Below are 1,116,239 nucleotides of genomic sequence, written 5' to 3'. Positions count from 1 at the left end.
TCAGTGTCTGAGGCAGAGCTATCAACTGTTGGTATTAACCTGAACATAATAAGAAAAATATGTCCAAAATAAGCCTTAGCCTGAGAGGAAGTTGGGTTCAGGATTTTTGAAGAGGGTGGTTATGGGGGAAGATAGATATAGGGACCCCTCTCCAAGTGAAGTGCATGTGTCTTTGGGATAAGCATCAGTACTAAAGGTAGAACTAATACAGTCGGAGAAGAGAGATGGTTCAGGACATCAGAGTGGAGACCTTTTGCTTTAATAAATATTAAAGACAAATTAAAAAGGTGCTGCTGCTAAGTTGCTTCAGTCATGTCCAACTCTGTGCGACCACATAGATGGCAGCCCACCAGGCTCCCCCGTCCCTGGGATTCTCCAGGCAAGAACACTGGAGTAGGTTACCATTTCATTCTCCAATGCATGAAAGTGAAAAGTGAAAGTGAAGTCGCTCAGTCATGTCTGACTCTCAGTGACCCCATGGACTGCAGCCTACCAGGATCCTCCATTCATGGGATTTTCCAGGCAAGAGTTCTGGAGTGGGTTGCCATTGCCTTCTCCAAAAACAGTGCTGCTGTTGCTGCTGCTAAGTCGCTTCAGTCGTGTCCAACTCTGTGCAACCCCATAGACAGCAGCCCACCAGGCTCCTCCATCCATGGGATTTTCCAGGCAAGAATACTGGAGTGGGTTGCCATTGCCTTCTCCAAAAACAGTGTTAGAAAACATAAAATATGGAAACCCAGAATCTCAGGTTTGGAAATTATTTTAGCCATTGTTTATTACAAATACTCTTAAAAAAAAAAACAAAAAACTTCAATCCGTCTCATCTGAGTGAAGTAAAGTTGCTCAGTCGTGTCCTACTCTTTGCGACCCCATGGACTGTAGCCTACCAGGTTCCTCCAGCCATGAGTTTTCCAGGCAAGAATACTGGGGTGGGTTGCCATTTCCTTCCCAGGAGATCTTCCTGACTCAGGAATTGAACCCAGGTCTCGTGCATTGTAGGCAGACACTTTACCATCTGAGCCACCAGGGCTCAGTCACTTTACCATCTGAGCCACCACCACATCTATTCATCTGAGTAGATGTCCCAGAAACAGGGAGCTCATTTGCTTGGAGGAAGCGCCCTGCATATCTCAATAACTCCAATTGCTAGAACGTTCCTCCCTATTTTCAACCCAGTTATTTCATTCTTCTAGGATAAGAATCATTTTGGGAGTAGCAAGGAATTTGGAGGGTGGAGGAACTGGATTTAGGTTAGGGCTGTATAGGGATAGATTTGAGCAGAGCTAAGCAGGAGATGGACATCACCAGATGGTCAACACCGAAATCAGATTGATTATATTCTTTGCAGCCAAAGATGGAGAGCTCTATACAGTTAGCAAAAACAAGACCAGGAGCTGACTGTGGCTCAGATCATGAACTCCTTATTGCCAAATTCAGACTTAAATTGAAGAAAGTAGAGAAAATCACTAGACCATTCCGATATGACCTAAATCAAATCCCTTATGATTATACAGTGGAAGTGAGAAATAGATTTAAGGGACTAGATCTGATAGAGTGCCTGATGAACTCTGGATGGAGGTTCGTGACATTGTACAGGAGACAGGGACCAAGATCATCTCCATGGAAAAGAAATGCAAAAAAGCAAAATGGCTGTCTGAGGAGGCCTTACAAATAGCTGTGAAAAGAAGGGAAGCGAAAAGCAAAGGACAAAAGGAAAGATATAAGCATCTGAATGCAGAGTTCCAAAGAATAGCAAGGAGAGATAGAAAGCCTTCCTCAGCGATCAATGCAAAGAAATAGAGGAAAACAACAGAATAGGAAAGACAAGGGATCTCTTCAAGAAAATTAGAGATTCCAAGGGAACATTTCATGCAAAGATGGGCTCGATAAAGGACAGAAATGGCATGGACCTAACAGAAGCAGAAAATATTAAGAAGAGGTGGCAAGAATACACAGAACAACTGTACAAAAAAGATCTTCATGACCAAGATACTCAAGATGGTGTGATCACTGACCTAGAGCTGGACATCTTGGAATGTGAAGTCTAGTGGGCCTTAGAAAGCATCACTATGAACAAAGCTAGTGGGGGTGATGGAATTCCAGTTGAGCTATTTCAAAATCCTGAAAGATGATGCTATAAAAGTGCTGCACTCAATATGTCAGCAAATTTGGAAAACTCAGCAGTGGCCACAGGACTGGAATAGGTCAGTCTTCATTCCAATCCCAAAGAAAGGCAATGCCAAAGAATGCTCAGACTACCGCACAATTGCACTCATCTCACACGCTAGTAAAGTCATGCTCAAAATTCTCCAAGCCAGGCTTCAGCAATACGTGAACCATGAACTTCCAGCTGTTCAAGCTGGTTTTAGAAAAGGCAGAGGAACCAGAGATCAAATGGCCAACATCCACTGGATCATGGAAAAAGCAAGAGAGTTCCAGAAAAACATCTATTTCTGCTTCATTGACTATGCCAAAGCCTTTGACTGTGTGGATCACAACAAACTGTGGAAAATTCTGAAAGAGATGGGAATACCAGACCACTTGACCTGCCTCTTGAGAAACCTGTATGCAGGTCAGGAAGCAACAGTCAGAACTGTACATGGAACAACAGACTGGTTCCAAATAGGAAAAGGAGTACGTCAAGGTTGTATATTGTCACCCTGCTTATTTAACTTATATGCAGAGTACATCATGAGGAATGCTGGGCTGGAAGATGCACAAGCTGGAATCAAGATTGCTGGGAAAAATATAAATAACCTCAGATATGCAGATGACACCACCCTTATGGCAGAAAGTGAAGAGGAACTAAAAAGCCTCTTGAAAGTGAAAGAGGAGAGTGAAAAAGTTGGCTTGAAGCTCAACATTCAGAAAACTAAGATCATGGCACCTGGTCCCATCACTTCATGGGAAATAGATGGGGAAACAGTGGAAACAGTGTCAGACTTTATTTTTTGGGGCTCCAAAATCACTGCAGATGCTGCTTGCAGCCATGAAAATAAAAGACACTTACTCCTTGGAAGGAAAGTTACGACCAACCTAGATAGCATATTAAAAAGCAGAGACATTACTTTGCCAACCAAGGTCCGTCTAGTCAAGGCTATGGTTTTCCCAGTGGTCATGTATGGATGTGAGAGCTGGAATGTGAAGAAAGCAGAGCACCAAAGAATTGATGCTTTTGAACTGTGGTGCTGGAGAAGACTCTCGAGAGCCCCTTGGACTGCAAGGAGATCCAACCAGTCCATTCTAAAGGATATCAGTCCTGGGTGTTCATTGGAAGGACTGATGCTAAAGCTGAAACTCCAATACTTTGGCCACCTGATGAGAAGAACTGACTCATTTGAAAAGACCTTGATGCTGGGAAAGAATGAGGGCAGGAGGAGAAGGGGACAACAGAGGGTGAGTTGGTTGGATGGCATCACCGACTCAATGGACACCGACTCAATTTATGGAACTGTGACTTGGATTTCATGACTTATATAGCTGATTTCATACACTGCCAAGTTACTTTTTTATTATTATATTCCTGACAACCTCCTAAACAGTGAAACTAGTTGAGAATCACATTATAATGAGAGAGGTATCCTAACAAAAGTTGCTAAGAGAGAAAGTCCAAGTTCTCACTGCAAGAGAAATAATTATTTTGTAATTATGTGTGGGTGATGGATGTTAACTAAATTTATCGTAGCAGTCATTTCACAATCTAAACATATGTCAAATCATTATATTGTATACCTAAAACAAATACAGTGTTATTTGTCAATTATATCTTGGTTGGAAAGAAAACCAGGTCTTCTCCTGAAAGAGAATGAAAGTGTGTGATGGGAACTGGAAAACCATCTGACATGGCTGTTTGGGAAATGACAGGAAGATGATTCAGGGCATGGGGTAGCACTGGACAGAGAGGGAGAACAACGGGCTTGTGGTAGTAGCAACCCTGACAATAATTTTTCTCTAGCAGAACTCAGCAATAGGTATTAGAGCAGAGAAGGGGCCAACAAGTGGACCCAGAATTGAGGTTTGGGCAGGTGGCACCAGATGAGAGAATATCAGTTGGAGGACTTTACCACAAATGATGCCTGTGGGTCTGGACTTAGAAGAAGGAAGGACTGGGTGAAAATGAAGGGCTGATAACAGTTAATATCTTTAATCCAAAAAAAAATGTGTAAAAAAAACTCATCCGTTTTCATTAGAACATTATGAATAACCCTCCCCCTGAAACAATAGACAAAAACCATAGACAGGAACTACAAATAACCTAACAGACATATGGAGAATGTTCGATCTCATTAGTGGTCAAAAAAATTAAATACTGATATAGCATTTCTCACCTACCATGGTAGGAATAAAGCCTACTTTTTAACTAGTGAAAATACTTTGTGTTCTTGGGTGAAAAGAAAACTGCTAAGTCACTTCAGTCGTGTCCGACTCTGTGTGACCCCATAGACGGAAGCCCACCAGGCTCCCCCGTCCCTGGGATTCTCCAGGCAAGAACACTGGAGTGGGTTGCCATTTCCTTCTCCAATGTGTGAAAGTGGAAAGTGAAAAGTGAAAGTGAAGTCGCTCAGTCGTGTCCGACCCTTAGCGACCCCACGGACTGCAGCCTACCAGGCTCCTCCATCCATGGGATTTTCTAGGCAATAGTACTGGAGTGGCTTGCCATTGCCTTACTGGAGAGTAAATCAATATAAATCTCTAAGAACATAATTTGGCCAATGATTTCTAGAAGCCTTAAAATTTTTACTCTTAAATAGTAATTTTATTCCTTGGAACTTATACCAAGAAAACAATACAATACAAAGACAAAACAGGAGAAAGGCACATCCTTCTTGCTCCCCTGTCACCCCTCAGTTCTTGTATCCAAAGAACTAAGCTAGTTAACCTTCAGGAAAAGTGGACCTTTGAGGCCATTAATGTCCCCTAAAGCTCTCTGTGCTTTGATTAATAGGGATCACAATAAAGGAAGTTTTCTCAGCCCACTTCTCTACAGAGGCACGCGGGTCAAAGGCCCCCTGACTTCATTGCCATTGATTTCTACATTTCTGTTATCCTAAGTTTCTATTATTAGGACTTTGGTTATTAGTCCACCCGCTGGACTGTGCACTCCTCAAGGGCAGGGACTTCAGCTTTACTTATCTCTGTTTTACATCCTCCTCTCCTCCGTATGGTGAACACTCACACAGCAGACGCCTCACAGATATTTATAAAATTGGCTGTCATTTCAGCCGCTTCCCACTCCATAATGTCCCATTCTCTACCCTCTTCAGTCTGGGCATTTGGCTGAAATTGGTGTCTTTGTTCAGTTGATTTATTCATAGATATCCTTGTGTATGTGCCAACCAGTCTGCATTTCAGGAGTGCTATATTTATTAAAGGACTCTCGTGTCATGTACCTTAATGCAAGGTTCAGAGTCCATGCCTCTCTGGCCTATCAACAGTAATTGCTTTCCATAACTATTACTAACAGAGGGATGTGGTAATACGGGGGGTAATAAAACATGATGGAAAGCCAGTTGATTCATAGAAAGTTAAAACTGGAAAGGAGCTCAGGAAATGGTGGTATCACTCACTCTCCACTCTGATTTTACGTATAAGGAAACTGAAGACCAGAGATAGAAAATTTTCCCAAAGTGGCACAGCCAGTTCTTGGGATAAGGGTCCAAGGTCTAGGAAGCCAGCTCATTAAGATTTCCAGGGCACTTGTTGTCTTCAAAAGTATGTGTCAGCAGAGCATGTGAACTGCAGAAGTGTATGGACAGGAAGAACAATGAGCCCAGCCATGGTGACTGACAGGGCAGAGCTCCGTAGTGGTGGCAGAGTCAGCAGGGATTCTGTGAGATGGCCTAGTTGAACAGCATGGGTGGGTGAGGGGAGAAGGCCTGGACAAATATCTGGATGAAATAAAAACAGTGTGGTAAGATGAGTTGAGCATGATCTTTAAAAGTTGGAATTCAATCTCTGGACTGCCAAATATCCTTTTGTTATGTAACTTCTCTGAGATCCAAGTGTTTGGTCTGTAGAAACTGGCCCACAGACTTGACTTCACAGAATTAAATTAAGGGAGACAGTGGATGTAATTTCAGCCCAGCACCAGGTAAGAGCTCTGGAAGATGGTGGTTGGTGCCCTCCTCATCGAGGTCAGGTCTCATGGTCCTTCCAGGAGGTTGAAAGTGAGCACCCGTCCCTCTGTCCATCTTCAGAATGCTTTTGGATATGTCATGCTCCTACCTTGTGAGGGAGGACCTGTTCCCAGTGGGCTGACTGCACTCATAAGCACAGGTTGGCCAACTATAGCCCTAGGCTGAAGTCAGTCAGCTGCCTATTTTGTAGGACCCACAAGCTAAGAGTGATTTTTACATTTTTTTAAACTGGAAAAAATTAAAAGAATTGTGTTTTGTGAAATATGGAGTCCACATCTCTGTGTCCCGGGGTCTTACTGGAACAGAGCACCTCATCCGTCTGTGTGTTGCCCGTAGCTGCTCACACACTACAGTTGCAGGGCCGATTACTCAGGAGAGGCTTTGGTGACATGACGACACTGATCACTTCATACTGCTGCTCAGCCTACGAACACCATAGTGATACAGTTATAACCCAGTAGTGTTTCAGATGCCATATGTAGTAATACCATGACATTTTGTGAAATATAATTGATATACAACCTTATGTTAGTTTCAGGTGTACCTCATAATGATTTGACATTTGCATTCCCCAGTGGCTCAGCAGTAAAGAATCTGATTGCAATGCAGGATTCACAGAAGACGAGGGTTTGATCCCTGGGTTGGAAAGATCCCTTGGAGGAGGGCATGGCAACCCACTTCAATATTCTTGCCTGGAGAATCCGATGGACAGAGGAGCCTGGTGAGCTACAGTCCATGGGGTTGCAAACAGTCAGACACAGCTGAAATGACTTAGCTAAGTCATGGTAAAATGATAACCAGAAGTCTAGCAATCATTTGTCCTCATACAAAGTTATTAATACAATGTTACTAACCATATTCCTTATGCTGTATGTTATACCCTTGTGACTTACTTATTATGTGACTGGAGTTTTGCAACTCTTAATCCCTTTTATCTGTATCCTTCATCTTCCACCCTACTCCTTTCTGGCAACCACCTATTCAGTCTCTGTATCGATGAGTCTCTTTTCATTTTGTTTGATTTGTGTGATTGCTTTTTTGATTCCATATATAAGTGAGATGATGTGATATTTGTCTTTGTATTGCTTATTTCAGTTAGCATAATTTCCTCTAGATACATCCATGTTGTCACAAACGTCAACATTTCTTTTTATATGACTGAATAATATACACTGTATATATACACCACATCTTCTTTATCTATTCATATATTGATTGGACACTTAAGTTGCATCCATATTTTCTCTATTGTAAATAATGCTGCAAACAGCATAGCATTTCCATACCCACTCACCCCTGGGAACTGTTTAGGACTAAAAATGGGAGGACTTTCTTCTGCCCACCTACAAGCCAGCCTGAGTGCTTGTCCTACCTGAATGTTGGTCATCTGACAGTCTTGAACCTCCATATCAGAACTTGATTTGCCATTAAGTAAAAATCTAAAAAATAATTTTAGACCCTTGGACTTAAAGAACTCCAGCAAGACACACTCATTTTCCAATTGTTTGAGAAGTAATGAAAAGTAAGGGGCACAATGTAGAGATTACATTAGCCAGAGCCCTCCTGTCTTGGATATTGCTCAGTCAGGACAAATTTAAACCCTCAAAATTTAATGACATGAAGACACCTGATTCAGCGCATATGAACTTCAGATCATAAAGATACAAGAGAGAGATGCCAGGAGAAAGAAATGCAGGTAGATATTTACTGACCTCATAAAAACTTACAGCGTTATCAGAAGGCTTAGGCTCTAACCAGCTGGTACAAGACACTCCCTAATAGTTTCCTGGCTGTTTTTCCCAGATTGTGATGTCAGGCCTAAGAGTCTGCTCATCTCCCTGAACCTCAGTGTCCTGACATGATCAGGGAAGTGTGGATTATTATGCTCTCTTGTGTTGCCTCCCAGAGTTGTTGTGAGGATGAAAAGGGTAAATTCATATGAAAACACTCTGTAAACTACAAAGAAACATAACACAGGTTCTCTTCAATAGGGTCATCCTGTCACCAAAAGAAAGACAAGCCATTACAGGATTAATGTATCAATTCAAAGCTGACTCACTAGTAACTTGGACTTGCCATCAAAGCATTGCTGTAATTTCTCCTTTGCTTCTTCTCCCACCTGCTGCCCCTATCATAAAGGGATTATTGGTTAAAAAGTGTAAGCTCTGTAAGGTAGGAATTAGTGCCTCTCACCTAGTAGGCATTCACTAAACAAAGAATTGGTAAGTGGGTGGATGAATCATCCAGTGGAATAAGTATATGAAAGTTAAAATTCCTGGAGACCTACCCCCTCTGGTAGCTGCAGGCTGATGACTGGCTGATGATAGAAAAATATATAGCTATGATATGTGACTGAACAGGAACTCTTAGCAAAAATCTCTTGTAGCAAACAAGGCTCAAGCAGGCATTTGTGGACCCAAAAAATGGAAAGATATTCCAGAAAGCTCTTCACCTGATGAATTATGGAACAACTATACAGTGAAATACCACTCAACAAATAAAAGGAAGAAAGATAATGGATATATATGTATTAATTCTGTATCCTGAAACTTAGTGAATTTTTTAGTTCTAATAGTTTTTTGATGACATCTTTAAGATTTTCTATATATTATCATGTCATCTGCAAACAGTGACAGTTTTACTTCTTCCTTCCAAATTGAATTCCTCTTATTTTTCTTGTCTGATTGCTGTGGCTAGAATTTTCACTGTTATGTTGAATAAAGATGGCAAAAGTGAGTATCTTTGTCTTGTTTCTGATTTAGTGGAAAGGCTTTCAGCTTTTCCCCGCTGAGTATGATGCTGGCTCTAGGGTGTCATATACAGGATTTATTATTTTGAGGTATGTTCCCTCTATACCCACTTGATTGAGAGTTTTTATCATAAAAGATGTTGAATTTTGTCAAAAACTTTTTCTGTATCTATTGAGATGATCATATATTATTCAGTTTGTTAATATAGTATATCATATTGATTGATTTAAAGATATTGAACCATCCTTGCATCCCTGGGAAAATCCCACTTAATCATGGTGTATGATTCTTTTAATGTATTATTGAATTCTTTTTGCTAATATTCCATTGAAGACTTTTGTATTGATGTTCATCAGTGATATTTGCCTGTAATTTTCTTTTTTTGTGTGGTACCTTTGTCTGGTTTTATTATCAGGGCAGTGCTAGCCTCATAGAATGTTTGGAAGCATTCCTTGTATTTCAAGACTTTTAGAATAGTTTGAGAAGGATGGGTGTCAATTCTTCTCTAAATATTTTGTAGAATTTACCTGCGAAGTCACCTGATCTTGGACATATGTTTGTTGGGCTTTTGGTGGTTGATTGGTTCATATTTTGTATTTCTATGTGAGAGTGTACATTTCCAAGAATTTCTCCATTTCTTCTAGGTTGTCACTTTATTGTCATAGAGTGTTCATAATAAATCTCTGCATTTCTGCAGTGTCAATTGTAACTTCTTTTTCATATCAAATTTTACTGATTTGGGTCTTTTTTTGCCTCATGAGTCTGTCTAAATGTTTATCAATTTTTGTTTATATTTTCAAAGAACCAGCTCTTAATTTCAATGACCATTTCTATTGTCTTTTTAGTATCTATTTTATTTATTTCTGTTTGATGTGTATTGTTTCTTTCCTTCTGTAAAATTTGAGTTTTGTTTCTTCTTCTTCTAGTTACTTTAGATGTAAGATTAGGTTGCTTGAGATTTTTGCTTGTTTCTTGAGGTAGGCTTTTTTCACTATTAACTTCTCCCTTAGAACTGGTTTCTCTGCATTCCACAAATTTTGGATCATTGTGTTTCATTTTAATTTGTCTCCAGGTGTTTATTGATTTCCTCATTTCTTCAGCAACCCAATCGTTGTTTAATAGCATCTTGTTTAAGCACCATGTGTTTATGTTCTTTTGGAGTTTTTTCTTGTAGTTGATTTCTAATCTCATACTGTTGTGGTTGGAAAAGATGTTTATAATGATTTCAGTCTTCTTAAATTTATTGGCACTTGTTTTGTAGCCTAGCAAATAACCTATCCTAGAGAATATTCTATATGCACTTGAGAAGAATGTGTTATTCTGTTCCTTTCATTTTTGTTTTTATTGAAGTATAGTTGATTTACAATATTGAGCTAGTTTCTGTTGTACAGCAAAGTGATCAGTTACATTTTTTTCCTATTCTACTGTATATACATGTGTGTGTGTATGTTCTATTTCATAGAATTTTTCCTTATGGTTTATTACAGGATATTGAATATAGTTCTTTGCTTTATACAGTGTGTTATACTTGTTGTTTATCTATTTTATATATAGTAGTTTGCATATGCTAATCCCAAACTCCCCCACTCCTTTCCCCTTTGGTAACTATAAGTTTGTTTTCTATGTCTGTGGGTCTATTTCTATTTCATAAGTAAGTTATTTTGTATTATCTTTTATATCTCACATATAAGTGATATATGATATGTCTTTCTCTTTCTGACTTAGTTCATATAGTGTGATAATCTCTAGATCCATATATGTTGTTGCAAATGGCATTATTTCATTCTTTTTATGACTGAATACTATTCCATTGTGTACATATACCAAATCTTTTTCCATTCAACTGTTGATGGGCAGTTAAGTTGCTTCCATGTCTTGGCAACTGTGAATAGTGCTGGTATGAACATTGGGGTGCACATATCTTTTCAAATTGGGGTTTTATCTATATATATGCCCAGGAATGGGATTCCTGGATCATATGCAACTCTCTTTTTAGTTTTTTGAGAATCCTCCATACTGTTTTCCTTAGTGGCTGCACAAATTTACATTCTCATCAACAGTGTAGAAAGGTTCCCTTTTCTCCACACCCTCCCCAACATTTGTTATTTGTAGATGTTTTAATGATGGCCAGTTTGACTGATGTGAAGTGGTACCTTATTGTAGTTCTCATTTGCATTTCTCTAATAATTAGCAATATTGAACATCTTACCATGTGCCTATCAGCCTTTTTATTTTCTTGGTGAGCCTGGCCAGAATTTTGTCAATTTTGTTTACCCTTTCCAAGAAACAGCTCTTCGTTTTATTGAATTTTCTTCTATTTTTTAAATCTCTATTTTATTTCCTTTCTGATCTTTATTATTTCCTTCCCTCTGTTGACTTTAGGCCTTGTTCTTTTCTTTCTAATTCTTTTTAGTGGTAGGTTACATTGTTTATTTTTCTTGTTTTTTGAGGAAAGCCTGCATTGCTATGAACTTACCTCTAAAAATTGTTTTTGCTCCATTCTATAGATTTTGTGTAGTTATGTTTTAAATGTCATTTGTCTCAAGATATTTTTATTTCCTCTTTGATTTTATTGTTGATCCATTAGCTTTTTAATACCATGTTGTTTAGTCTCTATGTAATAATCTTTTCTTTTTCTGTGACTGATTTATATTTTCATGCCATCAGGAAAGATGTTTGAAATAATTTCTATCCTCTTAAATTTGTTGATGTTTGTTTTTTGTCCTGGAATGTAGTGAATCCTAGAAAATGTTCTATGTGCACTTGCAAAGAATACATGTTCTGGGTTTTTTGGATGTAAAACACTGAAAATATCAAGTCTAACTGTTCTGTTGTATTATTAGGATCTCTGTTGCCCGATTGATTTTCCCTCTGAAATATCTGTCTATTGATGTGAATGGGGTGTTATACTCTCTTACTATTATTGTATTCTCATCAATTTTTCCCTTTATGTTTGTTAGTATTTTTATGTGTATTTAGGTACTCCTATATTGGAATTCATATATGTCAATGAGTTTAATATCCTCTTCTTGTATTGATCCTCTTATCATTATATAGTGTCCTTCTTTACCTTTATTTATAGCTTTTCTTTTAAAGTCTGTTTTATCTAACATCAGTATTACTACTGATTTCATGTCATTTCCATTTGCATGAAATATCTTTTTCCATCCCTTCACTTTCAATCTACGTGTGTCCTTTGCCCTAAAGCGGGTTTCTTGTAGGCAGCTTACTGTAGGCTCTTTTTAAAAAATTTAATCTGCCACTCTGTTTTTTTGATTGGAGCATTTAGTTCGTTGACACTTAAGGTAATTGATATGTATTGATAGATATGTATTTATTGCCACTTGTTTTCCAGTTGCTTTTATATTTCTTCTTTGTACTTTTCTTTTTCTTTTTTGTTTTTCCTTTTGTAGTTTGAGGTTTTTCTTTTATATTATGCTATGGTCTCTCTTTTTTGGTTTTGCGAATCTGTTGACCACCTGATGCAAAGAACTGACTCATTTGAAAAGACCTGGATGCTGGGAAAGATTGAAGGAGGGAGGAGAAGGGGACAACAGAGAATGAGCTGGTTGGATGGCATCACCGACCTGATGGAAATGAGTTTAAGTAAGCTCAAACAGGAAGCCTGGTGTGCTTCCTGTCCATGGGGTTGCAAATAGCTGGACGTGATTGAGTAACTGAACTGAACTGTGTGTTTTTTATTTTTTGTTACCCTGTTTTTCAAGTATGTTAATGCATTACTATATCTATTTGCTTTAGACTGGTAATCATATAGGCTCAAACACATTCTTTTTAAAAAATCTGTATATTTTCTTACTCTCCCCCCAACATTTTATGATTTTTATGTCCTCTTTTACATCTTCATGTTTATCCTTTTCCTGTTCATTGTAATTATCGTTGCTTTTACAAATTTTTAAAAAATCTGTGTACAGGCTAATTTAAATGATCTGCTTTCCAATTGTGATCTCTTTCCTATAGATTCTTGCTTCTCTGTTTAGAAAAGAACTTTCAATATTTCTTTTATTTTAAAAGAATAAAAGGTTTAGTCTTGCTGTATTCTTTTAGTTTTTGGATATCTGAGAAATTCTTTATCACTACTTCTATTTTAAATGATAATCTTGTTGGGTAGATTATCCTAAATTGCAAGCTTTTCCATTTCAGGACTTCAAATATATCTTGTTACTCCCTTCTGGCTTGCAACGTTTTTAGAGAGCAATCAACTTATGGAGGTTTCCTTGTAATTAACTTTGTTTTTCTCTTATTGCCTTTAGAATCCTCTCTTCATCCTTAACTTTTGCCATTTTAGTTATAATATGTCTTGGTATAGATCTCCTTGGGTTCATCTTGTTGGGGACCCTCTGTTCCTCCTATACCTGGTTATCTGTTTTCTTCTTTAGGTTTGGGAAATTTTCAGCCATAATTTTTAAAAATACATTTTTGACCCCTTTTTCTCTTTCTTCTCCTTTTGGGATCTGTATTGTTCATAGATTGGGATGCTTTATATTCCCATGCTGCTGCTGCTGCTTAGTCGCTTCAGTCGTGTCCAACTCTGTGCGACCCCATAGACGGCAGCCCACCAGGCACCGCCGTCCCTGGGATTCTCCAGGCAAGAACACTGGAGTGGGTTGCCATTTCCTTCTCCAGTGCATGAAAGTGAAAAGTAAAAGTGAAGTCTCTCGGTCGTATCCGACTCTTAGTGACCCCATAAACTGAAGCCTACCAGGCTCCTCCATCCGTGGGATTTTCCAGGCAAGAGTACTGGAATGGGTTGCCATTGCCTTCTCCGTTATATTCCCATAGGTCTCACATATTGCTTTCATTTTGTGTGTGTGTCTTTGTCCGCTGTTTTGATAGAGTGATTTCCATTATTCTACCTTCCAGCTCACTTATTCATAATTCTGCATCACCCAGTTTGCTATTTATTGTCTTTAGCTCATCATTTGTCTCAGCAGGTGATTTTTCCATTGAGTATGTGAATAGTACATGAACCGAGAACTTCCAGATGTTCAAGCTGAATTTAGAAAAGGCAGAGGAACCAGAGATCAAATTGCCAACATCCATGGATCATCAAAAAAGCAAGAGAGTTCCTGAAAAATATCTACTTCTGCTTCATTGACTATGCCAAAGCCTTTGACGGTGTGGATCACAATAAACTGTGGAAAATTCTGAAAGAGATGGGAATACCAAACCACCTTACCTGCCTCCTGAGAAATCTGTATGCAGGTCAAGAAGCAACAGGTAGAACTGGACATGGAACAACAGACTGATTCCAAATTGGGAAAGGAGTGTGTCAAGGCTGTATGTTGTCACCAGGCTTATTTAACTTCTATGCAGAGTACTTCATGGGAAATGCTGGGCTGGATGAAGCACAAACTGGAATCAAGATTGCTGGGAGAAATATCAATAACCTCAGAAATGCAGATGACACCACCCTTATGACAGAAAGCAAAGAAGAAATAAAGAGCCTCTTGATGAAAGTGAAAGAGGAGAGTGAAAAGTCTGGCTTAAAATTCAACATTCAAAAATTGAAGATCATGGCATCCAATTCCATCACTTCATGGCAAATAGATGGAGAAACAATGGAAACAGTGACAGACTTTATTATCTTGGGCTCCAAAATCACTGCAGGTAGTGACTGCAGCCATGAAATTAAAAGACACTTGCTCCTTGGAAGGAAAGTTATGACCACCCTAAATAGCATATTAAAAAGCAGAGACATTACTTTGCTGATCAAGGTCCATTTAATCAAAGCTATGGTTTTTCCAGTGATCATGTATGGATGTGAGAGTTGGACATAAGAAAGCTGAGCGCCGAAGAACTGATGCTTTTGAACTATGGTGCTGGAAAAGACTCTTGAGAGTCCCTTGGACTGCAAGGAGAGCCAACCAGTCCATCCTAAAGGAAATCAGTCGTGAATATTCATAGGAAGGACAGATGCTGAAGGTGAAGCTCCAATACTTTGGCCACCTGATGTGAAGAACTGACTCGTTGGAAAAGACCGTGATGCCGGGAAAGACTGAAGGCAGGAGGAGAAGGGGATGACAGAGGGTGAGATGGTTGGATGGCATCACTGACTCAATGGACATGAGTTTGAGCAAGCTAAGGGGATTGGTGATGGACAGGGAAGGCTGGCATGCTGCAGTCCACGGGGTCACAAAAAGTCGAACATGACTGAGTGAGTGACTAAACCGAACTGAATTGTCTCTTCTTTATAATTCTAGTTCCTTTTTACAGTAACCTGCATTTCTATGGATAGTCTTTCTTAATAACTTCGGTATTTTCACTACTTCGTTTTTTAACTTGGGGTATAGTAGACTGGAGAGGTCTGTTTCATTGTTCTTTCAGGGAAGTTCTCCTGATCTTTTAATTGGGAGTGGTTCCTCTGCTTTTTCATTTTACTTATACTTCTTTGGCTCTATGAGTTTAGGAGAAACAGTTATCTACTGTGGTCCTGAAGGGTTTTTTAATGTGGGGATGTCTCTGTGTGGCTTCCATGAGTTTCTTGTTTTTTGTGTGAGGGCTGTTTTTAGTATGGATGCCTGCCACATCTTTCCTCAGTGTATGTTGGCCATTATCCCCCTGACAAGGGAGTGTGATTGCTGTTGTGGTGACCAGAACCTGCACTGAATGTTGAATGGGACCTCCTCTTTGGTCTGTGGTTGTCACAGCGCTATCAGGGGCAGGATCTGCTTCCCAGTTGTTGGAGTAGACGTCCCTCAGATCTGTTTCTGAACTGCAGTGTGCAGAGCACTCCCACTGAGAGATGAGCCACTGAGGATTCCTCTGTAGAAACTACATTCTAGGAAGTGCTCTCCATGGTGTCGCCTGTCACCTACTGTGCAGGCTCACAAAATACAGTTTGGGGCCCTGCCCTCAGCCCCACTTCAACCATGGAAATTCAGGTGGTTGGCCTGGGTGTCCCTTAGGCACTGAGCTCACAAAGCCATTAGCGTGGACCCACTGGTGTAGAACTGCTGAGGTCAGGCACCAGGACTGCTGTAGTCATACATCTGGACTCGCCATGGGAGCTATTGAGTTAGCCCAGACCTCAGCCCTACCTCTACATGTTCCCACAGAGCCTTCAGCCGCTATTGCCGGACCTGACCTACCCACTGGAGCTCCAGTAATCTGATTGGCTATCCCCCAGGCACTAAGTTTACAAAGCTGCCAGTGGCACATAAATCTGCAGATCGCAGAGCTGCTGGGACACAGCTCGGGTTTTAGCCCTGCTTTTGAAGTCACGTGGCCCTTGAGGATCAGCTTGGATTTTAGCCCCAGCTACATGTGTGGACAACCTGCCAATGCTTGCATGCTGTCAGAGCTTGTAAAGGCGGAACTGTACCCACCATAAGAATGAGGCTGCTGTGATGGACCCTTCCTCTCCCTCCAAGTATGCACATTAACAGTGGGGCTTCAATGGCAGACACAAGCTCCTTCCTGTGCTCACCCCCAGTTGCTGCTTGGGCCACATTCCAGCCTTTTCAGGCTATCTCTGCATAGCCAACCCCAGTGCTCTCCCCAGGTCTGTCCTTTGAAACCCAAGTTTTAGCACCCAGCCCCTACACACAGTAGCAGATTTATTTCTTGGGCTGGTGGGTGCAGGGAGGTGACCAGGATCCCCTGTACTGGTCTTTCTCTGTTCGCCTGCCATAAGCTGACTGCGGTGCTCTTCTCTGAGCCTCTGAAGTTCCATTTCTGTCCCAGCTGATCTCCCAGTTGTTGAAGGAGGTTTCCAGGACAAAGGAACCTTTCCTCTTTCACAGCTCCCTCCCAGGGTTACTGGTCTCATGCCTTTTTTTTTTTTTTTCCTTTATTTCATCCTTCTTGGTTACATGGTGATCTTTCTTGTGATCTTGGTTTCATGAGATCTTCTGCCAGCATTCAGCAGATATTCTGTGAGAATTGTTCCCACATGTAGATTATTTTTGATGTATTTGGGGGAGCAGGTGAACTCCAAATCTTTCTATTCCACCATCTTGATCCAGCCCTGCTCAACTCTTTCCTATTCTGTTTCTTTTGGATGGAAGTTACTAAACAACAACAATATATAAAATCCATCTGGTCCAATGTGCCATTTAAGGCCAGTTTCCTTAATGATTTTCTGTCTGGATGATCTGCCCGTTGATGTAAGTGGGATGTTAAAAGTTCACTATTATTACTGTGCTACTGCCAGTTTTTCCCTTTGGGTTTACTAATATTTGTTGTGTGTATTTTAGGTGCTCTTTTTTTGGATCATATATATTTATAATTATTATACCTTCTTATTGGATCTGTCCCTTTGTCTTACGTATTGTCCTTTGTCACTTGTTATAGTCTTTGTTTAAAAGCCTATTTTGACTGACATAAATATTGCTACCAGCTTTATTTTAGTTTCCATTTGCATAGACTACTTTTTTGTCCCGTCACTTTGTCTGTCTTTAGATCGGAAGTAAGTCTCTTATAGACAACAAATAAATGGTTCTTCTTTCCCATTCTTTCAACTACAGTATGTCTTTTGACTGGAGCATTTAGTCTATTTACATTTTAAGTAATCATTGATGGGTAGGTACTTATTGTCGTTTTGTTCACTTTTTATTTTTGTATTTTTTTGTTCCTCTCTTCTTTGGCTCTTTTCCCTTGTGACTTGATGACTATCTTTAGTGTTATGTTTGGATTCCTTTCTCTTGTGTGTGTGTGTGTGTGTGTGTGTGTATCCATTATATATTTTTCATTAGCAGTTGCCATAAGGTTATATATAACAACTTTTTTTAAGTTGATGATCTCTTAGATTCAAATACATTCTAACAACCCTGCATTTTTACTTCTTCCCCACAACATTGAATAGTTTGGTGTCATATTTAACATTTTTTTATTTTGTATTCCCTTTTACTATGTATTGGTATATAAATGATCTTATTACTTTTGTTTTTCAATCTTCCTACTAGCTTTATGAGTGTTTGGTCAACTACCTTTACTCTATGTTTGTCTTTACCAATGAGATTTTTTCCCTTTGTAATTTTCAAATTTCTGGTTGTGGTCTTTTCTACTTAGAGAAGTCCCTTTAACTTTTCCTGCAAAACCAGCTTAGTAGCAATGAACTCTTTTAGGTTTTGCTTATCTGTAAAACTCTTTGTCTATCCTTCAAATTTGAATAATAACCCTTCCAGGTAGAATATTCTTGGTTGTAGGTTTTTTCCTTTCATCAGTTTAAATATACTGTGCCACTTCCTTCTGGCCTGCGAAGTTTCTAGTGAAAGTCGTTTATTGTCGTAGGAGAGTGCCCTTATACATAAGTACTTGCTTTCCTTTTGCTACTTTTAATATTCTATCTACGTCTTTAATTTTTGCCATTTTAATTATAGTGTGTGTTTGTGTAGACCAATTTGGATTCATCTTGTTGAGGACTCTCTGTGCTTGTTAGATCTGAATTTCATTTTTCCTTTCTCAGGTGAGGGAAGTTTTCAGTTATTATTTCTTCAGATAAGTTCTCTGTCCCCTTCTGTCTCTTTTCTCCTTCTGGGACCTCTACAATGCAAATTTTAGTATGCTTTATATTGTCCCAGAGATTTCTTAAACATTCCTCATTTTAAAAAAATGTTTGTTTTTCTTTTTGGGTATGCCGTGTGTGGGCTTTTCTCTCGTTGCAGCAAGTGGGGGCTGCTCTCTAGTTGTGGTGCAGAAGCTTCTCATTGATGTGGCTTCTCTTGTCACAGAGCACAGGCTCTAGGGGCTTTCAGTAGTTTAGGCTCCTGGGCTCTAGAGTATCAGTTCAGTAGTTGTGGCACTTGGGCTTAGTTGCCCCTTGGTATGTGGGATCTTCCCAGATCAGGGGTCAAACCCATGTTTCCTGCTTTGGCAGGCAGATTCTTTACCACTGAGCCCCCAGAGAAGTCCACAGTCCTCATTTTTTAAGAATTCTTTTTTGATTTCCACTACTGTCTTCCACTGATCTGTTCCTCTGTAGCATCTAATCTACTGTTGATTCCTTCTAGTATGTTTTTTATTTCAGTTATTGTATTCTTCAACTCTGTTTGTTTCTACTTTGTATCTTCTAACTCTGTTGAAATCTCACTGTGTTCATCCATTATTCTACTGAGTTCACTGAACATCTTTATGATCATTAGATTGAACTCTTTATCAGGTAGATTGCATATCTCTTCTTAACTTAGTTCTTTTACTGAGGTTTTGTCTTGTTTTTTTCTCATTTGCAACATATTCCTCTGTCTCCTCATTTTGCCTAATTCTCTGTGTTTATTTGTGTGTATTAGACTGGTCACTTCTCAGTCTTGGAGAAGTGACCTTATGTAGGAGACATCCTATGGGGCCCAGCAAGACATTTCCCTCTGATCATTAGAGTTATATGCTCTAGGGGTACCTTATATGTGGGCTGCAGGAGCTCTTCTGTTGTAGAGAGGCCAACTGCTATGGGCACATGGTAGGCAAGCCTGGCCCTTAGCCTGGTTGGCTGCCAGGCCTTGCCTCATCCAGAGGCTGCTGGCCCATTGGTGAGTGAGACTGATTCCTGGGGCAGCTGACTACAGGGCCCAAGGAGTTCCAAGGGTGGTTCTGGCCAGCTGATGGGCAGGGCTGGGTCCTGGGGCTGTGTCTGTCCACTGGTAGGCAGGTCAAGCTGTGATGCTAATAAGCTAGAGAGAGGACACCAGTATGGCACTCGCCAGCATCAGTGTCCTCCCTGTAGAAGGAGTTCCCCCAGATGGCTTCTGCCAGCATTTGTGTCCCCAGAGCATTTCCCCTTTGCTTTCTGCCTCTCTGGGAGGTACTGTAAAATCAACAAGTGTGTCTGATCCAGGTCCCTTTCAATGTATTGCCTCTGTACTGGGACTCGGATTGTGTGAGATTTTGTGTGAGACCTTTAAAAGTGGAATTTCTGTTTCTTTGAGCCCTCCAGCTCTCCTAAACATAAGCCCTGCTGGTCTTCAAAGCCAGACATTCTGGGAATTCATCTTCCCAGTGCCAGACCCCTAGGCTGGGGAACCAGTGTAGGGCTCAGACTCCTTGCTCCTTGGGAAGAATCTTGAACATTGTGTTTATCCTCCTGTTTGTGGGTTGTCTCTCCAGGGGTGTGAATCTTAAATATACTGCATCCCTGCCCCTCCTACCTATATCATTTTGGTTTCTTTTTTATATCTTTAATTATAGAAAATCATTTCTGCTGGTTTTCAAGTTATTCTAATCAATAGTTGCTTTGCAAATAGTAATTTTGATGTGTCCATGGGAGGAAGTGAGGTCAGGCTTTTCCTACTCCCCCCTATTGGCTTCACCTAATAGCAGACTTTGTATTGGCAATGGGAAATGAGTTTTATGTCCCATCTCTGGTCCCTAAGGACATGCCAACGCTTCAACATTTTCATTTTAAAATCATCAAAGCATATTCATCATGTCAAAAAAAAGGGGGAGAAAAGTTGACTTCAAATGCCATACTTTAAAATCCCAGGATGGATTATTTTGGGGTATGGATTATGGATTATTTTGTTATCAAATTCAATGACAAGGAATTATTTATTATACAATGACACTATTGGTGGGCTAAAATAACAGATTATGTTAATTTACCAGACTAAGGATGCATCCTAGTATTCCCAACTCACAGGAAAGCAACCATCAGGAAAAATAGAAAATTTTAAATGAATTATCTCATTATGGCAAAATTTCTTCATAAAATTAAATAATGAAAATGAATCTGCAATCAAAGCAAGTTTTCAAGTGGCTCCTGTGTTAGCCAGGCAAGGAAAGCCATTTAGGGATGAGTTAATTAAATTGTGTTTGATTGTAGCAGCCAGAGAAATGTGCTCAGATGAAAGAAGCTTATTTAAGACTGTTTTAGCCAGAACAGTTGTTCAGAGAGTTGAGAACACTGGGAACAATGTCATAGTCAATTAATAAATAAGGCAAATAATTTTGAGTGTTTTCTCTTGAATCTTGATGAGTTGATGGATGTTACCAATAAGACTCAGTTGTGCTTTATTCAAGGAGTCAGTTACAAGTTTGAAATGACTGAAAAATTAGCCTCTATGAATAGCTTCTATGGCATAACCTGCATGAAATATTTTCAAAATGAAATTATACACTTCATATGGGTGAATTATGATAGATGAGTTGAATCTCAATAAAGGTGTTTTGTAAAAAACTTTTCAAGGTAGTTATGAAACCTATTTTTAGTATGAATCGAATAAGGATCTCTCAGGTATGTTATGGCTCTTTACAGCATCGGACTTTACTTCTTATCACCAGTCACATCTACAACTGGGTGTTGTTTTGCTTTGGCTCCATCTCTTCAGTCTTTCTGGAGTTATTTCTCCATTATCTCCGGTAGCATATTGGGTACCTATCGACCTGGGGAGTTCATCTTTCAGTGTCCTATCTTTTGCCTTTTCATACTGTTCATGGGGTTCTCAAGACAAGAATACTGAAGTGGTTTGCCATTCCCTTCTCCAGTGGACCATGTTTTGTCAGAACTCTCCACCATAACCTGTCCATCTTGGGTGGCCCTACATGGCATGGCTCATAGTTTCATTGAGTTAGACAAGGCTGTGGTTCATGTGATCAGACTGGTTAGTTTTCTGTGATTGTGGTTTTCATTTTGTCTGCCCTCTGATGAAGAAGGATAAGAGACTTATGCAAGCTCCCTGACTGGAGAGACTGACTGAGGAGGAATCCGGGTCTTGTTCTGGGCGGGAGTACGCTCAGTAAATCTTCAAACCAATTTTCTGTTGATGGGTGGAGCAATAATGGATGCTGTAAAGAGTAATATTGCATAGGAACCTGGAATGTTAGGTCCATGAATCAAGGCAAACTGGAAGTGGTCAAACAGGAGATGGCAAGAGTGAACACCAACATTTTAGGAATCAGCAAACTAAAATGGACTGGAGCGGGTGAATTTAACTCAGATGACTATTACATCTACTACTGTGGGCAAGAATCCCTTAGAAGCAATGGAGTAGACATCATAGTCAACAAAAGAGTCCAAAATGAAGTATTTGGATGCAATCTCAAAAACGACAGAATGATCTCTGTTCATTTCCAAGGCAAACCATTCAATATCATGGCAATCCAAGTCTATGCCCCAACCACTAATGCTGAAGAAGCTGAAGTTGAATTGTTCTATGAAGACCTACAAGACCTTTTGGAGCTAACACACAAAAAAGATGTCCTTTTAATCATAGGGGACTGGAAAGAAAAAGTAGGAAGTCTAGAAACACCTGGAGTAACAGGCAAATTTGGCCTTGGAGTACAGAATGAAGCAGGACAAAAGCTAATAGAGTTTTGCCAAGAGAACGCACTGGTCACAGCAAACACCCTCTTCCAACAACACAAGAGAAGACTCTACACATGGACATCACCAAATGGTCAGTACCAAAATTAGATTGATTATATTCTTTGCAGCCAAAGATGGAGAAGTTTTATACAGTCAGCAAAAACAAGACCGGGAGTTGACTGTGGCTCAGATCATGAACTCCTTATTGCCAAATTCAGACTTAAATTGAAGAAAGTAGGGAAAACCACTAGACCATTCAGGTATGACCTAAATCAAATCCCTTTTGAATATATATGTGAAAGTGAGAAATAGATTCAAGGGATTAGATCTGATAGAGTGCCTGAAGAACTATGGATGGAGGTTCGTGACATTGTATAGGAGGCAGGGATCAAGACCATCCCCATGGAAAAGAAATGCAAAAAGGCAAAATGGTTGTCTGAGGAGGCCTTACAAATAGCTGTGAAAAGAAGAGAAGCAAAAGGCAAAGGAGAAAGGGAAAAATATACCCATTTGAATGCAGAGTTCCAAAGAATATCAAGGAGAGATAAGAAAGCCTTCCTCAGTGATCAGTGCAAAGAAACAGAGGAAAACAATAGAATGGGAAAGGCTAGAGATCTCTTCAAGAAAATTAGAGATACCAAAGGAACATTTCATGCAAAGGTGGGCACAATAAAAGACAGAAATGGTGTGGATCTAACAGAAGCAGAAGATATCAAGAAGAAATGGCAGAATACACAGAAGAACTATACAAAAAAGATCTTCATGACCAAGATAATCATGATGATATGATCACTCACCTAGAGCCAGACATCCTGGAATGTGAAGTCAAGTAGGCCTTAGGAAGCATCACTACAAACAAAGCTAGTAAAGGTAATGGAACTCCAGTTGAGCTATTTCAAATTCTAAAAGATGATGCTGTGAAAGTGCTACAGTCAATATGCCAACAAATGTGGAAAACTCAGCCATGGCCCCAGGACTAGAAAAGGTCAGTTCTCATTCCAGTCCCAAAGAAAAGCAATGCCAAAGAATGCTCAAACTACCACACAATTGCACTCATCTCACATGCTAGTAAAGTCATGCTCAAAATTCTCCAAGCCAGGCTTCAACAGTACATGAACTGTGAACTTCCAGATGTTCAAACTGGATTTAGAAAAGGCAGAGGAACCAGAGATCAAATTGCCAACATCTGTTAGATCATCAAAAAAGCAAGAGATTTCCAGAAAAATATCTACTTCTGCTTTATTGACTACACCAAAGCTTTTGACTGTGTGGATCACAACAAACTGTGGAAAATTCTTAAAGAGGTAGGAATACCAGATGACCTGACCTGCCTTTTGAGAATTGTTTATGCAGGTCAGGAAGCAAGTTAGAATTGGGCATGGAACAACAGACTGGCTCCAAATAGGGAAAGGAGTACGTCAAGGCTGTATATTTTTACCCTGCTTATTTAACTTCTATGAAGGGTACATTATGAGAAATGCCAGGCTGGATGAAGCACAGGCTGGAATCAAGATTGCTGGGAGAAATATCAATAACCCCAGATATGCAGATGACACCACCCTTATGGCAGAAAGTGAAGAAGAACTAAAGAGCCTCTTGATGAAAGTGAAAGAGGAGAGTGAAAAAGTTGGCTTAAAGCTCAACATTCAGAAAACGAAGATCATGGCATCTGGTCCCATCACTTCATGGGAAATAGATGGAGAAACAGTGGAAACAGTGACAGACTTTAATATCTTGGGCTCCAAAATCACTGTAGATGGTAACTGCAGCCATGAAATTAAAAGACACTTGCTCCTTGAAAGAAAAGTTATGACCAACTTAGACAGCATATTAAAAAGCAGAGACATCACTTTGCCAACAAAGGTCTGTCTGGTTGAAGCTATCTATGGTTTTTCCAGTGGTCATGTATGGATGTGAGAGTTGGACCATAAAGAAAGCTGAGCACCGAAGAATTGATGCTTTTGAACTGTGGTGCTGGAAAAGACTCTTGAGAGTCCCTTGGACTGCAAGAAGAGCCAACCAGTCCATCCTAAAGGAAATCAGTCGTGAATATTCATTGGAAGGACTGATGCTGAAGCTGAAGCTCCAATACTTTGGCCACCTGATGTGAAGAACTGACTCATTGGAAAAGACTGTGATGCTGGGAAAGATTGAAGGTAGGAGGAGAAGGGGATGACAGAGGATGAGGTAGTTGGATGGCATCGCTGACTCGATGGATGTCAGTTTGAGTAAACTCCGGGAGTTGGTGACAGACAGGGAAGCCTGGTGTGCTGCATTCCATGGGGTCACGAAGAGTCAAATACAGCTGAGTGACTAAACTGAACCGAACTGAACAGGTATGTTATAACTGAAGGTAGTAGAAATATGTGTGGAGCAGAAAAAGCTATAGTTGGATTAATTTAGAAACTCATGAAAATGTTGCACTTTTAAAGCCTATGTCAAAGATAAGGTGTCTGTAGGTGTGCGAATTTATCTCTGGGCTTTCTATTTTGTTCCGTTGATCTATACTTCTGTCTTTGTGCCAGTACCATACTGTCCTGATGACTGTAGCTTTGTAGTATAGCCTGACCAGTACCATTCTTCTTTCTTAAAATTGCTTTGGCTATTCAAGGGTTTTGTATTTCCATACAAATTGTGAAATTATTTACTTGATAGGTATTGCATTGAATCTATAGATTGCTTTGGGTAGTATACTCATTTTCAATATATTGATTCTTCCAATCCAGGAACGTGGTATATTTCTCCATCTATTTGTGTCATCTTTGATTTCTTTCATCATGTTTTATAGTTTTCTATATATAGGTCTTTTGTTTCTTTAGGTAGATTTATTCCTAAGTATTTTATTCTTTTCGTTGAAATGGTGAATGGAATTGTTCCCTCAATTTCTCTTTCTCTTTTTCTCATTGTTAGTGTATAGGAATGCAAGGGATTTCTGTGTGTTGATTTTATATCCTGCAACTTTACTATATTCATTGATTAGCTCTAGTAATTTTCTGGTGGAGTCTTTAGGGTTTTCTATGTAGAGGATTATGTCATCTGCAAACAGTGAGAGTTTTACTTCTTCTTTTCCAATCTGGATTCCTTTTATTTCTTTTTCTTCTCTGACTGCTTCCAAAACTATGTTGAATAGTAGTGGTCAACCACTTGTAAAAGAATGAAACTACAACACTTTCTAACACTATACACAAAAATAAACTCAAAATGGATTGAAGATCTAAATATAAAACTAGAAACTATAAAACTCCTAGGGGAAAACATAGGCAAAACACTCTCTGACATAAATCACAGAAGGATCCTCTATGGCCCACCTCCCAGAGTAATGGAAATAAAAGCAGAAATAAACAAGTGGGACCTAATTAAACTTAAAAGTTTTTGCACAATGAAGGAAGCTATAAGCAAGGTGAAAAGACAGCCTTCAGAATGGGAGAAAAATAATAGCAAATGAAGCAACTGACAAAGAATTAATCTCAAAAATATACAAGCAGCTCCTGCAGCTCAATTCCAGAAAAATAAACGACCCAATCAAAAAATGGGCCAAAGAACTAAACACACATTTCTCCAAAGAAGACATACAGATGGCTAACAAACACATGAAAAGATGCTCAACATCACTCATTATCAGAGAAATGCAAATCAAAACCCCAATGAGGTACCATCTCATGCCAGTCAGGATGGCTGCTATCAAAAAGTCTACAAACAATAAATGCTGGAGAAGGTGCAGAGAAAAGGGAACCCTCTTACACTGTTGGTGGGAATGCAAACTAGTGCAGCCACTATGGAGAACAGTGTGGAGATTCCCTAAAAAACTGGAAGTAGAACTGCCATACGACCCAGCAATCCCACTGCTGGGCATATACACCTAGGAAACCAGAATTGAAAGAGACATGTGTACCCCAGTGTTCATCGCAGCACTGTTTACAATAGCCAGGACAAGGAAGCAACCTAGATGTCCATCGGCAGACAAATGGATAAGAAAGCTGTAGTACATATACACAATGGAATATTACTCAGCTATTAAAAATACGAGTCAGTTCTAATGAGGTGGATGAAACTGGAGCCTATCATACAGTGAAAAAGTCAGAAAGAAAAATACCAATACAGTATATTAAAGCATGTATAGAAAGATGGTGACGATGACCCTATATGCAAGATAGCAAAAGAGACACATATGTAAAGAACAGACTTTTGGACTCTGTGGGAGAAGGCGAGGGTGGGATGATTTGAGAGAATAGCATTGAAACATGTATATTATCATATGTGAAATAGATTGCCAGTCCAGGTTTGATGCATGAGACAGGGTGCTCAGGGCTGGTGCACAGGGAAGACCCTGAGAGATGGGATAGGGAGGGAGGTGGGAGGGGGGTTCAAGATGGGGGACACATGTACACCCATGGGTGATTCATGTGAATGTATGGGAAAAATCACTACAATATTGTAATTAGCCTCCAATTAAAATAAATAAATTAAAAAATAAAGGCTATGGTTATTAATTATATTATTTATGAGTAAATATTTTGTGGAAAATATTTGAGTATATCATGTGTTATGAAGCCAGTACTATAACAATGAACTTCATTCACTGTAAATGGACTTAATCATTGGTTCTGTGAATTTTTGTCTAACACAGAAGTTAATATCCTGACTTACCCTGTTATAAAGCAGTTTCATGGCTAGCAGTAGTAAAAAGTTTTATTGCAAATTTTTAAGCGCAAGGCTAAGATTAAAATCTTTCTGAGTGAGAAGAACCACTCTCAACAACTATCAAACAAGAATGACTTTTGAAGGTAACTTTTGCTAAAGACTTGGTAATTCTTCTTAATGAATTCAACTTACAATAACAAGGTAAAACAGCAAATTTTATTCTACAATTAAGTCACCTTAACAGCAATTTAATAGTGTTGTGTAATTTACAAGTGTTGTCAAACTAGTTTCTGTATGACCCATGTAGTCAAAAATTTAAATGAGAAGCAAGATTTTCCTATCTAGCCCATTACTGAAAAAGTTTGCTGACCCAGATCCAAGTCACAGTCCTAACTGTGCTTCAGATTGCTAGTTATAATATATGTATTATAATGGTAAATCTTCTTCATGATTTTGAGTAAATTATTGTGAAGTAAATTGTATAGAATAGTGGTACATGGTAAGTGCTTTTAAAATTTAAGTTGTTCTTAATTACTATATTTCTAAAGTGCTTCTGAACTATACAGAGTTGTGATCATTACAAAAGATTATCTGTAGGTAGAGGGAGGTCTTTGGTGAACAGAAATTTCCTTTAAAAGACAGTCCTCTTTAAAATTACTGGAGGAATTTCCACCTTGTCCATCCCAACTTGCTTTTTTTTTTTTTGGTAGCAGCTTTATTGAGATATAATTCACATACCAGATAATTCACTGATTTAAATTCAATGCATCATCACAACCAATTTTAGAACATTTCCATCATCCCAGAAAGAAACCATACTTCTTAACCATCATCCCCAATCCTATTTGCCTATTTTGGACATTTAATATAAATGGAATTATACTGGGCTTCTCTGGTGGCTCAGATGGTAAAGAATCTGCCTGCAATGCAGGAGACCTGGGTTCGATCTCGAGGTTGGGAAGATTCCCTGGAGAAAGGAATGGCTACCCACTCCAGTATTCTTGCCTGGAAAATCCCATGAACAGAGGCATTTGGCAGGCAACAGTCCATGGGTTTGCAAAGAGTCAGACATAACTGAATGATAACACTTTCACTTTCATATGAGATGAGGTCTTTTGTGACTGGTTTGTTTCACTTAGCATATTATTTTCAAGTTTTAAACATATTGTACTTTATTCCTTTTTATGGAGGAATAATGTTCCATTTATGAATATACCACATTCTATTAAACCATTCATCAGATGACGGAATTAGGTTGTTTCTATCTTTTGGCTATTGTGAATAATGAATGAACTGTCATGTACAAATTTTTATGTGGACATTTTTTTCACTTCTCTTAGGAATGTATCTGGAAGTAAAATTGCTACATGAAATGGGAACTCTGCATGAAATGGGACCAGACTTTTGTCCAAAGTGGCTGTGCCATTTTACATCCCTGCCAGCAGTATATGAGGATTCCAGTTCCCCTACATCCTCACCAACACTTGCAATTATCTGTCTTCTTTATTATAACCATCTTAGTGATGATAAAGTGGTATCTGGCTCACTTTTAATTCTCTGGGATGACGTATTGGGGAAAACTACTCTTCTCACCACTCCACGCTTGGGTTCACGAGGGTTCAATACCCTGAAGGCCCAGCCCTGCAAGAGCATCAGGATATTTCCACTAAAACTTAAGTTTTTCTCAGAGGAGAAAAGATTCCCAGAGATTGTGCTCAACTGGTAATTAGTTTTCAGTTCACAGACTCACACATTCATACCACCCTCAGAGAGGGCATTATTGAAAAATGAGGAAATATTTTTCAAGGGCTGGTAAAAGAGTTACAGGGCATGTATGCTTAGTCACTTCAGTCATGTCCAACTCTTTGTGACCCTATGGACTGTAGCTCGCCAGGCTCCTCTGTCCATGGGATTCTCCAGGTGAGAATACTGGAGTGAGTCGCCGTGTCCTCCTCCTCCAGGGGATCTTCCTGACCCAGGGATCGAACCCAAGTTTCTTATGTCTCCTACACTGGCAGGTGGGTTCTTTACCACTAGTGCCACCTGAGAAGCCCAAGTTACAGGGCACATGATCACAAAGCATCTTGATTCAGCAGGAGCCAGGACAAGCTCTCTTCCAGAGAGAAGTTCTATGGACATTGCTGCCCAGCCCCACCTCCTACCACCTGCTCCCCATCTCTGCAATTTCCGGAGACACCAAGGAGCCTTCTGGGGAGAAGGATCAGGGCTACCAGGAGACAGTTACCATAAAGGAAAGAGGAGTCTCCCTGAACAGGCAGACCCTGCATCACAGCAGGACATCAGAGGGGAGGGTGGTTTCTGGTCCTGCCCTGTATGTTGACTGTTGCCCAGGGTGGAGAGATTTACCCCCAGAGGAAGTCTGGCAATTGGTGGCTGTTTTTTGCACACCTGCATGCACTGGCCTCTGCTGGGTGTTGTGCTTACTGGGTGCACTTTGCAAAAAGTATTTCAGGGTAAGGTTTCCTCTTTACATGCTCCCACCCCTCCCCCAAGTGTGTCCTTTGTAGCACTTTCACAGTTACCGCAGAAATGTAAATTTCAGTTCATTGCTCTGTCCTCTAGAGTCGGAAATAAAATCTGACATTTGTAGATTCTCTAAAGTATTTGGTGAATGAGGAAGAAAGCTGAAGTCGACACTGGCTCATTGAACCCAAGCATAGTACCTCACTATATATATTGTTTTGTACTTTATTTATGCTTAGAAAATACAGTATTGTTGAAAATTTCCTTTGTCCTAGTGACTATGTAGTATTCTTCTCACAAACTCCCCAAATTTGTTTTTACCAGGCTCTAGGTTTTGGACATTTACATAGTTGACAATTTGTAAGCACAGACTGTAAGTGAGCAGGCTTCAGTAGTTGCAGCACATGGGCTCAGTAGTTGCTTCTCGTGGGCTCTAGAACATTCAGGCTTCAGTAGTTGTGGTGCGTGGGATTCATTGCTCTTTGGCACATGGGATCTTCCTGGACCAAGGATTGAACCCATGTCTCCCTCATTGGCAGGTGGATTCTTAACCAGGGAAGTCCCACTATTATTCTTTAGTAGAAGTCTCACTGTTTCTTAGGATAAATTCTTAGAATGGAATGGAATGTTGCTGGGTGGAATGATAGGTCTGTTGTTAAAGGCCTGTAATGCATATTGCCAAATTTCCCTTCCCCCAAAGACTGTGTGTGAAACCTATTTCTCACACACATTGTCCTTGGCAAGCATCGTCATTCTCTTCATCTTTTCGGTAAAATAGGCCCACAGAGTATCTCACTGATTCCTGAAGCTATGCAGCCTCTCAGGACATTGTTTATTAATGCCTTCCCAAGTTTTATTTAAAATTTGTCATAAAGAAAACTGTTCCCAAGAAAGCCAGATCAAAGATTCCTTGAAAGAGACATTTTATAGGTGACAAAGAAAAACAGCAACCAAAATGAATGTCTGGTGAAAGATCACTGGGAAAGTTGAAGGTCGAGTTTGAGCCTTGAATGTCAGGTTAAATGTCATTACATTCTCCCTAGACTGACAGTCAGCTGGGGGGGCAACTTCCCTGGAACAGGTGCTTATCTGAAAATAACTCAGTTATCAGAAAGTAACTCAGAGTTCAGCTCCAATGCAGGCTTGGTTCAGTCTTCTCTTTTACTACTTTCTTGTGACATTTGTCATGTTATTGATATTTCATATTTTTCAGTTCATTTACCTGTTTGCTTCCCCCACTACCCTACTTTTAAAGACCATCTTCCTCAACATGCATGCAGTGATATGTCCTAGTGTTGTGTGGGTTCTTGACAAACCATATATCATCTCTACTTTTGTCTTCCATAATCTGTCTTCTTGAAATAGACTTATTTGTTTCAAGACCTAAATAAGTTTAGTTTTAAAATAAACTTTACATCACCTCAATAAAAAAAAAACTAGTTTCATTTTCCATGAATAGAAAGTCACCATAAAATAAATACAATTAAAGTGTGATTGGATTCTGGGTGGGTATCTATGATTGTTTCTTCCTTGTAATGGGAAACAATGCAAGAAAGAGATATGCTAGCAATAGATGAGATTTCACAATCAGAATGACTGAAATAAATTTGAAAATGCAGTTACCTCCCCCCTCTAAGTAAACTAATATTCTCCAGTACTGTGTCCACAGATGACTTAAAATCATCTGTTTACCATGGGCACAGTGGCTGTCACACCCAAGTATGCATCGGCATTTCCTGGAGTCTGTTAAAACACAGATCACTGATTCATTAAGTCTGGGCTAGCACTTGAAATGTGCATTTTTAAAAAGGCCCAAGCATGCTGGTGCTGCAGGTCCAGAACAGACTCCAAGAAACACAGGCCTCACTGCATCACCTCTCACTTTAGGAAAAACTGGCTGGAGAAGGCCAGCAGGTGCAAACTGCTCATTGTGACCATTTTCCTCTCAAACTGCAACAAGCCCAGGTCCAGCTATAGCATCCAGAGAGCAGTGCTATAGTCTTTCTAGAACCACTTACTTCCTCTAGAAGGAAAACTGAATTACAGTGTGTGACCAGAAGAGAGATTTCTGGCCTTCATAAAACCTCCCCACGATCAAGGAGCAGAGGGGGAGGTAGGTGAGAAGCCTTCCTTGGGAAAGCCCCTCTGTATGACTTCTCCCAGAGCTGAATTTCCTGAAGACTGATAATCAAATGGAATTAAGGAGTTCACAAAATTTGACTCTCTCCATGATGCCAAAAAAAACAAGAAAAAAACTTTTTGAGAACTGACTAAACTCAGTGAGGTGAGTAGGTAATTAATTGATTGTGGAATTTTACAAGCCAACCTCCTAAAGTTAATGCCTCCCTCTTTTGAAGGCCGAGGTGTTTGAAACTTAGCTCCAGTGATAGAATACCCATGTATCAGCATTGGAACCTTCCTCTGAGCCCTTGACATCAACTGTGTGTGAGAATAGAAAATCTCTAGAGAGCTCAACCATAATACTGCCTCCCAACAATTCAAAGCACATCAATTGGTCTATGTTTCCCTCTAGGGCCAAGCAGCCCTAGAGGGGGCCATTTAAAAAACTTTATTGAAGTACATGAAGTATAGTTGATTTACAATGTTGTGTTAATTTCTGGTGTATTGCAAAGTTATTCAGTTTATGTGTATTTATATATTTTCCATATTCTACTATGGTTTATTATAGGATATTGAATGTATTTCCCTGTGCTATACAGCAAAACCTTGTTGTTTATCTAATTTATATACAGTAGTTTATTAAACTATTAACTACCCAAACTTCACCCCTTCCTCCTTTGGTAACCATAAGTTTGTTCTCTGTGTCTGTGAGTCTGTTTCTATTTTGTTAAGTTCATTTGTGTCACATTTTAGATTCCACATGTATGTGATATCATATTTGTCTTCTCTGTCTGACTTATTTCACTCAGTACAATAATATCTACATTCATCCATGTTGCTGCAAATGACACTATTTCACTTTTATGGCTGAGTAATATTCTATTGTCTATGTATACCACATCTTCTTTATCTATTCATCTGTTGATGGACATCTAGGTTGCTTCCATGTCTTAATTATTATAAATAGTGCTGCTATGAACACTGGAGGTGCATGAATCTTTTGGAATTAGTGTTTTCTCCAGACATATGCCCACGAGTGGGATTTATTGGGTCATATGGCAATTCTATTTCTGTTTTTTAAGGAACCTCCATATTGTTCTCCATAATGGCTATACCAATTTACATTCCCACCAACAGTGTAGGAGGGAGAACCCTGCTTTTTTTCACACACCGTCACAGTAGAGGAAACGTTGTCCTTCACTGCTGCATCTAGGCTTCGCTTACGTCGTGTATCATTCGCTTCATCAAGGAGAGTCAACACAGTTATTGCTCTGTTCTTTTATTTGTTTACTTGACTGAAATCAGTCTTAGTTGTAGCACTCAGGGTCTTTGTTGCATCCTGTGGGATCTTTCACTGGGGGGCGCACGGACTGTCTAGTTACAGCTCACAGACTCTGGAGCAGGTGAGCTCAGTAGTTGTGGGGTGTGGGCTTTAGTTGCTCCACGACGTATGGGATCCTAGTTCCCTGACCCGAGATTGAACCAGCATCCTCTACGTTGCAAAGCATATTCTTAACCATTGGACCACTGGGGAAGTCCCTATTCCTCTGGTCTTAACTATAAAATGTTCCTTTTACTTTTTTATAATATACATAATAGTGCAACAAATGTATTTGCACATATAATTTTCCCTTCAGTTGAAAATATTTCCTTAGGATACATGCCTAGAAGTGGATTTCTCAATTAAAAGGTAAGGATATTTTGAAGGCTCTTAATATTTGCTGCTGAATTGCTTTTGGGTATGGACTTAACAGAAGCAGAAGATATGAAGAAGAAGTGGCAAGAATATACAGAATATCAATACAAAAAATACCTTCACAACCCAGATAACCATGATGGTATGATCACTTGCCTAGAGCCAGACATCCTGGAATGCGAAGTCAAGTAGGCCTTAGGAAGCATCACTACGAACAAAGCTAGTTAATGGAGGTGCTGGAACTCCAGTTGAGCTATTTCAAATCCTAAAAGATGATGCTGTGAAAGTGCTGCACTCAATATGCCAGCAAATTTGGAAAACTCAGCAGTGGCCACAGGACTGGAAAAGGTCAGTTTTCATTCCAATCCCAAAGAAGGGCAATGCCAAAGAATGCTCAAACTACAGCACAATTGCATTCATCTCACATGCTAGTAAAGTGATGCTCAAAATTCTCCAAGCCAGTATTCAACAATACGTGAACCATGAAATTCCAGATATTCAAACTGGATTTAGAAAAGGCAGAGGAACAAGAGATCAAATTGTCAACATCCGTTGGCTCATCAAAAAAGCAAGAGAGTTCCAGAAAAGCATCTACTTGTGCTTCATTGACTATGCCAAAGCCTTTGACTGTGTGGATCACAATAAACTGTGGAAAATTCTGAAAGAGATAGGATTGCCAGACGACCTGACCTGCCTTTTGCGAAATCTGTATGCAGGTCAGGAGGCAACAGTTAGAATTGGGCAGGGAAAAACAGACTGGTTCCAAATTGGGAAAGGAGTACGTTAAGGCTGTATATTGTCACCCTGCTTATTTAACTTATATGCAGAGTACATCATGAGAAATGCTGGGCTGGATGAAGCACTGGCTGGAATCAAGATTGCCAGGAGAAATATCAATAACCACAGATATGCAGATGACACCACCCTTATGACAGAAAGTGAAGAAGAACTAAAGAGCCTCTTGATGAAAGTGAAACAGTTGGCTTAAAACTCAACATTCAGAAAACTAAGATCATGGCATCTGGTCCCATCACTTCATGGCAAATAGATGGGGAAACAATGGAAACTATGAGAGACTTTATTTTCTTGGGGTCCAAAATCACTGCAGATGGTGACTGCAGCCATGAAATTAAAAGACGCTTGCTCCTTGAAAGAAAAGTTATGACCAACTTAGACAGCATATTAAAAAGCAGAGACATCACTTTGCCAACAAAGGTCCATCTAGTCAAAGCTATGGTTTTTCTAGTAGTCATGTATGGGTGTGAGAGTTGGACCATATAGAAAGCTGAGCACCGAAGAATTGATGCTTTTGAACTGTGGTGTTGGAGAAGACTCTTGAGAGTCCCTTGGACTGCAAGGAGATCCAACCAGTCCATCCTAAAGGAAATCAGTCGTGAATATTCATTGGAAGGACTGATGCTGAAGCTGAAGCTCCAATACTTTGGCCACCTGATGTGAAGAACTGACTCATTGGAAAAGACCCTGATGCTGGGAAAGATTGAAGGTGGCAAGAGAAGGGGATGACAGAGGATGAGATAGTTGGATGGCATCACTGACTCGATGGACACAAGTTTCAGTAAACTCTGGGAGTTGGTGATGGACAGGGAAGCCTGGCGTGCTGCAGTCCATGGGGCTGCAAAGAATTGGACACGACTGAACGACTGAACTGAACTGAATATTGGCTGCTGAACTGCCTTTGGGGGAGGGGGTATGTAGAACTGACCAGCATGTTAAATTACCTATACCCTCACCGGAAATGATCATTATCAATGTGAATATTTTAAACAGAAGCATAATGTCATTTCATTTCTGTTCTGGTTAGTAGCATGTCTTTAAAATGAGTGTAAAGTTGAGTACTTTTTCTACATTTCTTTTCTAATTTTATTTTCCCTTTCTGAATAATTTGATTATGTCGGTCAACTTTTGGAAAATAAATTATGAGTCTGAAGACCCAGAACAGTATCTTATTTACTTGCATTCTGTGCTCCCTGTACCTTCAGCAAATTGGATGATGTTTGTCCATTCTTTAATCCATAAATATTTGCTGAGTACCTGCTGTGTGCCAGTGTTCTCGCTGCTGGAGACAGAGGAGTGAACGAGGCAGGGAAGCTCTTGTGGGCAACAGACACTCAAACCAATGGAGACAAAGTCATTTCATACATGGTGAGAACATGGAGGAAATGAACTGCAGATGGATAGTCAGGTGGCTCTCTTAGAGGAGACCACAGAGAACCCCCCTGTCATTCACCTGTTTAAAAAAAAAAGCCATCTCTACGGCTTCCTGTTTTGCACTTAGAATAAGATCTGTACTCCCTGCAGAATCAGGCCACAGTCTGCCTCTCTGACATCACCTCCTTTCAATCTCCTCCTAAACGACAGTGCTCCTCAAACACCAAACTTGTTCTCATTGCTCCTTCTGTCTTCAAAGTTCTTCTATGTTTGAATGGCAGCCTTTCTTAATATCAAGTCTGAGTTCAGATATCAACTCCCATGAGAAGATTCTGCTTACTGTCCTATATAAAGAAGTACCTTCTAACCCACCAGTCACTATCCTGTTATGTTTTATTTTTTTCACAGCATTTATCTCTCTCTGAAATTAATTGTTTGCTGCCCACCCCTTTGCCTCTGTAAACTCCAGGCAAGTAGAAACCATTGCCGTCTTGTTCACTGCTTCATTGATATGTCTGATATATATACAGAACTGCCCCAGACATCTGATATCAATCACCTGACTTTATTCCTTTAAAGTATCCATTAGATGAAAAGTTAATTTCAGTAGATAAGAATGTCAGGATTGGCAATGGTTTTGTCAAAACGTCACCATTAATCACTTGAGTTGGCAGTATTGCTTTTCCACAAGGCATTTCTCTAGGGATGGTTTACTAAAATAGGAAAATAACTGATCAACTTTATTTATTATCCAAATAGGATATTGGTAGTATTAGTGAATCTGAGAAGACTATGTATCAGGGGACTAGAATTAGTGAGAAGCAGTTAAGGACAGTTAAAATTTCTCGCAACATTTGATTCTGTAGACAAAAAATTCTGTGGGCTAGTTATTTGATCTTGATAGAGATTTTTGGTTTCTAATGATTCCCCAAAGCCTTGGAGCATTATGCTGTGGAAGCAAAGTAGCTGAAGAGGGGCTCTTGACAAATCACATTCAAATCCTAAATGTCTTTGACTCAGCACTCTTCTGTTTACCCTATGTCTGAATATTCAGATATAATTTTAAATTAATGAACATGTCCTGTCCATCTCTATAGCCAATAGGTCATTGATAAGACCTCTGCTGAAGTATAGGTCTGTGGTAACCAAGTAATTACAGGTAAACTTAGCTCTTTTTAGCTGATTCTGTGGCATCACCTACATATCATGTTGTTTTTATGGGAAAGTGGAGTCTGTGTTTTCGACTTATAGGTAAATACAAAAATATAGCCAGTGTGGTACTAATATCACCCCTTTTCCTTGCCCACGTTTTGAATCATGTGAGAAATGAGACAGAATATGGCAAATAGAGACAAATATCACTTGCAATAGGAGCTTATTTTGGAGATTGTGATTTGGGAGCCTCCTTATTTAAAATATTTATTTATTTATGACTGTGTTGAGTCTCGGTTGCATCAGGTGGCCTCTTCGTTGCTGTGCTTGGGCTTCTCTCTAGTTGTGGCCTGCAGGCTCCAGAGCTCATGAACTCTGTAGTTTGTAGCACATGGGCTCTCTAGTTGAGGCATGTGAACTCAGTAGTTCTGGCCGATGGGCTTAGTTACTCCATAGCATGTGGGATCTCAGTTCCCTGATCAGAGATCAAAACCTGTCCCCTGCATTGCAAGGCAGATTCTTAACCACTGGACCACCAGGTAAGTCCCTGATTTAGGGCTAATACTGAATCCTGACCCTCCCAGTTACAACAGCCCTGAGTACCCAGGTGCTCTCCCAGAAGGGAAAGGCAGGATCAGAGGTTAGTATTCCCAGTTTATTCTTCTGAGATAAGTCAGTACACCTGACTTGGGGCAGAGTGAATAAAGGCTCTGAGAGGCCAGGAGCATGGCACTTATTGAGCTGCTCCACATGGAAGGAAGTATCAGCAATGAGCAAGAAGCCTTTCCCCTCCTGAGAAGGTCTATGGATTTGTCTCTGTAGTCCTGGAGTGTTGCCGGCTGGTGTGGCCTGGGTTCAAAAAGGCCTAAGAAAGGATGATTGTGGATTCATGCTTTCAGGACTGCCTGACCTTCTTGTTGCTCGTGTTTTGCCAGGGAATAGTCAGGAAGGCAGATGCCTAGCAGATCTCCATCTCTTCCTGGTCACACTTTCTTGTGTCCTCAGTAGGGAATTGGAGTGGAAAGCCATGGCAGACACTGATACTGCTGTAGGAGAGTGTCATTAGCAGACATTGGCAGTAGGACTCTGTGTATAGTAAGTACTCTCTTGATGTCTTGAACCCAGGAAAAGGTAGAGCAGTGGGCTCTTCCTGTTTACGAAACAGGATTTGAGATGCAGCAGCTAATTATGTGACCTCAGGCTACTTTCTTAATTTTCTTAAAATCCTGGTTTGCCTTTTGTAAAGTGAATGTATTATGAAGAAATGCCACGTAAAAATGGTGGAAAGGGAGAACATATTTGTGAGACATATATAAAGAACACTGACAACTCAAAAATAAGGAGACAAACCAGTCCACTAAAAATGGACGGATAATTTGAAGCAAATATTTTTAAGAGACATGAGTAGCTAATAAGCACATGATAAGAACCTTCATATCATTTGTCATCAGGAAATGAAAATTAAAACCGAAGTGAGATACCACTACATACCCTTTAGAATGGCTAATATTATAAAAACTGGTAATAACCAAGTGCTGGCAAGGTTGGATAGCAACTAGAACTTCTATGTTACTGATGGGAATGTAAAATGGAACAACTTTGGAAAACAATTTGAGAGTTTATTAAAAGTTAGACATATACCTATCATATGATGTGGCCATTCCACACCTAAGTATTTACTCAAGAGAAATGAAAGCCTATGACCACACAGAAACTTGTGTATAAATATTCATAACACCTTTATTTGTAATAGTCAAAAACTGGAAACAGCATAAATGTCCATCAACGGATGAATAGATAAACCATGGTATGTCCAGCATATCTACACAACGGAATATTGTTCAGAAGTAGGAAAAAACAAAACTATTAAATATATACAATAATATGGATGAATCTCCAAATAATCATACTGAGTTAAAGAAGCCAGATCAAAAAATAAATCCCTCCCAAACCCAATACTTTGGGTCCAATATTTTGGCCACCTGGTACAAAGAGCTGACTCATTGGAAAAGACCCTGATGCTGGGAAAGATTGATGGCAAAAGGAGAAGGGGGCAACAGAGGATGAGATGGTTAGATAGCATCAGTGACTCAATGGACATGAATTTGAGCAAACTCCAGGAAATAGTGAAGGACACGGGAGCTTGGTGCATGCTGCAGTCCAGGGGGTCACAAAGAGTTGGACACAACTTAGCAACTGAACAACAGCAACAAACCCAGTACATCTGTATGACTCCATTTGTATAAAATTCTAGAAAATACAAATTAATCTGTAGTGACAGAAAGCAGATCAGTGGTTACGTTAGACTGCAGGTATGGGAAAGGTTGAACATAAGAAAACTTTTGGGAATTATAAGAACATTTGATATCTTGATTATGCTGATGGTTTCACGGGTTTACATGTCAAAAGGCTTCCCAGGTGGCTCTAGCGGTAAAGAACCTGGCTGCCAGTGCAGGATATGTAGGATACATGAGTTTAATCCCTGGGTCGGAAAGGGTCCCTGGAAGAGGTCATGGCAACCCACTCCAGTGTTCTTGTCTAGAGAATCCCATGAATACAGGAGCCCAGTGGGCTACAGTCCACAGTGTTGATAAGAGCTGGACACGACTGAAACAAGTTAGCATATACACGCACACATGACAAAGCTTTAAGCATGTTCCATTTACATAAAGTATACCTCAACAAGGGCCAAGAGGAGCAACCCCACGTCCAAGTAGCGGCGGCTGCATGGGCACAGGAGGGCCAAGAGGAGCTACTCCACATTCAAGGTCAGGCAGGGTGGCCGTGAGGAGATACCCCTTGTCCAAGGTAAGAAGCAGTGGCTGTGCTTTGCTGGAGCAGCCGTGAAGAGATACCCCATGACCAAGGAAAGAGAAACCCAAGTAAGAGGGTAGGAATTGCGAGAGGGCATCAGAGGGCAGACACACTGAAATCATAATCACAGAAAAGTAGTCAATCTGATCACATGAACCACAGCCTTGTCTAATTTGATGAAACTAAGTCATGTGGGGCCACCCAAGATGGGTGGTCATGGTGGAGAGGTCTGACAGAATGTGGTCCACTGGAGAAGAGAATGGCAAACCACTTCAGTATACTTGCCTTGAGAACCCCATGAACAGTACGAAAAGGCAAAATGATAGGATACTGAATGAGGAATTCCCCAGGTCGGTAGGTGCCCAATATGCTACTAGAGATCAGTGGAGAAATAACTCCAGAAAGAATGAAGGGATGGAGCCAAAGCAAAAACAATACCCAGATGAGGATGTGACTGGTGAGAGAAGCAACGTCCAATGCTGTAAAGAGCAATATTGCATAGGAACCTGGAATGTTAGGTCCATGAATCAAGGCAAATTGGAAGCAGTCAAACAGGAGATGGCAAGAGTGAACGTTGACATTCTAGGAATCAGTGAACTAAAATGGACTGGAATGGGTGAATTTAACTCAGATGACCATTATATCTACTACTGTGGGCAGGAATCCCTTAGAAGAAATGGAGTGCCAGCATGGTCAACAAAAGAGTCCGAAATGCAGTACTTGGATGCAATTTCAAAAACAACAGAATGATCTCTGTTTGTTTCCAAGGCAAACCATTCAATATTACAGTAATCCAAGCCTATGCCCCAACCAGTAACACTGAAGAAGCTGAAGTTGAACGGTTCTATGAAGACCTACAAGACCTTTTAGAACTAACACCCAAAAAAATGTCCTTTTCATTATAAGGCATTGGAATTCAAAAGTAGGAAGTCAAGAAACACCTGGAGTAACAGGCAAATTTGGCCTTGGAGCATGGAATGAAGCAGGGCAAAGGCTAATAAAGTTCTGCCAAGAGAACTCACTGGTCATAGCAAACATCCTTTTCCAACAACACAAGAGAAGACTCTACACATGGACATCACCAGATGGTCAACACCGAAATCAGATTGATTATATTCTTTGCAGCCAAAGATGGAGAAGTTCTATACAGTTAGCAAAAACAAGACAGGGAGCTGACTGTGGCTCAGATCATGAACTCCTTATTGCCAAATTCAGACTTAAATTGAAGAAAGTAGGGAAAACCACTAGACCATTCCGATATGACCTAAATCAAATCCCTTATGATTATACAGTGGAAGTGAGAAATAGATTTAAGGGACTAGATCTGATAGACAGAGTGTCTGATGAACTATGGATGGAGGTTCGTGACATTGTATAGGAGACAGGGATCAAGACCATCCCCATGGAAAAGAAATGCAAAAAAGCAAAATGACTGTCTGGGGAGGCCTTACAAATAGCTGTGAAAAGAAGAGAAGCGAAAAGCAAAGGAGAAAAGGAAAGATATAAGCATCTGACTGCAGAGTTCCAAAGAATAGCAAGGAGAGATAGAAAGCCTTCCTCAGCAATCAGTGCAAAGAAATAGAGGAAAACAACAGAATAGGAAAGACAAGAGATCTCTTCAAGAAAATTAGAGATACCAAGGGAACATTTCATGCAAAGATGGGCTCGATAAAGGACAGAAATGGTGTGGACCTAACAGAGCAGAAGATATTAAGAAGAGGTGGCAAGAATACACAGAAGAACTGTACAAAAAAGATCTTCACAACCAAGATAATCACGATGGTGTGATCACTAACCTAGAGCCAGACATCTTGAAATGTGAAGTCTCGTGGACCTTAGAAAGCATCACTACGAACAAAGCTAGTGGGGGTGATGGAATTCCAGTTGAGCTATTTCAAATCCTGAAAGATGATGCTGTAAAAGTGCTGCACTCAATATGTCAGCAAATTTGGAAACCTCAGCAATGGCCACAGGACTGGAAAAGGTCAGTTTTCATTCCAATCCCAAAGAAAGACAATGCCAAAGAATGATCAAACTACTGCACAGTTGCACTCATCTCACACGCTAGTAAAGTCATGCTCAAAATTTTCCAAGCCAGGCTTCAGCAATACATGAACCATGAACTTCCAGATGTTCAAGCTGGTTTTAGAAAAGGCAGAGGAACCAGAGATCAAATTGTCAACATCCGTTGGCTCATCAAAAAAGTAAGAGAGTTCCAGAAAAACATCTATTTCTGTTTTATTGACTGTCCCAAAGCCTTTGACTGTGTGGATCACAATAAACTGTGGAACATTCTGAAAGAGATGGGAATACCAGACCACCTGACTTGCCTCTTGAGAAACCTATATGCAGGTCAGGAAGCAACAGTTAGAACTGGACATGGAACAACAGACTGATTCCAAATAGGAAAAGGAGTACGTCAAGGCTGTATATTGTCGCCCTGCTTATTTAACTTCTATGCAGAGTACATCATGAGGAACGCTGGGCTGGAAGAAGCACAAGCTGGAATCTAGATTGCCTGGAGAAATATCAATAATCTCAGATAGGCAGAAGACACCACCTTTATGGCAGAAAGTGAAGAAGAACTAAAGAGTCTCTTGATGAAAGTAAAAGAGGAGAGTGAAAAAGTTGGCCTGAAGCTCAACATTCAGAGAACTAAGATCATGGCATCTGGTCCCATCACTTCATGGGAAATAGTAGGGGAAACAGTGGAAACAGTGTCAGACTTTAATTTTTTGGGATCCAAAATCACTGCAGATGCTGCTTGCAGCCATGAAATTAAAAGATGCTTACTGCTTGGAAGGAAAGTTATGACCAACCTAGAGAGCATGTTAAAAAGCAGAGACATTACTTTGCTAACCAAGGTCCGTCTAGTCAAGGCTATGGTTTTTCCAGTGGTCATGTATGGATGTGAGAGTTGGACTGTGAAGAAAGCTGAGCGCCAAAGAATTGATGCTTTTGAAGTGTGGTGTTGGAGAAGACTCTTGAGAGTGCCTTGGATCAAGGAGATCCAAGCAGTCCATTCTAAAGGAGATCAGTCCTGGGTGTTCATTGGAAGGACTGATGCTAAAACTGAAACTTTAATACTTTGCCCACCTCATGCTAAGAGTTGACTCACTAGAAAAGACTCTAATGCTGGGAGGGATTGGGGCCAGGAGGAGAAGGGGACGACAGAGGATGAGATGGCTGGATGGCATCACCTACTCGATGGAGGTGAGTTTGAGTGAACTCTGGGAGTTGGTGATGGACAGGGAGGCCTGGCGTGCTGTGATTCATGGGTTGCAAAGAGTCAGAGACGACTGAGTGACTGAACTGAACTGAAATGATACCTCGATAAAATTGTAAAAAGACAGCAAAAAGAAGTAGGGAAGGCAGAAGAACTGATACACAGTAATATGGATGAATTTTACAGTGTGCTGAGGGAGAGAAGCCGGACACTAAAATAGCACATATCATGTGGCTCCACTTATATACAATTCCAGAAAAACTGAACTAATCTCCAGTGACAGAAAGCAGGTCTCTACTTGCCTGGGTTAGAGGGTGGAGGAAAGAATGGACTGCAAAAGGGTAAGAGGAAACTTTTGGATGTGATAGAAACATTCTGAATCTTGACTGTAATATTTGTTTCACATGAATATACATCTATCAAAGCTCATTGAGTTTTATACTTTAAATGGATTCATGTATTGAAGTAAATTATATCTACCTCAATAAAGTGAGTTTAAAAAGAATTTTAAAATGCCTTTGTTTAACTCTTTCGTCCAGGAATCATTCAAGCTGAAAACAACATAAAACATATGGGCCTGAGAGGTATCTTTGCTTGGGAAAAATACTTAAATGGGCCTCTCAGCTATGTAAGAGTTAATCCCAAATCCTATTCCTGAATGAAGACTTTGGGGACAACAGGAAACTCACCTGCTGTGTAATAACATAAAAATTTTTGCTTTCACTAAGGTTAGAGTTAACATTCTGGCTAATATTCCCGAGGTGTTACTAGCTTCATTCCTCTGCCTGGGGCCAAATTGCAGAGGGAGTTGGGGTCCTGGACTTTTAAAGAGGGAGGATTGAGGATTGGATTAAAAAGACCCTCATCCAGGACTTCCCTGGTGGTCCAGTGGCTAAGACTCTATGCCCCCAATGCAGGGGGCCTGGGTTCGATCCCTGGTCAGGGAACTAGATCCCACATGCCGCAACTGAGTTTGAAACCCACAACTAAAGATCCCACATGCCACATCCCATGTGTCACAACTGAGACCTGGCACAGCCAAATATATATGTATATGTATATATATTTCTAAAGAGTTCAGTTCAGTTCAGTCGCTCAGTCGTGTCCGACTCTTTGCGACCCCATGAATCACAGCACGCCAGGCCTCCCAGAGTTTTAAAGAGTTAGCAAAGTTTAAAATAAAAAAAAAAGACTCTCATTCAAGAGATAAACTGGTTCCTGGAACATGAGAGGTCAGGGGCTAAGGAGCAAGAAGTGAGTAGGGGAACTTCGAGAGGGGATGTGGCTTGTGAACAAGCAGGAGTCACGATATCAAGTAACCTTTTTTGACTTATTCTCTTTCTTTCCATCCGACCTGTCACCCACAAGCTCTCAGTAAAGTTAAATGCTACAACATTATATTAACTGCTTTTGAGAACATTAGTGGGGGGTCATGTCCAGTTACAGTGATAGGTGGGGAGCCAGGGAAACTTGGATACATGAACACACAGTTGTTGGAAGTGGTCATCAAAGAGACCCACAGTAGTGATCCACAGCAAAAGGTGATAAAAGCTCAGCAACAAACAGTCTGGGGAAACACATGAGGACACCTTAGGGATTCTCAGAACTACAGCTGGAGGAAACTGGATTTCCTGCACTCCAACGCAGCATGAAGGGCCCAGACTCTATTACTGGGTGTTTAGAGGAATGGTGACCTCCTGAAATGTGATAACTTGGGAATGTTTGGGATATAAAGACATTAACATTCCCCCCTCCACCCTAGAATCTCCCAAGGACGTTTGGATGGACTATCGTGAGTTATTTTGGACTATGAGACAGAAAAAATAATTCGTAAGGTCTGGTTCACCTCTTTGATCTCAAAACCTCGAGAGAAACCTACGTTATACGACCAAACCCTAACTAGTAATTGCCTCTGTTGGGTTTGACGTCAGTTGATGACTGGACTTTGAACCCGAGAGAAAGTTTAAAAGAAAGATAGCTGGAGGCAAATCATTTCCTTCCTGGATTACCTAGCGAGAACATCCAAAATGAAAGCCTTAGCTCACCTTGCTCTTTTTGCCCTCCTGTTTCCAGCCTTAGGTAAGGAACACTTAAAAATTTTTCATTCCTTTAATCATGTTTGTTGTCTCTGAGATAGAATCAGCAGGCTTAAGCTACTAATTCCCACCGCCCCGTTAGGTGGACTGTGCTGTGGATGAAGTTTCCTAGGGGCTCAAAGGCACAAGGCATTTCAGTCTGTGATGAAGGCAGATAGAACAGTAGTGAAAAGAAATTTCTGGACTAGGATTTGGGGTTCAGAGAGCCTGAGATTTGCCCTTGAAAGTCCTGAGGCCAGACAAGAGCAATTTAGTAGTTCCAAGGGCTCAGTGCCCTAGGATCTCCTTCTCTTTAACCCCCAAATGTCATTTGGGTCCTAATGCAGAGCATGGACCTGGTTTAGTCCCTGAATGTGGCATCAAGAGTTTTCTGCCCCTTATACATGGGAATTAGCGTTTACCTCTGGGCAAATCCCTTAATCCCCTGAGTACTGGTGGCACTTCTGTCAGATGTTGATGCTCATATCTGTTCCATGGGCACTGTTGGGCACAGGGTAAGCCCTTGATAGGTGAGAGTAGCAGCAGGAGCAGGGCAGCAGTCGTCAAAATGGCCAGCTGGTCAGCTATTCTCTTGTTTCTGGAAGAACCCTTGCCTATGACTGACTGGTTAAACCAGGGCCTGTTCAAGGTGAAGAGCTAGATTCTACCATCCAGGGGTGTCCAGACCCAAGGGGAAATCTGGTAGCATCTTCAGAAGTTTTCTATATCTGAAAGTTTAGGAATAGCTTCCTCACTAAAATTTTTCTTTTAATTATTTCTTTTAAACTAACCATCATTCTCAGAGCTCTTGGAGACAATTAATGGTTCTAGAAAAGTGATTATGGGATCACTAAGAGTTTACTACTTCATGTGTCCAGGGATTCCTAAGAGTGGAAAAAAGGTGACTTTGATGATTACCATAGCCCTTAGGGCAAAGATCATCTCCATTCATCTTATTCTTTAAAAAGTTCCTGTGTCTAGAATTAAGCATTGGGTGCACTCTGATGCTGGGAAAGGTTGGGGGTGGGAGGAGAAGGGGAAGACAGAGAATGAGATGGCTGGATGGCATCACCGACTCTGTGGACATGAGTTTGAGTGAACTGCGGGAGTTGGTGATGGACAGGGAGGCCTGGCATGCTGTGATTCATGGGGTCCCGGAGAGTCGGACACAACTGAGCAACTGAACTGAACTGACTGAACTGACACATCACTAGAAAACATCTTGAAAGAAATTTGATACATTAAATACCTTAATGGGGGTATTTTTCATCATTCTCTAAACATACCCCCTTCTCTACCATCCCTCAACTAATATGTCCCGTAATGGAAAATTGGGGTAATTGTCATGAACTGTAAGGACGAAAAGGAAGCCACTTACAGGTGGTAAACAGCATCCCCTGGTGGCATTTTCAATTGTCCTCATTGAGAACTACTCTGAGGAACATTAAACTCAGACTGACAGTTCTGCAACTACAGACATAAATGATATTACATCTCATAATAATATGTTTATATTAATATATAATTATATTTCACATTATAGTAATAAATTATAATTAATAACATATAATAATTAATTATAATTAATTAATGCAATAAATGATATTAACTTCATATTTTTTTAACCAGCTGAGCTAACAGGCCAATTGCCATCATCGTACTTTTCAGTAACTTTTTTTTTTTTTTTACCATGATGCACAGCTTGTAGGATCTTAGTTCCATGATGAGGAATGGAACCCAGGCCACGGCAGTGAAAACCCAGAATCCTAACCACTAGGCCACCCACCAGAGAACTCCCCAGTAACATTTTATCAGTTTTGTCTGTTCAATTTTTAATTTCATTTATGTCAGTTTTTTTTAGAAGTAGTCATGCATTTTTATTTTTAATAAAGTCCACTGCATTTATTTTTCAGGAAAAAATGGATTACTAATTAGTATTAAACAATAGCAACTGCCATTATATGTTCAGTGTTTTGTTTTCTGAAACTTGATATCTTTATTCTTCCAGCTGTGAACCAAGACAGTGCCATCTCAAGTGCCTCTTCAACCACAGATCCTACAACCTCTACTGACACAAGTGCACCTACTTCTACCACATCCACTACAACCCCTACCGCCACAAGTACACCTACTTCTACCACATCTACTACAACCTCTACTGACACAAGTACACCTACTTCTACCACATCCACTACAACCCCTACCACCACAAGTACACCTACTTCTATCACATCCACTACAACCCCTACCGCCACAAGTACACCTACTTCTACCACATCCACTACAACCTCTACTGACACAAGTACACCTACTTCTACATCTACTACAACCTCTACTGACACAAGTACACCTACTTCTACCACATCCACTACAACCTCTACTGACACAAGTACACCTACTTCTACCACATCCACTACAACCCCTACTGTCACAAGTACACCTACTACCACAGAGCTTGTAACCTCTACCGACACAAGTACATCTACTGTTGCCACAGAGAGTACAACTCCTAACCCTGCTACGAGTACACCTACTTCTCCCACAAGTAGTACAAGTCCTGCTACCACCTCGAATACATTTAGTGCTACCATGCATACTCCAGGTAAGAGCAAGTCCCTCAGATCTCCTCACTAAGGAGTCATAGTATTGCGAAGGATGGTGAGTATGTGTGTTCTGCCAGAAAAGGGAAGTGTGTATAAAGAAACCCAAGGTGTCCTTGGATATAAAACCCTGGAATTAAAAAGTCTGGGTCACACAGGCTAATAGTGATGGCAGAGATGCTAAAAGATTACCTGCAGATCCATTCTATTCTTTCCTCAAGCTATTTGCCAGATGTGGAATATTTTTATAAACTTGGACTTTGTGAAAGCTACTTTTGCAGCTTCCCTCTCCCTAGGAGATTTTTGGAAATAGTTTCTTTTCTCTGAGGTCAGGTGCTAATAAGCACTGATGAGATCTCTAGCCCCACTACTAGATCCTCGGTCTACTGAAGAAAGGAGTCAGTTCTACCCTGATTCTTCATCAAATGTTATTGAAAACATGTGACATTACCAGGGCCAAGGGCCAAAGGACAGATGTTTAGGGATACTGTCTAAGAGATGAAGATTGACCTCTGGCCTAAGTTATTGAGACAGGAAACACTTGCTTCTTTTCCCAAAGTTTGGTATAGAATAGAAGTCAGTAAACTTTATCAGTGAAGGCAAACTAATAAATATTTTAGGTTTTGTGGGCCATAATAAGATCTGTTAAAGAACTACCCTACTCAGCCATATTAACATCAAAGCAGCCATGGACAATATACACATGAATGTGCTGATTGTGTACTGATAAAACTTAGTTTACAAAAACAGAGGAGGATTGGCAAGAATTGGCTTATGAGTCATAGTTTGCCAACCCCTGTTCTAGAAGAGTCCTCAAACCTATGTTTAAAGGATCTAGATAAACCCTGTTATTCCCAGTTAGGGAAACTGAGGCCCAGGGAGGGCAGCCACTTGCCCGGGGTCAAAGAGCAAGTTGATGTCTTCCTATACATTCTTCTTTTGGCTTCCTCAGTAATCTTTAGTAGATCTAAGAAATAAATGATTAAGGAAATGGAGCCAGAGGGTGCACTGAAACCTGCTTCCCAATCTTCTTTCATGTTTGGAGGGGCCACTGTGAAAGCTAGGTAAGGAGGGACACAGCTACACAATCAGTTCTCCTTAGTCAGGAAAGGGAGCTTTTCTATGTCATTTCTGCTTCCCTAGATCCTCTCTCAGAGTAAGGCAGCCTTCTTGTGTTCTGGCCCTACACTAACTGTGAGGCATGGGCTAAACCAATTCTCTTTTAGCTTTAACATACTCACCCGTAATAAGAGATTATTGAACTAAATAGCCACAAAATCCTTTTCCCACTGTAACATCCTATGACTTTATTCCTGGCACACAGAAATGCTACCAAGTCTGTCCTTTATTGCCAAGGAGAAAGCCACACTGGGATTTATCTGACCAGTATATCCAAAATGGTGCTGCACTCGATTTCTTCCCTAGGCCTTTCCAAATCATCCTTGCAATGTGATTAAGGCTTTGTTAAAAAGCCATTTACTTTACTTAGAATATTGGTTAACACCCTGTTAGAGAGCTGACCCTTATTGTTGTTTGTGATACTGCACTATGCCTCCTGTGTCCAGGTAGCCTTTTTTTTTCTTTTGCTCTTAAAGATATTATTTTTAGATAGAATTTATTTTTTAGAGAAGTTTTAGATTCACAGCAAAATTGAGAGAAATGTAGAGAGATTTCCCATATTTCCCTGCCCCCATTACCTGCACAGCCTCCCTTATTATCAGCATTCCTCATCAGAGGGTACATTTGTGACAACTGATGGATCTGCACTGACACATCATAATCACCCAAGTCCAGTTTACATGAGGGTTTACTGTCGGTGTTGTATATTCTATAGGTTATCATGAAGACTATTTCACCTTCCTAACAAGAAGGCAATGGCAAGCCACTCCAGTACTCTTGCCTAGAAAATCCCATGGATGGAGGAGCCTGGTAGGCTGCAGTCCGTGGGGTCACTAAGGGTCAGACACGACTGAGCAACTTCACTTTCACTTTTCACTTTCACACTTTGGAGAAGGAAATGGCAACCCACTCCAGTGTTCTTGCCTGGAGAATCCCAGGGACGGGGGAGCCTGGTGGGCTTCTGTCTATGGGGTCACACAGAGTCGGACACGACTGAAGTGACGCAGCAGCAGCAGCAGCAGCAACAATCTGCTGTACTCTGCCTATTCACCCCTCCTTCCCTGCTAACCCTTGGCAACTGCTGATCTTTTGTTGCCACAGTTTTGCCTTTTTCAGAATGGCATGTTGTTGGAATCACACAGTATGTAGCCGTTTCAGATAGGCTGCTTTCATTTAGTAATATGCGTTTAGGATTCCGCCATGTTGATTTTCAAGGCTTGAACATGAATAATATTCCATTGTCTGGTTGTACAAGTTTGTTTATTCACTTACCTACTGAATGACATCTTGATTGCCTCCAAGTTTTGGCAATTATGAACAAAACTGTTCTAAGTATTCATTTGCAGGGTTTTGAGTGGAAAAAGCTTGGTAAATACTAAGTGAATACTTAGCATTTATACTGGGTAAATACTAAGGCTTGCACTTGCTGGGTCATATAGTTAAGTTTAGTTTTGTAAGAAACTGCCAACCTGTTCTGAAATGGCTATATTTTATATTTATATTCCCACCAGTATGAGAATTCCTCACTAGCACTATTTTATTTTTTAATAAAAGTGAATTAGGTCCATAGTTATAGATAAAATAGCTTAAATGGGGCAAAAGTATATGCAGTACAAACTAAATCTCCCTCCTCTCCAGACTCACAGATAGAGAAAACAAACTTTGGTAACCACCAAAGGCTGCTGCTGCTAAGTCACTTCACTTGTGTCCTACTCTGTGCGACCCCACAGACGGCAGCCCACCAGGCTCCCCTGTCCCTGGGATTCTCCAGGCAAGAACACTGGAGTGGGTTGCCATTTCCTTCTCCAATGCATAAAAGTGAAAAGTGAAATTGAAGTCGCTCAGTCGTGTCCGACTCTTAGTGACCCCATGGACTGCAGCCTACCAGGCTTCTCCATCCATGGGGTTTTCCAGGCAAGAGTACTGGAGTGGGTTGCCATCGCCTTCTCCAAACCACCAAAGGGGAGAGGGACAAATTAGGAATATGGGATTAACAGATTCAAACTACTATGTCTAAAAGAGATAAGCAACAAGGATAATTATATAGCACAGGGAATTATAGCCATTATCTTGAAATAACTTCTAATGTATAATCTGCAAAAATACTGATTCACTATACTGTACACTTGAAACTAACATTGTAAATCAACTATACTTCAATAAAAAGAGACCATGTTATATACATTGTACCTTATATGTAGTTTTTTTTTTGAGCAATGATTTCCACCTATGGAATCATAAGAATTTTAAGACGGCTCTGAAGGTTGTCAGTCATTCAACCTATTCTGAAATCAAAGCTCAGAATCATTTCATTTGACAGAGGGAAATGGCTAGCCAAGATCGCCATTTGGCTTAACTGGTGATTTCTCTTCTTGGATCCCGTCAGTTTTCCAAAGATAGGAAAGATGCTGCACACTTTCTGATCTAGGAATCCTCGCCAGTGGTATAGAAACCATAGTAATATTCTTTTCACCATTTATTCAGTCATCCACTCAGAAAGCCAGAAAGTAGAGTGGCCCTTCATCACTTCCTCTTAAAATTTTCACTGAGTTAATCCACGTTATTCTCTTCCCTTTCCTCATAGCTCTGTATACCACATACGCTAACCAGAGTATAATATCTAGTTTTGGGTGGGGGAGAGTTTTTTGCCTGGTCATCCCTGTAAGTCAGTCATTCATATCTTCCTAAAAAAATATGGTGCTTTCTCTAAAATGATTTTGGAGCACCCCACCTAGTATTAGAGGAGCGGACATCAAAGTTCTGGAGGATCTGTGAAATCCAAAGTATTTCCTTATTCCTTGCAATTAGAACACTGGGATCTCTTTCTGAGAAGACTGTTACTCACCAACCTCTGACCTTTACTATTGACAAGTACTTGGCTCTAGAATTTTAGCAACAATCTTCCTAGAGACATAAGAAAATATGGGTTTGTTTCTAGCTGTTCTAAGGGTATACCATGGCATAACACAGCCAAGTAATAGTAAGTGCCCAGGAGGGAGACATGAAGATTTAAAAGTATATTTCCAGGTGTTATTTGTTGTCACTTGTGCATTTTTAATCTCTTTCTACTGTATCTCAGGTCCCAGCACACCTTGCAAAGAGGATTCCTGTAAGGGTGGTTCTTTGTGTGTTAATCTGCATAATGATTATTTCTGCCTGTGTTCAGAAGGATATTACTATAAGTCTTCCACATGCAATAAAGGTGAGTTACAAAGGATGAGCAATGGAGATGTGCATCTCAGGCCTAAAGGGAATAGAAAAGTTAAAATAATGACAAAAAGAGCTTCTGGAACATTAAAAGGAGAAGAAAATTTGGAGGCAGCAAAGGCCAGTCAAGCGGAAAAAAAGTTTCTGTCTTTATCTCAGTGGAACCTAGTGGGAGAGGAAATGGACCAATTCAGATATGTGAACTAGTTCTAGAGGTATGGGAGGGAATGGGTCCCTTCACTTTATCTGGTTGAAAGATCAGTGCCATGGGGTCAAAATGAAAATGATAGGTGTAGAAAGGTAGGTGTGTAAAATGATAGGTGTAGGTGTGTAAAACTACAAAGACTGCATAAATACAAAGCAGTGCTGTTACATGGGGACACTCACACAAAATGAGGTGATTTCCTAAAACGACAGTCAGACAAGCCAGGAACCTGGTCTCTGACTTTGGCTTAGTTTTTGACATAGGATTTGCTTGTACCATAACACCAAATTGTATTTTTGGAGACATAAGAACGTCTCAGCTCTGGAACGGCAAGCCACTCCAGTACTATTGCCTAGAAAATCCCATGGATGGAGGAGCCTGGTAGGCTGCAGTCCGTGGGGTTGCTAAGGGTCAGACACGACTGAGCGACTTCACTTTCACTTTTCACTTTCACACATTGGAGAAGGAAATGGCAACCCACTCCAGTGTTCTTGCCTGGAGAATCCCAGGGACAGGGGAGCCAGGTGGGCTTCCGTCTATGGGGTCACACAGAGTCGGACAAGACTGAAGTGACTTAGCCGCAGCAGCAGCTCTGGAAATGGACTTTAAGAGCAAATTGACACTACACTTTTTTGGTTAGATCAGCTGGTGCTATAAAAGTCCAAGGCTGTTTCCTGAGCTATATGTTTTTGTCTGTTTTATGAGAAAGAAATATCACTTCTTGCCAACTGCACTGGAAATGAATGCATTGTGTTGGCACATGGGTTAGAGATATCCCCAAGGCCAAATGGCTGTTCCTGTTGTTAGCACGAGTAATCTCATTTTGGGGATCCACTCTAAGGGAATGACCCCAAATATAGAAAAGTGTTGTGCATTGAGATGTTTGTGCAAACTTTTTTTCCTTTTGAATAATTAAAAGCATTGAAAACAAAGAGTGACTGCCTCAATGAAGGAAGAGATGTGTTTCATAGAATATTATATATCATTTAAAATCATAATTATGAAGACCGAGTAATGATTTGGAAAAATGTTTACTATTCAGTTCAGTTCAATTTAGTCGCTCAGTCGTGTCCGACTGTGACCCCATGAATCACAGCACGCCAGGCCTCCCTGTCCATCACCAACTCCCGGAGTTCACCCAAACTCACCCCCATCGAGTCGGTGATGCCATCCAGCCATCTCGTTCTCTGTCGTCCCCTTCTCTTCCCGCTCCCAATCTTTCCTAGCATCAGAGTCTTTTCCAGTGGTAAGTAAAGAAGACTCATGATATAAACTTGCAATTATATAAACTAGACACAAACACACACACAAAAGAGCTGGGGGAAATATACCAAAATGAGAATAATTGTGATAGGTGAGGTTGGGTTTGGGGTAATGTTTTTCATATTTTCAGAATTACTGTAGTATCTTCATATGTTTAGAATTAAAAAATAATCTATGCTCTAAGCAAAACGGACCTTCTTTACATTGAATATCACAGAAAGATTCTGCTTGAATTTCAGGAAAGATATTCCCTGGTACAATTAAGGTCAAAATATCATACACATCTGACTTTGAAAATAAAACTTCTGAGGCATATCAGAGTTTATACATTCAAGTTACTACATTTGTAAGTATTTTCCAAACATCCTTTCTCTGTAAATATTCTTTATTCTAACACTGACTTGTATAGACTGGCATTTGGGTGGTACAGGTTGGTACGGCTATCCCAGTGTTTCAAACGGTGAAATGCACCCTTATTGGTCTGCAAACAGTAGCTGTTCCAAATTCCCAGTGCCACGGCTTCCTGGTTGCCTGGGTTCTTCCTCTAGGACCTGGGGGCCTCCCTGTGATCCCGCAACCAGAGGTAATACCTGGCACGGACAAGGGCCTTCAAAAGCCACTTCTAGCCATGCCATACTCTTTCTTACAGAGCTGATTGAGTGGGCAGATAAATGTAATGCTGTTTTAAAATAAATTATTTCCATAGAAATGGAGGGAAAAAAATTGAAAAATTGTATTTTTTCCTTTTGCATACATTTGCATACATTTCTAGACTAGTCTGGCTTCTTTAACATCTGGAAGAGGAACTCCGGAATTAATAAACATTACTTCTTTATCCCGTTGTCAGAAAGGTCAAAATGAACAAATTTCATTTCGCGTTGATTACTGTGAGTGTGTGTGTTGACATGGAGGAGATGGAGACCTCTATTCTGGACCCACATGTCAGGAAGGTCTGGAAGGTCTCAGAGAGGGTGTCCAGCCAGTGTTTCTCAAAATTTAGTTTTGAAGGGAAAAATATTAGGTTGGAAATGTCTCTCAGAACTCTAGGTGAAGAAAGACTTGAAAAAACTAATGTCTTAATGGGGGCCCAGGAAGCATGATGGCCATGAAAATGGACCACAAAGTACATCTAGTGACAGATTAAAAATTATGTAAAGAGGATGTAAAATGAATCTGATGTGGTTGGGGGCTCCCCACCTCAACACTGTGGATTTAAGAGGCCGTTTCTTCCGGAAGTGTATAAATTAGCCTGCACGCTGAATTTACTAATTAAAAAATGAGAAACCAGAACTATAAAGGTGGCATAGAAATACACGAAATTATTCTTAAGTAATTTTTTAAAACTTTGAACAGAGTTACAGATTTTGCCATTTGTTATAAACTGGTATACGTAATTTAACCAGAACCATGAGAAAGTTGGTATTGTGTGAATTCTGAGGCACTTTCAACATGTTGTAGGAGTGATGTGGACTTTCTTGAGTTTTACACATTCATAAGTGAATGGTCTGGATCTCGTGCCTTTGTTGGTTTTCTGTGAGCTGTAGTTTCTGGGAAGTGAGCTGCTCTCATTCCTGTAACTCTTGTAATCCAGTCATTTGTGTGCCTCCTTCATGAGGATTCAGTGCGGCTGTGGTGCTGTTATCCCTCTGATAGGAACTCTAACTCAGTGTAAAGCCCCAAAGATCTGTTACTTATTTTTATTTTATATTGTACTATATTTTATTTATAGTGTTGTGTTTGTTTCAGGTGTATAGCAAAGTGATACAGTCATATATATATGAATTAACAAAAGCAGTTCCCGTCTTTTGATGGGGAGCTCGTGGTTTATAATATAAATGGCATTATTTTGAGAGAGGGATAACTTAGGTAAGGCATTGAGTTTTTTTTTCTTTTTGCAGCTTAAGGCAGTTGTAAAATAACTTAATGTAGCTTTTTGCAACTGTGTATTCCATAGTATTTTTTTCATTTGGTGATATTTTAACTGTTATGTTTATGGCATTGTGCTTTGTACCATTTATTAAATTTAGAAAAAATACATAAGTAAAAGATCAAGAAAAAAAATAAAAATTATGTAAAGAGGATGAAGACACACCTTTTAAGTCAAAACTCAAAAGATGTCAAAGATCCCTGTTGTACAGCATAAGAATGAATGTGAGTTCTGTCAGTTTTGTGTTTTAGTAGTTGTGTGTGCTTTTGGCATGACACTAACTCTTAATCTTGTCTTCTCAGTTTTCAAATGAAACTCGATTAGATTAGAGGCTCTAAAGTAGAAGCTACCATGCTTTATGGCTTTTGTGTTTTTAAAGAAACCAATAAAGCATTTTATACAAATTTGAAAAACAATTAACGTTTTACTCTATGACTGTGTGTTTCCATTTGAAATTACATCATTATAAGAGAGTTTTGTTATTAGAATTGGTAAAACATGAAAAAATATTATCCAAATGATCTTACAGATAGTAGAGGGAGAGCATGTGCTCATGACCAAACAGCCGGTGCCTGGCATTGCTGTGATAAAAGCTGTCTGCTGTATCCCAGGCTTGCCCGAGCCCCTTTGCCTTACCTCTTGTGCATGAGGGGCCTGCTGGCCGTGACTTAGCTTCTTACCCTGGATCCACATTCCAATTTCCTGCTCAGGCAATATTTGGCACATTGAGGATAAGCAACACCGGTGTTTCCATTTCCAGGGAATCCTTCAGTTGTCTTATGTGGCTTTAGTGAGCACTGGCCACTGTGGCCACTGCATTTCCCAACATGATTTGGGTATATGAGTGTCCAGAAGCCTTTTCCTGCTACAGATCTAGGCCCCTGGTCTTCAGAGTCTAGTTTAGTGACTTGTTCAGTCAGGTCTTGATGGTCCCAGAGGTGCCAGGGAGGGGATAGAGCACTTTATAATATCCAAGAAACTTTTAATCTGAAAGGGATATGCCAGAACTCCTTTGCAACTCCTGGAGATAGGAAAAGAAAGAAAGACAGTGTACTTTCTTTAATGTCCTCTTAGCAGACCATGTAGCCGGGGCAGTGCCAGCTCAGGCCCTGAGAAGTCTCTTAGGGTCTATCTTGTCCCGAGCTAGATCCAAGTGGACAGGCTGCATAGGGATTTGAAGTTTCCTTGTTATGCTGTACCTGGCATTTTATGTATATTTCTAATTCACACAGTAGCCACATGGGGAAGATGGTACTATGATACTGTTTAGCAGATGAGGTAGGTAGTCAAGGATCAGGAAGGCTAAGTAAACTGACCGAAGGTCACCCAGCTGATGAGTGAGGATGAGGAATTTGAACCCAGACCTGCCTGACCCTCAGGGCTGCTTCTCCTCACCTGCTGGCTCTGTTGTGCAGTGGGGGCCTGGCAGGCCTGTTTGCATAATTCCTGCCCCCATGCCCAGTCTTTTTGGCCCTTCAGATCAGTAAGTGTATATCCTCAAATCCTCAAAGGATGACCTGGAAGAAGGAAAAACGAAAAGGAAAACCTTTTTCCTATGCCACATGCTAATTTTGCAATCTTTTTTTGGAGATTAAGAAATTTAAATGGCCAATGGTCAACAGTGGAGCTGGATAGAACCTTGGAGGTCATCCAATGAACTTGATCCCATGTAGACTCCCAGTGTTCTGATGGTTTACAGAAATACCATCTCTTCCTGATATTTAAAAGAATTAAAAGGAATACAGACATATTCTGGATACAAGGTTGCTCAGCCTTAACTAGAGTATCAAATTTATTTGAATTTGACTAGAATAAGAGAAATGTTTTAATATCTCTTAAAATTACACTGGTTGCCATGCTCTTTTAAAGTGTGGCAAAAAATAATAAAATTCTTAAATTATGAAAAATTGCACCAACCCAGTTCAACAATCATGTAATAAATATCAAGACTGAGGTCCAAAGAGAGGAAGACATGTCCAAGGTTATGATTTCACATTTAATTTCTTCAATCATCAGTCAGCTTTTGTTTGTTAAGTGTTTCTTGGAGATGGCCCTATGCTGAGTGCTATGGGATGGAAGTTGGGGATGGGCAGGTGTGGATGGTATCATAAGAAAGAGAAAATGAACCCATTCTTGGCATCAAATAACTTACCTTCTAGCTGGTACCTCCACCCTGCCTCCACCTCACCCCTGCCAGAGGTCCCAGCTTCATCTCTGGGACTTGTTCACGATATCTAGAGTTGTTTGCTCTTAGAACACAATTCAGGCCTAATTAGATCTACCAGTGCTGGAGCCACTTCCAGCTCACAAAGCTATATACCATATATTCCATCTCATTTTCTACACATTAGAGCCCTGTTAAGTGGGAATTACTGCTGTCTCAAATTTCCCAGTGAGAAAATGAGGTTCAAAGAAGTTGAATTTTGCAAACACTGACAAATGGAGAAACTTGACCCTTCAGCTGTCTTCTGAGCCACACTGCTCCCAAGCATTGGTGTGAGCTATTCCTTGCTCTGTCTACTCCCTGGACCTGTGCCACCTACTGAAATGCTTTATGGCCCGTTTCCTTTATGAAGCCCTGTCTTGTGCTCTGAGACTGGAAGAGCACTTCTTTGAACTTCCATGGTAGATGGTATTATCTCTGGCACTTACCTCTGTCAGCTTCATGGTGTAATCTGAGGTTACATGGTGTAACTTGATCATAGGCTGGGTCTGCCCATCTTAGTAATCTATGTCTCTGGCATAATGCCTTGGGAAGGCAAGCATTTAAGTCTTCCTTGGGTAAATTGATGAGTGTATGAAGTATGCATATAGGTAAGTCTAACAAAGATGCAAAACTTCACATGACTTTGAAAAGAGAAAACAAGTCAGTCACGCTATATTTAAGAGTGTTGATTTGAGTGCTTCAGGTTTCCATCTCTTTCCTGGGTAGCTCTGACTTATACCAGAATCATCCTATTTTAGAGCAGAAATTACTGAAAGGTGTTAGAGCACATGTAAAGAATAAATTTGCTGTGTTACATAAATGAGTTTAGAAATGGGTTTATATTAAAAACCTAGATATACTATTACTTTTCCCGTAGTTGTTATTAAATCTGTTCTTCTTCTCCACAGTTTAAAGATACATTTAACATTTCTGATTACGGACAGACTGTAATTGTTAAAGTGAGGTAAGTTTGCTGTGGACTCATGGAGTACTTTGGAAGCAGGCTGTGTTCCCTAACTTGTAGTCTCCTCTTGCATTCCCCATATGGCACTGAAGTCCTGGGGTGGCCAGTCACAAGTCAAGAAGAGGTAGTCAGTCTGAGTACCACAAAGGGCCCTGACTCAGATGCACATTGACCCTGGCCTGGGTGGGCAGAGTATAGCCTAGGGATAGCAAGATGTTCCCTGTGAGCAACTTAGCAACTTGCTCACATGGTCCAGGACATCACCTGAATCTGTTCAGTTTGATCCCTTGGCTACAAACCACACCTGGCTATTCCCTGGAATGTGCATCCCAGGGGGCCCGGAGGAGAATGAATGGTTCATGGCCATCTCTTCCTTCACAGGGGGGAATGAGGCAGATGGGAAGACCCCAGTCACCCGACTGGTCACTGAAGGGCCTGTCGTGAGCTCTTTCTACAGTAAGAACAGGCATGCAGTGAGAGTATCAGCATGTAGTGACCAGGGCTGTGTGCTGTTTGGAAACCCAAAAAGGTAGAGGATTCTCAAGAAATTAGTGATTCCATCTTGGCCTTCTCTGAAGCATATTGATACACAAGTGCTGCAGGCTCAGGAAAGAACTCTCTAAGGTAAACAGAATCATGCAGAACAAGCAGCTGTAATGTATTTTTATTTCTGTGCTTTTATTATCACATCTATCTTCATAAACTTTGTCAAATCCTTTGTGGAAAAAGATGAATTCAGAGAAGACCCGCTAAAAGTAGTGAGTTTTGATCTTGGTGATGAGCAAGGAGGCAGTCTAAGGGGAAGCACGGTACAGGCAGCAGGCAGAGAGGCTGGGCCCCAACACAATGGCTGGAAGCTGGAGACACAGCAGACAATACTGAAGGCTATACATCATTGAAGGGTGTTAGGCTTGGTTTAGGGGACAACAGGGAGTTCATGCATCAGGATGACTGGATAAAAGCAGGAACAGTGAGGTATGACAGCAGTGGTAGCAGGTAAACCTCTTCTTGAATCCCGGCCTTGGCACCTTATTGCTATTTGACTGGGTGGGTGTTTTAACCTCTCTGAACTTTTGTTACCTAATCTGTATATCTGGTTTACTGTGATCAACTTTCCCAGAACCCTGTGGGGAGCAAATGAGATACCGTTGGAAAGCTTCCCTGTGCAAAACACCTGGCACGTAGTCAGTTTCAACATGTATTAGTTCCCATCGTTTGCCTTCCAGAATAGGGGACCCTGCAAGTGTGATGGAGAGCTGGTCCCACGGAGTCATTTGGTGGGGAGTGGTTCCCTGAAACTGTGGCACTCCTTCCATTTTTAGGGAGTTACTGAAAGGGAGCCAGGGGAGTTTGGTGACAACACCTTACCTGTGAACTCAGTGTCCTGAGAGGAGCAACTCCCCCAGCTTGGGGGCAGTGGCAGGCAGATGGACCTCAGTCTCACTTCAGAGGGCATTTCTTAGGCTCCAGACCAGTGCTCTCTCCTCGGAATCCCCAAGCTCTTTATTTACTGTCTGAATGTTGGAATTGGAAGGATCCCCAGAATTCCTCCTACACTCCAATCTCTCTTTGGACAGAGGAGGACACTCGGGCTGAGGGAAGTTAGGACTGGTCTTAGGCCACAGAAGATGGTGGCTCCCCTGGGTCTAGATCTCTGGGTTCTTAACTTGGAGGCTAGGGCCCTGGTTCTGAATGCTGCTGCTGCTGCTAAGTCGCTTCAGTCATGTCCGACTCTGTGCGACCCCATAGACAGCAGCCCACCAGGCTCCCCTGACCCTGGGATTCTCCAGGAAAGAACACTGGAGTGGGTTGCCATTTCCTTCTCCAATGCACGACAGTGAAAAGTGAAAGTGAAGTCGCTCAGTCGTGTCCAACTCTTAGTGACCCCATGGACTGCAGCCCATCAGGCTCATCCATCCATGGGAGTCTCCAGGCGAGAGTACCGGAGTGGGGTGCCATCACCTTCTCCCCTGGTTCTGCATATGATAACTTTTAGTCACTTGAGTACACGGCCACTCCATCCTTTCCTTGAACTCTTCCATGAGTAATATCTTGCCTCCTGAACTATATGCTAGTAGGTTCTTCAGATGATGAATGAATTATGGATGGCATTTCTTTCCTAGCCCCACTGCAAAATTATACCACAGATCTCTGGTCACCTTTCAACTGATAAAGAAGAGTTTGTACCAGGTACCCCTTTCTCATTGCCTGGCACCTTCCTCTGTTATCTCTGAGTCCTACCATGAACAAATCATGAAACTTTAAGATTCTAAAGCCAACCTTGGTTTTTGGACTCCTTTTTTTGAGGTGATCATTCCTAAAAACAGAATTTGGTTCATGTTTTGGATTTTCTGGATTGTTCCACAGAACCCATATAGCTGCAAACATTATCTAAGTAGGGTTGGCTGTGTTTTCAAACTTTCGTATTTATTCAAAAGTCAGAATGGAGTAATAGGAAAAAAATAGGACTGCAAAAATATATCCTGAGTCTTAAAAACACATGGCCACAAGTCAGAGAGAGAAGTCTTTTGAAGTCCTTTTTTTTTCTCTCTCTCGGTAGTTGTATCACTTGATTTTTTTTGGATAAATGAAAGAATTAGAACTTGGCATAGCTGATCTCAGGACCCCAAACTGTAGTGCTAGTTAGAGAGAGGGAAAGACCCTTATGATGTCTTGCAGCAAGGTGTGATTTGGTATTACATTCTGATGCTTCCCGGGCTTCCCAGGTGGCGCTAGTGGTAAAGAACTCACCTGCCAAGGCAGGAGACCTAAAGAGATGCTGTTTCCATTCCTGGGTTGGAAAGACTACCCTGGAGAAGGGAATGGTAACCCACTCCAAAATTCTTGCCTGGAGAATCCCACAGACAGAGGAGCCTGGTGGGCTATGGTACATAGGGTCACAAAGAGTTGGACACGACTGAAGCAGCTTAGCATGCGTGCACGTCTGATGCTCCCCATGGTCCCTCCTTTCTTGGGATCAGTTCGCCTCTAGGTCAGGTGTGCCCAGGCCTAGTCACACACACACACACTTTGAAGCTGCCTGCTGGCTTTCTGGGCCCTTTCTGGGAATGATCCAGACTTAATATGGTTGATTACTGCTCTGTGTGCAGAAAGGAATGCATACCCTTTTGTCTCTCTCAAGGCACAAATCTGATATTTTACAGCTCATCAGGAAATCGACTCTTGATTTTCTACAGAAAATGGCAGCTTACTATTTCACATGTCACTGATTCTACTTCTGGTTCAATCCAGGCACCTAGAAATGATTGTCCACAATTTTTCTAAGTGTCTTCCAATAGGACCTTACTGTAGCCCTAGATTTCCTCTGAATGCATGTTGAATAGAGATCTCTAAGTCTATAAATGGCCATCTTATAGTAACCCCAGGCCTCCCTCTTTGAGCCTCAACTGTGGATATAAAACAATGGGTTGGGACTAACTCTGGGAGATTTGAGAGTCTGGGAGGTTTGAAGACCGCTTTGGTGATGCTTTAGTTCAATTCATCAAGTGATGGATTCATTTCATTTTTAGCATATCCACTTCAGCAAGATCTGAAATGCGTGCTGCTAACCAGGTTGTTGACGTAACAGTAGTAAACATTTTTACAGAAACTACAAAGGAAAATGAGACAACTATATCAAATGCCATTAGAAATGCGATTGATACACACTCAAGTGAATTTTCAGGATATGACCGTAAGTATTAAATAATTTTATTCAACATTTACCTGAAGACCTATCTACATTTTCTATTATAAATAAATAGAAGTAATTTTTTATAAGTAAATTTTTTACTTTACTTGTGAAGGGGGCCAGAAGAACTGGATAATTGAATCCACAGACATCTCCGAGTTTTCTTTGAAACTGTCCTTTCTTCCTCCCTCCCTTTCCCCAGTCACTTGACTTCTGCTCATTTATAACCATCCTCGAAGTCATCAAACTGACTAGTTTCTTCCTCTTCTTCGAAGGTGGCCTTGGATAAATAGCCTCTGGACTGGGAAAGATGAAGAAAGGAGGAAACAAGAGAGCTCTATACCAAGTTACAGCTTTCCAAATGCTTGTAGAAAGTTTTACCTGCATAGTTTCCCCTTAGCCAGATCCACATGCCCACAGGAGAGCTATAACAGTTCACCTTTGCTGTTTCATAAACACACCAACCAGGCCTGGCCTTTCCATGAGCCCCTGTGACGTGGAAAACATACACACTCTTTATTTGCTCATTTTTTATTTTTAACCCTATGCTCTTTGTAGTCATTGTTTTGGGTTTTGCTTGTAACAAGCCTGAACTCCTTTGGGACTCTGGACTGTCATACTTTTAATATTCCACCTTTGGTTTCAGGACTTTCTTTTTATATTTTGTTTACGTCTCTCCTCTGAGAACTTCCTGTGCAAACCATGCCAGTTTCTTAAATTACCTGGCCTTCTCCCACTTTTTTTTTTATAGGTCATTGGGAGTCATTTGCAGCTGCACAGTTAGGATTACATTTTCGAAGCTTCTTACTTTCCTGAACTGTTTTCATCTTCCAGAGTCTCATACCATGGAACTACACCTTAGCCTTTCTGAACATTTCCATATTTACTCTCTCAAAGTCATACTCCTGTTTCTGGCTATCACTTGCTCCTTGTCTTCCAAGGAACCAGTCACTTCTACCTGCCAATAAATTTCTCTTTGGGGGTCAGAATTTGGTCCAGAGTAGCAATTCATGCGGAGAAGGCAATGGCAAGCCACTCCAGTACTCTTGCCTGGAAAATCCCACGGATGGAGGAGCCTGGTAGGCTGCAGTCCGTGGGGTCACTAAGGGTCGGACACGACTGAGCGACTTCACTTTCACACTTTGGAGAAGGAAATGGCAGCCCACTCCAGTGTTCTTGCCTGGAGAATCCCAGGGACGGGGGAACCTGGTGGGCTTCCGTCTGTGGGGTCACACAGAGTTGGACACGACTGAAGTGACTTAGCAGCAGCAGCAGTTCATGTAGTCAGAATAGCTATACCTGCCTGGAAGATGAAATTGTCAGCAGGGCAAGACAAAAACTTTCCTGTACACCCTGCTTTTGGCTAGATGAGACTTCTAGCAAGTGTGAGGAATTTGAGAGTCCCCATCAGCTTGGGGATGGACCACTCATAATGGTCATCAAATGAAAATAACCAGTGCATTCTTCAAGATAGAGTTAGGGTTCCCTTTTCAGTTCTTTCATTTGGCTCTACTTGAAATGCCTTAGCTCTGAGCCTGGCAGACTTGAAACCATTCGGCCTCAGCTCTAAGAACTGTTCGTTTGACAACTCCTCTCAGCATCTCTCCACTCTGAGACCAGGCATGTGCTCTCAGATTACCAAATGATGCCAGCTAGAGATGGCCACAGGAGCAAGAACTGCCCAGCACGTGGAAGCGAGAGCTCAAAACTTTTAGAGAAAACACCTTTTGCTGTTCTCTCATTTCTGCAGCAAAGACAGAGTCTGTCTTCTGTATCAACAGTTGTAAAATCTCTTTCTCTGCGTTTTTATTTAGAGGCATTTCAAACAACAGGTGATAAAGGAAGGTTAGTTACAGGCTTGGATGTTTGGAAGAGAGTAACCACTTGTCTTCTACCTGCTCCTATTCTCTCTCCCTAATCTATTCTTAGATTCATCTTTTTGTCCCTAATGCCTTCCAATCTGTTTCTAGACTAACATTCTTAAAAGATGGTTTTCTCATTGCCATGCTTCTGCTCAGAATCTACAATAGATTCTCAGACTTGTAGGATAAGTCAGTGGCCTTAACCTAGCCTTCTAACCCTGCTATACCAATGAATGAACAAAGGAACGATTATTTGAGTCTCTCCTATAATAGATACTTGCATTAGCCCCATTTCACAGGTGGAAGGGACCTTGAACCCACCAAAAATCAAATGATTGAACAAAAAGCCTCCAGACAATCAACTGCAGAGCCGAGAATTCTATTTCCTTCCACCTCACCTCACTGCCTCTCCCCTGCCCAAGTGCAGGCCCATCACTCCCAGACAACAAGCCTTGCCTTCTTTTCCTGGCTTGTTTACTTCACTTAGACTTTGCCTCGGACTATTCAAACCTTTCCTCTCTTTCAAGATTTAGCCCAATCTCCACCTTCTCCATGTTATCTTTGGCTATCTGAGCCCCTGAACTCCCATTGTACTTAAAGTCTGTGCCACAAGTTGCTGGTTGCAGCTTTCTGTGGGTACAAACATGTAACGCTCTGAAGATGGAGTCCAAAACTTATGCAGCTACTGTGTCCTTTGTGGAACCCAGCAAAGAGCTAGGTGCAAAAGAGAGTTTGAACATAATTCTACTGCATGGATTCAATTAATTTTAATTGACTAGTATAAGGAAATATTTACAGAAGAGACCCACTGGGGAGCTGAATTTCAGAATCTTGGATTTTCACTGGTGGAATCCCAAAATGTGTTAAAAGGCAGTGATGACCACAATGGAACGGGGTGTTTTCACATGTTGCCTTATCCCTATTGTCTTGCTAAGTATGTCTTTGAATTATTTGTGCCTCTCAGAGCAAGATCTGTGTGATTACTATGGTTGTAAAAAACCGAAAAACCAAAATGACTGTGACAGTGGTTTACTATGTGAGTGCAAAGAGGGGCTGGTGAGACCAAACCCACAGATGGCTATGTGTGTTGGTAAGTGTTCCGTCTGCTTCAGATGGTTCACCTCCTTCCCCTTTCCTTCTGCATTCTCTCAAAGTACACACTTTCCTGCTCAAGCTTCCATGTGCATTTCAGAGTCTGAGGGATGTGAATTTTGGCTTTCATCCTATGGACCTGAAGGGGGCCTTGGGTAAGAGCTGATGAGGAGGTCCATGTACCACTTCACAGCCACTGAGCACCTCGTTTCACCCAGAAAAAGCAATGTGAAAAATTGTATTCTGTGATGTGTCACTTTGGGGTTGAAGAGGCTGTTTCTGAAAATTACCCAGAAATTACTCTCTTTTGAAGCTTTGGGTCCATCGTGTTCTGATAACTGCAATGCAGAGAGCAAGAGGCAATGCCTAGTGAGGAGCAACGGGAGTGCTGACTGCACGTGCCTACCAGGCTACAAGGAAGACAGTCGAAGGATTTGTCAAGAGTAAGAGAAATCACCCCTTTTCCATCTTTTCATAGCTAAGGCTAGGTGAAAAGGACAGAGCTTATAATGTACGAGTTTAGGTTTGGGAAGTTGGTTCACTGGCATAAGGTACTGAGCATCACCACAACCATCATCAATTTTTGAACATTATCTGTGTTCTGGGAACTACAGTAGGTGATGCTTCTCATATAACAACTTCAGGAATGTATTCATTCCCCCATTTTCAAGTGATAAAACTAAAGCTCAGAGAATATGAATGGCAAGTCCCTGTTCACAGGGCAGCAAATAAGTAGCAGAGCGAGCCATGTGGTTTCACAGCTTGAGGGGTCCCACTAAGTGCTAGGCCTCTGGGAATCAGCTTCACCCAAACCGATGAATCCTCCCAGTGCTCTAAAGATGGAGCATTCAGTTGGTAGCAAATGGAACCACACAGGATTGTGTGCCCACTCAATCTTCCCGAGAGCCGTGAAAGGTACTTACCTGGAAGATTGGGGTGCATAAGGAAGAAACGAGAAAGAGGAGACAGAACGGGGAGAAGACAATGAAGGAAGGATGCATGGAAGACGTGGAGGTTGGGGAGGAACTCTGACCTGCTTTCATGGGTTCTTTACCACAGTTTCCTATTCCTTCTTGTATTTTAGGTGTGCGTTTGGCTACAGTGGAGTCAATTGTGAAGACTGTGAGTAGAAAAGTCTTGCTTTGTTATTAAGCTTCTGAGAAACAGACATTGACCACATTCAAAATTCTGTCCAGTCCCCCAAAGTCTCTGACTTTTTTCATAAAGAGAGAAAAAAATCTGCCTGGAGTTTGTCTTCTGGGTCAGGCCAGTCCATGCCCACCCTTAGGTCATAGGTAGAGCCTCTCAGCTATGGGAAAGAATAGAACTCAGCCCAAGAGATAGGCTGGAACCTCTGGACTTGTCCCAGGCCAAAGAAGGTTGTCCCAACATTGTATTCGTTTCCTGCATTAGATTAAATATTCATTGTCTGCTACTAGAAAGGATAAAGACCAGTGTATTTCAAAAATGTTTATGTTCATAGTGGAGCAAAACTAGAAACCAGACATTTAAATACTCAAATCATCTTTTTGTTTTACTAGTGTTTTTTAACAATTCTTTTCCTTTTTCCAAGTTTGGGATATGTTGTTGTAAATTCAGTTGCTTTGTTCCCTCCCATGCCCTACCCTCACCAGACTGGGACAATACTAACTGTATTATATTTAAAATTTTATATAATGAACTAAACAATCAATGACCCAAGGTGAAGGAAATATTTCTGTTAGTTTCCCAGCCAGCCACAAAGTTAGTGATTAGAAATGCTTTTCTTTTCTACTGTATTTTTTGTGAGCCTGGGTTTGATAAGTCATTTCTTCCTTCTGGGCTTTCAGTGTCTCCACCTATAACATGAGAAGTTTGGATCAGATGACCTTTGAGGCTTTTTTCCAGACTTAAGGATCAATGACCCCATGCATCTTGGTTAGTTAGAGGTGGCATAAAGGGCAGTCATGGAGCAGGAAGAATCAAAGGGATCTAGAGCAGCACTGACCAATAAAATACAACATGAGCTTCGGACTTAATTTCAGATTTTAAAAATTCTACGTAAAGTTTTAAAAGTAAAGAGAAATAGGTGAAATTGATTTTTAATAAAATTTTATTTCACTCACTATATGGAAAATAGTATCATTTTAGCAGGCAATCAATATAAGAATTATTAGAGATATTTTACAATTTATTTCCGTACTATGTGCTTGAAATCCACCGTGTACGCTACACTGACATGCCACATCAGGACGACATTTTAAGCGCTCAGGAACATTAAACAGAGCAGATCTAGAGGAGACTGAGTGGGAATGAACCTCCAGACTCTTCCCTCACCAATCCCATCCAGCGTTTACCTGACTCCTCTATCAGAGACAAATTTAACTCCAACTTAGTTCCCCTAAGTTTATCAGCAAAATCAGTTATGGTGGTGGCAAAGGCAGCAGAGGTGAGGAGGTAGAGTGGACCTCAGGTGAGATCCCACTCCCTGCGAAGCCCGGGAAGGCCCTGCCACCATGGCCTCCTTTGTGTTTATGGTCTTCTTTCATCTGGCAAGTTTGTCTCTTCTGACTGAGTTCTGAAGACACAGTTGGGGGTGACGGTGGACACAGGGTTAAAGGAAGTGAACTGCCCACTCATCCTGGCCTGGAAGGAGGGTCACAGACCAGAGCCCCATTGTGTTCTTAGCCAGAAACCACTGGGAATACCCGTACCTGTGCAGTAGACTGGGGGGCGGGGTCTGCTTGGGGGAAGCTGCTCCTACCCTTCTCTTTTCCCTTTCAGCATTTCAGCTGATCCTCACGATCGTGGGCACCATTGCTGGCATCCTCATTCTTGGCATGGTGATTGCACTCGTCGTCTCCATGAGGTATGGGACCAAGTGTCCCTTTCCTGGGTCACAGCGCCACCAGCTACACTCTGGTTTCCAAACACACCCAGCCTTTCCCAGGCAACAGAAGGAAAAGAAGGCCAGACCTCTCTAATAGCACTGACCCTTTATCATCAGAACTTTCTTCTGATTCTATAAGCTTCACATGCTTCACTGAAGAAAATAGAACATGTGTAAGAGAGCAGAATTTAAAAATCACCCACAAAACCCACCACCCTGAAACAACCAACATTTTGGCATACATCCTTCTAGGTTTTTGGCTACTGTTTAAAATGAATTTTGCATCTTTTGTGCTTTTAAATTTTTTGTTGAGATTTGTTTTTGCTTAATACCATAAAGTGACATCAGAGTTAGCTGCTCAGTCGTGTCTGACTCTTTGTGACCCCACAGACTGTAGCCTGCCAGGCTCCTCTGTCCATGGGATTCTCCAGGAAAGAATAATGGAGTGGGTAGCCATTCCCTTCTCCAGGGGATCTTTCCAAGCCTGGGACTGAACCCAGGTCTCTTGCGTTGTAGGCAGATTCTTCAGCATCTGAGCCACCAGGGAAGCCTATAAAGTGACATAGCAACCATTTTCTGATGTCATTAAAAACACTTTGGGTAGTTTGGGGTTTTTTTGAGCAGGAGCCACTCTTTCTCCTTGTTTGCCCTACAATAAACCTTTATTTGCTAAAAAAAAAAAAAAAAAAAATCAAACAAAAAACTATTTTGTTAGCAATATTTAACTCCATTGATACTGTCAAATATAATTTTCATCAAGTCACCCCTGCCCAGAATCCAACTGCAAATAGCCTAACATTCCTGGTGGTTCAGATGATGAAGAATATGCCTGCAATGCAGGAGACCTGGGTTTGATCCTTGGGTCGGGAAGATCCCCTGGAGAAGGGCATGGCAACGCACTCCAGTAATCTTGTCTAGAGAATCCTATGAACAGAGGAGCCTGGCAGGCTACAGTCCATGGGGTCACAGAGTTGAACTTGACGGAGTGACTAACACAAGGACAAGGACACCTCAGCTGAACCTCCTGGGTTTTAAGTAGAAACCTTATCTCTGCACGGTGTTTCTTCAGTTTGGTGCCTTAAGTGCCCTTTTTAAAAACTTAAATAGCGTCCATTCATTCATTCTACATTTAGATAAAGTTCCCTCCATTAACAGGGATGGAATGCTATCATCTATTGCATTCTAGATGTGCCAAGTGAGAAGCCACTCTGATTAAAACAAAAATGAAAATCTCCTTTTTAAAAGTAGCATTTGGCTTATAGCTTATATTTTGGCAAATAGGTTTTCTTGCACTGTAATGTGAGAGGACAAATAGTTTTCATTCCTAAAATATTTTGTTTCTTCTTTTTTTTTCCTTTCACTCCATTTTGTTATTAACTCCTCCCCAGAGACTTGATTGCAAGTAAGCCAAGCTGGGAACTGGGAACATGGCCTTCCCTTTCCCAGGGGTAGGGGGGCCAGGACATTCAGCTCCGGAGCAAGGCTGCCTCCTCCACGGTGGACCAGCTCACTGCCATGGTCTCCAGGGCCCTCAGAGGCTGCAATAGAGCTTGTGTCCCAGAACAGCCTTGGTTCTCAGTTCGCTCTTCCTGCTGCAGAGCCTGATTTTGCTCTTAGCTCAGCCTTGGATTCATTACTCCTGAATCCCTCCATGAATTAGACTTTCTTGCCCGCTCCCAAGGGAAGGGAGCCTCTTCTCAGCCACCTTAGACAGAAACGTTGTCACAGGGAAGAACTCTGTGGTGGGCTAGGCCGGCTATCAGGGTCAGCAGGTGAGTGGGTCTGAGAGTCACCCTTGGACTGCCCTGTGGCCTTTATGGATGTCTCTGGCCCTACCACCCACTCTAACAGAGCAGCACTGTAGGTGACTGTGGGCCAGAAGGCAAGAAGGGTCATGATCAGAGTTAACCGCCGGAGGGAGGCAAGTGCCTCCCTCACCTCAAATCCTTCCACTTGGCATTGAATGCTTACATTTGAGGTCCTTGAGGGCTCGCAGCAGATCCTGGGAAACTATTTCTCCTTAAGACCTTTATGCCTTGAACTCATCTTATTCATTGAGGTGCTTCTATAGGATTGACTTTGCTTGAATGAAAAACTATATCACAAATCATCCTTTTTCTTTAACTTTTACTATCATTTCCATAAGTAATTCAAAGGCACACTGAAGAATACTGACATTATTAGCAAAATGTAATATGACAGGCAGAATTATTAATGGATGGTAATGTTGGGTCAGGATAATGTTCTGGTTTTGATGGTAACATGGAGCTCACGAGGAGAGTCAGGGAATCTACACGGAATGAAGGACTGAAGTATTACCAGTAATGGACATCGGGTCTGTAGCTTATTCTTAAATGGTTCAGGAATGTTAACAGCTGGGGACTCTGTGTGACAGATGTATGGGAGCTTTGTGGATTTTTTTTTTTTTTTTTGTAACTTACATGTAAATTTGAAATTATTTAAAAAATTCAAATATTGAAAAAAGAATATTAACATTTGCTTCAAGAAACTTGCCACCACTGTCAGATCCTAATTTCTGTTACCAATTACAGCTTCAAGAACAAAGGCAGGGATGTGGAAGAAGAGACCTTGATTGAGAAGGACTCGCAAAATCTGAGACTCAAGGAGACTGGCTTTAGCAACCTAGGAGCAGAGGGGAGCCTCTTCCCTAAGATCAGGGTGAACCTGCCCAGAGACAATCAGCCGGAGAACCCCTACACGAGGCAGGGTGTGCTACCCCGGCCAGACTATTAGGTGAGTACCGTGTGCTTTCTGTTTGCCTCTGTTGAGTGAAGACCCCAGGGCAGCCTGAGACCCGGCTACTATATCAGCAGCAGCCCTGGCTGCCCCGTGGACCTTTTTTATGTTTCATCAGGAAGCTATTATAATTAGCCACCAGTTGGTCCCTAACACTGACCATCTACGTGACTTTAGACACACCACTTAATTTCTCTCACCATCTATTTCCTCAGCTGTAAAAAGGGAAGCTTAATTCAGATGCCCTTAAGGTCTCTTTAAATTATACATTTCTTGGGCTATAACTCCAGTGGTTGTGATGATAACTCCTAGACTGCTGAAGGCCCTAGGACCCCACCTAGGTCTGGCCTGGGAAGGACTGTTGGATGCCTGGTTCTGTTTACATGGGTCCTTTCCAGCCAGCCCATGTAAAGGCAAATCTCTCCTCTCCTCCCCACCCAGACCTCAAGGCGACCTGGTCAATTTCTAAAGTAACAAGTGCAGCTGGTAATATTTTCTTTCCCTTGGGAGGACTTTCAAGGTGAATAGCTTGTCCTCGTGAGATTTGTGTTAGAGAACTGTAGCTGGCACTGCTCAGTGTGACCAGCTGAAATATTGAAAGGACAAAGCCTGTCAGAGGAGACTCCTGCAAGGAGGAGTGACAGGACAGAGGAAGTGGAGAAGGGGCCGGAGACGAGGGGGGGAAACAGAAGAGGAGGGGGGGAAACAGAAGAGGAAAGGAGAAAAAGAGGAAGAGTGGGGAGAAAGGGGAGGAGGAGAGGTGAGGCACCCCAGGAGAGAAGAAAAATAAAGAGGCTGAGGAGGAGACCGGGGAAGGGGTCACAACATCCCCACTTCCCAGGTCTGAGCTCGGCTTCTGCAGGTATTCCAGGTGAGCAGGTCATCCTCTGAGAGTCTTAACGCACTGTGAATATTCTGGGGAAATCTGAGTCGTTTTTATTTTAAAGTCTCGTGGTTGATTTCCCGTTAGTCATGGACTCTAAGTATTGACAAAGTGCGCCGTGTGGGCTTGGACACAGGGTCCAGTCAGCAGTAGTTGAGAGTGCATGTCCCACGGACGCCTGTTGGTCCGACCTGAGGTGAACCTTCCGTTGAACTCACTTCAAGGCCCCCTTTCTCCACACTGGTGGAATGCTTACTTCAAGTATTGCCTCTGAAGAAAGGCCTTTAGTGGCTGAGTACGCATGGGATTTAGAATCTGACAGACTTGGTTCACAGTCTGGCTCTTCCTGCTCTGAGCTGTGTGATCTCTGACAGGTTATTTGACTTCTCTGGGTTAGTTTACTCATCTGTGAAATGGACTAAATGAAGTCTACTTCAGAGGATAAAGATCAAATAAGCCAAAGTGCATAAAGAGCTATTTGAATAATATTATTCAAATAATATTTAAAACAATGTTAATCACTTACGAAACTAAATTTTCTTATACATTTTTGTTGGAATACTTCTTTTCTAAGAGTTCCCCTCCCCTCTCTCATTTTGTCTAGAATTTTGTAAGAATTTGGATCCATCCACAGCCCCTCAACCTAACATATGAGCTTTTATTTTGAATGTTCAAAAGACTGATGGAGAAGGGAGCAGCCTTGAAGATCTGGTACTTCTCTTCCATCCAACATCTAGCCCCTCCGAATGGAAGCTGTGACTATTTACAATGAATACAGCTTGTACCTATGAAATTAAATGCATATAGATACTGTGAGCATTTGCAAGATAGTTGATTTTCTCCAGTCAGGACAGTGGTTAATTTTTCCTCCTGGTAGGGGAACAATAACCATTTCATATCTAGAAGGAAGCTCCCCAGGATTATTCACTCCTGGAAGAGTCTAGAAGAATGTTGCTTGGAGTTGATACACTGCAGATAAGTGGCCTAATTTTGGAAGACTCTTACACACCAGCTATGGAGGTCTCAGGCAATGGGAGGAGATACCATCCTTCAACGTGCTCAAGTTCATTCTCTGGCAAGTTAAAACAGAGATTCTACTTCTGTTCCTCAAATACAGGGATTTCATTTCCCTGCTGGGAATTTGTGACCTGGCCTCACACCCAGGGGACAGAAAAAGAGACGTCTCTTAGTTTTTGAGGAGCAGTTACTGGCAATCCAGGACCTTCTTAATGTCAGCTAGAAGGCCTGGACTGGAAATGTCCCTCAAGCCTTGTGATACAGATAGCAGAAGTACTTCACCAAAGCATCAAACTTCCCTCAGAGGCTCAGCAGCGGCCACCAATATACACACAGCCAGGAATGGGGGCAGTCACCTCGAGCACAGTCTTTCTTTAATATTAACAGTATCCTTGCTGATGTCTCATGTCCTGTCTCCTTGCAAGTTATTTATTATTATTATTTGTTCTTGACTGTTAACTATAAAAGATAACAAATAAAGTGTCTTTAATAGATGGTGTCCTTCCTTGTGTTTGGGACTTGGGGTGATGCAAATGGCAGTTAAGTTTCACTTTTAATAGCAAACCTGACATGTGGTAAACCGAATTGATTAACATCTGGTCATTAGGTGCAGCTGGATTACCCAAGGTAATTGAAAAATAAACGATTTGGCTGCACTGGGTCTTTATTGCAGTGTGTGGGCTTCTCTTGTGGACCACAGGCTCTGGAGCATGTGGGCTCGGTAGCTGTGGTGTGCTGGCTTAGTATCACTGTGGTATGTGGGATTTCAATTCCCCGACCAGTCGAACCTTCATCCCCTGCACTGGAAGGCAGATTCTTAATCACTGAACCACCAGAGAAGTCCCCACCCAAAGTAATTTTTTTTCATCATAGAATAGACATTTCTGTCTTCTTCCCCTGCATATCCCTCTAAAGCAACCAAGCATTTTGAATGGGACTGATCCTACTCCCCGACCCTCAGCTTCAAATGTAGGCCTTGGTTGGCCCAAGCCTTTCAGTGGAATCCCATGCCCCCTTGCCACAGTGATCGACTTAGTGAACACATGGCCTAAGTGGATACAGTTAGAATAAAGCTTAAATGTTGGTAAGAGACTTGTGGGAGGAGAGAGTTCTGGAGAGTGGGGTTGAGGTATGAGGCCTTGAACTGCTTCAGTTTTGCTGAACTGCCATGCAGAGGGCAAAACTGAGAGAATCATGGGAAAGTGGAGCTGGTGCTCTGATCAGACCATACCTGACGGCTTCAGATTTTACTTTCAGGCCAGTCTGAGTAATTATTTCTCTTTTTGCAGGTAAGCAGCCTCACCGATACAGCTTGTGTTTACGCTTATGTTCTCAAGGCTAACTGGTGAACAGAATAAAAGAAACACACTCATGTGAGCTATTAATGCCCACAGGAAAGACATCTGTTATCAATCAATGAGTTTTGACTGACCACTGTAACTTGTCAAACTACCGTACAATTGTGCTCATTTCACATACTAGCAAGGTAATGCTCAAAATCCTTTAAGCTAGGCTTCAACAGTACATGAACAGAGAACTTCCAGATGTTCAAGCTGGATTTAGAAAAGGCAGAGGAACCAGAGATCAAATTGCCAACATCCACTGGGTCATAGAAAAAGCAAGAGAATTCCAGAAAAAACATCTGCTTCATTGACTACACTAAAGCCTTTGACTGTGTGGATCACAAAAAATTGGGGAAAATTCCTAAAGAGATAGGAATACCAGACCACCTTATCTGCCTCTTGAGAAATCTGTATGCAGGTCAAGAAGCAACAGTTAGAACTGGACATGGAACAACAGACTGGTTCAAAATTGGGAAAGGAGTATATTAAGGCTGTATATTGTCACCCTGCTTATTTCACTTATATGCAGAATACATTATGCAAAATGCCAGGCTGGATGAAGCACAAGTTGGAATTAAGATTTCAGGGAGAAATATCAACAACCTCAGATATGCAAATGATACCACCCTAATGGCAGAATGCAAAAAGGAATAAAAAACCTCTTGATGAAGGTGAAAGAGAAGAGTGAAAAAGCTGGCTTAAAACTCAACATTCAACAAACAAAGATCATGGCAACTGATCCCATCACGTCATGGCAAATAGAAGGGGAAGAAATGGAAAAAGTGACAGACTTTATTTTCTTGGGCTCCAAAATTACTGCGGACGGTGATTGCAGCCATGAAACTAAAAGTCTCTTGCTACTTAGAAGAAAAACTATGACAAACCTAGACAGGATATTAAAAAGCAGAGACATCACTTTGCCAACAAAGGTGTGTATAGTCAAAACTATGGTTTTTCCAGTAGTCATGTATGGATGTGAGAGTTGGACCATAAAGAAGGCTGAGCACCAAAGAGTTGATGGTTTTGAACTGTGGTGCTGGAGAAGACTCTTGGGAGTTCCTTGGACAGCAAGGAGATCAAACCAGTCAATTCTGAAGGAAATCAACCCTGAATATTCATTAGAAGCACTGATGCTGAAGCTGAAGCTCTGATACTTTGACCACCCGATGTGAAGAACCAACTCACTGGATATGACCCTGATGCTGGGAAAGATTGAGGGCAAGAGGAGAAGGGGGCGACAGAGGATGAGATGGTTGGATGTCATCCTCGACTCAATGGACATGAGTTTGAGCAAGCTCTGGGAGATAGTGAAGGACAGGGAAACCTACTGTGCTGCAGTCCATTGAGCTGCTGAGAATCAGACACGACTTAGTGACTGAACAACTGTAACTTGTCATCAGAGACTAGTTCTGACATGCATGTTCCCTCTTTTACATTTGAAGATGATTCTGGATTTAGTGCTAAAAGTACGCTATTTGAACTTCTTCTCTAAGAGTCCCACCTGTCTCATGCCCCTCTTCACTAGACTATGTCAGTTTCCATCACTTCTCAAAGGTCCTGGGCCATTCAAAACTCTTGGCTTCATGGACCAGAGTACATTCATTCTTGGGAGACTTTCATTGCTATTGTGTGAATAAAAATAATGCTCTAAATATATGTGTGTGTATAATGTTTATGAAAATGTCTCTTGCCTCCAAAGTTGCTTTTGATTCTTATATAATATGCTGTAATTCATTTGCTTCTGCTCACTGGGACTTCTGCAAAGGGCTTCTAACTGACTGTCCTGCAACACTAGAGGGCTGTCAGAATGAACTCTCTAAGATGTGAGTCTGACATGGCACTTCCTTGCTTAGGGCTCTCAGGGGCTCTGCACTGAGAGAATGAAGCTCAGAGAATCCAGTCAAACTCCTTGTGGCTCCTTGCATCACTCCTGCTGTGGCACCAACAGCTCCAGCTTTGCCACCCCTCCCCACCCCACGCCTCTCCCCCTCCCCAGCAGTGCACTAACACTGGCACACCAGCTGCTCCCTAAGCATGCCACCTCCTTCTGCCTCCACTTTTGGCCTATGCTGTGTCCCACGCTCAACACACCCCTTTCCTTCAACTGCCTAGCATACACCTCCATCCGTCTAGAACAGCTGAACCAGCATCTCCTCTGACCAACTTTCTCTAACCCTCCTCTTCTCAACACAGCCCTCTTAAGTAGAAGAATCACTTCCCTTGTGTCAGCTAAGACCTGGAACTTGCTTCCCCGGGAAAGAGGTCCTGCACTAGGTAAGTCTGTATTTCTTTCTCACCCAGCACAATGCCTGGCATAGGATATTAAACAGTTACGAAAGAGTATAAAGCAGGAGTCTCTCAGTTCAGCCTCAAAGGGTGTGCTCATTATCCTGATGGTGGTGAAGGTTGCACGGGTATTTGTTGTTTTTCAGTTGCTCAGTCACGGCCAAAGTATTGGAGCTTCAGCTTCAGTATCAGGCCTTTCAATGAATATTCAGCGTTGATTTCCTTTAGGACTGACTCGTTTGATCTTCCACTCTCAAGAGTCTTCTCCAACACCACAGTTTAAAAGCATCAGTTCTTCGGTGCTCAGCCTTCTTTATGGTCCAACTCTCATATCCATACATGGCTACTGGAAAAACCATAGCCTTGACTGTACAGATACACTGTCTAGGTTTGTCATAGCTTTTCTTCCAAGGAGCAAACCTAGTGTATTGAAAAGCAGTCCCATCCATACATGACTATTCAGGGGTATGCTGCTGCTGCTGCTAAGTTGCTTCAGTCATGTCCGACTCTGTGTGACCACATAGACAGAAGCCCACCAGGCTCCCCCGTCCCTGGGATTCTGAAGGCAAGAACACTGGAGTGGGTTGCCATTTCCTGGTATAGCAAACCTTAAATTATAACCTGTGTATATGAAATTTATTAGACCTCAGTAGAGCTGTTTTTTAAAAATGGGATGCAGATGCTCATGTGGGAGCCTCTCTGACCCCAGGGAAGGCATCCTCTGATCACAGCCCCTGGACAGCACAGGAGCACACACATGTCATTCTACTCATCTCTGCTTCAGCCTGAAGGCTGAGATGAGCGTCGGGCAAAACTAGCTGGGGATGGGCCACTGCCTTGACAGGAGAAGGTCTCGGCTGTACATAGGAGTCACTTGAGAAGATTTAAAAGTCACTGATACCTGGGTCCCACCCAAGAGTGCCTCACTGGTCTAGATCAGGCCTGCGCATCCTGCTTGTTGAAGCTTTGCAGGTGATTCAAATACGTGGGGGAGTTTGAGAACCATTGCTCTAGACCAGCGGCTTGGCTCCTTGCAGTCAAAACCCAGATCACATTATATTCCATTCCTTCTCCAGAGATTCTAGAGATCAGGAGTTTTTATGAACAAGAAAGCTTCAGTGGGCTCTGAGCCTCTTTATGGAGAAGGGACTCAGCCATCCAGGTGGCATCAATACCAAAACAGCTGGAAACTTAAATCTTTGGGGCAGTTTTACCCCTGAATTAATCGCCACCCTCTTTCCCCCTTCTTAATCCCTGGGCAAATTACATGGCCAGTAGGTGGTGCTGTCTCATGTGGCTTGCAAAAAAACAACTTCGGGTGAGGTAGTTCTTTTAAAAGCCTTGTTTGAAACTGCTCACTTTTAATGCAACAATTCTAAATCATTCCCCCTTGACTTTTTCTTGGTCTCTTCATTCCTTCCTCTTGTGCCAGGTAAACATGAATATTATCAGTTCACTCTTGTTACAATATTTGAGTAATTTTGACTGGAGATCATACATGTTTCTGCTGCTGCTGCTAAGTCGCTTCAGTCGTGTCCGACTCTGTGTGACCCCATAGATGGCTCCTACCAGGCTCCCCTCTGTCCCTGGGATTCTCCAGGCAAGAACACTGGAGTGGGTTGCCATTTCCTTCTCCAATGCATGACAGTGAAAAGTGAAAGTGAAGTCGCTCAGTTGTGTCCGACTCTTAGCGACCTCATGGACTGCAGCCTTCCAGGCTCCTCCGTCCATGAGATTTCCAGGCAAGAGTACTGGAGTGGGGTGCCATTGCCTTCTCCAACATTGTTTATAGTGGGCCTATAATACCTTGAGAACTGAAGTAATGTCGGTGTCATCTTAACGATGCATAATATTTGCATCATTATTCAAATAATCAATGTTTTATTAATGGCTTTCCAAAATAAAAAAAGGAGAAAAATCCCATTTCCATTGAAAAATTCATCATTTTATGTTAAAAAGAAATGCCATGAGAGGGAGGTTTTTGTCTTTCATCAGCTTTCATGAGGTGAACAAGGTCTGGTTGGATTTTTTAAGAATGGGGTTGGGAAGAGTCCTGGGGCACAGTATGGGGATCTTCTCTTTAACCTCCAGGTTGTAACATGTACAAACTTTTATTCAAAAATGAAGCTTGGGGCAAACCATCAAAGGTTTCATTATTCATGCAGTCTCAGTTAACATTTTCTGAGCCCACAATCATGACATGTAGTCTAATTAAAGAACTCTCCTGCTTCCAGATGATAGTCAGTTTGAAAAACAATAAAAATAGTAAATATATTAGGGAGTATTTAATATATGCCAGGCACAATTCTTAAATTTTCACAATAACTGTGAAGTAATGCTGTTATTACCCTTGTTCACTAGTTGGGGAAATAGAGGCCAGAAATTTGCCCAAAGTTGTCCAGGTAGTAATTAGCACTGTGTTAGCATTGCTGTGCTGTGTGTAGTCACTCAGTTGTGTCTGACTCTTTGCAACTCCATGGACTACATGGAGCCTGCTAGGCTCCTCTGTCCATGGGGATTCTCCAGGCAAGAATACTGGAATGGTTGCCATGCCCTCCCCCAGGGGATCTTCCCAACCAAGGGATCAAACCTAGGTCTGTGTGACCTCATGGATTGTAGCCTGCCAGGCTCTTCTGTCCATGAGGATTCTCTAGGCAAGAGTACTGGAGGGGATCTTCTCATTGCAGGTGGATTCTTTACCACCTGAGCCACCAAAGAAACTCAAGAATAGTGGAATGGGTAGCCTATCCCTTCTTCGGTGGATCTTCCTGACCCAGGAATTGAACCAGGGTGTCCTGCATTGCAAGTGGATTCTTCATCAGCTGAGCTACCAGGGAAGCCCAGTTGGATTCAAATCCCAGGTAATCTGACTCCAGAGTCTACTTTTCTGTCATTAATGCCAAAATATTAACATAGGGTCTTCCCAGGTGGAGCTGGTGGTAAAGAACCTGTCTACCAATGCAGGAGACTTACAAGACATGGGTTCAATCCCTGGGTCAGCAAGATCCCCTGGAGGAGGAAATGGCAACCCACTCCAGTATTCTTGCTGGGAAATTCCATGGACAGAGGAGCCTGGCAGGCTACAGTCCAGGGGGTCACAGAATTGGACACGACTGAAGCAACTTAGCATGCACTCAGTATTAACATATGCAGGCTGTTTTGGTGATTCGTACACATAGTATTTGAAACTGAGAGTGTCCTATATTTACTAGGCCTGGTGCCAGACACAAACAGGACTTCCTTGAGCATACGGGTTAATGGGCCTTTATTATAAAAAATGAAAATTCTATCCTTATGCAATTGTTCAGATTTCAGAAAGTATTCTCTCCATTAAAGTAATTCATCTAAAACCACATACAAAATGCCTGCTGTGGATTACTGATGACCCCAACTATGGCTGTGGCCTCCCACTCTGTTTGGGTACAGGGCCTCCAGTTTCTCTCCGGTAAAAACTCTGTGTACTCTCTCTGCCCATCTGTGGTGATGGAGGAGTCTTTGAGGCTTCTTTCCTTATGCTGGAAACAATAACCTCTTGACGGGTCCAAGCCCCCACTGGGTTGGCAGTGAACACCGCTATCCCCACCCGCCCCTTAGTGCCACCTTTATCAGCCAGTCCTTCTTTGCTCCTGAGCTTCTGGGGAAAAACCCTCTGTCTTGTTTCTCTGGTATGTAGAAAGTCCTCAACAAAACTCACTGAGTGAGAGAATGAAGCCCCTATTTCAGTGAACTAACATCCTAGAGCAAAGAATATACTGGACTATGGAAGCAAAGAATAGAATTAGGGAAAAACATCAGGAGAAATCTGATTATAATAGGGTTGATCGTCCAAATGTCTGTTTGTAATGACACTTAGGCCATACCAGAAAGCCTCTCTTAACCAGCCCTAACTAACCAGCTTTACCATTTTCTTGAGAATTAACTTATACCCTCTAAATGGTACATAATTCTCATTCCACAATAGAACATCTATCATTTTAAACTAATGCTTTAAACTTTTCTATTGTTATTAAGTCTCATGCTTAAAAACAAACAAACAAACAAACACACCTTAAAAGGGTCAACACAAATACTTTTGGATCTGTTTTTGCTCCTGGGGCTCCTGCGAGCCCTCTCTGCTCTCCTCTAAGTGGTGATCCAGGCTCCTTCCCGCTATGGCTCACTTTGCATGTTTCTCAAGGTCACGCCATACTCATCTGCGTCAATCAACTGGAAAGGGAAAGAGTGTGAAGGATCATGCAACAGAGATTTTCATGGGTCGGGTCTGGTGTTAATATTTCTTCCCACATCACACCGGCTTAGAACCCAGTCGCATAACTACACTCAACACACCAAGGGCGGCAGAGGAGCACAGCAGAGCTACACATGCAAGAAGGCCAGGAAATGGGCGCTCTGTGAACACCTAGCCCATCTCTGTCCCTCTCCCTCCCTTTACCTTACATTTTCTCACCCTCCAGAAGTCTTCATAAATATCACCATTCCATCCTTAACCTAGAACAATATCTGGCACAAAGTATACACTCAATAAATATTTGTTAATGAGTCATTCCACAAATAATTTTTTACATTTTATTAAATTATAGTTGATTTACAGTATTGTGTTAGTTTCTGCTGTACAGCAAAGTGATTTTCTTTTACACATTCTTTTCCATTATGGTTTAGTACAGGATATTGAATATAGTCCCCTATGCTCCTCATCTTGTTTTTTATCCCACAAATACATTTTAAGTGCCTACTCTTAATTCTCAGTTAAGGCAGAGAGTCAGTCATGCCATACGCAAAAAATTCAAATTCAACATATCTGATGAAGCAAGGACCAAGTCCTTTGAGAACATGGAGGGAAACATTCTTAAAAACATCAATTCTGGAAGCCTTGAACTGGGTATGGAAAGAAGAGTCAAGTTTATTAGTTGAGAAGATCAGGGATACAGCTTTCTATGGAGAAGAAGCCTGATGTGCGAAGGTGAGAATGTGTTTATGAGGGCGAGTGTCAGGGCCAGGTTATGGTGGGTCTTCTTTGTGTTGTTTAATCATCGATTCCTGGTGTGGTGACCTTTCAACTACACCAACTATGTACCCTGCTTGCTTTTCTTGAAGAGAAGGCTGAATGGCAATATCTACTAAAGCATTCACTCAAGTCTTTCTTGTGTGGAGACACTTACAAGCTTTCTTGTGTGCAGACACTTACAATGCCCTCCCTGGTCCCTTTGGAAGGAGGGAGCCCAGCTAGCTCAAGTTACAGCTCGTGGGTTTCCTGCTTTGTGTCTGGCTTTCTTTGTCCTTCAGCTGCACCTGGAAAACATGGATTGGGTGACCTAGTCTGGGAGACACAATTCTCCACAGCTAACTACATTGCAGCCTATTGACCTAAGGGTAGAAGACTCTGTGCTCACTGTTAGTTGTTGTTTGCGGACATTATTAGGGTAGTTATAAAAGTATGGAGCTCCATGTAATGAAAAGTTTGTTGTGACCCTGGATGGCCACCCTGTATAACATGACTCAGAAGACTAGTGGGTCAAAACTGTGACCCTAAGAAATCATGTGGGGACCCAATTTAGGAAGTACAAGGCAGATTCAATGAACATTTACTGAAAGTCCACTGTGTGCCAGGTGTTTTCAGATATATTTGCTAATTTAACCTGCATGTAAATACTTCCTGAAATGATCACAAATATGACCAATTATGAGATAATATTGGGCTTCCCTGGTGGCTCAGATGGTAAAGAATCCACCTGCAATGCAGGAGACCTGGGTTTGATCCCTGGGTTGAGAAGATCCCCTGGAAGAGGGCATGGTAACCCACTCCAGTATTCTTGCCTGGAGAAGCCCCATGGACAGAGGACCCTGGTGGGCTACAGTCTATGGAGTTGCAAAGAGTCAGATATGACTGAGTGACTAAGCACATGAGATTACATTGCACTTCAGAAAATATTAAGATATATTTCTTTTAAGTACAGTCAAATTAAGACTAGGCCATCGTCATAGTGAAGATCAGAGTTCCATTCAAATGAGGCAGCTGTGATAGAATAGAAGGAACTATGCCCCTTGGAGTAAGGAGATCTTGGCTCTATCACTTATCATTACTTCTCCAAAGCCCCAGTGTCCAAATGGGGGAGAATTAGGTATGTTTTACAACACTGATTTGTTTTATAAATACCTAACTGAACTATAAATACTTGACTGGGAGCCATCCTTTGGGCCTCTCTGAATGTGGTGACTTTTTGAATTGTGCTTGTCTTTGGGAGGAACTTAAAAACTATTCTGGAATTACTACAAAATATAATGTCTTCTAAGCTGGGGAGGCACCTACATCTGTGCAACCACGCTCTTATCTCCTGCACCCGAGATGAGTGCTATGCTAGACTGAGGGCTGAGTTCCTATGAGATGAACCAGGCTGGCTAGCTCTTCCCTACATCTTCTTGACTAAAGCCACATGTGGCCTCCAGAAAGCTTGTGAGTCTGAATATTGAGTTGACCCTTGGAGGAACCTCTGGTGGGTACTGCAGGCATTGTGTTTTATTGTATGGTCTCTGAAATGTTGGAGCAGATAGTGACCAATCTCTAGCAAGGCTAGGGAAGAAACTACCAAAGAAAGAATTTGGGTTACATGGCATGAAGAATGTGCTGTGATTGATGATTAAATAACCAGAGTAGACTAGCCAGGGAGCTTGTGGGGGGTTATCCCTTAAAGAGGTGAAGTGGTCCTTTTCAGAGTTCACTCTCAAGATAGGTCCTCACAATCTTCCCATGTAAAGAATGTGTTCAACTGAGTCCTGCATCCTGTTAAAGGGCAGTGGTTTTTCTGCAGGACAATTTTTAGTTGGTAGAACAGGTTATGTAAACCAGAGCCTGCTGCCAAGTGTCAAACACATGTGAGTTCACAAGCAGTAATTATAGAGCCAGCGCTGGCATGGATCAGATCCTTTGCTTTCCAAGTGAGCAAACCGAAGTCCAGGGAGGGGCAGGTGATTGCACGGTTGCCCAGCTAGTTGATGGCACTGAGGATTGGAACTGAATTCTTCTAAGTTCAGATTTACAGTTTTGCTCCACTAGCAATTAAATATGAAGAGCTATAGTCTACCAAAGGGGCAGTAGCCCCTACATGATCAAAGCTGGGTCCTGGGCTGGAGGTTTCTTGTAGGGCTGCTGGCTCTTGACTTCTGCAGACCCGGTCGTTGAGTAGCAGCACAGCCTCCACTCCCCATCATACCCCTGAACTTGGCCCCCAGAAAGGGGTAGGGGTCAGCAGTCCTACCTTTTAAAGAGTGGCTGAATTCCTAGCTCCAGCATTGCCTGAAGGGCCACTGATAGAGCTAAGACAAGGCAGAAGAGAAAGGCAAGATGGAAGTGGGGGATGGCAAGGAAGGGATTATAGTGAAAAGGAGGATTAAAAAAAAAAAGTGGTCCTCTACTGGCCAAGGCAGAATGCTGGCTGGGCTTCCAAGAGTGTTCCCAAGTTCTTGACTGTTTTCTTCTGGTCTTAAGATAGCTCCATCCTTGCCCAAGTATTGGTGCTCACTGCCCTCTATCCTATACCCTCATTTTGCCACATTTCTTCCCAGGCCACATCTGCATGGACCATTACCTGTTCTGTGCCCCTTCCCAATTCCTTACTCACTCCTTTTTTCCTGGCATTTATACTAGAAGTCTCTAGATATGACTAATTAAAAAGCAGTGTGTGTGTATTTGTCTTTATTCATTGTAGTTTTAAGTAACTGGAAAAACATTTGTGCCCTTTAGGTGGTATGAGATAACTTCTAGGAAAACAGAAACAAATTGTAATGGCTTTGCTAGAGTGGAAAAGGGGCATTTATAGAAAGACTCCAGCAGTCTCTTCTGGGTCTAAGCTCTACAAACAAATTTTTTTTTTTAAGTTTTCTAAAAAGGAAACAGACATGTCAAAATTCATTGAAAAATATCACAACTTTTACTGTAACTAAACTAATGGATATTGTTTTAAAATATCTCAGTTCATGAAAGCTAGAACATATACATTCCCTCTGGAATATATAATCTTAAAAATATTTTCAAAACTAACCTTCAAAAAATTGTTCACAGAAAGCTATAATAATTCATGAGCATTTTCAGAATTGATAATTCCATGAACAGAGAGGTTGAAAAAATATGACTTATGTATCAAGGGTGTGCTATATTCTCCATAAATAAGTTTAAAATAAGTTTCTTAATGGCTTCAGAGAAATTTGATGTTTCTATGCCTTACAACTATATTTGTACATTAAAGGCAACAACAACAAACAGAAACACCTTACCTCACTGCTGAAAACTTCCATCAAGACTGTTTTGTATTCTGTCTCTCAATATGAAATTCCACCCATCTGAGCCTTGGCATAACCACAATGTGTGTCCTTAACCTCAAAATAAACAAATAAAAATTACTGAGATCAACTACATGCCAATTAACATAATAGGCTATTTTCACCAAAATGGAATTTGCTGTGCTTCTCATGGCCTGTCATTTGCCCATCTCCTTTGTTCATTTATTACATGGATGGTGCCTTTAGGTCTGTCCTAGGCAGTCCTGTATGGGCTGCCATGGGAAGTGCTTTTGCCTAACCAGGATCATGTCACATAGAAGTAGGAAAAGCTATAAAGAACATTTTCTTATAAAAAGGAATATAATTTTATATTTTTAAAATAAAAAGTTAGGGAATTCCATGGTAATCTAACTGTTAGGATTCTGGCCTTTCACTGCTATGGGCTGGTTCAATCCCTGGTCAGGAAACTGAGATCCCACAAGCCGTGCAGCATGGAACAACAACAACAAAAAAAAACCAGTTAATTATTAGGTTGGTGCAAAGTAATTGCGGTTTTGCATTGTTGAACTTTGCTGTCTGATATTGGAATACATTCTTAAATGCGGTCATGTCATACATTATCTTAACGCACATTTCTTGTGGTTTATTTTTTTGCTAATGACTTATTACTTACTGTTTATTTTATATTTATTTTAGGCTAGGGAAATAACGTTAGAAAAAAGCAAATTCAAGCGATCTTTTTGAGTTCAAAATGGGTCATAAAGCTGAAGAGACAACTTGCAATATCAACAACGCAATTGGCCCAGGAACTGCTAATGAAGGTACAGTGTAGTGGCGGTTCAAGAAGTTTTGCAAAGGAGACAAAAAGAGAGCCTTGAAGATGAGGAGGACAGTGGCAGACAGAGGCTGGCCATCAGAAGTTGATAACGACCAACTGAGAGCCATCACCAAAGCTGATCCTCTTACAACTACATGAGAAGTCGGTGAAGAACTCAACATTGACCACTCTGAGGTCATTCAGCATTTGAAACAAACTGGAAAAGTGAAAAAGCTCGATAAGTGGGTGCCTCATGAGCTGACTGCAAATTCAAAAAAGTTGTTTTGAAGTTCTGTCTTCCCTTATTCCATAGAACAACAATGAACTATTTCTTGACTGGATTGTGACATGCAATGAAAAAGTGGATTTTATATAATAACCCGTGACGACCAGCTCAGGTTGGACCAAGAAGAAGCTCCAAAGCACTTCCTAAAGCCAAACTTGCACCAAAAAAAGGGTCATGGGTCACTGGTGGTTTGTTGCTGGTCTGATCCACTACAGTTTTCTGAATCCTGGCAAAATCATTATACCTGAGAAGTATGCTCAGCAAATTGATGAGATGCACTGAAAACTGCAACATCTGCAGCCAGCAATGGTCAACAGAATGGACCCAATTCTTCTCCACTACAATGCCCAACTGCACATCACAATCAATGCTTCAGAAGTTGAATGAATTGGGCTATGAAGTTTTGCCTTATCTGCCATATTCACCTGACCTCTCGCCAACCAACTACTACGTCTTCAAGCATCCTGACAACTTTTTGCAGGGAAAATGCTTCCACGACCAGCAGGAAGCACAAAATACTTTCCAAGAGTTTGTCAAATCCTGAAGCATGGATTTTTATGCTACAGGTATAAACAAACTTATTTCCCATTGTCAAAAATGTGTTGATTGTAATGGTTCCTATTTTGATTAATAAAGATATGTTTGACCTTAGTTATAATGATTTAAAATTCATGGTCTGAAAGCACAATTACCTTTTCACCAACCTAATATTAACATTAAAGAAAATTTTATACATGTTTCATAGTCCTATCAATTGCTGCAAAAGAATTTGATAACATTCTGTCATCAAGGTCATTCATTTCTAGCACTGTGACAAACCCCAGGCATGACTATTATAAAAGCAGAGTAAATTAAGCTATTATCTAAAGTAAGGTGAAAACTGTAGGGTTGTTCTTTTCCCCCTTGGACTTCTTTTCCCTGCATATTACATTGTATCTATATATTAGTGAAATATTTTTGACCTGGATTATGGATTGAATTACACAACAGGGCAATTTACCCATGGGAGTTAGCATGGAAATCTGAATTTCAAAATACAAAATTTTCTTTTTAATGAATTAGTTTTATTTTTGAGAATGCTGGGTCTTCGTTGCTGTGAGGGCTTTTCTCTGGTTGTGACGAGTAGGTTTCTCATTGCAGTGGCTTCTCGTTGAGGAGCGTGGGCTCAACAGTTGCAGCTCCTGGGCTCACAGGCTCAATGGTTGTGGTGCACAGGCTTCCTTGCTCCATGGCATGTGAGATTTTCCCAGACCAGGGATCAAACTTGTGTCTCCTGCATTGGCAGGCAGACTCTTTCAGGAAAGCCCCAAAAGTTTTAATTAATCTGATTTCAAGTTTTTTAAAAAATTATAGAGATAACACAAAAGTTGTTGTTCAGTTGCTCAGTCATGTCCGACTCTTTGCGGCCGCATGGACTGCAGCACGCCAGGCTTCCCTGGCCTTCACATTCTCCCGGAGCTTGCTCAAACTTGAGTCTATTGAATTGAATTGGTGATGCCATCCAGCCATCTCCTTCTCTGTCGTCCCGCCCCTTCTCCTCCTGCCTTCAATCTTTCCCAGCATCAGGGGCTTTTCTAATGAGTCAGCTCTTCGAATCAGATGGCCAAAGTATTGGAGGTTCAGCTTCAGCATCAGTCTTTCCAATGATTATTCAGGGTTGATTTCCTTTAGGATTGACTGGTTTAAGTGGACAGCTCAGTGGTATTAAATATTCTCATGTTGTGCAACCATCACCATGACCCATTTTCAGAACTTTTCCATGGTACAAACTGAAACTCTGTACCATTAATAATTTCCCATTCACCCCTCTCTCCAGCCTCTGGTAACCTCCATTAACGTTTCTGAAGCTATGAATTTACTTATTCTAGGTCTCTTGTATCTAGAATCCTACAACATTTGTCCTTTTGTGTCCTGTTTATTTCACTTACCATAATGTTTTCAAGGTTCGTCTGTGTATAGTATGTCAGTATTTAATTCCTTTTAAGGACTGAATATTTCATTGTATGTAGGTACATTTTATTTATCCATTCATTTCTTAACAGATATTCAAATTATCTCCACCTTCCTGCGATTGTGGATATTGCCGCTCTGAATGTGGGTGTATAACTATCTGTTTGAGGCCTTGCTTTCAATTCATTTGGGAGTTGGAGTTGCTGGATCATATGGTAATTCTATTTTTAACTTTTTGAGGATTTAAGTTTATTTTAAAACTAATAAGAAACATAAAATTCCTCTGGGTTATCTATGTTCAAACTTTGAAACTCAAACTCAATCCAACCAGCAGCCTCCTTTGGGTCCAGAAGCTCAGCAATGATCAGAAATGGGATGTTGTGGAGGCAGCCACAAGAAGAACTATCAATATTCCAGTGGCTGTGGGAAGCATGGCCTTGTCTCCCACCTGAGAGGGACCATCAGTGCATGCTGACTTTGTTCATCAGAGGAAGTCAAAGCATTTGAAGGGCACTTCCACTCTCCCTGATGCCTCAGATGGTAAAAAATCTGCCCAGTTTCAGCCCCTGGGTCGGGAAGATTCCCTGGAGAAGGAAATGGCAGCCCACTCCAGTATTCTTGCCTGGAGAATCCCATGGACAGAGGAGCCTGGCGGGCTACTGTCCCTGGGGTAGCAAAGAGTCGGACACGAGAGACGGACTGAGAGACTAACATGTCAAGCTTTACTTCTCCACTCGAGCCAATAAAAAGAAGGAAGGGTGACTGGACAAGAAAAAGCCACACAACGGAAAACAAAAGCTTGGGAGGAATTAGAAGAGGCACCTACCTCCAAACTAGTTCTGAGAAATGGAACATGGAAGAATGTTGTCATCACTTGGGATTCAGTGGTTTACAGCAGGTCTGGGCAGGCTGGAAACCACCAGGGTGGGACTGGAGGAGGGCAGATTTGGTTGCAGCTCTTTCCAGGTGCAGTCCAGGTAAACAGGGGTGTGTGTTGGGGCTGAACAGTGAAGGGCCATGCTGGGGTTGGGGAGGTGGTGCACATATCAGACACCTACAGGGTATAAACTTAGAGGATGCTTGATAAATGCAAGTTTTTAATTGTACTTATCAATGCAATACTTACTCAATTTCTACAACTTTCCTTCCATCTAATCTATCCATCACATCCTTACCAGACAAATCTTTGAAAATCACCACTTGGCACTGACACCTCTCAGTTCAAACTCTTTTACTGGCTGCCCATTAATTATAATCATTGCCTCTCAAACCTGGATAAGAGTAGCCCCAAGGCCATTCAGCTGAGGCAGAAAGACCCAAGATAAACCTGGAGAAGCTCCGGGAGCATCAATTTTACTGGAAAAAGTTTAAGGACAAGCATGACTCTTAAATCAGAATAAACACTGGGAATATTTAGAGTACAGTGATATTTACATGCAATTTATGGATGAAACCCTCTTTCAAGTGGAACTTGAAGCTTGGCCTGTATGCACACTGTACCACAAGAATAAATTGACTTCCTCTGGCATCAAGCCACCACCTTGGTAGAATGTGGGGTGGGAGGGCACAATTAAACTCCAAACTCCCTAATCTGGTTGGTTAGAACTGCTCCCCCTCCCCCCCCTCCCAGAACCATCTGTCCGACTGGTTCCTGACCTGCAAAGGTCATATCACTTTGCTTTTTTTTTTTTTGCTGCTTCTGCTTCTAGTCAAAGGCACTCTTAACTTTTGGACAAGGTATCCAGCTCTGTCGCTTTTGGCACGTTAATCACTTTGCCTCAGTTTTCTCACCTGGTTAACAGTAGGGTTGTGGGAGAGGATTTCAAGCGTTAACTGGGTATTTACATTTCAGTGTCTGGCTAGCCGTGTGCTCTTTCTGCTGTACGTGTTAGGCAGCCTAGTGTTACCTCCTTCTACCTGCAGACCGCCTCTTCTTCTCTGGCCTACAAACCATTCCGGTCTTAACCCCCTCAACGTGGCGCAGCCCAAGCCCACCTGGTCCTTTGCACATACCGTTAAGAGAAGCTCCCCACCCCATCCCTTACAGTCAATTTTAGGACCAGCTCAGATATAAAGAATAAGGTGAAAGGCTGAGCATCTGTTTTTAATTTGTTTCGCTTTACGGAAACCGCCAGCGTACCGAGATAAGAAAAACGCTTAACAGCGACATATTGACCAATCTCAAATCCGCGTAAGGGGCAAAACTTGAAGGAGAGGAGAGTGTGTTTCAGGTGTGCCTCCACGTTCCCCATGGAGCGACTCTCCTCGCGGTAACAGGCGCCGGTGCCTTCGTCTCTCGGGCGAGCGCTGCTTTGGGAAGGAAGACCAGACTGCCCCCTGCACGATTCCCTCCGCCCCCTTAAATTCAGCAACCCCAAGTAATCTCTGCTCTCGGATGGAGCGCGCCCTGCCGCCTTCCCGCAGGCCCACGCTGCTGGGAAAGCCCAGCAGACCCCACCCCGGGATCTCGATCCCCGCTCCGGCCTCCAGGTGCGCCGGAAGCGACTTGCACCTGGATGCCCTCGGCCTCGCGTTTCGGGCCGGTCCCCGCGAGGGGCGGAGCTCGGCCCGCCCCGCCTCGCCGTCAGCGGACCGTGTGGCAGCCGGGCGGGGGCCGGGAAGGGGAGAGAAGGGGAGGAGTGAGGAGAAGAGGAAAGTGGAGCCCGGCGGGCCGGAGCGAGGAAAGCAAGGGCAGGGGTAGAGGCGACTGGCAAGAGTCTGCCGGCGCGCGGGGGAGCCTCCGCCCGGGACGCGTCCCGGAGCCGGAGTCGCGGCCGCAGCGCGGAGCCTGCCGTCCCGCCTCTGCCCAGACCGCCCGCCGGGGCCGTCCCGAGCGGCGACACCCCGGGCGCCCCAGCCGGCGAGCCGGCGCGGCGGCGGCCCCGGGACTCGGCGGCGAGCGCTGCGGGAGGGATGGTGGCGGCGGGGCGCGGGCCAGCGCAGCCGCCCCCGCCTCCCGTCCGGCCGAGGCCCCCGGCCCTGCTTCCCCGCTCCCCGGCCGCACGCCCCCGCCGAGTCCGCCGCCCGCGCAGCCGCTGAGCGGGGCGCCCCACCATGCCGCGGGCCCCCGCGCTCCTGTGCTCCTGCCTCCTCGGGCTTTGCGCGCTCGTGCCCCGGCTCCCAGGTAAGCCACGCCGCCCGCTGTGCAGAAAGAAACTTCGTGGCGCCCCGAGCCGCCCGCCGGCGTCTTGCAGGGACAGGGGCCAGGGCAGTTGTCCGAAGGTGGGAGGCGTCCTCGGGGACACCCCCAGGTGGCGAGCCGCCGGGGACGACCGGGTGGGGGGCTTTCAGACTGCGTGCGCCGCCCCGCGCGCGGCCCGCCGCAGCCCCGCTGGGCTGTCGTCGGCCCCGGGTCCCCTCCCGGGCGAGGAGGAGCCTTCCTGTGTAAACAGCCCTGCCCGTCTGCTGACCGAGCCCGCGAGCGCCCGCGCCCAGCGCGCGGGGAGGGCCGCCGCCAGCCCCGCGTCGGGATCCGGGCTCTGCAACTCCCGGCACAAAGCGGCCCTTGTGGCCGGCCCGGGGCGACCGGGCTGCTGCAGCCGGTGCCCTGATCGCGGGGAGCGAGGGGTAACTGGAGGCGCGTGACCCGGAGCCAAAGCGTGGGGTTCACGGCTAATCTCGAGGGCTAGACTCTTGCAAGCGTGGATGCCCAGGGTCTCCTGGCGAATTCTAGTTTCACCCCGCCTAGGCCTGCCGCCTTTCTGTAAAGATGTAAACACCCCTTCCTCCCCCAAGCTCCCGCATACCCGAGGGGAGACCCGCGTCCGAAACCACAGCCTCACCTGGGAACCAAGCCCCACCTGGGATCTCGCGATCTACTTCCTTCTGCCTGGCTATATCTCGGAGTTTACAAACACCCCGTGCAGCGTATTCCCGCTGATTCTGAAGGATTCTGGAGCAGGGGCTGTGCAGTTGCACTCGCGCGATCCTGCTCTGGGCTGGCGGCTGTGTGAGGACCCTCAGTTACCTGCTTTAAGTTTTCAGAGTTGGGAGACTGCTGAGGAAGGATGCTCTGTTGGCGCTGGGGTTGCCAGGCAGAAGGAGCTACCCCTACCCCGTCCCCTCTAAAAGCAGGAAGCTCCAGACTTTCTCTTTTCCGGTAGGAGGTAATTGTGTTGAGATGCTCCGTGTTCACTTTCAAGCCCAAAATTCTTGATTGCTGTTCCGAACCTTGTGTCTGGCCGAGAGGGAAGGGAGGACGGTCCCCTGCAGAGTTTCATTTACGTGAAGGCAGTGACGGTTGCTGTCTGAGAGAGAGGAGAGGTCTAGACAAACAAAAACTTTTTTAGGCGATATTTCAGACTTATTACCGTAGCAGGTTTCTTTCATCAGTCCAGAGCTTGGAGTGGATCACTGGTTTCCAAACACCCATCTGGCAACCAGTGCCCATTGCTCATGGGTCCCCAGGGAAGAGCAAAGATAGGGATATAGCCTGTGTCATACACAGGAATATATTATTGCCAACAGCCCCCTGCTTCACAAGGACTCTCCTTTAATTTGAAATTTTTTTTTTTATTTTTAGGAAAACTTAAAAAAAATAATTTGTAGTGATAACAGGGTAGTTTTTCATTTTGAGCAAACGAAAAAATCGGCAAGCCTATATAAATTTTACCTTCTCTTTTTGTTTTCTTTTTAAATCATAGTCTGTGAAATACAAAAGTTTAGGAACTGCTGAAGGAGATAATTTCTTAGTTTCCTTACAGGTTGACATCCTGGTTCTGATAAAAACTTAAATACATCCAGTTGCAAATAATTCTTTTAATCCATAATTTTCCATTTGCATTGTGATTTCTGCTTTTCAGAGTTCATATATTTCTTCTAATTTGGGGTTGGCCCAGGAGAGTGAAGTGATTTGCCCACTCTCCTTGTCCATAGGCCTCATAACTTTTTGGTTTAGGGTCCTTTGTCCTGCATGACACAATTTAGGTAGGGAAAAAAGCATTGAGCCCACAGAGGTTTATTTCCAATGCTGTCTCTTCTGGAATTGCCTTAGAGCTCAGCCATCCCTCCATGGATCAGCAGAGCAGTGGGAGAGCACGCCCATCACTGGCTTCCAGACCTGGCCACCTCCCTCTTAATGCCCTGGAGCTTCTCAAGGTTACCAGGAACTGACACATATCTGTGTGATTTCTCCTAGTTTCCCAGTGTTGCTGAGCCAACTGCAAATTTTCAAACTGCAAGTCTGAAACAGCTTTTCTTTTCTCTTCCTTCCCTTGTCTTCTCTTTTTCTTGAAGCACTGCAGGTACTTTATCCAATTTGTGTTCTGCTACTAGGACAGAATTCGACAGGAAAACCTTCATTACCCACCAGGAGAAAAAGGTGATCTGCCTGCCTGGGTGTCCCTAGATCAGTGGTTAATTTACCAGTCTGTTGCTTTGCACTACTTTCTTCTGTGTGTTTAATCCAGCAGGAAACAGACTTTTAATTTAAGGAGGCTCACTTCAAACAAGTCCCCAGCAGGCTGACAACTCCCCATCCCAGAGTTCTCTGCTCTCCTTATTAGCAAAGACCTCCAGACAGGACCCGAGGAAGGGTTTCTCTTCGGGGAGGCCCTTGCTCTCTGCTAAGGAGGGAGGAGTATGGCATTGACTGGGCTGCAGAACTGGAGTCATGTTTGCCGTCATAGTTTATTAAAAGGAAAAAAAAAAAATCAAATGTTCTTTTAGTGAATGCCCTGCACATTAGAATGCTCTAAATCCTGGGAGAGCCCTTTATCCTATTTACTGGACTCTTGTTGGCAGCACTCCCCCACCGCTGTGATTTCCGTGGTCTGTGATGGGGCTATTGGAATTTGGCCTTGGGTTTGCAGCTCTCAGGTAACCAGGCAAAGGTTTAGAAATGCAAACCAGAGGGCTTGGTGGGTCGGCTGCTGTTTACCCTAGGTATTTACACTTTAGCGCCATCATCCTTGAATTAGGGGGACTTTTAATAAAGGAGATTGAGGCAAAAGAGGGCAGGGTCTAATTAGCTTTAATTAGTATTCCTCTCCTGCTTGTTCTCCATGCTTATTTAGCTACTGAGGCAACCGAGAATGAATATATCTAAGTAGTTGGCAAAAGGCCCTTTGTGCCTGCCTACCCTGGTAACTACTTTTTCTTCTCCAGCCAGCTCACGGAAATATTCTGAAGTTTTAATGTAATGTGGGATGATTACCTAGTGCTTAAATGATAATACCCCGTTCACGTGGCAGTGAGCAGCCAGGTTAATGGCGGTGGGGTCGCATCACAGATATTTTCAATACTCTGGGACTGAGGGCTGTGGTGTGTTTCTTCTTTCAAGCTGAAATGAGATTAATGGCCCTTTATGAATGTAAAGGAACACTTTATAGGCACCCATTTGTTTGTGAGGCTGCTGCTTCTGTTGATTGCAGGGTTTGATTCCTGGGCCACATGGTGAAAAGTTTGCTTCCAGGGAAGGCCGTGACACCTTCCCTGTGGTAGATGCTAGTTCCCGCCCCCACCAGACTTTTTCAAAAATAGTTGCTTGTCTCTTGTAGAGTTATACTCAACTCTTACTCAGAATGATCCTGTTAAAACTCAACTTGGATTGTGTTACTCTGCCTAAAATCCTCCAGTGGCTTCCAGAGGTCCCGCCAGGGTCCTGCCAGGCTCTGCATGAACACCCCCTGACCGCCCCCTTCCCCGCCCCCACTACATCCCCTCACGCACTGCAGTCCCATCCCTGTTCTTCGGGCTGGATCACAGGCCTTCCCTCTGCCTGGAATGTTCTCCCTGCCGATCTCTGCGTGGCAGGCCTCCACAGCCTTTTCTCAGTGTGTCCTGCTCAGGCAACTGCAACCTCCTGCCTCACGTTCTTCCTGTCTCTTGCCTTCCTTGATTTTTCTCCTTAGCACTTACCACCATCTAGTGTACTTGCTTATCTGGTTTATTGTTCATCTTCTCCTCTGAGCATTCAGCCCCCAATCAGGACATAATCAGGAAAGCAGGGAGTTCTGTTGGTTTTATTTGTCGTATTCATCTGTGCTTAGAACGGTGCCTGACTAATACTTGGATGGACGCAAGGTTTGGTACTCTGTATGCGTGTGTGTGTTGGAGGCAGAGTGACCCGTCCTCACCTCCTTGCCGCCTTCTACAGCTAGCTTTGAGGTCAGAGACTGCATGTAGCTTGTTGGGAAGAAACAGTTGGGCCCGAGAGAGAACTCAATTTGAGTCTGTCAGGATTTTTTTTGAGCTGGCACCTATGATACAGGTTGTTTTTGTCACTCCTGAATTGTTTGCAGGGGGATGCTAAGGTCAGGGAAAGTTGTGACTTGCCCAAGGTCATGTAGCCAATAAGTGACAGAACAAGCTCTTGGGTCTTTCATGCCAGGATATCCTCTCCTTATCACAGGACTCCAGCCCAAATGTTCTGTCTTCTGTGAAGCCTTGTCTGCATCCCTTGGGTGGAGCAGAGTGGGCCTCTCCTTCCGTCCTTCTCATTGCATATTCTGCCTTTTAGAGGAGGCAGGAAGTTGGAGGGGGTCTGCCTCACCTGCTGTAAAGTGACTTGCCTGGCTCTCACAAAACAACAGCAAAAACAACACCTTTAGGTCCCTGATATGGACAGAATGATTGGTACTGGGTACCCTCCTCCCCACTCCCACCATGATTTCAATGATCTTAAAAAAAAAAAACCCTCAACTTTTAAAATATGTAAAACGGTTTTAGATTTATGGGAAAACTGAGACGTTAGTGCGGGAGTTCTCATATGCCCCAGTTCCAGCTTTGCCTGTTGTTTGCATCTTGCATTCATATGGCATATTTGTTACGATTCATGAACCACATCAATATGTTGTTATTAACTAAAACCATACTTAGATTTTCTTAGTTTCCGTCTGACGTTCTTTTTCTGTTCTAGGAGCCCGTGCAGACACCGTATTACATGGAGTTGTCGTGTCTCCATAGGCTCCTCTTGGTTGTGAAGTTCTTCTATCTTTTAATGACCTTGACATTTTTGAGGAGGTATTTTGTAGATAGTCCCTCCATTGGGATTTGTCTGTTTTTTTTTTTTTAATGATTAGACGAGTTACGAATTTTTAGAGGAAGATCATATAAGTAGTCAGTTGTCTTTTTAAAAATACATTTTGAATAGGTAATAGATTCACATACTTTTTGAAAGCATATCCAGTGTAGGGTGAGAGATTGCTCTTTCATTCTTGTTGCTGGTTAGTCTGGGACATTACCCTGACCTCCTTCCCTGCTCAGACCATCCCTGTCAGTTTCTTATGGATCCAGAGTGTTTTTTATATGTTTACTACAAATCTCCCTCCCCCAGTTTTATTGAAAGGAGCACTAAGCACTCTGTTCTGCAGCTTGCCTTTTATGTTAACTTAGTGATAACTCTCAGAGTGAGCGTCATACCAGTGTGCAGGGGACAGAGAGCATGCACGTTATTTTCTAAAGCTGCATAGTATCTATATATGAACTGATGTTTTTAAACAACAAGTCGTGTCTATAAAGGTGACGTTGTTGGATGTTCTGCAGATGTCTGGTGTTCAGAAAGGCAATAAAGATACGAACGAGACAGATCCTTTCTAGGGTGTATTTACACTTTGTGGTAACGTCTTTAGACCGATGACTATTTAATTGCTAGATTCAGCGCTGGAAAGACTTTGTCCATCATGTGACACATGAGTGGCTGTGGTTCAGGGCATGGGGAGAGGCACTCCAGTGCCTTACCATTTTTTGCCCCCAAACAACAATGATGAGATGTTTTTATTTTCTGTTGTCTTGAAAACAGTGAGAAAAATGTAATTCAGGATTGTGTTTCTCTCGCTGGCTTCTCAGTTGTATCTTGAGGGTGGTTGCGCAGACATTAACGGCAGGGTCTGTTCTTGTCTGCGTGCTTCCAGGGTGAGTGCACACCCTACTTGCTTGCTGTGTGTTTCCCACTGTTCCCAGCGAGTAGTGTCGTAGTGTCGTGTCTCCTCTCTCCCTGCCGTTAGGGACTCGCCTCTATTAGTCCCATGGAGTGTTTAGATCAGGAAATTCCAGCTGCTGGAGGTGTGCGTCAGTGGGTGCTGTGTGACCTTGGCCACGTCGGGTAGACAGAGGTGTGGAGAGGCTGAATGGAGGGAGACCAGCAAGGAGGCGACCGCAGAAACTGCGGAGGGCCTGGCTTGGGCTGTGTGGGGCTGGAGGAGGGTGCAGGCAGGAAGGGTTGGATTAGGAGAAGCATTTCATGCATCTTGAAGGATCGGCCTGGATAAGGTTGATAACAGGGAGGGATGAGTCATTGAGTTTCGGAAGGAGAGCATATTTTCAGATGATGGTTTGCAGTAAACTCCTGGCTTCAGAGACATTAAGGGCTGCGGGCAATTGACATTGAGCTGGGAATGGTCACCATGCAAACACTAACCAAGAAAAGTTGTGGCCACTGTGTGGGCCGCTAGCACCTATTACTATGACCTAGACACAACATTCTGACATTTGTGAACTGCAGCTGTTTAAGTTTTTATTCATTACTTCCTTCCTTTCAGAGTGCTGTTGGTGCCGAATGACTCATCCAGCCAAATCCAAACTCACTGAAATATTAATAGGTGGAGGGAGGAGAGATGCCAAAGGGAGTAGCACTGGCACTGTGGCACATGTCAGCACACGGTCTATGCTTTTGGTTCCCAGAGTGTCTGGCGGGACTGGCATGACCTGTCCCCGGCAGCTGTGAGCTCCCAGAGAGCACAACCTGGTCATTCATCTTTGTGTCTCCAGCATCCTCTAGTCCAGTACTTGGCGTTTAGGACTTGCATAGAGCAGGGTTTCTTGAATTTGTCTTAATAGCAGCCTAATTTTATTTTTATATTTTAAAATTAATTTTTTATACAGTTTTTAAAGGTTACTTTCCATTTCGTTATTACAAAATATAGCAACCTGATTTTAGTGGAATCACTGCCAGTGCAGTGAAGCTACTATTGAGTGTGACTATGTGGGAAGTAACAGAAGCAACCAGGAATGTAGTGGGACGGGTATTCTACAGTTGTTCAGTGTGTTCTCATACCGGATGCCTGTCACATCTGTGGAGGCTCTTCAGGATTTTGTCCTAGGTCTAGGCTAACAAAGCAGAAGACCAGAGCCCAGTGTGATATGGGACAGAGGAGTCCTTAATGCTCTGAACCCGAGATCTCTGATCCAAGGTCCCAGAGCTCAGCAATGAGGCCCTGGTAATTAGAAAGTGGTGTTTGTGAATTAATGTGAGTTGGGGCAGAGACATGAGTGAGACATCCAACCTCAAATTCCTTTCTGACTGAGGGCCTGTTGAACATCTTCAGAGGACCCTGGAACTCACTGGTCACATGGCCCGTATCTGGGTGGCACAGGGATCCCATATGGGTACTTGCTTGCTGGTTCCCCTTCTGACCTCTTACTGGAAGACTGGGCTCCTTGTTATTTTTTCCAAGTTAATTTTGTTTTCTCATGTTTTCAGCTGTAAAATGAGATGATTTAGTGAGCTGATCTAAAGCATTTCTAGCTGCAAGGTTCTGCAATTCCATGATTTTATAGAAATGATTTATAGGGATGATTTTATGCATCCTTTATGGAAATTATTTTATATGTCAAAGCAAATGACATGCAAGAGCCTGAGTGTGTATTTGATAAGGTGGAGGAGAACAGGAGAAAAGTCAGTTTCATTCTAGGTTTGATTCTGTCCCCTGCGCAGCTAGTGGCTTCTGTCAGATATGGAGTTTTTTTTTCAGTTGTCCACGTCTATTTATTTTTCTAAGTTTATTTATTTTTGGCTGCGCTGGGTCTCCGTTGCTGCATACAGGCTTTCTCTAGTACAGAGAGCAGGGGACCGCTCTACACTTGCCATGTGAGGGCGTCTCACTCTGGTGGCTTTTCTTATTGCAGAGCAGGGGCTCTGGGTGCACAGACGTCAGTAGTTGTGGCTCCTGGGCTCTGTCGTCGTCGTGGCTCACGGGCTTAGTTGCTCCACAGCATGTGGGATCCTCCTGGATCCGACTCATGTCCCCTGCGTTGGCAGGTGGACTCTTAACCACTGGACTGCCAAAGAAGTTCCCACATCTGTTTATTTAATGTCAACTTTAAGCTAAATATTCTGGGGAATATTTTTTTTTAATTGAAGTATAGTTGATTTACAGTGTTCTGCTGTACAGCAAAGTGATTCAGGTAAGGAGATTTAACCAAACAATGAAACTGACAGTTTGAAACTTTTCCTGCCATCTTTTCCCTTTTTTAATAGGCTCAGGTACCTATTTGAAAGTCTCCAAGTGATTGGATTCATTTTAAAGTGAGAAAGGAGGTTGTCAGTGTAAGCAGGTGGAAGGCAAGCCCAACTTCCTGTGGGCTGAATTCTAATACCTTCTTGGTGAATGTTTGGACCTGCAAAGGACTTCTCCTGAAATGAGGCATGCAGGGTGATTGGTCCTGGCTTTGTTTCTCCTGTAAAATGCATACCGAGTCCAGTGTTGTACCCAGGAGATCCCACTGCAGGCCTGGCAGTGACATTGGGGTCCCCAGCTCTGGTGGTATGAGGTGGGGTCCCAACAGAGTGGCAATTGGTGGAGATGAAGTGCCCAGGGTTCCACGTCAGGGTCTTTGGCTGGGGTAAGCCATCATTCTCACCCTCTGTGGGCTCCCAAAGTCACCTTTCTTTCTTCCCAGCCTCTCAGGTCCTGCCAGTTTCTCCCCCTTTCATTGCCTGAAAGTGGGAATGAGCCGCCATTCTCATCCCAAATGGTTTTCCCTCTAGTGCCTCAATGCAGTGACTCAGTGCAGCCTCCTGCGTCACCCGATTTCTGTAGGTATTTTTCTGCTAGTGATAAAGAAGAATCAAGGAGTTAAAATGACCAAATTAGAGAAATGTTGTAGTTTTAAGATGTCTTAACAACCAATATTGTTATGTTGTTTGGTGAAGCTGGGGAAGAGTCTCAACCTCCCCCTGTTTTCTCCTCCACACTCTTGTTAATTTTATTGCCTCTGTTTTTCCCCTTTATGATCTGAGCCCTTCTTGCTAGGGCTGGTGGCCCTGGGTTTTTCTTCTTTCTATTTATCCAGCGAGCCTCTAGGCAATGACCAGAAGAGACCAGTGGGTCTGTTAGTGCTGTGAGGACCAAATAAAGTTACATCTGTTTAGAGAGAAGCCAGTAAGTATGGCTCTTGGTCAAAAGAACTCTGTCCCAGAAAGAAAAGGCTTGGGTGATGATAAATTTCACCAAGGATGCCTTTGCTGTTGGGGATGGTAGTGGGAGGGGCATACAGTGGAGAAGGGAGATGGGGAGGACGGGACAATGGATTTAACCTGAATACCACACTTGAGTTTGCTTCAGGAGACCCCTCCACAGATTAATGGGATGGGGACAGAGGGTGGAGGGTAAATAATTTTTACAAGGACGTTTCTTTCTAGTCTTAGTTTCTGATATTTTTTTGAACATCAGGGATAGATTTTGAATGGGTGGTTTTTTCATTTCATCAGATACCTTTTGATTATCTCCCCAGATGATATGTATTTTCTTGATCTATTAGTAGATATATTGAATTAATAGATACCCTGTATCTTAAGCTGGCATTGTATTCCTCGGCTACATTCTTCTTTAAGGACTTTGCTGCTGTCTTTCAGTACACTATGTGTTTGGTGCAACAGTACCTGATTTAGGATTTTCTTATGTCTGAAGAAGATCAATCAGTTCTTTTTTTTTATTTGCTTTTTATGCTATTTATGATATTTCATCTGGACTAAGCATAAAAGGACCTTGTTCTTGATGAGACAGGACCTGCTATGTCAGGAAGAAGGCAGTGGGAATCCTGGTAGGCTCAGTGGAAGAGATGGGAGTTGCTAACACAAGTGGGCACATGGTGGGCGCCTCAAAACCCATCAGTGTTTGGCTTCTCCAGTGAGCAAAGGCCTGAAGTTAGCACAGGGGCCTGCACCCTTCAGCTTCAGGGAGGCCCCCGTCAGAAAAGGAAATGACTTCTCCTCCTGCCCCACTCAAAAGCCCATTCATAGAGTTTATGGCTAGAAGCTAATGGCTGCATCTTTATCTTTCTTTGCAGGTCTCAACATATGCACTAGTGGAAGTGCCACCTCATGTGAAGAATGCCTGCTAATCCACCCAAAATGTGCCTGGTGCGCCAAAGAGGTACGTAGGTGGAGGAGGGGAGGAGTGCTCTGTGGGGTGGGTGGGGGAGGGGTGGGCTTCACCTCGGCATCCGAGTTGACTGGGCAGAAAAAGTATGTGCAGGTTCTGTGAGCTGCCTCTTCCTTTCTCCCAAGGCGGAGACAAAGAAAAGCTGCATTTTAATGTTTTAATCCTGTTTTAGGGAAACAAGATCTTGTTTCCTTTTTGTAGGGGAACCAGTTATGATTCTTGTACAGTTTTCTGCTATTTGGTAAAAGACCTGAGATTGTGAAGTGAGTCTTTTGCCTAACGATATAAAACATGCCTGGGTGGGTGGCCTGTTGGCGGATGCCGGTCATTCTTCAGTGGCTTATCTGAGGATGAATATTATGAATTGGCCTTTATGGAATGGTTTTACTTGAAAAGAATAGCTGCTGTTTCTTTAGACCCTGTAGGAAGGGATGTAAGTTTGGGGTGGTGATAGGCATATTGCTCTCGTAAGGCAAAACAAATATCAGTGCTTGGTTGACTAGTCAGGAAATATTCAGTTTCTAAACCTATACTGCCTCTTCCAAGTGACTGTTCTAGAATTTTTTTTTTTCCTAGTAAAGAGTGAGATTACTAAACAAGCTACTTTGAAAGAGGACTCTTCCCAACATATGAACCCCTCATTTTATTTGGGGCTCAATGGTACCATTTTGTTAGCAACTTTGAAACCTTTCACGGATTCCTTACCACCTGCATGACAAATCCAAGTTCCATGGCCCCTGCCTGCCTCCCTACCTTCATCTCTTGCTTGCCTTCAACACTTTAGCCCCAGGGGATGACCTGAGGGTCCTCAGAGAGCCCTGACTGATGAACACCCTCATGGTTTTCTCTTTGCTGCTTCTCCTGAAGAGCTTCCCAGATTTCCTCTTCTTCCCCTGACCAACACCTTGTCTTCAGTTTTCAAGAGATTAGTTCAAGACTCATCTACTCCATGAAGACTTTGATGGTTTCCCCCAGACACACCTGTCTGTCCACCCAACCATGTTTCCGTTCATATATCCATCTATCTGCAATAAGAATGTAAGCTCCCCCCACCAGAATGTTAGGGCAGGGTTTTTTTCTGTTTTCTTCACTGTTGAACCTCCCACACTCAGAGTGGTGCCTGGCTCATAGTTTTAATAGCTGCTCAGTAAGATTGATGAAGGATTTCACTGGGTGGCTGTTTATTGCATGTCTGCACATACAGGCCGTGACCGACCACCTTTCTGTCTCCCTGTGGTTAGTCCTCCGGCAATAGCACTTGTAACCTCTTACTCTCTGCATTTGTTTTCATGCCTGTTTCCAATTAAATCATTATTTCCTCGAGAATCTCTGTCTTCCTCATCTTCAAAACTGGCGAAGAATCTGGCAGGAATTCATATTTCATAAAAGAGGCCAGCTAAAAAGACACCTTGTTTAGAAAACCAAAGTTGAAATCTCAGTTTCACCGTGATTTACTGTTTTTTGGTATGTAAAACGAAGATGACAATTCGCACCCTCCAGTACTTTGGAAGTACAAAACAAGATCAATTCATGAGAGGGCTTGTGGATGGAACTGCTAATTAACTGAGCCTCCTGTACTTTATAGATATTTTCTAGTGGAATGTGAGCCATGGTTTCTGGAAGTTTTGCTGGATTGTCAACTTTAGGTCTCTTCCTTTTCCCCAAGTCCGATGTCCTGATACTGGTAGTATCTGATGACACCGCTTTATGTTTTGTTTTTGACTGAGAAGCACAACATATCTTAGTTCCCTAGCCTGTTCAAGTCCATGTTCCCTGCGTTGGAAGCATAGAGTCAACCACCGGACCACCAGGGAAATCCCGACTGATATCTCCAGGAGCAAACCATTGTCCTGGTCCACAGCTGGGTCCCCTCTGTAGCTTACTGGGCTCTGTCTGTGCTTATAGCCTCAATCTTGGCTAATGAACCTCCTGTGATACCTGCGTGGGAATGCAGCTTCCCATCCCCTTTGGGGGTGAACTTTCTCCAGGGCCCAAGTAGTCTCAAAGCTAAGTTTGGGACATTCTAGACTGCCCCTTAACAAAACAGGGTAAGTGTGGCTGAGTGCCATAATCATGAATCCTGGGATGTCATCACAGAGGTGCCATGTCTGCAGAGAGCACACGATGTGGAGGGGCTGGTACCCAGTAGGGGGCTGGGTCCCTAACCTGTGCGTTTCTGTGGATTCCGGGGTGCATACTACCACAGATTAACCCCCAAACACATTCCATTGAGCTCCTCTGCTTCAGATCCTACAATGGCTTTCTTGTTTACCTGGGGTGGGGGTGGGGATGCCTTACTCTGCATTTGACGAACTTGTAACCTAATTCCATCTCCCGGTCCGCTCCCTTTACTGTGTTCTCCCACAGGTGTGGAGTTTGAGTCAGCAGTGCCCTTACCACCCTTCCCCGCTCCCACTTCATGCTGCTTCTGTCTGCCTGGTTCTGCTGCTTGGCAGGCCCTGTTAACCTGGCTCTCCTGTCTTCATCTTTCAGCTGTGGCTTCATTTTCCCTGGTAGCTACATTTCTTAGCCTCTGGCTCTAAGGTCAGAGTCTCCAGACTCTCCCCTACCCTAGTTGAGGATGTGGCATGGGGCAGGGAGACTGCCTGTCCTTATCACACAGCTCAGCCCCTGTCCCTTGCCCTTCGTCAGAGCCTGGGGCTGTTCCCCACCAGCTTGAACACTCCCAATGCTGTTTGTGCTGCACGACATAAGACATACCACAGACTCTGGTGGCTTATTATCTATTTTGTCCTTCATGTTTCTGAAGTAGACATTTGTCTCTACTCTAAGAGAGTAAGTTTCACAACCCAGCTGGCTGTGAAGGGGTGTGTGCGGGTTAAGAATATGCGCGGGTGCTTTTATGGCAAGGCCTCGGGGCAGCCCACGTGATTTCTACTCACATTTTCTCATCTAAAACCAGTCACAGCACTCAGCCTAAGTGCATAGGGAGCTGGGAGACTTCATGGAGCTGTGTGCCTGGGAAAAAGGGAAAAGGGGCTTTGTGGATCAGCAGCCTGTGCTGGAAGCAGGGAGGCCAGCGCACTGGACAGAGGACGGTGTTTGGGGAGGAGTGAGCAGGGCTGAAGTAGCGGTGCTCCCCCAGGACAGAAAGCAGGGTTCCGGGAGCTGGAGAGGAGACTGGCAGGCTAGGCGATAGTGCTGAGGGCTGTGGGGAGAGGGGAGGCTGTTGGGGTGTGAAGGTGAGACACCCTCGGGAGATGTGGCTGTGAGTAGTTCAGACTGCCATGAAACCAGAGGGGGAGGGACCCAGGCTGCCAAGGCCGCCCTGTGGAAGCTGGAAGGAGTCCCGCCAGGACAAGAACAGGGAGGCCTGGGGCACGTTGATGGTGGCTGTAGGGGCAGACATGGGAGAAGGCTGGGGTACCTGGGCTGCTGGGACCGGTCTTTGCCTTGGAGGTGGACATGGAGAGAAGGAATGAAGGGATCAGTAGGATTGAAGGTGGAAATGTGAGGAAGGAGACAGATTAGAGGCTGGGAAACAAGACCAGCTGACTGGATCTTCTGGGAGATTACCGTGCTGGGGAAAGTAGAGGGGACGGGACATGACCTATATTCTCCTTTAAGCTGGGAAGGAGTGAGAAACACAAGTGTCCGCTCCAGGTCACAGTACAACACAGATCTGTGGCCGAACATCTCTCTGTGGTCGTAAAAGGGAAGCCTCTCAGCCCATTGTACGTGATCCATGAACAGCCGTCCAGTGCGTTAAATGAGCCCAGCGGACCTGACAGGGACTTCCCCATCTCCCGGCAGCCGGGCCGCCTGGTGGTGTGCTGACGGTGCACAGATTTTAGTTTGTCCTCACTTACCTTCGGCCTCCCCTCCCCCACCCCCAGATCCACGCAGGCTCCAATGGAGCCAGGGCCGCAGCCACAGAGGGCCCCAGCTCCCTGCCCCTGCCCAAATCTCTGCCAGGCACTCTCCCTGTTCACCAGTTTGCATTTGCTTCCCGCTCTTCCCAGGATCAGGGCTTCTGCCCCCACGGTCTGCACTGCCCCCCACCCCGCCCTGTACCTGCTTGGGTTCCTCTTTCCCCAGGCCTGCAGTTTCTCAACTCTTCCACCCTGCTGTTTCAGAAACAAACAAAAACCCATCTTTTCCCGCTAAATACCACCGACATCTTTTTTGAGTTTTGGCTTTCCGCAGCAGGCAGTGAGGCACACAGAGGATGTGATGACTGGAGTGCTGCAGGCGGACAAGCTGAGCGCCCTGACCGCCGAGAGCCTGCTGAGTGCTGGTCTTGGCTGCAGGAGGGGGTTTTGATTAACAAAATGGATGAGAGTTAAGTACTATTTCGGTGAGCAGCAGACCTCATCATATCCTCCGTGTGACGGTGACAGAGGCAGTGCAGAGGGCCAGGTCTTAACAGTTCTGAGCACCAGTGTTAGAACAAAGTAAAAGTCGTCTAGCTTTGGTCTGCCTGCTTCTTATGTTTTTCTTTCTTGTGTTATTACTGTTTGGTGACTAAAAGCCATGAAAGATATTTCGAGTTCCAGTGTGCCTTCTGTTGCTTCTCTTGGTGGGTTGCCTGTCATACAGTTACCTTCCCTGAGCCCTTTGGAGGGTTGGTGACAGTGTTTCTGGAGACTGTGGACAGATGCTTCCTTCGTGAACTGAAACTTCTTCCACCACAGAGGTGTGGCGCTAGTGGTAAAGAATCCACCTGCCAGTGCAGGAAACTTAAGAGACACTGGTTTGATCTTTAGGTCGGGAAGATCCCCTGGAGGAGGGCATGGCCACCCACTCCAGTATTCTTGCCTGGAGAATCCCATTGACAGAAGACCCTGGCGGGCTATACAGTCTATGGGGTCACAAAGAGTTGGACATTAACTCAAGCAGCTGAGCATGAGAGACCATTCTGAAACTAGTTTCCATTTTTCCATGTTGAGATGAAGTCTCATGCCTATTTTTCTGCATCAAGTGGATAGTTATCCTCCAAGTTTCATAGGTGCAGAAGAGTTCAGCACCTGGAACAGCAAAGGAAATGATAAATTCAGGGGGATGGAGTCTGGGGTCACAGAGTTAGTTTCCTGTTCTGGAATTCAGCAGTGACCTTGACCGAAAAGGGAGCCATTTGATACAAGGAACACTGAGCTTGTGTTCACAAAGCTGAGGCTGGAGAAACTTAAAACTCCTCAAGTGAATATAGGTATGAACTTCGGCTTGTGGACTTCTCACTCGTAGAAGTGAGGGGCTGGACCAGGTGATGCATCTGAGGTCCCTTCTCCCTGGAAATTGCTGTGTTCTGACAACTGGCAGAGGCTCTTGGCACATCAGACTTCAGGATGTCACTCGTGAGGATTTTTTAACCATGAATCTTCCTTTCCTTCAAGAGTTTATGATTTGGGGCATCTGCATTCATTGAATTTGAAGCTTAGGAATGGAGGTATTGAGACATGTCTTTATAACATTTGTGCACCTGGAAAGGTCATAGCTCCCATAGACCAAGCCAAGCCCTGGTCTTTGCGATTTTGATTTCTTCTCTTTTAATGTGCATCTGCCCTTATTCAAAATTTCTAGCAAGGATCTCAGGGGAAGAAAGCAGAAGCTTGTGGTGGGTTTGTCACTCCCTGCTGGGTCTGCTGGAGAAGGAAATGGCAACCCACTCCAGTACTCTTGCCTGGAAAATCCCATGAACAGAGGAGCCTGGTAGGCTGCAGTCCGTGGAGTCGCTCAGGGTCGGACACGACTGAACGACCTCACTTTCACTTTTCACTTTCATGCATTGGAGAAGGAAATGGCAACCCACTCCAGTGTTCTTGCCTGGAGAATCCCAGGGACGGGGGAGCCTGGTGGACTGCCGTCTATGGGGTTGCACAGAGTCGGACATGACTGAAGCGACTTAGCAGCAGCAGCAGCTGGGTCTGCAGTGCTGTCTGTCCCTTTCTTGGGCAGCAGCAGCAGCTGGGTCTGCAGTGCTGTCTGTCCCTTTCTTGGGCAGCAAGAGCCTATGCTAGAAATCAGGCAAGGCTATCTTCCGAATCCATGCTGGAGAGAACTGCAACTATTGTGGGCATCCTTGATAGGCTTTGAGAAAGCTACCTTACCCTCAAAGGGTTCTCCAGACCTGCATGCCCAGAGTTGCCTTAGCAGGTGTCATTGAGGCCCTAAAGTTCTGGGATAATGACAGGACTCGATTATATAGATAAAGGTATCTTCAAAGGATGTAGAACACATGAGAGAAGCCACTGGGATTGCCCCAAGTAGCAAGAAAACCGAACTCTGAAACAGGAGAAGGTTGACAGGCTTGATAGATTTGGATGGCCCTGAGGCTAAGTCTCGGAGAAGGCAATGGCAAGCCACTCCAGCACTCTTGCCTAGAAAATCGCATGGACAGAGGAGCCTGGTGGGCTGCAGTCCATGGGGTCGCTATGAGTCAGACATGACTGAGCGACTTCACTTTCACTTTTCACTTTCACACATTGGAGAAGGAAATGGCAACCCACTCCAGTGTTCTTGCCTGGAGAATCCCAGGGACGGCGGAGCCTGGTCGGCTGCCGTCTATGGGGTCGCACAGAGTCAGACACGACTGAAGTGACTTAGCAGAAGCAGCAGCAGAGGCTAAGTCTGGGTTTGGTATGAGTGTCCTTGTAGGCTGTCCATTGCTGCCCGTGAAGCTGGAGCTGCTGAGCAGGGGGCCCCATGTACTGTCATGTTGCTGACGTGATTGGCACTTGTAAAGTCATCCTGCAAGTGGCAGTTTTTATGTGGTCAGTGGTGGTTCTCATGCTGGCCAACTTGGTGACAGGAGTTTGTGGTCTTTCCTGCTGGTGCAGCAGACTTCAAGGAAGCCTTGTGCATTGGAGTGAAGGTTTGCCACAACCTTGAAGAATTTTATTAAGGAGAAATAAAGAGGGCTTTGCTCCTAACAACCTGGAAAATAAAGAAACCCGGAATAGTCAGGAAAGCCAGCTACACAAACAAGGCTGTAATGGGCTCTCTGTGGCTGCCTGTCAGCTCTTCAGGTCTGGGAAGTGTGTCCTGGACCTGAAAGTCTCCTGATGAACCCAGCAGGGGAGCAGCAGGTGGCTCTGTACCTGTCCTCCCTCGGGGACTGGTAGTGTCTAGCAAAAGCAGCCTTTGAGCAGATTGACTGGGCAGCTTGGATGAAGTTCATTGCTGGTGCAGGTGTCCATGCATCACAGGATGATCTTGCTGATGTAAATGGCTGAGGCTGTGGATGAGGAATCATGCAACTACCTCCCACTTAGGGTGAGGCAGTTTGATTCTGTGACATTGTCTATAAGAACGCAGGCTAGACCAGGCCAAGGGGAGGGGTGTTGGGGTACCCATCGCTTTGGGGAAACTGAAGATGCTTTCCTCGCCAGCCTGGTGGTGGGGATGTGCACTGGTCTGATCAAGACATGTGCACTTTGACAGTCAGAACTGGGTGGAGGACACCCAGTTCCTTAGGATTCGAGGAGCTGGCGGCAAGGCCCGGTGTGCTGGCAGGAAGTTCAGAAATTCCTTAGCCACGTAAGCTCTGAGCAGCCCCTGAGCCCTTTCAGCTCTGGACAGCTATTCAGTAATTCAGCCTCTGCTTCACACAGCTCAGGACAACAGATCCATACCTGTAAGGCCCTTAGCAAGGTACCTCTCCTTTCCCTATTGCTGTGATTTTTCTTTTTTTTTTTTTAACTGCTTCATCAGAATTGCTTTATCAGAGCCCAGCTTGACTGCACAGAACCCAGCTTTGGAATCTTGTAATTTCTAGAATAATCATTTTTCTCAGCTTGTTCCACAAGTGTTTTTGGAGCCATTTATATATATATATTTATTGTGGCATTCTTGGGGTTGTTGACAGGCAAGATCTCCTGTTACATCAAGAGTTCAATATACAAAATTAAAAAAAAAATTCAGTTATAAACCAGCAAAATCACAGAAGCTCAGAACAACACATCTGGTTTTACTTACTTAAAAATACTTCAAAGTCTCCTTGACTTCCTGGTCTTGACTCTTGCAGAGGCCCTACTGGGCACCTACTGGCCTTGGGATATTGTCTGAGTGATGGCTACTTGGCCACTTGTATCTTTCAAAATTTTTAGTTAAGCAACTTTTGACCATATCAGTTGTTTTCTTCTGCTTTATCAGGTAGACAGGCACATTTTTTTAAAGAAGCATTTTGACCATTAAAGTAACAGTGCGGCCAAATGTTTTACTGTGTTGTTTACAACTTACAAAATGCTTCCGTATCCAGCACCTCAGTTCATTATTTAATTCTCGTAATACTCCGTGAGGCATTTGGGGTGGGGGTGACCATCTTGTCCACTTTTGGGAAATGGAATGTAGAGGGTCCAAGGTCGAGGGGTGATGATGAATCCACAGCCTGAGGTGCTCTGGAGCCATCCTGACCGCCCCCTGCCCTCTTCTCCTGTTTCCGTGCCTCCAGGACTTCGGCAGCCTGCGGTCGGTCACCTCCCGGTGCGACTTGAAGGCGAACCTGATCAGGAATGGCTGTGGTGGCGAGTTTGAGAGCCCGGCCAGCAGCACCCAGGTTCTGCGGAGCCTGCCACTCAGCAGCAAGGGCTCCAGCCCAGCGGGGTCCGATGTCATCCAGCTGACACCGCAGGAGGTCACGGTGACCCTGAGGCCCGGTGAGTGCCCTGGGGTGGGCCAGTTCAGGATGGTGGGAAGAGAAGCCTGGCAGGGGAGGGCGATGGGAGGCATGGCCCAGACCCCGGGAAGGGAGGGCCAAGGCCTTTGGGATAATAAGAGTATCTTTGCTATTTTAAAAATTGTGGTGAAATATAGCAGCAGCATACATAACATACAGTTTGCCATTTTAACCATTTCTAAGTGTGTAAGTCAGTGCCATTAATTGTACTCCCAGTGTTGTCTAACCATCACCACTGTCCATTTCCAGAACTTTTTTCTTATCCCAGACTGAAACCCTGAACCCATTAAATGCTAACCCCTCACTCCCTCTCCCCCTCCCCGCTGCCCCCCAGTCCCTGGTAGCCGCCATTGTACTTTCCGCGTTTGTGAATTTGACTGTTCCGCATACCTCACACAGGTGGACTCAAATACACTTGTCTGTTTGTGACTGGATCATTTCACCTAGTGTAACGTCCTCCAGGTTCATCCATGAGGTAGCATGTGTCAGTTTCCTTGCTTTTCAAGCTGAATAGTCCTCCACTGGCTGTGTAGACACAGTTGTTTATCCATCCACCCATGGATGGGCTCTTGGGTTGTTTCCACGTTTTGACTGTTGTGAATAATGTTCTTATTTTTGATGGGAGGATGCTGGTACGTTTAATCCTTAGTCCATGCAAGTTTCTAAGGGAACGTGCTCCCTCCAGGAGAAAGTATTTTTTCCTGTCAGCAAATTTGAATCAGTGGCATTCTGAAGTGACAAATTTGCAGAGTAGAGATATTTTTTTTCTTTATGACCTTGGACCTCTGATTCCAAAATTGTGGTATAAGGGGACTAACAGTTTTTGCACACATACTATGTGCTAATTACTTGACCTACCCAAAGGTAGCAGACAGAATTTTACACCTGAGGAGCTGTGTGCTCAAGGGCTCGTAGGCAGAGCAGCAAACCTAGATCAGTGTTGGGTCTTCGTGGGTGCACAGCTCATGGTTGTTTCTCGCTCACCACTTCTGTCGCCTCAGATTCTACACATGAGGTCGCTTGTGATGTCACGGGAGGATGTGAACATGAATTAGAAAGTATCACTTGTTGAGAGAAGGCAGCCTTTTCCCCCCCGAATCCTGTTGACCATCAGCTTCTTCTCCTTTCTCATTGTCTAGGAAGCCAGTGGCAATAACCATTTCCAGATGGTTTGTTGAGACTTCAGGGTGACTGGGGCTGTGGGAAGATGAGGGATCTGGTTGGCTGTCCGGGCCTCTGGTTCTGTTTCTAGCTCGGGGCGCTGGCAAGCTGCCCCCTCCTTAGCATCTCAGGGGCTTTGTCACCTTCATTCCTCACAGCCCTATTCAGAGGCTTAAATGAGACTTTCTGTTTAAATACACTTTAAAAACCTTAAGTTACTGCTTTCAGAGAGTCGTGGCCAAAGATGCAGATTTTGGAGACAGCCACATCTCTTATTTGGATAGAGATTCTCATATCTCAGAAACAATCTAGCATGGCCCTGCACATCGTAAGCACTCAATCCTGCTGCCTCTAGGCATTGTTAGGAAGGACTCTGAGTCACCGTGCGTCTGAGAACTGTCTTATTTCGCCTGCTGACTTGTCTTGGAAATAAGAAACAAAAGAAAAGGGTGTCAGTGGCCCTGCTGGACACGGAGCAGTGCGAACTGCTTCACAGCCCAGGGCTTAGTGCTGGGATTAGCTCAACATACTGTTCTTACAAGTCATCTGACTGGAAGGGACACTTGGCCTTGTGTTTAGTGAGGTTCCGAGCTGAAGGAGAGAAGGGAGCCCTCACAGAACTGTGCGAGTGGGTAGACAAGAGGAAGCCGAGCGGGCAGATGTTCGGTGGTGTCCTCTGGGGAAAGATGAACGCCTCTCCTCACGTTAATCTCTGATTCAGACTCAAAGTCAAGGGCTCTGACCTAGAAGGGGACATAGGCATCCTTGTAAACTTGTAAGTTATCAGAGCACAACATAGGATAAAAATTGTTATTGACTAACATAAGTGGTGTATTTTTCTTTTTATCTTAATAACTGTGTAACAGGCACTTCATGAAAAGCCTTGAAAAATCCTCTACTTTAACACTGTTATGTTTCATTTTTGCTGGGTTTTCTGTCTTTATTCACGTGTCCATATTATTCATATCTTTATGGTGTTTATATTACTGTGTACCGTTTTCAGTTTTTGAAAACAAAGACCAAAATTAACACCTCTAAAAGAGTTTGAGGGTCATCATTGAAGGACATTTTTATTTTGGGAACTCCTCACCTAGAATCGCTCTGAGCCTGTGCTGCTCTCTCCAAGAAATATTCTTCATGGGGGTGAATCCTTACTCTTTAGGGTAGATTTAGTTTAGGGAGAAGCTGGAGGTCACACAAAGCCAGAGATGTCGCAGTTTCAATTCCAGTTTTTAAAATCAGAATTAAGGTGTGGCTCTAAAGCAGAGAGACTGTTGTTTGGTTTGACTTATCAATTAGCTTTTGAAACAGCCCCCAAAGAAATGATTTGAATAAGGGGAGCCTCCCTGTGCAAAGTTCTCATAACGTTCAATTTATGCACAATGCTTATTTATGCACGAAGCTCAACATGCAGTCAATTAAAGAAAGAAAGCAGTCTTATTTGGTATAGTTATATCTCTCACTAAGCGTTGTGATTCAGTTTCCAATATTGAAAATAAAAATACATGATCCTCTGTTGATACAGTATCATGATGTGAGGACTGTGCAGCTCTGGTCCTACAGAAGGTGCAGTAATGGAGAGCCCATTGCAGCCGTTAGAGATGAAGATGAGGAGGAGACCTGATGAAAGTGAATTCCTGGAGGCCTGGAACCTCATGAACACGTTTCTTTCTCAAATATAGAAACATGTGATGCCAATGATGCCTCTTAAAATTTTGAAAATTTCAGTATTAATAAATAGAAGTACAGGCAAACCCCAGATATTTATTTGTTTGGGGGAAGAGAAGAATAGTATGTTGTAATTAGCAACACTTTCAGTTTGCCAAGTGCATACTTATTTCAAGGGAATGCCCCTCTGACTCTGGGGAAGGCGTTCGGGTAAGCAGCGATTGGTTTCTCCACTGTGTATTTTCAGATATCTTCTGTGTCTCCTTTGCCCAGCTCCCCCATACCTCATGATAGGTTTTTGTTGAGTGAAATGTGTAGCACTTTATTAGCTTTATGCCAGACTAGTCAAGGACAAGCTTCAGCACTGTATGCGAGGCATGAGGCACTTCACCCAGGCAAGGTTATTATTCCAGAATAAGCCTGGAAGGAAAAGAACAGTTTTTCCCTTCTTTAAGCAGAATTTTTAAAATTTTATTTTGTTTTTTAGTTGAGATATAACTCACATACTTTATAACTTACCATTTTAAAGTATATGATTCAGTGGTTTGTAGTGTATTTGCAAAGTGGTACAGAATCACCACTATATGATTCCAGGACATTTTCATCACCACAAAAAGAAAACCCTGTAGCCCTTAATACTCCTTATTCTCTCCCTCCCCACCACATGCATTCAGCCCCTGACAACCACTAATCTGTTTTCAATCTCTGGGGTTTTGCTTACTTTTCATTTCATTTAAATAACATAATACATGGTCTTCTGTGTCTGGCTTCTTTCACTTAAGCAAAATATTTTCAAGATTCATTGATGCTATAGCATGTATTAGGACTTCATTCCTTTTTATGGCCAAATAATGTTCCACTGTATATGTATAGATATACCACATTTTAGTTGATGAATATTCGGGGCTGTTTTTACTTTGGGACAATTATGACTAATGCTGCTGTGAACATTTATGTACACATTTTTGTATGGACATATGTTTTCAATAATCTTGAGTGTATAGCTAGGAGTGGAATTGCTGGGTCATATGGTAATTCTGTGTTTAACTTTTTGAGGGACTGCCAAACTTTAAGCAAGATTTTGTATAAACACAAGATCATGTTTTCCATTCTGTTTCCAATCCTGGAAACTGTATGTCAGGATAACAATCTTTAAAAAACCTTAATGAAGAACATAAAATCCCTAAGAAAGAATGTAAACTTTAGAATAAAGCATACTGAAATGGTAAAAAGCTAGGGGTGGAACAATTAGAAAGTCTTAATCAAGACAGCCTCAGTCCATCAGCCTCTTGAAAAATGACCTCTGATTGGCAGCTTTAAAGCATTTTTTTAATGTTTTATTTTGAAGTAATTTTAGAGTCACAAGAAGTTGCAAAAATAATAGAGAGTCCCTGTGTACCCTTCTTAGCTTTCCCCAAGGATAATTTGTTACATGATTGGAGTGCCTTATCAGAGCCAGGAAACTGACCTGGGACTGTACTGTTAACTGCAGAGGATGGGTTGCTTTTGAGATGGGCTTCTTTCCGTCCCTGTGTATACTGCCTTTCTCCCCTCTCTCACATTCTGATTGCAGATGACACGTGCCTGACTTGGGTATTGCTTCTGCTCCCCAGACTGACAATGCACACACTTAAAAACACTTGATGATGGGTGGATAGTGCTTTGCTGTGGGCTGAATGTTTGTATCTCTCCAACATTCATATGTTGAAATCCTAACCCTCTAATGTGATAGTATTAAGAAGTGAAGTGGGGCCTTTAAGAGGTGATTGGGTCAGGAACCCTCATGAATGAGATTAGTAGTATAGAAACAAAATAAAACAAACCCCCAAAACCCCAGAGGGTTCTTCTGCCGGCTTCGGCAGGAAGTCTGTAGTCTGAAACCCAGAAGAGGGCTCTCCTCAGAACCCAGCCACACCGGCCTAGTCTTGATCTTACACTGTTGTTAACTGTGAGAAATAAATTTATGTTGTTTATAAGCCACTTGGTCCTTGGTACTTGTTTAGCAGCCCAAACTAAGATCATTTTGAAGGAAACTAAAAATGCTGAACCCTAATTGCTTGGCGTCAGTTACTGTAAAGGTCAGTAACGTCTTCTGATGGTTCCATCTGTCAAGATCAGAATTCTGAGGCGGGGTACGAGTAGTGTTTGGTGCAGCACCCAGCCTTGTTCTGGGCCAGGGAGGCAATTCTTCGTTATGGGTCTGGATTGAATTCTGAGTCTTAATTGCCTTCTGCTTCAGTGAGCAGAGAGCTGGGTGATAGTTTTAAAAGTTGTGTGCTGGGGCCCTAATTCCCTGTTCAGCTGTAGTCCATTTGTAATGTAGCTGATTTTAATGTTTCTTTCCATTTCTAGCACAGAAGTATAATTTTAAGGAATCTGTGCAATGGGGATAGTGAGAGTGTTTATCTGTTAGATGCTACTTTGTCTAAAATATTTGAACAAAAATCAGTCTTAGGAAAACCAAAAGTTGTTGCTAGAATTCTCTGCTTTCATTTTCTGGGAATGTTTGTCATCTGGTATATGTTCCCAGGAAAAATAACTTTTCACTTTTTATTGGAGGGAAGACAGAAGAAAGCTTTAAAAATACATTTCAGAGGGAATGCTGGTAGATACTTGATTATGGAGGGAGAATCTACACTTGGGAACCAAGCAGTGGCATGAGTTCTGTGCAGAATACAGCTGAGGCTGGGTGAACTGGAAACTGGAAAAACCAGAGGGGCTGCCGGAGTAGCTATGTTTTCACAGGGGTGAGGTGATCAGCTTTACTTTTGGGGTTTGTTTTATCCTATTTCTCTGATTCTGCTGCTGGTCCCAAGGTGGGGATTTTGTGGACTGACCCCAGAGAAGAGGGTGACAGCCACACAGGGAGAAGAACCTGTAGGGGTCTTACGTGGAGAGGGAGGAGGGGGAGGTGTGGGCTGGGCTAGTGTCCCCAGAGTCAGGCACAGACTGAGCGCCCATAGTGGCGGTGAGCCCGGCTCTCAGCCTCCTGGCCTCACAGGAGGTGGCGACTGGTTTAAAGTCTCAGGTGGTGCAGCTGGATGTATTATTGAGTGTGTCTAAGTGGCTCAGACGGTGAAGTGTCTGCTTGCAATGTGGGAGACCAGAGTTCGATCCTTGGGTTGGGAAGGTCCCCTGGAGAAGGAAATGGCAACCCACTCCAGTACGCTTGACTGAAAAATCCCATGAACAGAGGAGCCTGGTAGGCTCCATTTCATGGGGTGGCAAAGAGTTGGACATGACTGAGTGACTTCACTTTCACTTTCAAGCGTACTTGGTTCCAGAAGTGTACTCAAAGGTGGAGAAGGTGCCCCAGACCCTCTCCTAGCAGAAGGTAGCCCTGGCCGGCAGCGGCGGCTTCACCTTCAGTCAGCTACCCATGGGGGCTCCCTCATGAGGGAGTTGGGGCACTGTAGCTTAACTCCCACACTTGGCACCCACGCTGAGAACTGGTCCAGAAGTGTCAGTCCCTCCAAAATCTTAAATTGAGTCCAAGCTTATATTGCTTGCTGTGTAAACAGGTCAGTAAATCAAGAGACAAGTTGTTGGGACAAGGAATAATGACTTTATTCAAAAAGCAAGCAGACCGAGGAGATGGTGGTGTAGTGTCCCAGAGAAGCATCTTCCCTGAGTTAGAATTCAGGCTTTGTCCCTAGTGGCTCAGCTGGTAAAGAATCCGCCTGCAATGCCGGAGACCTAGGTTTGATGCCTGGGTTGGGAAGAGCCCCTGGAGAAGGGAAAGGCTATCCACTCCAGCATTCTGGCCTAGATAATTCCATGGACTGTATAGTCCATGGCGTCGCAAAGAGTCAGACACTACTGAGCGACTTTTGCTTTCACCTTTATACTAAAAGGAGAGGAGGTTAAGTATTGGTTCCCACTAGGCTTCAAAGGAGATGTTTTAATTTCTTCCTTCCTGCAGCCATTCACAGGTAAGCCTGGTTGAGGCGTTTCTTTCGAGTTGATAAGCAATGGTACGAGGCAGGGTTCCCTGAAATGGGCCAGTATGTGTAATTCAAGTTTATAGACAACATCCCTTTTAATTTGTGACAAATGTTCTTCCTCTATTACATTGACAGAAATTCCATTATTGTCAAGGACTACTGAGGAGTTTGTACCATTTAAAATCCAGCATAGATAAGGTAGCCGTAATATTTTGAACATTAATGATTTAACCCTTTTTTATACACTCCTCCCTAAATTTTTTTTTTTTTTTTTTAGCATTTACAGCCTCCCTTTGGGGAGGTGTGTGTGTTTTAGTGATCAGCTTCTCTTAGAATTTACTGGAAATAGATTTCTTACTTCAAAATAGAGAACCTCTTGCATACAGGGAGACCTATGTATCACATCTCATTTCTCTGTTTGCCTTCATGTCTGGAAAATTTGGAGTTAAGTATAATACCCAAGGCTGTTAGCCATTCACACTCAAGTTTTTGGCAGAATGTTCTGTCTCTCTTTTTAGCCCCACAGGAAATTGCTTTAATAATTGACTTTCAGGGGACCTGGGGTTGAAGCTTTTCTTGCATAGAAGCATTTGTACAGTGTTTATATATATATATGTGTGTGTGTGTGTGTGTGTATATATATATAGAGAGAGAGAGTCTCCTCCACACCCACAGTAATGAACATCTTCCCCATTTTACTGATCTAGAAACTGGGCAGCAAGTTTAAAGGAGCCTGAGATCTGGAATCCTTGGTGACAAGGTCTGGATTCCAACCCGGATTTTGCTCTCCAAGGCTAGTGTCTACTTTCCTCCCGTGGGTGTCTCTCAGCCTCCCTGAATCCAAGCTGGTTTCCTGGTCCTAAAGTGCTCATCTGTTAACTGGTCATAATCCCCCCAAATGTGGAAGCAGATTCTGGATTAAAGAAAGTGTAGCTGGGAACTTGGGGGAAGGGCACAAGTCAGAAAAACTGTGTTTTTCTGCAAGACCCTGCAAAGAGGTCATAGGCTTGGATGGAGGGGACATGTTCGCATGCCGCCACCCCTCCCCGACTGTGGTGTGGCATCCAAGGGTGGGAAGGGCTCTGTGCTGAGAGCTGCTCTCTCTGCCTCATGGGAACCAGAGACAGATACTGTAGCAGTCCGGAATTCATTCTGGAAGAAATCTGGAACATTCCTCTGAGTCAGACTCCAGTGGTTTTTAAAAATAGACTCATACCAACAGGCAGCCCAAACTACATCAATCTCCAGGTGGCTTGAGCAGCACATGCAAGGACAAGTCAGGGGAAGCAGGCTGGGCTCCGCCACTCAGGTTGCAGTGGTAATTACAGTAATCATTCTGCACTTGGGCAGGCCTTCACTGCTTATAAGACTTGCCTTCCCACACGAGTGCTTCAGAGACTTAACACTGGGTGCTGTTATTGCCATTTTACAGTTAAGGAAATGGAGATTTGGGTGGCATCCCTAGTTGAGGGGCAAAGCTGGAATTTGGACTAAAATCTTTGGGTCCTTAGATTCTTCACGGTCCAATTAATGAAATATGCCTCGTCTGGGATGGGAGGAGGGGAGGGACACAGACCACTGGGTCTCCTATCCTGCAAGTTCCAGAAGGCGTCAACCCACTGGTTGTCGGCTGGAGGTGAAAGATTGGTTCCTCTGAAATGTCTCTGCGGGTAGATGAGGCATGGACCCTCATGTGGGAGCAAAGTCACCTTCAACATTGCACCCTGAACACAAGAGAGTACATCCACATTTCAGATGTGTGTGGACAGTTCTACGCAAAGAGTCCAAAGACATCTCTTGGTGTCTCTGGGAGGCTAATAATCGTGATGGCAGATAGAATCATCTGGTAGGATTTACTTCTTGAAATTATTTCTGAACAGTGTGTTTTTAGAGGTTATGAAATGATGAAGAATCATTGTCCTGGCACGCATCCCCCAGTTACTGTGCTGACTTGGGCCTTTCTGCACAGCCTGTGGGGCAAGCTTGCAGAGGCCACGCCTCCCAGATACTGCCTTTTTCTCTTTGTTCTTTTCCTCTGAATCAATTTCTTTTTCCTTTGTTGACTGTCTTATTATAGAACCAAACACTGTTTTCTCTCTTGTAGCTTTAGATAAATCTAATAGTGTTTCTTTTTTTTTCCTTTTCTTTTTGAGAGTGCTAAAATTTGTAATATTCTCATATTTATACAGATAATTTGTGATAATGATTTGTTTCTGCAATGTCAAATATGCCCTAGAACTAAGTACTATTGTTTGATAAATGGCTAGAGAGGTGTAGAAATAGGTGACACAGTATAAGCGTGAAAATCTTTGCCCTTGTGGGGGTATTTTAAATAACCATCGTTGTTTTCCCACTCTCCCTTGCCTTCTCCTCTCCCTTGCCACCTCAGTTCTTGTATCTGTACCCTTCTTTTGTTAATTTCTTCCGTTTTCTGTTTCACACACACCTGTATAGTCTCCTGGCCACACTCCCATCTTGGTCAGTCCTTTTTCTGAAGTTGGTATGTGGTGGGTGGACAGCTTTCACCCAGTTTGCGTCCATGGAATTGTCTGGCTCATTATCCACTGATTGCCTAAAGTTGTTTTTGCTGAGAAAACAGAACACTGCTAAGGAGACTCATTCTTAAAGAGTTTCCTTAAAAATTGCTGCGGAGAAGGCAATGGCAAGCCACTCCAGTACTCTTGCCTAGAAAATCCCATGGATGGAGGAGCCTGGTAGGCTGTAGTCCATGGGGTCGCTAAGGGTCGGACACGACTGAGCGACTTCACTTTCACTTTTCACTTTCACACATTGGAGAAGGAAATGGCAACTCACTCCAGTGTTCTTGCCTGGAGAATCCTAGGGACGGGGGAGCCTGGTGGGCTTCCGTCTGTGGGGTCACACAGAGTTGGACACGACTGAAGTGACTTAGTAGTAGTAGTAGTAAAAATTGCTGAGCCCTGTGTGTGAAAGGAGTGGCTTCCCTAGTGGCTTAGATGGTAAAGCGTCTGCCTGCAATGCAGGAGAACTGGGTTTGATGCCTGGGTGGGAAAGATCCCCTGGAGAAGGAAATGGCAATTCATTCCAGTACTCTTGCCTGGAAAATCCCATGAATGGAGGAGCCTGGTAGGCTATGGTCCATGGGTGCATAAGACCCCATGTGTGTGAAAGGAGAGCCTAGAGCTGCATCTTTAGCACCCATATTCCATCAGTCACTCTGCTTCCAGGAAAAAGATGTCTTCCAAGAGGCACACGGTCACTAAATAAAAGTCACAGGTGGACCAGCTTTGAAAGCAAAACCCATCCCTTCCGCCCCAGCAAACGGGATAACCTCTAACACACATGGTCTCTCGGTTGGCACAGGTGACAAGACTGCGTTCCAGCTGCAGGTTCGACAGGTGGAGGATTATCCCGTGGACTTGTACTACCTGATGGACCTCTCTCTGTCCATGAAGGATGACCTGGACAACATCCGGAGCCTGGGCACTAAGCTAGCCGAGGAGATGAGGAAGCTCACCAGCAACTTCCGCTTGGGGTTTGGGTCTTTTGTAGATAAGAACATCTCTCCTTTCTCCTACACGGCGCCGAGGTACCAGACCAACCCGTGCATTGGGTGAGTGACAGCCGCCCTTCTGTTGGGTATTTAAGGACAGAGGAATGGTTCAGCAGGAAGACCTGAGCCTCAAGAAAGGCCTCGGGAGGTCATATCTGGGTCGGGGAGGGAACCTGGCTTAGGTGTTAAATTCTCTGAAGGATGTTCTGGCTCTGTTCTCCCTCTGCTTGAGAAGAAAGAAGTTACAAGGTTGTGTAACGCTACAGTGATGATAGCTCATTTGTTTTCCTGCCTGCCTGACACAGCACTGTTTTCTGCCTTAGCAGATTTTAGAGAGTGTTCTCAGGAAGTGATGGACCCTGATAAGCAGAAGCGGTCAGAATAACTTAAACTTTCCCCTTGTTTAGAGTAGCTCAGATGTTTGGAATAAGTGAATTCAAAGTCTGTTCCTGTCATTTATATAAATAATATAACTTACCTTGACAGAACAAAATGAAAACCCTGCCCTTTGTAAGTGTGATTTATTTTTCCAACATAAGTACTTGAATTAGAAAAGATTCAACACATTATTAGAGAACAGCAGTTTCTAACTACTGCAATGAACAAATCTAAAAAATTATGTAATGACTCAAGCTTGATGGAAGTTTATTTTCTGAACTCACCTAAGGGCTAATGGGTCTCCTGATCCTCTAAGCAGTGACTTGGGACCCAGGCTCTGTTGGTTCACGTGTGGCTTGTAAGGTCATCATGCCTCGAGGATTGCTCCTAGGAGGATATGGACCAGAAGAGAGTGGCCTCTGCTCCTACATTTGGTTCTATAGTACTGGGTTCTATAGGGAGGCTGGGAGGTAGGTTAGCCGTGTGTAGTAGAGGAGATAAATGAGTTGATGAATAGGTTTCTGCCCTGGTACATTTGTGTATTGGAGGTGGAGATCTCTTCCTCCAACTGCCCTAACACAACCTCTGTGAGGTGGGTTTGTTCAGATGGCAAAACTATGTGGTGTGACAACAAACCTTCAACTTTTTCTTATCTCTTCTCCATGTTCAGCTTTGGTTAGGCTTTGGCATATGAGGCCCCAAAACAGTTACTTAAGTTCTTACTGAGTGTCAGGCACCCACTGCACTTCATACCTTATGTGGATTGTCTCATTTAAATTTCCTAGCAATCTTTTGAGGTTTCTAATGGAGAAGGAAATGGCAACCCACTCCAGTACTCTTGCCTGGAAAATCCCATGGACTGAGAAGTCTGGTAGGCTACAGTCCATGGGGTCGCAAAGAGTCGGACACGACTGAGCGACTTCACTTCGCTTCAAAGTAGAAGTGAGCTAGCTGTAGTTTTAAGATAAGGAAAATGAGGCTAAAAAACCCCAAGATTATACAAATAGTAAGGGGCTTCCCTGGTGGCTCAACCAGTAAAGAATCTTCCTGAAGTGTGGGAGACCCAGGTTCAATCCCTGGGTCAGGAAGATCCCCTGGAGAAAGGAATGGCAACCCACTCCAGTTTTCTTGCTGGAGAATCCCATGGACAGAGGAGCCTGGCGGGCTGTAGACCATGGGGTTGCACAGAGTCGGACATGACTGAGGGACTATCTCTATCTATCCAGACTTGGAATACAAATCAAGATGAACTACTTCCAGAGTCTGTTTCCACTGATGCTTATTTTTCCCTGTCCAAATCACACCTCCACACAGTTGCTTGAGTTTCAGTAATAATACGCATTCCCAAATCACCTAGCCTTCAGGGCACTTGCCTAAGGGTCATGTTATCTATGCGGCAGTAATAAGCAATCAATCCCCAGATCTCAGTGGCTCAACACAATGAAAGTTTATTTCTTGCTTGTACAGAATCTCAGGAGAGCTGCTATCTGTTGCAGCTCTTCTTCAAGGGGTAACTCAGGGATTCAGGCATCTTGTGATGTCATTTTTGATTCTTTGTCTCCTTGGCTTTGCCTGAAGGGAAGAGGGCTGCTCTTAAGCCCCTGAGCCTGTCTGTCCTCTTGGCTCCCGTTTGGCAGCCTCAACAGTTGCCAGGTCTGGTTTGGGCTGGGCGGGGTGCTAGTTATGCTGGTATTGTGTGTTCTGAATCCTCCTTCATCCCTCTGTACGCTCTTCTAGAAGCTAACTTAGATCTTCTCCAGGGATTGCAATAACACAGTGGTGGAGAAAACAATAAGAACAAATTTTAGATACAGATGAGATTCTGAGCGCCTTAACCACGAAGAGGTGCTAGGTGTCCTCGTTTGCGGGGTTTAGCTTCCTCCCAGCCATTGGTGGCTGTGGTGGTATCGTTACTTTGGTCCTCTCCCCAAGTCCCCTGCGCCACATCTTTTTGTTGGAATTCTGTTACTTACCAGGAGCAACAGCATCTTAACCAAAAGTTTTTTCAGTGCATCCGGAATGGTGATTCTCTCTGTTGCTTTTCCTCTCTGCCCTCTGGTTGGGCCCTGTCTCCGGACAGGCAGGGTGTGTCTGTACTTCGATTCTTCTGGGGACCATCAGCGAACTGTCGGATGCTAGACTGGAAGCTGGCAGAGGATGAAGGGCTGGCTTGAGGCCCTCAGCATTGAGTATTCAAGGTTATGACGCTCTCATTCAGAGCTGCTTCTCCAAGCCCTCGAAGGCAGAACCAACTGCAGACAGTAGAAGTTTTGACAGTGAGTACAAGGCACACTGACAGGCTGCTTGGGAGACAGGAAATCCCGTGAAAGAATGGGCGTTTGAAAGGAAGCGTCAGGTCTGAGCTATGCAGATCCCTCCTGCCTAAACTGGGCAGCACTTGAGGGAGTTGCTCCCTGAATCAGTGAGCAGGCTGAAATAGATTCCCTGTGTCCAGGCAGTGGGCTCTGCTGTCGCCTGGGTGTCCTCAGAGATCTCCCACCACCTCTGGGGGAGAACAGCAAGAGGATGTAGGCAGGCTGTTTCTGCCCTTGATCCAGCCTGTACATGGGCTTTGTTTACTTTCCGAAGTGTTGATGGCTCTGTGAATTAGTTACCAACAGTTAAAAATAAAAGCTTTAACAAAGAATGGCCAGGATTTCTAAGTTTTCTCCAAAAACTAGGAGGTCTGGTAAAGCCAGGCTGGTTTCACATATTATTGGCTGCCACAGTCCCTACCACTCCCTTTTGTCTCCCAGCTGGTCTCACTCACTGGTTCTGTTACCGGGCCCTCTGTAGATTCTTGGATAGCAATGCCATAGAAACAAATGTTGCTCCCATAAGACTCTTAGACAAGCAGAGCTTTTTATTGAAAGGATGCTGCTGCTGCTAAGTCACGTCAGTCGTGTCCGACTCTGTGCGACCCCATAGACGGGCAGCCCACCAGGCTTCCCTGTCCCTGGGACTCTCCAGGCAAGAAAGAACACTGGAGTGGATTGCCATTTCCTTCTCCAATGCAGGAAAGTGAAAGTGAAGTCGCTCAGTCGTGTCCGACTCTGTGCGACCCCATAGATGGGCAGCCCACCAGGCTCCCCCGTCCCTGGGATTCTCCAGGCAAGAACACTGGAATGGGTTGCCATTTCCTTCTCCAATGCAGGAAAGTGAAGTCGCTCAGTCGTGTCCAACTCTTCGCGACCCCATGGACTGCAGCCCACCAGGCTCCTCCGTCCATGGGATTTTCCAGGCAAGAGTACTGGAGTGGGGTGCCACTGCCTTCTCCAATTGAAAGGATAGCTTGTGCATAAGAGAGAAGGTGGAAAAGAATGTCAATTCCCCAAAGACTTTGTGATAAGGGGTTTTAAAAGCAGTGTGAGGGAAGGGGGACTGCCTGATGAGCTTGTGCTCAGTTCTTAGATTGGTTGGCATCAATGTGAAGTTTTGAGCATCATCACCCTTCTGGTTTTACAAACCGTCTGGGGTCTGTGTGCCTGCAGTCAGCAGTTTTCATCTTGTGTGTGTGTGGGGGTGGGGTGGGGGGTTGGGCCTGCTTCCTGCAAAAACAACTTAGGAATGTGTGTCAAGCTTTTATCTATATCTTTCGGGAAACTGGAAGTTTGGCAGTTCTTCTAGGTGGTGGATTTATGGTTCCACTTTTGTCTTTTGGAAACCATGTACCGACAATCAGTGGAACAGAGATGGAGCTCATCTTTTACGCCTGTGCGTCTTTAGCTGTTGTCTCAGAAGCCCAAGCTTTTAGGCGCTATTCTTCTGGCCTGTGAAGCCCACTTGCTCAAGGCCTTTCGCTCAGTTCTGTTCCAGAATGGCTGTACTCTTGTCTCCCTGTCTCATTGTGAGTTCTGTGCTTGGCTCTGTAGATGCTGTCTGGGCTCCTTGTCTGTTCTTTTCCTTCCACTAGCGTGGAAAGAAAATCACAGTTTTCTCCCTCAGTGGTACATTCTGCTTGGTTTTCCTCCCTGTGATGGTGGAAGCAGCAGCAGTAGCTCCTGGAAAGTTCTGGGAAGGTGGGAATCAGGAGGAATGATCTGACCACCTGTGCAGGACATCTCAGAAGAGAACCAGTTTCTCATGGGGCTTTCCTGAGGTGTGTCCCTCCTCCTGCTCCAGATGTTTCTGCCAAAGGATCAAACTCCTAGACTTATCTTCTCCCGTCTTAGAATGAGCCAGAAATGCAAGAGCTGAAGTAAGTAGTACTAGGGCTGCCATAGAAGAAAAAAAAATAGTTTAATCATCAGATTAAAGAGCTGTTTAATTCTTTAATCAGAGCTGAATTTAATCAGCAGCTCTGGGTATTAGGAATACTGTATTCCTATTCTATTCTGGGTAATGGGAATAGTGTCCTTGGGAAGAGTCACATCATATTCACTGATACAGGATTTGACGGATTAATCCAGTATGGTATTTCTGGTTCTGAACCTTTTTCTTCAGTTAGAAATATAGAAGCAGCTCATAGAAACAGACTACAGAGTGGCGGTTGCCATAAGCTGGGGAGTTGGGGGTGGGGGAAAGGGGGAGAAGTTGGTCAAAAGGTGCAGACTTCCCGTTATAAGATGAATACATTCTGGAACTTCAATATACAGGGTGGTGGCAATAGTCAACAATACTGTATTTGAAATATATAATTGTATATTTGAAAGTTGTGAAGAGTTCTTAAATGTTCTCACCCCCACACACAAAAAGTGGAAGTACATATGTAAAAATCTTTGCAAATGAGATAACACATTTTGTCTTTCATCATTTATATTTTTTCCTTAACCCTTTGTATTTCTTCCAAGAGGTCATGGTACTCTTTTACCACCTCAAAGGTATTATTTTATTGTCTTCTGGCATGTTCTGTGGCTGGTGAGAACTCTGCTGTCCATCTAATGGTTTTCCTTCTCTCTGGTAACTTTTAATATTTCCCTGTTTTTTCATGTCCTATACTGATAGGCATTCCAGTGTGGCTAGGTTGGATTTAGTACTTTTATTTGCATTGTATAGAGCTTGCTCTGCTTGTTTAATGTGAGAACACAGCTTTATTCTTGAACGTTTTCGTACATCTGATTCTTTTCGTTTTCTTTCTAACACTACTAGGTGTGTGTTGGAGCCTCTCATTCTACACATCATGTTTCTTAATTTTTCTTCCATAATTTCTATCTCTTTCTTTGCTTTAGCTGCATGATAGAAAATTTCTTCCAGTTTACCGTTTTGTTCTTCAGTTATTAAAACATCTTTATTTTATATTATAGTTGAGTAACAGTGTTGTGTTAATTTCACGTGTCCAGAACAGTGCTTCAGTTATATCTGTACATGTATCTATTCTTTTTCAAATTCTTTTCCCATTTAGGGTATTACAGAATATTGAGCAGCATTCCCTGTGCTATACAGTAGGTCCTTGTTGGTTATCTATTTTAAATGTAGCGGTGTGTACATGTCAGTCCCAAACTCCCAATCTATCTTTTGCCCCCCTCGCTGCTTCCCTGGAACCATAAGCTCCTTCTCTCAAGTCTGTGTGAGTCTGTTTCCGTTTTGTAAGTTCATCTGTATGTATTTTTTTTAGATTCCACATATGTGCCATAGCAGGTGCAATTTGTCTTTTTCTGTCTTACTTCACTTAGTGTGATAATCTCCGGGTCCGTCCATATGTCTGCAAATGGCATTATTCCATCTTTTTAATGGCTGAGCAATATTCCATTATATATATGTACCACACATCTGTTGATGGGTGTGTGGATTGCTTCTATGTCTTGGCTATTGCAAACAGTGCTGCAGTGCACATTGGGGTGCCTTCATCCTTTCGAACCATGTTTTCCTCTGGATTATGCATAGGAGTGGGATTGCTGGGTCATAGGGCATGGCAACCCTCTCCAGTATTCTTTCCTGGAGAATTCCCATAGACAGAGGAGCCTGGTAGGCCACAGTTCATGGGGTCGAAAAGAGTGGGATACAAATGAGCGGCTAAGCACAGCACAGCACATAGTATTTCTGTTTGCGGTTTCTTAAGGAACCTCCATACCATTCTCCCTACTTTCTTCAATTTAAGTCTGAATTTGGCAATAAGGAGTTCTTATCTGAGCCACAGTCAGCTCCTGGTCTTGTTTTTGCTAACTGTATAGAGCTTCTCCATCTTTGGCTGCAAAGAATATAATCAATCTGATTTCGGTGTTGACCATCTGGTGATGTCCATGTATAGAGTCTTCTCTTGTGTTGTTGGAAGAGGGTGTTTGCTATGACCAGTGCGTTCTCTTGGCAAAACTCTATTAGCGTTTGCCCTGCTTCATTTCTTACTCCAAGGCCAAATTTGCCAGTTACTCCAGGTGTTTCTTGACTTCCTACTTTTGCGTTCCAGTCCCCTATATTGAAAAGGACATTTTTTTTGGGTGTTAGTTCTAAAAGGTCTTGTAGGTCTTCATAGAACTGTTCAACTTCGGCTTCTTCAGCATTACTGGCTGGGGCATAGACTTGGATTACTGTAATACTGAATGGTTTGCCTTGGAAACGAACAGAAATCATTCTGTCGTTTTTAAGATTGCATCCAAGTACTGCATTTCGGACTCTTTTGTTGACCATGATGGCGACTCCATTTCTTCTAAGGGATTCCTGCCCACAGTAGTAGATATAATGGTCATCTGAGTTAAATTCACCCATTCCAGTCCATTTTAGTTCACCGATTCCTAGAATGTCGACGTTCACTCTTGCCATCTCCTGTTTGACCACTTCCAATTTGCCTTGATTCATGGACCTAACATTCCAGGTTTCTATGCAATATTGCTCTTTACAGCACCGGACCTTGCTTCTATCACCAGTCACATCCACAATTGGGTATTTGTTTCGCTTTGGCTCCATCCCTTCATTCTTTCTGGAGTTATTTATCCACTGATCTCCAGTAGCATACTGGGCACCTACTGACCTGGGAAATTCCTCATTCACTATCCTATCATTTTGCCCTTTGTTACTGTTCATGGGGTTCTCAAGGCAAGTATACTGAAGTGGTTTGCCATTCCCTTCTCCAGTGGACCACATTCTGTCAGACCTCTCCACCATGACCCGCCCGTCTTGGGTGGTCCCCCAGGGCATGGCTCAGTTTCATTGAGTTAGACAGGGCTGTGGTCCATATGATCAGATCAACTAGTTTTCTGTGATTATGATTTCAGTGTGTCTGCCCTCAAATGCCCCCTCGCAATACCTACCGTCTTATTTGGGTTTCTCTTACCTTGGTCGTGGAGTATCTCTTCACAGCTGCTCCAGCAAAGCGCAGCCGCTGCACCTTACCTTGGATGAGGGGTAGCTCCTCTCCGCTAGGCTTCTGCGTGTGGTCGGTTGCACCGAGCCGGCGTCTCTGGTGTCTGCGCTGCCGGGGCCGGCGTCTCTCGCTTAGAGAAAACCACTACACTATTCAGATATGACCTAAATCAAATCCCTTATGATTATACAGTGGAAGTAAAAAATAGATTTAAGGGTCTAGATCTGATAGAGTGCCTGATGAACTCTGGATGGAGGTTCGTGACATTGTACAGGAGACAGGGACCAAGACCATCCCCATGGAAAAGAAATGCAAAAAAGCAAAATGGCTGTCTGGGGAAGCCTTACAAATAGCTGTGAAAAGAAGAGAAGCGAAAAGCAAAGGAGAAGAGGAAAGATATAAGCATCTGAATGCAGAGTTCCAAAGAATAGCAAGGAGAGATAAGAAAGCCTTCCTCAGCGATCAATGCAAAGAAATAGAGGAAAACAACAGAATAGGAAAAACAAGAGATCTCTTCAAGAAAATTAGAGATATCAAGGGAACATTTCATGCAAAGATGGGCTCGATAAAGGACAGAAATGGTATGGACCGACTCACTGGAAAAGAGTCTGATGCTAGGAAGAATTGGGGATGGGAGGAGACGGGGACGACAGAGAATGAGATGGCTGGATGGCATCACCGACTCGATGAACATTAGTTTGAGTGAACTCCGGGAGTTGGTGATGGACAGAGAGGCCTGGCGTGCTGTGATTCATGGGGTCGCAAAGAGTTGGACACAACTGAGTGGCTGAACTGAACTGAACAGAAGCAGAAGATATTAAGAAGAGGTGGCAAGAATACACAGAAGAACTGTACAAAAAAGAGCTTCACGACGAAGATAATCACGATGGCGTGATCACTCACCTGGAGCCAGACATCTTGGAATGTGAAGTCAAGTGGGCCTTAGAGAGCATCACGACGAACAAAGCTAGTGGAGGTGATGGAATTCCAATTGAGCTATTTCAAATCGTGAAAAATGATGCTGTGAAAATGCTGCACTCAATATGCCAGCAAATTCGGAAAACTCAGCATTGGCCACAGGACTGGAAAAGGTCAGTCTTCATTCCAATCCCAAAGAAAGGGAATGCCAAGAATGCTCAAACTACCGCACAATTGCACTCATCTCACACGCTAGTAAAGTCATGCTCAAAATTCTCCAAGCTAGGCTTCAGCAATATGTGAATCGCGAACTTCCAGATGTTCAAGTAGGTTTTAGAAAAGGCAGAGGAACCAGAGATCAAATTGCCAACATCCGTTGGATCATGGAGAAAGCAAGAGAGTTCCAGAAAAACATCTATTTCTGCTTCATTGACTATGCCAAAGCCTTTGACTGTGTGGATCACAATAAACTGTGGAACATTCTGAAAGAGATGGGAATACCAGACCACCTGACCTGCCTGTTGAGAAACCTGTATGCAGGTCAGGAAGCAACAGTTAGAACTGGACATGGAAGAACAGACTGGTTCCAAATAGGAAAAGGAGTACGTCAAGGTTGTATATTGTCACCCTGCTTATTTAACTTCTGTGCAGAGTACGTCATGAGGAACGCTGGGCTGGAAGAAGCACAAGCTGGAATCAAGATTGCTGGGAGAAATATCAATAACCTCAGATATGCAGATGACACCACCCTTATGGCAGAAAGTGAAGAGGAACTCAAAAGCCTCTTGATGAAAGTGAAAGAGAAGAGTGAAAAGGTTGGCTTGAAGGTCAACATTCAGAAAACAAAGAGCATGGCATCTGGTCCCATCACTTCATGGGAAATAGATGGGGAAACAGTGGAAACAGTGTCAGACTTTAATTTTTTGGGCTCCAAAATCACTGCAGATGCTGATTGCAGCCATGAAATTAAAAGACGCTTACTCCTTGGAAGGAAATTTATGACCAGCCTAGATAGCATATTAAAAAGCAGAGACATTACTTTGCCAACCAAGGTCCGTCTAGTCAAGGCTCTGGTTTTCCCCGTGGTCATGTATGGATGTGAGAGTTGGACTGTGAAGAAAGCTGATCACTGAAGAATTGATGCTTTTGAACTGTGGTGCTGGAGAAGACTCTTGAGAGTCCCTTGGACTGCAAGGAGATCCAACCAGTCCATTCTAGAGGAGATCAATCCTGGGTGTTCATTGGAAGGACTGATGCTAAAGCTGAAACTCCAATACTTTGGCCACCTCATGCGTCGAGTTGACTCACTGGAAAAGAGTCTGATGCTAGGAAAGATTGAGGGTGTGAGGAGACGGGGACGATGACAGAGAATGAGATGGCTGGATGGCATCACCGACTCGATGGACATGAGTTTGAGTGAGCTCTAGGAGTTGGTGATGGACAGGGAGGCCTGGCGTGCTGTGATTCATGGGGTCGCAAAGAGTCGGACACGACTGAGCGACTGAACTGATACCATTCTCCATAACGGCTATACCATTTTATATTCCCATCAACAGTGTAGGGGGCTTCCCTTTTCTCCACATCCTCTCCAGCATTTACTGTTTGTAGATTTTTTGATGATGGCCATTCTGACTGGAGTGAGGTGATATTGTAGTTTTGATTTGCATTTCTCTAATAATTAGTGATATTGAGCATTTTTTCATGTGCTATCTTTTGGCCATCTGTATGTCTTCTTTGGAGAAATGTCTGTTTAGGTCTTCTCTCTCTCTTTTTTTAAATTTATTTATTGGCTATGCTGGGTCTTTGTTGCTACTTCGACTTTTCTCTAGTTGTGGTGAGCAGGGACTACTCTCTAGTTGCGGTGTCTAGGCTTCTTTTGTCATGGAATGCAGGCTTCAGCAGTTGCGGCACTTGGGCTTGGTAGTTTTGGCTCCCAGGCTCTAGAGCACGGGCTCAGTAGTTGTGGCATAGAGGCTTAGTTTCTCCGAGGCATGTGGGATCTTCCCAGACCAGGGATAGAACTCAAGTCTTCTGCATTGGCAGGCAGATTCTTTACCACCAAGCCACCAGGGAAGCCCCAAGGTCTTCTCATTTTTTGATTGAACTATTTGTTGTCTTATATTGAGCCACATGAGCTGTTTGTAAATTTTGAGACTAATCCCTTGTCAGTCACATCATTTGCAAATATTTTCTCCCAATCTGTGGACTGACTTTTCATTTTATTTACGGTTTCCTTCGCTGTGCAAAAAAAACTTTTGAGTTTAATTAGGTCCCATTTGTTTATTTTTGTTTTTATTTCCATTAACCTGGGAGACAGCTCGAAAAAGATATTGCTGCAGTTTATGTCAAAGAGTGTTCTGCCCGTGTTTTCCTCTAAGAATTTTATGGTGTCTGGTCTTATATTTAGGACTCTAATCCATTTTGAGTTTATTTGTGTGTGGAGTTAAGGAATGTTCTAATTTCATTTGTTTGCATGTCACTGTCCGGTTTTCCCAGCACCGTTTATTGAAGAGAGTGTCTTTTCTTCATTGTATAGTCTTGCCTCTTGTAGATTTATTGGCCATAGGTGCATGGGCTTATTTCTGGGCTTTTTATGCTGTTCCATTAATTTATATTTGTGTCAGTGCCTTGTTCTTTAGTTTGTAAATCCATGCACTGAAGTTTCATTTTTGAATTTGAATGACAACATTTTTTGATTCTTTTTTTTTATACTTTTTTTTCATAACCTTCTGATTGTTTTTTCTCCCTAATAATATCCCATTCTGCTGCTGCTGCTGCTGCTAAGTCACTTCAGTCGTGTCCGACTCTGTGTGACCCCATAGACGGAAGCCCACCAGGCTCCCCCGTCCCTGGGATTCTCCAGGCAAGAACACTGGAGTGGGTTTCCATTTCCTTCTCCAATGTGTGAAAGTGAAAAGTGAAAGTGAAGTTGCTCAGTCGTGTCCGACCCTTAGCGACCCCACGGACTGCAGCCTACCAGGCTCCTCCATCCATGGGATTTTCTAGGCAAGAGTACTGGAGTGGCTTGCCATTGCCTTCTCCGAATATCCCATTCTAGTCTTTGGTATTTGTTCCTTCTTCTCCTCAGTGTTTTAAATATGTTTTAAAGTGCTTTAGATCATTTTGCTATCTGTTTCTTGAAGATCCTTCATTGGTTGCATTTGCTGACATGCCTTCATGGTGGTTTATTTCTCATAGGTTCTGTCACGTTTTCCTTAGCTCCTCTTCAGAAGAGGTTGTTTTCCATCAGGGGATCATGTGTCCCAGGTATGCTGACTTCCCTGCAGGGTGGTTTTTTGTTCCCTGCTTCCAGGATCCTCTTAAGTCTCACTGGGGCTAGTTCTCCTGTTTTGTTTCTCAGCAGGGGGGTTCCTTCCTTATAAAAGTAATGAATTCTGACTTGTTCAGGACTGGAGTTACAATCTTTGTGGGTGATTCATCTCGCCCTGGGCCTGGAGTGCATCTTCCTTGCTTCTTTCCCAAGCCAGGGGCTGGAATATTTCTGGTTTTGATTTTAGTGACAGGGCAACTCTTCGTGGCTCACTGCTTTATGCAGAGAAGCCTGTTCCGGTGCTTGACCCTGCGTGGCTGAAGTCCATCATCCCTGATAGAACCTGGCTTCACGCCCCAGATTCTCTGTCAGATCCCAATGTAACCAACCAGGGTTCTTGGCCTCCTTAAGCAATAGAAATTAATCAGAAGCCAGACGAGAAATTCAGGCAGGGCTTTATTGAGGTCTCTGCTGCAGCAGGGGCAAGTAAGAACGATCAACAGGTTCTCTTGCTTGCTTGCTTCCTGTCCCCTGCCCCGTTGGAGCCGGGGGTGGTGGTGAGCTTGTTCCTCATATGGGGTGAGGGTAGGGAAGTATCCAGGGGTTGGGCTGGAGGCGGGGCTTAGGTGGTCTGCCCACCCCTTCAGTGGTATTGTGTGCAAGGGGTCATGTGGAGTACCCTGCTTTTGCTCCTGACCCTCTGCTTTTTTACTCCAGGCTCTTCAAAAGTGGCAGATGGGTTTTTTGGTCTCTTTGTATCTTTTGTCCAAAATCTGCCCCAGCCGCACATGCACCAGTCTTGCACAGTTTCTTTGTATTTTGTTGCTTGAAGAGAGATGTGTCCAGGTGCAAGCACTGCAGCTCTACAACACAGGGGCCCAGGTCCCAGCCTGTCTGACCACATGCCCTGGTGGGGGCGGGGGCGGCAGAGGGCCCCTTTGCCCTGAGATCCCTGCTCACTAGTTTCCACCTACTTTTAAGTCCTTTCATTTGTGCAGTGCTTCTTCTCCGTACCTGGCACCTGGGATTTCCCTGCGAAGCTTCCAGTTTTGGCTACATATTAACATTTTTCAAGATTAGATTTTTACACAGCAGTTCTTTGTTTAGAAGAAGAGGGGAGGTCTTTCTCTGTCAGCTCCATGGTCCACAGTATTATTGTTCTGAAACATTAGAGTGTTTTCTGGATTTGTGACTAAACTGAACTGAGAGTATTCAAATGGGATTCACTTTTTATACACACGTGAACCCCCAGGCTCTCTAAGCATATATATTTTATTCATCTTCTTGGTTCATAATCCTTAATTTACTAAAGATTTACCCCACTCCAGTACTCTTGCCTGGAAACTCCCATGGCTGGAGGAGCCTGGTAGGCTGCAGTCCATGGGGTCGCTAAGAGTTGGACACGACTGAGCGACCTCACTTTCACTTTTCACTTTCATGCATTGGAGAAGGAAATGGCAACTCACTCCAGTGTTCTTGCCTGGAGAATCCCAGGGGTGGCAGAGCCTGGTGGGCTGCCATCTGTGGGGTCGCACAGAGTCGGATACAACTGAAGCGACTTAGCAGTAGCAGCAATAGCAAACTGGGGTCCTACAGCACAGACACAGGTTGAGGGGTGGGTGGGCTTCCTGACACAAGACCATCAAACACCCAGATCTTCAGGTGACTCAGTTAGCTCTCCCAGGGGGGAAATAGTCACAGGTGACATTATTTTCCAGTGACTGCAGAGACATTCAACAGAGCCTGTGTGACAACGCTATTTTCCTCTCTAAGAGGTGCCTCTGGTTTGGTTGTAGTAAAGTTCTCTGCAGTGAAGGCTTCTCTCTGGTAAATGCATTCTCTAGTTCTTGATTATTAATAGTAATTCTCCACAGTAAAAATGTATCTATTTAACTGTCCTTTGCAGGAAGGGAAGGGAAAGGTAAAAAATGCTGATTTAGTTGAGCTTTTCTGGTTTTTTCATTGAACAGCACTTGCTGTTTTGTTCTCCTCCCTTCCTCAACCAGCCCATCAGCCATAGCAGTAAATACCTATAGTCCGCAACCATGGGCCAGCACAGCACAGGGTGAAGTTGCTCCAAGGGCAAGAAAGAGTCTGTGTACATTCTTTTCCTCCAGAGTCCCTCTATTTGTCAGATCACCACAGTGGGACTCACTTCCTGTTTCTCAACTCACTTCCTATTTCCAGCTGGGAATGCAATTTCCGTGACCTTTCTCTTTATGGCCAGCTGAGAATGGGAGTAGAAAGTTTGGACGGCCTGGAGTCATGCGTTATAGAGAAGCTTGATCTGTGCAAGCACAAGGGAAAGATTTAGGTGGAAGTAAGAGGGAGTGACCGAGGTCTGTCTAGTCAAGGCTATGGTTTTTCCCGTGGTCATGTATGGATGTGAGAGTTGAACTGTGAAGAAAGCTGAGCGCCGAAGAATTGATGCTTTTGAACTGTGGTGCTGGAGAAGACTCTTGAGAGTCCCTTGGACTGCAAGGAGATCCAACCAGTCCATTCTAAAGGAGATCAATCCTGGGTGTTCATTGGAAGGACTGATGCTAAAGCTGAAACTCCAATACTTTGGCCACCTCATGCGACAAGTTGACTCACTGGAAAAGAGTCTGATGCTGGGAAGGATTGAGGGTGGGAGGAGAAGGGGACGACGGAGAATGAGATGGCTGGATGGCATCACCAACTCGATGGACATGTGTTTGAGTGAGCTCCAGGAGTTGGTGATGGACAGGGAGGCCTGGCGTGCTGTGATTCATGGGGTCGCAAAGAGTTGGACACGACTGAGCGACTGAACTGAACTGAACTGAAGAGGGAGTGAAACAAAGGAAAGGCAAACAGGGACAGCCTCTGATGGTTCTTCTCATCCGGGAGGCACCACAGCCATTATAGCAGTGGGGTTGACCATCCACAGCTGGCTTGCAGCTGGTGACTGATGGAGCAGGTACTGAAGGACCTGAGAGGAATGGGGTAGCCTCTTAGAAAGCCCAGGGTTGCCTCTTGTGGAGGAGGGACCTGCCCTGGCTGCCCTTCAAGGTGCAATTAGGTAGGAGCTGCTAGGTCCTAAGCCTGCTTCCCTTCCCATGCACATGGCTTGGATTGGCTTATGAAGCCATCCCTTGCGCCTGTCTGTTAAGTTTGGTTTTCATCTTTGTTCTGAAAGAGAGGCTTCCTTAGCATGGCCATAGACCTGCACAGTCTGACCAGCTGGCCGCCCAGCTGCCTCACTGCCCATCTTTGCTCTTACTCCCAGCCCTACGGTCTCTCTGGCTGCCCTCCGCCCTTGGGCTCACTTCTGCCGCGGGGCCTTGTGTTTACTCTTCCCCCTCCCCCTATACCTAGTGAACCTTCTGGAAGCAGTGTCAGGCCTCTCACCCTATTCTGTTGGCTGTATGCCCATCTGACACTCCTGCAGCTATGGTTGGGAGCTAACTTCCTCCGGGAATGGGGCCACTTGGGATCTCTACCGTGGACTGAGATGAGAACACCCAACAGTCAGGAGAGTTGCTTTTTGTTGTTGTTCAGTCACTAAGTTGTGTCTGACTCTGCAATCCCAGGGACTGCAGCACGCCAGGCTTTCCTGTCCTTCACCATCTCCTGGAATTGGCTCAAACTCATGTCCATTGAGTCAGTGATGCCATCCAGCCATCTCATCCTCTGTTGCCCCTTTCTCCTGCTCTCTGTCTTTCCCAGCTTCAGGGTCCTTTCCCACGAGACGGCTCTTCCCATCAGGTGGCCAAAGTATTGGAGCTTCAGCATCAGTCCCTCCAGTGAGCATTCAGCAGAGAGATATGGCATTAGCCTTCTACTGAGATGGGATACTTCCCTCTTTCCAAATTTCCAGATAGAATATTCCGTTTGAAGATGATTTGCTTCTCAATGATTTCTTCTGCATGCATCTGGGAGAGCTGATAGTTTATCATTCCAGTACTTATAAATGAATGAGAAAGCAGGAGTTTCATTCCTATTGCATCGAGTGTTTGCTCAGTGCCAGCGTGTCCTGGTCGTCTCTGAGTGGGTTGACAGGAGAGGTTATGTGGTCTTTTATCATGGGACGGCAGCAAAGTGCATGTGAGGAGCTGGTTTTGTAAGTCACTCTGCCATCCCTTGACACTGCGTGCCTTTAGCCCCAAAGAGCCCCCACTCCCTCCCTCAGGCACTGCTGAGGCTGTGATGCCCGTGCCCCAGGCCCTTGCCTCCTCACGGCCCGTGTCTGGGCTCTTCCTCAGACTGCAGAAGCCCATTGTTACCTCTGCTGCTTTTGACCTGTTTGTCCATTTCATGCACTTACAGCCTAGTGTGTGCTGTCTTTCCTGCCGTTTAGGACTTGTGTTTGGGAGGCAGGAACTGTAATTGCTCTGTTGTCCCCAGCGTGCCTGTCCCAGGGATGCACGGTAGGTGGCTGAGTGAGTATTCGTTGCTGCCACTCAGGGCACTCAGTCAAGGCACAGAGTATGTTGTTGTTTAAGATTTCAAGATAATGAAGGGAACGTGACTCTTGTCCTCTTTCTCTCTAGTTACAAGCTGTTCCCAAACTGTGTCCCCTCCTTTGGGTTCCGCCACCTGCTGCCTCTCACGGACAGAGTGGACAGCTTCAACGAGGAAGTTCGGAAGCAGAGGGTGTCCCGGAACCGCGATGCCCCGGAGGGTGGCTTTGACGCAGTGCTCCAGGCGGCCGTCTGCAAGGTAACCTTCCCTTCTGTCCTGTCCCTGCACGGGAGGTGAACGAAGAGGCATCAGTGTGGGCGCTGGCATCGCCTGAGTGTTTTGAGCCACCCCAGCCCGTGGGCTCCCGTCCACTGTTGCATCAGAGGGTGAGCTCAGTGGGCCCCTGGGGAAATCTATAGCCGTCAAACCAGCTGGAGTGCAGGGATGACTGGGGGCTGGTGTGTGTCTGTGTCAGGGTGTGGCTCTGTACAGTGGGAAGCCGTCTTTGCCAGCAGACAGCTGTTCTGTGTTTCTGCGTTTGACTCTTTCGTCTTTTTTTTGGTGGGGGGGAGGGAAGGGGTGGAGTCAAGCCATATGCATAGAACCTTGTAGAGGTTTATGACCCAATTTTCGTAAATACTAAAGCTTGCTCTCTTGGGGAAATCCAGTGAAAAAAGAAATTGCTTGTCATCTTTGGTTTTGTTTCTGTTTGTTTGTCTTTCTCCTGTTTCTCTACGATATATGAATCCAGAGGGAGGATACAGACTTAGGTCAGAGATGAACTCAGGCTTTGAGAGGTTCCAACCTCAGCAAAATATATAAATGGAATGTTGGTAATAATTTATTCTTAAAATAATTTTCTACTGTCAAAACAACCCAATAACATCAACAAAAGATAAAAATAAATGTCACTCTTGAATTTTGCTATCCCAACACATACTTCAGAATTTTTTCCAGAGTGGTCATCATACACTATGCATAATTGGTAGCGCTTTCATGAATGTTTCAGCGGGCTCAGCAGCAGGGCAGTGGTTGGGACACCCATGTCTGGGGGAGGAGGGCCGGGTAGGGAGGTTAGAATTCAGTTTGGAGAGGCCACATATCTGATTTCAGCAAGCCTGTGTCTGGTGCTTGACAGACTCACTTCTCTCAATCCTTTACAAAATGATAAGAGAGCCATGATTGTCCTTCCTGAAATATTAATAAAACCCCAAATGGTAGACACAGGGGGATAAGGGGAAAGGAAAATGTGAAGAAAGCAGCATAGACTTCTCAGTCCTCTTCTCGGTCCCACTGGCATTCTGCCCATCCCTGTGTCCTTGAGGCTGCCCCAGAGAGGAAGGTGTCACAGTGGCCCCTGCCCAGCTGCTGGCCAGAGGTGAATGGTTTGATTCAGAGGCCCCTGATGCTTCATAGCAGCCCAAGAAAGGCAGATGGGACCCAGCTAGATTCGCTCTGAATCTTTCAAGTAAGTCACAGAGTAGTTCATGGATTTGCCTCAGGAATAAAAATTATGTTTTTGACTCTCATTCAGATACTGACTGTATGGGGTGCTATCTTTAGAGATGTTCTGCCAAATCCACTGCTTGGCAGAAAAAAAAAGTGCAGGGAAAACACAGGATCCCTCTCCTGGGAATATTGTGGGTTTTCTTTTTGAGGGGGAAAGTCATCTTTAAGGCTTAGGGGGAAGAACCCAGTAACAGGCCTGTGCACTGTCCAGTTATATTAATCCTGTTTGATTAGATGAATCAGAATGGCGTGATGGAATGCTGGCGGTTTGGTGGTCTGTGAGAAGCTGTTTGATTTGTTCTTTGCCCACATTACCTTCCCTTGTTGTCCCTGACCCATGACAATATCCTTCCCTTTGAAAATTCAGTATTTTAAGACTCGGTTGTTGCAGTGGAGACGCTAACAGATTTCTTAAACTCCGTGCCTGCACCTGGTTGTGAATTGTTGGCTAAGAGGCATTTTAGTGTGTGTTTCAGTTTCATATCTTTTGGCATTTTTTTTTTTTATTCCCCACCTTGCCCTTTGCTGTGGGGAGTCTCTGGAAAGTTACTTAATTGCTTGGAAGTAGGCAGTTTGATGAGACCCCAGCTTTTCTCTTCGCCATTCCTTTTCCATTGTGCTGTGTCACTCTTTGAGTAACTATCAAGCAGTTTCTTTCTCAGTTGAAATCACCTGTTTATAACATGTCATCTTTCCTGGTTGACCACAGGCTTATTTATAGTAGCTGAATATTGGAAATAGATTATGATCTGTCTATTGATGAAAGGTTGTAACAGTCATACCCTATAAGAATATTTGAGCACTTGAATAATTTTTAAGATAAATTAAGAGAAGAAAGAAAAGCAAGTGATAAAACAGTATAGAGGTATGACTCTATTGTGCAAACAAAAGAGAAAAATAACAGAAAAGATTTTAATTTCATATTTTACTTAAATTTACTTAAAATTTCACAATAAATAACATGTAATGGAACATTTCAAACATGTGAAAGTAGAGAAAATAGTGAAATAAAACCCCATGTACCCATGGTCCATTCTTGGGCAATTACCAATCTGTGACCAGTCTTGTTTCATTTGTATTCCTAACCACTTTATTTTCGTTATTTGAAGTAAATCCTAGATATCATTTGTTTCAGTGTTATTTAGATTTTTAATGTTAATTAGATTTCAGTGATAATGAGATTTTTGAAGTTCCTTTAAAAGCCCTAAGCATGCCTTATCTTGTTGACTGTATTTTCTGCCTCCTCCTGATTTGCCCAGATTAAAGGCCCTTCCTCTTAATCCTGCAAACTGAATGTGACAGCGCCAGCAGGCCTGTGATCTCTGTAGTTGGAGAGACGTCTCCTGCAGGCTGGAGCTGACTGGGCAGCCCCAGCTCTGTCTTCCTCTGACCCCATGCCCTGGAGATGGAGCTGATAACAGCCCACAGGGGCGGGCGCTTTGTTCTGTTTTCATTCTCACTCTGGCTTCCCTAGGATGGACTGATAGTTACCAACTAGGAGACTTAGGGGTATGGAATGCTCACATGACTGGTCTTAAATCCCACCCTGACTGCGGACTTTACATTTCTTAGGAAGCTGCTCTTTGCGAAAAGAAGGAAACAATCTGTTTCTACTTAGGATTGTATTTAGGTTAAGTAGTATTCTGCTTCTATGAGTGGACATTCTGAGTTGCCATCTCTCCCCGCTGCAGGTCACATTGTTAGGAGAGGCCGTGGACCAGCAGCCACAGCTAAGGAACCCCTCTGTCACCAATGCAGGCATTTTTCCCGAGGCTCTACTGGCCTGGGCTGGAACGAGGGAGTGCCACTACCCTCAATTTCTTATCTTTACCTGCTGCTGCTGCTGCTGCGTCACTTCAGTCGTGTCCGACTCTGTGTGACCCCGTAGACGGAAGCCCACCAGGCTCCCCCGTCCCTGGGATTCTCCAGGCAAGAACACTGGAGTGGGTTGCCATTTCCTTCTCCAATGTGTGAAAGTGAAAGTGAAGTCGCTCAGTTGTGTCCGACCCTTAGCGACCCCACGGACTGCAGCCTACCAGGCTCCTTGTTATACTTTTTCTGGGTCTGAACAATGGTTTCACCCTTTACTTCTTCTGTTGCTCTCCTGGGACTTCCTAGAAATTGACTGTAAATTGTTTATTATGAAATTGAGTAGGTGAAAGTGTGATGAGTGGTTCAGATTGGAACCATGGCTGCTTTCCTGGTCTCCCCAAATAGGGAGAGCTGGTGCCCTGGGGAAACAAAGGGTGGAGGGGGGTGCCCAGGCGCTCTGAGTTGTCAGTCTCAGCTTTGCTGTTCTCTGTGACTCTCAATTCAAACAAGTTCCCTGCGAAGTTATGCCTGGCTAGGTGTGTCCCAGCTATGCAGATTTTGTGGGCTGCTTTCTCCCGGCAGACAGAAAAATCAGATCTCTGCAACCCAGCCTGTTTCCCTTTTGGCCTCATCTTCTAGCCCCATAACATTTATCCATCTTACTCTTTAGACAGATTTTCTGTTCTAATCTCAATTACCTAATTTTGCATTATTTATTATTTTTTTAAGCATTGTATGTCTTCTCAGAAGTAGGTTGATAAGTATGTCTCAAAGCAAACAATGTAAGTTTGCATGTAAACAGTCTTGGCGTGGCGTGGGTCCTTTATCCCTTGACTAGTGGGAGCAGCCTAATGTAAATTGGGGACCATAGCCCCAGAGAGGCTGGAGGGACAACTTCCTCTGATAAGACTTCCTGCAGGAATGCAGATTCTGTGGGCCTCTGGAAGCAAAATAATGGCTGCCCTTGCCCCGCTATCATCCTTGCTCCAGGAGTTTTGTATCCATTAGCTCTGATTCTCGCAACAGTCCTGTAGTGTATTGGTGGTGCTGGTGCAGTTTGGGGGCTCAGTGGTAAAGAATCTGCCTGCCAGTGCAGGAGATGCCAGAGGCACGAGTTCAGTCCCGGGGCAGAAAGATCCCTTGGAAGAGGAAACTCAACCCACTCCATATTCTTGCCTGTAGAATCCCCATGGACAGAGGAGCCTGGCAGGCTACAGTCCTTGAGGTGCAGAGTCAGACACAACTGAGCACGCATGCTGTAGTGCCCAGTTTACCGGTGAGGAAACTGAGTATCACGAGGTTCATTATACTGACTGTTGGTAACAAGTAGAGCCAGGTTTGAACCAGTTCCAGTTCATCCTAAAGCCCAAGCCCTGTCTATTTCCTGGTACTGGGCACTTTGGGAAGTATCGATAGTGCCATGCAGAGCAGAGAGGACTTTGATTTAGAGTCCTCTTGTCCGGATTCAAGCTATGTCTCTTCTGCTGCTGCTGGCTCCATGGTGGTCTGGGTGCTCCGCTGGAGGGTGCAGGGAGGTGGGGCTGGAGGGGAGCAGGTCCAGGGTGCCCTCCAGCTGTGCTGTCAGTGCCCCTTTTCACAAAGGACAAGTCATAGCCTTGTTTGTGCCCCTTTGCCCAGAGCCCTTGATTTTGCTTTTTGTCTCTCCTGATTCAGTTTGGAGCCCAGGCCAGGCAGTGGCTGCTGTGGATACAGCAGAGGGTGGAGAATTCCCCAGTCCTGGAGGCAGGCTTAGCTCTGAGAGGTTTTCACTCTGCCCAACCTCCCCTGGAGTTGATTTGGCTTCTTTTGACTGTTGTCTGATTTCTTTTAGACCTGAGACTTGTCATTTTTCCAAGTACGAACTGAGAAATGTAGACAGTTGCCTTTCTTTCTGAGTTATCTGTCTCGGCGTGTGTGAGCTGTTTCTGCTAGCAGATCACACAGTGGTTTCTGGGGCCTAATGTAACCCGTCCTGCTTTCTGCTCTTCCCCTGGTCTTTGTGAAGCCTGGGAAAGTATTGGATTTCCCTGTGGTCCATGGAGGCTGTGGCTGTGTGGGCAGGCACACGGACCCTCTGTCCATGCTCATGAGGTGTTTTTGTTGGAGGTGATACAGGTTCTCCTTGGCTTTCTGTTTTGCAGATGGTTGTGGTTTAATGTGGGGCTTCCCTGGTGGCTCATACGATAAAGAATCCACCTGCATTGTGGGAAACCCAGGTTCGATCCCTGGGTTGAGAAGATCTCCTGGAGGAGGGAACAGCAACCCACTCCAATATTCTTGCATGGAGAATCCTATGGACAGAGGAGCCTAGCAGGCTGCAGTCCATGGGGTCTCAAAGGGTGGGGCATGACTGCACGACTAAGCTTGCCTACGTGGTTTACTGTGAACTTTGAATCACTCAGCTGTCTTGGTCCCTCGAGTGACACGTCCTTGTCCTGCCTGTGAGCTGTGCCGTAGGCCTCACTGTCCTGCTCACAGCTGCTGGTTCTACACGAGGGGTAGGAACGGACAGAGTTACAACTCAGAGTTATCACCAGGGCACAGGTGAAGAGTTTGTGTCTCACTTTTTAAAAGAATTAATTAATTAACTAACGGCCGCTCCGGGTCTTCATCGTTGCGTGGGCTTTTCTCTAGTTGTGGTGAGCGGGTGTTCCTCTGTAGTTACGGTGTGTGGCATACACGCTCCTGCAGTGACTTCTGTAGCTGTGGAGCACAGGCTGTAGGCGAGTGGGCTTCAGTAGTTGTGGCTCATGGGCTTAGTTGTCCTGTAGCATGTGGGATGCCCCCAGACCCAGGGATCCCCCCAGGGATCAAACCTGTGTCCCCTGTATTGGTAGGCGGTTTCTTTACCCCCGGGCCACCAGGGAAGCCCATGTCTCAGTTGCCTGCATAGCTGTCCCCACACCTTGGCTCCCTTGGCTGACAATGGCAGGGAAGACTCAAGCTGGGAAAAGTTAGAAGGCCCCTTCAGTGAATGAAGCTATATGTCAATACCTGGGCGGAATGCCAGTGTTTCAGATTATGGGCTCAGTTTTGCTCTGTTTGAGGAAAAGGGGGAAAGTGACGAGGGTTTATTCTTGGGCTCTCCTGATGCTGCTCTTCCTAGCTTCCATCCTGGCCTCTGCGTTCCAGCCACAGTGACCTTCAGTCCATTACTCTGACTCATGGGAGGCCCTTTGCACCTGCTGTTTCCTCTGCTTAGACGACTCCTCCCCTGTATTCTTGCATTTCTTTCAAAAATTAAAAAAAAAATTAATAGACTGTATTTTTTAAAGCAGTTCTCTGTTCATAGTAAAACTGAACAGGAAGTGCACAGAGTTCCCATCTAGCCTCCTCCCATACGCAGCCTCCCCCAGCAGAATGACACATCGCTGTCTCACAAGGCCTGTAGTTGACACAAGGTTTTTCTTGGTGGTTCTATGGGTTTGGACAGATTCAGTGACGTGTGTCCCCAGTGTCATTTCGTGCAGAGCATTCCAGTGCCTGTGCATCCCTCCCTTCTCCTCCCGTGAACCCTCTTTTAGTGTTTGTCCTCTGCCTGCTTGCCTCGAAGCCTTCCCTGATCCTCCTGAAGAGGTTGGAGTCGCTGCGCACCAGGCCCTTGATCATGTCAATGACAGTTATTTTTGTTTGAGCTATTCATTGAGTGATGTCTGCCTCCCCTGTGAGACTAGAAGCTTCCCGAAGGCAGGGAACCATGTCTGTTTTCACACCACCTGGTTCGGCAGCACCAAGCTCATTGCCTGCACACAGCAGTTTCTTCTTGAACATTCGGCAAACAAGGAGATGCTTTGTCCTCACTGGTTCCTTTATGCTCCTGAAGTTTACGATGCCCAAGTCTGCCTGGCTCCCAAGTGCTCCATGTCATCACACATCCTTCACATATCCTCTAAAGCAGGACCAGAAGTACTGTTACTGGACCATACTTTCCAACTTAGGAATGTTTATTTTGTGCCCAGTAAGTGCTCAGTGACAGGTTTGGTGAAGAAAATTAAAGAAAGATGAGAAAAAGTCCTCATCCTCCAAGATTTGATCTGAGCTTGCAGATCCACTCAAAGGAAATAGAACAACCTATTTGTAAACATTAAATAGAACCATGTAAGATCATGGACATTTTACTATCAGTGAAACTTGATATTTGACTATTGATTGTTTCTCCTATAAAAATTGAAAATGCATATAGTTCAGCCTCATATACTACAAATACTGCCTTTAGTTCAGGTTGGACTCACCATAAGAGTCTACATTACACATGTTCTACTGCATGTTGTTAGGGCTTCGGCTGCAGATGAATGTCTAAATCCTGAGTCTTGGGCTGAGATTTCTTTTCCCTGAGGAGTGAAATGCAACATTTTCACCTGTAAGTTGAACCACAGATAGATTTTTAAAAAATTTTTCATTGCAAAGCATGGACAGAAACAGGAGGAACAGACCACTGATGAGAGCATGTTTACTGTTACAAAGGGATGGAAATAGGCTTGAATGTCCACATGATTGGGGAAGTGAAACAGGGAGAATCCAGCCTCGTTTTTCCTCATGTGCATGGTTGGAATTGAAACTCCTTGGTCTCCAAGCTCAGCTCTGCTATGGGTTCTGCACCTTGGCTGGTCTGGTCTGCCTTCTTCCCATCCTCATTTCCTCCCTCAAACCTATTCTCTCTCTGTGCTTGCCTGAAAGGTCAACACACAAAGTGTTTCAGTTGTGACTTTGAAAATTTGTTGGGCACTTACTTGTCTGCAGGATGCCCCATTAGCTGCTGTGAGAGATACACAGATGATGGAGCCACAGCTCCCGCCCCTGGGAGCATCTCTCCAGTCGGACGGCAGATGCCTGTATGACGGTCTGAAGTACTGGCGGAATGCAGACTCTGTGGAAGGTCTGGCTTGGGGAACCCAGTGGTTAACTAAGTGTTCTTTCCCTTCAAGGGAATACCTTTGTCTCTTTGCCTCCCTGTGTTGGCCCTGAGGCTGAGATACTGATGTTATTGATTACCATTGTCTGAGAGCCAGGCTTCTAGGCCACATACTTCATGGGGCTTGTTTTACCTAATCCATTGAAAAAAAAGTGAAAGTGAAGTCGCCCAGTCGTGTCCGACTCTTTGCAACCCCATGGACTGTAGCCTATGAAACTCCTCCATCCATGGAATTTTCCAGGCAAGAGAACTGGAGTGGGTTGCCATTTCCTTCTCCAGGGGACCTTCCCGACCCAGGGATCGAACCCATGTCTCCCACATTGCAAGCAGACGCTTTTATCACCTGAGCCACCAGGGAAGCTATATTATATCATCCCATTTTGATGATCAAAACAAGCCTGGAAAGGTTGAGTAGCATTAGAAGATCTTACAGCTGGAAATAACAGAGCCAGAGATGGAACTGTACCCACTCTCCCAGCTCCAGAGACAGAGTTCTTAACCTTGAGCTTAGAGAGACTGCCGTGCTTTTTGTGGCCACACAGGAGTAGAGAGGTGGGAGGGGCGTGCTTCCAAAGAGGGCGGGTCCTGCTCTCAGGAAGCATTTTGGTTTCCCGTGTGACTCAGTTCACCAGCAGAAGAGCCAGGACCAAGTCTGTCCCTGGGGAGACAGCTGCACATGCTGCTGTCCTCTGGAGCGCAGAGCTTCCTGTTTACCAGAAACAGTTATAAGGAGGCTCCAGCAGCCTCTAGGTTTGCTAGGGAAACCTCAGGTACCATGCCAAGGTCCGTGCGCTACCGGAGCCCAACCCTTGGAGTGATATGCGTCTTTGCCCTTGGCTTCCCCATCTGTGAGATGGGAACTCTGAATTCCCTTTAGCATTTATAATTTCCGGCATCTGGGAACCGTGGCTCTGCTGTTTGGCTGTCCCACATAGCGCTGTGGAGACACTTTCTCAGATGGGGCGTCCTTCCCTGCAGGGAGGAAGTGTGTGGCCTGTGGCTGTGTCGGCACCTGGCTGGAGGACCCAGGTGTTTGAGTGATCATTGCCTTTACTTAGATAGGCTGATGTTGAGAACAGAGAACCCATGATTAAAGCTGGTGCTTCTGTCCTTGCAGAAACTGCTAGCTACACGGCATCCTGACCCAAGGCCTCCCCTGTATTGAACTCTGTCTACCAGAGAAAGTACTGTGGGCCTTGTCTCCTAACAGGAACAAGCAAGCTGCATTGAACAAGGCAGTCTGCCTTTGGGTGACCCAACCCATGTCCTCTAAGGCTGTTGGGTGGGTGTCAGCTTTTCTCAGGTTCCTAGAGATCGATGTGCCAGGCCCTCCCCCACCCTCCCACAGGGCATATCTGAGCGTCCCTCTCACACTTGGCCATGCTCTGATGTAGTCCCTGTGTGTGAGAAGGTCACTGGGATGTGAGCTTCAGGACCCACAGGCTTCCATGAGCCTGTCAGAAGACCTGCCACTCGCAGTCCCAGCCCCTCCTTCCTCTGCAGCCAGGCTACATCCCAGGACCTGCGGGTGCCTCTGGGGCTGTGTTTAAGATAGACATTGATACTGGAGAACAGAGGGGGTGAGTGGATGGTGCTGGGGTTGGAAACCACACCCCTGAGGAGTGGTTAAAGGCTAACTAGGAGGAGAGACACCACAGGAAGAAGTGTGTTTCCTGGCCTCAGACGTCACTACGGAGGAGGGCTGTTCCAGGGAACATACCTAGGTGGCCACAGAGAAACAGGTTCGTGTCCAAGGCAAGGGAGGATTGTCTAACAAAGACCTCTGTTTGGCGTGGAACAGGCTGCCAGATGTGACAGTGGGTCTGTATGGGGACCCCAGGCCCATATGGTTGGGGTGCCAGACAAAAGGTCCCTGCACGGGGCAGAGCATGGTTGAGCCAACCTCTGAGTGTCCTTCCAAACTCAGGTGCTAGGTGTTTGCTCTGAAGGGGCTTTTCGCCCAGTAATCCACTGGTGCTTCTGTTCTATGAGACCTCTGCTAGCCTGTGTCCTCTGGGCCTCACTGCACTCTTTTAAGCTGCATTTGTATTCAGTCACTGTGACTGTGAACTCTGCCTGCACACTTGTTTTGTGTGCCAAGCACAGCTAGCCTGAAGCTGATGCCCGGAAAAGCCTTCCGCTCCCGATGGCTTCCCCATGGAGCCACCTTGCCCAGTGGGCCAAAGTCCAGGTGACATGGGCAACTGATCAAGGGGACCCAGAGACAGTCTGGAAGTGGGCAGGGAGGATGGAAGCCTGTTCTTGGTCCTTTGAGTGACCTTCCTCCTTTGTCAGACCTCGTAGCCCCTTGTGTGTGACTCGTTCCAACCTCAGAAACCAAAGCCTCACAGGCCAGAGCTTCATATCATCAAATAGAGAAACTATACCTTTACTCCCTAGCCCTTATTTTTCCCCCAGTCCAACCCTGGAGCCAGATGTTGGAGGTGAACAAGCCTGCAAGTTTGTCTTCACTCTTGGGAGGATCCAATTTCTATTTATTTTCTCAAAGGCTGTAAGACCAAGTGTTCCGTCTCCAGTCTGCTTCCCCTTTTTATGAGCTGCTGCTGCCTCTTCACCATTTCAAGGTCCCAGGTCCCCCCATTCCAGGCCTGACTGCCCAGGGCTTCCAGTAACCATCCCACTGCCGCCCACCCACCCTCCCCGCTCCTGCAGCTTGTATTGGGGGATCCCCTGGTCCTGCAGCCACTTTTTCTGCAATCCCCATTAGTTTTCTCAGATCCCAGTGTATAACAGGTGATTGGATGAAACATTTTCAATGAAATTAGCCCCTTAATGCTTCCCATATTTATATGATTAAAAGAAGATGTTTGTTGGATTCCAAAGCATATTAAATAGTTGGTGGAATAGGGAGTGATGTGATTGAAGACTTCTAGATATTGTGAGGGAGTTTTTTTGTTAAACAGCCCTGATCTTGTTCATGTGTCCACTTACGACTCATTCCTCACGGAGCACAAAGTATGTGCCAGGTGCAATGCTCTTTGTTGTGTTGGGCCCCACACCCCTTTCTCTCTCCTCTCAGCTCTCGATTTCTGCTGCTTTTTAAGGACAGAGCAGAGTGTTGGTAAGTTCTCCACTGAGCTTCCAACTGGTGAAGTCATCTCCAGCCCCAGTACAGAGTAGACTGTTCGGTACCCAGACAACCAGAGGGTTTGCCTCCTGCAATCTGGACAGAGTCAGAGATTCTGGGCTTGGTGACAGGTCCCCCCAACTCATGACTCCTGTTACGTGTGTCTGAAGTCTGTGAATTGCTGCTTTTCACATAGCATGGTCTCCTATGCACATATGTGACTCACCTGGAACAGCTGGAGTAAACGTGAGTCACAGAGTATGTCGCCCTTGGTGGCAGGATGCAAGCTGGTGGCCGGGAGAGGGGTGGGCCTGGGACCTTGGCTGCTCACACAGAGTGGGCTTAGGAAAAGGAGGGTGAGACATGCTGCACTGCCCAGAGGCTCTGGCTCAACACAGGTCATGGGAATGGATGATAAGACAGAATGGACAGTTCGGGACAGGGCAGGTGCTGTTGGGGGACCAGGAAGGTAGGATGAAAGAGACACCTCTAAGTTTTCTAGATAAGACATTTGATGGTCCCTTTGTCAGAAATGGGGAAGAAGGTGCCTCAACTTTGGAGAAGTTGAGTTTTAGGTGATGGCAGACACATCTGGCTTTTGACGTAGACCCGGGACTAAAACTCCAGAAGGAGGTTGGTGGTGGGGGGACGTAATTGTGTGCTGTTCAAGCAGATGTATAGAACTTGGGTAAATCTCTCAGAGGACAGTATTACCTGTGACCTCATCCAGTGCCTGGAGAGGAAGTGGAATCTGCAAGCAGCCGGAGGGGAGTGGGGCACTGGACAGTGTAATGTCCAGGACACCACAGGCAGGAGAGCTCGAGGGAGGCCCTGGCTGGCAACAGAGAGGCGGGAGAGCAAGCTGAAAGGATCGCTGTGGGGTTGGCGACAGGACCTCAGCACCTTGGCTGCACTGGAGTCTCACCTGGGAGCTGGAACCTGGTGGCTGGGCTCCAGGTCACAGCAGAGCCGCTGGGCATTAGCATCATTAGAGTACCCTCAAGTGCAGCCAGGGCAGAGAACCACTGTGGAGGGCAGCTAGAACCATCTGTGAAAGAGGGCGTGGGGCATGTGGGGACACTGGGTTATGCAGAATTGGGGAGAGGAAGTAGAGGCAACCTGTCTGCTAGTCTTAGAGACAGGTGATGAGAGATGCTGGGTCAAAAGCAGGGTATTTATTTTAAGTGGGTCATGAGCATATTTTTAGGCACAAGGAAGGAAGCAAAGGAAATTGACTAATGGAACAGTGCCCAGAGAGGGTGGGATTTGGGAGCTGCGTTTCCTAGGGGAGGGAGAGCACTCCTACCTTTAGGGCAGTCAGACCAGAAAAGAAACCAGGAGGATACCCCATTTATTTATGATGGAGAGACATCCTTGAGCTGTGGAAGCAGACTCTGAGTGCCTGGAGTAGATGAGTCCTGTTGCCTGTCTTCCCTAGATGCTCCTCCTGAGTGCATGGGAACTGGGAGTTGGGAGGCTAGAACAGACTTTGTGTAGCTTTAATGCAGACTTGACCAAAGAGAAGGCAAGTGAACTGCAGTCTTGTCCAGACACTGGGTTTCTGACTTCTGAGTCCAGCGCATTTCCGTCCCGCCCACCCCTGACATTTCCATCTGAGGGCAGACCTCTATCATGTTGGAGGAGATTGGCTTTTAAAAATCTTGTTTTTACCCAGAGACTTGGAGAAAAATTTAGCTAAACAAATAAATCTTTTTTTTCCTCTTAAAATAGTTTGTATAAAAAAGAGAATATGTTCAATCTAAAAATTTAGAAAATGCAGAGAGCCGAAAGGAGATAAACATCACATCCCTACAATCCAAAACCGAGATTATGCATTTCTGGATTCAAGTCACAGATTTTCAGCCTCATGGAAATACCAAGGACAGTCACTGTCAGTTCTTCTCTATTTACATCATGCAGGTACTGAACTGATTGCTCCCTGTGTGTGGATTTTGTTTTAATCCTCTCAACAGCCCTATTCTATCAATACTATTATTATCTCCATCTTATAGCTGAGAAGCTGGGACTGAGAAAGATAAAGTAACTTGCCCAAGGTCACAGAGACAAGCTGAGGGAAGGTGTGGGCATGAACCAAGATCTGCCACTCATTCATTCGTTGGAACCCAGGCACCCAGCTGCTCCTGTGGACACTGCCACCAGACAAAGGAATTCTCATAACTGGTGTTCCCACCGGAGTACTGACATCAAGTCTGGTCATCTAAATTTCTGTATTTGAATTTCTAAGCAAACTAAGCCTTCTTTTTCAAAAAAGAAAAACTTTACTGAGGTATAATGGCTGTATGGGCTTCCCAGGTGGCTCATCTACCAGTACAGAAGACACATGTGATGTGAGTTCCGTCTCTGGATTGGGAAGATTCCCTGGAGGAGGAAGTGGCAACCCACTCCAGTGTTCTTGCTTGAAAAATCCCATGGACAGAGGAGCCTGCTGGGCTACAGTCCACGGGCTCAAAAGAATTGGACACAACTGAGCTTGCACACTTAAGTTTATTATATATCCATCGAGTGTGTGCTCAGTAGTGTCCGACTCTTTGCAACCTCGTGGACTGTAGTCTGCCAGGCTTCTCTGTCCATGGGATTTTTCCAGGCAAGAATAATGGAGTGGGTTGCCATTACCTCCTCCAGGGGATCTTCCTGACCCAGGGATTGAACTCATGTCTCCTGTGTCTGCTGCATTGGCAGGCGGATTCTTTACCACTGAGCCACCTGGGAAGCCCCTAGTGTAATAAATTACATGTACTGAAAGTGTACAATTTGATAAATTTTGACCTTTATACGTACCCGTGAGATATATATGCACTGCAATCAAGATGACGAACACATATCCTCCCCACAACAAGTACTTTTGCTCTTTTGTCATTTCTCCCTCCTGCATCTCCTGCCCTCTTGCCCCAGGCCCTCACTGTTTTGCTTTCTTTCACTATATTTGAGTTAGTATTTGTTAAAATTTTATGAATCCAGGATATTTTCTTCTTTTTTTTGTCCTGGTTTATTTCAGAACCATTGTTTTGAGATTCATCTGTGCTGTTGAGTGTCTTCATTCCTTCCTTTTGTTACAGAGTAGTATTCCATTGTATATATACACCACAGTTTGTACATCCACCATTGATGGATATCTGGGTTGTTTTGGATATTTGGTGGGTTTTGCCTATTATAAATGGAGCAGCTATAATGTAAATGTGCTCAAGTCTTGTGTGGACCTATAGCCATGCTGGTGTGATCACTCACCTGGAGCCAGACATCCTGGAATGTGAAGTCCAGTGGGCCATAGGAAGCGTCACTATGAACAAAGCTAGTGGAGGTGATGGAATTCCAGTTGAGCTATTTCAAATCCTGTAAGATGATGCTGTGAAAGTTCTGCACTCAATATGCCAGCAAATTTGGAAAACTCAGCAGTGGCCACAGGACTGGAAAAGGTCAGTTTTCATTCCGATCCCAAAGAAAGGCAATGCCAAGAATGCTCAACTACCACACAGTTGTACTTGTCTCACACGCTAGTAAAGTCATGCTCAAAATTCTCCAAGCCAGTCTTCAACAGTGCATGAACTGTGAACTTCCAGATATTCAAACTGGATTTAGAAAAGGCAGAGGAACCAGAGATCAAATATCCAACATTTGTTGGATCATTGAAAAAGCAAGAGAGTTCCAGAAAAACATTTATTTCTGCTTTATTGACTACGCCAAAACTCACAACAAACTGTGGAAAATTCTGAAAGAGATGGGAATACCAGACCACCTGACCTGCCTCCTAAGCAATCTGTATGCAGGTCAAGAAGCAACAGTTAGAACTGGACATGGAACAACAGACTGGTTCCAGATAGGGAAAGGAGTACGTCAAGCCTGTATATTGTCACCCTGCTTATTTAACTTCTATGCAGAGTACATCATGAGAAATGCTGGACTGGAGGAAGCACAAGCTGGAATCAAGATTGCCGGGAGAAATATTAATAATCTCAGATATGCAGATGACACCACCCTTATGGCAGAACGTGAAGAAAAACTAAAGAACCTCTTGATGAAAGTGAAAAAGTTGGCTTAAAACTCAACGTTTAGAAAGCTAAGATCATGGCATCTTGTCCCATCACTTCATGGCAAATAGATGGGGAAACAATGAAGACAGTGAGAGACTTTATTTTTTGGGGCTCCAAAATCACTGCAGATGGTGACTACAGCCATGAAATTAAAAGATGCTTGCTCTTTGGAAGGAAAGTTATGATCAACCTAGACAGCATATTGAAAAGCACAGACATTACTTTGCAAACAAAGGTGCGTCTAGTCAAAGCTAAGGTTTTTCCAGTAGTCATGTATGGATGTGAGAGTTAGACTATAAAGAAAGCTGAGTGCCAAAGAATTGATGCTTTTGAACCGTGGTGTTGGAGAAGACTCTTGAGAGTCCCTTGGATTGCACGGAGATCCAACCAGTCCATCCTAAAGGAAATCAGTCCTGAATATTCATTGGAAGGACTGATGCTGAAGCTGAAACTCCACTACTTTGGCCACCTGATGCAAAGAGCTGACTCATTTGAAAAGACCCTGATGCTGGGAAAGATTGAAGGTGGGAAGAGAAGGGGACGACAGAGGATGAGATGGCTGGATGGCATCACCAACTCAATGGACATGAGTTTGGGTAAACTCCAGGAGTTGGTGATGGACAGGGAGGCCTGATGTGCTCCTGTCCATGGGGTCACAAAGAGTTGGACATGACTGAGCACCTGAACTGACGCTTTTATTTCTCATGGGTCAGTCCTTTGTAGTGAAATGGCTGGGTCTTATGGAAGATGTTTAACTTTTTAAGAAACTGTCAAGCTGTTTTCTCGAGTACATGTATCACTTTACATCCCTATCAGCAGTGTATGTTGCTTACATTTTCTCCCTCAGCATTTGATATGGCCAGTCTTTTTAATATTTTGCCATTAAGTGTGTGGTAGAATATCAGTGGTTTTAATTAATAGAAGGCTTTTAAACTTACTGGTTTGCAATTCTTCACTGTCCCTGTGGCAACTGTGGAGCCTCATACATTAAGCAGTAAAAGGAGAAGAGATGTAAAAGTTATTACTAGTCTGAGAGTAATAACCATAGATCCTTTTCTAAGTCCATTATATGTACTAAATGCTTGTTAACCTAGCATCAACCCTGCAAAATAGGATTATTTTCATTTTACAGATGAAGAAACTGAGGCTTATAGAGACGACATTGACTGACTTAGTGTCTCAAAAAGCAAAGACTTGCACTCAGCCTTGCCTGTGCCAACACTCCCAAGCACGGGCCCCCGTGCCACACTGCATTTTGTATTATAGTTATTCCCTTAAAAAAATCTACTTTCCCAATACTGCTCTCTGTCCTTAATGTAAAGACAAAGCTTAACCTTCAAATGGTCCAGGCAGACAGTGGGAAAATTATTTTTGTTGTAAATTCTCTTTGGAGTCAGTGCTTGTATAATCTCCAAGCCCCGAAGCCTGGGTGAATGACTAAGCATGTCATTCTCCACAGCCCGACCTCTTGGCCAAGTTTGTTAACATCACTTGAACAGTAAGAGTCCACTTCAGAGAAGACAGAATTAATATTATTATGCTACACTACTCTTCATTTGTAGAACTACTTCTGTTCCAGATGCAATTTGCCGATTCAACAAACATTTATCTTGGACCCAGCAGTCATTAATTGAGAGCCTCCCATGTACTTTGAATTATTTCAATTATCACACGTCCTCCCCTCTCCCCATGTGATTGGATAGTTCAGCTTTGTATGTAGAGGCAGATCATCTGAATCTGACTTCTGTGGTCCTTACTGGTTCAGTGACCTTGGGTTGGTTTCTTAATGTCTGTGAACACCAGTGTCCTCATCTGCAAGAAGACAATATGTTACCTCCTTCATAAAGGTTGCAGTGAAGTTGGAATGGAACAGTGGAGGTGATCAATAAACTTTAAGTATTATTATTCCTTCTTACTAACATGAAAAAACGTAGAGGGTTAAATAATGTGGTCAGATCTACACAGGTAATTGCTGATGGCAAAAACCTCCTGTGCCCACCTTCAGGCTCCTAAGTTGCACATTATTCTGACTGCTTGTTGTCACTGTCCTCTAGATTTCTGCATGCCACTTGAGAAGCTGGTGTGGAAGGAAAGGAGGCAAATGACAGAGCCAACATTCAAGTCTTTTAAAGTAGCACTTGAATATTAAAGATAGTTTGAGGAAAAAACGGGAAGATTATTGTCTCCAGTCTCAACCCCAGTGATATTATAGCGTATTTTGTTTCAGTCTCTTCTCTTTTTAATAGAAAGTGATGCTTGTTTCTTACGTGGTTTGTTCAGTTTAGTTCAGTCACTCAGTCGTGTCCAACTCTTTGCGACCCCGGGAATTGCACCACACGAGACCTCCCTGTCCATCACCAACTCCCGGAGTCCACCCAAACACATGTCCATTGAGTCGATGATGCCATCCAACCATCTCATCCTCTGTTGTCCCCTTCTCCTCCTGCCCTCAATCTTTCCCAGCATCAGGGTCTTTTCAAATGAGTTAGCTATTCTCATCAGGTGGCCAAAGTATTGGAGTTTCAGCTTCAGCATCAGTCCTTCTAATGAACACCCAGGACTGATCTCCTTTAGAATGGACTTCTTGGATCTCCTTGCAATCCAAGGGACTCTCAAGAGTCTTCTCCAACACCACAGTTCAAAAGCATCAATTCTTCGGCGCTCAGCTTTCTTCACAGTCCAACTCTCACATCCATACATGACCACTGGAAAAACCATAGCCTTGACTAGACGGACCTTTGTTGGCAAAGTAACATCTCTGCTTTTTAATATGTTATCTAGGTCAGCATCAGCAGTGATTTTGGAGCCCAGAAAGATAAAACCTCTTACTGTTTTCACTGTTTCCCCGTGTATTTGCCATGAAGTGATGGGACCAGATGCCATGATTTTAGTTTTCTGAATGTTAAGCTTTAAGCCAACTTTTTCATTCTCCTCTTTCACTTTCATCAAGAGGCTCTTTAGTTCTTCACTTTCTGCCATAAGGGTGGTGTCATCTGCATATCTGAGGTTATTGGTATTTCTCCCAGCGATCTTGATTCCAGCTTGTGCTTCTTCCAGCCCAGCGTTCCTCATGATGTACTCTGCATATAAGTTAAGTAAGCAGGGTGACAATATACAACCTTGACGTACTCCTTTTCCTATCTGGAACCAGTCTGTTGTTCCATGTCCAGTTCTCACTGTTGCTTCCTGATCTGCATACAAGTTTCTCAAGAGGCAGGTCAGGTGGTCTGGTATTCCCATCTCTTTCAGAATTTTGCACATTTTATTGTGATCCACACAGTCAAAGGCTTTGGCATAGTCAATGAAGCAGAAATAGATGTTTTTCTGGAACTCTCTTCCTTTTTCTATGATCCAGTGGATGTTGCCGGAGGAGGCAATGGCATCCCACTCCAGTACTCTTGCCTGGAAAATCCCATGGACGGAGGAGCCTGGTAGGCTACAGTCCATGGGGTCGCGAGGAGTCGTACACAACTGTGACTTCACTTTCACTTTTCACTTCCATGCATTGGAGAAGAAAATGGCAACCCACTCCAGTGTTCTTGCCTGGAGAATCCCAGGGACGGGGAATCTGGTGGACTGCCGTCTATGGGGTTTCACAGAGTCAGACACGACTGAAACGACTTAGCAGCAGCAGCAGTGGATGTTGGCAATTTGATCTCTGGTTCCTCTGCCTTTTCTAAAACCAGCTTGAACATCTGGAAGTTCACAGTTCACGTATTGCTGAAGCCTGGCTTGGAGAATTTTAAGGATGACTTTACTAACGTGTGAGATGAGTGCAACTGTGTGGTAGTTTGAGCATTCTTTGGCATTGCCTTTCTTTGGGATTGGAATGAAAACTGACCTTTTCCAGTCCTTTGGCCACTGCTGAGTTTTCCAAATTGGCTGACATATTGAGTGTAGCACTTTCACAGCGTCATCTTTTATGATTTGAAAAAGCTCAACTGGAATTTCATCACCTCCACTAGCTTTGTTCGTAGTGATGCTTCCTAAGGCCCACTTGACTTCACATTCCAGGATGTCTGGCTCTAGGTGAGTGATCACACCATCATGATTATTTGGATCATGAAGATCTTTTTTGTACAGTTCTGTGTATTCTTGCCACCTCTTCTTAATATCTTCTGCTTCTGTTAGGTCCATACCATTTCTCTCCTTTATTGAGCCCATCTTTGCATAAAATGTTCCCTTGGTATCTCTGATTTTCTTGAAGAGATCTCTAGTCTTCCCCATTCTATTGTTTTTCTCTATTTCTTTGCATTGATCACTGAGGAAGGCTTTCTTATCTCTCCTTGTTCTTTGGAACTCTGCATTCAGATGCTTATATCTTTCCTTTTCTCCTTTGCTTTTCGCTTCCCTTCTTTTCACAGCTATTTGTAAGGCCTCCTCAGACAGCCATTTGCTTTTTTGCGTTTCTTTTTCTTGGAGATGGTCTTGATCCCTGTCTCCTGTACAATGTCACAAACCTCCATCCATAGTTCATCAGGCAGTCTATCAGTTCTAGTCCCTTAAATCTATTTGCCACTTCCAGTGTATAGTCATAAAGGATTTGATTTAGGTCATACCTGAATGGTCTAGTGGTTTTCTCCACTTTCTTCAATTTCAGTCTGAATTTGGCAATAAGGAGCTCATGATCTGAGCCACAGTCAGCTCCCAGTCTTGTTTTTGCTGACTGTATACAGCTTCTCCATCTTTGGCTGCAAAGAATATAATCAGTCTGATTTTGGTGTTGACCATCTGGTGATGTCCATGTGTAGAGTCTTCTCTTGTGTTGTTGGAAGAGGGTGTTTGCTATGACCAGTGCGTTCTCTTGGCAGAACGCCATTAACCCTGCTTCATTCTGTACTCCAAGGCCAAATTTAATCACACTCTAACTACAGTACTGCATTCTTTTTGACTGTCATAAACGTTTACAATAATTTCATACTTTTTATGAACATAATTTCTAACGACAGTGAGGAGAGATTTCAGTTGACCTAACTGTTCCCGAGTAGTAGGGTATTCACTTCTTTCCCGCTTTGTCACTATTAGTAAGAAAACTGCTGTGTGTGTTTCAGAATACTTCTTGCAGGTAGTCTCCTGAAGGAGAGTCATTGAGTCAAAGATGTGTATTTCTTCAAGAGTTTTTTCAAGTCAGGTGTAGTGAGGGATAATTTACATAGAGTAAAATTCACCCTTTTATATGTATAAAGTCTTTAAGCCACCCCCAGAATTAAGATATAGATGAAGAAAAAAAAATTAATGAAAAAAGAGATGTAGATGATTTCTTTCGCCTGAGGAACTTTTCTGGTCTTGTCTGTTGTTGACTCCTTTCTTTGGCCTTAGCCTTTTGCTATCACCGATCTGTTTTCTGTCCCTATATATTTGTCCTTCCATGAATGTCTTCTGAATGAAGTTAGGCAGTAAGTTGCCCAGTTGAAGGTTGTTTTTTTTTAGGCTTTTTCCAGTTAAATCTAGAGCTTTGGAGATTCACCCGAGTTGTGTGTATCTGCAGTTTGTCCCTTTTTAGTGAATAGTATTCCATCTAGAGAGGTATGACAGTATGTCTATATATTCACCACTTGATGGACATTTGGATTGTTTCTAAATTATTTATTTATTTATTTATTTTATTTCTAAAAAAGAATTTTATTAAAAAAGCACAAATGCAAAGAAATGAACAGAGGAAACTGTATGCGTCGAACCTGGACTGGAAATTTTGGTGATCGTGAATAGCTGCTATATAAATATTTGCATAGTAGTTTTTATGTGAGCAAAAGTTTTCATTTTTCTTAGATAAATACCAAAGAGTGAGATTGCTGAATTGATCGTCAGTGTATTTAACTTTATAGGATAACGCCAAACTGTTTTCCAAAGTTGCCAAAACATTTTGTATTCTCACTAGCAATTTATGAGAGTTCTAGTTGTTCCACGTTCTTTCCAGCAGTTGGTATCTTCAGGGCTCTTTTCTTTGGCATAGCTATCCAGTGGCATCTCATTGAGAATTTAATGTGCACTTCCTTAATGACTAATGATGTTGAGGATCCTTTTGTGTGCTTATTTCCTTCCCTCTCTCTTCTTTGGTAAGATGTCTGTTCAAGTTTCTGTTTTAAAAGATTCAATTGTTTGTGTTGTTACCAACCTACGAGAGTGCTTTGTGCACTCTGAGTGCAAGTCTGTTATCAGACTTTTATTTTTTGCCAAACATTTTCTCCCAGTCATGCCTTGTCGTTTCATTTTCTCAATGGTAACTTTCAAAGAGAAGAGGGTTTTAATTTTGGTGAAGTCCAATTCATCAGGTTTTTATCCTTTGAATCATTTAAGAAGTCTTGCTTATACCAAGATTAAAAACCAAGATTATAAAGCTTTTTCTCCTTTCTTTCCTTTGGACATATTATAGTTTTAGGTCTATGACACTATGAGTTCATTTTTGTACATAGTGAGAGATATGGGTTAAGCTTCATTTTTTTTCAAGTAGATGTCTAATTATTCCATTAAATTGACCATATGTGTGTGGGTCTATTTCTGGGCTCTGTTGTGTTCCACTGGTCTGTGTGTCTTTCCTGTTTTCAGTACCACACTGTCTCAATTACTGTAGCTTCATAGTAAGTCTTGGCCTTATTGAATGAATTCCACAACTTTGTTGTTGTTTTTCAAAATTGTTTGAGTTTTCATTGTTGAGTTCCCATATATGCCCATTATTAACCCTCCTAACATATACTCCAGAGAAGGCAATGGCACCCCACTCCAGTACTCTTGCCTGGAAAATCCCATGGACGGAGGAGCCTGGTAGGCTGTAATCCATGGGGTCGCTAGGAGTCAGACACGACTGAACGACTTCACTTTCAGTTTTCACTTTCATGCATTGGAGAAGGAAATGGCAACCCACTCCAGTGTCCTTGCCTGGAGACTCCCAGGGACGGGGGAGCCTGGTGGGCTGCCGTCTATGGGGTCCGCACAGAGTTGGACACGACTGAAGCAACTTAGCAGCAGCAGCAACATATACTGTCTTGCCACCAAGGGGACCCACTCCTCTCCACTTCTAATCCCTTAGATTAGATTTGTCACAATTTAGAATTTCATTGCCATAAGGGACTTTCTAGGTTTCTTCCTCAGGGTTTTGAAAATGTGCCCAGCCTCTTCGTTGTGCCTTTACTGGGCTTCCCAGTGGCTCAGACGGTTAAGAATCTGCCTGCAAGGCAGGAGACCTGGGTTCGATCTCTGGGTTGGGAAGATTACCTAGAGAAAGGAATGGCGACCCACTCCATTATTCTTGCCTGTCCATTGTTCCGGGGACAGAGGAGATTCTGTCCTCTGTACCTGGCCTTCTTGTTGTGCCTTTACTAGTGCCTGGGATACCTCCCCATCCCCAGTTTCTGCCTTCCCCCTCATGTCTTCTTCCAGCTTCCTGGAAGGGTCCTCCTCACCTTTAGCTCAGTTTATGTTTCTTCTGCCCTGGGAAGACTTTTTCGCCTCCTCCCCCAGTTTCTGTTGAGAGTGTATTTACCTTCTTTAGCACACTTATCCTGATATGTTGAAGCTGTGTTTCTGCTTGACTGCAAGCTTTTTGAGCAGATGATTTCATAGACCCAGTGCCTTCCATTGAGCCTGCGCGAGGTCGGAGGTTAGTAACTGTTTGTTGGCTGAATGTTGAGCGTCTGGGAAACCGATTCCCCAAAGGTGGATTCCTTGCTTACAGCTGGTATCCTGGCTTTCAGTCCTCGCTGGCTTCCTTTCAAACTACCTTTTCTTCCTTGTGTTACTCTGACTTTTTGTGACTTATTTCCATGCCAAGTGAATAAGAAAATGTCAGCTCTTGAAGGCTGTTTTGTCCATCATTTTGGTGATAAGAAAGGATGATACCCTCACCTCCTCATCTGCCATAAGGTGATAGCTTTTAACTTGTGAAGTCTATGAATCCAGTCTATTTCAGTGTCACGTGTCCCTGTGCAGATAACTGAGCAGTGTTTAAACCCTTCCTATGTTCATCCTGCTACTCGTGTATTTTCTTTCACTACTGATATGAAAGCACCCCAGTCCCAAGTTTTGTTGCCCTGTATCAGGATCTAGCTGCTCCTAATAGTAATGATTAGGAGTGATTTGTGTAGAGTCAGGGCCACAGCAGTTAAAGATTTAAAATAGAGTCCTTCCCTGACAGTATAGCCTGTATTGAGCCATGCCTCTGTCTGAAGGGTGGACATATTCCATACATTGAAGCAGTTAAAGAGAGAAGAGAGGTTATCTGACCTTAATCACTGTTCCGTTCCACTCCGTTCAGTCGCTCAGTCGTGTCCGACTCTTTGCGACCCCGTGGACTGTAGCCTACCAGGCTTCTCCATCCATGGGATTCTCCAGGCAAGAATACTGGAGTGGGTTACCGTTTCCTTCTCCAGGGGATCTTCCCGACCCAGGGATCGAACCCGGGTGTCCCGCATTGGAGGCAGACGCTTTAACCTCTGAGCCACCAGGGAAGCCTTTAATCACTGGAATAGTTCAATTAATGATTGAAGTGGTTTACATCTCCCAGAAAGATGGCAGATTTTACCAAATTCTCCAAAGACAGATCCATCTGTTGGTCATTTGGGTGCTCTGTTCTGAGTGATTTGTGTCTTAATTGGGGGGCTGAAGTGGTCACTTACCGGTCATCTTAGACCATGGCATCCAGCTGAGTGTATTGGAGTGTGGGGAAGTTGGGGTAGGCTAAAGGCTGTTCTGTGGAAGGAATACCAGGGGAGACTCAAAGGGGTGGCCTCCAGGAGGAGTGGCTCCAGGTAGAGAGTGGGAGCAGTGAGGGCAGGGTGGCCGGCAGCGAGGCATTCCAGGCACAGGTGGGCCCCGCAATGCAGAGTCACTTCTGCCCCTCGGCTTCCCCCGTCAGGTGGCTCCCTGTGATCCCCCAGTGCTTGTAGAGTGATCCCCAGCTGTGCACGCAGAGGATCGCCTGTGATCCACACCACAATCCCTGAGAAGGGCCGGTGCCCCGCCTGATGCCCCAGGGCAGCCATGAAGCCTTTAAACCCGTCAACCCCTGTCCCTCAGGAGAAGATCGGCTGGCGGAAGGATGCGCTGCACTTGCTGGTGTTCACCACGGACGACGTGCCCCACATCGCGCTGGACGGAAAGCTGGGGGGCCTGGTGCAGCCGCATGATGGCCAGTGCCACCTGAACGAGGCCAACGAGTACACGGCGTCCAACCAGATGGTGAGGGCCGGACCCCGGCACTGCCCTTGCGACCCTGCCTGTGCCCTGAGGCCTCACTCAGCCTTGACCACCTTCCTCCGGACCTCTGCTTGCTGACTTCCCCATCCTTTCTTGGGACTGGGTTTCTATCCCATCTCCTCCAAGTGGGCCTCCAGAACTCCTGCTCATCGTTACCTTAGAGCGTTTCTCAGGGATTTCTGTAGCTGGTTCATCTTTCTGCTGTTGTGCACCCACATGGGGAAAGTTTAGTTGAAGGACGAGGTGGCGAGACAGGATAGATGTCAAAGGGAAGAGGCGATTCTACACGAGAGAGGGGACTGTGTTCCCGCAGAGGAAAAAAACTGGGACAGAAGTTATGAGGCAAGACCAGCAAAGACAAGACTTCCTGGTTTCTAGAAATGGGTTTCCTGAGGCCCTGAGTTCCAGTGTTGGGGGCAGCTGGCAGGTGTCGTACTGGGTGAGAAGCCCCAAGGACTTGCCACTCCGGTAGTCTGTCACTGTGGTTGTGCAGTTAAATAGAATTTATGCAGAATTTCAAACATACAGTAGGCTAGTAAATGAACTTCTACCTACCTATCACCCAGACCCATCAATTAAGATTTTTTTCACACTTGCTATACCAAGTTTGTTTTTCCTTCCCAAATATTCCTCTTCCTTCCCAAATGTGCTTTCCCGAGTGCATTTGGTAGAGTGGCTGACTAGAGAGAAATTCTTTCTAAATCTTGCTGGACTACCCCATTTTCTCCAGTTTTAAGAGGTGGTCCAGAGAAAGAACTCCTAACTATACTACCTGATAACTGTAGAACCTCACTGATGAGGACTCCTGGACCCATAATCGACCCTTGAAATCCTTCGGGACTGTTCAGCTGCCTCGCAGCATCTTTCAGGGAGCATTCTCCCTCCCTCCCTCCTCTGTACCCCTCCCCACGCCACAGCCCAACTTGTCCACATGTCAGCAGCCTTTTCTGCCCATCCTGAGCCGTGAGAGGACTGAGCAGAACCTGTGCAAGACATTGGCAGGCCCAGCACTGGGTACGGGAAAAGGAAAATAGGGCAAGGAGATCAGGAAAAAGTCTTAGGGGAGAGAGGACAGATAAACAGGTGCTGATGGTAGGATGGGGTCGCTGCTCTCGTGCTGGCTTCCCCACTCTGCCGCATTCCTGCAGAAGGGATGGAAACACGGACCAAGTGTGGGAGACTTCCACTCATCACTTCTCCATTCTGGGTTGAGAGGGGCAGGAGGAGTGAGTCTAGTTTGGTGGGTGCCAGAGGGTCCTTTCCTGGAGAATCTTCCCTACATAGTTTCTCAGTAAGGAGCTGCCCAGGGGGCTTGGCTATTGAGGGGAAGATGCTTATTATCTGCACAGGCGATGAGTTACTGAGTGCATGTTGGAGCCATGTGCCAGTGTCTCTGCTTTCAAGAAATGTTACAACCTTGACTTTTGCCTTGGCCCTAGGACTATCCATCCCTTGCTTTGCTCGGAGAGAAATTGGCAGAGAACAACATCAACCTCATCTTTGCAGTGACGAAAAACCACTATATGCTCTATAAGGTACAGCTGGAAGGGAGCGAGGGAGGCTGATGGCCTGAATCTGGGGGCCCTGCTGACTCTGAGATGAATGGGAGAATGGAATGTGGGGCGGCCGCGTGAGGAGTGTTAACAGCCCTGCTCTGTGTGGGCAGAGATCCAAAGGAGGGTGGAATATAGTCATCTTGATCTAGTGCAAAATGATAGTATTGAGGAAGCTCTTAAGCATTCATAGAACCGGGCATACCAAGCGAGTTAAACATACGGTTTCTAATTTGATAATGAGGGAAACAGTATCAATTCCTGTTTTTCAGATGATGAAATGGAAACACCCAGGGAATAGGGAAGGAAGATATAAAAGGAAAATGTGCAGAGAGAAAACTAGGCATACATGTAGACAGGCTACATCCAGAGTTTGTATGCCTTCCCGCAGAGTATGGGAAACCAGGGGGTTAGTCTGGGGCAGGGATTTCCAAAGAAAACAGTGTCTTGAGTGCACAGAGCGGTATGTGTGAGTCTGTTACAAGACTTTCCCCAGCCGTCCCATGGGCCGCCGCTGTACTCTCCCCTCGTGAGTGTGCTTCTCCCCCACAATCATGGGCAAATCGCCTTTCACTAGAACTCTCCTGCGAGCTGCTCCTGGAGTGTCCGCGTAAGTTGCGTGTGAAGCCCAGCTCACCTCTGACATCCTTTGAAATGAGAGGTCAGGAGAAGTTCATCCCCACCTCTGGAACAGTCAACCCCAGTCCCCTCTCTCTGCTGCTCTTAAATATCCACAAGAGAACCTTTGTCTGAAGGTGTGTTTCTACCGTGCCTGCCTGAGATTATCATTGATAAAATGCCACTTACATCTTAAATTCATATCTTCTTTTAGTGTGAATCAATTTTAGATGAAAACAAGAGAAAGAGATTTTTTTTTTTTTTGTCTTTGTTTAGTGAAGATAGCAGGATAGGACATGGCCATTTACAGGGACCAGTTTTGGAGAGGTGGTTACACGGACTGTCCTCCAGATGCTTCAGGAGGGAAGAGACCCACCTTGGCCAACCTTGCTTAGAACCAAGTACACCTCACTCAGGGAGGAGGCATGTCCAGTTCAGGGCAGGCCGAGGGTGGCAGGTATTTCTAGATGTTTCTGTCACTTTAGTAAGTGACATGCACAAGCCTTGGTACCAGTGGAAGAAGAAAGGCAGCCACGTCGAGGCCGCCTGCTTTGCCAAGGACTTCACCCAGAGATACCAGACCTCCTTGGAAGGCACCATTCCCATTCAGTTCCCTCCTAAGAAAAGAGACTGTCTTGGAGACCATTGGCAGAGTTTCCTCTTTCACTCTTCCTGGACAGGTTGAGGGCATCTTTGAATGGAAACTGGGAATACCTACGTAGTCTAGAAGACAGGACAAGAATATTGAGAATGCATTGATTCTGGTGTTGGTGGTGGTTTAGTCACTAAGTCGTGTCCAACTCTTGCAAACCCATGGACTATAGCCTGCCAGGCTCTTCTGGCAGGTAAGAATGCTGGAGTGGGTTGCCATTTCCTACTCCAGGGGCTCTTCTTGACCCAGAGATCAAACCTGCATCTCTTGCATTGCAGGAGGATTCTTTACCATTGAGCCACCAGGGCTCTCTATATTGACACCAGAGGATGGAATTTCGGAGCGTTTTCCATTACATGCCAGAGAGGAGGGGTCTCCAGGAAGAAGCCTGATGTTGTACTTTAGAAACAAATCTTGTCAGACCCTTCTCACTCAGACCTTGGAGAACCGAGATTCCACAGCCTGCTGCAACAGCTCCATTCCCGGGTGCTCACTCGCGGCATCTCTGAGTTACGGTGCCAGCGAGTGGCAGAAACAGTGCTGAGGGCCCTGACCATTCTAGCTCGGTAGGGCAGTGTTCACTGTTTGACAGGATGGAAAGGCACAATGGGCTCATTTATTTTCTTTTGTTTTTTCCCCCAAGAATTTTACAGCCCTGATACCTGGAACAACGGTGGAGATTTTACATGGAGACTCCAAAAATATACTTCAACTGATTATCAATGCATACAACGTAAGTCACCGATTTCTCCCACCTTCACTCCCACCCCCACCCCCTAAGGCTCCAGGAGCTGGTGCAGACTCGGGTTGGAAGGGCGCCATTGTGCTGGGGTACTTGGTTCCATGTCTTGCCTCCTGCCTCTTGAGTTTGGCGCCTTCCTCTTTCGTTTGGATTCGGGGTAGAGAAGACCTGTGCTTTGGTCTCCCCTCAGCCCTGCCACCTTGACTCACATTGTAAGCGGATCCCAGTGAAGCAGCAAATGGCTCAGTCAGTCAGTCTCTGGCTGGTGGCCCCGGGATGTGCTTGGGTTCTGACTTTGTGGTAACCCTGGTCCCCATTAGGGCACCACGCTTGGGTGGTGGGTACAGGTGCTCTTCATCCATCCAGTTGCCTGGGCCATCCTGCCACCGTGTTCCCTGTGGCAAGAAGTGAGACGCTCACACACTGCTCACCTCCCAGCAGGACTGAAATTCCCAGGCTCCTGGAGCTCCACATTGAGCCACAGACTAAAATGGGTCAGAAGAATCCAAGAAGAATCAACAATAGTTCTTTGGCCTACATGCTTAGGCTCTAATTGTATTCAGGTCCTTTTCGAGGGAGCCTGCGGGGCTGTTAAATACTGCGCTATTGTAGCTCCATTAGCCTGACTGCTGTAGTAATAAGTACGGCGCTTAAGGACATGATTTAGGGGATCATGCTGCATCCTAAGCCGGTCATCTGCGATTCCCAGATCTCTCTCCATCCCACCCCCTTCCCTTCATTCCTAACACCCAAAAAGTGCTTGACGCAGACCTCCTCTCCTCGGGAAAATGACGAGCCCCGATTCCTGTGCTGGCACGTATGTGCCCCTCCCTGTGAAGCCTCCAGTGCCCCACCCAGCCCCTCATGAGGCCTGGTGACTCCCGAGTTGGAATTCAGAGTGCATCTGCCTATTAAAAACAAAGTTCTACATAGAATAAATGTAGTTCAGCTGGCTCTATTATGTAGAATAGACCTGTGGGCTGACCTGGGAATATAATCAACTGGCCTGGCATCACACGGTATTAGAAAAGCCATCTTTCTTTCCCATGAATGATTTACAGATGCGCATTTGGAGCTCTGTTTTCCCAGATGAATCTGTTTCCTACTGTGGTGGCCTTATTTTGAGTCACAAAATGCTGCTGTGCTAGACCAGGGGCTGTAGGTAATACCCTTGTTACAGAGGACCTGGAGCGTCAGGTGCCAGCCCTCTCCTGGTCTCCTGAAGGCAGTGAGTGGGTGGCGGTAAGGAGTTGGGGTGGCTTTCCCTCCTTGCCGTACCTGTCCCCCGGTTCTGTGCAGCTGAGGGTCCTCTTTCTCTCATACATGCTCTGATCTTCATTCTTGGAACTTCCTGTTGAGAGACACTGGACTTCCTTCTCCTTTCCTTACTCACTCCTCTCACACTAACATCCTCTTTTCTGATCTCTGACCTTTCATCTTCATCCAGGGGCCAGCACAGAGCCAGTGAGACCGGGTTCCTAGCTTAGCTGCGCTTTGCGGTTTTCAGATTCCTGCATTGCGTGGGGGTGTAATGTAGTGAGGGAGTCTGAGCAGGGCGTGTGTAAGGGAGGGGCCAGGCCTGCCCCACATCACCTCTGTCCCAAGGGCCCCCTCACCGTGATACCCAGGGTCTCAAGCTCTGGACACGAACAGGGGGGTCAGAGCGAGAGCCAGAGGCCTGCCCTGGACTGATTGCCCCATCCTGCTGGAGTCCCAGGGCTTGAAGACCCCTGGGTTAGCTGGGGGACTGTTGCTGACTGGCTCTCAACAGTGCAGTGACCACTGCTTACCTCTTGCCAGGCTGGAGCCTTTGGGGAAGAAATGGCTGAAGGGTGACTATGTCCTGGACTCCGGCATGGGGTGCAGGTTTCTCCTGGGCTTCTGGGGAGGAGCCATCTCCCAGCATCTCCGTCCTCAGTCAGCTCCTGAGTTCTGACATCCTGGGAAGCTGGCAGCCAGAGCTCCGGGCACCCCCGGAAGCGTTTCCTGTCCAAGGCCCAGGCCCTCCTGCTCCTCACGGGTCTAGTAAAGAAGGGCGTCGTGACACCCTGTTCTGTAGAACTGGCAGCTGGTGCTCATGAGAGCTGGAAAAGGCGCTGCGTTCAGTCAGTGTTCCGTGTGGCTGAGCGGTCTGCACGTCCACAACCATGTGAGGGTCTGGTGCAGACCAGGCGCACGGGGCCTTGGTAGTGTGTCCCCAGGCGGAATCTCATGGACACTCAGAGCTGCTCTCCCTCTGAGGCACGATGCAATGACCTGAGCAGGACTCACGACAAATGAATTCTCTTTCTTAATGGAAACCCAGGGCCTGGCTTAGGTAGAGGTCTAGAGGGGAGCAGGGAGCCCTCTCTGTGGCTGAGGGTTCGGGAACCGGCAGAGTAAAGATCTATTCCAGGCCGGGGTTACATTTGGAACCCCATTTGAGCCCCCAAGGACCTCTATGGATCCAGTACTATAGCTGCACCCTGAGTTAGATTGGTGTGTCTGTAAGGAAACATGTTAGGAAACCAGACTCTGTGACTCCAGAGTGCGTGTGTGAAACCCGCCCTTTAAAATGGGCATTTCTGGAATACGATCCAAAGGAGCTATTCAAATTCAGTGGAAAACGAAAACAGTTTTCTTGAGAAGTAATTGACAAACTAATTTATAATGCACTGTACAGATTTAAAGTGCAGGCTTCGATAACTTTTTGACAGTTGTACACACCTGTAAAATCATCACCATAGTGAGCGTGTCAATCACGCTGAAAAGCTGGGACCCTTGGTCACTCCCTACTTCTGCTCTTTCCTTCAGTGGAAATTTTAAAGAAATACATTAACTGTAGAAATGTGAAACAGCAAGGTGTTGAGAGCAAAGTCTAGTTGGTGGAAGCTGTGTTGGGGGCACGGTGTTCGGTGTTCATTAGCACCTGATTCGTTGGCTGCGCCCACACGTCTCCTGGATTTGAGCCTGCACGGGTCCGTGTGTGTACTTTGGCCTGTGGCAGGGGCTCTGGTTGTCCTTTCACCTGCTTCTCTGCCCGGTCAGGCTCAGGGCATGGCTCTAACTGGACTGTTTGTGTTTCCCGCCCCCGCACTTTGTGGTAGATTTCCTGTGAGTCACACAGGGCGTGACTAAGTGTGCTGTGGACTCCTGCCTCCCCCGGCGCTGGCACACCATCTGGGGGGACATCCTGAAGGGACGGCAGCGGAACACACATAGTAGACGAAGTGGTGTGACTCGAGGCTGGGGAGGGCGCGCAGCAGGAAGGGCGTGCTAATGTAACGTCTCGTAGAATTGAGTCTTGTTCCCAGCTTTCATGGTGGGAAGTTTGCACCTCTGGGCTTTGATTTCTCATTTTTTCTCGCTATGCCAGATTCTTCATTGTGAAGGATCCCCGGTGTGGAGCTTTGCTGTGCGGTGGGTGCTGGTGGGAGGTTCCCTTCCAGAGCTCGGAGGTAGGGCACTAGCTGCACGCATGTGCGTACACATGACACCAGCGTTGTGTCACACAGACAAAGGGACGGTCAGACTCGGAGAGAGATTCTGGGGGTCCCTTTTCAGGATGAGCAAGAACAGGGTATGCTGGACGCCACTAGAGCTGCATGTGGAGGGTGACGTCAGAGGCCTCCTCACCGAGCACATGTTTCTCTTTTCGCTGTTGCCATACAGTCTGCTCTTCCCGCTCCACAGCTGGCCTGCCTTAAAACGATTGCAGATGTCACCTAGCCTGGGTATTTAACAGCCTTTAAGCTTCTTGATGTTGTCTATTTGTTCTAGGGTATGAGAAATAAGGAATAATATTCAGAGGCAAATTTGGAAGGAGTTCATTGAGTTTCAGGAGTGACATAACAGTTTCATGCATCACAACTGCATTGGCTGTGGCTTTGATTTTCTGCTGTATCCTGTACCCAGCCACTTATTCCTTCCTTCATTCATTCAACAGAGACAGCTTAACGTGTGGCAGGCATCATGCTACCCCCTGGGAATAAAACTGGACAGAACACAGTGCTACCCTCCAGAAACTCATAATCTTTGAGGGGAGAGTGACTCAACCAGGATACATCCTAAGCATCCATACTCCCCGAGGTCAGAGCCAGTTTCCAGTTAAGAAGTGTATGGCCTGGTAACTGCAGAGAGCACTGCAGGGGGACCCAGAAGGCCCGATTCTGATTCTGCCTGCCCCTGCCATCTAAGTGGCATCAGTTCCCACTTCCATAAAATGGGAAGTTTGAACTGAATAATCTCCACAGTTCCTACCCTCACTGACACCTTAAAGCGTTTCTCATTCCAGAGACAGCATGGGGATTGGGAATAATACTCACTGTGGATCTGAACACAAAGCTTAGGGGTCTCATGGCCAGAGTAGGACATAAGATTCCATGTCCATCTGCTACAGTTACCGATACATCGACTAGGAGTTCAGTTCTCAGTGTCCCCTTCCTCCGCCAAATTCCCTGTTAATGCTTCCAGGCGGTAGCTTCAGCAGATCTTGATGGCAAGTGCTGATGCTTCTTCCCAATGTCTTGTTAGTGAGCTATGGGGCCTTCGCATTTCATGAGACTGAGCCTAAGAAATTACAGAGGAGCCTGACAGGCTACAGTCCATGGGGTTGCAGAGAGTAGGACACGGCTGAGCAACAACAGATCATGTTCGGCCGAGCTGTGTGTGCTGAGTGGCACTCTCGCAGTCCTCTGCCAGTGGAGGCTGACACTACCAACAAAAGAGGAAGCGGATTTTAGAGAGAATATTTTTAGTTATAGAAGCACTTAGACAATTTGTGGCAAAGGGAGAGACAATTTTTTGCAGAGAGTGTTTTCAATAAGCTGTTAATGTGTTGGGGAAACTGCATATTTAACTAATGCAGGTTTAACACTACATGCTCAGCAGGAAAAAAAAGATAAGCAGCCCTAGGAGAGCAGAAAGCACTTCTGCCTTCCTCTGCCCAAAGTCTTGTTGCCTGGAGTGCACCTGAGAAGGGAGGTAGGGGGCTGAAGGGCCGTCAGTTGATCTGGGGAGGGAGATCTATGTGTCTCTTGGCATGCGTGTGCAGCCTACTATTCTGAGTGTATTTAGGGTATAAAAAATCCTTTTTGTAAGATGTACCTTAACTACAAGTTAGTTACTTCATTTGGCCTCTGTCTCCAAAGTATATCCTCCTTAGAAATTTTCAGTGGCGATTTTTTAAACTTGGAGATGTACAGAAGATTGTGTAGACCTTTTACAAACTAAATATACCCCGAGTATTGAGCCCTCCAGGCTAAAATGGAATATTACTATTATTGCCACCAGCACTCCTATGTCCTCTTCTATTACTCTCCCCCAGGGGATAGTATAAATAAGCAGAATCATAGTTTGTATGCTGTGCACATCTGGTTTCTTTTGGACTGTGTGATATTTATGAGATTCATCTGTGTGGCAACAGGCAGTCATGTTTCATTCATTCTTGTCCTGTATGTTATTCTACATGAGCACACTGTAATTTGGAAAAAAAAATTCTCTTCTATTGATAAGCATTTGGTTAGTTCCAGTTTCTACCTGTTACGGACAGTATTGCTGTGACCATTACTGTATGTGTCTGTTGGTCAGTACACATCTCTGTTGGATATGATTCTGATGTGAATTGCTTGTCTAAGGTTGACCTAAGCGTTAGTAGGTACCAGCTAATGTTTTTCTTGAGGGTTGTACCAGTTCACACTCCCACCAGCAGGGTTTGAGAGCCCCAGTTGCCCCAACTCCTTTCCAACATTTGGTGTTTTTAGTCTTTTATCTTTTCTATTCTGGTGGATAATTTTAACTTGATTTTGGTTCCATCCATTGTCTTGAGGACATAATCCACATATAAGATGTTATTCTCTCAGGAAGTAGTTGAGCGCTCATGAATGTGGACCTCATCTGATGGGGGATGGACGTGATGGTGAGCAGTGGAGGGTGGGTTCTGGGAGAAGGTGCCTGCTGACCTGATGGGAAAGGACGATAAGGAGCTGGTCAGGGGAGGAGAAAGAGGAGCAGGCAAGCAAAGGACCGTTACCCCAGGCGTGTGCAAGGCCCGAAGTCTGGAGAGCACGTGGCAAGGTATGAAGTGCCCCATGTCTGAAGCTGAGCGCGGTGGTGAGAGATGGCTCTGTAGGGAGGAGCAGAGACAGCTCTCCACCCTTGGAAGCAGATGAGGTCATCGTGCGGCAGGTGGACCACTAGCCACTTCTCTGAGCTCCCACAGGGAGACCTCAGGTCCAGCCTTTTAAGATGGTGTGTGGGTGTGGAGAGGAGGAAAGGGATGAGGGAGGAGCAGCGAACCTAGCCCACTGGCCCTCTCCTTGGCTTGAGACCCCGGAGTCAGAGGAAGCCACGTGGGCATCAGAGAACCAATGTGGAGAGCATCTCAGCTGCAGCCTTGACTGAGTGGTTCTGGCTTCTCCTCTCTCTCTCCAGAGCATCCGGTCTAAAGTGGAGCTGTCTGTCTGGGATCAGCCTGAGGATCTTAATCTCTTCTTCACTGCTACCTGCCAGGACGGTGTGTCCTACCCTGGTCAGAGGAAGTGCGAGGGCCTGAAGATCGGGGACACGGTAAGTTCTCACCTCCTCATGTGCTTAGACTTGTTAACATCGGTCATTGTGCTTTGGCTTTTGATAACTTTTGTGACTTATTAGAGGCCTTTGGGAGTTTGTATTCTGTCTTCCAGCTCAGCCTTCTCTGTGCTGTGCCTTGAAGATGCAGGTGGACTTGTTAAAAATCCCAGTCAGCACACAGCCCGCAGTATACTGGTGTCCTCAAGTTGACATGGTACCTTTGGTACCTTTAACTTATTATTATTACCTTTGTTTGACAAGGATTAAATTGGGTTGGGGGAGTGTAAGTGGAAACCTAAAAGTCTGTGCCTTCATTCCTAGTCTCCTGGAGCTTGCTCTGTGCCTTGGATAGTCTGATCTTCACTTTTCCCTTCTATAAAATATGAAGAAAACCTTTCACCTCTTCTGATCTGATCAGATGGAATGGATAACTCTGTCACAATGGAGGGAGCATGGATTGCCTTGTCTGAATTTAAGTGGATATAATTAAACGGTGGGGAAGAAGTATCGCTTGTGAAGATACATTCCAAGCTAAGGACTTGAGGGAGGGAGGAGGATGTGCAAGTGATGAGAACAGAGGTGAAGCAGCGGCTCAGAGGCGGGCAGGGTGGTCATGGAGAGCCAGCCACACTTCCAGAGATTTCTGCCACCAGAAGCACCAGACAGACTGTGAGATGCATCCTTTGTTTTGCTGTCACTTTCATTGTTCAGAAAATGGGAAGGCAGTGAGGGTAAGTTCTCTTCTGTATTGAAAGAATCTGATTGGAGCCGGAAAAAATAGAGGGATCTTAAAGATACAGGACTGTATCTTCTGGGCTTTCATAAGCACTAACGATGGCCAAGGTGGAGATTAGCAGACATATCCTGAGCTCCAGGGAAATGGCTCAGAAAGACATGGGTGTGGTCACACAGTTGCTGACACCGCAGTGTAGTCTTTTGGAGTTTCCTCATGTTCTGTAATTGATTCTGTCCCTCCTTCACCTTCCCAACTGCTCTTCACCCACTTTATGACCCACAAGCATACATCTCACCCATTCTAAATCTTATAGGGGTTCCTCACCCCAGCAAAGGGACAGTTCAGAATGTAGTATGAAAGTTGAGAAAGTGAAGGACTGTAATGACCAGATAACAAATCTTTTTCTAACTCAGGTTTTTTTTCCAAGTGTCTTTTTGCTCTGAAAAAAAGGAGAGGGGGAGATTGAGCTAATCAAGTTGTCAGGTAATGAATTAATAAAATTTTTAAATGTTTATTTATGACTTTTAGCTTAGAAGATACTCATAGAATAAAGTGATGTTGCTGTAACAGACTCCTGTTAACGTGAATAAATTTTGGAGAGTGGTTTAATCTATACAAATAAAATATAGGAGTAGAACTGATGCTAATCCCTGTCTTATTTAGTAATAAGTCACATTTTAATACATGGATTATTTGGATGGGGAAAGCCCCATCTCATTAAGGTTGCACATCCAATAAAATTTTGTTTTTTAATACTTGTCATATTTTGTCATATATTTATGTTGTTTTGATCAGTTGCAATGATTAGTCAATCCAGATGGTGTTTTTAAAAAGATAAAAGCCTTATAGTCACTGAGTTTAAAGAGGCAATTATGAAATGTAGAAGGAGTCACAACTAACCAGAAAAAATACACGTAAGTGGATTCTGTAGATCTGTGGTGCATGGGATGTTTAGTGCAATGTGTCAGGAAAGCTAAAGAATGATGCATGAAAAACACCCAAAGAACCCTTTACTTGGAGAAATAGGTGCCATGAAACGGAGGAGGCGAGGATGTACAGCACATACCAGATGCCTGGTTTTCAAGATGTCTCTTGGCAATTTCTAATGACATCCTAACACAAAGACGGGTAACATAGGTTGGCAGTAGCATAGCTGGGCAGATGCAGGGCTGAGTAAATCTGCTTTCTCAGAGTGTTGATGACATCAGCTGGAGGAAGGCTTGACTGAGGTTCCTACTGTCTCCTGTCCATGTTTACTCCTGGCTTGAGATTAACTCGTGGGAGAACTGCTTATCAAAGGTGGGAAGGTCACAAAGCTGGAGAAAATAGATGACTTATAAAGCAGGAAAACCAAAAACTTCATTTTTGAAAATGAAGTGGAGTTGAAATCATCAGGATTAGTATCCTGCATTTAATTCAGAATATTAATAAGATAGAACTTGGTTTGATAGTAGCTTTTAAGAAAAGGATCTGGTAGATTCTAATTTCTCAAAGGCTCCTTGTGAATAACTAGTGTTGCTTTAAAAAAATATAATGCCAACTGAGGCTGCATTAATGGAACACCGAGATAATGGTTTCACTTTGTGCAGGTCAGACTGCATCTGGAGTTCTTTGTTCAGTGTTGTTTTTTTTTTTTAAAAAAAAAAAAGCAAGGGAAAGCAACTGTTAGGATAAGGTATCTAGAAACCAGGAAGGTTAAAAGAACTAGTATGTTGATAATGAAGTTGAAATAGTGGATGCAAGAAACTGAAGCCAGTTTATGCTGCCATATCAAGAAAGGGAAATTTATTGTAAGAATATTGGGTTCCTGATGGACCCAAGGGAGCCATGCAGTTAGTCTTGGAAAGGGCTGAAAACTAACTGGACAGAGTTAGCTTCATGTTCATCACTGGGTTCCCTGTAAGGAAGGTAGTTATTCACGTTGACAGATGAGAAAAGCTGAAGCACAGAGAGTTCAGTCAGTTCCCCAAGTAAGTAGCCAGTAAGTAGCAGAGCAGAAGTTCAAGGCTCAGACCTTCTGGCTCTGACACCAGCTCCAGTGCTCCGCCCTACCCCCTACCACCTTCGCTTGGCACTTGCTGCCCATCACTGTGTTCGATCACACCTGTCACACCTGTCCAGAGGGCTCGCCTCAGTATGATCTCAAGGGCCAGCCTCTAGCAGGGGAGCACCTCCCCATGTGCTCTGCACACCCCCTGTGGCTCAGTGCTGCCAGGCACCCTGAGACATGAGATCACCCACAGACGGGCAGTGGACTTGCAGCACTCTCCTGAGTCCCCTCACTGCTCAGAGCATCCTGACCGTGGGGCTTGTGACGCGAGCTACCGTTTCCTGGGACTTTATAATGCACTCCATGCTGTGCTAGGGCGTTGCTGCCAGGTATCTGCTGCTTGCAGCACCCATATCAGGTAGACATTACTTCTCCATTTTATGTGAGAAAGACTGAGACTCCGGGGTGGGGCTGTGGGGTGGTGCTGAGGGACTTGCTGGAAGTCTGACTGCTGGTGAGCACGCACGCTAGGGGACAGGGCTGCAGCCACTGATTCCACAGTCCGTGTTTTTTCCCTTATGCCTTGTGCACTTTGGAAAGTTGCAGAGAAGCGAAAGGTGTTATCATCACCACTTCCATGTGGTCACTCTAGTGTACAGATCTTGTTCTTGCTAGGATACCTCAGCAAGATAGGAACGTTGTCCAGAAGACAGGGCAGGATTCTCAGCGGCATTTTTTTGACAAACATGAACAAATCTCAGATGTATTTGGATGGTTTCAGAAGCATTTGAAGCAGAAGAAGGAAGGGTGCTTCTCCCACACTCTGCATAGCATTTCTATCTCAACAGGTGAGCCGGAGCCTCCCTTGGGCTCCGAGGGGCCATGACCCTGTTGAGACAGCGGCCCAAAGGCAGGCCTTCCATACTGGCTCCCTGTTTCTGCTCTCTGTTCACGAAGTTACAGTCATGTGGCCCCTGGCTCTGCCACCAGGGCTGTTAGGTTTTGTTTTCTGTGGATGGAGACAGGCTGGCACAGAGCAGCAGCCACTCACCCGTCATAACTGGACTGAGTGCTGCTGGCCTGGCCACCAGAGGTGAGCTCCTTGAGGACCCTGGAGGCAGCAGAGGACAGACCCAGGGCAAAATGGAAAGGTGGGGTCCTTGTTCAGGAATAACTTCAGATAGCAGAGTATTAAGCCTAAGCTTGGGTCATTCTGAGTGTGGGGTCCACCATGCTGGTGTGGCAGGGAAACTGAGGGCCTCCCCTCAGCCCCCTTTTTACTGATGGAGTCCCAAGGAAGAAGGGCCCCTCATCACAGGGGCCACTATTTCAGCTGAGGCTCACAGTTTTCCAGACATAGAAGAAGGTTGAGGAGGCCCCGTTAGTGGTGAGTCCATGAGGGTATTGCCCTTTTGCAGGTGGGAAGCAGCTGAGGGGAGTGGGGCAGGGACAGAGGCAGGATCAGGCCGACTGGTAGGATGAATGTTCCAGTACGGTGTCTGGCTGTTACTCGGCAGGTGTTTTCTGTTTCTTAGCACCACAAGTTGGGAGGGCTGCGGGCAAGTCAGGAAATGGTGAGGAGGTAGGCAGGGGTACAGGGCACAGCGGAAAGGCACTGGGTCTCAGCTGGAGAAGAGGAATTAGGGAGTGCAGACGGGCTATCACTACCATCAAGTGCGTCTCAGGGCCTGGCCTGTGCATAAGGACATGGCGCCTGGGTTGGGGGGCGCCGTGGGACAGCTGGGTTCAAGTGGCTTCCGTGTGGGTCTCGCCTCTGTAACCAGAATTTCCTGCAGAGGTGGGGGTGGTCAGGCAGCAGCTCCGTGGTTCCTTCCAACCAGAGGCTGTGGTTCCCTGACTGTCCTGTGTTCTCTGGGTAAGGGATCTGTTCAAAAAAGAAGCAGGTGGTAGGGTTGTTGTTGTTTAGTTGCTAAGTTGTGTCAAGGTTTGCCACCCCATGGATTGCAGGTCATCAGGCTTCCCTGTCCTTCACTGTTTCCGGAGTTTGCTCAAATTCATGTCCATTGAGTTATGGACATGAGTCGATGGTGCCATCCAACCATCTCATCCGCTGTCACTGCCTTCTCCTCCTACCCTCAATCTTTCCCAGCATCAGGGTCTTTTCCAGTGAGTCAGCTTTTCTCATCAGGTGGCCAAAGTATTGGAGCTTCAGCATCAGTCTTTCCAATGAATAGTCAGGGTTGATTTCCTCTAGGAGGTGTAGGGGGTGAGGAACAAAGGTTATCCTCAGAGAAATAATCCTTAAATGAAATCTTGAAGTCCCAAATCTAGTGATTTCCATTTTTTTCCTCCCAACACCAACCGAGGCTGACTGAGTGGGCCTGGCTGCTGGAAGTTGGTTTTCTCATGAACTGGCTTTGACACATCAGTATGCAAGTGGCCTGCTGTGCGGCCAGCACTGACGCCTGGTACAAAGGACCCTGTGAGCCCCGTCATAGGCTTCCCACGGCATCCCCTCTACTGTCCCCTCCCCTGGGGTTCTCCATCTCGTGTCCGTGCCCATTGTCCCAGTGAGCTCCTAGTAGCCTTGGCATCTGCTCAGCCTGGGTTTGGTGGGTCTGAGTGGGGGTTGGGCAGCCCCTGGGAAAGGATGAATCAGGCCAGCAGCCCCAAGGGGGGAACCAGGAGCATCTCAATGAGGTTCAGAAGGGCTGCTGTGCCCGTGACCATCCTCTGGAACCTCAGAGTGGGAAACGGAAAGTCTCCAGAACTGGGGGGCCTTCACTATCAGTCCACAGTGGTCGGAGAAGAGAAGCCTCATTCCGGCCACCTGACAGGCTGTCTGGATTCTTTCCTGATCCCTCAGGGAAATGGACTCTGAGGGGAGTGGTGGCAGAACAGATTAACTCTCTGTTCCCAGTGTGCTTTTTATAGCATTTCTGTGCCCAGCAGGACCTGAAACTTGGTGGCTGAAACTGAGCCATTCTCTGGTTATCAGGTGGCCAGACAGACATTAGGCCACATGGGGCCCAACAGTGAGGGCCTTGGTTAGACCATAGCCTGGCTGGGGAAGGCCAGCGGGACCTGCTGAGAAGCCAGGCCTCCCTGCTCCTCCAGCCAGGCAGCCTGGGCAGGCAGCAGCTGAACATTTCTGAATCCTGGGTGGTTGGCTGCCAGCACTCACTGAGGGCCTTCACGTTTCCATTTCCTTCTGGTCAGTCCCAAGAGATTTAATCCCCTCTCTTGCTACTTAATTCCATGATGCAGGCAAGTTTTCCTGGGGGAAGGTTATGCTCACAGATGGACACTACCCACAGTCTTGAAATAATTAAATGCCTTGGACTCTTGCTCCAGGCTATTTCTTTGTAACTTTTTTCATTTCTGACCCCCGCTGCCTTTGCAGGGAGCAGAGGTTTCCATTTACCAAGTCCAGCAAAGTTGTTCCCCTGGGAAGCACTAGGCTTCTCTCTGAGCCTCAGAGGGAGAGATGTTCACCTCCACATTCTTGATGCCCTTGGCACCTTGGTCAGGTGCAGCCTCCCTGTCCTTCCATTTGCAGACTCAGCCTACCCTCAGCCCAAGGCTGGAAGATTTAAAGAAACCTCTGGTCACCACTTGGGGGGGTCCCCACCTATGGTCCCTGTGTGAACCGGGCCTCTCCCTCTGAACCCAGCTCTGGACACTGGACGTCTGCCTCATTCTCTCCTTCTAGGGGGTGATGTGCCAAGGTGAACACAGGCCTAGCCCCACCCTCCCCAGCTGTGTGACCAGCAACCAACCCCGCTTTCTCTCTGGTAAATGAGGATGCCTCCTCCCAGGGCGTGTAAATGAGATGCTCATGGAAATACCAAGCACATGCCTGGTGCGTGTAGTACTCAGCCCCTGGTAACCGTTAGGCAGATTGCAGTATCCTGGGTGGGTCCCATCTTACTTCCTTACCTTGAGAGCCCCTTGAGAGCCCCGCTGTACCTGAGGGCCTTGGAACTTAGTGTTGAATTTGCTTTTGTCAGTCTTTCTCTTTGCCCCTCCCGCTGCCCACGTGGAAGTGGGGTGGGCCAGTCCCAACTGTCTGCAGCTGGCTTGGTCCTCCCAGCTTCCTGACCCTGGCTTGTGGCCATTGTCCTCAATTCACTTGTCGAGAGCATGTCCTGGGACACCCCTTCCCTGGGGCTGACTCTGGCTGTCTTGTTGCCAGCAGGACCGACCTTCTCCAGGGCCTGGGGAGCTGGGTCTCCTGTTCAGTCTCACACACTCCCGCTCCCACCCTGGGGGGGTCCCTAGGTGTCACGGAATCTGAGGGGAGGCCTTTTAGAATTAGTAATGATCCCAAAGTAAGAGGGATCCGTAGAACATTTAGAAAAAAATATTTTGAGAGTTTTCCGAAAATATACCTAAAGAGTACCCAGTAAAGCAGGTTGTTGATGACTTTTTAAAGAAATCAGTTCTGTTCCAACCCAGATAGTAGAATTAACAATAACAGTAGCTAAAAGTGGTTCCTAACTTGTTTTGAGCTTCCAGAATGTTCTGAGGAGCCTTTTGAAAAAGACATGTGGGCCAGGCGGTGGGTCAGTTTCTGGAGTGGTTCCAGGCCGCTGTCCATTTAAGGGAGAAGGACTCAGGGTATTGTCTGGTCAGGTGTGCCAGCTACCTGTCTGGAGATTTCTACAGCGCCATGCACGGAGGGCAGTGCTAAATGATGCTCACCACACAGTGTGAGAGGGGAAGTGGTGTCACGCTTGACTTCCTGGGAGAATCACAGTGAGCAGTGTCTTTCCTTTCCTCACATCCCAGCTAACAGGCACCTTTCCGCCACTGTGGGCAACTAACAGGCACCTTTCCTCCATTGTGATCTGCCATCGAGGTCCACCTTCCTACCTATTTCCATGGCAACTCATAAGCAGCTCAGGAGTTGGCAACATGCTTTACATGCTTTGTTTAATAAGAAAAAGTCTGTCCATGTGTATCGCTGGTGACTCAGATGGTAAAGAATCTGCCTACAATGCAGGAGACCTGATTTTGATCCCTGGGTCGGAAAGATTCCCTGGAGAAGGGAATGGCTACCCACTCCAGTACTCTTGCCTGGAGAATCCCCGTGGACAGAGGAGCCTGGTGGGCTATAGTCCATGAGGTCACAAAGAGTTGGACACGACTGAGCGACTAACCCTCTCACTTTTTCTTTCACTTCTAAATACAACCTCAGGGCCGTGGGCTGATTGTGAAAGACACGGTTGTGGGCACCATACAGAGAGAAGCTGGGACGAAGGGAGGCTCAGGTGTGTCTTGTGAGGAGTCGGATAAGCTGGAAGGGACCCAGGGGTCCTCTCTCCCTTCTCCAGCGAGGGAGGAGGCACCTCTGCAGAAGAGTAGGCAGCTGCCAGGGCTGCTTGACCCCAGTGCCCCACGTGCTCAGGGAGCGTGTCTAGCTTGGCACAGACGAGGTGCCTGTTGTTGAATTGTTGAATATTTTGTTGACTTTCAAAATGGAGATGGGGAGAGGACAGGATACAAGTGCAAAGAAAGGGGAGAAAGAGAACCATGTAACCTTGAGTGAATCTTTCCACCTTCCTGTGGAAGCGTTTTTCCTCCAGGGTGTGAGGATTCAAAGAGATAATGAACATTAACGAACCAAGCACCATGCCTGTCAGATGCTGGTGCCTGAACACGCCCTTCCTGGGTAAAGGGAAGGGCTTGCTGACTTGGGGCCTCGTCCTCCTCGGGTGGCTAGAGTGGCTTCCCTGCATGTGGGCAGGGGCCAGATTTGATCCCAGCTCTGCACTGAGGGCCTTGGAGGAGCTGTGCTCAGGCCCCTGGGGGATGGGGAGGCCAGTACAGGGAGCGGGAGGCCCAGCTGCGCCACGGCCACAACATTCCCTCTCTTTCTCCTGCCCAGGCGTCCTTTGAGGTGTCGGTGGAGGCCCGAAGCTGCCCCGGCAAACACGCGCGGCACACGTTCACCCTGCGGCCCGTGGGCTTCAGGGACAGCCTGGAGGTTGGGGTTACCTACAACTGCAGGTGCGGCTGCAGCGCAGGGCTGGAGCCCGACAGTGCCAGGTGCAGCAGCAATGGGACTTACATCTGTGGCCTGTGTGAGTGCAACCCCGGCTACCTGGGGACCAGGTGCGAGTGCCAGGAAGGAGAGAGCCAGAGCGGGTACCAGAACCTGTGCCGGGAGGCGGAGGGCAAGCCCCTGTGCAGTGGGCGTGGCCAGTGCAGCTGCAACCAGTGCTCCTGCTTCGAGAGTGAGTTTGGCAAGATCTACGGGTCCTTCTGCGAGTGTGACAACTTCTCCTGCGCCAGGAACAAAGGTGTCCTCTGCTCAGGTAGGTGCCCCTGCAGGCACTGTTGCTCTGAGCCAAAGCATGCCTTTTACTGATTGCCATGGTACTGCTGGGAGCAAGCGAGGGCCAGCCTTGGGGGTGGCATCAGCGTGTCGAAAACATAAACAAGAGACAGCGCTACTGCGTTGTCTGAGGGACTCTCAGGGTTGGCGGGGTCTGCTGTGCGTCCTTCAGGACTTACCCACACAGCATTCCTGACTTGTAGATGATCAGCCTCTTCTTGATCGCCCTGGGGACAAGGAGCTCCCTGGGGATGGTAGTGATCATTCCTTTGTTAGACATCCATTCATCGCCTATGGGCTTCCCTGGTGGCTCAGCTGGTAAAGAATCTGCCTGCAGTGTGGGAGTGGGAGCCCTGGGTTCAATCCCTGGGTTGGGGAGATCCCCTGGAGAAGGGAACAGCTACCCATTCCAGTGTTCTGGCCTGGAGAATTCCATGAACTATACAGTCCATGAGGTCGCAGAGTAGGACACGACTGAGCAAATTTCACTTATCATCTCCTGTTGCTGCTCTAACAAGTTTCAATAGACTTAGTTGCTTAAAACAACCCAAGTTTATTCCATTCCAGTTCTGGATGTCAAAAGTCTGAAGTGGGTGTTATCTGGCTAAAATCCAGGTGTTGTCAGGGCTGCGTTCCTTCTCGAAGTTCTAAGGGAGAATCTGTTCCCTGGCCCTCTCCAACTTCCAGAAACCCATCTGCATTCCTTGGCTGTAGCACCTTCCTCTGTTTTCAGAGCCAGCAAGGTAACATCCTCACATCCCTCTCTGACCTCTGTTTTGCTCTGATGCTCTTTGCCTCCCCCTTATAAGGAGCTTTGCAGTTGCATTGGACCCACCGGATAGTCCAGACCAGTCTCCCCATCTCAGGATCCTTGACTTAATCACATCTGCAGGGTCCTTTCTACCCTGTAAAGTAACACTGATATGAGTTCCAGGGATTAGGCTCTGCATATCTTTGAGGGCCATCCTTCTGCCTCCCACAGGTATGATTTGAAAGTTTTCTTTTATATCAAACAGAAAATTGTTTCTCAGTCACTTCCACCGGTGGGTCACATTTTAGGCTTCCCTTTTCCATATGGCAACCTGCTAAAACATCTGAGAACTTCTTTGTGTTTCTCTGTTCTCTTTTCTTTTTTAATTTTCAAAATATTAAAATTTTTAGTTCTCTTTTCTTAACCCAAACTAGATACCAGGTCTCTTCCTGCTTTGAGGCTCTGTCATTTTGTTAAGCATGCTTCTCAGAATCAAGCAGGTTATTTGTCATTTGGGTAACAGGGGCTCAGCCCCAGGTTCAACTAACATTTGTTTCCTGTGACCTGAACTTTCCACTTTCATAAACACCTCCTAACAACACTCACCTTTTCTTTTCTATTAAACAATCACATTGTACTATTGAACTTGATTTTAACTTGACTATCAAAAGTTGATATTTTGAATGAACTGTAGCAAAGCCAAGTTTCTGTTGTGTCACATCTGAGCACTTAAGTTGTTGAATCTAAGCATAAGACTTTACATGGATTACAGTTAAATGGAGGTTTGGCAGTTACCATTCTGGGAGTGGCATTCTGGTGAAACACTGTGTCTTCTAACATGTCTCTTAAAGGTCAGTCTGTCCAACACCATGCCACCTGCAGAACAGTTTTGGGCAAGATTATAGTTTCTTCTACTACCTCTTATTCTTTTATGTGTTCTGTTGCTTCCAGGATCCCTTCTTTGTGAATGGTCTTCTGGAGGTGAAGTGTTGATTTAGAAGGAACATGGAGTGTGGCAGGGAAGATGAAGCACAAACATGTGAAGCAAATCAGATCATAGAAATCATCTGTCCCTGTGGGAGGAGTAACCCCCACTTCTGTCCACAGGAGAAACAAGTGCAGATGGTAGCACAGGGGAGGATAAGCCAGTGAGGTCTCCAGGGGCAGACCACACTGTGAGACACATACATGGGTGTGGCATGCTCAAAATTGGAAATGTTCTAGAAAGTGCAGGACGTATGGTGTCATAGAAGAGTCAGCTAGCTGATAGGGTCTGGATTTGATGTGCTGAACAGGCAACAGGGATCCGCTCTTCCTAATGGGTTGGATGCTTCCACTGGATCAGCAGAAAAGTGCTTAGGATCAGGCAGACCTGGGCCCGAGTCCAGCACCGCCATGGGCTGCTTGTGTCCCTTTGGGCACAGAACTTTAGTGAGCAGTGAGAGAATGTGTCTAAGCACCTAGCACATTGCCTTGCTGACCACCAGCTCCTCTAAGAATCAGTGCCACAGACTCCTGGGAGCTGTAGCCGTTCCCAGTGTGCGTACAGGGCCACTTTCCCCATGAGTCCCGCATGGCTGAATGGACAGACTGCCACCATAAACACTCTAAGATACCTGACTGTGTCTGTAATTGGCTTTCAGCAGTTTTTTGTTTTTTTTTTTAACAAATTGGCAAGTATTATCATGAAATGCTGTCCTTTCCCTTCAAGTGCCAAAAATGTGCTGGTGGGAGACTCTCACACTTCCCTGAGTGAGGAAACGGGAGGTTAGAGATGCCTCTGGGGCGCCTGCCTGTGTCGTATGTTGAGTCACTAACTCCTCTGGGTTGTTGAGCTGGATGTCTTCTGTTCCCTCATAGGAAAATTTGAAAAATACAGGGAAGTTGATGAATGTGTGGTCAGTCTGAGCTGTCTGTCTCCTTCTTGGTGACCAGGATTAATTTGGACCATCTGGTGAAGCAGACAAGGAACTTCTTTTGCCCTCTGTGTTCTCAGTCAAGAGAATGACTCCAGCTAGCTGGAGGATTATTCTTCGGTCTAGAATATTCTGAAGGGAAAGAAAGAAGTTGTTCATTATTCCAGCATTCTTACTTTAAGAGGTCTCCCGTCTAAATTTTTTTCTAAGTGTGTATATATATGCAATTTTGTATCTTGCTTTTTTTTTTTCTTATATCCTAAGAAGCACTTGAAGTTGAATTACTTGAACACATCAATGATTAGAAGAACATTTGGCTGTCTTCCACTGCATCTCCAATTAGCTGCCTCCACCCTTTCACTTTCTGGCTCAGACAGTAAAGAATCCCCCCTGCAATGCAGGAGATGTGGGTTCAGTCCCTGGGTTGGGAAGATCCCCTGGAGAAGGAAATGGCAAACCAGTGCAGTATTCTTTCCTGGGAAATCCCACAGACAGAGGAGCCCAGTGGGCTATAGTTTATGGGGTTGCAAGAGTTGGACCTGACTTAGCAACTAAACCACCACCCCTTCACTTTGAAAGCAACAGCTAATTGAAGCTGTCCAAATCTTCCTGCAGACAGTAGTTTGTGAGGTTAGGAGGTGTGGATGATGTGAGGTCATCCAGGAAGGATGCTCAGCTCCAGGCAGGACCCATCCGCATGTGTGCAACCCTGCCTGCCTGTCCATGTAGCACCCAGTTCCTCATTGCTTGTCTCACAAGCACTCCAGCTTGTTCAGGAGGCAACTGCGGGTGGGTAAGGGGTCCACCCCCAGTTCCTTGTTCCTGAGGTCAGCTTGGGCTCCCGCTCTGAAATTGAGTCCTCTGGTTTCAAGCTGTCAGATCACTGTTATGTTTGGGGTTTTGTGGGGGAGAAGTCTTATTTCTCAATAGCTGTTCTGGTCTTGAAGATGCTGACTCAGAGACTCACAAGCAGCTGACTTCAGCATTCTCTCAGCCCTTCCCCCTGCAGCCAGGCCTGCGGGGGCTGTGAGGTTGTGAGCCACCTTCAGACAGGATCTGAGGCAGAGCCAGGCCAGAGCCAACAGGGACGTCCTGGAGAAGTTCTTCCACTTCTCCCTGGTCTTTTCATTTGTAAGAGGCTTCTGGTCCTTACCCCCAACCAAGACACAGGATCGAGGGTCAGGCAAGAGGTTACAGGTTTGAGATATGTTATACGTCACAAAAGTTAGTAGTGAAGGAAACCCGACTAAGGTCTGGAAGCAATTGAATATCTTGGTTATTACTTTTGTGACTCGCTGTCATGGGAATGTGTGGGATCCGAGGTTGCTGTTTCTCCCTCTGGTTTCTAGAGGCAAAATAACTCAGAGTGGTTCTGTCCACAGACCATTCCTGTGAGTACAAAGAGAGCCACAGGGCCATTGTGAGCGTTTCTGTTCCTTTGAATTTCCATAAGTGTTGACCCTTCAGAATCCCTCTGTTAATAGAACATGTGAACATGGTCTGTTTAGTTGTTTTCAATGTAATTAAAGGTTGTTGTGCAAACTTTGTTATTCTTTGCTGGTTTCTGTACCCAAACAGTGCATTTCCTGGGATTTGAGTTACTGTGCTATGGTAAGCTGTTGAAATCATCCCAACCCTAGTGCTTTCAGCAATCTCTGTTCTTAAAATGCCTGCACAGTAGTGTCCAACTCTTTGAGACCCCATGGACTGTAGCCCGCCAGTCCATGGGATTCTGCAGGCAAGAATACTAGAGTGGGTTGCCATGCCCTCCTCCAGGGGATCTTCCCAACCCAGGTATCAAACCTAGGTCTCCTGCGTTGTAGATGGATTCTTTACTGTCTGATCCACCAGGGAAGCCTGCACTGGGATATGTGGAATAATTTACTGAAAGCTAACTTCTTGGGTTTCATATATTGAGAAAATTTATATCAAATAGGATATAAAATTTTGAACAGAATGCTTTTGGTCTTGTGATTGTGAGATCCTAGAAGTATATCTAAGTATTTTATTTCATATTTTACTTCATCTAATAGGTTATTTGGCCAATTAAGGCAAGTAGAGGTCAAGGGGCAATTGCATTTTTCTCCCAGACGTAAGAAAATGGAGAGTGGCATCATTCTGAGTGGCCAGAGCCACCGTCCAAACAGAGATTCCTCGTCTGGGCTGATGGTTTCCAGAAGGTTTCACAAGGTTGTGTTAAGCCTCTCCTGTTAAAAGCACCTCTGACATTATGGCCTACTTCTTGACTTATTGATTCTTGCCAAATGAAACACCTCCCATGGCAACAGTTATCCGGATATGTTTATAAAAGTGCTTCTCCCTCTGTTTATACTATTTTCTTTAGAAATATAATTTTCACACTCAGAGTAAGTATCCTAGTGGGATCTCTGGAGCTGTGGTCCCAGCTCTACCTTCTGTCACTGCATTGCAATTTCACATTCCATAAATGACTTATAGGATCTTCTGGAATGTGGCTCCATGACAGAAGCCTCAAAAAGTACCTTTTGAGTGAACCCAAATTTGACATATTTAATTTCTCAAGAAGAAAGGGGCTCTTGGTGGGATTACTACCACTGCGTGCCTCAGGTGGGAGAGCCGAGAAAATTCTTCACGTCTTTTCATGTGTATTGGTCTCTATTCAGTTCAGTTCGATGATTACCTAGATGCTTTTTGCAAATACAAGGAGGCACTATGAGTGTAAAAATTCCGTCCATATATTGCTCAAGTTCATTTGAAAAAAACAGCGAGGTACCAAAATGTAGGGCTTAGTCAGTCATATAAGCAAACGATGTACCTTTCAGACTGGCCAGGTGAAGCAGATGAGCTGGACTGCTCAGCTCTGGAGTCATCCAGCATCTTGGAACCTGAGGCTGCAGAACTCTTTCAAAAGCTGTCGTGTAATAAGTATCAGATCTTAGAGCAGCTGCAGGCACTGAGGCATTGATCTCTCACGGGGGTCGTTTCATTTTAGGTAGGTGCTGCATTAATCTCATTGCAAAGTTCACTGAGCATTCCTCACGGGCCAGGTTTTATACTGGGTGCCAGGGGTACAGAGTTGGAATTGCTCACAGTATTGAATTATTTTTCAAATGTTTGTTGTCACTAGAATTTTCCACTCATCAGAAATTTTCTGGATTAGAGGAATGAGGAGGATATGAGCCACTTAAGCTCCTACCTTCACCATCGAGACTTGTGCGAGATGTTGAAAATTAAGCATGTTGGCAAGCCATTTGGGGAACCTGCTTTGTTCCATGCTCTGGGCTCTTGTTCCAACTCTGGGAATTGAGTTTTCTTACTGCCCTTCTCACTGCTCAGATCCCAGAAATACTTGAAGCAGCAATTTACCAGTGACTGTGAAAACTGGAGTAATCTGAACATTGGACCTCACCTCACTGCCCGTCTCTCTACTTAGAAAGGGAAGTGTGCAGACAGGGGAGCCTGTGATGCGGACTCTGCACATGCTTTTGAACTTCAGGCTTAATCCAAGGTCATGGAATTTGGCTTGTGAAGGAAATAATGAAACTTAAAAAACAAAGGAAAAGCCTAAGAAAACCATGAAAATGCCAAAGATAAAATCTTAGTCATGTATAGAATTGGGTGGCATTAACTTTTTGATGGCTGGATGGCATCACCGACTCTGTGGACATGAGTTTGAGTGAACTCTGGGATTTGGTGATGGACAGGGAGGCCTGGCGTGCTGTGATTCATGGGGTCGCAGAGAGTCGGACACGACTGAGCAACTGAACTGGACTGAACTGAACTGGACTGAACTGAACTTTTTGATATTATAGAATAATACATTAGGAAATTTTCCATTCTTAGTTAAGTTGAAAACAATGAGAGACCTCTGGTGAGTAAAATAGTTATTCTTAGAGCTACTTTGGTTCCCTTTCTTCAGTGTTGAGCTGTCACTTTTGAGTTTGGTCTTGATTTTGGAAACTGTTACATAACTGATAGTAGGTCTTTTTGCTCAGTGCTTTGGGTGGGGTGTGGCAGGATTGGATGGAGCCCTGTTTTCCTTTGGGGTAAGCGTTCTTGACTGTCAAACAGTGACCTAAGAACTCCACCCAGATCCAAACTTTCCCTGCTGTCTGGAAGTTGCTCAAAGTGAGTTCAACCTCCTGAAATTTTGTGTCTTGTTAATGAAAGGTACTGGGGTCTGTTAGACTGACTTGCATGAAAGCCATTTGACTGACACTGTGTTGTGGTGAAGGAAAGCACAGTGTTTATTGCAGGTGCCAAGCAAGGAAACTGGGCAGCTCATACTGGAAAGACCCTAACTCCCCAAGGACCATCAGAGAAGAGTTTTTAAAGGCCACATTAGGGGTGATAGTTGCAGGGAGCCTGATCAGCAAGTGAACATTCTTATGAATGTAGCATGATTTTTTTTTTAATTTCAGCTGGTCTGGGGCCTACCATCGTCATGCTGTCAACTTTCTCTACTTGGTGGGGGCTTTAGTTTCTGTAAAACAACTCAGAGATATGACTGAGGATGTCAGTAGCCTTTGAGGAGGAGCTCAGGGTCCTTGACTTGGTTTTATGGTTAAGCTATTATTTTGTTTTTCTTGACAGCATTTCTTTGTTTCTGCATTTTCTCACTTCTCTGATTAAATTTCCTCTTTGGAACTCGGGGAAGGCCTCGGAGGAGGCTAAAGCTTTTCAACAAACAAGACTCAGAGGACACAGGGCAGGAGGAAGTTCTATCCCTGGAAGGCCCCTCGGACTTGTTGTCTTCTGGACATCTTCCTGAGCCCTTGCCTATTGCCTTCTGATCCAGATGATGGGACCTCCTATCACCCCAATCCACAAACCCCAGCCCAAAAGTCTTGATCAGGTGACCCATCATCCTTAAGCTAAAGGAATATACTTCTCGGGTTGCTATTCTATGTCCTTTGACATTGCAGTATTGGCCTTTAGGCAAACATTATAACAATGCAAGGAGAATCTACTTTAACACACTTTTTAGTGTCTTGAGGTGTTTTTCCTTAGGAACACACTGAGGCTAGTTTGTACTCTCCATAAGCAAGCATGAAATAGTAGGATTATTTGCATCTCCTGCGTTTCCTGCTACCATCAGACACACACACACACACACACACACACACACACACACACACACCCCTGCACTGACCGTTTGCATTGTGGGAAACTGAGGCCCAGAACCTGGACTAAATCACTTTATGATTCTTGGTTATAGATTTAGACTTGGAGAACCTTGCAAGTAAATAGTTAACCTTGTTTCTACTGAATTTTGCTCATTTTGGTTAGTTTGAGACCCTTCCCAAATCTATTACCAGTTCAGCCCTTCCTGCCCCTACTCAAGCATGTAGCCCACAAATTTCCAAGTCTTCCCTAATAAGTGCACTTTATCTGGTCAAAATTTTAGGAAACATTTAGTCTTGTTTTGTTAAGTGAGTTTTCTCTGGGTTACATAAGGAGAGAGCACCCCAGGCTGAAGGACACACGTGGACCCAGAGACCAGCCGAGGTGCCCATCTTTTTATGACTGCTACTTGATGAAAGGCACAGAGTGTTCCTCTTAGTAGTCAGTGAGTGTCTGGTTATTGTTATTGATTAGACTGGATCCGCTTTTCCTTAAATGAACCTTTGTTAGCCTATCCTAATTTATAAAATGCCCTGGATGTGAATGATCTCATTTGGTTGTTTTCCTCTACCGGGAGTTGGAGGTGGCTATTACTGATCAGTGCTGTGGGAGAGACTGTGGCTGAGAAGATTGGCATGTTGGCCACGCTCCCCACTGGTGGTTGGCCCAGAGCCTTGACCTAAGAAAAGCCCACCTACCCTAACCCTCAGGGGATTCTCTTCTCTGGGCAGCTGCTTCCTGCCATCTCATGGCTTGGCTGGGCTTCTGGCAGCCAGGCTTCAGCGTGGCCCACTCATGTCACATGCCACACCAGCTCTGTCCATCAAGAGTGCTGCTCCAGGCTCTGAACAGTGGCCAACTGAGGATGGAATATGGCACCTGTTCACCAGCCACAACAACATCACAGCTTTCCAGGTTGAAAATAGTCACCCTCTCATCCTGTCGCAGTGACCAGAGGAAAGGGGAGAGAATTCACGACTCCCCAGATGCGGTTGGCATTTCCCCACAAGTGCCTGCCAGGCAGATCGGGCAGAATAAGCCAAACTCAAGAAGTTGATCTGGGGCACCTCTGTTTCTTTTGGCCGCAGGCCTTCTGTTTTTCTTTCTGAGTCGGCATTCTTGGGGGCCTGTGAGGACTCTGGTTCATTGCATTCAGCTGATTACAGACTTTTTTGAAACTGGAAAGGTGAGTTCATTAAGGAACTCGGGATTTTCCATTGTCTCACCATGGCCTTAATCTCCCTGTAATTGATAGAGTTGGGTCAGACACCAAGACCTTTCCTTGGTGCCCTTGTGTGAAATGCAGCATTAATAAGAGGGACTTGGCAGCTGGGCATCGGCATGGAGAAGTCTGATGCTAGGACCAGAAAGGCAATGATGTTCTTTGAGAGGGCTCTGCTGCCTTTGACAGTGGAGTCTTGACTTTCAAGCCAGTGAAAGTGAAAGTCGCTCAGTCATGTCTGACTCTCTGCGACCCCGTGGACTATACAGTCCATGGAGTTCTCCGGGCCAGAATACTGCAGTGGGTAGCCTTTCCCTTCTCCAGGGGATCTTACCAACCCAGGGTTCAGACCCAGGTCTCCTGCATTGTGAGCACGTTCTTTACCAGCTGAGCCACAAGAGAAGCCCAAGAATACTGGAATAGGTAGCCCATCCCTTCTCCAGAGTATCTTCCTGACCCAGGAATCATACCGGGGTCTCCTGCATCACAGGCAGATTCTTTACCAGCTGAGCTGTCAGGGAAGCCCTTTCTAGCCAGAGCTATCGTCTTTAAGTCATCATGAGGTTTGGGAAAGCTTAGCTTAGAGCAGCAGCACATTTTCCTTAGTAGTGGTTGCATTTTGCTGCTCATATGCAGAAAGCAGCACGCAGTCCAGCAGATGAGGGCAAAGGGTGTGGGGCTTATCAGGGCCTCACCTACTGGGAAGCAGCATCAGCTGAGCTTGTCGGGGCTGGTTCATTACACCAAGACAAGGACGGAGGGGCAGCCGATCCCGGGACTGAGGATGCATCATTGTTCACATCTCCGAAGAGCCTTTTGCTGGAGAAATCTGAACAACGTGCAGGCTCAGTAGTGAGTGCAAAACCTGTGACTTCTGCTTGACCGTGGCCACGTGTTGCCACAGGAAAGAGTTTCTACTTTTTATTTCTCGTGTCATCCTGAAGTCTCTGTTTCTCTTGGGCATTTGTTGAGAATTTGAAATATCTCAAGAATCATGTTTAAACATCAGTAATACTCCTTTTCCTTTTCTAATTTCCAGTATCAGATATCTTCTCCAGGGTTTCAGGCTTGTTCTGATGGCATTCACAGCCTCCAAGAACCAACAGCATGTTCTGAGCATCTACTGTGTACCTGACACCATGCGAGGCATCGGGCAAGCAGAAATGAAACACCATCTTTGATTTTGTATGGGTTTTCAGGCTAATGAGATGCGTCACATGGGGGAACAAATATATCTGTGTGATAAGTGATGTATACTGTACTCTCCCTGGTCACTAAGTATTCTAGTTGACTTAAGAACATGCTCAGGGCTCTTTACGGAGAAGGCAGTGGCAAGCCACTCCAGTGTTCTTGCCTGGAGAATCCCAGGGAAGGGGGAGCCTGGTGGGCTTCCGTCTATGGGGTCACACAGAGTCGGACACGACTGAAGTGACTTAGCAGCAGCAGCAGCAGCAGGGCTCTTTAAGGAAAAAAAAAAAAAATAGAAACCCTTAACCCCCGACCCCCCTCACTGTGAGCTCCTCTCCTCCGTACTCACAGCCATATTCCTCAGAACATTTGTCTGCACCCACCGACTTCATGAATTACCGCCCAGGCAGCCCTCACCTCAGTCCAGTTTGGATTCAGCCCCACGATTCCACCAGAACAGGTCTTCCGGGCCCCAAATGGCTGTGTCCTGCTACGTCTAAGGCTTGTCAGCCCTTGTCTTGACCTGAATGTTGAATAGCAGCTGACTGCCTTTCAGTGCTGGGATTGTCTGCAGCACGGCTTAGCCATCTGCTCTTCTAGAGTGTCTCTCGGGCATTTCGCCGTGCCCACACCTTCAGTCACCCTTATGTTGCTCGGTTGCTCAGACCTGCTTCCAAGCTCCCTTCAGCTTTGAATGTCTTAAATGCACCTCAGTCTCAGGACGTTTCAGACTGATTTCATGATCTTCCTCCCAGCCGTGGTTCTCTTCTGATTTTCCTTATCTCCCCGCTTTCATCCACCTGTATAAGCCAGAAACCCGGAAATCATCCTTTTCCTACCATCTCCTCAACTCCTGCATCCCTTCTACTGCCAAGTCTTGTCTGCTCGCCTCTTCTGTTTGAAATTCATCCTTCTCCCCATCTGTGCTACCACTGTCCGAGTTCATCTGCTTCCCATCCTACAACCAAAGTGGTTGTTTAAAAACAAATATATGCTGCAAATATTTAAACAAATATATACTGCAGCCAAAGGAATTGTTTCAAAACAAAGATATGCTAAAGTTCAACATGTTTCAGAAGCTTGGAGTGGTTTGGAATGGCCAGAACTTGGAGTGCCTGGGGGCACAGGGGCAGCTGAACAGACTCGAGAGGTCGGCCTCGAACGGCCTCATATGTTGGGGACAAAAGTTTAAATGTGGAAGCTGTGCTTTCGGTGGTGAGGAGCTGTTGAAGAGTTTTAAGCAAAAGGGTGTCATGATATAGTTGACAATTTAGGGAAGTGATGGAGGAGGGCACGTGGACACTGACCTGGGGAAAGGGCAGACCGCAGTGTGAGTCCTCAGCCAGGAGAATGCTGCAGTGCCCTGCTGAGGCACTCGGCCTCCCTCTCGGGATGGGAGTTTATTGTCCAGCCATCTGGGGGCTGCGGGCTAAATTCACGCTCCTCAGTCTAGCCCTTAGGCCCTCCTTCCTCCACAGTCGTCCTCCCTTTCTCTTTCCCTTCCCCTTCCTTCCCTTCTGTCTGTTTCTGTACACACTTGCCTGCAAACACACATGCAGACAAACAGACCCGTGTCTAGCCCCTGGGTAGCCATTCTCATCCACCTCTCCTTTCAAATGCTTCCCCTCCAGGCTGCCCACTCTCTCTGTTCATCCTCACAAAGGAATGCATCCTATGGTTTGCACCCCAGATACCTTCTGTCCTCTACTATTCCAAAACCTGTAGCTTAGCCTAGAGCCTGTCCCAGTCTCTCTCTGCTCTGACCTGGAATAGCAAGTGTCAGTGGTGGAGGGATGGGAGAGCCACCTAGTTACCGCCCTTTCTGTTCACATAGGAGAAGAGAGGCCAAGAGTGATTTAAGGATCAGGGATTAAAAGGGCCAGCCTTGGGGATGGGTCAGTTGCACATTTTTAAGCTATAAAATACCCTGGGTCACCTTGAACATTTATCCTGTGTGTTGTTTTAATTGTTAGGACTTAGTTATGACTAAGTCACGCCTGGGCTGGAGAGGCAGTGCATGTAGTGGCTAGGGCTCCAGAGTTAAACAAATGTGGTTCCAATCCCAGCCCTGAGTCCTACCTGCTTTGTGACTTTGGATAAATTACGTGGCTTCTCTAGGCCTCGTTTTCCATACTTGCAAAAGTTAGGGTAATAATTGTACCAGCACTTAGGGCGATTGGGACTATTCATGAGAACGTTCAAATTAAGTGCTTAGAACAATGCCTGTCCTGTTGTAAGTACCCCGGAAAGTTTCTCCATTAAGAGATTTTAACGACTTGATGTCTCAGTAAAATTAGAAATTTCCTAAAGGCAGATACAGCTCCTGTAGAGCACATTAACAGAGAGTCCCCCCAATCCTGTGAGACAGACGAGCCACTGCTCCTCTTTTATTGATGAGGAAGCTGGACCAGAGCCAGCAGGTGGCTGGGAGAGGTTGCCCGGTAGCTCCGTCCAGAAGAGGCGCCCCCAGCTGAGGGGTTCCAAGTTGAGTGGCAGGGTAGGGCCAGGCGGGTCTGAGGAGACTCTCTGCAGAGCCGGTTGGTGTGGAGCAAGGAGCGCTGTGCTCTCTTTGGGAGGAGCAGCCCTTAGTTGGCAAGTTCTCCAGTCAGTAACTCATCCTTGGCAAGAGCAGGCTGTGTTTACAGGCTTAGGAAGCCCGTGGTGAGAAGGACACAACCCCTCAATAGCAACTTCTCTCCTGCCCCTGGAGGTTTATTTAGTTTCTGCTGAGGTGTCCGGAGCCAGGCCAAGAGTGCTCATGCGGGAACTGAGGAGATGTCCTGTGCATTTCCCTGTTCTCTATTTTTTCCAGCACCAAAAGCCAGTACATGGAAGGGAACACTGAGGCAGTGGGAGGGGCCCTTCCCATGGGGACCAGACTCACGACACGAGAACACTCAGCTGTTATGTAATCCTAACCTGCTCCTGGGCCAGGCGCCAGGAAGAGTGCCTCTCAGGAGGGTTTCCCCCTTCCCGGCTCCGGACACAGACACGGACCCTTTAGAAACCTGTGTGTGTGTTTGGCCACATGGAGGGCAGCCCAGATCTGGCTGTGGTTCACCATGGAGACTGTGTGAGTGCCAGGATGTCTGTGTCCATGCCCTTCTGCTGTTGCGTCCACAGGCTCAGAGAGCGACTCTGAACACTGGCTGATGCTAAGGAGGGCAGGGCTGTGCACTGTCTCTGGCTCAGCAGTGGCTTGGGATCCCCGAGTCACACAGACACCGGGGGACTGGAGGCACACAAAGCTCTGAGTTGGTTTTCCTGCCTTTTTTTAAGACGGCTGTTAGAGAGTTCTAGAGGCTGTGCCCCGGGTATCACCCGGAGGTGTCCACACCGCAGACGAGGCCTGACTTCTGTGGCAGGGAAGTCACCCAGATGAGCAGAGGTTTTCCAGCCCACATCCCTTCTTTTTCTTTTCTCTCTTAACCACTTCCTGTTTACATGCTGCCCGTCCTGGGAAGAGTGGGAGAGAGAGGGGGAGATGACGGGCAGACAGAGGGCTGTGGGAGGGGGAGGGTTGGGGCTGTGAGGGAGGCAGAAGCTAGAGTATATACTTACGTGAGAGAGGGATGCTGCCAGTGGGAGAGGAAGAGACAGGAGTGAGGGACGCAGCCTTCCAGTCCACCAGGCTGAGCGCAGCCCTTCACTCCTCAGCCCGGAGAGGAAGGGTTGCAAGTTGATCAGCGAAGGAAGCGCAGTGCATTCCCAAGCTGGATGGAAACTATTTTTGGACCTGCTGTGGAGAGAGATGATTTGTACCCCAAGTGTCTGACGTCTGTGGTGACCCTTGCTCCTGGGCTGGGCCAGGATGGGGAGAAGACACCCGCTTCTGTTTCTGCCCCGTCCCAGGCTGGCTCGCTCCTTCTTCCAGACCCAGGGCTCTCACGCAAGTTCCCTGAGGTCACCCCAGGGCTCTCTTGGGTCTCTGCAGACCGGAGTCCAGCTGGAAGCTGAGGGCCACGTACACTCTGCCTCAGATGTCCTGCTGCCCCCTTCCTGCTGAGGCTGGAAGCCCCCCCCCCACACACACACCCAACACATGCACACAAAACAGGGCCTTCGGCACCATTGGCTGTCAGCCTCCACAGCAAAGCTCTGGGGTCCAACGAGCAGTTCCACCAAACCCTGAGTGTTCTCTCTTTGGGCTGGATGTGGAGTAAGTCACTTTCTGGGAGCTTCTAACTCTGGAAGTCTGTTTTCTATTTTTTTTTTCTTGGCTGTACCATGCAGCTAACCAGATCTTAGTTCCCCAACCAGAGATTGAACCTGGGTCCCGGCAGTGAAAGCGCTGAGTCCTAACCAGTGACCCTCCAAGGAATTCCCTAACCCTGGAAGTCTTTGATCCAAGCTCCCAGAAAGTGTTTCCTTTCCCAACTCTGAGATCACCTGCTCCAAGCTTCCCTTCCCTCACCCTCCCTTTATTATGACAGTGACACCAACGATGAAGCTAGCTAGCATTATTTGAGCACTTTTGTCATTTAGTTGTTAAGTTGTGTCTGACACTTTTGTGACCCCATGGGCTTTAGTCCACCAGACTCCTTTGTCCATGGGATTTCCCAGGCAAGAATACTGGAGTGGGTTGCCATTTCCTTCTCCAGGGGATCTTCCCAACCCAGAGATCGAACCTGTCTCTTGCTTGGCAGGCAGAGTCTTTACCACTGAGCCACCAGGGAAGCCCATATGTCAACACTAAGTGCTTTATACAAGTTAAGTGATTGAACTCATAACAGCAAGCCTACAAGGGAGGCATCTTTATTGGCCCTATTTTATTTTTTTAAAGAGTGTTCTAGATTTTATTTGAAGTTACAGTTTATTGAATTTTTATTTTTTGGCTATGCTGCATGGTATAAATGCAGGATCTTAGTTTTCCAACCAAGGATGGAATCCATTCCCCCTGCAGTGGAAGCATGGAGTTTTAACCACTGGACTGTTAGGGAAGCGCCTATTGGCCCTATTTTAAAGTGAAGAAGCCAACATGCAGAGGGGTTAAACATCAGTTACTTCTGGCAAATAGCAGAATCAGGAGGCAACCCAGGCTCTCTGATCTCAGAAGCCACATGTTAGCCCCCACACTCCACCACCTCAGTTTCTGAATGTTTCCTTGTATCCCTGCTCTGTTGCCCATCACTCATGTTCCGTGGCACCCTTTGCCACATGCAGGAATGTCCACCCCTCCTTTTCCTGAGGACAAGGGGCCTGGCGGTCTCCTGTCTGAGTCAGTCACCCCTCGCCCGGCAGATCTTTGCTTTCCCCTCCCTTGAACTCCCCCCTCTTTGAAGTTGTGTCCTTCCACGGCACAATCCCATACTTCTTCTCCTCCCTGTCTTCTGGTCACCCCCGCACAGTGCTGTGACCACTGTCCAGAGCACTGATCCTTGCTTGCTCCCCTCCAAGAGCAGTCCTGTGTCAGCTGCTGCAGTAGGGGCTTGATTTGCAGTAACATCAGTATTTCTGACGACACTCCCATGAGGAAGGCATTGTCCTCGTTGACAGATGAGAACGTGATCATCAGTCAGATTTAGGGATTTGCCCAAGGTGACATAGCCCGTGGTGCAGGATACACTTGAACACGGTTCACACACTTGAACAAGTATGCACAGCCCCCAGCCCTTTATGCAGCTGATCAGGGTTATCCTGAGCTCCTCCAGCCACAGCCCTCACCACAAGCTGTTCCGTCTCCCTTCACCGCCCCCCCTTCCCCACCCCCTCAGTCTCTTTCTGCTGTGATCTCTTTATAGAGTTTGTTCTAATCAGAAGGATCCTCAAATATCCCCTCTTTAAAATCCCCAACCTCCTTCCTCCCCATCTCTTCCTTTCTCCTTGCAGGAGCTGCCATGTTCTCGGCACCGCCTCCCCACTTTGTCACTGGGTTCCACCCTCACACCCCGCTGCACTGTAGAATTTGCCCTTGTTGGCCTCTGCAGAGCACTGGTTCTGGCTGGGGCTTCCTCACAGGCCCCCCCTCCCTCCTCTCCAGCAGCTCCTTCCTGCCCGCTTCCACGGCACCCCTGCCTCTGAATAGCCCGTATTCTACTTTATCAAGGGAGGCAGGGGGCTGCGTCTTGGCCCGTGGTCCACACAAGCACCGTTTTGCTGATAGAAAGCTGTTGAATTCTGTAGAGCTGAAATTCTGTATAAATAGACACATTTACAACTTCCTGTCCATTTAACTATCAATCATTCCAACAAAGGTACTAATAATAACTTGCACATGTAGCAATTCACAGCTTACAGAGTGCTTTCACATGCCCTTCAGTATCCCTATCTATATGTAATGAAAATATTTTTTACGTCTGCAGAGTATTAAACAAGCATCATGAAATTCAGCACGCTCTGCCAAGGTGCTGGGGAAGTGTTATAAATGAGCTCTGTTATGATGAGGAGCCCTATGCTTCGGCCCTTTGGGTGCTGTTAGCCAGCATCGTGTTCCCATTCCCCGTGCAGCCCTCCTGGTGATAGATGGGTTATTGAGCCTGGGGATGGGACCCAGTGGCCCTTGTCATTTTAATAATACATGTTCCTCCTAGGGCATTAGGAGAGGCCAAGGGCTGACCAGAGGATGTGGAAATCTGCACTTGTGGGACGTGAGGGAAAGGCAGGTTGAGGCCCAACTGCAGGATCTGAGATGTTTGGGTTAGGATACATTGTGACCAGATTTACATGGTTTGTGACGCTCTGTATGGGTCATGCTTTCTGAAGGAGACGAAACTTTAAGCTGAGATAGCAAGTGGCTGTACTTTGTGTGCCAGCTCCTCTAGTTGGGAGACCGTCCTTGGAGGACGGTGTTGAGGATGATTCTGAGGCTAATCCAGGGCTCCCTGGCAGAGACTCCCCTGATTAGATGGTAGGATCTGCCGTGGGAGGGAAGGAGGGCAAGGTGCATGCACCCCTCTCTGCTGGAGCTGCTTTACACTGTCTTGGGAGGCAGTGGACCACCTGATGGGCAAACTGCAGCCAGCTAGGGAGTCCCCAAGGACAGCCCTTAGGCGGGTTCAGCCATGTCACCAAGTGTGGCTTCTCTCCTAGTTTGACTTGCTGGGACTTTGCTTTGGAACTGGCAGATGTTTAAAGCCAACGAGCCCCATGGATGAGGACTTCTCCAGGGTCCAGTGGCCCTCTGTGGCTTCCACCTGCGCCCCCGCCCCCCCCCCACTGATGGCACAGCTCTGTGTGTCCTCACTCACAGGCTCTTTGCAGGGTTTCTTTCTCTCCATGCCCTTGCTGCTCAGGTGCTGGGGGGCGGCTTCCAGGGACGGCTTACATCTCTGGCCATGAGTCCTGCCCCTCATCATGGAGCCACAGTGGTGACCACCGACTCCTAGTCTCTCCTCCCTGTGACTCCTAACTCTGCTCATACCCCAGATCCAGGACACACTCAGCTGCTTTGACCTTGGGCTGGGTTTTGGAGCTCTTGGGTCCTCATGGTGTCATATGTGCCCGAGGCAGCTGGGTTTACTTGCCAATCAACGGTCATGGGGGGAAAGTATGAGGCGTTGGCAACTTTGCTATCTTCTCACTGAGCAGATTTTCACATGAGGTGCTCAGTCACAAGGGGAGCAAGTTCTTCTTTCCACACACACAAACCCACACTTCACCACAAAAAATAATATACTGCCTCTTCTCCAAACCATGGACAATTTGGAATAGTGTGTCAGGTTACATCTGGTTCATTTTACATTGCTGCCAAATACAGAGTAAGAGGGAAAACAACACTCACCAGGTCAAACAAAGCAGTCCCTCTGGCCTGAGTAGTGTCTTTGCTGCATGTAAATATGTCTCCAGCCATGCGTCTTCTGATACTTTTGCTTTATGGGATGCTGCGATGTACAAGCCATTGGAGAGGCCAGAGCTAATGAAAAACCTGCCCCTGAAGTGCACTGATACCTGCAACTCGCTTTGAGATGAATTTAAAAATATGTGGATGGACGGAAGGAGGGAGGGATGTGTGGTGGAGCAGCAGGTGACATGCTGACGGTGGAAGAGCTGGTAGATAGGTGGATGTTCACACTACAGTCTTTTCATCTTGGCTGCAGGTTTGGAATCTTCATCATAAAATGCTGGGGGGAAAATTACCCTGACAGTGAACCATTTTAATTTAAAATAGGCTCCTGACCAATGTGGTCCCGAGGCCGAGAGTGAGGGAGCTAGCTCTGTGGATTGGATCCATTTCATTTGGGAAGACTTCCCTGTGGAGGGTGGTTTCCTGCCTGCCATGGCTGTTCGAGGATTGGTGGAGGGGAGGGATGTGCAGGCCTCCCTCCCTGGGGTGAGCTGTGTGCTCTGCTCGCCCCCACCACCCTGTAACCCTTGAGCCAGGGGTGCTGTTCTCTCCTGTGGCCCACACACCACGTGCCAGCTTCCAGGTGGTTAAACTGCACTGTGCAGCCTCCTCCTGCTGGGCCTGGCTTTCCTCCCTTCTTCCGGAGGGCTGCCGTATGCCTCAGCGCTGCCTGTGAAGTAGGGGGTGGGGGGCTGTTGCCAGTGCAGTGTCTGCCGTCCCTGGGCTCTGCGTCCCTGGGCTGTGGTCCATGTGGGGGGTGGTGGGGGGGGAGGTTTGTTGGCTCCAGATGGCCACCCTTGTCTCCCGTGGGTCCCAGGCACTACAGTGAGGGCTGGGCAGAGAGGGGGACAGGAAGGAGGTAGGGGTGAAGCGGCACTCTGAAGTTGGGTCCTGACCTAAACTGTGGCTCACACTCGCTGGGGGTTTCACAGAAGGCGCTGAGGTCCAACTACCTGGACAACTGACTCAGGAGTGGGCGCAGAATGCAAACCCTCCCCCCACACCTGACGCCACCCCCTGTCTGTCTGGTCTCCTGCTAGCGTGTCTGTGGATTCTCAGTAAATACGCATTCTTGGTCCCTTTGATGTCAGTCTTAGAAGAATGGCATGAGGAAGGAAACTATGCTAGAGTAGTAGTGAAAGGAAGACTTTTTTAAAAACTGCCATTTGTAGCATTGCTTCCCGCTCTGTCAGCACAGAGAACAGGGGATCCGTGAGCTGTCAGGCCCCCCGGAGGCTGGCGCTCCCCACACTGCTCACTGCCCAGCAGGCGCGTGCATGTGGCTGCACACACAGTCCTCTGAGCCCAGCAGCCCCCTGCCCTTGATGCCTGCAGAGCTTTGGAGGGGATGCCTGGCTGCTCCTCCCTTGGAGGCTGTGGAACGAACAGGTCCCTCCTGCACGGGGGAGCAGGGGGACCCTCAGCTGGTTCACCCCGTGATTAGGGCCGACTCTGTCTCCTGAGAGGCTGCAGATCCTCACGTTCAGACTGTGGGTCCTTGAGCCGTGCTCCTGGTTTGGGTCCTGGCTCCGTGGCCACCCGCAAGCTGCTTCGTCCTTCCGTGTGTCGTTTTCATCACTTGTGAGCAGGAGATGGTTGTAAGAATTCCTTGTTCACGCTGTAAAGTCTGACACGTTCGAGGTGAGTTCAGTGTTAGCTGCTGGGGCCCTTGGCACCTGCTCCTGAATCGTCCCGCTCTGGGCCACAGCTCCGGAGTCAGCACATCACTGAGACTCGGGGACAGTGACTGCGTTTCCGTTGCGGCTGTGATGGGTTACCACAGATCAGTGACTGAAGACAACTCCAGTGTGCTCTCTTACAGCTCTGGAGGTCAGAGTCTGACATGGTTCTCCCTGGCTACAGTGTCAGTACCAGGAGGGCCACACTCCCTGCCAAAGCTCCAGGGAGGGTCCTTCCCTCATCTTTCCCATCTTACGGAGCTGCGCTCCTTGCATTCCTGGCTCCTTGAGGCTGCCGCCTCTGTCTTCAGAGCTGGCAGCACAGCATCTTGCTTCTCTTGGCCGTGGCCACCACCTTCTGCAGATCTCTCTTTGCCTTACTCCTACACGGAACCCTTGTGATGGCACTTAGGGTCCCAGGATAATCTGGGAGAATCTCCCCTGTCTCAGAATCCTTCACTTTATCACATTGCAAAGTCTCCTTTGCCATATGGGGTCACATCCACAGGCCCTGGGGCTGTTATGCACATAACTGGAGGGACAGGAAGAAGTTCTCTGGGGTCCTGGGCCCGTGGCACAACTTGGTCAAGTTCTGGACCAACTTGGAGCAGCGTCCAGCCCAGGCGGGCCACATGGAGCGCCTGGGGGCCCTGCCGTCACCTCGTGGTGGCACCAGGCCCTCTGTCTGCCCAGTCAGAGCCTGAGGGCACAGTCCGTGCCTCATTCTGGTAAATTCCCAGGGCCCAGCACGTGGCAGGCGCCAGCGTGGTTGTGTTCGTGCAGGCAGGCGGGCACTGATGTGCGGCGTGTGTCCGTTTAGGCCATGGTGAGTGTCACTGCGGAGAATGCAAGTGCCACGCAGGTTACATCGGGGACAACTGTAACTGCTCGACAGACATCAGCACGTGCCAGGCCAGGGATGGCCACATCTGCAGCGACCGCGGGCACTGCGTCTGCGGGCAGTGCCACTGCACAGAGCCAGGGGCCTTTGGGGAGACCTGTGAGAAGTGCCCAACCTGCCCCGATGCCTGCAGCACCAAGAGGTAAAGCCCCCACCCCAGCTTCTCCCCCAGACCATCCTGCCGTCTGGCCCGTCAGCCTCCAGGGCCACCAGCCTCTCACTCCCCATCTCCCACACCTTACCCACGCAGCCTTGCAGGGGAGTAGTGAAACTCTTACATGAACTAGAATAGGGCCTTTGAAGCTCTGGTTCCATGGAGATTTTGTAAAAACAAAACAAAAGCAAAACAGAGCAACAAAAAGCAAGACTGTTAGTCAAGTTTGGAAACTACCGGATTACTAGGTTAAATGAAATTGAATTGATTTTGGTACCAAAATAGCATCTTCTTGAGCCTTTAGTATTTCAAAAGGACATTCAGCGTGCATGTTTTTTCCAAATGAATTTGACCGTCCCCGTTAACATCCCCCAAACAGTGTTTCACAGGCCACCTTCCCTGTATAGAAAATACTGCTTTAAACAAAACATCATCCGAAGGTAAATTGGACAGGAGGGCACCCGACCTAGATAAGGCGTGCCAGGAACAAACTGCAGTGGCGTTTGAATTTTCTGCTCCATTTGTACAGATAATGGAGCGGGTCTCCGTGCTGCTGCTGAATGCAGAGATTGTTCAGATACAGGCTCCAGGCCTCCACTGACCCAGCCACAGGGTCACGTTCCCCAGTTGACCTCCTCGCAGCTCTGCCCTCCACATTCTGCCAGAGCGCAAATGAGAGGGAATGAAAGAGAGCAGGGAGTTACGGCATCGGGAGAGCAAGAGTGACAGCTTGCCTTGATTTTGCTAGAGAAACAGCTGTGCCGTCGTCATCCTTGTGCTGAGGAGCCAGGAGGGAGGGGCACAAATAATCAGAAACAAGTAATAATATAGACGTTGTTTCCTTTTGGCTGGGAAATGCAACTGTGCAATTTTCTTTGGCAGATATCCCTTCCAAATGCCTGGCCCAGGCTCCTAATGAGAGGAGGTCATGCTCCCCGAGTGGCTGGGGCTGCCGGTCAGTCTGAACTCAGAAACATTCTGGGTGGCAGAGCCCCTGTCTGGCCGTTTGCCACAAATAATCCAGGCGTGGGTAATTGAAAGCTGGCCGCAGATGGAGAGACAAGATAGAAGGGCCAGATTTTATTTTGTGTAATTAGAGGGAAGCCAGGCAGAGTAAGCGAAAAGAAACACGGATCCACTGTAGACCTGCTAAAAGTGGAGAAACAGCAGAAATGCAAATGGAAACATCCCAGGGGAGGAGGTTAGGATCCTGGGTCTGGAGCCCAAATATCTGTGGCCATCTGAGCCTGGACTCTTGGCCATTATCAACATGTAATGCCTGAGGGAGGCACCCTCCCCCCAGCTCCCACCAGCAGAACCCTTTTGAGCCTGTGCTTCCAGACCTTGGGGCATGTGAGGCTGTTGGGAGGTGGGGATGAAGCTAGGACAATATGCGTGGTACCAATAAAAGCAGATAAAACCTCTTTCTTCCCCTTCCTCTGGAGCAGCAAGGCAATAAAGGGTTGGCTTAGGTCAGTTAAAAGGCTGCTTGGGAAGACAGCCTTAGCTTTAAATGTTTAAGGCATTCATTTCCAAGAAGACATGAATTTTTTTTTTTGTTATCCATTAAGCAACACCAAAGGAGCAAGGAGAGCAAAGAGATGCCACCAAGGAACCTCATTATTCCTTCTTGTCTCTGGGTCACACTGACACTGCCTCTTTCACAGCCTACTTGTAACTTTAAAAACAAAAAAATGAAGTCCCTTTGATAATGCCTTATTTCAGGCTGTTTTTCTACTCGCCGCTTTGCTGAGAACCACCAGGTTTTCAATGCCTTATGGCCTTTTTTTTTTCCCTCTGGTACTTCTGAGCAGGCAATCTCCACTTTCTAGAACTAACCAAACACACCATTCACCTTGGGTGAGTTCATATTCATTCTCAGCTGATTTCAATTAACAGACTCCCCGAGCAGAGTCTGTCTCAGCAGCTTGTTTGTTTAAAGGCCAGACTTATTTTAATACGTGACTACAATAAATCACAAGTTTCAACCCAGTGCGAGGAGCACATGGGTTAAACTGATTTGCCGGTGTGGATGAGAGGGAATGTTCCCTGGAAGCAGCCCTGTCGTTTCCTGACTCCAGGACATGCAGGTGGAGGCCTCTGTGGTGAATCCTAGTGGAGAGCGGAAGCAGACACCTTTCTTTGCAGTGTGTTAATTGTGGGGAGAGGGGAGGGCAGCGGCATTAGTGTGAAGGACCAGAGCGGGAGCCACCCCTTCTTGGTGCCCAGCCAAGTCTCAGTACCCGCCCACTGGGCTCTGGCCTCAGGGGAAATGCAGCAATTCTGACTTGTGTAACTCCAGAATGTTTCCATGAAGTCATTCCCTGGAGAGAGGAATTTTGTGGCCCATCCTGGGATGGTTGAATTCTTCAACCTATTAGAACCCCAGTAAGAAGTCTTATCTGCTTTCTCTCCACGATCTACTCACTCGCCCAGTCCTCCTCAGTGTTCAGAAAGCAGAGGAAGGGCTTGGGAAGGACTTGACGGAGAGGCAGGACTCCTGGGTGCTGGACCCTGCTGCCTCTGAGTCCTCATTTCCCTCACCTGTAAAATACAGCGACTTAATGAAGCGCTCCCAGCTCCCTTCAGGCCTGGCATCCACTGTACAGTTTTTGCCCTGGAAATGTAGTAACTGGTTCCTCCATCCCAAGGAATTTGAAAATGAAAATGATAAATGTGATGCATGGCAGTTATATTTCCTGCCATGTTTTTGCCAGAGAGCCTTCCGGACACACAGCCCTGTTGGTCCCCACAGGCCTATGGGGTACAGGCTGCTGTCCCCTGTGTTGCTGAGGCTCTGTATGCTTCCCCCTCATCCCCGCCACACTCTGGTGCCAGGACACAGCTGCAAGGAGGCAGTGGCCCGCCCAACATGCTTAACTCTGGAGTCCTCACCCCATTTCCTGGAGAAGCACCTGTTTGGGGGATCTCTTACCTCCTTGCAGGTCACCAAGCACCATCACCTCAGAAAGGCCCTGCAGGTTCACCATCAGCTGGCAGTTTTGTTCCAACCCACTTCTCCCTGGAGTTGAGTTATTGCCACCCCATTTATGCCCCCCCACAGTCCCCCAGAGGGGTTAGGGACCCTCTCTCCCCTCCACAACAATCCCAATGAACCTTTAGAGCTTGGCTCCCATGCCACGTGGCCTCTGTCTGGGAGGAAGAAGGGGAAAGGGCCGAGAGTCTCCAAGACAGTGGTCCTCGGCCCTCACCGTCACTCAATCCCTGGGAGACCAGGCTCCAGCCCTAGAGATGCAGATTCTGTGGGCGTGGTTGGGCCCCTGCAACTTGACATGGGGACCAGACACGTCTCTAAACTCACCTAGGCTCCTCCAAGGACCTTCAGGCTTCCCTGCATGAGGGCGACGGGGGGACAGTAGGGCTAAACAACTGAAGATGGGAGAAGTTAAAGCTTCAGGGGCCTGAAGGAGGGCTGGGATCTGCACTCCTGGGGCGTGTCCTCGGTTACATGTTTGGCACTGCTCCACAGCGTTTAACACCCACATTTATCGCCTCTCTTCCAAAGAGACTGTGTCGAGTGCTTGCTGCTTCACTCAGGGAGCTCAGCTGACAACCAGACCTGCCAAAACCTGTGCAAGGATGAGGTGATCACACGGGTGGACACCATTGGTGAGTATGCCGAGCGGCCTGGGCAGCCGGCCCCTTTGGATCCTGGCAGTAGATGTAGAGACTCTATCCTGTGGGGATGATCTTCAGGGCTGCCTGGCAGACAGGACGGTGGTTTTAGCCTTGAGTTAGGAAGTAGCCTCAGGTCCTTGGCCAGTCCTTGCTGGCTCCCCAAGAGGACGTGGGGTCCCTGGGCTAGGGCACAGGTTCCAGGCTCTCCAGGGTATAAGACCCCCCGTTCATCAGTGTGTATCCTGCCCCTGGGCCCAGTCCCTTCCTAGCCGCATCTTCTCCCAGGCTTCCTGAGAAGTCGGTGTATTAGTTAGAATAAGTACTGTTAGCGGCCACGACAAACACGCCCCAGACCTCAGTGACTTAACAAAATACAAGTTGGTTTGTCACTCACTGAAAGTGAAGATGTTCCTGGTTGACAAAGCCTCCATTGGTCCTTCCTGAGCCCAGATACCCTCTCAATTTTGGTTCCACCCTCCCCCAGGTCCTCAGAATCCTCTCCCTTGAGTCTACAAATGGGGAGGACAGAGGGAAGGATTGGATGGGAGGTTTACATGGGCTGGACCTGGAAGGGTACATGTAACTTTCCCCCAGAATTCAGTCACCCGGCCACATTTACTGCAGGAATGGCGGGAAATGCCATCCATGTGTGCCCAGGAAGCTGGGAAACCACGTTTACTGACCAGCTACCCAGCCTCTGCCCCTTTTGATCTCAGCCCAACACAGCTGTCTTGATGCTGCTGGCATCAGACAAGGCAGAGCTTGCGTTCTGTCCAGATGAACCCAGGATAGAATTCCTGCAGGTCTCTCTGCTCCTTGTTCCTGCCTCCCTGGTCTTGACTGATGCTTGGCTGAATCATGGCAACCAAGTCATGAATGCCATCACACATAGTCACTGAGCACCCACTGTGTGCCAGGGCTTGTACTGCACCTGGGAGCCGATGGGGACCCCCCCACCCTCCCAGTCTGGCGCCTCAGGCCAGTTTTCCTGCCCTGCTCCTGTCTTGTGACTTGAGGCCTGGCTCGCAGCAAGTTCTGCCTGCAGACCTGGGCCATTGCCTCATGACTGGACACCCAGAGAAAGACAGGGCAGTGCCTCTCCTGACCCACCGACGACTCCGTCGCTCTGGAGCAGATGTTGCTGTTCATGCACAGCTGTGACGTGAATCAGCTGCTTCAGAGAGAAAGTTTCTGTTTGAATTCAGCAGTTGTCCTTCCTTTCTTCCCCCAGGCTTTTTCTCTCTCTCTCACACACACACATGCTCACTCACACTCTGCCAGACTGGACTTACAGTTGGGGTTTGAGAGGAAAAGCCCAGGCCTCCGTGTCTGATAACCACTCAAAACTGTCTGGTCCCAGGTAGAGCCTCCTTTGAGCCACAGGCTTACGGAGGGTGGAGCTGGAAGGTGTTCCATGTCCCAGCATATCCTGCAGTTGTTACTCAGGACCCATGGGTCATTCCCTTATCACCCACCTCCCTCTTACTTGACACTCTTCCCGGCTTCCTTCCCCGCTAGAAATCAGTCTAACCCCGACCCAGGGAAGCCTTGGACTGTGGATAATGCCTCGGGGGTGGGGGCTGGAGGGGAGGGGACGGTGATGGCTTCACCTCAGGCGGCAGCCGTGTGGGGACAGCAGCTGTGAGGCAGTGTGGGGAAAGGAGCTTCTTCCCCCGGGGAGCGAGGCAAGCAGCGTGCGCCACGCTGGCGGCTGGGGAGGTGCAGTCTCTCCCTCGCCTCATCGCCTCGTGGGGCTCTCTCGTTTCACATCTCGGGACAGCACTGCCAGCTCTCGGCCTCTGCAGCTGGCTCTCCGGCAGGGGACTCGAGTGTGAGCGCTCACTCGGGCCTCCGCGGGCAGCCGGCCAGCCCCTTCTTTCTCCAGTTCCGTTGTCCTGCCCCGCCTGGCCACAGCGCGTCCCTTCCTTCCGCATCCCCACAGTGAGTGCTGCGGAGGCTCCCTCAAGTGGAAGGGGGTTTGCATCCCTGGGGCAGTCTCACTCAGCGCTGGGCCTGCCTTCTTCATATGAGAGGCTTGAACTCACTCTTCAGTCCCAGCCAGCCTCTCTGCACCCCTTTTCTTTGGGGGCAGAATTTGGCTCTTCACCCCATCCCTTGGTGGCTCTGAGTTACTCAGAACATTTCTGCTTGGTTTTCTTCCAGTGAAAGATGATCAGGAGGCTGTGCTTTGTTTCTACAAAACCGCCAAGGATTGTGTGATGATGTTCACCTACTCAGAGCTCCCCAGTGGGAAGTCCAACCTCACGGTCCTCAGGGAGCCAGGTGGGTGAGGGCTGGCCCCATCTGCTCCCCCAGGGCGCTTGGTTTCTGACCTATCACCCATCCTCTTCTGACCATCCTTTCCAAACTCCAGAGAGGGGAGGGACACAGTGCCCTGTGAAGATCAGGATCTGAGGCCTCCTCTACCTGACTGCTGTAGTTCAGGAGAAAGATGATTGTTCATCTGGGGACCATTGCTGGGGCGGAGCTTGGGGGCTGTGACTGGAGGGAATGGGAGTTATAGGAGGATAGGGCCCTGCCCTGGGGGAGTGTCTCATCTCAAAGGAAGGGGTACAGGGGTGACAGTAAGCACAAAACACACTTGACCTACATGGCTAACGGCAGTGCAAGTGTGCAAGGCAGGTCCGGACCATCAGGTCTAGGCATCAGGGAGCTCTGGGTACATGCATGGCCCTGGCTGGGCTGCCGCTTCCTGGAGTGGAGTCCAGAAAGGGCAGAACGCTGGGTTAACATTCCCACAAATGCTGTGCCCAGCTGCTGAGGACAGCACGCTCTGACCCAACATGGACATTTCTGCCTCACGCTCTGGGCCCGGGGACCAGTAGCCCTTTTCCTTGGGATAATTAGGGTTTCTGGTATGACCGCTTTTATTTTTCTCTTGAGAAGGTTGGAGCGGGGGTAGGGGTACAGAAAAAGATCTGCTCTCTTGAGTTCACAGTATTGCAAACTGCTTCCACATGAGGCCAGACCACATAATATGCCTTCCCTAGGCAGAGGCAGAGGGAAGGGTTGTGGTCTCAGCCCAGGATGCACGCCTGAAGAATGAGGCTTTGTTTCCAAGCACTGTCTCTGTGGTTCTTTGAAAATAAGCACATTTGCTCCAAAGGCTGCACACTAAGGGCTTACAAATGTTGGCTGGCCCCCAGCCCAGCCCTTGTGGAACGGCTTCATGAAACCTCCTGCCGCCTGGTCTACTCCTGAAACCATTTATGTGAAAGTTGAGACGTGGTCCAGCATCCTTCATGGGAGGCAGGGCCGGGCTGGGGCATGGGTGCTTCGAGTTGAGGGGATGCAGCCGTGCACAGGGTGTGTGTGGGGAAAGTGGAGCAGCCTCTAAGTTCTGGACTTTGCCCTCGATTTGCTGTGTGGCCTTGGGACAGTCACCAGCCTTCTTTGAATCTTTTACTTCATGTGCATTGGAGAAACCCGCCTGTCACCCACACCGCCCAGAAGCCATATGAGGGTCTTACGAAGCACAGGAAGGCCTCTGGGGAGAGCTGGTGGGCCTGAGGTTGGGGTGGGGGCATGGTAATGCCAGCGGCTTGCTCACCGTGCCCTGGTCCTCCAGAGTGTGGGACCGCCCCCAGTGCCATGACCATCCTCCTGGCTGTGGTCGGCAGCATCCTCCTGACTGGGTTTGCCCTTCTGGTCATCTGGAAGCTGCTCGTCACCATCCACGACCGGAGAGAGTTCGCCAGGTTCCAGAGTGAGCGATCCAGGGCCCGCTACGAAATGGTACGCCCGTGGGAAGCTGGGAGTGGGAACATGTCAAGCTTAGGGGTCCAGTTGAGTTTAGGCAGAGGCCCCCTAACACCTTTAGCATTGAGAACAAGGAAGCAGAGCCTGAGGGGTGGTGTGTACCCAGTTCTGAACGCCCTGCACAGAGCCCCACACCACACCCAGGTCAGGAGGCTCGCGAGCAGAGGTGCTGGGCACAGCCTGAGCAGGGGGAGTCTGGACGGTCTGGACACAGCCCAGGAGGGGACCCCACATACCCACAGTTTACCGCAGTGTCTGTATGTGCCTTGCTTCCCCAAACAGACTGCACGTCACCCAAGGACAGAGCACAGTGAGTGCCCCCAAAGTCCTAGTTAGTTTCTGTTAAAACTGAAAGGGACTTTAGAGACCATCTGATGGACAAAGCCCCTCATTCAGAGATGGGGAGAGAAAGTTCAGGGAAGGACGGGGCCATTCCAGGCCAGTGGGTTGGAAGGGCAAGTCTTACAGCACAAGGCAGGCACCTCCACCTGCATGCTGAGCCCGCTGTCTTCCTGGTGACTGACCCTGGAAGGGCCTCCAACCCTGTGTGTGTTCAAATGAGTGAATGAACTAACACATGTCCTCTTACCCTCTGTGTTCTCTAGGCTTCAAACCCTCTGTACAGAAAGCCCATCTCCACACACACCGTGGATTTCACCTTCAACAAGTTCAACAAAGCCTACAATGGCACAGTGGACTGACAGCTCCTTCCCCTCAGAGGGCTGGAGGGGTGAGCGGTCAAGCCAGAGACTGACAAGCTCTGGACAGCTGCTCGGCTTGATCACTGCTCCCTGCTCCACCGAGCACAGAGACCTTCCGGCAAGCCCGGGCAAGGAGCCTGTGCAGGAAGGCGCCCGGCTGTGCCGGCTTGCCACCCCTCCAAGCCTGGCCACGGTATTCTCGGCTCTCCTCAGCACGTCCAGCTTGTTGTCTCAATGAACTACTGAGACGCAGGCCGCGTCCTCCTTCTAGGAGGGCTGGGCCTCAGATCTGGCCCCACAGAAGGCTCTTAGGAATGTCAAGAGTGTGTAAAATCCACAGTCTGGCTTTGCTTGTGTTGATCATGTTTGTATGAAATAAAATGATCATGCATTTATGTATAGTTCTGATTCCCGAGAATTACCTGCCTGGTGTCTCTGCCTCGCACATGGGTGTTAGTGACCAGATCGAGACGCCTGTTGAAGGTACATAGTTTGCAGAGGTCAGCTTTCTTCTGTCCATGTTCATCTAGTACTTTTGTAACAAAAAGGAAAGAGATTATTTGGGACTGAAAGTAAAGATTAAAGCCAAAAGATTTTGTGTTTGACACTCTTTATGACATGCACTTACCTTTCTGAAGTCCCTAGCAGGGACATCACACAAGCCGGTCCAATACTCCAGACCAGGGCTCGTCATAGAGCTCCATGCAGTACGCAGGGCATTCGGGGCGGGGGGCACTCCAGGGAGGGCTGAGCAGATGTCTTTGGACACTCCCAACTTTTACTTAGGTTCGAAACTGTGAAGATCACCCCTTTGGCTTCTTTCCCATTTCCCAGGTGCTAAGGCTGCAAATAGATTGGGCAGATGAAAAAGGGTCAAGATGTGGCTTCCACACAAAGTGACTTCTTGCACATTATAACAAGTTTCCTATCAGCTGTCCTTCCTGCAGGGCCCTTTAAGGCCTCTCTCTTTCCGTATCTGAGTCAAACTATCTGATCCTATCCCGTTTATAGATGAGGAAACTGATCACTGGAGAAGGGATTGGGCTTTCCCAGATGTCATTAAGTGTAACTAATGACAAGCTGGTACAAAGAGCAGGCCTCACAAGCAAAGGTGCCTGCTCCTTTTTGTAACATCTCTTTCACTAATCACTTAGCTGCCTCTGGCATCACTTCAAGGCTACTGGGGTTTCATTCCAGATTCATCTGTTCTCAGCCTTGGACCAAATTCCCTTTACTTCATTTCGGCAAACGCTAAGATAAATGTCTATTAATAAACAGCCGTATTTATTACCTGGGGCAAATAGGAACAAATCCTGTGTTTCCTTTGTCCTGTGTAATTAGGATGAAACAGAGACCTTGTGACTTGGTGAAACTGCCTTAAATCCTTTTTGGAATAAAGCCAAATGTAGGTAAATATACAAAATAGACACAGGTTTTGTGACTTTTCCAAACTGAGAAAAATATGATTTCAGAAGAAACGTTGGGTTTCTCTTGGGTTTCCTGAAGACACAATTGTTCAAAGTCTGATTTTCTACCAGGCAGCTCTGTAAGGGCACGGCATTCTTGAGCCATGGACAGAAAGGATGAATTGCTCCAGGCAGGCTTCCACCTGATGTGGAAGTTTGGGCTATTTCCTCGGTGACACCAAATGGCTGTTGCGCACAGTGCGCTGCTGCCCCCTGCTGGAGGCTCTGGGGACAGCTGTTCCGAGACCTGACTTGAGATTCTGACCCAGTGTGCGATCCCCTTACTTACTTTTGGTGATTTGGCCAGGTCCTCACTGCCTCTTGTTAACACAGATAATGGAGCAGGAGCTGAGGGTACTCTGGACCTTTGCTCTGCAAAGCTCCCTCAAACAGGGCCCATTGTTGCTGGGCGATGAAAGCAGACAGGTGAGAGTGAGCCTCCTAATGCAAAAGGCCCTGCCGCTGTGTGGCCACCAGAGCGCCTGCAAGGAGTACATGCCCGGTGGTCTCTGGAAAGCTCTTTACGTCTGTTTGGACAGGTAATTAGTAACGTGTTTGTTGGAAGAGTGGGGGTGGCTATTTACCTTTGTAATCGATCTTTGTTGACTTAATACAGATTTCCAAATGGTACTTTATTAATTTTTAACAGGGTTTCTAATTGCAAAAGTAGTACATGGAAAAAATGAAAAATAGATCAGAAGGAAAGTAAAAATCCTTTACAATCACAGCACACAGAGGCAACAACTCTTGTTCTTTTTGTGGACGACATGTCAGTCTTTTCTCCCGTGCATGTATGTGTGATTTTAACCAAATTGGAATTATGCTGTTATAGATGGGGAAACAGTGGAAACTGTGTGAGGCTATTTTTTGGGCTCCAAAATCGCTGCGGATGCTGATTGCAGCCATGAAATTAAAAGACGCTTACTCCTTGGAAGGAAAGTTATGACCAACCTAGATAGCATATTAAAAAGCAGAGACATTACTTTGCCAACCAAGGTCCATCTAGTCAAGGCTATGGTTTTTCCTGTGGTCATGTATGGATGTGAGAGTTGGACTGTGAAGAAAGCTGAGTGCCGAAGAATTGATGCTTTTGAACTGTGGTGCTGGAGAAGGCTCTTGAGAGTCCCTTGGACTGCAAGGAGATCCAACCAGTTCGTTCTAAAGGAGGTCAATCCTGGGTGTTCATTGGAGGGACTGATGCTAAAGCTGAAACTGCAATACTTTGGCCACCTCATGGGACGAGTTGACTCACTGGAAAAGACTCTGATGCTGGGAAGGATTGGGGGCAGGAGGAGAAGGGGATGACAGAGAATGAGATGGCTGGATGGCATCACCGACTCTGTGGACATGAGTTTGAGTGAACTCCGGGAGTTGGTGATGGACAGGGAGACCTGGCGTACTGTGATTCATGGGGTCGCAAAGAGTCGGACACGACTGAGAGACTGAACTGAACTGAACTTTTCAAGAGGACTGGGGATTCTCATTCCACTTGGTTGACTAGTACTTAGTCAAATTAAAGTAACAGCTGCCTCTTCTGGGGTAACATTTTTTAAAATTTGCTTAATTAGGTTCAAAGCTGGCGGTGATTGTCGTGAAACCTGTGGGATGAATTTCAGGTAACAGTAAACAGATGAGGAGATCAGAGGGGCGGAGAGACGGTCCTTTTTTCTGTTTGCATGACATCTCTTAATTGAGTAGCTCCTCCCTCTTTGGAGGGCTCTCGTCGTGTGGGGCTCCTGTTACTTCTGAGAAGGGCAGCCTGGCGAGCTCAGCTTCCATGGGCCTTTGTGACTGGCTGGGATAAGCCAGTGGAGTGGAGGGAGACAGCTGCATGGAGCACACTCAGGAGGAGGTAAGAGCCTCTGAAGCATCCTTGTGGACGTGTAGGGCCTGTTTGGGAGTCTTTCTGGCTGCGGCTGTCAGCATGCCCGGGTGGGGGGCTAAGAAGGCTTGGTGAAGTCTCTCCTGAGCTGACTTCTGTTTGCACTCAGCTCAGGGGCTCCAGGCTTCCCAGGAAGGACGTGGTTCCATTCTCATCCTCAGAGAAGGATGTAAGTGAAGGCAGGACAAAGAGAGACAGTTGAGCAGGTGGTGGTGCTGGGAAGGGAGAGCTCGTCTTTCTCAGCCCCCAGGGCTCCTCCCACTGAGCTTGTGGCTTTAGGGATGGTCACTGCCCAGCCGGCCCCAACTGACAGCACCACCTCCAGGACAGGCTGGTGACGTGTCACAGTGAGATAGATGGTCTTGTGTCCAATTTGTGTCTCTGGAGTTCAGTGCTGGGACGTTCGATGCCTCCTTTTGTCATACCATGGGAATATATAATCTAACTTCGATGTCTGGAATTTTTGCTTTCGGTTGGTATCTTGATCGTCAAGAGGCTGGGAACTAAATGCCAGGAGATGGAACCTACCTCCAGTTCTTACTGAGATCCCTGTTTTCTCCAGTGAACCCCACCCTCTCCACGACCCCCTCAATCTTTGCCTATCTCCCCTTCCACACACGCTTTCTGATCCTTCCGATGTCCTGCTCTTAAAATGATCCTCATTTTAAGTGGCCTTGAATTCTTGTTGCAAACAGGCAAGCTCTAAGCTGTAGGTAACCATAGGGATGTGTGCTGCGGTGACCTCCTAGGAGAGGAGTTCTTGGTTATATTGTGTTGGGGACACTTTTGGTGTTCTGCTGCTGCTGCTAAGTCACTTCAGTCGTGTCCGACTCTGTGTGACCCCATAGACGGAAGCCCACCAGGCTCCCCCGTCCCTGGGATTCTCCAGGCAAGAACACTGGAGTGGGTTGCCATTTCCTTTTCTAATGTGTGAAGGTGAAAAGTGAAAGTGAAGTCGCTCAGTCGTGTCCGACCCCTAGCGACCCCATGGACTGCAGCCCACCAGGCTCCTCCATCCATGGGATTTTCCAGGCAAGAGAACTGGAGTGGCTTGCCATTGGTGTTCTAGTGAACCTTTATTAGAATAAGGCTAATACATGTGTAAACAAGGGTCATACTAAAAAGCCTGGACCTGTTTATCAGAGCAGCTGGTTACTATTTACCAGCTTAGTTTGACTTCAGAAACCCCTTGGAATACTCGTCAGTTCCAGCCGCATTGGTTCTACCTGCATCGAATGTCAGACCCCTGAAGCGGAAAGCAGCCTCTCTCCACAGGACCCTCACGGTAGTCCCAGTTAGGGTTCAGGGAAGGTATCTCCCGTCTTCCTAAGGAGCGAGTTGAGACCAGTCACTCTGGGAGAGGGTTGGCACGTGAGACCCCGCCTCTAATTTGATGCTTTCTCCTCTGTGTTCACCTTCTGGGAAAGCAGGGCTGCCAGTTCTTATCTCAGAACTCTGCCGTGCGACCCGAAGGCACACATGTCTACCGAAATTAAGTAAGTGTGGATGAGGAGATGATGTCCCTTCCCCTGCCTCTTACGTCTTTTCCTCTCGTCTCCATCTCACCAGCAATCTCTGGTACGTGTGTGTTCACCAAAAATTGAAGTACTTTTTCTATTGAAAACTTGAGGGAAGATGACAACTGACACACATTTCATGATCCCTGCACCAAAGTTCAGCTGTTTAAAGACGTTTCCATGGAGGTGACCATAGGTTGGTGCAGACGCTGGTTCAGGGCTTACCTCCCTGCTGGTTCAGCCAGCCCCGTGGGAACAGAATATTTGTATTAGCGGTTGTGTGTGCTGGTTGACATTCACATCCTTGCCTGTGTCCATTAAACAATATTCTTAAGAAACATACACTGAACGGAACACACCGTCAACTGAGGGTTGTGGGTCGCACCCCATGTGAGGATCCCACGTGGGCAGCAGAGCTGATCCCACGTGGGCAGCAGAGCTGGGAAGAGGTCCCAGGAGAGACGGGGAGGCCAGGGCTGCCTGACTGCCTGCCAAATGTCCCTGCGGGCTTGTTCCTGCTCAGGCCTCGGGGACTGTAGGCTTGAGGTGGGAGACATCCCCTATCTGACGGACCCAGAGAAGAAGGCGACAGGAGGGGAAGGAGCGGGGACGCTCCGGCCCAAAAGGAGACCATGGGGGCTTGGGGAAGTCAGGGCAGCAGGTGGATTCTTATCCACTGTAACAGGGAAGTCCTCCCTGAGCAAATTCTATGAGGTGAATAAGACTCTCTAGGTCATCATTCAAGTGTGCAAAAAACATTATTTTTAAAAAAACTCATCACCTCTACTTCAAGTGTCTGTTCAAGTGATGGTAGAAAACAAAGCCACTAAGTACAGAGGGACAGTGTCTTGTTGAACACAGTCGCTCCAGGGTCTCCCGAGCCTCCCCCTGCAGGCTCAGTGCAGCATCATGACGTCGGCAGCAGGTCCGCAGAGCTGTCTGTGTGCCCGCTAAGACGCCACTGCCCTCATCAGGACATGCTCCTGCATGGTGGTGGAGAGAGCCTTCAGGTCCACCGGTTCTGTTTCTCAGTTAACTTCCAGGCCCTTTTCAGGGAAATGCGGCTTCTCCCTCACTTTATCTGGAGCCACAGGCCGCCTCAGGCTCTGCCCCAGCCACACCTGGCCTCCAAGTCCACTGCCCCGCTCCGAGCTGGGGTCTCTGGCATCGCTGCTCTCCTGGGCCCCTCCTGGAAAGCGAGGCCCAGAGCTCCTCTGCTGTCTGCCTGTCAATCTCCCTCCCTCCCTCCCTCCCTCCCTGCCTGGAGTGCGGCACCTGTACCACAGCCTCCCCCAGGATCTGACTGTGCCCACCCCTCCACCTTCTATTCCTCTCCCTAGGTCAGAACACTCCTCCCTCCTGCCTTGGTGGAAAGGGGAGAGGCAAATGTTCTTCCAGACCGGTCCTGCCAAGACCTTGAACTTTAAAAGTTAAAAAAATATTCGAATTGTTTTGTTTCTCTTTGTATTTCCATTGTGGCATTACTTTCCTGTGGCACAGAGGCCAAGTGTGGGCTTGGAAGGGCCGTGGAGAAAACAGACTATGGAGCAAAAAAAAACCAAAAAACAAATCACTTGATAATTCATACGAGGCCAGATTGTGAACTTTAAATGCCCTAAGCCCTAAAAAAAATATGGCACCTCATGTTCTATCATCTAAAATAAAAGCAGCATTTAATAAGACAGCAGCTACTACTAAATAAAGAACCCCAAGGAGTCCTGATTTGCACCTCCCCCCTTTTTAAAAAAATTCCAGATTCCTTCAGAAAACGTGTTTCGGTATCCTTGCTCCCTGGGCCTCTTAGCAGGGGATGGTGTGCCCCAGCCCTGATGGCACATATCATGCCCGTCTGCTAAGGGGTGGAGGAAGCAAATGGCAGGGTCCATGGGTGGCACACCGATCGATGCTGGTCTCTGCTGAAGCGGAGCGGTCACACAAGAGGCAAGTAGCTGTTTGTTTTGGAGAGGTCACTGACAGCAGCCGAAGGTGAAGGCCGAAGGCAGGCAGGAAGGCCGAGTCTTGGTGGAATCAAGTTATTGTCTTCCTGGTGACCAGGGCTGGAAGCAGGGGAGCTGCAGCACGCTGTTGAAGGTGTTTGTCAGCTACTGCTGCACAACAACGTCCGAGCCCCGAACTCCACGGCATGCAAGGATGCGCGGTCACTACATGCTCACAGGCTTACCGACTGGGCGAGGCCCCTGTGCGTCAGGCTGCGGGGGGCTGGTGTGGACTCTGCTCCGTTTTTAATCCCCTGGGATGTGTGGGCTACTCAGGGCATGTTCTTCTCATGGTGGTGGCAGACATGAAGGGGTGAGTCTAGGCTCAGAACTGGGACTCTGCCCCCTTCCCCCAATTCCATTGGCCAGAGAAGGTTACACAGTTGAGCCCGCCAGTGGGGTATGGAAATACTCTCCACCTCAAATGGGAGGAACTGATCAGTCATAAGGGAAAGTGTGTGGACTCAGGGAGGAAGGGAGGGTGGGGACATCAGTAGTCCTGTCCCTGTTTTGGCACTTACTGTTGAATCTTGGTAGCCGTGAAGCACGCGTCTCTGAGTTGTGACTGATGGTGTTACCGACCAGGGTTGTTTGGCCTCCTTAATCAGTAGAAAGTGATCAGAGGCGAGACAAGAAATTCAGGCAAGGCTTTATTGGGGGCCTCTGCTGTAGCGGAGGGGAGCAAGAACAAACAAGGGGGAGCGAGCTTGTTCCTTATGTGTCCGGGGGTTGGGTCAGAGAGCTGTTGTTCAGTCACTCAGTTGTGTGCGACTCTTTGTGACCCCATGGAATGCAGCACACCAGGCTTCCCTGTCCTTCACCATCTCCTGAAGTTTGCTCAAACTCATGTCCACTGAGTCAGTGATGCCATCCAATCATCATGTCCTCTGCCACCCACTTTTCCTCCCGCCTTTGATCTTTCCTAGCATCAGAGTCTTCCAATGAGTCGGCTCTTTGTATCAGGGGACCGAAGTATTAGAACTTCAGCATCAGTCCTTCCAGTGAATATTCAGGGTTCATTTCCTTTAGGATTGATTGGTTTCATCTCCTTGCTGTCCAAGGGACTCTCAAGAGTCTTCTCCAGCACCACAGTTCAAAAGCATCAATTCTTTGGTGTTCAGCGTTCTTTATGGTACAGCTGTCACATCCACATATGACCACTGGAAAAACCATACCTTTGACTAGATGGACCTTTGTTGGCAAAGGGATGTCCCCGCTTTTTAATGTGCTGTCTAGGTTTGTCATAGCTTTTCTTCCAGAGAGGAAGTGTCTTTTAAGAATACACAGAAAAACTGTACAAAAAAATATCTTAATGACCCAGATAACCACAGTGATGTAGTTACTCACCTAGAGCCAGACATCCTGGAGTGTGAAGTCAAGTGGGCCTTAGGAAGCATTACTATGAACAAAGCTAGTGGAGGTGGTGGAATTCCAGATGAGCTATTTAAAATTCTAAAAGATGATGCTGTTAAAGTGCTGCACTCAATATGCCAGCAAAGTTGGCAAACTCAGAAATGGTTTTATAGGACTGGAAAAGGTCAATTTTCGTTCCAGTTCCAAAAAAGCCCACCCCTTCGTGGTGTTATGTGTAGCGGGGCATGCACAGTACCTTGCTTTTGAGCTCCTGCTTTTGCTCCAGGCTCTTCAAATGTGGAAATTGGTTTTTTGGAGTCTCTTTGTATCCGTTGCCCCAGCTACATGTTTGTTGTGCTTAGTCATTCAGTCGTGTCCGACTCTTTGCAACCCCATGGACTGTAGCCCGCCAGGCTCCTCTGTCCATGGGATTTTTCAAGCAAGAATACTGGACTGGGTTGCCTTGCCCTCCTCCAGGGGATCTTCCCCACCCAGAGATTGAATCCAGGTCTCCCACATTGCAGGTGGATTCTTTACTGTCTGAGCCACCAGGGAAGCCCCATGCATGCAGTTACTTTTAGTCCCATATGGTTTCTTTGTATTTTGTTGCTCAGGGAGAAGTGTGTCCAGGTGCAAGCATTGCAGCCCTGCAGCAAAGGGTCCCAGGTCTGTCTCATTCCCGCCTGAGAGACTCCACACACTTATTCTTAGGGGCTAAGGAGCTGAAGGTCTCTTCTGAAACTTCTTCCTGCTGGACAGAGGCTGCAGTCCCTAGCCTGCCCTAGAGGTGTTGAAGTCCCTCACTTAACTGTTCCAGGGACCTCTAGGGAACTGAATCATTTTCTTCTGTAATGGACTGAATTCCTTGAGCCATCATGATCCTTACTTCAAACTACTGGAACCTGAAAGATGCAAACTTAACCAAAAGGTTAAACAAGGGCTAAAAAGAACAACAACAATAGCCATTAAAGAGCATAGAAGGGGAAGGAGCCAGGTGAATTTTGGACTTCCTTAGCTGTTGACCAGACAAAGCTATTAATACAATTGTCTGCCAAAATTATGAAGCCACTCTGTCTGAGCATATATTTCCTTAACATCAGCTTTCATCTGACCTGTCTCATTGATCCAAATGCAGCAGGAAGTATTAGTTATTGTGCAAACTCTGCTTTGTTCTGCCAGAAGGCAGTCAAGGGCAGGGTGATTGTCAAGAACCACATCATCCAAGGGAACAAGAGCGGTCCCAGGTCCCATTAAGGCTTCAACTAGGAGCCAGCCTGCTACATCATTTTACTTATCTGTGTTGGTGCCTGCTTTTTGAATAGGTGCCTCCAGTCTTTCACTGGCTCACAGGTATACTGTTCTGCTGTTGTGATCCAAGGGGTTTCTGGATGTAAAAGCTTTAGTCTGGACAAACATGCACAGCTAGATATCCCTTGCGGAGAAGGGCATGGCAACCCACTCCAGTATTCTTGCCTAGAGAATCCCATGGATTGGGGGGCCTGATGGGCTGCTGTCCATGGGGTCGCACAGAGTCAGCCACGACTGAAGTGACTTAGCAGCAGCAGATATCCCTTGCAGTTTGACAGCAGTGGGGGTGGTTTAAAGTACTTTATAGGGACCCCTCCACTTTGGCAGTAGCTAATCTTCAGGAGACCCCTCTTTCTAGGTTTAAAGAACTTGGTCCCTGGGTTTATTTGTGCAGAAACTCCTCCTCCTCTATAGTTGAGTGGGAGCTGGAAGTGTTTTGTGGGCATAGTCCTGGACTGCCTTCTGAACTTGTCCTAGATTAATAGTATATCTCAGGGCCTGATTCATATCCTCATCCAGTAGAATGGCAGTAGTAAGACAAGGTCTCAGACCACTCCTGGGGGTGACATGGACCCTGAGGAGTGCAATAGGAAGCAAGTTGGTCCAGGGTTCATGAGTTTCTTGGCAGAAGTTTGCTAAGGTTTTCTTTACAGTTCATTTTCTCTATTTTCCCTGAGGACTAGAGATGTCAAGAGGTATGTGACTCATAGTCTATCCCTAGGGTGTGAGCCCCTGTGTGATTTTTGCTGTAAGAGAAGACCTTCTCTGGAGGCTCTTGGGAAGTTCAAACTGAGGAATTATTATCTTTTTTTTTTTTTGCATTCAACATACAATATTTTATTTAATCCTCATAACAACCTTGAAGTATAGGTATTATTACAGATATCTTATAGATGAGGAAACATGATCATAAATCTTGAAAAAGATTAAGAAATTTGTTCACATGCAAATAGCTTATATGCCAGAGTACAATCTAGACCTAAACACTGTATTTTTAGCAAATGCTCTTAACAATTATGGTTGTTTCTTTCCATCTTACATCAAAGTGTGGTTCACAGGCTCCCAGGCATCTTAAGATACTCCCAGAAGATGCCTGGGTCAAAGTGATATCCAAAATAATTTTAACATGTCATTTGCTTTATTCACTCTCATTATCTCATAAGGATACCATGGAATTTCCCAGAAGCTACATCATATATGATAGAGCAACACACGAAGGCAGAAGCAGATATCAGAACCTGTTTGTCTTCTAGTAAGTCAGACATTACATATATTTAAGTAAAACATTAGTCTTCTAAATATTTTTTATTTGGAAACATTTTTTCTAATAAACCAGGTTAATTTATAACATCAATGGAGTTGCTACTTTTGAATGAATCGATAAACTCATTTTTAAAGTTTTTCAGTTTTAATAATTTCTAATATTGGAAAACATCAATAAGCCACTTCAACAAAACTTCTCAGTAATTTTAAAATGTGTCTAGGAAATCCTGTGGCCAAAAAGTTTGGGAACTGCTAATTTAAAGGAAAATAAACACTTGTGAATACCTGAATGTCACCTTAAAGAAGTTCTAACATCCCTAAATATGTACAACTAGGTATAAACTCCTTCTTCCTTATAGTATTTATACAATTACAAAAACAAAAAATTAAACACTAGCATAAATAAATCTATAAAACCAACAGCTTTCTATTTCATATTAACTAGACAAGTGATGTTTTGCTAAAACTGAAATGTTCATTAAATATGAATGTAATACTGTGACTACAGTATACCTTCCTTTCACAATGCCTATAATAATACTGCATTCCTTCCCTATCATAGCTGTCACACTCTTGTTTTAATCTTCAGTCTGTCTGCTTCCCACTTAGATTACCAATTCCATGTCTGCTTTATTCAGAGCTATATCCTCAGTGCTTAGCAAAATACCTGCTACAAAGTACCTCCTACATTTAGTAGGCACTCAGAATACAATTATTTATTTATTAAATGGATTAATCAAAAATGAGAAACTGAAAGATAACAATAACATTTACCACCAAGGACTAATTGGTACAATTTTTCCTTGGCTCTGACTTATAAGCTCAGTCTTAAACCTTCATAACAGAAATCTTTCATTCCTCTCAGAATTGTGAAGATTTTTAAACAAAGATCCCACATTTCCTCACACTTGGACAACTGTTGCTGGCCTGGATACTCTTTTTTTGAAACATCTAACTGTTCTGGCCCCAGTCATCATCATGACATTTGCCACTGATGAGATCCACTCTACAATGACTGGATTCAAGCCTAACAAAGTCACAATGATGAAATTTCCTCTGGTCATCAGATCCCAGGATCTGATCTAATTATTAAAATGTTCTATTTTATCTACAGTGAATGAGAAACTGGAGCTATAAAACTCAAGCCATGTAGCAGACTCTCCAACCCAATGCTGAAAATAGTCTATTAGAGAACTTCACTTATTTGCTGTGACATAATGCTCACTTTTTTTTGTTATATATATAACATTATTAGCTATATCCCATTATTAAATGGCTCCACTAGTTGAAAACAGCCTCCCTACAAGTTTTGTTGTCTCATTTTCAACTCTAGACTAGGAACTGGCAAACATTTCCTCTAAAAGGTTAGCAAGTAAATATTTTAGGCTTTGTTGATCACACATGGTGTCTCTGTCCCATGTAATTCTTTTGTTCATTAGTTTTTTACAATCCTATAAAGATGCTAAAACCTTTTTCAGCCCACAGACAGTACAAAATCAGGCTTCGGCCTGTGACTAGTAGCTTGCAGACCCCTGCTCTAGACCATTATCCAACTCATCTTATGGTACTATTATTTTCCTTTTATTTTCCTGTCCTTCCAAAAGACAACATAGCTTTCCTCTACATATTTCTAGTGTATAACACACAATAGGCACTTAGATATTTGCTAAATAAATGAAAACTAAGTTGTTTCAGCGAGGGCCGCGGCGGCGCAGACACGAAGGACGCCGGCCCCGGCGGCGCAGACGCCGCCCCGGCACAACCAACCACGCGCAGAGGCGTGGCCGAGAGGAGCTACCCCACGCCCAAGGTCAGAAGGGGCGGCCTTGAGGAGATACCCCTCATCCAAGGTAAGGTGCAGCGGCTGCGCTTTCTTGGAGCAGCTGTGAAGAGATACTCCAAGACCAAGGTAAGTGAAACCCAAATAAGACGGTAGGTATTGGGAGGGGGCATTAGAGGGCAGACACACTGAAATCATAATCACAGGAAACTAGTTGATCTGATCATATGGACCACAGCCCTGTCTAACTCAATGAAACTGAGCCATGCCCTGTGGGGCCACCCAAGACGGACGGGTCATGGTGAAGAGGTCTGACAGAATGTGGTCCACTGGAGAAGGGAATGGCAAACCACTTCAGTATACTTGCCTTGAGAACCCCATGAACAGTATGGAAAGGCAAAATGATAGGATACTGAATGAGGAATTCCCCAGGTCGGTAGGTGCCCAGTATGCTACTGGAGATCAGTGGAGAAATAACTCCAGAAAGAATGAAAGGATGGAGCCAAAGCAAAACAAATACCCAGCTGTGGATGTGACTGGTGATAGAAGCAAGGTCCGGTGCTGTAAAGAGCAATATTACATAGGAACCCGGAATGTTAGGTCCATGAATCAAGGCAAATTGGAAGTGGTCAAACAGGAGATGACAAGAGTGAACATCGACATTCTAGGGATCAGTGAACTAAAATGGACTAGAATGGGTGAATTTAACTCAGATGACCATTATATCTACTACTGTGGGCAGGAATCCCTTAGAAGAAATGGAGTAGCCATCATGGTCAACAAAAGAGTCCGAAATGCAGTACTTGGATGCAATCTCAAAAACGACAGAATGATTTCTGTTCGTTTCCAAGGCAAACCATTCAATATTACAGTAATCCAAGTCTATGCCCCAACCAGTAATGCTGAAGAAGCCGAAGTTGAACAGTTCTATGAAGACCTACAAGACCTTTTAGAACTAACACCCAAAAAAGATGTCCTTTTCATTATAGGGGACTGGAATGCAAAAGTAGGAAGTCAAGAATCACCTGGAGTAACAGGCAAATTTGGCCTTGGAGCACGAAATGAAGCAGGGCAAAGGCTAATAGAGTTTTGCCAAGAGAATGCACTGGTCATAGCAAACATCCTCTTCCAGCAACACAAGAGAAGACTCTACACATGGACATCACCGGATGGTCAACACCAAAATCAGATTGATTATATTCTTTGCAGCCAAAGATGGAGAAGCTCTATACAGTTAGCAAAAACAAGACCAGGAGCTGACTGTGGCTCAGATCATGAACTCCTTATTGCCAAATTCAGACTTAAATTGAAGAAAGTAGGGAAAACCACTAGACCATTCAGATATGACCTAAATCAAGTCCCTTATGATTATACAGTGGAAGTAAGAAATAGATTTAAGGGTCTAGATCTGATAGAGTGTCTGATGAACTCTGGACGGAGGTTCGTGACATTGTACAGGAGACAGGGACCAAGACCATCCCCATGGACACGAAATGCAAAAAAGCAAAATGGCTGTCTGAGGAGGCCTTACAAATAGCTGTGAAAAGAAGAGAAGCAAAAAACAAAGGAGGAAAGGAAAGATATAAGCATCTGAATGCAGAATTCCAAAGAATAGCAAGGAGAGATAAGAAAGCCTTCCTCAGCGATCAATGCAAAGAAATAGAGGAAAACAACAGAACAGGAAACAAGAGATCTCTTCAAGAAAATTAGAGAAATCAAGGGAACACTTCATGCAAAGATGGGCTCAATAAAGGACAGAAATGTTATGGACCTAACAGAAGCAGAAGATATTAAGAAGAGGTGGCAAGAATACACAGAAGAACTGTACAAAAATGATCTTCACGATGAAGATAATCACGATGGCTTGATCACTCACCTGGAACCAGACATCTTGGAATGTGAAGTCAAGTGGGCCTTAGAGAGCATCACGACGAACAAAGCTAGTGGAGGTGATGGAATTCCAATTGAGCTATTTCAAATCCTGAAAGATGATGCTGTGAAAGTGCTGCACTCAATATGCCAGCAAATTTGGAAAACTCAGCAATGGCCACAGGACTGGAAAAGGTCAGTCTTCATTCCAATCCCAAAGAAAGGCAATGCCAAAGAATGCTCAAACTTCCGCACAATTGCACTCATCTCACACGCTAGTAAAGTCATGCTCAAAATTCTCCAAGCTAGGCTTCAGCAATATGTGAATCGCGAACTTCCAGATGTTCAAGTAGGTTTTAGAAAAGGCAGAGGAACCAGAGATCAAATTGCCAACATCCGCTGGATCATGGAGAAAGCAAGAGAGTTCCAGAAAAACATCTGTTTCTGCTTCATTGACTATGCCAAAGCCTTTGACTGTGTGGATCACAATAAACTGTGGAACATTCTGAAAGAGATGGGAATACCAGACCACCTGACCTGCCTGTTGAGAAACCTGTATGCAGGTCAGGAAGCAACAGTCAGAACTGTACATGGAACAACAGACTGGTTCCAAATAGGAAAAGGAGTACGTCAAGGCTGTATTGTCACCCTGCTTATTTAACTTATATGCAGAGTACATCATGAGGAACGCTGGGATGGAAGACGCACAAGCTGGAATCAAGATTGCCGGGAGAAATATCAATAACCTCAGATATGCAGATGACACCACCCTTATGGCAGAAAGTGAAGAGGAACTCAAAGGCCTCTTGATAAAAGTGAAAGAGGAGAGTGAAAAGTTTGGCTTGAAGCTCAACATTCAGAAAACGAAGATCATGGCATCTGGTCCCATCACTTCATGGGAAATAGATGGGGAAACAGTGGAAACAGTGTCAGACTTTATTTTTTGGGGCTCCAAAATCACTGCGGATGCTGATTGCAGCCATGAAATTAAAAGACGCTTACTCCTTGGAAGGAAAGTTATGACCAGCCTAGATAGCATATTAAAAAGCAGAGACATTTCTTTGCCAACCAAGGTCCATCTAGTCAAGGCTATGGTTTTTCCCGTGGTCATGTATGGATGTGAGAGTTGGACTGTGAAGAAAGCTGATCGCCGAAGAATTGATGCTTTTGAACTGTGGTGCTGGAGAAGACTCTTGAGAGTCCCTTGGACTGCAAGGAGATCCAACCAGTCCATTCTAGAGGAGATCAATCCTGGGTGTTCATTGGAAGGACTGATGCTAAAGCTGAAACTCCAATACTTTGGTCACCTGATGCGACGAGTTGACTCACTGGAAAAGAGTCTAATGTTAGGAAGGATTGGGGATAGGAGGAGACAGGGACGACAGAGAATGAGATGGCTGGATGGCATCACTGACTCGATGGACATGAGTTTGAGTGAACTCCGGGAGTTGGTGATGGACAGGGAGGCCTGGTGTGCTGTGGCTCATAGGGTCGCAAAGAGTCGGACACGACTAAGTGACTGAACTGAACTGAACTGAAGTTGTTTGATCTTTAGCATGACAGTCCTTCAAATATCTGATCATAGCAAAGTCTTTTCTTTCATATGCTATCAATGTTACCTTCTCTTACAAGGGAACTCTAACTCCTGTCAACATCTTTCTTTAAATATAAAACTAAAATTGACTTTAATGATCTGCATCACTGAATATGTTGGCACTGATACTTTTTACTTGGATAGCATTTGAAACGAACTTGTTGGATTAACTGCTAATTCATGCTCCTCTACAAAATTCTGTTAAGACACCTCCATGGTTGAATCCCACACCCTTGACAAAGTTTAACTGTAAAATCTGTGGTGGTTGCATTTTCTTCAATTTTTGAAAATAAAAGTCTAGCAATGGAGAACATAAGAGGTCTCTGTTGGGATCCTTTCCTTGATTTTCTGATTGGGTCAATATACCTTCCTCCAAAGAGGCGAAGTCAGTCACTTCAGTCCCTTTCTCTCGCACATTAAACCCAGTCTGGGCTGTATCCAAGGTGTAGGATGAGTCCATTTCTTGAGGAAGACAATGCCAAGATTCTGTTCTCTGATCATCCCCAGAACCCCACGGAGCTGTATTTTCCAAAGAGGCCACGTTAGTATCAAAAATCTGTGTTCCACTATCATTTTGATATAATGGCTGTTGCCATAGATGACAGGTCAATGGAACAACCTTCCCAGGGCCGGTCAGCTCGCTCTCCAAATAGCAATGCCGCGGGAGAGACGCCGGAGGCAAAGTGGCGCCAGGGAGCACTTGCAGCCAGGCTTTGGCCTCCTCGTTGTCTGTACTCTCCCTACGCGGGCTCTCGTAGTTAAAATCCGCCTCCGGCTCCCGTCTCTCCTCCTCCTCCATCTCCTCTACCATCACCACCTCATCCTCGTCCAGGTTCTCCGCCGCCGCCTCCTCCTCCTCCTCCTCCTCGACCTCGCCGGGCCATGGTAGGTCCTCAGGCTCCATATTGGCGCCTCGCTCTAGGAGGTGGACGAGGAGGAGGCAGGAATTATTATCTTTTAAAAGGGATTCATGGGGTCGCGGAGAGTCGGACACAACTGAGCAACTGAACTGAACTGAAAAGGGACTTGCCAGGGCTTTCCTGGCGGCTCAGTGGTAAAGAATCCACTGGCAAATGCAGGAGACACAGCTTTGATCCCTGATCTGGGAAGATCCCACATGGCTTGGAGAAACTAAGCCTGTGTGCCACAGCTATTGAGCCTGTGCTCTAGAACCTGGGAGCCACAGCTGCTGAAGCTTGTGTGCCTAGAGCCTATGCACCTCAACGAGAGAAGCTGCCACAATGAGAGGCTGCCCACCGCGACTAGAGAGTGGTCCTCACTCTCCACAACTAAAGTCCACACAGGAGCGAAGACCCAGCACAGCCAAAAATAAATGAATACTTTTTTTGAAAGGGACTTAATGACTTCCATAGCCTTTCGAGTGAGGTGGGGAAGGCTTCAACTTATTCTGTGAAAGTATCAACAAACACCAGAAGATATCTATATACTGGTTGTGGGGGCATGTGAATGAAATCTAACTGCCAGTCTTCCCCCAGATGTGTCCCTTGGCATTAAATTGCCCTGACTTACAAAGAGCAGGTTGGATAGGTCTGTGGGTTATTCAGTTCAGTTCAGTTCAGTTGCTCAGTCGTCTCCGACTCTTTGCGACCCCATGAACCACAGCACACCAGGCCTCCCTGTCCATCACCAACTCCCAGAGTTCACTCAAACTCATGTCCATCGAGCTGGTGATGCCATCCAGCCATCTCATTCTCTGTCGTCCCTGTCTCCTCCCGTCCCCAATCCCTCCCAGCATCAGAGTCTTTTCCAGTGAGTCAACTCGTCGCATGAGGTGGCCAAAGTATTGGAGTTTCAGTTTTAGCATCAGTCCTTCCAATGAACACCCAGGATTGATCTCCTCTAGAATGGACTGGTTGGATCTTCTTGCAATCCAAGGGACTCTCAAGAGTCTTCTCCAGCACCACAGTTCAAAAGCATCAATTCTTCGGCGATAAGCTTTCTTCACAGTCCAACTCTCACATCCATACATGACCACAGGAAAAACCATAGCCTTGACTAGATGGACCTTGGTTGGCAAAGTAATGTCTCTGTTTTTTAATATGCTATCTAGGTTGGTCATAACTTTCCTTCCAAGGAGTAAACGTCTTCTAATTTCATGGCTGCAATCAGCATCCGCAGTGATTTTGGAGCCCAAAAAAATAAAGTCTGACACTGCTTCCACTGTTTCCCCATCTATTTCCCATGAAGTGATGGGATCAGATGCCACGATCTTTGTTTTCTGAATGTTGAGCTTCAAGCCAACCTTTTCACTCTTCTCTTTCACTTTCTTCAAGAGGCTTTTGAGTTGCTCTTCACTTTCTGCCATAAGGGTGGTGTCATCTGCATATCTGAGGTTATTGATATTTCTCCCAGCAATCTTGATTCCAGCTTGTGCTTCTTCCAGCCCAGCATTCCTCATGATGTACTCTGCATATAAGTTAAATAAGCAGGGTGACAATATACAACCTTGACGCACTCCTTTTCCTATTTGGAACCAGTCTGTTGTTCCATGTCCAATTCTAACTGTTGCTTCCTGACCTGCATACAGGTTTCTCAACAGGCAGGTCAGGTGGTCTGGTATTCCATCTCTTTCAGAATTTTCCACAGTTTAATGTGATCCACACAGTCAAAAGCTTTGCCATAGTCAATGAAGCAGAAATTTATGGACACATAAAAAGTATCAAGTCCCATAGTGTGCCCTCCCATAGTGGCTGGCATCATGTAAGCTCTTAGTAAATTTCCATTGTTGAGTTTCAAGGATTAGAACCTTATCCTTCTTTTTATACCAACCTGTGCTTCTCTTCTCATAACCCCATTTTTACCATTTTCTTTTTCCTGTGGGAAATACTAGGGAAGGCCCGGGAGTTCAGGGGGAGCAATCACTAGAGCTATAACTTGTTCAGGTTCTTGCAAATTGCCTGTTTTGCGATTTGATCACCTGTGCTATTCCCTTGGCTCACAAAAGATCCATCCCTCTGATACATCCACTGTAGGGTTACAGAAGCTGTGCCATAATACTGCTGCTGCTGCTGCTGCTAAGTCGCTTCAGTCATGTCTGACTCTGTGCGACCCCATAGATGGCAGCCCACCAGGCCTCCCCGTCCCTGGGATTCTCCAAGCAAGAACACTGGAGTGGGTTGCCATTTCCTTCTCCAATGTGTGAAAGTGAAAAGTGAAAGTGAAGTCGCTCAGTCATGTCCGACCCTTACCGACCCCACGGACTGCAGCCTACCAGGCTCCTCCTGCACTCCTTCTAAAACAGCCAGATCCAAATCTTTGTGTTTCATGGGGGAAATTCTAGCAGTTAACATTCCTCTTTATTTCCAAATGGCAGCATGAATCTGTAACACATGATACCCACATTTAGAGTCAGTAAATATATTTAATTTCTTACCTTTCCCTAATGGCAAAGTTCCCATTAGTGCAATTAGTTCAGCCTTCTGGGCTGATGTCTAGGTTGCCAGGCCCTTGGCTTCTATGACTTCATCCAGGCTAACTATGGCATACTCTTGCCTTTTGGGTTCCCATTTCTACAAAACTGCGCCCATCATTAAACAATTTGACCTCAAGGCTGTCAAGAGGTTCATCTAGAAGATCAGACCTACTGGAGTAAGTTTGTTCTAGGGTCTCCATATAAGTCTCCTCTCTTGACTGCTGGAAGCAGAGTTGCCGGGTTAGGATCTTGCATACTTTTAAGGTAACGATGGGGGTGTCTACCAGGAAGGCCTGATATCTTATTAACCTTCTTCCAGTCAACCAATGATGGCCTTTGACTTCCAGCCCAGATTGTACCTGATGAAGGGTTAGCACATCTGAGTGTTGTCCCAGGGTGACTTTGGAAGCCTCATTAACCAATAGGGTTGTGGCTGCTACTACACATGAGCAGCTTGACCAGCGCAGGGCCACTGAGTCCGGTTGTTTCGAAAAGTAAGGCAGTGGTCACTGTCTGGTCCCAGCTTTTGGGTCAGGACTCCTAGTGCTATCCCTGTCCTCTTGTGAGTGTATTGTGTAAAGGGCTTGTCCAAATTTGGAAGCCCCAGTGCTGGCGCTCTACTCAACTCAGTCTTTAGTCTCAAAGGCCCGCTGGTGATCTTCATTCCATCAAAGTTGTTCATTTCTCCTCCTTTTAAAGCCTCATACGGGTTTTGCTCTAAGGCCATGATTTGGAATCCAGATAAAACAGCCAACCTTCTCAAGAAAGCCTCAGAGTTGCCTCTTTGCAGTTGGAAATGGTAATGCACTAATTGCTGTTTTTGATCAATGGCCAGGGCTCATGCTTCTGGGATCAAAACAAATCCTAAATACTGAACCCCCTTCCTGGCCCTGCTGTGAGATCTGAGCCTTGGTTTGAGAGACTACATTCCCTTTTATACCAGAAAATTTAGGACCCTAAGTGTATTTTGACCTAAATCTTGTTTGGTCTCACTGCTGCTGCTGCGTCACTTCAGTCGTGTCCGACTCTGCGCGACCCCATAGACGGCAGTCCACCAGGCTCCCCCATCCCTGGGATTCTCCAGGCAAGAACACTGGAGTGGGTTGCCATCTCCTTCTCCAATGCATGAAAGTGAAAAGTGAAAGTGAAGTCGCTCAGTCGTGTCCGACTCTTAGCAACCCCATGGACTGCAGCCCACCAGGCTCCTCCATCCATGGGATTTTCCAGGCAAGAGTACTGGAGTAGGGTGCCATTGACTTCTCCAGTTTGGCCTCACTACTTATCAATAAATCTCAATAGATTGTTGGCACTGTCTCGAAAACCCTCTGGAATCACTGTCCAGTATATTGGATAGCCTCCAGGGTGTCAGGGTCCCTCCATTCAAAGGCAAAAAGGTATTGAAAGTCTGGATGCAGGAGAATACAGAAAAATGCATCTTTGAGGACCAAAACAGAAATACTGAGCGCTCCCTGGCACTTGGATGAGGAGGGTGAATAGGGATGACTGGCTCATTCATTGCTTGTAAGTCTTGCACAAACTGGTACTCCTATTAGACTTATAAACAGTGAGGATCGAGGTGTTACAAGGGAATTGGCAGGATGTAATGATCTGTCACTGGAAAACACTCTGATGCTGGGAAAGGTTGGGGGCGGGAGGAGAAGGGGACGACAGATATTGAGATGGCTGGATGGCATCACCGACTCTGTGGACATGAGTTTGAGTAAACTCCGGAAGTTGGTGATGGACAGGGAGGCCTGGCGTGATGTGATTCATGGGGTCGCGGAGAGTCGGACAAGACTGAGCAACTGAACTGAATGAGTCTGTGTTTTAGGAATTTGCTGAATGGCAGTTGGACTCCCCTCAGGGCCTCAGGCTTTTAAAGGGCATTTTCTGTTCCAGGGGCATTGTTCCTGAGGCCCTAACCTTATTTTTTATTAGGGGAACTTATCTTGCCCTTCCTGGCACCAAAGTATCCCAAACTTTAGGGTCTACTTGTCCTCTGATTTCTTGGGGAATATTTTGATGCCCAATAGGTAGGTCATCTGGGGTTACTAATAGATGCATTCTCAGTTCAGATGCTTTACCTCCTTGGACTTCACCCTGCCCTAAGAATATACTAGTTCCTAACTTATCTGGCAGATCTCTCCCGAGGAGGGGGACAGGGCATTCTGGCATATACAAAAAGGCATGAGTAATAATGATGGACCCAATTCCTCAGGCAAGGAAGAGGAGATGTCAATCGCCCTCCCTTTGGTTGCCCGTCAACTCCTGCCACAGTACAGTCCATGGATGGAGAGGGGGCTGGCTGGTCAAGTCAGAACAGAGCAGGCACCTCCAGCGTCTACAGGAAATTCCGTTCTTCTGCCTGCCACATTGAGGGTGACCCAAAGCTCCCCTGGGATAATGAGGATGGATCGAGTGGAATCTGGAGCCGGGTGCCACTTGGGCCCCACCAGTTGGTGTTCGAGAATCTCTCATCCAAGGGATTCACAAGGAACTGGGGCCAGTTAGGGTTGCCCCTTGGGCATCCTGCAGGAGGGCGCTCAGGCCATCCCCCCTTCCAGTGGCCCCCTTTCTGACAAAGATGCACAATTGTTCCGGCCCAGACAGCTCCTTGGTGGTCTGTCCAGCCCACTCAGCCCCCCAGGGTGCTCTTGAGGTTGTGGGTGAATCAGAGCAGCCAGAAACTGTGTTTCATCAGCCTCTTATCCTTATTGCCCGTTAAGTCTTGGTTGTTAGACTCTGAATGCCTCCTCTCCCAAGGCTGACAATGGGGTTTGAGGTCCCACTGAGGCCCCTCCAGCTTCTGTAGTTTTCTCCGGATACCTGGAGTAGCTTGGTGGTAAAATGCATGGCCAGTAGTGTCCTCCCCTTGGCAGACTCGGGGTCTGTATTGGTGTATGTCCTGAATGTCTCTCACCCAGCTGAGGAAGACTGCCGGGTTTTCACCTTCTTCCTGTGTAACCTCTCAGACCTCATCATAGTTTACAGGCCTCGCCATGTGCCTTTTCATTCCTTCTGATAGACAAGTAGTGTCTCACCCTAGCCTGGCCTTACACAGCCCTCTAGCCCCAGTGTGAGTCATGTTCTGGGACTGTATCCCTGCCTGCCTGCTGAGTTGGGTGGTGGATTGGTGGCCAGGCGGCCGTCTGCTCCCTGGCCTTTGTGAGTATATGCTCCTTTCATCCCTGGTGCGACAACGGGCCAGAATAACCACAATGTCCTGCCAGGTGAGAGGGTGCCAACCCCGGCCTGACAGATTCATCCTTAAACTTGTCAGGGTTCTCTGAGAACCTGGCGAACCTCTCCTTACAGATGAACCCAGTTAAGTTTAAGATCTCTCTCTGGGATGTTCTAGGGGCCACTTGAAGCACCCCAAAGTTAACTGCAAGTCAAGAGAATTTCAATTAGATTTTTTTAGTTCCACACAATGATTTTTTATTATTTTTTTAAATAGTAACTATTTGGCTGTGCCGGTTCTTAGTTGCAGCACACGGGATCTTCAGTCTTCATTGCACCATGCAGGATCTTTAGTTGCAGCTGACCAGAGATTGAAACTGGGTCCTGGCATTGGGAGTGCAGAATCTTAGCCACTGGACCACCAGGGAAGTCCTTCAATTAGAATTTGGTATTTGGGAAGCCTGTCAAATTTTTTAAAAAGTTTCAAAACATCTGGTCAGGTAGGAATTAGGTTTCTGTGAAACAATACTTATCATTGAGCTAAGGTGGGGGAAAAAAAACAAAAGTAAATATAGATCACTTAAAGGCACAGGAATGCAATCTGTTATCAAAAGCAGCATTCCAGGACAACGTTGTTCTCTTAAGAAACCAAATCGTCTTGCGTCAGTCTACTCATAATAAAATATTTACCTAATTAAATTTAATCCAACCTTTGAAAATTCTGCCCACATACAAAGTTCTTTTCTCAGTGTTCCTCTTCCGCAAACCCACAACTTTCTATAGCCATACAGTGTCCTTTATTCTTTCCCCATTCAGAATAGCCAGCTCTAGGACAAAATCACCCTTCTCCCTTTCAACAAAATATATTTGCATTTCTCATACCTTCTTTTCTGAAAACACACATCCTACTTTCCTAAAGCAACCATGAACTGTCCTCTATATTAGCATACATCTCAAGGTGGCACCAGCGTTAGTCTCTCTCACAGGAAGACTAAGTAGGTACATTTAGAATAGATCTGCTTAGCAATTAATGTTCCAATATTTTATCTTATTTGAATGATCTGGATATTCAGTGAGTTCCTCATTTAATTTTTAAATTTATCAAAATTTGGACTGTTTTACATGCGTGTTTCCAATTATTATTCCTGTAGTTTTACATGCGTGTTTCCAATAATTATTCCTGTAGTTTACCAAAACCAATACGTGGGACTCTCACCCACAAGTACACCAGTATATAGAAATCTGCTTCTTCAGCCTGTTACCAGCGGAATTTTCTTGGTGGCAGGAAAATAAAGGCGAGAATATTGGGAGGATTGGACTTCGAGCCACTACACGATATGAGGTTTAAACCTCTATCACTCTCATAAATCTTTGGTCAGGGAGAGCCCGCTGGACCAAGGTCTACATGGTGTGAGGCGAGCCTCTCCCATCTCTGCTTGTCACCATCAAGGGAGCCATTACTGCTGAGAGGAGCGATGCTATAGCTGCCGACGTCCACGGTCTCAGAAGCATGGGACAGAGGGAGGAGAGGACAGGGAGAAGACACAAAAGTAGTTATTTCAGGAGAGGGAAAGGGGAAAAGGACAAGGGAGGGGGAAGTGTTGCCTGGATGAGGGCAGGAGGCCAGACTTCCCGAACATGGTGACACTGAAAGAAGAGGTTCAATTGGTCACTTGTCACCCATGGAGAAGCTGCGTTCAGTGTTCCCAGAGGTGCCCAGATCCTCTCCCCAGCAGGGGACAAGCCCCACGTTGGGCACTACAAAATATGTTACCAGCTAGGGTTCTTGACCTCCTGAATCAATAGAAATTAATCAGAGGCCAGACAAGAAATTCAGGCAAGGCTTTATTGTCCCTCCTGCAGCAGGGGCAAGTGAGGACAATCAACAGGTTCTCTTGCTCACTTGCTTCTGGGCGGAGTGGGGATAGGGGTGAGCTTGTTCCTTACATGGGATGAGGGTAGGCGTGTGTCCAGGGGTCGGGCTGGTTTGCCCACCCCTTAGGTGGTATTGTGTGCAGGGGCCATGCGCAGTTCCCTGCTTTTGCTCCTGACCCCCTGCTTTTTCGCTCCAGGCTTTTCAAAAGTGGCAGGTGGGTTTTTTGGTCCCTTTGTATCTTTTGTCCAGAATTTGCCCTAACTGCACATGTCTCAGCCCCATACAGTTTCTTTGTGTTTTGTGGCTTGAGGAGATGTATCTGGTGCTGATATTGTAGCACTGCAGCAAAGGGTCCCAAGTCTCAGCTGTCGCAGTGGAAGGAGAGACTAGCTGTGTGTCTCAGGATGGTACAGAAGTACCTCTGAACCTTTAGTAAGTTCCTTAAGGACTAGGATGATGTATATCGCGTTCACTCCATGTTCAATAAATTGACTCTTTTTGACCCCATGGACTATACAGTCCATAGAATTCTCCAGGCCAGAATACTGGAGTGGGTAGCCTTTCCCTTCTCCAGGGGATCTTCCCAACCCAGGGACTGAACCCAGGTCTCCCACATTGAAGATGGATTCTTTACCAGCTGAGCCACAAGGGAAGCCCAGGTTAAATGATGGAAGAATCTTATATATATAGTATTTATCTACATGTTTACAGAAAAGGGAGGAAAGTTGAATATATCTACATTACAGAAAGTGTGAGAACAAAATTACCAAACTGGAGGGTAAGGACAGGGATTCTAATTCTTACTCTGCCTGTAATTGGCTCTTCTGTAACCTTGGAGTGGGTAGCCGTTCCTTCTCCAGGGAATCCTTCCCAGCCGAGGGACTGAACCCAGGTCTCCTGCATTGCAGGCGGATTCTTTACCTTCTGAGTCACCAGGGAAGCCCAATCATTTTCCAGTGGGCTTCAATTTTATCTATGAAATGGGGTGATCAAATTAGATGACCTCTAGAGAGCTTTCAAACTCAAGTTTCCTAAGATTCTGGGATATATATAGTCACTGCATCAGTGGGTGACTGGTCCCAATATTTCCAGATTCCTCCCCAACCTGTGTACCCCCAGCCTCCCCCAGTGAGCCTTTTCATGAATCAGAGCACTGAGGCGCACCGTGAATGCTCACAGCCAGGCTGCCACAGCTGGATGGATCATGTGGCTGGGCTCAGGATTCCTGGTTGTGATGGGCCTTTCTCAAGCCCAGTTGGATTCCCTCCCTTTGAAAGGGATTATTCCTCTAGATGCTCATAAAATTTTCCATCCTTGAAATTCAGTCATATTGACAGGATGTGCCCAGGTGTATACCTTTGTCCATAACAGCCACCTAGAACTTAGTGGGTCCTTTGCTTCTGCAGACGCAAGTATTTTTTCGTAACTGTGGAAAATTTCCTCAATTATGTCTATGATTATTTCCTGTCCTTACATTGTCTTTTCCTCTTTATATTCATGAATCTGTTCTCTAAGACTCTCATCTACTCCCTCATTATTTCCATTTCTTTGTCCCTTTGTTTTGAATTTTGGTATGTCTTCCACTTGACCTTCCTGCCCACAGATGTAGTTTTCAATACTGTACGATCTTGAAATTTTTCCACCTAATTTTCACATTCAAATCAAGGCAGAAATCTTCATTTCAGCTCCCCGCCCGCCCCTGGAGCCCCCCAACACACACAAACTGTCATCCTGTTCTTGTTATCCTGGAGTGGGTCTGCTTCCTGTGGCAGCCCCCCTTCCCCAGAAGGCCCTACGCTCACATTCACTCAGAAGCACTTGCTGGGCCTGCTCCAGATGCAGTTACTGCACTGAGCAGGTGAAATCCCTGCGCTCTTAGAGCTGTACCTTTGCTTTCCTCCCCTGGTTCCTGGATTTCCTCAGGTACTTTCATCCCCTTTCACCACCCGCACTCCCCAGCCAGCACTGACCCTCATGGAGCAGTAGACCTATCGTTGGTAGGAGGCCCACAGACTGCATCTATGGCCCAGCACTGCAGTGACCACAAAGGGCTGTCGGCAACCTCAGCTCCTCCCAAGCAAGGGCCATCCAGTTGGTGCTCTGACGTACACACACACACAAGCAGGCATCCGAGTCCTCAGCGTCCCCGCCCTTGCTCCTTGCGTCCACCCACCTCAAAGGAGACAGTGGCCTGTACCTGTCCTCTTTCAAGATCCTGACTGGTGGTGCTTCTGGGCCTTGCCCACATGAACCCAGCAGCATTAGGTCCAGAAGAAGTCGGTGAGTGGGAGCTGTGTGTCCTCGGGCTGCCCTCCTCACCCTCCGGTGCCCGCTTTCCAGAGACTGATGACGGTCCACAGCAGCATGGGTGAGTGAGCCGGGTCTGAGCCCTAGGCCTGTGTTGCTCACACGCTGTGAACAGTGTCCGTATGCCTGGAGCTCTAAACTGAGGAGAGGAGCAGGCTTCTGAGGCCCCTGCGGCGCTACACATCCACTGCCCTTTGCTGTACTAAACACCTGGAGGGTAGCAAGAGGCCAGTGCTCATATCCTCCATTCCCATTACTCTCAGATGTTGTTCTGGGCGCCCTGTGAGGGCTGTTCCCACATTCTTCACTGCTGCCAGGTGTTTTCGATACTCTGACCACAAAAGGGCTGAACCATCAGAAATGCCTCTGAAATACTGCAGGCTGAGTAGCCCCCTCACAGGTCCTGGACAGCCAGACTCTTCTTCGTCTCGTCTTAGTCAATCTGTGCTTCAAAGTTTTAAGATTCCAGAATGTCTGTGCTGGGCTTAGTCTTGAGAAACATCAAAATCACCTGAAGTACCTGTTACAAACGCAGATTTCCAGGCTTCATCTGTCTGCTAAAACAATCTCTGATGGTGGGGCCCAGGTGGTTCTTTGATGTTCCTGAATTCCCTTCATTACCCCTGAGAAGGGTCCTGAGTGAACTTCAGTACCAGAACTGCTTACGGCAGGAGTGGTTTCTTAGCAGGAGGTGGAGACCCCAAGACCATCTTATTGCAGAAGAAAAATGTGACGAACCAGGGCTCTAAATGTGATCCCTGCACCAGCATTAGCATTGCCTGAGAACTAGTTAGAAACGCAAACTTTCATGTCCTGTCCTAGAACTATCCAGAGTCAGAAACACTGGAGCTGGGCCAGCATCTGATTGAATGAGATTCTATGTGATTCTGATGCATGCTGAACTGCAAGAATCCCAGCATATTACTGCAAAGGTCTCTCAGCCTTGAGGTCACCAAGACTTTGAAGACAATTCCTAACTTTCAGCTCCTCCAGAGTAGCCCCAAGGTCACACCTCTTCCATTTCCTTCCAACCTTATTCTGTGATCATTTCCCTTTCCCAGAGGGGATTTCTCTGGAGCTGCAGCACTGGGACCCGAAGCTGAACTGGACTTTAGGGCAGAGGTGATTAAGTGTAGACTCTAAAATAAGCCTTAATGTGTAATGGGGCCATTTCAAAATGATCATCTGAACCCACATCCTTCACTCCCCTCTAAGATGCTTCCTGAACAGACCAATTTCTTTGGAGAACAGGGATCATGCAGAAACTGAAATTTCTAGGAAAAAGTGCATTTGTAGCCAGAATAAGAGTGCTGCCTAACTGCCGCGTGCGTGAGGAAAGGTGGATGTGCCCAGTCCCACCACTGTGGAAACCCAAGGTGGTTGTCACTACCAATTTCAACTCTGTTGCTGGGCTCCTTTCTGTTTATTTCTGAATCTGAAGGCTGACATCTCTCTCTAGCAATGCCCTTTGGGACAATCATGTGGGATCCTCTGGCAAACTTCCAAGTGAAACCTCAGACCTCTTGACACTGTTGTCTTTTTAAATAAATGAAAAAGCAGCTGCTCCATTTGTAATAGAGAAATAGAGACACCCTCTCCATGTTGAAATGAAAGCCAGATACTGGCTTCAGGGGCTCATCTCCTGCTTCCCCAGCAGGCCCTCTCCAGTGAGTGAGCAGCAGCAGTACTGGGAGCTAGCACCGTTTAGACCTTTTAGGCAGAATGGTTAATATTTAAATATTATTAGGGTACCACATTAGACACAGAATAAAGGACACAGAAACGTTGTACTGGTTTTAGGCTCTTTATGACCTAAAATTTCTGTCTCATGGCAGTTAAAAGAATCAAAAGGTCTGATCTGGAAATAGCTGGGGCGGGGGCGGGGGGCACAGTCCTCAAATGTGACATTCTAACAGAAGAGAGTTTGACTGCTTGACCAACATCAGTCTCAGTAAAAGAAATGTTGAACTGATTATAGGGACAGTGCAGTGATCATAAGTCATTAAATATTTCCTGTAGACCACGGTAACTCCAGTTCCACACAAAACCCATGGAAAAATCCAAGCAGGATTAAAGGCTGCTTATTGTTTCAAGCCAGTAGCATCTCTGGAGTCCATGTATCTATCTTCAGGGCCATCCCAAAAGCATATCCAAGAGGCTCAAAGAGCAAGTCTACTCAAGTAAGCTTCCCAAGCAGCTTTTCTGTACATCTCGGCTGCTTCCAGATGATTAGCTGATGCTATTATGCCCCGGCCCACAATGATGATATCAGAGCCTCGTTTGCCGATGACTTCCTGTGGGCTGTGGTACTGCTGGCCGAGATTATCACCTACAAACACAGAGAAGTCTGTTTAATAGAGAAAATGAAAAAAACCTGAAACGTCATCTTTCTGAGAAGTATCTAACCTGATTTAAATAAGAATATGCTCTTGTTCACCATGCCCCTTCGACACAGCAACTGCAGAAAGGCAGGTGAAGAGACTCCTCACTGGCCAGAGACCTCCACAGTGGGGACAGATGCTCACCGATTCCTTTTTGGTGTCTCATTTTAGAGCATTTACACTTTTTAACAGTATCAAAAAAAATTATTTTGCCCCAAAAGGTTCAATACTAAATATAATGCAATAAAAATTGCCTTGCAATTGAAGACTATTTAGTATACGTTTTAGAATCACTGTGCCACGCTGTTGGAAAAGTCCTCATAAGGCATCTGCCCTGACCACAACCGCGTGGGTGAAGCTTTCCCTGCAACTCTACCAAATGCTTAGATTATGTACAGATCCTAATTCTGGCTTTTAAGTTTTTTTTTCCTGAAGTGTAACTGACACATGACATTAGTTTCAGGTGTACATGATTCAGTATTTGGATACATTATACATTATGAATGTATTTGGAAACATTCAGTATTTGGATACATCATCACAGTAAGTCTAGTTAACACCTGTTACCTTATATAACCACAGAATTTTTTTTTTCTTGTGATAAGAACTTTTAAGGTTTACAGTTTTCACCTTCAGTTCAGTTCAGTCACTCAGTCGTGTCCAACTCTCCGTGACCCCATGAATCACAGCACGCCAGGCCTCCCTGTCCCTCACCAACTCCCGGAGTTCACCCAAACTCATGTCCATCGAGTTGGTGATGCCATCCATCCATCTCATCCTCTGTCGTCCCCTTCTCCTCCTGCCCCCAATCCCTCGCAGCATCAGAGTCTTTTCCAGTGAGTCAACTCTTTGCATGAGGTGGCCAGAGTATTGCAGTTTCAGCTTTAGCATCAGTCCTTCCAATGAACATCCAGGACTGATCTCCTTTAGAATGGACTGGTTGGATCTCCTTGCAGTCCAAGGGACTCTCAAGAGTCTTTTCCAACACCACAGTTCAAAAGCATCAATTCTTCGGCGATCAGCTTTCTTCACAGTTAGCAACTTTCAAATAGCAACAAATTTGGCATGCTGTACATTACAACCTCACGACTTACTCTGTAACTTCAAGTCTCTACCCTTTGACTCTCTTCATCCACTCCATCCATCCCACCCTACAACTCTGGGAGCCACCAATCTGTTTTGTCTATGAGCTTGTTCTTAGGTTTTTAGCTTACATATGTAAGTGATCGTATAGTTATTTGTCTTTCTCTGACTTATTTCATTTAGCATAGTACCCTCAAGGGTATCCGTCCATATTGTCACAAATCCTAAGGTTTCATTTTTTTTAATAGCTGAGTAATAGTCCACTGTGTATATATACTACATCTTCTCTATCTGCTCATCCATCAGTGGGCACTTAGCTTGTTTCCATATCTTGGCTGTGGTAAATACTGCTGTGAACATGGAGGTGCAGATATTTCTTCGAGTTAGTGTTTTTGTTTGCTTTGGATAAACACCCAGAGGTGGAGCTGCTGGGTCATATGGGAGTTCTTTTTTAAATTTTTTGAGGAACCTCCCTACTGTTCTCCACAGGAGCTGCACCAATTTACATTCTCACATACAATGCACAGGAGTTCCCTTTTCTCCACATCCTCACCAACACTTGTTATTTCTTGTGATAGTGGGCATCCTTGTTTTGTTTCTGATCGCAGAGAAAAAGCTTTGATAGTAGTCATTCTAACAAGTGGGAGGTGCTATCTCACTGTGGTTTTGTTTTGCATTTTCCTAAAGATTAGTAATGCTGAGCATCTTTTCATGCATTTTTTGGCCATTTGTATTCTTTTTGAAAACTGTCTATTCAGATCCTTTGCCAATTTAAAAAATATTTACTTATTATTTATTTTTATTTATTTGGCTGTGCTGGGTCTTGGTTGAGGCATGTGGGATCTAGTTCCCTGACCAGGGATCAAACCTGGGCCCCCTGCTTTGGGAGCATGCAGTCTTGGCCACTGGACCACCAGGGAAGTCCCCTTTGCCAGTTTTTTAATCTGACTGTTCTGTTGTTCTTATTGAGCTGTATGAGTTCTTTACAGTTGTACACTAACCCCTTATCAGACATATGATTTGGAAATATGTTCTATCATTCAGTATGTGAAAGTGTTAGTTGCTCAGTCGTATCCAACTCTTTGTGACCCCAAGGACTAGCCTGCCAGGCTCCTCTGTCCATGGGATTCTCCAGGCAAGAATATGGAGTGGATTGCTATTTCCTTCTCCAGAGGATCTTCCCAACCTAGGGATCAAACCCAGGTCTCCTGCACTGCAGGCAAACTCTTTACCATCTGAGCCACCAGGCAAACAAAAGTTGCCTTTGTATTTTGCTGGTTTCCTCTGCTGTGTGGAAGCTTTTAAGTTTGATGAAGTCCCACTTGTTCAGATTTTTTAAAAAATAATTGAGAAGACTGATGTAGCAATGATTACCACATATGTTTTATTTTAGTAACTTTATGGTTTCAGATTTTACATTCATGGCTTTAATCCATTTTGAATTAAGCGTTGTGTATGGTATAAGACAGTGGTCCAGTTTCATTCTTTTGCATGTGGCTAACCAGTTTTCCCAACACCACTTTATTGAAGAGGCTGTCCTATCCCCATTGTATATTCTTGGCTCTTTTCAAAAATTAATTGACCATATATGTGTGGGTTAATTTCTGGGCTATTTTGTTCCATTGATCTAGGTGTCTGTTTTTATGTTTTGTAATATAATTTGAAATCAGGGAGTGTGATGTCTCCAGTTTCATTATTCTTTCTCCAGACTGCTTTGACTATTTGATGCCTTTTGTGATTCCAAAGAAGTTTTAGGACTCTTCTATTTCTGTGAAAAGTGCTATTGGACTGTGAATAGGGATTACACTGCATCTGTAGTTTGTGTTGGGTAATTCAGACATCTTTACAAGATTCTTCTAGTATATGAGCATGAAATATCTTTCCATTTCTTTGTGTGCTCATTGTCATTCAAAAATGATTTTGTCTTATGGTTTTTACTGTACTGGTCTTTTACTTCCTTGGTTAAATTTATTTGTAGGTATTTTTTCTGATGCAATTGTAAATGGGATTGTTTTCTTAATTTCTGATTGTTAGTGTATAAAAATGCAACAGATTTTTGACCTTGTATCCTGTAACTTAACTGAATTTGTGTATTAGTTCTAACAGTTTTGAGTCTGTAGGGTTTCCTATATATAGTAATAAGTCTTCGACAAATAGTGACAGTTTTACTACTTCCTTTACAATTAGGATACTTTTTGTTATACTTTTTCTTGACTAATTTCTCTGGCTAGGATCTCCAAAACTAACTTGAATAAAAATGGCAAAAGTGGGCATTGCTGTTGTGTTTTTGATTTTAGAGGAGAACCTTTCACCTTTTTTGGTATGATGTTGGCTGTGGTCTTAATCATGTTGAGGTCAGTTCTCTCTATAGTCACTTTGTTAAGAGTCTTTCTCATAAATGGATGTTGAATTTTGTCAAATACTTTTTCTGCATCTATTGAGTCTCTATCCTTCCTTCTGCTGTTTTCTTCCACTGCATATGAGTTTCTTTAGTGGTATGCTTACATTCCTTTCTCTTCATCTTCTGCTGATTTGCTACAGGATTGTGCTTTCCATGTGGTTTATATATTCTATTTTCAGTTGATAACTTAAGTTTGACTGCATTCTAAATCTCTACAGGTTCATTCCCTCCACAAAGTTTTATGGTTTTGATGCCACATTTTACATCTTTTTTTTTTCATTTTTCCTTTTTATGTGTCCATAAGTTTACAATAAAAATCTATGCTTACATAAATCTATAACAGTTCTTTAATTAAAAATAAAATTCTAAATAAGAAAACACCAAATTATAGCATAATTCATAGTGATCTTTTTTAGTGGCATATGAAATAACTGAGCATCTTACAGTTCCTATCAGTTTGTGTGCGTTAGTTACTCAATCGTGCCCGACTCTTTGCGACCCCATGGACTGCAGCCCATCAGGCTCCTATGTCCATGAGATTTTCCAGGCAAGGATACTGGAGTGGGTTGCCATTTCCTTCTCCACACATTTTACATCTTTTTGTCTTATATGTTCTTTAATTAATTCTATACTTGTAATTATTTTCACTACTTTTGCCTTAACCTTTTAAGTGGTTGATCCACTGCTGCTGCTGCTGCTGCTAAGTCACTTCAGTTGTGTCCGACTCTGTGCAACCCCATAGACGGCAGCCCACCAGGCTCCCCCATCCCTGGGATTCTCCAGGCAAGAACACTGGAGTGGGGTGCCACTGCCTTTTCCAATGCATGAAAGTGAAAAGTGAAAGTGAAGTCGCTCAGTCATGTCTGACTCTTAGCGACCCCATGGACTGCAGCCTACCAGGCTCCTCTGTCCATGGGAGTTTCCAGGCAAGAGTACTGGAGTGGGGTGCCACTGCCTTCTCCAGGTTGATCCACTCACTACCTTGACTATATATTTGCTTTTTCAGTGAAACTTATTCTTTCCTAAGTTTTCTTGTTACTAATTAGCACCCTTTCTTTTCAGCCTAAAGAATTCCTTTTAACATTTCCTGTAAAGCCAGTGTAGCAATGCTTGAACTCATTTAGACTTGCTAATCTGGAAAACTCTTCAATTCTGAATAACTGCTGGGTAGAGTTTTATGTTACAAGTTTTTTTCTTCACACTTCCGCTATATTATGCCACTGCTTTCTGATCTGCAAAGTTTCTGCTGAAAAATCTGCTGATAGTCTCATGGGAGGGTCACTTGTATATAAGAAGTTTTTCTCTTGCTGCTTATAAGATTCTCTCCTTATCTTTAGCTTTTGGTGTTTTTAATTATAACGTGTCTTGATGTGGGTCTCTTTGGGCTCATCTCATCTGGAACACTCGGGGCTGTGTCTGGATGTCCATTTCCTTCCCTTGAATAGGGAAGTTTTCAGCCATTATTTCATCAACTAAGTTTCTAGCCTTTTCTCCTTGGGACTCCTATAATGAGAATGTCAGTCTGCCTGATGCATCCCATAAGTCTTTTAAGCTATCTTTACTTTTTTCTTTTTTTGGTTTCTGTCCTGATTGGGTAAGTTCCACTGCCTTTTCCTCAAGTTCCTTTGCTTCACCTAGTCTACTTCTGAACCACTCTTTTGTAATTTTCAGTTATGTTATTGTATTCCTCAGCTCTGTGACTAGTGTTTTCCGCCTCTCTCGGAGTTTGGGGAGATCTTTCTGACCATTACTTTGAACTCATTATTAGGTAAATTACCTATCTCCATTTCACTAAGGTTTTTTCCCCTGAGGCTTGTATCATGTTCTTTCGTTGGGAACACATGCCTCTTTCTTCATTCCGCTTTTCTCTGGGTTGGTTTCTATGCATTAGATGAAACAACTGTCTCTCCCAGTCTTGAAGGAATAGCCTCGTGTATGAGATGAACCTTGTCATTCAACCCTACCCAGCTCCTGGTTGTTTCTCAAATCTTCCGATTGTCAAAGGAGCCTATTATATATATATTAATATATGTAATAGCTCCCAGTAACTGAGGGTTTGCCAAGACTTATCAGTAGGGGGTCTCAGTTAAGCACCTAGATTCATTCTCTGATTGCCATGGCTAGGACTTTCAAATCTTCCTGATCTTAGAGGAAATGCTTTCAGCTTTTCACCGCTGTGATTTTGTTATATGGCCTTTAATATATTGAAGTAGGTTCCCTCTATGCCCACTTTCTGGAGAGTTTTCATCATAAATGCGTGTTGAATTTTGTCAAAAGCTTTTTCTGCATCTATTGAGATGATCATATGGTTTTTATTCTCAATTTGTTGATGTATTATATCACACTGATTGATTTGTGGATACTGAAAAACGCTTGCATCCCTGGAATAAATCCCACTTGATCGTGGTGTGTGATCCTTTTAATGTATGGTTGGGTTCAGTTTGCTAGTATTTTGTTAAAGATTTTTGTGCCTACATTCATTGGGATACTGGCCTGTAATTTTATTTTTTTGTGCTATCTTTGTCTGATTTTGGTATCAGGGTGATTGGCAGCCTCATAGAATGAATTTGGGAGTGTTCCTCTGCAGTTTTTTGAATAGTTTCAGAAGGACAGGTAGTTTTTTCTAAATTTGATAGAACTCAACTATGAAGCCAAGACATCTGGTCATGGATTTTTGTTGGGAGTTTTTTTTACTCAGCTTTAATTTTAGTACTTGTGATTGGTCTTTCATATTTTCTATTTCTTACTTGTTCAGTCCTGGGAACTTGAACCTTTCTAAAAATTTGTCCATTTCTTTTACAGTGTCCATTTCATTGGCATATAATTGCTTGTAGTAGTCTCTCATGAGCCTTTGAATTTCTGTGGTATCTGTAGTAACTTCTATTTTCTTCTGTATCCATTCAAGCAGTCTGTCTTCTGGTTGGAGCATTTAATCCATTTACACTGCACTTTAATTATTGATATGTATGTTCATACTGCCATTTTGTTAATTGCTTTGGATTTGTTTTTGTTCATAGACCTTCTTTTGTTCTCTTGTGATTTGATGACTATCTTTAGTGTTGTTTGGATTCCTTTTTCTTTTGTGTGTGTGGACTACTGTAGATTTTCGGTTTGCCATTAACATGAGGTTTTATATAGCTCGCTCACTCTATATATATATACACAAAATTGTTTTAGGTTGTTAGCCTCAATTTCAAATGCATTTCTAATATCTTACATTTGTACTCTTTTCATGATTGCTGGTTTTGATATCAGATTTGTATGTGGATGATTTCCTATCTTTATGTGTGCCTTTATTGGTGAGTTTTCCCACTCATAATTTTCTTGTTTCTAGCTGGGGGCTTTTCTTTTCCATCTAGAGAAGTTCTTTTAGCATTTGTTGTAAAGCTGTTTTGATGGTGCTGAATACTGTAAAGCTTTTGATTTCTCTAATGTGAATAAGTGCCTTTCTGTGTAGAGTATTTTTGGTTGTAGGTTTTTAATCTTTCATCATTTTAAATGTATCATGCCACTCCCTTCTGGCCTGCAGAACTTCTGCTGAAAGATCAGCTGATAACCTTATGGGGATTCCCTTTTATGCTATTTGTTGCTTTTAATATTTTCTCTTTGTCTTTAGTTTGATTAATGTCTCTCAGTGTGTTCCTCCTTGGGTTTATCCTGTATGGGACTCTGTGCTTCCTGGACTTGAGTATCTCCTTTCCTATTCTGGCCAAGTTTTTGGACATTCTCTCTTAAAGTGTTTTCTAAGGTGCTCTCTCCCTCCCTTTCACTAAGGTGTGAACGCTGATGCGTTTAATGCTGCTCCAGAGGTCTCCGTCCTCGCATCTTTTTTCTCTCTCCTCTCTACAGCAATGATTTCCACTAACTTGCTTCTCAGTTTGTTCATTTGTTCTACTGTCTCATTTATCTGCTACTGATTTTTATGTATTTTTCATCTGTTTATTCTTAAAAGCTTCTTTTTCTTTTTGGCTGTACCACGCATCTTAATTCCCCAACCAGGGATCGAACCCATGACCCCTGCATTGGAAGCACAGAATCTAAATCACTGGACCACCAGGGAAGTTTCCTAGCTCTTTATTAAACACGTCTCCTATCAGTTTGTGCCTCCATTCTTTTGGGGTATTGGGTCATCTTTACTTTGAGGTCAGTATTCTGAATTATTTTTCAAGTAGATCGCCTATCTTCACTTCACTTAGCTGTTTTTCTTTTAGGTTTTGTTCCTTCGTCTGGAATGTATTTCTTAGCCACCTGATTTTCTGTGTTTGTGGTCTGTTTTCTTCAGACTGCAGGACTGTAGTTCTTGCTTCTGGTGTCCATACTGTGGTGGGTGAGGTTGCTCCAGGGGTCGTGCAGATTTTCTCGTGGGAGGGATGGGTGCTGCCCACTGGTGGGTGGAGCTGGGTCTTATGTCTGGTGAGCAGGGCTATCTCGAGAAGTACGTTTACAGGTAGCTGTGGAGTCAGGAGGGCTTTAAGCAGCCTGTTTGCTGATGGGTGAATTTGTCTCTACCCTGCAGGTTGTTTGGCCTGAGACGTCCCAGCACTGGCGCCTACAGGCTGTTGTCGGGGCCAGGCCTTGCCAAAATGGTGACCTCTGGAAGAGCTCACACTGACGAATATTTCCTGGAAACTCGGCCACCAGTTACCTTGCCCCCACAGTGAACCACAGCCAACTTGCACCTTCTCCCAGGGACCCTCCAAGATCCACATGTAGGTCTGTCCCAGGCTCTTATGGAGTCATTGCTTTCCTCTGGGTCCAAGTGCATGTGAAACCTTGTGTGTGCCCCCCAAGAGCGGAGTTTCTGTTTCCCCAGTCCTATGGAGCTGCTGCACTCAAGCCCACTGACCCCTGCAGTGGAAGTTCAGAATGGAAACCACTGGATCACCAGGGAAGTCCTCCAGCTCTTTACTAAACATTTATCATAGCCAAATGCTCTGAGGGCTGCTTGTCTAGCATCACGAAAAGGAGGCTGGGGAGCCTCATGTGGGGCTCAGAACTCACTCCTATGGGAAAACCTCTGCGATACAATTATTTTTCAATCTGTGGGTCACCCACCTGGCAGGTATAAGACTTAATTATACGTTATAAGCGCCCCGCCTACCGTCTATCTGTGGCTCCGTCTTTATCTCCGGGTGGAGATTATCTTCTTTGGTAGGTTGAAGTCTTTTTGTTGTTGACGGCTGTTCAGCAGTTAGTTGTGATTCTGGTGTTTTCATGAGAGGTGAGCTCAAGTCCTTCTACTTTACCACTTTGTCTCCACCCCTGGCAAAATCTTTTGAAGTTTGCAAATACACAGTCCTGCGGGACTGCAAGCATTAAGTCCTGCTGGCCCTCAGATAAGTTCTCATGAGGTGACAGCAGCTGCAGTGAGGCACAAAGAGGGCACATGATGGTGTCCACCAGATTATGCTCTCCCGAAAACACCCTCTTTAACACAAAGGCCGAGCTCCTGGGTCTGCTGCCTCTTGCTGTGCCCTGGGGGTGGTGGCTATTTAAGAACTTCCTCTCTGTTGATGACAGTTCAGTGAAACCTGCAAGTGTAACCCTCACTGGTCACAAGAACCAGCCCATGCAAATGTGTCCCTCAGTGGAAGCTGTAAAAACCAGGGTCCCAATCAGGGATGTAAGTTCTTTTTTGGGAGGTATCAGTGAGCTGGAATGTGGCAGAAAAGACAGCACAATGATTGTGTCCACAGCCTCTTTTCCCTGAGAGGACTTCCAAGGGGCCACTAGATATCTGCCCCACAGGCCAAAGCTCCTGGACAAGCAAACAGGCCTCTTTGTGGGTGCCAAGTACCGTCTCTACAGCTGTTATGGGACCAAACATAAGATCTCCTGACCTTCAGAGCCCAGTAATCAAGGGGTGTTCCTTGGGCAGCAGCTGCAAATATCAGGGGACCAGACACACATGTAAACGCTCCTCCCAGGAGATAATGGTGTTCGTTAGCAGTTCAGCAAAGGGATAGGGTAGATAGATGGTGCCCACTGGTCTCCATCCCTGGAGGGAATTCCCAAAAGCTCTTGGAGGTATGTGTTAAATTAGATGCCTACCCCTTAGATCAACTCTTAAATATTAGCAACGAGCCTTTACTTCAAGTCTGAGGACGGGCTGCCTCTGAGTCGGGCCCTGAGCCAGGTGAGTCTCAGATCACTAGTCTTGTGAATCTTGTGGACACAAGCCCAATTGGGTTTCAGAGCTAGATGCTTTGGGGGCTCATCTCTCAGGGTCAAGTTTTTAAAAAGTTGGGATGCTTGATGTGTAGTTCAAACCCTTTGCTCCTCAGGAAAAGCTCTGGGTTGTGAGTTCCATTTGGAATCTGGGTCTCCATACCAGGGGTGAGGACCCAATATCAAGATGGTTTTTCTTGTTTGCTTAATGTACAGTGCTCAGCCAGCTCTTAGGTTTTATCAAGAGGAAATTGTTACACAGGTAGCTACAGACTCAGCATGTCTGGGAGGAGGTTGGCTCAGGATTAGCCTACAGTGCCATCTTGGACCAGAACCCCATTTTTTTCCTTCCTTTTAAATTTTGCTGTTCCAGAGGCCTTCTGATAAGTGGCATATCATTATCTTTCAAATCCAAGATGCTTTAAAAATCTCAGATCCTAACTGTACTATCTACTTGAAAAACTATGGCAGCTTCCAATAAATATTACTAAATAACAAGCCGAGTACTCTATGCCAAGACATTGTGCCAAGTGCTTTACACACATCATCTCATTTAAGCCTCTCAACAACTCTGAGGTTCAGACACTGAGGTTCAGTGTTGTTATCCACATTTTACAGATCAAGAAAATGAGACCTAAACAAGGGAAGTGATTTGTCTAAAGATACTGTAAGGGCTAGGAATCCAAATCCAACCAACTCATAAAATGTTTAGCACAAATACAGAGTTTAAAATAAAAATTGTCAAGTACTTTCTTATTTAGTTGCTAAGTTGTGTCTACCTCTTCTGCCACTAGATGGACTGCAGTCCTCCAGGCTCCTCTGTCCATGGGATTTCCCAGGCAAGAATACTGGTGTGGGTGGCCATTTCCTTCTCCAGGGGAATCTTCCTGACCTAGGGATCGAACATGCTGGACAGGTGGATTCTTTACCACTTACCCACCTGAGAAGTCCATCAAGTTACTAGGGCAACTCTTCAGTCACGTCAGACTCTGAGACCCCAGGGACTGCAGCATGCGAGGCCTCCCTGTCTTGGAATTTACTCAAATTCTGTCCATTGAGTCAGTGATGCCATCCAACCATCTCATCCTCTGTCGTCCCCTTCTCCTCCCGCCTTCAATCTTTCCCAGTGAGTCAGTTCTTCACATCAGGTGGCCAAAGTATCAGAGTTTTAGCTTCAGCATCAGTCCTTCCAATGAATATTCAGGACTGATTTCCTTTAGGATGGACCGCTTGGATCTTCTTGCAGCAAAGGGACTCTCAAGAGTCCTTTCCAACACCACAGTTCAAAGCATCAATTTTTCATTGCTCAGCTTTCTTTATGTTCCAACTCTCACATCCATACATGACTACTGGAAAAGCCACAGCTTTGACTAGACAGACTTTTGCTGGAAAAGTAATGTCTCTGCTTTTTAATATGCTGTCTAGGTTGGCCATAACTTTTTTTCCAAGGAGTAAGCATCTTTTAATTTCATGGCTGCAGTCACTATTTTGGGGGGCTCCAAAATTACTGCAGATAAAGTCTCTCACTGTTTCCCCATCTATTTGCCATGAAGTGATGGGACCAGATGCCATGATCTTAGTTTTCTGAATGTTGACCTTTAAGCCAACTTTTTCACTCTCCTCTTTCACTTTCATCAAGAGGCTCTTTAGTTCTTCTTTGCTTTCTGCCATAAGGGTGGTGTCATCTGCATATCTGAGGTTATTGATATTTCTCCTGGCAATCTTGATTCCAGCTCATGCTTCCTCCAGACCAGCATTTCTCATGATGTACTCTGCATATAAGTTAAATAAGCACGGTGACAATATACAGCCTTGACATACTCCTTTCCCAATTTGGAACCAGTCTGTTCCATGCCCAGTTCTAAGTGTTGCTTAGAACTTGCTTGACTTGCATATGGATTTCTCAGGAGGCAGGTCAGGTGGTCTGGTATTCCCATCTCTTTCAGAATTTTCCACAGTCAGTGGTGATCCACACAAAGGCTTTGGCATAATCAATAAAGCATAAGTAGATGTTTTTCTGGAACTCTGCTGCTTTTTCGATGATCCAAAAGATGTTGGCAATTTGATCTCTGGTTCCTCTGCCTTTTCTAAATCAAGCTTAAACATCTGGAAGTTCACAGTTCACGTACTGTTTAAGCCAGGCTTGGAGAATTTTGAGCATCACTTTACTAGCGTGTGAGATGAGTGCAATTGTGCAGTACTTTGAGCATTCTTTGGGATTGGAATGAAAACTGACCTTTTCCAGTCCTGTGGCCACTGCTGAGTTTTCCAAATTTGCTGGCATATTGAGAACAGCCCTTTTACAGCATCATCTCTTAGGATTTGAAATAGCTCAACTGGAATTCCATCACCTCCGCTAGCTTTGTTCATAGTGATGCTTCCTGAGGCCCACTTGACTTCGCATTCTAGGATGTCTGGCTCTAGGTGAGTGACCACACCATTGTGAAGATCTCTTTTGTATAGTTCTGTGTATTCTTGCCACCTCTTCTTAATATCTTCTGCTTCTGCTAGGTCCATACCATTTCTGTCCTTTATTGAGCCCATCTTTGCATGAAATTTCCCTTGGTTTCTCTAATTTCTTGAAGAGATCTCTAGTCTTTCCCCATTCTATTGTTTTCCTCTATTTCTCTGCACTGATCACTGAGGAAGGTTTTCTTCTCTCTCCTGGCTATTCTTTGGAACTCTGCATTCAGATGGGTATATCTTTCCTTTTCTCCTTTCTCTTCTATTGTTTTCACAGCTATTTCCCCAGCAAGAGTGACTCTGAGGAGATACCCCATGTCCAAGGGCAAAGGCGAAGCCCCGGCATGACGCTAGGAGGGGCGAAATCGCATTTAGAATCAAACCCCATACCCGACAGGGACGCTCAGAGGCTCAAACAAACCAGGACCCGGAGACTGAGACAGAACTGTGAGTGTCTCCTGAGGAGGGACGGGCCAGCAGTGGCCTGCCACAGGGGCTGGGTACAGCAACCTTGGGTGTGGCATAAGCCCTCCTGAAGGAGGTCGCCATCAACCCCACCACAGAGCCGCCAGAACTTACACAGGACTGGGAAGCAAAGTCTTGGCGGGCACAGAACCTCGTGCGCACCAGGATAAAGGAGCAGTGACCCCACAAGAGACCGACCCAGACTTGCCCGTCAGTGTCCAGGAGCCTCCAGTGGAGGCGTGGGTCAGCGTGGCCTGCTGCAGGGTTGGGGGCCCCGAGTGTAGCAGTGCCATGGGACCTTTTGAGGAAGGTCGCCATTATCTTCATTACCTCCACCATAATTTGGCCTTGGGTCAAATAACAGGGAGGGAACATGGTCCTGCCCATCAGAACAAGACCCAATTTCCCCCTCAGTCAGTCTCTCCCATCAGGAAGCTTCCGTAAGCCTCTTAGCCTTCTCCATCAGAGGGTAGACAGACTGAAAACCACAATCACAGAAAACTAACCAATCTGATCACATGGACCACAGCCTTGTCTAACTCAGTGAAACTATGAGCTGTGCCGTGTGGGGCCACCCAAGATGTACGGGTCATGGTGAAGAGTTTTGATAAAATGTGGTCCACTGGAGAAGTGAATGGCAAACCACTTCAGTATTCTTGCCCTGAGAACCCCATGAAGAAGATGAAAAGGCAAAAAGATGAACTCCCCAGGTCGGTAGGTGCCCAATACGCTACTGGAGATCAGTGGAGAAATAATTCCAGAAAGAGTGAAGAGACGGAGCAAAGCAAAAACAACACCCAGCTGTGGATGTGACTGGTGATGGAAGTAAAGTCCGATGCTGTAAAGAGCAATATTGCATAGGAACCTGGAATGTTAGGTCCATGAATCAAGGCAAATTGGAAGTGGTCAAACAGGAGATGGCAAGAGTGAATGATGACATTCTAGGAATCAATGAACTAAAATGGACTGGAATGGGTGAATTTAACTCAGATGACCATTATATCTACTACTGTGGTCAAGAATCCCTTAGAAGAAATGGAGTAGCCATCATAGTCAAAAAGAGAGACTGAAATGCAGTACTTGGGTGCAACCTCAAAAATGACAGAATGATCTCTATTCGTTTCCAAGGCAAACTATTCAATATCACAGTGATCCAAGTCTATGTCCTGACCCGTAATGCTGAAGAAATTGAATGGTCTTCTATGAAGACCTATAAGAACTTCTAAAACTAAAACCCAAAAAAGATATCCTTTTCATTATAGGGGACTGAAATGTAAAAGTAGGAAGTCAAGAAGTACCTGGAGTAACACGCAAATTTGACCTTGGAGCATGGAATGAAGCAGGGCAAAGGCTAATAGAGTTCTGCCAAGAGAACACACTGGTCATAGCAAATACCCTCTTCCAACACCACAAGAGAAGATGCTACACAATGACATCACCAGATGGTCAACACCGAAATCAGACTGATTATATTCTTTGCAGCCAAAGATGGAGAGCTCTATAGAATCAGCAAAAACACAACCAGGAGCTGGCTGTGGCTCAGATCATGAACTCCTTATTGCATAATTCAGACTGAAATTGAAGAAAGCAGGGAAAACCACTAGATCATTCTGGTATGACCTAAATCAAGGCAACTATTATCAAGTCTTAAATAGGTAAGTCATTCTGCTAAGGCCTACTCTGTAGTATATAAAACCTATAATGTGAAACTTGAGAAATAGCAGAGACCTTCAATATTCTCTAGTCTCAGGGGAACATCTACTTTTCTTTGGTTAACCTGCAATGTTTTTTGTTTAAAGTACTTCATTGAAAGCAAAACCCTGAAAAGGATGTCTTTCATTTTAAGTGTTATGTTATTTATAAAAAATAATTAGTTCTGTCAAGGTTAATAGGTATCCAACAGTTGAAGTATTTCAGGATTTAAAAGCAACTAAGCTTTACCAAATCTATAATCTCATTATGTTCTCAATATTATCATTCCATCCACAGAAACACCAATTCTGCTCCTATACAGTGTATTATCCATCCCTTCAACACTTGTGTATTTACAGAACATTTATGATGCACAGGGGTACTGTGCTAGCGTATATGCATTCTTCAGAAAGAGGTCTCATCCTCAAGGAGTTTCTAGCCTAATAAAAGTATTCCAAATACCCTACATGTGCAAAATATATGTACAACAAGGTTAAGTTTATAAAAAGTTCAAATGTAGCCACAGTGAAATGACTGAACATATTAGGCCCAATTGTAACTAGGACACACTACGGGGGTGTGAAAAAGGTAACTCTAGATGTGGAAACATCACATAGCAGCACATACACAAGTCACTTCAGTCATGTAAGACTCTCATTTCGCCATGGACTGTAGCCTGCCAGGCTCCTCTGTCCATGGGATTCTCCTGACGCAGAGATTGAACCCATGTTTCTTATGCTTCCTGCACTGGCAGGTGGGTTCTTTACCGCTAGCACCACCTGGGAAGCCCCAACTCTGGATGTGGAAACATAATATAGCAGCACATACACAAACATTCTCCATACTCTATGAAGCAGAGTTGTTTTCATCTTAAACAGTTTTGCTGAGAACCAGATGTTCATACTTCCCATCTTAAGGAAAGAGAAAGTGGAATAGAATAAACTCCCATACTTGTGATAAGCAAGGTTTCTCATACAATAACCAATTCAGGAAAAATATTTCTAGATCACCATTTGTTCCCCATTCAAAACAGAGTGATCCAGATGGAAGAATGTGAAGTTCGCCTCCTCCCACAAATACATCAAAAAATACATCTACACATGGAACAAGTCTCACAGAATACCTACAAAATGCTGGCAGAAGACATCATACTCCTGAAAGGACAAAAAGAAATCTCCATACAACTGGGTAGGGCCAAAAAAAAAAAGAAAGGAATCTGGGCAGGACCTGCACCCCTCGGAAGGAACTGTGAAAGACCAAAGGCTCCACACTCTCCTGGTGGGAAGAAAGGGGGACAGAAAATATATTTTAAAGTATTTCTGAAAACATCCCAAACTAAAGAAGGAAATATATCCAGATATAGGAAGCAATATGTGAACTGTGAACTTCCAGATGTTCAAGCAGGTTTTAGAAAAGGCAGAGGAACCAGAGATCAAATTGCCAACATCCGCTGGATCATGGAGAAAGCAAGAGAGTTTCAGAAAAACATCTATTTCTGCTTCATTGACTATGCCAAAGCCTTTGACTGTGTGGATCACAATAAACTGTGGAACATTCTGAAAGAGATGGGAATACCAGACCACCTGACCTGCCTCTTGAGAAACCTGTATGCAGGTCAGGCAGCAACAGTTAGAACTGGACATGGAACAACAGACTGGTTCCAAATAGGAAAAGGAGTACGTCAAGGTTGTATATTGTCACCCTGCTTATTTAACTTATATGCAGAGTATATCATGAGGAATGCTGGGCTGGAAGAAGCACAAGCTGGAATCAAGATTGCTGGGAGAAATATCAATAACCTCAGATATGCAGATGACACCACCCTTATGGCAGAAAGTGAAGAGGAACTCAAAAGCCTCTTGATGAAAGTGAAAGAGGAGAGTGAAAAGGTTGGCTTGAAGCTCAACATTCAGAAAACAAAGATCATGCTGTCTGGTCCCATCACTTCATGGGAAATAGATGGGAAAAAGTGGAAACAGTGTCAGACTTTATTTTTTGGGGCTCCAAAATCACTGTGGATGCTGACTGCAGCCATGAAATTAAAAGACGCTTACTGCTTGGAAGGAAAGTTATGACCAACCTAGATAGTATATTGAAAAGCAGAGACATTACTTTGACAACCAAGGTCCGTCTAGTCAAGGCTGTGGTTTTTCCAGTGGTCATGTACGGATGTGAGAGTTGAACTGTGAAGAAAGCTGATCGCCGAAGAATTGATGCTTTTGAACTGTGGTGCTGGAAAAGACTCTTGAGAGTCCCTTGGACTGCAAGGAGATCCAACCAGTCCATTCTAAAGGAGATCAATCCTGGGTGTTCATTGAAAGGACTGATGCTAAAGCTGAAACTCCAATACTTTGGCCACCTCATGCGAAGAGTTGACTCACTGGAAAAGACTCTGATGCTGGGAAGGATTAGGGGTGGGAGGAGAAGGGGACGACAGAGAATGAGATGGCTGGATGGCATCACCGACTCTATGGACATGAAATTGAGTGAACTCCGGGAGTTGGTGATAGACAGGGAGGCCTGGTGTGCTGTGGTTCATGGGGTCGCAAAGAGTCGGACACGACTGAGCGACTGAACTGAACTGACAGGAAGCAAAGAGGGTCCCAAACAGAGCTACACCAAGACATAATTAAAATGGCAAAAGTTAGCATTTTAAAGGCAGTAAGAGACAAACAATCAGCTGATTTCTCTACAGAAACATTGCAGGCCAGAAGGGAGTAGCAAAATATATATTCAAAGTCCTGAAAGAGAAAAATCTGTAACCTAGAATACTCTAGTCAACAGCATCATCATTTAGATAGAAGCAGAGAAAAAGAATTTCTCAGACAAGCGAAAACAAAGAATACAGTTATACTAAACCTATTATGAAAGAAATATTGCAATTTCTTCCCTAAATAGAAAAGCTACATTTAATTTATTTTATTTATAAAAGTTATGAACTGTAGAAAGTTTTACTTGTTGGGTCAAATGCTTGTTGCTTCAAATGCTTGTTGCATTTGAAGTGCTAGTTACAAGAAAATCAAATACCTTCAATGTATAAATGCTATTAAGTTTTTAAAGGACTCTGGAGTATAAGTAAGTTTGTTTAAAGAAATTTAGTCTATTCAACCTGAATCAGCTCTGTCAAACATTAATTAAAAGCCTCATTTAAAAAAAATAAATAAATAAATAAATAATGGTGGTGGGAGGGAGGGTTGGGAAGCTGGCTGGAGGTGGAGGTGGTGAAGTTTATAAATCTAATTAAAAATGAAGTTGCATTTCCATTTTCCAAATCCACCCATCCACCAGCGTACTGTGTCACTGGACATTATGTACGATTTTACCTTGCGACAGAAACCTTTACATTTAAAAATTCATTACAGCAAGGTGAGTTAGACACATGATGGATGCAGCTTTAATTCTGCCATATATTATTACAGTTAAAATGTAAATGATGAAAAATATTTTGTGCTTATCAGCATTTATGTGGAAATGTGTTTTACAGTGATATATGATGTTATATTTCTATTATTGTGATAAAAAAAAAAGCAATACAAAAAGACGAAGTGTTTATTAAAACATGAAAAAAAAAAATAAATGGTTTTGCAGCACTGAAGAGATTATAGAAAGTAAATAAGCTAGATCAGACCTGTTTTATGTAGTAATTTTATAGTTTATTTTAATTATTTCAGTTGTAAAATATTGTTATACTGTTAATTAGTTCTGATTGTTCATATTAAACTATTGTAATGCAAAAAAATAAATAAATAAATAAAATTTAAAAAAAAAAAAAGAAATGCTATCAGGGGTACTCCTGGGACAATTGGCAACACCTGAATATAAACTCTATATCAGATAAAAAAATAAATAAATAAATAAAAGAAAATTAGTCAAAAAGTAAATCACTTAAATAAAGCTGGTATACAGATTAAAAAAAAAATCCTGTCTGAAGGTTACAATAACCACAATGAACAGCAAAAGGATAAACATGAAGATGTAAAAGAGGACATCAAAATCATAAAATGAGGGAGGAGATTAAAATGTAGTTTTTTTTTTTCAGAATGTGTTTGAGTCTATGATTACCAGTTTAAAGTAAGTAGATATATGAAGGGGTTAACATACTTGAAAAACAGGGTAAGCACAAGTCAAAAACAAAATAGATTCACAAAAGAAAACAAAAGCATAAATAAAAGGAAATCACCAAACTGCAAAAGAAAAAAGGGGGGAAAGCAAATACAGAATCAACTAGAAAGCAAGGTTTAAAATGGCAATAAATACTTGTGAATAATGACCTCGTTTCTGTGATGAACGAGAAGGGAAGAAGGGAGGCTTAAGAGGGAAGGGATATATGTATACATATGGTTGATTCACACCGATGTACAGCAGAAACTAACACTGTAAAGAAGTTATACTCCAGTAAAAAAAAAAGTAATTACCTTAAATGTCAACGGGCTAACTGCTCTAATCAAAAGATGCAGAGTGGCAAACTGGATAAAAAAACAGCATACAACATGTTGCCTACCAGAGACCCACTTTAGGGCAAAAGACACACACAGACTGAGTAAGAAAAGTTATTTCCTGAAAATGGAAATGACAAACAAGAAAGCACAATACCTGTGTCAGACAAAACAGACTTTAAACCAAAGGCTGTAAAGGAAGATAAAGGACACTATATAATGATAATTACTGCAAGAAGATATTTACTTGTCAACATATATGCATGCACCTAATAACAGGAGCATCACTACGAACAAAGCTAGTGGAGGTGATGGAATTCCAGTTGAGCTATTTCAAATCCTAAAAGAGGATGCTGTGAAAGTGCTGCACTCAATATGCCAGCAAATTTGGAAAATTCAGCAGTGGTCACACGACTGGAAAAGGTCAGTTTTCATTCCAGTCCCAAAGAATGCTCTAACTACTGCATAATTGCACTCATCTCACATGCTAGTAAAGTAATGCTCAAAATTCTCCAAGTCAGGCTTCAACAGTATGTGAACCAAGAACTTCCAGATGTTCAAGCTGGTTTTAGAAAAGGCAGAGGAACTAGAGATTAAATTGACAACATCCAGTGGATCATCGAAAAAGCAAGAGAGTTCCAGAAAAACATCTATTACTGCTTTATTGACTATGCCAAAGCCTTTGACTGTGTGGATTACAATAAACTGTGGAAAATTCTGAAACAGATGGGAATACCAGACCACCTGACTTGCCTCTTGAGAAACCTGTATGCAGGTCAGGAAGCAACAGTGAGAACTGGACATGGAACAACAGACTGGTTCCAAATAGGAAAAGGAGTACGTCAAGGTTGTATATTGTCACCCTGCTTATTTAACTTATATGCAGAGTACATCATGAGAAACACTGGGCTGGAAGAAGCACAAGCTGGAATCAAGATTGCCGGGAGAAATATCAATAACCTCAGATATGCAGATGACACCACCCTTATGGCAGAAAGTGAAGAACTAAAGAGCCTCTTGATGAAAGATGAGTGAAAAAGTTGGCTTAAAGCTCAACATTCAGAAACTAAGATCATGGCATCTGGTCCCATCACTTCATGGCAAATAGATGGGAAAACAATGGAAACAGTGTCAGACTTTATTTTTCTGGACTCCAAAATCACTGCAGATGGTGACTGTAGCCACAAAATTAAAAAACACTTACTTCTTGGAAGGAAAGTTATGACCAACCTAGACAGCATATTACAAAGCACACATTACTTTGTCAACAAATGTCCGTCTAGTCAAGGCTATGGTTTTTCCAGTAGTCATGTATGGATGTGAGAGTTGGACTATAAAGAAAGCTGAATGCCGAAGAATTGATGCTTTTGAACCGTGGTGTTGGAGAAGACTCTTGAGAGTCCCTTGGACTGCAAGGAGATCCAACCTGTCTTTCCTAAAGGAGATCAGTCCTGGGTGTTCATTGGAAGGACTGATGTTGAAGCTAAAACTCCAATATTTTGGCCACCTGATGTGAAGAGCTGACTCATTTGAAAAGACCCTGATGCTGGGAAAGATTGAGGGTGGGAGAAGGGGACGACAGAGGATGAGATGGTTGGATGGCATCACCGACTCAATGGATGTCAGTTTGGGTGAACTCCGGCAGTTGGTGATGGACAGAGAGGCCTGGCATGCTGCAGTTCATGGGGTCACAAAGAGTCGGACACAACTGAGCGACTAAACTGCTGCTACTGCTGCTGCTAAGTTACTTCAATCGTGTCCAACTGTGTGACCCCATAGACGGAAGCCCACCAGGCTCCCCCATCCCTGGGATTCTCCAGGCAAGAACACTGGGGTGGGTTGCCATTTCCTTCTCCAATGTGTGACAGTGAAAAATGGGACTCTTGGGCGCAGGTGCGAGAGACTCCCGGCTCCGGCGGCGCAGGCGCGAGAGACGCCCGGCTCTGGCGCAACTGACCACGTGCAGAATCGTGGCTGAGATGAGCTACCCCACGCCCAGGGTTAGGGCGATGGCCGAGAGGAGCTGTACCACGTTCAGGAGGCGGTGGCTGCTTGGGCACCGGAGGGCCGAGAGGAGCTGATCCACATTCAAAGCAGGAGGGGCGGCCTTGAGGAGATACCCCTCGTCCAAGGTAAGGTACAGTGGCTGCGCCTTGCTGGAGCAGCTGGGAAGAGATACTCCACGACCAAGTGGAATATAAGAATCCAGTGTTCTGGGGAGGAAGGAACAAGATGGCGGAGGGATAAGACGGCAAGACCACTTTCTCCCCCACAAATTCATCAAAAGAACATTTGAACGCGGAGTAAAGTCCACAAAACAACTTCTGAATACTGGCAGAGGACAATCAGGCTCCCAGAAAAGCAGCCCATTGTCTTCTAAAGGAGAGAGAAGAAATCCAGCTCCACCCACCAGAACACCGACACATGCTTCCCTAACCAGGGAACCCGGACAAGTCACCCGTCCAACCCCACACACAGCAAAGAAACTACATAATAAAGAGAACTCCACAAACTGCAAGAAGAGGGAAAGGACACCCCAAGCAAAACAATATAAGCAAGATGAAGAGGCAGAGAAATACCCAGCTAGTAAAGGAACAAGATAATTGCCCACCAACACAAACAAAAGAAGAAGATATAGGGAATTTACCTGATAAAGAATTTCAAATTTTGATGGTGAAAATGATTCAAAATCTTGAAAGCAAAATGGAGTTACAGATAAATAACCTGGAGAAAAGGATTGAGAAGATGGAAGAAAGATTTAATAAGGACTTAGAAGAAATAAAAAAGAGTCAATATACAATGAATAATGCAATAGATGAGATCAGAAACTCTCTGGAGGGAACAAACAGTAGAATAACAGAGGCAGAAGACAGGATAAGCGAACTAGAAGATAGAATTGTAGAAATAAATGAAACAGAGAGGAAAAAAGAAAAACGAATTAAAAGAAATGAGGACAATATTAGAGACCTCTGGGACAATGTTAAACGCTCCAACATTCGAATCATAGGAGTCCCAGAAGAAGAAGACAAAAAGAAAGACCATGAGAGAATACTTGAGGAGATAACAGTTGAAAACTTCCCTAAAATGGGGAAAGAAATAATCACCCAAGTCCAAGAAACCCAGAGAGTCCCCAACAGGATAAACCCAAGGCGAAATACTCCAAGACACACATTAATCAAATTAACAAAAATCAAACACAAAGAACAACTATAAAAAGCAGCAAGGGAAAAGCAGCAAATAACACATAAGGGGATTCCCATAAGGATAACAGCTGATCTTTCAACAGAAACTCTTCAGGCCAGAAGGGAGTGGCAAGACATACTTAAAGTGATGAAAGAAAATACCCTACAGCCCAGATTACTATACCCAGCAAGGATCTCATTCAAATATGAAGGAGAAATCAAAAGCTTTACAGACAAGCAAAAGCTGAGGGAATTCAGCATCACAAACCAGCTCTCCAACAAATGCTAAAGGATCTTCTATAGACAGGAAACACAGAAAGAGTGTATAAACTTGAACCCAAAGCAATAAAGAAAATGGCTACGGGATCGTACTTATCAATAATTACCTTAAACGTAAATGGGTTGAAATTTTCAAAAAGGCTAGGAAACAATTCTCATAGCCATCAATAGTTCAGTGTTGAGTTCATGAATAGTTTTTAAAGTTTGGGACAAACTGTAGTATTTGCTATTTGAAGTACTATTTGTAATTGGCATATTACGATGTAACATTGGTCTTCATTTCCAACTTAAAACGCCTAAAAATGCCTAACAGGTTTTTAGATTTGTGAATTTTAGTTGAAATGTATTTTACGATGTTACTAAACCTGCAGAAATATTAAAATATTTCAGAGAACTTATTCACTGTACATTTAATTTATTTATAAAAGTTATGAACTGTAGAAAGTTTTACTTGTTGAGTCAAATGCTTGTTGCTTCAAATGCTTGTTGCATTTGAAGTGCTAGTTACAAGAAAATCAAATACCTTCAATGTATAAATGCTATTAAGTTTTTAAAGGACTCTGGAGTATAAGTAAGTTTGTTTAAAGAAATTTAGTCTGCTCAACTTGAAAAAAAAAAATAAATAAAATTGAAAATATATATATATATATATAAACAAAAATGTTAAAGACAATAAAGGAGAATATCTTTAAAAAAAAAAAAAGAAAGTGAAAAATGAAAGTGAAGTCGTTCAGTCGTGTCCGACCCATAGCGACCCCACGGGCTGCAGCCTACCAGGCTCCTCCATCCATGGGATTTTCTAGGCAAGAGTACTGGAGTGCCTTGCCATTACATAAATACTAACAGGAGACTTTAACACTAAACTCACAACAATGGACAGATCTTCTAGACAGAAAGTCAATAGGGCAACAGAGATCCTAAATGATGCAATAGGATAGTTAGCCTTAACTGATATTTTCAGAACATTACACATTCTTTTCAAGTGCACATGCAACATTCTCTAGGCTTGACCACATACCAGGGCACACACACAAAAAAAGCCTGAACAAATTTAAGTGGGTAAAGAGGGTAGAAATTATTTCAAGAATCTTTCTGACTACACAGCATGAAACAAAAATCAACTACAGAAGAAATGAGAAAAAAACAATTACATGGACTTTACACACAATCATTCAAAATCTGTGGGATGCTGCAAAAGGGCTTCTTAGAGGGAAGTTCACAGCAATATAAGCCTTCCTCAAAAAACAAGAAAAATCTCAAACAGCAGAATCTACTACCGAGAAGAATTAGAAAAAAGAACAAACAAAGCCTAAGTCAGCAGAAGGAAATAATAAAGATCTGAGAGGAAAAATATGAAATAGATTAAAAAACAACAGATAAAATCAGTGAAACCAAGACTTGGTTAAACAAAATTGACAAACCTCTGGCCTGGATTATTAAGAAGCAAAGAGCCCAAATAAGAAATAAAAAAGGAGAAATAACAACCAACACTGCAGAAATACAAAAACCGCAGGACAATATTATAAACAACTCCATGCTAACAAATTTGCCAACCTAGAAGAAATGAAAATATACTATAAACTCTATAGCTCTTCTAAACTGAATTAAGAAGAAACAGATAATGTGAACAGGAACTAGAAGTGAAACAGAATCTGTAATTTAAAAAAAAAAAAAAAACCACCTCCCGACAAACAAAACTTAAGGTTTTACAGGTGAATTCAACCAAACATATAAAGAAAAACTTACACGGTTCCTTCTCAAATTCTTCCAAAAGGCTGAAGAGGAGGGAACACTCAAAGATGTTTTATGAAGCCACCATCACACTGATACCAAAACCAGACAAGTATACCACCAGAAAAGAAAATCACAGGTCAATATCCTTGATGAATATAGATGCAAAATTTCTAAACAAAGTATTAGCAGACCCAATCCAACAAACATAAAACAGATCATACACCATGACCAAGTTAAATTCACTTCAAGATCACAAGGATAGTACAATATACAAAATCAATATAGTACACTACATTAACAAAGAAAAGTCACATGATCATCTCAACAGATACAGAAAAAGAGCAACGGTGAAAAGCTGAAAGCCTTCCTGCTAAAATCTGGAACAAGACAAGGATGCCAACTCTTATCGCTTCTATTCAACATAGTATTAGAAATCAGACAAGAAAAAGAAAAGGTATCCAGATTGGAAGGGAAGAGGTAAAACTGTCATTTTATGCAGAGGCACACATGCACGCTAAGTTGCTTCAGTCTTGTCTGACACTTGGCGACCCTATGGACTGTAGCCTGCCAGGCTCCTCTGTCCATGGATTCTCCAAGCAAGAATACTGGAGTGGGCTGCCATGCCCTCCTCCAGGGGAGCTTCCTGACCCAGGGATCAAACCTGAGTCTCTGACATCTCCTGTACTGGTAGGAAGATTCTTTACCACTAGCATTACCTGAGAAGCCCTTTATACAGATCACATGATACTATATGCAGAAAACCCTAAAGAACTGATAAATTCAGCAAGGTAGCAGTATACAAGATTAACGCTGAGAAGCTGGTTTCATTTCTTTAACAATATCAGAAAGGGAATATAAAACAAAAAATTAAAAAACTTCTAAAATCACACAAAATAAACCCAAAATACTTAGAAATAAACCTGACCAAGGAGGTGAAAGACTTATAAGCTGAGAACTATAAAACTTTAATAAAGAAAACTGAAGATAATTCAAAGAAATGGAAAGATAGCCCATGTTCTAGGATTAGAAGAATTAAGATGGCCATACTACCCTAAGCAGTCTTCAGATTGCACCCTCATCATACCCAAAAATAAAATCAAAATGGGTTAAAGACTTAAATATAAGACATGACATAATAAAACTCTGAGAAAAGAACATAGGCAAAACATTCTCTGACATAAATCATACCAATGTCTCAAAGCAATAGAAATAAAAGCAAAAATAAACAAACGGGAACTTACCAAACTTATAAGCTTTTGCACAGCAAAAAACCATGAACAACAAAAAAAAATAGAATCTATGGATGGGGAGAAAATATTTATTTGCACACGTGACTGACAAGGGCTTGATTTCCAAAATGTATAAACAGCTCATGCAATTCAACAACAACAACAAAACCCAATCATGGGCAGAAGACCTAAATTCTCCAAAGAAGACATACAGATGGCCAACAGGCACATGAAAAAGGATGTTTAATATCGCTAATTACTAGAGAAGTGCAAATCAAAACTAACAATGTGGTACCTGATGATAACACATGTTGGAGAGACTGTGGAGAAAAGGGAACCCTCCTACAATGTTGGTGGGATGTACACTGGTACAGTCTCTAAAGAACAGTAAAGCAGTTCCTCAGAAAGCTAAAAATAAAGTTGCCATATGATCCAGGAATCCCATTCAAAAGACACATACACTCCTATGTTCACAGCAGCACTATTCACAATAGCTAAGACATGGAAACAATCTAAATGTTCAGTGAATAAAGAAGATGGGTGATACAAACATGCTCATGCACACACACACAGGAATACTACTCAGCCACAAAAAGAATGAAATGCCATCTGTACAACATGGATGGACCTACACAGTCTCATACTAAGTAAGAAAGACAAATACCCTATGATACCACTTATATGTGGAATCTAAAATATGACACAAATGAACACATCTACGAAAGAGAAACAGACGCACAGACACAGAGGACAGACTTGTGCTTGCCAAGGGGGAGGCAGAGGGGGAAGGGATGGAGTGGGAGTCTGGGGTTAGCAGATAGATTCTATTATATATAGAATGGACAAGTAACAAGGTCCTGTTGTATATGGCACGGGGAACTACATTTAATATTCTGTGATAAACTATCATGGAAAAGAATATTTTTTATATGTGTATATAGGACTTCCTTGGTAACGCAGTGGGTAAGAATCCACCTGACAACATAGGAGACACGGCTTCCTGGTCCAGAATATCCCACATGCCAGAGAGCCACTAAGCCCTGTATCACAACTACTGAGTCTGTGCTCGAGAGACCACAAGCCACAACAAGAAACATGGGCACCACAATGAAGAACAGCCCTTGCTCGCCCTAACAGGAGAAAGCCCATGCACAGCAACAAAGACCCTGCACAGTAATAAATAAATATATACACACACACATAACTTAATCACTTTTCTGTACAGCAGAAATACTGTAAATCAACTACATCTCAATAAAAAGTTAACACAAAAAAGCACCTTTATTGAGTTCCATAGGACATTTATTAACCTACAGCATTCCTTTATTAACTCAAGACTATCAGTGAGAAAGTTTGCAGTTTTTCAGCCACTGCAATTGTATTTCTAAGACTGCTAAAAGTGTTATGTGTTCAGATAAGTTTGGAAGACATGACAGAACCATGTATATCCACACTAAAAAGTCACAATAAACATTAGCACAACAAAGATTCCACAAAGTCCTAAACAAATGTCTGATTCTATTTAGAGAACTCCTGCTTGAGCATAGAACACCTGTTTTCTGGCAGTATATTCAAAACATCAGTTGGGAAACAATTAAAATGATCCGTTTCTAGGCATATTTCAATAAAAAGTAACCTTCTAGCTTTTCATCCTAAAATTAGACTACAAGCTATTTTGGCACATCTAGGTTTTATTTTGCTCACTTGGAAAAAGAAGCATTTTAGAGGAACCATTACCAATCAATAGGCTTACCTCCTGCTTCTAACTGAACTCCTGGAGTCAAGTGAAGAAATTCTGGTTTCATGCTTACTCGGGAGCCAGAAATAAAACCAACCACAAATTCAGAATGTTCTTCAGCCATTCTCACCTGAATGGAATGTAATAAACAGATGACAAGACAGCAGTTAACACACCGAATGTAAGAAACTTCGCTATCTTACAGATGTATTTTCTCATATCATATTAAACTCATTATATCTAAACAGGTAATCTTAGATATGAATCTACATACTTGCTCCACTAAGACCCTAAAATAACTCCTCCTGTCCCCTTCTCCCATAAGCAAACACTAAAAACCCTATACTATTTGCATCTAACATCTAGATGCTCCATTATTACCTATTTTTAATAATGTTTAGGGACCTACCTACTTCCAAAAAGGATATGAATACATTTATAGTGATATAAAGCTACACTGAAGCCTTACTGCCCATCTACACAGATATACAAGGCAGCCACCACATAAAAACTGCTGTGTTGTGAAGAGCTAGCTAAAGAAATCTTACCTCCACAGCTTTCCCTGTACTTTAACATTGCCTCCACAATTTCTCTTCCATTACCTCACATCTTTAGAAGATTCCCTAGGTCTGCCTAACTTTTTTTCCCCCCTGCCTAACTTTCTAATTTGGTTCTTCCCTGAGGCCCAGACCGTTCCATTCTTGCTACTAAGTATTGCTGCTGCTGCTGCTGCTAAGTCACTTCAGTCGTGTCCGACTCTGTGTGACCCCATAGATGGAAGCCCACCAGGCTCCCCCATCCCTGGGATTCTCCAGGCAAGAACACTGGAGTGGGTTGCCATTTCCTTCTCCAATGTGTGAAAGTGAAAAGTGAAAGTGAAATCGCTCAGTCGTGTCCGACCCTTAGCAACCCCATGGACTGCAGCCTACCAGGCTCCTCCATCCATGGGATTTTCTAGGCAAGAGTACTAGAGTGGCTTGCCATTGCCTTCTACCATCTACCAATAATCAATGTATTGTCCTTGAGCCAGATCCAGAATGCCAAATATCAACACTGACTCACGGACCCTCTGCTAAGACAGTTGGGGAATCACAGACATTTATGGTCAAATCAAGGGAGGGGTTATTTAAAACTTGGCCCTAGGGCCATGTGAGTTTTTCACAGTTCCACAACCTTTGAAATATGAAAAATAAATTGCTATGTAAAAATTAAAATTTTATTAAAAGTTCCTACTATTTTAAAAAGTAGTCTTTAGGCAAAGGTAATCCATCCCATCTTTCTAGGTGACTATCCAACTATGAAACTTGCCCAGAGGAGAATGTGAAGAGGAACTTTATAACCAGATGACCACCCATCCATTATTTTGTTCTGGTGTGCAGGGAGTGGGAGCTGGGTATGGTACATTAGAACACGTATGGTGCTGTAAGAACTTCCCTGGCGGCTCAGTTGGTAAAGAAGCCATCTGCAATGTGGGAGACCTGGGTTTGACCCCTGGGTTGGGAAGATCCCCTGGAGAAGGGAATGGCAACCCACCCCAGTATTCTTGCCTGAGAATCCCCATGAACATAGGAACCTGGTGGGCTGCAGTCCATGGGGTTGCAAAGAGTTGAATACGACTGAGCGACTAAGCACACATATAACAATTTTTAATAATGGGGAGTTACTAGAGAAAATAACGTGTCTGGACTGTAATTAAGAGCTCTCCTACACAACACCAATCAATATCAAAGACTGAAAAAGATAACCCGCTTTGTGGGCTGCTGTCATGAGAATGTGCATCTTTGTGACTCAGGAAGTTTCCAAGAAACTGGAAAAAACCTCTTCAATTTCAACTCATGGTGAGATGGGAAAAACTCTATCTTAAAAAGGCCAGGTACATACAGACACATATGCTTATTTGAACCCATATGTGTGTTTCAATGTTTCTCTTGTAGTACCATTCAAATCTCTCTAGTGTCTGCTATAAGACATAAAATGCTACTAACCATCAGTGCATTCTAGCCAACTAGTATTAATATACTGTCACAGTAACAGCAGCTGATTTGTTGATTTGGGCAGCAATTCCACAGACCCCAAATGAAGGCATTTTCTTTCCCTGTAACATCTAGTGTCACAGTCCTGGCCTTCTCTTGCCCCAGTCCCTCTCCTCTGTCACTTACTGCTGCCTCAGTGTAGCTCCCAGTAGCCAAGGTGCCAGCAGAGCTCATTTCTGCAATAAGTAGGCATGCCCGGTGCAGCGGCAGACCAACTTCTCCCAGGCCTTTCACAACTCCTGAGCCGGGCACGACATGAGCATTTACAAGATCTGCCCAGGAAGCGATTTTAAAGACCCCACCTAAGAAAGGGAAAAAAAGATGTTTGCCAATTTTCAAACAAAAACCTTTAACTTTTAACTCAACCAACCATCTACAATATGAAAATAATCTAGTAATATGTTAATGAAACAGTGAAGCACTTCAAGAATTTTAGTAATTATCAGCGGACCTATTTGTGAAAAATGTTATCTTTCCATCTGCTTAGCTAGTTGAAAAATAACAAGGAGAAAAAAATCTTCTAAGTTCTGCTGCTGCTGCTGCTAAGTCACTTCAGTTGCGTCCGACTCTGTGCGACCCCACAGACGGCAGCCCACCAGGCTCCACCATCCCTGGGATTCTCCAGGCAAGAACACTGGAGTGGGTTGCCATTTCCTTTTCCAATGTGTGAAAGTGAAAAGTGAAAGTGAAGTCACTCAGTCTTGTCCGACTAGTAGCGACCCCATCGACTGCAGCCCACCAGGCTCCTCTGTCTATGGGATTTTCTAGGCAAGAGTACTGGAGTGGCTTGCCATTGCCTTCTCCGTCTAAGCTCTATACTTAGTTTATTAGCAAAACTGGTAAGGCTGTTTTTCTTTGTAGGCTGATGCTTGTGACCACCAGTAAGATTTATGCAACTGGAAAGGGACTCCAGCGAAGACAGGTGTATTGAGGTCAAAGACAGCAAACCGAAATTCCTCTGAAAATGACAGATTTTCACCCTGTAGGGATATCTCAGGAACTTACCATCTCTTAAATCTTTTTCCTGTTCCTTAGGTCTCACTAGCTCTTCAAATTTCAATAAAGCAATTGTATTCATTTTAAAAGCAGAACAATAACTTTAGTAGATTTTTGAAAGAACTATATGCAAACTTGTTTGTATAACTCTTTCAACAGTCAATATCTTAAGCATATGAGGTCATTACAAACAAATCTATCCTTAAAGTAGCTTAAGTATTACTGTAGGAAAAATTATCTTAAAAGATGCTTATTAAAGAACATAAAATGTCTGTTGTAAGGTTAAGTGAAAACAAAAAAGCATTAGATAAATATGACAGAAATTTGCACAGATGAATGGGTAAAAAGCATTTTTACTAATGTATGCTCTACTCTGAGTTCCTATTTAACACTTTTTAAAAAGGATGTGTATCAACAGATCTTTTTCTGATAAAAATAAATCTTACCACTTTATACTACTTTTTCCTTATTTCCTGTATCTGTAATTTTCATTCTCCAAAGATTCAGAACTGTGTTTTGTTCTGCCAGGGCCAACACTTGTCATTTCTGCCTGCCTAAAGCCCATGTCCCTTTCTTCTGGCATCAGCACAGCCATTTTCTTTAGGAGAATTACCCCTGTACCTCAGATTTCAAGAAGTTTATGTGAAGCTAATAGCCTCAGATCACCAGGAGCAGGGTGTATTACCCAAGTGAGCTAATAAAGGTATTCTATACCCAGGCCTGAGTGATTGGTTTGGGGCAGGCATGAGGAATGTGCCTACCTGACAAAGAAGAGAGAAGAAAGCAGAGGAGACTTGAGGAGAAAGTAAGCCCGAAAGTTATCACTTGAGCTCCTGGATCCAACCACGCTTGACAGGCTGTTCTACTGCTCGACTCTGTCACGTGAGCCAATACATTCCCTTTTGTTCTTCAGCCAGTTTAGGCTGGATTTTGATTCTTGTTGGTTCCTGAATAATGCTTACCTTCATACTGCTTTTTTACTGTGTTTCCTATATCTGCAAATTTCCGGTCTTCAAATATTAGAAACTCATGGCGTTTTGCCAGAGTGGTTAACTCCCTTATCACATCCAGAGTAAAATCATTCAAAATATCTACATGAGTCTTAAGCAAGCAGATTCTGGGTCCCAAAGCATCTGCTAGCTGCAGCAGCTCTCTGGACTCTGAAATATCAGCAGACAGACACAGATTGGTCTCCTTTTTTTGCATAAGCCTGAGAAGCTTTGATGCAACCGGGTGGATCCCAGGCAGCTCTGCACGTGCACCAAAACTTAGTTCTTTGGGTTCTTTCTTCACAGAAGGGAGAGAACCATTAGGATTAGCTGCCACAAAAACATTCTCCTGAATAAATCTCTTCACTCTCTCCACCATCTCAGCATCGATTTTTTCCTGTTGCTCAAGAATATCCAGCATTTTGGACAATGTGCACACTGAGTGGAGACGAATCCCATGGGCCTGCAACTTGTCCGTGCCTCCCTGCTCTCTGTCCAGCAGCACTACGGCATCAGTGACCTGCAAGCCTTCTTTCCGAAGAACTGCAGCAGTTTCCAAAACACTAGATCCGCTGGTGACAACATCTTCAACAATCAAACAGGTTTCTCCTGGATTAACAGCCCCTTCTATAAGCCGTTTAGTACCTAGAAAAGAAAAAATTATGTTGATTCCATTTTAAAATTATGTATTTCAACCAACTCAAGATGTCTCTATAGTATAAATTTGGCATGCATTTATGAAAAGGTGGATAATCTAAATTATACTTTCTGATAATCCACTTTGGAAATACAGTTTTAAAATTTCTGATGAATCTTCAATGTTCTATGATTTACTGTTTTGTTCAATGTCTCTATTTCAAAACTACCAAAGTTACATATACAGAATATTTACAGTAAAACTAGCAAATTATTTAACTTTGTAAAACATCACAATGTGTTTATGATCAAAATTTCAAATATGGGGTTTCTTTAGGCAAGATCACCTGGACTGATGAAAGTTTTTAAACAATAGCACAATATCATCAATGAAATCATTCCTTTTTCCAATAACAATTTCATTATTCAAGATCAGCGAAACAACTGGCCTTTTGAGTATACCAATTGAGGAGGGAAAATATTCCACAACCATTTAGATGAATCACTACAACCTTATGAATTATATAATGTAATGTGACTAAATATACTGGCCCACTCCAATCCCTGCTGCTGCTGCTGCTAAGTCGCTTCAGTCGTGTCCGACTATGTGCGATCCCATAGACGGCAGCCCACCAGGCTCCCCCGTCCCTGGGATTCTCCAAGCAAGAACACTGGAGTGGGTTTCCATTTCCTTCTCCACTCCAATCCCTACTACAGACTATTTTCAGATAACCTACAAATTGTAAATAACTCAGGCTGAAGACTACAAAGACCCGTGTTTTCAGAGACACATTTTTGTGTTTCCACTACCAGATTTGCCTTATTTTGATGCAGAATATATTTAGTGGGTGTTTTGCCCACTTTTAACTTTTCCACACGTACTATCTTTGTCTTTTCCCCTAACTCCTTTTCTTCCTTGAAGAATTGGCAAGTTTAACTTAGACCAGAACATAAGACTGTATTTATAGGTATATTTTAAAATGATCATATTTTAAGAAATATTTTTCGAGATACATAATAAGGAAATAGAAAAAATAGTTTCCTTATGGAAGAGATTCATATAGATAAAACACTGTGCCACTAAGTAACAAAAATATTATTCTAGTTTTTTATAATGTTGAATAAACTAAAACTAGACAAGAGCATAACAAATCTCCACAAATACAGCAACTTGCCACCTAATAACTCATGGGCAATCTTGTTTCAGCTATAATTTCAATCCCACCCTCCCAATAATTTTTAGAAGCAAATCTCAAACATCATATGATTTCATCATAAAACTTTTTAGAACACATTGGTAAAAAGGACTCATCAAAAAAAGCACCAAAACAGAAATAATACCAAAAAACATTAATTCTTAATGAAATAAAACATGAAGTCAGTCCCAATACTTTTAGATTGATGTAGCTTTAAAACATGTTTGAAATACCCACCTGATAACCTACTGCCATGAACCCATTAAAAAAAAATAAATCTCTATTTAGAATTCCATGTGGCATTTACATTGCCCCCGCCTTTTTCTGCCATGCTTCATGGCTTGTTGGATCTTACTTCCCCAACCAGGCCTCCTGCAGTGCAAATGCAGAGTCCGAACCAATGGGCCACCAAGGAATTCCTTTACATTGCTCTAAGGGAATAGTTTTATTCATGTAAGTTAAACAGTACACTGGGAAAGTCTGTGCTCTAAAAACATTCTGCTGATGAGGAAAGTGCTGGTAAAAATGTTGGGTTTCATAAATTTGGTGCACAAAGCAATTTTTTTTTTAAACTGCCTAATTAACATAAAGCATTTTATCCCCAGACTCTAAAGGAAAGGGAGTTGCTTTATAACAACAGTTAATACACTCCAAGGCCATAACAACTTAAAGGACTTACAAAGAATATTCAAGGTGACTATCAACCTCAGTGCCTAGAAGAACAAATTCTAAAAGTGTCAGGTTATGAATCTACTTAATGCTATACTACTTTTACTTTACCATAATCCTTTGTTTCCTTCCTTCTGATAAGCATTGGAATTTGGTGGGTTGAACAGATAACTGTAGCCAATGGTAAAGCTGTATAAGGTACTCCACACACAGTGTCAAAATTGATCCCTGCATTTTGGGCAGTTTGAAATAAAATTTCTGCAACCTGTTAAAGAAAAAGAAGAACATATGAATGATCTGCTATTACTATTTTTAAAGCTGTATATAAATCATGTAACAACATGACAGTAAAAACCTAGCAAAGTAAATTCTCAAACTTCGGCCAGAAAAATATAAATGCCTTGTTGTTAAATTATCGTCTCCACAAATCCCAGTTTACAAAAAAATATAAAACCACAAGAATTAATCTACTTGGCTAGACTCAGGGCTGCTTCAAGGGCAACATGGAATGTGTCAGGAAAGGCTATGATACTGACCCTGAGACTAAGCGCCACACTTAGGCTTCACAGTTGTCCTCAGTAATTCATTATGCTTTGAGTATCTAAACCCATCAGTTTTATTTTCCCAACACAAGTTTTCAATTAAGAAGTTTCACAAGAGAAATTAAGAAAACAATTGCATCAGGACTTGTCTGGTGAATGAGTGGCTAAGACTTGGTGCTCCCAATGCAGGGGACCCAGGTTCTATCCCTGGTTGGGGAACTAGATCCCACATGCTGTATCTAAAGATTCCACATGCTGCATCTAAAGATTCCACATGCTGCATCTAAAGATTCCACATGCCGCAACAAAGATCAAAGGTCCCACGTGCCACAACTGAGACCCAGTGCAGTCACATAAATAAATACAAATATTTAAAAAGAAAACAACTGCATTATGAAGAATAAAACATCTACAAATAAATTTAACCAAGGAAGTGAAAGACTTGCACACTAAAAATATTAGATAAAAAAAAAAATTGAAGGTGGCATAAGTAAATGGAAGAATATTCCAGGCTCATGGATCAGAAGAATTAAAATGTTAAACTGTCCATATTGTCCAAAGCAATGTACAAACTCAATACAATTTCTATATAATTACAATGGCACTTTTCACAGAAACGGAACAATCCTAAAATTTGTACAGAACTACAAAAGACCCAGGATAGCCAAAACAATCTTGAAAACGAACAAAACTAGAGGCATCATGCGGAGAAGGCAATGGCACCCCACTCCAGTACTCTTGTCTGGAGAATCCCATGGATGGAGAAGCCTGGTAGGCTGCAGTCCATGTGGTTGCTAAGAGTCACAGACGCCTGAGCTACTTCACTTTCACTTTTCACTTTCATGCACTGAAGAAGGAAATGGCAACCCACTCCAGTGTTCTTGCCTGGAGACTCCCAGGGATGGGGGAGCCTGGTGGGCTGCCGTCTATGGGGTCGCACAGTTGGACACTACTGAAGCGACTTAGCAGCAGCAGCAGCAGAGGCATTATGCTCCTTGATTTCAGACTATATTACAAAGTAACACTAATCAAAACAATATGGTATTGGCATAAAAACAGACACACAGGTCAACAGAACAGAATAGCCCAGAAATAAAGCTGCACATGTATGTTCAATTAATACACATTAAAGGAGCCAAGGATATAAAAAGGAAAAAGGACAGTCTCTTCAACAAACAGGTTTGGGGCACACTAGACTACTATCTTACATCATACCTAAAAATTAACTCAGAATGGATGAATGAATGTTAAGACATGAAATCATAAAATTCCTAGAAAAAAATAAGTGGTAAGTTCCTTGACATTGGTCTTAGCAATGATTTTTTTGGATTTGACACCAAAAGCAAAGGCAACAAAACCAAAAATAAACAAGTGGGAAAGTGGTTCAAGACTGCAGAATAAGAATATCCTGAACTCACCTCCTTTCATTGACACAACAATTCTATAACTCGCTATGAACAGTTCCCTCTAAATGAACCTGACAGACTTAATTTTGTTGGACTCCAAAATCACTGCAGATGGTGACTGCAGCCCTAAAAGATGCTTGCTTGTTGGAAGAAAAGCTATAAGCAACCTAGACAGCATATTAAAAAGCAGACATTACTTTGCTGACAAAGGTCCGTATAGTTAAAGCTATGGTTTTTTCAGGAGTCATGTATGGATGTGAGAGCTGGACCATACAGAAGGCTGAGCACCGAAGAATTGATGCTTTTGGACTGTGGAGTTGGAGAAGGCTCTTGAGAGTCCCTTGGACTGCAAGGAGATCCAACCAATCAATCCTAAAGAAAATCAGTCCTGAATATTCATTGGAAGGACTGGTGATGAAGCTGAAGCTCCAATACTTTTGGCCACGTGATGCAAAGAGCCAACTCACTGGAAAAAACCCTAATGCTGGGCAAGATTGAAGGCAAGAGGAGAAGGTGATGACAGAGGATGAGATGGTTAGACGGCATCACTGACTCAATGGACATGAGTTTGAGCAAGCTCCAGGAAATGGTGAAGGACAGGGAAGCCTGGCATGCTGCAGTCCATGGGGTTGCAAAGAGTCAGACATGACTGAGCAACTAAACACCAGTGGGCAGACAGAAGAAGCAAGAAGAAGCACAGTCCCACAGTGGCTAAAGGAAAAAACACATTACAGAGAGTTAACCACGATGAAAAAGTAAGAAGTTATGTCCCAGATGAAGGGACAAGATAAAACCCCAGAAAAACAACTAAATGAAGTGGAGATAGGCAATCTTCCAGAAAAAGAATTCTGAATAATGATAGTGAAGATGATCCAGGATCTCTGGGAAACAATGGAGAAGATGCAAGAATACCAAAGACCTACTAGAACTAAAGAACAAACAAACGGATGATGAAAAATACACTAGAAGGAATCAGCAGCAGAATAAGGCAGAAGAATGAATAAATGATCTGGAGGACAGAATAATGGAAATCACTGCTATAGAACAGAATATAGTAAAAAGAATGAAAAGAAATGAAGACATTGTAAGAGACCTCTGGGATAACATTCAACAACCAACATTTGCATTATAGGGGTCCTAGAAGGAGAAGAGAGAAAGGACCTGAGAAATATCTGGAGAGATAACAGCTGAAAACTTCCCTAAATTGTGAAAGGAAATAGTCAACTAAGTCCAAGAAGCACACAATCCCAGGGAGGAACACACCAAGACACATAGTAATCAAACTGACAAAAATTAAAGACAAAGATAAAATATTAAAAGCAACAAGGAAAAAAACGACAACATACAAGGGAACTCCTATCAGGCTAGCAGCTGATTTTTCAACAGAAACTCTATGGCCAGAAAGGAATGTCACAGTATATTTAAAATGATGAAAGGAAGAACCTACAACCAAGAATACTCTACCCAGCAAGCCTTTCATTCAGATTTGATGGAGAAACCAAAAACTTTCCAGACAAGCAAAAGTTAAGAGAATTCAGGACCACCAAACCAGCTTTACAACAAATGTTAAAGGAACTTCTCTAGGCAGCAAACATAAGAGAAGGAAAAGACCTACAGAACATAAACCCAAGATAATTAAGAAAATGGTAATATGATCATACACATCAATTAATTACCTTAAATGTAAATGGATTAAGTGCACCAACCAAAGACATAGACTTTAAGCTGATAAAAACAAATGCATGTATGTACTTCCACTTACCAAATCATTCTGCCTGACCCCCCAAATTGTATCTAATTATTTTATATTGTTAAGTTAATCATGTTCCCGCGTAATTATCTTCTATTTTTGGTCTGGCTATTGATTATGAAAACTGATAAAACATCTTTTATTATTATGATTATGTAATTATTACTTGCTTTTTTTCCTCCAGAGCTCCAGGTATATTAAAAAAAAGTTCTGTCCCCTTTCCCAGGATATCAGCTCATTTGAGTCTCATCTTTGATAACTAAGAGTAGGGAAGCACTTCCCTGGCAGTCCAGTGGCTAAGACTTCACCTTCCAATGCAAAGGGTGCAGGTTCAATCCCTGGTGGGCGAGTTAATAATCCCACCACCAAAAATCCAAAACATAAAACAGAAACAATATTGTAACAAATTCAAGAGACTTTAAAAATGGTCCAAATTAAAAAAAAAAAAAAAGTGTAGGTCACTCATCCCTCTCTTAAGGAGGACTTCATGCATGAAAGTGAAACAACTGTCAACGGTTAGGTGATTCTTTTATCTCTTTCTATACATATGGAATTTGCACACATGATATTTTAAAATTCTGCTTCAGTCCCACACCCCATCATTCAGAACACCCATCATACTAAAAAAGCTGAAAGAATTCCAGAGGACAAATAACTTTAGGTGGGAAAAAACTGCACCGCTTACTTTAATATCAATGATCATTTTTTAGACATCAAGAACTTCTAACAGATTCTAATTCCAAGGGATCCCAAGCTCCCCAGAAGTCCTCCTGTCTCCTGTCTTGACCATCTTAATTAATACAGTCCTCTCCTACCCAGCGGCTTGGATACACAAGGACTTCTTTTTCTCCCTGCTGTCAGCCTAGGGCCTCTGCCAGGGAGTTTTCACCACTTGTGCCACAAAAGGTGAGCCCAGATGCTTATTGTTTAGAGCTCTTCCTTTGCCCTTCTTGGATGTGACTGAGAAAAAAAACAAAACTAGGGAGGAGACATCCCAGCGAGTGGATGTTTCTCATCTAGATCTAAAAAAATCTCCATCCCAATAAACAAGCCCTTCACAAACTACCAATCAGAAAAACTGCTAGCCACTGCCAAGCACATAGTAGGCACCTGTTCAATACTGAAGAAATGAATGAATGAATCTAAAGAAAAAAATATTGAGGAGAACATTCACATTATACACTATATATATATATATAAAACACAACTGTAAATACATATGTACCCAACATAGGAGCACCTCACTATATAAGGCAAATATTAACAGCCATAAAAGGAGATATTGACAGTTACACAATAATAGTGGGGGACTTGAACACCCCACTTACATCAGTAGAGATGGTCCAGACAGAAAATCAATAAGGAAACACATGCCTTAAATGACACATTGGACCAGACTAATTTAATTGATATTTATAAGAACATCCCATTCAAAATACACATTCTCAAGTGCAGATGGAACATTCTCCAGGATTTATCACATGCATGGCAAGCCACTCCAGTACTCTTGCCTAGAAAATCCCATGGATGGAGGAGCCTGGTAGGCTGCAGTCCATGGGGTCGCTAAGGGTCGGACACGACTGAGCAACTTCACTTTCACTTTTCACTTTCACACATTGGAGAAGGAAATGGCAACCCACTCCAGTGTTCTTGCCTGGAGAATCCCAGGGACAGGGGAGCCTGGTGGGCTACCGTCTATGGGGTCACACAGAGTTGGACACGACTGAAGTGACTTAGCAGCAGCAGTAGCAGGACCACAAAGCAAGCCACAGTAAGTTTAAGAAAACTGAAATCATATCAAGCATCTTTTCCCATCACAACACTATGAGATTAGAAATACACTAAGACAAAAAACTGTAAAAAACACAAACATGTGGAAGCTAAACAACATGTCAGTAAACAATTCACTGAAGAAATCAAAGAATAAATAACTAGAGACAAGAGAAAACAAAAACACAGACTGCCCTGGTGTTCTAATGGTTAAGAACATGTCGCCTGCCAGTGCAGGGGACACGGGTTGACCCCTGGTCTGGGAAAATCCCACATACAGCGGAGCAACTAAACCAGTGTGGCACACTACTGAAGCCCTCACGCCTAGAGCCCGTGCTCCACAAGAGAAACCACTGCAATGGGAAGCCCGTGCGGCTCGGAGAGTAGCCCCACTCGTCAAAACGAGAGAAAGCCCGTGTACAGCAGTGAAGACTTGGTGCAGCCTAAAAATATACTAATAAAATTAAAAAAAAAAAAATACAAAATCTACGGGAGGCAGCCAAAGCAGTTCTAAGAGGCGAAGTTATAGCAATACCATCTTACCTCAGGAAACAAGAAAAATCTCGACTAAATGACCTAACTTTACACATAAAGCAAACTAGAGAAAGAAAAACAAACAGAACCCAAAGTTAGTAGAAAGAAATCATAAAGATCAGAGCAGAAATAAATGAAATAGAGATGAAGAAAACAATAGAAAAGACCAATGAAACTAAAAGCTGGTTGTTTGAAAAAGTAAACAAAATTGATACATCTTTTGCCAGACTCATCAAGGAAAAAGGGGAAAGGGCTCAGAACAATAAAATTAGAAATGAAAAAGAAGTTACAATGGACACCAAGGAAATACAAAGGATCATGAGAGTACTATTAGCAACTATAAGTTAATAAAATGGACCATCTGGAAGAAATGGACAATTCTTAGAAAGGTTTCCCAAGGCTGAATGAGGAAAATAAAGAAAGCATGAACAGACCAATCGCAAGTATTGAAATTGAAACTGAAACTGTGAGTAAAAAACAAACAAAAGTCCATGACCAGACGACCTCACAGGCCAATTCTTACCACATTTAGAGAAGAGTTAACAACTATCCTTCTCAAACTGTTCCAAAAACTGGCAGAGGAAGGAACACTCCCAAACCAAACTCATTCAATGTGGCCACCATCACCCTAACACCAAAATCAGAGAACGATCACACACAAAAATAAAGTCACAGGCCAACACCACTGATGAACGTAGATGCAAAAATCCTCAACAAAATACTAGAAAACCAAATCCAGCAATACATTAAAAGGATCATACACCATGATAAACTGGGATTTATCCCAGTGATGGAAGGATTTCTGAATATCTGCAAATCAATCAGTATGATACATCGCATCAACAAATTGAAGAATACAAATGATATGATCATCTCAGTAGATGCAGAAAAACCTTCTGACAAAATCCAACACCTATTTATTTTAAAAACTCTCCACAAAATGAGTATAAAGGGAACATCAGTTCAGTTCAGTTGCTCAGTCGTGTCCGACTCTTTGCGACCCCATGAATCACAGCACGCCAGGCCTCCCTGTCCATCACCAACTCCCGGAGTTCACTCAACAAGACCATATATGACAAAGCTAACATAATACTCAACAGTTAAAAGCTGAAAGCATCTTTCTAAGATCAGGAACAAGACTAGGATGTCCACTCTCACCACCTTTATTCAACAGTTTTGGAAGTCCTAGCCATAGCAATCACAGAAGAAAAAGAAATAAATAGAATCGAAATTGGAAAACCAGGAAAACTGTCACTGATCTCAGATGACATATTCTACATAGAAAACTCTAAGATGCCACCAGAAAACTACTAGAGCTCATCAATGAATCTGGTAAAGTTGGAGAATACAAAATTAATACACAGAAATCTCTTGCATTTTTACATATCTAACAACAGAAGGTGGTGACCAAAACCACTCCCAAGAAAAAGAAATGCAACAAGGCAGTGGTTGTCTGAGGAGGCCTTACAAATAGCTGAGAAAAGAAGATAAGTGAAAGGCAAAGGAGAAAAGGGAAGATATACCCATCTGAATGCAGACTTCCAAAGAATAGCAAGGAGAGAGAAGAAAGCCTTCTTAAGCGAAAAAAAATGAAGATCATGGCATCTGGTCCCATCACTTCATGGCAAACAGATGGGGAAACAATGGAAACTGTGACAGACTTTATTTTCTTGGGCTCCAAAGTCACTGTGGACTGTGACTGTAGTCATGAAATTAAAAGATGCTTGCTCCTTGGAAGAAAAGCTGTGACAAACCTAGACAAGTATATTAAAATGCAGAGACATCACTTTACTGACAAAGGTCCATCTAGTCAAAGCTATGGTTTTTCCAGTAGTTATGTACAGATGTGAGAACTGGAACATAAAGAAGGCTGAGCGCTGAAGAATTGATGCTTCTGAACTGTGGTGCTGGAAAAGACTCTTGAGAGTTCCTTGGACTGTAAGGAGATCAAACCAGTCAATCCTAAAGGAAATCAACCCTGAACATTCATTGAAAGGACTGATGTTGAAGCTAAAGCTCCAATACTCTGGCCACCTGATGCAAAGAGCCAACTCACTGGAGGAAACTCTGATGCTGGGAAAGATTGAGGGCAGGAGGAGAAGGGGTGACACAGGAGAAAATGGCTGGATGGCATTATTGACTCAATGGACATTAGTTTGAGCAAACTGTGGGGGGTGGTTAGTCAAGGGAATCCTGGTATGCTGCAGTCCATGAGGTTGCAAAGACTTGGACATGACTGAGCAACTGAACAACAAAAAAATCAGGAAGAGAAATTAAAAAAGAAAATTCCATTTACCATCACATCAGAAAGAGTAAAATACCAGGACTTCTTTGGTGGTCCAGTGGTTAAGATTCATACTTCCAATGCAAGGGACACAGGTTCAATTCCTAGTCAGGGAACTAAGATTCCACATGCTACCTGGTGTGGCCAAAATATATATATATATATAGTCTTATTTTTGCTTAAAAATAAAAAGAATAAAATACCTAGGAACAAACCTAAGGAGACAAAAATCTCAACTCTGAAAACTAAGATGGTGATGAAAGAAATCAGATATGACACAAATGGAAAGGTGTACCATGCTCTTGGGATACTATCAAAATGACTATACCACCCAAGGCAATCTACAGACACAGTGCAATCCCTACCAAACTACTGATGGCATTTTTCACAGAACTAGAACAAAAAAAATGTTAATTTGTGTGAAGACACAAAAGACCCCAAATAGCCAAAGCAACCACAAGTACAAAAAGCAATGATGGAAAAAATCAGGCTCCCTGACCTTAGACATACTACACAACTGAAGTATGACACTGTAACAAAAACATAGATCAATGAAACAGGACAGAAAATCCAGAAACAAATACATGCATTTATGGTAAATTCATCTTTGGGTCAGGAAGCAACAGTTAGAACTGGACATGGAACAACAGACTGGTTCCAAATAGGAAAAGGTGTACGTCAAGGTTGTATATTGTCACCTTGCTTATTTAACTTATATGCAGAGTACATCATGAGGAACGCTGGGCTGGAAGAAGCACAAGCTGGAATCAAGATTGCTGGGAGAAATATCAATAACCTCAGATATGCAGATGACACTACCCTTACGGCAGAAAGTGAAGAGGAACTCAAAAGCCTCTTGATGAAAGTGAAAGAGGAGAGTGAAAAGGTTGGCTTGAAGCTCAACATTCAGAAAACAAAGATCATGGCATCTGGTCCCATCACTTCATGGGAAATAGTTGGAAAAACAGTGGAAACCGTGTCAGACTTTATTTTTTTGGGCTCCAAAATCACTGCAGATGCTGATTGCAGCCATGAAATTAAAAGACGTTTACTCCTTGGAAGGAAAGTTATGACCAACCTTGATAGTATATTGAAAAGCAGAGACATCACTTTGCCAACCAAGGTCCGTCTAGTCAAGGCAATGGTTTTTCCCGTGGTCATGTATGGATGTGAGAGTTGGACTGTGAAGAAAGCTGATCGCCAAAGAATCGATGCTTTTGAACTGTGGTGTTGGAGAAGACTCTTGAGAGTCCCTTGTACCGCAAGGAGATCCAACCAGTCCATTCTAGAGGAGATCAATCCTGGATGTTCACTGGAGGGACTGATGCTAAAGCTGAAACTGCAATACTTTGGCCACCTCATGCGATGAGTTGACTCAATGGAAAAGAGTCTTGATGCTGGGAAAGGTTGGGGGTGGGAGGAGAAGGGGACGACGGAGAATGAGATGGCTGGATGGCATCACCGACTCTGTGGACATGAGTTTGAGTGTACTCCGGGAGTTGGTGATGGACAGGGAGGCCTGGAGTGCTGTAATTCATGGGGTCGCGGAGAGTCGGACACGGCTGAGCGACTGAACTGAACTGAATCTTTGAGAAAGGAGGCAAGACTATATATGTAATGGAGAAAAAACAGTCTCTTCAACAAGTGGTCCTGGGCAAATTGGACAGCTATATCTAAAGCGATGAAATTGCCACACTCTTTAATACCATATACAAATATAAACTCAAAATGTATTAAAGACTTAAATGTAAGACTGGATACTATAAAACTCTTACAGAAAAACATGCAGAACATTCTTTGACATACACTGCAACAGTATCTTTTTCAACCCATTTCCAAAGTAATGGAAATAAAATAAAAATTAAGTAAATGTGACCTAATTAAACTCAGAAGTTTGTGCACAATAAAGGAAATCATAAACAAAATGAAAAGATAATCCACAGAATGGGAGACTATATTTGCAAACCATGAAACTGGCAAGGAACTAATCTCCAAAATTTACAAACACCTCATGCAACTCAGTATCAAAGAAACAAACAACTCAATCAAAAAATGGGCCGAAGACCTAAACAGACATTTCTCCCAAGAAGACATACTTATGGACAAGAGGTACATAAAAAGATGCTCAACACCGCTAATTATTAGGGAAATGCAAATCTAAACTACAATGAGATATCACCTCACACCAGTTAGAATAGAATGGCTATCATCAAAAAGGTTACAAACAATAAATACTAGAGAGGGCTTGGAGAAAGGGAACCCTCCTATGCTTCTGGTGGGAATGGATATTGGTACAGCACTATAGAAAACAGTATGGACATTCCTTAAAAAACTAAAATATAGCTATGACATTATCCAGCAATCCCACATCTGAGCATAGATTCAGAGAAAACCATGGTTCAAAAGGATCCACACACCCCAATGTTCACTGCTGTGTTATTCACAATATCCAAGAAATGGGAGTAACCTAAGTATCCATCAACAAATAAATGGATAAAGATGTGGTACATATATACAATGGAATATTACTCAGCAATTAAAAAGAATGAAATGACGCCATTGCAGCAATATGGATGGACCTGGAGATTATCATACCAAGTGAAATAAGTTAGACAGAAAAAGACAAATCACATGATAGACCTTATATTAGGAATGTAAAAAAAAATTATACAAAGGAATGTATTTATAAAATATAGATTCACAGACTACAAAACAAACATATGATTATCAAAAGAAAGATGAGGGGAGGGATAAACTGAGAGTCTGTATTTAACCAGCAAGAACCTACTGTATAGCACAGACAACTCTGTTCAATATTCCATAATAACCTAAATGGGAGAAGAATCTGAAAAAGAACAGATACATGTGTACATATACAACTAAATCACTTTGCTGTACACCTGAAACTAACAACACTGTTAATCAACTATGCTACCAACATAAAAATAAAAACATTTAAAAAAAAAAAGAAAGAATGACTGAAAGCTTTCTTAACTTGGGGATGGAAACAGACATCCAGAATTAGAAGTGTTTGAAAGAAGATGAACCCCAAAAAACCTGAAGGTAATTAAAATGTCAAAAGTTAAAGACAAGGGGAGAATCTTAAAAGTAGCAAGAGAAAAACAATTTATTATGTAAGAGAACAACCCCCCTACCCCATTAAGACCATCAGCAGATTTCTCAGCAAAAACTTTGCGGTCACAAGGAAGTGGTATGATATATTCAAAGTGCTCAAAGGAAAACACTTCCAACCAAGAATACTCCAGACCAGATGGACTTAATAGAGAACACTCCATCCCAAAGCAATGGAATATACATTCTTTAAGTGTACCTGAAAGATTCTCAAGGATAGATCATATGTTAGACCACAAAACAATTTTCAAGAAATTTAAGAAGACTGAAATCATATCAAGTATCTTTCTGACCACAATGGCATGAAACTGGAACTCAGTTACATGAATAAAACAAGAAAAATCTCAAATATATAAAGATTAAACAATATGCTATGGAACAACCAGTGGCTCAATGAAGAAATCAAAGGACAATTAAAAAAAAAATCCTTAAGTCAAATGAAAATTAAAACATACAGAAGTCTGTAAGATTAAGCAAAAGCAGTTTTAAGAGCAAATTTTATAATGATAAAGGCCCACCTCAAGAAATAAGAAAAATTTCAAATAAACAACCTAACTTCATGCCTAAACAAAGCAGAAAAAGAACAAATGAAGCCCAAAGGTAGTAGAAAGAAGGAAATAAAGATCACAGTGGAAATAAATGGAGACCAAAATGACAATTTAAATAAATGAACTAATAGCTGGTTCTTTAAAAAGATAACCAAAATTGATGAACCTTTAGCTAAAGTACCAGGACAAAAAGAGGACTCAAATCAGTAAAATCAGAAATGAAAGAGAACACACAACTGATACCAAAGAAATAAAAGGCTCATAAGAGGTTACTATGAACAACTATAAATCAACAAATAACTGGGAAAATGGACAAGTTCCTAGAAATATACAGTCTTCCAAGGCTGAACCATAATTAGAAAATATGAATAAACAGAAGAGATAATAAGGAGAATTAATCAATAATAAACAAAGAGACAACTCACAACAAACCAAAGTTTGTTTGCCTTCATTGCTGAATTTTGCTATTCAAAAAAGATTTAATTCCTATCCTCCTCCAATTCTTCCAAAACAATAAAAAGAGGAGGGAATGTCCCCAAACTCCTTTTAGAAGGCCAGCATTACACTGATACCAAAACCAGACAAGGACACATACAAAAAAAGTACAGGTCAATATTGATAATGAATTTAGATGTGCAAACAAAATATTAGCAAACCAAATTCAACAATGCATAAAGAAGATAATAAGCTATGATCAAGTGGGATTTATCTCAGGGATACAAGGACGGTTCAACACTACAAATCAATGTGATACATCACATTAACAAAATGAAGGAAAAAATCATATGGTCATCTTAATAAGTACAGAAAAAGCACTTGATAAAATTCAACAACCATTGATAAAGACCGAACAATGGGTAGAGATGGAATAATAAAGGCCATATGACAGGCCCACAGCTAGTCATACTCAATGGTGAAAAGCTGAAAGCTATTTCCTTAGGATCAGAAACATGACAAAGATGCTCATTCTTGCCACTTTTTACTCAACATAGTACTGGAAGCTCTAGTCAGAGCAATTAGGCAGGAAGAAAGAAAGAAAAGGCACGCATATTGGAGAGGAAGGAGTAACTAAGTGGTGGTGGTGGTTTAGTCACTAAGTCAGTTCTGACTCTTGCGATCCCATGGACTGTAGCCTGCCGGGCTCCTCTGTCCATGGGATTCTCCAAACAAGAATACTGGAGTGGGTTGCCATTTCCTTCTCCAAACTAAGTGGATGACATGATTTTATATTTAGAAAACCATAAAGACTTCCCCCAAAAATTGTTAGAATGAACGAACTCAGTAAAGTTGCAAGGTACAAAATCAATATACAAAAATGGATTGAGGGCAGGAGGAGAAGGGGACGACAGAGGATGAGATGGTTGGATGGCATCACTGACTCAATGGACATGGGTCTGGGTGGACTCCAGGAGTTGGTGACAGACAGGGAGGCCTGGCGAGCTGCAGTTCATGGGGTTGCAAAGAGTCGGACACAACCGAGTGACTGAACTGAACTGTTGTCTTTTTACAGACTAACAACAAACTATCAGAGAAATTAAGAAGACAATGCCATATACAATTGCCTCAAAAAGAACAAAGTACCTAAGAATAAATTTAACCAAGGAGGTGAAAGACCTGTATGCTAAAAAGTATAAGACACTAATGAACAAAACTGAAGATGACACAAATTAAGATATTCCACGCTCAAATTTGGAAGAATTAATATTATAAAAATGTCCACATTACCCAAAGCAATCTGCAGATTCAATGCAATCCCTATCAAAAATCCAATAGTACTTTTCACAGAAATAGAACAAACAATCCTAAAATTTCTTTGGAACCATGCTGCTGCTGCTGCTAAGTCACTTCAGTCGTGTCCGACTCTGTGTGACCCCATAGAAGGAAGCCCACCAGGCTCCCCCGTCCCTGGGATTCTCCAGGCAAGAACACTGGAGTGGGTTGCCATTTCCTTCTCCAATGTGTGAAAGTGGAAAGTGAAAAGTGAAAGTGAAGTCGCTCAGCCGTGTCCGACCCTTCGCGACCCCACGGACTGCAGCCTACCAGGCTCCTCCATCCATGGGATTTTCCAGGCAATAGTACTGGAGTGGCTTGCCATTGCCTTCTCCGCTTTGGAACCATAAAAGATCCCAAATAGCCAAAGCAACCTTGAGAAAGAAAAATAAAGGTGGAGATTTCACACTCCTTGATTTCAAACTATATTAATAAAGCTATTGTGGTCAAAACTAATTGGCATTAAAACAAATAAACAGATCAACAGAACAGAATAGAGAGCATAAAAATAAACCCAAGCACATATTTCAATTAACTTATGAGAAAGATTTGAAAAAATTATGAATATTTTTAAGCAGCAAAAAATGTAACTTCTGGAGTACTGAAAAAATATTATCCTAGAACTGTTACATCATTCTTTTAAGTGAACACAATAAGATCCAAATGCCACATTGATTTGATATGCAAAATCTGCTTTAAAAAAAAAAAAGAGAGAGAGAGACTTCCCTATTGGTCCAGTGGCTAAGACTGCATTCCCGATGTGGGGGAAGTGGGGTGGGGACTAGATCCCACATAAGGCAACTAAAGATCCTGCATACCACTAAGACTCCAGGGAGCCAGAAACAAAACAAGCTACAACATGAAAATGCTTAACTATGAAACCTGGAAAAATTTACACTTTACTGAACTTATATTCTCATTTCATTATCTCCAGAGAATTTTATTCTAATGCAACATACATTTATGCTTGAAAAATTTCTACTGATCATTCTATGATACGTCTCCAAAACAAAGATGTATGTAAACTGAAATTTTAAATTGTTTAAATTTTTAAAATTTCCCATGACCATAAGTCCCTAAATGTTAAAACTTCTATGTTATTATTACAATTGTTATGAGCATAAAATGAATTAAAACATAATCTGCAAATTTTGATAGAAGCATAAATTATTATATTATTATTATATATTATTTTGAAAATTCATTGCTTAGTGACAGGAATAGTAGTACCTGACCCTGGCAATTAATTTATATATCTAGTATAACTGACTATTACTACTAGGAAGTCAGACGGAGAAGACGATGGCACCCCACTCCAGTACTCCTGCCTGGAAAACCCCATGGATGGAGGAGCCTGGTAGGCTGCAGTCCATGGGGTCGCGAAGAGTCGGACATGACTGAGCGACTTCACTTTCACTTTCATGCATTGGAGAAGGAAATGGCAACCCACTCCAGTGTTCTTGCCTGGAGAATCCCAGGGACGGCGGAGCCTGGTGGGCTGCAGTCTATGGGGTTGCACAGAGTCAGACACAACTGAGGCGACTTAGCAGCAGGAAGTCAGAGTTCAGTGTAAGTTCTATTGCATCTTCAGTTCAGTTCAGTTCAGTTCAGTTGCTCAGTCGTGTCCGACTCTCCGCGACCCCATGAATCACAGCACGCCAGGCCTCCCTGTCCATCACCAACTCCCGGGGTACACTCAAACTCATGTCCACAGAGTCGGTGATGCCATCCAGCCATCTCATTCTCTGTCGTCCCCTTCTCCTCCCGCCCCCAACCTTTCCCAGCATCAGAGTCTTTTCCAGTGAGTCAACTCGTCGCATGAGGTGGCCAAAGTATTGCAGTTTCAGAAAAATATGGAACGCTTCACGAATTTGCGTCTTAGGGGGTGCAAATAATAAGAAACCCTATTTACATACATAAGCAGACATGAAACAGTTCTGTTATAGCCAGACCTCTCAGTGTTTTGAACTCCTTCTGAGTTAACTACCCAAAATAACACACACATACACACAAACCTCAACATCTAGTATCAAAAAATAATTTTCAGTCATCTGTAAACTGATGACTTCTTTAAAAATAAATCAATTTTTCAAAATAAGATCCCTAATTATTCACTTTCTCAGCACTGATGAGATGCACCATAGCAAGATTCTGGATGGCAAGAACATTCTAACCCACTTCAACTAGTGCTTCAGGCCTTTTTGTAATAACCTCATAGAGTGGGGTTCACAAGGGGTGAACATAAACCCTTAGTGGTGGAGAAAGCTTTACACATGTCTTCCAGACAGAACTTCTGTGACAATGGCAAGGTTCCATAGCCTCATTGTTCAATAAGGTAGCCACTAGTCGCATGTGACTAAATTTAAAAATTCCCGGGACTTCCCTGGTGGTCCAGTGGTTAAGAATCCGCCTGCCAATGCAAGGGACAGGAGTTCAACGCCTTGTCCGGGAAGACCATACATGCCCCAGAGCAACTAAGCCCCTGTGCCACAACTACTGAGGTCAGAGTGCTTAGAGCCTGAGCTCCACAAAAGAATCCACAGCAAGGAGAAGCCCAGGCACAGAAGAGTAGTCCCCGGTGACCACAACTACAGAAAGACCATGGGCAGGACCGAAGACCTAGCGCAACCAAAAAAACAAACCATAATGTTCAGTATTCGCAAGCAGCAAGGAAACCCTATTAGACAGCACATTTAGACCCTTCTGATACGCAGCTTTGGTCGGCAGTTTGTGAGGAAAGCATAACCTCCCATCCTGCCTCAGATGTACTCAGTAAGTCAATCAGATTACCCATTTTAACAAAATTCCAGGTGATTCACATATACTCAGAGTTTGAGAAGCACTGTGCTAGGAATCTCTAACTTCTACACAGTTTTTCCCTTTTATTCACCAAAGAACTGCCTCCATGAAATGTCCACCCTCTGGCCTTAATTCTTGCTCCTGGCCACAAAGTCCAAAATCGAATCCCCTTTTCCTAGCAAGAGCCTTTCCAAGTACTTGAGCAGCTACTAAATTCTTCCCTCACCCACCTTTTCCTCCCCGCCCCATTTTCACGAAATCGAATACGCGGAACTCCTTCAACTAGCTCCGTGCGATCCAAGGCCCCAAACTGGGTTCCCTGACTCGGCTGCAAAGCACGTGTCAAAGCCGAGCGAGTCTACGAGCAGGCTGCCCTCTAAGTCCTAAAGAGCCTAACAGTTCCTGGTTTCTGGGTTTCGCAAACCGACTCCCCCAAGCCGAAGCAGGGTCGGCCCTCCTGCCTGGCTCTTTTGATCTCACCCAGAGCCCAGCTTCTGTCACCCGACTCCTCCTGGTCGCCATTCACGCCACGAAACCCTCTTCTTTCCCTTCCCCGAAGGTACCTGACTCAGAATGCGCGGTCGAGACACGATGCCCCGCAGATCGATGTACACGGGGGAAGAGAGCCCACTCTTCAGCACGAAGTTCCCAAACTTAAAAGCCTGCACGTCGTACAGACCCGTTACCAATGACCCCAAGGGGGCATCGGCCGCCGCCATCGCCCGCTCTCCCTGGTCCCTCCACTCCCCAGGCCTCCGCGCGCCGCGGCGCCTGATGACGTCACCCGCGGAGCCCCGCCTCTTCCGGCCCTTTTCCCGGCGGCCGGGCGGGCTCGCTGCGCGCGCCTCCGGGGCCCAAGTACCGCGGAAGGTGAATTGATACTTTGGAATCAAGGTTATGCGGCCAAAATATCATGCCAGCCAGTCTGAAAATCTAAGCGTATTTTGTATTCACAAGTCAGTTCCTTAGAGGAAATTCCCATTATGGGTAGATGGGAATACTTTAAAGATAATTACCTTTAAAACTGTAAGGCTCATAACTCATCAAATTGATTCTGACTCATTTGAAGAACTGACTTATTGGAAAAGATCCTGATGCTGGGAAAGATTGAAGGCGGGAGAAGGGGATGACAAAGGATGAGATGGTTGGCTGGCATCACCGACTCGATGGACCTGAGTTTGAGTAAGCTCTGGGAGTTGGTGATGGACAGGGAGGCCTGGCGAGCCGCAGTCCATGGGGTTGCAAAGAGTTGGACACGACTGAGCGACTGAACTGAAATTGATTGTTATTTCTGTTTTATTTTCTTTATGTATGTCTGTGTTTTCTGTGAAGATGACCAGCCAGTGTGAAGGAGCCCATGCTTTTGACAGTTCTCCTTTCAAATAAATGCAATAAAATCTTGATGAAATAGAAACCAAACTTTAAGATATTTTTATTCTTGTTTGAAAAATGAACTGATCCTAATACTTCAATCCCTAATACTTGTCAACCTAAAGAATAAAATGGCCAGCTACTGTACAAGCAAAATGAGTTTTACTTGGGAATGGCAGAGGAATTGCATTATCGGCATGGAAACTGTGGCAAACCATAAGCAATCCTGGAGAACAAAGGAGAGGAATGCTACTTTATGAAGATGCCAGGGAAGTTGGGAGGGTTTGCTTTGAAGGAAAGTTCTTTAGAGTAAATTAAGAGTTCAGGGTGGTGACAGTTTCTTGGTTGCTTTTCATTGGCTGCATTGTTGGTGGCAAGGAAAAAAGTCTTCCATCCTCATGCTAAGGAAGTTAAGTAAACCTCTTCCTACCCAGGGATGGAAAATAAGATGCACAGGGTGGTATGTGCTGGTGTGTGCAACACAGCTCCTCCTTCAGGGCTTCCTCCCTCCACTTTAAGTGAGATTTTTCCTTTGCAGTATTAACACACTCTAGTTAACTGACAATATACTATGAATTAGTTTCATTTGCATTTGGATGGCACACAGTCTTTCAAAGCCTGATTGTGTCTGCACAGTCTAATTCAGACTCCTGGAGTCCAAAATATATTGTGTAAACTTGTGGGATCCATCCCATATGGTCTAACAATTTTCTAACAAAGTTGCCAAATGAAACACCAGAATGAAGTTAACAGCACACATTGAGGCTTATTTTGCATTTTCAGATAGAGAAATGCCTTAGAGTATTTCTTCAGGCTACAAAATTGTTCTTTCCAAAATGCTGGGCAAAGTGTGTTTTAATAAAAGTGATATTTTCATCTTGTCAAAGGCTTTCATATATTTGGAGGAAGAACAAAAAAAATTACTCTTTTACTGGCCATTTTAATTTGAAAGAAAACAAAAGACCACCAGAAATAATCTTTAATATAGTATATTTATAGGAATGCATAACTTGAGATGTACATTTTGAAGCTTCATCCATAACTTAGAACATTTACTGTAATGATAATAACAAGACAGCAAGTTATCACTTTACAACATTACACGAGTGATTTTGACTTACAAATAAAATATTTACAACCTACCTTTACAAAAGGACATTGTGTGCATACAAAATGAACAACTGCAGAAAAATTTAAAAATAATGAGACAACCAAAAACCCAGAAGATACACTTAAGGCAGACCAGCAAGACACTGAAATAATTAAGGCTGTGGAATTCTTCTGCACCTTGAAAATATAGAGCTATTTATCAATACTGTGGAGTGATTTTAAATCAATTGTTACAAGCCTGATGGAAGTATGTACTTATATGTATATGTGTAATGGTCCCTATGGGGAAACCTGTCCACTTATGGATAAGGCCCTTTATCTGAACGGCCAGAGAAGCCCACCCCCAAACTCTCAAAAGACTTGGTGGGGAGGAATCACTCAAAACCAAGAGGTGCCAATAAAATTTGCAAACCAACTGTTAAATATTCAAATATAAAGATTCGTCTGACTCCAGGCAAACAATAACCTAAATGATGGTCCCATTATGTTTCAAGCTTTGTTCATTTGGCTTTGTAGCTTCAAAAGACAGCAAATAAATCCCCGGTGGGTAGACTCTAACTCTACCCATCAGCCCTAATGGTTTTGAATGGCCCTAAATGGTTTTCTACTAGAAAACTGATCCACCTGGGCTGTCTTCAAGTGGATAGATTTCTGCATATGAGCAATAACATATACATACATATTATACACTATATACATGTACAGAGTACATATATCCATATTTTCCAACAGTTTGCACTTTGATCACTACTGTTCTCTGACTAGGATCTCGTTCAGAAGAACACGTTTAGTTTTTTCACAGTCTTCACATTTGTCCTAACTACTAGTTTTACTTACCTTCCCCATAGAGTAGGCCAAAGTTTGGCAGAAACAGAAGTAAAAGCACCAGGGTCAAAAAAAATCAATCATAGAGATGGCATATATGGCTTAAGTTAGTAAGAGAAGATGTATGTTTTGTTACCTTCAAATTCATAACCACAGTCTTTGAGATCATAGTAACAGTCCCCATAATACTCCAAGATGTGGCTTCATTTCTTGACGGAAGTCAGGCATTGATATAACTCTTACACTAGCTATTCCTCAGCTAGTAAATTCATTTGCACTCTTTTCCATTTCTTCAGCCATCCTCACTATACAAAATAACAGTTATCTGAATAAGCAGTTTATCTTGTTCATCTGAATAAAAACAAAATCTGACCACAATTTAGAATCTCCCAGCAAATAGGCTAACAGGAAACACAATAGCCCATGAGTATTAATTTCAATCTTTTCATAAATGTCCCTTAAAGATGAAAATTTGTCTTAGAGTAATTGTTTTTTCCTCTCCTTTAACTTCTACATGTATTGAAAATGAGGAAGAAATGTCTTTCATAGAAAATATGGCCTGTGTTCTACTATTTTTGTATATATTTCTCGCATGAATAATATTCTCTATTAAAGATATCTAATGCTATGGACAAATTTCAGCTGTTTTTAACCCTCCAGAATTAATGAAACAAAGAACCTTTTAGTTTTTAGAAAATGTATATTAACATAGTAGTTCCCTTTTCTTAGGAGAGAATGGGTAAATCTTATCTTTTCTTACCCCACCTTGGGTTTAGTTATTCATTTCCAAATGATCCCTAGATTTTGAATAGTTAAGAAAACTGTAATGCTAATAAACCCACCAAAAGCTCACATACTGTGGTTGCCTAACCCAGACTCCACAGAGATGCTACACAGGAGGGAAATAAATAAGCCCCACATTTCTCAAAACTGAACAAGGATGTGGTGAGTTTGCCCTTTTTCCCTACTATGAAGACCCTTATGTTCGAAATATTTCCTTCTCTATCAAATTCATGGAACAAAGTTTTACTTAATATACAGAAATAACCAGCATCGTTTATAACATATTTTCCCCTTCATAGTCTCACAAATCTAAATGTCCATGCTCTTCCACAAGGCAAGAAAAAAGTAACAACTGACTCACCAGAACTAAATCATGGAGACTATAGAAAAACAAATATGCTACTTCCAGAACATCTAATTATCTAAAAAAAAAAAGAAAAAAATCCAAAGTTTTCCCTCCAAAAACTAACAGTTCATTTCTACACCTGTGCATTTAATTTGCCTCTTATTATAGAAACCGGTGAGATTCTAAAGAAATGAGTTGTGATATCAGAAAATATTTCATTCTCATCTCTGCCCTCCCAGTGAGGAAAGTGGCTATTTGGGCTTTTCTCTGTCAATTTTTCTAGAGCATAAAGCTTGAGAAGAGAGTCGTGGTTGCTTTGGAGGGCATCTTACTCTGTGCTTCTGCCATAAGACATACTCAAGAAAACAGTTTATTGACCAACACTTCATCAACTCTCCTAACCTTTTTCTGTAAATAAGCTTTTAAATGATTGAAATTACAAGCTAAGATCAAATAACATTCAGACAAAGAGCACCTAGTACTTCCAATTAAAATCAATTTACAGAATTTAATCTGATAAGTTTGTAAATAGTATCTAAAGACATGAATATTGAAATCTTGGAATGTTCAAAGTTACCATCAATAAAATTCTTAGCACTGGCAGTGTGTAGCACTTTTTAAAAAATCAAAGTATTTTCTAGACATCCCAACTAAGGTATTTCCCCCACATTCCTATGAGATTAATTCCTCCCTCCTTCCCCCCAACTCCCATTTTCACAATGGGGATATTTGGGGCAGAAAAAAACAAAGACTTTCTGTAAGAAAGGACGAATCAGGAACAGCTGAGGTTGAAACTCAAGAATTCCTGGGCTCACCCTATGTTCAGATGGTTTCATTTAAAAGATATTTTAAAGAAAAAATGCTGCAATATCAGTCAATCTAAATACAATGAACTTCTTTATCTCCCATCCTCCCCTCTGAAAGGCACTACTATTTATAGAGACTTGTGAACCACAAAGGTGCAGCCAGCTTTTCCTCTGCTTCCTCTGTTTCCCCAAGAGTGTTTATGGCTGTGAGAGACCTGAAGGACACCTCCAACGTTACAACTTTTTTTCTTAAAAATTTTCTCACATTCAGCTGTAAGTGGATATAAATCTGTTTAATTTGAAACCGATGTAAAAGATGTAGTAAATTACTATATATACCTTTAAAAAATTATTGTGAGTTGTCCCTGATCTTTTCCTTCTTTCTGCATCCCACCCTTATAAAACAAACAAACAAACAAAACCCAAAATCCTATACAATGGATATAAGCCAAGCAAGAAACTTGTGACTTTAACCAATATTTATCTTTCCCATTTCAACTGGAAGTTCATTCTTACTGATTCCTAGTTAAGTTTTGATTGCAAAAATTACCATAATTATAAGGGGACTATTTTCTCATCTCTCCCCTCTTCTCTACCACAAAGTAATAAATATCTCTGCCAAAATAGGTACAAGAAAGTGGTTCCTAATCCTTCATCCCTCACCACAGTTGCCCACAGAGCAACTAGAGTATACTTCCCAGCCCCACCTTCTGGGATTCCTTGTTATTTCCAACTTGCTAAAGAGAATTCCTGAACCAGGAACACAATCAGCTTATCCTCATTGGGAAGGACCAGGAGCTTTGAAGATAGGATGTCTCCCTGTTAGCTTTCTTCAGTTATCAAACCATATAAAATATATACCCTTTCTCTTGGGGCCTCTATTAAATTCATTCTATTCTAATGATTGTACTTTGGCTCCAGTTAAAATCATACTTGCCTTCCATCTGGACCATTCCAAATCTGATGTGAAAGCTGTTATAAACGCTTTGGCTCTAACATTCTTGCCCTCCCAACAGCACGATTTCATTAATGGTCTGGACACCGTTATCCTTCTCAAGAAAAAACTCAGCTTGTCTCCTACATGGTCATAAAAACTCATAAAGATTCAGCAGGGGGCTTTTTAGTCATCGTCCACAGTGAACGGAACATAACTTGCCAAGCCATACTGTACAGATATTCGGAAGCCTCAGTGCCTATATCTATGCCATGATGAGCCCGAGGGACCAGGCTTTCTTCTTTTATGTTGTATCTTATAACAAAGACATGTTTACTAAAAGAGTTTTTAGTAAACTTGTTTTAAATTTCAAAATATTGTATCATATAGTATTGGTATAGAACTATGGGTTTAAATGAAGAATATGAAGGGTTAGAGAGTTCTAAGAAAGTAGCCTTGGTGGCCCAGGGCCATTCAAAAACTAGGAAACAAATACAGTCAGAATCAGTTTCCACTTATTTGGTTAATCCTGAAAATACATAAATGCTATCTAGTCTTATTGCTTGTACTTTCTACTAAGTTATTAGTCTGTAATCTTGATGGGATGAGGTGGAGCACGGATGAAGAAGTTGACTTTGAAGTCAATGGAAAAGAATGATGAGTATTTTTAATTCTACATTTCCACTGCGGGAATAAGTATTTTATATATTAAAGTTCAGGCTTAGTTTCCATCATTCTTCTTCACTAAGATAGGTTTGTAGTTCTGTTTATCCTTCATAAACTCTCTGCGTGCACTTCTGTGCTGCATGATTTTAATTTTCCCAGTCTTTTTATAAGAGAGAAGCAATGCCATTAAACCTGATTTGAACAAACACTTAAGTTATATTTTTTAAAATAGCATTTGCATAAGAGTAATTTTAAAAACACATTCTAGGAAACAAAGGATGGATCTCGTACAAAACACAAAAACAAATCTCCCAAAAACTGAAGAGAAAGAAAGAAAGAAAGAGACCAGGAAATGCCCAGGTTTAATTTTTTTTCCACCAGTGGAAAAAAAGGCAGTTCATAACCACCTTGTACGGAGAATATATACCAGAAAGCAGTATCGGCCTCAGAATGCAATTAGTCCTTTCAGTCCAGGGAAATATTGGTGGCTGAGCAGTGATCGATATTGCAATCGCAGTTAAAACTCAATGCTCTGTGAGGATGACGTATCAGATTTTATTCCATGGCTTCAAAAAGGACTTGGGACCAGGCCTTTGAAAGGCCTATATGGCTGCTTCCTTTTGGTAAGCACCCCTTCATTTCTATAAGGGGTTAGAAATAAAGCAGGCTAACTTTCTGAGGACTGCATTCTACAGCTGCAGAAGACATCAGAAAGTGTTGTTACGTTGTTCATGGGAACTGCAGGAAAGGTTTCTATTTGCACTTCTGTATGAACCTGTTTTATTCGTTACCTATTTCAAACCAAGTGTAGACATAAAAAATAGCCCCACAACTCATACTGTATTTGGACTTATTCCCTGGCAGGCTTTCCTGCCAGATGAACTCTGAGCTGCCAGTGAATCTGGGGATAGCATTTCATAAACAGAACCTTGGTTAGTCTAATACCTGTGACCGAGAGAAAAATCTTCTCACTCACAGATTGCGAAAGGGTAACATTGCTTTCTCTTAATGCACAGGTTCTGGTAAAAGAGTTCTATACAAGATTTATAAAATGCTCTAAAAAAAAAAAAACCTGTCATCTAATTGTGCTTAGTCAAAACAATGTAATGCTTCGGTACATAAGTTACTGTCTTAACTGGAGCACTCAAAGTTACTTAAGATTGATTTCATATATATCTCTATATTATAAAACTCTGAAAGTTGAATGCAATATATTTTTACTGTATGTGTACATGTATCCTATTAAGAAACTATATGTAAGTAATCTAAACCAGTATAGTTGACATACATGACATCTCTGTTAAATAGAACTTCTTGCTTAAAATTTCAGCAAAGGCAGGAACCTTTATACTTTCTTCAGGGATCTTATGTTTTGCCAAGTTAACCACTCATTTTGGAACACAATTAAAATTTCATAACAGCTGCTATTCTTGTTATCTCTGCCTCTCTTCTGAATACTTTCCATGACTCTGTACCTCTGTATCTCTTCTGAATGACCTTCTGGAAAGTCCCTGGATTTAGGGTGATTTCACTGCAGCTCAGACCTTGAAAAACCACTGAGGAGGTTTAAGAGGCACATCTCTCAATCCAGAGAACCACATGGAGTGAATGACAGACAGAACTATTTACAGACACATTCAGTCTTGCTTTGGTTCACACTGCACTTCCATGTGAAACCACGAGGGCTGGGAGATGGCTACGTGCCTTGGTTTAGCCGATTGACAATGTAGCTCTTGACGTTGGGAATGGGGTGCACGTCATTCTGATGCTTGCGGCGCTCGATGAAGCACGCCAAGCGGGAGGTGTCCAGGGGGATCTTGGAGTAGCTGCCATTGTGGGGCTGCAGCCACGGATGCTGCAGGCAGGTGGCTGCCGTGGGCCGCCTCCGAAAGTCTTCCTGTAGGATCACATTGATGAAATCTCTGGCAGCATTGCTCACACCACAGAAGTACTCATGGGGGAAGCTGAAGTCCACCCTGCACACATTGATACATGTCTCCTCCTTGCTCTCATCCAAGAAGGGGGAGACCCCACTCAGCATGACGTATGTCAAAACCCCGATGCTCCAGATGTCGGTGCCCAGGGATACAGGGATGCCCTGGATCACTTCTGGGGCAGCAAACTCAGGGTTCCCCAGCAGGTGGTGGATATGGAAATGACCTGAGATCTGGACAGCATCCTCCAAGTCAATGAGCTTCACTCGAGGCACTGGAATCCGTAGGTCAATGAGCAGGTTTTCAGGCTGCGGAGATCCAAGGAGGTGGGGAGGAAAGAAGGCAAGTTCAGCTCTGTTTTGACTACCTGTAGGACTCCAGCCACTCCAACACAGTTCTTCTATTCTCTGATAAAGCTTGTAGTGTGTGGGATGTTCCCTATGCTTCAAACTGAACTAAGCTCTGAGGCTGGATGGTACTTCAGAGAAGTTGGTTGACACTGAAAATCCTGTCTTCTAACTAGCCCTTCTGCACTGAAAGAGTAAATTATTTATTTTGGGGGAACAGGTGCTTCTTTTAGAAAAAGCAACATTTAGTGATTCCTTCTATAAAGTTAGACAAAGTGGTTAAAGCCTACCTACCTTCTCTTAACCCAGATATTATGTGACTCTGATGTGTTCTTATTAATTAAATGCTAAGTCACTTCAGTCGTGTTCGACTCTGTGCAACCCCATAGACGGAAGCCCACCAGGCTCCCCCGTCCCTGGGATTCTCCAGGCAAGAACACTGGAGTGGGTTGCCATTTCCTTCACCAATGTGTGAAAGTGAAAAGTGAAAGTGAAGTTGCTCAGTCGTATCCGACCCTTAGCGACCCCACAGACTACAGCCAACCAGGCTCCTCCATCCATGGGATTTTCTAGGCAATAGTACTGGAGTGGCTTGCCATTGCCTTCTCTTAATTATTAATTAAATAATAACACACAAATTGTGTGACAACCCATTTTTGTGTTTAATATTCATAGGGATTCGAATACAAGAAAATAAAATGAGAATTTATATCCCTCAAGGGCAATGACTGGCAGGTTGAACTTCATCATTTCTCTGCTAGGGTTGCTATTTCTTATTACCTTTATGTCCAAATGTGCAACTCTGCAGTTGTGAAGGTACTGCAGGGCTTCCATGATGTCTCGAATGTAGAAAGCTACTTTTTCTTCCATCAGCTCATCATGATTCATAAGGTAGTCTAAGAGTCGGCCATCATCCATTCTGAAAAAAGGGAGGAAAAGGCAAAGGAAATATGTTTGCAAAGAAAACAAAAAAATAGCACACACATAAATCTGTAAGATTGCTAATATTTCTCCTATTCCCTATTATAAATGGAGATCAGTGTTGCAAGACATGTGCATCTTAGTCAGAGTTCAAAGTTAGTAAATGTTCAGAACTTATATTAAAAAGATAGATAAAGAGATATGGAGGAGATAGAAAAAGATAGAAACAGATGGATAGATAAGAGAGAGATGCATGCTTCAGGGAAGAAATCTGTATGATCTTAAGACACATTGTGAACGCCTGCTAAGTCGCTTCAGTTGTGTCCAACTCTGCAACGCTGTGGACTGTAGCCCAGCAGACTCTGTCCATTGAAGCTGCTCACAAGGAAAAAGTCTGACATTCCTTTAAGAGAGGTTAGATTGCAAAACAGAGAAAGGAAGGAGACAGAGAGAGAGCTTGCAACTGTCTGAATAACTGGAATCTGGTGGCTTCAAGGAGCCTCACATATGTTTTGCAAATTGCTTTTCCTTTGTCAGCTTTTAGCTGGGGAAAAGTAGCAAGTAGGCAAAATTTGACCTTGACATTCATGACCCCTTCTTGAATCCTACTCCTCCTGGGCAACTATCCAACTTTAAAAACTATGCCTGAGATCCTGCTACGAGGAGCCAGCCAAACCAAGACTTGAATCCTGGTTCTGCCACACACAGGCTGGGGGCTTGGAACAAGTCATTTAAACTCTCTGTGTTTCGCTTTCTTCATCTTTAAAGTGACAGTAACAACAACAATAACAATCCCTATTTCATCTATGAAGACTGTTGATGGATCAAGTGAGACAACGAGGCATTGAAGCATAACTGGTAGCAACAGTAAGTGTGCAATAAATGGCAAGTATTGTCAGGTACCCTGTGCCCTCTTTAGCAGGGAGTGACCAGATGTCAGGTGGCTGTTCTCTAACGTGCACTGGGCCATTGAGGACCATCCCCGGGAAAGGCCCAGACACAGGAGCCTAAGCCAGAACCAGAAGCTACTTTTGAGCACAGCTGACATCCTCCCACCAAGTTCCCATTCTCTTCTCTAGCTGGTTCCTTCCCACCAGCTTGTTTTCTTCTCCTGCTTTCCTTGATAGGATCAAAGGCCTAAATCACAGTTGAAAGCTGTAAATGGAGGTGCTTCTGTACTGAACACAAGTACGTGTGGAGCCATACACAGTATTGATCTCCGGTATAAATGTCTGTCTTCTCTCCAGGCCCAGGGCCTCATCACACCAATCAGACAACATTTCTATGAGGGATCCATACTTCTGAAAAGACTGTCCTCTTGGGCCTCTGTAAGATTTCTCTAAACTACAGGGCATGATCTCTGTTCTTAGCTTGGGGAAGGAGTGGGAAGGATGTGACCTTATTGCTCTCTTCTGGGACCCAGTATATACCCCCAAGTATACAGGGATACATACTGCAATGAGTGGAAGCTTTTGAAGGTCTGGAATGAGAGGAAGTCTGGAATGAGTGGAAGGTTTTGAAAGTAAGATCCTATCCTTAAAGGACTTTTCCTGGGGGTAGATTGGGGATGCTATAGTAGTAGATAGATGCACAAACCCCTCTCTTTCATTTCAGTTTCACCCCTGTCAATGAGCCCATTGCCAATAAGCTTTTCCTAAACTCCTGCCCAGCCCAAGAGCCCATAAGCGAAAAAAGATGAAAACTGGAGTGAGACAGATGTGGGTTCAAGTCCCAGCTTCTCCATTTCCTAGTTTTAAGGAGCTACTTTTAATGAACTTCCTTATCTCTGATTATCTGATCTATAAAATGGGAATCACATTTTTATACAATGGAGGGGAGAGTGCATGTTACATACAACACTTTGTAAGCTAGAGGCATTGTATGAAATGCAACTGCCATTTCCACTGTGAGCAAGAAACAAGCCAAACAGCTGGGGACCGCGTTCAAGAGACGATACTGGTACTTACAGTTCCAAAATGAGGATGTAGGAAGTGGGGGACTCATAGGTGTCATGGAGAGTGATGTATTGGGGGTGCTGCAGGTGCTGAAGCAGGGCAGCCTCGTGGGCAGCCTGCTCTTTTTTCTTCATTTTTTTGCTAACAAATTTCACAGCAACATCTTTGCGAGTAGCTTTGTGAATGCACTTCTTTACTACGGAGAACCGGCCTCTGGAAAACAAAAGTGTTTTGTCAAGATTCCTCAGTGAACTAGGTATCATTTTATTCAAGGATGTGAGAAGTTTTATCTGAAGTGGTTAGACAGTAACATTTAATTATGATAGAAATCTACTTTTTTGCATTTTTAACTATAGCATTATCATTCAGAATTGTTAACTATAATATTGTCTTTCCTTCCTTAGCATTTTAGGGTTCTCTAAGATGCAAAAAACTAAATAACATTTTTAGTCAATGAACATCAACTACAAGTTCAGTTTTCTGAGCAGAGTATATGTCTATAAAATACAATAGTAAGAATATCAAAAGAAGGAGGAATTCTGCTCTATGATAATTTCAAAACATTTTCTAAAGAGGCAGTTTTTTTCATCTTATTTTATATTCCTTATCCTTTGTTACAGAAAATTTCCTATATACACAAAAGTAGAGAGAAGGATATAACAGATCTTCTATGTGCCCAGCAGCCAGTATCAACAATTGTCAACATTTTGCCAACCTTTCATCTCTTCTTTACCTATCTCCTGTCTGTTTTTGTTTGTTTGTTTTCTGGAGTGTTCTAAGTGCATGTTATTTCTCACATACATACTAAGCTTGAATCTCTAGTTTGACAAGGACATTTAAAAATATATCACCACCACTCCATTTTCACATCTAACAAAATTAACTACACCTAAATTAGACAGATTCCCAGACTCACCTATAGGACTATGGAAGGTAGTAAGAAAGGAATACAGAAGGAGAAACTGGATGGCAATGGTGGAAGAGAGAGGGAGGGTTGAAGAGGTGACAAGGCAGCAACATTCAGAATCTGTCCATGAGGTGCCCTAACCCAAGAGTAGGGGAGTGAGAAGTCCTAGGGCAGTCCACTCATCTAGCAGAAATGAATGCATCAGATATCATGGCCACCACTAAGACTGTCCAGTTGACTCCTTGACCTGGCTCTGTGTTCACCAAGCAACTTCCTGATAATAACTTTTTCATTATAAATTTTCCCCAAAGAAGAGAAGGCCCTAATTAACAAAGCAAGTATTAGACAAATATTAATTGAATGCCTATTATATGCCAGACATCAGTCTTGGCATAGTGAACAAGTATTTGGCCAAACTGGCAGTTCTGTTTTACATTATCGAGTAATGAGTTGCCATCCTGGGTTTTAACAGCACTCTCTCGTTTGTTTCCTATAGGTCACTCCTTCCAGAGGACTTTAAATGCAGGAAAACAACTGATTGCTGAAGAGAGATCTGAATTGGTGGTTATGTCACAGTTTTGCTACCTTAATTTTTAAAACGTATTTTGTGTTTATCAGTGTTATGCATCCCTATGGTTGAAAAAGTCATTAGCTTTAGCAAAGTCTGTCATCAAAAGCAGTAGTGTCTTATTCTCCATTCATCACTATTTTTCTTTCTGTAGAGGCAGTTTAATATATTTTGCTGATTTTTCAGATATTTTCTTCTATGGCACTAAGTATAGTATGTTTTGTATGACTGCTTCTTGATATTTCAATTTTAGTTATTATCCGTTGATATCCCACTATGGAAGAAGAGATTTTAGCCTCTTTCCTTCCTTTGTCTCTACTACATAACGACGTTTCCCACCCCCTGCCCTTCCAAGAGAATTATATTGTAATCAATATTCAGTTTTTCCATTATTGCAACTCTGTGAAGTGCTGGTCACAGTTGAACCTCTAGTAAAGTAAAACAACTTTTCCTGTTTGTAGTAAAATGCATGCTCTAATGATAATTTCTGACAAAGAGCGCATGGGAAATAAGTTGTTTGAGATTTACATATCTAAAATATGCTTATTCTACATTTATAATTGATTGTTAGGTTAGTTAGTTAGTTCAGTCGCTCAGTCGTGTCCGACTCTCTGCGACCCCATGAATCACAGCATGCCAGGCTAGGTATAATTCTAGGTTGAAAAAAATTTGAAGGAATTATTCTGTTGCCTTCTAACTTCTAGTGTGAATGATGATGTTAACTGTTAATGCCCATAGCATTATTATTCCTAACCCTTTGTATATGATTCTTATAAAAGTATTTAGTTCTCTTTTCACTGAGATTTCTCTTACATTCTTTAGCTCAAAGACCCTTTCTATAGTTCTGCTGGTCAGAAATATTGGATTCCATCAGAATTTTAGCCTCTGCATCATCATATGCTTCCACATGAATACCCTTGGGGGTAAAGGAGTAAAAGAAAGAAGAAAAAGGTGAAAATAGGGATCTCATTGCTCTCTTCCTGTTTTTTGGCCATAAAGATGGGTTTCTCTCAGAGATTTTGCTCTGTGGGCATGCAGGACAGTTCCCTGATTTGGCCCACCATTGGGTCAAAGCTAGGAGATCAAAGAGAGAAAAAAAAACCTCAAAGCCCAGAAAACTCGCTGCCACTGTCCGTGTCTTTTTCACATGTTACCCTCCCTCCCCAACCTCCCTGTGATTTACTTTCAGGAAGCTCAGATAGTTGCTGTTTGTATTTCATCCAGAGGTGCTAGTGTAGCCAGTGAGAGAGAAAGGCCACAGTGCGCTCACTCCATCCTGGCCAGCATCATAAATTGGTTCATTTTAACAACTGGGGACTAGGAAGTTGTTTGGAAGCTCTGAGTTTGTGAATGGAGACTGTCAACTTGACTCTCACCGTATGGTGAACTGCATGGACTGTTTAGTTGGGGGAAACTTCAAAGTCAGTATCTTTAGATCTTTCCTCTTGAGTTGGTCAAATTTTGCAGAGAAAGACCCTCCGACTTTCTGGCAAGAATGTGAAGCCTTGGTTTTCCACCTGTTTGATAAGAGAATGGGGGTCCTCGGTATCTGACATTTATATATTCTCATAAGGGTCCTGTGTCGGTGATGCCATCCAACCATCTCATCCTCTGTCGTCCCCTTCTCCTCCTGCCCTCAATCTTTCCCAGCATCAGGGTCTTTTCAAAAGAGTAAGTTCTTCGCATCAGGTGGCCAAAGTACTGGAGTTTCAGCTTCAGCATCAGTCCTTCCAATGACTATTCAGGACTGATTTCTTTTAGGATGGACTGGTTTGATATCCTTGCAGTCCAAGGGACTCCCAAGAGTCCTTTCCAACAGCACAGTTCAAAAGCATCAATTCTGTGGTGCTCAGCTTTCTTTATAGTCCAACTTTATAGGCTATACTGCTGCCTTTTTGGATCCTGTAACCAGTAGCATTCCCAAGGGATAACTCTGGCTTCTTTAAGCTGCAATGGTGCCTGTATAGTTTATTTCTAGTTAAGTATGCCATGCTCAAGGGCTCTTTGCTTCTATGAATGAGCTATAGGAGTGAAGATATTTCTTTTTTGTAATTATTACTGAAGAGCCATTTCTAACAAGATAGCCATATAGACGTAGAATCCTAGGTTTATGTGTGATGGAGAAAGCTGACTCACTTATATGACCCTGGCACAGTGGCAGAGATATATTTTGTGTCTCATGTAAGTATCTACATGTCTTATTTCCATTCTGCTAACATAACAGCATTTTAAAGGATCTTCTAAAAATATGAAGACTATACTTGGGAGAGAGAAAAATCTTCAGGTTATTGGAGATGAACTTTTAAAAAAATTGATTGCTTTGAACAGATCAGAAAATTGATCTCTCCTTAAGAAATATCGAAACAACATATATTAGCAAAACAAACACAAGCTTAAAGTCAGGTACCCAGGGTTTGAATCCTGGCTGTATACTTACTAGTTGTGGGATCTTGAGAAAGTTACTTAACCTCCTGAGCCTGAGTTTCTTTTACTGGAAATCTACTCAAACACTACCTCATGGTGTTGTAAGGATTAGATTAAATAACTTTTGTATAATATCTGCATAATATCCAGAGGACTATATTATTCAATAAGCATCATAATCATTATCATGTAGATTTCCACTGGCTCTCCCCCCTGTTTTTCTGTTTGGCTACCTACACAAAGAAGTAGAGCTAAAGCTGGATTTTGATGAAAGGAGCTGTAACAAAAGGCAGTGAATTACATTGTGACTCCTGCCTAGGAAAATGAGAGTTATGAACATTTTTGCTCTCTCTGTAACCTCCGTCACAACCACTTAGGAAATTTTATGCTTCACTGAGAAATGTCAATTAGAGATGGAGATGATACCAGTGGCCCATTGCTAGTGGGCGCTCACTTATTTACACATCACAGGAGGGTGGGTGACTTGCAAGACCTACTCACATTCTCTCACTTAGACCACCTGGAGACCAATATATCACAAGCATGAACCCCTTTTTTTCCTTACCATCAACTATTTTGTGAGACATGTGATGCACTATTTTTCACTATTCTGTTAAAAGTCTTATTTTTATCCTTTTCATTTTTGAGAATACATTTTTCTAACTAAAGGGGAGAGAGAAAAAGACACTTGAAACCAACAATTAGTGATTATACATTCTTCTAAGAAAGATGTGGAACTTCTTATGAAAATTGACCATATACTACTCATAAATCAAGTCCAAACAAAAATCAGGGAATCAGTATCACATGGAACAAATTCTCTAACCATATGGTAATTAAATTAGAAATCAGTGGTAAGAGGATAATTTTTTAAATGGACAGATTCTTAGAAAAGTTCAATCTTCCAAGACTGAACCAGAAAGATACAGAAATTATGAACAACCCAATTGCAAGCACTGAAATTGAAGCTGTGATTAAAAATCTCCCAAAAAATAAAAGCCCAGGACCAGATGGCTTCACAAGGGAATTCTATCAAACATTTAGAGAACAGCTAATGCCTATCCTTCAAAAACTCTTTCAAAAAATTGCAGAAGAAGGAACACTTCCAAACTCACTTGATGAGACCATCACCCTGATACCAAAACCAGACAAAAACAACACAAAAAAAGAAAACTACAGGCCGATATCACTGATGAACATAGATGCAAAAATCTTCAACAGAATTTTAGCAAACAGAATTCAGCAACACATCAAAAAGCTCATACACCATGATCAAGTTGAGTTTATTCCAGGAATGCAAGGATTCTTCAATATACACAACTCAATCAATGTGATACACTATATCAACAAATTGAAAGATAAAAATCATACGATAATCTCAATAGATGCAGCAAAAGCCTTTGACAAAATTCAGCACCCATTTATGATTAAAACTCTTCAAAAAATGGGCATAGAAGGAACCTACCTCAATATAAGAAAGGCCATATATGATAAGCCTACAGCAAACATTACTCTCAATGGTCAAAAACTGAAAGCATTCCCCTTAAGATCAGAAACAAGACAAGGGTGTCCACTTTTGCCACTGTTATTCAACATAGTTCTAGAAGTTCTAGCTACAGCAGTCAGAGAAGAAAAAGAAATAAAAGGAATCCAGATCGGAAACAAAGAAGTAAAGCTCTGACTATTTGCAGATGACATGATACTGTACATAGAAAAACCCTAAAGATAGTATCAGAAAATTACTAGAGCTAATCAGTGAATTTAGCAAAGTTATAGGATACAAAATCAATACACAGAAATCACTTGCATTTTTATACATTAACAATGAAAATTCAGAAAGAGAAATTAAGGAATCAATCCCATTCACCATTGCAACAAGAAGAATTAAATATCTAGGAATAAATCTACCTAAGGAGACAAAAGAACTGTACACAGAAAATTATAAGACACTAATGAAAGAAAGACATAAACAGATGGAGAGATATTCCATGTTCCTGGGTAGGAAGAATCAATATTGTGAAAATGACTATATTACCAAATGCAATCTGCAGATTCAGTGCTATCCCTATCAAATTACCAATGGCATTTTTCACAGAACTAGAACAAAAAATTTCACAATTCATACAGAAACACAAAAGACCCAGAATAGCCAAACCAGTCTTGAGAAAGAAGAATGGAGCTGGAGGAATCAACCTTCCTGACTTCAGATTATACTACAAAGCTACAGTCATCAAGACTGTATGGACAGGCACAAAAATAGAAATATAGACCAATGGAACAAGATAGAAAACCCAGAAATAAACCCATGCACCTATGGGGACATTATTTTTGACAAAGGAGGCAAGAATATACAATGGGGCAAAGATAGCCTCTTCAATAAATGGTGCTGGGAAAATGGGACAGCTACATGTAAAAGAATGAAATCAGAACACTTCCTAACACCATACACAAAGATAAACTCAAAATGGATTAAAGACCTCAATGTAAGACCAGAAACTATAAAACTCTTAGAGGAAAACATAGGCAGAACACTCAATGACACAGATCAAAGCAAGATCCTCTATGACCCACCTCCTAGATTAATGGAAATAAAAACAAAAGTAAACAAGTAGGATGGGATTAAACTTAAAAGCTTTTGTGCAGCAAAGGAAACTATAAGCAAGGTGAAAAGACAACCCTCAGAACAGGAAAAAATAATAGCAAATGAAACAACGGACAAAGGATTTATTTCCAAAATATACAAGCAACTCATACAACTCAATGCCAGAAAAACAAACAACCCAATCAAAAAGTGGGGAAAAGACCTAAACAGACATTTCTCCAAAGAAGACATACTGGTGGCTAACAAACACATGAAAAGATGCTCAACATCATTCATTATTAGAGAAATGCAAATCAAAACTGCAATGAGATATCACCTCACACCAGTCAGAATGGCCCTCATCAAAAAATCTATAAACATGCTGGAGAGGGTGTGGAGAAAAGGGAACGCTCTTGCACTGTTGGTGGGAATGTAAATTAATACAGCCACTATGGAAGGCGGTATGGAGATTCCTTAAAAAACTGGGAATAAAATCACCATATGACCCAGAAATCCCACTCCTAGGCATATACCCTGAGAAAACCAAAAAGACACATGTATCCCATTGTTCATTGCAGCAGTATTTACAGTAGCTAGAACATGGACGCAACCTAGATGTCCATTGACGGATGAATGGATAAAGAAGTAGTGGTACATATACACGATGGAATATTACTCAGCCATAAAAAGGAATGCATTTAAGTCAGTTCTGATGAGGTGGATGAACCTAAGACCTATTATACAGACTGAAGTGAGTCAGAAAGAGAAAGATAGATACCATATTCTAACGCATATATACGGAATCTAGAAGAATGGTTCTGAAGAATTTATTTACAGGGCAGAAGTGGAGAAAGAGACATAGAGAACAGGCTTATGGACATGGGGAGAGGGGAGGAGAGGGTGAGACGTATGGAAAGAGTAACGTGGAAACTCACATTACCATATGTAAAATAGAGAGCCAATGGGAATTTGCTGTATGGCTCAGGAAACTCAAACAGGGGCTCTGTATCAACCTAGAGGGGTGGGTTGGGGAGGGAGATGGGAGGGAGGTTCAAAGGGGAGGCGATATATGTATACCTATCGACTGATTCATGTTGAGGTTTGACAGAAAACAACAAAATTCTGTACAGCAATTATCCTTCAATAAAACAATAAAAAGAAAAAAGATAATTTAAAAAAATCTCATACATTTGGACGTTTTAAAAACATTTCTACAGTTGGGTCAAAGAGAAGAATCATAGTTGAAGGATAAAGTACTTAGAGCTGAACAATGAAAATGCCACAACCAGAACTCTGGATGTAGCTAAACTGTACCCTGAAGAGAAGACTAAGCCTTAAATTCTTAGAAAAGCAGAAAGGCTGAGAACTTCAACTTAGGTTAGAAAAAGAATCATAGAAAAGACACACACACAGTCTAGTTTTTTCTTAGTATAGAGAAAATGCACTTAGTGAAATAAACAAAAAATAAGAAAAAAGTCATTTTCATGATGTGATGTTGTTCAGTGTTCATAAATGAAGGAACAGAAAACTGGGTCATTACCTTCCAATTTCATTCAGCTCAGTATAAGCTGAATCAAAATTTTCCTTCCAAGAAATGGTGGCACCATCAGCAGCAGCGTCTTTGGAAGAGAAAGGATCCATTTATCATATTGAGGAAGTCATACAAGAGTAACAAAAAGGTTAACAGAAAAGCTCCAACATCACCCCCAAAGCAATTCTCATGACTAAATATGGAATCTAACTCAGTGGGAAAAAGCCACAATTCTCTGAAATGTTATCTAAAAAAATACTAGCCAAGGGGAAACTGATATGACAGAGTCAGACTCTCTGTCCTACCTCCATAAATGAAGGGAAAACTTGGAACAATCAGAAATGTAACTTCTGGATGTTTTCAAATAGAAATCTGGTAGCAAAAATTAAAAGGGAGGAAAAAAAAAACACTTTGAAAGGCCTAGAAAAGTCTGTGAGAATCAGGGCTGTAGGAAGGATGCAGCAGAGAGGAAAGGGGAAGAGTTATAAGGCCAAGAAGAAAAGGAACATGCACAGAGCAGTCTAAAAACTGCTCATTCTCACCCCTTTATTCTCTGCATTATACCTGGTATACTGAGTGATTTAGCTTTCAGTTCAGTTCAGTTCAGTCGCTCAGTCGTGTCTGACTCTTTGCGACCCCATGAGTCATAGCATGCCAGGCCTCCCTGTCCATCACCAACTCCCGGAGTACCCCAAATATATTAATACACCTGGCATAATCTTTGGCGGCACTACCTTGTTTGATACGTTAATTCCCTGGCAATGATTTATACACACACACACACAAGCATGCACAACAACATTTGTGTTGTCTGCTGGGGAGCAAGGCTCGCAATAGGAAGCAAAACAGAAGCACTGGTCATCCCAGGTGGGACGCAGAGGGCAGCTGGGAGAAGAGCAGTCAAGCTGCAGCACGTCTCTCTTTCTTGACCCTGGTCATCTCAGTCTGCCCACAGCACAGCTGGGCCGAGGCTGGGCATGGCTTACCCACATAGAGTTCTGAGGAAATAAAGAACCAGGACCAAGGTTTCCCAGTGAGTCACAGGCCCCTCGGGAGCAGAGCTGAGCCCGGCTGGCCTGGCCATGGGGAGGGCCTGGGGAGCATTTCCGGAGTTAACCATGGGGGTGGGAGGGGGGCTGCAGCCCAGGGGGCCCTAGAGGGTCCACAGTCTCTCTGGAGACTCTGGGATGCCCTTGACCCAAAGACACAAGTTCACTGGCTTTTAATTTCAGTGACTTCCTCTCCCTACCGCACACAGTCCACTGTCCTGCACTGCCCCAAACTTCACTATTGGGAGATTTCTTACAAAATGCCCCAGGGACCAAGGTGGCTTGGTGAATTCATCAATAGAGGGGCAAAAAAAAGAACCAGGTTTGTAAAATACTCAAATGCAGCTAGTTAAATGCATATCTTAGTCATTCAACCTATCTACATAAAAACGTATCCACCCTGAAAAAAGACATTCTGGGAGTGGGGGTGGGGTGGAGCAACGATCTTCACTTTAACTTCGACCTTCGAGCAGGTGGCTTTCCTTTCCCCATTTTAAATTGGTGAGTGGGGCTGTCACTAATTCTGCGAGGTGCACTTAGGCTGACAGGGGTTCCCAGGGAAGAGGAGGCTTGGTGTTTCCATCACAGAAGAGGGACAAGTAGCACCCGTGGGACTCGTGGCTCCTGCCTGCCCCTCTAGGGGCCTGGCCGCACACACAGGTGCCCAGAACCTGGTAGGCCTAGGGGAGACATGGGTGGCAGATCTAACTTGAGCCCCATTCTTTATGGAAACACTCTTCATCAGGCCTCTGAAATGCTACTTGACAGAAGCCGACAAGCAAATCCAGGTCACTCTAGCTCAATGGCCCAGCAGGCCAGTGGGCTGCCAGGGCCGGTGAGTACATGACAGTTGGCCGGTTGTCTCGTCTCCACCAGCAGGGTGCTGGATGTGGCTGGGACTCACCGTATTCTGGAAGCCGCACGAATTCTGAGGGCTCGCTGGGAAGGCTGATCCCCCAGGGGTTACTGGCACTGACTCTGAACTGATAAGGACTCCCAGGACTGAGGTCTTCAATGACAAGGTAGGTGTCCAAGGTCGACGCTACCGACTGCTGCCAGGCCTGGGAACCTAGGGCACAATTTTCGAGGAGTGGGAAAGAGAAAAGGCCAGAGGGACATTGTTTCAAAGACCTTCAGCAAACAATAAAAGGAAAAATGACACATTCCATTCAAGGGACAGTTGTGGTCACTGCCTCGGGCCTTGAAAGCCTGTTGGCTAACTGTGGCAGGTCTGGGTTCGATTTAAGAGACTGAATACATCACGAGTGGTGTTAAAGCAGCTGCCCTGTAGAGTGTTCATTTTCAAACGGGCACGCGAGAGAGTGAAAGACAGAGCACGATGAATTTACAGAGGAACACAGCACATTTTCAAGAAGGCCAGAAGAATATATTGCACATTAATAACAAAGTGAGAGAAAACAGGCATTTGAAAATGGAGACAGAACGGAAATGAACATGTACTGAGCACCATGTACATGTAAAATACTGTGGAAGGAGTCTACCCATAATGCTCTCATTCCACGTTGTCACTTAAATCCACAGAAGCCCTGTGAGATCGGGAGCATTCGTCTCACTTTACACATAAAGTAACCGAGGCTCAGAAAGATTAGATAACTTTCCCAAGAGAACTTAGTTCATAAAATGAACTATGACCTGAAGAATGCCAAGGGAAATACAAGCTTGGAGAGACTTGTCTCTCAGCTCAGCATCAATGCCTTTGTGCTGAGTTGCGAGGCAGAGTGAAAAGCTAAACAAAGAGGTGGACAAATATTTTTATAACTGCAGAGGGTCTCTCTAAGAGAAGAAAGAAGGGTGAAAATAAGAAGAGTAACAGAGCAGAGCAAAACAAAGGAGTCTGGTTCCAGGTGTAAACCGTTGCTTTCAATTCAGGTGTGTGATTTATCACTTGGTTCAGAGAGTGCTATTAACAATTAGAGCTACCTGGCAGCTTCTCATTTCAATGAATTCTTCTTGATTCTTCTTGATGAACTCTTCTTCTAACTACTAAGGATATGTATGCACTCTTAGTGTGTAAATGTAACAAAGTTAAAAACTGAACAATTTAAAAAGTGATCTCTAAATTTATACAGTGATCTCTAAGTTTCGTCCGGGGTAAAGATGAGGGGTGAGGTGGGGTGGAGCATTGCTTTTGCTCTCCTAGTTACTACTCTGGAAGAAAGATCACAGATTAGCAAACTATTAATACAGAGCTGGGTTCTCGTGCCAGCTCTGCCTCTTATGAACTCCAGCTTCATGCTTCTTAACTTTAAGCTTTAGCCTCCTCATCTGTAAAATGGGCCTGACTGTCCCTATCTGGGTGATCAGGCTTGTTAAGTAGGTAAGAGCAGGTGAAGGTACTTTGCCACCTGCCATGAGTTATTATCATTTTGGCAAAAAGTCTTGCTCGGTGTTTGGGATCAAAGGCAGCTGAAGCCTGGCCTGAGGCCTTGGTGCTGAGTTGGAAGATATGAGAAGGGACAGCTGATGAAAGGCATGGAAGCAGACAGTGTTATGACTCCAAAGGACCTCCTTAAGAGAAAGAGAAGGTAGAAGAGGAGGCAGGGGAGGCAGCACACCTTCCTCTCTGTACTCCACGGTGTAACCAGAAATGGTGCAGTTTCCCGTGCTGGATGGGGGCAGCCAGCGGAGGATCACTGAAGTGCAGCTTCTCTCTTGGGCAATGGGGCGGTTAGGGGCCGCTGGAACACCTGCGGGACAGAAATTAGGGTCAAATGCCATTTCTGCAGAACTTGGCATTTATGCCAAGGCTGAAAATCACCTAGGGCATGTGACCTAACCTTTACCTCATATGTTTCCTGTGACCTTGCGCACCTTTCCTAGGCTAAGGGAGACAGGGGAGACATACTTGCTGTTGGAATTCTTCCTTGGACTAAACGCTGCATACTGGACAGAAGGCTCAGTGAGAGAACTGTGCTGTAGGAGGCATACAGTAGGGCCCAGACAGCTCTTATCAAAGATTCATTCTGTTCCCATTTGCTGCAACCTTGTTTTGGAACTTTCACAATGCCCCTCTTCTTCCCCAGGTCTCAGGGAGCCCTGATAATGTCCAGTTAAAATGTTTGACTAACACAAACTCAAAGAAAGTAGAATGGCGGTTGTCGGGGGCTGAGGGGAGTGAGGGGGAAGTGGAGATACTTTGGTGCAAGGGTGCAGAGTTTCAGCTTTATAAAGTGAAGAGAGTTCTGGAGATGGGTTACACAACAGTGTGCCTGTACTCCACACTACTGAACGGCACACTTGAAACTGGTGAAGATGGTACATTTTATGTGTATGTTACCATAATTAAAAGTGAATATTAAAGCACAAGAAATGTTTGACTAACAAAGAAACTGTACCTTGCACTTTAACAGTAGCAGATGTTGACGCAGTACCGTGGTCGTTTGCTGCTATGCAGGTATAGATACCGCTGTCTTGGGGCATCAGATTGCAGATTTTCAGGGTGATTTCCCCAGAATCACTAGGGACATGAAAAGGATGTCCTTCAAACACCAGTAATGAGACAATCAGCTGGTAAAGGTACAAGGTGTGCTGAGCTGAGTCCTTTGGACCAAGGTCTAGTCCCTGTTTGTTATCTTCTTACATACCTTAGCTGAGCACCTTGCCCTTATCTCCCCAATTCCGTACAGAGGAAGAAAATTCTTGGCATGCCTATCTCTCAAGTTGGTTGTAAATGAGGGATAGTAAAGGAGTAAAATGAGATAAGAATTAGAACATGGCTTGAAATAAAGTCCTATAAAAATACTGATCCCCAATATTACTACCTAAAATATTTGGTCCTAAAATACTTTCAGTCCATAAGCAATAACAAGTGGTACAAAAAATGGAAAGACTAAAGAATGAAAATGTGCGGGCAGTTCACATTCTACATGTGGCACCCTCAAAATAATTGAGTGACTTAAGGCAAATTCCTTCATTAAATAACTTTCCCAGTAGTTCCAGCCTGGGGTCCAGGACATTACAGAACTGCTCTGAAAAGGTTAAACCCAGAGGTCACAGTAACGTGGTAATCCTCATGACCCTTGCCACACACTGACTCTCATCCTAAGCTCCCTGGGCCTACTGATATTTTAGGATCAGGCCATGGAGTCTCTGCTGGGAATATCATTTCACACACAAAAACATTAAGCTAAAGGATGAAGTGTCTTGATCCTAGCTGTTTCTTCCATAAATGTTTTTTAAGCATCTGGGGCTTGTTACTGCTTGTCCTCTGCAAGCAGCATTGTGCAAGAAAGTTCTTAATTAGTGGGGCTTCCCTGGTGACTGAGAAGTAAAGAATCTGCCTGCAATGCAGGAGAACCAGGTTCAATCCCTGAACCAGGAAGATCCCCTGGAGAAGGGAATGGCAACCCACTCCAGTATTCTTGCCTGCAGAATCCCGTGGACTGAGGAACCTGGTAGGCTACACTCCATGGGGTTGCAAAGAGTTGGACACGACTGAGTGACTAACACTTTCACTTTTGGTTCAACCAAGTTTGATTTTATAGTCTCTGTGTGGAAGCAAACTTGTGGCTGGATTTTCTGTTTTCTATTGGACACTTTGGAGTAACTCATTATTTTTATCCTTCTAAGAAAATTGCTCTTAATGGAGGAATTGAGTATATCACTGTTTCACAGGATCCCAAGGGCCACAAAGGGTCTGTGCTAGAATAGGTTCCAGGGCAGCTCTTCTCTGAGAGACTAAGTAACATGAACAGGAAATGCATCCCAGACTTAGCTTCTGGGTACTGCTTGAGGTGTAGGGAGGTGCGGTGCTGATGTGGGGCTGCTGCTTACCAGGAGGAGACGGTGTATGTAGCTGAGCTGTTGTCAGTGTCAAGGACGTTCTGATCTGGACCCTTCCAAGTGACGGTGGGCTTTGGCCGCCCACAGACTTTGCACTGCAGTGTCACTGTGTCCCCAAGCAAGCAGGTCACATCCGCTAAGGGCACAAGGAATTCTGGTGCCACTGTGGTCAAATCAACATGACATAAATTTGCATTATTCAGAAGAAACAGAACAATTATTTTATAACACAACCCTCTCATTCCCCACCCATGCTGTGTAATGATTCAAATAATCCTCAGCTTACAGAGCAGAGTCACTTCTGTCCTGTGAAAAAGTATTTTTAAAGTACCGTGCCATGTTAAGTCACTTCAGTCCAAATCTGTGTGTGACCCTATGGACTGTAGCCCGCCAGGCTCTTCTGTCCATGGGATTCTTCACACAAGAATACTGGAATGGGTTACCATTAATAAATGTTTAGTTTTAGAAAAATTAGGAAATACAGATTTTAAAAAAGAGAAGACGATCTCCATGATGTCATCACTCAGAGGTTACTGTGAACAGTCTGGTATATATCCTTTCAGATTTTATAGAAGTATATCTCATTGCAAGTTGTGGTCTTTTTTACCCCACTGTTTATCTTAAACATTTTCCTTGTCCATAAGTACAGGACTACATGACCATTGTTTAAAGATGCTTCCTCAGAGCTGGATTTGCCATAAATTTTTTAGCCAATCCCTGTGTAGTCAGTTGTCACTTTTTAACTCACCTTCTTGGATGAAATTTGGATTTAAGATCTGAAAAACACAAAGAAACAGAAAATTGCTTAAATCCTAAGCTACTTAAAGAGAACAGGCGGCTCATCGTGGTGACCAGGATGAAAGTGCGATTTGGGGTGAGAAGCCGTGAGCCCAGCCCCTGCGGTCTGTGGCCGCAGCGCTATGCAGTAACAGGGGCACCGACTGACCTTCCCATCCACTCTGCTCACACTTGCTCTGGTAGCTGGGGCCCCACGCAGGTGCACTGCGACTGCAGAGCTGGCCTTGCCGTCCTCCCGCTTGCTCTTCCTCCTTATTACATGCATGAAAACCCATTCTCCTCCACCTTGACATTCACTCAAGCTTCGTGATGGCACTGATTCTTCCCAGCATTGGGAATTTTCAAAAACAGAGGAACTGACATCTATTAAAGTGGAAGCGTGCTGGACAAGAATCCAGTCATTTCCTTCCAGCAGCTAAATGCAGAGTTTGACTGGTTAAGGGGAAAGGAAAGTTCCACTTCTTCATCCTGCCCTCCCAGAACTCCTCCTGTGGCCCAAGTCTCCATAGGCAGCTTGAAAACTCCTGGCTGCCTAGGCGAGAAAACGGAGGCTTGGGCTGCCCTAGTGGCCTGTCTGGTCGTATGGCTGGTTGGTGGAGGCCCAGATGGTGCCCTTTGAACGCACCAAGCTGTCTGCCATGTGATAACATGGAGTTCATAGAAGGGAAAACCTTCCAGTTCACTGGCCATTACCCCTTCTTGAGAAGATGATTGCCTTGATTTTTCTCCCATCTTTTATATGACCTCTGATCCTATAGTCTGGGTCACAAAGCTGGGTGGGGTGAACAAAACCCGGGCTACAGAGTAGAAGAGGCTGGGGCTCACTTCTTTTATGTGATTTTTATCCTAGTCGTTTAGACCTTACTACCATTACTTTCCTTCATTATAAACTGGGGATAAATAATACCTAGTACAAAGTGTTAATCATGAAGATTAAGTGACACCATGTATATTGCACAATGCTTGACAAGTATTCAATGACTATTTAAATAAAGATTATCTAATTCTAATCATCTCCCTTCTGCTACGAGGCCTATTGTTGCAGTGGCTTCTCTCTAATAGTTTATCTTGTAAAATTCTTCTTTACTTCATAATGAAGGCAGGAACCTCGTGTGCCTGGCAAACTGCCCACTGGGGCAGTCACACGTATCTCCCTGATTTACCCAAGTCACAGGTCAACTCGGTTTCTGTGTGGTTTTGCCTTATACAGGCATCCATCAAGACCTTTGGAAAAAGATATTCCTTCTCTGAGTTCTTCTCTGCAAACCTTTTGCCTGCGTCTACCGCCCAGGCTTTTCATGAAACAGGCTGCAGGAAACTGCTGTAACGCTTCGTCCTGAAGTTGAGTGTCTCAAGATTCTGACCACCACAGGGCTCTCTGCTAGTCTCAAAGGCCACTCATACCACTGCCCTGCCTGCTTTTAAACTGGTGGTTCTCACTCCTTGACCCAGGTGGCTTTAAAAACACACAAAAACCCAATGTCTGGGCCTTATGCCTAGAAATTCTCTTTTAATTGGTTGGGATCAGCAGTTTTAAAACACAGGTGAATCAACATGCAGCCCATTGAGGAAGACTGCTAAAAGTTACCCCCAATCCAAGGAAACCAATCTCACATAGACCAGTTTCCTGCCCCTGAGGTTTTTCTGGGAGGGGTGGGGGATGCATGGGGCATATGGTAAATGGACTGCTTTTCCCACACTTTTGAAACCCCATCTATGTGAGGAGACCCCAGACCATGGTAGGAGAAGTGTGAAGAGTTGCTCCAGTTGAAAAGGTAACTAAACTACCAGTACACTTGATGGGCAGCACAGCATCATTTGCAGGGGCTGGAAGCCAGAAATTGATCCACCTGGCTTAGGTGAAGTGGGAGGATGACATGGAATCGTTCATTTCACAGTCAAGGAGAACTAGGAATATTTCCTAAACGTTAACAGTGGTTTCCTCAGGGTGATGAGATGGAGGGAGGCTGACCCCCCATTCAAAACATACTGCTTGCTTCTCTCAGTTCAGCCGCTCAGTCGCGTCCGACTTTGTGACTCCATAGATTGCAGCTCACAGGATGTGTCAGGTTTTGTGGATACAGAGAAACTAAGACATAGGCTCTGACCTCAGGATTCATAAAACGCTGCAACATTGGGTGATTTTTTTTTTTTCTTACATGGGCTTTCCAAATATTCTGCAGTCATTATGTTTCACTTTCGTAGTAAATTTTTAAAAGAAAAAATGGTTTGGTCAGAGGTATGAGACTGTAAGTTCTTAAAAAACAGGAACCATGTTATTCATCTTTGTACCTCAGGCCTCTAGCCCCCAGTGTGTCATGTAATGGGCATTTAATACATGTTGGTTGAATAAATATTTGACCTATGTTCACATTTCAGTTTTCTCATGAATTTAGGACTGATTTATACATAAAATCTGGAAATAGGACCAAAAGATCTATAACATAATTACTCCTGTGTATAATCCTATTTGATTGGAGTCTGTTTTTAAACACAATAGAATGCAAACTTTTAAAAAAATGATTAAAAACAATAAAATCCATGGCCTCTGAGAGAGTAAGGTCTTAGGAATATGGGATGCATGAAGGGTTGTAAACTCTAGGAGCAGACAGAGCATGTAGTATCCAGACTCTAAGCCAGACACACTCTCTTGCCTTGAACAACATTCCCAAGCAACTGAAGCCTCAGGTTTAACCGTAAACTGGTGATCATAATGCCCACCTGGAAAGCTGTTTGACTGAAGGGCTCAACCTATTTGATGATGATTTACTGAGCTTACCGTTGGTTAAGTGGTGGTGGCCAGCAGGGAACGAGGCAGAATGCCCACTACCTTCCTTGAGCCAATGGTCTAGTGGGAAAGATGGAATTAAATGACATGCAGTGTCTAGGACAGTGCTTGGCTGATGTCAATGACCAGCCTTCAAGGAACACGAAGCACTGCCCTCTCCCTCCTCCTACCCCAAATCAATCAGAAGGATTTGACTCTAGGGTCAAAAAGATTTGGGAATGCTGCCAGCTTTGTTCAATAGCCTGTATTTCCCATCTTGATGGGAATCCACAAGGGAGCAAGACACCGAGTCCACGCCAGGAATCCCAGAGAGCTCTCAAATGGCAGTTTCCTATGTTACAAACATTTAAGTGGGGTTTCATAAACCTACACTGTGGCAGTACTTTATAAACATCCCAAACTGCTGCTTAGAGAGTTTACCTTATTCCCCTTTCTTGTCACAACCCCAACTGTGTTAAGTATATTATTAAACACAGCAGGCATTGTTTAAAAAGAATATCCTCCTAGCTTTAGTGTAGACCTTAGCGGGGACTTTGGAGAGAAAGGCTGCCAGTATGGCTTAACTGCAGGTTCTTTATCTGGAGGCAGCTTATGGAAGGCATCTCTACCTGCCGCTGCCCTTTGGGCGGCCCAGGTGTTGCTGATAACGGTAATATCATCACTGATTTGTTTAGCCTTTCCTAGTTGGCACAAACTATTCAGACTCCTTCATTTGCTCCTCCAAAGGCCTGGGAGAAAGTGCTGAGCAGTTGTTAATTATTCCCACTTCCAGAGGAGACAGGGAAGTGAAGTGTAACAGCACAGAGTCAGTGACGGGGAAATGGCTCCCAGAGCTTCTTCCACCCCGGCGCTCAGTGCAGAGGCAAGGTCTTGGGAGAAGCACTGGGAAGCTTTGTCATCAATGTCAAAGCTGACTTTTGCTCCATGTCCCGTCTCTACCCAGTTCTCCTCTACAAACTCATCCAGCAAGAGCAAAGAGCCCGAAAAAAAATCCATCCTAATGCTTTTCTGTGACTCCAGATTATGCCCACAGGGGATTCTTTCCTTGTTTTATTTCGAAGCAAATCAGAGTATTGACTGGAGGAGGGTCATGACAACCTTTCATCCTGTAGCTTCGTATTTGTCTATGGCTCCCTATGGACCACAAGGCCCATGCGGGCAAGGGCCATGTTTCATTCACTGTCATTGCCTCAGAGCCTAGCACAACACCTGGCACACAAGCATTCCATTGCTATTTTTGTCAAATCAATGAAAAACTGAAATGATAGGGTCCTAATTTTGGGGAGGAGAGTTGAGAAAAATGCCTTGCCGTGAACTCGGGAGTGTTTTTCTATTTCCATTTATCCGGAACATGGCTTGTTCTGAAATCTCATCAGTCAGTCACAATCTGAGATTTAGCCGATAGTGATCTTCCCCTCTTCTCTGCTCTTCCAGAGGTTGGTCCCTTTGGCTTTGATCATGTGCTGCCATTTGTCATCACATCTCCCCTGCATGTTAAGAGCCCCACCAGACTTGTGAACCCTTATGAAGCCATAACCTGTTCATGTATTTTATGTACTCTTTGTCATGTTGCTTGACATAGCAGAATAAGTAGAATTTGTTAAATTAACTGAGGTCTCTCAATGAGTTTAGACCAGAACTTAGGTTTCCTTTCCATTAGACACTACCTTGTCTAATGATCACAGGTGGTGTGGGAAAGGATCTGAGGTATCAGACTGAGACTCGAAGGGTTAATTATAAGTTGCACACATTTCTTGAAACCTAACGTTTTCCTTCCTCAGAAACAGTCTGAGAGCCCATGTAAAGTAGTGGCGGGGCAGGGGGAGAGCTCTGGATTCCAAAATGGAAGTGGAGGTGGAGGGAAGATGACGTTGTTTATATGAGATGCATGTTCTCTGAGAGACCCAACTTCAGGACCATGTGGGAAAGGGCTGGTTAGGAATCCGGTTACGGATGAACAGCAGAGGGCAGCAGGTGGTAGTGGGTCCTCCTAGAACCACCACAACTCAGTTCCTCAGCAACCCAGTTTCTTCCTTCTGGAGAGAATGCCAATTGTTTTCTTGATTTTACTTTAAAATGGGAGGGCAGTGAGGTAACAGGAAAGAATTACAGGTGAAATCAACCAGCAACGAATAATAAGCTGAGCTTTGAGCAAATCTGGAGTTTATTTTTCTTGCCAGTGTCCAAGATTCTGACTCCAAGACTAGAGAGTGAGGGGGAGATCCCATCTGTCTAGAAGACCAGGTGTCAACTGACTCCAGAAGAAAAATACCTTTCTTCTAAATCCCTCATCACCTCTCACAAAACACAGTTCAAAACTATACATCGAGAATGCCGAGGGAGTCAAAATAGTCAAACAAAACTCAAACCAAATGTCCTAAACTCAACTCAGAGCTACCTTGAGTGAAATAAAATTCCATTCCCTCTTTCTCTTAGGGCTTGTGTGAAACGAGTCTGTGTTCCAACAAGGAAAGAAAGGGATTTTTAGATGATGAATAAAATGGACAGATAACAGAAAAACAATGTCTAAAAGTTGAGGTATGATTTCTGGTTTGGAGGTTTAGCCCTTCATGTTTCCAATCTGGCGAAATCAGACATGATATTCTATTTTTTTTAGTAAACATTTCTCTAAATATTTAGAAAATATTCCTATTTATTCTCATTTCTAAGAGGACATCAGCTGAAATTTAAAAAATACATAAATGCAACACAATCCCAGACAACAGAATTCTCTTTGAACTATCCTTACCTTCCAAATATTTTCATTATCATTTGGTTCTAAGTACTTCTTCTTCAACCATGATTTTTTCCTTTGACCCAATTTTAATAGAAATGTTTTAAAATTTACAAATATATGAAATTTTAAAAAATTATCCTCTTGTTCCTGGTTTCTACAAGGATGGTTTCTTGATTTTCACTGGGATTTGCTTTATGGGTAGTACATGGCTGATTTTCACAAAAAGTTCCATGTGTTCCTGAGAAGAACATATAAGCACTAACTATTGGGTAGAGTTATGACTATCTATGTGTGGAGCACATTGTTTCATGGGAATTTCTAGTCCAAAGTGAAAGTGAAACCAGAAATCATAACTCAGTCTTGTCCAACTTTTTGCAACCCCATGGACCATACAGTCCATGGAATTCTCCAGGCCAGAATACTGGAGTGGGTAGCCTTTCCCTTCTCCAGGAGATCTTCTCGACCCAGGAATCAAACCGGGGTCTCCTGCATTGCTGCTGCTGCTGCTACTGCTGCTGCTGAGTCACTTCAGTCGTGTCCGACTGTGTGACCCCCTAGACGGAAGCCCACCAGGCTCCCCCGTCCCTGGGATTCTCCAGGCAAGAACACTGGAGTGGGTTGCCATTTCCTTCTCCAATGTGTGAAAGTGAAAAGTGAAAGTGAAGTCGCTCAGTCGTGTCCGACCCTTAGCGATCCCACGGACTGCAGCCTACCAGGCTCCTCCATCCATGGGAATTTCTAGGCAAGAGTACCGGAGTGGCTTGCCATTGCCTTCTCCGTCCTGCATTGCAGGAGGATTCTTTACCAACTGAGCCATGAGGGAAGCCCCTTCTAGTCCAAATCTCTCTCCTATTCTTCAAGCTTTGCTTTAAGAACATTGTGTTCTCAAAAATAAAAGGGATAAAAATATGACTTACACAGAATAATGAAAAAAGATCTATCCCGTCTCACAAAATAGTAGAGGAGAAAGGAACTAAAAGGTGGTTTATTGCATGCACATACCGGTCTCTGGTGTTCGTGAGGATGGGGCTGGGGTTGCAGTGGTGGTGTTAACATTCCCCTTCTGTAACTCACGTTTCCAATGTGGAATCTACAATCTTGACTTTGAATATTCAAAATCTTTATGCATGAGTATCCTGAGGTCTCATCCCTTAATGATTTGACCTTGATCATATCCTGATCCCCCAAACTTCTTTTACTGGGGAAACAACCTCCCAGAGTCTGTGGACCCACAATAGGTTACGATATGCTCTGAGGACAAGGGCCAGAGGAAGACTGACTTGTGGATTCCCACGCCCAGTGCTTCTTCCCTGAGGTCCCTGAGCTGAACACACAGCTGCTGCCGTCCCTGTTTCCCCTACCAGCCACTCCCTGCCTTTCACTAGCTCTCCTTTCTCTCCCTGTCCTGCCCCTTAGAGTTGGGTATTTGCCACCTTCCACTTTAGGTCTACTACAACAGCCCTCCAATGGGCCTGCCTGTCCCCACTGCGTTCAGTTAGCTGCCAGTTACTTCCTAAAGTCCAGAATGAATTATCCGGACTCTGCCCAACAACCTTTGACGGCTTTCACACTGTCTGCTGGATCAAGTCCAGGCTTCCTAGCAAATCCCCCGAGGCCTTAAGTATCTGGTTAAAACTCACCTGCCAGGCTTTATTTCCTACCACTCTTCCCACATACCTAAACCCCAGGTACCCAGATACCAGTCTCTTTTCGATATGTGCTAGGCACTCTCAAGCCCCTTCCTCACCCTTCACACTTCTCCAAGACTCTTTACATCCTATCAGTCCCTCCAACCGAGCCCCTGACATTATGAGAAGCCAATGACCATGCTCATAGACATCCTGGGAGACAGGTTGTGAATGCAAAACCTTGGGACAGTTACTTGACCTCTCTGCTCTCTCACCTGTAAAGCAAAAACAATGATAACAGTACCTAAGTCATGGCGCTGTTGGGAGGAAAGGACTAGTATGGAGCCGGATACATAGGAAAGGCTGATAAACAGGAGCTACTGTTATTAGCCCAGCCCTGAGTGGCTGTTAAATATTCACTGAATGAGTACTTGAATGGCTCTATGACCCCATAAGAGCAGATTTCAAAGTTCCCTATATAACAAAGGCATTTAATCGAAGCCACCTCCCTCCACATGACAGCACAGGGAGGGGCCGAATTTACATAATTTGTTGGCCCTCTATAGTAGTCACTGCAATACCTTGTATCAACCAACTTGTGTTAAACTGAATTGACTAGGAAATCATGTTGAGCGGGCCTGTAGGTGGACCTTGACAGCACAGGGTGTGGGCAAGGAAGGTGGTGGCCTTAGAGCGACTTCTCCTGGTCAATAGCACCTCATAATCTCATCAGTGTATGACACAAATGAGATGGGCCAGGCTTCCAGATGAGGGTGAGGGTGTGCTGGGTGACTATTCTGACCTGAAAAAACAATTCAGACGTTTCCGGCTCTTGAAACTGGACCTCTTTCCTGGCATTTATGGCTGGACTCTTGAGTCACTGGGAATGGGTGTGGTGAGGCCATATAATTACCCCACTGTCAAGGGATTTAAAAAGTTGTTGAGGAAGAAATTCTCCTCCAGCAAGCAAATGAGAAACAGGGGATGGCCTGAAACTGACCTTCCTTAAGAAACAAACTGAGTCTCACCTGGGGAGCAGACTTCTCTATCACATGCCAAGTCTGTCCTCTCAAAGCACCACAATTAAGACCTGCTATTTCTATCAGTTGCATGACCGTGATCTTTCTGAACCTGTTTCTTCTAGGAGGGTAAGAAAACCCCATCTTCACCAAACGGTTGGAAGGAACAGAAAGCATAGTAGATGTGACTATGCTGTGGAAGATCTTGTAGTGAATCCACTTGGGAGAAAGAAACACTAGCTCCAGCCAGCTAAGTGCTCTTCTCCCAGTGGCAGAATATAAATCAATCTGCATGTAGAGTTAGAGCTAAGCTAGGCAAGAGGAATGAGTCTCTGGGCCCAACCCATCAGATCTATTACAAAGAAAATATTTTGTAAAAATAAAATGAGAGGAATGTGATGCTTCACTTTCTTTTCTCCAAAGAGTTCATTAAAAAAAAAAATTTCTTTTTATAAAACGCAGAAACAGGCACCAGTGGAAATACACTGGCAATGCTTGGAGGTCAGTCACCCGACCAAGGGTGTAAAAGTTTCCTTGAATCTGTCTGGCCAGGTTATTTGGAAGCTCTGAATCTGGGACAAGGCAGCTAAGGTGGGAGCAGCAGGGTAGCTCTTTGAAGACGTGAAAGCCAGGCCTAGGGAACTGTGGGTCTGGGGCAAGAAAGAAAGGTCAGTTCTGGCCACTCAAACCCTTCCCAGAGCCGGAAATGGATGCTCCAGCTGGGGCTCGGGAGGAAACGTACCCAGGCCATTCCTGCCACAGCCCCTGCAGAACAAGTTTCAGGGGCAAAGCACAAACTCTTCTATTTTCTCTTCTGCTGGGGCCTCATTGTTCTCAGAGTCAGAAGTTCAGGAGAGTAAAGTCTTTTGATATTATACCTAAGACTGGCATGAGGCTCAAAGGGTTCAACATCTCTTACATAAACAGCGGTGCTCCCGGAGCTCTGTGACCTCCCACAGAGAAACCCCCCAGGCTCAGAAAGGCTGACCTGCCTGAGGCCTTACAGTGACAGCCCCTAGACTGGAGTCCAGGTTTCCTGGCTCCTGTGCCAGTGTTCTTTCCATACGATACTGCCTTTGTGTGATTTTTATTTAAGTCCTGCTTCAGCCTTGCAGGGCTGGGATGGGTGGAAAAGATATTCTTCTTTGTTGAGCTGGAAAACTGAATAACAAATTAACAGAGGAAAACTGGCACTGGAAGGCATGTCTTCTTGTCTGCCAGAATCTGTGTTTTAGATTAAAAACAACCTGAAGATGGGGGTGGGCAGCTCCAAGAGGGGAGCAGGGTGGGGGAAAAAGGACCAGGAAAACCAGAAACAGGCTTCAGGGCACCTGTTCATTTTTTGAACAGAAAGTCATAACTTCCTCTGCCTCGGTTTCCTCTTCTAAAAGTCTTGGAAGGGGCTGGAGAGTCGGCGAGTGAAGCGGAGTTACTGTTCAGCAGGTACAGTTTCAGTTTGGGGTGATGAAACAGTTCTGGAAATGAATAATGGTGACGGCTGCACAACACTGTGAAAGCACTTAATGCCACTTAAAACAGGTAAAAATGGTAAATTTTATATCATGTATATTTCACCACAATAAAAAACAAACAAATGAAGGGGATAGTGTTAACTAAAGGTTTCCAAGATTCCATCAACTCTGAAAGTCTATAATTCTTATCCTAGTTGGAAATTTCTTTTCAAATTAGCTTTATCTTTCCACGTGCTTTCTCTCCCACAGGTTCCCGACCCAGTTCTTACACAGCAAGCAACAATACCCACCCCCCGGAGTTAAATGCCTCATGGCTGGCACTATGACTGCACGTAGCCTGTGTTGTGGCTGAGGACGGCCCTGGGTCAAATGGCTAGCTAGGGCAGAGACGTGATCTTTTTAGAATCATGACCACCTCTTACTCTGATGGACTGACCATCTCTGTTAAAAGTGGTATTGGCATTAAAAAATATTAAGATGCATTTAATTAACTGGATGTGACATAAACGCTAGCATGAAGACCGAGACTCGAGTCTGGGAGGCTGGGTCAGGCCTTTCTATGCCAGCATCCGCTGCAGGCAAGCGGCGACGCTGAGGTTGGAGGACAGGTGCCAAAGCCCAAGTATCGAGTCTTCAGACAACTTCTCAAAGGTGGCAGGGATGTGGGAACCCATGTAGCCTGGGTCCTGGGAGAAATCCAGTACAGCTCAGAAAAACCCAGACTCTTCAGAGATGGGCGTGTTAGCTGAGAGGGCGGAGGCTGAGCCTCAAGCCTTCAGCCCTGCGCCCGCCTGGGTGTAGGTGCAGACACTGGGCGGGACAGGGTGAGGAGCGGGCAGGTGGGCATGTGGTGCCTAGCCCACCATCACACCCGCCTGCCTTGTCAATAAAAGATAACCGGCAGTCTAAGCTCTACTGCAAAAAACGAATTAACATTCACTTGTTCCCAAGACAGCCTCATGTTTGATTTTCAGCCTGATTTGACTCTTCTTCCACGTACAGACATTTCTCTCATTTATAATATCCCCCTCCACTGCCACTCCCAAAGTGTAATCAGAGCAGGGTAAAGAACAAGACTAAACTATGGACAGATCTAGTTGTTTTTAGAATGGTCCCCTCTGAGATGTGCTCACGGATCAGCAGGAGACAAGGGGGCTGTGAGCTGTGAGGCGATCGCATAGACCCAGAGCCAATTCAGCAGGGGCTGGTGGTGTGGCTTGTGGTCCTGGGAGTGGGAGGGGAGGTTATACTTGAGAACACGCATGAGCATGTCTCTCTAGGGGAAGTAAAAGATGTACACATCAGAGCAGAACTGCCTCCCTTTACAAAATTGGGTGTTCTCAGCTTTGAAAATTGGATTCCTAGGATTCAAGGTGCTTTATTTTCCTCTTACTAGCTTTCAGGGATGTGCCTATATGTCTCCCTAAAATCGAATGTTAGGACATACACCGGCCATGAGGGTGGCAATCAGCTAATGTGTAAGCGAAGACCCCAGAAAACTGCTCCTTGAAGGAACCCTTCAACACACTAGTTGAGAATAAACACAGAATGCTCTGGAAATTATATTCGTGCAGAGGTAGGAGATAAGAGCCTATATATGACGAGGCTTGGAATCAACATGCTGGCATCAGGTCAAGGGTGGGCAGTCAGCAGGGCAGGCCTTAGCATTCAGAGATCTAACACTGAGCAGTGCACAGGGTGTGTGGAGTGGATGTCAGCTGGGGGGCTTAGGCCCAGGGGATCTTAGCCGAGGTCACTGCAGCTCAGCTCAGCGGGGCACAGGGATGCACTCCCAATGAGACCACACCTATTACAGTCATCAGGTGCAAAAGCCTCGGGCCAGACTGGGCCTGGAAATGATGCCCAAAGCTATCAATTTAACAGCAAGAGTCCTTTACGATGTGGACAGCCCACATATTTCTCAAACTGGGTCTTTAAGATATAGCTCTTTTCAGTAGGCACCCCCAAGCCATTTTCTTCTGCAAGGGACATTGCAATAAAGTGCTACTTATACCTATCCCTTGAGAAAATTCTCAACTCATATTGAATAGGTTAACTTTGTATATCTTATTTGTCATCTGTGTCTGAAAATGCTAGCAGTGCCATGATGCCTGCTTTCCCTCAGCACCTGCTTCTGTGCTCAGAGTTAATTTCAACATAGCAACACAGTTTAGAAGAGCCCGATGATTCCTACAAGGATCCATATGAATGTACAAGGGCTGCAGGCACTTCTACTACAGAAAACTCGATTAACCGGAATATCTGCAGCTTCCAACTCCTTCAAGAGTTCCAGTTCTGCCTCAGCTGTTACATCTGAAAACTTTTCATACATGCATCAACACAATTTTTGGCTTTCTTTATATCAGCATTGATATCCTTACATCTTTCCTTATGAAACCACAGCACCTCCCTGTGCTCAAGCTCATGTGATGCCTTGGATGAACAAGAACCCAAGAAATGTGTGCAATTCACAAAGCAGGGCTAAGACATGCACACTTGCAAGCTTTTGCTCGTCTAAATGCAGAACAGAGTATTAATTACATCAGTCAACCTTCTCAGTGTTGACCCATGAGAAGGTCACCTGGTCCCAAACCACCCTGTGCCCAATTCTTCCTCTAAAGAGCAGAGAAGGAAAGTCATTCTTCTCTCCTTAGTCCACCAGAGCTGAGAAACGTCCCAAATTGCCTTGTAGAACGCAGATACCTGGCTCCCCCCCACCGCCAGGTATTTGCAGATGACATTTTCAGGACACGCCAGCAACACTGAGGTTTAGAGATACAGGTGCCATGAGGCATATCTCCGAGCTGACAGGTGTGGGCTCCCCAGGAGTTGATGCTTGTCCTGTGAAATGCAAGGAAAGCAGAGCCAGAAATTTCCCCCACCTTCCTCACTCTCTAAGATACATTTAGACTACAAAGGCCATACCCACTCCCTTCTACAGGGGAGCACCACATTGGCCCACACCTGCCAGATTTAGCTCCATGGCAACACCTGCAGCCACAGGGGACTATTTTCTCCAGGTAGATCTCTCACTTTCAGCCACTCGTCTCTGGCTTGGTTCAACTCATCTAGCATCTTCCACCACCGACTTATCCCTCTTAGAGTCATGTGGTTTTCCTTGGCTTTTGAGCTGGTTGTCATAATATGGTGGTGGGATTTCTTTGGGATTAGGTCAAAGTAGAATAATAAAGGTCCACTTAGTTAAGTGAAAAACATAGGGATATAAAAAGGAAAAGTTTTTAAAAATACATTCTACATTTTATGCACAGAAGAACTCTCAAACTTTTATCCATTATCAGGGATGTGGGCACAGATTTGGAGAAAAAGATTTCAATTTACTGGGAAAGACAAAATGGCAGGAAAGTCATTTGCTCCAATTTTCTAGGGTTTGTAAATTTATGATGCTTGTCAGTGGTGAGCCATGTGAAAGTCCTAATTCTATAATCCCAAAGAGCTTCTGGCCTAGAAGGAGTTGAAGTTGATTGGATGTTCTTGCTGGTGAAGATGTTGGTTTCTCTTCCACATTCCTGTAACCCTGTGGTATGAGAAAGGCCCCTGAGCTGGGTTTCAGCCTCCTTGTCTCTAGAGAGGACTAGCAAGGCCTATAGGAGGCAGGTTGTCCCCAAGGCTCTTTTCCTTCATGGCAGGTGCAGCTACTGCCCAGGAGCCCTCGGGGCTGGGGAAGAGCGGGTTCTGGAGTTGCTGCGATCACTCCTCATTTGCTATCGGCCAGCTATACACAGTGATCAGGGGCCAGGTCATGCCACAAACCACACCTAATCCCTGATTTTACTGGTGCCTTCAGGGAGGAATTAGTCCCAGAAGAAAAATAACATAAACGGGAAGGGAAAAAGGGAAAAGGGAGGAAGGAGAACTAAAAAAAATGGTTCTTCTCTTTAATTGAGAACCAGTCACTATTTATAATGCTATTTTCCATTAAAAATGTTTTCCAAGTCTCCCATTACGAAGCTGGAGATTTTCTACACAAAGCCAAATCTTCCAAAGAAGAAAATAATAAGCAAGCATTCAAGAGAACCAGAAGTTTTTAAAAAGGCATCTAGGAAGAGTTTTGTTTTTTTTTAATCAAAATTAAACTGAATTCAGTTTTGTTTTGTTTTTTATAAGTTGGATGGGACACTCAGAAATGCCCTAACATTACCACGTATCCTTGACTGGCTGGTCACTTGAGCAAGGTCACTGTTACAGAACATATCAAAACAGACAATCATTGTAGGAAAGAGGACAACAATAGCTGCTTCTACCTCCATGCTAGTATTAGGGTCAAGATCATCACACTCTGACTCCTCGGAACTGTTCGTCTCCTTGATGGGCAGCATGAGGTGGGGGAAGAAAGAGAACACAGTTAGAACACAGGCAGATTTGGCTAGAGAGTGGGGAGAACTTAAGAAAAGCATGAACAATGGGAAACTGGGCAGAGAAAAACCAGGTGCTGTTGAGGTGGGTGCGGGTCACCTGGGGTGGCAGCATGCTCTTTTCAGGGAGAGCCGCTCATCTCATAGGAAATAGCAATGGAAGCAACCAAATGAAGCATGAGTGCCGTCAAAGTTTAGCTGTTGTCTTCTGTGAGGCTGGACTTCCCAGGTGAGGGTGAGGGAGACAGTACAATTTCTTTTCCCCAAGAGGACATTAGAATGGGTTTTGACTGTTCCTATTGTTCTCAGGAAGACTCAGGCAGATAATACACATTATAACAATATTACACATCAGCAATCTAATTTCCATTGTCCAGAGGCAGATCGTTTCTGAGGGCCCAAAACAAAGAAAATAGATCACATCATTTCAAGATGGGGTACAATAAGGATCTGCCGAAGCTTAGAATCAGGGAGTTCATTATCATAGTTGGGTTATTACAGAGCAATAGCTTGGGTTTCATCAACATGCCTTCCTTCTCTGCCCAGCCATAGGCCTGAAGGTGATGTCTGAATTCTGGGGAAAAGAAATGAAACTTTACCAAGGACACAGTAGCCCTTACATTCCAAACCTCAGACTTCAAAGGGTTGGAGGTTTGGAAAACATCTAATCTCTTTACTCTGCATGGATTTTTAAACCCAAGACACTGAATGGGTGACTTTGACAACTTTACTATGAATCAAGCATCTTGCATTTCTAAGAGAATAAACAATACTGCAGATAATTTTGCTATAAAACATCTGCATAGTATAAGAAGGAAGGTATAAAAGAAAAAAGAGAGAGATACTTACTTATTTGAATCGAAGTTGCCAGGAGAAATAAAAAATAAAAAATAAATTGATCTCGCATGCAAAATCCTACTAAACTACTTCCCCTCTGGTCCCCATCCACCCAAGTCTCCTTGTGAGAATGCTGCAGGGTGGGGGTAGATGAGAGGTTGGACACAGTTCTGGAATACCTTACTCACTTTAACAGAGACTTTGTTGCCCAGAATATCCTTGGGTTTACGAGGCCCTGTGGCTTCATTTTTACCCGTGTTCTCCACTTCTGCCCGCTTTCTCATGCGTAGAGTATGCCATGAACATGACTTCCTGTTGTACCAAAAAATGCACCAATCAAAATGGTAGGTCAAGGCAGAGTGAGGCGGTGGGTGGGACTGCCACCCTCTGGTGAGTCAGCAAGTGAGGCACTCCAGTGAAGCCCTGGCCGCGGAGGCCCTAAACCTGCACACCAGCTCCTGTGGTGGAGCCTGGCAGTGGATCTTACTTCCAATAGGAAGTGAGTGAGGATGAACTTCGACCCTTCCCAATAGATGTGCGAGGCTGGCTGCAGCATTGGAGGGAAGAATGAGCATGGAGTTATTAAACTCTACTGAGGGAAGTTTTTATATCATATTGATGAGGGCTTAGAGGACTCAGGAATTCCCTTCCTGAAGGGTATGGTGGATGGGAGAAGACTAGGGGTGGGGAGTAAAATAGGAAATATAAGGGAGGTATATTCTATAGTGTGTAAGGTACTTTCCCAGGATCAGACACAAAGACCCAAAAGGATGATAATGAGGTTTCCATCTCATTATTTGTAACTGGGCTGTGGCCAGTCCCAAATACTGTGTAGTACAGATAGGAAGTTCTAGGGCACTGACTTAATAGACTGGTGAGTACCACTCATTTATCTGGCGGAGTTAGGATGAAGGGTTGATGTTCTCCACATTATCCCATGTCTGTGAATACAGGGCTCTGTCAAGCACTGAGAGGTCCTAGAATTTTCCTGTTGGGAGAAGACTCAACATGTGCTCTCAGGGAGGTGTAGAGTAGCAATGCCCTTTCATACTATCCTAACTTCTTTCTTCTCACTAGGGGGTTTGGAGCTATTTCTTCATAGGCCTGTAAAGAGAGGCTAGTGTAGAGCTCTTGAGTTCCACATATGTCACAACTCAAAGACAAAAACATCAAAAGTCAAGCCACAAACAGCATCAGGGACCTGGGCAAGCAACGTCAGTTTCAGATGTGGTCCCAGAGTTTGGATGACATTCTATCATGTCTGGAGTAAGTGAGGCTGGCTCGTCTCCAGTGTCTCCTTATCAAATTTAGACCTATACAGACAAAGCTCAATTAACAGAGCCTTCATTAAGGGAGACGGGGGTGGAGAGAGAGAGAGAGAGAGAGACCTATGAGATTTAGGAGGAAGGAGAATGCTCCAAAATACATAGCATCTCCTCCAGAAAACTCCACAAATGTCAGGGATTTTAGGATATTTGGGGGAAGATGTGCTCAAAATATTTATCACAAACATGGAGGTTTAGCAATCTATTTTCTGAGTAGGAAAGAGTGATAATAGTCATATTCTCTCTCTCTCTTTTTTTTTTTTGGAAAGCAGCTCCTACAAAAGGCAAGAAAGAATCTCCTGGCCAGACCTTCTCTTATATCTCCTAAATTGGCAGGCTCCCTGGGATCCCTTGCATACCAGCTGCTCACTCCAACAGTTATTTCTGAGTGAGAACTGGTCACAGAAACTAACTTCAGGTAATATCATCTTAACTCCAGACTTTAATCCCCTATCTTTACCCCCAAAGCAAAGTCCCTGCTCATTCTGAGAACATCTTGAGTCAGGGAGGTCCCTGCTGAAAAGACTCCTAGGGCAGCCAGCACAGTGTATATGTGTGAGCACGGGGGTGCGTTCCTATGTTTATCACAACCCTGAAACTGGAAACGCTACAAGTAATGTTGAGAAGCAGACACAAAATAGTACAAGAGGCAGAACACACTTAATTTCACTATTCTTTTTCCCAGAAGAAGGCGTCATCATGGTTTGGGGATCTTCCATCTCTTGGCCACAAGCCGGGGATTGATGTGGAAACAGAGACATTTCAGTGACATTTATCTGTAGGCATCACAACCAGCTCTGACACTTGTGGTCACAGCAGCCCTTGGGAGGGTGCAATGAGTGTCCTTCACTGATAAATAGAGACAACCACTTTCAGTCCATTGCTCTGTTCCACTCCCACTAACCCTTGTGCAAGAATTGCTGATAAGGAATCAGATGAGCAACTGGTATTTGAATCTGCTCTCTTTTGCCTAGTTTGACACCCTTCCTACCAGTCTTCCCGTGGAAGGTGTGAAATGTGAACAAAGGATGTGAAGATGAGAAGGGAGAAGTGCTGAGTGCCTGGATAATTAGATCACAACTCATGATGAGTTAGCTAGCACGGTAAGTCATTGATTAATAAGAACCTGAATGCTTTGAGGGCCTTTATTTCCAAGGCTTCTGAAACCAAATATCTAAAGGATAAGATGAATGGGGTCTGTTGCCCTTTAGGGGCCACTGCTGATTTCCAGCTTGGCCTATGGTTACCTGGAAAGGCCAGGGTGGGGTCAGCAACCTGTCTCCTGAGCCAGAGAAAGCACCAAGGAGGTGCAGCTCTGCTGGTGTTGCTGCTCAAGTATCTTATGCGAGTGCCTTTTCCCTGGGCACCGGTGACCACTCAGCGTGGAGAGCAGTGGGGGCTGAAAGCCACCCCACCACCTTCTACACTAGCCATTGATTTACATCAGTACCACCAGGTCACCCAGTTGGACAGCATCTGACCTGCATCATCCCTCATCTCAGAGGTTAGAGAGAACCCACAAGGGCTGTTTAGAAGGGAAGGCTAGGGTTGGATCTTTGGTGGCAAAGGCACTTTTTGCTTAGGAAAAAATTGCCAATGCAGTCAACCAACTCTTAAAGGAAAAAAAAAAAAGAAGAGGAAGAAGAAGAATAATCATTTGTACATTTAAAAGTTCCAGAACAGTGCAATGAGGAAAAAGGGTCCACTAGTCTTTAACCTCATTAAGACATGCTCATGGTAAAAATTTATTTTACATATTTAAAATAATACATTTAAAATTATTAGTTACATTACAGGTACAATGATGAACATTGTGACTCTCCATTATATTGCACAGCCTGACTTCATCCATATGGGTTTCTTTAAATAGTGCAAAATACTTTATACAGGAATGTGTTTGGAAGGGCCTTCGCAACCAAAATGAGGAAAAGAAATATCTTACAAATGACCATGAACATATATTAAAGTGACAGGGGAGGGGGAAAATTAGAAAAAAAGTTACAATCTGTACACAGGAATTTCCATAGACAACCAAAAAGTTCCCTCTCTTCTGGGAGAAGCAGCAGGCCTCTTACCTAAGCAGGTCTGGCATTTGTGCTAAGGTAATTTTTTGGAGTCAATCAAAAAATAATATATATATACATGTGTGTGTATATATATATATATATCAGTAACTTAATACAATATAAATAGAAGTCCAGTCCAGTGAATCCTGTGGTGGGTCAAATGGAGCAACAGGAGGCATGCCTTTTGTCACCTAGGGTTTCAGTAGGGTTCTTTTCTTAACAAGGGGGTGGTGGGGAGAAAAGAAAAAAAACAAAACAGAAAATTATAAATGAAAAGGAAAGAAAACCACCACTGTTACCACCACCAACAAAGAAAAAACTGAACAATCCAGCCCGGATGCCCCCTGCTGCGTGTGGTTCCAGCACTCAGACCTTGGTTCCGTTGGCGCTGTCGAGAATAAGCAGCAGTAACTCCCTACCATGTGTCTGCATTTTTGTGTTCTTTGTTTTGAAATTTTTTTTAGATCCACATACTCCTCTCCCGGGGAAGCCAACGAGGCACTTACTTGATGCTCGCGTCACTATTTTCTGTGGCTGCCATGGCTTTGGTGAGAGGTGCCAGGATGCTGCCAGGGACCCAGCCCTCAGCGGCGGGGGAGTGGTCGCTGGCGGGCTGGTACACCAGGCACATGTTCTGCTGGTTGACGGCGAGGACCTGGACCACCTCACCTTGGCTCACACAGATTTCATTCTCCTTCAGTGCATAGTAATCTTTGATCACAGCCATGGATGAGGCCCCATTGCAGCCTCCCAGGTCACTCTGCGAGGAGACAAAGGTGAAAGGGACACAGATACAGGAAGGCTGCTTCACACATGCTTGCTCTGCACCCTTGTGTGGTTAAAAGCCAATATTCCTACTAGCAAGGTAAATAGCAGGCAGAAATTATCCTGAGAAATGAAATTATATTCATAAATGGGATCTGAGAATATATTTTATGGCAATGTTTCAATAATATTGTAATTGAGGGTGTAAAGGTGGAGATTCTGCTCAGCCGTAGGGAAAGGTATGAACACGCCTTCCACGTGGAAATCCCTCCTTAGCACGCACCTTCCTGCCAGCATCCTCCAGCTCATGGGAGGAAGAGTATGGCAAAGGTACAGGCATATGTAAACACCTGGGCAAAGGTCAGGTCAGTGGTCACAACCTCCCAATGAAAAGAACACAGGCTCTTTGATACATTTTTTTTCTTCCTTTTGAAAAAGCACTGGTAACAGTGAGACATTTGCCCAATTCAAAGGCCAGGCCATGACTTATCCTGATCCAACCACTGTGGGAGCAGAAGTCCTCCAGACCCCCAGCTCCACCCCCGCTGCCGGTACTCACTAATATGAAGGATCTTGCCCCATGACTCTTTCACGTGACTCTGTACCAGGAAGCTGCTTCAAGACAGACCTGCAACTCCCATGGATGCCTGGATGCCTCACAGCACGGTGAGAGCCAGAAATTCTTCAGTAAATTAATGTGACTTCAACTTACTCACAAGGGCAAGGGATTTTTAAGATGAAAAAAATCACTTCCAGGTGATAAAATAGGTCAGTATAGTTACTCTAACACAGAATTGAACTTGGACATCAATAGTTGAAAAAAAAATTGGGAATTCTTTGGTGCTTTCACTGCCGAGGGTCTGGGTTCAATCCCTGGTTGGGGAACTAAGATCCCACAAGCTGTGCAGTGTGGTTGGAAAAAAAAATCAGTATCATCTAATAATTTGAGTAAGAAAAAAAAAACTATAAGGTAAAAACATATAGGTCAAAAATGTAGACATTCCTATTCATAGACCCATTGAGTTCTAGAGGAAATGGAGGCCTGATGAGATTAAGTAACCCACTGAGGTTCTAATGCAAGACACAAAGTTCTGAGCTGCAGATCTGGAATGGAAACCAGATAGCCTAACTCCTGATCTAGCACTTTCCCCATTCGTTGTCATTTCTACTACCTTGTGGGGTCAAAACAGCGGTGTACATTGATGACTATCCTCATGACAATGTTTGAACTGTGGATTATCTGTGATAAATGTCTAATCCAAGGCTAGCTTCCACAGTTACACATCAATGGGCAGCACCCCCTTGCTGCATCAGCCTGTGGGTGGTGAAGAGCTCTGGCTTCACTTCAGCAGCTCATCTTTAGCAAGGGCAATCTCTTTAAGCTGTCAAACCCTAGAGTTGTGACTTTTAGGTGATCCACCTCACAACTCCTCTATTTGCTGCTGCTGCTGCTGCTAAGTCACTTGAGTCATGTCCGACTCTGTGTGACTCCATAGACGGCAGCCCACCAGGCTCCCCCGTCCCTGGGATTCTCCAGGCAAGAACACTGGAGTGGGTTGCCATTTCCTTCTCCAATGTGTGAAAGTGAAAAGTGAAAGTGAAGTCGCTCAGTCGTGTCCAACCCTTAGCGACCCCATGGACTGCAGCCCACCAGGCCCCTCCATCCTTGGGATTTTCTAGGCAAGAGTACTGGATTGGCTTGCCATTGCCTTCTCCGCCTCTATTTGCTACAAATTATAATTGCTACTACAATGTTACCTACAGTGTTTCTGCAGATGGCAATAATAGCCCTTCAACACAGGGTGTCTGAACCTGGGGGAAACTGGCCTTACTCAGTTTTTCTGAGAAGGAAGAGAAATAATTGAGACTAGAAGGTATTTAGTGGATTCTTCCTGCTAAAACAATCAGCATAAAAAGATGCTACTTTATAAAGTAAGAACAGAGGTTGTGCCCTCAAAGAGGGTGAGGGTGGAGGTGATGGGCCATCACTTACCTTGCTGGTCTCAAACTTGTCCCCAGCCTGGTGGTAGTCAAACCCTGGACTGCCATTGGAGGTAGATATCTTCAAGGGTGGCAGAGGCGGGTTATAGCTGGAGCTCTTTGGGGGCTTCTCAGAGCCCACGGGGATGGAGGAATAGGGCCTGGGGCTGGCTTGGGGAACCCTAGCAGGCTGGGACCTCATCACGGCTGTGCTCCTTTCTTTCCGCTGATACTCAATGGGCGACTGCAGGGCTGCAGGGAAACAGCAGACTGTTATTCTCAGCTTTGTAAATCCCACAAGGACTTGGAGGCTCATGAGGTGAAGGCTTTGTGAGAGACAGAGTGGGGATACCCTGTATCCCCAGTATCATGAGGAAGATACTGCCCTGTTTTTAATGAATGTATAAGCTACTGAGAACTATTCTCAGTGTTGTCTAAATGATGAAAATGCAAAACCAAAATGGTACAAAAGGAGGGAGAGAAGGCTCTGTAGTATGTGGACGTGTGCACGGACACAGGGACGAGTTGGGGTGGTGATAGAGCGCTTCAGAAATGACCAGACCTCAGCCACCATGCAGGCTCCGCAGGGTGGAAACAGATGGGAAGTGGGTCTCAGGAACAGAATGGAGTCAGATTCCCTGGTGCACAGGGCCATGGCTCTCCGTGGAGGAAAAGGAGATGAGACAGGTAAGGGAGGCTCACGTTGCCATGGTATAAAAGATCTAGAAAGTCAGGTGACTGAGTCTGGATTTAATTCTGAAGATCATGAAAAGTGACTGAATTCAGTGAACTTGCATGTTTTAAATGCAGGTGCTGGCACCAAAACCTGGCAGCAGGTTGAAGGAGGGATAGGCCAGGCTGATCAGGAGCCCTGAGATGGTGACAGGGCAGAGGCGGGACCTGAGCAGAGCCGTGGGAACAAGGAAGGGGTGTGGCAGGTGCTCCAGCGGGAGGCGAGGCTGACCCAGCCTAGATGGGAAAAGATGGCGAGAAGCCAGGGTCACTCGAGTTTGGGGGCTGGGAGAATGGTGGTCAGCGGAACTCAGGAGACAGGGGAAAGCTGTCTTGAAGGGAAAGGGATGAATATTGTTTTCCTGAGTTTAAGATGATAAAAGTTCCAAGGTCTGAGTAGTAAAGAGGTATAGCAGGTAAAAACCACACAGGTCAAATTCTCTAACAATGACATCAAGGCTGGCCTGATTATGTTGTTTCTATCGGTGTTCACTGTAACAAATATTTAATTGGGTTAATGGCTGAGGCCCAGAGAACTTTCCATGATGAGGACATTTCTACAGTAACAGGTATGTACTTTAACAGGACTCAGCATATGGTCCATATTTCCTTTCCATCTGAGGCCTCAGGACGGGAAGGCTGACTCTGAGGTGCCTGCACATGTGTCTATCAGTAAAAGCCTGGCCCCAGTCCATCGTCACATCCTTTGTCTTCCAAGTGTGTCAAGTGCGGCACAGGCTGCTACCAGACCTCGACCTTTCTCCTTGGAGAACATTAAATATTTAAGTGTTGAGAATTGAGTTCAATAATAGCTTCATAACTCACTATAATTAGGGAAAAGTTTTCTTGGAACCAGGTATCAATACAAGTCTGGATAAGTGACTACGGTCAAAGAAGTACCATTCCAAATCTGAAGCAGAGAGCAAGACAGCTGTGAAGCAGACCGTAGCAAACTGATTTGATGAATCAATATCCATCTCATGGAGCTGGGGTTTTACTTTGATTATACGCAATAATTATACTAAAGTGTTTGAAAATGGCATATCTTCTTAATTAAGCTCCACAGAGACTGTCTTCTTCTACCAGCCTCAATCTGCATAACTTAAGTTTTAGGATTAGGAAAGCTGTGCATCTTTGGATTGGGTTTGTATCTGGCTGACAACTGTGGTGCTGGAGAAGACTCTTGAGAGTCCCTTATACTGCAAGGAGATCCAACCAGTCCATTCTAGAGGAGATCAATCCTGGATGTTCATTGGAGGGACTGATGCTAAAGCTGAAACTGCAATACTTTGGCCACCTCATGCGACGAGTTGACTCACTGGAAAAGACTCTAATGCTGGGAAAGGTTGGGGGCAGGAGGAGAAGGGGACGACAGAGAATGAGATGGCTGGATGGCATCACCGACTCTGTGGACATGAGTTTGAGTGTACTCCGGGAGTTGGTGATGGATAGGGAAGCCTGGCGTGCTGTGATTCATGGGGTCGTGGAGAGTCGGACACGACTGAGCGACTGAACTGAACTGAACTGAACTGACAGATACAGTGTCTTATACCTGATCCTGTTTTTTTGTTTTGTTTGCTGGGTAGCTCATAGACAAATATATGCCCTACCACTAGCAACTATATTGCAGTTTTGGGGTTAAGAACCTGATTTTAAGTTACACAGCTCTTAGTTCAAGTTCTTACTCTAGCACCTACTGGTTTTCTGACTTGGGACCAGTTTATTTACCTCACTGAGCTTCCTCTTCCTCATTTGAAAAATACAGTATGATAATATGTGAAATGCTCAGCACCGTGTCTCACACAGAGAAAGGATTCAATATATGGGTGGGAGCCAATATTGGTACTCAGTTATCTACAGTTTCAATTTATTGTCCTACCTTATTATTCTTTTGTCCTGAATTGATGAACTTAACAACTTCATTTCCAACTTAGAATCTATCAGAAATTCCTAATAGAATTCAATTTAATGAATGTTTTTTATATTTCACACATTTTTGCTTAAAGTTACTTTATCCACATAAGCATTAAATCAAAGTTGTATATTCAAAATATGTGAACAATATTCAGCTTTCATTACTATCCCTCAGGGCTGGGCTGGTGTTTAATTTTAGATTCTTTAGAATTAGAAACAACCCTAGAGATCACATAGTTTAGTCTTTTTTTTTTTTACCAAACTGTTCTACAGTTGGGAGACCAGGGGCATGGCCCAAACTCTCTCTGTGTAATTGCTTTGAAGTCTCATGTTGCTGTTTTAGTTGCTAAGTCATGTTCAACTCTTTGTGACCCCATGGACTGCAGTCTGTCAGGCTGCTCTGTCCATGGAACTCTCCAGGCAAGAATACCGAAGTGAGTTGCATTTCCTTCTCCAGGGGATCTTCTGACCCAGGGATTGAACCCACATCTCCTGCTTTGCAGGAGAATTCTTTACCATTGAGCCACCTGGGAAGCCTTGAAGTCTCACGTTCTATCTTAAAAAATCAGGGCATTCTACTATATAATCTCATGTTATTTGTTTTAAAATAAATACAATGTGCTAAATCCCTTACCGTGGAGTACAATTGATACCTGATGATCTCACAGGCTCTCTGGAGTTATCTGGAGATAACAGGGGCTACACAGAGAATGACACTCTCTATGGGAAGTGTGCTGTGTTTTCCTGCTTCCAAAGCTGCAGAGTAGATCGTTCACGAAAAGAGCCAACCGAGGACCAGCGACACGTCATGACTTGCCCAAGGTTCATCAACTCTAATCTCTCTCCACAGTATTCAGTCCATGCTAGACACCCAGCAATTGCTCTGTGTGCATCATTTGAAAGAGACCAGATTCTAGACTAGAAAAGGTGATACGCCTAAGGGTTGGATGTGTATGTGTAAACATGGGAACACATATGGCCATATAGTACTCCTGTAAGTCCACAGGGAATGTCATTCTCTGTGTAAGTGACAATTTGTTTTGGGAAGCTTCAAGGTATTCCTGAAATTTAGAGTTAGCAATTACCTCTGTTGGGAGCAAAGAGGGATTTGAGCTGATCTGCCAAACTCCCAGTTATCTCTAGATAACCCTAGAGAACCTCTGAGATTACCAGCCATTAACTACCAAATGGAAAAATATACATCACTGATAGCTGGCCCCTGAGACAAAGAGAATGTGCTCATTTCAGATTTTGGCCCCAATTATTACCAGCTGGTAATGGTGGCCACAAGGCACAACTTCTGTGCCAAGGCTGTAAGAGATTATCTCTTCTTTTGGAAAGATGGCCTTCTTTACCATGCCCTATCTGTCCACCTGTATATTTGGGTTCAGAAAAATTCTACACAAAGTGTTTCTGAAAACTACAAGGTTGGAATGCATGTAAATGTGATCAAGGCTCATAACTCACCAACAGCCCAGACACAAGGGGGGCTTAGGGGTGTGAGGTTCCCTGAAAATGGCCTGCCTAGAAGCCAGACCCAGTACCTACCATTTAAGAAGTCTCGCTGTGTTTCTAAGACTTGGTTGATGTCCTGCACCCAGGCCTGCTGGATGTCAGCGTTGGCGGCTTGCAGAATGACCCTCTCTGAAGTCTCCCTGTTCAGAAGCGCAAACTTGCAGGGGTCATTGTCTACATTCTCCTCCAGGACCAAGTAGTTCATCTGCAAGAAACCAAGGGGATCCGTTACATATCTAAGTGGTTTAAAAATATCAACAACATATTACAGTTCCTTCAAGTTTTTATTTCATATGTTTCCAAAAATGTGCCCTGGATCTAACAGCTTAAATACGCTGGTTTCTGTTTTTGAGTGAACGACATGATCTTGGAGAACCTGCACGATCACCTTAGAGACTGGCACCAAGCTGTCACTTTTTCTCACGATAATCAACCTTCAAGCCTGAAGGCTACAAGCCTAAAAGATCTTCAGTGTTTTGGATCCTCACTCATGCAGAGCCTCGTCTTTGGAAAGCAGCTCTCCCTGGGTGGCTCTTCCTTGCCCCTCCTCATCCTCGCCTGGATCCTCACCTTGATGCTCCTTTTGAACATGTAGCCTGGGGTGAGGGATCCCTTCCTGAGCAGTTCACTGAAGATGACGATTTGCTCAAAGAGGAACACACGCCTCTCCTTGGTCCGCGACTGCATGCCAGCATCCAGCTCAATCACGTAGAATGTGTCCTGCTGCAGCAGCTTGCCCTGAGCAGTCAGGGTCCCCTGATGGGAAGAAGGGCTGGAATGAAGTAAGTGAAAGACAGGGAGATGACCCTAGCCCTCTGGGTAACAGAACCTCCCCCTCTGGGGACATGGACAACAGACCCGACAGCAGAAGCCTCAGGTTCTAATAAGAGACTGAATCAGGGCCCATCTAGGGTAGACTGTGGCCCCCTTCCTTCTCATAGGGCCCCAGACGGAAGGGAAAGACGGCTACAGAACCACGAAGAAGCAGTTTGGGGAAAATGCCAGACAGAAGATAAAATCATTAGCTAAAAAGATGTTCAGGAATTGTCCTAGCCCTCATTTTTTTTTTTAGTAAAGGGAAAACAGAAAGTAGGTGATGCTGGAGCTGGAAGCGGCCTTTCTGTTCTTGGATAAAGTGTGCCACTGAGAGGTATGCCTGCCTGGCCCTTGTGAAAAGACCCAGGGTACTCACATAGCTATGGACCTAGAACCAATCTAGGGCCAGGGAAACGATGGAGGCAGGAACACACACACACCCACACACACACCCCCACCCCCACACCCCCCCCTACACACACCCCCCAGATGAATGGAGGCAGGAACACACACACACACACACACACAACACACACACGCACACACATACACACACACACCCCCCAGATGAATGGAGGCAGGAACACACCCCCCCCAGATGAGTTGGGCCCCTTTCTTCTATTATTTCAGGCTGGTAAAATTCTGAGGCCTTCATCTCCTGCTACAGATCAGCAAGTACAGCTGAGGTACTATCAATAGGTACTCTTATTTTATAAGCTGACAGATATTTCTGGGGGGTCCTGGAATCCTTCTTATAATGTCTCCAGTTGCCAGGTAACTTGACATCCAGTCTAGGAGGTAGAGCATATTTGGTTTACCAGTTCTAACCAGATTTTCAGAGATATTATCACATCTTTCAAGGAAATCTAGCCCAAGCCAGCAAGTCTTCACAGATGCTACTGGAAAGCCTTGCTTTTTCTATTGTTCTGCAACAAGAAGATGCTGCCATCTGAGACAGTGACCAGAGCACTGCCTCTAAGCTGACAACTTTTGTCCTTTAATGCAAATGTGGGCTATTTTCTGCACACGATGCCTTTTTTCAAATATTACCTAACACAAGAGCTATTTTCCTTTCATGTTCCTGAGAAATGCCTGCCCTTTGCTTGGATCATGGTCCTTACTGTCAAGGTCAGCAGCCAAACAGGCTTATCTCTACCCTGGTCCAAAGTTAATATTAAGCCAGTGACCAGCTCTAAAAGCTCTATTAATATTACATAAGAGCCTGACCCAAGAGTTATAGCCCTGCCAACACTAAAGGGAAACCTAAAGGATGTAAAAGGGAGGGAATCTAAGTGAAGGGGTTAACGTCTCCCTGCCCCAGAGCCATGGACTTCAGAAGGAATGGTCCTTCTCAGTTAGCAGAAGGAATGCAAAGCAGATTCTCTAGGACTTGATGAAAAAAGGAGATGGTAGTGGTTGATTTAAAAAAGAAAATAATTCCACCCTCCTATATGTATCCTTCTGTGGACACATGAACATGTACAATATGGTTCCTGTAAAGTCTGGCAGAAGCCACATCAGATGTTCCTCCTGTCACTGTTCAGTTCCTCCAGAGACCAAGAGAAATTCAAGTCAGACTCGTGCTCAGAAAAACACAGGGAACATCAAGGATGAAGGGCAAAAGGAATTATCTGGCTTGTTCAGAACAACCTCAGACCTGGCATAATTCCAAGCAAACAAGTGTCAAATGTCATCTAGTGTGACTTAAGAAACACTGTGTGAAAACTTGAGATGTATTTCTGATGCATGGCCCTTCTTCTCGAATACCTCAGGTCTACTGTGGAGAACAGGAAGCTGTGAAAAAAATTAAGAGCAAAAAGGACCCTCCACATAGTTCCTGATCACAACAAAGTGATGAAAATGAGATAGGGACAGCAGGATGGGCTGTAAGGGCAGAAAGAACAAAAGAATTTGGCTCAAAACCATCATGAATTGAACTCAATAGCCCAAACCTGAATATAGCACTCCCATGTTCTTGCCTGGAGAATCCCAGGGACGGGGGAGCCTGGTGGGCTGCCGTCTATGGGGTCGCACAGAGTCGGACATGACTGAAGCGACTCAGCAGCAGCAGCAGCAACCTTACATATATACCAGTCTGCCTTATGTCTATTTTATTCTAGTTTAGCCAGAAAGAAAAGTCCCCTGTTTCCAAAATGAAAAATGCAATCTTACAAGATTACTGGAAAACAGGACTAGAAGATCCACATCTTTCTCTAAAGGGTTCAACAACAACTATAAGCACCTGTCAATAATTGTGTTAGTTCCAGTTTTATCATATTAGCATTTAAAATAGACTGTGTTTAGTTAATAAATGAAGTTTGTCTATAAACTAACAGCCACTTATTAAGCTTAAATCAGCAAAGCCAATTTGCTCTTCTGAGATTCATCATTTTGGGTTGAACTGAATCCCCTCTCCAAGTTGCATGTTAAAGTCTTAACCCCCAGTACCTCAGAATGCAACCTTATTGAAAGACAGAGTCTTTACAAAGGGAAACAAATTGAAGAGAGGTCATTACAGTGAGCCGTAATCAAATGATTGATGTGTTTATAAAAAGGGGAAATTTCCACAGAGGTATGTACAGAAGGAAGATGATATGAAGACACAGGAAGAATGCCATGTGAACATGAACATGGCCATCTACAAGCCAAGGAGGGAGGCCTGAACAGACCCTTTCCTCACAGCGCTCAGAAGAAACCACCCTTGCTTACACCTTGATCTCAGATTTCCAGCTTCTGGAAACGTGAGAAGATGTTTTTCTGTTGTTGAAGTCTATAATACTCTGGTTATGACCACCCTAGCACATGAACTCTGGTTATGGCGGCCCGAGATCCAACCAGTCCATCCTAAAGGAGATCAGTCCTGGGTGTTCATTGGAAGGACTGATGCTAAAGCTGAAACTCCAATACTTTGGCCATCTCATGAGAAGAGTTGACTCATTGGAAAAGACTCTGATGCTGGGAGGGATTGGGGACAGGAGGAGAAGGGGACGACAGAGGATGAGATGGCTGGATGGCATCACTGACTTGATGCACATGAGTTTGAGTGAACTCCGGGAGTTGGTGATGGACAGGGAGGCCTAGTGTGCTGTGATTCATGGGGTCGCAAAGAGTCAGACACGACTGAGTGACTGAACTGAACTGAACTGAGCACACTAGCATATTCAATTGAAACCCAAATCCTGGGCACATTCAGCTGTTTCTCCCAAGGCTTGACTCTTCTTGTCAAATAACAGAAATGTGCACTGTGATGTTTTAGAGCTTTAAACATCCACTTAACTAAAAAGCCAGCCACTATGTAGACCTGTTTATTAGAACCACCCTTTCAGAAGGAAAAAAAAGTGTTCCATTTCTCCCTAGTTCTACTCCCATCACATAGTCCTGAACTCCCTCGCATTCCCAGCATTTCTCAAGTAAGAAAGAAAAGGGAAGAAGTCATTGGCAGGTCCATGGCTATAAAGAATCTTGGGTCTTTCCAACCCCCTTGGAATTCTGACTGCAGCCTGGTTGACCTCCTATGACTGCTCTACTGCTGGAAATCCTAAATAGGTGCATCTTCTAGGTCCATGAACCAGAGGGGCCCAGGCACAATAGTGTAGACAGCAAGTGAGACAGAGAGGGTGGGCACAAGGCTTCAAAGGGAAGCCTGGGCTCCTGCTGCTCCAAAGAAAGAGGGTTAAGAAGCCTTCTTGAGAGCTCACCTCAAAGCCCTGCAGGCGTCCCAGGTTCATCATGTCATTGCAGCGTTTTGGAACAAGGCACATTAACTCCACTGCTTTCTGTGGGGAAGAAAGCAGTAGTCATAACCAGGAGCAGCACTTGGGTGGGGGGCTCAGGACAATTCCATACTGGAAGACTGAGGCCTCCTGGTGGCTTCTTGATCCTAGGAAAGGACACCGGTCCCTACTGTCCACTTCAGAAGAGAATGGATTTCCTGTTCTAGTTTGCGGGGTGTTGGTCGTCCACGCAGAGGCTCCACATGAATCAGTGACCACATGCAGGAAGGAGGCTACCCAGTCCATCCTTTTTCTACCTTCCCACTTTTGTTTATCCATTTGCTTTCCTTCTCACATTTTCTTTCTTCTCTTTGTTGCTTTCTGGCTGCCCAAGCAACAGCTTAGCCTTGCTTGTGAAACACTAGAGGTTTTAACCTAAAATAACCTGCCAGAATGGTCTGTAACCACTCTGGCTTAAAATAATCCCCATGGTGACGTTGTCTCAAAGGACTTCACTTAGAGAGTAATCCTCGGGGCCCAGGGAGGGAGTGAAAATGGAATAACTTATATGTCAGCTTCAAATAGTACCTGGATTCATAGATAAAGCTGTACACTGAAACACCAATCTCTGCAGGATGTTAGAGAGCTCAAATGCCACCCTTTCCCCCCACATGTCACTGGGAGCCACAAAGAGAACACCAGTGGGGCTGAACTCTGCTCTGACTCAGATTTGGATTCTTGTGTTCTTGATAAACCCTCAGTGTGCTCCTCAACGCCTGGTGTTCCGCATCCTGCCGGGCAGCTGTCTGCAAGGGGCTCTGCTGTCTGAGAGCAGTTGGCCTGGATCTTCTGTCCTCCAGAGCCAATCCCTCCCCTTTAGAGGGAGACATTCAGTACTGTCCCATGAGAACCACCAGCATTACAAGCAGAAAACTCACCTCAATATCTGAACACTCCAAACCAGCCTTCTCGCTGTATCTCAGGAAGTCCTGGCAAGTGCAAGGGTGAGGGGAGGGTAAAACCAGTTAGGAAATACAGCACTACAAAAAAAAACCGAAGCATCATGAAAACCAAGATGACACCCAGAAGGCTCCTCCCAGCAGAGATGGCAATGCTTTGCAGAGCTGAGATGTGAAGTTATGAGTCAGGGCGGACACAGAGAAAACATTCAAGGATTCAAAACTCTGGGTAGAGGGGAGGGGCGGAGAGGAGAGAGTGAGTGAATCGGGACAAAAGGGGAACGAGGACGACAAGGAATGGGAGACGAGACAGTTAAATATCTCTTCCGTTTGCCTTATATTTCTGTAAGACAAGTCAAATTAACAACTTTAAAAAGTAAAAAATGACCAAATTTTAGGTTTAACTCATCTGCGGTTTCTAGGGTTTTTTTTTTTGCCTATTTTTTCTCGGCGAATTCTCTGATTTTATGCTCTTATAATTTTTTAGCTTTTAAACGTACCAAGTCAGTCGGTGACAGCAACAACGTAAGAAAGTGATTTGGAAAAAAGAATATCAAATAACGACCAAACTTAAAGGCAGGAACAACAGGCGTGCAATTTATTTGGGGGCAAAGGTGGTGCAAATAACCAGCAGGTAAGGTAAAAACCCACATGGGCCTCCCACAGGAAAAGTATGGTGGAGACAGAACCTCAAGCTGACCTGCTCCCTAACTCAGAGCCTGACTAAGACCCTGCTCTGGCCCTAAGCAGGGCTCACAGCTCTCTTACCTTGAGAAGCAGTTGATATTTTGTTATTCTCTGAATGGGCTTGATAAGGAAGTCGCTAAGTGTCAGCCTTTGATTTATCTCTTGTTTCACCTCCTGGAACACAAGGGATCTATATTACGCAAAAAGGAACCAAAGGATTGGGGTGCTCTGGTTATGGGTTCAAAGGAAAGGAAGGCACGTCTTCGTGTTTGCCAGTAAAGGTTTAGAATCTACAAAGCACACGATGGGTAGAACTGCCTACATAATAGTTCATTTGTTATTAACACATAGCACACCTCATCATCACCTTCTTATCTATCAAGCTCTGTCACCCCCTGTGTCCTTACCCCTGTCCTGGGGACAAGCTGGAATGGGTGTTCTTTTCTCTCTTCCCCTTCAGGGTCAAGTCAGAAATGAAGGGATTTCCCTGGGACACAGAGGCCTAGGGGCTGGACCCTGGACTCAGATCTGCAAACAATTAGTTGTGGGCTCTTTGCTAGACAAGGTGTTGCCTCTCCTCCAGCAAAATAAACACTTCCAGGTTGGGGCAGAACGGACACTTTGAGGTGCTTGTCGGATCTCTGGGAACAGGAGCAGAGGCTATGTACAAGGTGCCTATGAGCGCCCCCTGGGAGGAGGAGGGCCCTCAGCAGTCTCCAGAGCCTGGTGATGAGACTGGGGGCACAGTGGGCTCTGGGGCCATGGGAGGAGGACCGGAACTTCTGCAGCAGTCTCTGAACTACAGAGTCCTTCTATCAGCAGGGACTCCAGTCCACTCACTGAGCTGTCTCCACTCCTCTCCAGCAAAGGGACTCATGAGAACTTAGCCAAGAAGCTAATTAATGGCTCTGAGGAGGCGGCTATCTCTGTCCTGAGGGATGGGCAGTGCTGGGTGGGGGTCACCAGCCAAAGAATGACGGCTGGTATTTCTGAACGGGTTGATCTTGGGCTGAGTTTCTTGCCCCCACCCTGGTTCAGCCAAGATCGAGCAGCTTACTTCAAAGTAGGCATCGTACTCGGCGACGATGTACTCAGAGCGCGGCTTGTTCTGGCAGTACCACACGTAGATGTGCAGCTTCCGCTCCTGCAAAGGAGGGAAGAGGGAAAGGCGCTCAGGCACCTGTGCCACGCGGTCATCCTCAGAGCGCTAAGCTGGTCCAAGCATGGAGAAGAGGACATAGATCTGGTTCATGCTCTGGGGATGCACCAAGGCGGCTAAATATCAGGGACAGAAGAGTAAACATAGTGGGCAAGAGCCCATCTTCCAAACTGCCAAGGAAAGGAGAAAAAGAAACCCAACAGCTCAGAAAGGGATGAGGAGGAAGAGCAGAGAAGGGAAGGGATTGTAAAATGCATGCAAATGAGCCTGGTGTGAGGGGGAAGGGTGGGGCTTGGGGCAACACTCACATATTTAATAAAGAGCTGTGCCAATCTGTCTTGCTCCTGGATACATTTTTCCAGTTCACCCAGGAAAACACTAAAGGAGGATGGAGAAGAGAAGAAAGCCACATTCTTTAGAACTGTATTACTTCTCAATGAGGAGGTAAATGACAGATAACTCCCCGCAGACTGCACCCCTAAGGTCAGACGCGGGAGGATGGGGGCGCCCCAGGCTCCAGGACACCCTGATCCTCAGGGCAATGCAGCACTTACTCCTTATGCCAATCATAAATCTGGTGAATATTTCCAAACACGATTTTATCCTTCCCTCGCATGTCCTCAGGGACACCCTTTTCTTCTATTCTCTTCATGAAACCCTGCAGGGCGGAGGCAATGGTTAAGAGAGCATTTCAGAGAATATTTCTGGACCAAGGCCCACCCAGCAGCCCAGAGGAAGCCCACCCTCTGTGTGAGGAGAAGGGCAAGGGCTTCTGTGGTTTCTCACCACTCAACCAGGACTTCACTCTTATGCAGAGTGAAAGACAGAACTTTCTGAAGTTCTGGGTCCCTTTCTTTGTCTCCAGCCCCCTTAAGAAAGCAGGACGAAGAAGATATAGTTGGCTGTTCCTCTCCTGTCTCCCAATCCAAATTATGTCTTTGAAGGCTTAAAACTAGATATGTCTGACCTAGAAATAAGTCTTAATATGTGAATACTTCAGTTTCTGTAACTGGAGAAAGACATGGTAACCCACTCCAGTATTCTTGCCTGGAGAATCCCATGGACAGAGGAGGCTGGCAAGCTACAGTTCATGGGGTCACAAAGAGTCGGACACAACTGAGTGACTTAGCACAGCACAGCTTCTGTAAAGTGCTAGCAAATATAATCTCATTTCAGCTTTAAGTTCTGACGTTATCAGCAGCATTTGTCCCATTCAAAAGATGAGAAAGCCAATGCATGGGGGATTATGTGATATGTCTAAGTCATACCATTGATATGACTGATCCCTGGACCTCAGGCTCCGGACTCCCAAGCCCACCACTCCCAGGCTGGACTGCCTCTGGTAGCTGCTACATCTTTAGCTGTCCCTATCTCACCTTGGAGAAGAGGATAACTTTCCTAAGTTAGAATTCAGGTCCTCTGTATGCCAGGTTAGTCTGTTTATCCAAGGTTCGGGATAGGCAAATGTGTGTGTGTGCACGTGTGGTGTGTGTGTGTTTTAGTTGCTCAGTTGTGTCTGACTCTTTGCAACCCCATGGACTGTATGAACCTCTAAATCAGCACGCTGCCTAGGAGTGGGACTTATAGACCCAATGCAAGGAAGCAGCAAGCGGTTTAGATATCAAGCATTCACCTTGTTAGACTTCACATCTTTTCATTTAAGATGATTAACCACAGGGCTCTAAGCCCTCTAAATTATCCATTTACTTTCTTGTACCTTCTCATCCATGTGTCTAAATCCCCCTAAAGTAATCCCCTATGGAGAGAGAATTGTTTTATTTACTATCAAGCTGACTCAACTGTGGACCTGCCAATCTTGCTTTATTGTTGGTTTTTAGTTTGTCTGTCAGCTTGGTAGCAATATGCTCTCTTTAAAAATCTAGGGAAACACAGAAGCCCCGAGGTTTCACAAAGAGTGACTTGCTTGACCTGCTGAGTGCTCATGGTGGCTCATAGCCACGAGGAATATATGTCCATATATTTCTTATATATATATATAGATATATATGTATATACACACACACAAATATGGGCTTCCCAGGTGGCGCTACTGATAAAGAACCTACCTGACAATGCAGGAGATGTAAGAGATATGGGTTTGATCCCTGGGTCAGGAAGATCCTCTGGAGGAAGGCATGGCAACCCACTCCAGTATTCTTGCCTAGAGAATCCCATGGACAGAGGATCCTGGCAGGCTACGGTCCATAGGGTTGCAAAGAGTCGGACACGACTAAAGTGACTTAGCACACATGCACGCATATATATAACTAATACATGCACTGGTTAAATACCAATGCAAAGCTTTGGAGACAATGGCTTGGTTACCTAAAACAAGGTGAAATGGATTCAGGTCTAACCAAAAGGCTGCAACATTTGAGGCCTTACATCCCCCTAAATCTCCTATAGTATTTCAAGAGGAAAAGGTTAAAAAAAAAACAACAAAAAACAACTTGTGAAAAAAAAAATCACATATTGTATTTGATCTACTACCATTTTTAGTTTCACCTCTGTAAACACCCAGGGAGAGTAAAGTACATCCTGTCAAGTTAAAATACCTTGGGGCCCAGGTAGGGTCCAATATCCCCCTGGCTGAGTGACCACAGACATGTCCTGAGCCAGGTACTCACCTCCACCACAGTTCCCAGGTCCTTGACATAGTCTTTCTCTGTCTGTACCAGTTCATTCAGGACAAACCTGAGCAAGAGATTAAGAACAATGAGGGCTCCTCTTCACTGTGAAGCAAGAAATCCTCACATCGAAGTTCACAATAAAGTTACTTTGGTGCCTCTATGACAAGGCCACCCAAACCCACTTGCCTAGAAAATCCCATGGATGGAGGAGCCTGGTAGGCTGCAGTCCGTGGGGTCGCTAAGGGTCAGACACCACTGAGCGACTTTACTTTCACTTTTCACTTTAACACATTGGAGAAGGAAATGGCAACCCACTCCAGTGTTCTTGCCTGGAGAACCCCAGGGAAGGGGGAGCCTGGTGCGCTTCTGTCTGTGGGGTCACACAGAGTCGGACACGACTGAAGTGACTTAGCAGCAGTAGCAGCAACCCAAACCCACACTGAGCACTCTGGAGGAGGTGCTGGCTGATGCCCTCTGGATGAGAGGCCCCCACTGGTGAGAAGCTGAAGGCATCCAGGCTGAGAGGGTTTTCCCAGACAGCAGCAATGCCAGAATAACAACACTTACAACCTAGCATTTGTCTTCCTATTGTTTATAATTCCTCCTCCCTCGCCTATAACTGAATAATTGTACAACACAAGGCAGAAGGAATAACAGCCACTTGGCAAAACTGAGTTATGAAAGCTTTGATCAGCAAGAGACTTTTTCTCCTTCATGTCAACTCTGTTCTTTGCTTAACCAGAAGAGAAAGACATTTGTTAAGCAACCTTTGGGCCTCAGAGACACTCATCAAGAGAAGTGTTTGAGATACAGAAGCTACAATAATTCAGATAGGTGTCCATGGTAACCAGCCTGCAAAATCCCCAGTCAAGGCCAGAAAGACTGACTGAAGCCATTCCCTAATCACCACTTTCAGTGTGGCCGCCTCCCCAGCCCCACCAGAGGTGGGATTTAACCACTACAAGGATATTTACTTTCTTGGTTTCTTTCTTGTTAACGATTTCTTCTTCTTAGAGCATGTGCTTTGTGCTTATGAGAGGGTAAGTACTGTAAGCCCGAGTTTATGCAGATGCTGAGACTGAGGCAGTATTGCCAAAGATGACATGTGAGAGGCAGAGCTGGGATCTGAACCCAGCTGTACAAGAGTTCAGAGACTCCACTCTTTCACTGTTGCCCGCTGCCTGGCTAAGCTACTCAGACTGGCTCTCCAGAGTCCCTGAGGAGTCAAACCCAAACATTTCTTTCTGTCCAGACAGTAAACAGCTGGACATAAAACAAGTATGGCTGTGCACAGAGGCAGGGTAGGTGTATGCGGCCTACTGGAGTCTGACTTGTATTACCCAAGTTTGAAAGAGTTCTGCCTGGAGCCACACAACTGCATTTTTGGCCTGAGTGGGAGAAAGAATCAAGTTCTGGGACATCAAAGAGGCGCTGCAGCACAAGGGTGGTAGCCGTTCTAAGCCTTGGAAGCAATTCATCTGAAATTTTTGTCCCATACAGCACAGAAAAGCCACAAATCCCTGGGCTTGGAGCCCCAGGGTGATGGGGAGGAGGCAAGGGAAACACACACTTCTTTATCAATGTGCCCAGCACTTCCAACCAGCTCCCTCTCTCTGATATACACAATTATGTGTTTCAGGCCACAGGAAGGAACTGGCAAGGCCAAATAAAAGCATTTAAATATACTGGAGCACAGACTGAGTTACCGCTTAGAAGAACATGGTGAAAAGAAAAACCACAGGAAAGTTAGAGTGGGAATTTGGGGCTGGAAGGGCTCTCTGGGGAGGAAGTCCGGCTCTCCGCTTCTGGATGATATTTCTAGCCTGCTGACATTGAAGGGTATCCTAGCTTTCCAGCCTCTAGGAAAGGGGATTGGATTAGGTGCTGCGAGTGGACCTAGCATTTCCTCCCTCAAAGAGCTGATGAAACACTTGAAGAGACAAGGACACATAGGAAGACCTCCGAAAGGGACATAAAAGATTTATGCTGCCTGCAACTCAAGGCAGTGCACAATCAATTGCCAAATAAATTGAACTGATAATAAAACAATTTTTTCATGTTCAGTTCTTCTGAGTAAAAGTTATTTACTAATGGGCTTGCCTTATAGCTCAGTTGGTAAAGAATCTGCCTACAGTGCAGGAGACCCCAGTTCAAACCCTGGGTTGGGAAGATCCCCTGGAGAAGGGATAGACTATCCACTCCAGTATTCTTGGGCTTCCCTGTGGCTCAACTGGTAAAGAATCCGCCTGCAGGGCAGGAGACCTCGGTTTGATCCCTGGGTTGGGAAGATCCCCTGGAGAAGGGAAAGGCTACCCACTCCAGTATTCTGGCCTGGAGTATTCTCTAGGACTATACAGTCCATGGGGTTGCAAAGAGTAATACAAAGTAAACGTTATTCTTTGGTCCAACTAACTATTTCCAGATACAGGTAAGATCCACAACTGACCCTCTATGCTTCACAGTAGTAGGGAATGGCTGGTTTTCCAAAGAAAATCTCTTAGAGCCTTTGCATTGGCTGTTCCCTGTGCCGAGAATACTTTTCCTCAATGGCTCAGCCTCCTTCTGGTCTTCATGCAGAACACTTCAGTCAGAACCATTTTAAGCTGCAACATGGACTCATCCATACTCCTGATCTCCCTTACTATTTAAAAAATTTTTTTCAGCTTCTAACATACTACATGATTTATTTTAAATTTTATTGTATGATTTTTCCCATTAGAATGTGAACTTGCCACGAGAGCATGGACTTTTATTTTGTTGTTATTGTTTGTTTTATTCATTGATATATGTCAAGCAGTTGGTACAATAGATAATTCAATAAATATCTGTTGAATAAATGAGTGGCTAAAATTTGAAGACAATTACATCCATTCTTGACTTTTTTCTTCTCCTGGACAAATAACTGTCTGTTTTCATCTTTTTTCCATGGAGCTCCCATTTATCACTTTGAGGTCTTACTGGATGGAGTCTCAGTTCTCTATTCCCCTCAGCCTCCAGCCTCATGTGGGGTTTACAATTAAACACCTACACATCATCTCTTTCCTTGTGGCCATAAATTATAGCAGAATAAGGGCAATATACAGCAAAAGGAATGAGCCATTCTAACAGCTGGCTTTTTGGGACAGCGCAGGATGTGGAGAGACACAGAGCTGAGCGAGGGAGAGGGGGGTTAGAAATGAGCGAAATGGGTAAAAGAGGCAACAAACTTTTGCCTCTCGGATCGAAATTAGACAGTGTCACGTCTGGAAGCAAGACAATGACTGAAAGCTTAAATGACTGTTCACAGGCTCTTTACAAGAGTAGAGACAGGCTTTGCCAAGGAGCCCCTGTCATCTCAAAGGTCACCTCCCTGATATAAGCGTTCATCTTCCTGACAAAAGTTTTGCTTTGGTTTGACAAGACTGGAACATCAACTTCGACCCTGACTCACTTATGTAAAAACAACCTGGAAAGCTAAGGAGGATTAGCTTTGCCCAAATCCTAAGAAATTTCCCTTTGGGGGTGGTATTTATTTACCTCTATTCTATTCTTGGGGTTCCCCTGAGCACCATAAAGTTAAGGTGGTAAATACAGAACCAGAGTGCTTACATGCCACCTGCTCATTTCCCCGAGGAGGTGACAGCCCTGCCCTGGCTATGATGTTTCCTAGGAAATAGTCACAAACGGCCACTTTGCCTATTTCCAGGCAACAGAAGGGACTGGCCTCATTTATTTCTGCTAATCTTCAGGTCTACGATCAGGCTCAAGGAGTTATGAGTTTGAGGGAGAAGTGCAGGCTAATTAGAAACAGGGAGGGGCCTTTCCCAACTGCCCATCCTGTTCTCACTGTGCTCACCATCACTCCCATGCCAGGCTACGGGCAAGACTCATCAGCAGCTCTGCTTCCAACACTCAGTCAAACCCTAAACAAGAAAACTGAAGTTCCAGAGGGATTGTGGTTTTACATTAATGGTGTCGCCATCTTTGTGATCAAACCAAGGAATGGAAGAGTGCCTTCACGTCAGGGAAGATAACCCAAGCCTTACATAACACCTGGGTTCTTGTGAAACGGACTGCAGTGTGAATTGTATTTACCCCTAAACATTCAAATAGCAAAGAGTTTCTCTTGGAACTGAGAGCACAGTGAAATAAGTCAGACAGAGAAAGACAAATACTGTATGATATTACTTATGTGTGGGATCTAAAAAAATAAAACAAACTATACAGCAAAAAGGAAACAGACTCACAGATACACAGAACAAACTGGCTGCCAGTTGGGGAGAAGGAAGTGGGCCGGGGCAAGATAGGAGTAGAGAAGTAAGAAGTAGAACTATTTTAGAAACTAGGAGTAAGAAGCAAAATAAACAAGCAAGGATACGCTGCATAGCACAGGGAAATACAGCCAGTATTTTATAACAACTATAAATGGAATATAACCTGTAAAGCTGTGAATCACTATGTTGTAAACCTGTAACTTAAGTAATATTGTACATCAGCTACAACTCAATTTTTAAAAAATTTTAAAAGTAACCAAAAAAGAAATATTACTATATAAAAAATGCTTTTTAAATAAACAAAACCTTTGAGAAGCGGTGGAGCTAGACCCTAGCCCAGTAGCCCAACAGCTCCCTTTTCCTATATGTTACTTTTCTACATCTGGGGGAACGTTTCCTCAGATTAAATTCCATCAGACTTTCTACCATGGATTCTTTGATATGGGGCCATAGAAATGGTCCCAAAGTTTCCTAATCTTTGTTTTCTTTTTATCATCATGTTTTAAATTTCCAATAGACCTTGGTTATAACCACACTTTGTCAGTAATATTTCAGCTGAATATCCTTACAGAGCCAAACGTCTCCTTGTTGATCAATGCCACACTGTACAGACCGATGGTCACCTTTACTTAGAATGAATAATATCAATGGAAACAGTGGGGAATCCCTAATTCTCCCTAAACTTCCCAGGACCCCTGACCCTTGCCCACTGCACACACGTGCAGCAGGCTGGAGTCTGGGGAAGTACTTACATCCTGCCTCTCAGAGCCTTGGCTTTCTGTTCTTCTTCCAGATTTCTGGGAGGTGTGGGTGGGGTCATGCCTTCGTTCAGGCAGCCTGTGGGGTCTTTCAAGCTCCCTCGGTAAGAGTTTCCTTCCAGACTCTGAAAAGAGAAGAATAAACAACCTTAAAGAAGTGTACGTGGGAGAGTAGTCCGGAAGTCCTCATGTCCCCCCAGCCTAGCCACAGCCATCTTGGTAGATCAGTAACCAAGGCTGTCCGCCCTGAACTTCAGGAAAGTACCAGGAGGCCAGACTCCCATCTTCCTGCAGCAGGGCACCCAGAGCTGCTGCCTTCTCAGGCAATCAGGATGTGCTTGGCGTCAGGGGATGCCAATTTCCCAGACATAATGGACACTGCCAAAGTGACTAATCTCTGGGTAAGAGCTCCAGAGGTAAAGCTAATTACTGCAATTCTACAAACAAGCAGCAAGGAAAGAAAGTCAGTTGTAGGACCACCAAGTGCAAATTAACAAGGGGAGGGTAGCGATGGGAGAATTCATTCGGTAAAATCATGTTTGTTAAATCAGCTACAATTTTCTTTGAAGAGACTAATGAGATGCAAACAAGAAGAGGTAAACAGATTTAGCGTTTTCTAAAAACATCTTTGCTAAGGTTATTTACGAAGGGCTTTCTTTCATTTATTAATCCCTTTAATCTCTTTTAATTAAGGTGCTGCAGGACTGAGAAACAAGTTAAAGAGCTTAATAAATATGTTACTCTAGAAAGAGCTAAGGGTAAAGGATTCTAATTCCAGACCTGCTAGTCCCTGGACAATCTTAAGACAGCTAAATCTTGAGACAGTTAAAATCATTCCAAATTGATTTTTTCTCAATTTTCAAATTGGGTCTCTCCTCTTTTACAGATTTTTAAGGAACAGTCAGAGACAATAGGTGTATAACCCCTTGAAAAATTTAAAATGCTTTATAACAGTGAGCATCCCCCACTACCCCCACGGATGGAACTAACGAGGATGCTAAAAAAATATGGGGTCAATCTTAACATTTTTATAAGCACTGTAGGAAAAACAGCACAGAATGACACGTCATTTCATTGTGCAAACTGGCAGAAACCATGTGGATAAACAATAAGCTGGAGACCAAGGTTATGATGGGCAACTATAAAACAAATACGAGAGAGTAATCCAAACTATCCACACAAAACGACTGTCTAGTACAGCCACTTTGTAGGAAAAGGGAAGGCTTTACTTTGGCAGTCTTTGAAAGATCAACAAGTGCCCCTAAAGGCAGTAGGAACAAAAGACTTTAGCATCGTCTTAAACAACCTGCAGCTGGAGTGTCTGTCGTGAACTGGCTTAGCTGCAGTATTTTAACACAGGCTGAGCAGAGGTAGGAAGAGCCCAGGTAAATGAAACAAAAAGGGAATGAGGCCATTATACGAGAACGGGTGGGGACGTCAGAACTGGAGGCTGGAAACCTTAAAGCTGAGAAGAGATGTCAACCTTCTTTTCCCTCTATTTCACCCTTAAATCAAGAACCTGTGCCAGAGCCTAACATGAATTTGTTATTAACACTAGAACTCAGCATTAAGAGGACAGGGTCTTCAAGCTCGAGAGAGAGAATTTCTTTTAACTTGACATGAAGGTATTTCACAGAACAAGTAACCAACCATGGAAGCTGCCATCCAGGGAAGAAGCCTAGGCTAAATATGTAGAAAGGTCAAGAAAAGTTTAGCTAAATTTGCAGATTCAGGATCTGTAACCAGTGATTAAGGAAATGAGTATCTGGTGCTGAGGCTTGACAAGCCACCAGACAGATATGCTTTTCAACGACATGTGACATGTCCCCTGATGCCATCAACAGAGACAGGCTCCCCAGGCAGATGAACCCAGCTGGTGATTGATCTGATTACATGCCTTTTAATTCCCCTCCCCTTGCCCACATTGTTTCATTTCAGTCTTGTTCTGCAGCTTGTTGGCTGGCAGGATGCTGGCTGCAAGGCCTGGGAAATATGCTTACAACTCTGCTACAAGGCTCTCCCCGTGGACCAACCATCTTGGTGTGGTCCATTCTCAACTCTTATACAGAAGGAAGGACATCTGAGGAGTCCAAAGTGTTACACAGGGAAATATGTTCTGTCTCTTCATGCCTGACCTGTTATATGAGCGAAGAGCCAGGTTATCTCTGGGCAAGGACTCTTAGGCACGGAGTTGAGGAAGGCAGAGTCAGTGAGAGTGGAAGAAGAGAGAAACTCAGGGTTTGGCTAAAATGTGTGCTGTTTCGATCCCTGGGTTGGAAAAATTCCCTGGAGAAGGAAATGGAAACCCACTCCAGTATTCTTGCCCGGAGAATCCCATGGACAGAGGAGCTTGGTGGGCTACAGTCCACAGGGTTGCAAAGAGTCAGACACGACTTAGCAACTAAAACAACAACATGCTGGGTAATCTTTCTCAAATAATGGCATTGGCTAGAAACACCGTAACTAATTCAAGACTGATTCCCTCTGAGGATCTGGCTACCTGTGCTCAAGGTGGGACATGGGGTCCCAGCCAAGGACCACTACAGGTGATCTTCAATTGTCTGTCTGTGCTGCTCCTTGAGGGACATGGGCAGTGATGGCTGGTCAATGAGTGGTGGACTGTGCAGCCACAAGGAGGACTTCTGCCCTGTCTGGGGCTCAGGACCACAATAGTCTCAACAGACAAAGGAAAAGGTGTGCCAAGGAGGAAGCAACAAATGTTGCAAACGGGTGCTCCTATCCTTGGTGCCAGGTCAGGGAATAGAAATGCAAATACAATTCAAAAAAGTGGATTAAGTATGGAGGAAGACTATTGCCACAATGGAAATGAACACATTTCCTGTCAGCTTGATCTTGGACCACATATCCATAAAATGCCCTTCCCTCTGGACTACTATAAGCACCCTTTACATACCCTCTGAACAGCATTTATTACAGTGTTGTGACTGATTTGTTTATACTTAAGCAAATATTTATTGTGCTTCTACAATGTGCTGAATATTTGCAAAGTGCTGGAGAAATGAAGACAGATAACATACGGTTCCTTGCCCACCAAAATCTAAGCTACAATGGGCATTCTGCTAGACAGGAGGGTACCATGGGGAAGATGAGCAACTGTGTGTTATGTGAGTTGAGGGGAGTAGGAACTAGGGAAAGAAGAAATAGGAAGTGAAACGGACAACCCTGGAGAAGGATGCAGAGATCAGATTACAAGAAGTCTTATGTGTAGCAAAAAATCCAAACCACTATGCTGAACACCTGAAATTAATACAAGACTGTAAATCAACTATACTTCAATTTTAAAAAAGAGTACCAACTTTCATGACCAATGAGAGGAGAATTTTATGCAGGGAAGTAATGTGATTGGATTAAGTTTAAGAAAGATTTGTTTTAATACTCCTAAGAGCTCGCGAGAGACGCCGGCTCCAGCGGCGCAACCGGCCACGTGCAGAATCGTGGCCAAGAGGAGATACCCCATGCCCAAGGTTAGGGCGGTGGCTGAGAGGAGCTGTCCCACGTCCAAGAGGCGGTGGCTGCTTGGGCACAGGAGGGCCGAGAGGAGCTACTCCACACTCAAGGTCAGGAGGGGCGGCCTTGAGGAGATACCCCTCGTCCAAGGTAAGGTACAGCAGCTGCACTTTGCTGGAGCAGCTGTGAAGAGATACTCCATGACCAAGGTAAGTGAAACTCAAATAAGAAGGTAGGTATTGGGAGGGGGCATTAGAGGGGAGACACATTGAAATCATAATCACAAAAAACCAGTTGATCTGATCATATGGACCGCAGTCCTGTCTAACTCAATGAAGCTAAGCCATGCCGTGTGGGGCCACCCAAGACGGAAGGGTCATGGTGGAGAGGTCTGACAGAATGTGGTCCACTGGAGAAGGGAATGGCAAACCACTTCAGTATGCTTGCCTTGAGAACCCCATGAACAGTATCAAAAGGCAAAATGATAGGATAGTGAATGAGGAATTCCCTAGGTCGGTAGGTGCCCAGTATGCTACTGGAGATCAGTGGAGAAATAACTCCAGAAAGAATGAAGGGATGGAGCCAAAGCAAAACAAATACCCAGCTGTGGATGTGACTGATGCTAGAAGCAAGGTCCGATGCTGTAAAGAGCAATATTGCATAGGAACCTGAAATGTTAGGTCCATGAATCAAGGCAAATTGGAAGTGGTCAAACAGGAGATGGCAAGAGTGAACGTCGACATTCTAGGAATCAGTGAACTAAAATGGACTGGAATGGGTGAATTTAACTCAGATGACCATTATATCTACTACTGTGGGCAGGAATCCCTTAGAAGAAATGGAGTAGCCATCATGGTCAACAAAAGAGTCCGAAATGCAGTACTTGGATGCAATCTTAAAAATGACAGAATAATTTCTGTTCGTTTCCAAGGCAAACCATTCAGTATTACAATAATCCAAGTCTATGCCCCAACCAGTAACACTGAAGAAGCCGAATTTGAACAGTTCTATGAAGAACTGCTGCTGCTAAGTCGCTGCAGTCGTGTCCGACTCTGTGCGACCCCATAGACGGCAGCCTATCCGGCTCCCCCATCCCTGGGATTCTCCAGGCAAGAATACTGGAGTGGGCTGCCACTTCCTTCTCCACTATGAAGACCTACAAGACCTTTTAGAACTAACACCCAAAAAAGATGTCCTTTTCATTATAGGGGACTGGAATGCAAAACTAGGAAGTCAAGAAACACCTGGAGTAACAGGCAAATTTGACCTTGGAGCACGAAATGAAGCAGGGCAAAGGCTAAAAGAGTTTTGCCAAGAGAACGCACTGGTCATAGCAAACACCCTCTTCCAACAACACAAGAGAAGACTCTACACATGGACATCACCAGATGGTCAATACCAAAATCATATTGATTATATTCTTTGCAGCCAAAGATGGAGAAGCTCTATACAGTTAGCAAAAACAAGACCAGGAGCTGACTGTGGCTCAAATCATGAACTCCTTATTGCCAAATTCAGACTGAAATTGAAGAAAGTAGGGAAAACCACTAGACCATTCAGATATGACCTAAATCAAATCCCTTATGATTATACAGTGGAAGTGAGAAATAGATTTAAGGGATTAGATCTGATAGATAGAGTGCCTGATGAACTCTGGACGGAGGTTCGTGACATTGTACAGGAGACAGGGACCAACACCATCCCCATGGACAAGAAATACAAAAAAGCAAAATGGCTGTCTGAGGAGGCCTTACAAATAGCTGTGAAAAGAAGAGAAGAGAAAAGTAAAGGAGAAAAGGAAAGATATAAGCATCTGAATGCAGAGTTCCAAAGAATAGCAAGGAGAGATAAGAAAGCCTTCCTCAGCGATCAATGCAAAGAAATAGAGGAAAACAACAGAATAGGAAAAACAAGAGATCTTTTCAAGAAAATTAGAGATATCAAGGGAACATTTCATGCAAAGATGGGCTCGATAAAGGACAGAAATGGTATGGACCTAACAGAAGCAGAAGATATTAAGAAGAGGTGGCAAGAATACACAGAAGAACTGCACAAAAAAGAGCTTCACGACGAAGATAGTCACGATGGCGTGATCACTCACCTGGAACCAGACATCTTGGAATGTGAAGTCAAGTGGGCCTTAGAGAGCATCATGACAAACAAAGCTAGTGGAGGTGATGGAATTCCAATTGAGCTATTTCAAATCCTGAAAGATGATGCTGTGAAAGTGCTGCACCCAATATGCCAGCAAATTTGGAAAACTCAGCAATGGCCACAGGACTGGAAAAGATCAGTCTTCATTCCAATCCCAAAGAAAGGCAATGCCAAAGAATGCTCAAATTACCGCACAATTGCACTCATCTCACACGCTAGTAAAGTCATGCTCAAATGTCTCCAAGCTAGGCTTAAGCAATATGTGAATCGTGAACTTCCAGATGTTCAAGCAGGTTTTAGAAAAGGCAGAGGCACTAGAGATCAAATTGCCAACATCCGCTGGATTATGGAGAAAGCAAGAGAGTTCCAGAAAAACATCTATTTCTGCTTCATTGACTATGCCAAGGCCTTTGACTGTGTGGATCACAATAAACTGTGGAACATTCTGAAAGAGATGGGAATCCCAGACCACCGGACTTGCCTCTTGAGAAACCTGTATGCAGGTCAGGAAGCAACAGTTAGAACTGGACATGGAACAACAGACTGGTTCCAAATAGGAAAAGGAGTACGTCAAGGTTGTATATTGTCACCCTGCTTATTTAACTTATATGCAGAGTATATCATGAGGAACGCTGGGCTGGAAGAAGCACAAGCTGGAATCAAGATTGCTGGGAGAAATATCAATAACCTCAGATATGCAGATGACACCACCCTTATGGCAGAAAGTGAAGAGGAACTCAAAGGCCTCTTGATGAAAGTGAAAGAGGAGAGTGAAAAGGTTGGCTTGAAGCTCAACATTCAGAAAACGAAGATCATGACATCTGGTCCCATCACTTCTTGGGAAATAGATGGGAAACAGTCAAAACGGTGTCAGACTTTATTTTTTTGGGCTCCAAAATCACTGCGGATGCTGATTGCAGCCATGAAATTAAAAGACGCTTACTCCTTGGAAGGAAAGTTATGACCAGCCTAGATAGCATATTAAAAAGCAGAGACATTACTTTGCCAACCAAGGTCCATCTAGTCAAGGCTATGGTTTTTCCCGTGGTCATGTATGGATGTGAGAGTTGGACTGTGAAGAAAGCTGATCGCCGAAGAATTAATGCTTTTGAACTGTGGTGCTGGAGAAGACTCTTGAGAGTCCCTTGGACTGCAAGGAGATCCAACCAGTCCATTCTAGAGGAGATCAATCCTGGGTGTTCATTGGAAGGACTGATGCTAAAGCTGAAACTCCAATACTTTGGCCACCTCATGCGACGAGTTGACTCACTGGAAAAGACTCTGATGCTGGGAGCGATTGGGGGCAGGAGGAGACGGGGACGACAGAGAATGAGATGGCTGGATGGCATCACCGACTCGATGGACATGAGTTTGAGTGAACTCTGGGAGTTGGTGATGGACAGGGAGGCCTGGCGTGCTGTGGTTCATGGGGTCGCTAAGAGTCGGACACGACCGAGCAACTGAACTGAACTGAACTGAAGAGCTCTTCATGACTTGGGAAAATGTATCTGATGTCAGTAAGGGAAAACAGGACTTACAATTTACATACTCTATGATTAACTACATTATTTTTAAAATATCTGAATTTCAACACTGACTATGTTTAGATGATGATATTATGGCTTCCCTGGTGGCTCAGAGGTTAAAGCGTCTGCCTCCAATGCGGGAGACCCGGGTTCGATCCCTGGGTCGGGAAGATCCCCTGGAGAAGGAAATGGTAACCCACTCCAGTATTCTTTCCTGGAGAATCCCATGGACGGAGAAGCCTGGTAGGCTACAGTCCACTGGGTCGCAAAGGGTCGGACACGACTGAGCAACTGAACGGAACGGAACGGATTATGAGATATAATTGTGCTTAAAATCTTGTTTCATTTTTTCTTGAATGAGCATATAATGCTTTTGTTAATCAGAAAAGAACTATTAAAATATTTTTTAAAAGGAAAAATGAAAGAAAACTAAGATTTCCCCCATCAGTCATGCAAAGAGACGTCAGACTGAAATTAAGGAGGAAATGGTTGCAACAGCGAAGGCAGGAGAGGATTTCTGAGCATCAACTCTAGACTGTGAGCTCCATTAAGGAGGGTTCTATGCTGACAGGACAGGCATAGAGTAGAGTAGGACTCCAAGAATTTACTGAATGAAACTCTTGGGCAGAGGTCAAAGTTCATCTGATAAAACAACAGACAAGGGTGCTGATCCAGCATCACCTGCCACAACCAACCTTTTAGCTGTCCTACCATTTTATACAAATAAGTATGAAATACCTTGACAAAAAATACTACGATCTTAGTCACTCCCAGGCAAATTGGGGGTAGGGGTTCAGTTCAGTTCAGTTCAGTCGCTCAGTCGTGTCCGACTCTCTGTGACCCCATGAATCACAGCACGCCAGGCCTCCCTGTCCATCACCAACTTTAGGGGTAGGGAAGATATTTTAAAGTAGGAAAACTGAAGTCTGGATTTTCCAGGCAAATGACATTACACGTTTGCGACTTCAGATTAAATTTTTTTTGGAGGAAATCTAAACTATTCTAACAAGCTCAGGAATCTTTTCCACAGAAGGATGCTAGAGGAACTCAGTTCTTGAAAGCACACATTTTCATAATGGATATGATGAGGCCATTATTTCTTCCCATCTGCACTGTTAACTCTACTGTATCTTTGACAAAGCAAGCTGATTTATCTAAAGGAGAGCAAAGCATACACACAAATGCAGCCTGACCCTAGCTATGTTCTGTGACCCACAGACTGGCCTAGGGAGGTGAATACTATCAAAGTAGAAGAACCAGAGAGCAGGAAGTCTTGCTGAAGCAGGTAGGGCCAATTCTCAGGGTGTCAGGCCACCAGGTAGACCGAACAAGAGCTCAGTCCTGGCCAGCCTCTTCCCTAAAGATGGAGGATTTTCAGTCAAGGGTCCACCAGTGCCACCATGAGCCCAGTGAACTACTGTGACGTGCCACCTGAGGATAGGAGTTCAGCGAGGAGGCTTTCCTTCTTGAGGCCTAGTCCCTGGTGGGTCAGATGGTAAAGAATCTGTCTGCAATGCGGGAGACCCAGGTTCGATCCCTGGGTGGGGAAGATCCCCTGGAGAAGGAAATAGCAACCCACTTCAGTATTCTTGCCTGGGAAATCCTATGGACAGAGGAGCCTGGTGGGGTACAGTCCATGGAGTAGCAAACAGCCGGACATGACTGAGTGACTAACACTTCACTCTTTCATCTAAGGTAGGTGGTAGAGTCCTGGGCTGTTTAGAAACATAGTAGATTCCCACAAAGCCAGGAAGCCCTTGCTCCTCAAACTTGAGTCATGCTAAGTCGCTTCACTATGGACTGTAGTGTTAGTCGCTGAGTCTGACTCTTTGCAACCCCTGCCAGGCTCCTCTGTCCATGGGATTCTCCAGGCAAGAATACTGGAGTGGGTTGCCATGCCCTCCTTCAGCGGATGTGCCCAACCCAGGAATCAAGCCCGAGTTTCCTGCACTGCAGGTGGATTCTTTATTGTCTGAGCCACCAGGGAAGACCTTCAAATTTGAGGAATAAAACCAAATCACATAAACTGCTAAGCTACTACCCTGCATGCAACATTCACCCAACCACCGATCTACTGACAAAACTGTGTCCCTGTGTTCTGGGTGAAGATAAAGTATGACTGACTCCCTTTCCCTTCCCTTCACAATGCAAATAAGGTGGTTAAGAGCTAACATTTGTGGGATGCTCAACTAATCAGTTTACAAAGCACATTCATACCTTACTCAGCCCTCAGTGTAACTCTCTTGAGATTAGATTCAGGTAGACAGAATCATCACTGTTGATAGGCAAGATAAAAGAGAGGCCTCCAAGTAGACTAAATAACTTGCCCAAAGCTACACAATAAGTAGCAGAGGCAGGATTAACATTACTTCTGATTCCTTATGTACTTAGCACCACCACAGTCAGTCCCTACGTCTAGGAAAAACTTTATTAAAAATCACACAGAAAAACAAGGGAGTCCTTAGTCCTGGCTTAAAGACCATACCTTAATACAAAACCCAGAAAAAGTATTTGAGCTCTATTTGCGGGAAGGTGTGTGGGCAAGCTCTCCTGATAAACAAAATCACTGATTAAAGACCAAAATGGGCAGGTGAGACCTCAGAAGCGTCCATTAATGTCCAGAGGGACTCACCAAAGGAGTTTTCAGGGTTTTATCTGCACCGCAGGTGAGTAAAACCCCTGTCCTAGTTCCCTAATGGCACCTCTCCAGCAGCAGAGATCACAGCTTCTGGAGGCTGTAGCCCTGGAATAGTCATAGACATGTGACCGTAACACACCAAGGGCAGCTTTCAGACTCAGGGACATGAGGGATCTCATGGCTTTGGGGTGGAGCTTGGGGCCAAATGATTTCTAACTACAGCATCTAGTAGTACCATCTCTTGAGCAACACCCCCCCAAAAAAAAAAAAAACCGCAGAAAGAATCTAAGCCCTGGATATAAAAGTCCAAGCACGCCTGATGCTCCTGTAATATTTCCAGTTCTGTACATTCGGAAGGACCTTATTAGCTCTTCTTATACTGAACGAATTTCCACTCACAGGTTCAGACCTCTGGAGCAACCAAGAGTTGGAGACCAGTTCTTTTTTCCCACAGCAGCACTCAATTACTAAAAGACAGCTCTCATGTGTCCTCTCTCTCCTAACTTCTCCCCATACTTAACCTTCTGCAACTCTACTTCAAATGACATGGACTGCATGGTATTGGCCCTGGACTTCCTCCAGGGCCCTTCCACTGAGTTCAAGAACATTTTAGAATGCTGCATTCAGAATCTGATACATGACTCATACACAACTCATGACAGGTGTGGTCTGAAGAGCTTTGAGGACAATGGGGCTATTACGCCCCTGGATCTGTACGTTGTACTTTCATTAACCCAGTCTATGACCACACTGGTTATTTTGGCAGCTGACATACTATTGTACTTACAGTCAAATAAAAACTCCAGAACTTTTTTTTTACAGGGTCTAGATCTTATCCTCCTCTAAGCTAGACAGCTCATGAGAGCAATAGGCATACCAGTCTTGGAGGTGAAGCTGCAACTCCATATTCTCAAATAGGGCTGAAGAAACAACCACCTACAGGTGGTCCGTTGTTACCCCATGGTGGGTACATAGGACAGGAAGAAAGAGAAAGTAGAGGAAAGGAGAAAGGATGGAATTTTGGTTAGAAGATTTTGAGAAATCAAACCACTGCTCTTGCCTTCCTTTCCATGACACAGGCTTGGTTTTATATGTTTGGTCAAAGAAATTGCTGTAATTCTGGGTTTACTGCAGGTCCCCAAGAAATAGCTATTGGTAGAAGAAGTTAAAGTCCTTATTATGGTAAAGTCACCACTGAAAGGCCATTCATTCAATTGCCATTTTTAGACAGTTTGTTCTAGGGCTGATCAACTCCAGCATTATCCTACGCTTCCCCTCTCCTCTGGGGCATTTGCTCTAATGGGGATTCTCAATATCTGTACTCACATGGAAAACACGTGACCCATGGGCCACATAAACCAGAGGCCTGGAGAGGCTCACAACAGTAGCAGTAGGTGAACAGGAGCAGTAAGAAAATGGGAATCCAAAATGAGAAAAATACAGACTCTGGAAACAAGTGTTTACTTATGTATGTATAAAAGACCAGTATACACTAACACAAGGAGGAGAAAATAATGTCCCAAATGGTTAATAATCTAGCTGTGGAGGTGAGCTGCAAATGGAAATATGAAGCCATTTTAACAAGTAACATAACGGGATTATTAAGAGCTGTCCCAGGGAGCATGTGGTTTACACAAAAATTGTTCTGGGGCTGCAAGAAGAAACCTGGCCTGGGCTGGCCAGGGAGGCCCTGGTGGAGAGATGAGATTTGAGTGGGACCTTGAGGGGCTGCTATACTTTAGATAAGCAAAAATAAGGAGAACTTTCCAGAGAAGTTGGAGTGGTATGAACAGAAACTTTGGGGGAGGCAAGCCAAATGCATATTGAGGGACAGTGAAGAAAACAATTTGGTTGGAGCCAAGTTCATTGACCAGAATAACACATGGATGTTGGAAAGGGAGGCTGGAGAACAGGCCACAGGACATTAGACTATTGGGTAAGTTTGGGCTTCATCTGTGGGCCAGGGATTTCCAAACTTTGATTACATACTTCAATTAGTGAACACGATTACAGTCACGCACTCCCAAAACAAGTAACTTATTTATAAATTATGTTTCTACCTTTAAGTACATAATAAAACATACACAAAACCATTTTAAAAGGATGAGTTAAAGAGATTCTAATGTTTTCTTCCAGTACCTCAAAAAACTATCCTGTATACCTGGAGGCACCCTTACATTAGAGACCACTGCCATGATGGGAGAGGGAGGCAGGGAGCCCTCACCGAGTAGGGAAGACAATGTGGTCAGGGGGCTGGTGAGACTGGGAGGCAGATGGTGGGGAGAAGGATTAAGAAGGCTTCTCTGGGCATGAGGTCAGACCCATGCTCAGGTGGTAAAAGAGAAAATGCAAAAAAAGGGATGATTTTTTAAGGAAAAAAAAATTAATGGTTATTTGGAGAATGAAGAGGGTCTATGGATTAGTGTGGAGAGGAGAGGAAGTGAGGAGTGGTCAGGGGGATGGGCTTTGAGAAGTCAGTGCTGTGCCCATGAGAGCTCTCAACTCCCCTTGGCTCCCTGCCCCCACCACAGGGTTGACAGAGATGGCAGGAAAAGGGACAACCTTCAGCAGTTTGACACTAGCACTAAAAACACTAGCTAATCTTTTTTTTTCTTTTTTTTTTAATTAGTAAGGAACATTAGAAAGAAAAGAAGGTATTATATGTTAGATTTCAACGGTCCTCTATAAGCTGGGGTATTTGAAAAGCAAGTTACTATAATCAAAATTATATTCAGGCAGCTTTCCCTAGAGAGCATCCATCCTTTTCCAAGTGGAGAAGGGTTTAAATGGTGCTGATTGACAGGACTGCCCCACAGAAGTTTGGCAGAAGCACAGACATTTATCCTAATGAGAGCTGTAGGAAAAACCAAATGAATGATGTGAATGGGAGCAAAGGAAAGAAAGATGCTTCAAGTTGTCATCCTGTAGTGATATGCTCAAAGGTAAAAATATGGGAGGAGAGGAATAGTCCTATTCAAATGAGTTATCCAAAAAGGCATTATGCCAAAACCCTGAGCTCAGACTCATAAATAACCCTTCCCTCTAATGGTCTGTTTTGTCTATGAGACAGTCACAAGCTAGACCAGTTTTCAGTGGTGTACATTCATGATGGGGATATGCACCATCTCCCTTAATTTCTTGTGATGAGGTGTCCACATACTTTTGCTCACTCCCCTTTATCATCAGCAACCTCCTTTTGTAAGACTTTGTAGGCTAGTAGACTCTGACATCCCCAGATTACACGGTGCTTTCCAAGACCCAATCCATGTTCTGTGTCTCAGCAGCGAAGTTAGTTTCAGGGCTACCCATACACACACCAGTTACCAGTCGGATGCCACTTCCCTACAGGCCAGTGGACCAGACTTACAGAAGGCTACTTTGTCCTTGATACTTTTCACCTTTCATCAATGTCACAATCCCAAAAGGACCTGTTAATTGCCCAGGCCCATTCTCAAAAAAAGCCAAAAGGACTCTGGGGTGCAGTTTTTAAGAAATCATCATTGGCTGGAAACAACCCTACAGGAGGAATGAGGACAGGTGCCAAGGAGAACACAGCAAACAGAAGTCAGGCCTAAGAGCCGCATGGAGGTGAAACATGCAGAACTGCCTCCAGGACCCCTACTTACCAGCTTGCTTTTGACCAACTGTTCTATTGCACTGACAAGGTCTGCAGCAGTAGGTACTTCGGCGGAAGCCTGCCGGGCTGCTAGCAAAGAGGAGGACTGCAAGACATTGAGCAGCAAGGGAAAAGCAGATTAGCGAGGAATGAGGAATAGCAATTAGGAAGAAACACAGCAAGTACAAAGCTCAAAGCAGGCAAGGGAAGCAAAGCTCTATGTTTAGAGGGAAGAGATGACAGAGGGAGATAGGGGTAGTGTGGGAGTGGGGCAGGCCTGCCTGACCCCTTGTCAGGAGCTCTGGCCAGCAGTGAAGCAGGGGCCAGATGAGGCTGTGTTTAGGCAGGCCCCCAGAGGAGCTGGGGGGAGGGTCACGGAGTTCCCAGGAGGCCGACAGGGAAGGGCTGCGCCCACTGACAGCAACAGGGGAGGGGGTGGACAGCAATTTGGTCACTACGGGGCTGCCCACTGCTATTCCAGGAAATGAAGGGTCAATAAACCTAGCCTCAAGTGTGTCCAAAGAGAAACTGTCCTTGCTTTGCTGAGATGTAGATCTTTAGTACAGACAGTCACTTTGTATCAAGAAGAAATGCTAGAGGGAGGGCACCTGGAGACAAGAAACCTCCCCCCCCCACCCCCCCACCCCCTGTCTCTCTCTCACACACACTCTCTCTCCTCCACAAACATTACCGTTCCTGGTAAGGCCCTGGACTAAAACGCGAAAGTAATAAGGGCTTTAGCAGGCCTTGTGCCTCTCATGCTGGAGCAAACACGGACGACCCTGTTCACAGTGAAAGGAGGCTCAAGCCCAGGGCCTTCCTCCTCCTTTCATATTAGCAATGAGGACTGGTCCCTGGGACTGTTTGGTCAACGTCCCTGCTCACCAAGGGACAGTGCTTTTGCTTTCTTCCTTTTCGTACTGGAGAAGAAACTGGGAGAGAAATGGTTAACCCTACATGCATGTGTAAGCTTTAACCCACCCCGCACTTCCAAGCAGAGGGCAATGGTGTTCCCAGGGCCCAGGACAAACACGCATAGCGACTGTGGGAGTAGAAAGCTGAACTTCCCAGCTGGGCTCTGGATTCAAGCTTGTTCCTTAAGTCAGGGGGAAGAGTTTCAAAAAGGAAGTTTTTGTTGTCTCATCTAGGACTGACTTGAGGTTTCTGCTTCTGAGATGGGGTAATAATATCAAATGAAGGTAATTAAGAGAGCAACACTCTTTTTCCTCTCCTGGAAAGCAGGAAAACAGCTATGACTCTTTGGAAATCCAAGTTAGCTACTTCTCAACCTAGTAATCCTACCCCTGGGAACTGATTCCAAGGAAAGAAGGCAAAAGAAAAAATGCTGTATGTACCAGGTGATCTGCAGCAAAAACTGGAAACAACCCAGGATATCCCAAAACAGGCTGGTCGAGCAAATTATGATACATAAGATAATACTCCTCAACTATTAAAATTACAGTTATGAAAGTAAAATTAATATGATTTTAGGAAATATTAAACACTATTAATATTTAATTTTATAGGTATTAAAAATATAAAACACTGAACACATCATATGCCTATTTAGAATTATAAAAATAACATACATGCATATGAAGAAACAGAAGGAAACAAGGAGAATTAAAGTAACTGCATAATACTAGAACGAGTGAACTTTTAAAAACCCCTTTTATACTGATTTAAAATTTAGTAATTCCAATTCCATTTGCTGGAAAATTCTGAAGCTCGTCCCACTCCCAAATATTCCAGGAAAACAGAAGATCAAAAATCAAACAACAGGACTGAGGAAGTTCACATGTCTCAAAAGGGGCTAATGCTATCTGCCGTAATCCCGTGTCTGGAGTGAGGCTGCATTCACAGTTAAAGATTATCCAGAAACAACACAACATCCTTTCCCCAAAACAAACCGTGTTTGAGGGATTTCAAGGGGGAGGGTTCATGACCTTTCCTTGTAAGTTGGCACCTCCATGTGGAGGGCAGTGTGGGATGGTAGCTATGTGACCTGAGCGCCCTGCTCCCCACACACACTATCACCGCTTCTAGAACCTTTCACAAGAGGCCTCTGGGAACACAGCAGGTTAGTTCTCGTTCCCATTTCAAGGCGAAGGTATTTCTGCCTCGAGGAATCCAGGATGGGCATCATGCCATGCTTCCTCTCCTTCTCTTTCCAACAGTTCAGGGTCAGAGCATTGCCTTAGGAGGGGCTGTAATTGGGTGCTTTTCATGGGTGAGTCGCTGAGGGGGGCAGCACTCACAACGCAGTCACTGGCCTGTCCCTCTAGCTTAGCACTGAGGACGAGTGCAAGTAAACGTCTGGGGACAACTGATCCAAACACAAAGCAGAGAGAATGCAAATAAGATCTGGGGGTCTCACCAGGAACTCTGAAGCAACTGTACCCAGCACCTCCTGAATTGTACCCTGGGTGGCACTGTGAAGGTCAGCTACCTGCCCGTGCAACTTGGGCCCACCACCTCTGAGGGGCTGCTGAGTGCAGGACAGAGCACGAGAGAGCTCAAGGAAGACCCTGGGGGGACGGCTACCCATCACCAACAGTACCATAAAACAATACTGAGGTCACCACCTCCGCCTCCAGTCCTCTAAGACAGAAATGCTGAGAGAGGAAGCAAGAGAAACACAATGAAGTGACAGCACTTCAGGTGGTGAGGAAGGGTGGGACAGTTACACTACGAAAGGAGGGACCTGCCTGAGCCCCAGCTCAGTACCAGGAGGCAAATCCAGCCTGAGCTCTGCTCCAGAACAGCTGGGATGACCAGCTGTGCTCAGAGACACAGGGATGCACACATTCCCAACACCAGCTAGCCTCTGCATGCCGCTGTGCCAGGGGGGTTTGCAAACCAAAGAACTGGGGCAACCTGGTATATTGGGTTTGTCCATCTGTGACAAAACCTCCCCTGAGCAGCATCTCCATCCCTTATGCCATGTTTGCACCAGGCTTGATTGGAAGTTACTGTGATTTGGAGTTTAGAGTTAAGGATGAGGAAAACCATCAACTAAAACGCTGGTTGAACAGTTATGTACAACAGAACGATCACAACCTAGAACCATCTCAGCTTCCTCTTTGAGACAAGTAGTTTCTTTTGGGATCTGCTGTTTCCGAAGAGAGAGCCATTATCTTTCATCAGCAGGACCTGATACTAGGCAGATTCTCACTTTGAGAATTCTCGCTTTGAGAACCCACCCCTACACTGCCCAGAATGAAGTTAGTCCCCCGATCCAGTATAGACGGAATCTGCATCGTCTTGCAATCATGAGGCATAAGAGATAACAAGGGGGAGACAGCATTACTACCCTCACCACACACACTAAACAAAATCACATTTCACACATGGCTCTTTCAAGTGAGAAAAAGATCCTACCATTTCGTCCTGCGTGGGGTCGTTGTCAAAGATCTTCATAGGTGGGGGGAGGGGTGTGTGTGACTCTTCATCTGCCTCATCTTCACCCCAACCTTTCTTGCTCTTCTAGAACAAAAGAACAGCATTAGTCACAGTTTCCTACAGTAAGAGATGTCAGTTGGTTCAGGACTTGGGATTTCCTAAAAAGCAATATATGATACCCTCCTCTCTCAACACACTCCTATTTTTCCCTGTGTGGAATGGTCACCCTTGTTTATCTCAAACGACAGTGAGAACCAAATGGGGGAAAACACACACACACACACATGAAAGAAATCTATCTACCTTACTGATTAGCCAGGAAAAGAAAAGGCTGAGACAGTGATCAGAGAGAAACCAACATTTTAAGTTTATGAACAATGATTAAACTACAATCTAAATGTCATCAGGCTCTACTGTCATTCTTGGAGGAAGAAAAAGCAGATAGCATAAAACTACACAAAGAGTCTAGTTTCACAGCAAGAAGAATTTCTTGGCCATGTCAGTAACTAGAGTAAGTTAGTTTGCCAGGTAAACGAGTTATCTCATTCTGTAACCAAATACCCTTTATATTTTGACCGCAGAATCCCAGCTTTGAAGGGATATAAGAGATCACTGGCCAGTCCGATCATCAGGTCAACATGGGTATCTCCGACTGTTATGTGAGGTCATATGCTCTCCCAAACCTTTCCAATATGGATGTTCATTTGTTTTCATGAAGGTCCATTTCATTACTAGTTGAGCTTCATTAAAGGCTGAAACCTTGCCTACTGTAAACCTTCACCTGTTAAGTATAATACTCCCCTCTGGTGCAACCAGGAGTTGTCTACTCCCTTTTATATATGGCACTGCTCGACATACTCGAAAACAGTCATAATCTCAAAAGACAGTCCTCTTGTTTTCCAAGTGAAATGATCTCCATCCTTTTATTCTTATTCTAAACAGGCCTAGCAGGAACTTGCCTGGTAGTCCAGTGGCTAAGACTCCATGCTTCCAATGCGGGGGGCCAGCATTCAGTCCGTGCTCAAGGAACTAGATCCCACATGCCACAACTAAGTGTCCGTAGGTCACAACTAAAAATCTTGCCTGCGGCAACTAAGACCCTAAGCAACCATCCAGTATTTTAAAAATAAGTAAATAAAAGTCCTAGCAGGTTTTATGTAGTCTTTAGTAGAGACTGGGGACTTGGTGACCACTGGCTCCCTGTGGGCCTAGACCACCATCTCCAAAGGTGGGCGGAGGAGGAAGAGGGATACACTGGGAGTTTGGGGTTGGCAGATGCAAACTATCACATTTAGAATAGATAAACAACAAGGTCCTACTGTATAGTGCAGGGAACTACATTCAAACTAGGTATCTTGAAAATACCTAGGCCCAAGAAGACCAACTATGGGGAGTTAGAATCCGGCTAGTTCACAAACCTTGGTGAAGGATACCTCTTGAGGCTCCAGGAATGAGGCATGTCAGAAGCCCCTCCTGATGCGAGGCTCCGAGGCCTTGTGTAATTACCTCATCAGCGCTGTCTCCCTGAGGGGTCGTCTCATCCCCAGGCTTGGGAGATCCCAGGTCGAAGCTCTTCCGACCATCTCGTACTTTCTTCTGCTTCTTGATGTTTCCGTCTGCTTTCCCACTGTTAAGCCGGCGCACGGGACTCGTCAGCCACTTCTTCAGGGTGTTGGTGGAACGCTTGGGCCCAGGGGAGCTGTGGATGGAGTTCAGGGATGGTTGGGCCTGCAGGTTGGCCACCGACTCAGACTTGCCTCCGTTTTCACTTGAGGAATGAGAGTACGCATCTGAGGAGAAAGAACAGATAGACATAGCTGTGTCAGGACACTTAAGGTAGGCTGCCAGCCTGGGAATAAGAGAGCTCAGCCTCAGGAAGCAGGGCACAAGGTAGAATGTCAAGGCCAGCTGCAGAGCCTGGTCAAGGAAACCCCCTTATTATCAGATGGTAATAGCTAACACTCAATCCGCAGGTGCTGTGGATACAGGAGGAGTAGAAGACAAAGACCCCTGCCTTCATGGGAAAAAAAAAAATCAAGCCTCTAAGTGAAATTCAACTGATACCAATGTCATAAAGCACTGATGAGTATTCTAAAGTTGTATGAGACAGATTTTATTTTCAACCCCCTTACTTAGTTACATACACACAGAGAGAGAAAGAGACAGAAAGAGCGAGAAAGACAAGAGCCAAAGAGCAAGACAGGACACGCAAAATAAAGATAAATGCACAAAGCAGTATATGATTAACTGCCAAAGGGCTGGCATGGACTCTAGATGATAAAGAAACAGAGTTCAGAGGAGGGTCAGATCAGTGTAGGCAGCAAGACTGGTCTGAAAAGCTTTAATGGAAAAGATGTGTCTGAATAGAAGAGAAGGAATTCTACAAGGGGGACATGGCAGGAACAAAAGCAGAGAGGCAGGAAAATGGAAAAATAAGTTAACACAGCCCTTAAATAGATCCTGTAAATGAAATACAGATTAACAGAGAAGGAAAAACTGGACAGAAAGAAGAGTGAAAACATTTAATAATAAACTAGAGGAGTATGCACTTTATTGTGAGGCTCTACTGGCAAATGGGGTGACAAAAAGGGCTTTTGTTTTGTAATTAATTTGGTAACTACATGTAACATAGCCCTGGGAAGAAGATTAGAATCCAGAAGGCCTCACTAGGACACAGCGGGGACAAAAGAAGGAATGTGAGGCATTTCAAAGCAAGATGTGATAGGGCTAGTATCTGGATGACACATCAAAGGTGAGCTGTCCCTCTTGTGCTGCTGCTTCTCAATGGCGAAAGGTCTTGGAGAACACCTGACCAGTTTCACCTCACCCCTGATGGGCCCTCTTACCCTGGAACCAGTTTGCATGCTGGTATTTAAACAGAGTATTGCTGTGACTTTTCACACTTACTTGTCTCAAAGACCAAATCACCTTTTCCTATAATGACTTTATCTGAGACCCAGACTAGAAGTCTAACCTGGCCTTGGAGGCCTTACAGCCTAGACCTGCCCAATACATTCAATATAAGACCTTAATGTGGATCAATGCTTTTGCCAATAGAGAGCTGCCTCCAGCTTCTGTAACTGGTGGATCTCACAGGCACCAAGCTCAGGCTCTTGACCCTGCGGGAACTTGCTTAGCTATGGTCAGAGTTCTGTGCATACTCTGGAAAACAGCAGCAGGATTTCTGCATGTAGAAGCATTAAAAACTGAGCTCCTAAAGCCCCTAGGTATGAAGGAACACTCAGAGCGTTGCTCAGCTCAGGGACTATGTGGGGATTGACTGGCTTGGTTGACGTCCCTTTAAGGACAAAGCTGTAATCTTATCTCAGAGAATTCTGTGTTGGCTGTGGTCTTGGCTGTGTTGACATTATTTCTCAAGTGTTTGGTATGGGTCAAACTGTTGTTCTCAGAAGCCTGGGTGATAAACATCTCAGAAGCACTGGTAGTGGGCCTCTTATCTTTCTGTTGATAAGCTGCAGAGGCTTTCCATTCACCATACCCATGTGAATGTATTAAGGCTGTATTAAATCCAAGCCTTCAAAACTTAGATATCAGCATATGTTATGTCAGCAGAGCTAGAGGCCCAGCTACATTAATTCTGCCTGGTACTACTATGCAGGCAGATGACTGAAAACATTTTCTGTTCCATGGCAAACCACAGGCTGGCTTTGAGATTCAAGAATGCAAATTTTCACTGACCATTCTTCTTGTCTCTCTGTCATCTGGTTCTGCTTTGGTGCATTCTGCACAAATTAGTGGCAAGTGGACAGATTACAAAGTACAAATAAAAATCAAGAGTATTCTCACTTTTGTTTCAAGTTTATTCTGCGTAAACAATTAGGGCCATTCAACCACAGCCCACATAAAAGAGAATTCAAGAATTGGAAGCAATCTCTAATTTGTCCTCTACAGTTATGGTCCTGTATTGAGGCTGGGCTACCTCTAAATCACTTTGAAGGCAAAAGAATATGGCGTTATTTAGTCTCAAATTTATACTTAGTTTATTGCTACTTCAAAGAATAACTGGCACATGATGCTCATCCTATCTTTGAAAAACAGATGCAATAAGCTGTTTGAGAATTTAGTCTAGTACCTTTCCAGGCACAATAGTTAACTGACTGATTTCTAACAACTACAACAGTAATACTATTATTTCATCAAACCTTCCCAAGCTGAGATAGGTACTATTTAGTAGGATTGTCATTTTAGGAAACAGAGTGTTCCAAGAAACTAGGGGTCAGTGTTGGTAAGTGGCAGAGAAGGAAAATTTATACCTAGATCTGACTCCACTGCACATATATTTAATCTCAGTCCAGCATTTGTGTTTATACAGATGTATTCTTTTAGCCTCTATAATTATTGTAAAAAGGAACATCAAGTTGCTAGTCTATGAAACATTAATATAAATATACACTTACATATAACTTATATGTTACAACATTTCAAAGATGAAAGCAGTCTCAGTCTCACTGATTTTACAGATAAAGCAAGGAAAGCTTGTATTTGGGAAATCCATGGTCATGGATCAGTTAGTCATAAAGCTAGGACCAGAATCCAGGCACCTCCACATCTCTCCAGGGTTCTGAACTAATGCTTCCTCTTTAGCCTTAAGGTGTTAAAAACTGCCTCATAAGGTTGGTATCTGGCTTTAAGTCACTGGGAAGACAGGTAATGTGCAGGTAATAAAGTTCCTTGGCATGTCCATCCTTTCTAGATAAGGAAAAAAAAAATATCCTGAGGTTGATTTTACTATGAGATATTTTTAAGACATAGAAAAATATATAGAAAAAAATTAACATCCAGGTACCTACCACCTAGGTAGGTAGACAATTAGACAATTTTTTTTTGCCATATTTGATTGTTTTTTAAATCTTTCTTTTAATTGAACTATAATTGATTTACAAAGTTATGTTGGTTTTAGGTGTATAGCAAAGTGATTCAGTTATACGTGTGTGTATATATATATACATTTTTTTCAGATTCTTCACTATTATAGGTTATTATAAGATGTTGAATATAGTTACCTGTGCTATACAGTAAGTCCTTCTTGTTTATCTAATTTATATACAGTAGTGAGTGAAAGTCACTCAGTCGTGTCCAACTCTTTGCGATCCATGAACTGTACAGTCCATAGTATTCTCCAGGCCAGAATGCTGGAGTGGGTAGCCTTTCCCTTTTCCAGGGGAATCTTCCCAACCAGGGATCGAACCCAGGTTTCCTGCACTGCAGGCGGATTCTTTACCAGCTGAGACACAAGGGAAGCCCATGTAGCCCATATACAGTAGTGTGTATATGTTAATCCCAAACTCCCAATTCATCCTCCCCCCTTCCCCCTTTGGGAATCATAAACTTGTTTTCTATATCTGGAGCCTGTTTCCGTTTTGTAAATAAGTTCATTTATGTCATTTAAGGTTTCATATGTCAGTGATACACTATGGTATTTGTCTTTGTCTTACTTAATTCACTTAAGATGATAATCTCGAGGTCTATCCATGCTGCTGCATCATGTCATTTTTTTTATGGATTAGTGGAGAAGGCAATGGCACCCCACTCCAGTACTCTTGCCTGGAAAATCCCATGGACGGAGCAGCCTGGTAGGCTGTAGTCCATGGGGTTGCTAAGAGTCGGGCACGACTGAGCGACTTCACTTTCCATTTTTCACTTTCATGCATTGGAGAAGGAAATGGCAACCCACTCCAGTATTCTTGCCTGGAGAATCCCAGGGACAGAGGAGCCTAGTGGGCTGCCATCTATGGGGTTGCACAGAGTCGGACACGACTGAAGCGACTTAGCAGCTTAGCAGCAGCAATATTCCATTATATGTATAATATGTATGTGTATGTGTATAAATATATACACATACACACACTGCATCTTCTTTATCGATTCATCTACTGATGGACATTTAGGTTGCTCCCATGTCTTAGCTATTAAAAATAGTGCTGCTATAAACATTGGGGAGCAAAGTTTTCAAATTAGAGTTTTCTTTGGATATCTGCCTAGGAAGGAGATCACTGGATCACACAATTCTATTTTTAGTTTTTAAAGGGATCTCCATATCGTTCTCCATAGGAGCTGCACCAGTGTATATTTCCAGCAACAGTGTAGAGGGTTCCTTCTTCTCCACATCTTCTCTAGCACATGTGATTTCTAGACTTTTTGATGACTGCCATTCTGATTAGTGTGAAGTGATACCTCACGGTAGTTTTAATTTGTATTTTTCAAATAATTAGCAATATTGAACACCTCTTCATGTGGCTGGCTGTTGGACATCTGTATGTCTTTGGAGAAATGTCTATTTAGGTCTTCTGGCCATTTTTTGATTGGGTTGTTTGCTTGTTTGTTTTTTAATATTAAGCTGTATGAGCTGTTTGTATATTTTGGAGATTAACCCCTTGTTGGTAGCATTGTTCATAAGTATCTTCTCCTAGTTCATAGTTGTCTTTTCTGTTTATGGTTTCCTTTGTTGTGCCAAAGCTTTTAAGTTTAATTAGGTTCCATTTGTTTGTTTTTGCTTTTGTTTCTGTTACTCTAGAGAGCCAAAAAAAATATTGCTGTGATTTATGACAAAGAGCAGTATGCACCTACATTTTCCTCTAGGAGTTTTATAGTACTGTATTTGGTCTTAGGTTTAGGTCTTTCATTCATTTGGAGTTTATTTTTGTATATAGATAACGTTCTAATTTAATTCCCTAGCCACCTCTCTAAACTGCCCAATTTCCTCCTTAATATCTAAGAAAAGTAGACATGATGCATGGTCACAGAACACATTCCAAAGCTTCACTGATGATTAGAGAATTCTTGACACCAACATTCATCTCTTAATGATATTTTGTTCAAGCAGATTAAAAAAGAAAACTCTTTCAGTATAACTGGCATAATTTTCCTGCCTTGATTATATGATTCAAGGATAATCTACTGGTGACTACTTAATGGATGGCAACAGAGAGATGGCAGCACTGGACAGACATTCAGGCCTCTGTTTCTTCATCCATGAAATGGACAGATTAGACACAATGCATTCAAAGTCTTGCCCTACCACTGCATAGCTCTGTGACTCTGGGCCAATTACTTGATCTCTGTCTATCTCAGTTTTCTCATCAATAAATGAAGATAACGTTAGTATAAACCCTATAGGGGTGTTATTAGGATTAAGGAATAAATATTTGTGAAGTGTTTATAACAAACGATATACTTCCACTGGAAGTTAAATAAAAAGTAATAAAACCATAACTATCTCCCCTAGTTCCATGTCTGTGATTCCTCTGTATCTTCCTTCACTATATCTGTATGTTCTTCTAAAGGCTAGACTAGATAACGTAAGGCCATTTTTATTTTTTATTTTTACTTTTTTCGTGAGAAACAGGGGAAATCTACGTGCACGGGCACGTGGCACTCTCTGCCCAAGGTCCGGGGACTTTCCCCTAGGCGCAAACAAGGAACTGTAAGGCTGTTTTTAACCTCAAAGTGCTATGCCTCACGGAAACAAAGAAAAACTTAGGGCTGCCAGTTGCTATTCTGTGCTATTCTGCCTCCTCACTTAGAATAACTTACACTCGATGCCTGAAATCTCACTGGAGAATAAGGAGTCACATCCTTGGGCTACCAGGTCACTGCTGTCTACCCTCCCACCAGTAAGAAGTTTAAGCAGTACAGGTTACTCCCTGGAGATGACACATGCCTCTTTATCTACAGGGTATCACTCAGAACAGGAGCTTCTGATGGGCTTGACGACCAGGCAACTGAATGGCTGTGAACGTTAGGGTCTCAGATAACATCATGGGGTTGGAATAAACATATCAACATTATTGGTCTAAGCCTTGAGAGAAAGGTTCCATAATTTTAGGTTTCATGTTTCTAAGCACCACAGGAGATGAGAGCTGCCTGCTTGACAAAAAGATGAAAGTTGGAATAAAGCCCGTGAGGGTTTACATACTTGAACACCTCCTAATAAGTCCACTGTCTATGTTGTACATTCTTTTAGTTGGGTAACCTTTCATTATTAACCAACATATAAGATATTTGTATACAACAGGGGTAGTGACTGAATATACTAGAAATTTTGTTCATTTATAAATTAAATTTTCTTTCTGAAATGTTTTGCCTCATATTTATTTCACTTTTAATGTTACACCTAAAAAAGAAAAGCTTCTACTCTTTTTTTGCTCTAGTGTAAATTTTGCAAAAGTATTCCAAAAGAATACATTGTGTACAAGTCACCAAAGAATGCAAATTTAGGATACAGCTGCATCCACAGATCTGTCATCTGCCAGTTTTCTAATCACAAAATACCGGTTCAGCTTTCTTTCCACTGATCTCAAAGTGAGTTGGAAGTGAAGGACCACAACTCCTAGAAAAAAAGAAGGCAGTTCTATTAGTTTTGTGTGTTTAATAGCCCCAAAGACCAGAAATGGTGTCCTTGGAAGGGCTAGGCTGGGACCCCAGAGTACACACATGTACAGATGGCACCCAAAGTTTTGGTGGGTTACGAGTGCCTCAGATGCATAACTCACTAAGCTGGCCCACCATTTTATACAGACTTCACGGGCACAACTCAAGAAGGAAAACTCATTTCAATCCAGTCTTCTGCAGTTCAGTGATGGTATTTAGTCACATGCCAAAGGCAGATGTGATTCGTAATACACATACACAGTATGTAATTCACACACTGTATTATGTAATTGCTAAAAGATTTGGGGTCTAGTTATTCTTTATTAGTCATACCTCATCACCCACCCTCTAGATGGACAATAGGTCTATAAAATTCTTGCTGGTATTCATCATAATATTGTTTTGGCAGTTTTGACTCCAGTAGCTGAAATCAGAAGAAATCACAAAGATTCCTAAAATCATTAGATATTTCCAAAAAAGTCCTTCAAACTCCTGTTATTTTGTCTTGACTCAGCTCCAATGATACAAGAATAATTGTAAACTCATTCTTATTGCTCCCAATGTCTTGAGTTATATATAATGTGAATGCATTCAAATACATCTGTTTATAGAGATTATATATGCCCAAACATTTCTGTTTTCTTTGGCTTTCTATAAGTAATTTACTTAATACAAAAATCAGAAGTATCACACCCTTTTTTTTTCACACTGGAAACTGCACATCTAGAGAAGGGTGTATGATGGGGAGGTCAAGGGTGAAATTCTCTGGGTAATAAATCCATAAATTTAATTGTTTATAAGCATGGACAGCACAAAACCTACAGTATTAGTGTATCCTTCATGATACAACAAAAGGGCCCTGGCAGGTCTTTTAGCAGAATGTTTAACAAAAGTAGTCTCCTGGTTGCATTTTCAAATGAGGTCCTGAGGCAAGGCACCGCCAGTCCTTGACATGGTTGACTTCCTTGAAGACCACCTGGTTGCCCGTCTTGGTGTCTGTGCCATTTGGCAGCAGAGGGAAGCTGCTACGGTGACAGCAATAGGACACGTGGGAGTGGGAGAATCAGCCTGGCCCCAAAACTAGGAAACTTGTTGCCCTTGCGATTGCTCCTGCCACAACCTTAGACTAAAGTGGGCAAACAGCCTGGCTCAGGATCTCCCTTCCCTCACCTCTTAGCCTGATTCAAGTCCCAAATGCACAGTGCAAACCCCTGCTTCCTGCTTATTAAGTCATAGCTTTTACACACTTAGTTCAGGAATTTCTTCTCCAGTAAGTCCCTTGCCAACTTATCATTCTTCACCACTCTACTCAGGCTATTTTTATGCTTTTAAAAATATATTTTTAACATTCAGATCTCTATGATTTATAATATCTGTCTTATTTTTCTCATTAAACTAAAAATACAAAATGAAGGTCCACTCTGAGCCTCAAAAGCACATAGCTTTGGGCTCTATGTTTAAAAAAAATTTTTTTAAATTTTATATTGGAGTATAGTTGACTGTACTAGCTTCCCAGGTGGCACCAGTGGTAAAGAACCTGCCTGCCAGAGCAGGAGACATAAGAGACTCAGGATCGATCCTTGAGCTGGGAAGATCCTCTGGAGAAGGGAATGGCAACCCACTCCAGTATTCTTGCCTGGAGAATCCCATGGACAGAGAAGTCTTGTGGGCCACAGTCCATGGGGTCACAGAGTCAGAAGTGACTTAGCACACGTGATTGACGAACAATATTGTGTTAAGTTTCTCTCTTATAATAAGAGCTCTCTCTTATTTACTTTCTACTTATTGGTCCCCTTCTCTTCCCTGCTGGTCCTATCCCGGGAGCATGTACACAGAGATCTGAACCACAGGGACAATTCCAAATCCAGTGGCATCCATATAGGGCAGGAATCCTTTTCATCTTCAAAGCCCACTGGGACGTTAGCTCTTCATATCGGGATCTTCTCCAACAGACAAAACAACCTCCACAAGAGTGAAAAGTCAGCATCCCTGGCTCTAATATAGATGAATTCTTTGGAATTTTGTTCTAATTCAGTCCAGCTCTCCATTGACTACTGCTGGTTGCTTCAGTGTCCTGTCCCCACACTTTCTACTTCAACTTCTGGCAGGATGCCACTGGATGCAGAGTAAAATAAAATTTCCAACTGCTCATTGTCAGGTTTCTTTGGCCTCAGTTTCACCTATGTAATCTCTCTGAACCAGAGGCAGAGGGAGGAGACACATCAAAGGGCACTGAGTCCATCCCCCCCACCCCCAGACAAGCATCTACTTCTGCTTTATTGACTACACCAAAGTCTTTGACTGTGTGGATCACAACAAACTGTGGAAAATTCTTAAAGAGATGGGAATACTAGACTACCTTACCTACCTCCTGAGAAATCTGTATTCAGGTCAAGAAGCAACAGTTAGAACTGGACATGGAACAATGGACTGGTTCCAAATTGGGAAAGCAATAAATCAAGGCTGTATATTGTCACCCTATTTAACTTATATGCAGAATACATCATGTAAAATGCCAGGCTGGATGAAGCACAAACTGCAATCAAGACTGCCAGGAGAAATATCAATAACCTCAGATATGCAGATGACACCACCCTTATGGCAGAAAGAGAAAAGGAACTAAAGAGCCTATTGGTATTTCTCCTGGCAAACTAGATTGTAGCTTGTGCTTCATCCAGGATGTATCCACACCACTGCTTTCTCCTAAGCCTTCAAATAAGCTTTCATGTGGGTTTCCCTGGTGGCTCAGATGGTAAAGAATCTGTCTGCAGTGCGGGAGACCTGGGTTCGATCCCTGGGTTGGGACGATCCCCTGGAGGAGGGCATGGCAACCCACTCCAGTATTCTTGCCTGGAGAATCTCCATGGACAGAGGAGCCTTGCAGGCTACAGTCCATGGGGTTGCAAAGAGTCGGACACAACTGAGTGACTAAGCACACAGCACACACACAGGTTAAATGTAAGCTCTCTAAAATAGCCTTACCCTATTACCTAACATGGTAACATTTCCCACTTTTCAGAATGTGTGAACATAAACAAGTTCAGCTTCAGTAATACACATAAAGCCTCAAAATGACATTATGTAAGTTACTGTATTTAACTGAAGACTCTCAGAGAATGACCAAGACCATCTTTCAGTTTTTCTGTCCTGCAAGCAGATTCTTCATTCACAAAGGTTTCTGCAAGGATATTTCTCTTTCTATTCCTGCTGTCACTGCCCTAATTCAGAGATTTTAAATCCTCTTGTTTTAACTATGTGTTAATAACAACCTCCAAACTGGTCTCTCTGAAGCTACTCTTTTTCTCTTATCTATTTGATGTCTCTCTACTATGAGAACAATTCTATCACTTTGGTCAAGTCCCCATTTAAAACTTGACTAACAAAGTCTAACTTAGCCTGCCATTTAAGGTACTCCATGGCCAGGCCCGAGCTTACTTTTCCAGCTCTCTGAGCTTCCACTCTTTGATAATCCAAGGTTCTCAAACTGTGGTCCCCAGACCAGCAAGATAACCATCATCTGGGTACTTGTTAGAAATGTAAAATCTTGGGTCGCGCTCCTGAGGTACCAGATGAGAAATTAAGAGGGTGGCCCAGCACTCTTGTGTTCTAAACAAGCCCTGCAAGTAATTTTGATGTATGTTAAGGTTTAGAAACAACTATCCTATACGAGCCATCTGCTTTCAGCTAATTATTCAGCTCACTGAATTTCTCTTTGCTCAAACCATTCTGCAGCCTCTCGGCTTATCTAAAGCCTACCTAGGAGTTCGTAGGTGACCAAGCCCAGCATAATTCTCCTGTTTTTCTGGGAGTATCTCTCATACCATTCATTTGGCACTGATAAATGTTTGTTTATGTACTTTACCTCCCTAAATCTAAGGAATGTCCTTGAGGACAGAGATGTCCTCCATCTTTATATCCCCAGCAGAAACCCTTTGGTTACAGAGGTGCTCATTAAATAGCTAGTGATGAATAGCTAAGGACAAAGCAAAAGAATCCATTGGAATCTGATTATTTTTAGACCCAGAGACCTCTAAGAAAAGGCTGTTGAGACCTCTAAGACCTCTAAGAAATGTGGTTGAGGTGCTCATCTCTTAAACTTAGCAATTTGACTATCCATGTAGGCTAGTGCTTCCTGTTCCTTATGATAGTCAAAGTGTGACAAAATCAATTAAGATGGTTAAAGAAACTACCTGTTTCCTTTCTGCAGGACTTCTAGGAAACTTTAATACTCTAATTAACATGCTCATGTAGATGACTCTTCAAAGGGAATATTTACCAAATCCCATTAATATGTTATAGAAAGCAGGGTTGTTAGCATCATCTTGGCTATTATTCCATCTCAGACTGGAATACAAAAGGTGAATTGGATTCCTGAGGATGGTATCCTGAAAACAGGGTTGACAGTCAAACTCAAAACCTCCTATGAACACCAAAGAAAGAGATAAGTTACAGTCCAGACCAGTTATTTTTGGCTATGTGCTATCACAACAGCGTCTACGCAGGAGCCAGTGGGAAGCCTGACCTGGATTCAACTTATAATGTGCCCTTCAACAGTAACCTTAACCAAAGGTAACCATGCCAGGCTTAATTACAGAGGGTGCTGCTGGAACATTAAGACTTTAATTATGTGCTACTTAACTGAAAATGTCACAGTGGAAATTCTCCTAGGGAACCCAAGCCAAGACGAAAGAGGAGGGAACTACATATCTGGAGGAAGTAACAGGTGGTCAATGATTGGGTTTTCAGGGTCCTTTTTTTGGAAACTACATTTTGTGTGTGTGTGTGTGGGGGGGTGTAGGAAAGAAACTGTTAAGATTTACGGTTTCCAGGAATTAATACAACTTGAGACCCTGCAGTCTTAGCTTGGCACTGTCTTTGCTAAGGACCTGTGCCAAGTGAATTTTCCTCTAGGGCCTTGCTACCTGGCTTGGAAAAAAGCAGCAGGCAAATAAGACTGTGTTCAGTCTGGGCCTCCCAAACAAGCCCAGCCTCTCCGTCTACATTCTCCCCTATGTTCTTCATTCAGCAGTGCCCTCATGGCCCTCCCTGGCCTCTTTGGGCCCAGAGCACAGATGCACGCTAAGGGTACACTAAGGGAATGCATCCTCAGGTTGATAAATTCACGAATATCAACCTGGGGTTGAGTTCACGAGTATGATCCCATTGGTGTCATTTCTTAAAAAATTATTTAAACATAATTTCAGATTTAGAGAAAAGTGCCAAGATCTTGTACAAAGTATCTCCTTCACCCAGAATCTCCAACTAATAACACTAGTAGTGTTTCAACTTCCCTTCTATCAGCAAAAACATCCAAAGTGCTCACTGGGTTGCTAGAGAACAGAGTGCTTACTCATACAGGGCAGAGGCCAAACCTCAGATGTCCTTGGATTAACAGGAGAGATAAACATGAGAAGAACTCAGATATTGGACAATCAAGAGAGGCACAGAGTGCAACACGGAGAGTGCAAGTCTGCAGGGACATTCACATTCATGTTTCAAGAAAGGACCCAAAGACTCTGCTGCCAGACAATCACATCACTTCAGCCACTCAGTCGTGTCCCACTCTTTGCACGCCAGGCCTCCCTGTCCATCACCAACTCCCGGAGTTCACTCAAACTCATGTCCATCGAGTCAGTGATGCCATCCAGCCATCTCATTCTCTGTCGTCCCCTTCTCCTCCTGCCCCCAATCCTTCCCAGCATCAGAGTCTTTTCCAGTGAGTCAACTCTTCGCATGAGGTGGCCTAAGTATTGGAGTTTCAGCTTTAGCATCAGTCCTTCCAATGAACACCCAGGATTGATCTCCTTTAGAATGGACTGCTTGGATCTCCTTGCAGTCCAAGGGACTCTCAAGAGTCTTCTCCAGCACCACAGTTCAAAAGCATTAATTCTTCGGCGATCAGCTTTCTTCACAGTCCAACTCTCACATCCATACATGACCACGGGAAAAACCATAGCCTTGACTAGACGGACCTTGGTTGGCAAAGTAATGTCTCCGCTTTTTAATATGCTATCTGGGCTGGTCATAACTTTCCTTCCAAGGAGTAAGCGTCTTTTAATTTCATGGCTGCAATCAGCATCCGCAGTGATTTTGGAGCCCAAAGAAATAAAATCTGACACTGTTTCCACTGTTTCTCCATCTATTTCCCATGAAGTGATGGGACCAGATGCCATGATCTTAGTTTTCTGAATGTTGAGCTTTAAGCCAACTTTTTCACTCTCCTCTTTCACTTTCATCAAGAGGCGTTTTAGTTCCTCTTCACTTTCTGCCATAAGGGTGGTGTCATCTGCATATCTGAGGTTCTTGATATTTCTCCCGGCAATCTTGATTCCAGCTTGTGCTTCTTCCAGCCCAGCGTTCCTCATGATGTACTCTGCATAGAAGTTAAATAAGCAAGGTGACAATATACAGCCTTGACGCACTCCTTTTCCTATTTGGAACCAGTCTGTTGTTCCATGTCCAGTTCTAACTGTTGCTTCCTGACCTGCATACAGGTTTCTCAAGAGGCAGGTCAGGTGGTCTGGTATTCCCATCTCTTTCAGAATTTTCCACAGTTTCTTGTGATCCACACAGTCAAAGGCTCTGGCATAGTCAATAAAGCAGAAATAGACGTTTTTCTGGAATTCTCTTGCTTTTTCGATGATCCAGCGATGTTGGCAATTTGATATGTGGTTCCTCTTTGTCTAAAACCTGCTTGAACATCTGGGAGTTCACAGTTCACATATTGCTGAAGCCAGGCTTGGAGAATTTTGAGCATTACTTTACTAGCGTATGAGATGAGTGCAATTGTGCGGTAGTTTGAGCATTCTTTGGCATTGCCTTTCTTTGGGATTGGAATGAAAACTGACCTTTTCCAGTCCTGTGGCCACTGCTAAGTTTTCCAAATTTGCTGACGTACTCCTATAAGTAGATTAATAAAGACATATACATGTTGAGTGTTTAAAGATGCTGTGAAATGGCTCTCAAGAAAGACTGCTGCTGCTGCTGGTAAATCGCGTCAGTTGTGTCCGACTCTGTGCAACCCTATGAACAGCAGCCCACCAGGCTCCTCTGTCCACGGGATTCTCTAGGCAAGAATACTGGAGAGGGTTGCCATTTCCTTCTCCCCAGAAAGACTATATCAATTTATATTCCTACCAGTGTATGACTGTCTATTTCCCCCATTCTTACCATTAATTTTGTTCACCTGAAGGGTTAAAATTTCTTATTTTTATTTGTATTTCTCTGATTTCCACTGTTACTATCTTTTCCAAAAGTTTATTTTTTTAGTTCTCCTTTTTTACTTTGGCTCATTTTCCTATTGGGTTGTTGCCTTTTATCTTATTGATTTCTAAGAACTCTTTATACATTTTGGATATTAATCTTTTGTGTAATATGTAGATTGCAAGTATTTTCTCTCAGCCTATTGTTTCTCTTAACTTCCTTCAGAGTGTCTATTAAATTTGCCTGAAATCCATCTGGAATTAATTTTTATGTAGAATGTTATTTGAACACATAATTTACCTTACTATTAAAAAAAATTTTTTTTTGGCCATGCTGAGCAGCATGTGAGATCTTAGATTCTCGACCAGAGATCAAACCAGTTCTTCATGCAATGGAGTGTGGAGTCCTAACCACTGGGTTGCCAAGGAAGTCCCCTTACCTACTCTAGCATCAGGAAAAATATTTCAAACTTCAAAAGAACATTTTTCTATTTATCTCATAAGCTTCCATATTTTATAAATCAAAATCATGGACTTTTTTTAGCAGATAGGACTTTGAGAAAAGATTAAGTAGCAGCCTTACCCCACATCTCACAGCCTGAGTATCTTCATGCCCCGTGCATGCCCCACCCTGTGCAGGCACCAAGCTTGCCAGACTCGTGAGAAGCAGAGCTCAGGCTCTGACTCTCGGACCAGTTTCCATGCTCCTCTGGGTCACATGTCAACAGTAAGGTTCCCCATTGAAGAGATGATACAGTCCAGTCTAAATATCACAGAAGGCCCAAGTTTAAGGACCTAGGAATGCCCATATGAGGACATTATAGTCACTACTCCAAATCATAATTTCCCCCATGCAAACACTCCAATAAATGTGATTTTATTTATCTGTTTTAAGTTTCAATATATTTATGTTCAATAAGTAGTTACAATGCATGAACATAATAAGTAGAATGTTTAAATTATTTGTGATGGGGATAATATGAGTCAGCAGGGCACTGAGATGATAAAGAGGGTTAAAGTCAACAAGAAGTAGAATTTCCAGTAAAGCCTCATGAGAGATGCTAGAAGCTGTAGCAAGAATAACATGCTGAGGGGGTGTGTTCAGGGGAGGCGGGAACCCCAGTCACGTGTGATGGAGAGCTGGGGTGGAAGGGCAGGGAGCGGTGGAGGTGGGGCCAACTGCCACTCTGCTCTTGGATGTTCTGACATACGGGTGAAGCACAGAGGCTGAAAGACACCTGTGAGTGAGTACACATCTTTATTAAATATACGAACCAACAAACCCTAAGCTACTGAAACTCTGAAACCGGGAGTCAAAAACTGATGCAGCACCTGTAGTCACTGCAGTTCAGTGGGGTGGGTCACAAAGAGCCATCTGTACTGTCCCATCCAAACCCCTCAGTGACTGTGGCCATGAATATGGTAGAAGGCTGACTAGGTTAGAGGTCAGGTAGGGCCAGGACAAGGAGAAGCTGCACTTGCCACCCTGCCCCCATCAACCCCAAGAACCACAAGGGCAGGTGGAAAAAATAGTCTAGGGACCTGCTTGACATAAACTCTACCATTTTAAGCATGTAAGTGTACAACAATGTTGTGCAACCATCACCAACATCCACCTTCACATTCTGTATGTTTCCTACTGAGATCTTACAACATGACAAGTACTCTAATCGCTTTATTTCCAGTCTTGTGTAAGGCTTGCAACACTGCACATGTATAGGTGCTATTATGATGGCCATTTGATACCAAGGATGTGGCATAGAGAGGTTAAATCCTTTCTGGCAGGTTGCAGAGGTGCTAAGTGACAGAGTCAGTATTTAGGGTAGGTATGCAGGACTCTAAAATCTACACTCTTAGGGTTTTGAGCCTCATTTGGATGAAGGACCACGGTGTAAGTGAGAGTGAAAATGTCTTAATGCACCTATTATCTGCACACACAAAAATGAATTTTAAAATTTCTAGTTCAAATTGCAAGTGAGGAAAATCTGAACTACTTCTTAACCCCAAACAATGGAAATTGCACAGTACCCATTCTATTTAGTAGGACAATGTAAGGATCATAAAAAATATTTATAGGGCTTCATAAGCTCATTTGCAAACTACATCTCCCAAACCTATTTTCTTCCATTAAGCGCCTCACCTTTCAATTCTACTATCACAGGGTTGTGCAGAAACAACTTCTGTGGTTCAGGACAAGCAATAGAGCCCAACAGTGGCACCAGGAGTGGCTTGCCACAGCCCACTGGGTGACCCCCATGTTCCCACTCTGGAGAACACACTGTTCAAAGCATAGAGAAAGCCTGAAAAATGGAAAAGCAATCTTGATAAGACTGTTTTTTTTTTTGTCCTTACCATGAGTTTTTTGTGTTTGCCATCCATTTGTCTCTTGACTATTTCAGAAAAGAGATCTCTTAGTAGTAGGATCCCAGTCCAGAGCACACCACCCAGAACCATACGTGTGAGCTGAAGTTGTTCATCTGCCTTCTCCTGGCGATGCTGTGAGAAAGACCTGCTCGAAGACCATCGGGCCCCATCTGAGAACAGGTTTTCCTAGCTTGGTATGATGTATTATTCCAGGGGATGGGGCAGGGTTAGGAGGAGGGTGATCCATAGATAGAAACCATGAGGTAAAAAAAAACCAAAACAACCTGTATTTCCCTCTAACTCTCATCAAGTTCAAAGTCAAATGAGGCAACTTTTACTTTAAAGGAAAGGAATCTGACAGGCTAGCAGAGGGGAATACTGACTTTCTCTGAGACAGAATCCCACCGTCAGGATACACATTTTCAATATCTATGCCAAGGAACAGCAGAGATGGATATTCCATTCCAAAAACTGGGTGGGTTGGGACTTCCCTGGTAGTCCAGTGGTTAAGAATCCTCCTTGCAATGTAGGGGATGTGGGTTCGATCCCTGGTCAGGAAACTATGATCCTGCATACTGTGGAGTTACTGAGTCCGTACACCCCAACGAAGATCCCACGTGCCACAAGTAAGACCCAATGCAGTCAAATTAAAAGAAAAAACTCGGCTGGGTCCACCCCACAGGTCAGACACAGGTGGGCCTGGAGGCAGCTCTCCTGTGGGGGAGGCGACCCCTGCACAGTTCAGGGCCGGTGGGCAGAGAAAGGCTCAGGAAGGAAGAAGGGGTGATGGACACTGCAGGGAGAGCTACACTTTCAGTTACTCAAATTAACAGGGGGCTCTGGAGGTGAAATCTAGTGGTCTCACTAGGAGAGGTCTGTGAACCCTATGGAAGAATTCAGGAGTGTCAACACAAGGGAGCAGGAAATTAATCACAGTCAATCACAGGCTGCCCTTGCTACCAGGAGAAGGCAGGTGGAACACACAGGGTTCTGGGAGGGCTGTGATGACTAGAAACAGACTCCCTGAGAGAGTTGATACTATTTTAAGAGACAAACAAGAGTGACTGTGGTTAAAGATAATCACAGTCAGATGTTAGTAAAAGTAGACAAACATTCTAGGCCTCTGCTATTTAGGGTATAACAGTGTGTGCACGCGTGTGTGCGTGTGTGTGTGTGTACCAGGCAATACTTAGGTTAAGAGCTTTGGCAGCACAGGGTTTATATATGCAAATAAAATACCCTGCAAGAAAAAGCTGCTTCTGGAACTACAAACCTATCCCATAGTTTCAGAACACAATATGGAGCTGTACCAAATTCCAGCACAGTAATAAAAAATATAGAATTTGATACAAGGATCAGAATCAAGCTGGGCGAGCAGCAGGGTAAGTGGGAGACAGAGTAGAACAATGAGAAGAAACCAGGACTCAATTTATTAACACATACTCTTGGGAAAATTGTTTCATCTGTCTGAGTCCCGGTCTTCTCATATGTGAAATGTGTAGGCTGACTCCACAGAGAACCACAAAGGGGAGGCTGTAGTAGCACCTGGTAAATCATTCCCACAGATGCTCCCTTTCATTCCCGGACCCTACCTCTTTCCCCATGCTATTTCCTTTGCCCAGCTTCCTGGATGAAGAGTATCTCTCCTGACCCTTCAAGACCCACTCCCCATGTAACCTCTTCACAAGGCCTCCCCTGCACACAACCTTACTTCTCCAGAAGAGCTGCTGGTGCTGTCCTCTGAGCACGCCCAACAGAGGAGGCAGAGGGACTTGACTTGTCCTTAAACTCACTGCACTTTCTCATTAGACCAAGGGGCCTATAGGTCAACAGAGAGGATATCCGCTAGCTGTCTCCCTAGCACCCACTTCTTTCTTTCCCCTTCACAGGAGCACCTCAGATTTCCCAGCTTTGTGAGTTGAAACCCTGTCCCTGCTCAATCTCCAGCCCCACCCCCATCTCAGGGCTAGGTCCTAAAATAACTGGAATATTTTATTCTCTGGGCCATGGGGATTAAGTCAAGGATGATCACATGCCTGACTCCACATAGGCCCAAAGAAAATCAATTTTAGAGACTTTTTACTTCCTCTTTCTCACTGAACACGAAGGTCTGTGAGTTTCATTATTGGTAAAAGTAATCTAAATCTAACCAATACTATATTTAATAACCAAAATGTCAAGTTTCTTTGTTTAAAAGTGATAAATGCGATTTCTGAATACAAGAAGCTCTGACTGGCTGCTGATGACAGAGAGGATATTTCTGAGCCATAAAGGAAGATCAGGTATGTACCAGAGCACAGCAGATAACTGTAGTAATTAAAGGAACACATCCAAGATGATCAACTTTGGACATGAATACAGGATAATGGCACAGACTAAACAAATAAGTATAAAGGTTGTTGGAGATAACCTACTGAGAAAGGCTTAAGAACCCAACACACTGGCCTCCAGGTGTAGGGAGGAAAACTTTATACCTCTTAAGAAAAACTGGTACCCTGAATCAGCCCTAGGACCCACCAGTTCAGCAACTTATTTTGAAAATGGACACTCCCAGGGATCAAAAATTGGGCAAAAAGGCCATTAATTAGAGGTCTAATAAGTTTCGGGTCTGCTTTCCTGGAAAGCTTTGAAAAATGTTCACTAATCCTCCATCCCACTTAATGGTCCATCTCAAATTACTGCCCTATAAGACACAGAAATATCTGATAATGAGAAAGAATCTGATTGTTCATAAGCTAGCATTTACAGAGTGCAGTCTATGCGCCAGAAAGCCAAGCCTATATTAGGAGATACACTCCAGTAAACACCTGTATTTTCCCAAGTATAAAGATGAAAAAATTAGCATAAAGAAGCAACTAGACTAATGTAGTTTAGTAAATTCTAATGACACGAGCTCCAATACTTTGGCCAACTCATGCGAAGAGCTGACTCACTGGAAAAGACCCTGATGCTGGGAGGGATTGGGGGCAGGAGGAGAAGGGGATGACAGAGAATGAAATGGCTGGATGGCATCACTGACTAGATGGAAGTGAGTTTGAGTGAACTCCCAGAGTTGGTGATGGACAGGGAGGCCTGGCGTGCTGCGATTCATGGGGTCGCAAAGAGTCGGACACGACTGAGCGACTGAAATGAACTGAACTGAACTGAATGACAGGATGGAAACTCAGTCTGACCCCTCTAACTCACTCTTCCCTTAGAGACCTGAGCTCAAAAGAGAATTGCCCTCAAAATCTTTCTTGTTTACTTACAGAAAATGACAGATGAGCACAAGATAGCTAAATGGCCCATGTTCCCTTCTGAGTCAAGTCCCTGTTGGTAAGACTAACTGGACATCGTTACAAAGCACTAGAATCACAGCTCCGGAAGCTTTGTGATCTGGTTCTCCTCGCAAGTACAAGCTGGGGCACTTCAGAAAATCACACTCCATGCAGCCTCTCCAGACCTGCCTGTTTGTTAGAGATCAAACAGAAAAATAAGACTGCCCTATTTGAGTCACAATCTGATATCATTCTAAAAATGTCACATATGTATGTATAAATTTTATGGTGTAGGCTGCTAATCATGACTATAAACACAAATTGGAGGTGTAACTAAATTATAATAAGAAATATTTTACAAACTAAACCAGTTTCAATCCTTTGCATTTATACATTTTTAGTATAAAAATGTGCACAGCTATTTCAGTATCATGGACAATGTCTCTGTCCTGTCTCTGAGATATGTACACATTGATACATAAAAAGATACAAACCCAACAAAGATACACTCCAGACAACCAAACCAGGGTGGAAATCTATATACTGCAATGTACAGATTGTATCTCATGAACCCAGGATTGGTGACTTTGGAATAAGAGGCAAGAGTGAGCACATAACTGTGACATAATGCTTGGCAGGAAGCCATGGTAATTGCAAATCCAGGTGAGTTATGTTGCTGATTCTTTGCAATGGGAGGAAACCAAGAGGGTGGAGAATTTAGCTGACTTTCTCCAGGGACCCAGCCAAGCCTGGATAAACGCCAATCATCACTTGAGATGACTATACTTCTCCCTATCCTGAACTCCTCCTCTTCTCCCCACAAGGCTGCTCTGGCCTTTGGAGGAGCCTTGCACACACCCTTGAGGACAGATCAACTCTGTTTTGCTCTTGCAGCCCGAGTTTGCATTTGCTGGCAGAAGGTCACAGTTAAATTTAGACCTGACCACCTCACTGGGAAGGAGCTGGGAAGCTGGCTGTTTGAGGAGATCCACAGACACTCTGGGAGAGGTGGCTGATTATACTCCAAGTGGAAGCACTATTTGGTGGTCAAGACATAAGTTAAATTGGGAAGGGGGTATAATTTCCAAACCAAAGCACAAAGAAACAGGGACTTAAAAATTAGAAAGACTGGAAAAGACTCAAAAGGTTACTGAGGTCTTCTCTGTTTTCACACAGAATCCAAGTAAATAAGTAGAATTGTCTGTTTTTAAAACCCTTTTGTGGAATGGGAACTGGAAAGAGTTTCAGAAGTCATTGAGTACAACGTGCTGCACGTTGTTGAGTCAAGTCTACAACACTACTGAAGACGATCACTCCGACTAAGCTGAAAACTGTCCTCACACATGAGGGGGGTGTATCCCTACAGGAGGTGGCAGATGTGGATGGTAACGCCCCAGAGCAGAAACTAGAGCCAGGGGCAGGGGTGGGGAAGTCCAAGGTGGGTGGGTAGTGGTGAGTGGGGATTTAGCCCTTTTCTCTGGATCCCAGTTTCAAAGTATGGAGGAACATGACAGCTCCCTAGGACTAAGGTCATGAATTAGGAAGTGAGGACCTCACCAGTGATCCTTTGTGGACACTGTACAGGTTCCCCAGTGCTTGTGGACCAAAGAATCGCACATAAGCTCTTGAAGCAAGCCAGCGTCAAGTAAGGGGACCTCCAAAAACTATCTGGCTTTATGCCTCTTTTACTTTACTTTCTGGTGTTTTCCCATGATAGTGAGCAAAACTTTTGCAAAAGACTCTTAAATGAGGCTCAGAATGCAAATGATACACACTTAGGGACCAGAAGAATGGTAGTAACAAAACTTTTGGTACTTATGTCAGTTTCTCCTACAAGTTCCCTATTGCCCTAGTATAATTTTTACCACCTCCTCTCTCCCTCCAACAGATACTCTCATAGCATCTATTGAGAACACTTAGAAAGATCTGTGTGTGAGAGAGATCTGCTGTCCTCTCTAAACTGTACATTTATAAGGGCAATGCTATGTCCACTCTGTTCACTGGCTGTGATCTCCAATTATCCCCCAATTCTGGAGGAGTCAGAGATGACCAGCTCAGGAAACTTTGAGTAAGGTCCCCAGAATACTGTGGCAGCCACAGACCTCCCTGGGTTGTTTGGGAGGACTTCATGAGACCCTGATTAGATAAGAGCAGGCTACCCAGGCCTGGCTTTGGATCAACCTTGACCTTCCATCAGGCCTAGAAGGTAATAGGAAGGCCCCATGACATGTCTAAAGAAGGTCGCCAGTATCACCTGGCCTCACCTGGAGACCCCAGGCCAGTGGAACAGATCCTGACTTGGTCAGGACGAGTGGAACCTAACCCTCAGCTCCAGTGTCTGGGAATTCAGCTGTGACTTCACAGTTGTAAAGTTCCCCCAGGACCCCTCTGGACATTTAGAAATACCAGATGCAAGTGGCCACGGCAGGGCAGATTCCAATGGGAGCAAATCTAGAGCAGGTGGCAAGGGCATAGTTTCAGGAACCAAAGAGTGACTTCTCATTCATTGGGACTCCTCCCCCCCTAGATTCCTTCCAAAGAGCTGGATCTCCCAAAAGACTTGATTCAGTGCTTCTACCCTCTCCATTCCCCCCAAACAAAAGAGCAGAACTATTCTTGGGCTTCCCTAGTGGCTCAGACAGTAAAGAATTCGCCTGTAATGCAGGAGATCTGTGTTTGATCCCTGGGTCAGGAAGATGCCTGAAGAAGGAATGGCAACCCAACTCCAGTATTCTTGCCTAGAGAATTCCATGGACAGAGAAGCCTGGCAGTTCAAGGGGTCAAAAAGAGTCAGATATGACTGAGCGACTAACACTCACTTTTTCATTCTACATTTCACTGTCTTTTCTACACTTGGTCTTAGCCAAAAGGCCGAGAAGCAATTCCACTATCTTTTCTATAAAAGTATAAGCAGTATGGTACAAACAGAATGATATTATTTTACTCAGTACCAGCTAAGACTTCCGGCAAGTCCTTTATCTTTTTCAAAGTGCTCTTCTCAAGGATAAAACTGAGATCTTTTTGTTCTGTGATGCGATAACATTCTAGCAATCTGTGACACCATACAAACAAGGCGAGCTATATATACACTTTCCCTGCACAAACAGGGAGATGGCCCCAGTATCTGTATAACGCTGCACTCCGTCAAGCACTCAGTGAAGCTCTGAAAGGACAAAAATGGAATGAAAAATCATGCTCAGAATGAATCAAACATCAAACATCATTCAACTCAATGGCAAAATGAAACCTGCCTGAGTTCAACCAAGAGCTGCACACACCCACCTAGTCAGGTCTCCTCTGGATCTGAGTCCCAAGAGCAGTGGGCTCCCCTCACCCTGCCACACAGGCCCATCTTATCCCTCAGATCCTGAGGACAGGCCAGCCACGCTTCTCATGTCACGTGAGGATGCAGGACTGGAGTGAAGTCCGTTCGAGAGTTGGGAGCTGGGAGCACACTGTAGGTCTTCCTGTTCACTGTTCTTTTGAAGCCTTTCCCTCATTTTGTTCCTAAAAGGTGGCTAATCTGCGCTCTCTGAGGAGAATTGCGATCTCAGACTTGTTTCCTCACAAACTATGTTGGCTCAGAAAGGAAAATGTATAACCGCTTTTCTTGAAGGTTTCAGTGGAGAAGGCCTGTGGGCATCTTTCAAGCATCAGAGAGACTGCTATCCTCCTGGAATTACGCAGAGGACTGAGGGAATGGGCTGGGATTGGCCCTGGAGTGGGATGAAAATTTTTAATTTTATATCCTTTCTACTTTGGCACATCAGTGTATCATGGACGATAAGATGCAAGAAAGCTCCATCCAAGGGAAATATAATGCAAGCCACAAATATGAGCCAAGTATTTTATATTACATAAAAAATAAAATTGCATTATTTTACATCATTTAAAATCTTCTAGTTGTCACAGTAAAAAGTAAAAACAAACAGGTACAATTAATTTTCATATATTTAACCCAATATGTCCAAAACACGGTCATTTCAATATGTAATCAATAAAAAGATTACTGAACTATTTTACATTTTTTGAAGTAAATGTTTTAAATCTGGCATGTAATTTACACTTTAGTACAGCTCCACTTGGACCAGGCTCATTTCAAGTCCTCAATAGCCACATATGGCTGGTGGCTACAGAATTAGCATAACTTGAGAAGACAGGTCTAACCTCTCCTCTATGGTCTACTGCATTTCCCTGCTGGCTTTAAGCACACTATCTACTCAGCCCTTTAAAAACCCCTGGAGGGGGCTTCCCTGGTGGTTCAGTGGAGAATCTGCCTGCCAACGCAGGAGACACAGGTTCCATTCCTGATCAGGGAAGATTCCACATGCCATGGGGCAACTAAGCCCATGTCCGACAACTGTCGAGCCTGTGCTCTAGAGCCTGGGAACTACTGGGCCCATAACTACAGAAGCCCGTGTGCCAAAGAACCTATGCTCTGCAACAAGAGAAGCCTGTGAGAAGTCCGTTAACCATAACTAGAGAGAAGCCAGTAACAAAGACACAGCACAGCCAAAATAAATAAATAAAATAATTTAAAAAAACCTGTAAGGCCCAGAGAGAACCCTAAATCTCCCGATAAGCCCTCTCAGATCCCCAGGCCACTGTGCTCCCATCAGCCTCTGCATAATTATTTTAGTAAGAAACCAGGCAGATCCTTGAAGCATCTTTCCTCTGATTGTCTTCAGCAACTATTTTCTTTGTTTTTTTGGAGGGGTCACTATTTACTGTTTCATACTTATCAAGCACTCCCAAGTTGAACTAAAAGATCCTCAGGGGCATAGAAACATCTTAAATTCTCTACGGTTGCTAGTCTAATACCTGCCACATGGTACTCAAATATTTGGGGACTAAGCATACAAAATATGCTCAGCTCGATGTCTCATATGATTAAGGAACTAATGAAATCATTTGACCATGACAGCACAGTTCCACAGAGACATCTATACACTCATTAATGCTAACAATAATCCAACACTTACATACCACTCACCATGTGCCAGTTCTAGGTGATTAACATATGTCAGCCCATCTAAGCCTTGTAAGATCTCCATGACTAGATTTCATGATCATCAAATTTCACTAGATTTCCATCTTTCAGATGAGGAAACCGAGGCAGAGTTTATGTAACTTGCACAAAGTCACATAGGTAAATGGTAGAACTGGGATTCAAATTCATTATGGCTCCAGAGTCCAAGCTCTTAATCATTATGATATATTGCCTCTCAATCCATTACCATCACAAAGTGTATTTTTTTACACCATACCTATCAGTACATAGCTTAAGAAACAAAGGCTCTCAGCCAGCATATTTCCTTATAAAAAAAGAATTAAGTTAATTCAGAAAATGTAAACAGAGGTAAACAACAGGAGAGACATGAAATTCCTGGTCCCAGAGGATGTTTCTCATAAATCCTCTTTAAGCAAAGAACAGTACACTCTTCCTTTCAAAGAGTATAGAATTGGGGGTAACTGGCAACTAAGTCTTGATATTTGGGATGTCATTTCTTTCAGGACCTCCACTTTATGGGATTTATCCTAAGAGAGTAATTATAGGTTTGTGTCAAAACTTAACTATAAGAATGGTCATTATAATATTGTTGATATTAGCAAAATTAGAAACAACCAAAAATAGGGAGGTTGAAAATAAAAACAAACCATATTTACACATGATAAAATGAGCATCTAGTGCTATGCTAATAAAACAGGTTTCTGAATAAAACAAAAAATCTTGATTTTTAGTGTCTGGTGACCTTCTTAGTATAAATACTCCCACTATGGCTGATCGCAAGCTTAACCATCCACTCTCAAAATCCTGAATATTGAACAATCCCAATCTGAAATGAGCTGGCATATCACTGGATGCATTCACAAAAATGTCATGAAAATTGTTTAATATGTTACGTGAAAAAAACTTATAACACTACTATATCATATTTCTGAAAAAAAATACACACATGGAAAAAAGATTAAAAGGATATATTCAACATGGCTCTCTCTAAGCAACGGAATTTTATCATCATTTATCTGTATTTTCAAATGCTTTCCCAGGCAGGAAAAAGTAAATCAAGACTCTCTTTCCCAATCACAATAATTTTGAAATGACCTATCTCTTCAGAGGCATGTCTCAAAAAGAGAAAGAGAAAAATCTCTGGACCTGCTGGTGAAAGCAACTACACAGTTAGAAGTCTCAGGATTGAGGAGATTCCTAATACCAAGTAAGCAAGAAAAGGCTGAGTGGGTAAAACCTGCAGCTCCAGCCCTGTGCATACTGGCCTCACGAGGGAAGGGGGCAGGCTGTACTCCTTGGAAAGGAAAGGTGTGACATAGGGAGTGGAGATATGGAAATGCCACAATAATCTGTCTGAACAATCTGATTCTGGAAGGACCTATTTCTTAACCCAGGGCTCTTCCTCATCCCTTCCCACCAAATTTTAGCCATTGTATTAAATCAGTCCTGACAATTGTCAGGTTCAAGTCTTGTCTATGGCAAAACTCTCTGTAATCAATAAAAATATCCTGGAAATACATCTACTTGGGAAGATGTTTCAAAGATTAAGCAAAATCTTGTTTTAAAACAGAATATATATAATATGAACCCATTTATTTTAAAAGGAGCAAACACATAGAAAAGAATATATTAAATGGTTAAGTAGTTGTTTCTAGGTAGTTAGGATTATGTTATCAAAGTTTTACTTTTATGGCCTTTTGGTTTGCCTAACTTCTGATTTTTTTCTTAACTAAGCATAGTTACCATTAAGAGTCTGAGGGAAATGATCACAAAAGTGAAGGAGTCTTAAATGGGAAGAAGGATGCCATAACTACCCTTCTTCGCCCCTGGGGGCTAATGGGCTCAGAGAAGATGTGCGTGAGTCTTAATGCCAACTCCTCCTCCCAGCCCATCCCCCTGAAGTAACAGTGAGTGGGAAGGACCCCCCTCCCCACTTCTCAATCCCCAGGAAGCAAAATCCCCAGGAAGCAGGTAACAGATGCCCTTGCTGGAGCTGGACAAAGGGAGGAGGAAGGTAGGAAGGGTGGAGAGAAAAGAACAAACCAAAAATATGAAGCCCTTTGGAGAGCTTGTTAAAACGCAGACTGCTGGGTTTTAATCAATGGAATTTGAATCAGTAGGGCCAAGAATCTGTATTTCCAATATGTTCTCCAGTGGTAACCACTCTTGGAGCTCTTCTCTTTTAGGATGAGGGGAGGAGGAGGCACCACACAGGTGTGAGGCTGAGATCCAAAATCTGCACAAAGTGGCGTGTTTGCAATTCTTACGAACAGTTAGGCTTGGTTCATTTTTGGATGGGGAAGGATAATATCCCTTTCTCCCTGGGAGCAATAATGGATATGCTAACGGAGGAAGGGAACAAATTGGGACTTCTTGATCAGTCCTGAGCCTGCACATGCAAGGTGCCCTAAGAGGCCAAACACAGGCCTACAACTAATCCCGCCCCAAGGAGAGCAGGTTCTTGGATACAGAGATGTTTTATGAGGTACTGTTTCAACCAAGCATCAGAAGGGGGTTTCCCTTCCTTTCAATTTGCCACTTTCCTCACTGTGGTCTCCAGGAAAGTAAGAAAAATGTGAAAGAACTTGTTCCGTAACTCTGATCTTTGCTCTTTATCTGGCAAAAGTCAATCTGGCAGCCTCTTGGCTGCCTCACAGGTGTTTAACCAGGGCTCCCCTCCTTCCAGGAAGTATAACACAGAAGGTTATGTCAACCTCAAGAGAGGAGCTCCATTAGTCACTGAATAGACCAAGCTACCCATGTCTCCCATCCACAAGGAATCTACAAGATACTGGCCAAACCTCAGACAAATGTCTAGAACCTCAAGGGCTGTGGTGAGCAGGTCATGATTTTTACCTAGGCAAAAACAGCCTGAAGAGGACCTGCAAATCTTTGCAGATGAAGGATGTGCAACAAATGCTGGCTGATGGGATCAGAAAGATGTTTCACTGGATTGTTAGCCAAAGTCAAGGGGCTGGCAGGAAATGATGTCTGTTAACTTAACATAGGTTCTCAGGACCTAAACTTCAATACTGGTGTAATCACAATCCAATTCTTACACACTGTGTTATCCCTCAGAGAAGAATAACTCAAGGATGCTTATGGTATTTTGCCGGTACCTACTCTCAAATGTTCTTTTATGGAACTAGTGATTATAATACTAGAAGTGTCATGTTTTTAAAGTTTTAATTGGTTTAATTTAAAAAAGAAGGAAATGCCTATCATACTTACAGATACAGGCTTTCTTTCCCTGCAGTGGCAGCTCTACAGCAGTGAGGCACAGTTGGCAATGGTTTGAACCAAGACCATTAAATTCCTTAGGAAGGTATATTTGCAGCATTTTCACCCAGAAGACCCCACGTATTTAGCTGGGAGCCCCGTGGGTATGCGTTCTATGTCTAATATTACAGTTACAATTACTGTTACCGTCAGGAGCGAAACCTTTTTAAAGCACTTTATATACCTGGTGGTAAGCTAAGTCCTTCACATACATTCTCTTAACTAATCTCCATAACAGCCCAATGGGGTCAGCACCATTATGACTCCCATCCATTCTCCCCCAGTATCCAGTGCAGGGCTGGCAGGCAGTCAGCATGTAAACATGTGTCAAACGAATTAAAACACTGTGTGCTACATGAAAACCAGTGACGTTTAAAAATGGAATGATAGGAATGCATTTCATTACTTCATTTTCACCTGAAAGCGTACACTTCATGGAAGGAGACAAGAAAAACGGGGGAAAGGGACCCTTGGAATTAAATTGAACCAGAGGGAAAAACATGGACAAATATTTACTAAGAACAACGTGCAGAAACTGCTCTGGGAGAGACAGAGATGCTCAGGCTTCTGTGGTCCTGGGACAGAACAGCTGCTCAAAACAGACCAGGCAGGTCCAGATCCCAATGACTCCAGTCACCCCACAGGAACCACAGATCATTCCACAGTCAACAACCAAGTTCCAGCCTGGGGTCAGCCTCTACCCTTCTCACTGAGAGAGACACTGACCCCAGATGTCTTTGTCCAGAGTAAGAGAAATCGATCGCATGGGCAGGAAGAGAAAAACGCAGTTGTGAAAAGAGTGCTGGGAAAGGGCTATAGGTCTGACCTCGCTACTAAACGGCTGAATCGGTTTTTTCTTGTAGAAAAAAAAAAAAAGATCTATTAAATAGTCTCTGAAGTTACTTCTAGTTCTAATGTCCCATGAATAGCTAGCCCCTTCCGTTTGAGAAGCCATTCTCAGAGGTCAGATCCATGCTTTTTCAAGGGCAAGGAAAATCTGGGGTTTGGTCTGAAGGCAAGGGCAGGTCACTCAGCCACTTACACTCACTGAAAAGGAGCAGCATCAAAAGGATGGGGAGTGTTTTTAGGGCAGAAGAGAAGCATCAAGATTCAAGAAGAACTTCACTAAGTAGATATAAAAGCACTACTCCAGAATAAGGCAGGCCTACAACAATGTTTGGAGAAGGCAATGGCACCGCACTCCAGTACTCTTGCCTGGAAACTCCCATGGAAGGAGGAGCCTGGTGGGCTGCAGTCCCTGGGGTCGCTAAGAGTCAGACATGACTGAGCGACTTCACTTTCACGTTTCACTTTCCTGCGGTGGAGAAGGAAATGGCAACCCACTTCAGTGTTCTTGCCTGGAGAATCCCAGGGATGGGAGAGCCTGGTGGGCTGCCGTCTATGGGGTCGCACAGAGTTGGACACGACTGAAGTGACTTAGCAGCAGCACAACAATGTTTGGACTCAGAAGTGAATCCCTCCTCCCTTACACACACATTGCAAAAAAACACAAGACTCTGAGCTGTTATCTTTTTATCTCAGGTTCAGTTCAGTCGCTCAGTCATGTCTGACTCTTTGGGACCCCATGAACTGCAGCATGCCAGGCTAGGATTTACCAACTTGTGGCACATGAAACCACTGTGGTGACAGGCTTACAGCATGATCAGTGATTATTGGACCTATAGTGGTACCAAAGGAAGGATATTTGGCTTCCATTTCCAATTTCCCCCACCCCAACCAAATCCATATATTCCTATTTCTACTAGGCTACTTTATGACTGGAAAACAGGAATAATTGATATCCCTATTACTATTAACTAGAGAATCAAACATTCAGAAAACTAAGATTATGGCAACCGGTCCCATCACTTCATGGCAAATAGATGGGGAAACAATGGAAACAGTTAGAGACTTTATTTTTTTGGGCTCCAAAATCACTGCAAATGGTGACTGCAGCCACGAAATTAAAAGACACTTACTCCTTGGAAGAAAAGCTATGACCAACCTAGACAGCATATTAAAAAGCAGAGACATTACTTTAGCAACAAAGGTCCATCTAGTCAAAGCTATGGTTTTTCCAGTAGCCACGTATGGATGTGAGAGTTGGACTATAAAGAAAGCTGAGCACTGAAGAATTGATGCTTTTGACCTGTGGTATTGGAAAAGACTCTTGAGAGTCCCTCGGACTGCAAGGAGATCAAACCAGTCAATCCTAAAGGAAATCAGTCCTGAATATTCATTGGAAGGACTGAAGCTGAAGCTGAAACTCCAATACTTTGGCCACCTGATGCAAAGAACTGACTCATTGGAAAAGACCCTGATGCTGGGAAAGACTGACGGCGGGAGAAGGGGATGACAGAGGATGAGATGGTTGGATGTCATCACCGACGCAATGGACATGAGTCTGAAAGGCTCCAGAAGTTGGTGATGGACAGGGAAGCCTGGCATGCTGCAGTCCATGGGGTCGCAAAGAATCGGACAGGACTGAGCAACTGAACTGAACTGAGTTAGAGAATCAGGGATGGGAAGAGAAGCATAAGATCTAGGTTGGGGACAGTATGTATGTTTGGAAATTCTCCCCAGATTAAGGTATATCCCTGAGAGGCAAAGAAAACCAAGAGGTGTATCGGGAAAACATACATGTTAAATGGTCAATTCAATTTTCATAATGGTAAAGGCACTTCCTGGAACATAAAGAAAGAAAACGGTATGTATTCCTCAATGTCCTAAGGCTTCTCTGTCCTTTGGGAGGTGAACTAAAGTAAACCAAAGTGAAGGTCATTTCTGTTCCTCTCTGAGGTAACCAACACCTTTCTAGAGAAACTTGCTGTCATGGTTTCACACATTAAATTCAGTTTATAAAATGAGTCAGGGAAGGGACATTCAAATCAAGGTTTTGAATAAGGTTCCTACTCAGTTATTCTGGGAAAAGGTAGGGAGGAGAAAAGAAATTATAGATGAAGATGGCTTGCAAATGCCCTGTAAACCCCCATAGCCTTTACCCAGACCCGCCCCCCGCCACCCTGTGATGAGAGAGCCATGGGAATGTAATCCCAGAACCTCTCCTGTGAACTGACTCAGCCTGGGTAAGTCACCACTCCTTCCTCTTTTCACCTCTGAGATGGTCTCCTGAACCAGTCACTGTTCACTAAATGGGGAGCTGTGGCGGCACATGGACTTCAGCTGCAAGGACAATGATACAGCAGTAAGGAAGTATGAATAAATGCCATGAACCTTGTGGAGAAACAGAGGAGGGCAGTAGTCAGGAAACATTTCCAAGAAGGGACAGTAGTCCATAGACCCAAGGTTAATTACAAGTTGACTAGAAAACTAAAGCCTCTAAAACTGACTGCCACCCACTCAGGTCTAAAAAATCTCCAGGCTCTGTTTTCTAAGATGTCACAAATTCCAGTCTACAGCAGGGGACTTAGCAACCCTCCAGGTGACTTGAAATCCTGTTCATCACTTGGAAACAAATTGCTTTTTAAAATCTTAAGATCATTAAAGAACAATCCAGAATGGACCCACTTCTTTAGGTGCAGAGGAAAGTGTAACTAGCCAAAGCAATCCTGAAACTTCCCACAGGGCGCGGCATCAGTGATTGATCACTCTTCACACACACACCGTTATTTCATGTTTGGCTATTTTTCACTTCCAAAAAGGCGGTTATAAGTGTTATTTGCTCTCCTTCTTTCTCCTCACCCATCTCTATTTCCATTCTACCAATAATTCTCAGTTTTCCTGTTCTTTAACGCTAATTTCAAGGTAGGGAAGGAACATCATCTTTCATCAGACCTCTCCGTCACACTCATACACAACAGAAACAAAAACTGGAAGAGAAGACCACCAGACAGCTGCCTTCCTCACTTTCCCAAACCCAAAGACAAGCTCCACTCACTCCCTCTATATTTAAAGGCCACACAGGGACATCACTAAATCCTTAACTTTGACTCTAACAATTACAACCACTCAGGATCGACAGAGAATGTGCTGTGAATCATGGGGTCGCAAAGAGTCGGACACGACTGAGCGACTGAACTAAACTGAACTGAGGATTCACCAGAGCAAGTCCAGGATAGCTTAGGTTTGTGTCAAAACACTGCACTTCCTCTTGGTTCCTTTTTTCCCAGACTTTAGGAGGTATCCTTTGAATGCAGGACTGGAAACCAGTCACAATCATCCAGGGCCCCTTGACTTAGGAACCATAGTATGGGTTCTGACAGCTTCACAGTCATCTTCACAACCAGAGAAACTGGTTTAACGGAAAAGGGAGGCCAGGCAGGTCCCTGGCGATGCCCTGCCGTCAGCCCCTCGGACACTCTCCTGAGTCCTTCTCTGTGTTGCAGCTTGAGTTCTGGGGCTTTGGACAATGCATTCAAGCTCAGTACAACACCGTATATTTTCAGTCGGCTTCCAGATAGATGTCTATAGGCTGGGTGGGGACTCAGAGCTCTCTCTTCTGTTAGAGCAGATGCAGGAAGCCTCAAGCAGTACCCAACACCTCAGACACTGTCACCCTGCCCAGTGGCGCCAGAAGCTCTTTGAAGGGTGGCTAAGTCACGTGCACCACCATCCTCCTCAGATTTGAGCCCCAGGTTCCCATCTTCATATCTTTTAGATCTAGGAAAGAGTAAGGGGTAAAATGGGAGCAGGGGAGAAGCACCCACCTTTGTTATCCTCCTTTTCCCTTTTAAGCTGCTTTCACTGCTCGGGACTTTTGCTTCCCTCAGTCTTCAGCTAAGACAGTCTCCTCCACTCAGGCTGCAGCAACACCCCCTTCCCCACGCCACAGAGCCTGCAGCCACTGCTTTGCCAGTCCTGCAGGCAGGAGGTGACCCAGCAGGCGCCCCAAGTGAGCTCCCTGCCCCCTCCTTGCATCACAGCACAGAGGGCCAGCCAGGGCAATTCACAAACAAATTGAAGGCTGAAAGACCCCTGGAGAATTACTCTGTCAGGAAGCTTGGGCTGCCACACATCTGGACTCAAGAAGGCAGCTGCAGGGCCTTTAGATAAGCACCGCCCAAGTTCCCAAATTTTGCCTTTGGACAGGAAATGGACTCCCTAGAAATCCTACTTGGAAACTCTGCACCAGGACAGCAGCCTAGCCTTCATCGAAAACCCACCCACTCAGATTCCCTTTGGCCATTTCCGGCTTCCTCTCCCTTTTAATACCCACTTCTTTCCCAGCCACGGTTGAATATGGTTCTGAGCCAGGCTTGGATTTTTGTGAGGGTCCCTGGCCTCCTAAAATTCTTTCTCCCTCTGAATTTTGATTTTTAGAGTTAACTACTACACAGTTCTAAACTGTTTTAATTAAATGCAGAGACTGAGAGAATCTAACACTGAGATTATGAACCGTAATGACTTGGGGAAAGGTCCTTCAGATTTAATTAGTTTTTGTGGCCTTATATCTGTTTAGGATGGAGAATTTGTCAGAGCTGTGTGTAGGGCGGGCACATAGGATGGTGGTCACTTGGATAAAGTTTATTCACCAGTAAGTCCCAGAGAGTTCCATGGGGACCTTATCAGGTTAAGATGGGCATGGAGACTGGGGCATCGCAAACAGGGATGGAGGTGAGACACCATCAGGTAAAATTTTTAAAAGACCAACGTCAAGTGAGAGCCTATATTCTCACTTCTAACTACATAGACACAGACCCTCTGAGCTGAAGTGTTAAAGAGACATGAAATGTGTTAGGAACATCTACTAACTCTGTCTAGGAAGGGCTCCATTCTTTTTCAGGATGGGCTGCACAATGATAACCTTCCTTCTGTCATCCTTCTCACCATCTCCTTTTGCAAGCTGATTTTGGGGAAATTAATTGCTTCCTGCAAGGCTGCTCGACAACATTAAAATTAGCATAATAATTAAATACAGTCCTAATTGGGTACATAGAGAGTTCTTGGTTAATTAATGAGCCAAACTCTGGCCCAGGGCTGCAAACCCACGCGAGCCTGCCAAAGCCCAGGCACAGAAAAGCCGGCTCCAGTCCCCAAATAAAGTTGTCACTTGGCAAAAATAGTTCCTGGTGTAGAGACAAGTGTCAAATACATTCCTATAGCTAAGAGTCATCTGTTAACCCGCGGCTGAGGTCCATATGTAAATGAGAGCAGGAAAGTGTGACTCTGCCACTACGGGGAGCGCAGAGCTCCCAGTGCCCTCTCCCCACCCCCCACCCCCGTATCCGCGCCCCACCCCCCTGCAGACTGGCGCCCAACAACCAAAGTCGCTGATTAGTAACTTGAGTTCCCAAACTGGAGCTCCGCATCCAAGTCTGAAGCTCTCTGAGACAGAGAGCGAGCGAACCGCGTAGTGCCGCAGAAACTGCCAAGAACACAGCTGGGAGCAAACTGTCCATCTGCTGTGCTCCGCTCCCCAGCCCCATTTTCCCCCAGCCCACAGCTCACCCCTCTCCCCAATGCAGCCGGTCCAGTTTTTGCCTAAAACGAAGGTGCCAATGCCGACAGTCACTCACCTCTGCACGGAAAGCAACAGCAGCACTTCGCAAAGAGCCACCCAAAAGAGGGACCTCGGGTGTACGCACGGTCGCCGCCCTTCATGCTGCCGGTGGCCCCAGCGCTCCGGCATGACCCGGGACCCCAGCACTTGTGGGAGCGCCGCCGGCGGGCCACCTAGGCGGGCGCCGCGGCCCCGGAGGCGGCTCGCTACCTCGGCTCTCCTTCCCGGCCGTCCCGCACCGCGCACGGCCGCCGCTGCGACTTTCTGGGCGCCTGAGCCACCTTGGGGAGGAGAGGCGGGGCCGGCGGGGAGGGCGGGGCTGGGGGCGGAGTCCCGAAGTCCAGCTGTTTGCCCTAGTCCCACAGGCAGCGTGGCCCAGAGCCTTATGCAACGCTGCTCTGACCCAGCGCACAGAGCATGCAAGGAGACGAGTGTATACAACCCACAGCACAACACAGGTGCTTTTCCTTCAGTGTAACTTCCTCTCCTCAAAGGCCGCCACGGTCAGCTCCGGCTTAAAATACACAACCTGATGAAGCTAGAAAGAAGCAAATTTAGAAGGTTCCAGACTCCATAGTGCTTTTTCTCTAACAGGTTTCCCTCTTCCTTCTCCTCAGCCTCCGAACATGGACAGCCCCCTCTGTGTTGAAAATACCTTCACCTATTCTTTTCTTTCCTTCTTTTAAACATTTAGGGTTAAACAATAATAGTGCCTCACCTTTTTATCGGCTCCGGGGCGGCAATGTTGTTACTTCAAACAGTAAGACTGAAGTTCAAAGTTTTGTCCCCTACTAGGTGTCTGACCTTAGGCAAGTCATTTAACTTTTTTAATCTTCAGTTTCTTCATTTAAAAATTATAGGAGGGAAAAATAATCCCCATATTACAGGGTTGCTAAGAGATTTTTAAAAGACCTATCCATGAAGTAGCTTTTAAGAGATTTGAGTGAGTGCCTACAGAGAAACTGCACAGACCTTACTTGTGGTGGAAGATGTTCATTCATTCCCCTAGCCACACCCAGTGGGTCTATTATTCCTTTACTTAAATCTCTAGCTGTTTCCTTTTTTTAAGTCTTTTCATATTTCAAGGTCAAGCTCATATCCACCATACCTCCCTGCCCCCCAGAAGCCCACATGGACCACACTAACTGGACCTTCCCACGAACCACTGAGTTTATCACTCACAAAACATCTCTCCCATTCCTTTGTGTCCAGATGTATGAGAAGGGATTTCTGGAAACATACAGCACTCATAAGGCAGCGATAGCCCAATCATCAGATTTTTTTTTTTTTTTAAAGGAAGCTTGTGAGAAGAACATGAAACAGAAGCTTGATCACTCAATTCCCACCTGGAAGAAAGACAGCCACAGGATAAAACTTTGCCTCCTATACATTAACTCATCGATCACACCAAAAAACCTTATAAGGTAGGGTCCTCTTTTAAATCGAAAGAAACTGAAGGAATGAATGGTGATGAGGCTCCGATGATTTAACTCTAAAGAGAGATTCTAAAAATCTTTACCCCATAGAAAGAACAGAACCCAAAGTAAAAATCTACCTTCAAGGTCTACCACTACCACCTCCCTGATGACTTCTCCTGGCAAGTTTTTAAATAATCTCACTGTTAAGCAGGAAGTGTGGCCCAGGTGCTCCAGATATGAAACACAGAAATGAAAGTTCTAATTGCTCATGCAGCCCAAACCCCAGATTCCTGAATTCAGTGATCATTCTATTGGTCAGTCTCATCTTGACCCTTCAGCCCTTCTAAAAATGAACTTTGTTTCCTTGTGATCCACTGCCTGGGTGCTATGATATGAGTCAACATTTGGTCTCAGTTCAGTTCAGTTCAGTTCAGTCGCTCAGTCGTGTCCGACTCTCCGCGACCCCATGAATCACAGCACGCCAGGCCTCCCTGTCCATCACCAGCTCCCGAAGTTCACTCAAACTCATGTCCACAGAGTCGGTGATGCCATCTAGCCATCTCATTCTCCGTCGTCCCCTTCTCCTCCCGCCCCCAACCTTTCCCAGCATCAGAGTCTTTTCCAGTGAGTCAACTCGTCGCATGAGGTGGCCAAAGTATTGCAGTTTCAGCTTTAGCATCAGTCCCTCCAATGAACATCCAGGATTGATCTCCTCTAGAATGGACTGGTTGGATCTCCTTGCAGTCCAAGGGACTCTCAAGAGTCTTCTCCAACACCACAGTTCAAAAGCATCGATTCTTCGGCGGTCAGCCTTCTTCACAGTCCACCCAATATTGAGGCATTCTGATAGGAATTCAAAAACGATTCAAAATTGCTTGATGAGTAACCTCTTTTACTTTAAACCTTCCTCTGGGCCTTTGCATTTGAAAACTGAAACTGTTAGCTGCTCAGTCGTGTCTGACTTTGTGCAACCCCATGAATTGTAGCCCACCAGGCTCCTCTGTCCATGGGATTCTCCAGGCAAGAATACTGGAGTGGGTTGCCAGTCCTCCAGGAAAATCTTCCCGACCCAGGGATCGAACCTGGGTCTCCTGCATGGCAGGTGGATTCTTTACCAGTGTTCAGGTGACACTGGATCATCTTTACATCAAAATCTTTTGCTAGAGGCTGAAGACATCATCTTGTAGAAGCTAGCTTGAATTAGATGTCTGAGGAAGACTCTACCCTTGCTTCAGAAATATAAGTATCAGAAACTAACAGGCAAAAAATAAGCTATAAGGATATATCTTACAACACAGAGAATATAGTGAATATTTTATAACTATAAATGGAGTATTTAAAAATTGTTAAATAGCTTTTTAAACTTATCACTACACTGTACACCTGTGACAGAATGTTGTACAGTGAAATGAGAGTGTTAGTTGCTCAGTCGTGTCCAACTCTTTGCGACCCTATGGACTGTAGCCTGCTAGGCTCCTCTATGGAATTCTCCAGGCAAGAATACTGGAGTGGGTTGTCATTCCCTTCTCCAGGGGGTCTTCCCAACCCAGGGATCTAACTCTATAAATATACTTCAAAAAAAATCTGAGTACAAGTAGACCCTTAAAGTAGTCTTAGTCTCCATGTAAAAGATTCAGTAGGCATGTTTCCACAGGTCTTTGTTAACCAGGCATCCACCCACTGTCAATTTAAAGGACATTAAAATAAAGCCATTAGGGACACCTACCCATCTTAAGTTGATATGATCAGCACATTTTGGGCCATTCTGAAGACTGGTTAGGCATCAATAACCCAAGAGTCCCATTGCCATCCTTGTGTGCCTTCCAGAATGAGACCAGTGATATCTAAAACCCAGCAAGGAAGTCTTGAACACTACTGAAGGCACTGACCAATTTCAGACTGATTCACTGACTCAGCAAACACCTGCTGAGTGCCTACTATGTGCCAGGCTCTGCTTAAGACACTGGGTCTACATTCTCAAACAGAAACAATCCCAGTCGTTGTGGAATTAGCTGCTACAACAGACTCAACATGAACATGAGAGAAAAGGGAATCAATGTTAGATATCTGACCAAGTTTTGAGTTTAGGGATTTAAGAAAATAGGTGCCTGAATCCTCTAACCTACATCTAGATGTTTTAAGTGTCCTCAGGACAATTTGGAGGGGATGGTAGGGCAATGGTTTTTAAACACAGATGCTTATTAGAATCATCAGGGAAGTTTTTCTATCAATAAATTCTAGGTCTTAGTATTTTTTTTTAAGGTTCCTCCAGGTGATTTCAGGATGGAACCAAGTTTAAGAACCACTGATGCCTGGGTCTTCCTCCCCTATCCCTCTCAAGATTCAGGTTAATTCACTTTGGGTGAGGCTGTATTTGTGTCTTTTCAAAGTTCCCCGGGTGTTTTGTCAGATGCAGCATAGTTTGAGAGCCATTGCTGTACTGTGGTGGCTCTCAAGCTTGAGTGTGCACCAGAATTACTTGGAGAGTAAGTTGCAGCACAGATTACTGGGCCCCACTCCCAGACTTTCTGATTCAGTAGGTCTGGGGTGGGGCCTAAGGATTTCATTTCTGCAAGTTCCAGGATGATATTCATGTTGTTGGTAGAAGGGCCACACATTGAGGACCACTTCAGTTCAGCTCAGTTCAGTCGCTCAGTTGTGTCTGACTCTTTGCCGACCCCATGCACTGCAGCACGCCAGGCTTCCCTGAGCTTGCCAACTCCTGGAGCTTGCTTAAACTCATGTCCATTGAGTTGGTGATGCCATCCAACCATCTCATCCTCTGTTGTCTCCTTCTCCTCCTGCCTTCAATCTTTCCCAGCATCAGGGTCTTTTCCAATGAGTCAGTTCTTTGCATCAGGTGGCCAAAGTATTGGAGTTTCAGCTTCAGCATCAGTCCTTCCAGTGAATATTCAGGACTAATTTCCTTTAGGATTGACTGGTTGGATCTCCTTGCAGTCCAAGGGACTCTTTCAGTTCAGTCGCTCAGTCGTGTCTGACTCTTTGCGACCCCTGTCCATCCAGCCATCTCATTCTCTGTCGTCCCCTTCTCCTCCTGCCCCCAATCCTTCCCAGCATCAGAGTCTTTTCCAGTGAGTCAACTCGTCGCATGAGGTGGCCAAAGTATTGGAGTTTCAGCTTTAGCATCAGTCCTTCCAATGAACACCCAGGATTGATCTCCTTTAGAATGGACTGCTTGGATCTCCTTGCAGTCCAAGGGACTCTCAAGAGTCTTCTCCAGCACCACAGTTCAAAAGCATCAATTCTTCGGCGATCAGTCTTCTTCGCAGTCCATCTCTCACATCCATACATGACCACAGGAAAAACCATAGCCTTGACTAGACGGACCTTTGTTGGCAAAGTAATGTCTCTGCTTTTTAATATACTGTCTAGGTTGGTCATAACTTTCCTTCCAAGGAGTAAGCGTCTTTTAATTTCATGGCTGCAATCAGCATCCGCAGTGATTTTGGAGCCCCAAAAAATAAAGTCCGACACTGTTTCCACTGTTTCCCCATCTATTTGCCATGAAGTGATGGGACCAGATGCCATGATCTTAGTTTTCTGAATGTTGAACTTCAAGCCAACCTTTTCACTCTCCTCTTTCACTTTCATCAAGAGGCTTTTTAGTTCCTCTTCACTTTCTGCCATAAGGGTGGTGTCATCTGCATATCTGAGGTTATTGATAATTCTCCCAGCAATCTTGATTCCAGCTTGTGCTTCTTCCAGCCCAGAAAAACATCTATTTCTGCTTCATTGACTATGCCAAAGCCTTTGACTGTGTGGATCACAATCAACTGTGGAAAATTCCAAAAGAGATGGGAATACCAGACCACCTGACCTGCCTCCTGAGAAACCTGTATGCAGATCAGGAAGCAACTGTTAGAAGTGGACATGGAACAACAGACTGGTTCCAAATAGGAAAAGGAGTACATCAAGGTTGTATGTTGTCACCCTGCTTATTTAACTTCTATGCAGAGTACATCATGAGGAACGCTGGGGTGGGAGAAGCACAAGGGACTCTTTAGGTAGTGAAATCTTCCCCATCTGTTTGCAATCTACACCCTCTTCTTTTTGTAACAACACTTTTATCTTTCTTTGAGAAGCTAGCTCTCCTCCATTCTTAGGTCATGTTTTTGGATGTAGCTGACACCTTCCCTGTGTTACCCATGCTCCACTCTAAGGATAGGCCTATGACCTGGGCTTAGCCAGCCAGCCAAGGGGACTGGTTCAGATTTAGCACATGACCCAGTTTCAGCCAATGACCATAAACTAGAGGCCTTAGCAAGAACTAGTGTGAAAGTAGCAATCCCTTCTGAGAAGATTTCTACGCTGATGGACTGCTAACCTAAAGCAGCTGGAGGCCATCTTGCCATAAAGCCAACACAGAGGAAAGAGATGAAACGAGAGAGGGGTAGGGGTGTGTGAGAGGTCCGATGACATCACCTAAATACACTTCTTCCCCCAAATTTTATTTATCCCTGGACCTTATCTGAGCCCCACTCCAAATAAACATCATTTTGCATAAGACAGTGGAATGTCTATAATCTCAAGGTTTTTGAACTGCACCCCACCCACTCCCAAAGTTCAGGCTAAGAACCACTGAGTTATAGCAGTGTCTCTGGAGTGTTCCTAATTTCCAAACAGATGGTTGAGTTTCATTCCTATTTTTGGCATAATTTGTCTTCAGTGATGTCTCCAAGTCTATCTTGCATGAATTTGGCTCTCGCCTATCTCTGTGTCCATTTTACCTCATCTCCATTTCCCACAATGGTGAACCCCAAAGAATTCCTGCTGGCCTCAGCCTGCAGACATACTGGGCCTAGTGTACCGCAACGCTGGGCTTGGTCCCAGTGACCAGTGCCCTCTCGCCCGAAGTTAGCCACGGGCTACAGGAACACTGGACCATGATTTCAGGCATCTGCCCTTTTCACTGACAGGTGTGTCCAGTTTTATCCTTTAGACTTATTCTCCTTAGATCTATAGGAACAGTTTTTTAAAATCACAACATTTATCCAGGTTTCTTAATGAGAGCTCAGCCTAGAGATGGAAGGAATAGCAACTGTACTATGCCCCTACTCCGGTCTAGAGATTCCTGTGAGAACTTTCTTACAGTGAAAAGCACAGTTCACACCTTCTACAGAACACGCCCAGAGAGGACTGTGGCATGGTTCCTGGTGACTGTGGGCAGGCCTGCCTTCCTCAGTCCCACCCCAGCCAGTCACTTACCTGCCTTTTCCTCCAGCAGTAAATCTCAGCTCCAGCACCCACGCTCAGGTTCTGATCCGGATTCCTATCTAGACTTTTTTAAATCTCTGCAGGTGATTTCAATATGAAGTCAGGGCTAAGGACCACAGACCTTGGGACTCTGGGATTACTTCCTGTGTAGTGGATATAGAGTTTAGGAAGCACCCCAATTCAAATATTTTCACTTTCTCAAACTCTGACAGCTGGCCCTTTGATTCTCCCACCACTGGCTACGCTCTCCAGCTACTAACCACATGCTCCTTAATCCCCATCTTCCTGTGTAGATTTCTGGTCTGTAAACTGCCTAATGGTTGACACCGGAATGGTTCTTAATTTCCCTCAAAGTATCCTGTCCTGGCCTCCATTTGCGACTGCGGCTTAAAACGCCAAGGTTCTTGCCAAGTACTGATCATTTATTCAACAAAGAGTTGGTTTTTTAATATCTACTATCTGTGACTCACTAAGCTAACCTATATATGGGAATTTATATGGGAATCTTGTATGAGAAACATAAATTGAATATGATGTATATTCATCATACATGAATATACAAGCAAAGACAAAGAAGAACAAGGTGAGTTCCAGGAAAGCAGTTGGTTCAATGTTTTTGTAGCACAAAAAGGAAACTGACAGCAAACCAAGCCTGGACATAAAGTACAGGTGTCATCTTTATGTGAAGAATAATAATTGTCAGTGACCATAAACACTTAAGATTGAAAAAAAGGAGGTGCAATGTGTACATTGTTTCTATACTTAATTTGAACTCCAAACATGTCTTTCAAAATTGTATCATGTCTATGTAGATAGCTAGCCTCAGGTTATATGTGTTATTTTAATAGTAATGTCTATGGAAAAAGCATTATTGCTAGCAGTATGCTTAGTAATCTCCTCTAGTTATATCCGTTTAGTGTGGTCTAACTACTGCACCACTGCTGGCCCCGTGGCTGTCTCCATTCACCTAGCGACAGCTTCTAGACTCCAAGGACTAAACCACCATTGAGCTTGTTCTTTCTGTTTTCAACTATGCCCTGTAAATCTGTGCTGTGTCCCTCTCTGCCTACCTAGCTGACAACTGTCTGCCTCCTTCTGGCTCAAAATGTTAAGCCTGGCTCGCCCTGCCAACACTGCTTTTCAGGAAGGAAGGATCACTGATCGTCCTCTGGTTTGAACCAAGACCCAGGTAAGGGTAACCCAGGTGATGGTGAGAAGGCCGTGGGGTTTCACAAAGGACCTAGGGGTCTCACCAGAACCGCCAGTGCTCATGCTCTTCTAGGGGACAGTGAGGTAAAGGTACAGACAGCCAGGATGGGTTCCTGGAGATCCGAGCTCAGGAGGAGACAAGCTATTTATCAAAGTGAGAGATGACTGAAGCTGGAGTTGCTAAAAACAAACCACTCCAGGTTTTATCTACTTCCAAAAAGGTTCACTTCTAAGTAGGTCAAAGTGTTCCCGAAGTAGGGCAGTAAGAAGTGCCCGTCTATCACTCTGACGGAGTTCCAATTTGGGAAGGCTCGCCATTACTAAGTGTCCACTATGAGGGATGGTATTTTCATTCTGACTGTCAATGCCCACTTCCCTCCCACAGGCAGAAATAGCAGCTACAGCAACATGTAGGTTCCTGGGTGCGATGAAGAGGTTTCTGATACATTAAATGCAGTCTGGATTTTGCCTTAATGTAACTCAAGTCAGTTTATGGAGGAGTTCATGAATAGGAAGGATGTGAAAGACACTGCCCATCTTTATATTTCGGAATTTTCAACCATTCCAGATGCATGAGAGGTAAGCTTAGCCCATGTGTCCCAGAGGAGATTTCCCAGGAAGCAGGATGGCAAAGATTTTCTTAGTTAGAACTCCGGGACTCAGAATATTATTCCCTATCCCATCCTCAGGCCCCCCTGATAAAGTAAGCCAGTTTCCTCTATGGTCCTTGGGGGATGGAGGACACCAAGCCGGTTCTTCACAGATGAACTCTCTCAGGAGTCTGTGACACGCGGTCCTTTCTCCTCCTTCCCTCCCTCCGTCCTTCCTTTCCTTCCTCCCTTTCTTCCTTCCTATAAATATTTACCGAGACCTTTTCATATGTCAGCTACTATTCAGGCTACCTGGAATAGAGTAAAGAATAAAATAAACAAAACCTCTTCACTTGTACAGGGAATCTGGGAAGCAGTTGAGGGGGGGGAATAAACAATAAACATTTGTTAACATGCCAGGTAGTGACATAATTGCTATGAGGAAAAGTCAAACAGCAAAGGGGTATCCAGTGTGATGGTAGAGGGTGGGAGTGGGGGAAAGTCTCTCTAATCAGGTGACATTTAAGCAGAGACGTGAAGGAAGTGTGGTGACAAGTCGTCTGGGTGTCTGAAGACCTGGGGTGTTTCAGAAGGTGTGGGTGCTGGGCAGGAGAACACATCACTCAGTTGTGGAAGAGTTCGGTCAAGCAGGCTGATCAGGAGGTGGTAGGACGTGGTAGGAAGAATATGCCCCTCCCTGCAAGGATGTCCGCACACCTAATCCTTAGAAACTGCAAATGCAATACCTTACGAGCAAAAGGGACTCTGAAGACATGATTAGGGACCTTGGGATGGGGAGCATATACTTGATTATTCAGGTTAGCACAGTGTAATCATGTGAGTCCTTAAGAGCAGAGAACCTTTCCCACTGTGTTCAGAGGGAGATGTGACTTTGGAAGAAGGACCAGAGAGATGCAACCTCACTTGCTCTCAAGATGGAGGAAGGGACCACAAGCCAAGGAATGCAGGTGGTCTCCAGAAATCTAGAAGCTGGAAAAGGTGAGGAAACAGCCTCTTGTCTAGGGCCTCCAGAAGGAAGGCTGTCCTGCCAATTCTTGATTTTAGTCCAATGATAATCACATTGGACTTATAACCTAAAGAACCGTAAGAGAATAAATATGGTGTTGTTTGAAGCCACTAAGTCTGTGGTAATTTGTTAGAGCAGTAGAAGGGAACTAAGAGGAGATGAAGTCAGAGAACAGGCTCTGGGGCAGGTTTTGCAGGAGCCTCCCTGCGGCCACACAAGGGGCTCTTGTTATCACTGGAAGTGAGACAGGAGCCATGGACTGTTTTGAGCTGAGCCCAGCCCTCCTCCCTGTAGCCTGGAGCCCAGCAATGGTAATTATCCACATGCCTACAAAGGTAGGAACCCACACTCCCTGTAGAATACAGGCCTTGTGGAGAATAAGGCAAATGGATGCAATATCAGAATCAGTGTTCCTAGCTGGGGCTGGGGGACAATGCTGGGGAAACCAGGCAGCCTAGCCCTCTCCCAAAGGTAAGGACAAGAAAAGAGACAGGCTGGTTCGTGAGTGGATGACCTCTCTGCTCCGGAGGATGGGGAGCTGGTATTAAACATGGCAAGACTTGCAAACTGAAAGATTCCTCAATCATGTTGTAGAGTTTGAGCTCAGACTGCAGGTTCAGTGCTACGGGGGTCCTAGGCAAGGGGTAGTTGCTTTCAAAGTTTGACTGACACAGGGGAAGGCGTTGAGGTGATGGGAAGAGGGTCCTCAACACGCTCTCTGGCCAAACAGCATCAGAGTCCCATTGCTGAAAGCTCCTCAGGCCAAGGGCTGCAAGGCTTGCTCCTCATGACCGACTGTTATGATCCTTTCATCTCTGACCTTCCCTGAGCAGGTCCGGTGGGCTTACCCCCAGCCCTTAGACTTCTGTTGCTCCTTCTCTGCCTCCCAAGCTACAATCTGTGCATGTCATTTCTGCATTCCCTGCCCTTTTGTGGTTTTTAGCTGAGGTAGCTCTAGTAAAAGAAAACTGCATCATCTCCTTGGGAAACATTCTGTTTTTGATTTCTCCTCTCTAGCATTTATCTCCCATTCCTTCTCAGCAAGCACACACAGTGGTAGCCTCTCCTCTCTTGGATTGAATCTGAGGCTCTCATTTTAGCTCTGAGCGCCACCAGTTCTGAGCTGGTTCATGAGGCTCCAAGGAGCGAAGATGCTAATCACGTTTCACCCCCCTCCCCATGGGAATAATAAGAGGCATCATTCTCATATATATTTCACAGATTTACAGTGGGCACCAGGAGGCATGGAAATATGCTGTTGAAACAGGCATTTGGCATAAGCTAAGTGTCAGCAGGCTGGTTACACAAAGGAGAGGGGCAGGATCTCTGCAGAGGATCCCAGAGGCATGAGTTGTTTCCCTGGATAATGCAATGTCTCCTCCTGCGTCACTTCTTCTTAGAGCAGCACCACACTGGGGTCTATTGAAAGGGGGATGTGGCCTGGCCTGACATTTTTCTATCTGAGGCCTCCATTCCAAGCCCTTTGATGTCCTAAATAATATCAGACAACGGTAGCCAGTCCCAGGCAGGACATCTCACCCAGAACAAAGTAGGCTCAGGGCAAGTTCTAACTGTCTTTGGTGATCTCTTATCCTTAAAAGAAAAATAAAATAAAAAGGAGGATAAGGTGTGAACTAGATGGCACCTACACCTCCCTCTTCCTGAAATCGTCCTGGGAGGGCTCCCATTTGGTCAGTAACTACTGAGTCATTTCTGGCCCATCCTAACACAGACAGGTAAGTGGAAGAAATTCAGTTGAAAAAAAAATAAGGCAGTCTTTACCAAATTAGTCTTTGTCCTTCTCTTCTTTGAATTGGGGAAGGACACATTCATGTCCACCCAACAACACACATCTCAGCGCTGCCCTCCATCACGCAGGGTCAGCCCAGCTCCAGGGTATGATTCAAATGTCACCTTCAATGACCAGAGTTAATCAATGAAAGAAAGAACAGGGCATCGAGAGGCGCAAGCCAGGGAATAATTTGAATTTTCAGCTCAAATATATCATATATAAACTCTACCCTCTAAGTGGAGGCAACAGAAAATGAGGAGAGAGGAGTCCACCATTATTTCTCAGGAAATCGGAGTCAGCTGGATCTGCTGTTGGTAGCGTGGAAAGGGCTCAGGGTAGGCCAGGAGTAGAAACTGAGGGCGGGGAGAGGGCGCAGAGCAGGGACAATGCTGGGCCTTTGCAAGGCCTGCGGATGGAACTAGAAACAGAGCCTTGACCCCGTGAACAGCCCTGGGGAAGAGTCAAGCTGGAAACACCCTAGACGCATCCCTATAGAGGCATCAGAACTGGGACAAAGGACAGGGAAATGAACATTAATCGACTGTGTGGTACTCACAGGTCAGAAGTCTCACTCAAGGCAAGTGGGCACTATCGCCCATTTTATAGATTTTAAGTATTTTATCCAAGATTATCAACTTATCAACTGGGCAAGGAGTCAGACCCCCCCCAGATCTTTCACCTCAAGACTCTTTTCCCACACCTCTCATCATGCCATCCATGTCCTTCTACATGTCACTCGAAAACCTCACGCATAGCAGGGTCACTTGTGTTTTATTCTAAGCAATCTATGCACATAACAAAGAGAACAAATTCACAGCTTAAAAGTGTTTCTACTTTGCAAACTGAGGCTCCCAGCAACTGAGAGATGAGTGTGTTTATCTGCTTCCCCTACAATCACAGAAACCAAGATTCAGGGACTTTCTACTCGTTTCATATTCTGTCCTCTTCCAGATCCGTCTGACTCTCTGAGTACCAAGCCCTCCCCAGTTTTCTCAAAGATTTGCAAGTATGCTTCTATGAAAAAGATAGGCTGGTTATAACATATCAGATTGAACCATTTAAAATTTTTGATTTTCAACCAGTTTTGACTACAAATATGGCTATTTCATGTGGTTCAACCTAATAAGTTTGACCTCAAAATGAAGATCCAATATATGCTATGCTTGGATGGATTAAACACAGGACACCTAGACTGTTATCACTTTAGGTTACTTACAGTACTTGCCTGATGTGGAGAGAAAAAAGCAGATGTTTTGAGAACAGGATGGGATTGTAGAGGTAAATCAGGAAGACATGGATGAAAGGTGATACAAATGCTATTTTAGAACATGTGACAATATGAGTAACTGTACAGAATTAAAAAAAAAAAAGACTAGCCCATAGAGAGTCTCAGAGTGGAAGGCAGTCACTATCAAGTCGAGAGAGACTAGCAGTGGACTCTCCAGCCGGTAAGCAGGAGGAGACTCTAAGTGTCTGGATTTAACAGCAGAGGAGATAGTAAAGGTGCATTTTCGCTTCTGAAGCAGAAAGTGCAGGGAATTCCCACCCCACAGCGAATCTGCTAGACCAGTTGGACCAGCTCCAGGGGGTAATCTGGCCCCCAGCAGAGCTGGACCCCATTTAGCCCACTAGCCAGAGTGCTGCTCAGAGCCATTCTGCTGCAGCCAGGCTCTTTCTAGCAGCAAAGCATGCACAGGACAAGTCTGTCTGCCGCTACTGCCTGTAGGGAAGGGAGCCCAGGAGACCAGAGGGAGAGGGAGTGGGAGGCATCGTGTGTACAGGGCTTGTGCTCTCTCAGCCTTCACCCAGCTAGACTGGGTAAATCCAAGGGCACTGAGTCAGCGAGAAGGACAATAAAGTAAAATAGCTCTCTTCAGTCCCTCCAGCCTTGGGAGGCGGTGGAGCATGGTGGTAAAGAGTGAGACCTTGGAAAACAGACCTGTGTTCAAATCTAGACCCACCATTAGCAAGCTTTGTGACTTTGGGCAAGTTACCTGATCTAAGACCCAGTTTTCAGTCTGTCAAATGAGGAAAACAGTGAAGCGTGAACACAGAATCTGGCCCTAAGCGAGGCTCAATAAATGCCAGGTACTTTTACGAGCGGATTACACACTTAATACAGGTCAACAGTATCACGACTTGTTTGGCATCTTCAGGCTGTGGTGGTACATCCCTCCAGAGCCCACTGTTCTCCACTGTTCTATACCTTCACAAAGCCTGGGTAAGCTGTTCCCAAGGCCAGCTAGGTGATAAAAGGAGAACTCATTAGGAGACCCCGAAAGAGAGGACTCCCTGTAAACAAGCCAGTCCACCACAGCACTGCCTCTCTCCTCCAGGGCTCACAGGCCCTAGTTTAGTTGGCTAGGCACACAGGCATTTCCTTAAGAGCTTCTTCAGGTGCTCAGCTGGAACCAGGGCACAAACCATACAGGAAAAGAACAACACAGGTGTCCTACAGAGCTGGGTGGAGAAGAACCTGGATTGTGTTTTTGGACCCTGTGCTTTTTTGGAAAGACTGCTTTTAAGTGTACAGTTCAGCAGCAGTAAGTACATTTCCAATGTTGAATAACCATCACCATCATCTACCTCCAAAATGTTTTTGTCTTGCAGAAGTGAAACCCTGTACCTGTTGAACACTAACTCCATAATTCCTCTCTTTCTCCAGTCCCTGGCAACCGCCAGTCCACTTTCTGTCTGAGTCTGCCTGTGGTAGTTGCCTCACACAGTGGAACTGTACAGTATTTGTCCTCTTTTGTCTGGCTTATTTCACCTAGCACAATGTCTTCAAAGTTCATCCATGCTGTAGCATGTGTCAGATTTCCCTTCTTTTTTTAAGTCTAAATAACATTTCATTGTATGTATAGCCTATATTGTGTTTACCCACACATCTACTGATGGACACTTGGGTTGCTTCTGCCTTTGCTATGAACATAACTACAGACACGTCTTTGAGTCCCGGCTTTCAATTCTCTTTGGGGTATACATCCAGAAGTGGAATTGCTGGATCATATAGTAATTCTATGTTTAATTTTTTGAGGATTCCCATACTGTTTTTCATAGCAATTCACCATTTAACTTTCCCACCAGCAGGCTAAAGGTTTCCAATTTTTCCACAGCCTCACAAACACCTGTTATTTTCTATGGTTTGTGAAAAAAATAATAGCTTCCCTGATGAACCACTATGAATTGGATTCTCATTGCAGTATTGACACGCGGCTCCCTCATGATCAGTGATGTTGCCTATCTTTTCATGCTTATGACCATTTGTATACCTTCTTTTGAGAAATGTTTATACAAGTCTTTTGTTCATTTTAAAATCGAATTGGTTCTTTGTTGTTGAGTTGTTACATAACTGCATATTAACTTCTACCAATGGACTTTTAAGTCCTTCCTAGGCCTGACACTCAGGCAGCACCAAACCCCTAAAGCAGTTACTCTCGACCCATTTAGAATTACCAAGGAACTTAAAAAATACTAATGCCCAGGCCCTTGGTGGCTCTGAATTAACTGGTCTGGGGTGGGGCATGAAGCATCAGCACATTTTAGTCTCCTCCAGGTGGTTCTAAGATGCCCCAGAATTGAAGCCACCATGACAAAGTCTTCGTCCCGTGGGAGGTGCTGCCTCCGTGATTCACTGCTGAGAAGGTCAGAGGGGATGAGGACGAGGAATGACGAGGCCCACAGGGCCCAACTCCAGGGAGAAGCTCTAGGATGTCAGGGGGGTTGTGACAGGAAAGGCAGGCCCCTCTGCTTTGTCACACAGCCCCACCCGCAGTCCCGCCACAAATATATCAAGAGGAAACAAGCAACCACTGACTCCTAAGTAGCCTCAGGAAGGAAAGACTGGAGAAAGGCCCTGGAGCCCCTCGGAAGCCCAGCAGGCAGAGTGTGGTACAGAGGTTCAACGAGGAGGTAGGAGCCCCGGTCTCCTCAAGCTCTGCCACCAACTCCCTCCGTGGCTTTGAGAGGTTACCTTGCTTTCCTGTGCCCAAGAGAGCCCCTACAAGAGAGGAGGCTGGCCAGTGCACTGATTCTCAACCTTTCTGTCCCTTGGATTCACCTGAGGAGGATTTGAACAACACTGACGCTCAGGTCTACTCCGGGAATTCCGACACCTCTTGTTCTAGGTGGGGCCTGGATCTTGTCATTTGATAAAGCGTCCAGGTGATCCCAGGCAGCCAGAGTTGAGAACCCTGCTGTAGTGGTTCTCCAAGTTCCCTCCTCAGTGCTGACATCCAGGGCTCTTTTGTCTCCATTTCTGAGATGGCAGTCGTGCCTGAGTACTCATGCAGCACTCAGCACACACACGATTTCCTACCCCTTAAGATTTGTAGGAGCACTAGCCTGATGCTCTCTCAAAGGTTAAGAGGACTAGCTGCCTTCCGAGCATTGACAAAGAAGTGAATTCTGACCTCTGGTGACACTGGAGGATGCCCTAGCCTATTCCACAACTCCCAGAAGATCATTTCAGCCTCAGTTCCATTGGGCATAACTCAGGAGGTAGAGTGCCCACTGGAGACAAGTCACTTGGAGAGGAGAGAAAGCCAGGTGGCCCACAGGCAGCCTGCTGGATGGGAAAAGGAATAGCTTATCGAATTTCTGCTAAGAGGCTGAGACTCCAGACAGGTCCTAGAGAGAGACAGAGAGGCTTTTCCAAGATGAGGCGTGCGCTTGAGTATACATACTTCCAGCTGAGGTCTCGTTAGGGTCATAAGGATGCTCTGAGAAGAGAGACTTAAACCTGACTGCTGGGAGTCAGGCACCTGGAGGAGGGGGGAGGATCCTAAATCCACAGGGGTGAGAAGCCAGTGAGAGCTCACAGGCTGCCATGTGAAACCCTGCCTAACTGGCTTATGTTGGGAGACAGCAAGCAGGCTGCCAACAGGAAGAGCCAAGGAAATGGTGACAGGCACTACGGGTAGTGATCGTAAGAAGTCATGATGGCAGCAGAGTTAGCTGGAAAGTTCCGTGACAGTCTCCCGGCTTTCTTGTCTCTACTTTGCATCCCTCATCCTCAGCTCCCATTTCAGTTAACTCTCCACTAACTGTATGCCCCCTCTGGACACCTCCATCTCCCCCATTGGGCCAGGGCAGGGAGATTATGCAACCAGCCAGGAGCCAGGGAAGGCAGGCCTAGGGCAAGAAGCCCAGGTCCTCCCTGGAAGTCAAGTCCTTTCTGATGGACCACCCCACATTGGGAGATGAGTGTCCAGCTAAGTTTCCCTGCAAATGAATGGCTGTCCTGGCTTTGTCCCTGGAGATGGGAGTTTTCAGTCATTTTGCTGAATAATTTGTGGAAGTGATATAATAACTATAACTTATCCTGACAACTAACATGTACTGAGTGCCAGGCACTGTTCTAAGTGTTTTGCATATATTACTTCATTTCACCCACACAATTCTAACCACTTTGTGTCCCAGGTTCCCCTGTGGTGAGATTTCAAGTAGAACCTGAGATCCCCTGCTTTTCCCTTCCCCAAAACCACCAGATTCTCTAGTGACCACTTGAGAGGACCGAGGAGCTACACCTGCAATTACAGATGGCACACAGCTTCCTGATTGAGAGCAAAGAGGGAAACGCGGGTGATGGCTGCACTGGGGGAGGGGGACACAGGTGTGTGTGTGTGGGTGTGGGTGGGTGTGTGTGTGTGGAGTGAGGTGAATTACAGGGGTGTGTGTCTGTGTGTGTGTGGAGTGAGGTGAATTACAGAGGTGTGTGTGTGTGGAGTGAGGTGAATTACAGGTGTAGGTGTGTGTGTGTGGAGTGAGGTGAATTACAGGTGTAGGTGTGTGTATGTGGAGTGAGGTGAATTACAGGGGTGTGTGTGTGTGTGTGGAGTGAGGTGAATTACAGGGGTGTGTGTGTATGTGGAGTGAGGTGAATTACAGGGGTGTGTGTGTGTGTGTGGAGTGAGGTGAATTACAGGTGTAGGGGTGTGTGTGTGTGTGTGTGTGTGTGTGTAGTGAGGTGAATTACAGGTGTAGGGGTGTGTGTGTGTGTGTTTGTGTGTGTGTGGAGTGAGGTGAATTACAGGTGTAGGGGTGTGTGAGGAGTGAGGTGAATTACAGGGGGGTGTGTGTGTGTGTGGAGTGAGGTGAATTACAGGTGTAGGTGTGTGTGTGTGTGTGTGTGTGTGGAGTGAGGTGAATTACAGGTGTGTGTGTGTGTGTGTGTGTGTGGAGTGAAGTGAATTACAGGTGTGTGTGTGTGTGTGTGTGTGTGTGTGGAGTGAAGTGAATTACAGGTGTGTGGGTGTGTGTGGAGTGAGGTGAATTACAGGTGTGTGTGTGTGTGTGTGGAGTGAGGTGAATTACAGGTGTAGGGGTGTGTGTGTGTGTGTGTGTGTGGAGTGAGGTGAATTAGCTTTTAGCTGCCATTCTCTGGATGGAAACCACCTCTACCCGCTCCAGGCCCTTGGACGAACCAGGCAGCACCAATAATGCAGCCTGCTAGCGCCACCTTGTGGACAAGAGGAGGAAGTCAGGTTTTAGAGGTGGACCCGATGGAATTCCAGAAATGAAAACATCACAATTTCATTAGTCAGTAGCATCAACAGCTCTCCGTGGTGACCCTTACCCCTGCCTCCCAACAGAATCAGGTCCTTCCCTCTTCCCATTCCATAAATACCTAGCACAGGGTTGCACGGAAACCCTGAGGTAGATGTCTGACCAGTGACAAAAAGAAGCTCAGAATTAAAAGAACTCTGCTGTTTTCTGGGCCTCAGTGTCCTCAATGTAAAACGAGTGACTTCAAGGCCCTGACAGCCTTGACTTCTGGAGTCAGAGGCGCTGGTACTTGAGTGTGCGTCAGTGTCCCCAGGGACTTATTAAAATGCAGACTGTGGCCCCGCCCCAGCATTTCTGGCCCAGAAGGTCTGGAGTGGGGTCTGAGAATTTGCATTCCTAAAAGTTCTCAGGAGATGAAGATGCTGCCAGTAAAGCGACTCCCCTCGTCTGGAGAATCACTGTTTTCAGGGGCTCAGTCTCCCTGGTGTGAGACAGTGAATAAACAAGCAAGTGGAAGAATACAAAGCTTATACAAAACAGAAGCCAAGGCTCCAGTAATTTGTACGTAAGAGGCACATAAATGAGTGTCTCCGAACCTGGCAGGGCTGAGGGGAAGGTCATACTCAGCTGGTTGGTGCTGGGTGTTACCCCCAGGTTTGCTCAGTCTTCTGCGAACCGTGAGCACTGGGGTAGGAGGGGCCAGGGAGCTGGCAGCAGCTGCGGAGGGGGAGGGGTCAGTGGAGAAGGGAATCTAGGTATTGGGCTGTGGGGCGATACTATGGGATTGTTAGAAGAGATCTTGGTGGTTTAGTCGTTAAGTCGTGTCTGACCCTTGCAACTCCATGGACTGTAGCTTGACAGGCTCCTGGGTCCATAGGATTCTCCAGGCAAGAATACTGGTTGTCAGTATCCTCCAGGGGATCTTCCCAACCCAGAGATCGAATGTGGGTCTCCTGCACTGCAGGTGCATTGTGTACCGACTGACCTACCAGGGATCCTAAGGGTCATCTAAGTTAGCCTTCACTTTTAAGATGAAAATGATTCAGAAAGATTAAGTGATTCTTTCCCAAAGTTACATGGTTGTTCCATAGATCTTTCTTTTTAAGCTCCCAATGGACTCCCTTCACAAGTGGGTCCCAGAAAACTCCCACAGGTCAAAACAGGTTCTTAGACAAGTGAGCGCCATGATGCTCTTCTAGCAAGTGGGCCACATCTCCAGTGGCCTCTGGTCCTCATCCTACCTTTCACCAGGGGGAAGAAGCAGTCCATCTCCACGCTGCTTCGGGAGTGGGAGATGCACAGGGTGCTGCTGGGGACCAGGCCCTCCTGGGGGGGGCTCCGCTCCGTGGTTCGGACCAGACACCAGCCCGGTCGCTCGCTCGGCCGCTCTAGCAGCTCCACCGTCTGTCCCACCTGGATGCTCAGCTCGCTGTTGTGGCCTGCGTTGAAGTCCTGGAGCACCACGGTCAACTCACAGCCGCCAGAGAGCTTTTGGGGGTGAGTGGGGGTGCAGTAAAACACGAGGGCATGGGGGAAGGAGACGGGTGGGTGGGCGGGTGGCAAAGGGGACAAAGTAGGCATGAGAGCAGAGGAGAGGGGGAAGGGAAATAGGAAGAGATTCAGGAGAAAAGGTAGAAGATGGGAAAAGGAGTCGGGAAAAGGAAAAGAAATAAGGAAGAAGAAAACAAAAAAATAAGAAATTAAAACAGTGTTATTCAATTACTCAGGCGTTCACTCTAGCTGCAGTGACAGTCTGGAACCTACCCAGAACCGGGATTTGCTTCTATTTCCTTCTTGTAGCATGGGAGTTAGTTCATTATTCCTTAACAAGCTTCCAGCCAACCATGCCCTCCAACCCTGGCCCTAGTCTGTCCCTCTTCTTCTTCCAAGGGCTCCTCTGCCCCATGCCTGGCTGCACTCCTGGCCCTCACACTCTTCTGGCATCATTTTTGACTCACTCACTCTCGCTTGATTCTAACTGATATTGGGAAGAATGGAGATGACCTCCCTTCCTTCTCATTCCTGCCACCTTCCTCATCCCCACCCCATGCTGCAGCCATTAGCATAAAATGTCGGCACTAGAGATATAAACAGGGAAGGCAACGGCAGCCCACTCCGGTCCTCTTGCTGGAGAATCCCATGGACGGCGGAGCCTGGTGGGCTGCAGCCCATGGGGTCACTAAGAGTCACATACAACTGAGCGGCTTCACTTTCAATTTTCACTTTCATGCACTGGAGAAGGAAATGGCAACCCACTCCAGTGTTCTTGCCTGGAGAATCCCAGGGATGGGGGAACCTGGTGGGCTGCCGTCTGTGGGGTTGCACAGAGTCGGACACAACTGAAGCAACTTAGCAGCAGCAGCAGCAGAGATATTAAAGAGAACAGGCCCTCAACTCAATGGCAGACACAGGAGACTGTTCACCTGGAAGGAGAACAGACTCATCTGCTTGCTCAGCCACTGGGGAGCAGGGGGAAGACGGGCAGAGAAGAAGAACGGGCTCATCTCCCTTAAGAGCCAGCTTTAGTGCCCCAGCCTTCTTCCCGCTAGGCCTGCCACCATTCCTGGGGCAGAATCAATAAAACTGGGGAGAGAGACCCTGCGACAGGAACACCCTCTACTAGATGAACACTGAGACTTATCACTCTCACCGAGAGAAACTGTTCGTTATTCATTTGTCTTCTGGAACTCAGCACACAGCCTACCTCTTAGAAGAGCTGCTGCACTTAGGGGTAGGGTAAGAAGGGGGCGAAGGGAAGGAACAGGAGACCCAGGGGCCAGCTCAGCAGCCTGTTCTCTAAGATTCAGGGGGAAGCTCCCTATTATCTCCAGGGACCTCACCTTCAGTCTGCACATCTTTAAGCCTCCAGGGCCTGCACTGTCAGTGCCAGCAGCTACAGCGATGCACTAGTCTAGACCTGTTGGGTAGCTGTGAATTTTACCACATCCAGAGAGGCTTCTGCTGAATGGCATAGGTAAGCACTGTGAGGCGGGAATCAACAGTCCCCCCAGGGTTAAAAGCTCAGCATTCAGGACTGTGAGAATTTTCGATTAAAAGAACTTGAATGTTACAGAGGGTTCGAAAAGGTTAACATGACATATCAGACTCATAGCTGCAATACGCATCATTACCAATCACAAAGCACGGAGTCCACTCTAAACACATTTCCATGGATGGGCATGGTTGTGCCATCAGGGTTAGGTCAAGAAGAGAAAGTGTAGGACAGAAGGTGGGAGGTGGAAAGAGACAAGAAGAAAGAAGCATGGTTTTGGTTCATTTTTTCCATTTGACTCTCCTGGTCCCATTAAGTGCACAGACGCCACTACCCACTCACCTGGTGTTATCTTCTCCGAAGTGCCATTCAGAGAAGGCTGTTGTGGAATGGAAACACCGCAAGTCTGAAGAGTGCTCTTACAGTGTGTAAAGTACCTTCACGTATGTTATCCACTCCACTGTCATTTCTTACATCAAGAAATTTAAGCTCAGAAATGTCCAGATCAGTGGTTGGAACATTGAGAGTGCATAGAGATCACCTAGGGAGGTTATTGAAAATGTAGATGCTCTAGCTGTTCCCTCCCTTGCTCCTGGATTAGGACCCAGAAATGCGTATTTTTAACAAGGAACCTCCAGGCCTCCTCCTGAAACTCAGGATTCTGGAAAGGGGATTCCCTGGTCTACTATTTGAGAAACACTGCTCGGTGGTTTCCCATAGTCACTCAGCTGGGCTTGAACCCAGACCTCGACTACAAATCCCTTGCTCCTTAAACCACATACCACAGGGCAAGTCACACATTTTCAGGTATGTCTGTGGTTGGAGAGGGTGGGGGGCACATAGGGAGAAGACATCAGTGGCCTGAGCTCTTGGGTCTCTCAGGGTGCCTGCCCTACATCAGGTCTCTAAGCTTTTTGGATTGAAATTCTTGACCAGTTTATACTACATATGAATAACTGTATCACTGAAACACAAATTTTACTCTGATATTCTATTTAATTTTTTCCCCTCTCAGTTGCTGGTGGCATCCCACTAGGTCGATTGCACTTTCTACTAATGGACCATTTGTAGGATTCTGGGCTAGGTGACCATGACACTTCCTTAACTCAGTAACTCCGTCACTGAGTTTCTATGCCTCTGAGGCGTTCTCCTCTGTGCCACCCTCAGCAGCTCAGGTTCTTTCCTGGGGCCAGGGTGCACGGGGCCTCAGACCTAATCTGTAACCTTTCAGGGCTGGGTGTGGCCCTCTGCAGACTGTTGAAGGAAGGCAAAGGGGGCGTGAAGCTCTGGCTGCAAACAGCTCAGTAGGGCACCAGACACAAGGCCCATTGCCCCCAAGGGCAAGTTACAGCCAGACCCACCCGCCAGCAGGGAGAGGACCAGGGTTGGCTAAGAGGATGGAGCCACGCTGTGTGCTTCTACAGTTCAAAATCCAGTTCTAGTGGTGCTGTTTGCCTCCTGCAGGCCGACAGTCCAGAAATGAGGATGTGAAGATGAAGGAAAGGCATTTCTGTGACGCTCTGCTGCTGCTGCTGGTAAGTCACCTCAGTTGTGTCCGACTCTGTGTGACCTCATAAGACGGCAGCAGGCTCCCCGGTCCCTGGGATTCTCCAGGCAAGAACACTGGAGTGGGTTGCCATTTCCTTCTCCAGATCCAGCCAAATCCACTTGAGTCAAATACAGGGCTGATAACCTGGTTCCTCTCACCTCAATGGCCTAGTCAAAGAGATTACTACACAGGGTTCCCATCCCCATGGCAATAAGGGAATTCCAAAGAGTGGCAATGGAGGGAATTAGGAGAAATGGATGAGGCAGTGGTTAGGCATGGCTGCCCCCCAAACAATCCCTTGTCCTCTTCCTAGAGCCACGGGGAAATTTTAGGGTGCACAGATTTGGGGTTCACAATTGAGAAACACTGCTTCAGAAAACCCACAGTGGAATTAGTACTGAAAAGTTCTAAGAGCCCCTGTTGATACGGGGAGGGTCAAAGGCACAGGGGCCAAGAGATCGCTGAGGAACCTTTGCATATTTAAGGTGCTTCCTTGCAATTCTTAAAGTCATTCACTCAGGCTTTGTGCCTTACACTTTCTGGACTGAGATGCTTCTCACCACCATCTGAACATTAATTACACAGAGTGTGTGTGCGTGCTCCATCACTTCAATCATGTCTGACTCTTTGCAGTCCTATGAGCCCTCCAGGCTCCTCTGTCCGTGGGATTTCCCAGGCAAGAATACTGGAGTGGGTGGCCATGCCTTCCTCCAGGGGATCTTCCCGACCTAGGGTTCGAACCCTTGACTCCTCCATCTCCTATACTGCAGGCACATTCTTTACCTCTGAGCCACCCGGGAAGCCCCTACACAGAGGGTTCATTAACCAATAAGCCCAAATCCCTCACAAATACTAAATTATCAGTTCCACAGAAAAGTTCATGTGTATATATTTCTTTCTGACCAGTTCTGGTGTCTCCTGACTCACAGAGTCGCATGACCGTTATTTTCTCTTCCTCCTCCTCTCATTTCCCAAGGACCAGTGGCTGTGTCCCCATCCTCATGGTTTCTTACTGCCTTTGCAGCAAGTGGCACATTTGGGAAGTTCCCACCTCTCTGCCTCAGCTAAATCTCCAGTCCTAGGAACTTAAACAGCTTTATCTAACAGCCTGTTACAGAAAATGCTGCAAAGAACAATTCCTGTTTTCACTTAGTTTCTTCTTCACAGGCAATTAAGAACTTTTTAAGGTCTTCCTTTGCAAATCTTTAGATTTTTATTTTATATTTCTCAGCATGTTTGTTTTCTAACTTTCCTTTTAGGCTTGCAGATTATTTTTCCCATCTGGCTTCATTTCCAACACTCCCTTGTCAGAGACGACCCCTTTGTGCTTTCCTAACACAAAGCTGCCACATACAGCCTATCTTTTAGCTGTTCCCCTGCTTGACTGACTAGCCATGGAGACATGCAGGGAGCTGGAAAACCACTGCCCATTTACCCTCTTTGCCTCCACTCTGGACTTGTCTTTTGGCCTCTTGACTCCTCCCCAAGGAGGGCCATTCAGAGACGAGGCAGCTGTCTGGACACACTCTCTCTTCCTCAGTATCTACGTCTCCCAGAACTGACTTATTTTAAAGATGACTTTGCTTTTAATGATCAGTTCCTTGAACAACCTCTCCTTCCTGAGTATGCAAGCCTTCCGCCTAAGCAGCTCTCATTCTTACTTCTCTGATGCATCTATCCCTCCCCTTGCCCCATCCTCCCATTTCATGGCTCTAGACTTGGATTACTTTCGTAATTTCTTCAGCCTCCCGGGCCCTCTTTGCCGCCTTTAACCACCTGCTCTCTCCCACTGCCAGCTGTCTGTCCGTGAACACTGTTACTGGGCCTCACCCTCTTACACCTGCAGCTTCACTCTGGAGTTGCCCCATGATCTGCCATCAGGCAGCTAGCGCACTGACTTTCCCAGCACTTCAGATGTCCTCCTCTCCACTGAGCTGAGCTATGCTTATCCTCAAAGAAAATAAAGCTATGATCAGGTTCTTTCTTTAACTAGTTCCCAAGGGTAAAGCAGGCCTTTTGTTCTAGACCCTTTTTACTGATCAAAATGTAAAAACGACTTTTTTCTCTATTAGCAGAGTCCCTGATTTCTCTAAGATGACTATCACTCCCCCGCCAGTAGCTTGTTTTTTGTTCTTTTCATGATGTACGTTTGAGTCTCTTTTACCAGCCTGTTGCTTATTCCCTCCATGAACAACATTCCTACCTGATGGGTGTCCTTAGACCTGTCTCTCACACCACAGAGGTCACAGGTGATTTGATGGGCACCAGGAAGGGCTGTCATGTCCTGTCCAAAACTTTGAGGCTGCACTGAAGTTTTACTGCATATTTTTAAACTATCTGAAATGGTTGCTTAACTTTCAAATGATCATTTCAATCCTACTTCAGATTTTAAGACCAAACTTATTCCTGCTAGAAAAAAATGTCATGAGTCTTGATCTGATAGCACAGTCTCAGCATGAAGCTGGGTGTGATGGAGTTGTGTCTGACCTTGCACCCCAGTTTCTGTAATCTCCCATCTTTCTGACTTCACAGTGACCCCCTCTACTTAGCACTGCGTCTCCGTCTGGCCTGGGTGTGAGTCTTTGGTGAGGACTGTTAAACCTCTTTGATGCTGATTACCATTTGTGACTCCTCCCATTGCCCCTGAGTCATCAGCGGATTCTTTCGCTTCCTTTCCCAGTCTCTCTCCTTTCTGGGTCCAGGCTTTCTTGGTGGAGCCTGTTCGCCTCTTGCCCAGTCTCTGGGTGGACTTCATCCCCCACCCTCTGTGATGTTTCCTAGAGGGAAGAAGGAGCACCTCACATTCCTCCTGCTCCTCGGTGACACACATGCTGCTATATGCCAGGGAAGACTTCATAACCACCCCTGGCTCTTGCGCATATTCACCAGAAACTACTGCTTTCATGTAGGTCATTTTTGCTTGGTTACTATTTGGAGATTAATGGAACATCCTTGTATAAACAGTGTGAACTAGATTACCTCTGTGAGCTTCCCCATGTTACAGAAAAAGAACACGAATATTCCCTGTGGGGTTTCCGGTAATATTCAGGAATGTAGGATTATACCCCTCCCTTCTGTTGTTATTTCAGAGCCTCAGCTTCTGTGTGCTCTGCTAATCAGATTCTCCCCAGGCAGCACAGACTAGTAGTGGTGAGGCACGGACTCTGGAGCCCTTTATCAGTTGTGTGACCAGGGACAAGTCATTTAACATCTTGGTCTCAGTGTGCTCATCTGTAGAATGGGGATATGTCACAGTACCTACTTTGTAGGTTGTTATAAGATTAACTGAGATAACACTTGTAAGTGTTAAATGAGCTAATACTGTTAAATATTTTTAAAACTCTTAGTGCCTTGAGCAGAATTAGCTCTCTAAGTGTTTAAAAATGAATGCCAGAGGTATTAATTTATTATTATTTAAATTTGAAGGGAAAGTTAGTTTGCTCTAGCAAAATGGAAAAGAGAAATCAATTTGATGGTGCATTTATCTGGGAATAGATTGTGCCAGATATATCAATATATAGGCATGTAAATGATTATATAATGCTTATGCCATGAATTAATGTGTAAATGAATACTTTTTCTTTTCCTTTTTAAACAACTTAATGGGGTCTTGTCCTAAACCCAGCCAACGAGAAGAATTGGCCCTTGCTGTCTAGGGAAGGTGATGTGGACACCTTTAAAGGTTTCCCAAGTCAGCACGCCAGTTCCCTCCAATTAGCCGTGCTTGACCCTCAGAAAGCCTCAGGAACTGGAAGCACCAGGCAACGAGGAGGGCAGGAGTACAGGTGGGGCTGAAGAGGTAAGATGGGCTGGAAGTCTGTAAAGGAGACAGATCCCTAGTTCCCCCTCTACCCAATGCACACTTTCCTGAAAAACTGAAAGTCACTGAATGTCTACACAAAGAGTAAGGAGATGACCACATCCTTGTCCCTCTTGGTTCCCAGAATACTGGCAATCAAATATAAACATCTGAGGCTCTTTCACTGGAGAAACCAAAAAGGTGTATAGAAACCGACAGCTGGGAACTCCTCCTCACAAAGCTGCAGTGCCCTGCCAGACCACCAACAGGGAATCCTTCCAGTCAATAAGCGCCTTCCTTTTACACAGAATATGTGGTCAGCTTTCTTGGTGCCTCAAGATTCAGCTAAGAATTACCAGACTTTTCAGAAAAGTCTCCCTGACAGAGACCAAACTAGGCATTAACAAAGAGGACCAGGAACTCAGAGGGAACAAAATGCAGGCAGGACAAACTTCAACAGCACTATAATGTCCTCAGAGAGATAAGAGGATATTTTATCCATGAGAAAAGAACAGGCTGCTACAGAAAGGAGAAAACTTACAGGATGATAAAGAGCTCTTAGAAACTAAAATTATCGTTCAAAAGAGACATTTCATATATGGGTTGGTCTCCTGCATTGAAGGCGGATTCTTTACCAGCTGAGCCACCAGGGAAGCCCATATGGGTTGGAGATATATTCAAATTTTCCAAAAAGTAGATAAAGAACACCAGTAGAGGAAAATAAGAGAAAAATTAGACAATTAAAGAATCAATCCAACAAGATTTAGATAAAGTAGAAAGGAATAAATTGTAAAGAAAAATTCCCAGGACTGAGGGCATGAATTGCCAAATTGATACAGTGTTCTAAGTGCCTGCTGTAATTAGTTGTGTTTTTGTTTTTTTTTAAAAAGACCTACGCTAAAGCACAGGACTGGAACATATCAGTAAAAGAGCATCCTAAAAGCTTTCAGAGAGGAGAAAAAGTCAGGTAAAACTCCAAAAATCAAGAATCATAATGATAGCAGATTTTAACAACACTGAACATAAAAGAAAATGGAATAATTTCTTTACAATTCTGAGGGAGAATGACTTCCAATCTAGAATTCTTTGCCCAAACCATCATTAAGACGAGGGTGCACTAAAAACATATTCAGACTTTAAAGACTAAAAAGTTTGCCTCAACGAGCATTCAATGAGTATTATGTCTACCATTTGTTTTCCCAATTTTCCTTAATTTCTCTTTACTTTCTTTGTTTCTCTTAATGTGATATACCTTTGATACATACAAAATAAATTCCTTCATTCCCTTTATTAAAAAAATGAACTGTCTGAACCCACAAAATGGTTTTTGATTTTAGCAAAGCATTCATCAGGCTCTTATGTGATAAACTTTTAGTTAAAACAATGAAATGTGGACTGAGATGATGCTGGAACTGTTGGGTGGATTTATGGCCTGTTGGAGGTGAAAGGAATCTGGGGGCTCATCTGATCCAATCCTCTCATTTTATAGACGAGATAAATAACTCCCCAAGAAAGAAAGGAACTTAACTAAGGAAAATAGTGTCTGGAAGACAGTAGATACTAAATAAACATTTGTTGCTTGAAAAGGATACAAGTAAGTAAGCAAATGAATTAAGTCAGATATTATTCAACTTTCTTTTTCTTTTAGATAAATAATTAACCAATTCATGACTGTGCTGGCTTTGGTTGCTGTGCATGGGTTTTCTCTAGCTGTGGTGAGCAGGAGCTAGTCTCTCTAGTTGTGGTGAGCAGGCGTCTCACTGCAGTGTTTTTTTTCTTGCTGCAGAGCACAGGCTCTAGTGTGTGCAGGCTTCAGTAGTTGCAGCACACAGGTCTAGCTGCCCCGTGACATGTGGGATCTTCCTGGACCAGGGATCAAACCTATGTCCCCTGCACTGGCAGGTGGATTCCTAACCACTGGACCACAAGGGAAGTCCTATGCAACCCTTTTAACTCATACAGGGAAATACTGAGGATCTCAACCTAGGTGGTAGTTGAGCCAAGACCAGACTTGGGTTTTCAAATTTAGGCTCAATACACTTTTCACCAAACTTTGCTAATTAATGACGTGATTGCTCTAAGAGAATAACACAAGGCTCTAAGTCCACTTTCCCACCGAATGCCTCAATATATGGAGTGATGTCAGTGTGGGAGGAGGGCTTTCAGATCCACGCTGCAGAGGTTGCAGAGCTGGGAGAGGCAGCTAGGATGACAGATCACAGGAGCCAAGTACCTTTGTGGGTTTCTCTCTGACCTCCTACTCAAGGCTGGATTCTTTTAAAGATACCTGGCTGTCTGCTTTATGATACTGTTCCCTGCTGGTGAAGAGCTATGGTTTTAAGAACATTTTCCTTGTTTTAAATTTTCATTCATGGTTCTCAGTCTGTGTTCCAGGGGAGTAGAGGATTTAATTCTTCCTTTTTTTTTTTTTTTAACATTCCTTCTAGAACATGTGGTTTCCAATATTTTCTTCATATTCTTCTGGATAAACTTCAGTATGTTACTGTCCCTCCTAATAGCATGGCCCCTATTAGGACTGAACCTATTTCCTTAGATGGAGTCTTCCAGCGCAGACCAAGGCACACACTGACTTCCCTGGAGTGACCGCTATACTTCTTCCATGTGCTTCGAGAGTCTCTTGTTAAGTCAAACTGTTGATGCCTATTAAGCAGAACCTACTGCAAACCCCAATCTGAACTGCAGGGTCTTCTCAAGCCTGCACCTGCCCTTTCGCTACTTGGGGCTCTGAGACTTAATTTTAACTCAGAGAATTTTCTTTTTATCTTCATTAAATGAGGGGTGACCTGTTGACCCTGTGACAGAGGGGCTTGTCTCAGTTCTTGCTGAGAATGTAAGAGACAGCAGCCAGCTGCTGGAAGGCTGGCAGGTGGGGGTGAATTACAAATTCACATTCAAAAGAAGTACATTCTCAATGCTTTGACTCAAAAAGCAAGCACCCATAGTGACATAGGCCAAAAGAGATGCCAGGAGACATCCTGTTAGTTTCTCATTTTGGGGCTGAATAAGATGATAATCCACATCTGAATGGCCCTTTACAGAGAACAAAACTCTTGCACAGACATTATCTGACTCTCACGGATCCCTGACTTTACAGATGAGGAAACTGAGGCTCAACGAGCGGGAATGCCAGGCTCAGGGTCACAGACAGCAGATCACAAAGGCAGGGCTCCAAGTCTTGGGAGTGCAGTTACCGCATCCACACTCATTCGCTTACTCCGCAGCCAGCCACTGAGCTGGCACAGAGCAGCGAGGCATGGTTGTGATGACCTGCCCTCACCAGGCTTACTATCTGCTGGGGAACACACATCATGTGAGCACCCAAGCACTGCAGGGGAAGCGCAAGGCGCTGGTCCAGGGATGAGGAACAGTGTCCCTCACTACTGCCCCACGGGTACGGCCGCGATTGTGTCTGCTCTGAACTGTCTGTTATCAGCTCCGGCCCCTCCCTGGGCCGGGACAGTGGATACCAGCTTCACTCCTGCTTACCCACAAGCCAGGCGGACCCTAGAGCACCTGCCTGTCTCTGATGCCAGCCCACTCAGCTCCATCACCGCTGGGCATCTCCAGTTGTGCAGATGCCTGCTCTGCAGATGAATGATCTGGAACAAATGCCCAGCGAAGAGAGAGCGCAGCAGCAATAGGAAGGTTCCCAGAGTCTCATCACGGCTTCCCTAAAAGTTGTCAAGTCTTTGCCATCAGTGAATCACTGTTAGGATTTCCTCTTATCCCTGGTCCTACCCTCCCCTTTTCAGGGAGAATTTGGGTCTTGGTCTGTGACCCCATACTCCCTATTTGCCCAGGTTTACCCACTACTGGGTGAGTCCTAATGGGACTTTCTGCTTCTATCTGCTGCTGTTGGCTGGTTTTGCTCTGGGACTGACTGCCAACCATGTCTCATGTCTGGTTCCTGACACTGTGCCTTCCTCATTACTGCCTCCCAGCCTGGTTACCAACTGTCAGGATGCCCCTGCTGGACACTGCTTACTACCTGTTCCCTACTACCTGTCCGTGATCTGGGATCTAGTTTCATCTCCACTCTTTAACTTGTGTTATTTGTAATTTTATTATAAAAACTTTTATTTATTTATTATTTTTTAAAGATGTGCCTTGGTCCATTAGGAGTTAATGTGTTCTCTGCTCCTGACTTTCAATTCAGGTCAGTGCCCCAGGAACAGAGGAGCAAAAAAAGTGTTAGTTGCTCAGTTGTGTCTGACTCTGCGACTCCATAGACTGTAGCCCGCCAGGTTCCTCTGTCCTTGGGATTCTCCAGGCCAGAATACTGGAGTGGGTAGCCACTCCCTTCTCCAGGGGATCTTCCCAACCCAGGTCTCCTACATTGCAGGCAGATTCTTCATTGTCTGAGCCACCAGGGATAACAAAAACTTTTCTTTCTTTCTTTTTTTAAAGATGTGCTCTGGTCCATGAAACGTTATTGTGTTTTCTGTTCCTGACTTTCAATTTAGATCAGGGTTCCAGTAACAGAGAAAAAGAACAGTGCTAATGGCGCACAGTGGCCACTAGAGGGAAGCAAAAGCCAGGACTTACTAACGGCAACAGCCACACACGGGTTGCTTGACTAGAAGACTGGATCTTACCCTGCTTAGGGCACATGTGGGAAATAGGAGACAGATGGTCGCATAGTGCCTGGCACACAGTAGATGCTCAATAAATGTTGGCTGGATTAAATTCCTAATTTTAGATATAAGAAAGCACAGACCAGGGCAAGTTACACGACGTGATCACAAAATTAGTGTCAGGGCCCAGTCTTCTTGGCTCTCAGGCCATGTGCCCTTCCATCACACGGTACACCTGTCCCCCTCCCGCTCCTTTTCTGCTCCTTTCGCTACTAGATCCAGATTTCTCGCCCTGTCCATCCAGACATCCTTGGACATCCAGTCCATTCCAAAACATCCTTGGACAAAACTAGTCATTTGTGACCCTTTCCTCCATCCCTTATATCTAATTTGAAACCTGGCCCTGTCAAGTTATAAAAACCTCTTTGTTGTCTTTTGGACAGCTCCTCACTAATCCAGGCCTGCACCACCCACCTCCGAGTTTCTGTGGGTGTCTCCTCATATTTACTCTTCCATGCTCCAGCATCATAAATCTATTATTTTAGATACATATCAACTCTACCATGTCTGTCCCTTCAAATTCTGCCAGCTTCATCTTAGCTTCACAGCCCCTGTCATCATCCCATTCACTTGTTTGCCCCAGCTTCTAGCACTTGTTCAGAGATGTTCTCTGCTTGGTCTCTTCCCAGATAGGCACCGGTCATTTCTGCCTCTGGACAGCTGTTGATGGGGTGGGTGACAGCCCCACTGACAGTTCCCTCTTCCTCCGCAGACCCTGCCTTCCCCACAGCTCTTGATTCCCTGCATCTCATTTCTCCCACATTCTTTGGCAGTCATCTGCACAACATGCTTTCCCTTTCCTGGGACTAACGTGGTCTGACTGACGTGTTTGATACTCTGTCTCTTGCCTTTTTGGTTTAGTTACTGAATTTTCAGAGTGCCTTCTTCGTTTTATCGATTTTCTCCTACTCTATGGCATTGTTTCAACAATGGGCATACCAGAGCTCTGGGTTTGGTAACAGCCAAAATGACTGCGAGTGTTGCAGTGTCACAGCATTTTTCCTCACAATTTTTAGCTTTTTGGCTTTTCCCACCAAAATATGTCAATGTCTGTAACCCAGAAACTGTGTTTCAGTTGGTAGTGGTGGCAAGGGAGTGGTGGGGCAGAGGGCGAGGGAACTAATAAGACTAAGGCTTCACTGGAGGACAGCGTGGTGGTTTGTAGGCTGGATTTTGAACTCAGCAGTCTGAATGTGAATCCAAGTTCTACCACTGAGTAGCTATGTTACCTTGGAAATGGAAAATACAAGGTCTGTCTAAGTTCCTCATCAGAAATAGAGGTACTGAAATTAACAGAGTTGCCATTTGGTTAAAGATAACAATGCATGTGAAGCACTTGATATCCAGTTAATGGCTATTATTCTTGTGATTTTCACTACTGTCATTATTATTTGGTGTGATTGGTTGATTTATTGAGTGTAGATGCAACAGTCCCTTTTCTTTAGAGAGAGAAATCATTTTATTTTAAAACTCTTAAATGCTATACATAGAGAGAGTGAATCTATCAGCTCAATGAATTTTTTCAAACTGAACACACCTGTATGATCAGCACCCAGACCCTGGAAAACAACATGAGCAGCAGCCCTGAAGCCTTACTCACACTTACTTCCTGGTACCCCCAACAACCTTTTTTTTTTTTTTAATTGTAGTGAGAATACTTACTATGAAGCCTGTCCTCAGCACATTTTTAAGTGCACAGTGCTCAAAGCTGTACTGTTGGCTACAGGCACAATGGTGTACAGCAGAGCTCTTGAATCCTGAACATTCCCTTCTGTGCTGTCCTGCCGCGTGACTCTGAGCAGTGAGGATTTAACAGAGTCAGAATAGTTCAACTTCCTTCTGATAGCCACAGAAGCTGGGGTCAAATATTAAGGAAGAGAACTAAACTGCAGGTCCAGTTAGAATATCTGGGCTAGACTAAGATTTAATAGCTAATGGCAGAATGCAAAGTCAAGATCATAGAACCTCTAAGAACTGGGGTGAGATGGGAACTCTATTTTTCCTTTAGATATAAATCAACTATACCAAATATGGGTTGAGAGCAGACATCCATGGTTTCAGAGAAGGCAGAGGAAAAATCAGTTTAGATATCTTTTAAAATTTTAGAATTCTTTCTTCACTGTGCCCCTTTCCTTGTGATTAGGAGTTTAGTAGCTAGAAGGGGCTGACTTGACCTGAGATACATCCTGGACAGAATAATCAAGGAAGTGAGGGGCAGACTTGGTGAGGAAATTGATGGCCCATAGGAGCACACACCACCTTAGCTAAGAGTTCCTAGTGGCAGCACTTGGGTGGAGAGCAGATTTCCTTATATCCTGAGGAAAAGATGGAAATCGGTGTGGCACTTGGGCAAGTTACAGAAAACTTGGCAGTGTGCCTGTGGGAGGGTCCTGGGCCCCAAATGTTAGCACACAGGGAGGAGAATGAACTCTTAATTAAAGCAATGGTTAGTAGTGTCAACCTTGGGATGTATTTGGTATCAGTTCAGTTCAGTTCAGTCTCTCAGTCGTGTCCGACTCTTTGCGACCCCATGAATCACAGCATGCCAGGCCTCCCTGTCCATCATCAACTCCCGGAGTTCACTCAAACTCATGTCCATCGAGTCGGTGATGTCATCCAGCCATCTCATTCTCTGTCGTCCCCTCCTCCCGCCCCCAATCCTTCCTAGCATCAGAGTCTTTTTCAGTGAGTCAACTCGTATAAATCAGACCAAAGAGCTTCCCCGGTGGCTCAGATGATAAAGAATCTGCCTGCAATGCAGGAGACCCAGGTTTGAACCCTGGGTCAGGAAGATCCCCTGGAGAAGGGAATGGTTACCCACTCCAGTATTTTTGCCAGGATAATCCCATGGACAGAGGAACCTGGTGGGCTACAGTCCATGGGGTTACAATGATTCAGACACGACTGAGTGACTAACACTTTTCAGACCAAAAAAGAGAATACTCTACTGGAGCTAAACACTCTGGTATACAAGTAAGACAGCACACACATACTCAGCATCACAACAGGGGAGCTCCCCATAAACACTCCCCACTTTCCTGGGTCTTCAGCTATCGGCAATGCAAGAGATTCTAATAGAGAAACAGTCACCTCTTCCCCCAAGTATGAAGAGGTACTTCTATCTCAATGTTTTGACTTCTGGAAAGTCTTGGTCAACTTTAAACCAACTTGGTTTCTGCAGGGAAGAAACTGCTTAGATAGTCAAAGGTAGATTAAAGGTAGAAATTCTTCTCCTTTTAGGCTGAACTCAAGTTACTCATTCATTCAACACATATATATGAAGTACTCCTGCTTCTGGATTTACAGTTAGGTTAGCCTGCAGTCCTCAAATGCCTGCCCCAAGCCCCCAGATACATCCTCCCAGCACATGGGCAAGGATGTGCTCCACATTCTCGCAGCTCCATCCCACTGCTAAGACCTTCCTTAACTGTCTCCTCCACCTGCTTCCTATCTCCCCAGGAAAGCCTTCATTAGGCCTGAGACCTCCAAAAGATTCTTTGAGATGCTCCCTCCCACTGGCCAGCTGTGTCTAACATGGATCCAGATTGGGCACTTTGGGCTCTAGGACCATCCCCCATATCATGAGGATGCAAGGTTTCCTTTGGGGAGGAGATGTTCTGATTGTGTATTTCCCCAGAGGCACTCACCCTCCACACTCACCACCACAACCACCCTCATTTATACTGAGATCCAGGTGAAGTCACTGCTTAAAACCACCACTGCCAGGCAACCGCTAGGGACTTTGACAAGGTAACACTGAGCTGTCAATGAGAACAACAAGGGTGGTGTTTGCTTCTTTTGAAAATGGCTTTAGATCGTAACTATCTTAGGACATTTTTGTTTTTGTTTTAATGAAATTCAGTTAGTGGCTGATGAGAGCTCTCTGGGTTGCGTGCCCTTTCTGATGACAAAGCACACTCTCCAGTTTTTCTGTTGCCTCTTCTGTTTGACTGAAGGAAAGTTTGAGACAAAGGAGACACTTTAGGACAAAAGCTCTCCCGTGCTCAGTCTTTGCCTTCTTGATTGTGAAGTCAGCTGTGGGCAGGGCTGTGTTCTGACCTTGGGGTGAGAGGAGATTTCACAGAGTTAAGATGTAGTTGCCTTCTTTATCTGAAATCATGTTCCTCTAGAGAGGGCTGGACTCTCTGGGCCTCAGAGAAGCTCCATCAGGGTGGGGTGTGGCACACACCCCCTCCTGCCTTAACAGTGAAGGCTGAACAGAGATTAATGACACATCCATGGCCAGGTGGCAGTCTCCTCATGGCAGTGGCACCCAGCCTCCTGCCCCAGCCTCTGGGCAGAGGACACTGGGAACCTCGCCCTGGGCGGCTGCTCCTTTTCTGGCAAAGTGCAGGAAACAGTGGTCCTCACCCGCTGGGCTTCCAGGAACAGCTCTGTGTCTCTGTGTGAGGCTCCCACACTTCAACGCAGCTGCTGCTGGCAGCTGCAAGGTGGATTTTTTTTTTTTTAATCTCAGCATATGAGGTTTTGAGAAAAGAAAGGCTCCCTACACATCAGGGAAGCTGAAAATTAGAGGAAGAAATTCATGATTCATTCTCTAGGCATAAAGCCACTGTCACATATGCCACAAATGTCACCGGATTTCCCAGGTCTGGTGTGGACCTCAGGCTCACTGGCAAAGGATGGAGAACATAAAAGACTCCTTCATATAGGGTGAAAGGGAAAATGAAGAAGGAAGTGCTTGTTGCTATAGTAAAAGAGTCAGAATTACTGGTCATTATGCAGCAAGTAAAATGTTAGGTAATACAGGAAATGTATATTCTTAAATACAGCCAGACCATTGAGAAAGAGTACAGACATCACCTCTGGCCATAAAACTGAAGCAAATCCCCTTTGTGCATGAGAAAATCCTAATCTCTTCACAACATCCTTTAGCACCCACCTCTCTAGCCTTCCCGTCTGCCACAGCAGTCTACAATCCATAGGTCCAGCTATGTGGGTGGCAGATCCTGAATACCCGTCTGAGGGTGTCTGTTCAGCTGTCCCCTCTGCCTGGAACACCTTGCCCCCCAGTGCCCACCTGCCACATTCTCCTGCTCCTATATGGTTGAGCTCAATTTCCTTATGTCCTGATTAATTACCGAATTGATTCATTCAACAAAAATGTATACTGAGTGCTTACAATGTGCCAGGTATCGCTTTAGAGACTGTAGTCAGCACTAAAAAAAAGAAATACTTCTGACCTCATGGAGTTTGCATTCTTGTAGGGGAGGCAGGCAGTAAACAAGGTAATATAAGCAGCATGTTAGAATGTTAGTGATTAAGTGCTAAAGAGCAAAAGAGAGCAAGCAAAAGGTATGGAGAGTCTGGTGCATGGGTGTGTAGGACTGGTGTGTGGTGTGTGTGGGGAGTCTGTGTGAGGGGGTGGAAACCCTTTGTGGTTGCATATCTTCTGCAAGAATTTCCAAAACCCTACCATCTCATAATTGCTTTTTTCTTACATGTTGCCAGTACACAGTATATGTACCTCAATTATGGTATTTAACATCCTTATATTTTTATATAGGGGCTATTTATACACATGGGTCATGCTCTGCAACTGGAATCCAGATCCCGACAGCTTTGTGTCTTCAGACTCCAGTCCCAGACATATTTTATGCAGTCTCTGTTCACATAGGGTTTCACGAATTAAGAGAGCACTCTGCCCATGAAGTCAGAATCTAATGTACCCTTGCTTCTGTTTTTTTCCCCTTCAATGTTCTTTCTCCTATATCTTTTTCTCTTTATTTTTCTTTCTTGCTTGCAAAAATACTTTCCTGAGAAGGTATCCTCATCAATTAATCTCTCCTTCACTAATTACTTCTGAATGAGACTAACCTCTCATCAAGTAATGGGGAGGCAGGGGGAATGGGGAATGGTAGGTAGTGGGAGCTGATCTCTTATGGAAACTCATTTGCAGAGAAACTAATATATTAAAGAAAACCTTCTGTGGTGTGCCCACAAATTCTTTGATATTCCACCCTTCAGTGGTTGGTGGAGCTTACTTTCCCTCCACCTGAGTGCTCGCTGGACTTAGAGACTTGCTTCTAGTGAACAGAATGTGGTGGAAGTGCTGAAGTGTGACTGCTGAAACAGGAGACAAACACAGTAGTGCCCTCCTTGGACCACTGGCTTTGAGGGAAAGCCAGCCGCCACGTCATGAGGACACTGAGAGAGAGGACCATACGGTGGGGCACTGAGGCCTCTGGCCAGCAGCCATGTGAGGGAGCTCTCTTGGAAGCAGGTCTTCTGGCCCCAGTCAGACCTTTAGAGACTGCAACTTTGCTGACATCTTGACTACAATCGCAGGAGAAACCCTGAGCCTGAACTACCCATTTTGAAGTCACTCTTGGATTCCAGAATTGCAAATGCCTAGATAATGAATATTTGTTGTTTTAAGTAGCTAAGCTTTGAGGTAATTTGTTACACAGCAATAGAAACTGAGTGAGTTCTTGTTCTACAACTGACATTGAGAAAGTCAACGAACCTCTCTAAGCCTTAGTTCTTCAATTGTGGATAAAGGAGATTTGGGTCAGAAGACTAAGGGGTGCCAGCCCTTAAATCCTATGTTCTCTGAAGGAACACTCTAGTGTCAGTTCAGTTCAGTTCAGTTGCTCAGTTGTATCCGACTCTTTGTGACCTCATGGACTGCAGAATGCCAGGCTTCCCTGTCCATCGCCAACTCCTGGTAGTATATGTCAGCAATGTATAAAATGTATCAATAACAGTCTTGATCTCTCTGAGCTATTTCTGCAGATTTAGATAGCAAAGGGATCATCGTTTGAACCCAAAGGTGCAATTTATGTTCTGAGAAGTGATATTCATCTTAGAGATACACACAAAATATCCCACCAACAGAAGATTTTGTGCTTAGGAAGGGCCTAGAGAGGTAATATCCTTTACATGGGTATGGTGCTTCACAACTGACTCTGTGCTTTCATGCATATTTCATTTAACCCTCACAAATCTCCATTTTATAAATGGTGTTGAAGCTCAGACAGTTTTGGTAACTTGCTCAACATCATGCAGTTATTATGTTCTAGAGTTTGAAACCTGAACCACAAATTCTTTGTTACTAAATTCTATTTTCCCTTACTCTCAGCTGCCTCCCTGATGATTTGACCATGTATTCATTCTGTTAAGCAGATTAGGGACATTCCTAGCATGACACAACACCTTCTACAAGAAACTTCCTGTGAAGGGCTGCTGATAGGGGAGGTCTTACACAGCAACATCTTCTATCACAAAACTCCACTCCATCCTGCATCCAAGTGATTGGACCAGAGTGGTCATCTGCCCGTGGACAGTGAATAGCTGACCAGGAATAAAGGACATGGCCTGGCGTGAGAAGATGAATAGGGCCAACTAGATTCCATCTTTTAAAAAATGTGAACTAGGAAATGGCAAAAGAATGACACACTTACCCGAGGGCTGCTGCTGCTAAGTCACTTCAGTCGTGTCCGACTCTGTGTGACCCCAGAGATAGAAGCCCACCAGGCTCCCCCGTCCCTGGGATTTTCCAGGCAAGAACACTGGAGTGGGTTGCCATTTCCTTCTCCAATGTGTGAAAGTGAAAAGAGAAAGTGAAGTCGCTCAGTCTGTCCGACCCCTAGCGACTGATGGACTGCAGCCTACCAGGCTCCTCCCTCCATGGGATTTTCTAGGCAAGAGTACTGGAGTGGCTTGCTATTGCCTTCTCTGTTACCCGAGGGCAGTACATGTAATTATGAGAAGAAAGGCCAGAGGGGTTACAATGGGCTGCAGGCAAGTCAAGGCTATGTGGGAACAGAAAATGGAGTAGGCAGAGGTGATAAGGTGAAGACAGATGTATAGCTCTATCTATCTGTCCATCTATCTGTCTGTGTCTGTCTGTCTATTTATGTACCTATCCACCTATCTTTCTATCTGCTTATCTCTTGAGAAAAGAGAGACAGGGACAGAATAAGCCAGATATGAGGAGAGGAACTTAATCTGGGACCACAAGTGAGGTCCCTATAAACATCTTGGATCTAGGACCATCCTACAGACCCAGGCTCACAAGGTCTGAATCTACTGTGGCCACTAGGATATGATTCCTATGAGAGTCCAACTCTCTCATTGATCCCTGGTGATACTAACCCCCTTTGCTGAGTTCTCTTGAGAGAGCTCTTTACCTTACAACTAAACAAATGTAACAAGAACTGGCATGGCTAATATGAAGTTTAATAAAAAAAACTGTGTGAGTATAAAATTCCAAGAATCATGAGGGTTTTCTAAATCAAAACATACATACACAAAGAGCTCCATGGATTCTGACAGTTAAATAACAAAACCACTTGTGATACCAAAACTGCTTGTATTTCATGATACCCAAGACATAGGACATGAACTCTACTCCTTCACAGGATAACTGTGATTACGAACTAACCAGTGGTTTTTCAGTTTTAAGAAACTGCTCCTTACTGTGCAAAAGAGTCCAGAGCAATGCAAAGACCAAGACATCTGTGTGTCCTAAGCTCTGTTGTAGGGGTGTGACTGGCAAACAGGGAAGAGCCTTGTGAAGCTCTAAAGGTCACTTGGGATGGACATAAACCAGTACCTCATCAAAAGGCTGAATTTTGCTAATTGGTGTAACTGAGCAGCTTCTGACCACCCAGAATATTGGCCTTTACAGCATCCAGACTCAGTATAGGGAGGTCTGGACGAAAAATGAAAGACCCTGGATATGACTCTCAGCTCTGTCACTTAGCAGCCATATGGGTTGGACAAGCAACTTTACCTTTCTAAGCCAGTTATCCCATTTCTACAACAAAACGCATGGATTTAATAAAAAATCATCAAGGTCCATTCCAGCTTTAAAATTGTATCAGTGTAATTAAAAGATTCTCAACTATTCGTGCACAGCGAGCTGCTCACCATACACACATGGTAACCATATTACCGTAGTACGTCTGTAAACTCCAAACAAAAAACCAGGACACGCGATCTAGCCACAGGACAGATTCTTTAAAATTGGAATTGTTCCAAAAACTACTTAGTAGTTAGACCTGGGCCCATGGCTCCCCAGTTGGTCCATATTGTTCTTCAAGAGGGGCTTGAATGGGTGACTGAAAATAAAACAGCCTCCTTTCAAGGGTTCATTTCTTATCTTACTTGCTTTTAAAATAATTTAAGGTCAAATATATACAAATCTATGCATCTTTGACCTCCTGCCCATTTTCTCTGTTGAGTGAGTGAGTGAGTGAGTGGGTGAAGTCGCTCAGTCGTGTCCGACTCTTTGCAACCCCATGGACTGAGAAGCCTGGTAGGCTACAGTCCACGGAATTTTCCAGGCAAAGGTACTGGAGTGGGTTGTCATTTCCTCCTCCAGGGGATCTTCCCGACCCAGGGATTGAACCTGGGTCTCCCGCATTGCAGGCAGACGCTTTACAGTCCAAGCCACCAAGAATCTGGGAAATCTAAGGCTTATCCAGCTTCTTTCTTCCAGTTTTCTTATAAAACACCAGCAGTCACACCCACTTCTTTTTTCAGACCTCACTAACCCCCTGGGCAGAGTATTTACACCTCCTCCAATTCTGCTTTGCACTAAACCCTAAAACATGCTGCTGGGGGATGCGGTGTACCAGGCTGTAGCTGGTCCAAGCCTCAATGAGGTGGATGGGGGTTGGTGGAAAAGTGGTTGATATAACTACATCATGTTTATCATTTAGTGGAACGAGGGTCAGTGTTTTAAAGCTTCCCGTCTTTCCCCTCTCCACTGGGAGAGGATTTGGAACTTTGTAGGCTATTTCCCTTAGAGGATCAATGCGTTTTAGAAAGATCTATCAGTTCCCAAAAGGCACAGAAAGCCTAAATGCAGGAGAGCAGTCTGCACTGCATTTTAATATCCCTGAAACATGGTAGTAAGTAGATTTTTTCCCTAATACCCTCTAAGACCATTTGAGGATATTTCCCGAAATCCCCATCTGAGAGCTTCCCTCAGCTTCTCTTCATCCGCTGGCCATAGATCACTCCCCCAAGAAGTTTAAGAACAAGAAGCCTCCCAATCTTTATATTCTGATTAGGCATTGACACACTGACTCAAAAAATTCAGAGCCTAATAGTCAGGGACGAGACCTAGTGAAAATTAGGCAGTGGGAATAACAGGAAACAATGACTCAAACATGAATAACAGTATTTCAATGTATATGTTTGAAATTCACAAACACACACACGCACACACACATACATACACATACTTGTTGAGTAGATGCAATATTTGAAATCTGAGTTAGAGACAAAATGTAAATTATATGCAAATATGACTTGAGGTTACTGTTAATGTAGTCATTCTGATGTTCACTAAACATTTTTAGCTTTTTGCCTTCTGGACACATAACTCGTATGGTTTGCTGGCCCCTATTGGTTTTGTAGGGCCACATGACTAGTCCTGGCCATTGAAGTTGAGTCATTTCCAGGCTGGATCATTTAATTTTGGGTTAAGATCCTTTAAAATTCTCTTTCTGTCTGGGATGGTAATCAGCAACTTTAGAAGATGATACATCAGCTAGGGTCCCTGATTTTCTGTGACAAATAGAGCCCCATGCCAACTCATTATGAATATGTAGTGTTAGCAAGAAATAAATCTTTGCTTTTTTAGCCATCAGTATTTTTAAAGTTGTTTGTTACCAGAGCACAACCTAGCTTGTCCTGACAGATATATCTGCTTTCATTCTTTTCCCTGGATGGGGAAGATACTGTCTTAGGGATAGATACTAGTAGGAGCTCAGCAATACTGGGAGAGGGGTAAGAAAGATGAAGTTAAGGAAGGGAGAGATATGTAAAGGGGCTATTCTAAGACAAACATAAACATATACACATTAAAAGGAACTTGGGAAGACCGCTGGGCTGGAGGAAGCACAAGCTGGAATCAAGATTGCCGGGAGAAATATCAATAACTTCAGATATGCAGATGACACCACCCTTATGGCAGAAAGTGAAGAAGAACTAAAGAGCCTCTTGATGAAAGTGAAAGAGGAGAGTGAAAAAGTTGGCTTAAAGCTCAACGTTCAGAAACCAAGATCATGGCATCCAGTCCCATCACTTCATGGCAAACAGATGGGGAAACAGTGGCTGACTTTACTTTTCTGTGCTCCAAAATCACTGCAGATGGTGATTGCAGCCATGAAATTAAAAGACGCTTACTCCTTGGAAGGAAAGTTATGACCAACCTAGATAGCATATTAAAAAGCAGAGATATTACTTTGTCAACAAAGGTCTGTCTAGTCAAGGCTATGGTTTTTCCAGTAGTCATGTATGGATGTGAGAGTTGGACTATAAAGAAAGCTGAGCACTAAAGAATTAATGTTTTTGAACTGTGGTGTTGGAGAAGACTCTTGAGAGTCCCTTGGACTGCAAGGAGATCCAACCAGTCCATCTTAAAGGAGATCAGTCCTGGGTGTTCATTGGAAGGACTGATGCTGAAGCTGAAACTCCAATACTTTGGCCACCTGATGCGAAGAGCTGACTCACTGGAAAAGACCCTGATGCTGGGAAAGATTGAGGGCAGGAGGGGAAGGGGACAACAGAGGATGAGATGGTTGGATGGCATCACTGACTCAATGGATATGGGTTCGGATAGACTCTGGGAGTTGGTGATGGACAGGGAGGCCTGGCATGCTGCAGTTCATGGGGTCAGAAAGAGTTGGACACGACTGAGCGACTGAACTGGACTGAACTGAGCTAGATTTTATTATTGTTGTTGTTACTATTACTACCATGATTATTATTATATTTATTATAATTATTTTTAAACAACCTGAAGATTGTGTCCATTACATGCTATGACTCATCCTTCGTGTTTGATAAAGAGAGGAAGGAGAAATAATTCTAGCTTTTGGAATCTCTTAGATTAATGCAATAGCTATGCTTCCTACATAGTGTGAATTTTGTTCTTTGAGTATATTTTTTTCTGTCCCATTGGATGATACAATTCTTGTAGTTAAGGACTATATTTTATTTTCCTTGTGTGTACTTTGGAAACAGTCCTAAAGCTCAATAAAATCAAGCTGAAGGCCAGCTGCACTTGTTATCAGGGAGTTGGCATCACATTCCATTGTTGACCATCTCTTGGACTGACTCGAACAGATGCATCAATTCTCACATTTTCATTTCCTGGAGCTTCAGGAATATGTAACAAGAATCATGAGCATGGTGATAGGACAGGGCAGTGAGGAAAAGTGCATTTGCAATCAACACTGTCTTTGGAATTGTATTCCTTTTCACTGGCGACCAACTCAGTGAAGCAAATCAAATGAGACATTTTTCAAATTTGACTTTTCATAGCAACTGTTTCAATTTTTTAGACATGTGTGCTTTTGCATTTATTCTTTTTATTGCTCCTGGCCCTTGGTGCTTTTCCTTTTTCAATTGTCCCATTTGCCATTCTTAATTAGAAGTAATCTACAGAGCCCCAAAAGTCAAATGATATATTTAAAAACTCATGGGTGTATAATACAATAAGAACTGTTAAGGGAAGAGCCGGCATCTATCAGAATCCTTTGCCCTGTCAGTGTCTAAACCACACAGTATTCCCCACACACAGCTGTGCACCTGGGCTTCTGCTTGCCTATTTGATTACGGCCTTGGAGCTTCTTTGCTAACACTTCAGTTGCTTTCCTTGTTTATCAGTTCTTGTCCTTGATCTCAGGTGTTAACTTTGAGACACAAACCTGTCTTCTACTCTTGCATTACCTGGAACTCAGCAGCAGGCTCCTTGTTTTTGCCAAGAATGACATTATTCTTCAGAATTCCTTCCTACTCCCCAGTGGTGTAATGGAAGTATTCACCATCAATACAACCAGTCGGGTTGTACTAAAGATGGAAAATATTTCTGTTTTCTGCATACTAAAAAAATATGCAATTGTACTCACAGTGCCTACTCTGTGTCAGGCACTAGCATAGGCAGTGGGAATACTGCAGTGAAAAAAGCAGACAAGAACTGCTGCCCTCATGGGACTTATTTCATAGCAATGACAAATTCAATTACTAGTAAGATCTGACATGGATCCTATAAAACTGTAGTGGTTCTTTATTCAGCTAATGATCTATATTTACATGTAAGGTATAATGTTTTTGCATTCTATAGTTTCAGTTAAAAATTAAATTTTTATCAGGATAGGCCAAAAGATAGTTGACCCATACCAGGTATGATCAGAAGCCCCCTCCTCAGCACACATGTTGGTCCCCACTCTCACCCTGGGATCCTTTAACTCTGATTGATGCCACAGAAGCAACCCAGCACAATGCAGCCATATCTAAAAATTCCACATGATACTTGGGTGTAAGGCCCATTAAAAGGTCACCATTGCCAGGCAACAGTATCCCTGGACAGCATAACAAGTAGAATAACAATTCTTATTCCACTATCCCAGAAATGCAAAGGCATATACGTCGAGTCCCCCTCCTCCCATCACTGCTATTTCTTCCTGTGGCCACCACCATCCATGACCAGACCCACCCACAGCTGGCCTGGCTAGATGATCAAGCCACTAGCACCCTTGATGGTCATTGGTAAGGCTGGATACATCATCTATGCTGTGAAAACTCCCTTCCAGGCCAGAAGAGGCTTGCAGAACTGGCAGAAAGAGGGTTCAAAGGACAGATCCAAGAGCCAGCTGGACATCTGCCCTGAACCCCTGTGTTGAGATTCTGCTATTCACAAAACCCAACCTAAAGCAGACTGGAGTCAGAGCCTGAGCAGATCCTTTGAATAGAGGGAGTAAGGGCTGCTGTACCAACAGGTGACCCAACACAAACAGAAGGAAGGTGTGTGAGTAGTATTCCTTCAGCTACTTGAGTCATCAGAACTACAATCTTATCCTTGTCTTCTGACTGCATTTTGGTTTTCTAAACTTGTCTCCCTTTTTGGATTATGTATTTGCAATTTATTTAATGGGCTCACATCCTCACAAAATTCTTTTTACTGGGCTTCAACACCTTTCCTGTGCATATGTATTTGTGTACACATATATTGTTGAATTACAGTCTGCCTTTCTTTTCAAGGTGTCTCTAACACTGATCTGATTAACTGAATCCTCTGCATGCCACTTCATCTCCTTCAACCCAACCTGTTTGCTTATATGCTTAATCCTTGTGTTGCAGTGGACATGAACAATTTGTTTTTAAGGAATAGTCATTTATTTTATAGCACAGCTTGGAGTCTAAAGCTCAGGAAAAACACATTCACATAGTATCTTTCATAAATATGGAAATTCTAATCATCCAAGTTTTATGATCCTATTTTCAATTTATCATGGTCCACATGTGGAATAACTATGACAGATATTAGATCCTACGCCACCTCCTTGTTACCAAGCTTTTGGGTTTCTGACGTACATCTCAGTGTGTGGTCAGAGCTACAGAGTAGAGTTTCTTCCTTACCCCACTCTTCTCTTCCCCAGGCATTTCTTTCCTAATGATACCTATTTTATGTTGAAGCTAAAATAACTCACTAATTAGCTTTCTTTGAGCATACAGTGAGTATAGAGAATTAAAATGGGGAGATGCTCACATGGGCTTATGATCTACATCTAGAATATACTTCAACTTGACTATTCTATGTGATTTATAAAATGATTCTAATATATGCCATCTATTTGAGTATAGGGTTATTTCTAACTCATTTTCATAGCCTGTTCAGTGGCTCTTACAGAGTAACTGCTTATTGAATAAATGAGTGGTCCCAATGGTGGTACAGGAAGAAAATGTTAGAATATCGAAGAGTTGAGAGACAGATGAGGACAGTTTCAGAAATGAAGCTTCTAAAACCCTTGGCTCTCGGATGGGCAAAACACATATGGGAGCTGAAGAGAACCAGCTCCTCGTAACTCTTGGGTCCTTGTCTGTGAGACTCAGTGGGAGACCTCACTTTCTCACCATGAGGAATCAGTGCACAACTGGAGAAAATAACAAAAAGAAAGGCAAGTACTGGGAAACAGGATTTTCTCTTTCACGTCCGTGATTTTCTTTGGTATATTTAAATACCTGGGAGTGTGATTCACCAGTCATTGGATTTAACAAAATCCACTCTCATTTCCCCATATGCTTTAGTGATCCAGGAAACTTTAAATTATCACAACTAATGGAATGGAAGCAAAAGTACACATAATCAAATACCATTTCTATTTGCCTTTGGAAAGTATTATGTCTGCTTTTCCCCCAGCAGGTTTGCTTTTATGATGATTAGTTCTAGCTTGGATAAATATTAAAATGAGTTTGCATTTTCTCTGTACAAGGCCTGGCAGTAGAAGAGAAATGTGTTTATGGCAGAGGAAACTCAAGCAGGGCTTAGAATTTGTCACAGTTAATCACCCACATGGATAATCTACATGCAGCAAGTGGGATTTTGAACACACTAAATGGCAAAGAGCAACTACATGTCCTGGATTTTAATGGCCCGGGGTAGATACCCCAGGGGAAAGCGATAGCTCATGTTATGAAGAGTGTAAGTAGAAAAAGAACACTGAACTAGGAGGAAGGCAACTGGTGTTCTTATCCTTGATGCCCAAGGGAGGCCATCTAACCTCTTTCTGTTTCAGTTTCTTTATCTAGAAAGTGTAATAATGACATCTATAACTGTTTACCTAACAGATTAACTGCCAAAAAAGAGTAGTGAAAAAAAGGGTTTGTAAAAGTATTGAACGCTAGGAAAACAAAGTATTGATAGACAAACAGTGAAATACTGTCACCAGCTTTTCACAACCTGTCCTTTGCCTTAACTCCTCAATGCTTGGAGTCTTGGGCTGTGGCTTCTGCAACTTAACCCAGTTTTTTAAAAAGTCACATTTCTTAAGGATTCTGCTCTTCCAGGAATAGCTACTTTGATAATGTCCATGGATCCTAATGAATAGATACATCCTTTATCAGGATTTTAACAGAGCTCTTTCAGCTATAATAATCTTGTCGTTTGTTAAGTTGTGTCTGACTCTTTGTGACCCCATGGACTGTAGCCCGCCAGACTCCACTATCCATGGGATATTCCAATAGAATACTGGAGTGGGCTGCCATTTCCTTCTCCAGTAATACTTAACCTAGTGGCTCCCAGTGGCTCCCTGGACCACCTGCAGCAGCAGCATCTGGGGATGCAAATTCTTGGACCCCCCCCCCAGACCGAGTGAATCACAAGCTCTGGGAGTGGAGCCCAGCAATCTGTGTTTTAACAAGTGCTCCAGATGATTCTGGTGTACACTCAAGTTTGAGAATCACTGCCTTAACTCAAAGGGAAAAAGGGAAACCCAGGAAGTGGGCTCTGAGACATGCTACTGAGAGACCTTTATTTCTCTGAAGGAGGTAGGATAAGGCTTATGGGACTTTTCAAATCATACTGCACAGCTCTGTGTGTGTGTGTGAGTGTGTAAGTAAAATGATGGCCGAGAACATAGTTTTCTCTGGGAGGCCTTTTTCCCAACCATCCTACCTGAAAATGTATCACCACCTTCCTTAGCTAACTCCCTACTTGCCTTTCTTGATCTACTTTTCCTTGTAGCATTTATTACCTCTTACTATGTTGCTATTTACCTATTTCAGTTATTGTCTATCTCCCCCAGCTGGATGTTCACTCCATAAGGGCAATCTGTTTTGTTCACTGCTGTGTCCCCAGTTCTGAGAACTGTGCATGGTTCCTAGTCAGTACTCAATACATATTTGTCGAATTAACAACTGCTGACATTGAGAGAGAAGAAAATACTGGGTCAGATCAAAACATTAAAACACCTGCAAGAACCCTTCTTACAGCACAGGAACCTTGCCTCTCTGTTCCTGCTTTGGGCTCTGAAATAAGTCTGCAAACAAGGCTTGGGTAACTGCCATCCTCAGGGGTTCAATTCACTATGCTGCTTGATTATCATTACAAAATGTGCTATCTGGCTTTTCCTAGGCTTGGGATAGTGTACTGATTGATCAATGCATTCACAGGGCTGGCTGTGGGTGTGCAAGAGACCAGAGTGTGACACAATAGGGAAAAGGCAGTCTAGGAACAGAAATCTTCTGAATTCTCATCCTTATGCCGCCCCTAACTTGCTATATTGTCCTAACCAGACTGCTTAGCATTTCTGGGTCTTGTTTCATCTGTGGATCTCAATGACCTCTAAGGTCCCTTTCAATTATATTAATAATTACATATCCATTCAAATATTACTTGATTAATGCCTCTCTCCTCCACTAGCAAGCTCTGTGAGAACAGGGGCTGAGTCTGTTATTTGCCCACCTATCATGGGGGCACTCAAATATTTGCTGAGTGAGCAAGTTCCTGTGAAAACCAAATGGGAATCTCAGCCTCATCATTTTGTGCTCTATACAGCTAAGTTCAAGGTATGTGGATGTAGGTTGCAAAACCCTGGCCTGGAAGAGATCTCCAATCAACAGGAAGAGCAGGATGCTGGCTCTGCCTCCCTCCACCAACCCCTAGGGCACACAGAGGTTGCAAAATTAATTAAATGCATTCATGGCAATGTATATGGGAGAGAGCCTAGACTGGGCACTGGCCATCAGCCCTGTGGTCTGAGGAAGCAAGGGTTTGGGGATCAGAAACCTGAATCACAGATCTGTTATTCTCTAGCTTTATGACTTTGTACAAATTATTTACTTCTCTCAGCTTCAGCCTTTTTATCTGGAAAATGAAGTACTGCCTGCCTCTCAGGATGGCTCTGAAGATCAGAGTTGATATATATCAAGTGCTTTCCCAATAATCTGGTATGAGGAGAGTGCTCAGTGTATGAAAGCCTTCTGGTCTGGTCCTGCCTTTTCTCCACTTACAAGGTTTCTAACAACGCTTCCTGTTCCAAAAAACTGACCCAAGTTGGTTATGGCTAATGGGAGTGCCCTGGCCAGCCCGGCTGAAGGGGAGATAGAGATCAGAGCCAAAAGTGCTTCTCAAAATATTTACCTTTGGAAATACATTCTTTCTCCATTTGCTTAATCTCATTTTGAGATTTGAACTTGCTCTAACTTGATATCAAAAAGTGCAATTTTGTAAATAAATCTTAACAACTGATAATCACTTGAATGTACTCTTATTAGTGAACAGGATGAGTTAGAACTTAACTTCTCTATTTGGCTGCCTTTGTCTCTCCTCTGCTTTGCTCTTTGAGGGAATTATCCTCCTGGTCCTGCCTTGCGCCCACCACACTCATCTACTTCATATGACCATCTTTATCCTGGAAAACAAATTCTGCTGCTAGGCAACTAGAAAACAAAATCCACAGTGGTTGACATGATTTGTATTGTGATGGCAATTGCAGTGGTGCCACCACCAGGCCAGATGTACACCCATTGCATCTGTCCTCAACAGATCTTTCCAGAAAGTGGGATGGGGTGCATTCTTGGTAGAAAATTAAGGGCCTCAGTACTCAATGAAAAGTATTTATAAATCACTGTATATCAACAGCCTGCTTTAGAATAATTTTATTAGAACACATTCAAGAAAATGACATATGGAAAAAGACAGCAGCAATTCTTAGTCATGCAAATGCCCATGTTAAGGTTCTCCATTGGATTTGAATTCAAGTACAAAGACAGTCCTTTCCTGAGCCAGGTGCAATTCCAGAGCATGACACTTTGAGTCGAGAGCATGTTTCCTCCGCAAAGTTCAGAACACTGAACAAGTCCCACCCTCACAATAAGATTGTGAGATACATGGAAGTGTAAACTTTCAGGATTTTAAGGAACCCTTTACCCAAGCCCTCCCCCATAACCCAGTTAGGGGAAGTAAACCCAACTTTGGGACCTCTTATAAATAGATTTAGTCTATTGAAAATAAAGCAGTGGGCCTTAAAAAAAATTAGAAAATGAATATATACATACATATATATATATAATGGAATGGAATCACCTTTGCCTTTTGCCTTGGTGTGGGATTTCCATGAAACTCTGTGTTAGGGGTGGGGGCTCTCAAGTGTTTTGGGACTTGGAGGACTTTTTTTATTTTTTAACTTTTTATTATGAAAAACTGCAAACATATACAAAAGGGAAAGAATGATATAATGAACACCCACGTGCCCATCATCTAGTCTCAACAATTATCAACATGTGGCCAGTTTGTTTATTTCTTCTCCCACCTCCCACCCACCCCTGCCAACAGGATAATTTGGAAGCCAAGGAAGGCTGATAGGGTGATCTCCGAACCAGACACCTCAGCAGCGACTAAGGTTAGGGAGGAGTTAGAAAACAGTGGCAAAACCTGGGTAGGTTGAAGCAGATGGAACATTTGTTGGGAGAAGTAGTTCCCACCAGTGTTCGGGATCTGTTGGAGTTGACCCCTCACCTTCCATAAACCATAACCATAAGAGGTCCCTTTTTCCTTCTTCCTCCCATTCATGAGAGGCAGGCTAGATTAAAATGATGGGTTTTTCCAGATTGGGGCCACTGACAAAAGAAACATTCAACCTGGAGAAAAACTCCAGGAAAACTCTAATGAACCCCCCACCAGGGTCAGGGGCCTGATGTTCAGACTGGGAGCTGGGGGAGTGTGTTGGGCCATGGGGCCTCTCACAGGTCCCTACTGCCCCACCCATTTTAGACTTTGGAGAGAAGCTCGGCAACCTTGAATTGCACCCAGTAGAGAAAGAAGCAAGGGGCCCCAAGGAGTAAGCCCATGGCCCGGGGGGCAGATTTTGCATGGAACATGTTGCCCTCTGAGCAAAGGCTGCACCCCACACCAGCCCTGCCAGAGCAGTCTCAAGAGAGGTGGGTGATGGGAGTCCAGGTGGGAGGTCCCAACGGCGGCACGGCTAACCCGGTGAGCTGCGTGCTAAACGTAAGTGGAGAAAGGATCTCCAGGTCCCAGGTACCACCGAGGAGCAAGGTTGCCATCCTGTTAAGAAAAGGGCCGGGGCTCTGTGATTTGCATATAACTTTGCAAAAATTTTCATGAGATCCTGTAGCCCTTTATAGAAAACAGAGTGAAACCATCAGTGTGACCTAGTGTATTTCTAGCAACCCAATGCACATGGTGCAACCTGGCAAACACACAGTCATTATTTTAGAGGAAATGGAGGAAGCAGAGTGCTGTGTAGGACAGTGCTTGGTCTGAAGGTTCAGAAGTCAACCAGGTCTAGCATCCAGAGGAGGATCACTGACTGGCCACTTTTAACTGTGAAATACTGTCAAGAGCACAAACCCGCACACTGTTCTTCACATTAGTTTCCTGTAGAGCAACCCTGCTGTGACTTTCCAACTTCCCAGACAGACAAGGAGAAGTGGAGCCAGGAATAATATAAATAGAGATACATTAAATAAGAGGTCCAGTGGCAGTGATCATTAGTGTTTATTTCGTACCCTTCCTGTTTGTTTTGTTTTCTTGTTTCAGTTCTTTTAGGGTCTCTGTGCCCTACCAAGTCTTACCATGACATTCAGCTAGAGAAAGAAACTGAGAAAAGTTTACCCATTTGTGCAGCAGATCTTTAGTAGTAACTGACTTAACACTCTTGATTTCAAGTGTTTCCAGGGCCTATAATGTGGTGATCTGGGACTTTTCTAAGGCACAAAGCTGGTTCATGCACACTGCAAGGCTGGCCAAGGGGATGGATTACTGAGTGAGGGAGTGATGGAGCCATGTCAGAGACCCCACATTCCAGAGTGGTTCCACCTTCTCTACTGGGCCACTGGAGGCAGTGGAATCATCCTTTCTTTAGGAACGATGGTCCCTCAAAGAGAACCAACTTCTAGTGCTACTGGAAGAGTGAAATATTTCAAAAGGCAATGGCTCTTATCCAAAAGTTTAAGATGAATGAAAGAGTCTGACCTCCCATTTGACTGTGGTTCAGCTCACGGTGTCAAAGGCTACCTTATGGAAATGAGAAAACCAGTATGGGTCTCTTTTAGTAAGAACTCCAGCCAGGCAAAAACTGTTCATTAAGGGACAGAAAAAGCCTCAGCATGGAGTTCAAATGGCAGTTACTCTGAACTGCGGAGAAGGTCGGGGGTGCTAAGGATTCAGAAGGGAGCTGAGATTCTAAAGAAAGTCCGGGACAGGATGCAGGTATTTGTGAAAGGGCAAAGTACTGGTACTCACTGAGCTCAACTTTTCCAGGGCAAAAGGGTCTCCAAAAATTTAAATCATATTTTCCTTTGCATAATGTTACATTAACAGGCTGAGGGTAGGGATGTAGCATCAACTGTCCTGATTAGCTAGTCCCCCACATCATAATTCAGCGTCAGTACCAGTTTATAGATGTGCTATTACATCTGCAGAACTTACTTTAGTGGTGAAATTTAGTAGTTTTACAAGTGCTGAATTTGACATTTGGCTCTTTATAGCATGGTTAAAATTCTAAGGGAGGAGAACCGTTTAAAAAAATATTTTTAGAGTCATCATTATCATTATTATTAATGGCTAATATTTGTTGCATGTTTACCATATGCCAGGCAAAGTGCTGAGAATCTGGCATGCATCATTTCATGAAATTTGGAATGGGCAATACCATTACTCCCATTTTGCAGACTGAGGTAATTAAGGTCCTGCCCAGGATCATACAACTGGCAAGTGGAGGGGCTGAGATCTGAACTGAGGGTGGTTTGACTCCAAAGTGGTCCTAACTGCTGTGGTAGGTTGCCTTTTGTAAAGGAGAATCCATCTGCTAAATGATATTTGTATGTGTGTATGTTTGTGGATTCCAAAGGTCTTAGAAAGCATCCCTCACATATTTTGAGGATCCATGTTATCCTTAAAGATGTAACTAGAAGTGGTTTGGGTCACTTCAGTATGTGTATTCATTAGATTTTGCAGAAAAACTTTTATCTCCTTTTAAACCTCAAGATGTGATGGTCTCTGTGTACCTGCAAATCTGATGATGGTTTGTTATGTAACATATAAGAAATTCAGGCATGTAGGCAAACTGAACACTTGTTCTCCAAAACTGAGAAAATACATGAACATTTACATAGGAAGTCATTATATTATATGGCCCAGTTGGTGCCTTAAAAAAGTAGTTACCATCCATACATCAACATTAAAAAGCGACAGCCATTTATGATCTCATTGAGATGATTTTCTGAAAATCTAGCCTAGGGCAAAGACTAGTGGGAAAAATTTAAGTGGAAATGTGGTTTTAAAAAATGCCATTAAATTTCTTTGAAATGTCAACGATCTCTATTATTTAGACAATAACTTTCAGCTTGGAATTCACAGATATCCCATATCCAATCGCCCTCTACCTTTGGCATTCTGATTCAGCAGGCCAGTGAGGAGCCTGGGATGAGTTTTTTGAAATGTTTTCTTGGTAATTTTAGGGGTCACTTGGTTTAAAATCATTAAGGCACAGGACTTTCCTATGTACCAGACAACACATGGTTGGAAAACCTGAGTTGTGCAGCATTTCAACTGCATTTTCGCGTCTGCCAGTATACACTGTCCAGAAGCACTTGGGCATTTTCCGTGAGGAGCAAGAATCAGTGAGACCATTTTGGTAGGATAGCAGCTTTTATTGACCAGACCTTCCAGAATTCTTTTTTTTGGGGGGGCGTATATTGAGATTCCTCCCATCTCCCCCTATTCAGTTATGTGCATGTGCTAAGTTGCTTCAGTTGTGTCTGACTCTTTGTGATGCTATGGACTGTAGCCTGCCAGGCTCCTCTGTCCATGGGATTTAACAGGCAAGATACTGGAGTGGGTTGCCACTTCCTCCTCCAGGGGATCTTCCCAACCCAGAGACTGAACCCATGTCTCTTACAACTCCTGTATTGGCAGGCAGGTTCTTTACCACTAGCACTACCAGGGAAGCCCAGGTATAGACTCCTTCATATAAAACACTTTACTTATTAATATACTGCAGGTCTCATTCTAATATTAGACACTCATAATATGAGTTTTCTGAGTTATAAAGGGAGGTTCTACAGTCTCTGGGTAGATCATCTAGTGGTATAAAAATAGCCACAAATGGGGAACATATTTGTTATATTATAGATTTATATCCTTTCTTGTTCTACCAAGAATTTGAGGCAGCTGTTTTACAATATGTTTTTAAATGCATCTTCAGTTGACTATATATGTTCTAGATGTTTTTGAAAGCCACTGAGGCAGGTATGTGCCTGAGTTACTACTTCTGTGGCAGACATAATAAACTGTCTCTTCTAAATTCCTGACTCATGTCATGTTCTGTTAGGCATAGCAGACAGTGAGCAGCTGACATGCATAATACATGGAACATGGTATGTTCCTGGTTTTTTATTCTTTTTTCCCCTTGCCCTTGGTATTTTCAATCAGGTGCATTTCATTCAGTTGATCAGGAGGGAGAAATGATAGGACTTAACAGCATCTGGGCCAAAATGTTACTTTGTGTGTTTCTGCCTGAATCATCCAAATGTTTTGGTTCATGGACTTGGCCAGCAGAAGGCAGTGTACACAGCAGACATGAGAAAGACCTCAGTTCAAATCTCAGCTCTGCCACTTTCTGGATGTGTGACCTTGGGCAGGTTATTTAACTTCTACATTTTCCTCATCTGCAAAAATGAGGATAATGATACTTACTTTGAAGAATGGTGAGGACTGAGCAAGAAATTACATTAAAAATGCCAGGCTCACAGCAGGCGTTCAGGAAGAAAGACAATTGTTACTCTCGGTTGTCCATGTTCTGGACGCTGCCTTATAGTAGCCTTCATGCTTTCCTTGGCCTGTGCAGTTACAGCAGGGGCTTCTAAGGTAAAGGACTGTATGACTCTCATTAGATGGGCAGATTTGTCCTTGGAGGGCACATCACTGCTCTGTGTTCTTCTGTTACACACATGGAACTGCAAAGCCCATATTAAATGGTTTAAAAGAGCCTTTCTCCACCTCAAATTTCAAACTAGAGCCCAGACTGGAAATATTCCTTCACCAGAATGGGAAACTGAGACACAGAATAGTACGAATGTTGAATTGTGCAGACAGAAAGACATCATGAATTCTGTTTTCAGTTTCTTTTTCAAAACTGATTTTTGTGACTTTCTTAGCTTTTTCATGCTCCCTACTCTACTTTTGGCTTCTAGCCGTGTGTGTGTGCTGCTCATACTGACCCCGGGGCTCCTCATCTGGAATTTGGTGAGGAGGTTGCTGGCAAGGAGTGGTTGGCCAAGCATCTTGGTGAAAAACAAAGAGGCCTCGGGGTGGTGCAGAGACAGGCTCTGCTGTGTCCCCTCCTGAGTAACAGATTGGGAGTCCCCACTTCCAGAATGCTATCCCAAAGGAAAGAAATCAGCCTCAGCAAGGAAGAGTCACTCCCTCTGTTTTTCATCTTTCCATTTTTCCTTCTGCTTTTGGAGAGAACTGTGAGACTAGGCCAGGTAGGAGGAGCATCCTTGACAACGTTTGTTGCATGTAACTTTTTGTCCCAAGCTCAGAAAAGTTAGACACTTTCTCTACCGAAAATTATCAGAAACTTCGCTCTGTCCTTTGAGAGCAGGAGAGGAGGGAGGAGGAGGTAGGGGAGGGAGTGGGGGAGCTGTGTGTTGACCTGATGATGACCCTGCTGTTCGGAACCTTGCTGCCCACGCAGGGGTGACCCGTCCTTCCTACCCGGGGACCCAGTGTCCCCACACTGATCACTCGGGGAACCCCTCCATCTGGAATCATAGGGGGTTAAAACCGAACTTGAACATGCCTGCCTTTTCGCCATCCCACAGTATATCTCTTCGTAAAATCTTTTCATCAACTTGAGCTTTTCCTCTCACCTTTTCTATACTAAACAGCTGAGTTTGGGGAAAAACCCTGATGAACTAACCCACTGTTCACCTTCCCTATTTCCCTGCCCCTATTTCCCCGCTTGAATTTTCCTCCTCTTCCCTTTCCTTATCCAAGGCTCCTGACCTTCAAAAACCAAACAAAGTTGCCAGTTCCGCAACTAACAACCTTCAGTAACCTTGGCCCACCCTGCAAGTCAGCCCAAATTCACTGTCTAGTCACTTTCTCTCATCTTGAGATGTTGAGGGGAAGTCTGTCCCTCTGTTACCTACTAGGCACCTGCTCATCCCTTTGTCTTTGGTTCACACAGAGGTTTGATCCAGAAACCATCTAATAATCGTGACCCTTCCCGTCCTTAAAAATAACTCTCTTTTTTTGATTAATAAAAGTAATCTGAATTATCGTGGAGAATTTGGAAAAAGCCACCATCCAGAAACAACCTCTACTTACATTTTGGTGTATTTCCTTCATATATACATACATGCATACATATATGTATATATAAGTATATGTATATATGCATACAGAAGCACAAACACACACATATATACACATCCACATTCCTTTTAGTGTTTAACAGAAGAGTTAGTCTTTCATATTTAGAGGGAAAAGAAAGATCCCAGGCAGGTGGAAAAGAAAAATAACCCCAGACTGCAGCTCAGGTAGGCTCTTCACCTGTGTCAGCTGTGGCCATGAGCTTTTGGAGCACATGGCTTATTGGTTTGTAATGTCATGGACTTGACGGCTAGGGAAAATATCTAAGCTATCCCTGCCTCCCAAACCATGTGGGTGAATCCTTCTTAGAGAGCAACACAGGAAACACATTCAGAGACACACCAAAATTCATAGATACACACAAACAGAAATTATACACGTAAAAACATATTCAAACAAGTCTTTTCTGAGCCCTCTCTGTGAATGCCCACTCTATCTCAATGCATTGCTGATAATACAGTGTATCACATGTAAGCCTTGTTTTTTAATGGGTCTCAGGGTTCAGCTGCTGAGAAGAAAACAAACCCATGGGAAACAATAGCAAACTGGAAGAAGATGCTTTCTTATAAAGTGCTGATGGAAGGGACTCCAGAGAGTCATTTTAATATCATTCTAATAATGATGAAGATGCATTCCAGCAACATTCTTCCTGAGGTCAGAAACATCTTTTATGACAGAGAGATAAGTTTAGAGACACAGTGATGCAGTATGTGTTAGACGTTTACTAACAAAGGTGATTATGATTTGAAGGATCATTATATTTTAGTGAAGATATAATCACACATATCTACCGGAAAATGTGAGAAGAGTAATCTGCAGAAAGCAAGGGAGGGGAAGGACCAAGGGGAAGGGACCAGTTTATCAGGATGCTCTAGGTCCTATAGAATGTTGCTGTGGTTTGGGAGACATGTTTCTTCTCTTGAAGCTCCAGGGATAAACTTGATATATTATATAAAAATCTAAAGGCAGGCTGAGAAAAATGCAGCCACTGTGATAATCGGTGGAATGTTATTTCAGGAGGACAGAGAATGAAGGAGAGCTGAGATGGCTTAGAAACCAAGCTGTGGATGGGGATCTAGACCAGGAGCAGACCTGGGAGGTGGCATATGAGTTTAGTTTCAGTTCTGTTGAGTAGACTACAGTGAGTCATTCAAGAGCAGTTATGTCATAGACAATTGAAAATACGGTGCTGGATCCTAGGGTGAAAAGTAAGGTCTAGAAACAGACATCGGAGAAGGCAATGGCAAGCCACTCCAGTACTATTGCCTAGAAAATCCCAGGGATGGAGGAGCCTGGTAGGCTGCAGTCCGTGGGGTCGCTAAGGGTCGGACACGACTGAGCGACTTCACTTTCACTTTTCACTTTCACACATTGGAGAAGGAAATGGCAACCCACTCAAGTGTTCTTGCCTGGAGAATCCCAGGGACGGGGGAGCCTGGTGGGCTTCTGTCTGTGGGGTCACACAGAGTCGGACACGACTGAAGTAACTTAGCAGCAGCAGCAGCAGCAGCAGAAACAGACATCTTTCAATTCATTGTTAAAGTGCAACTGTGAGCAAAGTATAATATATACGCTTTGGATGTTAAAGAATAACATTTGACTGTGGGAGACCAATATTGGTGGTTCAGAGGTGGTAGCAGGGGATTAATTGTGGAGAAATAGTGAGCATTTCCATGAAGGAGGCATGAGTCAGGCTAGAAGTGAGTTGTGGGTAGGATGTGATTAGGTAAAGTCGGTGGGCATTACGGGAAACGGAAGCAGCAGGAGCAGTTCATGACATGAGTGGAGGCAGCTGACTGCCACTGTTTACTATGCACCAGATGCTGTAGTAGACAGTAAAGATAGAAGCATCATTAAAACCAAGCCATGATCATCAAGCAACTCACAATGTAACATGGGAGAGAGACATACAGGTAACCAATTATTTGGTAAGTGCAATTAGGTTCCGTTCCGTTCCGTCGCTCAGTCGTGTCCGACTCTATGTGACCCTGTGGACTGTAGCCTACCAGGCTTCTCCGTCCATGGGATTCTCCAGGCAAGAATACTGGAGTGGGTTACCGTTTCCTTCTCCAGGGGATCTTCCCGACCCAGGGATTGAACCCAGATCTCCCGCATTACAGGCAGACGCTTTAACCTCTAAGCCACCAGGGAAGCCCTTGCAACCTACAAATTGCCAATATTTGATCAACCATTTTGGATCCAATCCACAAAAATGACAGTTTCACATGATTCAATCTAATCTAAGTGTATTTTAGTGTATATAACAGATAAGGGTCTCTAAAGTATCATATATAGGGAGGAAAAATTATATAAATGTCTTTGGAGATGGGACTGTATTCTAAGTATACATGCTGCTGCTGCTGCTGCTGCTAAGTCACTTCAGTCGTGTCCGACTCTGTGTGACCCCATAGACGGAAGCCCACCAGGCTCCCCCGTCCCTGGGATTCTCCAGGCAAGAACACTGGAGTGGGTTGCCATTTCCTTCTCCAAAGTATACATGCTACTGAAGGCTTTTAACAGACAAGTGAGATGTTGAAAAATGTTTTAGGAAGATGAATTTGGCATCAGTAGAAAAGATATAATGCAGGGGCAAGATCCCAGAAAGCAGTGGGGGACAGGATTTAGTAGGCTACTTAAATAATTTAAATAAAGGGTAAGCAGGGCCTGACCAGGGTTATGTGATAGACATTTTGAGGGAATCATCCTTAGGACTTGGCTGTGGACCAGCTGGCTATCAGGGGATATTGCCCAAAATGGATCAACAGATATAAACCTGGGTGTCTGAAAAATTCTGCTTCTGCCCCAAACAGGGAAGTCAAGCCAGGTTGCTGGTCTAAGAGAAAAAAGAAAATTTTCTGATGCTGAGACTGAAGGAAGTTGACATCAAACTATAAAGACTAACAGTGACAGTGTTCACTATGTCACCATTTGGTCTTGTGTTTGCTTGTTAGTTTCCTGGTTCCACAGGAGAACTGAGAGTTCATAAGGTTGGGGACTGGCCTGTTTGGTGTCACTGCTGCATCTCCAGTCTGCAATACTGCCTTGCACATAGTAGGTATGCAAAAATGTGCTGAGTAAATAGTGAATATGAAACTGTCACTTCACAGATATCATCTTGGAATTTGTGTCATGGACATCAGAATGGAAACAACAAAAAACTATTACTGAAGGTGGGGGCAGATCTAGAGAAGGAAAAATCAAGAGAAGTTCCAGTTCAGTGAGCACGAAGCAACAAAGAGGAGTGAAAGGGCAAAAGGAAAGGAGGGACCTGACAATATGAGGGAGAGAAGAGATGCTGAATGTACTAGATGGAAGTGGGGACAAAATATGAGACTCAGAACCTGTGGATAGGTTAACCTTGGACTCACTCTGAGTTGAAAGAATGAGAGCATATAAAGAGTTACACATAAAGGTGAAGATATGAGTAATTCTGTAACCATCATGCTAAAAACAACTCTCAGTATTTCTTAGGTGCTACCAACGAAGTCCACATTCCTTTGAATGATGTCCAGTATCTGCCATGATTTGACCCAACCAATCATTTCAGCCTTATTTCCCACATCTCACCTCACAGAGTCCACACTTCATGAGGCATATTTACTGTGCATGTCCCAAACTTATCCTATACTTTCCTTTCTCCCTTTCCCTGTTCTAGATGTTTGGTCCATTTAGAATGACATTCCTCCCCACTCCCAATACCAGTCCTGCCGAGATAAACTCTTTCCACTTGGTAAAGTTTAATGCTAACCTTTTGACTATGCCAAAGCCTTTGACCGTGTGGATCACAATAAACTGGAAAATTCTGAAAGAGATGGGAATACCAGACAACCTGACCTGCCTCTTGAGAGGTCAGGAAGCAACAGTTAGAACTGGATATGGAACAACAGACTGGTTCCAAATAGGAAAAGGAGTACGTCAAGGCTGTATATTGTCACCCTGCTTATTTAACTTATATGCAGAGTACATCATGAGGAACGCTGGGCTGGAAGAAGCACAAGCTGGAATCAAGATTGCCGGGAGAAATATCAATAACCTCAGATATGCAGATGACACCACCCTTATGGCAGAAAGTGAGGAGGAACTGAGGGGCCTCTTGATGAAAGTGAGGGAGGAGAGTGAAAAGGTTGGCTTGAAGCTCAACATTCAGAAAACAAAGATCATGGCATCTGGTCCCATCACTTCATGGGAAATAGACGGAAAAACCGTGGAGACAGTGTCAGACTTTATTTTTTTGGGCTCCAAAATCACTGCGGATGCTGATTGCAGTCATGAAATTAAAAGACGCTTACTCCTTGGAAGGAAAGTTATGACCAACCTAGATAGTATATTAAAAAGCAGAGACATTACTTTGCCAACCAAGGTCCATCTAGTCAAGGCTATGGTTTTTCCTGTGGTTATGTATGGATGTGAGAGTTGGATTGTGAAGAAAGCTGATCGCCGAAGAATTGATGCTTTTGAACTGTGGTGCTGGAGAAGACTCTTGAGAGTTCCTTGGACTGCAAGGAGATCCAACCAGTCCATTCCAAAGGAGATCAATCCTGGATGTTCATTGGAGGGACTGATGCTAAAGGTAAAACTGCAATACTTTGGCCACCTCATGCGACGAGTTGACTCACTGGAAAAGACTCTGATGCTGGGAAAGGTTGGGGGCAGGAGGAGACAGGGACGACAGAGAATGAGATGGCTGGATGGCATCGCCAACTCTATGGATGTGAGTTTGAGTGAACTCCGGGAGTTGGTGATGGACAGGGAGGCCTGGTGTGCTGTGATTCATGGGGTCGCAGAGAGTCGGACACGACTGAGCGACTGAACTGAACTGAACCTTTTCTAATCGTCCCAGACTAGGAAGGTTTGATTTTCTTTTTCATTTAAAAATATTTTGCTATTTTATTTATAAGAAGTTTAATTAATTTTGACTATGCAGCACATGGGATCTTAGTTTCCCCATCCAGGATCCGAACTCATGCCTCCTGCATTGGAAGTGTAGCATTTTAACTACTGGACCACCCAGGAAGTCCTCTGATTTTCTTCATAATATCTGTTCTGTATGTCTAGATCTCTTTCTTACCCATAATGCCCAACACATTACCTTGTGTTTATTGGGTCTTCATTCATTGATTTAATAAATAGTGACAGAGTCCCTTCTGTGAATCAGTATTTTGTTGGATTTGGTGATGCAGCAGGAGTATAAAACAGGTATGTCTCTACCCTCATGGACTTAACATCTGGTGGAGGAAGCAACTGAGTAACCAAACAAATGCTGAGATAGTCAATAATGGTGATAGGTTCTAAGAAATAACAATACAGAATACTGTGAGAGATGTGACTTGAGGAGAGGAGTTAGTCAGAGGGTCAGGATGGGCTAAGAAGAGAGAGCAAACGGGGTAGACTGTGGCATGAGAGGGCTAAGAATTTTCTAGGCAGAAGAAACAAAGGGCCTGAGATGGCAAGAAACCTGACACATTCCTGGAAGGCCAGGGAGATTACCGGGCAGGAAATCAGAGGAAAAGTGGCTGCACTGAGGATTTTGGTATTCATCCTAAGAGTAAACAGACAGTTTCAAAGGGGTTGAAGCCATAGATGTGAAGAGCTTACACTTTAAAAAGATCACATTGGCCTCAGAATGGAGAAGAGATTACAGGAAGGTCAGAGTGAATGCCTGGGCACCAATTAGGAGGCTTCTTTCATAGGCCATGTGTGATAGTACAGAGTGGATTATACAGACCATCAGTAAATGCCAAAAGAGGGCAGAAGCAGTCTTTTGGAGTCAATAACTAGGATTGAGAAAAGTTGAGTTTCACATTTACAGATCTCTCCACTAATGGAAATCACAGTCAACAGCACTTCAGCTCTCCAGACCCCTTGGGAAATGTGCCTTCAGGATAATCAAGTGTTCTGGATGACAAAAGGTAAATAGCAACACCAACTTTTTCTTCCCATTTAAATCTTTTTATGAATAGCTTTACATCTCTGACTTCTTGAAAAATAAACTGAATATAATTTCCCCTTCTGTTGACAGTTCCAAAAGAGTAATAGTTATGGCACAGGACAAAATGTGAAGGATGTCCTAAGACATGCCAGGTTATATTCCTTCAGTAAATAGGACCCAACTGCTGGAGTTTGGCTTCCTCTGTCAGCTTTTGCTTTCATAGTTCTTCTGCTTCCTCTTTTGCTATCAGTAGCTCAGCTTTTGTGGCTACTAGTGTCTACATAGAAGTAACTTTCTCTTATGGGCTAAGTAACTAGATGAAAATGATAAGAATTACATATAAAATTAGGATTTGAGAGGCTCTCCTGTGAGCATAGATGCTTAGTTTTGCTACGTAAAGATTTCCTACCTGGGTCTTAGATCTGTTCGTCGAACAACTGAGTTCCAAATCCAAAGGACTTATCATCTTTTTTCCTAATATATTTCATTGCTTTAATTGTACTGCCTGTTACATAATATATAAAGTGCAACAGATATATTTTAAAATGTCAAAGTCTTTGTTCTTATTCTTTTACTAAAACAGAGGTAAACTTAGGGATTGACAAAAGCCCACATTATGTATAAAGTTTCCATATTGATATTCTCCACTATTCTGTGGAGAATAAAACGATGAGCTCTATTTTAAAGGACTAAATGTAAGAAGTGTCTCATTATATCCCATCATATGGGCCTTTAACTTACAAATGTGTTGCCTTCAAAATGACAAATTAGATTCAGATGCTTTTCAAGACACAATAGAGTGAAAAGACTATCCACAGAGTGAAAGCAGATATTGACAACATGTATAACCAACAAAGGATTAATATCTAGAATATATAAAGAAGGCCCCAAAATGCATTAGAAAAAAACAAACAGGCAACACACTAAAAAACTAGGCATCACACCCTGCAATGAACAGGGGCATCGCAAAGGAGAAAATCTAAAGGCCCACTAAGATATGGAAAGATCTTCAACTTCATTAACAATTAGGGGACTGCAGATTTAAACCATAAGCAAATATTACTACATACCCATCAGATCTGGCTCTATCAAGTATACATGATGATGTGGAGCAACAGAAAATCTCACATATGCTTATAGGTAGGAGTGGAAAGCTGGTATCAGCAGTTAACAGTAAAGAGGAGGACAGACATACACACTATCATCTAGCAATTTCCTTCTCTTTTTTCACCAAGCAATTTCATTCCTAGCTTTATACCCTAGAGACACTCAAGTACATGTCTTCTACAAGGATACACATACAAGAGTATTCATAGCAGCATTGCTCATCGTAGTCCCAAACATCCCATGTGCAAAATGGATAAATAAGTTGTGGTATATTCATACCACGGAATACTCTACAACAGTGAAAATGAATGAACAACTACACATGTCCGCAAGGATGAATTCCATAAAAATAAGTGTTGAGCAGGAGAGGACACACACACACAGAGAATGAGTCTAGCCATTATAAAACTTTACAACAGTCACATTGAAATAATATCCCTTAGGTGTACATACATAGAAGGTACAATAATTAAAAAAATAAGGACATTATTATTATGAATGTCAGAAGAATGGTTACCTCTAGGGAAGAGGACAGGGTTGTGACCAGAGAGGGGCACACATGGAGCTTATGGAAATCTGGCCATGTCCTGCTCTTATGAACTGCATGGTTATTACATGTATGTTCACTTTATAATTACCTATTCAAATGTTTACTAATTTTTACGTATTTTGAGTATATCTATTTTACATTAATAAATTTAAGAAAAAGTTTAATGTAAACCAGATGTGTCTGATTAGGAATGCATTTTATCCATAGAAATAAGAATGTAAAGAACTGCTAATCAGACAAGTCTGTAAGTCTCATTCGGTAATAGTGTAAGTCCAATACTGCACATTTCAATAAAAATAACAGAAAATAAGACAGTTGCAATATTATCAGTTAAACAAAATATATATGAGAGAAATATTGAATAAGGATTATTTTAAAGTATCTAATAGCAGATTGGAAAAGATAAAAAATACTGAAGATACATTAGGTTGTAAGACTGGAGAAACTGACACACATACTCAGCTGTGAGAGTAGACTGGTCCAACTTCTATAGGGGTGATCTAACAACATCTCTCCAAAATTTTAAACACATATTCTACTTCTGAGAAGTTATGCTATTAATAAACTCATAACTCACAAGCATGAAAACCTACATTTGCATAAGGATTACACCTCTGTTTGTAGTGGTAAAAGATTGGAACATCCCAGGCACCCATCAATAGAAGACTAGTTAAATAAATTATGGTCCTCTTAAGTAAAGAAATACTGTGTAGTCATCAAAAAGGATGACCCAGTTCTACATGTCCTGCTATGAAATTACCCAGATTTGTTACAAGGGAAAAAGTATAAAACAGTAGTTATTGTTTACCTGTTTAGACATTTTTAAAAAAAAGAATAAATGTGAGCTTTTATATTTTAAAATAATATCTCAAGAAAAACACCTAAATTTTAAATCATGTGTATGTATTACTGCTTCAAAAGTTCCGTTAAAAAATTTTGAGTACATCTGCTTAAGGAAAAACAGACTTAATTAGATTATAATGAGGAAGTATAAGAAAGTTTTGGAAAAAATTCTGAGGGAACTTTTTAATAGTTCCTATCAGAACTAACAGGTCATTGAAAAAAAGCCTAATTCCACATCAAAACAAAATACTTCTTTTGATACAGATGTATCAGTTGCATTGCTCTTTTACAATCTGTCCATGATTAGAATAATTACTCTAGACTTAAAACTGATACAAAAGAGGAGAAATAGAAGGAAGATAAACTTCAAGGTCAAGCTCAAATTTCACTTCTGGTGTAAAAGCTGTCCCTGGTTCCTAGGCTGTTGTTGAAAGTGCCTACACTTCTGTTAGAAAAAATGTAGCATATTGTATGGTAAGTATATATCTCACCTAACATTGGAACCAAAGAAGTGCTAAGTACAACTGTGTCCTTCCATAAATACAAATAACATGTATATAGCCACTGTATGGGGCATCATATATAAGACACTCGTGGGTGTGAACTCAGAAAACTCTGGGACAAGGACCGAGATTGTTCTTATATATCCTGAATCTCCATGGGAAATGGTCATCAGTGAACACTCAATAAAATTCTGTTGAATAAAATTCAGTGTACTTAAATATTTGAAATAATTTTCCATTTTTGTCTCTAGCTAATTTCATTCTTCTCTGTTAACAGATTTTCCTGCTTGATCAGGAGTTAATGGTAGTGCCTACTTCAGTCAGTTCAGTTGCTCAGTCGTGTCTGACTCTTTGAGACCCCATAGACTGCAGCATGCCAGGCTACTTATTTGCCTCCTAAATGCATAACCAATCCAGTGGTTTGGACTTTATATGCCCCCGTTAGAAGTACTGTTTTAAATCTAATGTTAGAGAACATATGCCTAAAATAATTTTATTTAAGCAGTTTTCAATACATTTTCATGGGTTCAATAAAGGTGCCTAATATCTTGTGTGTAAAGAGGCATAGAAACTGTGACTGTTCTTGTTTTGTGGGGTTGCAGGGTGAAGTGGGATGGGGCGATGAGTTAGACTCTGTATTACAGATTTCAGATTCTACAATTTGAAATAAATTCCTTGAATAAACTCTTCCCCACTTCTCATCCCCTCATATCCTTCCTCATTATCATCATCATCACCTGTTATAATAACAGTTTTCCCTTTTTTAAAATAACAATTTTCCTTTGATATTCTTGTTTTATGAGATAGAAGTAATATTTGGGGGTTATGTGACTACTTCTTGATCTTTTCTCTTTGGAATGTCTACCTGCCATGAAGGCAACCTTCCCTAACTGAAACTCTACTGACTGCAACTATAGCTCACAGGTGATAGTGGTGGAAATTCTAACATTCTGGTTTGAAATCATTATGAATTAAGAAGTTAAAAACTGGGGGACTACCTTCAAGAACTCCCATGTTATCTTTTTAAAAGATTTCCTGAATTCTGATAAAATAAAAGCTATAATAGTGTCAATCACAGATACACACACAAAATAGATGTAAGTTGCAGTGCATTCCAAATATCTGCAATTTGAATATATTTGGGTTCACATCAACACAAAAGAGAAAGGCTTAAGCAGGCCACCTAGGTGCTTTGTCTGTTTTGTTCACTGCCATAACCTCTTTGTCTAGAATAGCACCTACCAAACAGTAGGAGCTCAATAAATGCTTGATAAGTTAATCAATGAAGTTAAAAGAGAGCACGCATCAAGATAATGAGGAAAAGAAAAGGTAATGAATTTTTAACATCCTCTGCTGCTGCTGCTAAGTCGCTTCAGTCGTGTCCGACTCTGTGCGACCCCGTAGACGGCAGCCCACCAGGCTCCCCCATCCCTGGGATTCTCCAGGCAAGAACACTGGAGTGGGTTGCCATTTCCTTCTCCAATTAACATCCTCTAGTGGCGATGGCCGGAGAAGGCAATGGCAAGCCACTCCAGTACTCTTGCCTAGAAAATCCCATGGATGGAGGAGCCTGGTAGGCTGCAGTCCGTGGGGTCACTCAGTCAGACACGACTGAGCGACCTCACTTTCACTTTTCACTTTCACGCATTGGAGAAGGAAATGGCAACCCACTCCAGTGTTCTTGCCTGGAGAATCCCAGGGACAGTGGAGCCTGGTGGGCTGCCATCTATGGGGTCGCACAGAGTCGGACACGACTGAAGCGATTTAGCAGCAGCAGCAGCAGCAGCAGTGGCGATGGCAACCCACTCCGGTACTCTTGCCTGGAAAATCCCATGGACAGAGGAGCCTGGTAGGCTGTAGTCCACGGGGTCGCTGAGAATCGGACACGACTGAGCGACTTCACTTTTCACTTTCATACACTGGAGAAGGAAATGGCAACCTACTCCAGTGTTCTTGCCTGGAGAATCCCAGGGACGGGGGAGCCTGGTGGGCTGCCGTCTATGGGGTCGCACAGAGCTGGACACGACTGAAGTGACTTAGCAGCAGCAGCAGCAGTGCTTACCAAGTCAGACTATCGTCCATGTGTAAGTGACTAACATCAGAGTCTTGAATGAAACTTTCTAAATCCCATTCCTGCAACTGAAAGGAAATCAGCTAGCAGGAGACAGGAAGGGGACAGAAAAACACAGAGCCTGTTGTTTTTTTTTTCTTCATAAACTTCAGAGTGGAGTATAACCCCTTGCATATGACACAGAGAGCAATGCATATGGGAGCGTTCAGTAAACGCCCCACAACCAGCATCAGCAGGGGCCATGCAGATTTAGAACTGCTCTTCTGAACTTTTAATTAATGTCTATATGTCGCTGCAATTAGCGGCTTCAGGTAGAACCAATTAGAGCATTAATGATGATAATAATAATAATAATAATTATTGGAGATGAACATTCTGAACTTAGAAAACTCAACTCTAATATGGGGAGGCTGAAAACTTGACTATCAACTCTGAACAAGGCAGTGACTACTCCAACACAACCAGGGCCAGATCCGAGTAGAATATGGCAACAGAAGATCAGAAAGACTGATTAGTAGAAGGAAGAGTCTGGTTGAAACTAGGGAGTGGACACATGGAACGGGTCTAGTCTTTACAGATCTGCATCTTCCAGCACTTCTCTCAATAGGAAGAGCTATCAGGGCAGAAGTAGGCTGCTCCTCTCAGCAGGCATTTGCTATTTGTTGCCCTGGGCCAAAGTCCCATCCCTGGGGTTTTTTTCCTAGTGGCAAGCCACCACAGAGGAGAGGCAATCTTGTTTCTCTTGACAAGGTTCTGCTTTCTGGCAATAGAATCATATCATCTCACCCCAATGCCACAAAAGCGTAGATCTTCCCATGGCCATCCTGTGTCCACTACATCTCACAAGTCATGACAGATAGGTGGGCAGTAGCCATTAGCAGTAAGGCAGTGAAGCTAAGCTTCCAGGAAGGTAAAACCCACACAAGCATTTTCAGTCTATGGTCAAGATCACAAAAAAGGGTAATATTTATCCACTTATCTACCAAGACTCCCATGTTATGGGAGAAAACATGTCCCTTTTGACAGCACAGCACAAATGGGGAAAGGAAGCTCAGCTAAAGCACAATCACCACCTCAAAGCCTCGTACACCTGCCCCACCCACTCTAATCTCACTGCTTTGGCTCTAGACATTCATTTCTAGCAAGACTTCTGCTTGAAATTTCTAAGAGTTCACTTTCATTCCAACCAGGAGAGCTTGCCTCCAGATACCAGAACTCCTAGTGTCATCATCCCCTAGTCATCCAGCAGCATAACATTTTAAGAAGAATATTTCCCAAAGCCTGTTTCCCTCTTACCAGTAGCTTTAAGAAGGTAGATTCAGTCATCTTGTTCTGCACTAAAAGAACTTTTTAACTCTGAAGGAAAAAGGGCGAATGATATGCCAAGAGGTCTGTGCAGAACAATCCAGCAAAACCCTCGCCCTGAGAGCTGCCACTTCTCTCTCCGCCTCCAACCTCCAAGCTGGCCCTGCCCTCGACCTGTGCCATCTCCCGTCGTGTGTCCCTTCTCCCCAGTGTGTCCGACCGGCAGTGTACTCACTTGAGGCTTGTTTGCCTTGGGCTGTTGCCAACTAATCCACTTTAACATCTTGGCTTGATCTCAGATTTGCTTTCTGCTTTCACCAAACTTTTTACAAATAGAATCTAAGTTTGTGCTGGGTGGCAGCAGGGTTGAACTTGCTGTGAAGACTCAGGTTCCCACACCGCTTGAAGGCAGGGATCGGCCTCACCACAGTGCTTACTGCCCAAGCTCTCAGAATCCGCAAAGGAATTTGCCTACAGTGGCTTGAAGTCTCTGGGGCAGAATCGCACTCCCATCAAGGCCACTACATGAGTCACAAGTACTTAGTATCAAACAGTCTGTGGTAGGCATTAACACTTGATAAGTTATCTTTCTCCTTTGCAGTCTGGAGACAACTTAAAGAACCACTTTGTAATTTACTTTGGGTTGCTGTAGATTTGCTGGGACTGGGCAGGGAGGTGTAGAGGCAGCTGGGAAAGAAGCCAGTAACAATAGTGTTTGTTTTTGCTACAAAGTTTTAGAAGCTGAACTATCAGTTACTACAAAAGTACTATGCTTTTGATTCCATTTAACAGGCAGGAGAGTGACTTGGGCTTGAATCTGAGGTCTGCCATGAACCGGCTTTGTGATTCTGTGCAAATCACCTTGTTCCCTTTGAACAGGATGGAAACAGAAGGCAGGAGGATATCTCGGGCTCCATTCTTCCCTGAGTGTCTGTTTTCAAACTCCAGACTTACCTGGAGTCATATCTGGCCTCTGGCCAGCCCTACAGCTATCACACAGAGATCTAATCTACTGACAAATCACCTTTTGCAATTTCCTTATTTCTGGATCATATATTTGCACAATACCACCACTGGAAACCAAGAAATTTGTGGGCTCAGTGCTCTGTAATCTGCCTGTGAACTGCAAACTGCTTCTCAGCCATGGTGGGTTATGAAGATTATTTGCTTTCTAGATGATTGGTAACATTTATGAAGTCTAAATTTAGGTTTCAGATGTATCTACCTCAAAGAAGGAGTATAACTGTATATCTTTTAAAGGTATTTATTTAAGAGTTAGAAAATGCTCTGTTACTAGATGGGAGGCAACACAAACTTCTCCCTCTAAACAAGCAGTTTAGGGCCCTGAGATAAAGGGCAGAGTAACAGAAGTGGTGAGGACTCTCCTGGAGACCCATTACATGTTTTCTTTCTAGCTTTTAGCATTGTGCATTTAATAGGCTAGACCTCCAGAAGGTGGGTCACCTGCTCAGGCCCCACAGCTAAATGTCACACACTGTCACAATCTCACTTTGGAGACTCAAACTTGGGTGGACCATCTTGATGGTTTTCGTTTTGTTTCTTCAGTTCAGTTCAGTTCAGTCGCTCAGTCGTGTCCGACTCTCTGTGACCCCATGAATCACAGCACGCCAGGCCCCCCTGTCCATCACCAACTCCCGGAGTTCACCCAAACTCACGTCCACAGAGTCGGCGATGCCATCCAGCTATCTCATTCTCTGTCGTCCCCTTCTCCTCCCGCCCCCAACCTTTCCCAGCATCAGAGTCTTTTCCAGTGAGTCAACTCATCTCATGAGGTGGCCAAAGTATTGCAGTTTCAGCTTTAGCATCAGTCCTTCCAATGAACACCCAGGACTGATCTCCTTTAGAATGGACTGGTTGGATCTCCTTGCAGTCCGATGATCAATAACTTTATTTTTGCATTTTTATTATTTCACACATTTATTTTTTAAGATCAAGTACTTCCTTATGTATGCATTGAGCTGTCCATTAAATTCTTTTGAATACATTTTTAGTAGACTTGTATTACACTGTCTTATTTAGATATATATATTTGAAAGAAAATTCAAAACTGACCAACCAAAAAAACATATGAAACAAAAACTCTGGTCTTTCTCCAACTAGAAAATGTACCAATGGCCTCTCTGTGTTCTCTCAAATACCAACTCATATGTTGTAATGTATTTTATAATATCTCTATTAGCTATTGCTTTGGGTTATTTACACCTTCTGTATTAATGCATCTAAAGGAGTTTTTAAAAGTATGTCTTCTTTTATAATTTTATCTAATTTAACTAAAAGAGCAGCAACAAAATAGAGGTCATTCACCCAAATATATCATGAAATTGTGTATATTATACACACACCAAAAAATCTAGGGATATGGCTCATAACACATTATTCCCTTTATAACAAGTTATATCCTGCTGGTGTTTGCATCATCTTGATTTTTTTTTTAAAGAATTTGCTAGGTAAAAAAATACTATAATGTGTGAACTGATAGGATTTTTATTAGTCTTGACACTGTTGAGTCTCCACATTTCCAGATATTTGGTTTTTATCCTTAGTGGCAAAAGCCAGTGATCTGTAGGCCCTTAAAACTCCAGTCACCTACAGTCACCTGGACAGTCTCCTCTGCTTCACACCCTCTTTTGTACAGGATCTTGGCTAAAATCCCAGGAAGCTGAAAGCACTGCCTTCACTGTACAGACTTGGAGGTGGAGGCATGGAATGAGTAGGTGACCCATTCAAGGTCCTGCCACTGTAGCAATCAGGGACTAAATGCATGCTTGATCCCCCAAGCCATCCCCGCCTTTGTGCAGCAGATGCCTTTGCCGCCCACTCAGATTCTCTGTCCTGCTGGGGCTGCCATGCCCCAGCTCTTTGCATGTTGGCTGCTAACAGCTCACAGCTGCCACAAAAGACCAGCCCTTTGCCTCAAGGTAGGGCAGATTTTGGGTGCAATTCACACTCCACCTCCAGGAGGGATCAGGCTGAGCTGGACTCCAACTGAAGCCACGGGCACATTTGCCTTAGCTCCTTCTACAGTGGGCTCTGTTTCCTGCCCCTTTCCCTGAAGGGGTACCAATAAATTCCATGCACAGGAATTCCGGTCTCAGACTTCGCTTCTAGGGAACTGGAACCTGTATGCTCTCCTTCCTCCCAAGAAGCCCTATATCCAGCCTTATTCTCTGGAGAATTTTTCTACTTAGGAGCCCATCTATTTATTTTTTAAGATATTAGTTTATTTTATTTGGCTGGGGTCTTTCTCTAGTTGTGGCATGGGAATTCTCAGTTGTGGCATGTGGGAGCTTCTTCCGCAACCAGGGGATCGAACCTTGGCCCCCTCCATTTTAAGAGCACAGAATCTTAGCCACTGGGCCACCAGGGAAGTTTCCCTATGAGTCCATTTAACTGGAGAGGCTATTTTTCTCTCCCCCTATCAACAGTAATCCCTACAAGGAAACTAACTTCTTACATTTAAGGCAAGTTCTTCCAATTGCAGCATTAGCCCACTTTTTCTTACAAGAAAAACCTAGGAGCCTTCTTTTATCTCTTGTTAGCAGCAGAAGACCAGAATGCCATCCTTTCTCTTTCTGGTTATTTACCTTTCCTCCCTATATAATAGGAAGGCAAGTCAAAGGAGGGCTTGTTTCATCCATTGCTGCCCTCTCAGCATGGAGACCCACACCTGCTATGCAGCAGAGCATGGATGGAGAGCACAACAGAGCAAGACAGAGCACGGGTGAAGAGAGATGAAACAGGCCAGTGCACGGGCTGGGCCCTCACCAATATACCAGCGTGGGGGCTAGAGCCTCTCTGACTACAGCCCTTGTACCCAGTGGCCTGTTCTGTGCTCCCAGAGTACATGTGTCAGGATCACCAGGTTCTGATAAACCAGGTGAGGCTCTTCAGTAAAGAAGTTCTCTCCCATGCGGCTTCTGCAGCCAGGTTGCCCTGCTCCTTGTTAGTGGTACTGTGTTACCGCAGTGAGTGACCTTGTAGGAATCCTTTGTCCCCTCAGTCAGGCCCTTGCCATCTCTAAACAGAACATTTCCTCCCAAATAGTAGAACAAAGTTTTGGCCATAACTCATTACACTGATTTGACAGTTGAGAGTTTAAACACTTCTGAGCTGTATTCTGAAATCTCCAGGCTTCTCGAGGCATTTCCCTGTCCCTCTTCAGCACATTGTCATTATCAGCCCACCTTGTAACTTAGATCACATTTGCTTGTTTTTGAAATCCTTCATTCAAATCACAGTCAGCCCTGGGATGTTTCAGCAGTATTCTTCCGTTATAATTTTTGCAGAGAATAGCACCTGCAGCTCAATTTCCTGTCTCCAGCGAGCCTGAACATGTCTAGAAATTCATAGCGTATTTCGGATGGAGAGCACCCTTCCTAGGAGGGGTTTGTAATGTTCAGTTCAAGAAGCGCTTATTGAGCATTTCTGGCATGCCTAGTCTAAACAACATATGCATGCATAGGGACTGTCACTGCCCAGCTGGCTACTTCTGTACCATTAGTTGGTAATTATTTGGCAGATACCCATCTTGTTCAGTGACAAGACACTTCTTTGCTACTACCTTATTACTCAGCCTTGCATGACTAGAATTCTATGACTCTGGATTTCTCTGAAATATGGTTGCAAACCTCTATCACCTAATACACAGATAAGCAAAAGGGTCTTGTAGTCATGTCCAGAGTAACATGAGCATATTCTGGACAGAATAGGAAGGGGCTCAGACCCAGAGCTCTATGGACAAAGTAAGCACATCCATTTGCCTTCAGGGAAATGACACTTTTACATGGGACAAGGATAAAGTAGAACCTAATTATGCAGACCCATTTGAGAGCTGAACAAAAACAACTTTGGGGAAAGCTATTCATATCATTTACTGAGGCATCCATGTTAGCTTTGTCAGAATTCAATGCAGAATTGAGAATACTAGAGTGATTCCTCATCAAGGGAGGACATACCACAAGCAATTCCAGCTTCTCTGTTATAGAGGAAAACGGGGACGTTCCCTTTCCTAAAAAGAAGAGTCAGACAAGGACAGACCCAAGTTTCAAAACCTGAGTGGGAAATGAGGAAGGGCCAGGTGTCGGTCTTTTGTTGGTCTTCTGTTCTCAATCCTGTCTTTATAGCCAGAATTTGGAAAAAGTCACAAAAAGTATGTTTAGCCAATAATGCTGGGGAATGCATCTGATACACTGGACAGAATAATTCTATATTCAAAACATGCTGGAATATGGATGGGATTAAACAAGAGAACATCTAATAGATATTAAATAGTCCAACACTCAGGTTACTAAGTCACCTGCCCAACTAAGAGCAGGCCACAAAAACAGGCAAGGAGATTCCATGAGTCAGCATTGTACATCCTACCTATACAAGGAGGAGGGCAGGCACAGTCGCTCTAGAACAAGAAACTGAATTTGCATCAGTGAGTTCACATCTAACGTACTATATGTCACTCTGGAGGCCCCATTTTATATAGATCATTATATACTAGAGTAAATCTGAGGAAGGCAACCAGGATATGCAAAGGTCTGAAAATATATTAATATAAAGAATAGCTGGAGAAACTGAGAACTTCTGAAAAACAAGATGAATAGAAAAGACAACTGTCTTCAAATATCTAAAGCTTTGGGGGTTACCACTGGCCAAAGGTGACACAATTTGAGGATTAAAATGAAATACCTGAGAATAATGGATCATAACCCATTAGATAACAAAATAAACCAAGAGCCAGTGCTAACAACAAACAGCTACATTTCGATTCTAAGGCCTAGCAAATGGAAAGTGGAGTAAAGTTGTCCTATTTATAGACAAGCAAACTGACCTAAACTATGTCTTTAGGTCTAATATAGAAAAAACTTTTTGACATTTAATGAGCCATGAACCTGGAGGGCAGAACTCTATTCAAGAACTTCCAAAGATCTTTAATCTGCTAAATAGTCAGGTACTCTTATTCACAGCATCTAGATTTCTATTTCCTTTCTAATAAAGATAGAAAGTCAACCTTTACTGAGTGTCTAATAGGTAACAACTAAATATATTTTACTTAACCTTCCCAAAGACTCAGTGAGATGCGTATTATCTTTGTTTTATAGATTGGGAGATTAAGGTGCAATAACTCATGCAACGTGACACAAAGGGCAAGTGCCAGAGCTGGGATTTGAACCCAGGTGTGTCCAAACTCCTTCCACCCTACCCAACACACAACGGACACATAAAGTGACTGCAGAAGTGTCTCAGGGCCCCACAGTTCCTGAAGGCCATCCGTCCTGGACCCTTGACGGTTATGTTTACCATCTACCCAGCCCACAGTTCTACTATTCTCATTCCTCTGGATTAGAAGGTAAAGGCTGGGGCTTTTCCAGAAACTCACCGTTAAAATAACCCTGATCTCTGTGACGTATCTCTGCCCCATCCCTTCCCCACAGTCACCTTGTCTGCCCTCCTGTTGAATATAACTCAGCCGACCTGAATTAACCTGTTTTCTCTTTCTCTTCTTCAGAGTCTATTCAGCTGACTCCTTGGAAACCAATGAAGACTAGTTTCTAGGTCTTGTGGTATAGTTAGGGGGAAAATTTAACACTGTTTATAACATCTATAAATTCAAAGATACCAATAAATAGTTTATCTGATGAAGGGCAGTGCAGGTCAAAGGGGACACATGGCTGTCCCAATCTCACTGCTTAGTGTTAGAAGAGTAAGAACATTCTAATTACGGTGCATGGTCGCAGACAGGCCCTCCCTTTATTTGACTGTTTCTAAGTGATTTTCCAGGTTTCATGTCGGAACACAGAATCTCTCTTCATCTTCCAACCTACTGCTCATATTTCACAAAGGCTGAGAAGATAATTGGGAATTGACCAGTCCTCCAGCTGACCAAAGCTTTTTGCTTGAACTAAGGAAACTTCTAGGTTTCTATAGCATATTTATAAATACACTATTTGTATGTTTGGCTGCTTTCAGACCACCTGTTTTAGCTTCTCCTCATGCTAGAGTTCCCTGTCTGCTCTGTTCATTCCCCAAGTACTTCCTGAGCATCCCTGTGTGCTATGTTCTGAGGCGACAGCCGTGAAACAGACAGACATAACCCCTGCCCTCATCAGGCCTTAAGAGTCTGCTATAGAGACATACATGAAACGAAAATTACACAAATAAGGATTCACACTCAACAAAGAGTTCACGTCTCTACAGTATCCAGCACAGAGCTTGGCATGTGGTGGGTGCTTTTTCACGAGTATGTGACTGGAAGCTTTGTGCAATGTGCAGAAGGACCTACTAGCTGAGTTCACCTTAGCACTGGGAGCTCAAAGCTTTGACTTTTAGAGTGAGGGAAAAACATGACAGTGAATCAGGGAGACATGGTGTTCTGGTTTCCACTTTTCTACTCACGGCTAGGATTTTCTTAGATGAGTCACTCAGACTTTCTGCCATCAGTTTCCTCACTTGTGAATAACGTATAAGTACCAGGGTTCCTCATTAATAAAGAAATGGCTGCTGTCAGAAGTGGTCTACTCTAACTGCAATCACCCTGCTAGAAGACAAGGCAAGGCTGGAGTTGAGGCTTCCTAAGACAACTGTCTCTGGCCAAGGTATCTAAGCGCCATGGGGAAGACAAAGTAGCAGCCGGAAGGAAGGCATCCCCCGGACCAAGACCATGGAACTAATAGGCTACTACATCTGAACACAGGAGACGTGAGCTTCACTTACCACCCACTGACTGCTTAAAAAGAAACACTTTCATTCATAGGACTATTTCTAAACAACCAATCAGAGGAGAAGTACAGAAATAGTTTTCTTTGTATGTTTAACAAGTAGAAAAATCCAATTTTGCATCTACTCTGATAGTCAAAAATGAAAGCAGGATGTCAAATAGAATTGATTACCCTGCATGTCCTTGAACACTAGTCTAGAGTATGATTTTGCACCATGATCTTAGGAAGTTTCCAGTAAGAAAAAAAATTTTTTTTGGAAAAATCCTAATGAATGCAGATTATCTTAAAAAAAAAAAAATGCCCCCTAACTTAAAAAACTAAAATGAAGTCTGGACAAAGCATGTTGCCTGAGGCTGGAGGACTAAGGCCAAAATACCAGTCTAGAAACTAGGGTCAGTTGGCCTTTGAAAACCCCTACCTTTATTAATAAAATCCCTAGCATTCAGAAAAGGACCATCTCATACTCTTCTGACCTTGAGGTAAACAGATGAGAGGAGGGCCAGAGGCAGAGCCGTCCCCTGCTCCTGATGCACACTCAGACCACTGAACTCCTCCCGTGGCTTGAGCAAACACTGAGTCTCTGCTACATTCTCCTTTCTTTGGCTCCTCATCAGAGCTCCTTTTACTTACTTGCTCCAAAATGTAAGAGAGCAAGTGACCAGGTTTTCTTCTGAGACAACTACATCCCTCCACATTGCTTCAAACATCACTTCCTGGTCCTCTGCCCCTCAGGAACTGAACCCCAGTACTCTGGCCAGAGAAGGGCATAATTTTCACCAGAACGCCTTCGGACAGGAGGCCCTTTCCAACTGGCATCTCTGTGGCCATTTCCAAAGTCACTGGTCTTGGTCTAACTTCGGGATGAGCCAGTCACAGCCACTAAGGTCTCTGGAAACTATCTCAGTCTCAGCTTCCTGAGTTCCAGCCTTCCAGAAAGCACAGCCTAATAAGTGCCACTGGGGCATTTCAGGAGAGGAAACCCAGACTCGCTTTTCACTCTCACCAGTACTACTAAACCTTGATGACATGAGAGGTCTGGCTGGCCCCCTCAATATTCTGTTCCCTCAGACAAAATCTCCACACTGTAACATATCTCCTCCAGCCCTCCAGCCCTTTCCCCTTTGGCCGTCACAAAGACCACTGGCTACTGAGGTCAGGCTCCACCTTGGGAGAAATTCCTCTATGGGTAACTCTCCAGGAATGGTTAAGCCAATAAGAAGTCTTGGGGGAAGGAAGGTTGGGGCGCTGTCCTACCTTGTCACTGTCCACTGTGTTCTGGGAGGTCCTAGAGGCAATGGAGATGGTGTCTGGCTGGCTGCTCCCATCCCCCTGGCTGTCAACATCCTCCACTCCATCCCTGCAGGAAGAAGAGAGAAACAACAGGGGTGGGGGTGGGGGGAACAACTGTGGGTTTAGAGCACACAAGGATTTCCAGCTGGTCTGGCAGAGCAGAGCCTTAGCACTTTTTAGCAGGGATTTGTCTAAAATTATCCCACTAAAGGAAGCAGTCCCATGTGATTTTCAATGATGTCACTTCTTGCGCTTAGCAAATACATAATCACTATGTTGATAACTGAACACAAAATGACTCTCCATAACTCTTCTGGCCCATGGTACAGAGGGGGCAGCTATTTATTTATTTTCACTAGGCATGGGTCTATAATTGGCAGTAGGAAGAAGCACATACTGCTTAGAACCTAGGCTTCTCTCCAACTGTCTGGGTCATCTGCAACAATCCCAGAGTTCAGGGCATTCAAATAGATTTTATGCATGCTGAAACAGGATGGGGGTGGTTTATAGCTAGCTTATAGAGAGAACAGAACTGAGAAGAATCTTTTTGACCTGTGCTTCTCTTGCTCAAGAAAATTGGGTGGGATATTTTCTTCAGGAGAGATGATCCTTCGGAAGGTCCTTATGTTGGACCCTCAACTCCTGCGTCTGGAGGAAGAGTTTATTGCCTTCATTTTGGTGGGTCTTATTGATTGCATGCTTATTTATGATGACTTCTTATTAACACAGAAAGCCAAGGCATCTTCTCAAAGATAAGAGGACAGTCACAGATTCTGCAGCAGCTCTGGAGCCAGCTGTGCTCCTGAGGGTCTGACAGGACAGTCTCCCGAGTGTACTCCTGGCCTTTAGACCCCTTTCTAGGCTCCTAGACCATACAGCTATTTCATTCACATGCTCCCTCAACTCTCCTGCTTTACAAGTGGGTCCCAACCCTATACTGAACACAAAGGCTGGGCCAAGGGGGGACTAAGATGTCTGGCAACTGGTGAAAGCCAAAGGGTCCATGTCAGGAAAAACTGGAGGTGTGGGCCACGGGTTGGATAAATCAGCACAGGAAATGACAGCACTTCCTACGGGAGTCTACGTGAAAGTCATACCCCTGCTATTACTTTGGAAAAATATGGCCTTAGGGGAAACGGGAACTCACTGCCCGAGAGTGTTACTCCATGGGCAACATTCATTGAAGCTGTCTCATCAAAGTCTACACAATTACAATCTAGAGTGTGGGAGTACATGGACATGTGTGTGCATGTGTGCATACATGTGATGCATATGTACATACACAGAGAGTGCTAATCATAAAAAGTTTCTCCCACTCAGAATAATTCTAAGTCGACTGTTCTCTCACCACCACTGTGGGCTTGGGAAATGCCAAGTTATTTTAATAATATAAGCCACACGTTCGTAGGAAGGAAAATCTGCTGTAAAAAAAATTATGTGATGCATTTCAAAACCAAAAATAAAGGACATTTAGATCATCTGTTATTTTAGATATCTGGAACACTGCTCCCCCCCATTTGTAGATAGTTCCGAGCTGGCTGTACTTTCCACTTCCTACTATTCTGGCCCATTGCAGGACTTTCTGGTGCACTCCAGATGAAGCTAGTTCTGGGGGCGGGGGAGAACCTAGCCAGGAGGGTAGATAGTATTCCCCAAGCCAACCCATTCCTCTATGAACTCTGTCCCCGTATACAGGGAGCCAAGCTATTGAAATAACACAATGCCTGGCTGTTCTCTGCAGAGTCCACCAAGGTTTCTCACTCTCTCATTACCTGACGACGACCAAGGAAAGATCAGAGGCATTTCCAAGGTATGTCCATCCCAGGTTCTAGAAATGACCGAATTCTCCTACTAGAGGAGAAAGGAGCTCTTTCACAGAGTAACCCTGCACAGCCTCGCCTGAATATCCTTTCCCATCAAGGTCCTAGACCTTCAGTTCCTTATAACTGTTTTTCATTCTCTCTTTTTTATTGAAGTAAGGACCTGCTACAGAAGGATCTGTCTCTAGTACTAAACTAATTGTGCCCCTTACTCTGACACAGGTAACTGAAATCAAAATAACCCCTCCCCACCACAGTCATAACTGTTCTTTCAGCACCTAGAAGGGGCCTTATCCTGGCCATGCATGTCCTGGGGCTCCTGCCCCTGGGGGAATCTCTCTCTACCTTAGCCACACCCTTCTTTTCACTACCACCTCTCTTGGTGGCTCCCTGGCCTGTGTATGCTGGCTGGTACCAAAGGGTCAATTAAATCTGAATTTATTCCATTCAAGAATAGGAGAGGAGAGGACAGCCTGTTATCACCAACATCCATAACCTTCAGAGCTCTGTTTTTAGTTTTTTTTCAAGTTTTCCAAAACTGACATGAAGTTTTTCTAAGCTTTCTTTTAAAGTGACCTCCAAAGAGTCATTGTAGGTGACTGTCACAAGGAGACTTGAGCAGTCACCCATTGGTATAGGGAAAACTGGGATTCAGAAGGACCCAGAGAGATGAAGATATTAAAACAAAGTCATCTTCTGCCCAGTCACAATGCTTACCTCAAATGAAAGGAGGTGAGGACGTGGTAGGGCTGGGCTGTAGAGGAAGTGCTGCAGTGACACACAGCCCTGCCTGTCACAGTCCTTCGGCTGTCTAGCCAGTCCAGAGAGCCCTCCCCTCAGCCACCTCCCTCCCAAAGCCTTCCCCATACACTTCACTCTAGTGCCCATCACAAGTCCTCTCTCCTTGATGCCTGCAGCGCTTCCTGTCCCTACCGGTGGTCCTGGCTTCTTGTTTAATTATCCCGTGTGTGAGACATGCCTGTCAGATGGTTCTTGAGGGAATGGACTCCCTTTTATATTCCTGGGGCACCAAACACACTCAGGTGCTCACTGAAGCTCTGCTGAGTATAACTGACAGTGATGGGTGAGGTGCTTAAGAGGAGGTGACTCCTCTTGGGTAGAATTCAGTGGGGTGTCACAGAGAGGGGTGCACCACCCCCACAGAAGCAAAGGTTCACCCCACCCCCGCTCCCTGAAGCCTGTGAGGCTCTGCTAGGGACAGAGACCCTGGTTACCTCTTACTATTGTTCCTCTGTTTGGCTGGTGTTTTGGGGAGCTGAATTGGCTCCTTCAAAGCTCCTTTCAGGTGAATGATCCTTTCTTGAATCACCTCTCGAATGTTCTTGATCCACTCCTGCTTGGTTTCTATGTTGGAGGCCTGGAGTGCCACAGGGAGAGACAGTAAGAACCTCATTTCCCTTCAATCCACTGAAATAGTTCTCAACCCTTCTCTTGCAGGCTTAATCCATCATTGGTCAAGGATACCAAATGTTGGAGGGGTTTATTTCTCTGGTTTTATACTTGTGACTTCAATCCCACGGACATGCTTTTCCAACTCCTTGAACAGGGCTCTGACCTCAAGACTCAATGCAAACTTCTACAGGGTCATTTTCAAAGTATTTAATAACTTTGGAGGCACTGACCAACAGTGATATCTGCCCCTGCTGGACCAAGGATTAACACTTCAGTTACTGGATTCTGGGGAGGTCTGGAGAATACAGGAGGAACAACAACGGGGTGTTTGGAGGTAGCAGCCATTTACTAAATGGATATATAGACTTGGATATACTGGTCTAACTTGGATATACTTATCTCTAACCTGGATATAAGTCCAACACCCATATGACTACATAGGCTTGTACTGATTGAGTCAGTCCCAGGTTTTTAGCCTAGTAAACCTGTTAATTGAAGGCACTGCTATCACTCCGTGAATATCCCATTTGTCTTCATGGAAGTCTGTTCAGGAACTTCTTCCTCATGTCAGGCAGCAGCTATGCTGACAATTCAGAGCGCACAAGTGCGAATCTTGGTCAGGGCTGACCCATTTCTTCCTTGGTGATGGGCACTTCCCTGAGAAGCACACAACTGCTAGGTACACCATGTGCAGGATCTGTCCTCAGTTTCACTAGCACGACCACAAGTGCTGACTCAGTTCCCCGGGTATGTGTACTCTGGGGAGCTAAGGGGACTCCTTAAGGACCCTTCTCAACACTCCTTTCAATCGGCATAGTTCCCATGCTCGTACGATTCACTAGAGTTTCTAGAATGTAAGGGTCTATATCTCACACACAGTCATCCTCCACTGAGCAGAATACCTTGTATGCGGAAGGTGTTCAGGAAAGAAACGTTGAATGACTGCAGAGCAAAACAAGGTGACTTTTGCCAAAGGTCAGTTGTCATCCTTGCCACTTGAAGTGGCCATATGGACAGAACATATTTAAGTGGGCCCCACTAAGGCCATTCCCTGCTTTCCTCCCTCCATGCTCCAACAAGTGCCTGGACTTACAGACCAGCAGTCTTTGAGATTTCAGGCTACTTTCATGATAGAATTTGTGTCTGAACACCCATGTGGGCTACCCTCCTGAGGGAAGCTCAGAGGCCCCAGCTTTTAGGCGTATCCTGCCCACATCCCTCTAAGCCCCCTTTGGTTACCCCCAACCCTGGTCTTGTGCCCAGCAGAGAGCAATACTTACTTTCAGCACTGTTTTATTGTCTGAGGATGGGGTGCGCCCAGACCACAAGGCAAATTTGCAGGGATCGCCCTCTACGTGTTCGGTCACACCCAGCTCTGAGGTCTGTAGACAGGAAATGCCTGTGAGAGGCGGGGAAGGGGAGGGCGGTGGGGAGACTTAGGGCTGGGGTGGGAAGGGAAAGGCAACAGAGAGGAGAGGACCGAGGGAGGGGCTCTGTCAATCAAACTTAAACAGACCAGATGTTCTGTTCTTCTACCCAGGATGAAAGGACCTAAAGGCAGTGCCTGATGAGCAGGTAGCAGGGAGGGAGGGTGAAGAGGGAGGCGCCCAAGACAACAGGAAGAAGAAAGGTGAACTCTAAGATGTGGAAGTGGGCTGAGGGGGCACTTTCCAACTAGGATGCCTTTCACTTGTCCAGGATGGTGTTGGTGTGGCACCAAGGGAGAGACGAGCAGAGTGTTCAAGATCCCTTCCTGCCCACGGGAGCTAGCAAATGGGGAGTCTCGTCTGACCCCACCTGCCCCACTTACCAGTAGCTTGTTCTTGTAAACATATTTCGTGTGTCCTGAAGAGTCTTTGATCTCCTTGCTGAAAACCAAGGAGATCTCAAAGAGGAATAGGTGTCGCTCCCGCCCCTTCCGGATCAGCGACTTGGGGTCCCACACTTGAAAGGCATCTTGTAAAATCAGCTCCCCCTGCACGTCCAGGTTCTCGTCGAACCCTGAAAAACACCCGTTTCCAGTCTGTGTGGTTTCTCCACCACACGTGGGCACCTTGCTCCGGCCCCCCCTTGGAGGCAGGCTTCCTGACAGTGACCCCTCAGCTCCCACAGCACTTTTCTCTCAGGCTGGTCCTGTGGCTCCTGCACACCTAAGAGGACAGCTCTACGGCCCTGGGATCAGACCCCTTTTCTGCCCCACTCTCCTCTACCGAACCAATATCTGTGGAATCTCCTGCAGAGCTCCAGAGCAGTCTCCCCCAGCCCTCTGCCAGCTGGGGACCGCCTGCAAGGGCAAATGCCATTGCTCCTTCTCCCTCCACAGCTCCCACTGTCGCTGACCTGGGGCTCAGAATGGGGCCGAGGACATACACTGCCTGCCTGAGTGCCCTTGACTCCACTCCATTTGTTGTCACTTCATTTCCTCATTCCTTATGCTCCATTCCTAGGACTCTTCCCTTTGATACCTCCTGTATTATGTGGTGCACAAGCCTTCAACAATTTATATTTGTACCATTTTAACAGAGGTTCTGAAACTTTATTGTGTATAAGAATCACCTGAATTGATTATGAAAATACATATATCTGCCCATTCTTCAATGCCTAAAAGACTGGGATTCAGTAGGAGTCGGGTGGAGCCCATGAATTTGCACTTTTAAATAAGTTCTCAGGTGCTACTGCTGCTGGTCCATAGAGCATACCTGAAGTACCTGGATCCAGAATACAGGTCAGGGACAGGCTGGAGGAGAAGGTGCTTAGAGAGGCAGACATGCAGGGGAGCGGGTGGGGAGCAGGTGTGAACAGAAGAGCAGGAGGTGGAGAAAGTGAGATACCAGGAACAGATTCAGATAGTCAGTGCTCTGTCTGGAGAAGGTAATCACGGCTCCTCTGCATGAAGAAATGGGCTTCCTGTGTTAAGAGTGGCCAGGATATCCTGAAACCATACCAAGCCTTTGGCAGTGTTGGGGTAAGGAGCAGGGAAGGAAAAGTGGTCCCGAAGAGAGGAATACCCCCACAGGGTTACAATATACACCAAAGAAGACTTGCCTCCCTTATCTCACCTGTTTGCCAGCCCAGGTTGGGATACGGAATATTAACTCATCTAATAGTTTTGACCATAGCTGCTCTGCCCTCATCTGCTGTGTTTTGTGCTGTTGGGAGTGCTTTATTGTCTCATTCTGCCAGGTTTCTGGGTCCCTAGAACATGGTTCCAGGGAACACGGACTGAAGGAGCTTTGACAAAGTCCCAGCAGTTTTATCTGGCTGGACTTTACTCACCTGCTATGAATGGGCGAGGGTAGTTGCACGCTGACATGAATGTACTTCATGTCACTGAATTGTACAGTGAAAAATGGTTAAGATGGTAAACTTTATGTTATATATATTTTAGAAGAATAAAAAAGAGAGAAAGACAGTGTGTGTGTGTGTGTGTGCAAGATTTCTGCTTATTATGATGACAAGTGCAATGCAGATGCTATGCAGATGAACAGGACTGCTATGGGTCAGGGTTTTCACACCTTTACAGTAAGGATGATGATGGCATGTCCTACTCTGCCTCTCAGGCAGCAAGCTGTCCACATATCTGATGCAACACAGGCCTGGAGCTACCTGGAGGCAGGTGATAGCTAAGCTGGCCCCTGTGGATCTCCTCTCACACTTCCCCAGGACCTATGGAACAACTTGCCATTTCTCCTCTCTTCCAGCCTGGCCCTCCGCATGACTTCACACCACCTCCCTCCCATGACACAAGTTCCACAGTTTTAGGAAAGGAGGAGGCTCCCCTGGGAGGTTGAGAGCACAGCTACCTTCCAGCATGCTGACGTGCATGGCGTCATTGGCTTTCTTTGGGACACTAAGCATCACTTCCAGGCCATCCTTGAGCTCCCCTTTTCCTTCTTCACAGCAAGTTAAAAGTTCCTGTGAAAAAGGTCCAGACACAATTAGAACAGTTCCCCCCAGCTTCCCCAGCCTCCCACTACCTAACCCCTCAAGGCAGTTATATACCAGTTCCTCAAGGAATTATGTGCTGTGTGCTTAGTCACTCAGTTCTGTCCAGCTCTTTGCGATCCCATGGACTGTATACAGTCCACCAGGCTCCTCTGTCCATGGGGATTCTCTGGGAAAGAATACTGGAGTGGGTTGTCATGCCCTCCTCTAGGATATCTTCCCAACCCAGGGATTGAACACAGGTCTCCAACAATGCTTGCGGATTCTTTACTGTCTGAGCCACCAGGGAAGCTAGCTTCACTGTCTGTAATGGTACCTTCTGGGGTGGAGAGGTTATCACCAAAGAATTCAACCACCATGCTTTTCCCAGACTGAGCTTCCTCAGCTCAATCTAATCCAACTAACTCAACCCAACTTCCAAATGGCTGGCACTAGAAGTGAGCATTGGAGAAGGAAATGGCAACCCACTCTAGTGTTCTTGCCTGGAGAATCCCAGGGATGGCAGAGCCTGATGGGCTGCCGTCTATGGGGTCGCACAGAGTTGGACACGACTGAAGTGACTTAGCAGCAGCAGCAGAAGTGAGCAACTAGGGTATTTCTGTCACTAGACTAACCTGAAGGTCAGGGAATACCCCTGGCAAAACATACAAACAGAGGTGCAGTACTATGCGATCACAAATCACTCACATACAGCACTCATACATCACTGCATGCCAACTTCTAGCACCACTTTTATTGACACACCTCTACCGCCTGAATGACTTCTTCCACACTGGGAACAACTAGGATTATGGAAAGTATAGGTTTATAGCTTTTCAGAGTCCTAAAAGATTTTTAGATTATATGGATCAGAAGTCGGCCCAGGGCCAACAAAGAGGATCATGGACTAGTCCCTGGATTGTCAAATGAGGACACTGTGCTCAAGAGGGACATGGGTTTTGCCCGGGTTATAGAACTCATTGGAGGCCATCTAGAGGCTTGAATCCAGGTCTCTTGAATCCAAATCCAGTACTCCATTCACCAGGCCAACCTGCCTTCCCCCTGTCCTCCTGGACCATGCTCTCTCTTTAACGTCTCCATTGGAGACTAGGTCTTTACCCTTTCCGTAAAAGATATATAATATCTGGTTGACGGAGAAAAGATAATTTCCAACTATCTTAGTAACCATAAAGACCATTCAAAATGATTTCACTCAAACCAGAGGAAAGCTGGCTTTTGCTTTTCGTATCAGGGTTATCATATCTTACTCACTTTGACACTGGAAAGGAAGAAGTTAAGCAACAGATCTACAAACCATACTTTCTCCTTCTGGGGAGGGGGAAGGCAGGGAATGAGTGGATGGGTGGGGATGCACTTCCAGGAAAAAAAGAAAGTTGACAAGACCAAACCTTATAAACACATCAATGACAGACCTCCTGACAAACTAATGGTACCTGCCAGCAGGAGACTCCTTATTTATGGTGTGCTTTTAGTAGGATCTGTCTGGCCTGTCTATGACTTCTTATGGTAAACAAACCTACAATCAATGGCTCCCTGGAAAGTATCAAATAAGTTACACAACTAAGTAAAAAGTGATTACATTTCATGATGAAATGGCTCTCTTCAGGGTAAGTGATAGGATGCAACATACATTATTTAGAAACTTTGCATGCTAATCAAGATCACAGCACATCCTGATGTTGTAAGAAAGGTCTTGGAGCTTTTGGTGGTCCTGGACTTCTGTGTTTTATCTCTGTCTTGGATTATCTATATCTTTGAAATTATTAGTAAAGTAAGATATCTGATTAGTGATCATCTGATACGAAAATCCAAGCCTTTGTGTTATCTTGGATACATTCCCACAGGAAGAAGGGAGCTCTGAGTGTTCAAGGAAGAGATAAACTGCCTAGAGCAGATGCTTGGGAGGTAGACAAGATCATTTCTCAGCTCTGTCTTTGGTTCCTGTCAGTGTAATGGTATCGTTGTTGAGAAAGTTGCATTTACTTCTGCCAACCTTAAGTTCTCTTCCCTTACCTAATTTTAACCCTCCAACCTGTTCTCATATATCATCAAAGGAATTTCTAGGCAGAAACATAAGAGAGAAATAAGAAATATGCTACAGTTTGTAACAGAAAATACCAATTATTTCAACCTCCCAAAGCAATTTGGCATGTCCACCAACCAACCAGCAAAACCAATGAGTTCTCCTCAGATCTCTGCTATAGGTTATGAAGTGGAGAAAGCTCCACATTTAATTTAGACAGAAAAGGACAGCTGTAGCAGATTTACACAGAGAATATTGAGCTCTCTGACTTTCACTTTTATGCAACACCTAAAGGGAGGAACTCTAGAGGATACTGATGATTAAATATCAATTTACTTGGAATAAAGCTGACTTTAATGAGAAAATAAATTCCATATTATTTATTTATAGTAAAATCTCAGCAAACTATTTTTCTTTTACTCAGCAAGTACTTGGCTACAAGCACATTGGAAAGAGGTCAAAATTATCTTATTAAGTCTTTTCTTCCCCAAATAACTTTAAAACATTTCTACAACAAATTCCCCCTACTTTACTGTCTTCTTTTTCAGTTACCTGCATAGTCCTCTCTTTCTAAAACATCTAATCACAGAGTGAAAGCCCAGAGCCCACCCTTCCACCTGCCTAAAGCAAAACACAGGGCAGCCTATCCATCCTCCACACCTCTCCCTTGTCTCCAAGGCACAAAATTCACCCTCGAACTTCAGCCTTAGGGATTAACAGGGAGGGGTGAAAACCTATATTTCTCTTAGAACTGGGGCTTAATTGACTGGAGACCCTGGCAGTGTGGATGCGTGAGTCAGTTTTATTTTATTTTTTAAAAATTCACAACCCCACCAATTCCTGAAAAGGCTTTGGAAATACTTAAAATTGAAAACCACACAAAAAAAATTCTTGCATAAAAATAATCATTTAGAAAGGTCATACATTATGTAGGCTAGGGAAGGAGAGGATAAGTATACAGTTGTTATTGTTGCTATTTAGTTGCTAAGTCGTGTCTGACTCTTTTGCGACCTCATGGACTGTAGCTCGCCAGGTTCCTCTATCCATGGGATTTCTCAGGCAAGAATAATGGAGTGGGTTGTCATTTCTTCCCCCAGGGGATCTTCTCGACCTAGGGATCAAACCTGGGTCTCCGACATTGACAGGCAGATTCTTTACCACTGAGCCACCAGGGAAGCCCAACAGTACAGTACGTTTCATTTAAATCTATAACCCTGCTCCATCCAACAGCCCATTCATTATGCTTACTCAAATGTTTTTTTCAGAATCCAAGATAGAAGATTGTTCCCCACCTCTGGGATAAGGAGAAACTCCTATAAGTAACCTTAAAACTAGACACTGTCTGACAGTCAAAGGCAAAGAAGGACCTCAAGTTCTTATGATTAAAGAGCAGAGACATTACTTTGCCAAACAAGGTCCATCTAGTCAAAGCTACGGTTTTTCCAGTAGTCATGTATGGATGTGTGAGTTGGACTAGAAAGAAAGCTGAGCACCAAAGAACTGATGTTTTTGAACTGTGGTGTTGGAGAAGACTCTTGAGAGTCCCTTGGACTGCAAGGAGATCCAGCCAGTCCATCCTAAAGGAGATCAGTCTTGGGTGTTCATGGGAAGGACTGATGCTGAAGCTCCAATACTTTGGCCATGTGATGCAAATAACTGACTCATTGGGAAAGACCCTGATGCTGGGAAAGACTGAGGGCAGGAGGAGAAGGGGACGACTGAGGATGAGATGGCTGGATGGCATCACCGACTCAATGGACATGAGTTTAAGTAAACTCTGGGGGTTGGTGATGGACAGGGAGGCCTGGTGTGCTGCAGTCCACGGGGTCGCAAAGAGTTGGACACGACTGAGCGACTGAACTGATTGACTGGTACACCAGTTTTTCAGGAAAGAATACCCATGCTCTACTCTGAGATCTTAGCAGAATCTTTGTGAGTTTTTATATAAGAAACTTCAAAAACAGAATGGCATCTTCAAATTTCTACACAAACAACTGTGATGGTCTGTACATAGTTATTTCTGACACTAGTCCTCAATAAAGGCCAAAGGCATGGATGCCCTGAGGTGATTTTCTAAGTCATTTTCTGCAGGGTTAGGAGACTGGAGTGCCTGGAAGTGAAGTCCTGGAGTTGAGGAAGGTGAAGGTTTGAAGGACGGAGCTGAAGAATAAGGATGATGTAGGACCCGGCCCTAACCCAGAAGGGAGAAGAGAGGTTAGGGAGTGGCTCACTGCTGCCGCCACTCTTCTCATCACGGAACTACAAGTGCTAAGTCAGTAGGCCCCCACAGACAGGAAAGGCGGGACTAGAATCTAGATTTGAAACTAGACTGGTTTTCAGGTTTACTGAAGCAGCTAGGAAATGTGAGGTTCAGCAAGCATCTCATAGAACTGAATTTCATCAGAGTTTCTCTAGAACTTTACTACTTATGACATGCTTCTCACTATCCTTTTTTTGCATTTGAGAAGCGACCAGGGATAGAGCCAAACTTAGGGAAAACTCCACTCTTACACATTAAGAGTGACTGTAGACAGAGTTATATAACTGCCTATGATATCAACTTCCCAGGCTTTCTTTGAGAAATGTCATGTTTTCAGACTGTTAGTGTATTCTTCTCTGAGAAGAATCAGCCCAAATCACATAGTATTTTATATAATTTGATGATTTGACTCTTAAAGAAAAGGGTTTGGAGAAAAAACATATCTCCTGGTTGGCTCCAGAAGAACCCCTAACACATAGGAGCCTACAGATACAGTGTCATTGTGTCTTTGTATGTACTTTTAAAATCTCCTAGTCTAGACAAACACAGAGATTAAGGCAATGATAGGTACTGCCCATGCTGGCACTGCCCCTAAGACCTTGAACCTGGATCCTACCAAGCAAGGGCCACTGGGAGGAATCTGCCCAGAAGGGAAGGACAGGAGAGTCTCTGTGTACCCACCACTGTCTGAGGTGGCAGTCACTAAGAGCTGTGCAGTGGTGGGTGCATATGAAAACAATCACAATCCATCCCTGCTTCCATTTCTCCTCTTTCCCCCAAGATAAGCATGTGGAATTTCATGGGATAGAATACGCAGTCTGGAGCCAGCAATGGCAGCGTGGGCTCATTTCTGAAGTTCTGCTCCAGGCAGAGGAAAGGTCTTCAGGTAGAAGCTTTCCCATGCCTGGGCAAAGCTAGGATTCCCTGGACCTGGTTGGCAGTGTGGTCAGGGTAACACAGAGGGGAGGGAAGGTACCTTCAGGAGCAGCTGGTACTTGGTAATCCTCTGGACAGGCTTAATTAGGTAGGAAGAAATGGAGTTGGCCAGACCATGCCGCTGCTGTATCTCCTACAGGGATGAAAATGGACACTGTTAGACACAGTGGGACATGTGCTTGTATGTGTTCTTGGAGGAGGTGGGCAGGGTTAAGGAGAGAGGAGAAAAGAAAAAGGTACAAATGATTAGAAACTATTCTTGGAAGGGGAAAAGATAAAGGGAAAATGTATAAACCAAAACACATAGGAAAAAATCATTGTGTCTTCAGATGATAATGAGTGCCTGAGCAGTAGAGAGGATCACACCTAGATTCTGGAAAAAGTGAAAATACAGTTAGGTAAGCAAGATGTATATAGGTCATTGATAACGCAGAGCTAAAAGAATGAGTTAGGATTTGATGGTGAATTTTTCAAGGGTAGAGTGTCTCAGATCTTATATAGAAGAAAAACATGGTGAAAACAATGTTTCAGAAAGACTCATATAAGCCTAATAGCAACACAGAGAGTAGAGATTGGGAAACAGACACAGAGACCAGTCCAGAGATTACTGCAAAAGTCTAAGTGTGTAAAAATAGAATTACCATCAATCCAACAACTCCATTCCTAGGTATACACCCAAGGGGAATCAAAACATATGTCCACACAAAAACTGCTGCAAAATATTCATAGTAGTATTATTTTGTTAAGAGTAGTGAAAAGGTGGGCACAACCCAAATGTCCATCAGTTGATGAGTATCATAGTCACACAACAGAGTATCTTTCTGGCCATAAAACAGAATGAAATGCTGAGACATGCTGCAGCAGAGATGAACCTTGAGAGCTTTAAGCCAAGTGAGAGCAGTCAGTCACAGGACACAGGTGCTCCATTCTTAAAGAAAGCATCCAGAGGAGGGGATCTACAGAGGCAGAAAACAGACTGTCAGCTGCTCAGAGCTGGCGGTGTAGGGAGGATAAGGTGGAGGGTGAAGGCTATAAAGGGTGTGGAGTTGCCTTATGAGGTGCTGAAAATGATCTAAAATTGACTGTGAGGATGGCTGCACGTGTCTGTGAAGGTACTGAAACAAACCGTACCCTTTCCATACATCTATATCTACAGGTGTGTAATGTGGGGGCTTGCCATAAATGAAGGTTAGTGAGCACAAAGCCTCAGGAGAATTACAAGAAACATTTTAAACCTAGACAAAGTAGGACTTGTTATGGGCCATGAAGGAAGGTGAAGAAAAGGGAATAATAATAAATCATTCCATTTTCCTCCAGCTATCCCAGAAGGTGGCAATTTTCTCACTCATTTGCCTCTTCCCTAAAGTTGTGTGTTTATATCAGGACTTGCTCAAGGAAAATGGGCAAAACAGCTGGCAGCCTGACCCTATTTGGGCAAATGAACATTTTGAGCTTATCTGGGGCTTTGGCAGGAGAGCTAAGGCAATAAGGCACATTGACTGGCTTCCCTCTCTGACAAGATGCTGAGTTCCAGGAAGGCTTCATGTGGAGAGTAAGGAAGGGGCGGTGTCCAGTGGCTGGGTCAGCCAACCAAGCTTAGTAATCAAAAGGGTACCAGTCATCACAGCCTCACAGCTCCCACGTCTGGTGTAGAAAATGCTGGATCATGTCAGTGTGTGGGCCTTTCTGGTACTTGAATTTTCTGAGCTCTTTACAATAGTGGATAACAGGGCTGTCTTTGTTGGGGGTTTATCTCTGATAGAAGGTGGGCCTAAAGTAGATGGTCTCTAAGTATAGAATTTAGGGAAACTCTTCTGATGGGAGGGAAAAAGCTACAAAGATGTGCTTTCTGGAATGCTTAGGGAACCATCAGGAGAGTTTGCTGCCCTCTCTCTCCACCTCCAGGCCAAGCTCCAGGAACTCCTACTGGACTGGTTTTCTGTCTTGCACTGACCTCCCCAACTAACGTACAGGCTCATTATGCATGATGTTAGAAACGGGGGGTGTAGGGTGTAAAATTTGGGGTATGTCCAACTTATAAATCAAAGCCTAGAAATTGGCTAGAAACAGGAATATGAGGACTGTAGGATGAGAGGAAAATGAAGATTAGCACCAGACACTGTAACACGTAAAAAATGAACTAGGCAAACCATGAGTCAACCTCCTGAGGAGCTCACAAAAGGCACAGTATGGCATGTGTAACCTGTCAAAAGGCAGATGGTTACAAATGCCATAAAGAGACAAAATACACTGCACACAAAGAGAAAGGCAAGGATTCAGGTAGGAAGCAACACATGACTGTGACCGTTTAAGGACAGGAAGACTTCTAAGAGTGTCTATGTGTGCTTGTGTGCAGTGTGTGCAAAGGGCTCACAGTCTATCTTAGGCAGTGTGAATAGTGTGAGCAAAGATAAGGAGGCAGATGAGTCTGCAGCCTACTCAGAGCACAGGATATGTATATTCAGAAAAACGTGAAGTGGAAGACAGGACACAGTGCATTTAAAACTTCAGAAAGACTCTTCTAGATACTATTGATAAAAAACCAGAAATATGTTAAGAGAAATACATTATTAAGGAGAGAGAAGAGCAGTATAGGGCATCCAAAAGGATACCCAATAACTTCTGATACCAAGTCAAAGAAGTACTTTTCTTGAGTTTTTGGTTTAAACAAAACCTCACAAATTTCACTTTGGGACCATTTCCATAGTAATACTCCATCTTTAAAAATCATGTCTGTTTCTTCTTGTCTGGCTTTCACCCATTCAAGTATTATTCCTTCACTGAGAAACAAGATACTTGTAGAATCATTTCTGTTACAGCAGGTCAGGCTAGAAAGATGCTCAGAGAAGGATTATTTTGTAAACTTGAGAACGGGAACCATGTTTGAATGTCTGAGACCCCATGGGACCTGGCACAGTATCTTGCCTACTGTAGACATTCAAATATTTAGAGAAGGAATGAGTAGGCAGAAAGTTAGACTGATAGACATTTAACGTTTTCTGAATTTCAAGTGTTTGTCTCTTCAGATGTGACTGTCAGAATGGCCATCACTGCTATCACCTATCTCTCATTGAACTTCACTTTTTTATTCTCATTTCTTTTCTCCCCCTTGTTCTTCCCATGCATCCTACGGTGATCCATTTGATTCTGTTCATGTTATAGTCAGTAAGTCACTCTCTGGAGACCAGTATCATACACACATCATTTGCCAACAGGACTGTGTGCTCACCCAAAACCAGAGGACCTGACGAGGCACATCAGCTCTGAATCTACTCTTGGCTTCCACTACAGAACAAGTGCTCGACCCCGGCTGCACATTACTCTCACCTGGAAATGTTTAAAAATCTCAACGCCCAGGCCAAATCCAGGCTGATCATAACACAATCAGGGCTGGGACTGGAACCAGTATTTTTCATAGCTCTAAGGTGATTCCAAGGTGCAGTCAAGGTTGAAACAATTGTATTAGAGTAGTCAGTGATTCTCAAACTTGAGTGGGCATCAGAGTCACCTGGAGGGCTCCTTAAAACTCAAGCTTGTTTCATTCCAGCCCTGGGGATTCTGATTCCATAGATCTGAAGCAGTGTCCAAAATAGGCATTTCTAACAAGTTCTCAGGTGATGATGATGTAGCTGGGCTGAGACCACACTTTGAGAAGTCCTGCATTTGAGGAGCTATATAGGTGGCTCAGATGATAAAGAATCCGCCTGCAATGCGAGAGACCTAGGTTCGATCCCCGGGATGGGAAGATCCCCTGGAGGAGGGCATGGCAACCCACTCCAGTATTCTTGTCTGGAGAATCCCCATGGACAGAGACAGGAGGGCTACAGTCCATGGGGTCACAAAGAGTTGGACATGACTGAGCGACTAAGCACGCGCGTGTGCGCACACACACACGCAGTAGAAGTGGAACATCTTAATTGGCACCTGAATCCTAGTACACCTCTTCTACACATGAGGTTTATGGCTAGCTAGATTTGGTGTTGTGTGCTTAGCTGCTCACTTGTGTCTGACTCTTTGCAACTCCATGATGTTGAGATATGCAGGCAAATATGCCTTATCAGAAACCACAGCACCTGAGATGGGATGAAGTAAAACACAACACTGTTGTTTTGTTGTTTATGAGTCGTGTCTAACTCTTTTGCAACCCCGTGAACTGTAGCCCGCCAGGTTCCTCTGTTCATGGGATTTCCCAGGCAAGAATACTGGAGTGAGTTGCCATTTTCTTCTCTAGGGGATCTTCCTGACTCAGGGATCAAACCTGCATCTTCTGCTTGGCACATGGATTCTTTACCGCTGAGCCACCAGAGAAACCCAAAACAAAAGATAAACAGTGGTTTTGGTTTTTTCCATGTTTTATCCATGAGAGAGAGAGGATTGGGGGGCCAATAAAGAAAAATGAGGAACAAAGGATAGTTAGAAACCCACAATCTCAGAGTAGAGAAGCATTCCACCTGCTCATCAGTGGCTCAAGAATGGAAATTCACAGCTTACATCAAAGAAGGTGCCTGCATGCTCCAGGATCAGCTGGTTGGAATCAGGCTTGTTTTTACAGTAGGTGACGTACATCTGAAATTTGTCTGCCTAAAAAAACAAAGATAATAATAGATCAGCATCCATTAGTTGCTCCCTTCTGTTGACTGTGCCATCAAGTGCTGTGCAGTTAAACCCTCAGATATTGCCTGGTACAGACAATCCTGTGGCAAATGTCCTGAGCTCATTAGGCCTGTGCTACCCTAATAAACTGGGGGATACTTTTTTCTTATCAGCAGGGGAAGAGAGCTCACTGAAAGAGAGTTCATTTTAAAACTAGTCTGTACTAGATAGAATTAGAAAAATCAATTTACAAGTCATAATATGTCCTGAACCTGGACAGAATTTATTGAGTGTCCCCCTTTTAGCGTTACCTATAATTTGCTTCCCATCTTGAAAAATGATAGCATTTGCTTTAAAAATGAAAAGTCAAAGAATGAAAATGAAGTGTAATCTCAGTGGGAGATCTGCTCGTACTCTAAATATCCCCATGGGGGCAGTTTTGAGGGCATGTTAAGCAACTGTGCCACCATCCCAAATGTGCCAGAAGCAATGATGGGGGAAAAGGAAAGCAGGGAGACCCTTAGGGGGTCCTATGTGAACCTTAAACAGTGAATCCTAAACAGATTGCTACTTCAAGTCAAGAATCCTATGGCTTGGTAAAAATTCATTTCTTATGTCTTTGGCATCTCCTGGGTTAGTGCATCACAGCCTTTACACTGGGAAAGTTACTGGCCAAAGTATACTTTGGCCACCAAGCACTTTTCCCAACTGTGAAGTACTCCCCATCCCAATGCCTGCATAACATTGGGGATGTCCTCTTCTAAAAAAGAAGCCTAATAATGTGCTAATTATAGCAGGTTTCACTTATGCCAGCACTTTCCCAAGTACTCCATACATATTAACTCATTTGATCCTTATGAGAATCCTATGTGGTGAGTTCTATTATTATCAACCCACTTAACAGGTATGAAAATAGTGGCATGAGGTTGGTTGCTGTTGTTTAGTCGCTAAGTCATGTTTGACTTCTGTGACCCCATGGACTCTAGCCTGACAGGTTCCTCTGTCCATGGGATTTTCCAGGCAAGAATACTGGAGTGGGTTGCCATTTCTTTTTCTCCGGGCATCTTCCTGACCCAGGGACCGAACCTGTGTCTCCTGCACTGGCAGGCAGATTCTTTAGCATTGAGCCACATGAGAAGTCCACAATGTAGGTTCAGTTCAGTTCAGTTCAGTGGCTCAGTTGTGTCTGACTCTTTGCGACCCCATGAATCACAGCATGCCAGGCCTCCCTGTCGGGTAACTTTAAATTCAGAAAGCAGTGGAGCCCAGGCAAGTTGACTTGAGGCTTCTTGGTCATAACTCTTGCCATTCAATACATGGCAACTCTTTCTACCCTTTACTCCTGCACTACAGTCATACATTAAGGTGATAAGACTAAGAAATCACTTTGAGATAATTCCTGGCAAAATAAGCACATTTTATACTAAAGGTTTTGTGAAACCAATTTTATGTACTATTTAGGAGGCATTCATCATCCCTAAGAGATGCTAATAAATCATACTTATGGTTGATTGTAAGGCAAATCCACAAAATGTATGAAACAAGATACCAAAAAAAAAAAAAAAAATCCCTTCCCTTAATGGTCAGTTTCCTTTTTCCTCTGCATTGGCTGTGCCAGGGATCATACACTATTTATTAGTAATCATGTGACCTGTGCAGGGGCTCATGCATTTAGAGGTAGAAATGTATTAGCACAAAATAAAACGGCAGTCTGAGACTTCCTTAAGAGAGTAGGCCAGGAAGCAAATGCTACTGTTTCAGAAAAAGGAGGCAACTCAGGTCTAGAGTTGCAGAATAAACTGTGATATAAATTATATGTCAATGGACTAGCCAACATCCTTGCTCCTCTGAGATCTTTCCATGTATAAAACATAAAACATAACCACAGCCCTGCCTATTCCATAGGGCTGTTAAGAGCGCAAACTCTCTGGATTGTGAAGACATTGGACAAGTAATTAGCCCATTTTGAGTAGAAGTTCTAATTAGTTAATTGTTGAATATTTAGAGCTCCTGGCCCTGGGGAAAGATTTCCATGTTTAGTTGCACTTATTGTACTAGGTGGGCTTCCCTGGAAATGTTGGTACACATATCACAAACCTGAACTCAGGATAATGGGGCATGGAGATACTAACAGAGACTAGTGTTTCCATTTATATAATTAGAATCTGGTACATTCAGCCCATTTACTTGGCCCATGACAACAGCTCCAAGAAAGAGAATGACTATGTATACATCCTGTAGGTCAGAATTGGGATGAATACCCAAGGAGTCTGTTCTCTTATTAAGGAAGAAAATGTAAACAATAGCTTGGTGGGTTTCTAAAGTTCTAATTCCCTAATCCTCATCTTGTTAAAAATAACTCATGGATGGAGCTGGAACAGTTCTTCTACCGGGGTGGTGGTCTTGTTTCAATCTTCTGACATTTCAGCTTTTGAAAGTTTTTTTTTTAAGGTAGACACAACATCTAAGGACCTTTCCCAAGGAGGGCTCTGATGCTCAGTGATAGTCTGCTTTCTTTCAGATCTACTCATGGATCTTCTTTACAGCCCCTGGTGCTGTGTTAGAATGTCAGTGACACCAATCATCAGCTCAGGCACTGAACAGTGATGCCATCTGGTATCTGTACTCCTGGAAAACATGCAATCATAGGAGGAGGAGTTCAGTAGGTTACCCAGGTAACAAAGCAGTGTCCCACATCCTCAGGCAGCTGCTCATACTTCTCCAGTTCTTTGAGGAAGATGCTGCAAGGAGGGAGAAAGGCTGAAATCAGACATTTCTGTACTGCCGACCCCTCCCCACCAGAGGCTCATACTGAGGCCAACCCAATCTCATAAGCTCTCCATTATTTACATATGCCTTCTCCAATTTCTAAGTGATATGTTGGTAAGGAGCAATTTAAAATATGTTGGAACTAATTTCATTAACTGTTTAATTGATTAGTTAGTGCTACTTAATTGTTTCCCTTAAAGGTTTACACTTCTCAGGCTGAAAATAATGGAATATGATACTTGTGTTGGGCATTTCAATGTTAACAGTGACTCTAATTTTTAATACAAGTAGTCTGAGCATGTTGCAACATTTGAAAATATATAGATATAGGTATCAAAAGACCAAAATAATACTATCTATGATCCCAGAGGTAAGGCGGAAAAATTCTGAATCCTATACTGACTTCTTTCCAATTTTTCACTTTCTTCTTCCATCAGTACCCAGTTTGTGCTAAAAACTGAGTTAATGCTTCCTGTTGTTGACACTGTTAGGAAAGAAAATTTAATGGGGAAAATGTCATAATACATTTCAAAGCTGAATTGAATTACTACCGAATTATCTGCCATTGTGAATATCTAAGGTATGGCTCCTTTTTATGTTAATAAATAATAAAGAGCTGACTACACCAACTTCAAATTCATATATTAAACAATTGGTTTGAACTCAGAGAAGACAAGCTCAAATAAGCCAGAATCATTGGAATGGGATTTTCTTTTTAAAAATCAGACAAAGTGTTACAAATAATTATGAGGCTGTAGGGAAACATTCTGACAATGATGGAAGATGGTATAATCTTTACAGGTCAATTTGACAATATGTATCAAAGTAAAAAAGTACTTATCTTTGCGTCTGCAATTTTAATTTTGGAAAATGTGCTACAGTTGTAGTCACACATATGCAAAATGAAGTATACATACGCATATTCACTGTGGCACTCTTCATAATAGCAAAAGACAGTGCATAGATGACAAAGTAAACTACAGTACATCCACAGAACCATATACATATGGCTATAGAAAATGGCAAAACTCTGCAGGTTTTTTACATGGAAGATCTCCAGGGCAAGCTGTTAAGTAAAAAAAGCAAGGTGTAGAAGAATGTACCTAATATTCTGACTTTTGTCTAAGTAGGGAATATATATACTCTTATTTCCAACCCAAGAAACTAATAGTTAAAGTGTATAATTTTAGTTTTGCAAGATTAATTCTGGAGATCTACTATATAGCATAATATCAATAGCTAAGATTACTGCATCACATACTTAAAATTTGCAAAGAAGATGGATCTTTTGTTAAGTGTTCTTATATAACAACAGAAAAGAAAACTTTGGGAGGTGATAAATATGTCTATGGCCTTGATGGTGGTGATAGTTTCATGGGTATATAATTATCCCCAAATGCATCAGTGTTTTTGTGATATTAAATATGTACAAAATTTTACATCAACTGTACTTCAATAAAGTGGTTAAAAAGAAAGTCTTCCCAAAACAAAAAGACAACCTACTGAACAGGAGAAAACACTTGCAAATGATATAAGCAATACGAGGTTACTATCCAACATATATAAATAGCTCATACAACTGCAAATGAAGCAACTGACAAAGGATTAATTCCAAAATATATAAGTAGCTCATATAGTTCAATATCAGAAAAACTAACAACATGATCAAACAATGGGCAGAAGATCTAAACAGACGTTTCTCCAAAGAAGACATACAGATGGCCAATAAACACATGAAAAGACACTCAACATCACTCATTATTAGAGAAATGCAAATCAAAGGTACACTGAGGTATCACCTCACACCAATCAGAATGACCAAAATACTACAAACAATAAATGCTGGGGAGGATGTGAAGAAAAGGGAACCCTACTGCATTGTTGCTGGGAATGTAAATTGGTACAGCCACTACAGAGAACACTACGGAGATTTCTTAACAAACTAGGAATAAAACTACCATATCACCCAGCAATCTAACTACTGGGCATAAACCTTGAGAAAACCACAATTCTAAAAGATACATGCACCCCAATGTTCATTGCAGCACTATTTACAATAGCCAGGACATGGAAGCAACCTAGATGTCCATTGACAGATGAATGGATAAAGAAGTTGTGGTACACAGATACAATGGAATATTACTTGGCCATAAAAAGGAACAAATTTGAGTCAGGTGCAGTGAAGTGGATAAACCTAGAGCCTGCTCTACCGAGTGAAGAAGTCAGAAAGAGAAACAATTGCCGTGTATTAATGCATATAAATGGGGTAGAGAAAAATAGTACCGATGAACCTATCTGCAGAGAAGAAATGGAGATGCAGACACAGAGAATGGTCTGGTGGACACAGCGGGGGAAGGAGAGGGTGGGACAAACTGGGAGAGTAGCACTGACATATATACACTATTGTGTCTAAAACAGACTGCTAGTGGGAAGCTGCTGTGTAACACAGGGAGCCCAGCTTGGTGCTCTGTGATGACCGAGAGGGCTGGAATGAGGAGGGGAGGGAGGCAATATATAATATAACTATGACTGATTTGCACTAATGTATGGCAGAGACCACCACAATGTTGTAAAGCATTACCCTCCAATAAACAAACAAACAAAAAAAAAAAAACCAATGTGATTTGAAAATGGGCAGAAGACCTGAATGGACATTTTCTCCTAGGAAGACATACAGATGGCTAACAGGCACATGAAAAGATATTTCAACATCATTAATCATCAGAGAAATGCAAATTAAAACCACAATGAAGCATCATCTCACACTAGTCAGAATGGCTATCACCAAAAGGGACACAAATGACAAATGCTGGCAAGGATGTGGAGAAAAGGAGCCATCCTACACACACACACACAGACACACACACGAATTTACTCAGCCATAAAAAGAATGCAATTTTTCCATTTGCAACAACATGGATTTACTAGGAGGCTATTATGCTAAGTGAAATAAGTCAGACGGAGAAAAACAAATACCATATGATATCACTTATACGTGGAGTCTAAAAAATACAACAAACACAAGGGATACAGTCAACGTTATATAATACTTATAAATGGAGTACAACCTTTGAAATTGTGAATCACTCTATTGTACACCTGTATTGTACATAATGGGGCTTCCCTGGTCGCTCAAATGGTAAAGAATCCACCTGCAATGTGGGAGACCTGGGTTCAGTACCTGGGTTGGGAAGATCCCCTGGAGGAGGGCATGGCAACCCACTTCAGTATTCTTGCCTGGAGACTCCCCATGGACAGAGGAGCCTGGCAGGCTACAGTCCATGGGGTCGCAGAGTCGGACACGACTGAGCGACTAAGCACAGCACATTGTACTTAACAGTGTACAACTACACTTCAATAAAAAAGAAATGTCAAGATCTAAGCAATGTTATTACTCTAACAAATTATTATTATGCAATACATTATGCAGTTACTTTATGAGGAAAATGCTTCCCTTCGGCTTTGGATGGGATCCTGGAAAATAAAGCCACTAGCATTATTGACAGAAAAACTTTGTGAACTTTGTCATTAAGCACTATGAAAACAGTACCACTCCAAAGGCACCCTGAGTAATTCTGAAACTGTTATTTTTGCCAAAGGTAAATCTGGTCTATAGTCTTACTGCTTCTAGAGTAGTGTGTCCTTCACTGAGGACCTTCATATCAAGGGTACAGCTAGAATTTAAAGGGCAATACATGTGGTGACCTTGTTTGTGCATGCTCTCAGGCATGGGCACATACACTTGTTGGTGAGAAGGGGAATGAAGCAGGGGCACAGTGGTAACGAGAGAAAAGTAGAACAACGAGGAGGAGACAAACAAATAAAGCAGGAGGCAGGCTGGGGACAGAGGTATCAGGCTTGTTTGCAGGCAGCCCAGGACACTGCCCCTTATGCTTTTGCATATAAGAGGAGCTAGAGATCATTTCTAAGGGACGCATTAGTGACCAGATAGACCCAGAGCCCAGCATGGAAGAGGTTCTGGACTGCAGGCCAGGACAGCTGGTTAGTACACTGAGCATTGTTAAACTATTGGAGGGTTGTGTGCACTCCAGGGAAGGTGCCAGATGGTTCACAGAAGCCTTTATTCAGCACAGTTTGATCACCTGGGCTGAGCCATGACAATCACCAGGCTCTGTCTCTTTATTTCACAGCAGAGACTTCGCTGAGGTTAGAGGTGGAGAGGAAAGGTGCACAGGGCTGGACTCTTACTCAGTATACACCCCTGCCACCTTCAACCTCAAGCAGCAGCTTCCCTCGCTGCAGTGCTACTTGTTGAATATGTTTTGCTAATATTTCCTAAATTTAACTTTTGTGATTAGATGAATCAAAAAGTACTACACAAACATAAGTTTAATGTTAAAGTAAAATATAAACAACTAATCTTACATTTAATGTTATTCATAGGCCATTGACAGGTTGTTTAGTAGCTAGGCATGGACACCAAGAAGTTAGTGTGTACAACTGAAATGAACGTGACTTTGACACACCAAAATGAATGCTTAGACTTTGTTTTGCTTTGGGTACTCCCCCATATTTATAAAACTAGCGCTGGAAAAAAAAAAAAACAGCAACAAAATCACAGCTATAATTTTTTAAGGCCCTACTGATAAGTGTGTAAGGCTCACAGTTATCTCTCAGAGTATAAATTTAGGGCCCAAGAAAAAACACGCTAGGATGTCCCCTTCCTCTCTGTTTGACATTTGAATATTAAGAAAATGACAGTGTGAAAATAGGGAGTTATGAAGACGTGGATTCTTTGGCTGTGTTACTAATCAGTTTGAGCAGATCACAAACCTTTGTAAGTTCCAGTTTCTATGAAACAAGGGAGTAGAATAAAACGAGATTTTCCTGGTGTTGGAAAGAAGCACAGAAAGCAGAGAATACAAACAAGGTGTGTGAGTATAGCAGGGAATAGGAAAGGCAAAGCAGAAAAAGCAGCTGCAGCCTGGCAGAGGGGCCTTCAGATGAGGCAGTGGTCTGCACATCCCTTTTCTCTCCACTTGGGGGAGCCAGCTACTCACCTTGTAGCTACAGATCCACCCTCTGCATTTCAAGGGGTTGTAAAATCAATTTAGAGGGTTGAAACTAGCATTAAAGAGGAAGGAGAACAGAACCTAATCTAAAACATCAGAGTGCATCACACATGGTGAGGGTATTATTTTGCAGGATTTAATTTTCCTGTTATATATAATATATAAAGCATGTGCGTATCAGGACAGGATATATAATTTTTCTTTAAATTGTAATACAAAATGTTTGAAAAACACGTTACTGACTCTCCTGCCTACAACAGGGGACAGGGAGGTCTAGCTCTCTCTTGTCCATCTCTCTCCCTCCCTCTCCCCCTCCCCCTTTCTATCTACTGCCCCCTCCCCCTCTCCCCCTTCTCCCTCCCTTCTCCCCATCTCTTCTTTTCCCTGGCTATCCACTGTCCTCACTTCTCCTCTACCCAGGGGCTTTATCCCCCTTGCCCACGTTCTCTGTCACTCCCTTCCTTCATACTACTGTTGCCACCACTTCTGCCTCGCACCACCTCCACCCACCACCTCACCCCTCTTGTGCCTCCGTCTCACAGAAGCAGACGTGACAAGACACAGTCCAACTGGGAGTGTGACGGCTGCACCTTCCCCCATCCTTGACCCAGGACTGAGACTCCCAGACGTCTTCATTTCAGGCCATTATTATAAGGGTGTGTGACCTGGATGACATACCTATGGAAGAAATGGGTTGAAGCGTTCCTGAGATTTGAGGACGCACATTGAAGCTGGTTAGATATGAATCAAAGCAACCAGACTTGGTAGTGCCAGCTGTGGTCTATGGAGAAGAGAAAGGGACTGCCCCACCCCCTGGAATCTGTGCCTAACTGTTAAATGGGGAAATGTGACATAGTGTGCAAGTCACTGGGCCCTCTCTGGATCTCAGGGCCCTTATCTGTCTATGGAGATGATTATGCTTGATGCTCAGGAAGACCTTCTGATCCCTGACAACAGAGACTTTATAAAAATGTTATTGCCCAGACTCATATATGGTCATATCTCCAAAAACTGAAAGGGAAAAATTAAGTTCAGATTTAACCAAAGGGGATGAGCATTTTAAACAAACTGCTGTCCTTACCAAAGCTGAAAATCAAATACAAGGCAAACTGAAAATGAATGATTTTCCCACATTACAAGCTGTAGGCCAGTCAAAGTGGGGAGAAAGCATTAATAAAACCATCACCATTGGGGAGATCTATTTATGGCATTTATTACCTTTCCTGAGTACTCCCAGAATGCTTAATAAAATGCAAAGAATAGATCTGGGTTTCGAGTAGATAAGTGCCATGATCTTTATATTGAGTTCTATGGATGTGAGATGCAGTATTAACACAGGGAGAGCAGAGGGAAAAACCAAGTACCACCCCACTTAAACCTCCAATTTGTGTTAACATCACTACTTGTAACTATTAAATTCTACATATACAAATTGTTCTTCTTTACAAAAATTTTGGTACTTGGGAACTTCTCCATTCAATACCTATAGAGGCAAAGCTCCTACAGAAAGGTGACACACACACAAAACCAATCTTGACTGTCATTTTTCAAAGTGACATCATTTAAAAGGATCAATATTGACTAGCTGAGTTATTTAACATATTGACTTTTGGTCTAGATACTAATTTCCTAGTGCCTCAGCTGATATGGTTATGCAGGCAGTGTCCATCTCGGTCCCTCTGCCTCTCATTCTCTCAGCCTTCCTCCCTCCCAATCTCTTTCCCTCACTCTCTCTCTAGAGAAGAGGCACAGAACCTGAGCCATGCACCAGAAGTCAGAGGAGTCTGTTTCTCTGTCAGATGGCACTTAATTATACATTTGAAAAGATGCAAGCAACTGGGGTTAAAGAACCTTTTGATATGTTTAGGTTAAAAAGTGACCATTTCAGAAAAGTATTCTTGAAGAGCAAACTAGAGTTTGGACAACTGCCTGGTCTTCCCAATAAGAAGTACCCAGGAAACTCCTTCATTTAGACATGCAAATGTTTTGCTTGTCTAGAAGGTTCTGACAGTGGTGAAGAAAAATAATGATTTTCCGTATCTTGAGATTTTCATAAACAAAAGAGTGAACTGTGACTTGAATGGCATTAGCCATAATCTGCAAATCTTAATTCTATTTTTAGCCCATCCATCCATTCATCCACCCAACAAACACTTACTTAACGTTTACTGTGTGCCAAGTATTGGGGTTATGCAGTGAAAGACATGACTGACCTCTTACGGAGTTCACAATTTCTGCGTTTTCAAAGTTGGCTTAATTGCCATTTTTAATATTACTCATTAGAGGTTTTAGAGGGCCATACTTTCTACACTGGTCAAATTTTGTATGACATGAGAAGAAAGCACATATTGTAAGTAGAGTAAATAAAGCCTTAAGTCCTCTAGATCCTACTGGGAATTAATGAACAGCTTGACTTTTATGCACGTTCCCCTAAACTGTGGACCATTTAAAACTTGTTTTGGTGGATAGCTTTCTAAATGCATTACAAGTTCCTTGCTTTTTCATGCAGGGTATGCCAATGACTTATTATTGCTGCTGCTGCTAAGTCGCTTCAGTCAATGTCCGACTCTGTGAAACCCCATAGACGGCAGCCCACCAAGCTCCCCCGTCCCTGGGATTCTCCAGGCAAGAACACTGGAGTGGGTTGCCATTTCCTTCTCAGCTATTACTAACGTAATAACATATTATTATGCTGTATCATAATACAGTGGTTCTACTGGGCTTTGTATTGGGTCATATTGGGACATAGGATCATCTGCACCAATGAAGAATAGCTCTTGACCACCTTGATCTTTTGGGTTCTTTTGACTCTTTTTTGAAAGTTTATATTTCTTTCCTGTCAGGTACTGATATCAAGTTTTTGCTCAAATTCTTGATTCTTATTTGCTGCTTCTAAATTGCTATGGTCTTGGAAACAATCTAACCAAGAAATAGAGAGGGCTTTATGGAAGACAAGAAGGAGTTCCTCTGGAAAGGTAAGAACTTGATCTTTGTGATATTTCTTTTGGTTGCTCAGAGGCTGGTTTTCATTTTCTTGTTTCTTATAATGTTATAAATAGGTAACATTTTCGGGGTAGCTGTGTTCTTAATCACTGAATTTATTCCTCTACAAAATGCAATATTCCTATGGCTTAACTTGACTTTTTTATTTTATGAAGTTCTTAGAACTCTACTTTGTAACTGGTAGGTAGATCTTCAGCTACTTTTCAAATAGACTACCAAACCGCTTGCCTTGATTTACTGGATTGATACCTTTAAACCACAATAAGGCAAGGTTATGCTAGATATTCTGTTGTTATTTAGTTGTTAAATTGTGTCCAACTCTTTATGACCCCATGGACTGTAGCCCACCAGGCTCATCTGTCCATGGGATTTCCCAGGCAAGAATACTGGAGTGGGTTGCCATGTCCTTCTGCAGGGGATCTTTCCAACCCAGGGATTGAACCCATGTCTCCTGTATGGCAAGTGGATCCTTTAAACACTGAGCCATCAGGGAAGCCCAGATATTGTTACAATTGGTCAATTTTGAAACAAAGAGTCTTTCCCCTTATACACTGATTTGGCACAAGGCTCACAGGAAGTGCGTATTCAGTTCAGTTCAGTCACTCAGTCGTGTCTGATAGTGATCTCTATATTCCTATACCTTGCCAATTTGGTAAGAATATGAGCAAAGTGAGACTTATGACTAAATCCCAGAGATCATAAATCAGATAAGAAAAGTAACATGACTTATTGCTTTCTAGGCTGATATCTTCCCAAATATCTAGGGAGATGGGATAATACTCAACTGAGCTCAGATGATGGAATGTGGGGTCAGTGGTCAAGAATGGCTTTATTGGGATCTTATTAAACAGACATGAGGAGAAAATATTGCTGTTGCTGGAGATTTCCAGACAAAACATATAGAGTATAACAATTTGGACTAGGAACTTTTATCAAGTACTCCAGAAAGTCAGAAGGTATTTTCACTCTGGAGCTTACTGCTTTCATAATCTGACGGGGGAGCTACATATTTTATGTTTTCTTTAAACTAATGTCATTTGATGACTTCACAGGGGATTAATCATCAGATGTGGACAAGAGGAGTGCCTCTTCACCCGCTTTTTAGACCCTTTAGAGCTCAGCATCCTTTTATATCCAACTATTACTTGCCACGGAGAAGGCAATGGCAAGCCACTCCAGTACTATTGCCTAGAAAATCCCATGGATGGAGGAGCCTGGTAGGCTGCAGTCCGTGGGGTCGCTAAGGGCCGGACACGACTGAGCGCCTTCACTTTCACTTTTCACTTTCACACATTGGAGAAGGAAATGGCAACCCACTCCAGTGTTCTTGCCTGGAGAATCCCAGGGACGGGGGAGCCTGGTGGGCTTCCGTCTATGGGGTCGCACAGAGTCGGACACGACTGAAGTGACTTAGCAGCAGCAGCATTACTTGCCAGGTGGCTCAGAAGAATCCGCCTGCAGTGCAGGAGATGCGTGTTTGATCCTTGGGTTGGGAAGATCCCCTGGAGGAGGAAATGGCAACCCACTCCAGTATTCTTGCCTGGAAAATTCCATGGACAGAGGAGCCTGGTGGGCTATAGTTCATGGAGTTGCAAAGAGTCAGACATTGCTGAGCAACTGAACACACACACTTGCCTTTGATCTTTCTTAGCAAAGAGTGAGGTCTCATTCTCTAGAGCTGGGCCGTGCCCTATAGTAGCCACTTGTCACCTATATTTATTAAACAAAGTTGAAAATGCAGTTCTCAGTAGCACTAAGCACACATCATGTGTTCACTAAGCACACATAACCAGTGGCTATGGTATTGGACATCACAGACACAAAACATTTCCACCCTACTGACGGCTCTATGGTACAGTGCTGTTCCAGAGTTTTGCCTCAAGGGGACTGCCACCCTGGTGCACTGGCAGTTTCATCTCCAGCATGACAACTTCATCGAGTCAAAGCCTTGACTAGCCTGACCCTAGGACTTCCTCTACACTGCATCCTACAACTCTGAAACTCTGCATTAGCCCTTCTTTGCAACAGGGTCCTGAGAGAGCTCTAGGACTTTTTTCAACATTATTTCTCAAGGTTCCCTCCATTTGTACATTGGAAATTGAGTTATTTCCATAGCTGGATATGTCATCTAACCAACCAGTGTTCTTGCTGACCCTTTGTTAATGACTGAATATGTTTAGAATGCTATGGAAAAGATGTTTAAATCAGATTGGGAGCTGGAAGAAGTGAGTTGTGAGGTTTTAGGGCTCTATGATTCTACTTATTTTAACAAAACATAGAGGGTTGATTGATGTTCTCCCCTATAAACTGTCAAGAAATATATTCCATTAGATAATTTGATTAGGTATCTATCAATCTGTCTATTGTTTTGGTTGAGGGTGGGGATGATGAGGTAGTTAGTGATGGAGGGAATATTCAGGTCAAAAGAAAACATCAGTGGAACTTGAAACCCCAAGGCCTGCAAAGTAGGACGGTTAACCTCAGATGAATTCTAATGTCAGGATTACCCAGAGTTTTATAAAGAGAAGCTGCTTTTACTTCCTCAAGCCTGCCTATTATTTGATTCAGTCTGAGGATACTGGCAGTTAGGTTAGTCAGGATACTGCTGAACATTTGACTTCACCCTCCATTAGGAATTTTGGACCACTGTGGAGAAAGAGGGGTGAGTGAGAAAGAAGTCTGACAGCCACTGACTTAGAGATTTAACAGGCACTACTTTACTGGGAGAGAATTCCCAGTCAACTTTGGTCCACTTGTTGGGAAGCCTTGCTGTTGGGTATTTATGGCCCTAAGTATCCTCCACTGAAACCCTCCACCACCAACCTACTTGTTATGAAAATCGTAGATCTCCTGGATGTTGCCAAAGATGATATGCTCCTTATTAAGGATCCCAGGGGGTATCTCCTCCACACCACTGGTCATTTCCCAGAGGTAGGTCTGTAAGATAGCAACAGTTCCATCATTGGCAGGCACTGCCATGTGAAATGCATACAAAACAAGTAGGCCTTAAAAACTTGTGGGGTAAGGGTCAGACTAGGGATGCATGTAAAGCTTAAAAAGTGAGATGGTAAATAAGCAGAATGAAAAGAAAGAAAATCTGAATGTTCTATTATCTTGATCTGCTATTAAGGAAATTCATCCCAGCAACAGTACAAACTCCATATTTTAAATATGCTTTGAGTTTGACTGTGCGTCAGATGGGAGATGTAGATTTTTAGACTTAAGTTCATTGACTGTGTCATGGACTTTATTTTGAATTCATTTTCCTTACATGCTTTCTTTTGCTGGGTCTAGTTCCAATCTGAGAAAAGTTTGTTTTCCAAAGCACTTTTAACTCTCATGCAATTATTACTGACTTGGGGAAAGATGTCCTCTGGCTAGTTTTTCATTCTTCAAGCTCTGGGATAAGACAGAGTACTGAGCTCCTCTCCAGTACCAGATGTGGCAAGGACATCATTTTCTAACACAGTTGAGAACTGATGACCACAAGACTTACCTCTAAGCACTCGTGTAAGTCCCTCACATAAGCCTTCTCTGTCTGGAGCAATTCTGCCATAATGAATCTAGAAGGAAACAAATGGGCTTTTAGTTGGTTAGAGAGATAATGCATCCCTCTTTCAAACATCACTGCCCCCACCCCAAGCATTTATCACATTCTTGAGTGTCCTATATTTCTACTTTACTAACATAAATCTCTTCCTCTGAGTCCCTCTCACTCTGATCATTTGCTTTGTGTCCCTTCAGTATGCTTGTGCTCAGCGAGTTCCATACTCATTCCCCTCCTTTCTGCCCCAGTTCTACCATGTTGTGATTCTGTGCTGATATTTGTGTGCTCTCAGTTGCACGTGTGTGTGTGGGCACAAGCATGCAGCACTACTCACACTCATTCTCACCAACTAGACACCAACTCAGCTTCCTACATTTCTCTTACTGTAGCTCCCAGAATGCTGATTCCTGCTCAGTAGAATTGCTGACTTACACCAAAATGGTTCACAGTTCCACAGGTTAAGCCAGGTCTAAAAGTCAGAAAGGTTAGCAAACTGTTTTCTGTAATGAACCAGAGAGTAACTACTACTTGTGGGTCATTCAGCCTATGTCACAAGCACTCAGCTTTGTTGTTGGATGTGAAAGAAGCCACAGACATATGTTAAAAAGAAATAAATCTGGCTGTGTTCATTATTTATGAACAGAAAATCAGTTCAATTCAGTTCAGTTGCTCAGTCGTGTCCGACTCTTTGTGACCCCATGAATCGCAGCACGCCAGGCCTCTCTGTCCATCACCAACTCCCGGAGTTCACTCAAACTCATGTCCATCGAGTCGGTGATGCCATCCAACCATCTCATCCTCTGTTGTCCCCTTCTCCTCCTGCCTCCAATATTTCCCAGCATCAGGGTCTTTTCCAATGAGTCAACTCGTCGCTTGAGGTGGCCAAAGTACTCGAGTTTCAGCTTTAACATCAGTCCTTCCAATGAACACCCAGGACTGATCTCCTTTATGATGGACTGGTTGGACCTCCTTGCAGTCCAAGGGACTCTCAAGGGTCTTCTCCAACACCACAGTTCAAGATAACTTCATCTAATTTTTATGTAACAAAATATTCTTGTTTTGATAGTTTTCACCATTTAAAAATGTAGAAAATAATTTTTAGTTTATAGCCTATATAAAACAGATGGTGGGCCAGGGGTGGCCTGTAGGCCATAGTATGCTGACTATTTTACATTGAAAACTACTGTGCCTGAGGCTGAGTGGGTAATCCCAACCACAGAACAAGCTAACAATGTTAAGTGACTGCTCTTCACTCTCCCCAAAAGAGAAGTCTGTGCCACACATTTGCAAGGGGAGGGCTCCTTTCTCCCTGGACTCCTAAACAACACAGTGCACCCGGGCAGACATTAAATTTAATGACGTGAGGCTTCACTGTAATATACCCACGTCTTTCACAAATTTGTATTATAAATTGGTCCTTCCTAGCTGGCATGTGATGTGCAAAAATATCTAATTTAGCACAAAGTATATTTTTATACATTTTAGATTTTCTATATCACTGTTTTCATGGTACTTTATAATGAAAATTCCTATTTACAATGTGTCACATCAGATAAAAATTTAGAGAAAGATTATCCACAGAGTGTTCCCTGTTGGGAATTTCACAGGAAATGTTAAAATAAGAAGCATCTTCTCCTGGACCTTTATCTTCATGGTATTTTTTTTTAAAGCAATACACTGTTCTAGCAGTGGCCTTTCCATTAAAGTATAAAAATTCCCTTTTGGAGGAGTTAATAAGCCACACTCTTACTATTCTGGCTCTATTGGTAGATGGAAAGTCTGTGAGCTTTGAAGTCAGACAAGCAGGAACTGAATCACGATTGCTGTTTCCTAGAGGCAGGTCTTGCTTCTCCAAGCCCCAGACTACTCAATTGTAACACAGCTGATCACACAGGGCTGTTCAAGGATTAAACAAGCTCGTATAAGCAAAGTTTCCAGAACACTGTAACTGCTTGGTAAACAAGGAAAGAAGGAAGATCAGAAGGAACGTAATCCCACGCGCTTTGAAAAGCTGTCTTTGATTTTACTGCCTTGGATTCTGGCAAGCTTCTATCTTCTCCTTTATTCTCCTTCTACTTCCTGCAGTTTTTCCTGTTTTTCTTCATAATATAGCTCCACTACCCTCTATCCCATTTTCTTTTACTATCCATCCACCTTTACCATCCTCTGGTGATTTGGAGTCACAGAGAGAGCCCAGCAGGAAGATCTGTCCTCCCACACTCTCCTCATTTCCCTCCCTGTTATGGGTTGAACTGTGTCTCCCCTAAGATGCATATGTTGTGCCCCAACTCCCAGTACCTTAGGATGTGGCACTTATTTAGAAATAGAGTCATTGCAGATGCAGTTAGTTAAGATGAGCTCATACTGACATAGGCTGGGTTCCCATTCCAAAATGACTGTCATCCCTAAAAGGGGGGGCGGGGATCTAGACACAGGCCTGTGTTCAGGGAGGATGCCAAGTGCACATGAAGACAGCCATCAATATGGCAGGAGAATGGCCTGGAGCAGAGGCTTCCCTCCCAGCCCTCAGAAGGAACCAACCCAGACAACACTGTACTTTCAGACTTCTCGCCTCAAGAACTGTGAGACGATCCATTCTTGTTAAAAGCATCTACTCATCATACTTTGTTACAGCAGCCCAAACAAACTACTACACTCCCAGATGAAACATAAGCTCTGACTTCACAGACCACCTTGAATTTCTTCAGCTCTAAGAGACCTGTGCTCCTACTTTATTTTGATAAAATCAACTACAGAAGACTTCCTAATCTTAGAACACACTTTTTTCCAGCATTACCTGAAAGGACTCTGTCAAAATACTCTTTATAAGGTGTGCGCATATCTCTGGCTATATGTAACTTTGTAACACCGATGTAAAGGAAGCAGAGTGGCAGACTTGGTTTGTAAAGTTGACTTGGTTCACTGTTTCTTCTCTCCAATGCCCTACAGTTCTTGGGTACTGTGAAATGTGGGTGGAAGCATCCCATCTGTCCACCCCAACCTCTGTAGGTAGTCATGAGGATACATCAGCTAGTCTAAAGTGATGGGTAGCAGTAAAAACCAAGCACGGCCATGAGCAACCTGCCAGTCAAGCAGAAACTGCCCCCAACCCCTGCCCACATGCACACATAAACATACTCTTTTTTCCGGGCTGATTTCCGCTTCTCTTCATTGACCTCGTGGTTGGCATCCCGGAGCTTGACTTCACGATCTGAAAGGCTTGCTGGGATGATGTCCAGCTCCAGGTCCTTGTTATCCTACACACAGACAAATCACAGAGGTCACCTTGGAGATGTTCTGGGAAAGCAACTCAACAGAGTTAGGGGAGGCAGGGGACAGGAAGAACAGAGAAAGATATAATGGAGAAGGATAAGAAGATGGGGAATCCCACCAACTGCCACCCACAAGCACTCTTCTTCATATTTCTTCAAAAAATTCTTCATAATGTTTTTTCAAATAAGAAAATATAAAATGTTCAAGTCAAATGCTCAGGACTAATATCTACAACAAAGGAAAAGAATGAACACATTTGATAATCAGTGTCATATTTCCCCAAGGACTTTGGCTCTGTTTAGATCTACACACACACACATTGGTCCAAGGTTGATTAACCATTAAAACAGATGTGAAACAGAAATGCATAAATACAGAAAAAAACTTCCATTTGTCAAGGGAATGTAATTATTTTTATTAAGTAAATATTTTTATTTAAACAAACAACTTCTCTGGAAATAGAAAGCTAAATGACAGAACGATTACTGAATTTTCTAATTGCCCATTCCTATTTATTTCAACCACTGTCTGGTATTTATATAGGATGAAAACCTCTGGGAAAAAAAGCTCATAGGTTAAAGCCTGGGGGAGATGTTAATTCCAATTTTAGTGGTTTGACCACTTTATTCTCTGTTTCAGAGTATGAGCCTATTTAAAGGTTTAAGAACTAGAAATCCTAGGATTAAATTGTCACCCTCTATTCAGCTCTTAATTCATAGGTTACTGACCTCTATTATAAGGAAGAGATTAAAAAGTCAGTCTTCTTTGCTTCCTGGCAAAGAGTGTCCCTTTTCAGGTGAAATGTCAAATAGACTTTACACAAATTGCATCCCTTATTCTTAAAAGGGCACTATTATACATACTGAGGACTCTAATCATTTGCTGGTCAACATAATTGGGTGGAAGACAGTACTGATGAAGCCAAGATAAGAAGTTTAATCCTCAAACAGTTAACTCTACACATAGAAAAACTCTGTTCTGTAGCCATAGGCCCCACCCCTGGCCAGCCAATTTTACAATATACACAGCACCAGTTGTGGGGAGTTGGAAGTTCCAGCAAGATCCAGCCCATCCAGGAGAAAAACCACACAAGGCGAGTGCTCTAGGCGTCAACAGCTCAGGAAGACTCCTCTGCAATCCCAGCTTCCCTCCACAGTGAGGAGCAGCAGTAAGGAGGGAGAGGGAAAGGAAGATGGCCCACTTGGGAGCACCCACACCTACCTCTGTGTTGACTCCCAGGGCTTTCTCCAGGGAGTACCGGTATTTTCCCATCCTCAATGAGAAGTCTCTGTAGTGCTTGTCCACTGTGGTCACCCATTTCCTGATCTCTGTGGCATGAATGTGACCTTTTTCCACAAAGCTATCAGCCAGCTGAATCAGAAGCTTCACCTTCTCCTTTGTTTGCTGCCCCAAAAGATGGTCACAAGTTACTAGCTGAGCTTTACTCTCATAACCCATCACCCCATCCGTCCTTCCTTCTTCACAGCAGCCATAGAGACCTCAGAATCAGACTGCCTGGATCTGTGTCCCAGTGCTGTCACTTATAGGTGGGAGGTCCTGGGTAAGCTACTGAAACCCTCTGTGCCTCAGTTCCTTCATCTGCAAAATAGGGATCATAACAGTTTTTGCATCATAACATTGATGTGAGCATTGCATGAGTTGACAATGCAGGATGGGTCTGAACACAAAGCTCAAAATAAGAGCTCAGTAGGCAATATATGTTAGCCAGTATGATTACTGATGTAAGAATCTCTTATGTTAATATAGTACTTTATTGGTTTACAGAGTATGCTAATGTCACATCAGAGGCTTGTTTGAGTCTTAAAGCATTCCTAGAAAGCAGGTGGAGGGAGGCATTGTAGGTCTTATTGAGTCACATATGAAAAAAGCTGAGGCTTTGGGAGGCTTAGGGCTTGTCCAAGTTCATACAACCTGTAAGTGATAGAGCGTATTTGCCTTTTGTCTATAGTTTCTAGTTCTCTCCCTTCATTGCACTGGCTTGAAGAAGACTTTCTAAACATCACCTGTGTTGGTACAGCCAGAATCTGAAGAAATCTAACTAGCAGATTTAAGACTAAACTCTGTCTCTTTTACCACCAGGATCTTATCTTTAGTTTCCTTTAAAGGGAGAAGAGTGAACAAAGCTAGTATCCATCATAGGGCTAAGTGAGGTGGAGCCATGGCATATATTGGGTTAATTTCATTTCTAACAAGAGTGTGTTCAGCACCTGCCCTGAACACACCAATGTGCAGAGGGGTGTGGGAACTGACTTGGGGGGTAGGTAAGAGAAGAAAAAGAGATACTCATTTCCTCCCAACACTCTTTATCCCTAGAGGGACAAGACTTTCACCCAGAGTAGTTAAATAACTCAGGGCATTGTATAACTGAATGCCAAAATGTAAAGTACGTATAGTTAACACTGCAGTGATTTTAAAAAAGGAAAAAAATAAAGGTGAGATTTATGTGCGTTAAGATATAGAAATGGAAGGGCTGTCCAAACAAGCAAACACTTGCTCATCTTTTATCCTAAGTTTGGGTTTTGAAACTTTAAAGTCTATTAGGAAAGTCTGATAGATTTTAAGAGAAAGGAAGAGTATTTAAATACTATTCTGAAAAATAATCTTTTTTCTTTCAGACAAGGGGAAAGTAGGTCCAAAATCTGGACCATGCTACAATCCAGATAACTGAGGGAAGCAGAAAATCACTGGAGCAACAGTGGAACAGACAGAAGAGCATTTCATTCCTTATGCCACCACCATCACCCTGGCCTCTCCAGGATCATCTACAGCCCCTCCTCCCATGAGAGACTGATCCTCTCAAGAAATGCTAGAGGCGGCTTCCGGTTGGAAAGGCAAGAAGAGAACTTGGCCACCACATGGCCAGGGCTCCCTCTCTCCAGCAACTCATTGAACATGTCTGAGCCTCTCCTATCTCAGTGCAGTGGGCTGATCCCTGGGTCTGGGAGACAAGGGGCCAGAAGAGCTTTAGTGTGAAGGAAATAAGGTGGGTATGAGGACAGGAGAAACACCTCCTTAACCATGAAAAGGCAGCACTGAGAATCAGTCAATAAAAGATACCTGGTATTCCAAGGACTTTTAAAAAAACTTTTATTTATTTGGCAGCACTGGGTCTTAGCTGCAGCATGCAGGATCTAGTTCCCTGACCAGGGACCAAACTGTGCATTGGGAGCACAGAGTCGTAGCCACTGGACCACCAGGAAAGTTCCCCAAGGACTTACATATCATTGCACTTGGGGTTTCCCCCCTGGAAACCAATTTTTCTTAGTTTTTTTTTTAAACTTTAAACATTAATTTTGTAACTATAATCAAGAAATCTATCTTTATATAAAAGTCTTGGAAATATATATCTATTCTCTGCTATTGGTACAGAGATTTGCGTATGAGATGGGGGTTTATAGCCTATTGGTAGTAACAGTCCTACCAGAGCAGCTATAGCAGAGGAAATTATATCCTGAAACATCAAAACTGATTTCAGCATCAATAAGGAGAATGGCATGTGAGCAAGAGCATTCCAGATACATGTGGAACCCGGGGAAGCAAACAGACAGTGAAATGAGTAGCACAGACAAGGCCTTCCTCACGTGGCCTCACCTGTCTGTGTGACCACAGCTCTCCATGGCTCCAAAACTCCAGCCATGCTGATCTTCACCTGCCCCTCCTGCAATCAGTGGCTCCTCCTCACCCCTGTTTTTATCTAAATGTCCCTCCTCCCCTCCCTACAAGCTGAGTGGGGCATTGACCTTCCCAGTGTTAACACAGTACCACACACATGCTGCTACTTCAGTGTGTATCATCCTGAGTTATTTATGTGTCTCCTTCATTAGACCATATGTTTCCAAGAGATAAATGTGATATCTTACTCATTTGTATCAGCAACGTTTAGTAGGTATAACATAAATATTGGTAAAATGGATGAGTGGGCAAATATCGTGCTGAGTGGTGAGCAGAGCTAGACCAGCAAGAGGTGAAGACTTACATGGGGAAGAATTATTGTTCAGTCACTCAGTCGTGTCCAACTCTTTGTGACTCCATGGACTGCAGTACCTCAGGCTTCCTTGTCCTTCACCATCTACTGGAGCTTGCCCAAACTCATGTCCACTGAGTCAGTGATGCCACCCAACCATCTTGTCCTCGATCATCCCCTTCTCCTCCTACCCTCAATCTTTCCCAGCATCAGGGTCTTTTCTAATGAGTTGGTTCTTCACATTAGGTGGTCAAAGTATTGGAGCTTCAGCTTCAACATCAGTCCTTCCAATGAACACCCAAGACTGATCTTTAGGATGGACTGGTTGGATCTCCTTGCAGTCCAAGGGACTCTCAAGAGTCTTCTCCAACTCCAAAGCATCAATTCTTCAGTGCTCAGACTTCTTTATGGTCCAACTCTCACACCCATACATGACTACTGGAAAAACCACAGCTTTGATTATATGGACCTTTGTTGGTAAAGTAATGTCTCTGCTTTTTAATATGTTGTCTAGGTTTGTCAAGCTTTTCTCCCAAAGAGCAAGCGTCTTTTAATGTCACAGCTGCAGTCACTGTCTACAGTGGTTTTGGAGCCCCCAAAAATAGTCTTTCACTATTTCCATCGTTTCCCCATCTATTTGCCATGAAGTGATGGGACCGGATGCCATGACCTTTGTTTTTTGAATGTCACGTTTTAAGCAAGCTTCTTCATTGTCTCTTTCACCTTCGTCAAGACGCTCTTTAGTTTCTCTTCACTTTCTACCATAAGGGGGTCGTGTCATCTGCTTATCTGAGGTTATTGATATTTCTCCCGGCAATCTTGATTTCAGTTTGTGATTCACCCAGACCAGCATTTTGCATGATGTACTCTGTATATAAGTTAAACAAGCAGGGTGACAATGTACAGCCTTGATGTACTCCTTTTCCAACTTGGAACCAGTTCATTGTTCCAAGTCAGGTTCTAACTGCTGCTTCTTAACCTGCATATAGGTTTCTCAGGAGGCACGTAACGTGGTCTGGCATTCCCATCTCTTTAAGAATTTTCCACAGTTTACTGCGATCCATTCAGTCAAAGGCTTTAGCATAGTCAATGAAGCAGAAGCAGATGTTTTTCTGGAATTCTCTTGCTTTTTCTATGATCCAACGGATGTTGGCAATTTGATCTCTGGTTCCTCTGCCTTTTCTAAATCCAGTTTGTACATCTGGAAGTTCTTGGTTCATGTACTGTTGAAGCCAAGCTTGGATAATTTTGAGCATAATCTTGTTAGCATGTGAAATGAGTGCAACTGTGTGGTAGTTTGAACATTCTTTGGCATTACATTCTTTGGGATTGGAATGAAAAGTGATGAGCAGATGTGACTCATGAAATGCCCATGGCCCCTACTGAGAGCAGTCTGAACTGATTTCTAGTAGGTGACTATGGTGGCACCATGCGACCTGCCGCATGTCTGGCCACTTCTGATGAGATCAGAGGTAAAACCTGTCCCATGAGGGCAGCCCATCAATATGCAGCCAGTGACTTCCAAAGCGTCCTGGTCTAGGAGCTCTTACTGAACAGAGATAGGGGCAACATGCGGGGTGGATTTTCCGGGAACGTGGACCATAGAGACAGGGGTCTGGGTAGCTGGTTGCAGAGCAGAAGTGAAAGCAGAGAGCAGAGAGGAGGAGAGAAGGGAAGCTGAATCACAGTGGTGGTGATGTTAGCCTGTGATGAGCTGACCAGGTAACACGGCTGCTGGAACTGTCCTTGGGCTCGGGTGACATCCCAATTTTCATCTCCAGAGGTGAGACTATGCTACATGTCTTGTTCTTCCCATCGGGTTGAGTCACTGAGCTTTTCCTGGGCTCCTGGGAAGTCCAGCTACATAGCTTCTGTCTTTATTTCCATATCCTTCCATACAATAATCTTTTCTTCTTTGTAACTTAAGCCAGCTTGAAATTCAAATCTTACCACCAAGAAAAGTAACTTATATAGAAGACTGACAAAGTGGGGGTCAGATTGTAGAGGTGCTTGCATGTTAGGTTCAGAAGTAAAGACATGATCCTGTGGACAAAGGGAGACTTTGGGGAATATAATTCACTTGGGATTGGAAGTTTTGGACTGACATCTCACTTATCTTGGGCTTCTTATGTCCCCTATTACATGTTTTGCTCTTTCATTTTGAATTCTAATTGTTATCACTGGAAAAGAAGTTAAAAAAAATAAGAGTTCAGTGGTTCTATTTTTCTTTTTTCTTTCTTCCTTTGATCAGTTAATATTATACCATCTTCCCTAATCAGAGTGCCTTACTCTGAATATAGTTTGTAAAAAACCCCTTTGGTGTCTTTAGCACATTTGACAAGTCTTTAAAATTTAGACTTCTTGATATATTCTTATCAACTCATTATAAACTTCCAATTGGCCTTTTATTGCTAACGTGCCTTGTACTTATTGATATATTCTTTGTAGGTATGGAATTATTGAGTTCCCTGTATAGGAAAACAGTTTCTTGAGGTATATCTTCATATTCATTCCATGGGAGAGAGAAATTGTCATTAAACATGAAAAACTAAACTTTTCAAAAATGTCTGTCACATGTGAGCTATATTCATTCCTCTTAAGAAAGAAAAGTGAAGTCGCTCAGTTGTGTCCAACTCTTTGGAACCCCATGGACTATAGCCTACCGGGTTCCTCCATCCGTGGGATTTTCCAGGCAAGAGTACTGGAGTGGGTTGCCATTCCTTCTCCAGGGGATCTTCCCAATCCAGGGATTGAACCCGGTTCTCCCAGGTTGTAGGCAGACGCTTTGCCTTCTGAGCCACCAGGGAAGGCCCATTATGAAATATGCTCATCTTTTATCTGAACTGCTTAGATTCTACTTTTCTCATAGAAAGTGCCTGACAAGTTCAGTGTTCCCTTTCCTGGCTATCTGAATTCCAAGACATAATTTAGTTCAACTAAATCTCCAGTTACTTTCATTATCACTTAATTCTCTTTGTTAAGAAGAATTTAGCCAAGTTTATCTCATATCTTCTTTCACTTTCAGAGATGAAATTATCAGCTTAAAAAACTTTCTCAGCAATTAAGGAATCAATTCTATTCACCATTGCAACAAAAAGAATTAAATATCTAGGGATAAACTTACCTAAGGAGACGAAAGAACTGTACACAGAAAATTATAAGACACTAATGAAATAAATCAAAGATGACATAAACAGATGGAGGGATATTCCATGTTCTTGGATAGAAGAATCAATATTGTGAAAATGACTATACTACCAAATGCAATGTACAGATTCAATGCAATCACTATCAAATTATCAATGGCATTTTTCACAGAACTAGAACAAAAAATTTCACAATTCATATGGAAACACAAAAGAGCCCGAATAGCCAAAGCAGTCTTGAGAAAGAACAGAGTGGAGGAAACAACCTTCCTGACTTCACGTTATACTACAAAGCTACAGTCATCAAGACAGTATGGTACTGGCACAAAAACAGAAATATAGACCAATGGAACAAGATAGAAAGCCCAGAGATAAACCCATACACCTATGGGTACCTTATTTTTGACAAAGGAGACAAGAATATACCATGGGGCAAAGACAGTTTCTTCAATAAATGGTGCTGGGAAAACTGGACAGTTACATGTAAAAGAATGAAATTAGAACACTTGCTAAACAACATACACAAAGACAAACTCAGAATGGATCAAAGACCTAAATGTAAGACCAGAAACTATAAAACTCTTAGAGGAAAACATAGGCAGAACACTCAATGACATAAATTAAAGCAAGATCCTCTAAGACCCACTTCCTAGATTAACGGAAATAAAAACTAAAATAAATAAGTGGGACCTGATTAAACTTAAAAACTTTTACACAGCAAAGGAAACTAGAAGTAAGGTGAAAAGACAACCCTCAGAATGGGAGAAAATAATAGCAAATGAAACAACTGTCAAAGGATTAATTTTCAAAATATATAAGCAACTCAAACAACTCAATACCAGAAAAACAAACAACCCAATCAAAAAGTGGGAAAAAGACCTAAACAGACATTTCTCCAAAGAAGACATACAGATGGCTAACAAACACATGAAAAGATTGATCATTATTAGAGAAATGCAAATCAAAACTACAATGAGATATCACCTCACACCAGTCAGAATGGCCCTCATCAAAAAGTCTACAAACAATAAATTCTGGATAGGGTGTGGAGAAAAGGGAACACTCTTGCACTGTTGTTGGAAATGTAAATTGATATAGCCACTATGGAAGATGGAATGGAGATTCCTTAAAAAACTAGGAATAAAACCACCATATGACCCAGCAATTCCTCTCCTAGGCATATACCCTGAGGAAACCAAAATTGAAAGAGACACATGTATCCCACTGTTCACTGCAGCACTCTTTACAACAGCTAGAACATATATATATACCACAACTTCTTTATCCATTCATCTGTTGATGGATATCTAGGTTGTTTCCATGTTCATATATATATATGTGTGTGTGTGTGTGTGTGTGTGTGTATATATATATATACACACACACAATGGAATATTACTCAGCCATAAAAAGCATTTGAGTCAGATCTGACGAGGTGGATGAACCTTGAATCTATTATACAGAGTGAAGTGAGTCAGAAGAAGAAAGATAAATACCATATTCTAACATGTACGCGGAATCTAGAAAAATGGTTCTGAAGAATTTATTTACAGGGCAGCAGTGGAGAAACAGACATAGAGAATAGACTTACGGACATGGGAGAGGGGAGGAGAGGGTGAGATGTGTGGAAAGAGTAACATGGAAACTGACATTACCATATGAAAAACAGAGAGCCAACGGGAATTTGCTGTATGTCTCAGGAAACTCAAACGGGCTCTGTATCAACCTAGAGGGGTGGGTTGGGGAGGGAGATGGGAGGCAGTTTCAAAAAGGAGGGGATATATGTATACCTATGGTTTGATTCATGTTGAGGTTTGACAGAAAACAGCAAAATTCTGTAAAGCAATTTTATCTTTCAATAAAAATAAAAATGAATAAAAATAAAATTAATTTTAGAAAGTATTTTTTCAACATCATTACTCATTGAGAAATGTAAATAAAAACCACAATGAAATGCCACTTCATACCGTCTCCGTTCTGTTCCATTCAGTTGCTCAGTTGTGTCCGACTCTTTGTGACCCCATGAATCACAGTACGCCAGACCTCCCTGTCCATCACCAATTTCCGGAGTTCACCCTAACTCATGTCCATCGAGGCGGTGATGCCATCCAGCTATCTCATTCTCTGCCGTCCCCGTCTCCTCCTGCCCTCAATCTTTCCCAGCATCAGGGTCTTTTCCAGTGAGTCAGCTCTTCTCATCAGGTAGCCAAAGTATTGGAGTTTCAGCTTCAACATCAGTCCTTCCAATGAACACCCAGGACTGATCTTTATGATGGACTGGTTGGATCTCCTTGCAGTCCAAGGGACTCTCAAGTCTTCTCCAACACCACAGTTCAAAAGCATCAATTCTTCCGCACTCAGCTTTCTTTATAGTCCAACTCTTACATCCATACATGACTACTGGAAAAACAGCCTTGACTAGACAGACCTTGGTTGGCAAAGTAATGTCTCTGCTTTTTAATGTGCTGTCTAGGTTGGTAATAACTTTCCTTCCAAGGAGTAAGCGTCTTTTAATTTCATGACTGCAATCACCATCTGCAGTGATTTTGGAGCCCAGAAAAATAAAGTCTGACACTGTTTCCACTGTTTCCCCATCTATCTGCCATGAAGGGATGGGACCGGATGCCATTATCTTTGTTTTCTGAATGTTGAGCTTTAAGCCAACTTTTTCACTCTCCTCTTTCACTTTCATCAAGAGGCTCTTTAATTCTTCTTCACTTTCTGCCATAAGGGTGGTGTCATCTGCATATCTGAGGTTATTGATATTTTTCCTGGCAATCTTGATTCCAGCTTGTGCTTCCTCGAGCCCAGTGTTTCTCATGATGTACTCTGCATATAAGTTAAATAAGCAGGGTGACAATATACAGCCTTGATGTACTCCTTTTCCTATTTGGAACCTGTCTATTGTTCCATGTACAGTTCTAACTGTAGCTTCCTGACCTGCATACAGATTTCTCAAGAGGCAGGTCAGGTGGTCTGGTATTCCCATCTCTTTCAGAATTTTCCACAGTTTGTTGTGACCCACACAGTCAAAGGCTTTGGCATAGTCAATGAAGCAGAAATAGATGTTTTTCTGGAACCCTCTTGCTTTTTCCATGATCCAGTGGATGTTGGCCATTTGATCTCTGGTTCCTCTGCCTTTTCTAAAACCAGCTTGAACATCTGAAAGTTCACAGTTCATGTACTGCTGAAGCCTGGCTTGGAGAATTTTGAGCATGACTTTATTAGCGTGTGAGATGAGTGCAGTTGTGTGGTAGTTTGAACATTCTTTGGCATTGCCTTTCTTTGGGATTGGAATGAAGACTGACCTTTTCCAGTCCTGTGGCCACTGCTGAGTTTTCCAAATTTGCGGTCATATTGAGTGCAGCACTTTCACAGCATCATCTTTCAGGATTTGAAAGAGCTCAACTGGAATTCCATCACCTCCACTAGCTTTGTTCGTAGTGATGCTTCCTAAGGCCCACTTGACTTCACATTCCAGGATGTCTGGCTCTAGGTGAGTGATCATGCCATTGTGATTATCTGGGGCGTGAAGATCTTTTTGTACAGCTCTTCTGTGTATTCTTGCCACCTCTTCTTAATACCTTCTGCTTTTGTTAGGTCCATACCATTTCTGTCCTTTATTGAGCCCATCTTTGCATAAAATGTTCCCTTGGTATCTCTAATTTTCTTGAAGAGATTTCTAGTCTTTCCCATTCTATTGTTTTCCTCTATTTCTTTGCATTGATCGCTGAGGAAGCCTTTCTTATCTCTCCTTGCTAATCTCTGGAATTCTGCATTCAAATGGGTATATCTTTCCTTTTCTCCTTTGTTTTTTGCTTCCCTTCTTTTCACAGCTATTTGTAAGGCCTCCTCAGACAGCCACTTTGCTTTTTCGCATTTCTTTTTCTTGGGGATGGTCTTGATTCCTGTCTCCTGTTAAAATGTCACATACCTCCATCCATAGTTCATCAGGTACTCTATCAGATCTAGTCCCTTAAATCTATTTCTCACTGCCACTGTATAGTCATAAGGGATTTGATTTAGGTCATACCTGAATGGTCTAGTGGTTTTCTCCACTTTCTTCAATTTCAGTCTGAATTTGGCAATAAGGGGTTCATGATCCAAGCCACAGTCAGCTCCTGGTCTTGTTTTTGCTGACTGTATAGCGCTTCTCCATCTTTGGCTGCAAAGAATATAATCAACCTGATTTCGGTGTGACCATCTGGTGCCGCGCTCGTATGCCGTCGCAGCTGCCATAAGATATAGTTCCGTTCCGTTCCGTTCCGTCGCTCAGTCGTGTCCGACTCTTTGCGACCCGGTGGACTGTAGCCTACCAGGCTTCTCCGTCCATGGGATTCTCCAGGCAAGAATACTGGAGTGGGTTACCGTTTCCTTCTCCAGGGGATCTTCCCGACCCAGGGATCGAACCTGGGTCTTCCGCATTGGAGGCAGACGCTTTAACCTCTGAGCCACTAGGTAAGTGAATAAAGCATTATTCTTGTCCTTTGGGATCTTGCAGGCTCATACAGGAGGCAATACTGCATACACATTACTGGGAGAACAGGATGGTCCATGACAGGTGCCTTAAGGGCTATACAGACACTGGCTGCAGTCCAAGGATGGGCCAATTGTATCCTGGCACGTAGGCAGGATCACGGAGGAGGAGGCACTGAAGTGGAAAGGTGGCATCTTTTTAAAAAGTACAAACTAGAGGGAAGGGAAGGCTAATCTAAGGAGAAAAATAGTATAGAAAAGATACCGAGGCAAGAAAATAAATGATGTATTTCTTGAAGGGTAAGAAAATATATCCATTTAGCTGGAATGTAAAATTTGCATAAATGCGTAACTGAAGATACAGTTGGTGTGGTAAGGTGACACAGATGTAGACGTTGTTGAGTGTTAGCCTGAAGGCACTGGAGTCTCATAAAAGCTCTCAAGCTGGTTGGTAATATGACCAAAGTAGTGTTTTAGAGAGGAACATCAATGAAGGACAGGATGGACTGGAAGGAAGGAAAGGCTGAAAGCAAAGAACCCAACTGACAACAATGTGAACAGAAAGGAGAAAGACAGGAAGATTGTAAAGGAAGAATAAAGTAAATTGACTAAATGATTCTCCACGTTTCTACTTTGGTGATGGGCATATTCTGATCCTAGGAAGTTCGGGGTATCTGCTGTGATCCATCCTATGTGAACAGGATCACCATGGATCTGATACTACTGAGACTACTAATGATTCACTGTTGACACTATCTGGAGAGGGGCAGATGGATGCAAAGTGGATAATTCAAAACCATTTTCATTTGGATTTGAAAAGGGTTCTGTGCATCTGCCACATCCCTAGTGCTGTTTGTTCTAGCTGGTGTTGAAATGAATCTCTTATCTGATTGACAGCTCTTCACATTGAGTGACAAGGCCCAAAAGCTCACAAGTGTGCAGAGGAAAACTCCCCGCTATCAAGAGTTCAGGGTGTAGGATTTACAAAGTGTAAAACCACTTCTGAAATATCTCAGGAATGAGGCTAAGAGTCTAATTTTGTTCCAGCAAATTAGAGGGAAATTTGCCATAGTGTCAGAGGGATCTGTGGGTAAGGTCGGCATTTATATGTTCTTCCCTTGACTCCCACAAAAGCAGCTCTCATCCTGGAAGAGCATCTGCCATGTCTGGAAGTGATGCCAAAGGTGGTCCTCCATGGCAGGGAGCCCAGGGTGAGGGACAAGGAAGCTACAAAGAGGGAACTGAGATAGATTTCCTTAAAACCCAAGGTCCTCAGATCAAATCCTGGTTAGGAAAACATGAAAACAAGATTTCCTTCTATTATAGCATTCTCCATCTCAGTGTGAATGGGGGTATGAGGATGTAGGTACATACACCAAAGTGTGTTTTGCTCCCCAGGGACCCCAGCCCATCTCATTTCCTGGACAAGGCCAGATGGAAGTAGTTAGTTCTGGAACCTGCTTTGTGAAGCCACCCATAGCCACTGGCCCTTCTCAAAAGGTGGACTTCCCAAGCCATTCAGATTTCAAGAGTATGTAGCTGATATTCATACACACAATGTGCATTTCACATGAATACAATACTTTGCTGTATTTGGTCTAAAAGAACACAGCAGATTCCAGAACCTGGAGCACAATGAGGAGATCCACTCAGAAGCACAGGATGTAGGAGTTGAGAGCTCCTGTGTACAGAGCTCTACCCAGCAGCTGCATCTCTTTGAATGTTCAGATTTCAAAGGAGATGATTCTACCTATGTGTCCCCCTTGGTTCTGTAGTCAAGCATTTCTGTACAGAGGTTGTTCTCCCACTCACAGTGTGAAAATGGCCAGAATGGGGTATGCTGGGTGGAAGGGGAGTGCTCCAGGATGCTTCCTACCTTGGCAGGCACCCTGAACTCCCCATATTCTTTCAGCAGTTCCTGAGTCTCCTCTGTGGTCTCCCCGGTGGAGGTATGTGTTGAGAGGTAATATTCACCTGTTTCTTGGATCCAGTCTAGTGCCTGTGGGAGGAAACAACCCACTAAGTTCTCCCAAAAGCCAGCTGTTAGTAGGAAAACATGCCATGCTCTGATGTGAACGTTTGTGGTTTGGAACAATATGATGGACCCAGGATACCCTGGCATGACTTAATCTGTATGTAGCTTGGAAGTTGATTTATGAAAGTGCCCTTCTCTGTTATACTTGGAAAAACCCACCAGCAAAGCAGTGTCTTGTCCTTTAAACCGGGGACTCTTCTAGACCAGGTCCACTATTATCCATGAGTTAGGGCAATCTGACCCCAGCATCTCCTCCCAACTCCTGTCATTAAACTCTGAGTAGAGTGCTTGGTGAAGGTTGAATTTCTGGTCAGTGCAAGGATTCTTCTTTTCACACCCATCTCCCATCTCTATTCTGTCAGGTGTGATGACCCTCTTTGGAACTGTCCCAAGACTTGGTCATCTGGGCCTCTGTATGGTCCTTGTCCGAGACAACTCCAGGGAAAGCGCTGAACATACCTGCTTGGCACTTCGCTCAAACACCACGTATTGCTGACACTGGTCTAACCGCCGCTTCTTCAATGTCCAGAAGTGCAGGACACGGTTCTCCCTCTGTAAGAGTTCACTCAGGATGGCTGCAGGGCAGAGAGCAGGTGCTGGTCTCAGGAAGGCCCTGATCAAATCTGACCAGCCACTCGGGCCCCACATCCCAGATAACTGTGCCCTTCGACTCTCCCCATAGGACTAATTCAACATCAGAAGCAAGGGGTCAAAGTTTGGTTCAGAGAGAATTTCCCAGAGGAGAGCAAGATCAGGGAGACTGGGGGAGGGCCTACTGATGAAGCTGCATCAATAAAGTGAGAGAGAGGATGTCCCCAGGGTGACTTAAAAGTGACCCTGATTTTCTTTACACCAAAGCTAGTCCTTGATGATAGGAGACCTTGGGAAATATTGGTGTTGAAAATAATAACTAATTCAACCAGACCCTTAGAGCCTGTAGAGAGTGAATGGACTTGGCAGCAATCCCAGCCACTCTTGGAGGTTCTAGGGGAGGGCAAGCGGTGAACAGGCACAAGGACTGGGGTAACTGCATGGACAACCATGTCACTTGCCCCGTACTCGGCCTATACAAAGGGCTGTGCTCTTAGTACTTCAGCAGCATAGCCTCAGTTTAAAAACCTCTAAATCATGGGCATAGGGAAGTTGTGTTGAACTCATGTCATCATGGAATCATGTCTCTAAGCCCAAACTCCCATGGTGGTTGGGACCGATCATAAGTAAAGCTAAAGCTATTCTCAATCATCTCTAATGATGGTAGGTGTGAGGATGTGCATGAGGCCATGAAGCACAGCAGAGGCTATGGGAGGCATTTGTCCATGTCAGCTCCTTCCCTCTCCCTACTTCTCTTGTTGTTCCAGAAGCAGCTGGCTACGTGGATAGATTTCCAAAGTGTTTAATAGTATGTTCTAAGCTTGAAGCATCAAATCTATTTTGTACTGTTTGCCTCTGACTTCCCACTAACTACATTAGATACTAATAAGATATACAAGAACGATGTTATGAAAAGTTGACACTTATTCAGTACTCACTATATGGCAGACACGTATTTTCAGAGTACCTCATTATGCTTGGACCATTATTATCTCCACTTTACAGATGAAGAAACTGAGGTTTAGAGAGGGCAGGCAACTGGCCCAAGGTCATTTTTATGGAAAAGGATAGAACTTTATGACTTCTTAGTCACCTTGGGCTCCCAGGTTATTGGGGCTGTAAAGCATAAGTTACGTTGCAGGAAAAAGCCAATTCTGACTGCATGTTGGAACTGTTTCTTTGACTTGCTTTTCGTTTGTTACTATAATTGATAATAGATTATAATAATAATCCATAATCACCCATAATGGTCTGCCTCAGAGAATCCTGCCCCTCTGCCTGACTGTTAAACTAAAGTGCCTTTGCTCAGAATCTTGTCCACTTGTAGATGGCAGAAAGGTAGAAATCAACACATTCCCTGGCTGAGGCTTGCCATTATAGGAGATATTTGTAAGATTAATGGCCCTTATACTTTGTTTCTTCACCTCCCCTCATCTCTGATCTATAAAAGAACCCAGTATTAATGCCCCAATAAGACTGTTATTTTGAGACATTAGTCTGCCATCTTTTAGGTCTACTGGCTCATGGGGCAAGCAGAGCAAGCTTGGACCTGGTAACAGTGTGCCCAGAGGGCACAGCCCAAATTGTAGTGCTTGTTGATTTTTGTGAACTTTTAATGCACTATGGAAGTTTAACTCTTGAAGGATAGAATCTCTTCTCCCTTAGGCTGAGAACTTACATAGGTCCCTATTATTGATCTCTCCCCCTATATCTATGCTCTTATTATGTAGCTTTTTAGTTCCTCCCCCAAAGAGACCAAGTGTACTTCCTCACCCCGGACCTCACACTTGTTTTGGCAAATAGGTCATTGATAGGACATAAGTAGGGGCTTGGAGCGTGCTTGTGCACTCAACCTTGCCCCTTTGATCTCTGCTATTACCTCCCTAAGAAGTTCTCCTGGGTGACCACTGCCCCTTCAGCAAGGTCCAAGAATTAATCCACATGGAACAGACAAGAACCCATCCTGTAGTGAAGGGGCCAAGCCAGCCAGACCAGCAGTCTCAAGCAGCAGTGCATTGTTGAGCCCAGACAAGGCAGCTGGTCCCCAGGCAATGCAGTCAATGAACAATAAATGCTTACAGTTGTGGGCCACTGAATTTCAGGGGTTGTTATATAGTAATAATTGCTCCTATAAGAAAAACTTAAAATAAGAGGCACTGGCTTTGGGCGCAGGCAGCAGGTAGAAAGGAAATGGATACAGGAGAGGTTACAGGTCTCTGTTCAGGTGAAAGCTACAACTGGGCAAAGACAGTGAGAAGCCGTGTTACCTTTAGTCTTTCTGTCTCCAAGATAGAGTTTTGTTCACTGAGGTCCCTCCGTGGTGGCTGAGAGAATTAGCCCAGCTTAGATGAATGTCCTAATGGGTTTCAGGTTTCATTTTTGACCCTCTTGTAAGCTTTCCTGAGGGCATACCCTGCTCTGGCCCCACCAAGATGTGGCACATCCTGCTCTCCCTGGGAGGCTGCCATTCTTGGCACAGTGGGGTGGAGGTGGGGCACGCTTGCTCTCAGCAGGTAGCTGGCCTCACTCAAGTCACATTTAGACATCAAAACACAGACCTTGAAAAATGTGCAGGAAGGGAAAGGTGACATAATGCCAGCCACCCACAGGGCCCCTCAGCTGCAAACAGGATAGCACATCTGGAAAAGGAACCCTCTTCCCTCTTCTCTGTAGGGAACTTTGATTCCTAAGTTTTAATTCTTCCTGGTGTCCTCTGATCTTGCCACCTTCTGAGCTCCTTAAGCAGAAGAGAGGCCCTTCCTAAAAGAGGTCCAAACTTCCCTCTGTCCCCTTAGCAGCTTGCCACGCCTGTATCACTTCCCTCCCTAGCGCTGGTCTCCAGGGTTGTATTGCTCTGCTGTGTCAAGATGACTCTTCACCCATTCAAAGGCTAATTTCTGTAAGGTCCAGAGTAAGTGATTCCACCAATAATAATTTAAGCTTAATGTTGGTCAGCAAATGAACAATTTTAAAGGTTACTGATTTTTGTCCATACAATTGTAGACTTTATAGAAATATTGAAGATTATCTAGACCAGTACTTATCTAAATTTTATGTGCACAAAAATTACCTGGTTCTGGTGGGATGGAGGAGCTCTTGCCAAAAAGGAGGTTCTGATTCTGTAGGTTTAAGTGGGGCATGAGATAATGTTTCTTATGAGCTCCCAAGTGTTGTCAATGCTACTGGTCTGGGGCCCATATTTTGAGCAGCAAGAATTTACACATCTTCCTTCATTTTTAATAAGAAAACTGAAGTTTCTAAAGCTTAAGCAGTAAGTAATAAAACTAGGTGGCTCAGTGGTTAAAAAAAAAACAAAAAACAAAAAAAACCCCGCCTGCCAATGCAGGTAACTCAGGAGAGTTGGGTTTGATTCCTGGGTTGGAAAGTTCATTCTTGCCTGGAAAATCCTAGGGACAGAGGAGCTGGTAGGCTACAGTCCATGAGGTTGCAAAGAGTCAGACACAACCGAGAATGCAGCACATTGTACATGGCAATAAAACCAGGATTAGAATGCGGTTTTATGAATCTCAGTCCCTGTCTCGTTCTCAACTCAGTCTTGTGCCATTCAACATGGTAGACATGTTTGGCTATGACACGTAAAGTAATTAATAGTCAGTGGGAGTAACTAGGCACATTTCAACTGCTCAAAAGTCACATGTGACCAGTGGCTGTGATATTGCACAGTGTAGATATGTAGAGATTATTTATTATTTCTCTTAGTATTGTTCTAAACTCCAAGAGAGTCCCTTGGACTGCAAGGAGATAATTTCTGAGTGTTCATTGGAAGGACTGATGTTGAAGCTGAAACTCCAATACTTTGGCCACCTGATGTGAAGAGCTGACTCATTTGAAAAGACCCTGATGCTGGGAAAGATTGAAGGCAGGAGAAGGTGATGACAGAGGACGAGATGGTTGGATGGCATGACCGACTCAATGGACATGAGTTTGGGTAAACTCCGGGAGTTGGTGATGGACAGGGAGGCCTGGCATGTGAAGTCCATGGGGTCGCAAAGAGTTGGACACGACTGAACTGGAATTGAACTGAAACTCTAAGATAAAACAAAATGTATTTGGAGAAATTTTATAGTCATTTTTCCATTCCAAATTTTGATGCATGATGAATTTCCACTGTCCATACCATCCCACATCACACTTTTTCTTATCTAAGGAGAAGAACCAGGAAATCTGAGGTCACATGAAGACCAGGTACCAAGCTCTGGTCCATGTGGCTGGAGTGGCTTCAGGTTGGCAGGGCTCACACTGACCTTTCACTTGCTGTTCGGGTCCTCGGGTGTGGCTGGCAGCACTGGGCATGCTGACGTTGTTCCTATGGATGTACTTGAGAAAGACCTCAGCATTCCGCCGTGCCAGGGTGCAGGCCTGAGAGAGACAAAGTGTGAAGTCCCACACATAAGTCCCAATCCAGAGGTGCACATGATCTAAGACACCAGAGAAGGGATGCTCGCGATGAGGCTTCTGGGGCTCTGGGTGAGCAGAGTCCTGGAGGTCAACTGGAGCAACATGGATGTTCCAGTTCTAATGGAAGAGGTTCACTTATTCAAGTGAAAAGCTTAAAAAAGAAAAGCTCTCTGTACCTTTCCCCTTTCCATCACAAGCGAAAAAAGAAATCAGCTACTCCTAACTTCTACAGGTATTGATTCAGCATGACCACCATCACTTTCAGGCTGATTTTCCCTCTGCCACATATGAGTGCCTTGTATATGACCTTGGTGTAAGTCACTTTAACATTAGCTTAATTTAGACTCGAGAAAGCAAATTTAGTAATCAAACCTATTAACCACACGTTCCAAATATAAATGGAAATTACTCACATTTTAGAAACATGTTTGTCTATAAAACCCACCTCCACCTCAATAATATTAAAAAACATCCTATTGTTGGGCACAATATATCATGTAAAAGAGTAAGAGCCATTGTACCATCCCCTTAAGGCTCACAGAGCAGTGGGTGGCAGAGAGGACAGGTTTGTCCCATGCTGCTGTACCGGAAGGAGGCTGGGGCCCAGCAAGGGCAGGAGTCATGAGCAAGTCAGGACTAGAATCTAGGTCTACTGATACAGTGCTTCTAATTTCTCTCAAGACCAGAGATTTTCTGAAATTTCTTTACAAAGCAGTATTTTCCTGTTGGTAGAAGTAATACATGTTAGTCCATTAATTTTCAGTCTACAGCTTTCAGAACTAAATTATCTCTAAACAAAATTGTTAACTTCTAAACTTTTTTATACTTAGCATCTGACTCTACAAATCATATGATAACAACTAAGCTTTTTTATATTTAGCATCTGATTCTACAAATCACGTGGTAAAAAATTATTTTAAATGTTGCTTTCACAATAATGGTTTCTGGGAGCTCTGGTAAGATTGCTCATGGTCCTACCACCCTAAGGCCCATTAATTTAACAGCTAGATAGTGGTCCAAAGCTAAAGAATCCAAAATACACCAACTAATGTATACAAACAGAGAGCTTGATCTTCTGTCCATTTGGCTTGTAATTCCCACAACAACCGAGTTTCTCAACTATGGTTCTAGGCACATATGGAAAACATCAGAACATTTTTTTCCTTCTTCAAAAAAACCATTTAATTTTAAGAAGAAATACCTTTATACCTCTATTTAAAAACTTTAACATGCTCTACTTAAATTGTTTCATTTTAAACTTTGTTTTATCAGAGGGAAGACTTTTAAAATCATCTTAAGCCCTATATGGAAGAATTTCTATTTAATCTTATTAGTAAGAGCTGATTACTAAGGGTTCTGATCAAATGCAGGTGCAGATACTAGACAGATGGGAGGAGAGCTGCAGGAGGTCATCTTTAAAAAAGAATAAAAATAAAACTTAAAGAAGTGGTCAAGTAGAGAAAATCCCTAATAAAAGAAAAGTAGCTAATTACAGAATTATAGAAAATCAGTGGCAACATGTTAGGGTATAAAAATTCTCTAGTGTGCTTTCAGAAACCTGAAAGGAAGCAGAACAGGAAAGCAAGGAATTTGAGAGTAAATGGAGCCTTTGAAAAAGTTTTCACACTGAAGGCTCTGTCAGAAAGAAGATCAAAGGCAGAAGGAAAGAGGCTTAGGAGGTCTTCCCACACCAGCTGAAAGCTGTTCAGAGCTGGACTGTGTTTCCTCCCTGGGAAGCTAAGTATTTCTGTCTTCAAACACAGAATAAACAGTGTCACATTTATTGGTAATTGTTAGATTGATAAATAAATATCTAAACATATTTTTTTAAACTCTTGCCCTAAATTTTGGGTCATCCAGTTATAAAAGATGTATTTTAATAGGTTTTTATCTAGGCTTATATATTTAAATTAAAATATTTTTATAGATAAAACATAACTAAGTGAAAGTATGTATTTTCCTCAGTAAACATCAATGGGATATCAGGATATTTATACATAGCACCAGCAGAAATGGAGCATTCTAATTACCTAATTATACAAAAAGTGTTAAGAGAAATAATGTTTGAAGTGTAACTTTTCAGCCCTTCAAATGTCCTCTCTACAAATGCCTCCCTTTAGATAAGAAACTAGAAAATACAGGGGTGTGGGAAGCCCACATGAAGCAGTGAGAGAGAGAAAGAAAGAAAGGGACAGAGACAGAAAGGAGGGAGGGAAGGAGGAGAAGGAGACTGAGAGAGAGGGAGACAGCAGATGAAAAACAAGGCTCAAGTCCCAGAACTTGGATGACAACGTGCTCTGACCTTAAGAAAGGCTTCCTTTTGCTCCAAATGTTTACTGATGAGCGGAATGACGTGGTCCATCTCTGCTGCTGGCCCCAGTTTATCTCGTCCACCACACCAGTCCTCATCTCTTCGGTATTCTTGCTCTAAGCTCTCCAGGACACTACAGACCTAATGAATCATGGATGAAAAGACTCAGTAATTGTTTAATAAGTATTTTGTAAGGACCATTAGCTTAGAGACCCCTATTGTAAGTGACATTTTTCATTCAAAATCCAATTTGTGGCCTTATGTGTGCTGTACCCCTGAGATATCTAAGAAAAAGTCCAGGAGGCAGTGAGAATCCAGTGTCTGGAGCTTGGGAGACAGATTACAACTGAGGTATGGACTTTGGAATCATTTTCTGACAGCTGATGGTTGAAGGCTACAGGGATTGATGACATCACCTAGGGATAGTGTACACAGCAAGAAAGGAGGAAAGACTAGTAACTTGGGGAGTTTCAAAGTGTTTTTATATATTAAATTGCTATAATCTTATGATAACCTATGAATTAGATAGAACAGGAAAAGGTTTGGGGAAGATATTTGGGTTGCCCGGCCATCTGTACTTGTCCTACAGAAAGTAGCCTCGAGTAGAGGTAAAGGAGGAAGTTGCCTATGTTGTGTGATTTATGGACCATAAGTGAATGCTACCTTTCCCCTCCCTGGGAAAAATATTCCAGCAAAAATGTTTCAAGGTGCTATAATAAGGCAATGACATCTCCAGGCCTGCTATGGAAAAATGTACATTTCCTTCAGAGGAATAACAAATTCGGGTTAACTTAAAAGATAGTTAAGATGGTTTTTTAGTTCTAAAAAGTCTGGGAGGCCATGTTGTTATTGACCTTATAGACAAATTCAAAAGACCAAAAGCATTTCAAATGGGGCTTGGAAGGACAGTCAGGTTGGGTGCATCAGTAGGAGACACAGTGCAGCCTAGTGTCAGGAATTAAGGAAGGAAGCAGAAAATAGAAACCATTTCTATACTTTCCTTCAACAATCTATGGTTACTTGTCTGGCTAGGGCAGCAGGGGAAAGTGGTTTTAACTATCCTTGACCTTCTTTATCTGAGAAATTAATCTCTTTTGGTAAATGACGTGGCATTGGATAGGATGCTTTATGAGTTATGAACTGAACTGAAAAATAAGCTGAAAGATGTCCAAAGCAGAACACTCCCATTGCCAACATGCTTCCCATGTCATGAGAAGGCCTATCCCTGAACTCTAGCTGGTTTCTTTAGCACCACACATCTGTCTTGAGGCAAGACCTCAAAACAAGCAGGAGGCTCACATCTTGAGAGAAAACAAATTATACACATGCAATAACTTTAAGAAAACAAGTGCTTAACACCTGTTCCAAGGTAGTATTAGTTTTAAAACCAATCAATTTGGGAGCTAGAAGAAATGGAAAGATTACCCAGTATAAGTCATTTAATTTAATAGGTGAAGAATCAAAAATCTAGAGAGAGAAAGTAACCTTTGGTAAGGTCAGTTCAGGGTCAAATTTCCTGACTCTTAATCTAGTGTTTTGTCCTCTTCAGCATCTTGCTGCTGCTGCTAAGTCACAGCAGACACAGTGGACACAGTCGTGTCCGACTCTGTGCGACCCCATAGATGACAGCCCACCAGGCTCCCCCGTCCCTGGGATTCTCCAGGCAAGAACACTGGAGTGGGTTGCCATTTCCTTCTTCAATGCATGAAAGTGAAAAGTGAAGTCGCTCAGTCATGTCAGACTCGTAGCAACCCCATGGACTGCAGCCTACCAGGCTCCTCCACCCATGGGGTTTTCCAGGCAAGAGTACTGGAGTGGGTTGCCATTGCCTTCTCCTCAGCATCTTGAGCCACCTCAAATTAAAAACTATATATGATAGTACAAAGGGATTAAGCTTCATTTTTTTCATACTGGTAGTCAGTTGTCCCGGAGAAGGCAATGGCAAGCCACTCCAGTACTCTTGCCTAGAAAATCCCATGGATGGAGGAGCCTGGTAGGCTGCAGTCCGTGGGGTTGCTAAGGGACACGACTGAGCGACTTCACTTTCACTTTTCACTTTTACACATTGGAGAAGGAAATGGCAACCCACTCCAGTGTTCTTGCCTAGAGAATCCCAGGGACAGGGGAGCCTGGGGGCTTCCGTCTATGGGGTCATACAGAGTCGGACACGACTGAAGTGACTTAGCAGCAGCAGCAGTCAGTTGTCCAGCATCATTTGTTAAAAAAACTTTACTTGTTGAATTGCTTTTTCAAGAATCAATTGACTGTATATATGTGGGTCTACTTCTGGAACCTCTACTCTGTTCCACTGTGTCTGTTCTCATCTTGATCACTACAGCTTTAGAGTCTTAAAGTCAGGTAGTATAAAGCCTCCAATGTTGTTCTTTGTCAAGATTGTTTTTGGCTATTCTAGGTTCTTCACAAATCCGTGTAAATCTTAGAATTAGCATATTGATTTCTATTTTTTAAAAAAGCTTGCTGAGGTGTGACTGGGCTGTGCTTAATTTATAAATCAACTGGAGAAGCTCTTTATTATGTTAGTCTGCTGCTCTCACTTCTGAGGCCATCTAACACACCATCTCTCTGAAATGCTTGAAAGGAGGACTGAGAGGAGGTGTAAAGATGAATGCTGGATGCAGGGCCCACTGACAGACAGGTTACATCTGCTCTGAGATAGACTTTCCCATGGTCCCTTTAAACGTTTCTCTCATCTATTTCTACTAGGGAGCTATCCTGACTTCAACCTCTATTTCATGAAAAGAGTCTCATAACAGCATCCAAATCATTTAAAAATCCTCTTAACCCTTGCGCATATTACTGTACAAATATATTAATAATGAGTTTGCAACTTTATGGCTCTGAAGTAGGTATCTCCTGCCTTTTCTTCCACAGCTGCACCATCCTACTAGTTAGGTTCACAGTTCTCTAATGACAGAGAGTTGTGTTTCCTGTACTACACTGGGAATCCCATGAATGAAAGAACTGTATGTTCTTCAAGAAGTGCACAGTCCCCTATTGTGGTAGATTTAACTGTGTTCAGTAACTCATCACTCTCTTTTCACAATCCTCACAGGAGGCATACTTCACTGGTGTTGGCTTGGCCACGTGACTTGTTTTGGCTGAAAGGATGTTACAGCATGTGACACAGGAAAACTTGAAATGCACTTGCACAGTAGATTTTGGGCTTTTGCACCCCTGCCTTTCACCATAAATGTGGCTCAAATAGCTGCCAGTCAAGAAGGAAGAGAAATACAGGAACAGATCTAGACCCAACCTATAGCTTGGAGCCAGTTTTACTATGCTCAGCAAAGAACAGCTGAATACTAGATACCTAAGCAAAAATAGATGTTTACTGTTTCACACCACTGGGATTGAGGGTGATTTGTTGTACAGCATTATTGTGGCCAGAGCTAACTGGTACATCACTGAAACCTAGCATTCAGCATATGCCCACCCAATTTCTACTTCAACACCTACATCTAGTGAGTTTGAGAAATTTATAAGAAACAAATCACATGGTCCACTCCTTTAATGGAAATAATTATACGGAAGCAAAGCATGGTGTTTCCACAATTCATTCTTGTACTCTCATAGGCTAGTGCTGAGATGATTGGCTTCTTGTTAAGGCAGATCCTACAGATTTGCCATGTGTGACAGAAAACTGCCCTCCATTGGTCTCAGGCCCACACAGCCCTCTCCCTCACCTGCTCAGAAGTTTTATAAAAGGCCACTGAGGCATTGACCAGTTTCAGTCGGTCTTCCATCTTGAGCATGAGTTGCTGCCAGTGGAGGGCCACCTTCTCAGCACATTCCCGGATGGCATCTGCATCATAGTGACCAGCCTGGAGCAGCGCCTCAGCTTTCTGCTGAACCTGCAGGGCGCTCTGGTGTGTCTTCTGCAAGGAAGTGGCATGAAAGAGGGACTGGGCACAAGGGGAGGAGAGAGAGGTCCGTGGGAACAACCCAGGCGTGGTATGGGAAGGGGTGGAGTGAGGCGTGAGTGGAAAGATGCAGAAAAGTTAAAGAGCTTTAAATGAATGATTCAAACATGTTGTCATCATTGTTTTAAAAGCATGTTTTAAAAAACGAATATCAAACATTATCATTAACTAACTGCTCAGGTTCCTAACTCCTGTCCTTATCCCTTTCTCATTTATTTGCATCACTCTTCGTTTTAAAGACATTTTAGTTTCTGTGCTAGAGAAACACAGTTGTGTATAAATCTGCTTCCTGATTGACTCAAACATTAATTAAATCTCTTTTCAAATCTAATCATAACGTTATTCATCATCAGTTTTCAGAGGAGGCTATTGCTGTAGTCCCAATCTGCAGATCAAATAAACATAGCACATAAAAAAATCCCCATGTAATACAAGTCTCAATCAACAATGCAAACATTTTAAATGTGAATGATCATTTTTAAAAGGGTTCTAGTAGAAGGAAGACATTTGACAGGTTAGTAAAGCAGGAGAGTAGAATCTCACACCATCTTTTAGTTACCAAGGGAACAGAACAGTACAGAAGATAATTCAGTTTAACATATAATCCCGCATTACTTCATTATTGACATTTGCCTTTAGGATAATCTATACTGCAGAAGGTTTGTTTTCTTATTCAGGGTAAGTGTGGTTTGCATCCTCTGAGTTCACTTTAACTGAAGGAGGTGGGGAGAATAGGTTGGAGAACTGGGTGGCAGGGAGGCAGCCAAATAAATACAATTTATTAAAATAAAAGACTGATGTGGATGAGCCATATGACTTCAACCAGCTAATATTATCCCAACTTTAGCTGCTGGGATCATTTCTACCCAATGGCATAGTATGAATTTGGCCTTTGTACTCTCAGGAAAGGATAGCTTAGCTGACAGTGGAAAAGAGCAGCTAGGAGCCCAGCACCTTACTCCTGAATGATTTCTGCTCTTCTTGGGCTGCAGTGCAGGGACAGCTCCCCAGAGCAAATCCATTCAAGCACTGCCTGTGTGTGAATACAACCTCCCCTCTTTTCACCTCTGCTGCTGCTAAGTCACTTCAGTCGTGTCCGACTCTGTGTGACCCCATAGACGGAAGCCCACCAGGCTCCCCTGTCCCTGGGATTCTCCAGGCAAGAACACTGGAGTGGGTTGCCATTTCCTTCTCCAATGTGTGAAAGGGAAAAGTGAAAAGTGAAAGTGAAGTTGCTCAGTCATGTCCAACCCTTAGCGACCCCACAGACTGCAGCCTACCAGGCTCCTCCATCCATGGGATTTTCTAGGCAAGAGTACTGGAGTGGCTTGCCTCCCCTTTTACCTTCATTCCAAATTGCAGTCTACACAGCCTATCAACTACCTTCTGGCTGCCCTTTCCCCTCTGCTGAATCTGTCCTCAGCATTAGCTATGTTAGCATGACCTCCTACAGCAACCTAGACTCCTTTATTCCCTTACTTTGCCACGGATTTAGCCTTCAGTCCTGATGAGCACATTCTTATCATGTAGCAATCTTTCTAATTGCTACATGAAGTTAGAAAAAATAAACTAACAAGTAGAGATAATCCATTACAAATCTCTGGTTTCTTCTCTGTGTTACTTATTGGTTTCATTTTCTTAACTGAACTGAACTGAAATGTAGAAGTACTGTCAGGTCCATTCTTGGTTTTGGTTCACTTCCGTAGAGTTCTCATCTATTCTCTTGGACACTCAGCTCAGCTCTGACCTCCTTCAAAGAGACCTTTCTGGATAGCCTGAGACTTACTAAAAACTACCCTCTTCTGAATGCCTATACACTTGGCTGATTTTCCTTACTTAATGAAACTCGTAAGGCAAGGACTGTTTTAAAAAATCTCTTTAAAAGCCATTTAGTCATGTGTATATTCTGTGCTACGCACTGTACTTATGAGTTTTTCTAGTTCTTATGACACTACTACAGGTGGCTATTCTTATTCCCACTTTACAGAAGAAACTGAGGCTCAGGCTGATCAAGGTACTTGCCCAAAAATGTATATATAAGGAAGTGATGAAATCAGATTCAAGTTTGACCTATTCCCAAATGTATGTCCTTTCCACCATATCACATCACATCACTTGATATCTAGCAATTAGAATGGTATCTACAGTTTCTCATTCAGAGGAAGGGCTCACCAAGTGGAATTAGTGATTCTGATAATTATCTTATCTCTCTTCAATATATAAAACTAGCATATAATTGTCATCATAAACCTTTATTGTACCTGTTTCTCAGAGTAGAGAAGTAACTTTAATTTTCTTACAATTTATGCTATGTAACAAATCATCTTCCTTATTCTGAAACTCATTAATATCTAATAGTCCTGGGAGCCACTTCTTCCCTTTAATTTTCTAAATGATAAACTCTTATGCATATGATATAATCTCTGCTTCACTAAGCTTGAGTCATTATTTTGCACTTATTTCTACTATTGTCTAATCTTATTAAGTGCTATGTCTTTGAGACATGGATTATCAAGGATGTTCATATTTAGTAGGAGGACATGCAAGAAAACCAAACCAAATCAACTGAATTTATTATCCAGTTTTAACTACTGTCATAGTGCTTATGCTTAGAATGAATAAGAGGATTTCAAATAAAAACGGATTTTTAAAAAGCAGGTTATAAAAACAAGGGTGCCTCTATGGTGTTCACAGTTCTTGAAGACACATCAGCCACAACATTTGGATACTAACAAATATGAATCTGTAAACCTGTATTTCTGGAGAGCTGTCTACTGCTCTGCATTCTGAATGGCTCTGGGGAAGATTTTCTGTAACCAAGGATACTTCAGGTAAACATTCTGACCTTCTTTAAGGAGCCAAAACCTTCAGGCAGATGAGGCGAATCAAGCTAGGGGGAGCAAACATCTTGGTTTTCCCATGAGAGTTCTAGTCCATGCTGATTTTTCTGGCTTAGTTATTATTAATTCCCACTTTTACTCTCAAAAGAGTCTTAGTTCTAACAATAAATTATATAATCGTCTTACACAGAGCTATTTTATTTTCCCTTCTAGAGGCCAGGATTCTTTCTTAGGGCCCAAGAAATCAAATTATGTTCCCTATCACTGTAAGGACCTCCAGTAACAGTATCAAAATGGGTTAAATAAAACCAGACTTGTTAAATCTCCTATCAAATTGCTTACATCCTACCTGGCATATGTTCCCCCAGTGTAGAACCTGGTCTAAATTGACATATTTAGAGAGAAGCATAATGCCACCTGGAGAAGAAGCATATGTTGAAATTCTGGCTTTGTTCTTGTCATTATTCTAGCCAAGCTGCAGACCCTGCTTACCTTCCATTCCCAAGATAAACCAGAAATCCTATTTGTTTTGTCACATCCTCTTGAGTCCACAGACAAACTCTATAGGGGTTTATATCTCAACATATATCCTAGGAATATTTGATCAAGTTGCATCCATGAAATTAGAGACACAGATGCTTAGTAAGCTTCTATTCTGTAAGAATGCAACATCATCTAATACAAATTTGTATATACTGCATAAGCAAGTCAGATAGAATTTAGTTATTTCAGTAACATTACTAATGGATTTACCCACTATTTTCTACTAGCTCATTGAGATGCTCAAGTGTGTCACAACACTTGGTTTTACTAGCCCAACATCTAATTAAGGGACTGAAAGTTGAATTACCTGACAGGGCAGGTAAACTTCCACATTCAAGATAAATAAGGAGGAGGTATGGCCAAAAGATGTCCTTTCTTTGCCTAGTATCCCTTACAGGTTCATGTCAAGCCTTGAATGTGACTGCCCAACTTTCATTTTCTTCATTGCTGCCTCTCAATGGGGCTTTGACCACTGTGGGCCTAATTTTTTATTATAATCTCAGTCTTGATTTTTCCTTTACAGTGAATAGATCCTAACACCCTAATATTTGGGTGTGCCAGTAAAATGAAATATTTCCTAAGAAGTTATCAGACAACTTAGAGAAGTATGACATTCATGTTAATGCTACATTTTCACATACAAGAAAGCTTTTCAAAAATTAAATGGCTGAAATCCATCATAACTAGTTTAAAAATAGATAGCAATCAGTTGGGCCACTGTATTAAAGATAAACTTAATGACACAGACAGTCAAAATTTTATCATTGTTGTGTTTCTTTAGTAGAAGATAATACCTTTGCATTTCTTACACATTCAAAAGTGGGTTAAGTTCTATACTGAACCACAAGTGATGCAGGTTTTTGAGGTTTTCTCTCTTTATCTCTTTTCCCATTGGTATTGAACTTATTTTAAACATAGTTCCCATGTCCCATTTCCTACTCTTTCCCCATATTATTCTAGAGCAATCAGCTCAAGTCTCTTCGGGAAGGAAATGTTCCAGGACAAAGGATAATTAAAGATATTATTTAAAGCAAGACAAAATTCATATTAGACTATCACAAGTGGAATTTTATATTAAAATAGCCTTGGTTGGTAAATTTCTGATTTTAGTTTATTCTTTAAATATGACTTCCACAATTATTGAACAAATACTTTCAGTGAAACAAACTATCTAGTGCAGTCCGCTCCTGTGCTCACTGCTCTTGTTAAAAGGCAGATTTGACAATGAAATCTAAATGTTACACGTAAATCAAATGTTTAAAAATGGAATCCTAATTTACTAATGACTTCTACAGTTGTTTATCCTCAATTCTGAGTGAGCTTCAACTGGAAGTGACTTCTAAACTTTTAGCTTTATATTTTTCACATGATGCATAGATCATAACGTATTAAAAGACTCAATGGACCAAGGGCCTTGAAGGTTAAAAGTACTAATAAAAAAGATCACATTTGGAGTGTGAATACTTGTCTTTTACTACCAGGCTTCCTTGGGGTGATGAAACCCTGGATTTGCTTCTCCAATTCCTGGGTGATAAGGAAGCTGCTGCTGCTGCTGCTAAGTCACTTCAGTCGTGTCCGACTCCGTGCGACCCCATAGACGGAAGCCCACCAGGCTCCCCCGTCCCTGGGATTCTCCAGGCAAGAACACTGGAGTGGGCTGCCATTTCCTTCTCCAACGTGTGAAAGTGAAAAGTGAAAGTGAAGTCGCTCAGTCATGTCCGACCCCTAGCGACCCCATGGACTGCAGCCCACCAGGCTCCTCCATCCATGGGATTTTCTAGGCAAGAGTACTGGAGTGGCTTGCCATTGCCTTCTCCGGATAAGGAAGCTACCTGGCCCATTTCACAAGAAAGAGTAATGGCTTCACCACATAAAGGAAAACCCACATCTTGAGGAATCATCCTGCCTAAGTTGTGGAACAGAGAAGGGAAGGGAGGACAGTGTAGTCAGATTTGGGTGTTACCTCGATGGCTAGTTGAAACTGTTCGTGCTCCCGCTGTAGCTGCTCTGCTTCAGACAAAGAGCTGGCGTTGACCAGGCTGGCATTGAGCATTGACTCCCCATTGCGGATCCATCCCAGGACCTAGGGAGTTGGGACAAGAGCACAGGTGAATGGCCTTCAGTCAGATAGCTCATGATCTCCTACCCGCTATGAAGAGAACATAGGAAGGATCTGAATAAGTAAAATCTCTCCAAATTTATCTGGAACCCTGTGCCATAAGATATTTATTGTTTAAGTACCAATCTCATTCCCAGCTTCACATTTTCTTTACTACCCTTATCACTCTTCAATCCCAGTCTCCTCAGCTACTTAATTTAAACATTACTTTATCTGATTGCACTGTAGGTATATTTCTGAAGTTCCTTCTGGAACACAGTATGGTAAAAATAAATAAATTCCATATGTATGGAATATTGGTATGGTATCCTTTTCTTTTTTAAGGCCAACAACTGCTTGAAATCTTCTATATCTCACCACACCTATTAGAAACAATTTCTTCATCATCTAGTGAAACCAGACCATTCTGCGGTACTCACGAAAGTCTGTCTTATTTGGTTATTTTGACCTGTGTTTCATCTCCCCTCACTAGAATGTAAACTTCTGGAAGACTTGATTAATACATGTCATATTATAATCTCACCCAGTGCCTAGCATAGTACTTTTCATATGACAGGTATGCAGTAACATTTTTGGAAGAGTGAAAATATCCAAGTCACTGTGGAAAATATCCAAGTCACACCTGAAAAGTGGGTCCAACCTCCTACGGTTTGCAAAATAGCCAAGAGTAGACAAGTTTTAGCCTTGATTGGTTAAACAACCCAAAGGGAGGAAAAAGAAAACAACCAAAATAGTATGACTCACCCATACACTGGATCATTAGAAAATGGAAGAGTATGTTATAATTGTTTTAAAGTATTTAGAGGTTATGGCTAGGCTGAGTAAGATTTCCAGGTGACCTTAATTTAGTACTGGGGGAAAGAAAATTCAGCTAGAGAATATTAGAATAGGAGGAGAAATAGCTGATACTGTCTAGACAGTCCTAGCTGAAATGGAACTGTGGCAATTACCCAGCTAATAGAGTCTGGTGCAAATAATCAAACTGGAAGTATTAGGCCTTGAAAATCTACCTTGTGTCTGGTCATCAGAAAATTGCCAAATATTTGCTTTATTAAAGAGTCTGAGAGTTTGCTTGGAGAGGAAATAAAAGTTCTTCTGAAATTTCAAGATCAGTAAATACCATCCATCTGTTCCCTCAAGGCAAAGCAGAAGACATCACAATCTGTTTCAGAGTTTTTGAGATTTTTTTTTTCTTCTCTCAATTTCTTCATGTTAAACAATTATAAAAATAGTAATCCTAGTCTCCTTTTCCATAACCCTCACCAGCATTTCTCAAATGTCCTCCTTGGGCAGAAAATGACTGATGCCATATTGTGCATGGATAACATTGGGACATAAATCCCATTGAAGCTGGGCTATTTGGATTGAGATGTTAATTCATGGGCAGTCTGGTGGATTGCAGATGAGATGCCAATCTGTAAGGCAATTAGTTGCAGTAAATAACTGTTCAGAGTGTATGTGTGAAATCTCTGATGCCACTGGTGCACTGCAGTTGGCTGACTAGAGGCGCTTATGATTTCTAAAAGCTGGCTGTAAGTTTGGGTACATGCATACACAGATTGCATGCCCAAATGCTTCACTCCTTCGGAAAATGGAGCTCATAATTTATATTTATGAACTATGTAAGTCCTTCTGCCATGATTCATCACATCTTGCTTGGTTCAAGATTCATTTGAGGGTGTCAGAGAAACATTTTCTCAATGTGCATCACAAATCAATGCTTGGGGGGACAATCTGACTCCCTCTGGGCCTCTTGAGTCTTGCTGGAATATTTTTCTCTCTATTTTCAGCCAACTGAAAACATCAGTTATAGCTATAGTTGTGGGATCTCCATCTACCAGATTCTCCTTTTAGAAATATGATAGGTTTTAGTCTCTGCATCTTACATTAAATCATGCTGTATCCTTGATAACCTTGTTCATTTTTATTTCCCAAATGTTGTTTATAAAGGCATTCCAGGACTTTAAATAGGAAATTTGATTTTAGGAAGACAAAAATGCATGGTAGTTTAATCAATGGCTTGGTTCAGGGGTGGGACTGATGCCAATGATTAAACTACAAGCATTTTTATCTTCCTAGAATCAAATCTCCCATGTTGAAGTCCTGGACTCAGTCCTAGAAGCAGAACTGAGACCATGTTGAAAGAATACAAAACCTTAAGTCAAAACACCTGGCTTTGTTTCTACCTGGTAAAGCCACTTAACTCCTCTGAGCCACAGCTTTTTCATCTGTAAAGGTAGGATATCTTTCCTTCCGGTATCGGGGTTGATGTAGCATACTGTAAAAGGCAAAGCCTGATGATGGTGGTGATTTTTAGTTTTGAGACAAATCTGATCTTCAATTATACCTCTCACAATGAGAAGAAAAAGAGTTTAGGAATACCAACTTGTATGCTAGTATTTGCAGAGTTTATTTGTATATTCTGATGAGATATAGATACCTTAGCTGTTTTCTTATCATCAGTCTTTGTGCTCTGATCAATAACTCTTGTTGGTATAATTTTCCATTACTGTCATCCTTTATCTTCCTGGTTCATAAAATTGGTTATTTATTCTCTGTGAGCATCCAAATGAGAGAAAGGTAGTAGAAGAAATTTTGTAACAAACATGAGAAATATTGGCCCCACTAATCTTGAGTTATTTGACTTTTGAAACATCATTTAATCTCCCCTAGGCTCAGTTTTCTTATCTGTAAAATGGTAAGTCACAAGGTATAGAAGAAATGAAATATTTACTGTGAAAGTATTTTGTAAACCATAAGATGTAATCCTTTAAATGCACATTTTACATAGATCATTCATATTGGACCATAGTTTGCCAATAGGTTAGATGGTCTTTAAAGATCACTTGGAGCCATAATATTCCATACTCCTTTCAAAATTCAGAGACTGTCCCTATAACCACAGAATAAAAGAGAAACATAGCCCTGCAGAAATGATGGCTGGGAAGAGTTTTGCTGCTTGGGGACTTAGGAGTTAGGTCACCAATTCAGCTCAGTCAGGCTGAGGCAGGGCTGAACATAGAGATCTACTGCTTGATTAGGCCAAGGAAGCTCAGATAACCCTGAATTAGGAGAAGGATGGATTTGATTAACTGGATGTGAATGTCCAAAATGATGATGCCTCCTAAACTGGGCAAGCTGGACCCTGTGCCCACGTAGGTTGGGGAAGTTGATTGGCTATGACTGTGTTCTCTAGGTCACACTGACAGGAAACCTATGAGGCTCTTGCTACTACAGATGATTTATCACAAGGCATAGTCATTTCTGAAACTCTAACCACAGGAAAATCGTCAGCCTCTCAGGTGGTTAACTGAGAGCCTGTTATATTTCTAGTATTTCTTAGTTAAAAAAATTCACAATTTATGAGATTATATGTGTTTATCTTTCATGGTTTTATAGACTCTGACTGTGTGTCTTCTTAATTATCTCCATTTTGAAACAAATGGATGATACTTGTCCCTATGGATGCCTATCTTTCGGTACTACTCCAGCTCCTTTTAATTTTTATGTACAGTGAACAGAATTAAATGGTATTTTCTATGAATATGAGGAGAAGGTAATATTTTATCCTTTGTTTTAAATTCCTATCTTGATCATATGCAAATATTGGCCAGTATTTAGTCCACAGGGATAATTTAAGTCAATGTCTTTAGTAGACAAATAAGTACAATTTATTTTCCCATAGCTCAGAGCTCCAACATCCTACAAATCCATTTTGGCCTATTTTCTGCTAAACGCATTGCTCTGTAGGAATACATAGGGGCATTCATTTAGTTTTATGCCCATTAAATAGGTTTTTCAAATCTCCCTCAATTATCTAATAAATGTAAGGTCATCCTTACCAGAGTAGCAATTTTCCTGGAAAACAATCAGAGCATTCTGTGGGGTCTGGAGAATAATCTGAACAATTTTTATAGAAGAAAGGGGATATCTGGGTGGTCTAGGGCCCTGGACCATGGGAATGAGGGGAGTGGTTTCCCTTCAAGACTCAGCATTTCTCTGGAGATGCTGGGGCCATTTATCTTAGATACAAAGTCCTAAGTAATCTCTCAGAAAGTAAATCAGTTGCATTAATCAGTTTCATTTGTTCTAAATACCTGAAAATTATTTTTAGTCAATGTCTGTGATATCATTGCTCCTCAGAGCTCCAGTTTAATATAACTGTGGTATAACTGCACAAAGGTTATGAAGGCCAAATCTTAAACCTTTAGCCTCCGAGCTATAATGACAGAGACATAACATAGTGTTTTCCTCTCCATTTCTGTCTCTATTAATGGCACTTCAATTAAGGTGTCCCTCTTTTTTTTTTTTTTTTGAGAGTACATTCCAAAGAGAAACTCTCAAGCTGGTGTCTAAATTTAGCCCACATGATCAATACTGACATCTAAATTAACTCCCTCTTTCCAAGTGTCAACAGCTTCCAAGTCAATATTTCCTGCTCCACCAACTTCCATCAAACCCCAAATGCCTTCTCTGAAACTGAATTAGATGACTCCCTAAAGAAAGAGCCCATGCTGAGGAGTAAAACAAGTCTGTTTAATGAGGCATAATGGCTTAACGGAACAGCAGTCCCTCGGCACCTGCAAGGGCTGATATCCTTTGCCAAGGCCTTCGTGGTTTCCTAAAGGCTGATCTCAGCCATCCAGTACCATTTTGAACTACAATCCTCCATGTGTCATTCTTGCCATGGTGAAGAGAAGAAGGCATTTTCTCATTCCAGAATTTTCTCTTCTGGAATTTCAAATACCAGAAGAACTTTTTTTTTGCTCTATAATTCATGAAATACTGAATGGAAATGTATGCAATTAGTCAAGCCTAGATGATCCATATATAGTTAATCTACTTCCCCACTTGACAAACTATCATCCTTCAGCTCCCCATCCTGTACAGAATGTATACTTGGAAGGTTAAAAATTCATTTCATTTCCATTTTCATCACAGTCAAGAAAAACATAATTAGAAAGTTGGCTCTACTATGAATTCTGTAACAAAAATAAATAAAAAACAAAGAATGAAAGCAAAAGTATATGATGTTGTTGTTCTATCGCTAAGTCATGTCCACCTTTTTGCCTACCATGCACTGCAGCACGCCAGGTTTCCCTGTCTTTCACTGTATCCCAGAGTTGGCTCAAATTCATGTCCATTGAGTTGGTGATTCTATCTAACCATCTTATCCCTCTGTCACTCCCTTCTCCTCTTGCTCTCAATCTATCCCAGCAACAAGCTCTTTTCCAATTAGTTGGTTCTTCGATTCAGGTGGCCAAAATATTGGAGCTTCAGCTTCAGCATCAGTCCTTCCAATGAATATTCAGGGTTGATTTCCTTTAGGGTTGACTGGTTTGATTTCCATGAAGTGCTATTCTACCACCACAATTTGAAAGCATCAACTGTTCAACATGCAGCCTTCTTTATGGTTCAACTTTCACATCCATACATGACTACTGGAAAAACCATAGCTTTGACTATACGGACCTTTACCGTATACCTGTGTCTGCTTTTTAATATGCTGTCTAGGTTTGTCATAACTTTCTTTCCAAGGAGCAAGAGTCATTTAATCTCATGGCCACAGTTACCATCCACCATGATTTTGGAGCCCAAGGAAAGAAAATCTGTCATCGTTTCCACTTTTTCCCCATTTACCATGAAGTGATGGGACCAGACGTCATGATCTTAGTTTTTTGAATGCTGAATTTTAAACCAGCTTTTTCACTCTCTTCTTTCACCTTCATCAAGAGGATCTTTAGTTCCTCTTCATTTTCTGCCATTAGAGTGGTATCATCTGCATATCTGAAGTCATTGATATTTCTCTCAGTAATCTTGATTCCAGCTTGTGATTCATCCAGCCCACCATTTCACATGGTGTAGTCTGCATATAAGTTAAATAAGCAAGGTGATGATATATGGCCTTGTTGTACTCCTTTCCCAATTTTGAACCAGTCCATTGTTCCATGCCTGGTTCTAACTGTTGCTTCTTGACCTGCATGCAGGTTTTTCAGGAGACAGGTAAGGTGGTCTGGTACTTTCATCTAAAAAAGTCAGTTAGGAATAATTTTCCTGTTATCTAGTTTATTGAGATGACCATGAACAAAGAGCAGAGGAGAACTCCCAGGTCTGGATTTCAGAGGCCTGGGCTCAAGTTTCAGCTAAGCAGCCACGAGGCCCTGGGAACACTCATCTTATAGTACCTCAGTTCCTCATTTGTAAAGTAAACATACACCACTCTCTCTCATGGACTTTTCTCCTGAATTGAGATCACAAATGAGAAAGTACTTCTCATAAGAAAGAAGAGATTCAGAATTTGAATACTCATCCCTACTCTGGGCCTGCTAGAATTTCTACCATGTCACCACGAGTAACATGTCTCTCTAGACAATTAGGTGTGACCCCAGGATAATTAAACTGAAAAAAACCTGGATAGCAGTGCTGTGACCTGGCCTTGCTTAGGGCTCAGTGATGTCACCGGTGCACAAGATGGATCTTTAGCACAGAAAGTGAGGACTCAGCACTGATTGGAAAAGAAGGGGAACAGAGAAGGTAATTCTTCACATTATAATAAATAATATATAGTTACTATATAAGCATAGGCATTAACAAAGACTACCCTGAATAAAAGGGACCAAGAAATAATTATAAAATATATTTTTGTTCCCTGGCTAAATTGATAGACTTAAATCTAAAAGTTATAACGGTTACTGAACATGCTATTTTGGGCGGGGCTCTGCCAAGAGGAAGCGGGGGAAACGGGTTGCTTGGAAGAGTCTGGAGCAGAAGAAGCAAACACTGAAGTGCTATGGGGTCTACCCTGCCAGGAAGTCCTCCTGGATATGTGGAAGGTGATGGTGAGTTCTTTCTTCAGTGTGACCTTTGTCTGGTGATCTTGCTAAGCTTCAGTGACTTCCTCTGAAAGGAGAGTAATATTTGCTTCAGAGAATGGTTGTGAGGATTGATCAAGAGATAGGTATAAAAGGTCTATGACACTCAATAAGTGGAACTATAATTATATTCAGATTTCTTCAATCCCACTTTGTCCAAATAGGAAGTCACCAATCATTATGCTGAAAATTTTCATTTAGTCTGTTTATAATTGAAATATGTAGTATTTTTAAAGTGTATCATTGGTCATTGTATGTATGTTCCTATAAATCCCTAGGAATGGTACAGGAATATCCTTTAGAACAATAGATAGTATCATGTCTCATACAGGTAAGAACTCTTTAAAATTGGCTTTAATGTGGCGAGAATATTTTCTTATAAAAACCACAAATACACTGAAAAGAATAATGGGAAGTGAATGATGGCTACCACTTATTATCAAGAATATGTCAGGTCCTTACTAGACACATAGGAGCCCCCAAATTAATCAGTCTGGCTCTAAAGCCTGAAAACGTCTATTGATAAAGGCTTTGCCTTTCCTACGAACTCTACGCAGGATCAAGGACAGAAAGGAAGAGAATGGATTCAGTGACTGAGGACAACTTGGAAAAGCCTTGAGAAGATGTCTTCCTTAGATTGTTATATGCTGGAGAAATAATGCATTTGTAAGTCTGAGCCACTGGACCATTAGATCTATTTGTTAGAGTCAATAGACAGCAGACTAGCTTTCAGAAGCTAATACAACCATTCCTTAACTTACCTATTCCTAAGTTCTGGTCACACCTGAGGCTCTGTATGCCTTACCCCACACCAGGAGCAGGCCTAGACCAGACTCAGCCACTGGAAAGCCCAGGCTGAAGGTGGAGGGCCAGGCTCACCTGTTTGACCTCGGCCTGGAGGTGCCGCAGTTGGAGGCACTGCTCAAGTCGCTTGTGGGTCTGCTCTGCGTTGAGCTCCAACTCATGCTGTTTCTCATGGAGAAACTCTAATAGCTCTTGTACCTGGGCTGCCAGATCAATGTCTTTTTCACAGATTAACTCAATCCCTGATTAAAACAAAATGTAAACAATTAAAAACCAGGTAGTATGGTAAAGACTACATTTCCTTCAACGTCCATATGAAAGCTGGAATTTGGAAAGACAACGACAGTACCCTCCCAACCTCTGCATATCACTCTGTGAAAAGGGATAAATCACCATAATGGGCCTTTGTTTGAGATGCTCAAAGCATACCATCTCTATTGGATTAACTGATCCTTTGCCAGGGAACAACTCTTTAACAGATGATCAGCTCCTTACTAACTGGAGTCAAAGAGGTGGTTTACTGGAGTCCATTCCCAGACAAGACCGCATACAGCAGTCCTTACTGGGTGGTTTGCTAACACCCAGAATATTCACAACCAAGCCTTTGGATTACATTAGGAAATACAAAACAAAGCCCAAAAGAGGCTGTCTCAGGAACTTCTGCCAAAGGCACACTCTCTTTCAGCTGGTCAGATGCAATTCACAATTAGACGCTAAATGTATTCTGAAGAGAATAGTTGGCCAGTGGTAATTTTATTAGTCAACTACTTAGGTTCCCTAAAAAAGCACTCTTAGAAATACCTGCTAGCTCTGTTGTTTATCAAATACAGGCAAACACGCCTGATAACCATACCCCAGCAATATCACAGGGGTACTGAGTACTTGGCCTTCCCAGGTGGTTAAGCAGTAAAGAATCCACTTGCCAATACAAGAGACATGGGTTCAATCCTTGGGTGGGAAAGATCCCCTGGAGAAGGAAATGGCAATCCACTCCAGTATTCTTGTCTGGAGAATCCCATGGAAAGAGGAGCCTGGTGGGCTATAGTCCATGGGGTCATAAAGAGTCGGACATGACTGAAGCGACTTAGCACACTCTGAGTACTTATCCACTTAGAAAAATCATCACACTAAAATTGCGCCCACAGGAGAGTTTGCTCATCCTTCTATTGATTCAAAGCATTAGTAAGCCCCACCAGTCACCAACAAGGGCTCCCAAAGTTTATTAATAAACCGCCAACCACCTGACCGTTGATGGAAGATGAATCAACACCTACCAGGCAGAAGCTGCGGCTCCACTCCTTGTGTAAAAACCCCCCACCTCCCTGTCTTATTTTTTTGGAGTACCTCTCCCAGCACACAGACATGTGTGCTTGCGCATGTGCGCACACACACACACACACACACACACACACACACACACACAATTTCTCTCTTCTCCAAACCAGAGCTCCTATTTACATATTATCACCAACAGGCCTAAAGTAGCCTTTCTCCAACAGATTTCTGCTTCAGCAAGGGTCACTAAGAAACTCTAAGACGGAGTAAAGGCACTGCCTAGTTACCAAGGTCCTTCTGTCCTCTAGAGACTTGACTGTGATTCCTTACTTGCTGTGATAGAGCACACGGAATGTGTGAAGCCTTTCCCAACTCAGAATCCTGATCTTGGCAAGTTAGCTAAGCTTTAAGAAACTTCACTTTCCTTACATGTACAATGGGATTTTACATAACCACCTATCTCAGGAGCTGGTTGGGAGGATTAAATGAGATAATATATATATATAAGTATCTAACATATGATGACAATAAACATGCTTTGCTCCTCAGTCCCACCGCTTTCCTGGTTCCTGACTCAAACTTTCAACTTTCTATCTTCTGACATTCATGTCTTCTTGGCTCCTATCTCCAACTTCATGCAAGTTGTATTATTTCTTGATTCTTACTGTCCAGCTATTTCTGATTCAGCCCTGTTCAGATCTTTGGCTTTGGGAAAATCCTAATTCTGGATTGCTTGCCTTCTTCTGATCCTTGACTCCACCTGGCTCCTCAGATTCTTAATTTTGTCCAAATCCTTTCCCTGAGCCCATATCCTGGAATCTATGACCTGGTGCAGTTGTGGTCCTGATACAGAAAAACAGAATCTCAACCAACCATGAGGTTCAGGGTGCCAAAGTGTAGTTACTTCCATGGAGATCACACTCAGAGGAGCCAAAAATCTCAGTGTATGGCCACATAAATAATTGCCCTTCTGAGACTCCCCCCTCACTCTGACACCATCAGAAATTTATCACTGCCACCACCAACACAGTGGCCTGATGCAGTGGGAGTGTATAAGGAAAGTCTATACATGTGAAGGGAAATTCATTTCTAGAGCCAAAAATAGTGTTTTATATAAGATAATATGGGAGAGTGAGAGATTTTTTTCTGGTGTTACATGTAGTAATTTCAGTATCTTTCCATGTTTATTTTTTCTGTTGGTTTCATAATTCTAAATCCCAGGTCCTGAAAATCTATCTGTGGGAGACAGAGAAGGGAATGGCTTGTTCTTTTGGCAGTCAACTCCCTCCACTTACTATTTTCAATTACCAAGAGGATGTAGTAGAGCATCTCCTTGACTGAAATAAAAAAAAGATAAAGAAAAATTTCTACCTTTGCAGTGCTAGGCATCATGAGATGACCCTTGACCTCTACATTTACTTCCTAAAAATGTAATATAAGATCCACCTGCAGAAGCAGATCCTTGCTTCCAGCCACAATGCAGATTTTTTTTCCATTTCGTTTTCATTCTGCATGCATCTCTGGTGTTTAGTATGCTGGGCTTGGGCTAAGTGTCTTTCTATGGGAAGCTCATGGCTCACACCTGCCACATCACATGCAAATGGCCTATCTAAGCCTGGTACCTCATCAAAAGGGCCAGCCACCTGCTTAGAACACCATCCAGAACAGGCTCCCTGCCTACCCTGAGACTCCAGTCCTTCATTTTCATTTATTTCACTTGATATTTTTTTATGAGATGAACAGGAAAAAAAAATGGGTGAAGACAATGCCTATTGCATTTCTACACTCAACAACTCATCACATGAATGAAGTGAATGGGAGAAACATGCAGAGTTACTCCAGCAATACCTAGAAGAACGGAAACTCATGCCTCTTTCCTGGTGCCCACAAACACACTGACATGAGTCCCAGCTAATCCCCATCAACTAACTGGTAAGCTGCATCAATCAATAGCAAATAGTATTTTCGTGTACTGACATTACTGCTATCAATCTAATCTGAGGCCTGTCTTCCTTCGGGGCTCTCCAGAGATGCAGTAAGTTGTGTTTGTCTTTTCCATCAAGTAATGAAATATATTCATACTGAAATAGTTTGTCAGCCTCTCTAGAGAAAGCTGTATTGAAATTTCTTTCTGATGTACCTCCACAATGTCCTGTAAATATCCTTGTCAGAACACTTCCATTGAGGTCAGTCCCTTACTAACTTGTCTGTGTCCTCACAGTAATGTAGGTTCCCTGGGGCCAGGGCCATTTCCATTTCATGTATCTCAGCTTCTTTAGGACCTAGCACAGTGCTTGACACATAATACTCCCAAAATACCTGTTTAGTGAACACAGGGGCCTCTTTAAGGTAGAACTCAGGTAACCTGAGAGCTCTGGGGACAGAGTTAGGTTGGAATGCAGGCTCTGCAACCTATTAACAGTAAGTCTCTGGGTTCCAAATCCCCTCTGAGCCCACGTAAGATGGGAATCTGAACACTGAGTCCTCAGGATTGTTATGAGGGCTAAGAGAGATAAGGTAGATACAGGGCCTGGCATTTAGTAGGCTCCAGAACACCAATGTCTCCACTTTTTCCTCTCCCTTGGGGGAAATTATATTCTGTGCTGATTACTGATGGGCCTATTGAATGACTTATATAAAATGTAAATAGAAAATCTTACCATCAGATGTTTATGAGCTTGTTCAAAATATATCATTAGAAATGATGATTTGGATGCTACCAGCTTAGAGCTCTCAACCTTGGCTCACATAAGATTCATCTGGAGAACTTTAAAAGTCACCATGTCCTGGCCACAACCCAGACATAACATCAAAACCTCTATGGGTAGGAGCCAGGCAATAGGAATTCCCACCTTAAAATTCTCAGGGTGATTCCAACATGCAATGAAGATTGGGATAAACTAGATAAGATGGAACAATGGTCAGAGATCCAGGGACAGAGACATTCCTTAGGCTATACTCAGTTACCAGAACGTTCAGCATAGCAATTACTTAGGGCTCAAGGCCACAGTTAATAATAAAATGTTATTTTGCTTTCCTTTGCTGCCAGATTGAGAGTATCACTTTAATTTCCTCATGGAGAGAGGTGGCTGTGGTCTAGGGTAGAGTTAGGTATTTCTGGCTATGCTCCCCATACTTGTAACATGTTTTTCAACTGTTTATATGTTCTTGAAATATCTGTGTCTGCCTCAGATAGAGAACATCTTTTCTCTTTTCTCCTCCCCCCACTCCTCTTTCTGTGTCACTACCTCAATTAACACCCAGTTCAAAAATTACAAAGTCCTTTAATCAGGTTTTTAGATTAGTATTTTCAACCCTGGCTATATATTAGAATCACCTGGGAAGTTTAAAAAATCTGGGCCCACTCCAGACCAATTAAATAAGAATCCCTGAGGAGTGGGATCCAGACACTGGTATTTTTAAGAAGCTCTCCAGGTGATTCCAAAATATGTAGTCAGGCTGAGAACCATTGTTTTACATCAGCTTCTCTTTGTTTCCTCTCATAGCCACATTCCCTCACCCCAGAGTAGCTTATATTTTGGAAGAACATAGGCCTTTTCTTTCCTTTTACAACTTAAGTACAATTATTTGTGGTCCATTATTTTTATGTATATCGGTTTCTCCCAGACTGATGTTCACTTGATTAATTCAGCAAACATCAAAATGGAGAATTTGCTGTGAGTGAGACATAACCACTCTGCTGGATGCTGGAAATGTAAAGAGAAGGAAGGAAATGCCCCAACCTCATGCTGCTGGGGAAGCTGCTGCTGCTGCTAAGTCGCTTCAGTCATGTCCGACTCTGTGTGACTCCATAGACGGCAGCCCACCAGGCTCCCCCGTCCCTGGGATTCTCCAGGCAAGAACACTGGAGTGGGTTGCCATTTCCTTCCCCAATGCATGAAAGTGAAAAGTGAAAGTGAAGTCACTCAGTCGTGTCGGACTCTTAGCGACCCCATGGACCGCAGCCTACCAGGCTCCTCTGCCCATGGGATTTTCCAGGCAAGAGTATTGGAGTGGGATGCCATTGCCTTCTCCGCTGGAGAAGCTACAGGAACACAAATAACCCCAAAAGAATTCAGTGTGAGCTAGAGTATCAGGACAATGTACAATAGTTATCAAGGTTTACTGAACTCATACCAGGCTCATGTTTCACCCCACTGCATACTCACAGTGACTCCACATAGTTAGGATTCCTATAATTCCTGTTTTTAGAGGAAGCATGAGGCTTGGAGAGATTGATAACATGCTCAGGGAACTCATGCAGTGGGAGGTATGATGCAGATTCCAACCCAGAAGTTTCTGTCTCTCCTGGCTATACGCTTAACCTCTATGTTCAAAGAGATGAGTGATCCTCACAACCTACTTTAAGAATTAATTTAAGTGCTGGGGCTGGGTTCTTCCCAAGCACTGTAAATTTTAAGCACCATTGCCATACACTCCAAAGAGTTTTCACTTAAAGACCTTGCATAAAGAGAGAACTTGATGCTTCAATTAAACCACGAAAGGAACATATGCACAAGATACGCAGCTCCTGTCTTATTTCTAAGGTCACATGTAACAGTCGCATGGTCAGATAACATTAGGGAGAAGAGTTGGGGCAAAACCAGTGGGGGCAGTGAGGCTAAATCATGGCAAGTGAGAACTGAAGGGAAGTTTAAGAATGAAGGCCCACCTTCCACACTAGACAGAAGAAGAAACTAAGGTCTACAGAGAAAGAATAGTGACTTCCAAAGTCAGACTGCTTTCACTGGACCTTGAATTCTGCCAGCATGTTTGACCCAGCATGACCCTTTTCAGCAAAACCTGCCACTTCTTAAGTTGAGGCCCAATAGATAACCCTAAATAATGTTCAGGTAAAGAAAATGTTCCTATTTTGCCAACCACTTTTAAGGCTGATGTTGATTTAAGAAGAGGCTTTTGCTTTGGTTAGGGCTCTTAGCAAATCAGGTGGATTTAGTAGAACCTGGCTGAATGTTACAAAGTTCACACCTAAAAGTAAGTGTAAGGAAATTCTCTACTTCCATTTATTCCTATAAAAATCAAAGCATAAGCCTTTAATTAATTCAGCTTGGAAGGCTACATAGCAACCAAATTCTTCATTTTTCCAATTGTTCTTTGTCTGAGACAGCAGTTGTTTTTTTTTTTTTACCTCTAGTTCAAATATAATTCATTAGACGTACAAGGCAAATGCCCAACCCATTTGTTCCCTGAGTCCTGTGTCTCTGAAGTTCTGCATTCTTCAGCCACCCAGGTTCTTAGCAAGGCCCACTCTCAGTCCACCTTCAACTTCCACTCCCAGAACCAGCTCCAGTGTGAAGCTGCCCTCCCTCCAAGCCAGAGATGAGACAGACACCTCCTCTGCAGGACAGGCACATGGCAGCAGACAGAGGAAGCTTCCCTGAGAGCCCTGGAACCACTCCCCTGCAGGTCTCGTGGGCTATGCCAGACTGAACAGCTTAGCCGAGGAAGAGCAGGGAACAGCCGTCCCATCAGAGAGGGCTGAAGAGGCCAATCAAGGCTCTTTCGACAAAGCTCATTTCTAGAACAGGATATGTTGGGGTGGGCAGCCCATCTGCCTGGGGTGTTTTCACCCACTCAGCCCTCATGGTTAAGGTGGCCGCCAAGCACAGTCAGTCTACAGGGACTGCTAGCTCCTGGCAGTCCCTCTGTTACCAAGGATATCTGGCTCTTGGACAGACGTGCGCTTACCCAGGATTATACCAGCATCTTGCTCCTAAGTGTCACTTTCAGACAGATGAGGCTCTCCACCTGCGAGACACATCAGTACTGAGGGATGAAGGGATAAGCATACCTGCAGAGTTTCTCTGCACAGCCTCCTTCCTAGGTACTGTGTCTGCATTCTCTCATGTTTCCCTATCTTAGCTGGATAGCCAGCTATCTTGAGGATCATGAGGACAAGCTATAGGGTGAAACCTTGAGTCCAGACAAGGTTCTCCATCAGTTTTCCCCTTCCGTAATAAGGCCTTGAAAAGGTACAGCTGTGGCCAAGAATACTGCTTCTCAAACCTTAACATGCACATAATTTACCTGAAGATAAAATGAGGTTCAGATTCCTAAGTCTGGGATTCTGTCTTTTCAATCAGCTCTCGAGCAATGCTGGTGCTGCTGGCCCAGGGCCCACACTTAGAGCAGGTCCTAGATCAGCAGTCGTAGATTAGTGCATCAGAATCACCTGGAGGGCTTACTGTTGGGCCTCATGCCTGAGAGATTATGACATGGAAGGTTCTGGGGATGGGCACCTGAACTTGCATTTCTAACGAGTACTCAGGTAATGCTGATGCTGCTGATTTGGGGACCACCATTGGAAGTTGCTGTCCTAAGGTACACCAGAGATATCGGCTGCTGTGATTTAACCTTCATGACATAAAGCAGTGATTCTCAGCCCTGGCTGCACACTGGCATCATCTGAGAAGGTTTTGCCAAGGCCCAAGTCCCATTCAGAGGTGCTAAATCAGAGTATTTGGGTATTGTCATTTTTAAAATAATCCCCAGAGAGACCACAAAGTGAGTAAGGGCTCCTCCTGGAGCTGCGTGGAGCATGATCTGGACCCTGAAAACAGTGTCTCACAGACAGCTGCAGCCTGTTAACAACACAAATGAACATTCAAGGAAAGATAATGCTGATCAAAGTAAATAGAATTTACTAGATTCTCTCCCTCCAGTTAGGAGTGAAGTTCCTTTGAATGCTGGTATGTCCTCTTTCAGGTCATTAAAAGAAGCATAGTACCCTAAAGTCAAGTTTGATTGCTAAGGTCTGTTTGACAATCTCATGATTCTAAATCAACAGAGACATGGACCAACCGTGTTTCATAGAGTTCATGGCCTGAGCTCCTGCCTGCCTCTTCCTGGAGGACCTGGGGTGGTTGGGGTGAGGAGACCCGGGTTCTGGCAGTCCACTAGTTTTAGGCCCAGACCAATAACTTCTTCCTTCTGGACTAAGGAAACACTATGGCTCTTTCCAGCTCAGAGTTCAAAGGCTGTTCTGGAAAATGGCAGCTGAAACTTAAGAGTCCATGCATTTATTGGATAAACAACGAATAAATTCTAAATAGAAAAAAAAGTCTAGTCTGAGTAACAGTCATGTGTTTTTTGAGAAGTTATAAAATTATATGACCTTGCCATAAATTTTGTCAGTACTTCTTACAGTCACACACAGACCAGTGATAAGAAAAATGAGGACTCTTAGAGGGCTTCCCTGGTGGCTCAGTTGGTAAAGAATCTGCCTCCAATGAGGAAGACCTGGGTTTGATCCCTGGGTTGGGAAGATCCCTGAAGAAGGGCATGACAACCCACTCCAGTATTCTTGCCTGGAGAACTCCATGGACAGAGGAGCCTGGTGGGCTACAGTCCATGGGATTGCAAAGAGTCGGACAAGACTGAGTGAGTAACACTGAAAGGCATGGACTGGAAATGAGGAGTGAGCCCTGACGGTAGAGGACAGGACAGGAGAGTATGTGCAGGGGGTAGGGGTGGAACAGCAATATCTACACATCTGAATACAAGTCACAAGGATGGCTGATGGCATTTGGAGCCCACCTGGTTTATTTCTCTAGATCACCATGTTTGTGAATCTGTGCTAATTTCCATCATTGGTTTTTCCCATTCTCCCCACAGCACCACAGAGAAGGCAATGGCAAGCCACTCCAGTACTCTTGCCTGGAAAATCCCATCGACAGAGGAGCCTGGAAGGCTGCGGTCCATGGGGTCGCGAAGAGTCGGACACGACTAAGCGACTTCACTTTCACTTTTCACTTTCATGCACTGGGGAAGGAAATGGCAACCCACTCCAGTGTTCTTGCCTGGAGAATCCCAGGGATGGGGGAGCCTGGTGGGCTGCTGTCTATGGGGTCACACAGAGTCGGACACGACTGAAGTGACTTAGCAGCAGCAGCAGCCACAGCACCAGAAGAACCTGGTCCTATTACTGTCTTTATGATAGCTAACTGGGCAACCTCAGACAAACAATTTCAGCTCCCATGCTTCAGTTTCTTTTTTTTTTTTTTTTATGGTACAAAACTCTCTGTTTCTTGTACCTGTGGGAAGAGAATGAATGAGTGGAGTGGAAATGTCCCTTGGAGTTAAGCTGATTGATGTTCTTGTTTTCATCATCTCCCTGCTGGACACATAAGCACAGGACAGGTCTCCTACCTGAGGCCTGGACTTCCATGATGTACTGGTGCAGATCCTGGCCCTGCTGGATGACTTCAAAGGTCATGTTGTTCATGGCTAGCTTCCGCTCTGTGTGGCGCTGCAGCCGCTGTTCTGCCAGTGTTAAATCCTCCGTGTTGAAGTCATTCATCTGCCGAAGCAAATCCTCATTCCAAGCATCGAGCTCTGCTGTCACCTGTAAGGGAACCACTGTCAATGCAGGTTCACGGGTCCACAGGAGACAGCTATGTAGAAGCTCACTGATTCTGAGCCTTATTAACTAATCTAAGTCAGATCTGACTCTGCTTTGCATCTCTTTCCTGACCCCTAGACTACTTTTAAGCAATGATGCCAGGCATCCATGTATGCATGCCTTTAATAGGGTTCTCCCTATGTTTCAATGTCTACAACAGCTACTTTGCTGTACACCTGGAACCAACTATGCTTCAATATAAAATTAAAATGTTAAAAAAAATTGTTCTCCCTGTGTTTTAGTGTCTACAGCAGCAGCAAATACTTAAATGATGAATTATGGTTTAGAAAGGTTTTGTATCCTTCATCTCACTCCACCCCCAACAACCTGAGACATAGGCAGGGTGGAGATCTCTAGGTCCATCTCACAGAGAAAGCAGCTGATACTCACACAGATGGAATGGTTTGCCCAGAGTTTACTCTGCTCATGAGGGACACGACCTGAGGACATAACTCAGTTTCTCTCCTTACTGCAAACAGTCCACCATACCATAACTGCTGTTCTAAAGATTTCATCATTGGAGAAGGCCTCAGAAATTAAGTATTGAGTCTACCTTCAAGAAACAAACAGAAGGCTAGAGAAGCCCAGGGAATGACTGAAGGTCACGTAATTGTTTAGAATTGGTGTATACCAAACCCAGGGATCCTGATTTGGTTCCCCTGTTCTGCGTACAGGATTCTATTACTCACAAAGGGTGATGCCTGGTAATAGTGACTAAACAAGGGGTAAATGTATATCTTACCACTAGAAATCCAAGAAGATTACACTCTCTTGAAAGGCACACATAATTCTAATGAAGACTGAAGCATGGAATGAAGGGAAACTTTGCCCTAATATGGATTTGCTAATTGGTTATTGCTCTACAGTTTCAGTCATGTGATGTGCCCGCATTTACTCTCAAATAAGTGCCTGCACACAGAGACTGAACCCTACACTTCCTTACGATCGCTGCAATCAAACACACAGGAACTCAGAAGTACTTAACTGGATAATAATTCCACATGATACATAAATCAAAAAAAACCTTTTCCAAAATGGGTTTCAGGTGTTTTATCTCATGAAGTACCTGTGAAGGCAATGGCATAGGTAGTGTCACTCTCTTTTCTGGGAAGAGGCGATGGAAGCCTCACCCCAGATCACACAGTGCAGTTTGGTCCAGGCACCCTAAGCACACAGCCCAGAGACCAGCTTAGTGATTTTCATCATGCTGGGAGTCATCCCAGCTGACGTGTGGCAAAACCTTCCCAGTTACCAAACACTGCTATCCAGGAACATCAGGAGACAAAGAGAAGGAAAGACCAGTCTGATGCAGCTTGTTCACAATGGAAGATGGTGCTGTACCATGCTGTGCCAGGGCCCCACAGAACCAGATGGGAAAGGCAAGCAGTCCCTCATGAGAGGCATAGGATTCCCATTCTTTGTCTAACAGTAAGACTTTCCTCCATTGAAAGTGCAATAACTCTCTTCGAAGCAGAAATAGGGCAACTAAAAATATTACCTTCACAAGTCAGACAGAGGAAGACAAATATCATATGATATTACTTTTATGGGGAATCTTTAAAAAAAAAAGGGGCACAAATGAACTTATTTACAAAACAGAAATAGAGCTACAGATGTAGAAAAGAAACTCACAGTTACCAGGGGCTAAGAAGGGGCAGAATACATTGGAAGACTGAGATTGACACATATACACTGCTGCTGCTGCTAAGTCACTTCAGTCGTGTCCGACTCTGTGTGACCCCATAGACGGAAGCCCACCAGGCTCCCCCATCCCTGGGATTCTCCAGGCAAGAACACTGGAGTGGGTTGCTATTTCCTTCTCCAATGTGTGAAAGTGAAAAGTGAAAGTGAAGTCGCTCAGTCGTGTCCAACCCTTAGCGACTCCACGGACTACAGCCTACCAGGCTCCTCCATCCATGGGGTTTTCCAGGCAAGAGTACTGGAGTGGCTTGCCATTGCCTTCTCCACAGATAACTAATAAGAACCTACTGTATAGCACAGAGAATTCTACTCAATACTCTGTAATGGCCTATATGGGAAACGGATCTAAAAAAGAGGGGATATTTGTATAACTGATTCACTCTGCTGTACATCTGAAGCTAATACAACATTGTAAATCAACTATAGCACAATAAAAATTTTTTAAAAAACCCTTCACTGTCATGGGTTCTCATCTTATGCCCCTACCTCTTTGCAGGTCAACTAAGGGATACACTGAGTTCAGCCCAAAACCTGGTATTGATTTACTGTGGGGAGTTCTTGGTGATTTGGGAATCAGCAGGTTGGCAGGCACACAGGTTTTTGTTATATCCTATCTTTGAAAAGCACTTCATTCTCTAACTAGAGAAGTGAGTTAAAATGAGAAAAACAAGAGATAGAACTTATAATTGTTGGCTTCCTTAATGGCTCAGTTGGTAAAGAATCCTGCCTGCAATGCAGGAGACCCATGTTCAATCCCTGGGTGGGGAAGATCCCCTGGAGAAGGAAATGGCAACGCACTCCAGTATTCTTGCCTGGAGAATCCCATGGACAGAGGAGCCTGGTGGGCTACAGTCCATGGGGTTGCAAAGAATCAGACATGACTTAGCAACTAAACCACCAACAACTTATAATTTATAAGAGATAATTTATAGAATGAATAGGACTTTGTAGGCTAGGCCTATAAATGTTTTTCCTTCTTGTATTTAAAAAAAATGAAGTAAAATTCGCATACAATAAGATACACAAATATTCAGTTCTATGACTTTTGACAATTTTAGATACCAGTGTAACCATCACTAAAAACAAAATACAGGACCTTTCCATCACACTAGGGACTCACCACTTCCAGTCAGTTCCTGCCCACTGCCTTCAGGAACTACTTTCTGATTTCTATCATCACAGATTCTTAGATTCCGTATAAATGAAATAATACAGTATGGACTCTCATCTCTAGCTTCTTGTGTTCAACACACTGTATTTAAGATTCAACTGTGTTGTATCTGTTCATTCCTTGCTACTGTTGAGCACTGTTCCATGGTGTAGAGATACCATGATTTGTTTACCAATCCTCAAGTTGATGAACTCCAAGGTTGTTTTCAGTATTTTGCTATTATGAATAAGGCTGATGTGAAAGACTTGCACAAGTCTTCTGTGGACATAGGTTTTCATTTCTCTTGAGAGTCACTTAGGAGTGTGATTGTAGGGTCATAGGATAAGTGTATGCTTAACATTCCCAAGAGGAATTTCACATTCCCTGTGAAAGTTCTAGTTGCTCACCATCATTTGGTATTATCAGTCTATTTAATTTTAGCCATGCTAGTGGGTGTGAAGTGATATCTTATGATTTTAGGTTGTAGTTTCCTGATGACTCATCATGGTGAGCACATTTTCATGTGCTTATTGACTGCTGGAATCTACTTTTAGAAAGTGTCAAGATTTTTTTCTCATTTTTCAGAACCTAGATTCTCTTTTGATTATAGATTTGTTAGAGATGTTAATACATGCTGGATATAAGGCATTTATCAGATAATATATGGGACAGAGTCCAAACAAGATTTTTAGTCCATTTCCTTGTCTAAAAACTTAAGGGAAGTAAGAATAAGACAAGCATGAAAGAAAGAGTCTTTTTCTTTACATTTTAGCTTTTGTTTTGTTTTCATGAAACTGAGTCAACAAAGAAGCTGTTTGCTGCAGGAAGACCCTAGAGAGGTCCCGAAACATGAGTCTGTAGAGTGGAAAGTCAAGTGCCAAGAGTCTTGATCAGAGCAGAGCAATGATGAGGTGCTTTACCTGCGAGAATAAGGCTCAGATGTCTGGTATCTTGAGACTCTGAATCCAAACCAAATGTGAAATATGCCCAGGATTCTATATCTGGTGTTTCTGTATTCCTTCCTTCCCCTTCTCTGCTTACACTACCCAACACCATTAAGCTGAGGGGCCGACGTCTGAAATGAAGCCTGAAGAATGAAAATTTCAAGAAGCTACTCAATGCAACAGCCTGACTTCCAAGCTTTGCTCCTTGGGTCTACACATTCTTCACTATCTCTGTGTCTGACTCTTCCCAACCCCCAAGAACTGAAGCCCAGAGCCTTGAAATAGTCTGATGTATGTATTTCAAATGATGACTGGAGTTTAATTATTTTTTTTCCTGAGTATTTTCTGCTTTCTCAAGGAATATTCTGTTTTTGGCTTCCCCTCTCCACCTTCTTTCTAGGGCACAAGGCTGGCACAGAGCAGGGGTTCATTTTTTAAGGGAAAAAAATTTGTTTTCAAACCTGAAGTTCACTTTACTGCTAATGAACAAACCTAGCATTCTAGCCCCATCTCATGCTCTCCTGTTATGTGAACTAGGCATGTGGTTTACTCTCTGGTGTGAGTTGCTCTGCCCTCTCCAGCCACCTTCTCTGGTCCAGCAGCCCTGAGACATCCTTGTTCCTCCTCCCAGTCTGCTAAAGTCCTCACCACCCTTCAAAGTCAACTCTGGCATGGAGTTTCATGACAACCCACAGAACCTGATGTTTTTCTCTGGCTTATCTCATTACACGGGACAAGGGTTAATTTGCTAGTACAGAAACAAAACCATGAAAAGAAAAACCTGTCTGGTGGATTAATCTGGTGATGTAACTCCATTTGGAAAGGAAACCTGGAAGAATTTGTTCTGGGCAGAAACTAGGGCCTGAACCAAATGAGTGAAAGATGGAACATAAGGTGCTCACAGGACACTCAGCTTTCAATCAATCAATTTTTCTCTCTCCTTCCACTCAGTTAGCTCCCTCTCAGCTCCTGGCTCACTCTGTTCCTTTCTTGGCTCCGATGGCCACTCTCTGCCTCGCTCTTCTGAATTAATTGAAGTGTTAGGATATGATGACCTCTTTGAGAGATACATTGGCAGTGTTTTCTATTCTAACAATTATCTACTTCAGAGTCACAGCCATAAGGGAAATCAGAGAAAAGAGCTAAACAGGAATTTAGATAGGATAAGAGGCAGTGGGAAATGGGAAGGCACTTCAAAAAGAAGCCCAAAGCTTTCCTGCCAGATGAGATTCACTGAATCCAGTATTCTGCAGCCCAAAACTGACTCCAGGGACTTGGTTTAGCAATGGCCTTGAGCTCTGTTCTCAGAAAGCCCTCTTCTTTGGCTCCTCCCATTTTTTGGGTCCTTCCCAGTAGTTATGTGTAGAGGATACTTTCTCCCCTCACCCCCAAGTGTCTTAAAGAAGATATTTTACCCTGAACTGTATATTCAGTATGGGATAGACAGTATTTACCACTAGCTTCCCAGGTGGCACTAGTGGTAAAGAACCCACCTGCCAATGCATGAGAGGCCTGAGACAAGGGTTTGATCCCTGGGTTGGGAAAGATCCCCTGGAGGACATGGCAACCCACTCCAGTATTCCTGCCTGGAGAATCCCCATGGACAGAGGAGCCTGGCAGGCTACAGTCCTTAGGACTGCGAAGCGTTGGACACGACTGAAGCGACTGAGCACGCAGTGTTAAGCATTTGATTCTCTTCTGTTTCATCCTCACAGCAACAACATGAGGAAACAAAGGCACAGAGAAGCCCCATCATTTGCCTCAGGGTCTCAGAGCTGGTGCTGGTGGAACTGAGCACTCAACTACAAGGTCAGGGGCTCTGAACCACGGTGTCATACCAGTAGAGCTGGTCTAAGAACTAGCTTCAGGGTGTAGCTTTCTTCTTCTTTGTCTCACTTCAGCGAAGTGCCTGTTTAACCTTTCCTCTGTTTTCTTCTCTAAAAACACCCTCACAAACTCATTGTAACTCCATTTTCTTCACTTCACATGAACCTTTAAAATTAATCATGTGCTTTGAACGGATCAATAAATTTTATGTTTGTGGCTTTATATAACGCCAGGAATAACTTACCCTTTCAAAAAACACACAACCTTCCCCTAGTAAGATATTTTTGTTGAATAGTTTGGTAAATTTTAAAAATTGATTACTTATATACTTAAAAATATAGTTTATATATTTAAAGTATACTGAATACTTATACACAGTACAAAGGTCATATTAATCTAACTGGAATTCTTTGGTCCCCCAGAAGCCTTTGGGGCTTCCCTGTGGCTCAGACAGTAATGAATCTGTCTGCAATGCACGGGACCTGGGTTTGATCCCTGGGTTGGGAAGATTCTCTGGAGAAGGGCATGGCAACTCACTCCAGTATTCTAGCCTGGTGGGCTGCAGTCTATGAGGTTACAAAGAGTTGGACAGGACTAAGCAAATAACACTTTCACTTTTATTTTCAGGAGCCTTTGCCATGAACAGGAGAAACATCTGCAATCTGGCATTGGGGTGTGAACACTGGGACAAGAGTTGTGGCAAAGAGAAGTGTAACCTGCCCTCTGCATGGGCACATTCTCTTTATGGCAAGAGCAAATGCCTGTGGCTCTCACAGCAGTTACATGAACACTGAGGGATCACCTAACAGAACTGGGTAATAAATTCAGAGAGAATAAGATGGGATGTTTGCTTAAAATGTGGATGCAAATACACATACACATGCGTGTGTGTGTGTATATATATATATATCAAATTTGTATATATTATTTAGGCAGTTCATTAATAATAACTGCTAACTACAATGTATTACAGTGTTAAGTGCTAGGTACTTGAGTTCTATGTGTTAACTCATTAAATCCTTAATAACTCTATGGACTGGGAATTATTATTCTCATATCTATTTCTCAGATGAGAAAACCAAGGGAGTAACTTGCATAAAATCATTCAATTAGTAAAGCTGGTGAGACAGGTTTCAAACCCAGGCCTTGTAACTCATACTGCATACTCAGTGACTATCCTACACTGCCATTCAGCAAAGAGTGAGTGTGTGTGTGTGTGTGTGTGTGTGTGTGTGTGTGTGTGTATCAACACTACATATGTTATACACATTAAGGTCCAATCCCATTCCAACTAATAATGAGGAGGAAGGGTCTAAGGCATTTCACTGTGGTAAGATGCTCTGAAATACATGAGCTGACGATGCAAATGAACAACTTTCTGTTCTATAATGTCATTATTTATATTAAAATGAGAAAACTGAAGATTAACTATTCTTCACTGACCTACAAGTGCTGGCTGGTAGGAGAAGAGATATTGCAGCTAACTAGAGTTTCATTGCTTTGGGAAGGACTATTTCATCTACAATCGGTATGTATATTTACATGTTCTTTGGACTGCAAGAAGATCCAATCAGTCAATCCTAAAGGAAATCAGCCCTGAATATTCATTGGAAGGACTGATGCTGAAGCTGAAGCTTCAATAATTAGACCACCTGATATGAAGACCTGACTCATGGGAAAAGACCCTGATGCTGGGAAAGACTGAAGGCAAAAGGAGAAAGGGGCCTCAGAGGATGAGACGGTTAGACAGCATCACTGACTCAATGGATATGAATCTGAGCAAAGTCTGGGAGATAGTGAAGGTCAGGGGAGCCTGGTGTGCTGTAGTCCATGGGATGGCAAAGAGTCAGACAAGACTTAGTGACTGAACAACATATTTATGTGTATTACTACTGTGAAACTAAACTAAATTACCATAGCCATTTATTTGTTCTTCTCGTAGTCGAGTATTAGGTTCTTTTTTGTTAATCAATTAAAATAAGATAAGTGAATTCTAATACAGATTATTTTACAAATATATCAAAGAATTTCACTCTGTTTTAGAAATATATGCAATCTGTCCAGAGTTAAAATATTTAAGTATGTAGCTATAAGGAAACCTTTGAGGATGCCGAAAGCAGCAGTATGGAAAAGCAGGACTTAGTAATAAAGAAATCCATGCAGCTATATTTTTATTTTTATGAAAAAAATGTAAGAACATATCATAACACTCTAACTGATGAGTTCCAATGGTTGGTTACCTAATTTCTATTCCAACTGGATAATTTAGATAATGGAACACAATTTTTATGACCAAGTTCATGTTCTTTTTTCTCCTCATAATCATGATTAAAATTGAGATCTTTTAAAATCATGACTGATACCGAGGGGATCTTGAGTCTTTATTTTGCCCATATCTTTGCCTCTTAATCAGTTTGAGCCTCACAGAAATCTATTGTTTTAAAAAGAAAAATCTCCCCTCTGTTGAAGAGCTCCCATGATGTATATTGTTCACCCATTCTAGAACTTATCAATGCTTGAGTGTCAGGACGAGTTTTCTCCCACAAAGGCTAAACACCCTCTGCTGGAGTTTACATTATTTCCTTCTACTGAGTTCCCTGCATCTTTACCAGAAAGGAGGAGTGGGCAGCATTTGAACCTTCATAATGTCACCTGACTTCAGGTCCACAGCCCCTTACCCACCCCATTACAGAATGAGCAGAAAGCTTCCATTAGGGATCTTTGATAATTTAACAAAACAGGTGACATTCTAGAATACTAAAGCTATGTAAATAATCCTTTTTTTTTTTAATGGAAGATGTGAGGGGAAACTGCCAATGATTCTGAAATTAATTTGACAAAAGTCTAGAAGAAACTATCAAATAAATATTTTGCGAGAATTTTGGTTTACTTTATTGCATTTATTCTGTACTTCCTTTGCAAAAGATCTGGAGTACATTTAGAAAAGGCTATAGGGATCCCAAGGGAACCTACAAAGATTGATCCCCAAAAAATCTTATTTTTTTTCTTGATATAGTTACTATGTTGGTGGGTTTGAGGCACATTACAACCAGGAGAACAGCAAGGCTTTGCAGAGTCTAACACTATCTACGGAGGAAAGGGCTATGCAATTGGACTAGAAGATGATGTGGCCCTTTAAGGAATGACTGTGCAGGCTGATGGCTCTGTGTCACGGAAGGAAAACATCCAATGAAGCACCACAGAGCCCTGCCTGACCTGGTCAATATTTCAAATTGTTTAAACACTGATAGCAATAATAAATTAAATATATTTTGATAGGCTGAAGAACTGAACTAGAAAAAAGAGAATAAAATTTGAGAGGAAAAATACATAAAACGCTTTCATTTAAATTTTTTTAAAAAGTCAGTGTATTGGAAACATGTACCCAGAAAAAACAGCCAGGGGCTTTTAAGGGAACAGAAGCGTCAACAGGACAGGTGATGAAGTCACAGAAACGTCTCTTGAGCAGAGCGTATAGAACACCAGCCTCTTGGACACACAGCTCCCCCAGGGTTGGTGGGGCTGGGGGTATAAGCCACCATGGATAACTGGAGTCCAGCCACCAGGGGGCAATGAGGTAACAATGTGGACCCAGGAAGTGGGGAGAACATTGGGGCTATATCCCACAGAAAAGGGCTAACAGTGAAGAGAAGTAGTTATCGAAATTTTAGAGTCAGAGGAGACCGCAGAAATAACTTTCACGATCTCAACACTTTCTGGATAAAGGAAAAGAGGCCTATGACGAACATTTTCAAATATTTTTAAAGTTTCCAAAAAGAGGGAGCAGATTGGTTCTGTTTCTCCAGAGAGCAGAAGCAGGAGAAAAGGGCAGAAGGAGATCCTGGTTCAACACAATAATGAGATCCTGAGTTCCCTCCTCTCCTGAACTCTGCTTCTGGGCTCTGGAGATATTCTGGTAGAGGCTGGATGGCATTCTGCAGAGATGCCAAACCCTAGGCATCATTTTTACCTGTCCTCCAGTGTCATCTTACTGGGAAACCTTCCACAGGCAGCCTGGAAAGCTAAGCCTTCTTGCCTCAGTGTTCTCATCAATCTGTAAGCCTGTCTGTGTCATATCACTATGGGATGGTTCTGTTTCTGTGGTTCTTCCCAACTAGCCCCCTGATAGCAGGGACAGTTTCATCCTCAGTGCCCAAATAATGAGGCATAGTAGGTGCTCACTAAATGTTTATCAAGGTGAATTTCTGTTATGTAAAAGGTTGACTGAACAATCTCACTCAAGTATAAAACATAAAAGGCCTCTGCATACAACCAATCACAGAGTTGATACTACCAGTGTATAACAATCAGCTTTCTCTCCTCTAGGAAGAATTTTCCTTCTTGAAGGCCATTTTTCTCTAGCCTCAGCCGGGCCCCAGCCTATCCCAATATGAACCCCATGAATTTAGAGCTGCTATTCCACTCCTTACTCTGATTAATTGTGCAGATTAATTTTCAGGTACATTGAAAAACTCTGATTATAATTACAGAGTCAGAAATTTAAAAGAAAGATTATAACTGTGGCCCATTTTTCATAAAGTCCCTTATATAGGTTATCTTTCTTGGTGTCATTCCTAGTACTCTCCAGTATGAGTATGCTCATCCCAGGGGGACCCCAAAATTGCCAATTGATAACAAATAGAAAAATTCTAAGTATATAAATAAGCATATGTATGTACATATATATTATACGCACAAATATGTGATCAAACTACTAAGAAAAAAAGATACAACATTTCCCTGGACTTTCATAGTATACTGATCCCAGACTCTCACTTGTACCACATGGCAGATGGTATGGTGGCAGGGCTCCTCAGGGGACACAGGAAGTACCTCTATACAGACGGACTTTCTGGCTCATCTCTTCAGCTGCTTTTAGCATATTTCAAATTATTGCTCTTTTCATGTGCCCAGTTAAAGGGACTTATCTATTATCTAGTTTTAACTAAACTACCTGTCACAAAAGACATGTGGCTTAACAAAGTTCCTCAAAGAAACTACAGTTTGAAGATAATACTGACCATGAAAGCTCAAGAGAACTCTGAACTCTTTGGCTGCCACATGACGGGGTAAAGAAACAATGACAATCTAATCAGATCTGTCAAGAAGCCAGAACCAAAAAATAATTGAAAATTATCAAGAATACTATTTGAAATACAGAACTGCAGCTTCTAATGAAAAAGTCAAGCTTCATTCACCCTAAGGGCACAGTGAATTTTGAGATTATTAGTGACAGTAGAATATGTACATAATTTATAAGCTAATATAGATGCATATGTAGAGAGCTGAAAGTTCAACAATAGTTTATTGAGTGTGTATAATCAAAGGAGTTTGGAGACCACTGACCTGTTCCTGTTTCTAAAAATATTTTATTTCTTTCTGATCATTCTGCTGCTGCTGCTAAGTCGCTTCAGTCATGTCTGACTCTGTGCGATCCCATAGATGGCAGCCCACCAGGCTCCCCTGTCCCTGGGATTCTCCAGGCAAGAACAATGGAGTGGGTTGCCATTTCCTTCTCCAATGCATGAAAGGAAAAGTGAAAGTGAAGTCGCTCAGTCGTGTCCGACTCTTAGCGACCCCGTGGACTGCAGCCTACCAGGCTCCTCCGCCCATGGGATTTTCCAGGCAAGAGTACTGGGGTGGGTTGCCATTGCCTTCTCCGATCATTCTAATTAATTGTATAAAAGGTGAAATGCATGGAAGCATCAAAAAGAAGAAGAAATTTTCCATGTTCTGACCATCACAAGATAAAGATTATTTGCATTTGGTGAAGTGTCTTTTCTATTACAACTGTTTCTTGTATCTTTCACAGAAGGAGGCTGAACTTACAGGGAAAAAACTTTATAGAATATCTGTGCGTCATTGCCTCTGGTCTCCAGGGATATGAAGAAAGCAGGTCAGGAATGCAGTCTTGGTTTTTTAACTTTTGCCTAATACATTTGGGGTAAGTGTCACTCTTAGCCGGCTAAAAGGAAACTAGTGCAGCAACTCATGTGTTATCTTAATTTTAAAATTAATTAGCCCATGTTAGCCATCAGTGACATGGTTAAGGAGTCTTAACTTAGACTCCCCAGATGTCATGGGCAGGCCTGCACTGGTCTTCAGTAATCCCTAGGAATTCTGAGTATGTCTATCAAATGCCTTCCTTTAGGGAAGGAAACCATAGCTACAGGTCCTGCAGTGACAGCCTCTGCCCTGGCTTATATCAGCTTCACACATCTCTCATTACAGAAACCACCCTCAGTTTCACACTCTGAATCTTCTCTAGAAGCTTGCCTTTTACCCCCACAGTGAAACACTAGTTGGCATTTGAAATAATCTCATCACCCGCAAATATAACTCTGACAATCTGACTTAAAGCAGAAATTTTCCATAGGTTTGGCAGGATTTTCATTCCTATCTAAAATGAAAAGCAACATTTCCCCAAGTTCTGGGCCACACCTGGAATGGGGAACCAGACCTCTGCTAAAACCTGGGTGTAGAACCAAATTCTTACTCCCCTCATTTGACCTGTTCACTATTTCCATCTCCCTCATTTTATTAGACCCTTTACTACTTCCTTACTTCAGCTTCGCTGCATACCAAGCTGTCCAAGTTGTCAGGGTGGGAGGGGAAACTTCTATACAACACAAAGGCTGAGAAATGCAAATCCTACAATTTAAATATCAAGCTCTTCTACTGCAACATTTAAATAGGATCAAATTCTAAGCTATTTGATCTCTAGTCAACGTTATTATTTTTTTTAAAGCATATTTTTTTTTCTGTAGGCTTTGGATTGGAAATGGATTGTCCCAGACTCACTGCAGGCAAACACATCCTAATGGTGCACTTGGCTGATGTCAATGGGTTACAGTCCAAGTGGCAAAGTGAAGCTAATTGACCCATTGTGGAACTAAACCAGCAACCCAGACCTCAAAACCACAGCCATCTCACCAAATAAAGCTTAAACACCCAAACTCTTAGGTTATTTCCTTCCCCTTAAGCATTTTTTGATGTGGACTTGGAATGATACGAAAGTAAATAAAGAACACAACAGCCAAATTCCCACACCTGCTAACGTAATTCCCTCATGGATGTATTCACTCTCAGTGGGTGAAATGGAGTCGAGGAAGGATGGTGGGAGTGTCTGTGGCCAACACTACTGCAACCAAACATCACCTCTGTTTATTTCTCACTCTCAATTATCACTCTTTCTTTTATTACCTTTGTTACCCCACGTTCATTCCTTCCCACACACCAATATCTCTAATTTTCCATTGGCATTTTCATTGTTCTTTCAATATATGTTTAAATACCATTTGCAACCTGAAATCACGATGAGTACCAATTCAAAATAGATTATAAATAAAAAGTATGAATAAATTCACTTGAAGTTATGGAATGAGTTGGAAGGATAATCAAGATCTAGATTTAAAGACTCACCTCTTCCTTTATTTCAGAAATTGTCCAGAGAGCACCTTTTAGAACATGACATCTTTAAGTAAAAACTTGCAGTGGCTTCTAGGAAGTTAGGATAGAGGTGAAGAAGAGAAAGGTCAAAAGAGAGTCAGAGATAGGAAGGATTGCTCTGGGGATTGAAGAAGAGGGTATCTGTTGCCAAAGCAGCTTTCTGGCCTATAAGGGGTTGAGAACGACATAGAGACTGGAATATTGGAGCATTCAACATTTGAAGGGTTTCCCTAATGGCTCAGATGGTAAAGAATCTGCCTGAATGCAGGAGACACAAGTTCAATCTCTGTGTTGGGAAGACTTCCTAGAGGAGGGAGAATTCCTCGGACAGAGGAGCCTGGTGAGCTACAGTCCATGGGGTCGCAAAGAGTCGGACACAATTGCACGGTTAACACTCTAACACTTAAGCTCGAAAAAATAATAATTTTCCTTTCCAAACAAGTTCCACAGAAGTTTCCATAGATATTGTTGGGAAGATCAATCCCAGACCCCCAGAAGCCTCAACTTGGAGGAGATGGTGGGAATGCAAAGTAAAGTTTTAATGAATGCTAGACAGAGAATTGGTTTTCCTTCACAATACACCATCCAGGAGCAAAGAAAAGACATAGTTTTTAACCATTTGCCATCCCTTAAAAGGAGAATGCACCATAGGTGTTGAATGTTTTTCACACCTCAGAAACCCTACTGACCTGGCTTTAGTCACTGACTTAAAGCAGAAAATAATAAAAGGTTGGTATTATGTGGGGCAGACATTATTAGTAGGCATCACAAAGAGGACATAAATATATCAGAACACCAGATTCTGACCTTTCCAGGATGAGCTGAGGCATTGATGAGATGAACCAGCAATTGACCTTTGCACACGCTTAGTTTCTTAATAAGCAGAAAGCAAACGAAGGATCTGGGTCTTCCTTTCTCTGACTCCTGACTTCCTGGCTGCTGTGTGAGTCCATCCAACCCCTAATCTTCAGTCACCAGCTGAGGAGACCATCTAATCTTAATACCTTCCTACTCAAGAAGCTATAGAATTTAGCAAGTCTACTTCAGTCATCAAATAACCAACTCCATGGTCTTCCAGGAACCTAAGTGCCAAGTAAGAGTCCAGTGCAAACCAACAAACCTTTCCCAGTGGATTAATCCCAGAGACTGAGGATAGGGCCTCTGCTTGGCAGTGGGGTGAAAGGGACTAGAAGGAATTCAACATGGTGAACATGAATTTGCTGATCTCTAAAAATGTATTGTGATACATAATTCTGTCCAGTCCCCTTAGTCTAGCTCTGGGGCAGTGTCCTTGGCCAGGAAGCAGCCTGCCCTCCACCTGCCCATACTTCCTCCCCACATCTACCTCAATGGTGTACTGCTCAAAGATGCGCAGCTGCAGGAAGATGTCCAGCTTGATCTTGCGTTCGTGGAACAGCTCCTCCATTTGCACCTGGGCGTCATCCAGCTGCTGCAGCACCGACTCTATGTGGCTGATGGAGCTACTATGGGGCGTCTTGTTGTTGGACACAGCAGAGTCCCTGTGGCACAGTGGGAGACAGAAAGGAGGGGGCTTGCCATATTAAAAGTGACGGTGGAGAGGGAGCCTTCCTTGTCTCAGCAAGGGGGATGGGAATCAATAGAGTCACTCAAGCAATAGATGTTTATCAGACTTCTATTGTGAGCCTGGCAGAGTCTGGTGAACCAAAGATACATGTACCCTCTTTGGGGTTCACAGCACTGTAGCTCTGAGATTACCTGCTGTCCTATTCCTCAGACAGAACTGTGACAGGAATCAAATGAAACAGCACATGCAAAGGGGCTCTATAAATATCAATGAAATGGGATGGTTCCAAACATATATGTAGTCTAATATACACATATTTCAATATACACACACAAATACACATATCACGATACATAAAGGTAGACAAATTAAAAGTATATGGAAAAAACTCCTTCCTAGTTTTAACTCACAGGATCACAGTTAAAGTAAAATGAGATTATGGCTGCAAAAACTATTCATCCCCTTTATAATTCTATGCCATAGTTATGGCTGGTGTTAATTAATAGGCTTCAAGCTGTACTTAGGAAAGCTTGAAGCCTGGCTCAAATCCCTGCTCTGACATACATGGGCTGGTGACCTTGGGAAATCTCCTCCCTTAGGCTCAGTTGCCTCCTGTAAAGTGGATTTATTAATCTCCGCCCTGCTCATGGCATTCGGTTCAGTTCAGTCGCTCAGTCGTGTCCGACTCTCCGCGACCCCATGAATCACAGCACGCCAGGCCTCCCTGTCCATCACCAGCTCCCGGAGTTCACTCAAACTCATGTCCATCGAGTCGGTGATGCCATCCAGCCATCCCATTCTCTGTCGTCCCCGTCTCCTCCCACCCCCAATCCCGCCCAGCATCAGACTCTTTTCCAGTGAGAAGATGCATGGTTTGCTGTTAAATAAGATGGCATGTATGACTGTACTCTGTGACCAGGAATGTGCTGTATGAATGACTGTTAATTCTGAAAGATGTGTCAGGTTCTGACTAGGCACAGGTCCAGTTGGGGAAAGTAGAATCTAGGGCACAAGAAGCTAGGAGTACCAACAAAGCCTTCAAAGATAATAAGCCCTGATTTGAATGTTAGAAGAAAAGGATGAACCAAGCAGATGGGAAGGGTGGGCTTTCTGAGCAGAGAAGGTCTGTACAAAGGCAGTAAGGGGAGATGACACATCACAGAGGGAATAAAGAGAGAAACATTGATCGAGATAAACATCGATCTGCTGAGACAAGCGAGGTGGTAACACCTCCAAAGAGACTGTTACAATAGAAAAACTGGAATTCTTAAGTTTAGATTCTATAGGGCCTTCCGTGAGTAAGCTAGAGCCCCTAGACTTGAAAGAAACAGGCACATTCATTATCTCATGACATCTTGGTTTCTGATACAATCTAAGAAGTCAGAGGGGAAAGTCCTTAAGTTTTGAATGCTCTCATCAGCAGCTTTTCTGAAGACCAGGTCCTTCTGGCCTGTGTCTGACTCAGAAGCAATGGTATCTGAGCTCACACTGTTACTGGAGGGAGCACAAGGCCAAGAGACTCCCCTTCTGTCATCTAGAGAACTTACAGTCCCTCTCTTCTCACCATGGCCTATTTGGGCATGAAGGCCCACCATGCACAGCTTCCTCCAACCATGAAAAGAACTCAAGAGGAGTACTGAACACTATACATTGTGCATTTGCTGAGAACAGTACTATTGAGAGGATGTGACTACTATTTCTGATGGCTCCCTTCAGTCTTTCTCTATCACTTAGCTTCCAGAAGGAAAAGGATGATTTCTGGCCCTTTTGTATAGCACCTCTGTCACTGTTATATAAACTAGAATCAAAGAGATAATGTAAAAGCATCTTAGGTGCTTCAGTGTGAAGAGTCATGAGGCCTAGGGAAGATGTGTGTACTGGTGTGTGTGAGGCATCTTGCCAGTGTTTACTAGGGATTGTTTACTTTTTTCTTTGACTGGTTTTGATATCAAGGAAGGGAGCCTAGATGAGTGTCAGACTAGTGGAGGAAGGAACAGTCACCAGTGGTTCTTGTCACATGCCTGTGGTCCTTTCCGAAATCCACAGAACTTAAACTTGTAGGACATGCATCAGCCATATCATTTTCTCCACCAACACTGAGTAGCCTTCAGCCCTCAGACATGGCGCAAGGTGGGCAGGGCATCTGCCACAGACTCAGTCCCACAGAGAGGCCAGCCAAGCTTGTGGAAAGCGTTTGGAAAGAAAACACAAAAGCCATTACATAATTCTAGAGTTGATAGGCTCCTAGAGTGAACTCCTTAAATCACACAGATGAAACAGCTGAGGCCCAGAGAGGTTAAGTGACTGCTCATTATTTGGAATTTTCCTCAGAAGCAAATAGCAGTGGAGTTTCCTAAGCAGACAAAACTGTCATGTATTATACATTCATGAAGATGAACCAGGGGAAGAAAGGAAAGAGGCTGTCTTGTTAGTATGCAATAGGAGGACTCAGAACATGGCGTGTGAATGTTTGGAATAGAAATGATCAATCCAACAGAAAAACATGCCAGTGCTATCTTAAGGTAAGTTCTCATTGTTTATTTAATTGGACAACTGGTTTGAGGGTGGCGGGTGGGAGGAAGCCCTCTCCAACTGAAGTAATTCCCTCTGGCCTCAGAATTGTCCTGGGTCTTGTGATGAGATTATAACTATCTGGAGCTGGCAGAGGTCCCAGTACTCAGTGATTTGGGGATAGGAACGAGTCCCCGCAGGCAGACATCATTAGTGCCATCGAATCCTATTTACATATCACCTGGGCACATGGCCGGTTGCTGAGGGCTTGCTCAAGGCCTCATGACACTTTATCTGAGGAGCTGATGCCCTTGACAGGGACAGGAAACTAGATATTGATGCAAATGGAAAGGAGGCAATGGGGTGGATTACTAGAAATGAATATAAGGTGTCAGACAGGATTTTCTAAGATTCATTCTTAGCTATATTTGTTTAGGGCAATAGAGAAGGAGTTTTATTTTCTGGGTACCAAGGAATGGTAGAAAGGTCATATGTGGGTAAGCGGAGAGCAGAGTAGGACACGTCACACGCTCTCTACGTTCGCATGAGGCCAAAGGCAATCTTTTGGGGCCACATATTACTGACTGAGGCACTGGAGTAGCTCAAGACCAGATGCCAAATAACACTATGTCTCATGATGGCTGTCTCCTCACATGATCAAATATGCCATCATTCTTGACGAAGACGCTGTTTATTTTCTACTGAACATTGCTAAACTTTTATTGTATTTATATTACTTACTGATCACTGAATAACATCTTCAATGATACATAATTCCTTCAAACATTAGAGCTTTTCCACTGACTATTTCATTATAATTCAAGTTGGGTATGGTACAGGCATCTTTATATCTGACAGATGGAGAAACTGAAGCTCACATAAGACCACAAAGCTGGCTGCAGCTGAGCCAAGACCAGGACATGATGACTTATCTCGTGTCTAGTCCAAGGCATTTCCCAATGGAAAGCACCGCCCATGCTGACCTGGCCTCGCTGGGCTCCCCCAGGGAGGGAGGCGCTGACCTGAGTTGCTGGATAAGGTCTTCGCCCTCCTTGATGACATTAAGTGTGGCATCCAGAGTGGCGGTCTGCTGCTGCTGGAACTGCTTGATCAGTTCCTGGACCGCATCCACAGAATCTGCACAGACATCCTCCAGCATCTCCTTCTGAAGGTCTTCCATCCATGTCCATAGCTGTGGGGGATAGAGACAGCAGAGTCTACTCAGGGCACATGGGAGTGGGGGGCTGGGGTTAAGGGCAAGAGTGTGGAACTCAGGTCATCCAACCTACCCTCAACTACTCAGTTCAATATCAGACTGTCCTAATCAGCACCCTACAGGTCAGTTTGCATCTCTGTATTTATATTCACTATCCATTTCTGCTAAGTTTACTCCATTAGTACAGGCATTCCCTCAGGACAGGAATTACCCTCTGCTTTTCTGCAGATGCTGATTGCAACCATGAAATTAAAAGACGCTTACTCCTTGGAAGGAAAGTTATGACCAACCTAGATAGTATATTAAAAAGCAGAGACATTACTTTGCCAACCAAGGTCCATCTAGTCAAGGCTATGGTTTTTCCCGTGGTCATGTATGGATGTGAGAGTTGGACTGTGAAGAAGGCTGATCGCCGAAGAATTGGTGCTTTTGAACTGTGGTGCTGGAGAAGACTCTTGAGAGTCCCTTGGACTGCAAGGAGATCCAACCAGTCCATTCTAAAGGAGATCAGTCCTGGGTGTTCATTGGAAGGACTTATGCTAAAGCTGAAACTGCAATACTTTGGCCACCTCATGCGACGAGTTGACTCACTGGAAAAGATTCTGATGCTGGGAAAGGTTGGGGGCGGGAGGAGAAGGGGACGACAGAGAATGAGATGGCTGGATGGCATCACCGACTCTATGGACATGAGTTTGAGTGAACTCCGGGAGTTGGTGATGGACAGGGAGGCCTGGCGTGCTGTGATTCATGGGGTCGTGGAGAGTCGGACACGACTGAGCGACTGAACTGAACTTACTTTCTAGTGGTTCTGGAAAACTGGTCTTAGAGCAGGAAGCTCACTCATTTTTAAGAGTGGGAAGAACAAGAAACTGATGATGGACAAATTCTATTTCATCTTTCATAAAGAAGGACTCTGCACACTTCTTGCAGATAGCTAGAGGCTGATTCCCAGAAATGTATCATGATTTTACATATATTCAAGAAAGAATGGGATGTTCACTAAGAACCAAGGGAAGATTAATGAAGAAAATATATGCTAGGCTAAACTATTTTTTTCTTCTCAGGACTGCTTTATTGGTTAGAAGAGACCAAGGGAAGTTGCTCAGTTGTGTCTGACTCTTTGCAACTCCATGGACTGTCGCCTACCACGCTCCTGCATCCATGGGATTTTCCAGGCAAGAGTACTGGAGTGGGTTGCCATTTCCTTCTCCAGAGGATCTTCCCGACCCAGGGATTGAACCTGGGTCTCCTGCATTGTAGGCAGATGCTTAGAAAGCTGACTGCTAAAGAGGCATCAGTTCAGTTCAGTTCAGTCGCTCAGTCATGTCCCACTCTTTGCGACCCCATGAACCACAGCACGCCAGGCCTCCCTGTCCATCACCAACTCCCGGAGTTCACTCAAACTCATGTCCATCGAATTGGTGATGCCATCCAGCCATCTCATTCTCTGCCGTCCCCGTCTCCTCCTGCCCCCAATCCCTCCTAGCATCAGACTCTTTTCCAGTGAGTCAACTCGTCGCATGAGGTGGCCAAAGTACTGGAGTTTCAGCTTTAGCATAAGTCCTTCCAATGAACACCCAGGATTGATCTCTTTTAGAATGGACTGGTTGGATTTCCTTGCAGTCCAAGGGACTCTGAAGAGTCTTCTCCAACACCACAGTTCAAAAGCATCAATTCTTCGGCTCTCAGCTTTCTTCACAGTCCAACTCTCACATCCATACATGACCACGGGAAAAACCATAGCCTTGACTAGACGGACCTTGGTTGGCAAAGTAATGTCTCTGCTTTTTAATATGCTATCTAGGCTGGTCATAACTTTCCTTCCAAGGAGCAAGCGTCTTTTAATTTCATGGCTGCAATCAGCATCTGAAGTGATTTTGGAGCCCAAAAAAATAAAGTCTGACACATAGCTTATCTTAATTTCAACATAAGACATTTCCCTCATGATATTCAAGATGATGAAATGCAGTCAGGATGATATTACTGGTCAGACAACTTTAAAAGAGCTAAGTGTAGTGATTTGAATGAAATAAGTACTGGAAATGATGAGGAGTTGAACTGAATTACTAAAAATTCATTTATTGATAGCTCTTCTGCATACTGAAAACAGGTGGCCTTCCACAGTGCTCCACTTACTTCTAAGTGCTCTCATTGAGCATTTTCATGAATGGTGGAAAGAAAGACGTGTCTGATGTTTGCTTAGAAACAAGGAATCTTCCCCTGGTTAGCAGAAAAGATAAGTTCATGACTCTACCAGGAGAAAAGCCAGTAGAGAGATAAAATTGATAGAAGGCGGCAGAAGATGCAGAATGTGACTGCTGCTCTTCCCCTAACCTGTGGCGTCTTTGAGTATATCACCTTTGCTCGTCAGACTTCATGTGTAACACAGGCTGAGGAGAGCATAAAATAAAATAGTTAACTTACAGTTCTAACATTCTGTAAGCTTTCCATGTTAAAAACATGGATAAATATCCATCTTAAGAATATTATTTCATATCGCTGGTTCTCAGTACGGTAAATCATGGTGTGGCCTTTGTAACAAGGGGTTAGAAAAGAGACAATAAAGAGAGACAAAAATAATCTTCAGACTTTTGACAAGTTATTCTTGTCCTTAAGAGAGGAAAGGCCTTAAGTGTGACAGAAGAGGTTGAGTTCATAAGGCTAAGAAGCCCTGGAGGTAACAAATAAAAGGGGGTGTTCTTTTTGGACAGGTGAGAACTTCTCGGAGCTTCAGTTTCCTAATCTACAAAATGGAAAGAAAAAGATTTGACCTGCTCACTTCAAAGCTTATGAAAAATGAATTATTTACTTATTATCAATGCTTTAAATAGCATTATTAATAAGCCTATTGCAAATTATTATTCAGTGTTTCTGTCATTTATCAGCTTGTCTCTGGTTTAGTTCAATTTACTTATTTATTTTTTACAAATAAGCTTTCTGTTGTAAGACACAAGCTTTCCAGACTATTTAAGCTGAGGTACATTTTCCTACAGGTATGAATGTATCTATTACAAATCAGTATGAAATCAGAAAGCTAAGGATATTGGTCACTATAACTTAAAGTTACTTCAGACTTTCTGGCTGCTGTTTTTCCTGGAGCAAAACCATTTTCCAACTGTGCTGAAGTCCTTGGGTATGAGACAATGGAATCTCTGAAAACTTGCTATTTAGAGAGGCAATATAGCATAGCAGTTAAGAACTTCTAAATCAACAATACATTAATTAAAAAATTAAATAATAAAAGAAGGAAGAAAGAAAGGGAGGGAGGGAGAGAGAGAGAGAGAGAAAAAAAAAAGAAAGGTAAGAAAGAAAGAACCCCCAGTTCTACCACATATTACCTCTAGAACTTTGGGTAAGTAATGTACCCTCTTTACACCTCAATTTTCTTTGTCAGTAAAATGAGAATAATAATAGTTGTTATCCCAACAGAGTTGTAAAGATTATTAATAAATTGATATATATGTGTGTGTTATGTCTTTATGTATACACACACAAATAAATGAGATACATGTGTGTATGTATACATAGATACATACACTCCAGTTCATTTCAGTTCAATCGCTCAGTTGTGTCCAACTCTTTGCGACCCCATGAATCACAGCACGCCAGGCCTCCCTGTCTATCACCAACTCCCGGAGTTCACTCAAACTCATGTCCATTGAGTCGGTCATGCCATCCAGCCATCTCATTCTCTGTCGTCCCTTTCTCCTCCCACCCCCAATCCTTCCCAGCATCAGAGTCTTTTCCGGTGAGTCAACTCGTCGCATGAGGTGGCCAAAGTATTGGAGTTTCAGCTTTAGCATCAGTCCTTCCAATGAACACCGAGGATCGACACTCTACATTTATATAAATTTTATATATAAATATATACATATAATATGCATATCACTTAGAAATAGTGCCTGGTATATAGTAAGTGCTAGATATTATTTGGTCTGGTTTTCTGGGAGAGAGACTATGATTGGTTTGATCTGAGTCAGCTCATCGATCAGCCACAGTCAGGGAACAGGGGAAATTCTCTCTCCAGGTATGTTTCAATATCAAATTCAGTCAGCTTTTGACTTTTGTCAGTCAAAAATTAGGAATGACCCTTAAAATGGGGAATCATCATTCTTTTTCCCTTCTTACTGTTCTTTTTCTGAACAGTGGTTAATTGCTGATTTTGCGGGCTTAGGAGATGCAGACTTCTAAAATTAGGATACCAAAAAAGGAAAATTAGAGGAATAAGTTTGCTCTAAGGGTTTTCTGTCACGTAATGTGCCTTCTCGGAGAAGGCAATGGCAAGCCACTCCAGTACTCTTGCCTAGAAAATCCCATGGATGGAGGAGCCTGGTAGGCTGCAGTCCGTGGGGTCGCTAAGGGTTGGACACGACTGAGCGACTTCACTTTCACTTTTCACTTTCACACATTGGAGAAGGAAATGGCAACCCACTCCAGTATTCTTGCCTGGAGAATCCCAGGGACAGGGGAGCCTGGTAGGCTGCCATCTATGGGGTTGCACAGAGTCAGACATGACTGAAGTGACTTAGCAGCAGCAGTAGCAATGTGCCTTCCAACACAAATAGAAATTTCAGAGTTACTTGGATTATTAGTGTTATGTGTCCTTTTCAAATGGCTCACCCAGGTAGTGAACGATTTGAAGCTGTAAAATGGATGGAAATTTCACTAATTTTGGTCACTTCTGTTAAGAGTTGACTGTGGTGAATTTAACTAGGATTTAGCCCTAGGTAGAAAGGGAAGGCTGAGAAGGCAATGGCAAGCCACTCCAGTACTATTGCCTAGAAAATCCCATGGATGGAGGAGCCTGGTAGCCTGCAGTCTGTGGGGTCGCTAAGGGTCGGACACGACTGAGCGACTTCACTTTCACTTTTCACTTTCACACATTGGAGAAGGAAATGGCAACCCACTCCAGTGTTCTTGCCTGGAGAATCCCTGGGACGGGGGAGCCTGGTGGGCTTCCGTCTATGGGGTCACACAGAGTCGGACACGACTGAAGTGACTTAGCAGCAGTAGCAGCAGATATTATTATATTTAAAAGACATTTTTATGCAAGTCACCTCCAGTTCCCATGAGAAGACAGAGGAAAAGTTTGAAGTACTCCATTTTTAAATTGGTAAAAGATAGATCCTGGATTTGATCTTTCAATATGCTAACATGAGTTGGGCCCCTCTTTTCTGTGTTTTGTAACTTTGTCCTGGGATACCTAAGGAAAACTTAGAGATTGAAAAGTCCAGGAATTTCCTTTTTAAAAAAGCAAGACAAGACAAGACTACGTGAAGAGAGAGAGAGATTAAAATTGTGGATAGCAAACAGGTCACTTAAGAAAAACAAACTTAGTGTGTCCAGGTAGAAAAGGCACTGGATGGAAGATGGCTCAGGATGAGACTGGTATTCCTATTACAAGAATGAGAGAACTCAGAAGCTTATAGATATCCTAAGGAATTTTTTTTATTCAAGATAATTTTGTTCTCAGTACCATCCTAAGCTATTTTAATCATTTTATAGTTTGGAGTTCCTTTTTTTTCTCCTCTTCAGTAAAAAACTTGAACACTTCTGGTGTCAGTTCAGTTCAGTTCAGTTGCTCGGTCGTGTCCGACTCTCCGCGACCCCATGAATCACAGCACGCCAGGCCTCCCTGTCCATCACCAACTCCCGGAGTTCACTCAACTCATGTCCACAGAGTCGGTGATGCCATCCAACCATCTCATTCTCGGTCGTCCCCTTCTCCTCCCGCCCCCAACCCTTCCCAGCATCAGAGTCTTTTCCAGTGAGTCAACTCGTCGCATGAGGTGGCCAAAGTATTGCAGTTTCAGCTTTAGCATCAGTCCTTCCAATGAACACCCAGGATCGATCTCCCTTAGAATGGACTGGTTGGATCTCCTTGTGGTACAAAGGACTCTCAAGAGTCTTCTCCAACACCACAGTTCAAAAGCATCAATTCTTTGGCGATCAGCCTTCTTCACAGTCCAACTCTCACATCCATACATGACCACGGGAAAAACCATAGCCTTGACTAGACAGACCTTGGTTGGCAAAGTAATGTCTCTGCTTTTTAATATATTATCAAGGTTGATCATAACTTTCCTTCCAAGGAGTAAGCGTCTTTTAATTTCATGGCTGCAATCACCATCTGCAGTGATTTTGGAGCCCAAAAAAATAAAGTCTGACACTGTTTCCACTGTTTTTCCATCTATTTCCCATGAAGTGATGGGACCAGATGCTATGATCTTTGTTTTCTGAATGTTGAGCTTCAAGCCAACCTTTTCGCTCTCCTCTTTTACTTTCATCAAGAGGCTTTTGAGTTCCTCTTCACTTTCTGCCAGAAGGGTAGTGTCATCTGCATATCTGAGGTTATTGATATTTCTCCGAGCAATCCTGATTCCAGCTTGTGCTTCTTCCAGCCCAGCGTTCCTCATGATGTACTCTGCATATAAGTTAAATAAGCAAGGTGACAATATACAGCCTTGACGCACTCCCTTTCCCTATTTGGAACCAGTCTGTTGTTCCATGTAAAGTTCTGACTGTTGCTTCCTGACCTGCATACAGGTTTCTCAAGAGGCAGGTCAGGTGGTCTGGGATTCCCATCTCTTTCAGAATGTTCCACAGTTTATTGTGATCCACACAGTCAAAGGCTTTGGCAGAGTCAATGAAGCAGAAATAGATGTTTTTCTGGAACTCTCTTGCTTTCTCCATGATCCAGCAGATGTTGACAATTTGATCTCCGGTTCCTCTGCCTTTTCTAAAACCTGCTTGAACATCTGGGAGTTCACGGTTCACATACTGCTGAAACCTGGCTTAGAGAATTTTGAGCATGACTTTACTAGCATGTGAGATGAGTGCAATTGTGCGGTAGTTTGAGCATTCTTTGGCATTGCCTTTCTTTGGGATTGGAATCAAGACTGACCTTTTCCAGTCCTGTGGCCACTGCTGAGTTTTCCAAATTTGCTGGCATATTGAGTGCAGCACTTTCACAGCATCATCTTTCAAGATTTGAAATAGCTCAACTGGAATTCCATCACCACCACTAGCTTTGTTCCTAGTGATGCTTTCTAAGGCCCACTTGACTTCACATTCCAAGATGTCTGGCTCTAGGTCAGTGATCACGTTACTGTGACTATCTTGGTCATGAAGATCTTTTTTGTACAGTTCTTCTGTGTATTCTTGCCACATCTTCTTAATATCTTCTGCTTCTGTTAGGTCCATACCATTTCTGTCCTTTATCGAGCCCATCTTTGCATGAAATGTTCCCTTGGAATCTCTAATTTTCTTGAAGAGATCTCTTGTTTTTCCTATTCTGTTGTTTTCCTCTATTTCTTTGCACTGATCTCTGAGGAAGGCTTTCTTATCTCTCCTTGCTATTCTTTGGAACTCTGCATTCAGATGCTTATATTTTTCCTTTTCTCCTTTGCTTTTCACTTCTCTTCTTTTCACAACTATTTGTAAGGCCTCCTCAGACAGCCATTTTGCTTTTTTGCATTTCTTTTCCATGGGGATGGTCTTGGTCCCTGTCTCCTTTACAATGCCACGAACCTCCGTCCAGAGTTCATCAGGCACTCTATCTATCAGATCTAGTCCCTTAAATCTATTCCTCACTTCCACTGTATAGTCTAGGGATTTCCTTTCTGAGGAAATCCACCAAGACTCATGACACTCCCTCCACCTGGTGGCCATGTAGCTAAACTGTAGGGACCAGTCAAAGATCAAACTTGCCAAAGACAAGATGTCAGTGTAACAACAAAAAGACTAGAGAAAGATTAGGTATGTCTGAAGAAAACACACTGACCTCAGGTGTCAATATGTCATTTTAATAAAAATGTGTCCTACTCCTGTATATTCTCTGATTAATGAGTTGAAGTTGATTTTTCACACTATCAGGTCATATATTCTACTTTATTGTAAAGAAAAATCTTGTCTAAGGTAGATTAAAACCTATCATTAAGGAAAATCACCTAAGAAATCAATGATGTACAGCGAAGATGCCACTCAGCCCAGTGGTCAGCAGCCTGATAAGGAAAGGAAAGGGCCAGTCTACCTTCAGGAGGATAAAATCTCAAGTAAAATTGCTATGAAATTTGACTCAAAGATAGGGAAGCACCAGAGACAAAGGCTTAGTGATAACATTTCTTCATTCTTCCTTCTGTAAAAACAAAACCAAAACAAAACCCAGAGGGAAAGAAGTTCTTGAAGGGAATTGGTATATACTGGGGATAATTCTCGATCTTTCCCTTGTCCTAGCTCTGCGATCATGGGAAAACTACTTCAAGCACTTCATACTTAAAGTACATGTACATGAGTGTGTGTGTGCAGGTGGGTTCTCCAGAAGGTGAGGTAAAGAAGAGAGTTGTAATAAAAAAGCCTGTCTAAATTGAAAAAAACTGCAGTCACAACTCTGAAACCAAGACACCCAAAGTCCAGAGAGTTTAGCAACACTTTGAAGATAATTGGAGGCAGCTTAGGAGCAGCCACCACCTGTTTCTTCCTGCTGTCCTCCGTTTCCCCTAGGATAATCCTCTTAACCCCCTGGTTATCTACAGTCTAAAATATTAATTAGCACTGTGCCTCTGCCATCAACCTACCTGCTGCCGAGAAAAAAATCTCCTGTTCCAGCCATTTCCAGGCCCCCTGTTCTTGATCAAACACACCTGGGTGAGGACCATTCTTTCAGGGTTCTGCTTAGCAATAATTATTTGAGCCCTGCTTCCCAGGTGGGAGCCTGGTGGGCTACCATTCATGGGTTTGCAAAGAGTCAGACACAACTGAACATGCATGCACATGATACGTACACTTAGGTCTCTTTATGTGTTCTCTCAGAGAACACATGTAATTATGGCCCAAAATACCTACATCCAAAAGAATGAACTGATCTGAGACTCTCTGAACTTTGGTAGAGGGGGAGTTAAGGCAGCCTTCCAATGAGCTACATAAAGTTTGCTCTAAGACTGTAACCAGTGAGTTCAGGAAGGGCCAGCGCATGGACCCCATTCTGCTTACATAGAGGGGCAGCCTGAGAAAAGGGCAACTGAAAAGGGCAGGAAGGGAGGGACAGGAAGGAAGAAACTAGGTGGTTTGTAGAAATAATGGCTTATGGATGAGAGGTTAAGGAAAGAGGTAATTTTACTCTGTTGCTTTCTCCTGTTGATTGGCTGTACCATTTGCACAATTCTGGTAGCCATTGTGCTGATACAACTGACTGACTCCTAGAGATGCAAAAGGAACACCAATTCCATGGGATGAATCACCCCTCCCTCATTTTGAAGGCATCATTTTCCTTTGGCATTGACTACCAGTTTTTATCTCTTAAATAAATACCATACCAGCCTAACAACTGACATAGAAGAAGTTGTTTTGTTCTTAAGGCCAATAATCCCTTTTGAAAACTGATTTAGTTTTGGTTCTATAGTGGGCAGATAAAGGAATATGTGTGTATGTGTGTATCTATGGCATTTGTGATATACGTACCTATTTGAGCAGGAAATAGCATGAAAGAATGATTTCACAGGGTTATAAACAACTGGAAATGGCATTTAATTAAACATCTAACAAAGAGCTGAGGTTGATTATCTTGGACACATTCCTTAGTTAATTTGACTCTCATATTATGACTACAAAAATATCTAAAAACAGTTATTTTGAAAACCCAGCAATTGCAGCACTTCCATGGAAACACAGCAAAGAGAATTCTGCCTGGACAATCTCTGTGGAGCAGATGACAGTTGCCACAAATGCCTTTTTTTTTTTTAAACGCCTTTTTTTTCCCCTCTGGACAAAGAAAATGAGGACTTGAGTAAATACTTCTCTCTACATTCTCCCTGAGCTTTCCAGACCAGCAAACAGCCAGCTGGCCTTTTGTACCCAGGCAAAAGGAAGATATTTGAAAGTTCAGCACAATTTCTATTAATAGCTGAGGTTCTGGATGCATAAGAAAGTTCCAAGCACATGTTTGTCACCTCTCTTTATTATGTAGCTCTTCTCTCAAAGTAGAGATGGAAAGTTTTGTTTTTACAAAATAACATTTATTGGGATTGTTCCCCACTTTCAATTGAAAATATCAAAGAAAATTTATAAAACAAAATATTCAAAGGAAAATTAAATCATTCATAACATTTTTAACGTCTTTGTATACTTCCTTCTAGTCTTTATTCTAAGTGTGTGATCAAAATTGTGGTCATGATGGATATACAGCTTTTTATATATCATACCACAAGCTCTTTCTCATGCCATTAATGATCTTTGACAACGTGATTTATAACTGTATAATATTTCACTGTATAGATTCATTATGCTTTAATGAATCACTTAACATGGAATATTTATATGGTTTCTAATTATTAAAGGTTATTAATAACACTGCAATTAAATAATTAGAAGCCTTTAAACCTCCAGACGCCTTTAGTCACCAAGAATTCACAAAGCCAGCAAACAGAATCAAGCAGACTCTTGAATCTGCAGAAGAAACGAGCCTGGGGGACATCTTCTTTATATCTTCCTTCTGTTTCCCCTCTGATCCTAATTAAAGTACATCTTTGGTACAGCTAAGTAGAAAATTATTCTTCCATTCACTCTATTTACTGTAAGAGAGAAAACATCCATAGCAACTCAAAATTCCCTCACAGACTTGTGGACTAGTAAACTTGGCTACTAAGCTTGCCTTGAGTAAAAAATCAGAACTTTGCCTACAGAGTAAAGAGGATGGAGTCAAGAGTTAATTGACCAGGATCAGACAGGATCCACACTTAGCAAGGTCTGAGAGGTGGTGTGTCTTTAGAGGCATTAAACAGAATAGTGAAAGAGCATACCACGGGTGTTCCTTCATTAGCCTGTTCAAGGATCCTCACTTCTGACTACCCAATAATCCATTTCTGCCTGCTATACAGGCTGTAGAGGAAAGCTCCCACAGGCAACTCAGATTCCCCACCTGCCTTTCTTTGTTTACACTGTCCGCAGAGTTCAAATCAAAGAACTGGAGTAGATGAATGATGCAATTGAATGGGCTTTCCCGCACCTTTTTACGTTTTTTAGGAGAAGTGACTAGCTTCTCGTTGTCACGTAAGCCTGTTTAATATTTATTCAGCATCACTAAGTATCAGACACAGCAGTAGAAATATCAGAATCTATGTCTACACATCTAAACCCACATGTGTACTCTACATATGAACACCCCCAACTTAACAAGGAAGAGTCAATAATCTCAGTGAGATCCCAGCATCGTTGATGAGGTACACACACAGTGCTCCTATCCTGTCTGGATGGGAAGCTGGAAGCCCCAGGGAAGAATTTCAAGGAAAAATGATGCCTGAGTTGAGTCCTCAAGTTCTTTACAACCTACTTTAGAGATGGTCTAAGGATAAATTTGGGAGGGAGTTTTCTGCTAGGAAAAAGTGGGTATTAGAATTGCACGACTCAAATTTGTAATAGTCACCATCATAATTATCACAAAATAATAGAGACTTAGTAATTACCTCAAAGACACACAGCCATGCCCAGTGAAGATCTAGATCTGGAAATCTGGCATCTAAGATCTTGCTGCACCTAACGTGTGTGTATAACACATATGCATAAGTGTGTACTTACATACACATGTCGTATTCTCTAGTCTGTATAAAATGGGTCTCAGACAGACTAGTTTGGGGATAGGAAGGTAACTGAGAGGAAACAGGCAGATAAAAAGTCCTACAGGATGGCCCCCATGAGGAGCCCCACCATGATAGCCACTCAAAATGATACTTTTCTTTCCCTCCTGGAAAAAGTTAGAATGTGTATATCTGAGAGTTGTAGATCTCTTGAAAAAGCCTCATAATCACACATCCCTTTGCATCTAGGCAGGACTGCTCCTAATTTCTCTCATATTTTGGGGTCCCAAAGAAAGAGACTATGCTACTTGTCAACAGCCTCAAATAAATTCCTGGGTTTAGAAAACTCTTCCAAGTCTGTTTCCTGGCCTTTATATGAAAGGCCAATGAGAAACAGCAGGGGCTTTGGAGTCAGAAAGATCTGGGTTCAATCCTTACATTTACCACATCCTCACTACAAGACTTTGGGCAAATTATTAATTTCTCTGATATATAAAATTAGAATTAAAAATGACAATTCTCATTGCTAATGATTAGACAGAGAAATAGTTAGGCACATAGTAGGGGAAATCCATTTTAGTTCCCTCTCCCTTTCTTCACCTGTCCCAGTATCATTCCACTTCCTTTGATACTATTTCATATGAATGTGGTTGTATAAACTGAGCGATGGTGGGAAAACAAGTCTCAGATTCAAACAGGCCCAAACTTAGCAAGGTTTGAGAGCTATCTTGGAAAACAGTGGTTAATAACTGCAACCCTGACTATTCTTCTACTTTTTTCATCTAAGAGCTACCCTGCCTCTGTCTTGGGGTTTGAAAAGGTAAAAAGATGAGTAAGGAGAAGGAAAACAAGCAGAGGAGATAAGAGAGGGAGAAAGGAGGATAGAATGCATGGCAGCAGGTAGGAACACGAGCACAGAATTTAGGAAGACAGGTCAAAACCCTGCTGCACTGAACAGCTCTGTAACCTTAGACAGGTTCTTTTCTGGGACTTAGCTTCTTCATTTGAAAATGTTTAATAAAGTTTGTATCATAAGATTCTCATGAGGATTACATGAGATGGTATATATATCTAGCAAGTAGTAAATATTCAATTAGAAAAAGATACTACCTAATATACACTGAGTGCTTGCAACAGACCAAATCTTAGGCTAGATAAATCACATATATCACATCAGGATTAATTACTATTATTATTTATGATTATAGACATCAAATAAAGAAGAAGAGAAAAAAAAAGAATCTTGAATTCACATTAGAACCATAAAGGGCCTTAGGGACATTGAGTCTAACTGGGCAATTTTATAAATGAGGCAAGCTAAGGCCAGAGACACCATGATTAGCACAAACACACAGGATTTTATAGCAGCAGGATCTGGACTAGAATCCCACCCTCCTAGTTCCATGTTCAGAAGGTTGGAGATGCAGCTAGAGAGGCTTCCTGGGAGCTTCAGTTACCTTTTCAGGAGCGGCACTTCCCTGGAAACTAACCTGGTCCACACCTCCTTTGGCAGCCTACAGCCCCACAGTCCTTACAAGGAACGTGGCTCCTGTTCACTGATGCTTCTTCCTCTCACCCACAGGCTCATAATTAAAAGAGAACACACATGCCTTTGGTTTCTGAGACCTTATTAAGAATCGAGCCAGCAGATAACCAGGCAGGAAAATTTGGATTAAAGCTAATTGTCCCCTACCCCCCTTGCTTTACAGACACTCATCAGAGGGTGGTTGTAGGTCCCATGGAGAAGAAGCAGAGCCAGCTTCACAGGGCTCCCCAGCCCTTCATCTGCCTGGGGAATCTCAGTTTAGAAAACATCTTTTCATGTTTAACTCTGATAGACAATGCAATGATCTGCATTCATTCCCACAAAGTGTCAGAAAAGCCTGTGAAGGAGGAACAACCAGGCTTCTTAAGGCATTTCAAATATCAAAAATCAACTTAATTAAGTAAGGTTAATTTTTCTTCCTGAGCAGCAATCCAACTTTAATTAATACTTCATTAAAATTAATTCCTGGGGGAATACAAGCATGTATACACCTAATGAGCTCATCTGTCAAGGGTGTTATTACAGAAGATGTTAAATGTGCCTCCTCACTGGCCACTTAGACTGCCCCGCATTAGTCTGAGCCAAAAAGCAACCACAGGTCTGCAACTCTCCTGCTCTCTATGGGTGCTTTGATTCTGCCAACAATGTAACATGATCCATCCTCCTCTCTCCTGTCTCCATTCTGTGAATGATTCAGGGGCCCGATTTAAGCCCAGCCTCCTGCATGGATGGCACCCGTTTCCCTCCCTTCACTGGCTTTTGCTCCACAATGAGAAAGGTTAGGACACTCTCACTTTATTAGCACACTGTGGCAGACTTCATTTAGATGATTTAATCCTCTCTTTAAAAAAAATAAAATAAAAACATTGAATAGATTTGCAAACTCTGTATATTCCCTGCCGGTAGCAAAGATGATTTAAGTTCTTCAGGACTCTGATTTCTGACGGGAAAAATCAACCAAGAGAAACGGGGTGTTGCATGGGAAAGGAATCTCTGATCCTCTATTATTGCCTCTTAAGGTGACTATTTCTATACTAGGAAATCCCAAATTTCTCCAGTTGCAGACTGAATGCTCTAACAGACTCCCCAAACCATCTGCCTCCCCAGCCCTCTCCTCACTAGAGATGAGAAGGAAATTTTGTCCCATATTGGTTGAGACCTCAGTGCAAGTTATCAGGAGCAAGTTGTTAATATCATCAACCTCAGGAGGCTAGTAACTTCCAGACCACCCAGGACACCAGGCAGATCTCGCGGAGCTAGGAAGTCGACCTGACTGTTGCCAGAAAAAAGCAGCCCAGCTCAATGCCCCTCCTTGCTAACTGCCCATACCTCTTTGGTGTGAGTATGGAAGGAGACAGACATGTCCAGCAGAAGCTTCCGCTGCTCCACCCTGCGCACGAAGTCTTGAATGCGCACCTCCAGGTGTCTAGCTGCCTTGTAGATCTCCTCCGGGTCACATTCCCCTGTCTGAGCCAGCTGCTCTGCCGCTTCTAGGAGCTTGTCCGCATTGGTGTATGTATTCTGCCAGCAACGACAGTGAGGAAAAGTCAACTTGCAGTCACGAATGGAGCTTCACGTCTTCCCCCAGCCCACCAGGGCTGCCCAGAGCTGGAGCGCAGTGCGTGGGCGCTGAGCCCAGAGCTCCCTAATCTGGCACGGAGGAGCTGAGCGCCCAGATCACCCACCACCTCCCAGCAAGCCAGCAGCCTGCCTGGCAGCTCAGCACAAGCAGGTACTAGCTCGGTGCCTCCTCTGTCCCTGGGATTTCTCCCAGGTGGGGTGTCCTGGAAAGACGTGAGCAGACACGCTAGAATCTCCATTCTTCAGCCTCGCCTGGACCCCCTACCCTTAGGGAGATCCATCACTGCCCTCACCTCTCAGGATGTAACTGCTAGGGTTGGAAATACCTCATCCACAAAGATCAGCTTGGTTTCTATATGAGAACACCAGAGAAATAATAACTGGGAAACTTGCATGACTTTTCCCCCAAGTCCCTTGTAACTACTGGTGTTTATCTTTTGGAACAGAGCTATCTCTTTGGAGGGGAAAGGGTCAGAACTCAGGGAACTGACAGAAGGAAGCAGCCACAGCCAGAGTGAGGAGATGCAGGCAATTCCCTGTATGCCCAGCAAAAGCTTAAAGCTTGCGGGAAGGTTGGGGAGGTGTCTGGTGATTTTGTTATCGTAAGCTACCGCATGCACGCACACATGCACACACTCATTCACACACACACACTCTCCTCCAAACCCCTGTCTGTGTTCTCCAGAGCATTTTGAAAAGCAACCAACTTGTAATTATTGTTCATCAGGATGGAGTCACTACCTCTGCAACACATGTATGTCAGTTAGTACATATATGCCATGGATACAATTTTTCCTGGGTAGGCTTCCTGTAAAAGAGAGTTCCAGACAGACCCAGAATTAGAGCTGGTGGCTCAGATGTACATTATATTTCTCAACACCCTTATAATGACACAAGCCCCAACAGAGTGATGAATAGTGAACTGGTGATGATATGAAACTGGCAGCAGAAACAGTCCGGATCAAGTGCAAAGTGAGTGGAGAAGTGGAATGGACTTTGTAGCAATGATTGTGTGTGGTGCTTCACTTTGCCTATATCTGAGTGGTCTCCGGTCCCCAGAGAGTTCTTTAGACTCACCTGAAGACCTGGGTGTTAAAGGTTGAATTGTGTCCCCTCTAAATTTGCATGTTGAAGCCCTCAGCCCCAGGATCCCAGAATGGGGCCCTTATTTGGAGACAGAGTAACGGCAGAGGTAATTAATTAAGATCAAGCCATAATGGAGTAGAAGGATTCCTAATTCAATATGACTGCTGTCTTTACAAAAATAACACCACATAAAGAGACAGACACACACTCAGGGAGAACACTACGTGGAGCTGAGTGTGGGATCAAGCAATGTGTCTACAAGCCAAGGAATGCCAAAGAGTGCAAACCAGCAAACCACTGGAAAGTAAGAGAGGCATGAAACAGATTCTTCCCCATATACCTCAGAAAAAACAATCCTGCTGACACTTTGTTCTTGGATTTCTAGCCTCCGGAGTTGTGAGACAATACAGTTCTGTTGTTTAAGTCACCCAGCGTGTGGCATTCTGTCACGGCAGCTCCAGCACACTATTACAGTGTGTGGAACCTCCCAGATGCTGCTGAGCCAGCTTCTTAATGAAGAATGAGCAGGCTTTTAGCAAACACTTGTCATGGCCTCAAGGGATGCCCAGAGAGTCTTCAGCAGATCCTTAAGGAATGCTGTCTGACCAGCAACTGCCCAAGTCACTGTCCCAAAGCAGGTGAGGTGGAGCTGAGGCTTGGGTGGGGATGAAAAGGAAGAAAAGTCCTTTGGCCCTACTCGGGGGATTCATGAAAAACATGATACTTGTGAGAGGAAAGAGGCTTTGCCACTGAGCTAAGTAAGAGGATATTGATTCTGGAAAGCAAACAAAGGAAGCATGAAGAGTCATGATGGAAAAGTGGGAGAGATGGAAAATGACAGGCAGGAGGAGACCTCTGGGGCTGTGGGCCAGGTTAAGGAAGCCTGAATTGTGGGGGTGGCCCACAATTTCTAGTAAATATACCTTGAACTGTTGGGAGAGAGTTTTTTCAAGAATTCTTCAAATCTTCCATTTTAAACTTTAGAGAATCTCAAGAAAGCCCAAACAAACCCCAAAGTTGTGTCTTTGTGGTTTCTCGCCAATAAATAAAAATTTATGCCAGAGCCAAAGCAAGTTTGCTTTCCAGTTAAGTTTGGGACCAATAAGAGGTAAATAAGAAGCAAAAGAGAAGTGCCTACTGCATGTAAGGTGAACAACTTGTCCTGGTTTGCCCAGCATTTTTCTGGTTTTAGCATTAAAAGTCCTGAGTCTTGAAAAACCTGTCAGTCCTGAGCAAATCAGGATGGCTGGTCACCCTAACACATATTCAACACTATAGATGTCTCAGAAGTACAGATAGATATATGATATATGTTGCTTCAAAGGAGAATAAAATCATCCTTAAGGGAAAAAAAAATATGACAACACATTAAATGGGACAAGCAACACAAAAATAATTAGGAGTTAATGTTTCTTGACAAGATATAGGTGCTAAGAAGAAAATGAGTAAAAACAAAGAATAATAACAGCCAATAATGACTGAATATTTTTCACATGCCAAGGACCATTCTAAAGGTTCACGCGCATACTCATTCAATCTTCACAATGGCCCTAGGAAGTTGATACAGTCATCGGCCCCACTTTACAGATGAAGAAACTGAGGTAAAAAGTATTTCTGGCTAAGGTGACATGTTTCAAAAGTGGTAGAACCAGGATTAAAATTTTGTTGTCCAGCTTCAGAGCTCAAGCTCCAAATCATTACATTACCATATCAGCCAAAGAGGGGCCTTGCATGCCATGCTAAGGTGTTTTGGTCTGAGGTAGGGAGAGGGCACTGAATAGTTATGGAGAAGAGAAGTATGACTAGTGTATAGTGTCTAGAAACATTACACCACCTCTGTGCAGGTGAAGGCAGAAGCCTCAGGATGGGAAGAGAAGTGGGGGAGTTTCTCATGGATGGTCTGTCTCTCTTTGTGCTCTGTTAATCTCATAACACAGTTGCTCTTATGCTCAAGTAAAGATGTGCTTCCCTGGGTACCTCCCTAGTGGTCTGTGTACCCCTTAAAGATAGGTCCCATGTGTCACTCATTGTGGGTTCTTATTGCCAGACACCATGGCTGGTAGACAATAGGCACTTACTAAATGTCTACTGAATGAACAAGACTCAGAGCTTGAATGAGCATGCCATGTCTGGGTAAGTTGAACTAACTTCACTAAAACTGGAGAATAGAAGGAAATCATATTTATAAGGCAGGGAAGGGCTAGATAATAGATTTCACAGTGAGAGGGACAAGAGAGACAGTGGGAGGACAACAGGGTCAGCACTAAAAGTGGGGCTCCCTTCTTTACCTGTTTCCCAGCCCTCCTCCCCATCATGACTAGAAAAAGCCTCTAAAGTTCAGACCCAGTCATAGCTCTCTTCCATGTAAAACTGTCCAATGGCTTCCTATGCCTCTGGGGTAAAACACCTCAGGGTGCCATGCAAGACCCTTCTTCATCTGACACTTTTTCCCTTCAGGTTCAACTCCTCTAAAACAGCCTGTGAAATAAATTGCTTACACTTCTGGAAACTCATAGCACTGGATCTTCCCCTGTGCTTCTGCCTGGGCTGTCCTTCCCCTACTTTTTTCCATGACCAACTCTTATTCACCCTGTAAGACCCAGCCCATGTGTCACTTCCTCCAGGAAGTCCATCCTGAGATCCACTTCCCTCCTAAGGCTGGCCTATATGAGCCCCTCTGAGCTCTCAGAATGATCTGTGCCAAACCTCTTCTTGGTTCCTGCCATATTCCAATGCCAGTGTTTGCCTTTCTCATCCACTTAGGGGCAGATAAAGTCTTTCACTTCTTTCCCTTGGTGCCTGGTACCAAGTAAGTGCTGTATAAAAATTTAATGAATTAATTAATAAATTAAAGAATACATTAATTCCCACCAATCCTAATGTTCAATCCTTGGCCCCCCATCAACTACTTGGTACAAGACCTTATATGCTAGAATTTAAGTTCAATGTTTAATCTCATTTGGTTTATCCTACTTCCTGGCAGAATCATGAAATAAGAATGTGCTTATAGAATATCAATTAAAGTATTAATGGAGCAATTCACTGATACCTGTCATTGTCCCAAATTGGGGCAAGGATCACAATTGGCTTCTGCTCACCTTCTGACCAAGCCAACAAGAGTTTCTACCCCAGGGCCCGAATCCAACTCACTATGAGTACAGTTCCTAGGCATTCTGTGGCTCCTCAGTCTCCTATCCTCTGCCTTGGGTTTGATCCCTTGATGACACTTCCAAAAATAGGTTATGAGTAGGGGGACATCAATTCCTCAGCCCCTGGGGCTTTTAGTCAGGGCCTGTGGTAACTGGAGCCCCGGGTCAGAGATTTAGGCCATATGGATGGCTGCATTTTCTGTTCTTCCCTCCCTCCATGCCTGTGTCCACCAGGTAAAAGGTTCTAGATAATTCAGCCTTTATGTCGATGGGCATAAATCTCATCTTCACCTCATTGTGTTTTGCAGATACTGCTTTTTGCTTTACAAACTGAAGGTTTGTGGCAACCCTGTGTTAAGCAAGTCTATCAGCATTGTTTTTCCAACAACATCAGCTCACTTCATGTCTCTATGTCACATTTTGGTAATACTTGCAATATTTTAAATTCTTTCATTATCATTATCTTTGTTGATTTTTGATCATTGATCTCTGATGTTACTACTAGGACTTACTGAAGGCTCAGATGATGGCTAGCATTTTTTAATATCATGGAGGGCATTTATTCATTTACATTGAAGGTCTCTTTATATCTGATCATTTCTACAACTGTGCATACAGAAACAACTCAAACATGACTCCTCCAGAAATTTAGGTTCATATTTGACTTTAAAAACACATCTCTAAAAGTTCTAAACTGAATCCTCCAGGAATTTAGGTTCATATTTGACTCTATAAACACGTCTCTGACAGCACTGTCAACTCCCCAAGTCAACATATCCTTCTGGAATCCTGCACCCCTACTGGATCACATTTACTTTTCTCAATCACACTGAGCTGATAACAGAAACCAGGGGTGTCTTTTCCCTTCATAATGTACCTATGTCCTAGATTTCAGTTTCCAAGTGTCCTGAAGAAAGCTTCTGATAGAAGCAACAACTAGGCAGGGTATCACAGCGTTATGTATTGGAACTCAGGTGCTCACACATGTCACCACCACAGTGAGGACAGGGGCTGGGACTAACCAAATCTTCCTGGGACATCCTAAGTCTGTAAGAATCTCCCAAAGTTCAGCCTGTAGCTAGCAAGTCTCTCCTGAGGAAGAATACCCAGAGTGCTGTAAATCTCCCGAGGGACAGGATAAAGCTCTAGACTTAAATCAGGAAGCCTATCAGTATGACGCAGGAGACTCTCCAGGATGGCCATGGAGATGAGATTTCCACACATGTTGATGACCCTGAGCTGGAGGCAGTGGCTCAGGGCAGGCAGAATCGCCGTGAGGTGGGAGTCCATGATCCCATACAGGTTTAAGTCCAGTTCTTCCAGAGAGCCTGCAACTTTCTCCAGCAGAACTTGGAGGAGCTCATGACTAAAGCTGGACAGATTAACACCACTCAGATTCAGGCCTTTTAGCTGATAGATGTTCAGGCACTGGAACAGATGGGTCAAGTCAGATTCTATAGACAGGCATTTGGTTATTGAGAGGTTGTCCAAGGAGAGTCGTCAGGCATCTGAGTATCTGGCTCAGAGAGCCTTCCAAGAAAGATGGAGATTCCATTAGGAAATACTGGAGGTACTTCAGCCTGAGGATCTGAGAAGCAAATTGTAGAAGATCCTGATTGTCCTGCTCCTCAACAGCAGACACATGAATGGGGCAGAGAAAGAGTTTCCGAACATTGCGCCTCTTGCCCAGCTGATCCTCAGCTGGCCAGAGTGGAGAGCTTCTGAGTGAAACTCAAATCCACCTCCTATACACAAGTCCAGCTTCACCATACTGAGAACTCTCTTAATATCTTCTTTAGACACTGAAATAATCTACATCTTCTTACAACATAGGTGTCAGTTCAGTTCAGTTCAGTCGCTCAGTCGTGTCCGACTCTCCGCGACCCCATGAATCACAGCATGCCAGGCCTCCCTGTCCATCACCAACTCCCGGAGTACACTCAAACTCATGTCCATAGAGTCGGTGATGCCATCCAGCCATCTCATTCTCCGTCGTCCCCTTCTCCTCCCGCCCCCAACCTTTCCCAGCATCAGAGTCTTTTCCAGTGAGTCAACCCATCGCATGAGGTGGCCAAAGTATTGCGGTTTCAGCTTTAGCATCAGTCCCTCCAATGAACATCCAGGATTGATCTCCTTTAGAATGGACTGGTTGGATCTCCTTGCAGTATAAGGGACTCTCAAGAGTCTTCTCCAACACCACAGTTCAAAAGCATCGATTCTTCGGCGATCAGCCGGTGTATAGAGCCTTTTCTCTGTTCCACCCACATGAAGAGGTAAGTGAGGAATTTACCCAGGGTCTTTTTCTTGAGACAGAGTTCTATGACTACCTCCAAGGGAGCCAAGGGATGCTTTGTCCTTGACATGTCCTTAGCCACTGGTGCCAACAGTGAGCTTGAGGGTACATAGTCCATGTCTCCAGACTACATCCTCCAGAAGTCCCAGCCAGTATTCCTCAAGTCCAGCACCTGAAATTTGCACCTCCTGAGGTGAACCTTCTGGGCCAGCAGGATATCAAGGCCATCCAGCACTGCTTGTAAGCTTCCTTTGTGAGGCTGCTGCATCAGGCCCCCAGAGGCAGGTAGGCAAAGGGCCAGGCTTGCAACATGGCCTTCAGGGTTTCACTCTGTCTGCCAGAGAAGGCGACCATGAATAATGGTGGGTAGAGCTCAGTAGGCAGATACTCCAAAGAGGAGATGGCTGAGGCTTCGTCTCTCACCAGGCTCACTGCTGCTAAGTTCACAAACCTGGGCGGGTTGTGAACACTCATCCTGACTCTTCTCTGAATGGAATCCAGCTCTGATCTGTTTGGTGGGCTGCTCAGACTTGGTGGAGAACACAAGCAGTGACTCCAGAGTGAGAAGCCTCTGCATCTCTTCTTTGATGACTGATGCTTTTATAGAACTTTTCTAACCACATCTGCCCTCCTTCCAACCAGAAGGCACTTCCTGATAAGATTCCACAGTGTCCAATCAGGTTAACCCTATCTGGGTTACTGTCAAGCTCCACATGAATTGACTGAGTCAGACCTTCATTCATAAAAGAGAAAGAACAAGGGGTGGTCGTGGCATCAAGGACTTATTCATTGATTTACCTCACAAAATTGGATTGAGTTTGCTAATATGGACAGCTGTATCCCTGGATGTGAGAAAGGGAAAGAATTATGGGTTCCTGATATTACACAATGGAGAAGGAAATGGTAACCCACTCCAGTATTCTTGCCTGGAGAATCCCATGGACGGAGAAGCCTGGTAGGCTACAGTCCATGGGGTCGCAAAGAGTCGGACACGACTGAGCGACGGAACGGAACGGATATTACACAAAAAGTTAAGTCAAAAACAATGTCTTCAACATATCATTGTTGGGAGATCTTTGGCAAAATCAAAGTTGTTAAATGTCCCAGAATTAAAACAGCTTCATAAAGGCAGTGGTGTAATTTCCAAAAGAAACAAACTCCTATTTCTTTCAAGTTGTCACTTAGGTGTTATATGAGGAAGATAGCAGATTATGAGTGTATTCAGAGAGTTAAGGGATGTGCAATTGGAGATGTGGTTGGCCCTCCAGATTCAAGTTCTGACTTCTTTAAAGGACATCTAGTCAAAATCCTAATGAGAACTAAGGGTGGGTGCTGGGCAGTGTGGTGGTGGCCATTCCTAAAGGGACCCTGTGAATGACTCAAACAGCTTCATATATGTTGTTTTTTCGTTTGCTTTTCTCTTGGCAAAGAGGGACTTTTCTTTGGGTGATATTTAGAAATTAAACAGGAGAGGCTAAGAGGAGAAAGTGTCATCTTTGAGGGTGTTTCCTCCTAGAATGTTGTGATCAGGACAGGAAATTGACTTGAACAAAGACTAAATCTGAGAATGTGAGCAAAGGGAGACATGACCAGCTCTGCACAGGAGGACATTTTCACATCTGCGAGTCAATGATGGTGGTCACTGTGGGCTCTTTGGGAGCTTGGAGCAGGGGGTGAAACAAACGTGGATCAGTCTGACCTAACCTTGTTCTCGACATGGCAATTGCTACCAGTAAACATTGTCTTTTAGGTTCTTCACACAGGGGATGAGCCTAGATGGCAACTGACCCCAGGCATATTCTAGGGACATCACCAAGATGGTCAACACTGAAATCAGATTGATTATATTCTTTGTAGCTGAAGATGGAAAGCTCTATACAGTCAGCAAAAACAAGAACGGGAGCTGTAGCTTAGAACAAAAACCCCTTGTTGCAAAATTCAGACTTAAATTGAAGAACATAGGGAAAACCATTAGGCCATTTGGGTGTGACCTAAATCAAATACCTTACATTTATACAGTGGAAGTGACAGATTCAAGGAATTAGATCTGGTAGACAGAGAGCCTGAAGAACTATGGATGGAGGTTCGTGACATTGTACAGGAGGTAGTGATCAAGACCATCCCCAAGAAAAAGAAATGCAAAAAGGCAAAATGCTTGTCTGAGGAGGCCTTACAAAATTGCTGAGAAAAGAAGAGAAGTGAAAGGCAAAGGAAAAAAAAAAGAAAGATATACTCATTTAAACGCAGAGTTCCAAAGAACAGCAAGGAGAGATAAGAAAGTCTTTTTAAGTGAAAAATGCAAAGAAATAGAAGAAAACAACAGAATAGTAAAGACCAGAGATCTCTTCAGGAAAATTAGAGCTACCAAGGGAACATTTCATGTAAAGATGGGCACAATAAAGAACAGAAATGGTATGGGCCTAACAGAAGCAGAAGATATTAAGAGAGGTGGCAAGAATACAAAGAAGCACTATACAAAAAAGATCTTAATGACCTGGATAACTACAATGGTGTGGTCACTCACCTACAACCAGATATACTGGAATGTGAAGTCAAGTGGGCCTTAGGAAGCATCACTACAAAGCTAATGGAGGTGATGGAATTCCAGTTGAGCTTTTTCAGATCCTAAAAGATGATGCTGTTAAAGTGCTGCACTCAACATGCCAGCAAATTTGGAAAACTCAACAGTGGCTACAGGAATGGGAAAGATCAGTTTTCATTCCAATCCCAAAGAAGGGCGATGCCAAAGAATGTCCAAACTACCACACAATTGCACTCATTTTGCATACTAGCAAGGTCATGCTCAAAATTCTCCAAGCTAGGCTTCAACAGTACATGAACCGAGAACTTCCAGATGTTCAAGCTGGATTCAGAAAAGGCAGAGGAACCAGAGATCAAATTGCCAACACCTGCTGGATCACAGAAAAAGCAAGAGAATTCTAGAAAAACATCTGCTTCATTGACTATGCTAAAGCCTTTGACTGTGTGGATCACAACAAACTGGAAAATTCTTCAAGAGATGGGAATATCAGACCACCTAATCTGTCTCCTGAGAAACCTGTATGCAGGTTAAGAAGCAACAGTTAGAATTGAACATGGAACAACATACTGTTTCAAAATTGGGAAAAGAGTGCATCAAGGCTGTATATTGTCACTCTGTTTATTTAACTTACATACAGAGTACATCATATGAAATGCAGGACTGGATGAAGCACAAGTTGGAACCAAGATTGCCAGGATAAATATCAATAACTTTAGATATGCAGATGACACCACCCTAATGGCAGAAAGCGAAGAGGATCTGAAGAGACTCTTGATGAAGGTGAAAGAGGACAGTGAAAAAGCTAGCTTAAAACTCAGCGTTCAAAAACGAAGATCATGGCCTCTGGTCCCATCACTTCATGGGAAATAGATGGGGAAAAAACGGAAACAGTAACAAGACTTTATTTTCTTGGGCTCCAAAATCACTGCAGATAAGTGACTGCAACCATGAAATTAAAAGGCACCTGCTCCTTAGAAGAAAAGTCTAGATTCTGACAAATCTAGACAGCGTATTAAAAAGCAGAGACATTACTTTGCCAACAAAGGTCCAAACAGTCAAAGCTATGGTTTGTCCAGTAGTCATGGATGTGAGAGTGGACCATAAAGAAGGGTGAGCACTGAAGAATTGATACTTCTGAACTGTGGTGTTGGAGAAGACTCTTGAGGAGTCCCTGGGACTGCAAGGAGATCAAACCAGTCAATCCTAAAAGAAATCAACTCTGAATATTTACTGGAAGGACTGATGCTGAAGCTGAAGCTCCAGTACTCTGTTCACCTGATGCCAAGAGCTGACTCACTGAAAAAGGTCCTGATGCAGGCAGAGATTGAAGGCAGGAGGAGAAGTGGGTGGTAGAGGATGAGATGGTTAGAGAGCATCACCGACTCAATGGATATGAATTTGAGCAAACTCCGGGAGATAGTGAAGGACAAGGAAGCCTGGCATACTGCAGTCCACGGTGTTTCAAAGAGTAGGACAGGCCTCAGTGACTGAACAACAACAATATTCTAGGGACTCTGGGAGCTGAACCATAATCCCTCACATTTGGTAATTCTCACAATATTTAAAATTCTTTCGTTACCATTATCTTTGTTGATTTCTGACCAGTGATCTTTGATGTTACTACTATAACTTGCTGAAAGCTCAGATGATGGTTAGTATTTTTAGCATTAAAGCATTTTTTGAGAAGGCAATGGCACCCCACTCCAGTACTCTTGCCTGGAAAATCCCATGGATGGAGGAGCCTGGTAGGCTGCAGTCCCTGGGGTCGCTAATGGTCGGACACGACTGAGCGCCTTCACTTTCACTTTTCACTTTCACACATTGGAGAAGGAAATGGCAACCCACTCCAGTGTTCTTGCCTGGAGAATCCCAGGGACGGGGGAGCCTGGTGGGCTGCCGTCTATGGGGTCACACAGAGTCGGACACGACTGAAGTGACTTAGCAGCAGCAGCAGCAAAAAGGCATATACATTGTTTTTTTAGACATAATGCTATGGCACACTTAACAGACTATATAGTGTAAACAAAACTTTATATGCACTGGGAAACCAAGATTCATATGGCTCACTTTATTTTGGTATTCAGTTTATTGCAGTGGTCTGAAAGTGAACCCACAACAGCTCTGAGGTATGCCTATGCCTTCCATTCCTCCTGCTGCAGCCTTGGCTCATGACTTTTTGCCTTTCCTCAGGGAGGAAACAGAGCACTGCAGGATAACTTGTCTCTAAAAACATTGGTATCCTAGCAATATAGCTATGGTTTCAGCCTCCTTAGGCTGAAGCAGAGGATGAGAGGTAGGCTTTTAAAAGACAGAGTGTGGAAGAGGCAGTGAGTGAAAACACTAAGAGCTGACTTCCTTGATAACATGAAGTTAACACTTCGGGCCCTGCGCTCTGGGGATGAGGACAGATGAGGATGGAAAAGGCCCAAGTTCCTCTTACAATTCAAAAGAGGTAGTGTGGACCGGCGGATGTAACAACCAGAGGGCCAGGACAGAACTCTCCCCTCCTGACGATTATTTTTCCAGGCTTGGAAATGGACATTTACCTTATCATATCCTAGTGTAGCTAGTCCTAAGTTTAAGGATAAGTAGTGATCCAAAAGTTCCTTTGTAAGACTCTTATTTAGCACTGGGAGTGTATATTCCGTGTAAATGGGAGTTAACATTCCCAGGACAAAGTAGAGAAAATCAGTTGAGCACATAGCATTTTTTTTTTTTGGCCATGCTACATGGCATGTGGGATTTTAGTTACTTGATCAGGGATTAAATCTGAGTCCCCTGCAGTGGAAGAACAGAGTCTTTACCACTGGACCACAAAGGAAGACCACATAGCATATTTAAAATATAGTACTGGCTTCTCAAGTGGCTCAGTGGTAAAGAATCCACCTGTCCATACAGAAGATACAGGAGACCTGGATTTGATCCCTGGGTTGGGAAGACCTGGTAGAGGAGGAAATGACAACCCATTCCAGTATTCTTGCCTGAAAAAAAATCCCACTGACAGAGGAACTTGGGGTTTACAGTCCATGGGATCTCAAAGAGGCAGACATGACTGTGTATGCAAGCTCACTGATACAGCACATCAGTACAGTCAAAATGTATAACTGGGGTGATACAGGAAAATGCTTTTCATTCCAGGGCATCAGGCACATATTTCCCCATCATCTGTTGGCTCCTGGAGGGGAAGAAGGGATGGACTCTGATGATAGCAAAGTGGTCTTTGGTGGGAAGCAATAGGACGGAAAGGAGGAAAACACTGGGTACCAGTGATGGGTTAACCCACCACATTACGTCTGCTGGAAGGACATCTGCCTACGTATCCTGAATAAAGGAATAAACAGTAGTTGTCTCCATTAGGACAATTTGTGTGTCCAAACAAGGAGTAACTAATGACTACTCCTAATCAGATGCTCCTTCAATTGGAGACTGTCTATAAAAATCTGCTACAAGTCTACTAATTGGGACTGATACCAAAAATAACTATTGTACTTGCCAACACTTCCCAACACAAATAGTGTGGAAGCTGAGAGTATCTCTGGGAACCTAAACACTGGCTTTATCACACTTACATATACAATCATCACCCTGTCCCATTCTCATACACATCTCTACTTGCTGGAAAGGATTTTCCTCTGCACATCTAAAATGTTTCAACACCTCTTCCTATTAACAATAAGTGGTGTATTTTCAGAACTCCACATTTTTAAAGTAAAGTTTTATTTCCTATAGTCTAACTTTTATGTGTTTAAGAACACCTAGACTGAGTAATTCTGAGAAAAGAATAGCAGTTGCTCTTTGCCAGGGTGTTCTCTTTTACTGATTTTCTCTTTCCTTCTTATCCTCAGTAACCCTCTTCATTTACAGGCTATTCTTTAACCTCAATGTATTTTCTTTCAGTTGCAGGCCAGAAGCTGAGTATCTAGGTATTCTCAGGCAAAACAGCAGAAGAGATAACGAGAATTAACTATTAGCATATCACCTATTTAATATAATGATAAAAAGCAATGCTTTGTTTCTGGACCAAAAGCCAGGGTCAATCCTAGAGGCTGCCAATACTGGTTACAAAATATGATCTGTCAGAAAACATCAGGACCAGCTTGTAAGAAAGGACCAATCAGATTCCAGAAAATGTGGCTACCCCAGGGGACTGAGACACAAAGCAAAGAAGGACTTTCTCCGTGACTCTTCCCACCTATGCCTCCAGGGCAGAGAGAGCAGTAGAAGGCAGAGACTGGGCCAGGCCTGATGCTCAGACTGAACACAAGAAGACGGTATATACAGGAAGGGACCTAGAAGCCAGAGGTTGGCCTAGAGCTGCAGGCTGGGGCTAAAAGAAAAGTAAGAAGAGCCCTAGGGAGCTGAGCAATTAGAAGATCAAAACCAGGAGAGTGCCATGCAGACAGATACAAAGCTCTGAAGACCGCAGAGGGAAGCATTTAATCCTTTTCCCACTAAGCAAGTCCCAGATGCAGCCAGCTGGCAACCATATTGCTGCTGGGAAGCAACCCACCACCCCAGCACTATGGGAATTTGATAACACAGTCTCCACCCTGGCTACCCTTCCACTCCTTCCTCCTCACCACTCAGCTCAAATCGGCAAAATAATGGAGGGGAACATGTAACCACAAAAGAAGAATGAGGACAAAAATGTTTTAGAAGTGAAGAAGGCAGACGTAAGTGTTCAGATACGAATCTGTGGATTGCCCAGTAGCCTGGCCCTATAGAAGTTCATTCTCACGTGGAATTCTTCAAGCCAAAGAAATAGCGATTGGTGAGACAGGATCTCCGTGGAACAGAGATAAGTAGGGCCACCTGCTGCAGGGTTTGGCAATTCAAGAGATTGGGGAGGCGGGGAGATGTACCCAAAATGCTGTTCTCTCTTAAAAGAGTAACTTTGCACTGTTGCTGTTTTTCCTGTTTTCCATATTCTATGTTTGGCTGTCAGTGGGAGGCAGTGGGCGGGAAGAGGTAGAAGGCAGGCCTTTGGAGAAAGACAGTCAGTTTGAAAATACTGCTGAAAACCTTGGGGTTTGTGGACTTTCTCTTCTATTCTATCCTGAAAAGGGCAGACAGAAAAAGATGTGCCTGACCCAGGGAAATGGGGGTCAGGTGAAAGGGAGAACAAGCAGAGGGGCTGGTCCACACTTCTGCTTCTGCCCCAGTGAGCACAGTGCTTCTTGAGCCCTTTCACCCCCTTGTGGTCACATATAGCCCTAAGGGTCCATATTCAGATCTGAAGGGAGCCCACTGCCTATGATCCTCTTTATGAATGGTGTTCCTGCTCATTTTCAATTTCGCGGACCCTGGACCCCTATCTGCCCTGTTCTTATCATAGCTAACCTCCCTGGGTTTCATCCATAGACTCTATGGAACAGGGTATCTTAACAGCAGCAGTGATAACATTTTGGGCTGTTATGGGTTGAGTTCTGTTCCTCCAAAAAGGTATGTTGCAACCTTAATGCCCAGTACCTGAGAATGTGACCTTTTTTGAAGAAATAGTGTCAGTGCAGGTAGAATTTGTTGAGGTCAGACTGAAGTTGGGTGGGCTGTAATCCACTATGACTTGTGGCCTTATAAAAAGATGAGTTTAGGAACATACAGACACAGAAAGGGCACCGTGTGACATGAAGGCCAAGACTGGAGGGATACAAAGGAATACCAAAGATTGCCAGCAAACACCAGAAGTCCAGAGAGAGGCTGGGAACAGATTCTCCCTTACAGAAGGAACTAACCTACCATTACCTTGATTTTAGTCTTTGAGCCTCCAGAACTGTGAGACAATACACTTCTGTTGTTTTAAGCCACCCAGTTTGTGGTCCTTTGTTACAGCAGCCCTAGGGGGGCTAACACAGGGGCTGTTCTCTGTATTGCAGGGTGTTTAGCTGCATCCCTGCCCTCTACCCACAGGATACCAAAAGCAACGCCTTCCCCAGACGCCAACCCAAAATGTCCTCAGACATTGACAGACGTGCCCTGGGTGGGGGTGGGGGATGGGCAAAAATGTCTTTCAGTTGAGAAGTTCTTTTAGATCATAAGACCATCAGGGAAGCCCCAGTGAGGGAGCCCATACAACCTCCTTAGCTTATACTGCTTTTCTGATAGTCCTTCAGATGACAGAAGCCTTAAGAAATCTAATCCTGTGGTTCTCATAGGACAGGACTGGGCAGTAGATCAAGGAGCCTGGGGGAGAAAAGCAGTGCTCAGGTCCTACCTCAGATTACTCAAATCAGAATGGGAGCTAAGGAGGAGGTGGGGGAGGGGAGTATCTGGCAGCATATGTTTATAAAAACTTAACTTTTATGCAGAGTACGTCATTCGAAACGCTGAGTTGGATGAATCACAAGCTGGAATCAACATTGCCAGGAGAAATATCAATAATCTCATGCAGATGACACCACCCTAATGGCAGAAAATAAAGAGGAACTGAAGAGCCAAAGAACTGATGCTTTTGAACTGTGGTGCTGGAGAAGACTCTTGAGAGTCCCTTGGACTGCAAGGAGATCCAACCAGTCCATTCTAAAGGAGATCAATCCTGGGTGTTCATTGGAAGGACTGATGCTAAAGCTGAAACTCCAATACTTTGGCCACCTCATGCGACGAGTTGACTCACTGGAAAAGACTCTGATGCTAGGAAGGATTGGGGGCGGGAGGAGACGGGGACGACAGAGAATGAGATGGCTGGATGGCATCACCGACTCGATGGACATGAGTTTGAGTGAACTCTGGGAGTTGGTGATGGACAGGGAGGCCTGGCGTGCTGTGATTCATGGGATTGCAAAGAGTCAGACACGACTAAGCGACTGAACTGACTGACTGAAGAGCCTCTTGATGAAGGTGAAAGAGAAGAGTGAAAAAGCTAGCTTAAAACTCAACATTCAAAAACCAAAGATCATGGCATCTGGTACCATCACTTCATGGCAAATAGATGGGGGAAAAATGGAAACAGACTTTTTTCTTGGACTCCAAAATCTGCAGACAGTGACTGCAGCCATGAAAATAAAAGATGCTTGCTCCTTGGAAGAAATCTGTGACAAACCTAGACAGCATATTAAAAAGCAGACACATCATTTTGCTAACAAAGGTCTGTATAGTCAAAGCTATGATCTTTCCAGTAGTCATGTACAGATGTGAGAGTTGGACCATAAAGAAGGCTGAGTGCTGAAGAATTGATGCTTCTGAACTGTGGTGCTGGAAAAGACTCTTGAGAGTCTCTTGGACTGCAAGGAGATCAAACCAGTCAGTCCTGAAGGAAACCAACCCTAAATATTCATTGGAAGGACTGATGCCAAAGCTGAAGCTCCAATACTTTGGCCACCTGATGGAAAGAGCCGACTCATTAGAAAAGACCCTGATGCTGAGAAAGATTAAGGGCATGAGGAGAAGGGGACAAGAGAGGATGATGGCATCACTGACTCAATGGACATGAGTTTGAGCAAACTCTAAGAGATAGTAAAGGACAGGGAAGCACTGCAGCACTCTGCAGTCCATGGGGTCCCAAAGAGTTGGACATGACAGAGCAACTCAACAACAACAAAAGTGTGTTAGTCACTCAGTCATGTCCGACTCTTTTCAACCCCATGGACTGTAGCCCACCAGGCTCTGTCCCTGGGATTCTCCAGGCAAGAATACTGGAGTGGGTAGCCATTACCTTCTCCAGGGGATCTTCCCGACCCAGGGATCAAACCTAGGTCTCCCACATTGAAGCAGATTCTTTACCATTTGAGCTACCAGGGAAGCCTATAAAAGCTTCCTAGGTGACTATAAGTGCTGCTGCTGCTGCTGCTGCTAAGTCACCTCAGTCGTGTCCGACTCTGTGTGACCCCATAGAAGGAAGCCCACCAGGCTCCCCCGTCCCTGGGATTCTCCAGGCAAGAACACTGGAGTGGGTTTCCATCTCCTTCTCCAATGTGTGAAAGTGAAAAGTGAAAGTGAAGTCGCTCAGTCGTGTCCGACCCTTAGTGACCCCACGGACTGCAGCCTACCAGGCTCCTCCATCCATGGGATTTTCTAGGCAAGAGTACTGGAGTGGCTTGCCATTGCCTTCTCCGGACTATAAGTGCAGTCTCTATCTAAGGTTAAAACCACTCTCTAAGCATAGGGCTCATAGCCTGGGCTGAAATTCTAAGGTGACAGAAATCTAGTCTTTTGCCCCAAAAGAGCTACAGGTTTTGAATGAATGGTAATATTACTAATGACCAGAAAAACTTGGGAGAATTTAGGACTATAATGAATTTAACAGTTTACCTAGTAGTTTAAATACACTAACTGTGGTTTATAAAAGTAAAAAATAAACATAACCAGAATGTTCAATACTGGGGGGAGGTTACTACACTGTGGGCTTTCCTGGTGACTCAGACAGTAAAGAATCTGCCTACAACTCAGGAGACCCAGGTTCAATCCCTGGGTTGGGAAGATCACCTGGAGAAGGGAATGGCCACCCACTCCAGTATTCTTGCCTGAATAATTCCATGGACAGAGGAGTCTGGCTGGACGTGACTGAGCGATTAGCACTTTTAATACACTGTGGTACAACCAAATGAGGCAGTCCTCATGATTATGCTTTGAAGACTATTTAGTGATCTGAGGAAGTATTCCTGATGTAAGATCAAATGAAGAAGTCAGCATAAATCAAAGTATGGTTCTGGTCCTAACTACCTACCTATCTATTGGAAAAAACTACTACTGATAATGATGGCTGCCCGTTTTGGACCCATTTACAAACATTACTACACTGTAATGTAGTAATGCTCTTATATCATGTTATAGATAAGAAAACTGAGGCTTGGAAAGGTGAAAGAATTTGAAATCTTGAATAAGCTCACATAGCTGCTGAATGATAGATGTCAAGATGGAATTCACATTGATTTGACTCTAAGCAAAACATTCTTTGCATTTTTCTGTGCTGACTGGAAATTTGCCAATAAATATTAATAGTTTATTATAACTATCTCTAAGCTATATTAGGGATATGTTTTCCCCCACTATTTTCTTGTTTCCAAATGTTCTATGGTGAACACGTATTAACTTTAGTCAAAAAAAAAAAAATGGGAAAATCATTCAAAGTGAAAAAAAATTATATGCAGAGCATTCTTTAGAAATTATTCCAAAAAATAAACCAAATCTTATGTTTACATATGTTGGCTTCTTTTTGTCTGCGTAAGAAGAAAAACATACAAGCTTACTGTGATTGCCTTGGGAGGAAGGGATTAGGAAGTGGGAATGGAGGGATAATTAGCATTTCTATTTACACATATCTTTGCAAGGTTTCGCTTGTTATTGTAACAATTAGGAATCACTTTCAAACTTTGAAAAATACTAAATAAAAGAAATATTAAAGGAAAACATGGGGATCTAATATATTTTTGTCAATTGAGTAACATCTAGAAATACAAATAACTTTCATTATAAATGTATTTATGTTAGAGATGGATGCATTTCCTAGTTCTGGGATCCTGAAGACACTAATGCTTGACCAACCAGTGTGACATATTCAATCATACAAAAATGCTGCACAATCTCTCTGTAGCCCCAGTCAGTGATTTCACCTTTCTCAGTTTGGTCTTTATGACACTGCTCATCATAGCTCAGAAGAAACATGATTTTGATATGATACATATATATGCAAAAAAGATCCAGTCAAAAATAATCACCTGTGAAATCTTGGAAATTATTTCCCATGGCACAATGCCAGCATCAACTACCCAGGACCCTAAGCTGTCTCCCAAAGCAGAAAAAATATAAGAGACATGTCAAATTTGAAAATACTTAAAAGTGAGGCTGATTCTCAGACAATACTCCCAAGAGCCTCTGTCTGGAATGCTGCTATAGGCTTTGGTTGAAAGCCTTCTTTATCACCATCACATAAATATCAAAGCCCTCATGCCCATGGCATGGAGCTGACAGCAGCATAAAGTGACAGGCAAGGGCCAGTCCTTGGATACTTATGTGTTTGAAACTGACAAGGGGATGTGATTGAAATGCTTAGGGCCTTTTAAATAAAAGTCAGCAAAATAAAGATGGAGTGATGCAAAGATCAAAGGAATAACAGGAGAGCTCTCCTTCTAGAAGAACCATTGTCTCTCTTCCTATCTTGCCGATGCACGCTGGGACTGTGGCTTCAGTGGCTTCAGAAGGTTGAGGTCACTTATATCTCACCTTCCCCAGATGCACCACTAAGAGCATCATCTTCATCATCCAAGAGAAATATGGATTTCAGCCACAGGACTGCTCCAGGGCCCACAGGAGGTGACACATACTGCTCCTGGGGCTACATTCCCTAACCTAATCAGGTCTCCCTGAATGCAAGTCAGCCCTAGAAGGGTTCTGAAGTGTTGGGAAGGACCCTCAGTAAGGGCAAAGGAAAACCCTGGCCTCTGCAGTGGCCCTGAAGGTCTTTCTAATCATGACTGCAATTAGTGAACACTGCCACGCATCCTGAGGCATCAAAAAAAAAAAAAAAAGATGATTATGTTCAGAATGATCTATATATAAAGCATGGAAAGTTTAAACTGTATTTCAGAAAGTTTACCATCAATAAAGATGAACTTTGAAAAGTTTCAGCGTGAAGTGGTTAGGGTTAAATCTTGGTTCTCTATGAAATTACATAGAATAGTTCATTCTCTAATGATGAGAGGAAATGAGGTGTGACAGTGGTTTTTCCCGTGGTCATGTATGGATGTGAGAGTTGGACTGTGAAGAAAGCTGATCGCCGAAGAATTGATGCTTTTGAACTGTGGTGCTGGAGAAGACTCTTGAGAGTCCCTTGGACTGCAAGGAGATCCAACCAGTCCATTCTAAAGGAGATCAATCCTGGGTGTTCATTGGAAGGACTGATGCTAAAGCTGAAACCGCAATACTTTGGCCACCTCATGCGACGAGTTGACTCACTGGAAAAGATTCTGATGCTGGGAAAGGTTGGGGGCGGGAGGAGAAGGGGACGACCGAGAATGAGATAGCTGGATGGCATCGCCGACTCTGTGGACATGGGTTTGAGTGAACTCCGGGAGTTGGTGATGGACAGGAAGGCCTGGCATGCTGTGATTCATGGGATCACGGAGAGTCGGACACGACTGAGCGACTGAACTGAACTGAGTAGTACAAAGCGATGATGTGATGCTCGGTGTACACTGGATAACAAATGATCAGGTAAGATGTACAGGCCTGGAGCAGGTTTCAGAAACAGGCACATTTTTGAGCCAACTTCAAGAAGTGTAAAATGTGAAGGCTAAGAGGAGGAATCTACCAGGCAAGAGAATGGCTTGGGCAAAGGTCCAGATTGGAAAGTTGGGAGGATATGAGGGCTCTTGGCAAAGAGGTAAGAGAGGCACAGTCCTGGGGTTTCCCCCTTCAAGCCAGGGTTAGTGATGGAAAGCTTGCTGGGGGTAAAAAGAAGAAGTGGCACTTGGTTCTTCAGGAAGAACAGCCACTCTGTTCAGAGAAGCACAGTGTAGGAGTCAGAGAGCCTAGCTCTAATCCTCACTGTGGAGTAAGCCCAGAACAGTGGCCGTGTGATATGGAATAGTGGTAGGGAGTGGGCTGAAGGGGGCAAGAGAGACAGAGGAAGGAGACCTACACAAAGAATGGGGCCACCTGTACTCCCTTCTCAAACAGGACCAGACTCAGAGATTTGCTCTAAGACAGAAAAGACACCATATATCCACCAAGGACTATTTACCACAGACTGTCCCCCAAAACCTGGGGCCCTCTGAAACCTCAGGATCTCCATTTTCAAGGAGGAAACAACATCTTTTTCTTGTTTCCTTAGGTGATCAATTGAAGACACTCACCCACAGGAGCATTTCCTTGGAGCAGAGATGCTGCAGGAGATCAAAGTCTCCCCACATATGGCCTCCAAGGGAAAGGGCAGAATCCGAATAGCTGGAGATCAACTATGAGATAGGGAAGGGTCATAATGTTCAGGCTCACATCGCATCATTCACCTCATCATCTGGAGTTCTTGAAAGTTCCTAACTTTCACAGACCAAGCAGTATCTTCCACGACCAGACTACACCCATAATGCTCATCATGAAAACCTTGGCATGATCATGAGTAATTAAATACAACTCCCCTCCCTCAGTACAATAAAGGGGAAATTAAGCAATGAGGATTCTTTACTGCTGAGCCACTGGGGAAGCCCAGAGGTTATGTGAACACAGAAGGAATAAACAGGAGAAAGCTGGCTAGGTGGTGAGGTCTGGCAGGGTATGGATACATTGACATAACCCTACAGAAGGTAGAGGGAAGAGTCACTGTAGGCCCCTAGTGCTTTCTGAAAGCTGTGAGCAAGGCTTCCTTGTTCTCTCTGGGCAGAAGGGCATGTAAGAGAAGTGGTCAGAGTGCTCTATGTACAAAGCATCATGATGTTTCCATTTCCAAAATCCACCTCTGACCCCAAACTCTCCCTGATCTACACTTACATAAACATCAGAATAAGGCTCATTAAATCACTAGCTTTAGCTTTAGAATGTGGGAAGTTTCCCGGCTAATCCCTGCTACGCATGGGAATCTGGCCCTCAAACTGTGTCAGAAGTCTGGGGCATAAAGAGTTCACTAAACTCAGAGACTGGTCAGCACATTCCCTCCCTTGGGAAATAGCCGGTATGGGGCAGCAGCATCAATCTTTTCTGTATCTTTAGCTCCTCTTTCCTGAGCATGTTCCAGACATGATCTCATCCACTGTCATTATATGCCCCGAATAATAATGATAATTTACATCTGCTTTGTGCTCCAGACTTAAAGTGTTTTTAAGTACATTATCTCATTTAATACTTACTTCAGCTATGATGGAATAAACATAATCCCCACTTTGTAGATGTAGGAAGGCTGTTAGGTGACCTGTACACATAGCCAGAGTGGCTCTGGGCTTCCTATCCAGGTGTTCCAATCAATCCCTGTGCCCTTCCTTCCTTCTCACTGGGATCTTGTTGACTCCCACAAGCAAAAAGGGAAGAAGAATCTATAACTCTCATTTTGTTGGTGATAAGGTTATGGCTTTAATTATTGAAGTGGCCTTTATGTGAGGCACAGGATAAGGAAAGAGAGAATCTAGGAAAATAGTGTGTCAAAGTCATCTGGTACCAAGTCATTTGACCACCTGAAGCCATGATTGTGATGTAATTCTTTCAAACAAACTTCAAACATTTCTAACTTTATAAACTTGTAAAACTTTTACCAAAGCCACAGCAGGTGGGTCAGACCCAAGTTTTGCATCCAAATAATCCTCTCTTCTGTAGCTGTTTTTTTCTCCCCCCAAGCAAATGAGACTGACCTTATTAATTCCCAAGACACTAAAGAGTCCATGACTTCCCTAGTAGCTCAAATGGGAAAGAGTCTGCTTGCAATGCGAGAGACCCTGGAGAAGGAAAGATCCTTGGGTCAGGAAGATCCCCTGCAGAAGGAAATGGCAACCCAATCCAGTATTACTGTCTGGAAAATCCCATGGATGGAGGCCCCTGGTGGGCTAAAGTGCACGGGGTCACAGAGAATCGGACATGGATAAGCGACTTTCACTTCACTTCAAAGAGTCCATAAATTTAGCCAGAGTCCAAGAAGGCTCCTGAAGAAGAAGAAAACTGAAACATGTCTATCACGTGGATTTGGAGTTCCCTTTTTAGCTTTATTCACTGCCCCCTTCCCTCAAAGTTATTTTCAAATTCTATGCATGTGATGGACTAAAGTCCACCAGAGCTATTTCAATCCATACTTGGCATTGCTGAGGCTCAGATATATTATACAAAATAGCCCAAAGTGTGAAACACCATGGGGATGTGTAATTACAGCTAAGGTTGCCCATGCTCCTAGAATATAGTAGGACAGCTGTACTAGTCTCAGAAAGTGAAACTTAGTTGCCTAGTTATTTGACTCTTTGAAACCCCACGGACTGTAGCCTATCAGACTTGTTTGTCCATGGAATTCTCCAGGCAAGAATACTGGAGTGCATTAGCCATTCCCTTCTCTAGGGGATCTATCTAACCCAGGGATTGAACCTGGATCTCCTGCATCACAGGCATAATCTTTACTGTCTGAGCCACTAGGAAAGCCCATACTAGTCTCTACTGAAACCCAAGAGGCAGAGCCTTGGGCTGGCTGGGCAGTTGCCTTGCATATCCTGAGACAAATAAAGGGACCCAATCCTGATGAGGCTTGGATATCACCTGGTACCACAGAAGGCCACAGGAACTCAGCTCCCTCTGTCCCAAACCTGGTTGCCTATCCATGTGGAATAACCAGATGACAGGCTTTGTGCCTGTCAGAACTTGGCAGAGGGCTTTTTTTTCTCCTATTAAAAATTATTCCAAACATAATTGGTTCATGAAATATCTCCAGTTGCTCAGCAGAAGAGAAAAAAGACACATATCTATTGGTGGGCTGTTCTTGTTGGTGATATAAGTTTAGCTTTCAGTTTTCATAATATTTAGCCTGAAACCCTTTCACCTGAAGCTCTTAGGTGCTGGTTCCTGGAACCCTGGTCCCAGAAGCACTCCACTCACAAGTTCTCAAAAGCCTTTACCCTAGAGCCCAGGAACTCCTGATTTGGCCATCACACCTACAAAGGACTCACGTCATACAGCTCTTAGGGGTCCTGGAACGTACTCCCACCTAAAACCACACTTGGATCAGAACCAAGTGCTGCATCCTGGATCCTGGCTAGAGCCCTGATTTCAGGAAAGGGTCTCCCAAGAGGAGATGGAACAGACAAAAAGAAAAAACAAAAAGGGAGGTAGAGAAAAAGGAGAGAGGGAAGAAGGGGGAGGAGGAAAGAGGCTACAACTATTAATGTTTTGAAGAATTCCCCACCCACCCTCCAGCTCCACCATCACCGTCTCCACCATCATCTTGGCCAATTTTAGGGGCTCAAAATGTCCCCACATTCCTCTAATACACATGCATCTACAATGGGGAACTGGAAAGGCTTGGGAGGGCATTTGTAAGTAAGTTGCCATTCTCTGAAGCTTTTTCTTGGGAAATGATTCAGAAAGTTTGGCTTAAACCCAGCCCTCTGTTTTCAATGCTTATTTTGCTTCTCTTTACCAACTTATAACTGTACCTACTTTTAATAGCCTATAATTATAGTTACTAGAATCTGGGAAAGAGTAAAAAGTCTTAATATAAAAGATTTCATCACCAAAAAAACAAAAACAAAACCACTGTAGATATTTATCCATTACCATGGATATATCATTAAGTGAGAAAAGCTGATAACCAACATCATATATGTATAAATAATGGAAGAATAAATATCTGAAAGAATTAACACCAAAGTATTAGCAACTAAGACAGACAACTGAGTGGGTAAAATATTCTGTTCCTTTTTGCTTGTCTGTACTTCTATATTCAAATAGTTATATCTTTCCTTTTCTCCTTTGCTTTTTGCGTCCCATATTTTCACAGCTATTTGTAAAGCTTCCTCAGCCATTTTGCTTTTTTGTATTTCTTTTTCTTGGGGATGGTCTTGATCCCTGTCTCCTATACAATGTCACAAACCTCCGTCCATAGTTCATCAGGCATTCTATCAGATCTAGTCCCTTAAATCTATTTCTCACTTCCACTGTATACTCATAACGCATTTGATTTAGGTCATACCTGAATGGTCTAGTGGTTTTCTCCACTTTCTTCAATTTTAGTCTGAATTTGGCAATAAGGAGTTCATGATCTGAGCCACAGTCAGATCCCGGTCTTATTTTTGCTGACTGTATAGAGCTTCTCCATCTTTGGCTGCAAAGAATATAATCAATCTGATTTTGGTGTCAACCATCTGGTGATGTCCATGTGTAGAGTCTTCTCTTGTGTTGTTGGAAAAGGGTGTTTGCTATGACCAGTGCGTTCTCTTGGCAGAACTTTATTAGCCTTTGCCCTGTTTCATTCCATGCTCCAAGGCCAAATTTGCCTGTTACTCCAGGTGTTTCTTGACTTCCTACTTTCACATTCCAGTCCCCTTTAATGAAAAGGACATCTTTTTTGGGTGTTAGTTCTAGAAGGTCTTGTGGGTTTTCATAAAACTGTTCAACTTCAGCTTCTTCGGCATTACTGATTAGGGCATAGACTTGAATTACCGTGATACTGAATGGTTTGCCTTGGAAACAAACAGAGATCATTCTGTCGTTTTTGAGATTGCATCCAAGTACTGCATCTCGGACTCTTTTGTTGACTAAGATGGCTACTCCATTTCTTCAAAGGGATTCCTGTCCACAGCAGTAGATATGCGGGTCATCTGAATTAAAGTTACCCATTCCAGTCCATTTTAGTTCACTGATTCCTAGAATGTCGACGTTCACTCTTGCCATCTCCTGTTTGACAACTTCCAATTTTCCTTGATTCATGGACCTGACATTCCAGGTTCCTTTGCAATATTGCTCTTTACAGCATCAAATCTTGCTTCTAACACCAGTCCCATTCACAACTGGGTATTGCTTTTGCTTTGGCTCCATCCCTTCATTCTTTCTGGAGTTATTTTTCCACTGATCTCCAGTAGCATACTGGGCACCTACTGACCTGGGGAGTTCATCTTTCAGTGTCCTATCTTTTTGCCTTTTCATACTGTTCATGGGCTTCTCAAGGCAAGAATACTGAAGTGGTTTGCCATTCCCTTCTCCAGTGGGTCACATTCTGTCAGAAATGTTCAAGAAAATTAGCGATACCAAGGGAACATTTCATGCAAAGATGGGCTCAATAAAGCACAGAAATGGTAGGGACTTAACAGAAGCAGAAGATATTAAGAACAGGTGGCAAGAATACACAGATGAACTGTACAAAAAAGATCTTCACGATCCAGATAATCACGATGGTGTGATCACTCACCTAGAGCCAGACATCCTGGAATGTGAAGTCAGGTGGGCCTTAGGAAGCATCACTATGAACAAAGCTAGTGGAGGTGATGGAATTGCAGTTGAGCTATTTAAAATCCTGAAAGATGACGCTGTGAAAGTGCTACACTCATTCTGCCAGCAAATATGGAAAACTCAGCAGTGGCCACAGGACTGGAAAAGGTCAGTCTTCATTCCAATCCCAAAGAAAGGCAATGCCAAAGAATTCTCAAACTACCACACAATTGCACTCATCTCACACGCTAGTAACGCTTAAAATTCTCCAAGCCAGGCTTCAGCAATACATGAACCGTGAACTTCCAGATGTTCAAGCTGGTTTTAGAAAAGGCAGAGGAACCAGAGATCAAATGACCAACATCCAGTGGATCATTAAAAAAGCAACAGAGCTCCAGAAAAACATCTATTTCTGCTTTATTGACTATGCCAAAGCCTTTGACTGTGTGGATCACAACAAACTGTGGAAAATTCTGAAAGAGATGGGAATACCAGACCACCTGACCTGCCTCTTGAGAAACCTGTATGCAGGTCAGGAAGCAACAGTTAGAACTGGACATGGAACAACAGACTGGTTCCAAATAGGAAAAGGAATACGTCAAGGTTGTATATTGTCACCCTGCTTATTTAACTTATATGCAGAGTACATCTTGAGAAATGCTGGGCTGGAGGAAGCACAAGCTGGAATCAAGATTGCTGGGAGAAATATCAATAACCTCAGATATGCAGATGACATCACCCTATGGCAGAAAGTGAAGAAGAACTAAAGAGCCTCTTGATGAAAGTGAAAGAGGAGAGTGAAAAAGTTGGCTTAAAGCTCAACATTCAGAAAACTAAGATCATGTTACCCGGTCCCATCACTTCATGGAAGTTAGATGGGGAAACAGTGGAAACAGTGTCAGACTTTATTTTTCTGGGCTCCAAAATCACTGCCGATGGTGATTGCAACCATGAAATTAAAAGATGCTTACTACTTGGAAGGAAAGCTATGACCAACCTAGACAGCATATTAAAAAGCAGAGACATTACTTTGCCAACAAAGGTCCATCTAGTCAAGGCTATGGTTTTTCCAGTGGTCATGTATGGATGCAAGAGTTGGACTACAAAGAAAGCTGATCGCTGAAGAATTGAAGCTTTTGAACTTGGTGTTGGAGAAGACTCTTGAGAGTCCGTTGGACTGCAAGGAGATCCAACCAGTCCATCCTAAAGGAGATCAGTCCTGGTTGTTCATAGGAAGGACTGATGTTGAAGCTAAAATTCTAATACTTTGGCCACCTGACGGAAGAGCTGACTCATTGGAAAAGACCCTGATGATGGGATAGATTGAGGGCAGGAGGAGAAGGGGACGACAGAGGATGAGATGGTTGGATGGTATCATCAACTCGATGGACATGGGTTTGGGTGAACTCCAGGAGTTGGTGATGGACAGGGAGGCCTAGCATGATGTGGTTCATGGGGTCGCAACGAGTCGGACACGACTGAGCAAGTGAACTGAACTTCTATATTGAAAATGTGTGGTTTTGTAATTAGAAATTTAAAAAAAATAAAATAGAAGCTTCATTTGGAAAAAATATAAAATGAGAGTTGAATAAGCTGTTTTTCCCATTACTCTGAATGAACATGAGCTGGAAGCATGGGCTCTGGTGTCAGACTGTCTGGGTTCAAAGCTTGTCTCCATCACTTGAATGATCATCTCTAGGCCTGATTTTTTCATCTGGAAATTGAGCACAACGTTAAAATCTACTGCACAGAATTGTTTCAAGGATGAAATGAGATTTCTTATAAAGGTATGTGTTCAGAAAATGGCAGTTATTATTATTACTTATTTTTACGTGCTTATAGCACAGGACACGACTGAAGTGACTTAGCAGCAGCAGCAGCAGCAGCAGCAGCAGCACACGTTTAAAATACTTCTCAACATGTTTTTATCCAGGAGAAATATTTTCATTGGATAATTTGCATACATTCCCCCATATGCAAATCCATCACAGTCTCCCTCTCCCTTTCAGCTACAACAATGCTGGCTTCCAGAGGCCTACCCTGTAGGCCTAGTGTCACAGAAATGAAAAAAGGCGGAAGAGAAAGGAAGTTAATATGGTTTGAAATCAATTGTTGGAAGACATGGTAATACACGGCTTGCTTTCAGAATCAATACCGGGCAGATGAGGAAGTTTTTCTCTGGAACAGCTTTCCTGGTTTCCTTTCTAAACCACATCAGTGCTCTCTGAGGTCAGCAACTTGATTCTTCCCACCAGTGTGTTAGTCTCACTGTGCAAGGTAAATATGTTGTCAGCTTGTGGAAGTAGTGCCACACACATGGGGCCGCTCTAAGGAAGACCACTGAGGCAGAGAACCCTTTAGAAGGGAGAGTGCTCTCACTTGGTACCCAGACTCTCTCCCCTTCCTTCCCCTTTGCTGAGGCCCCATGTAGGCTCAGATTCAGTCCCATGACAGAAATCAAATGGAATCACATATCATACCAACAGGCTAGTCGTCCATATCGGCTCTCACTGGCAGCTAACCCAGCCTTGCCCTGGTGTTTACATTTGATGATATTACCCCTATCCCTGCCTTACCTGGTGCCCTAGCAACCCTGCCTCTGATTTGCAGCCCAGTAACTGAAGCCTGCTAGCTATTAAAAAGAGCTTGCTATCTGTTAACAGTCTTCTCAATGCAAACCACCAATCCTCCTCCTCGGATCTCTGAATACACTGACTCCCAGATGCCCAATGCTTGGTACCCCCTATCACCCCAAGGCAGGATGTACCATTACTCTATTGCTTTCCCACGGTTCTGACTGGTCATATTGGATGAACCCCTCTTCCATATGCTTAACCTGAGGGTCAAGCTTAGTTCCTGTAGCTGATCTTTCCAGTTGGCACCTGGCCCATCTCAAAGGACAAGCCTACTTTTTCCAACGTAATTAGGCAGACCAGGCAACACCTGGGGCTTCCTAGATGGTGCCAGTGGTAAAGAACCTTCCTGCTGATGCAGGAGATGCCTGAAACAAGCGTTTGATCCCTGGGTCAGGAAGATTCCCTGGAGGAAGGCATGGGAATACACTCTAGTATTCTTGCCTATGGACAGAGGAGCCTGGCAGGCTACAGTCCATAGGGTCACAGAGTCAGACACAACTGAAGTCACTTAGCACAGCACACACAGACCACACCAGGCTGTCTTGAAAGGTGACAGTACGGTACATGATAACCCTTCCTGGAGGGGAGTGAGGCTTGGAAGTATCCCATCACCACCACTACCACGGTCACCACTGCTGCTACAGAGGCTACCATTCACCAGGTATCTCCTATGAACCAAATTCTCTATTAGGCACCTTCCATGTGTTATTTCTGACCCTCACATCAGTCTTCAGGGGATGTATCACTATCTCCATTTTAGAGATGACACTGAGTCTCGAGGAAATTGATTATCACAGGGTCCAAGGCCAACAAAAGGAAAGAACAGATTGACTGCAAATGCTACACTTTTCTTTACTATATTGTAAAAGTTACAACTGAGAGGGATGTCTCAAATAGGCTTGTGGAGCTATCAAGGGGGATGTGGTCTGAAAACAAGGAGGTTTTGTTAATGATAGCCTGACTTTAGCATAAGGTAAAAAGAAAGAGACAAAATAATATCCTGGGCTGGGTCAAGTGTAGTCCACTTTTTGCTAAGAAATGGAAATGAAGACTCAGGCCAGATACTGGCCAAATTAATTGTTAAATAGGCCAAGCTCCAGCAGAGAGCATAGTGAGCTATCACCAACCATGGGTACATGTGTTTCAGATGAGGCAGAGGATAGGCAGAGAAAGGTGAGAGGCAGTCATAGGACTCCACAGTCCTGGGGTCATACAAAACTTTTAGATAAGAAGATGTCATAGAGGGTCATCTAGGTGACCCTGAAATCCAAGGGAATTCTTAGACACAAGGAGGGAAAGAGTGTCACTCAGGAGTCCTGTGGCCACAGGCTAACATGTGGCTGTCTGAGGGGTCACCCAGATCCATACACAGAAAGGACTAGGAACTGGTTCTGGGGTGGAACTGAGCACCCTGCCAGGTCTAATCCCAGAGACATCCAAAGCTTCTGTGAATCAAGAGACTCTGCAGCAAAAGGGTTGAGAGCCAGGGCTCTGGAGTCAGACTACTGAGATTTGAATCCCATTTCTACCACTTACTAGCTCTGCCAACTCGAGGCATTATTTTACTTTTTTGCCGTAGATTCCTTGTCTGCAAATGGGAATGCCAATACCTAACTCAGGGGATGCTATGAGAATGAAATGAATAGGGTCTGGCACATAGAAAGTACTCAAGTTACTGTTAGTATCGCTGCTGTTGTCAGTCACTCAGTTGTGTCCGACTCTCTGCGACCGCATGAACTGTAACCCACCAGGCTCCTCTGTCCGTGTTATTATCTGTAGAACTACTGTTATTAGGATCTCCTCAAAAGGGAGAAGGAAGAGGTAAGACTTGAAGAGTACTCAAAGATGAACAGAAATTGGTCAGGGTAGTTAAAGAGACAGGAAGGATTAAAGAGGAGACGGCACTGAGACTTGGGAGAATGACCTGTTCAGTTAAAACCCTGAGATAGCAAAAGTATAGAGTGGGGTAGAGGGAGCACAGAAAGGATCAAAGGTGAAACCAGAGAAGTCCGCAGTCAGGTTCTAAAAGGTCTCTAGTATCAAGAGCTTGAGGGACTTCCTTGGAGTCCAGATGGTAAGAATCTCCCTGTCAATGCAGGGGACATGGGGTTCAATCCCTGGTCCAGAGGACCCCACATGCTGAGGGGCAACTAAGCCTGTGTGCCACAGCTACTGAATGTGAGCTCTAGAGCCCGTACTCTGCAACAAGAGAAGCCATTGCAATGAAAAGCCCATGTACTGCAACTAGAGACTAGCCCCTACTTGCCACAACTAGAGAAATTCTGCACAGACAGAAAAATAAGAGTCAAGCTGTCCTTTTTTTAAAAAATAAAATAAGAAAGTTTGAACTTAATCGCAGTGGGAAGACACCTACGAGCACCGTAAGAAATGTAGTAACACGATGAGATGTGCATCTTGGGAAGACCACTCTGGGAGCAATCTGTGCACGGATCTAACGAGACCACGACTAGAGTCAGGGAAAACAACACGGCAGTAATCCAATCACGAGACAATGCGACTCTGATCCAGGGAAGTGGAAAAGAAGACGGAAGAAAAGGGACATTAAAGATATAGCGTCAGTAGGATTTTGTGAAGGATTCAGGAGGAGTGAGTCAAGAATGACTCCCACATTTCTAGCTCAAGCAGCTGGATGGTTGGTGCTGTTCCCTGGCACAGGGAACACAGAGCTAAGAGTACACCTGGAAGGAGTAGAAGATGATCAAATAAATTTTGGACGCATTAGGTTGGAGAATCCTCTGAAAAACTGAAGTGGAAATGTCCAGAAGGCCAGTAGGTTTCCAAACAGGAAGCACAGGGTGAGATCAGAGACGAGACATGGGTCTGGAAGCCATCAGAACAGGGGGCCAACGGAGAGGGGGAAAGAGTATAAAATCATGCAGGCAGTGTAAAGGGAGAAGAGAAGGTCTGGGGAATCATATCCTGGGGAAAAGGAGAAGAGACTAAGGAGGACCAGTAAGAAACGCATGTGGAAACCAAGAGATCCGGATGTCATGGAAGGCTGACGACAAGGGAATTTAAAAAGTGGCTGACAGGGTCAAATGCTTCAGGAAGATAAATTAATATCTGAAAAGTATCCTTTGGATTTAACAAACAAAAAGAAACGTTCAGGTGGAGACTTTGGTAAGATTAACCTCTGTTGGTTAAAGAGAACAGAAGCCCAATGGCAGAGGTCAAAGGGCATCTAGGAGGTATGGAAGTAAGTGCCCATGCAACTATAAACTGCTCTCTTAAGAACTTGGGCTTTCAAGGGAAAGAGAAATGGGAAATAGGGTTTCTTTTTATTTGTTTGTTTTTTTAAAGTGGGAAAAACTTGAGGATCTTTAAGGAAAAAAGAGTTGCCTCTAATGTAAAACTTCCCATGATAAGAAGCACATTGCATTACAAGACATTTCATTCTGGTTTTGGATAGTATATAAAAAAGCAGTTGTGGGTTGGAAATGATACATGAGTTAAGCTAAAATTAGCTTCACAATACCTTTCACCCTATCTCTTCTACAGAAAGATTTCAACTATCAAACCTCTACCCACCCCAACCTTCCACAAAAAAATATTTACTCAAAATAATTGAACATATAATTGAACATATCCAGTTATTTCAAAGTCGCTATCTTGGCAGGCTTCCGATAATTACAGCACAGTTTGTCAATATCCTTTTGAAAATATATTTTCTAGAATTAGGCACAATATTCTTATGTGATCTAAACAGTGCATAAAGAAATTTTTATTTCTCTGGTTTAGAGATTATATATTAATTTGCATCATCACTCAAATGTCTTTAATATTCCCCTTTAAGAGAAATGTCTAAACTCTTTCATCTAAAGGTCAAGGTTCTTGAGAGTCTTTCAAGTTTTCTAAAATGATCCTCTCTCTACATTGTATTAGTAGAACACTTTGCTCTCATCAACTTATTAATGTTTTATTTATGGTGTCACAATTTACAGGAGACGCCAGGAAATTTGAGGGCTCTCATAACCACTATAGATTTCCCTGAGCCAGAACTGAAATCATATCAGACATTCCCATATCCTCCATCTAACAGAGGAGACTATGGTCCTCTCAAGTCACAAGCATGGCTTTCTGTTTGCTCTCCTTTAATCTCTATTATTTCTTCATATTGTTTACTACCCTCAGCTCAGCTCAGCTCAGTCGCTCAGTCGTGTCCGACTCTCTGCGACCCCATGAATCACAGCACGCCAAGCCTCCCTGTCCATCACCAACTCCCGGAGTTCACTCAAACTCATGTCCACAGAGTCGGTGATGCCATCCAGCCATCTCATTCTCGGTCATCCCCTTCTCCTCCTGCCCCCAACCTTTCCTAGCATCAGAGTCTTTTCCAGTGAGTCAACCCGTCGCATGAGGTGGCCAAAGTATTGCAGTTTCAGCTTTTTAGCATCAGTCCTTCCAATGAACACCCAGGATTGATCTCCTTTAGAATGGACTGGTTGGATCTCCTTGCAGTCCAAGGGACTCTCAAGAGTCTTCTCCAACACCACAGTTCAAAAGCATCAATTCTTCGGCGATCAGCTTTCTTCACAGTCCAACTCTCACATCCATACATGACCACGGGAAAAACCATAGCCTTGACTAGACGGACCTTTGTTGGCAAAGTAATGTCTCTGCTTTTTAATATACTATCAAGGTTGGTCATAACTTTCCTTCCAAGGAGTAAGCGTCTTTTAATTTCATGGCTGCAATCAGCATCTACAGTGATTTTGGAGCCCAAAAAAATAAAGTCTGACACTGTTTCCACTGTTTTTCCATCTATTTCCCATGAAGTGATGGGACCAGATGCCATGATCTTTGTTTTCTGAATGTTGAGCTGCAAGCCAACCTTTTCACTCTCCTCTTTCACTTTCATCAAGAGGCTCTTGAGTTCCTCTTCACTTTCTGCCATAAGGGTAGTGTCATCTGCATATCTGAGGTTATTGATATTTCTCCCGGCAATCTTGATTTCAGCTTGTGCTTCTTCCAGCCCAGCGTTCCTCATGATGTACTCTGCATATAAGTTAAATAAGCAAGGTGACAATATACAGCCTTGACCTACTCCTTTTCCTATTTGGAACCAGTCGGTTGTTCCATGTACAGTTCTGACTGTTGCTTCCTGACCTGCATACAGGTTTCTCAAGAGACAGGTCAGGTGGTCTGGTATTCCCATCTCTTTCAGAATGTTCCATAGTTTATTGTGATCCACACAGTCAAAGGCTTTGGCATAGTCAATGAAGCAGAAATAGATGTTTTTCTGAAACTCTCTTGCTTTCTCCATGATCCAGCGGATGTTGGCAATTTGATCTCTGGTGCCTCTGCCTTTTCTAAAACCTGCCTGAACATCTGGCTTGTAGATATCATATAGTTAAGAACCTTTCTAATATAGCCTTAGTCCTCCTATAAAAAGAGTCTAAACAGAAAACCTTATACAATTGCCATTTTTTTTTTTTACTTATGCTTAATACCCTAAAGTCTCAGGAATATTTACATTTATCTTGTGTTAAAGTCTAAGTACCTTACTTATTACACACGCCTTTTGTTGATATATGGATAAGAGAGAGTACTAATATTGTTTACAGTCTGTATTTTTGGTATTTTTTCTAACTTAAGTTGACCTGAGGGCATTTCCTTCAGAAAATGCTTCTTTCTGTGTCACCTGTGGGCCTCACATATCTGGTTTTGGCTTTACTGGGGTAATTTTCTCCTTCCATTTCAAAATTCACGTAAATCCTTCTAGATAGATAAGGTTTCCTGCCAAAGCACATCCTTCTCAATCTTTACAAGATGCACTCTGCCCCTTGCCAGAAGTCCATCATCCTGGCTTTGCAGGATATCATCCAGAAGACTTTTTAAAACATCATTTACACAAGAAATCATTTGTTTCTCAGCCTCCCTTCTTTCTCGTAGTCACTACCATCATACGGAACAAGAAATAGAAACACCACTTGTGCTTCTGAATCTTTCAGTGTGCCACCCAGAACTTTAGCCATTAAGAATGGACTCCCAATTCTTCTGAGTTTGCTGTCTGTTCCACACAGGAAGCAGCAAAAGTGGTGGCGGGGGCGATGGACAATCCATAGTATTGATAAGAAGTTCTTGGCAGGCTCTATATAATATCTTGGATATTGGCTCTGACCTCCTCTCAATTTTCCACATCAAGTCTATACAACATGACCTTAAAAACCCTTGCTTGGGAATTATCCACTATATAAAACATCTTTCTTCTTCTGACAGTGGTCACAAGACCCCTCCCATCAGCTCATGCCAGTAACTTCTCCCCGGGGAGAGAAGGAGAAAGAGGAATGTGCTGAGTGCAGCCCAATGGGAACAGTGCCAGGCAAGCTCCAAGGGGTAAGACTGTCCTTCATTTCTCTGCTGGTTCACATTCTTCCGCTCGCCCACTTCATGACTTTAATTTATCAGCATTTTTCCTGGCTTGCTTTCTCACTATTTTTTCCATCCTGACTAAGAAGCTTTCATCATCTCTAAGAAACTGGAGTGTGAAAAAGTATCTACTTAATCTCTCCCCACTCTTCCTTCTGCTTGCATTTGCAGCTGCTATAATTGGTTACCATCTCAGGCGTGACAAGAAAGATAGAACTTACTCCAAAGGTCACTACACTACCACTACGCAGGCATATTTTTTGGATCATCAAATGAACTAAGGGTTTATCTTGGTTTCACTAGATGCACTCCTTGAAAACCCTAAAAGAGTAAAGACTACGTCCCCTCTCTTTCTGTGGGACTTCTTAGAGGGTTAGAATACTCTGGCTGCATGTTTTTCATTAGATTGTGAGTTCCGCAAGACAGAAACTATGCATTTGTTTCATTTTCTACAGGGCCCTACACAGAGACTTGACGGGACGTGGAAACTGAGTGTAACTGTCCAGTTCTGTGGACACAGGCTAGCCATCTCTATGAATTATCCTATTCTACTCACCCCATGGGGTCGCGGAGAGTCGGACATGACTGAGCGACTGAACTGAACTGAACTGAACTCACCCCTACTACTCTGGTAAGTTAGTTGATTATACTTTGAATATTGTTTAGGGGCAAGGTCATTAGTAGGTCCACTAAAATGTTTCTCTTCCATTTTTTGCCTAGTTTTGACCCCAAGACTCAGAATGAGGTTTTTAAAAAATGTGTTCAAGGTTGAGGAAAAGCAAGGATCAGCTAGAGAAATAACTAACCAGAGATTACTGAATGAAGTACCTAATTGTGACTGTGTTTTTAATATTTCTTCAACTCTTTCTTTGAATGGTCTGTTCTTTCAAAAATGTTACACTAGTGCTTAGCTACTTAAATGTGACTTGTGGCTTTGAGATTTTAAAAAATACATATTTGAATGTAAATGCTCACTAATTTTTGACTAAACCAGCTTACACAGAGTCTAGCATTTCAGATAATGAGGTCATAAAGCAGACCATTAACAGAGTGGGCACAGCTGCTCTTTAAACCACAAGCATTTGAATACTCCCCTACTGAGTTATAGAAAATATCTCAGGACAAAATGGCAGTACCATTGCCCATTCTACCTCCTGAGCAGATATGGATGCATCTTCCTCTGACAGCTATGCTTTTATAGGCAGCAATTCCATTCCTATGCTTGTTTATACCACCAGTGACATTTAACATGCAACACACACACACACATTATACACACACACACATATACATATATACACATATATATAATGTGTGTGTGTGTGTATGTATGCAATAAGTGTTTTTTTAAAAATCTGATTTACCTTATGGCTGAGTCATTTGATAAGTTTATGGGCAACTTGAGTCAAGTATCTGTCTGGACCAGAAGGGGTCTCCTGGTCCCCAGCTCTTCTATTTGAGCACGGACAATCTCAGCAGCTTAGACTAGAAAGGTATGCAGAGACACCTGTTGGTGAACCCCCTGGCCTTGACCCCTCATCATCTGCCTGTCAGGTTGTCATGACTGAGGCTCCCTTCCTCATGCAGCTCGGCTTCTACATAGGCTGTTGAAAGAGTGCCATCTGCAGGATGAAGGAGGACTCATAAATACTTAATTCATTTCCTTCAAATGAATTAAAATGTGTTTAAGAGCTAATCAACACAAGATTTAAGTTAAAGTTTAATGACAGATAATGAATTGTTACATTCATTCTTCACAGATATAATTTCTTTCTATTTATTTTAATGACTTCCTTAAATATCTTTACCTCAAAGAGTAACGAGCAGTGAGAATCAAAGGTACATCCACTATCCCACGAGTGGAGAAGTGTTGGTTCAGGGACTTTGCGCTGCCCTAGACCTGTCCCCATGGGTAGCCATTTCTCTGCTCTTCCCTTCAGAAGGGCATATTTCCAGGCACTGTGACAGATGAGACAGCTCTTTTCCTGCTTTGATTCAAGACAGTTTTTAAACCTGAATGCAGAATATTCAGAATTCCCTTGTCATATCAGCCTTGGGTCAAAAGAATCATAAAATTATGAAGCTGAAAGAGGTTTCTGCACTCAATCGTGACCCTCTGTAGTGCTGCTGACCAGTGGCTCCCAGCCTCTGACTTCATACCATGTGTGATGCCCTTCATGACTGTCTCATAACCAGCAGCCCATAACAACCAGCACAGGTTTCTAATGCTTTCACTGATTGACACTGATCTCTAACTCAGGAATCTCTGATTCTGGGTCAAATCCACTTCTCTCCTCCCAGTGGTCCTCACCTAGTTGAAAACAGAAGCAAGAAAGAGAGAGCCCTTTCCTGCCTGGATCACCTCCTTTCTCATCACTTGAGCATGATGGTCACACTGCACAGGACAAAGCAGAGCTGAGGCAGCTGGCTACTGACTGTCCATCCACCTGCCTTCATCATGGTCAGGGATGGTTTTCCTATGTGGACTACTAATTCTAGGATGCTAGGCAGCTCCACTGCCCACTCCCTTCCCCAGAACGGGGACAGGGAACAAGACATGAACAAGGATTCATTTCCAGAATATGAGACCCATCTCTAGAGGCCTATTTACAGGGCAATGATGTGGTGAATGCACCTGCACGTATATGTTTCCTTTGTGGCCCACATCTACTGCTCCCCTTTCCGGAGGAAACACTCCTCCTAAAAGCAGGAGCCTTTTGGAAGGTACAACACTCTCTTCTCTCATAAAGACACAGTCTATTCAGGAAGCAGAAGCAGGGAGAGGTGGATTATATCAAGAGATTACTTGTTGGCTGTACAGGGAAAAGTAATACCTGTGACAGAAGCCTCCCCACTCTATTTTTCTCTTTGACCTGTACTTTGCATGAGCAAACTGGCAATGGATTTTACACCCAATTCCTCTACCTCAGTAAGGAGGGATAGCATGGGGTTAGGGTTATCATCCTGTACTGATACCCTTCCCAGCCACCTCTTCCCTGCCTTACTCTTTCTATTGCAACTGTCTGCAGTTGACAAATAGTTATTTACCATTCATCAAGTGATCCAAAACAAGGATCTTTTTGCATCAGGCAGGAAGGCAGCCCAGAATGCCCCACCAAACACCAAAGCCACAGCCCTGGTCTCCTTCTCCAGGAGGGAGACAAACACATACAACCATTCACAGCATCTCACCTGAGCCACCTCTTCAAAGTCATCGTGCCTCTTCTGCAGGGCCCGAGCTCGATGTAGAGACTTTCCAACCCCTGTGTGCTTGCTGAGAAAGGCCTCACCATGGTTTTCAATCCAATCTAACACCTAGTCCGAGAAGGAAGACAGAAACAATGACTTATTGGCAAAAGGAAAGACATGTGACAACATGTGTGACCACCAGGCTATCAGAGTCCCATTCCAATTAGAAAGTGGCAGTCCAGGTAGAAATGTTCAATCCATGATAGACACAGGGATTTCATTACTGTCATTGGCAATATAACAATCCCACCCTTAAATAATTTCAGCTCTTCCTCTTTGATCTCCAGAATATCCTCTCATTACTTGTTCAGTTTTCTCAACCTTAATAAGCCCATTATTTTAAACAAGCTACATAGACCGCCAGACACAGTTTAACCCTCTCACAACTCTGACTCCAACCATAAAGTCAGACACATTTACAGGAAAGTAGGCAGTAATCCCTGGGTCGGAAAGATCCCCTGGAGTAGGAAATGGTAACCCACTCCAGTATGCTTGCCTAGAAAATTCCATGGACAGAGGTACCTGCCAGACTATAGTCCATGGGGTCACAAAAGAGTTGGACATGACTAAACCACTGAGCACACACACAGGCAGTGTCAGGTCAGGGCAGTTCTTTAGCTCTCACTCCACCATAAAAATGCTCATGGAAGTGGCACTAAGTCATGGGAACCCTGCCTCGTTGCTCTCCTGGGACTCCTTCCCTAATTCTGGAGGTAAAGTCCAGAGTAGTCAATCCCCAACTGGAACCGTACTAAAGATAGCCAATCACCAGGACAACTGTGGTCTCTGGCTTCTTTTCATCTTTCTCCTCCAATCAGCATCAACCAATCAACCATATAAAGTAAGGTCTTTAGTATCGCTGATGCTCTTGGGCAGCAGTAGAGACTCCATGTTCTCCAGACTTAAGGTCTAGTGATTGGCCTCAAGACATTTTCCCTGGAGTTGAGGGCAGCTGAAAAAGAGGTGACTGAGGCAGTTGAGGGATGGGTGAGGGAATGCTGAGAAGGTGAGAAAATATGTTGTCCTGAGGGGCACTTGACAGAAGGAGAGGATACCCCTTAGAAATACCCTTGAAATATAGGTAGGATCAAAGCCTGGAGTCCATTTTGCATTTGTCCACATAGCCTAACAAAAATGTGGGTCTCCCAGGGAGAAGGGAAGCAGTTCATCTGGGCTCTGAGAAGGTGGCACTCAATAAATCTAATGGCTACAATTAAATCAGAATTATAGGACAGACACACCTTTTGCAGATCCTGCCAAGATTCAACTAATTTGACTCTACTCCTACTACAGTAAACTTCAACTAAACATTTGATTAATGAGATACTAGCTTTCTCAGATTTTAGAAGGACTTTTGGGAAAATGATTTAGATGAACTAGGCTGGTTTAAAAGGGTACTTTAATTCTGTATCTTTTACAGATTGTCCTGTGGTAAGCAGAGACCAAATCATTGCCTGGATTGCAGGCATGGGAGTTCTGGCTCTACAGAATCTAGCCTTTGGCTTCACATCCTCTGACATTTGAGATAAATTAATGTCTGCAATTGTACGAAGTATGGAAATGTTAAAAGTCTTCAGTGGCAATATCATAAAGTCATACCAAGATGGTATTAGAGAAAAGCACATATAAACACAAAAATGAGGTTTAACAAAAGTGCATGGTACAACGCCAAGTCAGGTAATTATCCATGAAAATGAAGGGGAAAAAAGCCTTTATCTAAACACTTAGTGTAAAGAGCTTAAACACTTTAGCAAACAGAATTTATTATATATAACACAGAGAACTATATTCAATATCTTGTAATAATCAATAGTGGAAATGAATCTGAAAATATATATATATATATAAAACTGAATCACTTTGCTGTATACCTGACTCTAACACAATATTATAAATCACCTATACTTCAATCAAAAAGATTTTAAATACTAACAAAAATCTTACAATATTTTTTAATATTCTGGAGGCACATCTGCAGAAAGAAATTGCAACAGTAAGTGAACTGAATTTTTACCTTTTGCAAACACTGAAAGGCAGTACTGAAAGGAACTTGAAATATCCCTTTCTCAGAACAAAGAGCCTACTTTTCTTTTGAGTTACTTATGGTGATATTTCAGCAACAAAAATCAGGAGAGTGCATTTTTACTTGACTTACCACAATTTGATCCCACAATTCTGTACAGTAAAAGGGATGATGGGTATTAGCATGCAAAGCCAAAGATAAACATTTCTAGTCACAAAATTTCCCATATATTGTGTACCATGGATGGTGTAACTTTTTAATTTTTATGCATATTTAAACTTTCATTAATCCCCTTTTGAGAATGAACTGAAGCTTGGAGATAATTTTTATATACAAAAAAAATGTCTTGTAGCTTTTCATGAGTGTTTTGGAATTTATGACGCATTTTCAGATCATAATTAAAAAAAAAAATAGTCTGACCTACTTCTCTGGCACTTTTTTCATGAATTTTGTTTTGTTCCTTTTCATTTTCAATCTCTAAAATTTTAATCTATTTCATTTTAAATAAATATGCTAAATAATATTCTAAAGCAAATTGGTTAGAGAGAAATGTTTTGCATGTACTAGTTCACAAAGGGTTAGCTTTTATACTCCCTGGGGGTGTTTTCACAACTTTTAAACATTTTCTTTTAAAAGTAATTTGTTTCCTGTTTCAGTTATTTTGTTTTCTTTAAAATGTCAATTCATTTTCCCTTAGTGACACCTCAGTTCAGTTCAGTCGCTCAGTCGTGTCCGACTCTCCGCGACCCCATGAATCACAGCACGCCAGGCCTCCCTGTCCAACACCAACTCCCGGAGTTCACTCAAACTCATGTCCATCGAGTCGGTGATGCCATCCAGCCATCTCATTCTCTGTCGTCCGTCCCCTTCTCCTCCCGCCCCCAATCCTTCCCAGCATCAGAGTCTTTTCCAGTGAGTCAACTCGTCGCATGAGGTGGCCAAAGTAATGGAGTTTCAGCTTTAGCATCAGTCCTTCCAATGAACACCCAGGATTGATCTCCTTTAGAATGGACTGGTTGGATCTCCTTGCAGTCCAAGGGACTCTCAAGAGTCTTCTCCAGCACCACAGTTCAAAAGCATCAATTCTTCGGCGCTCAGCGTTCTTCACCGTCTAACTCTCACATCCATACATGACCACTGGAAAAACCATAGCCTTGACTAGACAGACCTTTGTTGGCAAAGTAATGTCTCTGCTTTTTAATATGCTGTCTAGGTTTGTCATAACTTTCCTTCCAAGGAGTAAGCGTCTTTTAATTTCATGGCTGCAATCACCATCTGCAGTGATTTTGGAGCCCCCAAAAATAAAGTCTGACACTGTTTCCACTGTTTCCCCATCTATTTGGCATGAAGTGATGGGACCAGATGCCATGATCTTAGTTTTCTGAATGTTGAGCTTTAAGCCACCTAGTTTACTTAATTAGCTCAAATTTAACCACTTAAAAGTCTCTATTTCATATTTAAGAGGCTTTTACTTAGTTTAAACATAACTTTGCTCTGTGATGTTACATTGTCTCCACTTAGTCTAACTTCTGCCATTAGAACTGGAGCTGTGGGGAAAGATTCAGGGACTGCAGGGAAATCAATTTAACAAATATAAAAGCAAAAGATTTAGGAAGTGAATAAAATTACTTTAGTAATACATAGATACTGAAAAAGTACCTGAGGACAGATAAACGTAATCAATGAACTGTTCAAAATGATAATTTCTGATGATTTTGTTTCAGGCAGTTCATAAGCTCTCTTGACCTTTGATTTCATGGTCCTCAACTCTGGGGATACAGGGTTCTAACGTGGACTGTATAGCAGAGAAATGTGCTTGTGAGCAGACACCAACGGTACCTGACAATTAGTGACACACTGTAAATTAATGTGCAGCATCTGAAGTCTAGTGAGACCCAGAACCTGAACATCACTGGCTGAAGAATAAATTGAGTTTCTAGCCTCATCCTGGACCCTATCAAAGTGTAAGCACCCATCAAGGTACCCCTTATTTGTGCCCCTTTATTTAATTTCTCTCATCTACAAGATCCTATTTAAAATAGTCAATTGTCAGTTATAGTTAGGATAGTACAGGATGATAGGTAACGATACTATTGATGGTGTTGAATTGGTATTTAAGGTTTCCAACAATAGGAGGAAGGGTCTTCTGGATGCAGAGAAGCATGTGTGGGATATGGCTATTCACATACTCTAATAAATATATATTGTTAGTCTCATGGTGGCCTAGTGTCAGGCCAGAGGACAGCCCAAGGTGCAGGATTAAACAAGGCAGGGCTGGTCCTGACTCTAGGAACTCAGTCTAGGTGGGTAATGAGCACTAGATATAAAACCACAAATTCATCATTAATTGCAAGGGTGAAAAGCACCAACAGTCAGGGAAGCTGACTCTGAAGAAATGAGGTTTAGCTGAGACCTGACAGACAGTAGGACTTAACCAAGTTAGCAACTGAAAAGATCAGTGTGGCTTTAGTAGGAAATGCGCCCCGAGAAGGCAGGCACCAGACAGAGCTAGGCCTTGGTGGGCTGAGCTCCATTCCAGTGTTTGGCCTAAAAGCCACTGAAGGGCTAAAAGAGGAGAACGACACCATCAGATTTGATTTAAAAATTACTGCTCTGACTGCTTTGTGGAAAATCAACTGGATGAAGGCAGGAACACGGGTAGGAAAACAGGAAGTTCCTACAGAAATCCTGACAAGAGGCAATAATAGCTCAGATGAGGCCAATGGCAGTGTCTGTGAGGAGGCAGGTTTGAGTAATATTTAGAGGACAGAATGGCTAGGATTTGGTGACTGGGCATGGGGGTGATGAAGAAGCAGGTGGAAGGTTAATCCCTCTAGGAGAAAGGCTTGAAAAACTGGGTGGAAGGGGAACTTGTCACTGGTGCAGAAGCAAGTGAGTCACAAGGGATAGCAGATGACAGATTTTTTAATGTTTTCTTTCAATTTTCAAACTCACATTCTGGTTTTGATACATGACAGGTGTGCGTCTGAACTTGAGTGGGAAGTAGCACCCAATGATAGTTCTCAATCTGATTCTGGCAAGATGTGCCTTTAATTTCAAAAGAGTAATTTTATACACGAAGGTTTAAAAATAAATTATAAATTATTAATATAGCTGGATCCTAATGAAAAAAAAATAAGGGATATGAAATCCATCTGAAGAATTATAAACTTAGGCTTACATTGAATTAACCCTTGCATTCCTGAAGGCATGTCACTGGGGTATAATTTTTGGTAGTGGTGGTTTAGTCACTGAGTTGTGTCCAACTCTTGCTATCCCATGGACTGTAGCTCACCAGGCTCCTCTGTCCATTGGATTCTCCAGGCAGGAATACTGGAGTGGGTTGCCATTTCCTTCTCTAGGGGATCTTCCCGACCAAGGAATCGAACCCAGGTCTCCTGCATTGCAGGCAGATGATTTACCAACTGAGCTATGAGGGAAGCATTAACATGACATGTGAAGTCCTCTGTGACCAGCCCCCCCCCCAAACCCCACCTCCAACGAATTCCTGTCCCACCTCTCAATATCCCCAAAACTGCTTGTTACCTTCTGAGTTTTGTTCTTGCTATTTTTCACTTCACATGAAATGTCTCTTTTTTTCTCCCTACATCCACTTCCCAGGCTCCTTCGTATTTATCCTTTAAGCACCATCTCAAAATCTCTAGTTCTGGAAAGTCTTTTATCTTTAACAGCCCACTCAGACTAGGGATGGTATCACTCTGCTCTGCTCTGTTCAAACTACAGTGATTGCCCGCAGGCCGGTCTCTTCCACTAGACTCTGACCTCTCTGTGATTCCTGGACATAGCATGGTACTTGGCAGAGGGATTTGCTTAAGACATGTTGAAGTCAACTCAAACTCATCCTCTCAACACATGACTTTGTATGTCTCTAGCCTCTATGGACATGAGTTTGAGAGAACTCCGGGAGTTGGTGATGGACAGGGAGGCCTGGCGTGCTGTGATTCATGGGGTCGCGGAGAGTTGGACACGACTGAGCGACTGAACTGAACTGAACTGAGCTCCATACTCCTTAGATAGGAAGCTCCATTTCAGTACCTCTCACAGGCTGCATTCGAAGTTCTCTCTTTGTGTGTATCCCCCCTCTTCACTGTCTCACTTTGCAGGTAGTTCCTGAAGAAGTACAAGGTTTTCACCATTGTATGCTACCCTTTCATCACTTGCCTGCGCCCAGTGTCCCCATCAGCCTTGCACACGCAGGAGATACTCAATGAATATTTATAGACATGAATTGTCAAGTGCAAGCATGGTTGCCTACTGTCTTGGGGAAAGCTGTGCCAACCCATTCAGCCGGAGGCCTGTTCTTTGCGCTGTCACTGGGAACAGTAGTCCTGGTCAGCTCAGGACTCCTCACCACAACAGCAGGCAGGTAATCTTGCAAACCACTTGTAAAGTTCTTCCTCCTTTCTCATGCCCCAACTTTCCTCAACTTTTTCACCAGAATTAGCCCTTTCCCAGAACAGCCTTTTCCAAGGGAGACACTCACTTCCTGAACTGGATTTAGGAGCCAATCTAACTGCCATTATGTATAATTCCCTAATCACCCCCTTTCTTCTTCATCTAATTGTGTTTATTCCAACCAGTATACAATCAAGACTCTGTTTTTCAGGGGAGGAGACAGTTATTTCTAGCTGCAAAGGAGAACAGAGAAGTCCTTTTGAAGATAAGTATTGATATTTTCTGAACAGTGGGCATGAATGCAACCAACTTAATGGGAGAAAATCAAAGGCGTAGCTGCTTTCTGTCCTGGGACTCTGATTTTTTTGATTCTTCTAATATGATAGAATCTTAATGTTGGAGAAGGAGATAGCAACTCACTCCAGTATCCTTGCCTGGAAAATTGCATGGATGGAGGAGCTTGGCAGGCTACAGTCCACGTGGTCACAAAGAGTCGGACACAACAGAGCGACTTCACTTTCACTTAACACTGGAGAAGAATAACTTAAACTGTATTTTAAGGCAACTACCTTTGAGCAAAGTTTTAAGTTGGTGTCTAAGCTCTGTTTACATGTGAATGGTTTAGGTGGCTAAAGCATCATTAAAATGTGCACCATCATAAATTAAGGGCATCATAACTTACAGAGGAACCTAGGTTCTTGTCCCTTCTCCCTTGATTCACCATGGTACTCTGACCATTCTCCTGTTTTCATGAATGCACCTAGCTCATTCTGGCCCCACGGACTATGTAGGTTCCATTTCACATACTTGGAACCTTTTCTTAAACACATTCCATGGCTTATTCATTTAGCTCACTGGCTATCACATAGCACCTATGACATATCTGTTTGTTTGCAGTAGTGTTTTTCTCTACTTCCTAAATATAAGCCCCACATGGGCAGGGGCTTTGTTTGGTTTACTGCTAAGTCCTCAAAGAACATCAGCTGAATAAATGAGTGAATTAACTCAACCAATCTGATGTGAGAACTTTCTGTGTGATGAAGGGCAAAACCATGAAAGGAAATGAAGATGTTTAGCAAACAGTTGTGAAATCAGAATTCCAACTCTCTGATTCCCTCTCTGGCTCTCTCTGATAAAGCATCTTATTTGAAATATGTTATTAATTTTATGTCATAATCTGATCCCTAGGCAAGATGTTTTACATAAAGAACTGCCCCCACTCAGCTCCTACCTTCCAGCCCCGCCCCTCAACTCTGTAGAAACCATTATTCTGAGCTCAGGAAGGAGAGCTGACACGTCATCAGGTGTCAACAATACATTTTGTTCTGTTAAAGGCTCGAGTACATGTGATGTGTGAGAGTACCCATCAAATCATTATTTCTGCTTCCTTACACAGCACACTGCACATTAGTTCTAAAGGGGAATGGCTCATCCTTTGCCTGCACCACCCTGCTCCCCATTGGCTGTGACTGGAGAGCATGTGGGCAACACTTGAAATGCCGAAGTATCAGCAATTATCAATTATCAGCAATTCATTTTCTGTCTCATCTTTGGAACGAGTATGATCAAAATAAATGTCTTGCTATGGCAGGGAAAGCCATCACATTTCCAAGAGGGCTCAGCTGAAACTCGTTAGCAGGTGAACAGATTATCTTCCCCTGAGAACCATGGTCCTGTCTCCTGACACATGTGATGCCAGGTGGAAGCCAGCTAGGAGACCAGCAGTGGGAGACCAGGAAGTCTCCCAACTTCCTTGGGCCCCTCCACTCCAGCCAGCCCAACAGGCTGGGGTGACTGGAACTTGTCTTTGTCCTTGGCAGCTCCCTGAGAGCATCTCCTCACTACAGTGCCTTTGATTCCACACTTTTCATCACTAAGGACTGAATTTCTCAAGTCTCTCTGAGACTCTCTCAAGTCTCAAATCTCTCTGAGGCTCTCAAACTTTAGAATGCTTCAGAATCACCTGGGGTTCTTTCTAAAACACAGGCACCACGTTATCTACAGATTCTGAACTAAATAGTGTGGAATAGGACCAGATAATCTGTTTTTAACAAGCCCCAACTCTGCCCAGATGATTTTAATGCCAGAGATCTGAAACCCTGGCAAGTCCCCCCCGACCCCAAACCAACTTTTTAACTTCTCTATCCAAAACTGTATTCTTTTTATTATCCCACCCCTGTTCCTCTCAGGATTGAGGAACATCAAAGAAAAGGGGGAACTGAAACTGAGTAGGATCTTTGAGGCCCTTCCAGGTACAAAAGCCTCTCCATGTCCCCTGTTCTTGAAACTTCCTCAAGTTTCAAAAAGGAGGCTCATGTAGTTAATGATTAGAACAACAGAGCCACAGGACTCCTAGTTCCTCCTAAAGGGATACGGATAATAATCTGGTGCATATCTTTGAGTTGTTCTGCAGAAACTAAGACCACCCCCTCCCCACGCCCTCACCATCCAGTGGAGGATGGTGATTACATGCTGACCACAAGCAGTAGACCGCAGACTGGATGGAAATAGAAGGTTGATAATTAAGATTCTCGAAACATCACCCTGTTACCTCAACACCAACCAATCAGAAGAATGTCCATGAACTGATCACATACCCTGTGTGTGTACCCCTAATGTTGTCTTTAAAAACCCTTCCCTGAAAACTATAAAGGAGCTCAGGTCTTTGGAGCACCAGCTTCCTGTTCTCCTTGCTAGTCACCCTGCAGTAAATACTGCACTTTCCTTTACTAGGACTCGATGTCGGTACATTGGCTTTGCTCTATGTTGGACAAGTGGACCTGAGTTGGGTTCTTTAACTGCTCCAAGAACCACACTTGGAAAACTACGGTTCCATATTCATACCTGACACTTCCTTTGCTTTCTCTAACAAAACGGACAGCAATTCTCAGCGATGCTTTTCATAAATCCTCTCATATCTACCTTTGTTCCCATCTCTCCAGTCAATGACCATGATCTCACAATCTTCCCACCCCAACTCAGTCCTCTGCTGGCACAAAACCACCTCAGCCCTCCACTCTGATAACCTGTTTTCTCTGGTCAGAATCTTTTCTAGCTCTCCACTAGTTACAAAGGGTGAATCTTTTATCCTTTTATCCTCAAAGCTCCAGACATAGCACGTTGAGGTCAAGGACACGCTGAGTACATGTTTATCAGAAATGTCCTTGGATGGTGACTGTCTTGCTGTTCAGTCACTAAGTCCTGTCCGACACTTCGCAACCCCATGGAATACAGCAGGCCAGGCTTCCCTTCCTTTGCTATTTCCCAGAATTTCCTCAAATTCATGTTGAGTTGGTGATGCCATCCAACCACCTCATCCTCTGTCCACCCCCTTCTCCTTCTGCTCTCAGTCTTTCGCAGCATCAGGGACTTTTCCAATGAGTCATCTGTGTACATCAGATGACCAAAATACTGGAGCTTCTACTTCAGCATCAGTCCTTCCAAAGAATATTTAGGATTGATTTCCTTTAGGATTGTCTGGTTTGATCTCCTTGCTGTCCAAGGGACTCTGAAGAGTCTTCTCCAGTACCACAATTCAAAAGCATCAGTTCTTCAGTGCTCAGTCTTCTCTTGGAGAAGGAAATGGCAGTCCACTCCAGTATTCTTGCCTGGAGAATCCCACGGAGAGAGGAACCTGGCAGGCTACAGTCTGGGGGGTTGCAAGAGTCAGACACCACTTAGCGACTAAACTGCTACTACTAAAATTCGCACTGGAGAAGGAAATGGAAACCCATTCCACTATTCTTTCCTGGAGAATTTCATGGACAGAGGAGCCTGGTGGGCTGCAGTCCATGAAGCCACAGAGAGTCGGACACGACTGAGTGACTAACACACACACACACACACACAACAGCCTTATGGTCCAACTCTCACACCTGTACATGACTACTGGAAAAACCGTAGCATTGACTATATGGACCTTTGTCAGTAAAGTGATCTCTGTTTTTTAATAAGCTGTCTAGGTTTGTCATAGCTTTTCTTCCAAGGAGCAAGTGTCTTAATTTCATGGCTGTAGTTGCTGAACATCCACAGTGATTATGGAGCCCAAGAAAATAAAATCTGCCACTGTTTCCACTTTTTTCCCACATATTTGCCATGAAGTGATAGAACTAGATGTCATGATCTTGATTTTGAATGTTGTCTAATCACTTGTTAACAATAAAAAAGTAACTGAGGACACTAAAGGTGTTTAAAATTACGGTGGCTCAAGAAAGCCCCGAGGCTCAGTAACTTTTGGGGAGGGACTTCTTTTCACTGCCTCTCAGGACCTACCAGCTTCCCAAGCCTGCCAGAGGGAGGGACCCAAATCCTTCCTTGGAAGGTGCTCATCACAGAATGACCACTGCTCAGTGAGAACAGAGTCTGCAGTCAGAAAATCAAAGCAAGCACCAAGGGAGAAGACCATGACAGGGAAGGGAACAGAAGGCGGAAAGCAGGGCAGAGAGGAAGGAGGGTGAGGTGTAGAGTGTGAGAGGTTCTAAGAGTCCATGGAACTCCAGGCAGGAGGGTCTGAGCAATCAGAGGCAGGCCTCCAAGGCCTACTCCTCAGCCCTGCTAATTCTAGCTGGAGAGTACATGGAGAAGACTGGAACATACCCTTTGGTACCAGTCTCCTCCCACAGGCAGAGAGAGAGAGTGCCCCCTCTAAGATTAGTGACAACAAAGAGTCAGATGAGAAAGCTTCCTCATCCCTACTCCAATCAGAAAGCAACCCTGACTGGTGGAACCCTCTGTTTCTCCCCTCTCAACCTCCCCCAGTTCAGCCAAGCCAAAACCTGCTCACTTTCTGGACAACCACCCTGCCCAAAGAATCATCTGTTGTCTACTTGAACATATTTGAATGACTGGATTATCAACATCAAAATTTAATTTAGAATTGTAATACTGCTAAATACTACCATGGGCAAATGGAAATTATTCAAGATACTCAAAACCACCAACAAAGAAAACCACCAACAATGCTGAGGTAATGTAATTATGGTTGTGAAAAACAACTGAGAATGGGTAGGGCTTGTTTTCCGTTCCGTTCCGTCGCTCAGTCGTGTCCGACTCTATGCGACCCCGTGGACTGTAGCCTACCAGGCTTCTCCGTCCATGGGATTCTCCAGGCAAGAATACTGGAGTGGGTTACCTTCCTTCTCCAGGGGATCTTCCCGATCCAGGGATCGAACCCGGGTCTCCTGCATTGGAGGCAGACGCTTTAACCTCTGAGCCACAGGCCATAACGGGCCATTTTATAATGATGGAGTGTGAGCGTGATTGCCTGTGTGGGTCTTACTGGACAGGCAGTTTGGGAATGAATCTCATCTGTCAGCAGTTATGCAACCTTGGGCAAGTCTCATCCTTTGGGACCAAGTAATCTTTGAACTGTGGTGTTGGAGAAGACTCTTGAGAGTCCCTTGGACTGAAAGGAGATCCAACCAGTCCATTCTAAAGGAGATCAATCCTGGGTGTTCAATGGAAGGACTGATGCTAAAGTTGAAACTGCAATACTTTGGCCACCTCATGCGACGAGTTGACTCACTGGAAAAGACTCTGATGCTGGGAAAGGTTGGGGGCGGGAGGAGAAGGGGACGACAGAGAATGAGATGGCTGGATGGCATCGCCGACTCTGTGGACATGAGTTTGAGTGAATGCCGGGAGTTGGTGATGGACAGGGAGGCCTGGCGTGCTGTGATTCATGGGGTTGCGGAGAGTAGGAGACGACTGAGCGACTGAACTGAACTGAATCTATCTGGGCCCTTTGAGCAATGACATTCTAGCACTAACTTATAAACCCCTCAAGGGCAGGGGCTGTGTCTCTCTGCATTCCCATCATCTAGCATAGTGCCCAGGGCATAGCAGAGAGGCTCAGAGCATGGACTTAGAAATTTGGTGGAAGTAGGTTTAAATCCTTCCTCTGCCACTAGCTATGTGACCTTGTACAAGTTTACTTAACCTTTCTAAGCCTTAATTTCCTTATCAGTAAGATGAAGACCAAACTATCACCTGCTTTATAGTGTTGGAAGATTAAATAAGTGAAGTGATTAGATATTCAATTGTTCATAAAAATGAATCATGAGCTATGAATAATAAAACGTTTATAGACACACTTAATATCAGGAAAAAAAAAATCTCAGGGCTGGAATCCAATCATACCTCTGATGTTTGAATCTCCTCCCTGACATACCCACAAACTACCACCAGTTGGCATTTCAGATTTTTGAGAATGATCCCTGTAGTGTGTGTTCCCCCATTTACCTGGGACTCTGTATGCCCTGGGTGAGCATTTCCCTCCGCAGATGCTTTAATCCTTCCTTTTTATAAGAAGAGTTCATTTCTAGACCCATCATCATTCCAGTCATTTTTTCCTAAGCATACAATTTGTAACCTAAAGTGCTCACCTTTTATTATGCTAAGCTGTCAATTGGATTATACAATGCCCAAACTGGTTTAGTGTGATTAAGGGGCTTTAGTCACTATAGCTAGTAAAAGATCGACTATCTGGAGTTTTTAAAAATTACCCTCAAATCCTTTTTACACATTGTTTGGCAGGCAAGAGCTAACACAGTAAAAGCTATAGCTTTCCATATGAGGCTTCAGTAATAACTGAGAGAAGCAGGTGAGATTCATCTGTAGTACAGAACTATGGATTTTAATATTAATACATTCATTCAGAATGGAAAGTCACTGAGCCAGAAAATTCTGTCATCACTGCCCCTCCCTAGCTCACTTTTGGACCACTTAAAAGCAAAATACATTGTTCTTAAGGGAGGGAACTGGAACCTCTAACAGGTCATGTCCCCCTCCCCACCAAGACCACTCCTAACCCTTCCAGCCTGACCTCCTGCTATCACTGCCAAGAGCAGGCACCCAGTTAGATTTCTTCTTCCCTGTCCCTTGGCCATAACTTAGCTCTCCGCTTCCTGGCCATCCCCAGATCCTCTGCCTGAGCTCCAAGGACCAGTGCAAATGAAATTCCAACCATGGGAAATTTTTCTGTTCTGACTCCACCAGTCCTTTGTTGTCTTGCTTCTCTGGCCCTAAACCCAGATAGACACATGCCATTGATACATCCTCAGGTACATATGTCTTCTCTCAAGCCAGGGACTCCCAACTCCTAGCACAGGGCCTTGCACACAGGTGTTTCAAAACACTTTACCAATTTATTCTTGCACCACAGGCAAGGGGAAGAAGAAAAGGAGGTAGAATAAGACAGCTTACAGAGATACTCATGACAGTTGCTCTGGCTATGAAAAAATGGAATGGAATTTGCATCTATCAGAAAGATCAAGACTAGCTACTCCTTGTTCTTCTCAACAAAGTTAGGTCTATCTGGGCTCAGAAGGAGCCCATGGTGGAAACATAAGTTGGCTGATATTGTTGTGAAATGCTCTTTTGGACATTGCTTAGTAGGGAATGGCAACCCACTCCAGTATTCTTGCCTGGGAAATCCCATGGACAGAGGAGCCTGGCAGGCTACAGTCCATGGGGTTGCAGAGTCGGACACAACTGAGGACCGATACTTTCGCTTTCATTTTTAGTACCGTTCTGTTCTACACTGGAAAAACAATAGCACTGAAAGTTATTCCACTAGCAATACTACAGCAGGTGTGCCCTATCCATGCATTTCTGCATCTTAATGAACCCAAGTTCCAGTCTAATCCTCAGAGACTTATTTTCACTGCCTCCAAGCCCAGAGGGGAAGAGAATGGTAAAAGGACACCTGTTGGGACCCAAAGAAGAGCTAGCACAGAGATAACGTGTCAGGCCAATTCTAGCTACACAATGTTTAAATGAAATCTTGTTTTCACTGGTGTCTATCTTGATTTCAACCTCTCTGCTTTACTCCATGCTTTGGACAAGATAATCCTGCTTGGGAAAAGACCATCCTCCAGAAATGGCAATGAGATAAGGAGTCAGGCACAGGGAGAGGTTGGCTGGCTCTCCCTCCTCTCTCCACAAGCAGGAGTCCCTGCCTCTTTCTCCTCTGTCTCTGCCCCACCTTCCTCTTTTTCTTTCTCCTCCCAGCCCATGCATGTCTGTTTCTCTCATCTCGTTTTTAAATCTATCCTTTTCTTTCCCATCCCCCCCAGTTCCTGTCTCTCCTTTCTCTCCTTGTTCCAGGGTGAGTGTATGTGTATGTCTGTCTTTCCTCTCTCTGTTAGGTTGTATGTATCCCTCCTGTCTCTCTTCTGTTCTCCTTCTCTGTCTCCCAGGCTCCTTTCTCATGTGACTTTTCTGTAGGATATCTGGACTGGGAGCCAGAAGATTTAGTTTCTGGTCCTGGAACTACCATTAACTAGCTGTGTGGTTATGACCAAGTTGCTTTACATCTCTGGGACTCAATTTCCTTGACCTATGAGAGAGAGGAAGGTGAGACTGGGTGCTCTTCCAGTCCCTAGCAGTTCCGAGACTTTTATCACTGAATGAAATGAAACTCAAAAGATCCATGAAGCAGTTGCTACTGCAGAAACAAAGGAATCAGGCTGGGGGTTCCCAGCAGTGCAAGCATCAGAGGACACCCGAGTACTGCTCAAAGAGGATGTGACAAACCCCAGGCAATACTGCTGGAGGCTCTACTACATGCTAGGCAGGCACTGTGCTTGCACCTCATTCAGTCCAAAAAGATAGGTATGTGATGTTTCCTATTTTAGGGGTGAGGAACCTGAAGCACCAGGAGTGAAGTCACTTGCCCAAGGTCCCATGGCCAAGACTTGTCAGAGCAGGATTTAAACTCAGGCTGTCTGGCTCCAGAGCCCATGCTTTTTATCCACAATGTTATATTGCTCCAGCCATTGATGCTCATTCACAAGCTTCCCACTTAGGCTGTAGAGTAAACATCTCTAAACCCCAAATGTGCTCAGGAGTCTTGGATCCAGGCTATATGGTTAATCAATTCTCTCCTCTTTCAAGATACCAACTCTGACTTCTTTTGCCTCGGCCTGTCCTGTTAATGCTTGATTGCTATGCACCTGCCTGGCATGCTCAGGTAGCACGGACCTTTCTATTTTCAAGTGTGTATCTTTTGTTGCCTTTCTATGTAAGCAGGCATCTTGCCAGAACCTAGTGCAGTGCTGGGCTCCCTGCCCAGGCCCACACTTGCTGAATAGCTGATGGGCACCAAGATGCTTTGTAGCACTAATATTATGTCCCTGAGTCCTCTGCTTGGGGCTGGAAATATCTGGGACCCTTCAGACTTTCACAATTCCTGCATGCAGACCCCAGCTACTCACTGTCAACTACTACTAAATGGGCTGGGAGGGAGGGTTAGATGGTTTTCAAGTCATAGAAGCAGAAACTGGGGTCCTCCAGTGATAATTTCAGCTCAAGTCAGCAAATATAAAAAGAACTCCAGCTTTATGCCAGACAGCTAAGAGTTGTAAGGGGCACAGAGAAGCGGCAGTCATGCCTTCTGCTCTCAAGGAGATACTGGAATAGAAGAGATGAAAAAATGCAAAATAAAAAATGATAAATATATAAAATTTCAATAGCACTTTGACTTTTGTGTTAAATTATTTTTTATGTATGTGGATGCATGCATGTATGCCAAGTTGCTTCAGTCATGTCTTACACTCTGCGACCCTATGGAATGTAGCCCACCAGGTTCCTCTGTCATGGTATTCTCCAGACAAGAATACTGGAGTGGATTGCCATGCCCTTTCCTCCAGGGGATCTCCCTGACCCAGGGATCAAACTCAAGTCTTTTATTTCTCCTGCAGTGGCAGGTGGGTTCTTTACCACTAGTGCCACCTGGGAAGTGTGTGTGTGTATATATATATATATATATATATATATATATATAATTAATTGTGGGAGCACAGAGAAAGGAAACTACTTGTCCCAATATGACTGTGAAAACTAGCACAGGCTCCCGCATGGCTTGGAGTTGGGAGATCAAAATTCAAGTTTGTCACTGGAACCACTGAATTCATCATGTCCAGTGACCTCTGAAGCACCAGCTCAGACACTGATCAGATGCTGATGGTTGCTGGGTGTCAGGAAGCATCTGAGACCCATCATAAATTAGTAGCCCGTGTTTATCACATTCTTCTTTGTATATCTGCCCCAGTGTCAGATATTTGGTGAGTGAGTGGGACAATGGCTGAATGACATCACGTCTTCAGAAGTCACATTCACATGTCCAGAAAAGAACAATGGAATTAACCACCCTGGGGGATTCAGTCCTCATGGAAAATCCAAATCCCTTTACTTCTACCTCATAATCTTCTTGCTTTTGTTGAGTGCCAACAATGTGATTCACTGATAGAGGTGAACTGATAGGGTCTCCATTCCAGAAATGCTCTCGTTTCTAAGAGCATAATGTAGAACAGTCACCAGTGTAGCTTTGTTATACTTTCCCCCAGCTGTAGTGTAGATGTCAGGGTAGACATGGAAAAGTCTGATAACCACTATTTCCAGAGAGTCTGTATCTCGATGCCGCCCTCCTAATGGGGATGTGTTTCCCCATCCTCCTCACAGTCCTCTGCCCCTCTCCAGCATCTATCCTACACCATCCAACAACCATGAAAACAGAAGGAAGGCAATGAGCACACCAAGGAAGCTGCATAATCCACGGTACAGAAATCTCCAAAGTCACTCAAAGTTCACCGAAACAGTAACGTCCCCTCTGTGCGCCTCTGGAGGCGGGCATCTAACTCTGTCTCATTCACAGACCAACCCTGTGGTCTCCTGTGCTCAGAGATGATACACTGATCTGAACAATTCCAGACACAACTAAAGCATTTGCTTCTCCATTCCCAGCAAACCTCACAAGGGTTTCAGAGCCTGGGCTAGCACACCAGCACTTCCCATCTCTCCTGAGACTAAAGTGTCACCTCTGAAGACTCCTCACTGCCCTAGCAGGGGGGCGGGGGCTGCAAAGGAGTTAGGGCAGCCCAAGAATATGGGACACTTCTGGAGGCCTGTCTACTCCTGGGACTGATTGCATGGTGATAACCTAACACACAGAGGGTGTCACAGCCCCTGACAGGATGCCCTGCTCTCCCTCCAACCTATCTCATTCTCAGGGTACCCAGTGTAAGATCTCCCTAATGACAGTTGTAAGGGGAACCAACACTCCAAAGACACATCCAGTGAGCTTTCAATTTTCCATGTATATTTCAATATACTTTTCTACTACACTTGGTCAGTATCACAGGAGGTGTGGAAGGAGAGTGAAACTCTATTTTATGTGTATAATCCTGAAATTATGAGGTGGCCACAGAAAAAGTTTGAGAACATAAGTGCTCCCTCCCCTGCCTCTTGCAGTGAATCGGCAGGGAAATGATACTAAATCTTAACTCTCATCTCTAGTTCCCAACCTCCCCTGCTCCAGCTATTAGTCCTCAGAGAAAAGCTCCCAGGGGTCCCCAAAGAGACAGACAAAGGAAGTATGAGGAGAAAAGAATGGGTCACTTCATCCAAAAGGGTATTTGTGGCAAGGCTATCTTTTTATAGTTAGAAAATAACCATTTCTTTACTCTTTGTGGTAAAGAATAAGAGCTATGACTATTATAATAATGCAAGAAACATATTAAGCCAGAAGTAACCTCTAATTACAGAACACACAATTATCAACAGCCCATCTTTTAAATTTGGTTTCCCAAGTTCAAGCTTGCCAAAGAATCCCATAAAGGCTCTGTACCCCACCACACCCCAGCTCCAGCAGGCCACCTGCATCCCTGGTTGAGAAGCAAGCTGGCTGGGGGTCCAGCCCTGACAGTGCTCAAATACACCCCCAGACCCAGAGCTGTCCAGAAAGCTCATGCCTGGGGGATGGTCAAGCTTTGCCCAAAGAAAACAAAGTCATGACTGCAAAGAATTGCTATTTCTCAGATTGAGCCTCCCTTCCCAACCCCAGGCCAGGTCTGTAAAGCTGCTTAAGTGAGAAGCATCAATGAACAAGTCTGGATGGTATAGGAGGGGGTGAGGGCTGCTGAGGGCTGGATTGCCCTCTTCCATCCAGAAATCAGGCATCCCCAGGCCTGATCACCTAGGTGAGGGACTCAAGCAGGCCTGCCTGATCTGTGACAGATGCCAGGACAGGGGAGCAGTGTGTTACCTGCTGGACGTCCTGCTGGAAGACGCAGAGCTGCAGGCGCTGGTGGAGCCGCACCTTGCGGTGCTGCCAGATGCTCTCAAGCCGCCGCTGGTGGTGCAGCACTTCGTGCACCACATCCAGCACCTGGTGCACCGCCTTGGAGTAGTTGGCTGTGGCTGTGAGGGACTCGGAGTTCCCAGGACTCAGGGGCCGCTGCAGCACATCCAGCAGTGCTTTGCCGTCCTGGCTGACCTGTAAGACGAGAAAGGTCAAGTTGAAGGAGAAGGGGGAGGTGGGGTGAGGCACGGAGAGGCAAGGCAAACTGCTGGGGTCCCTGGTTGGAACCGAGATTCCCACCCAGATTCATGACAACCGAGGAGTGTGTCACCAGAGCTGACCCAGTGTTCAGCCTGCAAACCTGGGGAGGTGCTGGTGCTGCAGCCACCGTCTTCAAGACCCTGTGTCTCTCTTCGAATTTCAGCTTTTTCAGGGCAAGTACTCTGCCTTATTTATCTCTCTCCATGCCTAGAACAGTGCCTGACACTTGGTACTTGATAAATATCTTGACTGACTCTCTAACTAGGTCAGGCAACAGAACTCCACTTTGGAAAAAAAACCTGAATATTAGTTGTCACCATAAACCCCTCTGCCTCTTCCTTCCTCATCTTCCTCTACCTAGCTCTGAACTTCTAGGTGTGTGACTAGAGGCAAGTTCAGCTCAGTTCAGTCGCTCAGTCATGTCCGACTCTCTGCGACCCCATGAATCACAGCACGCCAGGCCTCCCTGTCCAACACCAATTCCCGGAGTTCACTCAAACTCATGTCCATAGAGTCGGTGATGCCATCCAGCCATCTCATTCTCAGTCGTCCCCTTCTCCTCCCGCCCCCAACCTTTCCCAGCATCAGAGTCTTTTCCAGTGAGTCAACTCGTCGCATGAGGTGGCCAAAGTATTGGAGTTTCAGCTTTAGCATCAGTCCTTCCAATGAACACCCAGGATTGATCTCCTTTAGAATGGACTGGTTGGATCTCCTTGCAGTCCAAGGGACTCTCAAGAGTCTTCTCCAGCACCACAGTTCAAAAGCATCAATTCTTCGGCAATCAGCCTTCTTCACAGTCCAACTCTCACATCCATACATGACCACGGGAAAAACCATAGCCTTGACTAGATGGACCTTGGTTGGCAAAGTAATGTCTCTGCTTTTTAATATACTATCTAGGTTTGTCATAACTTTCCTTCCAAGGAGTAAGCGTCTTTTAATTTTATAGCTGCAATCAGCATCGTTACTTAACCTCTTTGGGCCTCAGCTTCCTTGTGTGTGAGGTAGGGATAGTAATGGCACATAGCTCAAAGAGTTGTGGTAAGGATTAAATGAGTTAACACAAGCAGAGTACTTAGTTAGAACAGAACCCAGTGTGTAGTACTGGCTACCAAACTCTCTTTATCATCATCATCATTTCTCTGTCTTGCCTTCTTTATTTCCTTGTCATTTTCTTTCTTTTATATTTATCCTTCTTTCACTCTCCTTTTATTCAATCCCTTTTTTTTTCTCCTGATAGTGGTAACATCCCTGTCTTTTCAGAACATGCAGAATAAAGGAGGGACCCTTAGATTGTAGACACAACATTCATGCTCCTGGGTTCCCCAAAACTCACCCTCAGTGCTAAAACCAGTGGGAGTGACATTCCCTGTCAATCCTCACCAGATTCCCGGCAATATTTCTAGAAACTGGCATCATCTGATTGACACTTGTGGCTCTCCAGTGCTTGGCAGAGTATCCAAGGAGCATGTGTCTTTCTAATTTAAAACAGTGATGACTAGGGAACTGATAGGAATTTTAAGACCCCAAATTAATCTGGTTAACAATGAAGTCAAAGTTAACGTAGAGTTAAGACAGTCTTTTCCTTTCAAAGACGTAGCAGAGGAGGTATACTTCCATTTCTGGCCTTATGATGATGAATAGGGAGCTATTTGCTGGGCTTGCAGCTTCCCCTCCGCTACCTGCACATCCTGATAATAGCTTGGCTGGGGGTTCAGAAACACAGAGCCAGCAGTTACCCCCCTGTTGATGGAACCACAGAAATGCATGGGGGACTGTGGCATGATTAAGAAAGGAGAACACATGATTAAGGTGGAAAATGCAGCTGAGACAGGAGAGAGAGCCTGGCTGGAGGAAAATGACCAATTTTGATGACCAACTCTATCCACCCCATTCTACCGTGCTGCCTCCTACAAGGCATTGCCAGGAGAGGGAGAGAGGAAGTACCTCATCAATAATAGAGAGATGAATAAGATACACACTCCGTGGCCATACCCGGGAGAGCTCTCTTCAGCGAATTTTGACCAAAGCTGCCTTTGGGCACTGTGCTCTGTCCAGGGCTGGGTGGTTCCAGTTGGAGGGCCAAGTCATGAAGTCAACCCAAGTCCCAGTCCTCTGCCTCAGCCCACATGTGCAGGAGGCAGGGGCAGTCCACTGCCCTCTAAAGTGGGCTTGAAGGGGGCATCTACATCCCACAGTGCTAGGGCCGGAGAATTAACTGACAGAAATGCCGTGTCTCTCTACATAATTATAATCACACTCCATGAGTGTGTGAGCATAATATTACTCTCATTTATATACTCTATTTTTGTATTTTACAAAGAGTAAATTTAGAGATTCTTGACCCACGGGCAGAGGCACAGTTCTGTCCAGAGAGCAAGCCTTGGGCTGTGTGCATTGGAGCTGGTGAGATCAAATTTGGCTCACTAGTTCTCCTCTCTCTGCCTCTTAAAATGATGAAACTTGTTACCTTTTCAGTACTTATTATTGTCAGGCACTGGGCCAAGTGGATTACACGAATTACCTTTTACAACTCTTAAAACTACAGGCAGTTGTTATTACTTTCATTTCACGGAGGAAGAAAATGAGCCTTTGGGTGGTTAAGTAACTTATTTGAGGTCACACAGGTAAGAGAAGGAACCAGGATTCAAATTTCCATTTTGATTGTTGCAGAAACTCTTATTTTCACTCAGTTGAAATTAGTTGACTTCAACAAGCACCAAACTTACTTGGGTTGATATTTATTGAAATGGAGGTTCCAGGTCCTACTTCTTGACAGTCTGATTCAGCCTGGGATGGAACCCAGGAATCTACACCTTTAACAAGCACCTCAGGTGACTCTGAGGCAGATGGTCCAGGAACCCAGTTTGAGAAACAGTGCCCTAGCTGACCTTTCCCCCAAGAAAATCCAAGGGCCAGATGTAAAGACCCTCCCCTCTTCTCATCCAGCTTTCCTGATCAGCCCATCTCTTCATATCCCTCAGCTGCTCCCTCAGAGTTCACATCAGTTAACAAACTTACTGGGCTGGGTGTATTCACACACATGCACCTATATACTTCTTTTCTTTTACTTTAAAAGGAAGTGTTTCCCCCTTAACTTGTACCATGCTCCCAGTCTTTGATTTTCTAGCAGAAGAGCTGTTTAGTTTGACTTTCACTTCCACAGCAGCTTCTCACTCCTACAAACACTTATCTCCATCCCATGGTGAGTTTTCCTCTGGAACTGCCAGTGAGAAAATTAGTACCTTTTTGATGAGCTGCTTCATAAAAGCAGTGGCAAGGCTAGCATGTGCATGCCTGTTCACCATCCAGAAAGCTCCAGAGGAGCACAGCCTTGTGTTCTTACAGTCTTTGCTCTGACAGTCCAGTTTTCACCCACAGGGTGAGGTAGGGACATTGTGTGTGTGTACGCACACACATGTACACCAACATGGTACCTGCTGATGGCCGCAACTTTCTGCTTCCTGGGAGGAGACCATCATTCACAGATCAAAGATCTTAAAGATGTCTCCAAAGGAAAAAAATGGCCTCTTTTCTTCTTAGTCCAACCCAGGCTATTTCACAGCTCACAGGCTGGCGCTCTTGCCACCCACGCCCATACACAGCCAGGACCTGTGGGTATCCTGCTTGGTTCTCACCTCTGTGTAGGCCTGGGTCACCTGCTCATACAAAGACTGGTGGTGGTGGATCGCCAGCTCCAGGTCCTGCATCTCAGACGGCAGACCACCTTCGCTGCACATCTTGCACCAGGCATCCACTCCCGACAAGAACTGGAAGGAGATGCCAGCTAGGTCAGTGTGGGAGCACTGGGGATGGGCAGTGACGGGCACGGACAGATACCTTTAAGAAGCATCAGGACCTCTGGAAGCTTTCAGAGACCACTGCAGAAGGTGGAGTTTTTTCTTTAATTCTATAAACACCAACCTCAGGAAAGAAGTCAGACCCAAATACCTATTTAGAAAGTGTAGTTTACACAAAGAAAGATGACTACTATGAACCTGCTGGGGGTGGAAGTTGCCTTCATGTTCAGTGGGCTATATCCACTATAAATACACGTGCGACGACAGCTCACTAAATTACATGTGTACAGGAGAGATGCTTATCCTGTGAATGCTCACACATGAGAGGCAACACATAACGACATGGGATATTTACACATACGTGCTTTACAATGTGGATATCGAGCTGTGGAGAGGAGCAAAGAATGCCTCATGAAGGCCCATCTGGCACCCCAGGGAACTTGGAGAGACCATTCCTACAGGGGATGGAGATTAACACTCAGTAAGATGCTTGCTGTTGGCTCAGAACCCCAAGGCGCTGGCAGGGGGAGGGTAGATTAAGGACTGACTGTACTGTGTCTAGAGTAACTCCTGGGATGTGATATATAGATAGAGATCTTGACAGAAATCAAATTATTTAAAAATTAAAATTAACAACTGTGGAAGACTATGGGTCTCCATGCACAAAGGGTGAGCTAACTGAAATCGCTCAGATTTATTGGGTGGAAAATACACCTCTAAAATGCAGATAATTCTTCACCCAACAGTCTGGAATGGTTCTGTCTGTGAATCTTCTTGCCTGAGTGCACAGCTCCATTTAAATTAATTGCCTAAATACCTTTTTATCTTATTGCCTAGAACAGCCCATCTGAGGACAATAAAGAGCTGCCTAAATACATGCATTGAAAAAATAGCCTTGAATCCATTGTTGCGTGTGTGTGTGTGTCTGTGTGTGTTTTTTCCAGCTAAAAAGAAGCATGGTTTATGAGTTGTGTGTGTGTGTGTGTGTGTGTGTGTGTCTGTGTCTGTGTGTGTCTGTGTGTGTTTTTTCCAGCTAAAAAGAAGCATAGTTTATGAGTTTCCCTGAAGGACTGGCAATCTTGAGAAATTGCATTTTAAAAATGGACACAAATAAAATTTCTTCTCATCCAAAATAATCCAAGTCAGGAAACAGCAAATAAAAGCTGATTCCTCCAGTTACTCTCAATTTGGGTATGTGCTTCTACAACGGCTTGAGTCCTCCTCTTGGTATTATGTCAGCTTTCAGTCCTTAGCCAGTTGGCTATGGCCATTGATTTTTCATTCTGTATGTTTATATTGCATTAAGCCACCTCCTAACAATTCTGGAAGAGTGCTGGGTATCACTCAGTATCAATCTGTGTGTGTTTTCAAATATCTCAGAAGCTGCTTTGCTCCATCAACAACCATTTTACAAAAGAACCTGAAAGTAACTTGATGGTTATATGTCAATCATGGGGGTAGGACCTCTTCAAGGCCTTTGGGATTTCTTGGTAATACTCTAACCAGAGTCCTATATCAGATCCCACACAATGGTTATCTCAAGCAGAGAGAGAGAGAGAGAGAGGGAGGCACTGAATCTCCACGGCCAATCTGGAGAAATCCTCAACAAAGTCTGAAGTAACAGGGTTGAAGAATAGGAGATTAGCTGTGAATATTCTCAGATACTACCACCACTATCATAAAAAATAATAATAAAAGGCTAGATTTCTCTCAATGCATAGGGCTGCTCTTGACTTAAAACACAAGAATTTCAGTCTCTGGGAATGGCTCAGATAGAATCAGACACAGGGTGGAGGAAATACAAAGATACCAGGATAGTATGTTGAACATATACCCACAGTAGTAATGTTTACCATTTAAGAAACACACTAAGCACCTAATGTTCCATTTCTAATTCTTATAACAGTGCTGTGAGATTTACGATCATCCCTACATTAGAGATAAGCAAACAAGCTCGGAATGTTGAGGTGACTTGCCTAAGAGTTAATGATCAGAACCTACATATGTCTGGCATCAAAACCTAGACTCTCTCTTTCAATTATTCCATGCTGACTTCCATGTCAGATGGGTAACAGAGGAAGAGATTTAAGGAATGACCTTGTGTCTGACTCCGTATTACCTATGAGTTACCCAAATGTCATACAAAGGAAGAAATTTAGAGGATAAGACCACGGCTTTAATGTTAGACATACCTGATCCCATACACCTACATATTGTTTGATTTTCACAACGGTGTATTAATAAACTTTTAATAACCAGCATATATATGTGTGTGTGTATACACACGGTATCTTATAAATTTTACTGCTATAAAAGATGTGTAGCACATACATAATTTACAAAGAACTTACAAATTTAGAAGCATATAGAATGCTTCTTATGATAAATTCCATGTAACAAAATGATTCTCACAGATGCTTCTCTTTGTAAATGACAAACTTATATAGTTATAACACAAAAGCTGGTTGGTATTTTAACTTTTGTTAAGGTATAAGACAAAAGTGAAAAACACCTGGAGACTTATGTCAGAATGTTACTCATTCATCAGTGATTTTAAGTGGCTTTTTTTTGCTGAATGAAATTATATTTTTGAATATCAAAAGAATATTTCCTTAATTTTGTGTTTTATTCACAGTGTAACAGCTCCACACAGGGCACATTTTTACACTAAATCTAAATTTTAAAATGTTTTCTCTCTCATTTTTTTAAAAATTCTATGCAATCAATAAAACAACAAATCAAGCACTGGTTTGTAACACTTGATGATTTCCATGGTGTAAAACATCTATCTTGGTCTATTTCAGGCTACCAGTGTGATATCACCAAATGTGGAGCTGGGAGGAGGTGATCAACAGCACACAATAGTATACTTTTTCTACCATAGACATAAATATTAAAAATAATCTCAAGAACATAGAAAATAATAAGATCTATTGAAATAATTGAAAATGATGAATTTTGAGTATTAATTACCTTTGTTTTTAATATATTTAAACTTATACAGTTTGAAGTAATGGCTATGTTTAACAACCAGTTCATTTTTAAAATTTGTGAAAATTTAGCCATTGGCTCTTCCTAAGCTGGTTAGAGTCAGCTCCTCCACACCACTGGATCTTAGGCAGGTCACTTAATCTCTCTCTTAAGCTTCCCTGCTCCTCTCCATAAAATGGGTTAATGATGTCACTGGCCAATGCCAGTAAGTAAATGGCAACAAATAATAATTATTTCTGTCCACTGTATTACTATTACCCACAGCAAATGCTTCATGTAAAATTAGTTTTTCCCTGATAAAACTCAATGATCAATTTAGTTTCACTCCTTGGTCTATGTTCATGGAATACAAACTAAGCAGTCAACACACACGCACCAATAAACTAGTAAGCAGAATGTAAACAGGCTCTGGGTTCCTTCCTGTTTGAATGTAAGCAAAGCCACTAAGAGTTATCAATATCTCTCTGTGTACACAGGGGCCATGACAGCGGTAGAACATGGGTTTTGCCACAACTACCCAACAAGGTCTTCAGTGTTTCAAAAAGGGAGGAGGGGCTCTCTACACCTCAGTGTATGTCCCTCCCAGCCTGCCCTGTCCCTGCCCCTCCCCACCACCAGCAGCTGCAGCAGTTCCCCCTGGCCTCACCTGCTCAGCCTTCTGATGGAACACAGCAGACATGGCGAGAATGGTGCTGCGTTCATCCAGGGCAGCTGCGAAACTCTTCCACTCCTGGTCTAGCTGCGTGGAGATCTGCTTGATTTGCTGTGAAGCGTAGTGGCCAGCCTCTGAGAGGCGGGAAGCCACAGACATGATGCGGTTGATGTTGACATAGGCATTCTGGGAAGCAAGGGAGAGTGGTGCTTAGTGGGGCAGGCTGAAAGGGCACCCACAGAGCACTCTGGGGTGGGGAAGTACACAGTGAATGAGGCTACCCAAGCTGAAAAGTTTGAGAGAGGCTATATCAGCCATATTAGCATACCCATTTTGGGCCCAAAGGAGGCCTTTGTTTACATATTAAAATGTCAGCAGATGGCAGGTACAGAAACTGAGCTTTTCAATTCTGGGGACCAACACAGTTTCTGTGGTTCCGACACTAAAGAATCTGCCTGTAATGCAGGAGACCCAGCTTTGATTCCTGGGTTGGGAAGATCCTCTGGAGAAGGGAATGGCTACCTACTCCAGTATTCTTGCCTGGAGAATCCCATGGACAGAGGAGTCTCACAGGCTACAGTCCATAGGGTTGCAAAGAGTTGGACATGACTGAAGGGACTTAGAGCAGCACATGGCACATTAATACCCATGGATGCAGTCTCTTTACATGGGCAACCTTACTAATCCTCACAATCACCTTATGAGGTCATGCCATGGGGACAACGTGGTACTTCCAAGAGTTTCTCACTGGAAGCTATGGCTCAGACCAAGGCAAAAGCAAGAGGAGGAAAAGGCACCTCTCTCAACTCAGGAGAGGGCTGCACCCAGGGCAATACTACAATAGGGCAGCAATGCTCAGAGAGCAAAGTACACAGGTCACAGGATAACCACACATCTTCCTACCACCATGTGAAGACTTTACTGTCCCCCGATCCAACCCCCACCAAGGAAGCAGGTGAATAAATAAAGATAGCATGTGCTGTGCTTAGTTGCTCAGTCATGTCTGACTCTTTGCAACCCCATGGACTGTACCCTGCCAGGCTCCTCTGTCCATGGGGATTCTCAAGGCAAGAATACTGGAGTAAGTTGTCATGCCCTCCTCTAGGAAAGACAGCATATGAAGCCACAATATCCACACTAAAAATAAGACCCATGGAGCCCTTTCTTATCCCTGTATGATTTAGGAACATTTCCTCACCTGACCTCAAAAAGGCATCTGTGAGGTTCTCCTGGCCCTGCTGACTCCTCTCACCCTGTGTTTTGTTTACATTCATTGCCATCTTTGATTGCCAATTAAAAATTCATGACCATGTGTGTCATTCCTTATTAGGCCAGCAGAAAACTCTCCAGGAAGGAACAAGACAATAGAAAACCCATAGAAACAAAGACAGTAGTGAGCATGGTTATTTTTAACTGCTATCTCCTATTAATTGTATGAGGTGTCAAAACAATCAAGCAATATTGTGGCACTTACAAGGAGCTTTTCTGACTCACACAATGTCTGTCTGAAGAAGGACTAGGGTGGCAGGTTGCTTGTACACCTTTGTTCTTTGTTATGAATCTTCTCATATGGTAATAAATATTCTTTAGCAACAGCATTTTCTCTTGGCTCTATTAGCTCAGCGGTAGTTCATTAATAGCAGGTAAGTTTAATGAAGGTTCCTTATTTTCTTTTCCCTCTTCCTTCATGGTCCCCATTCATCTTCATTGTCCCTGACCTCAAGCATTCTGTCCCAAATCTGAGACAGGTTTATAAAGTCGCTCTTCATTTAAAAGGTCTCTGTGAAGGTTTAAGGGGTTAAGTGAAGCACTTAAACACAAATCCACCCTGATGTCTATGCGTGATTTCTTTCTTTAGACTGGCCTGAGACCTTTCTGACATAGCATGTTTCCTTAATAGAACTAGAATATTATTAACTATTATTATTTGAAATAACTATCCTTCAAAGATTTAGGAATCATTATCGGTCCTGTTTTCTGAGTTAGGACACAGATTCTTCTTAAAATTAAACTTTATTTATAGAACTGCCAAGAAAGACCAACTCTGAATTAGAAGGAAAGAAATGGGGAAGATGGGCATACACTCAATTTAATAGTTCTGTCTTCTAAGGGACTAACATCTGGATTTCCCCCAAATTTCCTGCTGGGGTTTCACCCAAAGCAGACTTGAAACAAGGATTTGGGGCAGATTGTTTATAGGGGTATGATCCCAGGAAGCACAATGAGGGGGTAGGCAAGTCAAAGAGGGAAGGGAGGCAAATGAAGACAGGATGCGTTCATTAATGGGTTACTGCTGTGAGCATTTGGGGGTCCTCCTTCCTGAAACCTTTAAGAGACTGTATAGAACATACTTCCAAACATCGCAAAGGGAGATGAGGGATCTGGAGTATTTAGGTACCAAGTACCATCACTCATGGTTGAAGTTCCTCCTGGAGTTACTCCCTGGCATTTCCAGCCTGACCTATACACAAGCCTAGCACACTCCCCAGGCCAGAGAGTGACCACGGGCAAAGAAACGTGGGAAGCTGTCATTGTATATGGGAACCAGATGTCCCTTGGGGCAGACTGAGGGGTATGAGTGGGACATTGACAGTCTAATAAAGCTCTCCTTCCAAACCAGGTTCAACTCCTGCAAACCCTCCCCCTCCATACATTTATCCAGACCTATCTAGTTGTGTTGGGTTTTCCTGTCCTGGGAAAGACCTCCACGTCCTCTGGCCAGATGGGAAGCAAGAAGAGCAATAAAGAGCAGGGCATGGCCAGTCCCCAGGCTCTCTTGTGTGTACTGTATGAATGCCTGGCCCTTTGTCATCACTGCCTGTTTTATGTTCTCTCCCCACAGGGACGGGGAGACATGTTCCTGCTCACTTTCAGGAAGAACTTTCTAGCTATTAGAGATGTCAAATTGTGGCTACCACTGGAGGCTATTAACACTTTGTCACTCATTCACATATTTATGGAGAGTGGGCCAGGCTCTGTGTCAGGGGCTGTGGGATATTAAAGAGGAATGAGACAGGATTTCTGTCCTCAGGGGCTCACAGCTGAGACTTAAGAAAAGTCCTCAAATAACTGTAATTTAAAGCAAAATGAAGTAAGTGTTGCGACAGAGGTAGCAGCAACTCACAGTGGGGATGCAGAGAGAAAGGGTCTGAACCACCAGCAAGGATGTTAAGAAGGGGCTTCCTGCACAGAAGAGGGTGGTGAAGCTGGCGGTCCTCCAAGGCCCCCTTCAACCCTTAAGACTCTGATCATAAATGAAAGCTAAAGACAAACAAACAGAAAAGACCATAGCTTACATTTCACATTCTAGAGACTAGCACAGTAAATGCCTTTTTGTTTCTTTATCAGTGGGCAGGGAAATGTCTTACTTAAGCTTACAAATGATTATGCTTCACACAAGTACAGGCAGTATTCCTCACAATAGAAGGATAAATATAATGTTGACTCATGAATTTGCTCATTGTTCTTCTCTACAGCCCCTGTGCAGAACAGCAAAACACTACAGGCAAATCACGTGGCCCAAGCTCATCATCTTCATCTCCCTGGAGCCTAGAACCTGAGACAAGTAGGCAGATAGATTCTAAACTGGAGTCACAAACCAAATGACCAGAGAGGAATGGAGGAGGTCTCCCATCACTTAAAAGGACAAAGTAAGGTTAAGAATCCAAATAAATGGGGTGTTTAGTCGTTAGGCACAAATATCATGGCCTTTGGTCAACCCCTCTGTGTAGTTTTTCTGTGTTAGTTTATGCCTCTGTTAAAGAAAATCTGGGACTCACACTTGTCTTGGGGATATGGCCAGCAAGAATGGGTATTTTGACTCTTTATGGCCTTTCCATTTCCTACCAGCTGCCTCCTCTAGTCTCTCTGTCTGCATGGTTCTGCTGTTCTTCCCTGTCAGCCTTCAATGCCCTTCCAGCTGCAGAGCTGACCATCAGTCAAAGGCATCAAGGTTGTTAGGCCAGGAGTTAGGTGTGAGTTCTGGTCCAGCCCTGGCACTCACTTAAGATGTCATGTGCCTCCTTCTGTGCCCCAGCTTCCTCATCTGTACTGTGAAGTGAAGATCTGACATTTAATTTCTGAGTAAGCAGTGTTGGTGCTATATAACCAGGCCTCGAGGTATTCCCTGATTCAAGGAGCGTGTCCAGATTGAAAGCAGAAAGAACCTAGGAGGTCACAGTCTTCTTCGGTCTCATCTCCAGTGCCTGGGGGAATACCTGCTAAATCTAGACTCTTTTCTATGAAGGACGTGAGGCATACATTGAAGCCACAACAGTAACTCAAAGCTGTCAAGTATCCATGTGCAATGGGATGGTTTTAAACAGAAGAGTAATATGATCTCGTTTATGCTTTCAACAAACTGCTCTGTTTGCTAAAAGGCTGGCAAGGGGATGCCTGCCTGGAGTGAGACCAAGAAGAGCAGTACAGCTCAGCCTAGGCTGTCTGCATGCCTCAGCCCCTCAGCCCAGTTCTGCTCTCTGCTCTGTTGTGTGAGACCCATGACTGGAGCTGGGTGACCAAAGACCAGCCTCTTCACCCAGGCTGAGCTACCAAGACTAGCCAGATTCTCTGACCAGAAATTTAACAATAGGACTAATAAACCTGGCTTAGTGAGTATCCTCTTAAACCCTTATCTCAACACTGCCTTATCAATTTACCCCCACCGCCACCAAGTGCTGCTATTATTATTATCATTATCAAAATATCACACTGTCCAAGGTTTAAACATGATCTACCCTGCAGAATGCAATCCACCAGCAGCCTGGTCTGCTACATCATTCACCTCCTGCCATCCCCCCTCAGAGGCATTCCTCTGATCGTTTTGGTCACAAACAGAAAAAATAACTAAATTCAGCAAAATCTTGCTAACTCGAAATCCTCTATATTTACACCTTGCCCCCACTTTTGTTGCCTATAAAATTCTGTTTTCTCATTTCATTCCTGTAGTCATGAACTGGAGATCAGAGGATGGACGACTGGACTCTTCTCCTGAGGTCTTGTCATCCACTGTGATTAACTTAAATCGACGAAACAGAATCATTCTGCTGAAATTTCTATGTAGTGGAATCTTGGTGAAAGCTTTCAGCCCTGCCAAAGGCTCTCACTTTGAACCTGGCCCCTGGCTCCTCTGACTGGCTACAAAACATTCAAAGTTGCTTGCAAGATAATGATAACCTTCCACGTAAAAACCCAGCTAAATTTTCTCTTTAAATGTAGTCTCTTATGTGGTATACTCTGAAAGAAATACTGGTTCTTTTAGAAATAGTCATTTGATGCAAGCTATCATTTTGGTAACCCTGGGGTCTGTGTCAGGGGCTGATTATAAGAACAGATTGTTTCTGAATTCATGTATTATTTGAATCCCATTCATTTCACTCCTAAAATCAGGAGTAAATTTTATATTCCTGTGGTCATAGGTCCCCACCCTGAATCGTAAACTCCCTGCTGTGGGCTATATAAGATAACATAAAGCATCCAGTCAGTCTGTGCCTGGCATATAACTGATAACTCAAAGAATATTGTATCTTTTCCCACATCCAACTGCAGCAGTTTGGGGTTAACTCTCCTCTCCAAATTAAGTGCAACTCAAATCAAAGTATTAGTAAAAAGTAAGACAAAAGAAAAATCTATCAACTATTCCAACTAGAGACAAATATTCCAATAAGAGGTCAGAGTCCCACTGTATTCCATAGAGAGTTTGCCACAAAGTCCCCTACTATTCCTGAGGAAGAGTCCCTTGCACAAGAGCCTGCGAGGGCAAAACTTCCCTCACTGTCTGTCAGGCCACTGCCCTGAAAACCCCACTTCCAGTGTTGGCAGAAGCCCTTCTCCTAGGATTCAAGGGTCTGTGGCCCTGAATTATTCATAAGCCTTTCTTTGACTCAGAAAGATTGGAGAAATCAGAATTGGCCAGTGACTGATTCTGTGAGCCATGCCCTTTCAACCTTAATCTGGAAAAATAGAGGTTCTTGTCTCTTGGGATAGCCTTCTTAAGGTGTCTCCACTACGTTGACACGTGTGAGCCACATCCAGAGCGCCCAGAAGTGGGAATGTCCCATGTTCATACAAGGGGATAGATCCATCTCCTTATCACTGAGCATACTGCAAAAGGTGGCCAAAGCCTCTTCCCCAGCCCAGGCAAGAGAGCCTGTCACTTTGTTGTCCAGGGGCACATTTCTCATCACCACCTCCAGAACGGCAGAGGGGATTTACTGAACTGTCTCATCTCTGCAAGGAATAGTCCAGGGCACAAGGTTTTCAATTCCATTCTGCTCAATGGGACTGCAGCTTTTAAATTATCATAGTGAAAATGGAAGTTGTGAACTGACAGGTCATCACAGAAGGTGAGGCCAACTACTATAGAGGGGCGACTTTCTTGAAAGGGGCTCAGTCCTCTAGACAAGCCCTGCAGATCTTACCTCTCCAAATCCAAAAGTCCAAGGAGGGAGGCCAGGCAAACAACCAGTCAAGAGCCAGGGTACTGGGCAAAATCATTCAGGTCAAATGCAAACTGAACACTAAATCAGAATGTGAAATACAAAATATATAAACCTCAGCTGATAAAAATATTATGCAAACCAGAGAAGCACACCCAAAGGTTACTGAATGCTATTTTGTACTAGATATGCATGGTGGGTGGGAGAAACTTTTCTTTAGGGTCTTTTTCTGATCTTATTTCTCCTGTGTATAGAGAAGTTTGGTTTGTTTTTTTTTTAAGTAATTTTGAGTATATATATATATATATATATATATACACACACACACACACACACACACACAGAGTAATTAGGGGAAAATATTCTTAAAGCTATATAGAGGAAATATACATTATTTTATCCCCTAGTCCTTTCCTGCCCCAGTGAAGCTAATATGTCAAAGCATCAAATGTCTATGAGTGATGGAGCTAAGGGGGAATTTATGTTCAACCTTCTACTTTTATCAAGCTCATTCTCTTTCCTGAGACACAAAGGTTGTTTCTAGTTCAGTGTCACTGAACAAAAAGTTCAGTGCTTTTTGATCCCCCTCTAAAAAGAATGCTGAGAGTTGGATTTTTAATTTTAATACATTTGGTATTTTAAATATTCTTTAGTTTTAAAAATTATTTTAATGTACCTTTAATTTTTTTTTGTACCTTTAATTTTAATAGATTTGATCAAGTTACATTACACGACAGCTCTAATTATTCAAACGTCCTCACAACTTTTTACTTTGGTAAAGCATTTTTTTTCGTAAGTATAATTTATTTACAAGTAATAGGCAAGTTTTAGTAACCAAATTATACTTTAAGAAGGAAAAGAAAATAAACACACCTTATTTAAAAAATTTTAGAAGCCAAGTTCATAAACAATCTCATTTTATAGTTAGAAAAAAATAATAAGACCCAGACATTACTTGAATCCGCATAGTAGGTGCTTAAAAATTTGTAAAATCAATTAAGTAGTATGTTCAAAGTCACAAAAAAGAAAGGCAAATTGGGACCAGATCCAGGTCCCCTAATTCCTAGTCTGCACAACCCCTTTACATATACTACCCTTTTCTCTTGCCCTACAGATCATTCAAAGTTTTGTTTTTGTTTTTTTCACAATACTTTTAAGAGAGCCACGAGGAGACGTATTTGGAGATCTTCCCAGGCAGCTTACAGGGACTTCATGAGTAACATTCAGAATTAGTAAGAAAACAGAGATTGTGCCAAGGCAATGGAAAAAGCTGAACATCACCTCCTTTTTCCCAATTAATAATACCATATGTACTGCTTACATCTTTGCAAGCACCAAACCCACTTTGGGTCCTGAAACTGTTAAAGCATCAGCTTATGATTAATTACTTGAACATTACCATGTAAACCTGCTGATCCCACCTCAAAACATATGGGCATCAGGATAGTTACATCTGGAGTAAGAACTCTCCATGCTTGAAACTCTACTGCAATAGCTATGAGATGTGGTGAGCTCTAAATGAAACCTCTAACTTCTACCTCCCTTAAGCCACAGGGTACCCTGTAGGGGGCCAAACAGGGCAGCTGATGGATGACTATCTGGTCAAGTCTGGCCAAACAGTAGGTCAAACCATGTGGAAGCCATCTGTCTCTGTCAGGCAGAGAAAGGAAAGAAGCTGGAAGAGCCCTGGTGCTCAGCAAAGATAACACTGGCCCGTAAATCCCTCTGTCTCTCTCGCCTGGCTTGCTGTAGCAATGTTTCCTCTAGCAATTGCTTTACAAACCATTAAACAGCCATGAAAACAAGTGCCTGGCCATATGTCTGAGGGCCAAGGAAGCCCAGAAGCAGATTTCAGTAAAAGAGAAAATCTTCTCACTCTCCTCTCTTAGTTTTGAGTGAAACTTTCTTAAAAGGGTGAGTGTCTTTGCATGAGGCATTTTTTGTGGGATTGAAATGGTAGGGAGGAATGCGTACAGCTGGAATCAGATTCAGGGACACCGTAAGGGAAAGAGGCTAGAAACACAGCTCTTTTGAGTTAAGACGTAGTAATTTCAGGATTCCTTTAAGGTTGGAATCAGGGACTATGAAATGTCACAGAAACACCAGTATTTTATACGCCAGGCCTTTCTCCTGTATTTTCTCTTGACTGTTCAGAGCTTGGTCTGAGACACCATCACAGCCTGGGAACTGGTTAGAAATGCAGAATCTCAGGCCCCTTCCCAATCTTCTGAATAAGACTGCATTTTAACAAGACTGTCCCAAGTGATACGTATGCACATTAAAGTTTGAGAAGCTCTGTAGATAGGAACTGTGAGGAGCTGTCCTGAACAAAGGGAACTATTTCTTCTGGCACTCCTACCCTGACAATGATAAGAGCTGAACATGTGCCAAGCATAACATCATGCCAAATGTTGTGCTTAAAATGCATGATCACATTGCATCCTTACAACGTCTGTGTTTGTCAAAGGTACTATCACTATTCTCCATTTACAGACAAGGTAGTGAGGTTCTGAGAATAACGTGACAATGATCTCACAATTAGGAAGGAAATACAGAGCAATGGTTAGCACCAAGTGCCCATGTTCTTTTCCACTGTGCTGTTTTACTTTACCATACACCTGAAAGCAGTTGAGCTGGCCAAACATGTCCCTCGAGGGAGAGGAGAAATGATGAAGAGAAACTGCTCCCAAAGATCCAAAAACTCAAATTCCAGAAAAATGGGTCTCCTGGAGAGAGAATTCAATAAGAATTTCTACTTCTCTGAAATCTCCCCACTGGGGCCCTTGACTTGCCCTTGCAATCCCTAGAATAGCTCTGCTTCAGAATGGGCACGAGCCTGGCAGGTGGACTTTTCTTGTCCTTTCTCTCCTTAGAGGAAAAATCACAACCTGTAAATCCAAGACCAGTCACCTTGGGGAATAGGTCCCTGTCTCCACAGGACCACAGTAAAGCTCAGGATTAAGACAATTATTTGACCCTCGATATCTTGATTTATTGTCAGAGACTAAGTCTGCTATCCTATTTGTTTATTCAACCATTCATCCAACAATGCAAGTGGGGAACAAGACAAGCAAAACTATGCTCGTGGAGCTTACATTTTGGAAGTGTCATTATTACAATAATGTAATATCTATTCTACATTACCTATTTCAGTGCTATACAAAATTCAGGTGGGGAAAAGGATAGTGTATGATGGGGCTGAGAAGTGCTACTTAAGACAAAGAAGTCAGGGCAAGCTGACCTCTGAAACTGAGGGTAAGACTGGAGCTTAGCCCTGAATGAAGTGAGAGAACGAACAGCCAGAAAGAGGCTCCAGGTAGAGGAAATAGCAGGGGCAAAGACCATGAGGCAGGAGTGACCTGGGAGAGTTCAAGAAACAACAAGAAGCCCAGGGTGGCTGGAGCAGATGAGTAGGTGGAAGAGGATTAGACTGGAGAGGTAGTGGGGGTCTAGGCCACAGAGAGCCTTATAAACCATGGTAAGGAACTTCAGCTTTTATCCTGAGAAGGACAAGAAGACATTAAAGCATTCTGAGCACAGGAGTGACATGATGTGAAGTACCTTACTTTTGGCAGGATCACTAGGGCTGTTACGTTGAAAGTGGATTGTAAGGAATCAAAGGTGGAAGCAGGGAGACCAGATAGGAGCTACTACAATAGTCCAGATAGGTAATGGCTATGGAGGTGGTAATAAGTGGCCAGATTCTGGATATATTTTGAGAGTAGAACCGAAAGGACTTGCTGATGGAAATCCTTTACGCTCTTCATTATTTCTGGGCCTCTGGTTGAGTCACAAAATCTGAGCTCTGGTTTTTTTTGTTTTTTTTTTTTTTTGCACTGCCCTTTTCTCATCTGCCTATTTAATCCAGACATCTCAGTTCTCAAATATTCTGGTTTGTAAACATTTTGCTTGTATGTCCCTGATCCATCTCTGTCCCTCATCTGGTACTCCTGGTCAGCGACCAGCCATGCCCCAGAAAGACACATGCAGTGCTGCTCCTGCATATTATTATCAATACTTCATATTTGTGTCATGCTAACAGTTTAAGCCCTTTCGTGTACATTATCTCATCTGACGTGCGAGGTTTCACAGACCATTTCACGTCTTTCATTTGGCTCCAGGAAACCTCAGAGAAGAAGCATGAGTCAGCTTTGGCTGAATTTCAGACAAGTTAACTCCTTGGCAGCTACAGACCTGGCAGAGAGCAGACACTGGCTGCATGTGAGTATGTCAAAGTGTGTGGGTAAACTGAGCTACAAGGTTCAGGGGGCAAACATCTAGAGGGCAGAGCAAATATCCTGAGGGCAAGGTACATGCTGACAGAGGGCCTCTGAGAGCAGTGGATTGAAGCTAGAAAAGTGGTATCAGGGGTGTTGGGCAGAGAACCAGGAGTGAGGGGGAAGAAGAGGGAAAACTGGGCCCTGGAGGGGTGAATGATCAGGAGAGAAGGCTGAACCGGGCCAGTGCCAGCCACAAGTCAGAAATCTGTGTAGTCAGTCAAACCCTGCAGGTCAGCTCAGAGAAGCCTTTCAGGAAGGGACCTGTGCCAAGTATCTGGGCAGCAGGTGAGGGAAGCCAGAATTGTACACCAGAGTGACACTGAGAACTACAGGGTGGTTCTTTGCCTATGCCAAGGAGCTTCTCTCTGTTTCTGGTTAAAAAGGAGCCAGTCCTCAAAAACATGGCTGATTCGTAGTAAAGGAAAATGGGGCACCTGGAAAGGCTAGAGTAGGGAGCAAAGACAGGAAGTTGACAGATGCTCTTTCTCCCTGGATACTCTTGAATTGAAGAGAAGTCCTCCAACTCCACCAGACTAATTAATTGATAGTTTTAGAGTCTGAACTCTAAATGGCACCCCACTCCAGTACTCTTGCCTGGAAAATCCCACGGACGGAGAAGCCTGGTAGGCTGCAGTCCATGGGGTTGCTAAGAGTCGGATACGACTGAGTGACTTCACTTTCACTTATCACTTTCATGCATTGGAGAAGGAAATGGCAACCCACTCCAGTGTTCTTGCCTGGAGAATCCCAGGGATGGGGGAACCTGGTGGGTTTCCGTCTATGGGGTCGACGGTCGGACACGACTGAAGCGACTTAGCAGCAGCAGCAGCAGAGTCTGACCTCAGGGATAGTGTCAGTTGACTTATTTTCTTAGTCCAAAGCATACTCCTTCTCCTTTGGACAATTCTAATGTCAACAGTGATTCCAAAAGCATGGATCACAAATGGATCCTGAGCACATCAGAAAATAAATCTAATCCTTCTCCTGAGTTGGAAGGAAAGGGTAACTCCATTCACAAGGCTATTTGTGGAAATACAAACATTGCATCCTGTTCAACTGATTAGTAAGAAAAGGTCTGGTTGGTGATACACGTATTATTTTACAAGCACAGGTTTCCTTAGAAGGCCTGCCCTAGGGAATCTCCGTGTTAAAAGAAAACATTGGATTATATTCATTCTTGCCAGGGAAGGACACATTTTAATGGCTTTACTTCCATCTTTAGGATTAGAACCTCAAAAACCAAGATGCTTGAGAGGTCAGGTGGAACTTAAAAGATCATTGAGTCCAGTGGTTCCTGAACTTTATTGTGTATCGCATGTGGACCCTTAGGCCTACAGGGTATTTTCTAATTTCCCTTTTTATTTACTTTTTAATCCATTATATACTAAAGAGAGCATTATTCAATTTCCACATATTTGATAATTCCCCAAATTCCTTCTGTTGCTGATTTTTAGTTTCATTCCATTGTAGTCCAAGAACATATTTTATGTTATTTTTATCCTTTTTATTTATTAAGATTTGTTTTATGACCAATATATAGTCTTATTTTGGACATGTTTCATGTGCTCTTGAGAAGAATATATAGTCTGCTGTTGTTGGGTGGAGTGTCTATAGGTCAATTTGGTTTATTTCTTCACTCAAGTCTACTATATTCTTATTGATCTTCTGCTTAGTGTTCCAATCATTATTAAAAATGGGGTATCAAAGTCTCTATTAATTTTGAATTGTATACCTCCCATCATTTTTGTCAGTTTTTGCCTCATTTATTTTGGTGTTACATGTTAAGCACATATGCTTTTAACTGTTATATCTTCCTGATGGAGTAATTCTTTCATCAAATGTTCTGCTTTTTCCCCAGTAACATTTTTGTTTATTTTAATTGGAGGATAATTGCTTTACAATACTGCGTTGGTTTTGCCATACATCAACATGAATCAGCTATAAGTATACATAAGTATACACATGTCCCCTCCCTCTTAAACCTCGCTCCAACCCATCCCACCCCTCAAGGTTGTCACAGAGCACCAGGCTGAGCTCCCCGAATCATCCAGCAAATTCTCACTGGCTATCTATTTTATATATGGTGATGTATATGTTCCCATGCTACTCTCTCAATTCGTACCCCCTCTCCTTCCCCCACTGGGTCCACAAGTCTGTTCTCTATGTTTGTGTCTCCATTGCTGCCCTGCAAATAGGTTCGTCGGTATCATCTTTCTAGATTCCATATAAACACATTAGTATACATTACTTGTTTTTTTCTTTCTGATTTACTTCACTCTGCATAATAAGCTCTGGGTTCATCCATCTCTCTCAGTTCAGTTCAGTCGCTCAGTCATGTCCAACTCTTAGCGACCCTGTGAGCTGCAGCACACCAGGCCTCCCTGTCCAGCATCAACTCCCGGAGCCTACCCAAACTCATGTCCATCGAGTCGGTGATGCCATCCAGCCATCTCATCCTCTGTCGTCCCCTTCTCCTCCTGCCCCCAATCCCTCCCAGCATCAGGGTCTTTTCCAAAGAGTCAGCTCTTCACATCAGGTGGCCAAAGTACTGGAGTTTCAGCTTCAACCTCAGACCTTCCAATGAAAACCCAGGATTGATCTCCTTTAGAATGGACTGGTTGGATCTCCTTGCAGTCCAAGGGACTCTCAAGAGTCTTCAACACCACACAGTTCAAAAGCATCAATTCTTCGGCAATCAGCTTTCTTCACAGTCCAACTCTCACATCCATACATGACCACGGGAAAAACAATAGCCTTGACTAGACGGACCTTTGTTGACCAAGTAATGTCTCTGCTTTTTAATATGCTATCCAGGTTGGTCATAACTTTCCTTCCAAGGAGTAAGCATCTTTTAATTTCATGACTGAAATCAGCATCTGCAGTGATTTTGGAGCCCCAAAAAATAAAATCTGTCACTGTTTCCCCATCTATTTGCCATGAAGTCATGGGACCGGATGCCCATGATCTTAGTTTTCTGAATGTTGAGCTTTAAGCCAACTTTTTCACTCTCCTCTTTCACTTTTATCAAGAGGCTCTTTAGTTCTTCTTTACTTTCCATCATAAGGGTGGTGTCATCTGCATATCTGAGGTTATTGATATTTCTCCTGGCAATCTTAATTCCAGCTTGTGCTTCTTCCAGTCCAGCTAAAATGCATTCCTTTTTATAGCTGAGTAGTTGAGCGTCGAAGAATTGATGCTTTTGAACTGTGGTGTTGGAGAAGACTCTTGAGAGTCCCTTGGACTACCAAGAGGTCCAACCAGTCCATCCTAAAGGAAATCATTCCTTGGTGTTCATTGGAAGGACTGATGCTGAAGCTGAAACTCCAATACTTTGGTCACCTCATACAAAGAGTTGACTCACTGGAAAAGACCCTGCTGCTGGGAGGGATTGGGGGCAGGAGGAGAAGGGGACGACAGAGGATGAGATGGCTGGATGGAATCACTGACTCGATGGACAGGAGTTTGAGTAAACTTCAGGAGTTGATGATGGACAGGGAGGCCTGGCATGCTGTGATTCATGGGGTCGCAAAGAGTTGGACACGACTGAGCGACTGAACTGAACTGAACTGAATATTCCATTGTATAGATGTACCACAGCTTCTTTATCTATTTATCTGTCAATGAACATCTAGGTTGTTTCCATGTCCTAGTTTTTGTTTTGTTTTGAAGTCTACTTAAAAGTCTGCTATTAGTATAGCACTCTGGGTTTTCTTATGATTGCTATTTTATCATTTTTCCCAGTCATTTACTTTCAATATATTATAATCTTGAATCTAAAGTGTTTGTCCTATAAACAGTATACAGTTGGATCTCATTCTAAAAAAATCCATTCTGACAATCTCTGCCTCAGATTAGATTATTTAACCCTTTCACAGTTAATGTCATTATTGATATAGTTGGATTCATGTCTGCCATTTAACTGTTTCTATATGTCACAAGTTTGCCTTTACAACTGTTCTTTCTAGAGTGCTTTATGTATTGTATTTTGTAATGAGCACTTTATTATTTTGCTAACTTTTGTTCACTACATATTGTTATTTTCTTAGCTGTTGTTCTAGGGTTTACTATGAATGTCTTAACTCATGAGAATCAGTTTCAGATGTATACTAACTCAATTCCAGTGAGATATTAAAATATCACTCTTGTGTAGGTTTATTCTCTTTCCCCAGTGTTTTGTGATGCTGTTATTATATCTCAGTGTTATAAATCCAACATGAGATTGAATCACTTTTTATAATTTTATGTCTTTTGAAGCTGAGACAAGAAAGTACAGTAAATATGTCTATAGTTCTTACTATATCAACTTCCTTATTTATCATTTCTAGATATTCCCTTCTACCCCGTGCCCATCCTTTATGCTGTCACTGGAAAATATGTTGCATTTCTGTCTGTTATATGCTCAGTAGTACATTACAAACATATTATTTTATATAACGGATTTTTAAATCAGTGAAAAGAAAGAAAAAATTTGCAAGCATACTGTCTTTTATAGTTATATAATTATCTTTCCCAGTGCTTTGTCTTTTTGTATGGATTCAGATTACTGTCTGGGTCACCTGCTTTCACTGTAAAGAACTTCCTTTATTTCTCATAAGGTAAGTCTGCTAGCTAAAAATTTCCTCAGTATTTGTTTATGAGGAAATATCTTTATTTTATTTTCATTTTTGAAAGATTATTTTTGCTGAATACAGGATTCTTGGTTGACAGTTTGTTTTTTCCTTTAAGCACTTTGAATATATTATTCTATGTCTTTCTGGGCATCATTGTTTCTGATGAGAAATTATCTGCTATTCTTATTGAGACTCCCTTGTGACAATTCAGTTTTCTTTTGCTGCTTTCAAAATTTTTTTGTCTTTGGCTTTCAGTATTTTCACTATGATGAATCTGTTTGTGGATCCCTTTCTTTTATCTTACTTGGAGTTCCTTGAACTTCCTGGCTATGTAGATTGCTTTTCAATGTTTGGGAGGATTTCCACCATGGTTTTTTTAACTGCAAAATGTTTATTTTAATTTTTTAACTTTTTGTTTTATATTAGAAGAGTCAGACACGACTAAGCGACTAAACTGAATTGTTCATTAAAAATGTTGTGTTAGTTTCAAGTACACAGCAAAGCAATTTAGTTATACATATACATGGATCTATTCTTTTTCAAATTCTTTTCCCATTTAAGTTGTTACATAATACTAAGCAGACTTCCTTGTGCTATATAATAGGTCCTTGTTGGTTATCCATGTTAAATATACCAGTGTTGTACATGTCAATCCCAAACTATCCCTTCCCCCAATCCTTTCTCTCCAGTAACTGTAAATTCTCTAAATCTGAATCTGTTTCTGTTTTGTATCATTTGTATCATTTCTTTTTAGATTCCACATATAAGCAATTTGTTGTTTAGTCGCTAAGTCATGTCCAACTCTTTGCGAATCCATAAACTGCAGCACATCAGGCTACCCTGTCCTTCATTATCTCCCAGAGTTTGCTCACAGTCATATCCATTGAGTAGGTGATGCCATCCAACCATCTCGTTCCCTGTCTCCCCCTTCTCCACATGCCCTCAATCTTTCCCGGTATCAGGGTCTCTTCCAATGAGTCAGATTTTTGCATCTGGTGGCCAAAGTATTGGAGCTTCAGCTGCAGCATCAGTCCTTCCAATGAATATTCAGGATTGATTTATCTTAGGATTTACAGGTTCGATCTCCTTGCAGTCCAAGGGACTCTCAAGTGTTCTCTAGCACCACAATTCAAACGCATCAATTCTTCGGCAATCAGCCTTCTTTATGGTTCAACTCTCACACTGGTACATGACTACAGGAAAAGTCACAGCTTTGACTACATAGACCTTTGTTGGCAAAGTTATGTCTCTACTTTTTAAAATGCTGTCTAGGTTTGTTACAGTTTTTCTTCCAAGGAGCAAGTGTCTTTTAATTTTGTGGCTATAGTCACCATCTGCCAGAGAAGGCAATGGCAAGCCACTCCAGTACTATTGCCTAGAAAATCCCATGGATGGAGGAGCCTGGTTGGCTGTAGTCCGTGGCGTCACTAAGGGTCGGACACGACTGAGCGACTTCACTTTCACTTTTCACTTTCACACATTGGAGAAGGAAATGGCAACCCACTCCAGTGTTCTTGCCTGGAGAATCCCAGGGACAGGGGAGCCTGGTGGGCTTCCGTCTATGGGGTCACACAGAGTTGGACACGACTGAAGTGACTTAGCAGTAGCAGTATCAGTCACCATCTGCAGTGATTTTGGAGCCCAAGAAAATAAAATCTGTCACTGTTTCCACTTTTCCTCCTTCTTTTGTCATGAAGTGATAGGATTGAATGCCATGATCTTCGTTTTGTGAATGTTGAGTTTCAAGACAGCTTTTTCACTCTCTTCTTTCATCCTCATCAAGAGACTCTAGTTCCTTTTCACTTTCTGCCATTAGAGTGATATCATCTGCATATCTGAGGTTGTTGATATCTCTCCCGGCAATCATATATAAGCAATACCATACAATTTTTCTCTTTTCTGTCTTGGTTCACTCATTATGACATTCTTTATATGCATCCATGTTGTTGCAAATGGCATTATTTCATTCTTTTTAATGGCTGAGTAATATTCTATTGTACATATGTACCACACCTTCTTTTTCCATTCCTCTGTTGATGGACATTTAGGTTGCTCCCATGTCTTGGTTATTGTAAACATTGCTGCAATCAACATTGCAGTATATGAGCCCTTTCATACCACGTTTTTCTCCAGATATATGCCAAGGAGTGGGATTGCAGGATCATATAGTAGCTCCATTTTTTGTTTTTTTAAGGAACTTCCATCTGTTCTTGACAGGGATTCTACCAAATTACATTCCCATCAACAGTGTAGGAGGGTTTTCTTCTCTCCACACACTATCCAGCACTTATTGTTTGTGGATTTTATGATGGTGGCCATTCTGACTGGTGTGAGGTGATATCTCATTGTAGTTTTGATTTGTACTTCTACAAATCAAATAATTAGTGATGTCAAACATCTTTTCATGTGCCTCTTTGGCCATCTGTATGTCTTCTTTGGAGAAAGGTCTATTTAGATCTTCTGTCCATATTTTGATTGGGTTGGTTGTTTTGATATTAAGCCACATGAGTTCTTTGTATTAGTAAATTTTAGAGACTAATCCCTTGTTGGTTACATCATTTGCAAATATTTTTTCCCATTCTTTGGGTTGTCTTTTCATTTTGTTTATGGTTTCCTTTGCTGTGCAAAATCTTTTGAGTTTAGCCATGTTCCATTTGTTTATTTTTATTTCCATTAATCTCAGAGATGGAATGAAAAAGATATTGCTGCAATTTATATCAGAGAGTGTTCTGCCTATGCTTTTCTCTAAGAGTTTTGTAGTGTCCAGTCTCACATTCAGATGAGACCTAAATGGAGATTAAACAATATGTTACTAAACAACCAATGGATCACTTAAGAAGTCAGATAGGAAATTAAAAAATACCTAGAGACAAATGAAAACAAAACACAATGATCCAAAACCTATGGGATGCAGTGAAAGCAGTTCTAAGAGGGAAATTTATAGTAATACAATCTTACCTCAGCAAATAAGAAAAATCTCAAATAATCTAACCTTACACCTAAAGTGACTAGAAAAAGAAAGAACAAAGAAAACCCAAAGTTAGTAGAAGGAAAGAAATCATAAAGATCAGGGCAGAAATAAAATGAAATAGAGACCAAAAAACAATAGCAAAGATTAATGAAACTAAAAGCTGGTTCTTTGATAAACTAAAATTAATAAACCTTTAGACAAAGTCATCAAGAAAAAAAAAGGAGTGGGTTCAAATCAATAAAATTAGAAATTAAGTAGAAGAAGTTACAACTGACATCACAGTAATATAAAGGATCATAAGAGACTACTACAAACAATTATATGCCAATAAAATGGACAACCTAGAAGAAATGGACAAATTCTTAGAAAGGTACAACCTTCCAAGACTGAACCTTGAAGAAATACAAAGTATGAACAGATCAATTACATGTGCTAAAATCAAATTTGTGATTAAAAATACTCCCAATAGACAAAAGCCCAGGATCAGAAGGCTTCACAGGTGAATTCTCCCAAAGATTTAGAGAAGAGTTAACACCTATCATTCTGAAACGACTCTAAAAAATTGCAGATGAAGGAACATTTACAAACTCACTCCATGAGGCCACTATCACTGTGATACCACAGACATACAAAGATACTACATAGAAGAAAATTTCAGGCCACTATCCCTGATGAACATAGACACAAAAATCCTCAACAAAACACTAGCAAGCAGAATCCAACAAAACATTAAAAGGATCAAACATCATGATCAAGTGGGATTTATTCCAGGGAGGCAAGGATTTTTCAAACTCCACAAAGCAATCAGCATGATACGGGACAGTAACAAACTGAAAAACAGAAACCATACGATCATCTCAATCGATGCATAAAATGTTTCGACATAATTCAACACTCATTTATGATAAAAACTTTCCAGAAAGTGGGCACAGAGCGAACATACCTCAACTTAATAAAGCCCATATATGACAAACTTACAGGTACCATCACACTCTACCATGAATATATGAAAGCATTTCCTCTAAGATAAGGAACAAGACAAGGGTGTCCACTCTTGCCACTGTCATTCAACATAGTTTTGGAAGTTGTAGCTACAACAATCAGAGGAGAAAAAGAAAAAAGAATCCAAATTGAAAAAGAATAAGTTAAACTCTCGCTGTTTGCAGATACTATACATAGAAAATCCTAAAGATGCTACCAGAAAACTACTAGAACTTATCAACAAATTTGGTAAAGTTATAGAGGTTACAAAATTATAGAAATGCAACTGATTTCTATGTATTAATTTTGTAACCTCTATAACTTTACCAAATTTGTTGCATTTCTATACACTAACAACAAAAGATCAGAAGGAGAAATTCAAGGAACAATCAAATTTACCATTGCATCAAAAAGAATAAGATACCTAGGAATAAACCTACCTAAGTTAGAGACAAAAGACTTGTACTCCAAAACTATAAGACACAGATGAAAAAAATCAAAGATAACATAAACAGATAGGAAAATAAACCATGTTCTTGGATTAGAAGAATCAATATTGTTAAAATGACTATACTACCCAAGGCAAGTTATAGCTTCAACACAACTGCTACCAAATTACCATATCCACAGAACTTGAACAAAAAAAACTTAAAATTTATATAACAGAGACACAAAAGAACTTGAATGGGCAAAGCAATCTTGGGAAAGAAAAATGGAGCTGAGGAATCAGACTCCCTGATCTCAGACTATACTACAAAGCTATAGTAATCAAGACAGTATGGTAGTGGCACAATAAATAGAGATATAGATCACTGGAACAAGATAGAAAACCCAGAAATTAGTCCATGCATCTATGGTTAATTAGTCTACAACAAAGGAGGCAAGACTACATTTAAAAAAAAAATATTTATAATGGCTACTTTGAATCTTTGTTAAATTTGGTATCTGGTGACTCTCAGAGGCATTTTCTGTTTCTTGCTTTTTCCAGCAAGTGCTTTTTATCTGTTTGTCCCCTCATCCACCACTTCCATTCATACATTTGTTTCTTTGCATAACTTATAATTTTTTGTTAGAACCTGGACATTTTAGATAATATATTGCAGCATCCCTGGGTACTGATTCCTCCACTTCTGGGGCTTGTTATTGTTATTTGTCTACTTATTTGTTTAGTGACTGGCTGGATTATTTTAGTGGGAAAACTCAGATGTTGTTCCTCATGGGGTGCAGCATTGGGTATGCCCACAATCACCCTGGGATGACATTGGTCTTCGCAGTCATCTCTTTAACTTTCTCTTTCCTTGACCACATCAAGCTGTTAAATTTTATTTATTTCCAGATCACTATTCTATTGTTTCCCATAATGTCCTGGAGGTATCAAATTGCTCCACAGACCTATCCAAACAAATCCAAGCTCCTTTGAAGGAATAGTTCCTGAGGCCAGGATTTCAGATTTGTCCTGACCCCAGGAGGTCTTTTTCTCTCTGGCAAACCAACCTGCCTACTATTCATCCTGTATCTTCAATGACTCTAGCAATCTTCTCTTAGTTACCTCTCACCATAACTTCCCTAAGGGCATTTTTGAGAGTGCTATTGGCTTGAACTTCTCCACCCTCTGTTGAAAATAAAATCAGTTGCTTTGGGAAAAGATTTGGGGCTCTCTGCTTTATATTTTGCTTCTACTCCAAGGCAGTGCTATGCCCATGGTATAGCAGCAGCTCCATGAGTGGGGGCTAGGCAAAAGAAGATGCTCCACCTCTTGGCCACACTCACCTAAAACTTAACTTCAGCATCTGGTAGCTTGGAGCAGGATAGGAATTGTCCTTTCTGAGAACAGACTCCTTCAACTGGGAATTCGGGAGAAAGGGGATCCTGTTTTCTTGGTTGCACTAGTTTTGAGCAGAATTTCCATCTCATTGAGGTGGAAATGGGGAGAAAAGAGGATCCTGGTTCAAATACCACAGATTCACTGTTCTTAGCAAGTTCTAGTAAATTTTCTTGAATAAATGTTTCTTCATTTGTTGTATACACTTAGGAAAAATTTTAGAGACTTTTTGTTTAAAATATGTCTGCCAACCTGCTGTATAGCACAGGAAACTCTACTATTTAAAAAAAATACTTTCACTGGAGAGTTAGTCCTCATCATTCTGTCACACTGTCATACTGGAAGTGGACTCTCTTTCAGAACAATAATGCTACATTTTAGGGCGTGACTATTTTATACATATACATGTCCACAGAACTATAGTTTGCTAACTTTAATATGTACATAAATCATCAGTGAAACTTGTTAAAAATGGAGGTTTGGGGGTCTCATCCCCCAGAGATTAGAATTTTCTAGGATTTTCTAGTCTTCCAGGAGTAGAAGCCTAAAAGAAATCTGCACTTCTAGCAAGTGCACTAATGATTCTTTGGGAAAAAATAATTGTACTAAAAAGACGAAAGCATACCAGCAAAGATGTCTCTTCTCTTTTTCAGCAGTTTCTGTGTCTACTAAGAGACTTTGCAGCTATGGCAGGGTCAAACCCTGTCTATTAAACATTACTATTTTGAGCATGCAAGTGTGTGTGTGTTTTCACCAAAACCTACCAAAACCTAGAAATACTGTCATTATAGGAAGTGCTGCTGCCTGTTTGCAGGTACGGAAGTGCTTGCAGAATCATGGTTTGGGCCTGCTGAGAATCAAAGGTGACAAAAGACCCCAGAGCGAGGCTTCTCAAATTGGGGTCAGGAAACCTGCTCAGAATCTTTCTCTCTCTTGCACTAGGTTTGATTTTTCCTTGGTATTACTATTTGTAACTTTCCCTCAAAACAAAGAGAGCGCCACAGGCGTTGTTGCAATTGGTCTGATTTGCACACCACCAAGTGACAGTTAGTGTCTCTGGTGAGCAAATTAATAGCATTAAAGCAGCTATCAACATGCCGCTGCAGAACTGCTTCCTACTGCCCAGATGTACATGGTTATCACTAACATGAGTCCTCACAGTCATAATCATAGAAAATGAATATCATTTCATATTTTAAAACTCTAGACAGAAACCATTAGCAATTTATTTTTTCCCAAAGAACCAGCTAATTAAAATTGTAAATAAAACTGTTATGCTTGCATGTACTTCTCTGAGTGTCTTTTTCATGAGTGATTGGAACATAGATGGCTACATAATGGTTCTATTGCACATTACAACCCAACTCTACTTCCATCTGCCCACATCAGAGGAGGAGGCCACACTCAGGGGAAGGAGAATTTGTAAGAAAGGCTTTCACAACAGAAGACAGATCAGGAAAAAGGAGGGCCCCAGAAAGCTCAGGAAATCTGGCTTTATGAGGCACTATAAGAAGCCAGAGAATATTTATCTACTGGGTTTAGTAGGTAGGTTATTACTGTTATTATTGGAGATGAAAAAAGTATAATAGGATTTCCCAGTTCAAATTGCAAAAAAGAAAAAAATTCTTGCTATAACAAAAAGGCAAAGATTAAGCATTTTTAACCATTTTCTTTCAGAGTTGCTTATGGACCATTCTCAGTGGGGCATTACACACTCTCCACATGTTAATAACTGATAGCCTTTACTGGTACCAATTCATAGATAAAGTCTAGGAAATTTCTGATTTTTTCCATAATTTGCTGATATGCAATTATTTCTCAGTAATGGTCACCTCAGCCGGAGTTGGGTCTTTTAACTGGTATATAAAACTAGACGTGAAAACAAAACTTTAAAAATACATAAATTATAACTAGATCATTTTCATTTACCAAATGATATACATAGGGCTTCCTTAAATTATAAAGAATTGGTACTTCATAGAATTAATTCATGGGTTTCCCTGGTGGCTTAGATGGTAATGAATCTTCCTGCAATGCAGGAGACCTGGGTTCAATCCCTGGATGGGGAAGATCCCCTGGAGGAGGGAATGGCAATTCACGCCAGTATTCTTGCCTGGAGAATCCCCTGGACAGAGGAGCCTGATGGACTACAGTCCATAGGGTCACACAGAGTCAGGCACAACTGAAGTGAGTTAGCACAGCACAGCAGTTAATTCACAGACCAATCAATTAGTGAACAATAAGTCGATACTAATTATTAATTGAAAATGTACCTGACCTCTCATTTAAATGGAGCCCCTTTTGTTATTCTCCATCATAGCAGCCCTACTCTTTCAACATAAGATTTATTGATTTATGATTATATATTTACTTATGAGATTATATAATATCATCTATCTCCCCATTGGAACCTCAGTTGGAGAGACCACTATATGCTCAACATCCAGCACAACGTCCGATCCTTAATTATTTCTGGAATGAATGAAGAAAGAAGTTATGAGGTTCTTGGGATCTTAAATTGGGGAGGATGATCAATAGGCTTTAGGATTCCCTTGAATCCCCTGAAAATATTAATATCTTTAAAACGTTGTCTACATACATTTCCTGCAGAGAAGACTCACAATTTTCATTAGATTTCAAAGGGGCTTGTGACCGTGCAGAAAGGTAAGGGGTCACTGGCCTATTTCAGTAGTAAACCCTAAAGCCTATTGATCACCCTCCCCAATTTAAGATCCCAAGAACCTCATGACTTCTTTCTTCACTCATTCCACAAATAATTAAGGATTAGATGTTGTGCTGGATGTTGGGCATACAGTGGTGAACAAAAGAGAGATGATCTGTCCCACAGAGGTTCCAGTGGAGAGACAGATGACATGATAAGGATTCAGTAGCAAACAACTCACCTGCAGCCTGAAACAAAGTATGCTACATGTACCTTTAGGTGGACAAATGTGTGGCATATGTGTAGGTTCTGTTCCAAGAACCAAAATGTAAATGCCTCAGTGAATTTACAGAACAATCCACATTCCCACTTCCCCTGAGTTACTGATCATTCCTACAGTTACTGGGCTTCATTAGTAACTGCTTAAATTCATCTGTTTCCTGGCAGCAACATCCATCACTCAGGCCAGAGAAAAGGAGTCTATAATACCCTTATTTTACCTGCTTGTGATGATGACATCCATTTGGGGGAAGTTCCTTTTAATAACAAACCTGTAAACCTCCCAGTTAACAAAGGCACTGGTCTCTGTCTATAATGCACTGGTTTGGGCAATTTGATCAAACAGCAATGGGGTTTCCCTTCCCCTGCCTGCAGCTGGAGAGGAAAGCCAGGATAATCAAGCTAAATGGGCCTCTGAGTGCTGCAGGCACTCATGGCAGTGGGAGACTTAGAGATGGGCTGGAACATATTAATTGGCTGTTGTATATTAAAATTATTTTTCCTCTCTCCCAGCTCCAGAAGATGCTTCCCTTCAGTAAAATTCTTCCCTCATTTTAAATTTTTTTGTCCTGAAAATGGAAACATCAAAGGTAAATTTGTCAGAGGAAAGAGTTTTTGATGTGTCATTAACTCTCAGTTATCCATCTTAACAGAGAAGAGCAGTGGTGCAGATAATTCAAAGCCAAAGGCTCTTTCTATTTAACTTTGTAGTTCATTGTTTTGAGGGGCTTGGTAGCAGACTTACCTCTCTGTTTGTCTTTGCTTCTTATTAAAATGAGTTTGTCTGCCTTAGGGCCAGGCAGTTGGGTGACATAAAGATTCTGGTACAGAATTTGTAAAATTCACCAGGGGAAATCCACAAGGCACACAGATAATCAAACCTGACTATATTTGAGTTCACATTCTTAATCACTTGTGATCAACTGCTTTGCTCCTCTGTGACTAAAGCAAACCTGAGATGAGACATAATTATAGAAGACTGAAGGGACTGAGTCTTTACATTTAGATGAAGACAAGACTGCTGTGACCAAAATTGATAACATAGTCAATATTGATGTTTTCCCTGCCTGGTCCCACAGCCTTCTATTCTGAAGCCAGAAGTACCTTCCCATGCAAATCCCATGCTGTTCATCTGTACCTGATATCCTGCAGTGACTCCCTTTGCTAACCATTAGGATTATTCACAAGTACCCACTCTCTCTTCCCCAATATGTGGAGGTAAGACCATATATCTCCATACACGAAGTTAGATATGGCCGTGTGACTGGTGTTGGGTAGTAAAATGTGCCACTTCTAGGTGGAGGCTTTCAGAGCTAATGTGTGCCTGGAGGCTTGCTTTGTCTAGTGAGGCACTGGCTGCATCTGAGACAGTGGCTGCTCCCTCAGCCTGGATTCCTGAGTGACTGCGATGAGCAGAACCCCCACCAGCCAGTGATGGGCACATGGTAGGAACAAGAAATAAACCCCTATTGCTTTAAATCATTGAGACTGTAAGGCTCTTAGTCACTCAGCATCTCTTGTTTAGTTGCTAAATCATGTCCAACTCTCTTGCGACACCATGAACTGTATAGCCTACCAGGCTTCTCTGTCCATGGGATTTCCCAGGCAAGAATACTGGAGTGGATTGCCATTTCCTTCTCAGGGGATCTTCCCCACCCAGGAATCAAACCCTCATCTCCTGCATTGACGGGCAGATTATTTACCACTGAGCCACCAGGGAAGTCTATACAGCAACTCTATCACAGCACATATCAAACTGCGCCATGACTGTCTGAGTTATCTCCCTTATTAGACACTGAAACCTTGAGGCCAAAATTATTTCTTCTTCAATACATTAAGTCCAGTGTATAACATAGTTAAAATAACTCCTTAGAAAATGAAATTGTCTTCCTTCCTGGCCTCTGTGATCCTCTGTGTTTATGTTTTTCTAACACTTGCCTTCCTCCTATCATCACCAGTTGAAATGATAAGGTGTCTTTGGCATTCAGATATATGGGGAATGGCAGAGATATTCTTTTGGACCAGCAGTACAAGTAGGAAGAGCTGGCAGAGGGGAGAGAGAGAGATGTTGAGGCATACTTAGGCTGCAGGCATTTCAAATACAAAGGGTTCAAGAGGCAGACAAGATTTCAAAGTCTTGGGGTGACCACATGGAAAAACAAGTATCCCAAAGTGTTAGTTTTGCAAGGAATCACAGGTATTATCTGGACTAGGCTCCTGTATCATCAGCATCATTAATATCATAATACCAATACTTACTGATAATGGACTAAGTACCAGGCACATCTCCAGCCACCTTACAATTAATTCATTAAATCCTCCCAACGACCATATAAAGTAGCTATTATTATTCTGATTTTACAGATGAAGAAATTGAAGCACAGAGAAGTAAATTTCCTATGACCACAGCCAGCAAGTATCCCTCTCTGTTTGAATTCAGCACCTGCTTGAACACACCCCATCACGGGGGCTCTAACTTCCAATACAAGCCAACTCCTGAGTCACATCCTGCCCCCTGCTCTGACTGTGGTCCCCTGGACAGTTCTGCTTCCTAGACCAACAGGAAACAATTCCACCTCTTCTCTGCAAGGCAGCCCTTCACATGTCTGAAGGCAGCAATTGTAATGCCCTGCCAGGCTCCTCTTCTCTAGTCCAACAACCCAGTTTACTCACTGGTTTCCAGTGTGCCGCAGACTGAGGTCCCTCTCCACCAGCTTAGTCACTCACACGTGCCAGTCGGTGGAGTCAGTGGATTAGAAAGGGGCACTCTCCCTTCTAGTACAGAATAGGGCTGATAGCTTCTACAATGCCAGCACATTCCTTTCACCACGTAAAGCAGGGTTCAGAGACAGAAACGGGGCCATAATCTGCTGCAGCAATAGCCGACTCACCGCATGTTCTGCACACGTCCCCATGCTAGCAAATGGAATGCTAAAAGGGGCTTAACGTTCAGAGCTTCTCCTCCTTACTCAGGTTGGAAGTCTGTTTCTACCCTCTGTACCCCAACCCCTTTCCCCCTCATCATTCTCTTGCCCCAAGAAAACAGGCCTGCACTCACCATGGAGTTCATGGCAAAGTGATTGTGCTGTGTCTGGAGGTCTAGGGCGTGCTGGTAGCTGACTCCAATCTCTGTATGGCTCTGGAGGAATAACTCCTTGTTGTGGCTTATCCAGTCGAACATCTGAAAGGGGAAAAGAAGACACAGATAACAGTTATGAGTTCAACAGCAAGAAACTTTAAGAGCTACTGGAAGAAAACCAGCCCTTCTGCTGGTGCCCAGTGAGGGCCAGACATTGTGCTCAGGGTTGGGATGCCCACAGCCTGGCTTACCAGGATAGCCCTCCTGAGAAGAAGGCCCCACCATCAGCCTTGATGTTTCCTTACAAAGTCGAGAGGAAAAAGAGAAAATGAGTAAGAGGACCAGGGAGAGTTAGGAGAAAGCTGTTTACTATCAGCTTCTTCTTTAAAAAATTTTTAGAAACCTTTACTTCCCCTTTTAAAAACTTTCCAAAATCATCAAAAGAATACATGCTTTAGGGACAGGACAGGTGGGAGGTTTCATGTATCCCCTACTACATCAACAGGAGAGACCCTTGTTGGAAGCCGCAGAGGATCCTAATATACTCCCCTCCCATTTACACTGCCTGACCACACACATCGTTGAATTGACTCTGAATAGAATCAACTTTTCTTTTGATCCCACAGCCTTGCAATTCCAGGGTTTCTGCTATAAGCCATGAGGAATCAGAAGAGGAGGATTTTAAGGGTAGGGTAAATACTGCCTGGCACAGTGGGCACTCAGCCAGTTTCCTCCCCCAGCTCTGTACCCGGTTTTCATTTAGGTTTCTACCTCATTCCCAGGTGGCCCATTCACTTTTAGGGGAGCTGATCAGAACCTCAGTTCCAAGGAAAAGCCTGGTCACTCTAAGGGTTATCGCTTCTCAGGACATCAGATCTAAGCTAATCAGTGTATGACATTTCCTGACAGATGGGATTATCTTAGAAACATGTCCAACTCTTTGTGACCCCATGGACTGTAACCCACCAGGCTTCTCTGTCCATGGAATACTCCAGGCAAGTATACTGTAGTGGGTTGTTGTTCCCTTCTCCAGGGGACCTTCCCGACCCAGGGATCGAACCTAGGTCTCGTGCATTACAGGAAGGTTCTTTACTGTCTGAGCCACCAGGGAAACTGGTAAGAAACAGGAATGTTATTCAATTCAGTACAATAAAACATGAAGGGAAGTTTGCTGGAAGCTTCTGGGAAAACAGAACTGCAGTGCTATAGATACAACTTCCCTTCCTCTAATACTGTCATTGTGATCCTGTACCTCAAATTGCTAAACTGTCACAATTCTGGTGGCAGCTTGAGGGAGAAGTCAATGGGCAGACAAAGGGTGTAGCCAAAATAATGGAAAGAAACAGGCAGAGTTCTGCTTGAGCCTTGCCTGATCATCACCTTCTCTCTGGACTTCCTTAGTACCTGAGCCAATAAATCCTCTTTATTACTCAAACTGGTTTAAGTTGGATTTTCTGTAATTTTCTGCCTAGAGTAGTCAACTGATATAGCCAGGAAAGATGTTAAACCTTTGGAGAAGAGGACTGCTACACTTGGAACTCACGCTCAGTAGCTTGGGATGAGCCAAAGACTGTGGCTCAGTTGCAGAGAAGAGCAGGGAAGAACTGAGCAGAGATGCAAGCTGAGATGCTGCAAAATTCACGCCAGCTTTCCTCGAGGCAGAACCACAGCCTCATTCCATTTTCCTCCTTTAAACAGACAAATGAATTTACTTTTTCAGTTACATTTAACCAACATTTATCGGACACTCATTATATGTCCGGCACTGTTCAAGGCAAAAATGATTAATATGTGCTTCTTGAGTTTAAGTGGCTTAAAAGCCAATGTGAAAAGCAAACATGGACTCATACAATGTCAGCATAACTTGGCATATGACAATTAAGATCACAATTTGAAAAGAAATCTATCAAGATAAAGGTCAAGATGGTGGATCAAGGTAGCAGCCACTCTGGGTGTTGTGGAGACAGGAAAGAGCACAGAAAGCTTCCCAGAGATGGTGACACCTGAGCTGACCTTGACTCAGGTGGGAATTAGCCAGGGGAAGATGAATGAGATGTAAGCTTTACACAAAGGGAGATCAAAGGGGCAGGACTCTGGGGCAGCCCAGTGTGCTAAGGGCTCTGAAATCACCATTTTGTGCTTCTGGACCTAATGTAAGGACAATATGTGGTTGAGGAGGTAGATGGGACCATGAAGAGCTCTGGACACAGGCTTTAGGAAACCTGGACTATATACTGTGGGCAGCAAGGCATCAGTGGAGGGTTGTAAGCTGAGCAATGAAATTCAATGTGAGCTTTGAGAGCAGTGTGGAATGGGAGACTGGAGGGGAGAGATGGAGCAGTGAAAATGGTTAGGAGGTTGTTACAGTAATCCTGGGGAGCAAGAGTGATAACCTGGAAACCTGGATGTGGGGAATGGCAGTGGAGTTTGAGAAGTGGGCAGAGTGAGAGCTACTAACTGTTTAGGAAGTGGGGGTGAGGGAGAGAAAGGGAGAATAGTCAGGTATCTGGCATAGCACCCTGGGTCCTTGTAAAAGAAGATGCCACCATGGCACTACCTCAAGAGGAGGGTGAGAAGCTGGGGTGAGGGAGGAGAGATCGTGGTTCCATTTTAGATGCTGAGTTTTAGATGCTTAGGAGAACTTCAAGTGAAGGTGTCCTGTGGGTAGTTAAGAGTTTTGTCTGGAGGTCAGGAGAGAGACATCAAGGCTATGACAACCCACACATAAGCATAAACAAACCACCTTCCCAAGGCAAATGGGCATGCTTTGATTTAGAGAGGATTCTCCCTTCTGAATTACCCAGATCACTCTCTGCTACCTACACAGATAAAGGGCGAAAGTAGCATTCTTCACTTTCGACTGTCCATGGATGTCCCAGGCTAGGGGAGCCTGTGGAGGCTGGCTGGCATTGGAGGTGTGAAACACCCTGGGTCTGCCAGCCATAGCCAATCCCACACCAATGGCTTGAGGTTTCTTAAAATTATTATTAAGGAAAAGAGGGGAAGAAGACAGGCACCCCTGGAGACTAAAAGAATTTCATTGTGTAATTTTTTTTCTTTAAAATTCTAGACCTCATTTTAAAATAATTTCTATCTCTTTTTCTTGTCAATGAAAGAATCAATAAAATTAATGAAAATCTGAAATGCTAAAAGTCCTTAGAACTTGGAATGAACTCACTCCTTATATTTTCTTGGCTATCCTAGTGGCCTGGAAGTGACCTTCCCTGTATTTGCTGCTAAATGACTATTTAGATATGCTAATAAACAGAGAGTTATGTGCTAGCATCAGAATTATTAGATTGCCTGGCGCCAGGTCCCTGCTGGACTACAGAGCAAGGAGAGCTGAGCATGGGCCAATTAGGGAGGAAAAACAGGGACAACAGGCAGGTTAACGGCAGGTGAGAACAGAAAGTGCTGGAGGAAGTGCACACCTCATTGAGTGGACTTATTACATGATGAGGTCTGTGCCCAAGCCATTTTGCCCCATCTGCCTTCCATAGCGGAGGACATGAGCAGTCTCTGGGGGCTGAACTTTTTGAGGAACTGCAGCTATGCTGGAGGCTAGACGCAGTGCTCCAAAGATGTGACACTCATCTCATGCAGTGAGAAAAAGACCTGCTCTAGAGGCCAAATAGTCTACATGATAGCAGGAACCAGGGTTTCCCCAACATGGCTGTTTTCTAGGGACGGTCTCAAGTCTTCTCTGGGCCTGAATCTGCTAATTATATATAACCCTCACCTTTTTTAACTTGGCTGCCTGCAAGGATCATCAGCATTTCTGCTGCACTCAGTGGAACCGGCAGCAGAGAATACGTGGGTGTGCATGTATGCTCCCAGGTGGGGGTGAGGTTAAGCAGAATGAGGGCAAGACTGGGCCTGGGCCTGGCTCTGTCACTAACTAACCGTGAGACTGTGGGCAAGTCTCTTCATTTCTGTGCTTCTCTTCATTTGCAAGTGATAAGTAGTACCCATAATGGAAGTAAGCATCCTGGCTTACAACTGGCTCAATTGGGAAACTTATGCAAAGTATTTTTTTCCGTTCAAAATAAAAATTAGTCTTATTGAGTCTCCTGGATCAGAATACATATTCACTGTCACAATGTACACTTCTAACTTTTGATTACAAAGAATGTCTGTGAGAAAACTGGCATTGTTTTTAACAGCCAGAGAAAGGCAGCTTCTTAGTCTTAGCCCTGATATCTGTCTGGAGCTTTAGAGTTGTCCATTCACACACATTATCTCACTGCCTCCATCAGGCCCAATTTACAGATGGCAAACAGGTTCAGAGAAGTGAAGCCCACACAATGGGCTTTTATTTATTTCACCCAAGGCACATTCACTGAGTGTCTGCTGATCCAGGCTCGACGGATACTGCCCTGCCTCCTATGACTATAGGACCTCCTCTGCCCAGGCTCCCCAGAGCAGCTGCCCCTCAAAAGGCAGCCACCAGGGCTCCATGAGGCTCCAGCTGTGGTAGGACACCGTCCCTCACAGGCCATTCACTGTCTAGTACCCAGCCCCCTCCTCTCTGCCTCAGCCCTGCCCTCTGAGTGCCTGGAGACAGCTGATTCAAACAGCTCCACTCCTCTCAATAAATACTTCGTGAATGAAAAAAATGCATGAGCAAGTTGGCCATGGGTTCTGAGGTTGCTAATCTCCAGACAAGTTGACCCCTTCTAAATTCCCTTCCAACTAGGACACTATGTTTGATCTGTTTGAACTGGCTTTTCTGGAAGACACTTCAACTAGACACTTGAAAAAACTCTAAAGAAAAAAAAAAACTAAAGGAAATATCTCCACAGTGGTTTAAAACACTTTGAACTGCTTATTGTTGTTGTTGTTACTATTGTTTAGTTTTTTGAGAAGCAGCAAATGGTAGGTTCAACAAAATGTAAAAAGACAACAAAATTCCTCCAGGAGGAAAGTTCACGTCTAAATAATGACATTTTATCTCTTTGTTTGGAAACCAACATAGTTTCATCTCATTAAGAAGATGGATGTTACATGTAAGCTACTTGAGTTTTTTTCTTCATATTTTGCTAAGTAATTTTTTATGCTGGCTAAAACTCAGTGAAAATATAAAAATCTAGTTTTTAATATATAATAAATGATAGAATCTATTTAAATGCAAATTAGGAAACTAAACAGAAACATTTTTATCCTTTTCTTTTAAATATGGGGATAGCTAAAAGATTATTTTTCTGTTCTGTTTTTAATAAAGCATAAGCTTTTTCATAGAGCAGGGATATTAAATAAGGATCCTGGACTTATTTCCTTCATTTGCCACATTTAGCAACAGCATCTGATTTAGTTTTAACTTTCAAACCAACTTACCACCTAGTGTTAGAATTTTATGCTATCTGTAATTTAAATTACATTGGTTTTAACTTGCTCATATTCAGGTTTGGTGACTTGATTGGGAGGATGCTGCTGCTAAGTCGCTTCAGTCGTGTCCGACTCTGTGCGACCCCATAGACGGCAGCCCACCTGGCTCCCCCGTCCCTGGGATTCTCCAGGCAAGAACACTGGAGTGGGTTGTCCTTTCGTTCTAGAAGACAACTAATTGATTTTCTTTCCTAAGTATGCACATTCAGTATGACCTGTTGTCCCCTGTATCCTGCTTGCATAATGTCTTAACCCATCCATGAATGCCTATGCCCTAAAGAATGCTAACGACCTCCTTGACAGGAAAGCTTGCTACATCTGAAAACTTGCTGTGCAGTCAATTCCACAATAAAATGTTGTTTGTTATAGTGTAAAGAAGAGGTTTCAATTCAGGAGATTTGGGTTCTAGTATAGACCTGCTTTATAAATTTTGACAAGTTAGTTAATGATCTGAACCTCAGTTTCCTTATCTGTGAAATGGGGATAACAATTTACACAATTTCAACCTTAGCATAATAGTGAGATTAAAATAAGACAATGAATTTCATGTTTCAGTAATTGCTATATACCAGATAGATTTTTAAATATATATAGTGAGCATATTCTATTGCACATATTTCCCCAGTGTCAGAGCAGAGAACAGATGAAAGGTGTGGATTTAAAATTGCACAACTTTCACCCTACTGCAAAATCACTGCGGGCTCATGGAAATCACACCTGAAGCTCATACACAAACATCCACAGCCCACCCCTGCCAAAGACATGCTCCCAGAGCCTCCACAGGGCACTAGACAGACCAAGGACACCTGTACATCTTCCCACTGCCCCCACCCTGACAGACACTCGGGTGAGAAAGAGAGGAAGGGAGGGAGGGAGGGAGGGAGAGAGAGAAAGAGAGAACGAAAGAAAGAAAGAGCCTTTCTTACACAGGACTCAAAGCCCTGCATATTCTCTCAGGGTCATGCCTGAGGGCACTGTCCCCTCCTGGCCTCCCTGTGTAGCCCGAACAGTGGAACAGTGATCTAACCCTCTCCTGCCCTCCCCCTTCCCCATCCTCTCTGCCACATTCCAACCCTTCATTATTACAGACTCAATCCCTTTGACTTTTAACAGTTTTTCACCCAGGAGAGACTCCTATTAAAATACATCATTCCTGCAACCCCTCCTGAATTGGTTTATCCTGGACACAGAACCAGTTCATTAAGAAAGCAAGACCCTTTGTGAGCATGACTCAGGGATGGTATCCTAAAATGGGGGGGCAGAGGAGCCCTAGACCAAAAGAGACAGGCCCTAAAATGGGAGTGGGAAGGAACCAGGGGCAAATTTCCACACTTTACAACTCTGCTTTCACATGACTCTGCTTGACCCCGGGTATATGTCTTCAGGCAAACAGGGAAACAGGCAGACCCCACGTGTGTGTTCTGGCCTAGGACCCTTGTTGTTGTTGTTGTTATTCAACAGCCCAGTCTTGTCCGACTCTTTGAGACCCAATGGACTGCAACACACCAGGCCTCCCTGACCCTCACCATTTCCCGGAATTTGCCCAAGTTCATGTTCATTGCCGTCCAGCCATCTCATTCTCTGATGCCCTCTTCTCCTTCTGCCTTTGATCTTTCCCAGCATCAGGGACTTTTCCAATGAATCGTCTGTGTGCATCAGATGACCAAAATACTGGAGCTTCAGCTTCAGCATCAGTCCTTCCAGTGAATATTCAGGGTTGATCTTCCTTAAGACTGACTGGTTTGATCTCCTTCCTGTCCAAGGGACTTTAAGGAGTCTTCTCCAGTACCATAGCTTGAAGGTATCAATTCTTTGTCATTCGGCCTTCTTTAGAGACCTCACAACCATATGCGACCACTGGGAAGATCATAGCCTTGACTATACAGACCTTTGTTGGCAGAGTAACGTCTCTGCTTTTCAACACACTGTCTAGGTTTGTCATCGCTTTCCTGCCAAGAAGCAATCTTCTTCTGATTTCATGACTGCAGTCAATGTCCACAATGATTTTGGAGCCCAAGAAGAGGAAATCTGTCACTACTTCCACCTTTTCCCCTTCTATTTGCCATGAAGTAATGGGGCCAGATGCCATGATCTTACATTTTAAAATATTTAGTCTTAAGCCAGCTCTTTCACTCTCCTCCTTCACCCTTATTAAGAGGCTCTTTAGTTCCTCTACATTTTCTGCCATTGCAGGGATATCATCTGCATATCTGAGTTTGTGGATGTTTCTCCCACCTATCTTGATTCTGGCTTGTAACTCATCTAGCCTGCATTTCTCATGATGTGCTCGGTGTATAGGTAAAACAAACAGGGTGACAGCAGACAGCCCCGTTGTACTCCTTTCTCGATCTTGAAACAATCAGTTGTTCCATAAAGGGTTCTAACAGTTGCTTCTTGACTCACATACAGGTTTCTCAGGGTACAGGTAAGATGGTCTGGTATGCTTTCCACAGTTTGTCATGATCCACACAGTCAAAGGCTTTAAGTGTAGTCGATGAAACAGAGATAGATGTTTTTCTGAAATTCCCTTGCTTTCTCTATAATCCAGCAAATGTTGGCAATTTGATCTCTAGTTCCTCTTCCTTTTCTAAACCCAACTTGGACATCTGGAAGTTCTTGGTTCGCATAATGCTGAAGCCTAGCATGCAAGATTTTAAGCATGATCTTTCTAGCATGGGAGATGAGTGCAACTGTCTGATGGTTAGCACATTCTTTGGTACTACCCTTCTTGGGAATTGGGATGAGGACTGACCTTTCTCTTGTGGCCACTGCTGGGTCTTCCAGATTTGCTGACATAATGAATGCAAAATCTTTATGGCATCTTCCCTGAGGGACCCTAAGACCTTTCAATCTTTGTTTTCAATTATCTGCTCATCTAGGATTGAGCTTTCCTGCTTTTCCAAAGCAGGATAGAGAAAGAAAAAGGAAAGAACCCCAAGATGTGGATGAACCTAGTTTGTAGTTCCCTAGAATTCCTTACTGAAGGGAGTTTGATACCCTGCCTCTTCTGTATCCTGCAGGTCTGCAGACCATAAGGAGCTCAAGGTTCTGAGAGACAGTCTTTACACTGGTATCTATGGACAGGGAGGCAGTTGAAACTTGTGCCTGACAGACAGTTAATAAATACCTACTGAAGGAGAGAAGGTGTTCTGGGCCCTGTCTGTTCTTCTTTAGGCTTTTGGAATGACAGCAGGCATAGTTGTATATATGGTACAAGAAAGAAGTCATTTTTATCTATCACCATAAATCCAGCTCTTCTCAGAGGATGGCTCAGCTTGGTTACCTGGGAGACCCCAGCACTGTAGCCTCAGGAATCAGTCAGGGCACCAAAAAATATCACAGGCCGGGCTGTATCTCTGACCGGCAGACATGCTATTGATGCTCTAGCATATTTCTTACTCACTCTGACCCTCAATTTCCTAATTCCCAGATCTCAGATCTAACACCCTAACATGCTACTCACATCTAGAACTGTCCAGTTTCTCTATAAAACAGACAAATGTCCCTATTTGCTCCCATTTTGAGCAAGGAGTTAATAAAACCCTTTCCCCTTGCACATGTTAACCTGACCTTCAGTTAACACCCTAGTTCTGTTTCCCTGGAAACAGATAAAGATAGTATGTGCCAACATGTTACTAAATCATGTTGCCTATGGTTAAAAAAAGAGAAAAACACTCCTGACTGGTAAACTGAATCTGGATTGGAAGGACTATCAATGAACTATAAATAACTGGTGGGGATAATGTTCCTTGATCTTCCCTGAAGGGAGTGACTCTTGTAACTGGTGTGTCCATTGCCAGAACCCTGGAAGCTGTGCCAACAGAGTTGCTATAAGAGATGCTTGCTCATGTGAGGCATGGGTTGTTGAGCTGTGAGGGCTTCTGCAGCTGCCCACCATGGATCTTGTCTCCTTGCACCTGAGCTGGCCCGCTGCAATGACTGCACTGCAAGGAAAGCACAGCTCCCATCTTATATTGTCCTGAGTGGATCAGCACCAAAGGTGGCCCATAGCAGTCTTTGAGTCTGAATGCTCAGTGGACTCTAAGAAGACTCCTTAGTACATGTGGTATCCATATTGCAGAGCCAAATCCTGTGTACATAGTCTCTCTTTGTCTTCCCTTTCTCCATGCTCCTTTCTCACTTTCAGCTTCTCTCAATAAGAGCAGTAATAATGGTAACAACAACAATAATAGCAACCAACATTTGCTAAATGCTTATCCTGGGCTTCCCTGGTGGCTCAGTCGGTAAAGAATCAGTCTGCAATGCAGGAGACCTGGGTTCAATCCCTGGGTTGGGAAGATCCCCTGGAGGAGGGCATGGCAACCCACCCCAGTATTTTTGCCTGGAGAATGTCCCATGGACAGAGGAACCTGATGGGCTACAGTCCATGGGGTCGTAAAGAGTTGGACATGACTAAGCACAGCACAGCACCTTGTGCCAGACACAGTTCTAAGCATTATCAACATATAACTCATTTACTCCTCTTAGTAACATCCTAATTATCTCTCCAATATTAACCCCAAATATTATCATCTCCATTCTACAAATTGAGAAACTAAGGTACAGAGAGGCCAATTAACTTGCCCAAAGTCACAAAGCTAATAAGTGGCAGAGCCAAGATTCAAACTCAGGAAGCCTAGTTCCAGTACTGATATTCTTAACCCTGTTGCTCCACCTTCCAGAATGCTCAAAGCTTCATTTCTGTCCACCCTTCTCTTTTTCACCAAACTTTCAGAAGTACATTTGCCCCTTGACTGCTTTTGTTTTTCCTCCATCCACTTCCTCTTTAACCTGTTGTAATATCTTCTACCTTTACTGCTTTCCTAAGTCTGCACTCACCATGAAAACTGACTGCCTCCTCCTTTCTGAGATCTTGACCCCTCCCTTGATCTTGCATCAGAATCCAGTGCCGTCATTTCTGCCGTCCTTTTGACTGGCTCTGACCCTCTACCACAGGCAAGCCATCCAGCTGGAGACATGATCAGCTTTCCCCTCCTGCTTTCAAAGTCTCTACCCAACATTAATTTCTCCCAGGAGAATCAGGGCTTCACAGACTCAGGCTCTCTTGACACACATTTAGTCTCAGCATGACGAAAACAACAGAACACTCTAATTTCAAAAGCTCACCAATTCTTCAGTTCTACACTGATTTATCTAAACTTCCCTCCTAATTCTCTGCTGCCCCTTTATGTCTGTCCTTCCTGTCCTTCACACCCTCACTGGAATCATCTCAACCCTTAGCCCTCTGCCTTTTATTCATCAGCTCTGTCCATTTGAAAATCCATTCAGGATCACATTTTCGACAACCCAAATATTATTTCCTGTTTCATGTGCCACATCCTGTGCCAAGTACCTCCACAGACTCTCTTGTGTAGTCTTTATAATAATGCAAAAATAAGGTATTGTTGATTTCGCTTTCAACATAGTGAAAACTCAGTACAAAGAGCTGAAGTAAATTGCCCAAGATTACACAGCTTGTAAGTGATGGAGATAAATCCAGTATCTAGTGTCCATCTTAACCTAATTTCCTCTGTTCCAGGGTGTTCTCTAACCTCAACTTCCCCGATAACTGACAAGAAAAAATATGTGGCTCTGCACAATGAGCTTTACACACATTATCTCAAGCCTCAAAACAGCCCTATGAGTTAGATACCACCATCACCACCTTTCTCTAGAAGAAACTGTTTGAGAGATCAAATAATTTGGCCAAGGTTGCACAGTCAGGGTGCATATTAAATCAAGTCTACATGACTTCAAATTCCATGCTTTTAAACTACTACCCAATTGTCTCCCAAATGCACACAATTTTGGATTATTCCTAGTCACCTGGTGTCCATGAATTTAGTATGAATACCCCCTTGCTGTAGCATCAGCGTCTCAAACTACTCCGCCTGCTCTGTGGAAACTCTTACCTTCTCTTGATCCCCCTCATCTTCACCCTGCCCCCCTGAAGTTGATTCATTGTCTTTCTTCAAATCATTCTGAAATATACCCTTCACTTTCCACTGTTACGGATACTCACCACTCAGCTCCTCCTGCCAAGATTACTGTAATTACTCCCTTACTGGTTTCCCTGACTCTGTTTTCTTCTTTATACCAACCAATCTGCTCCACCAGGCTCACTGCTCTGATACACTACTTTTACCCTGTCATTCCCTCAGTCCAAAAAAAAAAATCCCCTACAAAATTATTATAGCAACAATAATCAATAATAATATAGATCTATTATCTATAACTCAAAATCTAAATCTAATCTCCTTATTCTGGCATGCAAGGTACTCTCCCCCTCCATGCCCAACTGGTCCATATCTGCCCTTCTCCCTTTTCTTTCACATCACTGTCTGTATCAAGCATCCTTTCCTGCCATATTCTATTCAGCACCATGCAAATAAATCACACCATGTGCATTGCCACCCCCATATATGTGTTCACATCTCTCCTTCCATACCCAAATACCCAATTTACTTCCACCCTTCAAAATGTACCAGAAGTCTCCTTTCCTCTCAATGATTTCTTTGACCAACTGAGCCCATACTGATTTCTCTTTCCTCCAAGTTCACTGCCCAAGTATGTACCATAATTCACAAACCTAACCTTCATTCAGAACTACCCTAAAGTGTTTTCTTAAAAAGGTATAGCTTCCTAGGCCCTAATCCTTGAGATTCTGATTCAGCAGGAACTCTGCAGGTAAATCTGATGCACTTGTATTTTTATTTAAACAGTTCATGTAGACTTACAGTCTGTTTTTGATGGGGTAAGCTAGTATGGAACTTAACTCTACCACAAGGACACTAGTTAAAAGCATTGGTCAACAACCAACATAAAACACTGATCCTTGAAGGAAGGGAAACATACAAGTAAGCCCCAGGCCCACCCTGGCTTTCTCCCTGAGGGTATTTTCCAAACTCTGAAGTCAAGAAACAGGAGCTGAGCAGAGAGTAGTCTTAATGGGTGTAATACAACAGAGACTAGACTTCGGGGCTGGTAGGGTGGTTGTAATTATGGTGAAAGGAAATTACAGAGGAGGGAGCTAAGAAAACGAGACCTAAAAGTCTTCACCAAATTTCCTTTAGGTCCTTGGCCAAATCCTAAGCTGTGCATAGGCAAGGTTAGATTCCAGAAGGTCTAGGAAAGAATAGCTATGGTATGTGGAAAACTGAAGAGAAACATCAGGGGCTACAGTGCTGAGGAAATGTTATGAGTTCTAAATCCAACAGTGTGAAGAGACTCTGGTGAACTCTGGACTCTCGACTGGGACCCCAAAAAGACAAGACTGTAAGAGTAAGAACTGCATCCTAAGAATATGGGCTATATCCTAGAATTAAAGAAAAGATAGAAGTAGATATATCAGACGCCGGCCCCGGCGGCGCAGACGCGAGAGACGCCGGCCCCGGCGGCGCAGACCACGTGCAGAATCGTGGCCAAGAGGAGCTACCCCAAGCCCAAGGTTAGGGCGGTGGCCGAGAGGTGCTGTCCCACATCCAAGAGACGGTGGCTGCTTGGGCACAGGAGGGCCGAGAGGAGCTACTCCACATTCAAGGTCAGGAGGGGCGGCCTTGAGGAGCTACCCCTCGCCCAAGGTAAGGTACAGCACCTGCACTTTGCTAGAGCAGCTGTGAAGAGATACTCCACGACAAGGTAAGTGAAACCCAAATAAGAGGGTAGGTATTGGGAGGGGGCATTAGAGTGCAGACACATTGAAATCATAATCACAAAAAACTAGTTGATCTGATCATATGGACCACAGCCCTGTCTAACTCAGTGAAGCTAAGCCATGCCGTGTGGGGCCACCCAAGACGGACGGGTCATGGTGGAGAGGTCTGACAGAATGTGGTCCACTGGAGAAGGGAATGGCAAACCACTTCAGTATGCTTGCCTTAAGAACCCCATGAACAGTATGGAAAGGCAAAATGATAGGACACTGAATGAGGAATTCCCCAGGTCGGTAGGTGCCCAGTATGCTACTGGAGATCAGTGGAGAAATAACTCCAGAAAGAATGAAGGGATGGAGCCAAAGCAAAACAAATACCCAGTTGTGGATGTGACTGGTGATAGAAGCAAGGTCCGATGCTGTAAAGAGCAATATTGCATAGGAACCTGGAATGTTAGGTCCATGAATCAAGGCAAATTGGAAGTGGTCAAACAGGAGATGACAAGAGTGAATGTAGACATTCTAGGAATCAGTGAACTAAAATGGACTGGAATGGGTGAATTTAACTCAGATGACCATTATATCTACTACTGTGGGCAGGAATCCCTTAGAAGAAATGGAGTAGCCATCATGGTCATCAAAAGAGTCCGAAATGCAGTACTTGGATGCAATCTTAAAAACGACAGAATGGTTTCTGTTTGTTTCCAAGGCAAACCATTCAATATTACAGTAATCCAAGTCTATGCCCCAACCAGTAATGCTGAAGAAGCCGAAGTTGAACAGTTCTATGAAGACCTACAAGACCTTTTAGAACTAACACCCAAAAAAGATGTCCTTTTCATTATAGGGGACTGGAATGCAAAAGTAGGAAGTCAAGAAACACCTGGAGTAACAGGCAAATTTGGCCTTGGAGCACGAAATGAAGCAGGGCAAAGGCTAAAAGAGTTTTGCCAAGAGAACGCACTGGTCATAGCAAACACCCTCTTCCAACAACACAAGAGAAGACTCTACACATGGACATCACCAGATGGTCAACACCGAAATCAGACTGATTATATTCTTTGCAGCCAAAGATGGAGAAGCTGTATACAGTTAGCGAAAACAAGACCAGGAGCTGACTGTGGCTCAGATCATGAACTCCTTATTGCCAAATTCAGACTCAAATTGAAGAAAGTAGGGAAAACCACTAGACCATTCAGATATGACCTAAATCAAATCCCTTATGATTACACAGTGGAAGTGAGAAATAGATTTAAAGGACTAGATCTGATAGATAGAGTGCCTGATGAACTCTGGACGGAGGTTCGTGCCATTGTACAGGAGACAGGGACCAAGACCATCCCCATGGAAAAGAAATGCAAAAAAGCAAAATGGCTGTCTGAGGAGGCCTTACAAATAGCTGTGAAAAGAAGAGAAGCGAAAAGTAAAGGAGGAAAGGAAAGATATAAGCATCTGAATGCAGAGTTCCAAAGAATAGCAAGGAGAGATAAGATATGTCATAGCAAAGCCTAAACCAAGGCTCAACAGGATCACAATCTGTAGTTTAACTGCATCCCGGAACAAACAAAACAAAATTTAGAGGAGGATAACCTAATCAAGAGGCTGTACAATACATCATCTATAACAACCAGTATATTATTCAACATATGAAGGAGAGAAAAGTGACTAAGAATAAAAAAATTAAAGTCAATAGAAACAGAACCTGAGATGATTATGCTATAATTTAGCAGACAAGACTTTCGAAAGAACCATGATTAACATCTTGAAGAAAATAGGAGGGAAAGGCACAAAATGAATTAAAAGGTGAACATAACAACAGAGTCCAGTGTTCTGTTTCTTGTGGCCAAAAGCATTCTGACATAAACAGTCACATGCTCAGGATGTTTAGCACACTGTTTTATTCACTTATCGAGCGCCCTCTGTACTCCAGATATTGGATCAGAGACTAACGAGAAAAGATCAAGTCAGAGTCTAGTGAGGGAGGCAAATATATTTGATAGTCTGTCACTTTTAACTGTGAAAAGTACTATGAAAAGTGTATATGCCCTGGAGAAGGAAATGGCAACCCACTCCAGTATTCTTGCCTGGTAAATCCCATGGACACAGGAACCTAGCGGGCTACAGTCCATGGGGTTGCAAAGAGCTGAACATGACTTAGCAACTAAACAAGAACAACAAATATATGTATGTATAACTGATTCACTTTGCTGTATACCTGAAACTAATACAACATTGTAAATCAGCTACACTTCAATAAAAACTTAAGAAATAGAAAAAAAAGGCAAAGGTCAAAAGGCAGAAGAAGTAGGTCTTTATTTAGTGGCAGTGAGGAAACACTGAAGGAAACTGATAAGGTTAAATTCACTTCTAACCCTAAATGGGTGTCTGCACTGAAGCCCTCAACACACAGTCATTTGTCTCATTGCAAAGAAGAGTCCAATGCAGCCACCATAATCTCACAAAAAGTCAACTAACACATTACAGGTTTCTCCATGACCGAGAGTTCTCACCACCACCACCCAGCTCCCTGCCTCCTTCCTTCCCTTTCTCCTTTTTCTTAAAAACCCTTCAACCTCTGAGATGAAGAAGGTAAATATAGAGAAGGAGATACAGATGACATATTAACGGTGCCTGGCACAGTGCATGACACACAGTAGATGCTGAATACATGTTAGTTCCTTCCCACTTTCTTCCCCTCCTTATCCTGCCAGACAGGATAAGCTGCCAGTCACAAGTAGTTGCTTTCTGACTAGAGAAACCCAGGCTACAACTCTTCATGCTCAAATCACACACTGTCCTAGAAAATCAGCACACTCCTCTTAGGCCTTAAAAGGTTACTCTCTTCAGACTTGCCCTCCTCATGCTAAGTGATGTAATGAAAAGTTTCACCAAGTCGATTATTAATATAAATATTTTCAGAATTTGAATAATGTTTTTATTCTTTGCATTTTATATCCAGTCTGCTTGCCTGGATGGACTAAATTTCCTGCAGTCCTGGCAACACACACACTACCCCATTGTGGGAAGGAACGGTCACCCAGGAGCCAGAAAGTCAAGCAGAGGAGAAACAGGACCAACCAAGCCAGGAGTCAGCCCGGGTAGCCTTGGGATATTGACTCTGAGTTGCCAAATTCCTTCCATCTGAACCACAGATGATGATAAAATATTTTCAGGAACAGCGTGAGGGAATGTTTACTCACTTCCCAAAATGTAAAATTGAAGAGGTCAAACTCAATTTAATTCAAGCTGAGAAAATAGTGCCCAACTTTATCCCAGAGCTAAATTTAGGCATAAACTGAGTTCTGGCCCTGGCAAGTTAATTTATATGAGCTAATGCTTGTTCCTGGCCTACAAGATATACTCAATAAATGGTAACTATTATTGTTACTGCAAAAATGGAGTGTCTGCTGGATGTTCTCACCCAGTCCTCCCACACATCCTAAAATCACCTGTGGCAATTGCTTGCACATCTGGGAAAAAAATTCCATGTGGACGGAGGAGGAGGTGGCCTCCCCTTCAGGAGTCCCTCTCCGAGAGACGGGGGCAGGTGCTATGCTGGAAGGGGTCTGGACAAGGTGGGCTTGACTCTGAGCAGAGGAAGAAAGCTAGCCCTCTCCTTTTCCCTTCTCCCCTCTTCCTACGGCAACAGTGAGGCTGAGAGGTGGGAGACCACGAGGGAACCAGGCTCAGGTACCAGCTGGAGAAGATGCTCAACCATGCTTCCAGCTTCCAGACCCCACCTAGCAGAACATACTCCATAGGAACTCAGGAAAGACTTAAGAAGAGCCCAATCTTCAAAACCCTCCACTTCTTTAACAACCTCATTCAGAGGACTAAGGTAAATTCTTGTGTTTAGATGATGCCACTGTCCCTAAGAGTAGAGCAGAAATGCACTAACCAGGTAACTCCTAGTAATGTTTTCAATAACCTTCATCACCACTTCTTTGACTTCTCCATGCCTTCAGAGAAACCAACATTTGAAGTAAGTCATTTATCCTTCTTCCAAAGTGCTTTTGGGCTTTCTTTTCACTGCCTTAACACCCTAACATAAAAGTCTTGTGGTTCCCTTAATTCTCCTTCCTCCTTGACCAATTGATCACCATGTCCTATTTTCTTACCCTTAGACTATCTCCAGGGTTTGCCCTTCTCCTTTCCTCTCTTCCTCTCTCCCTGTCAACTCATCTGCTCACATTTGGATTAGTATCAAAGGACAAGAATTGGTTTCCCTAACTCCAACTCTTTCTCTGCATTGCAAGAGGAAACCTGTTAATTCCAATTTTTAAGCAGTAGAATTGGAGTGACATCTCTCAAAACCACTCAGCAGTAGGTGGTGCTCTTGTGCCAACTCTGAGAACTCACAAAAGTTTTGTTCCATCAGGCAGCCTATTGAGTACCTCTGAGGAACACAGTTATCTCAGACACTGGCCCTGACCTCTGGGAATGTGTAATATAACTGCATTGGAACAGGGCCAATTTGATGGATAAAGACTATGGAAAGTTGCCTGGAGGAGAGAAAGACCACCTCCATCAGAGGAGAGTCGTGAAAGCAGCTAGGCCTTCAATTAGGATAGGGTTTCAATAGCCAGATAGGAGGGAGGTCAGTATAAACACAGGTGTGAGAGGTGGGCCTGTGCAAAGCACAAAAGAGGTTGTCCTGATGTCGGGGCTGAAGGCCCAAGTCCATTCTCATTCTCCATTCTAGGACCTTCTGGTTTGCACCTCCTCGGACACCTCGGGACAAGGGGTATCCCAGGGAAATCTTTTAGGACAGAACACATGCCACTCTCAGGTGAGACAAGTCAGTCCACCCATTTACATGGAAGAAACCAACATCCCTTTTTTCTCTATACCCAGAAAGGGCAGTCCCTGGTTACTCAGGGAGTGGGGTGTGACTAGATTTCTGACCCCCTGTTGTGACTCCAGGTAATTGACATGGCATGGACACCCCTCCCTCCGCTGCCCTCCCACCCACACTCCTCCCCATGCCGAGCCTGAGCTGCAGCTGCACTGGACAGAACCTACTCTGCGCCTCTGAGACTGCCATGCCTTTGCTCATGTTCTTCCCTGGCTGGCACCCCAACCCAGGCTGAAGGTTTCCCCTCATGCTGTTCCCACAGCAGTGACAGGTTCTTTGGTCAGCTTTCCCTATGCAGTAGCTGTTTGCCAGTGCCTCCCCACTCTAGTGTGGTAAAGCCTGACTCCAGTTTATCTTCCAATGGCCTATTCCCAGTACAGTATCTGGCATTTATTTAATTGGCTTGTTTTCAGCAACAGTGTTCTAGATCCTGCCACACTGGGCACACACTTCTAACTTCCTTCCTCTAGTTCCTCAGGCACCAGGGCCCTACCTCCCCTCTATGTTTTGCTGCCACGTGCTGCCCACTGTCTGCTCCAGAACCCATGTTGTAGATGACCCTGCACTCTCTGCCCTTCTTCCCATGCCCTGCAAGAAAGCCCCCCACCCCCCATGCCTCTTCCACTCGTGATGGCCCAGCTCCAATTGGTCTCCATAAACCTACCATCTGCTGAGCACCTACTGGGCTCCTGGCATACTAGATGCTTCAGATACATTTTCTATAATCCATACAACAATCCTAAAGCACGTATTAAAAATCTACATTTTACAGATAAAGAAACTGCTCAGAGAGGGCAAACTGGCCACAGATAGTCAATCAGCTAGCAAGTGGCTAAGCTGGGATTTAAAACCCAAATCTCTTGTGATTGTAATGCCAGTGCTCTTTCTAGAAGCCTTGGCTGGGTCTTCTGGTGGCCTATGAACGCTGCCCTCCATGGGAGGCCTGAGCCACACAGGGAACCACCTAAGGAAGGAAGCAAGACCACAAAACAAGACCACAAAAGGGAAGTGAAACAACCAGTTCCGAGAGAATGAATGCATCCTAGAAGGCTGGGGTAACAGGCTAGAGGAGGTGCATGGGCACAGAGAAGAGGGTCACAAACAGGAGAGGAAGTAGAAGGTGTGCAGCAGGGAGGACAGAAGGTGAAGGGAAGGGAGGAAAGTGGATTCTTCAAAGTAAAATGCCTGGGAAGAAATCTTGGAAAACAATTTCTGTTTATCTCTCTGATAAGCGTCCTTCTTTCCTAGCTCACCTAAATTGCTGCAGACAGACTCAGAGTAACAACCCAGGTTCTGGAAAGTACTGTTAGCATAGTGTCCCTGTTCTCAGTTCTGAAGGGTCATGTTGTGGGGTCCACACATATTGGGAGGCCACCTATGACACATGACAACTCAGGCTACTTCCAGCCCTCAGAAGAGACCTGTGAGGGTGGGGGGAGTCAAGCCTGCTGTGCCCAGCGCTCCTGCCACTCCTTGCTCCACTCTGCTTTTCACACCCACTTCTCATGCAGGCCTGGCCACCTCAGCAGACACTGAACACACAGTGTCCTGAGCACGAAGCAGAGTGAAGGACAGAGCGGGAGAACGGGTATAACGAGGGGAAAAACAGCTTCAGGAGAAAACATGCACACAGGCATTCTGCAAAACACTGTGAGGTGGATTATTTTTGGAATCTAATGTTTCTAATGTTCAAGGGGAGGAAATGAAAAAGAGTAAGTAGAGATTCCCAGGACCAACAGGCTGGAAATAATACAGGACACTGTGTCCTGTGTTCGGTGGGACACAGACACACTTCCTTGCCCTGAGCCTGAGCCCAGTCAGCGTGAGGGGGGCGGGGCAGTGGAACAGGCCTCAGTAGGAGGGAGGGCAGAAGCAAGGGGTACCGGGAACCTTTCTCCAAAGAAAGCAGGAAATCACAGGCCACCAAGTAAAGACGTTATCTCAAAGGTCAAAGTTCTTGGAGGCCTCCCTCCCAACACCAAGGGCTCAAGCAAATGAATCACAGAAACTTGTCAACATGCTCCCTAAAGGCCCAACCAGTGCTTGCCCTCTTACCATAGCAGTGGTAAGGTCACAGGTTAGGTGACCACCAGCCTCTACTCCACCCCAGTCTCTCTAGCCACCTCCTAGGTTACTGGCCTATGCACTCTTTCTCCTGCAGGGCAAGGGCAAGATTGGTATTGAGGTGTGTATGTGTGTTGGGGAGGGGGAGGAAGCCCAGCCACAGAGCAGAGGGCCCACCTTCCCACTGCCTACCTGACACTCCCAGGCACACCTCCCAACGTTGCCAAATCTCAGCTTTCTCAAGTAAAACAGGGCTCATGTTCACACCCCCCACCCTCCCCCACAGACAGGAGACCACATGAGGAACCACCAACTGCGTGACTCTGGGTGGGTCTCTGCTCTGGGTCAAAGTTTTCTATGTAAAAGGAAGGGCTGGACCAGAAAATCTCTAAGGTCAGGGGTGTGAGCACACTTTAAAAACCGACATTCAAAAAAAGATTTCATATAATGACAACAATAGCACTTGAGTCTGACAAATGACACTTGTTGGCTCAAGGCGTGTGGGGGTTGGAGAGGCGGCCAAGAGAAGAGGCAGTGAGCCAAGCGTGGGGCAGGGAGGACAGGCAGTGTGCTTCTTCTACACTGGCCCCAGTGGTCCTTGTCACCCCAGGCAGAATGAGATTGAGGGTCCTGCCTTGGGCTCTGGGGAGTGAACAGAAGTGTTTGTACCTCAGGGGTAAACGGGAGGTAACAGCAGTGGATACTCTGTCCAGTGACAGGGCATCCTGTGGATGTCCTGAGCTGCTAGTACAGTTAACAGGACATACAAACAGCAAACACAATAAGCACAAAACCCTTAGTGCACTGTCCTGTTGCCCACCGTGATGCTCTTCACCCATTGGGACCCATACATATCTTCTCAGGGTGACTAACATGAAAGAAACATTGTTGGCATACACCTCAGAGAATGTAAAAATGCATAGACGTTTCTGGGATAGACTGCAGGAAGTTCTGGCTGCAAGCTGGTAAGAGAATATGACTAATAAACTCTTTGCTCTAATGCATGGCAGGAGGTGACACGTGTCTCAGGTGTAGCTCATGCATGGGGAGGGGTGATCACCTGCCCCTGAGGAGACTTGCTTTCCTCTGTGGCTGCTTCAAGGACAGACACTACTTTTCCAGAGACCTTTCCCTTTGGCAGCTCCCCCAACCCTGACTCATCAGATGTGATCCCAAATTGACCTGGTGCTTCTCTCTTTTGCTTCATCCAGGGGCACCACACAATGCAGTGATCTAGGGGGACCCTCATGAACCTATGTCATAATTGCCAACTTCTCTCAAAACTTATTTCTTAACTTCAGTCCATTAGGGATCATTGAAAATTATTTGGAGCAAGTTCATTTGAAAGGCAGCATCGATCACACTCTTTTAGATCTCAGCAGGTGCCTGATGACTAAGAAGTAAACCAGGACGGAAACAGCACAAGGATAAGGAAGGGAAGCCGAGGTTAAGGGAGCAGTGATTTGGGCTAGGCACCAGGCTGGGGCCTTCACACACATCATTGCATTCAATTTTCCTAACAACCCTGGGGAGCTTTCTTTTTTTAATCAGGAAAAGAACTCAACAAATCATGATTCTATTTGCTGAGAAAAGCTTCTCTTTCTCATTTTCCATCATCAACCAAAATGATAACCCTGAAGAGAGAAAAGTCAACTGTAGATACACAGGGGAGGATGAATAGTAAAAAGGCAAAAATTACTGTAGAATTGTTGAGCTGTGAAGGGGCTTAGACACCATGCAGTGTGGCAAGTCTCAAGGGAGAAGGAACGTTAGCACCTTTGGGTAGGGGTGAGAGGGGTCTTTACTCAACCACTCTGGGGGTTGTGAAACATCCCCTTTACAAGACCACTCTTGACCACCACTCTCACTACTGTGACCACACACGTGCCCCACCACCCTCTTTATCCCAGTGAAGGGCATTTTCACACACAGAGAGGACTGTACATAGAACAGTATCATGTGGAATCAGGAAAAGAAGTCAAAAGACACTGAGCTAGCCCAAATTCTTCATCTCTGTTTTGTTGGGAACATAATTGGGGGTCAGAGGTTAAAGATGTGCCTAAGATCTCCTAAGTGCTAAGTGATACCCCAGGCCATGTCGGAGCCCCCTCTCACAAGACTCTTTTCATCACAGACCACGGCACCCATGAGTGTGAATAGAATTTCACCACACAAGGATGAATATGAAGGAACAAATTTAAAATTAGGTTCTCCAAAGGGAGCTTTCCCACAGGTGGCATGGTGAAGGCAGCCACTGAGGTCAGGCTCCTCTAAGCAAATGAGAGGTCCTCATCTGGGCAGGTGCCTTGGTTACGGAGGAGGCAGGCACCTAAATATCCTCCGAAGTGTGGTGATAAATACCTTGTCTTGGGCGTGTCCCACATGAAACAAATTCAACATGCTGTATAAACTGATAATAAGCACAATTCTAAAACTGGAAGCCCACTGGATAGCTCTGTTCATTCTTTGGGGGATACTCTCACAGGAAGTGGAAATATATTCCCTCTTTCCAGAATGGCTTTGAACAAGATTAGAGGGCCTCCTGGATAGACATCAGTATAGCCTCCTTTATTCAGAAGCAAAGTAGATAAAGGTTCCTCCATTAAGTCAAGTTACGCCCTGGAGCCCTTCTAAGAGCTTCCTTTTCCCTACAAAGACTGGAAGATCACAGGGAATTTTCCAGCAGGTGTCTGGTACAGCAGCTTTGGTATTTTCTGATAGCTATGATCGGCATCAGCACATATATGGGCAGCAAGAGGTCACAATGGCGGGTGTCAAGATGACAAGGCTGGGTTTCCTATAATGCATGGAAGGTAAACTCTTGCATCTTAAGGTCTCTTCCAATTCTACCATTCTGAAATGTACCCTAGGCATCCAGGAAAAGTGGGGAGCTAAGAAGGCACTCCACTGAGCTGTACCCACCCTTCTCTTTTCCAAGCAGACATCTACCATGAGTCTGCTTAATGACTCTTAATAAACAGATTGCCCCCTAATGGGGAAGAGGCCTCCCTTCTCTCCAGTAATGGGATGTAACTGTAGGGCAGACACCTTCATCACACAGGATCCACGGCAGCTAGTGGGACAACTAGCTGTGAAACAGGACTGCAAAGAGAGTCGTAATCTGTGCCTGGCTAATGAGGAGCGACTGGACCGTGTTCTGTGAACACAGTGGAGGACAGGCCCATTAGTTACAGACCAGAGGGCACAGGGCCCAGGCAGTGGTGCTCATCTTCCAACAAGATGCATTCTGTGTTACTCGAATCACCTCTGAATTACCCGGCCCTCCCACAAATTGCTCATTAAGGCTTTCCTGTCATTTCTGAGCTGCAATATTTCCCTTTTCTAAGAACTCCTTAATCACAGAGGCTGTGCCTAGGACAGTGGGGTGCACACAGCAGACATAAGTCGTAATAAATAGGACGTGATGACAACCTGCTGCTGAAAGACAAATTCTGGCTCACTCATCTTTATCCAAGTGCCTTGTTTGGGGCTCATGACAGCTGCTCAGCAGACGTTTATTAAATGAATGGGTGGCCTGCCTTATGAATTACCTGTAAAACAGAGTCCCTCCTCCCTAAATGTTTAATTGACAGAGAAAATGGCTCCTTCCTGGCCACCCCTTAGATGAGGGATGCATGGGGTCATTGCAGAGGTCAGATGAAGGTGGTGAGGGGTGGTTTCACTTCTCAAGGCCAGCTGGCAAATGGAAAGTACTGCCATTATTGAAGGCCTGGGAAACAAGTTGTCACTCACAGGGCCAGAGAGGAGACTGCGCCCACCCCTTTATAAAAATAGAAGCTGGGTGATCACCAGACTCCTCCAATTGCCAAGAGCTTCCCAGATCTGGAATCAGAGGCCTCCAACAAGCCTCCCACCAGAGAGGAGGCTAAGACGTGGCTCATGCAATAACTATTTCCTCAGGCCCTTGTTTAGATGTGGATCTGCTCACACAACTCTTACCCAAACCACCATCCTCCTCACCCTCTTTCCAAAACACCAAATAAGTCTAGGGCTAAGGCACTTAGTTCTGCACAGATATTTTAAATTAATCTTGAAGCAATTTAAAAGGATTATTTTTCTCCCCTGCCCCTCACCCAGCACATTTCTGTGGCAGCTAGGTCAAGCCTGAGTAGCATTTTCACCACTGACTCAATATCAAAATATTCCCGGGCTGCCTTCTCCCCATCAGCCTTTCACTCCCTCCGTTGTTTTTTTTTTTTTTTTTTATCCCTCCTCTCCTCCTCTGCACACACATACACACACACACACGTACACAAACATGCAAGCACATACACTTCTCTTTAAAGTATGAGCATGGATCCTAACAGAGTCCACATACAAAATTCAGGGATCGTAGACTTCAATAGGATAAAATACACGCTTTTATTTTTATCCACCTCTAACTAAAATATAGCATTCTCTTCAATTATGAACAAAGGCATCCAACTTCATTAATGTTATCAATACTTGGGCCTCTAGCAGTAATAGAAACATACTCATTTCCATATCATATCAGGGTTGTTGCCCTGAAACATCATTTCTGGTCATCACTACTACAAAATTATGGTAGTTATAAGATTTCAAGTCAATCTTGTTGTTTAACATGCTCCTAAAGAAGTACCTAAGTTGCTATACTTAAAAATTTTTAATAACTGTATTTCAATTATTGTTTTCCAAGCCCATATGTAATTTTGTACATTTACAAATATTATTCTGAGAAGCAGAATAGTCTTCACCACAGTCTTCACCAGACCAAAGGGATCCAGAGCACAGAAAGGTTGAGAGCTCCAGCTTAACCTAATGAGCATTAGAAAGTGGGACTTGAGATTTTCCCCAGAGTCATCCTAGGCCAGGGGACTCAGGGACTAACAGGTAGCGTTCAGTGATAGCATAAGGCAGAACCCAGGAGTGGCAGAAGAGTAGGGTTATCGGATAAGAGCTTGGGTAGACTTTGGAGACAGATCCAATATTGGCTCTGTTCAACTGGCAGTGTGATCTTAGAGAAGCCGCTGTATCTCTCTGAGCTTCCATTTCCTCCACATGAATTAAGAATAATAATACACCATACAATTCTGTGAGCATGAATTGTGAGGCAGCATTACTGCTTGGCTGACTGGTACTAGGCTGACTCTAGGTCAGCCTTCTCTACCTGAGGGCTTCAGGGGTAAGGCACGTTATGCTGTTTTGTTCTGTAAATGGGCACTGTCTGGGCCCTTTTAGGCTTTCCATTTCCTGAACTTGAAGGATGCCGTGAAGTGCCTCAAACTCAAACACGTCTAGGCAGACCCAAGTCCCCTACCTCCCTGAAACAGGCACCCAGGCCAGGATGCAAAGCAGATCTTCTACCCCAGAGCAGAAAAAATCTCCAGTAAAAATGAAATGCTCCAGACCTTTCCAACACTGGTCACAGAGGCCAAAACACATGCCTCTGGCTTTACAGAGTAGTTGGCTCCTGACCTGGTGTCACTTCTCACTTGGATATGAGCAGGGGGTTCTGCAGTCCCAGTGCTCCAAACCTCACGCCCAGGCCAGGCTAGGGTCAGACTCAGGCTGCCTGGACACTGGGTCAAGAGGCCTCAGGAAAGCCAGAGGAAACCTTGAAACTTCAAAAGTTGTGCAAGAAACTTCTATCTCTTCCAAACTCTGGCTTAAAAGTTCTGTTGTAGAAAGGGGTCATGCATTCTTTTAAAATTATACATATTGATTTTCATCTGATTATAAATTATAAAAGATTGGAAAGCACAGAAAACTTACACAGACAGATTAAAATTAATCATAATCCTTGCCCCTGAAAATAAAAACTATTAATGGTGAATGTTTTTCCAGCTATACCTATATTGGCACACTCATTATATAAACTAGGATCATAATTATATAGTTTTGTATCTTGATTTCATCACTTAAAATACCTAGAGGCATTTTCAGTATAGGCTCTTAAAAGACACAAAACCATTGTATCAGACACTGTCTGTAAGACTCACAGGTTACTGACAGTCATGGTGTTCCTACTAGTGATAGTATGTATTTAAATATGTTAATCCCAGAAAATTTATAAGAGAGCCCCTTTCACTCCTCTTAAAAGTATACGCAACAGTCAACTCTCATCTTTAGCTCAGAGACCATCTAGAGAAGATATTTTGCATCCTTAGCAAAGAGACACTATAGGGTGTTTTCCTTTTTCACTTTTCTCTTTTTCACCGATAAGGGGAAAGCTTTGAAAATTTACTGCTGGAAAAGATATCTTGCTTAAGAAAATGTGCAGCAGTGAGGAAAAACCTCCAGAAATAAAGTGGTATGGCAGGAAGAGAGCCCTGGACTTCAAATGGAAGAGAGCTAGATTCCTATGTCAAGCTACCATTGTAGCCGCAAGATCAAAGAACACCCACCATCACCCACTCAAAGGGCCAAAGGACTGTGTAGACTAAATGAGACTCTGTATGCAGAAGTGCTTTGTCAATAGTCAAGTATACTGCAGGGCAATAATCACTAAGTTACTTCTGTTGCTCGGCCGGCTTGAACCATTCACAGCACGCCCCAAGAGGGGCAGTGTCCAACAGTGCAAAAGTGTGGAAGTCTGCAGCCATGCTGCACCTCCTAGTTTGGCCAAGATATTTAGCTTCTCAGTTTCTTCATCTGTAAAATGGGATGATGAAAACATACCTACCTCATAGGACTCTTGACAGATTAAAATGGGTTAATTTACACACGGTGCACAGAATAGTACCTGATACATAACAAACACTACCCAAGGGGAGCTTTAAAAAGCTGGACTAGCAGGATCTGTGTGTGCCCCCACCCCGCCCCACTCCTCGGGTTTGGCCAGCACCCTCCTACCTTTTCAGCGTCCTGCTCGAAGAGCCGCAGCTGGAAGCACTGGTCTAGCTTGAGCTTGCGCACATGCCACATCTGGTGCAGGTGCTGCCGGGTGGAGTGCAGCTTGTCCAAGAGGCTGGTGATCTTGGGCACCAAGCTCTGGAAGTCGGCACTGCCTGGGATGCAGTTGCGCCCTGAGAAGCCGTCACTGCAGCGGATGCACTGCAGCAGCCGCTGTCCCTCCCGGTCCAGCTCCTCCACAGGGGCCTTCAGCACCTTCTTCTTCAGCTGTGTGTGTTCATCAATTAGCCGCCTCGAGCCCTCCACATCCACGGGGAACTCCTTCCGGGCCAGCATCTCCTGCAGGTCTTCAAGGCGGGAGAGCAGGTGTACGGCACTATTGAAGAACTCCTCCAGGGAGAGCCGCAGCTCGATCCACTCCTCATGGTTGTAGTCCAGAGAGCCATCGAACTCCTCCGTCAGCTGGGAGGGGTCCACCAGCTTCGTGAGGCCCTCCACGGACACCATGCTCGTCTGGGATGGGCAGACACAGAGAGGGAGACTCAGTGATGCAGGGGCAAGTCTGGGGAAGACCCCCAGGGCAGCCATGGGCAGAAAAGAGAAAGTCAAGAGGAAAGGCCAAGATAAGTCCAGAAAATGACCAGACCCTGCCTGGAAAAGGGCAAGTGGGAGGATGTGCAGCCTCCTGATCAGATGTCACAATCAGTCAAGGTCAGTAGTTTCAACAGACTAGCTGACAGGTTCACAAAGTCTCTCCACCTGCCACCATTTGCCACTGGAGGAATGACTGTCTTTATGTCCCTACTGTCCTCATTTTCCTCTTCCCAAGTCCACCACAACAGGATGCTAGAAGCTGGGAGAATAGACTGAGTCTAGTTCCAGGGGTCTAGTTCTCAACAGCTTTAAAACCCAGGATCCTATTCTCATGGTTTGATTTAACAGTGAGGGTCAGTCTTGAGCTGCAAGGGTCTCAGAGTTGATCTTCCTCTCTCTGTAACGAGCAGATGCCCTTCTCTGGTGCAGAGGACAGACAGGGTTTAGGGACAGGTAGTCTGGGCCCCCCACTTTCTCTGAACCTCCTACAAGCTCTTAGAGAGCAGAGTGGAGAAGGTTTGTCTCTGGGACGCAGAGAAGCAAGTGATGGCACAGGCAACCACCCTAATTTACCAAGAAAGATCATTTCCTTCCCACCTGATTCTGTTTCCTGGAGAAGGAGAGGCAACTAGAAAATATCTAGATCCAAGGTCCAACCCTACAATTAACAATTGTGCAAACTAGGGAAACCAAGTTTGCAGAGCTTCTGCTCCTTCCACCGTAAAATAGAGATAACGATGGGCTGTGTGTAAAGTGCCTAGGGCATGGAGCCAGAACATGCTCAGTCCCTGTGAGCGCTCATCGGGATGACCTCAAGGCTGCATCCTTTCTGAAGCCCTTAAATGCAGTTCATGCCCTTCTGTCTAGCTGATCTTTGAGCATCTCCTCCTCTTCTCCCTTTTCCCTCTATTTCCTTCCAAAGATGTAGAATGGGGCTCTGAAACTGGACTGCTCATCAGAGCCCCTTGGCAAGTTTACAAAAACACCGATGCTCAAAGCCTTGTCCCTAGAAACCCTCATCTAGTTGGCCTGGAGTTGAACTTGGGCATGGGTAGTTTTAAAAGCTCCTAATGTGCAACCAGTGACACAACCTCTGCAGATCCAAATCCCTGCTACTCAAAATGCAGCCCTGGAACCAGTGGCACTAGCACCACATGGGAGCTTGTTAGAAATCCAGGATCTCAGGCCCCACCTAAACCTGCTGGGTCAGAATCTGCATCTAAGATCTCTAGGGGACTCTGTGCATTAAATCCAAGAAGCCCTCTTTTAGAGCACTTTCCCCCTTTGAATTTGGCCCCAAGTTTACCACTTCCAGGAAGTCTCCCATGATTTCATTCACCAATTTTTCTTTAAGTATCTGCCACTGATGCCAGGACTCTCATCTCTTAGCACTTCTTGCCTCGGTCTATACTAAGTACCTCATCTGCTCTTTGTGAAACACTACTTTACAAACATTCTTCCAAGTGGGAAGCTCCCAGCTCTCTCTCCTGTTCTTCATGGTTAAGGAGGTAAAGACCAGCTTGCTCAACTTGGGGTGAAGCGGGTGCAGGGAGATGGAAAATGCTGGGCAGCTACGCTGAAGCACAAGTTTTAAGACTTGTTGGAAAGATTGTTTCCAGTCGTTTCAACTAATAAATTTATTGGCCTGTTGTCACTGCTTCTGTCTATAAACAAACCCAAAATATACAAAACATTTATTTCCTTATAGGACTCCTAGTGCTGGGGAAGATGAGAGTTAACTGTTTTTACACCAAGTCGAATTTCTCATATTATTTACACAGAGAACTGCCTCTCAGCTGGTCTCATTGCTGTGCTCAAATTGCAGCCTACTGGGGCCACCCCCCTCCGCCCCCCACACCACCCCCCTGCCCCGCACACACACAGGTGCTCCCAGCCCCCAGGGCCAAGCCTCTGGAATGGGAAGTTACCACTAGATTAAGGGTAGTTCTGCTTTCCAACATGAACACATACTGTACTCAGGGTTCATCCCCTTGCAGATGAGGGCAAAGTTCCCAGAAAGGGGGAATAGCTTGGATTTGGCTAGAACAAAGATTCCTAAATCATTGATTTAATATGTTGTCATTAAAGGCTCTCAGGGGACTCATATGGCCTCTAGAAAAATCTAGTTAAAGAACAACATGTTTTCTGAGTGTAAAAGTAATACGAAATTCTCAAAAGAAAGTAGAAAAACATGAAAATCAAATCACTCATCCAGCCATCTCAAATAAAGCACTGTTACCATTTCATGTATTTCTCAGTCGTCCTCTCCACATACTATACACTTAAAAACCAATTTTAAATTATATTGTTAATAGTGTCTTATAACTCATTTTAGAAAAACAATATATCATGCACATTTTTCAATGACACTATTGTTCTAAATATGATTTTAATGGCCTCATAATACTTGTGTATTAATGTAGCCAAAATTAATGGCTATTTAGGAAACAAACTATACATATATGTTTGTATATATATATGTGTAAATATGTGTGTATACATACGTATGTATATTACTGCAAAAAACAATGTGATGAACATCCCTGTAGACATTTGTTTGTTGATAATTATCATTAGTTCTTCACCTTTTTGTTTAATTTTCATATTAAAAACATTTTCCTAGAAGGAGAATTAAAAGATCAGTAGATATAAACTCTTTTTAAGGCATTTGACCCACATTTCAAGGTTGCCCCCAGAAGCAATTCCTCTGAGTTCCACTCACCAGTAGACACAGGACTGCTTAAAGACTCTGTGCCCTTGGGACAATCTCGTGAGCCTCTCCTCCCTTCTGAGAATCTCACTGGGAGGGCCACAGTGACTCAGGAATCCTGAATTATCAGCCAGTCCCTGACATGTTGGGGATTTTAGGGTGGTGGAGAAGGGCAGGTGAGAAATGGGTGGGTGGCAGAAAGGGGAGGAAACAGAAGCTAAGAGAGAGGTCGGCCTCACCTCAAAGATGAATTTGGAGCTGCCAAAGTTGGTCTTCTGTTTCTGCCAGAAGTTGTCGGGTTTGATGATGAGGGCCACATGGATCTCAGCGGGAAAGGCTTCTTGCAGCGTCTTGAGGAGGGGCTTGATGAGGTCCCACTTGGACCCCCGCATGTCGATGATGACGGTGAAGCCACGTTTGCACACGTCCTCACTGTGGGGAGGTCAGAAGGCAGGCATGGTCACTCTGGGCCACTGTGACTTTGGAGTGCACAGTCAAAAAGCATCTGGAAACCTGCATTCCTCTTAATCTGGACCAACCTTCCAACTTCACACCAGGTCTCCTGGCTGTCTTCCAATGTAACTCAAAATGTACTGCCTCAGAAAACCTCTTGCGATTAACCTCATTTGACCAAGGGCATCTGGCTTCTCCCAGCACTTAGCAAATAACTCAGCCTTCCCTGTAGTCAATTGTACTTGTTGGGACGTTTACAGTTTCGGCATTCACTATTGTGTTGGAGTTTCTTTTAATTCTTGTCTCCCTCTCTTGCTTCTGGGATGAATCATCTTTTCTCCATTTGAATGCTGTACAAGCTCTCTAAAGACAGGGATGCTGCTGCCCTTAGATCTGAAATGGAAAGTCCTTGGCATGAGTGGTATCCTTCCCCAGGCCCACATCAATGGTAGCCACTGGAATGCTTTATCACTGAACCGAACCTGGGCCATAGAATCTTTTTCAAAAAAAGGGATCTAGGCTGATTCTATCACTTGATTAGAGATGGTGCACAAGGTATTGATAACACCACTGTATTTAAGACATATTACTTGTAGTTCAAATTGTATGTCAATTTTGACAAATTGTTGGGTCACGCCAATTACTCTTAAATGGCCAAGGGTGGGACTGATTAGAACAGTGGATGTGGTCCCATTGTCTCACGCACTTCCATTATAAGAGTCGGATATAAAAAGGCACATGTAGGAAGTTAAGAAAGGGGAACTACTCTTGAAATCAATGCCAGATGAAATGACAGTGACCAACTTGAAAACGGAAAACTAATCAGACTAAGTGAAATCAAGATGATGCTACAAACTTATTTAAACACTTGGACTTTATAACGCCTAATAATTTAAAGAAAAAAGAAAGTCAAAACAGTTATAACATCTCAGTTTGGAAGAAATTCTATGTTTTGGTAGTTAGGGGGCTTTCCTTCTATCCTTCTTGGTTTATTCAATCTATGTATTTATTTTCTAACTCAAAGTAGACTTTGGTTAATTCACATGTTTGTATAAATACAGGTGTAGCATTTCCTTAGGGTGCTTGTCTTAATTTCCTATTACCCAGACTGTACTCGCTTAAAGCCTTGTGCATGTTGCATGCTCCACAGTCATGTACCACCAGCTACCAATCACTTATTGCTACTGGAGGTAAGGCCACAACTGGAGAATTTAATCTACAAATGGAAACAAAATTCTGTTTCAGGCTTCACTCTCAAATCTCAACCAGTGATAAAAATGTCAGACTTTTGAAGAGACCACAGCTCTTGCAATTGTGTGAATGTCTCAAGCATAAGGCAGCTTATTGGGCCTCCCAGTTATACAGGAAACTCCCCAGGCACGACAGACACTCTTTCCATTTCTTCTTGTTGACACAAAGGATTAGATTCAGCAAGGAAGAAGGTTGAGCCTTCTGTTTCTCCGCAAATCCTATATCCCAAAGGAAAGCAGTTACCTCCTCTCCTACTCTGACATTTATTGAGTCAGTAAGTGGCCAGCGTAATTCTATATTATTGTATGAAAGCAATGTACCTTTTACTTAAAATGCAGAATTTCTTTCCATTGTAAGAAAACACCTGCTAATCATAGAAAAGTTAAAATATTCAGAGATCTGTATAAGAGATACTAATGATAGGGATGTATAATACTCAGGCCTATTTCCTTCCAGCCTTTTTTGTGCATGTAATCTTCATACCCTATATAGTGTTCTATCTTTCACTGTAACATAGAATTTTTCTCATGTCTCAGATTTTTTTGAAATGGTTACATTTAATGGTTTCCCTTGTAGCTCAGTCAGTAAAGAATCTGCCTGTAGTACAGGAGACCTGGGTTCGATCCCTGGGTTGGAAAGATCCCCTGGAGAAGGAAATGACAACCCACTCCACTATCCTTGCCTGGAAAATCTCATGGACACTGGAGCCTAGTGGGCTGCAGTCCATGGGGTCGTAAAGAGTCGGGCACGACTGAGTGACTAATACTTACTTACTTAATGACACATAATCCATCTTATAACTATACCATAGTTTATTTAATCATCCTCATTACAGTTTTACAGAAGGGCACATCAATTTACATGTATACCAGCAAAGCATAAGTGTACCCGCTGCCCCCACTACTGTATCCTCATCAGCACTGATTATTGACTTTTTTTAATCTTTGCCAATTTTCTAAGAAAAATATTGTATTACATTTCTATTTGCATTTCTTTGCTTACTGGCTATAGCCTATTTACCTATAAGAATTTCTTCTGTTACTTACCTGATCATTTCTTTAACTATTTTTCTATTTCAGTTTAATGGCACTTCTTATTGAGCTTAGCTTCATTTGCAAGTGGAAGTCACTCGGTCGTGTCCAACTCTTTGCAACCCCATGGATTATACAGTCCATGGAATTCTCCAGGCAAGGATACTGGAGTGGGTAGCCGTTCCCTTCTCCAGGAGATCTTCCCAACCCAGGAATTGAACCGGGGGTCTCCTGCAATGCAGGCAGATTCTTTACCAGCTGAGCTACCAAGGAAGCCCTAGTCTGACTCACATTTGCTGCATGCCCCCTTAGGCCAGGCATTGCACAGTAATTGGGGGTCTTCCCTTCCCTTAGAGATGACTGACTTCCTTGTTTACCAGCTCCTCAGGCTCCGTCACTGTTACCATAATTATGTAGACGTGAGAAAACCCCATCCCTAACAACAAAGAGTCAGTGTTGCTACCAAGAGCTGGAGTTTGACTATCCCAGATCTAAATGTGGTCATCAGTAACAGCTCACACACTGTTAACGAATAATTTCTGACAACTAAAAGAGAAATCAGGTACTAATACTCTCTAGGAAGTTCTCACTAGCTCAGGAGATGGAGAAAGAGGCCCAGAGGCTGAATACTGAGAGAAAACCTAATTGGGCTTCCCTGGTGGCTCAGACTGTAAAGAATCTGCCTGCAATGTGGGAGACCTGGGTTCAATCCCTGGGACAGTGAAGATCCCCTGGAGAAGGGAACGGCAACCCACTCCAGTATTCTTGCCTGGACAATCCCACAGACAGAGGAGCCTGGTGGGCTACAGTTCATGCGGTCACAAAGAGTCGGACACGACTGAGGAACTAACACTTTCACTTTCAACCTAATTGGCATCTCTCTGTGAAAATAGCTAATCTACCAAAGTGCTTTCTGTGTGTGACTGGACGCAAAAAGCATAGCCAGGGGAGGGTAAGGAACTTTTTGTCACATGCTTATTGTGCCACGGACTGTGGTTAGACACTTAATCCATGTTATTTCATTTTATCCTCACAATGACCTATAAACTTGGCATGGTTATCATTATATAAGAGATGATGACACTGAGGCAGAGAAAAGGTTACGTGACTGTAGAGTACCCAGCACAGAGTCAAAACCACGACCACTGACTCCAAAGCCCATACTCAGGTTACTGTATCAGATCCCACCTACCAGTGCCACCACGTGTGCTGCTTTTGTGGCTGTGTGTGGAGTGAAGGGTCAGTGATGAGGGGACCAGATTAGGAGACAGGGGAAATTAGGGCAAGGAATCCAAGTGTATGACTTCATTCTACAATCTTCAAAAATCACAAAAGCACAGAAGCAAAAGATCGTGGAAAATTCAGAAAGTTCAAGGTTGGTTTAGGCACAGGGGTAAGAGATAGCGTGGTGAGACAGTGTGGCCTGAGTACCTCAGAGAGCCCTGTTCTAGGCTCTGACCCTCCTTTACCACACCTTCCCCCCAGAGAACAAGGAGACTTGCCACATAGAGTCCAGGCTGCTCCTACCCTTTTCTAGACCAAATTCCTTGTCCCTGAAATCCTAAAATTTTCAGCTCAAAGGGCCCTTAACCTACTTCCTGAGCTCATATGTGCCTCTCTCCTAGGTTCCCTCCCCAGGGGGTAAAGAACACTACCAGTGTGAGCACCTTGGCCTGAGGGGTGGCAAAGAGCTGCTATGTTCAAAGATGTGGCTAAAACGTGGATATGTAAGCCAGGGTGTCCACATGCATGTAGCGGGCCCCCCTCCACAGTGGAAGACAGACTTAGGAGGTAGGCAGAGAAGGGAGGTAGAGCATGAACTAAGGCAGAGCTCCCTGCAACTGCCAAGTTCTAGCAAGGAACACAGAGGAGTCCAACAAATATGAATCTGAAGTTGGCCTCCTAGGTTGCTATGAAAATATTTTTGTCAAGGTAGAAGGGTAAAACACATTTTTTTCTAACAGTTCATTAACTTGCTATATTAATTTTCAGTATTTAGACACAGGGTATGTAGGTTTCCATTTGTACTCCTGCCCCACCTGGCATTGCAATGTTAGAAGCAGGTCTCAAATTCAGAAGCAATTTGTACCATGGTAGGAGTGCTGCATTTATCCTAAGGGCAATGAGGAACAGAGCATAATCAGGTGATTTGGGAAGATTACCCCTCCAGGTGTGCGGAGGGAGTTTAAATCGGGACAGAGTAGGAGAGCAAAAGTGGCAGAAGCAGAGAGACCACCTCCCTTGGACTAAAATGTGTTCTACATAAAGCCTTCTTTGGGCCACCTGATTTAAAGCTGCAGCTGTCCCCTACCACTCCCTACTTCCTTTCCCTGATTTATGGTCTTGATCAGTCCTGGGTGTTCACTGGAAGGACTGATGCTGAAGCTGAAGCTCCAATACTTTGGCCACCTGATACAAAGAGTTGACTCACTGGAAAAGACTCTGATGCTGGGAGGGATTGGGGGCAGGAGGGGAAAAGGACGACAGAGAATGAGATGGCTGGATGGCATCACTGACTCGATGGACATGAGTTTGAGTGAACTCCAGGAGTTGGTGATGGACAGGGAGGCCTGGCGTGCTGTGATTCATGGGGTTGCAAAGAGTTGGACACGATTGAGCGACTGAACTGAACTGAACTAGCACTCATTAACCAATGATTTGGTGGCAAAGACAGTAAAGAATTTGCCTGCAGTGAGGGAGATGCGGGTTCAATCCCTGGGTGGGAGAGATCTCCTGGAGAAGGAAATGGCAACTCACTCTAGTATTCTTGTCTGGAGAATTCCATGGAGAGAGGAATCTGGTTACCATCTGGAGTGTGTATTTTACTTATTCATTTTTATTGTCCATTTCCCCCTCAATGGGAAGTAACCTCAATGAGAGAAGGGCTGTTTATGTTGATTTCACTGCTAGATTCCCTGTGCCTACAGCACCTGGGGCAGGCTAAGATTCAACATATTGAGGAAGGAGGGTAGCAGGTAAGGGTATGATAGAATCTAGAGCCAACACACCTTGGTCAAAATCCCAGCTCCATCATCTACCTGTTGAGGAAACTTAGGCAAGCACCTTTAAACCTCTACATCTCAGTTCCTTCACTATAAATTGTGAATAATAGTAACTACATTACAGAGTTATTTTAGAGATGAGGTTTGTTAAGATACATAAGGCACCTACAATGGTGCTGGGCACCATCTACTATGCAAGTCTAAGCTGCTGGGGGAGACACTGTTGGTGTCCCACCCAGGGCAACTTTGTTGATCTTTGTGCCCAGTCCCCAGCTCCATAAGTGTTGCAGCGATCAGCTTATACCTGAGACCATCTCAGGAGTCTTGCCTTTGACTGATGGGTGCACTTTTCCAAAAGACATGTGGCAGTTATACCCCCATCCCAATGGGGCCAGTGCATCTCTTATACAGAGGTGCCTTTCACTCAAGGCAGGGTATCTTTGAAGTGTGACTTATACTCCAGAGCCTTCTCTCTCCCCTGGGGGTCTCCACTGGACTTCATCTTTGCTCAGTCCGGCTCCTTCCTACTCTGTACCTCCAACTCCTTTACAATTTTTTTTCCTGAAGAGAATGCCCTTTAATAGACAATTTGTATCTGAGTCCCCGTCTCAAGAAACAGTCACATATACATCAATTTCATAAATATACGACATTCTGAAGGCAATCTGAGGTGTAGTCTAGGGATTAAAAGAGAAATATGAGTTGCAAATTTTGACTTGGGAGTCATCCTATGCCTGGCACATAGTAGGTGTTCAATAACATTTGCTAAATGAATAAATTCATGAACACTGGAAGTAGATATGCACAGAAGTGGGTGACATCACCCAATGAAGACAAGTAAGATGAAAAAAGGGCTTCCCTGATAGCTCAAGTTGGTAAAGAATCTGCCTGCAATGCAGGAGACCCTAGTTCGATTTCTGGGTCAGGAAGATTCGCTGGAGAAGGGGTAGGCTACCCACTCCAGTATTCTTGGGCTTCCCTTGTGGCTCAGCTGGTAAAGAATCTGCCTGCAATGTGGAAGATCTGGGTTTGATCCCTGGGTTGGGAAGATCCTGTGGAGAAGGGAAAGGCTACCCACTCCAATATTCTGGAGAATTCCACGGACTGTATAGTATAGTCCATGGGGTCACAAAGAATTGGACACGACTGAGCAACTTTCACTTTTAAGATGAAAAAAACCGACTTCTGAGTCTAGGATAGAACTGATGTGAATATCAATTTTAAGAGACAGGAGAAGAAAGTAGCTGAAGAACAAATGCAAAGAGGTTAGATAAAACTGGGAGAGCAGTGAGGTAAAAAAAATCAGGGAGGAGAGGACTTCAAGGAGGAACTACAGCATCAAGTGCTCCAGAGAGGTAGGTCTTAGCTGAGATGAGAACTATTGCATTTAGCAGCTACGAGGTCTTAGTCCAGTTGGTCAGGGCAATGTCACTGGGCACTGAGGCAGGAACTGGGTGGGGCAGGGAAGCAGCCGTCCTAATTGGTCTCTGAAATGATGGGAGAAAAGGTCAAGGTCATCAGAGACGGCATTTGGTGTACGTACTCCAGAAACCAACCGAGTCCACACTGCTCTTTGGCTATGCCCAACGCCACAGAGGCTACCAGGCCGCCTCTTCACCGAGCCTGCATGCCCCCAGGCCTCCCTTCCTCTCACTGAGTGTGCTCACACGGGAGAGCTGCCGCAGACAATTCACACTGGGACACACCGAGCAGGCGGTCATCCTTTCCCCTTTAGGACATTTACCTTTCCAGTGATATTTCTTAGCCCAAATTTAATTTTCCGGGGAAGAATTTGCATTGTGTATGGTGAGGATGGGAGCACAGAAAGGTGAAGTCTGGAGCAGTGGGCCTTCAGATCCACTAAGTAGGGGCAAGGAGAGTGAGGGACCCTCCCCATCTCCCATGCCCCCTGCTTTACAGGCAGAGTTCAGTCACTGCCCTACTCCTCCTGCCCTGCTAATTTTCCATGCGGCACTTGAGACCTGGGCCCTGTTGGCCAGCTTCTCATCCTTTGCAATAAATTACAGTTCCTTCCAACTGAGCTGTGAACTGTTTCATGGACTCTCAGGGGCTCTCAGGCCCAGGACATAATGTATACTGAGTGACGGGATGATTGATCAGATAGTTCTTGTACTCAGTTCTGCACCATTTACTCTTCTGTTCATTATGTGTCACTGGGGCTGTTTTCACTCACAAGCCCAAGCTACCTCAAAACGGCATTCGCACCACTTTATGCCAATGCTTTTCAAACTTTACTGACTTTCATCATCACCTAAGACCCTTATTTAAAATGATGACTTCAGGAGCTTCCCTTGTGGTCCAGTGGTTAGGCGTCTTCCTTGCAATGCAGGGGACATCAATTCAATCCTTGGTCCAGGAAGATTCCACATGCCACAGGGAGCTAAGCCTGTGAACCACAATTACTGAGCCCGTGTGCCACAATTACTGAAGCCAGACTGCCTAGAGTCTGTGCTCTGAAACAAGAAGCCACTTCAATGAGAAGCCCATGTACTGCAACTACAGAGTAGCCCCTGCTTGCTGCAACTAGAGAAAGCCCCTGTGCAGCAAGGAGACTCAGTGAAATAAAAATACAATTTTTTTTAATTTTTAAAAAATAATGATTTCAATGACCCCTTTCAGATATTCTGATGAAAATCAGTCTGGGATGAGCTCCAGGAATCTCCTAGGTGATCCAGGGACAACATCTAGACTCTCTTAGGCATGGTTTGTGAGAGTTTAATGATGTGCACTTTGTCTACAATAGATGAGGCCTGGCATTAATAAACAGGTGATAGAATGAAACTCCACAGTTTGAACTTTGTTTGCAGGGAGGATGGACAACTGTGCTATACAGAAGTTGGTCAAAAATGTTACTGAGTTTCTCTCTTCATAGCCTTATGCTCTCTTGAAGGGAGTTATTTACTGCAAGCCCAGGTTTATACGCCTTCACAATGAGAGACTAGTCATGAAGGGGCTTCATAAATAATACAGTGTCATATAAATATACTTTTTCATTAATTTTTTAATCTAACAATATTTATTGAGCACTTACTCTGTGGCTGGCCCAGTGCTAGGCACTAGGGATATAAATGTGGATAAGACAGAAACATGAAGGTTACATTCTAGGGCGAGAGATGGACATAAGACAGTAGCTAGATCAATAGAACAAAAGCAAATTGTGATAAGTCTTAACAACTTATCAGGTGGCCAGAACAGGCCACTGTGAGGAGCTGACATTTAAACAGTGACCAAAACTATAAGAAGATAGTTAAAGGAATGTTGTAAAAAGAATAACGTAAGCAGAGGAAACAGCCTGAGCAAAGGTCCTGAGGTGGAAAAGAGCTTTTGTGCTGGGTGATCCTTCACTATGGGGAGGAAACAGGGGAAGTGAAGTTCCATAAGGAAGCTGGAGATCTGGTTGTAAATATTGAGGAGCTCCAAACTCTAAGCTGGAGAGAAATATAAACTGAGAGCCAAACTTGGAGCAGCTGTTTTTTTTTTTTTAATTAAAGTGGGACAGACACATAGATTGTTAATTATTATTAATCTATATGTATGTTCATGAGAATCTATGTCTGCTAAGTGTTTTATATGCATTATCTAATTTATCCCTCATGTGAAACTCACAAGTAGCTTCTATTATTATCCCACCCTATAGTTAAAGGAACTAAGGCCCAGAGAGGCTGAGTAACTTGCTAAAGTCACCAGAAAAAAGCAAAATCATATTTGAATCTAGTCTGATTGCAGTTATCTGTCGTGCTACCTTGCCTCAGAGAGAAACAGAACACTTGAACCTCAAGAAACGTTAGTGCTTACCCTGCTGATCCTTCATTTCAGAGCTAAGGGCAGCAAATTCCAGAGGAGGGAAGTGATTTGCTCAGAGTCACACAGTTGGGTGGATGTTTTGTATGTTTGGACCAGACATCCAGTTGTCAATCTGCCCATTCCATGTCTTCTATTAAGCCACAAGAAGTTTGGAACTAAGACATCAAGTAATCTGGTTTGCAGGGCCAGGATATCCTGTTTTGAGCATCAAGTTCCTTCCCTGGGAGTGAGGACTCTCCTGTTTATGGTTTCACTGAGCTCTGGCAGTAGAGAGATAGCCTGATCCCCTGTGCCCCAGCTTCTGTGGTGCCAACTGAGATTTACCCCATATATATGAGTGCCTGACAGATTCTAACTTGGAACAGCTACTGGAATAAATGTAACAATGGCCCATCTTGGTGGCAGGTGGGGGAGCAGAGATCAGCAATGAATACCACTCCAGCAGAACAGGTGAGGAGGCAGCAAGGGCTTCTTAGTGTGTGCTGATGGGAGCTGCTCAGGTGCTATTCATTGTGGGGGTACAGGGTGTGTCTGAACCCTAGTGTGGGGACCTGGGAAGGCCCAGCGCTTGGGCTGTGCTGGAGCAGAAGTAGATTTCAAATCAGACCTATTCACTGAGTAGTCCAGGGAAGGGGACAAACTGAACACCGGGGTAGAGGGCTGGACTGGTCACTGAGGAGGGAGTGAGGGACAAGGCCAAGACAGATGGGAGGACTTCCTGCCTCACAAGGGCAGCAGGGCCCTAGCAGACACAGCTCTGGTCCCACAGGAGCAAGCAGGACCCTCAGTGCAGGATGATCTGGAGGAATGATAAAGCCTTACCATGGTGCGTGGACAGTTCATGGCGAGCAACAGAAACCAGCAAAGTGTGGAAGGACGAGTAGCCCCAAGAAGTCTCCCACTTCACACTTTCCTTAGAACTACACTCTACCCATGTCTCCCTGACATCATTTCAAGCTGAATTCTCCATTCATAATTTTAGGATCAAAAAAGGTCCCTGGAGTTCTGAGAAGAAAACCATGCCCTGACCCATTTGTGTCTGAGTTCTCAAGCCATTGCCAGGCCATGGAGAGTCTGTGGTTATGGGATCCCGATTTTGTCTCGATCCTTTTATCTATCACACTGATCTGTGTTAACCTGTTTTCCGCTCTTTGGTGCTATTCTAATAGCAGCTTTCTGCTGATTGCCCCAAACCACACCACACCCACTTTCTTAAACAACCAGAAACCAGCAGGTGTTAAAGAGAAGTGCTAAAGACACATTAGCACCTGCTTTAAGCTTTCTAATTGGTATAATCAGAAGTAGTAAAAAGAACAATGGAGAAGGCAGTGCCTTACAGAGAAATGAGCCACTCGAGACACTATCCTGTAGTGAGTAAGAGATCAGTCACACAAACAGTTCTCAAACTCAACCTGCACAGCATGAAGGTTCCTGTTTGGCTGTATGTGAAAAGAAGAGGAGAAGCTCAAAGAGGTGGGAGGGCTCCCGTGCTTGTGCTATACTTCTTGGCAGACTCACAGGTGGCTGTCCACCATCAGCTGGCTTTCATAAGGTGATTCATCTACCATCAAATCCTTCTCAGGATCCATGTTAATCCATCCAGGGTTTTTTTTTTTTTTTCCTATGTTTGTTTCTTTTTTTTCAAAAAAGCTTTTTTTTAATTAAAAGTTTTAATAGGTTTTGCCATACATTGACTTGAATCTGCCATGAGCGTACATGTGTTCCCCATCCTGAACCCCTTTTGTTAGCTGTCCTTGGTCTTCGTTGCTGCGCAGCAATTTTTTTCTCTAGTTGCTGTGAATAGGGACTGCTCTCTAGTTGGTGCGTGGGCCTCTCTTGTGGTGGCTTCTTTCGTTGCAGAGCACAGGCTCAATAGTTTTGGTGCACAGGCTTAGTTGCTCCGCAGCATGTGGGATCTTCCCGGATCAGGGATCAAACCTGTGTCTCCTACGTTGGCAGGCGGATTCTTTATGCTTTGTTTCTGTATTTTGTTTTGATTTACTGGAAGACACTCTCTGTACACTTTTCCAGGTTATGATTATTCCAAACAACTTGTGTTTTTTCTATCCAATTAGCAACACATCTTTTGCCTCTGCACCTCTGATCTGTGATGCCAGGGCTACAGGGCAAAGCTCAGAGATGATCCTTTATCCTAAAACAAATTCTCAATCCTTTCTCTGTAAAGTGGGGAGACTGACAAATTGGTCTAGGGTTTTGGCTCAGCAGTGTTTAAAAGTTCCCTGGAGATTTGAACATGCAGCCATGGTTAAGCGCCCCTACAATAAACGTTCTAGAGATTTGCTTGCCTGTTTCTGGGTCTAAGAGCTCCCACCTGCCAGTTCCCCACCCTTGACTACCAGAAGCCAAGCCAACTCTTGCCCAACTCAGCATCCCAGGTAGACCTCGCAATGAAGTCCAAATAAAGAAGGTTTATGTTTTTCACTGCTTTGAAGTTTGCTGCCTAATTCCACCCAAATGAAACTTTTTTTCAAAAAAGAAAAGAAATAAAACATTTTGATTGCAGCTGTGCCAGAGGCAGAGATGTAGCTGATTCTCTTTTCTATCCATGGACAGAGTGTGGTGAAGATTCAGGCCCCAAGATTACTCCCATATCCCCAAGTATGGCCATAAAGTAACAGGTCAATGGCCTAAAAAACACAGCAAGACCTCTGCACCCACAAACTGACTTATTCTCAATGCTGCCTTTAAAAACACTTTCTAAAAATCAAAAACCAAAAAAGCTCAAAAAGAACAAGATTTTCCAGCCTACAGATAGACAAAGGAGCATGCCGTAGACCGAAAGGAGCTCTCAAGAAGAGTTCTAGAAATGGCCCAGCTAACAGTAAGACCAAAGTAAAAGGATGCAGCCTTCCAAAGGAAGGTTCCTGTGGGGGCCAACCTGGTTAGCTGCATATAAACCTAGAAAATGTTAACCTACCAGGTTATTACCTGACAGTCTCACATTCTCTGAAACACAACTTCCATTCACCAAAGAGACCTGCTTTCTAAGCCAGACTGGTCTGGGGCAGGGCACTTGGAAGGAGCTACTCTCAGCTAGGAGAAAAGGAGCTGGGAAACTTGGGAGAAGCACCAGAACCATTGCTCCTAAAAGTTTGAGGCTGGCTGGCTACAGAGAGCAGGTGGCAGAGGGGCGGGTCCAGGGGGCTGGGATGGAAACTGACATTTCCATTTCCCAACCTCAGCTTCCTGTCCTATTTCCTATTCTCCTTCATAGAGTTGTTCACCCCCTCCTTCTAGAGCATTCAGAATATGAAACAGAAATGAAATGGAAACCAAGGGAAAGAAAAAGAATGAAAGCCCAAAACAGCCACCTCTCCACACAGCCCTCCCCAGCCCCTCCCTAGACCATCCCCAGGGCCATGCCCCTTTCGCCTTCACCATCTGTGTTTTCCCATAGTCAGGCCAGGTGAAAAATCAGGCATCTTTTTTAACTTAAAAAAATATGCATCATTATAAACTGCTCATACATCTGTGAGTAGTAGGCCAAAGACTGAATCCACATTCCAAAGACTGTAATCTGTCTAACCACGGTGTCTCAGTCATCCCAACTGTCAGACACAGGGAACTTTTTCAAGCCAGGAGACAGAAGAGAGTTGACCCAGGACAGGCTGCAGCAGTGTGCCATGTGCCGCCCCACCCACAGCACAGGGACTCCTTGTTCACTGCAATCTCTGCTGCTATCACCACTCTGCGTCCTCCTCTCACTGCATCCCCACCTCTCTCACCCTCTCAAGGGGATCCCCTCCTCTCCAGCTGGGCTCCACTTTTCTAGCAGGGCAGGTGGAATCCCCATTAATAAACCACACACTTCCTCCAGGAAATAATCATTGGTCAAAACTGCCTGCGTACGCCTCCTCTACTCCCTAAGTAACAATCACTTTCTTGAAAGCCCACTGCTGTTTCCCTGTACATACAGACATATACCCAAATAACCCATCAACACAGACCCCTCAGCTGTCTTTACAGGCACTGTTAGGGCCAGGTCTGCTGGATTTTGCCGATGCAGAAGCTTCACTTGGCGCAGAGCAGGTGGCCTCACCCAGCCTTCTACCTTCTGACACCAGCCAGGGTCTCTGATTTCCATGGTGGAAAACCTCGGTAAGGCTCAGGCACAGGTGTAAACCTGAGAGCAGTGAGGGAGGGAGTGGAGACCCAAAGGAGTGGGATGTGTCTGGAATTTAAACTAAACAGGAAGGGCTCCTGCATGCCTTTGCCCTCACCCACAGCTAGCTTAGAGACTCTGAGAGCTTGTGGGTAAGGGGATAATTCCTCCACACAAGACCCCAGGGAGGTCCTGACCCCAGTGACTAACAGGGGGCAGGCCAAGGTTGTAACCACCAGCCCCAGCAACACCACTGGCCAGCTGGGTGACCCTCAGCATCTCGCCACACTCTCTGGATAGCACTCCACCCTATTAAAGTGAAGGTGTTGGCCTGGCTGACCTCTGCAATCCCTTCCTGCCTCAAATTCCAGGATCCTAATCCATCTACTTCTTTTGAAATTCAGTTCAGATTATACATCCAATAAACTGTCTCTGATGACGTCCACTGAACTGCTATGCTTATTTAACAACTGCCTAGAAAATGTTTAGTTTGTTTTCTCCAGTGGGTCCTAGAATCTCTACCAGACTGCAAGCTTTTCCAAGGGCAAGAACTAGGTCCCCTCTCAGTCTGCAAGTTCACCCTGAAAGAACCGGAGGATTTGACCATCATCTCTAAGTTGTTGTGTATGTAAACTAAACAACTGTCCCATTAATACACAGATTTAAATCTGGACTGATTTGCAGGAGTCCTAATGGAATACTTTATCCACATCGGGGCTAGGTCAGGAGGAGGAATGGTTCTTGCCTTCCTCCAGGTCCAAACAGGGAATTTCTTCCTTAGTGAGTAAGTTCTTGCAAAGGAAAACCGTCTCCAGTCTAGAAATGAGAGGACAGTCTCTTCTGGGACAGGGAATCAGGGTGAAGAGTGTCACAGCAAGGTTCAAACCTTGCCTGGAGCACCAGGCCAAGAGGAGTTTCCATGTAAAACCTGGCACACAAATTGCTAGCATTGTAAACATGAAATTCCAGCTCAGGTCTGCGTGAAACAGTCTGAGATAAGAGGGAGAAAAATGTATTGGTTTTAGAGTTTTTCAATAGTTCTCAAAACCAAATCTGGTCCTTGTTTGACCTAGAACAAGGTGGGGGGTTGGGGGCAGAGGAGGGAGGTCCTGAGAGAAGGCGAAAGAGGGAGCAGGACCATCAGGGTGCACACTTGGACGATGTCAGTAAGTGACTCGGAAAAACATTCATCCTAGCTGAGTCACAGTGGCTCTAACAAAGTGCTCCTGTCTGGGTTCCGGAAGAAAAAGGGCTGGCTGTCACACTTGCTCAATATAGAAACAAGAATACTTCTCGTTGATGAGACAGCATCCACTCCTGGCTCCCTGGCATGCTCCTCCACACTCTGTCCTCTGACAGAAGGCTCTGCAGCGAAGCCAGTACACCCACCCAGCCTGGGCCCCTCTGTGGGTACAGACCCTTACAGAGGAAAGAAGACATCCCAAAGGAGCCCTGGGTCTGACTTCAGTGACTTCATGTCTGGAAAAGAGAGGCTGGCATTAGCTCTGATGGGATGAGAGGGTGAGACACTGCCCTTTTCTCTTTGGGCTCTCCCAGTCTAAGGGAATTCAGCCAACTTGCAAGGTGCTGCTCAGTAAACTTCCAGCCAAACAAGACCCACTGACCTGCCCTCAAGCTGTTTTCCATATATCAGGGAGAAAGCTTGTGAATAATCAGAACTCATGGAAGACAGGGGACCCATCACCATTACCCTGATGGGTTTTCTAGTTTCAAAAGTCTTCTTCAAATTTTTTCCAAAGTATTTTGTTCTGCATAGGTGATGCAAGACTTTCAAGAGAGAAATTCTTTAAAAGTCGTTTTATCTAAAGCATACCAAGAAGAGATAAGGCGGAGTAAAACAGGTAAGGGGGGAACCTCCTTCTTATAATAAAAGCTACAGTGACAAGGCATAGAAGTTTCCCACACTAGTAAGTATATACACCAGGATTATACTCTTAGCACCAAACAGCCCTACATGGTGATGTTTTTCTTGTTCTCATTTCCCATGTTTGGAGAAAAAAATAGAACCTTTAAGGGAAGGTTTGAAAAGACAAATTAAGACTTCAATCTTCAGTGTTTGTGGCTAATGCAAACAATGAGGGAGACAGTAGAAATTTCAAGAGATAAGTATGCCTGGGGCACTGTAATTTCAAGTCTACCTAAGACTGAAGACAAACCAATAGGAGTGATTTTCTTTTTAAAAAAGAATTTTATTTTATAAAAGGAAGAATTGATATAGAGATTCTACATTATTTAAGCATTTTTACCCAAAATAGCATTATTATAAAATTCTCAGTTTCAACTGGCAATTATTACATATTCAAGCTAAAGATTTCTACAAACATTATTTAATATTTCAATGTGAAAGTGTAAGTTGCTCAGTCAGGTCCTACCGTTTGTGACCCCATGGACTATACAGTCAGTCCATGGATTTCTCCAGGCCAGAATACTGGAGTGGGGGTAGCCTTTCCCTTCTCCAGGGGATCTTCCCAACCCAGGGACTGAACCCAGGTCTCCTGCATTACAGGCGGATTCTTTACCAGCTGAGCCACAAGGGAAGCCCAAGAATACTGGAGTGGGTAGCCTATCTCTTCTCTAGCAGATCTTCCCAACCCAGGAATTGAACCAGGGTCTCCTGCATTGAAGGCAGATTCTTTACCAACTGAGCTATCGTGGAATTTAATATTAAACTCATTCTGTAGTTCAGGAAAAATAAGTATCACTTAGTGATTGCTGCTGCTGCTAAGTCACTTCAGTCGTGTCCGACTCTGTGTGACCCCATAGATGGAAGCCCACCAGGCTCCCCCGTCCCTGGGATTCTCCAGGCAAGAACACTGGAGTGGGTTGCCATTTCCTTCTCCAATGTGTGAAAGTGAAAAGTGAAAGTGAAGTCGCTCAGTCGGGTCCAACCCTTAGCGACCCCATGGACTGCAGCCTACCAGGCTGCTCCATCCATGGGATTTTCTAGGCAAGAGTACTGGAGTGGCTTGCCATTGCCTTCTCCACTTAGTGATTACTTAAGTTTAAATGTTTCAATAAAAATTTAAAAAGTAAAGCCTAGAAAATCTAAGGTCTAATGAAGAGAGAGCATAATATTTGGAGTCCTTGACAAAATCCACCTGTATCTTCCCTGGAGAAGGAAATGGCAAACCACTCCAGTTCTCGCCTGGAAAATCCCATGAACAGAGGAGCCTTGCAGGCTACAGTCTATGGGGTGGCAGGGAGTCGCACATGACTCAGAGACTACACCATACAAACCATCTCTATCTTCCAGGCAGCTGAACTAATGTACTCCACCACTTGGTGGCAGCATACCTAAACTGCCAGAATGTGTAAAGGGTAAAGGGTTAGCAGTTGAGCCTTGTATGACTCTGCAACCCCATGGAATGTGGCTCGCCAGGCTGCTCTGTCCATGGAATTCTCCAGGCAAGATTACTGGAGTAGGTTGCCATTTTATACATATATAAGGCTTCCCTAGTGGCAGACTTTGTTTTTTTGGGCTCCAAAATCACTGCGGATGCTGACTGCAGCCATGAAATTAAAAGACGCTTACTCCTTGGAAGGAAAGTTATGACCAACCTTGATAGTATATTAAAAAGCAGAGACATTACTTTGTCAACCAAGGTCCGTCTAGTCAACGCTATGGTTTTTCCAGTGGTCATGCATGGATGTGAGAGTTGGACTGTGAAGAAAGCTGAGCGCCGAAGAATTGATGCTTTTGAACTGTGGTGTTGGCAAAGACACTTGAGAGTCCCTTATACTGCAAGGAGATCCAACCAGTCCATTCTAAAGGAGATCAATCCTGGGTGTTCATTGGAAGGACTGATGCTAAAGCTGAAACTCCAATACTTTGACCACCTCATGCGAAGAGTTGACTCACTGGAAAAGACTCTGATGCTGGGAAGGATTGGGGGCGGGAGGAGAAGGGGACGACAGAGAATGAGATGGATGGATGGCATCACCGACTTGATGGACATGAGTTTGAGCAAGCTCTTGGAGTTGGCAATGGACAAGGAAGCCTGGAGTGCTGCAGTCCATGGGGTCACAAAGAGTTGGACACGACTGAGTGACTGAACAGAACTGAAACATACACAACCCCAAATATCAATGAGGGGCATCCGATAGAACCTAACCAATGACAGGTGAAGAGAGAAATAGAAACATGTTAAAAATATTTACATAATGAGAGAGGGAATATGTATGCTTAGTTGCTCAGTCGTGTCTGACTCTTTGTGACCCCATGGACTGTAGTCTGCCAGGCTACAGAAAGCTGGGTCCCAGAATCCATAGGATTCTCCAGGCAAGAATATTGGAGTGGGTTGCCATTCCCTTCTCCAGGGGAATCTTACTGACTCAGGGATTGAACCTGGGTCTCCTGCAATGCATGCAGATTTTTTACTGTCTGAGCCACCAGGAAAGCCCCAAAGGGGGAGGGAGAAACAACCCCGAATCTGGAACCCACAAAGTGAAAAATATATCCTTCTTCCTCAATGCCAAGCTCTCTTTCTAGTATCTATAGTTAGGGATCTCCCTCACTTACAACATTCCAGACAAATGAATTTGAATGAAATTTAAATCATCCTGATTCCCCAACATGAATTCCTGAAAAACCTGAATACACTGGAACTTATTTCACCTGCAACGCAGAAGTTTACCTAATCTAAGTGGAAACAGCAACATTAGCTTCCTAATCAGCCTGCTGTTGATAAGCCATAGACCTCTGAATCCTAAGAAAGACAGCAAATGACCGCACCTAAGCTTTAGAGGCTTATTCAACATGCTGCCCAGAAACAAACTCCAAGGAGACCCAACTTTCTCAGTGGAAGGCAGATAAGGACCTCAGTTCAGATGAGAGCAGGAGAGATTAACTACCACTTTGTGCCAAGCCAGGAACTCATTGCACAACCAGTCAAGGAGATGAAATATACCCAGAGGCAAAACAAAAGATTCTCCAAGGCCAAAAAACAATTAAGTCATCATAGATTTCTTATCAGATTTGAACTTTAATGTATGGTCCCCCTTTTAACATTCCTATTTGTTTAGGCAAATTAAAGGAATCCTACCTTGGACGACACCAAAGGTCAGGCCCTGTGGCCAATTCTTTTATTCTTTTAAATCCCAGGATAGGTTTAAGTGCATAACCCTAAATTAGGGTTCTTGATGATGGTAATAATAACGTTTTCACAGGGGTTCTGGTCAGTGAGGAGTGTAAAAACTTAAATTTGGAGAAACAAAAAGACTTGGAAGGCATACTGGAACTATAAATTGGGAAATTTGGAAAGAAACGTAGCAATGTGGATCACTAGCCTTAAAAAATCCAAAATTGCCACAAATCTATCCCCAAGAAACTGTTTAAAGCATTTAAAATGTAGACAAAGGTTCATACACCAAGAAGTTTACTGAGAGTCATTTATAGCAATGAAGTTTTTGGAAATGACTTGGATATCTAATGACAAGGTTAATTAGAATATGGTGTATCCAAGGATATACTATTATGAATAAAATGTTATGAAAATATTCTTAGGGTATAATAGTAAGTGGGATAAAACATGAAGCAAAATTAAATAAACAATGTGATTCAATTCTGCTTTACAAAATCTCCAATGAAAAGAGATAAGAAAGAAAAATGTCAATATACTAATTGTTCCTATTTCTATTTCTAGAGGGTAGAGTTACAAGTGACTTAAAATTTTTTTTATTTTCTGCATTTATTTTTATAATAAATAAATAGTTTTCTAATTTTAAAAGAGGCCAAGACTTTATCACACTATTAGGTATATAAATATATTCATTAATTCAGTATTTATTACAATGATGATACTCCTAGATGATACTGATCTTATTACTATTACTACTATTCCTATTAACTCTTATTCTAACCTTAACCATTATTGTAACCTTGACTTTAAAGGACTTCGCCTGATAACTCAGTTGGTAAAGAATCTACCTGCAATGCAGGAGACCCTAGTTCGATTCCTGGGTCAGGAAGATCCGCTGGAGAAGGGAAAGGCTACCCACTCCAGTATTCTGGCCTGGAGAATTCCACGGACTGTATAGTCCATGGGGTCACAAAGAGTCAAACATGACAGAGCGACTTTCATGGGACAGGCCCAATGTAAGGACTTCCCTGTAGCTCAAACGGTAAAGACTCTGCCTGCAATGCAGGAAACCAGGGTTCGATCCCTGGGTTGGCAAGTTCCTCTGGAGAAGGGACTGGCAATCCACTCCAGTATTCTCGCCTGGAGAATTCCATGGACAGAGAAGCCTGGTGGGCTACAGTCCGTGGGATTGCAAAGAGTCAGACATGACTGAGCAATTAACACACACAAACTTGACTTTGATAAAGTTGTGCTAGACACAGTGAAGGACAAATAACAAAACAAGGTCCCCACTGCCAAGCAAGCAAACGGAAAGAAATCGGCCATCGGCCCCTGCTGTGTGTAAAGACTTTGGCTAGGTGCCTTACATGTGTTCTCACGTGATCCCCACTACCTTTATGTCTGGTGATATCTCTGTGCCTATGTAACAGGAGAGGAAATTTGTCAGCTACATGTACATTTCTCCTCCCAGAGGGGACGGGGTTCATTCTTCCTGGGCTGGAACATTCTGCATAATTTCCAGGATCAGTATTTGTCCTTGAGGCAACTCCTCCGTCTTCTACTAGTCCATAGTTCCACTCCCAACACGTCAGTGGCAATGTCCAAAGTCCCTTCTACGGGTCACATTGAAGATGCACGTGAAGAAAAACAACATTCCTCTCTCCATCAGGGATCCTTTTTTCCAGTGGTGGGTCCTTGATTCATCACCTAAAGGCATTTACTGGAAGCATTTCTGGAATAATGAGAGCTGCTTCTCATAGTTACTTTATGACCACATGGTTTCCGCCTCTGATTGTCCAGGTTATTGTTCTCCAGGGAACCACAAATGCTTGTCTCTGCATTTGAAGCATCACAGCAGCCTCTTCAGGGTTTCCACAAGCCCCCCCCACCCCAGAGGGGGAGAGCCCCAGGCCCTCTGCCTCAGAATACACGAGCTTAGACACACACCTGTCAAGTCTGGCAGTGGCATGGTCAAGAAAGTGAACTAACTTCAAAATGCCTATCAGCTGACCACTAAGTAATGCCAGAATCATGCTTCTGATATCAGAGCAATGCAAGATCACTCCAGGCAGGTGACTGAGTGAAAGAAACACCTCAGACCCACGGAAACAGAACAGGATGAGCACCCTACAATACAATAGAGACCACCCCCACCTTTCCAGTTTAAGTGTTCAGGGTCCCTACTACAGACTCTTACTCATCTCTCTAAACAGTTTCCAAGGTCTTCAGTGCTTTAATTTTTTTCCCAGCATCCCTTAGTGTAATTCACACTGAAAAACAGTTGACTGTCATCCACAGATGAGCATAAATGAACAGAACTGTGTGCCTCAAACTGAGCACAGAGACGTGGGAGAGGAAGTTTGAGGCACCGCCACCCACCTCCATCGCCCTGCACACCCAGAGTCACCACAGGTGTCTTGGCCAGCAGAAACCTCAGCTTCAGACAGTCACCACCTGCATTTCCCACCGGCAACAACCTTCATACTTAGAAGCTAAAGAGTATCTTGGATGACACAGCTTTGATGGGACACCACTGCCCACCATAATGACAACCATCTGCCCTTCTTCTCCTTACCACTCCCTCATACCGTCCTGCTCCTGCAAACCTTAGTCTGCCCTTCAGGATAGACCTCCCTTCTCCCTTCAGATCCGTCCCCTGCACTCTATCACCACTGCCTCCTTCACTCTGGCCTCATTTAGTCAGTGTTGATAAAAGCTCAGGTTCTGGTGGTCCAGATCACACAGGCTGTGTGTCAACATGAAAGTTATCGAATCTCCCTGAGCCTTAGTTTCCTCATATGTAAAATGGGAACAAATAATTTCCATCTCAAAATTCTGTGAAAAATGAGTTAATGTATACAGCATACTTATAACAGTGCAATAATGTAGCTTTGAAGATGATGATATTGGCTAGCGTTTATTTATTACTTACTAGCAATGGAGAAGGAAATGGCAACCCACTCCAGTGTTCTTGCCTGGAGAATCCCAGGGAAGGGGGAGCCTGGTGGGCTTCTGTCTTTGGGGTCACACAGAGTCAGACACGACTGAAATGACTTAGCAGCAGCAGCAGCAGCAATGGCAACCCACTCCAGTACTCTTGCCTGGTAAATCCCATGGACCGAGGAGCCTGGTAGGCTACAGTCTATGGCGTCGTGAAGAGTTGGACACGACTGAGTGACTTCACTTTCAGTTTTCACTTTCATGCACTGGAGAGGGAAATGGCAACCCACTCCAGTATTCTTGCCTGGAGAATCCCAGGGACAGGGGAGCCTGGTGGGCTGCCGTCTATGGGGTCGCACAGGGTTGGACATGACTGAAGCGACTTAGCAGCAGTAGCAGCAGCAGCAGATCAGTTCTAGAGGTTGGATGCATTAAGAGCTTTTTTTCAACTCCAAATTATATTTTACAGTTTATCCATGTTGTCACAATCACAGTAGTTCAGAGAAGCTGTTGTTGTTGTTCAGTTGCTAAGTCACATCCACCTCTTTGCAACTCCATGGACTGTAGCCCACCAGGCACCAATGTTCATGGAATTTCCCAGGCAAGAATTCTGGAGTAGGTTGCCATTTCCTTGTTCAGGTGATCTTCACGACCCAGGGACTGAACCCATGTCTCCTGCCCTGCAGGCAGATTATAGTGAATATAGTTATAGAGCTGGGATTCCAAAGAAAACAAACTTTTGTTGTTTTTCAGTTACGAAGTCATCAGAAAAGTTAGTCACAAAAAACTACGTATGGTATAATATCATTTTATAAAGCTCAGAACCATACAAAACTAAATAATACATTGCTTACGTAAACATGTGGCAAACTATACCAAAAAAGAAAGACAAGGATAAACACAAAACTCAGGATAATAGTGATTTCTGGAGGAAGTAGGTGGGATTAGGGTCGGGAAAGGCCACAGATAGCTTCAAGAGCAGAGGAGATGTTCCCATTCTGAAGGTGGGAGTGGGCTCTCAGGTGTTTGATTTATTATAATGCTTCATAGATTACACATACATTACATCTATTGCTTCACATGTAGCAAATACTGCCATACATGTATATATATTTATGCTTATAGGGCTTCCCTCATAGCACAGTCAGTAAAGAATCTACCTGCAATGCAGGAGACTCAGATTTGATCCCTGGGTTGGGAAGATCCCCTGGAAAAGGAAATGGCAACCCACTCCAATATTCTTGCCTGGAGAAATCCCATGGACAGAGAAGCCTGGTGGGCTACAGTCCATGGGGTTGCAAGAGTCGGACATGACTTAGCGACTAAACCACCACCACCATTACTATTATTAGGTTCCTTTAGGAGACAGACTATCAAGTTCTGAGTGCCCAAGTGCTACAGAGAGATTGCCACATAATTTCTCCACAACACCCTTGTGAGATACATTCTTTTCCCAATTTAAAAATCAGAATGTTGGACTCAGAAATACAGAGTCATATGCCCAAGGTCTCACCCTGTGTTAAATATCTTCCTTTTGCCCTTATGAGTCCATCCTCCATCTTCTCTTCTCTACCCCGATGCCCTGGGAGGCTGACCCACATGGAATGCCTCAATGAGCCCCCTGTCACTTGGCTTTGGTTGCATTCAGTAACTGACAAACAATGACAGGAGGCCAAAGAATGGGAAGGCTGAAGCAAGAGTACTGACTTCCTTTATACCCCATCATGGAATCACTGTGAGCTGCTGGCAGCTTTCTACTGAAGGCCATAGTTCCTGTCAAGTGGCCCTCTCCTACAGCTATCTCTCTGGGTTTCAATGCACCTCTTCTTACCTTGCCCCTTCAGGTCTAGAAGTCATAATGTCTTGCCTACCTGATGTTGCCAGCTCTGGGATAATTTGAAAATTCAAAGCTTGCTGCTTTCCCTGTTGCCCACCTGCAGCATTGTAAAGTGTCTTTGTTAAACCCTTCTCAGATAACCTGGGTGGAGTGGTCATATGCTTCCTGACTCAGAAGCGATAGAGCTGGGATCTGAACTCCAGTGCCTTTCATTGATCTGAAGATGCCTCTCTTCCCTTTGCTGTGAAGGTCTGTATGGCTCCAGCGAAGGTGATTACTGGCAATGGTTGTTACTACTGTGATGCTATGTTCCTTAGCAGCAGAGTAGAACACCATTTGCCCTTCAGTGCTTGGACTGTGTACACCTAACATGTGACCCCATGGACTGTAGCCTACCAGGCTCCTCGGTCCATGGGATTTTCCAGGCAAGAATACTGGAGTGAGTTGCCATTTCCTTCTCCAGGGGATCTTTCCGACCCAGGGATCGAACCCAAGTCTCCCGCATTGTAGGCAAACACTTTACCATCTAAGCTACCAGGAAAGCCCACACCTAACAATAGGAACACTTAATGATATTGTTAAGAAATCTGTATAGAATGTGGTAAGTATAATAGGAATTATGAAGATTTATACATAAGCAATAAAAGAAATTTAAAAGGGATCTGGAAAAGGATAAGCTTTAGGCAAATGTCTTCATTGGCTCTATTTTCTGAACTTTACATCACTACTCTTTGCAGTCTTCTTTAATTGATGGGGCTTCCCTGGCAGCTCAGCTGGTAAAGAATCTGCCTGCAATGCTGGACACCCTGGTTCGATTCCTGGGTTGAAAAGATCTGCTGGAAAATGGATAGGTTACCCACTCTAGTGTTTGTGTGCTTGCCTGACGGCTTAGCTGGTAAAGAATCTGCCTGGAATACAGGGAACCTGGGTTCAATCCCTGGGTTGGGAAGATCCCCTGGAGAAGGCAAAGGCTACTCACTCCAGTATTCTGGCCTGCAGAATTCCATGGTCTGTGTAGTCCATGGGGTTGCAAAGAGTCAGACATGACTGAGCAACTTTCACTTTCACTCTCACTTTCAGAACAAAGGGCCAGACACCACCGGCACATCTCAACAGGCCCTCACAACAGACACACTCGGCGATGACAGATTCCATAGCCTGGGTTCTCTCGTGCTGAATCCAGTGGGAGGAAACATGTGCAGCGTTCACCTCTTCATCTTCTAACTTTCTGGTCCTCTATTTCTATTTTCTGGTGACACACAAAGACAGTGCTGGCTATAAGCCCAATTTATCTATTGCTGAAATTGTAGAACAAGAACAAATTATCAGGTAATAAGCTGAATATTGGCACGTTGATTTGATTGACATTACAGAATATCCAATCTTTATTTCTTGTCATTTTTTCTCACCAGTATGATACCTGCATTCCCTGCTAGAACACTCACCATCTCAGCAGCATTGCTAGTGAGTGGCAGATACATCAAGGTGCTAACAATCAGTGCCCAGAGGAGCCGCAGAAAGCTGATCATGACAAAGCAGGATAACAAGAAGAGGAGGAAGAATACAATGCAATAAAAATAACCTGGGATTTCTTTACTAGATACTTAGAAATTTCTATTCCAAGGATATGGTCAACTCCCAATAATCACAGTGGGTAGACTATCCATACTACAAGTAATGCTTGGGCAAGTGCTTACTCTCAGCCTAGATTTTGTCTCTCAATTTCTAAGGACACTCATCCACAGATTGTTCTGAGTATTTCTTTTCCACTCCTTTCATGTATGAGTTATTACAAGCAGATATCAGGGCAGAAGGACAAAAAAGTTAGATAAGTATAGGATGGATGAGAGAAAAGATAACACAAGTTTACCAAGATCCCTAATTGTGCCCTGGCTTATGGTAGGCACTCAATAAATATTTGTTGAATTAAGTGAATGAAGTTATCAGAAAGTTGAATTAGGAGACTTTTAAGGCTTTTCTTCCTACCCTAATTTCATCGCTCCTCAAAATAAGATAACAGAAATCTTGGAGAAGCCCCGGGAGATAGACATTCAAACTCCTCAGGGGCATAATGGGAAGTTGGAAAGGACTCATCTCAGACTGAGTTGGATTCCAAAAGAGTAACTGCTGCTGTCACAAACAGTCACACTCTAGAATCATGTTTAGCCCCATCTAAAAAGCAAGGGGACTGGAAAAGAGTTCTCTTAGAATTTAAGATACACACAAGATCTGAAGTGAAATTCCAGGCCTTAAATAATTTAGGGGATTTGAGAAAGTATGTTTGTGGGGTGGTAATACTGTTTTGAGGTTATAGATTTCTATAATGTTTTTTCCCCTAATATAGAAACACAGAATTCAGGGCAGGAAAGTTTCTTAGAAATCATCTAATCCAGCCTCCAACCCACTGTAGAAGTCTTGGACAGGAAGCTCACTTTCTCCAGAGGCAGCAGCAGTAGTGCTGGACAGCTCCCACCTGGGCAGATTGTTTCTCCGCTTCAGAGTCCTGATCTCTCTAACTTCTACCCATTGATGCAACAAAGACCATGCCTGTTCCCGCCTCTTAGGGGCAGCGCAGCTCTCCTGATACCTGAAGTCAGGAATCACTTTTCTTCCATTTTCACCCCTACCAGAAAACATCTTCCAACTGCAGAAACATAGTTTGTGGATCCCTTAATATGCTGCTCTCCTGACAATATCCTAACGGGTCCACACAGCTCCTAAAAAGGAGTTGGCAGGGTTCAGTGTAGCAGACTGAATGCAGTGGCCCAGACATAGCCTGGCCTTCACACATTACATTGGGACATTTTCTTCCCATTCATTTCATATAACCATCCTTCTTCCCAGACTCTTGGGTTTTTGTTGCCTTTAGCTAGCAGAAACCTTTTCCTTTTAAATTGTTTACAATCTGTTCTGTCCCACCTTTGCTTAACAGGTCAGAAATAAGTTCTTTTAATTGTTCACTTTCTATTTAGAGTATGCAGCAGCTGCATGGATATGATAAACCTACCAGAAAGAAAATCACACCCTTCATATTTAGAAAGGGCACAATGAAATAACTCATAAATTATCACAACCCTCTGTTTAATCACCCATTCTATAATATCAGTTCAATTCAGTTCAGTCGCTCAGTTGTGTCCAACTCTCCACGACCCCATGAATCACAGGACGCCAGGCCTCCCTGTCCATCACCAACTCCCGGAGTTCACTCAGACTCATGTCCACAGAGTCAGTGATGCCATTCAGCCATCTCATTCTCTGTCGTCCCCTTCTCCTCCCGCCCCCAACCTTTCCCAGCATCAGAGTCTTTTCCAGTGAGTCAACCCGTCGCATGAGGTGGCCAAAGTATTGCAGTTTCAGCTTTAGCATCAGTCCCTCCAATGAACACCCAGGATTGATCTCCTTTAGAATGGACTGGTTGGATCTCCTTACAAAAAAGATCTTCACGACCAAGATAGTCACTATAACGTGATCACTGACCTAGAGCCAGACATCTTGGAATGTGAAGTCAAGTGGGCCTTAGAAAGCATCACTACAAACAAAGCTAGTGGAGGTGATGGAATTCCAGTTGAGCTATTTCAAATCTTGAAAGAGGATGCTGTGAAAGTGCTGCACTCAATATGCCAGCAAATTTGGAAAACTCAGCAGTGGCCACAGGACTGGAAAAGGTCAGTCTTCATTCCAATCCCAAAGAAAGGCAATGCCAAAGAATGCTCAAACTACTGCACAATTGCACTCATCTCACAAGCTAGTAAAGTCATGCTCAAAATTCTCCAAGCCAGGCTTCAGCAATATGTGAACCGTGAACTCCCAGATGTTCAAGCAGGTTTTAGAAAAGGCAGAGGCACCAGAGATCAAATTGCCAACATCTGCTCGATCATGGAGAAAGCAAGAGAGTTCCAGAAAAACGTCTATTTCTGCTTCATTGACTATGCCAAAGCCTTTGACTGTGTGGATCACAATAAACTGTGGAAAATTCTGAAAGAGATGGGAATACCAGACCACCTGACCTGCCTCTTGAGAAACCTGTATGCAGATCAGGAAGCAACAGTGAGAACTGGACATGGAACAACAGACTGGTTCCAAATAGGAAAAGGAGTACTTCAAGGCTGTATATTGTCACCTTGCTTATTTAACTTATATGCAGAGTACATCATGAGGAACGCTGGGCTGGAAGAAGCACAAGCTGGAATCAAGATTGCTGGGAGAAATATCAATAACCTCAGATTCTATAACAGGGCCCCAAATAGCCATCAAGCTGATTGGTTCCTTAGATTCTGGGAACCTCTTTCATCACTTACTGGTCCTGTTCGCTCGTCTTCTCTTGCTTCATCCCTACACTACCAGCACAGTTATATACTGTGCTGTCCTTTATGGTCACCGGTTTGGCACTCAGTAGGGAAATACTTAGGTTTTTCCTAACTTTCTCAAAATCTCTATTCCTGCTCACCATGAATCCTAAATTGGCCTGGCTTATAGAGGCTCTAAATATTTGTAAAATAAATAAATGATAAATGCTTGAATAAATGAGTGTCATCCACAGGTGATTACCCCAGTCTGAAGAGCACATTCCACCTGACAGAAGCCTAGCTTTATAGGCTCCTTGGCCATGACCCAGAATAGTCTATTTCTTCTAATCAGTGTCACCTGCCTAAATCTAGCTGTTCATTTTTACAGATTCCTTTCTTTCCAAAGCCAGGGCTAAGCAGAAGAATGGCAAACACTATCTGATGTGCTAAGTGCTTCAGTTTCCTCCCCAGACCTCACTGTCATTGGAATAACCCTGTTCAAGGTTTTGTTCCCAACAGTCATCATGTGTGAACTTGTGGCCAACAGAACTAGGAAGCGATGGATAGGCATGACTAGTTGGTAAGCTCTTCAGCCTGCCAAGTACACACACTCCTGGTGAACATAGGCCCCTTGGGAGGGAGGCAGCAGGCTTCCCTGAACAATTTTCCCACTGAAAGTAGCAACAGCATTTTTGCCTCCCACCTGCCAGAACCTGTGAACCTTTTCTGTTCAGGAGCCTAGGATGCAATGCTTGGGACTACCCTCAGGGAAGCAAAGAGCCTAAATCTACTATGCTCTTTCAATGATAACCTATTGTTTATACTTTTTCATGACCTTTCTCCCAGCTCTTCCTGAGTTTTGTTCCCCTTTACCTAGTAGAAATCTTCTCCTTTTTAGCTGCTTCCAATCCTTTTTGTCCCAGCTTTGCTTAACAGTCATAATTAAGAAAAGGTTCTTCCAATTCTTTCACTTACTATTCTAAAGAAGAGTGTGCATTAGCTTCAGGGATGTGATAAACCTATCAAAAAGAAAAACGTACCCTTCAGGATCCCAAATTTCTTCTGACTCTGAAAGAACTAAGAGTCTGTCATGGGTCCCCATGAAAACTCTTCCTATAAATTGCTTTAGGAAATGCCTGGTTTTATGCCTGTTAGTAGTATACTTTGGAAAGATGCCTTTAAAACTGCTTAGCCCCTCAATGGCTAAATTGCTAAATTACCTACATCAATCACGGGTTATTTAATCCACCTACTTGCCTCCAAGACAGATGGGAATATTTCTTCTGTATAAAGACCTCCTAAGGGAAAAAAAAAACCCTCTGTTCTATTCTTTATCCAGCTCTCTTGTACTCATAGTTTAGTTTAGAGCTCTTCTTTGGATATAACCTAGGTTCATTACATTGGCGCTTAAGACTTCTTACCTTTTTTCTGGTTCTCTGTGGGTATCATAAAGAAAAAAAAAAAGCCACCATTTGACATCGATCTGTTCACAGCCTTCTGCTCAGAGCTCTTCATTCTGTTCAACATCCTTCCAAGCATTTGATGACTGCCCTTAAATCCCCTTTACCACCTGCCCACTACCATCCACCAATCCTTGTGCATGTGTCTCCCCCATTGCTCTTTCAAATGCAGTGACTGCCTCAATTGACATCTGTTTCGAGAACGTTCAACAATTATCCAAGGTCTCCCCGCAAAGGCAGAGTTCCTCTGTACAATTTACTGATTCCTCTATAAAATGCAGAGACAAGATGAAGTTCTAAAAGCCCCAGGCACCACTTCTTATTTGCCACAACAAACACTTGACAGACTCCAACCCTACTAAGTCAGAGAACAGAGTTCTCACTGACCGTGAACAAGGATGAGGAGAGCACTAGGGTAGGAGCCAGGAGGGCTCTGAACCAAGCTCTGCCACTGACCACCACCACCCCAGAAGCAATTCCAATCCCATACAGATGTTGTTTCCTAAGTAAAACACAACATGTATTTGCTTGGATTACTTCTCAGGGCTCTTCTGGCTCTCACATTCCATGTTTCTCTAACCATGCAAAGGCCTCTACTCCACCTTCTTAAAAGATAAATTCCATGTCCCTAGCACGTCTCCCTTGTCACCGTCTGAGTGCAGCACCACCTAGAAACACTCAGAAACCAGTGTTTCTCAATCATTTTTTAAAATCATCATCCTGCCACAAAAGAGGCTTTTTATACTTTTTTCCGTAATCACCTCAATGAGATTTTAATACCATGAATATATTGTATATATGTTTATGCACTATATATTTAGCTGTGCTTAATACATGAAAGTTTTTTTGTGTGTGTGCCATACACAAGAACCAATTCACATCCCCCTTGGAGGCAGTACTGCCCCCATTGAAAATGCCTGACCTAGATTGAGCTGAAGGCTGCCTCTTCAATGATATAAGTGGAGCTATTTGCCCTAAACTCTAAAAGCCACAAACATATTCAAAAGCCAGAGGTTTTAGAAAAAATCCATTACACAAGCCAGAGTAGAATCGGCCAGAATTTCCATTTCCCCAAGGCAAAGAATGGCTTCCCATCCCTGCCCCCCAGGCCACACTGTCACCTGTTCCAGGGCCCCTCTAAGCCTGGGACCTTCACCTCTGCCCATGGTTCCCGCATCCAGCTTCCACTTTGTTCATCTGAATCCCAGCAGTAACAATGGGAATGATGGGAATGAGGTGAACAATAGGTATTGACGTAACAGAAATAATTAGAATCCATTCCAAGGGCAGAAACAGCCAGGCCCCTGGCAGGGATGGGGGCTCACTCCAGCTTACTTGCATCAGGCCAGTTTCCCCCTCTCTCCCCTGCAGAATATTCACCTTACCTTGGCACGCTGGCCAGATAGGTCACCAGTTTCCGCAGGTCTTCCTGTCTTATTCTGTCATGATTGCTGCGAGCAGGGAAGGTCAGGATTGGTCCACCTCGCTTATCACGGCCCCCTGCAAAGAAGAAGAGAAAGGTGTTTAAGAAAAACCAGCTAGAAACTGAGGCACAGAGGAAAAATAATTTGCCTGAGTGCTAGATAAAACAAGCAGAAAGATGGTGCCCAGAGAAATCTGGTCACTGCCTTGGGCAAGGGCATGGAGTTTAGATTCATGACCTTGGGCAAGTCTTTTGACATCTCTGTTGCCTCATCTGCAAAATGCAGATGAAAATAATGATGACTACATTACAGGGCTGCTGCAAGACTTGATAAGATGGCACATGGCGAAGCACTTTGAGAAATACTCTCTACAAATATGAGATGACAATGAAGCAGGTGATAATTGCTCTTACTGAGAAAACAAGCCAATGAAAGTGCTATGGTCTTTGGAAATTCAACCTCAAGTTTACTTCTCTTTGCAGACCTCTATGATCAGAGTGCTCAGGGTTAACTGAATACCGTGGTGAGAAACCTTTAAAGCATACAGCTGGGACATCATTGCTAGGAGGTTTTCAGATTCATAGAAAAGACCTAAGTGTGGTCTACACAGCCAAGGATCCACCTCTGCCTGCCTGCCTGCCTAAGTGCCACCTGTCACTCCTACTGGAGGAGCCCATGAATCTTCATTGGAAATAGGATGCTCAAGGTCTTAATCACTGCAAATGCATATGTAGACACTATGATTACAAATGTCTTCTAAACATCTGGTTTAAAAAAAAAAATTGGGGAGGAGTAACCGTGATGATGATCACTGCTTGCTATCAGGGTGCTGGGATTTTACATGGCTGCTTTTTGTTTCCTCTATTTTCCAAACTTTCTACTCATGATTTATTCTGTGATTAAAAATTTATTCATTAGTGGATGCTATGATTAGGAAACAGGACCAAGTTTCTCAAGAAGGTTAAATGAGGACAAAGCTAAGGTGTAGTAACTGTGTCCTTACAGGCACTGGCTATTTCACAAAGAAAACTGTCATGATCTCAGGCTGCCACCTGACACCCCCAAAGCAGGTCTGTAAAGGGATCTAGTGCAAGAGGGAGGAAGGGCTGGCAAGGCCACCAACAATACTGGAAAACAAGCTTAAAGGTCAGCACCTTAAAGAAGGGTACTTTCTAAGCCTCCCAGGATCCCACTGAAGTATGAGTTCATGAATAATGATTCCCTCTGATTGTGGGGTCCAGAAATCACAAGACAGAGGGAGTCTCAACAAACAAAGTCCAACTCATTGCAGGATACTCCTCAGGAAGAAATAAGAAGGCTGCAAGGAGAAAAAGGTCAAACAAGATCACGGCCACTGAGAGATTTGGCTCTGAAGAAAAAAATATTTCACCACCACCATCCCCTCCCTGCAGCCCCCAACCAGCCATATTTGTGTACACATACCACAGAGTTGGATCCTGACCCCCAACTCCAAACCTTAAAAACCACAGGCTCTTGGCTCTGAATATGGATGACCAATCTCATCTCATCTACCTTGGAAATGATCTCCATCTTCCAACTGCCTTCACAGGGGGAAAAGGAAGTAAAGGGATCAAGTGGAAAGTTTCCTCAAAGCTAGGAGGTTCTCCCACACTATCAACCTTCCCCTGAAGTGTTGACCTCACTTGAAAGATTTTCACTCTTGGGTGGTTTTAACTGCAGCTATTGTCTTTCTCACTGTCCTTCTTCTATGGATGATTTAAGAGTAGAGCTAAGGGAATGTGGGGAGCCAAGGTTGGTGTGATGGTGGGGGACGGAGGGTGGGGAGGGCAGGGGAGATGACCCAGGGGAGTGGAATCCCTTCCCTCCAGGAAAAATGAATGGATATGGAATCCATAGGGGACGGCAGGACCAAGCCAGGTATTTTTCAGAAGGAAGATGAACTTGTAAGATTGTAGGAAGAAAAGGAGGAACAGGCATAAAGGAAGAGAATCTGTGCTGGAAAGAATGGAGACAAGGGGAGGATCAAGGCTTCAGGACAGGTACAAGAGGGGAGCGCTGCCCTTTTGTCTGTGGTAGACTCAAAGAGGAGGGGAAAACGCAGACATAAGTTAGAAAGACAAAGAGTTCAGCCTGCCCACGAGGCACTTTGTCTAGGTAAAATAGTGTTGAAGGACAGAGTAGGCTTAAGGTACTGGGAAAAAGAAGCATGGACCATCTTTGGAGACTGTTCCTAGAGAATGGACAGCAGGACTGGGTATGATGTAGGTTTAAGGGTAGGTGGCAGGGTATCTGGCTTTAATGAGAGCTCTGCTGAAGGTCTGGCCATGGCGTCCATGCTAGGCTGTAACCTTAGTGAAGGCAGAACAGAGCTAATGCATAGATTAAGTGGGGAGGACTTGGGGAGGAAGGAAAATGGCCTGCTTCTTTGTGAGTTCTCAAAGGAGAGGAAACAACATGTTTTATTTACCTGATATCCATACCTTTCCAACTGACAGGGGAACACCAAGAGCGCTCATGGATAAGAAGCTAAGGCTACAGACAGACATATCAAGGTCAAGGTCTTGAATGTGCATGGCTACAGTAAGGAGGTGGAAGACTTCAGTGCCAAGGAGATTGAGGAGCCATGAAGCTATAGGATTTGACTGATAATTAACATGAGTGCTGAGGTTCCAGAGGGTACTAAGTAGAGACAAAGAAAGAGAACCCTTTGCTAAAGTCAAGGAGTGGAGACAAAAAGAGCAAAGTTTTTAAAAGATGATAGAGATGGTGGCAGGATCTTCAGCACTGCCATCCCTTTACTTATCCAATACCTGCTGTTTGCCAGTTAATTGAGGCTTTAGTGCTGGGAATAGAAGATGGGAATATAGAGGATAAATACGGAGGGAGTGGTTTGATGTGCTAGAAAAGGCACTGGTCTCCTGCAAAAGCAGGGCAGGGCAGGGCAGGGCTATGTAGGAGGCAAGTTCAAAGGCAAGGGAAGTTAAGGCTTTGCTGATTGAGGTGGAGGAAGATGGCACTCGTATTTTTCAGGGGGAACCAAGCTCCAGTGGGGACAAGTAGATTAGGGTAATTTTGGAGGATGACAAGAAAAACACCTCTAGGGAATCATACCAAAAGTTTGGCCCATAAAACTATAGTTCCACAAGATGCTGATGGATACACAGGGTATTTTTAAGAGAATATGTTATTTGTATTTTGGGAAATGCTTTCATGTTTTGAATGGACAGTCTCTAAGAAGGTGGCTACAATAGGCAGCATTATCCAACCTTACTTGAGAGTAAGCCCTTCTTTCTTTTTTGAGGATCATCTCATGTACCTGTTGTTCTACGGAACATGCTTTGAGATATGGGTCCAGAGTATAAACAGTGGTGCCACAGCAGTGTGGAGTTCCTCTGAGAACAATGGGCATGATGTTGATGGTTGATAAGGTGGCGAAGAGGGACATCAGGAGGAGCCAGATGAGGGTGTGAGCACACACAGAGAACAGGGTGAAAAGGGTGAAAAGCACACAGGGAGGCTGGAGAGAAGGGCCAATGGGTGCTGAAAGTGGAAGGCAGAAGCACATGAAGGAAGCTGGAGAGAAAGCAGAGGGAGAGCTCATGGCTGAGAACACAGAGCAGGATGGGGCAGGGCTGGAACGCCGCAGGCTGCCTGAGCACAGCCACAGATTCTGATGCACACACGTGCACTCGCCCACACACTGGTGGGCCCTGAATTATTCCAAATGCGTGTTCCCATGGCAGCACAGCTTCCCCTCGTCTTGGCCACACCAGGGCACCAGCAGGGGAGGGGGCTTAACCAGCACTTGGTTTCTCTGCTCAGCACTTCCTGCAGGGCTTCTTCTCAGAGAGACATGGATCCGCTACACTGCATTACTTAATTCTGGGTTTCTTTATTTTTATATTTGTGTTTGGTGTTCTAAAAGCTTAGGATACAAGCGCCTTTTTTGGTTTGTTTTTTGTTTGGGGTTTTTTTTAGCTGCAGCCAGTCATCTCCCTGGCACCCTCAGTGTCCTTACCAGGCACAGAAGGACAACACTCCCTAAGCCCCAAAGTTCCTGGCACCACTTGCAAATGAATAAAACTTACCCCACATAGAGAACAGACTTGTGGTTTCCAGGGGAAAGGGTGGCCCACGTGGACACAAGGGCATGAGTTGCCCACTGGCCCCCTTGGTCCCACTCTGGGAAGCAGCTACCTGCCTCTCTCTTGACTGACCATCTTTCTGGCACATTGCTGCTCTGTTCACCCTGAGGACACCTCCTGACAGTTGGAAAGCTCTTTTCTAGGGATGGTTGGACCCTGCTCCAGGGCTCTAATGGAAATCACATGGGAAAAAATAAGCCACAAACAATCAAGCTAGGGTCCTGATGTCAGACTGTAACTTGTCTGCATGCATATGTCCTGAACTGCTGTGCAACAGGATGGTGCTCAGAGGGTATGCATTAAAGCCAGGATGGCCTCCAGAAGGAGGCAAAGTGAGAACTGACTTGGGAAGCAGAGGTACGGCTCAAAGGTATGGGGAAGGCACTGCAGATAGAGGGAGCATCAGTCATAAGAGAATGGAAGAATAAGCAGGACACCTGGGGAGAGGTAGGACACCTGGTTAAACAGGTTCAAGGCATTAAAGAAGAGGAAGAGAAATGCTCTGGCTCCCTAGAGATTGTGGGCCATGTCCTGGGAGCCCAGATAATGGACAGCAGTAGAGGTCAGAGCCCTGGTGCTGCCCGGCAATCCCAAGACTTCTATACAAGGTCTTCCCAAAATGCTCAGTGAGCACTCAGATCCAAGTTTATGAAGGCTTCAGAGGCTGTCTTCTGTCTCCACCTATACTGAACTCGCTGCCACCTGATTGAGTCAAGGATCCAGCCTCAGCTTCAGCTTCTTCAGTGACAGGGGCTCATTACCTAATAAGATATACCAGTGCCTAAAGCTAATGGTGAAGAAGGCAATGGCACCCCACTCCAGGACTCTTGCCTGGAAAATCCCAAGGATGGCGGAGCCTGGTGGGCTGCCGTCTATGGGGTCGCACAGAGTTGGACACGACTGAAGTGACTTAGCAGCAGCAGCAACGCTAATGGAGAAAGGCAGCGTCCCAGCCACTCTCTCTAACAGCAAAAACAGTAGCAAAACACCATATTATTATTACCATTACACTGCTGTGCTTAGTCGCTCAGTCGTGTCTGACTTTTTGCGACCCCATAGACTGTAACCTGCAGTAGCCTGCCAGGTCCCTCTGCCCATGAGGATTCCCCAGGCATGAATACTGGAGTGGGTTGGCATGCCCTTCTCCAGGGGATCTTCCCAACCTAAGGATCAAACCTGGGTGTCCCACATTGCAGGCGGATTCTTTACCATCTAAACCACCAGGATACCACTACTACTGCTACTACTACTAATAATAATAATATAGAATGCACTTAGTACTTACAGAGGCTTGACTACTCCCATCACATACTCCGCCTTCACTTCCCATCCCTACACTCTGAGTTATCAGTCTCCCCTCCGGTCAGGTGGGAGACACCTGCTGCTTGGTTTCTCCTTCCTCAGCCCCCGCCTTCTCCCTTCTCTCCATTTTGGCGTCACCCATCAGTGCGCCCAGCAGTGCCTATGGAGCGAACCCCTGCACTGAAAGACTGTGCTGGCTCTCTCTCTGTGATTCCATTGTCACTCCTTGTAGATGGCCAGAATCATCCAGAAACAAAAGTTCAATCCATGAAGCTTAAGTACCTGGGTGTTAGTTTTTTTTTTTTTTTAATATGATCCCTGGCTACTCACACTGCCATTCCCCCAGCCCCTGCTAAAGACTCTGAGCCAGGAGGCCTATATTGATGGTCTAGAACTGGCACCCATAGTGATGCTGGTACAGCTCATAGTTCAGTTTCAATTACATCAGCAGTTATCAGACTTTTTCTTAAAGGGTCAGACAGTAAATATTTTAGGCCTGTGGCCATCTGGTCTCTGGTAGAACTATTCAACTCTGCTATTACAGCAACAAAGCAGCCATTGGCAACACTGGTAGTAGATTGAATAATGGCCCCCAAGCATATCAAGCCCTAATCTCTGGAACCTGTAAATGTTACCTTATTTGGAAAAAGAGTTTCTATAGATAGTGATTGTTAGGACTCTAGAGATGGGAAGATTATGCTGGGTGGTCTGAGTGGGCCCCAAGTGCAGTCACAGGTATCCTTATTGTGAGGCAGAAGGATCTGACGCAAACAGAAGAGCAGAAGGCAATACCACCAGGGAGGCAGAGATGGGAGTGACATGGCCACAGGCCAAGGGATGATGGCAGCCCCCAGAAGCTAAGATAGGCAAGAATCAAATTCTCCCCCAGAACCTCTGGAGGGAGAACAGCCCTGCTCACATCTTGATTTCAGTCCAGGAAACTGATTTTGGACTTTTGGCCTCCATAACTGTGAGCAAATACATATCTATTGTTGTAAGCCACCAAGTTTGTGGCAAGAGGAAGCTAATACACTACTAAATGAATGCACATGGGCTATATTCCAATAAAACTTTATTTGCAAAAACAAGTGCCTTGCCTGCAGCAAAACACAGGCTATAGTTTGTTGATTCCTGAATTAGACATTAAAAGGACTGGGTGCACAAGATATGCTGTAGAGAAAAGTCAGAAATGAATATTATTCAGAAAAACAAAAAACAGATACAGATACTCACTTGAGTTCCCTTTGCTAGAAGAAGAGATAAGGAAGAGTCAGAAAAAAATTTACATCTCTTGTCCTTGACCTACTCAGAGACGAACCTAAAAAAAACCTGTGGGAAGGTGTGAAGGGGACAGACCCTTGCATCTCTCAGAGGGGCCTCAGCAGCTCCCACAGGCCTGACAGGCCTGGAAGGGCAGGGCAAGGTGAGGTGGATGTGCGTGGGTGCATGATGAACCCACCGTTGGTTGTGAATGTCCTCCAGAACACCCAGGGGGGACCAAAGTGCTCCTTTCCCTGTCTGCCTGTCTCTGGAGAGCGGAGCAGCTGCTCTGAATATCACCTCCACCCCACCTCTTTCTCATTAGCACACAAAGAAGTGCGTGCCTGCACACATTCACAACAAACACACACACACACACACTTCTCTAGATCTGCAACGGAGGAAACTTGCATAGACACTCACCAGACACGAAGGCCACTTTTTCCTTTAGGATGGGAAGGACATCAGAAGCTTTCAAACCATCATTCCGAAAAGAGCCTGTCAGAGAACAAAACAGAAGGAATCATAGTGAAAGGGGTCAAAAGACTGAATCCCTTGGTTCCCCCTTAGCTCTTCAATCCCCTCATGGACCAGAAAATAATGCCTTGTTTGGGGCCCACAGCCTAGCCCAAGAGCAGGAGAGGCTCCACAACAGAAAGGACACTTTGACATGATGCCAGTCCACAGGGGTGACCAAGAGTACGCCCCTCTGGGTCCTTTTCAAGAAGAGGACAATGCAAGTCACCCCCTCAAAATATACACGAAGTACCATGTCCTGGAAGCAAAACTACAGCCCCATTGCTGTGCACTTGAAGATGGGGGCTTTTTGGAAATCGTTTTTGTACTTCCAGTGCTAGCACGGTGGCTGGTACATAGTGAATGTTACACACTAGACACTCAGTAAATATCTGTTGAACAGGTCAAGTTAACATCAAGATGGACCACAATGCCCTAAATAAGTCCTTTTGCTTTTTCCTCTATATGGCATAGCAACTGTTGGTCTTCATTTTACAGATGGAAAAAGTGAAAATTCCCGAGTGAGAAGCAAAGTTGAGTGCAATACCATTTTCCACCTCTTCTCCCTTCCCTTTGGTGCACTGTCATCAGTCCACAATGGACAACTGATGAGCAATGTCAATTTCACGGGAAGCAAAAGGACTCCCTTCTTCAGCAACTCACTCTGCCTAAATCTCATTTCTCACGTGGAAAGTCCTTTCTGGGGTCTAATTGTGCTCCTTTTAGGAGGCTGGAGGCAGAGGCCTGGGGCTCACACAGAACAGACAATAATAATGTGCCTGGAGAAAGAGCAGCCTCGGGAAGCAAAGGACAACCCGGCCTGGTGTGAGATGTGTGGGAGGGGAGGACTCAGCTTACACATGCACACATACAAACTCCAGGCCATCTCTCCACCCCTTGTCATTTATCCTGAGTACCCCAGAGGACTCTCAGGGAGAGCCAGCCCACACTCAGAGCCCTGCAAGCTGTAAATGGAATTTCTGCTGTGTACCAACTCCAGGAACATGGCACAGAGGGACCCCAGAAGAAAGGCAGCCCTGTGTGGGCTCAGTGGGACAGAGCTAGAGACCATGGACACCCCTTCAAGTGCCTTTCTCCACTTGGCTTTCTCCCTTATGTTCCCAACCTGATAATCTACAAAGGGGAGAAACGTTCTGAACAAGATGGTCTTGCTCAAGGCGTCTCAATTCCTAATCACTGACTATTTCAAGCATCCAAAATTGTTGGGAATTTTGGCAACACCCCAGGACTAAGATCACTGCCTAGAGAAGGGAAATAAGACAGTTGCACACTCAACCAAAGAAGAGAAGCAGCCCCAGAATGCCAGTGTCCATGGTAAGAGGTCATATGCTAGCCCAAGACAAATTTACAAAGGATCTCTGACCCTTCCATCTATTTCTTCATTTTCATTTTTCACTAAATGTAGACAGTGATGCTTTCTGCTCATCATTTGCTTCTCTTTACAAGCTGACCCAGAGCAGCTGATGCTGAAGTAACCAGCTGCAAGGCTCACTTTGAGAAGACTGTGGGCAATAGAGGGAAAAAAATAACACCATAAAAAGAAAGTTCTAACTATAGAACTTTTTGTACTTTCTATCTTTGTTTCTACTGATCTTTATGCTCTGACTTTATCTTCCAACAAAGGAAAGCTATTAAACCTCACCAGTAGAAAGTAATTAGGATCAACGTGCTGCTGCTGCGCTAAGTTGCTTCAGTCGTGTCCAACTCTGTGCGACCCCATAGACGGAAGCCCACCAGGCTCCTCCGTCCCTGGGATTCTCCAGGCAAGAACACTGGAGTGGGTTGCCATTTCCTTCTCCAATGCAGGAAAGTGAAAACTGAAAGTGAAGTTGCTCAGTCACGTCTGACGCTTCGCGACCCCATGGACTGCAGCCTACCAGGCTCCTCCTTCCATGGGATTTTCCAGGCAAGAACACTGGAGTGGGTTGCCATTGCCTTCTCCAAGGATCAACATAAATTATTGTAAAAAATTACAAATAGATACATAGATAATTTTTCACTGTGATGCAATAAAAATAAGCTTCAGTTTCCTGGACAAAGAAGAATCCCATTAGACTTTACCAGCGAGACAGAGATCATCTTTAACACATGAGTTATGCGCACAGAATGATATATCTGCATCAAAAGTTTTATTTTCATATATGGAATACATCTTTCTATACATCAGTTTTAAAACACTCTCCTTGACATCACTACATACACTATTAATTTCTAGAGAAAAAAATTTAATAAGAAAAGTTAAACTTCAGTTCTGTGTCCTTCCAGATTAACAGCAAGACCCAAGCTAACGAAATATTACTGTATAACAACAATCCACATAACCCTCTTGAGTCCTAAACTCTTGTCCTATTTTTTTCCACTGTTGTTCCTCTTCTGCTCTACCATGTTAAAGTATACAGAAAGTGAAAGTTGCTGTAGCCTTTTCCTTCTCCAAGGGATCTTCCCAACCCAGGGATCAAAGCCAGGGATCAAACCCAGGTCTCCCGTATTGCAGGCAAATTCTTTACCAGCTGAGCCACAAGGGAAGCCCAGTAAAGTATACGATTTTCTGTGTGGCTCTAATTTCCACACAGTTAACTAGACAATTAAGGAGGAAAATGCCATAACAGAAGCAAAAGGTTACCCATCCTGCTCCCTCCTACCTGTGGAGAGACAGAGAGAGCTTGGAATTCCATTCTGCAGACCCCATTCATCAAGCCCCACCTCCTCCTTCTCCACTCCAGACTCCAAGGCCTGAGAGAAGAGGAGCAGCTTGTCCAGGCAGCTTGCAGTAATTGCTCCAAGTAAATGTCACTATCTTGGGTTGGGCTGGTCTATGATTCCTGGCAGGGGGTTGGGGGTCCTTTCTCTTCCCAGGCCAGAGTTTCCCCCATCCAGTTCAGACCACAGCTGAGCTATCTCCTAGGCTGTGTGTCCAACCATAAGAAAACCTAAAGGGTCCAGGTTTACAAAATCCTAACTAAAGGATAATCATTTCCAACAGCAACATTATTCACATTATAAAAGGATGTGCTACAGGGTCTCTTTAAATAAAAGTTGCCTCAGTGGTTTGAATTAGTTTCTTATTTGCCAGAAATTGAATTACAAATAACTTTTCAACAATGTATGTATTAGGTAAAGTCAAGCAGAGCTAAACTAATTAGTCCAGCAGCTCAGAAGTTGGTGACCTTGCATAGAAAATCTATTTGCACTGGCTAAAGATCCTATGTATCAATAACCCCATAGCCCTTGTGAAACCAGCTGTCACACATAATCTGTAAGAAAGGAGAACTTCATTGAACACTAACTCAAACAGAACCAATGAAATAGCAACATGTTTTCACTACTAGGTACATGTCTGAACAGACTCATAGTAAATGTTCAATAAATATTTGATGACAAAATAAATATATGAATGAAATGTGAACCTTTCCTAAAGTGACTTGCACAAGGTCAGTGGCCTCATCTGTCTGATCTCCAGGGTACCACTTAGCTCTAGTATTCTGAGACTTTTTAAACCTTTTCCTCATATTTATTGGCCTTTGAGATCCTTAGATTATCAAATCAGTATGCTTTGAAAGAACCAATTTCCTGACATGATTCAGTGCACTTCAGGAAGATAGAACAACTCTTCCTTGGCCTTCCAGTCCATTCTTCCCCAGGAATCAATTTAGAGATTGGAATACTCAGGGCACATCACACCATTTTGCAGACAGCCAAGTTACCAAAATCAGAGACTAGTGACAGGAGAACTTCTGGGGGCATCACACTTTGAAGGAGGCAGGCCTGAATGGCAAATTCTCTCTCTGATATAAAGGTGTATTTGATGGCACTAACAGACTATACACCCCAGACCCCTTGCTACCTCTAAAGAAAGCCTGGGAAGAAATAAAAGCCCCTGTGCTCTTGCGGTTACTGCAGGAAAAGAAAAAATCAGGAGGCTCTCTCATGGACCTGACCCAACATGAATGCTGTGTTTTATCTTATGGACAAATACACACTTCGCTGGCTTTCAGTGCTAGTCCCACCCCATTCATGTCCTGCTGCTGTCAGAATTACAAGCCTGCTGTTCTGTTAATTAGCAACGTTCAAATGCTCTGCATCTATTAGGGAAGTAAAAATTACCACTGCCGTCGCCCCAGGATCTCCAGCATGGGCCTTCTCCAAGCCCCACTCTTGCCTACTCCTCACTCTAAATGGGCTGTGCTCACATTGCTGCTGCCTGCTCCTCTTCACAGTTTCCTAGTCACTGTTCCCATGCAAGAAGATGCCAATCACCCTCATCTGGCTCCCAGCCTCTGTGTGGCTCCCTGAGGCAGGAGCAGGACTGGCCCTCTGTCACAGGTCCTGTTTGTGGTTCTGTAGCTCTGGGATAGCAGGGAGTCTCTCAGGGAAGCTGGGGCATCATCCAGGCTAACCTCCTTTAGGAAGCAATCCTGACTTCAACAAGACACAAATAGTTAATGTTGAACATGTGGAGGTGAAAGCTGCCAGGGTATCCATGGATTGCTCTTTATTTCCTTTTGGTTTGCAGTCACTCCCCCTTAATTTGCACTCAGAAGTTACTGTGTTAAGTATTCTAATGTTGCATCAAATGGACCCAAACCCTGTTTAGCTACTGAGACAGCAAGTTGCCCAGTGCGCAGGTCTCCGTCTCCTCTTTCCACTCCAACCCTATGGTGTCTAGGATGGAAGGCTTGATCATGGTGGCACTGAAAGACTGACTGATCTGCCACACAAAAGAGATGTGGCTTAGAGCTGAGAGTTCCAAGAGCTCATGAGGCCAAACCTTACTTTGGGCACTATTTGGACAATTTCCTATTCCCAGAGTCATTCTTTTATCAATTATTTCTTGAACCCTATTATGTGTGAGGCCTTATGTTAAGCTTTGGTAATACTTTGACAAGCAAGAAATGGATCTGGCTCTGCAGGAGGCTTCCAGGCAGAGGTAAATAGGTGTGTAGATAAGACAGTGAGCTGTTATCAGAGACAGGATAATATACGTACAGAATGCAAAAGAATCCAAGGGAAAGCCTTCTTAAGGATGAGTCCTAACTGCTTGCTACTTAATGTAACAAGCATCACCTACCAGCTAGAATCTTGCTAGAAATGCAGAATCCCAGGCCCTACCTCAGACCAACAGAATCAGAGCCTTTATTTTCACAAGAAGCTCAGGTGAGGAATGCACATTATGTTTAGGAAAGTGCCATGCTTTGAAGTTTGTCTTTCTATTCCAGAGTTGCCTCAGAGGCAGAGATAGACAAAAGCATCCTTTAGCCCAGTCTAAACAGAACCTCTAAAATCTGATCTAGGGATTCTGCTCCTGACCAACCCCCTGCACAGGATTCCAGAGATTCAACCATTACTCTGTGACCCAAAACTCAAACCCAGCTCTGGAATAAAAAGGCTATCCAGGAAGGCTATCCTCCTCCAGAGCACTGACACTGGACCATGTCATATGTTTTGATGGCAGGAATGTTTATGAATAACACTTGTTCAAACTGCTCAGAATTTTGGTAGTTTAAACCACTTTCTCATGGACCAAATGCTTTAATTTCATGACAAATCTTCCTCAGTTCACCAGGCCTCAGAGCCCTCTGCCTTCTGGAAGTGTTCTCGGTGCCACAAACACTGTCACTGATGCCATCTCTGAGACAGCCCTGGAGGATACAGCACCCAGGCGGCTGGCGCCTGTTTCCCACACCCGCACTCCCACCCATGGGTACAAAGCCCTGGACGCTGGGCAACGCTGGATGAGAAACAGAGGAAGGAGAGGTGCTGTCACCCTCGGGAGCCTCACATCTATGGAGAACACAGTGCTCATCCCAGGCAATTTGCTCCTCAGGAGAGGAGACCCAGTTTTTGCCCTCTGAGAGTTTTCTGCCTAATACCTAATGCCTATTACCTCTGACGCCAGAAAGCTACCAGACACAATACAAAAAGACAACTTAGATTCTGAGATCCTGATAAAGATCCTCCCATCCTGCCTCCAACATGGCTGGCCCACATCCCCTCTACCCTGATTACTGCTGCCATCATCCACTGACTGAAACAAACAGAAACTTGGAGGCGTGTCCTAGACTCCCCTCCATTGCAAATATCGATTCAGTCACTTGATAACTGTTGATTCTACATCTCTTATATCTTTCTCTAATGAATCACTCCTTCTGGGCAGTTTCTTTGAACCCCCTGTCAAGTTGAGCTGTCCCTGACTATACCTTGTACTCTGTCACTCCTAAAAGGCACTTCTGTGTTTTCATTCTGTTCCCCCGTTAGCTGACCCCCATATCCAAGGGTGGGGACCATGTCTTCCTTGGTGTTCTACCCTAGCACCCAGCACAGTGCCTGTCATGCAAAAGAGGCTGAAGAAATACTGAACTGAAACTGAGCACAAACAGGTCCTAAGAAGACAGACAGTAAGAGTGGTGAGTTGTCAGGATGGTTCCCCCAGAAGGTGATTTTTGAACCAGATTTTGAATAAGGGAGAGGCCAAAGAATAATGCTCTGATGGGAAGCAGTACATGCCAAGGCAGAGAGAAGGGGGCAAGCAAGCTGTGTGCTATAGTTGGAGAGATTACTGGCTGAACAGAAGAGCAGGGTTAGAAAGGCATGGTGGTAAAGGGTGGGCTGTGTGATCTCACGCTGAACCTGATCAGTCTCAACAGGCTGGGCTCCTGAGAAGGCCTCCAGCAAAGATGTGGCTGCAAATGCCTACAGAAGCTCAGAGAGCTGGATTGTGCCACAGTAAGGACCAGAGCTGGTGGAATCTGGCTGGTCCCAAAGGAAGGCTTTAGTTCCAGAATAGAGTTGGACCCAGCAGGCACTGACTCCAACCTCCATGTTACATCCTGTTCTGTCTTCAGGGAGACAGGGTAGGACGGGACACATAGCCCCTGCTGAGGTGGTTGGTGGGATGGGGTGTGGGAGGCACTGGAACTTGGCCTCTTTATATCTTCCCTAGGTTCCAAGAGAGGCAGGAGGAATGTTTGCTTGCTAGGTACCTCCTGGGAGCCTGCCAGGCTGGGAGTTTGGGGAAGACCCCATGAAGATGCAACATGGAACAATTCATAAAGGGAAGAGACTTAAGGACATGGCTCCTTCTGTGTGGGGACTAGTTGGGGGAAAGCTCTTGGGAGAAGATGCTGTCAGTGCAGCTGGGATGAGCGGGAACCCACTGGTGCAAAGAGGTGGTGATCTTTTTTCCCCTCACTGTCCTTTCTTTCCTTCCTCTTTTCCTATATTTGAGAGGGGAAAGGGTGAGAGAGATAAAGAGCTGGATACACACACACACACAGATGGAGGTGATTGTCTTGTCTCGTCTTTACAGACACTAATGAGCTACTGAGGCAACTGCCTGTGGGAAACTCTTTCAGGGACTATAAATATGTTCCTTGGCACTCTCCTTAAAACACCTGCCACTGAGGCAGGAAGTGTGTGCAGAGCTGAACGGAAGGAACAAATCTGGCCGAGAAAGAGACGGAACAGCTTTGTGCCAGCAACAGACACACAGCACAGTGTGGGGATTCATTGCTTCTCCCCAGTCTGGGGACCCACTGCCTCCAGTCAGGCTGACTCCCTGCAATGTCCTTCACCACTGACACTTGCAAATGTCAGACCAGCCAGCAGCATCCTCCCACCCCATGAGCAGCAGCCACAGAGCAGTGAGAGTGTGGCAGGCTCTCACCCCCACAGCACCAGGCCATAGAACTTCGGAGAGAAGGATATTCACAAGCCTCAGCTCACCTGATCTCAATGCAGAAAGGGCAGGAGGCGGGGGCAATGGTGCAAAATACAAAAGGGCTCCTCTCTCAGTAATGACTAAAATTAAGCTTTTCTAAGCAAATTGATGAGGCATTATGCCAGAAACTGGCAAGGATGGCCAGACTGAGCCGTCTTTACACAAGGAAATGCAAGGTCTACCTTCTCTGAACTCTGGCATGCATTTGAATGTCACTCCTCACAATGACCACTTTTTGCCCTTCTTCATAGTGAAGTGTGCCTCTTCCCCACAGTACCTTCCCTAGCTCCTTCCTGACCCCAGGTTGACACGGCTTCCCTTCTCTCTACACCACATGGCAAGCACCCCACTGCAATGAGATCTCCACCCCTGAATTGAGATCTTTGTCTAGACTCTTAAGCTCTTGAGGGAAGGAACTGGGTGCTTTTCTCCATACCTCCAGTGCATGGCACACAGTTGGTGCTTAATAAGTGACCCAGGAACTGAATCTTATTCATCCACAGTGCCTTCTACACAAAAGGTGTTTAATAGCAGCTATGCCTCTGCCTCTCCTGGTCCCGCTTTGTGCCTGCTTCTACCCCATCTCCATCTTTCTCTCTCTCATGCTTCACACAAACTCTAACTGTGGCCTATTTGACTGTTAACTTCCTAAAGTCAATATCAGATATAAAGGCCTGGCTAATAGGCTACTTCTGAAGAGCAGAAATATGTAACACTTACCATTACTAAATTAGCTCCTTGAAAGATCACTAATAATTAGCACTTTAAACATATGGGTAACACCTCTCTGAGCCCAGCTAATGAGTAAACCATTTCTGTTTATTCTTCACAAGCTTTAATATTAGCTTGAGTTGAGACTTCAGCTGCAATACACAGGTTCACTCACTCTCCCTCCCTCCCTTCCCAGAAAAGTTGCCATCATTTAATGTACTCTGGACACAAGAAAATGGCCACTTCAAAAGAAATTATACTGCTCATCACTTTTTTTAACAGAGTCTTTTCTAACTGATCAGGTTATTTAAAGTGCTCATACCTTACAGATGGTGGTGATGGTGGGAGATTTATCATCTTTTTGTTACACTGAGCATTACTCTTGGATGGGTCCTCAAAGTAACACAGAACATTAGCCAGAGATGAATATAAATAAGCTGCTGAACATTAGCAGTATATTTGCTTTTATACTGTGTTTAGAGAGAGCTATACAGGTACTCCGGAGAAGGCAATGGCAAGCCACTCCAGTACTCTTGCCTAGAAAACCCCATGGATGGAGGAGCCTGGTGGGCTGCAGTCCATGGGATTGCTAAGGGTCGGACATGACTGAGCGACTTCACTTTCACTTTTCTCTTTCACACATTGGAGAAGGAAATGGCAACCCACTCCAGTGTTCTTGCCTGGGGAGTCCCAGGGACAGGGGTGCCTGGTGGGCTTCCGTCTATGGGGTCTCACAGAGTCGGACACGACTGAAGTGACTTGGCAACAGCAGCAGTCAGGTACTCAGAGGCAAAGGGTGTGTACTGTGGAGGTTTAGGCATGCAAAAGGTCTACTCCTTGGAACCCTCACTCTCAGTGTCTTTCCTTCTTCCCCAGTGTGCATATCAATAACATTTTAGTTAATTTTACTTTAATCAGGATATTATGACTTTAGTTGAAAATGAAACTGTTGACTTGAAGAAAAGTCAGCTTAGGCCTCTGTCATTATAGAAGGCACTCAAGCAGGCATCCAAACATGAAATGGCCCATCGGTGGAAGCAATGCCAGAGGGACATATTGGGCACAGACTGGACACAGGTCCACCACAGACATGGAGAACCTAAGGGCCAAAGTGAAAAACAGATTTGCCTAATTGCAAGTGCAGCCTGACAGGTGAGAAAGGCCATACCCAAAGGTCATATTGTTGAATAAACTTTAGCAAGCTAAAGCCCCTTCTCCCACTTTAAGGACATGCGTGCTGCTGTCCTTGGTCCTGAGTTAATTGCACAGTTGCTACTCAGAGTGGCTGCTGTCCAGCCTGCCTTAGGATATATGAACCAAATGAGAAAGAGTCAGAGATAATAGAGACGTTAAGAGGTATCAGAGATAAACAAATACGAAAAAGTATTGAAGGGCATAGACATGGAGACATTACTGTAGAGAACTGAAAGAGTCATTTTGGGATTGTTTTCAAATAATTGCAGTAATGAAGAAAGAAAGGTCTGCGTACATCACACGACACAGACACACACACACACACACCTCCTATGGAAATGAGAGCATGAACTCAAGTCCCCCAATATTATGTGTTGGTTTCTGAATAAACTTACATAGATGAGTTGGTCACAGAAAGACTCTTAAGAGTTTTAAGGAATTTTAAAATCTCTCCTTAAGTTATTCAGTTCAGTTCAGTTCAGTTTAGTCGCTCAGTCGTGTCCAACTCTCCGCGACCCCATGAATCACAGCACGCCAGGCCTCCCTGTCCATCACCAACTCCCGGAGTACACTCAAACTCATGTCCACAGAGTCGGTGATGCCATCCAGCCATCTCATTCTCCGTCGTCCCCTTCTCCTCCCGCCCCCAACCTTTCCCAGCATCAGAGTCTCTTCCAGTGAGTCAACTTGTCGCATGAGGTGGCCAAAGTATTGCAGTTTCAGCTTTAGCATCAGTCCCTCCAATGAACATCCAGGACTGATCTCCTTTAGAATGGACTGGTTGGATCTCCTTGCAGTATAAGGGACTCTCAAGAGTCTTCTCCAACACCACAGTTCAAAAGCATCAATTCTTCGGCGATCAGCTTTCTTCACAGTCCAACTCTCACATCCATACATGACCACGGGAAAAACCATTGCCTTGACTAGACGGACCTTGGTTGGCAAAGTAACGTCTCTGCTTTTTAATACACTATTAAGGTTGGTCATAACTTTCCTTCCAAGGAGCAAGCGTCTTTTAATTTCATGGCTGCAATCAGCATCTGAAGTGATTTTGGAGCCCAGAAAAATAAAGTCTGACACGGTTTCCACTGTTTTTCCATCTATTTCCCATGAAGTGATGGGACCAGATGCCATGATCTTTGTTTTCTGAATGTTGAGCTTCAAGCCAACCTTTTCACTCTCCTCTTTCACTTTCATCAAGAGGCTTTTGAGTTCCTCTTCACTTTCTGCCATAAGGGTAGTGTCATCTGCATATCTGAGGTTATTGATATTTCTCCCAGCCTTAAGTTATTACCTTAAGCTATTGTCTAAACACTGTACAATTCAGCTCAGTAAATACTGAGCATCTATATGTGCCAGGTAAAGTCCCAGTCACTATGGGTAAAATGAAAAAAATGTAGTTTCTGACCTTAAGGGACTTTCACTTTAGAGGGAGACTCAAACACGTCAACATGTTATTTTTATGTCAGGTAAGAAGCATAATGGTAGAGGTACACACAAGGGACAAACATTCACAAAAATCCCAAAGGGCTAATATAACTCAAGGTTTAAGAAAGTGTCTGAAAAGTGAAGGAGCTGTAACTAGAGAAGAGGCAATAGGTTATGGTACCTCAGCAAGGTCCAGGACTGGACAGGACAGTAGCGAGTACTGAGGTCTCTCTAGTGGGTTTCAGGGAATAGAGAAGAGTAGCTAAGACATGGTGGCTTCCCTCCTACAACCCAGACCCTCTCCACAGTATCAGAGAAAGCAGTTAATGTTTGCCAGAGATAAACAACAAAGTTCCCTTACAGACTTAGCATTAAGAGGAGCCAACATAAGTTAGGAAATGACCAGGATCAGGAAGAGTCTGACTCATGATGCCTGATATCTTAGAAAGAAGCATAACCATGTCACCAGAGAAGGAAATGGCAGCCCACTCCAGTATTCTTGCCTGGTGAATTCTATGGACAGAGGAGCCTGGCATGCTACTCTATCCATGGGGTCTCAGGAGTTGGACACAACTTAGCAACTAAACTACTAATTACTACTAATCATGTCATGTGTTAAATAGGAAACCAAAGTAATCCAAATATCTCATGAAGCTAGAATTCTTCTCCAGAATATGGAAAACAAGGAGCTTGGGGCAGGGGAGGGTATCTGTAAAGGGTTGCCTAGGTAACCTTCAACTCTGCTTAGAGGACATACTATGCTGCACATTCCAGGAGCATCTGGTAGACTGAAACAGGCTTTTCAACCTTGCATCAAAATGTATGTGGTGGGAAATGCCTTGAAACTCATGAAAATACATGCAATTTATTAAATATATGTCCATACACATTCATTTTTCTGAGAATTGTGTAATTCCAGTTTCCGTGAGATGTCCAAGGGGTCAGTGGCTCCCTAAATGGTAGAGAACCACTAGTCTAAAGCAAAGTCAAATGACAGTCTACAACCTGTCTTGAGTTCTAATCAGTAAACCCCATCACCCAGCATCTGTCTCACTCATGGCCCACTAACACTCAGGGTTTAGCTGAGACCCAATACAGTTGCTGGGCTTCCCTGGTGGCTCAGATGGTAAAGCATCTGTCTGCAATGCAGGAGACCCAGGTTCAATCCCTGGGTTGGGAAGATCCCCTGGAGAAGAAAATAGCTGTCCACGCCAGTACTCTTGCCTGGAAAATCCCATGGACAGAGGAGCTTGGTAGGCTATAGTCCATGGGGTTGCAAAGAGTCGGACATGACTGAGCAACTTCACTTTCACTTCAATACAGTTGTTGCGCTAGAAGGGAAAGTAACTAGAGAAGACAAATGATTTAGATTCCTTAGCTTGGATAAGAGGAATCTGAGGCAGATGGCAGGATGTGAAGGCTGAGTGCCAGATCCTATGTTCCAAAGATAAGCTTCAGAGATGGTTTTCTCTCATTACAGTTACTGAAAGCCAGAATGAGTGAGGTTAAACACAAAATGAGTTGTGTAAATGCCTAGGTAGTGCCTTTCCTGGATACCTTCTTAACTGAAGATTTCCCTTCTAGAAAAGTGATGACAATTTGACCCAAGACCACTCCCAGACCATGAGGAGTTATGGTCAGGATTAGAGTTGACAGAGAGAGTCTGCAAACTTATTTAACATGATCCCCTGGAGGCTGCATCATGGCAGGATGAGACGGAAGCTCTCAGATGTTCCTGGTAAGGCAGCCACAGCAGAACAAGCCTGGCCACTATTTGCTCATCAAATCATCTTGTACCAGATGTTGAGCTCTCTCAGGGCAGCACAGCCTGAGAGACAGCTCACATCCCTGAGTAAAGCACAGGCTCTGGATTCAGACAGAACTAAGTCTAACTCTCAGCTCCAGCACTTATTAGCTATGTGCCCTTGGACAGTTTACTTAACATCTCTGGGCCTGTTTCTTCATCAGAGATTAAAACTACCTACCTTACAGGCTGTGGTGATGATTAAAAATCTATTTGAAGGTACCAGACACATAGGTGATAGTAGGTCACCATGTTACTCCTCTCCTTCCTGTTCATCTTAGCAGTCCCAGCATGGGCCCTAGTACATAGTAAGTGTTGACTGTGTCAATAAATGAGTTAATGAGTAAGTGAATAGAGTAAATTCAGAAAACAGCAACTAAAAACTGCCTTTCCACCTTCCCACTACATACCTGTAAGCCAAGCTGCTCATACTTATCTGTGTAGTTGCTCTGAATTTTTATCATTTTTTCCCCTACCTAATACCGGCTATTTGGCAAGCACCCCAACCACTCCTGCTCCCCAAAGCCAGGTTCCTCAGATGTAAAAGAAAGTATCCCCAGTGGGAGAGCCGCTGCTGACTGAGTGCTTACCCTCTCCTATGTTCAGAGAGCTACGGTCCTGGGCACCCCTTCCACACTAATCTCTATGTGCTGGACCCTGTAGCTAGCCAGCCTTGCCTTTTCTTCCCCAGCTCCTCTTCCCCACTGCTCTGGGTTCCAGACAAAGGTGTACTAATTCAAATGGCATTTCTGAGAAGTACCCCTACTGAAAACACATTCCCAAGGCAAGGCCACCGTCTGAGATGAGATGGCCCTAACATCTACCTGTAGGCAGAATCTTCACAGCCCTGTGAGGAAACACAACAGCTTGTGGGGAGAAACAAGAGGCCTGAGGGGAGTCCCTGCTCTGTGGATCTTTACCCTGGTTGCCCTTGAGTTGTCAAGCTACTGAGTGGAGAATTCAGAGGCAGAAAGGGCTAAAGAGGTCAAAGAGCTAGGTGTGGAGGCCAGGGGAGTGGCAAATACAAATCCAGATGAGTTGGATCTTCAGTCCACCTGCTACGTAGGATAAATGGCCCCAAGCTGCTAAAATTCTCTGTTCTGGGTGCTCTGAAAGTCTTTTCTCATTTATTCTCCAATACTTACAATTTGTTTGCCAGTAATCTAAGCAGAATATCTCTAGGAGGCTGGGAAACCGGACCTTCTTTGCTCTCTTCTAGCTTCTTAAAGAAAAGGAACCCTTAACCATGGCCAGGGAGCTGTGAGGCTGCCTTGTCCATAGACAAATGCACACAAATACTCAGAAAACAGCTTACATGCTAAGTACTAGAATCATATTAAAGTAGGGAGTAATGGCATTCATTGTGACTTCATACTATTGAAAAATCACACAAAACCTAAATGTTCAACCACAGGGGACTGGTAAAACAATCCATGGTCTAACCACTCTATGCAACCATTAAACACGACTGTACAAGAATAATTAATGCCACAGGAATTGTCATGGAATAAGGTTAAGTGGGAAAGCCAGATTATAAAATAGCATGTACAACTTTATCCTAATTGTATATACACTGGTACATGAGTATAAAAACCAGATACACACACGCAGACAGTGGTTATCTCTGGAAAATGGGATTATGACTAATGTTAATGGTTCTTAACTGTTTTTCACTGTCCAATTTTTCTTATCTATTCTTGAAATAATTGGGAAGAGCAAGTTCCCTCTTTTGTATATTAATATTTCATTTATAGGATCCTTATATAATAATATTCATGCACTTAAAACATTTAATAATTAGGTTGTGGTTATGACAGCATCTGCAACCAACATTTTAAATCAAACGTATTTAAAGTTAAGGATGGCTGTGTTATTCAGCTGTTCACTCTATGATGTGATTCCATGGCAAATTAAAAAGGGGCTACCATTCATCACAGATAAAGTTGTCCCATGACTGAAAAAATGAACTTCAAAGAAGCTGTAAAAAGAAATTTAATTTTTCATTAAATGCCATTCAAAGATGTGCCATATATCCAAATAGAGTTTATCTCAGGAAGGCAAGATATTAAAGATTCAAGTAAAATAAAATTCAGATAAAATCAACATGTTTTTAGATTAAAAACTAAACATTATATCAGTTGAATACAATTTTTTTAACATATGCTTAATTACTTTATTGTAATAAAGTCAGGCAGATATGCTAGGGCAAGAAGGAATGAATTTCTAAGTACTTGCTGCTGCTACTGCTGCTAAGTCACTCCAGTCGTGTCCGACTCTGTGCGACCCCATAGACAGAAGTCCACCAGGGTCCCCCGTCCCTGGGATTCTCCAGGCAAGAACACTGGAGTGGGTTGCCATTTCCTTCTCCAATGTGTGAAAGTGAAAAGTGAAAGTGAAGTCGCTCAGTTGTGTCCGACCCCTAGCGACCCCACGGACTGCAGCCTACCAGGCTGCTCCATCCATGGGATTTTCTAGGCAAGAGTACTGGAGTGGCTTGCCATTGCCTTCTCCGTTCTAAGTACTTATTATGTGCCAAAGGGATTCTCAACTAGGCTCCTATTTGGAGGAATAAGTGGATAAAAAGGGCTTCCCAGGTGGCACGGTGGTAAAGAATACGCTTGCCAATGCAGAAGATGTGAGTTTGATCCCTGGGTTGGGGAGAGTCCCTGAAGGGAAAAAATAGCAACCCACTCCAGTATTCTTGCCTGGAGAATCCCATGGACAGAGGAGCCTGGTGGACTACAATCCATAGGTCGCAAAGAGTCAGACACAACTGAGCAACTGAGCATGCACGCACATGGACAAAAATAATTAAATATGTTTTTGAAAAAAGATGAATGATGGGTTGGGTTTGCCCTACTAGATATTAAAATATATATTTTTTAAACTACAATTATTAAAAGGTGGCACAGACACAAGAATTAACATACAAATGAATGGCACCTGATTCATAGACCTAATACAGATTTGACATTTAAGAACCTAATAAATGATAAGAGAAGAAACTAAAGCAAAGGAGAAAAGACAAATTATTCAATAAATGGCACTGGAAAAACAGACTAGGTGAAAAAGAAAAATCAAGTTAATTCTCATAACTTCACTCTATACACAACAATAAATTTTAGACAGATTAGAAAACCAAATCTTAAAAATGACATATTAAAAAAACACCTTAGGAGAAAACATGGGTGAGTATTTAACTGATCCCTGAATGACAAAGAGCTCTATAAACATGAAAACACTGAAAAAAATAAAAAAGGAAAATATTTACGATTTTTGTCTATGGAAAATTTTAAACTATACATCAGACTATAAACAAAACTTAGAATGCAAATGACAAGCTGGAAAACATATTTACAACAAAACTGACAAAGGATTAATACTATTCCCACCTGAAAAACAGGCAAAGAATATAAATACACATTTCAAAAAGAGAAACAGCAATAAACAAGAAAAAATAGTCAATCTAATTAGTAATCAAGCAACTGCAAACTAAATGAGATGCTTTAAAATCTGCCAAATTTGCAAAGATTTTGAGAAGGTGACAATCCTCAGTGCAGGCAAGAATTCCAGACTAGCCTGCTCTGTCCACACCCCTGCCAGTGCAAGTAACATGGCTGCAACCTTTCCAGAAGGCACCTTGGTAATATGACTCATGGAAAATTCTGTATATAATCAATGACCTAGTAATTCAATTCCCCTCTGCATGCCCATCTAAGGAACTAAGGAAAAATGAGGGCAAATACCCGAGGACAAGGGGTTTCACGCAGCACTTTTAACTATGGTCACAAACTGTAAACAGCTTAAATGTCCAACAGAAGGGGACTAGTCAGATAAATTTGGGAGAGCTCTAAATGGAACACCAATCAGCCATTAAAATTTTTATTTTTGAGTAATTTACAATTTCATGGAAGAATGGTTATAATACATAAAGTAAACAATAGGATACAAATGATACATGTACTATACAAGCACTAAGTTAAATCATATGAACTTGCTGTGGCTCAACTGTTTTACCTTCAGAAATATCAATTTGGTATGTTCCCAAATATGGATATATTTCCGGGTTGTGAGGCCTATGATGGTATTTCATTTTCTTCTTCATACTGTTCTATAGCTTTCAAAATTTCTTCAGTGAACATGTATTATATTAAAATTTTTAAGCTGTATATTTATGTGAAGACCATATGAAGAAACATCCAACACTCAAATCTGTAACAAAACACCTTTTTCCCTCTTGTCTCAATTTTACAGTTCTCTGCCTCCTTGATCTCTTAATATCCATGCTACTCATCTGTGTCTCTCTTTTAATTTATCTGTATGTTCTGTAATTTGTTCTTTGGGGTTAATCCCCAGAAAAAGAAGGACCCTAGAAAAGGTCTGACCTGTTCTATCCGTCCTCTTTCCTCCAGGAAGACTTCCCAGACAGGCATGAGTGTCAAGAGATTTCTAATACTCAGAAGTTGTCCCATGCTTTCCAGTCAGTGAAGTATCACAGAAGAGGAAAGCAGGCAGCCTCCTCATTGGAAATCCTCCCAACTTGTGTCACTGCCAATCCCCTAGAGTTGGGAGTGAGGTTCCTGTCCCAGCTTCATGGTAGGATCACAGAAAAAAAGGTAAAAGATCACCCACAGGCTTGGGGAGAGGCAGGCAGCAGTTTCCCTCTGACAGCACGATGGTGAGAATGAATCCATCACCTGTAGCCTGATGTCTTGTGTTCTCTATTCTTGGCATTTTTGTCTGCTAAATGATGAGGACCTTTTGTTGACTTGTCCTTTCCCAGAACTTCTTGACTATGCCACTCACAGAGTTCTTAGGCCCCATGGGGTGGCAGAAAGAGCATTGGACTTGGGAGTCAGATGATCTAGGTTCAACTCGATATATCAACTTAGCCACTTTGAGGAGGTTCTTCACCCCCTCTAGTGTCTCAGGTGTGAGGACATAACTCTGCTGATCGAGCCCTGAACTCTAGGCAGGCACCAGTTTTCAGGGCAAACATGGGACTAGACACTGGTTAATTGTGTGGCTTTGTTCCCAATCCCATTCAGGGAACACAGTTCCCAGTGTGGGGTGAGGACTCTGTCAAAATAACCAAAGTCACATCCCTGAATTCCTACATGTGCTAGGACAAGGGGATGAGTGAAACCTGAGAGTCAGGCTCAGTTCTCCATGAAATGCCAGACCTAGTCATGTCCTGCCACCTCTTCCAACTTCTTTCTCTTCCGACAACTGATTGCATCCTTATAACCTCTAGATGCATAAAGAAATGGATCAACATCCCAGGGCCTTCATATCTTCACCACTCTCCCAGAGTAAAGCATCACTTCATCTTACCTCCCTCTCCCATGACCCTCATCCAGAAAGAACTCCTAAACGTGCCCAGAAGCTCTACAAACAGGTCCTGGCAGTGGGTTTATCAGAGACAACAACATTCCTTCTCAGAGCACTGGTCTGTGACAAAACGTGCCCTGCCCTGGAGCACCCCATTGGGGGGCCAGAACCAGTGGAATGACATATCTAGAAAGCCCTTACAGACTGCCAGTCCTTAATTTACAAGAAAGGGAAACTGAGATCCAGTGAGAAGAAGGCACTCAAGGCCACACGATGAGTGTAGAAACCCAATTTCAGTCAAGCGTTCTCTGTTCCATACCACACAGCCTGAAGAGTATTCCCACTATAGATGCTTAATAGTAGAATGCAAGGATGGGAGAATGATAATTCAGAGCTTTGCTATCCAACCAGCTACATGAAGTTATTTAAATATCAATTAATTAAAATTAAAAATCAGTCTCTCAGTCACATCTGATGTAGCTAATGGCTGTCATATTAGAGAACATAGAGAATATCTTCATCACTACAGAAAAGTTCTACTGACAGTGCTGATCACTTAGATGGATAGAAGATGGATAGATATCCTATAAGAAAAAAACGTTCCCTGGGGGCAAGGTCTATGTCAAGTATTCCCTTGAGATGTACTGAGGAATGTTCTCCATATCCCATAACCAATGACTCAATGACTGAAAGAACAGCCCACAATACAATCAATAAGGGGTTCAGCCAGTACAAACCATAAGTCCAAGAAACACAGATCGCCATCCAAGGGAGCTTCCTGGGTCTAAGCACAGGTGCCTATGGAAGAAACAAGTGGCTTCTGTCTCCTCACCTCTTTTTTCAAAAAGTATGATTATCAATTTTTGAAACTTGATCAAATTTTCCCATAGGTACCAAAGGTCTCAGTTACTAACCACCAAGCCTCACACAGATGCCTCTGAGCCTCGGTCACTTTGGGAGACAGCTGTGCAGCAGGCAAAAAGAAGCTGAAAGGAGAAGGGAAATCCTCAGGTTCCCTTGTGGGAAAGTCTTCACTAACCTCTCATTTTCAAGAGGCAATTTGAAACCCTGCATGTGTGCTTACTTTGTAGTCTCCAATCACCCTCCATCAAGCCAACAAAATGCTGATTGGTCATACCAGAAATCAGGCTGTCATGCTATAGAGAGAAGTCAACCTGCCCGATAGCTTTGTAAGCCCACAGTCCAACATGTGACAAGGTGAAAAGTCTCTTAAAAGACCGGGTGAATATTCTGTCAAGAAAAAAGCCCCTTTGCAAACAGGCTTGACTTGTTCTGCTCTATTCAAAATTTGGAGTAAAAACCTGATTAAGAACACTTTGCCAATTAAAAAATTAGTTTTAGAAATTTCAGGATGCTCAGCCTCCAGTAAAGACATCTTTAAAAAGAATTTATTGGAAAAATATTGCTTTACAATATCATGCTGGTTTCTGCCCTATATCAACATGAATCAACCACATGACCCCTCCCTCTTGAACCTCCCTCCTATCTCCCACCCTATCCCATCCCTCTATGTTGTCACAGAGCATTGGGCTGAGTTCCCTGTGTCACAAAGAAAATTCTTACTACATATAGTTTCAGTCATTAAAATGAGAGACATCAGCTGCTTACAAACAGCAGAAAAAGACCAGGTCCTCTGGATATTTTTTTCTTTTTTTTAAACTGAAGTATAGTTGATTTACCCCTGCATATTTTCAACACCTGAAGGTCCAACTATACTTGAGACAAAAGATCTACTCTGAATTCTACTGGCTCAGTTAAGGCAATTGATACAGTTAATCTTTAGTCTTAATAAGACCTCAATGAACATTCAGTTTCTTTTCCATAGCCAATGACTATATTTTTATTAGTTCACACTGTAGTGATTAATAATCTACTTTGCTATTTCAATTTTAAGAAATTGAATAGAATTCTCTTTTATTATAACAATAGAATTCTCTTTTGCTTTGGAGTGCCCTAGCTCCATTTTTCAGGAGGAAGATTCATCAGTGTTCAACCCCAAAAAAATGTTACTTAGTATCACTGTGCCTCAGTTGTACCATCAGCAACATGTAAGTAGCACCACCTCATAAATGTTGTTGCGAAAATTAACTGAGATTATGCCTGGAAAATTCCATGGATGGAGGAGCCTGGTGGGCTGCAGTCCATGGGGTCGCTAAGAGTCGGACATGACTGAGCGACTTCACTTTCACTTTTCACTTTGACGATTTGGAGAAGGCAATGGCAACCCACTCCAGTGTTCTTGCCTGGGGAATCCTGGGGACGGTGGAGCCTGGTGGGCTGCCGTCTATGGGGTCGCACAGAGTCGAACACGACTGACGCAACTGAGCAGCAGCAGCAGCAGCAAGGAGTAAATGCTAGGTGATGGAAGTATCTGAACTATGTGACTGATTTGTCAATGGACTCAGCTATACAAACCTGGAAGCAGACAAACTGCAGAAACGATTCACAATTTAAGACACAGTCATTCATGTACTGTCGGCTCCTAAAATTGTAGATACAATAAGTGGGAGGAAATAAGCTGCCTACAGAAAGCATGCCTTGCAAATTCAGGCTACTGCAAAGGTAAGAACATTACAGTTTTCCCATGAGAAAAAATCTTCCCTTCCACTCTGAAGTTTTATGATTGTGTATTTGTGCAAATGGGAAGAACAGTTAATCTAATAAATTTCAGCTTTGGAGTTCTAGGATTAAAATCTACCCATCAAAATCCGTACGTAGATTTGGATTTGGAAGTGTTCCCCATTTGACTTGGATCCAGGTATGTATAGAGTGAGTCATAATTATGATATTGTTTCATGCTAATAATGCTTCTGACATGGAAGGAAACTGGACTGAGAATGAAGATCTGAATTTGCTTGTGGGTTTTTCAAAGTCTCTTCTCCTTTCTGACCTTCATTTTGAACACCAGTAAAATGAACAAGCCAGGCAAGATAATGACTGAGGCCAGTCCTCCCTGAGCTGTCCTGTGCCTAATTCTGTTTGTTGTAGAAGATATAATGGTGTGCGAGAAGACAGAGAAGCAGGCATCCCAGAGGGGAAGTGAGAACCTAAGGGTGAAAATCATGCTAGGAAAATTCCATATTTAATTAATTATAAAATGCATCATTAGTTTATATGCCACTAAGAAAGAAAAAACTATAGCAACTGCCTCCTAATTTGAGAGATGGCAAAATGTGATGGTAAAGGGGAATCTCATAATGAAATATGGGAAAGTACTTATTACATTCCTGGGTACTTATTATACTCTAGGCACTAAGCTAAGTGTTTTAGATATTATTTTTATTTAACTCAAAAACAACCCTATGAGATAGAAATGTATGATCTTATATTAAAGATCAGTATTTTACAGAAGAGATGATTGAGGTACAGAGGGTTTACGTCATTTGCTTAAGATCCTCTAACTAGTCCATAAGAAAGGTGAGATATGAACCTATAACTATTTCACTCCAAACTCCATCTTTTTAACCTTTTATCCTTTGAACAAGGCTGGAGCATTTGATGAAAAGTGAAAATGAGGTGTCTAATGGAGACAGGGCTGAAACACTGAAACTGTCAGGATACATTAAAGGGACTTATTAGAGTAAAATACTTGGAACTAGAAGGGACCTTAAAGACAATGTATCACAAGCATATACTTTACAAAGAATCTAAAGCCCAGAGGGGTTATGTCATTTGTGCAAGGTTATATAGCCAGTCCTAGTGGCTCAGACAGTAAAGAATCTGTCTACAATGTGGGAGACCTGGATTCGATTCCTGGGTTAGGAAGATCCCCTGGAGAAGGGAATGGCTACCCACTCCAGTACTCTTGCCTGGAGAATTCCATGGACAGAGGAGCCTGGTGGGATACAGTCCACGGGGTTGGCAAAGAGTCCGACACAACTGGGCAATTATCACTTTCACTTCACATACAGCCAGTCAGTGTAAAAGCTAGGATCCTAGAATTTTGCCAGGTAATAAAATCAAGCTTGCCAGTCTATAATTGCCTGAATCTGGCAATTCCCATCTTTTTACATCCGAGGCATTTCCCATTTTTATACATTGATTTCTTAGTGATTTGCCTGTGATGACACAGGCAAGTTCCTTCAGTGCTCCAGGATGCAATTTATTCAAGACTGAGATACAGAGCATTCTCAAAGCAGTGTGGGGAGGTGGACAGAGCAGGAGGGCCCAGGGTTCTAATCCTCCTAGCTCTCGAAACCCTGCAGGCTTAATTTCTCTGTCTTGTGGATTCATATGTAAAACGAGGCTAATAACACCAATCTCACAAAGAGAGAATGTCTACAAAGTCCCGATGGTGCAACAATGGCAGATATTTTGGCTAAGATTGTTGCAATAGCTTGGGGTTTGTATTATGCCCTCACCTTTCTTGGCCATCAGTTCTTACGTGGATAATCTGTTGTGTATTTTCCAATCTGAACTATATCTTGTTTGGCTGGATACAGTGGGAGCAGGATGACAGACTTGACCCTTGCCTTCTCCATTTCCCTTTAAGATAATTCAACTTTTCCAAGCAGAAAACCAAAACCCTTCACTATTTTTACTGTTCTCAAGCTTGTCTCCTGCTAGCTTTAATCTTGTTACCTGACGTTACTTTCAGTTTTTGTATAAGGCCTTTAAACATCTAGCTCCTCGAAGAAGTTCCTTTCCTTTCATAATTCATGCTGCTCATCTTAAAGTGAAGGCCAACAGCTTTCCAAAGTGTGGGCAGTCCTCAAGATTTCATAGTCACTTGAAGCTCAAGGTCAAAGCAACCTATGTTTAAACTTCCAACCATTGGGAACTGAGTGCCAGCACAGGAAAAGCCCCTTCCTACCTTTTCAGGGATCTTTGTTCTTCTAGTTACATATGTGTGAAAAGACAATGTGTGATAATTATGTCGCAGGCTGCCAGGAGCTAGGGCGGACCCTCAAGCTGGGAAGTGGAAACTGCCAAAGAAACTGAGAAGCCAGGATGTGGGCTGACTTAATAGTCCTACTTTCTTTTTTTTTTTTTAATTTACTTATTTTACTTGGAGGCTAATTACTTTATTGTATTGGTTTTGCCATACATTGACATGAATCTGCCCCGGGTGTACATGTGTTCCCCATCTTGAACCCCCCTCCCACCTCCCTCCCCATCCCATCCTTCTGGTCCATCCTACTTTCTTTCAAAGGCACCCAACTAGGGGGGAATCATGTGCCCAGCTCCACAGTCAGCCACTCTATGGAAAGCCCAGCTGGTGAAACCAGCTGGCATAACCAAGGCACCTCCACCTCTGTGGCGATAGCCTACCTCACAAAATACATGCTTTGTAAATCAAGCATTGCAAGAGCCCAAATTTCAGCTCCCACTTTGGCAAGCCCTTTGTGACTATTTTGTTCTTGCTGCTTTTGTGGGACTTTGCAGTAAATGTTTGCTACAAGGATTAAAGGCTACTGGAGACCTGGGTTCAATCCCTGGGTCAGGAAGATGCCCTGAAGAAGGAAATGGCAACCCACTCCAGTATTCTTGCCTGGGAAATCCCATGGACAAAAGAGCCTGGTAGGCTACAGTCCATGGGGTCGCAAAAGAGTCAGACATGACTGAGTGACTAACACACCTAGGGGTGGAAGCCCTAAGTGCCTTTCATACCTGATAAGAAGTCTCACAACTACCCTATGAGATATATATTATTTCTACATTTTATGGATGAAAACTAAAAGTGAGTGAAATCAAATAATTTACCCAAAGTTACAGGACTAGAGCATAGGGAACTCTATTCAATATTGTGTGAATAAAACCTATATGAAAAAAGAATCTGAAAATAATATCTGTGTATCGCTTTGCTGTACACCTGAAACACAGCATTGTAAATAAACTATACTCCAATAAATTTAAAAAAAACTGAAAAAATACAAAGTTATAGGGCTAGGAAAGGATGAAATCAGAATTTGAATTCAGGTCTATCCCATTCCAATGACTGTGCACAAAACTTCAAATTATATAGATCTATCTCTGATGTGTCTGGGTTGAGCCTCCAGTGCCTAAGTATCTATAGAGTCAGAAGATGGACAGACTGCTGAGCCTCTGCCTCAGTTTCCTGCTGAGTACTGCAATCAGTACCCTGCAGCTAGCATTGTGATCTGAAGCTCCACCTGACTGATTAGAGCCTTGCTCATCACTTGCCATGCCCCTCAACTGGAGCAGGTCGGCAGGAAATGTCTTAGCCCTGTGCTCCCAAGTCACTGTCTGGGAGCCTGCCAGGAGTGGATAGATGGCCCCACAGGGTAGGACCACAGACTCCCTTGACCCTGAGGGTCTCTCACCACTTGTAGACTCTGGTGACACCCCCTCCCAGGACTGCCCTAATCTCCTTCCCCTACCTTGGATGGTGGATGGTGGTGCTGGCCTGAAAGAAACTTTCTTTTGTGATGCTTCGCTGGATCCCATGTATTTCACTGCTGACTGTTTACCTCTTCCAGGCTAGCACTGCAGTCCCTGAGCTCTTAGCCAGACATTCTGCCAACCCTTTCAGAGGTGCCAACGCCAATCTTGATCTGAAGTGGGAAGTCAGTTTTCTTCATGTAAGCAAGTGGCTAAAACAACCCATAGAAGACTGTCTGAAGCATTTCAGTCAACAACAATTGGCCAAATTAAAATGAGAATTCTCGTGAATCTCCCCACCCACTGACTGTTAATGACATAGTAATTATAAACACAACAGTAAACATTATTACTAACTTTAAGTATTAACTTGAAACCAGCTGGTACAGTCAGCAAAACTCTCTAGTCCTGGAAAGTTCACAAACTCATGTAATGCAGTAAATTCAGCAACTGTTAATTCACCTTAGATGAGATCTCTGTCTGACTCTGTCTGACTGACTTCCAGGGCTAGCTTGGAAGAGGCAAACAGTCAGCAGTGAAATACATGGGATCCAATAAGTGAGTGAAGTCGCTCAGTTGTGTCTGACTCTTTGCGACCCCATGGACTGTAGCCTGCCAGGATCCTCTGTCCATGGGATTTTCCAGACAAGAATACTGAAGTGGGTTGCCATTTCCTTAAGCATCACAAAAGAAAGTTTCTTTCAGGCCAGCACCACCATCTATCATCCAAGGTAGGGGAAGGAGATTAGGCCAATCGTGGGAGGGGGTGTCATCAGAGTCTATAAGAGATAAGAGACCCTCAGGGTCAAAAGGCTAAGCATAAAAAGTCTTCTTCAGTGACCTGGGTTGTCCTAGATCCATGGTGGCAACTGTTTCCACCAAGCCCTTTAAGGACAGAGACTGGCCAGATGCTCACCAAATCCATTCCCTCTTCTTCTGGAGGACACAGTTTTTATTTTTTCCACTCTCCCTTGCATTTCAGAGCAGTCATGTGACTGAGCTCTAGCCAGTGAAACATGGGCAGAAGTGTTATGTGCCACTTCCAGGACTAGCCCATGAAATCGTCCCACACATGTGTCCTTTACTCTGTCTCTCCATCTTCTGAAGGTTGAAAGCAGAGTTCCACTAGAGGACTCCAAGGAATGGCAGAGTCACTAAACAGAAGTGGAACATCTGGAGTGAACCATGATGTGAGCAAGAAATAAGCTTCTATTACACTACCCCTGATACTTATAGATTATTTTAGTAGGCAACCTATGCTGACCAATTAGCAGAGAACACCAACACAGTTGACATAATTTTGGGTGAGACATGGTGATGGTAAACTATGCAACCTGAAGAAATTACTTTCTCCATTCCAAAATCTCTGTCTAGTGTTAATGTGTAAGGAGTAGACAGGTCTCATTTAAAAGCAATAAGGATATGGCAGTGATGTGGGGACCAACACTGTGGGAGAACTTCAAAGAGAAGGAGAAAAATAAATATAGAAAAAGAAATAATTTAGGGGGACTTAGAACTACTTAGGCGGAGAAGGCAATGGCAAGCCACTCCAGTACTCTTGCCTGGAAAATCCCATGGATGGAGGAGCCTGGTAGGCTGCACTCCGCGGGTTCACTAAGGGTCGGACACGACTGAGCAAACTCACTTTCACTTTTCACTTTCACACATGGAGAAGGTAATGGCAACCCACTCCAGTGTTCTTGCCTGGAGAATTCCAGGGAGGGGGGAGCCTGGTGGCCTACCGTCTATGGAGTCACAAAGAGTCAGACACGACTGAAGTGACTTAGCAGCAGCAGCAGCAGAACTACTTAGGACTCAGTAGTTAGCTGGGCTCTCTATTCTCCTCTCTGAAAGAGTTAATCCATTCCCATGCCTCTGACAAACACACGTGAAAGTATCAGGTAAATTTCAAAGATAGATATTAACACAAAGCACTGTGACTGTTTTTATTCCCAAATCTAAATCCTTGACCTCGTCTCTCACCCAGTCTAGCTCCAGCTGCATGGCCAGCCACCAGCAGGTGTTTCCATTTGGATGCAAAGTTCAAATCTTCCTCTATTCTCAACTCTGTCCCCATCCTGTCAGAGAGGGGAATCATCACTTGCTTCACACCTAACATATGCCTTATCCATATGTAACAATTATAATATATAATATTACATATACATGATTATAGTAATCACCTAATTAAATTCTCTTATAGTCTTTCCTGATATAAACGTCATTATCTCATTTCACAGATGTGGAAGCTGAGATTCATAGAAGTTATAAAATGATTTGGCCAAGGTCACACAATTGGTAACTAGGAAGAACAATTTTCATTTATTTAAAACCTATAACTGATGAGAGAGATTCCTTAAACAGCTAAACACACCTGGTGGTGTGCTACAGCCTATATTGTTCTAGTTCCCAAGAGCCAATGGTAATCATCAGAATTTTTGCCAGCTGGTTGTTAAATAGGTTGGTAGCTTGAAAACTGCCACAGACAGAAGTATTTACACGTTGGAAATTGGCAAATGCTACAAACGCTACCATCAAGACTTTCATTCCTCCATCACTAACTACACCTTTCTATTTGGACCAATTAGGCAGGCAACACTGTTGTTCTGTTGAGATTTCAGGAATAAGAATTAGAAGGAAAAAGCCTTATGGAAGACTTTGCAAACAAAAACTTAACAAAAGTAAAGCCAAACATTACCAAGATGCAAAGCAGGGAGGAAGAAGTACGAGTCCCTCAGCATGGCTCAAGCTTCTAACAATTCCATACAAGCTCTCCCAGTAAACTGGTAAGAATTAAAAAGAACAATGCCAGTTTAGGAGGTGAAGCAGTTAAACTGTGGGGCAATGTGAAGAAATGCTATGGAAAGAAAGATCATAGAGATTTAGTTTTGAACTAAGAGATGAGGGAAGTATTACAAGACCCTTGGGGTCACTTCTGAAATAGGGATTATTAAAAAAAAAATTTAACCCCCAAATCTGCAGTTAGCACATTAATGCAGCAGCACCGATAATCCAAAGCAGAAGATAAAATCACATGATGCATTCCAAAGCCAAAGATAAATAACTGGAATACTTCCTTTGATCAGCTGGACATGGTTTACCTTCTGTAATCAACGTGTATCTTAATTAGATGAGCATGTGTATATATACAGTATTTAGGGAAAGGAAGTTAGAAGCTTTCAAAGTGGTTAGGGGCAGTCAGCCTGCATTCATTTTTTTTTTTTTTAAGTAAACACTCCCCCCTGTGGAAAATAATCCCCATGTGAAAATTTTTTAAATTGGTGTTTTTATTTGTGGCCTAGAGGAGTTATTCCCAAACCTGGCTTATCATCAGATTTGGCTGAAAAAAAATTTAAACATAGACTTTGGTATCTATATTTAGATTTAGATTCAAGGAGTATAAGAAACTCAATACGTGTTTGCCAGAACTGAACTGAAAGACTCATAAAAGCATAACACCAAAGCAATAATTTTTATTAAAGGATTAAAGAATTCTAAGAATAAACCTAAACAAGGTTGACCAACCAACCCCAGTAAAGCCAGGGAGGGAAAAGCACATAGGGTGGAGGGACTGAAGGGAATTCCAGTTTTTGAAGAGGTTACACTAGATGAAGCTGGACTGTGGGAAGGAAGACTAATTGCCACTTATTAGCTATGTTTGCCAGAGAAGGCAATGGCAAGCCACTCCAGTACTCTTGCCTAGAAAATCCCATGGATGATTGAGCCTGGTAGGCTGCACTCCGTGGGGTCGCTAAGAGTCTGACACGACTGAGCAACTTCACTTTCACTTTTCACTTTCACACATTGGAGAAGGAAATGGCAACCCACTCCAGTGTTCTTGCCTGGAGAATCCCAGGGACGGGGGAGCCTGGTGGGCTTCCGTCTATGGGGTCACACAGAGTCGGACATGACTGAAGTGACTTAGCAGCAGCAGCAGCAGCAGCAGCTATGTTTGCAGAGAAGGCAATGGCAAGCCACTCCAGTACTCTTGCCTAGAAAATCCCATGGATGGAGGAGCCTGGTAGGCTGCAGTCCGTGGGGTCACTAAGGGTCGGACACGACTGAGCGACTTCACTTTCACTTTTCACTTTCACACATTGGAGAAGGAAATGGCAACCCACTCCAGTGTTCTTGCCTGGAGAATCCCAGGGACGGGGGAGCCTGGTGGGCTTCCGTCTATGGGGTCACACAGAGTCGGACATGACTGAAGTGACTTAGCAGCAGCAGCAGCAGCAGCAGCTATGTTTGCAGAGAAGGCAATGGCAAGCCACTCCAGTACTCTTGCCTAGAAAATCCCATGGATGGAGGAGCCTGGTAGGCTGCAGTCCGTGGGGTCGCTAAGGGTCGGACACGACTGAGCGACTTCACTTTCACTTTTCACTTTCACACATTGGAGAAGGAAATGGGAGAATCCCAGGGACAGGGGAGCCTGGTGGGCTTCCGTCTATAGGATCACACAGAGTCGGACACGACTGAAGTGACTTAGCAGCAGCAGCAGCAGCTATGTTTGGGGAGAAAGCAATGGCATCCCACTCCAATACTCTTGCCTGGAGAATCCCATGGACGGAGAAGCTTGGTAGGCTGCAGTCCATGGGATCACTAAGAGTCGGACACAACTGAGCGACTTCAATTTCACTTTTCACTTTCATGCATTGGAGAAGGAAATGGCAACCCAACACAGTGTTCTTGCCTGGAGAATCCCAGGGACAGGGGAGCCTGGTGGGCTGCTGTTTGTGGAGTCGCACAGAGTCGGACATGACTGAAGCAACTTAGCAGCAGCAGCAGCAGCAGCAGCAATGTTTGGAGGGTGAATGACAATCTGGGCTTCAGAATTCTTATCTATGAGATGAGGAGATTCACGCCAAACTGAGAGGTGCTTTCCATTCTCCAACTGTCTATCACAGTTTCTGGCACAGAGGAGTCCATTGTTAGCTATTGCTCTTATTATTTTCTCCTTTCACTCTGCTTTGGGAACATTATCCATTGCCAAAGCTATGGAAGCTGTTGCCTGGGTGCCTCCAACCTCCCTCTCCTGCAGCACCCTGCACCAGGCTCAGAGTATCTTCTGAGGATGACAGAGAAAGTTCATCACTGCACCAGGCCAAAAATCAAGAGAGCCCCTTTCACATGGCTCTGCTTTCAACTCCGCATGACCTTGAACAAGCTTGCTTCCCTTGGTCTTAATTTCTAGTCCTGACAAATGGGCACAATAAAAAAGAACCTGTCCTGGCCAGAAAGACCTAATGAAGAGCCCAGGAGAATGGATTAACATTAAGCTCCAGACAGCTCAGGGATAACAAGTCAGTTGTCACTGTCCCTGGGAGCTCTCCCTCCCTCCTGTGTCAAGGAGATGGTTGGTACTCCCAGACTGCTGCACTGAGCTTCTGCTAATTGGAGACTTGATGACAGATGACACCAAGTTTCTGGGAGACAAAATGACCTCTCCAGCCCCAAAGCTCTGCAGTGAGGAGGAGGGAGGATAGGAAACTTCCCCTGAGTACTGAACCAAGGTTCCTGAGGGCAGCATACAAAACATTCATGGAACTCGAGCCACCACTAGAACATGTCGGGGAGTATAGGAAACAAGCAAAGCAAAGAGTGGAGAATGCTTCTGGCCTACCCTACCAGCTGCCACAACCCAGTGGGAACCAGCTGGGGCTAGCCAGGAGCAGCAGGACAGTCATAGAGGACCACAGCAGCTTGAGAGCACCAGAGACTCTGGAGGAGTCTCAGGAATTAAGGGAAGGGTACTTTGTTCCCTACCAGAGAGGAAAACAGGCATGTCTTGGAAAAAAAAAAAAGGTGATGACGCAAAATTAGGAGGGAAGGACCCTAGTTTGTACTTGTTTTAAGAGATCATCACAGGAGAGACGAACAAAGGCCACATGTTGGAGAAGGCAGACTTAGGAAGATGGAAAGGTTGGATGAGTTTGTGAGAATGCAACCTGAATAAAAGTGAAGGGGAGAGACAAAGAGGAAGAGACAGGGTTCCAAAAAATTAGGTTATCCAAACTTTATTAAAGGAGTAGGGTGGAGTGGCTGCTACTTATCAACACAGGAAAGAAAATTCTAGATCTTTCTGCTGACTTCTTTCTAATTTAAATATTCTAAGTCACTTCCATGTAAATGAAGTACACCAAACACATGGGATCTCACACTTAAAACTTGAGTTAGCTCTGAAGACACCATATTTTCTCTCCATCCACCCCAACCCCTCATCAAGTGAAGGGAGGTAGGAGGTGGGAAGGGGTGACAGTGTGAGGGGTGACAGAAAATGCCCAGATGGTCCTAGCCTGCTGACTGGGTCATCCTCATTTCCAGCAGCTCCTGCTTATAGCTCCAAAGCCCAAGTCTAACTAGAGATGAGGAGATAACCCAAGTAAAAGCCACTTCTTCCTAAGATGGGAGCCACATCATTGGAGTAACTCCCATGGCTACGTTTATGGATTTAATTCATACCAAATTAATTTACATATCCTTAAAAGTTAAACATTCTCCAAAAGTAAACATTCCCAAGTCTACCACTTGTTTATGTTTAACGTCCTCCATCAAATCTGCAGTTCCCAACGGCAGTTCTAGACTTCCCCTTTCCCACCAGGAGCTTTGGGAGAACAGAAATCACACCCATCAAACTGTACAGACCCCAGCAGAGCCAGACACCAGGACTTCATGAATGCTTTTTGATGAGGATGGCATTTTAAATCCTTGTTATTCCCTAAGGATTCTCCTACAGGAAGAGAAAAGTTCTGAAAACTACCAATGCCTGTTAAAAAGGAAAACACACAAGGTTCCAGTCTTCCGTGGGAAGTGCCAAGACCTGGAGTGACCAGGAGCTCAGCCAGCCAGAGTCAAGGAAAGCCATTGTTTTTCCCGCTATGAAGGACAACTTACACCATGCAATGTCTCCACCACCCTCTGAGCCCCAAATTCAGCTGGGACTTCCCAGACCTCACAATCCTGCACTGGTTAGGATTGTGTTTGGCTGAGAAAAATGGAAAACCCTACTTATACAAGTAAGGTGCTTATATGTCTCAAGAAACAAGAAGTCTGGAGCTGGCAATCTGGAGCTGCTTCAATGGTGACTATATTCTTGATCCGTCTTTGCACATGGCTTTTGTCTCTTGGTCACAAGATGGCCACAACACCTCCTGGCATCTTGGTCCCATTCCAGGAAGGAAGAAGGGTGAAAAGCAAACAGCTTTCTCTTTGGGTGTTTTTATCTTTACTTGAGAAGAGAAGGCCTTCCCATTGACTTGTGCCTATATATCAAAAGAATCATATCACGTGGTCTCCCCTAGTGGCAAAGGAAGCTGGAAATGTAAGTATTTCACTCTCCACCCTTCATAATAAAGGAAGAAAAGGGAGGAGGTCTTTTGAATAGATGTTAGGTGCACCAGCTGCAGTATTTGTGCCATTCATACCGATTCACAAATCAAAAGGACACTCACACCCTCCTAAAAGGGATGATGCGGGGTGCCTCTTGATTGTCTGTTCTCTCAAATGGGGAAGGCTGTGAAAAAATTTACCCAAGGCTCAGAAAAGCCTCTTAGGATCCCAAACGTGCCCCCTTCCACTGAACATGCTGAGTCACTTTTACATGTATTCCTCGCCACAATTCCGCAGGACACGGATGACCTATCCCACTTTTAAAGATAAAGAAGGAAAGGCTAATGCCAAATGTCCATGGCTTACAAGAGGGAGAAACAGATTTCTAGTCTCACATCAGTGCTCTTTTCTTTACACCATCGGTCATTCTTACATTGCATGCCTATTTCTGCTACTGCTGTAATCCCCGCACCCTTCCTGTTTATGACGATCCTTTCCCCTTTTAAAATGGAGATTAATGCAAAAGAAGAAGACAGGTCATAGGGAATCTGGAAAATGCCATAAAAGGTTGGAAAAAATCAGGAACCTCTCATTCTTGCCAACAGAGTGTGCATCTCACTCTCCCAAAACTCACCCAAAAGAGGTTTTAAAAAACCAAATCCATGAATAGATGTCTTCCAGGGGTCATCTGCTCCATGGCCCTCACTCCACCCCCTTCAAACTGCAGAGAATTCTTGGAGTTCCCTGGCATGTCTGCGACTACCCCCCACTGCAGGTTGCTGCACAGGCTCGGCATTGCTCAGGCTAGCCACGTACTCCTCCAGCAGAACACTTCTATCCCTGCATGGTAATTGCCTGGCCACTGTTCTGACTTCCATACAAGACCCTTCACTTCTTAAGAAAAAAGGACTGTGTCTAATTCAATATTGTATCTGCAGCATCTAGCATGATGCCTGGTACATGGTAAGGTCTTAATAAAAAATATTCAAATAAATAATGTAAAACATCAATTCTTACCGTAGTATCTGTGAATTTTTTTTTGCCCTCTCCAGAGTGGAAACAGAAAGCAGCTGGTCACTCTGGTGGGAGCTCAAATAGACTTCACAGACTCCAGGGATAGTAGAATTTGAGCCATTCAGCACACATTTCTTAGGATGTAAGACCCAAGGAGGCTGAAATCTACAGCACTGGAAATGATGATTCTGCATTTTGGGGTGGGTTGGGGGTGTGAGAAGGAGAAAGAAATGAGCTCTGAACTTCTAACTCTTGGTGGGACTCTTGGTGCAAGAAAAAATGAAGAAGAAGGGAAATGGGAAGAAACACAGCCTGGAAGCAACAAGAGTGAATGCCAGACGCTACCTGAGCTTCACATTCAGAGAATCGGTGCTTCACCACACAGGCAGCCTGGACTCGACTTCAAAGTCCCCCTTCCTCTGGCTTCTCAGGCTCTTTTTTAGCTTAAGTCCATCCTACTGCTTTGCCCTGACCCCTGGCACCCTGCCCCTGACTCTCTCCTAGTACTGATCCATCACACTTCCATAGACTCCCTGAGTCTAGCTGAGGCCCCAAGATCCATTCCCGCCCTGCCCACTGCAGCCTAATGGAGGAAGAGGATGCAGAAGCCAAAGGTACCTCTTAAGTAGCGGTTCCTAGCCTCCCTGGAGCCAATGACCCCTTTAAGAATCTGAGAAAAGCCACAGACCTTTGCCCCTGCTACAGTTGCACATATGCATACAACCACAAAATTTTCATGTGATTACAGGAGCTGAACAGGCTTCCCAGGTGGCTCAGTGGTAAAGAATCCAAGGAGCCTGGTGGGCTACAGTCCACAGGGTTGCAAACAGACATGACTGAGCATGCACTCACATAGGAGCTGGACAGACCTCCAAGAAAGCCTACTCATGAACCCAGAATAAGAACTCCTGGTCCAAGGGCAGGCATAACTTTTCTCTTAGGGCTGTTGCACTCCCTGGGAGAAGCTCTCAATGGCCTGGCCAGGCCACTCCCAGCTTGTCCTTCCCACATGGAAGCTTCTGGAACAGTGAGAACACAAATTGTCTCTTTGATCCCTCCCTCCCATCTGAGAATCCTTTAATGAAGAAAACACTAAGTGCTTACTATGTGGCAAGCTGTGGGAAGTCAAAGGAGTGACACACATTTTTCTGGAAATCTAATCTTCACAATAAACTTGCGGAGCAGATATTCTCCCTTTCAGATGAGGAAATCGGGCTTAAAGAAGTTAAGGATTCAGGTGGTCACACAAATGCATAGTGGATTATGGAATGTAGAATCAGACCCAGGCTTATCAGGGATCCATGGCTGCTCTTGTGTGCACCCCATTCGAGACAGTTCCCAAGCCTAGACTATCTTTGGAAGTAAGCAAAAGAAAGCTCCCCAGCCACCTAAAATCTAACCCCTCCCTCCATGCCCACAATAGCCTATAATTCCATAATCAGAAATCTAGCCAAAGAGAGAGTTAACGCCTCATGGTAATGAAGCCATTTCTCTGGCTCTATATCAATGCGGTTTTGCTGTTTGGACAGTTCACGGAGCTGTCACCTGGGTCACTGAGCGTAACCCGAAAGGGAGGGGAGCCCCCCAGTAGTGAACAGTGACAGCAGCTGAAGGTGGGTTGGAGGACATGCTAGAGAGCATCTTTGAAGACGCAATGGAGAAAACTAGCTGGCAGAACATTCCCAGATAAACTGTAAAGCAAGAAAAAATAATAAGACAACACCTGACAAATTCCTTCCTGTGAACAACACTGTAGGAGCTTGAGGTCAAAGCAGAGGACAAGCCCTACATCATTAGGTACCTGTCGGAGGGTCTGGGACTGGAAATGGCTTTTAGAATGGACTATCTTCACAAGCTGAGACTAAGCTGGAGATCAAGCCCAACAGAGATCATCCAGGAAAGATGTTACCCATAGCTGGAAGAATGTCACAGCTTGGGAGGGATGGGGTGAGGACTAAGTCAGCCTATGATTTGACAGAGTCTGGAATCCAGGAGACAGTGAAAGCAATTTGGGAGCAAATGAGGGGACAGGAGAAGACCTCACTCTGGGTGTCTGTTTATAACCAGCACCTAGGGCTTACTTTTAGAGGCCAGAGGCAAGGGCTTGGTAAGCAAGAGGAGAGGGCTGGTCTTGACTAAAGCATCCAAAGAAGTGGGCCCCTTCCCCCAGCATCATGGAAATTCAGGAAATCAAATAAAAAAATTATAACATAGCATGAAAATTAAAAGTTTAACATGCTATAAGTCTGCAGAATACCATGTTCTTCAAACATGTTAGAATTGATATAAGGCAAAGCTAGTCAACAATACCATTATGTATGTATGTAAAGATTAAACAAGTGTTTATAATTTTTTGTTAAAATAATCCCAAATGTTCAACAATAAGAGTGCAGTTAAATAAATCACAGCATAATTGTTAGGTATGTAGGGTCTGAAATCAGAATGCTTAAAGTCCTGGCTTTATCAGTCAAGAATTATGTGCCCTTTTGAAAATTAAGTTCCTTAAGCTTGGTCCTTGGAAGGAAAGTTATGACCAACCTTGATAGTATATTAAAAAGCAGAGACATTACTTTGCCAACCAAGGTCCATCTAGTCAAGGCAATGGTTTTTCCCGTGGTCATGTATGGATGTGAGAGTTGGACTGTGAAGAAAGCTGATCGCCGAAGAATTGATGCTTTTGAACTGTGGTGTTGGAGAAGACTCTTGAGAGTCCCTTGTACCACAAGGAGATCTAACCGGTCCATTCTGGAGGAGATCAATCCTGGGTGTTCATTGGAAGGACTGATGCTAAAGCTGAAACTGCAATACTTTGGCCACCTCATGCGACGAGTTGACTCACTGGAAGAGACTCTGATGCTGGGAAAGGTTGGGGGCGGGAGGAGAAGGGGACGACGGAGAATGAGATGGCTGGATGGCATCACCGACTCTGTGGACATGAGTTTGAGTGAACTCCGGGAGTTGGTGATGGACAGGGAGGCCTGGCGTGCTGTGATTCATGGGGTCGCGGAGAGTCGGACACGACTGAGCGACTGAACTGAACTGAAGCCTCCATTTCCTCACCTGTAAACGGGTATAATTATAGTAATTGCTTTCTGGTATTATTATTTGGCACAGTGCTTGATATATTCCTAGGTAACTATATAGCAAGAAATTATTCCAGCAAATGTTAGCTGGCAGTTTTGTTGTCATTTTAGAAAGCAGGGAAAACCACTATTCAGGTATGACCTAAATCAAATCCCTTCTGATTTTACAGTGGAGGTGATGAATAGATTCAAGGGATTAGATCTGGTAGACAGAGTGCCTGAAGAACTGGGCAGAGGTCTGTAACACTGCAGAGGAGGCAGTGACCAAAACCATCCCAAAGAAAAAGAAATGCAAGAAGGCAAAGTGGTTGTCTGAGGAGGCCTTTCAAGTAACTGAGGAAAGAAGAGAAGTGAAAAGCAAGGGAAAAAGGGAAAGATATACCCAACGAATGCAGAGTTCCAGAGAATAGCAAGGAGAGATAAGAACGTCTTCTTCAAGATAGAACACTATTGAGTCATTAAAAATAATTTATAGAAATATAATATTGAAAGATGTTTACAAATAACTTGTTTGGGATTTTAAGAAGCAGATTATAAAGCATGCATGCTTTATGTTTGTTATTCCTACATTTATATAGTTATGTATCTATGTTTTATACATGTATTTTTTCAATTTAAATATAGTTGAATTACAACATTGTGTTAGTTTCAACGTGTATGTATTTATGTGATTAAGAAGAAAAAGATTCAGAAAAGAATAGCCAAAGAGAAAAAGAAAGCACTTTTGTACTCAGAAATGAAGACAAGAAAGACCAACTTCAATACAGCCAGAAAAAGCTCTAACGGAGTACGCTGCTGAGGAATTTCTTTGATGTGAGCTTATAGAAAATTCCTGGCTGTCACTGCTGCCCCTGCCTTCACCCTGCCCTTCTTCTCAGTTGTCCTCAGTCCATGAACTGGGATTTGAATCTCTTCAATCTCAGAAACAGGAAACAGCGGCTTCCATTATTATCAGTATGACCAATGATAACAGTAATACCTCTCATGGGAGGAGCGCTTCACCTTTTCTCCAAGTGCTTCACACACCCAACCAGTATTTAAAACAATCTTTACCTGAGCATTGACCACCTGCAGCTCACCCCAATCTGAGATGCACAACCTCCCCCAGGCCAGGAATTAAATGACTAAATCAGGGATGCTCGCTCAGGCCACACAAATCAGGAGAGGACCATGGACATCATGCAGATGTCACCGAGGGGCAGTTCTGAGGGTTTTTGGCTAAGACTGTTACCAAAACACAAGTCCCTGTGCCTGCCACACAGTGAGCCAAATACCAAAATGTCTGAGTTTGGAACAGAGAAAAATTTAACACAGGGCCCCACAAGGATTGAGTGGATTATGCCTTAAAACCCCCGAATCTCTCAAAAGTTTTCAGCAAAGCCCTTTTCTAGGAAAGGTGAGGGAAGGGCATGATTAGTTGTTGCAAACTTCTTGGTGTCTGCTCTTGATGTCAGCCATGGCCAGGTAATGATGTTCCTATAAATCTCTACCAAACAAATGTTATTCTGTTTTTACAAGAAAGGACAAGGTCCCAAGGCTCAACTTTCACCCTCCAAGGTCCAGGTTCTGGCTAAGAGGAGACAAATCTCAGCTGGCTGCTCCTTTAAGGCCAGGTCCTCAAACCCTGCCCAGCTATCATTGCTGAGGGAGTCAGGCACCCAGGACCCAGTTGGCCCTCAGGCAGCCCGTATGGTGGGTGCTAGGTCCCAAGGCAGCCTGGCACCACTATCAGGCTGCAAGGCAGGGATGGGAGAGAGGTTCACCACTGCCTCAAGGCCTGGGCCCATGTGTGGCCTTGGCAAGGGCTCTGGAGCCCTGCACAACATAGTCCCTCAGCCTGTTCCCCACCCACCCCGCACCCAGCTCACCCACTGGCCTGAGGCCAGGTAAGCTGGATTGCCCTAGGGAGAAAGCCGGGATTCACCTCTTACCTCACTCTCTGCCTGATGACCATTCCAGCAACAGTTGGCTGAACAGCCCCATTAACGGTAGATCATTGACAGTTGGTTGCTTGGGGGAGGGGCCCAATGCAGTGCTGACCAATGGCTGAGCAGAACCACTAACGGTCACACATGGACAGATGGTTTGTTGCTTGGGGGAGGGGCCCAGTGCAGTGCTGACCAATGGCTGAGCAGGACCACTAATGGTCACACGTGGACAGTTGGTTGCTTGGGGGAGGGGTCTTTGCAGTGCGGAACAATGGCTGAGTGACCATTAATGGTCTCATAGTAACCATTGCTTGGTAACAGGGTGAGAGATAACAAGCAGAAGGGGAGCTATGAATAATGAGGAATCACATTATGCAATAGAGGAGGGCAATGTGCAACCCTTAGCATGCAGCAGTTGCTGGGCACCATTATGGTGCAAGCCACTATGGTTATAGTTACTGCAAGACCATGACCATGGGATGGTTAGAGTGGCAGCAGTTAGAGCTCCCCTCTCAGTATAAGCAGCCTGAGGAGCCTGAGGGCCAGTAGGGTCCTGGATGCTTGGCTCCTTCAGTGACTACGGATGCGCAGGGCCTGGGGACCTGGCCCAGAGGGAGCCACCAGCTGAGATCTGCCTCTTCAGGAGGGCCTGGGTACTGGTGGGAGGACTCAGACTGAGTGGTGGCCCCAGGCAGGGTAACCAGCCAGAGCAAGGACCCCCTCCTCTTAGCCAGGGTCTGGACCTTGGAGGGTAACAGCTGAACCTTGTAAACTTGCCCTTTCTTGTCAGAACAGAGAATAATATTTGTTTGGTAGAGCTTTACAGGAACATTGTTACCTGACTGTGGTTTGACCTCAAGAACAAAGGATTTAGCACCAAGAAATCTGCAACAACTAACCACGCCTCTCCCTCACCTTTCCTAGAAAGTGAAGTGAAGCAAAGTCGCTCAGTCTTGTCTGACTCTTTCCTAGAAAAGGTCTCGCTAAAAGCTTTTAGGGAGTTTGGTCTTTTTAAGGCATGATCCACCCACCTCCTTGTGGGGCCTGCAGTAAACCTTTCTCTGTTGCAAACTCCAGCATGGGTATTGTTTGGCCTCACTGTGTGTGAGGAACATGGACTAGCATTTTGGTAACAAGATCAGTGGAGGCATGGAAAACACTCTATCCCATTTCCCATTTATTCCCAGTATTCAGAGTAGGTAGTTGGGGGAAGAATTCCATGCCCTGAGGACAAAGCTGGCAATGAAAGAAATGTCCCCAGTTCCCTTCCTCTGGGCTCTAGGGAGCTCTGCCTCCTCCCTATGCAAAAGAGCAATTTTGTTGAGAATTAAAACAATTATATGAGTGCATGAGTGCAGGTGAGTTTGATACAAGTGTCTGAAATTAGGTTTCTGGCAGGTAGGCAGAATTTTGCAGGCTTCAGCAGCTGTCCTTTTGTGCAGAAGCACGGACAAAGCACCCCACGCTCACTGCTAAACTCGGCTCCTCATTGTTACCCAAACAATGGAGTCAAGAGGTAGATAAGAGTGGAGGCAAAGAGAGGGGCTCTTGAGGAGTCAATTCTGTGCCCAGGAATAAGCATCCAAGGGCAGTGATTCATTGAGGCTTTATATTTTAAGACCTCCTTTTCGGGCAGGTTGGATAAGCCAGGTGGCTCTGTAAGGCCCTTGGGGAGGAGAAAGAAAAGACCGATTCCATCTTCCCACCTTGCCCACACAGGGAGACTCATGAGGAGGTTCTGGAAATGGCAACATTCTATTATGACTCTTAGAAGGTCAGGGTCCACTCGGAAGGAGCTCCCTCTCCATCCTCAACAAAGCACTTCAACGTGCACCATCAGTTTGATCCTTACAACAGGGGAATGGATAACCTATCGGTTTATAGCAGGCAGCATCCCAAGGACCACGTCACATAGGAGGTCTTGAGGAAAGTGAGGGACTCTGTGGGGAAGAATGAGGCCCTGTGAGGTCTGGTAAGCAAGGCTTCAGCAGCTTGGCTAAGCTCCAGGAGAGAAGGTAATTAACACAGGGCTACAGGAAAAGTTCTTTCCACCTTCTGAATGTGTGGATGTGGTTTTTTCTAAGTCTTAACCTTCTCACTAATTCTTCCCACATCTCTTCTAGTAGTAATAACCAGTCAACTTTGCAAACAGACTCTAAAGGTATTTGCGGTCCACAGATATTTACCCCAATGTGCAGTATCTGACAACTACATACACATGTTCTCATGCTGGTGATATCCCCAACCTTTTGCCTAACCCCCTACCATCGAGACTCGCTTCTCTTCCTAACATTCAGGTCTACCAGCTCAGAGTCCTCGAACACACGGCCTTAGAAAACACACTTTCCCTGATATTCAACCCTCTTCTTGTGAAGCCATAGATAAGGGCCCATCTAAAAAGGGAAAAGGACCAGGCTGAAATCTGAGAAACCACACTGATCCAAAGGCCCTGGCGGTGCCTAGTGTACAAGGAGCACTGGGCAAAGGCTCAGTGCCCTTTGGGTTCAGCTTCATCAAGAAATATATCTTCCAACTCAACTCAGATACTACTGATAATTTGTCCTGCTCTTGTAGGGCAAACCATTTATGCTTTAGTAGACAACATCCACTGGATCATGGAAAAAGCAAGAGTTCCAGAAAAATATCTATTTCGGCTTCATTGACAATGCCAAAGCCTTTGACTGTGTGGATCACAATAAACTGTGGAACATTCTGAAAGAGATGGGAATCCCAGACCACCTGACCTGCCTCTTGAGAAACTTGTATGCAGGTCAGGAAGCAACAGTCATAACTGGACATGGAACAACAGACTGGTTCCAAATAGGAAAAGGAGTATGTCAAGGTTGTATACTGTCACCCTGTTTATTTAACTTATATGCAGAGTACATCATGAGAAATGTTGGGCTGGAAGAAGCACAAGCTGGAATCAAGATTGCCGGGAGAAATATCAGTAACCTCAGATATGCAGATGACACCACCCTTATGGCAGAAAGTGAAGAGGAACTAAAAAGCCTCTTGATGAAAGTGAAAGAGGAGAGTGAAAAAGTTGGCTTGAAGCTCAACATTCAGAAAACTAAGATCATGGCATCTGGTCCCATCACTTCATGGGAAATAGATGGAGAAACAGTGGAAACAGTGTCAGACTTTATTTTTGGGGGGCTCCAAAATCACTGAAGATGGTGACTGCAGCCATGAAATTAAAAGACGCTTGCTCCTTGGAAGGAAAGTTATGACCAACCTAGATAGCATATTAAAAAGCAGAGACGTTACTTTGCCAACCAAGATCCGTCTAGTCAAGGCTATGGTTTTTCCAGTGGTCAATGTATGAATGTGAGAGTTGGACTGTGAAGAAAGCTGAGTGCCGAAGAATTGATGCTTTTGAACTGTGGTGTTGGAGAAGACTCTTGAGAGTCCCTTGGACTGCAAGGAGATCCAACCAGTCCATCCTAAAGGAGATCAATCCTGGGTGTTCATTGGAAGGACTGATGCTAAAGCTGAAACTGCAATACTTTGGCCACCTCATGCGACGAGTTGACTCACTGGAAAAGAGTCTGATGCTGGGAAGGACTGGGGGCAGGAGGAGACGGGGACGACAGAGGATGAGATGGCTGGATGGCATCACTGACTTGATGGACATGAGTTTGAGTGAACTCTGGGAGTTGGTGATGGACAGGGAGGCCTGGCGTGCTGTAATTCATGGGGTGGCAAAGAGTCGGACACGACTGAGCGACTGAACTGAACTGAACATGGAGATGAAGGTTTACCGACAGGTGATAGCCAACAGCAGGTCTTACATGAAGATTATTCACTTCCATGCTCACCTGGACGTAGTGTTCATCCTGGTGGGAATAAGGTAACTCTTTTTGAATACTGCATTTCATTCTAAGAAGTAAGTAGTAGTATCATGACCACCAAGAAACTGGAACCTAGGGAGGCGCCTAATTTGTCTATCATCACACAGATAATAGAAATAAGGGAGCCAGGACTAGAATTGGATCTCCCTGAGTCCAACATCCCTAATCTGTACCCTCCTTGCCCTGGAACTCCTTCCCTCTCCTCTAGACCTGTGCGAATCCTGCCATGTGACTCTGTACCAATGGAATCACTAGAAGAGACTTTGTGGGGCTAGCCCAGCTCATATTGGTCTCCCCTGCCTCTGCTCTTTCATTACACTCACAGTCTGAGGTACTCCACCTAGCATCTGATTTTTTTTTCCACTCTCCTATTTCTCTCTGATTGCTTCATATGTGACCTCTTGGCTCCAAATCAGTCCTTGATCCTGGATCATTTTCTCCCACTTCTCCCACTATGCCATGGGCACTGCAAGCACTAGTGAACAATTAGTTTGAGAGACACAGATTCACACTCCAGTTGGCACCCTCTTTCTGGGGCACAGAATTTCAAAAGTCACAATTTTCCCGAATTCTACCTTTTTGGCTCCTTTTACAAATTAACAGTTGTGTTTATGAAGAATTCTAAAGAAATGGGAAAATGCTTACGATAAAATATCAAGCTAAAAGAGAAAGGATGCAAAAATAAATATACCTGTTGTGAGTTCAACTATGTAAAAAATACATTAAAATGTTGCAGAAAATACATTAAAGAAAAAAGGAAAATAAAGACTGGAAGGAAATATACTGAAGGTTAAAGAGGAGTTATCTCTGGTAGGACTACTAAAGATTGCTATTTTTCCATTTAGTTTTCAGTCTCTCTTTTGGAAATGTCAGAAACTGCACTTAAAAGAAATTCCAGAATGAAAGTCAAATTGGATTCTATCTGTAGAGGAGTCAGTGAGAGTGACTTGGTGGTGAAAAAGAGTTAAGTTAGGAAAAAAAAATTCTGAAAATATTTTATTCAGGGTCCAAATAGACAAAGAAAAATCACTCTGGGAACTAAAAATGGAGGAAAATTGATTACCCAAACAACAGAAAAGCTACAAAGCCAAATAGGATGGCGTCAGAGTCACCCATGGAAATTTCCCATTTCCAGGAGAGGTGAGCCTAACTTCCTTCACCCAGAAAATGGAGTCATCAGAGAGAAAGGAGCATAATACTCCTATTTCCTTTTTTTTCTCCACCCTTCAGTTTCCTGCCAGTGTCTTCCACTAACCAAATTCAGTTAGGAGCCAGATCTCATGGGGCCTGGGAAATACAGTCTGCAGGAGTTGGCAACCTGCAAAACACAACAGGGCAGGAAAAGTTGGGAGAGGAGGGAATCTGGAGGGAAACTCAGGACCAGCATGAAGGGGGTTAAATTAGATCAAATATCAAATAAATTCTAGGTCAAGTCAATAAAGAATAAAAGTACACATGTTGACAATTTTCAGGAGCATGTAAGTTTTATACACATACAGTTAGTTCAAGGCAAACACATTCTATTTTAACAGCCAACTCTAAATATCAGTATTTCCCCAACTTTCCTGATAGTAAGAGTCCCCTGGAGTTATTTGTTAAACACACAGGTTCCCAGGCCCCTACCTGAAGATATGAATTTTGATCTGCCAAGACCTTCTGTGGTAGATTAAAAGACGACAACAAATTGTTGCTGGTCCTCCCATTAAGAGACAGAGCCCACTCCCCTTCCTTCGATTCTGGAATGGTTTTAGTGACTTGCTTGACCAATAGAATGAAGTGGAAGGAGCCGTCTAAGGCCTTGGAGCATCTGCCAAGGATCCTTGAAATACTCACAATGAGAAAGCCAACCACGACATAGGAAATCTAACTACCCTGAGACCCCCATCCTATCAGAAAGCCCCAGGGAGGCTTGTGGAGGGACCACACAAAGAAAGGGAAATGGTTGGCCAGCTCAGCTGTTACCCTTGGCATCAGACATGGTATGAAAAGCCGACCTAGACATCCCAGCCTCCGCACACACAATGTGTATGTGTGTGTATGTGTATGTTGGGGAAGCAAAAGATGGCAGGGAAATAATCTAGCTACAGCCAATATGGAAGCTTCAAACATAGCAGTAGTGCACCTGTCCCAGCCATCTCTAATCATCAGAGCCACCCCCGAGGCCTCAAATGTTATGAAGTAGCGATAAGCCACCCCCACTGTGCCCTGCCTGAATTCTTGACCCACAAAAATCACGAGAATAATAAAATGGCTTTTGTTTCAGGCTGTTATGTCTTGGGGTCAGCAACAGATAAAAGGAACACCTTGCCAGGGATTTGAGAGTCTTCAGAAGTGATCTGGTACACCCCCAGCCTCCTCAGGTAGGACTGTGTTCCAAGTAACTGGCAGATGGATGTCAGTGTTGGTGATGGTGGGAAGGGGACTCGTTAGAGTCTTGAAGCTAAATGACAGCACTCAGACACACAAACACTAGGGGGAAAGTCAGAGGCCCTGGAAGGACTGAGAGAACTGCTCCCTGTTTTTTTGTTTATTCCAGCTTTGGGGCTTGCACACAAATTCTTTTCCTCTCCAAATGCTTTCTGCTCCTGATGTCCTATCTATTCTCCATCCCATTCCATCATCACCTTCCAACTCTGTTCAAAGTTGCTTCCTAGAGAAAGACAGACCTGACCTGGTTCTAGTTTCATTTTCTACATTTTCTCAATGGCCATGCACAGAAATTGAGGAAAATAATTGTGGAGTACAATAAGGTAGTTTGGGAAAGTAGTTATGGACTGTAAAGCACTGTATAAATAAATATTTCCCTCGTATGGTTTTTTAATACAATCTTGTATGTAAGACTTCTCCAGAGACAAGAACTGGGTGGTCACAGGGAGAAGCATTTCTATTCCCTGCTTCCTGTGCCTCTCTCAAAACTCCTGGAATCCCATGCATGCTCTGAAGGTATGTGCTGACATCACATACAATATCAACACTTGAACAAATATAAGGCTTGAAGCCTTATGAGTACTTGGATTACCGTCTCGGGACACATTCCACTCCATGTCCATTCCAAAGTAAACCTGTGTGCTCAGTCTTGCCTGGAGCATGTGACATGTAGTGAGAAGACCAGAACAGTCTTCAGTTCAGTCGCTCAGTCGTGTACAACTCTTTGCGACCCCATGGGCTGCAGCAGGCCAGGCTTCCCTGCCCATCACCAACTCCTGGAGCTTGCTCAAACTCATGTCCATCGAGTCGGTGATGCCATCCAACCATCTCATCCTAAGTCCCTTCTCCTCCTGCCTTCAATCTTTCCCAGCATTAGGGTCTTTTCCAATGAGTCAGTTCTTCCCATCAGGTGGCCAAAGTACTGGAGCTTCATCTTCAGCATCAGTCCTTCCAATGAATATTCTGAACTGACTTCCTTCAGTATTGACTGGTTGGATCTCCTTGCAGTCCAAGAGACTCTCAAGAGTCTTCTTCAACACCACAGTTCAAAAGCATCAATTCTTCAGTGCTCAGCTTTCTTCACAGTCCAACTCTCACATCCATACATGACCACTGGAAAAACCATAACTTTGACTAGATGGACCTTTGTTGGAAAAGTGATGTCTCTGCTTTTTAATATGCTGTCTAGATTGGTCATAGCTTTTCTTCCAAGAAGCAAGCATCTTTTAATTTCATGGCTGCAGTTACCATCAGCAGTGATTTTGGAGTCCCCCAAAATAAAGTCTGTCTCTGTTTCCATTGTTTCCCCATCTATTTGCCATGAAGTGATAGGACCAGATGCCATGATCTTCGTTTTCTGAATATTGAGTTTTAAGTCAGCTTTTTCAAATTCCTCTTTCACTTTCATCAAGAGGCTCTTTAGTTCTTTAGGTATTGCCCTAGGAGGACAGTCTTAGTGCAATACCTACTCACTGGGAGACCTGAGGTGTCAGGCATTAGACAGTTCTCCATGGTGCCCTGCAATTATGAGCAGAAGCCCTGATAACTTTTGTTTCACACCACCTTTCCCTCTGAGGCAAGAGCAGATTTGTTTGCTCGTCAGTGTAATAAAGATATCTCCTTCTGGGACAAAGGCTAGGCAGATTTGCCTTACCTGTTCATGTGCAGCATCTGTCGGGCCCCCTTGGCATGGCTGCTGTGGGTAAGGGGTAGCCACAAAAATATGCTAAAGTTCATGCTACTGGTTTTGCCATGAGTAACGAAGTCCTTTGTCTCTGACCCAGGCTAACTTATTAGCTTGCAAACAGGTAGTAACTCAGGCCCTTCTGAGTTGGAGTTTTTGGCCACTGGGTACTAGAGTACACACTCCCCCCTCCCCTAAACACTTTCTCCTGTTTTTCTTGTCCAAAGTACTCCCTCTGTCAAATCCTTGATGATAAACCCACTGCCTGTGCTAGCACACGACAAGAAAAGCTGAAAGTAAATGTAATTAAGGGACTAATTCAAGCACTAGACACCAATTTCTGTCAGAACCAGCCTTGCTGAGGGGAATATGATACTAAGTAAGGCAGCTTTTGCTCTGAAGAAAAATCTTTGCAGAAATTTTGTTTTTCCTACACAGCTTTTCTCCTCAACAATCCCAGCCCCTCAGGACTGTCTTCTCACTGTCCTTGTCCTGAAAGTGCACATCCTCCACTCCATTGCTGCACTGCAGAATCAGTTTATTTAGACACCTTGTGAAAACTGCAGATTCCTGTTTCACCCCAGACCTACTGAGTCAGAGTCTTTAGAGGTGGGGTCCTGCAACTTGCATTTGAAACAAATCCCCAGGTGATTGCTAAGTATGCCAAAATCTGCTTTAAACACTGTGGGCTCAATCCTGGTTTAACAGGAAAATATGATGCCCAGGCTCCAGGCCAGAAATTCTCATTAATTTCTCTGGTGTGGGGCCTTGGGTGTGTTTTTTTTTTTTTTTTCTAATGCTTAGAAGAGTCTATTTGCAGTCAGGATTCAAAACCCCCAGTCTATTTACCCTAATGGGAAATGCATATATTTGGGAGTTTTCTCTAATATTTTTCTGCTCTGACATCCCACTGCCCTTCAACGAATGTGTTTAGTTCTTCTCCCTTCGAATATAAATCTTAAGACTTTCCTCCACTTGTAACTCTTTAATAAATCACTTACAACAGAAATCTACCCTCACAATGTACAGTTAATTGGCCCATTACCTTTCTTTCACTCCACCTTGGGGCTTCAGTTAATCCATTTATAATTCATGTATCCATTAACCCCCATGAGCCTTGCTAAAGGTATCTTCTGCAACCACTGGGTTTCTCCTGGCTTATGACTCTGCCATTCAGAGTCAATTCTCCCTGCCTCCCTCCCTATCACCTCTGCTCAGCACCCAAATCTTTAGGGGAACAGAAGCCCGGGAAGACACCCTTCATACCCGCAGCTCTGGGAACATTTGCTAATAAAGTGGAATCTGAATGGTTGCTAAAGATCATAGATAGATTCTCATCCCCACACACTCCCTGTGTCTGGATGGGTGACCAGGGTGCCACAGAAGCCTCTATTTAGATACTAAATTCAGCAGGTCTGACGTAGAAGGCCTGCTTTCTTCTCACTGTGCTCTTGAGGATATCACTTAACAGGAGGGTTACTTAGGTACCTCTAAACATAAGACATTGACTTTGTGTTTTTCAGAAATACTTCCCCTTCCATCAACCAAATCAATATATTTATGTCATAAATTTCAAATGCTCAATATTGTGTTTGATTTAAGAAATTAATGTGGTTTCAAAAAAAATTAATTGCTTTTATTTTTTTATTGGAGGATAACAGCTTTACTGTTTATGGAGTTCTCAAGGCAAGATTGCTGAAGTGGTTTGCCATTCCCTTCCTCAGTGAACCACGTTTTGTCAGATCTGCACCATGACCCATATGTCTTGGGTGGCCCTACATGGCATAGCTCATTGAGTTAGGCAAGGTTGTAGTCCAACTCAACATTCAAAAAACGAAGACCATGGCATCTGGTCCCATCATTTCATGGCAAATAGATGAGAAAACAATGGAAACAGTGACAGACTACTTTCTTGGGCTACAAAATCACTGTGGATGGTGACTACAGCCATGAAATTAAAAGATGCTTGCTCCTTGGAAGAAAAGCTATGACAAACCTAAACAGTATATTAAAAAGCAGAGACATTACTTTGCCTACAAAGGTCCGTATAATCAAAGCTATGGTTTTCCCAGTAGTCATATATTGATGTGAGAGGTGGACTATAAAAAAGGCTAAACACAGAAGAATTGATGCCTTTCGAACTGTGGTGCTGGAGAAGACTCTTGAGAGTTTCTTGGACTGCAAGGAGATCAACCCTGAATATTCATTGGAAGGACTGATGCTGAAGCTGAAGCTTCGATATTTTGGCCACCTGTTGTGAAGAGCCAACACATTAGAAAAGACCCTGATGCTGGGAAAGACTGAAGGCAGGAGGAGAAGGGTTTGACACAGGATGAGATGGTTGGATGGCATCACTGACTCAATGGACATGAGTTTGAGCAAACTCCAGGAGATGATGAAGGACAGGGAAGCCTGGTGTGCTGCAATCCATGGGGTCACAAAGAGTTAGATATGACTGAGTGACTAAACAATTGCTTTACAATATTGTGTCAGTTTCTGCCATGCAACAAGTCAAATCAGCTGTAACTATATATAAATGTGTATGTGTGTGTGTGTGTATATATATCTCCCCTCCCTCTTGAACCTCCCTTCCCCTACCCCCATTCGACCCCTCTAGGTCATCACAGAGGGCCAGGCTGGACTCCCTGTGTTATATAGCAGCTTCCCACTAGCTATCTATTTTATACATAGTACGTATATAGGCTACTCTCTCAATTCGTCTCACACTCTTCTTCCTCTGGTGTGTCCACAAATCCATTCTCCATGTCTGCATCTTCATTCCTGCCCTGCAAATAGGTTCATCAATATCTATTTTTCTAGATTCCATATATATGTGTTAATATATTTGTTTTTCTCTTTCTGACTTACTTCACTGTGTATAACAGGCTCTAGACTCATCCACATCAGTTCAACCAATTCACACTTGTTCCTTTTATGGCTGAGTCTGTGGACATGAGTTTGAGTGAACTCCGGGAGTTGGTGATGGACAGGGAGGCCTGGCGTGCTGTGATTCATGGGGTCGCGGAGAGTCGGACACGACTGAGCGACTGAACTGAACTGAATATTCCACTATATATAAGACATTGACTTCTTTATGGGGAGGAGAGAGAAGAGTATTACAGAGCCTACATTCCACATGAATTAAAGACAGCAAGATCTATGTGCTCCATGTCTGCCCCACTTGCTGTGCTTTTTAGGAAGCTCTCCTGTACCCCTACCAAGGTGAGCTCTGGACAGCACTGCCAAGTCATCAAGATCATTGATATATTAAATCACTAGCCATTTCTACCAGTATCATTCCCCTCTTCTGCCATACTCCCCTTCCAGAAGAATAACTATTCTCTCTCACCACAGTCACCTCTGTCAAAACTCCCACTGAGTAGGACTCTGATAAACTCAGGCTTGGAGCACTGATAAGACATGGCCAGGGAAACATCTTACATCAAAAGAATGAGTCACTTTAATTGTCAAAATGTGGACTGGGTTGAGCTGGAGGGAGAGATTTTCTACGGGGAAAGTGAGAAGGTTTTTATTCCTAGGATAAAATAACAAGTTCATTAGCCTCAGCCCCTGCCTAATGAAAATATAAACTGGGGGAAATAATCAGAGATCTTAGCATTTCATTCAGTAAACAAATGGGCACCTATTTGCAACAGGTTCTGATTGGGAACTGTATGGATTTAGTAATGGATGAGAAATGTCCTTTTCTACCATAAAAAGCAATCACACATGAAGAAGATACTTGGATAAGAGTGGTCAATAAACCACAAAAAAATGTTCAATATCACTAATCATTACGGAAACACAAATCAAAACTACAAAGAGATACCACCTCGCACTCATTAGGATGACTACTATAAAAAACAAAACAAAAACAGAAAATAACAAATGTTGGCAAGGGTATGGAGAAACTGAACCCTTGCACTCTGTTGGTGAGAATGTAAAATGGTGTAGCTGCTGCAGTAAATAGTACAGCAATTTTAAAGACGGAATTACCAAATGGTGCAGCAATTCCACTTCTTGGTATATATTAAAAAAAAAAAAAAAACCACCTAAAAGCAGGTCTTAATGAGATACTGGTACACCTATGCTCATAACAGCTTTACTGACAGTAGCTAAAATATGGAAGCAACTCAAGTGTCCATTGACAGATAAATGAATAAACAAAACATATATATATACACTAGCATATTGTCTGGCCCTAAAAAGAAAAGAAATTCTGACATATGCTACAACAAGGATGAACCTCAAGGACCTTATGCTAAGTGAAATAAGTCAGCCACAAAAAAGACAAATATGGTACCTTAGACTAGGCAAAATCATGAGAAAGAAGGTAGAATGGTGGCGGCTAGGGGAGGGGACAGTGAAGAGTTATCATTTAGTGGGAACCTTGATGACACTTTGATTGCAGCCTCATGAGAGGCCATGAGGCAGCAGACCCAGTAAGCTGGGTCTACACTCCTGACCCACAGAAACTGTAAGACGAAAAATGTGTTACTGTAAGCCATTAAGTTTCAGAGTCGTTTGTTACACAGAAATAGATAACTAACACACTACCTTCGAGTCCTTTCTCTGGCCCCCCAAAATGTGCCACCCTATGGTTTCGATTTCTGACCAGTTAGTATCTTCCAATATCCACATCTGGGCTTAATTTCCTTAGGATAATTTTATATTATATATAATTTTCATCAGATTGATATTTCCTACGGCAGAAGGATGCAGTCACTATAAAGGCATTCCTGGGATCAGAACAGTCAATGTGGAAACACTGTACCCTGTTTCTAAAACACTTGAGGGCACTCACTCTCCCACCTGACTTGGTTTCTGTTTTCTACTGCCTCCTTCCTTTCTTCCCCACAAAAGAGATGCTGTTCTCCTGTATTCCTCAGAGGAGTCACTTTCCACTACAAACTGTATTTTCACAGAATATCCTAGGCCTGTCTCTTTTCTTTATTTCCAATTCTCTTCAAACTACTTCAGGAAAAGTTCTCCTTCTCCCTCCCTTCTACTTTCTCCTCCCTGCTTTGTTCCATTTTGAGCCAAAAAATAATCCTAATCATGACTGAAGTGCAAGATCAGTACCAGGGATTTACACCTGTATGAGGAAGAAGGCAGAACCACTCATTTTGAAGTAAATGAGAGCTAATAGCCAAAGCTAAAAACTCAAAAGCCCTTGGCAGCACCCCAAATCAACATCCGAGCCTCTACAAAAACTTCAACGCCCACCTCCTCATCATCTAACTTAACCTGCTTCTGATCATAAGCAGCTTTCCAGAAAAAAATAAATAGGACTCTCCTTTGCTGAGGTCTTCGCTGTCCATGCAATTAAAACAACGCATTCTCTATTTTTTAAAATTGCAAATGCATGACATGTGGCGAGTTATTTTGTATTTAGCCTGAGGGGTTTATCTATTACACATAAATGTGTTTTTTAGAAAACTATAAGGCTAGTTCTGCCATCTGACCTTTCAATGAATTTTGAGACAGAGCCCACTTGTAAGTTGGGGTCAGAGAACCTGTATGTAGAGTGTGAATGGTGTTGCTCCTTAAGGAAGTGAGGTGAGAGACAGGCGGGTGTATAAATACAGGCAAGGGGGCGGAGTGGAGTTGAGGGGAAGGAGACCAGGGAATGAAGTGAGCTCTGTGGGAAAGAGGACCAGGGGAGGGGAGTGGAAGGGAGATGCTACTCTCTGAGTAACTCACGTGTGAGGGACACTTACTAAACTGAATCCTTACTTCCACTCTGTGAGGCAGGGCATCCTCTTCTGCCACTTTTCAGGTGAGAAGCCTGGTTCTTAGAACATTTATATGATCTGCTGAAGGTCATGTAGCTCATAAGTGTTGAGGTCAAGATTTCAACTGGGATCTTTTTGAATAGTCAGCAAGGTCCTTCTGGTACTTCTCTGTGCATCCACCCACTCCCTTCTTTATCTGAGCTAACAGCCAATGTGGAAACGTTTAACTTTTATCCAGGTGGAAAAAAAGGAGGAGGTGGATTGTCCCACTTTTCTTGGTGAAAGTTGGGGCAAGGAAACGCTAAAGCGTAAGAGGAAAGAAGGAGAGTCTGTGAAACAGAGTTTCCATTTCCTAAATCATGGAAAACTGTTTGGCTTTTAAGGTAGGAGCTGGAGGACTGGCGGGCTGGGTCTTGACTGCTCAGAAGGAATGGGAAGAGAAGGCCAGGGGACCCCTTTTCAAAGCCACCAGTCTCCCTGGGCAGGTGAGAAACAGCAGTCCCAGCAGAACAGGGCCAAGGCAAGGAGAGCAGCTGAGAAGAGCCACAGCAATGAAACCAAGAACAGCTAGGCCTCGTCTTGATCAAAGTATACGCATATGATTATGGTTGGGGGAAAACTGAGGGAGGGGAAGATACAGCTTAAAGAAGATACAGCTTAATGAAGAAGATACAGCAATGTATCCTGGGCATTTGTTTCATTAAAATGTTTGCTCTGAAAGAATTATCTTCTTTTTGCTTGCTTGCTTTGTGCTATTTAAACATCACCCTTTTAATAACAAGGTATGCTGTGGATCCAACAAAAGGGATATAGAAACTGTGTCCAGCTTTTATCTCAAGCAAACATTTGCATGCCACTGCTTGGAACTACACTTCCAGGCAGAGCCCAGGTCTTGCCTTGGGAAAGAGCCCCCCAGGGGATGCAGATGCAAGTGGTCCAAACCCACTTTAGGGAACTGGCTCAGATCAAGTGGCTATGGAAAAGTCCACCTTTGGCATGGATACACTGATTAGACTGGCTTAGGAAACTGAGGGGAACTATTGCAGGATAAGAAAAACTGGGCTAATGGCCACTAATATACAATGACCACCAGCAAACTCCACCTGCACTCCTCATTGGCACTTCACAAACACCTTCTCGCTGACTCCTTATGACCCTCCCATTCCTAATATTGCTCCTTGTTAACTGCCGTTTCTGATATTTTTACTAGACCACAGGCTGTGGCCAAGGTTGCCAGGATACTCATTGTGTTTTAAATGCTGCAGGGAGAGAATAGAGGGTTTTGCCTGAGTCCACACTTGTCTAAGGAACGGCCTTGTCCTAAACACATGGGAGGTGACTGGCTTTCCCCTAGGGAGGTCTCCCCTAGGTTTCCATCTGCACAGGGCAGAACCCCCAGACTCCTAGGTCCTGTGGAAGGCAGGGGGAGAGCAGAGGAAGCCAGTTAGCACACCTGCCCCCATGGTGGTGCCCAACCGGGCATCTGTCCACCTCTAACAGCAGAGACCACTTCTGCCTCTTCTCAGGGAAGGTCAGTGATATTTACTAAGTGCTCTGAGCCCTTGGGATGTGAGGGGCCTCCCTGCCCCAGGAGTCTGACAGGAAATCAATCTGCTGTCTCCTTTGCTTTCTGAATATTATGAATGTCCATCAGGTAGAAGTCTGACTCAGATGATCTCCAAGGTCCCACCTAACACCAACACTCCATAATTCCTTTTAGCCTTTAGGTCTGAGGATGGCTTTTTGGCTTGAGGCAAGGATAAAATTGACATGAAGTTAGCAAATGCAGTCGCCTCCCAGATTGCCTTGAAAACAGGAGAGTAGTGGCATGAATAATCCAGAATTAGGCCTTCTCTTACATTGGAAGAAACTGAGACCAGGTTGGAGGAACTAGTTAAAGATGAGGTGATATGGCTGACTGCTGAACTTGGACTGGGGCCAGGACTCCTAACTTCTAGTGCTTGCCCCTCTCCATCACTCAGGTCTGCTACATTTGGCTTGAGAGTGTATGCCCTGACTTTTGGAACCAGCAGCTGCTTTCTGCTCAAAGGGATATTTGGTTCCAGCAACTTAGCAGCAGCAGCAGCAACCTCCCTAAGAGTCAAAATCTTGAGCACATACTGGTCAGATGACGAGGACAGGTGCCATGGCCACATTTGAGGGGCAGACAGAAGTCATCCCAGGTTTTGCAAGTCACCATAAATGTATCACAATGTGGGTGATTCACATAGAGACTGCTGAGTAATAAAAATGATCACTTCACCGAATACTATTAAGGGATTCCCTCAGGATGGATTCCCTGGTAACTCCAACCATCCCACTTGATGTTTTTATAGATGATTCTGATATGATCCTAAGTTAAGTCTCTGCTCTAGGAGGTGGAGAGCGACTGAACATATTTACTGTTTTAGGAAGACTGATCCAGGTGACCTACCAAGGAGAAAGGCAGGATGAGACACGCTGGTCAGGAGGCTTTTGAAGCAGCCAGACATGAGGTTAAAAATGGGGATGAGAGGGAAAAAAAAGGAATGCAGGCAAGAGGTTATAAACAGCTACTGGGTCTGAGGCAGCCATTGGAGAAAAGAAATCAAGAAGAAACACAAGGCTTTAAGTCTTGAGAAAGAAAAACCATGTATGTTGGGCGAAGAGGCTGAATTCCACTTTGGACATCTTGAAAAAGGTATTCACATAGAGTTCATACAGAGCAGAGACAGAGAAGAACCTGAAATCTAAAAGGTATGAGCATGCACATCCATGGTGATCCAGAGAACAGGCCTGGATGCTCAGCAGGGAACACACCCTGCTGGGCGCTCAGTGCCTCCAGGGGTGTGTGTCTTACATTCCTAACATTCTGTAAGCGTCTTGAGGACAGAGAACTTGGTATGTTGTTACTCCACATTCATCACCATACCCAGTACAGGGCACGTGGAAGCACAGAACGGAGAAGTTTCCTCTGGCAGTACAGATGGGGCCCCATCAACGGTCTCCCCTGCAAGTTAGCCTTGATGTCAACAGAAGTCATGCTAGCCCAGGGCCATAGGGTCCTGCCAGCTGCCCCTTCTCTTCAGAGGACAACACAAGGTCCCCACACAGACTGACAAGGCAGAAAAGGAAGCCCCTCTCTGGATTAATCCCTGCTGTTATTTTCTCAGTTCTAAAGAGGATGACCAGCTCATAAGACTCGAGTCATTCTCCAAATATCTTTCCTGCCAAGGATTATAACATGGAAATCAAGAAAGGAAAAAGAGCCCTGACCAATGAGAGAGGTCAAGACTCTCCAGGTTCCAGGTCTTGTGGATGAGTCCCTAGCCACAAACCCTTCTACCTGCAGCTGAGGCCACATACACAGGACCCTCCTGGGCCAAAGCCCACCTCCAGTTCCTGACTACATAGCCTTCCTGTCCCTCCCTGGACCCTGGGGCAAAGGTCCACTAGCCACCATTCCACACCTGCCCTGTGATGAGAAGAGCAGGGTTGGGACCTTTTCCCCAAGACACCTGGTGAGGGCTAAACAGACAAGCTGACAGCTAGATGAGGATACATTTCTCAAACAAACTGGTGCATCCAGTATCTACAGATTTACTGTCACTGAGGAACACATTAAAGATAAGGCCTCTCTCTTTCCCTTCTGTCTGAGGCAGAAGCCAGAAAAGATGATTAGGAGTGGAGAATGCCCAAGAAACATAGTGGCCTGAACTTGCCATAGGTACCATAAAGCTCCACATCATCAGGGGAGATGGGGGCTCTGATGTGGCTCACCCCATCCCTTTTACATGTGATCAGGGTTCAGAAGCTGAGAGCCTAAGCTTTGTAACAAAGTCCTGAATTCACACCCAAGACTCTGTCTCCAGAGCATACCTACAGCATGTCTGCAGGCTGCTCCCTCCCCACCTCTTACTGGAAAGCTCTCTTCTGGCTATGCTCTTCCAGCTCAGGTCTGGTCAGTCAGGGCTACTCTAGGGGGTTAGGGGTAGCTGGCAGAGACCCAGCACCAAGCCACATGCACAAGGGCCCAAAGGGAACCCTGCACTTGTGCCCTTCTCCAGAGAGAGAGCTGTGATTTCAGACCTCTGGGCACTGTGCCCAACAGCCTGACATCCTAGAAGGGCAGACAAGGCCCTGCTGGCCCCAAGAAAGGAGCCTGCCATGAAAGTTACTGGTGGAGGGGTTCCATGCAGACAGCCCAAACCTGAGCGGAGACTGGCAGCAATGAATGAGCAAGGAAGCCTTGTGCCTAAAGGGGGCAAAGTTCCCACCTCGCTGCTGCAGAAAGTCTGCTGGAACATCAGGGATGCCTAGGTAGTGATGAATGGCAGGGCATTCTTTGCTTCACAGTATCAACAACTAGCTTTATATATATTTTCCCCATAGTTTCTGGAGAATCTTCATCTCTGCCCAGCTGGGCACTTCAAAGGCTTTGTCCCAGCTTCTCCAACTGGCCCTGAGATAGGGCCACTGAAAATAACAGTAAACCTTGATTCTTTCCCCAGTTATCACAGGGCCTGGAGGCCAAGGCAAAGACAAAGGAGGTAAAGGAAACTTCAGTTCAATGGTTTGTGGACCCTACACCCCCCTCATCTCCCTGCCAAGTCTTCCAATCAACCCAAGCACCATTTCAGCCACAAAGTGTAACAGAGGGTTAATGTCGACTCCCGGTTGTGTCTGCCCTTTGCTAACTACATGCCCTTCCATCCAGTCTGGGACTACCACGGCCACAATATAAATAGCAGTTCAGTTCAGCTCACTCAGTGGTGTCTGACTCTTGGCAACTCCATGGACTGCAGCACGCCAGGCTTTTCTGTCCTTCACCATCTCCCAGAGCTTGCTCAAACTCACGTCCATTGAATCAGTGATGCCATCTAACCATCTCACCCTCTGTCATCCCCTCCTCCTGCCTGCAATCTTGCCCAGCATCAGGGTCTTTTCTAAAGAGTCTAAACATAGGCCACAACTAAGGCTCTGTCCTCCCAACCCTTCTCTCTTCACATGTCTTTTTTCTCTTTATCAAATTTACTTTAGCTATTATAAAAAGCAATACATGTTCATAACCCTGGCAAGTTATTTCCTTAATCTCATGAAGCCAATTTCTGGGCTGGCATGGCTGTAGGGGTGGAAGCTGACCGTGACAGCTCTGACCATTCCTATTATGTCTGCTTTCCAATAAATGCTTTCTCTGAGATAAATGATCAGACCCATCAATTAAAAAAACAGTTCAATTAATACAACTTCATGTGACACACAACTTTTTTGAAATGCGGCTATCGTATCCCAGGAGGTGGATCATTTAAAGCATGGAATCCTCACTCCTGTTGATAGCATAGGCCCAGTGCGCAGGCAGCAGTGATGTACAGGGTTGACAGAGCCAAGAATGATCACAAAGCTATCACTTGCTGTGCACCCACTACATTCCAGGAATGCTGCGAGGCTCTGGGCGAATGTTCTTCTCCTATTCTCAACAAACTTGCAGAACAAATTCAGATCCCCAGATAAGGAAAGCTAGGCTAAAAGACTTAGCCAACGCCTCAGATCTAGAAGGCCTGGAGTCCAGTCTTCTGCATCCAAACCCCACTCTGTTTTCCTAAGCAGAGACCTAATTCCCTGTGGATCATTTCTGGCTGTTCCCTTCAGTACTCAAGTAGAATTTCTTGCCATCGAGAGCAAGAAATTTCTTTCTGGCTTTCTCAAACTTCCTCCTCTAAGTTTCTACAAGGGACCAAAAGGAGTTAGGTAGAGCCATTCTGACTTTCCCAGCCCACAGCAATCAAGACAGAATAAAGCAGGAAGATCTGTGGGAACTGAAGACCTTCTGGCCATTATGCCAAGGTAAGGTAAAGGAGGATGTGTGTGTGTGTGTGTTGGTGCGAGGGGCGGGCAACATGATTCAGGAGCTCTGAATGAGGAACTTGAGTTTGTTATCCCCTTAGAATAGAATCTAATGATTCCTGGAACACCATCACCCTCTATTGAATGATTTACACCTTACATGAATCACACAAAGTAAATACAGTCATATTATGGATGAGGAAAGTAAGATTCAGAAAAGTCAAGTAATCTACTGAGAGCCACACAGCCAGTCAGTGCAAAGGTGAGCTGGCTAAACCCACGTCTGTCCAACTCCAAACTCATGCTTTTCCACCCACCAAGCTGCCCTCCTTACTAAGCATCCAAAACATACGGGGGGTAGTGCCAGGTTTAGGGAGCGGACACTTAGGACACCCACCAGAACCTTTCTCAGAACCCCCAGGAAGATGATTTTATTCAGGGACCTTGATGGTAACTGCTCACAGCTATTAAGCCATCTGCCTGAGAATCCAAATTCTAATTTCTTCCACAGGCAGGAATTCCTCAGGGAACATGCAGTTCAAACTTCAGGAAGAGTTAGAAAAACATAGTCCTTCTGTGGTAGATTGTTTACAAAGCTGGTCACATTGAGTCCTCCCATCCACGTGTGCATGCTCCTCTGCAATGTGACTGTCTCTCTGTCCATCAAGAGGTGGCATCTATCTCCTTACCCCTCCCCACCCCAAACCTAGGCTAGTCTGAGACATGGTTGTGCCAGCATGTAGCAGAAGAGACACTGTGTGACTTCTGGGTTTTGACTTCAGGAGGTCTTGCATCTTCTGGTCTCATCTTCTTGGAACACTTCTGCCATTATGTAAAGAAACTCAGTTCTGTCCTCTGGTGGATGCGAAGCCATCAGATGAATAGAGAAAGACACCCACTGACAGCCAGCACCACTGCCAGACATGAAGCCATCTGAGACCATCCAGCCCCAGTTAAACTGTCAAATGACTGCAGCTAAAGCTAGTGGAAGTGATGGAATTCCAGTTGAGCTATTTCAAATCTTGAAAGAGGATGCTGTGAAAGTGCTGCACTCAATATGACAGCAAATTTGGAAAACTCAGCAGTGGCCACAGGACTGGAAAAGGTCAGTCTTCATTCCAATCCCAAAGAAAGGCAATGACAAAGAAGGCTCAAACTGCCGCACAATTGCACTCATCATACACACTAGTAAAGTCATGCTCAAAATTCTCCAAGCCAGGCTTCAGCAATATGTGAACCGTGAACTCCCAGATGTTCAAGCAGGTTTTAGAAAAGGCAGAGGCACCAGAGATCAAATTGTCAACATCCGCTGGATCATGGAGAAAGCAAGAGAGCTCCAGAAAAACATCTGTTTCTGCTTCACTGACTATGCCAAAGCCTTTGACTGTGTGGATCACAATAAACTGTGGAAAATTCTGAAAGAGATGGGAATACCAGACCACCTGACCTGCCTCTTGAGAAACTTGTATGCAGGTCAGGAAGCAACAGTCAGAACTGGACATGGAACAACAGACTGGTTCCAAATAGGAAAAGGAGTACGTCAAGGCTGTATATTGTCACCTTGCTTATTTAACTTATATGCAGAGTACATCATGAGGAACGCTGGGCTGGAAGAAGCACAAGCTGGAATCAAGATTGCCGGGAGAAATATCAATAACCTCAGATATGCAGATGACACCACCCTTATGGCAGAAAGTGAAGAGGAACTCAAAAGCCTCTTGAGGAAAGTGAAAGAGGAGAGTGAAAAGGTTGACTTGAAGCTCAACATTCAGAAAACAAAGATCATGGCATCTGGTCCCATTACTTCATGGGAAATAGATGGGGAAACAGTGTCAGACTTTATTTTTTTTGGCTCCAAAATCACTGAGGATGCTGATTGCAGCCATGAAATTAAAAGACGCTTACTGCTTGGAAGGAAAGTTATGACCAACCTTGATAGTATATTAAAAAGCAGAGACATTACTTTGCCAACCAAGGTCCGTCTAGTCAAGGCTATGGTTTTTCCAGTGGTCATGTATGGATGTGAGAGTTGGACTGTGAAGAAAGCTGATCACCGAAGAACTGATGTTTTTGAACTGTGGTGCTGGAGAAGACTCTTGAGAGGCCCTTGGACTGCAAGGAGATCCAACCAGTCCATTCTAAAGAAGATCAATCCTGGGTGTTCATTGGAAGGACTGATGCTAAAGCTGAAACTCCAATACTTTAGCCACCTCATGCGTCAAGTTGACTGATGCTGGGAGGGATTGGGGGCAGGAGGAGAAGGGGACGACAGAGAATGAGATGACTGGATGGCATCACCGACTCAATGGACATGAGTTTGAGTGAACTCCAGGAGTTGGTGATGGACAGGGAGGCCTGGCGTGCTGTGATTCATGGGGTCGCAAAGAGTCAGACACGACTGAGCGACTGAACTGAACTGAACTGATATGACTGACCCCAGCTGATCCCAACCCATATCGCTGACCCATAGAGCTGTAAGCAAATCAGCAGTTATTTTAAGCCACTAAAGTATGGGTATTTTGTTACACAGCAATAGGTAACTGATATAACTTCATTTTTTGCCTCTAGGAACACTTCCCTCACCTACACCTCTCAGCAATACCCACCCACCTATCTAGTGAGCAATCTCTTTTGGTTCTACGCAACCCCTGCATAGGACTTCTCTCAGAAGTTTCTTGCTGATAATCACTCTCATTTGGCACATTTGATGCAGTGTACCCTACAAGGCCAGCACTGTGTTGGCAGACACAGGATATTCAGGATATTTTCCTCAGTCAACTCATGGCATTCCAGATGTCAGTAACGCAAGCCCAAAACAGTACCAACATAAATAGAAATGTGGGATGCACAGCTGAGCTACCAGGTCACCAGAGTACATGTCTGAGGTGGGCAGAAGTGTGAATATATGAACAATATCGAGAAAACTCCTGTGGGGTCCAATTTCCCAGATCACCTTTCAGACAATTACTCCAGCGCACACATCCATCACTTCTGAGAGCATAAAGGGAGTGGGAACTGAGGAAGACCATAAAGTATATTTCAGGAAGGCAGCTGACGTGGCTCATGGCCTGAGACTCCACAGGCTCCAAGAAGCCCTGAGACTGGAACCAGACAGCACATATAGTTTTGACTGCATAAAGAACTGAGGCCAGGGGTTTCACAAGGGCTCATAAAAATGGAAGAGGTTTAGAGACTGCTTTTACTGATACACAATTCCTCTGTGTGTACTCAAGAGGAAAACATCTTCTCTCATATATCAAACTGTTGGTCACAGTCAACAACTCCCTGCTGCCTTCTGAAGAATTCCAAACTTTTAATCTGACATGTGGGGCTCTCCATGAACTGTCGCTAAAGTCGGTTCTGGGATTCGATTCCCAAAACTAACGCTATTCACAAGCTGTGTGGCCCTGGGCAGGACACTTCACACTTCTGAGTCTCTGTGTCTTAATCTGAAAAACTGGGATTTTACATGCATAGGTAAAAAGCATGCTATGAAAACTAAAATAACATGACAAAGTGCCCAATACTGTCCCTGGCAATGGGTATTGACTAAGTGTACAGTTCCTTCCCAAGAGTTCAACATTTTCCATCACAGAGAACAGTTTGTGAGACGCCAGGAAGGAGGTAAGGATTCCTTGGAATAAAGGCTAGAAGCTTGATGTGGTTCGTAAAGGACCAGAGTGACGCACTATGTCTCTGTGTAATTGTTTGGTTTTGTTTCTTACTGCTCATACCAGCTACATCTACACAGAATCAGGTTTTTTGGCAAGACTTTGGCAAGGGATCTTTTGAGACAGGCACTCTGAAATGCTCTTGGTTGCACTTTATCCAAGCCAGCTTCCTCCTGCCTTATACCTCATACTCAACAGTGGGCAATCGCCTCTTGTACTCAGAACACTGGTCCCACGTGAGAACTGTTCTCACTCCATATCTGGTTTTTTGAGTGGAAAAAAGTGGCTCAGATGGTAAAGAATCTGCCTGCAATGCAGAGACCCAGGTTCAATCCCTGGATCGAGAAGATCCCCTGGAGAAGGGAACAGCTACCCACTCCAGTATTCTTGCCTAGAGAATCTCAAGGACAGAGGAGCCTGGTGGGCTACAGTCCATGGGGTCGCAAAGAGTCAGACACAACTGAGTGACTAACACTTTCACTGTCAATTTCCTTAGATCCATCTCAGCAAGGCACCACTCCCATATCCAGGCAGACTGAGAGTCCCAGAGAGACTCACCTCCAACTCTTCCCCTTCTGACAGGAAAGTCAGTCCATTGTTGGTCATAACTCCTTCCTGCCTCTCTCACACAATGCACACTGATATTCTACAGTAAAATGGGAAACAGAACTAAGAGAAGTAAATTTTCATCAGAGACCAACCAATAACATTGAGTGGGCCAGCTTTTCACTGAACATGAGGTGCCAGGGAGCTATGGAGATCCTCCCCTCCTTCCCCTAAAACTAAATGTACCACCCCTCTACCAATCCCTGGGATTTCACTGCAGGGTAGTCATATTGCCCACAAGTATTAACTTCTGCCCAACTAGAGCCTAAGGCTGAGCAAAAGCTACAGCTGCTAAAATGTCAACCACTGGCTCAGGACAAAAGAGAAATAGGCTCCTTCATACCTGTGAGCCTTTATCCTGTGGAAGGGCCTCCCTGGCTCAGTAACCCACACACACCTCTACCCTGTCATTCAGACAGCCCATAGAGAGCACATACTTGGTGAAATGGAGTGGTTCCCAGTCTTCAAGCATCAATTCCCATGCTCCATCAATCCCATCCAAATCGCAGCACTGACCCCTCATAAGAGAATAGAAATAATTTAAGTGACTCAATGTGCCAAGCCTTCTGGTTGGTCCTTTATATAAGTCATTATCATTCATTTCTACTACATCCCTCTAAGTAAAGCATTATTATTTCCATTTTACATATGAGTAAACTGAGGCTGCTGCTGGTTCTGAGTCGTGTCTGACTCTGTGCGACCCCATAGATGGCAGCCCACCAGGCTCCCCCATCCCTGGGATTCTCCAGGCAAGAACACTGGAGTGGGTTGCCATTTCCTTCTCCAATTTGTGAAAGTGAAGTCGCTCAGTCATGTCTGACTTGTAGTGACCCCATGGACTGCAGCCTACCGGGCTCCTCCGTCCATGGGATTTTTCTAGGCAAGAGTACTGGAGTAGCTTGCCATTGCCTTCTCCGAAACTGAGGCTAATAGAGCCTAACAACATAGTCCATGCATGTGTGCTAAGTCGCTTCAGTCATGTCTAACTCTTGTGACTTTATGGACTATAGCCTGCCAGGCTCCTCTGTCCATGGGATTCTCCAGGCAAGACTACTGGAATGGGTTGCCATGCCCTCCTCCAAGGCATCTTCCTGACGCAGGGATCAAACACACATCTTACATCTCCTGCACTGGCAGGTGGGTTATTTACCACTAGTGCCACCAGGGAAGCCCACCTCGGACTATCTACATAGTCCATAGACAGGATTAGAATCAAGGTCCATGTAGCTATAAGTCCATGACTTTCCAGGAGTCAACTTGTAGAGTTTCACTCTCTTGGTATGTATTCTGAAAAATTCTGCCTATGTCTGAGTGTCTACACGGGACAGAGTTTGTGCTTGTCACTGGTTTTCGATAGCTCCCAGTACAGTGTCATATTTGAAGGTAGGATTGACAATGGTGACAGATGGGGTTGTCTTCCAAGTCACTCCCAGAGTCCTCTCCATCAGAGGCCCAGAGACCTAACCCAAACCAGAGGGCATGTAAATGTAGTTGCCAACAGTCATCAAAAATGATGTATTTCTTACAATACTTAGCATACTATGTTGTCATGGCAGGAATTTAGACCATGATGAAAAGACATGAAAAGAAGCAGAGAGGGTAGACAGAGTCAGTCACCTTTTCCATGAGCTCACTCTTCACCTGGGGAAGAGGGTGGCACCCCGAAGCCTCTTCCAAGGGAGCTTCCTCTAGTTTTCAAACCTAGCTGAGCCCCTGACCAGATACAACTTAGGACTCTCACCACCACTCCAGGAGCTCCCTCAAAGTTGAGGCAAACAACTCTCTCAGCAGAAGCCAGCTCTCCTTGCTCTCCCTGAACCCTCCCCCATCCTCTCTAACCCAGGTTCTCAGAGCTTAGACCAGGTAGAGAGCCAGTTGCCAATGGCAACCAAACCCCACTGCTTCAATTCCAACTCCACTTTGATTGGTTTGGAGGGATGGAAGTCAAGGAGGGGCCAGGACCGAGTTGCCTTGTGTCTAATGCATTCACTTAACAATCATCATGCCTTGCACTCATGCAACTCTTCAACTTTTCTAAGGGCTTTCCAGTATCATCTCATCATCTCTTAATCTTGCTGCAATCCTTGAGGTGAATAACAATGTCCTCAGGCAGACAGGCACTCCTTGCAGTTGCTTTGTCCCTCCCCACCAGGCATAGCACCTTTGGAGACTAAAAAAAACTGTCAGCAGAGGAAGAGCAGGAATCTGATCCTCTCAGTACAAAGCCACAGATTCATTCAGCCCTTGAGATGGATGGAGTCTTAGCAGCTCTTCAACTAAACATGTCTCATCCTTAGTAGGGGTGCCCTCCTAATCAGCACCCTCCAACAGAATTTTCTGTGATGTTGGAAATACACATATCTGTTCTGTGTACAACTGTCCACAGGGGCCACATGGGACCTCTGATCACTTCAAATGTAGTAATTTGATGGAGAAGCTGACTTTTTCATTTTATTGTAGTTGTAAATAATTTTAATAGCCACATGTGCTGGTAGCTACTGTATAAGACAATAGTGTCCCAATCAGACCTCACTGTGATGGTAACTTACTGCCTCCGTTTGCTACTGTCCCACAGAACAAAAGATGTCATGGAATTCGACACTGAGGATACTCGATGTATGTGCCAAAAGAATCACTTGGTGTAAAGGTCAGCTGGATCACTTTTGCCTACAGTTTGGATGCTGAATGCTTCAATTACAAAATGCTCACAAATGCTTGCAGACTGAGAAGGCTGAAAACAGGAGCCATGGAAGGGTATTGAGCCCAACCCCTTCATGTTATAGACCAAAAACAGAATTGCTACCCCTTTCTCCTCAGATCACACCTGAAAGATTCATGTTCCCTAGGAAATTCTCTGATGGTCCACCTTTCTCCCAAAGTTTCTGACTACCTTCCCAATGATTCTCTACCTGTAGGTATCCCAGGGCAAGAGCCAAGCTAGGGAGAAGTTACATCTGTCACCTTGCATCGCCTCCTCAAAAATTCCACAAGGACCCCAGGTCAGCAGTATCCCTAAGGTAAAGAGCTGTGGGAGTGCTGGGCCAGGCTCCTAGTGCAAAGTCCTGAGGTTCTCTCTAGTTCCTGCCATCTCCATCTTCACTCATCAGTCACCTCTTTGGAAATCTCCAAATTTAGAGGTTCAGAAAACCATGTTTTCCTCTCAGATTAGCTCAGAGCAGTGGTCACAGTTTAAACTTGGGGCTTCTAGGCAAAACCACTTCCCAGAGGAACCTCATTTCCTTTGTTACTTCCTGAACGGATCTCTAGAGAGAGGGAGTGCCTACTGGTGTACACCCTAGAAATGAAGATTTTGAAGTTATGGAGACATGGAATCTAATTTTCTTGTAATAAGAAAAATATCTGGGGGAGAGCCAAATCAAGATGGCAGAATAGTAGGATATGGAGCTCACCTCCTCTCACAATACATCAAAAATACATCTCCACCTGAAACAATTCTCACAAAATATCTGCCAGCAGAAAATCTCATACAACCAAAACTACAAGACAAATGTTTATTTTCCCCTTTTTTAAACTAGAAATTAAGAAGAATGAATATGTATGACTGTCTAGTGTTTATTAGTACTATTTAGAGATTTCCAGTCACACTGTTGTACCTACAGCTCTTCACCCATCCACCATGTATTGAACATGGTTCATACGCTTTCCAGTCACTATGCTGGCCATAGCATTATCTTATAGAGGAGACAAAGAATACCCAACCACTCAATATTTATTGAGCCCCTACTAGACAGAGAAGTTCTTATCTTCACAGAACTTATATTCCAATAATAATGGGAGGCTTTCAATACTCTGTGTACAAAATAAAAATATCATTTCAGATAGTGTAAGTCCTAAAAGAACATAAAGGCAGTAGGACTGGGGTGTGATGAGGGAGGGATGTGCTGTTTTAGTTCTAGTGGTCAGGAAAGACCACTTTAAGGAGGTCACATGAGCTAAGGCCTGATCCTTGGGAAGGAAGCAAATGAGAGGGCAAGGGAAGATGCCCCAGGGAAAGGGAAGAACGTGTGCAAAGGCCCTGAGATGAGAACAAGCTTGGCAGGTTTTAGGAATAGCAGACTGGCTGCAGTGAAGTGAAGATGCGGGAAGTGGCAGGAGAAGGAGTCTGAGAAAGAGGAAGGCTCAGACTATGGATCTTCTGACAGGCCTCAGTAAGAGAAAGGCACTGGGGGGTAGGGGCTTTAGGCATAAGAGAGACATGATCAGATTTATGAATACTGAAGTGGGTTGCCATTTTCTTTCTTCATGGGGATCTTCCCAACCCAGGGATCAAACCCACGTCTCCCGCATTGCAGGCAGATTCTTTACCATCTGAGCCATCAAGGAAGCTCCATGAGTAAAATACATTATTATAAAATATAGTACAGGAAGATTACTGTAAATCACGCCATTATAAAGTATTATAGGAACTATGCCAATAAAGAAACCTACACTGCAGGGAGGAAGCAAATAAAACAAAACACTAGGCTTCTCAGGATGATGGCATTCCAAGCCATAATGACAGCTGCCAAGGTGTGGAAGTCTGAGACAACATGTGTAGACATGATGGCACACTGGAGGGGACACAGATAGTCAGCATGGAGGGCAAGTGGGTAAGTGGGTGCATGCATGGGAGGTCTTATATACCAGCCTCAGGAGTTGAATTGATTTTGCATGTCACTGGTTCTTAAATTGGCTCTTAAAAATGCTGGTACCCAGCCCCACACTGGACCAATTCCATCAGAACTTCTGAGGTGGGAAGACAGGCACCAGTACATTTAAAAGCTCTCCAGGTGATGCTAGTGCACAGCCAGGGTTGACAGCCACCACTATAGGTGATGACTGAGGAGCCCTGAAGGGTTTGAAAGGAGCAGCAACAATTATTTATTTTCCATAACAGTTTGTCTAAAGATTATATTTTAGAATACAGTATTTTTAAAGTATAATATATTCAGGCAATGAAGACAAATTATTAATAATTACCTACATTTGCATTTTAAAGTTTTCAACATTATTGCAAATGGAGTCACGAGTTTCCATCCCTACTGAACTCTGGCTCTTATGACAGTTTATGAGAAATCTAGAAACATCTAAACAGAAGAAACCATCAGCAGTTCACAGCTGATGGACTTTAGAGCCAGAAGGAATTCCCCCTGAGAGCCTCTTTATTTTACAGATTTGAAAAGAAAATAAAGAGGCCCGGGAGGTGCCGTGACAAGGCTAAGTTTATCCGGGATTAGCAGCAAAGACATAATTGGAACCCAAGCTCTCCACCACACCATGCTGCTGCTTGTTTATTAGAAAAGCCATCCCAATGTCTGGACTCTGCATTTTTCACAATATTAAGTAGATCTTGAAAGTATACTTAATTTTATTAGAGAAATATAAGAGAGGAAAAGGACGGAAAATAAAAATCCAAATGAATCAAAGGCAGTTTGGGTCGCATAGAACTTTATTTTTCACGTTATCTCCTTGGGTTACGACCTTCTGATGCTTTACTTTGATATTTTTGATAGGTTTCTGTAAACAGAATTTGTTTAAAGGAAGCCAGGTTTTCTACAGATCAGTAGTTCTTGTTCAAAGTGCATATTTCAAGATGCAGACCCACATCTTTTTCCAGAAGATGGAAGAATTTGAAGCGAATGTCACAGAAGACTGATCCTCTCCCTGGGCTCCAGGATGCATTTGCAGGACAGAACCCCTGGCTTCATATTAGAATCAAACATCTTAGGATTTTTGAGCCTATACTTGGAAATACCATTCCAACACTGAAGGATAAAATATGCAGCATATTTTATAGGTGTGCCAGGCAAATGCAGCAGCAGTGTCACCTGCATTTTTACTGCCATCTTTGAGCCCAAGATCCAAGATTCAAGCAGCAGCAGCGGCCAGCCATGTGGTTCTTCTCCAACTCTTGATGAAGTCTTTTACTTTACTTTCATCTGGACAAGTTGGAAGAAGCACACTGACATTTTATTTGCCAGCTGAGTTTATCTGAAACAGGGGTAAGGGATGGTTCAGCCAAGGTCACTGTTTAATCTGGATGCAGTGACAGCTATAGAAACTGACTCTGTCCATTTAAGTATGAGAGAAAGACACTGCTTCTTACTCAGAATGACCACAGAAGAGATTGGGTTCAGGCTGGACCATGTGTAGGCTATGAAAGCTTTGACCATCCCCAGCAGGAACAGATGTTGCAACTAAATCAACAGAAACAGTGGCTTGGCCAAGCAAGGCTTGGTCATGCAGACATGGAAGCAAATCCTCAGGAATTTAAAAAAAAAAAAAATCAGTCAGGTAGCCCAGGAGAAGACCGTGTGCAGGGAAGCTCTGAGGGAGGAGCACAAGCTTAGAAGTTGGCTCAGAGCAAGCCTGTAGGTGAAAATTAGGAGGACCATGGTCAAGGGCCACCCAGCCAAGGGGTGGCCACTTCTGATGTTAAAGGGACAAAGCTCATCAGAACAGTCACCAGTATGTTCTTCAGCCAGAAGTTGTCCAAAATTATCTCAGGATCTTCCTAGACTAGACTAGAACATTACCACTGTCTGGAATAGAGACAAGAGTCTCCAGAACTGGGTTATCTTTCTAAGCTACCATACCTTATAGTCTTTAAGATCTTCAGATATTACTTTACTGAATAACTTAGATTATTCTTAAACTCCCAAGAGGACATTAATCCTCCACATTATCTAGTTTTTTTCTACAGCTTTTCAGTGTCTTTTATAAACTTACCCAATTTTTTTTCCAACCCTTGAGGAATGGTCCCCAAATTCAATGTCCTGTTGTAATATTTATACATCACTTCTATCTTTATATCATTTCCTTTTACTTCTTACACACCCTCAACTCTTAAACCTATTTTTCTATGTGTCTTAGAACTTATTTTTCTCACCTACCTATTTTCTCGGGTGCATCCAGCTTATGAAAATCTATAAAGAACACAAAAAATATTTTTTAATGTCAACAGGTTTAGGCTACGGGAAGCACACTCTGATGCAGCATCAGATGGGCACATTTTTCTCCAAACTGCTTTCACATCACTTGCAAGGTGATTTGTCAAAACAAATACTTTACCGCTCTTCCCTGGAAGATTTCATCTACTCCATACATGGTGGTCGCCTTCCATTTTTAATGATTCTGAAAACACAAAAGATGATTCAAGCGTCCTATGACAGAATCTGAGGTTCCCTCTCTCTGTGTAAATGATCGACCCTCCGCTGCAAGAGCAGCTGGCTCTCATGGGTGTTTTCATTGACCATGTGTTCATAGCCTCACTCTGAAGAGGTTTGCTAACCTGTCTTCTGAAATTGGGGCTAACCTGTCTTCTGAACTTGGGGCTAGAGCACCTGAAACCTCTAGCTAAGGTCCACTTTCAGGCATTCAAACCAGCATGCCAGAAGAACCCATGCTCTTTTTCTTTCAATCCTTCTCATCTTCAGACATCATCTTACTTATGACGTGTTTTGAATACAGCGAAGAGGATTGTGGGTGGTTCACATTTGCTCCCCATGTGGCCCTGGTGAGGATACTGAGGTTTCCCACATGGCAGCAGCAGGGAGGGACTGCAGTGCTAGGAGGAGGGGCCGGCATTTTCTTCATCTTGCACATTCACTTATGAAGAATTTTTTATGCACGTTCGCTTATGAAGACTTTATGCAGACATATCCCACACATGAAGATATATTCACTTCCTTTAGACACACTTATTTCCTTGGGTGGTTTTGGAGGTCATGCTTCTTTCTCTCCTTTGGAATAACCTGCAGGTAGAAGGGCTTCATGTGCAGGAAGGAAGTTCCATTTTGCTGAGGAGAAAAAGGACAAAACTGCAGTTAGTGCCTCTCTCGCTTCTAGATAATTTTCTGTAACGTATAAACTCTGATAACAGCCTCTTCAGAGGGTACTAAACAGTATTCCAGCTCTGAAAGCCCCACCTCAAGAGTAAGATAAGGTATTTGACTTTGCCTCTAAGCATGGCTCCATAAGAATTCAAATATAATTTACATACATTATGGAAATATGCCACTGCAGCTAAAACAGACTGTGATGTTCAGTTTAGATAAATTTAAACTCTTACCTTTCAGTGAGGAGACATCTCTCTTTCCTTTGTGAATCTCAAAGTGAAGGGCCTCCAGGAGCAGGTTTCCAACTTCCTGCCAGCTCCTGCACCTTCACCTGGCTGTGCTCCTGCCTCTCCTGACCGAATGAGGCAGGGTGCTCCTTGCTTCGCAACCTCCAAGGCTCTAGCGAGCGTTTGGGTCACGCAGACTCTAAAGGCCTAGTGAGAAGGACTGGGACTTGTGCTCCAACCTGTAGAGCAAAATTCAACAACAGGAAGCCCACCAGAAAGGCACTGATGTTTCCTATCCCAAGCTCCTCTTAGTACACCGGCTGCCAGCCGTGAAGACAGAAACACATGCGACCATTTCATCTGAGAGCCATATCCGGCTCTGTGCGTGACTCAAACCACCCGGCACCACGGGCAGTTATCCATTATACAGTGCTCTGAGTAGTTATCAGAGATGATGTGGAGGAGGCACAAGACAGGTCTGAATACTTGAATACAAAACTTTAAACATTTGATATTATGCTAAAATGAAACAATTTCTCAATTCAAAAAATGTCCATCTTTCTGAGCTCTTTTCTGGGCCTTCAGCCGGTGGGGGTTCCTGAGAAACAGAGAGGCTATTAGGCAGTGCCTGTGGTTCTGATCTTCAGAAGCAGCTCGGGAAAGAAGAAAATTGCTGTGAGGCTTTGATGTGGATGCCCACAGGCCTGGAGAATGAAATGTTTTGGGAGGTGAGCGAACAGTTCTCACTTTTAGGAGCAAAGTCTGAGCCAGAGTACCCAGGTCCATGATAGTGCAGGACATTTTCGGTGAAGTGCGTGAGGCCACATGACACTCACATATTTCTGTGCTGCAGATGCAAACCTGTGTCCACTCAGTGGGAGAAGGTGAGGGTGGGATGATCTGAGAGGACAGCATTGAAACATGTACATTATCACATGTGAAATAGATGACCAGTGCAAGTTCAGTACACGAAGCAGACAATCCAAAGCTGGCGCTCTGGCACAACCCAGAGGGACAGGATGTGGAGAGAGGTGGGAGGGGGGTTCAAGATGGGGGGACATACGTATACCTGTGGCCGATTGATGTTGATATATGGCAAAAGCCATCACAAGATTGTTAAGTAATTATCCTCCAATTAAAATAAATTAATTAATTAAAAAAAAAAAAAAACTGCGTCCACCCTAACCTCCTGGAATAAAGAGTAAACTGTGAATCAAAGGGAAGAAGAAAAAGGAAAGCATAGAGTTGGAGAGGGAGCATAACGTTGGGGGCAGAGGTAGAACCAGCAAGATGATCTCAGATCATCTGTTATTAAGCATGGCCTACAGTTCATTTCAATCCCCCTCCCAAGGGAACTTACAGAGCCATCCAATATAATTAATATAGTGTGTTAATTTAGTCCCAGTTAACAGGGCCAAGGGCTTCCCTGGTAGCTCAGTGGTAAAGAATCGGCCTGCTGAGCAGGAGATTTGGGTTTGATCCCTAGGTGGGAGGATCCCCTCAAGAAGGAAATGGCAGCCCGCCCTAGTATTCTTGCCTGGGAAATCCCATGGGCAGAGGAGCCTGGTGGGCTACAGTCCATGGGGTCGCAAAATGTGAGACAAGACTTAGCAACTAAACAGCAGCAGCAGCAAACAGGGCTTACCATTCACAATGATTGTAAATGGTGAGCATTTACCACAAAGTGCAATAATCAGGGTGTCCAATTTACTTGAATATCAGCTTAGTCCAGTATCTGTATTATTTTGTTTTGGGGGAAAATGCTTGTGATTTTTGTTCATGGGAAAATATACATAACATACAATTGCAGCCATTTTTAAGTGTACAGCTTAGTGGCATTACATACCCACGTTGTTGTCCAGCCAACACCTTTCAAATGGCATTAAGTATACTCACATTGTTGTACAGCCATCACCGCCATCCACCTCCAGAACTTTTTCATCATCCCCAATTGAAATCCACATTACTTTTCACACAGTCTATGAGCCACCCCGGAACCTCAAAGGATGAAGACCCTACATACTATCCTATGCAATCCTGGGGAGGACTCTAAGAAACAATATTATCTAGCACTTTAAGCTTCACAAAGTTCTTCCCCAATGCCCACACCAACCTCATTTTGCTCCCGTAAAAGGGAAGAGGCCAAGGTTCTGAGAAGGAGACAGACTTGCTCCAACAAAACACTGACAACAATGGAACCAGCTCGGCTTCCAGTGCACATCTCATGATAACTCCTTACATCTAATGCTGAGAAGGAGGACATGAGAAGGCCCTGCACTGGTGCCCAAGACTATCCTCCAAGGGCTGACCTATCCCTTGTCCCACCCTCTGCTTTGTGGGATTCTCACTGCTTTGGGCAGAGAGCCAGAGTTGCCTGGTAGCCCAGAAAAAAAAGACAGCTCTCTTACACAGCACTCACTGCAAAACCAGCTTGGTTGTTGGCACTTTTTTTTTTTCCTTTCCATTTTCATTTCCATGAAAACAAACCCACTTTCCATCCGCTTCTTCACAAAATCACCATAACATACTCCCTAACACACTTCCCTCAGTGTTCTTCCCAGCAGACAGGAGTAGAGGAGGTCTCTATTCCTAATCATCAAGATCACTGGTTTAGCCAGATTTCATCTGCATAAAAACAGGAGTGCCCAGGAGATCCTGCCTGGTGAGAGTTCTCCTTCCTGTACCTCGTAGGGGTGGCTCTGCCCATGACTTCCCATCAAGTTCAAGATGCCCCCAGTGCTTCTCAGGTCACCTCCATTCAGGTGACCAGGAGCTTTCAAGAGGAGATTTGCCATTGTGTAGTTCTTGGCAAAATAGACTTCTTACCACAAACAGAACCACAACATTGGTCACAGTATTACACACACACACACTAGCACCCAAGAATTTGATCCCCTGAATTTCTGATGCATACACCCCAAGTGCATGTTGAACCCGACTGTATTCCTTTCTTAGGGCTGCCACAACAAACCACCAAAAACTGGATGGCTTAACACAACAGAAATATATGCTTTCAGAGTTCAACCCCAAAGTCCAAAATCAAGGTGGCAATGCCTGAAGGCTCCAGACTCGGCTCTTCCTGGCTTCTAATGGCTCCTGAGAATGCTTGTCATTTCTGGGCTTGTAGCTCCACCACTCATCTCTGCTCCTCCTTCACACGGCCCTCTTCATGAATCCTCTGCTCTCCTTACAAGAACACTTAACATAGGATTTAGGATTCACCCTAATCCAGTACAACCCCATTTTACCTGAACTATTATAATCTGCAAGAGTCCTATTTCCAAATAAGATCACATTCTGAGATTTTGGGTAGACATGAATTGTTAGACAACACTTATTCAACCCATGACACCCACCTCTAAGATATGTTCAATCCAGTGTCTAACTTTGTTTTCTTTGTTTGTGTCTTCTCCATTCCAATCCTACTTGTGATGGACCACTGCCTTGTTGGAACCGTTTCTAAGGCATCTGCCTCCATCCTCACTACACCCCATTCAACATCTCCAGACCGCACTTTAAATGGGTGCAGACCTCACCAGGTCAAGGAGGAGATGATACTAAGTTGCCCACAGAGGGTTCAATACTTCAAATATCCGCCTCTCCCCATTCACGCAAGAAGTTGTGTGCACTCAACTCACATTCAGCATTGCACTGGAGGTTACAGGGTTCCTGCCCTCAGGGAACTTAGTGTACAATAGAAAAATGGACAACTGCATGACCGGATGAGCAAAGCAAGCAAAAGGGTGAGGCAGTGAAGGAGGAAGAGGATATAAGCCACGCAGGAGCAAAGGGCACAGAGACAACCTGGGAAGAGGCAGGAAGATACAAACAAACCTAGAATTTTCAGATCTCTTCAAGAAACTTAGAGATACCAAGGGAACTTTTCATGCAAAGATGGGCACAACGGTATGGACCTAACAGAAGCAGAAGATATTAAGAAGAGGTGGCAAGAATACACAGGAGAACCATACAAAAAAGATCTTCACAACCCAGATAACCATGGTGTGACACAACCATCTTCACAACCATCACTCACCTAGAGCCATATATCCTGGACTGTGAAGTCAAGTGGGCCTTAGAAAGCATCACTACGAACAAAGCTAGTGGAGGTGATGGAATTCCAGTGAGCTATTTCAAATCCTGAAAGATGATGCTGTGAAAGTGCTGCACTCAGTATGCCAGCAAATTTGGAAAACTCAGCAGTGGCCACAGGACTGGAAAAGGTCAGTTTCATTCCAGTCCCAAAGAAAGGCAATGCCAAAGAATGTTCAAACTACCGCACAATTGCACTCATGTCACACACTAGGCAAAGTAATGCTCAAAATTCTCCAAGCTAGGCTCCAACAGTACATGAACTGTGAACTTCCAGATGTTAAAGCTGGATTTAGAAAAGGCAGAGGAAACAGAGATCAAATTGCCAACATCCACTGGACTATAGAAAAAGCAAGAAAATTCCAGAAAAACATCTACTTCTGCCTTATCGACTACACTAAAGCCTCTGACTGTGTGGATCACAACAAACTATGGAAAATTCTTCAAGAGATGGGAATACCAGACCACCTGACCTGCCTCCTGAGAAAACTGTATGCAGGTCAAGAAGCAACAGAACCGGACATGGAACAACAGACTGGTTCCAAATTGGGAAAGGAGTATGTCAAGGCTGTATACTGTCACCCTGCTTATTTAACTTATATGTAGAGTACATCATGCAAAATGCCAGGCTGGATGAATCACAAGCTGGAATCAAGATTGCAGGGAGAAACATCAATAACCTCAGATATGCAGATGACACCATCCTTATGGCAAAAAATGAAGAGGAACTAAAAAGTCTCCTGATGAAAGTGAAAGAGGAAAGGGAAAAAGCTGGCTTAAAACTCAACATTCAAAAAACAAAGATCATAGCATCCGGTCCCATCACTTCATGGCAAATAGATGGGGGAACAATGGAAAGTGACAAACTTTATTTTCTTGTGCTCCAAAATCACTGCAGATGGTCACTGCACTCACAAAATTAAAAGACGCTTGCCCTTTAGAAGAAAAGCTGTGACCAACCTAGACAGCTTATTAAAAAGTAGACACATTACTTTGCCAACAAAAGTCCCTCTAGGCAAAGTTATGGTTTTTCCAGCAGTCATGTATGAATGTGAGAGTTGGACTATAAAGAAAGCTGAGTACAGAAGAACTGATACTTTTGAACTATGGTGTTGGAGAAACTCTTGAGAGTCCCTTGGACTGCAAGATCAAACCAGTCTATCCTAAAGGAGATCAACACTGAATATTCATTGGAAGGACTGATGCTGAAGCTGAAAGTCCAATACTTTGGCCACCTGATGCGAAGAACTGACACTGGAAAAGACTCTGATGCTGGGAAAGATTGAAGGCAGGGGGAGAAGGGGATGACAGAGGATGAGATGGTTGGATGGCATCACCGATTCGATGGACATGAGTTTGAGCAAGCTCTAGAAGTTGATGATGAACAGGGAAGCCTGGTGTGCTATAGTCCATGGGGCTGCAAAGTGCTGGGCATACTGAGTGACTGAACTGAACTCAGAATTTTCAGGGGACTGTAAGCAGATACCCTCTAGATGGGGTCTAGATGAAGGCTCTGCTGCAAAGGGTAGGGTCATCAGTACTAAGGTTGTAAAGGCATCTGTTTGTAGATGTGTACCTGATCCTGCAGGGCCTTAAGTCCAAGCCAAGAGGACCCATTAAGTTTTTCTAAGCAATTGGGAGGGTTGACTAAATGATGTTCAGGGAAAACAGATCTAGCTGGGTATGCATGACAGACTAGGGGGAATCACGAGCTGGCAAGGAAACACTGGCTGGGAGCCCAGTTAAGAAGACAGACTTGAGGGCCAGAGCTTTATTCCTCTGCTATCAGTGAAGATCCATTCATAGTTGATCCTCTGTCAGACTCTGCAGTCAATACAGCCATCTCGACATGGTTGGGGGGGGGGCATCCTGGCTGCCCTCCAGCCCTCCCTTCCCATTAATGTGATGAGTTACAGAGGACACGTCAGGGAGAGTGTTCAGTGAATTCCGGGAATGGAGATCCCCTTTGCACAAAAATCCCCAAAGAGGAGCTCAGGAGTACTTTGCAAATCAACACATGAATGCCTCTTATGGACAAGAGACTGTCCTGAGAGGAGAGTGCCACAGTCTCAGTTCAGATCCAGCTTCTTCCCACTGCTGCATTTCCCCAGGACTGGCGCTGGTGTCCAGGAGATAATGAAGCAACCCCCAGCTCAGGCACCGCTTCCCACAAGAGGCAACCAGATGGGTGATTATCATCTCCTCCACGAGATTGGAAACTCCCCACCTCCTATAAGGCTCCATCTGGGTCCCTCTGGTCATGAGACATGAAGCCCAGAGGAGGCTATAAATACAATGCCCCCCCCCCCCCACCTTCCCTATCCTCTTCATCTGTCCACTAATTCTATTTGGGACTTTAAGGGGCAGAGAGTGGTGTGCAGGTGACATGGATGGAGTAGGAGCAAGCCCAGAATGTGGGGGACAGAACAGTCTCTGAAATCCTCAAGGCACACCTCTGAGCCTGTCTTTTTGCCTAAGCCTTCCTGGAGAAATGCAGGCTGAAGGGAGCTCAAAGGAGCAGCAGGATGGCTCATCCCTTTGGTTTCCTTTCTCCTTAAGAAAAGTTTTGTGTACCGTCACAGGAAGCCTTCACAGGCCCCATGGTCACAGCCACCCTTGCCTGACTTGAAACCAGCCTGGAGCAAAGGCCTCAGGAAAGAGCCTGGGGCAGGCACACCCCCTGGGGAAAAGGGGTGAATGTGGAATTTCTTGAGTGCAACTTAGGCAGAGGAGGGAAAGGGCACACTTGCCATGTCCACCTCCATTGGCCTGGACGTTCAAGCTCCGCTGAAAGTAGACAGTGCACAGGAAAGCAGTCCACCAGGAAAAGGACCCTCCTCCAGATTGTTTTCACTTTTTCAGCAATCAATCTAACTTGAAAGACATAACTTCCACCCCCTTTATTTCTGAAGGGAGATGCAAACGGGTGATCTGTTTGGACTAAAATTAAACTCCCTCTGTGTAACTTCTCAATGGTATTCATTTATTGAATCTGACTCACACTTTTGATGTGGAAAGGTTTTATTAATATAACTACTTATCCCAGCCCACTCCCATTGGGATTCATGGCTCTTGCCCAACGTACATTTTGGCTAGTTCTATGTTACCTTAAATTCTACCATGGGTTAATGTTTCATGACAAGCACATTCACAGATTCTATGAGAAATTCCTCACTGTCTTTGGGTAACAATTATGAAGCAAAATTGGAAATGGGAAGCAGCTTTGTCTACTACAAAGACTCCCAGATTAGGGGGTCTGGAGGCTCAGGGTCTTATCCTACAACTATCCATGTGATCCAGCCTCTTCAGAGTCTTGGGTTCTTCATCTATAGAATGAGACTGCTGGCCTCACACAGTTCTCAGTTCTCTTCCAGCTCTGACTTCCTGTGATTGTAAAAGACATTTAAAAATATCTCCAGGGAGAGAAATCTCACAATATTATTCAGCCATGAGAAGATTGGACTAATGATAGCTAATATCTCTGAGTTCTGAAAGTCTGTTATTCAATTATATACAATGGTTTTTAAATGTGTGAAGGTTAGTAAAAAAAAAAAAAAAGTTTAACAAACAGAAGAGTCTTCTTTAAATACCCATTTAAAAAGAACAGAAGTTAAAGAGCATAAAATAAAATCTCTAGCCATTCTGTGTAAACACAGAGAAAAAAAAGTGGATGAAATGAAAGCTATATAACATCTGGGGCAGCAAGGCTTTGGTGACCATGACACTTGGCTGACTGAAATTAGACATGACAATTACCAAAGGGAAGTTATACCACAGTCCTAACTCCACATCACCACTACATCTTTTGCCATTAGACACAAGGAGAACCCATCCCAAAGTATGGACAGCATTATGCAAAAAAGATTAATTCTCTCTTAGCAAGGGCACTATTCTCTCCCTGACTCCATGGCAGACCCTAGGGCAGTAGAACAGCATCTCAAGATACTCAAGAACATGGGTAGGACAACTAGAGCTCCAGCAGGTACCAGTCTGGATATTACTATGAAAAATCTGACATTGGGTTGAAGTTACAGTCACCCTGGCTAACACAGGCCATAGGTGAGCTCAGGTCACAATGGAAGTACAAAGAGGGGGTATATTACAGTGACAGATGAGTGACACTCATCACCAAACACTTAGCTAAGTCTGGTTACAGCAGGGAACAGTAACAAGCAAGAGTTTTGGTCAAGTGATCAAGCATCAGTAAGATTTTATTAGGCCCTAAGTTTAACCAAAAACTATCTTTTAACACAGTCAGAAATCATCTAAGCCCTCAAGGGCTGGGAATAGATTTTCAGTGCTGGCATACAGAAAATTCTCAACTGTATTTCTTGATCAAATGGAAACTTACAAAGAAGCTATTGCTCCATTGTTTGCTGAACAATGTTTCCCACTGATGGCAGCTCAGGCTTCTCAGTCATCCAGGAGAGGGGAACAGGAGTGAGGAGTAAGCTTAAAGATGCTTGGACCAGGTCCAAGATCCCTAGAAAGTAGAACTTTACTTCATCAACCAGCCTGTGTGTCACTTATGGAAAGGAGCTGTATTATCCGGATGCACTGATGATCTGATGGTGACCAATATCCTCCACAGTTTGAGTTGGGTTGGGCTTTTGGAAAAGGGGTGCTCACTCCCCTAAGGAAACACCCCTCAGCAGCACCTGATACCCAGGTGCCTCAGGATCTTAGAAAACTTGAAAGATTTCTGGTTACCTGAGGTAGTCAGACCCTCCACAGAGTCATCAAAATAAATGAGCAATTAGAGGCTTTGGGTACCTAATGCCTCAGCAGGACAATTGGACCGATGTGATGAACCTCAAGAATAAGAACCAGTTAAACCTATTCTGAGTGAAAGCATTCCCTTATTAAGAGAAGAACTGACATTAGTTAAAGTTAAGGAACACTGTCAGTTGAATATTGTGAGGAATTGTATTTAACTTGAAAATAAGTATTGCATTCCTATCAATTCCATTTCTTATGGTGTATCTATCTTCTAAAAAAGGAAACTTAACTAATAAAAATTGATTTTATCAGAATTATTTTATTTGGAGAAGTATATCTAAGTACAGTCTGTGAGTCAATGGGTTTTATATCTGGGAACTTTCTAGACCTCTGATCTTGTCCTGGCCTCTCTTAGCCATCCATACCTGTGCCAATAATCTCACTAGCCACTTATCCAATAAAATCAAGCTCAAAGTAGTATCAATTACTTGATGGCACCTCCAAATTTTAATACATGGAAACAGACCCATAAATATATATGTATCCCATGATCCATTACAAAGGTGACACTACAGAGCTGTAGGGAAAGAACACTCTTTTCAACAAAAGACTAAGTTAACTGGATGGTAAAACAGGAAGAGAAAAAAGAATCTTCCTCTCACTAGACACAAAAAGCACTTCCTTTTTGTGTAAGCACTTCAACTTTTGTGAAAACACTTCCTTTTACATCTAAATGTGAAAAGTAAAATAATAAAGCTTTCAGTAAAAAAAAAAAAAAAAATGGGGGGTAGACAAAGATTTCTTAAACAGGACACAAAGAGAATTAACAGTAAAAGAAAAAACTTGGTAGATTAAAATTTGGACTACATTAAAATACATAACATATTTTATCAAAATACACCGTAAAGAGCATGAAGAGTAAAGCTATAGACTGGAGAAGATATTCACAATGCATATATTCCACAAAGAACTCATACCCAGAATATACAAAGAACTCCTACAATTCAATAAGAAAAAGGAGATCATTCAATAGCAAAGGCTAAGCAAAACAAGTAAAGGTTCACTTTACAAAAGAGGGCATCCAAATGGCCAATAAACATATACAAAGGTTCTTGACCTCACTCATCTTCAGGGAAACACAAAGTCAAACAAAAAGCAAAGCCACAGTGAGGCACTATCACACACCTATCAGACAAACTAAAACAGAAAAGACAAATAGCAGCGAGTATTAGCCAAGATGTTGAGTGACTGCAAGTCTCCTACCTCCTGATGGAGATGTGAATTGTTTTAACTGCTTCAGGAAACTATTTGGCAGTACTTACTGGCTCAGAGGTTAAAGCGTCTGCCTCCAATGCGGGAGACCCGGGTTCGATCCCTGGGTCGGGAAGATCCCCTGGAGAAGGAAATGGTAACCCACTCCAGTATTCTTGCCTGGAGAATCCCATGGACGGAAAAGCCTGGTAGGCTACAGTCCACGGGGTCGCATAGAGTCGGACACGACTGAGCGACGGAACGGAACTACAGCTAAACCTAATCATCTTCTAGAGCCTAGTAACTACTCTCCCTGGTATATACGCCACAGTACCGGGAACATACACTCTCCAACAGCAGCTTCATTCATCATAGCCCCAAACTGGAAACAACTCATATTCCTTATACAGTAAAATAAACATATTTTTGGTGGTTATAGATTATATCACAATGAAAGTGACATACTTGCTACACACAGCATTAATTAATCTCTCACATATAACGTTGAGCAAAAGAGGACATATACAAAATAGTGCATACTTCAAGATTTCATTTATATAAAGTGTCAAAACAGACAAACTAATCTATAGTGCTAGAAGTTACCCTAGACAGTGCCCTTGAGAGGAAAGACTAGTGAAGGAAAGGGGATACCTGGGGGCCAGTGTTCTGGGTGCTCATAATGTTCTGATTCTTGATCTGTACCCTGGTTTCTCAGGGATGCTCACTGGGAAAAATTCATTGAGCTGTATGCTTCGGATTTGCACACTTTTTCTTTTATATTTCAATCAAAAGTTAATAATGAGAAAACACAAACACAAAATAAATTTAAGGCATAAAGTCTATGGCAGGGAGGGGGAACATAAAAATCTGCCTTTCAAATCCAAACCTATTAAAGGACAGCAAAATTGACAGCTTCTAACTGTTTAGATTATTCTGTTCTCCAATGAAAATTTGACTTTATTTAAGATATAGGCCCCACTTTTCAAAAAAAATTGGAAACTACCATCTTATTGAACGAACACACATTAGAGGGTTTTCAGTCTTCACTGGAAACTTTTAGGACATCAAAATTGTTAAACTTTGCTTGCTTTAGTTTTACTTTTTTCCCCATGTTAACACTGTTGTTTAGTCGCTAAGTCATGTCCAACTCTTTTGTGACCCCATGGATTATAGGCCCACCAGGCAAGAATACTGGAGTGGGTTTCCATTTTCTTCTCCACAGCATCTTCCCAACCCAGAGATTTAACCCATATCTCCTGCTTGGCAGGCAGATTCTTTACTACTGAGCCACCAGGGAAGCTCTCCATGTTAATATATGGGTTTTTTAAAATACAATTTCTCTTGGGTAACATTTTCTAATGAAGATTAGCCACCCTAGTATTCATTATAGCCAGCAAACAAATTGACCTGAGCAGAACACAATCTACCCAATCCGAATCTGGGGAAGGTCAGCCAGTGATCATTGTTCACGTTGAACAGCTTCACACTCATTGGATAGGGAAGACTGGGAGCAATTATCTCAATAATCCAAGTCAGGAAACACAACAGGCTATTCAGGAAAAAGAAGGGGCCACAGAGGCCAAAGTTGCTCCAGTGAAACAGAGCCTGGCTAGCCAGAAAGAGCTCATGTTTTCCATGTGCTGGCTTCCGCCCCTTCTGGAGGAAAGCTTCTCCAGGGGATGGGATCATTCTCTTCCATCCCTTAGACCTACATTTGTACAATACCTATGGTTTAAAAAGTTGCCCAGATACTACTATCATCTGATATGTATGCTCACCCTGAAGTAAGATTATTGCTACCTCCTTTTTGCTGATGAAAGAACTGAGGCTCAGCAAGCTAAAAAAAAAAAAAAGTAAGTCGCTAAGTCATGTCTGACTCTTTGCAACCCCATGGACTGTAGACTGCCAGGCTCCTCCATCCATGGGATTTTTCAGGCAACAGTACTGGAGTGGGTTGCCATAAGGTCCTCCTTAAAAGTGCAGGACTAGAAAGTCACACAGCAAGGACAAGGCACATTCAGACACAGTGCTGTCTCCTCTACCATGAGGTCTTCTGACTTTTCTCAGTCTTGCTTGTGAGAATGAGAACGTAATTCCAAGACTTGAAAAAAAATGAGCCTAGGACTCTTAGACATCAGGCAGCAGGTAAGCTGGAAACTGTGCCCTGCCCAAGGATGGTTTTCATACTTTCACGATCATACACCTGGAGGTACTGGGAAGTAGGGGAAAGGACTGGGGCAATTAGCTGTTGAGTGTAGCAATGGTCTGAATGTCCTAGTCCAACTCCACTGCAGAAAGATCATCAGCAACGATGAAACATGTTTCATGAAACATCAGACAGGCTTTCCTGCAGATGGAACTGACACATGTGGCTTTGAAATACACACCATATAGTTCTGAAATCCATTCACAAACACGGTAAGGTTGATTTCGCTAGAGATGACATGTCCCCAGTACTAAACAGCATAAAGAGCACTGGCTTTGGAGCCCAACAGACCTGGCTTTGAATCCCAGCTCTACTTTGTGAAGACACATCTAGTGAACAAGTCACTCTTCTCGGCTTCAGTTTCCTTGGCCATAATAAAACAATAATATCTGTCTACAATCACTGTGAAAATTGATGAGATAATATATGTAAAGCTCCTTTCCCTGCTTCCTACTTTAAAAAATTAATAGATGGTAATAAGATTAGTTTTCTTTTTGTGAGTTTTTAAAACATATGATAAGTTTGTGTCTTCCTTGGCAGCTAAAATGAAATAAAAACATAAATCATTTAAAATATACCTTATAGGATAATCATACATGAATATATAATCACCTTCTCAGATGGTCTAATTTAAGAACCTTGACCGATTTTTTTTTCACCTGGAAGTAATCTGATTAACTCAGTGCCTGCTTCATTTCCTGGAATAGAAATTGCAATAATCTTCTCCTTAATTTCAATAAATGATTAACATGACAAAAACATGTGAGCTGTAGTCAGAATCCAGCTCCTACAATTTCATCTAGAACTGGTGTTACCAAATGCTGCCTGAAAGAAAGATGAGTATCTGATTATCTGGTTAACTCCAGATGTTGTCTTGGGCAAATTCCACAGGTTACCCAAAGAAGCAGAGAGAAAGCGTCTTATATTTGGCTGCCTATGACTTTCCTTTTAAAAAGAAAAAAAATCAAAATCTACAGGTGTTCTTCCACAAGAATGTTTTGCTTTCACCTCAACCCCCATGAATACCCTTTACCCATAAACTAGTCTGCCTTCTCAACTGTTCTATTTCTGTCCATGCCTGCACATTCTTAAAATCTTAGAAACAAGGAACTGGAAAGATTTCCATTAAAGCCATTCGGCCTAATATCAAAAAAATGCAGGAATCATTTTTTCTGCATCCCTGACAATTTGTTACTAGCAAAATACTTCCAGTGAAGGGGAGTGGGCTACATACTTCTCTGCTGCACTGTTCCCATTCTTGGTCAAATTCTTCTATAAATCCAGCTGGGATGTTTCCCCTTTAGTTCTTCCCCCATTCACTAATCCTAGCTCTGATCTCACGAGCAATGGGGGACATAGATAAATCTCACCAGTCCTCCTTATCAGAGGCCCAGCAATATGGAAGGCAGTAGTTATGTTTATACATACATTTTCTGCTCTGAATCAAACACTCAATTCAAATAACACTTGTTGAGGGTCAACTATGTGCCTTATATTGCTTTAGGGGCTAAGGCAAGAGAGCTAAATAACACATGGCACCTATACATAAGACGCTGATGCTAGTCCCTAAGAATAATCTGGATGTGACCTGTGCTTCCAGACCAACCACCCTCTCCAGGTACAATGTGGCTTGGTGATGCCTCTCTTAAAGCATGGTACTTTAGGGTATTTACCCAAAGGAGTTGAAAAGTTATGTCCACACAAAAACCTGTATACAGATGTTTATAGCAGCTTTATTCTTAATTGCCAAAACTTGGAAGCAACCAAGATGTCCTTCAATAGGTCACTGGATAAACTGTGGTGCATCCAGATAATGAAATATTATTCAGGGCTAAAAACAAATGAGCTATCAAGCCATGAAAAGACATGGAGGAACCTTAAATGCCCATTGCTAAGTGAAAGAAGCCAATTTGAAAAGGCTGTATACTGTATGGTTCCTACTACATGACATTCTTGCAAAACTACGGAGACAGTAGAAAGATCAGTAGATGCCAAGGGGGAGGAGGAGGGAGGGATATACAGGCGGAGCACACAGGATTTGTAGGGCAGTAAAACTTACTATAGCCATGAAATTAAAAGACGCTTACTCCTTGGAAGGAAAGTTATGACCAACCGTGATAGTATATTAAAAAGCAGAGACATTACTTTGCCAACCAAGGTCCGTCTAGTCAAGGCTATGGTTTTTCCCGTGGTCATGTATGGATGTGAGAGTTGGACTGTGAAGAAAGCTGAGCGCCGAAGAATTGATGCTTTTGAACTGTGGTGTTGGAGAAGACTCTTGAGAGTCCCTTGTACCGCAAGGAGATCTAACCGGTCCATTCTGGAGGAGATCAATCCTGGGTGTTCATTGGAAGGACTGATGTTAAAGCTGAAACTGCAATACTTTGGCCACCTCATGCGACGAGTTGACTCACTGGAAAAGACTCTGATGCTGGGAAAGGTTGGGGGCGGGAGGAGAAGGGGACAACAGAGAATGAGATGGCTGGATGGCATCACCGACTCTGTGGACATGAGTTTGAGTGAACTCCAGGAGTTGGTGATGGACAGGGAGGCCTGGCGTGCTGTGATTCATGGGGTCGCGGAGAGTCGGACACGACTAAGCGACTAAACTGTACTGAAAACTTACTATGTACGCACCTGTAATGGTAGACACTTTATACTTTTGTCTTAACCCATAGAATATACAACACCAAGAGTGACCCTTCTTGTAAAATGTGGACTTTGGGTGATTATGATATGTCAGTGCGGGTTCATCAATTGTCACAAATGTACCACTCTACTGGGGGATGCTGACAATGGGGGAGGGTAAGCATGTCTGGGGGCAGGGTGTAAAAGTGGCAAATCTCTGTATCTTCCTCTCAATTTTTCTGTGAACTGAAAATTGCTCTTAAAAAAAACAAGTCTTTTTAATGGAGAAGGAAACAGCAATCCACTCCAGTCTTCTTGCCTGAAGAATGCCATAGACAGAGGAGCCTGGCGAGCTACAATACACAAAGAGTCAGACACAACTTAGCAACTAACGCTTTCACTTTCACTTTCACAATGGGCACCTAAACCTCTCCAAGCCTCAATCTCTTCATCCTTAAAAAAAAAAAAAAAAAGTCCTTAAAAAAAGTTAATAGAAAATAGATGGGTAGGTCTATATGGCAAGGTCGATTTCCTGGTTTTGATATGGTACTATAGCTGTGTGAGATGTTGATGGTAGGGGGTGCTGGGTGGAGGGTACAAGGACCTTCCTGTATGTTTCTTTGCAACTTCCTGTGAATCTACAATTATTTCAAAATTAAAAGTTTAAAAATAAATGGGTAGATGGGATGGCACTGGCAAAAGCTGCTGATAAGACAGTTCAGAGTCTAATAAAAGGTCCAAACCAGGGTGGGTCCATCTACTGAAATATCTCTGGAAGTGAGCACCAAGGACTGTCAGATCAACATCCACACCCTGCCTCTTACTAGGAGGTAAGGCATCTTTCTGGAATGGCAACCCTGAGCCCTGTGTTCTGAAACTACAGGGCCTTCTCCTCATTCCTATCCTGGAACAACTGGATGGGCAGAGTCTGTGTCTGGTGCTCCACGTCACCTGGAGGGACTCCATGAAGAAGGGGGGAAGGGGTCATGAGCCATCAGGTCCCAGAGTCCAACATGCTTTAACAGGCAGGGCCGCCACTCACTAGCTGTGGTGGCCTCTTCCAGACTCCGCAAGACAGGGACGGAGAAAAGCATGTTATCACACAGGTTGTGAGAGGAGTCAATGAAAGAATTCACACAAAGAACATATAAAGCTCCAGTAGCTACTAGAAACTCAATAAATGTTCATGGTCTTAGAGCCTCCTGAATGAGTGAGGTCTGGGTTTTCAGGACACACTCTTACTCCCTTTTCAACAGCAGACAGAACACTGGTCTTTTCCCACTTGCTGGTACCTTTCAGCTTGCCATGACATCTCAGATTTCTCACTACTCTAACCAGAGCTTAAACCATCTGCAGTAAAGGACCAGTTTAGCTTGTTTGGCTCTTTCATTTTTTTTTAATCCAATCTGTCATAGACTGGTACTTTGATAAAATACAATGAAAATGATTTACTTGAGAAAGGCAATTTTAAAAACAAAATATAAGGCCTCAGTCTTTTTTTTAATTTTTAGATTCAACAGACAAAATTGCCCTGGCAAATTGCTATAAAAGTTTCTAAATGCTTCAATTTCTGTACTTCTCATTACCGACTGATAACAGCTGGCAGAGCTGAGCCATGGCCTGCACTTTGAGTCATGCCTCTTTTGTACCTTTTCCTCCAAGTACCTAATAATCTTACAGTCATAAAATACAACTGGGTAGTTTAAAATCTCTTTTATATTAATATTAATTTTCCCAAGACAGCATATTTTTTCAGTGCCCCAGTCACGTCCACAGTGCCTAGCATAGGGCAAGTGCCTCACAAGGGCTCAAATCCTTGCTAACACTCCAAATATTAAACAGGCATAGTCCTTTTACTTTTTCACAAAGTGCATTTGTGAAAACCTGCCCAATGAACACATCCTATCTTTGTAGCATCCCTATTATTTGCCTGCCTTCCATCTATTTGTGTTTGTCTTTTTCACCACCTGCTTCATCTCCATTTAACTGAAACACACCAGATATAGTCACTGTTTCTCTTCCACTGAGGGACAAGACAGCACAAATCACTGAAAATCCCATTCATCAGAAAAGCTGGCTCTGGTTCACCAGATAAACATTCAAGGAAATGGAGTGCTTATATTAATACACTTCCAGGAGATGCTGTTATTCTGTCTACTGCTGGGCCTGTGATAGCCGCTCGATAAACTTTTATGTGAACTAGCCATGGAGCACTGGCTACATCTCAGGGACTATAACACACATCTTTATCATGGGCAGAGAGACCAAAAGTGGTGATAAGTGCTGTTACAGGAAGGAGCCTCAGGCCATTTAGACCAGTGCTTTTCTACCCTGGCCACACAGCAGAATCACCTGCGGAACTTTCCAAAAACATACTCATGCCTGTCTCACAGACCCAGAGATTTTTTAAGGTAATTCTTCTTGGATAAAATGTGAACATTAGTATTTTTCAGGTTCCATCACTAATTCCAGTGTGCAGCTAAGATGAAAAACCACTAATTTGGCATATCCTCCCACCCATACTGGTACTTAGCAGGTGTTCCTTAGATGTCTGTTGAGTGGAGGAATGACCCATTCAATGAGTGTGGCAGATGTGGAGATAGTCTTGACTCCTGTCTCCTCAGACCCTTCACTTCCAGTGTGCATCTCCTCTCAAGTTCCAGCCTTAAACTCTATCCAGAAACACCCCCTTTCCATCCTCTTCCTGGTGGGAGGAGGACTTGTTTCTCCCAGGGACTACTGTCCCTAAAAAAGCACTAACTTAGCTCATCCTCACCTTTGTCAAGCAGGAAACTCAAGGACTTTCTAGCATATACACCCAGAAGGCCCCCACAAAGAGCACTGGCCCCACTCACACAGGATGGGAACATGTTATCTCACATATCTTGTGTTTATTTAATGCTTGTTCCCCGACTGTTTTTCTGGCGGTCCATGGGACCATGATGCTATCTCAGACTCCAGACCCCAGAGGACAGAGGCCTGAGAACACTTAGTACCAAGTGACCGATTTGTGAAAGTCTAGTGGATGGACGCTGTGGTGCTCCTGAGGCAGGGCCAGAAGGCAGGAAATAGGCAGTGCGAGAGGTGAAGAGGGGCAGGGAGTGGGGCAACATGTGGGCCTAGAGGGGAGATGAGATGCTGGGGCCCACTTTGGGCAGGCACAGGTGACACATGGATCAGGAAGTGTTTGCAAACCCATCCAAGGGCCAGGGAAGAGCTTCACTGAGTTCTGAGTCCTCTGCTGAGAATGTGTGCCTGCAGCTGCCCTGGCTTCTGACCTCAGGCTGTTCCCTTAGCAGCTGCTGCTGCTATTCTTAGCTGAACAGCAGCCCCGCCCCAGCCTCCTCTTCAAACCTCTTTCCATGACCCCAAAGGAGATACTGAACTTTCATTCTCCCTCTGGACCCTGAACCTCCCTGTCCTTGACTATGGGGACGTTTGGAAGGAGATGAACACAGGGTAGCCAAAAGTCAGTTGTGAAATCCAAAACATATTTTTTAATGTAGAAAGGAAGAAAACAAAAGAAATACATTAGGTCCTTCCTCTGACCCCCCACCAAAACAGACATTCCCTGGGTTTCCCCTTCCTTGCCCACCCACATATTGATGACATCTCACTACTAGTAATGGGCATTTTCTGGTATGTTTCTATCTCCCCACTAAACAGGGAAAAGGTAACTCACACTATTTGGGGACCCCTGTTTCCTGGCACTCTGCTGGCATTTCCAGGTAGTGCTAGTGGTAAAGAACCCACCTGCCAATGCAGGAGACATAAGAGACGTGGGTTTGATCCCTGGGTCAGGAAGATTCTCCTGGAGGAGGGCATAGCAACCCACTCCCATATTCTTGCCTGGAGAATCCCATGGACAGAGGAGCCTGGTGGGCTGCAGTCCATAGGGTCACAAAGAGTCAGACACCCCTGAAGCGATTTAGCACACATGCTGGACTCTGATTTTTCTCATACAATTCTTCTAACCCATGAGCTATGTTAAGAGACCCACCAAGGGTCACAGAGTTTGCAATTGGCACAGCTGGGATTCAAACCTGGTACTTTGTGACTTCAAAGCTGACAGACCATTGTCCTCTCCTAAACGCAAGTCTCATACTTCTGTCACCAAAAAGAATAATCTGCCCTCAGCCCTCATGCAGCTTCTCAAGGCAAGAATCATGAAGGCCCATTAGACTGGTTCCTCCCACTGGGCTCCATAAAACATGTGGGCTGACTGAACCATCCGCTTCCAGAAAACACAAAGAGGAAAACATATTTGCCATCCACATGCCAGTGAGAAATGAAGAGATATGTGGCTTCTCTTGTTACATCAGACTTTTAGGAGGCTGAGGAAAGGGAGGAGGGAAGCACCCAGTCAACAGAGAGGAATCACTGACCACCCCAGGATCCACAGTAACATTTCTGAGTCCCAGAAGCACCTTATAACTGTAGGGATTCTGAGAAAGTGATTCATTTATTCATCATCCAGTAGATACTTCCTGAGCACCTACTATGTGCCAAGACTGTACTAGGTGCTGGGAGAAGAGGTAGACAAAGCCATCAGCCTCTGTCCTCATAAAGCTAGCAGCTATTGGAGGAACAACACTGGGGTCTGGAGCCATTTGTGGGGTAACGGCATCTCCTGACACACTACCATAAATTTAGCCCTGAGGCACTTTTAAGGGAGTAGGAGGAGAAGGAGGAGTTAAGGAAACCAAACTCGTTGCTATGCAACCGTGACGATTTATTCTTAGCCAGGGCAGGCAGCACAGCAGCACCACACAGGGCGTGGGTGGGGGGAGATCGGAGCCGGGAGGGTGCGGGGTGTGGCGGGGAAGCTGAAGGAGTGGGAGTGGGCCCTCTCCAAGGGCACAAATGGACACTGAACAGAATCACACTAGCCAGAGGCAGACAGAATATTGTGGGGACAGCCCCAGAAACCACAAAGAGGACCTCCTGCCTGGCTATGAAAATCCTTGTTCTTGGGCCTGAAATTAACCTTCTGTTACTATAATCACATCTGTACTGAATACCAAAAAGGGACAAAGAACAGCATAAATGGTGGCATGTTTCTTGCCTGGGGGAACATGCAGTCCAGTGAGATACATAGGCACAGAAACAGTTCATCAACAAGCATTTATTAAGCTTCTCCTCCGTGTGCACTCTGCACTGCACAGGATGCTGTGGGGGCAGAGGCAGCCCCAGGGCTGAGGGAGGGCACAGGTCGTGTTGGCTGCCAGAGGCCAGCACCATGCTGACCGACCCTGCTGGGTCATGGCTCTGAGTGCTAGACCTGGCTCAGTCCCCATGGGCTCCAGGCAGCCTGGGGCTAGTTGTTAGAGGTCTCTGAGCCTCAGTCTCCTGATCTTTAAAACAAGACTTACACTAAGCAGCCCTTCCAGTTCTGACAAGTCTTTGCCATTATAAACACTACAGGATTTCAGGGGAAGCACAACTGAGTATGTAATAAATACTCAGGAGCTATGTGGAAGAGGGAAGAATTGAAGATGGGGTGGAGAGGCGGGAGACTGGTGTTTACTGAGGACCTATTATGTACCATTACCTAAGGATGAAGGGTTTTCAGAGTTGAAAAAGCCAAGCCTCAGGGAGGTTGAGTAACATGCTCAAAGCTACATAGCTAGTAAGTAGCAGACCCAAGACTCAAACCCAGATCCACCTGGTTCCACAGCCAGTGCACTTGCCACTGATTCCCACTGCTTCTCTAAGAAGGCAGGACACAGAGAGGAACGGGGGTGTGGGTAAGCAGCGTGGACAGAGACACCAGCAGCTCGAAAGCCTCCAGGATTAACAAGGGAAGACTCCTGGGGGCTGTGTGGGGAAGGAGGGTGTGGTGAGCAGAAAGAATGAGAACTGGGCGGTTCTCATGCACAGCACTGTGCTGTGCTGGGCTCAGTTGCTCAGTCATGTCCGACTCTTTGCGACCCCGTGGACTGCAGCCTGCCAGACTCCTCTGTCCATGGGGATTCTCCAGGCAAGAATATTGGAGTGGGTTGCCATGCCCTCCTCCAGGGGATCTTCCCAACCCAGGGATCGAACCCAGGTCTCCCACATTGTAGGTGGATTCTTTACGTCTAAGTCCCAGCATCATGCTAAATTCGAATAAAAAGAAAATAGTATATAAAGTCTTTACCCTAAATTGGGACTTCCCTGGTAGCTCAGACAGTGAAGAATCTGCCTGCAATGCAGGAGATTCTCTGGGTCGGGAATTCTCTTCCCAATCCCTGGGTCGGGAAGATCCCCTGGAGAAGGAAATGGCAACCCACTCCAGTATTCTTGCCTGGAGAATTCCAAAGACAGAGGAGCCTGGCAGGTTGTATAGAGTAGGACACAACTGAGTGACTAATACTTTCAATTGTACTTGTCATCATAAATTAATGTGCAATCAAGGAGATAAAATGTGAAAACCAACAATTAGTGAAATACTCCAAAAAGTCCCAAAGAAGGTGTTCAAAAGCACAATATATCAGAGCACAGTGTAAGTGGGGGGACTGTAGCTTCTGATTTGGGCGGCTATAGATCTGTGGAGGAAGGGGAGTGGATATGAGCCTTAGAGGATTCCATGGGGCACAGTTGGGGAAAGAGGAGAGAGGAAAGGACATTTGAGACAGGAAAAATATCATCCTGGGGAGAAAAGTGCAGAAATATGCTCTCTCTGCTTAGAAGACAGAGCTGGTGGGAAACAGCTGAATTGGGAGAGACTAGAGCACTTTGGGAATACCAGACCACCTGACCTACCTCTTGAGAAACCTGTATGCAAGTCAGGAAGAAACAGTTAGAACTGGACATGGAACAACAGACTGGTTCCAAATAGGAAAAGGAGTACGTCAAGGTTGTATATTGTCACCCTGCTTATTTAACTTCTATGCAGAGTACATCATGAGGAACGCTGGGCTGGAAGAAGCACAAGCTGGAATCAAGATTGCCGGGAGAAATATCAATAACCTCAGATATGCAGATGACACCACCCTTATGGCAGAAAGTGAAGAGGAACTCAAAAGCCTCTTGAGGAAAGTGAAAGAGGAGAGTGAAAAGGTTGGCTTGAAGCTCAACATTCAGAAAACTAAGATCATGGCATCTGGTCCCATCACTTCATGGGAAATAGATGGGGAAACAGTGGAAACAGTGTCAGACTTTATTTTTTTGGGCTCCAAAATCACTGCAGATACTGACTGCAGCCAGGAAATTAAAAGACGCTTACTCCTTGGAAGGAAAGTTATGACCAACCTAGATAGCATATTAAAAAGCAGAGACATTACTTTGCCAACCAAGGTCCATCTAGTCAAGGCTATGGTTTTTCCCATGGTCATGTATGGATGTGAGAGTTGGACTGTGAAGAAAGCTGATCACCGAAGATTTGATGCTTTTGAACTGTGGTGCTGAAGAAGACTCTTGAGAGTCCCTTGGACTGCAAGGAGATCCAACCAGTCCATTCTAAAGGAGATTAATCCTGGGTATTCATTGGAAGGACTGATGCTAAAGCTGAAACTGCAATACTTTGGCCACCTCATGCGACGAGTTGACTCACTGGAAAAGACTCTGATGCTGGAAGGGATTGGGGGTGGGAGGAGACAGGGACGACAGAGGATGAGATGGCTGGATGGCATCACCGACTCGATGGACATGAGTTTGAGTGAACTCCGGGAGTTGGTGATGGACAGGGAGGCCTGGCATGCTGTGATTCATGGGGTCGTGGAGAGTCGGACACGACTGAGCGACTGAACTGAACTGAGAGCACTTTGACTGATGGAGTGAAGAGTCTGATCCTTAACTAGAAGGCTGTGAGAAACCACTCAGCACACCTGAACAGGGGAAAGAGAGGCTACAGAGGAATTGACGTAAAGACAACCAGCAGCACTCAGACAGCCAGACTGGGCTGAGGAGGGTCTGAAGAAGGGGGTGGCCCTGGGATTGGCAGGGAGGACAACATCCTCAGTGTTTCAAGATGAATGGGAAAGTCCTGGTGAATGGGGAGCAGGAGACGCTGGGAATCAGAGTCAATCTGAGCTTCAAGAGAATGATAGAGTCATGTTCAGAATTAGAGAAGCCTAGCAAAAAGTAAAATTTGGGGGAAGGATGATGATGAGGTTGATTAGTTTTATTTTAGACATTCCATCCAAGCTTCCTTTGGGATATCCAAAATCATGAATCATAAACTCAGTGAAAGAAAAGCTTAGGCTGGGGTAGGGAAGGTGGGCTCATCCATTGTCCAGGGTGAGAGGAGACCACCCCTGCTCCTGAAGCCCCCAGGAAAGGCAGGACAGCAGTTCTGTGAGTTAGAACTGTATGTCTTGATAAAAATCACAGGAGAACGGAAACAAAATCTCTGAGCCAACCCATAGTTATTCCCATCAATAGAGCTAGTGAGGCTCTCTGTCAGGGTCAGGCCCAGAAGAATGGAATCCGCTTCCCTCTTCAAGCTGTAATCCCTTCTGGGCTCTCAGGAGAGACCAGCAGCATCTGTCAGGGACAGGGCCCACAGAGGACCACACCCGGCATCTCAGTATGGATACAAGGAATAAGATTTTGGAGTCAAGAGTTCGGGGTAAGAACCACAGCAGCTCCATCCTGAGTGTGGGCAAGTTCCCCAACTTCTGTGAAGAGTATAAAAGACAAGCTTCAAGTACCTGACATAGTGCAGGACATACATGCAGTGTCAGTTAAATGTTAGCTCCCTCCAACCCCACCCCAGAGCAGGCCTTTCCGTTACTGATCAGTTCTTATTGATTCAGTTTTTTTCATTAATATCTGCTCAGAAGACCTAGTTATACTCTCTGGGATAGCACAAAATAAAAGTCAATTTCCCCTTCCACCTGTCAAATGGTATGTTTCCCCTGAAGCTGGATTTGACACATCTTGAACTGAGTTTCATCCTCAGGATAAGGTCTGACAGATACAGAGCAGAGAAGGGTTATAACTGTTCTATAAATGCAGCCCAAAGGCCCCAAAACATCACCTCTGCCTGACTGTTAAGGGCATATGAAATTCTACCATTAGATTTATTTCTTTAGCCTAACTTGCTTCTTTTAAATAACAAATTCTCCCATGAGAAATAACCCGTTGAACTGTTGTTGTTTAGTTGCTAAGTCATGTCCAACTCTTTGTGACCCCATAGATTGTGTAGCACGCCAGGTTCCCCTGTCCTTTACTATCTCCCAGAGTTTGCTCAAATTCATATCCATTGAGTTGGTGATGCTATCTAGCCATCTCATTCTCTGTCATCCCCTTCTCCTTTTGTTTTCCATCTGTCCCAGCATCAAAGTCTTTTCCAAGGAGACAGCTCTTCACGTTAGGTGGCCAAAGTATTGGAGCTTCAGCTTCAGTCCTTCCAATATTCAGGGTTAATTTCTTTTAGGATTGACTGGTTTAATCTTGCTGTCCAAGGGGCTCTCAAGAGTATTCTCTGGCACCACAATTCAAAAGCATAAATTTTCAGCACTCAGCATTCTTTATGGTCCAACTCACATCTATACCTGACTACTGGAAAAACAACAGCCTTGACTATATGGACCTGAGTGAATATTGAGATCTGAGGAATCAGTGAACTAAAATGGATGGAAATGGGTGAATTTAATGCAGATCATCATTATATTTATTACTGTGTGCAAAAATCCCTTAGAAGAAATGGAGAAGCCCTCATAGACAACAAAAGAGTCTGAAATACAGTACTTGGGTACAATCTCTGACACTGTAGTCAGAGCCAGGAGGCACTACCAAGTGATGCAGAAATTCTCCTTTGTCACCCAGTTAGGCTTTCCTTTGCCCACCACTCTCTAAAACTGTTCCTTCAATAGTGACCCATGATGTCCTATTTTCCAAGTTCCAGGGTTCTACCTCACTCCTCAGCAGATTGGAGACCAGCATCCACATCTTCTTTGAAACCCACGCATAAAGACACCCAAGGTATCTCACTCTCATGCGCCATTTCACCTGGCCCAAGGCTCTGCCTTTCTCCTCTGCACCAGCCCATCCCTAACAAGGCAGAGAGACCCCTTCCCCATCCTGCAGGTCTCCACAGAGCAGGAAGGGTAGTTCTGAAGAGTGGTTCAGAAGCATCTCTCCCACAGCGGGTTAAGCACACAGCCAGTGCATAATAAATTGCACACAAAGCAAAGGGAGCCATCGCATTCAGATGCTGGCCAAAGTGTGGCTTGAGAGGATGGTGCCCTAGGAAGTGAGCCACAGAAGGAAAGGACTTTGCTGTGTTTCCGAGGGAGTTTCCATTGCTCAACATATGCAACCTGACTTTGATCCACAAGCACCCGTTCAGCATATTTTCTCCAGAGAACAACGTAAAGGGAGTGCCCCAGGGCCCTTTGCCTCCTTGTGACTCTGGTCTCCGTGTCCAAGGAAACTTTCTCACAAAGGACCACATCTCCATAGGGAAAGGTTCCAGCAATGGAACCCTGAGAGGAGAGCCCTCCTTGGCCAAAAGGGGCTTTTCTCCTCCAGCCAGCTTCCCCAGTCCCCTGCTGCAGGCCTCCAACATCCTCCCAGGCCCCCACCCTTGCCTGAGCTGCACCAACTTTCTTGGGATGCAGTCTGTCACCTCACTTCTTCATTATTTGTCCCACGATACATACAAAGATAAACAATATCCGAGAACACCACACTCCCAACCACCAGGCTCCCTCACACCAACGTCTTTCCTCTCCTGCCAGCACAAGTGCCATGGAGGGGAAGACCATACTCTCCCTCGACAAGTGTGGAGCTCTCTGAGGACCACAGCCATGACCAAGGGTCACACATCGTCCCCAGCTGTTCCTCCCTCTGGACCCACTGCTTTTCCTCCAGCAGAATTCTTCCCATACAGGCCACCCCCAGTTCATGCTGGTGACTCAGAGTACACAAGGAAGAGCAAGAGGCAAGACAGACAGGGAGATACAGATATGCAAGGAGAGGTGGAAGTAGAGAAGGCAGGAGAGGGTAGGACTGGAGTGAATCCTTCGTGAGCTTGGCCATCTCTTACATCTTTGGCCCTGGTCCTCATTCCCAAGATTCACCCTTTGATCTGCTCCTCCATCTCTGCTCATTGCATGTGAAACACTGAAATTTGTCAGATATTCTGAGCTCCAGAACCCATGAAGAGAGTTGCCAAGGCAACAGAACACTCCTCTTTGGTTATAATTATTCGTGGGTGATACCACTGGTGGAGTTAGAGCTCAGATGCCTACCCCACTCCCCCTCCTTAGGCAGGTCTGGCTGGTTTCAGAATTGAGGTAGCCATTAATGGCTTTGACAGGGGGAATGGAACGGAAAAGAGTGGGTCCCTCCAAAGACCGGTTAAGATGCTACCTAATGGGCCATCCAGTAGGGAGACAGGACTCTGCAGTGTTGATTAAATGCTCTGCTCCTACTGGGACTGGGTAGGAGGGGGACAGAGAGAAGACCATCAGAGGGTGGAGTGGCATGAACTGTGGGAGAGGACTCCCGCAGCCACAGTGCCAGGCCATAGCACTCAGGACAGGGGCTTGAGATCATACCAGCCTGCTGGGGCCAGGGGGAGATGTCTGGGGCCTTATGTTCTGTCTAGGTTTGTTCTGACCTCCCTTGTTCTCTACACTTTCTCCCCAGACCTTCAAAGACACAGACTGCACAGAACACACTTAGGATCAAGTGCTCAGGCCCCAGTGCTGTTCAGGGAAGACTGTGCTCAGCAGACATTATTCCGTTCAGAGGGCTAGCTCAACCATTTCCTGCATCCAAACCACATCTGAGCCCCATTTCTAGCCCCTACCCTTCCCTGGATCTCAGTCTTACCATCTCTAAAAGGGGAGGGCTTTCCTCTCCTCCTTCCAACCACTACTATTTCTGGGAAAGGTAAAAATATTATGAACTTTTGCCTGTGAGGGCTCCTCGGAGAAACTCTTTAAAGAAGCAGTCAGTACGGCAGCCCCACCACCAGGAGGCAGGGGTCCTCAGGGGTCCTCAGAGACCCAGGCTCTTGTTTCAAGGGGGAGAGGGCGCAATAGTTCAGAACAAGGTGTCTTACACTCAGCCTCCCTCTTCCTCCATATCTTCACCATCATTCCCCACATGCACCCACTGCCCTCAGACTGAGCTGTTCACACAAGGGGGGCTTCCTCCCCCACCCTGCTCACACCATGATCACTACACATCTCACACTTTCTCCTCCCGCCAGGACTAGCAGACTCACCTCCCCAAAGCCTCCCCAGCCACAGAGCCCACAGGACTCTTCTCCCCACTCCTGAGACTTTCCACCCGCACCAATCGTTTGACACATCCCTCTCTTGTGTTTTTATCAGTCTTGTCTTAAAGGCCTCACACAGCCTCTAGAACAGTGCTGTGCACATAGTAGGCACTTAAGTGAAGGTTTGTTTGAGGGTGGATTTTTAAAAATTATTCCTTGTTCAGAAAAAGGAGGTGACTCAAGTCTCCAGGTGTCTGAGCACGTCCTTCCAGGGAACGGGAGCTCCTCACATCCTACTATACTTCCCAGCACAGCTCTCCTCCTCCTCCTAAATGCACCGTTTCCAGCTGCACAAACTCTCACAGCCATTCCACCCCACCCACCTTGTCCCCTGCTTGTCCGGATGGCTTGGGACCTCACTCCCCTCTGACCTCACTGAGCCATGTTTCCCTCACTAGAGGCCCCTGAATTTCCTGTGGAGCACAATCCAGGCCTGTAACTTTAAAGCAACATCGCCAGCTCGGTCACAAACACCCTGGGACAACGCACATCCAGGACTGTCTTTCTCCAGGTCACACCCAGCACCAGGACTCTGTGTCCAGGCTTGGAATTCCAGGATCTCTTCACTGCCTTGAACCTCTACCCAGAATTTCTGGGCCTCCAACACCTTTGGGTTTCCTGGCAGGAAACTGGTATTGTCTCTCCCTGTGAGGAGACTATAAAGACCAACAAACTCTACCCTCCTCCTGGAGCCTAAGCAGATGTCAGGCCCACCCTACATGTTCCCACGGGCTCCCTGAGAGTAGGCTCAGTGTCATGATAAGAGGGTGGGCTTTGCTACCGGGCAGCCCAGGGTTCAAATCTTTGGGTGATTTGATAATATACCCAAGTCAGCCAGCATCTATTGATGGGCTGCTCTTGTTCCAAGGGATCAGGTGCTCTCAGAGTATGGTCCTCACACAGGTAGCATGAGTAGGATCTGGGGACTTGTTAGATATGCATTTTTTTTCCTGATTTGTGGGCTCAGGAACTGCTTTTTAAAAAATTTTATTGGGGTATAATTGATCTACAACATTGTGTTAGTTTCGAGTTTTCAGTAAAGTGAGTCTGTTATACATATCTCCATTCTTTTTTAGATTCGTTTCCCATATAGGCCACTACAGAGTATTGAGTAGAGTTCCCTGTGCTGTACAGTAGGTCCTTATTAGTTATCTATTTTAAATAAAATAGTGTGTATGTGTCAATACCAATCTTCCTTATCCCTTCCCCCTCACCGCCCCCCATAACCAGAAGTTTATTTTCTACATCTGCAACCCTAAGAAATGCAAATTCTTGGGCCCACTCCAGACCTGTTAGATCAAAAACTCCAGCAACCTGTGTTTTAACAAACTCTCCAAGTGATTCTGGTGCACATTCAAATTTGAGGACCACTGATTTAGGTCTTGCATGCATGACTCTTTGTGACCCTATGGACTGCAGCCTGCCAGGCTCCTCTATCCATGGGATTCTCCAGGCAAGAATACTGGAGTGGGTTGCCATGCCCTCCTCCAGGGGATCTTCCTGACAGAGGGATCAAACTTGAGTCTCCTGGGGTTCTTGTATTGCAGGTGGAGTCTTTACCCATAATACACAAAAACGAAAAACCTATAATCTAAACCAGCAGTTCTCAGCCCTAGCCACACATTAAAATCAGCGGGGGAGCTTTTAAAATGACACCAAAGCCCAGCCCCATCCCAGAGCAATTCCATTAGAATTTCTAGGAATGGGTAAATAATCATAATGCAATGTGCTGAGAGCAAAGACTAAACAAGCGTGCAGGCAACTGAGCAGAGAGAAGGCAGTGAGAAGATCAGGGAAAGTGGGTTCACCACCTGTGCCTCTGTTTTCTTATCTGTAATATGGGGATTGCAACATCTGCCCTTCATGAGATGATGTACCTAGATGCCTGGTACACAGCAGATGCTAAGTGTGAGCATCAATCCCTCTGTTCCCCAGATCTGACTCTTATCTGACTCTGAGCTCAGTAGCTGGACTGATGTATTTAGTATGCCCCACATTAGCTCTTCGCCAAGGATCCCACCCCACCGAGGAGAGACCTCCTGGCTAGCTGTAACTTTGGACAAGATCTCTTCGGCAGCCATTTCAACATTCCCAAAGTCTTTGGTCACCATCCTGAAAAACAGCCTGAGTCCTTGGGAACCAGACTATTCCCAGAGAGCTGCTCACAGCCCAAACCCCAGCTCTCACACCCCCAATTCTTTCAAAGACCAGCCCTCTAAAACAGTGGACAAAGGCCTCATGAGTTACATGAGGGACATGGCCCTACACCTGCCCCTTCTCAAGTTTTTGCCTGTGGCTCAGGCAGGTCCACTGGCTCAGGGGAAGTCTCTCCCATCAGGCAGACCCCCTGGTACTGAACCATTCTTATTCCATCTCCTTCCTCAGCAACATCTGAATGCGGGCCTATTGGGGACTTGCTTGGCAAAAGTACCAAGCTTGTTTCCCCTCCCTCCCCACAAGGCACAGGAGTCGGTCTGCTGTCACAGACAGCACCCTGGGCCTCCCCTACAATGCTGCCAACCCCCGGAACCACAGGCAACCCCATGGCTCCCAAACAGAGCAGAGGGCTGCCCTTGTGGCTGCCTCCTTGGGCTCTGTGCTTATCCCAGCAAATGTAAAAACATTTTTGGCTGCTTGAGAACAATCTTCTCTGTCATTTAAAAATTTTTTAAAAAGCGAATTGCGTCATCACTTCATAGGCAAACCTAGCTTTTTTTTTAAACTAAAAATGTGATCACTCAGCTTGCCCAGACTTGGTTTCCTCTCCCCTAGATTTCCTCAAATGAAGCTGGGTTGTTTCCTAAAACCAAATTAGCATTCAAAGAATAAAGTTTTGTCACCAAGAAGAATGTGCTGTGCTATGCTTAGTCGTTCAGTCATGTCCAACTCTTTGCAACCTCATGGACTAACCCACCAGGCTCCTTTGTCCATGGGGAGTCTCCAGGCAAGAATACTGGAGTGCCCTCCTCCAGGGGATCTTTCCAACCCAGGGATCGAACCCAGGTCTCCTGCATTGCAGGCGGATTCTTTACTGTCTGAGCCACCAGGGAATCCCATGAAGAATAGTTTAAAACAAAGAAATAAGAAAAACTCTGCACCACCAGATTGGGAAACAGTCTCCAGAATGTAGACCCCACAGAGTTGAACACAGGTGGCACCCCCGGCCTCAGTTCCCCTAGAGGAGGTGCCTTGAAAGCAGCATCCCCTCAGTAGGCAGTGGTCAGTAAAGCATCAGTCATGCCATTGTCTACAAGACACCTAGAAACCAAGCCCCCACCCCAAATAAGGGAGTGGGAGGGGGACACACTAAAAAGGAGGGATCTGACTTCAGAGAAAAGGGGCTAGATGACCATTTCTCCAGGAAGAACCAGGCCTATCCTCCTAAGAGGCGGGGGCTGCCAGGCAGAAACAGTCTTTGGAAGCCAAAGCCTGGCCTCGTTCCCTGCCCCTGACCCACAGAGTCCCCACAGAAGAATCTGGAATATGAGACAAGAAGAGAAATCCCTGCACAGTCTTGGAGGAAGAGGAAAAATAAAGCAGCCATGCAGCTTTTCACCAGCTCTCTGAGTGGTAATACTAGGGCCAGATTCCTTCCCAGACACCACAAAGTCATCCTCTCCTGGCCCCATCACCCCTCCTCCTTCCCCAAGTCCTGCCACGTGCAAAATAAGACCTCAGCCCAGGCTGGCCAGAGGAGAATGAGATATTTTCTCCTTGGCTCTGCATTTTCATTCAGCCTTAAAAAGCCCAGGCTGGGCAAGAAGCCTGCAAGCGTGTCGTGCTGCGCCTCAATGCTCCCTCCCCAGGGCTGGCTGAATTTCCCTGAGTTTCTCCTTGCTCTGGTGTTCTTACTGGCTGGGGTGCCAGTCCCTGGGATCTGGAAGCACTAATGGAATGGCCCTTACAAAGCTTAGAAAAGTGTGACCCAAAACTGAGCATTAGTAATGCACAGCTCTGTCCACCAAGACAAGCCAAGGTGGGGCTCTGACAGGTAGAGTGCGGCTGGAGAGACAGGGAAAGGGTGTGCTATTGGTGGTACGCAGTCATCTGCACTAACAGTGGAAAGAGATACTGTGTAGCCAAAATGATGGGCAGTTGATACTCCAGAATCAGGGGAACTGTTTCTTAGGAGACAGCATGTTTTCTCACAGCAGAGTTGCAAAGAATCTTGTTTAAAAATGAATTTCCATTTCCTGAATACAAAAGACTGGGAAGGACTGGGAACCATATGAAGAGAGGAAGCCAGTTCAAGCTTTAAAACTGACCCTATAACAGACATCCAGAAATAAGCAAGAACTGGCTGTATGGAGAAGATGCATAGGAAATTAGAGTTGAGAGGGACCTGAGACCACATTTAACCCCTGCTTTACAGATTAGAGGGACCTAGAGGTGGCGGCTCTGGAGAAGGAAATGGCAACCCACTCCAGTATTCTTGCCTGGAGAATCCCATGGACAGAAGAGCCTGGTGGGCTGCCGTCTATGGGGTCGCACAGAGTTGGGCATGACTGAAAGAACTTAGCAGCAGCAGCAGAGGTGGGGCCTCAGATGGTAAGATGCAAGAGACCTAGGTTTTACCCCCGGGGTTGGGAAGATCCCCTGGAGAAGGGAATGACAACCCACTCTAGTATTCTTGCCTGGGGAAATCCCATGGACAGCAGAGCCTGGTGGGCTACAGTGCACAGGGTCACAAAGAGTTGGATATGACTTGGCAACTAACACAGATTAGAAAGCTAAGGCCTGGGGAAGTGAAGTGATTGCCTCATAATGCCCAGCCACTGGGTAGAAGAACCACAACTAGAGTTGGATGGTCTAAGTAGAGCCCTGTTCACTTGGCTACATTGGTCCAAGAGCTTCCCCTTGAAAAGATCCATCATCCTAACCACCTGATACCAGCCAGTGTGTCACCAAGACCCTGCAAGGCTCTTGGCAGTGGCTGTTTCTGTGATTACCATGTTTCCCTACACACAAGTCACCCTCATGTGCTACTGACTACACTAAATCAAACACCAAAATGATTAATAAATTACTGCCCTATTATTCAAAATCATAGCATGGACTTTAATAGCAGCACCTTATCTGATTCAAACCAGTGTGCTGTGCTCAGTAATGTCCAACTCTTTGTGACCCCAGGGGGGACTACAGTCAGTCCCAGGGGGACTGTAGCCTGGGACTGTAGCCCACCAGGCTATTCTGTCCATGGAATTTTCCAGGCAAGAATACTGGAGTGGATGTCATTTCCTACTCCAGAGATCTTCCTCACCTGGGGACTGAATTCAAGTCTCTTGCTTCTCCAGCATTAGCAGCAGATTCTTTACCATTAGCGCCACCTGGGCAGAGCCCGATTCAAACCAGGAGCTGATACCAATTTCATCAAGTTCTTGTATAATAATACCCTCAGTATTTGGGTGACCCTTTTGAGTTTTTCCAAAATTCTTTGTATCTTATATTTAACATTCTGTTCATCAAACCCCAGGGATTAAAGGTACAGAAGGGGCTGAGACACCTGTTTCACAGACTTTTCCAATGATTATCCATCAGTAAACAACTGGTGAGTAAGGCCAAGAGACCAGCAAAGGCCTCTTATTCCCAGAGCCAGGCTATTTCCAGAGCAAGTTGGGAATAGGAATAAGAAGCTAAACTTTACAAGAAGCTTCAGAAGGAAGAGCCATAAGGATATTGTCTGTTAACCTGCAGGCAAACAGAAGATACAGGAGCCTGGGGGCTAACTACTGAGAATCATACTTCAGTCATACCTCCTTTTTCTTTTTTTTATTAAAGTATTAATTGCACACAGTAAAGTGTACAAATCTTAAGGAAAGAGCTAGGTAAATTTTTGCATGTTTATACACTAATGTAACCATCCAGACATGAGAACATTTACAGCTACCCAGAAGGCCCCCTCATCCCCCTTCCAATTAAGAATAACCGCTATTCTGACCTCTATCTCATACAATAGGTTCTTCTTGTTCTTGAATGTTATATAAATAAGAGAATGTAATATGTATTCTTTTATACCTGGCTTCTTTTACTCAACATTCTGCTTGTAAGATTCGTCTATGCTGTTTGTAAGCCAACGGTGTGATTCTTCTCATTGCTGTATAACATTCTGTTGCATCAATATACAACAATGCATTTACCCATTCTACTGTTGATAGAAACACTTGGTTGCTTCCAGTTTGGGGCTGTTATGAATAAAGTTTTATGAAAAGTCTTATAAACATTTTGATGAATAAAAAACCCTCTTGTCAGTTGGGAATATCCAGGAGCAGAATTGGAGCATCATGGGTGTATACAGAAAGATACTACTGAAAATTTTTCAAAGTGACTGCATCCATCAGCAAAGAGAGCTCCTGGAGCTCCACACTTTGTGTTACTGGTAAAGACTCCTTTTTAAAGTATCACTGTGAAACAAGGTACCCCAGTTAGGTTTTTAGATAACCGATTTTAATCTATAAGCAACTTTTCAATTCTAATTTTTAATTCGAACAATTCTACTTCTTGAACAGAGTTAACCACCTAACCCTTGCAGCCCACACAGAGGTGGGCAGAAAGATGTCTACTCACATATTCAATATCTAGGAATTTCACTGTCTCTTCCTTCATGGAGAGTCATCACTAAAGTATCAGAAGCTCATACACCTTCTTCTAATCACTCTTCTAGGAAATGTTGAAGACGGCCTAATCAAGAACTTAATTTCCACATAATCGTAAGTCCATAAGTTCTAGTCTCATTGTGCATGGACATCTTTGCTGCTTTAAGGCTATTTCTATGTCCAGAATACTGAAGGTTGCCCCATAAGTGGGCAAGTGAGTTATTACTCATTTCATTTGTTTTCATGTGGCTTGGCAAATGTTACTCAGTTATCAAATAATCAACACATATTTACAAAGCACATATTTTACGTTACTGAGCTAGACATTCTGGAAGCTACAAAGAAAATCAACATTCCTCTTGAGGAGGCAGGGCCCTAGGGGTAAATCATGTGGAATGTTGTCATCTACCTTCCTCTTCTCATTTTAATGCAAACTCTTTCATAGATGAAATGGAGTTAAAACAAACATCAATGATGGCCTTGACCTTGGAGAGGAAAACATGTCTTAAGAGAATGAAAATGGAAGAAGGGAGAACAGGCCTGACTATAGGGCCATGGTGATGGGGTTAGCAGGCTCTTGGTTCTATCCAAAATGTCCATAAGGCACTGGGTCCCATAAGACATCTGGTCCATGTCAAAAGGTCCTTGAAATTTGGTCCTATCTAAATCATCCATGAATATATTTGGTCCATGCCAAATGGTCTTGGACAGGACCAAATATCAAGGATCTTCCGGCATGGACCAAACAAACTGCAATATGATAGAGTAAATGGATGATAGAAGGTGATGACTAACCTACAGTCTTCTCTTAGAACAAGATCAAATTCTACTTTGTCCCTTCCTCCCCTGACATCTGCCCACCACCACGTTTTTTGTCCCCAGCGACTCTTTATAGGTGTCATTGCCCATACCTCACCACTGGGGAATATGTGCCCAAGACTATATTCCCTGACCTTACAGAACATACCAACTTTGAAGAAAATGCCTATGGTGACCACCAAATGCAGAGTTGACTCTAAAGAGGAGGCACGTACAGGCAAAGAGTAGAAGGGCCTTGAGCTGGTCCTCAACGCAGGCCAGACAAGGCAGAGCAGTGGAGCAATGGTTGTAAGTGCTCTACCCTCTGGCAGAGCAAGGAAAAGAGCAAGAATAGACATGGAGCCCTTAGAGTCTGTTCACAGACAGGACAAGCTTTCCACACACTGCATCACTATGATGCTAGGGCAGGCTTCGGCTACTGCTCCTGAGTACAGCCTGGCTTCTTCACTCAAACAAAAGCTTCCTGAAAACCGTGACTGAGAATTTTAGGAACTTTCTTAGAAACATCCTCAGATAAGCAGGTGGAGGTGGCTATGTACAATTTTGCTCATTAGCATGTGACAGCCCTCAATTTCTCAATTCAGAGTTTCTGACTTGGCTCTCTAGACAAATGTAAATGACTGAGAACAACTCCGTGACTTTTCTGGACTGGAAAGCTGCTTCTGCTCCTATGCAGAGACATAACCAAGTTGATTTGGCAGCTAGAGGAGGGCATGGCAACCCACTCCAGTATTCTCGCCTGGAGAATCCCATGAACAGAAGAGTCTGGCGGGTTACAGTCCATAGGGTCGCACAGAGTTGGACACGACTAAAGCAACTTAGCGCGCAGGCAGGTAGGACATGGCAGCAAACACTGAGGAGTGGGGGAGGGGACAGGGAACAGGCACAGGAGGGTCAGACCCATGGGGTGACTCTAAACCCCAGAACCCTTCAGGACCAGGTGAAGAACGCAGAAACAGCATCTGAGTAAGGGCAGAAGGAAAACCTGTCAGCACGTCAAAGCCACCCATACGAAGACATGGCTGTTAGGTCACAACGCTCCCCTCCATCAAGCTCACATCTTCTCCAGATATCTTTCTGAGACAATTCACATTTTGGGTTTTTTCTGTTTGCTTTGTGTTATTCCCAGGAATCGGTAGTCTTATTCTATCTTGAGGGACCATTTACTTCTTACCACTTGGTTTAAACTTTCATTTGGTTTTCCTGCTTCCCTACACTGTGAACTCAGAGGGAACACCTCCCCTCTGTCTGGGGCAAAAGTAAAACTACCACTTTTTAAAATTTTATTTTTAATTGGAAGATAATTGCTTTACAATGTTATGTTGGCTTCTGCCTCACAACAGTGAATCAGCACTCAGTACACAATGTCCCCTTCCTCAAACCCCTCCACCCTCCCACCATCCCCCCTCCCCAGGTTGTCCCAGCACCAGGCTGAGCTCCCAGTGTTACACAGCAACTTCCCACCCATTGCCTGTTTTACATACGATAGTACATCTGCTTCAGTGCTACTCTCTCAGTTCGTGCCACCCTCTCCTTCACTGTGTCCACAAGTCTGTCCTCTATGTCTGCATCTCTGTTGCTGCCCTGCAAATAGGTTCATCAGTACCATTTTTCTAGATTCCATATGTATGCGTTAATATACAATATTTGTAAAACTACCACTTCTGAATGGCCAAACAGTAAAGAGGGATGGAGCTGAGACCTCCACCTTCAGCCCCAAAGTTTATTTCATCTCAGGCTTCTGTCTTCATCACTGTTTGTTATCTAAATAATCTCTCCAGGAAATACATCTTTTTCAGGGACAAATGTCTCTTAATATACAAAAAGTAACAGCCATCAGTTAAACAAACATTAGTTGGTAGCATCTTTGTCTCAGCACTCCAGGCTTCCATTTTCTTTGATGGCTGATCTGATTCCACTGATAAAATTGATACAGGAATAATAAACAGCTAGAAAAAGTCAAAGCCTGCACATCAGTAAGTGCTTCCTGAGGGCAAGGAGCTGGCCTTATTCATTGCTGTCTTCCTAACACTTAGCCTAGACAAGCACAAAAGTACTGAATAAATGTTAAGTGAGGGAACACATGAATGAAGGAAATAATACAGCAACTTAAAACATACTATACACATCAAAGGCATAAATTCTAAAGGGACACATAATTATGGAGAGGTTTAGCCTGTAAGACTGTGGAGTAAGAGTAATAAAGTAAATGCAGCCCAAGAGAAAGAAAACAAAAATGAAGGAGACACAAGGATCAACCAAAAAGTCTAAATAAAGCATTGCCAAATAAACTGTGTGGTAATAATAACTGCTGTCCTCAATTATCTGAAGGACTTCAAGTAAAAATGAAATTATATAGCTCCGTAATACTCTAGAGGGCTGAACTCAGATCAATGTGCCTAAATTAGACAAAGTCGGATTTCAATTACATCAGATAGTTGACTAGCAGTTAGCTGTCCAACACTAAAATGAGTTGTCATGTGGCATCATTAGACACTTGTCACCGAACCTATAGATCATCACTGCTCAGACATCGTCCAGAGGCAATTTCTGCCTCAAGTGGAAGTTAGATTCAGTGAATTCTAAGGTCTCATCCATAACCGAGATTCTATGAAGCTGGAACTCTGTGGTCAAAAGTGAATAGAGTCAAACAAAGCCAACTTCCTGGAAGAGGACAGTTTGGAGTCAAACCAGAAAGGCGATAACATGGAATTGGCAAATTAGTCTAGTTGCTTCAGTCAGCACTGGAGTATAGGACCCAGAAACCTTACTAAAGCAGGGAGGATTAGAAAATTTACCCTGTATAATTGTATAAGGGACACGTCAAAGTCCATTGTCTTATTCACAAAACTATCTATTTAAAGTAAACTGATCCCTTCCTAAATTGGCAGATAATCCTAATCTAATGAAGTTCAAATGGGGAAATCTTATCAGATATTTAATGAGTTGATGCACAATGGAGAGACCATAGAGTTGGAAATTAAAGGAAGCTAACAACAAGGCAAGTCTAGTCCACAAATCTGTAACCAATTTGAAACTTGTGAATGGTGGTCTCTGACTGCCACCACAAAAGTGCCTATCCTGGCAGCCTTGGACTCTTGTCATTATCAAATCAGAGGTCATTATTTTATGAATCTTATACTGTAGCTGAGCCAGATGGACAACAGTACCTTCTTTCATTTTGCTTGGATGATGGCCAGATACAAGTCATTTTACTATGACTTAAAGAGTACTGTGCCCATCTGTTCACAATTGATGGGAATAATTGAGGGGTAGAATGTGCCAGGCACTCTTGGACAATCCTGTGGAAATGGGTCAGAAGCTTTCTTGGCCATTTGCCATGTGACAACACGTCCTTCATCTGTGAACATATGGACTTGATGAAACTATCACTTGGAGAGTGTGGTACAACAGGGCTAGGGCCATTCTATTTCCACAAGAAAATTTACCTAAGTTACAGCAAGGGAATAGCTTTTACATTCTATTACACCTTGAGAAATTCTCACAAGCATTCATCCTTGTGTTGTACCCTCAAGTTAGAAAGAGAAGTTGTGATTGGATGTCATCCCTGTCCACTGTCTTGAGTTTAAGACAGGGATATAAATCACCAGAAAGATAAGTGGCCAGATGAAGTCCTGAGACCACAAACTTCTGTTGTCTGCCTCCACTAAGTTGGAGCAGTGGTGGGGAGCAAGAAAGTGTTCTCAAATATTTGCTCAGACTTTTGAAATAGTTCAATGGCTGAAGAAGAGAAAACTCACCATTAGTGGCTGAAAAAATGGTTTACAAAACACTGAATTATTTTTAAATGTAATTTTGAGTAAAAAAGAATTGGCTGAAAAATCTTTCTCATGTCTGTCTTTTCAAGTTCAGAAACTTTCACTCATGACTTATTTTAAAAAGAGAGAAACAAAGAAAGAAAGAATAGAATCATTAATTTGAGGCAAGGAAGTCTCTCCTTATTCTTGGCCAGGAATTCCCAAAACCATCCTCTTTAATTCAGCTTTTCTACAGTGAACATCAAGGTAAACCATGGAAGCAGAAGAGATGTCCCTTTAGGGCATCCTAGAGGAGGATCTATGTATACCAGGCACTGTGCTAGGTTGTTCTCGCATAAAACAATATAAACAGTCAAAAATCTCTGTTTAGTGGTTCCATCTTTTAATCTATTAATGGAAGCAGTGTTTATAACCCTGCATCAAATACATCAATTTCACAGAAAATCTATCACTCTCCACTTTACAACATAATTATGCTGTGCTATGTGCTAGAGGAAGGAAGGAGTATTAGTAGGTGAGCTGTTGAATTCTGGTTATAAGCTGATAGAGTCAACTTCTTTTCCCCAAACCAAGATGGAGCCTCTAACTCATGAAAGCACCATTGCTCAAGTGGAAACACCTGACTGGTGGAGCCCAGGCCAAATCAACCCGAGGGGCTGATAGCCTAATTGTGTATTATCCAGGTCCTTGACATTACCTCCTCAGTCCTTCCAAGCATTTTCCTGCTTACAGGGGAACCAAGGACGAGGAATGGAAGAAATTCATTCCAAGGTATTTTGCTGTTTGTGGGCAGTGTGTTGAAAGCATTTCTAGGAAAAGCAGATTATGTTGTACATTAAAAAGAGAGTTTGTATTTCCTCTGATTTTAATTATTCAGGCCCTTGGTGTCCTTGACTCCCCCCAGTCTCCCTGGCATGCCCAAGAGAAATGAAGAGTGGGCCTAAACAATGATACCTGCCAACAGTGCCAGGAACACCACATGCAGCCCTCTGCCCACCATAACCATGGCTTCCTGTCCTTTGCATGACCGCACAAAGTCACCTGCTCCTGGAACTCTTCCTTACTCACCACACCACCTCTAACCTTGTCCCTTCCTCTTTACAATGTTAGCATTTTGAGTCAGGTCATGCATATTTTTTGTTCTCGTGATTTGGAACCGTCAGTGTGAAAGAACAAAGCAAGAAGCATGTCATCTGAGGCCCTGGCTTCAAGGCATGGCCCCTCCTTGCTAGCTGGGTCACCTTAGGTAACTCTCTTCACCTGTATAAGCTGCAATCTCCCCATCTAGAAAAAGGTGATATATGTGAAGGGCTTCCCTAGTGGCTCAGATGGTAAAGAATCCACCTGCAATGCCTGAGACTCAAGTTCAAATCCCTAAGTAGGGAAGATCCCCTGGAGGAGGGCATGGTAACCCACTCCAGTATTCTTGCCTGGAGAATTCTATGGACAGAGGAGCCCGGCGGGCTACAGTCCATGGGGTCACAAAGAGTCGGACACAACTGAGCCACTAACACTCACTTTCACTTTTCAATCCACGTGAACCTTTTTGGAACTTGTAAAGCAGCCTGTTTCTATTGGGGGTGAGGCACAGACCATGTGTCTTTTTTATACTCCAGAGTCTGAACTAGGGTTGCACTCCCCCTCTGCAGGCTCTGCACAGATTCGGCTGAAATGTCACTGAATGCCCCCCTCGTTGCTACAGTGCTAGTATGGACTCTGTACATTCAGAAGCCACGCACATCATTATAAAGACGCCTACTGAGAAGGATCTTGTAAGCCAAGCCTTTGTACCCCTAGACAGGAGACAGGAGAGTAGATCTAGCCCTCAGAGCCTGCTGAAGGACACAATGGCTAAGACTTCTCCAGCACTGCAGGCCATGCGGGTACATCCAGCCCCATGGCCCAGGAGACAACAATCCTCAACTCCCAGGAACTTGATCTCCTCTTTAGCACCACCATCTGCAGAACGACCTTCACAACCACTGCAGCCAAACTCCCTGGCACCACTCACTTCACCATTTGGCAAGATAATAGCCCAGAATTCTCTCACTGGAACTCTTTTTTTTTTTTTAGATCCATAACTAAAATCTCTGATTGTCCAACAAAAATACCCAGGAGACCAAAGGGAGAAGGATGCTGTGTAACCCCCAAAGCCACTAATCACCCTTCAGTGGTGCACTGTAGTGTCCTGTCTTCTTTCTGAGTGTCTGCTAACAGGTCTGTCCGTGATTAGAAGCATTTAGAGTGATACTGACTCACTATGCATCTTCAATAGCTGACGCCAATAAGCAGCTTCTTTGTTTTACAACAAAGCGAATTCAATAATTAATAGTCTTATGGAGAATTCCAATCCACAGCCTTGTTTAACAGAGATCCAAAGGCATTCCCAAACTGTAAAAATGCTTCAAGTAGAAACAAATCACTTTCTTGAATTTCCATTGTACAACCATGTATCATGGGCCCCAGATTCAACCCTTCCCTAATGGTCTGATAAAGGAGGTAAGATGTGGCTGAGTGCTCGTGAATGACTTAGAAAATAATTTATAAACACAAAAGAAATCCATATCAGAGTGTTGCAGAGGTAGCAAGGATTTTCCCTGAAAAACTTGAAATGTCCTCCCTATGATGTAAAAAATATCAAGCTGAACTTCTTCCATGAGACTTTCTCTGATCTCTCCAGCCTAGAAAAAGTTCATTCATTCAGTCAATATTTATTGACTATCTATGTATACCAGGCACTGTGCTAGGTTGTTCTGGCATAAAACAATATAAACAGTAAAATATCTCTGTCTAGTGGTTCCATCTTCTGGTCTATTAATAGAAGTAGTGTTTATACCCCCTGCATCAAATATATCTTTCACAGATAATCTATCAGTCTCCACTTTACAATATAATTATTTTCCCAAACTCATATTACTCTCCACTTTACAATATAATTACGCTGTGCTATATGCTAAGTTGCTTCAGTCATGTCAGACTCTTTGCAACCCCATGGACTGTAGTCCACCAGGCTCCTCTGTCCATGGGATTCTCCAGGCAAGAATACTAGAGTGGGCTGCCATGACTTCTCCAGGGGATCTTCCCAATCCAGGGATCAAGCCCATGTCTCTTATGTCTCCTTCATTGGCAAGCAGGTTCTTTACCACTAGCGCCACCTGGCAAGTCCCATATAATTATGAACATGTCTTTTTAAGCAGCATGGGATCAAAAGCACTTCTGATTTCTTTTTTTGGTGTGGTAAGAGAAGGTGCTGGGGCTTCCCTGGTGGCTCAGCAGTATTAAGAATCTGCCTGCCAAGAAAGAGACTTGACTTTGATCCCTGGGTCAGGAAGATGCCCTGGAGAAGGAAATGGCAACCCACTCCAGTATTCTTGGCTGGGATATCGCACAGACAGAGAAGCCTGGTGGGCTACAGTCCATGTGGTGGTAGGTGTCAGACACAACTTAGCAACTAAACCACCACCACCAAAAGAAGGTGCTGAGTAAATACATGTTGAATGAATAGTCAGCTAATTACGTGAAATAAATAAACATGTTTTAATCTTCTTCAAATTAATTTTCTTCAATTAGCTTCTCCAAAGACAAGAATTTCTCTGTTAACATTTCTGTATCTTCTACAGCATCCAACCTGGTACCCAGTACCAGGACTGGGTACATAGCTCATTCCAAATACATTCTTAGTTGAATTTAGTAATTCTCCTTGCAGTGGGGATTTCTCTCTTCCATGCCAATTCTGTTCATGACACCATAGGTTTAGAAAATGGGAAGCCTGCTGCTGCTAAGGCACTTCAGTCGTGTCTGACTCTGTGTGACCCCATAGACGGAAGCCCACCAGGCTCCCCCGTCCCTGGGATTCTCTAGGCAAGAACACTGGAGTGGGTTGCCATTTCCTTCTCCAATGTGTGAAAAGTGAAAGTGAAGTCGCTCCGTCATGTCCGACCCTTAGCGACCCCACGGACTGCAGCCTACCAGGCTCCTCCATCCATGGGATTTTCCAGGCAAGAGTACTGGAGTGGCTTGCCATTGCCTTCTCCGAATGGGAAGCCTAAGACCAAGGAAAACAACATAATCAATGCTAAGTGACCTACAATCCCCTGACATGCTGACTAAGCTGTATCTCAAAGCAGAGCACTGTGTCTGTGAGAGGGGAATAAAGTCATCATTCATCCATGAGGACTGATATAAGCCACCTGTGCACCGCAAGAAGAAAACCAGAATGAAATTGGAGCAGCAAGCCTGACTTTGGACAAGACCACCCCTGAAAACATCCATCGTGTGACCTACATAGGGTCTGCCTACCGAAGGACGGTGAACCCAGGAGTCGAGGACACCTCCCCATCAGGCGTACAGCTCCATCAAAACCAGTCCAGAGAGGCCAGAGACCCTGGGCATGTATTTTTGGTTCTATCTCTTGAAATCCATGGAACAGCTAGCCCTGTCCTCATAATCCTTAAGGGATGCCTCAGCTAAAGAAGTCAGTAGTTGGAGCTGACCTCTGTGGGGAGATGAACCGATATCCTTTACTACCCTAGCTGAGATCAGGTGAACTGATGATGCTCTCCCAACCGCCATGGGCATTCGTGAGTCCTGTCACCTAGACCACCAATGAGTATATCATTAGCACTGGCAGCCTGAGAATGGCATAGGCATCTGTGTGTCACCTATGGGGCATTAAAGCTGCAGGTTTTGGACATGTTCATAGGATATCACATGATTTACCATCCAAAAATTCAACTCACTTACTGAGAAGCCTATCCTCCCCATTGCCAAAATAAGTAAGTACCCCAGGACCTTCAAAATCAATATTAAATGACCAAAAACTACTTTCCCCTTTCTATTACAGACAATGCCAGACTTGGTTTCAGCCTTCCCAGATGTGAGCAGTCTGATCCCTGCTCACATTGTGTCAGCCTAAAAGTATTCCTGCCTCCTTCCCCATTCTTTTGATCCAGCAAGGATCCTGAAGCTGCTCTTGGAAGCTCGCAATGGCATTTAGTCATGCAAAGCAGGGAGTTGACTTCATTTTGCTCAATAAATATTTCATTGAGATTCAGAGAAATAAGAGAAACCTTATTCATGAGATTTATGTTTATCTTAATGATTCACAGCATAATTTGTTCCAATTATTTATTTTAATATTGTCTTAGGTCTGAAAACTTCCACCCATTCATCAGTGAATCTTCATATCGTCACCTCACAGATGTGAAGGTGCAGAGTAGAGCCTCATTATCCTCCAAACTGGAAGCTTTTCCTTTCCAGCTCCCTCCTGGTGGGAGCCTGGGTCATGCTTTTGCTGTCTCTGACACATGCCCCAGAGCCCTCCAGTCCATCTCCATTCCCTGCTCCTTCTCATCTTGCATTTCTCAACCCTATATACAATCTTAAAGCTTATCTGGCTCAGATACCTCTCCCAGACACAGAATTCCGAGAGATTGTATATAGAACAGGGGTGAGGCATGTGCTGGGCATTATGATATGGTCTAAAAGAGACTGGATTTGCAATAAAGACCTCTGAGTTCATGCTCCAGTGTCACAACTTCTGGCAACTTCCCACTTGTATAATAGGGAAATACATATTATTGGAAGAATCAAGTGGGATAATGGAGGTGCTTCATAAACTAAAGAATTATAGCTCCCTCCCAGGGGTGTGACAATTAAATAAGAAGCTATTTTTCCAGTGTTTAGGACAAACCTGGTATGTAATAAATATTCAAATAAGCCATAGTTACTATAAAAATATAGGGCTTCCCAGTTGGCACTAGTGGAAAAGAACCCCCCTGCCAATGCAGGAGACCTAAGAGATGCAGATTCAATCCCTGGGTCAGGAAGATCCCCTGGAGGAGGACATGGCAATGCACTACAGTATTCTTACCTGGAGAATCCCGTGGACAGAAGAGCCTGGTAGGCTACAGTCCATAGGGTCACAAAGCGTCAGACATGACTGAAGCGACTTAGTATGCACTATAAAAACGTTGGGGGTGGGGGGAAAATGAGTAGACTTCCAAGGCAACTTGAAACCAAAGGAATTTTAACTTTTGCCTTAACTAAATGTCATTTCTAAAATGTTTAAATCCTTGGCACCACAAGAAAGATTTACTATGCCAAAGCAAAAGGGACTTCTAAAAAGTAATTATAAAGGCTTATATGTTAATAATGGCTTTGTACCTTGTATTACTAGACCTAATTCCATTATCTGAGAAACTAAAAAATGATGTTCAGTAACCTGGTGAATGCTCCAATGCACAGCTTCTCAAAGAAGCTGCCACCACAGCATGTTAAGAATCACTTTTCTAAGAAGCCATCCCAAAATATCTCCCACCGTGTCTGAGTCATTCTATCCACTCTAGACACCACCCATCCCACTCCACACACACATACACATAGCCTTCATGTTCCTCTACTTCCGGAGCCAAAGAATCTTAAATTAACACCAGAGTGCATTATTTTCCCACATAGCCTTCATGTTCCTCTACTTCCGGAGCCAAAGAATCTTAAATTAACACCAGAGTGCATTATTTTCCCACTCATAAAAGGATTAGCTGAGTGACATTAGCCCAAAAGAATGAACCATTCTGGGTATCAAGGCACTGCCAGGGTCAAAGAGGTTTTGAGCTGGGAGTACTTACTGAGCTCCCTTCAAATGACATCAATTCTGCCTTACCTAGAGACAACTCTTAATAAACGTTTTAGTTATTTAAATATCAGATAATTTTCTGATTTTTTTTTCCACCACATGCTCAAGGGGAAAACCCCACTATTTTTCTCTCTAATAAACAAAATTTCCAATAGAGATGCTCTGTTCAGGGCAGCAGGTCAACGGCATACACTCATCCACACACCCAGCCAGTGCCCTCTCCTCTCCCTTAGAGCTGTCGCAGATCAGAATGAAACCTGTAGTGTCTGAAATCTGATCTTGTATCTGCACTTCCATCTGTCACTTTTCCAATTCAGCAGAGGGCTAGAAGCTAAAAGATAGAGCAAGAGAGGTCTCCAGGAGTCCACTTGGCAATGAGCAGATGTTAACCAAGTGGGAGAGATGTAACCCTCCTTCAAAGAAAGAAGAGGCCCAAAATCATGGCCAAGTACACCTTGGTGGCCAGAGGGGATTCCAAGATGTCACTTAATGGTACAACATCTAATACTCCCAGCTATCTAGGCTAAGGGTATTCTCATCAGTTTTCAGATGGAGAAGTGGAAAAGAATATGAGGTGTAGAATAAGAAAACTTAGGTGAGAATCCTGACTCATCATTATATGAGCTGGATGACTTGGGCAAGTCACATGCTTCTTTGAGCTTCAGTATCCTCATCTGTAAAATAGGGACAATACTATTGTGAGGTTTCAGATAAGCACCTAGGACAGTTCCTCGCAAATTAGGAAGTATTTAATCCATGTCCCATGCAGGAGACCCGGGTTCGATCCCTGGGTCGGGAAGATCCCCTGGAGAAGGAAATGGTAACCCACTCTAGTATTCTTGCCTGGAGAATCCCATGGATGGAGAAGCCTGGTAAGCTACAGTCCACAGGGTCGCAAAGAGTTGGACACGACTGAGTGACTGAACAGAACAGACAGAACAGAACAATCCATGTCCCAAAACACTAAATTACAACAGAAATACTATCAACAGGCCATATTCTCTGAATTCCTTTTCCAGGAGAAGGTCTAGATTTCTGTAAGCTGTCTATACTATTTTTGCTGGCTCTTGCATGACTAAGAAAAAGCTACTGAGAGACTACCAGCTAGAATGGAAGATGTAGTCTCCAACCACAACCAGAGAGAAATTATCTAACAGATAATTTAGCCACAGAGTTCTCTTCATGAATGTAGTATCGGGGCCAACAATGTCAACAACACCAGCAAGATATTTTAAAACATCACTATCTCTGGAAGATAAATCTGTACTATCCCCTTCATTTGGATACAGAAGTTTTAAGCCATCAAATTTGCTTCTTTGTAGACCATGTCCTAACTTCAACACTTTGCCCACCTGATGTAAAGAAATGACTCATTGGAAAAGACCCTGATGCTGGGAAAGATTGAAGGCAGGAGGAGAAGGGAACGACAGAGGATGAGATGGTTGGATGGCAGCGCCAACTCGATAGACATGAGTTTGGAAGCCTGGCATGCTGCAGTCCACGGCGTCACAAAGAGTCAGACATGACTGAGCAACTGAACTGAACTGAGACCATATTCTGGTCAATAGATCTTATCTTTAAAAATGTATCCCCATCTTTGTTGACAATCTTGTCTTCCATACTGAGAAATGTTCCTGGAACCAGGGTCTCTTTCGAGAAGCCAATTTAAATTTATGAAGCTGCTTGTATTTATGGTAAAATGAAAGTAAATCTGGCTGAAGCAAAGATCTACATTCCCAAGATGACTGATTGTTCATTTATTAGTTAATTCCCCTAGCTAACACCCGAGTCACAGGCTGCCCCTTGCACAGCCTTCCTACAGGAACCTGGTTCATTCAGGAGCACTGGGAAGGAACTGAAAAAGCAGGGGAAACAAACAGCATTAAATCAAGGGACACACCCTCTACAGCCAAGGTCAACACCCAGGAGGGCAGCAGGGCTTGGACAGTGGCGGAAGGACTCCACCCACACAGCACTTTGAACAGAAGCTCTCCTCCAACTGGAGGCAAAGAGCCGCTAATCTGACGTACGCCCTGAACAGAGATGTGGGTAAAAATAAAATGACGACTGCTCCCCTGTGAGAAAGCCAGGAAGAGAACGTACTGAAGCAATCATGGCCTGAAGCCCTGCCCAACACCAGTGCTACTACCAAGTGACCTCAGTCAGGGACAGGAAAGGATTGATCGAGTTACTTTCCTTGCTCAAAATCTCCCAACAGCTACCCATAAACTATTAAATAAAATCTGAAGTCTCCACAGTGTGGAACATAAAGCAACCTTTCCAGCTTTCTCTCTCATTATCCCAAATCCCTTACACACAAACTCACAATGAGCATACACACTGGACTCCCAAGTGAAGACTATCTCCCCAACTCCGAAACTTACCCCAGCACCTCTCCTCTCTTGCCCTCCTCCATCTCCACAAGTCCAGCTTCTACCCATCCTTCAAGGCCTATCAAGGTCAAGTCCACAGCTGAGATTCTTCTCTCTCTCTTTGCTGCTCCATGGCACTTTCCAAATAAACAATCTTTTCCCTTCACTGCAATTTCCATGAAGAAAAAGATAGCTTGCTTTGTTCATTATCATAATAGTATCTTTGCAGATATTCAATACATATTTGTCAATTTAAGAAGTCTCTCAGTGCCAAGATGTTTGTTCTGTAACTTGAGTTTTCTAGTCCTCGCCAGATAAGAAGTCCTCACCAGACAAGAGAATTCAAATTCCACTGGCTTTACCTGGTTTCCTTTTTCATGTGGTACGTAAGCCTCTGAAAAGCCTCATTCCACTGTGTCCAGGAGGCCCTTTCACATCTTCCCTGTGCTCCCCAGGTGACCCGCCAGCCACACCTGCCATGTCCCTCTCTCCTGCTCTGGCTGCCCACTGCTGCTGGAGGAGGTCTGAGGTGACCTCTCTGAGGAATCCAGCATCTGACCCAGGGTACTGACTCGAAGACTCTCCAATCCCCAACACTCCAAAGGCCAAACAGCCTGAGCTCCCTGGATTCCCCCTGGCCCCTGGCTCTAACCTCCAGTGGAAGCTTAGTCTCCTTCCCCACTCTGTCCGGGAGATTGGCATCATCTCTCCCCAAGCTTCACAGAGAACCCTCCTGAGAGCTGCTCCTCCCATTCTGGGCAGCACATACCCCCCTCCTCAGAGCTCATACCCCAGCCCACGGAATCGGCTAGAGATGGCTATCTGGGAAACAGAGTGTGTGTGGTCTCTCCAAAACCCATCTTCCTCTTCCTCCCATTCAAACCCCTCGCACAAACCGGGACCACTGGGCTGCTTGCCTCTCTGACAAAGTGACCAGGACATGTCCAAGTGACCACGGTGTGCACTAAGTTACACCTGTCTCCCCCAATCAGCTGCCTCAGGCCTCGTCCCTCATCCCCCTGAGGGAGAAGCACTGACTACAACCACCTTTCCTATTTAAAGACAAGAAATCCTTCCTCTGACTTCCTCCTCCTTTCAGCACCTCTGCCCAGGACAGACTCTACCTGTCCTGCACCTCCCAGGATGCCCCTGCCTCAGGCCCCTTCCTTTCTTCCTCCAACGGGCCTTCACCACTGCACACAGGTCCTTCTCTCCAGAAGTGATCAATAAGATTGGATTTCAGCAGATACTGCCTAGGGCCTAAAGCTTTATCAGTGCTGAAGCTTTCTATGCCTGCCAATTAGTGTGTCCATTATTCTGGGCTGGGTCATCCAAACCCTTAATCTACTTAATGGAGAAGGAACTCCAGGGAGGCAGGAAGCACCTTGAGCTGAAAGGCTGAACCTGTACAGAGGGCAAAGAAGTGCCCCTCAGGGGCAGCCCAGCTTGACCGCCTGGCAAGTTGCCTCAAGGAAAGGAGGCAGGGTCTTTGAAGGAGTCACTGATGGATGACTCCACACCTGCAGAAAACAACAAGGTGCATGGGGCAACCTGAGGCAGAAGTTTTTCCCCAGGGCCTCAGGCCAAACTTCGAGGCCAGAGAAGGTTGCTCCTCGATTCCATCCCTGATAACAGACTCTACTGCCCTCCCACAGAGCTCGGTACCCAGCACTGGCAGCCCATGGTCTCCCTCACCCTTTTAAAACCTGCCCATCAAGCTGCTAGGCCCCAGATCCCCTCCTGACCATTACCACCCTTTTCTCAGCCAAAAGGTAAACTATAGGCAATACGGGTTAAGAATTAACAGCTAACATCACTTCATCCATACAGTAACCCTACAAGACAAGGACTGATATTGTGAACATCTTATAAATGAGGAAACGAAGGCCTAGAGCAGCCAAGTGACATAGCAAATATAATGCAGTAGTAAGTGGCAGAGTTGAACACTTTTGGTTCACACTGAACCATTCAGCATACTGCCTTAAAGGCAAGTCCATCAGCAAACTAAGCCTAGCCACTGGGCTTGATGTTTCCAAACTTTATCAAGCTTTAGGTTTTTCTTTGGTTTTTAAAGGAGTCTGGTCATGCAAATCAATAGCTTTAACCAGCAGAGTTCAAGGATGAAATAGCATGGCGGTGGCAAAAGGGGACAGAACCTACTTTCAACTCACATTCATCCCACTTGAAAGCACCGGCCCCAAATTCAGCTGTCCTCATCTGCCCATGACCAAAACATGCACACATTCAAGCTGCTTGACACACCTTTTTTGGGTATCTTCTTTGAGGGTCTTTGAGGGTCTTCTTTGAGGCCCATCGGAGGAAGAAAGGAAAGGGCCTGAGGCAGGGGGTTCCTGGGAGGTGCAGGACAGGTAGAGTGCAGGACAGACAAGAGTTAGCAACCTGGAGCAAGCGATGTACTGATAAAGGGAACTTCTAAGATGCGGTCAAGCCACAGACATGGGTTATGGAAAAGAGAGGGAGGGAGATGGATTCTGAACCTGTGGGAGGCACTGGGTCACAAACTGGACCTCCTCTCCTCAAGTGAAAACTACAGAGGGGCCAGACAGGGCAGGGCAGGGGGGTAAATGTCCCTCCTTATGGGCCCTCTTGTCCCAAAGAGAGGACATGGAGTCCATCTGATTTCCCAAAGGCAGGGAGCAAGTGGCCTGCAGGAAAGGCTGTCTTTGGTGCCCTCAGACCTCACTTCTGTGCTCCAACCCTGCTCCTAGGGAATGAGGGCAGGTGTATTAGAGCAAGGACAGCCTTCTAGGAAAGTGACGCTCCCAGAAGCCCTGCTGGGGAAGTTACGCCCATGTCCCCAAGGTCTGTGAGAATTCTTAGATCTTAATATGGTCCTTCTTCTGCAAGCTGCACCCCATTTCTGCCAGAAACACCTGGATGGACCCAGATCACCCAGTGGAACCATATAAAATGCATTAGATTTTATGCAGTATGAATTTATAAAGGTAATTTGTAGTGTGATTAAATTTTGTGAATAAATTTACTATGAGGCCATTCTTTCTATCATAGAATTTTGGTTTTTAATATTTTGATTAAACAAAATTATTATATTGGGATAGCAGGCTGTATAAAATTTTTAGTTTTTAGGTTCCAAAGTGAGTTTTCAAGGAACATGCCCTCGACATCTCTTAATCCTTTCTATTAGGGTGTGGCTTTACATTTTTCTGCAATCATTCAGAGCATGTAGTTCCCCAAACAAGCAAGAAACATGGCTGCACTTAATCTTTTTCTCTAGCTGAGCACAGACTGTGATAGATATAGTTGTTTTCCTGCTCAGTAGCCACTTATCCGCTTCTTGCTGGCTTAGAGGACCTAGACTTTGTTCAGGAATCAAGTATCTGTGTGCTTCATGGGAAGCAGAGACACTTTCAGCCCCACAGGGTAAGGTTACTTCTGTTACACTAATCACAGAACTGGCATCCACTTTCTGGCCACTTGTTTGGGAATACATGCATGAAAAACAGTCTCTTTCAGCTGCTGTGCATTGTTCGTGAGACATATGAAATTGTGGCAGCCATTGTGGGACAATAAGGAAGAGAACAGCGCAGAGAAATACAGTCCTGGGACCTTCATTTCTTGTAATGGCTGGTTGGGCAATTAGGACCAATCCTCCCACTGCAGAAAGTCTGTGGGGTGTTCTCTTAACTTTCTTAAAAGCATTAAAGAGCTAAGTAACTAGGCCAAAGCCTTGAAGAAAGTAAGAATCCAAAGAAGTTGCCTTAAAACACAAAGCTACTTTTTGCCCTGAAAGTATCTGGCAACTTGTAAGAAACAGTGGCAAAAGGAAGCTGTGCTTTTGGCAGCCAGGAAGAGAAAAGGGAACAGAAATCAAAGTTCAGAGCCAGCCCAGTGAAGGAACTCTGATATATAATACCCCACACTAAGCTGGGTTGCCTCCAGAGGGAGGGTTTCACTCTCAAGGTAAAGTCAATCTAGAAGAAACAAGCCAGCTCTTATGAAAACTTGAAACACAGTTGCCTGTAATCTGGGTCCAAGGAACCTTGAGCATTCAACTTGGGTTAAGGTAGAGTTGGACTAGTGGTACCCCTTGGAGTCTGGCAAAAGAAAACGTTCACTGCAAGAGGAAGTCACCATTCTAGGCTTCAAATTATTCTCATAAAACCTTTTTCAAAAATAATGATCAGGAAACAACCAAAGAGAATACAAGGAAAAAGACACTTTGAGGGAGAATCATCAGAAACAGCAGACTACAGAAACAGACCCACAAAGACTTCAGATATTGTTATTATAAAATAGAGACTATGAAGCAAATATATCTATTGCGGTCAAGGAAATAAAGGACAAGCTTAAAAGCTTTTTTTAAATTAAACTAAAAGCTTTTTTTAAGTGATCTGAAAGAGAATTACGTAAGGATTCTAGCATGGAAAAATCTAACACTTGAAATTAAGAAGTCAATGAACAAGTTTAATTGCAGATTAGATACAGCTGAATAGAGAATCAAACTAGAAGATAAACAAATATCACATGACACTTCCTATATGTGGAATCTAAAGAAAAAGTTATACCAATGAACTTATTTACAAAACAGAAATAGACTCACAGACACAGAAAACAAACTTACGGTTACCAAAGGGGAAGGACGGGGGGAGAGACAAATTAGGAGTTTGGAATTAAAATATACACACTACTGTCTATGGAGTAGATAACCAACAAGGACTTCCTGCACAGGGAACTAAACTCATTATCTTATAATAAACTATAACGGAACAATGGAACAGAATCACTTTGCTGTGCACCTGAAACCAACACATCATTGTAAGCCAACTGTATTTCAATAAATTTTTTAAGAAAAAAGAAAAAATTAACTGGAAGAGAAACACCTAGGATGTATAATGGAAAGATAAAATTGTGAAAATACAGAATGATAAGAAATGTGGAAGATACAGTGAGAAATTTCACCTTCATTCACTTTCAAGATGAATTCAACTTCAAGGAATTTCCATTTTAATCAACTATATCCCAAAAGTAAGAGAAGGGGGAGGAAAATGGCAGAGAATTTTCCAAAACTGATGAGTTGCAACCTGTAGACATCAGAAATTTAATGAACCCAAGTAGACTAAATAAGAGAGAATCTGGTTATGATATTGAGCCTCTGATTTAATGGTCCAACTTCTGAACTTCTTGTTAAGCACTAAAAGAAGTAGGAAAAGAGGAGAATTATTTATTCTTTAAGTCACTTTGAGTTTAGGCTGAGTTTCCTGCAGCCACATCCTAAATAATATTCATCGTGAGAATGAAGTATCCACCATTTTTAAATACCTGCTATGTGGCATGCACAACACATATATTTCAGTTTTTCATAATTCCCCACAAAGCTTTATAAGGTAATACATATTAGTTAATACAGGCTTGGTATACAGAAAAAATAGATTATTTCTTGCTCATATTGTATCTTCAAAATGGTTCAGCAGAGGGCTATGTCCATAGTCACTCAGGGTCCCATGCTGATGGAGGCTTTAAAATCCAAGAGATCCTGTAATTGATGAAACAGTGGGAGAATAAACTAAACCGTATTCTATTTTTAAAGCTTCCATATGGAAATGAAACACCTAATTCTGCTTACAATTCATTGGCCAAAGTAACTCACACAGCCAAAGATGCAGGAAAGTGGAATCTTACTGTGTGCCTGAAAGGTGTAGAGCTGGAAATATTTAGTGATGACCTCTTATGATGACCACAGAGAGACATGACCCCAATTCTTCAAATGAGGAAGCTGAGGCTCAGAGAGGTATTTAACACATGTTAGATGAATGGAGAATGGACTCACATTAATATGTCTTCTAAGGTAATATTATGAACATGACTATTTGCCCTTTGGTGATGGAGGTCGTGAGAAGACAAATGGAGCTGTGGTGTGATCTATAATGAGACAAGCAAAGTAGCAGTTGGGTCTCACTATGCTCTGTCACAGACTCACCACTGTCAGGGGCAAAGCATGGCTCCAAGGCCACCAGGGGGCAAACACCCTAGTCCTTCCTTTGGTCCTTGTGCTAACCAGAGCCCTTCCTACATGGATAAGATGGGACAGAAATTGGACAGAGTTTATATACATGAACCAAGGGTTCCCACTATCTTACATATTCCAGGTGTTCAAGATGTGGTTAAGAGGGAAAAAACAATCCCACATAATTGAATTGGCCATGCCAAGTTTCTTAACTTTGATCTATGTAGATTCAGTCCTTCCAATGAACACCCAGGATTGTCATTGGAAGGACTGATGCTGAAGCTGAAACTCCAATACTTTGGCCACCTCATGCAAAGAGTTGACTCACTGGAAAAGAGTCTGATGCTAGGAAGGATTGGGGGTGGGAGGAGATGGGGATGACAGAGAATGAGATGGCTGGATGGCATCACTGACTCGATGGACATGAGTTTCAGTGAACTCCGGGAGTTGGTGATGGACAGGGAGGCCTGGCGTGCTGTGATTCATGGGGTCGCAAAGAGTCGGACACAACTGAGGGACTGAACTGAACTGATGTAGATTCAGAAAGGTGGCCGAGGCAAAGGAGATGAAAACAGAATGTTCCCAACCCATCGTGTTCAAACACAGGAGAAACGGCCACCTTGTTCTCTTAGATCCTCAAGACCTTCCTATGAGGTGGATTTTCCAACCTGTAATGTGCACAATATTCCCCACCTCCTCACATACCTATTGATGATACAGATACCACCTCCTCCCAGGACCCACACCTATTGGCAGACTCCCTTGGCTGCCATGTGTGGCTGCCTCTGCCAGCCCTGTCCAGCCTACTGCGACACAGCAGTATCTGCCTGAGATTCTCTCTCTCTGGCAGAGAGGGAGTCAGCACTGGCGTTCTTATTTATTTATGTGTTGGTTCACTCCATCCCAGGGATGAGGCAGCGGTTAAGAGGAAGGGGAGGGAGGAAGGGGAGGGAGGAAGGGGGGGGCAAGGAGGGAAAGGCCCAGAAAAGAAGCTGTGGTGAGCCAGAGATTGGCGGAAGAAATGTCTTCATAATTCCAACTGCTTTTGAACCACACTGTCTCTAGCTGAGCCCCCTGGGGTGAAAGGTCCGTTTATTACTGGGAATAGGAGTCTGTAACCTTAATTATGCCTCAAAGCATTTGGCTGTGTTCATCCTGAAACTTCCAGAAGGAAAAAAAAAATGTGGTTTCCATTACAGTGTCACTGAGGGACGTGTACTGGGGTTGGGATCATTAAAATAAAAACACTGATGAGTAAGCCATGGCATTTTTTCCTCCAAGACTTACGTCCTTCCTCCACCCCTAGTCCTGTACTTTATTTTGAGACAAGCTTAAAATAGTCTATAAAATATGGAGCTCATTATATCCCATCTAGCAGATTTCATTTGGCATGAATGTAGATTAAAAGCCCCACGCCAGTTCTTCCTCCTAGTCTGAGTTTATAGGGAAGACATTCCTCTGCTTTTTGCTCAGGGCTGAGTTCTTTAGAGCGTGATTCGGCAATAGATCAGGAGAGCCAGGAGGTGCCAATTCCAACTCCACTCAACTTATTTTTCACGATAATAACAAGGGAGGATAGAGAAAAAAATACAATTCTGCTTTTGGGGCTTCTTAGAACTTTTCTTAGAGCCTTGAAAAGCTTAATTCAAACTAGGCGCCCTTCAAACCCATGAACTCCTCCAGTCTTCCACATAACAATGACTATCAGGGCTGCTGAGCGCATTAAACGGGGCAGAACTGAACTGAAACTGCAGGAGAATATAATGAAAAGAGGCCTCAACTAGGAGTTTTTGCATCCTTGCTTCAAAGGTAGGCTCAGCCACCAACTAACTGTATGGCTTTAAGAAGTGAAATCATCTCTTTGGGCTCAGTTTCCTCATCTCTAAAATGAGAGGTCTCTTCCAACTCTGTCTCTTTTTTTCTTTTGCTGAGGGTACAATTATGGAGGCAAAAGGATGAGAAATGAAAACTTCCTCTTACTTACCATTGATCTTACTTGACCCAATACCATCTCTTGAACTAGTAAATTCCCTTTCTATCTGATAAAGCCCCAGTCTTCTCTGATTATACCTTTCCTCTGAATCACTAGAAAATGCCCTGCATTTTCTCTTACCTTTTCCCTTGCTCTATCTACATCCTTAAAAATCCAAATACAAGGACAGTGTGCTTAACAGTAAGTACATGCTGAGGGCTTGATTTATCAGTTTCTAACACAGTTCCTGCACAGGTGTCACCTTCTCCCCAAGGGTCTCCCCCAGGGTGCAGTACAGGGTTTTGTCTCTGAGGAGGGCCTAGGAGTGAATCGACTCTTGATGGCAGGGGAAGGCTCCACTCATTAGCAGTCCGCTCTGAGCTACCCAATGGTTGAGTACCAAAGTGACAGACCTACTCCTCCCCCCTATACTCTCTAGCTGTGGGTCCCTCTGAGTCTCCTCAGCTACCTCACCTATGCAATGAGAATAATACCCCCTACACACAGCCCTGCTGGCAGCTTGAATGAAACAGGTGAGCCTACGCGAAGTTTTGAACTACCTGCCTCTTCAGTCACAGCCCATAACATTGCCTACTCTTTTGCTAAGCATATCAAGGCCATCCGAACTGCATTTCCTCATTTCTCCTTTTTCCTACTTAAAAATAGCTAAGCACCCCCTTCTTCCTTCCTTCCAGCAGAGGAAGCATTCTGCCTCCTCCAGTCTTCCACTTCCATCTGCACTCTTCAGTCAACCCAATCCTACCTCCTCCAGGTTGCTGCTGCACTTTACAGTACTTATCACAAGCTCTTTTCAGTTCGGCTGCTGCTTGGCTCATGGATCGTCTGCCTCACTCATTAGAATGTAAACTTCATGAAGATTTCATGCCTTATTCATGCTGTATCCCCAGCAAATAGCTCGGTGCCTGGAACACTGTCAGTGCTTGATGAATATTTCTTGAATGGATTAATAGATCCATTTCTGTTCATCATTTTCAAACTTCTCTTATCACTGGCTCCCGCCCCCAGCCTCAAACACATTCAAGCCTCCCTTCTTTAACAAAACCATTGCTTGACCCTAATGTCCCATCAACCACCGTTCTATTTTTACCTTGCATTTTCTGACATATTTCTCAAACAAACAATATGTGCTTGCTGCTGCCTCATTTTTACCACCTCCTCCCACCGCAATCTGGTTTCTCTTTATCAAGGCTGCTGAAACAATACTATGAGTCGTCACCAATGCCTTCTGTCACCAAACTCCTCACACTGCCCCACTTCCCTGCAGATGGGGAACCCTAACTGTCCCTTCTTCTCTACCCTCAAGAATATATTGTATCCTGGCTTCTTCCTATCCCTTGACACTGTCTCCCCACGTCCACACTTTCCAAAACCAATCTGTACCAGTCACCTTTCTCCCTATACTGTCTTTCCTGAGCTAGGATCAATTCCACTATCATTTTGGGGCAAATGTCTCAAAACCATGCATCTCCTATCCTAACTCTCTAGAAAACAGACATGCTTCAACTGAATGAAGGAAGTGGGCATCTTGTTATGCTATGTTATACTTCTGTGTATTCTCAGCACCTGGTCTACTGCCTGGTACACGGAAATTGTTCAATACATTTTTAAAAAATGAAATGCTCCTGCTTTGCTATTATCTGTCTTTAACCTGATATGGAAACAAGAGTCTTCACAGGATGATCCCAACCTACCTTTCCACACTGAACTCTTAGCACACAGATGTTCCAGGAAATCCGTACTCTCCAACTTCCATCCTTGTCATTAATACTGCTAAAGCTTAAGTCAGTTCTCTCCTCTTTAATTTACCTGCCATTGCACTGTTTACCATGGTATTGGTTGGTGTGTATCTCCCCTGCTAAATCCCAAAGCTTCATGAAGACAAGAACACTATCTTCTTCAGCACTGTATTTCTCGGCTCTTGAATAGGGCACAACATATAACAGGCACCCAGAAGATACTTGCTGAAGCAGTAACACTGCCTGTTTCCTTCAGACCCAACTGCTGCTCCCCCTCGTGAGTGCATAGCACTTGTTTAGCAATTCAACAGGAAACACCTTGTGGGATCACACAGATATATTGTAGGCATTGTGGGTGTATTATCTACAGGTAATACAGGTATTCTCCAGTATTCTTGCCTGGAGAATTCCATGGACAGAGGAGCCTGGCAGGCTACAGTACATTGGATTATGAGAGTCAGACACAACTTAGCACTACCTTTTTATTACAGGTATTATCCACATAGAACCATGGAACATTAAAGCTGGAAGGGATCCTTTTCATAAGATCCATCACTTGATAGAAGGGCCAACAGGGACTCAGAGAGATTACCACTGGTTCTAGATCTTTCAGGAATTTGAACTGTAAGTTCCTGAGGGCAGGAATCCTACCTCCTACTCCTAAACACTCCCTGCTATACCTGGGGCCTTAGTAGGTAGTATTACTACTGCCACTAATATTAACAATACTATTTATTGTTTTGACAGTTTCTTTGGTAACATACCATCCTCCATCCACAAGGTGAAGAGCAAACCCATCACCTACACTGGGGTCCACAGCTGGCTGGCTGACCATCCAGGGACACAGTTGCCTCACTTCTCCTCAGTTATCATTGAAAATGCCGCAACAGAAGAACAAGCACCGGGAGGCCATGTGGGTGCTTAGTCACTCAGCTGTGTCTGACACTGTGACCCAATAAGACTGCAGCCCACCAGCCTCCTCTGTCCATGGAATTTTCCCAGCAAGGATACTGGAATGGGTTGCCATTTTCTCCTCCAGGGGATCTTTCCAACCCAGGAATCATGCCCACGTCTCTTGCGTCTCCTGCACTGGCAGGTGGGTTCTTTACCACTGTGCCACCTGGGAAGCCCCATGCCATGTCCAGAAAGTGCTATTTTACTGTTCTCACATCGCAGTCACCTCCTCCTCACCAGGTAGAAACACCACACCAGGACCTCACAGCACAGCTATCAGTGTCCTTCCCCCAGGACTTGGCCTAGATATATCTTGTCTAGTGATCTCACACCACAGAAAAAACATCCCAGTGATACACTCTACTCTCTACTGACAGGGGAAATGGGCACACACCCCAGTTTAACACGTTTGCCAGAGAGAGAGAAAGATGGGGTCCCCCCACCTGTACAAGAACAGGTAGAGGAGAGAACTCATCCCAGGTGGAAACTGGGGGTCCTGGATCTTGAGTCTTCTCTTAGCAGCTCTGTAACTAGAGCAGAGTCTTTTAACCTTTATAAGCTGATTTCCTACTTGTGAAAGTGGAACTAAATTAACTGCTCTCAGAGAGACATAGTGAGGACCAAGGGGGATAAGATACAGGAACTGTCAAGTCATTGCAGTTCTCTCCCCGCAACCAACAATTCCATGACAATCACCTCTGAGTTCCCTGGAGAGTTCGGATACTCTGTTAGCCTCTTTATTTGGGTTTCTAGATAAGATACAGTGTTAAAGAATCCACCTGCCAATGCAGGAGATGCAGGCTCGATCCCTAGGCCAAGAAGATTCCCTGGAGTAGGAAATGGAAACTGACTCTACTATTCTTACCTGGAAATTTTCACGGACAGAGGAGCCTGGCAGGCTCCAGTCCATGGGGTCGCAAAGAGTCAGACACGACTGTGTGAGCACACATGCATGACAGGATACAACTCTGAACTCGAGGTCCAGGTGAGAATACTGAGGGATGGGGAGACAAGGACCTGCCCTTGGGGATGCTCTACTCACAATGGAAAAGACAGACCCCCGCAAGCAACTAAGTTCCTAAAAACAACAGAAGTCTCGGGGTACAGCATGCTCTTACTGAGCACTTATTCATACCAAGCCCTGGCCACACATATTAACACCTTGAAGGCTCACAACCACCCCACCAGGTGTGTCCTTCTACCACCCACAGGAGTACATCGTGAATCACAGAACACTGGCCTTGCACCTAAATGCCCATGTGTCTTTGAACAGAACCAGTATGATTAACTGGGGGAACATTTTCTGGAGGACAAGGGGGCTAATGTGGTTTGGAAGGGGAAGGATGTGGATTAATTGTGAGATGGGGAAGCTTCAGGTATTTCAAGTGGAAGCACTTGAATCACGAAGGGAAAATATGAAGGTTGCTGGGGTGTGGGGCAATGGGGAATTGTGCTGAGATAGTGTTTCAAGGGGTGCTGAAATCAAATTTTTTACTGAACAATAGGTCCATTTAAGAAAGTGGTTTTGTGCCAGAAGCCAACTGAATAAGAGATATCTATTAGTGACTTAAAAACTAAGTTAAAGTAACTTCTTTGTGTAGTGTATGAACATTCAACTTCAATGGGAAGCTGATTACAACCTAACCTCCTCTAATTAGAAAATTCCCAGCAAAGAAAAACCAGCCTACTTGCTTTTCATACACAAGCTGTGATTTCCTTTTCCCCACCAGCCATAGAAAGGAAAGAACAAGTCATAAAGGTTGGCACAAAGAAGCTACATACCATGCTGGGCGCATATACGCAACAGGACAAGCCAAACCAACGTGGGTCTCCAGCATTCAAGGCAGGCTAGGAACAGGCTAAGCAAGACAATTTAGCAGACAGGAAGGGTGGGAGGCAGGGATAGATTGGGAGTTTGGGATTGACATGTACACACTGCTGTATTTAAAAAAGATAATCAATAAGGACCTGCTGTATGGCATAGGGAACTCTGCTCAATCCTCTGTAATAACCTAAATGGGAAAAGAATTTGGAAAAGAATAGATACTTATATACGTATAACTGAATCACTCTGCTGTATACCTGAAACTAACACATTGTTCATCAACTATGCTTCAATTTAAAATAAAAACTACAAATAAGAGAAGTTAAAAAAATTTAAAAAAAGGTTTATTCAGTGATAGAAAATGATTGTAGTTGAAAGTTCTGAAGAAACTTGCGTGAATTATATGCAAAGGGTTGCGTTCTTTTAAATGTTGTTCCTTAGTGCATTCCTATGTTTACCGCTCCCATATAGTGACTGATTTCCTCATTTATTTTGCCAAAAAATCAGTTTTACCTATATTCTCTGGCATCCATGTGAAAGCCTGACAATGAGCAGTTCTCAACTGTGGCTGTCATTAGAATCACCTGCAGAGCTCCTTAAACAAGCTAGTGTCCAACCCCCTTCCCAAGGACTCTCATTTAGCTGGCTGAGGTAGTGGGGGGAGGTCAGGGGGTGGGAAGGGAGGAGCTAGACATCAGCTTTCTAAGAGTTCCCAGATGATTCCAGCATATATCCAGGAATGAGAACCAGCTGGTTTCTGGCCCAGAATCCAAAGCACTTTGTGGTAGCTACGGGAATGTACATGAAGCACCAAGAAGAAATGGGCAGCCTAAAGCTTATGATGTGAATTCAACATCTCACTTAAATTTTCCACACACCAGTCATTTCTGTACTTCTGTCATCATTTCACCATATCCACATACCTCCTACAGTTATTTCCTTGATATCATTTTAAATCAACTCCATCTCTTAAATTTGTTTTTAAAAGAAACTCATAGACTGGGGATAATGGCAAAGTGACATAAAAAGGCAGGAGCAAGAGACAACAAAACGTGGCTCTTGAGAGGAAAAAACACTCACAAATGAAGGAAGGGCTTCCTTGGTAGCTTACCTGGTAAAGAATCCGCCTGCAATGTGAGAGACCCGGGTTTGATCCCTGGGTCAGGAAGATTCCCTGGAGGACAGCATGGCAACCCACTCTAATATTCTTGCCTGGAGAATTCCCATGAACAGAGAAGCCTGGCAGGCTACAGTCCACAGGGTCACAAAGAACTGGACACGACTAAGCACAGAAGGGCGGGTCCAGGGCAGGAGACCCAGGATCCATGGGGTCAAGTTGGTCAGGCACAGAAGTGAGAAGGGATGAAGTCTTGGCTCTGGTTAGAGAATAATAGAGAATGCCATGGAATAGGGTTACAGGTGGCCTGGGGTTGTGCCTTTAAAGGAGCTCTAGGGACAGAGAGAGAAGACTGAGGGAACACAGGGGCTAGAGGAGGCAGATATCTGGGGCAGAGAGGAAGGCAGGGCAGAATGTGAGGCCTAGGGAAAGCTGGTGGGAAGGTAAAAGGGAGAGTGGGGGGCAGGAATGAGGGGAGATCTGAGGGATGGGTGGGGCCAAGGAAGGCCTCGCTGGACAGGGTCAGTGTAGGGCTGGACAGCACAGCAGAAGCAGACAATGGACCAAACAGGGTGTCCTCCAGACACTGCCAAGCAGCGACCAGCAAGAAAGCATGCAGGGACACCTGTAAACTGCCTGAAATCATTCCATGAGCTACCAGAGGTGGTCGTTCCCACACACTGAGAAACACTGCCTAATGCTCTACGAATAAAGAGCATCTGCCTTTTCACTCTTCCCCTTTTATGACCAAAAAAATTTTTTTAATTAAATGTAAACAAAGAAATGTAAACCTCCATCTCACTCGTCAGGTCCCCACGGATACACTAAAACTCAACAACAAAATGCAACATTACTTCTCTTCTCTTATACACACACTCATGTTTTAGATCTGTATGAACACCCTTCTTCTGACGGACAGATCCCACCATACAAACCATCTCCTTAGTCACCATCTGAAAGCACAGAACATGATCAACAGAGTTGACAAATGCCCAGTAACAAACACTGTAAAAACAGTGTCTGATATTAATGAAAGAAATCATCAAAATAATCATGTCTGAGCAACCTGGAAGTTCATTGTTTTATAAATCCTCACATATAGTCAAGTCCTAGAAAACAACCCCTTTTATTTTCTTAAATCCTTACCCTTAATGAACAATGATGAGGGAGATAAAAGATTCATTTGCAATCACCAATTACATGCATTGCCATTTCTTCGTAAAGTTTATTTCCGCTCTATGATGTGTTCCAGTATTTTTCTCCCTTTTCCTAGGTGTGTCAAATCACAGATTCATTTATCCCCCAGTCACAGCCAAGAGAATGACTCAGGCTGGCACATAGCTTGTCGATTATTTCATTTCCCTGGGCTAAACTTATCATTTCCCACTTCTTATTGCTTACTTACTCCCTCTTCACTTTCTTAAGGTCTGTTACTTTCAGAATTACATGAGGCATGACAATGATAAGGGTGAAACAACAAAATCCTTAAAAAATGATGAAGGGAGCTAAATTTGGTTACACTAAAGACAGATCCCAGGGAATTTTGTTCACTGCGCAGAAGGACTGGTTCATCATTCATCCATTCATTCAACAAATATTTATTGAGCATTTCCCATGAGCCAGCTCAGCCTAGCACACCGTATTAAAGCATGCTGCAGTCTACACAAAGTTATCTAACATGAGTTAACTAGAGGAAAGTTGCTACATCTTAAAATTCTGCTTGAACATGGCTGCAGGCATTACACATGGACATGTATAATACTGTGATACTCATTAACCAGAACTGGGCAACATAATCAACACTCACCCCCCACAAAACCTGGAAATAAGTTGCCCTACACAGTCAGAAGCTGCTAAAGACTCACATTAAAGAAAACCCTAGAGATACTGTTTATGAAAGACCATAAACTTTCCAAATATAGCCATACATGGTGATGAAGCATGCATGGAAGAACACATTTGGCAAACAATGTTTTGGGGAGAGTTTAATTAGTTAATTCATAAATTTATTAACAATTTAACAAGTGTCTAGCAATGCCTGACACTTTTACATGCACTAACACAATAAATTTCCCCCAAATTCTATAATATAGCTATTATTAACATTTACCATTTTTCAAATTAGTAAGCCAAGGGTCAATTTGAGGGTAAATCATTTAATCAATGGCACTTAGGAAGTAAGGATGCCAAAACCTGAACCAGAGTTTGCCACTCATGGATTCAAGTTTCTTTCTAAAAAATAAAACCAAATTATTGTTAATATAGCTTGTATATTAACATCTAGCTTTTTATAATTAGCATCATGTTAGTTTGAATCTTGTTTTAATTTACATAAGTATAAATTATCTCTAAGCCTCTGCTGCTGCTGCTGCTGCTGCTAAGTCACTTCAGTCGTGTCCGACTCTGTGTGACCCCATAGACGGAAGCCCACCAGGCTCCCCCGTCCCTGGGATTCTCCCTCTAAGCCTCTAACAACTCTTAATTGGACTTTTCTCAGCTCCTGGTTATTAGATACCACATGTTCCTGTCTTTCCTAAGACATCTGTAAGACAGTGAGAATCAACAGCACTGGTAAAGGAAACTAACACTTAAGGGGCACTTATCTTCATGCCAGGCACTGGAATAAGTATCTCACTTGTAGTTTTTCCCTTCAGCAGCCCTCTGAGTTGGTGCCTGCTGTCTATCACTTTCTTTGACAACGAAGGAGGCACAGAGAGGCTAAGGAACTTGGCTAAGGTCATACAGATAAGGAGGATTCACACCTATGGTCTCTTCTTCCCCTGGTCTATGATCTTCACCGGTAACAAGTTCTGGCTCTCTTCCTAACACTCTCATCTCCAGTCTGGGCCCCCACTGACCCCTTCTTGGTGCGAGAGAGAGGCTGCTTTGCAGATGTGCTGGTTTGGCTTCCTCCATCTTTGATTTCTCCCCGGTAACAGCCCTGGCTCACCTGCTGTGTGCAGCTCTCTGCTTCCACCTGGTACTGACCTCCTGGCACACCTAAGACAATCCCCGGTACAGACAACCGTATCTTGGGCTGGGCAGCAGAGCCTCCCCAAGCCACTTTTTCCACCAGGGTTTTCATCTCAATCTTGCCAAAATCTCTTAAAGGAGCCAACACTTTTAAAAATAACACTCAACATTGTTTAAAAAAAAAAAATCAATTACTCAACCAAGTTAACAGTGGCTTTTCCTTACAACAGAATGTCTGGATTTGCATCACATTACCAGGAGATTTAAATCACATGAATATTTGATGGTAAAATGTATTAAGGTCAGATTAACCTGAGGAATAAAACGGACTTTCCCTTCCGTTTCCACTAACTGCAAATTCTGTATGGCTCACCGATAACCCACAAAGGCAGCTGTCCTCCAGACAGATGCCACAGCTCCACGATGCTGAGGGGCCTTATAAGGAGGAAATGAACACTTACAAAGCACCTACTATGCACCAGACATTATGTCACGTGTTTTACAGGTATGAATGAACTAAGAATTCCTCAACAACCCCAGCAGATAGGTCTCACCACGCCCATTTTACAGATGGGAAAACAAGCTTGTAAAGGTCTCATCAATCAGCCTAAGGTCACAGAGCTGGTGCTGGCAGAGCTGAGACGTGACCCTGCATCTGTTTGCCCCCAGCTTCTTGCTCAGGGACTATTCTTGCTGCACTGCTCAGGGTTCCATCTAGAGTCCCGCAAGATGGAGCTTGCCTTTTACTACAGTACTGAGTTTGCTGATCAACCCAACAAGAAATGAGGTCCTGATATACACATGCTTCCCAAATGGCCCCAGGCTCCTGACTCCCAGCTGGGTCACAAATGTCCCCAGAAAAACAGCGGCTGTTTTTCTACTTTCTATGGGCTGGCTACTCATCTGTTTCATTCCCTCTTCTCTCTCCTGGCTCTCCACTTCCTTCTCTACTGCGTCTTCCTGTGTGTGTGTGTGTGTCTGCTTCTTTCTGTGTCGGAAATCTGTGTATGCATACCTTCTGTCTTCTGTCTCTTACACACACACACACGCATGCACACACATTCTCATGTCCACTCTCTTCCCCCCAGGAATACCTCGATCCAGCAGCCGGAGCAAGCGGAGATACCAAAGATACCACTGTTCCCAGAAGCGGTCCGTCATCCCCCCCTGAACTCATCCTTCACAGCCAGTCCCCTCAGCAGAGCCTCGTCCCACCACCGCCAACTTGAGAAGGCCGGAATTTCTTGACGCTGGGCTCGCGCGCAGCCTGCTCAAAGCAAATGCCTGCCTGCGAAGACAGCCACCAGTCCTCCCACACAGAGGCTGACTGTGCCGGGAGCCTGTTTCACAGCAACAAAGGAACAAGTGCGGAACACTGCCGCCTTGTGCAGACCGAGCCTGCAGGGGCCCAAAGGGAGGTCAAGAGACATAAGGGAGGGCACCAGGGAGCACCTTCACAAAGAAGGGAGCGGAGAAGTGGTCTTGGGAATGAAACCGCACAGTCAAGGTCATATCTTAGATGTCATTCCAGGATCTCCTGCCATCCTGGCTTCCCCTGCCTCCCATGCCAAAGGCCAGTGGCTCTCCTCACAGGAGACAAGGAGAGGAAGCCAGGAACTCAGCCATCCTGGACTCTGAGGCCAGCCTATAAGAGCCAAAGCCTCACTGCCTTATTCCGTGGAAACCACAGGCACCCCAGGCCCAAGGCTGCTTGACCCATGTGGCCAGAAAAAGGCCACAGACTCCATCTCCCTTTGTGGATCCTCTGTTAGAGTAGAGAGAGCATGGACTCCAGAATCACATGGACATGCGTTCAAATCCTGCTACCACTTAACAGTTGCCTGGCCTTGATCACTTTACTCCAACCCAGCTTCCTCCTCTGAGAACTAGAGAGAACAATATTTGCTTCGCTGAGCTGTTGTGAGGTTCCCAAGAAAGGAAGGACCTAACATTTCTGGTCCAGCACGTGGTGAATGGTGGTGCTCAAGGGCTCATTCCCCCTTCTGCTCCAACTGCTCTTCCTCTGGCCAGATCCTCAGCTCCCACAGCCCTCACATCCCATGCTTTCCCACCTCTGTGCACTGGCTCCTGGTCTTCCTGTCCAGAGCATGGCCATCCTATGGCCAAGTATTCACTGCGGCCAAGCCTTCCTGGTTTTACCAACATGTAGCTCAAACGCCACAGAGCCAGGCACCCTTCCCTGGTCCTCCTTCCCATCTCCACTGCATTTCACTCCCTCTTTGGACAAGACTCTGCTTCCTGACTCAACCACAAACTCCATGAAGACAGGATCTGCTCTGTGATCATCACCGAACCTTGAAGAGTCTTGAACTTTGCAAGTTACTAACTGAATGAGTGAAGAAGCAAATGTCTGTGCACCCTACATGGTTTTAAGTTAGGAAAAGGCGTGGACTACAAGGGCCTCAGTTCCCGGGCACCACCTAAAGCCTGTGGAAGAATGACAGGGCACTCTGGCCTTGCATTGCTGGGAACTCATTTTACAGGATGCTGGCCACTGACCCAGTGAGGCTGCGCTCCCAGGTGACCAGAAGTCCTGTTTGCATAAGTGAAATCAAGAAAACCCCAGGTCCGGAACAACTTTGGACTCCAAGCCTAAAAAAACTACCCAGCAGCCATGTGCACATTCATCACTGCTTTCGCCCAGCCCAGGCCATGCCAGCAATGTCTTCTCACTGTTCCAGTAGAAATGCTGGTCTCCCAGGCCTCCTGGTCTCCATCTGGAAGCCGGCAGGAGCAGGCCTCCTCAGCGTCAGCTCTTCCTGGAGGCTCAGGCTTCCAAGATGACACAGGCTGCAGATTCTGACAGAATTCAGACTGAGGAGGAGGCCTGTCCGAGGGCAGGAGCTAGGAGGGAGAGGGAGAAGGCGAGCAGAGCCACAGTCTCCTCCAGGCTGGCCCTGCCCCTGCTCCACCACGGCATCGTGGTTCCTTCATGAACAGCAGCACCAGGACCGAACACACACCATCACCCAGAAGCTACCTCGCTGGCTCTCCTAGAGTCATTTTACTCTTACCTTAAATGGACAAGACTCCAGTCTGTAGTTAACACAAGAATGCACACCCCTCCTCCTCTCTCTCTCTCCAGAGAGAAGTGCACTGACCCTTAGCCTCCCCCTCCTTCATGAATAACAGGCTCCATCATTCAGGTGTGGCCAGTACTTTTCAAGCTCACAAAGAACTTTCACAGCCGTCTTCTCCCTCGGGCCTCTGAGCCACCCTGTGAGGTCTGTAGGATGGGACTCACTTTCCCCAGTCTACATAAGGGAAAACCCACGTGCCAAGAGGTTAAATAACTGACTTATGGTCTAATACCTAGTCAGTGGCTGGGCTGAAGAAGTGTGTGCCATCTGTCTCTCCCAAAGTGTTTATGTGGCTCTGGATTGTTCTCTGGGGAAGTGTGATGTCTTTCATAGAGAGGCGGAGGCCCTCACAGTAGGGCAGGACCCTAGGGCAGTGCTGACAGGACACAAGCACAGGCTCAGCAGAGGGCCTGCGTGTGGCCTCTTACTGAGTGACAGCCTTTCATCTTTTTCTTTGGCTCCAGGCTTCTGGCTGCAGAGGAAGAGCAGTCTCCAAATAAGAATGCCAAAAATGGCTCTGTCTAACCCTACTGGGAAGAGATCTGAGATGTAAGGCATGCACACGTGGCTCCCACCTGGGTCTGAGAAAGCCCAGACAGAGATAGGCTTTGCAAAGAGCACCTGCCTATGAAGCAGAAAGTCCCAGTGACCGCGTGGGCGCCGTGTGAACTACATACTCTGATAGGGCTAATGCTACTCGTCCACGGCCCATTCTTGGGCCTGGAGAAGGCAGCTGGCCCTCTTCCCTTCTTCCAGTAATCAAGTGCCAAACATTCCACACTGCTTTGTTTTCAAAGACAGAAAGGGAGTAAAGCTGTTAGCAACATGGGCGCAAGCGCTGCCCCCACAAACTGCAAACAGAAGAACATAAGCGTCACCTGTGGGGTCAGGCCCAGGATGAACCCATTCAGCCAGCAATTTCACTAAAGATTGGCTTCAGCCCATCATGCTGGGCTCCCGGGAGCTCCTCGGTCCACCACTGCTCATTTCGCCAACTCCCACAGAGCCTCATAAGCCTGCTTTCAATGCAGCCCCTCCAGAAGATGAATACAATGTTCCAAGAGACTGTCAGAGTTGCCATTTAGCTGCAGTGCAATTAGAATGGACGGGATATTGGCCAGGAAGGGGCCTTATTAGGTTTTGTTGTTGTTGTCGCTTTGTCTTAAATAATACTCCTGCGGCAGCTCCTTCTTTCATCATGGTCAGAGCAAGCATGGTTGTTCCCATCGGCAAGGTTCCTGCAACCCACCTGGCTGGTGCTACGGGGACCCATTCTCAGAAGCAAGGAGCATCTCCAGGCCAGCAACAACCCATCCATCCCAGAGGGCTGATGCCTGTCTGGATGATCACCAGAACATGGATGTGTTCCCGTCTCTTCCCTGTTCCTTCTTCCTACGTGGCACTGTTCTTTCTCCCGCTCTCCGCCCGCCCCAACATGGAAACACTGTGTTCCCAATCAGATAAAAGCCAGCACAAGTGTATGGAGCAGAAGGCAAGCAGCACAGAGGGAGGGGAGAAGCAGTCATGTCCCAAAGCTTTCCCACTCATCTCCTGGGACGATGACCACTGCGTCCACAGTGGCGCTGGCTGGCTTGTTGGACACACGGGGCTAGCTCACCAGGGAAGGCGGTAGTGTTGCTAGTCTGCAGAGCAGAGCGAAGATGATCTCTGCCCGAGGAAGCAGGCTCCACCAGGCTGCCATTTTGCCCTGCAAGCTGTACTTCACTTGCAACATCTATCACACGCTCCAGCAGACACCATCCTCAGCCACCTCCCACACCACTTCTGTCCCCTTGGCGATGAGCACCCAAGTAGAGAAGTGAAGCCCTGTGACAACACATTCTCAGCGATGCCATCCATGGATGGGATGCACACCGGCCCGTCTCTCCTGTGAGAGCCGGGTGTCCCCAAGTGAACAGGTTTCCTAGGTCCACACCTGAGGCCAGCACCTAAGACAGGTTATCACCTGTCACACTGAAATTCAAGCCCACTTCTCCCAAGAGGCCTTTTCCACCTAACCTCGTTCATTCTCTATCTGTGAAGTTCTCAAAGTTTAATGGGCAGCAGAATCACCTTAGAGGGTTGGTTATCGAGGCAGGTAACTCGGCCTCACTCCCCAAGGCCTGCATTTTTAACCAGCTCCCCAGAGGAGTCTGAAACGGGGATCTGCTTCCATCCCTGCTCTCCTCTCTTACTTCACTGAAGTATTCCAGTTGAATTCTAGAGTGTACCCTGTTTCCCCACACACCCTCGGAGTGCAGAGTTAGAAGAATCTCCTGGAAGGTAAGGGGCTGTCAAGGCCCAGTACAGGGTCCCAGACTACAGGGCTGAGGAGCTGCCAGCCAGGAGGCTGAGAATCAGGCTCCTCTCTCCACAGGCTCCAGAAAGCATTCATCTGTACAATGGCTTTAAATGTCACCTCAAATATCAGGCCGGGCGGCAGGAGCGAAAGGCAGAAGCTCATTAGCCTGCCTTGCCCTGCTTCTGTGTGGCTTTCATCTGTGTTCACCTCCGACCTCCTCTGGGATCATTAACGCTCCCTCGACTGGGGGAGCCTCAGCTCTTGGAAACGTCACACAGCCCTTCCCCACACTGGGCTCTACACCAAATCGCTAAGTCAGGGAAATGCAGTCCCTCCTGGACACCTCCCCAGAGCACGTATTCCTCCCCACCAATCGCCAGAACCCCATGTGGCTGGCCCTGACTCTCCTTCCATAGTATGCCACCCCAACATTGCCACCCTGGCCCCCAAAACCAAGCCGTGCCCTCATGCCTTTTCAAAGCTCACCCATCCTGGGCCTGTGAAAAGTATGATGATAAATAATCTCAACCCCTCTAAGGTCTGCACAAGGAGAGCTTAGTATTCAGACCCTCCGGGAATATTTACATTTTGGCAAAAGATAATGCCTTAGGTCAAAGGAAAGAAAACAAAGAACAGAAACAAACCAAGCTTATAAATAGAACAGATTGATGGTTTACCAGAGGTGGGCAATGGAGAGTGGGTGCCGTGGGTCAAAAGGTACAAACATTCAGTTATAGTGAAATAAACAAGTCAAGGGGATGCAATGTACATCATGGTGAGACTACAGTTAATAACACTGTACTGCATACGTGAAAGTTGCTAAGAAAGTAGATCTTAAAAGTTCTCATCTGGGGAGGGAGGTGGGAGGGGGGTTCAAGATGGGGAACATATGTACACCCTGGGGCAGATTCATGTCAGTGTATGGCAAAACCAATACAATAATGTAAAGTAATTAGCCTCCAACTAAAATAAATAAATTAAAAAGAAAAAGTTCTCATCTAAGGGAAAAAAATCTGTAACTATGTGTGGTGATAGATGCTAACTAGAAATTACTATAGCGATCATTTCACAGCATATACAAATCATTATGTTGCACACCTGAAACTAATATAATGTAGTGTTGTATGTCAACTATATATCAACTTTTTAAAAAGGGAATTGGGAAAAAATGGTATATTTCTACCATCACCGGGAATGGGGGTGTGTGTGTGTGTGCGTGTGTGCATGTGTTTGTGTGTGTGTGTGTATGGGCTGCCATGATAGCTCAGTTGGTAAAGAATCCGCCTGCAATGTAGGAGCCCCCGGTTCGATTCCTGGGTCGGGAAGATCTGATGGAGAAGGGATAGGCTACCCACTCCAGTACTCTTGGGCTTCCCTTGTGGCTCAGCTGGGAAAAAATCTGCCTGCAATGTGGGAAACTTGGGTTCGATGGATGGGTTGGGAAGATCCCCTGGAAAAGGGAAAGGCTTCCCACTCCAGTATTGTAGCCTGGAGAATTCCATGGACCGTATAGCCCATGGGATTGCAAAGAGTCGGTATACATATATATACATAAAGTCAAAAAGCTTAGTTTGTACAAATTATGATCTGGAATGACAAGTAAATTTATTCAATATTAAAAAAAAAAAAAGTAAGGGGAGTGGAAGTCCAGGCCTTGGATAAGCAGCAGGGGTGGGGTGTGTTGGGGGCAAGGAGGAGGGTCCATGACTCTCTTCCCTAGCTCCATGGGCACGTGCCTATTGGGTGACCTGATGAAAGCAACTCAAGGAACCCAATGCCTCCTTTGCTTCGTTCGTCCCGTAATCCCACACTGCCTACCCAGAAAGAACATAGTTGACTGCCCTCTCCAAACCCCTAAATTATAAAGTAGTTCTTCTTGAGGAAAAAAATAAAACAATAAATAGAGAGGACACCTCAGAACCCGATCCCAGAAGCCCAGAAATCCAAGAGTTTATTACCGTCTCCTCTGTTTCCCTCATACCCAGTAGGTGTGCCTCCCTATTTCCTCTACCACAGCAGCTTCTTCACCCATCAACCGAGGTGGTGTGACTCAGTGACCTAAGGGTCCTTAGGTCGGGGGCCTTTTGCCCCCCTGACATTTGGTTTCTCTTAACTCTTCCTCCCGCCTCTCAATTGCCACAGTTCATTGACTTAGAAAAACTTAAAGATGTCAGTCACCACAGCTGAAACCGCATGCCTCACTCAACCGATGGAGAGTCCTTAGTGTGGAGAATCCTCTCTCTTCATCCCACACCTTCTCCATCTCCACCGAGAGTTTTCCAAATAGACCCCTCAGCATATCTGCCCAGGAGAGTCAGGCACCAGACTATGACAACCGGGGTTGATAATCTTGAATATGAAGTTCAACAGGATCAAAAAGAGCCCACTGTATCATCAAAGAAATGCTAAATTTTGACTGGCATATATCTAGAACTAAACATTTTTTTATATAATTGTTGGGTTTTTATTTTTTGGAAAATGTATAATTTGTGTTTGTTCCATAATGTAATCCACTATTACATCAGAATGTTTGACTCACTGGAATGCCCTGACACCCACCCCAACACACACACACACATCACACACACACACAGAGAGAAGCACACTAGACAATTTGAATTCTCTCTTCCTTGACTTATTTTTAAAAAGAAAAGAATCAATTGCCATGATCACTTTACTTTTCACGAAATAAATTCTGCTTATGGTTCTTAAAAGTAACCAATTCCCATAAATTCTAGAACTAATCCCCCTGGATGATCTGTTTATTCAGTTCATATGAAGCCTGCTAAGGTTAGAAAAGGGCTTGAGCTGAATCAGACCAACTGAGTTCAAATCACAAGTCTTTTTCTAACTGACTAGTAACTTGAGGCAAATCACTTAACTTCCCTAAATCTCAGTTTCTTAATCTTTTGGAAGAAGATAAGGCTGACCTTACAAAATCTGAACAACCTGCACAAGGGAAAAACAAAATAACATGTATGAAATATTAAGTACCAAACCTAACAAAGCAGATGCATTCTCCTACAATAGACAACAAGCTCGTGCCAGTTGAACTTATCAATCCATGGGATCCAAATGGACAAATACACCAGTTTTAAAAAAAAATAAAAAACAATGTCAGTTTTGCCTCTGAGGATGGCTGTAAGCCAAGTCGACCTTGTGAAGTGCTGAGTTAGGGACAAGTTAGGACTCCAAATCCCCCAGCTTTCCACCTGCCCTTCAGGTAGGGGCAGATTCCTACATCTTACTTGCCCAAATGCCCCAACTCATCTGGCTTCTTCCCTCTGCCCTAACACAGGTTGCAAAGATCCAAGAGAGAGTCAATTAGAAAAAATCCTTTGACTATGTCCACATGAAATATGTGGATGACTCTCAATACTGAGGTGATGGGAAACTTTTTGGAGTTCCCTGATGTAGTTTCCATGTAGTAAATGCCAATGATTTGGCTTCCCTAAAAGTCCATCAAGCCTGACCTCACAGTATGCATACAGGAAAGCCTAGTTAAAGATATCCATGTAAAAAAACAACTACTATAAAACTCCAAGAAGAAAAACTGACAGTCTTAGGGTAGGAAGTTTTTCCGAGGCAAGACACAAAGCTCCACACACACATATGCATTTTTTAATCTCTGAAGGAATATACAAGTCACCTAAGGAGAACAGGGAATGGAGAACAGTATTGAAAGGAATACTTCTCACTGAATATCTTTTTAAACCTTTTGAATTTTGACCCTTGAACTGTACCTAACTTTTTAAAGAACATTTTAAGATAATGGAGTCAAGAATAAATGTAACTGTTCTTGGAGTCTAGCTTCCATGCTGAGAGAAGACCAAGCCACATGGAAAGACCACACGGAGGAGAACCAAGGACCCAGGCTGAGAAGCCCAGCTAGTCTCAGCCCCAGCCATGCCAGCTGCCATCCACAGGAGTGACGTCACTTTAGAGCTTCCTGCCTTCCCAGCACCATGACAGACACCACGTAAAACAGAACTGCCTACTCGATCCTCACGATCAGGGAAATGGTAAACTGTTGGTGTAAGGTACTAAGACTGGGGTGGTTTGTCACAACGTAAAGATAAATGAAGGAGGGAGTCATTGGTGATAGGAGACAAGTTAAAGCCACAAGACTGGCTGAGATCACAAGGAAGTATTGGAAAGGACTATACCTTATTTCATCTGAAGACAAAAGCATGTCTAGTCTCAGGACCATACATAACTGTCTACCTATCTACCTATCTTAGAATTTGAATTCTGAAGGTAGAATTGTCACAGGGATGTCTAATTAACTTGCTTGCTTGAATTTTAAAAAAACAGACAGATTTTCCCTACAGGAAGTAAATATATCTGATTTGGCTACTTGTTTTGACAATGAGAGATACCTTTTCCAATTCACTAAATTTGCAGCTCCAAGATTTTTAAGAAAACATATTTAAAGCCTGTTTATAATCTACAATGTGCTAGAAAATATTTTATTTGCAACCACTTAAACTTATGGTTTAAAAAAATGTTTAATGTCAACTTAGATGTATGAAGGGAGGATATAGTTTTCAATATTCTTTTAGGGCATACATAAGCAAAAAAAAGTCTAAAGCCCACTGAAGTGTATATCTTAATACTTGGCAATTGTTAAAGACGATAGTTTTCCACAAATAGACATGAAAAGATCTTCTAAAGATACTGTTGGGCTAAAAATGCAAGGTATAGAACAATGAAGCTAGTATTTACTCACTTTCGATAAGAAAATGGTATAATAAGTACAGATTCAGTATATTTTCAAAAAGAAGCACTGGAAGGATTCACAAGAAATAACAATGATAGTTACCTATGGAAGGAGTGGATTGGGTAGATAGGCATAAGGTCATATTTGATATTGTACTGATTTTTGAGCAATATGAATGTATTATATTCACAGATTTTTCAAGTAATCAGGAGGAAAAAGGGATGTATAAAATTATAAAAACATGAACAATGTTAAAAGATAATCTAGGAGACAAATATATGCTGCATTGCAACAAAACATTACATAAAAGATTAAGATCTCAAATTTACAAAGAGCTCCCAAAAAAAACAGAAATAAAAAGGTAAACAGCCCAGCATAAAAGTGAGTCAAGACCATGAACAGGAAATTTACAGAAGAAGAAACACAAATGATTAATTAAAAGTAAAAAGATGCTGCTGCTGCTGCTAAGTCACTTCCGTCGTGTTCGACTCTATGCAATCCCACAGAGGGCAGCCCACCAGGCTCTGCCATACCTGGGATTCTCCAGGCAAGAACACTGGAGTGGGGTGCCATTTCCTTCTCCAATGCATGAAAATGAAAGTGAAGTCGCTCAGTCGTGTCCAACTCTTCGCGACCCCATGGACTGCAGCCTACCAGGCTCCTCCCTCCATGGGACTTTTCAGGCAAGAGTACTGGAGTGGGTTGCCATTGCCTTCTCCAAAAAAGATGCTAACTTCTACTAATGATCAGGGAAATGCAAATTAAAGCATAACAGCAGGCCATATTTCACCTATCAGATTGGAAAATATATATGCATAACATGGCAGAAGAGTATATTGATATAATGCTTTTAGAAATTAATTTGGCAGTACCTATCAACATTTATAAAGTACACAACCTTCAATTCCAGCAATTCTACTTATAAAACTCTCACAATTACAAAAATGCTTCAGTATATTCTGTAAAAACTAGCAAGAAAAAACTGGAGATAACTTAAAAATCCAACAAAAAGGAACTAGTAAAATAAATTGATATAATTATTGATACAATCTACATTATGCTTTGAAACCACTATAAAGGACAAGGAGTTTTATATGTAGTGACAATTTAACGAGGTCCATGATATATTGTATGTGTGGGAGAATAAATTTGCAAGATAATTTGAAATAATTTGTACTAGTCCATTTTTTTGTGAGAAAAGATAGAATATAAATACACACATAGACACTATGAGTATGCATTTCAATGTGCAGAGAAAAGGAGTTCTGGTAGGACATTTACCAAACTGTTAACGGTGATTATCCCTAGGAGATGGGAGTAAGTGGATAGAGAATTATATTTTACACAATTTTATATCCTTATTATTTTTTTACCATAAGCATTCATTACTTTGGTAATTTTGAAAGCATTTAGACCGACTGAAGTAGCAGCTCAGGCTTTTTATGAAAAATGAGAGCTCCCTCAGGGCCAGGACAGCAAGTTACTTCTCCACTTCTCACTCACAGGGTCTCGAATGTGAGACGATCCACAGAGAACCCGCAGGCCATCAGAACCGAGTCCCTGGATTCAGGCACCCACCCCCTGACTGGCAAAGGCAGTTCATCCCACACTTCGCACCACTCCGCGCTCACCACAGGGACTGGCTAGGGGCTTTGTGACCTCAGCGAGCACTCAGACAACCCACCTCTTCTCAGACCACTCACTCATCATCCACTTAGACATCTTGTGGGACTTGGTCAGAGATGGCAACTATGTTTCATATCAAGTTCCGCCTCTGGTCAGGGGCAGTAATTGTCCAGAGCTTGTTTTAAACAGTTACTATCTTCCTCCTGTATCAATACATATCTTTGAGACTCTATAGATAAAAAACAACAACAAAAAACACTGAGGCCACAGACAGGATGGATGTGGAAAGTGTGGCGCGGCCAATTAGTGACGCTGCCAAGACAAGGCTGGAAGAGTCTGCCATCCTTGCCCTTGAACAGTGGGCTCTGACTCACTGACACGGATACTCTCAAACCCACTATCTCCACTGGGAGTGCTGTCACTTAGGGGTGAGGACTGAAGGGGGCTGGGGTGAAGGGAGGTGACAGCTGACTGTGGCTGTGTCATAAGTGCTGTGTCCATCAGAAGACAGGGTGAAAGCAAGGAGAGCCTGAGGAGGGGAAGGAGTCACTAACAGATGGAGATGTAACCCAAACAGCTGCAGATAGAAGGTTCCAAACATCCAGGTACAGCGCCAGCCCTGAGACTGGGTTCCATCTGTCAGGTCTTACCACGTTCCTTGACCCAAGGACATGCAGCTGTGTCCACATAAGAAGATGCCTTCACAATTGTGAACAGTCCAAGTGCCCTGTTTGTTGAGAATTCACTCATCTTCTCTATCCCCACAACCAATACCAGAAAAACCCAAAGCCAAAAAAATCTCAAAACTTCACGTGTTGTAACTAAAAACACTCAATAAACAAAGCCAGCCTTTGGGCTCCCTCGGGGAGTAATTGTCTAAGAATGCTTCTTTTGTTTTCAGCTGGTGAGAGAGAGACAGACGTGCTAAGGCTGTATGGAGCTCATCTTGAAAGCATTAATTTTTCCAAGCACCAACGTGCAGTTCCTGTGCTTTTCCTGAGCAAGTGGCAGCAGGCTGTGAGGAGGCTGCAAGGACACCCCTCTGAGCAGGGTCTGCCTGAGCGAGTTTGGAGGAAGGGTCACAACCTGCCACAGGGATGGGCTGCATAAGGCCTGTGGGGCACTGGGACTTTAGGGTGAAGAATCGATGCTTTTGAACTGTGGTGTTGGAGAAGACTCTTGAGAGTCCCTTGGACTGCAAGGAGATCCAACCAGTCCATTCTAGAGGAGATCAATCCTGGGTGTTCATTGGAGGGACTGATGCTAAAGCTGAAACTGCAGTAGTTTGGCCACCTTATGCGACGAGTTGACTCACTGGAAAAGACTCTGATGCTGGGAAAGGTTGGGGGCGGGAGGAGAAGCGGACGACGGAGGATGAGATGGCTGGATGGCATCACCGACTCTGTGGACATGAGTTTGAGTGAACTCCGGGAGTTGGTGATGGACAGGGAGGCCTGGCGTGCTGTGATTCATGGGGTCGCGGAGAGTCGGACACGACTGAGCGACTGAACTGAACTGACTCAGCTCCAAAACTGGAAGAAAGCAAGCAGAAGCAATATCTCCACCTCTTTTCAGGCCCATTCTCTAGCGGCCCAGTGGTGACCAATTAAAACCTTCTTCTTCCTCACCCATCCCTCACCACCTATAGCCCTGACAATCATCCAGTGGCCAAGCTCCGGGAGAGGGCATCCAGCTTGTGGGTAGAGGTCTTTATACCAGTCCTCCTCCTCCTCGCCCTCTCTCCCTCATTCAGGGGTGGAAGTCCACCACGGAGGCCACAATCTGGTCATACACGGTTTATTCTTTGTTGGCCCAGGTCCGTTCTCCCTAGGAAGCTGAGGACCCTCTGCTCTTCAGTCTGTCCACAGAGGAGAAGACACAGTGAACCATCTAAGCAGCAAAGGCAAGCCTTGTCACCGGCCCGATGGAGGCAGACGTGACAATGAGGATGCACCAGAAGTCCTGAGCGTCTTCACCAGTCATTCTCCAAGCAGAGTGCCATCACGGGGGCTTGCCCATATCCAGCAGCATGCCTGGATTCCCAGTGGGGATCGGTGACCAACCTCTACCCAAGCTTAAATGCTGTATCAAGACTTCATATGCCAGTTCCACCGCTGGCTAGCTGTGCGAGGTTGCTCAAGGTCCTGCACCTCCAGTACATCTTTTTTCTTATCAGTAGAATGAGGATGATAATAGCATTTAAATAAGTTAACAAATACAAAAGAAGTAAAGGAGTACTGGCATACAGTGAGTACTATATCCATGTTCATGATTAATATTATCATTCTTATGAACTTCCAGCTTTCGCACTCCATCTCAGATAGCAGTTTCAGTCCATTGCATGTGCTCTTCCCAAGCTTTGGAATACTGTCTCCTAACCTGTCATTATCTAAGCTATCTGTGCCAATTCTCTAGTTTCTAGAAGGCCTTCCCTGCCCCATCCAGCTGAGCTGGGTATCCCCACATATGTACTCATCACACCCTGTTCTTCCTCAGTGTCATATTAAGTCCATTTTACATCATACTGTACTTCCAGTTGCCTACATGTCTTCTCAACCAGGTCCCGCTCACTTCTGTATCCCTCAGCGCCTGTCACAGAGAAGGCAGTTGATAAACATGCGTTCAGCGAACGAATGAATGAGGAAGAGATGAAGGGAAGCTTTCACTTATTCAACAAGCATTAAATAGGTGCCTACTCTATGTCATATCCTGGACTATGCCTGGAAGTACAGGAAGGAGCAGGATACCCAAGGGACTCCCCAAGAACTCACAGTATGAAAAGCAGAATTTCTACCTTCCAGCAGTAACTCACGAAAAAAAGAGGGGGTATGTGCAGCCCTGCCCAAGGCAGGAGATCACTAGGTCCCAGAGGGAGGCAGTGGTTCTTGAAGGGAAATAACGGTTTGCCCAGAGTGGGTCTGTTTAACTTGAAGGAAACAATGGAAGCCCTGAACATAAGATTCTATTTATTTTCCCTGTATTGGAAGGATAAATGTAGCTTTGCAAGACCTATGAAAAACAAAGGTAGATTCTTCTTTATGAGGGTGGTTTATTTACCCAGATACTATTCATCAGAAGATTCCTAGAGCAACACTGGTCATATCATTGCATCCATGCTGTCTGCAGACTGTCTTCACCAGACTGTAAACTCCTATGGGCAGAGACCATAGTTGGTGCATTTTTGTATTTCACCCCACTCCCACCTGCCATTAGCAGCTAGTGCCAGCACAGTGCCATGTCCAGGGTAAAGGAACACTGCAGCATGCAAATGAGGAACAGCTGACTCATTTTTATCATTTCTTCCCTTCTGCACTTCTCACTATGTTTTTACCTTTGTTTTGTTTATCAGCTTAAGGGAAAAGAAGAAAGAAACATCAAGAGTAAAAGGAGTGTTTGTTGTTCCTTCTATTTTTCTCTTCTGAAGCAGAACTGACACCACCACCATCCCATCCCGCAAATAAAGATGGCTGTGGGATTCTGGAGCTCTACTTGGCTGTAACTCTACCAGAAGCCTCTGATCGCTCAGGCCCACTGACGAAGAAAAGGAAATAGAATTTCTACTTATAGTAAGAAAAAGCCAAAGCAACTTTTTCCTTGGAGATTACATCATAGATACTTGAGGTTATGTTTTTCATACTGGATGCCCTAAAAATGAGCTTCTTTTTCCTTAGTGAAATGTCAAAGCCTAGCCACCACCAAAAGGGTAACAGAGCTCCCAAACCCCAGCCTGGGGAACAGGGAGCCTCCAAGGACCACCATCCTGTGGTTGAGTGATGTGACTGCACATCTGTCCCGGAGGATTTTCAGAGTTGCAATGCCTTCATCACTCGCTCCAGGACTCTGGTCCCACCATCCCTCTTACCTTGAGGACTGTCTGTGGGCATATGACAAACACATTTCCAAGCCAGGTAAAAGTGAGTTGGAAATTACCTGCCTCATCATTTCCATCATTCTTACGAATAAGGCAGATTAAGCTGACAAGGCCTGTAACTCAGACAAGGTCCTTTTACGAGAACTGAACAGAGAAAACATGTGTCCATGGTTGTGCGTCATGTCCATGCACCTACACCTGTGGATGTGTCCATGTGATTATATCTCTGTATATCTCTGAACAAGACAGGAAATATAACCCGAGGCACTGAGCTTATCACTAAGGCTGCTATGTCTCTGCCACCAGACACAGTCTCCCTGGGAGACCAAAACTGGTTTGGGAACATATATGGAAGAAGGGTAATTTGATAACAGATAGTTTATGTTTTCCTAATATCTTTGAGATGGAAAGTACTCTTCCACAGAGGTACACACAAACACTGCCCATTAAAGTGTTTCCCACATATATGTGAAACAACTCTCATCTTGAGCGATGTGTATCATCTTCATTTCCCTCCATGACAGGCCTGTGAGGGTGGGTGGGCAGGCGAACAGCACAAAGTATGTGCCTGGATCTCTGCTAAACCTTTGGCAAATGTCCTCCACAATAGTCTTACAGATAAGATGGTGAAAAATGAACAGGATAAGAGTAGAGTTGGGTGGGATTACTGGAGATAAACTGCAGAACCCAAAGAGTGTTTATTAGGACAATGCAGTGAGCTTTGGGTAGGATACAGGTCTCTGGTGGTAGTCACAAAGCTCTTCCCCTGACTACTGCATTTTGACTCAAAAAAAAAAAAAGAAGTTTCTAAGATGACAAGATAAAAGATATGCCTGATGGTATGGACAGATGACACAAAACTGGTATAGCAAGGTTAATACTGTAAGAGATGACCAAAATCAATAAGTAAATTTATCTCAGTAGATTTGAACACTAGGCCAGAATTAACAAGGGCAAGCTTTATGCATGAGATCTACATTTTAAAATAAAAAATTGTACCTATTACTCAGCTTAGCAATTCCAATCTTTTGTATCTACCCTAGAGAAGTAATTGCCTATGTGCATGCTCGTTCATGAATGTTCACTGCAGCACTGTTTATAATGGTAAAAAATGTAAAAAAGAAATAATAGAAGAATTGCTAAGACAACTATGGAATATCCACAATGAGAAATACTATCTGGAAGATGTTCAAGGCATGTCATTTCATGAAAAAAAAAAGTTGCAAAATTATATAAAAGCCCTATATGTTAACCTAAGACATATATACCCAGAGAGATATTTACAAATTTCCACAGATAGATAGACACATATTTAAATACATGGAAAGGTCTGGAAAGTCCCTGATATCTGCTACCAGGATCTACCTCCAGGGAGAAACTAAGTTGGTATGAAGTAAAAAGGGGCTTTGACTTTACTTGTAACATCCGAAATTGAGAATGTATTGTGTTAAACTGTGTGATTCAGCTTTCATTTTAAAGTCAAGTCTTGCTTTTAGCTTTTAAAAAAAAAGTTCAAAAATATGGGGAAGGACACAAATTGTTGGGTTTCCCATTACCACAAATGTAAGAGGGGTCAGCACTGTCAGACTGCAGAAAGCTAATTCATACTATCAGAATGCATCTGAAGCCTGGTGCCCAGGCAGCCTGCAAAGACCAGGAATCACTTAGTTGATCAAGTCTGCAGCACTGTGCTGGATCGAAGCCTGGCAGCACAATTAGGCAGGGACACTGACAAAGTAGAAAGCAGCTAAAGGAAAGAAATGCCTATGGGGAGTCTGAAAAGCATGACTTCAGAATAAAGACTGAAGGAACCACAATTGTTTAACCTCAAAACAAGATCACAGGGAGACAGACAGGCTGCTTCCAATATTTGAAGGGTTATAATGCAGATGACAAAGCAAACTTATTTTGGGTTTTTCCAGAGGTAAAAACTAGGATAAAAAAAAAAGTAATTCTACCTTTGAAACATGAATAAAAAGAAACACTCTGATAGAATGAATGAAAACAGAACAGTCTGTCAAGCTAGATCATGAGCTTCCTGTTACTGGAGGCATTCAAGTAAGAGAGTCTATGTGAAAAGATATTGGATTTCATTAGAAGCAAAACTACGTGATCTATAAGATCCCTAACAACTCTAATATTTTACGAATCTATATTTTGGCTGCAGAATCAGTTTTCAACCAATGTGTACCCCCCATCAACTTCAAATCCCACAGGTGGTGTATTCTGCCACCAGGTGGCAGTAGATGCCTTGGGCTCTGGGTCCTAAATGTTAGCTGTGGTGGAAAAAAAAAAAAGTTTTATGAAACATTTTTAAATAAAAATTTAAAAAGAACAGATGCAAACATGAAGTCCCAATGTAGCCCACTTCAAAGGAACATGTAAGTGTAATTTATACTTTTTCTGATTATTCTATCACAATGATTCTTAATCACCTGCTTTCCTCTTGTATATTTCCTTTGTACAGGGTCTACCAAGAGAGCCTTATCTTCTTCTGTGGTCTCCTCTCTCTGGTGTCAGGTTTCCTGACTTGCACACAGCTCCAGATCTCTGCGTCTCCTTAATGCAAAAAGCTCTGCTTCCTCTGCAGCTGCAGGCTGTGTCTACTACTACAGTCTTTCTTCCCAACCCAAGCAGAAGCCCCAACAGGAGGGTCAGAGAAACACCCCAGACGTTTCCTACTTTTAGCTTTCCTGCCTCTGTATCCACACAATTGAAGCCACAAAACAAGCAAGCAACAAACAAAAACAGAATAGACCGAGTGGATGAATCTCCACACCCTGACAGAGTGAAAGTATGTGATTATCTTTTCCCAATTAGAAAAGAATCATCTCCCACCCAGCTCTTAAAGAAAGGAAAAACTTTGTTCTCCAACACAGCTGTCAGCTTGGGTGTTGCTTAAAATTTGAATACAATCAACAACCCTTGTCCCAGTCCCTAGCAACCTAAAATGATAACATTGCCTTGGTTACAAATCACTTCAGAAAACCTGGTTCTCAAAAAGTTATCTCTGTAACAGCTTGTGAGTGAATGAAAGCAAAGCAAGGTTTTCTTAAAACTGAGACTTAGAGCCGCTTTATCACAATAAACCATGTACCTGAGTCAAGGTGTTACTCATCCTTCTGCATCTCAGGTGAAACGCCTCTTCTTCCAGGAAGTCCTCAGGAGACCAGGGCTGTGTTGGTTGCCCCATGCTGTGTGCATCCTGCACCTGCCTTGTCACAGCCCTGGCCTTACCCTGTCACTGTCCTGACCACACTCACTTCAATGGCCTCTGCACTGGCCCATTTCCTGGTTACACTGCAGGATCCAGGGAGACCCAGACTGTATCTGTTTCTTTGACAACTTTGAATCCCCTGAACACAATCAGTTCAGTTCAGTCGCTCAGTCGTGTCCGACTCTCTGCAACCCCATGAATCACAGCACACCAGGCCTCCCTGTCCATCACCAACTCCCAGAGTTCACTCAGACTCATGTCCACAGAGTCGGTGATGCCATCCAGTCATCTCATTCTCGGTCATCCCCTTCTCCTCCCGCCCCCAACCTTTCCCAGCATCAGAGTCTTTTCCAGTGAGTCAACTCGTCGCATGAAGTGGCCAAAGTATTGGATTTTCAGCTTTAGCATCAGTCTTTCCAATGAACACCCAGGATTGATCTCCTCTAGAATGGACTGGATGGATCTCCTTGCAGTCCAAGGGACTCTCAAGAGTCTTCTCCAGCACCACAGTTCAAAAGCATCAATTCTTCGGCGATCAGCTTTCTTCACAGTCCAACTCTCACATCCATACATGACCACAGGAAAAACCATAGCCTTGACTAGACGGACTTTGTTGGCAAAGTAATGTCTCTGCTTTTTAATATATTATCAAGGTTGGTCATAACTTTCCTTCCAAGGAGTAAGCGTCTTTTAATTTCATGCCTGCAGTCAGCATCTGCAGTGATTTTGGAGCCCAAAAAAATAAAGTCTGACACTGTTTCCACTGTTTTTCATCTATTTCCCATGAAGTGATGGGACCAGATGCCATGATCTTTGTTTTCTGAATGTTGAGCTTCAAGCCAACCTTTTCACTCTCCTCTTTCACTTTCATCAAGAGGCTTTTGAGTTCCTCTTCACTTTCTGCCATAAGGGTAGTGTCATCTGCATATCTGAGATTATTGACATTTCTCCCACAATAGGACTCAATAAATATTCCTGAAACTATCATAAATACATACATTATCAATTAACTAACTGATGTGGAGCCCAAGTGTAGGCAGCTGCTCCACTGAGGATATTATTTATCCATTTCGCAAACATTTCCTGAGCATCTCTCCTGCTGCTGTGGTACAGGATGTGTCAAATGCAGGCTCTGCCCTCAAAGAGTATGCAATGGGGGAAGGAAGTCAATGACACGAATACCTATGCTGCAAAGTAGACACAGTAAAACCAAAACAGGATGGATGTTAGAGAATGAGAAAACAACCAAGGCACTGGGGTCACCGAGCAGTTCAAAGTGGCTAGAGCTAAGGCTTTGGGACAGGTAATCCTGCAACCAGAGTCTGGAGGCCCTTGAATAAAAATTTCAATTAAATAATCAATATGTGGCAGGGTAAGAGCTTTATATTCATGATTTCATTTATTTCTTGAAACAGTTCTATGTAAAACCATCCTATTACAGAGAAGGAAAAGGCGCAGAGGAGTCAAGAAAACTGCCTAAGATGACACAGCCAGTAAATGTCAGAGCTGGGGTCCACACCTAGGCCAGACTGATGACCACAACGACAACGCCACAGGACTTTGGAGACTGAGGTGCCAAGTTACGGAGCTGTTACTTTATCCAGTGGGATGCAGAGCCACTTTGAGTAGGAACATGCCCCAGTCAAAGACTGAAGATTTATCAGACAGTAATGGAGAATGGGTTAGAAGCAGTCAGCCTGAAGCCTACTGCAATGGTCCCAACACTATATCATGAAACTCCTGAACAGGGAAAGCAGCAACAAGATTGGAAAGGTGGATCCAGGAAGAGTGGGGACAGTCTAGTATAATCCCAAGTTATAAACCTGAGTGATGGAGGCAAGGCTTCGAAAGTGGCATATGCCTGCTTCTCTAGTGCCTCTGCATGTGTGCGTGTGTGCCTGCGGGGAAGACAAGACAGACTGCAGCCAAGGACAGAGCTCCAAAACGGGGGGCAGTCTAAATACCCAGCCCCACACCTTACTACGCACTGCTGCTACCTGCCAAAGCACTGGATTCCCGGAGCCATCCCCCGCACTTGGAGCACCTGAGCTCCAGTGACTCACAAAAGCAACCCCAGGTCTGGTCTCCTCCAACCAGCCTGCCCCAACATAGAGAATGCCTGGCCCCAAATCAGCACCAAGGAGCAGAAGAGTGCTAGAGAGACTTACACACCCCCAGGCAGTAATCCTGACTCCCTGTAATCTTGGGCCAAAAGCTTAACCTCTCTGGATCTGTTTCCTCATCAGTAAGATAAGCAGTTTGGATCACAATCAGACATTGCATGCTGGAGGCCCACAGCCTGAACTCATCCTGCTAATGGACTTTGTTTGACTATCACAAAGTCTTTTAGTTGAATTAGTTTCAACATTTTAAAACAAGGCTATTTCACAAAGAAAATTCATATTTAAATCCTCTCTGAAACAAAGGATCTGGCAACAAGGAGCTCACATTCCCACATGGCATCAATCAGCTGGAGCTGAGTAGCTGCAGCTCCCCTGAGATGAGGGACCACTCTCCAGTCTGCCACAGTCACCACCACTCCCCACTGCTCCCGGACAGTCTCCACTCACCATCTACAATAGGCCTGCTTCAAAAATCTCAGGTTAATGGTCTGGCTCCTTGGGGCACTTGAGTGCACAATTCCTAAGAAGATGATGATCTAAAATACCATTGTTGTGAAGCTTAGGAACTGGGGACAATAAACAGAAGCACAGAGAAGTTGGTAGTGAACTCCCCACAATGGCAGATACAGATCTCTCAGAGAGGCAGGGGCTTGCTGCAGCTGAAGAAGGTTTAGTAAAACGTGTGTCAGACCTGCCCGCCATACCCACCCCACCCCCAACCAGGAGGAACTCACAGATGACATCAGCTTTGGACACAGTCAGAGAAACCCCATCATGAAGCAATTTACTTCCCCAGTCTCTCTAATTTAACAATTAGCTTAACAACCCTGGTCAGGCACTTGCTGCTGGAGCATAGAAGTGATCCTGACCAGCAGCAGCTTCAGCCTAGAAGCTTCACAAGGTCCTTTCCCGCACTGCCCTAGCTTCAGCTGGGTTGGCTTCTCGGCTCACACAGACAGACATTCTCAATATTTTCAAAGAGGTTCCACCTCCTCCTCGAGTCTCCCACTTGAGCTCCTTAGAAATTCTCCCCTGTGTCCAAAATCAAGTTCTCCTACTGCAATTTTAGCCCCTTCTCTGTTAGTCTGTCCTGCAGAGATCCTGGCCTCATCACAGGAAGCATGCAGGCAAGAATGCTTTAGTCAATCACTTCTCTGGCTCTTCGGGAGCTGGGGTGTGGAAGGGAAGTCTGAAGATAGTCCATGCTGCAGGAGAGAGGGTACAGTCACAAGGTTGGAAGCTTTGGTACACCCTGGGCACAGATCCTGACTCAGAGAATGAGTCTCAGGAACTGGGCTTGCCCTAACCTGGACAGCATGCTTAGTTCTCCATCTGCACTGCCAAAGGGCCTCTCAGTACAATGCACAGTGCCTCCCTTGCCCAGCTCATCCTGCTCCTGCCTCCAAGGCCTTTCTCAAGTGGTACCTTAAACCCCAAATGCCAGAGAGAGATGCACACACATTAGTAAGGGGAGACTCAAGAGGGGAGCTTATAAAGTCACAAGTCCACAGATATCTGCAGGATATTTTGAAAATACAGTATTAGAATTCCCAGGATAGAAAGGGTGAGACTGGGGACCACAATAGCAGACCTCAAAGAGGAAAGCATCACTGTGTGACTAGGGAGAAATTTCAGAGAGGCCATGGAAGGAGAAAAGGCCAGGAACTAAATGACCCAGGAACTTAAATCAAGCCAAAAATAAAACTGAGGAATGCCAATGTCAAAGCTAATCACAGAGATTATTCTGTTTCACCAAAGAGACACAGTGAGATGGAGAATCAGGGGACCTGTTGGTGATGCTCCTGGTACAAGAAGTATCCTCAAGAAAGGAAATTCTTCCCAACTTGCCCTCCTCCATCGCCAGGGCTGAGGTCAGGGTTGAAAATGCAGTTAAGTGCTCAGGAACCTGACTGACAAACGAGGTGTAAATAAATCACCAGGACCATATGGCATCCACCTGGCAGCCCTGAAGGAATTCAAGGGTGAAACTGTAGAGCTGCTAACCAAAATGTGTCACCTCTTATTTCAAAGTCATTTGTGCCCTAGAACTGCTAGAGTACTCATGTAGCCTCCATTCATAAGAAAAGACCCAGGGAGAATTCTCATTTTTCAAACCAGGAAAGCCAGCAAAATATATGTGAACAGGACTACTGAGCAGGTAAGCAAGTATGACCTATAAAAGGAAAAAAACAGAACAGTTCTGATAACAGCAAAGCATGTTTATAAGACTTTTTAGAGTAAACCTTAATGTGAATTAAAGAGAATCTGTGGGTGTAACTTACATAAATTTCCAAGAAATTATTAGCAAGGGATTATAGTAAAAACACTTTTTTTAACTGAATAATGATGCGACAGGGAAACACTTTTTCAGTATGCTGACTCAGAGACCAGAAACAAGTGAAAAAATAATAAATTGACCATATTCAAGTTAAATAAAAAAATGGAGTTCTTAAGGCATAAACAGTAGAACTGGCCTTATATAATATTCTTATAAATAATTTGTTGGAGGTATCGGAGAGCTACTGCACAGGTCTACACTCTTCCAGGCAAGAAAAAGAACTGCTGATCCAAAGAAATGATAGGAAGGTCTTTTCGGGTTCTAAGAGTTGATGTGAGAGAGAAGGCTGAGTTTCAGTGTGATGGGATCTATCTGCCCCGTGACAGTTCCTTAGTCTCCTCTCCCTTGATAAGATGAATTCTGGGCTCCATTCTCTGAACCTTATGGATGTGGGCCCCAAAACCTACATATGCTTGAAAAATAGGAACAGATGCAGATTTAACTCACAGAAAATGATTCTGAATAGACTAACAGAGATACTGTTCACCACATCTGGTTAAACCCTGACCATTGGCTGGCCCTTCTTCCCTCACCTGCAGTGCCACTCAATACATAGAACTTCAAACTCATAAACCAAAGGCAGACATCCATAGAAAAACCATTCTGAAGCTATAAACCAAGTATTCTAAAACAAAGAGGAGTATGACTGGATTGACCTACTCCCTTGAATTAATTTCTGTTAACACATCTTCGGTCGGGCTTATAACTGGGAGCTAACCAGAGAAATGCAAACCTGAGTGTGCTCAGCACCTCTTCCCTGTGATCCACATCTGTCTATCCCACTTCTCCGACTGCTTATAACATGAGTGGCTGCCACATGGTCAGAGGCTGTGTACCACTTTCTCAGCACCATTTCTGCTTATTCAAGTCCATTCATTCCTTCAAAACAAGAAGCAGAACAACTCACCATTAGCATCATGGGAATTTAAAACTTACTCTTTTATTTTTGGGCTTGAAGTCAGTGTTTTGTTGGAGAAGGCAGGGGAAAAAAAGAGTTCTATATTGTGTCACCTGCTAAAATTGTTCTGATGTAATACAGTGGCTACACACATAGGTTCAAATCCTGGAGCAGCTAGTCACTCGATGAGTAAATACACAGCCCAACACCCTCACTTGTCAAATGGATGGTGTAACATTTGCCTACTTCAAAGGGCAGTTCTGGGGATCATTTCAGGTCATGTTTAGAGCTTGGTACAGTAGCTGGTGCATAATAAACACTCAACAAAATTCAGCTGGTACTAATAAAGTCTCTTTTCCTCTAGCTCTAACAAAGTAATTCCTTTCTTGCTTTTCTCCTCAAATCTAACTGTAGCTTTTAAGACTTTTTCAAGAGGTAACTGATTATAGCTGTCTCTAATCTACAACCCTTCAGTGCTCAGCTGTCCCTTTACTATCTTCTTGCGCAGCATTTGCTTAGACCTGTCTGTATGTCGTTTCATAAACTGTGAAGTCCCTTCCATGTGCCAGCGTCATCGTTGCCTGTTCTTGGGTAAAGTTTGCACACAAACTGGCAGCAAGCCTAGTTTTACCAGTAATGGGCCACTAACTGCTTCCAAGAGAGTCAACAAATGAAATTGTTTTTGATGAATCTGTCGAGGTAAAGGGGGTGCACTGTGACACTAGACTCTGTCATCACTTTGAGAGCAGATCTATTGTTGGTGATGTCTCACTAACCAAGCTCACAATGCTGATGCATAAGCCAGAAGCTCCATTTACAGGATACCAAAAACAACAGCAAAATACAACTGTTACAGGACCTGGAGAGCTCAGGTCAGCATGGTCGGTGGAGGCTGATGGACTGGGGAAACCAAACGATCACCCAAATGTTGCTTAGAGAGCATATAAAAGCAAGGCTAGAAGAGTCTGCAGAATAATTCATGGTCCAAGGGCAGTGGACCACAATGGGCTGATGTATATACCCCAAAATTTGAGCTAGACCTTCCAGAGAACCAAAATTCCCTTGTCTGCAGTCAGAGCCTGAATGGGTACTACCAGCTTCTGCCTCTTTAATAACCTACCCTTCAGAAGTGCCTCAGCTGACCAGAAACTTCTGTACACAGTCTTTCCCCAGGCTGCACTCAGTACAATTAATTAGGCTTTGGATTACTAAATTACAGTCACATTTCAGCCCAGCATCCCTGAGATTACTCCCAGCTCATACTAATGGAGTCTTTTCTCTTCTTTCACACATTTGCAGAACATCTCCTGGTTCACAGCTGTAGAGGATGGATCACATCCATGGATGGATGGATGGACAGACCTAATTTAATCCTCAGAGGAAGCTTCACTTCTATTATATCCAGGTTCCTAGGAGACTTCACTGTTACTTCTATGAAACCTCTATGGGCCAAAACTCCTCCAGGCCGGAATCATCTTCTTTGATTTCATGGTTCTTTAGTGAGTAGAACAAGAATTCATTAACAGTAGGCACCTCATCAATGGCATTGATTGACCTCTTAAGTGATGCTGTAGATATTTGCTTTCAATAACAGGAAGAGACCACTTTTCAAGCACTGGTGAGAGAGAGCAGATTTAGGAAGCAGATTGGAACAGAACAAGACCAGGAAGAGGGTACACTGAGCTGCTGTCTGTACAAGGACTTGAAGAAGGAGGTATAACATGTCCCTGGGTTGTACTTAGAAAATTGATACCCACTACTTAGAAAGAAACAGCTAGTCTTCCATCACATTTATCCTGGCCAACATCCTCTTTTCCTTCCCTGGTGTCTTGACAGCCCGTGGAAGAACATTCAGCTTTAGTTCTCAGAAGAAAGAAACTTGGAGACTGGGACATAAATATGTGTTATTCTACAAATCACTGCCTTCTTATGCTGGGAAAGATCATCAAGAGGTCTTTGAAGAGTCCATCTGATTTAAGGGCTGGTGAAAGTCTAATAGAGGAGACACCTTGGCAGCTGAGGGATTCCTGCCTTCCTATGGGGTTGTGGCATGGACATCTGCTCTCTTCTTGGTTTGAGTTGCAAGGCAATGTTGATGAAGAGCCCATGTTTGAAGCCAGGCAACCTTGGGTGAGACCCTGGCTTTGACAATTTCTAACAAATCACTTAACCTCTCTGAGCCTGTTCTTTCAAAGTACAGGAGATATCCTACCTTTCAGAGTTTGTGGAGGACTAGAGATGACATCTGAAATGTGCCTATTCAATGATTGTCTTAAGATGGGGGCTTTCTGGCTAGCTTGGCACTTGCAAAGACATCACCGTTATAGAAGTCACCACCAAGTAACACCTGACTGGCTCAGAGCACTAGCATCCAAGCACACCTAAACAGGTGGGAACCCCTCGTCCCCACACCCCTCAACCAGGTGCAAGGATGCCTCCCTCCCCTTCCTGGTCATCCGTCACACAGACATGCTGCCTTCCAGAGTTCTAACCATGAATAGAAACCCTTCAGTGACAGACATCAGCATAGAGCACACAAAGGTAGTGTGGAGAGAGCAAGACAGAGCAGAAAACAATCCTAATTAAGACAACTTCAATCACACAATTATATATGTAGAACGGACCCTAGTAACCACTCAGTACAACCCTCGCATTTTACAGGTGGGACAACTGAGACCTTGAAAGGACAAGGGACAGATCCATATTAATGATAGGCCAATATCTAAGTCAACAACAGGTCAATCCTAGAACCAAGACCTCATGACAGGGTTAAGGGCTTTATTTACTATCCTGCACTGCATTGCATAGACCCACGGAAGCTGACACACAAGGCAAGATGCCAGAAGAAGGGAATGTCAGACATGCTTATTTAGCTTCTACTGCATAAACAACACTGGGATAGGCACTAAGCCTTTCAAAAAAGTTCTCAGCTGTCCTCCAGGAGCTTAACATCTGTCAAGCTGGGGAGAAAACCCCTGACGTGTGCAATAGCAATAATGAAAGGTTTGTGATGACAGGTCCTGGAATGTGTTCAAGGAGATCAGAGATGGGAACAGAGTGATGTCACAGAAGATTTCTTCCCCACCTGGAGCAGAACAATGCTGGAGCCTTACAAAAATGGATGGACAATGAATAGACCACTGCTAGGATGGAAAGAACCCTCAAGCAAAGGTTCCAGCAGAAGCAGAGTCTTGGAGTCTAGCCTGACTATGGTGTGTTCTCAAGCCAGTAAAGACAGAGCCTCTGGCAACTTTTCCAAGAACCTGGAAACTATTACCTGGCTGCTCCCTTACCATCTCTTACCATAGAGCATGGAGCTTGATGCTCAGACCAGAGACCCTTGAGGATTTTAAATTTCTCAGAAATCACCGTAGCACTGAGGCCTCTCTCACACAGACAAACACACATGCCTGCACACAGGCAGGCATGTACTGGGATGGCGATGGAGTCGGCTGCTCAGATTTCTCTCTTCCTGCACACCCCATGACCCACTCCCATCTGGGTTCCACCAGGCTCTGACCACTCCGTCACTGAAGCAGCCTTCATCTCTGCTCCCCACAAAGGCTTGTCGAGGAACCCTCGGTGCTACCCACAGGACTGCAGTGTGTATGTTGCTACTGCCTCTTCAGCCTCTCCCTTTGCTCCACACAGGCTCTGTCTTTCAGAGCAGTCTCTGCCTGTGAGCTTTTGAGAGGATGTCTGCAGAAAATAGGGGTCAGGTCCAGCTACCTGTGCTAACCTCCTCCTAATGCTACCTTCCTTTCACTTTGTTTTCCTTAATTCTCCCTCTGCCATTCTTTCATCACCTCTTTACTTTATCCCGTTGCAGGGCATAATTTTTATAAGCTGCTACAACTCCTTTTTCAAGGAAGATGGTATCTAAATGTGTGTCTGCTGGTCCAGCCCATTTGCACAGCAGCCCAACAAGAGAAGCTCTCCAGTCTCTCCTCCAGCGAAACCTTGGCATCACCATCACAGGTTCTCCAAATCCATCCTTCCAGGCCTAAACTGATGTCACCTTTCCTGCAAACCATTCCCTAGCTTCTCCGGGTAAAGCTCACCTCCTTCCTCTGAGCTCAACCACATGTGGGATCTACCCCTTTATAAAACTTACCCTATTCCACCCTGTAATCCATTCTAAGCACGGGTAAAATAGCAACAACAACAATAATAATTTTCTTAAGGAAGAGCAGCTCTATGATGTCATCCCCTCACTCAGAAACACTCAGTGGCTCCCCGCAATGAAGGAACCCCTCACTTTACCAGCAGCGTGCCTCTAGTTTGATTTTCTATTTTCATCCTACATACCTGCTGATCCCAACTGCCCACTGTTCCTTGAGTACACACCGTTCTTTGCTGCGAGTGAGAGAGGAGCAGGAGATTCCTTGTACTTCTCTCCAGTCCTGTCCCTGGGCTGCACAAGACACAGGAACACACACACAGACTCAGTTCTGGGAGATTCCCAGGCTTAGACAGTCTTATTAACTTTGCTCCTTGGTCTTTCTTTCTCCTCTTCCTTCTCCTAGGTCTCCACAAATGTATTTTCTTCCAGGGTAGTATAATAGAAAGAACACAGATTATGGAAATAGACATACAGACTATTTTTTGGCTTGAATCCTAGTTCCGCCACTTAACAGCTGTGTGATTTTAGGCAAGTCCCTAGCTTCTCTGAGTCTCCGTTTCCTTATCTTTAGAATGGGAACCACATTATTTACTTTTTCATATTCTTTTCCATTATGGTTAATTACAAAGTACTGACTATCAGTCTCCAGTCTCAACACAGGCACTACTTGGGACTGAGGTCTTTTTCACATCACAAATCACATTGCTTCCTCGTACACTCAATAGAAAACACCACATGGTCCCTTCCTCAGGCCACCAGGCAGTGAAAGGTCCTCCCCAGCCCTTACCAATTTCTCCAAGCACCATAACGTTTTCTTCTTATTGTAGAAATAAGTTCCAAATGCCTCTGTCAATAAGCATTATTCGACTGTTGGGGGGAGAAGGTCTGTATCAATACATATGTAAAATCCACCAGGCTCTATCATCTCCAGATGCTGCAGGGCAGAGGGTGGGGTTCTGATGTTCAAATGCAAAATGAACTGTTAGGTGTGATGGAGGTAGCCAGGGAATGGGGCTTACTCTAGCTGCCTCATGTCTGTGTCTCTGGATGTCAAGTGTGCTTGGTAGGAACAGGGGACAGTACTAGATGGACTCTAACAGCTAAACTTCACTCCACAGTACAGGCAGCAAAAGAGCCTTCCAGGGACTCAGAGTGCAGTTTGAGGCTGTCATTGGTGTCACTGAGCCAACTAAGCTTTCTGATTTTCACCCTAATTTCACAGAGTGATCTGGATACTTCAGAATTGTGACCTGGCATGATGTCATTAGGCTGCCACCTGTGGAAAGGCAGGTTACACCAGGTGAGGCTGACCAAGGCCCATGCAAGTGCCCTTGAGATGGAGATAAGTGATTTCCTTCCTGAAGGAAGACCATGCTCCTTCCCCAACTTCTAGTTGATCCCAGAGTGAGATCTGGTTGAGTTATCCAAACTTTGTCATCCTGCCCCCTTGGGGAAGGGACTGTCACAGTGGCCCACCCAGGGTTAAAGGAGGCCACTGCTTATGAAGGGGAAGCCATGCTTTTCTCCATGCAGGGCCCTATCATAATCAGACTCGTCGGCTCGCCTCCTCAAGGCCACGGTCAAGCAGCTGAGCTAGCAGAGCAGGTCCAGAGAAGACACGTGCAAGACATGAAGAGACCACAGTGGGTGGAATGGAGACCATGGGAGGAGCCTCTGACTGTGTCTTCACGTGTCATCATTAGTTGGAGATAAAGATCCGATCTGCGCTTTCCCGGAGGCAGCAGTAAAGAATCCACCTGCCAATGCAGGAGACGCAGGTTCAGTCTCTGGGTCAGAAAGCCCTGGAGAAGGAACTGGCAACCCGCCCTAGTACTCTTGCTTGGGAAATCCCATGGACAGAGGAACCTGGCAGGCTACAGTCCATGGGGTCATAAAGAGTCAGACACAACTTAGTGACTAAACAACACCGCTACTGCTGCTAAGTCACTTCAGTCGTGTCTGACTCTGTGTGACCCCAAAGAAGGCAGCCCACCAGGCTCCGCCGTCCCTGGGATTCTCCAGGCAAGAACACTGGAGTGGGTAGCCATTGCCTTCTCCAATGCATGAAAGTGAAAAGTGAAAGTGAAGTCGCTCAGTTGTGTCCGATTAGTAGCGACCCCATGGACTGTAGCCCACCAGGCTCCTCTGTCCATGGGATTTTCTAGGCAAGAGTACTGGAGTGGCTTGCCACTGCCTTCTCAAACAACACTGCTACAATGACCCAATTCTGATACCTATGGGGTTGGGCAATCAGGGGTAATTTCAGTGAAGAAAAATTCAACTGAGGGCCCTCTTGCTCTTTTTATCTTTGGAAATTAAAGACATGACCTCAGATGCCTTTTTTTTTTTTTAATCTCCAAAGCCTAGATGCTAAGGTACAAAATATAAACACTGCCTAAATCTATGGAGGGTGTAATGTGTATTTGCTCTGCTATTTAAAAATATTCAATTATACTCTACAGGGAACAAGAGAAACAAACAAAATGAGATAGATAAAATTAAGCACAAACGATAAAGAAGCAAGTAGCTCATGAGGCATGTTAGCCATGATAAAATAAGAGCATGCACGTGGCGAGGAGAAGCTAGGAAGAAGGAAAGGATCAACCAGACACCTAACATTCATGCTGGACACCGATTGCTCCTTTGTGACACCCATTCAGGTCCCCTAAGTCCTCTGCCCACACAAGATCCAAACCTGTGATCAGAACTGCTCTAGTCAGGATTACCACCCTGCTGCTGCTGCTGCTAAGTCGCTTCAGTCGTGTCCGACTCTGTGCGACCCCATAGACGGCAGCCAACCAGGCTCCGCCGTCCCTGGGATTCTCCAGGCAAGAACACTGGAGTAGGTTGCCATTTCCTTCTCCGATGTGTGAAAGTGAAAAGTGAAAGTGAAGTCTCTCAGTCGTGTCCGACTCTTTGCGACCCCATGGACTGCAGCCCACCAGGCTCCTCTGTCCATGCGATTTTCCAGGCAAGAGTACTGGAGTGGCTTGCCATTGCCTTCTCCGCCTAGCGTTCCTCAAAAAAAAGCAAGTGTTGGCCACAGGAACCTTCTGCCTAGTGTCCCCTCTCATTCACCTCTCTCAGTTTCCATAACCACATCATCAGCGGGAAAGGGTGACCTGGCAGAGACAGACAGTACCTCTGACCCTGCACAACACAGAAGCCAGGGGTGTGGTCTTTACACCCACTTGTACCCTATCCTAAGTGTGTAAACTCATCCCAAATCTTTGGCTGAGTTTTCAGTTCCGTGACCTCAGGACAGTGTGTGCCAACTATGTGTATAGAGGTCACCATTGCATCAAGCTTATTTCCTATTGCAAGAGGGCCTGTTGGGGGGTGACCTTAAAGAGTCAAGGTCAGGGAATGTAGAAACAGAGGACAGGGGCCAATTTCAGGTCTGAGGTCAGAGTAGAATTAGGTACTTGAGGATAGATCATTTCACTGAGAGCCAGGATATAAATGTCCTCTTTCTGGTTCTGCCACTAAGAAGCTGTGGACAAATCACTTTGCCTCTCAGAAACCTGGGTTTTTTACCTGTCTGGAATGAGGCAGTTAAGCTATTGTTGTTCAGTCACTAAGTTGCATCTCTTTGTGATCCAGTGGAATGCAGCACTCCAGGCTTCCCTGTCCTTCACTATCTCCAGAGTTTGCTTAAACTCATGTCCATTGAGTCAGTGATGCTATCCAACCATCTCATCCTCTGTTGTCCCCTTCTCCTCCCGCCTTTAATCTTTCCCCACGTCAGGGTCTTTGCCAATGAGTTGGCTCTTTGTATCATCAGGTGTCTAAAGTACTGGAGTTTCAGCTTCAGCATCAGTTCTTCCAATGAATATTCAGGGATAATTTCCTTCAAGATTGACTGGTTTGATCTCCTTGCTGTCCAAGGGACTCTCAAGAGTCTTCTCCAGCACCACAGTTAGAAAGCATCAATTCTTTGGTGCTTAGCCTTCTTTATGTTCCAGCTCTCACATCTGTACATGACTACTGGAAAAACAATAGCTTTGATTAGACGGACCTTTGTTGGCAAAGTGATATCTTTGCTTTTTAATATGATGTCTAGGTTTGTCATAGCTTTTCTTTCAAGGGCAAGTATCTTTTAATTTCATGGCTGCAGTCATCATCCACAGTGATTTTGGAGTTAGACTAAATTATCTCTAATATCCCTTTTGGAGCTCCCATTTCGGTATTTAAAGTCTGCTTGCAGCCTGCACACCACAGCTAAAGTGCATCCTTAGAAACTGGTGTTTGCATAAAGTTCCTGGTGCTTATACAGTAGAGTACAAGAGATCACCTGGCTCCTCTGCATACTAGCAATGAGGAAGCAACTAAGAGTGAGGTTGGAAGTCTTTTCCTTGAAGTCTCATATTCTCCTAGTGGGTCAGATGAAGATGTCCAGATCCACCCTCCCCCACTCTGTACCCTGTTCCAGGTCAGCCTCCCTAGTTCTCCAGCCAGCTCTGGGCCTGGGAGGCTGACCTGAGTTACCACATCAAGGCTCTCTCACTCTCTTTCATCCTGCTGAGTTCAGCCATTGGAAAGCCCCTAACAGAAGATGAAGAGAAGCACAGAGACTGAGGCCTGGATATCTGCTACCTCTCCACAGCGTCTCGTGAGGTTCTGATGGGCTGCCTGTGTTCCTTAACTCACAGTCCCAGCCCCTTTCCAGGTGGCCCTCAACATAAACTCTCCGTCCCCAAGGTCCGGTACCACTTCTTCCTCATTCTGTTAGGTCTGGGAAAGCTAACCTCATCACTCGTCCCTGCCCACACTTACGGAAAGAACCCCTTCGCTTCCTCAAATGACCCACCAAGGCTGGGCCATCTGTTTCCTGCTGGATTCCTGACTGGTGTTCCTAATGAACCCGTTTTCTCTCTAGCTCCATCTTTGAATGACTGATTCACCCTGAAAATCTCTGTACTATGCAACGCACATTCCAGACTTTCTCTGGCACAGCTGAATTCCCAGACAGAGGCTGAGGTGCCTCTTTTCTCTGTAGCCCTCTACAAGCCTACCTGCAAAATTTCCTGTTCCACTTGAAAAAACATATCACAATGACTAAAAGAACCTCAGTTCTGTGCATGACTGAGCAGCACAACAACCAGCTCACTGTCCACTGAGCTCTTCCACCCAACTTGGTGACTCAACATCTCTCCCTGGAGATGGCCTTGTTGCCCCTCATGTCAATGTTTTCCTATTTGTAAGCCTCTCCCTGACAACACCCAGCCCACCCTGCCAGAGAAAACAGTGTCATCAGGGCTGCTGGATCCCCATCAGACCCAGCTCCAACTCTGCCCCCCACACTCACCACAAACTGAAGGTGACCCAAACTGAATGCTTTTGTCTGGCCTCTAAAGATTTTTTTTTTTTAATTTCAGCTATACTGACGTATAACTGACATACAAAATTGTAAGATATTTAAAGTGTACATCATGGTGATTTGTTATATGTATACGTGGTGAAAGGACTCGCCCCATCTAGTGAACATACCCATCACTTCACATATTTATCTGTTTTTATGAGAACATTTAAGTTCTACTCTCTTAGCAAATTTCAATTACACAATACAGTATTGTTAACAACAGGTACCATGACATACACTGATCCTCAGACTTTATTCACTGTACAGCTGAATCTGTACCAAGATCTCCATTTCCTCCAGCCCCTGGTAACCACTTTCTACTCTTTATTTCTATGAGTTTAACTTTTTTTTTGTTTTTAAGATTCCACATATAAGTAATACCATGCAGTACTTGTCTTTCTCTAGTTGGCTGATTTCACTTAGCCCAATGCCCTCAAGGTTCATTCATGTTGTCACAGGGGTAGGATTTCCTTAGGCCTCCAGAGAACTTACGTTCTCTCTCAGTTCCAGTCTAAGCTTAACATCTCTACTTCTTGAAATGGTTTTTTTTTAATAATAATAGTAATAATAATGATGAAACAGTGATGGAGCACTTGTGGACCAGACACCAATCTAAGCATTTTGTGTGTTACACAATTCAGTCTCTACAGCCCTATGCAGCAGGTACCTTTATCATCCCACCCCATTTTATGAAAGAAAAGATGGCATAGAGGTCAAGCCACACGCTGAAACTCAGTTCCATGAAGTCTGGCCCCAGAGCCTTTACATTTTTTCTTAATGTTTTCTTATAAAATGCTTTAATCATCTCAGAGAATAGAAAGAATAGTAGAACTCATCCCGATATACTCACAATCTAAATTTACCAATTATTAACTTGTTGCCATATTTGCCTCATAAGTTTTTACACAATTATCTTGAAATGATTTGCAACATCATAACATTTCATCTATAAATACAATATAGGTTTTCTCACCCACAATACCACTAATCACATGTAACAAAATTAACAGTAATTCCTTAATATTATCTAATAACCAAATTTAGATATATTCAAATTTCCCCAACTGTCCCCACAAAATACAGAACTCTTCATGAGTTCGCCTGTTGGCCTCACATATGGCCAGTCAGATCCCATCTGAATTATTCCAATTTTAGTTCACATGCTACACCCACCCCCACCACCAATATGCTATCTGCTCCTTGCTGTGCTTTTCCTTCTTATATAGTCTTTCTAAATGAAAAATCTCTCTCACCCTCGTTCTCCTTCTACTCAGTCCTTGTATAAATCTAGTGCAAACCAGTCTTTCCTGGTGGAAAAGACCAATCTCCCCAATTGAGCTACAGCTGCACTGCAGCCACGGCTGTAAGCGCAGACAGCACGCATGGGACACGGCACTGCTTACATCACTGTGAGCAGCTCCAGGAAAAGGATTGGGGGGGTTCCTGAAGAGGCAGCTGGGGTCCCCCTGGGGTGAGTACTCTCCAGGAGGAGGTAACTGGCAAGCTTCGCTCCAGGTCTTTGCCTCTGTCACTCTTGTCCCGAAAACAACATGTGTGCAGCTCAAGTGGCGTCAGGTGGGAAGGGGAGGCCAGGCTGGGTCGCTCCAGGTACCAATGGCCACTTCTGAGAGTCTAGATGCCAACCAAAGGCAGTCCTGATAATATACACCCGTTCCCTTCCTCAGGGCCCAGCCGATCAGCTCCTAATCAGATGCCCTCTCTGGTCACCCTCTCAAAAACCTTCAGGTCTTCTCCCACCCAAGGTGGGCAGCATGTGTGGACGGAGGGTTGACAAGGAGAACAGGTCACCATTACTGTTTCTTTTTGTCCTACTTCCAACCTCTCTGATGAAGGAGAAAGATGAGGAAGAGAGAAGTAGAAGAGTTCAGAGAAGAGGGCATCAGCTAAGTCTGCCTGCACACTGCTCAGGAGCCAAAGTCCTTAACTCACCTCTAAACACCAAAATGTATATCCTGCCTATAACGGGCTGCCAGTGGAATCACAGCTTTTATCACACTGATATTTTTTTAAAAGTCTCTTGCTATCTCTCAGCAGTTTAAACTCCTTCTTGTCCTTTAAGGCTTAATCAAAATCACCCCCTGAATCTGACATCCTCATCTATGCCTCCTTAGCATCCTGTGATGACCTGACTGCAGGATGTATCATGATGAGCTGTAATTATCTGTTTCCTTGGTCGTCTCCTCTGCTAGACTTCAAGCTCCTGAGGCTAAAACCACGTCTTGTTTATCTCTGTACCCTCAATCCTTAACACAAAGCCTGTCACATATCAGTCATTTAGTACGTGCTGGTCAAATGAATTCTAGCACTTCTCCCCAAACCGCCTTCTGGGTATTGCTAACGGCACGAGAGTGTTTTTCTTTATTTTCTCTTTACTTAAAAAAAAAATCCCCAGTTGCGTCTCAGTAGCTCACCCGATAATCAAAGTAACTGGAAAACACCATGCATCCTGAAAACTGAGTCTGTGTATATAGAGAAGTGAGCCTGCCCCTTATCAGTGTTCTGTATGCCAATTCTTTTATACCATGACTCCTGAAGGTTTCGCCCAGCTTTTTTTGATCCCTGCTATACCAAAGTCAGTGCTTTACGTATGGTACACCCACAAGAAATGCTTGTTGAAATAACCTGATGGTGTCCATCATTCAAACTCCCTAGAGAAGTTGACCATCTGCCAAATATAGCTACAGTGTGTTTGAATTATGTTAAATAGTCAACAAAGTTCGGGCAAGGAAGAAAATTGCCAATCCCTCCTGGAAGTGAGCAGAGAGAAGGACTTTCTTGCTTTCAAAATGTCCAAACATCTTGTTCTAAATACTGACATCTGTTTGCCTCCAGCTTGCTGCTACCAATGTTTGCCAACTGGCCAAGAATATCTGTGGTTTTACCAACCATCTTCCCCTATCACATCACTTCCTTCAGGAGATGGCAATTTCACAGGCACTAGGGTGAAGCACTATGTGGGCACCAAGGGCAGATATTCACCCCCAACGCGGAGGTGATGCTACTGCCTCTGCACCCTGGACAAACCTGCTATCAAATGTCCCACTGGCTCGTCCCTCTAGGAAGGCACCGGCAGTGCCATCACCCCAACACAGTCCCCACTGCCCTCCCCTCCTTTGTTTCTCTTCCCATTGCCCTCTTAAATCACGTGTCATCTGGCTGCCAATGACACCTTTAAAGACATTAAACCCTCATTTCAAATACATGAGTCCTCCTAGAGGCAGACTGACCGGCCTCCTGTGTTTGGCAACCACTTCCATGCTCTTCTTTCCTGGGGTCCTCCCCTTGACCTCTCCTAGCTCTCCTTCTGCCTCTCCAACTCTCCGTGGCTGTCTTATGGGCTCCTCAGTCCCTCCCACCCTCTAAATCTGAGCTGTCCTGAAGTCGTCCATTTAGTTCTCTCCTTGTGCAGCCAGAGACTCCAACTCCTGGCAAGGCTCCCTGCCTTGCACAGAAGCACCTCCTCACACTGAAATGCATGGCAGCCTTTCTCCTTCACATCCCTCAGAGTCCCAGTCCTACATCAGGCACTCCCAAATGCAAAGCTCAACCCTCTTTCTACACCTTTAGCCCCACACATCCAGTATGTTCCAGACAACTGCGTTCTACCCACCTACTGTCTCCATACCTTCAACATCACCCCTCTCCGAATCAGCACCCTTTCCAAACATCCCCCTTTCTTCCACTGTGCCTCCATTTTCCTAAGGCACCAAGGAAGTGTACAATGTCAAAAAAATTAGAGAGAGAAAATAATGAGAAGCAGTAGAGATTTATCCTTAGAAAGTAACAGGGTAGTATTAGCACCTACACTGGACACAGAGGTTCAAGACGTGGATTTCTAGGATTCACTCCCAGATTCCACTTCAAGAAGTCTGGGCTGGGGCCCAGGAATCTGCATTTAATTTTTTTTTTTTTTTTGGCTGCACTGGGTCTTATTGTGTAAGGGCTTTCTAGAGCACAGGGTCTAGAGCTTGGGCTTCAACAATGTCCCCAAGTGATTCTGATACAAATAATCATAAGTCACATTCTGGAAAAAAACTGGGTCTCAGCAGCTGGGTACAGGATAAAGATGACAGGGCTAAAAATGTGTAAATGCCCAAAGGTGACTTTAAATAGAAGCAATAAACTGTTACAAGGCTCTGTTGCATAGGGATTTCTACTAAAACCATAGAACCGGGATACACTGCAGAAATTATCCAGTCTCACCCCTTCATTTAACAAAGAAAAACTGAAGCTCAGAGGAGGTTAATTACCTACCCAAGGCCACACAAGTCTAAGGCAGCATGCTTAACATGACAAAGGCTGTCTTTTCTCCACAGAAATAAACAAAATAAATATCCCCATGCATGCACACACACACAAGCTTAAAATGGTACTCTCCAAATTTTAACCTGCAAATGAATTACATGAGGCTTTTAATATGCAGAGTCTGATTCAGCAACTCGGGGTGGTGGAGGTGGGGGGGTTGGGGGGGGAGGCGGAGGGTGGGGTGGGTAGCTTGAGACCCTGTATTTCTAACCCCAGGTGATGCTGATGCTGCTGGTTCACAATCCACCCTTTGAGGAGCAAGGTCTTAGAAAGTGAAATAACTGCCCTTCTGTTCTAAATAAATGGTCTATTTCTCTATAGTAAACACTTGTGCCACAGAAAGCTGAGCACCTCCGATTTCCTCGGCCACGCTGTGTGAAGGGAATGGACTTGCTACATCACTGCTTCCGGATCCAGGCCACTAATCACCTGTTGACAGCCAGCAGGGGTGGAACTCAGACCAAAGCAGGACTCACGAGCCTCCAGCTGCAGCCCTGTTACCAAAACATCCATGGTGAAAAATGTGATGAGATGACAAAAATTTTTCAAGGACATTAAAAGATTTAGCCGTGCACTTTTCTTGAAATAACAGTTAGAAAATTAGGAGATTATTTCATTTTGAAGAAAACTTCCCAATTAAAAATAAATGTCCTTGTCTGGAAATACATGTAGAACCAAACAAATGGTTTTGTCTGGAATCAGGAAATAAAGATGCACTTGGGCACCATTACTGTGACCAAAACTGAATGACACCCGGAAGAAGAACGGCCTCCTGGCTCAGAGGCGCTGGGAGTGCCGAGCACCACAACGTCTGACCTCACACCTCGGCTCCATCACTGACATGGCACAGGATGCTGAGCAAGTCATTTAAGCTCAGTTTCCTCATCTGCAAAATGGGATTATGATGAGCATTTCGTGAGTTCCTACAGGAAAGTAGGAAAGAAAGGACAAGAAAGCACTTAGCATGATGCCTGAAACGTGATGAGCATTCGGTACAAACTGGCTGTAAATATTTCCAGAGGCGTGAGCACAGCCAAAGAACCACCATTTAGTGAATTCCTCAACACCGAGGAATTCAGCTTCATCAGTCACAAGGCAGAACTGTCTACTATACCTGCCTCCCCGAGGCTTAGAGGTCTTCTCTGGAGAAAGACACACATACAAAACTTACTGGCTCAGTCTTTTCCATCCATCTTGAGACATACCAAGTGCAAGCAGCGTGCCCTGTGACAGGGGCAAGTGTCATCAGTGGCTGTGTCTGGGTACCCATTACCCACTTAGGAATCCTATCATCGGCAAAGCCACCTTGGGGGTATGCAGTCACAAAGGGTCCTACACTGAGAAGGCCCTGTGCTTGGGATTTAATGTTCTGTGGTCACTGTCTCAAAATTCTTCATAATTCAATCTTAGAATATGTGTTGTCTAAGGGAAAGCTGATGGGGAAAGGGAGAACTCAGCAGGGGGCTGAGGCCCAGGCTTACACACAGTCTACTTTAAGCCACCTTCCAGAGGTGGGTTCTCAGGGTCCCATTCCCCCACGCTCTAGGGCGCCAGGTCTTGTCGGCCGCTCCATCCCTGTCCCATGGCAGAAACCTGGACACGAATAGGCTAGGGGGGTGAGGGTCAGGCACAAACACTCCCAACATCTCAAGGCAGAACATGGCAGCCATTCCTCCCCTGAACTGGCCACACCACAGCAAGCTCAGAGGGTAATTGGAAGGAGCAAGCCTCTCTTCTAGCTACAGTCCAGGTAGCCAGCATGCCCCTGTACTTTCACTACCCTTGGTGGTGGCCTGTCCGCTCTGGGTTAAAGCAGTGGGCCCATGGGAAGGGGAGACGCCTGGCTCAACTTCTCTGCCCCTGGCCAAGCGACTGACAGAAGGGGGATCCCAGCAGTCCAGAGGCCACATGCACCAAGTTACAGGGGAGGGGGCCTGGCACCAGTAAGGGTCTGCACGGCCCCCTGAGTATCCTGTGCTAAGGGAGCACATCATTAAATAGAAATTTAAAACATCATGACAGGTCAAGAGAGACACCATGGGAGAAAGGAAAGGCTTTATATTTTAACAACTACAATAGCACTTTTTCCGTTTTTGAACAAGAGACTTAGAATTTTCATTTTGCACCTTGCCTTGTAAATTAGGTACCTGGTCCTGACCATCAGCCTCCAGCCCCACCCCGACTCACCTACTTGGTGCTATTTTCATCTCACCCTCATCTCACACTGAGGGAGCAAGACCCAGCCCTTCTTGTGAAAGGAATCCCTGATAGGATAGGTACCAATCAGCCTCAAGAATGGTCAGCAATGCTAATGGAGAATGGAAAAGAAGAGTCCCTGAGAATCAAGGCCACCTAGATGCAAAGGAATTCCCAGGAGATGCCATCTGGCAAACTAGAGAATGACGAGGTTGAGGAGATAAAAGGATTAACATCACCCCCAGAAAAGATTTCCCAACATTTATACCATCATTCCCATGGCTCCCAAACTGTGTATCCAAGATACCTTGGGACACCATAGCAAATTCATAGGGCTCCATGGGATATTTAATTTTTTGAAGGAAATACATCACTGCTTGACACCCGTCAGACACCACATGAGCTACTAGCACAGGACTGTTCTCAATTACAGCATTGAGTTACACTTCATTCCTTTTGATGACATCGTATCTTTGCAAAACTAGATGTGGGGCAGTTGCTATGAAAAAAGCAAGCGCAGCACAAAAATAAATACAGAACGGGAAATGAAGAAAGTAATATCCAAACTGATTCCAAGTTCTGAGTTGTGCAGTGCCCAAAAGGGACATCCATCTCAGTAATGAGTAACCAAGGCTATTTAAGAATGAAATAAAAAAATACTTTCCTTTCCATTTACGTGTATTACTTTTTCAAATGGCTACTACATTGTTAGGACACAAATACTTATTAAGTTTTTTGGACCTAAATATTTAATAAACAGATCTATGAAGTCCTTGCTTGGCCTAGGGGTGCCATGAAAAAAATAGTGAGATGTTACAGAAGCATGAGCCGAGAAAGTTTGGGAGCCTCTGCACTATACAACTCCTTTCTTTCACATAGTGAAAGTCTCTGAAAGGAGAGGATAAGGGTGAGGATTATGAAGTACACATACCCAGTGAAACCAGAGCTAGACTCAGCCAGGTATACACCAACAACTGACCCAGGGACATCTCTCTCATTACATTTGAAGAGGCTACTCCCAAAGTTCAAAAAAATTGTTTAATATTTATTAATTTATTGGCCATGCTTCACAGCATGTGGGATCTTAGTTCCATGACCAGTGATTGAACCTGAGTCCCCTGCAGTGGAAGCACAGTCAACCACTGGACCACCAAGAAATTCCCCCAAAGTTCAAAATTAAATGTGGACGCTAAAAAATAAAACACAGTAAATCTAGACCCTTTCATCTTCAGCCTGGAGGATGGATAGTCCAATGTGGAAAGGTTGAAGGAGATGTTAAATCCACAGGTGAAGGATGCAAAGACAGATACCACAGGAAAGCTCATTTAATTGGGCTGGATCAATTCCAGTAAGAAATCCCAGAGAAACCCAACTGCAGGTCAAGGTTATGAAGCCTGCAGTGCTGAGCCAGGCCACAGATAAGGCTGAAGTTCTCTGGCACCACAGGGAGATGGGTAACTTCAAAACGTTCAAACTTGAGAGGGTAGGAAAAAAAAATAATAACTGAGAGAAGAGTCTGGATCAAAAAGCAATCAAGGACTTCTATATTGGCAGAATAAAAGCTTGAAAATAAATGGGACTCTTCAGGTCACAACCTGTTTTATTTGTGGCCAGAAAGAATATCCGGCCCACCTATCGAAATGAGTTAACCTCACCCAAGACTTCAGGAACACAAAGATGTGGCAGCAGCCAAAGAGACAGAAGAAGACATATAGGTGGCTCTGTTACCATGAAATGAAGGAGGAATTTACATATAGAAGACCCTCCAAGGCTAAAGGATAATGCTCTGTGGGGAATTTGGATGGCTTGTGTCTCACTTTCTTAATACTGTCAGATGGCTTGAATCACATAACCCCAGGCTTACGGAATAAGCCTGGGTCCCAGCAGGCGCTTTGAATAGAGAGGACATTTGTGAGCCTCACAAACAGCAGAACCTCCTGGGCTGACCTGATGCAGAGAGAGGTATAGGGATGGGAACTGATGACATCAAGAAGTATGTCCCAGCCAAGTGCTCTCAGTGGGCTCCTCCTGCTTGAGAGCTGGTGCCTGCATATCCAGGGGACAGGGCCAGAGCCAGGTGAGTCCTCAATCAATGAGGACTGATGCAGTGAGGACGCACATACTCTCTCCGGCTGCCCCTTCAGCTCCTGCAGGTGCCCTGGAGACTGGTGGATCTTTCCCTACTCTCCTTGACTGACTTTATTCCATTTTACCTTCTTGGCTGTTACCTACCTTTCTTGTCTCCGGCCCTTTGCTGTCCTTGGGGGTGCATTCCAACCTGACCACCCTCCCTTGTCAGTCTAGAAACTTTGAGAAATTTCTTGACCTTTAAATCTTAGTTGTTATTTCCCAGTTTCTCATCCTCAGCCCAGTTTCCAGAAAAGCCATACCATCTGAAGACAGAGGAGCAGAATAGGGAGTGCAATGGGGGCAGCTCTAAGAAAAAGAACAGGATATGGGGCTTTCCTGGTGGCTTAGCTGGTAAAGAACCACCTGCCTATGCAAGAGAGCAAGAGACATGAATTCAGTCTCTGAGTCGGGAAGATCCTCTGGAGGAGGACATGGTAACCTGCTCCAGTATTCTTGCCTGGAAAATTCCATGGACAGAGGAACCTGGCGGGCTACAGTCCATTCGGTCCCAAAATGTTGGACACGACTGATCTTGCACACACTCATGGTCCTAGAGGCTCGATCTCCGGAGCAAGAAGCACTCTGAGGATGACCCTCCCTGCCAACTCTTCACCAAGCCACATGTGTTAAAGGATAAATCAGTGGAAGTTAGAGAGTTCCCTCTACTAGGAAGGGAAAGGATCTTTCAGGGCCAGCCAAGACACAACTCTCTGGGGAAGAAGATTTGCCAAATATCTAATTTAAAGAAGTTGGAGGCTCTGAAAAAATTCACAAAATTTTTTTCTCCTTTCAAAAATCCTCTTTACACACAGGAGAGAAAACAAATCATGTTTTAAGAGTAGTTGTTATATATAGATTATTGGTATCCCAAAACTGTTGACTGCACTTTCTTGGGAAGTGTATAAATATTTGGCGGGTCTCATAAAAGTATGAGCTAAGGATACTATAACTGGCTCAGAATTTATCATGACTGGCAAGATTGGGAGTTTGTCATTGCTAAATTTCTAATGGCTGGGGACAGATATCAGCCAATTTATTCTGAATCTTGTGTGTCACATGTGAAAAAGGGATTTTCTCCCCAATTCACCCTCCTAAGGCAATCTTTAAAGGACTGGCATTTTCTTAGAGCTAAGATAAGCAGAGGAGAAACCTCCCCTAAAGAACATTCTCAAAGAGACCTTAAAGACTTTCAAAATGACAATCATCCATCTCAGCACCCTTAGTCTCCACTGAAGAAACTCAAGCCCAGAGAGGTGAGTGTCCTGCCCAAGATCACAGTGCAAGCCAGCACAGAGCTGACAGCAGCAAATAGCTCTCCCAACCCCAGACATGCCTCTCTGTACCACAGGGCAGCCATCACTGTGCCATAAGCCAGCCAGAAGGCTTGTGAAGATCCCTTCTAACACCCAAAGCTAGGCCAACTTCCGCTGAGACACAGTTTGGGGGAGTCCTCCTACCCCCCCCCAAAAAAAAAAGATGTGTGTGTATGCTCAGTCGTGTCTGACTCTTTGTGACTCCATGGACTCTAGCCCACCAGGCTCCTCTGTCCATGGAATTTTCCAGGAAAGAATACTGGAACCGGTTGCTATTTCCTACTCCAGGAGATCTTCCCAACCCAGGGTCTGAAATCTACATCTCTTCTATCTCCTGTATTGGCAAGCAGATTATTTACCAACTGTGCCACCTGGGAAGCCAGATGATCATATATAAGTTTCATTTCAAGGACTGAGCAGTGCCTGGAAAGTGTAGCTTCAACCACACAACACTCATGACATGCAAGGCAAGGGGCTGCAGAAGGTTAAAAGACCCTGAAGTAGAGGATGAAAAACAGAGGGTTAAAAGTCCTGACACTTAAAGAGATAAACTGCCTCCTTTGTTCTTAACCTCCACAAAGGCTCTCCAGGAATTCACAAGGCTCTCTCATTTAAGCTGATGTATGGGGAGATCAAATTCAATTCAACAACCCAGAAATGGAAAAGTCCCAGAGAAAAAAACCTCAGTAGTGCATACATTGAGGGTCCAGGAAGGGATGAATAGACTGTGTACCTGGATGCAGAATCATTTAAGTGTAGAAGAACTGAAGAGTCTTAGCATGGAAAAAAGTGACACCCACCAGAGTGCTTGATTGAATCCTAAAAGGATTGGCCTTCTGCTCTACCGTAAAGAGGTTTAGAGTAGGATTTGATGCTGCCACCCCTGCTGTCAGATCCAGACAAATCTAGAGTTCTAAGACCCAGGACACCTAAGGTAGCACATGATCACACACCTGGCTATGGGTCTGTCAGAGAGGACCTTAGCTTGGATCTACCTTGTTCTTTGTCATGAGGACAGTTAAAACCTAAGGAGAAATCACAAACATGCTTATTCAATACCTACTGTGGTGCTAGATGGAATAGTTAGGGAGGTCTGAAAATTATCTCTATGCATTACAAGTCAAATTAAGTCTTCTAAACAAGCTAGATCAGTCAGTCAGTTCAGTCGCTCAGTCGTGTCCGACTCTTTGCGACCCCATGAATCACAGCACGCCAGGCCTCCCTATCCATCACCAACTCCCGGAGTTCACTCAAACTCATGTCCATCGAGTTGGTGATGCCATCCAGCCATCTCATTCTCTGTCGTCCCCTTCTCCTCCTGCCCCCAATTCCTCCCAGCATCAGAGTCTTTTCCAGTGAGTCAACTCTTCGCATGAGGTGGCCAAAGTATTGCAGTTTCAGCTTTAGCATCAGTCCTTCCAATGAACACCCAGGATTGATCTCCTTTAGGATGGACTGGTTGGATCTCCTTGCAGTCCAAGGGACTCTCAAGAGTCTTCTCCAGCACCACAGTTTAAAAGCATCAATTCTTCGGCGCTCAGCTTTCTCCACAGTCCAACTCTCATATCCATACATGACCACGGGAAAAACCATAGCCTTGACTAGATGGACCTTCGTTGACAAAGTAATGTCTCTGCTTTTTAATATGCTGTCTAGGTTGGTCATAACTTTCCTTCCAAGGAGTAAGCGTCTTTTAATTTCATGGCTGCAATCAGCATCCGCAGTGATTTTGGAGCCCAAAAAAATAAAGTCTGACACTGTTTCCACTGTTTCCCCATCTATTTCCCATGAAGTGATGGGACCAGAGGCCATGATCTATGTTTTCTGAATGCTGAGCTTCAAGCCAACTTTTTCACTCTCCTCTTTCACTTTCATCAAGAGGCTTTTGAGTTCCTCTTCACTTTCTGCCATAAGGGTGGTGTCATCTGCATATCTGAGGTTATTGATATTTCTCCCGGCCCTCTTGATTCCAGCTTATGCTTCTTCCAGCCCAGCGTTCCTCATGATGTACTCTGCATATAAGTTAAATAAGCAGGGTGACAATACACAACCTTGACGTACTCCTTTTCCTATTTGGAACCAGGTAGAACTAAACAAACGAGGTAGAACAACTGAATGGCTGTAAGAGCTTAGTAATTGAGCCAAAGCAAAGAGAATAACTTAGATGATCTCCTCTTGGATTCAAGAGACATACTGAGAGGCATCAGGGAAAGGGCAGAGGAAGGTTTTAGCTAACAGCAGCAGACTTCGGTAAACCCTGAACCCTTCAGTAGCCCAGTGGTCCTGGCTCAAAAATCAGACATTACAGTCACATTCTATGAGAATTTTTGTTTTTGTTTAGTCACTCAGTCATGTCTGACTCTTTTGCAACCCATGGACTGTAGCCCACCAGGCTCCTCTGTCCTTGGGATTCTCCAGGCAACAGTACTGGAGTGGGTTGCCATCTTCTTCTCCAGGGGATCTTCCCAACCCAAGGACTGAACCCACCTCTCCTGTACTGCAGACAGATTCTTTACCACTGAGCCACCTTGGAAGCCCATTCAATGAGAATTATAGAGAACTCAATTGTATAACCAAGTCTGGACTGTGCCTCTGCTAGAAGTGAGGCACTATGGAGTCTGTCAGGAACTGCTAAAACTCATTTCTGTTACCAATTTATATAAAAGCTTTTGGCAAATAAAATTCACATCCCACCACCCTCCCCCAAAAGTAACTGTAATACCAAATAATATGGAAATTTAGCACTTTTACCCTTTGGGATGAGAAATTCATTAGCCTTCTTCTTAAAGTTCCAAAGGTCCTGAGGTTAATGGTTAACTGAATGAGCTAAGATATTTGCCATAACCCCACTAATTAAAGAGCTACATTCAACTAGACTACAGACAAGAGACTCCTAGAGAAACTTTGGCTAGACCTACTGATAATCATAACCCACGAGATTTATCTTAAAGTTAGTAAGTGCTAAGCAGGACATCCAGAATTCCATATTATAGGAAAAGAATACACATCTATTCTTAGGGAGACTTCATCACATACTCACAAAGCTCATACTGACAAGAAACTAATTAGTTCATCGGTGGACAGTACATTCTAGACCAGCCTGCTGTTCACAAGTCAGTAAATCAATGGTTCCAACTGTGGGAAAGATAATCTGAAAATCCCTGGTCTGGTGTCTGGACTCAGTCAGGCACAGTGTGGAAGGCCAGCTATCTGGCACCATGAATCTAGGGGCCACCTGTTAGGAAAGTCCTGAGGGGTATATTCTGAGGGTTCTCCAAAGCCTGCAGGGAAACACCAGGACTGGGGCAGAAAAGAAGACCACCCCAAAGGTCTTTGATGCTTGCACACACTCGGGCAGAGAATGATAGCACATTCTCCATTTGCTTCCAGAGGCTTCTGCAACCTTTTAGATAAAGCAGTAACGGGAAGATGGGGCATAGAAGAGGAAATGCTACCATGGCTGATGCTGAAAAGATTCAAGCCTCTCATAGGCAGCCATCTCTACCTAGTCTCGTTTTCTTGTTCCCTAGGAACAGTTGCAAAGCATGCTGGGAAGGGTAGCTTAAGCATCCAGGTGCAGGTTCTGTGGGTTCCCTAGACCAATTCTTGACCCAAACCCAACTTTATTCGTCTATGTGAGCTTGCATTTGGCTAGAGGCCTGGGGATTTCCCCATTTTGCACATGGCAGACACTCTTCCTAGGAAGGAAAAAAATTAATTTTACATAAGCAATCAATCCCACTGGAATGTTTGCGCACACTGAGCCAAGCAGAAATGGATCCTAAAGGGAGTACTTCTGGGAGGTGATGGGAATTTTAATGTTGAAAAATGATACTGTGTCAAGAACCAAGTATGATGGAGGAAGCACACACATTTGTATCCAAAGCTGAGTAACACACACACATGCACATGGCACATATATACACATAGGCAAGTACACTCACCGTCCTTATGGGGAAAGACATCTGGGTGTATAATTGTCCAGGCTTCCATCACTCTGTTTATTTTTTGTATTCAAAAGGTTTTAAGAGATTGAAGAATACAGCAGTGTTAAACCCCTTTAAAACAGAAAGCTAGAGAAGCGTGTGAAATGTTCCTATGATTCCAGTGTGATTCCTGAGGTGGCAGGCTTGGTGAAAACACCCACCACCTCTAATTCCCCATGGTCCCACAAAACCCTCTGCCTTTGCCAGGAATTTCCTCCCTACCCTGTCAACCCTGGATAATGAGAACATCTTCCAAATAAATTCAAGCATCTCCTACTCTATGACCACCACCACCACATCTGTCAAAATAGGCTTCACCATGCTCTTGTTTATGTCCTTGAATTCTGCTAGTGTAGTCATATCATATACTTGGGATGTTTCAATGTACTTAAAAAAAACTCTAATGTTTCCCTCTATCAAAATGTGAGTTCTCTGAAGGTCTAAAGAATGTGAGGGAAATAAAATGGAGTTCTGGGAAGAAGGAAATGTAGCAGAAAGCCAAGACAGTAGTTCAATTACCCAGTGCCTCCTCTTGAGATGATGTGGTTGGGCTGGGTTTGCACATGCCTTGGGGAAATGAAAACTTTGGATTGCTTTCACCATCTTCTCTAGGTGACTCAAAGGAAAAGTTCAAGGACATGAGCTGGCAGGAATATCATTCAGTCAGTCCTCCTAGTGCCTTGAGAGAGCTGGCAGAACAGCTCTGAGGGATCCTGGTAAAGGAATTCTCAAAGGTGCTCATACACATCCCTAATGACAGACTTGGGGTCCAAAGGAACAGACTGAGAAGTGTAGGCTTTTCAACACAGACCCAGAAGTCCCAGAAACAGGGCTCCTCTTTCAAAAGGTTCTAAGGACCAAAACAGTTTTAAGTTACTGCTGACCACCAGTTGATTCTCAGGGCAATTAAGAGCCCTTGATCACCAAGCAAGGATGTGGGGTCACCTGTGAGCTCTGGCCTCAGGGGTCTGACCAAGCAGTCTAGAGATGCTCAGACAAAAGGCCTCAGAAGGATGGAAAGCCTTCAGGGAACTTTGGTATAAAGGTCCTGAGACTACTTACTTCCTGATTTCCATCCCTGCTGGCATTACTGGGGTCTAGTTAGCTCAGAATGTTAAAGATGGAAGATGCTTTTGAGACCACCTCACTCACCTCCCACATCAGTCTTAGAAAGGGAAAGGGGTTTACCACCCTCATCAATCAAAACGCTGGGCTCTGGATGACCAGCCTATCACTCTTTCCACTTGAACCTAAACACCTGACACCACCATTTGCCTGTTTTGTTAGTTTTTCCTGGACTGTCTGGTTTGCCAGTCTCCCAGTTTCTGCCACCTTTACCGGGAATAGAGTTCTCACTCACCCTGGTCAAATGAGAAAGAATGCTCACAGCTACTAAGGCTACTCAAGCCCCAGAGCCCTGGAGCCAAGAACAGTACATAAAACACTGAAGTCTTCCTGTGTTAAAAGCAGCAGAAGAGTTTTGGTTAAAGAAAACAGACAATAAACAACTCCATGGCAAAAGACTCAAAGCAACAGTCCCAATCTGGACTTCATTTTTCTACCTATTTATGATGTATTTAAATTAATCTTATTTCTATAAAATACACATTCATGAAAACCTAGGGTGATGTTAAAGGAATTAGCTTTACTTGGAAAAAGCAAAACTGACTGCAACTTGTCATTTTAGGAGGCTGAAGAGACTCAGAAAGCAGATCCTAGCAAGGTAAGAGGGAATCCAGATCCATTAGAGGCCCCTAATTCAAATGTTAGTCATACACACCAGACAGAAATGCAGGCATCAGCAGAGTAGCTCTGTGAGTAATCCATCACCACCCATCACCCTCCTAAAGCTGGGAGCCCCCTGAAGACAGAGACTGTGCGATACTCCCCTCAGTACACCACAGTGCACGGAATGTAAGAAGTGCTTACTAAGTGCTTGCTGAGAGAATCAACAATGCCTCGTTCACACGCTTATGTGCACATACACACGTACATGTATGTAGACAGAATCCCAGTGAAGACAGTCTTAGAATTAAGCCCCATTTCTAAACCTTTTTCCCCCAAAACTATTATTTTAACTCGGGTAACACTGTTCAAAATACAATGTATTTTTCTCTTTTGCATGTCCTTACGTATATTTAACCTCCTCCTTACTCTATCAGAAGCATCTACTTGCCTCAGGGAAGTTCAGGATAGTTGTAGCAGCAGGCAAAGAGATAGTGGTCATGTTTAGCTGTTGACATCCTGGGGAGGACTTTTTTTAGTGTTCAGCTTGAATTCTCGACACATTCTTGTGGGAATCAACACATCAAGATCCAAAATGGGTGGACCTGACCAGGGAGATCACTTCAAAACAGAGGTAAATAGTACTCAAGATATCACATTAGGGAGCTTCTTGCTACAAGAGAAGGAGAGGAAGGCCTTTTCCTCAAGTATCAGAGGAATGTAGCAAAAATCCAGTCTAGGAAATCAGACACCAGGGTCTCAACTTCCTCCCATATGCCACCTCAAGGCCCAACCAGAGTTTGGGGTGAAAGGGGGCAGCTTTAGAACATAACACCTCAACAGGTGTGAAGGAACCCTCAGGCCACTCCTGAAGTGGCTGCAGGCCTCTAGGACAACAGCTGTCATTCAGTCCTGTACCCTGATCCACATGGTGTGATGGGAAGAAACAGCACTGGCCTAGTGGGTATATAGTTAGACAAGCCAGGCATAGAGGTTCTGACTTTTCACAGTTGGTACTGAGTGAGCTGGGGATCCGCATATTTCTTCATTCCCTGATGATGGAACTCAGAGATGCTTAGAGAGCCAGTGACCTGAGCAGGTAGAGCCCTGGTGTTGGGACTAGGAGGCTGCCATGCACGGGGACTCTGACCCCACAGATAAACAGTCAGGACATGAATGTTACTGCTTGGTATCAGACAATATCCCAGCAAAAAAACACAAGTACAGGGATCAGATCAGACCAGTCCCGTCCCTATGAGGCAAAGACCAGGGGAATCCAACCATCAAACCATGACTCCAAGTACCCCTCTCCCCCTACCCCCACCGCTATCACAAGTTCACAAGGGCACCTCTACAGACCCAGATCAAGAGAAGTGGGAGAATAGGAGAAAATCCAAATGAATGGGAAATTTACCTGTAAGAAACAGTCATCTAAAAAGACCAATCCAGAAGAAGAAAAAAAAAAAAACACATGACATACTACAAACTAGCCAAGCTGAGGTGGAGGGAGATCAGCTCCACATTAGAAAAATTTTAAAGCTACATTTTCTTTGCACATTTGGGTGATAAGGAATGTGCAACTGAGCTGCAGTGTCACCCATCAGAGAAAAGCCCAGTCATTCTGGATGAGCCACTCTTCCACTCAGACACACATGTCTCTTTTCCAAAAGCAAATGCAACATATCATGAAACATTTCACTCCAGCCCTGGTGCAGCCAATTCCCTACCAGACATGAAAAAATGTACAGTCCTCAAAGGAGGTACAGCTGTCATTGCCATCTAAGTCCTTTGGCTCAGCTTTCAACCACTCTCAAAACCAAGGGAGACCCCAGAGAAAGGCAGCAGAAAAAATCCCTTTTCATTGACTCAGCAATTTTATTTGTCCAGAGTATTTTCCTCCTATTATCTCTCTTTATTTTATATTGCTCCTATGATGTATGGCAGGGCAAGTATGTTTACCTCTCTCTTCAGATGAGGAAAGACAGGTCCCATCTGTAAAAACAGACATTTTAACTGGCTTGGCAAAGTCACAGAGATAATTAGTTGTGGGTAGAATTGGAAACCAAGGTCTCCTGAATCACATCCTTAGATTCTTCTAGCCAAACACAAACTATGGCTTTTGCACACACAACCTAAAGCACTTCCATACCTGTGGTATTGGAATTAACTTTCACTCAAACCCACAAAACACACGTGGCTTTTTTTGGCTAATTGTGACTGCAAATCTGGCTCCTAAGTCACTTAAATGCATACAGCAAAAGAAGCCAAGAATGGCCTCTACCATTTATTTAAATGTCATTAATAAAAGCGTCAGTGAACACTGCACAGAAAGTTAGCCTCCAGAGAACAGGACTGGCTGTTCTCCCTCCTTCCTGAGAATAAAAGCAGACGAAGCATCCTGATCCTATGGTTGTCCTGCCGTCACCTCTGAAAGAGATTAAATAATGGGTGATGCTCTTGCTACTCTTTGGACCAAATAATGTTCCAGAACAAACACTGGTCCTCAGAAAACCTGGGTTATAAATGTCCACCATTAAGAGAATGGTTAAATAAAATGTGGCACATCCACACAACTGAATGTGACACAGCTCTTCAAACAAATGAGGTAGAACATATGCATTGACATGGAAAAATGTCCACAATTACAAAGTGATAAAAACAAATTGCAGAATAAAAGGGATAGCATAATTCTCTTTTTTTGTCAAAATATGAAAGAAAGCTATGCATTTGTGATAAATACATACTTGCATATGTAACAGGTACCTACGTCAGTCGAACTGATCTTAACATCAGGGGAAAGGAGGGAAAAAGAGCATTCACTTTTAAACATCCTGAAACCATCCTGTACTTTCATTTTGTGTAACTATTTCTTACAAAAGTATCAATGCCTTTACTCCTCCAGACAACAGACACATCCCCTGTCTTCTTTCATTACCCATATAGAGAGTATTAGCTTACGAATGTCTCACTTTGCTCAATAGATACGTGTATACTGATATATCATACATTTAAACTAACTGGCGGAAATGGTTTCATTTAGGAAAAAGTCTAAATGTCTAAATAAATGCTCTAGGAAAGTATATCGGAAACCAAATCTCTCTAAACAAAACCTTGTTTACCACCTACTTAAATTATCTTTTAACTTATAAACAATAAGCACATAAGAAATGAATCAATGAATGAGTGAAATTCCCTTTCCGATTGACTTCCAATGAGCCATTTTCCCCTGTATCAATCTTCTCCTAACCCAAAAAGACTATAAACTCTTCAGGGACAAGAGCCATTTGTTACTCACCTTTAGTAACTGGCATAATACTGGGCACATCGTAGACAGTCAATATTGTTTAGTTGATCCATTTGAATGTTTGAACTTCCCTATGTGGATATGAAATTAAAAGAGGCTTGCTCCTTGGAAGAAAAGCTATGATCAACTTAGACAGCATTTTAAAAAGCAGAGATGCTACTTTGCTGACAAAGGTCCATATAGTCAAAGCTATGGTTTTTCCAGTAGTCATGTATAGATGTGAGCTGGACCATAAAGAAGGCTGAACTTTTGAACTGTGGTGTTGGAGAAGATGCTTGAGAATCCCTTGGACTGCAAGGAGATCAAACCAGTCAATCCTAAAGGAAATCAACCCTGAATGTTCACTGGAAGGACTGATACTGAATCTCCAGTACTTTGGCCACCTGATGCGAAGAACTGACTCACTAGTAAAGACCCTGATGCTGGGAAAGATTGAGGGCAGGAGGAGAAGGGGACAACAGAGGATGAGATGGTTGGATGGCATCACCGACTCAATGGACATGAGTTTGAGCAATCTCCAGGAGATGGTGAAGGACATGGAAGCCTGGGGTGCTGCAGTCCATGGAGTCACAAAGAGTCGGACATGACTGAGCAAATGAACAACAACAATGTGTATTTTTGCAAAAGAGGGGTGCTTCGTTAGTTTTCCAGCGCCTATGGGATATTTGTAAGCGATAAAAGATCCCCTCTAATTAATCCAGAATAAGCAACAAATGTTCACTATATTTCACAGTAAATATTGATTTCAAAGGTCTTTTTGTTTAAGGTAGAATTGCCTGTCTACACAAAACAGATTCATTTCCTTAGCGCAATGTTTCATTATAAAACTCCCAAATGACCTGCACACCAATAAATAGCTCTTATAAAAAGAAAAAAATTCAAGCCAACAAATACTAATCAAGCAAGTATACGCAAGGCACTATGTTAATGGTGAGAAGACGACACATAAGTCCAAAGCAAAAGGTAGAGCCTACTTGGGGAAACCAGACATGACCATTTTCCAAGGTGGGGGGCTTCCAAAACGTCTTGGAGTCATTGATGTTGAGTAAAGTTCTGGAAAGAAACGAACGTACAAACAGGTCTAGTGTACAGCTCACCTCCACCTTGGACATCTCATCTCGCCAAATAAGGACTCAAGAATCCCCTATTTTCACCTCTACTCAAGAGGCACCAGGGCTGAGTGAGATGCAGAAGTCTGCATACCTAGCTCACTCTGAATTCAACTGGACAGATCATTCTTTAAAGCAATTCTCACCCATTCTCCAGAGAATGGATCCAATCCATCTCCTCTCTTCATGGGATCTCAGCACCCCGCAGTCCTTCAGATGATCTTGGATCCCATTCACAGAGAACAAAGAAGTCAGTCTTCTTAATAGCTTAATAAGGACCTTACCATCTGACCTGAAAACCTCCTGGTCTTTCCCCACAGCCACAGAGGAAGAGGTGCCCCTCCATCCCAGAGATAACCTCTGCCTGGGAACCTCATGCTTCCCTGACTTCTGAGGAAGGTAGTGCCCACTCCGATACCCACACACATACCACTTTCCATCACCCTTTCAGTGTCTTCCACTATTTCCTCCCGCGATTTTTTTCTCAAACACTCAAAGATTTTTCTCTCTCTTTAAAGCAAACAAACAAAACTTCACTGGACCTGGTAACTTTATAAAAAATGTATTGAAGTGCAATTTGCATGCATAAAACTCCATATATAAGTCTACAACTCACTGAAAGCTCACAAACAGATCACACCATACCTATGATCAAGAAACAAGACAACCAGTACTCCCAAAATGCCCCTTCAGTTACCACTGCGTTATTTTCCTTACTTTTATTAGCAAACCTCCTCAACAATGGTCTCTTCATTTTTACCATCTCCTCAGCTATTTCAGAATAAGCATCCCCTCTTCCATGAATCCCCCCCACACCCATGCAGATGAGGCTGTTGATCCTTCCTCTCTGTTCTCAATGTACAGCATGCAATCCTTTGTTTATGTGTCAGGTGACTCCACCAGTCACCCTCCATGTCAGAAAGATGATTTCTAACTTGCTGGTATGGCCTCAGCCTGGCACTTAATTAGGTTCATAGCTGGTGTTTGACACTTGAATATGAATGAACGCAAGAATGAATGAAAAGATCCACTCACTGAAATCTAGTGTTTGCTGAAACTGATCAGTCTCTGTCCAGTTCTCATCAAAAGTAATCATGATATTTAGCTGTCAAAATGCAATGGCAAGGATCATGAAGAATGACTTGAAAATTATACCGTTCCAATCACTGGTTAAGCATTCTCTTTATATCCAAATATTTGAGCCTATTATGTGCCAATGGCCTGGGGTACAGAGACAACATCTTGCACCCACCCTTCGAATGAAAGCTGTGACATCACTCCCAATGGCACTCTGTCTTTCCATGGCCACAGACCCAACATGGAGTCCTGCCAATCTTTCCCCTTAACTGCTCCTGAAGATACTCCCCCCTCTTCCCACAATCTCCTTTCCAGAAGAGTAACAAGTCAGAGACAGGAATCCCCCAGGAGCCCCAGACCCCTCCCCCTAGCCCCCTTTTGTCACATCCAATTAACCATCTGCCATTCTCCTGGGCCTCTCTCTAGGCCCACTGTCCAGCTGCCAACTGAACACTGTGCTTCCCCACCCCCATACCTCACAGATGCCCATTATCCCTGGGCTACAGGGTAAGAGTATAGCCACATTCCCAGTCCCTGCCTGCCATGCCCTGGAATAACTAACTGCAAGCTTAAAAATCACGTCCCTACCTATGTGGAAAGAAGGAAGGAAAGGAGAGAGGGAGGGAAGGGGGGAAGGAGAAGGGAAAGGAGGGAGGAAAGATGGGGAGGGTATCACAGGGGAGGGGAGTGGACAGGATGAAGCCACTGAAGCATAATTTGGAAATTCTAACCAGTAATATGATACTATATGCAATATAGTCTTACTAGTAACATATATAGTCATATTCTATTATATATAGTCATATTCTATTACCAGAAGTATGATCCCATTTCTATTACTAATTACAATATGAACATAACTATCACAATCTATAGCTACCAAATCAAGTGATCCTGATAGGTAAGGTTTCTTTATTTTTTACCCATTTTACACATAAGGAAACTGAATCTCAGGAAGTCTGTACCTTGTACAAGACACACAGTAAGTTCCCGTTCTAAGACTCTCTGATTCTGAAACTAAGCCACACCTACGGAAATTTCCACCTCCTCCTACTCCAGGGAATAGAAACCCAGTCCCCCAGAGTCCACCTTTTGGTAATAGGATCCATAGGATCCCCTGGATTCCTACTCCGTCCCCTAGAGTGCCATATAACATGCCTCTCTAGACGACAGTTCTTGGGTCTGCCCCCGAAATGAGAGCTGAAGGGAGGGCTTTGGGGCCAAAGAAATGGGTGTGCTCACTGGCATGGTCCTCTGGTATGACGCGTTCCTCTTCATGGAGAATAGGCAAGAGGCTCCTCCATGACCCCTGTCTGCTTCCTCTTTGTTGGAGAGCCTCTAGAGGCATTAAGGAAACAGAAAAGTCAGATCAGGTCAGTCCCTAACAGAGACAGCACCCGATGACCAGGCAGGAACCCTCCTCAGGAAGCTGCCCCAATAACTTCTTGCCGGAATCCTCCTCCTCTGTCCTCTCCTCATTTATCCTCCACTGCCTCCCCCGCAAATCCCTCCACCCCCTGCTCCCCCAACAACTTGCCTTTCTGACTCACACTCTGTAGGAAGTGATTCTACAGACCCCTCTAGAGCCTGGAGCAGGTCCCACCTCAACCTGCAGAAGAAAGGCACAAGTACTTCTAAAAGGATTGCTATTTTGGGACCTCCCTGTCTAATTTCTCTGCCCAAGCAGCCTTTTAGAGCCACGCCAACCCAGCTCACCCACTTCACAGCTGTCCTCAGCTTGCACTATCCACCCCAAGCACAGGACCACAAACCCCTGATTCCTCAAGCCAGGCAATGCTCTCTCTGTTGGGCTTACTGACCAGGCATATGGTGCCCTCATCTGAGCTGCTGGCCAGCTGACTACTTTACTGAGGTCTTCCTTCCCCCAGTCTCCTCCTCTGGCCCGAGGCTCACCCCCAGCTAACCTGGAGATCCACCCCAACATGTTCATCCAGGATCTTCTTCCTTCAACTGCTCCTCTTTTCCAAATATTCATTCCCTTCCCCAAGCCTGCCTTCTCCCTCCTCCCCATTCCTAGGTATTCACAGATCTTCTCTACCTAAAAAAAGCCTCCCCTCAACTCTGCTACCCATCTCCAACTACTTTATTATTTTTAACCTTCCCTTCACAGCCAAACTTTTCCAAAGAGTCATCTATATGCACTCCCACCACTTCCTCCCCATCCACTCAACTCCCTATTCCCCTTGAAATTTTAATTCCACCTCCCATACACAAGTGAATGTTATTTCAAAGGTTACCAGTGATCTCCCAGTTTCCAGAACCCAGAAGGCTTGTTCAGTTCCCCTCTCCCTCAGCCTCTCTGCAGCACTAGATCCTGTCGATGGTCGGATTATTTCCAAGTCCTGCTGTTTCCTGGTTCTTCTCCAGCCCTTCACTCGGGTCTACAGCTCTGTCCTTGGCCCTCTGCCCTTAAGTCTATATACGCTTTTCATTTATTATCTCGTCTATTCTGATAGCTCCAGCCACAACTTCTTACGGATATCTCCCAAATCTATATTTCCGTCTCTGGCCTCCCTCCAAAGCTCCAGACTCCCTCCGCTATCCGCCTACTGAATCAACACCTCCCTAAGCTATTTCACTGACACCTGAAAAGCAACATGTCCTAAAGAAAGTTCCCAAATCCTCCCTCTCCTCTGCCTCCCCACAGCTGCTCCTCCTCTCTCTGAACTCCTGATTTTCATTTAGGGTACTTCCATCCTCCCTGTTACCCAACTAAGCTTTGAAGTCATCTTTGAGACCTGCCTCTTCCTTAACACCTCCACATCCAAGTTACCAAGTCCTATAGACATTACCTCCATGAGTTTCCTCATAGCCACCCCTGCCTCCCCGTTTCAACTCTGCCATCTCAAGTTCAGACCCTCCTAACCTTTCACAGTGGTCTCCCAATCCAGCTCTGGTTACCAGTTCCTCCCCTGTTGCAACTGACCCTCTGTAGGGCAGCCAGATTTATCTTCCTGATGACATTAGCACCCCGATCAGAATTTGCAGTGGCTCCTGAAAGCAAACTGAAGAAAGACCATACTCTTTGGCCTGTCATTCAAAGCCTGTGGTTATCTAAGAGTCCAGTAAATGTTTAATAAATGAAGCAATCAATCAACTTGGTCCCCATCCCCTTCTTTGCTCTCCCATTGATCCTCCACCTGAATCCTCTGAGTCATATAAACTGGACCACTGGTTGTTACCGGATCCTCAGTTGTTGTTGGGGCTGAAACACCGTGGGCAAAATGCCGGAGCGAGATAGCAAGCCGTTCTCCAACCCCTTGGCTCTAGATGGCCACGATGTGGACGATCCTCACTCCTTCCACCAATCAAAACTCACTAATGAAGACGACTGAACTGAACTGAATGAAGACCAGGAAACTTCTCACGACCCCAAGGGCTGCACCTACCTCTGCACCACCCTCTAAGTCACGTCACCATGAGATGCCAAGGGAGTACAATGAGGATGAAGATCCAGCTGCACGAAGGAGAAAAAAGAAAAGTTATTATGCCAAGCTTCACCAACAAGAAATTGAGAGAGAGAGAGAGAACTAGTAGAGAAGTACCGGGACCGTGCCAAAGAATGGCGGGATGGCGTGAACAAAGATTATGAGGAAACGGAACTGATCAGCACCACGGCTAACTACAGGGCTGTGGGCCCCACTGCAGAGGTGGACAAATCAGCTTCAGAGAAAAGAAGACAGTTGATCCAGGAGTCTAAATTCTTGGGTGGTGACATGGAACACACCCATTTGGTGAAAGCCTTGGATTTTGCTCTGCTTCAAAAGGTACGAGCTGAAATTGCCAGCAAAGAGAAAGAGGAGGAAGAAATGATGGAAAAGCCCCAGAAGGAAACTAAGAAAGATGAGGATCCTGAAAATAAAACTGAATTTAAAACACGTTTGGGCCGAAATGTTTACTGCATGCTCTTCAAGAGCAAAGCGTATGAGCGGAATGAGCGGTTTCTTCCAGGCCGCATGGCCTAATGTGGTAGACCTGAATGATGAGTATGCCGACACAGACATCCCCACTACTCTTATCCGCAGCAAAGCTGATTGCCCCACCATGGAGGCCCAGACCACACTGACTACAAATGACATTGTCATCAGTAAGCTCACCCAGATCCTTTCCTACCTGAGGCAGCGTACCCGCAACAAGAAGCTCAAAAAGAAAGATAAAGGGAAAATGGAAGAGAAGAAACCCCCGGAAGCTGACATGAATATATCTGAAGATATTGGGGATTATGTGCCCTCCACAACCAAGACTCCTCGAGACAAGGAGCGGGAGAGATACCGGGAACGGGAGCGTGATCGGGAGAGAGACAGACACCGTGACAGGGAACGGGACCGAGGAGGAGAAGAAGAGAAGAAGCAGCACAGCTGCTTTGAGAAGCCAAAAGTGGACGATGAGCCCATGGGTGTTGACAAAGGACCCGGATCTGCCAAGGAGTTGATCAAGTCCATCAATGAAAAGTTTGCTGGATCTGCCGGCTGGGAAGGCACTGAATCGCTGAAGAAGCCAGAGGACAAGAAGCAGCTGGGAGATTTCTTTGGCATGTCCAATAGCTATGCTGAGTGCTATCCAGCCACGATGGATGACATGGCTGTGGACAGTGATGAGGAGGTGGATTATAGCAAAATGGACCAGGGTAACAAGAAAGGTCCTTTAGGCTGCTGGGACTTTGACACCCAGGAGGCATATAGCCAGTATATGAACAACAAGGAGGCTTTGCCCAAAGCTGCATTCCAATATAGCATCAAGATGTCTGAAGGGCGGAAAACCAGGCACTTCAAGGAAACCAATGACAAAGCAGAGCTTGATTGCCAGTGGAAAAAGATTAGTGTGATCACTGAGAAGAGGAAGAAGATGGAAGCCAATGGAGTTGAAGTGAAAAAACCAAAATACTAAAATCTCTGGTTCCAACTCCAAGAATAATCTCCACAAGGATTTAGTCCCCACTGCTTGCTTTATACAATTCCAAAAAAAAGTTGATTCTTTTTGTGTGTGTGAATGTATACACATTTTATTGTATAATGTTTTGATCCCATTAAAGTTGGTTAACCTGCAAAAAAAATAAACTGGACCACTGACTATCCCCAAATATGCCATGGATGGTTGCACTTTTTTTCAACACTGTTTGAACACTGTCTTCCCCATCTAAAGTCTACCCATCTTTCAAGTCTCAAGAAGTAACTACTTCCTTGAGGACACAAGGAAGTTCATTTGCCACTTTTCACTCTACTTGTTTATCCCTCATATCTGTGTTTTCTAGCTAATATCCAGCTCTCTTCTAATAAAGCCATGGGACAGAAGGGGAGGAGATGAAGCTAATTCTCCAAGTTTCTTCTTTACTTCGTAATAATTCCTCTGTCCTCCCAGCTAATTCTCTCTGTTCCCTCACTCAAGAGCAGACACAATTTCAAGCAGCTCTATTGATCCAACAGCCCTGAGGCTGACAATCATTTCCTAGTTATTCTGCTGCCAGTCATTCACACTCAAAGGAGTGGCAGGATGAGTCTGAACAGCATGCAAACAGAGCAGAAGCAGGACCAGACTGATTCACTGTACCCACCTGAGGCTCAGTGGAAGCAAGACCCCCATTCTTGCTGGGCTTCTCTAGATGGTATGGGGCCATCTGGCCCAGGGCCTGGGGGACTGGCATTTTTACACTTTGGTGGAGAAGTGGCGCCCTGATTTGTTGCAAGGAGGGTGCCCCATCCAGTTCCCATGGGAAACCAAACTGAGAAGGATTGGAAAAGGTCCCATGGAGGTCAAATTTAATAAAAGAATACTTGACAGAAGAGGTACTTACAATGTTCGATTTGGAAAGAACCATCTACATAAATTTGGAGAGAAGTGTACAACTTACAAAGACCTTTCATGTACAGTGTCTTATTTGAGTCTTTCAACAGCCCTATAAGGGAACTGGAGTGGGGGCAGGCGCCATCCTCATCTTACACTCTGGGTGTTACTCGCTTGCCAAGTCATCCAGATAAGTAGAGAGCAATGCGGAGGGTTCACCTCCTTCTCTCTTACCAGACCTTCTCGCCTCTTTCACAGGCTTTCTCTCCCTTTCCCATCCCTTAAATTCAAATGCTCCCTGAGGGGGGTATTATAATTATATCCATTTTCCTTCCTGCTCTATATTCTTTCTTGCAATGACTTTATACACTCCCAGAGCACAGCACATGGCTGCACGAGGCACTCGATAAATATTTGTCAAACAAATGACTAAATGAATGAAAGAAAAAGAGCCAAGGCCCAGACTCTAGCGTTCTGATTCCACCCAGGCTCTTGCACACCACTGTGCTGTCTCTCCAGCACCCCTTTCACTTCATGTCAAAAGCCCTGCATGGTTCCCCTTTAGGAGAGTCCCTCAGCCTCTGTGCCATCACATTCACATTCACTTAATAATGAAAACAATAGCTAAGGACAGCTAGGATTTCTTGTATTCCTAATGTGGGTCAGAAACCACCAGATGTTATTTATGTGTTTTTCCTATTTAATTCTCTCAACCTGTGAAATAAGCATTCTTGGTCCCATTTTGCAGAAGACTGAGGATGACATAGATTATATAATTTATTCAATATTCCACCCCTGATTAGTGCTGAGCCTATCTGATCCAAAACCAATGATCATCCAGCTTCTTGGCCTTAGCACCACTGACATTTGGAAGCTGCAGAATTTTTTATTGTCCTGTGCATTATAAGATGTTCAGCAGTATTATAGACTTCTACCCAAAAATTCCAGTTGCCACCCCCTTCCTGAGTTATGGCAACCAAAAAATGTCTCCAGATACCGCCAAATATTTCTTGGAGGACAAAACTGCCTCCGATTGAGAACCACTTAACTAAACTCTACTGCCTACCTCCAAAAGTGAACTACCAAGTTCCAGAACCAGAAAGAACTTGGAAAAGTAAAAGCGTTCATTCTTCAACAGCTAAAAAGGACCTCTAGTTCACCTATTCTGGTGTTTTATTGACACTGACAGTCGGGAAGATTTTTTTCACTTCTCAACTAATTTCTTACTGCAGCTTCAGTTTATTCCAACACTTCTTCCATACCCCAAGGGATTATCAAATACAACTGGATAGAATGTACCAATAATTGAGTTATTGATGATTGCTGGCACGAGGATAAATCAAAGCCTCTCAAATCCTATGGAAGTGTGCATAGATGTTGTATGTCCTAAAATATACTAATGTAGAAATAACCAATTATTTACAATATTAAAAATATTAACAACATTCCCTTTCCAGAGCAACAAAGTCCTCTCAATACTCCATCAGAAGTTCTTCAGAAATGGCATGATCAAAAGCCCAAATCATGATGGGTGGAAGTGGAGGAGAAACAAGAAGGAATGGTAAATATTAAATTAAGCATCAGGTTTACATTCTGCAGCAAACACAACATCAAAAAGAGATGTTTTTCTTTGCTGCAGATGTTTTCCTTACTCAGAAGGTAAGAGACTCCACCCCTTTCAGGTGCCTGACTACGCACAGACAGGATGATGATATTTACCCAAAAAATTGCACACCAACAAAAGGTGTTATTCCAAAATGTCCCTTGTCTATGATCTGGACCTGACAATGTCCAGTTCTTTAGGTGGCATGGGGTTTTTGAGAGAAAAATTGAAATAGTAATCAGTGAATACGAATATATCACCACCTTAGATTCAGCAACTGCTGATATTTTGCTGTATTTGCTTTACCTATATCAGAGGGAGATGGCTTGTTTTTGTTTGGTTTTGGTGACTCATAAACTTTTTTAAAGATCTTTTAAATAACAAATCACTTAATTACGTGAAGAGGCTAAAAACAATATAATACCTCTGATGAAGTGAGAAAATGAGTATAGACAAATGAGTGTTATAGGAATTCCAGGGGGAAAGCTGCTCTTGTGGGCTGTGAAAGCTTCCAGAAGAATGTGGTGCTCAAGTTTTGAAGAATCAGTTGCATTTGTAGAGTAGGGGTAAGGAAACATGAGTCAAACTGCCCTTGGACAGTGAGAAGAGCAGCCTGGCTAAAGCTGAGGTGTGAAAGACAAACTTGACCCTAAAGACAGTAGAGGGCCACTGTAGGCTCATAAACCAGCTGTGATGAAAGTACTGCAAGCTCCTTTAGGAAGTGCAATCTGTCTGCAGATGCCAGTTTGGAGTGGGGGTGAGAGAGCCAATTCCAACAGCCAAGAATAAAGGCTACTGAAAGAGTCCATGGCACCATAATGGATCTCCTGGCATAGGGCAGAAGCCCTGAGAATGAAGAGCATGGGCTCACTATGAAAGATAATTCAACAGAGATAGTCAGAAGAGAGACTCCTCAGAGACAATGCCAAGGTGTTAAATATCAACCCCAGGAAAGGGGAAAAGGCAGCAATAAGAATAAGGAAGACAAGAGGAGAAGCTAGTTTAGGGACTTGGAAAGACAGAGTTGAGTGTGAGGCTAACCAAAGTCCAAGTAATAGCAACAATCCAATTAAAAATGTCTTGACTCACAAGACCAAAGCTCAACATAAATATATGACATTTCCACATCGATTTCATTAAATTTATCCTCTGATTTCTTTTCGAGTCTTAAAGAAAGAGGTTTCTCCTCAGTTCACCAAAGCCAAGATTTTACTTTTGCTAGGGAACCTCCTCTGTCTCACCTCTTCAGATATCTAACTCAATCAATCTAGCATCTTCAGTTCTTCCTGCCCAGAAGCTCCCTCCCTTCCACATCTAAAGCTGTTCTGACTCTCCAACAAAAAATGAAAACTCTTTTTCTTGATGCTAATATCCTGTCTGACTAGCACCCAAATTCTTTTTGCTTTCACCAGTAAACTCCTACCCACCCCAAATGCCTACCCGGAATGCCTCTTCTAATACTGTGCTCCCAAGAGCTCACAGTGGCCATCTTTTTATCACATCCAGTGACACCTACCTGGCATCCCTCTTGTTCAACCTGTCTGCAGCTTGTCATCACATCAGAACCCACGCTGACTCTCTGGGGTCTCTAGGATCAAGTCTCCTTTGCTGCCACTTTCTAAACAAGGGTTTCTCCCCCAAATTCTAACTTCAGCCCTCTCCTATTCCCTTCACCCCTCCCTCTGAGAGCTGTTGCACTCACAAGCTTCAGCTGCAGCACACCTCAATGCAGAAGGCTTCCAAGGCCAGCCCTAATCTGCCTGTGCCCCTGTCTGGAGTCCCATTTCTCCCACAAACCGATTCCACCTGTATGCTCCTCAATCAGTTCTAATTATCCACATCCAAAGTGAACAGCATTACTGCCCTGCAAAATCCAGCTCCTGTCCTCAACCAGAGTGCATCAGTCAAGACACGGTTGGTCCTCTATGCTTTCAACCCAGCTACTCCCATTTTCTTGTGGGCTTAATTTTCTTTCCCTCCTACAAGTTTCTCAATAAATTCCCATATTTATGCCTTTGACAATGCCTTTCTCTCTGAGTGGTCCCTGAGTCCCCATTCTTTCTGCCACTAACCCAGCCAAGCCCCTCTCCCTCAGTTCTGGGTCACTTTTGCATTTGGGTTCTTTCTCTCTCTTATCAACTCCATCAATCATATGAATCCCCAGATAAACCTTTCCAAATATCACTTTCTTCAGGATGTGCCCTTGATCAAGAACCTAAAACGACTCCCTACCAATCTTGAATCAAATCCAATCTCCTCTCTCTTGGGCTTCCAAGACTCTCCCTATCTGGTCTTGTCCTACTTAACAAACTCTGTTTCCCATTCCTCCCTACCCTACACTTTTTGCTCCATCTTCCTGGCATCCTCAATGTCAGTGCCTCAACCTCCCTGAGATTTTGTCCATGATTCTCCTCCTACCCTCCATCTCTCCTTCATAGGCTACCCTCAGTCTCTCTCCTCTGTAGTTCTGCCAACTTTTTATCTTAGAGCACCATAATGTTCAGCAGTTAATTAATCCCTGCTGCTGCTGCTAAGTCACTTCAGTCGTGTCCAACTCTGTGCGACCCCATAGACGGCAGTCCACCAGGCTTCCCCGTCCCTGGGATTCTCCAGGCAAGAACACTGGAGTGGGTTGCCATATTGGGCAGTAATTGTCAATCTTCTTTTAAAAGCTCTTGGAGGATAGAGGCCACGTCGAACGTTTCTATCCCACAGCACCCTGGACAGCAGAAGGTTCCTTAGTAGGAGCTGAAAAGTCCTTGTTGGTTTTCTGTTCCCAATTCTGAGTTCCCATATTTCCCCTCCTCTGCCTCATAACCATGATCAATAAAATTATTGTGACACACTTTCCCAGGCTTGGATCAAAAAGTTCCCAGAAAGACAATACAGAATACACCAGTCTGTAAGACTGGGGTGTGGGGGGGGGGTGTGCGCTTCTCTCTGTGTGTCTATCTAGCCATGTACATGTACGGATATATAGGATTTAGAAAATATAGCTTAATCCATGATCAAAAGAACTTAAGTACCAAAATAATCAGAAGAGGACAAGGAACCAAAATGACAGAATTAGTTGAAACATGCCTAATTAGAGGCAGAGTATGCCAGAATTTTGACAAAGCAATTGCCAGTCTGGTCTTTGTGTGAGCAAAATTTTTCACCAGAAAGTAGGGGGTAACCCTGGCCCCAGGGACTTTGAAAATGTGTTTGAAGCTTTCTCAGTGGTTCGACTAAATAAATTTATAATATGTCCAACCTACCAGGTGTAGAGCACTATATTCCATGAAGATTGGGGGATCAGAAAGGAGACAGTTAAGAAATATGGTCTTTTCCAGGTTTAAGAATCCCCAGGCTAGAGATTGGAAGGGAGTAAGATCAGAAAGCAGAGCACAGCGGGCCACTCAGGTGAGTGGTGGTCCTAGACCCTACCACAGATAGCCTGCCTCCCCTCTTACAACTTGCTACACATTGTCAGTCACTTCCAGCCTTATCTGCTGCAGATTTCACCCTTCTCTGATTTGAAGAGCACATCAAACCTAGCCACCCCCACCCACAATAAGGCTGCCCAAGGAGGAAGGAGAATACCCCCAGCAGGATTCCACAGGAGACAGTCCCCAGTCGGTTATTTACTCTGTGATTTTAGCCAGAGCTAGACAATGTAAGCCCCATGTTGTATTTTGAAAGGCCCTGGGAAAAGTAACACATTGGACCATTATAGGTCATTAACACCATTAACACTGTGTGAATTCATTTGTCAGAAATTAGCAAGCCTCCAGAAACTGAGATCTGCTCCAAGTGCCTGGGACAGAGAATGGACAGGAACTGTTGTTTGGATGGTAGAAAAAGGGAGAGAGGGATGGGTGCCAAAAGATAATAGTGGGTCCAGAAACGGAAGGTAGGAAAGCTCATACTTCAAGAGTTTTCCCCAGAACTAAAGAAAGGCAGGCTTTTGTGCCAGATGAGAGGCAGGAGTTGGGGAAGGTGGGGGTGTCGGGGAAGACATCCTGGTGAATGTTTCCAGATATGACTTAACCCCCAGAACCTTTCTCCTAGACTATAAGGTTATAAACTCGGGTCAGGCACGTTTTTAGAACTCAGTGCTTTGGTTCCTGGGCAGTGCATATATGAGTGTGAGTCGAGGCGGGGGCGGGGGCGCGGTGTCTGTTAGAATCCACAACTGGGTAAAAGGAACAAGGAGACAAGGCTGAGCTCTGAGAAGCAGGGTAGGACAACGGGCTCCTTCTGTTTTCTCCAGGCTCTGGCATCAGCTCCTGTCCTCCATCTCTTTACTCTTCAGACCAACTAGAAAATGAACAAATGGGTCGACCAACTCTTGACTTCTAAAGCCACAAGTCTCCCCAACAAAGCACCCCACCCCTTCCCCTCAGATGACCTTCAGGGCAGGGCAATGAGGTTAGGAAACAGATGGGTGTGCAGGGAGCCTCCGGAGCTAACCTGCTCCTTGACCCCAGCAGTTCATGCGCTTTAATCCAATTTACAGAAAGAGGGAGTCCCCATAACTTATTGGACTCTTTGGGACAGAGATTCCAGACAAAATGGTTCCAGATATGGAAGCTGGGGAGCTCTACCTACCGAGTTGGTGGAAGCCACAGGTAAAGAGGAGATGGAGAAACCCTGGTCATCAGAGAAACAGGGCCACAGGTGGTGGGAGAGGAGAGTGGTCGGCATCTGCTCTGGGAATGGGGCTGTGCAGCCAAGGAACCTGCGACTCAGACCCAGGACTGGGTGGTGGCGGGGGCAAAGAACAACCGTGAAAGCAGGTCTGGCGGGGGAGCTCTACATAACACAGGCAAGCAAAGATTCAGTGGGTGTGTATGAGGGGGACGCTAACTCACACGTCCAGAATGAGTGATTCTTATGAAAAGCTCCTGCGTTCCCATCACTGGAGAAGAGGAGGACAAGGACGAGGTCCCAGGCGCCCACCGCCCTCCCAGCCGAGTCCGCCTCTTAAAGTCTGAGACGCCCGGCTCCTCACACGCATCAGGCTCCGCGGTCCACCGTCCGCCCCGCTCCCGACTGTCAGGCTGCAGCCTGCGGGACTCCCGGTCCCTCCCTGCACATCAGGGCCCGGGGCCCCTGGCCCGGAGCAGGGGTGCGGGCGCGGGGCGGCCAGAGCCAGGCTGACAGGAGCTAGGGGGAGGGGGGAGCCCCGGGAGGGGCGGGGGCGCCGGAGCGAGAGCGGCGCGCCGCGAAGTGATCCAGCCTCGCCCCATCCCCGCGCCCCGGGAGAAGGCGGCCCACGGGGACGGCCTCCCGCCTCCCCACACAGACTCCCGCAAGTGGGGTGAACGCCGAGGGGCGCCAGGCTCCCAGCCCCCACCCCTCTCCAAAACGCACCCAGCACTGCCGTAACAACAAGAATCTCGGCAACTCCGGCCCGGACGACGAGGGGGACAGCACCCCCCAGCACGCCCGCCCCAGCAACAGTCTCGTTCCCCAAACTTGTCCGAGAAGCCGCGTCCAGGGCAGCGGACCCCCCGGCTCCCCGCCCTGCCCAGCTTACCTGTCCGGAAAAAGGCGTCCACGTCCGAGTCGGCGGCTCCTCCTTCCTCCGCTGCCCCCTCAGGGGGGTTCATGACTGGGGGAGGGTGTCCACGGGCAGCTGGGGGGCGGCCAAGCCCGGGGCCGAGGGCTGCTCGGCGCCCGGTGGGCGGAGGGCGCTGGGCTGCGGACACCGGGCTTCGAGGGCGGCCGGCCGGGGCGGCTGCGCTGGGGCAGCGGGCGCCGAGGCTCCCTCAGGCGGAGGCGCACGGCGGGCTGGGGGCGCCTGGCGCGGGCTCCCCCATGGTCCCCCTTCCCCGGGGGGCGCTGGCCGCCTGCGGTCTGCCCGGGCCGGGGTCCGAGCTGCTTGGGCGCCCGCTCTCTCTCCGCAGCGGCAGCTGGCTGTCCTCCTCGCCCGTCTGCCCGCCTCTATTGTTCAGCCCTGCTCGGCTCTCCTCTTTATTTTTCCTCCTCCCTCCCACCCTCCCTGTCTCTACCTCCTCCCTCCCTCGCTCTATCGCCCGCACGCTCTCCGCCTCTCTCCCTCGCTCGCTCTCTGGCTCCCCCTCTGGCTCCCTCAGCCGCCGCCGCCGCCGCCTCGCAGCTCCTCCCCCGGCTCCCGCTCCTCAGTCCCGGCCAACAATGCCCCGGGCAGCGCCGAGCTCAACTGAAGCTTCGGCCCGGGCTGGGGCTTCGCCGCGGGCCCCCGGCGGCGCGGACGCCTCCCTCCCCCCGCCTCCGCTCGCCGGCCTCTCCGAGGAGCCCAGCCCGGGCCCCGAGCTATTGTTCGCGGCTGTGCTTGGCCGGCTTCCTGAGCCCCGCAGGAAAAGCCCCGGCGGAGGAGGCGGCCGGGCAGGGGGCGGGGCCGCCAGGCGCACGCGGGGCTTGCCCGGGGCTCGGACGCCGGAGCCCCGCGCGCTCAGCCTCGACCCTAGCGCTGCTCCTACTCCCGCCCGCCGGCGGCCGCTTCCTCCACCCCACCCCGTTCTCAGGTGTATGAGCCGCGGCCCCCCTCAAGCTGCCAGTCCCCCAAGATGGGCTGATCTGTCTCTAGAGGGACTTTTCCCCTCTCCTCCACAAGCCCCCTTCTGTCTCCTTGACCTCCTGAGCCTTTCGCATTTTCCTCACCAACTCCCCTTAGTTTCTCTCTCTCTTTTTAAAGCTTTTCTCTTCCTTCCCCCCCTTTTCAGCGCCCCTTTAAACATCTCTGCCTGTCTCAGTGACTCTTTGTCCAGTCCGCTCCTCTCGCGATGTGCCCCTGCCTATCTTTCCCTCCGTGACTCTGTTCTGTTTCTCATTTGTTTCTGCCCTGCCTCGGTACTTGGCCAGTGTCTCAACGCTCCTTTTGGACAGCTGTCAAACTCCCTAATCCCCGGGGCCTTGTCTGTTTTGTTCTTCTCCCTCGTGTGAATGGAGAGATCCAGTTGGCCAGGAGAAAGGAGGTGTTACAGCAAGCTGAATTTCAATTAAAGTGGGGAGAGGGACAGGAGAGGAATGGGGAAGACCTCAAAAAAGAAAGCAGATGCTGTATGGGGTAATTAATGCAGTGATTGTATTGTGCCAATTGGTTTTTAAGCAATAATTAAACAATAATTAGCCAGTGTTCTGTTTATAGTCCTAGTGACTGCAAAGCTTACAAAACAGAGGCTCTTTAGACCTGAGTACTTAATGTAGTGTGTTGGAGGCCATTGTTGCTACCTCATCCAGACAGATGGAGAGGCTGTGACCTGACCTAATGTGTTAAAAACACACCTGATAGGAAAATCAGATAGTGAGTGTAAAACTGATGGACTGCTACCCACCAGCCAGAATCTCCCAGATCTGTCATCACTGGTAACCTACTTGGTTCCATCTCTCTCCAGGTAAAGCACCTGGAACCTCTCCCGATCTATAACCAGCTAACTCTTAACAGCAAATAGATTTAAATGCGTTTTTAGTGAACCCTTTCTGGTTCCCTGTACTCCTTACTTTCCTTACTGAATGTCACAATTATTTTTCACCCATTGAAAAAATTAAATACAGTTGCCTGTCTTCAATGTTGGGTACATCTGTCAGGCCCCATTTCTTAAAAATTATTAATAGAGACTCTGACATCACAAGTTCATTGCCATGAGATCTAATTCATCTGGTCCAAATAGCTTGAACTGCCTTAAAGCAACCAGATGCCCCTTTACTTACCACCTTCCCTGACAATGAAAGTACTTCTCATTTGTCTTTTCTAAGTTTTGCCTTCCCTTTTACCCTAAGCTGATACTCTGGCCTGCACTCCCACACATACACATGATGGCAGAGCTGCTATGAACTGGCACCATTGTGCAGACAGAGAACCAGAGGCCTGGCAAGAGCATTGCATGTGTGCTAAGTCACTTCAGTCAAGTCCAACTCTCTGTGACCCTATGGACTGTAGCCTGCCAGGAGTGGGTTGCCATGCCCTCCTCCAGGGGATCTTCCCAACCCAGGGATCGAAGCTGTGTATCTTATGTCCCCTGCATTGGCAGGTGGGTTTTTACCACTAGCACCACCTGGGAAGCCAGGCAAGAGCATTAGCTCATCTCAAACTCAGAAAACATGTTTAGAGAAAAGTTCATATCAAATTTTCAATTGATGTGGACCAGAATGGGGGAAAAACTTATGAAATGACACATATTTTTTTAAAGGAAATTTGGCAATTTCTATTAAGGTTTTAAATGTTCATGGCTATATTAATATCAGACAAAGATTTCCTAGCAAAAGCTGTTACTAGGGATAAAAAGGGACATTTCAGTTAATCAACTGCACACAACAATCCTAAAATTTTTTGCATCTAAGAAAATTTCAAAATATGTGAAGCAAAACTGATAGAACAAAACAAAACGAAACAGACAAATTCCAAATTATAGTCAGAGATTTTAACATCTATCTCATTCAATAATTGATAAGGAAATAGAACATCAATAAGGATATGGAAGACTTGATCAATGCTATCAACCAACATTCTATAAACTGACATTTATAGAATACTCCACTCAATAACAGCAAATATACATTTTTCTTCAAGAACACAGGCATCAAGTACACAAGATAAACTCTATGCTAAGCCATAAAACAAGTTTTGAAAAATGTAAGAAGATTAACATCATGCAAATTATACTTCAGTTGTTTTTTTTAAAAAGCATGCAATATTCTCTGAACACAATGAATTAAGCTAAAAATTAATAACAAATATATGAAAAAAAAACCAAATATATGAAAACTAAATAAATACTTCTAAATAACCCATGATCAACTAAGAACTCAGTGGAGATAGTAGAAAGAATTTTTAACTGAATAAAGATGAAAAAACATCATACAAAAATCTATGAAACAGAGCTAAAACAGTACATAGAGGGAAATTTGTAGTACTAAAATTCCTATTTTGTAAAGTCTCAAATCATTGATCTCCTGTTCTGCCTTAAGAGCAAAAGAAATCCAAAACAGAAGAATAGAAAGTTTAAAAGATTAGAGCATTAAAAAAATAAATATACAACAGAAAACAAGGAGAAAAATCAGTGAAACTAAAAGGAAATTCTTTGAGAATATCAATAAAATTGATAAACCTCTAGCCAGACTGCAATAAGGAAACAGATAAGACTCAAATTAGTATTAGCAGAAACAAGAGAAGTGACATCACTATAGATTATAGATAGGTAAAAAGAACAATAAGGGAATATTATGCACAATTTTATGCCAACAAATTTGACAACTTAAAATGTACAAATTCCTTGGAAGACATGAACGAAATTTCACTTATGAATAAGTAGATAACTTAAATAGCCCTGTATCAAAGAAATTAAATTTGTAGCTTAAAAGCGTCCCACAAAGAAAACTCAAGACCCATATAGCTTGAATGTTGAATTCTATGAAACATTTAAGTAGGAAATAATACCAATTCCATACACACTTCTCCAGAAAAATTTGAAAAAAAAGAGACTATTTCCCAACCAATTCTATCAGACCAGCATTACTGTGATGCCAAAATCAAACAAGGACCATAAAAGAGTAAAAAGCAAAACTATAGTTTGCTATCCTGCATGAACATTGATGCAAAATTCTTATTAAAATTTTAGCAAGTCAAATAAAAAACATTAGCAAATACATAAAAAGAATAATACAACAGGACCAAGTGTGTCAGTTTATACCAAGGAAGCAAGATTTATTTAATATTTGAAAATCTATCAATGTAATTTACCACATGTTACGGATTGAATGGTGTCCCCTCCCAAAAAAAAGATAGGTTGAAGTGAGAGTGAATACCTAATCTGAGGTATCTGTGATTGTGACCTTATTTTGAAATAAATTCCTTGTAGATATAATCAGTTTGGATAAGGTCATTAAGGTGGACTCTTATCCGTTATGAATGGTGTCCTTATAAGAAGAGAAAAACTATGTGAAGACAGGGAAAACACCATGTGACAACAGAGGCAGAGACTGGAATGATGCAGCTACAAGCCAAGGAGCACTGAGAATTGACAGCCACCACCAGAAGGTAGGTAGAGGCAAGGAAGAATTCAGGATTCTACCCAGAGTCTCAAACTCTGGATTTGGTGATGGACAGAGAGGCCTGGCGTGCTGTGATTCATGGGGTCGCAAAGAGTCGGACACGACTGAGCGACTGAACTGAACTGAACCCAGAGTCTCAGAGGGAGCATGGCCCTGCTGACACCTTGATTTCAGACTTCTGGCCTCCAGAAGTGGGACAAAAAAAAACTTCTGTTCTTTTAAGCTACCCAAGTTCTGGTACTTTGTTATGGCAGCCCTAGAAAATTCATATACTGTATCTAAAAAGAAGAGCCATGTGATAATTTGAATAGATACAAGAAAGGCGTTTGACAGAAAACAACATCTATTTCTGATCAAAACTCTCAGCAAACTAGAAATTGAAAGAACTTCCTCAAATTAATAAATGGCATCTACAAAAAAACCTACAGTAACATTATACTAAATGGCAAAAGACTAAATGCTTCATCCGAACATCAGAACAAAGCAAGCAAGAATATCCACTCTCACTCCTATTCAACATTGTACTGGATGTTCTAACCAGTACAGAAAGTAAGAAAAAGAAATTAAAGGCATCCAAATTGAAGAGGTAAAGCTGTCTTTTTTCATAGACAACATAATTGCCTATTTAGAAAATCCATGAAATCCATCAAAATGCTAATAGAACTAATAATGTGTTTAGCAAGATTCCAGGATGTGAGACCAATATTTAAAAATAAATTGTATTTGTATACACTAGCAATGAGGGTTGTGAACAGAAGTTTAAAAGCATCATTATTTATATTAGCTTGGAAAAATATGAAATATGAAGGCTAAATCTGATAAAAAGATATGGAAGACCCATGCGGTGTAAACTACAATATATTCTGAAAGAAACCAAAGAAGACTTAAGTAATAGGAGAGATATACTGTGTCATGCTCAGAAGACTCAAAATGCTTAAGACATCAATTTTCTCCAGATTGATCAGCAGATTCGATGCAACCCCAATCAAGTTTCCGGAAGGCTTTTTTGTAGATATTGACAAACCAATTCAATGTGAAGAAACTAAAAAATCCAAAACAACTAAGAAAAAGAGGGAAAAAATAGGAGGACATACACTATCCAATTTCAAGACATTATAAAGTTCCAGTAATTAAGACAATGTAGCACTGTTCTTGCCTAGAGAATCCCAGGGACGGGGGAGCCTGGTTGGCTGCCGTCTATGGGGTCGCACACAGTCAGACACGACTGAAGCGACTTAGCAGCAGCAGCAGTAGCAGCACTGGTTTAAGACAGACAAATAGATCAATGGAATAGACTACAGAAACAGACCCACACATGTACTGCCGAATGCTCTGTAACAAAGATCGAAGGGAATTCAGTGTAAAAAGGATAGTCTTTACAAAAGGTGCTTGAAAAACTGAAAATATGTTAGTTTTCTATGACTGCTATAGCCAATTGCCACAAACTTAGTGGCTTAAAACAATACAAATTCTATTATCTTACAGTTTTGGAAGTTAAAAGTCTAATATGGGTCTCACTGTGCTAAAATCAAGGTGTTAGTGGGATTGTCTTCTTCCTGGAGGCTCTGGGAGAGAATCTGCCTCCTTGTTTTTTTCAGCTTCCAGAAGCCAGCTGTGTTTTGGCTTTTGTCCTCCTTCTTCATCTTCAAATCCACCCGTGGGCCTTTCACATTGCCATCTCTCTGGTTCTCTCGTTAGCCTCCCCTTGCAGTTTTAAGGGCCCTTGTGATTATACTGGACCCACTCAGAATAATCTAAAATAATCTCCCTACTTTAAGGTCATCTGATTAGCAACCACAATTCCATCTGAAACCTTAACTCCCATGTAATTTGCTATGTAACCTAACATAATCACAGGTTCTGAGCCTGGGAGGTAGACATCATTGGGGAAGTGCCTTATTCTATCACAATATCCATATACAAAAAAAAAAAAGGATAATTTGGATCAATATTTCAAACTATATACAAAAATTAACTCAAGATGGATCATAGACATTAGAGTGTACCTAAAACTACACAGAAGAACTGTACAAAAAAGATCTTTATGACCAAGATAGTCACGATAACGTGATCACTGACCTAGAGCCAGACATCTTGGAATGTGAAGTCAAGTAGGCCTTAGAAAGCATCACTACTAACAAAGCTAGTGGAGGTGATGGAATTCCAGTTGAGCTATTTCAAGTCTTGAAAGATGATGCTGTGAAAGTGCTGCACTCAATACGCCAGCAGATTTGGAAAACTCAGCAGTGGCCACAAGACTGGAAGAGGTCAGTCTTCATTCCAATCCCAAAGAAAGGCAATGCCAAAGAATGCTCAAACTACCGCACAATTGCACTCATCTCACACGCTAGTAAAGTCATGCTCAAAATTCTCCAAGCCAGGCTTCAGCAGTATGTAAACCGTGAACTCCCAGATGTTCAAGCAGGTTTTAGAAAAGGCAGAGGTACCAGAGATCAAATTTCCAACATCCGCTGGATCATGGAGAAAGCAAGAGAGTTTCAGAAAAACATCTATTTCTGCTTCATTGACTATGCCAAAGCCTTTGACTGTGTGGATCACAATAAACTGTGGAACATTCTGAAAGAGATGGGAATCCCAGACCACCTGACCTGCCTCTTGAGAAACCTGTATGCAGGTCAGGAAGCAACAGTTAGAACTGGACATGGAACAACAGACTGGTTCCAAATAGGAAAAGGAGTGCGTCAAGGCTGTATATTGTCACCCTGCTTATTTAACTTATATGCAGAGTACATCATGAGGAACGCTGGGCTGGAAGAAGCACAAGCTGGAATCAAGATTGCTGGGAGAAATATCAATAATCTCAGATATGCAGATGACACTACCCTTATGGCAGAAAGTGAAGAGGAACTAAAAAGCCTCTTGATGAAAGTGAAAGAGGAGAGTGAAAAGGTTGGCTTGAAGCTCAACATTCAGAAAACAAAGATCATGGCATCTGGTCCCATCACTTCATGGGAAATAGATGGAAAAACAGTGGAAACAGTGTCAGACTTTATTTTTTGGGGCTCCAAAATCACTGCAGATGCTGACTGCAGGCATGAAATTAAAAGACGCTTGCTCCTTGGAAGGAAAGTTATGACCAACCTTGATAGTATATTAAAAATCAGAGACATTACTTTGCCAACCAAGGTCCGTCTAGTCAAGGCAATGGTTTTTCCCGTGGTCATGTATGGATGTGAGAGGTGGACTGTGAAGAAGGCTGATCGCCGAAGAATCAATGCTTTTGAACTGTGGTGTTGGAGAAGACTCTTGAGAGTCCCTTATACTGCAAGGAGATCCAACCAATCCATTCTAAAGGAGATCAATCCTGGATGTTCATTGGAGGGACTGATGCTAAAGCTGAAACTCCAATACTTTGGCCACCTCATGCGACGAGTTGACTCACTGGAAAAGACTCTGATGCTGGGAAAGGTTGGGGGCGGGAGGAGAAGGGGACGACAGAGAATGAGATGGCTGGATGGCATCACCGACTCTGTGGACATGAGTTTGAGTGTACTCCGGGAGTTGGTGATGGACAGGGAGGCCTGGTGTGCTGTGGTTCATGGGGTCGCGGAGAGTTGGACACGACTGAGCGACTGAACTGAACTGAACTGACTGAAAACTATAAAACTTCTAGTAGACATTGAAGAATATCTTTGTGATTTTGGTAGTCAAAGATTTCTTAGCTATGATGCCAAAACCATAATCCTTACTTAAGAGGAAAAAAATGATAAACTTGACATCATCAAAATTAAGAGGTTCTACTTACTCTTCAAAAGACACTGTTAAGAAAATGAAAAGACAAGTCATTGGGAGAAAATATTTTAGGGTCACATATCTGAAGAAGGGCTGTATCCAGATTATGTAAAGAATTCTCAAACTCTCAAAACAAGAAAATAAGCAAACCAATTTTGAAAAAATGGGCAGATTCGAATAAACTCTCACTTTAGCAGATATATGGATGGCAAATAAGCACTTGAGAAGAGAGTCAACATCTTTAGTTATTAGGGAAATTAATTAATTAATCACAATGAGACACTACAATCTATGAGAATATCTAAAATAAAAAAATGTTCATATCAAGTGTTGCTAAAGATATGAACTAACTGGAACTCCCCTTCACTTCTGGTGGGACAACCACTCTAGAAAACAGTTTGGCAGTTCCTTAAATAAACATGCCCCTGTGATATGGCCCAGTTATTTATGGTATTTACACAAGAGAAATAAAAGCATACATCTATGCAAAGACTTGCACACAAATGTTCATAGTGCTTTATATCTATAATAGCCAAAAACAGAATGCAACCCTAAAATTCATTTTGATGAGATAAATGAATTGCAGTATGTTTATAATACATAATACGGCTCGGTGATAAAAAAAAAAAAAAGAATGGATTTATCCAATAATGAATGGATAAAACAAAAAATAAATATAAAGCATGGATAAAATAATTATGCTGAATAATGTCAAACTGAAAAGAGCCCACACTAAATATTTTATCTACATAAAATTATAGGAAATGCAAAGAAATCTATACTTGTAGAAAAGTGGCTCTGTGGTTGTCTGGAGTTGACCAGAGCACAAGGCTAAGAGAGCAGGAGCAAGAGGGTAGGATTATGAAGAGAAACAAGGAAACTTTTGGAGTTGATGGATATGTTCTTGATGGCACTGCTAGTTTCATGGGTCTACGCTTCTGTCAAAACTGGTCACATTTTGTGCTTTAAGTATATACAGTTATCAAATGTCAATTATACCTTAATAAAGCAGTTTTTAAAAAAGGGTAATGCCATAACAACTATATACAAGGGTATAGTAGCTGTCTTGAGGGTTTTATGTGGGATTTTTAGGTGATGGAATCCCAGTTGAGTTATTTCAAATCCTAAAAGATGATGCTGTGAAAGTGCTGCATTCAATATGCCAGCAAATTTGGAAAACTCAGCAGTGGCCGCATGGCTGGAAAAGGTCAGTTTTCATTCCAATCCCAAAGAAAGGCAATGCCAAAGAATGTTCAAACTACTGCACAATTGCACTCACCTTACACACTAACGAAGTAATGCTCAAAATTCTCCAAGCCAGGTTTCAACACTACATGAACCATGAACTTCCAGATGTTCAAGCTGAATTTAGAAAGGCAGAGGAACCAGAGATCAAACTGCCAACATTCACTGGATCATTGAAAAAGCAAGAGAGTTCCAGAAAAACATCTATTTCTGCTTTATTGACTATGCCAAAGCCTTTCACTGTGTGGATCACAACAAACTATGGAAAATTCTTAAAGAAATGGAATACCAGACCACCTGACCTGCCTCCTAAGAACTCAAGAAGCAACAGCTAGAACTGGACATGGAAAAACAGACTGGTTCCAAATTGGGAAAGGGGTTCGTCAAGGCTGTATATTGTCACCCTGCTTATTTAACTTATATGCAGAGTACATCATGAGGAACGCTGGGCTGGAGGAAGCACAAGCTGGAATCAAGATTGCTGGGAGAAATATCAATAACCTCAGATATGCAGATGATACCACCCTTACAGCAGAAAGTGAAGAACTAAAGAGCCTCTTGATGAAAGTGAAAGAGGAGAGTGAAAACGTGGCTTAAAACTCAGCATTCAGAAAACTAAGATTATGGCATCCGATCCCTTTACTTCATGGCAAGTAGATGGAGAAATAATGGAAACAGTGAGAGACTTTATTTTCTTGGGCTCCAAAATCACTGCAGATGGTACTGAAGCCATGAAATTAAAAGATGCTTGCTCCTTGGAAGAAAAGCTATGACCAACCTACACAACATATTAAAAAGCAGAGACATTACTTTTCCTATAAAGGTCTGTTTAGTCAAACCTATGGTTTTTCCAGTAGTCATGTATGGATGTGAGAGCTGCACCATAAAGAAAGCTGAGCACCAAAGAATTGATGCTTTTGAACTGTAGTGTTGGAGAAGACTCTTGAGAGACCTTGGACTGCAAGGAGATCTAACAAGTCCATCCTAAGGGAAATCAGTCCTGAATATTCATTAGAAGGACTGATGTTGAAGCTGAAACTCCAATACTCTGGCCACCTGATGAGAAGAGCTGATTCATTTGAAAAGACCCTGATGCTGGGAAAGACTGAAGGTGAGAGGGAAGGGGACGATAGAAGATGAGATGGTTGGATGGCATCACCAACCCAATGGACATGAGTTTGAGTAAGCTCTGGAAATTGGTGATGGACAGGGAAGCCTGGCGTGCTGCAGTCCATGGGGTCGCAAAGAGTTGGACATGACTGAGCGACTGAACTGATAAAATATACATATTTAAAATTTCATAATGTTGATTCTTTACAATGAGGAAAGAGAGAATCGTGACCTGGGGGAAATTTTTTCACACAGTGCCTAAGAATTCAGGGTGGAGGAAGGAGGAGAGATGTTCAGGTCCAAGTATTTAGAAAAAACTCTCAAATAACTTGACAGACAGCCCCTTCTCTTCACCCCACTTTGAAGATTTAAGGAGGAAGGGAACAGAATGACACAGAAGAACAGATGGAAGAATGGTGAAGAAGTGTAATGTGCCCAGAAGACTCCAGAGTATTACTGACCTGGGTTCTTGGAGTCTTTAATCATTAGAAATTGATAACAGGCCAGCTGAGGAATTCAGGCAAGGCTTTCATTGGGACTCTCCTACAGCACGAGGGAGCAAAGACAAGCAACGGGTGCCCTCACTCGTTCTCTGAGGGAAAGGCGAGCTGGTTATGGGGTGAGGGTAGGGGTAGTTCAGTGGGTTTGGTGGGAGGGATGGCTTAGGTGGTCTGCTCACCCTTTGGTGATACTGTATGCAGGCATAATGTGCAGTTCCCTGTTCCTGACACCTCAGAAGTGGAAGTTGGGTTTTGGCCTTTCTGTATATTGTTCATAATTTGCCCCAACTGCACATGTATGCAGTTAATTTTAGTCCCTTATAGTTTCTGTGTATTTTATCGCTCCAGGAGACATTTGTCCAGGTGCAGGCACTGCAGCAAAGGATCCCAGGCCCCAGGAACTAGCCTGTCATAGAAATAATTGGCGAGGGAGGCAGTAAGCACCTCCAGGAGGGTGTGGCTGTGCGAAGGAAACAGAAATCTGTGAAAGTCAACGAGGAGGAAATGCAGCAGCATGTGTTGATGGTTTGTATGTGAAGTGGAGCAGGTGTGGGCAGGAAAGAGAGACGGGTGGTGAGCTGAAGTTCAAGACTCAGCTGGACACTAGATAACAGAGAATGGTGGCACCACTCACCGAAGGAAAAATCTAGAGGAGAAACCAATCCAGGGAAAGATGGAAGAGTGAATTAGTAGGATATTACTTCATCTAACCCTTCATTTCGTCATCGAGAAAATTAGAAAGTAAAATGACTTGTCCAAAGTCACACAGCAGACCCTATAAATCATGCCTTCTAGGCCAGTTTTCCATGCTACTTCCCTGTAACACATTTCCTCCCACCTGGGGATCTGAAGTGATGATGAGCGTCTGGGTGGTCATGTCCAACCAGCAATTAGAACTGTCAGCACAGAGCCTGGGAGCTGGAAATATTGATTAAGGAGCTAGGAGCAGGAGCAAATGAGATAAAAGGTTTTCTATCCATTTCCATTAACTTTCCTCTTTAGACATATCATCAACTTGTATGTCCTGCTTTCCACTTGTCCAAAGGCAAATCAGATTTGCCTTAGGACCTGCTCCTCTTCCTGACTTTCCTGACATAGTTATTCCATTCTCAAGATTAGAAGCTGGGACACTTTCTTGTCTCCTCCACCTCTCCTACTTCCAGCATCCATGCTGTCATTTAGCCAAAGTTTTCCTTTGAAATGTCATTAGTTGCCCCCTTTTCCCTCCAATGTCATCCTAGTCCAGTCTGCAGCTCTGTAACCTTGATTTTCCACAACAGCTTGTCAACTGGCTTCCCCAGGCAAGGTGGGAGGAAGTAAAGCCAATGCCTGAAAGAAAAGATAAGCCAGAAAGGCAGAGAAGTCACAGGAACAGGCTGGCTGTGGAGACAGGAGACGAGAGGGTGTCAGGAGGTAGTTCAGTTCAGTTTAGTTCAGTCGCTCAGTCGTGTCCGACTCTTTGTGACCCCATGAATCACAGCACGCCAGGCCTCCCTGTCCATCACCAACTCCCGGAGTCCACCCAAATCCATGTCCACTGAGTTGATGATGCCATCCAGCCATCTCATCCTCTATCATCCCCTTCTCCTCCTGCCCTCAATCTTTCCCAGCATCAGGGTCTTTTCAAGTGAGTTAGCTCTTCGCAACAGGTAGCCAAAGTCTTAGAGTTTCAACTTCAACATCAGTCCTTCCAATGAACACCCAGGACTGATCTCCTTTAGGATGGACTGGTTGGATCTCCTTGCAGTCCAAGGGACTCTCAAGAGTCTTCTCCAACACCACAGTTCAAAAGCATCAATTCTTCAGTGCTTAACTTTCTTTATAGTCCAACTCTCACATCCATACATGACCACGGGAAAAACCATAGGCTTGACTAGACAGACCTTTGTTGACCAAGTAATGTCTCTGCTTTTTAATATGCTGTCTAGGTTGGTCATAACTTTCCTTCCAAGGAGTAAGCGTCTTCTAATTTCATGGCTGCAATCACCATCTGCAGTGATTTTGGAACCCAAAAAAATAAAGTCTGACACTGTTTCCCCATCTTTTTCCCATGAAGTAATGGGACCGGATGCCATGATCTTAGTTTTCTGAATGTTGAGCTTTAAGCCAACTTTTTCACTCTCCTCTTTCACTTTCATCAAGAGGCTTTTTAGTTCCTCTTCACTTTCTGCCATAAGGGTGGTGTCATCTGCATATCTGAGATTATTGATATTTCTCCTGGCAATCTTGATTCCAGCTTGTGCTTCCTCCAGCCCATGTTTCTCATGCTGTACTCCGCATATAAGTTAAATAAGCAGGGTGACAATATACAGCCTTGACGTATTCCTTTTCCTATTTGGAACCAGTCTGCTGTTCCATGTCCAGTTCTAACTGTTGCTTCCTGACCTGCATAAAGGCTTCTCAAGAGGCAGGTCAGGTGGTCTGGTATTCCCATCTCTTTCAGAATTTTCCACAGTTTATTATGATCCACACAGTCAAAGGCTTTGGCATAGTCAATGAAGCAGAAATAGATGTTTTTCTGGAACTCTCTTGCTTTTTCGAGGTAGACAGGAGGTCAAAATGGCAGATGCCTCAGATGGGTGAGGGACAACCAAGACTGGATTGGGGTAAGTGGTAGATTTCAGTGCCCTTTTGAGAGAGAAAGAGGAGGCTAGAACCAAGTTGCAGGAGAAAGAATGTGATGAGCGAGTAAAGTGAAGGGTAGAACACAGCTGTAGACAGGAAGGGAGCCAGCGTGTGGAGAGAAAATGGGAGAAACAGAGCTGCGTCATCTGTTCATGCAGTTTGGACAGTGACAAAAAGAAAATAAGACTGCAGTTAGACAGCTTGGTCAAGTGTCCAAACATTCATTTCATTTTGCTTTTCAAAACAGAGCTAGCTCTGCAGAGTTGAAGGACACGGCTGAGAAAAGAAAGTGAAAGTGTTGGTTATTCAGTTTTGTCCGACTCTTGCAACTCCGTGGACTCCTCAGTCCATAGGATTCTCCAGGCAAGAAAACTGGAGTGGGTTGCCATTTCCTTCTCCAAGGGATCTTCCCAACCCAGGGATCGAACCCAGGTCTCCTGCATCGTGACCAAATTCTTTACCATCTGAGCCACATGGGAAGCCCACAGAGAAAGAAGAGAGGGATCAAAAATTCTGAGGCTGGAAAACTATGAGCAGCATCACAGAAACGGGAAGCGCAGACAGCCTTCTCTCTTGTAGGGATCAGCCACCATCCTGAGAGTTAGTCTGCATAGAAGAAGCTGGTAGGAGATATTTGGGCCTCAAATCTTGATTGCCAGCCTTCTGTCCATACTGCACAGGAAATTTCTAACACAAAGCTGTTTCCTTTGTCACACCATTTTTCTGTTTAGAGTGAACATAGGAAGTAATCTGTCCTGTTCTTTTAACAATTCCAAGGAAACGCCAGAACATCCCCTGGTCCTCGCCTTGCTTGATATACAGTTGTGACAGAAACAGAGTTTATCCTGACCTCTACTCTTAATCTCTCCTGCTGTAACTGAAACTCATTCACTCTCATCCTGTCTTTGGGGAAAGATATGGTGGCCAAAAAGCCCGCTTGCGTGAGCAAAGCTGCAACAGGTAAGCTGATACAGAGTTCCTCCAGGCCCTAAGGAAGGTGCCCTCATAGCCACCACACGCACATTTCCGTCAGCCTTGCCTCTTCTGCATAAAGCAAAGAACTCAAAAAGACAAAAGCACATTCAAATATCCCTCAGGTTCCACTGACATTTTAAGAGAAAGACCCCTTTAGACAGTTCAGAGATTCAAGTCCAAAGGAAGCTAGAAGAAATTAAAGACCTAATAAACCGAAGTATATCTGAAGCCACCCAGGAAGAGTTACCTGGTGCTTAAGAAGTGACCAGACACATAACCCAGTCAGCCCAGGAGCTGCTTTGTGTCACTAAGTGGACTCAGGGGAGAGTAAAGTCTCCTCTCTGATGCCATCTCCGAGGCTAGGAGGACCTGCTAAGCATCCCTGGGATGTGTCTCACAGCAAGTGATAAGAAAGGAATCAACATGAAAAAGAGTAAGTGAGAAACAGAAGGAGCAGGATGGAAATGGGATAAAGACAAAGGTGGAAGAAAGATGATAGTAAGAAGACAACAAGATAGGAGAGAGAGTGCAAGAGAGGTGAGAGAAAGGATATAACCTTTTCCTGCTGTTCACTTAGAGCAAGGTTTTCTAAATAAAGTTTTATTGGAACGCAGCCTTGCCATTCTTTTACTTAGTGTCTATGTCTGCTTTTGTGGTATAGAGCAGAACTAAGTCACTGTGACAGAGACCTGTGGCCCACAAAGTCCAAAATATTTACTATTTGGCTTTTACAAGAAAAAGATTTGCTGACTCCTGACTTAGAGTAATAATCTCATAACTTCCTCTAACACTAGTAATGTTTTCCTCATTCTTCAATTATTCGTGATGCTTAAAATTATCTTCAGAAACTATCATCCTGAAAGAAACCAAGGCTAGAGCCAAGAAATGGGAAAATTATTCAGAACTGTAACTTAGAAAGTGACCAAAGCAAGACTGTACCAAGATACAAAAGAAACCTCAAAGCTGAAGAACAAATCTTTCAAAAAGATGGTTATACTTGGAAAAATGTGTGTATGTATATATGTGTGTGTGAAATACAAATTTAACATTGTTAAATGCTAATCAGAAATTATTATAGAAATACATATTTCTGATAAGCATTATGTTTCTGTATATAAATTTTTCCTGATTAATATTCTAGAAATGCTAAAATCACATTTTGTATAGTACTAAAATCACAATTGTTTCATGGTGAAAAGGTTGATACAGTTTGGTGCTCAAGGGAATTAAAGGAATTGATCAATATATGAATAACAATATAAAATTGAAGTATGGATAACAGGGGAATTTAGGGAAAGAAAATGGTTTAAATATTTTCATTATCTTCTGATATTAACATGAGGGTAAAAGTTTGAAAGTGGCATTTTTCAATATCTCTAGCCAAGGCACTTGATAATGTGAGTCTGAAGAGGAAAAAGGCTAGGAGTATAGGGTGAATTCTATTCCCATGAAATCTGAAACATTTACACTCTTCTGGAGATTCTGCAAACAAATGAAAGAGTAAGGCAAAAGTAACACGTCTCCTGCATTTTGGTTCATATTTTTCCAATCTTATCTTCTTCAGATTCAGTTCAGTTCAGTCGCTCAGAAGTGTCCGACTCTTTGCGGCCCCATGAATCACAGCACGCCAGGCCTCCCTGTCCATCACCAACTCCCGGAGTTCACTCAAACTCATGTCCATCGAGTCGGTGATGCCATCCAGCCATCTCATTCTCTGTCGTCCCCTTCTCCTCCCGCCCCCAATCCTTCCCAGCATTAGAGTCTTTTCCAGTGAGTCAACTCGTCGCATGAGGTGGCCAAAGTATTGCAGTTTCAGCTTTAGCATCAGTCCTTCCAATGAACACCCAGGATTGATCTCCTTTAGAATGGACTGGTTGGATCTCCTTGCAGTCCAAGGGACTCTCAAGAGTCTTCTCCAACACCACAGTTCAAAAGCACCAATTCTTCAGCGATCAGCCTTCTTCACAGTCCAACTCTCACATCCATACATGACCACAGGAAAAACCATAGCCCCGACTAGGCGGACCTTGGTCAGCAAAGTAATGTCTCTGCTTTTCAATATGCTATCTAAGTTGGTCACAACTTTCCTTCCAAGGAGTAAGCGTCTTTTAATTTCCTGGCTGCAATCAGCATCTGCAGTGATTTTGGAGCCCAAAAAAATAAAGTCTGACACCGTTTCCACTGTTTCCCCATCTATTACTCCTCCCCAAACTCCATGAAACCAACCCACTCCATTTTGTTCCTTGTGCATGCAGGCGCACACACACACTTACACACACACACACAATTCCAGGCACAAGGTTCTATTCTTCATCCTTTCAATTATCCAGCAGTCCCTGCCCTGTCCCCATGTCTAGGTTCCTGTTCAAAGGCACAAACACTGCTGATTACCTACCCCAAATCCATTCTCTCTACTAAGACAGTTGCAATATTATCCAGGAGGGCAATGTGTCCAGCTAAAATGTGCAGCGTCCCCAACCCCTTTGCAGCTAGGGGTGGCCATGAAACCCATTTCTTGTCTTGAGACACAACTCAGAGAAAATCTGCCAGGGAGTTGAGGAAAGTGTTTGCCCTTGTCACACAGGCCCTCCTTTCTCTCCCACGTGCCTTTCTCCTTTGTCCATTTTCCTTTCCTTCCTTCTTTTTCCTGCCTGGCCCACAAGTAGAAGGCTTGAGATAGAACAGCCATCTTGGGAGCATGCGACAGCAAAGCCTCAGGCTAAGGATAGGAAGGTTAAAGATGGGAAGGCTAAGGAGCTTGAGACCCTCATGATACGTTGGAGCTGCTGCATCTGCCTTGGACTTCTTGTTAAGTGAGAATAACGTGCTGTCATTTATTAATAGGTGAGGTCCTATAGGCAGGTGGTGCTAGTGGTAAAGAATCCGCCTGCCAGTGCAGGAGACACAAGAGAGGCTGGTTTGATCCCTGAAGAAGGAAATGGCACCCCCACTCCAGTGTTCTTCAACAGAGGAGCCTGGAGGGCTACAACGCATGAGGGTGCAAAGAGTCAGACACAACTAAGCAACCAAGCAACAACAACGAGCAGGTTTAGGTAATGAGTCTTCATGCATGGTAAGTAGCTTCAGTAGTGTCTGACTCTTTGTGACCCTATGGACCGTAACTCACAAGGCTCCTCTGCCCACGGGATTCCCCAGGCAAGAAAACTGGAGTGGGCTGCCATGCCCTCTTCCAGGGGATCTTCCCATCCCAGGGATCGAACCCTCATCTCTTATGCCTCCTGTGTTAGCAGGCATATTCTTTACTAGCACTACCTGGGAAGCCCAGGTAATGAGTAGCCCAATGCAAATAATACCCGCCTTTCTACCCAGAGAGTAGTCAATTTTTGAAGACCTATACTTCCTTCAAAACCCGCCTTAAATCCCACCTCCTTGAGAAGGCATTTCATAACATCTCAAGATTAATCTCCTTCTCTCCCTAATACGGTGATGTGGGGCACAATTAAAATCATTGAAGTTACATGCATATATCAAGCATGCTTCACATGATAATTACAAGTGTTTATTCACACATACCATCCCACTCCCACACTGAGAGCTGCTAAGGGCAAGGATCTTCTTTATGCGTTTTGAATGCCCTGCGGCACCCAGCACCTTGCCCAGAGCAGTCACTCGATGAAGGATTGTTGACTTACTCGGATTGGAGAACTGCTCCTCCCTTCCCACGTGTATATTATGGATCATGTTAAAACACCTGGCCTCTGTGTATATAGGGTGGAAAAGTTACCAAATGGAAAATTGAATTTAGAAATTCTAGCCATGTTTTGACCATATTTGACAGTTTTGAACCTGTATGGCCTATTGCTGACTTAATGGCCCAGAAGTATAGACTAAAGTCAAAGAAGGAACAAAAATGAGATGGTATTTAAAACCCAAGACTGGGCCTATATACCATCAAAATACTATGCTGGTTTTAAAAAACTCAAACTCAGAGCAGTGTCTGTTGAAGGTAGACCCCTATCTATAGCAGTTAATCCAGCTTTTACATTTCTACTGCTTATTTATTTCCTTTGTTAGTCAAAATTTTTTAAGTAACTGCTGTATGTATAGGTTTCCCTGGTAGCTCAGCTGGTAAAGAATCTGCCTGCAATGAGGGAGACCTGGGTTCAGTCTCTGATTGGGAATTTTCCCTGAAGGAGGGAATGGCTACCCACTCCAGTATTCTGGCCTGGAGAATTCCATGGACTGTATAGTCCACAGGGTCAAAAAGAGTCGGACCCGACTGAGCGACTTTCACTCACTATATGTATAGCCTAACATGACCAATCATTCCAGTTTGCCTGTGACTGGGGGGGCTTTTGAGATGCAGAATGTTTAGTGCTAAAACCAGAGAGCCCCAGGCAAACCAAGATGATTAGTTATCCAAGAAACTCTGTGCTTGATACTGGATATAAAGCAGTAAAAAAGACAAATGTGGCTGCTACTCATATGGAACCCGACAATACAATTGGCTTTTGAGGGGGGGCTCCTAGTAATTACAAGTAGATTTGCATCCTTTAACTGTATTTTCAAGTCTTTCAAGTTAGATTTTATTACACAGGAATCAAGTCCTTCCAACACTTCCAGGTGCTAACACCACAAATCTCTCCACACAGCTGGCTGTCCGTGTGGAGGGAAGATGAAGGACTTTGGAATAGGAGAGTAAGCAGAAGTTCAGTTCATGAATGTGGTCATTGTTCTGCCGGCTGTGAGTTCCAACCGGTTTTAATCACAGCCTGAGCCAGTTGTCTGTTGTTCTTGGATCAGCATGCAGACTCTACCTTCAGGTTCTCAGCCATCTTCATGACACAGATTTTGACCTACTGGGTGGAACAGTGCCATCTTTGGAAAGGGCCAGATGTCAACCTTCCCTGGGGGAATATGGAAGTAATCTGACTGTGGCATTGCTGATGTGGCCATCGCAGCTAGTGCGGATGTGACTTTTTCGCAATCAATGTTCCATATGCAATCCTCCTATGGCTGGATACCAGATTAAAGAGAAAAGCCCTCTCACTCTTGGGTCCAAGGTATATGATGGTTTATTTCCTCTCTCAGAATGTCAACTCTTCTCTCAGGCAGATACAGCTGGTCCTCTATATCCACAGGAAATTCAAGGACAATGTCTATTTTTTAATTTTTAAGGAAATTTTTTTAAAAAGAGCTTACATGACACAATAGGAGGCATAGTGAAGTATCTCACAAACACCCCTATAACAAGGTGTGTCAATATTCTAAGTAAAAGAAATGGTTTTTTAAAAAAGCTTCAGTCACATTGCAAAGAAATATTTCTTTATACAGCAGCTCCTCTTTATTGGCCGTTTCTGCATCCATGAATTCAACCAATGGTGGGCCAAAATATGCAGAAAAGATTTTAGAAAAAAATTCCAAAAGCAACTTGAGTTTGCCACATTCTGGGAACTACTTACATCACATTTACATTGTATTTACAGCTATGTACATCGTATTTACCTCGTGCTAGGTATCAGAAATACTCTGTGTGCATGTGCATTCAAAGTGATTTCTGTGGTGTCCAGCTCTTTGTGACCCCACGGACTGTAGCCTGCCAAGCCCCTCTGTCTATAGGATTCTCTAGGCAAGAATACTAGAGGGGGTTGCCATGCCCTCCTTCAGGGGATCTTCCCAACCCAGGGATCCAACCCCCTTCTTCTGTGGCTCCTGCAATGCAGGCGGCCACCAAGGAAGCCCCAGAAATACTCTCTAGAGATGGCTTAAATTATACAGGAGGATGTGCATAGGTTACATGCAGATACTATACCACTTTATATAAAGGATTTGAGCATTCCCATATTTTGGGAGTTTGTGAAGGTCCTGGAAACAATAGCCCATAAATACCAATGACAACTGTAATATGTTCTATTGAGCTTAGTGGTCTGAAGGTCCTTTGGTAGTTATCAATGCAACAAAGGCTGAAGGTCCTGGTTCCTCCATTCTGAGAATTGGTGGAATACTTTTTAGTCTATGGTGGACTTTTTCTATCTCCAGACCTGATTTCTAAAGATAGAAACTCCAGAAGTTTCTATCTGGAAATAGAAACCACTCAAGTGGTTAGACTTGAGTAACCACCAACTGGTTTTTTACGATTGGCTAGACACTGTGCTAGGTATTTTTTATATCCATTATCTTATTTAAGCTGAACAACTCAAAGTAGATATTGTTATTCCCACTTCCAGATGAAGAGTCCAAGGCACCGAAAGGTTAGGAAACTTTCCCTGTGTCATATATTATCACAGAGCATAATTTGAATCCCTCTCTCAGACCTTTCTGAGAGTTGGTTTGATGCACTGAAAGAGAACAGATCTTGTGCACTTAATGATAAGTGTGAGAAGGACTTTGACAAGAGAAGAAATTTTCTGTCTGTTTACTCCTAAATTTTGCTTGGGGAGAGGGTGGGTGGAACTGGGGACACTGCAAATCAGGGAGAAAGACTGGACAAAAGCCTTGGTCTATTTCCTTGCACTAGATCAAATGTTAACTTCATTTGTAACTATATGTGAGTTTGTGCTTTGAAACAATAAGGAATTAATTTAAAAACTGTCTTAGAGGGTTTTAAGAGCATTTTTTTGACAAACAAAACTAAAATGCTTAATTTTATTTCCACGGAACTTTTCACGGCAAAGATGCTTTAAGTGGCGTAGAATTACCTTCTGCAAAGATACAGACCAGAGAAGCTAGGGACCCCTCCCTTTGTTGTTCCTCCCGGGCAGCTTTATCTCTGAGGCACAGCATCATGGTTTTCAGAGCCTGACCACATCACTGCCCATGCCATCCATCAGTACAGTGGCAAGATGCTGCAGGGACCCCAGAACAGCATTTACAAATGAGGCAAGCAAAACCTAGAGCCATGTGTCCCCAGGGTCTTGCCAACAGCCTGATTTGTAGTACGTACTCAAAAATTTTATTGAATAAATAAATAAGTGAGCAAATAAAGTGGTTTTTTAAAGAAGGTCACACAGCAGGGACAAAAATCCAGTATCCTAAATCTTAATTCCATTCTCGATCTAGTTACATCATCCTCTGGGTTAGCCTGGCCAACTTTAAAATGGATATTTGGATGTCAGAATGAATAGGGCTCTGTGCCTGACCTAAGCAATATCAAAAATTTAATTAGAGATGTGGAAAAGATGGAGTTGGTGAAGACCTCCTGTTATCCAGATGCCAAGACCATTCGGTGTGGTTGGTTTCATTTCTAATGAGCATCTGCTTCAATTCACCAAACCCTTTACACTTTCATACAGTGCACGGCTCATATTACAAAGTAAAAAATTCTTTATCATCTGCGTGGTCATTCGCTCTTTTGTTGTCCTCTCCCTGGTAATTGTTTAATCTGGCTTCCCCTACCACATTTCTTGGCTGCTTGCTCCCTCCTGCCTCTGTCAGTCAAGTTGTATTCAGGGAAGGTTAAGGCACAGAGAACATTCCATAGTCAATTATAACTGATTAGGTGTTTATCTACTGCTTTGGATTAGCCCCACGCCCTGTATGAATACACAGCTTTGGCTGGTTGAACAACCATCCATGGATGGGAGTGCACTCTAAGATTTATTCTCAGCTTTCCATTGTCTGTGCTAAGAGAGGAGGCAAGGAGTGTGTGAATGCACAGCAGATACATTTTTAAAAATCAAGGTATAATTTACACCCAAAAGAGTCCACATTTTAATGAGTTTTTACAATGTTATATACCTGGGCAACCATCACCGTAATTGAAACAAAGCACATTTCCAACATCACAATACTTCCCTCGTGCCCCATCTCCATCAGCCTTCCCTTAGTTTGGCCTCGGGCAACCACCAACCTTCTTCCTGTCACTATAGATTAGATTTGTCCTTTCTAGGGTTTCTTATAAGTGGAATCAGAGAGTAGGTACTCAACAAAAGTTATTTTTACTTGACTTTGGAATAGCTTCTCTGATTTCCTTCCCAGTGATGTCTGGTTCAGGCTGTTAAAATGAGTTCATCTTTCCAGCACCCACACTGATTTGACAGAGTGGGCATAGCGAGGACTTGGAGGAAACCTGAGAGGTAAGAAGCAGAGGCTGATGAAAATAATTACTGGCAATGAGAAGAATGTTGGCTCTTCCCAGAACTGGTAGACTCTGACCAAGAGTTCGTGCCCACTTTGTGCCCTGAACATATTTTCAGTGTCGCTCAATACAGCTTCTCCAAAACCTAACTGCCTGGGAATTTTGCCTGCTTTGCCTTGAATGGGCATTTTATTTGGAAACTTCAGGCTCCAGCCAGCCCCTCTCAGCCATGGAGTCATTGCACCCTCTGGTGTAAACACAGGGATCTGTCACCCCTGTGGCATGAGGCATTCCCACCCCCGCAGCCATCTATTATCCACCACAGCTCTGCCCTGGAGGGTCAGTGCGCTCCAGCTGCTGTTAGGTTCATGGGTCAGAGCTGAGCTTGTGAATACATGAACACAGAGGGATCCCAAGAGTTCAAGCGCTTAAGAGAAGACAGGACCAGAGAGAAGGGAAACCCCAGAGAAGACAGAGCAAGCTGGATGTGAAAGATGAAGAAGAGAAGGGCAGAGGCACAGTGCCCCAAAACAAAGCTGGAAGCCATAGAGGGATGGACTTTTTTTCCATCTGAGAGAAATCCTAAAAATTCACTTCTCTGACCAAATAAATAGATTCAGACCCAGGCTATGACAGTCCTTGAAAAGTGGTTTTTAACATAGAAATGCTGATAAATCTTTTTGACCACCTCTATACCTCCAGGTGCCTCTGGATCTGCTTAATCCCTTTAAACTTCCAATAACTTCAACTACAGTGTTTAAAGTCTCATAAATCAGTACTAGCTTAAAATAGGGAAATATAAATCATGTTCAGGAGCTTAGGGGTAGGGACAGAAGATGGGCATTCCCATGCCATTGAAAACCACAGCACAGGCTTTTCATCAAATTATTCCAAGAAAAGTTGAAACGGGAAGTGCTCAGATTTCTGAGCTATGGTTCCATTTGTTCTCAATTTGTCCTTTTTCAGGGGGTGAGATGGAGTGTTAGGGAGTATCAACGGGATATTCAGTTAGAGAGGAAAAAATCACAAAGACCTATCACAGTTAGTCCTATTTTTACACAAAATAAAACCAAAATGAAACAATAATAATTAAAAAAAAACCCTACTGCCAGAAGTCATTAGAAACAGCTCTGTTTTCAGTAAGTTAACAACATAAATGATGTTTTCTTTTTGTTAAAATATTAATTAATGTGAAAATGTAAGTTATGGCTACTATGCTACTAATAATAGTTAATATTTTTTTATCATTTCTGCTACATGCTAGATACTTCCCCCGTGAAGAACTTTAGGTACATTAGTTAATTTCACCCTCACAGGAGCCCCATGAGAATTATTATTCTGTTTTACAGATAAGAAAATTAGGTTCAGATTGTTAAGTAACTCACCCAAAGTCACACAGCTGGTAAATGATAGAGCCAAAATCCAAACCCAGGGTTTGTTTTGAAAACCCTGATCTTATCTACTTCTGGGCTGTGATGGAACCAGCCCACAAACCACCTGGAGGAAACCCATATATCATGCTCTGAGAATTGATGTGTTTTCCTCTTTCTCTTTCTTGACCTGATCCAATGAGCCTTTCCCTAACCCCAAAGTCTTAGAAACGTCTGCTATATTAGTTGAATCTTTACTCAAACTTCAGCCAATGTTGAGAAAGTAAGAGTCCTTCTCTTGTGCTGCTTGCTTCAAAGTGCAGTTTTCCTGCAAAATGTACCACCAAGCAGTCCTGGGGAAACCGCTCAACTTTAGTTTCCTCACCTATTAAATAAGGATGCATATGACCCACCTTTGGGGTTGTTATGAGGATTAATGTGTGGGAAAGCAGTCTGGAGACAGCAAAGACCAATTAATTGCTGCGTCTTATAATGATTATGGCACCTTAAATATAATACGGAGGAACAGCCCCTCTTCAACCCCTAGCTTCACAAACAAGAGAAAACAGACATTTCAGTCACTCAGATGGAGGCCAGAATTCAATTCAAAGCACTCATGATTGAAAGGCGTGAGAGAGGGAAAATACATACCTCTCTATCATCACTTCCCCAACTATCTTCAATGGAGTAATGACATTGAAGACAGTTTGGGAAAATAGTTTGGTTCCTCAAAAAGTCTATGGCCAGAGAGATTTGGAAAACACCATATACATAACACTTCCCTCAGGAAATCACAATGTACTTTGTCTTAAAGGTCCTGAGAAGTCCTACCATAACACAGCCTCTGCTTGATCCAGCAGTTTCCGAGCATTTGACCAGAGGAACTTTATTTTGGGGTTTCCATTTATTAAACATCTCCGAGAACACCAGGGAACACAGTGTAGGGGGTACCACTCTTGAAAACCATAGCTTCTCTCACTCACCATCAGCTTGACATCTGACCACTCTCTCTCCACTGTGACCCATGTTCCTTCATCAAACACTCACACACGGTGAGGAGAACCCCAACGTCTCTGAACATGTTGTTATAATACCAGGCTTCTCATAGGGGAGGCTCCATACAGTATACCACACAAATCTCTGGGTTCAAGCCCCAATGCCTCAGATAAAATCGGAGGAATAAGAGGAGGGGTGTCTCTCTCATTTAGTGGCTTTTCAGTAATGTATGTTTAATGATGCTAACTTACACTGGAAAATCCTCTTTGTTTGGGGTCCCTCAGAAACCAACCTTGAAATAAGTATTTGAGAGCAAGTAGTTTATTTGGGAATTGATCCAAGGAAATACCAGCAAGAGAGTGAGGAAGTGAGTCAGGAAGGGGAAGACAGCCAATAAAAAGTGAATTATTAAGCCAACTACACAGTGGACAGCTACAGCTTAAGCCTACAGGGAAACAGTGTAAAACACACACTTCAGAATTATCCCACGCAAGGCATGAGGCTACTGGGATATTTACACATAATCTTCCATCATTCATTGGTTGAAGCAAGCTCGGGACTGGGGAACAGGGCAGTTTGATTTCTAGAACTGCTGAGCTGCCATGTTATCTTGGACCTAGTGAGCTTCCAGAGCTTCAGATAAAGTCTTCAAGCACCAGCTTGTAGATACTGGCAGTTGGAAGATGTGTGGAGCCCACTGAAAATGATAAAACCTGAGAGATATGGGTATGCCTCACCATGTCTCATACTTGCTTTGTATTTTCAGATGGGAAAACCAAGTTGGAAGAAAGTTAAATGTACCCCTACTTTCTGAACAGCTGTTTCAGGTATTTTTGAGGTGCGAGATGGGCTGAACATGACCTTAAGCGTATAGCCAGAGGCCAAGAAGATAACGGAGACAAAGAAGCAGGTGACCAGCTCTCCTCTTCTCCCTGAGACAGTGGCTATTCGACTTCTTTCTGGCTCCACATCAGTAACAGTTCTCATCACAAGCAGTGATTCTCAACAGCTGAAGGTAAGGAGAAGCCACATTCCCCTAGATTTGTGTGTGGGAAAGCAGGGGGACAGAGTCTGTTAAAGTATCTGTTTGCAACTGCCTCACTCTCACACCCAATGCTAGATCTCTGTGTAGTGGTGATAGAACACAGGATGAGCTAATGCCTGATCCAATGAAGCCAACCAATGTGCCTCTGAAACCAGCAACTATTTCAGCTAAAGCCTTCGTGTTTTTCTAACATTTAAGAGAAGTTTTGGTGAGGCAGCAGAGGAAGAAGTTTGCACTGTGAGCCAAGGATGTTTGAGTGTCTCAGGAAGTGGGAGAAAGGCCAGTTTAGGAGAACCTGCAAGCAAAGTTGTCTGTGACTCAGCTTATGATGGTTCACCTCAAGACCATCATTCAACATCCAGTTAAGTTGAAAGTCAGAGGTTCCCTGTTCTGTTTCAAGGGATTACTACTCTCTGTTCCCTTTTCCCTAAATCTTACCTGCCAACCTTATTCCTTCCCTCAGTTCATCCCTATTAAAAACATTTACATATGTGGCTAAATTGGGAGCAATGTCAGTAATTTGTACCAAAGAGAACTCAGTTAGTCTTCACAGTATTCCAAATTATAAAACCTGACTATATCTATGGTTTGAACCTCTATTTTGTCAGGTTATGGAACATACATTAAAGAGAAGTAAAGGTAGCATTTTAGGAAGGGCAAGGTAGAGATTGTTCCACAAAAGTTGTACTTCTTTTATTAACATTACATCATATGATTCTTTGACCCTTAATAAAAGTAATCATTGGTGCCTGTAATTTTCACTCAAGTTCTTAAGCATTTTAACACTACGTGCCTCCTCTCCTGGCTGAAGTCTTTGTTGCTGGATACAGCTTTCAGGGGAAGCAATGAAAATACTGCCTTGCCTTATTCTGACCTCTCCAAGCTGGAACTTCTTTTCACAACTTCTCTGAAAACAGTGGCCTGTACACCATTCGTGATACAGGACGGAAGAAGAGTGGGTTTCAGATACAGACCAAGAACTTCCATCCATCTATCCTTTACCCCTGAGAAGAGAAGGAACTCAAGCTATTTCTACTTCTCCCGCGCCCCTCACCTCTGTACCTCAAGAAGAGATCATGCCAGCGTGACGGAGAAATCGGAGAAATCGCAGCACGCGGAGTGGGCGTGGCCGAGTAGAAGATGGCGGCCGCTCTCTGCCGCTCTCCTGTCTTCCTCTTCCCTTTGCATCGCTGAAAAGTTCATCTGGCTTGCAGTTGTGTTCTCCCACACCCGCTGCACCGCTGCAGTATATTCATCTATTTGGGGTTTTGTCCCATGAAGAGGGTCCCCAGACTAGGGTTTGTGCTTAGGAGAAGGAGCGGCATAGGTCAGGCCTGTCTTGTGCTCTGGGCCTCCTAACAGAGAGAGGAGAATTTAGCTTTCAAACACAAGCTCCCTTGTCATTGCTACCAGTGAACATATTGTCCTTAAGAACTTCATGGAGAAGAGAAAGAAGACTACATGCCTTGTTTTGGGAACAGGATTTGGTCATTTCCTGAGGTTTCCTGGCCACCTTCTCCCTCCCACCTCCATGTTTACCTGGAATGTTTTCAAATGTACAGGAAAAATTATCAGAATAAAACAATGAGTACTGGGCCTATATATATTCTCCTAACTCACCAACTGTTAAAGTTTTGCCACATTTGCTTTATCTATATGTACGGTATATGCATGTGTATATATTTGGGATTTTTTTTTCTTGTTTTGAACCATTTGAAAATAAGTCACAGGTATCATGAAACTTTATCCTCCACATATGTCAGAATTCATCTCCTAAGAATATGGACACTGTCCTATATAACCATCAGTACACCTAAGAAAATTAATAATAATTCCATAATATCAAATAGCCCCAATTGTTGCAAGAATGTCATCTGTTGTATTTTTATTGTGGTGAAACATCCATCACAGTTACCATTTTAATACTGTTAACTGAACCTTTCAGTGGCATTAAGTACCTTCACATTTTTGTGCAACTATCAACACCATCCATCTTCCCAAAGCAGAACTGTTCCCTTTGGGCAACAACCCTTCATTCCTCCTCTCCCCAGCTCCTGGCAACCATCATTCTGCTCTGTCTCTACACTCTTTGACTATTCCAGGTACCGTATGTAGGTGGAATCATACAGTATTTGTCCTTTTGTGTCTGGCTTATTTCACTTACCATAATGTCTTCGAGGTTCATCCACAATGTAGCACATGCAAGAATTTCGTTCCTTTTTAAAGCTGAGTATTCCATTTACCATATCTATCACATTTTGTTTATTCATTCATCCATTGATGTCCACTTGAGTTTCTTTTACCTTTGACATAGTATATTAACTACTGCTGTTATGAATACTGAATACACAAATAAGTGTTCAAGTCCCTGCTTTCAATTCTTTTGGGTATATATCCAGATGTGAGAGTGCTGGATCCTATGGTAATTCTGTTTATTTTTTGTAGATTTACCATACTGTTTTTTACAGAGGTTGTACCATTTACATTCTCATCAGCAATAGTTTCAATTTCAATAGTTTCAACTTCTACACAGCCTTACCAACACTTTTTATTTCCCATTTTTTAAAATAATAGTCATTGTAATCAGTATGATCTCACTGAAGTTTGTTTTTTTTTAAACCCCAAAAACATTTTGTACTGGGGTCATTGAAGTTTTGATATGCATTTCCCTAATGATTAGTGATGTATCCATCAGTGATTATCAATCAGTTGTGTATCTTCTTTGAAAAATATATTTTCAAGTTCTTTGTCCACATTTAATCTAGTTGTATTTTTGTTGTTATTGAGTTGTAGTTCTTTATATATTCTGTATATCAATCTCCTATCAGATATATGATTTGCAAATATTTTCTCCAATCCTTTTCATTCTGTTGGTTGTATCCTTTGATACATACAAGTTTTTAATTAGGCTATAGTCCAATTTATTTTTTTTTATTTTGTTGCCCATTGATGGATACTAGAAAAGTTAAAACTACATGTGACTCATTCTATACTTCTGTTGAATAGTGCTCACCTGAAAGTTTGATTAGATTCACTTTCGACAAGAATACATTATATATTCTTGATTATATCATCAGCTATATGGGCTTATGGCCACACAAGCATACAGAAGAAAATTTAGAAATTTCACTGAGTGGTTCTCTCCTACTTAGCTACTGTAATGTATAATATGACTAGCTGTCCCATCTAGAGCCTAAATGAATTTCACATTCCTCTGAAGAAAAGTGGGCAGGAGTGCCAGGAGCTGATTTGGCTAAAGGAAGAGGGAAGGTGTTTTTTCTCAGGCACCTGGAGAAACAAGGAGATCAGAAGAAAGCAAGGTGTCTATCCTGGATATTTATGACAATCTTAGTTCTAGAGACTGAAGCAGAAACTGAAGGATGTGATTTCACAATCAATGCAGTGAGGCAGAGAAACACAAACAGAGGTGCTACCTTGGCATCCAGGGAAAAATGCCCTACCCACGTGGTCTCCTCCACCTCACATAGCAGTCCTCACCAGTAGGACTTTAACCTGGGAAGACTGGAAGCATGGGGCATCTTTGGCACCATGGAAGTTTGTAGGTCTGGGAGCCCTGAGACATTGGCATAGACCAGTGTAGTCAGAAAAAAAGAAGTGGCGACAGAGATGAAAAACTAGAGAGAGGTTCTCGAGTGCATGAGAGACTCCCCTGGGAAGTCTCCAAAACACTGGAGTAAAGGGTTATTGCCAGCAACAAGATGGGAAAGGAGAGCTGGGTAAGCTTTAGGGACAGTTACAATGGGAGCGACTGGCTCATCTGAGTGCTACAGGTTACTTAAACAGCCATGAGGAAGGAGGACAGGGAAGGTAAAGCATGGAGTGCTTTCTTCCTGTTGCAGACATGAAGAGGTCAAGGGCTAAAATGGCCAAGAGTTAGCTGAACTGCCCTCCCTAGGAGAGTTATGGATTCAAGATGTGACTCTTTGATGATTATCCTTACTGTTTATCTGTAGATGTTGGTTTCTCTAAGAGGGCTAAGAAGGTTTAATGATAATTTTACAAGTATTCTGGTGACTTCCCTGGTGGCCCAGTGGTTAAGATTCCACACTCCCATTGCAGAGCTATGGGTTGGATCCCTGGTTGGGGAGCTAAGATCCCACATGCTGCATGAAGCAACCAAAACAAAAAAAGGGAAAAGAAAAAGTATACTGGTAAATAGTATCATCTCACAAATTATTTGGAGCTGCAAAGGAAAAACATATATCTGAAATTTACCATTTTAACCACATGATCAAATTTAGCATCACCACTAGTCAAATAATCTGATATTATATATCTCCTGCTGAGATACATTATGAAGTACACAGCATCATATATAATGGACTCCAGTTAGGTCCTTTTCATTATATATTAGATTCACTTTGGGCAAGAATACATTATATATAAAGGATGCCAGCTAGGTCTTAAGGTTTATTCCCCTTATAGATACAAAGAGATGCTACTGACCCTTCCAGGAAAGACCCATGGACCCAAGGATCTGAGAGATCAGAGGAGGAAGATAATGCACAAAGATGTAAAATCCTAAACCATACAATTTCTAAAAGAAAACACAGGAGAAAAACTTTGCAATCTCATGGTATGAAAAGATTTCTTTGTATACACTAAAGATAAAACAAAAAGTTAATAGATTGGAGTTAATTAAAAATTTTATATACTGCTCTTTAAGCTGTCTTTAAACTGTCTTTAAACTGATACTGTTTTTAAAAACAAAAAGTTATGCCACAGAATGGGAGAAATACTTGTAGCACACATATATAACAAAGGATTCAGACTCAGAATATATAAAGAACATGCACAAATCAATAATAAAAATACGAAGAGTGAAATTTTAAAATGGTCAAAAACTGAAGCAGCATTTCATGAAAGGAGGTTATGAATGGCCAATAACCACATAAAAATGCTCCACATCATTAATTGTTGGTAATTAAAATCATCATGGTATACCATTACACACCCATTAGAATAGGAAAAAATTTTAAAAGACTGACCGTATCAACCATTGACAAGGATGTGGATTAACTGGAACTCTTCTATAATACTACTGGGGATGTAAAATGGTACAGTCACTTTGAAAAAGAATGTAGCAATTTTTTAAAATGTTAAACATACACCTGTCATTTGGTCAAATCATTGAACTCTTATTTATCCGAGAGAATTAAAACAAACATAGAAGTTTGTACATGAATATTCATAGCAGCTTTAATCATAATAGCCCCAAAGAGAAAGCAACTTAAATGTCTCTCAACAAGGAAACAGATAAAATGTCATGTACTCACACAATGGAATACTATTCAGCAATTTAAAAAGTAAAAATTTTGATATGCCAATAAGATGGATGAATCTCAAAATAGATAATCATAATTTAAAAAGCCAGACACAAAAGAGTATATATTATAAAACTCTATTTATACGGAATTTTTGAAAATGTAAACTTCCCTACAGTGACAGAAAAGAAATCAGTGGTTCCATGGGGCTAGGGACAGAGGGAAGGATGTTCTGCAAATATGTCTAAAGAAACTTTTAGGGGAGTCTGGACATGTCCTGGGCTTCCCAGGTGGTGCTAGTGGTAAAGAACCCACCTGCCAGTGCAGGAGACATAAGAGACATGGGTTTGACTCCTGGATCAGGAAGATCCACTGGAGGAAGGCATAGCAACCCACTCCAGTATTCTTACTTGGGAAATCCCATGGACAGAGGAGCCTGGTGGGCTACAGTCCATGGGGTCCCAAAAAGAGTCAGACAGGACTGAAGCGACTTAGCATGCACACATGCAAGCACGGACATGTCCTATAGTTTGATTGTGATCATGGTTTCCCAAGGGTATGCATCTGTCAAAATTCATTAAACTGTATAAATTTTCAAAGTGGCAAAGAGAGAGGTTAAGGAAGAGAGGGGAGTTGGAAGCCGAGAGTCCCTCATATCCCCAGGGAAATTCAGAGATCTTTTTCCTGAGGGGGATGGACTGAGTGCCAGATAACTATAGTCAGAGGAAGAGAGATCAGTCCGAACCCTTGTGAGCCCTGCACACATCTTTCCTGCCTGGAAGGCTTTCCTCTTTCCAGCCATGCTTATCTCTTCTTCTAAGACTCTCTTCCTCCAAGAATTATTTTCTATTTATCCCCAAACATTCTTCATTCATAGCGTGATTTCCACTAAATCATCTCTATTTCCTTTCACAGTTAGCTGTTGCCCATAGCTGTATATACTTTCTGAGTCAGATATTACTAAGCATTGGCAAGGAGGTGGGGAAATCAGACCCTCATTCAGAATGGTACAGCCATTCTGAAGGAGAATTGAGTACCTTAAAATCTACCAAGCCCACTACTATGTATACCTGGAGGGAAATTCCTCCTAGGGAATACAAGGAGATGTGCCTAAGGAAGTTCATTGCCTCAGTGTTGGCGACCACCTAGATGTCCATCTCTAACACACGGACAAGTAAAATGTGGTGTATGCATACAGAAACATAATAAACCAGATATACAGAAACCTGGATTGATCTCAAGAACAGAGTTGAGAGAAAAATAAAATAAAAATAAGATTTATAGCCCAATTCATTTATGTATTACACACCCACATAAAACAGCCTTGTGTATTTTTGTTAAAGTTGCTCATATATCTAAATAAACATGTGTCAGATATATTGGAAGGACTATATTAAATATATTAGAGTAGATGCCTATGGGAGGAGGGCAGGGAGATTGGGAATGGTGGGTGAAGGGAAAACACATCAAAATTGATTTTTTTCTTGAAAAGAAAGAGGGCCATTCCATGGATAGATGATGATATTCCATGAACTGAGGATGGGATCAACTCAATCATGTACACTTGAACCTCAAAGGATATAAGAAAGAAAAAAATAGAGATAGATAGATAATAGGTAGGTGGATAATAGACAGGTAGGTAGATAGATAGATGGGTAGATTTTGTCATTCACACTAAAGATGAATGAACTAACTGGTCCCTGGTGTGGTGTATTAGTTTCCTATTGATACTGTAAGTTGCACGATTTTAGTGGCTTAAAACAACATGAATTATTGTTGCACAGCTCTGTAAGTAAGAAGTCAACCACAGGTCTCACTGGGAAAAAATCAGTGTTGGCAGGGCCGCATTCCTTTCTGGAGGCTCTAAGGGAAACTCGTTCACTTGGCTTTTCCAGTGTGCAGGAGTCACCCCCATTCCTTGACTCACGGCCCTCTTCCTCCACCTCCAGTAAGGGCAGGCCTAGTTTTTCTTACATGTCCTTCTCCAACCCTGACCTGCTCTTCTGCCAGCCTCTTTCACTTTTCAGAATCGTTGTGATTACACAGAGTCCACCTGGATACTCCAGAAATATCTGCCTATCTTAAAGTTGTGTGACTAATCCCTCAATGCCACATAAGTTAACACAGTCACAGGTTTTAGGGATTCACGGGCTCCATGTGGACATTTTGGGATCCATTATTCTGCCTACCACACCTGAGCATACAGCAAATCATGATACCCATAAAACTATATATCCTTTGTTACTGTAAGTCAGTTAACTCAGCTAAACAACAAAACAAAAGCAAAACCAAAGTGTGTTGAGTCCTACTATATGCCAGATCCCTGTGGGAAGAGCTGAGGCTGGAATAGGGATCAAGGATTGGAAATTTGATAATTTCTTCCTCCCTTTCAAACAAAATTCCCATCTTGCTTATTTTAGCAAGGAGATAAATAAGAAGTAACCTGCTTAAACCATTTTCATTACATTGTATGATTGGCCTATGGTAACCTGCCAGAAGAGACGTTTGTATTCTTTTTTAAAGGAGAACCCTAACCCAGAGCTTCTTAACCTCTAATGAGCATGCAGATCACATGGGAATCTTGTCAAACGCAGTTATGATCCAGTAGGTCTCGCATGAGGCCTGAGACTCTGCTTTTTGACAAGCTACCTCCCAGGCAGTGCTGATGCTGCCTGTCCAGGTTGGCAGTTGAAGGAGTATAGCCCTAACTCAGATAAAGCTCAGGTTGACTTTGCCACCAGTCTATCCTTATGCAGGGTTTGCCATAAGACAAGAGGTTATGGTAGCCATTCAATTTGCTAAAACATCACACTTTGTCAATGACAAAACACCTATAGCAGAGGGGACACTCTGCCTTTTGGTAATAGCCTTGGTTTCCCACCAAGGTTTCTGACCAAGACTCACATTTATCCCCAAATATGGAACATACTATTTACAATTCTTGATATAAGAGTGAATTGCTTGTCTCCTAGACCAGAACTTCCAATATCCAAGGTTGACATGTCACCCTCCACTCCAGACAGTGACCTAGTGACCCAGTACCTGAATTCATACCTAGTGTCAGAATTTTAAAAGATTTGAGCTATTTAAAGATTCCCTTGAGTGAGTGAGTGATGTCGCTCAGTCGTGTCCAACTCTTTGCAACCCCATGGACTGTAGCCTACAACGCTCCTCCGTCCATGGGATTTTCCAAGCAAGAGTACTGGAGTGGGTTGCCATTTCCTTCTCCAGAGGATCTTCCTGACCCAGGGATTGAACCCAGGTCTTCCACATTGTAGGCAGATGCTTTACCGTCTGAGCTACCAGGGAAGTCCATCTAAGATTCCCTAGACAAGGGAATAAAGGCTGATTAAGATTCAAAGTTATCCATTGAATAGGACTGAACTTTTGCATATTAGCTCCTTTGGGGCCGTGGGGAGAGATGAGCAGGAAGCAACACAATCTCTACAGATAACTTGGATCATCTTGATAGGGACCTCTGATCAGTGACAGTGAAACAGTTCAGGGACCAGTGAGAGGACATATGATGGCATCAAGAGAACTGGTGTAATTTGTTAGGTGAAAGAATACAGCATGTTCCTATATATACCACATGGCTACTCCTGATTTCTGAGCTCGGCAATAGGACTTCAGGGGACACTTCTCAACATTGATGCACTTGGATGTCCTCTGACCTACAATTTTCCCAAATCTTTTTTTTTTTTTGGACCACAGAAAGAGATCACTTTGGGGAAAAGAAGCAGATCTATACCTGCAGTTCATTCCTTTCCTTTGCAAGATAGCTGGGTCCATCTCATCCTCTTGGCAGAGTGATGTTATGTTGTTTCTCCAAGGCCTCCTTGAGGAACCTCCATTGTCTCTTCTCTCTAGGCCCCTTTCTCACCTTATTCTGGGTGGGTAATTGCTAAAGACTCTCTTGTGATCCACCCTCAGCATTCGTCCAAGTATTAAAATGCAGAATTTTACCCCTGGCAGCAGCTTCTAAGACACAGTATAATATCCATCACTGTATGGATAAAGAAAAGGAAGTCTGCAGAAGGGAAATAAATAGATCAAGACTGGAGAGGCAGTTCATGACAAAGTCTGTATTCAAACCTAGTCACAGAGGTCTGGTGACCTGTTTGAGGTTATATGGCCAGTTGATGACAACGCTGGAATGAGAACTCAACACCAACTCCAAGAATTTTTTCCACTACAAAATCCTTCAACACAGCTAGAACACCCTTGCCCATTCCTGATGGGAGGACACCCCATTATTGATTCACTAATGCTTTTGAAGATATTCACCTTGAGGGCTGAGTGTCAAGGTGGGCTTTGGGAGAAAGGGTAAATTGTGCTACCAGGGAATGCTAGTGACCAAATCTGTTCTTTTATCTCATACCAGCCTTCCCACCTAAATCCACTTTTATGGCTTAAGCTTTTTGATTCTTTTCCTACCCAATCCCCCTTTCTGGCCATGTGTGATTACTATCTTGCTATTTCAAGTTTCTCTCCAGCTGGGTAAGTCTTCACATAGGTTTTTCTCTTCAATTTCATCTCATCTGCCTGGAGGAGGAGGGGTGGAGGGAGCAGCTTACCTTCCCACTGTTCTGTTCACCTCTCACTCATTTCTTCCCAGCTCTCCACTTTTCACCACTTTCTACTTCCCATTCCCTCTCTCCCTTCCATTTTCTCTTGAAATAATGGCCCCTGAATTTCTTGCCCCCACCAAAATAGATGACTTCCCTACCTCTGCTCAAGGGGTGGGAGCGCACCGTGAAAACCCCAAATGCCATCTTTCATCTTTCTTATTTCCTATTTTCAGCACATATCCTATTTTTAACTCTGCCTCCTTCTTAGCAGATTGACACAGCACTCTGCTTGGTTCCCAGAATAAATGCAATTCAAGAATGAGCGGCAAGTCCAGCCTCCCAGAATCCTCTGTAGGCAGGCATTTGCTAGGACTGTTGCTGCCAGCACTGGAGAAGTGTCTCTAACTGGCATCTGTGCATCTCAGAGCCCATCTTTTGCTGTCCTGGAAACTCCTTCCATACAGGATTTTCTTCCTAGCAGATTTCCCTTCCTGATCATGTAAGCACCAAGCTTACATTAAAGATGTTTTTATTCCCCTAGCATACACTGACTACACTATAAAAGATACTTAAGAAATACTTGTTGGGTGAATGAATGCTGGCACATTAATAACAGATCATCACTGAGTTTATAGGAAGTCAATTTGGAATTATAGCTGATACACAAGGTGAACAATACATATTAGAATTCACATTTTAAAAATAAAAACCAATTTCATATTACAACCAATATTGCTGATGTCTCCAAATCATTATAAACCTGAATGAAGGAGCAACATTTACAGAGCAACTTCCACTATGAGGACCTGTACCTTGCTTAAATGATTTCATTTATTCTACAACTTCTGAAATAGGTACTATTATCCCCATTTGGGGGTAATAAAACCAAGACTCAAGTAGGTGAGCAACTTGGTATTGATAACAGAAAGAGTAACCTCATGCGACAAGTTGACTCGCTGGAAAAGAGTCTGATGCTGGGAGGGATTGGGGGTGGGAGGAGAAGGGGACGACAGAGAATGAGCTGGCCGGATGGCATCACCAACTCGATGGACATGAGTTTGAGTGAACTCCGGGAGTTGGTGATGGACAGGGAGGCCTGGCGTGCTGTGATTCATTGGGTCGCAAAGAGTCGGACACGACTGAGCGACTGAACTGAACTGAACTGAACTGAAGTGGATTCAACCCAAGTCTGACTGCCTTCAAAACTCACTTTAAAAACTGAGAGAGGACTTGGGGTCTTTGAACACAATATCTGAGGTAGCACGTGCTAACACCTTCTGGTTCAGCCCGTGTCCCCTTATCTATTTCTCTCATGCTTGGTACATAGTAGGTGCTCAAACAAATATCTGTTGAATTACATTATTGGATGTACCATTTAGACTCAGTTTCTTAACCTGGTATCATTCTAATTTTCTGGGCTTGACATAGACACCTTAGAAGAAACTCAGCATCAAGCTCTGGAGGGTTATCAGATGGGGACGCACAAGCCAATGTTTTCTGTCTTCATAAAGGAAAATGGTATGGGATGAAAACTTAGCAGGCAGGATTCAGATTAGAACTAAAGGAAACACTGAAAGACACTGGACCAGACCATGAAGAAGACAAAATATTTTGTCTGCAGAACCCCATCTCTCTGGGACGAGTCAGATTCCTGCCTGTTGGGAAGGCTCTATTTCTGAGGGTCTACAGAGGCACCAGAAGTTGCTTTTGTGCAACTGTGGCAACAGTAGGAAGAGTCCTCCGCTGAAACTGCCCTCATTCAATGGCATCCTTTTCGCAGCAATATGGCATTGTCAGTTCCCTTGATTGCTCTCTGATGCGTAGCTTTAATTGTATCCTTGCTTTTATGTAGAGAATAGAATCATGTTCCCAAGAGGATAGCTGGGAAAATCCACTGCCAGACAAATACAAATAGGAGCCTGCAGAAATTGCTGCTTCGTGGGTGGGCATGGGAGAAAGGAGAAGAGGGAGGACAGCTATCCCTGAAGATTTGGGGTTTATGCATGAAAGGGTCACTGTCCCCCTCTACCTCTACTAGGAGTACAAACAGCAGAATGTTATTCATAGGAAACTGCCTGGATATCGCAGAGGAAACATCCTATGCATAGGAAATTGCCTGTGGAGGAGGGTTTATGTGTGCTGAAAAGCTACCATCCTCCCAAAAAGCGGTCTCTCATCCACACTGGAGCTTCTGTGGCCTAATATCACTGTTGACATAATTATCTATTGCCTTCCTCAATTTTATGCATGTTGCTATGCAATTGAGATCATACTGTACATACAGTTTGCAATCTGCTTTTTTCATTTAATATTGTAGTTAATAAGCCTTGGAGGGTGGGAAAGTTTGGTAAAATCCAGCCATTTTATAGTTGGCAGTGATAGCAGGCAGAAACAGCAACAACAACCAGCACTGCGGTTCAAGTCCTGGGAGCTGGACTAGTCCTGTCCCACCAGTGGAAGGGTTCAGTCGTTTGCACAACTTCATGAGGCAGTGGGCAGTGGTTGGCTCTAGGAGTTGGAATTAAAGGAGTTTTGTTTTGTTTTAATCTGCTCTTAACTTATTTTTTCCCCCAAATTTCATAATAAACCTGTATTATTTTTATAGTCAGAAAAAATTATTTTGAGTGTTTCTTCTTTGTGTTGCCAAGAAAGCAGCAAGGCATTAGAATCTGAATCAGCTACAGAAGAGCAAGCCACCCAGGCTCATCTCACCATGCCTTAGGCTCTTTATCTACGGCCCTCTCACAGTAGAGACTGTAACACCATTACTCTCATACAGAAAATGTATACAGGACAAGGTAAAGAGATTAGCAGCCTCGATCTGGGAGGTGGCCGAGGCTTGTGGTCCACAGCTGCCCAAGCCTTCACACCCGTTCACCAACAAGCCTCTCAGAAGAACATTCATTCACCTTACTTAGGCTCATAACCTCCCAATGTAGGCATCACTGAGAACAGACTGGAACTCGATATCTTTAGACCCTGAAATAAGGAATCAAGCTCCTTTCTTGTCCCACTGCTCACTCACAGAGCTGACTAGTTCTTTAGGCCCAGGAGACAAGAACCTAGGGACCAAAAAATATTTAGGGGTCCACAAAAATATTTTAATATGTTACTGTATCTTTCATATGCCGATAGAGTTGTAAAACATACTTTTTTTTTTTTTTAATGGTGGAAGGGGGCCCACAAAAGCAAATGTACCTGAGATTCACGAAAGTCATAATGGGATCCTGCTCAGCCTATATCAGCTTCATTTTTTCTGAGCCCTACTACAAAATTATCAAGGTGGATTGTGGATCAGATTGCTAACCATTCCTCTCTATTCATCTTCTTTATCTTTCTGATACAAAGGAAACAGAACTTGGGTGTGGCTATTTCACATAACAAGTAACTAGAACAATGAGGTTAGACCGAGACCCCCACAGCAGAATTAGGCAGATGGAGACATATTTAGCAGAGAGCAGAAGAAATAGGGCTTTTAATTGCCCACACAAACAACCATTACAACACAGAAAGGACAAGAAGCCATAACTCTAGGAAATGACTTGGCATTTTCCCTTTTTTTTAAGAATGATTATCCCTTATTCCTTAGGATAAGGTTTTTGCAAAATGTGAAGATACCCTTTAATAACTCTGGTTCTTCTTTTCAAATTAGAGTTATAAATAAATAAGCACAGTTTGCAAACCATTTGATTACGTCTCTGTACTTTCCCAAGATTCCCTAAGGAGGCACTTACACCAATTTTTGCATTATTAATATTTAAATAAAAATTCGAATTGAATTGTGGGACAAAAAGGCATTTACGAAGCACATGTTTGGGCGCAGTGCAGGTTGAGTTTTAGACTTAGGGAGCCAGTGGAACATTTGGTCCCTGCAGGGCAGCAACAGAGTAATGCAGCAAAGAATTGAAAGGAGAGAATACTGGCTTCAAGGGAGGAAGTCAGGGCAGAAACTCCCAGTTTTACTTGGCATCTCTTATTCAGCAGCCACAAATACACGGACCACCAGCAGGAACCAGGAAGCAAGCAAAACAGGGCAGTTGAGCAGGCAACATCAAGTCACAAAGCCCAAGCCATTTTTAAAACATCAAGGAAAAGCTCCTGTGCTTGAAACTTCCCTGGTGGTCCGTTGGCTAAGACTCCATGCTCTCAATGTATGAGGCCCAGGTTTGATCCTTGGTCAGGGAACTAGATCCCACATGCTGCAACTAAGACCCTATGCAGTCAAATAAAATAAAATTTTTTAAAAGTTACTGAACTCAAATCACCCCAAATACCTGTGATACCAAAAAAAAAAAATTTAATTCCAAACACCTTGTTTAAAAATGAGATGACTTTTCAATACATCTTGTTGAAAATTTCATTTTGTAATTTTGTTGTAATTTTCACTGGTAAACATTTATAGAGCTCAGCACTATGCCAAGAGGGTGTATACGACTTCAATAAGTCAGCCCCCAGGGGACTGTAATGTGTTTGGGAAATACAAGAAATACTAGATGTAAATGGATCACAGCAGTATGGGGGATACCTGCTGAATGACACCGGAACGGCCCTGCCTCTAAGTTCTGTGCGGGAGCCAAGAGAAAGGCGAATCCTCAAGTGACTGATGTGTCATTGAGGATCCAGTGGAAAGCAGATGGCACGCTCAAAGGATTTCACTGAAAGTTTAAGAAAATAATGATTGGAGTGTGGGCAGAGTTAAGCCAACTAATCACAGTGGCAAACAGGGCCAGCAGCAGGGAATGCTGGTACCACTCTTGGCCTGTAGGGGAAAAGCAAGGAGCAAGGTTGTGGAGCCCCACTGAGCAAGTGCTGGTGCCTGGAAAATGGGAGCCTCCACAGGAGCTGAGGACAGAAGCTCAGGGTGAGGCCTGGAGAGTAAATCCCCAACCTCTGGTCACCTGCTGGTGCCATCCATAGGCTCAACCAGAAACTGGAGGACAAGGGAGCTAGGAGATGCAGTCATGGAGCACAGATTGGGAGAGAGAAGAGTGGAGAATGGACGTGGTGACGAGTGGAGACTATCCCAGTGCACAGGCTGGACACCTTACTATGGGCTTTAAGAGAGAGAGAGGTCTTGGCATAGTAATGGAAGGGGAAAGGCATCTTGGGCAGAGGAAGACACGCCCATATAGGAAATGGGAAACAATTTATCTTTCAGCCAAGAAATGTGTGCAAAGTGCCTTTTCTTGAGAATAGGCAGGCTGCAACATTCAGGAAGCTTGGAGGAACAGATACACAGAACTCGATCTCGGCACTATGACGTCTGAGGTGGATAATTCTTTGTGCCTTATAGGATGTTTAGCAGCATCCTTGGCCTCAGTAGCATTTCACTCTGAGTTGAGATACCAGAAGTCTTCAGACATTGCCAAATGTCCTCTGCATCCATGCTAAGTCCCTTCAGTCATGTCAGACTCTTTGTGACCCTATGGACTGTAGCCCACCAGGCTCCTCTTTGCATGGGATTCTCTAGGCAAGAATACTGGAGTGGGTAGCCATGCCCTCCTCCAGGGAATCTTCCTGACCCGGGGATCAAACCCGCATTTCCTGTGGCTCCTGCACTGGCAGCAGATTCCTTATTGCTGAGCCACTGGGGAAACCCAAACGTCCTCTAAGCAAATTTTCCCCCAATTGAGAACCACTGGGAACAGAAAGGAAAGAGACTATAACCAGAAATCTGTTGAAACATGGGGCAGACAGGAGACTCTAAAGGCTTAGATCAATACAGAACAGTAAGACAGACAAGAGAAGGACAAATGACACAGACCCTGAAAAAGAGGAGCAGGTAGGCTGTGTGAGGACAGGGGTGGGTGGTCGTGGGTAAATTCCAGGTGTGCAGATTGGACAACAGGTAGGATGACGTCTCCACTGACAGAATGGGGAAGGCCTGAGGATCATCTTACGGAACATGATGTGTCTTCTGTGAACTTACTTGAAAGCAACCAGGTCATTTAGATAAGGCACTGAGTTGAGAATGGAGACTAGGACAAGAGGCATAAATTTGAGTCATCCACACAGAGACAGACTTCTCCTCTCCTATGGAGAGAAGGAAGAGCAGAGAAAACCAAGGACTAAGGTTTTCTCTTTTCTTTTTTTCGGGGGATGGGGGATGGGGTGGGAAGGCATGGTGTGCCTATTTAGAAGAAAAACGTGGGATAGAAACAGAAGGCTCCACAGACAAGAAAACCAGGCAGTTTTCTGAGGTGGAAAATGGGCTGAAGTCCAGCTCCTGCCCCACTTGTCAGTTCCTGTGTCCTGAGGACTCTGCCTGACACGAGCGACCACCTTTTTCTAATGTACAGAGATGCCATATAGGCTGGGGTGGTACTGAGGAGACTCAAAGCTCCCACTGAAGTCACGAGTGTCAAGAAGGGAAGAACCTTGTTGGCCTCACCTCCCCAGTGGTTAATGGTCCTCTTTTATTTTTTCTTTTAATCACTCAAATCTGTAAAGAAGTAGAATTTCCCAGGTGATAAGAATGACCAAGGTGACTTTTGTTATGTTAATGAAGTGACTTTTGAAAGTCACCTAAGGATGGAGGTTGTTTACCAGAAGAACTAGACATGTCATTAGAGAACTGGAAATTTCAGTCCCACTCCCCAGACCCCTGAGGAGGGGCTGTGGTGGGTAATAATTTTATCAAACATGCCTCTGTAATGAACCCTTCATAAAATCACCAAAGGAGAGAGTTCAGCGAGCTTCCAGGCTGATGAACCAAAATGCATCCACATGCTATGGAGCTGGGCACCAGACTGCACAGGGACAGAAGCCCCTTTCTTCTGGCCTCACTCTATGTATCTCTCATCTGACGGTTGCTCTATATCCTTTAATATCCTTTGTAATGATCCTGATCAAGTGAGTAAACTGGTTTCTTGAGTTCTGTGAGCTGCTTCTAGCAAATTAATTGAACCCAAGGGGAGGGTTGTGGGTCCTGTGATTTATAGATAGTTGGTCAGAAGCACAGGTGACAACCTGAATTTGAGACAAACATCTGATTTGGAGGGTAGTCTTGTGGGATTAAGCCCTTACCTGTGCAACCTGATGCTATCTCTGGGTAGACAGCGTCAGAATTGAGTGAAACTGTAGGACACCCTGCAGATGTAGATGGTGTCAGAGAACTGCTTGGTGGTGTGGAGGGAAAAACTGCACACATTGGAACTGGATGCAGAATGATAGGCTACCATAACAATATACCATAGACTGGGTGGCCAAAAACACAGAAATTTGTCCTGTGGGGAGAGAGTGTAATTTCCTCAGTTCAGTCTCACTGCAACAAAGATTTGAAACAATGGGCAAGTGTTACACCTTGGTTTCAGCTTAGAGTTTTATTCAGTAAACAGAAGATGGTGGAATAGCATCACTGCCTCCATAGAAATGAGTGAGCAAGTTCCGGGAGATGGTGAAGGACAGGGAAGCCTGGCGTGCTGCAGTCCATGGGGTCGCGAGTGACTGAACAACAACAAACGAGGGACAGCACGCCCTCAAGGCTTGAGGACAGGCTCACTGATGGGAAGGGCACTGTTTGTTCCACCTGAGGTCCTCACTCTGGTCTGCGGACTTTTCCTTCCTTTCTTTTTCATTGGCTTTCCCCCTTTGTCTGTTTGTTAGCCACTGCCAGTTTGAACTCCTTTTTCCTATTCTAACTACCTAACACTCCCAGTTCTGGAGGCTGGGAAGTCTAAGATCAAAGGTCTGGCTGATTCGGTCCCTGTGAGAGCCCAAATCAAGGCTTATACACTGCAACCTTCTTGTTTGCCCTCACACGGCAAAGAGTCTGAGCTCCAGTCCCTCCCTCTTCTAAAAAGGGCACTAATCCAGTCATGGGGCTCCACCTTCATGAGTTCACCTAATTACCTCCTAAAGGCCTACCTCCACATATCATCACATTGGGGTTTAGGACTTTATCTTATAGATTTAGGAAGACACAACATTCATTCTACAGCAACCAGTAAAAAAGACTGAGAAGAAAGAGCTAACGAGGAAGGAGAAAAACCAAGAGAGTCTGATGTCCTAAAACCAAGGAATGGGTTTCAAGGATAAAAGAGGGATCAATAAGGGTCACATGCTGCTGATAGGTTGAATTGAGGCTAAGAGACAACTTTTAACATCATGTTATTTGATAGCTGGACAAGAGAAGCTTCAGTGGAGAGATAAGGATGAAAGCCTGAAATCAAGGAGATTCAAGAGAAGCTGAGAGGATAGAAACTAGAGGAAGCGAGTACAGACAACTCTTTCAAAGAACTCTGCAATAAGGGGAGCACAGAAATGGGGCAAAGCTGGGGGAGAATACAATGGGAGAAATTACAGAATGTTGATGGGAATGAGGGGAAATGAAATGGTGAAAACATGTATGGTCTACTCTCAACTACACAAGAAATCAGAAACAGTGTGACCTATTTGATGAGTTTACTTTAAAAGATCTTGTGGACCAATATCTGAAACATATTTTGTAAAGTATATGTAAGTTGTGAAACATCATAAACACCCCCAAAACCACTACCCACACCAAGAGCTAGACCACCACCAATCACATATGTCCATGTGCTCTTCTCTCTTGCATCCTGCTTCTCTTAGAAGAAAGCAACTTTCCTCAATTTTATGATCATCATTTCCTTGTAAAGTCATATTCTATTGTATTTATTGTACAATTCTTACACTCATTCTGTTGTACTTATTAACTGAGTGATCTTCAACCTGGCGTCCTGCAGGCTGTCAGACCACTTCGGTCAGACAGCAATATGAAATTACATTCTTACATTTAACCTCCCACACTGAAATTTCATCTTCCAGCTCTAGCTTTGCTTGAACCACCCATTCTCCTGCACGAAGATCATTATTATTCATTCTTTTCTGTATCATTTACCCTGCATGAAAGCTGGAAAGACACATCACACTTTCTCTTGTGCACACACAGAATGGACCCCAGTGACTACAGCATTTTTTTCTCCGGAAAGATGCACCTACAGCCCTCAAATCCCCAGCCTCCCTGTCCAATCCCAAGGCACACACTGCTCAGCAGATGCCCTCACCAGAATCTGGTGGTCCCTCTACAGAGGGAGCAGGAAAGCGGGTGATGGCCAGTGATTCTGTATCCTTTATCACCTAATCTTGCCTGTGGACAAGTGACCATCCTCAAGTCATCTAGAATTCTCCAGGTGTGCAAAGACCTGTAAGACCCTGACAAATGCCAACAGACTGCACCCTTCACAAACAGATGACAGCAGGCTCTGAAAGCCCTCTGCTTTCAGAGGCCCCAGCTCCCCCACTAGCTCATCGATGCTTGAAATTGCTTTAAGGAGAGAAAACAGTTTTCACTCACAATTGCAGAAAACTTTGAAGGCCCTGAATGAACTAACTCATTGATTTAGACCAGTACTCTGGTCTGAAAGATTAGATGACACAATGGGCACCTGAAAAATGGGTATGAAATGACGGACAAGGGTTATAGTAGAGAGCAAAAGGGCTTTTCTTGCTTCCTTGGGCACCTAAAAAAGAAAAATCTTAAAATCACAAGACCTGGAGTCAAATTTGGTCTCACTGCCAGTTTTCTAACCATAGGTTAGTAACTCAACGTTTTAAGTCTGTTGCTTATTCCTAAAATGAAGGTGAATACTTACTTCCAGAGTCACTGTGAGACTTTGAGGCCATTCTAAGCCTGAATATTTTCCTTCTTGCCCTGTTACCTTCAGCACCTCGAGCTCTGTTCCTATCCACACCAGCTCCATCCCCCTCTCTGATCATTACAGAGGTTAAAAGGGAGAAATCTGGAACACTGAATGTAAGTACAAACCCTAACCGTTATTCTCACTTGCTGTGATCTTGGGCGAGTTACTTGACTGCTCTGTGCTGTTTTCTCTGTAAAATGAAGATCATAAGGGTATTTGCCTCATGGAGTTACTGTCAGGATTGAGCAAGTTAAGACGTTTGAAAAAGGCGGGGCGGGGGGGGGGGCGGGGGGGGGCGGGGGTGGTCACTGCAAGAAGCATTTCTGACGATCGTTCCCCAGGGCTTCTCCTCGCCTGATCACTTTCCACAAGCCAAAGCAGCACTGGAAGCTCCTCCACTTCCGCGAACATAAGAAAAGCCTGTACATTGCTACACATTCCCCAAGGTTTCTCAAACTCCCCAGCCTCATCCCTAAACCGTTAGGCCGTCTGTTCCTTCCGCCTGCCTCTCCGAAGCAGATCTAGGCCCCCCAGGCTGGCCCCGGCGGAGCTTGGGCACCCAGGCTCCTCGCGGGGCAGAGGCAGAGGGGCGGGGCGCGGCCACGGGGCGGCAGGGGCGGGGAGGCTCTGTGAGGCGGTGCGGGCGCCGGCCCCGCGGTTGCCAGGCAGCGCGGCGGGCGTCGGCGTCGCCGGGCGAGGGCGCAGCGCTAACAAAGCCAGGTCCCAGCGCGCCTCTCCAGTGAAGCCAGGCGCGCGGTGTCGTCCGGTGCCGGATAGCCCGCTTGGGGCGAGCCTCAGGTAGCCACCCCGAGGGGAAGTGGAGGGAGGGGAGCACTCTGAACAGCCCGACGGTGGCTGGGGTCTGAGGGCAGAGTCCTGCCCGATGGGCCCACCTGGATTCTGAACCCCTCCTATTCACAGAGCCGACTCCTATTCACAGAGCCGAAAGAGGGGACCGCGATCTTTAGGAGAAGGTAACCATGGGTGCGGAGAAGGCACTGGCAAGCCACTCCAGTACTGTTGCCTAGAAAATCCCATGGACAGAGGAGCCTGGTCGGCTACAGTCCATGGGGTCGCTACTAGTCGGACAAGACTGAGCGACTTCACTTTCACACATTAGAGAAGGAAATGGCAACCCACTGCAGTGTTCTTGCCTGGAGAATCCCAGGGATGGCGGAGCTTGGTGGGCTGCCGTCTATGGGGTCGCACAGAGTCAGACACGACTGAAGCGACTTAGCAGCAGCAGCAGCAGCAACCATGGGTGATTATGGCTCTCTACCCAAACTATATGTATACTTTGTACCTATAACTGCCATTTTATGATTTCTTACATGGGGGCAGTGATTTGGGGAAAAAAAAAATCTGGGATCAAATCCCCATTGACTAGCCAAACCCCTGCTTTTTCTTCTCTAACATGGATATAACAATACCTATGGAGGGAGTAAAACTGTGTCCAAAACAGGTCTGTATAGTCAAAGCTATGGTTGTTTCAGTAGTTATGTACAGATGTGAGACTTGGACCATAAAGAAGGCTGAAGGTCAAAGAACTGATGCCTTTGAATTGTGGTGCTGGAGAAGACTCTTGAGAGTCCCTTGGTCTGCAAGGATATCAAACCAGTTAATCCTAAAGGAAATCAATCCTGAATATTCATTGGAAGGACTGTTGCTGGAGCTGAAGCTCCCAATTCTTTGGCCACCTGATGCAAAGAGTTTACTGAAAAAGACTCTGATGCTGGAAAGATTGAGGGCAGAAGGAGAAGAGGGCAACAGAGGATGAGGTGGTTAGATAGCATCACCAACTCAATGGACACAGATTTGAGCAAACTCTGGGAGATAATGGAGGAGAGGCAAGCCTGGAGTGCGGTGGTCTATGGGGACGCAAAGAGTCAGATATGACTTAGGAACTGAACAACAAAAATGAGGGGGTTGCCATGAGGACCAAAGGACATGACTCATACTTTATATAAACTGCTATCATTCGTTCATTCTCCTCATATATGTTGAGTAATGACTGTATTCCAGGCACCAGGCCCAGGTGAGGCATCAGGATCTACTGTGAGCAGAAAGTGACTATCCCTGCCCTCAAGTTTACAGTCTATTGGGAATAGCAGTTGTTCATCAAAAAAATCACACAAATAATGTAAAATTGGAATCAAGTGTTGCCAAAGAAAGCTGAGTAAGGGGTGCTCTGAGAGGGTATAGGTAACAGAGAGAGGTCAGGGAAAACTGAACTGAGACCTGAAGAACCCATGAAACGATGAGGAGTGTGTCTAGGCAAGGGTCACAACCATGACCCTTAGACAACACATAACCATGTGTCCAAAACCCATCATCTCCTATTCCAAACCCAAACAAATACATACAGTCCCTGGTCCTTGGTTCTAAGAGTAGTTCATAGACACGCCTCCTGAGATTCTGGTGTCTGAAGCCTTTCATTCAGGTAACTGCAGGCTTTTGTTTAAATTGTTGAGGCCCTGTTTAGCCCACACCAATAAAACCAAATGGGAAATTGCAAAAACAAATGTATATTTCATATTCAGTAAGACCTATGTTCTTTAGCATGTATGTGTTGGCCTGCCATTTCACATTGGGAGGAATAAGAGGTTATCTGTTGAATTTTAAGATTTGAGGAGGCGGGGCTGGGATGGATGGATAATTTAGGAAGGGCTTGCATACTGAGAGCTTAAAGAATGGAAAGGAACTTCACAAAGCACTGGAATAATGGAATGTTAAGATAGAATGGATCATTCCCCATTATTTTGTATCAGATGTGAATAGATGATCCACAGTGCCCAAAAGAAAACGTTGGTCTTCAGACTCCTTTCCACCCTAAGGAGCTGTGATTCTAAGTCTCTGAGAGTCCGATGGGGACGTGGGAGAGGACTTTGACCTGTCCCTCCTTCAATGTTCACCATTTCTACTGTGGTGTCACCATCTACCCAGTCATCAAACTTTAAAGGGAGTCACCCTAAACTTTTCTCTCTCCTCATCCATCTCTCCCAGTGGTTACCAAGTCCTGTCTCTCCTGTCTCTCCTGTCCCTCCTAGTTGCAATTGTTTTTCAAGGCATGGATGCTCTCCAGAGTCTTCCCCAAAGTGCTGCCGTAGTCTCCTAAGCAGGCTCCTTGCGTCAGGCTTCACTCCACTCTCTTCAGTACATCTCTGCAGCTTTCAGCCAATGTGTGTTTCAGAGTCCAGTAAAGAGAAAGAAATCCTACAACGATTTAACAAAGGAAGTTCAGTGTAACAAATTTTTAACTATAATGAACTGGGATAATGGAAGATTAATTAGCAAGACATAAAGATCCAAAGAGTACAGGAATCACAGATTTAAGAAGCAGTCACCGCCCTTGAGATGGATCACCCAAGAAAGAGATGACCTCCTAAGAGTGTGTCACAGAGGGTGTGGCCACAGCTCATTTGATGGCAGAGAAGTTGAGGTGCCAGGCAGCCAGAAATCCACTGTCTGGGATGCCAAAGAAGCCATGAAAAGGTGAAAGTACACTGGCTGTACTCTGCTGCAAACCTCCCAAGAGAGGTGCCAGGGGAAGCAGCCAGCCACTGGGCGCTGCTGACTGCTGTGCACTACAGCCATTGGGCATTTAAGAGATTGTATACTGCAGATGCTGGAGAAGCTGTGCACTGCGGGATCCCTGCACTGGGGAAACTGCTCATTCCTGGAGCCTAGTGGGAAGAACTTGCAGAACCCAGGAGAGAAGTCCCTTCCTCCTCGAGTATCCCTCCAGCGCCCTCTACTGATAAAGTTTAACATTATGCCAGGCAGCGAAGGAGACCAATCTAAAGGACAAGTTTTTGATGAGGAGGCAGTGTGGGTGAATTTGGAGGAGAGAGGCAATCAATTGATAACTGGAGCATAATGTGAACACCAAAATCTGTTTGAGTGACTCCAGTGCTTAAATCTTCTAGTAGCTCCCTACTCCCCTTAAGATAAAGTTTGAAAGCCTTGCCATGGCAAACCAGGCCTCTTATATTCTAGTGTTGGGCTGTGTTTTCAGCCTTAGGCCCAACCATTCCCCCTTTTGCCTCTCGGCTAGCCCTCCATAATTACATTTCCCTGAACTCTCTCTGTTTTTTGACACCTCTATACTTTTGTCTAGTCCTAGCCACAGAGAATTCTCTCCTTGCTCTCATCAGGAACCTATTCTCTACGTGGCACTGTTCTGGGACTGGGAATGACGGCAGTAAACAAACCAGGCTTATCCAAGTCTCTGTTCAAATATCATCCTTATTTTGGAAGTATTTTCTGACCACCTTCTCTAGCCTTCAGATTAGTAAGATGCCTCATCAAGGAGTTTCTGTTCTTTTATATCTATATCTTGACACTTATTGTACTCTATTTTAATCACTGATTTTCCTGTTAGTCTCTTCCTTTGGCCTATGAGTGCTCTGAGGGCAGGGTGTGTGACTCATTTATTTCTGTATGGCAGTATTTATTTAGTGCTACTCCTGACACATAAGCTGTTATTGGATTAATTGTTTGCCCAGGATCACATAATTAGTCAAAGATAGGCCCAGGACCAGAGTCCTGGTCTCCTGTTTCATGGTAAGGAGGGCTCTTCATTAGAGTTTGATCTGCCCTGTGGGGTCTCTGAAGGACAGTAGCCCTGTATTTTGTGTGGGAAAAGCCAAATACAATGTTAAATATCATCAGGAATGGTAGTGGAAAGAGGAGAGAAATGTAGCCCTGATCTTTTGTTGAAAACTATGGTGCATTCACCCCTCATAGCCCTTGCTTACTTTGAGTCCCTGTATTGGAGGGATGCTATGATGAAATCAGAAGTAGGGAGAACAAGTAAAAAGATGGAAATGATGTGGATGTGGGGAACAGTCTTCACTCTAAGGAAAAGGAGACTTTCATACACTTAAGAAAGACAAGGTTAAAGTGGCCCCAGGTTTGTCTGACAAGTCCCCAGATCAGGGTGGAGGGGTGTGTGTTCCTAGAGGAGGAAGGGACTTCTCTTGTGAGTTTCATAAGCTCCATAAGTGCGATTAGGGATCACAGTTAACACAGAAGTCTGTAAATGGTATCCCTGGGCTTGTGGACCATGATATGAAAATGGAAAGATTCTTTGAAATATGAGCATGGCTAAGTTAAGACGCATCAAAAGAGGTAATTATTCACTTATTAAATAATTGTGGCTCAGCTGGTAAAATAATCCACCTGCAATGCGGGAAACCTGGGTTGGGAAAACACCCTGGAGAAGAGAAAGGCTACCTACTTCAGTATTCTGGCATGGAGAATTCCATGCACTGTATAGTCCATGGGGTCGAAAAGAGTTGGACACGACTGAGCGACTTTCACTTCATTTCATGTGGAGCTTTTAACTTTCAAAATGTGGTACTAGCATGATACATAAGCAATTTGGAGAAATCTGCTAATAACAGAGCCAAGAACCACTATTCAAAAAAAAGGGACAAGGTCAAATAGGACTGCTGTTAGCAATATTGCTGCTGGCATCCAAATCCTGGGTTGACTTGATCCAGGGGTTGGCCCAGGGTAGAAAAAGATCCAGACTTCTGTGAAATAAAGTTGGAGAGGCAAGCTAATAAGAATAAGACAAATCATGCAGAGCCTGAAAGTCAGACAGGGCATCATTTTGTTGAGAAAAGAAATGAAGATCCAATAAAGGTTTTAGAGAGTGATGTGATAAATGAACGGTTAATGCATTTTATCTGGAAAAACTAAACCTTAATTTCCTGGCATTGGAAAATAATTATAATATTAGAACCTATCTACTCATAGATGGCTATAAGGATTAAATGAGATAAGGAAACTTCATTGACTTTAAAGAAAGTGAAAATGTGGATCACTCACTTGTGTCCGACTCTTTTCGACCCCATGGACTGTAACCCACCAGGTTCCTTTGTCCATGGAGTTCTCCAGGCAAGAATATTGGATTGAGTAGCCATTCCCTTCTCCAGGGGATCTTCCCTACCCAGGGATCAAACTCAGGTATCCTGGATTGCAGGTGGATTCTTTGCCATCTGAGCCATCAACGGAAAGCCAAAGGGCTTTCAAAGGGAAGCCCATTGAAAACATTGACTTTCAAGCCCCTCTTAATGATGGGCACCCTTCCATTATTTGCAACTGTGTGGCTGCTGCTGTTGCTGCTAAGTCACTTCAGTCGTGTCCGACTCCGTGCAACCCCATAGACGGCAGCCCACCAGGCTCCCCCGTCCCTGGGATTCTCCAGGCAAGAACACTGGAGTGGGCTGCCATTTCCTTCTCCAAATCATGAAAGTGAAAAGTGAAAGTGAAGTCGCTCAGTCGTATCCGACTCTTTGCAACCCCATGAACTGCAGCCTTCCAGGCTCCTCCGTCCATGGGATTTTCCAGGCAAGAATACTGGAGTGGGGTGCCATTGCCTTCTCTGGGAATATTGCTAATGAGACAATAATCATATTTTCAGGACAAAAAATTAGGACATACTCTGACAAGTAAAAGTTTTGTTCCACTGAAAATGTACTTTTCATGATGCAAATGGGAATATCCATGATATTTCAGTGATTTATGGAAAGAGTCAAACATAATTTTTGAAACTAGGATTGTCCTAGAGAAAATCCATGATATGTAAATGGCCTTATTCTGAGAGAGGCAATGTGGTGTAGTGTGGGAAAAGCAATGAAGGAGATCTGAATTTTTGATTCAGCTCCAACAGAAACTGCAAGCTTGTGCCAATCACTTTACCTCTTTGTGCATCAATTAGTGCTAAGTCGTGTCCAACTCTTTGTGACCCCATGGGCAGTGGAGCCTGCTGCTCCTCTGTCCATCGGATTATCCAGGCAAGAATAATGGAGTGGATTGCCATTTCCTCCTCCAAGGGATCTTCCCGACCCAGGAATCAAACCCACATCTCTTATGTCTCCTGCATTGCCAGGCAGGCGGATTCTTTACCACCGTGCCACCTGGGAAGACCCATATTGGACTATATTATAAGTCAAATTAAGTCCCTTCCTTTTTTGGAAAAGATGTTCCTTTTTATTTTCTAGACAGATTTTTTTTTAAGTTCACCAGGACTAAAGTGGGGAATGAAAGAGAAGGATAAATAAAAACTGGCCATGATGTATCCGACTAATACAGTTGAGGAAGTAAAAGAAGTTCATTTTGGATGCTTTTATGGGAAAGAGGAACTCTACAGTAGGAAGCTGGTGGATATGACTGTAGCATGGTTGAGGGTTTACAACTGGGGATTTGGCAGTCATCAGCACAGAAAAGGTATCTACTTCCAGTTAGAATATAGTAGATTGCAGCAGCTCAAGCCACCCACTGCAACAAATTTAAAAATCTGAAAAATTATTTTTAAAAATATTGTAAATACATCAGAGAGCTTTAGAAGCAATGCATACTAGATTAATTCAAATTCCAGGAGGGTGCCAAACCCTTCCAAAGTGAACTCATGGTAAGTCATTTTCTTCCCAGTGGACCTTTGCCAACTTTGGATGTGGACTCAGGACTGCGGCAAGCCTTGGCAGTCAAACAGCTCTGGCATGACAGATTAGAAATTTGAGTCACCCCAAACACTTTCATTTTTACATAAGGTCTGACATAAAATTAAAAAAATACAAAAAAGCATGAAAATGTGTCTAGTAATCAAGAAGAAAAATAGACATCAAAGAGGATATCCATAGGGAGATTCAGCCACTGGAGTTATCAGAACTTGTTGACTCTAAAATAACTCTAAATAATACGTTCAGGAAAATGAAGGAAAAGATGTATAAATGGATGGAAATGGAGAATTTCAACACAGAAATTGTATGTATAAAAATAACAGATATTCTGGAAATCAAAATGCAATATTTGAAATAAAGAATTTATTAAGTGGATTTATCATCATCCTGGAGAGCAGAAGACTTGCTTACTGATGGAAGAAAACATGCCAGGTAAGGGGAAAGATGAAACTTTTCTAGAGAATGGAGAGGGTCAAATGCCGGTTCCTCAGGTCTTGGACAAGGCAAGAACTAAGAGCTCAAGCAGCAGAGGAAAGACTATGAGGTCAAAGAGATAGGCTGAGTTGGCAGAGAATGGCAGTGTGACTTCTTTCTGACATCCTTGATCTCACTCGGGTAGGAAACTGCTTCATCTACTGGGAGTGAGGAAAACAGTTGAGTGGGATTCAGGCTTGAGGGGAAAGTCATTACCTGGAGATTAAATAAGAAACAGAAGCGTGTTCTTGGGGGCATGGCAAAGATCAATAGAGAAGCAGGCGCGAAGGACCTAGAGAGTGGAGGTGGTGCAAGAATGGAGTGTGCTGCCCCGATGATCTTGCAACTGAAAGATCTCTTTTGTGATGCTGTTGTTTTATGAAAATAAAAACAGAGTGAGGCTTAAAGATCAGCCTAGGTCCAAATGTGATTGCCTGTGAGATTAAGCCTCACGTGATATGAGCCTACTTCTCTGGTTCTTCCAAACTCACTCAGTTTACCTAAATCTTAGAATCACGTGACCATCTTCAAATATATGTTCATGCTTTGGTGTTTTATGAAAGGGTTAGTCATTCAGTCATGTCCAACTAGTTGTGACCCATGGACTGTAGCTTGCCTGGCTCCTCTGTCCATGGAATTTTCCAAGCAAGAATACTGCAATGGGTTGCCACTCCCTCCTCCAGGGGATCTTCCCAACCCAGGGATTGAAGCCGGGTCTCCTGCATCACAGGCATATTCTTTACAGAAATCTTAAAGATCCCCTCCCTCTTCTAGCTTCAGAAAACAACTTCAATTCTCCTGAGGGCATCCCAGCTCCTGTTCATAAGCTAATGCAGAGTTACCCTGCCTTATCCTGCCTCCTCAGGAAAGGAGTTGCTGCCAGTGTTAGATGCTGCTCTTTCTTTCCCTTGGCTCTTACTTACTCTCAGTTCAGTCGCTCAGTCATGTCCGACTCTTTGTGACCCCATGAACCACAGCACGCCAGGCCTCCCTGTCCATCACCAACTCCCGGAGTCCACCCAAACCCATGTCCATTGAGTCGGTGATGCCATCCAGCCATCTCATCCTCTGTCATCCCCTTCTCCTCCTGCCCTCAATCTTTCCCAGCATCAGGGTCTTTTCAAATGAGTCAGCTCTTTGCTTCGGGTGGTCGAAGTATTGGAGTTTCAGCTTCAACATCAGTCCTACCAATGAACACCCAGGACTGGTTTCCTTTAGGATGGACTGGTTGGATCTCCTTGCAGTCCAAGGGACTCTCAAGAGTCTTCTTCAACACCACAGTTCAAAAGCATCAATTTTTTGGCACTCAACTTTCTTCACAACTCTCACACCCATACATGACTACTGGAAAAACCATAGCCTTGACTAGACAGACCTTTGTTGACAAAGGAATGTCTCTGCTTTTTAATAGTAATGTCTCTGCTTTTTAATATGCTGTCTAGTATGGCCATAACTTTCCTTCCAAGGAGTAAGCATCTTTTAATTTCATGACTGCAATCACCATCTGCAGTGATTTTGGAGCCCAGAAAAATAAAGTCAGCCACTGTTTCCACTGTTTCCCGATCTATTTGCTATGAAGCAATGGGATCAGATGCCATGATCCTAGTTTTCTGAATGTTGAGCTTTAAGCCAACTTTTTTACTCTCCTCTTCACTTTCATCAAGAAGCTCTTTAGTTCTTCTTCACTTTCTGCTATAAGGGTGGTGTCATCTGTACATCTGAGGTTATTGATATTTCTCCTGGCAATCTTGATTCCAGCTTGTGTTTCCTCCAGCCCAGCATTTCTCATGATGTACTCTGCATAGAAGTTAAATAAGCAGGGTGACAATATATAGCCTTGACGTGCTCCTTTTCCTATTTGGAACCAGTCTGTTGTTCCATGTCCAGTTCTAACTGTTGCTTCCTGACCTGCATATAGGTTTCTCAAGAGGCAGGTCAGGTGGTCTGGTATTCCCATCTCTTTCAGAATTTTCCACAGTTTGTTGTGATCCACACAGTCAAAGGCTTTGGCATAGTCAATAAAGCAGAAATACATGTTTTGCTGGAACTCTCTTGCTTTTTCAATGATCCAGCAGATATTGGCAATTTGATCTCTTGCTCCTCTGCCTTTTCTAAAACCAGCTTGAACATCTGGAATTTCATGGTTCACGTGTTGCTGAAGCCTGGCTTGGAGAATTTTGAGCATTAGTACTAGATGTTCTCAGCCTTTGTGACACTCTGAGGACACTATTTCTCTGCGATCAAAAGAAGTTTATCTCTTTTGCTAATTTATCTCAAACTTTCTTGATGGCTACTAATCAGTACGTCAGCTGAGTAATTTAACTTAGAAGCGAATTGTTCCCTTAACAACCAGTATTTTTATAGTTCCCTTTCTAACTACATTCTTTTAAAATTGTATAAGTTATGTATATAAATTTTGTATATGTATACATTGGCTTACCTGGTGGCTTAGATGGTAAACTGAGCAACTAACACTTTCACTTTCTCTCTCTCTATATATATGGGGCTTCCCTAGTTAGCACAATTGATAAAGAATCTGCCTGCAATCCAGGAGACCTGGGTTTGATCCCTGGGTCAGAAAGATCCCCTGAAGGAGGAAATGGCAGCCCATTCCAGTGTTTTTGCATGGAGAATGCCATGGACAGAGGAGGCTGGTGGGCTACAGTGTCTGGGGTTGCAGAGTTAGACATGACTGAGTGACAAACACACACACCTACGTATATGTAGTATAAATCTCAGCTTTTACCAGAAATTGATTTTAATAATCATCAGCATCTCTTCCATAACACATAATCTTAAAACATTGAAACAAAAGGTTTTTTAACAAAAGTTTTTTAACCAAAGTACTTGCAACCAGGTTTTACATCAGAGCTTCCCAACCTTTTTCAACACCATGGCATACAGAAATCTTCGTCAAGCACACTGGGGCACACTGTAGGGTTTTGGCAGGTCTATATGGAGCTTATGAAAAATCCAATATAGTTTTATCATATAATTGCAATAGCAAGTTACACAGTGAGAGTGAAGACATTGAATGTTTACTCTGAATAAAACTTTAAATAAAAAAGGTTTTTAAACTTTTTAAAGAGAAACAAAGCTCACTTTCTAATCATGATTTTGCTTTATACCAAATTTTGTGTTGAAATAACTACATGCAGAAACTTTTTAATTTTCTCTTCAAATTCTTTTTTAAATTAATTTATTTAATTGGAGGCTAATTACTTGACAATATTGTGGTGGTTTTTGCCATACACTGACATGAATCAGCCACGGGTGTACATGTGTCCTCCATCCCAAACCCCCTCCCACTCCCCTCCCCATCCCATCCCTCTGGTTTGACCCAGTGCACCGGCTTTGAGTGCCCTGTTTCATGCATCAAACTTGGACTGGTCATCTATTTCACATATGGTAATATACGTGTTTCAATGCTATTCTCTCAGATCATCCCTCCCTCGCCTTCTCCCACAGAGTCCAAAAGTCTGTTCTTTACATCTGTGTCTCTTTTGCTGTCTTGCATATAGGGTCGTCGTTACCATCTTTCTAAATTCCATACATAAGCATTAATATACTGTATTGGTGTTTTTCTTTCTGACTTACTTCACTCTGTATAATAGGGTGAAGTAAGTTTCATTCACCTAATCAGAACTGACTCAAACATGTTCTTTTTAATAACTTAGTAATATTCCATTGTGTATTTCTCTTCAAATTCTTATAGTCACCATCAGTGAGGAAGTTTGCCCCACAGATGGTTGTTACTTAGCAAATGTTAAAAAGGTAATTATTGATTTTTCTCCAATTGACAGAAACTCCTTTCTATCTATTAACCAAAATTTGAATACTTTGATTTCTTCTGTCTTTGGTTGAAATTCTTAGGATAATGTGAATTGATTTCTAATTCACTTAATGTTTTTATATCAAGTATCTACAAGTAACATGATACCTAACAGATGTTTTGCTACTAGTCTTCTTTAGGGTTAAAGCTAGAAATATTAGTTAAACTCCCCACTGAACTACTTCTGACATCATGTTTCCCTTGAATCTATGAGCACTGTTGGTATACTTTATTATATTTTCACACATTCATTGTGATTTTTATTAAATTCATTCTGGTGCTTGAAAATGTCAAATAAGCCAATTTTCTGGAAAAAAAAAAATCTCTTCCCAACAATTCTGCAATAAGAATCATTGACATTTTTCAATTCCTCTTTTAGTTCCTAGCCTCCAGGGAAAAAAAAAAAAGAAAAAATTTTCCTTTGATAGGTAATTTAGTAGCAAACAGCAGACTGTTTCTTCACGTAGAGCTGAAAGCAGACAAAATCATAGCAGCCTGGATTTATTAGTAACATCCTTTAATATGGAATTCACTTCTACAGGCAAATATACAGACTAGAGCTCTCTGTAAACAAAGCATGTCTTACTTGCATCTCAAGTGATCAGAACATGGAGAACAGATATGATGTAAAGCCCTTGCACCTTCCTGTCATCACAGCTTTCCCACTAGTACAGACACTGTTGCTCTTACATAATCAAGAAAGTCTTATTTGTTTTAAAGTATTTAGTTACTACTCATCCTGAGTACTTTGTTTTGTACTTTCTGGCAAATCAATATTCTTCCAAGCCTTCCCCTTGAGGGATGCGAACTAGTGCTGTTAACTGAACACTCTTACTGACATCTGTGGATTCATCGCCCTGCAGGGAAACAGTTTGATTTGGTCTTGGGGACACTGTCATCTATGCATCTTCTAATAGTAATGTTCCGTTTTTATGTTTCCTTTGCTTCATTTGGTTCCGAATGTGGTCATATCTCAGGCAGGTGGGTAAAATGATTCTGTAATCGTGGGAGACATTTTGGCCTTACTTCTTAATTATGTGACCTTTTAATTAGCTTCCTGAACCCAACCTGAAATAAACTACCATGTAGTTGTAAACACCTTTGTAAAACGTTTCATAAAGCAGTGGTTTTCAAAGTGTGGTTTCAGGGACTTCTGAGGATCCTTGAGACTCTAGGGGGTAGGAATCCATGAAGGTAAAACTATTTTTGTAATAATATCAAGACATTATAGGTCTTTCTCATGCTTCTTCTTAAGAGTGTACATTGGGGTTTCCAAGAAGCTACATGAAGTGTGGTTGAATTCAGTCAAATGGATTGAATGCAAAAAGCAGATATGATAATCTAGCTGGTTCTATTAAACCAGACATTAGAAGACTTTCAGAAAATATAATGCCACACTTCTCACTAAGAATTTTTGTTGGTTTGTTTTCTAGAAACTGTAGTTATTTTTTTATAAGATATGGAGGAGCTATTTTTATTTTAAATATTTTAAAATTCCTAAAATGACAAACATTGCATGCTATAACCCATATTAACAAAAGACCTTTTGGATCCTCAATAACTTTTCAGAATGTAAGGGGTGCTGAGATCAAAGACTTTGAGAATTAATCTCTTAAAAGACTATCTGTATAATATAGATATTTTCTGTTACAGCCCTGGCATAATTTACCCGGCACCATTTTTTTCATTTGATAACTTTTCCATGAAAATGAGATATTTAGGCAGATATCTGGGTAAAGAAAAAAATTATCAGAGCAAACAAATCCAAATTTGGAATAATCCTCACTATGTTGCCTAATAAGGGATTTAAATTTATATTTTGGACTACATGTATAATTTCTGTGAATCTCACAAGTGTTAAATTATAATTACATATTAGTTCAAAATTATACTTTACAGTAGGAAAATAAATCATATATTCAAAATACTTAAGGAGACTATAGGCCTTTTTTACTGTAACAAATCAGTTTTCAGATAGAAGAAAATTGTTCATTTTCTTTAGAGTAGTTTCATAACACTTTTGAAAAGGGGAATTTTAAGAAATGCTACCATTTAATTTAGCAGTTAAAATGCTAAACTGTCCACAATACTCAAGTATAGTTAAAGTATTTTGAGAAATATTTTTATAAGGTAATAAAGGCCCACAGTCTCTTACTGAATTAATTAAATTATTTTACACTATTATTTGCTTTTAGAAGCGAGCTTAATTTTTTAATTTCTACAAACAAATAACATCATTATAGAATTTCATACTGAATCAGATTTTGGATATTTTACATCACAAACGAAGGATAAGTAAATTTATAAATCAAGACACGATTTTTAAAAATTAACAAAATCAATTATGTTTTATTAGAGAGAACTGATGATGATTTTAAAACATATACCTTCTTTCGTGGGAGTAAATTTTAAAAATAAGAGAAAATTAAATCAAAGGAAGACCTAAGTACTGGAAACATATATGCACAAAACTTGGCACTGACAGTAAATACATTGCAGTTAAAACAGTAATCAAACTTACAGATGTGGTTTTAACAAGGTGGTTAAAGGGGGAAATTCTATATAAGCAGCTCTGCTGGCACGTGCTCTGCCTAAAACCTTAAGCATCAAAACAGTAATTACAGAAATCTGGATGTTTACTGACTGAGCAAAACAATATCCAAATATAATTTCAACTGTTATAAATTTGTGTATAGTTGTAAAATGGTTGTAAATTTTGATCACTATGAGAAGTGTACAATCATCAGTCTCTCACTGCACACCTGTAACCCATTCTGAATGACCACTTGTGGGAAGCTCCACTTTAGAGATCTATAAAGGCGGAATAGGATGAAATGGTAAAATGTGTACTACAAAGAATATGTGATGATACTCAAGTTTTGTGGGAAGGTTCATGGCGTAGCACAGACTCAAGATGAACCTTGGCAAGGGTGTGCAGGGTTTTAACAGATGAAAAGAAAGAGGGAGGACTCAACTAAGCCAGCCTGAATTAGCAACGTACTGAGGGAAAGAGAAAAGCTGGATGGTATTACCAACAGTGGGAAAGTGTTAAGCTTTGAATTTATAATTTTTTGGAAAGTGGCCAGAGTAAACTATGTGTTAGAAATTTATGTTGGTAAATACTAGTAAAAATTTATACTGTAAAATTCTATATACAAATAATGGAGAGCCTTGAAAGTCAGGATTGGATTATCATTTTGTCAGCTGGACTTTCTGACCTATTAACAGCAGCATTAGAAGACAGATCAGGACATACCAGTCAGGAGAGACCAGAGAGTAACCCGAGATAGGGTAGCCCATTAGGAGGTGAAGGACTGACCCAGAGTAAATGAGGCGAAAATAAAGAAGAAGGGATGAGTAGGAGACACATGTCACACGAAACATCAATGAGATTTAGTGACAGATTCAACAGACTGAAGAGAATAGAGGCTCCGGGGCCTGGAGGCCGAATGACTGAGGAACGGTGGCATTGTGTTCAGAAACAAATCTAGAGAGGGGACTTGGGAGATGGAGAATGAGTGTCTGAACAACAGCACAAATATTTGTTATATATATTATATATGTGTATTTATGTATATATAAATACATTTTACATGTATATATATTTAGTGGTAAAATATACATAAAACTGACCACGTTAACCGTTTTTAAGTATACAGTTCAGTGGCATTCCACACCTTCACATTTTTGTGATGCCATCACCCCCATCCATCTTCACAACTTCCTCATCTTTCTAAACTGAAACTGTACCTGTTAACTAAGAGTCAGGTCCAACTCTTAGTGACCCCACGGAGTGCAGCAGGCCAGGCTTCCCTGTCCTTCACTATCTCGTGGAGTTTGCTCAGACTCATGTCCTTTGAGTTGGTGATGCCATCCAACCATCTTATCCTCTGTCACCCATTCTTCTCCTGCCCGCAATCGTTCCCAGGATCAGGGTCTTTCCCAGTGAGTCAGCTCTTCGCATAGGCGGCCAAAGTATTGGAGCTTCAGCGTGAATCCTTCCAATGAGTATTCATGGTTGATTTCCTTTAGGATTCACTTGTTTGATAAATGCAGTTGACCACTTTAACCATATATATATATATGGTTATGAGCAGATAATATAAGCAAACTAAGTTACTGCTCTTTGCTAGATAAAATGAATTGAAAAGTTATCAGAAACAATCAACTTGTAACAATAACTCTTTTTAAATGATGAACTATTTCATACATACAAATAAAATACGTAGCTAAATTTAGGCATAAAAATGATGAAGCACACATGTAAGCTTAAAACATAGAACATTCCTAATAGTGTTGGGACTCCTGTTGCATCTCCCTCCCTGATAGCATCTCTTTCCCTCCCCCACCAAGGATAATACCATTCTGAATTTATGTTTATCATCCTTTGCTCTTTCTTATAATATTATAAGCACAATAATTTATAATTTAATTTCTTATAATGCTATTCTAATTATATATGTGACCCTAACTAATATACGGCGTTTTCCACCCAGCATCATGAGATTCACCCTGGTGATACTTGCTGAGGACTGTGCTATCTTCCCAATGAATTGAAGCTTTTATATTATGTAGTGACCCTCTTTATTCCTACATGTTTTGTGCCTTAAAAGTCTCTTTCTTCTGGTTTTGACTCATCTACATCAACTTTCCTTTGGTTATTATTTGCCTATTTATCCATACATCCTTTTACCTTTAGCCTTTCTGTGTACTTGAGTCTTTTCAGGTGTGCCTGCAACTACATATTTTAAAAATCCAGTCTGACAATTTCTGTATTTTAATTGGCACATTTAAGACCTTTCCTTTTTACTGGTTACTGATATATGTGACTTCTCTTCTGTCATGTCATTTATCCACTTTTCCTATGCTTCCCCCAGCCCCTCTTTTCTTGCCTTCTTTTGGATCAATCAAGTTGTGTTGTTATTACTCTTAATTCCTTTTCTTCTTTCTTCTGATTGGTGGTTATATTACTTTTATGGTAATGACCCTTGAATTTTTTGTAGGCATATCTGACTTTTTACAAAGTCTGAAATTGATGTCTTTAGACCCTTCTTCCTCTGAAAAATAGTATACAAAATGGAAGATAATGGAGTACCAACAACCCAATACCACTTCAATTTCTTGTCTTGAGATTTCCCAACCAGGCTGGTAGTATAAATCTAAAACTTAGACCTAGCTTGTGGCTGCATATTTGTGGGAGACTATTTCTCCCCCAATAAGAAGCAGCAACCCTGGAGCAGGAAATGGCAACCCACTCCAGTGTTTTTGCCTGGGAAATCCTATGGACTTACAGTCCATAGGGGTCGCCAGGAGTTGAACACAACTTAGCTACTAACCAACAACAGAAGCAGCAGCCAGGGAGAAAGATTTCTCTGCCACTTGCCCCTTGCCCGTGGGCAGGCATTTTCAGTCCCACCCTTTCACACTAAGTGTGTGAACCCTGAAGGGTTTCAGGTTTAGGGGGGAGTAAGAGAGTCTTCCTCTCAGCTGTTTACTTTTCACTCCTTGCCTGGCCTTTTATCTCAAAGCCTCAGTTCCTGGCATCTACATTTGCCCCAAGCCAGCCCTAACCTCTTCATTTGCCTTCCACTCTCATTTCTGCCTTACTTAATGTGGCACGTGAGGATTCCCCTCACTTTCTTGCAAGCTCAGCAAAGCAATTTGAAAGGTGTGTTTGCTGGGATTTGTCTCATATCGAGGTGTTTCGAAGAGCCAGGGCTTTTCAGAACATTTATACTCTATTTTAAAGCAAACAAAGTCTTTTCACCTGTTGTTCATCTGTATTGTATATTGATAGTATTGTATTGTATACTATCAATGGGTTTTCATGTTTTGTTTCAATTTACCCTGAAACTTAAAAGTTTCTCTTTACAATTAAAGTAGATGAGTATACCTGCAAAGATATAGAGAACTGTTCATCAAATGGCTCTTTAATGATTATTTTTATTTCAAAATATGTAATACAATGTCAAGTAATGGAGGATTCACAGAGTAAATTTTGCTACAACTCTTATGGGGCCAATAAGAGTTGTGTGATGTGGAAGATGGTAGTAATCTGATGTTGAGCAAATTATTTTGCATGAACCCATTTTTATTTATACAAATATATATTTACATTGGAAAAAATTCTGAATGGAGAGATTCAATATTTTGGGGTGCTATCATTAGAGGTCTTTTTGTTTACTTCTTATTGATCTCTACCTTTTTTTTTTTAATTAACAATAATCCTACCTCAGATAAACCTCATTGGCCAGGATACCGCCACTGCGCACGGCTAACCTCTACTTTTTTAATGAACAAATAATACTGTGTTTTTTTTAAGTAAATGAAAGAATTAATTACAACAACAGAAAGCGGGGATTAGTGAAGGCCTTCTAACTTCGGAGTCGTGTAACAATAGGTCTGTTTTGTGGGGTAGGCTATGGTTTTTCCCGTGGTCATGTATGGATGTGAGAGTTGGACTGTGAAGAAAGCTGATCGCCGAAGAATGGATGCTTTTGAACTGTGGTGTTGGAGAAGACTCTTGAGAGTCCCTTGGACTGCAAGGAGATCCAACCAGTCCATTCTAGAGGAGATCAATCCTGGGTGTTCTTTGGAAGGACTGATGCTAAAGCTGAAACTCCAATACTTTGGCCACCTCATGTGACGAGTTGACTCACTGGAAAAGACTCTGATGCTGGGAGGGATTGGGGGCGGGAGGAGAAGGGGACGACAGAGAATGAGATGGCTGGATGGCATCACGGACTCGATGGACATGAGTTTGAGTGAACTCCGGGAGTTGGTGATGGACAGGGAGGCCTGGCGTGCTGTGATTCATGGGGTCGCGGAGAGTCGGACACGACTGAGCAACTGAACTGAACTGAAACCCCCAATATTGAGAGTGTCTCATAGAGGCTGGGTGACCTCCTGTCGAAGATTTCTGTCATCTTATGATTCAAAGATTCTCATTTTAATTTCTTTTTCCTCTGACAATAGGTCAATCAATGCCTCAGACAGATAAGCAAGTATGCATCCCCCCGGAGCTGCCGGAATTGCTGAAGCAATTCACCAAAGCCGCCATTCGGTCCCAGCCGCAGGATCTCATCCAGTGGGCTGCAGAGTACGTACTCCTTTCTCACCTGCAGCCCTTGGCTCCCCTTGGAGGTGGAGGTGGCGGGTGGAGGAGGGAAGGTTTGCAAAACTGAGAGGAGGTTGTCATGGCTGCAGCCTGGGAGTCGGGACTGATTAGCATAATGTTTGTGATGTTCAGCTGTCACGTTGCTTTGGTACTTTAAATCCATACAGAAATCCCACAAACTGCGAGGATGGAGGCCCTTCGCCAAGTGTAGCAGACTGAGCGATAGGACGCCAGGGCTATAGTCAAAGTGTCCTAGGGCAGTCAGCAAGAGTTAGATTACCACATCGCATCACACAAGCACACTTCACTGGGTCCCTGCTCCCACCCCGCCCCTGCCCCACTCCCTGTCCCAGTGGGAAGAAAGGCCCAGAGTTCCTCGGAGCTTTAGCCTGCCTTTCCCTATGTAAACCAGAGCCTCATTCTCAGGTTTCACCACCAGATGGCAGCAGTGCACCTGTGGGGGAGCTGTGCGACGAGCCCGCGGGGTGGACTGTGTGGGATCAGTCCAAGTGGGTTCTCTCCTGAGTTAACTGTAATGTGATCCCCTACTCTACTACCGTTAAAGCTCATTCTTGAGCCTAGCCACAGGCACTTGTATCTCGTCTTTGGGGAAATTGCTATTTTCTTGACTTCTTTGAACTGATGTGTTCCTTCAGCATAAGGATTCCACACTGCACTAGTGATGGGGGCCGGTGGAGCAGCGGCCTGGCTTCAGTGTGCCTCAAACACAGGTGTCCTCTTTCAGGAGACACCTCCTGAGGCTGCTTAGTGGGAGGAGCTCACACAGCAACTGCTAGCCGGGATGGAAACACCTTCACACAGAAAGCCTTCCAGCTGCGAAACTGCTCCTTAGACAAAAGTGCCTGCTTGAAACGGGGGAATTGAGGCTTGGGGCAGAGTTAGGAGTGGACCAATCCTCCCAGGGACCACTTTCAGGCTATTTTTACTGTTTGGTGATGGCCTCCTTAGTAGGGCTTCCCTGGGAGAGGGGGTGAGGGGTCAGAGGCTGCAGACCTGAGCTGGCAGGTTGGGGGAGGGGAGAGCACCTTCCTCCTGAGGTTGAGGAGGTCCATTGAGCAGGTGGTGAGGAGGAGGCACTGACCCCTTTGAGAAGGCTCAAGATGTATTCTAAGAGGAACCTCACAGAGTCTCCCTGGCCAGTGTGCTCCTGCTCCTGGGCTGGGCTAGTATGAAGTTTCTACAAATGGAAGGAAAATAAGCCAGTAGCGCTCATGAAAACAAGACACAAATGGGGTTGCTTTGCCTGGTAATGAACCCTGTTTAGTTTTCCATCCTCAATTTTATATATAACCTCTAAGGCTGAACTTTAAGCATCAGAAGACTAATTTCTTTTGGCACACTCAGACAGACTTTTATACTATACGATAGTTTAAAACCTCTTTTTATTGTTCTTGCATTGCTGCTTGACAGCAAGAAAAATGACATTTCTTGATACTGTCCCTGACATTTATGGGAGAAAACATTCCACTGTTGTAGTCTGCTTGCTTCCATATCGTATCGTGTGCTATAAATGTTTTAGATATCTGTGAAGAATCAGTTTGTGGTTTAACTACAGTGAAAAAGGAGAACATGACCTAAGAGCACTTTCCATCTATTCAGACACAGAAAGCACTTGTCAGATGGTTTTATGTGGCTTAGAAACCTGCACCTTTTTAGAGATGAAACTCCATAAAGTATTTTCAAGACAAAATGTCTATTTACCACGAGCCAAAGTTTCCCTGCATACGTACTATCTATGAGCAAACCACCTCCCAGACGTCAGCAGGACACAAACTCATTTGTCTTGTGTTGGGTATGTGTGACCACACAAATGTGAAGAACCATGGAAATGCTCACTACAAATGAAGCCAGATTACCCACAGAGGATTACATCCATGACTACACACTCTCTAACCAATTCCACTACAAGGTCCAAAGATGCCGCTGAGTCACACCCACCCCCACACTGACCTGGTCTGCAGAGACCACTCATGTACATTAGTAGGGTGACCGGAAAGCATTTCTTCTGTCCTCCCTGTGGATGACCTCCAAGGGGTGCCTGGAAGATGTTTTGGTCCTGGAAGCTGTTGCTCTGCATCGTGTGATGGCTTAGAGACAGACCGTGGTTTACCCCATCACTGTATGTTCAATCTCTCAGTTGTGTCCAACTCTTTATGACACCATGGACTGCAGCACGCCAGGCCTCCCTGTCCCTCACTATCTCCTGGCGTTTACCCAGGTTCATGTGCATTGAATCAGTGATGCTATCCAACTATCTCATCATTGTATCACTTCACCCTAAAATGGGCTTTTATAAAATTTCATATGAATTATTTGTATATTACCTGGAGCTGGAGAAATTAATAAAAAGTAAGAGAGGGGCAGAGGCTGTGATCCATGGGTCATCAATAACAAGGCTGCTAATGGAGACAGGCCTTTCCGCGTGGCATCAGTGCCCTGTGCATCAGCTGCTCATGTCTGTTCTCTGCCCCTGTGGATCAGCTGCTCATGTCTGTTCTCTGCGGCAGGCAGCCAGTTTCCTTCATAGGTCAATCCCAAAACAGAACTCGGTGTTTTTCCCACTGCACCAAAACAAAGTGATTTCCACAAAGCACTGATGTTCAGGCAGATGTTACTGAAAATTTTGAGGGAAGATAAAGGAAGATTTTAGGGCTTCCCAGGTGGCTCAGTGGTAAAGAAACTGCCTGCCAGTGCAGGAGACTCCCACTAGTTAATGGGACTTCCCAGGCGGAGCTAGTGGTAAAGAACCCACCTGCCAATGTTGGAGACATAAGAGATGCAGGTTCAGTTCCTGGGTCGGGAAGATCCTCTGGAGAAAGGCATGGCGACCCACTCCAGTATTCTTGCCTGGAGAATCCTGAGGACAGAGGAGCCTAGCAGGCTATGGTTCATAGGATCACAAGGAGTTGAACATGACGAAATGATTTAGCACAGAGCATGTAGCAGCACTGCCTAACACCAACTTTAAGTATGCAGATAGCCATCATACCAAGCATAAAGATTTTTATGTTTGAAAAAAAGGTTCTTCAGGAGCTAGGATTCTTCCTTCATAAAAAAGAGTAGGGGATTTAAAGCAACAATGATTTTCTCTCCTTTTTTATGCTTACATGTATGTATACATGTGTATGTACATATACTATATATATATATATAATTATATCTCAACACACATATGCCTGTGTATGTGTGTATGTCTCTTTTTGTGCATGTACATACATAAATGTAAAACATTTAGAAGGGAATGACCAAAAAAATACCCAGACCCAATATGCTTCAGGGAATTTCATACCAAACTTTTGTTGGTTATTCCACATCCTTAGAGAAAAACAAATCTACTTATTCCCTAAGCCATCTCTATACCTTAAGTGTGAAGTAACACATTCAGGCTTTTCCTGTACATAAATGAACTAAAAACAACATCTGGCATATTTGTCATTATTGTTTAGTTGCAACCCCACGGACTGTAGTCCGCCAGGCTCATCTGTCCGTGGGATTTTCCAGGCAAGAATACTGGAGTGGGTTGCCAGTTCCTTCTCCGGGGGATCTTCCTAACCCAGGGATCAAACCTGCATCTCTTGCTTGGCAGGCAGATTTTTTTACCACTGAGCCACCTGGGAAGTCCATCTAGCATACAGAAGCCACTTAATAAATGTTCTTTCCTCCACCCTTACCCTCAAAAAAAGGGGAGAAGGGATTCCCAAAGCAGCCGGAGGCCACTGAAGTACAGGCTGCCCCCCACCCCTTTTTCTCTTGTAGTTACTTTGGGACTATGTCCCGTGGAGAGATTCCTCCAGTGAGAGAGTGGTCTGAGCGAGTGGCTTTGTCTAGCTGGACTGAGCTGACACCGGAGCTGTTGAAGGTCCTGCACTCCCGGGTAAGCGCCAACGGGCAGTGCAGATAAGGGATGTGGGCGTGACACTGAGTTTGGGTGGGTGCAGACAAAATCCCCTTGTCATCAGCTGGCCACGCAGAACTGTCTGAAAACTCACTCAAGCATGCACTGAGAGTAAATCCTCCCTTGTGGAGATAGGAACAATGCTGAAATAGGCTGTAAGCTGACTTGTCACTTGGGTCATTCCGCATTGTCCTGAAGCTGCCAGAACAGTCAGTGGCTCAATGCAACTTGAATTCCTTCTCTAGAAAACGCAGGTCCACATCCCCTGACAGTCTCTTCCGTACTGATCAAGTCCAGATATGATGCTAATCAGAATTTGGGGAGGGGTATATTATAGTTCCCCAGTTATCTCAGGTGCCAACATAGCCTTGCTTTTAGGCTCTCTGCACAGCCATATCATCCTGGGAGCTGTCCTGTGAATGGTTGAGAAGGTTCTGTCCTAAGAAAACTTGCAGCTTGGCCAACTCCCAAGAAATATGATTTAGCACTACCATACTTGGGGGTGGGAGGAGACAGGGACAACAGAGAATGAGATGGCTGGATGGCATCACCGACTCGATGGACATGAGTTTGAGTGAACTCTGGGAGTTGGTGATGGACAGGGAGGCCTGGCGTGCTGTGATTCATGGGGTCGTGAAGAGTCGGACACGACTGAGCGACTGAACTGAACTACCTCGTTTTAGGATACAGGTTTGAGGTAATTCAGGATTGACTTAGCCAAATGCTTTCGTCCCAGAGGCTTAGCATTTCACTGGAATCAGAGGACCAGGGAAGGCATAGTAGCACTTCACTGGGGCATCGGCACCCTTATTGTATTGCTGACCAACAACTAGCCACTTGTGCCCTTCTCCTCTTGACTGCCAAGCACTTTGTGCAGTGGGCGTGGCAGAGAGCCGAGGTACCTGGGAACAGGCAACATCACGCATCCAGACCATAGACCCCATAGTAAAGCAATGCATTTAGAGTCTAGTGCAAAGAACTCAGTGGAGTCTAGAAGCGAGAGATTTAACATCTAGTTCTAGTTAGTTCTAGTTTCACCACTAGGTAGTGTTTTCAGACAAGTTCTCTACTCCTTGGTTTCATTTTCAGGCTGCCGTCTCTGCCTTATAGGGACAACTTAGGGATGAAACAGCAGATAATAATGAAAGACCTAGAAAAAAATTAAAGTGTAATATACATGTATGTTTTCCCTATAACTCTGAAGTTCAAATGATTAAATTGTATCTCAGAACTTTCTTCACTAGGCTGAACATTTCTCTACCTTGCAAAGAGAACGGCCAGAGTCCCCACTGACCCCTGACACGTTCTCCCACCCCTTGCTGTATGCTGGGAGAATAGGGCCCTTGCCCTGGCAGCTGTCCTCAGGGCCTTCTCTCCTCCTACCCCTCATTCCTTGTCTCATGTCAATCCCTCGCCCCACAGGTTGGTGGTAGACTGATTGTCCATGCAGACGAACTGGCCCAGATGTGGAAGGTGCTGAATCTCCCAACTGACCTGTTTAACAGTGTGATGAATGTGGGCCACTTCACAGAGGAAATTGAGTGGCTGAAGTTTCTAGCCCTTGCTTGTAGCTCTCTGGGAGTTGTAAGTTAGCTTTGATGTTTTTTGTTCCTTAAGGGAAAATCTCTTGGGGGCCTGAACAGGGATGGGCAGTGTTGGGGGGGTGGGCCAAGGGTGTGGGGGGTGTAGTACACACAGTCAACTATCCAGGGTTAACGAGGAGCCCACCCCTTCTGTCTACTCCCTCTCCTCTCTGAATTAAGGTTATTTCTCTGCTTGTTAGCCAGAAGCAGGGATGGGGAGGAGAGCAGGGAGAGCTGTCATCAGGCTCTGGGGAGAAGTTGACTAAAATGCAGTTTTTGGATTATTTATTAATTTCACTTCGGTTTATTACCACTCCACTCCCTCCATTCATGTTCCTAAAGATAAGCAAAAGCCAGCTGTAGACGAAGATTGGCTTATAGTTTGGTTTCAGACACCTAGAAGATATACCAGTAGAGATTTTAAAAAAGAAATGCAGCCTTATAGAAAACTACTGTATGATAAGCATAATTGGATACAAAAACCAGAGATAAGAGAGCAGGAAAGAAGATATGAGGCTGTTTCCAGATTCATAGTCATGACATCACCATGGATGCAGGATGTTCATACAAATTCATGCCTTTTCCAAATTTGACTTGATTTATAATTGGAAAAGCCATTTCCCCATTTCAAAGAAACCAGTTCATATACATACTTAAAAGCTTTAGGTATAATATTATATGTGGACTCACTCTTGTTAAACACTATTATAATAGCAAATGAAAATGAGTCAGAAAAATGATTTTTTACAAATCCCTGAAACACATACAAATTTAAATCTTAATGAGAAAATTATTGCTTCTGCCAAAACCAAATGGTAAAAAAAAGGTAGTTTGAATCATTCAGTATATCTAAATACAACCTTGTTCTTCCTTCTCAAATATCCTGAGTATGTGTACTTGACACTTTCACTTGTGAGAAAAATTATCAGAAATACTGTAGTCCAACTTTTCCTGTGATTCTGCTCAACTTTCAGCATAATTATTTCTTTAGAGAGGAAGAGAGAAGAGGTCATTCTTGGGTTTTTTCCTTTTTCATGGCCTTTGCTAGCACTCTTATGCAATGAATAAACTATTCCCAGCAACAGAGGCAAATGAGTTGCCAATGAGCACTGCCGCACTTCTGTGGAAACAGCCGCATGGATTGGGGGAAAATCACACAGGAAAAATGAAAAATTGACACATTTTATTAAACTCTTGTAAGGTCACAAGCTTACTTACACCACATTCAGAGATGCTCATGGAGTGGGGAAATGTACTTTCTCTGTAGTCAATCCTGCTTTCCCCTACCCTACCCCGTGAAGAGTGGATTAAGAAAAGAATAGATTCAACCCAACCCAGGAATTTTTCATCTGCTGCAGTAACTAAAAGCAGCTTTCAGGTGAATTATTCAGTTTTCTGAGTAATTCTCAGTAATTACTCAGTTTCTCAGATTTTTCCTCACAGTTCCTCTCTGCAAGGTGTGGCAGTTGAGTGTTCAAGGAAAGGGGTGATGCTGGGGTCTCAGAGCACACATAGGAGGGTCCCCACCTCCCTTGGTCCCTCCAGCATCTCTGATCTCCATGGAAATACTCACCTGTGTGGTGCTAGCTGTGCAGCTGAAGTCTTTGGTCTTTTCTCTCTCACAGCACAATAGTCCCCCAACCAGCACACCTCCATTCTCCCTAGTGTTCAGGGCCTCCTTAAGTCTCTTCCAGATTGCCTTCCTCTGCTCCACGTCACAGCCCCCCACCACCTTGGAGGTGTCTGAGTCCTCTCATCCACATGCCTCAGTAACCTAGAGTGACTTTGGAAAACCAAATTCCAACCCTCCCTCTGCAGCTGCTAGGTTTACTTTGATATGCCTGCCACCCACACTGGGGCGGGGGCGGGGAACATGAATTGTTTCTACTTCCTTGCTAAAAGGAGGGAATTAACTGATTAAATGATTAAATGTTCCATGAGGTTCTTTGACCTCTATCATCCTGTGATTCTGTTCTACCTTCTCGGCTTCCACTGAGACACCCTCAAGCCTGGCTTAGGATACCAGTGGACCCACCAATTCTGAGAGGTGATGCGGTGTCTGACTTTGTGTCCTATATCCTTATGTCAGGAGTGCCTAGTGCTGAAGTCAGCCTGCAGGTCTAGTCCATAAATAAAGGGTGCCCTGTGAATCCAGGAGCCGATCCCGTTTTACCCATTTGTTTCATGTTGGACTGTTGGTGGGAACTTAAATGTGGGAGAGATCAGAGTGTCACCATCTGGAGGATGGTTGCATTCTTGTTAATCTATACATCCTGCGAGGCAAGCTTAGAAATTCCTGCTTTGCTTTGCCAACTCACAGTCAGCCATGATATCCGTGCCATTTAGGAAATCAAGTCTCCTCCTTACAGAGAGTCTAATGGCAGGAATTTTAGGAAGCAGGTATATTTACTCCAGTCTTGAGCTCCCTGAATCTACACGTGATTCAAAGTGCCACAGATACACTTCCCTTTGAGCATGTCTTCCTCTTCCCTTTGAGCATTCCTTCTTCTAGAATACCTCTCAACCTCCTGTTCCACTGAGACCAATTATATACAAGAAGAGGTTGTGTGATGTGTTCACTAGAAGGAAGTGCATGTTTTGTCAGCAAATAATTCACTTTCTGAGGCTTTCACCTCTGAGTTTTAAAAAGAGGCTTGTTAGATGCTTAAAGGTTATCTTTATGGACTGGACCCCCATCTGACCAAAAAATCTTGTGCAACAGAAGGCAGACCTCTGTTTTTATTGTTGTTTAATAGCTAAGTCATGTCCGACTCTTTGTTACCCCAGAGACTGTAGCCTGCCAGGATCCTCTTTCTATGCAATTTCTCAGGCAAGAATACTAGAATGGGTTATCATTTCCTTCTCCAGGGGATCCTAACCCAGGGGTCAAACCTTTGTCTCCTGCATTGGCAGGGAGATTTTTTTTTTTTTTACCACTGAGCCATCTGGGAAGCCCAGATCTCTGTTTACTTTAGGTTTATTTAAGTTTACCAAAAAGCTCCAGTCCAGACAGTTCTTATCCATTCATCTATTTGTTAAATATTTTAAAATCTTATGAGGGCAATCGAATTCGAAGGTTTATTGTTTGAATAATCAATAAAAGATGTTTGGGGCAGAAAGCAAGGGCTGCCATAACAGTGTACCACAGACTCGGTGGCTTAAATAAAAGCAATATTTTTTGGAAGCTGGAAGTCTGAGGTCAAGGTGGTTGTAAATGGAACCACCTAGGCTTGTGAATGGAAGTTGTCTCCCTTTTCTTCATGTGGTTGTCCCTCTCTGCATTCATGAGTCTGGTCTCTCTTTCTGTCTCCCTCTCTCTCTGCATCGTAATCTCTTCTTATAAGGACACCAGACCTATTGGATTAGAGTCCACTCTAATGACTTCCTTTTAACTTAATTAGCTCTTTAAAGGCTCTATCTCCAAATACAATCGCATTCTGAGGTCCTAAGGGTTAGGGCTTCAACATATGAATTTTGGGCAGACATAACTCAGCCCATAACAGCACCCCAATTTGGACAAGGCTGTAGGAAGAGGACTACAGAATAAAGGCAATAGGACAGTAGGGTTTTAAAAAACACACACACAGAGAGAGGATGAGCTATAGATGGAAACTATGAAGTTTGTGCACACAGGCTCGTAAATCTACCCAAAGCCACTGTCACGCTGACCTCAAGTCACGCACATGCCCTCCCATCCTCTTTGACAACTCTTCCCAGCCTCCTGTGTGCCCATCCCCCCACCCTCCTCTGTGGAAGCGCCTGGCACACTGCTCACACAGCACTTCACAACAGCCTCAGGAGAGAACTCCCAAGGGCAGGAGAGAGAGAGTAAACGGAAGTGGCCTGCTCCCCTCCTGTGGCATGGCTCCAAGTGTCTCTCTGGAGTAGATAAGCTCTCCTAATCACTGCAGCCCTTTAGAACTAAGACCAGAGAGAAGTAAGAAGAAATTATTCTAATTTTGTAGGATGCAAAATCAAATTCCCCTCCTTAAGTGAGGTTATTCTCATGAAGGTAATAAATGTCTTAAAGCATTCAACAGTTTATAAACTTAATTCCTTGAAAGTATCCCTCCCACCAAGAAAGGAAAGGAAATATTATATAAAGATACCCAGTAGAGAGAGAGGCGAGTATAGTGATTTAAGAAAATCATATGGGGAGAAGAAAGGTAACAAAGGAAATAAAATAGTAACACAGTCCAAAGAGTCTCCATTTACTTCTAACGTTTACTCTTGGAGGACTTCAGTGATTCATACCATTTGTTTGGACATTCAGGTAACTAATCTTTATTATTGATATAAGTGTATTCATTTGACCTCAGTTTGATTTTACCTTTCTGATAAGAGGGTTTGCTGTTTATATATTCTAATCATTATCTTCCATAGAGATGGCAGTTGTGGTTTCTTTAAAGTACTTATTTTGTGACTAGATAGGGTTGCCACACGGAGAAGGCAATGGCAACCCACTCCAGTACTCTTGTCTGAAAAATCCCATGGACGGAGGAGCCTGGTAGGCTGCAGTCTGTGGGGTCACTAAGAGTCGGACATGACTAAGTGACTTCACTTTCTCTTTTCACTCTCATGCATTGGAGAAGGAAACGGCAACCCACTCCAGTGTTCTTGCCTGGAGAATCCTAGGGACAGAGGAGCCTAGTGGGCTGCTGTCTATGGGGTCACACAGAGTCGGACAAGACTGAAGCGATCTAGCAGCAGCAGCAGCAGCAGGGTTGCCACAACAACAACAAAAGAAAGGCACCCAGTAGATACTCAATATTTTGAGATTGAATGCAGTGACATTTGGCATAAAAAATTCAAGCTTCCAGAATATTGCATCATCCCCACTTAATTTTATGAGAGCAAGGTTTCTGTTTTCTTTGTTATATCTAAACTGATCTTAGGAATTCAGTGTGGAGTAGTGAGCTTCTCCTCACTTAACCTTCTGGTTTTATAGACCATTGCCAAAACTCTCAAGATAGTGTGTGAAGTGTTATCATCGGACCATGGCAGCGGCCCTCCCCGGATCCCTTTCAGCACCTTCCAGTTTCTCTACACATATATTGCTGAAGTGGATGGGGAGATCTCAGCGTCACACGTCAGTCGAATGCTGAACTACATTGAACAGGAAATGTAAGCAAACATTTAGCAACTGGAGGGGAAAGAGTATATGGAAAACAAATCCAGCAGACCAAGGCATAGTGATGTTACTGAATTATGCAGCTCTGGGAACAGAGGAATGTTGTGTAGAACAGTAAATAGGGATCAGAAAGGGAAGGGGAAATGGAAGAGAGAGAATGGTATAGGACAGTGACTCTTAGAGTGCCAACCAGACCACCAGCAGCAACACCGCAACACCTGGGAATGTGTTAGAAATGCAATTTTTCAGGCTCTACCCTAAGCCCATCAAATCAGAAACTCTGGGGTTGAGACCAGGCACCCGTGCTTCAGCAAGCCCTCCTAGTGACTCTGGCTCACATTCAGGTTTGACCAGTGGTGGAGGCGGGGTGGAGGAGGGGCAGACAGAAAAGAGGTCAGAGAAAGAGAGGGTGATGAGGGCAGGAGCCACAGAAGAATTAAGTTGGAGGGAGAGAGTTGTTCATATATTGTCTTTCTTAAGGTTACATGTTAAATAAACTAACACCTACATATTTTTTTCCCCAAACAGTATTGGTCCTGATGGTTTAATCAAGGTGAATGACTTTACCCAAAACCCCAGGGTTCGGCTGGAATAAAAGCACACTTTTGACAATTTTAAAGGAAGATACAGAGATGATTGTGCTTCAGAATGACTGAACCCCATATACCATCCAAAGTCAATTTTCTTGTGTAACTGGTACACACTAATAAACAATTAGGCAAACAAATGAAATCAGAAATGTGTGGAATTAAGATGTAAAGTTGTTGAGACATAATACCTTGATTAACAGAAGATTAGTATTCTTCCCGCATGGACACTGTGTAAAGTGACTGATGAAGCATGGATAGGAAATACATCCCGAGTGAAGGCCAGGCTGTCGGATTTTCAGAGCTGGAATGTTATCCAGACACAGCTTTGATGTTTTGCGACTGTTAGGCATAATTTACACGAGCATCTTTTACATGCTGCTGCTGCTGCTGCTGCTAAGTCACTTCAGTCGTGTCCGACTCTGTGTGACCCCATAGATGGCAGCCCACCAGGCTCTCCCGTCCCTGGGATTCTGCAGGCAAGAACACTGGAGTGGGTTGCCATTTCCTTCTCCAATGTGTGAAAGTGAAAAGTGAAAGTGAAGGAGCTCAGTCGTGTCTGACTAGTAGCGACCCCATGGACTGCAGCCCACCAGGCTCCTCTGTCCATGGGATTTTCTAGGCAAGAGTACTGGAGTGGCTTGCCATTGACCCATCCACATTTCCACCAGTTTACTTCCCCATTTGCTGTTTTGATGCTAGTCCATGCGTTCATTCATTCACTTACCAGTGTTTATTGAGGCTAGCTGTGTGCCAGGGATAAGACTGCCAGGTAAAATATAGAGCACTCAGTTGGACAAACAATACTTTTTTTTTTTTTAAGTAATTTCTGTTTTATTCTTTTGCTATACCTGGCAACCCTAGCCAGAAACTATGCTGGCTTCTGGGCATATACAAATAAATCATATGTGAATTCTGCCTTCAAGGAGCTCACAGTCTAATGTGAAAATAAAACATGAACTTAAAACCACTTTACTGTAAGCGCCCTGCTGCTGCTACTGCTGCTGCTACTGCTGCTGCGTCACTTCAGTCATGTCTGACTCTGTATGACCCGGGTCGACAGCCCATCAAGCTCCCCCATCCCTGGGATTCTCCAGTCAAGAACGCTGGAGTGGGTTACCATTTCCTTCTCCAATGCATGAAAGTGAAAAGTGAAAATGAAGTCGCTCAGTCGTGGCCGACTCTTAGCGACCCTGTGCACTGCAGCCGACCAGGCTCTGCCGTCCCTGGGATTCTCCAGGCAAGAACACTGGAATGGGTTGCCATTTCCTTCTCCAATGTGTGCAAGTGAAAAGTGAAAGTGAAGTCGCTCAGTCATGTCTGACTAGTAGCGACCCCATGGACTGCAGCCCACCAGGCTCCTCTGTCCATGCGATTTTCTAGGCAAGAAGAGGCATTAAAAAGCATTTCAGAGATGATTATTGAAGTTTCCACATTAAGGTGCTGACACCATATCCAGACATAATGAGACCCTCTTAGGAAAATCTCCCTGCATGAGCTTAAGACCTTCTGACAAGGTTACCAGATTTTGCTTTCTCCCAGGAAGCCACAAATTTAACAGGCTGTGTGGTTATTGTTCTTAAGGCCAGGTGTGCCCAGGTTGCCTTTCTATCTATAATACTATCCCCTCTTGAAAGTTGTTTTTGTATAAAAACCTTGTTGCATTTTTCATAATACATGCACCTCTCCTCTCTACTGAATTGGGGAGATTTTTGTCCATTAGTATCTAAATAAGTAAAAGAAGATTATGATGGGATGTCACTGCAGGCCCTAGAGTGAAACAATAAAAAGGGCTGAAACGAATGCTGCCCCTGTGGTCATCTGACCACACCTGCAGCAGGTAGGGAACAACTAATTCTCCCTGCTGTTTGCCGTCAGCCAGAGTGACCCATCAGTTATATCCACTCTGGAGCCTTCGGTGGTTTGAAAGGCTGAAGCACTGCCGGTGAAACCCTGCACTGTAATTAATCAGGGTTAGAGAGTGACTGACATCTTTTAATCTGCCTCAGTCTCGCTATTTCTCCTTCACTGTTACCAAAGAATTTTAAATATGATCTTGCCTGGCAGTGAGGAGTGAAGGGGAGCTGAGGGAACAGCCCCAGTTTGAAAGACCCTAAGACAAAAAGTTCATAGAATAATAAAAGTTAAAAGATCTTTTGTACGTTTGAGAAAAGAGATTGAAATTAGAAACTAAACCTCAGTCGTCCTGAGCATAATCCCTGAAGAGTGAGGCAAATGAGACCTCAGCCATCAAGGTGAATCCTGAACACAGACATGAACTCGTCAGTAGTACTGTAGCCTAAGTAGTAGTACTGTAGTTGAGACCAAGCACAACTGGCAGTTCCAGTGGGCACAGTCCATTGCTTGCCTTCCAGGCCGCCACTGAGTGTCTGCCAGTTCCCTCCTCTCCTGCTCCCAGCGCTGATGCTTCCTCCAAGACATTGATATTACTAAACCAGAGATGTTCATCAGGGACACAGCACACCTCACCTACAGCACGTCTCCCAACTTAACCTGCTGCCACAGTCACCCGATGGTGAAAAACAGCCTTTCCGTCTACCTGTGCAATAGTGTGTTAACAATATCATGAATAATACATTAATGATAAGAGCCAACATTTATTAAGCACGTCCTATGTGCAAGTCACTGTGCACAACACTTTACGACATTCTCAATTTTTTCTTTATGACCTGACCTTACAAAGTCAGTACTGTTATCCCCATTTTATAGATGAAAAAACGGTCTTAGGGAAATTAAGTTATTCATTGTCACTGGTAAGAAGGAATTTGAGTTCAGGTCTGTTTGGTTCCACACTTGTGCTATCCTGCATGCACAGTGCCTATCTTAGTATGGAGTTTTCCCCCAGAAACAGCCTCTGAGACAAGAATTTAAATGTATGTAGTTTGTTTGGGAGGCAATCCCAGGAATAGTGGCAGCGGGGTCAATAGAGTAAGATGGTGAGAGGAAGAAAGCCAACAGAGATAGGTTATCAAGCCAGTCATCCCTGGAGGACTCTGGAGGCAGTGGAGATCCCGCCTCCTGGTTACCCAACCTGAGGGCTAAGCAAACTCTCCATCCATCATCAGCTAAGAGGCATTTACTTTCTGGCATCAGCTTGACCAGCTCATGGCCTGAGCTTGCTCCTTTTACTCCAGAAAAATAAAAAGCTCTTATGTAGGAAGTTACAGATGTACACAATAAGCAACCTTTGAAAGCCTACGGATGAGGTGCCACCAGCCTCTGCACAATGCCTTACAGAGACTTTAATGATTTTCAGCATTTTGATCACTATTGATTCTCTCCTAGGGTGAGGGCCAAGTCGTAGGGGCTGCAGGGCAATGAGTGACTGACACTGTGCTGTTGTAAAATCACAACCTTGACCTTCAAACTGACACACTGTCCCAGACCAACTACTTTGTGTAAATCCCCTAGTTGAGACCATTCCAGAGGGGTCCACTTGGTCCTTGCTGCCAATAGACTCTTTTCAGACCTATCCCACTGCCCTTCCTATCATGACCAGAAATATCTGAATCCTAGTATGACCTCAATTAAGCCGTCTGAGACCCTTGTAACATATGGTTTGTATGTTTCCTTTAAAAAGAACAACATTCAGGAAGCAATAAAACCGGGATTTTTTGGAACAAAAAAATGTGGGCTCTTTCTTTCCTAAATTAAGCTATTTTGATTAAAGTGAAGACTGCAGATATATTTAAAGCTTCAGTAGGAAATGCAAAGATTATGGCCCAATTCCACTTTCTCTGCACTCCATGCCCTCTCTCTCCTGGATGCTGTTCAACCAGGCACCTCTCTAGCCCCAGTTAACCAAAAACTTCCAACATCCCCAGGGCCCCGAAACAGAAGGTGCTGGACACTGAAGTGTGGAAAGCTGAGTTTGAGTCATGTAAGAATGGGATTCTTAACCTGAAATTTTTGGAGAGGCTCCTGAATGCCTCTGATAATGTTGTATAAGAATGTTTCATAAATGTGAACATTTGCATTTTTCTGAGGAAAAATTTAAAAGCTTCCAGCAAATTCTCAAAATTGTACAGGATCTCAAAAAGTTAAGAACCCTTGTGTTAGAAATAATTACAGAAGTCATCAAATGACTTGAGGAAAAGCAATAGAGCAGTCTCAGATCTTTCCAAGTAGAACTGAGCTCATGTTTCTAAGCTTTAATTTATTATTCAGTTCACAGCCGATTCTTGTTTCCTGGCTACAAATCTTAACTGTGATTTTTAGTTTAGATTTTCATATACTTTGAAACTTTGATGGTTTCCTATAAACTGAAACATGGTTAAACATGAACAAATACTTTCACACTTCAGAGGTGAGCCAACTGGAAAAAGTCATTGGTCCAAGGTACTAAATTACAAAATACCGCTTGGCCTAGACCAAGCTGAGTCATTAACCATGATACTACAGGGACCTAAACTTCCCTATTAGGCTCAAAGGACTGAGTCCTGAATAATTTTGAGTCTTGGGCTTCCCTGGTGGTCCAGTGGTTAAGACTCTGCCTTGCAGTGCAGAGACATCAATTTGGTCCCTGATCTGGGAAGATTCTGGGCTTCTCTTGTGGCTCAGCTGGTAAAGAATCCTCCAGCAATGCGGGAGACCTGGGTTCAGTCCCTGGGTTGGGAAGATCTCCTGGAGAAGGAAAAGGCTACCCACTCCAGTATTCTGGCCTGGAGAATTCCATGAACTGTATAGTCCATGGAGTCACTAAGAGTCGGACATGACTGAGCAACTTTCACTTTCACTGGGAAGATTCCACATGCTTCGGAGTAAGTCAGTCCTGGGTTACAACTACAAAAACTCGTCTACCTAAAGCCTGGGCTCCACAAGAGAAGCCACCACAATGAGGAGCCTGTGCACTGCAACTCGAGAGTAGCCCCTGCTCGCTGTTTCTACAGAAAGCCCACGTGCAGCAATGAAGACCCAGCACAGTCAAACATAAAAATAAATGAAAAAAATAATAATCCTGAGTTTCAGAACATGCAAATAGCTGTCAGCCTCAATGCAACAAAGAAGTCCAAACACTGGTTGGTTCATTTGTTTACTCAACCATTAAAAAATTCCTACTATGGACTCCCCTGGTGGTCCAGTGGCTAAGAATCTGCCTGCCAGTACAGGGGACTTGGGTTCAATCCCTGATCTCAGATTCCACATGCCATGGGCAACTAAGCTTATGCACCACAACTACTAAAGCCTGTGTGCCCTAGAGCCTGTACATCACAACTAGAGACAGCCTGAGCACAGCACAGACCCAGTGCAGCCGTAAATTAATAAAATTCCCACTCTGCACAAGACGTGTGCTAGGTATTAGGGATACTACACTGAATAAGACAAGTTTCTTGCCTTCGTAGAAATGAAATTCTACTTGGGAAGACATCAAGTAACTAATTATGTAAAATAGCTCAGTTGGTAAAGAATCTGCCTGCAATGCAGGAGACCCGGGTTCAATCCCTGGGTTGGGAAGGTCCCCTGTAGAAGGGAAAGGCTACCCACTCCAGTATTCTGGCCTGGAGAATTCCATGAACTACCATGGGGTCACAGAGTCAGACACGACTGAGTGACTTTCACTTTCAGGTGAAAAGTGGTGCTATAGCAGCAAATTATGGGGGCACACTAATTAGGAGTCAAGGATGTATATTGTCACCTTGCTTATTTAACTTATATGCAGAGTATATCATGAGGAACGCTGGGCTGGAAGAAGCACAGGCTGGAATCAAGATTGCCGGGAGAAATATCAATAACCTCAGATATGCAGATGACACTACCCTTATGGCAGAAAGTGAAGAGGAACTCAAAAGCCTCTTGATGAAAGTGAAAGAGGAGAGTGAAAAGGTTGGCTTGAAGCTCAACATTCAGAAAACAAAGATCATGGCATCTGGGCCCATCACTTCATGGGAAATAGATGGGGAAACAGTGGAAACAGTGTCAGACTTTATTTTTGGGGGCTCCAAAATCACTGCAGATGCTGATTGCAGCCATGAAATTAAAAGACGCTTACTCCTTGGAAGGAAAGTTATGACCAACCTTGATAGTATATTAAAAAGCAGAGATATTACTTTGCCAACAAAGGTCCGTCTAGTCAAGGCTATGGTTTTTCCCGTGGTCATGTATGGATGTGAGAGTTGGACTGTGAAGAAAGCTGATCGCTGAAGAATCGATGCTTTTGAACTGTGGTGCTGGAGAAGACTCTTGAGAGTTCCTTAGACTGCAAGGAGATCCAACCAGTCCATTCTAAAGGAGATCAATCCTGGGTATTCATTGGAAGGACTGAGCTAAAGCTGAAACTGCAATACTTTGGCCACCTCATGTGACGAGTTGACTCACTGGAAAAGACTCTGATGCTGGGAAAGGTTGGGGGCGGGAGGAGAAGGGGACGACGGAGAATGAGATGGCTGGATGGCATCACCGACTCTGTGGACATGAGTTTGAGTGAACTCCGGGAGTTGGTGATGGACAGGGAGGCCTGACATGCTGTGATTCGTGCGTTCGCAGAGAGTCGGACACGACTGAGCGACTGAACTGAACTGAACTGAGTGGGGCAGAAGGAAAGACTTTCTTGAGAAACTAACCGGAGAGAGAACTCAGAAGACCGTGGTTTCAATTACCACAAATGATTGAGAAACGGTTTCTGTAGCCTATACCTCCCTGACAAGCTCCAGATTCAAATATCCAGTAGCCTACTTGATATTATTTTTTGTATGATTCCAGTGAACTCCCAATCTACATGCCCCCAAATGAGTTCCTAGTTTGTATTTTTTCATAATAAAATGTTAGGGGGAAATGAGTTCATAAACTTAGCTCCTAAATATGGATCTTTCCCACCACTCATCCAGATACAAAACCTAGAAACCAAGGTCAATGTAATAAACCTCCCCTTTATCTTACTTCCCAAATTTATCACTGCTGCTGCTGCTGCTGCTGAATCGCTTCAGTCGTGCCCGATTCTGTGCGACCCCATAGACGGCAGCCCACCAGGCTCCCTGTCCCTGGGATTCTCCAGGCAAGAGTACTGGAGTGGGTTGCCATTTCCTTCTCCAATGCGTGAAAGTGAAAAGTGAAAGTGAAGTCGCTCAGTCGTGTCCAACTCTTAGCGACCCCAGGGACTGCAGCCCACCAGGCTCCCTGTCCCTGGGATTCTCCGGGCAAGAGTACTGGAGTGGGGTGCCATTGCCTTCTGAGTCCTGTTTATTTACTTCCTATGCTTGTCTCGCATCTGTCGTCTTCATCTCCTGTCACACCTCCCTCTGTTCCGGCTACAAACGTATTTCCTCTGAACACTACGGTGGCTTTCTATAAGTCTGATCATGGTAGGAAACATAAAACACTCTGAACTAAGATTTTAGTGATAATTAAAAAGTTTTACAGAGTTGTGAATGAGGAAACCAACAAGGCGTGTTGAGACGCCCAGACACTCCCAACCACTAGCAAAGAGAGGGAAATGTCTTATGGGAGCCTGGAGAGAATTGGAGCCTAGTTGCTCCTCTGAGGTGTAGTCTCAGAGAGCCAAAGCATCAGCTGGATTGTGCTAGGAGGGGAGGAATATTCCAGTCTCTCTCCTCTTTCCCTCCTATCTTCTGCCAGGTGATGCCTATTGATTAAACAAAACCTAAAGTAAAAGTGAAAGAGGAGAGTGAAAAGGTTGGCTTGAAGCTCAACATTCAGAAAACAAAGATCATGGCATCTGGGCCCATCACTTCATGGGAAATAGATGGGAAAACAGTGGAAACAGTGTCAGACTTTATTTTGGGGGGCTCCAAAATCACTGCAGATGCTGATTGCAGCCAGGAAATTAAAAGACGCTTACTCCTTGGAAGGAAAGTTATGACCAACCTAGATAGTATATTAAAAAGCAGAGACATTACTTTGCCGACAAGGGTCCATCTAGTCAAGGCTATGGTTTTTCCAGTGGTCATGTATGGATGTGAGAGTTGGACTGTGAAGAAAGCTGATCGCTGAAGAATTGATGCTTTTGAACTGTGGTGCTGGAGAAGACTCTTGAGAGTCCCTTGGACTGCAAGGAGATCCAACCAGTCCATTCTAAAGGAGATCAATCCTGGGTGTTCATTGGAAGGACTGAGCTAAAGCTGAAACTGCAATACTTTGGCCACCTCATGTGATGAGTTGACTCATTGGAAAAGACTCTGATGCTGGGAAGGATTGGGGGTGGGAGGAGACAGGGATGACAGAGAATGAGATGGCTGGATGGCATCACCGCCTTGATGGACATGAGTTTGAGTGAACTCTGGGAGTTGGTGATGGACAGGGAGGCCTGGCGTGCTGTGATTCATGGGGTCGCAAAGAGTTGGACATGACTGAGCGACTGGACTGAACTGAACTGAACTGAACTGAAAGTGGAAACCCAATTCTGAGTGATGCTATCCTGAAGAGTGAGTCCCCAGGGCATGGAGAAGGGCAGAGAATGGATTGGCAGAAAATGGGGAGATCTATCTATACTGATGATTTCCTTTTCTAAAAACATCCTTTATACTAGGGGCTGGCATTCTTTCTGTAAAGGATAAGGTTGTGAATATTTTAGGCTTTGCAGGCTATAGAGTCTATATTGCAATTACTCAGTTCTGTAGCTGTAAGATAGAAGCAACCATAAATAATACATAAACAATGAGTGTGACAGTGTCCCAACAACATTTTATTTATGACACTGAAGTATAATTTTCCTGTAATTTCACATGTCACGAAATATTATTCTTTTGATTTTTAAGAAAACAATTTAAAATGTAAAAACTGCTGACAACTGTACAAAGGTGGCAGATTGGATGTGGCCAGGGGCTATGGATTGTGGATTCTTGCTCTATGCTGCAGTCAATAATATTTGTTAAACACCATTCATTTCACTCCATTTTACACATTCCTATTGCCCCACTCCAGTACTTTTGCCTGGAGAATCCCATGAACGGAGGAGCCTGGTAGGCTACAGTCCATGGGGTCGCTAAGAGTCAGACATGACTGAGTGACTTCACTTTCACTTTTACTTTCATACATTGGAGAAGGAAATGGCAACCCACTCCAGAGTTCTTGCCTGGAGAATCCCAGGGACCGGGGAGCCTGGTGGGCTGCCGCCTATGGGGTCGCACAGAGTCTTAGCACAATCCAAATCCTTAGTGTGGCCTATGAGCGCTGCATAGTCTGACCCCTATGCATATGTTTCTGCCTGCTGTCAGCACTTGAGCCACAAGTCTCTCTCACTCATCATCATACTGTCTCCACAAGTTTAGAATATCTTTCTCTCTCCTCTCTATCTAGTTTATTCTTCAGATCGCAACACATTGTAGCAGCACTTGAAATAGCAGAGCAGGGAAGAGGGAGAATTCTGGAAATACTATGGAATAGGAATCACCAGGAATCTATCTCCCCACCTATATGACAGCTACACTTGGAGAATCTGTCTGATGTAATTATTTTGGAACTCTGGAGTCAACTGAAATGTTGAAATTTTTAGGGGAATGGCTAGTATGGTAAATTGCAACTAATTTCAATTTTAGCTCTTAGTACAGTAGCAGCAACCCATGCTTCACTCCCAGCCCAATTCCAGGCAGCCATACATAGGTTCCAGGAGCAGCTTGCACATAGCTTGTGGGAGCCAGGATGGGCAAAAATCTCCCCATCCTACAAATGTTGGGTATCTGTGCTCTGATCACTGATTGCTGCTTCTGATCACAGAGGTTCAGGCTAAGAGGTGGGTAGCCTTTGTTGTTGTACTTCCCTCCATTGTTGGAAGCCCCACCCCCTCTGGGTGAAGTGACTCACTGGATATAAAGGACTGGAATCCTTTCTTCCTCCTTTCATTTTTCTCTTTTTCCTATTTTGAGAGTCAGACAGTAAATACTGGGATATTCAAAAGCAACAGTATACATAGGGAAAATTAGAACGTGACCATACATGCCAGGGAAACATGCAGGCTTCGAAAAGCACTGAGAAGACCTTACATTCTGCCAGAGATGGAAAACCGCATCCTGAAATTCAATGGAACCTCAAAGTATCCTGAATAGCCAAAGAACCTCGAAAGAGAGAAGCAAAGTTGAAAGAGTCACACCTTCTGATTTCAAACTTACTACAAAGCTTCCATCATAAAAACAGTTCAGTGTTGGCATAAAGGCAGATAAATACAACAATGGAATAGGTAGAGAGCCCAGAAATAAACCCTTACATACACAGTCAAATATTTTTGGGGTGCCAGGACCATTCAATGGGAAAAGGACAGTCCTTTCAAAAAATAATACTAGGAAAATTGGATATCCACATTCAAAAGGATGCATTTGGACCTTATCTAGTATCATATATAAGAATTAAAAAAAATGGATCAGAGACCTAGATAAATGTAAGACTTAAAATATAGAAATGTTAGGAGAAATCACAGGGCAAATCTTCATGACATGGTTATACCAATGATTTCCTGGATGTGATAGCAAAAACATAGCTAAGGAAAGAAAAAAAGGGAAAAATTGGAAATTTCATGAAAATAAAAAATTTTGTATATCAAGAGACGGTATCAACAGAGTAAAAAGGAAAATCACAGAATGAGAGAAAATATTTGCAAATTATATATATGACAAGAGATTACTATACAAAATATACACAGAACTCCTAGGTGGGAGGGGGGTTCAAGAAGGAGAACACATGTACACCCGGGGCAGATTCGTGTCAATGTATGGCAAAAACAACCAATATATTAATATAAAGTAATTAGCCTCCAATAAAAAAAAAGTGAAAAACAAAACCAAAATATACACAGAACTCCTAAAAATCAACAACAAAAATACAACAACTCAACTTTTAAAAAGGCAAAGGCCTTGAACAGACATTTCTCCAAAGAAAATATGTGGATGGCCAATAAGCATATGAAAAAATGCTCAAAAATATTAATCATTCAGTTCAGTTGCTCAGTAGTGTCTGAATCTTTCTGACCCCATAGACTGCAGCATGCCAGGCTTCCCTGTCCACTGCCAACCCCTGGAGCCTGCTCAAACTCATGTCCATTGAGTTGGTAATGCCATCCAACCATCTCATCCTCTGTCGTCCCTCTCTCCTTCCACCTTCAATCTTTCCCAGCATCAGGGTCTTTTCCAATGAGTCAGTTTTTTGCATCAGGTGGCCAAAGTATTAGAACGTCAACTTCAGCATCAGTCCTTCCAATGAATATTCAGAACTGATTTCCTTTAGGATGGACTGGTTTGATCGACTTGCAGTCCAAAGGACTCTTAGGAGTCTTCTCCAACACCACAGTTCAAAAGCATCAATTCTTCGGCAATCAACTTTCATTATAGTCCAACTCTCACATCCATACATGACAATTGGAAAAACAGCTTTGAATAGACAGACCTTTATTGGTAAAGTGATGTCTCTGCTTTTTAACATACTGTCTAGGTTGGTCATAGCTTTTCTTCCAAGGAGCAAGTGTCTTTTAATTTAATGGCTGCAGTCACCATCTGCAGTGATTTTCAGCTCAGTTCAGTTCAGTCGCTCAGTCGTGTCCGACTCTCCGCGACCCCATGAATCACAGCACGCCAGGCCTCTTTTGGAGCCCCCCCAAAAATAAAGTCTATCACTGTTTTCATTGTTTCCCCATCTATTTGACATGAAGTGATGGGACCAGATGCCATGATCTTAGCTTTTTAAATGCTGAGTTTTAAGCCAACTTTTTTACTCTCCTCTTTCACCTTCATCAAGAGGCTCTTTAGTTCTTCACTTTCTGCCATAAGGGTGCTGTCATCTGCGTATGTGAGGTTTCTTGATATTTCTCCCTGCAATCTTGATTCCAGCTGTGCTTCATCCAGCCCAGCATTTCACATGATGTACTCTGCATAGAAGTTAAATAAGCAGGGTGACAATATATAGCCTTGACATACTCCTTTCCCAATTTGGAACCAGTCTATTGTTCCATATCCGGTTCTAACTGTTGCTTCTTGACTTGCATGCAGATTTCTCAGAAGGCAGGTAAGCTGGTCTGGTATTCCCTCTCTTGAAGAATTTTCCACAGTTTGTTGTGATCCACACAGTCAAAGGCTTTGGCATAGTCAATAAAGCAGAAATAGATGTTTTTCTGGAACTCTCTTGCTTTCTCCATGATCCAGCGGATGTTGGCAATTTGATCTCTGGTGCCTCTGCCTTTCTAAATCCAGCTTGAACATCTGGAAGTTCACGGTTCACATACAGTTGAAGCCTGGCTTGGAGAATTTTGAGCATTACTTTGCTAGTGTGAGGTGAGCGCAGTTGTGCAGTAACTTGAACATTCTTTGGTATTGCCTTTCTTTGGGATGGGAATGAAAACTGAGCTTTTCCAGTCTTGTGGTCACTGCTGAGTTTTCCAAATTTGCTGGCATCTTGAGTGCAGCACTTTCACAGCATCATCTTTTAGGATTTGAAATAGCTCAACTGGAATTCCACCACCTCCACTAACTTTGTTCGTAGTGATGCTTCCTAAGGCCCACTTGACTTCCTATTCCAGGATGTCTGGCTCTAGGTGAGTCAGACATCACCAGCATGATTATCTGGGTCATGATAGAAGATCATGAAGATCTTTTTTGTATAGTTCTTCTGTGTATTCTTGTTACCTCTTCTTAATATCTTCAGCTTCTGTTACGGTCCATACCATTTCTGTCCTTTATTGTACCCATCTTTGCATGAAAATTTCCTTGGTATCTCTAATTTTCTTGAACCGATTTCTAGTCTTTCCCATTCTATTGTTTTCCTCTATTTCTTTGCATTGTTCACTGAGGAAGGCTTTCTTATCTCTCCTTGATATTCTTTGGAACCTTGCATTCAAACAGTATGTCTTTCCTTTTCTCCTTGCCTTTAACTTTTCTTTTCTCAGCTACTTATAAAGCCTCCTCCATTAATCATTAGGGAAATTCAAATCAAAATTACAGTGAAATACCCACCTCCCACCAATTAGCATGCCCTCGTAGCTCAGTTGGTAAAGAATCTGCCTGCAATGCAGGATACCCGGGTTCGATCCCTGGGTCAGGAAGATTCCTTGGAGAAGGAAATGGCAACCCACTCCAGTATTCTTGCCTGGAGAATCCCATGGACAGAGGAGCCTGGCAGGCTACAGTCCATGGGGTCGCTAGAGTCAGACACAACTTAACAACTAAACCACCACCACCACCATCAAAAAAAAAAAAAAAGAAAATAACAAGTGTTGGGGAGAATGTGGAGAAATTGGAACCCTTGTGCACTGTTGATGGGAATGTAAAATGCCGTAGCCATTGTGGAAAGGAGTATTGTGGTTTGTCAAAAAATTTAATAATAGAACTATCATATGATCCAGGAGTTCTAGGTTATACCCAAAAGAGTTGAAAGCAGAGTCTGGAAAAGATACTAGTACACCCATGTTTATAGCAACAATATTCATCACAATAGCTAAAATTTTGAAGCAACCCAAGAGTCCATCAAACGATAGATGGATAGACACATGTGGCATATACATACAATGGAATATTATTTAGCTTCAAAGAGAAAGGAAATTTTGATACATGCTACAACACTGATAAACCTTGAAGACAAGTAAAGTACGCCAGTCACAAAAGGGCAATTACCATGTGATCCCGCTTATATGAGGTACTTAAGAGCAGTAAAAAACATAGAAAGTAGAACAGTGGTTGTCAAGGACTGGAGGATGGGTGAATGGGGATTCATTGTTTGATGGCTACAGTATTTTAGTTTTACAAGATGAAGAGTTCTGGAGATATATAGTGGTGATGGGTGCACAATATTGCAATGTATTTACAACTACTCAATTGTATACTTAATATTGGTTCATATGGCAAATTTTATGATTTGTCTATTTTTCCACAATAAAAATTTTAATTAAAAAAAAGCGTCAGGAACTATTATCTTAAAAACTTATAAAGAGGTACAAACCCCAATGAAACAAACAAACAAACAAAATGGACGGGAGAAGCATAAAATTCCAAAGATTAGGGAAATGACTATCAGGCAGCCATTTTGTAATTGTAGGTTAATAAACAACATTGATGAGATATTAAAACATTCATGTTTCAGTAATACGTATCCTATTGTATTGTAACTGTAATATATTTGTGTGTTATTCACTTGCTCCTTGGTTACCATGGGATTATTGTTGTTGGTTGTTTAATTGGTAACTCCTGTCTGACATCTTTGAGACCTCATGCACTTTAAGCCTCCTCTGTCCATGGGATTTCCCAGGCAAGAATACCTGAGTGGGTTGCCATTTCCTCCTCCAGGGGATCTTCCTCACCCAGGGATTAAACTGGATTTCTCCTGCATTGCAGGCAGATTCTTTACTGCTGAGCAAACGGGGAAGCCCATAGCTTAGCCTAGCCTACATTAAACATGCTCAAACACAGTGCACTGTCCTCACTTTGTGGCTGGCTGGGAACTGAGGCTCCCCAAGATGCTTAGCATCATGAGAGAGTATCTTACCTCATATAACTAGGCTGGGAAAAGATAAAAATCCAAAATTAAAAGTACAGTTTCTACTGAATACATATTGCTTTCACACCATCATAAAGCTGAAAAGCCCTTAGCTGGACCATCATATATGGGGAATGTCTGATGTAGTTGGAAAAGGTCTAGAAGGGAACGTACCAATCTAGTGCAATGGCAAGCCACTCCAGTACTATTGCCTAGAAAATCCCATGGATGGAGGAGCCTGGTAGACTGCAGTCCGTGGGGTCGCTAAGGGTTGGACACGACTGAGCGACTTCACTTTCACTTTTCACTTTCACACATTGGAGAAGGAAATGGCAACCCACTCCAGTGTTCTTGCCTGGAGAATCCCAGGGATGGGGGAGCCTGGTGGGCTTCCGTCTATGGGGTTGCACAGAGTCGGACACGACTGAAGTGACTTAGCAGTGGGATCATGAGTTTTATTTATCTGTTTCCTAAAATAAGCCTGTATTAATTAGGAAAAATCAGTATAAGTTTCCAAAAATCAACTAAGAAAAAACTTAAAACAGTCGAATGTTAAACATTTTATAGGATAGATGAAGAGGGAAGAGAGAGTTCGCCTCAGTTTAATCTAATTTAAAGCTAAATTTATCAAATATCTAGTTTCGCCAAATCACTCAGTACAAGTGTGCAATATATTGGTACATAGATTTCAGTTTTTGGATTATTTGAATTGTAATTAGGACTTGCAAGATGTAGATCTTTTTCTTTCTTACTTTAAAATGGAATAAGTTGGGTTAATTTCTGTTCAGCTCGATTTAAAACATTAACCCCAAACTCAATACCTTAAAAACGAAGACATTTCCATTAAAATTCGTGCAGCACGCCAATGGTAAGAATATGGTGCTATTCTTTGTTAACAGTGATTACCTCAACTGAAGAAACAACTATGCCTGGAAGTAAAATTAAAATCGCAGCTAATGAGCACTATTATTAGGCCACAGAATAAAAAATCTTAAATTGCTATCACAATCACATAAAGAAAACAGGGCGTAGGATTGATGTTTATTGATCACCAAGAACAAAAACATTCAAAATGGTATACAAAACACCAACTAAAAATACAGGGTCAAAATCCAGAGACAGTGCAGTTCCTTCTGAAACCTATTCGCCTTCTACCGTAGTCCCTTCCTCTGGTCTTGGCGGGTGCCCGTTGCCACTTCCCCTAGCAGATGCAGGACAACGGCTTTCCCTCCAGTGGAAGCCCTCGCTGCAGCAAACTCAGGTCTCCTAGGTGATCGTGGATTCTGGTCGGCCCGGTGCTCCCGCCCCTCGGCCCCGCCCCTCTCGGCCCCGCCCCGCCCCAGCCCCGCCGCGTTCGCGGGCGTTCTGTGGGCTTCCCTCACCCTGCAGCCGAGTGTGACGAGCCGGGGCCGGCAGGGGTCTATTGCGCAAACCCAAGGCGCCGTGCGGGGGGTCGGAGACAGGTTCTGGTTGCGCGCCCGGGACTATGAGGCGCAGCATTCGGCGGGCTCCTTCCCGGAAGCGGAAGCTCGAGGGGCGGGCCGAGGGCGGCCGGGAGTCGGCGGCGGTTAGTTCCTTTTATCTTGCGGCTTTGCTTCACTCGGTTTGGACTTTCCTGAAGCTGCGAGAGATGGTCAGGTCTGGATCTCGACCGGGCCAGGTGAGGTCTGCGGACCTGAGGCGTCCACCGTGGGGGCGGAGAGGGACGGAGGTAGTCCTCGGGCGTGGAGAAGTGGAAAGCCCCCTTTGAAGAAAATAAAAACAGTGCTGCCGCGTTAAAAAGTGCTGCGACAGGAGACGAGGCGGAGGGTGGGCGTGCGTACCTAATCTTAACGCCCTAACACAGTTGTTCTGTCTGTAGATGTAGATTCTGTTTTAATCGTTGTGGTCCAACTGAGCGCTGGCTTTGGTGTGGTCCCCGGGTTCGAGTCCAGCCTCAGCCGCTGGTACGTGACTTAACCTCTCGGAGCCTCACGACGTTGTTGCATCAACTCCAGGTTCCCAGCTTCCCAACAAGTGCTGCTATTAGCTGGTTTTCGGTCACAGTTGCTGGTATTTTACTACTAGTTTTTTTAAAAAGTCTCCCAGTTAGTGTCCCTTCATTTAGCCTTATCCTTCTCAAATGCACACCCCTCATCAATTCTCTGCTAAAAATCCATCTCTGGAACTTTTTTTTCTTTCTCCCAAGATAGAAATCTCAGTTCTTTGACTTGTCAACACAGCGGTTTTTCGACGTGGCCAGTGCATTCCCTACCAGCCCCCACCTCCATCCCAGGAATATCCAACGCTCTTCGGCTCTGTCTTCCAGTGCCCCGAGTGCTCGTGTTCTTTCAGACTTCTGTGCCTTTGCATTTTGTTCTGCCTAGAATGCCCTTCTCTCCCTGAAATCTCCGCTTTTCATCTCATGTCGCTTCAGCTCAAGTACCGCTTCTAGAAGCCTTGTCTGGCACTGTCAACGTTTACATTGTTTGGGTGCCCGCAGCTCCCGTTTTGTGCCCTTACTAAAATCCAGGCTAGAGACATTGCTCATCTTCCTCTGCTACTAAGCAGTTTATCTCTGTCTTTTCAGGTAATCAATCAGTCAACCAACAGGAATCAGTCAAGCCTTACACAGACCCTTTACTTGGAGTGATCTTACCCCTCCTTAAGTGTAACCATACCACCCTTCTTTCCCCTTTCATTTTTGCTCTTGCTTTATTTATCAGCTCACTTTTAATGCTGTCTCCCCTGTTAATGTGAATCTTACACTTTTCCCCAAGGCTTGGCTCAAGACTTTCTTCATGAATGCTTTCAGAACAGTCCCACCCTTTTAGTCCTTTCTTTTAGGTTGAATGAACTCAGACTTGGTGCAGTCAGCAACGGGGAAAACGTGGTTTTTGTAGTCATAGTCACCTACCAGTTCAGATTCCAGTTCTGCCACTACTGTCAAGTGATAGTAAGCAAAGTGCTTTTTACTTCTCTGAGATTTGTTTTTCTTATCTACAAAGTAGGTGTAATATCCTGCCTTAAAGAATTGGGGAGATTAAATTGAGAGAACCTGGTAAAACATCTGTTTCACACTTGGCATAAATTGTGCAACACAATGTAGTCCCCTAAAAAACAGTTTATTACTGTCAATGATAACAATCACAGCTAACATTTGGGTGGCACTTATGTGACTTTCCTGGTGGCTGAGAGGGTAAAGCGTCTGCCTACAATGCGGGATACCTGGGTTCAATCCCTGGGTCGGGAAGATCTCCTGGAGAGGGAAATGGCAACCCACTCCGGTACTCTTGCCTGGAAAATCCCATGGACGGAGGAGCCTGGTAGGCTACAGTCCACGGGGTCGCAAAGAGTGGGACACGACTGAGTGACTTCACTTATGTGACAGGTACTATTCTCTGTGCTTTTACATATAATTCTCATTTAATCTTCAGAGTAGGCTTAGGAAGTAGATAATAATCCTCATTTTACAGATGAGGAAGTTGAGGGATGCAGAGTTCAGGTAAATTCTCTACAGTTAGGCAGCTGGTTAGCAGTGGAGACAGGCTTTAGACCCACATCGTTGGTGCCAGAGTCCATTTAGACATCTGCTCTTAGGTGTATGACTCTGAACAAGCCACCTTTCTGAAATTGAGGTTCCTACCTCACAGAAATAATAACTAACGGGGTGTGGATTAAGTGGAAATGAAAGGCTTTGTACACTAAATTATTCCACAAATAGAATTTTATCTTGCACTTGTTGGTAGGAGATACAGCTCCTAAGAGGTCCTTATGTTTTTCTCTAATAAATAAAGTAAAAAGTTTATTGCTAATACTGAAACTGCAATACTTTGGCCACCTCATGCGACGAGTTGACTCACTGGAAAAGACTCTGATGCTGGGAAAGGTTGGGGGCGGGAGGAGAAGGGGACGACGGAGAATGAGATGGCTGGATGGCATCACCGACTCTGTGGACATGAGTTTGAGTGAACTCCGGGAGTTGGTGATGGACAGGGAGGCCTGGTGTGCTGTGATTCATGGGGTCGCGGAGAGTCGGACACGACTGAGCGACTGAACTGAACTGAACTGAATGGAAGTAAATGTGGGGTAAAACAAACATTCTCTTATGTATTGCCATTTGGGTCACTTGTTTTGAAAAGTGGTTTTACAGTTTGTATCTAGGGGCACTAAAGGCATTAGACAGTGAATAACTTTTTATGAAATAATTAACCTTTCAATCCTGAATATGAAAAGGTATTTCCAGTATATGAAAAGATTTATTTCAGATTTGTATTTTAACTGAAAAATATGAAGCACACCAAGGGTATATTATATTACTTCCACTTAGAAATAGTATACAACTGTTAAAAAATTTGAACTTTGTTAATGTGGAAAAAGATTTGAAAGTAAAAACACAAGACTCAAAATTGCAACTGTCTAGTCATGATGACTGAATAATCCATATGAAGCCTCAGTAGCAAAGAGCACAGCTAGTGCCTAGATCTTGGTTTCTATTAATAAATACTGTTGTCCACAGAAAGGAATCACTACTTTTTGGGGAAATGGTCAACTCTAGGGTTGGGGCCTGGATATATCAAAGTAAGAAGCTGCACAGCTTTTCACGATTAACACTGAAAAGTCAACTTAGAGGAAAAATATTTAAAACTGCATATCCGATAAAAGGTTCATAATTGTAATATACAAGGAACTCCTACAATTCAGTAGCATACATAGGCAAGGGACTTGAATAGGCATTAGCATCAGGGTCTTTTCAAATGAGTCAGCTCTTTGCATCAGGTGGCCAAAGTCCTGGAGTTTCAGCTTCAACATCAATCCTTCCAGTGAACACCCAGGACTGATCTTTAGGATGGATTGGTTGGATCTCCTTGCAGTCCAGGGGACTCTCAAGAGTCTTCTCCAACACCACGGTTCAAAAGCATCAATTCTTCGGTGATCAGCTTTCTTCACAGTCCAACTCTCACATCCATACATGACCACGGGAAAAACCATAGCCTTGACTAGACGGACCTTGGTTGACAATGTCTCTGCTTTTTAGTATGCTGTCTAGGTTGGTCATAACTTTCCTTCCAAGGAGTAAGCGTCTTTTAATTTCATGGCTGCAATCAGCATCCGCAGTGATTTTGGAGCCCAAAAAAATAAAGTCTGACACTGTTTCCACTGTTTCCCCATCTATTTCCCATGAAGTGATGGGACCAGATGCCATGATCTTAGTTTTCTGAATGTTGAGCTTTAAGCCAACTTTTTCACTCTCCTCTTTCACTTTCATCAAGAGGCTCTTTAGTTCTTCTTCACTTTGTGCCATAGGGTGGTGTCATCTGCATCATTCCCTTTATGTGAGGTATCTAAAATAGCTAGACTCATAGAAACAGTAAGTAGGGTGGTTGTTGCCAGGGGCTGGAGGGAGAGAAATGGAGAGATGCTATTCAGTGGGCATAACGTTTTAGTTACGTACAATGAATAAGCTCTGTTAGATTTATGAGATAGATCTAAGAGATCTGCTGTAAACATGTGAAAGTGAAGTCACTCAGTCATGTCTGACTCTTCAACCCCATTATATAACCTGCCAGGCTCCTCCATCCAGGGGATTTTCCAGGCAAGAATACTGGAGTGGGTTCCCATTTCCTTCTGCTGGCGATCTTCTCAACCCAGGGATGGAACCCAGGTCTCCCACACTGAAGGCAGACTCTTTACCCTCTGAGCCACCAGGGAATCCCATAAACATCACACTCTAGTTAACGATTGATGTACACTTAAAATTTGTTGAGGGTAGATTTCATGTTACCACAATGGAGAGAAAAAAAGGGAGAGGGGACCTGAAGATCTTTATTGTAAGGAATGGCTCAAAAATAATGGTGATGTGTTAAAATGATACAGGGACTGGTTTGAAAAGACTCCTATTGGCAGAATCTGAGACAGTTTGAGCATTAATATAAATAATGATAATCATCATAACCCATTAAATAAATTAGGTATCAATGAGTCCATACTAGCAAAGAATTTCTTCAACGAAGTACTTAGGTTGAATGCCAACTAATAAATCTAGAATGAATGATGTAAGTTAGAAAAATCACTATTTGACAAATGATTAAGGCAAGAATCCTCAATGAATGCTATTGGATGAAAGTTTGATGAGTAGGATGTCTGCATAATCTTCAAGTATCTCCCCACAAAATGCTTAATATTTACAAAGGTAAAAATAGTAACCTGGTGAAAAATCTGGCAGGCACCACCTTAAATAATCAAACTTTACATCCCTAGTAATGGGCCATACTAACATATGCCTGCTCATACGGTATTGAGATAAATACAATATCCCTTTTATGGTATTTCTGCCGAAGAAGCACAACCCGAAACTAATCAAGGGGAAGCAGACAAGTCTAAATGTTTACCAGAGGGACATTCTACCAAAGTAACAGCTCATATTCTTTGAATATGTCAAGGCTGTAAAAGATAGTGAATGACACCTCTAGGAACTGTTCCAGAGTAAAGGCGATTAAAGAGATATGACAACTTAAAATGCTTTGTATGATCCTGGATTTATGGGATAAGGGCCATAATTTTTTTTTTATGTAAAGGACAGTATTTTGAGAATTGGCAAAATGTGAATAAGATCTGTAGATTAGATTATAGTATGGTTTCACTGTTAATTTCCTGATTTTGATAATTATACTTTGGTTTTATGAGAGAGTGGCCCTGTCCTTAGGAAATATTTAGGAGTAAATATTTAAATATAAAGGAGTATCATGTCTGCAACATGATCTGAAATGGTTCAGACAAACAGTAATACTGTACATTTTTGAAAGGGAGAACATGGCAGATGCAGTAAAATGTCAGCAGTTGTGGAATCTTGGTAGCATTGTACCGTTCTTTGTACTATTATTTCAAAATAAAGAATAAAAATAAATTTGAAGGGACTCTGCAAGTATCACACTGTTGCAGGGTGCTTTATTCTGGTTAATTTTCTTTACCTGATTTTGTAATATGACCTGATGTGTGTGTGTGTGTGTGTGTTTCGGTGAAATGCTATATATAATCTTTCAATTATGCTGTTAGGCCATACATTTATCTAGACAGTATACTTTTTTAATTCTGAAAGATAATTATTGTGGTAGTTGTTTTTAGACTAAGCATGATGGTTTGGCTTTTTATTATGGTCCTGAACAGGACACCAACATAGATACTGTGAAAGGAAAGCCCCTTAAGGGGTCATGCAGGGTCTAGTAGAGTTGTGTTACATGGCATCTTACTTCTGCCAATGTTGGTTCTCACTGCTGCTTTATGACTCCCTCATATTCTAAGTTATCTTAAGGAGAAGTGAAACTTTATAATTCCAAAAACTTTAATAGTATTTGCTCAAAGGTATCTTGAGATGAAATATGTAAACATGTCAAGAAAAATCCTAAGTGTAACTGCCAACAGTGACTACACCTAACGGGTAAAATGAGGGAGTGAGTAGGAAATTTAACCATGTCTTTTAAAAATTATATTTTGAATAGATATTATATTTAAATAATGTAAAGTTATTAAGATACAAGAAGGTATACCATGGAAAGTCTCCCTTGTTCTGTCCCCCAGATTCTCAGTTTCCCTCCCCAGAGGCAAGCACAGTTAACTTGTTTCTTGTATAACTCCCAGCGTATTGGATGCATGTAGAAGCAAATGAGTAGAGTTTTCGCGTGCTGGTCTTGTCAGGCATTCCAAAGAATGTGGAAAAATAGAATCAGAGTTATGAACTCTGCCCTATATCTTGAGTTAACATGTATTTTGAAGACCTAGGGGAAGTAAAATATTTTGAGGGATTGAGTATAGTCCAAACTTACTATAGTAGATACTTCTGGTTAAAGTAAAATTTCAACTTCAGTCTTCAACTTATATAGACTTAAGGAACAAATATGTGTGTTGCTTGCTTGACATTTTATATAGAAAAAAAATTTATGCATTCAGTTGTAATAGTGGATTTTATTAAAATTAATAACATGGTACATATATAAAATGGAGTATTATTCAACCTTAACAGGAAGGAAATTTTGCACATGCTGCAACATGGATATTATGAAGATACTGTGCTAAGTAAGCCAGTCACAAAAGGACAAACACTATCTGGTTCCATTTATATGAGATTCCTCAAACAGTGAGACCGAAAGTAGAAGGGTGGTTACACCAGGTACTTAGGAGAGGCTTAGAGATTAATGATTAATGGGTACAGAATTTCAATTTGGGAAGATGACAAAGTTCTGGAGATGGGCTGTAGTGATGGTTGCGCAACTGTCAATGTGTTTAATGCCACAGAGCTGTATACTTTAAAATGGTTTATGTTATGTATGTTTTACCAAGTGAAACAAAAGGAAACAATGAATAACATTTTACGTTTTGTCAAAACAGTATATTGAGAATATGATAGAAAAAATATTTGTATATCTCCCATAATATAATGCATTATGTCATAGGTAATACCTTCAGGAAAGCACACTGGACCTGCTAAATTAACAAATGGAAAGAAAGGGTAAGTACTTAAGAAAGTGTCCAACTTCAGGAATTCTCAAGAGATTTTCAAGTCTATGGGCTGGTCTAAATTTTTCCTACCCCAGAGAACTAAGTGAGGGTCTCTACTTTCACAGAACTCTGGGGAGAAACCTTTCATATCTCTACCCATGTTGGTCATTTTAGTCTTTACAACCTTCATAAAGTCCTGCATAAATCCATCTTTTACATGGTGGACAAGCTTTCTTATCTAACCTTTGCTGGAAAGAAAGGGTCTTTTTAGAATGTATTTTGGGAAAATATTTTATTATTTGTAATTATATTCGTATTATATGTAAATGTATTAACAAACTTGTTTTCTAGGACCAATTTGAGAAAGATACCCCGTTTTAATGCAGATTCTGGCTATCCCACTCACTCTGATTCAGAAAGTCAGGTAAGAGGAAACTGAATAGATACAGTGTATACAGTTTAATTAGTTTTCAGGTAAAAGCTAAGAAGTGGAAATAAAAATTCAAAGGTGAAGTATTAATTGTCCTGACAAAGAATGAAGATTTTTTGCTTTAAAACATGTCTTCTACCAATAATAAATTGCTTCTAAATAAGGAAATTTTAAAATTACAGAATTTTTTTTCCTGCATTAATATTTTATGTACAAATTTCTATGTGACTTTCTCCTTACAGACTGAAACTGTACAGGGGCTTGATGGCTGTGCATCTTTGCTCCGGGACATTTTGAGAAATGAAGATTCAGGTTTTTTTTTAAAATGCTTCTTTGCTGATCACCTTTTCTCAATTAAGTAGTTCTATTAATGCTAATGAATTTTTGTTTTAATCATTAATAGGTTCAGAAATAACATATTCAGAAAACAGATGTAACCCCAGACCTGTAGAAACCAAAAGATACGGATCCAAAAAGAAAGGACATGAAAAACATACTGTGCCTTCTGTAGTCCGGAAGGAAATTTGTAAGTATTTTTTTCTCTTATTTATTTAAATATGATACTTAATAATGGAAGTTTTGATAGATTACTGGGGTTATGCAGTTGGACTTAAACATTTTAATAATATTCGTTATACAAGTGTGTGTGTGTTTGTGATTTTTTTTTCCCTATTCAGCTTCTAATTGCTGAGTACTTTGCCAAGAAGAAAAGTAGAAAAAAAAATGCTTAGGTTTCGTAGGAGAATAGGTTCAAACTCAGAATGATATTCACAGATTGGTTGGGTTTCATGTGTATATTTATTTTTTAAAAAATACTATATGTGTATTCGTATATTCTAAGTAGGATCCATAGCTCAATTTTTCAGCTGCACAGTTAGAAGATATGGTAATAGGAAGGTAAAATTCCAAGTTGGGTAGTTATGGAAGGGAAAAAAGTCTTCCACTGATTGACAGTGACTGTAGCCAAGAATGTTTTACACTGTCACACTTAACTTGCTGACTTAAGTGAAATAATTCAGTAAGCAGTTTAGAATAAGCAAGTTTTGATTATGTTGTTCCACAGAGGCCTATGGAACATGGTAGCCCAAAATAGAGATGAAAAAGTCCATAATGGGATTTCAGAGCATCAAGAATGGAACCAGCTAGTTCACAGTTCAGGTGGGCCAAAAATGTTAGTACAGCAGAGTACAGGAAGATTTAGCTTAGGGAAGGGGTTTGAATCATGTTCAGCACTAGTTCTGGGTATTAGAGATCAGGATTCAGGCAGAGAGGTTGAAATTCAGATGGTCTTGAGTCAGAACCAAGGCCAAGAAAACAACTTCCTAACCTGTCTTGGAGGCCAGTTGCGTTTAGCCTTGTTTTGTCTTGACCTGTGCCACTTAAGATGGCAGCCTCAAGCCACATGTGACTGCGGAGCATTCCAAGTGTGGCTAGTACAACTAAGGAACTCAATTGTAAATGTTATTTAATTTTAATTAATTTAAATTTGAAAGCTGGTACTTGACCTAGTTATTAGAAAACTTTTAGAGTATGTTTGAAATAACTTGGTAAATTAATCTACTTTTTTCAACTGTAAATTTTATTAAATCTAAATACAGATCAAGGATTTCTGATGAAAATTTACCGTCCAGATTGAGATGTGCTTTATAGTAAAAATACACAGTATGTTTAGAATATTTAATGCAAAAAAATAAAATATCTCAGTGATTAATGTTAATCACATATTGTAATGTTAATATTTTGGCTATATTGATTTGAATAAAACATTATAGTAATTAACGTTACCTATTTTAATTTTTTTAATGTAGTTCTTGGAAAATTTAAAATTGCTTATATGATTTACATTATATTTCCTTGGGACAATATTGGTCTAATCCAGGGTGAGCATACTACAGCCGGTTTTGTTTTATTGTAATGTTTAGTTATTTTGTAAATGAAGCTTTATCAGAGCACAGTCATGCTAATTCATTTTCATTTATGTATTTTCTATGGTTACTTTCGTGTTATAAGAGCAGAGTTGAGTAGTTGTGAAAGAGACAGTCTGGCCTGTTTAAAGCATAATATGTTTATTCTCTGGCCTTTTAAGAAAAAGTGTTCTTACCCCTGGTCTAACTCTTAAAGTAGAGACCTATTTTGGAGGACCGATGGACAAAGAAAGGAGTGTTAGTACATGGTCAACGATGGTGCCGTGGTAGCAGCTTGTTGGATCCTAACTTAACTATTTGTTCAGAGTTCCCACAGAGTTTAGATCTGTTGTTGTTCAGTTGATAAATCATGTCCGACTCTGCAACCCCACGGACTTCCAGACTTCCTTGTCCTTCCTTCGCTATCTCCCAGAGTTTACTCAAACTTATGTCCATTGAGTCACTGATGCTATTCAACCATCTCATCCTCTGTCACCCTCTTCTCCTTCTGCCCTCAATCTTTCCCAGCATCAGTGTCTTTTCCAGTAAGTTGGCTCTTTGCCTTAGGTGGCCAAAGTATTGGAGCTTCAACATCAGCCCCTCCAGTGAAAATTCAGGGTTGATTTCCTTTAGAATTGACTGGCAGGAAAGAATAAATGGCAACACCCAAATTAAGATAGGGGTTTTATTTATGAAGAAACTCATTACAAACTCATTAGGGTATAAGGAAACCACAAGGGATTCTGCTAGCCCAGTGCTAGCAGCATGAACAGAACTGTTAATATCTCTAGGTCTTAAGGGATGAGGTGAGGAAGAGGTTACCGGGATTCAGCTAGATATATTGTTCTGTAGAGTAGGCTACCTTGAGAGGAGCAGTGAGCTTTGAGGGACAAAGCCAGCCCAAGGTGGCCGCATAGAGAGGGAGTTTGGAATACCTTGAATGCATGCTTTTTCCTCTCTTTGATAATGCCAAAATCCCCATTGGATTGGACCCAACTAGAACCCTGTTGATGTATATCTAGTCAGGGATCTGATTTTCATTCTTACAAGCTAATGAATTATCCTTACTATGTCGTGCATGTTGTCAGGAGACACAAGACTCTTGGGTCAGAGACAAAGGTGCTGTGCTCATGGCACAGCTAGCAGCATGCACATTAGCATATTTGTGTTGGTTCTGCCTCACTGCCAGCTGCCAGTGAGCTGATACGATGGACCCAGGGGGAAACTGCACATGCTGAAGGTTTAAGTTTCAGCTGAAGAATACTGAGCTTGGGGAATTCATTGCTTTGGTGGTTAGAAAGCCTATTCTTGACCGAGGGAAAAACATCACCTTATCTCTCAACGTTGCTCACTATAAACACAGCCCTGGGAAATGTCCCAGATACAGAGCTTAGGTCAAAGCCTTACTTTTTGTTTGGTAAACCCAGCAAGACATGTAGGAGCAGAAGAGACCCATAAAGAAATGTCTCTTAATAATGTAATCCTTACAGAGTAGCATCCCAGAGAGAGCAGAGCAGAGTGGAGATGGGTAGAAGGTGGGTTTGGTGAAGCAAATGAGAGAGATCTGGCATTCTTAGTCCCTAGCATTAAATTCTTACTTGGATTAGAGTCAGATCAGCAATTCTGGCCTGTTATCAGTGTATAATATTGTTATTGTCCTTTCCCCTACACTATCATCTTCAGAAGTAAGGACCTACTTCCCACAGGACAATCTCCTTTAGGGTTGCAGTATAAGAAATGGTTCTTATTGACTAAGGTTTAGTTTTCAAAAGCAGAAACCTCTTTCCCTTTGGTTAAATTGCTTCATCTTTCTTTGATTTATTACTGTAACACTGTCTAGAAAGGATCTTTTTTCTTTTTCGTTTTTTGTGATTAACAGCTGTTAGGCAGTACAAGGTTTTTGCTCTGTTAATCATAGTGCCTAAAATACACAAAAGCTGGGACTTCTCTGGTGGTCCAGTGTTTAAGACTCTACACATCCAATGCAGAGGGCACAGTTCGATGCCTGGTCGGAGAACTAAGATCCCACATGCCACTGGATAGTGCCAGAAAGATTTTTTTTTTAAATAAAATAAATAAAAATGCCTTTTATCTAAAAAGCACAATTTCTGACAACTCACCAATTTAACATTTAAAAAAATAGGCAAAACTGCATTTCCTTCCTTTTTCATCTCTCCACAAGTGAGATAGTCATAATTAGAACTTTAGGAATTTATTATAGCATGTTAACTAGTATCTGGATATCATTTTAACTTTAACATGCATTATCTTACTATTTTGCGTTAATGTCTTCTAGGGCTTGGGCTCCTTATGTATTTTCTGTCTGGGACCTGCCAGATCTTTGGGTGTCTATGGAGTCACGCACACCCACCCTGTTGCTTACTCAAAGGAAGGAGGCAGAAAGGCAGTTCCAAAAATGCACCGAGAGCTTACCCAAGAGTGCACCTGACATTAAAAAACATTTTTTAATAAGCAGCTACTTACATTTTGATAACTGTATTGAATGCTGTGGGCACATGCTTTTACCTTCAGTATCATATATATATTTCTGCCCTCATCTTGGAGAAATAAACCACTACAGGCAGGATATTTTGAGTGTTCTCTGTATTTCAAATTATAATAGGCATCCAGCAGTGCCTATCTGCAGTAGGTGTTTATTCCATATTTGGGTGGCAAGAATTATCTAAAAATTGTACATCCACTTACAGTTTTTAACTTGTCTTGGATAAATTGCTTTAAGATTTTTGTGTCTTAGATACAGATGTACAACATTATCAGTAGAGTTTCACATAGATTGAGCTAATGGAGGAGTTAAGTAAGACATGTTAATTCTAAAGCTTTGAATTTTAAGAAGTATTTGAAGTTTATTAACTTACATTGGGTGATGGCATCTGCTGGCAAATGCAAAATATTATAGCTTAACTTAATCAGAGATTGTGAAAGCCATCTCTTGAAAAGAAAGTGAATGAGTGCCAATGCTTGGGACCTATGAGTATAAAATCTGAGAACTCCTCAAACCAGACAAATACTATGGAACCAAAGGAAATCCAAGAGCAGAAGAGAGACCTAGGAATTAGGAGGAAAGGAAGAACAATGTTCTAGATGGCCGTGGGCTGCATGTGATCTCAGCTTTCATAATTTTAGATTTCAAAGTTAAAACTATTTTAGGAGGATACTTTTCCTTTTTATTTATTATAAATTGTATTTCCACTAAGGATTTCCTTGGTGGTCCAGTGGCTAATACTCTACACTCACAGGTCAGGGAACTAGATCCCACATGCCACAACTGAAAAGCTCTCACTTTCTAATGGCAGAAAGTAAAGAGGGGCTAAAGTGCCTCTTGATGAGAGTGAAAGATGAGAGTGAAAAAGCTGGCTTGAAACTCAACATTAAAAAAACTAAGGTCATGGTATCTGGTCTCATCATTTCATGGCAAGTAGAAGGGGGAAATGTGGAAATAGTAACAGATTTTATTTTCTTGAGCTCCAAAATCACTGCAGACAATGACTGCAGCCATGAAATTAAAAGACACTTGCTTCTTGGAAGGAAAGCTGTGACAAACTTAGACAGCATATTAAAAAGCAGAGATATCACTTTGCTGACAAAGATCTGTATAGTCAAAGCTAGGCCTTTCCAGTAGTCATGTACAGATGTGAGAGTTGGACCATAAAGAATGCTGAGTGCTGAAGAATTGATGCTTTTGTATTGTGGTGCTGGAGGGGACTCTTGAGAGTCCTTTGGACTGCAAGGAGATCCAGCCAGTCCATCCTAAAGGAAATCAACCCTGAATATTCATTGAAAGGACTGACGCTGAAGCTCCAGTAATTTGGACATCTGATATGAAGAGCTGACTGATTAGAAGAATCAGCTGATGCTGGAAAAGATTGAAGGGGAAAGGAGAAGGAGTCAGCAGAGGATGAGATGGCTAGACAACTCCATGGATATGAATTTGAGCAAACTCTGGGAGACAGTGGAGAACAGAGGAGCGCGGTGTGCTGCAATCCAGGAGGCTGCAAATAGTTGGACACAACTTAGTGACTCAACATTTCCACTCTCTTTTTTTTTTTTTTACAGAAATGTTTATTAACCAGTTTGTTTTAGGTCATATATTCAGAGAGTGAAGAATAACTTATTGCATGTCACCTTAGAGGGGAAATGGTTAGAAATTTAATATTGATAGCAGCTGGGAAGATCTATGAATATAAAATATTTATGGGTCCCTATTAAGACTTCGGAGCCATTTGTAATGACTGTAACATTTATTGAGTTCTTACTATGGGCTAGACACTGATACTTTACATGTGCTATTTAATTTTCACAACAGTGTTATAAAGCAGGTAATGCTCTTATTATCATTTTTCTGATGAGGAAGAAGAGTCCAAGAGAGGTTAAATAATTTGCCAAAAGTTATTCAGCTAGTAATTGTTAGAGCTCATATGCAGGCCAGGGAAGTATGTTCACAGCAATAGGTTATCACAAAGGAAAGAATAATGCAAGTCAAAATAGATGCATCCAATATCTCCAACCATTTTCATACTCAAATATTAATTTAGTAGTAGTTTTCTATGTTTATTGGTTATAATATTTCATTTGCCTTTAATGTTTTGCTTTTACTTGTAAGTTTTATGCTTTTAGCAGTGTTTTTATTTTCAAGAAATTGTGTATGTATTTAGGGAATTCCATACCATTTAAGTGTCAGAGTTTTTTGGGGAGGGGGGCTCCAAAATCACTGCAGATTACGATTGCAGCCATGAAATTAAAAGATGCTTACTGCTTGGAAGGAAAGTTATGATCAACCTAGATAGCATATTAAAAAGCAGAGACATTACTTTGCCAACCAAGGTCTGTGTAGTCAAGGCTATGGTTTTTCCCGTGGTCATGTATGGATGTGAGAGTTGGACTGTGAAGAAAGCTGATCGCCGAAGAATTGATGCTTTTGAACTGTGGTGCTGGAGAAGACTCTTGAGAGTCCCTTGGACTGCAAGGAGATCCAACCAGTCCATTCTAAAGGAGATCAATCCTGGGTGTTCATTGGAAGGACTGATGCTAAAGCTGAAACTCCAATACTTTGGCCACCTCATGCGAAGAGTTGACTCACTGGAAAAGACTCTGATGCTGGGAGGGATTGGGGGTGGGAGGAGAAGGGGACGACAGAGAATGAGATGGCTGGATGGCATCACCGACTCGATGGACATGAGTTTGAGTGAACTCCGGGAGTTGGTGATGGACAGGGAGGCCTGGCGTGCTGTGATTCATGGGGTCGCAAAGAGTCGGACATGACTGAGCGACTGAACTGAACTAAAGAAGCTTGTAGTTTAGTCAGGCAGACAAGAGAGTGAAAGATAAGCAATATAATACAGTATCCAAGTGATACATGATTTGCATAGACGGTATGTACTCTAGCTTGGTGAAGAGCAGTCACTAGACTGAAATGACTGGAAAAAGCATCATAGGAAAGAGAAGGCTTCAGATGAGCTTTGGTGAGTTAGGTAGAATTGAATTGAAAGGTATGGTTCATCATGAGTAATATAGGAAAGTGAGAAAAGCTTGTAGGTGTCTAAATTGGTCTGACTGGATTGAAAGATTTCTTAGTGGAGGGTGATGGAAAGATAGTTGGAAAGTTATGTTGTGGTTAGGCTTTTGAGACTAAACGTCAGGTTAAGGTCTTATTTGAGAGCTCAGTGTATAGATTAAATTCACTTTCTCACTCTAAAAGCTCTGATTTATTTATTATTGTTATTATTATCATTAAAGCATCATAACTGTACAAGGTATTCTGTCTTTCTGTTTCATTCTCCCTCTCAAGAGCATTCAGTTCAGTTCAGTCACTCAGTCATGTCTGACTCTTTGCGAACCCATGGACTGCAGCACGCCAGGCTTCCCTGTCCATCACCAACTCCCAGAGCTTTCCTCAAACTCATGTGCATCGAGTCAGTGATGCCATCCAACCATCTCATCCTCTGTCGTCCCCTTCTCCTCCTGCCTTCAACTTTCCCAGCATCAGGGTCTTTTCCAATGAGTCAGTTCTTACCAGGTGGCCAAAGTATTGGAGTTTCAGCTTCAGCATCAGTCCTTCCAACGACTCCTTTCTCAACTCATGTGCATTATGAGTAGCATTTAATAGAGATTTTAAAGACATAGTATAAGTTAATTTTGAGGAGAACCTGATTCATTCAGTTCAGTTCAGTTCAGTCGCTCAGTCGTGTCCGACTCTTTGTGACCCCATAAAAAAGAATTTGAGGTAATTTTCCTTAGGGGTGATCACACTCTGTAAAGTACATGATGAATCGAGTTACTTCTGAGAGCCCTTTTTTCCTCTGATACCTTTGATAAGGGTTTTTGAAAAGAACCATATTTCAAAAAAAATTTTTTCCCTTTTTCCATATTAATATCTTCAGATAATAAGAAACAGATACCTAATGATGCTTCTGTTGAAAGTGAAAGAGACTCATCAGATACACTGCAAAATTGGTCACTACAAGACCACTGTGGAATGTACTCACCCTTAATATACCAGGCCCTTTGCGAACATGTGCAGACTCAAATGTCACTGATGAATAACTTGGCTTCAAAGCACAACCCTAATGGAATTCCTGCTGCACCTTGCCACACTGTGTCTGGTTCTGGTTAGTATGAATGGTGTTTTAAAAAGCATGAATATAAGCTGTAATTAAGTTGCCTGGTAATTGTGTAAGCAGTCTGAGATGTGAATGACTTTTTCTCTTTTACCTTTTAGAATTTCAGACGTCTTCACCTTCTAGTTATGGTTTACCCACCTCTATCCCAGTCCGGTTACCTCGGCAGCCACCCTGCCCTCCAATGGTTCATTCTGTGAGTGCAGTTTATATACTATATAAGTAATAATTAAAAAAAAAAAAGTAATAATTTGTTTTTAGAAACTGTCATCTTGAGAGAAAGTTTAATTTGCTGATTATGTCTTAATGCCCTAGGATGTAAAGACCAATTATTTTTTGAGTTATTTTTTATTAGAAAAGTTTGCCTATTAATTAAGGACAGTGGTGGGCAGGAGGAAGGAAAAAGATTATTAGAAAAAAAAAAATCACCCATACCTACCACCCAAGCACAATTGCTGTTAACACATTGATAGAGCATGTTTCAGTCATTTAATTCCTTGTGTAGGTTTTGTTTTCTGGTTTTAATTTGTTAAGTAAACTTTCTTTTAAAAATATCATCATAATTAAATTTTATATGGTTTTACATGCGGCTTTTTTTCACTTAACATTTAATTGTGATTTACCTTTTGTAAATTTTTACTAAGTTCTTACTACTCTATTTAGTGGATATACCATGGTCTGTGTAACTCCTCACCTATGGTTGCTGCTGCTGCTGCTAAGTCGCTTCAGTCGTGTCCGACTCTGTGCGACCCCATAGACGGCAGCCCAGCAGGCTCCGCTGTCCCTGGCATTCTCCAGGCAAGAACACTGGAGTGGGTTGCCATTTCCTTCTCCAATATTGAACCTAGGTGCAATGAAAATATTCTACTTAATGTTAATTACTCTAAGACATGTCTATATTAGATAGATCAACAAACATTAATATCAGGTACTGAATATTTTCCAATTTACATGAACCTGGAATTTATTATTTAATTTAGAATTATTTGATTTGTAAGCGCTAACCCTTTTTAAAGCCAATTAAATAGAGCTCATTTACAAATTAACTTCAAAAATATTACTCAGAGACAAAGACATACCAAGACATATTAAGACAGACACAGTGCGAGTCTTTAGTCATGAATTAGACATTACAATATAAAATTTACTAGTTTATAAAAACAGTTGGACCAATTCTATAGGGGGTCGGCGGAGGGACCCCATAAGCAATAAAAGGGCATAAGGAAGGAGAGTCACCCAGTCCCCGCCAGTCTCTATTGCCAATTTTGCCAATGTTTCTTTTAGGGTCCGATTCATCCTTTTTACTTGACCTGAGCTCTGGGGATTGTAGACATTTAAATAAATTTTTTACTACTGTGACATTTCTCTAAATATGTTTATGCAGAAGCCTTTTCAGCTTATTTTCTACACTGTGATTTCCCAAAGTGGAAGTTTATTTTAGTCCCAAAGTAGACTAATTTTCGATACCTTTAAACCATTTATGATATTTGCAAACAATCTATTTTAGTCATGGCTTTATCATGTTCCCATATTACTGAGTGAACTAATTAAGCTTTAAAAATCCAGAATAATGAGCTAAGAAGAAATTGGCTTATTCACTGGTAATCTGTAACTCCATCCTACAAATGTCATCTTCTAACATTTTTCGTTTGAGTTTATTGTAGTTAATGCCCACAAGTCAGTGCTCATTATTTTTGAAGTCTTAGCTTGTTTTTTCCTTTCTGTAGGAAGCTCAGACTGATGGTGACAGTCAGTTTGCATCACAAGGAAGAACAGTTTCTGTGAACTGTACTGATGATGTTGTAAGGAATTCCTTCAATAGCTGTCTTGGAGTTTCATGTAACCTGCCCCAAACTGGCAAACCAGCTATTCCAACATTTCAGCAACTGGGTCTTGCTAATGGGGTTCTGCCAAAAAGACTTCCTGAGGAACCGGATTTACTGAAGTGTTTCCAAACATACATGAAACTGTTGCATTCTCATCCTGACAGTCCCACTCGCCACAGTCCCACCCTATTACAGCCAGCTTTCTTGGCTACTAATGAAGAAAAATGCACTAATGAACACATTGGTGAGGTCAGAAGTGAAGGAAAGGATTTAAACATACCTCTGCGAGATTCAAGAATAAAGGATGTCCAGAAGACAAAAAACGTGAACCAGAGTGCTGAAAAAGTTAGAACTATCAAGTATTTGTTGGGAGAGCTCAAGGCCCTGGTAGCAGAACAAGGTAGATAAGTACTTTCTTTATAATTTTCTGTGGCATGTCATCATTTAAATTCAGAATAATCAGCATGAAGTTTGTGGTATTTTCCATAGAAGTATGTCTTAGGCTAATGAGGAAATGAATTTTGTCTGTTTTATTCTTATTTTGTGGGTTTTTGCTCCCCGTTGTTTCCTGTGGGTTTGAAATGTGCTAGGGAATATCATTCTTGTAAGTGTGTGTTCATTCTACTTGATTCAAAGGGAGCTTGAAAAGATTCAACCAAAGAAAATTTATAAGAGATAAATTTTAAGGGGTTGGAGGACATGATTAACTCCCTAGAACAGAGTGATCATTTTTCCTACTTTAAAAAGATATAGAAGTTTTCCTCTCATCATTTATTTAATAACTAACTATTACAATGTTTAACAATTCTCACTTTGAGAAGGAACCTAAATCTTCTGATACCCTTTTCAATTCACTCTTGGGATATTTTAATTAATCAAGAAAAATATCTTGGGTGGAGTTATGAGATATTTGAGCCAGGTTGTATTCATTTTCTTTATGTATGTATATTCTGAATAATGACTTTCACTTGGAGTTAGTTACACATTTGTCATCTAGAAAACACAGTAATTGATTATGGAAGTTCTAATTGAGTACCTAATATTTGCAGTCTGACAAAAAAAATTACCAAATCTTAAAATTTATCTGTATTATTAGGATTGTAGCACTGTTAATCCCGTGGTTCAGTATATTAAAATCTCCTGTATTTTCAGACTGTTAATTCATTATTATTCTCTTAACTGAATACTTAATCATTGGTAACAATTGTAATATTAGCTGTCACTTATTGAGCACTTACCATGTGCCCAGCACTGTGCTAAGTGTTTTACATGCATTATCTCATTTAATCCTCACAGCAACCCTGTGAGGTACTATGATTGTCCCCATTTTACAGGTGAGGAAACTGAGGCTTGGAGAACAGTATTTCATTAAAATCCTCTCAGCAACCCCATGAGGTACTGTTGTTATCCATTTAACCATGAAGAAACCTAGGGTTCAAGAATTAAGTAATTTGACTAAGGTACATTACAGGAAAATGGTGGAGCCCAGGTCTCTGCCTCCAATGCTTTCATGCAAAACCCCTCGACAGAGCATTCTGCTCTGTAATTGGGCACAATTGTTTACTGTATGCATGTAAACTTTCCATTAAGGTGTTAAAATACTTGTGGAATTGATTAACTTTTTGCAGCTGAATACTTTATCTCTTTTGGATATCAGATAGTTAATATTATATTTATTAAATGTTTTCATTTCACAGAAATTTTTGTTTAATTGAAGAATAGTTGCTTTACAATGTTGTATTAGTTTCTCCTGTACAGCCAAGTGCATCAGTTGTATGTATACATATATCCACTCTTTTTAAAATTTTCTTCCTGTCTAGGTCACCACAGATCAAGTAAGGTTCCCTGTGCTATACCATAGGCTCTCATTAGTGATCTGTTTTTTACATAGTACTGTACGTATATCAACCCTGATCTCCCAGTTCATCCCACCTTCTCCCTCCTTGCTGGCCATAAGCTTTTTTGCTACATTTGTGACTCTATTTCTGCTTTGCAAATAAATTCATCTGTACCATTTTTCTAGCAGTTCACAGAAAATATGAATAAAAATGAACAAAAATAAAAGGACAAGAGATCTAAAATCTACCTTCTATCTGTATCTTTTTGCCACGTCCCAAATCATCCACTCCCCACAGTTAGTGACACAAATGATACTGCTTTTGATGCTGCATCAAATGAAGTGTAGCTGGTTGTGTTAAATTTACTTTAGAAAATTAAATAATAAAACCGTATCTTAGTAGACCCTCCCTCAATATATTTCCGAATTGAATCACCGGAAGGAATTATTTGCTTATGCCAGGATCAGAGGTTGTGTTGTTAATACTATAATCAATTATAAGAAACCCTTTAGTAATTATAGGAACATGTGGACTAGGAGATATATGTAAACCATCTTCCTACTAGACACTTGAACTGAAAAAAAATCGCTGATATAATAATTCTGTGGCTTAACATAAATCTTTATAGTTTACTGAACTTAAGGCCTTTAGAATTCTTCTCAATAAGGAAATGCAGACTACAGGAAAAAGGAAAATAAGATTTGTATAATAAATTCATAAATAACTGAGTTGAGTTTGTTTATAGTACATATGTATATATGTGAAATGTTTTCTTTTTTAGTAGTACATATGAAAAATCTTATCAAAACAGCAATTTATAATACTGTGTTTACTCATTTCTTCTGTTTTTCATAGAAGATTCAGAAATTCAGAGGTTGATTACAGAACTGGAGATGTGTATATCTCTGCTTCCAGCCGTAAGTGCAAACACAAATATTCAGGTTGAGATAGCACTGGCCATGCAGCCACTAAGAAGTGAAAATGCTCATTTACGCAGGTAAGAATTGCTCTTTGAATTTTTTTGTCTCCATGCAAAGATGTCCCATGGCCAGAACAAAAATACCTAATGAGATACCTAGGGCTTTGTAAGGAAAATAGACATAGTCTCACTGTGTTTATACTCTTAATCCCCTGTTTCCCAAATACTGACAGCAGTCTCTAGCTCTTAGATTATTTCTGCCCACCAGTATGTATTTTTTCACAACTTTTTCACATCTGTTGTCACTTGGTTGGTAACAAATAGAGAGGAAAGTGAACTACGTCCAGGTATTTATTAGGCTAGTCTAGGCTATGCAGTCCAAGGACTGTATCATCCATGGGGTCACAAAGAGTCGGACACGACTGAGCGACTTTCATTTTTAGGCTATGCAAGGCTTGTGCTCAGTTGCTTCAGTCATGTTCGATTCTGCAGCCCCATGGACTGTAGCCTGCCAGGCTCCTCTGTCCACGGGATTTCCCAGGCGAGAATACTGGAGTGGGTTGCCATTTTCTTCTCCAGGGCATCTTCCTGACGCTGGGGATCGATTCTGGGTCTCCTACATTGCAAGGGAATTCTTCACTGCTGAGCCACTGGGGAAGCCCAGAACTTAGTCTCTGCATATTATTTGTCTTGATATTGTGACCATAGGAAATATCAATAGTTGTTATTTATTTCTGTTTCTTAGAACATTTGTCTTTGATTAATTGATTGATTTTTATTTTTGTCTGCACTGGGTGTTTGTTTCTTTGCATGGACTTTCTGTAGTTGCAGCAAGCAGGGGCTACTCTTTGTTGTGGAGTGTGGACTTCTCACTGCGGCGGCTTCTCTTATGGCAGAGCTCAGGCTCGAGGTGCTCGGGCTGCAGTAGCTGCGGCCTGCAGGCTCAGCAGTTGTGGTGCATGGGCTTAGTTTCTCAGTGGCATGTGAAATCTTCCCAAACCAGGGACTGAACCTGTGTCCCCTGCACTGGCAGGCGAATTCTTATACACTGTGACACTGGGGAAGTCGCAGAACATTTTAAAATTGCTTTAGGAGCTAATTTATAAGCCACTTAAAATAAAACTTACTTTATTGGTCACTGCTTGTTTTTAATTTTTTAAAAAGGTATTAGTTTGATGTCTAACCTAATTCTTCAGACTTGGCACCAACGTTTCTTGGCTGTGTCCTTAGAGGACAAAGATTATACATCATGCTATTGCCACCGTTTACCTGACCTTCTAAAAATGAAATTATTGAAAAATGAAGAATTTGTCAGATGTGCTTTTTTTTTTTTTAGCCAAATGAGATTTCCAGCAGAAGTAGGAATTTTTGTGTCTCTTTGTTAATCTTTATTTGGAAGGAATCATCCATAATCTCTGTTATAAATGAGAATTGGAATGCATAGGCTCATTCAAAAGTATTTTTCAGCATTTTCATCAAAAACAGGTGTTTTTTTTTTTTCCTTGTTTGGACATTTTGAAACTTCCTGTTCCGTTTAAGCCAGAAAACTGATCTTTCAGGACTTTCTTGGTGCTTATTGCCATCTTCTGGCATTAAAAAAAATAGCTAGCTGCATTGTTTGTTTGGCATTTGGGTCTGGACAGTTTTTATGTGAGACTCCTGACACAGTACTCAACTGTTAGCCTTCTTGGTCCCTACCCGTAAAATATCTGTAGTAACCCATTCATTGTGACCTTGTGGCACATTCCAAAATTTCCTGGATGAAGGTTGTAGGGGATTCCAGTTAAGCTAGTGAGTGCCTTAATATTTAAAGGGCAAGTTAGAACTCATGACCATTTCCTGATTTTAGACTCAAATACAAGACTGTTATGTACCCATGAAGAACAAAGAAATGAAATGGAACTGAAAGGGAGGAACTGGGGTGTGGCATTCAGTCTTTGCCCTGATAATTTGACATATGATAACTTAATTCTTCCAGATGGAAGTTACTAGAGGAAGAATAGATTGTTTATTTATTATATTTTAGTTAGCAAATGTAGTGGGAGAACCAGTGAGTTAAGATTTAGACCATCTGGAGACAGGTATGGTATGAGTGGAACCCACAAACAAGATTCAGGATAGAAACATAAACTTGGGAGTTATTCACTGACCACATTTTTATACAGTACCCTGTGTAGGTACTGGAGATAATAATGATTAAAAGCAAGTGGTTTGCTATCAGTGTGTAAGTTTTGAATTCACTAAGAAGGTATAGAGTGTGAACACAACCAAGGGGGTGTATTACTGGAGAGTAACAGCTTCTTAAGCAGAGAATACAAAAGAAGAAGGCTGTGAAAGAAAGCTGAGAAGGAGCAAGTAGGGACTCCTACCAAATGAGATATTTCATTTCCTTATCCTGTCACCGACAAAAAGTGTTATTTCCTTTGAGAATGAAATAGCAACCTACCCCAGTATTCTTGCCTGGGAAATCCCATAGACAAGAAGCTTGGCAGGCTACTGTCCATGGGGGTCACAAAAGAGTCAGAGAGAGAGACACACACACACACACAAAGATCCTGCAACTAAGACCCGGTGCAGCCAAATAAATATATATATATATATATATGTATTTTAAAGTGTTATTTCCTTTTATTTTTGTGAATCCTATGGTCATAAAATATCTCCTTTTTTACATTTGCATTTCTTCATACTAATGTGGCTGAGAATTTTTCATATGCTTATTGGCCTCTTCTGTTTCTTTTGTGAATTGCCCATCCTTATCGTTGGTCATGTTTTCTTTCCCTACTTAATGATTTGTAGGAGCTCTTCAGTGTTACAGCCCCTTTGTCTGTTATATGTGTAGCAGATATTTTCTTCCAGACTACTAATTCTAGAACAAGTTTCAGTTTTGATGTAGTTAAATCCTTTACTTTTTTCCTTGATGGTTGCTATATTTTGTGTATTGCTTAGGAATGCCTTTCCCACTTGAGATTATGTAGATTGCCATTAAGATTATGTAGATTGCCACCTAGAACTTGCATAGTTAAGTTTTGTTTGTTTGTTGTTATAGTTTACATTTAGCTCTTTAATCCAACCTGAATGAATATATACAAATGATGTGACGTAGGATCTATTGCTTTAGATTTCATAACAGTGATACTTTAGTGCAGAGTATTTCCAGATAATAATTCTCAAAAAATATTAGAGATTTTTTTAAGTGTTAACTTCTTAGAAGTAAGTACTTGCAGTTCCTTTTGTATGTTCCTGTTTGCGAAGCAGCTATATATTATGAAGTTCATTGTGAGGCAGAGTTGCTGCTTATTGGCATTCTCTTTACTTAAAGCCATTAACCTTTAGATCTAATAAAGAAATTAGTAGCAGCATAAGTTTGTGTTTCCCAGTTTTTACCCTGCACGACAAACCAAGCAGATAGTTGTCTGACAGCAGCTGATCCTTGTAGGAATTCTGGTTCATAATTACGACAGATCTTTCAAAAGTAGATAATTACTACAGTAGTGAAAATACTTCCTGAGAAGGAAGGCAGAAGAAAATAGCAAGAGGAGATAGAAATGAAAGAAATAGAAAAACAAGGAAATCACTGAAGAGATAAGAGAACAAAAAAGGGAAGAGGAAAAATAAGTTAACCTTTTTCTGTTGAAGGGGGGTTTTATGCCATCCTGGGCAATCTTTTAAAAATTATCTCAGGTCTTATAATAATAGCAGTAGTGTGGTTTTGTTTATTTGGTTTTTGTCTTATGTTTGGGGACAAGATGGACTTATGCTCTCCTAGTAGGTGCCACTGTTTATGTTCTCTATTTTGATAGGCTGTCAGATGCACACTCTAAAATGAGCTTGGGATTCTTGCATTCATGTTTCTTCATTATTTCATTTAGGCAATTGAGAATTTTGAACCAGCAACTTAGAGAACGAGAAAAAACTCAAAAGGCATCTGGTTCTCTGGAATGCAACCTTGAATGTAGGTAAACGAACTGTAAGAACTGATCGTGAATTCTTTGGAAATGTTGATAAAGAATTGAACTTTCTTAATTACTTTGTCTTAAGTGGACTTTTTGTTAAAAAAGTAGGAATAATACTCATTAAAATTTAAAATAGTGTAGAAACACAAAAATAAAAGATCTGTGCTGCCACTTCCCGATAATTCAATTCTATTAGTCTGTATTTCCTTTCCCATATCTCCTGTTCATTTATAACTGATTTATTTCATAAATGTTTACTGAATATCTACTATTAACAGATGAGTCCTAGTAGAACTATATATGTATTTTTCTTTTGTAAAAATGAGATTATACAGTATATACTCCTGCAGCTTGCATTTATTCACTTATTATGTAGTGAATATTTTTCTCTATCAAAATACATAAATATTATTTTTTCTTATTAAAACTAAGTATATATTCTGTTTATGTAGTTCTGTCGTAATATATTTAAAGTCCTCTGCTGATAGATAGAAAGATACTTTGCCTGTTTTCCTAGTACAGATAATCCTGCAACAAAAATCCTTGTATGTGTCTTTGTGCCCATGTGTGACTGTTTTTGTAGATTATGGCCATAGAATTGCTGAGTCAGAGTATTACTGTTTCAGTTTTGACTGATGTTGCCAGAGCTTAAAGTAATAGAAAAGAAAAAAAAAATGGATAGTAACTAGAGGAAAAGATAAGAATTTCTTTTTGTATTCTTGAGAACCTTTCCTTAGCCCAACAAAAACTCACATGCTACAAAGGAAAGACTGATAAAGCATGTCCCAGAAATCTTTTTCATTTCATGTACAGCAGAATAATAAATACATTTTATTATTATTATTATTTATAATACATTTTTAAAAAAATCAACAAAATGGGGAACTTTTTGTAATATATGATATGATAAAGCTTGATGTTCCTAATATATGGAAACATCTCTTACAAAGGGATAGAAAAATACAAACATTTAGCAGAACATACACTTCATTAACACGTTCAACTTCACCAGAGTAATTTTGGAAAAGATCACTCTGGTTCCATTGTGAATAAAAGGTGGGGATGGGTGGGAGAGAGGAGACTAGTGGTCGCTATTTTAAGTAGCTTATATCTCTTTTTATTCTCTGCCATTTCCCTTCTTGTTGCCTTGAGAGCATGTATTTACTATTCATAATTACTTGTTTACTGTCAGCTCCGTGAGAACAGAAACCATTTCTCTGTTGTTCACTTCTGTATGCCAAGATTCTACTTCACTCAAGGCTGCAGTTATTAAATGACTGGTACCATATACTTTTATAGCCATTAAAAGGAATATGATAGATCTATGTGCTGATACATAACAGTTTTATGGCAGGGGGAGGCAAGGTCAGAAACCCTGGGCATAGTATGATTCATTTATGTTTAAATATATATGATATGCAAAAGTATTTTCCAGAAAGATATCAGAATGAATAGTGCTTGCTTCTGAGGGGAGAGTGGAGATAGGGTGCAAAGGGAGACTTTTCATTATCTTTTGGTGTCATTGGTATTTTGTGGTTGAATTTTTTTTACTTTGTATGTATATTAGTCTTTTGTTTTCTTTAGTTAAAAAGGTAAAAAAAAAAATTTTTAAGCCTGAAATATCCGTTGGAAAAGAAAGATATGGCTTTTGCTGATCAGTTTCTAAAAAATACATTTAGTATTCACATAGAACTAATCAAGCATATAATTGTTAAGCAAAATCAATAAAATCCAAGCCTTTTCTTTTAAAAACATACCTTTTCCAGGTTTGTACTTTTTTTTAATTTATTTTTTTATTGAAGGATAATTGCTTTACAGAGTTTTGTTGTTTTCTGTCAAACCTCAACATGAATCAGCCATAGGTACACATATATCTGCTCCCTCCTGAACCTCCCTCCCATCTCCCTTCCCATCTCACCCCTCTAGGTTGATACAGAGCCCCTGTTTGAGTTTCCTGAGCCATACAGCAAATTTCTGTTGGCTATCTATTTTACATATGGTAATACAAGTTTCCATGTTACTTTTTCCATACATCTCATCCTCTCCTCCCCTCTTCCCATGTCTATAAGTCTATTCTTTATGTTTTTCCATTGCTGCCCTGTAAATAAGTCCTTCAGTACCATTTTTCTAGATTCCGTTTATATGTGTTCAGTTCAGTTCAGTCACTCAGTCATGTCCGACTCTTTGTGACCCCATGAATTACAGCACGCTAGGCCTCCCTGTCCAACACCAACCCCCGCAGTTCACTCAAACTCATGTCCATCAAGTCGGTGATGCCATCCAGCCATCTCATTTTCTGTCGTCCCCTTTTCCTCCTGCCCCCAATCCCTCCCAGCATCAGAGTCTTTTCCAGTGATCAATTCTTCGCATGAGGTGGCCAAAATACTGGAGCTTCAGCTTTAGCATCAGTCCTTCCAATGAACACCCAGGATTGATCTCCTTTAGAATGGACTGGTTGGATCTCCTTGCAGTTCAAGGGACTCTCAAGAGTCTTCTCCAACACCACAGTTCAAAAGCATCAATTCTTCTGCACTCAGCTTTCTTCACAGTCCAACTCTCACATCCATACATGACCACTGGAAAAACCATAGCCTTGACTAGATGGACCTTTGTTGACAAAGTAATGTCTCTGCTTTCTAATATGCTGTCTAGGTTGGTCATAACTTTCCTTCCAAGGAGTAAGCGTCTTTTAATTTCATGGCTGCAATCAGCATCTGCAGTGATTTTTGAAGCCCAAAAAAATAAAGTCTGACACTGTTTCCCCATCTATTTCCCATGATGTGATGGGGCCAGATGCCATGATCTTAGTTTTCTGAATGTTGAGCTTCAAGCCAACTTTTTCACTCTCCTCTTTCACTTTCATCAAGAGGCGTTTTAGTTCCTCTTCACTTTTTATAAGGGTGGTGTCATCTGCATATCTGAGGTTATTGATATTTCTCCCGGCAATCTTGATTCCAGCTTGTGCTTCTTCCAGCCCAGCGTTCCTCATGATGTACTCTGCATATAAGTTAAATAAGCAGGGTGACAATATACAGCCTTGACGTACTCCTTTTCCTATTTGGAACCAGTCTGTTGTTCCATGTCCAGTTCTAACTGTTGCTTCCTGACCTGCATACAGGTTTCTCAAGAGGCAGGTCAGGTGGTCTGGTATTCCCATCTCTTTCAGAATTTTCCACAGTTTGTTGTGATCCACATAGTCAAAGGGCTTCCCTGGTGGCTGAGCTGGTAAAGAATCTGCCTGCAGTGTGGGAGACCTGGGTTTGATCCCTGTGTTGGGAAGATCCCCTGGAAAAGAGAAAGGCTACCCACTCTGGTATGCTGGCCTGGAGAATTCCATGGACTGTATAGTTCAGGGATCGCAAAGAGTTGGACATACATGTGTTAGAATACTATATTTATCTTTCTCTTTCTGACTCACTTCACTCTGTATAATAGGTTCTAGGTTCATCCACCTCGTCAGATCTGACTCAAATGTGTTCCTTTTTGTGGCTGAGTAATATTCCATTGTTTCTATGTACCACAACTTCTTTATCCATTCATCTGTCTATAGATATCTAGGTTGTTTCCATGTTCTATCCATTGTGCTGCACTCAACCATGGGATAATGTGTCTCTTTCAATTTTGGTTTCCTCAGGTTATATGCCTAGGAGTGGGATTGCTGGGTCTTGTGGTTTTATTCCTAGTTTTTTAAGGAATCTCCATATTATCTGCCATAGTGGCTGTGTCAGTTTACATTTCCACCAACAGTGCAAGAGCGTTTCCTTTTCTCCACACCCTCCCCAGCATTTATTGTTTGTAATTTTTTTGATGATGGCCATTCTGACTGGTGTGAGGCGATATCTCATTGTAGTTTTGATTTGCATTTCCCTAATAATGAGCGATATTGAGCATCTTTTCATGTGTTTGTTAGCCATCTGTATATCTTCTTTGGAGAAATGTCTGTTTAAGTCTTTTTCCCACTTTTTGATTGTGTTGTTTTTTTCTGGCACTGAGTTGTACGAGCTGCTTGTATATTTTGGAAATTAATCTGTCAGTTGTTTCATTTGCTATTATTTTCTCCCATTCTGAGGATTGTGTTTTCCCCTTGCTTATAGTTTCCTTTGCTGTCAAAGCTTTCCTTTTGCTGTGCAAAAGCTTTTAAGTTTAATCTTAATCGCACTTGTTTACTTTTGTTTTTATTTCCATTACTCTAGGAGGTGGGTCATAGAGGATCTTGCTTTGATTTATGTCATCATATGTTCTGCTTGTGCTTTCCTCTAATAATTTTATAGTTTTGGTCTTAATTTAGGTCTTTAATGCATTTTGAGTTTGTCGTTGTCTTTGTGTATAGTGTTAGGAAGTGTTCTAATTTCATTCTTCTACATGTAGCTGTCCAGTTTTCCCAGCACCATTTATTGAAGAGGCTGTCTTTGCCCCATTGTATATTCTTGCCTCCTTTGTCAAAAATAAGGTACCCATAGGTGCATGGATTTATTTCTGGGCTTTCTGTCTTCTTCCATTGGTCTATATTTCTGTTTTTGTGCCGGTACCATACTGTCTTGATGACTGTAGCTTTGTAGTTTAATTTTGAAGTCAGGAAGGTTGATTTCCTCCAGCTCCATTCTTCTTTCTCAACACTGCTTTGGCCATTCAGGGTCTTTTGTGTTCCATATGAATTGTGAAATTTTGAACAGTTTCATGAAAAATGCCATCTGTAATTTGTTGCTGCTGCTGCTAAGTCACCTCAGTGGTGTCTGACTCTGTGCAACCCCATAGACGGCAGCCCACCAGGCTTCCCTGTCTCTGGAATTTTCCAGGCAAGAGTACTGGAGTGGGTTGCCATTGCCTTCTCTGGGTAGTTTGTTAGGGATCACATTGAATCTGTAGACTGCATTTGGTAGTATAGTCATTTTAACAGTATTGATTCTTCCTGCCCAGGAACATGGGTAATCTCTCCATCTGTTTATACCATCTTTGATTTCTTTCATCAGTCTTATAATTTTCTGTATACAGTTCTTTTGTCTCCTTAGCTAAGTTTATTCCTAGATATTTAATTATTTTTGTTGCAGTGGTGAATGGGATTGATTTCTTAATTTCTATTTCTGAATTTTCATTGTTAGTATATTGAAATACAAGTGATTTCTGTGTATTGATTTTGTATCCTGCAACTTTGCTAAATTCACCAATTAGCTCCAGTAATTTTCTGATACTGCCTTTGGGGTTTTCTATGTACCGTATCATGTCATCTGCAAACAGTGAGAGCTTTGCTACTTCTTTTCTGATCTGGATTCCTTTTATTTCTTTTTCTTCTCTGATTGCTGTAGCTAGGAATTCCAGAACTATGTTGAATAATAGTGGTGAAAGTGGACACTTTTGTCTTGTTCCTGATCTTAGGGGGAATGCTTTCAGTTTTCACCACTGAGAATAATGTTTGCTGTAGGTTATCATATATGGCCTTTCCTATGTTGAGGTAGGTTCCTTCTGTGCCCATTTTTTGAAGAGTTTTAATCGTAAATAGGTGCTGAATTTGATCAAATTTAGTCAAATTTTGTCAAAAGCAAAAATAGATGCTTTTTCTGCGTCTATTGAAATTATCATGTGATTTTTATCTTTCAGTTTGTTAATATGGTGTATCACATTAATTGATTTGCATATATTGAAGAATTCTTGCATCCCTGGAATAAACCCAACTTGATGATGGTGTGTGAGCTTCTTGATGTGTTGCTTTTGTTTTTTGGGAGATTTTTTATCACAGCTTCAATTTCACTGCTTGTATTTGGGTTTGTTCATAATTTCTATATCTTCCTGGTTCAGTCTTGGAAGAATTGAACTTTTCTAAGAATCTGTCCATTTCTTCCAGGTTACCCATTTTATTGCCATATAGTTGTTCATAATAGTCTCTTATAATCCTTTGTATTTCTGCATTGTCTGATGTAATCTCTCCGTTTTCATTTCTCATTTTGTTGATTTGATTCTTCTCTCTTTTTTTCTTGATGAGTGTGGCTAAAGATTTGTCAATTTTGTTTATCTTCTCAGAGAACCAGCTTTCAGTTTTATTAATCCTAACTATTGTTTCTTTCATTTCTTTTTCATTTATTTCTGCTCAGATCTTTACGATTTCTTTCCTTCTACTAATTTTTGGGTTTTTTTTGTTCTTCTTTCCCAGTTGTTTTAGGTGTAAAGTTAGGTTGTCTATTTGATGTTTTTCTTGTTTCTTGAGGTAGGATTGTATTGCTATAATCTTCCTTCTTAGGACTACTTTTGCTGCATCCCATAGGTTTTGAGTTGTTGTTTTCACTGTCATTTGTTTCTAGAAAGTTTTTTTGATTTCCCTTTTGCTTTCTTAAGTAACCTGTTGGTTATTTAGAAACGTGTTGTTTAATCTCCATGTGTTTGTGTTTCTTACAGTTTTTTTTTTCTTGTAATTGATGTCTACTCTCATAGCATTGTGGTTGGAAAAGATGCTTGATATGATTTCAATTTTCTTAAATTTGCGGAGGTTTGATTTGTGACCCAAGATGTGGTCTACCCGGGAGAATGTTCCATGTGCACTTGAGAAGAGGGTGTATTCTGCATTTGGATGGAATGTCCTGAAGATATCAGTGAGATCCATCTCATTAATGTATCATTTAAGACTTGTATTTCCTTATTCATTTTCTGTTTTGATGATCTGTCCATTGGTGTGAGTGGGGTGTTAAAGTATCCTACTGTTACTGTGTTACTGTTAATTTCTCCTTTTATGTCTGATAGTGTTTGTCTTATGTATTGAGGTGCTCCTATATTGGGTGCATAGATATTTACAATTGTTATGTCTTCCTCTTGGATTGATCCCTTATCATTATGTACTCTTGTATCATGTAATCATTATCTCTTGTAATCTTTATTTTAAGGTCTATTCTGTCTGATAAGAGGATTGCTACTCCAGCTTTCTTTTGCTTCCCGTTTGCATGGAATGTATTTTTCCCTCCTCTTACTTTCAGTCTATATGTGTCTTTAGGTCTGAAGTGGATTTCTTGAAGACAGCGTATATATGGATCTTGTTTTTGTATCCATTCAGCCAGTCTGTGTCTTTTGGTTGCAGCATTTAATCCATTTACATTTAAAGTAATTATTGATATGTATGTTCCTATTGCCATTTTCTTAATTGTTTGGGGTTGATTTTGTAGATCTTTTTCTTCTCTTGTATTTCTTGACTATATAAGTCAGTTTAACATTTGTTGTAAAGCTGGTTTGGTGGTACTGAGTTCTTACTTTTGGTTATCTGTAAAACTTTTTATTTCTCCATCAATTTTGAATGAGATCCTTGCTGGGTACAGTAAATTGGTTGTAGATTTTTTCCTTTCAGTACTTAAACTATATCCTGCCTTTCCCTTCTCACCTGCAGTTTCTGCTGAAAGATCAGCTGTTAAGCCTATGGGGTTTCCCTTGTATGTTACTTGTTGCTTCTCCCTTGCTGCTTTTAATATTCTTTCTTTGTGTTTAGTCTTTGTTAGTTTGATTAGTGTGTGTCTAGGTGTGTTTCTCCTTGGGTTTATCCTATACAGGACCTTTTGTGCCTCTTGGACTTGATTGACTATTTCCTTTACCATGTTGGGGAAATTTTCAACTACAATCTCTTCAAAATTTTTCTCATATGCTTTCTTTTTCTCTTCTTCTGGGACCCCTATAATTTGAACATTGGTGCGTTTGATATGGTCCCAGAGGTCTCTGAGACTGTCCTCCGTTCTTTTCATTCTTTTTGCTTTATTCTGCTCTTCAGAAGTTATTTCCACCATTTTATCTTCCAGCTAATAAATAATAATCTTCCACTGATTCATTCTTCTGCTTCAGATATTCTGCTATTGATTCCTTCTAGAATATTTTTAATTTCAGTAATTGTGTTGTTTGTCTCTGTATGTTTATTCTTCTAGGTCTTTGTTAATTGATTCTTGCATTTTCTCCATTTTGTTTTCAAGGTTTTTTTTTTTATCATCTTTACTATCATTATTCTGAACTCTTTTTCAGGTAGTTTGCCTATTTCCTCTTCATTTATTTGGATTTCTGTGTTTCTAGTTTGTTCCTTCGTTTATGTAGTATTTCTCTGCCTTTTCTTTTTTTTTTTAAACTTATTGTGTTTGAGATCTCCTTTTCTCAGGCTTTAAGGTAGAATTCTTTCTTCCTTTTAGTTTCTGCCCTCCTAAAATTGGTCCAGTGGTTTGTGTAAGCTTTGTATAGGGTGAGATTTGTGCTGAGTTTTTATTTGTTTGTTTTTCCTCTCATGGGCAAGGGTGAGTGAGGTGGTAATCCTGTTTGCTGATGATTGGGTTTTTTTTTTGTTGTTGTTGTTCGTTTGTTGTTTCGAGATGTCCTGCACAGGGTGCTACTGGTGTTTGGGTGATGCTGGGTCTTGTATTCAAGTGGTTTCCTTTGTGTGAGTTCTCACTGTTTGATGCCCCTTAGGGTTAGTTCTCTGGTAGTCTACGGTCTTGGAGTCAGTGCTCCCACTCCAAAGGCTCAGGGGTTGATCTCATCGATCACTATCGCATCTGCCTCCTCCCCCACGGGGTGCACCTCCAGCCACAGAAACTTTGGATTGGGGAGCGAGAACAGCCCCATGGTGAAGAACTGCTCCTGGGTGAGGAAGCAGAGCTGCACACGATAGTTCAGTTTAAATTTTGAGTTGCATCTTCCAGCAGAAGCTTCCTCACCCGACAGGACACCTTGCCCCCAGGTTTTTACTTTTTAATTGAGGTAATAATTATTTGCTCTATTTTGCCTTACAGTGTTTTCTCTTCAATCATTGAACAAGTCACTGCAAAATCAATTACAGGAGTCATTAAAGAGCCAGGAATTACTGCAGAGTAAAAATGAAGAGCTCTTAAAAGTGATAGAAAATCAGAAAGATGAAAACAAAAAATTTGCTGGTATATTTAAAGAGAAAGATCGAACTTTACTTGAAAATAAACAGCAATTTGACATTGAGACAACAAGAATGAAAATTGGTATGTGTTTGAACTATAGTCACAGTCACTTTTTAAAAAGTAATACTGAAACTGAAACTTTTTATTGTTTTAGAATTGGAGGAAGCCTTAGTCAGTGTGAAAAGCTCCCGGTTTAAGCTAGAAGCTGCTGAAAAGGAAAATCAGATATTGGGAATAACATTACGCCAACGTGATGCTGAGGTGACTCGACTGAGAGAATTAACCAGGTGATGTTGACATTATTTGAATAACTTATGCCTTTTGTTAGATATATTTATAAACTTCAAAATAATTTCAGACTTGCCTTCTTAACCTTATCCTTTTCTCAGTGTTTTTGCTAATTTCTAAGGATAGTTTTCTTCTGTTCCAGTTAAATTTCAAACGTGGCTAAATTCCTTTTTAAACCATGTGATTCCAGGCAAAGGACTCGGATGAGGAGCTGAAGATTTGTTTAGCAAATGGTTAAAAACTCTCTGAAGCCAGAGACACCTGAGTGGAATTCCAGCTCTATCATTTATTACCTGTTTGACTTTGAGCAAGATAGTTAACCTTTCTAAACCTTAGTTGTAAAGTGGGGGCATGGTTAGGGTTGATAAGAGGGCTAAGAAATCATCCATGAAAAGCACTTAGCACAATAAACCCTCATTCATAGGATCTTGGGTAGTTTATTTAGCCTCTTTGAACCTTATTCATTGCATTAGTAAAATGAGGGATTTGACAGTACTTTCTAAGATTCCTTTGTTCCTTAACATGTCTTAAATAAATAAAAACACCTCACTCAATTTTTATATGATATTCTTTTATAAAGTTCAGTTTTCTCTTGAGGTGGTTGACAGAAATTGGATTTTCAACTGATTTTTTAAATCCTAGAGAAGTCAGTTATTTTAGGCCTAAATTATATGTCATCAGATCTGACCATGCTTTTGAATGATCCTGGAAAGTCATAGTTCTAAATATAAAGCAATCCTGAGTGTAAAACAATCTTTATATTTCAAATGAAAAGACCCATTTTGAATTATACACTTTTTTCCCCACTTTGAGTTATAAACTTTTAGAAAATAAATGATATATAGATATATGGTGGTGGTTTGGTCACTAAGTTGTATCTGACTCTTGCAGTCCTAGCAGGACTGTAGCCTGCCAGGCTCCTCTATCCTTGGGATTTCCCAGGCAAGAATACTGGAATGGGTAGCTAGGTCCTTCTCCAGGGGATCTCCCTGACCCAGAGATGAAACCCACATCTCCTGCATTACAGATGGATTCTTTTACTGCTGAGCTTTCAGGGAAGCCTGTACATATATATATATATATATATATATATATACACATATACACTTTATATAATTATATATATATATATTTTATTTATATATAATTTTGTATACTTTATATATATAAAGAATATTTATTAGTTTTGTAAACACATTTGAAATGACTTTATATAAGCTGTGTTAATATAGAAATATTGCTTCCCCCCACATTCATCTTTCATAGAATAATTTCACTCAAACGTTTATTGAACAGTGAGAAAAGCAAAATGTACTTCTTGTATCCGTGTAGTGTTAATTAGGCTCTAGTCAGAGTTTCTGGAATATTGGGTTATACCACTCTTTTTTCCAAGTTAATTATGAGGATGCCCTTCTTATGAAAATCTTTATAAGGTCTCTAAAGAAAAACATCTTCTCTTTTCTGAGGAGTAATTTAGGGTAAAAACTTTGTTATCTTGAAGTATTTATGGTAAAAGAAGTTAATCACAAAAACCACGTATTTTATGATTTTCTTTCTTTTTTTTTTTTAATGATTTTATTTCTAAGAAATGTCCAGAAAAATGCTAGGATTTATTTAGACCAGATTGCCTTTTAAGAGCAAAACAGACAAAAAATACTGTTTGAGCTTGGTTGTCAGAATTCACCCACATTGGTGACTTGTAATGTGTTTGGTGTTACTATAGGCGATTCAGTTAATTAGGACTATCCCCAGTACTGCTGCTGCTGCTGCTGCTGTGACAATTTACATTTTATTTCTAACATTAGAGCATAAGTCAACAACACTTGACATTACAGATAAATCTTCATGTTCGCCTGCCCCATCTCTTTTTCCTATAGCCAGGTAACCTCAGTCAGATATGTATGTGTCTGTGTGTCTGTGTGTGTGTGTGTATTTTTTTTTTTTTGCATGTGTTAAATAGTCTCAAGAGACTTGACGAAAATTTTAAATGCCTTTCTCAGACTACTGGGAAGGGATAATGGAGCTAGAAGTTTCACATACACGTGTTAAATTTCCTAAACCATTTCTTCTCCAACTTTCCATATTTTTTAAAATACGTCTTTATTACTTTTTTTAGATTTTACTAGAATGCATGTTGTAGTACCATTAAAATGTGAGGAAAATTAATATATTTTTCAGTAAATAAGTAGTAAATATTCTTCGGATAGTTTCTAAGAGCACTCTTACAGGTGCTGATATTTATTTAAATTAGTATAGTTTTATAAATAGCCAAGAAAGGACTTTACAGTTTTATAAATGCACCAGTTTCCCAAGCTTTAAAAATCATTATGTTTAGCTGAGTCTCATGTACTAGAAACACAGATATATCTATTTTGTAGCTATTTAGGTGCTTGTATTGCTTCCTTTAAAATTTTGGCATAGTTTTATTTCTTTATTTACAGAGATTTTTCTTTTAATTTCAAAGACAGTGGTAAGTCACATTTGTTTACACATGAGAAACTTAATGATTGCATTTAATTTCCAGAGATTAAACTCTTATTACATGTCCCTTTCTGTATTGTGAATTTTGTACAGAGCAAAGATAATATTTTTATTTAAGCCTGAAAAGGAACTTCAACATAAGGATTTCTTTTCTAAAAATAAATGAAAATAAAAATGTCAGTATGCTGTCTGGTTGAATTAACTAGTGGTCATTATTCATTACAGCACTTCTTTAAAGATGGTTTCTATAGCATACTTTTTATCTTTTAATAGTAGCTCATTAGCTTCTTGAAAGAGGTGTGGAAAAAAGTGGCTTCAGCCATTGCCATTTGAAGTGCAATCAGAACTCAAGACATAGCATATTTAAGATGACAGTATATGCCAGGTTAGGAAAGAACTTTTTTTTCCTTTTGTAGGAAAAGAATCACTCATTCTATATCCAAATATATTAATATAATCACTGCTAACTGTTTCATACAGAGATTTCCTTTTAGTATTTTATTTGGACGTGTATAACTGTTTTTACAAAAATAGTATTGTTACTGTGTTGCTTATGGCCTACTCTTTTAAATTTAACCTTGTATAATGAACATTTTCCTATCAATAAATATTCTTTACAAATGACTATAAAAAATGGCCATGATGTAGTAAGACTGTAATTTACCTGAATCAGTCCACAGTATTTGAAGATAAAGATATAAGTTAATCAATTTTCTGTTATAAATTACATCTTTGTAAATATATCTTTGGGTGCAGCCTATTGGTGAATATCAGTAGGTTAAATTCCTAGAAGTGCAACTTGGTGGTCTAAAGGTGTGGGATATAAAAATCTTTAAGATTTCTGATATAATGCTATTTTGCTAGGAGAGTGTACACTCCCACTTTGCCTCTCCAAGCCTTTTTAACAATGGATATTCTTATTTTCCTATGTTAGCTTGATAGGCCAAAAAAAATCGTATTTTAAAAATTTGAATTTCTCTGACAAAAGTCAAACTTTAAAACATACTTATTGACTCATTGTAATCTTTTAAAAGTACCTGTTAATGTTCTTTGTATCTTCTTTTTAAATTGGTGTGTTCCTTTTTCTTATCTATATTTAAGAATATATATGATTCCATTCAAATAAACTAAGGTCTTGGTATAAAATGGTTTTAAGAGGACTACTAATAAAAGCTGTCACCAGATGGAATCTGTGCTAAGCACTTTACCCTTACTTTTTATTATTTTATCTTATTTAATGTTCATTCTAAATGTGACGTAGTTATCTTCATTTTTACAGTTGAGGAGCTTGCTCAAGATCACAGCTAGCAATAGCTAGGATATGAATCAATTTCTGCCTGACTTCAAACCCTGTGTGGTTTTCCTTGCATCACACTTTCCCAGAGTCCAGCTGTCAGTTATACCTAATTATACTAGATAATTTAATTATGTCTATTGAAATATTAAAAAAAATAATAATTATGTCCAAGTATCCTTTTTTTCACCAGTATTGTTTCAATATCCTTTCCATATATGTTTTGAATGTAGAGTAATAGTTACTAACACAATCCACTAACAAATGGGTAGTATATTTACCATTTTGCAGTGTTGCTCAAGAATTAAGCTCTCTACCTTAATATAAAATTTTTTTCTGAGCCTCCATTTTTAGATATAATAGTATTAGATTTTATGCAGACTAAGATCTTTTATCATTTGTTACTTTAATTTACTCTTTCCAGAGCATATTCTGTGATTTTGTGCTTTTAGTTGCTTTTTTCCATATTAAGAACCAGGTGCTTGCCTCAGATACTTTCTTTTAAAGATGAGAGGAATATGTAAGTAAATGAAAGAAATGGGTAAAAAGAAATAATTAGTGTACTAAATTCTTCTTAACAGAACTTTACAGAGCAGTATGGCAAAGCTTCTCTCAGATCTTAGTATGGACACTGCTCGCTGCAAGCCTGGGAATAATCTTACCAAATCACTTCTGAACATTTATGAAAAGCAACATCTACATGACCCGATCCCTGCTCACACTTCCATAATGAGCTACCTAAGTAAGTTAGAACCAGATCACACTCTTATTACACATTCAGAGCCTCGTTCTACAATTGACAATGAGGAAAACATGGTTCCAGATAGACCTTATGAAAATGTTCTGCCCTCCAGAGGCCCTCAGCATAGTAATACTAGGAGCGTGGAGGAGGTATCAGCCCCTGGAATTGTTCCTGCCCTTTCAAAACGGGATTCTGAGGAGGAAAGTGAAATTACAACCTTAGTAGAAGATGAGCATAATTTGGATAAAACAATTTACATTCCATTTGCTAGAAGCACTCCTAAAAAGAAAGCACCACTGTCTAAGAGATTATCCCCCCAGGCCCAGATCAGTGTAGCTCCACCGCAACCAGTCAGTGGACTTGTTGCTGAAAAAGAAAATAAACTGTGTGCACCTGGAGTTTGTTCCTCTTGCAAAAAGGAAGAAGATGCACCTGAGAAACTTTCCAGAACAGCTGAAATGGAGGACAAGCAACTCCTCAAGAAAATAAAGGAAGCCATTTGCAAAATCCCTCCTGCCATTGAAGAGGACTTGGTGGCCTGTCACGGCCCCTCCCCTTGTCAGAACAGCAAAGTTCAAGTGAAAAGCAGTGCAGTCTCTGATGGTAGCTTTTTAAATTCTGACTTAACTTCTGACTGGAGCATCTCTTCTTTTTCCACATTCACGTCTCGGGATGAGCAAGACTTCCGAAATGGCCTTGCGGCACTGGATGCCAACATTGCTAGACTCCAGAAGTCCTTAAGGACTGGCCTTCTGGAGAAGTAAACTCAGAAGAAAGGAGAAGTTGTTTTTAAGAATAGAACTTGGCTACATTGAATGTAAATTTTAAATTTCTTTAGAGAAAAGTTTTATATTATGTGTGAAATAAATTATGTGAATAATAAATTTATCATTGGACTATATTGACACTGCTGCTAAGTCACTTCAGTCGTGTCCGACTCTGTGTGACCCCATAGATGGAAGCCCACCAGGCTCCTCTGTCCCTGGAATTCTCCAGGCAAGAACACTGGAGTGGGTTGCCATTGCCTTCTCCAATGTGTGAAAGTGAAGTCGCTCAGTCGTGTCTGACCCCTAGCGACCCCATGGACTGCAGCCCACCAGGCTCCTCCATCCATGGGATTTTCCAGGCAAGAGTACTGGAGTGGCTTGCCATTGCCTTCTCCGATATTGACACTAGAGCTTATAAAAACAAGATGACTTCTCTAATTGTTAAGAGAAGAATGTTGTGTGTTACTAGAAAAATACTGTATTATAAATAAAATTTAGTGTTTATTTATTAGAGTTTATTCTTACTCTTCTGGCCTAAGAATGCAGGTTGGAAGGAATTTCTGGTTGTTCTAAAGGATAATGGGAAGGGAGTCTCTGGAGTTTCTTTTCTCTTTCAGGATTCCTGTTTGTTTTTTAATGGCATTGTGTTTTAATGTGTTATGTTCTGTGCTACAGGCTGGTGGTGTTGGTGAGACATATAAACATTTAAGAGAAAAAGCACGAGTATCTCCATAAAAAAATAATTGAACATTGATTGGTCTTAAAAAATACAGATAACATCCTAAGTTAGCATATCATTTATTAACACTTTAGCACTTTTATTTATTTTTGTCACAGATACACTGAAGACCTTTAAAAAGTAAAGTCAGACTAATTTTAAAAATGCTAAGTTTTGGTTTTGTAAATTTGTTTTTTTTTTTAAATAAATGTTTGTTTTTTTCACTGTATTTAAACATGATGGATTTTATAAATCTTGTACTGATTGTAATTCTGCCTTTCTGGACCAGTTTTTTTTTCCCCCACACTTTAGCTGAGAGCATTCTCTATTCTGTAAATAATATGGATTATGTTGGTCTCTGCTTCTCTAAACTAGCACTGCCTAACTACTTGGTGTTATCTCCTTCCATGTAAATAGCACATTTTAACCCTTAGAAAGCTGCATATTGTGCTATGACTGATACTTCATACAAGTCACCTGCCTGGTGTCATTTTATTTAGTGCTTGGGCAGGCTGTAGCATTAGAGTGTTCTGCTGATCCCAGAACCACCTCCTGCTGTTTTTAAGTGTTGGGGCTACAACGTCTACAGACCCAGATAGAGTCTCTTTTAACATGTTCAGATTTTATAGAAAGAGATTTCTTAGGCTTAAATATTAAATGAATTTTAAGCTGTTTTCACAGAATTATTTATTGTTTATAATTTCTTCTAGTATTCATAAGTTAATTCCTTAGTTTATGTGGAGGTAGTAGGTCACAAGTCTTGAACACATAAGTTGAGAAGTAAGTTCAGAAATACAAAATAGTAAAGCAAGGAAGGAAATTGTGTCACCTGTCTGCTACTGCTGCTAAGTCACGTCAGTCGTGTCCGACTCTGTGTGACCCCATAGACGGAAGCCCACCAGGCTCCCCCGTCCCTGGGATTCTCCAGGCAAGAACACTGGAGTGGGTTGCCATCATATTCAGTTGTTATGCATATGCAAAAGTAAATTCTTAAAATTATCATGGAATTTTCAATAAGATCATCCTCTTTTACCCTTCATATAAGATGGGTATCTTTACATGCAAAGAAAACTTTAAGGGTTCAGTTAACTAGGATTAATAATTTGGTTGAATAACACAGACTGGGAAGTCGCCAAGGGACCTTTACCAGGAGCTTACTGTTTATTTGGTAAAAGACACATACATACCAAAAAAGCGTGAGAGAATTTGGTTAGATTTTAAGATGGAATATGATCCTAGCAAAGTTGATGGAATAGACAATAAGTTCCATAGAAATTTAAAGTAGAAAGAAGCCCCAATATGGTAGCAAGCAAGTATGAACTGTGCTCAGTCATGTCTAATTCTTTGCAACCCCATGGACTATAGCCTGCCAGGCTCCTCTGTCTATGGGATTTTCCCAGGAAGCATATAGGAGTGGGTTTCCATCTCTACCTCCAAGACACAGGTATCCTGTGTCTTGATCCTGACACAGGGATCAAACCCACATCTGCGTTGTAGGTGGATTCTACCACTGAACCACTCAGTTCAGTTCAGTCACTCAGTCGTGTCCAACTCTGCAACCCCACGAACCGCAGCATGCTAGGCCTCCCTGTCCATCACTGACTCCTGGAGTTTACCCAAACTCAACGTTCATTGAGTCGGTGGTGCCATCCAACCATCTCATCCTCTATTGTCCCCTTCTCCTCCTTCAATCTTTCGTAGCATCAGGGTCTTTCCAATGAGTCAGTTCTTCACATCAGGTGGCCAAAGTATTGGAGTTTCTTTTCAGCTTCAACATCAGTCCTTCCAGTGAATACCCAGGACTGATCTCCTTTAGGATGGACTGGTTGGATCTCCTTGCAGTCCAAGGGACTCTCAAGAGTCTTCTCCAACACCACAGTTCAAAAGCATCAATTCTTCGGTGATCAGCTTTCTTTATAGTCCACCATACATGACCACTGGAAAAACCATAGCCTTGACTAGATGGACCTTTGTTGGGAAAGTAATGTCTCTGCTTTTCAATATGCTATCTAGGTTGGTCATAACTTTCCTTCCAAGGAGTAAGCATCTTTTAATTTCGTGGCTGTAATCACCACCTGCAGTGATTTTGGAGCCCCCCAAAATAAAGTCAGCCACTGTTTCCACTGTTTTCCCATCTATTAGCCATGAAGTGATGGGACCAGATGCCATGATCTTAGTTTTCTGAATGTTGAGCTTTAAGCCAACTTTTTCACTCTCCTCTTTCACTTTCATCAAGAGGCTCCTTTAGTTCTTTTCTGCCATAGGGTGGTGTCATCTGCATATCTGAGGTTATTGATATTTCTCCCAGCAACCTTGATTCCAGCTTGTGCTTCTTCCAGCCCAGCATTCCTCATGATGTACTCTGCATATAAGTTAAATAAGCAGGGTGACAATATATAGCCTTGACGTACTCCTTTTCTAGTTGGAGCCAGTCTGTTGTTCCATGTCTGGTTCTAACTGTTGCTTCCTGATCTGCATACAGGTTTCTCAACAGGCAGGTCAGGTGGTCTGAATTTTCCACAGTTTGTTGTGATCCACACAGTCAAAGGCTTTGACATAGTCAATAAAGCAGAAATAGATGTTCTGGAACTCTCTTACTTTTTCGATGATCCAGCATGTTGGCAATTTGATCTCTGGTTCCTCTGCCTTTTCTAAAGCCAGCTTGAATATCTGGAAGTTCACGGTTCACGTATTGCTGAAGCCTGACTTGGAGAATTTTGAGCATTACTTTACTAGCATGTGAGATGAGTGCAGTTGTGAGGTAGTTTGAGCACTCTTTGGCATTGCCTTTCTTTGAGATTGGAATGAAAACTGACCTTTTCCAGTCCTGTGGCCACTGCTGAGTTTTCCAAATTTACTGGCATATTGAGTGCATCACTTTCACAGCATCATCTTTTAGGCCTTGAAATAGCTCAACTGGAATTCCATCACCTCCACTAGCTTTGTTGATAGTGATGCTCTAAGGCCCACTTGACTTCACATTCCAGGATGTCTGGCTCTAGGTGAGTGATCACACCATTGTGATTATCTGGGTCGTGAAGATCTCTTGTACATTTCTTCTGTGTATTCTTGCCACCTCTTCTTAATCTCTTCTGCTTCTGTTAGGTCCATATCATTTCTGTCCTTTATTGAGCCCATCTTTGCATGAAATCTTCCCTTGGAATCTCTAATTTTCTTGAAGAGATCTCTAGTCTTTCCCGTTCTATTGTTTTCCTCTATTTCTTTGCACTGATTGCTGAGGAAGACTTTCTTATCTCGCCTTGCTATTCTTTGGACCTCTTCATTCAAATGGGTATATCTTTCCTTTTCTCCCTTGCTTTTCACTTCTTTTCACAGCTATTTGTAAGGCCTTCTCAGATAGCCATTTTGCTTTTTTGCATTTCTTTTTCTTGGGGATGGTCATGGTCCCTGTCTCCTGTACAACGTCATGAACCTCCATCCTTAGTTCATCAGGCACTCTGTCTATCAGAACTAATCCCTTGAATCTATTTCTCACTTCCACTGTATAATCATAAGGGATTTGATTTATACCTGAATGGTCTAGTGGTTTTCCTCACTTTCTTCAATTTCAGTCTGAATTTGGCAATAAGGAGTTCATGATCTGAGCCACAGTCAGCTCCTGGTCTTGTTTTTGCTGACTGTATAGAGCTTCTCCATCTTTGGCTACAAAGAATATAATCAGTCTGATTTCAGTGTTGGCCATTAGTGATGTTGGCCATCTAGTAGAGTCTTCTCTTGTGTTGTTGGAAAAGAATGTTTGCTATGATCAGTGCATTCTCTTGGCAAGACTCTATTAGCCTTTGCCCTGCTTCATTCTGTACTCCAAGGCCAAATTTGCCTGTTACTTTAGGTGTTTCTTGACTTCCTACTTTTGCATTCCAGTCCCCTTTAATGAAAAGGATATATTTTTTGGGTGTTAGTTATAAAAGGTCTTGTAGGTCTTCATAGAACCGTTCAGCTTCTTCAGCGTTACTGGTCGGGGCATAGACTTGGATTACCATGATATTGAATGGTTTGCCTTGGAAACAAACAGAGATCATTCTGTCATTTTTGAGATTGTTTCCAAGTACTGCATTTCGGACTCCTTTGTTGACTGTGATGGCTACTCCATTTCTTCTAAGGGATTCCTGCCCACAGTAGTAGAAATAATGGTCATGAGTTAAATTCACCCATTCCAGTCCATTTTAGTTCACTGATTCCTAGAATGTTGACGTTCATTCTTGTCATCTCCTGTTTGACCACTACCAACTTGCCTTGATTCATGGAACTAACATTCCAGGTTCCTATGCAATATTGCTCTTTACAGCGTCGGACCTTGCTTCTATCACCAGTCATATCCACAACTGGGTGTTGTTTTTGCTTTGGCTCCATCCCTTCATTCTTTCTGGAGTTATTTCTCCACTAATCTCCAGTAGCATATGGGTCACCTACCGACCTGAGGAGTTCATCTTTCAGTGTGCTATCTTTTTGCCTTTTCATACTGTTCATGGGGTTCTCAAGGCAAGAATGCTGAAGTGGTTTGCCATTCCATTCTCCAGTGGACCACATTCTGTCGGACCTTTCCACCATGACCCATCCATCTTGGGTGACCCCACACAGCACGGCTTAGTTTCATTGAGTTAGACAGGGCTGTGGTCTGTGTGATCAGATTGGCTAGTTTTCTGTGACTGTGGTTTCAGTCTGCTGCCCTCTGATACCCTCTCTCAGTGCCTACCGTCATTCTTGGGTTTCTCTTACCTTGAATGTGGGGTATCTCTTCACAGCTGCTCCAGCCAAGCACCCCTACTGCTCCTGAGCCACTGGGGAAGCCCAAAGCCAAAATGGTAGAGAAAGACCTAGAAGAGAAGAAGATTCCTTTGGATCTTAAATAATGCATAGGATTTGGATAATTCTATAAATATCCTCAAAATGTTATTCCCAGGTAAAGTCAGTATTACCAAAATGTGGGGGTTGAGTGGTATATTAAGAGGTTGTTACGTACACCAATCTGGTTAAAATAGAGGAGCTGAAGTTGCTAAATGATAATGGTAGTACTAGATGATGGTAACACAACTTAGAAGAGCTGGGGTCACATTGTAGAATTTCCTGAGCTCTAGACTAAGGAATGACCATTACACATTATGAAATCATTGGGTGTAAGGGTTATCTTGGGGGTGTTTTTTAATTTTGTTTTTAAATTGAGGATCACCAGATGAAATTGTTCTTAAAACCGCATAGAGTAATGGTAAATAAGGATTAGAGGAGAGAGAGGCTAGGGGCCATTTAGTAAGCTGCTGTAGTAGTCCAGACATAAGTTGATAAGTCTTTAGCAGTAAGAATGAAAAAGGAGAGAAAAATTGAAAATTTTTCAGTAGGCTTGATGACTTAATTGAAAATGAAGGAGAAATCAAAGATGACACCAAAGTTTTTAATTTGGTCAGTTCAGGTCACACCAAGCACTGTCTAAAATGAAAAATCAATTTCTTGGTTAAGTTCAAAGTTAACAAATTCTAATGTAAGTTGCTAAATGGTACTGATCGGAGAGTGGGCTAAAAAGAGTGGGAGAGCCCATTTTCAGTAGTTCTGATCCTTACACTGGGAATTATAACTGCCTTCTCACCATCTTATTCTAGTTCCAAGTCCCAGCGCTTTCACAAAACCTTTTCTGATAACCCAGGAAATGTGAAAAGCACATGGCGTGTCTCCTAATTTCTGGAAGGATGAATTCAGTGTCTCCTGATAGATACTGGTTCTTGAGTAGGAAGGAACTATCTTGTCACTATTCCTATGGTCCTTTCTTGGACCTGTGGAGGTAATGTACAAACTGTTATAATGGATTCGGTATTTGTAAATAGCTTTGAAGATGCAAGTTAGAATCTGATTCTATTTGACCAACTGTAGGGATTGGAGGATCAGGGCTAAAGATGCCAAAGTACTTGGTGCATGTTCTTCTCTTGCCACCCTTGGAGTTTAGTGAATTATCCAGAAATCTTTCCTTTTTACTAATGGAGGCATTTATGTCAAGTGTCTTAAAAGTTACAAAGGCCTGCTTCAACTACATAGAAAGTAGGGTAGAATTGCAAATTCTAGTTATATAGAAAGCATATGTAACCAAATCATAATGAAGTATATGCTGCTGCTGCTGCTGCTGCTGCTAAGTCGCTTCAGTCGTGTCCGACTCTGTGCGACCCCATAGACGGCAGCTGACCAGGCTCCACCATCCCTGGGATTCTCCAGGCAAGAACACCGGAGTGGGCTGCCATTTCCTTCTCCAATGTGTGAAAGTGAATAGTGAAAGTGAAGTCGCTCAGTCATGTCTGACTCTTAGCGACCCCATGGACTGCAGCCTACCAGACTCCTCCATCCGTGGGATTTTCTAGGCAAGAGTACTGGAGTGGCTTGCCATTGCCTTCTCAATGAAGTATATATCTACTGCTTATACTGCGGGGCAGTCCCATCAGCTAGAGAGTCACTCATTTAATGAATAAATTAAATGGAGCTCTAATATATGTCTGGTACTATTCTGGGCTCTGAGAAAACAGTGAGCAAGACAGGTATTCTCCATTTCCAAGGAGTTTATGTTGACACAAAGTATAAGTGCTGTGAAGAAAAAACACGATGTAAGGGCATAAAAATGACAGAATTGGCCAAAGTTTTAATTATTAGAGGCCGTTTCTCAAAAATTATTTTAAGGAGGCTAAAATTTAAGCATACCACTAGTTGAATTATTTGCAGGCTAACACTCCCTTAACCATTTTTCAAATCTGTTAATTCTTGATTTCTTTCTGCTCAGAGTTGCTGTTTTAAAAAGGTTCTATGAACCAGAGGGATGGGAGAGGAAGGAGGTGGGAGGGGGGTTCAGGATGGGAAACATATGTACACCCGGGGCAGATTCATGTCAATGTATGGCAAAACCAATACAATAATGTAAAGTAATTAGCCTCCAATTAAATAAAAAAAAAGGTTCTATGTATCACTTATATTTTGACGTTTTGGTTGATTGTGTGTAGAGAACTGGTCTGTTTTATGTAAAGCAGTTGGCCTGAGTAGAACCTTCCAGAGAATTACCAGATATCGTAAGATCTAAGGGACTTCTGAAGGGCTTAAAATTAGTTTTTGAAAAGGCTTCTATCTATGAAAGTCTTCTATCTCACTCTCATGCCCTAATATTTTTCATAGTGATACCTACTACTGGGAAAATACCAGGTGCACCTTTTGTCTAGACCACCCTTTTGCCCAGCTCCTGACAAATTTGTACTCATTCTTCAAACCCACAGTACCACTACTGTACCTTGTGTATTCCTCTGTTGATGCATATAGCAGTTTACATTTCAGCCTCTCTGGTGTGTTCTCTGTCACCAGTACAAGGGTAATCTATCCTACCAGCCTACTTCACTGATTTGCAGGAGGAATAAAGGTAGTTGCACTTTGAATACTGGAGGATGGTGTACACCATCTGTGACTTATGAAGTTTAAAGAGCTCTCACCGAGTGGAAAAAAGGGACCCTTCCTATACTGTTGGTGGGAATATAAATTGGTGTAGCAATGGAAAACAGTATGGAGATTCCTTAAAACTAAAAAGAGCATTACCATATGATCCAGCAATCCAACTTCTGCAAAGATATCTGCAAAAGATGAAAACTAATTTAAAAAGATTGTACCCTAATGTTCATAGCAGCACTGAAGAGCTGAAATATGGAAACAACCCAAGTGCCCTTCAACAGATGATTGACTTAAGATGTGGTATATATACACAATGGAATATTGCATTCATGCTCAGTCACTAAGTCATGTTTGACTCTGTATGCCATTCTGTCTCTACTGGCATGGTCCAAAAATAAGGAATTCCATCTGTAATTTATCATTAGGACTGAATAAGATAAGTGAAAATGCTTTGCAATTTTTGACACTATAATAGTTGGTAATGATCACATTATATGTAGTCGGTATACATGTATATATGTGTGTATAGTATACTAAACATTTAAGGTTCATTTTTGCTTTATGAAAGATACAGTGTTCTTAAAGTCTGTTTAACATGCAGCGTAATGATAGTAAGACAATTTTCCCACCTATCACTTGGTCATTTCCATCAAAAGTCATTATTTAAACTTGTTTTTTAAAGTAGATGTTAGAAGTTTCATTAGGTTTTCTCTCAACAGCACTGGCATTCACAGGGAGTTTGGACATTATCAGGACCCCAGCACTATCTTCTTTCAGCTGGAGAGAAAGAGAGCTCATTTTCCATGGAGATCTCAAGGAGACATGTAGAAGTATCACAAGCTATCAAGGAGGAAAACATGGTCCCCTTTTGAGCCAGAGACTTACACAATTGTTCGAATCTAAAATAGAAATGTTGTCCACTGCTCACTAGGGAGCACACAGCCAAGGTACATATTTTCATCCCACCATCCTTTCCAGATTATTCTTTACTTGGCTGTGAGCTGAGCTCCAGGCCCAGAATGGGGTTGGAGATCAGAATCAAGTATTTTAAAAGTCGGCAGCTCCAAAACTAGCAGAACAGACCCTTTTGGAGGGTAGTAGTTTGTGGTTTGGCAAGAAGAAAGGAGTAAATGAAAAATAAAATTTAAATCCAGAGCCTCAATGGATGGAGAGAAAATCTTTTTTTTTTTTCTTTTTTAGGTCAGTACTATCAGACTTGTTATTTTAGAATAGGGAGATAGATTGATGGAAGATGAGACACAAAGTAGAACAAGCCAATAAATATTTGAGTAAGTAGATCCTCACCATTCAGAACAGTGACCTATATGCCACCTCTTCACCCTTCCCCTGCCACAAAGCTAATGATCACTTTTTTCACTGGAGGCTTAGAGCACTTGTCATCACCTCTCCCCACCCCCTCCCCTTGCCTCCACTCCTTTCCCAACTGGTCTAAAAGCCCATGTGGTCAGATTTCTGTATTAATGGAAGACTAACACGTAAAGCATCTCCTCTTGTCCCATAACTTACCCAGAAAGAGCCTGAGAATTTAGAGTTTTGTATTCTTGGCTAAAGTTTGAGAAAAGGTCATGATATCTCATTGATGAATATAAGACACTGGAACTGGCAACATTCTATGGGATATGTTCAATGGTCTATGGGATAGTTCATTTTAATGACGGTGCATTAGAAGAGAATGAACCCTGGATTGGGAGTCAGGTGACCAAGTGAGTCTGTCTTCATGGTCTGTGTGACCTTCAGAAAGTAATATATTAGCTGTCTGGTGTGTGCCACACTGAGCATTTAAAGACAAGATAAAGTGTGCCTCTGAAGACCTAGAGCCCCAGGACCTGCCAAATGAGGAGATATGATCTCAGAGACTCTATCCAACTCAAAATGCCACAGCTTCCAAGGAGGAGGTTTGCAACGCCAAGAGAGCTAGACACACAGCCCTGATGGACATTCACACCATGTGGGGTCCCATAGAATGTTAGTGTGGGATTACTGTTCTTTCTCTTTGCCTCTGATACTCATCTCTTAGTACCCTCTGTATATACTTTCTTCTAGATGAGAACACTTTCAGAGAGAATTTTTGTGTTGTGACTCTCTGAGGACTTGACTTTTAATTTCACCCTCACATTTAAACAATAGTTTCCATTGGATTTCAATGTGAGGATGGAACTGTAAGGTTATCTTTTCCCTGTTTGTAGAAATCAAAACTGACAAAAGGAGTACAAATGCCATTTGTGGGGAAAACGAGGAGACAGAAGTTTTGACTAAATATTTGACCATGAACTTTTAAAACTGATTTTAACAACTATGTATTCAAATCAATAACATTGAACAGGAAAGCAAATACTCAGGGACAAGGTGATGAGGCAGCAGAAGGAAATGAAGCAGGAGCTGGCAGAGTTTAGGCAAGAGATGGAAGGAAAAAATTAGGCCACTTCAGAAATGAAGGCAAAATTGAAAGTAAGGGAAAATCAATTTTTTTTAAATAAAATAATTTTTGAGGGAAAATCAAATTTAAAAGAGCAGTTTTGATATAAAATCCTAGATTTGAACTTGCTTTCCTTCAGTGCTTTGCACAGTACGCCATTGCCTTCTGGCTCCCAGAGGCTATGAAGAAGACTATCATGGAGCAGATCCTTGTTACTTTCAAGGGGATAACAGTTTTCTCTCTGGAAGCCTTTAGAATTTTCTCTGGCTTTGATCTTAAATTTCACTCTAATGAATATTACAGCGTTTTGTTTCTGTTCTTAATGTCTCCTGTTAATGCTCTATGAGCTCTTTAAATCAGTGATCTTACATCTTTTTTCTAATTCTGGAAAATTATCAGTCATTATTTCTTCAAAGGTTTCCTTGTAATTTGTTTTTCTCTCTACTTTGATTCATATTAAGCTTTTACTCCAAAACTACCTGTCACTTAACTTTTTTCTTACTTTGAACATTTCTGCCTACTCTTAACTCTCCCAGGGAAGGTTTCTTGACCTGATATTACAATTTGCTTTTCAGTTATCCCCTTCTGCTGATAAACTGTACTTCCCTGGTGGCTCAGCTTTAAAGAATCTGCCTGCCAATGCAGGAGACAGGAGACATAGGTTCAGTCCCTGGGTTGGGAAGATCCTCTGGAGGAGGGCATGGCAACCTACTCCAGTGTTCTTGCCTAGAGAATCCCATGGACAGAGGAGCCTGGTGAGCTTTAGTCCATAGGGTCGCAAAAAGATGGACACAACTGAAGTGACTGAGCACACATGCACGCTGATAAATTTATTAGATTCTTAACTTGAACTGTTAACATTAGTAACATAGTTCTTCTATATAATTGTTTATTTCTGCTTCATATTTCCCAAACTCTTATCTTGTTAATCATATTTATTGTGTGTATTTTATATTCTTGTCTGTCTGGTCCATCGGTTATTTCCTTTAGCATGGACTGTTAAGCATGTGTACCTTGTTTGTATCATTCTTTCCCCCTGTAAGCCCATATTACCTTGGGAATATTAGCTACCTAGACAGGTCATGTATACCTGGCTGAGGAGACTGAAATCCTGCCTTAGACCCTCATTAGTTCATAGATGGTGTCTGGTGTCATGGAGTGGTACAGCAGTAGGAAATATTCCCTGCACTGATGACTTCTGTTGTTTCAGTCTGGACTTGATCACTCCCTACTTACCTACCCATGTTAGTTGACTTGTTCTGTATTTCCTCTCTCAGCTCTGCTCTTTTACAAAAGCTTCCTCCTTGGGATTAGAATAAGAATTAAGGCTGCTCAGAATTAAGACACTGATCTGCACCTGTTGTTAGCTGCTCCCCACCAGCCAGATTCCAGCTGTGCCATATGCTGTATGTATATCCAATGGCACTGTGCTGGCATTACTCTTCCTCTGCCCCACAGAAGTGATGAGGTGAGCAGTGACTTGCCCGGAACAGTATGGAGGAGGGAAGAATGTATAATGAGACTATATTTCTACATCCCATCCTCCACCTGCCATCTTCTATTCTAGTCTACCATTTCCCATATGCATTTGAAACACAGCCTCTTCCTATCTTCCTGAACGTTTCTTGTTTCTATATTATATTCTGTTATTCATTGACCTACCAGTGATTTCTGTAGCAGTTCTAGGGTGGATTCTGAAAGGAGGAAAGAAACTCCTGTTTGGTTGCTATCTTGTCCTCCCCACTAATCTATAATGTCACCTCTGTCACTCACCAAGTTCCACAATATATGTGGGTGTATTGCTACTGTCTCTAGTCTGTTTCATTTATGTCTTATCTGTCTCTGTGCAATACCGCACTGTTTTAATTATTGCAAATTCATAGCATCTTTTAAAAAATGTTATTGGAATATAGTTGATTTACCATAACGTCTTGATATCTGATGTGGTGATCCTTTCTTATTATTCATTTTGTAAATTGTCTTGGCTATTCCAAGCCTTTTACTCATCTATGTGAACTCAGGGATCAGTTTATCAAGTTCTATGAAAAATCCTCTTGAGTTTTAGGTGAACTGTTTTGAATTTATAGGTTGATTTAGAGAATTACCATTGTTATTATATTGAGATCTCTAATACATTAGTATTGTGTAAAGCTCCATTTATTTTCTCCCTAAAGATCTTGTTAAACTTTTGTGGGATTAAGTCCTGGGTGCCTTATAGCTTTTGTTACTATTGTAAGTCACTTTTTCTTTTGCTTTTTTCTACAGTGAAAATACTTTTTTTTTTCTAATCATAGAGAAAGTGGTCATTGGAAACATTTGATTACTATGTAAAGAAGAAAGTAAATCCCACCCATCATTCTGAGGTTACATTGTTGATTATCCTTTCAAGCATTCTTTATGCATGCAATATACATACCCCAATAAATTTACATACATAGGATCCTGTCATTCTTGCTTTTTTGAATGTTTATTCTCTACCTCCTCTCCCCATATTAGTTCAGTTCAGTTCAGTCGCTCAGTCGTGTCCGACTCTCCGCGACCCCATGAATCACAGCACGCCAGGCCTCCCTGTCCATCACCAACTCCCGGAGTACACTCAAACCCATGTCCACAGAGTCGGTGATGCCATCCAGCCATCTCATTCTCCGTCGTCCCCTTCTCCTCCCGCCCCCAACCTTTCCCAGCATCAGAGTCTTTTCCAGTGAGTCAACTCGTCGCATGAGGTGGCCAAAGTATTGCAGTTTCAGCTTTAGCATCAATCCCTCCAATGAACATCCAGGATTGATCTCCCTTAGAATGGACTGGTTGGATCTCCTTGCAGTATAAGGGACTCTCAAGAGTCTTCTCCAACACCACAGTTCAAAAGCATCGATTCTTCGGCGATCAGCCTTCTTCACAGTCCAACTCTCACATCCATACATGACCATGGGAAAAATCATTGCCTTGACTAGACGGACCTTGGTTGGCAAAGTAATGTCTCTGCTTTTCAACATACCATCCAGGTTGGTCATAACTTTCCTTCCAAGGAGCAAGCGTCTTTTAATTTAATGGCTGCAATCAGCATCTGCAGTGATTTTGGAGCCCAGAAAAATAAAGTCTGACACTGGTTCCACTGTTTTTTCATCTATTTCCCATGAAGTGATGGGACCAGATGCCATGATCTTTGTTTTCTGAATGTTGAGCTTCAAGCCAACCTTTTCACTCTCCTCTTTCACTTTCATCAAGAGGCTTTTGAGTCCCTCTTCACTTTCTGCCATAAGGGTAGTGTCATCTGCATATCTGAGGTTATTGATATTTCTCCCGGCAATCTTGATTCCAGCTTGTGCTTCTTCCAGCCCAGCGTTCCTCATGATGTACTCTGCATATAAGTTAAATAAGCAAGGTGACAATATACAACCTTGATGTACACCTTTTCCTATTTGGAACCAGTCTGTTGTTCCATGTCCAGTTCTAACTGTTGCTTCCTGACCTGCATACAGGTTTCTCAAGAGGCAGGTCAGGTGGTCTGGGATTCCCATCTCTTTCAGAATGTTCCATAGTTTATTGTGATCCACACAGTCAAAGGCTTTGGCATAGTCAATGAAGCAGAAATAGATGTTTTTCTGAAACTCTCTTGCTTTCTCCATGATCCAGCGGATGTTGGCGATTTGATCTCTGGTGCCTCTGCCTTTTCTAAAACCTGCTTGAACATCTGGGAGTTCACGGTTTACATACTGCTGAAGCCTGGCTTGGAGAATTTTGAGCATGACTTTACTAGAGTGTGAGATGAGTGCAATTGTGCGGTAGTTTGAGCATTCTTTGGCGCCTTTCTTTGGGATTGGAATGAAGACTGACCTCTTCCAGTCCTGTGGCCACTGCTGAGTTTTCCAAATCTGCTGGCATATTGAGTGCAGCACTTTCACAGCATCATCTTTCAAGACTTGAAATAGCTCAACTGGAATTCCATCACCTCCACTAGCTTTGTTCGTAGTGATGCTTTCTAAGGCCCACTTGACTTCACATTCCAAGATGTCTGGCTCTAGGTCAGTGATCATGTTATCGTGACTATCTTGGTCATGAAGATCTTTTTTGTACAGTTCTTCTGTGTATTCCTGCCACCTCTTCTTAATATCTTCTGCTTCTGTTAGGTCCATACCATTTCTGTCCTTTATCGAGCCCATCTTTGCATGAAATGTTCCCTTGGAATCTCTAATTTTCTTGAAGAGGTCTCTTGTTTTTCCTATTCTGTTGTTTTCCTCTAATTCTTTGCATTGATCACTGAGGAAGTCTTTCTTATCTCTCCTTGCTATTCTTTGGAACTCTGCATTCAGATGCTTATATCTTTCCTTTTCTCCTTTGCTTTTCGCCTCTCTTCTTTTCACAGCTATTTGTAAGGCCTCCTCAGACAGCCATTTCGCTCTTTTGCATTTCTTTTCCATGGGGATGGTCTTGGACCCTGTCTCCTGTACAATGTGACGAACCTCCGTCCAGAGTTCATCAGGCACTCTATCAATCAGATCTAGTCCCTTAAATCTATTTCTCACTTCCACTGTATAATCATAAGGGATTTGATTGAGGTCATATCTGAATGGTGTAGTGGTTTTCCCTACTTTCTTCAATTTAAGTCTGAATTTGGCAATAAGGAGTTCATGATCTGAGCCACAGTCAGCTCCTGGTCTTGTTTTCGCTAACTGTATACAGCTTCTCCATCTTTGGCTGCAAAGAATATAATCAATCTGATTTCGGTGATGACCAACTAGTGATGTCCATGTGTAGAGTCTTCTCTTGTGTTGTTGGAAGAGGGTGCTTGCTATGACCAGTGCGTTCTCTTGACAAAACTCTATTAGCCTTTGCCCTGCTTCATTCCGTGCTCCAAGGCCAAATTTGCCTGTTACTCCAGGTGTTTCTTGACTTCCTACTTTTGCATTCCAGTCCCCTAGAATGAAAAGGACATCTTTTTTGGGTGTTAGTTCTAAAAGGTCTTGTAGGTCTTCCCTTTCTTATTCCCTAGCCACACACCTGTTACCTATATTCATAACCAATATTTTCTCCATGCTTGTGAAATCCTACATAGATCCTTGTATTAATATTTATAGAAATTTCAGGGTATTGATCATTGTTTTGAAAAAAATGGGTTATATAATACTCATTTGTACTTTCATTTTCTCACACTTAGAAGTACCTATGAAAATCTATATGCTACTAATCTAGATTCTACTAAATCGTTTATATGGATCTAATTTATTCTTTTAATATTCCATGATCCAGATATGTAATACTATAATTTATTCAATAATTTGGATCAGTTGTATCTAGCAGGAACTAATTACTTCAAATAGAAAGTGATTTAATACAGGTAATTTGGGACTTAAACAAATCCTTGTGAAAGAGTTAGTTGCTCAGTCATGTCCATCTCTTTATGACTCTAAGGACTGCAGTGCTCCAGGCTTCTCTGTCCATCTGATTCTCCAGGCAAGAATACTAGAACGGGTAGCCATTCCATTCTCCAGGGGATCTTCCCGACCCAGGGACTGAACTCGGGTCTCCTGCATTGCTGATGGATTCTTTACTGTCTGAGCCACTGTGGAAGCCCAAATCCTTAGAGGGACCCAAATACCAGACTCTAGGCTGGGCCTCCAGTGATAACTCCCACAACGGTCCCACGGAAACTGCCAGCCAAGAGAAATGCAACGTCCATCACAGTCAGGAAGTTGATGTCCCAGCTGCTGGTTCCAGAGTCATGCCACCCCAGTGACAACCTGGGGAGTCAGGAAGCTACTATCAGAACTGTTGACTCAAGACCCATATCATGTCTGTCAGAGCTACACTTGTACATCTGACTGGTGAAATTAAGTCACAGTCTAGAACACTAGCTTCAAGGGAGTCTGGGAATTATGTCTTTAGTTTTTCAGACTCTGCAAGTAGACACACAAGAAAAAGGTTAACTAGAGGGAGAGTGGACCAGTCTACCCAATCTGCTGTATACTGTAGATTGCTGTAGATTGGGTTCCAGGTTTACAAACAGTTTCACAGTAAACATATCTGTAATGTGGCCTCATGGGTTCCTACTTATATTCCTAAGGAATAGGGTCCCAGGAATAGAATTTCTGGAACAAAGTATATATGTATTTTAAAAAATAGACCTTGCCAAATTGCCTTCTGAAAAAATTGTAACACTTTACATTTCTGCTGGCAGTGTGTGAGAATTACCTTCATTCATACCACACAATCAGCAATAGGAATGATGGTTTGGTGTGTTTGGTGTGTGTGTCTGTGTGTTTGCTTACTGTGGAGAATTTCAAACATGCACAAAAGTAGGCAGAGTGTGTAATGAATTGTCATGTTCCTCTCTGGAAGCCTCAACCACCATCCATGCATGGCTGACTCTGTCACATCTGCTTCCCATGTTTTATATTATTTTAGAACAAATTTCAGATACCATATTATTTCATTTCTAAAGATAAGTGTATGTCTAAAAGATAAAAGCACACAATATTATTACAATATCTAAAATATTAACAATAATTATTCATGAAATAGTCAGCCAGTGCTTACATTTTGTTTGAGTAAGGATTCAAATGGGCTTCCCAGGTAGTGCTAGTGGTAAAGAACCCACCTGCCAATGCAGGAGACTTAGACGCGGGTTTGATCCCTGGGTTGGGAAGATCCCCTAGAGTTGGCAGTGGCAACCCACTCCAGTATTCTTGCCAGGAGAATCCCATGGACAGAGGAGCCTTGTGGGCTACAGTCTATACGGTCACACAGAGTTGGACACAATTGAAGCGACTTAGCACGCATGCAAGATTCAGACAAGGCCCACAGATTGCAACAAATTAAAGTGTTTTGTGTCTTTTAACTTACAGCCTCTCCCTCCATTTTTTTATTCCCCACAATTTATTTGTTAAAAGAACCAGGTTAACGATGCCATGAAGTTTCTTCCAGTCTGAATTTTTCAGATTGCATCCCTCTGTTGTAGTGGGATGTTGTCCTAGTTATTTCCTGTGAATTGGTAGAGGCTTGGTCAGACTCGAGTTTGACTTTTATGACAAGAATAATTCAGATGGTGTCTGTTTCTCCACTGGGACTCACGTAATATCTGGTTATCTCTCCCTTGTGATGTTAGCAAATCACTCGTGGTCAGTGTCCAGATCCACTAGAATTAAACACTAGCTATCCTTTTTCATCTGTGACATAGAATACATCTATAAAGAAAAATGCCCTCCACTCTGCTATTTGATTACCTGAGTTTATTTACATAAGAAAAATGCTTGATTCTTTCCAGTTTTTTACCAGTTTTCAAAATAATGAATTGGTTCCCTAGCATCCTTCAGTGGTTACTTGTTTTTTAGCGACACTGAATTCATGGATTAAGTTTACTTGATGTGTTTCAATCCACTGTAGCTGTGACTCTTACAGATACTTTTAAACTGTTCCACCTTTGATCAGTGGAAGCTTTGCTATGGTTGTGTTTGTTCTTGCCACTGTGATTGGTGTCAAGCAATTTTACGTTACTTTCACTTTTATTTCCCTGATATCTAGTGAATTTGACCATATTCTTATGTTTGTTGGGCCTTTTGGCTTTACTCACTAGAGAATTATTTATTTGTATCCTTTGCACAATTTTCTATTCCCATTGTTGGTTTTGTCTTATCAGTTTTTAAGGGTGCTTTGTATAGAAAGTAATCCTTGGTGAGAATATAGTAGCACAGACATTTTCCCATACATATTGATTGCTATTAACTTTGTCTTAGTGAAGTGATGAAGTGATAATGAAGAATATAGTAGCACAAACATTTCCCAGACATATTCATTGCTATTAACTTTGTCTTAGTACCTTTTGCCAAATAACAAAAATGGAATTATTTGTATGTGGTCAAATATGCTTGGCTTTATTTTATAGTTTCTTAGTTCTTGGTAAGGAAAGTCTTCCCAAATCATTGATTGCATATATAATCTCACAGACAGTTTTCTTCAAGTTTAAAAATTATTTTTCTTTTATACTGAAATAGTTAATTTGTTTGCAATTTACTTTTGATTTTAGTGTAAGATAGTTCAGTTCAGTTGCTCAGTCGTGTCCGACTCTCCGCGACCCCATGAATCACAGCACGCCAGGCCTCCCTGTCCATCACCAACTCCCGGAGTTCACTCAAACTCATGTCCACAGAGTCGGTGATGCCATCCAGCCATCTCATTCTCTGTCGTCCCCTTCTCCTCCCGCCCCCAACCTTTCCCAGCATCAGAGTCTTTTCCAGTGAGTCAACTCTTCGCATGAAGTGGCCAAAGTATTGGAGTTTCAGCTTTAGCATCAGTCCTTCCAATGAACATCCAGGATTGATCTCCTTTAGAATGGACTGGTTGGATCTCCTTGCAGTATAAGGGACTCTCAAGAGTCTTCTCCAACACCACAGTTTAAAAGCATCCATTCTTCAGCGATCAGCTTTCTTCACAGTCCAACTCTCACATCCATACATGACCACTGGAAAAACCATAGCCTTGACTAGACGGACCTTTGTTGGCAGAGTAATGTCTCTGCTTTTTAATATACTATCAAGGTTGGTCATAACTTTCCTTCCAAGGGTCCATTTTTATTTTCTTTCATATGGGTAACCAGTTATGCCTGCACTTTTTTTTTTTTTTAAAGAGGGTTCATCTTTTTCCCACTGAACTACCATTTTGGCACATAAACATTTCTATTAGCCACTGTAATAATGATCAATTATTTATTCTATTCCACAAATGCATTTTTATATACCCTTACTAATGGCATATTGATTTGAATACATAAACTTTATAGTACAGCTGATATCTTAGTAAGTTCTGTATATATCCACTCTTCATTTTCTTATATTTTATAGTTGTATTAGTTATTCTTTGGCATTCTTTTGCTACTGAATTTTAGAATCATCTTATCTAATTCCAAGTAAAACCTTATTGGAATTCTAATCAGAACTGCATTGAATTTATATATTAAAATTCCTAGAATTAACAGTTTTTTATTGTCTTTCCTTTTAGGATTTCAATTTATTAAAATCCTATTTTTGTCTTTTAATATTTTTTCCCCTTAGTTTGTTTCAATATAAATCCTAAGTCTGCCTTGTTAAATTTATTTATAAGTATTTAGCATTTTTGTCACTAACGTGATTTGACTGGATTTTTATTAGCAACATGAAGATTTTATAGGCATAAGAAAGAAATTTTTAGACAGACTGTTCAGTCATTGGAACTTGTAATTGAAGTGAAAGCTCCTCCTTATATTATCAGGAAGGAAAGGTGGATATACATCTCTCTAAGACTATTTAGGTAAGGTCTTGCTGAGAGGTTGGGGCAGGGACCAGATGAGCCCTGGAAGACCTACAAAGAAGAGGAATCTATAATGTTGCTGTTTAAGCCAGCCTCCTGTTGGTGATAGACAGGGAGGCATGGCGTGCTGTGATTCATGGGGTCGCAAAGAGTCGGACACGACTGAGTGACTGAACTGAACTGAACTAACTGAATATGAGCCCTCATGTGAGGGCTCTTGACTTAACCAGTTTTTCCAGTGGATACATGGACATGTAGAAGACCATTATACAACATGCTGGGATAATCTAGACTAATTTAATTCTAAATTTAAGATAATCTAAAAATTTCCCAAAAAAGTTTTTCTTCTGTTTTTTTTTTCAAAATTCCATTTTGCTGTTATGATATAGTTTGTTTTGTTTTTGCGATGAATACCTTTTTGTTGTTGCTTATTTCCCCAGGTAAACAATTACAATAAATGTACTCATTCATTTACTTTGTGTATACAAAAATAATAGAAAGAATTTTAGCCGGCTGGAGTCCAGAGTTAATATGCTTTACAGTACATCTTCTCATTCAACTTTCAAAACATCACCATGAAGTAGACTGAGTTTATTTCGTTTGTATCTCGTTTTTAACAACTAGGAACTTAAGGCCCAGAAGAATGTGTTACTTGTCCAAGGTCACACAGCTAGTTAATGACATAGCTTCCATGCAAACCAAGTGGCTGACTCAGAAGATCTTATCATTATAGTACTGTCCTTTCACAGAAGAATTTGAGGTAGAAATGTATGACTTAGAACCTCCATTTCTACTTCTACAAAACAAAGGATTTTTAATAGATGGTATCTGGTTGTAGATTCTTATTATGCAGAAAATTGAGTTCACTGAATTTGTAAATCAAGGATTTTACATATGCTGCTGCTGCTAAGTTGCTTCAGTCGTGTCTAACTCTGTGCGACCCCATAGATGGCAGCCCACCAGGCTCCCCTGTCCCTGGGATTCTCCAGGCAAGAACACTGGAGTGGGTTGCCATTTCTTTCTCCAATGCAGGAAAGTGAAAAGTGAAAGTGAAGTCGCTCAGTCATGTCCGACTCTTAGCGACCCCATGGACTGCAGCTTACCAGGCTCCTCTGCCCATAGGTTTTTCCAGGCAAGAATACTGGAGTGGGTTGCCTCAAAATTTGCTTTACAGTATATAGTTTTCTCAGCTGTGATTTCCATGTGTTCATTTTCTCCTTAAAGGTAGTCTTTGCTATACTGGCTTTTTATAGTGTTTCCCTCTATGGTTTCTAAGATAACTTCTACAGTGTGTTTGTGGAGGAGGGGGAGCAAATAGAGACCCTATAGAATATTAGTAGTAGTATATGAGGAAGAATGATAGAATGTGAAATAACAGAATGGGATCACTTGAGTTCTTATTTGTCTATTCATTAAAAGAGTTGTTGCAATTCTTTCAGATTATATAAAACTGGAACCTGACCCCAGTCCCCTCTGCGTTCCCCTGTCAACCTCCTTGGAATCTGAAGGTTCTGCAGCTTGAAATCATTGGTTTATATCTTAAAATTGATTCTAACATTATAATAACTATAAGAACTTTAAAATTACATTTTGAACTAAATTTTAGAATTATTATTATAATAAGTGATATGATAAAATAGCCCTTTCCTAAAAGATGCCCAAAAAATTCTCAATAGAGGATACTTGTGGGATTGCAGGGTACAACTGTGGGGGAGATGACAAGTACTTTTTATTTTCTACCTTCTGTAGGGTTCTTTTCTTCTTCTTCTTCTTTTTTTAGTTATTATAATATGTGACTTTAATGATTAAAATTTTGATTTAAAAATTTTTTCTTGAATTTGAAATTATATCTTCACTGATGGCTTTGTAGTCAAATGTTTTCCCCCAAATATAAGATTTTTCAATGATAAAATGACAATGCATGACAAAATAGGTTTTAAAGTACAGAAAGGCAATTTATAGTAAATATTTACAGGAACAAACATTCTGGAGTTCAGTGTGTCTGTATTTTCATATGGCAATGACTCTGGACAAGGCACTTGTCTTTAAAGAAATCATTAGCCAAACAAAAGCACTGTTGGTTAATTTCTAAAGTAATCTTTCTGCTGTGGATTTTATCTTAGCTATAAGCAGTTCTCAGCTCTGATGTCACATCAGAATTACTGGGGAATTTTTAAAAAAACCATCCCCCAAGCCCCCAGATCAACCAAATCAATTTCTGTGAGTGCACCCAGGCATAAGTATTTTTAAAAAGCTTCACAGGTGAGTCCCACCTCTGGTCAGACTTGAGAACCTTAATCCACCAAAAGTGATCTAGGTGGATTTAATGAATTCATAAACTAAGATGAGCTATTTATTATTTGACACTTGTCAGGGATTAATAAATTATGATATTTTACCTTCTCTTTTTTCCCTTTCCTTCTTCTTTGGTTTTCCTAACAAGGGCCCAGCAATGAAGGGGACCAGGCCAGAGAAGGGATCTGGAGACAGGAAGGAAGTGCAGAGGACACGCACAGACAGATGGAGGCGAGGACTTGCAGATTAAACTTCTTAGAAAGGCAGTAAAAATAAACAGGCACCCCCTCCCCACCAAGCAGAAGGATATTTTCTGCAACTTGTATTTTGCTTTTGGGCAATGGGGTTAACTTGCATTATTTTAGGACATCTAAGGGAACAAATAGACATTTCTCTCTGAAGCTGATTTATTTAATCTTAACAAACCAGCCTTCATGCACTACGTTTGTGTGTTTGGACCATGGCGTTTTTCAGGTTCAGTGATATATTTCCTGTAATTTCATGCAAACCCTCTTGATCTCTAGTCATTAGCCATGTTTATAGGGACTGGTACAGCCCAGCTCCCATTAATTCTTAAAAACTGGCCAGCCAGGATTCCCTTTCACGACAGGACTTCATACTAAGAATAAATTTTTGGAAGTGGGATAAAATTGACATAATAGGGCAGGATACAAAAATCAATAAACAAAAACCAGTTGCATTTCTACATACTAGCAATGAACAATCATAAAAGGAAATTTAAAAAATAGTTCCATTTTCAATAGCATCAAAAAAAAATGTAGAAACAAATTTAACCAAGAAGGTGAATGATTTTTACAGCAAAAAACTACAAAACATTGTTAAAAGAAATGAAAGAGAAAAGAAAGAAAAGAAATGAGAAAGCATCTTGTGTTTGTGGACTAGAAGACTTAATATTGTTAAGAAATCTGTACTAACCAAAGCAATCTACAGATTCAATACAATCTCTCTCAAAATGTCAATGATGATTTTTTGCCAAAATAGGGAACAAGAAGTCCTAAAATACATATGAGAACTCCCTAAAATTCATTTGGAGACTCCTAAATAACCACAATGATCTCAGAAAAGATGATCAAAGTTGGTAGTGAGAGAGTCAATTCCTAGGCAGGTTGATAAGAAGTCCGGGGGACCCCAAGGAAAGAAGGGTCTAGAATTCTCAAGGAGGAGGAAAGGACAAACTTTTTCCCTCTACATTCCTTAGGATTATATAACAATAATGTATCCTGCTTGAGGACAGTTTCTGGAAAAAACCTTCTGGCTAATCCTGTTATCTTAAAATGTAAATTATGGGAGTGGGTCTAGTAAGGTCTTTACAACCTCCAGACATTCTTTTGATTCACTGTAATAACTAATTAAAAGTATATAACTTCATTGCTAACATTAGTGAGGGGGCACTCTCTGTCCCCCTTCTGATGTCTATGTCAGAAGCTTTCTCTATCTCTTTTATACTTTAATAAAACTTTATTACACAAAAGCTCTGAGTGATCAAGCCTTGTCTCTGGCCCCGGATTGAATTCTTCTCCTCCAGAGGCCAAGAATTCCAGTGTCTCATGGTTCAGGAACAACCTTTCAGTTGTCTCACACTTCATGATTCTAAAACATAATACAAAGCTCCAATAAGCAAAACAAAGTAGGATGGCATAAAAACAGACATATAGACCAATGGAATAGAACAGACAATCCAAAAATAGACACTTGCATACCAAAATGGCAAGATTAGAAAGACATAAGGAATCAATGATGAACATTAAATATATATTTACCTATAGACCTAAGATTAAATAAGGAAAATTATATTGGGTTGCCCAAAAATTTGTTCCATAAGCTATTAAGGAAAAACCAGAACAAACTTTTTGGCCAAACCAATAGTATGCAAGACTAGGAGCTGACAACTATTAGAGCAGAACTATAATAAAATGCAGCCATGAAATTAAAAGATGCTTACTCCTTGGAAGGAAAGTTATGACCAACCTAGACAGCACATTAAAAAGCAGAGACATTACTTTGCCAACCAAGGTCCATCTAGTCAAGGCTATGGTTTTCCCAGTGGTCATGTATGGATGTGAGAGTTGGACTGTGAAGAAAGCTGAGCACCAAAGAATTGATGCTTTTGAACTGTGGTGTTGGAGAAGACTCTTGAGAGTCCCTTGGACTGCAAGGAGATCCAACCAGTCCATCCTAAAGGAAACCAGTCCTGGGTGTTCATTGGAAGGACTGATGTTGAAGCTGAAACTCCAATATTTTGGCCACCTGATGCGAAGAGCTGACTCATTGGAAAAGACCCTGATGTTAGGAAAGATTGAAGGCAGGAGGAGAAGGGGATGACAGAGGATGAGATGGTTGGATGGCATCACCGACTCAATGGACATGAGTTTGGGTAGATTCCGGGAGTTGGTGATGAACAGGGAGGCCTGGTGTGCTGTGGTTCATGGGGTCACAAAGAGTTGGACACGACTGAGAGACTGAACTGACTGATAATAAAATGGATAATAGATGCAACAAAAGGAAAGTGCAAATGAAGAGACCAGGAAGCACGACACAATATTTCATAGCTGCTGCTGCTGCTGCTAAATCACTTCAGTCGTGTCCGACTCTGTGTGACCCCACAGACGGCAGCCCACCAGGCTCCCCCGTCCCTGGGATTCTCCAGGCAAGAACACTGGAGTGGGTTGCCATTTCCTTCTCCAATGTGTGAAAGTGAAAGTGAAGTCCCTCAGTCGTGTCCGACCCTTAGCGACCCCACGAACTGCAGCCTACCAGGCTCCTCCGTCCATGGGATTTTCTAGGCAAGAGTGCTGGAGTGGCTTGCCATTGCCTTCTCCATATTTCATAGCAGATGCAAAGTAAATATTAGGCAAGAGGGAAAAATTTTTTAAAGGTATCCTCTAAATCAATGAGAGATTCTTGACTCACAACAAAGGAATATATCTGAGGAACCCTGGAGCTAATGTTTCAGAGTAGGAAGATGCCTGGAAAAAAAAAACCCAAACCAAAAAGCATCCCAAGGAGCATCCTGATTTTACAGATTAGAAAACTGAGGCCCAGAGCCAGTGAGTGACTCTGCAAGCTCCACAAATCTAGCACCAGACCCAGGTCTAACACTCAGGTCTCACAATCTGGGACTGTCCACCACA

At 43.5% G+C, this 1,116,239-nt stretch overlaps 6 protein-coding genes, 1 long non-coding RNA gene, 1 other non-coding gene and 3 pseudogenes across 31 annotated transcripts; 5 read left to right on the top strand and 6 right to left on the bottom strand.

Moving 5' to 3' along the window:
• Positions 1-44,472: 44,472 nt before the first annotated feature.
• On the top strand, positions 44,473-71,942 carry MUC13 (mucin 13, cell surface associated). Its single transcript, XM_088832123.1, has 12 exons — positions 44,473-44,524; positions 46,529-47,122; positions 51,319-51,441; positions 53,154-53,260; positions 57,956-58,011; positions 61,542-61,705; positions 64,529-64,654; positions 64,970-65,099; positions 65,741-65,778; positions 67,420-67,504; positions 70,078-70,279; positions 71,770-71,942. The coding sequence occupies exons 1-11, from the start codon at positions 44,473-44,475 to the stop codon at positions 70,277-70,279; spliced, it is 1,677 nt and encodes a 558-aa protein (XP_088688249.1). The 3' UTR covers positions 71,770-71,942.
• Positions 71,943-89,747: 17,805 nt separating this feature from the next.
• Positions 89,748-208,328, top strand: ITGB5 (integrin subunit beta 5). The gene is made up of 15 exons (XM_055397146.2): positions 89,748-90,262; positions 100,147-100,232; positions 108,652-108,856; positions 118,992-119,241; positions 135,497-135,665; positions 159,790-159,951; positions 161,409-161,504; positions 163,436-163,525; positions 169,946-170,080; positions 178,661-179,090; positions 199,573-199,795; positions 203,334-203,437; positions 205,610-205,729; positions 207,036-207,202; positions 207,832-208,328. The coding sequence occupies exons 1-15, from the start codon at positions 90,193-90,195 to the stop codon at positions 207,925-207,927; spliced, it is 2,403 nt and encodes an 800-aa protein (XP_055253121.2). The 5' UTR covers positions 89,748-90,192; the 3' UTR covers positions 207,928-208,328.
• LOC148778766 (uncharacterized) lies at positions 181,657-193,002 on the bottom strand. Its single transcript, XR_016037760.1, has 3 exons — positions 192,852-193,002; positions 189,708-192,746; positions 181,657-181,909 (listed from the first exon to the last, which is right to left on the bottom strand). It is a non-coding gene; the product is annotated as an uncharacterized LOC148778766 (long non-coding RNA).
• A 28,209-nt stretch (positions 208,329-236,537) lies between the features above and the next one.
• On the bottom strand, positions 236,538-287,828 carry UMPS (uridine monophosphate synthetase). Of its 3 annotated transcripts, XM_088837673.1 has the most exons (9): positions 287,621-287,828; positions 270,634-270,787; positions 267,995-268,666; positions 266,163-266,338; positions 264,019-264,133; positions 258,489-258,565; positions 257,871-258,054; positions 247,565-247,677; positions 236,538-237,081 (listed from the first exon to the last, which is right to left on the bottom strand). In XM_088837673.1, exons 1-9 carry the CDS (start codon positions 287,774-287,776, stop codon positions 236,995-236,997), a joined length of 1,734 nt encoding a protein of 577 aa, XP_088693799.1. In that variant the 5' UTR covers positions 287,777-287,828; the 3' UTR covers positions 236,538-236,994. The 3 variants fall into 3 exon arrangements, with proteins under 3 accessions (XP_088693799.1, XP_088693801.1, XP_055252986.2); XM_088837675.1 differs by lacking the exon at positions 247,565-247,677; XM_055397011.2 differs by lacking the exons at positions 247,565-247,677; positions 257,871-258,054; positions 258,489-258,565 and having other exon boundaries at positions 287,621-287,827.
• Positions 287,829-289,401: 1,573 nt separating this feature from the next.
• On the bottom strand, positions 289,402-960,739 carry KALRN (kalirin RhoGEF kinase). Of its 21 annotated transcripts, none has more exons than XM_088837656.1 (60): positions 960,299-960,739; positions 758,754-758,828; positions 751,603-751,717; positions 721,150-721,342; positions 717,607-718,119; positions 690,797-690,919; positions 663,691-663,882; positions 659,892-660,023; positions 655,957-656,187; positions 637,418-637,540; positions 599,060-599,251; positions 584,382-584,590; positions 580,687-580,861; positions 566,018-566,213; positions 556,649-556,815; positions 548,742-548,861; positions 543,159-543,377; positions 539,446-539,595; positions 536,990-537,104; positions 532,593-532,708; positions 531,975-532,097; positions 519,713-519,895; positions 518,357-518,475; positions 515,168-515,234; positions 514,499-514,608; positions 503,538-503,607; positions 500,765-500,854; positions 496,314-496,406; positions 490,913-491,024; positions 488,920-489,110; positions 488,390-488,491; positions 486,932-487,074; positions 483,841-483,943; positions 425,630-425,876; positions 372,153-372,436; positions 370,626-370,730; positions 367,255-367,350; positions 353,837-353,967; positions 348,829-348,895; positions 346,756-346,859; positions 346,510-346,579; positions 346,100-346,186; positions 345,124-345,216; positions 344,335-344,385; positions 343,382-343,459; positions 339,438-339,623; positions 338,901-339,072; positions 334,720-334,958; positions 332,468-332,721; positions 328,759-328,882; positions 327,623-327,682; positions 313,667-313,694; positions 312,910-313,081; positions 311,472-311,593; positions 310,692-310,823; positions 309,020-309,184; positions 307,076-307,154; positions 299,068-299,268; positions 296,960-297,098; positions 289,402-296,140 (listed from the first exon to the last, which is right to left on the bottom strand). In XM_088837656.1, the coding sequence occupies exons 1-60, from the start codon at positions 960,369-960,371 to the stop codon at positions 295,595-295,597; spliced, it is 8,967 nt and encodes a 2,988-aa protein (XP_088693782.1). In that variant the 5' UTR covers positions 960,372-960,739; the 3' UTR covers positions 289,402-295,594. The 21 variants fall into 21 exon arrangements, with proteins under 21 accessions (XP_088693782.1, XP_088693787.1, XP_088693792.1 ...); XM_088837661.1 differs by having other exon boundaries at positions 370,626-370,727; XM_088837666.1 differs by having other exon boundaries at positions 543,159-543,350.
• On the bottom strand, positions 377,759-378,134 carry LOC148778765 (RNase MRP). Its single transcript, XR_016038463.1, has one exon.
• LOC148778764 (PRAME family member 8 pseudogene) lies at positions 604,503-606,313 on the bottom strand (annotated as a pseudogene).
• Positions 950,574-952,310, top strand: LOC129537459 (protein Red pseudogene; annotated as a pseudogene).
• Positions 960,740-1,006,637: 45,898 nt separating the features above from the next.
• On the top strand, positions 1,006,638-1,036,850 carry ROPN1 (rhophilin associated tail protein 1). Its single transcript, XM_055418535.2, has 6 exons — positions 1,006,638-1,006,767; positions 1,024,720-1,024,843; positions 1,028,639-1,028,756; positions 1,030,200-1,030,361; positions 1,035,309-1,035,484; positions 1,036,020-1,036,850. The coding sequence occupies exons 2-6, from the start codon at positions 1,024,728-1,024,730 to the stop codon at positions 1,036,084-1,036,086; spliced, it is 639 nt and encodes a 212-aa protein (XP_055274510.1). The 5' UTR covers positions 1,006,638-1,006,767; positions 1,024,720-1,024,727; the 3' UTR covers positions 1,036,087-1,036,850.
• On the bottom strand, positions 1,023,849-1,024,020 carry LOC129553930 (U4 spliceosomal RNA; annotated as a pseudogene).
• A 15,036-nt stretch (positions 1,036,851-1,051,886) lies between the features above and the next one.
• On the top strand, positions 1,051,887-1,092,229 carry CCDC14 (coiled-coil domain containing 14). Of its 2 annotated transcripts, none has more exons than XM_055396509.2 (13): positions 1,051,887-1,052,162; positions 1,058,932-1,058,987; positions 1,059,329-1,059,401; positions 1,059,650-1,059,719; positions 1,059,811-1,059,933; positions 1,067,710-1,067,937; positions 1,068,048-1,068,142; positions 1,069,674-1,070,172; positions 1,072,466-1,072,607; positions 1,076,402-1,076,484; positions 1,085,227-1,085,445; positions 1,085,519-1,085,651; positions 1,090,009-1,092,229. In XM_055396509.2, the coding sequence occupies exons 1-13, from the start codon at positions 1,051,989-1,051,991 to the stop codon at positions 1,090,931-1,090,933; spliced, it is 2,820 nt and encodes a 939-aa protein (XP_055252484.2). In that variant the 5' UTR covers positions 1,051,887-1,051,988; the 3' UTR covers positions 1,090,934-1,092,229. The 2 variants fall into 2 exon arrangements, with proteins under 2 accessions (XP_055252484.2, XP_055252329.2); XM_055396354.2 differs by having other exon boundaries at positions 1,067,701-1,067,937.
• Positions 1,092,230-1,116,239: the final 24,010 nt, after the last annotated feature.

The sequence above is a fragment of the Moschus berezovskii genome, chromosome 1, assembly GCF_049115385.1.
Source record: "Moschus berezovskii isolate FMDL1 chromosome 1, NW_MosBer_1.0, whole genome shotgun sequence".
NCBI classification, from domain to species: Eukaryota; Metazoa; Chordata; class Mammalia; order Artiodactyla; family Moschidae; genus Moschus; species Moschus berezovskii.
The sequence above is the reverse complement of the archived record's forward strand: the minus strand, read 5'-3'. Positions and strand labels throughout refer to the sequence as shown.

What these genes read in the sequence shown, in the direction of transcription:
- UMPS (XM_088837673.1), bottom strand. Translation starts at nt 287,776, where the DNA reads ATGGCGGCGGCCGATGCCCCCTTGGGGTCATTGGTAACGGGTCTGTAC. An exon ending in GACCGCGCATTCTGAGTCAG is followed by an intron (nt 270,788 to 287,620) that starts GTACCTTCGGGG and finishes TTTCTTTAACAG; the next exon opens with GTTGCAGAAATTTTATTTCA. An exon ending in GCCACCGCCTCCTGAACGTG is followed by an intron (nt 247,678 to 257,870) that starts GTACAGCTCCTC and finishes TTCGATCCCTAG; the next exon opens with GTCAGGAAGATTCCCCTGGA.
- ROPN1 (XM_055418535.2), top strand. Translation starts at nt 1,024,728, where the DNA reads ATGCCTCAGACAGATAAGCAAGTATGCATCCCCCCGGAGCTGCCGGAA. An exon ending in CTCATCCAGTGGGCTGCAGA is followed by an intron (nt 1,024,844 to 1,028,638) that starts GTACGTACTCCT and finishes TTTCTCTTGTAG; the next exon opens with TTACTTTGGGACTATGTCCC. An exon ending in CTTGTAGCTCTCTGGGAGTT is followed by an intron (nt 1,030,362 to 1,035,308) that starts GTAAGTTAGCTT and finishes CTGGTTTTATAG; the next exon opens with ACCATTGCCAAAACTCTCAA.
- CCDC14 (XM_055396354.2), top strand. Translation starts at nt 1,051,989, where the DNA reads ATGAGGCGCAGCATTCGGCGGGCTCCTTCCCGGAAGCGGAAGCTCGAG. An exon ending in TTAACAAATGGAAAGAAAGG is followed by an intron (nt 1,058,988 to 1,059,328) that starts GTAAGTACTTAA and finishes CTTGTTTTCTAG; the next exon opens with GACCAATTTGAGAAAGATAC. An exon ending in TGTAGTCCGGAAGGAAATTT is followed by an intron (nt 1,059,934 to 1,067,700) that starts GTAAGTATTTTT and finishes TTTCCATATTAA; the next exon opens with TATCTTCAGATAATAAGAAA.
- ITGB5 (XM_055397146.2), top strand. Translation starts at nt 90,193, where the DNA reads ATGCCGCGGGCCCCCGCGCTCCTGTGCTCCTGCCTCCTCGGGCTTTGC. An exon ending in TGATTATCAATGCATACAAC is followed by an intron (nt 163,526 to 169,945) that starts GTAAGTCACCGA and finishes CTCTCTCTCCAG; the next exon opens with AGCATCCGGTCTAAAGTGGA. An exon ending in CAAAGGTGTCCTCTGCTCAG is followed by an intron (nt 179,091 to 199,572) that starts GTAGGTGCCCCT and finishes GTGTCCGTTTAG; the next exon opens with GCCATGGTGAGTGTCACTGC.
- MUC13 (XM_088832123.1), top strand. Translation starts at nt 44,473, where the DNA reads ATGAAAGCCTTAGCTCACCTTGCTCTTTTTGCCCTCCTGTTTCCAGCC. An exon ending in ACAGATGGCTATGTGTGTTG is followed by an intron (nt 64,655 to 64,969) that starts GTAAGTGTTCCG and finishes TCTCTTTTGAAG; the next exon opens with CTTTGGGTCCATCGTGTTCT. An exon ending in AGTCGAAGGATTTGTCAAGA is followed by an intron (nt 65,100 to 65,740) that starts GTAAGAGAAATC and finishes CTTGTATTTTAG; the next exon opens with GTGTGCGTTTGGCTACAGTG.
- KALRN (XM_088837656.1), bottom strand. Translation starts at nt 960,371, where the DNA reads ATGAACCCCCCTGAGGGGGCAGCGGAGGAAGGAGGAGCCGCCGACTCG. An exon ending in ACCTGGGAACTGTGGTGGAG is followed by an intron (nt 346,860 to 348,828) that starts GTGAGTACCTGG and finishes TCCGCCCTGCAG; the next exon opens with GGTTTCATGAAGAGAATAGA. An exon ending in GAGCTGAATGAAATTGGAAG is followed by an intron (nt 299,269 to 307,075) that starts GTAATGACCCAG and finishes TTTGTTTTCCAG; the next exon opens with AGGCCGGTTCTCCGTAGTAA.